The 1,122,639-nt window shown below is 39.5% G+C and overlaps 2 protein-coding genes, 1 non-coding gene and 3 pseudogenes across 3 annotated transcripts; 2 read left to right on the forward strand and 4 right to left on the reverse strand.

Moving 5' to 3' along the window:
• Positions 1 to 87,197: 87,197 nt before the first annotated feature.
• Positions 87,198 to 948,043, reverse strand: NELL1 (neural EGFL like 1). Its single transcript, XM_058663250.1, has 20 exons — positions 947,842 to 948,043; positions 939,304 to 939,432; positions 868,093 to 868,243; positions 818,993 to 819,163; positions 771,790 to 771,886; positions 745,028 to 745,100; positions 743,997 to 744,079; positions 735,060 to 735,194; positions 734,036 to 734,138; positions 720,443 to 720,516; positions 705,821 to 705,920; positions 686,711 to 686,839; positions 533,093 to 533,218; positions 434,231 to 434,353; positions 302,163 to 302,258; positions 135,216 to 135,356; positions 101,256 to 101,449; positions 91,712 to 91,888; positions 89,154 to 89,378; positions 87,198 to 87,830 (listed from the first exon to the last, which is right to left on the reverse strand). Exons 1-20 carry the CDS (start codon positions 947,894 to 947,896, stop codon positions 87,780 to 87,782), a joined length of 2,433 nt encoding a protein of 810 aa, XP_058519233.1. The 5' UTR covers positions 947,897 to 948,043; the 3' UTR covers positions 87,198 to 87,779.
• LOC118759540 (U4 spliceosomal RNA) lies at positions 123,691 to 123,820 on the forward strand (annotated as a pseudogene).
• Positions 129,504 to 129,610, forward strand: LOC118759569 (U6 spliceosomal RNA). The gene has a single exon (XR_004996269.2). It is a non-coding gene; the product is annotated as a U6 spliceosomal RNA (small nuclear RNA).
• On the reverse strand, positions 380,354 to 386,486 carry LOC105941840 (isocitrate dehydrogenase [NAD] subunit gamma, mitochondrial-like; annotated as a pseudogene).
• LOC118759246 (ferritin heavy chain-like) lies at positions 509,209 to 516,615 on the reverse strand (annotated as a pseudogene).
• A 19,146-nt stretch (positions 948,044 to 967,189) lies between the features above and the next one.
• Positions 967,190 to 1,019,697, reverse strand: SLC6A5 (solute carrier family 6 member 5). Its single transcript, XM_004585450.3, has 17 exons — positions 1,019,562 to 1,019,697; positions 1,018,944 to 1,019,122; positions 1,017,008 to 1,017,544; positions 1,014,416 to 1,014,554; positions 1,012,098 to 1,012,229; positions 1,011,653 to 1,011,826; positions 1,004,496 to 1,004,637; positions 1,002,301 to 1,002,433; positions 996,311 to 996,445; positions 993,435 to 993,538; positions 991,509 to 991,633; positions 984,162 to 984,274; positions 983,318 to 983,449; positions 981,998 to 982,097; positions 973,395 to 973,495; positions 969,410 to 969,577; positions 967,190 to 967,345 (listed from the first exon to the last, which is right to left on the reverse strand). Exons 1-17 carry the CDS (start codon positions 1,019,695 to 1,019,697, stop codon positions 967,190 to 967,192), a joined length of 2,706 nt encoding a protein of 901 aa, XP_004585507.2.
• Positions 1,019,698 to 1,122,639: the final 102,942 nt, after the last annotated feature.

Raw genomic sequence — 1,122,639 nt, forward strand, 5'->3', positions numbered from 1 at the left:
GAGTGATAGTGTAACATCTTTATCTTGAATAAATTTGGAGAACTGTCCTGCATGTCAAGGAATTTTCCTCTTGCTTTGCTAAAACAGCAAATCTGTGATCCCACTGTTATATCTTGGAAACCCTGAAGCTATGAGATACAAGGAGGTGGAACATGTAATAAGATTAGAGACACATCCATTGCCACTGGTACCAGTCTTTCTGGTGTTTGAGGAGTTTTATTTAATTTGCTGCATTTTCTAGGTTAATTCATCTGGGTTCCTTTAGAACACATTAAAATCATTTTTCTTTCAGTGAAATAATAAATATAAATTAAGTTCAGAGGAAAACTATCCAAATAACAAAGTTACATATTAATTCAATTTGATTGAAAGTATTTTATTTTTGATCATGGAAAAATTGGTTCCCTGTCTACACTACAGATTAATACCTTATAAGAAAATGAATTGATTGTAGCAATTCTTTTTTTTTTTTTGCTAGCTGAACAATATTCCATTATGTATATATAGTACAGATTCTTTATCCATTTACCTGATAATGGATACATTGATTCCATATTTTGACTAGTGTGACTAGTGCTGTGGCAAAAAACAGATGCAAATATCTTTGGTAAAATATACTAACGGAGTTTAGGTCTAGTAAGCAAAGAGAGTTGCACTAAAGGGCTCTTGGCAAGGGGACAAGTTTCACCTGAGAAGTTGAGACAATGTAAGGAGGCCTTTAGTCTACATTGAAGTATCTGGGCTTGGTTTGGAATTGCAGAGTCTGACTCTAGTTTCCTGCTAATGTGGACCCTGAGAGGTAGCAGTGGTGGCTGAGAAACTGATTCCTGCAGTTTGTGTGGAAGGTGAGGCTTGAGTTACTTTAGTTGAGATTTCAGCTTTAGTCCAGTTGCAGACTTACACCAAAGATGAAATTTCTTCCCTATTTCTGAATCATAAAGAAAATAAATAAATAAAATTGATCAATAAATAAAGTGCCCTGAATTTTTGCTGGACAAGCAGACATGTTCATGGGAGAATGCTTACAAATGGATGATTACCTTGTGGTAAAAGTCGAATTTTGGTTGAAAGCCATTGACTTTTTTTTATTATTTTTACTTCATTAATTACATTGTATTATGTGACACAGTTTCATAGGTACTTGGGTTCTCCCCATCCCTCCCCAAACCCTCCCACCATGGTGGATTCCTCCACCTTGTTGCATAACCACAGCCCAAGTTCAGTTGAGATTCCCCCATTGCCAGCATATACCAAACATAGAGTCCAGCATCTTATTGTCCAGTCAAGTTCAACAGAAAGCCATTGACTTTTATGTTTGTCCAATTGTATTACCGTACATATTTTATACATTTTTTTAATATTTTTATAACATAGGATTATTATAGGTATAATGAAAACAATGATATCTAAACTACATTGTTGTGAAATTTGTATGAAGCAGTGAATGTGAATATGCTTTGTAGGTTGTTAAGTATTTCCATAAACTGGGATTTTCATAAGTACTCAGTTTAGCAGCTTAATATAGTATCACAGATACCCATATTACCTTGATAAGACTGTTCATTGTCTTTAAACAGATTTTTTAAAAGACTTTAAAGAGATGTTCCCGATAATATAGATAACTGACTACCTCAAGAAAACATTGTCTACTTATATTTCCTAAATATAGAATGACTTTCATTTAAAAATAATTTTAATATTTAACACCATTACACCAGATAACTGTTAGTCTCATTTTTATAGAGATGAAGCTGGTTCAGATGGAGTAAGTTACTTATAATTAAATGATTGATAAATGGTTGGTTTATGTTCTTCTCACTATAGCTGCAAATCCCATTACCTTCCCACTGTTCTATAAACAGAACCACTGTAATCACATCACTGTCTTATCTTCATTCAACTTATTTCAAATCAAGCTCCGATGTCCTAGGGCATAAAGGAACTGCAAATAATGCAGATTCTACTCTCAGTAAACACAGAAGTTAGCATAAACATTTCAAAATACTTAAAATATAAAATACTAAAATATAGTTTGGACAAATTTTAAGCAAAAGAATGTGTGAAGTCAGTGTATTAAATAATTTATCAATTCACATCACCAATAAAAAGACATAAATACAATGCAATGCTTGACGTATATATTTAGCAGATCACAACAGTGCTTGCCAATGGTATTTAATCTCAGCTAACCATGACAGCAAATCAGACAAGTTGAATATATTCTGCAAAGTAACTGACCCTTATTCTTCACAATTAGGTCATGAAATGCCATGAAAGACTGACAAACTGTCAGAGACAGGAAGGTATCAGGAACACATAAAAAGTAAACAAAATGTGGAATTCTGGGTTGGTCTCCAGATCATAAAAAATACATTAAGGGGAAAGTACCTTTAAAAATAAAAATGTGACTTGTAGTGTTTTATAATAATATACCAGTATTAACTTTCTGGTTCTCATATCTGTATTTTCATGTATGTACGATGTTAACATTGGGAGAGGTAGCTTGCTTATATTTTATTTTATTTTTTAATATATTTATTATATTGATTATCATTTCATGATACATTTCCATAGGCCCCTGAGATTTCCTTAGCCCTTCCCCAACTCCCCCCCACACACCGAGTTCCCCTATATCACTACTAAAGTATAGTTCTTCATACACAGCCATGTGTCCATTATCGTGGGCATGGACAATGGCAGAGAATCCAGCATTCTATTGTCAAGTTATAGTAAACAGTTTCATTGGGAGTCCATCTTTAGTCTGGAAGCAGAGATGCATACAACATTGGATCCTCACATCTGGATATGTTAGTGGCCATTCAGTTACTATACATTCCCTTAAATGTAAAGCCACAATACAAAATCAACAACAGGAAGAAAAATAGAAATTTACAATGACATGAAGTTAAAGAGCATGTTACTAGATATGAGTCTCCATTACACAGCTACTATACATCCCCATAAGTGAAAAGCCACAAAACAAAATCAACCACAAGAAGAAAAAAGAAATTAACACCATGAAGCTGAACAACCTGCTACTGAATGACTACTGTGTTACTGAAGAAATGAAAAAGAAAATCGAGAACCTTATTGAAGAAAACAATGCTACTGTATGACCTATGAGTCATTGAAGAGTTTAATCAGAAGTGTTTTGAAGAGATGAAACTAATAACAACAAAACACATCAAAATCCATGAGATACAGTTCCAGCTGATTTTTGTTAGTGAAATGTGGCTCCTGTAGGCAACAAATGGATGGGTTTTGTTTTTTAATCCACTCTGCTATTTATGATGTTTGATTGAGCTTAAGCAATTTACATTCAGGGTTAATATGTATGGGTAGTAATTTGGTCCTGTCATTTTAGCAATGGGTTGTTCATTGATTTAGTCTTCCACTGTTATTTTGCTGGAATGTTCTTCATATTTGCCTTTGGTTTTGGTGGGCGCTATTCCTTTTCTCTGTCAAGAAAACATCTTGAAGTATCTAACTGCTGTTAAGTATAATTTATAGGGTAGGTTTAGAAGAAGCATATTCTTTTAACTTTTCTTTACTGTGGAAAATTTTTATTTCAGTTTCAAAGACAAAGGAAAGTTTTGCTCTTCTTGCCTGTGGAGTTTCCTATGAGAGATCTCTATGTTTTTAATTGGCATTCCTTTATATGTCAATTGATTTTTTTTCACATGCATATTTAAGGATCTTTTCCTTATGTTCAATTGAAGAGAGGTTGATGATCATGTGTTGCAGTGAAGATCACTTTTGGTCCACCCTGTTGGGAGTTCTGTGCCACGCCTGGATGTTGTTTCCCTATTCTTTCTCTAGATTAAGGAAATGTTCCCTTATTATTTCATTAAATCCACTTTTAATCCCAGGTTCTCTTTCTTCACCTTCTCAAACTTCCATGACTCTTACATTTGGCCTCTTAATAGTGTCTTTTAATTCTTGAATTATTTTTTTTTGGTCTGATCCAGTTCTGCTTCCAGCTTTTTGCTTATTTCCCCCTGGTGACAGGAAATAGCTTCCAATTCTGAGATTGTTTCCTCTGCTTCCCTCATTCTATTTTGGAGACCTTCCACTTTACTTTTAATTTGCTCCATTGTATTCTCTATTTCTAATGTATCATTAGATTCATTTGATTCATTTCCAGTGTTACATATTCCTTAAATTCCTTGAACTCCTGCTTTACGTGCTTCTCATTGTTGATAAGAAGCTTTATAACAAGTGTTTTGAATTCTGTATCCCCCATTTTCTCGATGCCTTCCTCAGTGAACTCTGGTTGGCACAGGGTTTTGCTCCTTTGCAGGGGAGTCTTCACTAATATTCATTTTCCTTCTGTCTCCTCTTTTTCTCTTGGTCATTTACTTCTGGTTAGCAGAATCTTCTCCTTGGGGCAGATTTCTAAGCTCTGTCACCCACAGGTCTACAATGCGATTTTACTTATTGCAGTTGGTACACAGGTCTTGGTTTGAAGCCAATTGTGCCACTCCCTGCAGCAAGTTCCAGGTCTGTGTTCTTAAGGTAGATTTCCACCATGGTCTCCATAGCCCCAGCTCCTAGCTTACCAGTCTCTACCTCCTGTGACACTGTGCTGAGGTTGCGCCATTGTCTCTACAACCTTTCTCCCATTTCTGGTTGGAGCAGGTCCCAGGACTAGGGAGACAGCAGGTGTCCTATATAGCTAGGTTGTTGCTGGTGGTAATCTTGCAGGAACTTGTTGGCCGTTATGTCTGAGGGCCAAATGAACTTATTTTGATCCATACAATGCCATAGTCAGTATTACATTCCTGTGGGACCAGTGCAACACACTGAGCTCAGTGAGATCTCATGAGCTCAGCACATGCACAGCTCACTATTGTCCCTGCAGTCCTAAAACTTTTGCCACACTGTATAAAATGGCACCTGGTGTACCACTACTAGAGGTCTTGATCTGCTGTCTTGGGTGGAAGCTATAGGATGCAATGTTGTTACAGTTCACTGAGTCAGAAATGAGTTCATTCCCAGCTCAGTGTATGCTCAGAACTTTCCCTTGCCTTTGCCTTCTCAAACAAAATGTTGCCCAATTTGGCTCTAGAGGGGCAGACTGGGCTGTGAAATCCACCCAGTTCCTGCACTGTCCGTTTGGGATCTGCCGCTCTATCTCTGATCCTGGCCAAATCAAACAGACCAGCAGGACAAAAGTTCTTAGTCTGGGTTCACCTCCCAAACGCCCAGTGAAAGTCCCTTCTCACCTTGTTGCTGGTGGAGTTCTGGCTGTTGGTAGAGTTCAGATTGCCGTTCACTGGATGACACTGGGGTATCAGTCACTGCAACACCACACAGTTGTTTTTGCTGCTTTGCTACAACTGCCAGTCTCCAGGCACCCTTCTGCTGTTGTTCTGTCCTCTCCTATTTCCTGGAATTGGTCCTCTCTTCTTCATCCTGATTAAATGTTTCTCCTTCTGTTTAAACATGTCCTTACCCTATTTCACCATCTTGATTCTCCCTCCCAACTCCCTGTTGCTTTAAATTTTAAATCATTTAAGAATAAAACTAATTAACAATTCACAGATTCATCAATACCAATACATTCAAATTAGTATTGAAAAGCATCAAATGTGCACTTTGTTCCTAGTTTTATGTGTTGCAACTCTAACCCCAAAGTTACGGTGTGGACATTTTTAACATTTGGGAGATCATGAGCATCATCATGAACTGAGTGAGTACTCTTGGTAAAGATTCCTAACTCCTCTGTCCCTCTACCACATTAGGACACAGTGAGGTCATTATTGCCTGTGACATGGGAAAGGAAACCCACCAGAACACAGAACCTTGACTTTGAACTTCCCAGCCTACAGAGCTGTGCAGAATAAATTTCTGGTGCACTTACGCTACTTACTGTGTAACATTTTGTTATAAGAGCCAAAGCAGACTCTCACAAAGATTGATTGAGGAAAGAAAATCTTAGTGAAACATCTGAAAAACAAAGATAGTTCTTGCAAAACAAAGTTAAACATAAGAACCAGTCAAAAGAGTGATAAACAATTGAGACTTTATTTATCAATGGGAAGAACAGATATCATATTTTAATATTCAATTGACAAAAAATTGTATATATTCACAGTATGAGCCGAGATGACATAGATATATACATGTATATGATGCATAATGATTATCACAGTCAAGTTAATGAGTATGTCCATTACAATCTATGGTTAGTATGATTTTTTACAGTGAAGCATTTAAAAACTCTTATTAAGTTTTAAGCAAATACTAAAGTGTTATTGTACATAATCACCTGGTGCCAGATTGTGTCTCTGAAACTTTTGGTGCTTGGGACTTTACATTTACATCCTTTGAAACATATTTTTCTGTTTCCTCCACGCTCTAATCCCTCTAGTAGTCTCCTGTTCTTACCTTCTGTGAATTTGACTTGTTAGATCTTGCAATTTTTGCCTCACAAAAAATTATGCAAAAAACATAACATAAAGCAACAAATATTTTAACATATCACATGATTTTCATAGGTTAGAAATTGTGCTCCTTTGCCTTTATTGACATCAATGTGGGTCAGTTGATAATATCTTTCTCTATTTGAACAGATGTGGGGGATTCAAGTGACTTCTCTCACTTTATTTTTGTAAGTTTTTTTTAATTGAAAAAGCAGTTATACAAAGAGAAGGAGATACAGAGAGGAAGATCTTCCATCCACTTGTTCACTCTTCAGGTGGCTGGAACTGAGCCAACTGGAAACCAGGATCCAGGAGCTTCTTCTGGGTCCCAAAGTTTTGGGCTGTCCTCTACTAATTTCTCAGGCCATAAGCATGGAGCTGGATGGGAAGTGGAGAAGCCAGGACATTAACAGGTTCCCTTATGGGATCCTGGGCATGTGCAAAGCAAGGATTTAGCCACTAGGCTATCAGGCCTGGCCCTTCTCTCACTTTCTCAGTTCCTTTAGCTTTTGACTTGCAAAGACTGTGCTAGACTTACTAAATTTTCTTATGAGTTCTAAGAGCCTCTTGAGTGTTTTGATTCTCCTAACCATAGAAACATGTCATTTGCAAACATTAATACTTTTAATACCTCATTCTCTGTTTGAATTCCTTTAATTTCTTTTTAGTGCCTTATACATCTACTGAGGACTTCTAGTGCTATGTTGAATAGCAGTACTGAACGTGGAAATCATTGTCTAGTTCCAGATCTCAGTGTAAAAGCTTCCAGTCTTTCCCTTCTCTGAATGATGCTTGCATTGGGTTAGATTGTATTGTAAAATGTTCCTTTCCTGCCTATCTTGCTTAGGGTTTGGTAGTTCTCTTTCTCTGTTCTGTCTCTATCTGGCTTTGCTATGTAGGTGATGTTGGCTTCATAGAGAGATTTCAGAAGGATTGTCTCCTTTCCCCTGCTTTCAATCACTTGTGGATGATTGGAGTCAGTTATTGAAACACTTGGTAGAATTTTGCCGTGAACCCATCCAGTCCAGGGCTTTTCTTGGTTGGGAGGGATTTAATTACTGATTCAATCTCCATTCTGGTTATAAGTCTATTTAAATTTTTAATTACTTCATGATCTAATTTTGGTAGATTGTAGGTGTTCAGAAGTTTATCCATTTTCTCTCGGTCTTCTGATTTGTTGGTTTATAATTGCTTATAATAGTCCCAACTTTCTCTTGTTACATTTCCTTGTATATCTCTGATTCTATTGATTCCTATCATCTTCCTCCTTTTTTTATTAGTTGGGCTAGTAGCTTAATCTGTTTTTTTATTTATGTTTTTCAAATAATCATCAGCTCTTTGAGTTTTTGATTTCTTGATATTATGTGGTATTTTTTTTTCTCTATTAGGCATTTCTCCCTAATTTTGAGATTCTCTTTTTTCCTACTAATCTTGGATTATTTTGCTTTTGCTTTTCTAGATCCTTAAGACATTGGTTAGCCCATTTACTGGTGCCTTTCCGGTTTCTTGACAGATGCAAATTGCAAGAAGGTTTTCTCTTGACACTGACTTGACGGTGTACCAAAGTTTCAACATGTTGTGTTGTTTCCTTCATTTGTTTCAAGCATTTATTTTTTCCTGTCTGACTCTTGTTATCACCCACTTTTCATTAGCACCATGTTGTACAGTTTTCAAGTATTTGCATATTTTCTAGAGTATTTTGATTTGTTTGTCTTCAGTCTCATTTCATGATGGTCCCACGTGGGTGCAGGGTCCCAAGCCTTTGGGTCATCCTCAACTGCTTTTGCAGGCCACAAGCAAGAAGATGGATGAGAAGCAGCACTGCCAGGATTAGAAAGAGTGCCCATATGGGATCTCGGCATGTGCAAGGCAAGAATTTTAGCTGTTAGGCTATCATGCTGGGTTCAGGGATTATCCTATTTAGTAAAATTTGTCACTAGAAAGAACAGGGTTTTTCTTGTTCTTAAGGATCGCTTCAGTTGATTTTCTTAAATGACTGAGAGGTGTGTGCTTTTATTCTACAATCTACTCTAAGTGTTTTGAAATAACAATAATAATTTTAAAAAAAACTATCACATCACTTGGCAGAAGGAGGCCCATTGATGCCAGAAGTGCCATTTTATATTCAGTTGATGCTCTGACAAGAAGCATGATTTATACCATTCAGATTGGAGACTGAGAGTGACAAATGGCTCCATGTGGCCAAACAGCACACTTCAGCGCTCACATCCCCTTGGTGAGTTACTGTTTTGTTTTGCCCCTGGTTCTTGAAGGCTAAAAACTTCATTTTCATAAATTAATCAGTGTTGACATTTTGCATTTCTGATTTACCTTTTTCAAAAGGCCTTTATTTGCAGTTTATAATGCTGAGTGGCACAATTTCAGGCTACTAAGAGAGATATGAAACAACTCAAAAATCAAAAGGCTTTCTACTTGTTATGGAAAAATAAATAGGGGATTCTGTGAGAGATTCATCACAAAGATATTTTAGATTTTTTATTACAGGTTGAGTGGATTTGAAAAAAAATATTTTTAAGACTACATAAACCAGGAGCTGGCACAGTAGCATAGCAGGCAAATCATCTGTCTGCAAGTGCCGGCATCCCCTATGCTACCAGTTCATTCCCTGGCTGATTCAGCTCTCTACTTATGGCCTGGGAAAGCACTGGAGGATAACCCAAGGCCTTGCTACTCTACAGCCATGTGGCAGACCTGGAAGAAGCTTCTGGCTCCCAACATCTGCCTGGCCACAGCTCTGGCTATTGCAGTCATTTCGGAAATGAACCAGCAAATGGAAGACTTCTCTCTCTCTCTCACTTCCTTTCTCTGTAAATCTGCCTTTCAAATAAATAAATAAATAAACTTTTTAAAAATACTTAAATTTAAGAGTAACAACAAAGTAAATCAATATTCCAGCCTCTTGTTTTAAGGTGCAAAAAATATTCTAAATTTTCATTTTGAAAATTCCTGTCTGCTACCCTCAGATTTCATCCTATTTTCTCCTTCAGTAGGAGCTACTACAATATTGAGTTATTATTTTAACCAATATATTGCTTAAACTTTTTTTGTTTTAACCAATATATTATTTAAACTATTTTTTTATTTCATGTGTAAGTGGAATCACACTGTGTGGATTGTAGTTGCTTTATGTTTTCTAGCATGTATGTGCAATATTTATTACAGATGATATTGAAGGCTATGGCTTATTTATTTTCACTACTGTATATGATTCCGTTAGTGAACATACAACAATTTGCTTATTATGTCCAAATAATGGACATTCAGATTTTTCTCATTGCTTTGGAATTTAGCTACACTTAGATGTAAACGTTGGTAGTGATTTCCAAATATGAATATTATTCTTTTCATGTATAATTTTTTATTGGAGTTGATTTATCTTTGTGGTAAGAACTGCTAAGTCCAATTTCATTTTATGTTTTATATAATCATAATTCCTTGAATTAATGTCATTTATGATAACCCATATTGTTCCCTGCTCACCAATGCTAGCTCTTTCATTCATTTACTTGATATTTCCTGAGTGGCTAACAGGTGCATGGCATCAAAATGAGGGCTAGCAATTCAGTTGAAGCAAAAAGATTAAAATTCCTAAAATACAACTTTCTTTTGTTGGAGAAAGAAAATTTTAAAAAAAATGTAAAGTAAAACTTGCAGCATGCCAACTGGTGATTAAGGAATAATAGGAACAGAAGAATAGAAAATATGTCTAGAGTTGCATTGAAAGAAAAAAGAAAGAAATAGGGTTATCAGGAAAGGCCTGGACAGGAAGGCACTATTACAAAGAGGCTTGAAAGAAATGAGGGGACCCGCCATGTGGACATCAGGGGGGAAAGAAATTTAGACAGAAACAAGAACAACTGCAAAAACACTGAGGCAAATGCATGCCTGGTATGTTGACAAGTTCAACCTAATTAGGGAACTTGCACAAACACAAGAAACACTAACAGTTCACTCCAGGAGTATGGGACTGAATCTATTGGAGAGGACCTTTCAAAGTATCACTGACGCACATTTTCAAAGGACTGTATTGCTCATTGCTCAATCTCTGTTCAGTCAGGCATGCTGTATTTCAGCTGTAAATAACCACAATGTCTCAGTGTCATAAAACCATATAGATTACTCCTGCCCCCTTTTAACCATTTACTGTGAGTCAGCTTGAGGTTCTGCTGCACATTCTCTTCACTTCAAGACCCACAGTGGCAGCGATTTGCTTTCCACATAAGAAGAAAATAACACAGCTGCCAAATGGGGTCCAACAATTAGTCTTCATTCTTCTAGAAGTGATCACATCTCTTCTATTCACATTCCTTTATGAAACATAAATGACAAGGGCACTGGGCATCAAGAGAGTGAGGAAGTACTAGTGTTGTATGTAGTGTTATGTTGTGTTATATGCTAGAGGGAGAATCAGAACTATCAGGAGTACAACAATAATATCAACCATGTCTTTTTGTTGTTGTTAAACATTTATTCATTTTTATTTTTATTTAAAAGGCAGATTTACAGAGAGATGGAGAAACACAGAGAGAGAGAAAGTTTTTCATCTGCTTGTTTGCTCTGCAAGTGACCAGAATGGCCAGAGCTGAGCCAATTCAAAGCCAAGAGCCAGGAGCTTCTCCCGGGTCTGCTACACATGACAAGAGGCCCAACAGCTTGTGCTATCCTCTGCTGCTTTCCCAGTCCATTACCAGGGAGCTGGATTGGAAGTGGAGCAGCCCCGACACAAACGAACATCAATATGGGTTACCAGCACTACGGGTGAAGGATTAGCAAACTGAGTCATTGTGCCTGTACATCACCTCTCTGACTATTCTGTTGAGAATTCATTGCAGGTGAGCATGGGTAGAAGCTAACAGTACAGTTTGTGAGAAGGCAGCAATAGAAAAGGATGTGGTAAAACGTGCTTGAATTAAAGACAAATTGTGAAGATAGGCTTTCATTGGTGGATTTGATATGAAATGAGAAACAAGGAGGGAGGCATCAACGACACTGAGCAGCTGGCTAATGAGGTGTCATGGACTTTGTCAGATGGTGTTTTAGATCACAAGGGTGTGGAACATTGGCTGTGGGCTGCATTAGGACAGCAAAATCATTTGCTCAGGCCCTGCCAAGGCAACCGCAGGCTGCACTCAAAATTCAATAAATCTATAAAGGCCGATTTTTAAGTTGATACCTTTGCATGGCTGCCAAATGATGTTTTACATATCCAAATGGCATCTAGAAGAAACAAATATATCCATCCCGAAACCCAAACCCTTAGATATTGGTGGTTTTGTTTTTACGTTTGCTTTTATAAGGAAATCATAATTTCACAAATGGATTCTGGCAATTTTTCTTTTTTTTCTTCTTTTTTTATTTATTTTTTAATTATATTGTTGACAATCTTTACATAGTTAATTATGGTAAAAAGGTTCAGGGGTATAGGAAAAGGGGTGAGGCTATTATGTCCATATTGTTTCCTTCTTGTATCTGAGGCAAAGGGGGATATTGAGGGAGAAGCCCCACCCAGTTTCCCACCAACCCCAGGTCCCGGATGTGGGGCATGCTCTGAGATCCTTGTTCAAGTAGTTTTAATAGTTCACCAATTATGAATTGCTGCCATTTTTGCCACTTCCAGCTTGGTGAGGTCGTTGAAGAATCCACTGATTGACATAGTCCATCATCGAGTCTTCATTTGTCCAATATTTCGCTGCCAACATATAACTGAGGTGGTTGATTGAGTTGTTCTTTCTTTTGTCTTTTCTTGGCTAGGGTTCTGAGTACAGTATTTTGGTTGGGGAGGTCCCCAAAAAAACTTTGAGGTATTCCCAGACCAGATTCTTGTATGTTCTAGCAAGTACAGGGCCCGGCACAGTCCATCGCCCTGATTAGCTGGTGGTTGCAATTGCTGGGTTGGTTCTGTGTTCAGTCCCGACTTCCACTGGAACCAATGGGTGTTGCAGTCCAGCCTGGTTCTTTCCAGCACATACTTGGCCCTCACATAAACCAGTGAGAGCTGCAGCCTAGTCGGAGCAACCCACAATAACCCCCACAGGGCCCGCCCCATACCTGATTTGCCAGTATGTATAGCCGACTAGTCCAGTCTGTCCCACATCCCATTTGGCTCTCATACTAGTCAATGGGTATTAAAGCTTAGTTCCATCTAACCAGCTCAATTATCCAGCCCTCACGGATGTTGTTGACTGCCTCTCTGTCTAGCCACCCTAGCCCCTGTCCTAGTTTTAGTGACCTCCCGCGGGAGTAGTAACCCAAGAGGGGGGAACCCACTATTTCCCTCCCGGGTCTCTCTCTATCCCGGTTTATGCACTCTCCAGGTGGTTCTGTGGTTTGACTTGGCAGAATTAGTCCCCAGTGCCAGCTTCTGCCAGCTGATGCTGTGGCTAAGCCCAAACAACCCTCATCCACTCTAATTGTAGATTGCACCAGTAGGAATAATCAGCCCAGCCTGGCTTTTCCCTGATCTGGTCCACATGAGGCGCACAGGTGTTATAGCCCTGCCTAGTCTGGCCTGTCCCCATCCCAGCACACACTCTCCAGTGGGAGTAGCTGTCCAGCGAGGGGACCAGCTCCTTAATCCCCCTGCCGGCTCTGCCCCCTGGACTCTGGCAATTTTTTGAATGGATTTGTAAGCATTTCCCTATATTAAATGTCTTTATTTTAAAAAGTTGAGGACAGCATCTGTTTTATTGCCTTATACTTGATGGATACACAAACCTTTTTCATTTCTTCAGAAGCAAATTATTCAGTAGCATGTTATTTAACTTCATGATGTTGTTAATTTCTTTTTTCTTCCTGTTGTTGATTTTTTGTGACTTTTCTTTTATAGTAACTGAGTAATAAAGATTATCATATCTAGTAGCATGTTATCTAACTTCACGGCATTGTAAATTTCTGTCTTTCTTCCTGATATTGATTTTGTATTGTGACTTTTCATTTAAGGGGAAGTATAGTAGCTGTGTAATGGAGACTATCATATCCAGATGTAAGGATACAATGCAGTATGCATCCCTACTTCCAGACTACAGATAGACTCCCAATCAACTGTTTACTATATCTTGACAATAGGATGCTGGACTCTGCCATTGTCCATGCCTGCAATGATGGACATATGACTGTGTATGAAGAACTATACCTATAGTAATAATATAGGGGAACAATGTGAGGGGGAAGGGAACTGGGGGGGGGATAAGGGAAATCCCTGTGCTTATGAAACTGTATCATAAAATGATGATAATAATAACAAGAAGTAACGTTTCAAAAGATTAATAATAATAAAAAAGAATGGCAAATGAGAGGAGAAGGTCTTTCCAGAAGCAAATATATATCTATATCTATATATATAGATAGATAGATAGATAGATAGATATCTCCTTGGGTTCATTTTCAGCTCAGCCAGTGGCCATGTGGAAACCCGAGGACTATTAACATTCAAAACCCAAACACAGGACAAGTAACATTATTGATGCTGTTTGGTGTCTGGCAATCATAAATCATGCTTCAGTGAATGGAGGAACTGCTTTTGCACTCCCTAAGTAGTATTATTTTACCCATTTGTGTTTCAATGATAAATTGTCACAAATATCAAAGCTTTATAAGTCATACCTTTTAGAAGAGTAACTCTTTGAATCATAACTCTTTTCTTTTTTGGCTTTTACTAAACTTTTGCTCTTTTATTTAAAGTGTATGATCAGCTAACAAATTTTAAAAATCAAATAAAAGTGGGCTCGGCAGCGTGGCCTAGTGGCTAAGGTCCTCACCTTGATCCCATATGGTCGCTGGTTCTAATCCCGGCGGCTCCACTTGCTCTCTGTCTCTCCTCCTCTCAGTATATCTGACTTTGTAATAAAAATAAAATAAATCTTTAAAAAAAATCAAATAAAAGTATCTTGGGATTTTTATTAGTTTCATATTGGTTTTCAAATAAGTTTTGGGGAATTCTATTTTGAGTATATTTAAACTGTGATTGTATAAGCACCATAGATTGGGAGAGCAAGATGGTAGAATAGGTTGGGGACATGTTAAAATTGATGGAGAAATACTAACCTAGGAGAAGCAGAGAGTTCATCAGCCTAGGAACTAGGAAATGCCAGGATAATGGCAGAAGGATACCTGGAAGCAGCAGAGATGGCAGGGTATCTGATACAGTGACACTCTGCAACCTCTGCTGCTTCCAGGCATCCACAGGTCCAGCCCTAGAATTATGGGTCTCACAGGCTTTTAAAATCTGATCATGAGCCCTATCAGATGGGTGTGGGAATGGGGTACATTTCATAGTTCAGACCACCATCAATGCCACATCAGGCGTCATTCTAATTTCTAGAGCAAAGCCCCTTGGAGGAAAATTGTGAGCTACGCATGCTTTAACCCAGAGGAGAACTCACCTCAGGCTCAATCCTTTTCAACAATCGCACCAGGAAAAAATAATGTCAACTTGACATCCTACAAGTTTATCCAAAATAGGTCTGGTATGCCCCCAGATATACCAGCAGGTTGCAGCAATAAGAGGAAAGGAAAAAAAAAAAAACTCTAAAGCAACAGGGACCACTGACAGTACTGTGACATAATTTAAAGTCACAGCTGGCATCTCCCTAATCCTGGATATTGCTGGAACTGGAAGCAGGAGAAAGGCTGAGTAGACAAGGTGTAGCCAAAATACAGGATCACAAGGGATGGAGAGCTGGAAGAGCCAACTGCAGAGGCTGTAACAGAAACATGGCATGGCAGCATGGGATTGAAACTAGCTGGAGGGAGTGGTACAAGCGACACAAATGGAGAAATGAACAGCTAACAGAATGAGTGATGTTGACCTACAGAACTGTGTATTACACAACTTGAAAAATAGCCACTGGGCCAGGCACGGTGGACTAGTGACTAAAGTCTTTGCCTTGAACGCACCTGGATCCCATATAGGCATCAGTTCTAATCCTGGCAGCCCCGCTTCCCATCCAGCTCCCTGTTTGTGGCCTGGGAAAGCAGTCGAAGACAGCCCAAAGCCTTGGGACCCTGCACCCACGTAGGAGACCTGGAAGAGGCTCCTGGCCACTGGCTTTAGATTGGCTCAGCTCCAGTCATTGCGGTCACTTGGAAAGTGAATCATCAGACAGATCGTCTTCTCTTTCTCTCCTCCTCTCTGTATATCTGACTTTCCAATAAAAATTTAAAAATCTTTTTTTTAATGGCTCCAAGGAGAAGAATCTGATCATCAGAGTGGCAATTACTAAAGATTAAAGGAGAGGCACAGGCACATTGTATGAGATTACTGATGTCTCTCACTCAAAGCAAAGAATGTGTTGACTTTAGAGCTAATTGAGGAAAACATTGAGGAATTTCCAGCTGAAGAATTTTAAAACAATCTTTATAAAGCTCCTTAAACAAATGAGATACACATACAGAAGTTTAAGAATTTAAGGAATATAGAACACAAGAAATAGCAACATTGAAATAAAATCGAAGTGAATTATTAGAGGAATACAACAGAGCAAATTAAAATTTAATGGAAAACCTCAATAATGGAATAAGTAAGACAGAAGAAAGAATCTCAGAACTGGAGGACATCTGCAATATTGATGAAATGATATGGAAACTGAAGGAGGGACTGATTCAAGGTAAGAAAATCATCAAGTTAAAATATTTATTTATTTGTTTGTTTATTTATTTGTCTATTTTGAAAGGTGGCATTACAAAAAGAGAGACAGAAAGAGGTATCCTTTTTCTTCTGGTCCACTCCCCCCATGGGAGCAAAAGTGTGCTGGGCCAGTCCGTAGCCAGGAGCCAGGAACCTCCCACAGATCTCTCACACAGATATAGGTGCCCAACTACTTGCTCCATGCTCTGTTGCTCTTCCAGGCCACAAGTAGAGATCTGAATTGAATTTGGAACAGCGTGGATGGCAACAGGTATTCATGGCACTAGGCCATTATGCCAAGGCTCTGGCCCCTAAATAGATGGATATTAACTCAGTTGAGTTGATCGTACATTCAGACAATGCAAAAATACTAGAAAGTTAAATATTATCTCATTCATAAATTAGCCAAATGACTCTGAACAGAAAGAGCTTGAGGGTCTAAGTATGGACAAGCAATGTTTCTTCCCAGTTCTCTTATAACATAATCGGATGTGCAAGAATAACAGAAATTTGAAAGTGTCCTTTAATAAAATAGCACTGGTGGTGTTTCAAGTTAATCCTCTACCTGACACATTGGCATCCCATAAGGTTGCCCGATCATGTCTGAGCTACTTCATTTCTAACCTATCTTCATGCTTGTGACCCAGGAAAGCAGCAGAGAAGGGTTCAAGTATTGGGCCATTGCACCAACGTGGAAAACTTAGAAGATTCTCATTCCTTCAGATTGACTCGGTTTCAGCCTTTGCAGCCATCTGAGGCGTGAACCAGCAGAAGGAAATTCTTTCTCTGTTTCTCCTTCTCTCTGTAAATTTGCCTTTCAAATATAAATGAATAAATAAATAAGTCTTAAAATAGATGAATGTCTAAGTTACAGATTTCAAAAATTAAGTTTCACTAATAAAATAATTTTTCCTCTGAAATTCCATAGGGTTGTTGGAGGATAGACTATATAACTAGATAAAGACCTTTGCTTGAAAAGAGGTTCTGGTACCATTTGTTCTTTTTTGACCCAGATTTACTGAAGCTTAGTTGACAGCAATAAGGATATGACATACAACATGATATTTTGACACAAGTATACATTGGGAAATAATGACCACCATTAAGCCTCATTTTGATCCTTTTGGTGTATGATGAGAACATTTCAGAAGTCCCTACAATAAATTTGAAGCACACACTGCATTATTACTTAATCTATAATAATAGCTGTTACACAATGCTATACAGTACAGTTCCAAAACTTGCCTGGCTCATCTAACTGAATCTTTTGATCCTTTGATCTAAGTCTTTCCACTCCTATAATTCCCCTAAATAAATAAATGAAATGAAATAGCAACAGCTATTATACTCTCTACTTTCATTAGTTAGATTGTTTTAGATTTCATATCTGTGAATTATGCAAAGTGTCTTTCTATAGCTTTAGTATTTCACTTGTCTATCTTGATAAATTTCTGAAGGTAATATAGAGTTAAAAGTCTACTTAATCTCAGGACAGTACTGGTTATGGTTGGATGGCTGAAGACACAAAAACACAAGTGCTCACAAAGACAAAAGAAGAATCAAAAAAGTTCCAGGTAAATATCATTGCTGAAGGCCGTGCCTTCCTCAGCTCAGACCAGAATGTCTGGAGGAAAGTGCCAGTTCACCTTCTGTATTTCCAGGATCCTCAGTCCTACTCAGACTCTTCCCCTTCCTAAGTTACCACAGGTAATGTCTACACTTACAATGCTGATTCATCAAATAGGATTATTACTAAGTTCATGTTTGTCTTTTTAAGGTATTTTGTTACACAGAGGGAGCAATAAATGATGATGGATGCAAAAAGAAAAGCTAGCTTATGTTACACTTAACTGAATGAAAATTTTAATTCTTATCTGGATGTTTTCATTTTTATCACATATTTGATCATTTTCACCCACCTAGAATAAAAGTTGCCCTCCAGTTTACCTAAAGTTTTTGTCAAGACGAAACTGACATTCTTGCCTAAGTGTAAGTCCAAAGCACAGAACACACTCTGAAGCCATTTCCTGCGCAGACTTTGCAAGCATGCTTTTCATGTAAAAGGCACAATCCCTGTTTCTGAACAGCATGTCTGTCTTATCTAATTAGATGCAATTTACTCCCAAATGTAACATTTCTGGTATGGTCGTGGTTATAAATTTGGTCTATCCGATTAGATCTCGGTAGAAGTGAAGACAGAGTCATATTGAACCTTTGCAAATAGCCACATTATCATGGAAAGTAAATGAGTTAATAAAGACCTGAGTAGGTTTGCAGACAGTCTACCCAAATGTGACTTTGTTTTCCACAGAATAATAATCCCAGAGTTCCCCTAATGATTCACTAACTTTCAATGCATTAAAATTCAAACTCCTGATTAGATATTCTTCCTGAATTTTGAGGGTTCAGCTGAAATAAGTTTCAAGGAATTCAGTTTTACATTAAACAGGCACATCCAGCTATACAGAAGTCTAAACATAAGTCAGGTTGAGTAAAATGTGAATTAAATCATAGCACCATGCATCATTACCATCTTCATGCAAAGTAATATTACATTTAATTTTCTTATTTGTAATTTGGGTCTATAAAATCAATGTGGATTTAAAAGTTATACTAAAATATTACATTGAATAATAAAATATCAATGGGAAAATCAGGAAGAAATAGAGCTAAAATATTTATAAATCATTTTATTTCTTAGAGATATAGGAAACTATAATGTGGGTTGTAGACAAAGCTTGAGTTTACATAAAATTTATTTTGGAGAAAAAAGCCGTTAGATGAGGGTTGTTTATCCTGTCACTTTCTCAGTCTCTGCCTCTCAAATCAATTAAAAAATAACTTTAAAAGTTTTATAAGGAAAGTCCATGTGGACACTATAAAGACATCTGGGCTTCTGTTGAGAAGGCTGAACCAACTGCTATCTCAGAAAAAGGAAAAATTGAGAAAGACAAAGACAACAGACTGCTAGGTGATAATAATAATAAATAAAATTACCCTAATTTATTTAGCACAGAATTACACAGCATTTTGCTATGCCAGAAAATTCAACTGGGCAGCATTATACATAATCAGAAATACTTGTAGCTTATGCAAGAATATTCATAGAAAAAACATCAAAGAAGAGAAACAAATCACTTCCACCGTCAATATACAGAAGGGACCACACATTGATGTTGAGAAAATCTAGTGATAAATAATGGTGAGACAACAAATGATCAACTACAATTTGCAGCATGAAAGACTGTCATGATGATAATGAGCTGGAAAAATTGGACTGTAATACCAAATTCAGAATGATGTAATTTACACGCAGCCAGAACACAGAGAAAACAAGTGCCCTGGATACTTTCCTGTAGCTCCATATGAATAAAATATTTCATTAGAAAGTAGCAGCACGTTTTATCTTTGTTCTTTTGTGATTATGCCTTGGATGTGTTTCCTTTCATTTTAGTGTAACTTTTTTCAGATGGATGTTATCATTAAAATAGTTCGAAATAATTTTTATAGATTTAAGATTTTATTAGAATGAGAATTGAAATATATCAAATTGTTTTATTAATAAATCAGGTTGTTTATTTTTTACCTATTTATATGATGGAGATTCTAAAATAATGAAACATTTTTGCAGTATTTGGTGAATTCTATGCTTCTGTTTGGTAAGTTATTCTCTGGATGCACTGTTTGATTTGATCCACTAAGATTTTATTTTGAATACTCATGTATCTCCTCAATCCACAGCTTTCTTTCATGTACTATCTTTAAAATATTTTGAAATCACTCTTGCTTCATGAAGTGAATTGAAAGTTTACATCTCATACTTCCTGCAAGCGCATACTTACATAGCATCAGAATGAGCTGCCCCTTACTAATTAAAACACTTCACAATGAAGGCATATGACCCCTCAAAAATTTTGGAAGTAATTGGGAACTTCGAAAATATTTCATATATATGCTCAAATATTCAGTCACCCTGGTTCTCTTTCATTAATTCACTTTAATCAGTTATCCTAAGATAGGGAGGACACCATTTGGTTGAGGTTTTAACACAGAGTCCATAAATTTACCTCCTGTTGATTTGCTTTATTCACACTCCAGGAATTGTGCTGCTTGTTTGTTTCTGTGTTTGGGGGTTTCTTAGCTTTGTGAAAGCTTTTACCATTTTAATGGCTATTTTCCAAAGAGATGGAACAATTTAGCCATTTTTTAGGTCTCTTTTCTAATTTTTGAATGTTTTTGTTTTTATCTTCATTATGTCTTGCCTTGGAGAATGCTGATAAACTAGACCACAAGACCAGAAAAACATGGGGTCTAAGTAGACTTCTGTTGCACCTGCACTTTTATGAAAGAATCAAGCTGAACGCAAAAGTGATGGTAGCAGGTAGCATTTGGAAACAATATTGGTATCCTAAAGTAGGTACTGATTCTTTGAAATGCAGGCAGAATCTGGAAATGTGATAACAGAAAGTAAAGGAAATAAATGGTAAGATGTGGGTCCTAAATTTTGTATGTCAAAAATCTTATGTGCTGCTCTGTGGAGAAAGTAGAACTGAAACGTCATACTCTTTTCCTTTCAGAATTTGGACAGTAGAGGTTTGTGGTTTGAAATTTGGGGTTAGTTGCTGCACAGTAATGCTCAAAATAATTACACATTAAAAGAAGCTATACTAATACTCTCTGTCTGCACTTCAGTTCCCATACGGTATGAGCTTTAACTTGTGCGAGTTCTTAAACTTTAAAGTGCACACAAATTGCCTAGGTCTCATTAACATTGAGATTCTGTTTTTATATGGTGGGCTTTATTTTCTACACATCTAACAGTTCCTGAATGACTTAGTTGGATCCAGAATCATGCTTATGAAGCAAAGACACTGTTCAAGATCATTCGTGCTTATAAAGCAATGTAACTGAAAGTAAGTGATTTGAAAACATGGGGAGCTTTTTCTCATGACTGTGCAGGCTGTGAAATTCTTTTTTTTAAGGATTCACTTACTTTTATTGGAAAGGCAGATTTACAGAGAAAAGGAGAGACAGAGAAAAAGCACTTCCATCCTCTGCTCCACTTTTCAAGTGGCCACAATGGCCGGAGTCGAGCCAATCTGAAATCAGGAACTTCTTCCAGATCTCCCAGGTGGGTGGGGGTCCCAAGACTTTGGGCCATCTACTGCTTTCCCAGGCCATATGTAGGGAGCTGGAAGGGAGATGGAGCAACCAGGATACAAACCAGGGCCCATACGAGATCCTAGCAGATGCAAGGCAACAATTTAGACACTGGGCCATTACACTGGGTCCAGGTTGTGAAATTCAAGATAAAGGTGCAGGTAGATTGAATATCTGGTAAAGCCCCCACATGCTAATTCCAAGATGATGTTTTGGATGTGGTGTTCTCACATGGCAAGGGGGATGGAAAGATGAATAGAACCTGAAGAGTTTCCTCTAGCCATCGTTAGATGGCACTAACTTCCTCATAAGAGAGAATCCCATAGACCTAATCACCTCCTGAAGACCTCTCAAGAGTGCTACACTGAGGATGAACTTTCAACATGAATTCTGGAGAGCAGCGAAATGTTCACACTTCAGCAGATGTAGTTGTGATTTCAGCATTTGTGTGGATGGGGTCTGAACAGGGAACACAGGGAAAACAAGTCTAAGGACTGCCAACTAAGGGAGCATATGGGAGTCATGGACAGTAAGTGCCAAAGAGAATGAGTCATCAGAGAGAAACGATGGAACATTCAAGTAACCCGTGTTTATAACAGAGAATAGACTGTGGCTTTTATCATCCTCTGCCTTTAGAAAGACAACTCTATGATTATACACCAAGACACTAAGAAAGAGTTCATGTGGTGTAAGGCCCTTTGGAAAGATGGATCTGTTTCATTAATTAGGTTTATGGTAAAGGAACCAATCTGTAAAACAAGATAATTAATACGTAAAGTTCAAGGTTTTTCACTACCCCTCAGCACTGAGCATGGAAAGATCACAAATGATAAAGAGGAAACAAAAAGTTCTAACTTAATCCCTTCATATCTGTGGTAGGCAAAGTGCTTGAAACTTGAGATACCTGTAGGTTTCCACAAAAGTGTTTTAATTCATTTAAAATAAGAAAAAATAACCATTAAAAACAAACAAAATAGTCCTCTTAATATGTAATTCCGGAAGAAGAGAGCCAGCCATAAAGGCAAAATACCTAAGACTCCTAAAAGTCACAATGCAGCCTAACTGAAGTCACTTTTAGTTTCTTAACATTTATTTTAATTTAAAAAAAAACATTACTTTTATTATTTTTTTATTTGAAAGGCAGGATTATCAAAAGAAGGATAGACAGAGATTATCCACCTGCTGCTTCAGTCATCACACGACTTCAACATCCAGAACTGAGTCAATCCAAAGCCAAGAGTCAGAAGCCTCCTCTAGGTCTCTCACATGGGTGCATGAGCCCAAGCACTCGGACCATCTTCCACTGCTTTCCCAGTCCATAATCAAGGAGCTGCATCAGAACTTCAGCAGCTGAGACTTGAACCGGCACCCATTTGGCACGCAAGCACCAAAAGTGGAAACTTCACCCACTATGCCACAATGCTGGCCCCATTGTTTTTTCTTTATAATGTGACCCAAAACAAGGATGAAGGGTTGGCTCATGCCATTCCCACAGTGGTCAAAGGCTCAAAGGCAAACATCTTTATTGTCTTATTTCATAAATCATCTCTGGGAGTGAGTTGTACACTCAGTAACTGATAAAATTGAGATATGGTTCCTAGTCTCTTTAGTGCCAAAGCCTAAGCACATAGAGTGAGAATATCCTCCCCTTCCTAATTTGAAAAGACTCCTGTTGGGCCTGGGATAAGGTAACTGACAGTAATTAGGTAGTTCATTCTGGACAGCCATATACAGCTGCCAACTGAGTCTGCCCTTATCAAATGTCCCTAAGGAAGACTTAATTAAGTGATTTTTCTGTTTCCTCCAGCTAAATTTTCAACCTGAATTTCTGCTACCACTTGGTAATAGTAGCTGCAGTTTTCTTTTAATACTTATATTCTGCTACCAGTTTGATATCCTAAAATAGTCATTTATCTCTATATTATTAAAAAATATTTCTTTCATTGTGGTTTATTGCACTGTAGTTTCTTTCAAACTTTGTTGAGAAAAAGAAAACGAAACTTTTAATCTTTCAACCAATTAACTGAAGAAAATTAAAGTTCAGAAAAAGCACATTGTAACAATTACTCAAACTCATCTACTCCAAATTCTATAATTATCCACCCAGTCTTCCCATCATCTCCCACACGAACACATTCATATCACCCATTTCTCAGATTCTGAACTAACACAAGTTAGAAGCAAAATCAAATGAGAGATTTTATTATCTACCAACATTTCAGAGCTTAAATCAACTGCCAGTTATTTGACTTTCAATTCCATTAGGTAGTTTTACTATGGCCAAGCACTGCATCTAAGCTCACTGGTGCATCTGAGATCAGCTTGTGGGATGGCTAGGAGTTGACTCTAAGCAGTGTCTTTACAAATCTGACAGTTGACTTGCTGTGTTTCTGGACCAATCTTCACATTCTATGCACCTCAGCTTCTAACTGCTTGGACACACTTGCAGCTTGGGACTCTAAGAAAAGCAGAAGAGTATCAGCTTCTGTTTGAATTCTGCTTGCTATTGTCCCACTGATCCCAGTAAGTCACAGAGTCAAACCAGAGCTAACAAAGTTGTGCATTCTGCCAAGATGCCATTATTTTGTAAGCATAAGCAAATGAGAGGTTTTTATTGCCACAAATATTGTGTGTTCCAATTAACTCTGCTCTTCTTATCATGCTGTGTTAGCAACATTTATCTACATTTAATCTCTCCAAATGGGTTTTAAGATTGTTATGAAAGGGTTAAATATGGTCAATATGGCTTCACCTTGACAATATGTAAGCATATTCTGCCAGGATAGGTTTATTGATGAAAACTAGTGAGATAAGAGTAGGAGCAGATAAAGTGGTTTTTCTGTTGTGCATTGCACTTTAAAGCAGAATATAGTGATGTGGTAACTCTGAAATAATTATTCACTCCTTGTTTGCCATGGGCAAGAGCTGAGACAAAAAGCTTGCTGTTTCACAAGGAAATAGTGACCCTGGGACCTGAAACCTGACAGACTCAGTACTGTATAAGGATTGAATACTGTATACCAGGGATTGTCAAGTTGGTCTACAAATCCACTTAAATTCTTCAAAATTATTAAAAATCTTTAAAATGTCTGTATGAAGTATACATACTGATATTTAGTGTATGAGGAATAAAAAAACTAATAATTTTTAAATGTTAATTTATGCATCATGTACAGGATAATGTTTTAATGGAAATATATTATTCTCAAAGAAATTACAGAAACAAAAAAATTGTATTACTTTTCACCTTTGAAATGCATTTGATGTCTGTCTTACTAGAAAACATGGATTTTTTCATGGCTAATCTTTATTCAGTATGATGTGATAGCACAGGCCATGCAAAATGGAAATGTCACTGTGCTCTGCCTAGAGGATGAGAAGGCAAAGTCAATACTATTAGAAAACATCTTTGTACAGTCTCCCTGGGAGGGCTTTGGGATTCCTACAGTTCAGGATCACAGTTCACATCTATGACATACTTCCAAAGAGCTCTACAGGAGCCTGATCCTGTTTCACCTGGAAACCTGCTTGGAATCGATCTTGGACAAGTTAGTGCTAACTAGAAAAAGCAACAGCCATTTTGAAGATGTATGGGTTTTTTTATATCACTCATCCATAAAACACAGGCAGAGATGTGAGTGGGAGGGTGTTGATCATGTGAAAGCTTTGTTTAAAGGGCCCATTTAGAACTCTCCATAATAAGTTATATGCATGTAGTTCTACTGCCATGTTTTAGAGATAGAGACGTTCCTGGAACCTCAGAGACATTCCGCAGCCTAGTTATAATGAGAGCTTAGCAATAGATCTTGAGAAGATTTTTCTCAACCCTGGTGCAATGAAGTCAACAATGTCTTAGAACTATCAAAACCATTAAAGTAACACCCTCAGAACATTCTTCCCCACATGAGGTCTCAAGGTGTTATCAAATGACAGTCCCTTATCCCTGGGTGCTGATGTAGTCTGATGGCAAGGAGTGGTACCCTTCCCCAGCGAGGGCACATATGAGAAATGAAAGAACAGAATTGAAACATTTGTCCCACTTATCTTGTTCCATACCTTCACCATCCCCACCCTAACTGGAGACACATATGGGCATGCATCCTTCTTGAATATGTAAACAATATTGAAAAAATAATTTTAAAAAATTTTAAAAATGATAAAACAATGAGAGCTCAGATTCCCAATTCACTACCCCACAGTTTGTATGTTGATGACATTGTTTTTCCTCTCCTATAAAGGCAGGCAAAGCACAACAACCAAGAAACAGGAGAAATTTTGCTGAATTCAAACTTAACTATTATTATATAGAAACAGGATAATAGTTGCCCAAATCTGTTAGTGCAGCATGTACCACAGAGGGAAGTTTGGGTGATAGAATAGAATAATCTCAATTTTCTCATACGTAAAATGCAAATAATAAGGGTTGCAAGGAAAATACATAGCAAAATGTTCACGTTCATTGGTTGTGCTTAGAAATGTTAATTTGCTTTTATCCCCCAAATTTCATACCATTAGGTTTGAATATCCTATACTTGTAAAATCTTACACTTGAATATCTTTACTCTGTTAGTGCAACTTTGTTTCTAGAATAAATTCTTGCCCAGGAATGAGTGTCAGCAACAACAACCAGAGTTGGAATAATTCAGAGTAGAAGTCATGTTTGCTCCTGGCTAAATAGTAAGCTATAGTTTGTTCACAGAAGCAGAATCCCTCAGGGGAGGATAGGGTACATGTCCATCCCACAGCACAGACAATATGTTGTTAAATCACCTAAACACTAGGCTTCCTAAATCTCTGTAAGCTTTCAGAAATCCCCTCTACTCACTCCTTTTTAGTACCTATCCTTACAGCTCAACCATAGTTTACATAACCTGCTTATATTTGGGGCAGGCTTTTGACATAGAAGTTGGATCTCCACTTGGAATGCATCTTTAGCAGAGCCCCTAAGATTTAAGTTCCAACTCTGCCTCTGATTTAGCTTCCTACTGGTATACACCCTAGGAGGCAATGAATGATGGCTCCAGTGATGGATCCCTGTCCCAACCATATGAGACTCTCTCTCTCTCTCTCTCTCTGTTTCTCAAACACACACGCGTACACACACACACTCACACACACACACACTTGACTTACAAATGAAAAAATAAGTATTGCAACAACTTCACATTAAATTTATCTTTAAAATAGCTGAAAAATCTGTTAGGCAAAAGTAGAAATTGACAAGTATGAAGAGAAGGAAGCTTATGTTTTTGAACATCTATCTCTTTTTAAAATTTATTTATTTATTTTTATTTTTATTTTTAACAATCTTGACATAATTAGGGTAAAAGGGTTCAAGCACTACAGGAAGATGGGCAAAACAATTAGTTCCACATTGTTTCCTTAATATATCTGATGTAAAGGGGATTTTAAGGGAGAAACCCCACCCAATCTCCCACCTACCCCAGGTCCCAGATGTGGGGCATGTTCCAAGGGTCCTGCTCAAGTGGTTTTGATAGTTCAACAATTCTGAATTGCTGTCACTCTCACCACTCCAAGCACGATGAGGTCATTGGAGAATCTACTGATTGACATAGTCCATTATAGAGTCTCCGTTTGCCCAGTATTTTCATTGCCAACATATAGCTGAGGCGATTGATTGACTTGTTCTGTCTTCTGTCTTTTAATGGTTAAGGTTCTAAGTCCAGAAGCTCCACTGGGGGATCCCCAAAGAAACCTTGTGTGAGGTGTTCCCAGACCAGATTCCTGCATGTACTAGCAAGCACAGGGCCCAGCACAGTCCATCACCCTAATCAGCTGGTGGTTGTAGTTGCTGGGTTGGTTCTGTTTCCATCCCTGTCTTCCACTGGAACCAATGGGTGCTGCAGTTCTGCCTGATTCTGCCCAGCACATACTCCGCCCTCACATAAACCAGTGGGAGCTGCAGCTCAGTCAGAGAGACCCACAATAACCCCCACCCCCCCTGCCCTGGTTTGCCAGTATGTGTGGCAGACTAATCCAGTCTGTCCCACATCCCCTTCTGCTCTCATACATATCAATGGGTACTGAAGCTTAGTTCCATCTAACTAGCTCAACTATCCAGCCTTCATGGATGTTGTTGGGTGTCTCTTTGTCTAGCCATCCCAGCCCCTGTCCTAGTTTTAGTGCCCTCCCGTGGGGGGTGGTAACCCAAGCGGGAGGAGCCCTCTATTTCCCTCCCAGGCCTCCCAGGCCACTCCCAGATTATGCACTTTCCAGGTGGTTCTGTGGTTTAACTTAACAGAACTAGCCCCCAGTGCCAACTTCTGCCCGCTGATGCTGTGGCTAAGCCCCAACCAACCCTCACCCACTCCAATTGTAGATTGCACCAGTAGGAATAATCAGCCCAGCCTGACTTTCCCCTGATCTGGCCCACCTGAGGCACACAGGTGTTGTAGCCCTGCCTAATCTGGTCTGCCCCCATCCCAGTTCACGCTGTCCAGTGGGAGTAGCTGTTCAGCAAGGGAACCACCCCTTATTCCCCTGCCAACTCTGCCCTCTCCCTTCCTGATTCTCACGTGTGCCGGTTGGGTGCTGCTGTCACATCTGGCACAGGCAACCTCACCTTGGCATTCCGTGTTGTGTACTGCTTTTGTCGCGACCGAACCTGGCTCGACCCACACTCTGTTCTGGCGTTCAGATTTGCCCGTGGATGACGTGAACTGATTCAGCCTGGTCTGCCCCCCGATCCATGCCAAATGTATATCAATGGGACACTTTCCATTTGGGTAACCACTCCCACTGGAGAGTACGAAAGCCAGGACAGGGGCAGGAGTTGCTAAACAGAAAGGCACCTGCCAGTATGTGTGTGGCTGGATAGTAGGCTGGTTAGGTTGAATATCTATCTTAACCTCGGCATTTAACAAAAAATCTATCCAATAACCTGAGTTAAAATTCAGAAAGGTAGGTTTTAGTTTTTGTCATTTTCACAAAGGAAAGTGAGATTGTGAGATGTTAAATAATCTGCCCAAAAGCCCCTTAGTTAGTCTATCTGATCCAATGTTTGCTAATTTCATCTTAACTCTTTCATTTTGGGTATAATAGATTCTTGCAAATCAGTGAAGAATAGTTAAGAAGAAAGGAGAAATTCGACTGATCTATTGGCTTTTAGGGAAATAGAACATTCAAAAGCTGTTAAGTTTCGATGTTTTAATATATTAAGGCAGGGATTTCTGTTCATTATGAGGTAGAGTTGTCCAGTAGGATTCTAGAAGTAGAAAGGTACATTGTGAAGATAAACAAACGACTAAGTGGTAAATTAGTGATGATTAGATGGACATTAACATCTTTCAACAAAGACGCAATAAACAATGTATTGGACAGATCATTTGCTAACTCCTCTCACATGCATTCTCTCAGTGTCCTCTATTAATATTCTTTTTGAACTCTATTCGGCAAAAGATGAGTCGTTGAGTTATGGGGATTGAGGTGAGGTTCAAAGCTGTCAATCTGAGGGTCAACAGCTGAATAATAAAGGGGTGGTATTATTTTTAAGGAAAATTTACCTCAAACAGTAAAACCAGCCAGCAGTGATCAAATCTTGTGAGTATTGTTTATCTACTTGGTTATACTTGCTATTTTTGAAATAACTTTATTGGAAATTTACATACCACAACAGTCAATGACTTTTAGTGTATTAAGAGCTGTACATCCATCATCAATATTAATTTTAGAATTTTGTTTTCTAAAGAAATCATGCAGCCATTAGCCATAACTCACAAATGTATCTATCCAAGCCAACTACAGTCAACCCATAGCTTATCTTCACTATATTTGCCTGTTTTAGAAACTTGTGGGGCAAGCATGCTGACATGGCCCTGTGGCTTTGGCATCCCATATGGGCTCTGGTTCATGCTCTGGTTGCCCCACTTCAAATCTAGCTCTCTACTATGATCTGGAAAAGCAGAGGAGGAAGGAACCAATCTCTGAGATCCCGTACTCAGGTGCGAGAACCAGAAAAAGCTCCTGCCTTCCAGCTACAGAGCATTCAACGCTGACCATTGTAGCAATTTGGATAGTGAACCAGCAAATAGAAGATTTTCTCAATCTGTCTCTCACTCTATCTTTGTAAAATCTGTGTTTCAAACAAACATGAATTTTCAGGAAGAAAATATGTGGTTTTGTGTTTGAATTCTCTCACTTAACACAGTATTTTCATGGTTTCTCCATTTTGAAGTTATGTTAATTCATTTATTTTTTAATTCTAAATAATAATCCACTAAATGGAAATACCACAGTTCATTTGGCCTACAATTGGATTAGTTTTTCATTTTTTTCCTATTTTTAATAAGATTGAAGTAAATATGCTCAAAATTTGTGTCCTCATATCTTTCTAATTATATGGGGTATATTTCAAAGAGATTTTCTAAGTCATAATAACTCTACATTTATCCATAATGTCTTCGTTGAAGATGTTGTTTTGTTTTGAATTCCACCAAAACATATGGAGGGGGGTCTCCATTTTTTCTTATCTCCACTGCAATCACCTGTGTTTTCTGGTATAGATATTCTTTCTAGTGGGCATAAAATGCTGTAGTTTGGATTTTCATTTCCTTGCTGGCTAAAAATACTGAGCACATTTTAAGATACATGTTAAATCTTTGTGTATTTTTTTAGGGAAATATCTACTCAAGGTCTTTGCTCCTTTTTAAAAATGTGTTATTGCCTTTATTATTAAAGTATAATCTTTCTTTCCATTTGCAATTCTGAAAGAGAAAGATAAAGCTGTTCCGTTCACTGTCTCATTCCCCAAAGTCCCACAGGGGCATGGGTTAGGCCAGGAGTTCCATCTGGGCATCTGGTGAGAGGGTCAGAGGCCAAGGACCTTACCCAACACCTGTGCTTTAGAAGGAAAATGGATCAGAATCAGAAGCCGAAAATGATCCAGGCACTCTAGATGAGACACGAGCATCTCAAGCTGTGGTTTGATTTCCTATAATAGAATGTCCAGCTCAGATACAGGTTCCAAATGAAATACAGGATTTGAAATTATTTAATCTACTCTGTGATTTTTTTTCTTTTTGTTGAATATCATTTGGAATAAAAATTGTTTTAGCAATGTCATTTTTTTTTCCAATTTGTTGCTTGTGCTTTAGGCCATATGTGATAAACCATTGCCTGCCTACTCCAGATTCACGAGCATTTAAACCTGTGCTTCCTCCTAAGAATTTCATAGCTTTGAAGATCAAACTTCTGTCTTTGATCTATTTTGAGTTCATTATTGTATTTGATATGCTATATAGGTTTAAGATAATTATTTTGCAGACAGGCTTCCAGATATCCTGCAATCATTTGTTAAACAGAGTTCTTCTCTCATTGAATTTTATTGTCATATTGTTGAAAAGAAGTTGATTGTAAATGTGAGAGTTTATTTTTCCCCTCAATTCTTATTCTTATGCCAATGTTAGATTATCTTGATTAGTGAAACTTTGCAGTATGCTTTGAAAACAGGAAGTATAATTCTACAACTTTGTTCTTTTTATTCTCAGTCTCTTTTATTTCCCTATGAATTTTATTATCAGCTTGTCAATTCTTGCAAAGTTTTCATCAACTATTTTGAAAAGCTTGTCAATACATCTTTATCAATTTGGGAGACAATATATTACCACCTCAATAACATTAAGTCTTCTGTTAATTAACGTGGGAACCACTTCATTCCATAAGGTCTTTCTTCATTTTTTTCAATTTCATTCTGTGGTCAAAGTGGTCCTCTACTCCTTGCTTGACTACTAGCTTGAGACACTCAATAAGATTACAAAATTTTCCGTAAAAAAAAACTTGAGAGGAAACCTGATTTTGATATTTACAGACTGAGTAGTATTTTAAAAAAATGCTTTAACTTATAAAATTCCTAATTTTCACCTGCAAATTCATAAATCTTAGCATATATGCTCCTTATAAATTTCATAAAATAGTTGATATGGAAGCTGGCTGTTGTTTTAATCATTTTAATCTACCACTGAATTTACTTTCCAAAATTTATGTCTAACGTTTCGCTTCTTCACCCTTCTTTCCCAATCCTAATCTGCCTTTAATATTCAGTGCTTTTATCAGTATCTTCTCTCCACATTCCTTAAAAATTTGTGGACATTTTTATTTTTTTTGCTGGTGTCACTATGACTTATGTGCTAACCTCTTCTCCAAACCAGATTTAATTAAAATAGGGTAATCTCCACTCACATTATTAATAAGATGCTGCTTTACAATACTTTTGCCTCCCTGGTCATTTTCTAAAATTAAATTGAATTTCCCTTTATTTCTTCCATCAGCGGTATGACAATCTATTTGTCCCTTTCTTTTTCCTGGGCGATGCTGAACTTAGATCTCACATATCTCCTTTGTTATTAAAAGCATCTCTCCCTCTTTTCCATTCCTCCTTTCTGCATAATCAGCTTGATGACCAAAGTTATCCTGTCTAATACTTCTCTATCTGCACTCCATTGAAGCAATACAGGTAAATTTTAGCCTGGTAGATTTGATTGCTCACAGCTTTCTTTTACGGCTGGAGTTGTTGGTGCTAGAGCGAGTATGTTCAATGAGTCTTATTCTATATCGTATTCAGAAAAGAAACTCAAGTAAAATCATCTCTTTTTCTGAACCAACAGATGTCTAACCCTTACTAGATATGATAATACAGAAAACTTGAAAGATCAGTTGAGATTTTCAAAATAACCTTGTATAATATCATAAATTCTACGCATAAACTTGTATACAGTAAAGACAAACACTAACAAGCAAACATGGAACCAGGTACTGCCAGCTGGAATTTCATGTGATATTAATTTAGCTGCACATATCTGGTTTGTTACCAGTTAACACCATTCTTTTCAGATTGAATAAATATTATGATTCAGTTATAAAGAAGCCGATAAACAGTCATTGGAGAAGAGATCTTTAAAGTGATATGGGTAATGTCACCAGAGAGGCAGATGGTCTACTTTAGAAGAATCATATCTTTGAATAACATTTAAAAATTAGCTGACCACACAACTAGTTTTTTCACTAGAGAAGTAAAATTAAGCCAAAAAAAAAAAAAAAAAAAGAGGGTTGATGTTGTGGCCCAGTGGGATAAACTCGTATCTGTGACACCTGCATTCCACAGTTGAGAGCTGTTGAGTTCCAGCTACTCTGGAAATAGCTAAAGATTTTTCCAGTTCTTCATCACCTCCCACTCATAGAAGATCATAATGGAATTTCTGACTCCTGTATTTGGTTTGCCCCGTCTGTCTTGGATATTATGGATATTTGAGGAGTAAACCAACGGCTGCAAGATATCCTCTTTCCTCATTTCAAATAAATAAATATTTTAAAAATTAAGTTGACATGACATTCTATATTTTGTTTATGCCCAAAATATCTTTAAGGACTTGCTCGAAGTCAAACCCTGTCCTCAGTGTTAATGATTTTAGAATTAAATAGGAAGCTTGAGGTTTTTAGACTCTCATGTGATCGTAGACAATCATACACATAATTAAATCTTATTCATTTGATCACTCACAAGTAAGTGCACAGGATCTGATATGTTCAGTCACTTCTCTAAACAAAATTGTTCAGACAAAACAAAACCAGTCCTTGAGGTATTGACAATCACAGACTTAAACAAATGATGAAGATTGCTTTTTGGTCAGCCCTGTCGGGAGTTCTGTGTCCCTCCTGGATGTTGTTTCTCAATGCTTTCTCTATATTAGAGAAATTCATCTTATTATTTCATTAAATATATTTTTAAACCCAGATTCCAGCTTGAGAAGTCTTGATTACTTACCCTGCCAACATTTCAACTGGATCATTCATGCTTCAAAGTATTCTCAAACTTCCTGGCCTTTAAATATTGGAGCTGCTTTATAGGAAGTTCTAAACATGACAACAACAGAGGAAACAAATACCAAAATTTCCTAGGCAGGTAAAGGCTGCCAGTTTGGGTCACAGATCACAACTCTCACAATAGATAATAATTAGACTTGGTGTGTCACTTAAATAGGTCTTTTCCCATTGTGTGTTGAGCATTATTTCATATTCTAATACTGGTGTCTCTTTGCATTTGCTGCAGTTGTTTTATTATTAATGTAAAGGAGCAATTCAGAAATTCATGATTAATTTTAATGTAGACTTCCTTCTGTAAATAATTGATGAGACTGATGATCACAGTAGCACCAAGTCAGGAGCTTATGTTCTTCCTGTCAGCTCTTATCTTTTCAGATGCGTTCATTTTCAAATCCCTCCTGAGAGTCTTCATTCGGTTGCAGCTGTTTTCTATCCCCCAACTTCTTGTCACTTGGTGGTTTGGTTATGTGACTACAAAACTAAGCTAGTTTTATATCAAAATTCTCACTATTTTGTAATTTTTTAAAAATGAAAACCTGAGGTAATAGAAGTCAATTTTATCCTCTTAGGGTGCTGACACTATTGGCAAGTAAGTTAAGCAAACTCCAAGGAATGAAGAAAGAAGAAAAGGAAAAAAAAATAAACATCAGGTAGCACGTCATATGTATTTTTTCAAATTAAAACCTGTGTTGCCAGAGCTCATAACTAAATAAACTGTGTAATAATTCCTTTATTCACCTTCTCTCCATTGTTCATTGAATTTGTATCACTAGTGCATGACCTTTGCCTGAAGTGTAGGATCTGTCCATCACTGTAAAAAGAAAGGTTGCTAACTTCCCAGTGGCAACTGCCTCCAAATCTTCCTATACACACTTTTACTGTTCCAAAAACCAGAGTAAAACAACTCAGGAGTTAGTCTAGGAAGATCTTAGATACAAAGAACAAACTATTTCAATGACTTACCTGTTGATTGCCTCCTTCCCATCAGCTCTTTCAGTCTTGTTAGTAACCAGTGGGGTTTCCTGCTCTCATTAACCTATTGAACCCTCCACCTTTTCATGTCAAACTATAGTGAAACATTATGTGAACTGTAATTACTATGAATTTAGCCTTTGTCCCCATGTCTTGCACCATTCCTAAGACACTTTGGATTTCCCCAGTGATTAGTGGTGAAGGTAAAAGGATTATCTTTGTGCTCATAGACATTTTTGTAGACATCATGGCACTCAGTCATCACGTAGTAGCTCTCATAAAGCACTCAAGCACCCACAGGATGGAGACAAAGGACAGTGGACTATGCGATGGGGATTGGCCTTTTCTCCATGCCAGCATCACCCTAACTCCTCAATTCAAGGACAGATGATGGATTGAAGATTGATTTAATAATTTGATAAATCATGTCTCCATAGTGAAGCTGTCATTGAGAAAATTTACAGGGATCCAGGAGCCTTTAGTTTGATAACACACATAGAGGTACTGCCAAGGTGGTGATGCTGCCAATGTCACAAGAGCTCTGTGCCTAGTCCCAAAGGTTCTACCCCAGACCACTTCTCCTTCTGGTCGGTATTCAATTTTTACCTGTTATAATAAGCTGAATAGCTAAGAAATAAACTGTTTTCTTGAATTTTAGGAGTTGTCCTACAAAATCATTAAACCTAAAGAGGGGTCACTGGAATTTACAACATTAGCTATTGATCAGACGCACAGATAACCTTAACTCCCACCTGGCATGTGAAGGGATCATTTTGTAACACTGAATCTTAATCTGTGAGATCTGGTGCTATCTGCAACTAGATAATGCCACAAATTGACTTGGAAGACACAGAGTTTAACATCTTCCTGGTAGATAGTATCAGAATTCAGTGTAATGGTAGTACACAGGATGTCTTTCTGAAAAGTGGAGAATTACTTATTATGAAAAAGGAAGAACAAACCTATGGGGTAATACAGCAGGTGAAGTTACTCCCCAAAAACAATCTGATCTGGACACCAGGAAATCCTTGTTACCGTGCTTTCAATACAAATCCCTGATAATCTGCCTGGGAAAGATGCCAAAGATGACCCAAATCCTGGGATCCTTGCCATCCCCATGGAAGATCTAAAGGAATCTGTTTTTGGCTCCCTCCTGGCCTAGCCTTGGCTGCAGCCATTCGGAGAGTGAACCAGTATATGAAAGATTTCTCTCTCTCTTTCTCTCTTACATTCTCTGTGTAACTACTTTTCAAGTACATTAATAAATCTTAAAATAATGAGAGGAAAACCACCTACACATCTGGTGCCATATATAAAACATTGAAAGCACACATGCAATACTAGAGAGTTACATTCAAACAAAAGAGAAAACTTAGCTTTATGACAATTATTCATTGGAATAAGTGCTAAATAGAGAAAATGATTTATGAAATGGGACTTAGACCATATTTTTCTCTGGCTTTGAATCTGTATGCAACAGTAAGTCTTCCTCCCATCTACACCCTCGCCTCTTCATTCAGTAGGACCCAATCAAATTATTTGTGCGGCAGGCCAAAATCTTAAATCAGTCTTTCAGGCATGACCACTGGCAATTAAAAAGATATTTCCTGGCAAGTCAAAAGGAGGAAGCAGCTCTCCCTACACCAGACTACACCCACAGCTGGACACAGCAGCTTTCTAGAAAAGTTTAAGCCCAAGCCAAAGTCTGAGTCCCTAAGAGCAAGTATGATCATACAAACAACTGCATGCATAACATTATTGCTTCCATATTGGGCTTCCTATTGAAAGTATTGAACGAGGTACTACCTAGGCATTTACATCAAGAACTCTCTCCTCTCTGTATAACTCCTAGCCATTTACCCACAATCTCTCAATCCCTAAAAACACATATGCCTTTTGTTTGTGCCCTGGGCTTTGAGATGAGACTAATCCACAATCCCACTGTGCTCCATGGCATCTAATTTTTGTACAATAACTGACGAGAAATGGAACAATGAGCCAGTGAATTTGTCTTGGTGTGTTTTGTTTGTGCTGCCACACTAGGTGAGACAAAGTAAGTAGTGATTTTTCAGTTGACTCTATGGCAACCTTCATACCTGAACTACTTGGTTCAGCAAACGGGATTGTTACCGAACAAAAGGCCATTTTAGAGAAAGAAAGAAAAAAGCTTCATGAGTCCACAAGCACATCCTTTGTGGTTCATCATCAGCTGTGTCAATAGGAAACTGTGGTCGCCACGCACAAAGTTCACCGTGGTACCAACTGTGACGGTTCTCAAGAAAGAAAATCTGCACCAATTGTGATGGGGTAAGGTAGTTGATGGTTAGAACCCGCTTGACAGGTTGACAGCATACAGCACCTGGAACCAGTTTCCCTACCTTTCCCTTCCTACCTTCTCTCATGCCATTCAAGTTAATTGAAGGCACAAAACCAGCCTCAGAGGCTCCTTGTGCATGCCCTGTCTCTCCTGCCTGCTACATCATTCAGGACAATTGATAGCACAGAAATGACTTGAGAGATTCTGAGCACCTGGCCCCTCCTGCTTCCTATAGTACTAGATTAGTTAATTAACTACAGGAAAACTTTGGGCTCTGGAAGCTCCCTTCCTGCCTCTGGTGACTTAGTAAATTGAATGGAAACGTTGTTCTGTATGGCTCTCAATCTGATTGAAGGATCGGAGTTTAAAACTCCCTGACTTTGTTGGCTCAGCGCTGTGGCTCCTGGAGTGTAGTACAGGCTGCTGTCATCACGCTTGAGCAATAAAGCCTCTTCCTAACATCCTGCACTTAGATCCAGTGTAATCTCTCTTACACACCACAACACATTCAGTACAGGTACCTGAGTGTCACCATCTGCTATGGAAAGCAGGGATTGTACCCAAATCTGTTAACCCTGGACTACTCTAGAAGACAAAGACTTCATATGCATACAGGTTTTCATTCTACCAGCACAGACAATTCATGGCCAGATAATGGGTCATGGGGACGCAAAAGATACCCTGTTCAGGATTTACATGGCGATCACATCTGTGACTGACATATGTATTACCCTGTTTATTCCACCCAGTGAGCTTGGAGATGAGTCAGGCAAATCTGTCAACCTTAGACCTCTCAGCATTCACAAATAAATAAATACAGGTGATAAACCTAGAGCCTTCTGTCTCCAGGGAGACAATAAGCTTTGCCAGGGTTGGTGTTTGATGGGGATGTGGAGGAGAGTTAGAATTTGTGGAGACTTTGAAATGCTAGTGCACAGGTATGGGTAGTCATCTGTGGATCCAGGCCTTCTGCAGGAGGTCATGAGGGCACAGCACACCACTCCCCGGGGAAACCAGCAGGGGGTTACACAACTGAGAACCTGCTTTGACCTGATGGCTGACAGGCGGCTCAGAACTGGATGTACATATCCTGTTTTCCACTACTTTGAAGGTCTTCACCTTACAGTAGGGAAATGAGGCAATCAACTGAGGTCTGATGCAGTCAGGCCAGGCTAGTAGATTACTCTCATAAGGAAGGATTGCATCTAAAATGGACCTTTACGTTGATTGGTGGCTATGGGGTTGGGGGAGCCAATCAGATTACTGTTATTATTGCTCTGGGCTTCCTGTTTATCACCCTGTATGTACACCTCACCATTAGACTCAATAAATGAATTGGTTGGTTAACTCCTGCTCGTCTCCTTTCTCTGGTGACCTTCTGTAGGGTCTCTGTCGTCTTACCTTGGGATCTTCCAAGATGACTGTGAAAAGCAGCTTGACACAGGTGACTGAAATTACCACACTGAATCCATTTTGAAGCAAGAAAATGATCCATTTTGAAGCAAGAAAATGATTCCGAGGTCATCAATGGGACCTTTGTAAGTCTGCCTTTGGATCCCTGCACACCTCCATTGGTCATAAGCCTTCTACTGCTGGCTGCAGAAGTGCTGTACATATACATTATTGTTCTAAACCCTGGTGGAAATTTTTGCAGTTAGCATCATCTTAGTAAAGGATGGAGAAAATCATGAATCTAACTGACTCATAGTCTGTGACTAAGAGATTGGAAATAAAGCACAATCCTCTGTGGGGCTGACATTTGAAAACAAATTTTCTATATTCCTAATGCACATTTTTTCCTACCTTTGTGGATGATCAACACGAAGGTCCTTAGACTAAGGGGAGGATGGCTGCTGAGCAGATTGCATGTCTAAACTTGAGACTTAACTGTTATGTTCATAAAGCAGGCAGATGCGCAACCAACAGCATCCTAAATCCACAAGAGAATGGTTTTTTGAAATACAGACTGCTTACACACTGGGGCCACATGCACAGATTACCATTGTATCTGCATGGTGACAAAGCAGCAAAGAAAAAGCTATCTCTTCTGCCATCCCCAGGTCTAAACTGAAAATATTCACACAGGCAGATCTCTTGGGTCAATCCGCAAAAATATTAAGTGTTTGACTCATTTGAGTCACTTATGTAGCAGGGCAGGTTTCTCATTGGATCATTTTGAAAACAGGAAATGTCTAGTTTGGGCCTCCGTGATAGCCTAGTGGCTAAATCCTTGCCTTGCATGAGCCGAGATCATGTCCCGCTTACTTACTCTGCTTCCCTTCCAGTTCCTTGCTGTGACTTGGGAAAGCAGTGGAGGATGGAGCAAAGCCTTGGGACCCTGCAGTGGCTTGAGAGACCCAGTAGTTTCTGGCACCTGGCTTCGAATCAGCTCAGTTCCAGCCATTGCGGACATTTGGGTAGTGAATCAGTGAATGGAAGATTTTTCTATCTATATCTTCTCTCTGTAAATCTGATTTTCCAAGAAAAATAAAAAAATCTTTAAAAAAGAGAGAGAGACATCTAGCTTGAGAGTCATTCTCTTTGTGTGTGTGATCTTTCTCTCCTGCCCATTAGAAAAATCACAAGCTTTGTTTATGGGGAGGACACTGCTTTTTCACTGCAGACGTGGTACACAGCTGCTGCATGGTAACTTTCAAGGGGAATCATGATTATGAACCCTAGCTCCTTAGGCCAAATATGCTCATAAGCAAATCTACAACTGGCTTCCTTAACCTCGACGTGTCATTCAGGGTACTCTTCATCAGATGTCACTGAAGCACTTGACTCGAGTCTGACTCAGCAGATTCCTACTCCTAGGCTTTCTGCTTGCCCCTTCTGCCATGCCCTCTCCAGCCCATCGAAAGGTGAGTGCTCCGTGTTTTGCTCCTCAGAAACCAGAGAACCCTCTCCCACCAGACTGTGCCATTAATATCTGACACTTCTCCCATGCTCTTCTAAAAGGTTAAATTGGAGCCAGTGTGTAAAATGTTGGCCTTACATGTAACTTCACATACACTACAGATTTGAGTATGCCATATATCTATGGACTTAAGAAAGTCATCTGTGGGCCACAATTGTAATGACTAGCTATTACTTGGATTTATTAAACTAATTAAAGGAAGCACTGTAGTTAAAAACCTTACAGAAATCCTCAGTTCCATAAATTCTCCAGAAACAAGTATGAATGTTTCTGTGTTTATTACCTTTGTTTATTATGCTATTGGAAGCAGGTTAATAGGAAAATGACATAAGAGAAAGCCAAAGATAGAACGGCCTACCTTGGGATTTCCCCTAACAGACTTTGAAACATAAGTTTCACAACCACATGGTGAGACTGTTTTACTGGAAATTGAAGCACTAAATAAGGATGGACAGGGACTAGAGACTCTAACAGCTCTGCAAGCAGGTAATGCATTGTAAGCAGCCCAATGTCCATCACCTCCTCAGTTATGAGTGAAACTTTACTAAACCCTGCAGAACTTCAGGCATCTTTCTTTGCTGAATGTTGGACAGCTCCTTTGGCATTGCATGAACTTCAATCATCAGGCAGTTTTAAAACCTGAAAGACATTCACTTTAGCAAATATCACATTTATTTTATCATATTGAAAAGTAAAAACCTTCAAAACTCCACAGGGTTTAGGGATGGGCAGAAATGTACAAATAATAAATTACATATAAGGAAACTGAGTTAGTGACAGATTGGCAAGAAAATAGTATTTTACCCAGACACTGCATAAATACCTGTTATGTATCAGCCACTGTATTTTCAAAGCATCTAGCACAGTATTTGCCAAATACCAGTTAATGAAGTTTCTTCTCCTCCCTTTCTATGTTGGAATCCTCTCAACTGTAGAAGTGAGAGACTATGGGACAATCTGTGGTTCAAAGGCTCTGTGGGGATAACACAAGTTGCAGACATCTTTTGCCCATTCTCTGAACAGCATTTTTATCATAAAGTGCCAATAGAAGATACTTTTCCATGAGTCAATATTCCCTGAAGTAAAATAGCAGGAGATTATACTTCAATGTAAATGTTATATATAATGATACTGGATAATATTTGAAATCAATTGTTGCTATTGTTTTACTTTTGATCCATTTCACTGTGGATGCACCTAGCAAAACAGAAGATGGCCAAAGTGCTCAGGACTCTGAACCCATGTGGAAGCCCAGGACGACACTCCTGGCTGCTGACTCTGTTACAGCTATTTGAGGAGTGTTGGCAAGCAAGTGCCAGGATGGGTCTCGTTTTAATTATTCTATATGAGGGGCAGTGGCAACCTGGTTTCAGTGCATGTCTAGACACTTGAGATCACCCCTTGGTTTCAGCATATGCCTTGACATGCTTCTCCTGCTTCAATGACACCTTGAGACCCATAAAAACTAGTGCAGTTGGCGGGAGTCCATGGCCCTCTGGGTATTTCCCTCTCCCTCAACCTCTTCTGGTAATTTGGGTACTTTCCAGTAACTTGGTGACCTCCTCCCTCTGGCTGCCTCAGCCCACATCCATCTTGTGGTAATCTTGTAATAGCTTTATAGAAAACAACTTTAGGATGTGAGTGAGATGCATACGTTGTAGTAGGTTACACAGTGCCACCTGGCAAAATACATGACAGTTGTACTGATTGCTAGGCTTATAATAAGCAATAAAGACTTATATCCAATAGAAATGTTGCTACTACCCTGAGGCTTATTTCTCTGGACCTGCCCTATATAAGTTTGTGCTTAATTACTAATAAATGGACAAATTCACCATAAGTATCTCCACTACTTCTTTATTGAGAATGCCATCACTGCACCATGTTACCTGGGTGGCTGGTCTACGGGCAAGACCCCCACAGAGGAGTGAACTCATGAATGGAAAATTTCTTTCCCTCTCTCTCTCTTTCCCTCTCCTACTCTCTATATCTACATTTAAAGTAAATGGATCAATTTTTAAAAATTGTTGGAGCTGGCATTGTGACAAATTGAGTAAAGCTGCTGCCTGTAAGCTGGCATTCCACATGTGTACTGGGTTGAGCCTCTGATGTGTATTCCTGCTGATGTTTCTGGGAAAGTAACCAAAGGTGGCTCAAGCCCTGGGATCCTTACATCCATATAAGGGGTCTGCAAGAAGCTCCTGATGTTTGGCTTACGTCTGGCCCCACTACAGTGATTGTGGCCATTTTGGAAATAAACCAATAGCTCAAGATCTCTCTCTCCTCCTCTCTCTGTAACTCTGCTTTTCAAATAAATAGTAAATAAATATTTTTTAAAAATTAAAGAAGAAAATTGGGCCCGGCATGATACTCTAACAGCTAAAGTCCTCATTTTGGGCCTGCCAGGATCCCTTATGGGCACCTGTTCTAATCCTGGAAGCCCCGCTTTCCATCCAGCTCCCTGCTTGTGGCCTGGGAAAGCAGTTGAGGACGGCCCAAAGCCTTCGGACACTGTACCTGCGTGGGAAACCTGGGAGAAGCTCTTGGCTCCTGGCTTCGGATTGACTCAGCTCCGGGCATTGCATTTGCTTGTGAAGGAAACCATTGGATAGATCTTCCTCTCTGTCTCTCCTCCTGTCTGCCTTTCCAATAAAAAAAAATTTTTAAGAAGAAAATTGAAGCTTTCACACAATTTCATCCATAGAAATGACTGCCACATTAATTAATGTTCACAGAGAAAAGGCATAGAAATAATTTAGATATTCAGCAATAAGGGCTTAATTAAATAGTGCGATATTTTATTATATTTCTGCTCACTTAAGATTTGCAAGAATATTCACTGAATAAATACATAAATATTTAATGACCTAGCAAAATTTTTTGTGTTTAATTTTTTAAAGAAAAATGCAGAAGCATCTAAAACTCTGGTTTAATTTATCTTATATGCGCTGTGTATATAATGAGATACATGAGCATATATAGGTAAGGTAGTAGGATTATGGGTGTTTTCCTCTATCTTAATTTGGTTTCCAGGTTTTAGATTTCATAAAATGAGTGTTTGAATGCTACATCAAGAATACTGTATTTTTAAAATAAGTATGCAACCCAAAGATCCATCCAAAGTTCTTGCCAGGTTTCTTCTACACAGTAATTTTTCAGAAGCCACTGAAAATGTGTTAATTATACATTATAAAGCATACTTATGGACTTCCTCCCAGTTTTACTGGTATATAATTGACAGATAAATATTAAATATATTTAGTGTTCAACATATTTTATATGTGTGCGCAGTAAATTTTTTAAAATGTGTTACTTTCCCTTTATTTAGAATAGAGAACGTCAAAGACACAGAGGTATTCCATCCTCCTGTTCATTCCTGATGTGTCTCAGCCTGGCTAGGCCAAATCAGGAGGCCAGAATCTCATCTGGGTCTCTCAGATACTTGGACCATCATCTATTACTTCCCCAGGTGTATTAGCAAGAGCCCCGATTGGAAGCATAAGATCAAGGATGCAAATAATTACTGTGAGTGTCCCAAGTTAACCATTTTTGTCACAATACTTGCTTTTGTTCCAGTTTTTTTAAAAAATATCATAAATCGTAGCAAAATTTGATCCACTTTACTAGACCCCACACCATACCATAATGTCCTACACCAGCTCCACTGCTGGCTCCTATAGCACTGACCTGCAGTATCTACTCTGAGATCTAAGAAAGCTGGAATAGTGGTATCAGAATGCTATAATCTGCCTCCAGACACCCATCACCACCAAAAAAATGAATTTATGATTCTGGCTTTCATAAATGCTGTTTGACTTGGCCCATTAAGAACCTGGAATGTTAATTAGAGAGTGTTTCTATAGTAGTGGACAAATGGGGGCTTCTGGTTTTGAGTGATTTAAGGTATAACCAAAATGATATGCCATATAGGTGATTTAAATTTAGTGAGATAAGTGAGTGCAATTATACAGCATACTGCACAATAGGAATCTAGCACATGGATTCAGTAACAGATTTTTCAAGAGGAGAAATGTCATAATTGAATTTTGAATAATTACAGATAGCAAAGTAAAAATAAGAAGAAAAAATGTTTCAACAAAGGATCCCTCAAAACAATTTATTCAACATAGTCACCCTTACAAGGGGGTCATGTTGTTTAGAAGACAAGAACAACAAAGTAAACTCTATGACATTCTTGACCCTCAGGGTTTTCTTCCAATCTGTTACGTGACATCAGTACTGGCTACAAAAGTTCAGAAGAAAAGGAGGAATCAGACTATCACAAGGTCCCTGAAGGGAGGTATGTTGTCATCTCAGTTTTTCTCACACAGAAATAAGATGAGACTATTAATTGCTTCAATCATCCAGGTTATCTATCTCTGCCCATTATGTCCCAAGGTGTGCATAATCAGCTCACATCGGATTCCACATAGCTGAGTGACCTCACCTTGTGGTCTTTCTGTAATGGTATAGAAGCGAGGAGAAGTTCCACAGGAGGACATGTATCAGTTCCAGAAGACAGAAGAGTGTCTTGCCCAGAGTAGGCTCTAAGCAGAGGAGTAAATGTTTGTTAAATACAGAGGCGAAAGAGCAACTGAATGAAAAGACTGACATGAAAAACCTTATGGAAAAGTCATCAGAAACAGTGTTTCACAGTGGCCTGGGATTCAATTGCTCCAGTGAATGTGAATGCATACTTAGAAAGAGATGGGGGTGGGAGGAAGAAAGAAACTCAGCTATCAAAGTTCAACAAATTAGTTGATTTGGCGGGGGGAGAGAAGTTGGATTAAACCGGAAAAAAAAAATATATATATATATACACATTCCAGATGGATGTAGAAGTTTGGGTGTATGGACCATCATTTGCTGTTGATTTTGTAAGAACATTAGCAGAGTCTGGAAGCGATGCAGCCAAGATTCCAACTGGCTCATATCAGGTGATGGTATCAGTGGCTGCAATTTAATTACAACCCTTGCAGATAATTTTTATTCTATCTACAACCCTTGTAGATAATTTTTAAAACTTCATTTTTTTAGCCAACAGTAAATAAGCTGTACAGTTTTAATGACCTGTGATTACTTTATAATTTACTGTATATGAGTGAAATAGTCATTGCTGTTTAGAATCATTGTCCAAATTTCCATTAAATTAAGATCTTTTTGCTTTTTCTCATTTAAACTTTTGTTTATTCAGTGAAGTATTAGGGCTTTTACTGTAGTGTAAATATAAAACATGTTATCCCAACTTCTAAAAAATAGGAGAAAGGAGGACAGAGGGGAGGGAAGGAAGGAAGGAAATGAATGTCATTATATTTTAAAATCACAGTGAATCTGTTAAATATCAATTATAATTAAATTTAAGTTAGAAAAATAAACATGCTAACTCACAGCATTGCGTATATACTGAAGGTCAATTGTACATTTTAAAGGATTAAAGCAGTTATTTCAACTCTACAGAATTTTCCTCTCAACTGCAGTGCCAGCATTCAACATAGGCAGTGATTCATGTTCTAGCTGCTCCATTTCCAATCCAGCCCATTGCTTCTGGCCTGGGAAAGAAGGGAGGATGACCTAGTTCTTTGGGGCTCTGAACCCATGTGGGAGATCTGAAGAAACTCGTATCCTCCAGCTTCAGATCAGCTGAGCTCTGGCCATTGCAGTCATTTGGACAGTGAACCAGCAGACAGAAACCTGCTCTCTGTATATAAAATCTGCTTTTCAAATAAAAATAAATACATCTTTTTAAAGGATTTAAATTGGGCAGTCAGATATACAAAGAGGAGAGACAAGAAGATCTTCCATTCGTCGGTTCACTCCCCAAGCAGCCACAATGGCTAGAGTTGAGCCAATTCAAAGCCAGGAGCCCGGAGTCTTCTGGGTCTCCCACACAGGCTCAGGGTACCAAAGCCTTGGGTCTTCCTCAACTGCTTTCCCAGGCCAAATCTGGGAGCTGGATGGGAAGCGGGGCCATTGGAATGAGAACCGGCACCCATGTGGGATCCCATGTGTCTGAGGCGAGAACTTTAGTCACTAGTCTACTGTCCGAACCCTAAAAATAAATGTATCTTTGTTAAAAAAATTTGCTTTGTTTTAATTTGTTCTATGTTTTTAAAATATTTATCTGTTTATTTATTTAAAAAGTGGAGTTATATAAAGAAAGAGAGAGACAGAGATTGAAAGACATCATCCATCCACTAGTACACTTGCTAGTGTCCAAAATGCCTGGGAATGGGGCACACCAAAACCAGGAGCCTGGAATTCCAGTCAGGCCCCCCACACAGATGCCAGAGTACCAAGTTTTTAGGCTGTCTTCAGTTGCCTTGTTTACCTTCCCAGGAGAATTAGCGAGAAGTAGAATGGAAAAAGAACAACCCGTGCTTCATTTGGTGATTGTATAGGAAGCTGATGTTGCTAGCAGTGGCTTAACCAGCTACACCAAATTGCTGATCCCTGCTGTTCTTTTCCCACATTATCTTCACTAGACACTGACCAAGGACTATATGGTGCACCCAATCTTCTTAATCCTCGCTGGAAACACGGTAGAAATACTGAATAAAGGCATTTTGTGATATTTACCGTCCCAGGTCTTGATTTTGGAGATGCTGTGTATTTTCCTGCAACAACTCACATGTTTCCACTGTTCAATCCGAGCAAGAACCACTTCTCTGAATCATTTATATTACCAACCACTCCTCCTCTCGGCTGTAGCATTAGAGTTTCATTCTTTAATTTCATGGTATCACTCAGCCTCAGATTGTCTCATATTACTTATAACTGCTACATGCAATAACTAAAAATTAGCATCATTAACATTTCCATGTCAAGATTTTTCCAAATTTTTTTTCAGATACCATGATTGTACACGTGGATAGCATACAACATGGCTTTTCACTACATGTGTACAACACACACCGGGAAATCTGCGTTTACCACTAGAATGATGACCACTGTCTTGCATTCAAAGACTTTTTCTCCTCTCTTACCTTTATTTTTTTTTTTTATGAAAGACTTTCTTAAAAACAGCTTTTCGAAATTTCCACTGACATTATGATAAGTGTTGCTCATTATTTTACAGGTACTTTTTTCCTTAAAAAAAAAAAGTACGAAAATCTGAAGTTATGTTCCCTGATGATGTGCCTGGGAGGACAGTGGCAGATGGCCCAAGTACTCAGTCCCCTACCCATCAGTGGGGAAACCCAGAAGCCCTGGTTGTCCTGCTGTTTGGGGAGTAAACCAGAGAATGGACAGTCTCTCCCCTTCTCCCATTCTGCACTTCAAATAAATGAATACATCTTAAATACACACACACAAATTTGGGAGGAGACATTTTGTCTTCTTTTGATACCAGGTAAAAGTTGCTTTTCTAAGAACAATAGTTCCTGTGCCTCATGTAAAAAATACTTCCCTATGCCCACTATTTGCTAAAATGTTTGAAGCTAATTATTTAGCTGTATGCCTAAAAGAAGTGAAAGGAGCAAATCATTATTTATTAGATTGTTATAAATCTCTTCAATTTTCTACCACATATTTTTTAATATATTTATTTTTCTGTTTTAAAGTTCTTGAATCTACTGAGTTGGGTGTATGATGCTAATTAGTATAGTAGCTGTACTAAATACTTCAAAACAAAGTGGGATATTGTCAGATAAACTGAAGACTAAAACATAATAATCTAGATAGAAGCCTCAGTTGTTGGGGTTATATTCTAAAATATTTGACCTGACATTCTTCCTCCAAATAAGAACCATTCGTCTTGCTCTATAAAATGTGTATGGCTTAAGTGCTTCTAAATTTTCAATAGTCTACTCTCTGAAATCTCAAGTATACTAGCTTTGGAAAACAAAGTGAAAATATGAAAATCATTCTACTAAAAACCTTTAAAATATTTTTTGGTCTGCCTTTCCTTTGTTCTTTCCCAGGAGTTTTTGAAATGTGTTTTACATCTTTAATAGGATGGTATATTATAAACCAGAAATAAACCTAAATGATATATAAATCTCTCCTATTTTGTAAATACTTAATGTAACTGTTGTCTGTTTTTAAATCTGATTCTAAACCAATTTAATCAGACTATCTAGAAATAAGGCTTTGATTTAAATCTGTGTAATACTAACATGAAGAAATTACTGGCTTATCACTGGGACTCCAGGCAAAGTATCCACTTTGGAGGGCACTGGGCTATATTAGATAATTTAATTATAAAGCAATACAAGAATGTATGTGTATGGCAGTGAGGAGTGCCCGCTGGAGCAGTTTGGCTGGGATCTCCATGTTCTGTTTAGGGCTTTAATACAATTCATTGATAAGTGATCTACATTCCAGTATAAACACAATGACATCGTATTCTTGGAAATGTTACCATCTGTGCTTACATAACCTGTCTCAGTAACACCACGTTGAACCTTAGTAGTCAGAAAAAAAGCAAACTATACCCTTAAGCTGTAAGAATGTTTCAGAAGCGAGAAAAACAATTTATCACTATGAATTTCTTTTTGCCTCTTCAGCAGAATAGAGGGTTGTCTGGCTGAGCAGCGGGACGTAGTGAATGAGCTGAAAATCCATTCCTTTGCCTCATCTCACTGGTATCTGCCAAGAGAGCTATGTTTTCCTTTGCTAATTACCAATCTTCCCTCCTCCCGTCTTTTCTTTTACCCAGCTTTCTCCAGCTGTATCAGTTACAGAATTCCATCAGGATTCAATCTTGGGGCTCCACCTGATTGATGTTACTTAATCCTAATCACTTCCCAGGGGCTCCCCCTCTAACCACTATATTCCAATTAAGTTTCCATCCACTTAATATCTAACAATGGGAATTCAGTTTCAACCGCTGAACACTTTGGAGGATGGTCAGGCTGCATCCAAACCATAGCAGACATGAAATTAACCATTCCTCTAAGATGATTAATAATTTGCTTATCAACTGATTTTTTTCTTGTTCATTCTTCAAAAATACATCTTTTTTCTATACAGGGATGGTCATCATGTATGCACATTCATAGACTTCATACTGGATGTGATTCTGTCAGAGTTGGGTAATTACAAAAGTAAGTTGAACAATGATAGCTTTGCAAGATGAGGGAAACATCACATACACACACACAGAGTTCTCATCCCTCTTTGGTACTGCAAATAAGAAGGATATCAGTAGATGTACCATCTAAATCTTTCACATCAAAACCAGGTATCTAAATAATTTTTTTATAAAGTTACCCAGTCTAGGGCCCAGCGGCGTGGCCTAGTGGTTAAAGTCCTCGCCTTGAACACCCCAGGATCCCATATGGGCGCCGGTTCAAATCCCGGCAGCTCCACTTCCCATCCAGCTCCCTGCTTGTGGCCTGGGAAAGCAGTCGAGGACGGCCCAATGCATTGGGAAACTGCACCCGTGTGGGAGACCTGGAAGAGGTTCCTGGTTCCCGGCTTTGGATCGGCGCGCACTGGCCGTTGCGGCTCACTTGGGGAGTGAATTATCAGATGGAAGATCTTCCTCTCTGTCTCTCCTCCTCTCTGTATATCTGACTTTGTAATAAAATAAAATAAATCTTAAAAAAAAAGTTACCCAGTCTAAGGAATTATACTACAGTAATAGAAATGACAGTCTATTATTATTCTGCCTCCCAAAGTATGTTTCTACTTGAAAAAAATACCAAGGGAAAATACATTAAATATCTGAGGAGTTGGCTGACTAATCTTCCACATGCAATGCCAGAATCCCCAATTGGTGCCGGTTTGTGTTCTGGCTCCTCCACTTCTGACCCACATTCTTGCTTATGACCTGGGAAAACAGCAGAGAACAGCCTGAGTCCTTGGATCCCTGCACCCAAATGGGAGACCCAGAGGACTCTTCCGTCTCCCAGCTTTGGATCAGTTCAGCTTTCACTATTGCAGCCATTTGGGGAGTGAACGAACAGATGGAGCACCCAAATGCTCCCCAAATGAGCTAAAATCCATTTCCCACTGGCAAAGAGTTGAAGTCTTCATACAAAGTCAAGGACATTTCAAAATCAATGTGTCAATAAAATTTTGGATGATCTGTCTTTCTGATACTGCTTTTTGGATAGTTACTTCTATAACTGTGAGAGGAGATAAAAATCACACCAGCAATTATAATGCAAACAATTTATGATAAATTGCTTTTAAGTATAGATTAAAGTTATTATACTGTTAACTATAAAATATAAAGTTATAAATGAAATTAAGTTATTGAACAAATAGAAATTTAAGGTAATACCTGCAAGAGGCAGCTCCCTGACTTAACTGGGGAATAGAAGTAAAAATAGGATATACGAAAGCATGGAACAGGAAATATATGGAGCTGAAACCCAGAACCCTGAGGAGGGTCTATTGTAGCTCTAAATTACAGGAGGGATTCTGTGAGTGTGGAACACAGATTATTGAGAAAGGGAGGCCAGACAGCTGGTGTGAACTTACAGAGGGCTTATGGAGTCTATTTCTGTTAGTGTGGAAAAGCAGCAAACAAGATTCAATTGCTGCTGAGAAAGAAATGGCAGTGACAGGTTGACAACAAGAACAGAAAGCTAAACGAAACTGCAGTAATAAAATAAAAGGAGGCAAGTCTTCCCCAGCCAGAAAGAGTTTCTCCTGTAGAAATCTGCCTTCCAGAGCCAAAGCCCAACATCATAACACTGAAGACAGAAAGTGCTGGGCGATCGGAACTCTGTACACACAAATACAGTGAATGGGAGCAGTCTGTGACCTTCATTTCCTAAACTGAAAACGTGAACATTTTACTTTTCTTTTCAAAATCTGTGAAACCAAGAGGCTACATAGTTATGAACACATTAGTTTCTGCAATTCATGAAACTCTGAAAGCATTTCAACCTATAAGGAACCTTCTCTCAATATTATGAAGAACAGATTTCCAGACAACAAAAAAAAAGGAAGGAAGGAAAAGTTCCGGGCAGCCGGCCAAAGAAGGGCATTCCCCTCTCTGTTGCTCTCATTCTGCCCGAACGTTGGTTTACTGGATTAGAGCAACTGCACTCGCAACTGATCAGAAAACACTTGATTTAGCCTTACGCAATATTTTTTCACGATTAATTCAGGTAACTACCAGAAGACTCTGTCTTTGTAGATTTGATAATCCACTTCTCCTTTCAGGAGACTTAGAGGCCACTGGGAATTTCAGTTCATACCAAAGCAATTTGCTTATAAGTGATTATATTGTGATTAGCACAACCTGGTTTGTTTTTGATCTGCATTCAACGTCACAGAGTCCTTACTTTTCTAAGCTTAGATTAACTTTGCCTTGAGAGAACCAGCGACTTGAGAACAAAAGGAAACTTCTCAGCTGTTCCTGTAGCACTTTAAGCACCAGTTGCCGATCCACTGCACTCATCTCCGTATACAGCTTTCTAAGAGGAACAACAACAACAAAAAAATAAGGGAAAGATATATTGCAGTTGATCTTATTTCCCTCAAAATATAGACTGATTATTTTGCATGTTTTAAAATGGATGCGAAGAGACACTGAAGAAGGGAAGTTTACACAAACACATTTAAGTTTGCTATGCAGTTCCACCTTCGTGTCAATACAGACAATTAGAGGAAGCAGGTGATGTTTCAAGCGTTTGGGTGCCTGTCGGTTATATGGGAGACTTGGACTGAGTTCCTTTTCCCCAACCTCAGCCTGGCCCTACCCTATTTGGGTGTATTTGGGCAGTAAACCGATATGAAAAACACACTCTCACTCTTATTTCTCTCTCTCTCTGTCTTCCCTTCCTCCTCTCTCTCCTCCTCCCTCATTTAAAAAGAAAAATGTAGGTCATTTATCCTCAAGGCAATCAAAAATAAGAAGCCAGTCATTCAAGTTCAACTGACCCTCTTATATCATGTTCACCCGCTAACTACACTGCATTGAGAGCAAAGAGAGCAAGAGAAAAACTTGTTAGGAGATCTTATACAGAAAGTGTCTATCTGTCTTAGGTATTATTTTTCTCCTGATTCCATTTTTTAAAGATTTAATTTTTTTTCTGAAAGACATATTTACAGAGAAAGAGACAAATCTTCCATCTGCTGATTTTCTTCTGAAATGGCCAATACAGAAGGAGCTGGGCCAATTAAATCCCAGGAGCCAGGAACTCCTTCTGGTCTCAGATGCAGAGACCACCCTGTGCTGCATAAGCAGGGGGCTGGATCAGAAATAAAACAGCCAGGGAACAAACTGGACCTCATACGGAATGCTGGTATTGCAGGTGGAGGATTAACATGCATGCAAACATGCTGGCATCAGAAGAATCATACTTTTTTAGGATTTAAATAGACCAAATCAAAACTCCTTAACTATATGAGAACAAATATTCCACCCATCTCTCTCTCTTTTTTTTCTAATAACAACAGTGACTTTAGTATAAATGACTTACCTTGATGAGAATTCCATAGTAAAGTTGTTGAGTTTTGGGGCACATAATTGCATTTTGAATACAGGTGTGAGCTGACATGAAAACCCCCAGATGAACAGTGAGTTACTTACAATAATGCACTAGTTTCAGCTGATTTCTCATGCCGTTCACAGGGAAAGTCTATATTCAATTTGCAAGCCTTCTTTCATCACTGCACTGATAAGCAGGCCTGTGATTTAATCTAACAGGGTAAGCAAAAGGTCTTCAAGCCACAGATTAGAAATACAGCTTCCTTAAAGGATCTGAAAACTCTAGAGATAACCACCCTGAAATCTCCTTCTGCACAAAGTGCTGAGGCACGGTTCTGAGACAGTGACATGCTCTCTGAGGACTTGCAGATGTGGCTCAGTCCACAGTTGGCATCAGGACAGGGGGTGGGTGCAGAGAATGATGGCAAGCAGACACGCAAGAAGCCTACCTATCTGATGTCGTTAAAATGAGGTTATACATTCACAGCAAAGCTTTGTTTATGGATGCCATTTGCATGCTATTTCTTGTGTCTTACTCAAAATGTTCTTGTGTAATGGATTTGATTACAGTGAGCAGCCTAGACAAAGAAAAGTAGAGCACAAATTGCTCTCAAAGCAGTGTGAATAACTGGAAAAGATCTCACTCAGGAATCAAGAGAACTTACTATACTTTGTAAGTATCTCTGCCATTTTTTAAAATAATGAAAATGCAACAACCATCTGACATTTACAAAAGATGCTGGCAAAAAATCAGAGGAGAAAGCACTATCCCCACTTACACATGGAGAAAACAAAATATGCATGTTATGAGCAGAATGAATGCAGCAAATCATTTTAAAAGCTTTTGGAAAAATTGAATTTTGGCACAACATGTAAATATATTCATAGTTTTTAAGGAGTTATTTATTTTTATTGGAAACACTTATAGAGAATAGGAAATACAGAGAGAAAGATTTTTCATCTACTGATTTACTCTTCAAGTGGCCCCAATGACCAGAGCTGAGCTGACCCCAGGAGCCGGAAGCTTCTACTGGGTCTTCCACATGGGTGCAGGGTCCCAAGGCTTTGGGCCATCCGAGCCACAATTAGAGAGCTGGAAGGGAAGTGGAGCAGCCAGGTTATGAACACGTGCCCATATCAGATCCTGGTGCATGCAAGGCGAGGACTTTAGCCACTAGGCTACTGCGCCATGCCCTCATTTTTTTTTTAGATATGTATTTCCATAAAGTTTTTCAAGATCTAACATATGCACATATCAAAAAAATATTCACATCAAAGTAAACCTATTCTTCAGCTGCATTTTTCCACTAATATTTTAAGGTAACTTAATATTATGTGGCAAAGTCCAGAACCCATAATTTGTGTTTTATTTCCATTAAGATTTCTGGATTCGGAATAAACAAAAATCAGCTCTAAATGGATCAGGACCTAAATCTATACCCAGAAGCCTCTGACTATTAAAGGAAAACATAGGATGCGCTCTCTAAGATATAGCAATGGGGAAAAGACTTATTGGGAAAGTCACCAAAAGCCCAGGCAGCAAAGTCAAAACAAATGGGACATCAAACTAAAATGCTTATGTTAGCAAAGGAAACAATTAACAACCAACCAACCAACAGAATGGGAGAAAATCATTACACATTACACAACTGGGGACTAATAAGCAGGATTTACAAAGATCTTCAGAAATCCAGGGACAGTTAAAAAAAAAACTGCGAGAAAATGGGTGAAGAAAATGGACATTTTTCAAAAGAACGAATTCAAATGGCTAACAGACATATGAAAAGATGCTCAGGCTTCCTAGCCGTCAGGGAGATACAAGTGAAAACCACAGTGAGGTTCCACTCTACTAACAACACCTGCTGGCATGGATGTGGGGAGAAAGCGATTCTCCTTCACTGTTGGTGAAAGTGTAGGCTAGTACAACCACTATGGAAGTCAGTATAGAGAGGGTTAAGACAACTGAAAATAGATGAGCGGTATGACCCCACTATCCCACTTCTCAGATTATATCCAAAGGAAATGAAAGCTGCATGCGAGAAAGGGATATGTAATCCTATTTTTACAGCAGCACAGTCTATTACAGAAAAGGCATGGAAACAACCCAAATGCCCATCCAAAGAGGAGTAAAGAAATCTGGTACATCTGCTCAATAGAGTACTACTCAGTCATTAAAAAGATTGACATTATGCCGTTTGCAATCAGATAGTCCCAAGTAGAGACCATTATGCTCAGCAAAATAAGTCAATTCCAAAAGGACAAATATGCTCTCTCTGATATAAGGCAGCCTTCATGCAAATTGTAAAATCAATAACCCATTGCGTATAGTTTTTGCTGCAACCCCATGTGTTTTGATGTTTTTGTTTTCATTACTTCCAAATATTTTCTTTTCTTTTGTTAAATTCTTTGCTGGCTCATGGATCACAACATGGCATCATTTTACCCAAAAGACTTTTATATTTTTCTTTTTCATTTTTTCATCTATGTATTGGTCAATCCATGGTATGTTGTTTGACTCCATAGTGCTGTAATTTTGTTTTGTTTTGTTTTGTTTTGTTTTGTTTTAGCTTCATTCCTGTTGTTGACTTTGCTTCGTGGAATCTCATTTAAAGGAATGTATAGTGACAACGTAATAGAGACTATCATATTCTGATGTGAAGATACAATGCAGTATGCATCCCTACCTCCAAATCAAAGAGGGACTCCAGATGAAACTGTTGGATTTATCTTGACAATAGGATGCTGGACTATCTGGCATTGTCCGTACCGGCAACATCAGGGCACACTTAATTAATAGACTGATGGAGTGAGGACTACTTATGAAGGATTATATTATTGTAATAATATGGGGAAAATCAGTCAGGGGTGGGAATTTGGAGAGGGGGTAGGGAAATCCCAGACCCTATGGAATTATACCATAAAATTTAAAACTAAAAAATAATGATGACAAATAATAACAAAATACTTATGAATGCATAAAACACTTCTTGTTATGAAAAATATCACCCTATGAATAGCTATAACATTCTTGTCATACACAGGTAAAAAGAAATTTGTATAGAACATCATTAATCTTCACAACCTACTATGTAAACAGTTCTTTGATTACAGAGTTCAAGAAAAATGCTTAATTATTGCAAGGTGGGATGAAAATCAAAAAGTATTTGAAATAGAAAATGTATCTTTAGATAAAGGAGAATGACAGTCAGAAACAAAATTTAATCTCAGATGAACCAGAGTTTGACTAACAGTATATGCACCTATTAAATATATAGCAAAATTTATTTTTATTTGAAAGGCATATTCACAGAGAAAGGGCGGGGGGGCTTCCATCTGCTGGTTGACTCCCCAGATGGCTGGAATGGCCAGAACTGATTTGATCTGATCTGATCTGAAGCCAGAAGTCAGGAGCCTGCTCCAGGTTTCCCACATGGGTACATGGGCCCAAGGACTTCAGCCACTGTCCACTGCTTTCCAAAGAATACATAGGAAGTTGGACTGGAAGTGGAGGAGTAGGGACGGGAACTGGCATCCATATGAGATATTGGTGCTTGCAGGCAGAGGGTTAGCCTCTTGAGCCATTGTGCCAGCCCCAAGTGTATAACAAATTTCACAAATAACTTTCAGCTTTCCTTTACTTATATATACATGGGGGAATTATATTGTGCTACTTTGTTTTATTTTATACTTAGGGAATTAGCTGGGGTTCTCCATAGGTTTGGAACTAATAGGATAGATAGATGGAGAGAGAGATGAGAGGGGTTATTGATGAGAGAGAGATGAAATTAAGGGAATTTGCTCATAGAATTACAGAAATTAAGGAATCTCTCAAATAGGCTTCCTGTAAGCTGGAGACCCTCAGGTGCTGGAAGTGTGGTTTAGCCCAAGACCAAAGACTTGAAAAGCAAAGAGACTGATGATATAACTCTCAGTCTGAAGCCAAAATCCCAAGAACTGAAACATTCACTAGCCTAAGTGCTGAGTTCAAAGGTCAACAAGCCTAAGTCTCTGAGATCAAAATAACAATAGCAAAAATAAGTCTGTCCCAACTTTTGCAAGCAATGGTTCAGCCTCTTCGGTTTCTCTCCCTGGAAACCCAAGTGATTAGACTGTGTATGCCCCTGCTGTGGACAGCTCTCCCGTGTCTTGTCCACTCCGACTGCATGCTGAGGTTCTCCTTGCAAACACCTTCACAGATACACTCAAAGACACAGTATTGGATAAGGGGAAACGTCTGACAGGTCTCAGCCTCACTGTAACCTCCGTCCACTTTCAGTAATTTTACTAATTTTACTGATTTTTGGAATTTACAGCAGCGGTATAGAATCTACAGCCAGGTGCTTGCTTATATACTTACAAAAACAGCACTAGGGCCAAACTTGTTTCTCACAAAGCCACTCTGGCAATCTGCTTTATGTGGTCAGATGTGCCTGACTTTTTGGATAATAGTGGGAAGCTCAGAGTTGTCCTTCTAGACCAGTGCTTCAGGTTGACAACTTGGTGGTGGCTTCACTGACTGCTCGTGCTTCTCAATTTTTTTTTTCCATTTCAGATTTACTTTATCACCTGCTACCATGTTTCTATAAAATTAAATGTTTTAACTGGCTAATACTTACAATGACTCTGCTTTTCTATTGAATTCCTTGATGAACTAAGTTTTCTTTTTGTTTGTAATGTTGTAATGATTGAGTCTGAAACATGGCAGAAATGTGGCAAAAATACAGTTTATGTTGATCACCACCTAAATGTTGCATGGACTTCAACCTGTAATGTTTTCACCCTCTTTGTGCTTCTTCTGTGCACTGCATGGCTTGTCAACTGCCTTCTTCATGATTTGAAATTATCTCTTGTCTTTCATGGGTATCTTGATTAAAATTTCCCTCAGGGGAAAATTCAGATATACCCAGCGAATGCTATCTAATTATCTGGGCATAACAAATGACACATTTCTAAGAGAGGTAAATAGAGTCATGTTTGATAAATTAAGGTCTAGTTTGCACACAATACAATGTGCTATCTTTAGAAAACATCTTGAAGAACTTTGACAATTGTGCATAGCAATGTTCATATCAGCTTATAAGGACCATTTTAATTTATAAGTTAGTAAATTATTTATTAATTTATATCATTTATGTACTTTATATTATTTATATATTACATTATTATTTTAATTTATAAATTATTAAAAATTCAGAAGCTTTGAGACAGCTGTTAAACGATTGGTGCTTTAAAATGTGACAAGGGTAGGAAGTTGTCCTGTGGTGGAGTAGGCTCAGCCTCCACCTGCAGTGGTGGAATCCCATATGGGTGCTGACTCAGGCCTAGCTGCTCCACTTGTGATCCAGTCCCCTGTTTGTGGCCTTGGAACACAGTGGAGCTGGCTCCGGTCGCTGGGCCCCGTACCCACATAGTGGACCCAGAGGGAGTTTTGAGCTCCTGGTTTTGGATCAGCTCAGTTCCAGCATTGCTGCACTTGGAGAGTGAACCCGATGATGAATGATCTCCCTTTCTCCATGTCTTCCCCTCTCTCTTCAACATGACTTTCAAATAAAAATTAGATAAATCTTTCAAAAATGAGCTGGCATTGGAGTGTGTAAATCTAACAGATGATTCACAAATTCTACAGTTCACTTTCTTTTTTTAACTGAGAAAGCTTGTCAACAGTCATGACAAAATCTAGGTCCCATCTAAATATCCAGCAATAAGTTCACAACAGAAAGATTATATTGATTTTTCTCTTTCTACTCCAACAAGCTCGATTCAACTAAAATATTAATTTTGCTGTCATGTGAGATTTTGCCTTTTCTGCAACTTATATACATAAATTAATGATGTTAAGTACAACTAATGTCTTTGGTGTTATTTTGCACAATATACAGTTTCTGAGGTTTAACTAGCTTGTTCTATACAGTAGCAGTCCATTCCTTTATCTGGTAGTCAACTATTACAAATACATCATTTTCTTCTCTTGTTACTAAGCACATGGGTTTCTTCTGTATTTTGCCTGTTGTGAGTAAAATTGCTACTAACATTCACATTCTACACTTTTCATGGATATATGTTTGTATTTCTCTTGGGAATGTGCATGAAAGATGAGCAGCTGGTTCATAGGACAGGTTTATACATATTTTTATGGAGAATGCCAGATTGATAACTAAAAATGTTGGATGACTTTGTACTCCCACAAGTACCATGTGAAGGTTCTGGTTGCTTTCATCTTTGCCAATATCAATTGTTATCTGACATTTATTTGAGTCATTCTGGTTGATGTATAACAGTATTTAATTGTAGTTTTAATTTAATTTCCCTACTGACTAACTATACTGAGCACTTTTTTTTTTCATTTTCTCCATGGTGTTTTTAAATGTTTAAAATTCTTACTCATTTTTATAGGGCTGTTTGTCTTTTTATTATTAAATTAAAGGATTTTATGTTTTCTCAGTAAAGTACTTTTTCAGATATATGTTTTCTGGGTATTTTCTCCCTGTCTCGTCTCTAGCAATCACTCACGTTAAGACATTGACTTTCAAAGAACACACATTCGGTCCTCAGCTCTTTTCCAAGATGCCTGCCTAGTCTGGCAGGTGTACTTTGTTCATTACTGTTTTAGTTAATATGATTACTGCCACTCTTTGTCTCACATCTGAATTCTTTCTTGCACAAAGACAGGAATCCCTGAACAACCATTGACTTCTCATGCAATGGTCCAAGATGTTATTTTGACAGTTTTTCAAGCTAATTTATATTAAGTAAAATGTATTGTATGGTTGCAAAGAGTTGCCAACTTTATGTTGTCTTTTTATAAAAATTTGATGTTTTATGCACTAAGAATAAGCATGATTAATGGAACTGAATTTCAGAGTTGATTCTACTCCCTATGATTTTTATGCAAGATATAACTTATCCGGTATGTTACGTCAGCTGCATGATGAGTGAAAGAGGATCTGTTGTCTCACTCTTTCCCAGTGTTGAGTGATAGTTGGCTTGGCACTGAAATGGGTTGATGGCTGTCCTCTCCCTCCACACTGCTTCTTGCACCTCTCCCAGGTACTATAAAAGGTTAGAATATAGCCAGGCATTTGGTCCAACCAAAAGAGACGTAGAGACAATAGGAGATGGTTAAAAAATAGATTCTAGATACTGCAGTTTCCAAAACCTAGTAGAATGCTGGAGAAAGAAGCGTGAACTAGGCAGGCCCAGCTGATGACTGCTTTACTTGGTATTCTGTTGTCAAGATCAAACATGACCAGTCCACCCCCAAATTCCCCTGTTTCAATTCAGGAAGCCAAGGTTTTTAGTAAATAGCTATTGTGACCAAAAACAGTTTCTGAAGAGCCCTGTTGGTTATGTCAAACCTGGAAAATGGAAAGTCGAACTAGGGCCTAAGAAGTACCAGGTTATGATGTGAGAACCTGTTTACCCTGGGCAGAAAAAGACCTTCCTCTGTCAGGTGGTGTTGCAAAACCAACCACTGCTATTGAGGAAACATAGGCTCTTTCAAATCTAGTGCCATGGTCCATACTAGCCTCCTTCCATATAGGATAGTTCTCCCGGGCCAGCCACAAAAAGGGAGTAAACCCAGTCCTTCTCTAAACAGGGAGCATCTCACTTGCAATGTTTTTTCTAGGGTCCCATGTGAAAAGTAAGACACATTTGGGCCTCACAAATAACTGTCCAGGTTTTAACACCCACCTGCTTCTAAGCCAAAAACTGTTATATGAGTTCAAATTTTCCCTTAAATGCGTTAGCAAAGAGGGCAATAAAGTGTCAACCTACCTGAATGGGGCAGCAACATGATTTGTATACTGTGCGGTACCTATTTAGACAGTCCTTTGTGGAGAACATGAACAAACCCTATGTCTATCTCCATCTCCATTTAATTTCTTTTTTTAAAGATTTATTTATTTTTATTGCAAAGCCAGACATATAGAGAGGAGGAGAGACAGAGGGAAAGATTTTCCATCCGCTATGATTCACTCCCCAAGTGACCACAAGTGCTGGAGCTATGCCTGCCTGAAGCCAGGAGCTTCTTCCTGGTCTCCCACTTGGATACAGAGTCCCCAGGCTTTAGGCCGTCCTCTACTACTTTCCCAGGCTATAAGCAGGGAGCTGGATGGGAGGTGGAGCAGTGAGAATACAAACTGGTGCATATGTGATCCTTGTACATGCAAAACAAGGACTTTAACCACTAGGCTACCATGTCAGGCCCTGAACTCTCAATTCTGTAACTAGGCGTTCACCTGGTCCATTAGGTTTACTCTTTCTATTACTTTCCTTCCATAAATGTGGTTAGCATACTTCTCACGAGTGAATAAATAAATATACACAAAGTTTTCATTTTTGATAGAATTAATTTTGTGGGGGCTTGTGGTAGCGTTGCAAGCTAATCTTCTTCCTTTAGCTACAGCATTTCATACTGGTGTTGACTTCAGTATGAGCTGCTCCACTTCTGTTTCAGCTCCCTGCTCACAACCTGTGAAAACAGCAGAAGATGGCCCAAGGCTTTGGGCTCCTGTACCCTTTTAGGAGAGTCAGAGAAAAGCTCCTGGCTCCTGGATCCTCCCAGCTCTGGCTGTTGTGGCTATTCACACAGTGAGGCAGCAAATGAAAGACCTATCTTTCTCTGTTTTTCTCGATAAATCTATGTTTCCAGCAAAAATAAATAAATCTTTAAATAATGAATATATCTTTAAAAATTAATTCTTATATTTTTCCCTTTTTAGAAATACCTTACATATGAGCTACTTCAGAAAGTTAGTGAAAATTAGAATACAAAATAAGTACATAGTGATAAAATCTTTTTAAACCATGCCTAGTTTGCTATGAAAAGGATTTTCTATGATTTTTAGAAGATTCCTGTACATCCTGCATCCAGTATACAAAGCATCTATAGTCTCTGAGGTCACAATGTCCTCCCTCAGTGTCTAATTCTGAAAGCTTTATATTTTTCTCCCTGTTTATGGCTATTCTCTTCCTACTGTCCCCTTTGGTTTACAATGCTCTGCTACTGTTAATTAGTTAAGGCAGGATGAAAATGAGGTTGTTCATTTTTATATTGTCATAAGTTTTCTATAAAGCAACAAATTTCACTTTAAACAATGCTGAAGTTTTATTTCACAAACTTTTTAAGGGAACTTTGAAAGGTACATGGAAACAGAAGATACTTATTCTGTGGCATGACAGTTTTCTTAAATTCAAGCATAACTTTCTCATACCTTTTCATGAACTTCTGCAAGAAACTTCACAGAAGGAAACTGAGCAACTCATCCATAAACAATCAAACTTCCAAGAGAAAAAAACTGGACAATGCTTTCTGCTGAATAGGAACTTAACAGGTAAATATTTGTAACATGAGCAGGAAGCATGAATCAGCAAAGCACAGGAGCTCTTAAATGCAGTAGATCTAATCTCCATAGACTACACTGGTAGCTAAAATTCATTATAATTTTTTTCTTCCAATGCAGAGACTATGTATCAGAGTACTTTTAAAAAGCTCATGGCAGGGGCCAGGAATGGTAGGCTAGCTGTTAAAGTCCTCCCCGTTCATGCCCAGGATACATTATGGGCGCCGGTTCTAATCCCAGTGGCACGGCTTTCCTCTCCAGCTCCCTGCTTGTGGCCTGGGAAAGCAGTCAAGAATGGTCCAAAATCTTGGGACCCTGCACCCACGTGGGAGACCCAGAAGAAGCTCCTGGCTCCTGCCTTCGGATCAGTGCAGCTCCACCGTTGTGGTCACTTGGAGAGTAAATCAGTGGATGGAAGATCTTCTCTGTCATTCCTCCTCTCTGTATATCTGACTTTCCAATAAAAATGAATACATCTTTTTTTAAAAAAAGTTTCATTGGAAATGGAGTTCAAATATAAACTTATTTTGTTTCAAAGAATGTTGAAATATATACAGAATTTTTCCATAAACACATTTTATATATGTTATTGTTATCCACCTGAGTTGTGGGTCTACTTCGCAGTGTGTAAGTAGAAATTCAAACCTCCACCAGAAGTAGTTGTCAAAAAGTAATTTATTTGCAGAAAATAAGAAACCCACAGGGAATCATTTTTATAACTTTGTTTCTCTGAGAAAAAAGAATTGGGACTCTTTCAGGGAGATGAGTATGCGAGAGGGGATGGACTTGCATCATAGCTAAGGGTGGTCCAAGCCATGCAGCTGCTGAAATTAGATGTTCTTCGTTAAGTCTCTGACATTTGTGCATGTTCAGCTGTCCTGACTGTGGCCATGACTGGTTCCAACTCAATTTTGAGATCAGAAAAAAAAATGTACCAGTATGCTTTACCCTGGATGGGAAGAAATTTTGTCTTATTAAATACTATTCTTTCGCTTAGCTGCCCAACAAGGGTTTGTAAAGGTTTTGTTACATGAGTTACATTTTAAAAACAAATTTTTTGTATCAAAGCAAATTTATTTTTAATTTCTTTTTTGTTTTGTTTTGTTTTGTTATGTTTTGTTTTGTTTTAAAGCAGGGAGAGATCATCATTCCACCAGCTCACTTCCCAAAGCATCGAATGTTAAAGCAGGACAAATCCAGGAACAAGAAACAACGAAAAACTGATTACGTTGGCAGGAGCCTCATTTCCTGAGCCATCATTTCTAGGTTCCCAGAATGAACATTAGTAGGAAAATGGAACAGAAGCAAAAGAAACTACAACTCACAGCAAACTGAGCAGAATACCGGTATACTAATATTTCCAAGGTTAGTACTTAACCTGAATTTTTAAAAATACCTTGATATATCGCCTTCATGATTTTAACACAAATAATTCACAAAAAGGCAGCAAGGTATTTGTTTATGATTATCCAGCTACCTAATGGTACGGCATATCAAACTTGGGTGCAGGGCATTAGGTCATAGCAGTTGGTTCTAGCTGAAGAGTATTTTGTCAATGACTTTGACTATTTAATTTGGCTGTTCTGTGATGGCAAAATTGCTTTTACTCAGCTGTATAATCATCTGTAAATGATCTCTGAACAAGGCAACTTACTATCACCTATGCTAGGTTGAAACACAATTCTATCACCCTCTCTTGATGCCACTGATATCTGAGTACTCTAGTATCAACCTCAGGCATCCACTTTTGTGAACAATTCTAATCCACTTATCAGACCCATGGCCATAATCACGCAAAATCCAATACATATATTTAGGACAAAAGGACGAAAAGGGCTGTATCATTAAATAAATGATGTAAAAGACATGGACAATCCCAATGAAATGCTTCAGATCAGCACGGTCATTGCAATCATTTGGGGAGTGAACCAACAGACGAAAGATTTCCTTCTCTCCATAAACTTGCTATGCCTTTTCAAGAAAAATAAATAAATCTCTAAAATAAAAAGAATGTGATTTATATTCCAAATATTGATTAGATGAGTGAGAATGTTTGAAAAACCTGTAACAACTATGAGGTTTTTTTTTTTTAAGATGTATTTTAAAGTCAAAGTCACAGAAAGAGAGAAGACAGATAAATTGTCCCTCAACTGGGTCGCTCTCCAGTTAACCTAATGCCTAGGGCTGGGCATGGCTGAAGCCAGATACGAGGAAATTCTTCAGGTCTTTCTCATGACTAGAGGTGCCCAAGCATTGAGCCATCTTCGACTGTCTCTCCCAGGGCATTAACAGGGAGCTGGGTCAGAACTGGAGCAGCCAGGTCATGAACCAGTACCTCTACGCGATGCCAGCATGGCAGGTGGCATACTTTTAAGTATTTATTTATTGTTATTTGAAAGGAAGAATTACAGAGAAGCAAAGACATAGAGAGAGGGGCGGGGAAAACAAACAAATAGAGAGATCTTCCAGTGGAGCTCAGCTGATCTGAAGCCAGGTGCCATGAATTTCTTACAGGTATCCCATGTGGCTGCAGAGGCCAAGAGCTTGAGACTACCCTGCTGCTTTCATGGTCCATAAGCAGAGACTGGATTGGAAGACAAATAGGCAGGACACAAACTAGTATCCATATGGGATGTCAACACCACAGGCAGAGGATTAGTTTGCTGCACCAAAGTGCTGGCCCACACAGGTGTTTTGTTGTTGTTGTTTTATTTGTTTGTTTTAGATATTTATTCATTTTTATTAAAAAGTCAGACTTACAGAGAAAAAGAGAGACAGAAAGATCTTCCATGTGCTGGTTCAGTCCCCAAGTGTCCTCAAAGACTGGAGCTGAGCCTATCCGAAGTAGGAGCCAGGAGCTGCTTCTTGGTCTCCCATGCAGGGTCCCAAGATTTTGGGCCATCCTATACTGCTTTCCAAGGCCATAAGCATGGAGCTGGAAAGAAAGTGGAACAGCTGAGACAGGAACCGGCACCCATGTGGGATCCTGTGCATGGAAGGCAAGGACGTTAGCCACTAGGCTACAGCACTGGGACCACGGGTGATATTTTTTACCCCATATTCCAAAACACTAGTCCCAATTGTGAGACTTCAAACTAATGTCAAAAACTATTATATGTCTTGAGCAGGAACCATGTGGAAAACACTATTCTATTTTCCATTCCTGGGCAGATATGATTTTTAAGCTGACTCTCCTTTGCCTAGATGTTCATATCATCAAAATCTTTTTTTCTTAGAAGAATTTGGGAAGCCACTCCCAATACAGTATAGTATGAAAACTCTTCCTCCCTGAGTTCCTACATATGGATTTTGTGTTCCCGGTCGTGTTCCAATCTCAGGCAATTATTCAGAGATCCTCCAGATTAAAGGACATCAGCTTCTCTTCAACATTGTAAATTGTCTGTGTAAGGATACAAAGTAGATTTTCAGGTCTACATGGCTGCAATTTGAAACTCCACTCCAGATGGTGATGGAGTTATTGCAACTGGGGAACCAGTCGATAGATGAGTAGAAATCCACACTTCTAGGCAGAAGCTAAAAAATGTCCAAAATCCAGGAATAAACTTAGCCATTTCAGTTGTGGGTGATAGTCATGTAAACACCAATTTTTCTGGGTGTAAGCAGCCTGCAAAGTTGGTTATCATACAAAATAATTCAGCTTATGACTTGAGTCAAGAACAGCATGTACGGCAAATTCAGAGCACCTTCAACAGGAAAAAAAGAAAATTTTGATGGAGTGACTCAAAGATGAGTGTTTCTAGATCGTTTCCCCTGAATGAATCCCAACTCCAGGAAAGTAAATTGCAAGGGGAACATGCTTAAAGAACAGAGACAAAGTGAAAACTAAGTTTGGCTCTCAAGTTTGCAGGGTTTTTATTGAATATTTTTAGGGGCAAGAGCTTAGCCTGGGGGCTAAGATGCTAGTTAATATTCTCACCTCCCATATTTGTGTGTCTGTATTTAGCTCCTGGTTTCTGACTCTATTTTCCCATCAATGCAAACCTTGCAGGCAATGGTAAAGATACAGTCCTTGTATTCTTATGGGAGATTGGGACCAAATCATAGCTCCCTGATTTTGTCTGTTGAGAGTATTTGGAGACCAACCAGTAGACAGGATCTCTCTCTCTCTCTCTCTCTCTCTCTCTCTCTCTCTCTCTCTCTCTCTTTCTCTGACTTGCTCCTGAATTGGAAAACTAACAATTTTAAAGTTAACTTCTTAGATCTTGATATTCATTTTCATTATTTTGTCATACTTTCACGTTCCCGAGAAAAACATGTCCAGAAAATAGCTTACACTCATATTTTTCACAGAAATGACAAATTAATAAGAGCTCCAGAGTATGTCTTTATTGTTGTGAGGTAAAAATAATTATACATTATTCTAAAATAATGCAATAGCTGAAAATTGAGGAAATAATAGTCAAATGACTGTGCAAAGTAAATAGCGAGAATGAGAATTGTGGATTTTTTAATGTGAAGTTTTCAGTCTGAGCCTAAGTTATAAATATCAGCAAACGTTCCACCATGCTTCATTGCATTTCTGTTGTGCAATTTGTTTAGTGCTTTGAGATGTAAGATGGCCATAAATTTTACTCTCACTGCTAGTAGCCAATTTGCAATAAAGCAAGTAATATAAAAATGGCTATTTATTCTGTTACAAGTGGTACAGTCCATTATCACTTTTCACTGATGTTGTTACAAGGATAGCAAATCAATAATCATTTCTCATTTCCCAACTTGGTAAACCATCTGCTTCCATTATTGTAAGCCATGTTCAATTCTGATGCAACCTTCACTACTATGGGAACAGCTGATCCATTACAGAAAACTACAAACATGACAACAGGAAAATTATGCCTTAATTACCTTTCTTCCAAATGCACATGGTTAAGTGCTACAAACATTCTTTGCACTGAGAGAAATAAAAAATACAAGATATTACAAAGAAGCATTGTATGAATTATCAAATGTCAAGCCCAACTTGTTAATATTTTTCTGAATCAGGCTTTCTCAAATAAACGCTGGCTCACCTGGAGGAACTTCAGTTAGACATTTCATTGCAGTTTGTAGAACATTGCTTCCTCATCAGCCATTGAGAGCAAATACAAAATTTTGAAAAGTGAGATGGGAATTGTTAGATACATTGCAGGTTAAAAATTTGGAGGTACTAAGCTCAAGTTATTTGGCAAAACTTTATTTGATTTACATTGCTCAATTTAATTGCTCATTCTAAATCATTCTACTGTTGTGTCTCAGATCCAAACTGTCAAATAGCAACTTCAAAGTACATTGGCTAAAATTCTGTGCTTTTAGAAAATTAGCTTTTTAAATCCTGTCACTTCTTCTCTCCCCAAGCTCAATCCCCTCTCTTTTTTAGGGATCCTTACTAAGTTTTCAAGAGGTTAACACAAACATTGCAGGAAGATGTCTGTTCTAGCACCTGTTTTATGTTAGCATATTTTTATGATAATGATGATGAATTCATTTGAAAGGTAAAGAGATAGAAACCGACATGGAAAGAATTCCCATTTCTCATGTGCCTGCAGCAAACAGGTTTGGTCAGGCTTAACAAAGGTGCCAGAAACTCGATCCCAGCATGCCTGCCAGACACCAGCGCTTGAGCCATCTCCTACTGTCTCCCAGAGTGTGTATCAACAGGCAGCTGGAATGCAGTGTAGACCCGGGACACAGGTGTTCCACCAAGTACCTTACTTGCTGTACTGATGTCCACTAGCATTTCTTGAAATTTTTATTTACCCCATTTTGTCTAGACCTTTTCCCTTGAGTCAGGCTATAAACAAAACTGAAGGCACACAGAGATGAAATCAACCTTTGCTATTTATTCTAAAGTCACAGATTCTCTTCCAGGGTCCCTTTCTTGCCTGTAGTGACCCTTTTCCGGCTGCCGCCCACGTCCTTTGCCATAGGCAAATGAGGAACTGTTTATATTTTGTGTCTGTCTAGGCTGCATATGGAGCCAGAGCGAACATTAACACTAACTCCACCTTCTCTTGAGGCCGTTTATGCTGTATTAATTACACGTTAGTGACACAGGCGATGCTGATGAAGCGTCCTGCTATCAGAGTGGCAGACAGGATTCAGAAGGCACAGGAGTTCTTTGCACTAAGACTTACAGGCTACCTTTGGGATGTGGAGACAGACCAACGACTAGCACTTACTTTATATTCAGCTACTCCCCTAATCATGCTCTAGGTATTTCTAGCTATATATGGAGCAGAAAAGGGCAAAACAAAAATTGTGCATTTGTGTGGAGCCAGCACTGTGGCACAGAGGATTTGGACTGGGCTGAATTTGCAATGCAGCTTCCTCTGAAGGACCGAGGAAAGCAGTGGAAGATGTTTCAAACACTTGGGACCCTGTGAGTCACATGGGAGACCTAGAAGTTCCAGGCTCCTGTCCTCTCTGTCCAATCCCAGCTGTTATGGTCATTTGGAGAATGAACAAGTGCGTGGAAGGAATATCTGTCTTTCCAATTCTTCATTTCACATTAAAATTAAAATTAATCTTTTCTGGAAAAATAAGCCTGAGTGATCACATATCTTTTCTCATATTTCTTGATTTATAACTGACTCAAACTTTTGGAAGACAAAGAGTTGAAATATTTAGTTTTCTATACTAACTATAATTTCCTCCAATCTTGTAGGAAAGGTTAAAGCAGAATTGGATAAATAAGAAGTGCAAGAAAGAGCAAGCTATGTAATAGTTCAACTCCTGCTTCAACAGTAAGAATTGTTTAGTCACTTCCAAATGACAACAGTGGATAATCCTGTCACCCAGTGTTTGTTTATACACAGCCAGAGCTTCATCTTTACCTCTAATCAGATTTTAACCATTTCGAGGACAAGGTTGCATTTTTTATTAATTTATTTTTTAAAAAGATAAGAAATAATTTGATTTAAAATTAAATCCGTATTTCCTTTGAACAATCATACAGTAAATGATATATTTGAATTATTACATATTGAATATCCATAATACAAACATCCAGTCAAAGGATGGTGCAAGCATGCTGGACTTGAAATCCCTCTCTGTCTACTCCATGATTACAAACACACACCTCATTTTATAGGGAAATTGTCGTTATTTTTTAGATAATTTTAATTCAAACACACCGTAATTTTAATTTGTATCCTTTTTTTTTAAAAGATTTGTTGACAGGATATGATCCGTACTACTGTAACAATATGGAGAAATTCAATATGGGGGGAGAGTTGGGGAAGGGGCTGGGAGAATCCCAGAGCCTATGAAACTGTGTCATAAAATGATATAAAATTTAAATAATAATAATATTTGTTTTATTTTTATTGGAAAGGCAGATATACAGAGAGGAGGAGAGAGAGAGAGGAAGATGTTCAGTCTGTTGGTTCACTCCCCAAGTCACTGCAATGGCTGGAGCTGAGCCAATCCGAAGCCAGGAGCCAGGAGCTTTTCCAGGTCTCTCATGCGTGTTCTGAGTCCCAAGGGTTTGGGCTGCCCTCAACTGCCTTCCCAGGTCACAGGCAGGGAGCTGGATAGGAAACGGAGCCTCCAGGATTAGAACCGGCGCCCGTATGGGATCCCTGCTGGTGCAAGCTGTAGATTTTAACCACTATGCTATCGTGCCAGGCCCAATTTGTATGCTTTGAACTTTACATAGATGGAATCTTTATGTATAATTTGTGTCTGTCTTCTTTGGTTCAAATTTATGTTTTAACTACGTTGTATGCAGCTTTTACTTGTTCATTTTTTGTGATTCTATAGATTTCAATTTATGCAAACACACTGCTTTTGGTTCGCTTCAGGTTTTTGGGGACTTCATTGCATTTCCAGTTTGAGAGCATTTTGAACAATGCTGCTCTGAACATTGCTCCAGGTACTCCAGTGCACCTAAGCAACTGCTTCTCAAAGCAAATGTCTAGTACTGAAATTGTTATGCCATAAACTACACTGAGCCAAAGGTACAAGGTGACGCAAAGCTTACACTCCCAAAAGCCACATGTCTTGGTGCTTGTCAGATCTAGAAAAATTGATCAGTAACTATACTGATAAATGCAACTATGACTACAGTTACTTCCTTTTGTGGCTTTAAGTTGCAGTTCCCTGATTAACAGTTAGAATGAGTCTCCCTTTACAAATAGTCATTGGTCATTCACTTTAATCTTTGGCAAAATCCTTATAAAGATTCAGATGTTTTTCTTTGGGGCTTCTTTCTTTTAGTAATTGATTATAAAATATCTATAAATTTTGAAAATGGACCTCTTTGCTGATTGCATATATTCCAAATCTTATCACTCTACATTATTACAGAATCTTAGGATGAAAACAATTTAGATTATAATGTGATCAAATTTATTCATTTATTTCCAACATTTATCTTGTTATCATTTGTTTCCAGAAATTATGAAGACATTCGCAAACCTCATATTTTCTGTTTGATCTAAGTGGAATTGGGTGTTGTCAATGATATGAGATAACCAAATCTCATTTCCCCATAAGAATGTCTCAGCACCACCATATTAAAAAGTCTATCACTTTCCCTCATACCACATTGCCATTTTTTTTTATTTAGGGTGATGGTAGGGGTGGAGACACCTTACTTCTTATAGCACTTTGCTATCTCACAATGAAGAATCAGTTACACTGTCAGTGACTCTAAGAAAGGATAGTTGCATACAGAACTCAGCCCCTTGCTTCTTCCTTGCATTTTGGCACTAGTCACTCTTTGGTGAAGGCCCATTCTTCCCTGCTGTTCTATCCATTGAATTTCACAGGAGTGGCATCCTCTGCTATGAGAAGAACCTGCTCTTCAATGCTAAGTGTAACATTCTAATTCTGGTAATGAATGTTACAATGATCACTGCTATTACACAACCCCGTCATACTGTTCAAATAGCATTATCTGCATCAATGCATCTTCAAAAATAATCTCCATCTTCTTGGATTCTTTGTTATTCTCAGTTCTGATTAGTAAAGTTACTGTAAGTACAGTTTCACTGATATGTCTGATCAGTATAATGTATCTTAAAATTTCTTCAATGGAAACTCTCACAACTTCAGAAACTGTAGATTGCCACTAAACAGAAAAAGTCTGGTTGAAAAACAGTGAGAGAAAAAGAAAATAAGTTTCTTTAAGGATAGGCAGAAGACACCTTAATTTTTTTTCTTGTACCATTACTAAATTATGTCGAATGCCTTCAAACTATCTAGACTAGCAAAAGGAAAGGCAGTGATGCAGCAATAACAGCAGCTTTTTACTCAAAGAGAAAAGCTGCCATGCTAGGATGTAACGGGGATTCACTAAAATAAATCACTGTTTTTCTTTGAGCGCTAAATTGCCTCCAAATATAGCACTTAATAAATATTATATAATTCATAGCAGATTCTGGCCAACTGTATTAGACATGATCCTAGTGAACTCAGAATCATTAAAAGCATGTTGATCTGTAACAGTCGAGAATCGAAAGGTCCTGAAAGTAAGATGAGAAATATGTCCTCAGGTTGTGCTCCAGGATTATGAAATGCCAAAAAGAATATTCTGTTGCCAGTCTGTTTCACACAGTTTTTTTTTTAATTAGGACATGTGATGACCTCAGCACTAGCAGTGACAATCAAATGTTCATAAAAACAGCTAAATGCTACAGTTTTTGTGTGAGTAAAGGGGAGGAATGAGTCTTAGCTCAGACAACAGGGTCTCCTAAATGCTGCAGAAATTATTGAAGAGATAGTGAACATTTTGCCTAAATATTTTTATGCCATATTTTTCTTATCAAATATATGCATATCAAAATTATTGAATGGAATCACGTCTCAGCCTTTTGACCAAGATCAAAAATGTTGCATTGGTTACTATTTTTTCAATCTGACAAAAACAGACATAATTATACAATAAATATGAATGCACTTTGAAAGTCTGTTTTGGATATTATTAAAGGAAAGTATATGAAGAACTTATGGTAACTAAACACTGAGCTCTGATGTTAAAAGTGACACCTTACTTGTCTTAGGTTGTAATTTATAACAAATGTTCTATCTTCGTTATTTTGGGTTCTTATTAAAAACATCATAAACTGAATGGCATAAAATAAAATACATCTGCGGAAGTCAAAATTAAGACAACTACAGATTCATTCAGTGTTTATCAGATCTCATTTGTTGGTTCATAGCTGACACCTTTTGTCCTCACGTTGAGGAAGGGCTGAGCAAGCTCATTTTGGAAATATTTTTAAATGTTTCATTTTGATGTTTATTTATTTGAAAGAGAAGCAGATACAGAGAGACATGAGCCATCACACCAGGCCTGTCACAAATGAAATCTTCCATTTGTGAGTTCACTCTCCAAAGAGACCCAACAGTTGGGTCTAAGCCATGACAAAGGCTCAAGCTGAGAATGCAATTCAAGTCTCCCACGTGGTTGTAGGTTCCCAGCTAGTGGGGCCAATACCTGCTGGCTTCTTTCATACATTTTAGCAGGAAGCGAGAATAACTGAAATGACGGCATAGATCCAGACATATGATACGCAGTGTGGACATTCCATGCAGTGTCTTAATCATCGCTCTGCATACTCACCCCTATGGGATATTTCACAGGGACGCTAGTCCGATGATTCTGACATATTGACTTCCCAAAACTGCCCACTGTATGATACCTTTTGCAGCTAATCTGTGGCAGGAACCCTTTTCCTATCCCTTGCCAACTTTCATCGATGTTACATAGTACTGCCTTCTATAAAAAGGAAACACATTGTATGTCTTTCAAGAGTGAGTTTATCACTATTCTGTGTCACTAACTACAGTTCCAAAACTAGATGACTTTATTTGAGATAAATCAAAGAGTTGAGAACCAAACTAAAGATCAATCAGTAAACAGATCCCCAAAGGATGAAAATCAAGTTGCCAACAGACCTATGAAATAATGTTCAGGTTCACTAGATATCAGGGAAATGAAAATCAAAACCACAATGAGGTTTTACCTCACCCCAGTTAGAATGGCTATCATTTGAATATCAAAAAGCAATAAATATTGATGAGGATGTTAAGGGAAAAGTATGGTAGTTTAGTGTTGGTGGGATTGTAAACTAGTGTATCCATTATGGAAAGCAGTGCTAGAGTGTAAACATATCTGAAAGAAGCTCTGTCATATGACCCAGCCATCTTACTTCTGGGACTTCAACCAGATGAATTGACATCAGCCTATCAGAGTTATCTGTACCCTTATGTTCATACCAACTCAATCCAAAATGCCACAAGATTTAATCAGCCCAGAATCCGCAAATTGGAAGAGTGGATAAAGAAAAGTGTGGTTCGTATACATTATGGACTACTACTTGACCATTAAAAGAATGAAATGAAATCTTGTTTTTTACAACTAAATGAATACAATTTGAAACCATTATGCCTAATGAAACAAGCCAGTACCCAAATGACAATAATAGTTTTTCCCACATGATTGTCTTCATTTCAAATCAGTACTCAAAAAAAAAATCATGTAACTCCTCAAAAATAATTCCCTCAAGGAAATGGGCCTTATTTAATTCCTCTTTGTGCTGACCCATAATAAATGCATAATAAATACTTTTGTCCTGAAACCATGTTTAGAAAAGTAGTCCAAAGAATTTAGTTCCTAAACTTCAAAGTATCTCTGTCCCCTCACCATCTAATTATTTAAGGCTATTGTGTTCGTGTTTATTCTAAGCTACTTAGATAATTGTTTCTAGAATGGATAATTGCAACGTCTCATGGTTGCTATTTTAATATCACATAAATTTGTTTTGTTTTGTTTCCCTAGAAACTATGTTAGCATTATCTACTTTACCTAATTATATCCTTGATGCCATCCCTCCATGAATAGAAACCGTTACTTGCTGGCTTTTGCCTCTTTGTAAAATTACTTTTATTATTTTCCATGATGCATTCTTGTGATACAGGGATTCCCTCCTTGACCTTCTCTTTCTCCGTTCCCGTTTTCACCCCCACCGAGTCCCCCTATTATTGCACTAGTGCAGGCCTTCAGTAACAGTCAACATTCTGCTGTTTAAGTACATCATGGACTTGTAGATACAAAGATAGAAAATCTAATATTATATTGTCAAATTATATGTAAAGGCCTTAAAAGAACAAACATCAGAATCTAGATTGTATAGAAAATGTGTCGTCTGCTTTAGCCATCTAATGAGCCCTCTTTCAGCAATTTTCATTATAAAAACCTGAATTTTGATTTTAAAAATATTAATTTTTATTTTCTTCAAAGATAGACACAGAAAGAAACAGAGGAAAGAAACAAACAAATAAAAAAGGAAAAGAGCTTTCATCTGCTCCTTTGCTCTTCAAAAGCCTGCAGAAGCTAAGGATGGGCCAGGCTGAGCAAGGAACTTGTAACACCATCTGGATCTTCCTCACAGTTGGCTGGGATATAAGTCCTTGTACCAGTACCTTGCACTGAGTCTCAAAATGTGCATAAGCAGGAAGCTGGGAGTGGGAGCTGAGCCAGGACTCAAGCTCATGCACTCCGATATAAGCTGTCTCAAGCACCATCCTAACCGCTATGCCAGTCATCCATCCCTGGATTTTGAAATTATTATGCACATAAGAGTATGTAAGTCTTGCGTATTAAGTAAATTCTACTTATTTTAGCTTGATTGTACAATTCCAAAAGACATCACATGGCAGCCCTTATGACATGAACATATGGTGGGAGCTAAGTATAGGTTTGGTTAAGCCCACTAAGTTGGAAAAATTGAGCCAATGTATTCAAAACCTTTCCATAGTCTTAAAGTCATTTTTGTTTTATTATTTCAAAACTGCCTTAAAATACATTGCTTATTTAGATATTCCTTCCATTTCTTAATTCTGCAGAAAAATTTTGGAAGGAGTATTTTGCATTTGCCTTTCATGGCAAAATTTTTCTTTCCTTGAAGCTTTTCCAGGGCAACCTCTACTCAACCTTCCTAACAGACTAATTTGTATCAATCAAATAACTTCAAATCATCTTGCTGCTCTTATCATTGTAATGTAGGCAATCTTTTCTGGGCAATATTTTCCATGTTTGTATGTATCATGTAATTGTACAGTTTAGTATCATTCCATTTGTCCATGCAGCCTGACAATTTAAATGCTGAACACTTGCAAGATTTACAGACTTTTCCCCTAGAGTTTATAATTGCTTTGGTTCTCCCTTAAAATACCTTCATATACCGAAGGGTAAGATGAAAGTTTGTCTGATTACTTATCAATATGGGTAAGTTATTTTGAACACTGAATAACAGCATGGCTCAATACCCAGCCAGCTATCTACACAGTTACATAAAAGAAAACAAGAGGAGGCCAGAGTTTTTGCATAATGGATTGAACGAAAACCTGAAATGTCAATTTCTCATATGGGCAATATTTGAGAGCTAGCTGCTCCACTTCCTGTCCCACTCCTGGGAAAGAGGAGGAAGGCAGACCAAGTCTTTGGGCCCCTGCACCTAGAAGGAAGACCCAGATTAAGCTGCTGGCTCTGGTCTTGACCTGACCCAGCCATGGGCATTGTGGCCATCTGTGGAATGAAACAACAGATTTAAGATCTCAATATCTGTCACTCTCTATCTGTCACTTAGCTATTCAAATAAATAAAATGAGAGAATAAAAAATTGAGAGAATAAGGAAAGAGCAACTAAAAGCATCAGTATTAGAGAAAGTGTCGAAGCAATTCTTGTAGTAATAACTTCATAAGAATAACTCAATCCTGTAAGCACGTCTTCATAAAATATCTCTTAATGAAGTATCTCCTAATATGTGTCACCTGATACATTTTATATACTTATATTGGTCTATAAATATTTTTATAATTAATTATTTTTGAGGTTTACATAGTTGAGAAGAATGTATACCCATGTAGACCACTGATGAGGGTGGGAAGACAGACATGGGGAAAAAGAAGTGAGCCAATCGCTTCCAAATTATTTTTTCTTCTTGTATCTGGGGGTAGGGTAGGGGGAAGGGAGAAGGGAAGAGTGTTGCCCAGCAGCCTAACCACATCAGTACCTGGGGGATGGCCACCCAATGTCAATCCCAAAGATTCCCAATGTGAAGTATGTTCTGAGGGAACTGCTCAAGGTCCATTAACTGATAATCCAGCCTAGAGTCTCCACTGGCCCAGATACTTGCTCTCAAAGCTCAGCTGGGAGAGTTGTTCAAATTGTTCTGCCATTGTAGATATTCAAGTTATTGGCAGGCCGCAATGATCTATCATGTCCCTCATGTGTATTTGGGCATGCACAGGTTTCAGTAACTAAGGAGGTCCAATTCCGACCCATGCACTCCATGGTCAGGAAAACAGATCCTGTACCTTTTCTTAATCCTATAAAAACCCCTCAAGTAAAGTTGCCCGATCTTTTTTTTTCTTAAAAGCTGTGACACTGACATTTTTGCAAGCTAGTACCTTGTTGATAGTCAACCCAACTAAGAGATAATGGAACTGATACTCAAATTCAACTTGTATGAGTCAAACTTACGTTGTTTCCATGTTGCCATTAACTAAACATCTCTCTTACAGTGTCTTATAATTTAACCTGTATAACTTATCAAAGTGATTCTCCACTGTTGCCATTTTCTCCTCTCTGTATTACAGACCCTCAACGTCTTGCAAATCTGCTGACTCTGCCCTGAGGATTTTATTTTAACTTCAGGAAAGTTCTCTGACATCATAACCAGCTATTACTCATGCTCTGCTTCTTGCAGATCCTTCAGAATGATCAGAGATTCACTGTCCTTCACATCAACAAAATGGACTTTAAAAATGACTTCTCAATTATATACTGTTATTCTCAACAATGTTTTCTTTATCAGGGTGATACTGTGATTCCTATTCCTTCATCCAGACGTGTGTATCTATTCTCAATATGCCTGTAACATTCCTTTCTGTCCTTTGCTGTATGCATACCTGTGTTCCAAAATAACATTGCCCAAAATATGGAAGGGTAAAAGAACCATTTGATGTCCACACAAATGTGAATTCACAATTGACATAAAGAATAGCAATGAACTATAAGTAGTTGGTTTATTTACACTAATAAGAAGTGTACTTGTGCTTGGAGGAATAATGGCAGGACACACATCACACATGTCACCATTTTTGGACTTTGTCCCCTGTAGCCTAAGCAAACACTCTGACTTGTCTTATTAGCTTTTGAGACAGCTCCTTTTGCTATTGCTGTCTTAAATTATATTTGAGGTGGGGGGTATAATAGATCATTCTCTCACATTGCAAATGGTGGTATTTGTAATAGCTTTTCTTATTGTGGAAACCACATTTTTAAAAAATATTTCTAAGTTTGCTATGTAAAGTGACTAGAAAGATAAATCTCCTTTCCATAAACAGTGTTAGCCAGAGCACAAAGTCAGATGATGATCATACTTCTGTCATGCACAGGACAGCCGGATGCATGGCACAGTTCACAATGTGTCCCTACTCATGAGAAAACATGAAGACTCACAACTGTGAGAAAGCAGCAGCAAGTTAATTGTAGACAGAATTATGTAATAACCCAAATCACTCAAAATGAGAAAGTGAAAATTAACAGCTGTTAAATCATGGAGTGAAAATGTCTTTACAGACATGGGTATGTCAGGCACATATTAACTCACTGAATACAACATTAAAAAGTCCTTCTGAGAGTCTGGTAAAATGGTTCAACTGACTAATCCTGCTGTTGCAAGTGTCACAAAACCGTGTAGGCACCAGGTTGTGTCCTGGCTGCTCCACTTCCTATTCAAGTCCCTGCTTATAGTCTGATGTGCCAGTGGATGATGGCTCAACACCTACATGGGACATCTGGAGGAGACTCCTGGCTCCTGGCTTCAGATCAGCTCAGTTCTGGCCGTTGGTAGCTATTTGAGGAGTGAACCAGCAGATGGAAGATCTTTCCCTCTGTCTTTCCTTCTCTCTGTAAATATATCTTTCCAATAAAAAATAATTAATTTTCCCCATTTTATTATTATTTTAAAGTTTCATAGGCTCTGAGATTTCTGTTACACCCTTTCTAAATTCCCCCACCCACTGACTTCCCCTATATATATATACAATAGTATAGTTTTTCATAAACAGTCATAAGTCCAACATTGCAGGCATGGACAATGGCAGAGTCCAGCATCCTATTGTAAAGATACTTTTAACTGTGGCATTGGGAGTCCATCTTTGATCTGGAACTAGAGATGAATACTGCATTGCATCCTCACACCTGGATATGATAGTCTCCATCACACAGTTACTATAATCCTCTTAAATGAAAAGCTGTAAAACAAGGTCAACAACAGGAAAGAAAAACCCAGAAATTTTACAATGCAATGAAATGAAATGCAATGGCCCTGAATGATTACTGTCCCTGAAGAAATGAAAAAAAAAAATATATATATATATATAGAACCTTCCTGAAAAAAAATAATGCTGCTGTCAATGAAAAATTTAATATGAGAACAACTGTTTTGAAGAAATACAATAAAACAAAAATATCAAAGTCTGTAAGGTATAGTTTCTACTGATCTTTGTGGGTAAGATGTGGTGACCGATAGATGCGTTTTGCCTTTTCATTGGTGAGTTCAAGACATTTATTCAGGGTTAATATGAATGGGTGTAACTTTGGTCCTGTCATTTTAGAAATGGGTTGTTCATTGTTTGATTTAGTCTTCTGTGGTTATTTTACTGGGATGTTCTTCACATTTGCCTTTGGTTTGGGTGGGTGTTATTCCTTTTCTCTGTCAAGAGAACATCTTTCAGAATCATTTGTGGGGTAGGTTTGAAACAGGCAAATTCTTTGAGCTTTTCTTTACTATGGAAGAATTTTATTTCAGGAAAGCTTTGCTGACTACATCATTCTGGGCAGACATTTTCTTTTACTTTTAGAATCTGAACTATATTGGTTCATTCTCTTTTGGCCTGTAGTTCCCTGTGAGAGATCTCCTGTGAGTCTGATTACCATTCCTTTATATGTCAATTGATTTTTTTCACATACACATTTAAGGATTTTTTCCTTATGTTCTATTGAAAAGAGCTTGATTATCATGTGTAGTGGTAAAAATCATTTTTGGTCAACACTTTTGGGAGTTCTGTGCCCATTCTGTATGTTGTTTCCCAATTCTTTCTCCAGGTTAAGGAAATGTTCCTTCAGCATTTCATTAAATATATTTTTAAACCCAGCTGAAGTGAGTTGAAAATTATATGAAACTCACATAATTCTTATATTTGACCTTTTAATTTTTGAATGTTTTTCTTAGCTTGACTCATTTCTTCTTCCAGTTTTTCATTGCTTCACCGTTGTGGCGAGAAACATCTTTCGATTCTGAGATTCTTTTTTCTACCTCATTCATTCTATTATCGAGATTTCCACTGGATTTTTTATTTGCTACCTTGTGTCCTTCATTTCCAATAATTTGTTTTGATTTTCTTTCAGAACACTGAGTTCTTGTGTGACCTAGTCCTTAAGTTGCTGCATGTGCTTCTCATTGATAAGAAGCTTTATAATAATTTTTTAAGTTCTTTATTCCCTATTTCTTGGATTTCTTCCTCAGTTAATGCTGAGATTGACAAAGACATTTGCTTCTTTGCAGGGGAGTCTTCAGTAATACTTACGTGCTTTGTTTCTCTATGCTCCTTGTCATTGTAGCCCTGGTTAGCAGATTTTCCTCCTTCGGGCAGTTTTTTAAGCTGTGTCACCCACCACCCACAGATCTACAGTTCAAGAAGTGTGCTACCCAGTATTTTGCAGTCACTTGTACCACCTCCCTCCAGTGAGTTGCAGGTCTGGATTATAGTGTTAGGCTTCCACCACAGTGTCTGTAGCACCAGCCCCTGGCTCACTACTCTCTACCTCCTGGGATCCCAAGCTGTGACTACACTGTTTTCTGTACAAACCTCTCTCCCATTTCCAGTTTGAGCGGTTTCCAGCATTAGGGAGACATCAGGTGTCTTAAATAACTAGGTTGTTGATGTTGCTGATATTGCTGGAACCTACTGCACATTAAGTCTGAGGCTCACCCAAACCTATTTTGATTGCAGGATGCCAAAGTTAGTATTCTTTCCCTGTGGGACCAGTGAAATACAGTGCACTGAAAGTGAGTTCATTGGGGGCTTCCATGGCATATGATAATCAAGGTCTCTTCAATCAAACATTAGGAAAAGATTTTTAAATGTGCACATGAGACTAATCAATTCACATATAGAGGAATGGTACCTATTTTGGTCAGAACTTGTGGGATGCTGCGTCAGTGCAATGCACTGAGCTAGAAATGAGTTTGCTCCCAGCATAGGTACTGGCAAAATCCTGTCCTACAGCCTTTGCCTCCCTATACAAAATGGTACCAGATGTGGCTCTGCTGGGGGTCTGGGCTGTTAAATCCAGCCTGTTCCTGATCATGTCTCTGGTAAAACCAAACAAATCAGCAGGAGAGGCAATTCGTTGCCTGGATTCATCTCCTAAGCTCCTAGTGAAATCTTCCCACCTGGCTGCTGGTAGAGCTCCAGTAGCCACTGTTGGAGCTCAGATCACTGATTGCTGACTGCCATTGGGGTATTTGGTCACTGCAACAAACCACCATTGTCTCCACTGCTTTTCTGTGTCTGTCAGTCTCCAGGTGCCCCTCTGCTGCCAACCTGTCCTCTCTCATTTCCTGGAATGTGCTCTCTGCACTTCACCCTAATGATTTGCCATCTGTTTAAACCTGACCTTATCCTATTCCGCCATCTTGATTCTCCCCTAAATAAATTAATCTTTAAAACGGGGGAGAAAATTTTCTTCTGAGAACTATGTTAAAAAGTTACCTACATGGATTGAAAATAGAACTTTAATTTAAACACTTGGCCTAAAATAATGATCAGCTCTACTCTTTACATGTGCTACATTACTGCCAGTGCCCATGGTTCTGTGGCTATTTGTCCCAGGCTAGTTCTTCCATTTTCCTCATTTCTAGGAAATCCTTCCTGTCAGGAGATAACCTCAAGTCTTTGAGTTTTTCCTGCTACTCTAATAGGTTGTGCTATAGAAGAACACAATCCCTGCTCACGGTTCTGTATTATAGGACAAGATCATTTCCACATCGGTAACAAGTGGATTATCATCTCCCACTTTTTGAAGTAGTGAAGGATGAAATGAGACACGTGTATTACGCTTAGCACAATCTTCATCAGGTAGCAGACTCGTTCAATGTTAGTCCTCTATTTTCAGCTCCAACAACACAGAGCTGGGTTAAGTCATGCTTTGAATATTGACTCAATAATTAATTAAAGTGGAGTTATTAGCATGTAGTTTGTGTGCAAAACACAAAAAGACATTTCCTCAAAATACTCAAAGGAGAAATGAGTAACTCCGTATGATAAGCCATAGTACATGATCCTCACTACACAAGCAAGAAATGATTGATGTGATCTAGTGCGATATGGTATGTTAGGGAGGTTTATGCTTATCTTCTTAGCTGTTGTTTCAATGTTGGTAAGAAGGTATTCTGTGTTTTCCTCTCTTTACCTTTGGAAATTCTGTAGTTTCTGTCACCTTTGCTTTGTCTGGAATCAGAGTTAGGTTGGAACAGGAAAGGCCTTCTTGGATTCAGTTATTTTATTCTCTTTAACCATCTCAGTGCATCAAAATGAGTTAATCCATAGTTTGTTGCCTGGCTAATAAACAGTTGTGTTGGAGAATAAAGTATTAAAATATTAAACTTTCCAAATGAGACCTCAAACACACAATATTTTCAGAATTGTATCAGTGATTGATGATGTTTTCTAACAGATTTAATGGTGATATTTATTGTAGAAACCCATTTTATCACTTTAGCAGAATTGAAATAATCAATAATGATAGCAACATTTGCATTATGCAGATGCAGACATGAAACCTACTAAAATAATTTTATGATTTAGTTACAGATAAATGCCATCTGACTCAATGAAGGAAAAATTGGTACAGAATAGAACATAGGCAATTGATTTCCCGACCTGGTTAGTAATTCCTAAGTTTTCTGATTGTTCTACAAGCGGTCTGTGAAAAACTGATTCTATGGCTCATATCAGTTCATAAAATATTTTGTATAGTAGGAATGTATTTTTAAACTGAGATATGAAATTTAAAACTCATAATGTCACATATTAAAATTCAAATTTGTAGCTTCGCTTTAAAAAATGAAATGTTTGACAATACAAGACTCACATTCTTAACTGAAAATAACCGGCTGGTATTCAACTGAGACATGGTAGACACAGAATGTACATCACAATAGTCGTTATCTATTCCTGTCATACTCCTAGGGCTTCTTTAACAATGATATGTTAAAATCTACCGAAAGTATCTGTAACTCAGATTTGTATTTTAGTGACCCTTTCATTTAGTGTCAAAAACTTCCTCCCTGGGAGTGGCTTATCCACTCAAAAATCATCTCAGACTCTTTTACAAATATCACTGAAGACATTAATTGCAAACAGCAATGGCATGTAATACTTCCCCCACCCCCCCGTCTTCTCAAAATGTTCTCAAGTCTTCAGGTTGATCAAGATGGTATTTGATGTATTTAGTTAAATTAATACGTTTTAATTTTATAACGTAAAAAAGCCTTCCCACTTCCCTGTCACAAAGCTGAATATCTTTTTCTTTATCAACTGTTAATTTATCTATATAAAATTGCATTCTCATGACTTCCAATATTTCTGATATTTGACTAAAATATTGACTTTTTCCAATAACAAGCTGTCTCATTTAAAAATATACTGACATTGTCTGTTCCAACAATGTCGGGGTACACTTAAATAAGAGACTGATAGAATTATATTTCCTTTTGAAGGCCTACACTATTGTAACAGAATGGGGAAAATCTGACGGGGGGAATCCCAGCCTATATAAAAATGTACCACATAATTCAAAATTCAAAATAAAAATATTAAATATATATTTATATTATATAACTTATACAGCATATATATATACACATATATATATTAGCAAATACAGGTATTGCAAAGATGCTGTGGGTCCAGCACGATGGCTCAGTGGCTAAATCTTCACCCTGCAAGTGCCAGGATCCCATATGGGTGCTGGTTAATGTCCTGGCTGCTCCACTTCCCAGAGCCAACCACTGCACCTACATGGGAGATTCTGAATAAGCTCCTGGTTTCTGGCTTTGGATAGATTCAGCTCTGACCATTGCAGTCATTCAGGAGAGATCCAGTGGATAGAAAATGTTTGTTTCTCCTTCTCTGCCTTTCTTTCCATTAAAATAAATAAGTCTTAAAAAATGTTATAATTAGGTAAACACTATTTTGCTGATAACCACAACCATTTTAACCTAAAAGCCTTGTATTAGCCAACAGACAACAATATTAAGATTGACTGCTATATTCTATTGCTCTAAGAGTACTTGGTTAATTACCTCACATTAATTAAGTAGATTCTCTTTTTTCCCAGAATCTCATGACTTCGTATTGCAGCAATAATACAAGATGATATCAGCGGAGAATCTTAGGACTCAAATGACTTCAATAAGCAAAAGGCGAGAAACCAAATACGCTTACTGCATAGGCAATAAACAGATGTAAAGGTCCTTCTTTAATAAGTGCTTTTGAATTTATTTCTCCACATATCATTTTAATCTCTTTAAAATGTAGTTGTGATAACCCCATGTAGAGATTAAACTTCAGATGTAATGGATAATATTGGTTATCTTTCTTCTTGGGTACATAATACGAATTTCAAGTTTATAGAGAAATAATAAAAAATGGATGAATTTATAACTAAAAATTCATTGCAAAATGTCAGTGAATGAATGTGCATAGCTAAGCACTTCATGTGTTAGAAAGCATCCATTTGTTTCACAACAATTTGTTACTAAGGTCCTCACATGATTGTTGTTTGCAGTATCAGTTTCCAGTTTCCCCATTAAACTTCATCGCATATCATTTGTCCCTTTTTTTGCCTTTTGAAGATTTATTTTATTTTTATCGGAAAGTCAGATACACAAAGAGGAGGAGGAAGAGAGAGAGAAAGATCGTCCACCTATTGGTTCACTCCCCAAGCAGAAGCAACAGCCGGATCTGAGCCGATCTGATGCCAGGATCCAGGAGCCTCTTCTGGGTCTCCCACTCGGGTGCAAGGCTTTGGCGGTCCTTGACTGCATCCCCAGGCCATAAGCAGGGAGTTGGATGGGAAGCGGGCCTGTCAGGATTAGAACTGTAACCCATACGGGATTCTGGCATGTGCAAGTCAAGGATTTAGCTGCTAGGCTACTGCACTGGATCCCATTTGTCCTTTTAGTTATAGGCCTTGGCCATTTCTTATGGCTTTCAGCACACCAAGTCCATTTGCACCTTGCAAAAAAAAAATCGTTTGTATGTATTTCTCTTGCCTGAAATGTTATTTACACAATCCAGCAAAAACCTTCTTCCATTTGTCAGTGCCGCAGCTTGTCTAACCTTCCCTTATTGGGGGCTTTTTTGATTATGTCATATTATTTAATATTAGCTTCTACAATTCCTCTATAATTTATCAATTTGCATCATTTTTTTCTAGTACTATTATTGTCTGTAGTTATATTACCCAGCTATTATATAGTTTATTGTCAGTCTTTTACACATGGGGCAACAAATACCATAAAGATACAGAGCAATTTTGTTTTATACACTTCTGTATTTTCAGAGTTGGCCATGGTGCCACTGAAGAAATAAAAGAGTCAACGATGAATGACAAATGAAATCTGAAAAGAACCTATATATGCAGTGACAGATCCTAAAGTATTCTTAGATGTGTGTATTTCATATTAAGGAATAACAGCATTTGTAAACATTTTGCTTTTCCCTCATTTACTTTTCGGGAACATATGAGATTATGTATTGGGTGAATGGCTCACTGCTCTTGTGGATTTAAATACACTCATGGTCTCAACATTTTCACAGAATTGAACTTCAGAATTTTTGTAATGTAATGTCACAATCAAAATGGACAATAACAGATACTATATCACATCCTCCATCCATTACTGTCTTATAATGTCCTCATTGTAAACAGTAAGAGAACTCCATTGGAAATTGAAATGTGGAAACATATTTTGTATCATTAGCAGGACAATTTAAAAAAATGAATGAGGGTGGTAGTTCCAAATCTATGACTAACCAGTGCAATCTGGACAAAACACCTAGCTAGTCCTCTAAAGGATTTCTCCCAATTGTAGCAGTAAAACCAAGCTTTGCTCTCTTGAAAACCGATGCAGTGAGTATATGAAGGGCTTCCAGCCCTATTCTCTTTTTCCAACCAGAGAAATTATACTCTTATCCACTTCTTATGTTAGTGTATTGAGTATATTTTGGTTCCCCCCCCCCAAAAAAAAACCAGTTTTTTAAAAAATTCGAGAGCCACTGGAATTGACTGTTTCAAGGATCCCACGGTAATTTTTTATATTATAAAAAGTCATAAATTAAAATATTTAGATTTAAGTGCAAACTTTATGCACTGCACCCTTATGGGTAGCAAAAATGAAGTTTGCTCCAATAGTTATTTACTGTGCAACATATAGCCTATTTTAGACATAATATAAGGAAAATACACGTTAAAATTCTCTTACAAAAATAAAAGTGACAGTGTATAAAGTTCAGAAGAGGGGAGTGTTATGTACATGAATATATAGAAATGCGTATTATTTATAGCACATATAAATACACTATGTGTATATAAATTCATAAATACTTCAAAAATTAGGCAAATTTGGTATTTAGTGGGTATATATAGAGTTAATGAATCCAGTATTTTTCCCCTTACTTACTAGTCTTCAGAGTCACAAAGATTTCAAACTCTTAATAATAAGAGAGTAGATACATGCATCATTGCATCTGTATTTTTCATTGTCTCTTACTAATGTATGCCAGCCACTCTACTTCTGTGGTGATTCAAACAATTATTGTTGTCTCTAAGGAGACAGAATTGTCAAACAATGTTTTGACTCATTTAATTAATAAACTATTGACACAGCAAATATGACATGAGAGTTAGGAAATTCTATCAAGAGATTTATCATATTTTTGAAAAGATGCTCTTTCCTGAATTTCTGGCCTAAGACAGTTTTGCAGGACAAAACATCTTAGTAGGATCTCATAATTGATTTGGACATTGTCAGTATGTTATAAAGGACCATATAATGGTGTCTTTAAAAGATTGATTTACTTGTATACTTTTAAAATTCTTCAGAAATATTAACATCATACCTTCGATATAATATACTCAAAACCTTTTTAAATAAGCAAATGTCATTGAATTTTTTAGAAACTGAATCCCCTGGGCCCGGTGCGACAGCGTAGTGGTTAAAGTCCTCGCCTTGAACGCACCAGGATCCCATATAGACGCTGGTTCTAATCCCGGTGGCCCTGCTTCCCATCCAGCTCCCTGCTTGTGGTCTGGGAATGCAGTCGTGGATGACCCAAAAAGCTTTGGGACCCTGCACCCATGTGGGAGACCTGGAGGAAGTTCCTGGCTCCTGGCTTCGGATTGGCTCAGCTCCGGCCGTTGCCTCCACTTGGGGAGTGAACCGTCAGACAGAAGATCTTCCTCTTTGTCTCTCCTCCTCTATATATATCTGCCTTTCCAATAAAAATAAAACAAATCTTCTTAGAAAAAGAAATTGAATTTTCTAACTTCAGTGACTAAATTGTACTACTGATATCAATAATATTTTTTAGTTAGTTAAGATTAAATTTATCTCACCTGATCTCCAGCAAAAAGAAAACAATATTGAGTCCAATTATTGTGTTTGTAAAACTTAGGTGCTTTTTGAAGAGCCATCATTACCAACTAAACTGCAGTAATGTATGAATATGTACACCTTCAAATGAAACTGTTGACATTTAATACTTCTTTAGGAAAAAAAAAACTGGGAACATCTTTCCAAATTGCGCATCAGAGTTTAGTCATGGTATATCAGCGGCTTGCAAATATATTGGTTCTGACTTTGTCACTTATCTGGACAGTTTGAGAACTACACAGTACTGCCATTGTATTTCCACATCAGTAAACAACACATAAATGAATGAGCCTACTGTGTCCCAGTGAAATAGACAAGGTTGAATTTCAGGAAAGAGTCCATCATGTATCAATTCTACCCACATGCAAAGCGATTGCAAATTTGTCTTGAAAATGTCTGTTCTCCAATAAAATTGCAAACTTTAAAAAATGAAACTGTGATAAATATTTTCAGAAGACTAATTTTCAAATTCTTCACTCCATTGTTTCAAGCATTCTAACGTACCACATTATGTTGGTTTATGTACTTAAACGGCTGTTATCTCAATGCAATATATGAAACTGGTTATATGAAGTAAACTTCATTTTTATAAAAAACAGTGAGAAACATCTCCATTGAAACAGTAACAATGAATTAGTGTAACCTTGGGGCTATAACTCTAAATTACTAATTCTTGTGTTTGATTTTTAAACACTATTGCTATCAATACTGATTAATGAATTAGATATTACTTATGCTTAAAATTCAGCAGAAATCCATGAATAATTTTAATTACAAATAAAATGTGATCTTCCTGAGAGTGTAACATTCAGTCAAATTCTTAGCTCACACAGATGCCATTTGCCTATGTGTTTCATTTTGTTTAGCTTCAAATTGCTAAAAATTTGTAGTGGTTACAATGGAAACGGTCACTGTTAAAATCATTGTTAAGCTTACAAATAAATTCATCCATATGAGAAACAGCATGATTTATTGGGAAATATTCTTGGTCAGGAATTAGGAGATGTGGTATGCAAGTCACATTTGCTCTAAACCAAGTAACTCTGAACATGCTGATTGACTGGATTCCCTAATTCATACCTCTTCAGTGTGAGGACAGTGTTATTTACCTGCACTGAGATGATAATCTGTATTTTAAAAGTATTGAGATATTTCACAAGTTATCAAATTGTGTATAAATTGATGAAAATATCATTTTGCTTTCAACATCCCCACCAAAAAATTTAAGCACTACGGCTCCTAAATTCTAACTTACTTTTCTTTCTTTCTCTCTTTCTTTCTTTTTCTTTTCTTCTTTCTTTCCTTCCTTCCTTCCTTCTCTTCCTCAACTTCATCCCTCTTTCCTACTCCTCCCCTTTCTCATCCCTCACATTTCCCTCTTTCTCCTTCTTTTCTTATTAATGATGAATAAAGGAGGAATTTAAAAAATAATTTTTCAGTTATCCCTATGGTCTTTTCCCACTTTTGTGTATCATAATTGTCTTCAGTCTCTTTAAGCTGAATGAAAAGCCAATTCAGTATAAAATGTGAGAAGCAATTAGTCTCTACACACAGATTTTCATCAATACAACTCACAGAAATGTCAATATTAAGTATGCAGTAGATGGGACAAAATCACAACAGGCAACTTTATTTTTAGAATTTGACTCAAAAATCAAGAAAAAATAAATAAAAGGCATTGAGTCTCTATTTGTTAATATGCAAAATAAACCAAAAATACATCAACATTTACCATGAGATCATTTAAATGGATTTGCAAATGATCTGATAAGGGAACATGTGATTTACACCATGGAAACTTCTTTTAACAACCATAGGCTTAAATGTACTGCACTTTAGGTCACCTATTCTAGCTTAGCAAGGATGAGTAAAGTGGTAGTTCCAAAAGGCAACCCCAAAACACCTTTCTCCAATGGAGACTTTGGTAATTAACTGTGATTAAAAAAGCCAAACACCAACTCCTATTTTCATGATGTTAGATGGTCTTTTTGTCCATTTTTCTCCCATGATGAGTCAATTTTAAAGACTTCAATTATTTTGAAGACACTCCAAATCCACAGAGCAGCAAACTCGCCCATTCTGTACGTTAAAGAAACAAGAGTTAGACAGTTGAAACACAGGCTACAAACCAATAATCAGTCTCAAGTTTCTAAGTTCTTACTAGCCTTTTGAGATTTGAGACAAATTCCAGGAATGCTATGGAAAGATTACTAGGAAAAAAAATGGCTAGAAAACTGATAGAACCAGAAGAAGGAAGGCCTGAGGGACTCTCTAGGGTCCCTTCTAATGAACTGTTAGTTCCTCTGACAATGCCTTCAATCCCATTACTACACTCAAATTCTGTAACATCTTCCTACTATTCCAAGCTGCTTTACAGCATATTTATCATGCTTATTGAAAATGAGATACTTTCCAAAAATAAATTTCTAAAAGATATCAGTTTGTCTCCTCAACAGTACCACAAAATTCTGAAGGCTAATTGAAAAAGATATAGGCATTAAGGAAAATATAGTCTCTGATGGTGGCTATGAGGGGAAAATTGAACATACAAATGTATAAATACTTGATATGTATTAACAATAAACTTCATACAATAATGTAGATTTAACTTTGTAATTTCTATTAATGAATCTCAAAATTGATGTCAAAGAAATACTATTAAATGGCACGTATCTGTGTCTCTTGGTCATTGATTTTACTACGTTAAATGTTTTGTTAAATGAAGTTTGATATATTCTTTGGCTGTTGGGACTGTATGTTACATAGTAATTTCCAGAAAAGAGAAAAATCCAGCACAGACAGGCAACTTGGGAACCTTCCAATGATGCCTAAAGCTGAGCCATCATTTGATAGAACCAAGTAGACTAGTATTTTTACTGTGTTTATTCATGGGACTCTTCAAGATATTTTAGCAATGATTTTTTTATATTGATTAACAATTGTTCCAATTAGTTAATGCCAGAGCTTTTCATGAGTTTTAAAGAAAGGAGAGGGTCAGGCTTTTGATCTTCAAGAAACATAAGGATGTCTCATGATACCTCCTCCATAAAAAGGTGGAATTGTCAATAATCAAATACTGCAACAAGAACCACTCACTGGTTTATACATTGGTACTATAACCATTAAACAACAAACAATTTTATTGAACATTTTCTTCCTAATTACAATCTCATGAAAGACCTTTGGGGCTGGCGTGATGGCTCAACTGGCTAATTCTCTACCTCCAAAAGCTGGCATCCCATATGGTTGCTGGTTCATGTCCCAGATGCCCTGTTTCTGATCCAGCTACCAGCTTAGGGCCTGGGAAATCAGTGGACAGTGGCCCAAAACCTTGTGACCCTATACTCATGTGGGAGACCCAGAGGAAGCTCCTGTCTTCATGTCTTCAGGAAATCCAGTTACCTTGCATTTACAGGTTGTGCATGGAGATCCAGCCATTGTCCACAATGAGCCGCTGAGCCTCAAAATACCATAGCTGTCCAGACAAGTTTTTCTGATGTCGTAGGTGATGTTATCAGCCAGGCAGGGATCACTGACACAGCGAGGACAGCACTCCCCTTCTAAAATGGCTGTGTACTCACAGCTAAGATTGGGGCAAGTGAGTGGCCAACAATCTACCTCTCCTTCCTGTGGAAAGAAAGCCAAAAGTGTCTCATCACGTGCAATGTTATTCCCGGTGTCTGGTAGTGGGAAAGTTAACATGCTAATTCTCTTAACTTATAGTAAATGTTTCTAGTTACCCCCATTAGTTGTACAATATGCTTCTTCCTTGAAGATCTACTACCACTATCACTTCTTTTAGGTTGCTTTTGCTGACCACTTATACTATCATCCCTAATAATGCGTCAGCTGCCTTGTGTGCTAAACACAAACTATATTATTTTTTGTGATCTATAGGAACATATAATAATTAACACAATTCCACATTCAGTTTTGAGTTTTAAGGCTTTTAACTTGTTTCTCTTAATATTCTGCATGCTTAGTACAGCTTCTGTCAATACAATCTGAAAATAAATATATGGATGGAAATGCATGGTTAGTGTGTAAAGGGATACTGATTTTTCATAAGGTTAAAAGCAGGATGTGAAGCACTATAGCATTCTACATCATAAACTGAGCTTTTGGTTTGGAATGCAAAGCTGAGATTGGGCATCATCAGGAAAAACATTTCAGAGTGGTTTTTGAATACAGTGTGTGACTCGTGATCTTTCCAAATATAGTCCAGATAGAGCCCTCTACATGTCATAGTATCTAAAAACTGTGGCTCCACCAGCATAACCACCAAAGAACTCTTAATGTAGCCTCTGCTACATTGTCATGCAGTCATTATAATTCATTGTAATTTTTGTTTGATAGTCAAGTCAGCTACAGAAGAATTTGTGAGGCAATATACTTTTTCTGTCTTGTTCACCATTATGTCACACAGAGCCTAGCACATTCAAACCCGTGATACATATTTTTTAAAATATGATCCACAATGGCCTCAGGTAATTCTTAACAATTATATCAAGTGGCTTCAACAAATATTCTGCTCAGAAGCATGGAGATGAAAATATAGTTTTGAAACTCTGTGTAGGAAAATTTCACACAGAAAATTAGTACCAGTCTTCTGTCTACATGACGACGGGCTTTGTGATAAAATAAATGTGAGCTTACAGACTAACAAGGAAATAGATTCAACATTCCTGTTAGATTTCTATGTCCTTGGATGAGAATTTGAAAAGATGACTATGATTCTCTTTTAACTGCATTATAGTCCTTAGCATTAAGAAATGATTGAGAATGACATAGTCTATTATGTTTATCTGTATGTTTATCTAGAGATTTAAAAATCTGATGCAAATTTACTAAAATTTTCTCTAATTTTTCATGTAGTATCACTGTACTAATTAATTTCAACAATTGTTAAACTAGGAACACCCAGCTGAGAGTTTTTATTAAAAGCTGATTCAGGTAGAATGTTCCATAATTATAATGTCTTGTAGATGCGATATCACATTCACTATGACAAGTGTCCTAAAAAGTCTTATTGACAAAAATTTCTGTGGTATAACTTGAAACAGAATAACCCAGGTTCAGAAATAAGCCTTTCCTCTGGATTTTTAAAATTTGGTGATGCCATTAGTGCGTTATATTAATATCTGTTGAAAATTTTATTTTTCTACATAAACATTTAGAATGGAAGAGATTTTCAAGGTAAAAATATAAACGATACTATCTACCATGCACTGAATGCTTTCTATGTGCCAAATACCACACTGTCCTTTACTAATGGTCACTAGTTTTTCCAATTGCCATATAAAATAGGTACTTATTTGGGTATATTTGTAGGAAAGAGTGATCAGTGAAATACCATGGCTTTCCCTGAGTAATCAAATAGATAGCTAGTATACGAGGATTCAGGATTGGATTCTATATTTCCCATTACTTAGTCACTGGAATTATATACTTTTGAAACCTGACATATTAAAATCTTTACTAGCTATGTCACAAGAATTAAATGACTTAGGGTGTCTCTCCCTCCTCTTTCGAGAGGCACCCCACCTCCTGGCTTTTTGGAGGTGCTTCCTCTTGCTTCCCTCCCTTCCCTGCGCACCTGGTCCCTTCACAAATAAACTTTTCTGTCTGCAACAGAAAAAAAAAAAAAGAATTAAATGACTTTGTGCTGTAAGGATCACAATTAGCAATCAAGATATTAAAGCCTTCTATTTCAAATCCTAAACTATAATAGTTATAAACTAACATCACTGGGCCAAATCTGTCCTAAAAACATGCTCTTCGTGTCTTACACAAAGTTTTCAACAGAATATCAATGTCTTTATGTGCAAATTATGCTCCCTTCATCACAGGACCTGCAGGTACATCCATGCTATCTGAGTAGGTGAAAATTAGAGCCCTCAGGCAACTTGCAACCACTTTCAGAGAAAAGAGACAAAACCCTCCAAAGCAAGCTGACATACCAGACACCGGCATTGCTGACAGCTGTGAGTCCAGTTGTCTCCACTGCGATAGAGCTTGTGTCCATCTTGATCTAAACATTGACTTGTGACCCTGGTGTCACACTCTGGGCAACAGAAAAGGTCAACACTTGGGTTCTGGCAATCACAAGCTGTCCGTCGGCAGAAAATCTTCCCATCCTGTTCAGAAATGACATTAAGAAGGGAAATGATACACTGGCCTTACAAGTATAGTCCAATTCTATAAATCTGTTTTTTGTTTGTTTTTCAGAGTTTTATCTTACTTATTTGAAAGGCACTGTTATGAGAGCTGGATGGGATGCAGGCTGGGCCAGGCTAGGCTGCAGCAGAGACTGACACACCCAAAGACAAGGGCTGGGTGTGGGCTATGGCACCTGCTGGTGTGCATGAAGATCAGACCTGTGGTGAGCAGTTGGGCTGGGCTACAGCATCCATCAGTTCATGTAAGAGATGGTGCCTTGGCAGAACTGACCAGGCAGCTGCATCCATGCATATAAGCATTGGCTGGTGTAGGTGGCAGACTGAACTTGACCCTGCACTGGCTGGTAGACACAAAAGTCTGAGATCACCCATGGTAAGGTTTCTTGAGGGACTACCCAGTAGACCACTGAAATGAAACCCTGGCCTCAGTAAAATCACAGGATGTGTGGTCCAACCTTGCAGTGCATGTATTGGGACTGGGTCTCCTCAGTTGCTGATGACAGTAGAGTGAGCAGACTGTCCAGTTGCACTTGAGGAACATGACAGCCAGATCATCTGGGCCAGTGAGAGATGTTGACTGCCTTATCAGGGGATGGAAACAACAGGTTAGACCATTCTCCAGGCCAAGATTTTCAGCATTTTCCTGGGTCTGTGGATGCACTAACTTGGGCCTGGTCAACCAATAGACCTTGGAAAGATTTTTCTCAACCCTGGAGCAATGAAAACAACAACTTCTCAGAACTATAAACACCACTCAAGTAACACCCTCTGAACATTCTTCCCAATGTTGGGGTCTCTAAGGCTTCCTTAAAAGATGTCTTTTCCCACTTTTCCCCTTTGTACACAAGAGACGAACAAAAGCTGAAATATTTGTGCCACCCACATTTCTCCCTTCCCTAATCGGAGGCCCACATGGTTGTCCATCCCTCTCTACAATGCAAACAATTTGAAAAACAATAAAAAAGTTTAAAAAGAACTTTTTGGAGTATTAGCCATGATGACTCACAGTACAAAGGAATGAAGATCAACAATGCTTACACATCTAGAACCAACATTTTAGAGTGGGGCTTACCTACATGTTAGTGCTCATACTAACATCTTGACTCAGACAACAAAGAAGTTACAATGTTAAGTAAAACTGAGGGTCACCATTTATGTTTAAAACCACTTTGTTGACAATTTTCAAAGCTGAAAAATCTCAGAGATGGAAGGTAACTTAAAAGGCACATAAGCAAACCTCCTGGCCCATGCATGTTTCTCCTCTGTAGCAATAATATTGGAAAGTCACCATGATCCAGTGGTGTAGAGAATTAAGTTGCCATCTGTGACACCAGCATCCCATATGCATGCCCGTTCATTTCCTGACTGGCCTACTTCTTATCTAGCTCTCGGATACTGCGCCTGAGAAAGCAGCAGCAGATGGCCCAAGTGCTAGGGTCCCATCCACTCAGGGCGAGACCCAGAAGAAGCTCCTGTTTCCTGGCTTCCTCCTGGTCAAGCCAGACTATTGGAGAATAAATCAAAGGGGGAAGTGCTTGATCTCTCTTTCTCTGCCTCTAACATTATCTTTTAAATACATAAATATATACATATTTTTAAATCTTTTTTATTTATTATTATAATTTTATGATATGTATATATATTTATATTCATCATGGTACTTTTACATGTTGAGCTTTTAATTTATTAGAACAATAAGTCTATGACTATAATATAAATTAAAAATGTTATCTCAAATTTGAAAGTAAGAAAAAAATAGAAGAAGAAGAAAATACCAGGGAGGGAAATAGGAAGGGAAGTATCATTATATGTCTAGAATTTTATCTATGAACTAAATGGATTCTGCTATGTTTGTACTAATATCATATGAACTTGAGAATTTATGAGGATTGCGTTTAATTGTCATGTACAGTCTGTGACCATGAGAATTTAATGTATTAAAAATGATCTTAAAGTAATGAAACAATAAAAGAAAGTCATCAAGACTTTACTTTGTCGTCTTAAAGGGCAAATGTATCATACAATAGATGTTCAATATCTGCATCTCTGTACATGTTATAATGCTAAAAACTGAATAGACTTTATCTCTAACCACTGATTTTAGAAGATAACCTTGGCAATCGTAAAACTCCCTTCGCTTTCCATCACATTTCAACTGTACGGTATTTAGAAGCCGGCGTTTAGGAATTCAGTGATTTGTCTCATCTCTCATTTCTCAATCAGTGCCCAAAGTTTCTTATCCTTTTATGGCCACTCGCCTTGTTATGCGAGAGTATTAAGTATTTTCTATTTCATTATCATCTTATACTATAAGTTCAATACTAACATTGTGCCATATGTTATGCTAAAATCTTTATGTGAATTATGTTATCTAATCCAGATAATTTGTGAGATATGAATTTATGTCTCCATTTCTCAAAGGAGATAACTAAGAAAGAATTAAATATAATTCTTCAATAAAAGTCTTTCAATACAAAGTTAATGGAGACTCATGGTTATTTTATTGTAATTTCTGTCCCTGTTTCTTTTTTAAGATATTACTATTTATTTGAAAAAGTAGAGATTGAAAGAGAGAAAGAATATTTCCCATCCTTCAGATCACTTCCCAGATACTTCCAACAATCAGAGCTTATCCAGGTCAACACCAAGATCCGGGGACTCAATAGGTTTCTTATATTTGTGGGAAGTACCCAATTTTTGGTATCATTACCAGCAACTTCTCAGAGTGCACGTTAACAGGAAGTTGGTATGGGAGAAAAGCTAATTCTTGAATTTAAGAACTGCCACTTGGAAAGCTCCATCTTAACCTCTAGACTGAGCACCATCCCTGTATTGTATTTAATAATAGCAATTTCAGTATTTATCAATTTATTGTAATAATGTTTTCATATAGTCAGCTTGATGGAAATCAGAACCTCTTTAAGGCTTCTATTATTGAATGCAATGTGTTATTTAGGGGCAGCAGATATATGAATGAGTTGATGATTATCAGCATTGCATTTCACTGGCTAGAGTCCTTTTAGCTTTCATACTACAATGAGCTGTTGGTGATGTTTCTGTCAATAAAAGATTTCATCCCTCTTCACAGCCTAATGATCCTGTAAGGCTCAAGAATCTACTCCTAGGATCTTCATCTACTTCAGCCTCAATTAAGCTGAATCAAACCGAGCTTGCTCAGATAAATTCAGTATCAGCTAAAGCGGAAAATTTTAAAAGTTTTATATTCTTTATGAAGAATGGAAACTAGATGCTAGTTACATATATAATGACAAAAGGTAGAAAAATGCTTTCCCTCAAATTGCACAGATGGAGTTTATTCCTAGAGGAAATGGCATGAAATAATAGTGCTCCACGGAGATCTAGAGATGAAATATTATAAACATACTTGCATGTGCATGTATGTTTGCACACATGAGAATATATACAGAGAGAGCAGCACAAGAAGGAGTAGATGACCTGAGTCAGAAAGTTCAACTTTTTGTGCAAAGAAATGTCTAGACTGCATCAAGTTTCAAAAATAAGCCATTTTCTTACAGCTCTTACATTATTACTTTAACTCATTAATTTATGATACTTGTATAACCATAGCCCTCAAATAGCTCCCTGATGCTTTGTTTATTCAGTGAAAGCCAAACAAAGTAAAGATAGCTACAATATGAAACCTTTTGATCAGCTTAATTTCCAATTACAAATTGCTACTCTTCCTAAGCATAAAAGAAAAATCCCAGGAACAAACATGATCAAGCTATGAGTTCATTTACAAGTTGCTGTACTTATGGCAATGGGACAACACAATCAGAATGCAATGTTCCTTCCCACACACTGACTAAAAGAATGAATAAGAATAAATGAATAGCCTCCAGGGTTAGTGCAAAATAAAGCAACTTTATACCTCATCAATTATGTGAAAAGGCCAAATATGTCCCCACTTAGCTCCAACATGTTTTAGAAAAATGGCCAAGCTGACTCTGGCTTTGAATTGCAAGCTGGATGTCAAGAAAATTATTTTTTCACCTGGCTTCCATTTTAAATTTATTTGTTATTTATATAAAGTAAATAAATTTCCCATGTTTCATGGTACGGATGTAGGAACACAGCAATGTGTCCCAGATTACCCACCATCTTGCCTGCATTCCTTACCAACCTCCTTCTCCCTTATCTCCTTTTGATAATTTTTACAATGACTTATTCTTATTCTTCCCATCACAAGCTTAGTGCTCCATTAGGTAAAGATGTCACTCCCACAATAAGTAGAAAAAAACAAACCAAAAATCAAATCCCAGAATGTCAGTCTCACTCACTTCTTTTTGTAGCCACAAATCCGAGATACCTACAATATTTATCTTTTTTGGACTGGCCTTTTTTTCCCCTAAGCATAATGATTTCCATTGGATCCATTTAGTTGCAAAAGACAACATTTCTTTTTTTAATGGCTGATTAGTACTTTTTAGTATATATACATTAGCTTTGTATAGTCATGGTTTGAAGACATATGGGTTGATTCTATATCTGAACTATTGTGAATTACAGTGCTATAAACATGGAAGTACAGTTATCTCTCTCATATGCTGATTTCATTTTGTTTGGAATGGATTCACCATGGGATGGCCGTTGGTAGATCTACTTTTATATATTTGAGGAATCTCAATGCTGTCTTCCATAATGATTACAATAGTTTACATTCCCACCAACAGTGGATCAGGATACCTTTTTTCCATAAACTTGTCTGCTTTTGTCATTTTCTAATTTCTATGTGATAGCTGTTCTAACTAGTGTGAGGTTAGACCACATATCCCTGATGGCTAGTGAAAGGTTAATAAATAACATGTCACATGTGGATTCATTATTTCAGTGAGAATGCAAATATGAAACTTCAGCTCACAGTGTACCATCAAACTTCAAACCAATATTGGAAAAAGAATGGTGTTCACTAAGGAATGTTAACCAACTTGTCACAGTTCTCTGGGGATATTCCTGGAGCTTTACTTGTCTCAACTGAGGTGGTCAGAAAAGTCCCTATTAAAATGACAGAGATACATTGTGTCACAGAATCAAAATTATTTCATGAACTTTTGTGAAACAATTTAATTTGTAAGTAATTAATAGCAAAGCATCGTAATCTCTTATTTGGCAAAGATAGGGCACACAATTTCCAACAAAATAAAAATGAATTTATACTTATGCTATGCAGAATTATAGGTTTTGTACTACAAATTACACCATTTTCTAATGAATAGTTGACACACCAATACATTTACTCCAGATGGAATAATAACATTATTTTTTCTGCAATAGGATTTTAAAACTTTTATGCCATGGAAGCAGACGAGTAAAACGACTTACATATATTAAATGTAACATAAACTTGGTATTTGCTAACTGATTATCATTGTCCACATTTATTGTAATACTTTATCTATACATAAAATTTTATTAGAACAGAGGATTTGTTATTTATTTACATTGCTTTTTTTCTTTTTTACAGCGATACAGCTGCATTTTGGGACAGAGTTCTAATGACAAAATTCAAAATGTTGTTCAATTCTTTGCATAAGATGTCTATTGATCGCTAATATAACCTACTCTAGACTTCCAATTTTATATTCTTAAACAAAAATTTATTCAGATGTCATAAGCAATCTTTTTAGAAAGTATTGATTTTGGATCTAGTATTGTGGTATAGTGGCTGTGACAATGGCGTCTCTTACACGCATTCATTCTTGTTCTGGTTGTTCTACTTCTAATTCTGCTTCTTACTAATGGCCTAGGGAAAGCAGTGAAAATTGGTGCATGTATTTTGCTTCCTACACCCACACTGGATACTCTGATGAAGCTCTTTGCTCCTGGCTTTTGACTGGCTCAGCCCTGGCTGTTGTACCCGTATGGATATTGAATCAGCAGATGTAGGGTCTCTCTGTCACCTGATCCTCACTACCAACAATCTGAATTGGCTCAGAATTTTAAACAAATACATAAATGTTTAACAAATACCTAAAGCTTTAATTTTGCCTTACACCATATCCAAAAATAAAAACCTTAAAACTGGAGTAAAAACAACTTTAGTGTCAATTTATTTAGTTATCTGCGTTTAGCAAAGAGAAAACCAAGGCTTAAAAAGGAAAATGATTATTTCAAATGGACAATTACTAACTGAAAAGAAACAAGATCCCAACACTAGCAATTCACAAAGATGCATGCCTTATGAGGAGGCTAGGTGGTTAAAACAAAACAAAACAAAACAAAACAAAACAAAACAAAACAAAACAAAACAAAACAAAAAAAACCTGTTTCTGACAAATTGTAATCAGAAGAATTCAAACCAACAGCCATCCCAACATCTGCTGGGAACTAGTTAGACACATCCCTGTCCTTCAATGCTGGCAGAGGGAATGTTTCCATCCAGGAAAATGGTGGCTAAGTTTCTCAGACCAACCACTCTGGAGTTTCTTGTTCACAGATTTGGGAAGATATGCTTATAGAGGCTGAGTCTCTGGCATAATTAATCAGCATGTATTATTTTATTTCCATCTTTTCTCCCATGAGATCTTAATTTTATACTTTTCTTTGAAGCTCTCATTTTCAGCGATCTGAACTTTTGCCTTAGTCTAAGTGTTTTTGCTTTAGTTAGCTTCAGTCTCAGCTCTTCCATCATCATGCTGCCAATCAGAATTTAACAGTGCCATATCAATCCCAAATGTAAAATCTCTTATGATCTCTTATTGCCCACAAGTTGAAATTTAAATTCCACGTCCTTGCTCAATACCTAAGTGTTGTTTCCAGGCAGATGGCTGACTATACCCATCCCCACCCTCTCCCCCTTTTTTGCTCCTAAAATTCTACTATCATCATTCAATTCACATTTTTTGCAGAATATAGGTTCTTAGAGTTCAGCATTTTTGCTCTTGTGGTTTTCTCTATTTGGGATTCACTTTTCTTCACACCCCAACTTGGCTAAGTTTCTAGTCCATTTAGGTCCTATGCAAGGGCATCCTCTCTGTAAAGGCTGTCTCTGTCCTTTGTGAATCATCCCAGAATAAATCATTTACCCTTTATATTTTCCCATAGAAAATTGTTTATGAATCTACCACAGTGCAACAGTTGGTTAATTGTGGTTCCAATTTCCCCTTTCTCTCTATGATAATCAACATAAACACAACTTCTTATACCAAAACGCTCCATTTTCTAGAAACTAATAAATCAAGAATCTCCATAACTTACCTAGGAGCACAGCAGGAAACAAATATATCTTTCTAAGGCCTGTAAAATCTTGCAAATGGAAGAACCACAAATAGGGATCTATCAAAAGCAGCCGTATTGTAACCAAAGTTTAGGGATCGAACTCCAGTGGCAACCATTATTTCATAAATTAACATGGCCTGGATAATGCTGAAAAAAACATGAACTCTAAAAATTTAGCATTTTTTTTTGCCTAATGAGATAAATGTTCTGATGGTGCAAAAAAGAAAAAAGTTACATCCAAAGCACATAGAATTTAAACAAAAGTAAATCCATTTGTGGTGACCTAGCTTTAACATCGAACACCGTTCATCTGTGAATAGATTTCAACGTCTTTCTTTCAATTCTTGCAAAACACAAGTAGATGACCTGCCATATTGACTTTAGACAGAGGAAAGAGGTTTTTAAAAATAACTTTGAATCTGCTCTTCTCAACAGTCAACCATGACCCTTTATGAGCTTGTGGCTTTGTGTCATTGTGTGCTTGTTTTATTTGAATTCAGAACACAAGATATGACTGAAAAGGACAAACTTTATACCTCAACCTTGATTTTATTCCACAGTCTCCAAGATGATGTCATTATAATTGTCCATTTGGATGCTTATGTAAAGGAGATCATTCTCATAAAACTGGAATAAAACACTTAAAACTCCGAACAAATAAAATGAAATAGGAAAAGTCACGAGTAGTTCATCTGATGAGGCTGTCTTGAAGAATTTGACTCAGAGTTCCTAATCCAGTTTCTAAAACCAGCCCTCCACTTTTGCCACAACCTCTGGAACACTACATAATAAATAGGAAAACCATGAACTTTGGGGCAAGCAAATATAATTCAAGTCCCAGTATAAAGCATAAATATCTAAGATGGAAGTTACATACTTAATATTTACAGAAAGTTAATAGATCCTTTAGAAATTCAGTTTCTTCATCATTCAAATTTATTCTGAAATATTAAATACGATGTTCTTGTACAATTATACAGTGCTTCAAATATAGTGAATACTCAGTAATTAGAAGAAATGTAACTAAATTTTGATTTAAGGAACCAGGCTTGCATACAGGAAAGAACACTGGTGTTATGGGGCAATGAATTAATCATTTGGTAATGTAGTTCTCCAAAGCAGATACTCGTGAATCTATTGAGATACAGCAGATTGCAAGGCAAGGAGATAAATTGGATGATTTCTTAAGGTTCATCTCAGCTTCTTTAATATAGCACATTCAGAATTTATCAGGCAACTGGCTAACAGGCTACTAAACATGTAATTTCTGTTGGCTCCCATGACCATAAAGCCCAAGATTAAATACTCCCATTCTCTCAGACATAGAAATACAAGGCAAGAGCTACAGTAAGGCAATATCAAAGGCAAATAAATAGGCAAGATCAACAAAAGAAGAAATAAAACATAAGGAAATCAAACACTTTAATACAACCATTTTTGCAAAGCATAAAACAAAACCAAGTGATAACAGAATCTTATTCACATAAGCAATAAACTCACTTCCAAATTACTTAATATAAAGCAATAGCCCAAAGTGAGAATGGTAAAGCAGACATCAATTACCAATAGAGCTTGTACTAATATTGTCATTTGTTCAGAATGAAAGCCCACCTGTCTCTGACCATGAAAACCATGGAAATCTGTGAACCTTGTGTGTGTGTGATGTCACCGCAAAAAGTGAGAAAGTTGATGCAGTGATGCAGGTGATAATTTCAGGCAGAGCACTTTTAATCATCACATTTGTAAAGAGTTTTATGAGGGCTTATTAAAGTTCATCCAACCGATCTTAACAACACCTCAGGCTCTCAGTGGGAGGACTAACATTGGCTTCTGTGTCCTGCTTTTCCTTGCCTGCAGTCTCATCCCAACCCCACATCTCACTTTTCAGTGAGTTCACAATCAATTCAAAGCAGGCTTGCCTGCCACTCAGCATCATCATTAGCTGCAGAATTGGAAGAAGAGGGGCTTTTGCAAAAACTACAGGAGACTCCCAAGTCAACAGCCTGAGGAAAGGTGCAGAGAGGTAAAGAGGTGAAGGTGAAAGAGAAAGAACAGCTGCTAATTATGTTTACCACATCAGCCTCACCTTGCAGGAACACACAGAACACCTGTCTTCTCTCAAGGTCCACACCTGCCCATTGTGCTTCAGTCCCCCTTCATGGGGACAGTCACCAGAGCAAGAGGGCCCAGAGGGGCAGAGGCAGTCAAAGCCCCCTGCCAGGTTGATGCAGGCAGAATCATTCCAACAGGTGTGAGTTTTTAACGCACATTCATCGATGTCTGAAAAACAACAAAGCACACAGCTTTAAATGTATCCAAAGGGAACTGAGAAAAAAACAGACATTTACAACAGCATTAACTAATATTATTAATTATTACCTGGTGCCAGGTACTGTGCCAAGCTGTGCATTACCTATTTACTCTGCAAGGCAGCTCTGAGTAGTTAGGATCTTTTCTTCTGTCTATTTGGCAAATAACAGATCTGAGGCTCACAGAATCAATGAACATATCCACTTTAACACAGCTAGTAAGAGGCTGCACTGTGAGGCATCTTCATAAATGCTAGGCTCCAATTATTAAAATATCCAGTAGCAGCCATAAGCTTGTTTTAAGATATTCCTAAGAATTATTCCTTCCAGAGACACTATTAATCCATTAGCAGCATGCACATGCCTCATGGAGATCTGGATCTTTTAGAAAACGTATGAATAGTTTAGTCACTAAGTAGGAACAAATATGTCACTAGGGAAATCTTGAGTCAATTAGGCTGTGCCCAGACTCTTGGTCCATAGTTCAGAGTAAGAGTAGATACCTTGCCTAATCAAAGCCAAGCAACTTTAGTGAACAAGCAGCATTTTTGTCATCACCAAACAGTATCATAGCTACAATAGTGTATGACACTGATTTGATTAAAGATATGAAAGATGCTTTCAAAAAGTGGACAATGTGTATTATGTAGAAACTGCCTACTGTTCCCGTTTAAAACATTAGTTAGATAACAAAATTAAAATATAAATTGTGAAAAAATTGAAATACATGCAGTTTTTCTTTGAAAAAGTTTTACATGCATTTATTTACTTTTGTAATTTTTGTTACATTTTATTTAATATATAGACAGCAGATTTCATGAATGCTGTAAGTACAATTCAATGAATACAAGGTTACATTCTTCTACCCCCTTTCTTTCTTTTTCCTTTAATTTTCTTGCAATAGCATATATCAACCTTATTTTGTGATCATAGGCTCAATGATTCTGCAAACAATGAGCTCTGAAAATACAACATAGATTGATCACTGTTCTTCTGGGGTATAGACCAGGTTTATAGACAACAATCAAATCACAAGATATAAGTGTAGCTTGATAAACATTAAGGCTTTAATATTTTATATGTTAGGTACAGCAAGTCAGAGAAAACATGATAATTATATTTTTGAATCTAGCTTATTTCACTGAACGTAATGGTTTTCAATCCATTTGGTGCAAAACCAGAATTTCCTTCTTTTTGGGGGCCAAGTAGTATTTCACAGCATATTTGAACCACATTTTGTTTGGACTGTCATCAGAATGATGGACATTTAACTTGGATATATATCATAGGTATTGCAAATTGAACTGCTATACATGGTGGCAGAAGATATAGAAAGCACTTTATATGCTGAATTAATACCTTGTGCATATTACCAGGAACACAATGGATAGATGAAATGAAACATTTATTTTCAGATTTCTGAGGAAGTTCCAGACTATTATCAACAGTGGTTTAAATAGTTTACACTCCCACCACTAAACTTAGGATAATCTTTTTCTCTACTGCATTGTTTGTTCTTGAGTTTCTTGAGCTCTTCATAGTTTTTGAATGTTACTCATTCATCAATTGCATAGTAGGCAAATGTTTTCTTACATTCTATTAGTTATATTTTCAGTTTGTTGTGGGGAGCGGATTGCTGAAGAAAGCCCCGCGGTGGCAGCTGTGGCCAATAACCCAGGACCGGCAGCTGCTCTGCAGAGTGGAGAGAGGAGAGCTGGTCTTGCCAGCAGGTGAGGCAAATTTGCCTCCTCCCCAGGGCCTGGCCAATCAGGTAGCACCCAGTGGACCCACGGGGAGAAAAGGATATATAAGCAGCCTGCTTTAGGCAAGAGAGAGCTACAGGAGAGAGAGAGCTACAGAGGACGGACGGAACAGACGATGACGACGACGACGACGACGACAAAGAAAGACTGGTTGGAAGAATAAAGTGGCTCTTGAAACAGAGACTGGAGTGTCGGGTGATTTCTTCTGTGGGATGGGAGACCCCGATAATTTGTGGAGTGTTTCACATGCAGTGCAGAAGCTACTTAATTTAATATAATCCAATTTGTCTGTTTTAAAATTTTTTCCTGTCTATGCTTCTGGGGCCTTATTCAAGAAATGTTTGCCTATGCAAATATTTTTAGGTGATTCCCCTAGGATTTTTTCTTGGAGTTTGATGGATTGAGATGTTCGTGTTTGCTCCTTGAACCATTGTGATTTGAGTTTTGTACACTGTGTAGGACAGGTTTCTTGTTTGATACTTCTGTATGTGGCAATCCAGTTGTCTCAACACCATTTAGTATAGACTATTCTTTATCTAGGGATTATTTCAGCTTGCTCATCAAAGATTAGCTAGTTAAAGCTGATGGATGAATTTCTAGGGTTTACTTTCTAGTCCGTTGGTCCATATGTCTGTTTGTGGGTCAGTATCGGGCTTCATTGCTGTAGTATATCTTGAAATCTCATATTGTGATGCCTCCAAATTTGTTTTGTATTATTAAATTTTGCTTTAGCCATTCAGGTTTCTTGCATCTTGTTGATTTTTTGGGGGGCATATTTTGGCACATCTTTTGAGAAGAATTTGGATTATGATTTAGACTGATCCTATAAAGTGTTATTTCCAGTAAGGATATTTCAATGACATTGATTATTGAAATAAACCAACGCTGATTTTTTTCCGTTTTCTTGTATACTCTTCTATTACTTTCCTTAACTTTTGTAATTTTCAGTGTAGAGATCTTTCACAAACTTGGTTTAATTTATCTAAGCAATTTAATTAATTTTGTAGCTATTATGAATGGATTAACCTTAATGAGCTCTTTCTCAGCCATGGCATTGTTTGCATATGCAAAGGTTATTGTCTTTTTTGTGTTGATTCTATATCCAAAATTTTGCCAAACTCTATAATGAGTTTCAGTAGTATCTGCGGAGCCTTTTATTCCCCTATCCAAAGGATCATGTCATTAGGAAACCGGTATTATTTGACTTCCTCTTCTCTCATTTAGATCCCTTTGATTTATTTTCCATGCCTAATGTCACTGTTTAACAATTAAGGAACTATGGAAAATACTGCTGTGAGTGGACATCTTTACATTTTCTGCATATGTTGATATGTTGATATATCAAATACATTTTCTGCATATATTGATAAAATCATATGGCCTTTCTTTTTAAATCTGCTAATGTAATGGATCATATCTGCTAATTTGCCTATATATGGCTATCCCTGAATCTGAGCGATAAATGCCATTTGATCTAGGTAGATTATGTATTGTTAGATTAGATTAGATTTCTTTTTTACATCTTTGCATGTCTGTCAGCAGTGATATTGCTCTGCAGTTCTCTTTGATTTATGTTTTTCTGGATTTGTTATTAATATTATCTTCATAGAAGGAGTCTGATGGATTCCCCTTTCAATTGTTTGTTTTGATACTTCACAGGTATAAGCTGTTCGTAATACACATTTACCATGAAGTTTTTACAAGTCTCTTATATTGTGTGGTGTTTCCACTGAAAGATGGGGAGGTATAACGAGTCCATTTAGCCCATCCCTTCAGTTAAAGCTCCAATGATTTTAATGACATATGGACCATAATCAAGCCTCCGAAGGCTTTGTTTTGAACCCTTTCCCAATAGTCACTAAATTACCTTATAAGACATTCAGTTTCATCCTTAGATAACAGTTTTTTTTGGAAATGTCTTCTTTAAATTGAAATGAAATATATGACTCAGTATCTGCTTTGATTCACAGTAGTGCCTCAAACAACATTGAGCAATTCCAGCAATATCTCTACAAGTTAATTCTTTTTTTTGTTTATTTTTTTTTATTGTTTTTAATTTATTCATTAGTTTCATTGTATTATGTGACACAGTTTCATAGGTACAAGTTAATTCTTTACAAAATCTATATTCGTCTTTGTTCCTATCAATTGTTGCCTCATAAAGAATTTAGTCAATGAGGGCCCAGTGCGGTAGCCTAGCAGCTAAAGTCCTCGCCTTAAATGCCCCAGGATCCCATATGGGCGCCAGTTCTAATCCCGGCAGCTCCACTTCCCATCCAGCTCCCTGCTTGTGGCCTGGGAAAGCAGTCCAAGATGGCCCAAAGCCTTGGGACCCTGCACCTGTGTGGGAGACCTGGAGGAAGTTCCTGGCTCCTGGCTTCAGATCGGCGCAGCACCAGCCGTTGCGGCTCACTTGGGGAGTGAATCATCAGATGGAAGATCTTCCCCTCTCTCTCTACTCCTCTCTGTATATCCGGCTTTCCAATAAAAATAAATAAATCTTTAAAAAAGAGAATTTAGTCAAGGAACCATGATTTCTCCTCAGAAAACCATGGAAATGCTCCAAAATCATGATGCCTGGATAACAAGGCAGCCACAATGAGACTTCATGAGCTTTCCTAGTGAGGAGATCTCCTGGTAATGCTGTACCACACTCACTATAATTGATCATTTTCAGAAATCTACACTTCTTCAACTTTACTCACTTTCAAATACAAGTGAACTGGATGTGAGAGCTGGGTGACTCCTTTTTAAGGGCACCCTCTTATTGTTAAATAAGTGATCATTATGTATACAACATTTAACATGTCACATTTGTATGTTAGTATTCATAACTCTTTTAAACAATATCCACTAAGCAGTCTTTTGAACACTAACATGTAGATATCATAATAATGACTTAATAGTTTTTTCTGATTCTATGAATGTAAATATTGAAGCAAATTTGAATCCTTCCTTTTCAAGTTAGACAGGTCCTAATCTGATTTTGATTTACAGTGAGCATTCACCACCTTTGAATTCCTTTCATAGTAAGAGTTGGTGAAAAATGGCTTCGTGTTTAATTATATAGTTCCTTGGAAAAACTTTTCCATTATTCTCACTTCCTAATTTTTGGTGAATATGATTTAACAAAAATAGTTTTTGTTTTTCTCATTACATTTATTACCTTCTATGTTTTCCTAGGAGATAAATATGTGCGTGTGTATGTGTGTATATATATACACTTAGTCAGAACTTAGGTTTCTTTAAACTGTTAGTTCAGGCTTGTCTACTGCTCATGTTCTCCCTCATTCAATTATTTCTCAATATAATCTCGTCATTTTTTACTCTAGGCACAGTGAAAACTTTTTTAAAAACATACTAGTGCCTCCTTCTTGCCACTGGATAGATTTAATTAGTGAAACGCAGAACCTAGGCCATCTGAGCTCTGTTCAGCCAGATGAGAAATGCTGATGTTAACACCTTCCACAGAAGAATGTTGCTCTAAAAGCCAAATCTGTCCATGCCACTTCCTCTGCTTACCAACTGTTTCTGCCTGATACTTACAATGGGAGGTTAATGTTTTCAGTATATCATATAAACTGCTGTTTAACACCTCAATGATATGTCTCCTTCCTGTTTTTATTCAAAAGCTATGAATATAAAATTTCAAATAGAAAAAATAAGTTAAAGGAATCTATTGCAAGAATAATGATTATAGTTAATAGCAATGCATTGTACTTATGAAGATTGTCAAGAAAGTAGATTTTGAGTGTTCTCGTCAGAAATATGTATGTGAGTATATTCATATGGTAATTACCCTGATTTAACAATCGCATCATATGTGCAGATTTCAAAACATGTTATTCACCATAAATCAGTTTGGCTTTGATTTGCTAACTGAATACATGTTCATGATTCTCCCACAAACAGGACTTTTTGTTTTCCATGTATGTGTCTTGTAACATATGTTTTTATCACTCTATCTCTGAAATCCCTTGGGTCAGTTTAAACTAGAATACAGTAAAACAGCAACCACAGTGAAATCAGATGGGAACTCCCAACCCTCTCTTTTCAGTGTTTTATTTTCTTGCCAAATGCCTGAAGACAAGGGCAGAGGAAGTTCCATTAACCAAGTACTCTAGAAACTGAAAGCGTGATTTCAACCAACCCACCACTGGCTACAAAATAATCTATTATTTATAGTTTCTTTTACATATAATCCCCCAAATTGATACATGATATCAACACAAATATGCCTTTTCAACATTTGGCTCTGTTGCATTTACCAAGTTACACACATATCAGCAGAGTTCCCTTCTTATAAATTAGAAAATCTGAGTATAAGGACAAATATAACTGTGTGCACAATAAAAGCAGGGTGCAAAGCCAAGATTTGCTGTTTCCTCTCCAGAATGAAAGGATTTCACAGTTGAATATAGGAGCATATTGCCTACAGAGTTCCATGTAATTGCTTTACTTATGACACAGAAATCTAATTCTGCTTCCATGCAATTTAACAGATTTATGGAAAGCCAGATGTTAGCAATTATGGAAACTGACATTATTCATATTCTTGGAAAAACAGACCTGTTTGCTCTGCACAAAGCCAACCTAATCTATTATACGTATCCCAAGGCATCCAAAGAGAAGAAGCACCCTATTTACATATTGCAACTGTTCTCTGCTGAGCAAACACAAAGATACTCACTCATGGGACTTACACTAATAATAAGACAGGGCTCCCAAAGACAAAAGGGCAATGAAACAAATGTCATGCAAGATAGTCTTTACTCAAATCTATAATCATTACAACGTATTTTGTTACCTTTATTCTCTTATTGTAGATAATGGCTCTGAAATGTCCTTGTATTTCCCCTTATAAATTCATTATTTAAGTGCTTCATGTTTGAATGAGAAGTTTTTTCAATAACATTCCACAGCTAAGTTTGCATTATAACAGACATTCGTGTATAGGTACTTTCATAGTTCCTAAAAGCCGTTATTACTATACTCAGTTTTGATTTAAAAAATACAGTCGTGTCTACTCTATCTGGTTTCTCCTTTGATTTGAGATTTATAGGTTACTCGGACATGTTAGAAAATATAATTTAAAGATGTTGATACCAATGTAAATCAAACCAATCCCAACTTAGCCTCAAACAATTTTCCTACCTTTGGATAAAAATGGTTCTGAGACAAGCTTTAACAATATAACAATTCTAATGGCACCTGCCTCAGAAACTGGAGTTTCTACAGATTGATTTCTGACACCAATGGGACCTTATCCTCCCCCTCCAGGGTTTGCTAGTAGCTAGATCAAAGAAATAATATTTTTTTCATTACCCCATATTCCTCTTTCTGAAATAATTTTCACAACACATCTATTTTCACTGCTAAGCTTGAAACAAGTGATACATCAGAAAACAAAATTTAACCTAGGGTTTTAAGAACCAGCTGTGTGTGTTCTGACTTGGAAATCATTAACAGACATTAGCAACTCAGAAATGAGAGCAGAGCTTGGGGGCTTATTAGTGATAGACAAGGTAGAGCACAGATGTCTCTTTCTCCAATAGCTAAAACAAAGTTACTTATTTTACACTGGCAGGGAAGAAATTATGGGAAAGAATCTATACACTTCACATCTGCAAACTATCTGAAATAATTATGTAGCGAAATACGAGATTGAAGTGATTCAAAAAATAAAAAGGCTAATGAAATTTTAAGCTGACAAGAGTTTCAGGTGAGTAGTAAATTGTTAATGAGGACATTGTCCAATGTATTGGACACCCTGCTTTTGAACATGGAATTTGCTTTAGAGTATACACCATGGAAAGGTTGACACACTTAGGCCACATTAAAAACAATTCATCAGGTGGGTCTCAGGATAGGGTGTCTCATGCCTGGATCCCAGATGCCAGCCACCACGTGCACGTGGTGAGCTGTCACCAGGCCTGCCTGAGCTCCGGGGGCTGCTCCCTTTGGGGTGAGTACACCAAGGGGGTAAAGTCTCCATGACTGGTCACGTCCGTCCAGGGACCACCCGCCGCCCTCACTGGGTGGTGAATGGGATTGGGGAGGGGTGCGACCTTGGGCCTGGGAGTTTAAACTTCCAGCAGCCTCCTGGCTGCTGGAGGGTCTCAGGATGGAGCGTCTCACGCCTGGATCCCAGACGCCAGCCACTACGTGCACGTGGTGAGCTGTCCCCGGGCAGCCAGTGTACCATTTGGTGCCAGGCTCCACCTGCTAGCCACCCGGCTGGGACCTCTGGAGTTTTGGTTCCTTGAATCGCTGCTTAGGTAGCTCCAGTTTGAACCCACTGTGCTTCTGGGAGGTGAATCAATCCTGAAGATTTCCAATGACAGTAACTCTTCCTTTGAAGAGCTTGTAATTACTGAACAATGCTGACCACCAAACACCAGTCCATGCAAAAGCTATGGTTCGGGGCTTGTCCAGCAGAATCATACCCTGTTACCTGACATGATGATGGATCAGGAGAAGGGTCACATTATGCAGGGCCATTACATTAACTAACACTCGAGAACCATATCTGGGGGTAGATTCTATGGAAGATTTGTGGGCCAAACCCTATGGAAATTCTAGCCCCACTGGTTAGCTCAAGAGTTGGGGTGGTAATGGACTAAGCTAGGTGTAACCAAGGAGCCTGCCATTAATCATAGGAAAAGGAACCGACAACAGTCTGGACCGGTCAAGGCAGCAGCACCGAAACGTGCATCCTGAATAGGGTGTGAGGTGGGCTGGGCTACAATGTTCACCAGTTCATACAAGACAAAATGGAAGGCCAGACTTCGCCGGAACCTGGCCTAAAACCCAATGGCATGTATGAGAACTGGGTCTGGGGTGGATTAAGTGGAGGAACTTAGGAAACTCCCTTGGCGAATCATGGTTCCCGCTGGTTAATATGTGGTCCAGACCTTGGGGTCGGAGAAGTTGGGCATAGTAGCTCCAACAGCTGGCCAATGTGTGAATTGGTGGACTGGGCAGGACTGAGCAAACCTTAGCCCACAAGCAAAACTAGAGACCAGGATGGAGCACAGGACATGCTGAGCTAGGCTCATGCACCTACTGGTTTGCGTGAGCCAGGAACGCTAAGCCACAGTGTCTAAGGCAGAGGTCGGGACAGGTGAGGGGCTGAGCCAAGCTGAGTCAGAGCAACCACTGGCAGGCACGTGATCTACGGCTGGGAACAGGCCTGGTTGGGGAGCTCAGGGGACAACCCTAGCTGGGTTGAGGTTCCCACCAAGGGGCGCGTGGGCTGCAATGGGGGCTGCGTCCTGATCAGGATATGGTTGCAGTCTCCCTTGGCACTAGTGTGGACTGGGATTGGATGCATTGAGCTGGGCCAAACTCCAAAACCCTCTGGTGTCCTGGATGACCAGGGTAGATGTGGAATGGACTAAGCAAGGTCTCAACCCCTAATGAGCCATGTGTGAGCCATATGTGGGTATGGATGAGCTGTGGCTGGGCTGAAACATCCAACAGCAAGAACCAGTTTGGGTTGAAGGCCAGTCAGGAAAAGCCACTGTTCCTGCTAGAACAGGAGCTGAACTAAGTAGTGCTGGTTCATGGACCCACTGGTACGTGCAAAATCTGGCACTGGGAGAAGTTCTGATGGAGGAGCCTGGGCAACTCCTCTAGCAAGACACAGACCCGGCAGGTAAGCGCAAGAAACGTAATAGGAAACAGCCCAGAACAGGCCATGGGAAGTTACCCACTGGTATACATTTTGCATGGGTTGGGAGCAGACCAGGCTGAATCAGTTCTCATCATCCACTGGCAAATCTGAGCACCAGAACAGTGTGGGTTGAGCCAGGTTCGGTCATCACAAAATCCAGTGCACAATATGGAATGCCAAGCTGAGGTTGCCTGTACTGGATGCGACCACAGCGCACAACCAGCACACATAAGAACCAGGAAGGGTGGGGGCGGAGCCAGCAGGGGAATAAGGGGTGGTTCCCTTGCTGGACAGCTACTCCCACTGGAGAGCATGAGCTGGGATGGGGGTAGACCACACTAAACAGGTCTACAACATCCGTGCACCGCAGGTGGACCAGATCAGGGAAAAATCAGGCTTACTGTTCCTACTGGTGCAATCTACAATTAGAGTGGGTGGGGGTTGTTGGGGCTTAGCCACAGCATTAGCGGGCAGAAGCTGGCACTGGGGTCTAATTCTGCCAAGTCAAAGCATAGAACTACTGGGAGAATGCATAATCCGGGAGTGGCATTGGCCTGGGAGGGAAATAGTGGGCTGCTCCCTCTTGGGTTACCACTTCCACGGGAGGGCATGTAAACTAGGACAGGGGCTGGGGTGGCTTGGCAGACACCCAACAGCATCTGTGTGGGTTGCATAGTGGAGCTGGTTAGATGGAACTAAGCTTTAATTCCCTGTGACATGCACGAGAGTCAAATGGGGTGGGGGACAGACAGGACTGCTGCTACACATACTGGCAACCCAGAGTAGGGGGTGGGCCTGGTGGGGGTTATTGTGGATTACTCTAACTAGGCTGCAGCTCCTACTGGTTTATGTGAGGGTCGAGTATGTGCTGGAAAGAACAAGGCTGGACTGCAACACCCATTGGTTCCAGTGGAAGTTGGGGCTGAAAACAGAACCAACCCAGCGATTGCAACCACCAGCTGATTGGGGCGATGGACTGTGCTGGGCCCTGTGCTTGCTAGTACATACAAGAATCTGGTCTGAGAACACCTCAGACAAAGTTTGTTTGGAGATCTCCCCAATCAAAATGCGGGATTCAGAACCCTAACCAAGAAAAGACAGAAGACAGAACAGGTCAATCAACCATCTCAGCTATATGTTGGCAGCAAAATACTGGGCAAACGGAGTCTCTATGATGGACTATGTCGATCAGTGGATTCTTCAAAGACCTCATCATGCTTGGAGTGGCAAGATTGGCAGCAATTCATAACTGGTGAACCATCAAAACCACTTGAGCAAGAACCTTGGAGCATGCCCCACATCCGGGACCTGGGGTTGGTGGGAAACTGGGTGGGCCTTCTCCCTTACTATCCCCCTTTAAACATGAAGGAAACAATATGGAAATAATAGTCTTACCCACTTTCCTATAGCCCTTGAACTTTTTTACCCTAATTAACTATGTAAAGATTGTCAAAAATATAATAATAAAAAAGAAATATATATATAAAAAAGATTTGAACCCTAAAAAAATAAATACAAAAAATAAAATTAAAAAAGAAAGAAACTTAAAAAAATAATTCATCAGCACAGGGAGGGTCCCATGTCCAGCTGTCTTTAACAGGAGATGAGACGTATAGTATGAGGAGGCAAGCTACAACATGAGATATAGATAGGTAACTTGTGGGAATTTCCAATCAATTTCCTTCAGACTCCTTTTTGCTCTCTGTTCCAATCTCCAGTCTTTCTTGAGTCAGGCAGGGAAAAAACCTCTCCCACAGCGTAGCTCTCATAGCTCTGTGTGTAACTTTGTTGTTCTGCCACAAGTGCCCCACTTTCCTTTAACTGAAAAGTCTATCTTTAAACATGGGGGAAAAAAAGACATGCTGGGTCAACACTTCCTTATCTAGTTCTTAGACAAGTCTTATTTCCTGCCTTCTACAATTAGCAGCCACTTCCATTTACATATCTTCATTCCTTCCTGAATGTTTGTAAACTGCCAAGTGAATCTCTCTTCCATACTCATTATGAAGTTTCTCATAACTTGCAAAACCATTACCCTTGTTTAATAACATGGAAACAAATATCTATTGATTACCTCTTTATGGCTTAAGGTTCTCTCCTAGATGTTTCTCAGATACAATAGCACCCTGTCCTTGTCCTAGATGTTCATTTAATCACTAATAATTAGCATTCAGTTAACTAATCCCCCCCATATTTATTGAGCATCTACTTTGTGCCAGATAAACTACTAAAGGCTTGGAATCTTATAGATAAAAAGTCAAATTCCTCCTTAAAAGTACAGTCTGTGAAGTTTTTCTTGTTTCACATTCCCCCAATCTTCACCTCTGGACTTTTCTCTTTCTCCTCAGTAGGGCCATTATTCCACTCCAATTAATAGCTTAAACTTAGGAACACAACTGCCATGAGCACCTGTTATTGCAATCTTTTGTTCTGCTTGCTGGACCTTGAACACTTTTCTGAGACAGGTGACATGCATTGTTAACATAAGAAAGTTCCAGGCACATTAGAACCTGTGAGTCACCTGACAGTTCCACTGATCCAATTTATTAGTTGTATGATTCTAGGAAATTTGCATAATATTTCTGAGATTTAATTCTATTGTTTGAAACAGGTGGATAAAAATACATCTCTGTAATAACATGAGTTTGAATAAACATGTAATAAAATGTTTTCCATCAAATAATTGCTTCAAAATGATCACCTGCTTTTACTGTTTTTCTTGATTTTAAAATTTCTGCATTATTTTCTTTCACAGAGCTCAGTTCATATCACAAATTCCACATTCACATCTCTTCAGGATATAATCAAATCTTTACCAACAGCCTTGATTTCTTTTATGTAAGCAGCCAATACCTCCATGTGTTTATCAAGGATTTTCACTTCAATTCTGATTTCTCATGCCAATTCACACGGTTTTGATCAATTCACTGGACATTCAAACGCAGCAATACTAATACTCCAAGCTTTCTTTGAGGCTTAAACTCTAAAATTAAATAACTAACATTAAAATAACAATTTTCTGATACTTCATGAACTTGCCTTAGTCACCTATTACAAATTTTACTTATAGGATATACAAATGCAGGTGCAGAATGCTGTGGACAGCGTTCTAAACTAGTCAAGGTGGTTTACTTCTTACTCTGAACACTCACACTTTTATAATTACTGATTAAATCTGTTTCAAACCAATGCAACTGTGACCAGTGGAGTGAATAAATACAAATCTACAAATATTAAAATACTTGCTGTCTAAACAGAATTTTATCACACAGGAAGACTAGAGTATTGATGGAAACACCATATTTATCTGTTTTTATACACCTACACAAGTGTGAATGATTAGGTTATATTCTAATTATAGTCTACTGAATACATAACATGTGAGCATATATATATATATATATATTATATTATTATGGTCATTACCTTGTTTAATCTGCTTAATAAAACTTAATTTTTGCCTGAAAGTCTATTCCTCCTGCAATTTTTTGTTGTCCATCTCTCCTTCATGCTACCTTGTGTTAGGCTGTAGGGCTGAAATGAGTCCACCAGCCTGCAGGGAAGTCAAGCTGACACTCCCATCCAGCAATGTTGAGAATGTGCTACCTGAACCACCATGACTTTGTCTCAGCCTGAAGATGTCAGGGACATACATTGGGCTGAGTACCCTGCATTACACATCAATGCACACACAGAGCATAAGCAGAACAAGGAACTGCCACCATACCTTGCCCCCTTCTCCATGCTTAACATTCATAAAAGTCAAGTGCCTTATACACTGGGCAGCCATTTTCCTTTATAGTTGGGGTGGTAAATATATTTTTGCATCTTCCATATTTATTCATATTTTTAGGATTCTGGTGTAATATATCTGTGCACCTCTCAGCTCATTTCATTGTGTCCTACGCCCAGTTAGAAATGCACAAACATCTGCTGAATTTTAATTTGATTTGGCTGATTGAAAAAAATAAACTCTTGACCTCAGATGCCTTCAGTTTTCTCTTATGTAAAATATAGTACTTGCATGAAATGCTTCTAAGATCTTACCGTTTTCAACTTTGTAAGATTACTTTTCACCTCTGTAGGACTGAGCTGATCTTTCAGATGTTAGAATACTTGTGGTGACAAACAGACAACACAAGAGAGGTGGAGGCATTAAACAGCCTCAGGACCAAAAAATGAATTTCTTAGAATTAAACAGCTCTCTTGGACATTCAGTATTTACAGAAACATCGCTAGTCTTCCTTCACGAGTAACTGCAAGCAAGAGCCAAACAAAGGAGGCAAATGGGAATGGGTCAGCTTCCAATCTGCACCAATATGTTGACAATGTAATTCTTGGTGACAAATATAAAAGAGGAAACCAGCTAGGGTGAAAACCGAAAACAATCCATATATTGACAACTCATTCTCTCAAGCAAATTGTTAAATGAGAAATTATTTGTTCTCTGTACCAAGGAAAGTTCTTAGGAGAGAGAGAGAAAGAGAGAGAGAGAGAGAGAGAGAGAGGTTATAAAGCAATTTCATTTCTTACTAGAAGCATATTGTAATTCACACAGAGGTCAAAGGGTAAAAAATATCCTTAATAGAGTCATCTTAAAATCAAGTCTCTATCTAAATAATTATAGGGTCAAATAATAGCAGTCAGGAATTCAAGCAAATTTTCTGCATGATGTTTAACATCTCCTGTCTATGCTCTGTTTATTGTTACTTAGATATAGAGTGGATAATTGAGGCTCTTCCAAAAACTCTGCTGCAGTGGGAGCTAGGATACTGATCAAAGACAATAATGTCGACTGACTTTTCCAAGGTTAAATAGGGAGTTAAATAGCTAACTGAAATTAGCCAAACTAACTTCAGTTGCTCTGGGATATGAGAAAAAAAAAAGGGGGGGAGGACCATGTTTTCAGGGCTCTGGCAAAATTTTTGATGAGAAAGTGAAAAAACAAGAAACATTCTATGGGACAAAAGGAGAGACAAAAGAGAACCCACAGCATCCAGCTAGATGGTGCAGCTGGCTGTTGGCTGTGAGCCACTGTGGTATCACGTCAAGGTAGGAAAAGGAAGCTGTATGCCCTGCCGCTGGCGATATTACCTGAGAGGGAATTCTGAGGTAACCGACCAGCTTTTACTTCTCCCTGGGGAGCAGCCATGGGTCTGAGCAACCACTAAGCCTGGAATAGAGAAACCAGCTGCTTCCTTCCTCTCTGTCACTCCCACAGTGATGAAAAGTCATGTAGTGAACCTCTGTCCCACCCTTTCTCCTTGAGGAGGAGTAGGAGTCAGCATCAACCCATGGCACTTCTGATATTACCCAAGGGAGAATCTTGCAGTTCACACTGATTTTTTGAATCCTTCCTAACGTGCTAATTGGGGCAGACTGTCTACCCTAACTTCAAGAAGAGAGAATTTGTAGCCTGCTTTCCTTCTTCCCCACAGGTCTAGCAGGGTGGGTGTGCCATCCTGATAAGTGGAATCCATGGTACCCACTCACTTTGAATTTGGTTTTGAGGATTGGCAGAATACCCACTTGAAACCTGTGAGGTGCTCACTTCCTTTCACTCTGTAACAAGCAACTAAATTTGAGCTCCCAAGGTAGAAGAACACTTGACAGACAGTAGGTTCTGGGGATGCGTTGGTTCTCTCTATGGACAAAGCAGGCTCTGAGGGCCACAGTTGGATCACCTGCTCTGTGTTAACTGTGAGAACCCTACTCACTATGATTGTGAGAACTCTGTGACTTCAAAACGAGGATTGAGATACAGATGGTCTCTGTGCAATCACTAGATCAAGACTAGATCTTGTCTTGGAGTCACTGGGATAGTTAGGCAATAAAGGAAGTCTCAACAACTTTTTTTTTAAAGATTTATTTATTTTATTACAAAGTCAGATATACACAGAGGAGACACAGAGAGGAAGATCTTCCATCCGATGATTCACTCCCCAAGTGAGCCGCAACGGCCGGTGCGTGCCGATCCAAAGCCGGGAACCTGGAACCTCTTCCGGGTCTCTCACGCAGGTGCAGGGTCCCAGTGTATTGGGCCGTCCTCGACTGCTTTCCCAGGCCACAAGCAGGGAGCTGGATGGGAAGTGGAGCTGCCGGGATTAGAACCGGCGCCCATTTGGGATCCCGGGGAGTTCAAGGCGAGGACTTTAGCTGCTAGGCCACGCCGCAGGGCCCTCAACAACTTTTTAAAAATTAAAATTAGATAAGAACTAAAATAGAAAACGAAAGGATACAGAATATCAGTGTAATAAGAGCTTTTTTGGGGAAAATGAGGCATTGGCATCTTGATCAAAAGGTATTCATGAAAGAATACAGGGAGGTTTCAACATATGCAAATCAATAAATGTAATCCATCACATTAATAAATTAAAGATTAAAAATTGTATCAATAGAAGCATAAAAAGTATTTGATAAGACTACACCATGCTTTCACCATACTTTCATGATAAAACCTTAAACAAATTAAGTGTTGAAGGAGGTGTAGAAGGAGCATTCTTCAGAACATTCAAGGTAGTGTATATGGTAAACCCACAAACAGCATCATATTGAATGGGGGAAATGAAAACGTCTCCTAATCCAAAACCCATAAGAATGTATTCTCTCACTATGGCTATTCAATACAGTTCTGGAAGTTTTAGCCAAAACTATTAATAAAGGGATAAAAAAAATGAAAAAAAGGCAAGTCTCATTATCTCTGTTTATGGATGACATTTTGTTGTATATAGGACAATTGAAGGACTCTATTAATGTACTATTAGAACTCATAAGAGTTTGATGATGTTTCAGAATTTAGATCAATGCACAACAATTACTAAATTATGTATAAGGAGACAATGCCATACCCAAGAAAGAACTTGTGAGATAATTTCCATTCACAATAGCAACAAAAACTTAAACACCTTAAAGTAAATTTAATCAAGAATATAAATGATCTGTATAATGAAAATTATAAAATATTAAATAAAAACATACTAAGAAATGCAGAAATTTTCTATAATCTTGGCTTTGAACAATTAATATCATTTAAAAGCCCATACTTCCAAAAGAAATTACAGATTCAATGCAATCCCAATCAAGATAACACTACCATTCTTCTCAAATCTAGAAAAATATATTCTAAAATTTATATAGAAACACAAGAGACCCCAATTAGCTGAAGCAACCTTAAATAATAAAAACGAATTTTGAGGAATCGCAATACCAGATTTCAAGACATACTACACAGCAAATGCAATCAAAATGCCCTGATAAATAGGGATGTAAACTAAAGGACAGAAGAGAAATTACAGAGATTTATCCATGAATATATAACCACCTAATTTTGGACATCTTAAAGTCAATTCCTGAAAAATGACAGTCTCTTTGATATTTGGTGCTGGGAAATTGGATCTCTAAATGCAAAATTATGAATCAAGATCCTCCTTACAATTTCTATAAAATTAACTATAAAAAGAATCCAAATGTATGACCTGATGTCATCCATGCACTAGAGGAAAACCTTGAGAAAATTCTGTAAGGTATTAGTATAGGCCAAGATTTCGGAAAATACCCAGAAAGTCAGATGCTAAAAATAAAAAAATAGACAAATGGGATTGCATCAAGCCAAGAAGCTTCTGCACTGCAAAGGTAACAACTCAAAAAACGCAGAGGCAACTGACAGAATGGAATAAAATATTTACAAACCATGTAGCTGATAAGAGGATTAATATTAAAATCTATAAAGTACTCAAGTAAATCAATAACAAAATGAATAATCCAGTTAAGAAATTGGCACAGGACATGAACAGGCATTTTTTCAAAAGGTGAAACACAAACAGGCAATAGATATATGAAAAAGAATGCTTAGAAGCGCTGGCCATTATTGTAATACAAATGAAAACCACAATGAGGTTTAATTTCACCCCAGTTTGAGTATCTATCATCCAAAAACCATAAATCAATAAATGCCTGCAAGAATGTAGGGGAAAGGTTATCCTAATATACTTTTGGTGGGAATGTAAATTAGTACAAATATCATGGATGACAATGAAGATTCCTTAGAGATTTGAAAGATAGTTCTACTATATGACCTAACCTTCCAACACCTGTGAATTCATCCACACGACATCAGCATATAAAAGAATGTTCTGTACCTCCTCAATTCACAGTAGCTGAGCTGTGGAATTAACTCAGATGTCCATCAACTGATGACTGGGTAAAAAAAAATGTGATATATATATATATATATATATATATATATATATATATATATTTGATTTGATTCGTTTTATGGCTGAAAATTATATATATATATATATACCAAAGAATAATTTTCAGCCATAAAACGAATCAAATCCTGTGTTTTGTGACACAATCGATGCAGCTAAAAAACATTATACTTAGTGAAATAAACCATTCCCTAAGAGACAAATGTATTTCCTATGATTTATGGTAACTAGTATACAGAGTATAAAAGATAGCAATCTATATATGTATGTGAAATTGACACTTTGAGATTTGATTATTGTTTACAGTTCTTGTTTACACTTTTAAATAACAGTAGTTTTTCTACTTCCTTCTGCTGAATCTTTCACTTAGTGGAGGGTTAAGCTTGCGTTAATAAAATAAGCTGAAAGTATATCAAATTAAAAGAATTACTAGAAAGGAAAGAGGAGGAAGGGTGTCGGTGGGAATGTGGCGTGAGGGAGAGGTGGGTGGGAAGTAGCATGCATTTAAATCTGTGTATATGAAATGCATGGAAACTTCTCACCTTACATAAGTAAAAAAATTTTAAAATAAAGTGGTAAATGCATTAAAAATAATGTAGACCACCATTCCAAGAAGAGCAGTATTGTCTATGACACAAACAAGCAGATAAGTAACAAATCCTGTACTGACTTGGGATATCTTTCCTTGGAGAATCTCACGTCTTCTATCTTCTGTTTATGTATCTTTGCCCACAGAGCTCTAATAAACTAATTTGGATAAACAGGTTTGAGCCTAGCTTCTATTTTACAAAGTCTATTCTCTGGAAAGATCGTTAAGGCTTTTGTAGAAATGAAGAGAAAGATACCCAGAGGGCACATGAGGCCCTGCAATGTAAAATTTTGGGAGGCAATTTGTCTTCATTTTGAATTTGTCTTTCTGTGTTTCTTACCCTTAGGGCAGCAAGTACATGGTCCAAACTAGCTGGTCCAAGAAAAGTCAAGGAAGTAACTGACAAAGCTTTCTATTCTTGATCAAACACTGGTCTGACTCCTCTGAGCAAAAGCTACAAATGACTTAGTCCACCCTGCTCACCTACAACAATTAAACATCTTGAACAAATATTAGCATAGCTTCCAACCTTCCAATGCTAATATCAAATCTCCCAGATTCTGCATATGAAAGCCAAGACTGCCAAAAGTATTTACTGTTTGTTTCAGTCATCACTTGAGATAGGACATGTTTCACAGCCTCTGTAGAGGGTAAGAATCAAACTTACTAAGTTCCAGTTAATACAGATGAGTTTCACTTGGACCACACCCCCTCCAGCTTTTGAAAATGCCATTTCTCTAACTATTCAATCTGATGCAATTCTTCCTTCCTGTTCTCGCAAACTCTATCTAAAATTCCCAACCATTTATATACGAATTACAGTTATTTAATATATTTAATATATTTAATATATTTAATATTTTATATATTTAATATATAAGATCCTATTGCAATAGTTCATCAGCGGTCAAATCCTGTTCTTATTACTTCAACTTGTACTCATCTTTATGTTTAATATTCCTGTGTTTAGTATCAATCAGGCTATTAGAGTATAGTAGAGATGGAATTCTTCAGTGCTCCCCCCCATCAGAGTAAGTGACATCCTTATCGTAAATGAAAATTATTGCTGTGACAGTTTCATTATTAATTTTCAATAAGTGCTTATCTCTCTGATATGCCAGAAAGCATTGCAGACATTGGGAATGCAATTTCAAATAAAAAACCTAAACACAATTCTGAAAAAAAAAAAACACAAAATTTCTATTCTTGGAAGATAGAGATTTTAACAAACTGCACATAATTCTTTTCATTTATTTTCCTCGAGAACTTACAGGTGCTTTAGTATCCTGATCATCACAGTTACTTCTACTGAATTCTGATGCATATTTAAGAAGCAGAGATGACACTCTATACTGTGTATAGCATAGCAATTTACTAAACTCTTATACTATCCATCTTTCCAAAAATCATTCCAAACTCAGAGTCTAAAACTGTCCTTTCCAAATTTTTAGAATTTTAGCATCAGTGTAATCTCCACTTAACAGATACACAAATTAAAAATCTTTTAAATGACCATTGTTTCTCATCCATTTTATACCTAAGGCAGAAAAGGAAACAACATTCATTTCCTAATATTTTGGACATACATAAATAAGCATCACAAAATATAACATTTGAAATTTTAGATTTTCTATTTTAAAAATCATTTTTTCTTCTATAAGCTCATCAGGATTGATTGAAACATTTGTATTTTCAAATACTGACAATAACAAGATTCCTGTTTTACACTGGTGTTTCTTATGTGCAGCAGCATGCTTTCAGTAACACATGTGGCCCAGAATTACAAGTACAGGAGCAGAAAACTCAGGGTTCGGATACTTCGCTCAAGGCCATGCAGGGACTAAGTGGCAAAGTCAGGACACAAATGAGTGCATCCTGACTTCGAGTCGGGCTCATGTTCACTCATTATACAATGATTGGATCTGAATTCCGTGGAAAGTAAACACCGTGTCACTAGGCAGAGACAAACTGCATTCATTTTTATAGTTATATTTTATGTCAGAAGTAGTTATTTCTTTAAAACATAGCATATTTTTACAACAAAATATTTTAAATTGAGAGACACTGCTAATTTATTAAATAACATTCAAGACTTTCAAATCACAGTTTAGAACACAGTAGGCGTGTGTCCCAGGGCCCTAATGTAGCTACAATGAGGATTAGATCTTCATTATTTATGGGCAGTACCAATAACGGTGATAAAAGGGACACTGGCCATCTTAGGTGATTATAAACAATCAGCTTCTTATGGATGGTTGATTAATGAATACAAGAATGAACTCAAAACGAAATGACAGACAGTTTCCTACAAAGTTGGGAGACACTCCAGCGGCAGCATGACAGAGTTGGGAAAATTCGCAAAAGACAAATTATGAAACTAGAGGGGAAAACAGGGGAGGGGAGGGAAATTGGGGGAGGAGGAAGGGAGAGCTCAGTGCCAACTAAACTGCATCAAAACAAAACAAAACAAAACAAAACAAAACAAAATAACACAGTAGGCTTTCCAATCTGGCCTCCACCTCTGTTTCCAGACACCCTTTCCATTGCTGTCCACTGACATCACACTTATATCAGAATGCTGTACCAACTCTGGAAATCTCACCAGCCCATGAATACAAATGGGTCCCTCATAAGACTGCTATCACTGCCAGGAATACACCTCTTAACATGTGTCTTACCAGATGAAAGTCTGTGTCCTATTCTCCCAGGGAAAACTGCCATCTCCAAAAGTTCCAATCCCATTAAGAGTTTGTCATTTTTCTCTTAGAGTTCCCTATTTTTATCTGTTTCTGTACATGTTGTTTACATACTACAATCACCCTCCATCTCTGTCCACCTTCTCTATACACTTCTTCATATTAAAAATAGGTGTCATAATTCTTTCTCTGCCTAAGAAACTACAGGCGCTAACAGAGCCACCTCCTAAATAAATGCTCAGTGCTGGTGAATGGTGATTTTGTGCAATCATGCTTTTTTGGGCCGAGTTCTACAGTTTAAACTTCGCTGTTCACAAAACCACAGGCAAATATTTCACAGCAGCGAGGGTAACTTCAGAGTCAGATAATTCAATATTCATTTCTAAGAAGTTGTAGATACTGATCTCTGAATTGCAGCCTGGACGTGATCTTTGGCTCTAACACATTCAAACTAGAAGTTTCTGTAATAAAACAATTGCTCACAGAGCCTCAAGAGGCAGGACACTGACAAGTACATGGAATTCAATACCAAGGGGTGCTCAGAAAGCAAGAAATAAAAGAAGGTAACTTCGTTGCAAATCTCCAGGCAGAAAATACTGAGAGTTGAAATTGGAGTGGTGACTAGAAACACCAAGGCTTTGTCCTGGTGTTTCAATGAGGGTTCTTAATTTATTGGAGGAGAAAGTGGGTGGTCAGTTTTATTCTGAGATCCCAGGAAAAGCTGCGGCTCCGCTTTCTGCAGAAGACATGGGCACACATACATACCAAATCTTATATACAGTTTATTGTGGTCATTTCAATGAAAATCTCATGGTAGTAACTTTTTCAAACTTATGTCAGCAGAAGATGCAATCCAAGGGAGCTCATTCAAACAGAAATCACAGGGTCCTTCCTCCAGAGTGGATGAATTTCAACAAGTTCCCAGCAAAGGCACAATACTTGTGACCCGAAACCACATTTCTAGACCCATCTGCCTTCAGCTACATGGGACATGGAGTTCACAGAAGAAAACACAATTTTAAGAGTTCTCCACATATTTTGCCGCAACTCAGTCAGGACTGCAAACTATGCACGTATGCATGTATGAATATTCATATATATACATACACATATATTTGCATATTTTTCATGTTATCTAAGATATGTAAATGTGCATTTATAAATATGTGTTTGTGAATGCATGTTTAGATTATGCATCTATAATTTAAAACTTCAAGATCCTGTACAGAAAACCAAAATGTGTCTATTATTGCTTGTTTCCAAATAGGCCAATTTAAGCTTTGCGCAGTGGCAGTATCGTAGCCAATGAGGTTTATTCGAGGCACGATTATTGCTAATGGAAACAAAAATGCCAATTTATTATGGAAAGAAAGCCCTAAAGAAAAATACAAGAACACATCTCTAGAAAAAAATGCCAGTCTATTCCTTGTGTATGATCCTACTCTTCCTACACAAGCCAGGCAGCTACATCTTCCCCAATAAAGCTTTCCTCTGTTTTCATTCCCACTTGTTCTTTTGCTCAGAACCACCATAGAGCCTATTTCTATACATTTCTTACACAAAGTAATAAGTATCTCCAAAATCCTGCATCACATTCAGATCCCACCAATCTTAAATAGCATCTTACTTCTACATAATGCTTCTGAGTTGCTTTGATTTGAGATATGAACAAATCTTAACTCATCACAGTGGAAAGGGGAGTGACCTCCTAAGACATCATTTTTTGAAAGTAGAGAAATATGGAACAGGAACAAAACATACAGTCAAAGAAGAAGCATGTTCTACTAAAGCATCATTGCAGGGACCACTGAGCTGAGGGGCAGTCCATCTATTACCAATAAGCTATGAGAACATCAAAGTATACAGAAGATTTGAGTTATTTACATTGCTAATGACTATACAAAAACAGAAGAGACAGGCATGTTAGAATGATATCCTTAAAATTAACCTAAAATAAGTCCAAAAATGTCTGATGTTTAACCAGCAAGCAGTGTGTTCAATGCATTTTTGTTGCAGATCAAAAAGAAATCTCTTCTGAATCAGCTCTTTCTTCATTAATGCTGAATAATAAATAAGGTTTGTTGAAATTCCTAGAGCAAGCTGTCTTCACTCTTTTTATTTTTAATATACGCCAACATCTCTTAAATGCTTCATGGTCATTCCTGTTCACTCTTTTAAAAAATCACTATTCTTATTTTCCATTATATAATTTTGCAGGCATAAGGCTTCCTCCTTCTCATCCTATGCCCTTTTCTCTACACCTCTATTGTCCCCTGTATTTTGTTGTAAAATAGTGTACCAGGTGTAGTATTGACTTCCACATTCTGTTCTTTATGTGGGTATGACACTATTGCGATAGGGAATGGTAGAAAGTTTAATGTTTTGTTGCCTAGGTATATTGAGAAGTTTCACTGGGAGCCTACTCTTACTCAGTAGTAGAGATGCATTATGCTGATTTTCTTTGATTTCTGGTGCTCTGGTCTACATTACATCATTTGTGAGATTACAGGTGTATGTTTGCCTACCTTTATTTTTTGTTTTGCATCTTCATTCTTGAGCTTTAATTAGTAGGTTCTCTAGAGTGACAAATTCATAATATTTTCAGGGAAAAAGCATTCCAAGGAAAAACAAATTTGGGACATTCATAATGTAAGATACATATTTAGTTTTTATCTAGTAAGTGAACATTATTTAAATTCCCTTCTGGTAGAACTGCATTGAGGATCAAGCAGGCTTGAAAGTAAAAAGCTCAATAAAAGAAAAAAAGAAAGTGAAAATCTCTTAGAAAAATATCTAGAACATGAAATGAGTTAATCAAATATTACTATTGCTACTGTTGACAGCTATCAATATTTATATTAATTATGTAAATTAGGGGTTACATTAATCATACTAATTTGCATTAACCTTATTAGTGTTTATATTAATGATTTAATCTTGCATTCCATTAGTATTCACTTTCATTATAATATTTTTCCTATTAAATATACTATTTTTCAAGTTCAGTTGCACCCAGGCAGTTGAATACCATTGCTCCATGGCCCTCTCTTATCACTTGTTGCTTTTTAAATTTTGATTGATTCATGTGAAAAATGCAGTTAAACAGAATGGGAGCCAACAGAAGGAGAGAGAGGGAAATCTGCCAATGCTCATTTTCTTTTCAAACGCCGGCAGCAGCCAGTGCTGATCCAGGACAAATCCAGGGCCCCAGAACCCCATGTCATTCTGCCTTCATAGGAAGCTGGATTAGTCCAAAATGCGATCCAGACATCCCAAGAAATAGTTTAACTTAAAAGCAATAAACAATGACCACTTTTTCTTAATTACATTATATTTTATAGCATTGGCCACAGATTTTTACAATAAATTATGATCCATATCAGGTTATTGGCTGTGTCACATGTTGGTTTTTGTGTTCAATTTGAAGTTTGAAAGTCACTGAGAGACTAATTCTCTATAACCTTATACTACCTAGCTTGGTAATAAGACCACCATGGACAATTTCTATGGATAGAATACTTAGAACGACATCTCTATGTGTGTAGGGTTTTTGTTTTGATTTTTGTTTTGTTTACAAATCTCCATTCTCTTCACGGTCATTCATGTGATGTTTGTGGGTTTCTTGGCTCCCCAAACACTGCACACTATTCGACGCAGTGTTCAAGTTCTTTCCCTTTGCTCCATATTTCTCACAACCACCATTAAGAAGCTGTTGAACCAATAGGAAAACTAGCACTGCAAAAATATTTCATATAAGGAATGGCTTACAGGATACCAAAAACAGTACACAGTTTGGTCTGTCAGTCTGATTAGGCAGTGGCTTATCCACTGAACAATGAGTTCAGAATATATTTACTGCAGTTTAGCTATCTTTTTGTAATCTATTTACCACCAAAACTTGCCTTCCCAGAGAAAATTCCAGAAGCACCCAATTTATCCTATATGCTGAATGGCATCAGGATTAGGACATAGGTCTCAATTCAACAAAAACAAAGAAAAAGAAAAAAAATAAAAGCAGGCAGACTTTAAAAGAACCTGATTAGGTCCCTTTATTATCCAGTTTACTATCTTCAACTATTAAGTCCACTGTAAATTCTTCTGCAGGAGCCAGAAAATTGCATCCATTGGATGTCAGGAAAATCTTTTGACCTCTCTGTTCTGTGTCTTGGTGACTTCTACATATTTTTTGGTTGTCTGTCTAGTGTCTTGGCCTGCCTGATCTCTCCGTCTGCCTCAACCTGTGAAACACTTGGCAACTTGGCACTGTGCACCTGAGATCCTGATTCCCAAATGGTGCGCCTAGATTTAAACCTGGTCAGTTGCAGGAAATTATTTAAACTGCTCATGATCAGGTGGCACCTTCCTCTGGGAAGGCTCTTCAATTATAGAAGGTTTATTACCTGGCTCAAAACCCAGTGTAAAATATTTTTTTTGGAAACATCAATTTGTAAGTAAATGAGACTGCAGCAAATATTATTAAGCAAGGTGAGGATGTTCTATTTAATGAATATTGCTATACGCATGGACAGCTTTTGAGATTTGACAAAAAAAGAATTCCCTGAGTACCCCATCCCAAGAGTGTGCATTCCTCTACTTTGTACACTTCTTAGTTTGAATTTCTTGTTCCAAAAAGAGACTCTCTACACGGGCATGTGTCTACTTTGGAGTAGATGAAAAATCACTTTAGAGTCTTGGTGTCTTGAGGATTTTGTACACCACCTTCTTTCAAATTAGAGTCATACATCATGACTTGACCTCCAAAATGTTCATAAACATTTCTCTTAGCAGAGGTTCCGTTATTTGAAAGGCAGTGTGACAGAGAGAAAAAAAGAAACCAAGAGAAAGATTTCTTCCATTTAGACATGCCCTCCCCGTAAGGACAGGGCCACACTGAGCTCATAAGTCTGGGCCACCTATGCAGTCATAGGAGTCCAAATATTGGGGCCATTACCTGCTGCTTGTCCTGATGCATTTGTAGGGAGCTGGATTGAATGTGGAGTACGCAGGATTCTAACTGGTACTCCAATACTGGATATCTTTGTGGCAAACTGCAGCTTAACCTACTATGCCACAATACTAGCCTTCATAAACATGTTTAATAACTCTCAAAGTTAATATATTTGCCTACATTTATGTTTTATTAACTGTATTGCATATGTACTGTTTGTACTATCTTATTACCTTTCTAAAAATTTTATTTATTTTTATTATAAAGGCAGATATACAGAGAAGAGGAGAGACAGAGAAGATCTTCCATCTGATGATTCACTCCCCAAGTGACCGCAATGGCCGGAACTGCGCCAATCCGAAAACAGGAACCAGGAACCTCCTCCAGGTTTCCCACATGGTTGCAGGGTTCCAAGGTTTTGGGCCATCCTCGACTGCTTTCCCAGGCCACAAGCAGGGAGCTGGATGGGAAGCAGGGCTGCCGGGATTAGAAACAGCACCCATGTGGGATCCTGGTGTTTCCAAGGCGAGGACTTTAGCCACTAGGTCACCATGCCAGGCCCTGTATTATCTTATTGCTTTTAAGACACAGAGAATAAATGACAAAATTTCTGTAACTAGCTGATATGCATCTACTATATTTTCTCATACTTTTATTCCCATTGTTTTATTTTCTTTTCCTACTCCAGATTCACATTGTCAGAAATACAGAAAGGCTAATGTTAGAGGACCTCCATGTGGAATTTTCTAAACAGAGGAATAACTGAATGAACTGTCAAAAACATCCCATTGTGTCATCCTGGACCCGGAAGCCAGTAGTGAAAACAAGTCCCCGGCGCTGATGATCTAGACAAAATACGGCAACTTTGTATTTCCTTTATCTTTTTTTAACCTGTCTCACCTTGTTACTTTGACCTCCTAGCTGCTTTGCCAATCATGCCTTCTACCTGGAGCCCATAGCTATTCTCCTGCCTTGTAGAGAGCATTGCCATGTTAACATGTCGAGAGAAGAATCTTAGAGTAAATGTACCTGGATTAGGGCTTCCATGTGCCATAGATCAACCATAGATTTTGGAACCTAATATCTCTTGTTCCTTCTGATGGTAGAGGTTAAAATCAACTAATTAACACATGCCCCAATGTTCATTACATAGTATAGGTATTCAGTTAATTAGAATGATTAATATTCATTGAGCACTTAAAATTCTAAGTACTAAATGACTTTGTTTCATAACAGCTTATTTAAGTTTCACAGTTTCTCCACAGTAGCATATCTGTGAATTCTGCACCTTTTAAAACTGCTTAGAGCAATAGCTGGGAAAGCTCTCAACAAATGTTAGCTCTTAGTAATCTTTATAGTATGATTGTTTTCATTTGGCAGATGTGAGATTGGAGGTGGAAGGAGGTTAAATACTATTTTTATCTATGACTTGCTAACATATTTTAATATTATAATACTTATATTAGAAAAAAATCAATGTAAATATTTTTTAATCATGATTCACTAAGAAAAGTATAGTTCAAAGAGGTTCAATATTGAAACTATGGGTTAAAGATTTTTCAACGTCTTTTCAGCTGGAAAGTTTCAATTTCAACTCAGGCCTTCTTTTGCTTAATACCTACCTTTCTGTTATCTTGTGGCCTCATGTGTTCTGACCCTCTATTCAATGGTACAGTATTTGAATAAATAAAGTTTCGCTAGATTTTATCTCCTTATCTCTACTGCTAAGAAAATTGGAGAATGAAAACAGAAGCCAAACCTTAAGGCCGTTTTAAATATCCCATCATATTAACCAGTTAACATTGAGCTTACTTCTAAAAGATTCCAGGAGAATCTTTCTTGGGTATTTTATCTTGTATTCCAGCAGTTTCAGCAGCCTCTATGACTTTCTTTTGTCATTTATAGTGAGTGAAATGTTCTAGAATACTGTGTCACACATGTAATTCCTATGGAAATGGCAATAATGTAAGGGTGGGAAGTGCCATGTCCTATTGGATTAACTGTGTCTCATTCTAAAGTATGCCTTAATCTACAAAGTGGGTTTTGTTGAGATTTAAAAGTTTTGCTGCGTAACCAAGAAAAAAATTACTGACCAGTCCAATTTTATTATTAACACAAATCTACAAAAATACTTTAAAAGAGTGTTCGCTTTGGCAGCTCATATACTAAAATTGGAACAATACAGAAAAAATTAGCATGGCCCCTATTCCAGTATGACACATGAATTCATGAAGCATTCCATATTTAAATATATGGAATATATTCAGTATATTTATATATACACATTATATATATATTTATATATATATAAACATAACTGCATTGTAGGCAAGAAGAGATCCTCAAAAATGCAGTCATGATCAGCTCATGGTCCACAAAAGAAGTATGAATAAGTGGTAACATAGTATGTTAAGGCAAGAAATTGCATTCTTTTATATTTATTAGAGAAATTCTAATTGTATTTGGGAAAATTTAGTTTGTTTTTTATTTATTTTAAAGGCAGAATGATGGAAAGAAAGTAAAAATTAGACTGGGAGAGAGAGAGAGGGACAGAGAAAGAGAGGAATTCCTTTACAATACATAGAACTGTATACCTATTCAACCATAAAGTCTACTTTAGAAAACAAGGTAAGACATTTTTGATAACATATTTTTGTATGAGTGCTTCTCTTATGTCAGTAATATTCACTGCTTACAAAAGCTGATGATATCAAGGGAATAGGTGCTGTTACCCTCCTCTGACCCAATATGGCACAGAACGACAAGTAAGATTGTCCTTCCCAAACTTAAAGTGCTACGTTTCACACAATATCTTGTCATTTCTGCCATTGTCAAGGAAAAAATGTATAGATATGTACATATTACAAAATCACTTAAAAATTAAAGATTTGTTGCTTTCTTTGCTTTTAAATTTAAGCTTCGGTGCTTGATGTTATGTGGAGCTTGTTCGAATGTGCTATTTATCGGCGCCATTAGGTCATGTTGTTATGATTATGAATATTTTAAATCACAAATCCATCAGAAACAAACATCTTAACTTGTTTATAACTAAATTCTCCATAAGACTTAACACTGTGATGCTGATTACTAATGTCAGTAAATACTTTTCTGAAATGTTTCCATATTTAACATCTTATACCATGTACCACAATCTACACAACTAGTTAGAAAAATGTATCTGATACACATTTGAATATCCATTCCTTTGATCTAAGTCCTAATTAATGAGGCAGCCAAACAGGAAGGTGGGTGTTATACACTCCAGATAAAGGATAGCAAAGGGAAAGCCCTGGAACTGAGATAAACTTGCTGTCATATTCAGCACATGTGAAGATCAAAAGGTTTCCATGTACGTGCGATGACTCCAAAACTTGTCAGAAACAATACAACTTCAAGCTTTGAATGCCACATGAATTTGTAAATATATTTTACAGTAAATGGGAATGCATTAAAAGGTACTAGTAAGAAACTGGCATGATATAGTGAGCATATTTGCTTGTCCAAGAAAAGTATTCTGAACCAACTACCAAAGAAACATGGAGTGATGATCAGATTTCCATCTTTATTAAGGTTCATTAACAAGGACTGTCCCCAAATTCAGAAATAAAATGGAATTCATATTAACAATTGTCCAAACTAAAAACAAATGTCACTAATCAATGCAATTCTATTTCCTAACAGAGTGTCCAGTTTGCTGAAGGCTTCCTGTACAGACTAGAGAAGCAGGTGGCTCCTCAGTAACTTTACTCCCATGCCATGGTATGACATTCAGCATGGAAGAAAGAAATCAGGATCAAAACAGGGGCTGCCTTCCAGGCAGATTAGTGAGAAGCTAGATCAAAGTAGTGGCACACTTGACCCCTGTCATCACATACAAGAAACAGACTTCCTGTGGTGTGGCGTACCTTGCTTGTGCTGCAATGAATGCCTCGGGGTGTCTCCTTCAATGATGTTGTTATTGAAAAAATGTGAAAACTTTGCTCCAACATGAATGTCATGTATATTAATATTCTCTCTCTATCCATCAGCATCAGATATTTGATCTAATCTTAATCACTTTGAATCCCTGCTTACAATGGCGTTCACATGCACAAAGTGCCTGGAAGTACACAAGCCTTCATATAGGTGAACTCTTCCATAGCTGCAAATGTTGTCATGAGGCTGTGAGTTGTTACCCAACTAGTAAACAAATGTGGACAGAATATGCAGCAAAATATGAATTTGCTGACACACTTAAAATACAAAATAACACTTATTGATGGCAATTCAGTTAAGAAATGAGTATATGAATGCATGAAACCTTAATTAAAATGTTTTACCATGTTTAGCATGGCATTAACAGGGTTCGACAAGGAGGCGATACACAACTGACAAAAATCAGAATTGCACCAGACACAAGATGAAGACTACAACAGTGGGCAACCAGAGGTAAGCCATCTAGTATGAGGAAAGAGGTTGACCTGGCAGTCTTGCTGTCTCACTCTTTTATTGAACTGTTTGGTGAGTCAAATTATACCAATTGATGTGGCACAAACTTTGATAGCTACATTCCATATTGATGTTAACCAGGAAATCCTTGATGGTAAAGAGGCAACAGCGTGGCTCAAGCACAAAAGTCAGTATGTGACTGTTTCAAGGATATCTTGAAGTACATAGCTTTGTGGGCTTGGACCACTGCCAAACTGCCCACCCTGGCTCATGGTCTTCGAGCTTGCTCTCAGAATTTGCCTGCTCACAAACTACTGCTTATACAGTTTGACCCTGGTCTCCCACACCTGCAGTCTCTGAACTCCAGACTGCGGGCACAGTCTGCCCTGCTCTTCTTTACCAAGTCACAGATATTTTTTTTTTTCAGACTGCAACAACTATTATCAAAAAGTTAAAAGTAACAAATGCTGACAGGAATGTTTAGCAAGCAGAACACCTATTCATGGTTGGTGGAAACAGAAATTAGCACAGCCTCTATAGAAAATGGCATGGAGATTTCTTAAAAAACGAGTAGAACCGCCATATGATCCAGGAATCTCACTTCTGAAGACATATCTAAAATATATTATATTTCTATGTCAAAGATACACCTGCTCCACCATGTTTAATGCAGCACTGTTCATAACAATTGAGATATGGAATCAACCAAAGTGTTCACCAACACATTCGAATAAAGAAAATGTTTGATATATAAGCATTTATCCATTAAACACTCATAGAAAATGGATAGAACTTTGGGACATTATTGTCAAGTAAAATAAGCTGTACACCCTCATTCAGAAACTGAAAATGAAGTAGTCACAACTTGCATCTTATAACATATTGGTTACTCAATACCATGTCAAATAATTCCATAATGTTGTAAATTGTTGTTGATGTCATGTTGTGGCCTTTAATTGATTGGGATGATATTCTGCCAGCCCTGCCTTCAGACCAGAGATGGTCTCCTCAAGAAACCATTGAATTTAACTGAACAATAAGATGCTGAACTCTATGCCTGGTACATGCGTGCAATGAAAGAATCTTGACTGAATTTGAACTATAATATTGCAACAAGGTGGAGGAATCCACCATGGGGGGAGGGCACAGGGAGGGGTGGGGAGAATCCCAGAGCCTATGAAACGGCTTCACATAATGCAATGTAATTAATATAAACTAAATAATTTTTTTTAATAAACTGACTGAAAAAAAATCAGCATGAGGCAGAAATCGTTAGAGACGGGCAGAGGTGGAGGGTTTAGAATGATTATTTTTTTAACAGAAGTTCTAAGAATTGAATAACTCTTTCTCTTCCATCTCCCTTCCTTTTGTTTTTACTTTTTTTCTTTAAATTTTTTGTAATAACATGCTTTCAATTTACTTTATAGTCACAGTTCTACAAGGAAAGCGTATTTAGATTACCGTCCCACATGGGTATAGACTGGGTTAGACAAATCAAATCACTAGATGTTAGTTAAGTTCATAGTATGTGAAGGGTTTTTCCATATTCTCTATAGCTAAGAGCAATCCAAAAGAACATGATATTTTGGGGGGCAGGCTTATTTTACTAAGACTAATGTCTCCAGTTGCATTCATTGTGTCACAGATACAGGATTTCATTATTTTTATAGCCGAGTGGTATTCCATCATATATGTAACACATTTTCTTTATATGGATATCTGGGTTGGTTCCATATGTTAACTACCATGAGCTAAGATGCCATAGACAAGGGGGTGCATAAAATTATTTCATACACTCCTTTGATTTCCTTTGGATATATCCCCAGGAATAAGATCCAATTTCACATTTCTGAGCAATCTCCAGATCATCTTTCATAAAGGTTGTACTAATTTACACTCTCACAGTGTATTATGGTACCTTCCCCCCAACACACACATTCTTGCCAGTGATTGCTACTTTTTGGTTTAGGAAATGCAATTAAATATTACAATGAGGATTCACCTCACCCCAGCTAGAGGGATTTTATAATGGGTAGCAAATCAGAGTTAGATTAACGAAATAAGTGGGAAGACCATAGCTGACAATGACCTACTATGTATTTTCTGAGTGGAATAAATAAAGAATTTCTCAGCCTCAGTCAATGACAAAGAAGGGGGACATTAACTGTATTACAGTACACATTGTATTGATGAATTTAAATGTTAAACTATATTCTCAGATATGTATATTGCAAAAATCTTTGAAATATTAATTATAACACTCATAATTATTAGATATTAACACTATTTCCATTTCACAGACATAATAGCTGAGGTTAGGCTGAATAAGAATTTGTCCAAGGTAACCAACCTACTAGAAATTGGCAGGGCCTGAATTTGACTGCAAAAGTCTGCCTCAAGCAGTGATGTCTTTACCTACTCACTACATGCCTTTCAGCATCAGTGTCAAGGATGAGGTGAGCAATTGATGCCATTTGCCTGTCGTTCTTACTTCATCTTTGCTTTGACACAACATTGGAGCAGTGGAAAAAAAATCTACTATACCTCAGCAGTATCCTTTAAAACAAACAAACAAACAAAAAAATAGGCAATGAGCAGAGACAACAATTTTTCAGAGTCAAATTTTGACTGAACTTGGGAACCTATGGTCAGAATGCTTGCCCTCTAGGTCTGGTCAGCATCAAGAATTCAGCTGAATCCACATGATGTGAAAGATTAGATTGGCCAAGATGCTCTTAGAAATAGTTGCATTTTTGATCTGTTGTTGGATTTTATAAAAGTTGTAAGGTCTTGAAAGGGAAGAACTCCATCTGTTAACCTCCTCTACTCAGCATTTAACATATCCACAAGAAGAACAGCAACAAAAGGGGATTGCAAGAAATGATGGTAGTGGCAAAAGTAATAATTAAAAAGCTAATGCAAGTATATCTTATGCATCAATTCAAAGCATAAGATTTTAAATATATGGCATCCCACGTAATTTCAAGAATAAGCGTGTTATAATCTCTGCTTTTGCATACACACAAATAAAGGATCAGAGAGCACAGAGACTTCTATAATATAAGAGCTGAGATTTAAACTACACTTTCTAATTTTAAATGCAGCACTGTGTCTTCCTCTTCACAGCTGCTTTTCAAGCTGTCAAAAATTCCAGCAAATCATCAAGATTTTCCTCAAAAAGAACTGAACAACACATGCAGACCCTGACTTTGTTCTTCTAACTGCTCGAGTTTTTTGAAAAAAAAATAATATGCTACATGGCATAATACATGGCCTAATCCTTGAAATGCAAAGGAAAAATAATTAAATGATGATTTTAGCCAATGAGTAATCAGATTTCAACACTGAAAATGAACTGTGAACCAAGCAATATACCACGGCTACACAAGTCCAGATAATTGCAGGCCATGGTAAAAGCTGCTTACCAACACAGGATGATCCAGACAGTGAATAGGTCCCATCGTCATGGAAACCGCTCCTGCACTCACAGTGGTACCACCCTGGCAGGTTAACGCAACGGGAATGGTTGTGGCACTCAATGATTCCCTCTGAACATTCATCGATATCTGCCTCAGAGAAAAACACAAGCCCACCAGGACATTAATTGCTGTTGGCACCAACTTTTTGTAAACATCAAAATCATTCACGTCAACATATCAATAATAGCTAATAATCTTCTAACATAAAAATTTAAACCAGAACTGTATCCTATTTCCATCATGCCAACCCAGAATCTAAATAAACTGAACATTTCATTCTTGTTTTTTTATTTTTTCATAAAGTGAACAGCAACTAAGAAGATAGTGGTGAAGTCAGTCCTGCTGAACCCAAAACCAAACCGATGATATTTCACAGAGTCTTGATATTAGATAGATGACATGTATCAGACTCAATGATTGTAAATCAGTAATCCCATATATTAATGTGTGTTCCTTGGAGATAAAAAAATACATTTATGCACTTGCCTAAGCAGTGTTAAATCATTTTTTTAAATGACAATCTCAGACACTAGTTATATTTATGTCCTCCACAAGCATCAAGTGAAGAATGATAAAGTAGGGTTCTGAGGAATACAGTTTGGAAAGTATTTAATGCTTCTTGTTATTATTTTGAAATGAGAGGGAGAGAAATCCTTCATTGGCAGGTTCATGCCCCAAATGCCTTCAGCAGCCAATGCTGGACTAGGCCAAAGCAGGAGCTAGAAACTCTATTCAGGTCTCTCATTTAAGTGGTACAATGTAAGTACTTGGCGTACCACATACTGCCTACCAGGTAGGAAGCTGGATCAGCAGGAAGCTGGAAGCCTGGCAAGAATACGAAGCAGAACTCAATTCCAGGCATTCAGGTAAGGGATGAAGGAGTTTTTAAGCTGTGAATTAACCCACAATTCTACAATGTTTTCTCATTTTAATTCTTTCAAAATGATGACCATATAAGTCACTCAGAGATTCTCATTCTTCATTCACTCCTGATAAAACAAAATCTCTAAGGTTTATTTATATTCTCCAGGATCTGGTTCTTTAGAACTAGAAAATGTCTGGATCATGAACACATTTATCTAGCCCAAAGGCCTGTATTTGATCAGCGAGGCTGACACCATTTCAAGAAAGAAGAGTTGATAATTTTATGCTGTATTCAGCTTACACTTGCAGAACTTTTCTATACAATTATTCTTGAACTAGGGCTATCTATGGCTAGGAATATTTCCCCAGTTCTCTTGTAAATGTATGAATTACAGTACATATGAACAGAAATTGAATTAACATCAGGGCATAATATATAATGAATAAAATACCCTCCCAGATCTCCTCTAACAGTTACATTGTAGGCATCAAGTTATAGGTAATTAAATCCCAATGATTCTATTACCTTGACAAGCCCTCAGTTGTGTACAGGGTTGTGAATTTAGGTTGAAACCCAACATTCTTATTTCCTAGCATTCTGGCCAAGTTAACTATAAAATAAGCAGCTCTTGATACTAGGCAACCCCACCTTTGCCATTTACTGTCAACCGCCACCACCTTGTTTAACCGCATATGTCGTTCAGCCAACATTGTCTTTTTACTTTACAGGCAGCAGACTTGCTTCTAAATATCATCACTTCTCGATATCTGATGCTTCACGGCCCCTTCAGATACTGCAATCAGGCATTATAAATGTATTGCAAATAAGAAAAATGAAATGTCCATGGTTATATAGTTTACCATTTCTCAAATATGACAGGTATTAGTTCTTTGAAACAGACCTGATCACTGAAAATTTCAAAAGTTTAATTAGAGAAGTAACTGAGTGTTATAGCTCACAGAGAAGAGCTGCTTACCCTTGAGTTCAGTGCCTTTTGCAAACAAAAATAGCAGAAGAAACACTGTAAGAGTTACTCAAAGGGTGCTCCTATGAATTAGGCTGAATGATAATTCTCTGTAATGGAGTATCAACAAATTCCACCTCCAAAGTTTATTCCCAAAATTCTCAGTCATGATCACTGCAGAATCTCTCAACATTAAAATGTTAGAAATATGCTAGCTAATAGCCATCTAACCATGGTAGGTATTGGAAGAAACTAGGAAAAGGAAGAAAAAAAATCTCAGATAATAAAAATCTGTTGTCTTGGTTTCCCTGGAACAGTCCTGGTTTATACCTTCTGCCCCTTTCACTCTCAAAGCCATCTAATCATCTTATACATAATTCTTCTTCCCTTAAATTTGACAAAGGACTTCTATTTTAAGAGTAGAAATGGAGCAAATACCTTCTCAGTTTATAATATATCTATTCCCACCAATTGAGATGATAAAGAAAGACTAGCGAGAATTTTCATAATACAGCAGAGTAGAGGTTATCTTCCTAACACAGTCAACTCTCCCAGACAGTGATGCTAATCAGTCAGTTATACAACTACAGCTGCCCCCAGAGACACGAGGGAATCTCTGCCTTGCATTAGAAATGAGAACAAGGAGAATGTTCCTTGCCTAGGAGCAGAACATTCTGTGGCAGATTCTGAGGAATCACTGGGGATAATCAAAACCCATCACCCACTGATACCCTGGTAAACAAAAGAGTACATTTTGGCTGTCCATGCCATGGCTACAAGGAAAGCCAGAAAAGTCATGTTATATGTAATCGTATGTGAGAAACATAAAATTCACGTTATATGCAATTATGTTCTAATTAGAAACAGTCACATTTTGCCTTCTCTTTTCTCTGTGTATATAGTCACAGTATTGAAAGCAACCACCATAGATACAAATACAGAAAGCACTTGAAGGCTTTTCAGCAATATGTTGGGGATTTTACTAATTATAAATGATGGTTTCTATCCAAGCTGGGTTGGGGCTGCCTTGGTCCTCAGAGATTTGTTTCTCCCATTCAGCATTTCCTACTGCAAACAGGCAAGACAGATGCTCTGCAAGTGAGGTCCCTGCGAGTTCACAGTAAAATCTGACTCTCTTGCTCAGGGAATTCTGATAAATCATGCAAGCCTGATTGCACCCCACAGTGTGTCTGACATTCCCAGGGAAAAGTATAATCAACAACAAAAAATCCCTTTTCAATCTAAAGAAAAGTCCTAGGATTTTGTTTAACTCTCGGTTTAATTCACCATTGACCTGAACATGTACAAAGGAAACAGTAGCAGGAGGATTCATGAGAATGAAACCTAGTCATTTTCATATCCTGAAGGTCAAATGTTATCTACTCAAAAACTAATGTTATTGTCCATGTTACCCAGTTAAACAAATAGTGAAATCTGGTTCAAAACTAAATGAAAAGTATTTGTCACTCTTTTGGTCATAATATTTTTAATAATTCAAGAATAATACTATCTATGTAAAGAACACATTACTCAATTCTCTACATATTTTGGAGTAAAACATATGCAGAAAGATTATTTTGTACTTTTAGCACATTCTGTAGGCAGTTATAGGAGTGGACGAAGTTTTGTAATGAGAGTTCAGGAGTCAAGGCACAACAGTACAAAACTGAAAGCATCATATTTGGATGTCACTTGAGTGTGAATCCTGGTTCTCTTACAGCTGGGTGATTCTGAGAAGCCTTTATGGATTGATTCTGAACAATTTTTTTTGAGTGTTAGTTCTGTCTGTTCTTAAATGGGGTTAAAATTACCTAGCTCATGATGTTGCTTTCAGGATTGAATGGGATCAATGTAAGGCTACTCCACAAAGCCAGAAAAGACATTCATTAGGCCTTGAATAATTGTTGTTCTTTAATTTGTAATCCCCAGTTGGTCAATAAGGAGCTGTGTGTCCATGCCAATGTCATCCTAGTCTCCAGGTTCGATTTCTTCCAAGTAAACTGGAAAGATTATACTAGAGCACTGTTAAGCCTCTTCAAGCCTTAGCATCCTACAAGATAAAAGATCTGCACTTCAAACTTATGCCTTCATCAGCTACTCCAGCTGAATGACCCTCGAGGCCTACTGATGCTTTGGTATCTTAGTTTCTTTATTAACCAAACAGAAATTTAAAAATCACATTTGTTGCCTCCAGAAGTGTCAATAAGAAGTGAACAAGCTTTGCAAAATCTATCAAGTACTACAAACAATGCACAGTGACTTCATTATTACTGTTTGCTCCTTTTAAGTCTTGCTTAGCAACTGATTTAGGTTTATTAAAACAAATGATACCTGCAATTAATAACGTTGGCAATGACAATGGTGGTGGTTTTGCTTTACACTGTTTTGTAAATTTACTTCTTGGCCATACAAGAGAGGCAGAGATACAAATTTGCTATTGTCTATGAATTCAATAATCTCACTTTTATCTCCATTTCAGATTCACTGTGTTCATAGTTCATTGCACCATACATGTTCCCATACATCAAATTTACTTTTCTGCCAGCATTCCTTCCTCACTCTCATCCCCTACCATCATGGAATACAACATCAAAGTTCTTGTCTTGGCTTATAAAACCTTACATACACTGCATGCTCTTATCTATTGGAAATCACCAACCACACTTCTTTAATCTTTTCCACCTTTCGTTTTTCTGCAATCCTACATTTTTATTAGTTCTACCACCTCACTGCATTCTGACAATTGTTTGCTTTTAGAATATTCCATACTTTCTTCTGTACATTCCCCATAAAACAGAAAGAAAATTTGAATTTCTATATACTAATAATTTACTATGTGTTAGCACCTGTAACTAGTCAACAGCTTGATCTTGAGAATGTCTCTGAGATCACAAAATTACATTAATATTACATAAATGCAGCAATTTCAATAATATGATTATGGGAAAACATCTGGAAAATAGCAAAATCGGGACCTGGCGCAGTAGCCTAGCGGCTAAAAATCCTTGCCTTGAATGCCCTGGGATCCCATATGGGACCTGGTTCTAATCCCAGCAGCTCCTCTTCCCTTTCAGCTCCCTGCTTGTGGTCTGGGAAAGCAGTCGAGGACGGCCCAAAGATTTGGGACCTGCACCCATGTGGGAGACCTGGAAGAGGTTCCAGGTTCCTGGCTTCGGATTGGCTCAGTAGCTGCTGTTGCGCTCATTTGGGGAGTGAATTATTGGACGGAAGATCTTCCTCTCTGTCTCTTCTCTCTCTGTATATCTGACTTTGTAATAAAAATAAATAAATCTTTAAAAAAAAGAAAATAGCAAAATGGACAGTCAAATCAAAGTGTACTTGACTCCCAAATATATACTATCAAATTTCATGTTGTCCAGCCTCTTGTACAACTTTCTTTTTTTTTTAAAGATTTATTTATTTTTATTGGAAAGCCAGATATACAGAGAGAAGCAGAGACAGAGAGGAAGATCTTCCGTCTGATTATTCACTCCCCCAAGCGGCTGCAATGAAGCCAGGAGCCAGGAGCTTCTTCCAGAATTCCCACACGGGTGCAGGGTCCCAAAGCTTTGAGCCGTAATCCACTGCTTTCCCAAGCCACAAGCAGGGAGCTGGATGGTAAGCAGGGCTGCTGGATATAAAACCGGCGCCGATATGTGATCCCGGGCGTGCAAGGCGAGGACCTTAACCACTATGTCATCTCACCGGGCCCTCTTGCACAACTTTCATCACCACTCATGACTACACAAAATTTCTAACCTAAAACTGATACAGGAGTGGGCAAAGACTTGCTAGAAAAAAACGTCAAAATCAAAAGAAGTCAAGATTAAAATAAACAAATGAGACTATGTTAAGCTAAGAAGTTTCTGCACAGCAAAGGAAACAATTAACAAAATGAATAAGAAACCAATAGAATGGGAGGAGATTTTGCACATTACACAGAAGACAAAGGGCTAATTTCCAGAATACACAGAGAGCTCCAGAACAACACTAACAACAAAACAAACAAACCAGTCAAGAAACCAGAAATGGGCACAAGAAATGGACAGATGCTTTACAAAGGAGCAAATTCAAATAGCTAACGAACACATGAAAAAATACCCAAGTTCTCTAGCAATAGGGGAAATTCAAATAAAAACAACACTGGGGTTCCACCTAATGCCTGAAAGAATCACCCATATACAGAAAAATACCAACACAACCTGCTGGCGAGGTTGTGGAGAAAAGGGAACCCTACTCCACTGCTGGTGGGAATGCAGGCTAGTTCAGCCACTATGGAAGTCAGTATGGAGAACACTTAGGCAATTAAACATTCACCTACCATATGCCCCCGCAATACCACTTCTGGGAATATATGACAAAGCAACACACACCACAATGTTTATTGCAGCACAATCAACAATTGCAAGAACTTGGAAGCAACCTAAATGCCCATCAACGGAGGACTGGATAAAGAAACTGTAGTTCATCTACACTATGGAATACTACCCGGCAATTAAAAAAAATGAAATATATTATTTTGTGGCCAAATGAGCCAAACTAGAGACTATAATGCTAAGGGAAATGAGCCAATCCCAAAAGCTCAGATATCATGTTTGCTCTAATATAATATAATATGATGTCAAATCTAGAGATATTATATGTGAATCTTACTCTATGTTAATCAATGTTACTTTATACTTACTTGTACCTAATGTAGCAAGAATTTGTGATATAATTCATTAATTAACCATCTACAAGAAGTATATTGTTTATAATCATCTGTGACTGTCAGTCTCCACATATAACTGTCACAGGTATGGCCCATAAACAACAAAGGCCTAATCCTCACTGTACCTATATTAGGGCCCCAGGATATAAGAATTAACCTACAGCAAAAAGTTCATCTTCTACATGGCTGGGAGAAACTCCAGTGGAAGCATGATGGACTTGGGAAAATTCACAATGACACACATTAATATTCTAGAGAGAAGAACAGAGGGGAGGGGAGGGAATTTGGCAGAGTGGGTTGGGAGAACCCACTGCCAACTAAGTTATATTAAAAAAAACCAATAAAAATCATATAAAAAAAAACCCTAACTGATGTAACATTTTTCCAGGCAGAATACTGAGTGAAGATTTTTAACCAACAGGGCCATAGAGGAGGAAGAACTGAGAGTTTTAATCTAGCTAAGGTAAGTCAGAGATTTCTGAAACATTTGCAAAGAAGATAGCACCAATTTCCCTGGCAGCAACTTTCAGATGTGCCAATTTTAAAATTCTGGAGGGTTTTTGTTGTTGTTGTTGTTGTTGTTTTAAGAAATTCCAACTTCCAGCAGAAAGTTTAGAGGACAAATCTCAGACAATTTCAGGTGTCAGCATGGAGGCAACTACCCACCCCAACCTTGTAGCCCTGGGGCAAGCAGGCATAACATTTATGTTTTCTTGCTGTATCTTGACTGACATACATTCCTCCTCAATAACTTTCTGGAAAGGAAACCTGAGCTGTTTAACTAAATAGTAATGATCTCTTACTATAAAAAGTAAGTCCATTAGTGCCAGAGATAAATCTACTCCTGGTCCAAAGTAATGGTTCTTCAAGGCTCATCTGTGGGAGATTGCCCCTGGATCTCTGCCTGCCTAGTCCATGTGGGAGGTTGTAGGTATACAACAAACTATGTCCCTGGGGGAATCCCTAACAGGTGCAGAAACCCCAGCATGGCCTGTTCACTGGGCATGCAGCAAGAGCAATGGAGTGCACCCCACTCTCTTCCCTGCCTCATTAACAAACTAGGATAGGACTTCCTTGGTAAACAATTCTAGGAAGTTAAATGTTACATTCCTCCTGCTTTTCAGCAGGTAACGGGTTTGCCCTGAGACTCAGCTGCCCACACTTGCTGTGTTTTCTGATCTTTAACTTTATTGGAGGGTCCAGAGAGATAGACATACCTACTAACCTGCCACAGTGTTGCTGCTGGGCACAAGTACGTTTGGGACCACTCTTCTGCCTGCCCCCTTTTTCTACTCTATATAAGTTTGTGACTTCTTCGAAGTAAAAAGACATCCATCACCAACAGTTTATCTCCAGTGTTTCTGTTACAGAAGAACACTGCTGCCTCACCCCTCAGTGATCTCGGGGCATACTGGACAGAATGCGACTCATTCTGAGACTCATCCTCGGCTAGTTTATTAACATCATTAACAAGGGGCCTTGTGCAAATGAAACAAAACATATCAAAAATGGAAATCCATCCAACATACTGAATTGAAAATTCCTAGGTTAAAGTAAGCAGTCCATCCACAACTTACCAAGTTGTCAGAATGCCCCTGGGGATCACTCTTGAAGAACTCTTTGTTCACAATAAGCAGAGTATACCTATCCCTTCACCCTATGTATTATCTAGATAAGGGCCTGTTACCTGGTTCTGGATCATGAGGTAAGAGGAGATCTGCTGGGATGCAAATTGCAGTGAGACTGACTTTCATGCTGGAATGATGGAATTCTTGAAGTGATCATTCTGCCTAGCCAGCTGGGTGGAATATTTAATAGTGGAAGTATAGTAATCTTGGGGTCCTAAGAAAAATCCAATAAAATTTTAGACACACTAATCTAACCTGTTGATATCATTGAGCTAGTGAACCAAGCCTAGAGGTACACATGGAAAGATTTCATGTCACAAAAGATAAGTACAAACTTCACAGAAACTTAAATTTTCTGTTACTTCCAGTCAAAATGAATTAAACCAATTGAATATTCTTATCTCTAGTTTTTAGATAAGAAAACTAAGGCTGAAGGAGATTGAATAATTTTCTTAAGTCAACATGTTTAATGCACATTATGGTAAATTTTGAACTCATTTTAATCTGACTCAAAAATTTCATTAGGTCCTTCTGCCTCTGAATACACTACACATTCCCTCCCATCAAACTGTTTTGGCTTCTCCCCTTATTCCCTTATATCTAATCACGTGTTTCCAAATAGGCTCAAGAATCCTTGGATAAGACAGTGATAAAGCCACTGTAAATGATGTTTTACTTTTCTGCTTACAAGGAGGAACACAAGTTGTTTTTAATTTTTTCTTGCAAGATGTTAAACCTGTCTCTTGAAGTGCAGATCTTCATCTGTTTTCCTTGAGTATTCATTTATTATTCATTGTGGAAGTATTTAGGGAGGTATAATAAATAAGATAATTTGCCTAGAAATAAAATAAGGAAGCTCTAGATCCAATGAAAAATGAAGAATATAAGTAAGCTAATCTTTTAGAAAGCATCTTCATATTTCTGATGCTGTCAGAATATTCTCAGAGAAATTTCATTTATGTTTTGTAATGGTAGACAAATAATCACAATGAAAAAGTTACTTTGGGAAAAATAAGTCTACGTTCGTCAAACTCACAGTTTTTTCTTAAAATTTTTATCTCTAAGGGTAAGGAATGAAAACATGTCTTTTTTAGGTTTTTTTTTTTTTTTTTTTTTTTTTGGTTTTAATCTGTGAGTTGAAGAAGAAACTCAGAAGAAAAAAAAATGCAAGCCTACACCTAGAAAGAATTTTTGCAAGTGTTTATTCTGCTTTCTATGAGTTCATTTTTATGGCATCCTTGACACACTGGGCTCACTCTGTTCTTTAGAGGACTGATGGCTATTTACAAGGCATCTACAGTCACAGCAAGCCACAGAAAGTAACATAAGGATGTAGGATTTGGAGAGGTTGGAGCCTGTACCTAAAAATTACAAATGGAAATAAAGATTTAATCACTGCTTATTGAATCAGCTAAAACACACAGTTTGTGAAGCCACTGAGGTATCAAGAGAGGAAAGACTATGAACATCACAAATTTTAAGAGGTATAGTTGCACAAAAAATAGATCAAAGGATAATAAAGTCATCTAATGTGGTCATTTATGGTTGTCTCCTTTAAATGTCAATGGATAAACACAGCTATTTTCAATTTTCTGGGTTAGTTACTATAGTATGAGGAGTAACTAAGAATGTCTAGATCCCCCATGTCTATACATAAATTAATCATAGGGGAACAGAAGAGTAAAACTAGCTTAGTGGCTAAGTCCTTACTTCGCATGCACCAGTATCCCATCTGGGCATTCATTCATGTCCTGGCTGCTCCATTTCCTATCCATCTCCTTGCTGTGGCCTGAGAAAGCAGTCAACGACATCTCAAAACCTAGGGACCCTGCACCAGTGTGGGAGCCCCGGAAGAAGCTCCTGGCTCCTGACTTCAGATCAGCTTGGCTCCAACCATTGCGGCCATTTGGGGAGTGAACCAACAGATGGGAGACCTTTTTCTCTGCTTTTGCATCTCTGAAAATCTGTCTTCCCAATTGAAAAATGTGTGCTACCATGTTCACGGTCATACATTCCAAAGTTGACTTGATTTAGGCACTCAATCTAAGCAACTGATGGCAAACCCAAAGAGCACACATTCTGCCGAAGGACAGCAATTACTGTATCTCCAAGAAGTGTCAGTATGCTACACTGGGCTCTCCATTTTCCAACTGAATGCACACTTATTAGATCAGGTTGTTAGGGTGTTTTTATTTTTTAATTGTTTTGAAATACCATTTAGATCAACACTGGGAAGGAAGCATAAAATACATTTCTACTTAACTTGAGTTCTTACTTATAAACTCTGAGTCCAGTGACCATCTTTTACATAAAGAAAAGTTGAAGTCCGATAAGACAAAGACCTGCGTAAGGTTTTCTAGTTGGTTGAACAAATACCTAACAATATGCCATGAATCAACTCAGCAGCTATTTAAGGAATAGCAATGCTAAATTGCTAGATATATTTAAGATCAGTGTGTACATATTCATATATAATTTTTCCTTTTTTCACATGAAACCATTTATCACTTGAATGTGTCCAGGGATTTTTCTAGATGATGAAATTTCAAATCAGCAAGAGAAAGAACACTTTTTTTTTCAATTCTATTAAGTAAGAAGGCACTATTTCTGTTCCCATGGCAACACTAAAATGTATATAAATGTTACTTTCCCCAATGTAAATAGAAAAAACTAAGACTACATGTCATTCTGTCAAAGCCACAAGATGCTACACGATAGAAAACGAATTCACATCAATGTGGAATCATTGGTAGCTACACAGTGTCTCTTCTTTTGAGGACTTCATAGTCTACTGAGGAAGGAAGACATAAACACAAACACCTCTCTGGGGGAAATGTGGTGTCAAGAACACTCAGAAACTGCAGCCCTGCTGGGAAAGCATCCAGAGCCAGCCCACCTTCAGTTTATGTCCCTCAACAACCTGCGGAACACCGAAGTTCAAATGCCAACTTACTCTCTGCAGTCACTGGACAATATTTTGTTTAAAAATCAAAGTCATATCATGAAGTTCCTAAGAGATATTTTGATGTGAAAGGTTGTACCTATGAGGCTCAACCATAATAACATTCCTTAGGGCAAGTGCAACACAGAACCATAATGCATAGGCATACTGTATCTTTTTTGATCCTGATAGCCCAACCCACAGTGAACTGAGTTCAAAGCTTCCTTCGAGCATAACACAGCTGAGACCAGGTGAAGAGGTCTTCCACCTCTGAGCTTTGTGCTTACTGCTTATTGGCAAGCAAGACGGAAAGGAAAGAATATTAATAGCAGAAAATAAGAGGAAGATGGCCTGAAAAGAACAAGCTATATTTTCAGTGAAGTTTACATCCTGTTACTAATACTAATGTCTTTTTAGGGTCTATTTTTATTGGCTGAGATTTCACTTTGCCTGCATGCTCTCTATTTCAGTAATAACTATTTGCTTGCCAGTCCTTCTCTCCTGGCAGGTGCAAAAGATACAGACAATCACAAAGAAGTAGAACTAAAGCATCCAAAGAAGTTTGCAGAATCCTTATGCCAAGCATCATTTAAAGATCAGTATTTAAAAATTACAGAAAATTTTAAATTACAACAGTGAAGGAGAATTATTAAATTGTTTGTGTCAACACAAGATTTCCAGTCACCCTTCAAAATGTTTCACCCCTTGTCTTTGCCACACCTCATTTCATACTACAACTTTAAACTACAAGAAATTACTCTTGTCATGATCATGACTATCACCTACACACCTAATCATGGGCTTTCAGTAATGACACTGGCAAAGGAAAAACAAATTATAAACAAGTCCTCCGCAAAATGGAACAGGATGAATACCACAAGAGGAGTCATTTTTCTGCTCCTAAGAGAGAAAATGCAAGTTTTCAAGCTCAATTCCAGTGAAGTAAACAGAAATGAAACAAAATGTTTCTAGTCCAGCCAGAAACTTCAGGGTAGTGTGTTTACACAGAAGTGGATTTAGTAATGAATCAGATGACAAGGTTGAGAATCAGCACAATTTGTTTTTTTTACAATTCTAAAATAAATGAAAGACAGTGGGAATAATCTGGCAATACTCAACTCATTGCCACTTGGCAATAGCTGGCAGGAAATGAGGAGCAACTGTCATCCAGCAACAGTGCATGGACTCTTGTTGCAAGATGTTCATCCCTGGATCACCTATTCACATGTGACAGACGTAGACACCTGAGTTTGCGACACTTACTATCTTATTGACAAGGACAACAAAATCTCTATAAACATTTTAGATGAAATACCTCTGTTATAAATGATTAATCTTACTTCATTTTTTGTTGACTAGAGGATGTAACCCCATCAGTCATTTGCAATTAACACGCTTACAATGAAAGGTTAGTGAATCTTCATGTCTCTATTACTAATCAATAATAAAGAATATTAACTCCAGTATCTTTGGATCAGGATGGGCATGCTCAGCCCCAGATGTCCTAGCATTCCAGGAAGGGATGAAGGTTCTGGTGCTTTCACATTCTCACCAGTTGAGATCCCCAGGCACATATTCAGAACTCAACTCAGAACTAGTCAGGTTAGTCTTGTGCTAAGCAGCTTTACTAGAAAGGATTCAGGTATTGCCTCCTGCCGTTCCAGTTTCTTCATCAATAAAATGGAGGGGGGCAACATTATATTGCTAAATATTTAAATGAGATTATCCATACAAATCTGATCTGTTATCTGAAAGCCCAATCTGAATATCAAGTAACTTTTATTACTTTTTTATTTTTTTTAATTTCATTTTGTGACAGTTTCATAGGCTCTGGGATTCCCCCAACCCCTCCCCGTACCCTACTCCATGTTGGACTCCTCCACATTGTTGCAGTAGTACAGTTCATATCCAGTCATGATTCCCTCATTGCAAGCATGTACCATGCATAGAGTCCAGCAACTCATTGTCCAGATATATTCAACAGTTTCATTGGGACACCATCCCTGGTCTGAAAATAGAGCTGGCAGAATATCATCCCCTCCCATGAAAACTCACAACACAACATCAACAATTTAAAACATTATGGAGTTAATTGGTATGGTATTGTGTGACTAATATGTTGGAAAATGCAAGTTCTTAACCTCATCCTGTGACTACTTCATTGACTTTTGAATTTTAGTTTATACACAACTGGCTGCTCTACACCTTAAAATGGTTATAGGTTATTATTCAGCTGTCTCGTGTCTCTTTTAATTTTTATATTTAGCACCTTATAGTATTGAAGCATGATTTTTACTGAACTTGGCGAATTCAGGATAGTCCAAACAGGCTTATAACTCTAATAAGGCATATGTTAATGATTTGGGCGCAGAACAGTTTTAGGAGAGGTGTGCAGAGAAATCTTCAGTACCCTAGTGAGGAGTAACTAATCTTTGTGTCCTATCTAGTAAAGTATATGTGAGTCCAAGTTGAACGTTTCCTGTCTGTTCTAAGCCTTCCTTATTGGTCTCTATCTATTATTTCAAACTGTATTACTTTCACTCAATTTTACCTTATTCATTAACACATTTGCCTTTTACAAAGCTTAGCTTTTTCTTTTACTTCCTTACATTAAATATATTTTTTAATTTGGAAATTTTTATTTTTCATTAGAATAGTAAAGAATGAAGCCATCATTTCCTGGGAAATGTAGATTTTTCAGATTTGAAGCCACCTATGTCATACACATTTGCATATTTTTTAGGGAAATGACTTCTTTCTAAAAACAACAAAAACAAACAAAAAACCTCCATATCATTTTCAGAAAGAAAAGTAATAACCTTGTTAGAATATTATTTTTGGAAGAAAAGTGTAATAACATTGCTGGAACAAGTTTACATTTGGCATCTCTGCCCATTATTCAAATAATAGTCCAAAATGCATTAAATTATACTATGATACTTACTGCAGTTGACTGGGGTAGTCTTACAAATCAGAAACTAACTGACAATCACCTTTTTTGTGAAGCTTCAACGGGGCCACCTATGGTCCCAGACTGGCTGATTCTGCTTGAAATAAATTAGGTGTCCAACCATCTTGAATATTCTCTTCCAAATACTCTCTTCTTACTCCAAAATGCCAAATATGCTCTTCATTCATCTGTTAACACTTAGCTGCTTCTGAGGCAATGAGCTGGGTGAAGTGAAATGTAAATTAGCTTTGTTGGTTTATATATTTTGCAAATAATTTTGCCTAGGCATATATTTTTTATTTTAAGTTAGTTTGGGGTTGAATTCAAATGTCTGTCCTTCTGTCCTTGAATGACTGTGTGGCTACAGATGCTTAATAATCATCTTCCTTATCCTAAAATGCAGACAATTAATTCTGTTTGATTTTTTTTAATTTTCATTAAGACATGGACTACCACTACATCTAGTTTGTGAATACAGATGCTGATTTTCTCCCCTCTTTACATCATCAGGCATATAAATTGAATTATATGTAGTTCTGTCTCTGAAGACTTCAGATTCCTTTAGTGAGACAAGCACATATATAATTAAAACATAAAAGCACATTAAGTACAAGAAATTTAAAATTGAAGCTATAACGTCACGCTAATAAAATATAGATTCTAACTTCCTTAGATGGCACAACTTTTATTGCCGTGAATTCAATATAATGTGATTTCTGAATGACAAAAATCCGTCTAGTTCTTAGCCTCAAAGAGAGGCAGAATAAAATGCTTATATTTAAGATGAATGGAAGAAAGATAGAACACCCATTAAACAAGAGGCAGCACTGCCTCTGGAAGAAAGTCCCACATGGCAAATATCCTCTTAGTTCAGTTTCTGGGATCATTTAAACCAAACAAGCATGGAACCCAAGTATCTATGTAACTGTGTCACATAATACAATGTAATTAATGAAGTTAAATAAAAAAAAAAAAAAAAGAAATAAAAAAAATAAATAAACCAAACAAGCATGAACTCTGAAGGATATTTAGGTAATAGCTCTCACATTCTAACAAAGATAAGGGAACTAGAAGTATCCTCAAGGTACTATTGAGGTTTGGCTACAGTTGCCACCAGGAGACACTAAATAGACAGCAAGGTTTGGATTGCTTTGGATTCTGGCGCTGGTTGACCTAGACAGGCTCATTCCAATGATTTCTTCAATCTTCAAAATGCAGCCTTGCATTTCACATAACACAATCTTTTAGGTCTACATTTTCCAAAATATGAATTCTGCTATATGTGGGTTTAAGTGGAAGCTTGAAATCCTTATAAGGATTTATTACAATTCCCAGTAAGAAAAGGTAAACCCAGTTCTAAGTGCTCCCTATGTGTTAGGCTATGTAATCCTCTCAAAAACTAGATTATCCAGGTGCTCTCGTTACCCATATTGTATAGATACGAACACAGAAGCTACTGACCAGATCATGCAGTTGGAAAAGGAAGGCGGGACACAAATTTGAAAGTCTGCCTACACTCATTAAAAGTATTTCGAAACAATTCATGAAAAGAGTAAAGACACTTTTAGAGTTGTTCTTTAAAGAAAGAGAAACAATTATCAAAATGGCTTAAGCTTAAGCTAGCAGAGATGGGAACAAATTAACAGGGAGGATCATCCAATGAAGAAGAATAAACAAGAAGCAGAATACCAGACGGAAATGACGATCTCTGAGAGTGTCCAAGAGCTCAATTAGGGAAACGTAAAAAGAGTTTACAGCAACAGGAGAATCTTTTCATGCTATCACAATTCATCCTTTAGCTTTAACATATTCTGCCAGGCTAGATCATGGCATTTTAGCAAATTTGAGCATGGGTAAAAACACTATCCTATGTCTCCTCAAATTGTGTCTAAGTTCAGCTCCGAACAAATGCTTGTATTTCATCCCAACTGCAGAATATGAGTGTTTGGCAAGATCGATATTAAGCAAAAGGCTTGACTGAGCTTTCCTTTATCTCCCTACACAATATAGTAAAGGGCAAAAATGGGAATTTGCCCAACTCTGCTTTAAGAAAATGCTTTAGAAGTTCCATTGAGCATATCTAAATTACATTTGGATTTTGTGCTCCACTTCAGCACAGTTATTTATGGTGTTTATTGGATACATCACTATTCTCTGCCTCTCTGCACATTCATAAATACGATTTCTAAAAGACAACCATTATGTTTGTGACACATAATTGGAAACAAGATGTACTCAGTCATGCATTCACCAACATTACAAATTCACGTAAAGTCATTCCTACTCCTAAAGTGTGGAGATATTGATTAGACCTCTGACTCAGACCTTTCCAGAATAGGTTAAGTTCATGGGTTATCACTGTTCACTTACTACCTCTCCTAACAGATGAAACACGAATTTATAGAAGCATCACTAGTAATTTTACAATGCTCAGTAGCTTTTGAATGAATGTGAATCATCATGAGGGCAATGAAATACCAATTCTCTGTTGCTTATCTAAATACACACTTAGCTTTTTATGAAATGTTAAATTAACACGAATTTGTACAAATGCTAATAAAAATACAACAGTCCATCTAACAGTTGACTTAGTAACTGATGTGTGAGATAGGCAGGTTCCCTCTCTAGGCATACCTTGTTACATTGTCCTAGGTATAAGAGGCATTCTGATTGTAGCTTTCATCACTCCCATTTATTCTTTATATATGAAGCCATAAACAATGGAGAGTATTATTCTGCAAAAATGCTATCAGATTGTATCAGGCTGCATACATAATTTTATAATTTCCTTTTCTCATTCAACATTGTTTTGACATTTGAAACAATGTTAAATTATCAAAGAAGCAAGTCTCGCATGCTCATTTGCAAAGGCATTTATTATTTTATCCTCTCTTTGAGGGGATTTTAATTCTCTGATGTTTTCCATCACAATCAATGTAGCTATGAAACATTTTCCCATTTGTTCTTGTATGCATGACTGAGTTATTAAAGTGCTTGCTCAAGTTGCAATTGTTAAGTCAGATAATACATGTCTGATCAACTTCACCAAACTAAGAAACATTCTCCAAAGTGTCTAAATTTGAAAGTATTTGTTTCCTCCACTTCTTTATTTCTTTAAGGGGATTGATTTGATTAAAAGTTTTTGTTTTCTTTTGTTTTGAAAAATAGTTTTCTACAATACATTTTGTAGATATAGGGGTTCACCCTTCTACCTCCCTTCTCTCCCTGTTTTCCTCTGCTGCCTCCCCCGTGCCCATTATCACAATGGAACAGTTCCTTGGTACCAGTTACATGTTTAACTTTCTGACATTTAAATGTGTCATGATATGATAAGTACCAGCAAAGGTGGAAAGCCTTGTATTGTAATATCAAAAGTCTTCCTTTTATTCGGGGGTAGAGCCACACGCTGTCTTGTAACTTTATTTCCTGGTATACCAGTCTCCCAGGAATCGTTCATTTATACTAATATATACCTAAATACATATATACCTATGTGTGTATATACACACACACATATCTGTATTTGTATATATGTATTTTTTACATATTTATATTGTACTTAGCATATTAGCTCTCTTATTTCAGGGGAACATATGACATTTGTGCTGTTGGGACATGATGATTTCCAGCTGAGACCATATTATTGCAAACAGCGAGATTTCACTTTCCTTTATGGCTGAGTAAGATTCCACAGAGTTCTTGTGCCACAGTATCTTTGCCCATCCCTCTGTTGACATCTGGGTCAATTCCATGTCTTTACCATTGCAATGTGCTGCTAGAAATGCAGACTTGCAGGTTGCTCTCCCAAAGGAAGATCTCACTTCCTAGGCCCAGCACCACGGCTCAGTTGCTAAATCTTCACCTTGCTTGCACCGGGATCCCATATGGGTACCAGTTCATGTCCTGGCTGCCACACTTCCCCTCCAGCTCCTTGTTTGTGGTTTGGGAAAGCAGTAGAGGATGGTCCGAAGCCTTGAGACCCTGCACCCATGTGGGAGACCCAAAAGAAGCTCTAGGCTCCTGGCTTCAGATCAGCTCCGCTCTGGTGATTGTGGACACCTCAGTAGTGAACCAACAGAAGGAAGATCTTTCTGTCTCTCCTCTCGGTAAATCTGCCTTCCCAATAAATTCTTATAAAAATTTCAATTCCTTTGGATATCTTTTCAGGAGTAGGATGGCTGGGTTATATGGTAGATCAATTTTTAGCTGTCTGACCACTCTCCATACCTACTTCCTTAGCAGTTGTGTTGATTTACATTCCTACCACCAGAGGATCGGGGAACCTTTTGCCCATGTCCTCACCAACAATTGTGGTTTCCTGATTTCTGTATGTGAGCCATTCTCACTGGAATAATGTAGTAACTCATTGCAGTTTTTATTTGCATTTCCCTAATAGCTGGGAAACTCAAATATTTTTTCATATGGCTCTTAACTTTTTTGAATTTCACCTTTTGAGAAATACATGTTCATGTCCTTTGCCCATTTCTTAACAGGGTTGTTTGTTTTTCTATTGTTCCATTTCTGGAGTTATTTGTGAACTTTAGCAATTAGTCCTACATCTGTTGTGTAGAGTTTGAGGATTTTCCCCCATTCTGTTGGCTGCTTCCTTACTTTAGGATAATTTCCCTTATTGCACAAAAGCTTCTTAGTCTGATATAGTCCCATTTGCTTATTGTGGTTTTGCTTCCCAGTGCTTTTAGTATCTTTTCTATTTGTCTATGCCTACGTCTTACAGAGTGTTCGCTGTGTTTTCTGCTAGTAATTGGATGATTTCTGGACATAGGTTTAGATCATTGTCCTTTTAGAGCTTATTTTTGTGTAAGGTGAAAGGTTGGTGTCTTGCTTCTTCTGAAAGTAGAAATCCAGTTTTTCCAGCAGATTTGTTGAGGAGACCATCTCTTCTCCATGGTTTGTTTTCAGTTTCTCTTGTCTCTGTAGATGTGTGGGATCAATTCTGAAGTTTCTACTCAGTTCCACTGATCTTCTCTGTTGTTGTATTTGTGCAGATTGTTTTGATTACCACTGCCCTGTAATACATCTTGAAATCTAAAATAGTGATTCTTCAGGGTTCACTTCTTTGTTATTATTATTGTTGTTTAGGATGGTTTTGGCAATTCAGTTTTTTTTTACCAATGGCCCTAATGGCCAAACCCTAGCCAATCTGAAATGGGAAGACAGGGACTTCTTCCAGGTCTCCCATGAGGGTACAGGGGCCAAAAGCCTCTGCTGGTCTCCACCCCACAGCAGGGAGCTGGATCAAAAACAGAGCACACAGAACCCAGCCAGCACCCCCAGGACCAACATGGGATGTTAGCACCACAGGCAGATGAAACTGTTTTGACCCACACTAGCACCAAAAAGTTTAATTTTATCACCACAGTGGGTATAAAATAGTATTTCTATGAGGTTTTATTTATTTATATTTTCCCAACTACTAGTAGGACATCATTCACATATTCAGTAATTTCGCTTGCTCTTGTAAATATAAACTATAATTTTCCCACTGTGTATTTCTTTTCTTAAAAAATTCAAAATTTATATATTGTTTCAGTTTTAGCTATTTTAAATTTTCACATTTGTGAAGGTCCAGGAGATTTCTTTGATAAGAAAATGGTAATTTAAGCTAATTCATGATAGCTTTCAATATTTTAACCTCTTAAATACATTTTTAAGATTTTATAGATTCACCATCAAATATTACACTTGCTATTGTTTATTTTCCATTAAGAACTAATTGTGTTTTTTAAATTGTTTTTATTTGAAGTAATTATAGATATTTGCCTCTTCATATCATTAAATTAGAAGAATTACACTGGCTCATTATCTATGCCCTTCATTGAATTCCTGAGGTTAAAACAACATGTTGATGCAATTTTAAAAAATATCTACTTTTAGTCATTTTTGCTAATATTCTTCAGAGAATACTTTTATATCCATAACTGATGTTGACAATACAATCACTGTTGATTTGGATTATTTTGGCAACAGTCATTAAGTATAATAATCACAGTTGTGAATTATTTTCTTTTTTCATTTTCCTGGAAAAAAAAACTCATAAAGATTAGCTTTATATGTTTCATATATGTATTTGTTTACTGCTTAGGCCTTAAATATCTTTGTGTGTGTATGTGTGACTCCAAGTATTTTCATTGTTATTCATCTGTTCTTTTCGATCTATTTCTAAAATTTTTCAAACATGTTTGTTCCCATACAATTCTGAAGCTTTTTCTTTTCTAATATACAAAGGGAATGATTCCTTTTTTTACACAAACAATAACTTACAGCATGTCTTGACTACAAGGAATATGTACTGGCCTAGGTCCTCTGAAGTCTGACAAGAGAGTGCTGTGGGCCATGGCTGGAATTGTCATTAGAAGATCTGGATACAACTGCTTCCCTGGCAGATCCAGAGCCCTGGAGGAACTGAGCTTCCTATTAGGCCGAGGTATACTTTCTGACCTGATCATCTGGCCAGTAGCCACCCTCAAGCTTTATTAAAAATTTTCCTTTTAGGATCCTTCCTGGGGCCACTTTCTGTCCTGCACAGTCCAGGAGCTCTGAACTAGCCGCACTGCACCTGGAATTGCTGGACCCAAGCATCTCATCCAAACCCTGCAGATGCACCTCCTGAAAAACAGCACCCCTATTCCCCCCATGAACCAGCCACTGTCCTTGCAGTTGGAAGTTCTCACAGAAGAGTGGGAAACGCAACTGGAAATGACACTGACGACAAGAGCCTGCACATGGCCTGTTGTGAAGCTGGAGTCCTGATCTACATCAAGCAAGGAATCACCAGCCTCAAGGGTTCCCCTGAGCTCTTTCTCATTTGAAAATATTTGGTATATAATATACTCCTAAAAATGTTTCTCTTTTATCAAAATTTTCAATATTTATAATAAATTTGGTTATTTTCTTCTAGAAGCATGTGTCTATACTTAAATACTTTTAAATGTCTGATAATGATTATTTGTGACATTCTTTTACCTTGATTAGTGCCAGTATGGTTTTATTTGTATTATGAATCTTTTCAAACAAATAATGTACACTTTTATTTTATCTAATATGATTTGTTTCTTATTTTACTTATTTTGTTGTCATCTATTTCTGCTTGATTCACTTTGTTTCATTTTGTGGGACATTTTTCTAACTTTGTAACACGTGCACTATGCTCATCAACTGGAGCTTTTTTCTATTCCAACAAAACATTTAAGGAACTTGAAAACTCAGTGAAATTATATTTTACAAATCTTGATTTCACATTTGAGTTCCTACCTCTGTTGGGATCCAACAATTCTATTTTCTAAAACCCTTGGACCTGTTCTGCCATTTTTCATTTTCCTGACTTCTATGTATATTACTAAGAAACTGTTGAAAAGTGAGACACCTGAAGGATGCTTTGTGTCTCTCACTCTGATTCTAGAATGATGGCATGTAAGGAAACACACACTTACTGCATGTCTCATCCATACTAGGCAGTGAAGGCCAGGCTGGTAAAACATCACATGAGTGGAATTTGTATCACAACGGTTTGAGAACTTAATGAATTTAGGTTAGTAGATATTTTTTCAATAATAATTTGTGTTCTTATAAATAAATTTTCTTATCCCTCCTTCCAAATCAGCCTGATTATCCAGATCAGGATTCTGGATTGGATTACTTTTACTTCAGATTCTACATTGGTATTTCTTAAAGTGACTCACCCTAAATAGCACAGAATCATTATACACGGACCCCACAGTTATTATTTTCTAAAGTGCCTATGGAATGCACTAGAGTATAAAACCATGAAATGCCATGACAATCATGACTGAATGTCAAGACGTTTGGGGAACGGTGGGCCAGTGAATTGGTGGGAGGATATGGAATGTCACAGAGCTGACAGCTGCACTGTGTGGAACTCTACAATTTTGGATCACCATTACCAGCCTGCTTTTGTTTTCAAATGTCAGAAAAAGCCCATACATTGAGTACAACCTAAAACTGTGTTATTTAAAGGGAAAAAAGTGAAATCACATTCAGTGATGATCTTTAAAAACATCATTGTTTTAAAATAGTACACCTAATTTGTGAAAATGCGCACTTTAAACAAGCATGGTGTGTAATTTTAAAATTATTTTTCAGGCTGTCCTATCATATTAGGATCATCACATGATGACACCCCGGCATGCTGGCGGCTCTGTACTAACAATATGGCTTTAAAGTTGTAGCATACACACTCCACAGGAGAACACAGATTTTTAAACTGTGCTCATTCATTAATCACTTAATGAGAAGATACCATGAAAAAAAGTAAGCAGAGACATTGAGAAAAGACCTAATCCCAGCAACTGAGATTTCACAATCTGATAATAGAAGAAAAAGACAAAAAATTACAATATCCTAATTTTCAAGTGTGGATGATGATTAGACATTACGTAAGAAAAGGAGACAATTACTGTATGAAAAAGAATTAGAGAAATTGCATAAATGATAGATTTCATTCAATCCTTAAAAAAAAACTGTCATTTAATCAGATGAAAATAATGGTTAATTAAAGCTACAGAAATGACCTATGTAGAACCTACAGGACAAAAGGCAGTGAGGTCAGGAAATGCTGAGCACTTTGGCCTCACTGGAATTTAGAGATCCAGGAGTGGTTTAATGAGGAAAAGAAGAATTCGTGAGGTTGTTTGGAACCCCTTGAGGAAAACACTTAAGAGTTAAGCCACCATCACAGATAATAAGAAACCATATGTGTTTTACAAAGAGCATTAAACAGAGTGTACCTTTGATCAATGTTTTGATTAGGGACTTGGCTGGACTTACATACATTATTGTAAATAAGAATACACAGTGATAGATAATAGTCTTCCAAAGCATGTTCTTGGAAATATTATGAGATTTTAGTCATGAGTTAGCAGAAATAAATGTCAAATTAGGTTCAGAATGTGCTGTATTGGCACAGAACTAACGTTAGGATTTGTATGTCCTGTTTGGCTCCACTGGCCCCCCAAGCAGTGAAGGAAACAAAAATTTCCTAACAGTAGTTTAAAAGATAGATTTATTTTCATTAAAATTCTAAATATGAATACCAGAAGAACATATTTGAGTCATTTGTATTTGTGTAGGAAGTGTTGCAATGGGCTTTATATACAACTTTTGGCTAAAATGTCCTTAATTCTGAATTATTAAAAAAATTCAGTAAGTTTAACAGAGTGTATGACAAGATTAAAAAATAGAGCAAATAAGATATATGGAGAGAATGAAAATGAGGCAGGAGAAACTATTATGATGATTTTGGATACTTTGCTTTAGACTGGTGAATGTGTGAATTAGAAAAAATAAAAACTCATCAAAATTGATGTTGTAGACATCTCTGAAAGACAGAGCAGGAAAATGCAGAAATTTACATAATCAGGATAAAGATAGGGATAGAGTCAGAAGTTTTGAAAATCAAATTTTTCTAAGCCTGTCAGAAGTACAACACAGTTAAACATCAAGTTAATTAAAGCCAGGATTACAAAAGCACCCTGTGCGTTTATTCACTTAGGCACACAAATTGGAGTCAGATGGAAGGAGAAGCTGTGTATATAGAGGGAAATAAACAGGCCTTGAGATCAAAAGACAATTCTAATTCTTGCTCTGTTCTTCTCTAGCCTCTGTGAGCCTCTGCTTCAACATCCAAGGCATGAAAGAGTGATCCCTGTGTGGTGCTAACGTGAGGATCAAATGAGATAATGGATGTGAATGTATTTGTAAACTACAAAGCTTTTCACAAATATGAGCTATTATCATGATGGTACGATCACAATAAAAGTATAGAACACTTAGGATAAAGTACCTCGGCTTCCAATTATTCTGTCAAAATACTGCACATCTATATTTCAGGGGCTGTTCAATGCCCTAAAGGATAAACAAGGCAAGGTCCCTAATTTTGTGCCATCAACATTCTCGTGAGAAATGTACTCTCACGAGAGAGAGAGAGAAATAGAGAGAGAGAATTTGCCAAGAGAAAAATCCCTATTGAGAATTCAGCTCATCAGTTCAGTAGCTCCCTGGATGCACATTATGCAGGGATGTGAAAAGAGCCTACTGTTAATGTCACTGTAATCACTGGAGCAAGACTGGAAACAAGGTACAGTAGGGGTGTTGAGAGGAAACAAGGATCAATTGTTGGATGAAAGAAAGAAGAAAAGAAGAGCCAATATCACAGCAATTAAATGAAATCTCAAATGAGAAGTAGCCTAGGCTAGTACAGCACATGCAAATGGAGCCTCAGGGGGGAAAAATCATTGTTTGATCTAGCTGCTGCTTTCAGGGAATATATTTTACATGACTGTATTCACATTGAACTACTCAAGCTGAGAGGTCATGCCTATGTTACTCATAACCTCTCCAGCAAGGAACCAGGAAACAAATCTCAGGCTAGAAATGAGCACACTCTAATATCCTTGGCTCCACCTTTCCTCTAATACCCCAGGCACCTGTGGACTTACACTCTGGGCTACAAATGTCTATTGGCATCAAGACATATGCCTATGTTGTTTACAGCAATGTTGTCCAATAGAAATACAACAGAAGCAAAGTGCAAATGTGCAATTTTCTAGAGACTGCTGTCAAGGTTATGGCCCAAAATGTCAAGCTACTACCTGACACAAGTATCCCATTTAGATGCTGATTCAAATTTCAACTGCTACAATTTCAACTAACTCCCTGTCAGTGAGTCTGGAAAGACAGAGAGGATGGCCCAAGTTGTTGGGGCCCCTGCCATCTATGTGGGAGATCTGTAGAGTTCAAGCCTCCTGCCTTCAACAAGGCCCAGGTATGGCCATTGCAACCAGTTGGAGAGTGAATCCCTAAATTGAATATCTCTCTCTTTCTCCTTGTTTATCTATAACTCTTTCAAATGAATAAATATATCTTAGAATTATATCCATGAAATCTGTTTGCTTAATAATAATAAAATTTTAAGATGTAGGGAAAAGAAAAACCCTAATAGGCTAGAAACCATAAGTGAAAAGTAAAAATAAAAATATGTTCGATATCATGTTTGATTTAATATACTTCTAAAATATTGTCACTATGTAATATGCATAAAGCATGTATTAATAATATTAGAAACATATGAGCTGAACATTCTCTTTATAAAAATGACAATAATATCTTCACATACCAGGCAATAATCAAAGTGGAATGTAGTTATACCAAAACAACAAAGTTTAAAGAAAAATATTTTCCATTACCCTGCATTTAAAATTTTCATGAAATAAATTAAAATTGCTGGAGGGAAGAATGGGAAGGGAAAAGAATAAGAAAAGGCTTTGCATGGGTAAGAAAGTATATTTACCTAAGTAAAAGAAGTTCTGATATTTTAGATCTTAGTATAGTGAATATCAAAATTGAAAGTATTGTATAAAATTTTAAAAACTAGAAGAAGTAATTGTGAATTTGTGTAACATAAAGAAATGACAAATGCTTGAGGAAGCAAATATTTGCTCTGATTTGAACATTATCCAATATTGAATCAGGACATATTTCATGAATATATATAATAATCTTTACATATATGTTAAAAATATAAGTCCATCTTCTCAAATATTTATTCTTTCCTGATGGCAAAGACTTTCAAAATTATTTCTTCAAGTTTTCAATAAATACAGTTCATTGTAAAGAAATATTAGAAGTTCAGGAAAACCTAAGTATGCTCAGACTTTGTTGCTCTATCTTCATATGTATATGACATGAGAATAATAAATTGTACATATGTTACATTTTCACACTTCAATAATAACTGAGGGGTATAAAGATCCCCAGTATCACTCATAGATAGAAAATCGTAACCAAGACATTTTAAAAAGTGTAACAGAATTCATGATATTTTTTCTAAGAAAATATTTCACCTGTTTGTACCCTCAGGGAAAAAAAGAAAAGAAAAGAGAAGAGAAGAGAACAGAAGAGAACAGAAGAGAAGCTGGTAAATCCAGGCACCTTTGATCCTATATCTGAAGTAGTTTATAGGGGGAGTTTCAATTTACCCAGGGAATACGGCATGTCCCTGAGCCATCTTCTTACTCTGTGTGCCTCCTTCAGTTTCAGATGCACTTTGCATGCTTTCTCTTTGGGAACTAAATAGGCTTGTCCTATTAATTTTATAAATAGTCTTCAGAGCTTCAAAGATCTAGTTAGCTCCATTTACTGTTACATACGTTGTTCCTACCAGGAATCATCACTATACATGTAAATAACTGGAATGGGTCTCTGATACATTTGCTAAAAGGACCTTAATGCTCAGAAATGCCTGGAAGGCAGGCAGGTAGGCAGTAGGATCCCACAAAGCAGGCAGTAGTGCTGTGTAGCAGGTGCTAAAAAACCACAGATACATCTTTTTGTCACAACTTTCTCCCAGATGCAGTTTGAAAATACATGGATGAATCGTTTTGCAGAAAGTGATTTCTAGACAATTTGTACGTAAGGCTTATCTTATTGATTCCACCTACCCTATCACAAAGTCATCATCAGTGCTGGGAATGGCTAATGGCAGTTGCACAGAGGAAAATTTGACCTACTCCATATTATCATTTACTGGGAAGTAATAACAGATAAATCACTTTTTTTCCAGTCATAATAGATTTGTGGTAATTAGCACAGATGGGACAAACCAATTTATATCTCAATAAAGCATGTATTAATGCCCACAGTTGATTACCCATTCCTTTCTCTAGTTGACTGTCAATGACTCAAATAAAAAGGTTTCCTGATACTTTGCGTCACAGCATAAACAGAGGACACATGTAGATGAGATGAATTCATAATTGTCACAGTATTCTCTGTGTTCATAAACACGAATAAAAAGTCCTACAATGAAATATACTAGTGTGAGATTTTTAACAATTTCCAAAAAGCATGAAATAAACTTTAGTAACCAAACACACCAATCTCAGAAATTTTTCAGTGTAAATTCACATATTCGGTATTAAGAAAATGGACTATGGGAAATGGAATGAAAGTTCACAAAAAGTCTATGAAAGTGCAATACTCAAACAAACAAACAACAACAAAAACCACCATCTCATTGTAGAGTATTTGAGACTTGACAGATTTTGCCAGGCGAAGTCACTGGCAAGAACAGAGTCTAGCAATGAGTAAAACACTTACATACCTGGATTTGAGATCACAGCTCAGGGGGAAAAACTGAAATGAAGGGTCAGAGAATCTGTGCATCCATGTAGGAGACCTGGATGAATGTGCTGGCTCCCAACTCCAGCCACTGTGAATGTCAGAGGAGTGAATCTGGACAAACAATTCCCTCTTTCTCTTTCTCTCTCTCTCTCTCTCTCTCTCTCTCTCTCTCTCTCTCTCTTTTTCCCTTTCTTTCCCTTTCTTTCTCTCTGTTTTTCTATAATTCTTTCAAATAAACAAAAAATCAATCTTTAAAAAATAATAAGTACTATAATTCTGCATAAAAGAAGCAAAAGCATCGAAAAGTACCCATAAATCATAAAGCTAAACTGTCATAAAAAAATCTGCCATTTTAAAAGTCTGAGATCATATAATATCATGGACAATTCTAACTATTAAAATCAACTATTCTTACTATGGTTTATACTTTTCCATGACAGACGGGAAATGACAGCTCCTGCATTGTTTTACATTATATCTTCATTTATCCCAGTTGTTGGCAACTGCCTAGGTTGCCTTGTACCTAGGCAAGTGCTAAACACATTTTGGAGAAAAACAGCCAATAGCTGACAGACATGCAGGCCCTGGTTAATGCCAAAACAGTGTTAACTATACCAGCATGCCAGGATAGCTGTCAATTCTATTGTTAAATTATTATTATAGATATGTGGCAAAGACAGTGGACTTTGGGTTTGAAATACACCACACCAGCCTCCAGGTGGGGGTGTTGCAGATCGTTCCAGGAATGGAGTCTGGGGACATATTAGAATGGGGGCTACTGAGAGCATGTTTGGAAGCTTAGGAGTGACTTCTGGGGTATTCCATGGACTTGGCCACTGCAGTCTCATGTAGGCAATGGAACTGAGATGGGTGATTTGGGGTGCGGGGGAACTGAAGGGCATATCCAGCTCAGGCCAGGATCCACCCACATGGGAAACCTGGGCTGGGCAGGGCTGAGTAGCATTGTCTGCTACCCACCAGCATACACAAAAGCTGGTGCTGGGAGGCACGCCTGGCTGGGCTAGCCTGCAGTATCCACTTGTTAGTGTCAGAGTAAGGGCTAGGCCATGTGAAAAGAATGCATGCAGGGGCAGATTCTGTAGGGGACTTGTGTGCTTTCCTCTGTGGGACTTCAGCACCCACTGGTCTATGTGAGAGCTGGATGTGGTGACAGGTTGAACTAGGCTAGACCATGGAACTCATAGACACTAGCAGGAGCTGGGTCTATGAGGTGGCCATGCTGGGCCAGGCTGCAGCACGTGCTGGAACATGCAAAGGCCATGACTGAGGTCAGACCATGCCAAGCAGGGCTGTGGCATCTGCTGGCAAGCATGGTATCCAGGGCTCGGATGGGCCTGGTAGCAAAACTTGGAGAACTCCCTTGCTGGGGCTTAGTTTCTGCTGCAGAGCAAAAGAGCTGGGCTGGGGTGGGCCAGGCCAGGCCAGGCAAGCCTGCTGTACTCACTGGCATGTGTGTGGGCTGGGTCTGGGGTCAGGCAGGGCTGGGCCAGGCTCTAGCACCTTCTGGCACATGCATGAGTCAGGACAGGGTGTGGGCCATGCTGTATGGGGCTAGGCTGCAACTCCTGCCAGGCTGAGCTGAAACTAGCAACGGACCATGCCAGGCTGAGCTGAAATACCCACACACATATTGGAAATCCAGGCTGGAAATGGAGCTGGTAGGGGAACTCAGGAGATTTCCCTGCTAGGCTGCAGCTCCCAATGATAATCACAAGAGCTGAGACTGGGACACACTAGACTGGGAAGGGTTGCATCCATCGGCATGCATGTAGGCTGGGTCTGGGACAGGGGAGCACGTAGACTGTGCTAGGCTTCAGCACCACTGGCACTCTTGAGAGTCAGAATGGGTGTGGGGTGGATCACTTGAGGGCCAGGTCTGGAAGGATACTAGGCAGGGCTAGGCTGTAGTACCTGCCAGTAACAGCTAGAATGGGTGAGTGCCAGTCAGGCAGGGCTGTAATACGTACTGGCAGGCCATGTCAGGCTGGCCCACAATATCCTTCAAGTCAAGCAAAATCAGGTTGGGAGCAAGGGAACTTTGGGAACTCTCCTGCTAGATTGCAGCTCCAATTGGTGAGTACAAGAGCCAGGGTTGTGGGCAGGTCAGGCCAGGCAGGACTGCAACACCCATCAGCATACATGTGGGTTAGGTCTTGGGGAGGGCCAGGCTGGGCCAGTCCACAGCACATGCTGGCATGAGTAAAACCTAATACAAGGTAAAGAACAGGCCAGGTTTGGGCTATAATACCCTTCAGTTCGTGTGAGAGTTGTGGCTAGTGGCTGGGCTGGGCTAGGCTAAGCTGTTTGACCCACCAGTGAAAGATGGACCTGGGGATGGGCTGGACAGAGCCAGCCTGCAGCACCTGCTGGTGAGTGCTGAAACTGGGGGAGGGCCATCTCAGACAGGGTTGCAGCACTTTCAACATGTATAGGACCGAGGGCCAAGGTGGGCCTGTTACGGAAACTTCAAGGGCTCCCCTGCTGGTCCACTGATTCCACTGTTGAGCATGAAAGCTGAGAGTGGGAGTGGGTTGTTCTGGGGAGAACTGCAGCACCCATCAGCAGGTATGTGGGTTTGGTCTGAGTGTGGGCTAAGATGCACTATGCAGACATACCCACTGGCAGTTAGGAGAATAAGAACAGTCACCCCAACTAGGTCAAGGGAGTCACTGGTGTGCATGAAGACCCAGCCTATTGTAGCCTGGGCTGGGCTGGACTAGAGCGTCCATCAATTTGCATGAGAAATGGGGCTAGGAGTGGAATTGATCAGGTAGCTTCAACCCCCGATAAATCTGATGGCCAGTGTGGTGGATGGACCAGTTTGAGCCTTCATTGTTTGACACACACAAGAATCAATTCTGAGGTCAACCCAGGCAAGGTTTTTTTGAGATTCCTTAACTCAATCACTGTACTCAAATCTTAGCCACAAGGAAAAATCACAAGGTCAGTAGAGAATGTGGAGTGCCTTGTCAGATGACGGAGAGTGGAAAAGGTTGGAGCATTCTCCTGGCCAAGCTTTGCAGTAGGTATCTGGGGCTGTAGATGCACTAAGGGATGCTTGGTCGGACAATAAACCTTGGAAAGATTTTCTCAACCCTCATGCGATCAAGCCGACAATAGCTCCAAACTATAAGAACCACTCAAGAAACACCCTTAGAACATTCTTCCCCATATCAGAGTCCCTAGGATGTCATCAAATGACTGTCCCGTGATGCTGATATAATCTGACAGCACGAAGAGGCCCTTCCTTATCCCCGTCTTTGGACAAAAGAGAAGAAAAAAAAAAAAAACAGAAAGAACTGAAATCTCTGTCCCACTCACTTTCCTCCATGCCTCAAACTTTCCCACCCATAATCGGCCACATGGGCATGCATCTCTCTCAATCGGTAAAGAATATGAAAAATACAATTAAAAATTATAAAATAAGATTATAACCTCATCTAATATAAACAGTCAAACAAAACCATAGGCAAACTTACCTATGAAAATAAGAGAAATTACAAATAGGAATACAACATGAAGAAACATTTCAGGAAAAAGGCAATTCAAGTTTTTTTTAAAAAATGGAAAATAAAAGAAAATATAAATTGACATTTCTCCAAAGATTTAAAATGTCCAATAAGCATTCATAATTTAAAAGAGAACAGTTGGCACAATCTTTCATATATCATAAAAGAAAGATCAATAAGTACATCCTTTTGTGACTTGTCTGTCCCTAACACTATTTTCATAAATTTCAAGTATCAATAAAATATGCAAGATACTTTAATGAACATTTACATCTTAGTTCAAATCCTACATTTTTTAAAGATTCATCTATTTTTATCTTAAAAGCTAGATTTTACCAAGAGAAAGGGAGAGATACAGAAAGAAGGTCTTCCATTTACTGACTGCCCAAATGACCACAACTAATGAAGCTGATCTGATCTAATGCTGGGAGCCAGGACCTTCTTCTGGGTTTCCTCTACATGGGTGTAGAGTTCCAAAGACTTGGGCTATCATATTCTCCTTTCCCAGGCCATAAGCAAAGAGTGGAGCAGCTGGGACAGGAACCTACGCTCATACGAGATGGGCACCACAAGGCTAAGGACCAGCTTGCTACATCCCTGTACTGCCTCAAAATGCTATATTTTAACAAGTAAAACAGAAGTGAGGATTTAGCTTGCAGTTAAAACTCTAAGGTTCCCACATCTTCCACTGAGAAGGTCTATACCTGGCTCCTGCTCCTGACTCCAGCTTACTGCGAAGGCAGACATTGAGAGGCAGCAGTAATGGGTCAAATAATTGGATTACTGCCACACACATAGCAGACCTGGACTGAGTAGCCCAGTACTGACCCCTGGCCATTGCTGGAAACTGGAGGGAACCAATGGAGGAGGGTACCCTGTTCCTCTCCACCTATCTCTGTTTACACATCTCTCTGCATCTGATTCTCCTATAAATAGATACAGAAATATTAAAATGTAGACAAATTATAATAATGCAGTTCTGGAAGAGATTAAAAACAAACAGGTTTTATATTATGAACAGGTATTATTAGTGCTAAGATAATTAGAAAATTATGGGATTTTTTAAAAATTGGATTTATCCATTTTTGTTTGAAAGGTAGATTTTACAGAGATAGAAGGAAAGACAGTGAGAGGTCTGTTATCTACCGGTTCATTTCGCCAAATAGCTGCAATCACCAGAACTGAGCTAATCCAAATCTAAGAGCCAAGAGCATCTTTTGAGTTTCGCAAGTGGTTGCAAGGTCCCAAGACCTTTAGCAATCCTCTGCTTTCCCAGACAATACACAGGGAACTGGATAAAAAATGGAGTAGCTGGGACTAAAACTGGTGCCCATAAGGGAATCCTATGTCACAGAGTAGAGAATTAGCTTGCTACACCACCATGCTGGCCCCCGAAAATTATAGGACTTTTAAAGGTGGATTATTTTTATTCATGCACGTTCATTTAATATGCATCCTATTATTTGTTTAGGCATTACAAATACTCTTTTGTAAGAATATTCATGTATTAAATCATTTTAAAAACAATAGATATTTAAAACAAATGATAAAAATTGCTATTCTAAAAAACTCTACATAAAGTTATAATAAATATGCTAAATCTATGTACTAAAAACAAAGTGGCAAAGATATTTAGTTATTAAAAAATCAAGGAAAAACAGAAAGGATCATCATCATTGGAATTATATATATTATAATTACTATGTAATCATTATTATTCAGCAGGACAAATTTTACATTTTCCAGAAAAGCAAAAAAAATTTACACATTTTTAATTATCAAAAAAATATTAAATGCATCATTGCTAATAAATACATATGCGGCACTGATTAAAATCTATACACTATATCTGGGAACATATAGCTTGAATACCACAGCAGTGATTTTTCATAGTATATGTAAATGTACATGTGGACTGATATTCAATGTATTTGATATCTACAATAATGAATATTGGAGTACAGTCTGTGCTGAGAACAACAAAAATGTCAATGTCTGTCAATGAGAGAGAGTCTGAGAAAATGGCAGTTTATCTACACCATCATAAAATACCACTTAATATAAATAACTAATTTATTCCATTGTTGAACACAAGGGTGCTTTTAGAAAGGTAACAGAAAAAAGAAATACAGAATAAATTTATTGTGATGCAAATGTTTTTTGAAATCCATACACATGAGGATTTTCCTATAGTTATGAAAAATTATGTATTATGAAAAAAATCCACACATTTCAAAAATTTTGTTTCTTCTCATTTATATTTATTTTCCATAACTTTTTGAAGTACCTTTGAAGTACCTATGAAACTGACATCTTTGTACATTTATGTATGTGTTTCCAGATATTTATGGATAGGTTTATTACCTGCTGTACACATACAGAAATATAAAGCACATATGTAAATATAGCTAATATGCTTATTATCATTTGTTAATAAAATGTGTATCTATCATATACTTACACAACTACATATTAGGTGATCACATGGGAAATAAATCATACTACAGGAAAATTTGGAAGAAAGGTAGAGAAGTTGTAATGAGAAAAACAAAAGAAGGTTATAAATACCTTTTTAAAAACTGTGTAACATATGCCTGCATGAGTAAAAAGAGAAGATGCAGATAACAGTACTGGTTTCTCAGGGTGCGAATGGATAAATTTTACTTCCTCTTTTAGTTGTTCATGTTTGAATTTGCTATTATCAGTGACATTCTTGTTTTAAGAGAAAAAGCATGTTTTTTTTTCCTTCATAGAAAAAAAGCTGTGGAAAACTCGATATTTTTATTAAAAATAGATCAGGAGGAAATAATCTTAAAATTCTAGTACCCAAGACAGTCACTATTAATAACTGTATACATTTTATTTTTTTTAAAGATTTATCCATTGTATTACAGTCAGATATACACAGAGGAGGAGAGACAGAGAGGAAGATCTTCCGTCCGATGATTCACTCCCCAAGTGAGCCACAACGGGCCGATGCGCGCCAATCCGAAGCCGGGAACCTGGAGGCTCTTCCGGGTCTCCCACGCGGGTGCAGTGTCCTAATGCACTGGGCCATCCTCAACTGCTTTCCCAGGCCACAAGCAGGGAGCTGGATGGGAAGTGGAGCTGCCGGGATTAGAACCGGCGCCCATATGGGATCCCGGGGCTTTCAAGGTGAGGACTTTAGCCGCTAGGCCACTGTGCCGGGCCCCACTGTATACATTTTAATATAGAGCTGAACCTTTCTTTTACCTACTTAATATTTCATCAAAACATTATAACCCTACAATATTTCATTATTTTAATGTCCTGATTTATGTCATTATATACTAGGCTAAACATTAGAGTATTGCTACTTATACATTCTTCCAACTAATGGCTCACAGCTCAATGCACATTTTAGAAATAAATATTTGTTCATTTTACATGTATCCTAGTAAATCTCCTTTACAGAGATCCTAGTGATGTCAAATGTGAAGATTACAATATGCTGACACATACTGTGAGACTGCTTTATTAGCACTTTCATACATTAGGAAAATGGGTGGCTAATTACTGCAAATAGCACCTCTGCCTTAAGCGCCATCTTGAACTCACCTTCCTTGGGCAAACAGAATGATGCCTAAGTAGGTATCCACTCAATCATGCTGTTTTAATAGTCATTTTGGTAACTTCTTGAAGCTATATGTTGCAGAAACCACATATTGATATGTGCATCAAACATTAAAATTTGCATCCTGTTTTGAGGATATAGCTAGAAGCAGTCCTTACATTTCAGGTTAAAATGAACCTATCTATATGTAATTGCAGAAATGAAATTCTTAGGCGTAATAATACTATAATTTGATGCTATTTTCAGACATTTAGAAAGCCCCTTTAATATGGTAACATCTTTATTACAGGTGATTGTCACAAGTCTAGCAGTCACAATGGTGAAAAGAGAGGGCTGCGTATACTGCTATTATCTACTGACATTACAAAGCCTAAAAATAGTCATAACAGTAAATGAATGCTTATCAAATGGACTCATCAATACCTGAAATGAGCTTTTGGTTGTTTAAACATTTTATGACATGTTTTCTTTGATTTTTTTAAAGATTTACTTATTTTTATTGGAAAGTCAGATATACGGAGAGGAGGATAGACAGAAAGGAAGATTTTCTGTCCAATGATTTAGTCCCTAAGTGACCGCAGTAGCCAGAAATGAGCTGATTCAAAGCAGGAGCCTGGAGATTTTTCTGGGTCTCCCACACGGGTGCAGGGTCCCAAGGCTTTGGGCCATTATTGCCCATTTTCCCAGGCCACAAGCAGAGAACTGGATGGGAAGCAGGCCTGCTGGGATTAGAACTAGTGCCCATATGGGATCCCAGTGCATGCAAGGTGAGGACTTTAGCTGTTAGTCTACCATGCCGGGCCCATTTTGACTTTTTTATTACAAAAACAATCCTTTAAAAATGCTATGATCTTCAAACAAAAAGATTTGAACTTTCTTGTAGTATATTGTAAATGGGCAATATTCTTTATTAAAAAAAGTATCTATTCTAGTAACATCTGCTGGCATGATGTGAGGAAAAAGTTAACCTATTCCATTGTTGGTGGGAGTGAAGACTAGTACAGTGGAATTCAGTAAGAGAGTGATCACACAAGTGAAAATTGATCCATTGCATGACCCAGGTATCCCACGTCTTAGAATATATCCAAATGAACTGAATCTGTATGTGAGAAAGGAACATACCAACCTGTATTTACAGCAGCACAATCCACAGTAACCAACACGTGGAAACAAGTCAGATGCCCATTCAAAGAGGAATAGATAAGAAATCATAGTATATCTATGCTATGGCATATTACACAGACATAAAAATGGAATTCTAAGATTTGCAACAAAATGGTGCCAACTGGAGACCATTATACTCAGTGCAATAAGCCAATTCCAAAAGAACAAATACATCTTCTCTTTGATATAAGGCAATTTCCATGCAAAATATCAAACATGTATAGGTGAATAAGAACATCTATCTGTAAACATATGTAAATACATATGTAAATATAGATGCTATTGTGTGTATATATATATGTGTGTGTGCTCTCTCTCTAAATATATATAGTAAATGGACTGATTAATGAAGACTAGCAAACTGGGAAGTGATGATATGTTGCAGTAGGCATCTGTATTCCCTAATAAAAGGAGGTGTCTCCATGACACAATTAAATATAACTTGACCATATGATACTAGATTCACTTCCTTTTTCCATACCTAAAATTCCACAACAGGAGAATGTTTAAACTTGTTACTATTACTAAAGAACTCTACTAGTTTAATAATATGGGAGGAAATGCTGAGGGTGGATGGTGGGGAGGAAGAAAACGTGGAATCCTTATATTTACAAAACTGTAACATAGAAAATAATAATAAATTTTTTAATCTAAAGATTAACCCTTAGAAGTGAGGGAGGAGCACATTTTTTTTCCCTGTGTGGCTTGGCTGTTTCTATTGTGCTAATCTAGGCCAAAAATAGAAAAATCAAAACCTCTCTAAAAAAAATGTATCTATGGAACAGGCATTGTGGCATGGCAGGTTTAACCAGGGCTTTAGGTGTACATGTCCCATATGGAAACGAACATTTTGGAGGCAGTATATAAAGGCCCAGTATTTGGGTTCCTGCTACCCACATGGGAGACCCTGGTAATTTCTCATTCATGACTTCGGCCTGATCCAGTCCTAGCTTTTGAGAACATCTGGGACATGGACAAGAAGGTGAGTACTTTTGTCTCTTTTTTCTTTTCAAGCAAATAAATATATATATATAAATGAGCTAAAAGTGTGCTTAAAATATGTATTTATTTTACTTGAACATCAGAGTAAAATTAAGAAATAAAGGCAGACAGAAAAAAAAAAAAGAGTTTCAATCCACTGGCTTACTTCATAAGGGGCTAGAATGTCCAAGACTGGCTTTATCTGAAACTAGAAGCCATGATCTTTCAGATCTCTCACATGAGCAGGGGCCCAAAGATTTGGGTCATATTCTGTTGCCTTTCCAGGTACATCATCAGAGAACTGAATTGGAAATGGAGGATTTGTGACTTAAACTAGCAATCCAGTCTTTCAAGCATTAACTTTACCCAGTATGCCTCGGCAAATGTGCTTATATGTATGTATATTATGTATGTATATTATGTATGTATGCATGTATGTATGTGTATGTATGTATGTGTATGTGTATATATATATATATATATATATATATATATGAAACAAAGAGAAAATGGTAGAATTATAAAATAGACATCCAATAAGTGCAATAACTCTGACTACGGCAGACCAAAGCCAGGAACTTGGAAGTTAATTTCTCTCTCAAGGAAAATCCTGCTGCATTAGAGAATACACATTAATGATAAACTAGAATTGGGAACCATGTCAGGATTTGAACCCAGGCATTCTCATATGGATTGTGAGTATTCGCTATTGTCTTAATCACTTGTCCAAATGCAGACCAAATTAAGAAATGATATACACACTATGGAAAATTACTGAGTCATATACAATATAAAAAGAATTGAGTCACAAACAATATAAAAATAATGAAATCCTGTTTTTTGCAACAGAGTAGATAAAATCAGTAAGTATCATGCTTAGCAAAAAAAAAGATAATTGTTCAATATTTTGTTTGGTCTGTGGTAACCCATATCGTACATACAAAAAAGTATAGCAGGCTCAGCACAGTATCCTAGTGGCTAAAGTCTTCAACTCACACACACCAGGATCCCATATGGATACAGGTTTGTATTCCATATAGGCCTTGTTTCCCATCTGGCTCCCTTCTTGGGGCCTGGGAACGCAGTGAAGAATGGCCCAAAGCCTTAGGACCTTGTACCTGCATGGGAGATCTGGAGGAAGCTCCTGGCCCCTTGGCTTGGATCAGCGTAGCTCCAGCCATAGTGGCCTCTTGGGTAGAAAATCAACGAATGGAAGATCTTCTTCTCCGTCTCTTCTCTCTGTATATCTGACTTTCCAGTAAAAATAAAATAAATCTTTAAAAAAAAAAGGTGCAGCAATGAAATGTCGCTTTGGGATAGGATTGATGTTTACATGCTAATGACGATGTGGTTTTGTGGTCTTTTTACTTTTTGTTTGCTGAATACTGTGATAAGTGACAAATTAAGCCTGTGCATATAGAATGGATTAAAATGCTGAGTGAAAGTACTGTTGAAGAGATGGAACGGGGAAAGAGCGCAGCAACAGAAGTGTGATCATCTTCTTGGACAAACATAGGGAAAATATAAAGTGTATTATTTTTATAACCATAAATTCTTAAAAATGTTTACCTTTATTGGAAAGTCAGCTATACAAAGGAAAGAAGAGACAGAAAGGAAGATCTTCTGTCCATTGATTCACTCCTCAAGTGGCTGCAATGACCCTAGCTCACTGAACTGAAGCCAGGAACCAGGATCCTCTTCCAGGTCTTCCACACAGGTGCAAGATCCCAAGGTTTTGGACCATCCTCAACTGTTTTCCCAGACCATAAGCAGGAAGCTAGATGGGAAGTGGGGCCTTCCTGGATTAGAACTAGCACCCATATGGGATCCTGGTGTATTCAAGGCGAGGATGTTAGCCACTAAGCTACCCGGCTGTGCTCTATACCAATAAAAATTTTAAATTGTAAAGAAAAATTAAAGCAAATAAAAAGAAATCTTAGATTCTTAAGAAACTATCCATCAAACTTGCAACTTTAGACATTGAAGAAACCTGTGACAAATGTTAAGGGAATCATAAAAGCAGGGGAAAGTGGCAATATCCTTCCATTTTCCTTTTACGCCAGCATTTTGGAAGCTAATTCCAGACAGGATGTTGTGATGCAACAAATGCATGTATGGTTATTTTCTCCTTTCTCTATTATGTTAGTCATTCTGGATATTTTATATGGGATTCTTTGTATTTTTACTTAGAGACTTTTCAGCCCTAGTAGGAATTCAGACACATTTATGTCTTGTAAATTCAAAAATGTAGAAATGTCAACATTAGATGCTGATCCATTCTGGCTCCAGGACATATGGAATGTTTACATACTTTTAATTGGCAATATTTGACATGAAAATTGAGATGCATATAAAACCCAGTTTGAGTCTACAGATGGTCAGTATCAGCAAGATGAGAGAATACTCCAACATAATTTAACAGAACTGCTCACTTGTCCTTTTTGGTTATGGTTCTAGACATTTAAAGATACTGAAAAAGGAATCGGAATGTCCACTTGCTATGTTACCTATTTTATTCTTCTGGTTCTGTTCTGTATTCACTCAAAATAATAATCATTCACAAGCCAGAATACATCTCAGAAATTAAAATGATACACATATGTCATATCCATATATTTGAACTCAAATTGTCTGATTTTGAGTCCTTGGCTTTTTAAAGTTCCCAAATAATTTTAATATTGAGAATCACTGAGCTCAGCCACTGGAGAGAAAACACTCAGTCCTGAAGGAATTCACAATATATTGGGGAAAATAAAACACAAGTTGCCTAACTCTAAGTGTGCAGTTTTTTTTCTAACTACCATTACCACCAGTGTACTTTTTATTAAGAATGCATTTATCATCATTAGCATATGTCATATGCAAAAATCACAGGAGTATCACCTCCATTTCACAAATGATAAAACAAGATGCAATGAATTGCATTTATGATCACAATACAAAAAAGTTTCCTACTTAAGAAAATCCTATGATGAAGGGCATTCAGGAACACCCACTAGGTGCCCAGTGTTGGCCTGTGTCTTAAGAAAAGCTAACAAGATATTCCCACACAGAATGTTCAAAGGATGACATCAAATCCTAGGATTACAGTGGGATCACTACTGCATTGGAACAGCAAGTGTTTAACAGCCATAGAACTGCACTACTATTTCATTTAAAGCAATTCTTTATCTTATTTAACCCATTTTTTAACGGTTAGCTTTATGTCTTCATGCTAACTCTACAGACTGATTAATGCTAATTTGATAAAATAGTTTTGCCTAAATTTGACCTGACTTTGTGTTATTCCTAAAAATATACAAAGCACAAAGGGGGGGATTAACTTGCTCAAACAAGATGGGGTAGAGATGGAATTAACACTCAGTCCTGCCAAAAAACAGGAAAAAAAAACCCACTAAGCCTATTTTGTCTCCAACCAAGATCACTACATGCCTCATCTGTACCATACAACTACTGCATACTCTGTAAATGACCTCTTTGGCAGACATGTGTCACAGGTTCCGTGGCAAACAGATGCTGTTTGGGCACTGGTGGCCCAGATTAGGACCACAGATTAGGAGGTAAGATTTCAGTCTATAGCACATGCCCTGGAAATGGCGAAAAGTCCAAAACACAGAATAATTTCAAAAACATCCAGTCACCAGTCAGCCAGATAATGCCCTGACAAGTATACATCCAGGGAGTTTTCTCTTGACTCCAGTTTCGATATCTATTGTCATTAACAATAGGAATCTTTTTCATCTGCCTGTGCTTTGGAGACAACGGAACAGGTTTGGGGAGAATGATAAGTATGTTTCCACTTTAGTGCAATCCTTCCATTATTCTTCCAGTTACTAGCATCAATCATGTTTGAAGCCTATTATTAAGTCATGCTGCAATCTTCACCTGCACAGATTAAAAAATCCATTCACCTTAACCTTTTTCTCAAAGGAATGACCTCATGGACCTTCCATCATTTCCACTGCTCTTTTCTGAGCTCTCTCCAATGGTCATTAAGCTTTAAATTAAAAGAAATGGTGAATAATGTGTAAAGGCCCTCTGTGAAGCCGTCTTTAGCAGTTTTCCCTAAAGGATCTTAAAAGCAATATAGATATTAATGGCAGGCATTCCCATTAAGAGAATATGATTTAATATTTAATATAGCCTGATGTTGATTTAAACATATTGAATGTTTACTACATGATGGCTTTACAATATGCTATTCTAAGTTAATTTTATATATCCTCTCCTGAAAATTTACTATGGTCTTTAAAGAAAGGCATTATAAGTTCCTATTTTGGTGGGAATTCAGGCCAAGTGACTAGAGGTCTAGTTAAGCAGTGGTGGTTTGCCCAGTACTATATAAATACATTCAGAAACCACAAAAGAAGCCACAAGGAAGCAAAGTATTAAAAAAATGGTTCAAGAGGTTTTTCTCCAACCATTAGCACTATCACACTTTGGTTAGGAAGGAAATATCTTTTACAAATCATAAAGAAGCTTTATTAGAACAGAATGTGATACCATTACAACTGCCTGAACTGCTTCTTCTCCCTTCCTCATATGAAGGTGCATTTATACACTAACAAGCAATTTATGGTGTTGGGAAGAGCAGCATCTCCCACTGCACACAAAAAATTAAGTCTAATAAAGCATCCTTTGGAGAGAGAGCCAGTTACTATCCAGTGACCTCACAGATCTATCAGCTCTTTTAGCTCAAAGAAAGAATTACCACCCAGAATTTTCTGTCAATTTAGCACATCTGTGGCTATACTGTCAAGCCAAATGGACGGCATTATAGTTTTACCTGTAAACAGATCTGCCAGGTTGCAGAGAGTCCAGTTGTTCCCAAACAGGAAAATTGTCCTTGTTTCCCTGTTTGACTGGGCCTGCTGCTGGAATTTTCACTTGGTTGATCTGCATTTTTACCTGGCTGAGACTAAAGAAGCAATCTGTGGGAACAGCAGCCCTGGTCCACATCTTGGTAACTGAATAGTTCAAACAACCTAGACCTTGGATCCAGGGCAACTTAAAGCATCAATGCTAACTTTTCATTATGGTTCAAAAATGGGAAATTTTTGCACTAACATCAGAGAGTTAACCACTCGATATTTCTTGTTTTGCAAAATCTCCTGTAAAGTTCTCGTCAAATGTACAAGTCAAAATAATTACAAGGGATTTCAGCCAGGACATCTGCAGATCACAGAGCAGGAGTGAATACTTCAAGGAAGAGTTAAGGAGCTGACCAAGAGACTAAACAGGGAAGAGTCAGACAAATCACAGCATTCAAGGCAAAGTGGAATGGGGATTATTTGAAAAACATTATGGACATCTGTGATGGTGTAAAAGCTTAATGAATGTTAAAATTGTATTTTTTAAATCAAAGTCAGTACCCATAATATCAACATCTTATCACAAACCTGTTAGCAGACTCCCCTCCTGTTAATAGTCGTTGAGAGAAGCGACGATCCCTGTGCTCCACTCACCCTGTTTTCCGTTATGCCTTCCTGGTAGTCCTCCAAAGGGACAGGCACAGATTAGACAGTCCTAAATCACCCAGGACACTTCCCATCACTGATTCTGCTTCCAGCTTCCAGGTAACCAAAAAGAAGCCTCATTACCTAATGCTCCTATTAATATTAGTTAATAAAAAGACAAAAGTCAGGGAGAAAAAAATGGCCGACCATGGAGGGTTGATGTAAGGGGGAAGGCAGAGAGAGAGGGCCAAAAAGTGACAGAAGGAGCAAGTCTAGTTAAAAATAGTATAAGCAGGTGTGCGAACCTCCCAGGACACTGCGGAATCAACAAGATCCACGCAATCTGGAGAATCAACCAAAAATAACAAAAACAAAAAAAACCAAGGCAGCGCTCGGTGGCTCGGCTTAGTGGCGCAGCTTGTCGGCTCGAAAAGGGTGAGTTAAGAACCCAGCAGGGCAAAGGCCAGCAGGAATTTTAACTAGAGGATATACAGGCAACTTTAGGAAATCGTTGCACAAAGCCCCTCCAGTGGCAGCTAGAAACTGCAGGAGTGCTGAAACCTCTAGCACTGGTGGCGATATTAATAACCTTGGCGGCACCCAGGCAAAGACAGGGACGGCTACCTAGCACACATTCCCCCATAACGAAATGCCACGGTACCGGGAGGGCACTAGGACCCTGAAGTGCAGTAGCTGGCAGCTGCGGCAGTGAGGGTGAAATCCCCAGGATCACAGCTAATCTAAATTCTGGGCCAACCCAGTCCAGGGGAAAGAGGGAGTGGAGCAGGGTCCGCCAGATCCAGTGCCTCAGACAAAAACAAAACAAAACAAAACAAAACAAAACAAAACAAAACAAACAAAAAAAAACACAAGAGACAAGACCCAGGTGCCTAGGCACAGAAAACTGAGGGGCTGAAACCTGAAACCCAGAAGGGAAACAAAAAACAAAAACTCCCTGGTCCAGAAGGAAAACAAAAACCTAGGCCAGCAAGACCTCAGGCCACCCACTAGGTGGCAACAGAGGTCAAGGGTGAGAATCCAGCAACACCTTGGGCCACAAGTATGGGACGGAATAAGAGAATTAGTGATGTAGAAACAGCTAGCACCATCCCAAAAAGCCACCATAAAGCCTGGTCAATCACAGAGATTACAGATGAAGAAATTGAAGACGTCTCCGATAAGGAGTTCAGAAAAATAATTATAAAACTCTTCAGAGACAATGAAAAACGATGGGACGAGCTCAAAGATTTCAAAAACCACATAATCACAGAAACAAAATCGCTCAAAAACGAGATCCTAGACTTGAAGAACAAAGTTGAGAGCTTAGCCAACAGAATTACAGCAGCAGAAGACAGGATATCCGACCTGGAAGATTCCCAGAATGAAAGCAGGCAGATTATTAACCAACTAGAGTCACAACTACACAAGGCGACCAAGACGATCCAGGAGATGAACGACAACATCAAGAAGTCAAATATCAGAATCATGGGGCTCCCAGAAGGAGTGGAAAGAGAGACAGGCATACAACCAGTACTTGAGGAAATTATGCAGGAGAACTTCCAAAATACCTGGAACATGAACCCAATCCAAATTCAGGAAGGCCAGAGGACTCCCCACAGGGTGGACCCAAAACGATCCTCCCCAAGACACGTGGTAATCAAGCTACCCTCCAATGAATACAAAGAAAGAATCCTAAGGTTAGCATGAACCAAAGAGAAGCTTACATTTAGGGGCAGGACCATCAGAATCACTGCCGACTTCTCAGAACAGACGCTCCAGGCAAGAAGGGAGTGGAACAAAATCTTTCAAGTACTGAAAGAGAACAACTGCCAACCAAGAATACTCTACCCAGCAAAGATTTCATTTGTATACGAGAACGAAACTAGATACTTCCACAGCAAAGAGAAATTGGAAGAATATGCCAACACAAAACCAACTCTACAAAATCTCTTTAGAAATGCGCTACTCCCAGAGAAAAAGGAAGCAAGCCATAAGCAAGGATGGTAATCTGGGAGATCTCAATAAAGTCCATCCACAGAAACGACAATCAATTACCAACAACCTCAAAAACACAGGCTTATGGCATGGCAAGATTATAATTTCTCAATATTAACCCTCAACACAAATGGCTTAAATTCATCACTCAAAAAGCACCGATTAGCAGACTGGGTTAAAAATCAGGACCCAACTATATGCTGCTTGCAAGAAACACATCTAACCAGAAGAAACTCCAAGAAACTAAAAGTGAAAGGGTGGAAACAAATATTCCATGCCAATGGACGAGGAAAAAAGGCTGGTGTGGCAGTCCTATTCTCAGATGATATGGACTTCAAAGTAACGAACGTCAAAAAGGACAGGGAAGGGCGGTACATCTTCTTGAAAGGGAGGATCCAACAAAAACCAATCGCTATTCTTAACATTTATGCTCCTAGCCCGGATGCACCCACCACATGAAACAACTACTTTTGGACTTACAGGGAGACATAGATGAACATACGATAATTACCCCACTAACACCAATAGATAGATCAACGCAGCAAAAGCTCAACAGAGAAGCCACAGAACTCACACAAACAATACAACAACTGGACCTAGCAGACATCTATAGAATATTTCATCCTAAGGCCACAGACTACACCTTCTTCTCAGCAGTGCATGGCACCTTCTCCAGGATAGACCACATAATAGGACACAAAGCAAGTTTAACCAACTACAAAAATATCAGAATCATACCATGTACCTTCTCAGACCATCACAGAGTGAAACTGGAAATCAACAACTCAAAATGTCCCAGGAAACACGTAAACTCCTGGAGGCTGAACAATATCCTATTAAACGAACAATGGGTCAGAGAAGAAATTAACGATGAGATCAAAAAATTTATGGAAACCAACGAAAACCCATATACAAAAGTCCAAAACTTATGGGACACTGCCAAAGCAGTGTTACGTGGTAAGTTTATTGCAATTAGCAAGCACGTCAAAGCCCAAGAAAGGCAACAAATGCAGGAATTAAGCACACACCTCCAGGAACTGTAAAAGCAACAGCAGAAGGACCCCACAAACAAGAGGAAACAAGAAATTATCAAAACAAGACAAGAACTAAATCAGAAAGAAATTTAAAAAAACCATTCAGAAAATAAATGAATCAAAAAGCTGGTTATTTGAGAGAATAATCAAAACAGATACCCCACTGGCCCGATTGACAAAGAAAAAACAAGACAAAGCAAGAATTAGCAGCATCAAAGATGAAAAAGGCAACATAACAACAGACACTACTACCATTAGGGAAATAATTAGAAATTATTACAAAGAACTATACACCAACAAATCCGATAACCACTTGGAAACGGAAAGATTCCTAGACTCCCACCACTTACCAAAACTCACCCCAGAAGCAACAGAAGACCCGAATAAACCCATTACCGAGTCAGAGATAGAATCAGTGATTAAAGAGCTCCCAACAAAGAAAAGCCCAGGCCCAGATGGTTTTACCGCAGAATTCTACAAAACATTCCAACCAGAGCTAACCCCAATCCTTTACAAGCTCTTCAAAACAATAGAAAAGGAAGCAACTCTTCCAAACTCATTCTATGAAGCCAATATCACCTTAATCCCCAAACCGAATAGAGAATTAACAGAGAAGGAAAGCTACAGACCGATCTCCCTGATGAACGTTGACGCTAAGATTCTCAACAAAATCCTAGCCAACAGAATACAAAAAAACATCAGACAGATCATCCACCCAGACCAAGTAGGTTTCGTCCAGGGAATGCAGGGATGGTTCAACATAAGGAAATTCATAAATGTGATACACCACATCCAAAAACTGAAAAACAAAAACCATATAACAGTATCAATAGATGCAGAAAAAGCCTTCGACAAAATTCAACACCACTTCATGTTAAAAACCCTAACCAGGGTGGGGATAGAAGGAACAATCCACAATATAATCAAAGCAATATATGAAAAACCCAATGCCAGCATCATACTAAATGGAGAAAAACTGGATCCCTTCCCACTGAGATCTGGAACAAGACAAGGCTGCCCACTATCACCACTGCTATTCAATATAGTCCTAGAGGTACTTGCAGAAGCCATAAGACAAGACAAAGAAATCAAAGGAATCCAAATTGGAAATAAAGAAGTCAAGCTTTCACTATTCGCAGACGACATGATTCTTTACATAGAAGAACCAAAAAAACTCAATACAAAGACTCCTAGAACTCATACGAGAGTTTGGCAGAGTGGCAGGATACAAGATAAATGAACAAAAATCAACAGCCATAGTGTATGCAAATGGCTGCAAGATGGAAGAAGATCTAACCAACAAGCTACCATTCAAAATAACAGAGAAAAGCATGAAATATCTGGGAATAAATTTAACCAAAAGCGTAGAAGACCTTTATGAAGAAAATTATAAAACACTCAAAAAACAAACAGAACAAGACCTCAAAACATCGAACAACATCCCATGCTCCTGGATAGGCAAAATTAATATCATCAAAATGTCTATACTACCAAAAGCAATATATACATTCAATGCAATCCCAATTAAATTACCCACAGCATTCTTCATTGAACTGGAAAAAATGATACACAGATTCATCTGGAAACACAAAAAACCACAAATAGCCAGAACCACTCTGAAGAACAGGAGCTTAACGGGGAATCACAGTACCGGATCTATGGACATACTATAGGGCAGTGGTCATCAAAACAGCCTGGTACTGGCACAAAGATAGAGAGGAAGATCAGTGGAACAGAATAGAAACAACAGATGGAAACCCACACAGATACAGTCAATTAATCTTTGACAAAAAGACAGACAACAATCCAAGCAAATGGGAAGGTCTGTTCAATAAATGCTGTTGGGACAACTGGTTGATAGTCTGCAGAAACAAAAATAGACAGACCCACATCTCTCACCATACACTAAGATCAAATCTAAATGGATCAAAGATCTAAACCTACATCCAGAAACCTTCAAACTTTTGGAAGAAAATGTTGGAAACACACTGCAACACTTAGGAGTAGGCCCTGACTTCCTAAAAAAGACTCCAAAAGCAGTAGAAATCAAAACCAAAATAAACAATTGGGACCTCATCAAACTAAGAAGCTTCTGTACAGCTAGAGAAACAATCAACAAATAAAACAACCTACAGAATGGGAGAAGATCTTTGTACACTACGTAGGAGATAGAGGGCTGATCTCCAGAATACATAAAGATCTCCAGAGAAACCAAAACACCAGAACAAACAAACTGCTCAAGAAATGGGCATGGGAAATGGGCAGACATTTCATAAAAGAACAAACCCAAATGGCAAACAAGCATATGAAAAAAATGCTCAAGTTCCCTGGCAATAAGGAAAATCCAAATGAAGACAACAATGAGGTACCACCTAACTCCAGTAAGGATGGCACACATACATAATACCACCAATACTTGCTGGCGAGGATGTGGGAAAAAGGCAACCCTTCTCCACTGCTGGTGGGACTGCAGACTTGTACAGCCTCTATGGGAATCAGTTTGGCGAATACTCAAACAACTGAAAATCAACATGCCATATGATCCAGCAATAGCACTCCTAAGGATATATCCAAAACATCTCCTACACAAGAAACCAACATGCACGCCTATGTTCATAGCAGCACAATCTACAATCGTAAAAACCTGGAAGCAACCAAAATGCCCATCAATAGAAGACTGGATAAGAAAGCTATGGTTCATCTACTCTATGGAATACTACTCAGCTATTAAAAAAAAACAAAATGCAGTTCTTTGTGGTCAAATGGGCCCGACTGGAATCCATCATGGTAAGAGAAATGAACCAATCCCAAAAGGTTAAATACCTCATGTTTGCCTTAATCTGAGATGAAAAGAGGACAACTTGGAAGATAGTACCTGTATATTGTAATATTAGTGAAATCTCTAACAACCTGTATCCAATGCAATAAGATAATGCGATATAATCTATAAACCAACAATTAATGTCAGAATACTTAAGATCTACATCGAAAAACTGTAAAACCTACTATACCCTCAATACACTATGTTAATCCGTACTGGGGAGGGAGTGCAGGGAAGTCTTTCAGGACCATAAAAAGAGTGAGGAAAAAATACAATATAGCCTATCAAGATCAAATCTGGTAATTCATAGAAAACAGACTCAAAGTGGCACTAAACAATAGTAAAACTACTATACCAATGCATGAGGGGGGAATCGGGGGTGATCCTGACAACCTCTTAACAGGAGGTCATGTGCGTAGAGCAGGGGGGCACTCCAGAGTGGAGCAGGTGGTAAGGAGGAAGCTTGGATCCCAACCATGAAGACTCCCAGACCTTCACCACAAACTTAATACGAGCAACAAGGACTATATCCCAACTGCCAAGCAGGCCACAGGGAATTGGATGCCCTCGGAGGCTGAGTACTCTGAGGTCACCCACCCCCAACAGGAGCTTCCACAGGGGATGAAAGAAGTCCAAACACTACCGTGCAGAAACCAACGTCATCGGAAAGACAACCAGAAGCCCTGAGCAGTCCGCAGAAACAGAAGGACGATAAACATCCTTCGGGACCAGGGAGGAGAGCTTTCTCTGGTCCGAGCCTGGCTCCACCTCTGGACCCCCACCCTCTCTCGCAATGACCATCGGGATTGCTCCGAAAACCCCTCATAGCAAACAAACAATCATACAAGCTAAAAAAACCTAAAATAAATAGACAAACAACAAAGAGCAGAGCTTGGAATCTGACAGGAAAGAGCTGGCGTGGATTGGCTCATGCCTCGCTGGGTGGGACACAAAGATTAGTCACTCCTCACCATGCTGTTGAGGATTTTCCTGCACACACACACCCCCCCCAAAAAATGTTCTGCACCTTAATTGTCGACAAATGTCTTGTTAGAGTTACAAGCCAGTCTAGATTATACCAAAATCTGCCAAGATCAGCAAAATTATACTTCAACACAACAAATGGCTAAATACTAAAATGAAATAGACACGAGACAGCTGAATGGTACCTTATAGCCATTTGAAGGTATATAGCAGCCGGTCCTGTATATAAACTAAAATTGAAATGTCAATGAGCTAATCAGAGGTTGTGGTTAAGAACTTGCTTCTTTTTTTTTTTTTTAACATACTGGTTACTCAAAACCATGTCAATTCCATAATGTTGCAAATTGCTGTTGATGTTATATTGGGACTCTTAATTGACTGGGATGATATTCTACCAGCTCTAACTTCGGACCAGAAATGGTCTCCCCAAGAAACTGTTCAACCCATCTGGACAATAAGTAGCTGGACTCTATGCTTGGTATACATTTGCAAGGAAAGAGTCTTGATTGAATTTGAACTGTAATACTGCATCAAGGTGGAGGAATCCACCAGGGGGGAGGGGCGTAGGGAGGGGTGGGAGGATTCCTAGAGCCTATGAAACTGTCACATAATGCAAAATAATTAATAAAAAAATACAGTATGACAGATTGGCTGCAGTGTTAATGAAACACTGAAGTTGGACAAACCTAGGCAGATACGATCAATGTAGTTTTCAAGTAATGAGTACCGTTTATTACATGCGGAGTTTTAGTCCTGTAATTTATTAAATGGAAATTCAGAAGTAAAAAAATAATAATAAAAAGACAAAAGTCATATCCTTAGGCATCTATAGAAAGTAAGTTGGGATTAGTAATATTTTTCAGTTTCTATGATATATAATGTTACTGAATGACCTTTTGTTTAATACAAGTAGTTAGTAATGACTTTCTGATAATGAAACCAAGTATCCTTGTTAAGTAAAGAAATTTAAAACAAAGAATTTGTTAGAAGAAGAATGATATGCAATTAATTGTACAGGCACAATTCAGATGATGTTTTGAATCCAGCAATATTTTTAAGGTACCATTTCAATAAGATAAGGTTTAAAAATGTTTTAGTAGATAAGACAGCTTCTTATGAATCAAGTGTTGTAAACTGTGGCTGAACATCTGTTTGCTATGATGTCGCTGAGAAACTTCTTCATTTGATAGAGGTTAGGACTCAGTGACATGTTAGATGTCTTCAACTCTGAGACATTACAATTTTTGCTTTATTTTCTTTTTACCTATTTTTGCCAGATTTTGCTGACCTAACAGATCAACCTAACATCTTTCAATACATTGCAATAAAAGCAAAATAATTTTTGAGTTTTTATTCTTTGTTACATTTATTTGAAGGACAGAAAGACAGAGTGAAAGACAGAGACAGACAGAGATGCCCTAAACTGCCAAAGCTGAATCAGGCAGGGAGGAATCAAACTCAGTCCTTCTTCTTGGATGCAACTTTCATCCTGTTCACTCATACGCAATTAACCACAGCATGTCACATGCCTACTCCAGCCATTACTATCCTCAGAAGCTGCTACATATCATGTGATAAGGATGTATATGTACAATCCTCTTACAGGAGTGGGAAGGAATTTATTAACATTACACTTTGCTACAGAACTTCTCAGGCTGGAAACATAATTAAAATTCCCCCAGTAGTGTGCAACTTTAGACATCAATTCTTCCAATTAAAATGCCACTGAGATATGCCTTTGTCATGTCTCCATACAATTTAAGAAGCACAGATAAAATAAATAGAAGAAATTTCAACAAAACTGTGTTATGACAAATGTTAACATGAGGCAAAGAAAAAAAATTAGGGCACTGACCTGATTCTTCTTTTGTTTTTCTCATATGCAGGATTTTCACTTGCTAGAAATAGCAGAAAGTGCTTATGCATGGCATCCAGAGAATCCCTTCCTACTCAGGGTTTCTGTAGGACGCCTTTTAGTTCTGAAACGTATTGAACTGAAGTAAGAGATGCAACAATGTTTCCTCAAATAACAGAAACAGAGCAGGTGGGTGAGCAAAATTACTATTGGTGCTACTTTTTCAAGTTAAAATGAATATGCCTTGTTTTAATGAACAGTTTCTTTGTGTAGTAGACTCTCCACAAACATCTTCAGAGGATGAAAACCCAGGTTAGATTTTACTGAAATGAGAAGTGACAGAAAGCAAATCCTTAACAGGTGCACTGTGGGAGACGACTAGCAGTATGCCCATGGCACTGCGACACGCAGTATACAACTTCCACTGCATATGCTTTAAAGTTATTCAGTTGCATGAAAAGGAGCCGGATCTTTAAATACTGGTTTGAGTTTCAACAGAGATAGCTGCATAATATTGAAAAAATGTTTGCTCTGTCTTGGCCACTAGCTTAGTCTATTTTGTGTGATTGTAGCAGAATGCCATAGACTGGAAAATTTATAAGGAAAATAAGCTTAATTTTTACAGCTGCAAAATTCAGGGTTGGAGAATCCACACTGGCAAAGACCTTCTTGAATCATATTGTGGCAGCAGGCAGAAGGGCAAGAGAATGAAACCGGGAAGGGGGAGTTGACTTGCTCTTACTTTAAAAAGCCCATTTTCAATTTGTCCAGCCTACTCCTGTGACATTAATCCACCAATGAGGCCAAACTGTCATGGCCTAATCATCTTTATTTAGCCCTATTTTCCCACAGTATTGCACTGAGGAGTAAGCTTCATCTACATAAACATTGTGGGAACACATTCGAACCAGTGACCACAACACATTACTCCGATAAATACTGAAAATTTGGGTATATATTTGGCTTGGCCCTCAAAACATTGCTTGAGACATTTGCATTTGATATCTGAGTGCCTGACTTCAAATGCCAATTCTGCTCCACATTCTAGTTTCCGTCTAACGTGCATCATGGGTTAGAGTTAGGGTTAGGTCAGTTTACTATGTACATGATATTGTTCTAAACTTTCATAATTCAGCAGAAAGGAAACAAAAGTCTCTGTTCGTGATGTAGAGAGTACCAAATACAATACATTTTTTATCTGGAACACTCCACATTATCAGATGGAGGTAAGTGGGATGAAGAAAAATAAATGGAAGTTGTTTACAGAATCAGAATTGGAAGATCTATGCCTGGCCTGTTGGTCAGGAAAGACCCCACAAGACACCAGATTAATTTAAAAAAATGAGAAACATTAGGCTTTCTAAGGGATGAGTTCCTTAGTCAGAGGAATAAAAGCAGCAAAAACCTCAAGGGGATGAAGTTACTCTGTTTAATGCAGGAAGTAAATATAACTTCAAGGCATCTGAAGAGTAATAGATAAGAAACAAACATTACATTTTGAAGAATCTCACAAGGTCAGGTGATGATGACATTTTAGTGTGAGGTAATAAATTAGGAGATAGTCTAGGACACTTAGAAGCAGTCCACAGTAAATATCGTTATTGAGGAAAGGTGACATTTTCGTTCTCTTATTTCCCTCGTGTTAAAGCATACTTTTAGAATATATAGAAACATGAGCTTCACGGAACAGAGAAACCTGTAGAACTTATAAGGGAGTTTGGCTCTATTTAATAGAAACTAGAGTTATTTGGTTTTCTCATTTTACTTTAAATAGAAAAGGGTACCACTTATAAACCTCATGCTTTCCTCCAAGTCATTCAATTCTCATAAAGTAGAATGAGTTGCATATAAATTATCTTGCCCAACAGCCATATCACAGTGAAGTTTTACTTTATCCAATGACATTTGACAAAGAAGATGCCAAGGTATGTTTGGGAACAGGTATGTGTCTTATCCTAGAGAGTGCAGAAAGTATTCTTCCCATCCTTAAACAAAAGTAGGTGCTCTTATAATAAAATACATGCACAATTTGGGTCATAGCATAGAAATATCTTGTTAAAGGGGTGGAGCAGTGGCTCAAGAGGCTAATCACCTACCCAGTGGCCCCAGCTTCCCATATGGACCCCCCAAAACAATACATTTTACCAGCCATGTGGGTGCTGGCTGGAATCCTAGCCTTTCCGCTTCTGATCCAGTTCTCTGCTATGGCCTGGGAAAGCAGCAGAAGATGTCCCAAGTGGTTGGAACCCATTTTCCTCTTGGGAGACTTGGGAGAGATTCCTAGCTCCTGGTATTTGAACAATTCAGCTATGGCCACTGCAGCCAGTTAAGGAGTGAACCAGCAGATGCAAGACCTTCTCTCTGTAAAATCTACCTTTCAAATAAAAATAAATCAATTGTAAAAGAAGATATATCTAGGTAAAATATGATCAGTTAGGGGGCCAACATTGTGCCATAATGAGTAAAGCTGTTGCCTGCCTCACCAACATTCCATGTGGATGCTGATCTTTGTTACAGATGCTCCACTTTCAATCCATTGGCCTGCAAATGCCTCAAGAGAAGCAGCAGGAAATTGGTTTTTGTTACCCATTTAGAATACTCAGATTAACCTCAGCTTCCTAGTTTTGGCAAGGCTCAGACCTAGCCATTGTCATTTGGGGAATGAACAGGTAGATGGAAAATTTCTTTCCTTCTCCATAACTCTGACGTTCAGATGGATGGATAGATAGAAAGATCTTTAATAAAATAATCTGATAAGCTTCAAGCAACAATCTAATACATCAATTATTTGATCAACATTTTGTGCCTGAAGATCTGTCCAGCCTACAATGAATAAATCTGATTTGAGAAAGAGGAGAAAAAGTAAGTTAGGAGTCTAAGATGGCTAGCCTAAAAGTCCAGAGATTTTTAGAGGGGATGAAGGAACTGCCAGAAACACAAGATTTCTCATCTTTAGAAGTCACTTCATGCTTCTACCTGGATTGTTGCATGCAAATGTGATACACTAAGGTATATTTAATGATCCAGTTCAAACAATGTAACAGTTTTGAGGCTGTCCTGATTCTCCAGCAGAGAGAACTTCTATTGGTTTAACTGTACCTCTCTCTAATGGCAATAATTTTATCCCACCTTGTACTCTAGTTATTTTTCTCACTTCATGTGTTGCTTCCACTAGCATTAGAAATTAAACTGAGGCTGAGCTGAAGTCTGATTAATCTTTATACCCCCATTCTCAAAATCTGAGAACTGGACAATGTGCTTAATCCTTGGTAGTCATCCAAAAACTGATAAGCACTTGGATGACTTAAAGGGAAGAAAAAAGGAACAAGGGAGAGTGGGGAGGGAAATATGAGAGGGAAGGGAAGGGAAGGGAAGGGAAGGGAAGGGAAGGGAAGGGAAGGGAAGGGAAGGGAAGGGAAGGGAAGGGAAGGACAGAGAAGGACAGGGAAGGGAAGAAGAGGAGAAGGAGGCATAGTTATTTAGGAACATTCTTACTTGTTTCATTCTAGACACTCTGGTTATCTCTGCAAGTGTTAATAACACTGACCATTTAGATTTCACACAAGTAAGCAGGGTGTTAGAGCTGTGGCATGGTGGGTAAAACTGCTGCCTGCATATTGGCAACAAATACGGGTGCCAGTTAGAGTCCTGACTGCTCCACTTCCAATCCAGCTCCCTACTAACACATAGAAGGGCAGCAAAAGACGGCCCAAGTCTTTAAGTCCCTACGCCAAAGTGGGAGACAGAAGAAGCTGCAGGGCCACCCATTGGCTGCACACCAGTCATTGTGACCATTTGGAGAATGATTGGGGAATGAACCAATGGATAGAAGATTTTCTTTCTCTCTCACTCTTCATTCTCACTCTTTTCTGTGACTCTGCCTTTCAAATAAATAAATATAAAAAATAAACATTTTGTCACTTTCTTCAAGGGATAGCCTCATGATTTTTCATACCAATCCATCTGATTTGTATATTACAAGGCTCTTCTCTTTCTTTCAACCTTATGAGATAACAAGACTTGCAATAAGCAGAGGAAGATTGGATGTGCTATATATGCTCTTAATAGTTACTGCAAATCTGGCACTCTGTAAAGGCCAAGTAGTGATTTATGACTCAATAACAATTGAAAGAGCAATGTACTTAGTGGCATGAGTTAAAGTAATGTTGTAATACTCCAAATCTTTAAAGTTCAACAATTTAGGTTAAAGGAAAGCAAGCTGTACTTGGTAAATAGACAGCATCTCAGGTATGTGGAAGTACAATCGAGCTAATGATGAACTAAAATGTAGGCAGAAGGGGATTTGCTGCTCAGTAAGGCAGAGTGAATTGATTTTTTCCAGAAATCAGAGACTTTTCAAGGACAGTGAGCCACGGCTGGGCAGAAAGAAGTAAAAACCAACCAACCAACCAACCAACCAAACAAACAAACAAAAAAAACAATGAAAACTAAGTGCCTTGCTTCTAAGCTGAGGCAGCCAGACCATGAGGAGAGAAAAGATCAGTCTTGCTCCCTGTGACTCTGACACTCAAGTGACCACTGAAATTGATCTCAACTGAGGTTCCGAGTGTCTATGAACTAAAGTAACTGGATTTTTTTATTTTTAGCTTCTAACACATTCAATGTAGTTCTTAGATAAAATTCTAATATAATGGTATTCCCTTCCTCTCAACTTTCACACCCCACCATACCTCCTACCTTCACTCTATCTCCCACAACTTTAATATGAAGTGAAAGCCCAACTTTCTAAAGTTTCAGCTTTTTGTACTCAGGAGCCCAGCTTACATGTGTGTGTGACTGTGTGTGTATGAATGTGTACGGACATGCCAATTTGTGTGTGCTTTTACAGGTAATTGATAAACAACATGAATTTTAGGACACACAAGATTTGTTTTTACAGTAAATAAGCAATAAATGCTAGTTATTACATTGCACCTCATTTAATTAACTTTAAGTTATTTTCAATTCATTAAAGTCTGTTGTTTAAAGTAAATACAATGTTCCTTACATTTACCTGCATTTATGTTTTTCCCATTTTCATTTAAGTTTCATCGCTTGAACCCATTACTGCCAGGCTATACAGATGACTTCTCACTGATCCTCAGGGATCTTGGTAGGAGGAAGAATGTCTGAGGGTGCCACATGAGTGGTAGTGAGAAAGACTGAATATAAAGCAGGAGGTGTGGTTTCTCGATTCTGACCTCCTCTAATGTATCTTTATTGCTGACTGGAGGCTCTCTCATTAGTGGTAATGGTGACTATAGATGGGCCTTAAGATCAGAAAGCCCTCAGATAAATAAGACATAAACACAAAGAGTTTACTATAAAGCATGCACTGGTGGTCAAGACTGAGAGAGAGCATGGCATGCCTGATGATTTTATCAGTTTTATCCATAGTTTCCTGGCTATTTTGCTTTAACCCCCTGAATTCAGTTCCAAACATCTTTTTTCAAATACAGAGAAAGAGATCACTGCCAATGGGGATGGATGTGGGAGGAGTGTGAACCTGACCAGCACTGTGGCCTAGCCAATAAGGCTGCTGTCCATGACACTAGCATTTCAACTGGGCACTGGCTCTTGTCCATAGCTGCTCCACTTTCAATCCAGTTCCATGCTTATCCCCCAGTAAAACAGCACAAAATGGTCCAGGTTCTTGGGTTCCTGTTACTTAGTTTGAAGACCTGGAGTAATTTTCTGGCTACAAACTCTTAGTATTGCTCTGGTTCAACCACCTGTTGTTACCACTTGAATAGGAAGATGGACGATTCACTACCTCTTTCTCTCGCTCCCTCTCCCTCTTGCTTCTAAAATAAATTCCTATTTTTTAAAATGAGGGAATCAGAACATAATATATATTTAGTGTCATTGCACCCCCAAAATTTCTGACTGCAAGGGCTGAAAATCCTAGCATAAGGCAAAGATTTAAAGCTGGGAAGAATTTTCTGAGGGTTTTTGAAGCCTTAAGCTGTTCTTAGCAATACAGGGTAAAATCCTTTCAAAATATAATGATGTCCCAGCTGTAGGCAGCTACCTAGGTTGCCTTACATCTAGGGAAGTATAATACTAATGGGGAAAAAATCATTCAGTAGCTGGTGGAATCTGGACCTGGTTAATGCCAAATTTGTGTTAATCATGCCAGTATAATAGCATAGCTGCTTATTCTTTTTTATTTTTTTAAAGATAATTGGGGAAAGCTGAGAACTCTGGGTCAAGACATGCTACCCACTCTGGCAACCAGGTTGGGTGCATAGGAGGGTGCAGCTGATTGCCCAGGAAAGGGGATCTGGGGAAGTATTGGAGTAAAAGTGTTGAGACTATGTATGCCAGGGAAGAAATGACTTCTTGGGTCTTCCATGGGCCAGGCCACTGCATTTGCTGGTAGGCAAGGGAGCTGAGACTTACAGCTTAAAGGGGGGAAACCAGAGGGCATGTTTGGGTCAGGCCAAGACAGGTGCCCATGTGTGAGACCTGGGCTGGGCTAAATATCATGGCCCACCTGTTAACAATTGCAAAAGCTGGGGTTGTGGCGGTCATGCCTATCTGGGTTAGTCCATAGTAACCACACACAAGTATCAGAGCAGGAGGTGGGTCATGTTAGGTTGGGCCACAGCACCCACCAGAATATGAGAAAACTGGATCTGGGAGCAGACTCCATAAGAGACTTGTGGGTTCATTTCCGTGGGACTGCAGCACCCAATGGTTTACACAGAGAGCTGGTGGTGGCAAAGGACCAAACCAGTCTGGACTATAGAAATCACTAGACAGGAACACACATGACACTGATGGGAGCTAGGGTTGAGAGAAGGCCAGGATTGTTCAGGCTATAGTACCCATCAACATTTGCAAGGGCTGTGACTGAAGGCAAATCATGCCAAGCAACACTGATACACCTGTTGGTATGTGTGAAATCCAGGGCTGGGAGCAGGCCTGGTAGGGAACTTGGGGAATGCCCAAATCAGGCCATACTCCTGCTGGGGAGCACAAGAGCCAGGGCTAGAAATGGGCCATGCTAGGCAAGGCTGCAGCATTTGTGTGGGCTGAGTCTGGGACCTGGCCGGGCTGGGCCAGACTTCAGAATCCACTGGTACACACAAGAGTCAGGACAAGGCGTGGGCTAAGCTTGGGTGTACCGTGCAGGCTGGGTCAAAGCACCCACCACCATGCGCAAGACCTGGAGCTGGGAACAGGCCTGCTAGGAGAACTCTAGCGACTCCCCTGCTGGACTTCAGTTCCCACTGGTGAAGGCAAGAGCTGGGGTTGTGGATGGACCAGGCTGGTCAAGGCTGCAGCATTATCACCTTGCATGTGGGCTGGTTAGCGGGTAAAGCCAGCCTGTGCTAGGCATGTCAGTCTGAATAGCACATGTAAGACATATTGCTGAGTTGAGCTGGACATGGGAACCTGGGAACTCCACTGCTAGGCACAAATCCTACTGGTGAGCATGGGAACTGGGGCTGGGAGCTGAGTAGACCAGGCTGGATTGTGGCACCCATTCGCCTTCGTGAGAGCCAGGTGTGGAGGTGGACTGGGCAGGGTCAATCCACAGGACATACCAGCATGAATGAGAGTCAGGATACAGTTCAAGCAAGGCCAGGTTGAATTGCTACACCTGCCAGTTCACAAGCAGGGCTAAGTTAGGTTGCAACACCCATGGGTGCCCACAAGAGCCAGATCAGAGGAGGGAAGGGTCAGGTTAGTCTGCACCAGAGGATGATATATACAAAAGCTAAGGTTGAGGCTGCACCAGGTGGGAGGCATCAGGGGACCCCCAGCTAGGCCATGCCACCTGCTGGTATGCATGAGAACCAAGTCCGTGGCAGGAAGGCTGGGCCTGGCCACAGCACTCATCAGTTCATGTGAGATATGGGGCTGGGCAGAATTGATGAGGCTGCTGCACCCAATAGTATGTGTGTTGGCTGGTGCATTGACAGACTGCACCTCACCCTGCACTGGCTGGCACACACAAAGTCAAGTCTGAGGTTACCTCAAAGTTTCTTGGGGTACTCTCCAACAAAACTGCTAGACTCAGACCCTGGCCACAAGGAAAGTCACAGAATGCATAGTCTGATCTTGGAGTGTTTATATTGGGACTGGGCCTCCATTGTTGTAGATGCCTGTGAAATGGATAGCATGCTCAGGGTGACATGACAGCTGGTTCATCTGGGCCAGCAGTGGACATCAACTACCTCATCAGGGAATGGAAAGCAGGACAGGTTGGACGGTTCTGCTGGCCAAGCTTCTCAGCATGATCCTGGGTCTGTGGGTGTACTAATGTGGATTTGGTCAAGCAATAGATATTGGAAAATAATTTTTCACCCCTGGAGCAACAAAACTGTCAAAACCACTTAAGCAACACCCTTGGAACACTCTTCCATTCAACAGGATCTCTAAGGAATAATCAAACGACTGCCCCCATTCCCAGGTACTAATGTAGTTTGATAACAAGGAGTCCCCCTCTCCCTTTCCTCTTCTGCAGACACAGGAGAAAAAAAATTGAAACATATGTCCCATCCAACTTCCTCAGTATCTATACCTCCCACCCGAGTCAGAGGCCCACATGAGTGTGCATCCCTCTCAACCTTGTAAACAATATTAAAAAGATGACAATATTAAAACAGATGGACTGATCCAAAGCCAGCATCCAGGAGCTTCTTTCGGGTCTCCCACATACATGCAGGGGCCCAAGACTTTAGGTCATCTTTCACCACCTTTCCAGGTCATTAGCAAGGAGTTGGATTGGAAGCAGACCAGCTGGAACACAAATTTGCACCCACATAGGATGCAAGCACAACAAGTGGAGGATTAGTCGGCTATGCCAACACACCAGACCTGTGAAATACATATTTTATGGTATAGGAAGGAAAAAAGATGAGACTGAAAAAATAGCAAACCTAGGTTAGAAATAATAAGATATTAGAATTGGGACACAGGATGCTAACCTCTAGATCTAAGAAAATGAAGTCATTGATGTTTTTACAATCAGAAAAATTTAAAATCTTCCTTCATATGATTACTTTCAAGCCATTTTAAAACCTTGGCCATGTTTCTACACTTATCTTTACCTCAATTATCTGCAGATTGGGAATAAATGAACCTCACATGGCAGTAAGGAGAACTAAATGAGTTTATGAAGAAAGCCGCTTATGTACCACCTAGAGTAACGTATAATAACTACTTTATATTATTTTTTTATAAATGAGGGCTGCAAAACATTAATTAAATTTGCCTTACTAAACTGTTTATAAAAATAACCCCCAAAATGATGGCAAGTGTGTCATCAGTAGTAACATTCATATTTGGCATATCTCAATCTAATTCCATAACAGGAGAGATGCAGCAATCTGGAATGACACAGAGAGATATTTACTCTCACTCCCTAAATGCGTATTGCTACTTTTACTTTAACAATGCCATTTAAGATTATGCATAACATGTTATGTTTTGAATGTTATATGTTGTGTATAAACTAAATTGAAGTATAGGTGAGGTGATCACAGAAGGTGGCTGGGAACTCGTATTTACTTTCAACATGTTGGTTACTCATTACTATGTCAATTAATTCCATAATGATGTAAATTTTTGCTGATGGTATGATGGAGCTTTCAATTGACTGGGATAATACTCTGCTAGCTCTGTCTTCAGACCAGAGAGGGTATACCTAAGAAGCCGTTGAACTTGACCGGACAATAAGATGCTGGACTCTATGTTTGGTGTATGCTTGCAATGGGGGAATCTCAACTGAACTTGAGCTGTGGTTATGCAACAAGGTGGAGGAATCCACCATGGTGGGAGGGTTTGGGCAGGGGTGGGAGAACCCAAGTATCTATGTAACTGTGTCACATAATACAATGTAATTAATGAAGTTAAATAATAATAAAAAAAATAAAATAAAAGGCATAATCACAGAGAAAAAAAAAAAGAGTATACTCTTCAGCAAAAAAAAAAAAAAAAAAGATTCTCTATTCCAACATCCTCCATCCCATATCACCCCTCACTCATTTACACACAAAGCTAGTCTACTCAATTATTATCCCTTTATCACTTTGCAAGATCATTTCCTGGGATTTGAGCAATTTGAAATCAGGTTTCCACTTGTGCCTCTGCAACCTTACATCACATGTGGCAAATACATACAGCTAGACTTCAGCTTCTATTAGTTGAATGAGTTTAACGAAGGGTAAGTAGAAAACAAGTTCATTTTGTTAGATTCTGTCATCAAAAACAATAAGCTATGCCAAAGATTACAGGCAGAAGAATGAGTTAGAAGGAATCTCATTAATGTTTCCTGAAATAATAGAATTCAAGAGCTGGAAGAAAGATGATCAACAATTTTCCTCTAAGACTACAGGCAGAAGCAGGTTGCTGCCTTTGCCCTCAAAGCCTTACTTTGCAGATGACAGACCAATTTAGTCATTTTTATTTGTATGTCTCATTTTAAACAGTTACCCAAAGCACACAATGGTATTGTAATTGCATTTGATTCATGCATATTTTGAAGGAAAATATTCTGGCTCCTGAAAATGCTACAGTTTTTTGTAATTTACTAATCTATACTCCCTCAGAGTATTACAACACTGAATTATGATATTGGCTCCAAATAATACCATAGAAATGGAAAGAGTTGTACAAAAATTCTAATGATAAATTAGTATTTATATATTGAATTTAATGGTTATATATAATTCAGAGTCAGGTATAATAGTCTTTGTTAACCCTAACCACTTAGACAGCTGTGATGTTTGGCTAACATAGCATCCTTCCCCCGGATTCAAGCAATCCATCTTTCAGTTTTATTATTATTCAATATGGTCAAGATTTTGATGACAGCTAGATACCTTGATGGAAAAATGAACTGAAGAAACATCTAATCTGTACGACAAAATGTCAGACATTAGTAATCTTTACTAAGTTATTAACATATTAACTGCCAATGGTGTTTATGATTGACAGTCCTACATGTCATTTTTAGTCTCTACTAAGAAGGTGATTTCTGACACTTCACACGTATTTTGAGAATCTCAGTCTTAAAACCATTTTAAATTTAGTTTTATTTAGAGCAAATACAGTTTCTTCAGTTACATAGATTAGGTGATTCTCCAGCTACATAGATTCAAGTGATTCTCATTCACCTATCCAGTGCTTTTGAGCTAATTACATTCAGGTACCAGCCCACATTTTTGAATGCCTTCTTTCCAGTCTTCCAATGAAAATTTAAAATAATACACACATAACATTAAAAATTAACGTAAACATTTCACTAAAGATGCAAAAAGCGAGTAAGCTATACTAAAATAATACATGCTTAATATTTAAAATTAGGCATAGTGTACCAAAAAAATCTCATAAACTTATTAGATATTTAATTTGGTAAGTTTAGAGTTATGGGAAATAGGACAATATTAAACTGATATATTTTCAACATTTTTTTTCTCACAGTTGTCATTTGTTTCAAAGACATGCATTTCCATTGGACAATTACCAGATATCCAACAACTGAACCTCAGAACCATGCAGGTGTATATGTATTAGAGCCTTGAATAACATATGCAGCTTTGCCAGCTGTAGGAGTTTTCACAAAGTAAACACAAAACTTTCTTTCTGCAAGACATTTATGGATCTATGCATATTGAATTACTGACTCATTTAATCCTCATAACATTTTGAGATACACTATGAATTTCTTCAGTTTAGATCTGAGGAAACTTTAAGTATTTGCTGACATCTCAAAGTCAGGCTGGTTATCTTTCTGGAGAGACAGAATCTTTGTTTCTAACCCTTCTGTTTTACAGCTACTGAAACTCCTCTGAACAGTCAAAGCACACATTTCTTCCACTTATCCCAGATGTTGCATCTCTGGAAAACACAATGTATTTTTAAATGTGTGAAAATCTTCTACATCTTAAGTGAAACCAAGTAGAATTCCACATTCAGATTCCTATAAACTGCTTTTTCGTTTACATGAACATTTGGGGAAGGAATACTCAGATCCATCCTGCTCATGGGGGAAAATCTTCAATAAGTTGGTCCAATTTCACATTGCAAGACATTTGGCATCTCTGTCCCCTGATATCTAAATGACAATAGCACCCCATGTAATCCCTATAAAACTAAAATGACCACCACGGTTTTTCAAAATTACTCTTAATGGGATGTTTTTCACCTGCTAAAATTGGTATCTACACTCTCTTGTTTGGAATGTCAGATAACATTTATTCTATACATAATTTGGAACAGAGCAACTCTGCTCAAAATAAAGTTTTTTTGCTACTTAAAAAACAAATCTTTCCAAGTATTGCTCCAGAATAGAAAGAATTCCCCATATCTATTTACCGTGCAGAGTACAAACACCCATTTGCAATATACACTGTATACTCCCACGTTCTTTCTGTCCGGGTGAGCATACTGATATTGTCCCAGTCATCTGTCACAAGTGAGAGCTGAAGTAACAGACAGCTGGCTCGGCTAGACAACTCAGCTGCTGTTTCCTCTGTCCTAACTGACATCATTGCACCTGTTTGCCACTGCAGGCCTGTCTGCCCCTTATAAATTCAGCTACTTGGGTGCCATGTTTAATCCACTGAATCTCATTGGTCCTCTTTGGTGTGGGAGCCTGTACTGCCACCTGGGTTTCAGCTAGAAGGCAATGTATTGCGCTGGAAGCAAAAATAAACCTGCTATTACTAATGGAGGCCTGGATTCACTGTCAGGAGACACATTTCTCTGCTGCTAATTAGCTCTGTGGCCTTGAGCTAATCACTGCTACTCTGTGGGTTTCAGTCTCTTCATGTGTGAAATGAGAAGACTGGTTATGAGGATTCCAAGAGGGCTTTGCCTCTCTGACCCTCTCTATTTCTCTGATCCCTAGAGTTGACTATGATTAGGAAGGTATTGTGTACAGCTGCAAGGCAAGGTCTGCTATACAGCCAGCTGATGACGAGCAGCAAATACTTTTCTGGGGGATATGGCGTGTATTTTTATGCCTATGGAAGTAAGCAGGGTTATTCTGGCCTCTTTAAAACATCAGCAGGAGATGGAAGCTCACAGGATTAGACAGAATGACACTAGCAGTAGCAATGAAAATACTGCTTTATGGAAAATGTATTTCCGAATGAGCCTTTTCCAGGATTTTATTGTCTACTTCTCCACTGCATACAACTGCCCCTTTCCTTTTCAGAAAATAATTGTAAGGCTGCTCAAGGAAGACAAATAAATGAATACATAAAGAAACAAATAAAATGAGGATCAAAGAGGAAGCAGAAAAGCCTGCAGCAGAAAGGAATTTTATAATGTTATGATTGATATGTCAAATATTGCTTCTCAGAAAACAAATGAAATTTCTCTAATGAAGTTTGGACAGATACCAAATACTATCTTCAGGAGATGGATGGGAGAGCTTCGCAGCAAATTAATAACCGAGCTTACGATGAATAATTAGCATACTGCATGCTAAAAACAGCCCAAATATTGGGAGTGGGGAGCTTCCAGTTTGAGTTGTAGCTTTGTTTGCAATCATTTGGGTGACTTTGTGTAAACTACCTAAACATTTAGGGTCTCAAGTGTCTCAATAAAAAACATTAGCATCATTCGTTTTCGTTGTTAGCTATCAAAACTATGTATGAATGGAGGATCTCACATATGAAGTAGGTTAAACTAGAACCATTCTATGGTTCTTGCTCACTGCTTCCACACTGGCTCTGCATCCCCTCTTCAAGAAGCTTTGGGGCTCCTTGAAAATCGTCATGTCCATCCTTTCTGAGGGATTTCTAATTATAAGGTGTTCTTTCATGTATTCAACAAACATTTTCTGTTATCCTTGTCATGGTTCTCTCTATAAATTATTAAACAGAAATGTGATTTATGCATTAGACTCTGAGACTACTTTCATGTGAATTCATCACAAAAAGAAAAGTATGATGGGGCCTGGCATGATAGCCTAGCAACTGAAGTCCTCGCCTTGATTGTACCCAGATCCTATATGGGCACTGATTCTAATCCCAGCAGTCCTGCTTTCCATCCAGCTCCCTGCTTGTGACCTGGCAAAGCAGTCAAGGACTGCCCAAAGCCTTGAGACCCTGCACCTGTGTGGGGGAACTGGAGGAAGTTCCTGGCTCCTGGCTTCAGATTGGCACAGCACCTGCCATTACAGTCACTTAGAGAGTGAACCATAGGAAGGAAAATCTTCCTCTCTGTCTCTCCTCCTCTCTGTATATCTGACTTTCCAATAAAAATAAGTAAATCTTTTTTTAAAAAAAGTATGTTGACTAATAATGGAATGTTGATCTTGGAAATCTAAATGGATGACAAAACTCAAATCATGGTGAATCTCACAAAATTCCATTTGCAATGTCTCATAACATACAGCTTTCATACCCATCTTAAGTAATCTCTTTTTAGAAAATGACTCAGTGGGCCTGAAGTGATAGCTCAATTGGTTCATCTTTCCCCTGACTGAACCAGGATCCCATATAGGTACAAGTGCATGTTTTTCTTGCTCCACCTCCAATATGACTCCTTGCTTGTGCCCTGGAAAAGCAAAAGAGGATGGCGCAAAGCCTTGGGACCCTGCCCACCTGTGGGAGACCTGGAGGAAGACCCTGGCTTCTGAATGCAAATTGGCTAGGCTCTGGCTGTTGCAACCATTTGGGGTGTGAACAAGCAGATGGATAAACACTGTTTCTCCTTCCCTCTATAAATCTGTCTTTCCAATAAAAAAGCAGATTCTCAATTTAGGTCTGCTTATTAAAAAAAAATGCCACCTTAGTCCTCAGTATTTTGTAATGAACCTTTTCAAAGGCTGAAAAATCTCTGACTTTCTATAGGCAACTAAGTACATGGTTAGCACAGATGATGAAACTCATGAATGCTATTTGGTTTCAAAAAGAGTGACTGACTACAGGCTGGCATCCAAACGGCCCTGTGGTAATGCCCTGAGTAGTAGTAGTTGTTGTTGTTGTTTTATTTTTCTTCCATCATGGAATTAGTCATGGAATATGTCTAAGTTAATAGTAAAGAGTAACGCCTATTTGAAGATAAACTGCTATCTGTTATTTTGTGATATTAGTTCCAACTGTAGTACTTTTGAAGCATAGTCAAAACTTTCATAATTTTAATACTTTAGCTATAAGTCCAATAAATGTGCAAACTGTTGTTAGATTCACTCCATACATACACATTGTACACGTACATAAAAAAATATTTCTTGAAAACATATATCAATATCATAAAGTGAGGATTTCACTAAAATGATAATAATGTAGAAGATATTACTTTGGCACATACATACTATGATTTCCTGAAGCAATATTTATAACTATATACCACATTATATGACATTCACACAATTTTTAAACTTCTTTATCCTAACTGCCCAGTATTATAGAAAATATGATATTTGTCTTTCTGATTCTAGCTTATTTTACATAAATACTGTTCTATATATTTTGTTCTATATATTTTGCTGAAAATATCAGGATTTCATTCTTTCTTTTGATGTCTGAATAATATTCCATTACGTTTATATACTTAAACTACAATTTGGATATCTATTTGTCAGTTGATAGACATCTTTGCTATTGTGAAGATTTGGATTAGCACCTCAATTCATATAGCTACAATTTCTTTGATTATTTGCCCAAATACGTATGTTTTATTTACTCTTCATTTTGGGAGCACTGAATGCTTCAACTTTATGAATTTGAAGGGAAGTAAATTATTTTCCCAGGTAGGTCAGAAAGGACATGCAACTTCCACTACATTACTGGAATATCTGAACCTGAAGTCCTGCCCACAATGTAAGACATTCAGCAATCTGGAAACCATGACGCTTTAAGTATGCACAAGCTACATGAAGAAGGCATGGGCCATTGCTCTAGTCCGTAATCTCACTGAAGTCAGTCTTAAGTCATCCTAACCCAGGGTTCAGACATAGGAGTAGAGAGGCTTTCAGATTATTCCAATCTTAGACATAAAACTCGATTGTTGCCTTTGGAGTCTTTCCAATTGAAGACCAGACATCATGGACTAGAACTAAATCATTCCTATAGGAATTCGAACTAAGAAGCCATAGAAAAATCCCAGTGTCATTGTTTAATGTTGCTAGTACTGGGTGGCTTGCTATGGAGTAAAGAATAGGCGGAATATCATAGATTTACATTTACATATTCTTTGAGTAAAATCCAAAGGCTACATACATTCCAGAAATAAGGAATGTGAACAGAGTTGCTCTAAAGTAGACATAGGAGCTGGAAAACAGAGTTGATAGTCCCATCACCACTTACACTCCCACTACACTCCCATTTATGAAGCAGGGTGACATGAAGTTTTTGTTCAATAGAGCCAAATACTAATTTTCACAAACTAATTTAAGTCACAATATGATCAGTTTTTCAAAAATCATCAAATACCTTAAACTAAGTCAGCCACAACTTACCACTTAGTTTTCTACTAAGAGTAGGAGGTGGGAGCAAATATGAACATTAGAATTAGTTTTTCTGTTTTCACCGTTGGATATAATACCGTAATTCAGAAGGATAAGCAAAAGAGAGCTTCCTGGATATGATATCTGTGTTATAATTGGGATATTTTTATAAGTTTTGGAGAATTGTTTAGCAAATATATCCTTAGTGGTTAAGAATTTATCTTTGGATTATGATAAATTCCTGGGTATTCTCCCCTCTGATCTCTATGCTTCATCCAATACAGCTTAAATAATATCCAAACTACAATGTCAGTTAAAGACACAGGCTTCTTGCACTTTTGGGAGTCCTTTATTAATGAACTGGGAGAAGATAATAACTGATAACAAAAATTAGTGCCATGGTTAGATTTCAGGAAATACAGAAATTTGTTAATGTTAAGTGTTTGGCATCCTGTGAACAAATTGACCCCCCAACTTGGAGTCAGTCCCCACCACTGACTGGAACCCACACTCTATAGGTCTGTGAATAATGAACCAGTCATAAAGAAGAAACTTGTATTAGAAGGGTAAACCAGCCATGAAGAACAGAGTTGTAAAATTTGCAAGGCCTTATCCTCACAATAATCCTTTCCCAAATCACGCAATTCCCTCTAAATTATAAATCAAATGTAATCTCCCATTGTTTTACCATCGTATAGTTCGCTATTTCAATATGGAAGCCTTCCTAGTCTCAGACAAAACGCTAGATTTCAGGTGTGTGGGGAAGCTATTCATTTTCATTATTCTCCCTATAACATACAATCCCCAAACCATAAACCCTGCTAAAATAGAACACTGAACTTAATAGCTATTTGAGTTAAGCTAAAGTACCGCCGGTTGGTATCCATCACAATACAGTCAGTATGTTTCTTCACATAAAAAATTTTTTTTAATCCCAAATGAAATAAAGCAATGTCTGCTACCCTACTAGCTTATATTTATATGCCTTAGCATGTTTCTTTGCTATTAATTCTGACTGTGTGAATCTATACATTGAATAGAGTTTCATGGTTTGATTTGATAAATTTTCATTTGAACCAAGAGGTCGATCCTCTTTTTGGGCTTTTAAACTCAGCGGACTTATCTACACACAAGACCATGACTGACAGATAAAAGCAAACCACAGCCAGCCTGCAACACTCCAGAAAAGCACCTTCGATGTCTCCAGTTTATTTTTAGCACACTGCCCTGGCTTCCGGGTATGCTGCTTTGCGCTCCTATCTCCGGTCCCTGGCTTGCACACTTGTCCCTGGCCACTCAGCACAGGCCATGCTTTGGGGCTCTTTTTATAGTTTCTTGCAGTCCACTTTCTACTTGCAACACACAAGTTGATTAAATTCCAGGTTACTTAGAGTTGTTTTACAGCAAACTGACTGTGCAGCCAGACTGTGTGTATTCAGTTCATTTCTTATTATTTCTCAGTTTATTTACTTTATGTCAAGTCCTTAAACTCCATGTGCCTATGTCTCCATAGCTTAGAAACAGTGGTGATGATAGTATTAGCCTCCAAAGACTGTTGTTAAGAATTAAGTGAGAATTTACAGTTAAAGTCTGTAAGATTGAACTTGGTCACAATAAACACTCAATAAAAGTTAATTTTCTGTGACTGTTAACTTCAATACGCTAAAGTGGAAGAGGACTGGAAAGCCTTACAGGAGTACTTAAATTCACAGACAATCTGAATTATAAAATAAATTTACTTGGCCACAAAAAAATCAAAAGCTATACATATATTTTAATAATATTCATTTTCCATGAAATGTCTGAAGACCCCCCCATTAGGTACAGATATTAAATGGTATTTTTTGGAACCAAAATAAATTCATCTGATTCTCTCTTCCATTCACTTAAAGACACCATTAAGCGTGGCTCGCTGCAAAAATAGTGCCCACGTGTGTGCGCATCCCTCGGCGGGCCCGTTCGCCCGTCCGTCCGTGCTGCAGGGCCGCCGGCCCTATGGCGTTCCCGCTGGAAGAAGACGTGGGAAGGAGACAAGATTGCTGGGATAACCAAGAAGCGCCTGCACTCTCCACCTGTAGCAATGCCAGTATCTTTCGAAGGATCAATGCCATATTGGACAACTCTCTGGATTTGAGCAGAGTCTGCACCACACCCGTAAACAGGAGGGTTCATGATCATTTGCCAGGTACCTCAGGAAGCGGCTGGCTCCTGACTTCACCCTAACCCAGCTCCGGCTGTTGTGGCCCTTTATGAGTGAGCCAGTGGATGGAAGATGTCTTTCTACCCATCTCTCTCTGACTCTGCCTTTCAAATAGCTGAATAAATAAGTTTTTTTTTTTTTTAAAAAGACACCATTAAAAGTGTTAACTGGGCCTGGTGCACTTGCCCAGTGCCTAAAGTCCTAGCCTTGCATGGGCAAGGATCCCATATGGGCGCCGGTTCTAGTCCACTTCCCATGTACCTCCCTGCTTGCGGCCTGGGAAAGCATTAGCGGATGGCCCAAAACCTTGGGACACTCTACTGTATGGGAGACCCTGAAGAAATATCTGGCTCCTGCCTTCGGATCAGCTCATCTCCAGCCATGGTGGCCATTTGGCGAGTGAACCAGCTGATGGAAGATCTTTGTATCTGCTTCTCTCTGTAAATTTGACTTTCCAATAAAAATAAATAAATCTTTAAAAATAACAGTATTTCCTAAACTGTTCTAAGGAAATATAGTACCTTTAAAGATTTAATAGGCTTTGTGAAGAACAAAGGTCTGGTGTAAAACATTGGGAAATGCTAGGCACACAGACATTGACTTTCCAAGTTAAAACTACCCATGGCATTTACTGTCAAATAGCATTCCTTGGCCCTGAAGGGAAAAAACAAAGCAGAAATTGCCAGGGAGTAGTGGGCCCCACTTCACACGCCATGCTTCTGTCTCTAATCCAGCCTGTATTCACTGAACTATCCAACTTCCTGTATCACGGAGTGCCTTCCCAAGAAATTATATTTAGTTTATTCTCTCAAATAATTAGCTAACCATGAATAGTTTCTCTGTCTCAAAAGTGACTGTTATCAATTATAGAATTATTAACAAGACTTCCCATCTGCCTCTAGTTTCCTGCTAAGAACATTAATTAAAACACAAACCCATCTAACAATTTGGGATATTTATTACTGAAGATGTTTAGCAATGATCCTAGTAAAAATGCCCAGAATATGCTTAGTGAATAATACAGATATTGACTTCACATTTCACCATATGTCAATAATTCTTGCTTTAGAAATATATGTTACCCCAATGACAATTTGAGGGGGTCGTGGGTGTTTCCTTGCACAGTGATTCATCTGGATCATGTATCTGGTTGAAAACAAATGTAAGATATCTTATTATTATACTTATCCCTCTAACATAAATGTCACAGAGGAAATGCTGTATGACTTCTGAGGACTTAAAATCATCAGAGGCAAAAACAGGACCAGATTTCTGGCAACTTGCAGTTCTAGGCTTCTAACAATCAGAGGTCCACATCTATACCACAATAAGAATGGAAAAAATAACCAAATTCATCTCTAACCACTTCAAAAAAGCTCATCTTAAAAGCTTTCCCCACCACATCCCAAATTGCTCTAATACACCCATTTCATGTCATAAAAATCCCTACTCCATAACAACTTCAAACCAATTATTTTTCAGCAGGTGATCAGGTAGTCATCTCCAATCATGAAGACATAACTGAGTTTAAAAAGCATCTAGGGGTTCTTTGTTCATCTTGCAATTTGTGTTATGTGCCAAGACTATAAGGTTATTGGTTTGTTTTAATTTTTTAAAAGATTTATTTATTTGAAAGGTAGAGTTACACAAAGAGTAACAGAGAAGTTGAGAGGGAGGGAGACAGCAAATGAGAGAGAGAGAGAGAGAGAGAGAGAGAGAGAGAGAGAGACTGCTATTTACTGGTTCACTCCTCAAACGGCCACTATAACCAGAGCTGAGACAGGCTGAAACTAGGGGCCTGTAACTCTGTTTGGACCCAGTCTTCCAATTACTCACGACGTGTTCTGTTACTTTCCCAGGCACATTAACAGTAGCAAACAGGACATGAAAGAATCGAGTATGAAACGGCAGTGAAGCAGCTGATCGATTAACCTGCGATATCAAGAAACTTGGCCCAATGACTGCCCATAGACTGAATGACTATGGTTAATTTGGTCTCAAGGACTTCAGCAAGTCACTATGACCCACAACCTTCACTCCTACCATCCTCAGTTACTTAAAGATAATCCTTTGTATCATTCCTATCCATCCAGTTTTTTTTATATCTTTCTACACTGTTTCGTTCATTACCGCCTCTCTATAAATAATGTTTAGTATGTATTTAGAATTCTCTATTTCAAAGTAATTAGCCTCCACCCTACCTCTTCCTCTACCTCTTCCTCAAATCTTCTCACCATGTATGGACTCACTGATTTTGTATTCATTTGTTTACCTATAAAGTGAGAATGAACTAACATGACAACAGGCAATGTCATAACTGTGTAACTCCAATCGTCTCCCTCTCAAAGAAAATTTCTTTCCCTATGCTCCAGTACACAATAATAGCCAGAATCATCCATAATCTGGTAACCCCATTTCATCTACTAACTACTTGGAAAAATGCCTCACAGTCCTCTTAACTCTTGATTTCTGTCAACATGAGAAAGACTTAATTCATAGAACATTAGATAGCACATCTGATCATCTAACCACACAATTTCAAAGTTCCCTTAATGACAGTGTATTGCTATAAATTCCCACTTTGATCCTTCACAGTGCATCCTAGCCACCTCAGTTATTTCTGCTCCTCTCTCCATCTTTTTTCTTTTGTCATATCACATCACTCCCTTACTGTCTTCCATATTAAACTTCTCATAGCATCCTTTACTGTCAACATTTCAAAGTATTTAGACTTTACCCTCTTACACCTTTTGATAACACAACCCTCTTTGTTTTCTTCTCTTTATCAAGATAGTGATATCATCTGAAAATTATAGGATATCATTTTGTGAACTGGTAGCCATACAAATAAAAGATATTAAGAAACCCAATATCAGGCCCGGCACGGTGGTCTAGCGGCTAAAGTCCTTGCCTTGAACACATGGAGATCCCATATGGGCACTGATTCTAATCCCAGTGGCCCCACTTCCCATCCAGCTCCCTGCTTGTGGCCTGGGAAAGCAGTCGAGGACGGCCCAAAGCTTTGGGACCCTGCACCCACGTGGGAGACCTGGAGGAAGTTCCTGGCTTCGAATTGGCTCAGTAGCTGCCATTGCAGTCACTTGGGGAGTGAATCATCGGACGGAAGATCTTTCCTTCTGTCTTTCCTCTCTGTATATCTGACTTTGCAATAAAAATAAATAAATCTTAAAAAAAAAACTCAGTATCATCCAACTTTTTTTCTGGGGGGGGGGCTTAGTTTTTAATCAGTTCCTTTTAGCATCACCAGAGTTGTAGTTATTTGTGCCTTCAGTTCTTCCTTCTTAATATTGCTCCATTCTTCTCTCAGTGAAGGGTGAGAACAGAGTTGAGAATTGAGTGTGGGTGTCAGTTTCATCATTTGATACTATGCGTAACTTTGGGCATGTTTCTACATTCTGCCTAGGTTTCCTTATCTTCAATACTGTGAATGTTAAAAACATATAACAAAAAATCTGACAAAATTACCTCCATATTAATGTTCTTGAAGTAGTGAGTTTATAACGATTTTGATTGTGAAAGAAAAGGATTGTATTCTCATTTAAACAGAACAATTTTAAAAAAAATTATCCTCTCTCAGGGCCAGCACCATGGCATAGCCATTATGCTTTCACCTGCAGTGCCAGCAACCACATGGGTGTCAGTTCATGTCCTGGCTGTTCTGCTTTGGATTCAGCTCCTTGATAATGGCCTGGGAAATGAGCAGAGTGCTTGGATCCCAACATGCACATGGGAGACCCAGGAGAAGCTCCTAGCCCATGCCTTTGTCTCAACCAAGCCATAGTTGTCGGGGTCTTTTGGGAAGTGAAGTAGCAGATAGCAGATCTCTCTTCTCTCTCTCTCCCTTTTTCTCTCTGTAACTTTGTCTTTCAAATAAAACTAGAATAAACCTTTAAAAAATTTGCTTTCCCATTTGTGCAGACATCTTCCCATTACTCTCATTCAGATAGAAATGGTCATGCATCTAAAAAAGGCCTTAGGTCAACACTGTGACATAGCTCCCTTTGAAATCAGGACATGCTTAATATTCCAGCTTTCCCTAGGAAAACATAACAACATTTTCTTTTTCAAGTTTTATGTTTCCATTTCCAATATTCTATTACTCTCTATATTCTACTTTTTTGTTTCTACATTTTCTCTCAACATGCATTGTAAGAATAGTTGCTTCAATGATTTGAAAGCTTTAGAAATAAGATTTCAATGATTGTGTAACACTCTATGAATATATCATAATTTATACAAGTATGCCTTCTTTGTTGTGCATAAAGATTGTTTCTATTTTTCATTATTATGAATGATGCTGTGATTATTATCCTTCACATAAATTTTATCTACATCTCTGATTCTATCCACAGGGTAGAACATTATAAGCAGACTTACTTGGTCAAAAACTATATTTTAAAGGCTGTTAACATACATTATCAAATTGCTTTTCAAAAAGATTATACCAATTTGTACACCCACCAGCTGTGCATGAAAGACATGGTCTCACAATAATAATCATACTATCATTAAGAATATTTTCTGCTAAATTTTCCTTTCTGATGTTTTTTAAAAAAAGGTCTAAAACATGTTTTATGTGTTTACCTCCAAAAAATAATGCTTTTTCTCCCTAGTGTTTTTCTTTGGAAAGATATTGTTTCAGAAGTTATTCATTTTTATTGGAAGGGCAGATTACAGAGAGAACAAGAGAGATTGTAAAAAATCTTTCATCTACTGATTCACTCCCCAAATGGCTGCAACAGCCAGAGCTGAGCCAATCTAAAGTCAGGAGCCAGAAGTTTCTTCCGGGTCTCCCACATGGCTCCAAGGTCTCGGGCCATCCCACACAGCTTTCCCAGGCCATAAGCAGAGAACTGGATCAGAACATTAACCAGTGTCCACATTGGATGCTGGTGGTTGCAGATGGAGGATAAGTTTATTGAGCTACCTAGCCAACCAAGACACATCTTGTTGTTTGTCTTTTCACAGCCAGGTTTTCTGAGGAGTGATTAGTCTCTGGACTTGATCTCTATTGCTTCATATTTTTGCTGTCACTTCAACTGGGTGCCAGTCTATCCATTTACAAAGTGTTACTATTAATCCCTTCCACCTTCTCTGCACCACGCCCCCTCTACCCTGGTGCCAACGACTCAATCCAGTAAAGACTTCTTCACATTTAACATACACCTGTAAACCTTCTACTTTAGTACTGATTATTTGGCAAAGAGCATTGGTATACAAATATACATTATATAATGTGTAACACTCTATAAATACACCATAATTTATATGTCTTCTTTGTTGAGCATCAAGATTGCTTCCATTTTTCATTAGTATGAATGGTGCCGTGAATATTATCCATTACATAAATTTTTATTGGTTCCTCTGGTTCTTTCCACAGGGTAGATAGAACTTTATAAGCAGACTTACTGGGCCAAAACCTATATTTTACATATTATATAATACATATATATATATTACATATTATATATGTATTTATACCTATATGTGTATATAGCAATACATTCCCATATATATTATATGTAATATACACACACATATATATACATACATATACACAGAAATATTTGTTAGTCAATTTCCCATTGTTATAATGAAATATCCAAGGCAGTTTAATTTTATGAAGAACAGGGATTAATTAAGCAGAAAGTTCTGCAGGTTCAAGGACATGGTCCTAATGTCATCTTGGTTCAAGCAAGAACTATACAGTGGATAGCAACACTTTAAAAAATGAGATCTTTCTTGTCCCAGTGCAATGGATCAGTGGCTAAATCCCTGACTTGCATACACAGGGATCCCATACAGGTGTCAGTTCATGTCATCTTCCTCTGCCTTCATAGGCTATAAGCAGGGAGATGGATGGGAACTGTAGCAGCTGGGACATGAACCGGATCATGCTAGACCCAGAACTAAAAATTTTGAAGACATTAAATAACACTCATAGAACTACTATATGATGACAATTAGCTTAGATGAAATGAACATAATTTCATGAAACATACTAACTATTGAAGTCATTCAGGACAACTGAAACTTTTGGCTAAAATTGAATGTTAAGATCAGTTTTTACCCTGGACACAGACAAAACACCAAGATATGAAATACTGTTTTTCACCATATCAATTAAAGGGAATAAAATGGCCAAAGGTGGGCCCAGCGTGATAGCGTAGCAGTTAAAGTCCTAGCTTTGAACGTGCTGCGATCCAATATGGGTACTGGTTCTAATCCCGGCAGCTTTGCTTCCCATCCAGCTCCCTGCCTGTGGCCTGAGAAAGCAGCTGAGGATGGCCCAAGACTTCGGGACCCTGCACCCACGTGGGAGACCCATAGGAGGCTCCTGGGTTCGGACTGGCTCAGCACTAGCCGGAGTGAATCATTGCATGGAAGATCTTCCTCTCTGTCTCTCCTCTCTGTATATCCACCTTTCCAATAAAATATAAATAAATCTTTTAAAAAAAAAATGGCCAAAGGCACACAAAAAGATGTTCTGGATCACTAGGCATCAGGGAAATGCAAAAAAAAAAAAAATGACAATGAGGTTTCAACTCACCCCAGTTAGAATGGGTATCATCCAAAAACCAATACATCACAAGTGTTTGCAAAGATGTGGGAGAAAAGGTTCATTACTACACTACAGGCAAGACTGTAAACTAGTATAAGCATTATGAAAGACAATATAGAGATTCCTCAGAAGCTTGAAGATAGATCTATTGTATGACCTAGCCATTTCTTCTTATGAATTTACACAAAGGAAATGAAATCAGCAGATGAAAAAATTATCTGTACAGCCATGTTTGCAGCAGTTCAGTTCACAATAGCTAAGATATAGAATCAACCCAGATGCCCATTAATAAATAACTAGATAAAGAAACTGATATTATACATGATAGAATTCTAGTTAGCCATAAAAATATTGAAATGCTATCTTTTGCAACAAAATGAATGCAACAGGAAGCCATTATGCCTGCAGATAAGTATCATATACTTTCTCCTAATTTTTTGTAATTTACAGGATACAAAATCTATCCTGTAAATGTAATATGCACGAGTGAAATTGACATTTTGAGATCTGATTGTTCATAGCACTTTTCTGCACTCCTGCAGACAATAATAGTGTTGTTTTCTACTTATGCTTACTGAATTATTTACTTAGTGGAGGTTTGAGCCTTTAATTGTAAAGTAAACTGAAAATGTCATTGTACCAAATCAAAAGAAAAATAAGAAATGAAGGAGGAAGGAAACTGAGGAAGGAAAAGGAGGAGGAAGTATTATCTTCTTAAAGTTGTATATATGGGGCCCAGCACGGTGGCCTAGCGGCTAGAGTCCTCTCCTTGAAAGCCCCGGGATCCCATATGGGCACCGGTTCTAATCCCGGCAGCTCCACTTCCCATCCGGCTCCCTGCTTGTGACCTGGGAGGGCAGTCGAGGACGGCCCAAGGCTTTGGGACCCTGCGCCCGCGTGGGAGACCCGGAAGAGGTTCCAGGTTCCCAGCTTCGGATTGGCGCGCATCGGCCCGTTGTGGCTCACTTGGGGAGTGAATCATCGGACGGAAGATCTTCCTCTCTGTCTCTCCTCCTCTCTGTATATCTGACTTTGTAATAAAATAAATAAATCTTAAAAAAAAAAGTTGTATATATGAAATTCATGAAAACTGTTCTTTTTACATAGACAAAAAAATTTAAAATATGTACCAGCAAAAAGGCAGTGAATGAAAAATGTGTTCACAATGCTTTAATTTATTTACTGTTCAAATAAAAGAATTTCTAACTCAAGATCAAATGAGATGTTCTATGTGAAGATTCATTACGTAACAACACATTCCTCAGTAAACGTTTCTTGCCTCCCTCCCTTCTTTCCCTTCCAAGTAACAGTTAACTTCACACATAAAAATAATTTAAATGGTATTATTTGTTAGTGTAAGAGCTGATCTCACAACACTTCATGTCCAGAACTATGACTAAATAAACATTTTAAATGCAGATTTGTTACCCTATGCTCTATAAAGACAGCCACTCTAATTTTAATGCTGCGCTTGTTTCTCTCCTTCTCTCTCTCTCTCTGCTTCTACCCCCTTCTCTCTCCCTCACTCTCTTACTAGATCTCTGTCTCCCTGTCTCAGTCGTTCTGTGTCCCCCTGACTTGTTCTCCTTCTCACTCAACCGGCTTTTTTCCTCTTCTCTTTCCCTCCACTTGTGTTTAAGAAATCAAAGTGCCTCTGGTCTTCATTTCATGATTACTCAGCAAGCTAAAATAATGAAGAAAGTTTGTGACATTTTATGTTTCTCGGTGAGGAAAAACTAGTCTCTCTATGGCTTCTCTTTAGTCTCAAACATCTATAACACTTACCAACTTGAATAATAGTATGTCATTCGCTGTTAGCCTGCCAAATACCATTTAATATAAATTTATGATGGTGTTTCTTAAGAAACTTTTTCATTTTTCATGACACACAGAAAATAAATGAAAGTATGAGTAGAGTAGTCTGAATGCGATATCTGAAGAACTACCCCTTCATAATCTGGATCAGTTAATTTTTAGTAATCAATACATTTGTATCTTTGTCTTCTGGAAGAACATAGTCTTTGGAATCAAAGTTTAAGACTAAGGTACAGCTTTGGAGTTGCTGAATTAATCTCAATCTCATATTTGTAATCTGTAAGTGACGGTTCAGTGTTACGTGTTATTTGGAGGATTAGAAAAGATTTAGATGAAGTGCCTAGCAAAGCATCAGGCAGAAAAACTCTGTTCTGGACTTGGCGTGGTAGCCCAGCAGCTTAAATTCTTGCCTTGCACATGTCTAGATAGCATATGGATATTGGTTCCTATCCCGGGGGCCCTGCTTCCCATCCAGCTCCTTGCTTGAGCTTGTGGCCTTGGTATGCAGGAGAGGATGGCCCAAAGCCTTGGGACCCTTCACTCATGTGGGAGACCCGGAAGAAGCTCCTGGCTCCTGGCTTCGGATTGGCGCAGCTCCAGTTAATGTGGCCACTCGGGGAGCGAATCAGTGGACGAAATTTTTCCTCTTTGCATCTCCTACTCTCTGTATATCTGACTTTCCAATAAAAATAATTAAATCTTTTTAAAAAAACCTCTGTTGTGTCCACATCCATCATTTCTTTCTAAAAATACATATTTAATAAATGGTATCTATTTAATTGAATATATGCATTTCAGAAGCAATATAGCCTCAATTAAAATAAAAGCAAATCGTCGTCACATGAATGCCAAGAAACAGACTAATCAAATTATTTTATCAGATTTAACAGATACAAAGTCCATCCACATTGTATGCAGTTTTGCTCTTCCTTTGGTATATGAACAGATGCTTCTTAGTTCACAGGTGGATCAACATAAAATCTTTCTTCTGAACTTATTATGTAGATTTGAAATGAACACAGTGTTATTTCAGGAAAGAAACTGTGTCTTCAGTAAATCTGTGCAACAGCAGAATTTTCTGTGCTTCAAGTACACTTTCAGTGGTGGTGGGATTTGCCAGATGTGATTTCATCCTTCCCTATTTTCATCTAGGCAGCAATTAGAATTATCATATACCAAGTAAAATATCAATAGCATAATTTACATTCCTAACTACATCTACATGTATCAATGTTCAAACTGTACGTACTTTCCAGATATACTATAGCAGACTGAGCCTGAAAGCCTATTCTTTCAAATTAACAATTCATTTTGTTGTTTGTTGTTCATCTTCTCCTAGGCTTTGCAGAAAATTCAATGGAAATCCCTCAGATATATCCTTAGTTGATTACAGTGAAACAAAAATACAAAGGACACAGGTGTTTCTGTTCTTCTTGAGATATGCTATTGGATTTTAAAAGCTTTACTGAATGAAATAAGTCATCTTAATAATTAAATGACCAATAACAAAATGGTATGAAAAGTTCCTACTGTTTTAAATAACAAGTCATAATCAGACATTATTAGTGGTAATAGGTCAATCATCAAAGAAATTGTAAACTTGTTTAAGAAATTATTTTTATAATGAAGAAAAAATACAGCAGATTAATTTTACATGATTCCAAGCTATAGTAAAAATCATGTGGTGTTAATTTAAAGACAAAGAAATGGGTTGACATTAAAGAATTGGTGGTGCGTAAATTGACTCATTTAAATACGAACAACTGACATTCACCAAATGTGCAAACAGAGCTCAGCAGGGAAAGGTTAACCTGTTAACAGATGGGGATGGGACAATTGATTCTATAAGCAAAAGGGGACAAACACCTTCAGCCCACATCTGCTGTGATTTGGATGTGATTTAAGAGAGTCCCCACACATACAGTTTCTGCTGCCTGGATTCTCAGTGTGACAGTGTGAGCAGGCACAACTTTTAAAATATAGGGCCTAATAAAAGGATCTAATGTTGATGGAGGTGTTGCCTTTCTTTGGAAGACAGTTTAGGTACTCCTTATGAGAACAAGTTGGTATAAAGTGAACCCAAATCCTGAGTTATTCCTCTAGCTTCTCATATTAATATGTGATATATTACTTCCATCTTGCAGTTTCCATCTGTGTTGAATTGACACAGCTGAAGGAAACCCTCAAAAGAAACTGCCCCATGCTTGATTTCTACCATTAGTCAACCTTTTCATAAAAATTACTTTGCCTTTGGCATTTTGCTGTAAGAACAAAAATTAAGCAGATATAATGCCTGTCCCTATTTATAAAAATTCAAAACAAATCACAGAATTCACTATACATTCTAAAGCCTAAAAATTCATTGGAAAATTATTGTAGAAAATCCTTGCAGTTAATGGCTACCAGAAAAGTTTAAATTGCAATGCCAAGCATATAATCCATAAAAGACAAACTGCACTTCATCAAAATGAGAGGAAAAAAAAACTTGTGGTTTTCAAAGAACCTCTGAGCAATAGGCAAAGATAAAGCATACAGATATTCAGGGACATTTCTAAACTCAATAAAAAAAGACGATGTCAGATCTCAGGAAATGGGTAAAAGAATTGAAAACTTTATAATATGCAGACATGGAAAATAAGCACAACAAATTAAACACTATTAGGACATAAAACAGCTTACAACTCTGCACAGAAAATGAGATAACACTAGACATTTATTACAATGACTAAATTTACAAAGACTGATTATAACCCACATTTACATAAATATGTAGGAAGTAGAACTCTTTACTGCTGCTAGGAATGTAAAATAATATCACTACTTTATAAAACAATTTGTAAACTCATTCAAAAGTTAAATAACACTTCATCTAGACCTTTCATTTATAGGTAGTTGCCTAAAAAAGATTTTGAAAAAAAAAGCATTTGTCCATGCAGTTATCAATAATCATAGGCCTCTCATTTATAAAATATAAGAAATTGGAAGCAGCAAATGATCATTTAGAGGCAAATACTAATACATAGTTACATAATTCAGCAATAAAACTACATAAACAATTGATATAAGAAACAATATACTGTTAGTCAAATAATTACTCTGAGTGTAAAAGTCCAACCAAAAAAGAGTATACCCTGCATGTTTCTACTGATATTAAACTCTAGAAAACGCAAACTTATGGTGAAACAGAGTAATTGATATTTTCCTGGCTTGGAAAACACGCAGAGAATTATCAAAGAGTAAATTTCAAGAACCGATGTGGAGATGGAAAATCAGTATAACAAAAGTATGAATACGTTTGAAAGTGTGACTAAGTCATGCACTGCTGGATGCAACAACAGTATGAGAAGAATCTTAAAGGGCATGGAAAGAAGGCAGCGACACAGAGAGAAACGAAACAGAGAAATGCACGGCTGAAAAAGATAAGCAGGAAAGACTCCGTGAGCCCCATCACTGGCAATGCTAACACTAGGAGAAGGCCACTGTCCTCAAGGGCTCCTAAGCAATATTTGATGATGTCCCTGAAGACTGCATAACCACTCTGCTCCAGAGAAGAGATTCATATTGGGTTTTGTGAACCACCACTGCTCAAGTTGCTATACCATGGCACCCTCTTGAGAACTGAGTCACTAAAGTCCATCCTGTTTAGATGTTATTTAGGTGACCCTAAAATTGTAGCACTGTTCCAAGAAGACCCAACATAAACCATCTTCATCTTTCAGAGCTGATGACATACCTCTTGTGGTCCATGTACCCAACATTATGGCTTTTAATTGCTGTCATAGACTCTGACTTCTATATAGCCTGTGGTTTGGAACTTCAGAAGCCAAAGTGCCTACAAAGTTGTGCCACTTATTTCTGCAAAAGCCTGAAGCCTAGATAACTGAGGCACTCCCATATTCTGTTGACAACAATTATAGATGAAAAACTCATGTAGCAGCTACACATCTGTGCTCAGTTAGAAATAAAGCCAAGAACATTCCAAACCAACACCCTAACACTCTTTCCTTGCAAACAAATATTCCCTCACAATAGGTATTGCATAAAACAGGAACTGATGTTACATCAGATGCACAGACATCAATGGAAGAGAAGAAAAAAACAAGACAATTGCAAAGGAACATGTAGTCTACCAAAAACAGACTCCCAAATAAAGGAAATCCATACAGTGCATGGAAATTCAAAACAACAGCACCATAGATTAGAAAAACAAAATAAAACGTTTCATAATGTGAATGAAAAATTCAAAAAACAGAAATCATAAAAATAAACTAAGCAGAAATTTTGGGGCTCAGTAATTCATTCAGGGGCTGGCACCATGGTGTAGTAAGCCAATCCTCCATCTGCATTGTCGACATTCCATACTCATGCTGGATAATGTTTCAGTTGTTGCACTATCCAACTCCCTGCTTACGGCTTGAGAGGGCAGCAGAGGATGACCCAAGTAATTGGGCTGATGCACCCACTTGGGAGAGCCTGGAGGAAGCTACTGCTCCTGACTTTAGATTGACTCACCTCTGGTCATCAAGGCAATTTGGGGAGTCAACTAGAAAGACAATAAAAGATCTCTCTCACTGTCTCTTCTATGACTCCATCTTTCAAACAGAAACGAATATTTTTTAATAGAATCCATTCAATGACAGGTCAGAAGAAAGAATCTCTGAATTTGAAGTTAGGAATTTTGAACACTGTGATTTTGATTTGCATCTCCTTGATGGCTGCTCTTAATGAGTATTTTTCATACATTTGTTGGCCATTTGTGTTTCATTTGAGAACTGTCCATTCAGTGTCTTTGCCCATTTCTTAACTGCACTTACAGTATTTTAGTTACTGGGTTTCTTGACTCTGCTTTGTAGGGGTCTCATTCAAGAAGCCACCAACGTCATGACAGGAGGACATGGGTCCTTCACATTTTTCTCTGATAACTTCCTGTCAGGTTACAAAGTCTCAGGTCTTAATCTTACTTCATTCTTACCTATGATGAGGGATAGAAAACTGATTTCCATTTTTTAAAATATATACACTTAGTTTTGTCAGCACCATCTATTGAAGATATTATCCCTTCTCCAAAGTATTATCTGGGCACTTCAGGCAAAAATAAATTGACTAAAGTAGTTTGCAAATTAATTTCTAGATTCTCTAGTCTCTTCTGTTGATCCATATACCACTTTAAGCTACTTCATCTTTATACCACTTTAACTATACACTACCTCATCTTTGTAGCATTCTTTGAAACCAGGTATCATGTATCTCCACCTTGATTCTTTTCCTCAGATTATTTTTATGATTCGGCATCTTTTGTGATTCCACGTGAATTTTAGAAACAACCCTGTGAGACAGAAAATCAGAATACTGATCTACTTGGGTTCACTGCCCAAAGGCTGGCAACAACCAGGACTGAACCAGGCCAAATCCACTAGTGGAGAATTTCAGCTAGTCTCCCATGTGGGTAAGAGGGATGTAAGCATTTTGTATAATTTCACACTCCTTTCCCATGCACATCGGTAGGAAGTTCAATTAGAAAGCACAACAGAAAGGACTCAGGAACGGAATTGCCACTCAAGTATGAAATGCCAGTGTGGCAAGTAGTGGCTTAATGCACTGCGCCATAACACCAGTCCCAGGTGTTATGCATTGTTGGTGGAAATGTGATTTAGTAATTATAGAAAGCAGTCAAGAGCTGCTCAAAAGTGGAAAAATAAGACTGTCATAAAATTCCTTAATCCTATTAACCAGGCATGCATTCATAGGAGTCAAAAACATGCCTGTGTTCCCATTCTTACTGCAGCATTAATACAAAATATAGAATTAATGATGTCAGCTGAGGGATGGATAAAGAAAATGTGGTGTGTTTACACAATAGAACATTATTCAGGATTAGAAGGAACAAAATTGCTTCACTTTTATCAAAGTAGATAAAACTGGAAACAGCATGTTAAGAAAAATATGCCAAGCACTGAAAACAAACTCTGCAAGTTCTCACAAGTAATTAAAGTTAAAAAAAAATCAATCCCATTAACAAGGATGCAGTAAGAGTCACTGGAGAATTGGTTTGTAGGAGATAGGGAATGGGGGAAGCAGAGGAGGGACTTAACAGACAACAAAACATAGATAGATGTGAAGAATGAGTTCTAATGTTCTGTAGTGAAACAGGATAACTGTAGTCCATAATCAGTTTATGACACAGTTCAAAATAAATAGAAGAGTTTCAAGGCTCCCAACCTTGAAAACATGATAAATATTTTAAGTTAGAAATGCTAATTACTCTAATATTATAATTACAAATTTAAATTATCATATGATATCTCACAAATATGTACAAATATATTCAATTAAAATGCAGAAGGAAACTTTGGGATTAATATTTTCATCATCCTGATGGTTGTGACAGTTTCATGGCTTTAAGTCTGTAAAAAACATAACAAATTATATCCTTGACATGTGTTCCATTTGCATATGTATTTATATACCTCAACAAAGCACTAAAATTCATACATATGTATACAAATCTGTGTTTATTCACATACATGTATTAAGATGAACTTTATACACATATTTGATGAACATTATGAAACACATGAAATGACAATTATAAATTAATTTAAAAGACACGGTGGGGCCTGAGGCCTATGGGCAAACCACAGGCTCAGAGCCAGGCTGGTCATTTTGTCCCAGGGACAGGGCTTGGACCTAAAGGATTGAGCCCACAGACCTGCTGGGTGCTTGGAGCTGGAGGGGCCCAGTGTGCTCCTAGTTGGCAAGGCTTGGGTCCAGTGGCCTGAGGAACTTGCCTGGCACCATTGGCACTTGGGCCACCCAACGATGAGATCTTGGGGCAGGGGGGAGCAAGGACTTATAAGGTTCAGACCGAAACATCAGCTTTTGTGGGAAAGCAGAGCTGGGTCAGAGCAACCACTGGCATGCACAAGAGCTGGGGGCTAGGAACAGAATTGGCTGGCAGCTAAGGAGTTGCCCTGTCTAGGTTGTGATTCCAACTGGTGAGTGCAAGAGCCAAAATTGGGGTGGATGTTTCGACTGAAGATGGCTGCGGTATGCCTCAGCATGGGCATGGATGGGCACTAAGGCATGCTTGACCGGGCTAGTCTCCAGCACCTACTGGTGCTCGTGACATCCAAAGTCAGTGCAGAACAGGTTGGGCTAGGTTTCCACTTCCACTGGACTACATCAGAGCTGTATTAGGGCATGGATCAGGTGTGGCTGGGCTATAACAACTAACAATAGGAACCAGGGTGGGTGTGACCAGCTGGACAAGGCTACTGTTCCTGCCAGGACAGGATGTAGACTAAGTTTGGTCCAAGAACCTACCATTGTGCATGATATCTGCTACTGAGAGGAAACCTGATAGAGGAGCTTGAGGAACTCTTTTTTCAGGGTGTAGTCCCTGGAGGTAAGTGCAAACTCTGAAGCAAGGAGCAACCCATACCAGGTTGCAGGACCTGTCATTATAAGTGTGGTTCAGATTGGGGGAAGGAGGGCAGGCTGCACCAGTTCATAAAATCCACTGGCAAATCTGAGAACCAGGATGAGGTGCAGGACAGACTAGGTCTGGTGAAATCATAGCCAGTTCACACTTTGGCTGGGACTGGGAGCTGAATGCACTGTGTTGGGCAGCTCCAACCAACATGAGCTAGAATAGTGACAGACTGGGCTGGGACAGGCTACAGCACCTGCAGGCAAATGCTGAAGTGAGACAGGTCATGCCAGATTGGGACATAGCAGCCACCAACACATGTGAGACTAGGGTAGGAATGTGAGCCTTGTAGGGGAATAGTGGGGACTCCATTGCTAGGCCACGGTCCATGTTGGCGAGTGTGAGAGCAGGAACTGGGGACAGACAAAGCTGGGCAGAGCTCCAACACCTGTTGGTTGACAAGTGAAGTGGGTTAGGGAGAGAGCCAGGCTGAAATAGCCAATTGTATCCACTGGTATAGGCATGAGCCAAAATAAGGGCAGATAGTTGGGGTTTTTGTCACAGAATCAGCTATACTCCACAACCACCCAAAGACTGTAATATCTGCAGTAGGGAGTGGGTCAAGTGGGGAGCTAGTAGACTCCTTTCTGATGGGTTGCAACTCCCACTGGTGAGCATGAGCACCAGGACTGGGGACGGGCCTGGCTGGGTAGGTGGTGGCATCCACTGGCATGAGTGTGGAATTAGGCTTCAATGCCCAGTGATGCATATGAGGTCTCAGTGGGATATAGAGAAGCATGTCCACTGTACATGCTGGCAGACACTGGAACCAGAGCTGGGTTATGGTCCAGTGGGGGTTATTAGAGGCTGTTCTTACTGGGCTGCAGCTCCTATAGTTGTACATGAGGAATGAGCATGTATTGGGCAGGGCTGGGCTAGGTTGTATCACCCACTGGCTCACTGAGGATAGAGGGCAGAACAAACTGATCAACCTCCTTAGTGAAACCTGACAGCAAATTTCTGGGCTAATGGAAACTCGGTGGTGGCCTATGACAGCCAATTGACCTTGGAAGGAAGCCTCATCCTTGAAGTAGCATTATCAGCAGCGTCTCAGAACTGTCGAAACCACATAAGCAGAACCCTCAGAAACTCTCCATTGTGGGGAACCTGGGATGACACTGAGTGGCAATTCCCCGCACCCTGGGTATAATGCGGTGGTAGAGAGGTTGGATGTGGTTTTTCCTCTTGTATCTGCCCTCTCCGCATATACAAGAAGAAAAGCAAAATGTGTAAACAATGGTCTCACCCACCATCCCTTGATCCTCGACCCTTCCTGCCCTGATCAACTATGTAAACATTATTAAAAAAAAAGACATAGGGGAAATTCTTAAGGTATATATATTTTTTAAAACTATCATATTAAAAATAATTTGACAGGATAAAATGTGAAATGAAATATGAAAAAATTAAAAGTAATACAAAAACTTCGCAAGGTAAAAAGATAGACTTTTTATGATTGGGGATAAATAGCTTCAAGCTAAATACAATTATGATGTTAATAAAGACTTGAAACAATGCAGTATTCAAAGTCAGTGAAGTACCAAAATTGACATTCTTTTATGCAATTGTTGGGAGCAGTAATAAGTATAAACCCTGAAAACTTGGTTGTGTGTGATAAGATCCTTAAATGTGTGCAGATTACGAAATACTATAATGTTTAGAAACCTTATAGCAGTAAAAATCTGTATAACAATGAAGCACATAGATTTTTATAAGGGTTGCTAATTTAGTGAATAATAAAAAATGATAAAATTAGCCTTCTATATTCCTCACTGAAGAATTCCTCAGTAATGACAAATGTGGTCTGTTGTTTAAAAATCTTTTAAAAACATGAAAAACTCGTTATATTATGATTTCATTTTAATTTTAAAATATATTGCCAACTTATATGCACTGAGATGTGTGAACATATGTACCTGCAGAGAAAAACATCTTAAGTTTGCAAGTATATACAAAATATCAACCTGGGTTATATATCAACATGTGGCTGGTATTTTCTTTTATATGGCTTAACCTTAATGCTTTACAGAGAAACTGTAGTATATTATATGATAAAAACAAATTAAAGGATTCACAGACATTTCACTTCAGTTTTGAAAAAGAGACTGTAAAGTTTTTCAATTGTATGAATATCACACTTTGCTGATTTTTTAAAAATGATTTATTTGTTACACATTTGAAAGGCAGAGTTACCAAAAGAGACACAGGTCTTCCATCTACTGGCTCACTTCCCAAAAGGCAACGACAGTCTAGGCTATGCAGAGCCAAAGCCAGAAGGCCAGAGTGTCTTCCACTTAAACAAGTGAATATAAAGAAAGCATACAGTGAAAGCAAATAAAATTAACACAGCAAACAGTAAAATTAATTGTGGACAAGTTACATGTTAGCACCTAAAATATTCATGTCTTCACCAACATTCATTCTGTTTGTTCTGATGGCTTTGTCACTCACTGAGCTCAATCTTCACACATGGTGCTGAGACACCATTGTCAGGTATGTACAGACTCTGAGGACTATCTCCATTAGAAGTGGCTTCTTCCATTCTTATGCAGAGTGCAGACTTATTATGTAACTTTGAGGATAAGAAATGCCTCTACAGGGGCCAGTGCTGCTTCATAGTGGGTAATGTCACCACCTATGGTGCTAGCATCCCATTTGGGCACTGGTTCAAGTCCCAGCTATGCTACTTCTGACCTAGTATCCTACTCATAGGCCTGGACAGGAGGCAGAGAAAGACAGAAGATCTTAAGTTCCCAAACCCACATGGGAGAACCAAAACAAACTCTAGGCTCCTGGTCTCAGTCTAGTCCAGCTTAAGCCAATGTGGCCATTTGGGTAGTGAATCAGCAAACACAAAGTTTTCTCTCTCTATAATTCTGACTTTCAAATAAATAAAAGAAATCTTCACAAAAACAAATTCCCTTACAGAACCTACCAGAGTTCTACATAGTTGGTGCTCAAGTAACATGAATAGAATAATTTAATATGCCCAAAATTTCAGTGGCTACATTTAATTGCCCCAACTACCTTTTTTCTTAAAAAAAAAAATACTGAATACAAATGGTCTTCTCTAGAAAATTGAGTTCATTTTAAAATTACAATGAGTTTAAACTACCTTCCTCCATTCTGAACTAACCACTAGAACCTGCAGTTTAGAGCAAAAGTGTGTACTCTGAGGAGGGTTATAGTGCTAGATATTTGAGAATAAGCAGTGATTAAACTAAACAGGGATATTGCAACCAAAAAAGCTAATGCTCTTTGGTTGAACACTGACAACAAATATTTGGCCAAGACTAAGACATAGCTCATTAACACAGATAGGCTCCCAAGACCAGGGCTCTAAATCACAACTCCTGGCAATTGAGAAAAGATTCATACGGTAGCTTTATCTAAACTGTTAGTGAAAAAAAATAGGCATTAATTAAATGAAGATGATGACAAGGGTGAACATTTTATAATCATTTTAGGGCCCAGCACGGTGGCCTAGCAGCTAACGTCCTCGCCCTTGCATGCACCGGGATCCCATATGGGCGCTGGTTCTAATCCCAACAGCCCCACTTCCCATCCAGCTCCCTGCTTGTGGCCTGAGAAAGCAGTTGAGGACGGCCCAAGGTCTTGGGAACCTGAACCCACAAGATCTGGTGGCTGCTGGCTTCAGATGGGCTCAGCTCCAGCTGTTGTGGCCACTTGGGCAGTGAGTCAGCTGATGGAGGATCTTTCCTCTCTCTCCTCTCTGTGTATCTGACTTTCCAATAAAAATTTTAAAAATAAATCTTAAAAAAAATCATTTTAAAGATAAGCTTATTTTATCCTCTATGTTATTAAGTAAAATAAAAATTATTTTCTGGTTATCAAGGATCAGACTAAGGACTTTGATGATGTATCTTCTTACAAATTCTTACATATACTTATTTTGTTAATTATTTTAATTAAAATATTTGCCTGCATTAAAATTTTTATCTAATAGTAAATAAATGCAACTTGGCAATGTTTACACTTACACATAATTTCTTTGAAATTATGTTTTTGATATGTAGATTTTCATTGCACTCAATGAAGAAACAAAGTCAAAGCTTGCTTTAGGACTCCACGTAGCCACAGCACTCATGACTTGGTGGTGATTTACTACCTACTGATGCTTTTCAAACAACTGACATGGAAAGAGTTGACATTTACAGAGAAACTAAGGTACAAATCTCCTAACATACTTTATTTCTATGTTTTTATAGATTTATTTCATTTTCATTAGAAAGGCAGATTTACAGAGCGAAAGAACAATCTTGCAACCACTAGTTAATTCCACAAGTAGCCACAATGGCTGGAGCTGAGCCAATCCGAAGCCAGGAGCTTGTTCCGGGTCTTTCATATCATTACAGGGACCCAAGGCTTTACAACTTCCTCTCAGGCCACACGCAGGGAGCTGGATGGGAAGTGGAGCAGCTGGGACAGGAACCAGCACCCTATAGAATAGCAGTAGATGCACGGCAAGGACTTAGCCACTGATCAATCGTGCTTGGCCTTATTTCAATCTTTAACACCTGCTGTGAGGAGTGGTAACCACAATCGCTATTTTGAGCTAGGAAAATATAGCCTGAGAATTTGAATTTAGATTTAGATCTGTTTAGTTACAGGATCATGTAACTTTTATTGATTGTGTATGTCATATTAGCACAGACTATTACAAAAATATAGCACAAAGATGTTCAAGTCATGAATCTTACACTATAAGATAACTGTAATGTAGCTGAGAAGATGAAACACATCATAAAACAGTCCAGAAGATAACATAGCATGCCAAGCAAAAAATAAGTGTAAACACATATACACACACATTCACTACTTGGGATAAGAGAACATAAGATGATGTAAGGTTATCCTGAAAAATAGCACAAATAGGAAGGGTTTTAAGACAGGCACTTTCCTGAGAAAGTGGAGAAAAGAAACCTTTTCTGGAGAAAAGAACCTTTTCATGGTTATAGTGAGGAATGCTCCAGCTAGGTGAGATGTAGGAAGCCGAAAGAGATTTACTAATAAGGAAATTTCAAACACCTGCAAGCAAACAAATGAAAAACAGCACCTTCTATAGTGTCAGGTCAGTATAGATAACACCAGTAATCCTTACTTTCCATAAACTTTACAAAACATCAACAGCATACACGGTTGTATTTGGTATTTGTAGACAAAACCTTATGACATGATTCTGTTCTAATAGCAATAAATGGGCATTTGGGCGTTACAGACTCTTAGAGAGGCTGGCAAAAAGCACCCCAACATTTTACAACAAGTATTTTCACAAATGGCATCATATCTCTGTGTTACAGGAATCTTTTCTTCATTCTCATTTTTATTGACTCTATGACACAGGCACTGTTTGTCACTATCTCTCATGACACGAGTGTTTCAGCTTCCAAGACACATCCCAAGTAAGCATTTTCAAAACTACTCACATTGTTCCATCTTACTACCTGCAAGTATTCACTGAATTTCTTCACTTCTGTCATGAATTTTATTGATTTGTAGGTCTAATAATTTCTTAGTGGACTTGTCTACCTCCTCAATTGCTACCTGTGGATCATTCACATGCCTGCCAGTAACACTTTTTAACTGTTTGAGACATATTTCCGTCCCTTAATTGCAGTTCAATTTACACCCTACCTTAACACTAAAGTTTACTTGATAGGTGTGCCTCTAGGTTTTAATTTCTCCCACTGCAACCTGCTTCCAGTGAATCTGCTTCAGAGATCTAAGACAAATGTCGTAATCTGACTTTTTGGGTCCACTCATTATTACTGATTTCATCAACATGAAATTAGTTGAACTAGTAAAAGTAGCATTAAAAATTCAGAATGAAATCATACAACTTCATACAGGCGCAGAAAGGTGCTGGTGTTATTTAACTTTGAAGAGAGGCAATAATTCATTCCAAAAGAGATATTCGTCTTAATGTTAAATTAGGTGAAAAAAAAAAGCAGGTAAACAGGATAAGAAAATGAAATCGTTTTTAACCAAGTTAAAATAATTATATGTTGCTGAAGTATTTTCCAGTTTTAATGAAAAGAGTTTAATGAATCTAGTGAATTATAAAACAAACTATACATAGTTACAAATTTTGAACATAAACAAAGTTTTTTCCCGACAATATGTGAGAACAATTTTATGCGTAATGTAACAAAGAATATATTGTTTTCCTTTATGTTTGATTGCCCTTGTAAATAACTACAAATTATCAACAAAAAGGGAAAATTAACAAATTAGAAGAAGAATACAATCACATATCTTATTAATGCTGTAATTAGGGACCATTAGAGTTCTCAAGTAAATGTTATCCTATTCATGACTAAGATTATCCAATTCGGAAAAAGTGCAAAGCAAATGAAGTCTGCCAAACATGTGAGGAAAGAACACAGTTGGGGAACACCTGCAGAAGTATATAAATCAAACCCTTAGCAAGGCCTTTTGAAGCCTCCTAATTCTAAAATGTCAGACATTGCCAGTATATACATAGATTAATTTATGAGAAAATGGTGATGAATAAAAGAAGTTTACAAAAAGTACAAGGATCCAGGAAATGCAAAATCAAAGAACTTAAAACAAGAATGAAGACAAAATGGCAATGGATTAAAACACCAGACCTGCCATTATTGAAACAAACAGTGCTTGACACTGGGATCTGAAACCTGAATTATGGAGTCATCCTTATCCCAGGAGTCAGGGAACTGCACCACCCACTCTCTTCCAACCTCTGGCAAATAACAGAACTGGAATTGAGTTTCTGGATTCTAGGGCAGTAAAGTTAGGACTTGCCAGGGAGTGTCAGAACACCAATGTGAGACCCAGCACCTGATAAAACCAAAGGCATCTTCCTCCAGTCCATTTGCTCCAGCCTTGGAGGTTTGTACTCCAATAAGACAGAATACTCCAATAAGACAGCCTCTTCTGAGATGTTTCAGATTGCACAGGACCTCATTACTGTGAGATCCAGCTTAATGTTAGCCTGGGCATTCAAGAGGCTGCTTTTATGATACCCAGAACTTGAGAAGACACCAACCAAACACTGGGCAAATCAAGACAATTTCCTCCAAAAAAATCAATACCAATAGGAGGAAACTCTGAACTGTGGCCAAGTGGAGCCCATGGCCTCAATTGATTAAACTTGACATTTCAGCTAGATTCTCTTACAGCTGGTAACAGTATCCTTCTCATCTCAGAAGCAGGTAGATCATAGCAATATAGAATTTGGTCCCACTCCGTTGACGTGCTGAAGTGCTGGGACAGCTGCTATTCCAAGAGCGATCTACCATTGTGATATTTTTGGCTACCAGACTGGCTTTCTAGGCTTGCTCCAACTCTTATAGGAAGTTTGTAGTGATGGATTACCCCTTTTCTGACAACTCATGGATTCATTCCAAATGGCAAACAATCTATGGATTTGGGTCAAATCTGAGCTCAGTGTGTCCTTTAGGAGTTAGTTATTGATGGCACACTGGCTGCAGTCACGCAGCAAGTCTCATCCTGGGTACACCTAGTACTCAGGGCTCAGTGCTGACTTGAACCCAGGGTTACAGAAAATAAGTGAATTGTTCAGAATTTCTGGAAGGACAGCCACAAACAAAGCTGGATTGTGAAGACAGAGATAAATATTGAATACCTCGAAGTACAGAAAACATTATATTGAACAATCACCAAGAATTCTCAGGAAACTATGACATGATCACAAAGGATAAGCTGGTAAAAACTAGTCCATTCAGACCAGATGAAGAATATATAATACCTACTTAAAGCAAACTCAACAGACTTCAAGAAAACGCAACAAAAAACTTTGGAATTGGCAGGGATAGTTTTTTCCCCTAGAAAGCTAACTATTTATTCTACTGAAAAGTATTCTAAGTAACATTAAAAACCAAATTAGAAGTATCAACAACAGAATGTATCAAACAGAATAATCAGTGAGCTAAAAGACAGGCAATTGGAACAAACACAAGTGGAAGTGAAAAAAATTTAAAAAATAATCAAAAGAATCAGGAGCTTAGAGGGACTTCAGGATAATATCAAAAGAATAAATATCCAACTAATTGGGGTCCAAGAGTGACTTGAGAATGCCTAAAGGAGTAGTAAATATTTTTAAGGACAAAATTAGGAATTCCAAAGCTTGAGGGAAAAATAACTATTCTACTATAGAAATGCTGAAAGTCACATTGGATTTCACTAAACTTAGTCTACTACAAGCCATATAATAGCCATAGTCTCCAAGATTAAAAATGAAGGAAAACTCACAAAATTTCAAGAAGAGGTAGATGACACATAACAGTCTCCCAATTAACCTGAATGCAGATTTCTCAGCACAACCCTTCCAATTCAGAATGTTGTAAGGCTTTCACTGTACCAAAGGAGGGAAAAATACCAAGCAAGAATATTGTACTATGCTATGCTCAGCAAAGCTATCCTTTATATGTTAAAGGGAGGTGAAAACATGCCTTAACCATCAGAATCTGAGGAAATGATTAGCTATCAGTACTGTCACATAAGAAATGTTAAAAGATATTTATCTTAGTTAAGATGGTTAGCATCTAAACAGAAAAAAAAGTCTATCAAATGTCAGAAGGAGGTGGGAAAAGAGGCATCCTAACACACCACTGGTAGTAAACTGTGGAAAACACTATGGAAATTCCTCAGAAATAGATCTGTCTACTGTAAGAGCCAGCTGTGGGCCTGGCGGCATGGCCTAGCGGCTAAAGTCCTCGCCTTGAAAGCCCTGGGATCCCATATGGGCGCCGGTTCTAATCCCGGCAGCTCCACTTCCCATCCAGCTCCCTGCTTGTGGCCTGGGAAAGCAGTTGAGGACGGCCCAACGCATTGGGACACTGCACCCGCGTGGGAGACCCGAAAGAGGTTCCAGGTTCCCGGCATCGGATCGGTGCAGCATCAGCCCGTTGCGGCTCACTTGGGGAGTGAATCATCGGACGGAAGATCTTCCTCTCTGTCTCTCCTCCTCTCTGTATATCTGGCTGTAATAAAATGAATATATCTTAAAAAAGAAACAAACAAACAAACAAAAAAAGAGCCAGCTGTAGCTATATCCAAAGGAAATGAAATAAATATATGGAAGAGTATGAAGCTAAATTTATAATAGCAAAGAAATTGAATCAACCCACAGCTTCATCAACTGATGGCTAGATAATGAAATTATAGGTAGATATAACTGAATATTATTCAACCATACAAAAGGAAATTTTGTCTTTTGTAACAAAATCAAACCATTGTACTTAGTGAAATAAGGCAGATACAAAAGGATAAATAATGCAAGTTTTTTTTTCTGATTTGTGGCAGATAATAGAGAATATTAAAAAACCTTTAAATATAACAGTAAAAATGACATCTCTTGATTATCATTAATGCTCTTGTCCATATGTTGAATGATGGTCTTTCTATTTCTTTTTTCATGATGAAAGTAAAAAATATTTAGTGGATTATTAAGCCTGTGTTTAGGAAGTGGATTGAAATACATAATCACAGGCCCGGTGCGGTGGCCTATTGGCTAATGTCCTTGCCTTTAATTTGCCAAGATTCCATATGGACACTGGTTCTAATCCTGGCTGCTCCACTTCCCATTCAGCTTCCTGCCTGTGGCCTGGGAAAGCAGTCGTGGGTGGCCCAAAGCCTTGGGACCCTGTACCCACGTGGGAGACCTGGAAGAGGTTCCTGACTCCTGGCTTTGGATCAGTATAGCTCTGGCTATTTCGGCCACTTGTGGAGTGAATCATCAGATGGAACATTTTCCTCTCTGTCTCTCTTGCTCTCTATATATCTGACTTTCTAATAAAAATAAAATCTTTTAAAAAAAGAGAGTAGTTAATCATAAAAATTAAAACAAAAGGAAAGCAGGAATGAGGAGCTTGATAGAGTGTCATTATGCTCATTTAATTCTATCTTTGAAACATATGAAGCTCTTGTTTTTATAATAAAATATTTTAAATTTCTAAATGTATAGAGGAGTAAAATACAAGTATAGAATCCATTATTCATTTTTATTACCTCCTTTATGTTTTCCTAATCTTTATAATTAATAAGATTGATTAATTTCATTATGTTATGACAAAAGATTTTGTAAGCCTCATAAAGAGACAGAATACCTAAATCAATGAATAAGGAGTGAGTAAACTGAATCAGTAATACAAAGATTTTTCTTCCAAAGAAAAGTCTAGAACCAGTTGGTGGTCCTGCTGAATTCCACCACACATTTTAAAAAGACCCAGCATGATGGTTCAATTGGCTAACCCTTTCCTTACAAGAGCTGAGATCCCATATGGGCACCAACTCATGTCCTAGCTGCTGCACTTCCCATCCTGAAACCTGCTTATGGCCCAGGAAAGCAGCAAAGGATGGGCCCAAGCCTCGGGACCTTGCACCTGCGTGGGAGGCCAAGAACAAGCTACTGGCTTCTAGCTTCAGATCAGCTCTTCTCTGGCTACTGCAGCCATTTGGGGAATAAACCAGATGCAAGACCTTTCTGTCTCTCCTTTTCTCTGCAAATCTTTCCAATAAGAATAAAATAAATCCTTAAAAAAGAGATTAATGTCAATAGTTCTTCAATTATTCCATAAAACAGGAGAGGATAAAATTCTTCTAAACTTCTCCAGAAGGACAGTTTAATTTTGATATCACAGGTATATGAAAAAAAAGAGTCAAGAAGGTAAAGTTACAGGTCAGTATACTTGATGAACCTAGTTGCAAAAATCTTCATGACAATATTAGTACACCAAATGCAACAGCTCAATATAAGTACAAATATCACTCAACATGTTCAAGCATGTTTCAGCCTAGCAATACACAGATGGCTTGATATAAACAAGTAAATATTCATGACACATCAATGGAAAGGACGAAAGTCACAAGTTACAGAAAAGGCATTTGATAAAATCCGTTCAGAATATAATAAGAAAAAAATCCTCAGGAAAGAATTCACCTGAAAATAGAAAAGGCTACATAGAGCAAAGAAACAGGGATAGTGTAATTACAAGTTAGCAGGTTATAATCAGAAAGGACTAGGAAATTCTGCAGCAACATAGCACAGCATGGGGACATTGGATAATGATAACAGACTATATTTTCCTCATAAAAATGTTAACTGAATGAGACAGTAAACATACTTACCATCATTATTCAGTATATACATGTACAAAATTTTGAGGATGCATCAAAATATGTACACTGTACTTCATTTAAAAGCAAAAAACAAATAAGTCAGTAGGAGAGGTAGAGTGGGAAATATCACTGTGCTCCTAAACTGTGTTGTGAACTATGTGAAATTTGCTTGGTTTTTATAAATAAATATATAAGCAAAAAAAAGTAAAAGGACAGGGAAATAAGAACAAAGACCCCAATTTTTTAAAGTAATAGAATCAGAATTAATCAAACATGTTTTACTTTGTATTTCTATGTATAATGTGATATTTTAAAATGTTCTTATTAGAACAAAGAACCACAAGGAAGGTGAGTCATTCTCACAGTGATGATAAACTTCATTGTCTCTAGCCAAAAACAGTACAAAGCATGACTTGATCATTGCACATGTTGTGAGGGCTACAAAACAATTTAGCTCCTGCTAAAAACCAACTTGGCTTTCAAGGCTTTGGAGGTGGCAGAGTTTGTGTTGGACCCTAGGAGTCACTGGTACCCCTGGACAGAACTGGAGGAGGTGGTGTAGATCCGGCATGTCATTAGGGCAACGGAGTCCTGGCAACCAATGACACGCTCCACCCCTCTTTCCTCTCCTAATAAGGACCTGAGCGGCACCCCGTCTGGTTTTGCATCTGGAGGGGTGTTAAAGAGCCTCCCACATGCTTCTCTGCGCGCCTTTTCCGTCAGCACATTTTTGTCCCCGCGGCTATCCACTTTCTCTCTGCCGTCCCATGCACAGAGAAAAGGCCCGGAATGGACCTTGTCAACACTTGGCAGAGAATTTTTTTCCTTCCCTGGTGGTTTTTGAACCTTACACCTGTGATGAGCATTATCTATTCAACTGATGAGCTAGACAGATCTTTACTGACAAAAACCCCACAAAAATACATACAACATCATGTATTGAACAGATGCTCCTATAAGATTTAGTAAAGACCTGGCATCATTATCCAGTAGGCCAGAAGCTGTTAATGGACCAAATGTGAAAGCACATTAGCCTTCCAGGTTTTCTTTTTTTTTAATAGACAGTCACTAAATTTTTCCAGATAATCAAAAAGATGGAAAAACTTTAGTTGAAGTTAATATATTAGAATACAAAGGAATGGTAGGTGCCATAAGAAACATCAGAATTCTGGAAAGAAAGTAACCAAAACAAATTAATAGGTCCATGGCTGCAGAAAATTGGAATATGAGAACAGTCTCAAATTAATTTTCAGAGTGAATGATGACTTTCAGTGGAATGAAGTGGAAATCTGGCAAGACTCATAGAACATTGTAGAAGGACAAACCTAGTCCTGACAACTTTCAGCTGACAACTAATATGTCCTCAACAGGTGGTCTTGTTGCAGAACAACACCCTAAACTGGCTGAAGGCATTGTCTTAGAATCTCCAAGCGCTGCTCGTTCGATGTGCAGAAAGGAGTTTGGGGGGAGAATCCCAACCTATACAAAAATGTACCACATAATTCAAAAATTCAAAATAAAAATATTTAAAAAGAAAGAAAGAAAGAAAGAAAGAAAGAATGAAAGAAAGAAAGAAAAGAAAAGAAAAGAAAGAAGGAAGGAAGGAAGAAAGAAAGAAAGAAGGAAAGAAAGAAAGAAAGAAAGGAAGAAAGAAAGAAAGAAAGAAAGAAAGAAAGAAAGAAAGAAAGAAAGAAAGAAAGAAAGAAAGAAAGAAAGAAAGAGAGAAAGAAGCCAATCACTGACACCAGGGCGGTGGAAGAAAATAGACATTTGTTGCAAAGCACAGAGCAAGGAGTCATAGTCAAGCAGCTATTAAGTGATTCCCAGGCTTCCCAAGGAGTTCAGAAATGAACGTTCTTATAGAAAATTGGGATTAAGGTTGCATTCATGCAAGATTTCCATTTGGCCCTAGATGGCATGATATTCAAGGAATTTATCAATGCCTGGTGGGCTCCAGCCCAAGGGTAAGGTAGATGACTACATGAGTGTAGTTGCAGGATTTCTTTCCAGACAATACTGGACATTAAGGTTCTCATCTTAACTCACTGAAATCCTCTTGATAAAAGTCAGGCAAAGAAAGCTTGTACTAATAAAGACAGACAAAGACACCTGGGACTAAGGGAAAAGGCATGTGTTCAGGCCATGCTTTCACATTACTAGAGTTTGGCTTTAGTCTGGTATTTTGCTGACTAAAATTTACTTGACATCATTTAGTAATCATGAGAGAATCAGATCCGAGTAAAATTCCCTTTTGCATTATGTGTGAGAACAGGTAAAAATAAAAAAATTTGTTAGGCAAGAGGTACAAAAACAGAAGAGAGGGTAGTGAGCTCAACCAAATTCAATTTATTTGCAGTAAATTCAGAGGTCACCAGTTACCAAGGTTCAGACAGAAGAAACATATGGCAGAGATGGCCCAGTTCTTCAACAGGTTAGGGATTTTATGACTCTAGAATCTTGAGAAGTTCTGAGGAGTGGCGGAGTTTGGAGAAATGGGAAAGTGGGTGGAAGGCTAAAACATCTTTTGAAGTGTATTTTCAACCTTGGTAGGTCTTGGAAGGAAATGCTGGAAGGTTCAGCTGATCCTACTGACACACAGTGAGAAAGGTCCTTGGAAGGAGACTGGTTTTGTTCACTGTTTGGGGGAATCTAATAGTTTCAGAGTCAAATGCAGAGGGTCTTGGGAGGAGACTTCATTTAGAAATTCTAGTGGCTTCCAGAGCCAAACATGTATCCTTGCCTCATCAGTATGCAACAGATGAACAAGCAAGCAGAAATACAGAGTACTTCCTACTTTTAGGAAATGGGAGTGGCTGCTGCTTTTTCCCAGTTATGTATTTAATCTTGCATTCCTTAAAATACTTGGAAAGAACGAGGCAAGATATTTCAATCCTATATTCATCTCTTACTGTAAAAATATCACCTCTATGATACTCCTATTGTCTTGAAAACTCTCCTTATCACATAACATGAGAGCCAATTGCAATATTTCCTCATTTCACCTAGTACTAATATCAAAAATGTCCAATATCTTGCCTTGTGGTAAGAATCTCATCATTACTTGTTTGTGTACCCCAGTTTCATTTAGTTTTTCGCTGGTGGACATTAATAATTGTCAGGATCTCAGTCTAATAATGTGAGGATTAGGGCAGAAAATGACAACACAGTATCTCCAAGAATCAGCAATGCCAAATGTGTTTGCTCTAGGTCTCTCAAGGATGCACTAGTGCCTAACAGCTCACTCCTATCTTTGGGAGTTGTTTACAGATCCCTGGTAAATGTTTGATACCACAGATAATATTAATTCCTGTATAGCAATTCTTATATATACTATTTTTTTCCTCTAAAAAACACAAATGCAATGATTTTCCCATATTAAGTAAATGCTATCATGTTTTACGGCCTTATCTTTTGCAGACTCAGGGTGACTGGAACACAAGCTTGAATGTTCTTTATCTTCTTCACAATTCCATGATTAAGATGTTCATAATAGCACAGATATCACCATTTTTAGCATATAAATTTTTCTTCCAGTAATAAAATGTGAACCATCACCTTTTCATTTAAAAGACACAATTTGTGTTTTCTCGTTGGCAGAGCTGTATTGTTAGTATTATTGCTCTTGAATTGTAGGGCAAATACTAAGTATACTACAGTAACTTGAATAACAAACACTATGACACAAACATTCTCAACCAAAACAATTACTAAATGGTCAGTTGGTGGGTAGCAATGTAGTGAGGTATGCTTTATGTTCTGAGTAGGACGAAGCAGGATTGGCATGGGGTTTCATCATGTCATTCGGAATGAAATATACTTTAAAACATATGACTTATTTATTACTAGACCCTTTATTTTAATAGTCTCAAACCATAGCTTAAACATAGGTATATGGAACTATATAAAATAAAACATTGCATGAGATGTGGGGTGGATACTGTAGTAAGAGTTGCTATTCGCATTATCATAGCATATAAAATTTGTGAATATTTTTCATAGCTGTATTTATGGACATCCTTCTTCACTACAGTCAAAACTAATTAATGTACTGGAGTCCAAGAATCATTCAGGGAGTGTTTTTCTGGGGTGTGTGTGTGTGTGTGTAAGACTTATTTATTCTTTACTGAAAAGGTAGATCCACAAAGAGAAGGAGTTACAGGGAGAAAGATTTCCATCTGCTGGTTCACTCTCCAAGTGGCTGAAATGGCTGGAGATCAGCCCATCTAAAGCCAGGTGCACCTTTGGGTCTCCCACGCAGGTGCAGGGCCTCAAAAACTTGGACCATCCTCTACTGATTTTTCCAGGGCAGAAGTAGGAAGCTCAATGGGAAGTGGAGCAGCTGGGACACTAACTAGTATCCATATGTGATCACCATGCATGCAAAGCAAGGATTTAACCACTGAGCCATTGTGTCTGGCCCTTATGACATGTTTAATATTTTCTATTGTGACAACCCAGACAATAAAAAGTGGTAATAGTATGGTTAAATCTCCTGAACTTTCTGTGATGTGTCCATAATCTTGGGTTGTTGTTACATCCTAAAAGAGGAGAGTATTTATCACAAATTAAATCCCCTCCCAGGATGAGATCTTGCTTTTTCTTTTACAGCTCACACAGTAACCTGATTGTCCCAAATTGGTTTCTCTAATTGAATTGGAAGGACCTGTTTACCTGGTTCAGTAGTTTACTATGCAACAGGATGTAGCTCTAACTGATTGGATAGTTTTGCATGGTGCTTAAGCTGAATGGTTGTCTATGTTTTGTGCTGTTAGTTGACCGAATAATCGATATTGTATACTGATATAAGTTTGGTTGAATGATTCCTGCCATGTGCCACTGCGCTTACTTGATTGGATTATATTTGCTTAAAAGTCTAAACACACAGGGTCAGGGCTGCTCCGCTCTTTTTTTAGTGGTATGGGACAGTTTACAGGTCACCACCAGCCAGTAAATAAGGACTCTTTAGCTTCTGACTCATTCTGAGGATAGAACCAGTCAACTCAAAACAGATGACCTTTACACTAAACACATTTATATTTTACTTGAACCAAAACTAAAGTAACTGTTCGCCCGGGAGACCCAGGGGCAGGTGGAAAGCCGGTAGGTGACGCCAAAACTTCCCTCCGAGAATAGCGGCCCTAGAGTCATTTAAGTGGAGCCGACCAATTAGAAGACAGTACGTGCTTTACATCAAGCCCTGTCATTAACTCTACTTAAGGTGTGCGCGCAACTCTGTGCAGGCATGACTTCACTGGCCTGTGGACCTCAACTACCTCCCAGTCCGATGAACCTCGCCTGGGAGATTTCAATAAACCTGGTTTGACCATCATTCTGGTCTCGGTAGTTCTGCTGCCTCAGTGCGGTTTTGTATCTAATAGTAACTTTCACTTAAATTTGGACAGTTTAATGCATGCTAGACACTGCTGTAAGTTCCTTTGCATACGACTTTATTCATTTGTACACAGACCTAAGAACATGCAAAATTAACACAGTTTTACAGATGAGCTCATCAAACTGCAGAGCAGAAAGCAAAGCAGCCAAGACTCACACATGTATCTAGTAAATATGAGCTCAGCGGGGAAAAAAGACATCTTGAATATTTGTAATTTAGTTCATTTAGTCCATGATTGTAAATGCTTAACTTCACACCTGTTGAGATACATTCAGGAGCAAAATATAGCATAGTAAAGTATGAACAAGTATTGATGTTAAATGAAGCAAAATGAGAAAGGCAGAAGAGAGAAAGAGCAATAAAGACCAACCAAAGCACAGGAAGTATGTTCAAAACACAAAAGAAGGTTCCTATTAACAAAGGCAAAATTTCAGCTGCTCAATCCTGATATATGGGCACATTTCTTTTCTACTTGATTCCAACTTTATCAAATTGAATATGAGCAATCTATATAAGTGCTGAATTGCATCTCTTGATTTAAAAAGTAGTTGAAGGAGTAGAGCTGACTATTGTTTTAGTGTCTTGTATTCATAAGCTTAATAAATTGTTATGGATTTCCTATTATAGGCTAGAATTTATGGAATTCTAGGCAATGACACAATCAATCTACCTTAATGGAACTTGCATTGTAACAGCAGTAGAGTATTAACAAATGCTAAATATTTGAGAAAGAAAACATTTTTGCCATAATTGAACATTACAGAATGTATACAAGTACAAAAACTTGAAAAGGTGACCCATAAATATTTATAATTTCATATGTCTGCTGAATTTTTAAAACTTCCAAAATTATAATAAATAAGTACATGATGTAGGATTTCTTTGAAGTAGGGCATTTTTCAAAAGTAAGAATGAGTAATAGATATTACAGATACTGGGAATGGGGTGGCGACATGTATAAGATCAGATAATCGGACTAGGGACACTTTGAGAAAGTGACAAATAAATGTTCATGAAATAAGGGAAGAAAGAAAAAGAAGTCAAATAAAGACCCCCAGTGACAAAGCATACACCGCAAATAACCTGGATCAACAGTACCATTAAATTATGATGTGTTTTGCTCCATATGGTGAATGAATTAGACCGAACATATTGTGAACAGGGAAAACATGCAAAGATTTAAAAAAAAATGTTTGTCCTTATCTGTTTCTTCTTGCTCTAAAATATTCCAGGTACACACACAAAAATGTGGAAACAATGGTCTTACCCACTTTCCTGGAACCCTTGATCCTTTGTTCCCTAATTAACTATGTAAAGATTATCAAAATTAAAATTTTAAAAATTAAATATGTAAATAGCCTTTAAGAATAAAAAAATAAAATATTCCAGATCAAAATTATAAAGGATAAAGAGAACAGTACTTGATATATATATGCTGAAGTTGAGCCTGATAGCAACAATCAATCATAAAACACAGTATGTCAAGCAGGAAAACAAATTTGATAAAAAATGCTGCAGGGTGTGAGAGGCAGTGGGCTAACCACATTTACCCTACACTAGGCAACATCCTTGTTACACTTCACTACGGGTTGAGGTGTTTTTCATGTTATCATTTCCTATTATCTAAAGTGCTTGAATTCCCAGTGATGGGTCCCCTCTCCCTTTTCAAACTGTGTTCCAATATCCAAGTGTCTCTGTATTCTGTATTTAGGTTCTCTACAAGATGTTCTCATATCTAAAATGGTAAGTAATCACTTTATCAAAACAAATAAACAATGATTCCCTTAGTTTGCTTATACTGCACTAAAATTAAAAAAAAAGAAAACTAACCTGACACATTATTTATAATATTTGGTACAGGATGACGAAATGTCCTCAGCTTTCCAATTTTCAGGATCAGAAAAAGAATACTTTTATGTGATAGATGTCCAAGAAGTTGTTCATCAGATGCTGTAAATTTCATATACATTATAAAAACATGTGTAAATATTCAAAGTTTTCAAAATTGTGAAATATACTCAACATTTCAAAATATTATTCAATCATCAGAGATGAAAGAGTAATAAAATTGTTATATTGTAAATGGGCTTTTACATTGAAAGCAAAGTATAATCAATAGATTATTTTAACAGACAGTGCAACTACACAGGCGTTTAGCTGTAATAACAATCTAATATATTTTGTCTTCTAAGTACTAAGTCATGGATTTCTATTTACCAGTAACCACCAAGGAAACTTGATATCTAGAAAAAATTAATAGAAGTAAGCACATACTAAATGTCTTACACATTTTAACTTTGTATAGAAACTTTGCCTGTTATTTTATTTAATCCTTAGCACAGCCCCCTAAGATAGATGAAGACTATTCTTGCCATTTTACAGATCAAGAAATCAAAGGATTAAGATAGATAAGATAAATCCTCAGAGAAATCTTTATCTAAATCCTTAGGCAAAGCAAGGGAGGTGTCCCCTGCAGCTCTGAATTCCTGCAGAAGGTGCTCTCTGGACCCCTGTGAAGCCAGATTCCAGAGAGACCAGCGTGGTCACTTCATGGGACAGCCCAGGGATTTTGCCCTCTGACTGCTCTTGTAACTTGGAAGTATGCAAAGTCTTTTGTCATTAATCCAGTCAAACAAGTGAAAATGCATCATAATGTTTTTTCCTCCTCAAAAGTGATTTCCAAATTATCTGACATTTGAATTTCAAAGCTGATGCAACTCAGAATGTGCGCATTTAGAACAGCAAACTTCCCTAGAATAGTAAGTCATCTTTTCACTGTGTACTGCATGGAAATGGGAATGTTGGCTGCTGAAATTTGAGGCCCCCTTGTCTGACATAACTTCAGTGCCTGCCTGCCTGGAAAAACTTAACTTTCAAATTTACTTACTGGCTTTAAGAAAATCATAAAGCACTCTCTTAAGTTTAAATGTTAAAAATGGGAAATTCATAATCAAGCCTTTCACAAAATCATGTTCACTTCTCTCAATGTATCAGTGTTGCTTTAATATTTAAGCGTGTGTGCTTATACAGAGAGAATTTTAAGCATTTTAAGTAATTTTAAGTATTTTAATATTACCATGTCAACAAACAATCGGACTATTAAACAACTGATTTTCCTGTCACCAAGAGTCTTCAAAACTTACTGGAAATGAAAAAGGTATGCACTGGTTTCAAAATTTTGTGGCATAATAATTAAATTATGCTTGATTTCCATTCTGAGACACTTTTTCAATTACTCTCAAATATGAACAAATTAAAGTATAGTCTATAAATATAAGTTCTGGAACTCAAAGTCACACCTTAAATAATGCTATGTCATTAGGCACGATAGCGTAAAAGAGTGAAAATAAGCAGATATGTGACTAAAGCCTCAAGGTTGGGCCTGAAGCAAACACTGTGGTATATAAGGGCATAAAGTAAACAACTTTGAGGTTATTAACATCCACATACAAAAGGTCACTAGCAATGTTAAGTAGATCCTGCAGACTTGGAAGTGATAACCCTATCCATAGACCATCACAGCAAGAGAGTCGGCGGACGCTGTTGCTTTTAACACACCTTTCAAAAATCGCCAAGTCATCCAACAACCTAATAGCTTTGGAAGCACATTTAAACGTTTCTGAGGTAGATACATCTCTGCTGCTTCCCTCCTCTAAGCTTTTCCATAAAAAAATCCCCCTAAACATCCGTAAGCTACATATGAAATGTGGTAAGTTTTATTAACGACAATAAAAGCACTCCTACTAATAAGCAGTAAAAATGAGTGACCTGTTGAGACTTTGTTTTGCATAAAGAAGGCATTTATTGCAAATGAATTTGAAACATTTTTTCAAAAAATTAGGTGGAAAAGTTTGAAAAAAGAACAGGTATCCTTGGAATGTGTATCAGTTTTAGAACTTTTCTCTAAACAAAAATAACAGCAACGTCATGTTTCAAAAGTTACGAATTCTGAAACAAAATCTTGCTTCACTTTGCTGAAAATTGTGGCACAACTTCTTGCTAATTTTGTTACATAGATAACCATACTCAGCCTCAACTAAGGAGTCTAAAAAATGAAAATTATTGTATATCAGGTTTGACATGTTTATGAATAGTCCCCTCTGTTAGCTTTCCCTCTCTTCCATCCCAAATAAGATTAAACTTTGTCCGTAGCCAATGTGAAACATGTATTGTCTGAAAAATCCATATTATTTTGTATGTGGGACTATAATTTGTCTTTAATTACAGGTAATTGCACACCAATTTTATAGCTTTAGAACCAGTTTCTTAAAAGTAACACTGAATTGGGCCCGGCGGCGTGGCCTAGTGGCTAAAGTCCTCACCTTGAAAGTCCCGGGATCCCATATGGGCGCCGGTTCTAATCTCGGCTGCTCCACTTTCCATCCAGCTCCCTGCTTGTGGCCTGGGAAAGCAGTTGAGGACGGCCCAATGCACTGGGACACTGCACCCACGTGGGAGACCCGGAAGAGGTTCCTGGTTCCCGGCTTCGGATCGGCGCACCGGCCCGTTGCGGCTCACTTGGGGAGTGAATCATTGGATGGAAGATCTTCCTCTCTGTCTCTCCTCCTCTGTATATCTGACTTTGTAAAAAAATAAATAAATCTTAAAAAAAAAAAAAAAAGTAACACTGAATCCCTATTATGTAAAGCAGAATCTAACCCCTTTTCTGTCTCCTTAGGCCACAGTGCCCTTCCTTGTTTTTTTGTTTTGTTTTGTTTTGTTTTGTTTTGTTTTTAAACAAAAGGAATTCATTGACCTAAGCAAGCAATACAGCTGGTGCAACATTCTGACATCTGTACTGAATAAGTCATTTTCTTCTTCAATAGATAAAACCCTTGTGGCCAGTATTATTTAGAGGGGTTATTGTAGTGGAATCCAAGAAAGAAGCCAAAGGTAACCATGTACAATCGGCTCTCTACCAACTGGAGCCCCTCAGGCTCATTCATTCCACTTGGAACATGGTATCTCTGAACACAGGTCACAGACAACTGAAACTAATCAATCAGGAACTTGGACATGAACTGATCACACAACACTCAGCCTCCATTTCAATCTATAAGAACCTTCAGGGCCCAGAGTGGTAGCCTGTAGCTGAAGTACTCCCCTTGGACCTGCTGGGATCCACTATGGGCACCAATTCTAATCCAAGCCACCACACTTTCCATCCAGCTCCCTGCTTGTGGCCTAGGAAAGCAGGAGAGGACAGCCCAAGCACCCTGCACCCAAGTGGGAGACCCAGAAGAAGCCCCTGGCTAGTGGCTTCGGATCTGCTCAGCTCCAACCATTGCGATCACTTGGGAAGTGAGCCAATGGATGGAAGATCTTCCTCTCTATGTAACTGACTTTCCAATAAAAATACATAAATCTTTTTTTTTTTTATTTTGCATTATGTGACAGTTTCATAGGCTCTGGGGTTCCCCCCGACCCCTCCCCATGCCCCTCCTCCACGGTGAAGCCCCCCACCCCGTTGCATCGTTACAGTTCAAATTTAATGAAGATTCTTCCCCTGCAAACAGAGGCCAAGCATATAGTCCAGCTTCTTGGGGAGACTATTTAGCTGCGGACAACCCCTATTGGTTTTAATATTTCTCTAGTTATGAATCACTGCCAGTCTTGCCTCTCCCATCTCGATGAGGTCGTTGTAGAGTTCACTGGTTGACACTGTCCATCATAGAGTCTCCATTCGCCCAGATTTCGCTGCCAACATATATCCGGGATGGTTGATTGACCCGTTCCGTCCTCTGTCTTATCTTGGCTAGTGTTCTGAGTCCAGCTGGTCATCGCCACAATCAGTTTGTAGGTGCAGTTCCTGGGCTGATTTTGTTTTCGGACTGAAGTTGCTCTGGAACCAGTGGGTGTTGCAGACTAGGTTGGTTTTGCCTAGCACGTACTCGGCACTTATATCAGCCAGTGGGGCTGAAGCCTAGTCGGGGCGATCCACAATAACCCCCACTAGGCCTTCCCCCTATCCTGGTTTGCCTGTGTATATAGCAGACTAGTCCAGTCTGTCCCATATCCCATTTAGCTCTTGTATTTGTCCCTGGGTTTTAAAACTTAGTTCTAACTAGCCAGCTCAGCCATCCTGCCCCCACAGATGTTGTTGTGTTCCTCTCCGTCTAGTCACCCAGCCCCCTTCCAAGTTATCGTGTCCTCCTGCGGGAGCAGTGACCCAGAAGGGAGGAACCCAAGGTTTCCTTCCTGGGTCACTCACCATCCCGGTTCCGCGATTTGACTTAACAGAGTTAGTCCCCAGAGCCAGCTTCTGCCAGCTGGTGTTGCAACTAGTTCCTTGCACCCCTCATCCATTCTGATTTAGGCTTGCCCCAGCAGGGGATAATTTGCTCAGCCTGGGCTGGTCTGGGGACAGACCACACTAAGCAGGGCTACAACACCTGTGCGCCACATGGGTAAAAGACCAGGGAAAATACATAAATCTTTAAAAACAAAAAGACAAGCCTTCACCATTAGCTATTCAAAGAGCCCTGCTGATCAGCAGCAATTGTTGCTGATCTCCTTGCTCTGAACTTTGCAATAAAAACTTTGCTCCAGCACCCTGGTGTTAGTGATTCATTTATAAACTTCTGGCAAGCAGATTTGGGTTTGGCAGTTCTCTAAGCAGTGCCTCCAATTAGTTTGGGGTGTTGTTTGGCAAAAAAAGTACAATCCTGTTGGACTTGCCAATACATATCCCTACTCCTTATAAATCATCCCACAAAGAATTATATACAAAGCAGACACAGAAAACTATTAAGTGGATTTTACATTTTAATTATTTTTTAACACAAAGGGAACAGTTTTTACTTATTTCATATATATTTATTTAAGAGCATAATGATATTTTTGACCATCCCTAACTCCTCCTTTCCTCCTTCCATTTCTATTTTTCTTTAAATTTGCAATGACATCATTTCAATTTACAGATCATAAGGTTATTTTTTCATTAAATAATGAACTCAACCAGTAGTACGCAGAAAGACAGACCACTGTTTCTCAGGAGTACAGGCAAGTGATCTAAATTATAATCATATTTCAAGATGTTAATTTCATTCATACATATTATTTTTTGCATTCTATATTTCAGTTAACACAAATCTGAAAATCACTGATACTTGTCTTTGGAATCAGCTTTTTTTTGACTGAGTAGCATTCTATCATGTATCTAAATCACATTTTATTTACCTGGTCATCAGTTAGTGCTTAGATCTTAGCTATTGTGGAGGGAGCTTCTATAAACATGGAGCTATAGATGTCTCCGACTTTATTTCTTTTGTGAAAATCCCCCATAGTGTTTTTACTATGACTGAGCACGAATTTGGGTTAGGGAGTTGCTATGATCTGTGACCACAGAACAGCCTAGGTCAGCTCTTGGTTCTCTTTCACTTCTAGCATTAACCCATTCAACATGGAAAGTCACTGATATTTCTTGAGTCCTTACTGTATAAAGCAAAGCTAAATATCTTGATAGAAGCTTAATTCTCATGTTCACTTACAATGAAAGAGCAGTACCTGAAGCTTTTCTAGCTTTTCTTTAGTAATTTGCATGTAGGTCTTTGATCCATGCTCAGAATGCTTCTTATTCTACTATGGAACCCAGTGATTTAGTAAGTGTGGCACACTGAAGAATATAAATTATCAACAGCTGTCATATATGGAAAAATTATCATAGTTTCATATCACTAACAGCAAGCTGAGAATTTTAAGAGCGTATAACACCTGGCCATAAAGAAGTCCACTGCATATAACATTGTGGGACAAATGTGCTTGTGACTGACACTAACAATGAACAATTCACATTCAGAATTCACCTGTTTGATGTATGTGAAACGGGCCGTGTTCACAGTGCATGTAATTATGTATTCATGTTTGAAACTTTAAAGACAACACAACATACGTGTCTATACAAAGATATGCAACTTGTCCCAGTACATAATATCAAAAATATATCAAGCACTCACTTTTCATAAACATTATTAAGAGCATCTTTTTCTCATATTTATTTGTGATTTATGATGCTCATAAAATCATAACAATGATTATGCATTTGTTCATTTTCCAGCCAGAACTTCATCTATTCTACTATTATATCTTGTGAGTCAGGGATGATATCAGACTCTGGGACACAATGATAAATGAGACAAAGGAGTAAGTCCATGTGAATTAAGTGCCAATAGTATGCCACTGAACTAATGCTTGGAATGCAGAACTCAGTGACTAGCGTAGCAAATAGCTTCATGTGCCTCTGCTTAATATTATAAGAGAAGTCCAAGTACAAATCTGTCTTCCAGAAAACTGTGCAACTATTAAGGAGAAGATACGACCACCATAGGTCAACAAAAGTTATTTTTTTCCTTCAATCACTTTCTTCCTAGTTTATGTTGTATACAATCCATAAACAGAAATTACATGTATCAAAACCTTCCTATTTCTGACATTCACTTCCTTAAAGTCTACAATATCCTACTGTTAACTCTCAGTATTTACCTACACATTTTTAAGTAACTTGCTTATACTCTTTATTTCTTGATTTTCTTAAATTTACTCATTTTTATGATTCTCTTCGTTTGGAAAATGAAGTTGCCCTGTATGTTTTCTACCACTAGGATGCCCCAACATAGTCTATAATAAACTTAGGTAATATCCAGAGCTTACATTATTAGGACAATGTAGACATGCATGGCTTAAAGTTGATGAACCTGCCTACCATTGCTGTGTCTCCCAATATTTAAACCTGATCTCTGTACGGATGCCTTCTCTGATGAACTCCAGGCCTTTTCCATGGTTTACATCCCTATGGTGAAGTTTGCCCTTCAATTTTTTCCTAAGAGATAACATGGAAATACTTTAAGAAATGGGCTTCAATTCCTCATATTATCTTTCATAAATATTTAGTAGTTGGATGTCTGTAAAATGCAAGACTCTACATAAATTCCTTAAAAAAAAATCTTCATCTTTGGGCTCGTATAAGTGGTCACTGTAGCAAATTGTCCTAAACAAAGCCGCATGAATGGACCGTCTTAGAGTCCTACAGACAAGATTTCTGAAGTAGGTTTTTGGTACTGTCTTCCTTCTAGAGTTCCTAGGGCACAATCCGATTTCTTGCTAGTCACATCTTCTAAAAGTTTGTTGTTTCCACTGGCTCAGTGCGCCTTCTGGAAATAATCTGATTAATATCTTTGCTTCTGTTTTAGAAGCAATTTTGTTTTATTAAAGCCCATCCTAGTCACCTCATTTAAGTTGTTAATCTCATCTTTAAGACATCGTGGCTATGAAAGGTAATATAGTCGGGGATTTGGGGACTATTTTGTGACTTGAAAATTTGGGGGGAATATTTATCTACAATTTTCATATCTGACTCATAACTAACATTAAGTTACATGATCTAACAAGCTTTAAAACTATGATGACTTTCTACCATCTTTTATATTCTCCACAAATGAGAAGAAAATTCCTTTTAGAGTTCTATATTTTGGTGAGGATGCTTTCATTAATGTACACTGGTTTAATTTTTTTCTTTCTGCTATCTTGTCTGGATTTGATAACAGGGTAACGCTGGCTTCACAGAATAATCTGTATTATCCATCTTTAGCAATATTTTTTAAGGTTTTAGAAAGACTGTTTTTCTTTTCTTGGGTGTTTTGTAGGACTCTCCAGAGAAATCATTAGATACAGGGCTTTTCTTTATCAATATTTTGAGAACTGATTGAATCTCCTTATACATATTCAGATATTCTGTATCTTCATAATTCAGTCTTTGGAGTGTATTTCACATTTTGCCAATTTCATCTTGGCTGCCTAGTTTCATATTATTTTGTAAGTACTTGCTTCTGTTCTTTTATTTTTAGAGATCATAATAATATCCAAATTTCCATTTCTGACCCTAGTAATGTAAGTATTTTTGTCTTTTTTCTGTTGTAATTTTTATTATGTCCTTCCTTCTGTGAGCCTTGGATTTAGTCAGTTCTTTCTCTAGTTACTTAAGTACTACCTTTAAAAACTACACTTTTTCTTCTTCAAAATATTTACTATTGTTTCACCTGAAAGGTAGATTTACAAAGGTAAGAAGAGACACGTAGAGAGGTCTTCTATCTACTATTTCACTCCCCAAATGGAGACAATGTCAAGAGCTGATCTGATCCAAATCCAGGAGCCAGGAGTCTCCTCCATGTGCGCAGTGGCCCAGACTTGAGCCATCCTCTCTGGCTTTCCCAGACTATAAGCAGGAAGCTGGATTAGAAATGGAGCAAGTGGAACTAGAACTGGTGATCATAAGGAATGTCAGCTCCGCATGGTGAAGGGTTAGCTTGTTGAGCCACCATGCCAGCACCTCAAAAATAATTTTTCTTAAATATTTGCATTTTTATTTGAAAGACATATGTACAGAGATAGAAGACAAGATAGAGAGAGCTTTTCCCTCTACTGGTTCACTCCCTAACCAGCTACAACAGCCAAAATTGGGCCAGTCTGAAGCCTAGAATCTGGAGCTCCTCCGTGGCCCCCAAGTGGCTGCAGGAGCTCAAACTTGTGGGCAGTTTTCTTCTGCTTTCCTAGGAAGACTAGCATAGGGCTGATGAGAATGATGCTTTCATTTGTCACCACAGTCTTGGTGTACTGCATCTGTCTCCAAATATTTCCTAATCATGTCTGTAATTTATTGCTCAGTTCATAATTATTTAATGATTTTCATAAAATTTATAACTTTCTGATTTTCAATTTTGCTACTTGTGACTGAGTTCATTCTGTCCTGGTTAATACAGGTATGTTAAATGACAGCCTCTTGTTTTTGAGATTTAATTCAACTGCACACCTATCTTGATAACTGCTTCATGTGCATTTGATAGAATTCTTTGTATATGAATTTGAAGTCTGTGTGGTTTATCGTGTTACTAAAATCTCCTATATTTAGTGTGATTCTATCCATTACTGGTAGTGTAGTAGTAAAGTCTGCAATTACTAATATTGAACTATGTTTCTCCCTTTCCATTCTACCAATACTTTCTTCATATTGTGATGGTTTGTTCTTAAGCATACGAATGTTCAAAACTGTTACTTATTTGTGCCATGTAGAACCTTTCATTAATATATAATATCTATTCGTACCTCTAAGTTTTTTCTGACATTAACCTAGTGACTGATACTCACTTTTTTATTGGCTAGGAATAATTTTTCTTATTGTTTCACATTTTAAAAATACTTAATGTAAAGATAATAGATTTTATGTATTTCATGAACATACTTGTAAGAAAATAATTTTTTTTCTCTCTTCCTCAACCACCCTTCTTCCATTTTTACTTTTTCTTCAATTTCTACAAAAATATCATTTCAATTCACTTCATAACCACAGACTTAATGCACCCAAACCCTAACTAACATTCACCAAGTAGAGAGTAGAAAAACCACAGGAGTTAAAACAAAATCTAAACAATAATCACATCATAAGATACCCATTTTATTCTTGTGCATTTTGAATTCTATATTAACTACCACATATGAGGCAAGAGATGACACTTGTCTTTTGGGGGGGACTGGCTTATTTCACTGGGCATAATCATTTCCATTTGCATCTATTTTGTTGCAAAATGCAGAGTTTTACAGAATCTTCCTTATGACTGAGCAGTATTCCGTGATGTACGTATACCACATTTTTTTTTGCACAGTCACCATTTAATGAACATCTGTGTGTTGACTGTGTATCTTAGCTATTTTTGTGTATTGAGCTGTAATATACATGGGGGGAGCAAATAACTTTCATATGCTAATTTAATTTCCTTTGTGTAAATTTCCAACAGTGAGATGTTTGGTTCACAAGGGAGATCAATTTTCATATCTCTGCATAATCTCCATATCTCATGATAATCTCCATAATACTGTATTATATGTATTGTATATACTGTACTGCTTTAACAGTGCAAATTACTTACTAATCTATTTATGTTCTTAGATGTATAATATATACATTGTCTTTTGTAGACATGCACATGGTTGTTTCTGCCCATTTACATTAAAATTACTGAAAAGGTAGAATTTCTGTTGTCTTCCTGCTTCTTTTCTACATACCTTTTAGTACTGTTGTTCTTGATTACTGCATACCTGTTTGTGTCAACTTTTTCCTGTTACATGTTCTAAATCCCTTCTGCATTTCTGCAATTCTGACTGCCAAATAAATATTCAAAAGATAAATGTATAAATATATTAACCAACCACTTTCAAATGAATTCATTTCTTAGAATATGTAAAAAAATGTCATACAGATTTGCAAACCAACATTACAAACTACTAGTTTCTGACTGATAATCTTATTTTAAAAAAGTCATCTCCTAAATAATGCATCACACAAAAAGTAGAGTTATAAATTAGTTTTAATAACACTAGATTTTGATTATTACTGATGCTAGTATTTATATTACTTTAGCTTTGTACTTCTTCACAGGGCTTTGAGTTGCATACTAGTGTTCTTTCATTTCAACTTTTAGAATTTTCTTTAGGACTTAATGCAGTACAAGGCTAGTGGTATCAAAACCCTTATATTCTTATATATTTAATTTTTAAATTTCTCCCTCAATCTTACAGAAATACGGTTTTGTCAGACATTTAATTTTTGCTTGGCAGCTTTTACCTGCTTGTACATTGAATATATCACCCCACTGCAATACAGTGTGCAAAGCTGTAATAAAACTGTACTGATAATCTTACTGAGGATCTCTTGTGTCTGATGAGTAATGTCTTTTGCTGTCTTTTCAGATTTTCTGCCTTTGGCTTTCAACTGTTTGGCCATAATGTGTCTCAGAAAAAATCTCTTACATTTATTCTAAATGAGGATCATTGAACTTCTTGAACATTTTAATTTATGTTTTATCGAAGTATGGGAATATGGGCACACTTTCTCTTTCAAAAAAAAAATCTTCTTTATATGGACTCTTGATCTTCTTCCTTGCAATTCCTGCAATGGGTATGTTGGTCCATTTGATGCGATCTCACAGGTTTATTCCATTCTATTGAGTTTCATCAGTCTTCTACCTTATTGATTCTCGGACTCAATAATTTAACTACTCTGTATTCAAGATTATTTGTTCTGCCTGCTAAAAATTTGCCTCTGAATACTCTAGTGAATTTTTTATTTAAATTTTCTTATATTCAGTTCTTCCATTTACTTTTATTTCTTTTAAGGTTTCTTCCTCCTTATTGAAATTTCTCTTTGCTTCATAAATCATTTTCTTGACTCCACATCTTCGTGTGTATGTTTAATTCAATTCTGTTGCAATCTTTATATATACATAAAATATATATTAAAAATCTTCATATATATAAAGATTGCAACAGAACTGAATTAAATATATATAACTATATATAAATATATATACTACGTTTACCATTTGGATTTCCTCAAGAATGATTTCTAATAGTTCCTTTTATTCCCCAAAGAATAGGCCATACTTCCTTTATCTTCCTCATTATGATATTTTTAAGTCATTTATTTCTTTTTATTTGAAAGGCAGTTTTTAAAAAGAGAGTAGAGAAAGAGAGAGAGATCTTCCATTCACTGGTACAGTCCTCCAAATGGTCACAACAGCCTGAACTGGACTGATCTGAAGCTGGGAGCCGGAAACTTCTTTCCAGCATCTCAAATATGTGCAGAAGCCCAAAATCTTGGACCATCCTCCATTGCTTTTCCCAGACCACAACCAAAGAACTGGATCAGAAATGGAACATCCAGGACATGAACTGGGGCCCATATGGGATGCCAGTGCGTACAGGCAGAGGATTAGCTTGATATACTACCATGTTGGTCCCCAATTCTTAAACTTTTGTCTTACTTATTTAGAAGGAAGAATGATGAGACAGACTCACATGCACACTTTCTGAAGGAGGGGGGTAAACAGAAACGAACAGAGTGATCCTCCATCTACTGTTTCACTCCCCAAATGCCTACAACAACTGGGACAGACTACAGCTAGAAGCCAGGAACTTCCTTCTGAGTATCCCAAATAAATTGAAAAAAATCCAAGTATTTGAGCTGTCATCTCCTGCCTCCTGGATGCATTAGCAGGAAACTGGATCAGAGGCTCAAGGAGGACTCGATTTCAAGTACCATGATATAAGAAGGAGGCTTCCCAAGAAGTGGCTTCATACATTTAATCAAAACAACCATGTCATCTTTATAATTTTTATTAAGATACATATGCAAATTTTATTATAATAGTATATTATCTCTATAGTGCAAATTCTTCCTTTTTTTCAGAGTTTCTGGTTTTTATTTATGTCTGGCTTCCAATGATCATTGTATATTCCCTGGAAGCTGTTTCAGGAAAAGGAGTCTACAACAACAGGGGAGAAGGTGGACTATGAGGATACCTGTCTGCCTCTCTGTCTCTAGGTCCATGATCACAACCAAATACAGATCCCAAACATTTGGAGGTTACCATTTTACTGCCCATTTTCACTATCTTCTGCAATTTTTATCCAAGCTATTTTTTTCCCCAGTGTTTCTTGGGTTTTATGGTTTTGTCTTTTACACCTTCCCATTTGGTCTTTGTGTACCATTGGAGATAAGTGTCTGCATTGTGGGGCAGTGGGTCAAACCACTCCCTGATCTCACTCCCCATATCACTGCTCAGGTTTGAGTCCCAGAATCTCTGCTTCCAATCCAGCTCCTTGCTAATTCACCACAGAAAGCAGTGGCTTCTGCCACCTTATGGGAGACCCAGAAGAAATTTCAGGGTCCTGGCTTCTGTCTGGTCTACTCCTGTACAACTACAACCATTTATTCTGAAAGTGAATCAAATTCTCCCTTCAATTCACCACAACAAAACCAATCAAAGAAAGAAAAATAATTCAAATAGAAAAATTCTCACATAGAAAGGACTTTCTCTGGAATAGAGTGTTATGCTGTAATGCAGTGAGGAAGTACAAGCTCCCAGTCCTCTCAGGCAGTCATTCTGAAGCAAACAAATGTGAAAAACATAGTCAAGGAGCAGTGCGGACAGAGATATTCCCTCTATGTTATGGCAGTAGGCATCAGTTATCCTTGTCACACTAAAGAGCAATCCTGATAGCTCTGTGTTTTACATATTGTCTTTAGTTTTATACGGTTTTACAGATTAGTTGCCTTTTATGTGAAATACATATGTATCTGTGTGTGTGTGTGTGTGTAAATTTGTATTAACTTTACAAATTTGGGCAGAATCATTACAGAACTATTTCTCTTCATTGTGAAATTCAGATAGAAAAAAAAAACAATCCATATTTTGAACATATGTTCCCAGATAATAAAAGTAAGATTCAAATAGAAGTAACAACCCATATTTTGGACATACTGTTCACAGACAAAAAAAGTGATAGATGAACCATGAAATGGCTGTTAGAGTTTCTGATCAGAAATGACATGACAGATTTTGTTTTGATACATATGTACAGTTGGATCAATGAAACTATGCTACCCCAAATTCCATTCACATGTACAAATTTGATTATGATGTATTTATTCATTTTAGTAGATCACTTGCTATAGTGCAAAATTAGATCAATGTGTTAGATGATTGAGACAAAGTAAATTAATGAAAACATGGTCATTATTCGATAATGCCCTTCAACTTATCCTTCTTACTCACTAAAGTGTTTATAACATGATCATTTGTAAGATATCATATCTTTAGGTAACCTCCTAAGGTGCACAAAGCCCTGTTTTTCTCACTGTTATGTTTCTATCACCACCATTACTGCTGCCCATTCTAACAAACAAGTGATCAATGCATACCTATCAGTTTAACGAAGGACCAACTGACTGATTACGGATGCAAAAAATCTTGTTCCTCATCTCTACAAAATCGCCAATGATTAGCTCATGGGAATAGTGTGAGGCATGTATTTCAAAAGATGTATGCAATGCTTGGGAAAGCGTAAAACACCAACTTATTGGAGAATAGAAACAAGACATTCTTTAGGAAATTGGAGATGAACAGGTGGAATTGGGAAAGGATAAGCATGTTTTATTTTGTTGTTACAGGTAAAACAACATAGGTATAGGATGTGAGGTGAGACTAATATGGAGTGGACTGGGCAGTGAAAAGTTACTCCTGACTTAACAAACAAACAAAAAGTCACATGGAAGAGGGAGAATAGGATTGGGGCTAGGAGTAAAAAGGGACTTTTCTTGATAATCATCTAATCTTGGCGATAACCAATTAAATTTCACCACTCTAATAATGCTTTTTTCAATTTGCTGACACCAAACGTTACCATATAAATTCCACTCAATTACACAATTGAATCATTATGGTCCTTAGTATTGCTAACAGGTACACCATAGATAACTGATGACTTAAAAAGCGGAAAAATATGTCATACTTTAAAGTCATGGTTGACAACAGCTAAATTGTTCTCTTAGAATTTGGACAGATTCTATTTTTTTAATATATAGTTGCCCTCCTTGATATGAACATCTTTAAACACATGGAAAATATAAAATGTTGACTAATGAATTGAAACATTTCTTAGTAACTTTTAAATAACTGAAACCAAAATGCATTCACTGATTAAAACTAGGAGAGATATCTTACAATATTTAAGTAGACAAATATTACTATTATAAAATGAAAAAGAATACAAAGAATGCTAATGGAAAAATAATAAGCAACAAGTATTTATATAACACATACTCGTTAATTAATACAAGGAGTATACAAAGGCACAGAGCTGAAATATTTTGGAGAAATAAATGCCCTCACAAAAGCCATCTTTGTGAAGTCTGTTTCCTCACTAATTACTAGGGAACTCTACTCCTCAGAGTTACGCTGTAAACTATCACCATCCAAGGATATTCATTTTAGAGCATCAGCCTACTCTGGATCCCATTTTTTCCCTTTTAACTTACGTCAAAGTCTGGATAAGATAATTCAGCAACAGTTGAGAAATAGACAGCAAAACTGGCAATAATCTTTATTCCCAGCATAGAATTGGCTGATACTTACAGACAATTGTGTAAAGTCCTATTTTCTCTGTGAAGAAGGGTATTGGCTTCCTGGAATGTTAACACAGCAAGAGCTCCAGAAGACCAAAATGATGCATAGCTCAATGTTTGCATGATGTCTTCTTTTTCTTTATTAATTTTTGGCTGGTGCACTGCATTAAAAAATGCTTTGCTAACATGATTCCTTCCATTTTCTCACACTCCCACTGGAAACCTGACAATACACTGAAATTTAGGAATTGTAGAAACACCAGTTCCTTGTAAATGGAACCTAATGTGTGACAAACAAATTGTCATTTGGTATGTATCTTTGAGACTCTAATGCATAATTTTTTTTTTTTTTTGGTTTTCAAGTGTGGGTGCCAAAGGAAAAAAAAAGCTCCAACTCCTCTTCTTATGCTTAACCTTCTTTTGATTTGGCACAAGGAAGGCAAGTGTGGGGTAATCCTTTTTCACACAGTAGGTGATTAAAGACCCTAGTATGAGTGCTCAGCTGTCATCAGAAGGAGGAGTGCCATAGTGACATAGTTACTACTCATTGGGCATTCCCATAAAAGCAGAAAAAACAAAGCAACTGATAGTAGAAGAAATTATATGTCAAACACATACATACAATAGACATCTATAAACCAGTATCAGTTCATGTTCAATCTGGATGCATACAGACTCAATGAGAAGAGAAAGTTGCCAGCCAATCTGCTTAAAAACGAAATGGCCTGGTGTTACCAACCTCATACTGAGAATTAGGTCCCTTTTAAGTCTGTAAAAGAGGCACTTACCCTACCTCACCTAAATCACCCATTTCACGCCAGGGCAGCTGGCCTCAGGCAGCTGCAGACTGTGCACCTCTGAGCACGGCTGGCAAGCAAAGGCACATTTACTCACCTTTTTCTAATGGTCCAGGCCCTCCTTCCATAACGTAGCTGACAGCAAGGGAAAGGAAGGCAGAGGTAATGATGCTCAATTTGTGCTTTCACAGATAAGAATTACAAGTTAAGCTTTGTCAGTTAAAGCTCCACTTACTCTAGGTGAAAACAGTTTAAAAACCCTGAGGGAATGAATAGCATGTACATGGTAGAGTTAACTGAGGAATTCAAGAGGTGCTTTGGGGGTTAAATTGGTCCTCTGATGGTCTTCCTTTCCTATTGATGGCATAGTTTGGAGCAACTCTATTCATTAAGGTCTTTGTTTAAGTAGAGCAAAGCAAAGGAGGAAACAGAAATTGCTAATAAATGTATTTATCTACTAAAAACTGGAGTGGAGCCTGATCGGCTGGAAGAGTGCCTTGCACTGAAACAGGCTGAAATTGTTTCAGAAATATCAGTAGGTTATTTTATCCAAAGGAATCTACATGGAGATTTAACCATCAAAAGTCTGTTTTCAAATAATCTCATTCCACTCCTTAAAATATCTTGAAATGCAGAAGATGCACTGAAAATTATAATGCAGGAGCAGAAAATATCCATCAAGGTTGAATACTTGTCATTTAAACAAGAAGATATTAAGTTAAGGGCAAGTTTTACCTAAAATAAAAAGCTTATTACAAGGATATATGTTGGCATATGTTAGAATCACCCTCCAAATGACACAAACCTATCTCTTCTACCACATGAATGTTTCACAGGTTATGGGTCAATAGTTGAACTTCAGAATCTAATAAAATTCCTTTCCATCCTCAAAATACTCAAGGGTATGTATGAATACAAATAAATACTTCTTGGGATATTATTCTTCAACTTCCCAAAGTAGAGGGAGTGTGTGTGTGTGCATGAGTATGCATTTTTGTGTGAATCAAAAGGTTACAAAAAAACCACATCCCTATTCACATCAGTTCTTCCTTTCACTCACTCTATCCCCCAATCCTTTTCATGAAAGTATCCAAATTATCCCGATTTTTCACAGAACCTTTAGCAGACACAGTGGCACAGAACTCTGCTCTATCTTCCAATTGATTCAAGCTCATTAAACTCATAATTAGTCTCTCTGGACAATAATCACAGTTGCCTAAATTCATCAGTTTCTTTCTCTCTAATCTCTGATCTTGGATATGTTTCAGAAAGACCAGCCTGTCATTAAACGGAAGACCATAAGGATTTTACTACCATCGTGAGCAACTAAGAACCTTGATCATATTATTATTGCCTCTATAGGAGGAATATAAACTAAAATGCTGTTTACATTCTCCCCACTGAGGCTCCTGACTGCCTGACAGCTGATGAAATATGCCTTGAATTTTACCAGTGGAAGGATTGATTCAAATTTTGACAGGTCATGGAGGGAAATAAATGTTGATATCTTGCCATAGCCTCAAAAAATATTTTCCTACATCAGAGGAATTGCTTTTCCATTCCACAAAGTAATAAACAACTAAGATTTGGGGAGGATGGATGACAAGGCAGTTAAGGTGCCTTAGAATGAGAATGTAGGCAAAAACATGGATAGAACCAAAGTCACATGTGAGAAGGCCTGGCTTATTATTTTCTTTGCTGACCCAGTTTGAGTTCTTAAATAGGACACTCAACCTCTTTGGTATACAGATTTCATAAAGTAAAATGAGAGGGTATGAATAGTATTCGATTAAAGTTTATCTATGCTCATCTCTCTAAACAGGCTTAATTCAAATCTAACCTCATAGGATTTATATCTATAAACCATAAATGTGAAACTTCAAATACAGACATGGGACAGATGCTGAATGAGCAATTACTATATATCAGCTCTACCCCAGAGATCAGAAAAAATTAAGTCTTGTCTTTTTTCCACAACATAGCTTCAAAAACATCATATCATAGTACTGGTCTGCCAAGATTTGACATCCATACAGTTTCTCTTGTTTCCAAACTTTCAGAATTCTGGCTAACTCTGCACTCTTAAACATCTGTCATGTAGTATTATTGATACTTACAACTCTGAGCCATCGAAAGAGTCTGAGATGTATTGCAAACTAACAAACAAGTGCTTCAGTTCTTATGTGTCTTGTTAGACAACACATTGTATTATTCAGAATACTGTTTTCCATGCAGGTGACTAAAATCAGAGTGTGCCGTGATCAGAGGCAGAATTCCTGCCTAGGGTGGTTGCACAACCAACATATAGAAAACTAAGTGATGTAGGAGCAATAACTAGGCTCCTATAGACAGGGAATGAGAGGCCTAGGATGGGGTCGAGGGCCAAATAAAGACCAACATTGCTGAGGTTGCTCCCAGAGCTCTGGTTTGCTCTGCTACATTCCCCAACAGCCACCATGACTTCCTCTTCTCTGTATGTCAGGAATCATACCCAAGAGGTTAGATCCCATTTATTAAGTTTCCTGTAGATTATTGCTGGTTCCTCTGCCATTGGAAATTCAATAGTAAACTTTTCTGAAACTGACATAATATTTTCTTTCTGATACTTCACTCTCCATTAAGTCTGTTTCCTCTAAACAAATGGCACAGAGGCTCAGATGCTCAAGCCCCAACCATGGCTTTTTTTTAAATAATACATATTTATTAAAAATTCAAATACAGAAATAAAAGCACAATATCCCACCCAGTATACAGACAGCCACATAAAGATTAATATGTACATTTACATGATTTCATTTTTGTAAAAGGCAAAAGTGCATTTATGTGTGTTTATATATACTTGTATAGACAAAGGAAAATGTTTCAAAGGATATACTTTAACTTGTTCACAGTGATAACCAACCATGGCTTTTAAGGACTACTCAGGGGCATCATCGTTAGAACAGGCTTAAATTCTGCCTTTGTTGTTGATTAACTGGCTGGTTTTGAACACCTTGTTCAATTCCTCTACGTCTGAAACAAGCCATTCTATAACAATCATCTGTGTATTTTAGTTGAAAACTATTAAATAATGTGTTTCAGTGTCTGATACATACATAGTAACTACTCAAACATTACAGCTTCTATATTTAATGACAAAATTATTGCTTCTTTTGTACCTGTAATTTATAAAATGTGTCAAATTTTATCATAAATTACCTAATTTATTGACTAATTCAAAGGAACAATTTTAATTACATAATCCTTGAGATCTTTTATTATTTATTCAACAGGTAGCATGGCAGAGACAGAAAATATTTCATAGCCTCTGTTTCTTTCTTCAAATGGCCATACAAGCCAGTTCTGGGAAAGGACAAAGCCAGGACTCGGGATCTCCCCTGTGGTTGGCAGTAGCTCAAATAGGCCATCCTCTGCTGCTTTTCCAGGCACTTTAGCAGCGAGCTGGATCAGTAGCATAGTAGCTAGGAAACAGGTGCACCTCTATGGTATGCTGCTGCCACTGATAGAGGCGTAACCTCATGCTCCACAATTGTGGTTCAAGAATTTTATTTATAGTTATAAATTCAGAGAAAGTAAAGATGTGGGAGAGATAATATTCTATTATTCTATCATAGTTTCATCAGTTAAACTTCTGGGAAACAGAATGTAATTTTGGTAATATTAGAATGTCTAACCTTTTGAAATTTTATTGTAAATTTACCAAAACTGTAGTTAAAGATTTGTCATCATAAGCTTATTTCTCCCACTATGGTCTTAAGTAAAAAGATGTTACACACAAAAAAATCTAGGTTTCCACATATACTCCTTATTGAAAAGGCAATGGGTTGAATAAGTCATGAGTATAAACTCCCAAATCATTGATACATTCTATCAAACAGATCACCAGCAGGAATCGAATGGTAAATGCTTAAAATCCTCACAGGGCACTTGTTGACATGCTATCAATCTTCCATGTACTTCGTATCTGATCATGATCTTCCCTTCTTGTCTCACCTGAATCACCATTTATGGTGGGTCCTGCCTTTTTTTAAGACTTGGATTTTGTTCATGTTAGATTCTTTTGCATTGTTTCGAAGTGGTATTGTATTGGAATATTATTTATCTTGATTACTTTCTCTCTTTGTTGGCCACTTAAGCACTGTTTGTGTAAGGTAAGGGCCTCACTCTTCTCATGCTTGCTTGAGGGTTGTAATGGACACCAAATAATTCTTGCACACCTGTCTCCACTAAGTATTTTTACCTCTTCTTCTGCAACTAGGGCTTATTGTTATTTTATTAATAGACACTTATTAATATGGAGATGTGAACATTTAAGTCATTGGGCTGCAAGAAACACCCCTTGGGGTTGTGGTTTCCACAGAGGAATTCCTAGCAACTCTGTGAGAAAGCAAGGCCAGCGATATGTTAGCCTCACTGACATTTACTTGTTCTTCCTCTCTTTCCTTCTCGCTTTCTCCCTCTTTCCACATTACCCAAACCCACAAGGATTTCAACACTTTAGTTATCCTGAATGTCTATTGTTCATAGATAGTATACCAGGGCATCTTACAAATATCACATAGAATTTTTTCAGCTTTGCAAAGTAGGTATTATTGTTTTTACTTCCCCATGTTAAAGAGACAGAAAGAGAGAGAGAGAGAGAGAGAGAGAGAGAGAGAGAGAGAGAGAGAGAGAAAGAAAGAAAAAGCTCTATATCTCCCTTGAGGTTATGACACTAATTTATGAGGAAACCAGTGCTTGAACTTGGGCAATCTGGCTTCCAAACTGGTACTGTTGCAATTACATGTAGTATACAAAGAGAAACAAACTGGTCAGGCTATATTCTCTTCAGCAAAAATCACTGTATGAGCCATCTGTATGGCTGGGAAACAGAAATTCTGGGTTTAGATTAAGTTAATTCCCTCCTCAACTAAATTACTGTTTTCCAGACACCAAGCATGGTCTCTCTAATCCCACAGAAACAGTACACACCGTATGCTCTAGTGCAGCCTGGGGAGTTTGCCAGGCATACCATGAACACCACAGAGATTTCATGGTAAGCAACGTTGTATTGAATATTCTCTCCACTGAGATCATGAGGACACATATCATTTTTGTGATCAAACAGCATGAAGCTTTTAAATAGGCAGAGATTACATATTACATCTTATTGCTAAAAATCTCAATAAAGATACCATAAACAAAAATCCACACATATAACAAATCACACTTAACTGTGGCTGGTATCTGATTTACGTTGGGTGATAAATTATTGAATCATGTGAATATGGAGCTGGAATGGAGCCCAGACCAAAGCATGTAAAAGGGAATCAAAGACAGAAAAAGACACAGGAAAGAAATTCCCCTGTTCTCTTCTCTGCTTCTCTCTCTTGTTCTTCCCCCACTCCCCTCCTGTCTTTCTTCTCCCTTTTCCCTTTCACTTCTCTCCCCCTTTCCACCCTTCCTCTTTTCTCTTCTCTCTCTATTCCCTTACCTGCCTCAAAGAGTTTTAAAACACTTAAGGAAACTGCAGTTTAAATTCCACCAGTTGGCAATTCACCGTTAAAACAATTAAGGCTTCCCAGTGTAAACTAGAAGGAAATGTGGTGAATAAATAGGGACTATTCAATGCACTGTTAACTACTGATCATCTTGCTCTCTCAAACAGGTTTGTTTACTTATGTCTGCATGATGGAACAGTGGCAAAGGAAATACAAGAGACATTTCATTGTGTCATGAAGAAAATACATCTCAGTGTTAAAACAAGAAAAACACTGCAATGTAGAATATAGTTAAGGACGGTGATAAAACAAAATTGTCTTGCTTTTTAAAATATTCACCTATTGGGCCCGGTGGCGTGGCCTAGTGGCTAAAGTCCTCGCCTTGAACGCCCCAGGATCCCATATGGGCGCCGGTTCTAATCCCGGCAGATCCACTTCCCATCCAGGTCCCTGCTTGTGGCCTGGGAAAGCAGTTGAGGATGGCCCAAAGCCTTGGGACCCTGCACCTGTGTGGGAGACCTGGAAGACGTTCCTGGTTCCCAGCATCGGATCAGTGCAGCACCAGCCCGTTGCGGCTCACCTAGGGAGTGAAACATCGGATGGAAGATCTTCCTCTCTGTCTCTCCTCCTCTGTATATCCAGCTTTCCAATAATAATAAAATCTTTAAAAAAAATTCATCTGTAGTATTTAATTACTGAAACAATTTCTTTTAACATAAATGAATTCTTAAGAGACAAAAGTTCTCTCAAATGTAGGTAAGTTTGTTCTATGTGTTCCCAAGAGAAAGAAGTTACACTCCACTAGCAGAATCAGGAGAAGTTTCAGATCATGGAAGTACTTAAAATGGACAATAAAACTAATGGGTTATCATTTGGTAAAGAGGAAAGGTCTTTTTGACAAAAGTACATCAAAAATAAGAGAAAATATATAGCAATATTCAGAACCGTTTGGAGAAATGAGTAGTTCTTCTCGGTCAGAGAGTAAAGGAAATGCATGACAGTGACGAAACCTGAGGCAGGAATAGTCATTTGGAGAGAAACTGGGCAATGTACTGATGGCCTTGGCAAGGAGACGTGAGGATTAATTTATTTTTCATGATACAGTTACATAAATTCAGGGATTTTTCCCCTATCGCCATCCTCATTCCCACTATCCACTGATTTTCTCCATGTTATTGCAACAGTATAGTCCTTCAACAACAGTCACAAGTCCATCATTCTGCTCTTTAAGTGCCTCCTGATTCTAGGTATGGACAAAGGTAGAAAGTCCATCATCCTATTGTCAAGATACATTTAACAGTTTCACTGGGAGTTGATCTTTTATTTAAGAATAGAGACGCTAATCCCAAAAGAACAAATACATGCTCTCTCTGATATAAGGCAGCCTTTATGCAAAATACAAGATCTATCTATGTATATAAACACACATATACATATATTCATCTAGAGGAACTGTGGAGTTGTATACTGCGAAGTAGATTTTTTTTACCATAATTTACTCACTTGTTTATTAATTTGAAAACACATGAGACAGACAAAGTTCTCTATCTTCTGCATTACTTCTCTCAAGTCTATATCTCAAAAATGTTTCAACGTCTCAGTTTGCACTATGTAACCACTAAAGCCAGAAATACTACCATCCTCTCCTTTGGGGATGGCAAGTCTTCAAGACTTGAGCCGCCATCTACTATCTTCCAGACACAATGCTGGGAATCTGGGTTAGAAACTGAAACTCCCACCTTTGGCCTGACACAGCTCTGGCTGTCAAGTTCATTTGCACAGCAAAATGGCAGATAGATATTATCTCTCTCTCTCTCTCTTTCTCTCTCTCTCTCTCATTCCCCATCTTTCTCTTAGCTTCTCCCTCTCCCTCCACGACACCATCTTTCAAATCAATAAATCTTAAAAAAAATAGAATTGAGTCTGACCAAAAAGGCATAAATAGATAAAAGTACAGGTAATAGAAACATTTGCCACTATAACACTGTAAAATGGGGTTGATGAGAACTTGAGCTAAAAATGAAATAAATTCTGGGTGAATTTACTTGAAGTTTAGAAAGCTAACTGGATTAAAAATAAGATACAACTTTTAAACTGAACTATGAAAACCAGAACTGCAATAAATAGCAAAATGATTTAGTGGAATGACTAATTAAACAATTATGGAGTCAGACATAGTTTAAAATGACCATGGATAGGGGCCCAGTGCCGTGGCCTAGCAGCTAAAGTCCTCGCCTTGAATGCGCTGGGATCCCATATGGGTGCTGATTCTAATCCCAGCAGCTCCACTTCCCATCCAGCTCCCTGCTTGTGGCCTGGGAAAGCAGTCGAGCCTTGGGACCCTGCACCAACATGGGAGTCCCGGAAGAGGTTCCTGGTTCCCAGCTCCGGATTAGTGCAGAACCGGCCGTTGCGGTCACTTGGGGAGTGAATCATCAGATGGAAGATCTTCTCTGTCTCTCCTCCTCTCTGTATATCTGACTTTGTAATAAAAAAATAATAAATCTTTAAAAAAATGAACATGATGGGAAAAGTAGTTTCTTTTAGCCACATTACCACATCTGTTCAAAGGGTGCAACTTGCTGCACAATGCTAATATGAGATTCAAAAGTTAATAATTAAAGCAAAGCACAAAGTAGTGCCTTACCTGGGCAAGAAACCACTGGAGAGATTTGCATTCAATAGCACCATGCCTTGTTTGTGCACTAGCAGTATTTAACGTTCAACTTCCTGCTGTTGTATACCCTGGGAGGCAAAACTGATGACTCATGTACTTGAATTCCAGCCACCTACATGGCAGACCTCACTTAAGTTCAAGGTTTCTGGCTTCAACTGAACACAACCCTGGATTTAACAGTTATTTAAGAAATAAAGTAGCAGATGAATTTTGTGCCCCGGTCTGTGTCTGTTTCTCTGCCTTTCAAATACATTAAAAAAATTTTTTTAAAGATTTATTTATTTTATTACAAAGTCAGATATACAGAAAGGAGCAGAGACAGAGAGGAAGATCTTCCATCCAATGATTCACTCCCCAAGTGACCTCAACGGGCCGGTGCGCGCCGATCCAAAGCCGAGAACCTGGAACCTCTTCCAGGTCTCCCACACGGATGCAGGGTCCCAAAGCATTGGGCCGTCCTCGACTGCTTTCCCAGGTCACAAGCAGGGAGCTGGATGGGAAGTGGATCTGCCAGGATTAGAACTGGCACCCATATGGGATCCCGGGGCGTTCAAGGTGAGGACTTTAGCCGCTAGGCCACTCCACCAGGCCCCAAATACATTAAAATTTAAACATACACACACACACACACACACACACACACACACAAAGATTTCAGTAAGGACAGCAAGCATTGCTGATATGTTCAGGAAACAGATAATCATCAAGACATTCAACTTTTTTTCTCTCTCATTATCTTCTCCTTGCCTTTGCTGAATTTCAGCTCCATTTACCAACCCCTTATTTCTGAATCTCTATGGATTCTGTATTCCTGCCATGTTCCTATCTATGTATAGCCTTATAAATCCAGCAGCCAGTCAAAATTTATTGCCTCAGTATCTGCACTCTGGCTTGAATTTCTTAGAAGACAGAATTTTGTTATCTCTGTGTATGTCCATTGCTATCCTGGACCACTAAGTATTTTATAGGTGACTGGACAGTTTTGGTTAAAAGTTCACCATTCTTATCTGTGATGAAGGGAAGGTTTGAATAAAAGGCAGCTAGTGAGAAGGGATATAACAGCAGTGTTTAGGAGAAAAATAAATTCAGGATAAGGAAAAGTGTCCATTTCTGGTAGGTCAAGGGTCTTTCAACACATTGGGAAATCAATTTCAAAGCAGAATGAGGATCAAGTGTTTAGAAAGGATTTGTTCACAAACACAGATTAGTTAGACACCTGCTTAGGAGGCAATAATGGATGATACATAAACACTAATGAATATTCTATAAAAGGAACTTATATGCAAGATACTTGTCTAGTTTACAAACTTTCGTTTAGCCTAGAATTCTATATCTTGTTTTATCTTCACTGAATAATAAATATTTACATTGACCTCAATTACCCGATGTCATAGGACTTTGTGTTCTGTTAACACAGACAGCTATGACAAATCTGTGACAAATTGTGACACATAAAATCATATTGTGTTTTTACAACAATAAAATAAAGTTATCAATCTGACTTACTAAAGCCAAGACAGTCCTTTATTCCTCACAAGATCTCAGGGACCATGTATTTTGGTAATATTGGGATGCTGAAATATTCCATGCGTTCACATGTCAAGAGGAAGAGAAGCAGCCAAGGAGCAGCATGGTCTCCTGCATGCAATGGCTGTGTGGTGGTGGAGCTTGGTGGGCACTGGGTAGTTAGCAGGATGACACAACCACTGGAAGCCTTCATTAAGAAAACCTGTAGAAATCTTCAGGCTAGAGGACTAAAAATGGCCGACCATGGAGGGTTGATGTAAGGGGGAAGGCAGAGAGAGAGGGCCAAAAAGTGCCAGAAGAAGGAGCAAGTCTAGTTAAAAATAGTATAAGCAGGTGTGCGAACCTCCCAGGACACTGCAGAATCAACAAGATCCACGCAATCTGGAGAATCAACCAAAAATAACAACAACAAAAAAAACCAAGGCAGCGCTCTGCGGCTCGGCTTAGTGGCGCAGCTTGCCGGCTCGAAAAGGGTGAGTTAAGAACCCAGCAGGGGAAAGGCCAGCAGGAATTTTAACCAGAGGATATACAGGCAACTTTAGGAAATCATTGCACAAAGCCCCTCCAGTGGCAGCTAGAAACTGCAGGAGTGCTGAAACCTCTAGCACTGGTGGTGATATTAATAACCTTGGCGAGACCCAGGCAAAGACAGGGATGGCTAACTAACACACATTCCCACATAACGAAATGCCACGGTACCAGGAGGGCACTAGGACCCTGAAGTGCAGTAGCTGGCAGCTGCGGCAGCCAGGGTGAAATCCCCAGGATCACAGCTAATCTAAATTCTGGGCCAACCCAGTCCAGGGGAAAGAGGCAGTGGAGCAGGGTCTGCCAGATCCAGTGCCTCAGACAAAACAAAGCAAAAAAAAACCAAAAACAAAAACAAAAAAACCCAAGAGAGGCAAGACCCAGGCGCCTAGGCACAGAAAACTGAGGGGCTGAAACCTGAAACCCAGAAGGGAAACAAAAAAACAAAAACTCCCTGGTCCAGAAGAAAAACAAAAACCTAGGCCAGCAAGACCTCAGGCCACCCACTAGGTGGCAACAGAGGTCAAGGGTGAGAATCCAGCAACACCTTGGGCCACAAGTATGGGACGGAATAAGAGAATTAGTGATGTAGAAACAGCTAGCACCATCCCAAAAAGCCACCATAAAGCCTGGTCAATCACAGAGATTACAGATGAAGAAATTGAAGACGTCTCCGATAAGGAGTTCAGAAAAATAATTATAAAACTCTTCAGAGACAATGAAAAACGATGGGACGAGCTCAAAGATTTCAAAAACCACATAATCACAGAAACAAAATTACTCAAAAACGAGATCCTAGACTTGAAGAACAAAGTTGAGAGCTTAGCCAACAGAATTACAGCAGCAGAAGACAGGATGTCCGACCTGGAAGATTCCCAGAATGAAAGCAGGCAGATTATTAACCAACTAGAGTCACAACTACACAAGGCGACCAAGACGAACCAGGAGATGAACGACAACATCAAGAAGTCAAATATCAGAATCATGGGGCTCCCAGAAGGAGTGGAAAGAGAGACAGGCATACAACCAGTACTTGAGGAAATTATGCAGGAGAACTTCCAAAATACCTGGAACATGAACCCAATCCAAATTCAGGAAGGCCAGAGGACTCCCCACAGGGTGGACCCAAAACGATCCTCCCCAAGACACGTGGTAATCAAGCTACCCTCCAATGAATGCAAAGAAAGAATCCTAAGGTTAGCATGAACCAAAGAGAAGCTTACATTTAGGGGCAGGACCATCAGAATCACTGCCGACTTCTCAGAACAGACGCTCCAGGCAAGAAGGGAGTGGAACAAAATCTTTCAAGTACTGAAAGAAAACAACTGTCAACCAAGAATACTCTACCCAGCAAAGATTTCATTTGTATATGAGAACGAAACTAGATACTTTCACAGCAAAGAGAAATTAGAAGAATATGCCAACACAAAACCAACTCTACAAAATCTCCTTAGAAATGCGCTACTCCCAGAGAAAAAGGAAGCAAGCCATAAGCAAGGATGGTAATCTGGGAGATCTCAATAAAGTCCATCCACAGAAACGACAATCAATTACCAACAACCTCAAAAACACAGGCATATGGCATGGCAAAATTATAATTTCTCAATATTAACCCTCAAGACAAATGGCTTAAATTCATCACTCAAAAAGCACCGATTAGCAGACTGGGTTAAAAATCAGGACCCAACTATATGCTGCTTGCAAGAAACACATCTAACCAGAAGAAACTCCAAGAAACTAAAAGTGAAAGGATGGAAACAAATATTCCATGCCAATGGACGAGGAAAAAAGGCTGGTGTGGCAGTCCTATTCTCAGATGATATGGACTTCAAAGTAACGAACGTCAAAAAGGACAGGGAAGGGCGCTACATCTTCTTGAAAGGGAGGATCCAACAAGAACCAATCGTTATTCTTAACATTTATGCTCCTAGCCCGGATGCACCCAGCTACATGAAACAACTACTTTTGGGCTTACAGGGAGACATAGATGAACATACGATAATTCTGGGAGATCTGAATACCCCACTAACACCAATAGATAGATCAGCGCAGCAAAACCTCAACAGAGAAGCCACAGAACTCACACAAACAATACAACAACTGGACCTAGTAGACATCTATAGAATATTTCATCCTAAGGCCACAGACTACACCTTCTTCTCAGCAGTGCATGGCACCTTCTCCAGTATAGACCACATAATAGGACACAAAGCAAGTTTAACCAACTACAAAAATATCAGAATCATACCATGTACCTTCTCAGACCATCACGGAGTGAAACTGGAAATCAACAACTCAAAATGTCCCAGGAAACACGTAAACTCCCGGAGGCTGAACAATATCCTATTAAACGAACAATGGGTCAGAGAAGAAATTAAAGACGAGATCAAAAAATTTATGGAAACCAACGAAAACCCATATACAAAAGTCCAAAACTTAAGGGACACTGCCAAAGCAGTGTTACGTGGTAAGTTTATTGCAACTAGTGTGCACGTCAAAGCCCAAGAAAAGCAACAAATGCAGGAATTAAGCACACACCTCCAGGAACTGTAAAAGCAACAGCAGAAGGACCCCACAAACAAGAGGAAACAAGAAATTATCAAAACAAGACAAGAACTAAATCAGAAAGAAATTAAAAAAAACCATTCAGAAAATAAATGAATCAAAAAGCTGGTTCTTTGAGAGGATAATCAAAACAGATACCCCACTGGCCCGATTGACAAAGAAAAAACAAGACAAAGCAAGAATTAGCAGCATCAAAGATGAAAAAGGCAACATAACAACAGACACTACTACCATTAGGGAAATAATTAGAAATTATTACAAAGAACTATACACCAACAAATCCGATAACCACTTGGAAATGGAAAGATTCCTAGACTCCCACCACTTACCAAAACTCACCCCAGAAGCAACAGAAGACCTGAATAAACCCATTACCGAGTCAGAGATAGAATCAGTGATTAAAGAGCTCCCAACAAAGAAAAGCCCAGGCCCAGATGGTTTTACCGCAGAATTCTACAAAACATTCCAACCAGAGCTAACCCCAATCCTTTACAAGCTCTTCAAAACAATAGAAAAGGAAGCAACTCTTCCAAACTCATTCTATGAAGCCAATATCACCTTAATCCCCAAACCGAATAGAGAATTAACAGAGAAGGAAAGCTACAGACCGATCTCCCTGATGAACGTTGACGCTAAGATTCTCAACAAAATCCTAGCCAACAGAATACAAAAAAACATCAGACAGATCATCCACCCAGACCAAGTAGGTTTCGTCCAGGGAATGCAGGGATGGTTCAACATAAGGACATTCATAAATGTGATACACCACATCCAAAAACTAAAAAACAAAAACCATATAATAGTATCAATAGATGCAGAAAAAGCCTTCGACAAAATTCAACACCACTTCATGTTAAAAACCCTAACCAGGGTGGGGATAGAAGGAACAATCCACAATATAATCAAAGCAATATATGAAAAACCCAATGCCAGCATCATACTAAATGGAGAACAACTGGATCCCTTCCCACTGAGATCTGGAACAAGACAAGGCTGCCCACTATCACCACTGCTATTCAATATAGTCCTAGAGGTACTTGCAGAAACCATAAGACAAGACAAAGAAATCAAAGGAATCCAAATTGGAAATGAAGAAGTCAAGCTTTCACTATTCGCAGACGACATGATTCTTTACATAGAAGAATCAAAAAACTCAATACAAAGACTCCTAGAACTCATACGAGAGTTTGGCAGAGTGGCAGGATACAAGATAAATGAACAAAAATCAACAGCCATAGTGTATGCAAATGGCTGCAAGATGGAAGAAGATCTAACCAACAAGCTACCATTCAAAATAACAGAGAAAAGCATGAAATATCTGGGAATAAATTTAACCAAAAGCGTAGAAGACCTTTATGAAGAAAATTATAAAACACTCAAAAAACAAACAGAACAAGACCTCAAAACATCGAACAACATCCCATGCTCCTGGATAGGCAAAATTAATATCATCAAAATGTCTATACTACCAAAAGCAATATATACATTCAATGCAATCCCAATCAAATTACCCACAGCATTCTTCATTGAACTGGAAAAAATGATACACAGATTCATCTGGAAACACAAAAAACCACAAATAGCCAGAACCACTCTGAAGAACAGGAGCTTAACGGGGAATCACAGTACCGGATCTATGGACATACTATAGGGCAGTGGTCATCAAAACAGCCTGGTACTGGCACAAAGATAGAGAGGAAGATCAGTGGAACAGAATAGAAACAACAGATGGAAACCCACACAGATACAGTCAATTAATCTTTGACAAAAAGACAGACAACAATCCAAGCAAATGGGAAGGTCTGTTCAATAAATGCTGTTGGGACAACTGGTTGATAGTCTGCAGAAACAAAAATAGACAGACCCACATCTCTCACCATACACTAAGATCAAATCTAAATGGATCAAAGATCTAAACCTACATCCAGAAACCTTCAAACTTTTGGAAGAAAATGTTGGAAACACACTGCAACACTTAGGAGTAGGCCCTCACTTCCTAAAAAAGACTCCAAAAGCAGTAGAAATCAAAACCAAAATAAACAATTGGGACCTCATCAAACTAAGAAGCTTCTGTACAGCTAGAGAAACAATCAACAAATAAAACAACCTACAGAATGGGAGATGATCTTTGCACACTACGTAGGAGATAGAGGGCTGATCTCCAGAATACATAAAGATCTCCAGAGAAACCAGAACTCCAGAACAAACAAACTGCTCAAGAAATGGGCATGGGAAATGGGCAGACATTTCACAAAAGAATAAACCCAAATGGCAAACAAGCATATGAAAAAAATGCTCAAGTTCCCTGGCAATAAGGAAAATCCAAATGAAGACAACAATGAGGTACCACCTAACTCCAGTAAGGATGGCACACATACATAATACCACCAACACTTGCTGGCGAGGATGTGGGGAAAAGGGAACCCTTCTCCACTGCTGGTGGGACTGCAGACTTGTACAGCCTCTATGGGAATAAGTTTGGCGAATACTCAAACAACTGAAAATCAACATACCATATGATCCAGCAATAGCACTCCTAGGGATATATCCAAAACATCTCCTACACAAGAAACCAACATGCATGCCTATGTTCATAGCAGCACAATCTACAATCGCAAAAACATGGAAGCAACCAAAATGCCCATCAATAGAAGACTGGATAAGAAAGCTATGGTTCATCTACTCTATGGAATACTACTCAGCTATTAAAAAAAACAAAATGTAGTTCTTTGTGGTCAACTGGGCCCGACTGGAATCCATCATGCTAAGAGAAATGAACCAATCCCAAAAGGTTAAATACCACATGTTTGCCTTAATCTGAGATGAAAAGAGGACAACTTGGAAGATAGTACCTGTATATTGTAATATTAGTGCAATCTCTAACAACCTGTATCCAATGCAATAAGATAATGCAATATAATCTATAAACCAACAATTAATGTCAGAATACTTAAGATCTACATCGTAAAACTGTAAAACCTACTATACCCTCAATATGCTATGTTAACTGGTAATGCGGAGGGAGCGCAGGGAAGTCTTTCAGGACCATAAAAAGAGTGAGGAAAAAATACAATATAGCCTATCAAGATCAAATCTGGTAATTCATAGACAACAGACTCATACCGGCACTAAACAATAGTAAAACTACTATACCAATGCATGAGGGGGGAATCGGGTGTGATCCTGACAACCTCTTAACAGGAGGTCATGTGTGTGGAGCAGGGGGACACTCCAGAGTGGAGCAGGTGGTAAGGAGGAAGCTTGGATCCCAACCATGAAGACTCCCAGACCTTAACCACAAACTATTAATACGAGCTACAAGGACTATATCCCAACTGCCAAGGAGGCCACAGGGAATTGGATGCCCTTGGACGCCGAGTACTCTGAGGTCACCCACCCCCAACCGGAGCTTCTGCAGGGGATGGAAGAAGTCCAAACACTACCGTGCAGAAACCAACGTCATCGGAAAGACAACCAGAAGCCCTGAGCGGTTCGCAGAAACAGAAGAACAATAAACGTCCTTCGGGAACAGGGAAGAGAGCTTTCTCTGTTCTGAGCCTGGCTCCACCTCTGGACCCTCACCCTCCCTCGCAATGACCATTGGGATTGCTTCGAAAACCCCTCATAGCATACAAACAATCATACAAGCTAAAAAAACCTAAAATAAATAGACAAACAACAGAAAGTAGAGCTTGAAATCTGACAGGAAAGAGCTGGCGTGGATTGGCTCATGCCTCGCTGGGTGGGACACAAAAATTAGTCACTTCTCACCATGGTGTTGAGGATTTTCCTGCACATCCCCCTCCCAAAAAAAATGTTCTGCACCTTAATTGTCGACAAATGTCTTGTTAGAGTTACAAGCCAGTCTAGATTATCCTAAAATCTGCCAAGATCAGCAAAATTATACTTCAACACAACAAATGGCTAAATACTAAAATGAAATAGACACGAGACAGCTGAATGGTACCTTATAGCCATTTGAAGGTATATAGTAGCCGGTCCTGTATATAAACTAAAATTGAAATGTCAATGAGCTAATCATAGGTTGTGGTTAAGAACTTGCTTTTTTTTTTTTTAACATACTGGTTACTCAAAACCGTGTCAATTCCATAATGTTGCTAATTGCTGTTGATGTTATATTGGGACTCTTAATTGACTGGGATGATATTCTACCAGCTCTAACTTTTGACCAGAGATGGTCTCCCCAAGAAACTGTTCAACCCATCTGGACAATAAGTAGCTGGACTCTATGCTTGGTATATGTTTGCAAGGAAAGAATCTTGATTGAATTTGTTTTTTTTTTTTTTTTTTTTTTTTTTTTATTATTATTAATTTCATTGCATTATGTGACACACTTTTTTTTTTTTTTTGCACTGGAATTCCCCCCGCCCCTCCCCAAACCCTCCCCCTCCCACAGTGGATTGCTCCACCCCGCTGTATTTCCATAGTTCAAACTCAGTTGAGATTCTTTCATTGGAGGTTTTGACCAATCGTAAAGTCCAGCATCTAATTGTCCTGGCAAATTCAACGGCTTCCTGGTGAGACCATCTCTGGTCCAAAGGCAGAACCAGCAGAGTATCATCCCAATCAAGTAAAAAACTCAACCCAATATTTACAACCATTTACAGCATTATGGCATTAATTGACATGGTATTGATTAACCAATATGTTACTAGGAAAATGCATGTTCTCGACCACAACCTGTGACTTCCCCATAGATATTTCAACTTTGGTTTACATTCAACCATGGTCTATATACCTTAAAATGGCTATAGATTGCTATTCAGCTGTCTCTTGTCTTTTTCAATGTTAGTATTTAGCATTTTATAGCATTGAAGCGTGATTTTGCTGAACCTGGCTGTTTTTCGGGTAGTCCAACTCTATAACTTTAACAGGACAAATGTCAACAGTTCAGGTGAATATTTTTGGGAGGGGTGTGCAGAGAAATCCTCAACACCCCAGAGAGGAGTATCTGATCTTTGTGTCCCACCCAGTGAGTCACAAGTGCATCCCGGCTGGCCACTTCCTGTCTGCTTCCAAGCCTTCCCATCTGTTCTCTGTCTGTCTATTCTAACTTGTTTGTTCGTGTTTGTTATGAGAGGTTTCTGGAGCAATCCTGATGGTCCTTATAAAAGAGAGTGGGGACCCAAAGTTGGAAGCAGGCAAGGGCCAGAGGAAGCTCCCCTAGACTGGACAAGACAGCAGTAAAGTTTTTTATGTATGTCTGATTGCTCCCAAATAATCTCTTTCCACTACTAGAATTCATCACATGCTCATGAAGCAGACGATGGCATCATTTTTCCCAAAAGACTTCTGTGTTTCCTTTTAATTAAGCATGTGTTGGTTACTCAGCTGCCCATTATTTTACCAGGGTGCTATACTCTGGTGTTGATGATGTTGTTGTGGTTGTGATGATGTGGCTGTTATGAAATGATGTCAATGCAGAAAACAGTAACATTATTCCAACCCCAAACATCCTGTATCTCAAGCAATAAGACATTGTGAAGTAACCAATGAACCAACAATCGATATGAGTCAGATTGCTTATGATCTACATCAAGAATTGTAAAACCTAACAAACTTGTAAAGCCCTATGACACTTGGAAATGGGGAGGGAGGGCAGAGAAATCTTACATCACCCCAGTAGGTGTGAGGAAGACGGGGGAAATATAACCCATCAGGATCATAACTGGTAACTCATAGAAAGCAGTCTCGAGTCAGCATTAGACAATAGCAAAACTACAAAGACATGTGGAGGGAATCAGGAGCAATCCTAACAACCTCTTAACAGGAGGTCATACGCATAGAGTCGGTGGCGGACCCTAGAGCGGAGCAGGAGGACAGGAGGAGGCTTGTGCCCCAACCCTGAAGACTCCCGGAGCCTCACCAAGGACTATCAGTACAGCCACCGAGGACTACATCCCTACTGCCAAGGAGACCACGGGAGAAAAGGAGTGCCTTCGGAGGCCAGGAACTCTGAGGTCGCCCACCCCCATTTGGACCTACAATATGGGATGGAAGAAGCCCAATTCCTGCCTTGCAGGATTCAGGGACATCGGTGCGACAGCCAGGATCCCTGGACGGTCCGCGGAAACAGAAGAACAGTAAGCTTCCTTCGGAACTAGGGAGGGGAGCTTGATTGAATTTGAACTGTAATACTGCATCAAGGTGGAGGAATCCACCAGGAGTGAGGGGCGTAGAGGGGTGGGGGGATTCCCATAGCCTATGAAACTGTCACATAATGCAAAATAATTAATAAAAAAAAGGTAAAAGGAAAAAAAAGAAGAAATCTTCAGGCTAGCAGTCTGCATATATCTTTACAGCAGCACCTTTGTTAGAACACAAAGGCAGTGTCCTTCACTTAGCAGAGGAAAAACCAGAACAGGCCTGTCTCCAGTAGAAGTAGAGGGCACAAAGTGGACTATTCAGTTCCTGTGCCACTGAAATTATTCACAAAATCATTGGACATAAGTTTTCCTGTGTGAGAACGCATTAGGGCTCACTGAAAATAAGAAAGTTTGGTTCAATATGAATCCAAGTTTTAAAAAATAAATAAGAAAATTAAATTTTATTGCTCTCTTACAGGTCTTATTACTCAAAAGTTCATTATAAACCCTATAAACTGCAGTATTCTGTATTCTAAATTCTAGTTGAAACAACTGCAGAACAGAAAAAATAAAATCATCCAGGCATGTGACCTATTATGGGTCAAGTGAAACAAAACTTGTATATGAAACAAACATGGTACAGAACTATATCATTTTATTGCTTCAAGTGTTTTCATTATATTTTCTCCTATATTTCTTCCAAGAATAGACAGGATCCTATCACATAAGAAGCCTGAGAAACAAGGTTGCTTGACGACCATAAATCTTTGTTAAAAGTGAAGTTCAACAGAGACTGAACTCACATCTGTGTGGGGAAAGCGTAGTGATTTGCTTACAGAGATTGGAGTAGGAATCGAAAGAAATGTTTTCTGCAATATTTATGGAAGGATAGAAGAGGATATATTCCACAGGTAGTTGAAGCTGATCTTCACTACTTCAAAAGTAGATCACTAGAATCAACAGAGATTACTGGATGGTAAGCCTAAGAAAACTTAGGAGATGACAGGTTCCCAGCATTTCACCACGAAGCAATACCTTGGTAATCACCAAACTACAATGAAAGCAGACCTGAGAGATATATGCACAGTAACTATGACTCCAGGCTATACCTTTAGGCACTCAATAACACAAACATTTCCCATTTTTATTGTAGGTGCACTGAGTTGAATTTCTGTCACTTATAAAGCTGCCTGAATAAAGAGTTCCACAGGTTTTGTCCATGAGCATCTAAACACTAGCCAACACATAACACATGCTTAAATTCATTATGCCACAGGATGATCTCTACATATTCATAGAATACAAAAGGAACCATCTTTAATATGGCAAACATTAAATTTCCACCTGTCTATGAAATGAGGGCTTGGGATTGCTTTACAATTTGAGATAATAAAAACTTTTCTTGCATATTCGAATCCACTTCAGCAATAAGGAATGCTCTTTGATCGGTCCCTGGCTTCTCTATAGTTATTGACAATGGAATCACTGCTCAATTCTTCAGGAATTAGCAGTATCAAAGGAAGCATCAAAACTTCAGCTGCTCTCAGCTTTACATTATCATTCAATTAATATACAGTTAAATTGCTGAAGACTGTTTCAGAGTGATTCTAGAAGTTAACGATAGGAATTCAGATACTTCAAGAGGAATCACATGCTATTGACAGAGAATGAGGAAATAGTTTTTGTAACTCTCCTAGTGACATTCAATAATATGATAAGCATTTTTGAAATACTTTGAAATTATATTTCAAACTATCCCTATATCATGGAAGACAACGTCCATTTTGCCAAGCAGAATGGTAGGGACAAAAGTACCATTGCCATATTGATAAAAGTTAAGTTATTTCTTTAATTGGAGATTTCTATAAAACAATGCTTAAAATATTTCACAGCTCCAATTACCCCCTCTTACACTTGTCTTTCTTCTTCTGTTAGCTTGCTTAACAAACTGCTGATAGAGTACTGATTGGTGACCACATTATAGGACATCTGGATACCCAAATCATGGTTGAGATAAAATAAATTACTATTGAGTTTTCCCAAGAATTTACCATTAAGAATCCAGAATTTTGTGCAAGTATTTTCATTATCAAATGCAGTGAAATCTCTTGCCCTAAATCAACTTTTTCCTATGGCTGGTAATGTTGGGTTGTTATCAATGAATAGAAAGAGAATGAAGAAAGTAAAAGCTTAAAGAAACCAAAAAGGAATTGTTGTAGAGTGTGACTGTCATAATTTATCTGGATAAAAATGTTACTTAGTTTATGGGTTGACATCTGGGAAAATAGGCAAGAAGGCAATCATCACAAAGGCTGCTCTCTGACAACTGAACAATGGGCCACAAACCAAGTTAGATTAATTAAGCCTGCAAATATTCTTTGAAACTCTAGATAAAAACATTCAGTGATAACACCAACTTTAAAGTTCTTTTATAAGACATAAGTGGCAACCAATCAATTTACTGCCTCAAAAAGTGACATTAAAAATAAAAGCAGATAGAAACTTTATTTTAAATTAGTCTGTGCTCGATTGAGGATATGTGTGTGTGTGTGTGTGCGCGTAGTTAGTATTAAATAGTGTTATCAGGCTTAGTGAATACATTTAAATAGTATTTTGAAATGAGAATGTTTTGTCCTATGTACTGAGGTATTCAGAATTTCATTTAATCTTGAAATGAAAACATGTGGTTACTAAATAATGTGCATTAGACTTTTATAAAACATGTTGCCAGACAAAAAAATACTTTTTGTAATCAGTACCTGTCAATATATGCAGTCAGAATATCTATACACATTTTGAAATATCAAGAACTCTATGTAAATCATTTCTCTCTAAATGTGCAATGTTTTTATTATAACCTGACATTTATTAGACCCTCCATGTTCAGTTAAAAACTTAAGATACAATATGCTATGACCCAGAGTCCTATACCAATGTTGTTGCATTTATCAGTTAACTACAATTTAGTTAGTAGCAGTTATTATCCAGGTAACAGGTTATTCTTCAGGCTCATAGCAGTCATATGAGTTCACAAACACAGTAATTGGGGTGTGCAGAAAGGAGATGGGATCAAGATCCCTAATTTGAAACAGATTCTTTCTGTTCCATCATATAGAGTTTAATGTTAGCAATATCAAACACACTTTCAAGTGTTAAGAAAGGTCTTACTCAGTCAACTCTGCTATCTCCAACCATTCAAATGTGTTACAATTCTTTCCCTTAATTTTCAGGGATGAATGTTTTTGACTGTGTGAGAAAAAAATTGCTCTATGGAGCAATTTTCAGATTATGAATTAAACTTGTATTTCACAGGATTTTGCAGTATGCTTTTTTTAAAAGTTTATTTCTACTGTTTCCTAGTATAACCACAGGAAACACAATATGACTTACCTAAATTACTGGTGTTAGTAGCATGCAGGACAAATAGCTAATGCCTGACTGTCACAGCTCGTCAGAAAGTCCTCATGTGGGTTCTAGTTTGCTAGGTGAACCATTTTCACTGAATAATTTGGAGAAAACATGCTATTTCATATTCATCAAAGTCATAACTAAAATCTTTCCTACTCCTTCTTTTAATTATTTGTTTACTAAGCTATTCTCTGTACAACATCATGGTCACCAATTGACTTACACTGTGAGATCTGTATTTTTTTTTTTCAAGGAGCTTAGGCTGAAAAATTTGTACCTGCAATCCAATAAAGAATATTACATATGTTCTATTTAAGATTACCTTATACCAAGTGGCATTTCAAATTATAGCCAACATTAAAAGGGTTATATAATTTAAAGTAAAAAACAAGACAGCAGAGGAAAAAGATTAAATGTGGCACTCTTCTTTACCATATTCTTGCCATAGCTCAGTGACAACTGAAGACACTCTGAGATCTGTCACTGCTGCCAACAGTAGTGTCTATAATGTGTTGTTTTCTGTTTAATTGACACAGACCCTTTCAAAGTCTCCTTCCATTCCCCTGATCCACTTAAATTGTCCAAGTTCCTATGCTTTCTAAACTGAGTGATACAGCCAGGCATCATTAATTATGAAAAGAGGTAGGCATAAAAAACGAGAACAGAACTAACTGGACAACAACTCCAAACAAACGATGACAGCAAATAATTTCTGTTAATGGAGCCAATGGACATTGAGAGGGTGACATAATCCTTGGACTGGCAGAATCACCAGCATTTCAGAACTACCCAAACCACTTCGACAAAACCCTTGGAATATGTACACATGGAGACTCTGGGTTGATATGAGGTGGCAATTCCTCATCCCTGAATACTGGGATGTGTGGAAAGTCATAAATAGTATTCCCCTTTGCTTCTCTCCTTACCCCAGGAACAACAAGAAGAAATGGCAAATTTGGAAGCAACGAATTCACTCAATTTTCCCTAAAACGTGATCCTTCCCACCCTGATCAACCATGTAATCATTATTTCGAAAAACAATAAATCAAGAAAAGAGTAAAAAAAGAGAGAAGATGTGAAATCATTCTAACTCTTCAGGATGTTGGTTGTAAAAGGATGACATGAATGGTATAGACACAAAGAGAACTGCATTTTAATCAACTTTAGTCATAATATTAAAATTGTAGGAGCACTATGACCCCAATGGCAGACTATGATCTTAAATGAACTTGGCAGTCTGTAATTTTAGGTCAACTCTGAAAAGTAGAGTTAAATGGAAATAAACATAGGTTCTTTCTTAGTCACAAGAAAGAAGTTAAAGTTCCCCCAGTTAGTTATACAATGGAAAACTAGGGCTACCTGATAACAAGGAGTTTTCTCAGAAAAATAAGGAATACTCATAAAACTTTGATGAAAGATTCTGATTCGGTGAGAGCATATCTCCTTTGCAGAGTAACAAACAAAAACAACAGTGACCAGACCAGAATAAACCGGCAAAAAACAAGCTTGGGTGAAGAGTAGGGGATGGTCAGTGAATAAGAGAAGCCATGAGGTTCACTTTCAATCCTGAGACTAGGATTGATTTGTGATCCAAATTAGAGTTTTATAAAATAACTTATAAAAAGGTGGGGGGGGGAGAAAGAGCTACACATTATTATTAATATCCAATGAATGTGTAGTTCATAAACATTCTATACAGAAACAATTTTATAGTTGCATAGATACTCCATTGGCAAAATTCTAACTCAGCAGTGCTATAGTGTACAAGCTATGAGAAAAAAACATGGACTTCTTCATGCTAACAGCAAAAGTGATGTCGGTTCTTTGAGTTAACATCACTACGCCCGTAGGCTTCCTCTATTGGCATCATCACTTCCATCAACAGTATTACTATCACTTTCACAAACACAGCTTTTACAAACAGCAGATGTTAATGCAGAGAAAGAGACAACAGTTGCTTGCTTGCCTAAGTTCATACCCTGTATCTGCCAAATTTCATGTATATAATCTTGGGTTACTTTTCTTCCTGCTTCAGTTCTCTTATATGTAATTGGTGAAATGTATTATGATATCTAATCCAGAAAAATATGTATAAAAACTCTTACAACTGAACAAAATTAGTGCTTAAAAATATAATTTTTAGTATTAAAACTTGTATCTGTCTATCAACTTAACCATTGAGGAAATTTAGACTCCTGCAAAACTAAAGATACTTGGCCAGTAATATTGAAACCAAAATAATTCAAATACATGTTTGCGTCTAATGCTAAGAGTGCATAATTTAGTGGTTATTTAACTTACATTCTAACAATAATGATATATAAAAAATCATTTATGTGATTGTCAGCCTCAAATGTAATGTGCAAAAATGTCAGATACCTTAGAATTAAAAACCAAACATCCAATTCATTTCTTTTTGGCTATCCATAAGTTTTGAACATTTGTTGACCTATAGATTATGAACAGATCTGAAATTACCCATTTCTTATCACTATTCCAGGTCTCCCACACTAGTGCAGGGTTCCAAGGCATTGGGCCGTTCTCGACTGCTTTCCCAGTCCACAAACAGGGAGCTGGATGAGAAGCGGGGCTGCCGGAAGCAGAACCATTGCCCACATGGGATCCTGGTGCGAGCAAGGAAAGGACTTCAGTCACTAGGCCACCATGCCAGGCCTTAGTGAGTAAACTTTGAACACATTACTTCATGATAGGGAATAATATTGGAATATCTTCATCTTTGTCACCATTTACTATTACTCTAATTAATACTTCTTAAACCAATCAGAAAAAGGTAGAAATCCCAATTTAAAACTGGGTAAAAAAATCAATAGTGATTTAAAGCAGAAATCTAAAAGGCTAGGAAGTAAAGGAAGAGATATTCAGATTCATTAAGACTTAGGGAAATTAAAATTAGACAATGATCTATCACTGTCAGATTGGCAACTTCAGAGAACTGGACCACGTTATTGGCAGGTTGCAGCATACCTAATAACCCTCATATCCTGCATTTAGCATGTGATCTTATACAGTCATTACGGCAGTCATCAGCAGGGCTTAGTCAAATAAGTCAAATAATGCTAATGCTTTGAAATCCATCAACTGCTTTTTTTTTAATCCATGTAACAAGGAGATTCTCACATCAGCCCATAAACAGGCAATTACAAGGCTAATCATAGTAACTTAAGGGAGGATTGAACTGTGTGTTTTACTTTAAAAGGGAATTCATGATAAGATATGGTAGAATCCTTTTAGAATATTGTATCAGACAGCAAACTAAGTGGACTAAGAGGCTGTTGGGATTCTTCAGAGATTTTGGTTAAGTTTCAGGATAGAAAAATTAACATACAAAAACCCAAAAGCCTGTGTGTACACAAGCGATTCTATGGCTGAGAAACAACTGTGAAATCGGTTGTGTTCTCAGTAGCTAAATACCTTATAATCTATTTAACCAATGACACGAAGTAGCTCTATAATGAAAATGACAAAACATTGAAGAAATAAACAGAAGGTATCAGAAAATGGCCTTTTTTAATTGGTGGAGTTAATATAATCAAAACATCATACTATCGAAAACAATGGACAGATTCAAAGTAATCCCAATCAAAACATCTGCTTTCTTCTCAGATCTAGAAAAAAATGCTGCTAAAATTCCTATGAAAACACAAGAGATTTCTTAAACAGCTAAAGCAACCTTCAACAATAAAAACAAACCTGCAGGCATCACACCAGCAGACTTCAATATATTCTCTAGGGCAATGACAAAAACAGCCAGGACCTGGCACAAAAATAGACTTGCAGATCAACAGAATAGACTAGAAATGTCAGAAATTAATCCACACACTTGCACCCAACTATTTTTTTTTAAAGATTTATTTATTTTTATTGGAAAAGCAGATATACAGAGAAGAGGAGAGATAGAGAGGAAGATCTTCAGTCTGATGATTCACTCCTCAAGCGGCAGCCAAAGCTGAGGCATTCCGATGCTAGGAGCCTGGAGTCTCTTCCAGGTCCCCCATGTGGGTGCAGGGTCCCAGGGCTTTGGGCCATCCTCGACTGCTTTCCCAGGCCACAAGCAGGGAGCTGGATGGGCAGCAGAGCTGCTAGGATTAGAACCGGCGCCCACACAGGATCCTGGTGGGTGCAAGGCAAGGACTTTAGCAGCTAGGCCACCATGCCTGGCCCATGTACCCAACTAATTTTTGACAATCAAACTGAAATAAATCCAGGGAGGAAGGAAAGTGTCTTTATTATGATCCTGGGAAAATTAGATTTATGTGTTCAGAAGTATAAAACAAGGGTCCTACCCCAAAACTTTTGACAAAAAAAAAAATCAACTCTTAAATGGATCAGATCAGGGATCTAAATTTAGCTAATACCAGAGGGAATCACTGGAGAACCCCTTGGAGACATAGGTGTAGACAAGCTTTTCTTTGGAAAGCAACCCTTAAGCATAGGCCATTGAAACAAAAATAAATACATTGGGTTACATCAAGCTAAGGACACTCTGCACTGTAAACAAAATCATCAACAAAGAGACAACCAAAAGAATGGTAGAAAATGCTTGCAAATTTTGCAACTGATAGAAGCTTAATATCCAACATATGTAAAAAAAAAAAAAAAAAGCTCTAGAAACTATGCAACAGAACAAACAACCTAGTTAAGAAATAGGCCGAGTAAATAAACAGGCAATTTTCAAGGAATGACCTACAAATGGTCAAAGAGACATGAAAGAAAAAAATGATCAGGTTCACTAGCCATCAGGAAAATGTCAATTAAAACCACAATGAGGTTATACCTTTTTCTACTTAGAATGATTATCAAGAGGATTATTTTCTTTTAAATGCTGGAGAGGATGTGGAGGAAAATGTACCCTAACCTACCATTGGTAGGAATTTAAGACAGTGCAATCATTACTCAACAGAGTACTAAGTCCTAAAGGTCTCAGAATAGTTATGTCAAAGGGCCTTGTCATCCTACTCTTGGGAATTTATTCAAAATAAATGAAATTAACATATAAAAAGAGTTATTGGTATACAAAGTTTATTGCACATCAAAATTCACAAGAGCTAAGATATGCAGTCAACACAGATGTCCACCAATGGATGACTAAAGAGAATGTGACACACACACACACACACACACACACACACACACACACATATTGTTCTACCATAAAACTTGAAATTAGGCCTTTTGCAGCAAAGGGCATGCAGTTGGAAATAATCATTCCTAGAAAAATAAGCTTGTTTCTAAAAGATAAATCTGTTTTCTCTGATACGAGGCAGCTAATACAAAACATCCAAAAAAGTGGTCACTTTGTGATGGGATTTCATTTTCAGCCTATGTTGATTCTTGAGTGGAAATGTGTTCTTGTGGTTTTTAATTTGATATTTCTTAGAAATTATAAGTGGCAAATTAAGCCTGTGAATATAGAGGATATTAAAATTATGACTCTGAAAATACTGCTGAGAAGAGAAAGAGAAGGGAGAGTATTGGTAGACAGGGGAAGCAGGGAATGATGGAAGTGTGACAGTATAATTGAATTTTAACTATTGTTCTCCTTATATTAATAAAAGTATAAAGAAAAAACTAGAATAGGATAATTCATCTAAATCTTGTATTCAAACAAACTTGCTAGATTTTTAAAAGAGAGGGTATTAAAGAAAAATAAGTAGTATTATATGTGTCACCTAAATAAATTGCAATCAAAACACAGACAAACAAAAATTTTCATTTACAGAAACATATATATGCATAAAGAAACATAAAGGGATATATTTAGTAGTTCCCTGCATGGTGGAATGCAAAATGAAAGCAGAGTGCCAAAACAAAAGGGATCAAATAAACCAATAATAGGGAACATAGAATGATAGCATGATTGAGTACAGCAATTAGAGGTGTGTGTTTCATTCAACACCTCCACCAACCCCTGAAAGGGGTTTGATGAACTCATCCTTCTACATCTGAGGTTAATACAGACAAGTTCAATGCCTATCTTCCAAACCAGGCTATTCTACTTTCTCAAAGCCTCCAGTGCCATAGCAATGAGGAAATTTTGTGCAAGCCCTTCCCTCTGCTGGGATGCTACTTCACTTTTTGTAGTGTACGTCCAAAACATTCCTTATGGTTCTGATGTTTTATGATAATTTTCTTGGCCCCATTCAACAGAAACAGAGTCCACATTCTCCTTGTGAAATCCTAGGAAGATATTTATATTTCTCGTCAGAATTTATCACTTTGAAATCATGTATTAATAATTATCCATGCTTATTTCTTATCTGCCCTGGTAGCTCTGATCTGGATTTGTTTTAAATCATTTTGGCCCACGGCAAATACACAGCACCTACTTATGTCACAAATGAATAGACGTGGGTTCCACAAGTGATAAATCATCCTTCCTTTCACTTTCCTTAGTCTTTCCTTTGGAAATTCTTAAACTCACCAGGAAAAAAAAAAAAAAAAAGATCTTTCATCTTGTATTCTGAAACCATGTATTGTTTACTAGGTGAATTACATATTATGTTAGAATTTATCACCTAGTGCATGAGTTTAGACATCCTATAAACGTATTAAATTCAGTTGCTGGCATGGGATAATTGTATTAGAAAGTATAATTGTATCCAAGGCTCACATTCTATAAATTTAGTTACCTATGTGTTTCTTTTCCCCCACACCTGAAAAAGGTCTCACGGCAGGTGATGATCTAGTCCACAGTATATGATTTACTGACCTACTGCTGTTCTGATGAAAAGCCCCTGGGGCAACAATGTACTTATGTGATGAAAGAAGTTTCACTGCCAGTAGGAACAAGTAAAAATGGCTCCAGCCACAACTTGTAACTGCTACTACTGGAATTGAAGAAGGTATTGAGAAGATATTTAAAGTCTGCATAAATTCACTTGGTGTCTCAGATATTGTTTTTTTTCCCCCTGATCAATAAATCCTCATACTTCGTTGATTTGGAAGATGGATGTTGCTTTTTTGGCTATTTTTTCAGGCCCTTCATCTGTGAGACTCAATTCAGGTGTATTTTAGGGAGGGCAAATGCAATTTCCACTGATGTCAAAAAATAGAATTATGCTCTTAATATTTCATGCTTTTAAGGGTCCAGCACTCTGTGGCATGACCTGCAATATTTCTTGTATAAAATTAAATAATGGTAGAATTACTATCACTAGAATGATTGAAGGGATTCCACCCTAGCATGAAGAAATTCTTTCATGATCACCAAGGCCACCTTAATGACTGACATGATCTAAGAAACTGAATGAGTCATTTAAGTGGATATTAGAAACATTTCCTAAGTTTCTTCTCCTGAAGACCAAGCAAGGACTTTGATTCTACAGGGCTTTTTGTTTCTTGGGAAAACACGGATTCAAAGTTAGAAGGAACAGGATTGTTATCAATCTTCTGAAATGATTTCATGATCTGCTTGATCACTTCCAGAAGGGATACTGGACTTTTCTGAACATAAGTTTCAGTTCAAACCATCTCTTTTTTATTACCAACATAGAATTCTCACTTTAGGACTTTGCTCCTCAGAAGCCTGAGGAATTCTGTTTGGATTCCAAAAGAAGGCATATAGAGGGACACAAAAGCCATCAGTCATGGCAGCCATCTTTTCACGGTTCATCTTCAGCACTGCCCCCTCCTACTCAGCTCACTTTACAATATAGATTTCCTCCATTTGCTCTCTCATTTTGCATTTCTTCATGGTTTTCTGCATCTTTTTCACAGATTTTTCCCCCTTCCAGTAAATAAAATTGTGAGTTTGGCTTTTATTCCATCACATGTACTTTCTTTTGTATACTCTTCTTCAAGATGATTTTCATCAGTTCCAAACACGATCCCATCGTAACTGGTGGCCCAGTGGCCCACATGAAAGAAACTGATAATTCTGTTTCTTTCTGGGTGGGGAAATGAGTAGCTAGTGAACAGACTGATAAAATTTTATTGTATGCTCTTAACTAATCTTATAGAATATATGAATGCTTATATATACATTATAGCTTGATAAAGCTAATGAGGTTAAAATTCCACATGTTGATAGGACTCTTATTTCAATGACTCTGGTAGAGACTGGCATGATAAGATTATGCTATTTCTTCCTGCTAAATGCCTAATGTACTTTTGCTTCTAGAATCCTTCATCAATTAAATCAGAAATAAGACACACCTCCTTTGGGATGGCTTTTGTTAAACACTGCAGAGCAAAAATTGTACTTGTATGCTTTCTATGCAAAGACAGGTCTGTCAATAAGGGTGACAGGAGTTATTCACTGCCTGAAAAAAAACCTCTAAAACTATATATACATAAATTGAGTTTTATATGGTTATATTCTTTATATTTTATGGAAAATACTACAACATAGATTTAAAAAATTAGAGAGAGAGAGAAAGAGAGAGAGAGAGAGAAGTGTTAGAAGCAGGAAGCTGGTTTTGAGTCCCAGGATTTTTGGACTTATCAATGTTCAACCTGAAGTGATTTTCCTGAATTTTCTAGGAAGTGGATTTTGAATTGCAAATTGAAAATGCTACCTGATCCTGTAGTAGGACTGTAAGAATTAAAGAATTCAGGGTTGGCACTGTGGTGCTGGGTGAACCAGGTAAAGATGCTTTCTTCAACTCCTATATCCCCTATGTGTACTGCTGCCTGGTTTGGGTGTTCCCCTTGCTTTTTAACTTCGATTTTAATTGTATTTTGTTTTATATAGCGCTCAGTTCCTTGTTTTGTAGGTGCTCCAAGAAATGCATTTGAAAATGCATATGGGAAAAATGGTATAACAGTTTTACTAGTGCCTTAGCACTTGGGATAATTTAAAATTTACTAACTTTTTAAAGGAAAAAAAAAAGACTCAGCATGGTCAGGAAAGAGTAAAGAAGGGCCTAGGAAAGCTTCATTGGTAGTGACTTAGGCTACTGAAAAAGAACTATATAAAATGTCTAAATTCTTCAAAGCCCCCTCAAGGAACTATTGGCGTTGGGGTGATTATCAATCCAAAACTGAATGAACGGTAAGAGTTCATTAAGGAGGACACTATGATTTTGAGGTAATAGACTAAATCCTCCACATAAAGTGAAAAATCCCTAGAAATCATCGGAATATTATGATTTCTACTGCAGAATGGATGCTACACATTCCTTTTATGAAACTAGACCAACAGAGTGTAAATAACAATCCAACACATATAGGCACTGACATAATCACACATTGATATGTAACTTATGATGGAGGCTTCATCCCCATCATATCAAAGAAAATATGGATTTAGTCTTTTACTCATCAAAATGAAGTTTGAACTTCTTAAAATTTGCTTATTTGAAATGTAGATTCATAGCGAGGAAGAAAGAGGGGCTGGGTTAATCCATAGAGAGGGGCTAGGAACTCAATGTATCTCACATTGGCAGCAGGGACCAAGTACTTTGGGTCACTTCTGCTGCCTTCCTAAATGCATCAGCAGGAAGTTAGATCAGAGTGTAGCAGCCAGGACTCCTCATAAGCAGTGGCTTAAACTATAATGAAGTTAAAAACTTGATTTTTCTATTATGTCCAGAAATCCCTTCTAGGTGGTTTGTAGCCCAAAGTGTGATGAAAGATTTGAAAACAATATAATAATATGCTCAAAATAGGTAAAGGTTTTACATAGTATGTATAACAGTATAGCACTATAAAGGAAAAGATTGCCTCCTTGTGTTGTGGAGTCTTACACAAAAATCTTTTCTGATGCCAGTTTTTGGAAATGTTTCCCTTCTGTACTTTTTCAGTAGATTTGTATTTGCAGATCTTCTATTTAGATTGTTGAGACACTTTGGATTTATTTTTATATACAGTGCGAGGTAGGAGTTTGTTTAATTGGTGTCAGTGCAACCATTCCGAGTCCTCTCCACCATCTCTGGGCCTTCGCAGGATTCTATTCTATGTATTCCTTCTTTGTAACCAAAGAACTTCCCCTTACATAAATACCAGAGAACTGTCTATGATCAATGGTACTACTAAGACAGGAAAACTTCCGAACCTCCTGGCACTCCAAAGGCTAACCAAGCTACTTTATCATCAGTCCCTACAGCAGTTAATCCCAGTACATCTCACTCTTCTCAGCATTCCCAGCCTAATCTCATGAATCCATGATATTCTTTTTGCAAGTTTCAAATCTATATACCTTAGAAATTAGTAAGTCCATAAGAGAGTTAAAGCAATCCTCACCTGTAGCCAGGACACTAATTTTTGCTAATTCAGTCTTTATTTTGTGGACATTGGATAAAGATCTAAAAATGAGAGAACTTGAAAAAGTTTGCAGAAAGATAAAATAAAAAAATAAGTATAAAATATTTGAAATATATACATAGTTTTTCACAGTACATACTTCCATGAACTTTATAAATAATCTTTGCTTATTAAAAAGTACATATTCTTTACAAATAATTTATTTTTAGAATCTCAAAGCTCTACTCTAGCCTAAGTAATGTTGCAGCCACATAATTACATTTTGCTTTACTATTTTATATTTAAAATGGCTGTAATTTAACTCCTTTATGCACTGAAACATGTGTATTGAATTAATAATTAGCATTCCAAATTTTAATTTTGCTCTTATATGCTCATGGCTATCAGAGCTTTGACCCTTGGTCTTGCTATACTATTTCTCAATTCTCCCTGGTATCTGTAACTTCCACTAAGGGCCATCTGTAGATTTAATTAACTTATGGCATTCTTCTTGCAGATCATTAATGAAGTTGTTAAATAAACCTGATCTCTACATTTATCTTTGTGGTATCTTGATGGTCCTTCAGCCACAGATATATACTATATTTCCATTTATCAATTCACTTTATTTGCATTCCTGTGGTCATTTTCCGAAGCACTGAAAGGCTCACTTCTAAAACACATGAAACAAAATCAACTGAATTTTTCATGCCTGACAGCTTAAAAAAAAAAAAAAAAAAACCTCTACTTCACCCTCGTTAGTGGAAAGACAATTTATGGTCATAATTTCAAATAAGATCCTGCAAACTTAAAAGAATCATTCAAACATTTAACATTCTTAATAATTATTTATTGCAGTTAGAAACTAGAGAGATATTCTGATTCCACAAGGGAAAGGAAAAATATTCTAAAATATTTTTGTGTAAAGATTAATTGCCATGAAGTGTATATAAAATGCAGAAACCAACGTCATTGGAAAGACAACCAGAAGCCCTGAGTGGTTCGCAGAAACAGAAGAACAATAAACGTCCTTCGGGACCAGGGAAGAGAGCTTTCTCTGGTCTGAGCCTGGCTCCACCTCTGGACCCCCACCCTCCCTCGCAATGACCATCGGGATTGCTCCGAAAACCCCTCATAGCAAACAAACAATCATACAAACTAAAAAAAAACCTAAAATAAATAGACAAACAACAGAAAGTAGAGCTTGAAATCTGAAAGGAAAGAGCTGCCATGGATTGGCTCATGCCTTGCTGGGTGGGACACAAAGATTAGTCACTTCTCACCATGGTGTTGAGGATTTTCCTGCACATCCCCCCCCACCCAAAAAAATGTTCTGCACCTTAATTGTCGACAAATGTCTTGTTAGAGTTACAAGCCAGTCTAGATTATCCTAAAATCTGCCAAGATCAGCAAAATTATACTTCAACACAACAAATGGCTAAATACTAAAATGAAATAGACACGAGACAGCTGAATGGTACCTTATAGCCATTTGAAGGTATATAGTAGCCGGTCCTGTATATAAACTAAAATTGAAATGTCAATGAGCTAATCATAGGTTGTGGTTAAGAACTTGCTTCTTTTTTTTTTTTTTTTAACATACTGGTTACTCAAAACCATGTCAATTCCATAATGTTGCAAATTGCTGTTGATGTTATATTGGGACTCTTAATTGACTGGGATGATATTCTACCAGCTCTACCTTCAGACCAGAAATGGTCTCCCCAAGAAACTGTTCAACCCATCTGGACAATAAGTAGCTGGACTCTATGCCTGGTATATGTTTGCAAGGAAAGAATCTTGATTGAATTTGAACTGTAATACTGCATCAAGGTGGAGGAATCCACCAGGAGTGAGGGGCGTGGGGAGGGGTGGGGGGATTCCCAGAGCATATGAAACTGTCATATAATGCAAAATAATTAATAAAAATATATATATATTTAAAAAAATGTAGTTGCATTACTTCTTTTGAAAAAGGAAGCCATTTTATATCACCCAGTTGTTCTCATAGTCAGCCACCCTATCTTTGTTACATAATCCTGTCTGGTACTTCCTGTAACTTTTCATATGAGGACAGCAAAACTTTAGAAGTTTTTTAACCTTCTGATTAAAGATACTACATTAAATACTTTTATTTCCCTCTAATTTCTCCTTTGAACTGTAATAAATTAACATCAGGGGCAAATCGCAAAAATGATAAGCCCTCAATAGCAAAGTTTAGATAGGAGAAAAAAGTGTTACATAAATCTGAAGTGAGAACAGAGGCAGATAAATCCTAACTCAATCAGAATATATGAGAAAAGTTCAGGAATTGGTGTTCTCAAAAGTCTTCAGAACCATGGAGACCAAAAAAGGCTAAAAGAGGAAAATTTTTGGAAATTAGATTTAAAATCAGTCCAGCTCCTTGGAGCTTCTGCCTTCACTCAGCCACACTTCCGTTTTTCTCCTGCCAGAGTAAACAATAGATATTCTCAGTATTGACGAAGACTTGCACAGAGTTGAGCGCAGAAATGCCATATTAAAATCAAAGTTATTAAGTAAAAACTAATATAACAGGTTTTGTAAACTTTTACCTGTCCTCCTCTTTGAATGCTAGCAACTAAATTTAGTTCCACCAGAAACTTAATAAACCCTTTCAGAACAATAGAAGAATCTTCCCTGAAAGATATGAATAAATCAAAGAATGAACATTAATAACTTTTCATAGGTAAACTAAGTTTTATATTGACTTTTTAATGTTTCATTCTCAAAAGAAAGCAAATTGTTGAGGATTATTGGATATTTGAGAAAAGTCTAAATGGAATCTATTAGGATGATACCATTATTTTGGGAGAATCTAGGGCTGACTCTAAATTGAGTTAATCAAAACTCCCTGAACAAAGATTGATGATTCAGTCAAGGGAAGCAGGTGTTTCTGCAACATTGGAGCCAACAGGTAACTACAGCTAAATTTTCAGCTCAGCTAGAATTTTCCAAGACATTGTAAACATTGAATATTGATGTATTCTGTAGTGCAGCAAATATAATTGCAAAGTACTTAGGTGAATACATGTGTCGTGTGTGAATGTGTGTGCACTATAGTGAAAAGCTGAAACCTCTTGTGCATGAATTTGGTTCTGTCTTAATTCTGGCTATTGAGAACCAGGCTACAGAACATTGTGTGTGTGTGTGTGTGTGTGTGTGTGTGTGTGTGTGTGTGTGTGAGCGCGCGAGAGAGAGACAGAGAGAGAGAGACTGCATTTCAAGTGAATGAAAATAAGCAAATATGCAAAGAATAAATACTGGCATTACTTCAGAGAGAAGTTGTAAAAAGGAGAAAGGAAGAGTCAATTAAAACCAATACATTTCATGAAGGAAAAGAAACCGGTTGATACAGAGAATGCTAAAGGGGAATGTAATTGTGGAATATAAGACATTTTAAAGGAATTGCTTATGTTCAATGTGCAAAAACAAAGACATATGGAGACTGTGTATGGTAAAACAAATATGGAAGGCAGAAAAAGAAAAACCGAAGAATTTCATAAATAGATAATACAATAAGCAAACGCCCGAATAAGGAAACCATTCAGTCATCAATAATCATGATGGGGTGAGAGTTTATACTGAGCAAAAAGAAATAAATATTTAAGGCTTTTTTCAGTGAGGAAATAATTGCATTATATTCTTAGTTTCACAAGGATATCACTGGCTGAGATATAGGGAAAACATTTGTGAGGGAGGAATGAGATTAGAGGTCTGGATACGAAACTGGTATCATTCCAGGAAAGAAATAAAAAATACAGGCTTTGACAAGGCAGATGAGAATAAAAAATAGATGTATTGTAATGACTGATTGAATAGGAACTGATGGAAAAGGAGAAATCAAGGATAACTCTGAGTACATATGATGCACAAACATCAGAGATGAAGGTGTGTGATTGACAACAATAATTTTCTTATTCTTCCCAAGATATATCAAGTTGACAGTACTGTGGCTTTGAAGATTAATACAAAAGCTTAAAGGAGCTTCTTATAAAATTATTCATTTATTTAATACAAATTTTGAGCAGCTGCTGTGTTCCAGGTAGTGCAGTGAATTTTGAAATACAACAGCAATAAGGTGGAAAACTCCCTGCTCTGATTGGGCTTCTATTTTGGCTGGGCAGTGAGACCATATAAATCATACTAATGTGTCCAAGAATGAGAACAGCTCTGAAGACAATAAAATGATGACAGAGAAGACAGGAGCTATTTCAGCAAGAAGTCAGGAAATGTCTGCAGAGGTCACACTGGAGCAAAAGCTGCTAAAACATGGGAAAACTAACTACAAATCAAACAGTAAGGAAAGCATACCTGATGTGCTCCAAAAAAAGTCAAGGAAACTATTCTAGACAGAAAAGAAGATACAAGTGAAGAAGAACATGTTGATTATTCACAGCAGAGGAGAAATAAGGAGGGAGACTCAGAGTGTGCAGTAGCTTTTAGGCCTGCATAATGATTCAGATTTTCACTCTGAGTCAAAGAACGAACCACACAGAGGATTTGGATTAAAGAAATGGAAAGATCTAACTCATATTTTAACAGTGGACCCGTGGTGCTTGAAAGAGATGTATGTCTGTTTATGAGAGAGGAGTCTAGAAGGTTTTGTGTTTGTTGGTTGGTTTGTGACCATTATCTACATTAGAGAAGATGATGACATTGTGTCCAATGCAATATACTGGTAGTTTACATGCAGTTTGAATTCTAGATTTATTTTGAAGGTTGAGTCAAAGGATTTGAATATATTTGGTAAAAGCACATTCAAATAATGTGAAAAACAGATTTGGAGCGAAGACTATGTCATATTGGAAAAATTCTGAATTATCAGATCATCAAAAATCAATCTCATCTATTACTTTATATTAACATGTATTCACTGTCAATATATAATTCTTTGTGTTATAAGCAGAGAGACATTTTAAGCCCAGAAATTAAAATAAGGATTTATTTATTTAAAATACAGAGTGAGGCACACACATTCACATAGTATGTGACAAGACAGAGATAGCAAAGGTATCTTCCTTCCTCTGATTCACTTCTGAAATGCCTGCAACAGTCAGATCTGGGCCATGCTGAAATCGAGATGACAAAACATGAACAGCAGGGACCCAATTAGTTGACACACTATGCATTACTTCCCAGGATGCATTAGTAGGCAGCTGGATTATCAGGTGAGATGGGGCTCAGTCCAAAGCCTTCTGATCTGGAAGTAGGCAGGCTAGATAATTGTTTAGCCTAGTGTGCCACAACATTCACCCAATTCACCAATTTGAAAAAACTGTATGCTTGGGATAAGGCTGGAGAGGTAAGCATGGGTCCAATCCATGTAAAGATAGTGGTCTACAGAATTAGGACTATATATTCTAAGCATTGAGGAGGTACTGAAAGGTGATTTTAGGAAGTTACCTTGTAATAAAACAATCTTCCTTTGTGGATTCAATCTACTGGGTTAAAATTGCTGGCATCTATATTTCATTCCAAGGTCTCTGTTAAATTGAAGAATACTGTAAACTCACATATCTCATCAAGTCAGAAACTATTTATTCTTTCAACCACTGCCAACATGCATGCTTAGATCTTGCTCCTTCATACATCATATTTTTGACCCACATGTGCATTTTCAGGCAACCACATTGCTGGTTCACATCTAATCAGTGAATCCAATTAGGAGACAATGGTGCAAATTCTAACTGTATCTTCCTACCTAAGGTTACTGGCTTCATTTAGCCTGTTTCCACATGACATACTACGTAGCATATTTTCTTGGATACAAAGACATATTGTTACTTCTACATAAAATTTGCAATTTCTGAGTTTTGCTTAATCATAGCTTCACAGAAATCTGGTTTTCATTTCTGTTTATCCATTGTGTTTCAATTTAGACTGGCTTTTGCAATTTCTGGGACATAGGATTAAAAATGAGTGTATGAATCAAACTCTTGAGTTTCACAGTTGAATAGTGTGGACTTGCCTGGTAGGAAGAATGAGCTGCTTTTCACTTAAATAGTCAGGAATTATTTTCTGCACTGCTAACTAGAGAAGGTAATCCCTAACAGCTTCCATTTATTTGACGGAGAATATCAATATACTAAAAGAATTGCCTCCCATTCCTAATGGCATAGGTGAAAATGGCTTAAAGCAGGGCATTCTGATAAAGTGTGAGCATCCCCCTGCTATCTGGTGGGTGTGGCTTATAGCTTACCTCCCCATGGCCTTAGGCAGAGCTTTCCAGGCCTACACATGGAATGAGACCTCTGACATGGCTAGAAGGTCAAGGGGATTACACATGGAACATGACCAGAAGGTTAAGGGAAATAGATTTGCCATAAAGCAAACTACAGTATCTTTGAGTGGGGAGTGTCTGCCAGAAGATGCCCACCTGCCCTCCCCTTTCATATCCTTTAAAACAGAGGGGAGGCGAAGGAACTTGGGAAAGAGGGAAGGCAGAGCTGAGTGCCAATTAAATTGTATCAAAAATCAATAATAATCACAATAATATAAAAAAGCCGTAACATGTGCATAATAAGGCAGACATTCCTTATCAGCTTGTCTCTGGTGCTGCTTATGCCCAAAGAACACCACTGCCTCACTCTGGATGACTTAGCAGCATGCTGGCAGGTTTAAACCTTGAGAATAAAGCTATAGGAAATCTACAAAAATGTTTACACTATGTTTGTTAATAGTATTTCTTTCACCATTATTATTATTATTAATTCTTACTATTGCTTACAGTGTCTTAAAGGACTTGTAACATCTCAATGGCTTTTTTAATAATCCGATCTATAAAACAAAAAGTCTGGATCAAGTAAATTTGTCTTCATTTGCTTTTCCTTTATCAAATTGAATTTACTGAATTCAAATGTTATAGGATACTGAGCTTTACTCATGTCAAGAGTTTTGGTAGATGATGGTGTAATAGTTGTTAAAGACCCCTACATCCACCCAAACACTTGGTGCTAGATTCCTTTACTCCACTTGAGAAGTATCGCTTGTGCCTACATTAGACATTAACCAATATCGAGCTGCGTAAACAAAGGCTCAGAGGCCAAAAGTACAAACATCATTAGAGAAAGGTTATTTAATATGATTTTGAGAAAGGGAGAAATGTGTGGAAGTGTGGAAGCAGAGAGAAAGGGAAAAAATTCCTCCTGAAACTCTTGCCAGGAAAAGTAACTTCAAGTACATATAGAAATGTCCCTTGAAGCAGGAGTAGGGGTAGGGTGGGAAGCACTGCTTTGTTCCTTAACCTATATCCTGCAATACGGGAAATCTTTTCACTTTTTAATATATATGCAGTATATTGTGTACATATATGCATATATAAAATACACATATGTATATGCATGTGTAAGTACACACACATACACACATATATGCATATGAAATACCTCTTAAATGTGAGAGACGTAAATGGCAATAATGGGCTCTTTTCCCAAAGCATAAATTTGAATTTCTGGGGCTGAGGCAGCCTCTGTCACTTGGTAAAACAAAACAGAAATAAATGGAGGTTATGGATCTGTGATTGAACTAAACAGGGAAAGAAACATATGTTTTACGGGAGTCCTACAAGAGACAGTAATCCTAAACACAGGTAGGGAAACAAATCTGAACAGAGAAAATGGACCTTCACATACCTAGCATGTATGGAATAGAGTCACGACATGGAAGTTGTCTTTTCAGTCTAGTTTCATTTGGAAGCCCCCTGCAGACCACACCTACCCCTATTCAGATATCATCAATGCTAAAAGACAGTGTTACTAGGGCCTGATGCGATGGCTCGAAGGCTAATCCTCCCCTTGAAGGATAGTATATGGGTACCAGTTTGTGTCTCAGCTGCTCTACTTCCCATCTAGCTCTCTGCCTGTGGCCTGGGAAAGCAGCGGAGGGCAGCCCAAAGCTTTGGGACCCTGCACCCACGTGGAAGACCTGGAAGAAGCTCCTGGTCCTGGCTCCTGGCTTTGGATCTACTCAACTCCTGCCACTGTGGCCATCTGGAGAGTGAAGTGAACCAGAATATGCAAGATCATTCTCTCTGTCTTTCCTTCTCTCCATAAATCTGATGTACTTTTCCAATAGCAATAAATAAATCTTAAAAACAGACATTTTTGCCCTAAAAGAAAATAAATTCTAACAATGGTACTCTTATCTGCATGTAGTGTAGTGTATGTAGTGCATGTGCATAAAAATTATGCTCCTGGCTTCGGATTGGCTCAGCTGCAGCCACTGTGGCCACGTGGGGAGTAAACCAGGAGATGGAAGATCTGTCTCTCCTTCTCTGTAAATTTGCCATTCCAATAAAAAAACAATAATAATAAAAATAAAAAAGTCTCCAATGGATAACTGCATATTTTTTTTTTCCTTTCACTAGTAAAGATATTGAGACACAAAAGACTTAAGGAATTCTCAAGTCAGAGTTAACCTCATACCTTGACAATCTATTTAGGTGATCATGTTCCTAACTGCATACTATGTTTCTTTTATTATTAAACAATGAACCTTGATACAGTTTAGGACTCCTTAGAATATTTTATCTGTAATTTATTTTACGAATTCCTTATCATTTTAAATAAATATCTAGGATGTTTCCAATATATTATTATTATTACTTAAAATTTTATCATTTAAAATTATTATATCTACCCTTGGACATGATATATGAACTCATACCCATTATTCTATTTGAAAATTCCTAAGAGTGCTTGATGAAAGATTATAAACAATTTTAAGGTTTTACCTGGACAGTTATTCTCAACTTACATCAAAAAGTCAAGTTTCTCCCATTCATATAGCTAGTAAGTAGTGGAGATTAGCAAACTTCAGGTTTCCTAACAATAGCACATTGAGAAGCAGAAAGCATGACTTTCTTAGGGGAATCTGGGAAATCTACAGAGAACTAAACGAATATCTTTAGTAGGACAAGTAGGATGTCCTTTTCACTGGGTTTCAGACCTGCTTATGTAAAAAGACATGTGCACAAGGATACAGTAAGTTTCATTCCTTCCAGGAAGGCCCAGCGTTAGAACTCCACATTCTGAGCTTCATTCCAGAATCTTCTTGGTCAAGATGCATCGTCAATGCCTACTCTGAATCCCTGTTTTTAACCAGATGAATTGCTCCCCATAATTACATGACACAACTTGAAAGTCTATTTGTTGTTATCACGCAGAGAGAAATAAAAATGGCTTGAGGCAACTTTCCAAATGTTTGAGACACTGACAAGGTGATATCTGGCAGGATCAAGGACAGGGATGTAAGATAAGTCCCAAAAGCTTGGAGAATTGAGCGTTTTGTTAGCAATTAATGCCTACATTGAGAAATTAGAAAGGCGTTAAATAAATAATCTAATAATGCAAAGCAAGGCTCCAGAAAAATTTTTAAAAATCCCAAATTTGTAGGAGAAAATAAACAAAACTGAAACAAAATACAAAAGATCAGTGAAACAAACAACTGGTTCCTTTCAGTGAAATAAGCCAATCCCAAGAGGAAAATAACATTTGTTCTCTGTGATATGAGGCAACCTTCATGCAAAATACATCAATAGACACATAGGTAAGCATGCACATATATATAGTCTCTTAGAGGAACTATGAGAGCATATGTATGCATATATATATGGAATCACATGAGATTCTGAATAGCAAAAGCAATCATAACCATTCAAAGTTTAGCTGCGAACATCACAAGATACAATAAAAGACAGTTACAAACCATACAGCTTGATACTAGCACTTCTTTCTGTAGTAAAGAAAGTGAATTGAATCTTAAGCTCTGTTTATCCATCATATATTTAAAAAAAAGAGGAAAGTGGGTTGGAAGAATGGGAGAAATGAAGAGACCACTGAGCAAGGACAAGGCTTTCCAGCTGCAGCTAAAGATGAATGAAGGAGCTCAGTAAAAGTGGGTTTGCACTCCTGTCAGTGCCTCTGTTCTGCTACTTTTCACTGCTGGAAATATTCAGGACAGGAATATCTGCAACCAAATTCACATTTACTTGATTTTATGGAATACTGAAAGCACACCTGAATCCATCCTTTTACTGGATGGGTGAAGGGTGGCGGGTTTAGCAGGTAGGTAGTAAGAAACCTCCAAGTTCCATATATTCCCTTCTTAATTTGCCCCACAAAAGCCTTGTTCACACTTTTCTGGGAACTTGCACACAAAAAGTAGCCACGTAAATAATGGAAGCTGCCGAATACTGAGCACACATCCTGTGCCAGACATCCTGAAAGCACACACTGCAAACTGGAAGAGCTATCTTTTCATTTGTCCTTTTTCCTGACTTTCCTCCCCCACAGTCCTGCAGCCCACTACATGCAGGAAGAAGCATTCTCTGTTATAAAACTCTTACAGACCACACTGATTCCTAAAATCTCCCCCTAGGAATACAGTTTGCACAACAATGGAATGAAGGCAAAACAGATCAACATAGGGTCAGAATTTTGTTTCTTACCATTATTTTTACCTGGTAATGGACAACATATTTGGGGCAAATTTTGCCCTCTATCTACATATGTCTAATTCCTTGGGCATAGGAAAGATAATGAAATAAATTATCCTGAAAGATGCTATTTCTCTTTAGCAAAGGTTGAAGACCCAAGTAACTGAGAAAAATGAACTCTTTTTTTACAACATCTATAAAAAAGCCCATTTGTGTTCTTTCAGATACTTAAGAAAGCCATTTCTTCTTAAACAATAATTTAAATTTACTGTATCAAAACTATAAAATTCAGAAATGGAACACAGAAAATAACAAGAACCCAAATTAAACTGTTTGATTAATATTGTTAATTTTTTGTTATTTATTGACAACCTGAGTATTTTTATTAAGTACTTATTATGTGTTCAGTAACCATGGAAACAATGAGAGTTTCAATAGCCATGCGAGTTTGTTGAAAGTTAGTTACCTTAAGTGAATACATTTCTGAATCAATTATGTGAAAAATTCAAGGTCTGCTTTTCCCCAAAGTCATTTCATACTAGACTAAGACAGAAGGTATATCATAAGTAAACTTGCCTCATTTTCACAGCCTGATTCACCAGACTCTGGTTTTGGATACCTGATACTTATAGAATTATTTTTAGCAATTTATAATTCATACAATATATGAGGAAGAAGATGTGGCATAATTAGCTAACGTGCTTTTTCTGATGCAACTACCAATTCTAACATATAACCCAGCCAAATTCTCACTAAAAGGCAATGTATCCATCAGCATTTTCACAAACATATTTTTCTATAAATTTTTATAATTTTAGAGTAATAAAAATTATGATAGATGTTACGTTTAAATATTGTGGTCACTGGCAGTGCTTGGTGCATATGTTCTGATTCTCTTGGGTCAAAAGAACTCCAAGAATCTTTTTGTTTTTATTTTTCATTGAAAGGATCTAGTATTTTATCTATTTTTTTTTTTACAGATTTCATTCTTATTGGAAAGACAGATCAGATTTATGGAGAAAAGGAAAGGAAAAGATGAAGATCTTCCATCTACTGGTTCATTTCCCAAATGGCAATAATAGCCAGAGCTGAGTCAATTTGATGCCAGGTACTTCTGGGTCTCTCACATGAATTTAGGGTCTCTACTATTTTCTGCCGTATTATGACAATAGTATAGTCCTTCAGCAATTGTCACAAGTCCACATTCTGTTATTTAAGTGTATCATGGCACTGTAGATATACACAATGGCAGAAAATCTAGTATCCTACTGTAAACTCCTCCTTTTTTCTGAGCATAGAGATGCATACTACAATGCATCTTCAATTCCTGGTATGCTAGTCTCCATTATACAGTTGTCCTAGGTGAACATATGTATGTATATGTTTATACATATGTTTGTTTTGTATTTTGCATGGAGTTAGCCTTAGAAAGAAAATATGATATTTGTCCTTTTGGGATTGGATTTTTTCATCAAGTATAATGGTCTCTAGTTGGGACCATTTTGCTGCAAATGGCATTTCATTATTTTAATGGCTGAGTATTAGTCTATTTAGTAAATGCACCACCATTTCTTTATCCATTCCTTTTTTGACAGGCATCTGATTATAACCATGTCTTTGCTACTGTGCACTGTGTTGCTATTAATATAGCATCACAGGTCATATTTTCATTTGCAGATTTTTATTGTCTTTGCATATACAGCCAGGAGTGAGATATCTGGGAAATATGGTAGATCAATTTTCAATTGTCTTAGCACTATCCATACTGAATTCCATAGTGGTTGTTCTAGCCTACTCTCAGCAATAGTGGAATAGGGTACCTTTCTTCCCACATCTGTGCCAGCAGGTCTTGCTAGATTTCTGAATGTAGGCCAATCTCACTGGAGTTAGATGGAACCTCAATGCATGTTTTAAATTTTATATATTTGTATATTTTGCTAATTGCTAGGGAATCTGAGCACTTTTTTTCATATGAAGATAAGTTGGTTGCCACTGTCTGCTCACTTCTGGGGTTTCTACTCTGTCCCAATGTTCTTTCTGTACCATTACCAGCCTGTTTGGATTACCTATGCCCAGTAATGCATCTTGAGGTCTGGAATTTTTCATTCCTCGGGTATAATTTTCATTCTTCAGGATAGGTTTAGCTATTTGTCATCACTTCTCTTTCCAGATCAATTTTTGCATCCTCTTTTTTATTTCTGAGAAGAATGTTGTTGGGACTTTGACTGTGATTGCACTGCATCTGTTACTTTCAGCAATGTGGGCATTTTCATGATGTTGGTTCTACCTATGCAGAAACATGATACATTTCTTCATCTTCTAATATGTTCTTTGAACATTTTAAAAATTTTCATCATAGAGGTCTTCCATATTTTCAGTAGCGTTAATTTAGTTCCAAGATAGTTATGGTTCTTCTGTTGTTTTAAAGGGGACTGTACTTACACATGCTATTTCAGCCATGGAGTTGTTCGTATATACAAGGGCCATCGATTTGTGTTCATCGATTTTCTACCCTGCTATCCTGCCAAGCTCTATTATGAGTTCCAATAGTCTTTTTTTTAATTTAGTCTTTTGGTTCTCCCAAGTATAGATTCATGTGGTCTGCAAACAGGAACTATTTTAATTACTCATTTTTATTTGTATCCTTTTAATTTAAATTTCTTGTGGCATGGTTTTAAAGAGGACTTTCAATACTATGATAAATAGCAGCGTTAAAAGTGGAAATCCGTGTCTAGTTCCAGATCTTCGTGGAAAAGTTTCCAGTCTCTCTGTTCAGTATTAGGTTGGTGTTGGGTTTTTCATATATTGCTTTTATTGTGTTGTAGAATATTCCTTCTATGCCTATCCTGCTTGTGGTTTAGCATGAAAGAGCTAGTCTAATAAAAAAAAATCCATGTATTTTTCTTCAGAAACACATGCAGTATTTGTGTTGCAAACTGTGTAAGATGCAGTATAATTTTTACCCTCAGTTTTTTATCTGTAGGAATTATTCTAGCAAGGCTTTAGTTTTTCACTTATAAAATGACAGTAACGACATCTACGACTTTTGGTTCTTAGTGTTAAAATACTGATTTATGCATCCTGACAAATAATTATTTCATATCATTAGTTGTTGCATCCATCATCATTGATGTTATCTTCCTTATACTGTCACCATTAGTTCCTATATATTAAATATAAATTAATATAAATATAAATATATATACATATGGCAGTTCTGGAAGAAATTTTGAGAATCATTTAGATGATTTTTCATTTGATAAAATTAATTAAAATTAAATGCATTGTAATAGGGCTTATATTTTAAGTTACCATCACTTTTTTTTTTTTTTTTTTTTTTTGCTGTTGGTTGCTGTTGGAAGACTTCTTCAACTCCATGTTTTAATTTTTTCTATGCTCACTCAGAGGCAGAAAATGGCACTTGTACATGCTTTTTTTAAAGGTCAAATCAATTAACTAAATCTGATAAATGATTTCATTTGTGGATAAAACCATAAAACATATGAATAATACTACATTATTCACCAGTATCTCTATGGACTAGCTCATGGCATGTTTTTAAATAGTTCATGCTGCCTTATAAATATACAATTAGTGCAATGTAACATTTGATCAGGACAGGGACTTGCTTTTAAATGTACTTCTAAGTTCAGCAACTGTGAATGTGAATAGGAAGAAACAAGAGGATTTTTTTTTAGATATTTAGTACCAAAGAAGTACACTCTCCCTTTTTCTTAATAATAGCAACTATGGCTACAGGATCCTATTCCTCTTTACCTATGCTATGATATGAGAAGTACCCAGTATGCTATAAAGGATTGAAAAAAAGCACATGCATTGATTTTAGCTTAATAAAACACAATTGGAAAGAAAAAAACTGTCACATAGTAAAACCCCATGCTTGAATTTACATTTACTTTGGCACTGAACAGCAACTTTCACTTGAACATAAATAGGAATACTTTCTCCTGGATGTCAACACATAGTGCTAAGATACATTGCATTTATTGCAAACAAAAAGGTGTATACAGCGGTTTCTTGCTAATACTAATTATTTTATTTTATCAGGCCCATGAATGATAATGTTCCTAATAAACCAGTATGAGAATAAATAGCAAGCATGACAATAAACCTGCTGCAAGTTATTTAATGTGCTTTAACACAAGGAGTATGTGCTTCTAATTTAGATACAGTTGACACAGCAGTTATTATAACTTCAATAGTGAAGTGTGGTGCTATCCAATAGATGATAAGTGGGGCAGGTCAGTTCATCAGACTTTATCTCTAATTAGCAACGCACACTGCAAACCGCAGCAAAGACTTGACCTTGCTGAATAAGATGAATTGAAAGGAGGGCAAATGAAGCTTTATTTTCAGAGGGAGGAGATCTATTATGCAATAATTAAAAGGTATCCACATTGGCAAAGTCACTCCCAGCACAGCATAATGTATCATATCTATACTCATTCCAAAAGCTCCCATTCTTTCTGACTCAACCTCCCCAAACACAGGCTGCATTACCTTTCTCACAGCGACTTCCTGTGTACCCGGATGGACAGACACACTTGTTAGGAGCGATGCAGGTTCCCCCATATCTGCAGCCCTCTTCACAGAATGCTGGAGAACGAAAGAAAGATTACAAGATAAATATCTTGTAATAAGGGAATCCACAGAAAACTGCATGTGTATTGAAATAGTTCTTTGCTGCATGGTCAATACACTGTTTCATATGTTACATCTAACTAATATCCTTTGGATATTTAAGCATTTCCATGATTTTGGCAATAAACGTAAGGCCTTGTTCTTATGAACCAGTACTTATCACACACCAAATTATTCCTTTTGGGGAAACTCATCAATGAGGAAATGCTCATTTAAATGACATGGCCTTTCTTAAGACTTCAGACAAGAATGGAAAAGTTATCCTGCCTCCATCTCGGCTCTCTGTGGCTGTCCTTCCCAGACAGGGCTAGTTCTCACATCACATAGCTCCATCACCTTTCCATTCCACCACAGTACTAACCAACAACGCATACTTGCATATGACTGATTGCTATTTCCTATCAGCATGGGACTGTAGAATCAGAAAGGACAAAAAGCTCATCACTACAGATGAGTCGCAGTATCTGTTCACAAAGTAGATGCTCAAAATCATTTACTTTGTTGGACAGTAAAACCTTCACTCTAGCAACTTGTAACACTTCCATCTAGGATAATTTAATGCTAAATTTTGTTCAATAACCAACAATTTAATGTGCTAATGAACAAAATTACATATTTTCTCAGTAATTTAGATGATTATAATGGTTAAGTACAAATTTCTTTTATTCAGATTAGAGTTAGGTGAGCAATTGTTTTAAATTTATTTGCACATAGAAAATGTCACCATGGGAAAATGTCACTGTCAAATTTTTGTGAACATCTCTTAATTAATATGTTTTGAAATTATAAAACCAACACAACGTGTTTTATAACTGAATGCACATTCAAATATGTAGAATCTGTCAAAATATTGTTGTTCCTCACCTCATTTACTATCCTTTACATGACATAATATTCTACAGTTTCAACAGTTAATTCCCTGCTCCTGTCCTTCTATCACAGGACAGTGTATATCTTTGGAACTCATGTACCTCCTACTATTTGGAAAATTTTAGAAGGGTCAACCTATATTTTTTAAAAAATAGAGAAGATCTGCTTTAGTACTGTCATCACAAGACCCAATATATGTATAAAGATAAGGATAGAAAAATACATAGAAATCTCCTCCAAATCATTCTTTTAGTCTCTGTTGATTACCACTCAAAAAGATATTTAAAATGTTATTTTGTATTGAACTTAAAAACAGAATGACATATTTTTGTAAGTGACAAATGAGAGGATGCTTGTAAGAGAAACAGACATGTCACACTAAAAGAGAGCTTAGAAAACACACAGCATTAGCTTGGCTTTTTAGTGCACACTGGAAACAATTAGATCTCACAGACCTGCATGGAGACCTGGTGCTATCAGAAGAAATCAGGAACAATGTGAGTTTTTCTCTGAATTTCTCATAGAACTTCAAAATATATTGTCTGCATCCTAAAGGTTGTCAATGGAGTATTTAATATCATGACAAATTACACTTGCTCAACTATAAACCCACTATTTTAAAGGAAGTGCTAATTTTTGAATACTGATCATTAATATTAGTTAACTATTGGCCAAATCAAGTCAAGATAACAGATACTCAGTACATTTTCCCCTGAGCTTATGCAGTTTGGTTGCTAAAATCTCTGTGGTCTAAATCCTTGCCCTATGTCCCATCATTTCACTCCTTTATGCCCCAGTTTTTTTCAGGGGAAAAACAACAGTGATAATAATACTAATAACCATGCCATAAGGTTTAAAGTAAACGATCAACACAAAACACCCAGCAAATGATGGACAAATGAAATATGCCCAAGAACAAAACACATTGTCTTGTTTGTTTGTTTTTTTGCCAGAACTTTCATTTCTAGGTAACAAGTAGCATTGTGAGCCAGTTTCTGCTCTAAATGATATTAACTTAGCAGTGAGTAAGAAAAGATCCCAGTGCTACAGAATTTATTCTTTAGTGAATATGGTCAAACTGTCCCTCCTTCTATTACTCGCTGCCTTTTGCAACACTGCATGATTTGCGATACAGAACTTTAAATCAGGGCCCAGCACAGTGGCCTAATGGCTAAAGTCTTGCAAGTGTCGGGATTCCATATGGGTGCTGGTTCTAATCCTGGCAGCCCCACTTCCCATCCAACTCTCTGCTTGGGGCTTGGGAAAGCATTCAAGAACGTCCCAAAGCCTTGGGAACCTGCACCCACATGGGAAACCTGGATAGGCTCCTGGTTCAGACTGACAAAGTCCGGCCAGACTTTGGACGGAAGATCTTCCTCTCTGTATATTTACTTTCTAAAAAAAAAAAAAAAAAGAACATGGAACTGTATCTCCTCTGCATACTTAGACAAACACAGCCACTACAGTATAGTATTAATATGATACTTGCCAACCACTTACCAGATTCTAAAACATGGCACAAATACCTTATAGACATGTAATGAATTTTAAACCTGCATCTGTCATTAAAGTCCCATTTAATATCAACTTACCACCATGGAGCAGTGACCACGGATTTGATCAACTATAAAATGGTATGCTTTCGTGGTCAAAAGGAATCTTTTCATTATGCCAGGAAATAAAATCATGAAATTCAAAGTCAAGGGAATTTTAGCCCAGAGGAACAGCAGCTGTTATCTTTTAAAGACAAAGTACAGTATGTGCAATAGAACTCTAGCATGAAGGGGGACAAAATGAAAACACTGGCTTGTAGATGCTAGGTTTCCAGTGTCAATCTGACTGCCTCATGCTCAATTTGATAAAAATAAGTTTTCACTAATAAAAAGTAATAGCCCTTCACATTCTGAACACATCTCGTGATCTTCACAGTTCTCCTGTCGTGTATGTGGTTTCCAGGGACACCATTCAACCTTCACAAAATAGGTAAATATAAGGGTTTCTGCATCATCTGTGATAAGAAAACCCTTCTCCTCCTTTCTGATTTCCTTGAGGAACATTTTCATTAAGCCCATTTCTGACCCCTCTCTGCTCACTTTGCTCGATCATTCCTATGGTTATTTCTTTTATTGCTAGGTTTGATAAGACATGTGAATGTACTTTTAAAAATCTGTGGAAATGAAACTAACAGATAAGTATAAATTGGTACACAAAAACTGAAATTTGTGCATACAAAGGTACTTCAAAATTTGATGAAAATGTGTATTATGAAAAAAAAAACTATTCATGGCTTTCACAAGTATTTTTTGCACTAAGAATAATTGTATCATGCTAACTTCTTAGGTGGGGGAAAATAGAAGATGAAATTAAAAGGCATATGACATGGGAATGATAGGCAGTTGTCACATTTTTCTTCTTTATTTTGGGAAATGCATTCTTAAGTAATGAATTAACACAATTAATGCTATCAACTTATTTAAATAAATAAAAACTGATTGTCATGAGCACTGGTTACCCGACAGCATTAACCAAGGATTATAATTAATTAGATTATGTGCACTGGAAATCCACAGGGAAGAGAATCATTTAAATCTGATCATGTTCAGCAAAATACCAAGGCCATTCTGTTTCTGTCTTGAAAGTGATCTGTCTCTAGATAAGACCAGTTCACCTTGTCTCCTTGATGATCCTTCCTACCCTTGAACCTTATGGGTAAGTTGGCTTTATTCACTGTTTGTCACCTAGTTTGGTTTGCAGACCTAAACTCATGTTCTCCAACTCCGGCTGTCAATAATGAAGGCTGACTTCACCACCTCCATGTTAGAGTTTAGCATATTGCTCACTTGCTCAGACATGATATTTACCAAATGCTCCCTCTGAACACTTTTGTTGTCACTGGGAGAGAGGGGGAACTGGCACTGACTTATACTTGGTGAGTACAAGCCAAAAATGTTGCTGAACTTCTACAACATACGGGGCAGCTCTGTGTAACGAAGAATCATTTCTTTCAAAATCTCACTAGTGATGTGGTCCAGCTGTAGGAAACTAGATATGATAATAATGCATTTACAAATGCCATTTTCCATATGAAAAGCAAAGTAGAAAATATTTACTATCCAGTCATTTACAGAAAATCCCTGTTAAAGTGATGAGATGTACATAGGGTCGTGAAAAAGACAAAACAATCAATTTTCCTTTTTTTTTGGCCAAAAATATGCTTCTCTAACCACATTGAGAGACTGTTAAGGACCTCTGTACAATATTTGGCCACTCTTTATTATTCTTCTTCATCATATATAACTGAGGTAAAAACAAATACTTAGTTATAGGCCAAATTCATTATATAAGATAAAGGAAATGTTTTGAGGAGATAATCTTGGACAGAAGTTAACTAAATCATTCAAATACAGATCAACATTTGGCCATGTCATATCCATTTAGCACAAAAATTATCAAGCATCTGTACTACATGCTAGAAACTCTAATAATATATGATACCTGTTTTTTGATGTTACCGGGCATTTGGCTCTGTCTAAAGACATTTTTAGTTTTCACAACTAAGTGAATACTACTGATGTGTTTCCTGCTGAGCAGAGGTTATGGATGCTCCTCAACATACTATATAATTCACCTGACAACCTCATACAAATTCATTCAACATTCTCAAAGTAGGGAACAGGCATCCAGTCCTTCATTTAGCCATTTGAAAAGACTTATTGACCATTTCTACACTAGGAATTACTCTGAGATCCTGGGCTCCAGCAATGTACAAAACAAAGATAATGTTTAAAAAAGATAATAGTATTACAGTTTATGGCTTATATTCTGATGAAAGGGAAATATACAAAACAATGAAAACAAATGTGTTAGATGGCAGCAAGCAATATGGAAAAGATCAATCAGAGCAGAGCAGAAAAACGTGAGCGAGGAAGGTTGTAATTAAATATGGTGATCATTTAATAGTGATCACTGAGAAACTATCATTTGAGTAAACACCCAAGAGGAGATTAAATCATGTCATTTTCAAATGAAAGAATGCTATAGTCAAAGCCCAGAGCAACTGTAAAGTTCCTGAGGGATGTGGTATACATAGCTCATAGTTCCTTACAGACCAGTGCTATGCTGCCTGTACCAGCCCAAGAGAAAAAGGAAATTACACACACACACACACACACACACATTTTTTTAAAAGGATATTTTCTGGCTAAAACATGAAGAGCCACTCCACAGATAAATAGATATCTGGGAAAAATCAAGAATAAACAACCAGAAAGAGGTCTAGGTTGTACAAGTCTGGGAGAAGGAACAAAACACATTCAAACGCATAGATATATAGAGTGCAAATGAGTTGAACCCACAGTGGCTGATGATAACCTGCATAGAAGGGGCATAGAATCTGCAACTGGCATTTTATAAATCCAAGGATTGTGTCCTTTAGAGATCCTACACCTGAGGTTTAATACTTAACACAATGGTGCTGAGAGTAGATTTAAGCCCTGGTTGGTTCCTAAAAGACTCCGGGTTTGTGAATGGATTAATACTATTGTCCTACTAGTAACAGAGTATCAGCCTCTGATCATCTATTTTTCACCCGTGAGTCTTGCTTATAAGTTGTGACACAGTACAAAGGTCTTGACCAGACGCTGGCACCATGACCTTGTCTTATTGTATCCTCTGAAACTCTAAGAAAACCGATTGGTCTTCTTTTTATAAATTTTTAGGCTGTTTTATATTTCAGAAAAGCACAAACAAGATTAATTCAGAGCAATTTTAAGCTACCTTTTTAAACCAGGTACTCATTGGTTTTATGAAGAATTCGAAACTACTACTCTGGTTAGCTTTCCAATAGGTAGACACAATAAAGATGTTGCATTTTAAAGCTTTTATGAGTGTAAAATCTATGAAGCATAGAAATGGGTGAATCATATAAATGAAAGAGCAACTAAAGTGAAATTCACTGAAACCTTGAGAATGTGGAACGTTCAGCCCTAATTTTGTGCTTCATCATTCATGCCTTCCCCAAAATACCCAGTAACATAGACAACTCTTTCATATAGCTTATAGATTAGCTGAGAAGTGAAGAGACTGATTGGAACCAGAAGTCAGGATTCTAGCCCTGGATCAACTCCTCATTAGCTGAATTTTTTTAAAAAAAATTGCCTAATCTCCTTGGGTATCAAGTTCCTAACAGATATAATTAGAATGATAAGAAAAAAAATCAATGCCTAACTGACAATAACAGGGTTAAACTAGATCATGTAAAACATTTAATACAGAGTGTTTTAACTGTGATAAATAATATAAGTGTTTAATAAAAGTTAGCTCTTAAAGCCATTTGTTTCTTTTTCTCTAGAATGATTCAGAATGCAGACTTTTCTTCCAAAGTATCAAAACTCTTCAGCTGCCTTTGACTAAACAGTGCACAAATAACTGTTAAAATTTTAGAGTTGCTCAGTATTAAAATCAACAGGAAAGAAAATGATAAGGAATTATAACATAAACCTACGACAATGACTAAAATAAAGGTCACATTCATATTTCAAAAAGCAAAATTTATAAAATTACTTCAGACCTGTCTACAACAAAGACTAAGGTAACATGAAGTTCCATCTTCTCAGTAAAAACCCTAAAAGCAACTGACATGTGTTCAACATTTACACCAGCACTGAGTACTGGGAATCTGAGAATGCTATAGTTGAAAAGCACGTGAGGGTAGCGTCCTCGGTGAGAGGACCACCAGGCTTCCTGCTGCACTGCCATTTGGAACCAACACTGACATTACCCCTGAAGGTCACAGCCTTGAGACTCTTTTAAGAAATAAACTCCAGCAAACTCTCCCGGGTAAAATCATTCTTCAATTTTATATAACCACACAGAATTAGACAATTAAATCTTGAATGAAATAGGAATCCAAGATTCAGCAACAGGATCTGCGTAACTTGCGTGGATCAGGGTTTTTGAGGAAGCTTTTTCATTTCACATCTCCGTCTAAAAACCTCAAATTTCCTGGATTTGTAAAGCATTTTATACTTCAGTATAAAGGGGATTTGAAACAAGTTTTTTTTAAAAGCCATTTGTATTTATATCTTATTTGTGTAGGTAGTTAAGCAAAGAAGACAAGTAAAATGGCTTGTCCCCAAAAAAGTTCCTTATGAAGTCAAGACTGGGAAATTCAAGACTCTGGGATCCTGCGCATGGCATCAGAAATGGCAACGGTTGGATTGAAAAGTAATGCCACTGTCGCTGCATGGGAGAAAACTTCGTTGAGAGTATTAAACAGTTTGGAGAGAATAAGTAAAATAAGCAAAGATAGGAAGGAAGGAAGGCAGGGAGGGAGCAGGGAGGGAGGGAGGGAGGAAGGAAGAAGGAAAGAAGGAAAGGAGGGAGGAGGGTAGAGAAAGAATATAGGAAAGATAAAGAATCACTTCATCCTAATATTATATTCTTTCACAGACGTAACACAGAAAAGGCCCAGACTTCTAGTTGGCATGTTCCTGGACAGCATGAGCACAAATGTTTTCTCCTGTTTCTAGCTATGAAACATAAGGCTTATGTAGAAATCCCTGTACATCTTATGTTACTATCACGCAAATGAGAAATTAAAATGGTATCTTCTATCTGTGGTGGTTGTGAAGAATAATATTACTGTGGATTGACTGTTCAATTCTAATTGTTGAAGAAGCCTTAATTACTATTGACCACAACTTTGTTATTTATACATTTTTGCCTATGTGGAGACACCCATCTGGAGGGGAAAAAATGCATTTCTGTGGGGAACTAAAGTTAAATGAAACCCTAACTTTTGGATGTCTGGCAGTCATTTGACATTCACTGAAAATTCAACATTCAATGTATCATTTTAAAGTCCCACGTCTGAAGGTCCTAACCAATGGATCTAGGATTAGAATCATTAATTATCATGCTGTATGATATGAAAAATTCCAAGGAGTTACACTGCCTGTGAAAATAAAAAACATCTATTTGATCTGTTTTTGGCTGCTTTCCAAGTCAAAATCCTGGGTCCTCTTAGGTGAGCACATCTGATTGATGGTTGCTCTCATGCCGGCCAAACTGCCACATTTGAAACCTTCTCCAATGCCCAGAAATCTCCTTTTCTAGATGTCTGGTTACATTTCATCTACAAAATAGTGTTAGTGTTAGTTTTGAAAGGTTTTGGCTCAAATCCCACAAAACCTATGATTAGCTTGTAGGAGACACAATAGAGGTGAAAAAGTACAGAAAGGAATAGTCACCTTCTCTGATTCTCAGTCTACCCTCTTCCTCAAGTTGGAACAAAGCATAGAGGATGAGACAGATGTGAGCAAGGGACACAGTGCCTGGTACAAAATATCTCCCCTGAGATGTGTTCCTGATCACTTTTCACCAGTAGCAACTGCATTTATATACATATATAGCAACTGCATTTATACAAACTTGCCAATTTGTCTTACATTCAAATTTTTTGTTGTTGTTGACATGATACTGACTGTGAAGGTACCAGGCAAAATACCTTGAGTATTATCTGCTGAGGATTCTATACAGGTTTTCATGATATCTCTTTTTCTACCTATCTGAGAAGTTGTTACAAACTGTCAGCTGGAAAAGAATCAACCAATAGAAAGATCTTTAACACACCCTTCCATATGTACAATGTCCTAATAATGTTGAATCCGGTAAAAGAAAAAATACAAAGTGCCAGGTCAGAGGGACAAAAACAAGCAACATATCACAGACCCAGCAAGTACTGACAGAGTATTTAGGAGAGATCTACAGATTCTCGTCGAATCAATTTATTTCTTTTATAGCACTCTTGGTTAACATTATTTTCTTTTCCATTTATTTGGAAAACTAACTTCATACACTGTGTCAAGGGTTCTCTTAGTTATCTAGCTATATTTCACTGATCAAGTAACATACCATCCCCGTATCATACTGCCTTTTTTTAGTAGACAGAAAATACATAAGCATAGAAAACTCAAAAACCCAGATGAAAATAAGTGCTATGGGGGGGGGTGCTAAATGAGGGTGAGGAACATCTGAAGTATTGCAGGAGAGCTTGCCATTCATGTGGGATAGCTAATAAAGTGACATTTGAGCAAAAAGATAAAGAAAGAAGGGGGCCTGGCCAGGCTGATACACACATAATGAGAATTTGGGACAAAGGAAATAGCAGTGCTTAAAGTTATTAACGAGGGATTATATCTAGCATGTCCTACATTTTCTAGGAGGCTAAATGAGTTAGGGACTGAATCATGAGTAATGGTAGATGAAAACTCGTGGAATCAGTTCAAGCAGGATTTGGGGGACATTTAAGTATTTCAGGGTGTTACTCTATGTGCAATGAATAGTTATTAGAAGGTTTTGTACTAACGAGTGACATAACATCTTTTAGATTAAAATAGGATCTCTCTTACTGTTGTGCTGAGGAAAACAAACCATTGACTAGGACAAACAAATGAAGCAATTAGAAAGATAGTATAGATATCCATGTAAGAAATTGATGGTAGCATAATAGATACAGAAGTATAAGAGAAGTAAAGTGATCTTCCAATTATCTATTTTGTATAGGAATATATTGAGCAGGTACACTGCATGGTAGAGGAAAGATCATTATCTGGTGTGGACAAAGTTGGGTAAGCAGCATATTTGTGTTGGGTAAGCAGCATATTTGCGTCCTACAAAGTGAGGATGCATGGAGTTATGTTAATGGCAATAAAATGGATTGCATGTTATATAGACCTTGAGTCCCTTCTTCCATTTGTAAATTGGGCAAACTACATGATTTCCAATATCAAATGGTCCCTAAAATGAGAAGTATGCCTACACTGTTGACTCTCTCTCCACCCCAGGTGCTAATCTAGCGTAAATATCTCTATTCGTTTTCCAGGACCAGACTACTATAATAAATGTAACTTCATACTAATTTTCTACCAGTCTGAAATCGAGGGGTTGAATGAGTTGATTCATTTGGGAGTTGTAGGGAGAATCTTTGCTGTGCATCTCTGTGAGCTTTCTGTGGCTGATAGAAATTCATTCCCTGACTCATAGCTTCTTAATTTTAATTTTTGCCTTGATCTTCATATGTTCCTGACCAAGGTGTCCTTGTCTGCTTCAAACAAGAAGATGCCAGCAATTCTATCTTCTAGTGTGATGCCAGTAATTTCAGTTAGGAACCAAGTCCATTACATAATTACCTCAAGATCCTAAATGACATCTGCAGAAATCCTATTTCCAAATAAAATTACAATCACAATCACATAAGTGAAATCACACATATTTTATGAATTCGCTATTCAGCTTACTAAAGAGCCTCTTTAAAATGTCTCCAGATACCCTTTGATGCATTTCATGTGTCATTTAACTACAATGCCCTATAATTGTCTTCTTAATGATATGTTTGACCTAAAACAGTTCAAAAGCTGTACTTCTGACACAGATCATATGGTTCATTGTTCTGTCTCTAGAGCCATGCACATAATACACAATCAATCAATCCTTGTTTAATCAATTGACAGCAAATAACACAGCAGGCTTAAAAATCTAATGGAAGAGTTACCTCAGCCTCATCTTGCAGTTTAAACTTGATCCTATTATCATGAGAAACACAAAGGCATATTGCCTTTTATATATGGCATGTCCTCTATTTATTTTTCAAAAGAATAAGCAAAATAATACACCTATACATTGGGCAGTGGATAAAAAAATTAACTACAAATACAAAGGCATTAAAACCTCCCTAATTTTAAATATTAAGTATTTTCCAAGCAGTTAGAAGTCTAGCACGAGTCAAATGTCACATTGTATATAACTTGTGTGTACAAATATTATGTGTCAGTCAACACAAGTTCAACTATAAATGAATTTAACAGCACCACAAGCCTCCAAAAATGTGAGAAACGTATTTTTAAAAAGAAATATTCCTCAGTAATGAAATCACTTCTTTCTTTCATTGCCAGTTCTTAGTGCTACCATCTTCTGTGTTCTGCTTTCCAAAATTAGAATCAGGAAACTCCAACATCCACAATGATTCTACATCCAATAATTTTCTCAAATTAGAACAAAGTGAACTGATAATTACTACTAGAAGAGCTGGAAACTCCAGACGTACTTGGCAGGAAATAAACTGAAGAAAGAGATGGAGAGAATGTTAAAGTCACAGAAGCCACAGAAGCAATGTCAAAGATTGAAGCAGGGATTTGAAGATTACTCACATTTCTAAACATGAAGATGATAAAAAAAAAAAACTGGAGAAGCAAAATGTGATACACTCTCTCAGAGTACGAGCCTTCTGAGCTTATAGTAGAAGACTAACAGGAATGATTGTTCTATTGCCTACCTGATTTATAAAATCTATTGAATATTCTGTAATAGCAAGTAAAAAATAAGTCTTACTTAGACAGCTGTGTTGTGAATGGTACTGATTACAACCTATGTAGATTTTAAAATGCTTATTTGTTTTTATTGGAAAGGCAGATATACAGAGAGAAGGAGAGACAGAGAGAACTATCTTCCAACTACTGATTCTCTGCCCAGTGGCCTAAATAGCCAGAGTTGAGCTGATACAAGGCCAGGAGCCAGGAGCTTCTTCCAGGTCTGCCATATGGGTGCAGGGTCCCAAGGCTTTGGGCCATTTATCCTGTTTTTTCAGGACACAAGCAGGGAACTAGATGGGAAGTGAAGCAGCTGGGACTTGAACTGGTGCCCACATAGGATCCTGGCATGTGCAAGGCAAGGAATTTGCCATGGAACCAGTGCACCAGGCCCAATTTTAAAATATCTAAAAAAATTAAATGAATTCCTGTTGGCTATCTTACAATGGGGACTTAATTCTGACATAAAAATCTTTGGGGGAGCAAGGTATATACAGACCAAGGAAAGCTTTGCTGGGCCAACAGTTCTTCCCCTTTAAAATCAGGAATGTGTCACTCCATTCTCTTCTGGCCTATAGAATTTCCTCTGAGAAGTCTCCTGTGAGTCTGTTTCAGGTTCCACTATATTTTATTTGATTTTTTATGTGCGTACTTAATAATCTTTCCCTTATGTTCAACTGAAGAGAGTTTGATTATCAAAATCGATACACAAATCATTGTAGCATGAATCATGGAAATGTCCATAACATAATTCCAATGAAATTTTCCTAACAGTATCTCTTATATTTTTTCAGTATATTTTTTCTCATGATACTAAAAGCAAAATCATCCTCTGTAACACTTCATACTATTTCACATGATCCTCTAGCTTTTAATTTGTTTCCTTACCTATAAATTCCTCATTGAAAGATTTATTTCTAGAAAGACGTCTCCAGGCGCAAGCCAATTAAGTTGTATCCTACTGCTTTCTACCTCAATTCATTGCTAACATCACAACCTTTACAAAATTCGTAATGGGACACACTCTGTGCTATAGCACACTAAGCCAATGTTTGGGATACTTATATCCCACATTAGAGTGTTAGTTTGAGTCACAGTTATTTCACACTTGAGATTCAGATTCCTGATAATGCACCCAGAAGACAGCAGGTATTAGCCCAAATGCTTGGGTTCTTGCTGTCTATAGGATGATCGAGATGAGGGCTCTGCTTTGGAGTTTCAGTGTAGACCAAAACCAGCTGTTTCAGGTACTTGGCACTGAACCAATAAACTGAAAACCTCTCTTTCTCTTTATCTTCCTCTTCCTTTCTGTAAGTTTGCATTTCTGATAAACAACTAAATGTTTACAAAATAACATTATATTTTCCCGATAGTACATTAAAGATCTTAACACTGCCTACCTCTTTTAATCCTATCCCAGAATATTACAAGATAAGTGTTGCTATACTTTGAAATAAGGATGAGAAGCATAAAGATAAATACTTTGTAAAAGTTACATGACTCATGACTGGAAGGGAATCTGTAATACGGTACTAAAATTATTGGTTTATAGGTAACATCAACATACAAGTTTACAGAAGAGTAAGAACCCTAAAATTCTCATTTGTGTGTCTTTATATGTACACCGCAGGCTTGGTACACAAAATGAGAAAAAATTAGGTAACTGGTTAGTGTATGCTGAATATTCAACAAAAGAATAAAAAGGACATTATTTTTCTGGTTCATATGTCTTACTTTTATATTCATGTTGGATTCAAATTCTTTATTCTATTGAAATAAAACTAAAATGTGAGGAATATAATATCCATATTTCTTTTTAACTTACTTCATTTTGTTCTACAATAGAGTTCCATAGGTTCTGTGGCCAGCCGTGCCCTCGCCCAAGCTGCCTCCCCTCTAATACCATATTTCTATTTCATAATGCTATCTCAATGATTTTATCTAAGGGAAATAACTGTATTCTACATATAAAAAATTTCAGGGCCTGGCGGCGTGGCCTAGTGGTTAAAGCCCTCGCCTTGAACACACCAGGATCCCATATGGGCGCCGGTTCTAATCCCGGCAGCTCCACTTCCCATCCAGCTCCCTGCTTGTGGCCTGGGAAAGCAGTCGAGGACGGCCCAAAGCTTTGGGACACTGCACCCGCGTGGGAGACCCGGAAGTGGTTCCAGGTTCCTGGCTTCGGATTGGCACAGCACCAACCGTTGCGGTCACTTGGAGAGTGATCGTCGGATGGAAGATCTTCCTCTCTGTCTCTCCTCTCTGTATATCTGACTTTGTAATAAAAATAAATAAATCTTTTAAAAAAAAGAATTTCAGAAGGCATTTCAATCGAAGTTATACAACAGTATTTCATTCTGCCTTTGAACTCCCAGGCTCATCAGGTTATTAAGACACTTGTTGCTCAGCCATATCCTTTTTGGACCTAAGTTTGAACTTTGTCTTCCTCTCTCTTTCTAGCTCTTAAGACAGGCAACCTTTCCATGAACCAATTACTCCGAGTCAAACGTAGGAACATTTTCTGCATGCAACATGGTCAATTTGCCCCCTAACCATTGCCAGTATAAAGTGTAAAGTGCTTGTTAATTACTTTCTTCTCAGGCGTCTAGATCTCTGCCTCAAGAAACATGTAATTAGCACAGCTTCAGACTTTCCAGAAGATAGGCCAGATAGAAACACTTTGATAAAAATAAAGACTCCAAGTCTAAGTTTATACTTGTCTCTAATTCCATTACAAGTTACAAGATTTTAGGTAAAGTGATAGCTCTGTAAATGTTTTCATATGGTTTTACTCTTCAAGCAACCTAAGACCTTTATCATCTTAGGGCCTTCAGATCATATGTTTACTTTATTGATAGCACCATTATTAGAATGGCCTGCAGCTTCACTTCATTCTGATCATCATTCGAAGCTTATCTGCTCAGAAATAACTTCCATGGTCTATATTTTCTTAAATGGCTACACTATCACTTTTTATGTCTCTACACTGATTTGTCATTTTTAGCAGCATTTTTCCCCCAGATATCATAGTGTCAGCATGCACAGCAACACTTGGAAGATAGAGTTAACATACACAAAACACTCAACTTTTCACCAATGCCCAAGCTAAGCATTTTATACCCAGTGGACATTTAATCATCATTACTAGCTTCACAGTTGATTTTTCTTATTGGATACTAAACTCGAGACAAAGCAGCCGAAACACATAGAGGATAAATGATTTTCCTTTCCTTCAACCACATAATAAATGGCATGCAGGTATTTCAAGAAGGCTAAAAAGGAGTTTCACTGGTGAATAGAGTGTAAGATACTTTAATAGAGGTAACACTGGTATAGTCATTTCACTGTGTGCTGTGAGCATTTTGCAGTTCTGCCTCTGCATTAGATGCTCTCTTTCAATAGGTATAATATGTGAAAACTATTTAGGTAGGTCCCTCTTTTAAAAAAAGATTTATTTATTTTTATTGGAAAATCAGATACACAGAGAGAAGGAAAGACAGAGAGGAAAATCTTCAGTCCAATGATTCACTGGCCAAGTGGCTGCAATGGCTGGAGTTGCACCAATCCGAAGCCAGGAGCCAGGAGCTTCTTTTAGGCATCCCACACAGTTCCGTGTCCCAAGGCTTTCGGCATTCCTCCACTGCTTTCCCAGGCCACAAGCAAGGAGCCAGATGGGAAGTGGGGCTGCCAAGTCCAGAACCGGCTTCCATATGGGATCCTGACGTGATCAAGGCGAAGACTTTAGCCACTAGGCTATCACACTGGGTCCCAGGTAGTCCCTCTTTTCCCCTATTTTCAGTCACATGACTTGAACTGCAATGGCTAATTCAACTAATTATAAGTAATACTAATATATAAAAGAAAATGGCGTGAAGCATTTTCATGTCAGTGGAAATTCATAGTGGATACAAGATTGGAACTACTAGTGGTTATCTTTTCAATTATTGGAGAGAAACTGTCTAATACAGAAAAGTTTAGAATAAAAAACTGAAAAGAGAATTTTCCATACATAAAACCTCAAGTCTGACTGTGTCTGTAATGTCCCTGAACTTTTAATTACAGGAGTTTAAAACAAACAAACAAACAAACCTCTTCCTTTGCCTAATCTGTTTTCAGTTAGATTCACATTAATCTCAATTGAAATATTTTTTAATAATCTGGCAAAAAGTAAAACCATTTAATGGGAATTGCAAATAATTTAGAAGTGCTGTTACCTAAATTGTTAAGGAACAAAAACCTCCACCTAGAGACAACTTTGGTGGTCGAAATAGACTCTGAGGACAACTAGGAGAAAGCTGATCTACAAATGTCAATCCTTCTAGTTGCTGGTAGTTCAGACCTTACTAGTAAGGATGTAGGTCATAAAAAGGCCATGGTTACATTGAAGAGACCACTCTAGAACATGAAGCACTCATTTGGGAGATGGTATCTTCTATCTTTAGGAAGATAATTTTGGAGCAGTCTGAAAAGTCATGAAGCCTTGCTATTGTAGGCTACATAGTAGAAAGGCAGGATTCAGGAGTGTGAAACATAGTTACTTGGAAGGAAACCAGAAATGATGCCTTGAAGGCATGTGCTTGAGCCCCCATGTCTCTCCCACACCATACACCAATGAGGTGAAGTGCCAAGTCAGTTAGTACAACTGGAGGAAATGGCTCTTGCCTTGTCAAACTCACAGTTTGCCAGAGATTCAGCTAAAACATGGGAACAAATACTTTGGAAATGACAAAATTCTGTGAAAATTGCAATTATTTTTAATGTTGTCAGGAAATTACATATGGAATGTGATTTCTGACACTCACTTTGTGTGACACCTGTACCCTCAGGCTTTTAGCAGCACTGTTCCCAATAGTTGAATTAGGAAATCAACCAAGATGCCAATCATCAAGATGAATGAATAAAGAAAATTTAAGATGGGGTGAGAAAGAGACAGAGAAAGAGAGAGACTCTTCAGCCATTAAAAATCAAAGGCTGGGCCCATCACAGTAGCCTAGAGACTGAAGTCCTTGCCTTGCACCCACTAGGATCTCATATGGGTGCTGGTTCTGGTCCTGCCAGCCTGATTCCCATCCAGCTCCCTGCTTATGGCCTGGGAAAGCAGTGAAGCATGGCCCAAAGCTTAGGGACTGTGCCTGGGTGGCAGACCCAGAAGAGTCTCCTGGCTCCTGGCTTTGGATCAGCACAGCTCCGGCCATTACAGCCACTTGGGGAGTGAATCATTGGACTGAAGAGAGAAAGATTCCTCTCTGTCTCTAAATCTCTCTTGATAAGTATTTGACTTTCCAATAAAAACATAATACAATAAAATACATCTTTTAAAAAAAGACTATTTGTCCTCATTATGTATTATCAAAAAAAATATTAAAGGCTACTCCACTCATACATAAGTAGGATGGGGGGGTGGCTAATGACTGGTAAGAGCCTAGCACCCACTGGCATGGGTGAGATCTGGGTCTGGGAGTTGTTCTGGAGGAGGAACTGTGGAAACTCTGCTCACGGGCTATTGCTTCAGATTGTGAGCATGTGATTCATGCCTGCGTGTTGGTTAGACCAGGCAGGGGAGCTCCACCTGTCTGAATGTGTGTGGGGTGGTTTTGCAAGGGTGTGAACCAGGCAGGGTCAGGCCAACCTTACCTCACTGGCAAGTGCAGCAGCCAGGTTGGGATGCAGGACATGTCTTGTTAGGCTATCACTCCTGCTGGTTTGCATGGGTCAGCAACGGAAGCAGCACACTTGGCAGAACTAAGCTCTAGCACTCACTAGGGAGAGTTCAGACTTGGGGCTGGCATGGACAGGCCAGGCTGCAGTATCTGATAACAAAGGTTGAGACAAGCATGGGCAATACAGAGCTGGATCAGAGCAGCTACTGGCATGCACAAGATCTGGGGCTGGGAACAGGCTTTGTTGGGGAGCTTAAGGGACACCCTGGCTAGGTTGTGGTTCTGATGAGTGAGTGTGACAGCTGGAACGGGGGTGGTGGTCTGGGCTGGACACAACTGCGGTATCCCTCAGCATGGGCGTAGACAGAGCATGAAGCATGCCTGACTGGGCTAGACTCCAGCATCCACTGATGATCATGAAAGCCACAGTGGGTATAGGAAAGGCTGGGTGGGCTAGGTATCTACTCCCACTTAGCCACATGAGAGCTGCATCAGGGTATGGACTAGGTGTGGCTGCGCTATAACACTCAGTAGTAAGAACTGGATTGGGTATGGGCCAGTTGGGTAAGGCTGCTATTCCTGCAAGAACAGGAGATGGACTAAGTCAGTCTGAACCAAGGACCCAACTGTGTGTGAGATCTCTCCATTGAGAGGAGACCCAAGAGAGGGGCTTGAGAAACTCCTTTGTCAGGGCACAGTCCCTAAAGGTGAGCACCAGAACCAAAGCTAGTAGCAGCCCAGACCAGACCAGGTTGCTTTCCTGCCGGCATACATGTGGCCCGGATATGGGGCCAGGCCAGGTTGGACCAGTTCATAACTCACTAGGTAGTTCTGAGAAACAGAATGGGGTGAAGGACAGGCTGGGTCTGGCCGCATTACCAGTCAGTTCACATTAAGGCTGGGACTAGGGGTTGATTGTACCAGGTTGGGTAGCAGCTCCAACCAACGTGAGTTGGAATGGGGGCAGACATGGCTAGCCCAAGCTACAGTACCCACTGGTAAATGCCAAGGTGAGACAGGCTACGCCACACTGGGCTACAACATGCATCAGCACAGGCAAGACTGGGACAGGGAGTTAAGCCTGGTAAGGGAGTAGTGGGAACTCCACTGCTAAGTCACCACTCATGTTACGAGCATGAGAGCTGGAACTGAAGGCAGACCAGGCTGGGCAGGGCTACAACACCTATTGGCCTACATGTGAACTGGGTTAGGGGGAAAGCCAGGCTGGGGTAGCTGATTGTATCTACTGGTACAGGCATGAGCCAAAATAAAGGCAGGTAGACAGGACTTTGCCACAGCAACAGATGGCAAGTGCTGGGACTAGGGATAAGTCAGGTTGAGCTAGACCATAGGACCACATGGAGAGCACAAAATCTGTGGTGAGGAGTGGGACCAGTGAGGAGGTTGTGGGCTCCTCTCTAATGGGCTGCAACTCCCACTGGTGAGCATGAGAATCCGGACTGGGTGTGGCCTGGCTGGACAAGCAGTGGCACCCACTGGTATGAATATGGGCTGGAGGGTGGAATCATTCTGATGGAGTTAGACTACAATGTCCAATGATGTATACAAGATCTCAATGGGATGCAGAGCAGACTGGACCAATCCACTGTACATGCTTGCAGGCACTGGGACCAGAGTTGGGGGGTGTTGTTCAGTGGGGATTATTGGAGGTTGCTCTTATTGTGCTGCAACTTCCATTATGGTACACGAGGACAAGCATGCATTAGGCAAGGCTAGGCTAAACAGCATCTCCCACTGGTTTGCTGAAGATGGAGGGCAGAACAAACTGATCAACTACACTAGTGAAATTTGACAGAAAATTTCCGGGCCAGTGGAGACTCAGAGTCGGACTATGACAGCCAACAGACCTCGGAAGGATTGTCTCTTCCTTGGAGTGGAGCTATCAGCAGCATCTCAGAACTATGGAAACCACATGAGCAGAACCCTCAGAAAATGGGGCCCCTGGGATGACATCAGGAGGTAGTTCCCCATGCCCAGGGTAATGCAGCAGTTGGCAGGCTGGATGTGGTTTCTCTTCTTGTATCCCCCTCTCCCCATATACAAGAAGAAGAAAAAGAAAATGTGTAAACAATGGTCTCACCCTGATCCTCAACTCTTCCAATCCCGATCAATTATGTAAACACTATCACTACTGAAAAAAAAAAAGCTACCATTTGTAGCAAAATAACACAACTGGAGGACATGATGTTAAGTGAAATGTGCATAGCACTGAAAGATAAATGCTGCATATTTCATTTATTTGTGGAAGCTAAAATTTTAAAAATGAAAAAGAAATACATGTGCAATAATATTGCTACAATTATAGTTTTGTTAATGTTTGTTTCATATCTTTGTTAAACCACTGAGTAAGGATTTTATAGCCAAAAAAAAGAATCAGGTTTGAATTTTACTAACAAACTGTGACTAGGCAAGTCGGCAAAATCCACACCGTAAAACAGAAAAATCAGTGCTCTTGATGTTACCTGACTCATGGAAGAAATACAGAGCAAATGAAATATCTGATTTTGAATTTCATGTCTTTCCAATACTATTATTTCTCACTGCATTCTTTTTTGCTATCAACTATCCCATCATTGCCAACAGAAGTTATTTATGTCATATATATAAAGGATGTATGTATATGGGTTTCTGAACAAAGAAAACACAGAACACATTCATTCTTTAGACCAGCTGAATGTAATTCAGTGAGTTCGCAAGAGTTTACTGCATGGGTTTATAAAATCAAACACACATCAAACAATATAGGATCTACACCAAATTTCAGGCCCACTGTGCACATTTATGATTGATGGACTTCAATTAACATCTCTCTCTACTATCTGATTTCTTAGTGACACCAAGTTATCTCAGCATGTTACGGCCACCCTGAAATCTCTCTACCAGCTCCTGCTACAATTGGGTATTGATTGAAAAATTCTATTATTGTACTTAGTTACACAGCTTTCAATAAACAGGTCACAGATGGCACTGTGGCTGGTTTCAAGGAGAGCTGAAAGGCCTGAGGGCAACAGAATACCAGAGAGAATTAGCAAGAAATCTTACACACAGAAGCGGAATGCCTGGATCTGCACAAAAAGATGGATCTTAATGTTGGACTGTGACCTGACAATTTAGGACACATTGACTCAATTCTGATGTTCCAACAAGACACAGCTGCCAAATAACAAGATGGAGAATGTTAAATAACAACCTGATTATACTTCAAATAAAAGCAAGAGCTAAAACAAGAATAAACATGTGATATGTAATGGATTACAGGAGCTAATTTACTCCCAGTTCCAAAATCCACTGAATAACTTCTCTGTCCCAGGCACTGAGCTAATAATGAAGACATTAACCAAGATAACTAATAATTGCCATCATGAAGACTCACTGATCAGAAATTGACCAATGGCAATTCACATAGCCAATCTGACTTGCCATACACTTTTATCAAAAAAGAGTTACTGAGGGCCTGGTGAGGTAGTCTAGTGGCCAAAGTCCTCGCCTTGCATGCGCCAGGACCCCATATGAGCACTGGTTCTTATCCCGGCAGCTCCACTTCCCATCCAGCTCCCTGCCTGTGGCCTGGAAAAGCAGTCGAGGATGACCCAAAGCCTTGGAACCCTGCACCCACATGGGAAACCTGGAAGAGGCTCCGGGCTCCGGGTTTCAAATCAATGCAGCTCCGGCCATTGAGGCCGCTTGAGCAGTGAATTAACAGACAGAGATCCTCCTCTCTGTATAGCTGACTTTTTAATATAAATAAATAAATCTTTAAAAAAAAGAGCTACTGAAACACAGTCAAATTCACTCATTTTCATGATTCCTGTGTTTGTATTTATACTACAGTGGCAAAACTGAAGACTCATGACAAAGGCCATACGATCAACAAAGACAAAACAGCCACTACCTGCATCTTTCTAGGGAATACTCGACAATCCACAGCCTAGACTGTTCTGGGAGTCACAAACATCAATGGATAGTTTGAAGGCAACAGCTTAAATTTTAATAATGAAGATGCTAGGTAATCAAAAAACATGAAGGAAGGATATCTAAGTTTTCTCAGGCCGTGAGGAGTAACTGGCACATGAACCATTTCTAAGAAAGTGAGTAGAGTGAGCTAGGAGAAAAAAGGAAAGGGAGGGAGACTAGAAAGCAGAAACACCTGCACGAGTATCAGTGCAAATATCACGAACAACAGAGTCACATAAGTTCGCAGCGGCAACTGAAACCCACCAGTCACAGGAAGAAGGCAGGGATCTGGTCATAGAAACTCTTCAATGTCAGCCAAACTTTATTTTTATGTATTTACAAGAAGCCGAGAGAGAGAAAAGAATGACAGGCCAGTCTCTCATCAGGTGTATTACTCTCCAAATGACTGCAATGCCAGAGCAAGGCCAATGTCCAAGACAGGAGCCACAGACTTCATTTAGGTCTCCCATGTGGGTTAAGCAACCATACTGATTCATGAATACTCACATTAACAGTCTCAATCTCAAAAATGCCGAAGCTGGGAATTTAATCCAGGTACTTTCAACCAACTTAATAAACCATTGGAAGTTAGGTAGCTGTTCTGTATCACAGCATTAAGCTCTGCCCACACATGCTATTATGTATCCTTCTAGATAAATAAAGATTGTATAGAGTGCTTAACAGAGAGCCAGGGACATGGCAATCATTCAACAAAGTTCAAATGACATCTCTCATGACAATGCTGTGAAAATGTTATTACTAAAACCACCCTCAAATAAGGCTTTTCTCATTCAACAAACATTTTAGATATTTCTTCTCAACAAAGCATTTTACTGTTACTCTGATGACAGTGGAGGGAGTGCAGCCTGTGGCACCCCAGAAGTCAGAGACTGTGGTATTGGCCATCAACAACTTGGAGCAGTGAGGCTATAATTTAGAAGCAAGAGAGTCTGATGAAGCTCTGTCACTTCATCACTTATACACAAGATCATGTGGTCCATTAATTATGCAGATATCTGGAAGAATCTCAGCCAGGTTTTTATTGTCTTACTCCAAAAAAGGCTTAATAAAGTATGGGATTTGTTTTCCCTGATGTTCTCTGATGATTAAACTTTCTAGCTCTTTCTCAAAAATCTGCAAAGATTTTACTTATTAAGAGTGATTTTGGGGACCAAAATGTGGTATATTGGGTGATGTCTGCTATGCCAGAATCCCATATATGGGGATTTGTTCATGTCCTGACAGCTCCACTTCCTACCAGTGGCCTGGGAAAACAGCTGAGCATGGCTCAAGTGCCTGGACTCCTGCACCCATACTGGAGAGCGAGAAAAAGCTCCTGGAACCTGCCTTTGGCCTGGCTTTGCCACAGCTGTTGTGAACATGTTGGGAGTGAGACAGATGGAAGATTCTCTGTCTCTCCCTCTCATTCCCTGTGTGTGTGTGTGTGTGTGTGTGTGTGTGTGTGTCTGCATAGCTCTGTCTTTCAATTGAATACATTAATCCATCATAAAGCAGTGACTGAATTTGAAGTCTTAGTTGTTTCTGCAGTTTGCATAGTGTGGCGTACAAATAAGCACTTAATAAATGCCTTTTCATGGGGATAATGTTCTGGGGAATAGTTTCAGCTATTGGCCATGTGTACTTGGCTGATGAAATTATTTTTCCTTACACTCCACTATAAATTCACTAAAACCTAATAAAATCCATCATACCTATTCCAGACTCCTACAGTCATGAACACTAATTACTTTGTCTGAATTATCAACATGAGGTCTTGTTTACAAATGTCTGAGATTCCCATTTGGCATGAAACTCCCATTTGCCTGTCATAAAGATGGGTTTGAAAATATGTACAGACTACACCAAATAAAAAAAATCTTAGTTTTTGGTGATGCAAAATAAAATAGAAATAAAATATGGTTCCCTACAATCAATAGTTTACAACATAGTTTTAGATGCTATGGACTGACTCCTTTTCCCAAACTTTGTAATAATATATTCACAAACTGTAATCATCTGAATTAGCTTATTCATACAGGCTGATTCATACTTACACATTAGAATAGTCTTGCTAAAAATTGTAAGTTTTTAAAATAAAACAGCTACTTTTTTTGTTTATCAGCTAGTATCCAATTCAGAGCTAACTACAAATGTATTAAAAACATTTTCAGGGTAAAAGCTGTATTAACTGTCTGTAAAGAAATGGAGACTGGGACAAGTTTTAATGCTTACACATAACTGGGCATAGAGAGGAACTGACAAATCCAATGAAAACAAAACTGAATAAAAACGAAAACAATGAAGCAAGGGAATCATTATTATAATTTGTAGTAATTGCCAAAAAAGTATCACAAACTTCAAAATCTATACTTATGATCTCAAACATTCAAGATCAAGGTGGTGGCAGGACTGGTTCCTTCTGAAGGCTCTTACAGAAACTTTGTTTCACTTCAGTCTTCTTGTACATAGTAACTAGTTAGGGATCTTTAGCACTACTCAGTTTACGGAAAAGATACTCAAAACTCTTCATACTCTTATAGCATTTATGGCAATCTATGTGCATGTCTGTACGTGTGTACATATTTTCAAATTTTCCCTTTTCACAAGGAACCCAGCCATACTGGAATCAGCTTCCATACCTCTCCACTATGACCACTTACTCCTAATTGTATTTAGAATGACTCAGTTCCCAAAAAAGTTCACATTCTGAGATCCTAAGGGTTAGGATGTCAACATAAAGATTTACATCAACCCAAAAAAGTCAATGAAACTATATTGTACATGATTTGGCCATGTATTCCCCCCAAATATTGATAGTTTCTTAATTTCATGAGAGATCTCAAAAATATATTTCAGGTCTTTGTATCTTAGAGCAGTCTCTACAATGGGAGAAGAGAAAATAATCCATGGACTGCCTCTGTATGAGTTTGTTGTCTCTCTTTTTGTAAGCCAATTTTGCTCAAGGAACATTGACTACGCTACAACTCTAACCGGCATCACTCATTCCCTGATGATCCGCTGACAGAGCTGGATCCTTCCTGGGACTGATTAGGTTGACTCTGGTCCTGGGAGCTATTATACCTCCTGCCAAGGCCAGCATACCAGGAGGGCCCCAAAGCCTGGCACATGATACCAGAAAAGGTCATAGAATAACTCAGTTCCAGTTGGTAGTTGGAAATGTGTGATTAGAGAATGGCAGGAGCAATTATTCAAATGCTCTAGCCAGAAGCAGGGCAAGCAACCAAGGCCCATAGAACAGATGGGTTACATTGCCTGTGGAGGCACATAAAGTAGGTCTAGTAAACACATAATTAAAAATATATATAAGCATTGGCAGTGATATCATAAAAAGTTGTTTAATGATGTGGGCAGTTAGCAGGAATCGAAGGCATTAATTTACTGGGGTTGTACATTATTCAGTTTTTCATCACTGTAACAAGATATGCAAGAGAAGGTGTTGTCTGAAAGAAGCCTACTTCTGGCTTATGAGTTAAGAAATTCATAATACAAAATTAGGCAGATCCCATTGGTTTAGTCATCTGATGAAGCCAGAGGACGGCACTAGCAGAACACATATGGAGCAATCATCACATGGTATGCCAGAAAGTGGAGAGTGGCTGGACCTGACCAAGGCTTTCCTAATCAACCCTCTTGTAAGAAGTACCTTCCTTTTTTTGTTTTTTTAAACATACTGGTTACTCAAAACCATGTCAATTCCATAATGTTGCAAATTGCTGTTGATGTTATATTGGGACTCTTAATTGACTGGGATGATATTCTACCAGCTCTAACTTTGGACCAGAAATGGTCTCCCCAAGAAACTGTTCAACCCATCTGGACAATAAGTAGCTGGACTCTATGCTTGGTATACGTTTGCAAGGAAAGAATCTTGATTGAATTTGAACTGTAATACTACATCAAGGTGGAGGAATCCACCAGGGGGCAGGGGCGTGGGGAGGGGTGGGAGGATTCCCAGAGTCTATGAAACTGTCACATAATGCAAAATAATTAATAAAAAAAAGAGAAGGAAAAAAAAATACCTTCCTAGAGCATATCCTCAATGACCTAAGGACCTCCCCCATGCCCAATACCTAAACACCATAAACGGATCTCACCAATTCTTAGTGTCATGCCTTTTGTAGAGAACGAACGTTCAGCATGAGTTTGAGAGCCACATCACACTCACGCCTGTGATTAAAATGTTGGTGGCTTGAACCATAGAAATGGATCCCTTAGCAGCTTTGTAAGCTAGAAGACTAAAAGAATGCCAGTCCTATTGGAATAGAACCTAATGATCTGATCTTAACTTTATTACATATACAAATAAGAAAATCAGAACCATGAAACTAGATTATCCACGATTAATTCTGTGATTGTAGATATGTCTCCAAATCAGAAGTTTCATGTGTTTAAAATGAAAAATATGACGATTAACCCTTTAAAGATAGACCTTGCCTCATAAAAAGGAAATGAATATAACCAAATATATACACAAATATTTCAGTGCCTCATATAGTTCACTATATGAGGTCATATTATAGTTCATACAGTGACCCATTCTGGGTCCCTGAAACTTTGTCTCAGTTAATCAACATCTCTTCAAATATTTCCAAATTACATTGTCATCATTTACTTTTATTTGTACAAACATTTTTGTCAAGTTATATAAGCTTTATCAAATTCTCTGGTGAGGATACTTCTCTTACAAAACTGAAAACAAAACAAAAATTTATTTCCCCACCCCCTTCCAAAACTATTCTTGCCACCAGTTTCAAATTCGTGAATAACATTATCTATTTGTGAGTAGTCAGAGTGATTTGTTCCAATAAGTCTAGGATAAAACTTCATAAAACAAAAGCATAACCATTTGTATTCACTTCAGAAAATGGGTAAATAAATTCGTAGGCGATTTTTGTTTTAATTTTGGGTCTTCTCTAACCAGATACGATTTGATTATATTTCAGGCTATCCACATAACTCCATGTCTAACTAGCAAAGTCTGGTTAGCATTTATCAAATAATATTGAGTGTAAGGATATAATGAATCAACTTCCATTACACATGACCTGTTGAAATAAACTGCATAACACACATATTCCCGCACTCTCTATATACATATGTGTATATAATTAATGGATAACAAAGGAGAAGCAGCTAAAGCATTCAATTTCAAGATCATGAAAATGGTATTTGATCAAATAGTGACTGAACGAAGGGGAAGTAAGTAAAGATGAGGACAAGCAGAGAAAGAGTAAGAGGAACTTAAGGTGGACAGATAAAAACAGGGTGGTAGGAAAGACACGATATAAGCAAGGGGATAACAATAGCAGAGAGAAGCTTATTTTGTCAGCCTTGCCAGCCCATGCGGCAGTCCAGATTGTTCCATATGGCGTCGTGCTGCCCGAAAGTACAGTCCACACTGCTCAGAACAGCTCCCTTTCCTGCTCCAATTAAATTCTCTTTCCACACTGCCCAACCCTCCCTTTCTGTGCTTTCGTCCAATAACTCCCTCCCCCCAACATCCCTTTTCTAGTAGCAGAAATTCACAAGTTACACGATGTTGCAACTTAAAGCCAGCACCAGCTAGAAATATTCAATATGGGTACAGGCTGTGACATCAGATCAACATACTTGCATTATAATAAAAGTATCATGGCTAACATCTGCATTTGCATCAGGCATGTGATGTCATCACACGTCTGGATTTCCAAAATAGGGCACAAAAATAGGTGATCTTGAAACCTGCCCCTGAATTGTGCCCTCTTTGGATATTCCACTAATTCTCACCCCAAACACCACATCATTTGCCTCCAGATTGTACAAAAGGACAGTCTTGAACCCTGAGTTTGTCCATACTCTTTTTGGGGGTGGTGTTTTGCTTTACATATAAGTAAATCTTACTTTTCTTCTGACTTTTTCTTTGTCTCCACCTTCAATTTGTCCTTTTGTGGAGAGAAGAACTTAGACTAACACTAGCCACGGGCCACCCCCTAACAGAAGACCAGAAAAAATAATCAGTGAATTTGAAATATTCACCAGACAAGCATTTGCTGTTCTACATTCTAGCTTCCCTTTCAGTTGGATGAGACCATATAACTAATTCAGAAACTGCTCAGAACAGAATCATCTCCTAAGGGAAGATGCATTTTGTCCAGCCTACATCTGTTGCAGTGATTTTAGAAGACTTAAGTTCTCAAATGGCACAGTTGTAGCACCATGACACAATTCGCATCTGACTTCATTGTAGAAATACTAAACTTATGTCGCAAAAGTTACTAAGATTCTGTGCTTACTCATTAGAACAACATAGATTTTCTATCCAATACAGGGAGATGACAAATTAGTAGTCAGAGCTATATGTGCTTTTGGTTTTATGTCATTTTTAATCATAAGAGAAAAAAACTGAGCTTATTAAGACAGTAACTGTATTAACACTGCCTGGCTCCCTCCAGTTCAAATCTACTTCTAGATAATACTACATTCAGCGTTTCTAAGACAAGTACCATAAAAACTGCCATTTTATGAAGAAGGTCCATATAATCTGCCTATTGTTAATTGTCCAAGACAATTGTTTCCACAGCAACAACTGACGAAAGAGTTCCTTCTTACAGCACTATCTGATCAAGTGTCCACATATCTTAAAACTGGGTATAATATTTTCTCAGTTTACACATGAAAAATTGGCCTTAAATTTCAGCCCAGATATCTCTTTGTTCTAGCACTATCATTTTGGCCTCTCACTGAGTCCTTCAAAGGGAATATTTAGCACTTCCTGGGATGTTTGGAATTTATCTTGTTGTTCTTGTAAGAACTCTTTAATGTTATAACAGAATTATTATGGGGCTGCCTGAGTATAAATGCACACATAGACAAAAACTGAAAACTTTGTTCTTCTTGTTGATTTTGTTTTATGGCTTTCATTTAATGGATGTATAGTAACTGTGTAATAGGGACTATCATATCCAGATATGAAAATACAATGCAGTATGCATCTTAACTTCCAAATCAAATATGGACTCCAAGGAAACTATATATGTTAACTATATCTTGACAATAGGATGCTGGACTCTGCTATTGCCCATACCTACAGTTTCAGGATACACTTAAAGAGCAAAATGACAAACATAGGACTGTTTATGAAAGACTATACTACAGCAATAACGTAGGGTAATCAATGGGTGGGGGACGTAACTTGATGAGGAAGGAAGGAACATCTCAGACCCTACGGAACTGAGTCATAAAACATAGATAGATAGATAGATAGACAGATAGATAGATAGACAGACAGACAGACAGACCAGAGAGGGGCTGCTGCTGTGGTTCAACAAGTTAATCCTCTACCTTCAAGCACGAGCATCACATAGGAGCACCTGCTCATATCTTGGCTATGCCACTTCCCATTTAGCTACCTGTTGGAGTCTTAGGAGAGCACTGGAGCTCAGACCATCAGAGACCCAGAAGAGGCTCCTGGCTCCTGCATCCCAGCTCCTATGTTCAGCTTAGTTCAGCTCTGCTTTTGAGCCCATTTGGGGGAGTGAACCAGCAGATGGAAGATCTTTCCCTTTCTGTCTCTCTTTCTCTTTGCAAATCTACATTTCAAAAATATATAAAACTTCAAAAATATATGCCAGAGTGCTGTCAGTTTTCATAGCCATAAGTAGTGTTAGTATTAGTAACTGTGATGAAATTATCTTGTAATGCATAGATGCAGAATATGAATGTAATCTTTGGTGCTAATGTTATTAAATATCATGCCTAAAAGATATTGCTCACTCAATCTTCCAGAAGATATTTATGCTCACTACATGCCAGGCACTGCCTTAAACTGCAGTGGCATTCAGCAATGAATAAACTCTTACACACATGTATCTTCTAGTTAGGAAAACCTGATATTATAAAATATACTGACACAAATGAATATGGAACTGTAAATTATGAAAACTACTATAAAGAGTTTTAATAGTGCAGTGTTTAAGAGGAGACTCTTTGGAGATGGAGATCATCTCTGATCCTCCCACTTAAGAACCTTTGTGTAGATAAGTATGATATGTTGCTTATGTCATAGAGAAAATACGTTTATACAAGATATACATTATGAAAACATTGTGCTTTAAATCGTTGCAACACAATAATATCTTTTAGTCCTATCTTTCATAAGTTTTATGAAGTATCACCAGTTATTTCATCTTCTGGGATGTCAGCCTCCCATATGGGTACTGGTTTGAGTTGTGTTATTGCAATTCCAAAACAGCCTCTGGCTAATATGCCTGGTAAAACAGCAGAAGATGAACCAAATCCTTTGACTTCAGCACTCAGGTGGGAGACTTGGTTGGAGTTCCAGTCTCTTGACTTCAGTCTGGCCCAATCTGGGCTATTGCAGTCACTTGACGAATGCACCAGCAGGTGGATGTACTCTCTTTGTCTCTTAATAAATAAGTAATTTTTTAAACAAACCATTTATATATGTTTATGTAAAAGCAATGGTGATAACAGTACATAATTTACAGGTCTAGTAAGAATTAAATGAGTCAAGGACTATAAAAAATTATATGCTTTAAAGTCAATCTTTAGTCTGTTGAGATATTTGGCAACAAATACATGTACAAAGTATAATGTCTTGCTCAGATTTTCACTCACTAATTGGATGTTGTATAAAAATGGACTCCAGTTTGTAGAGAAGGAGTAACCCAGCAATGCCATCAGCATTATTGGACGGCCTTGTGACACTGACAGACAGCTTTCCAGCTGTGTTAACAGTAGGGATGCATCCACTTTTGAAAGGTCTCCTGAGAAGGGATGTTTTAGTCTCCATTGGCAGATTATAAATAAATGACAATGGAAATGTCGTACTTTGATGAAGGGTGACACTTAATCCAAGATGATTTATGGCTACAGTCACATGGTAACAATCGACAATTTCTTGACTGGCATTTCCCCAAAACTACAGCTTTTTTCCCATTCTAAATACAGTAGGATAAGGAAAGACAGATATTGAGACAATTAAGGGGAATGTGAGAAAAGCTAAGGGAGTGAAAACGAAATATCAGAAATAGCTGGCAATGCCAAACTGAGTGTTATGGATTTTTGTCCTTTTGTAGTTCTTGAGATAACACCAAAAATACAATTAGGAACATGTGAATTATTACCTTACAATAGAGTTATTATAGGAAAAACAAGATTCCAAACACTTTCAAGTATTTCAGGCATTTTCAATACCATTTAAAAAGTTTAAGTTTCTGAATTTTGCTTAATCTTACATGTTGTCAATTCTAAAAGGTAATAAATGTTTGGTTTTTTCTAATTGAACTTGATTTCTCCTTTGAAACATCTTCTAATGGCTTATGTGTGCACAGAGAACATAATAAGTTCCTAATTCTACTAAGATGTTTATTCTTAAGCATAAAACAATAGGTGATATAACACATTTGCTTAATTCTTTTCTAGGACTAACTAGGTATTCTATCTTTTTTTTCCCTTTTTCTGTATTCTCAGTTTTTCTCTCTATTTTTTGTGCCTCCCTCAATAGAAACAGAGAAAAACATTTTAAAGAATTCACCCTGTTATTGATAAACAATCTATATAATGGCAGCCATGCTCCATTACATTCAACAGAACTTTGCTAAGAATTCACAAAATGGTTCAATTATTTCTCAGTGGAGACAAAAAGGTAGTCAAATTAAAATACCAGGAACTGGTAAGCATGAATGCCTGCATTAGAAAGATAGAGAGATAGACAGATAGATAGATTTGAAAGTTACTAGGCTATTATTAAATATGGAAAATGTCACAGAGTTAGACATGAGTGAAAGCATACAGAAATAGATGCCTTCCACATAAGTCCTTCCAGAAAAGAGTTCCCTTTAGAGTTCCCTGGATAGAGGTATAACATGTAGCTGACTATTCTACAACCTAGCCTTGAGTCTAATCAGGAATCTGAAAAGTATGGCCTGTTGCCTATTTAAGGCCCATGTCACTTAGGAATGGTTTATCACTTTCTACAGTAAAATGCATTTAAAACACAGCCAAAAGGCAGTAACAGTGGTTCCATTCGGATTATTAACACAGAAAATCTAAAAATATCTACTAACTGACCCTGTATAGACAAATTTGTAGATTCCTTACTCACAATATTATACTTCTTTTGAACAGTCATTATATCTATCTATGGTCACATAATGTTTGCTTGTCTAGATAACAAATTCTTCAGGGCTATTGATACTCTCTAAGGTTTGGACACAGTTCTGTTCCCAGAAGCAAACCCAGCACCTAATACATGTAAAAAAGATCAATTTGGTGTAAAAGCAACAAATGAATAAAATAATGCCCATGCAGCATTATCTCAAATGTCCCAATAACATACTGCTCTGTATGTTCTGACAGCAAAATGGAAATCAAAGAGAAGAAGGACCTTCTCCCCACTCAAGAGTGGGGAAAAGGGCAAAACCAATAGATACTTATAGGTAAACATGTACATTCACATATTCCTCTAAGGGAACTGTATAAGGGAGGCTATCATACCAAGAAAGGAAGATACAGTGCAGTATGCATCTCTACTCCCGAATAAAAATTGTACCCAATTGAAACTGTTGAGTATATCTTGATAATAGGATGCTGGACTCTCAGCCATTATCTTTACCAACACTTAAATGGAAGCATGATGGACTTGTGACTGTTGCTGAAGAACTGCACTATTTTTAATAATACAGGGGAAACAAGGATGGAAGGAGGGATTGAGGAGAGTGACAGGGGAAATCTCTGAGTCGAAGGAATTTTACCATTAAAAATAAAACTGAAAAAAAAAAATGAAAAAAAACCTTTTTTTAAAAAGTGAGGAAAAACAAGTTTCAATCCCACTCTCCTGTATGCTATTCCAATGAAACTTCACTACAAGCCTACTATGAGCAAATGAGAATAATACATATATAATACATATAATATATATTATATAATAATATTATTACATATATAGTATGCAATATCACACATACTATAAATACATATATATATTTGGCTGATCTGCTTTAATATTGTAGCTGTGGAGAACAGTTAAAACAAGGATGCAACTCCTTTCCTAGGACAGAGAACATATTGCAAGTACTTCCAGTTCTCCCTTTTATCAATCACTTTCTTTTTATTCACAATTCTTTACCGTACAAAGTTTAGCAACTCATGGTGACAGTAGATCAACATGGCAACTCGCAGTGAGAGTAGACAGAAAGAGAAGAATCTGTGAGAAACACCTGATGAAGCTAAACATACACACACATACCTACACACACACACACACACCCTTAGCAGCAAGGCTGGGAGCACATAATCCATATTATTTTATTTAATTTATAAAAAAGAAAGTAAATGCCAAAACACAGCACACTCACTCCTTGTCCACTCAGATCACTGAAACTGAATTTTTTACTTCATCTATGACTATTACTACAATCACAATAGCAATAATGCCGATGATAGTGCTGTGTCAGCAAATGATTTATCTACATTGGATGTGTTCACTTTAACCATAACCTCCTGTGGTTAAAGTCACGAAGTTCAAGTTCACAGAAGGGCCAAATGATGATGGAGCAAGAACACAGACTAGATCTGACTGCAGTTCTGGTAATTAGAACCCTTGTCTTAAATTAAAACTATCTATCTTGGTGGTTTCTTTATCACTTCGGTGTTTATCTAGTCTTTATGTCCTCATTTTTGTTTTATTGAGATTAAGAACACTTCATCGTAAAAAGCAGAAAGTTGGAGTCAATACTACACCTGATAATTTTACTACCAAACACAGAGGATGTCAGAGGGAAGAAAAAAGGAATTGGCAGTGGGGAGAGAGGGGAACCCCTATGTCTGAAAAACTGTAAAACAAAAAATAAGAATAAAAAAGTTGCATCTTAAAAAACTACATCTTTTAATATGAAACATAGTATTATCTCTCAGTCCTATATTAAGCAACAAAGAATTTAAGTCCATGAAAGAACTGACCCTCCAACTCTGAACTGAAAACAGTATTGAACCACTGTCCAGGTGTAATTTATTTGTAAAACTCGTTTTTCTCAAAATTATTTAAAGAACTTAGAGCAAAATACAAACAAAAGCATTTTAGAATAATTAAAACTTATCTCAGTACATTGAGGGCCAAATTAACAAAAGAAGCCTCCCTTTCCACAGAATGAAAAATTTCATGATTTCTTCTTGGAATAAATTAAAAAGAGACATTTTTGGAGAATTTAAATAGCATTTAAAATCAAAGAGATAAAATAATTATTTGATAAATTAATGTAATAATAATCAAATTTTGTATTTTAAAAATTCTTAATATGAAAGGAATAGATTTCATGCATTCCATAGTTACAGTTCCAGGAAGGCAATCAGGCTTTTCTCACTCCTCTACTCCCTGCAACCCTTCTTCTTCCTGCTCCTCTCTTCATTTTTCTTTTTTAAAGATTTATTTATTTTTATTGGAAAGTCAGATATACAGAGAGGAGGAAAAGAAGAGAGGAAGAACTTCTGTCCTATGATTCACTCCCCAAGTGGCCCCAACAGCTGGAGCTGATCTAATCTGAAGCCAGGAGCAAGGAGCTTCTTCCAGGTCTCCTGCATAGGTGCAGGGTCCCAAGGGTCTAGGCCATCCTCTACTTTTTTCCCAGGCCACAAGCAGGGAGCTGGATGTGAAATGGAGCAGCCAGAACAAGAACAGGTTCCCAGATGGGATCCCAGCACATGCAAGGTGAGGATTTAGCCACTGAGACATTAGGCCAAGCCCTCATTTTTTTCAAAAACATAATTTTAATCCACTCCATATCTTGCACTAAATTCAACACTAATCATGGTATTCAACAAGTAAAATGTAAGAAGATAAGTATTCCACTGTATATAAACAAGAGGTAAAGACAATAATTATATCCCAATGTGACTGTTTCATTCCTGTAGTTTTTGTATTCTATATTAACTAGAACATACCTGAGAAAACATATTTTTCTGTTAGAAACTGGCTTGTTCCACTAAATACAATGCTACAGTTGGAGGTACTGACCAGAGCTTAAGGAAGTTGAAGTGGCTGGCATTTGAAGTAAAACAATATCTACAGGATTAATGAAGTTGTGCATCTTTGAAACAATACTTTGAGAACCCAGAAAACAAACAGCAAATGTGGACCCAGCATCATAACCTAATGAGTAAAGTCCTCACCTTGCACATTTCAGGATCCCATATGGGTGCCAGTTCACATCCCAGCAGCCCCGCTTCCCATCCAGCTCCCTGCTTGTGGCCTGGGAAAGTAGTGGTGGATGGCCCAAAGCCTTAGGGCCCAGCACCCATGTGGGAGACACAGAACTAGTTCTGGGCTGCTGGCTTCGGATCAGTGCAGCTCCAGCCGTTGCAGCCACTTGGGGAGCGAATCATGGAACAGAAGATATTCCTCTCCATATGTCTGACTTTCCAATAAAAAATTTTTAAATTTTAAAAGAAAAAAAAAGGAAGAAGAGCAGGTGAGAAACTAAGACCTGAAGGACTTGTTGCGTGACATTCAAGTTCTGACTATAAGAGCTAGAAATCTTTTGAATACTTACAATATTCAGTACAGATTTTTAAAAAACTAACAACTATTAGGATGAGGGCTAATTACTGGGGCAAAGCCTGTGATAATCCCATTCAAACAAACTAGGAAACAATCTTTAATAGGCCCCAGGAAGATAAAACTCCAAAGATTTTCAAAGAAATTGATTTTATTTAGAACAGTCAGGTAGTTCAAATGTTAGTGTACTTCAAACACCATGGAAACTTTGATCTTAAGTAACCAAGAAACAGCCAATACCTACACCAGAACAACAAAATAAACCATAGCTCAGTAGGAACCAGAGAAGAGACAACACATAGACTACCTATAGTCAGAATATGAGTCAAAGATTGACCTAAGAAAGAACTCTCCTGCAAGAGAACTTGAATTTAATTCGGTCAGATTGTCAAACAATTCATATTACCTGTCCAAACAATAAAGCCATGATAACTCAACCAAGCTTTTAGACAAAAGTGATAACAGAGGTAGGCAGATTACTAGTGAGATTAGAAAGAGGCGAGTCAACAAACAGGTGACTGTCACTATATTTAAGACCTTATCCTTTGAGAAGCAAAATTACAGAATCTATCTGCAAAGGAAAGTGACTGAAATGTTACTATGTAAATAACAAAACAGAAACAATAAATAAAACTTGGTATAGAGTAAGAACCACTATTCAAGGCAGCTAAAACATATGATCTAAAATATTCTTTTCCACAAAGGAGAAAAATGAATCACGCAAACAAGTAGGCAAAAAAAATTAAAGAACAAGCAATGGAAATTTCTTATAAGGAGGAATGGATACTGAACTTAATTACATTCCAAAGCAGTTATATTTAGTAACTTTAAAGAAATGAGAAAATATGAAGAAAACCATATCAATGCCCATCATAAAGGGTACATTAATAAAAAAAGACAAAATTTATCTTAGAAACAAGCAGATGGAGATTCCAGCATGGCAACCTAGGATAACTGAAGTGAACAATTTACAAAGGGGTATCAAAAATTGATTTGAGTAGATTAAATAATAAAGAAACTTGAAGGTAAATCAATAAAGATTTTATAACCTGAAAAAAAGACAATGAGTTAAAATGAACAATTTCAGAGATACAAGGCATATGATTAAATGCATACTTAGAGTACTGGAGGAACAATATAAAGAGAAAAAACATATTTGAAGAAATAATGGTTCCAACTTTCCAAAATTGATAAAAATATGTCCCAGAAGCTGAACAAACTCTAAGTAGGATGAATACAAAGATACACACACTTGGACCCACAGTGCTAAATTTGGAAAACAAAATCTGGAAAGTAGCAAAGGAAATACTCCTCATCACATATAAGAGAATCCAAATATAATTAACATGATATCTCACCTAAAACAATAGGAGAGAGAAGGCAGAAGATGCTATATTTCAAAAGCTGAAAGAATAAAAGTGCCAATGAATAATCTTACATCTAGCAACAATAACTTTCAACAATGAAGAAAAATAAATATATTCCCAGAGAAGCAAAGCAGAAAATAGGCTGCTACTCAACTCATTTACAGGAACTATTAAAGCAAGTTCCACAGTAATAGAAGCAAGCAATCGCAACCTGAATGTTCATCTACACAGGAAAATAAAGCACCACTTAAGGTGCTTATGCAATTATAAAGGATATTTAAACACTTTCACATTTTTTTGTCCTTTGCACATTTAAAATGCAATTGTATTAAACACTGTTTATGTAATTATATGAAAAAAGCCTTCAAAATATATACACATATTTGGTAATATCTACAAAAGAAAACGAGTAGGCACAAAGCTACTGCGTGGTAAGCAAATTGCTTAAGATGCTTGCTGAGATCCTCAGGAACAAAGAAGACAATGAAGAATACTAAATAAAAAGAATATTACCAAGAAATTTACAAACATATTTCCTCTCCTTTTTTCTTAACGATTTATTTATTTTTATTGGAGAGGCAGATATACAGAGAGGATGAGAGACAGAGGAAGATCTTCATTTCATTGATTCAGTTCCCAAGTGGCTGCAACAGCCTGAACTGTGTCAATATGAAGCCAGGAGCCTCTCCCAGGTCTCCCACACGGGTGCAGCGTTCCAAGGCTTTGGGCCATCCTCAACTGCTTTTCCAGGCCACAAGCAGGGAGCTGGATGGGAAGGGAGGACGGCAGGACCAGAACCGGCACTTATATGGGATCCTGTCATGTGCGAGGCGAGAACTTCAGTTGCCAGGTTATCGTGCCGGCCCTTCTCCTTTCTTCTTTAAGCTACTTTGCATGCCATAAAATTAAACAGTTAAGTTAATATAATGTTGTATGGTTAAGTTGTTCACCTAGACAAATACAACATGTATAAACACAATATGACAGGGCAGTATTTTTACTCCTCACTGGAAAAAAATTAGTATAAATTTCATTTAGATTTTGAATAGATGCTTATTGTAAGCCCTACAGCAACCACTAAAGAATATTTCAAAACATGTTGTGGAAAAAACTCATTAAAATGGTTAGAATGTTACACTAGGAAGCATTTGCTTAATTCCAAATAGTAGTAAGAAATGAAATTTTTTGAAGAACATGGGACTTACATAAAAAAGCAACATAGGATAAATTCAGCCCAATCATGTAATATTAAATGTGAACTGATTATGTAAAAAAAACTTTAGAAAATGCCAGAAGACAAAAAGGAATGTATACAAGTATTAAGAAAGGAAATAGGATCCAGTATCATTGCATCTAAAGTCACTTCCTGTAATGTGAACATCCCAAACAGATGCCAGGTCAGGTCCTGGGTGCTCTACATGGACTCAGCATTGAGGTTATGGCCATGGAAAACAGCGGAAGATGGTCTAAGTGGTTGTGTTCCCGCCCCCAAGGGGAGACTCAGATGAAGCTCCTGACTCCCGACTTTGGTTTGGTACAGCCCTGGTCATTGCAGTCACTTTATAGTGAATGAACTGGTACATCTGCCTCTCTGTGTGTCTCCCTTTCTCTCTCTTTTAACACTGATTTCTCAAATTAATAAATAAATGTTTAGCAAAAAATCAATGCTTCTGTATCCAGTAAATAAATGCTGGAACATAGGCAAAAATATTAAGATTTCTGTATAGATAAAATTTGAGAGACTTTACCACTAGTAAATGTACATTCTACTAAAAGTATTTCAGGTAGAAGGAAAATGATACTAGATGGAAATGTAGATATCAACAAAAGAATAAGGATTGTCATGCATGGTAAATATATATGCCAACGAGGTTATTTCCTTGTTTTAATTTTAAAAAATGATAATTTAAAAATAATATATTTCAAGGCTTACAACAAGTAGAAATAAAATATTTAACAATAAAATGCAGATACTAGATTGGAAAATTAAAGCTTATTCTTTTAGGTGGTTCAATTTAAATATGAACAATATTATTTGTGATGGTTTTGTAAAGAAGTTAAAAATGTACACTGTAAGTAAAGCTGCTGCCTAGTGGCTGCATCCCAAGTGGGTGCCAGTTGGAGTTCAGATTGTTCTACTTCTGATCCAGCTCTCTGCAATGTGCCTCGGAAGACAACATAAGAACACCCAAGTGCTCAGGCCCTTGCACCCATGTGAAAAATCCAGAAATCTTTCACAAAACTGTGAAAAGTTCTGAATCCTGGCTTCAGAACAGTCCAGCCCTGGTCATATGACCATTTGGGTAAGGAACCAGCAGATGGAAGATATCTATCTCTCTTTCTCTCTCTCTTTCTCTCTCTGCATGTGTGTGTGTGCGTGTGTATTTCCCCACACTAACCTTTGAAACTCTGGCTTTCAAATAAACAGATCTTTTTTAAAAATGTAGATTGCAAACCATAAAGAAAATTTTAAAAATTCTGTCCCCAAATATTTATATACTGTCTACTCGTATCTATATCGAGTCTAGGACAGGAAAGACCAATGTGAACGGAACCAGAATAGCTCAGCACCAAGACTCACACAAACATAAGTGGTAAATGTCAATTATCAAAATGAAATTAGTATCTTTCACCTTATGGGCTTATATCTAGCAAACAGATACACAACTGATATGAGAAACAGAGGTTAGCACTGTGGCATGTAAGGCTAAGCCTCTGTCTGCAGCACAAGCATCCCATATGGGTGCTTGTTTGAGTCCCACCTATTCTACTTATGAGCCATTTCCCTGTTTGGACTGGGAAAGTAACAAAGGATAGCTCAAGTTCCTGGACCCCTGAACCTGCCTGGGAGACTCAAAGAAAGCTCCTGACACATGGCTTCACATTGGCCATTTGGGGAGTAAACCAGATAGTGGAAGATCTGTGTATGTATTCCTCCTTCTGTCTGTGTAACTCGGCCTTTCAGATAAAAATAAGTCTTAAAAAGCAACAACAACAACAAAAATGAAATGCCTTTCCAACCTTCCCAAACAGGAAGTCATACAAGAGCCAGTTCTAAGCAACTGACATTTGACCTAGCAGTTAAGACCTGTATATCTCATATCAGGGGGCTTGGGTTTGATTTCTGGCCCCAGTTTCCAATGGCAGCTTAACAACAGCACAAACCCTTGGAGACCCACGGAGTTATCAATAGATGTTAACTCACGTAATTGGATTCCTGTCACTCATCTGAGAGAAAAGTTGATAAAGCATCTAACACCATTCAACAAATTTTTATGGTGTCTCAATTCTATTAAGTATTGTTCTGGGTTCTGGGATGCAATGGAGAACGACTTATACATGAAGATGTCAAACAATAAACAGCTATACAATGTACAATTCAAATGGGAAAATGTGCTTTAATGTAAAATGCAACATGGCAGAGAAATGGAAGCTTCATCCAATGAAGTGCTTAAAAAAGAAAGATTTGCTGTGACCTTCAGTTAAGAGCTGAATACTAAAGGTAGACATTTTCGAGACCCGTCAGTGGTAAAATGAGGAGTATTATCAGAAGGAAATAGTTCTGGCTAGAACAGAAAACCCAATAGAAGTAAATGTTTAACTAAATGTATAGAGGTTTCTGAGGTCACTAAGAATCGGGATAAAATAAAATGGTGCCCATTACAAATGGAACCAGAGGAGATCAGAAGCTAAATTTTCTAGTAAGTTTTATTAAATGAATACTTCTTTCTTTCTCCCCTTCTCCCACTTTCTTCTGTTAATAATTCTGTATTAGCTTCTCTAGTAACACCATGAATATCCTGTGAAAACATGGAATAGAGGCCTGGAGAAAACAGTTCATGAGATTTAAACACATATTTTTACAGCTCATCATACAGCATCCTCACATTCTGAGATAACCAAATTTCTAGAGCTCTTAGCCTCAGTTTATAAATTTATGTTAGTGCAGTAACATCCCCATCAAGCAAAAGGGAGACCAACCTGGTAATAATACAGCCACTTTGCAAGCCATATGTACACCACTTCATTTTTGTGTTCTAACAAATAGAGGCGATTATTTTTTCCTATCCATTTAAGCTCCATGCCTTGGAGAATTTTAAGGAGCCCTGTGATAACTTAGTGAATTAAACAATCCCTTCTTTATAAAGAAATGGCTTGCGCTTTTATCCTGAGGGGGAGCTTTCACTTCACTTAAAGGCTAGCACACACTCCAATGGCATCATGGAAGCAAAGTAGGAAATTGGGAAAAATCATCTACATTGACAAAAAGGGTGATGACTATCCCAGAAAGTAATGGGACATTGACTCAGTAATGAGGAGGAAATGTACAGTCGACTCACAGCATCTGTAGGGAATTGGTTTTAGGTTTTCGAACCTTCTCAAGGATATGCAAATTAAATTGAAATATCATTACATATCTATTTAACCAAACTCCACAACATCAAGAGTGGAATATAAAATGATATAGCCAGTTTGGAAGATAGTTTGGTGATTTCTTAAAAAAACAAAACAAAACAAACAAACAAACAAAAAAAAGTAAACCTAGACCTACCATATGATCTAGCAATCGCATTCCTTGGAATTTCCCACAGGAATTGAAAGCTTATGTATGGGCTGGCATTGTGGTATAGCATGTGCACCTGCACTGTCAGCATTCCATCAGGCGCTGCTTCATGACCCAGATATTTCACTTCTGATCCTGCTCCCTGCTAATGCATCTGAGAACAGCATATATAAAATACAAAAATGCTTAGGTCTCTTAGCATGAAATAGTTTGCATAAAATCTACATTAATCTTCCTGTATACTTTATTTTTTCCATTTATTATTATTATTATTTTATGCTACAGTTCCATAGGCTCTGGGATGTACCTAACCACACACACTGATTTGCCCTGTATTATCACAATACTAGAGTTCTTCATAAACAGTCATTGCAGCCATGGACAATGGTAGAGAGTCCATCATCCTACTGTCAAGATATACTCAACAGCTTCATTGGGAGTCTATCTTTGATCTGGAACTAGAGATGCATACTGCATTGTACCCTCACATCTGCGTATGACAGTCTCGATTATACAGTCACTATACATCCCCTTAAATGAAAAGACACAAAACAAAATCAACAACAGGTAGAAAAATAGAAATTTACAATGTCATGAAGTTAAATAACATGCTACTGAATGACTCATATATTGCTAAAGAAATGAAAAAGAAACTCAAGAACCTTCTTGAAGAAATGATGCTACTGCATGACCTATGAGTCAACGAATAATTTAATATGTGGAAAAAATTTCTGAAGAAGTGAAAATAAAAAACAAAAACATCAAAATCCATGAGCTATAGTTTCTGCTGATCTTTGTTGGAGAGATGTGTTTCCTGTAGCCAACATATGGGTTTTGCTTTTGATCTAATCTACTAAAAGAGGTATGTATTTTCTGACTGTGAGAACCTCTCCATAATGGTACCATGAAACCAGACTCAGCTTAGAAGTTATAAAAATTAATCTATTGGATCCCAATCAATACTTCTACAGAAGGGAAATGGAACATATCAGAGCGTATCATAGTATATCACATAAGCAACAGTTTTCTAATGCACATATATATGCACTTACGTATTGATTCACAACGTAAAAATTATCTCTATTGTGTAGAAAACATTGTTTAAATACACTCCTGTAGGGGATGTCCCATCTGAAAAGGGTCAAATGAGTGAATCTCTATATTCACAGAAAATGTACCAGCTAGATTTACTAATTCATAATCACAGATTAGGTGTACCAGAAGGAACACACTAAATACATATCATTTTGTCATCACATAGATGGGGAAATGAGCTGAAGAAATAAAAATGTTGGGCCTGATGCGGTAACCTAGTGTCTAAAGTCCTCGCCTTGAGCACGCCAGGATCCCATATGGTTCTAAACCTGGTGGTCCCACATCCCATCCAGCTCCCTGCTTATCACCTGGGAAAGTAGTTGAGGACAGCACAAACTCTTAGGATCCTGCACCTGTGTGGGAGATTTAGAAGAGGTTCCTGGCTCCTGGCTTCAGATCAGTGCAGCACTGCTGTTGCAGCTGCTTCAGGAGTGAATCAGTAGATGGAAAACCTTCCTATCTGTCTCTCTTCCTCTCTGTATACACACTTTGCAATAAAAATAGAATAAATCTTTAAAAACAAAGAAATGAAAATGTTAAGACATTTATTTCTTTTTTTTTTTTCCAAAGATTTATTTATTTTATTGCAAAGTCAGATATACAGAGAGGCGGAGAGACTGAGAGGAAGATCCTCTGTCCGATGACCCACTCCCCAAGTGAGCCGCAACGGGCCGGTGTGCGCCAGTCCGGAGCCGGGAACCAGGAACCTCCTCCGGGTCTCCCACGCGGGTGCAGGGTCCCAATGCATCGGGCCGTCCTCGACCGCCTTCCCAGGCCACAAGCAGGGAGCTGGATGGGAAGTGGAGCCGCCAGGACCAGAACCGGTGCCCACATGGGATCCCGGGGTGCCCAAGGCGAGTACCCAAGCCGCTAGGCCACGCCGCCGGGCCCGAGACATTTATTTCTAATACATAATGCATATTAGCCCTTATGTATACAGGGGCTAAACGAAATGAGAAGAAAATCCATTTTTGTACAGTTGAGCAAGAAAAGAAATCTTGAAAACAGTAGCAAGCCCTTTGTACATGTCGCCTAGTGCAAGATGTCATCGTCTATCCCTTATCAAAAGAAATACACCGACTGAAGGGAGCCGACACAGTTGGTCCAACAAAATCAGTCACTAGGCTGAAGGAGTCATTTGTTTATCCAATAGATAGGAATCTATTAGTCAGTGTTGTCTGGAGAGGCTGTTTGTTTGAAATTCTGCATCCAAAACTTCCCAACATCACTGTCCAAGAAAGGGGAGAAAGGGAGAAGAAACGGGAGACTCCATACTTGTGGCCATAAAACCCAGTCCGAATATAGATTGGGCTCTCAGTTCTTTATTGAGATGCCTGTCTGATCTATCAGGTCTCAGATATCTCTTCACTTGTTCAAATAAACTATGCTAAAATCACCTTTCATCTGTTTGTTCACCAACTACTTTCTTTGTTGTTGATAGAAAAAGCTCCCATGTTTCAAATCAGTGATAACAATATTGTAAGTCGAGAAAGCTCTCAAAATAGGAACTAAGGTCCTTTAAGTTAGTGCAGCACTCTTTATACTACCCTATAATTATAGCTGTAACTTAATCTGAAAGAGGTGTTGGTGGGAAAGGAGGGTCTTTGGAGCAGCCGCTAAGACGCCGTTGAAAATGGCTATACCCCTTACAAGAGTACCTGGTCTTGAGTCCTGCTTCCACTTTTGATCCAGCTTCAGACTCTAATATTTGTGTCTCTTTCATCCATGTGCAAGACATGGACTTAATTCTCAGTTCTCAGTTTTGGCCTGACCCAGGATTAGCTGTTGAAAGCATTTGGGAGAGTGAATGGGAGGATATTTCTGTCCATCTGTTTGTCTTTCTGTATTGTTCTACTTTTCAAATAAACAAAAACAAAAACAAAAGCAAAAGTAAAAATTTTCAAAGATTTGTAAATAGATAATCCTGAATTGTACATGCGCATTCTGACTACCACAAAGGGAATGTATTTGTCAGACTCTAGGAACAGAGCCCATTATTCTATGAGATCAATCTTATTTATATATCCTGAGAAAGTGATTATACTTTGACATATTTAGAGCCCCTCCTCTTTTAATCTTTCCATCTTCCCCAGAGATTACCCAAAAGTGAGCTGTAGGTTAATATGCAACGAAAAATATGGTTTAATTTCAAGCTGATATCCCACAGTCACAGAGTCCTGGATTAAAACCTTTTGCGACACACATTTAGTGTTAAATGTTCGATACTCGACACCATGTTGGATGCATGTTTATTAAAAGAAGGGTAAGGAAAGGAGTCCCAGATCTTCCATTATTAGCTATGTTGCCAGGACAACGACTTCATACAACTGGGCCTAAGCTTTCTCAAGTATGAATGGAAATACTCAGTACTAATTAGAAGGTGAAATCAGAGTACAAATCATGCATTGATCACCGCTTAGCAGCAACCAGTAACAATCAGGATGTTTCTGTTATTCTCAGTAGTTCTTTCCTATTTTAGGTAAGTTATTCTTGACTTTTTACTCTCTGGACAAGTTTTTTTTCTTTCTTTCTTTTTATTTATTTATTTATTTATTAGACAACACAAACAGTATAGAAGAGAGAGGAGAAGAACCTTATCTGAAGTGCTGATGTGTCTCCACCTTCACCCCCAATCACCACTGAGGGCCTGGGAATCACCACCTGTGATGAAGCACAGGATTTGTCAGGCTTCTGCATGAAAATCACTCTTCTGGGCCATGACCTTTCCCTCTTCCTGAAAGGATTACTGCTGAAGCTGAGATGTATTGCTGAAGCCGGGAGGAAATGAAGCCCTGCAAGGAGCACCTATCAGAACAAAGCCATTACAAACCTCCTGAGAGCCAGCATGCCAGCACTCACGCACAGCACTGACAGTACATTTCCAGAGCCAAGAAATTTTCCAGTTGCAGAAAACACCAGGAAGATATTGATGAGAAAAGAGCACTAAAACAACCCCTAAAACCTGCCGAAGCTAATGTCACCATCATGAGCACATCTACTAAATTTCTAGAATTTATTGATTGTCCTATATCCAACAGCTTCCTCCAGGCACACATTTGCATATGGAAATGAGCAATGTTTTTTTATTCATTCTCGTTTCTTTCCTAGTGTTAAATTAACTGGGCCAATAAACCACAGGAAGTATTACTTGAAATCTGACTTCAATCACTATTAACATAAAATACTTAAGTGTGCATGGAAAACATTTTTTCAAGGGGGCTTGCCCTGGAAAGCCACAAGTAGAATGGAGTCACGATTCCTAGTCAGAGAAAGAAAAGCTTTTAATAATGCTCTCTGGCAGGCAGTTGGACACAATGGGACTAAAGGTGGGAACTTGCCACTCCACTTGGAAAATTCAGAGATTCTGAGAGAGCAATTAAGAGCCTTGGTCCAGGGCCTGGTGCAACAACCTAGTGGCTAAAGTCCTTGCCTTGCACCCACCAGGATGCCATATGGGAGCTAGTTCTAATCTTGGCAGCCCTACTTCCCATCCAGCTTCCTGCTTGTGGCCTGGGAAAGCAGTGGAGGACAGCACAGAGCTTTGGGACTTTGCACTCACATGGGAGATGCAGGAGAGATTCCAGGCACCTAGCTTTGGATTGGCGCAGCACTGGTCGTTGCGGCTACTTGGGGAGTGAATCATCGGACAGAACATCTTCCCCTAAGTCTCTTCTCCTCTCTGTACATCTGACTTTCCAATAAAAAGAAATAAATCTTAAAAAAGAAAACAAAGAAAAAAAGAGCCTTGGTCCTGCTGGCATGGACTGATATTCACAGCAATTGCTATAGTCTACTGTCAAACAGGAGTTCTAGCGTGTACTTTTCAGGAATGTTGTAAGGACAAGATAATGCATAAGAAAGTACATTGAATTCCTGGTCAGGACAGCAATATACTTTCATGTTTTTTGTGATAAATAATGAGGTTGATATCACTCTGTGATTCAGTTAGCATCCCTCAGGATATCAGGCTGGTGTATATGCATAATGTTCAATTTTAAATATTTAATAATGGTTCTAATTATGTATTTGAGAGGTAGAAAGATAAAGATACAAGTAGACAAAGAAATTACCTATCTGATGGTTCACCTATGCAAAATGCATGACAGCTGAGGCTGGGCCAAAGACAAAGCCCGGAACTGGGAACTCTATCCAGCTCTTGCTAGGTCAATAGCAGGAACCAAAATATTTGAACCTCCTTCCTCCTATAGATTTCCAGGGTGGAAATTTGGAAAGAACAATGTGGCAGTGATCAAATTCAGATGCCATCAAAAAGGGGTGTCGGTGTCTCAACTTAAGCCTTAACCACTATAGTGAATGTCTGTTCCTAAACATCTGGGGCAGTTTCCTGAAGAGTTTAGCATTAGGTTTCCAGAGGGGAAAAAGATGTAAATGATAAGTACAAATTATGGCAAGGACATACGCTCATATTCAAATATACTTGGTTTGAACAGGACTTCAGGTGGCAACATGGGTAAATTTATGACTAATAATAACAAGATAGAAGGAAAAAAGGCTGATGGTGGGAGATGGGGGGATTTTGAAGTTTATAACAAACTCCTCTGACCATTCTGTCCATTATTGCTCATTTTCCTGGATTTTCTTCACTCTACACTTGCCACTGAATCTCATATACCAGTCAAATAAAAAGACTCAGTCCTAGATTTCATGGTGCTTCAAGTTCACAATACTTTCTAAGATTGACAAATTTAATGGCTCAATTTCTTGAAGAAGTTGAACCTTCCATTTTGCACACATGCACATGTGTGTGTGTGATGTTTAATATTGATGAAGCGTAACTTCCTGCAGAAAACTAAGATTCAAAGTTAAAAGAAGTTCTACATTAGAGATATTTAAAGAAAATTATGTCCAATGCATTGATAAACGAACAAGTAACACAGTAATCTAAACTCATCCCAAATTTTATCTCACATAATCTAGAAAACAACTTTATAAAGTAATCACATTATATAGCTTTATAAAGTGAACCACAGAGGCTAACTATCTGTCACTGTCAGCTTTTGAACCTCATATTCTCACTTCAGGGCAAGTACTGCTAGCTAAAACAAATAGGTAAGGGACATAAAAGGTAGGGAAAATAATCTATCTCTTATTCTGGCATTGATCCAACATGTATCAAATATCTCCTGTATATTTTATGTTAAGCTGCGATTTTGGATGCCTTTGGCTTTGGAGTTTGCGCACCAGTTTAGGTAGATGAGTAAACAGGCAAATGTACAGGTATTGTAGGGATAACTGATGATATTAAATACAGAGGCATCACAATGACAATTTCATTTCTGGAGGGAAGAACACTGGTATTGTGTTTTTGAGGACAGATTAGGCATTTGTGGTCTGATGGCACATACATGCCTTATTATAAATATGTTACTAGTAGTAACTTATAAAATGATACTCAACCCTCTGGAAATGACTTTCTGGAAAAAAAAACAACTAGTCTGTACCCTTCAAATTCTCAATTTGTGGGAACATCTGGTCATGATATAATTGTTAAACACTGCTTCCCTTTCTCCAAAGAACAGATGGTGCATGGTGGATTGAAAAACGTGAATTCACACTGTTTACTACCTTATCTGTGTATGAGTATCACATTTGATTTGATTAATATTTGTCATGCTTTATAAAAAGCTCTCCTTGCTGTACAAGAGAAATAACTATGATATAGAATTCAGTAAAGCCCAGAAAAACATATCAATATCCTTATAGGCCACACAGGGTAACAAGAACTTTGGAGTTTCAAATTGCTCACACTTGGCAATTACCCTCATGAGTCTTCCAGGCTTATTAGTTATCCCTTTGCAATAACAACCTTCATTGAAAGCATATGCATATAAAGCCCCTATTTTCTATTCAGTAGAAATACATACCTTAGAATTAAATCAACAGGAAGAATATTTTTTCAAGATAATTTGAAGCTTTCTGTTATTTAACTGATATGGCTAGAGAACAACAATATTAGCATTCTGAAGCAGTTAATAATCAAATAATCTGATTGGCTGGATGTATAGACTCATGCAGAGATACTCAACGTGCCTGACCTGCCCTGTGTCCACATTTAGCCAAAGAAGTTAATTGTTACCCTTCAACACCTATTTTGGATAGTGTCTCCCCTACCAGAAATCCCTTCTCACTTCGCCCCTTATTTCTCTTGGCCACATTTATTTGTTTATATGCTGTCACATGTCATATGTAAATATCTACGTCTGCAAAGAAATATGAAATTTCCTCTGTGATAGTTGGAAGACTGCATCCAATGATTAGGCTAACCAAAAGTGCCATATAGAAGGACGTAAAAAACCCAATGTAGAGGATCCAGAGTAGTGGCCTAGCAGGTAAGTCCTCACCATGTATCTGCTGGGATCCCATATGAGCGCTGGTTCTAACACGGCAGCCCTGTGTCCCATCCAGCTCCCTGCTTGTGGCCTGGGAGTTGAGGATGGCCCAAGGCCTTGAGAACCTGCACCCGCATGAGAGACCTGGAGGAAATTCCTGGCTTCAGATCGGCTCAGCACCAGCTGTTGTGGTCACCTGGGGAGTGAATCACTGAATGGAAGATTTTTCTATCTCTCCTCCTCTCTGTACATTTGACTTTGAAATAAAAATAAATAAATCTTAAAAACATATAAGCTCCCACAGATATTCAGTGCCATATGGATTACACCAAGGGGTGAGATTATGGCAACATGAAGCAGACACCTGTTTATAAATATGGATCAATAACACCATATTAATAAATTATCCTAGCAAAAAGAAAATCTAAGACAATAAACCAGTGGAGCTTTATGGATCAGGATGATCACAGCAGCTTTATTTATACTGGAAAGATAAATCCCAATAACTGCTCTGTAGGTAAATTTTAAATCATAAAATCAGACGAATATAATGTAGCTACTACCACTACACTTACAGATCTTGGCAGCAGTACCCAGTAGCTGAAAGCATGAATTCTGACTTAATGTCAGCTTCCCCTCTTACTAGCTTTGTACTTTAAGGCAAGCTTCAGTACACACTATAAAAATATTAGCTATCATGATTACTTTTATCAAAATCATCATTTATACTAACCTAAGAAAAAAACAAAATATTTGTACTAAGTGGAATGTATTTACCAGAACACAGCACATTTAAACAAAGAGTGATACCTAAATTATGATCATACTGATAACTACATAAAGAAATAATCATATTAAGATAATTTATATTCACCATCATGCAATTGTGCTTATGAGATGTTTTCCATATACCCTGAGGGTCCACTCCTATATTTGCCCCTCTCTCAATCCTACCTACAAGAAGCAGCCGTACACATAATCAGAGATTTGGAGTAATAGAGGTGGACATTCAGGCACCTTTCTATTGCTTATCCAATGAAAACCATCTGCCAGCATTTGCTCTGGAAATGATCAAGCATGGATGACACTTTTCAGTATCCTTACATTTTTCCTGGCTTAATCTGACCCAGACTTTATGGGAACAACTCTCCATTCAGTGATCTGGGATGATTTTTAGTACCTAGGATTAGAGAGGAGAGCTCTGAACAGCAAAGGATTATAATGAGGATGGGATCACCTGATTTTAGACCACGGGAGCCCACTGATGATTTATCCCCAATCCAGGGCAGAAGTATGCATTCTACCCCTGTTACAAGAACACCATAACTGTGACACCAGTCAGCTATGCAAAGTGAATATTCCGAGACCTTTGCAAATCTTTGAGATTTATAAGCATTCTTTAAGAAATGCACACAGTGGCATCTGACACACAAAGGTATTTGACACATTCTGGTTACCTCTGTCAGATACTCACAAAATATTAAGTAAAGTACAGTCACACAGAGCTTACCTCGTCTGCCACATCCTGTTTTTCATCTATTTCTGTTCAGCTACTTAAGCACTTTATTTGTTTATTTATTTATTTATTTAAGAAGAAGAGGAAGACACACAAGAAGAGGGAGAGCAGGAAGGAGTGGGAAACATAGAAGAGGGAGAGGGACAAATTTCCTATCTGCTGATGCACTCTCCAAATGTCCCTAATGGGATTCCAGTCAGTAACAGGAACTCCAGCTAGATCTCCCATATAAGTAGTCGGGACTCAAATACATGAGCCACCATCTTGGCCTCCTGGTTCCATCCACATCAGCAGGAAGCTGGAATCCTATTGTGAGTCTTCACTCCTAGGTCAAACATTCTCTTTTTAAAAAGATTTATTATTTTAAAAGCAGAGTTGCAGAGAGAGAAAAGAGGAGAGGGGGAGGAGAGGGAGAGGAAAGGAGAGGAGAAGAGGGGAGAGAAGGGGAGGGGAGGGGAGGGGAGGAGAAGAGAGGACAGGAGAACCATCCACTGGTTCACTCCCCAAATGTCTGTGGTGGTTAGAAGTGGATCAGCCAGTCAAGAGTCAAGGCCTCCACCTTGCTTTCCACATGGGTGGCAGAAGTCAAAGTGCTTACATAGTTTTCTTCTGTCTACCCAGGTGCATTAGCTGGGAGCTAGATCAACAGGAAATAGCTTGGACTCAGTGCTCATATGGGATGCTGGTGACACAGGCAGCAACTTAATTCATGCTTGCACAATGTTGGGCCCAAGCCAAACATTTGTTAATTCATTACATTGCTTACTCCATCGCCACTGTCTCTTTTCTGGACCAATCAAGCACTGACCCTTTCTTGGGTTTTTAAAGTAAAAAAAGATCACACGGCTAAGAGCATAGATGCTGAAACCAACTTCAGTGGTTAGGAGAGGCATATATTATTCCAACATTTCTCATTTATTTCTGTCTTTTATGACTATTATTTTGCTATGCATGCAAAATGCTTTTAGTTGAGGCATTCTTTGTGTTTAACTAGTAACAATTGCAAATACAAATCAAAAGTGTCACCTATCCTTCTTAAGTGCTACAGTTTCCCAAGGATCTCAGGAGTAAAACTGCATCCCCTTATCCAGTTTCATTGGCCATCACTTTCGCTATTTTCTGTGCTCTAATAATGCTAAGCAATCTTTCAGGCCTCCAAAACTATCTAAGTAAGGGTAGAGATCATGTTCAAGTATGTTCATCATTTTATGTCCAGTACACTAAAAGTATCTGGAAAAGCTGCTATGGATGACAGCAACTGATGTTTAAGATTGTACCATCCCTTCAATAGAAGTGCTTTATTTATGCATCTTGGAACACTCACCAAAACTCTAAGGCATTAATGGAATTATTATCTGATTTCCCTAATGGAGCACTAAATTCTAGCAATGCCAAAAACTTGCTGCACAGTGAAGAGTCAGTGGGTGAAAGGGTTGTGACCCCAGGAAAGCAGGCTCCAGTCTGTGCTCTTCAGTTACTGCAAGAACTGCTCTATAAATGTTTGTTGAATGATTAATTGAATAACTGCCTATCTAGTTCTAGGGTGTCAATGACTTGAATCTCAAATGTGAAAGGTCCAATTGAGTGAACCAGCAAAACTGAGAATTGTCCCTGTGTCCACAGCCTGGGGTGTTGCTTAAAAAAGAGCCAAAGTCAAAAAGGTTAAAGCTGTGAAAACAAGACATTCATTATGGGAGATCTAAGGATGTCTTTCTGATAAAACATTCAACAGATCACATTTCCTCTGGGTTTTTCTTCCATTACCACTAAAATTGATGCCTCTTAGAATCATGTGGCATTCACCACTGTGAATGCTGAATACCTGCTGACATGGGACCTTATACATGATGCATGTTCAGGCACAGAGGGAAGATTGCCATGCTCTGTTACTGAAAAAAACCTAAGAGTTCAAATAAAAACAAAGTGCAGAATTCTAGCAATTTCTGTAGAATTGCCTGGAAAGTAAACCAAGGGACAAAGTCAAATGGGTACAACAGTACAAGTGGTTATAGCTCAATTCATCCCAGAGGGAGAAGTTATCTGCAGGTAGAGGGGTGATTATGGAAGGAATGGGCATTTTCTGTTCTGAATATCCCTAAGAGACGAGTAGGAGGAAATGCTTAATTATATACAGAAATATTTGAATTTTAAAAACCTAGCATCAGACTTCATGTTTTAATAAACAATAAAATGTTTCCTATCTCCATTTCTTACTTTTATACCCAACAATATCTGCATGACCTGCAAAGTTATATACAATTAAGGTGATGCTGTGTACTGTTACAGAGCATGAGCTTGTATGTTGCTTAACCTACTATATGTTTATCTCTCATTCTACAGCTGATGCCAATTTTTTTTAAAAGATTTATTTATTTTTATTACAAAGTTAGATATACAGATAGGAGGAGAGACAGAGAGAAAGATCTTCCATCCGATGATTCACTCCCCAAGTGAGCCGCAGCGGCCACTGCTGCGCCGCTCCGAAGCCGGGAACCTGGAACCTCTTCCAGGTCTCCCATGTGGGTGCAGGGTCCCAAAGCTTTGGGCCGTCCTCGACAGCATTCCCAGGTCACAAGCAGGGAGCTGGACTGGAAGTGAGGCCGCTGGGATTAGAACCTGCAACCATATGGGATCCCGGGGCGTTCAAGGCAAGGACTTTAGCTGCTAGGCCACGCCGCCAGCCCCTGATGTCAATTTTTAAGCTTATGTGTCTTAATCTAGAGAAAGGGAATGCTTATAGTTCCCACATAAAATTTAGAATGCTTAAAAATATTTAAAGTTTTGAATTCAATGTCTACCATATAATTAAGCTTGATTAATGGTAGCTGCTATAATTTTAATCATCATTATTATTGACTACTATTAAATTATGCTTCTGGGATAATTTATTTGAAAAAGAAATGTGTTAACATCAAGTTGGACAATTTACTCACTCGAAAAAGAATGAAAACATGATATACAAAAGAAAATGTCCTCTCTAAAGGAGTCATCATGCCCTAGAATAGCAAACTGTCAAATTTTATCTAGGAATAAAGGGACTTTGCATCCAGAATTATAGGGTTCATCATTTGCTGTATGGACTGAGTAAGTAATGTATACACTCCCTACCTCAATATATTCTTACTTTGTTTCAGATCGCCTTATTTTGTTCAGACTATAATGACAAAATGGTCTCGACAATTTTTATTTCTCATAGTTCTGGAAACCGGGAATTCTAAGATTAATGTGCAGGTAGGTTCAGTGTTTGGTAAGAATCTTTTCTGCTTATCAGATGGTGGCTTCTTGCTATATCCTCAACTGATACAAGGAGTTGCTTAACTTTCTTGGGTTTCTTTTACATCAAAAAGGCACCCAGATGATCAATAAACACACCAGTCTTGTGACCCAATCATTTACCTGGAGGTGGGAGGATCCACCCCATACATCATCACATCAGTTAGGTTCAACATATGAATGTTGGAGAAACAGAAATGTTCAGATAATAGTACTCATTGATAAAATTTAATAGTAATAGTACTTGTTAGTTTCTAAAGATTAAATAAGATAGTGAAATATCAGATCCATAATAGGTACTCAGAAAATGCAAGCTGTGCTGTTCGGGGAATCTGAAGAGATCCATTCAACCTCCTTTCATGCAAAATGTGATAATTACATATTACAAAGTTTGTAAAGAATACTGTGGGCTTAGCCTCAATTTTTGCAGAAAATTAATTTTGGTATTTATAGTAACAATTTATTTTAGAGGTTCTAAATGTAGAATCCTGTCTACACAGTAGCATGTGAATAATACTTGCATAAAATGAAATAGAAAGTATGTATCTGATTTTTTGTCAATATGTAAGAAAATGCATTTCTCAAAATGAAAATATCTTCAGAACTTCAAATACACATGTGAAAACCTGAGGAGCAATATAGGCAAACAAATATAATTTTTTCTCAGTCATGTAAAGTGTGAACTATTAGCAAGGCAATTAAAACCTGCCTATCAAGAGAAGACAGTAAAACAGTACTTTAAAATAAACATATTCCCCATGGATTTATGTCATCTCTTTGCTCCAATATAATTTTTAGAAATTTAGTTTACAAAAATTGACTAAAAGAGATACTCAGTATATTGCTTTGCAATGCAACATTTAATTTTATAACATGGATAATGCATTTCCTTTTACCAATGTATCAGCTTCCTAATAGAATCAACAAGCTGCATCAGGCTCATTAAACAGCATGCGAAAACCAGTAAAACTACAGATTGCTACTGAAACACAGAAATTAATTTTCAGCTCATAAGCCACTACATGGCCATTTGCCCAATGTCTGCTGCCCACACATTGCTCAATCAACTTGAATGCCAGATTATACAAAAATGGATTCTTACAAGGCACCAGGTACCATACACTTGGATATCCACAGTGTTTACCTAACACAATTGTGACATGCTCCTCCCCTTACACCCTAATCTGAAAGAACCTTTCTGTGTCCACACTTGTACACAGGCAGTAAAACCATTCTCTGCTTACCCCTCACCCTGACAATTTCTAATCATGCAACATCAACCTCAGAGAGTAACTGAAAAGAGTAAGTGAAGCCTTATACTTTCTTCATTCAATCTGTGATAATTCCTCCATAAGCACCTTGTCTGACCTAATCATTGGATCAAGTATGCATCATGACTGTCATTAAAAAGCTATTTCAAATGAGCAAAATCTTCTCATTAGATTCTTCTCACTTCTCCCTCATTCTGGGAACACATGACACATGCTTTTTTTTTTTGCTTTGAATATGTCTGGTACATAGCAGTCATTCAGGGAATATTTGCTAAGTGCAGTTTATGTTGTTTCTGGCCCAATGTTAAATGTAAAAATAAAATGAGAAAGAATATAATATAATATATGCATAATATGCTGTTAAAATTTTATTAGTATTTTTAAGATTCGGATGAGCTATTTTATTTAATGCTCTTTAGGGTTAGGGCTTTTAATTAATCTGTTTGTTTTATGATACAGTTCCAAAGGCTCTGGGATTTTTCCTCCTTCCCTCCCTCCCACCCCGACCCTTTCCCCCACTGATTTCCCCTGTATACAATAGTACAGTCCTTCAAAAATGGTCATAAATCCATTATTCTGATATTTAAGTGTATCCTGACATTGCTGGTATGGACACTAGCATAGAGTCCAGCATCCTATTGTCAAGACATATTTTACAGTTTCATTGGGAGTTCATCTTTGATTTGGAAGTAGAGATACATACTGCATTGTGTTTCACATCTCAATAGGTTAGCCTCTTATGAAGTTCCTCTGACTATATGCACATGCATGCTTACCTTGTATCTATTGTTATATTTTATCTTTTATTATCCTGAATTCTTAAAGCACTTGCATCCTCTAAGTATTAACAGCTTTGAACACTGATTTACAGTGAAAGCCAGTGTTAATATGTATTAGGACAGCAGGGAAAGTATATACTCTCAGGGAACTTGCAGCTCTAGTTTTAATTCTTAGGTTTCCACTTAACTAATTTTCCAGTCTTGAAAAGGTGAATGGATCTCTGAGCCCTACTTTTCTCATCAATTGGATTATATTCTTACACACTTCTATTTTTAAAAGTATGTGTGCTACAGTTACTGAAGCCACGGCATCTTGTAAATATGAAATGGAAATGAATTTAGATTAAGCAACACATTTCATTTCCTATCTCTATAAGCTATAAAATAAAAAATCCTCAAGAACATGTGAAACATTAGAAAGATGTGTTAAGATGTTACTTATAATAAAATAAAAATCATTTTTAATGTTCCATCTACACATCCAATTAAAGGTGGCCAACAGAGATCTCTCTAAAGAGTCAACATTTTTTGTCACATAATGCTGAAGTTGAGTTTGATGAACAGGAATTAGGAAGGCCAAACAGTTTTTAAATCTCTATAGATTTAAAATGATAGAAAGTTTTATTCACATTCAGAAATATGTACATTTAAAGATGTTTTACGCTTTAAAAAAGCAAAGTAGGGCAATAAAGACAGGTTTGGAATTTGATCTGTAATCAAAGAGGGGTCATATCAATTGCTTGCTGTGGGACCTTAAGAACATTACCTAAATTTCTATGCTCATATATGATTGTTAAGAAAAATAGAGATAATAACTTCACTTCTATCCAACGAAAATAAATCTCAAATAAAAGCAAATGCTGCCATGTCTAACACAATGTCAGGCTCCTTAGGCCTGCTTGAAAGTTAATGCCAATCAAAAACATGGTTTTCTTTCAAAGCACTATAGAGCCTGTTTGCTCCAAAACACCTTTCTTTTTGATGAAATTTATATAATGCAATATCAATCACACAGAATGAACAAAAAGAACGTATTACGCATACGGTGCCTAAGTAAACCAAAGGGAAAATTAAGCTCTTTACTCTGTGTATAATTAGAAATAATATCAAGGGCTTATAAAGCGATCATAAGATAATATCATAAGAAAATGTTTTGTCACTGCTGGATAACTTTGAATTAGAGGAACTGGTAGTGAATCAAAGGAGGATGGAAAGAGGTGTGTAGAATTTTAGGGGAATACAAGAAAAGTATTTCTTTGGAAACACATTTCTTCTTAGAATACACAATAAAGCAGAAGTGAAGGAAGAAGTGCAGAGTTCCGATTGCAGTAGCCCGCTCACCTATGAAAAGAGACACTTTGAAGGCTGAGTGTTTTCATTCCTACGAGCTTCTGTTTTTCTTCAATAAATATATTTTTTACCAGTTGGTAGAGGGCAAGAGGAAGCAGAACAGTGCATATAATACGTAATAATCAAATTAAGATATTTAGCATGTCTATCACTTTAAATATTGCTCATTTTTTTATGTCGGAGCTTTGCTTTTTGTCTTCCGGCTTATACTTACATATAGGATATGTAACAAATTGTTATAAATAAATATATATATATCCAAATTTGTAGAATATTCAAACTTATTCATCTTACATATCTATATTTTGATATGTCTTATCCTATTCCCTTTAACTTCCTTCCCTAACAATCTTTCAACCCTATAGTGATCACTATTCTTTTTTTTTAATTCTTTATTTTTATTAAAGCAACTCTTTCGGCTTTTACATATATGCAAGAAAATATACCATTTTTATTCATGTGTTTGGCTTATTTCACTTGATGTTGTATTCTCCAGTTCTATTCAACTGTTAATCCAGGTTCAGATTTCATCTTTCATAGCCAAGTAGTATTTCATTTTGTGTACATACACAGCATATTCTCTGTGTCTGTACACTGATGGATGCCTTGACTGTCTCCATATCACGTCTAATCCTTTAATTTAACTAGTTTGGATATATGTCCAGTAGTGGACAGTGATTCACATGACACTTTTATTTTTTGTTTTTAGAAGAATCTCTACTCTTTTTCGTAATGACTGTACTAATTCACATCCTCACCAAAGATATATATTACAAAATTATAGTAAAAACTGTAGGATACTGCTATAAAAACAAACGTACACAAATGGAATACAATAGGCAATTAAGAAATAAGTCTGTGAATCAATCCTAAAGATATTAATAAAGACACCAAAATGTATATGGTAAAAATAATGTCACTTTAATAAATAATACTGTGAAAACTGCATGACCGAATGCAGCAGAATGAAACTAGATCCCTGTCTCTCATCCTATACGAAAATCACCCTAAAAAAAAAAAAAAAAAAAAAAACAAAAAAACAGGAACCTGGCACTAAGGTTCAGTGGCTAAGTGCTTACCTTGCATGAGCCAGGACCACACATGGGTGCCTGGCTGCTCTGCTTTCTACCCAAGCTCCCTTTCTATGGCTTGAGGAAGAAGTAGAGGATGGCCCAAAGCCTAGTGACCCTGCATCCGCATAGAAGATCTGGAAGATGCTTCTGGCTCCTGGTTTCAGATCAACTTAGCTCAGGCCATCTTCGCCACTTTGGTAGTGAACCATCAGATGGAAGACCTTTCTCTCTGTATTTCCTTTACTCTGTAAATCTGTCTTTCCAATAGAAATAAATAATTTTTTAAAGATTTATTTATTTTTATAACAAAGTCAGATATACAGAGAGAGGAGGAGAGACAGAGAAGAAGATCTTCCATCCGATGATTCACTCCCCAAGTGAGCCGCAAAGGGCCGGTGCGTGCCAAACCGAAGCCGGGAACCAGGAACCTCCTCCGGGTCTCCCACACGGGTGCAGGATCCCAAAGCCTTGGGCCGTGCTCAACTGCTTTCCCAGGCCACAAGCAGGGAGCTGGATGGGGAGTGGAGCTGCCGGAATAAGAACCGGCGGCCATATGGGATCTCAGGGCGTTCAAGGCGAGGACTTTAGCTGCTAGGCCACGTCGCCGGCTCCAAAATAAATAATTTCTTTAAATGAAGATCATAAATGTTCAGGTTGAAACTACATAAATTCTAGAGAAAAACTTTAGAAAAATATTTCAAGACATTGGTTTAGGTAGTGACAGACAAAAAAGCAAATCAGACTAATGTGATTATATCAAACTAAGAAGCTCTCACACACAAGTTTGTGAGAAAAGATTTGTAAACTGTTCATCTCAAAGGGGATTAATTTCCAGAGTACACAGGAGCTAAAAAATCTGAACAGCAATAAATAAAGATACATTGTTTAGTAATGGGCAAATGGTCTGAATAAACACTTCTCCAAAATGCAAATGGCAAATGAAAATAATGAAAAAAATGCTTATTACTACTAAACATCAGAGAAAAGCAAAGCAAAACCACAATGAGATACAGCGATTCATTTAGAATGGCTAGACAAAATGTATCTATATGCAAACAGAGCTTTTGTTTTTTGATGTCTAAGGATAGAATGAGATATTCTCGTCACTGCTATATTTGTCATCATTGTCACCTTTAATAACCTTCTTCCATGATGTGCTTCACATTGGTGTTTACCATGTCTATTTTATTGAAGGAAACACGGAGATCCAGTACAATTGGGTCACCACTAAAAGTCACCAGTGGCAAGTGACAACACCAGAGTTGCAGCCCAGGCCTATCTGATCCATACAACGTGTACCTATTATTTCTTACATGAATTTAATGCTAGCATTTGACTTCATATGACTTACCTATTTAACTTGGCTCCTATCTATTACACGTAGTCCTGCCTGACTCTATTGAAGGTGAAATGACAATAGAGAAACAGACTCAATAATTTTAAAGATTACTGATACTAAGACTTACTAGTTTTTAAATTTTTTAACAGAGAAAATAGATTTTGTGCACTCTGTAGGTACAGATCCAAGATTACCTCATTTCACTCACTCTCCTTCTATGCTTCTCTTGATTTTTCAGACATAATTTTAACAGATATTCACAGGCTTAATTAGCTACTAACCATAATACTCAACAAGTAAAAAGTAGAAAGATTACAGTTCCAGTGGAGATTACCATGAGCTATAAAACACAATAACACACCAAAATGGCCATGTTATACTTATAATTACATCTGTGATCTGTATAAGCTGCTCCATATCAGACAGCATAGGATGTCTTTTATTTTAAGACTTGCTTATTTCACTAAGCACAGCGTCATCAACTGCATCCAATCTGTTGCAAATGAAAGAAGAATCATTACTCTATTCTGAGTATTATTCCATAGTGTGTATATATATGTGTGTGTGTGTATATATATATATATATATATATATATATATATATATAATTTTCTTTATCCAGTCATCAGTTGATGAACATCTGTGTTGATTCTAGAGCTTCACTCCTGAGCTGTAGTACAGAAAACTCTCTCACATGATGACTTCAATTAATTTGGGTAAATTCCCAGGAGTGGGATGGCTGGGTTATATGGTAGATTTATTTTTAAATCTCTGAGGAATTGCCACACAATCTTCCATAATAGCTCACATTCCTGAACAGTGGATTGGGGACCTCTTTCCCCACTTTCTCAACAGCTTTTATTATTTTTTTTATTCTTGATGATGACCATTCTAATTGGGTGATATGAAACCTCACTATTGTTTTTATTTGCATTTCCCTAATGGCTTGTGGTGCTGAATGTTTTTAATTTTATTTTGATGATGAATACGTAGTTGAGAAGGGTGCATGCCCATGTGAACCACGATTAGGGTGGGAAGGGCTAGGAAACAGGGGAAAAGTGGATGAGACCAATGTTTCAAATTTTCTTGTTCTTTTTCCTGTATCTGATTGAAGGAGAGGAGGGAAGGGGGAAAAACACATACCCAGCATCCTAACTGCATCAGTATCCAGGGATGGGGGATTGCCACCTGATGTCATCCCAGGGTCCCCAATGTGGAGCATTCTTGGAGGGTACTGCTTTCGTGGTTTTGATAGTTCTGAAATGCAGTTGATTTCAGTGCTCCAAGGATGAGGAAATCCTTCCAAGGTCCATTGGCTGACACAGTTCACCCTGGAATCTCCACTCACTGAGATATTTGCTGTCAACACTTGGCTGGAAGAGTTACCTAATTCGTTCTACCCTCTATCCTCTGCTATGGTATTAGATGTCCTCTGCAGGGCCCCATGAACTGTCATATCCCTAGTGTGTACCTGGACATGCCATCCATTGCACTATCTTCAGCAACTGAGGAGGCCCAATTCTGAAACAGGAACTCCATGGTCACAACACAAATCCTATGATTTCCCCATGATTGGAGTTCCGAGTCCAAGGATTCAGGTGGGGTCTCCCCAAGGAAACTTCACCATAGGTGACCCCAGAATTAACTCCCATATTTTCCAGCCAGTAGGGGGTCAGGCTCAGTCTGTCACCCACATCAGCTGGATCAGTTCTGTCTCCTGCTCACCACACACCCAGCTCTCACACAGACCAGAAGGAACTGCAGCCCAGTCAGAGAGACACTCAGTAACACCCAACAGGCCCACATGCATCCATGGTTCCTGCACATGACAGTATGCACAAAAGACTGGTCTGGTCTGTCCCACATCCCATTCAGCTTTTATACACACCAATGAGTGCTGCAGTCTAGCTCAGCCCAATCAGCCCCACTAGTCAGCCCATGGTTATGCTGGTTGGTGCTACTGCCTATCCAGCCAAGTCCATCTCTAGCCCTGGTTCTCAGACTCACCAGTGAGAGTGTCCACAGTCTCCCTAATAGGCCCACTCCCAGTCCTGGAGCTTGCACTTTCCAGGTGGTTCTGCAGTCTAACCTGACAGGACTTGCACCCAATCCCAGCACCTGGAAGCCTATGTTACAAGCCTGAGAAGCCTGCACATACTCTGGCTTACACATGCACCAATGGGCATGGTTGCCTAGACCAGTCTGGCTCTCACCCTAACCCAGTTCACATTCAGGCCAACAGATGTTGTAGCCCTGCCCAGCCTGGTCTTCCTCTGATCCCATTTCTCATGCTTAGCAATGGGAGCAGAAAGAAGAAGAAGAAGAGCAGAAGAGCCCCAGCTACCCCTACAGGACTCATCCCCGTGAATGTTACGTATGCTAGTGAGTACTGACCATTCTGGCATGGTCCTCCTCACTTCAGCATTTGCCAGTGGGTGCTATAGCCCAAATTGACTGGCTCATGCTGATTGAGGCTGCAGCCTAGTTCAGCCTGGACTGTCCCCTAGTCCAGGGCTTAATTTGAACTAGCTGGTGTTGTGGCCCAACCCAGCTTGTCCTGCACCATGTCCTGGTTCTCAAATCTGCCATTGGGTGCTATGAACCATCCTGACAGACACCCCAAATCTCTGTATCAGATCACCTCCCAGTTCCAGATCTCATGCACAACAGTGAGTCCTTGTTGCAGCTTGACTAGCTCTATCTCCTGTCCTGGAAGGAACAACAATCTTCTCCACCCAGCCCACACCCATTCCAGCTCTTACTGTTGGGTGCTACAGCCCAGACACACTTGGTTCAACTCAGATTCTGTTCCTACATGTTTCAGTGGATGCTGAGACCTAGTCTAACACATCCTGAACTCATTCTGACTTTGTGAACAACAGTGGGTCCTGAAGCCTAACTCAATCTGGTACATCCCAGACCCAGTCAACACCCATGCCAAAATAAACTGCAGTCATGTCCAGCCCAGTTTGCTGCCCCAATTCTGGCTTTTGTACTTTCAGTGGGAACCAGAACCCAGCCAGTATGTCCCCTTAACTCACCAACCAGGCCTGCTCCTAGCTACAGATCTTGCACATGCCAGTGATTGCTCTGACCCAGCCCAGCATATTCCAGCTCCCATTTAACCATTCGTCAATGGATGTTGAAGCCTTGTCTGGCCCGGTCCACCCCTAATCCCAACTTTTGCTGGTGGGTGATGCAGCATAACCCTATCCAGCCTGCCCCAATTCTGGCTTTCATGCAAACAGAGGGTATAATAGCCTAGCCCTGCATGGTAGATCCTGCATTGCATCCTAGATCCTGCACATGCCAGAGTGCTGAAGTTTATCCTGACCCTGTCTGGTCCACCCCAGCCCCAGAAGCAACCCACACACTTACTGACAAGTGGAGCTGCCTTGCCTGCCTAACACCCAGGCCTGAATCACAAGTTTATCAGCAGGAACTGCAGCTCACCAGGGGAGTTCCCCAAGTTCCCCCACCAGGCCCCTCCCAGGTCCAGATTTCATGTGTGCCAATGAGCACTAGGCCCTTACCCAGTAGAGTCTACCCTCTCTTTCTTGACCTTTGAGTGTGCTAGTTGATGTGACCCAGTCTGCCCCACAAGGGTGCTGCAGCATGGATAAGCCTGGCCTATTCTCAACCCCAGTATCCATAAGTATTGGGGGCGGTTCCATGATCATGCCCAGCTCAACCCATCCCTACTCCCAGCTGATATTGTTATTGTACCCTAGGGTCATGATGGCAAAGTTGGGAGATACCATTACTACTAATCAGAACATCCACAGATTCAGGTGGGGAAAAAATTCCTTCTCGCCTACTGTGTAGTAACCTTTCACTGGATCTGGATCTGACATCAACTCACTGCAAAGAACAATCCTGACAAGTGAGAAGAGAAGATTCCTCATTTATTGCAAGAGGTCAATGAAAGTTCTCATCTTACTAAGGCCCACTAAAGGGAGAAAACTGAGGCTATTGATTTCAATATTAGCATTGTTTTCAGATCACCCAAAGAAAGAAAATAAAAACACCAACATGCTACAATCAGTGCAGAGACCCTAACATACATGCAGAATTAGATATTTCCTGTACTTTTCATCAAGATAATTATTGTTATGTTATAGAAATTGCTCCTAAAATCAGCTAATTCATGCAGTTAATCTTTTTATTTCCACCTCTATTTTCTAACATGATCTGCAGGAAGTTTCATTACATTTCTCTTTTTTTTAGGCTTTTCTTTTAAAGATTTATTTATTTTTACTGGAAAGTCAGATATACACAGAGGAGGAGAGACAGAGAGTAAGATCTTCCATCTAATGGTTCACTCCCCAAGCGGCCGCAACAGCTGGAACTGAGCCAATCCGAAGCCAGGAGCCAGGAGCTCTTCCAGGTCTCCCACACGGGTGCAGGGTCCCAAAGCTTTGGGCCGTCCTCGACTGCTTTCCCAGGCCACAAGCAGGGAGCTGGATGGGAAGCAGGGCCGCTGGGATTACAACCAGCGCCCATATGTGATCCCAGTGCGTGCAAGTTGAGGACTTTAACCACTACGCCATCACGCCGGGCCCTAAATTCATCTCTCTTAAAGATGAAATGGCCCATCATGTCAGTATATTGGCTAACTATTCCAATGAATTGATAAATTGTTTTAGTATATTGACAATTTGGCTTGACTGAAACAATAGCCTTTGCATATGTTGAACTCTGAATGTGATATCAAAGTAAAAAACACCAGAATGCAATAAATCAAAAAGTCTGAAGGCATGAGCAGACATTTTAGAATGAGAAACGATCAGCTAATGGACATAATCTTCATCTCATTAAAAACACAACTTAACAAAATAGGTACCAATATCTGTTAGCCTGGAGGGCCCTGGGACAGGTAAAAAGTCCCGAGGTAGCACCAAAAGTTACCGCTGAGAATAACTGCCTGGGGACTCATGCAAATGGAGCCAACCAATCAGAAGACAACAAATACCCCTACCTCAAGACCCATCAGCATCACTGCTTAATTGCTTTCATCTGGGCGTTTCTTCCTTGGTCTACTCCCTTGTAGACTGGTGAGCCTCGCCTGGGAGCAGATCCCAATAATGCCTGGTTTTACCATCGTTCCGGTATCTGTAGTCCTGCTGTTTTTGTGCAGTTTTATTGTTACAATATCAATTTATAATGTAAAAATTACATATACAATATAATTACATATATAATTACAAAAATAATAAGTACTAATATCAGCAGTTCAAACATAATTTGTATTCTTTGACTCAGTAATTTCACCATTGAGCATTTTCTCTGGAGAACAGTCTTTAATATAGAAAAGAAAACAACAATAATACAGTAATATATTCATTATTATGTTAATTGTGATTGTGGAATTTGGAATATTAAACATGTATACAAAATGTTGATTTTTGTAATTGTTCAAAACAGAATGATATGCAGCTTTTTAAAATGTTTATGCAATGTTTATAATAAATGAATAATGAATTATTCTATTTTTACAATTCATATTGTACAGGACATGCAGTGTGAGTTTGGTAGCCCCTGCTCATTACATATCATTGTAGCGTGAATCCTATGCCTTACTATCTATCATATTCTCTTCATTTGTTTTGTATGCATCCTTTTGATAAACATACTGCTGAATATTACTTTCTAGAATGGCAATTATGATTAATTTGGATGCATTTATGCTTTTCACTCATCAGGCATCAAATGAGGCTCTGAGTACCCTTAGATCCTACGTATGTCTCAAGTCTTTTACAGTGTAACAATCATCTAAATAGCACATATTTACTGCTAAATTAAATTTAAAATTCAATTACTATGAAAAAGGAATAACTTAATTTTCGCACTAAGCTCTGCATATACTAATATCAATTTTTAATTCCTTGACAATTTGTATCATTTCTCAGGAAACACTGGCCATTCACCTGGAAGAAAGCTACTTCCAAATGCAATTAGCAGTCAACAGTTATCCTCTTAGAACATATTGTGCCTCTGGAATTTTGGTTCCCTTTTACAAGTGTTGTAGATAAAAACTGGAACTCTTTTACCTAACAAGTAAAATATGGGTTGTTTCCTAGTACACTGAAGGCTTTCATCCTACTCAGATGCCCACTTTTTTCACTCACCATTTTCTCACACAGATGAAACACACCCCATGCCTTCTTGTGACTGCTTACACCGAATTCTTTATCATGAATTGTCACCTTCTACTCTCCTCTTCAACTTGCATCTTACATAGAATGTACAACATAAGTTTTTTCAAATACAGAAAGAAGCCCAATCCTCACTGGATTTTTTACTGTAAGGCAGAGGATACAGAAAATAAACAATATTGGAAAATCCAAAGTATGGAAAGGAATACTAAAAGATGGTACACGGCAATGTTTTTAATAAAAGGTAGAGAAAAGAAGGAAGAAGTAGAGTATAGAAATAAAATGTAAGATACAAAGAAAGGGGCCAGAGTGGTGGCAACCCAAGCTAAACCCTCCACTTGCAGTTCTGGCATCCCATATGTGTGCTAGCTGGTGTTCCAGCTGCTCCAGTTCTAATTCAGATCTCTACTGATGGCCTGGGAGAACAGCAGAGAACAGCTCAAAGCCTTTCTACCTTGCATCCAAATGGGAGACCTGGAAGAAGCTCCTGGCTCCCAACTTCGCATGAGCTCAGCTCTGGCCACTGCAAACATTTGGGGAGTGAACCAGCAGATGGAAGAATTGCCTCACTCTCTCTCCTCTCTCAGTAAAATGGGTCTTTCAAATAAAATGAACAATAAAAAAAATTAAAGAAAATGTAAATTATAAATTAGCCCAGAAAAAAAATGTTCTGTGATTCAGATTTCTGTATTTTAGAACAAAAGAAAAAATACAGGTAAGAGAGGCTGCTTGTTCAAAGATCACGTAACTACTTGATTTAGTTCTAACGAACCACAACTCAATTCCCCTGAATATGAATCCACGGCTTTTCCTGTCATTTCCCTTCTCTGTCACCTATGGGTAAGGGGGATGATATTCAAGTCCTGAATCTGTCTTTGGGGCAAATTATATAACTTTATCAGCTATTTTTTTTAACCCAGAAAGCAAAGATTACATGTACAAAAGCATTTAAAAAGGTAAGGAAAATAATTTTTAAAAGGCATTTAGATGCTGTGTGAAATATTGTGAATACATGTTGAATGGTATGGCAGCTTTTTGCTGTGTTTTGTTTTTAATCCCATTAGAAGACTAAAGCCTTGTACTATAGTAATTCCTAGCAGGTTCTTGCTTAGAAATTAATGAGATTTAATGAGAATCACCTGTGATTTAACTGATGCCATTTTCTTTAAAACTCACTTGGAAATTTAACTCTCAGAAGAGCATTAAGAGGGTTAGCTGTTGGGATGTGACTAAGAGGCCTCCACCATCAGGAGATGGATTGGCATTCTTACAAAAGCTTACTTTCTCTTCCACTTCTACCTCCTATCCCATGAGGACACACCATCATTCCTTTCTAAGCACACAGCAGAAGGCCCAACCTGGAAATAGAGACCAGGCTCTCATCTCACAGCAAAAATGCCAGTGCTTCGATCTTGGATCCCTCAGCCTCCAGAACAATAAGAAATATATTTTTGTTACTTATGAATTTTTCAATCTAAAGAACCGTAAATTTTTTCAAAAAGTCATTTGAGAAGCAGGGAGACACAGAATTCCTATCCACTAACTGACTTGCCAACTGTCCACAACGCAACTTGGGTTTCACCAGGTCATAGCTATTTCCTGGGAACTTAAACAAGGTCTTCAGTAGGAGTTGTACAGGGATTCAACTAATTGAATTAGCATTATTGCCACCCAAGCTCTGCTTTGGTGAAAAGCTGTAGTTGGGAGTCAGAGTTGGATATTAAATTTAGGTACTATTAGATAAGATGCAGCCATCTTAAATAGCATTCTCAATGTCTGTCCCTATGTGTATTTTGTTATTGCAGTATAGACACTGAGACAGCAACTACCATATGCAAAATTTTATGTGCCAAGAGGCCTGTCATAAATAAGTTGGACAGATTGAACACTTCTGTTACAGGTTTTAGTGGTGTTTGTTTTATTGGAACTGACTGCTGAAAGGCATCAATGGTAAAAGAATCAATACTGCTTAGTGACCTAAGCCAGTCAGAGATCAAACTAAGCTAGAGGTCATAATATCACACAAAATTCACCTTCTTCAAGCAATGAATTGACTTTGATATTAGTTCATCTCTTGGAAAAATTGACTTTTCACGATGCCTTCCAAATTTTCCGGAAGAAAAAATGCTTCAATTTCTTCCATGATTCAGAAAACCATAGCAACCAGGAAAAAGGTATGTTTCTTATAAGAATAATATCTTCCTGAAATTTATTCATTCTGCCAATAATATTCGATCCTCAAACATGCATGCTTATATTTTAAATATCTATCTGATAGTGCAGCATTTTCGTTTGGACTCTGAGCATCTTGATAGAAGGGCACATATCTTACATGGTTCTTTCAATTTTCCCAGTACCTAGCAGTGTTTTACTAACAGCATTAAACTCATAAAATCCAGTTAATATACTCAGTAATTACCTGGTGCCTTAGCTTATCCTTGGTTATAAAAGAAATCATTCACATACATTTCTATCTAAAGGCAGAGGCCTGGATAATGCTGCCACCGATACTAGCAAGTCCTTAATAAATTCACTTCTCATGCAGATTATTTTTCAGGTTTCATTTTCAAAATGGCCATAGGACCTGGATTGAAGTAATCACATCCTCAAATATAATACAAACAGAGCTTAAATGGCACTTGAATAAAGGGGCTTGGTTTTCAGGAATTTTTCCTCCCGGGGCCCATTTTCCATGCAATGAGAAAGCCTTTCCAGACCAACTGGCAGCAGAGAAGTCACATGGAAAAAAGCAGAACATGGCAACCATCCATCTTCTAACAAGGCAGCAGCAAGGTATCCACACAGAAGCAGAGACACGGTCCTTACCAGATACCAAAACTGCCAATTTATCAACTAACACCAGCTACTGACACAAATGAATTCATCTTGATGTTCAAAGCCGTGCGGAGTTTTCACTTGACAACAGCTACGTGTAAGATTGCAGAGAACAAAACATCAAACAGAAGAACCCAGCAGAGACCATTCAAACCCCTAAATCTTGAGAAAAATTTCATATCTAAAGAAATAAACTACTTGAGGCCGCACCATTTTGGATTGACTTGCTATGTAGTGAGAGGTAACAAACAGAAGATAAGAATTTAAAAGGCAAATATCACAGGCTTAAAATCCAGCTAATCATGGATCTCTTACTGCCTCTGTCATTCACAATTTTTGAAACTTCCTGGTTCATTACAGAACGTACTTGTGTCTCAGTTTTTTTTTTTTTTTTTTTTTACCTGCAAGAGATGCCTCACAGAACTACTGTGAGGGCTAAGTGAAATAATGTCACATATAGTAAACACACCCAAACAGTTAGCTATCAGAATGTGCATTAACTGGGTATTCTAAAGAACATGAAGCTCTTTGAAATTCATCACCATAAATATCATTCAGCAATCCAATTTGAGATGCATGATGTCACCATTTCTCACCATCTCCTCACCCTCCACCAGATCCACCATCATAAAATCATTAGAAAAAGAGAAAACTAAAAAGTCTCTACTTTGGACTAGTAGAGAACACCAAGTTCTCTGATCTCTTGACTTCCTTTCTCATTCTCCCATGGTCTTGCCTCATCCACACGGCAGCCTAAGTACTTTACCCAAGGCATACACAATTTCTTATGACTGTCCAGTACTGAACTTGTACACACCCTACACTGAAACATGAACAATCCCAAAGCCTCTGGACTATGGGTCCTGCCCACCTCTGTTTCTCATGGCATTGTCCTCCCTTTTCCCTTTGGCAGCATCTTGTCCATCCATACTAGTCTTCAACATCTTCAGGTACCCAGATCTCATCCCTGAGTCAGCATCATCCTTGGCTGCTTCTTCATTTGGACCAAACATAAATCTATCTCCCCGGTATCATTCTCAATTTGGCCACCACAGAGAAGCCTTTCACAGTGAAGTGAAAAAACAAACTCTCAGTGCTCACACCATAACTCGCTCTCCGTCCTAATGCCCATTTTCTATTCTTCCAGAAAAATGGAAGTCACAAGAAGTCAGGGTCTCTGCCTTGCTCCTTCCATATGCCTCTTAGTCTTGAGGAGGGGCTCACAAATTAGATTCCACTGGCTTGATTCCATGTGGCACAAAGATTTCATGTGAGCAAAGAATAAGTTCTATGTTTTTCAACTGTCAAAAATAATAAGAGGGGCCAAAATGGTAATCTTCAACCTGCAAACGCCAGCAACCCACATGGGTGACATTTTGTGCCTGAATTGCTCCACTTCCCATCCAGCTCCCTATTTATGGCCTGGAAAAGCCACAGAGGATGGCCCAGAGCCTTTTGACTCTGCACCCATGTGGGAGACCTGGAAGAAGCTGCTGGCTCCTGGCTTTGGATGTGCTTAGCTCTGGCCAACGTGGCCGTTTGGAATGAAACCAGTGGATGGAAGATACTTTGCTCTTTTTCTCTGTCTCTGCTTCTCTCTTTAAATCTGCCTTTCAAATAAAAATTAAAACAGCAAAACAATTCAATATGAGGGGCTACCATTATGGCACAGTTATCTAACCTCTCATTTAAATATCAGCATCCATTCTCATAGGAATAGCTCAGATACAATGACTCTGCTCAGATCTAGAGCCCTACTAACATGCTTGGAAACACAGAAGAAGGCTCAAACAGCTGGACCTCTGATACTCACAGAGGACCCTTCAATGGAGTCCCTGGCTCCTAGCTTTGGTCCGCCAAGCCCTAGCTGTTGAGGTCATTTTGGAGAGAACTATTGGATGGAATATACTTAGCTCTTTACAGCTATCTCTCCCTCTGTCTCTATTTCTCCTTTTTTAAAAATGCATCTTTTAATAAAGAAAATCAGTATCACATGACATGTAAAAATTATGAGATATTTAAATTATAATATCCATAAACAAAGTGGTACTAGAAGATATGCATACTTATTAGTCAGTCTACATACTGTCTGTGCGTCCTATTGGCTTAAAATAGAAGGCCAATGGAGTCCACAAAATTTAAAAATGTTAATATAAGACAGTTTACACACACACACACACACACACTTCAAATATTTCTTGTCCTAAAATCACATCTAATTTCTCAGAGGTGATCAATTTGCATAGGTCCACAGGAAGTTTTAGAAAGGAAAAACATCTAAGAGTGAATTTCCCAATATAGGGCACAGGCAACATATGACTAAAGATGCTTTTTCTCAAGAAAAGCCCGATGCGTACAAGTTTCTGACTAGGCACTTGGACGTATTCCAGGTCCTCTCTTCCAAAATGCATTGTGTTTCTGCCAGGAGCAGAACGCAGCGTTCTTTTCCTGTCAAGTATTCTAATTGTTCCACACACAGAGAAAACTAAATGAATAGGATTGAAGATGCTGGAAAAGTTAAGCACAGATTTCTTAATAAAGCTGAAAATAGCTTAATAAAGCTGAAAATAGTCTCCTGGCATCCCAAGGCATGTTTATTTCTGTTTAAATAGATGACTTCCTGTAGACTGTTATCAGCTCAGTGGGGATCCTGGAAGAGAAGTACTTTCCTCCTCCTGTGCATTTAAGCTCTTTTCCACAAAAATCCTGCCTCAGACTGTAAAAAGCATCTGCCAATCTGGATGAAAACTATAAGCACAACCATGGTCAAGCAATGCTAATCCCTTCAGCAGCCTGCACTAGAGTCGTCTCAACAAACAAAACACTCTCATTGGTTCAGGAGATGGAAAATTCGCCTTTTTTTTTTTTCTGAGAAAGATGACTTCTTGGAAAAGAAAGAGGAAAGAATCAAGTAGAAGAGCAACAGAAACATTCTCAACAGAAATCTGTTTTTGTTGTTCCTGTTATTTGTTTACTCAAGTAAAACCCACTTTACTTGATTTGAAGAGTGTAGTGAGCACTGGCTGTTTCTCTGTGGGGCCCAGCTGTTAATACAGCATGCATCATATTCCCTCTACAAAACACTGTTAACTGAAGCTACCATTGAATCTGGACACAAATTGACCTTTCAGTGGCTTCTTGCAGCAACCAGCTGGAGTAGATTACACCACTAGAGAGAATGGGATGGCTGAGGAAGGGGGTGGATCAGATTTCAGCTGAAACTCCAAGACCATTTTCAGAAGCAGTGAGATTTCTAACAGATTCAGAGCAGAGCTCACTCGGATTTAAGCACCCAGAAAGGGAACATGTGATTTTACTTAAAATGAATCACTTAAAGAGAGATGAAGAAAATAAGAAATATTTTGGAAAGAATATAAATGCCACAACATATTCAAAGAGAACTGATGTTAAGAAAGAAACATGAAAACTAATACAAAGGGTTTGAAGAAGCAGCAATTGGCTTAGAAGCAGCCCACGCAAAGTAATGAATCTTACTAATCACAAGAACTAGCGGCAACTAGAATGGGATGTCTAATAAGGTTAGTTAACCGATGTAAAGAATTAATCACTGAAAACTGTATAGAGAAGTTAAATACTCATCCTTGATACTGAAAATATTACTAAGGATAAAAAAGCACCATCATCACTAAATATTGTAGGTAAAATGAGGTCAACAGTCACTACAGGGTATAAAATAAGAAAGAGTGAGGAAAAAGTAGATCAAGACCCCATCAGATAATGAGCAGACAATTGCAGTTTTCAGTGTCATGGAACTCATCCGGAACAAACTCCCGTATTCATTGTCCCTCTCTCCCAAACACACACACACACACACACACACACACACACACACACACACACAACTTTTTTTCCCTTTCTCACTCTCACCCCTTCCTTCCTTTCTTCTATGCCTCTCATCCTCTCCTCTTTCCCCATTTTCTCCCTCCTTTAAATATGTATCACGGGACTCTTGAGATATCACTTACTTGGTGCAAATGTCTTTGATTTCTGCTGACCTCTACTATGTTCTCACAGTATCTGGCTTACACATAGGCCAGACTCAAGGCACTACATCGTAATTGGCTGCTTATTGTTGACTCCCTCACTCTTGTGGGTTTCTTGAGAGAAAAGCACATTGATTTTTAAAACTGTATCTTCAAGGCAAGTGTATCACCTAATGAACTAGAGATATTATTCAGGAACCAAACACAACAACAACAACAAAACTGAGTAAAAGAATGGTTACATGGTTCATGTCCAAAGAAGGATCTTAAATTTGTGATCAAAATAACTTAATTTCATCGCAACTTGCATGCCTTAAAAATGAGCAGTACTGGAGTCCGCTTCTTACCCCTGGAAGAAAAAGGGTTATTTATAAAATAGGTTCTCAAAAAAAAGTAATTTTTCTGCAGCTTTACATGGAGGTGATTTTTTGACATTATGCGCCTGAATGATAAGGTATCATCCTGTGTTCCAGCCTCAGTCTTAAGCAGTTAAATGCAACTCACTTGTATTCTTTTGCACTTCCTCCTGTGACACTATGTATCCAGAAACCTTAACTTCTTTTCTTTGTTACTGCATCTACCCCTCAACTTCAATATGTTCTTTCTTTTTGTCACATTTAAGAAATAATGTAAATGATGATACAGGAATCAGTTCCAAACATAATTAAAACCATTTTTATCACTGATTAAAACCTAAAGAAAAAATATTGTGGGCAAATATATATAACTTTCAATAATTCAAACAGATAGCTATTTATTTCTACAAAAATCTCAAGTCAGTAAAATTAATGTCATTTTGTCTTTCCTTAAAAAATTTATTATTCAAAATAACAGAACTGACAGAATGATTAGCAATATGAGAACATTTATACAAATTTAAATATAAGGAAATACCTTTTTCTGAAAAATCACGGAGAAGTAAAAAAAAAATCAGTCTTATATTTGGATATATACAATATTTTCTCTCTTTTGTGACAACATTCATTAATTTACACCCAGTTTGAATGAATGAGATTCGGCACGAATAGTAACAAACCAGATGCTGCCGCAGATCAGAAGCCAGACTAGCGTTCTCATCATTAGATACTGTTTTTGCTCAGAGAACGTTGGATTTTTAACATTTGCAAATTGTTAAGCTGTTCCAATTTTTAAAATTGCCTTGTGAAGTTCAGTCATTATTTTCCATTGAAAATATGTCTCCCGTCTCATTTTCTTGCATTTCTTGGAATAGACACAAATGCAATGTATGTAGCTTCCCATATCAGTGTAACAAATCCATTCTGATGTGAAGAACACTTCACACAATGAGTTCCAATGTGACATAAGTTGACAGGGAAACTCCAAGGACCAAATGTCTTCCTTCAACAAATTTCTTGCTCTGTACTCAGTTGCTAAGAGAAATATGCTCAGCTGAATGTTTACTGATACTGTTAACTTTAGTGTAAAGACTCTAAACTGGGTACAATTTTTTTAAGATGCTTTTTTATTGGAAAAGCAGACCCACAGAAATCAAGATCTTCCATGCCCTGATTCATGTCCTAAATGGCCACAACAGATGGAGCTGAGCTGATGTGCAGCCCAGAGCTAGGAGCTTCTTCAGGGTCTCTCACATGAGTACACAGTCCCAAGTCTTTGGGTCATCTGCTGTTTTCCCAGACCGAAGGCAGGGAGCTGGATGGGAAGTGGAGCAGCTGGGACACTAAGCATAGCCCATACTGGATCCTGGTGTATGTAAGTTGATAATTTATGACTTAGCCACTGAGTCATTGTGCTGGCCCCTGAACTAGGTACTTTTTTTTTCAAAACTTAGCATTTCTTTGTGTCTAATCTATATTTTTATTTTAGTAATAATTCTGTTTCAGTAATACATTACCTGTGGTCTAAAGTTGACCTCTTTGTGTTTGTCACTACTCCAAAGAAAAAACATTAACCACTGAATTTATCATTGTATGAGATGTCTGCTCTTAAATATTTGATGGTTGGCCCAGGGAATACATAGTTTCTATTACATGAGTATATATCATTTCCATTGTTAAAATTTTAGGTTGCTTGAAATTCCAAGAAGTAGCTCTACTATCAGTGCTTAGATATTAGTAGCATTGTTGGGTTTTATCCTTGATTTTTCATTTATCTGATTAACCCTGAGCAAGTGAACTAATTTGCATGTGTATCAGTGTCTTGGTCAACATAATTGGCTAAAGTGCTGGTTAAATCATTTCATACATGTAAATCATTTAAAAGAGTAACAGAGAGAATGTCAGTTAAAAAAAAAAAAGCCACTGGCCCAGTATGATGACCCAGTATCTAAATCTTCACTTTAAACATGGGGGATCCATGTGAGTGCCTATGCTCATCCTGGCTGATTTGCTTTCCACCCAGCTTCCTGCTTCAGGCTTGGGAAATCAGTAGAGGATGGCCCAAAGCCATGCGACCCTATACCCACATGAGAAACCCAAAGGAAGCTCCTGGCTCCTGACTTTGGATCGGCTTAACTCCAGCCATTGGGGCTGCTTGAGGAGTGAACCATCAGATGAAGGGTCCTTCTCTCTACAAATCTACTTTTTCAGTAAAAATAAATGTTTCTTAAAAACATGTCACAGGCCCAGTACAATGGTTCAACAGGCTAATCACCATCTTGCAGTGCTAGCAACCTACACAGGTGCAGGCGCGTGTCCCAGCTGCTCTCCTCCAATATAGCTCCCTGCTAATGGCCTGGAAAACAGAACCAGATGCCTCAAGTCCTCGTTCCCCTGTACCCATGTGGCATACCCAGAAGAAGCTCTCAGACCCTGGCTTTAGATTGACCTGGTTCCCGCTCTGTGGACATTTGGGGAGTGAACCACAGGATGGGAGATCATTCTGTCTCTCCTTATCCAATTGAATAGGATCATTTTGAAATTTCCAGTCATCCTAACACTTTCTCCAGTAGGAACCACCTGGTTAACATACAGAATCATGAAAGGGGATTATTTGTTTTTCTACACCACGAAGTATGAAAGTAATTATCTAATTTTTAGAAAACGCCCATGAAAGTAGGTATTTACCTTTGTTTCATGGATAAGCAATCTGCAGATCAGAGAGGCTAAGAAATGCATGTGTCATAGTTGGAAACCTTTCAGCTCTTGAAGTTGAGTGCCTAAGTGACTTATAAGACCATTAATGAAAATAAAAGCCTAATGAGTAGTTAATTAACAAAACATCAGAGAACTTGCTTATTATTGCTCTTAACAACAGAACAATAACCAAAGCAGAGAAAATTGATGAAACCTAAAATGAAATCATATAATTAGCACAGAACAGAAACCTCAAGAAACAGTAGTCTGCTAAGCATTTGTTTTATAGCCTTAAGGATTTTAATGTTATTTATAGAGGGGCGATCTTGTAAAGAAAAGCTCCCAAATTAAAGCTACAAAGAGACATTTTGCCACAGATTAGCTCATTCAGTCTGCCACTTTCATTTATATGTCATTTCTTCCATCTTTCCCTTCTATCCTGCTTTCTTCCTTCCCTTCCAAGTCCCTGCTCTAGATTCTGATATTTTATGGATGAATGATTCCATTACTGGTAATGCCACAGAGTCAATTATAACATATTGTATGTGTTAAGTTGACTTTCCCTTAAGACACAGGATTCTGTGGAATGCAAACTTTTAAGTAGTTCAGTGGCATAATCTAATTCCCTTCCAGTAAAAATCCCAGTGTGTGGATCATCAAATAACATATTAAAGAGACAAAACAATACAATAAAAATTGGAGGCTACAGTTTCATTGACATTTAAAGTTATCAGTGAAGAAAAGGTTAATAAGAAAGGACGTGTCAGTGAAGAAGTCTCTGGATGTTAGAAACAGAAGAGAGGCCAGTACTGTGGCATAGCCAGAGAAGCTTCCGTGTGTGGCACAAGCATTCAATGTGGGTGCCAGTTTGCATTCTGCCTGCTCTATTTCTGATTATCTTAATGCTTATGCCTAGGAAAGCAACAGAGCATAGCACACCCAAGTCCTTGGACCTATGCATGTACCCACCTAGAAGACTCAGAAGAAACTCCTGGCTCCTGTATTTGGATAACCTCAGCTACAACTCTTGTGGCTATTTGGGGAGTGAACCAGAGGGTGGAAAGACCTCTCTCTCTCTCTCTCTTTTTCTCTCTCTCTCTCTCTCTGCCTCCCTGACCATTCCATTTTCTGTGCATGTGTGTGATCTTCTCTCTGTAACTCTACATTTCAAATAAAAATAAATGAAATAAATCTTAGAAAAAAAGGAAGAAACTGAACAAAATCAATAAAAGGACTTAATAAATAAGTAAATGCAATTTATTTTCCTACCTGAAATCTAGGTATAAAGCACTAATTCATCATCACTAACATGCATTTCTGCTAAAAGCTCTCATTTAGAATGATATGCAATATATAATAATAAATTCAGTAATTTCTAAATTATACCAGTCATTTACCCTGTTACAGGGTAATACTATGGCCTTTCTTTGTATTTCTCTTTGACATTTTCAACACATCTGTAAGGCAGTTACAATTATTACACTTTACACAAACAAAAAAATCTAAGATATGCAATATAAATATCACTTTTTCATTAATTACACACATATGTGTATGTCATTGTACAGGGATAACAGAAGAAACAAAACAATATATTTGGTATTTGCCTTAGGGACATTCACTGCTAAAAAAGAAAATCTAATCCTGGAGTGGAAAAATTCCATTGCAATGGAATACGAGTCATCACAATGATCTAGTTCAAGCAAAAAAGCTACAGAGGGGATTCTAGTGATGACTAACTTTAACAGAAGAGACCTTTAACTCAAATGCACAAAAAGTTTCCATTGCTAAACAGAAGCCAACAGTTGAGTTACTGTTTTTCATTAGGCTAGTTGCAACACGAGCAAATTCTTCTGGACACACATGTAAAAACGGTACAGATTAGGTAGAATGGGTGAAGCTAATATGCATTGGTGGGAACTAGGCCACAGTGCTGCTGCTGTGCATGAGGGCTGGGCCTGTGGTGAGTTGGGCAGGGCTGGGCTAGGCCACATCACCAATAAAAAATTGATAAATGCATGCATCTATATAGGTATGTCTATATAGATATAGACATATATAGAGATGCACACTGGTGAAGAGGTTAGGGGGTGGGTGATCACTTCAAACTAATATCAACCGCTTGCTGAACTGATCAAACTAGCTATAGCTGATGTCTAAATCAATGCAGGGGCAGGCACCACAGTTCCAGTGGGATCCTTGGTCAGAGACATGTTTGAAGTCCAAGAATTTTATAATTGACTCTTCTGTTCTTGCCTTATTCTTCAATAAATATTCTAGATAGCTGAAGGCTGTCATATTCCCCTAAAATAATTCCCTCAGTGTTCAAAGACCCTAGCCCTGGCTTTATATATAGGTAAGAACAAAGTAATATATTTTAGTCAGTCTTTTGGAAATCAGAGAATTTCTCATGGTATAGGAAAACTGGTTCCAAAAACAGGGATCACAATGTTATCTCAATTTTACTTCTATATGAAAGCCAATTTTTTGTTGACAAAACTACTCTGTTTTATCATCACTGGGTTTTTGATTTTCTCCTTGAGTAATAATAATTTCTAAGCACTAACAAAATTATTTTTGTTTTCATGTCTAACTATGACCTTAGAAATATGGCAATATAACTGGAGGAATCCACCATGGTGGGAGGGTATGGAGAGGGGTGGGGAGAACCCAAGTATCTATGTAACTGTGTCACATAATACAATGTAATTAATGAAGTTAAATAATAAATAATTAAAAAAAAGAAATATGGCAATATAACAAAATAGTAATTAATTTAATTAGACCAGTAGGTTCTGTTTTCTAACATACACTTCTTCTTTGAAGAAAAGGTTGAAAGTAAGCCTACTAAAAAGTACTAAGCATCGTGCTTTACAATCCATGATCTATTTGCATGGTAAAGAATTATGGTCACCCTGTATGTTTTGGAGATAACATACATATTCATGATGCACCTTGCAGAAGACCTCCAGTACCCTGGAATGTCCATTTATTACAAAGAACAGCACAGAAAATTCCTAACATCAAAAATTAGAAAACGAATAAAAGGAAAAGACAGGATACCTGGAAGTAAAAGCCTTGTACTCTATCTTTGGTTTATATTACCTTATTTATTATTAATGCTACAATGTATATTTTTAGGCAAGGTTTATTGCACTAATTAACTCATACACAACCACTAGAGAAAGCTGATTTCTCTGTAGACTAGTTTGTTGAATTTCAAAGACAATAACAAGAAATTCAATATGCCAGATTCTAGGAAAACCCCCAAGACTCCACAAAGAACTGATTTATTCAGTGTATCTTATCTTAGAGAAGTGAAAACTGAAGATTAAAATAGAGAAGAATGTCTTCATTTGCATGGCAGTAAATTTGACTAATTTGGACAAGCAATGATTGCAGCATTTTAATTTAATGATAAAAATGCAGTCATAATTCCTCTCTGCTCTTCTGAATTAGGATTGAAAATGGCTTACTATGGAGTTCACATTAACCAAACTGGTTGTGCTTCTAAATGATGAGAACAGCAGTAGAGTGGCACTGGAAAATCTTGGAAAGATAGATAGCCTCCAATGTACTGATCATTTAACTGACACTTTAGATGTGGTCCATAATGTTGTGAATAATGTCCAGTGTGGTACCCTGGCTGCAATGTCTGGGGTAAGAACATTTTTGTTATCTAGCGATGTAAAGATTACCATATGAATATGGGCTGCATAGCAATGGAGTTTGAGGTAATTCTACATGGTGCAACTTGTCAACAGCATGGCAGTGGGGCTGACAATCTTCTTATTGGCTAACTGCTTGCATGACTACCTGTAAACTATCTCAAACACTGCATGAAATTTGCCATAGTTGGCTCAAGGTACCAAGCCTGGCCCGCCAACCAATCCTGTACAGACATTGTTAACAATGTTACCAGAAAGACTGGGTATTACCATGACATCAAACTACTGGGGACAGGATACTAGTTGTATTGTTGCATGATCCTCAATCCTGCATTCAAAGGTAAGCTAAGGATAGTAGGATGCCACCTCCTTACAGCGCTGGAGGAACAGGCCAGCTCCTATTTTCATGATGTTAGCCTTGTACACACCTGTTACCTTTTGGCAACCTATCTTCTGGGCCAACTGGAAGGCTTATTCAGTAATGCATATTGAGGTGGCCTTAGTAATGGTGTTTGTTTTTTAAAAAGATTTATTTATTTTATTACAAAGTCAGATATACAGAGAGGAGGAGAGACAGAGAGGAAGATCTTCCGTCTGATGATTCACTCCCTAAGTGAGCTTCAACAGCTGGTGCACGCCGATCCAAAGCCGGGAACCTGGAACCTCTTCCACGTCTCCCACGCGGGTGCAGAGTCCCAAGGCTTTGGGCCATCCTCGACTGCTTTCCCAGGCCACAAGCAGGGAGCTGGATGGGAAGTGGAGCTGCCGGGATTAGAACCGGCGCCCATATGGGATCCCGGGGCGTTCAAGGCGAGGACTTTAGCCACTAGGCCACGCCACCGGGCCCAGTAATGATATTTAAACATTCTGTTACTCCTCTCACATTCGCATGTTCCAGGTTGCTCTATTCACCCTCTGTGTTTTGCCACAACTAAGATATCTATGTTCTTAAGTCACGTCTCACATTTGGCCAAATCTAGAAATGGATTATATTAGCATCAAAATCTATGCTAATATGAAACATGTTGTAGGAGTTGTGAGGAGGTAGCAAGGTGTAATCTGTTTCAAGGTTGCCCTTCAAAGCCACACATTTCAGCAAATGGCCATGAAGACATTCTGAATGTCCTCTTCACTAGAATCCAAAGTGACAAACACTTCCTCAAAGTCCACAGGCCACAGGCATGCCTGAATACATCCTGTACATGCAGCATAAGTTCTGGCCCAAATACCATCCCCAGAATTAGTCACTATGTGCTGTCCACCATGAGTTGCTTGTGGAGGAATTGTGTTGTGAAAAGGGAAAATCCTCAAGTGTATTTCATGGCAGAGTAAAACTTTCCGAGGATGATCTCAAATCTTGCCTTCACAGAGCAGCTGATTATTGTTAGAATTTTCAGTGGCATAATAAGATTTATTCATGTGAAAAATATGTGCTCTTCCTTAAGTCATTTGGTGAAATTCTGGATCCAAAATTGTTCCTTAGGTCAAAATTCTCTCTTCTTCCTTATAGTCTATGTGGAAAAAACATTCTATTGCAGTGAAAAAACAGTTACCCAAGACAAGATGTGATACACACTATACTCATATAATAGAAAAATATGCATTTTAGAGTTGGATATAATTTACAAGGCTTGTTGAATATACTAATCTCTGTATTCTATGCTTAAGGAAACAGGGTCTATTTTTTACAACTGTTTTTAACACCATAACAGAATTGAGTGGATGGTTCAAATACAGCTTTATCCACCATCTAATTCCTTCCTAAGAGTTGTATGTTTGCTACAACAGATGAACTACTGTTTGGATTCTCTGAATTTGAATCAATTATATAATGTATGTGTCCAACATCGCAACATTGTGCAGAGTATTTTCTACTTTGCTGCAGGAAAAAATAACACTTTCTGAAAAACACTTAGATAGAATTTCTTGAAACTCCCTGTGAATTTATTGAATGAGAAATATATGAATTGGGACAAAATAGTTTTGTTTTAGTGAGTCTGATATGTACTGAAATTTGAGATCCACTGTGCCATGAAATGGCTCCAAGAAGAAATGACAAGTAACTATCTTAGGGTGAAGACAGTGTCAAAGGGGAGAAGCACTATCATGGATATTTTGGACATAAATAGGGAGTATGCTACTGACTAAGGAGACACTGAATATTTTTCTTCACGCATTTAACAGATTGGGTGAAAAATGACGCCATCAACGTAAATGCCCAGCACTGGAGAAGAGAACCTGGGTAGGGCGCATAGGATAGAAAATGAGAAAATCTACATAATGGTGGAGACATAAATGAGTCTGAAGCCCCAGACACAGGATCACGGGTAATAATATAAATTCAAGAGTCATCAACGTATGTGAGAAAGTTCAATGCACAGGAGTATATGAAACACCCTAGAGTATAGATTTTCAACTTTTCTTTTGCTGTGACATGATGAATGACACCCATATAAGACATATTCCCAGGAACATACACAGATTTGTAATGAAAACCAAATACACACAAACAAAAACAGTCCAAAAATAAAACAGTTCCCACACTGTTTTATATATCGTGTATTAAAGGCATTAACCAGTAAATGATTAATTAAATTTATTTAACAACATAAAAACTTGCCAATTTTAAAGGAAAAAAAGTACATATGGCTATTTAATACAAAAAAACACATTAGCAGCAGAGGATGGGCCAAAGCCTTGAAAATCTTCTACCTATGTAGGAGACCCTGAAGAATCTCTTGGCTTCAGATCACCTAAACTATCTCAGTCATTTGGGAAGTGAACTAGCAGATGGAAGATCTTTCTCTTTCTGACTCTATTTGTATCTGTAAATCTGCCTCTCCAATAAAAGTAAATAAGTCTTTTAAAAAACAAGAACACATGGGCCTGGAATAGTAGCCTAGTGACTAAAGTCCTTGTCTTGCATGTGCCACGATCCCATTTGAGTGCCCATTTATATCCCGGATAATCCACTTTCCTTCCAACTCCCTGATTGTGGCACGGGAAAGCAGAATAGTATGGACCAAAGCCTTGGGATCCTGAACCCATATGGGAGACCCAGAAGAAGACCCAGGAGCTCCTAGTTCCTGGCTTAGGACTGGCTCAGCTCCAGCTATTGCGGCTGCTTGGAGAGTGAACCAGCAGATCTTTCTCTCTGTCTCTATGAATATGACATTCTAAGAAAAATTTTAAAATCTTTGAAAAAGAACACATCAAATTACATTTTAAAGATCTTATCCAGACCCTTGAAAATATGAAAAATCAGCTACTACAGAACAAGAAAGATTCCCATTATATTATTAAAATGAATAGTGAGCAATTTTACATTCATTTGTAATACTAATGTAAACATAATACTAAATATAATACTAATATGAACATTACTGCAATGTTATTTGGATAATTAATTTGCCTTTGACTTGTAAATTGTAACTACAGCCTCATTCACATTTCTGTTATGAAAATGTAGATTCACATATTTATTTTCTTTACCTCTCTTCTTTATTAAATATGTATCAATGTAAAGACTCAAGAAAGCAAAAACAGCTATGAATCCACAATTACAGGCTATGGCATTTCCAGACTGCTATAATGATTAAGCATGAATCAATAATTACAGTTCACGGTCATTTTCACTAAGTATAAAATAGTTTAGTAATTATGAGCTAATAATTAACACTTAAAACTGAAATTCCACCTTTTCATACATAAAAAGCATGCACTATTGAAGTGCAAATGAGTAAGTTTGATACCCTTATGAAAGGCTAATATAAGTAAATCATTCATTAGCACTTAAAAATTAATGCTGGTGAATAAGTATGTAGTTTGAAACATATCATGACTGATGGTGATCAGTAATGTGGTATGAAACTACGATCAAGAAGTATTTGTCAAAGAAAAAGAATGTACAAAAATAAAAAAATAATTAAAAAACTGAGGACTATCAACACTGGAAATAATAGTGGGAAAAAAAAGATATAAAGGATAAGAACAGAAAGTGGAGTATATCACAAAGACTGAGAGAAATGAAACATTCAAGGAACAAATGACCAATAGAGTCAAAATCATTTTCAGAGGTCATTAATGTTAGAATCAGCAAGGAACAGGTCACTGACACCACTATGAAGCCACGTAGATGAAGGCTAAGAGTGTGGGTGCCACAGCCAAACATTCTGTGATGCACAACTTCTTTAGTCCTTATGAATTTCATGATCTCTTCTGTAAAAAGAGAAATGCTTTGATACGGGTATAAAACTTTTACCTTCAAACAGCTTGCAGTCTTTACAAAGTTAACCAAAATATGTCTAGATGAAATGTGGACTTGGATTTGCTGACAAATAGTTCACAAGTGAACTGGCTGTGCTGTGGAAGTGAAGAGCGTAGAATGACCACATGCCCAGGCAAGGATGCTTGGGAAAGAGAATGATGTCTGATCTCTCAGAAGGCAAACAATAGAGACATTCTGAGATAGAAAAAAAAAAATTAAAAACTGGAGGAATAGGCTAAATGCTTCTGTTTCGTTCATAGGAAAGATTTTAGTTGGAAAATGATGACAAAAGCATTAGAGATTACAGGGTCTTGAATGGTGAAATAAGGAATTTATATGATACCCTGAAGGTAGTAGCAAGATGTTAAATATTTCCCAAATATAATTATACCGCTTTGAAAGACAGTACTTTACAAAAATGGAAGTAGTTGGCCCTGAGTGATAGCCTAGTGGCTAAAGTCCATGCCTTGCATGCACTGTGATCCCATATGGCTCCAGTTCATACCCCGGCTGCTCCACTCCTATTCCAGCTCCCTATTTGTGCTCTCAGAAAGCAGAAGAGGATGACTCAAAGCCTTGTGACCCTGACCCATGTGGGAGATCTGGTAAAACCCCTGGCTTCTGGCTCTTGGCTCCTGGCTCCTGACTTTAGATCAGCTCAGCTCCAGGTGTTGTGACTACTTGGGGAGTGAAACATCAGATGGAAGATCCTCCTCTCTGTCTCTCCTTCTCTCTATAAATCTGACTTTCCAATAAAAATAAATAAATCTTTTTTAAAACGGAAGAAGAAACAGTGAAGTCTCACACCCCGGGATTACTTTATATCAAAGCTCTGCCTAATGCAAGCAGGAAATTTAATGTGAGTTCCGTCAGAATGCTCTTGAAATTCATTTCAACGGTCCTAGAGAAGTAACTATGAACATGTTTAGCACATTTTTTCTAAAAAGAATCAATACAGAGATTAGGTTTGTTCCCTCTTCTCTACTGCACAATTAATATAATTTCTCATCTGCTAAGCCATCCCTATTAATAACCACTAGAAAGCCAACAGATGGCAAAGATATGTGGATATCCAGATTAAGAGTTATCTTGAAGCTCCCTCTGAGTTTTCCACAACATGTACCTACAAATACATGCGGAAAATGTTGAGAAAATGCCACCTTATTTTTATAAGGAAGAGCTTGGTAGATAGTAGTTTCATTTAATCAAAGAAAAAAAATCCTACCTTGCAAAAAAAAAGCATTGAGGTGAGGGTGGGTAGTTCATATTATTCATGGCACCCATGTATCTGTTTTTCCTTTCAGTTTTTAGCTGAAACAGATCCGTTTATAATCTAGTCATGAAAGTGATATTTAATCAGCCAAATTTGCTCCTTTGAAAACACGAGGTAAAAAATCAAAATTATAGGCAAATTAGAAATAGCCTATCTTTATCATTCTTTCTAACTGACCTTTATAGTCACGTGAATGCCTCTACTAAATATTTCTGTACTACTTAGGACCTTGACTATACCACACTAAATTCCACCTCTGTCCATCAAGACCATGGGCTTCCAAGAACTATTCAGAGATCTGATTATTATATTTTTCAGCTTAGTACTTTGGAAGCTTTTCTTTAAATCAGGATAAAGTTAGAGGATCTTTTTGTGCTAACAATGAATGCAAGCCTGACTCATTGAAGCATTTTTTTTGTTAAACATATTCCAGTTATTAGTTTGACATACACAAGCACACATACTCACACATATTCCACAACTGCTACAATAGCTCGAGTAACCATACCCTTGTGGGCTTTCTTAAAAAGTTACAATTTTAGTTAAACAAGAACTTCACATTCCCTGTAAAGCGTATCACTACATTTTAAAATAGTGTGACATAATTCATATACTAAGTTTGTTAAAACAACAAAACAATATGAAAAGGACAGAGCATTTCAAATGCTATTTATTTCTGCCAACTGGGTTAACCCTGGTCAACATTACAATAGGTGTTTATGAAAACCACATATGCTAAAAAATATTCTCAAATGGACTCCTTCCAGTATTCCAGCTCCTATCTGAAAGAACAAGATCTATCAGATACCATAAAAAAGGCTTGACACAGAGATACTTTATCTCAATCTTCAAAATGTAACTATGAGATTGCTATTGTCTAAATCACTTTATAATAAAAGCAAGATGCCAAGCGCATTAATAAATCCTTCTAAATTAGCAGAAGATTCGATCTCAGGGTTCTTCCCTCTAAGCTTGCATTCCTCATACAAAGCTGATTTTCTTTTTCTATGCTTTTATACACCCACCTATGCTACTATTCCCATACCTGTGAAGCCACTGAAGAGTGCCTCCCTCCCTCTCTCTCCCTCTCTCTCTCTCTCTCAGATCCATCACAGAAGAACCAGTAATCATGCAAAATTAAAACCATCTACAAAGTTCCAAGAAAAGACAGTTAATTCAATGGATGCATTCTTATCTGTCCCTTCTTAAAATTCCAATGAAGTTATATTTTTGTAAGATTATGTACTCACAAGAGGCATGAGAAATACAAAGGAGTTAACAAAATTTTGAAAACTAGAAAGCAAAAGAGGGAGTGGCAATGGCCTTCTCAGGTGAAAACATCTGGACGCCACACACTGCTTGAGAAAAGCAAAGAAGCAAACTGTTTCTACAAAATGCAAAAGATTCAGGCATTGGTAATAATGAATAGAAAATGGCAGCTCTGTAAGAACTCATAAGCATCCAGTTCCTCTTCCCCATCTGTCCAGTCAAAAGACTGTCCCTGCCTTAGCCCCAAAGCATCAGGGAGATTTATTATTTTCACTTTGGAACACCATGCACAACTAAGAATCTGGTTCATGTTGAACACAGGAAAAATAATTGAAATCATATACAGCAATCAGAATGATGAAAGAGGGACTTATATTATCTACACAGGCATTTTGAAGAGTTATTTTCTAAGGAAACCGGCAAAGTTATGAAACACTTAAAGATACTGACAGTAGATGCTTCCCAAAAGAAGAGAATGACCCAGCTTATCCTGAATTCTTTAGTGAAGCATTGAATCCCCACTGAGATAGAGTCTCTGGATAGATTATATTGCCAAGTGAAGAAGCAGAATAGTCAGGTTCAAATATTTAAGGAAATTTTAATATAAAAGACACAAACCAAAGTAAATTAACAAATACAGCAAGGGAAATACTGGAAATTCATTAAGGACATTTCATTAGTGACTATCATTGTAACTAATGCCCTTAAGAGAGAAGGGTTATCACATCACCGTCACGGACCAAAAAAAGAAAGAAAAACAAACAAAAAACCAGTATGCTGTGGGGGAAAAATGAGGAAAAGAAATACACAAGGAGAGAGCAGTGAAAACAAAAGGGTGAAAACAGAATAAATGACCTCCAGATAGTAGATGAAAAAGACAAATATATGAAAGAGGGAAGAAATGAAACAAGAAAACTAGAGAACCTAGAAATATAGCATGAAAGCAACAAAGCAGAGAGAGATAAGGGAGACAAAAGAGATGGGGGAACAGAATATCCAACAAGCACTGAAGACAAATGCATGAGCATCTACAGTCTTAAAAGTCAGGAAAGTCTAGATTTTCAAAGTCCACTGCTCATGTAGCAGTTATGAATTTTTCAAAGATTTACTTATTTATTTGAAAGGCTGAGTTATAGAGGGAGAATAGAGATAGTGAGACCATTCATCTGCTAACTGACTCTCCAAATGGAAGTCAATGAAATCAGGAATCTGGAACTCCACTGGGTTTCCCAAGTCGGTGGCCTGGGCTCAACACGTGGGCTACCTTAAACAAAAGAGACTTCCAGAAGCATGATGAAGAGAGATTCACAAGATATCGAGCCTACAAATAAGCCAAATAATGGGGAAGCTTTGTTCAAGAACATGAAAGGTTAATAATTTATGTAATAAGAGAGCATTTGGAAATGATTTTTGATAAAGTAATAGAAAATGAAGCAACAGGATGGAAAAATACTATTATCAAAGCAAGAGTATCAAAAATTGCTGAAGGAAACAAGTACAGTCCATCCCATGACTCAGTCATCAGTAGTACATACACAATCACAGTAACATACACACGAAGAATTGCACCAGTAAAAAGACATATGAAGAGGTGTGTGAATGATAGCCAAATCTTTGCCTTATACAATGAAAGTTAACATCATGTTAAAATAGAAAATATGCCTAAGTAACTGAGTACCATGACATTTAGTATACTATCAAAAGCATGGGGAGAATTATTTCTTGAATGAATGGAAGATACAAAAAAGGTAAAATTCTCCTCTGAAAATATAAACCCTTACTTCCCAATTTTACCCATTTGGAAAGGCTCCTTGATTTACAATGAGAATAACAACTGGGCCTGTCAGGACAGCTCAACTGGCTAATTCTCCCCTTTGCAGGTGGCAGGACCCCATATGGGAACCAGTTTATATCCCAGCTGCTTGCTTTCTATCCAGCTCCCTGCTTGTGGCCTGGGAAAGCAGCAGAGGGTGGCCCAAAGTCTTGGGATACTGCACCACTGGGGAGACCAGTAGCTCTTGGCTCCTGAATTTGGATGGGCTCAGTCCAGGCTGTTGTGGCCATTTGGGGAAAGAATTAGTGGATGGAAGATATATGTCCCTCCTTCTCACTTTAAATGTGCTATTCCAATAAAAATAACTAATCTTAAAAAAAAACTGTGTTGCTAAATGGAGTCCTTATTAGAATGTGAATTCCACCTTCCTGTGTTCATGTTGTATCAAGAAATAGGAAAAAAAAAAAAAAAAAGGAAGACAAACTGCCTGAAAAAGAATTCAAAAGAATGATTGTAAGATTACACAAAATAGCCATTTACATAAATGGAATTAGGAAAATAGTTCAAGACATGGATGAGAAATTCAACAGATATTGAGAAACTGAAAAAGAACTGAAAAACCTTATTAGAAATGAAATATTGGATAAGTCATAAAATACAATGGAAAACCTTAAAAACATACTTGAGGAGGCAGAAGAAGCAATACATGATCTAGAATACAAGTATTTTGAAATATCTCAGATGAAGTAATATGAAATGATTAAAACAATGGTTAGGATTAATAGAAAATTCACCAGAAGACTAAATACACAAGACTTAGGAGTTTATGAATGAATAGAAAAATAAAATGACTTAGAAAACCTATTTGATAAAATAATAGTAGAAATCTAAACACAGAAGACATGATCAGAGAAGGTCTTCACAGTAACATATCATAATCAATGTCTCAAAAGTAACACAGATAATATCGTAAAATTTGCAACACAAAAGAATGCCCATCAATTTGAAGGCAGATTAAAAATCCTGTAGAGCAGGAAAAAATGGAGAGATAAAAGTTCTAAAAGAAAAAACAAATCACTTAACTGAAAATAATGTACCTAGTGAAGCTCTGATTCATTGATTAGGATGGAATTCTAATCTTGCCACTCTCATAAGTATATATCTTAGAAAAATTACTTAATTTCTTGCTACCCTAGTCTCTTCTTGCATAAATGAGGATAGTTTTTATCTTCCTCATAGTTTTATGACAATTAAATATGTACAAATTGCACAATTCCTGACCCAATGAACATTTTTGATCATTACTGGTATAAATAAATAGTTGATATTTTAGATCAATTTAAATAATAAAACAAAACTAAAATAATTTTATTTTCTTTAAACACTAATAACATATTCTATGACAAAATTACCCCCCAAAATTATAAGAACATACTAATATTCTAAATAGCAATGATTTCTTAAATCCAATTTTGTTAACTGATTATTATAGCATGTCACATTAGCTTATTTTTAAAACTTGATTATTTGCAAAGCAAAGGGAGACAGATAAGAGGAAGAAACAGAAGGCTAGAGAGTTTTCATCACTGGTGTACCTATGAAAACTGTGACTGAGGAAGTAAACTGGTAGCCAGGAATTCAATATATGTCTCCAAGGTTAGGATCTGAACACAAGAGACAGAGGTAAATACCACAGGCATGCATTCCAGTTCCGGACATGGACTTCTTAACTAGCGTCTTCATTCCTAAGCCTAGTGACTGACGGAATGTCTATTCAGTACGATACAAAGAACTTTTAACACAATCTTCATTTAAAGACTATTTACAGTACTTAATATTCTAGCTTCCCTCTATTAAACAATTTAAGAAATTGATAGAAATTATTAACATATCTTCTGAAGGAAAATGGATTAACTTACATAATTTCCTCCTTACTAAAATGTACTTTGAAATCTGTCATATTTTGTGATCACAGAATAACTTTTTAATCATTTTAGGGCCAAAATGAGAAAAAGTTAAAATTCATTTATCCAAAATATGTCAAATATCTCAATAACCCTCAAGACAGAATATCATTTCATGTTGATGAGAACTCTCTCTCTGCTGAATACTTAATAGTCTGCTAGGTTACCAGCTAGAAGGCAGACAATTCTCCACTAATTTCAGACACTTATCTTTACTGAACTGCAGCTTGGTATGAGATGTCAAAGGATGGAAATATGCACAGTTCAGTGGTGAAATGAAAATGAACCTTCTATTTAGTTTTTGCCCCAAACTTGCAGAGACTATGCTTAAAAAAAATCAAAGATGCTCCGAGCCTCTAATGAGCCGTTAATCAGAAGCCACACTGCCAGCCACAACTTTCCAGGCTCCTTTGACAGCGTTCCTTAAGGTCTGAGTGTCACGAAAAACACTACACGATGCAAATGTATAATATGCCACATTTGTTGAAATTGAGTTGAATCACAGGTAATACTGTTACTATTTTCTAGTACCTGTGTACTAGTTGAGTGCTACTTGATAAAAAATATTTTGGAATTAGTGTGTCAGCTACATACATAAAGTCTATGGAGATAGGTAAAGTGTCAATTTGTATCCTTGAAAATTAAGCAAAACATTTTACTTTCATTCATCTCATCTTTAAGAGAAGTTAATTCCTCATTTGCAACATCTAACTCCACTGTAGCAGGTAACAGTCTTTCAGGAAAAATTGCCCAGCATACTATGGAGTAACATTTTCGCATTTTATGTTCTGTGTCTGAGCAAAGGGGGAAAAAAGAAGAAAGTCAAGAAAGGGAGGAACATTGAGAGGAAATAATGGGAAAAACATTTTAGAATATCAGTGATTTATTCTGTTATTCCACCCATTTCTGTGGAATACCAAAAATGAGAGGGTCATGGATGGGAGACGGGCACCAATGATTGCCTAAACCAGTCTTCATTTCTTCCTGACTTCTATAGCACTGGTATTTTATTGAATGTAGTTTTAATATGTAAAGAACCAGATTTATCTTTAATTTCTTCCATGTAGCTTCAAAATGTAATTTTCCTCTAGTGTTTGACAAAAGAATTCCCAATCCCTTTAAGTCCAGTAGGATAAATTGGCTCTGCTAACCCAATTAGTTCAATAGCTGTCTCTCTTCTCTTTTTTAACTTTTTCAAAACTTTAACAATAATTTTACTATTTTCCATTATACATTTTTGTAGTTATAGGGCTTCTCCCTTGCCCTCCCCTTACTTCCTCTCTATTTTCCTCTCCCACCATTTTCTTCCATATTACTACTGTTTATTTACTATTTTCCCCACATTCATAAATAGCTGTTCTCTTTGTTGACACCAGAAGCCTTAACATCATCACTTCTGACACTGTACCTGTCTTAAACCAGCATTCAATCACATTGTGCTGCCTCTAAAAGTAAAACATCGCCCCAATTCAGCCATTTTTAAGACTTCTATGCTCCATCATCAGGTCTCATGTGAACTATTCAAATACCTATCTAGTCTTCTTGCTTCTACTTAGCCCTCAAAAATCTTTACAAAGACTTGAGAGTCTCCAGTTATCTAGGCTCTAGCTCCTCTGAAACTAACTGCTATTGGTGCTTCTTCATAAGATGCTCCAGCCTGAGATTTATTTCTACTTCTTTTAACATCTTCTACCAAGAAGAGCTCCTACCAACTCTTCTGTGTGCCTTAGTCATTCAAGATAGCTAACTGGCTTGTTCTTTTTTTTTTTTTTTTTGAGATTTATTTATTTTTATTGCAAAGTCAGATATACACAGTGGAGGAGAGACAGAGAGGAAGATCTTCTGTCCGATGATTCACTCCCCAAGTGGCTGCAATGGCCAGTGTTGCGCCAATTCGAAGTCAGGAGCCAGGAAATTCCTCCAGGTCTCCCATGCAGGTGAAGGGTCCAGGCTTTGGGCCATCCTCGACTGCTTTCCCAGGTCACAAGTAGAGAGCTGGATGGGAAGTGGAGCTGCCAGGATTAGAACTGGCGCCAATACGGCATCATGGCGTGTTCAAGGCGAGGACTTTAGTAGGCCACCACGCCAGGCCCTACCTGGCTTATTCTGTCACTACTTTCTACATGGGAAACTGGGAAGAGGCTCCTGGCTCCTGACTCATGGCTTCAATTCACCACAGCTCCAGCCATTGTGGCCATTTGGGGATTAAATCATTGGTCAGAAGATCTTCCTCTTTGTCTCTCCTCCTCTCTGTATATCTGACCTTCCAATAAAAATAAAATAAATCTTTAAAAAACAAGATCTATTTTTATTGGAAAGGCAGATACTACAGAGACAGAGAGAGGTCTTGAATCTGCTGTTTCATTCCTCAAATGTTGGCAATGGTCAGAGATGAGCTGATTCAAAGCACAGATCCTTGAGCATCTTTCTAGGTTTCTTCCATGGACATAGGGGCCCAAGGGCTTGAGCCATCCTCTGTTGTCTTACCAGATCATGAGCAAGGAGCTGAACTGGATGTGGAGCAGCCAAGATTCACACTGGCACCCATATGGGCAAAGGAGCCTATTCTACCAAAACCAGCCTCACTAATTAGTGTTGTGTACTTACTTTTGTTGTTGTTGTTGTTACCTAATTCCTCAGCTGCAGAGATTTAATCTATTTGGTTTCCTACTATGCTCATTGTATCACAGCAGTATCTGGTACTCAATAAATGTCTGTTTACTAAATGAACTAAGAATCTATGCCTACCAGTGTTTACAAGAGATTTAAAGATTTGATGGTATTCTTCTGAGTGTGCATTAACCATTCCTTGCAGTTTATCGCCCATATATAATATATTCTAAAATATAAAATCAGGATAGCTATTTAAATTCAATTTAAAAATAATTCTGCCAAACAGGTTGAATTGTTTCATTGATATAGGCCATCTTTCCAACATGTAGGCAAGCTAAATTATTGGAGAGAAATCACTTTCAAAAACAAGCAGTGGGCCCCATGTCTGGCGCCACAGGTTAAGTTGCTGCCTGTGACGCCAGTATTGAGAAGCACCACTGAAGTCCTCAATGCCTCACTTCTGATCCAGCTCCATGCTAATGCACCTAGAAGAGCCGTACGTGGGCCCAGATCACCCAAGTGACATTGCTGGATGGAGTTTCAGATTCCGGACTACAACCCAGGCCCAGTTCTAGCACTTGTGGCCATTTGGAGAATGAACATGTGAATGGAATACTCTCTCTCTCTCTCTCTCTCTCTTTTTCTCCTTCTCTCTCACTTGGTCTTGAGCTGTGTGTGTGTACCTTTCAAATGAGAAAGAATTGAACTTATCGTTAAAATAAAACACACATACAGAGAAATATGACAATGTGCATATAGTGTAGAAAAACTCCCAGCTGGTATTTCCTATCTTCCTACCTCTCTATAAAACTCTAGTACGATTGTTATTTTGCAAGTTATAGGAATTCATTTGCAGAGTCCTTAATAGACTTCATTGGTACTGAGCCAGGCTATTCATGAGACTTTTCTGAAACTATGCTCATCTCCTGCTGTCCACTCACCTTTTCTCAGTAGCATCCTACAATACTCTGTACCCAGGACCATGAAAAATCATATTTTTACAACTTTATTCACATAACTCTTCTCTAAATGTCTACCTCTCAATGTTTTAAACCCAAGTTTAATGCTTTAAATTCCAATAAAATGTGACCAGATTATTTTTATACTTCTGCATTATAGCAGTCACTACCCCTAAAGCTTAAAGAATGTACCATTCTTGGGGCCTACACCATAACATAACAAGATAGTCTTCGACCTGCAACACCAACATCCCACAGAGGTGCCAGTTCTAGTTCTGATTGTGCCAATTCAGTTCCAGGTCCCTGCTCACAATGGCCCTAAGGATCCATGTGGGAGACCTAGAAGAGGCTCCTAGCTCTCCATTTCAGACCAACCAAACTATGGTTACTGTGGTAATTTAGAGAGTAAACCAGCAGATGGAAGATCTCTCTGCCTCTCCTTCTCTCTGTAATTCTGGCCTTCAAGTAAAATAAGTAAACATTAAAAAACAACTCTCACACAATAGGACTGCAAATTAATCAAAAGACTCTACATCGTAGATGGTACAATATTCAAGCATAAGCATGTTGTCTTATTCATCCCCAAACTTCAAATCTAGTGCATATTTTGTATTTAACAGGAATTTAAGAAATATTTATCAGGGTTAAAACTACCACACCCCAACCCTGATGACCTGCTTCAGCAAGCAAGCAAACAAAAACAGTTGTCTGCCCAAAGCCAGATCAATCTCTTTTTTTTTTTTTAATTAATTTATTTTTTTAAATGATCTTTCTTAGTTGATTAGGGTACAAAGGGTCAAGGGCTACAGGAAAGTGGGTAATACCTTTGTTTCCACACTAAAATCATTCTTTCCCTGTATCTGGGGTTAGGGGAGAAATAAAGGGAAAAGCCCCACCCAGCCTCCCACCCATCCCAGGTTCCCAATGTGAGGCACGCTCCGAGGGTCCTACTCAAGCAGTTTTGATAGTTCAACAGGTCTGAGTTGCTGCCAGTCTCACCATTCCAATCACGATGAAACCTATGCAGAATCCACTGGCTAACATAGTCTCTTCATGGTTGGGGTTCTGAGATCAGCAGTTCAGTTGGAGGCATCTCAAAAGAAACTTCATCTGAGATGATCCCAAACCTCTCCAGTGGAAGTGGTTGTCCAGCAGGGGAGCCCACATTCCCCTGCTGGCTTTGCCTCCTCCCCCTGGTTCTCACGTGTGCTGTTTGGGCACTGCAACCACATCTGGCACAACTCACCTCACCTTGGCATTCCTCAATGTGCACTGGTATGTGTTGCGACCGAAACTGTCCTGACCTACACTCTATGCTGGTGGTTGGATTCGCCAGTGGTTGATGTGAATGGGTTCAGCCTGGTTTGCCCCCCATCTACGCCATATGTATGATGGTGGGTATCTTCCTCTCGCCTGGTCTGGGTTGCTCCATATCGTGGTTCTTGTGCTCACCTGTAGGGGTTGTGTTCTGACAGAGGAGTTTCCCAAGCTCCTCCTTCAGAACCTCTCCCTATGCCAGGTCTTGCATGTACTGGTGGTTCCATGGGCCAGCCCTCATTGCTGGCCTTCAATCTATTCCAGTTCTTGTTGTTGGCTATTTCACCCCAGCCAAGGCTTGTCTACACCCAGACACTGCTCACACATGGCTCAGTAGGAGCAGAGACCCAGCCTAGTCCGTCCTACATCTACCCAGGTTCTCCAGAACACCAGATGTTGCTGGTGTATTGCCCAGTTTGGTGTGCCCAGCCCCAGTCCACAATTGTGCCTAGGGAGATTGCAGCCATATCCAGACCAGAACACAGCCCCTACTCCAATCCCCGCACCCTCCCGTGGGAATCCCAACCCAGCAAGGGTGTACTCTCACAGCTCCCCAACCGAGTATATTCCCAGCCCTAGATTGCACGTGAGCCAGTGGGTGCTCTGACCCAGTTGGCTTAGCCCCTCACCTGTCTCAGCCTTTGCCTTCGATGTAGTGGCCTAGTATCTCTGCCTCATGCAGACCAGTTGGGGTAAGAGCTTAGGTCAGAATGACATGTGCTCCATCCTGATTTCTTTCCTTTTTTGTGAGTTGAAGTTTGCTTGGCCCTGCCCGGTCTGCCCCCTTCTAGTTGCAGCTTGGCCCACCCCACTTCCTATTTTAGGATGCACCTTCGGATGGTGTTGCCTTGACCTGCCCAGATTGCCATTGGTTCCTTTACCCATAGGTGATGGCAGGTGCCATGGTCACTCCTAACTTAGTTCATCGCCACCCCACTGCGCGAGCTAACCTGTGGGACTTGTATTTCAAGAGGGTTGGGCCCACATTTCCCCCACAGAGTTTATCCCCAGACCAAGTTCTCTCACATGCTGGTTAGTGTCTTGTCCATGCCAAATGTGACCAGTCCACTGTTCTATCACCCAGTCAAGTAATGGCACCTAGCCCTGCCAGATAGGCCCCCATCCATAGCTTTGGTGTTGGCTGGGGTGTGGCAGTCAGTGATGCTCTATGCTAACAGCCCATCTCAGGATTCCTAATTTGGTTGGTGAATCAGTCTGGCCCAAATAGATCTTATGGACATCCCCTTCCAAACCATCAGGTCTCAGTCCCTGAAAGTTTCATGGCCCTGTTACTGGGAATCACCCAGAATTCATCTCTCATCTACACTAAAGCTGGCGTTATTCATGGGTGTCCCTAAGCAGCAATTTCATATCCTAAAAACCCCAGAGCTCGCCACTGGGCGACCAGCAGGCAGACCCTGGCACCATTTGGTGCACTGGCCGCCAAAGCCAAGGACTTTGGCCTGAGTCCCCAGTCTTGTATCCAGCCTGGCAGGGGCACCTCCCACAGCTGCCACATTGCAGGGAGCTGCAAGCCATCCCCAACCCCAAAGCCCAGACCCAGATCAATCTTGACTTAATAGTTTTTCTTGTCTCAGGCACAATTTATCCTTTATTAATCTAACTATTCCTTCTTTGATAATATAACTCTACTGCCTCCAGTGCCATACTTTCCAAGTTTATATTAAACCCTTAGTTTCCTGAATGCTCCTAGCAGTAAAAATGATCTCTTTGTACTTTCTCAATTCACTTACCTTGTCATCTCATGGATTTGGCACAAACTTTAAAATGGCTCCAGTTCAATATATTATCTATGGGGAAGAATGAACACTTCCTCTGGTGGCTTTTTAGAACATGCAGTTGCTCTCACCATACCAGCAGCTATCTTTACTCCCCCTCCAAAAGAGCTGACAAGCTTGTCTCCAGCATCCCAGGCTGTTTGAAATGGAACTCATAGTCTGGTTCATACTAGGCTCTCTAAGTGACATGACAGAAGATCTGCCTTGTTCAGTAAAAGGGCAGGTGCTGGGAGGTGAAAAAGACAGGTTGAAAGATGAATTTTCCCCACATGATTTCCTCATAAAATCCTCTCTACAATCCCTTAATATTTCCTATACATTAAAGGGATATGTAATTCAAGAGCATGTAACTGGCTCTAACAGGTCTATGTAGAATAACTAACTTAAGGTCTGTAATCTCATACTAAAATCATGCATGTATCGTATCTTAGAGACACAATGGAGTAGGAAGAATCCTAGTCTACCAACTTCTTGCAGTGAACACTGTTACTCCTTCCTCTACATCTTCTTGGATCTTACTATTTTTGGCACACAGATGTTTGACACCCATTGCCAATATCTGCATTTGTAAAGCTGAGGTGAAGCTGGAAAGAGCAAATGTTTAGAAATTATCTTTTGGGGCAGGGGAAGCATCTCATACATTTTTCAATGCTTATCAGAAATGAGCTTTTATTAGAGTTGTAACCTACTTCACATAAATGAAGCACCAACACTTGATGTCTTTCCTGGCTCAGCTGCCCACCACTATCAGTCTATTTTTTTCCTGTGCTCACTCCAAAATAAACTCTGTGGCCTCAAATCCTCTTCTCATCATCTGCTTCATGGGGAATGCAAACTCAAAGAATATTGTATTCCAGATTTTTCTATGGCATCACCATTGCTTTGACACATTAAGTAGTCCATACTTTTGGCCACAGGCTGCACAACTTAATAAAGGAAGCAGTTTTAGATCACAACAATTAGTAACATAAGAACACTTGATTCTACATTCAGGTTTGAGATCTACGATATTTCATTGTGATAAAAAAGTTAAAGTTCAGTGATGCATTTAAATGACTCATAACCTTAGCTCAAAGTGAGACATTATACTATCTTTGAAGAAAAATATCAGAATAAGTATGTCAAACAGAAGATCTTTGGGGAACTTCGCTCTTGTCACTGAAGTAATTCAGTGCAATTTGCTCTTCACTTAGGTTCAGACTTAGATAAGCAACTCATTTTTTTGACAATTAGCTACATCGTTCACAAATAAATGTATACAATGTAACTTATATACAGCCAAGGCAAGTCACACCAACCTATACATCTATATGTTGAGTTTTCAGTAAGGACTAATTTGAATATTAAATGCCTCAGAGCTATGAAGTGAAGGAGCCTTCAAAAATAAACACCATAATCTTAAAAATGTTAACATTGGACATCCACTTATTGAGTATTCCTTCTGTGCTAAATAATGAAGTAAGCAATGAAGATAAGAAAGATAGTCTCTGTGACTTTTAAGGAAATCGCTGACTGTGACACATCTAGGTAAAGAAAAGGTGTGATAACCATGCTTAATGTTGGTATGGAGCTAAGCACTGCTTCTACTGGGATGAATCATTTTCAATAATAAGGGAATTGGAAAGTCCTCTGTGCGTAGGTAAAGCTTGAATTGATTCTTTAAGGAAGAGGAAAATGTTTCATAAAAGTTAAAATCTAAAGAAAAGTCCAAGTACAAATATTATGAAGTATAACACCATGAAAAATAGAAAGCATAGTGGTGTTCCTCCATTAGAAATTGAGGTAAGAAGAGTTAAAAATGAATTGGGATGAGTATGTACAAACCAGTAAGATCTTATTAGAATGAACTGAAAATATTTTAAATGTTGTGTTCCCTAGCAGATATCTGTAACAAATATAGAAATAGCAGGGCAATAATCTTTTGTCAGGAAACAAAATAATCTGATTATTTCAGGAAATGGCAGAGGAGAGGAGACACAGACTGATTACAGTGCAAATGATGAGATGCAACATCTTTAACAGCATGTCTTCATTTCTAGTTTTCCAGCTACACTGAAGTACTCCACCCATATGTTTGCCTGGATGTAATCTTGTCAAATTGCATTGTAGTTTTCTCTCCAAAGCTAGTTCTTAAAAGGTGGTTTGCTAAGAAACTGAGTATAGTTGTTAGCACTGAAGTAAAGGATTCAAGCAGAAAAGCCTGTTTGCCTTATAGTATATCCTGGGGGTTTCCTAAGAATAATGTCTCTGCTTTTCATCCACTAAAACAACAGCCCGATGACTTCCCTGGGAAACAGGAATATCTGAAGAGTACAGGTTATCAATAAACTTCAGAAAGCTGAGGGGCGGGCAAGATTTAGAAGTTCAGCTTCTAGAGACAGTGAAGATAAAAGCAAACCCCTGCTAACTCCAGCAGGGAAAGATGTTGTCATTCCAGAGTGTTCTAAGACCAATCAGCTCACTGTTACCAGTTCTTTCACTTGACTCCCTCTGTGGCCTAAGGACAGTCCAGGCAGCACTAAGGCTCTTTGTTCTTCATCTGAAGTGCGCAGCTTCCTCTGTAAATAAGCTCAATCCCTTCCAGAGTGTCTATCATTTTGGATCATTACCAGTCCCTCTACTACCCTCACTGTCAGAGAAAGGTGAACAAATGTGTTTCTGGAAGGCAACTGGATGAGCATTTAATGGCTACCCGGGTTTGCTCGGTGGCTTTCAGATGTCCCTGAGCTCCACTCAACCACATTCTATCCCCCCTAGTGGCCATCTTAGCACAGCTGGACTCTTACAGAAATGGCTGAGAAATGTACTGTGAAAAGAAAGGATTGCAAACCTATTAAATGGCAAAGGCGAAGCCCACTAGCCAGACAGTGAAGTTCAGCTTGTTGGTCTTTTCATTAATGATCACCAGCACGTCTGCAACTTCTGCACTCAAGGAGTTAGCGATAAAGACAAGCCAGACCACAGATTGTTGCCCAGCACAGAGGAATTTCCAGACAGTTCAGTAGATCCTGGATCTCGTGGGCATGCATATGCTCTCCTGATGCCCAATTTCAAAGTTTCCTCTTTACTCACTCTCTTTCATATATGCAAACTTCTTATTCTTTTAATAAACTGGGCAACTATCACTTTAACATTGCTTACTCATGACAGTTTATGCACTTGTTTGCTGGGCATTGGATTTTTAAAGTCATCTACTCATTCATTCTGATAATACAATTTCCATAATGTAATTCCTCTGGTAGAAAGGAAATGGCTTTTTTCCATCATTACATTTTCTTCAGGTACCCTTTCCAATGTTCCATTTAGTCTTGCAATTAGTCTTACACTTAACACATGCTGACTGCACAGAGACACATTTATGAATTTCATTGCCTAATGCTATGCAAAGAAACTCTCAGTGTAGATTTGTATTCTATATATTTTAGGCAATTCTGATATTTGAATAACCAGGCATAGAAAGTGTACTTCCATTTGAAAACTATGCTCTTTTCTGTAACTGATTCACATTACTTTCTATATTAATGTCTTTCACTATTCCCAGACAACTTCCTTTGAAATCTCTTGATCTATTTCTCATTTCTACTCAGCTTCAATCATCAGCTTATCCAAAATCTATTGACTAAGACAGAAATTGAGCCCTAACCCCACTCTATATTTACATGGAGATCTGGAATTCTCCATAAAGTATTCAACACTTCATTGTAACTGATTTTATTTGCTTGTCTATACCCATTATAAAATTATAACTCTATTTTGGCACACCATTATGTCTTATTGTTCTTCTTAGAATTAAATGTTTACTTTTAAACATATGATATATTCTTCTTCCTCAAGAATCAAAGGGTGACTCATACATAATACCACCAACACTTGCTGGCGAGGATGTGGGGAAAAGGGAACACTTCTCCACTGCTGGTGGGACTGCAGACTTGTACAACCTCTATGGGAATCAGTATGGCGAATACTCAAACAACTGAAAATCAACATTCCATATGATCCAGCAATAGCACTACTAGGGATAGATCCAAAATATCTCCTACACAAGAAACCAACATGCACACCTATGTTCATAGCAGCACAATCTACAATCGCAAAAACATGGAAGCAACCAAAATGCCCATCAATAGAAGACTGGATAAGAAAGCTATGGTTCATCTACTCTATGGAATACTACTCAACTATTAAAAAAAACAAAATGCAGTTCTTTGTGGTCAAATGGGCCCGACTGGAATCCATCATGCTAAGAGAAATAAACCAATCCCAAAAGGTTAAATACCACATGTTTGCCTTAATCTGAGATGATAAGATGACAACTTGGAAGATAGTACCTGTATATTGTAATAATAGTGCAATCTATAACAACCTGTATCCAATGTAATAAGATAATGCAATATAAACTATAAACCAACAATTAATGTCAAAATACTTAAGATCTACATTGAAAATCGGTAACACCTACTTTACCCTCAATACGCTATGTTAATCCGTGATGGGGGGAATGCAGTGAAGTCTTTCAGGACCATAAAAAGAGTGAGGAAAAAGTACAATATAGCCTATCAAGATCAAATCTGGTAATTCATAGACAACAGACTCAAAGCGGCACTAAACAATAGTAAAACTACTATACCAATGCATGAGGGGGGAACCGGCTGCGATCCTGACAACCTCTTAACAGGAGGTCATGTGCGTGGAGCAGGAGGGCACTCCAGGGTGGAGCAGGTGGTAAGGAGCAAGCTTGGATCCCAACCATGAAGACTCCCAGACCTTCACCATAAACTATTAATGGGAGCAACAAGGACTACATCCCAACTGCCTAGGAGACCACAGGGAATTGGATGCCCTCGGAGGCCGAGTACTCTGAGGTCACCCACCCCCAACCAGAGCTTCCACAGGGGATGGAAGAAGTCCAAACACTACCGTGCAGAAACCAACATCATCGGAAAGACAACCAGAAGCCCTGAGCGGTTCGCAGAAACAGAAGAACAATAAACGTCCTTCGGGACCAGGGAGGAGAGCTTTCTCTGGCCTGAACCTGGCTCCACCTCTGGACCCCCACCCTCCCTCGCAATGACCATTGGGATTGCTTCGAAAACCCCTCATAGCAAACAAACAATCATACAAACTAAAAAAACCTAAAATAAATAGACAAACAACAAAAAGTAGAGCCTGGAATCTGACAGGAAAGAGCTGCCGTGGATTGGCTCATGCCTCGCTGGGTGGGACACAAAGATTAGTCACTCCTCACCATGGTGTTGGGGATTTCCCTGCACACCCCCCCAAAAAACAAACAAACAAAAAAATGTTCAGCACCTTAATTGTCGACAAATGTCTTGTTAGAGTTACAAGTCAGTCTAGATTACCCTAAAATCTGCCAAGATCAGCAAAATTATACTTCAACACAACAAATGGCTAAATACTAAAATGAAATAGACACGAGACAGCTGAATGGTACCTTATAGCCATTTTAAGGTATATAGCAGTCGGTTCTGTATATAAAACTAAAACTGAAATGTCAATGGGCTAATCATAGGTTGTGGTTAAGAACTTGCTTTTTTTTTTTTTTTTTTTTTTTTTTTTTGGTAACACACTGGTTACTCACAACCATGTCAATTCCATAATGTTGCAAATTGCTGTTGATGTTATGTCGGGACTCTTGGTTGAATGGGATGATATTCTGCCAGCTCTAACAACGGACCAGAAATGGTCTCCCCAAGAGACTGTTCAACCCATCTGGACAATAAATAGCTGGACTTTATACTTGGTATATGTTTACAAGGAAAGAATCTTGATTGAATTTGAACTGTAATACTGCATCAAGGTGGAGGAAGCCACCAGGGGGGAGGGGCGTGGGGGGGATTCCCAGAGTCTATGAAACTGTCACATAATGCAAAATAATTAATAAAAAAAAAAAGAATCAAAGGGTGACTAAAAGGATGACCACATGTCCTATCCTATATTGCCCAATCTGGAACTGGTATATACTTAACTTTAAACGTGAAATAACTATTACTCCTTTACTTTCAAATAGCAACACAAATTAAATGACATATCTCATGAGTATAACTATGACCAATGCACTGGAAGAAAATACATGTTAAATTTAACATTTTTAAAATATGAGCCATGTCATTTTTGTGTGCACATGAACAAGTTACATGCCACCTTTATTTACCATTTCATTACCTATAAAACATAATTAAGTAACATTTTTCTGAAGGGTTTTTCTGAAAAGTAACAGTGACAACTACTTTGAAAATGGAAAAATTGTTGCAGTCATAAATAACATTTACAATCAGTACAGTATCAGTATGATATCCCCACAGTATATAGAAAGACAGAAATAGATGAACACAAAATATGGTAGGAAAACATTTAAGTAATGAAAAGATTTCTAAGACTTAGAGACTTGGCGCTTCAAATCCACTCTGTGATTAAGCAGTTACAGCCATATCCTTTCCAAAGAGTATCCTGAGTTGTAACTAGTAGAGGTGCCCTGACAGATCCTTCTATCCAAATTGGCTTAGTTGTTTCTAAATGAGATGTTCTATGCCAACTCTAGACTAAGCCTGAGGTTGATCTAAAAGTTGTGGGTTTACTCAAGCAGAAATACTGTGCAAACTAGGCTACCTTACCTGTTACTTATTGTACACTTCAAGATCAATAATAATTCAGTTGTGTAATAATTGATGAATCCAACAACTTCTGAGTTATGCCTGTGGATACTACATTTAATTTTGTCATTTATTCCATGCTATAATCGTAACCTAAGGCACAGAGCAACCAGTTCTACCAAATCATTGCTGGGTAATAAAACCAATTATGTTCCACCTATAGTTTTTAGTACTTATTTTTAAGGTCCTTGTTTTTGAACTTCTGTAAGGTACCAGGAGAAAAAAAGTTGGATAGATCCAGGTTCTGGCATTTACTAATTACATGATTATAGCAGAAAATTAATCCCTGCTACTATGTGTACATAAATAATAATCAATGTCTTTTGAGAGAGTTGGCAAAAAAAAATCTTACACTAAACTCTCCCGTATATATTTAATAGATTATTTGTGTCATTCAATAAACACAGCCATGTATTTTTAACAATGTTATCTTGCACTTGCTTCTCTGATAACATTATATTCTTGAAACTCCAGAATTTTAACCCAGTGTTTAAAGGTTAACTGTTGCAGACAAACCATCCTAAACACCCACAACTTCACATAGCCTACCTAGTGTTTCCAACCATACTGCCCACTTCATTGCAATTTATTTTATTGCCAAGATATTCTTCATTAATGTAAAATGTTTTTCTGGACTATGATCATTGATTATTGATTCCTTTGAACCCTGCTTGGATTTGATCACAAGAATGGGTACACCCTCATAATAACTTCAGTTTTCTTCCTCCCTGATTATTGCCCCCCCAACAAAATACTCATCTGTTGCTCTGTTTCCACAATAAATGTCAGATAAATCACACTTATGTTTAGCCTTTTTTTTCCATAGAGAACCGAAGATGTAAAAGGAAAGGAGAATAGCCCAGGAACATAATGGGGCTTAATTGCTGAACTAGAACCAAATCCTACTTTGTGTTTGTATATCCAGTATCTTTCCAACCACAGTACCAAAGGTAAACTAAAGTTACTGATCTCAGCCAAGCCTGATCACCTTTAGCAGTGAGCTGCCTCTTCTATGTCTATGTACACAAAAATATCATTTGTGTATCATGATACAGTTAGAGTTGAGAATCACTGCCATTATCAATTATCCCCAATATTTATAACCCAGAATGACAATGGATAAAATATTTTGTTCAAGACAATAAACATTATGAAAGTATCTGAATTAATCACTATTCCAATCTTGCCCAAAAAATGAATCTTTTAAGTTTTTTGTTTTAATGTCTATCACCAATTCAAAATAGCATAAATGTATCTGAGAGGTTGGACTATGTGGGTCTTCAAATCCAGCTTACAGTTGACATTGAATCAAAACAAAACCATTCTAAAGAAAAGAAAATATTTAAATCCCAACAGCCATGAGCAACAGGGAGGTTTTCAGACTAGTATGAGCAATGTCAAACATTCTTATCTGCTATACGTTTTAGTCTTAATTTGAAAGGTTATAGAATAAAGTGAGAAGAAACATGTCCACAAAAACCTAAACATGGATTTAAGTATAAAAACCTTTTTAGTGAATACAAAATTCAGTAAATTGCTAAGATTCATAATGATTTTCTATACCTGTAGTGAAATTCTATAAGTTGTTGTCAAATATTCTAGCTATTCTTTCTTCACAAATGTTGCTTTTGGGGGTCCAGCACCATGGCATGGTAGATTAAGCCCCCACCTTTGGCACCAGCATCCAATAGGAATGCCAATTCATGCAACAGCTGCTCCACTTCTAATCCACCTCTCTGCTAGTGTGCACGAGAAAAACAGTGGAAGATGGTCCATGTCTTTGGGACCCTGCACCAATATGGGGAGCCTTGAGCAAACTATGAGCTCCTGGCTATGAACCAGCCCAGTTCCAACCATACAGCCATTTGGAGAGTGAGCCAGTGTCTGGAAAGTCTATCTTACTTATGTCTCTCCTGTCTCTATAAATATGCCTTTCAAATAAAAATAAATAAGTCTGAAAAAAATTATTCCTTTTCACTTGGCTAACTAAGAACCTTGACCACCTGACTAGCAGAAATATATTTCATGCTAATTATACTTCATTATAAAAATGCAAATATTTTAATACTAGAATAGCTAATATTCTTATTTCTTTCCTCACAAAGAAGCTGTTATCCTACCTATTAATACTTTGTTAAAAATGACTGAAAATAACTGCATGGTATGAAGTAAAATTAGGAGTGGTCTCTGCTTCAGGCAGAGCTACATAGAGAAAATAACAGCAGTATCAGAATTTGATTCACTCCAGCTGCATCCTCAAGAAAGGTCTTGTGTATCATGAAAAGAAATGTGAAGTTTATCCTGAATGTAATGCAAGGAGGGATGTGATAAGCTAGATACTTTATGAAAAGAATTCATCTGCTGGAAGCACCCTAAACATTTATACTTCATTCTTCTCTGAAAAAGATCATACAGGGAGATGATCAGTTGCAAAAGAGAGGTTAAGTGACTAGACTAACTTGACACAGCTAGCTTAAGTAAAATAACTAGGGTTGCAATGAAACAGTCAAAACCTACAAGTCACGACTTTTCACTTTATGTCCTCCTGAGTGCAGGGAAGCCAAGCAGAAACTTCCTGACTGGACACATGCTTGATGGACCGGAGGGCAGCCAGCTGGCAAATGACTGGGGCAGTAATGTCTACTATAAAGTTAGAATTATTTTCTCCATATTCCATAAGCTACATTGCAAACTGGAAGTTAAGAGATTTGCCCTTGACCATAACAGAGCTTGTATTTGATTCCAGTTGCTCCATATCCAAAAGCCCTTGTATTTACAAAGTTTGTGACTTCTTTTTGCTAATTTAACTTCTATAATATTAATTACAAACTCCAAATTATCATCTACAATAATGAAGTTGCATTCTCTATAAATGCAGTATTCAAATGTGATGCTAGTAAGCAAGGTGTTTAATCATGTCTGAGAATTATCTACAAATTTTCATGTTTTCCTCAGAAATGCTTAGGCTCTCTTCTAGTTAATGGCTGTGACAAGAGAGTACAGACTATGTCACTGCTTAAAGTTCATAAGCATCATCCCAGTGAGCAGGTCATCATGAAAAATCATTACATCTTTTCTCTAATGAATTGTTTTTAATATGAAATTGATCTTGAAATGCAACAAAAGTAACAGCTATAGACTTGTTTTCTTTTTCTTTCCATTCCCTTTTATCTAGTATAATTTGAGCTTTGATAAACAGTGCTCATTTCTACTCAATATCTGACTATATTGGAAAATTCCATTCTGAGACAGGAAATATTAAACAGCAGAAGAAATTAGATATTCTAACCTCTAAAATATGGATTTCAGCCATATGCCTGCTTAATAAATGCTACAATATTATGTTCAACTGAAAGCCAAAATTGAGCTGCTCAATACAGCAAAGAAAGTCACAGAAACTTTCATTACCTTTTTAAAAGATGTCCTATTGCCTTTTCAAAGAACTTCTCTGTATGCTTAGGAGTGCGAACTTTCCATAATATTTTATTATTAATTTAAATCTAATGTGAAAGTTTTAGAGTTGCCATAGTGGCCACAGGAGTACTGGGAATATGCCTACTCTGAATTTAGATGTATCAGTTTGCTTCTTTGTGAAGGCAGCTTTAAGAAAAACTGTGGTTTGCTGTTATAGTTCAGTTGGATAGAACTATGAGAGACTAGAAAAACAGCCTATGCTTTGAGGAATTACAAAAAAAATTCCTTCATCACCTACATCTCCATATTTAAGATTTGGTTAAAGTTCAATATTCTACGCACAGGAAAACATAGCTTAAGTTTGTCTGTATTCCTAACACAACATTAAAAATACAATTATGCTAGATTTGAATAATTGAATTTTATTTTATGTCTGTCTGCTATCTTTCAGAGTACACCACTATATGAAAGTGTCACTACCAATTGAGCAAAGACACAATGCAAGAAAATCAAACAAGATTTTTCTGTTGCAAGTTTTTAAATGGCAAACTAGTTGATTTTTAGAAAAAATGATCACTAACCATAACAAGGAAACAGTCATTTTAATCAGTGGGAATCATTTATATAAGAAACAGAATTATGAACTATCCAGGGTTCAAGTGCAGCATTACTCAACTGTGTCAGTAACAATTCTACTCAAGAGGCATTTCATGATTTGGAGATCTTCACACCACATTCAAGTGACCCATGAAGCACTTCCTCAATTTCCCTTAAAACTAGAAAAAAATCAGAAACTTAGATTAAAAAGGCAGAAGAAAATGTGAACTGCCTTTGATTTGATTGAAACCAGAGAGAAGCAGTGACAGTACGATTGAGAAAAATAAGCTCACTTAATTGGAGAAATCTTTAAAGTCTAGATACTCCCAATCTTTCTCATTTGCAGGTCTACAAATGACCTTCACAGTGCATCTCCCAGGATACTTTTCAAAAATACTAAAGTCTACTTTCTACAAATAATCATGTGAATTCTTTTATTCACCTAAAAATTTATTCATAACAATATATAGCAGAGATTGCCTATACTCATTAATAGCTGTATCCTTCCTTTCGTTTCAGGCACACATATATTCTAGGCTAGTGATAGTTGTGGTCATGAACTGAGTTCTGAGAGGTAATTCAATGAGAGACATAGTGATGGGTACCACTTTCAAGTTCATCCCATACAAAACCTTTCATTCTCACCTGCTGATGGAATAAAGTAGAATATGAAGACAGAGAAGCAATCAGAGACGTAGGATAGAAAGTTACTGGTTCCTGAATTACTATGTGAAGCACAATCCCCAACCAAAACTGACTCTTAATGAACAATATCAGCAATAAACAATTACTTTGTTAAATTCTCTGAAATTTTGGAGATCATCTATTCACAAGTTACCACTTTAACATACAGCATTTTTAGTTAGGAATGAGGGTGAGAATAAATTTGAAAAATATGTCATGGAGATCCAAGATGGTTGAATAGGTAAAATATACTGAACTTGATAAGAGAAAGACACCAGAAGAAAAGGGGAAAAGCTCATTTGGAGGCTTTTTAGTGAAGATTCTCCAGAAAGAAGAGATAGTTTGTAGGTCAGTGAATACGGGTTAACTATGCAGCAATTAGCCTGATACACACAACTCTCATAGATGGTGATATGTGAGGACGCTCTCTACTCAGAGGTGAGAAGAACCTGAAATAACTTGTGTGCCACTGGTGATACAGTTTGAGGAAGAACATAGTGGTCTTATTGATGCTGAGTCTGGTTTGCAGCAGTGGCAAGTGGGCAGTGTAGCCACCTAACCTGGTAAAGGGAAGGCACATTGTTCTTTCATTCTTTCCCTGTACCAAGGAGACTTATAGCCAGCAGGAAGGAAGCAAGTTCTGTGACCTGTATACCACCGATGGATCTTGTCAGAGGGGTACATCTTCAGTCCTTACTGATTTCAGTACAACTGGAAAGTTGGCAGGAAGCAGAGTACTCACTTAGGTCCATGAAGCGAGGGTGAATTGCTCTTTCTCTTACCAAACAATGCATCAGACTCGGTTTGTCAGAAACACACCAACTAGTATCTCTCAAAAAGGAACTGCCTTTGAGAACAGAGTGACTTACACCATGGACAGAAGAACTTATAGGACAGAGAGTGTGTCCTCTGTTTCCAACGACTGCAGAAATCTGTAATTGTGTGATACGGCATGGAGAGTGTCTGGATCTTTGAACACTTAGACCAAATCCAGAGGCTCAAAGTTGTTGGCGTGCCGGGGCAGTCATCACAGATGGCTGCATAGTGTTATAGGCACCCTCGGCATTTCCTGGGCAGTTAGTTTACCTAGAAAGAGAGGAGCTGGGCCTGAGAACATGCCAGCCAATGCAGTCAAACCCATCCCCCTGTTGATAATAGCATGGACCAACTTGGATATCATTCTGGATTCTAATCCCATCCTGCACTGGCCAGATCTTCCTTGCCCCACCTAGCACAAATCTCTAACTAATGAAGCAGTGAGCATTCCACAAGGCCGTAGTGGTACATTTTCATGAACAAATCCCTCAGACATATGTTTCTGGACAAATACAAATTACCAAAAATGGGTCATAAAGGCATGAAAATCTACATAGACCAATAATCGAGACAGAGATCCTATCAACAATAAAGACCATTCCAGCAAAACAAACGAACAAACAAACAAAAAAAACAGTCCAGGACCAGATGACTTCATTGGAGAAATCCACTAAATTTTAAAGAACTAACTCCAATTCTTCCCAAACTATTAAGAAATAACTGAAAGATGGGTAAACTCCCCAAATCGCTTTTATAATGCCAGCATCACCTTAACTCCAAAACCTGGAAAATATATCACAATAAAGAGAATTGTGCCATGATGCACTTAAATAGCGAAATGTTAAACATAATTGGTAGTGAAGGACTATACCACTGTAATATGGAGAAAAATAGCAGGAGGGAAAAATAGGGAAAGCGAGAATCCTTATACCTTTAAAACTTTACCCTGGAAAATAATAAAAATCAGCAAAAAAAAAAAAAAACCCAGGCAAAATTAACATACATATTTAACATAATTAAAAACTAGTATATCTAATCAGAATGATAGTTTCTTGGTTATCTTTAAAGTAAATATTCTTCACAGAGAACTAAGATGGGCACATCAAGTATAGCTGGTTACATTATCCAATAGCTACAGAAGTAAATACTTCTTTTCCTTCTCTTTTAAAAAGATTTTATTTATTGGGCCTGGCGGCGTAGTCTAGCGGCTAAAGTCCTCGCCTTGAATGCCCCGGGATCCCATATGGGCGCCGGTTCTAATCCCAGCAGCTCCACTTCCCATCCAGCTCCCTGCCTGTGGCCTGGGAAAGCAGTTGAGGACGGCCCAATGCATTGGGACCCTGCACCCGCCTGGGAGACCCAGAAGAGGTTCCTGGTTCCCGGCTTTGGATCGGCGTGCATTGGCCCGTTGCGGCTCACTTGGGGAGTGAATCATCGGACGGAAGATATTCCTGTCTCTCCTTCTCTCTGTATATCTGACTTTGTAATAAAATAAATAAATCTTTAAAAAAAGAGATTTATTTATTAAAAAGGCAGACTTACAGAGAGAAGAAGATATATAGTGAGAGATGGCTTTTCTGTTGGTTCACTCCTCAAATGGCCACAGTGGTTGGAGCTGAGCCAATCCAAGGCCAGAACTCTGGAGCTTCTTCTGGGTCTCCTACATAGGTCCAGGGTCCCAAGCTTTGGCCCAGCCTCTACTGCTTTCCCAGGCAACAAGCAAGTATCTGGATAGGAAGTGGAGTAGCCAGGATATGAACTGGTGCCCATATGGGATCCTGGCATACAAAAGTTGAGCATTTTAGCCACCGGGCCCCAACAGCAAATATTTTAAGTATTTTGAAAATAACTTTCACTCAAAATAGATTGTACTCCAGCTGATAGCTTAAATACTGAATATGATAACTTTGAATAATGTTGCCCAAAGGTGTCTGTTGGTCCATTGAGAATTGTTTCTTAGGAAAGAAAGACTGCCTTATCTTAACTGTTCAACAGAAAGTCAATATTTAGTAGCAAGTTTTAAAATAAAATTGACTGGAATATATTTACAGGGCTCTAATTTTCTCATAAGTCATTTCAGCAGTGACAATTACAGATAACAAACACCTATGTAACTCACCGAAGTTCAACCTCGAATTGCAAGCAAAAGAGTAAGAACTTGTCTAAGTGTCATATGCCCATTCCCTCCGAGATGTAGTCTCATTTAATGTTTCCCATTAAGCCCTAGGGATGTAGTTATTGCCTACTGGGCTGCAAACTTTAAAAGGTAAACATTGAATTTGGAAGTGATGGAAACTGCTTATATTGTATCCAAGACACTCTTTTGCCCACTAGAAAAACCCCTGAAGGAAAGGAATATTAGAGGCTATGACAAGATTACATCAAGGTCTACCTTATTAAGCCAAAACAACACAGCCAATATATTATATCTTGCACCACCTAAGTCCTTTTCTCTTTCCCTAATTGTGATAATGTACAATTGCAGTCATTAAGATGGTATTATACCTCTGAGTCTCCCTGCAGCTCTTCATCAAATAGCTGATTTTACAACCAATTTCTTCTCTACTTTCAGACATATTTTTCAAAGGAAGAATTATTGAAACTGTAAGCACAATAATGTTTCTGGACCTCAAAACTCTCCTTTCTCTTTGAATTAAATGAGAAATACAAAGTACACCTCTCCATTAAGACTCTAACAAAAACACCCACATCTAAATTTAGTACTGGGCCTGGCACAATGGCCTAGCAGCTGAAATCCTCATCTTGAACACACCATGATCCTATATGGGCGCGGTTCTAATCCTGGCGGCCCTGCTTCCCAGCCAGCTCCCTGCTTGTGGCCTGGGAAAGCAGTAGAGGACAGCCCAAAGCCTCTGGACCCTGTACCTGCGTGGGAGACCCGGAAAGAAGTTCCAGGCTCCTGACTTCGGATTGGCTCAGCTTCGGCCGTTGCAGCCACTTGGGGAGTGAAGTCTCAAACGGAAGATCTTCCTCTCTGTCTCTCTTCTCTGTGTATCTACCTTTCCAATAAAATAAATAAGTATTTAAAAATAAATAAATTTAGTACCACTGCTTATTGGCAAACACTCATGTGAAAGGGAGCTTGAAAACCAACTTGACATCATTTTAATACTGCTTAACACTGTCACCAATCTCCTTATTTTTTTTTAGCTTTATTAATTATTGGAAAGGCACATACACATAGAGAAGCACAGACAGAAAGATCTTCTGTCCACTGGCTCATTTCCTAAGTCGCTGTAACAGCAGAAGCTGAGCTAATCTGAAACCAGGAGCCAGGAGCTTTTTCCAGTTCTCCCATGAGGGTGCAGGGTCCCAAAGCTTTAAGCCATTTTCTGCTGCTTTCCCAGGGCACAGGCCAGGAGTCATATAGGAAGTAGAGCAGCCAGGGTATGAACTGGTACCCATATTGGATCCGTGCAAGGTGAGGATTTTAGCAAGCAGGCTATTTTGCCAGCTCTGCCAATCTACATTTACCCCCCCACAAAAAAATGGGGTGGGCAGAGTGGGATGGCCCAATGGTCATATCTTCAACTTACAAGTACTTTTCCCGTAATGGTGTTGGTTTATGTCCTTGTTACTCCACTTTGCATCCAGCAACCTATTTATGGGCTGGGGAAAGCAGCAAAAGATGATCCAAAACTTTCGGAGCCTGCATCCCTGTGAGAGACCCGGAAGAAGCTCCTGGCTCCTGGCTTTGGATTAGCTCAGCTCTAGCCATTGTGGCCATTTGGGGAGTAAATTAGCAGATGGAAAATCTTTGTGTCTCTCCTCTTCATAAATAGGATCCACTTTTCCAATAAAAATGAATAAACCCTTTTTAAGGTAATATGGTTATAAAATAAAGATCATTTTGGGGGATGGAGTCATGGAGGTGGAAGAATGAAAGGTGTTGTCATCTCCAAAGACAATAGTTAACAGGATGGCACACTTAACCATTTCTCAGAGACTCCCACATTCAGAAATAGTGAGATCCCACAACTTCTCATCTCAGTGTCATCTGTGGACCAAATGTTTAGCTAAGTGTTTGCATGACTTGTTCTAGCTTCAACTGCTACAGCTGAGATAGGAGGAGAGTTAAAGCCATGAAGCAAGACTGATTGTCCTAGGGATCTCAAGATAAAGGAAAATTTGTGTTTCTCATGCTGTCTAATCTTTATTATCTGCTGGTTAGAACCTGTGAGAATGCAGAGCAAAGCAGTAACACTTAAAGTCTACAGTAGTATTGTTACAATAGCATTCCATTTCAACAGAACAAAGTGACTCAGGGTTCATCTACGGTTGAGCTAAGTAAGCCAGAGAATCATATTCTGTACTGTTTCAAATCACAGAATGAAATACTACTTTGAGTCTCATGAATATTTCCTGTTGAATACAGTGGAATTAAGACACAAGAAAAATCAACTATGTGGGGCCAGCATGGTATTTCAGCTGGCCAAGCCTCCATTTGTGATGGCTGCAACCCATACAGGTGCTGATTAGAGTATCAGCTGCTCCTTTTCTGACAGAGCAGTAGAAGATTGCCCAAGTGTTTGGACCCCTGTGTCCATGTAGGAAACCCAGAAGAAGTTCCTCGATCCTGGCTTTGCTCTGGCTTAGACCTGACTATTGAGGCCATTTAGGGAGTGAAGCAGCAGATAAAAGAATATTCATTCATTCATTCATTCATTCATTCTCTCTCTCTCTCTCTCTCTCTCTCTCTCTCTCTCTCTCTCCCTTTCTCTCCCTCCCTCCCTCCCTCCCTTCCTCCCTGCCTCCCTTTCTGCCTCTCCTGTCTCTATAACTCTGGCTTAAAAATAAACTGCAGCCCCTTGTATTTCACAGCGGTTGGATACAGATCTTGCTGCATAAACCAAAACACATGAATGTTCAACTGTGTTAGCCAGATAGGCACACTGTAAATAACTTACACACATCTTTCATACACTCAAAATCATCCCTAGGTTACCTATAATACATAATGCAATGTAAATGCTAGGTAAACAGTCATTATACAGTGTTGCTTTGGGGATAATTATGAAAACCGCTGTACATGTTTAGTATATACATAACCTCTTCAAAAAAATCTTTCCGTCTGTTTTTGGGTGACTCTGGATGCACACACAACCCACAGATCCAGAGAGCTTATTATATTGAGATCGTCACGCCCTGAAAAAGCATACAGTGGTCAATACAGGGATATTTATGGTAGATGTTCTAAAGGCATTAATACCATAAATGCACTAAACAAAACCATAATCTACCATTACATGATTAAATATGTATATATGCTTATGAATTATTACAAAGAACACCTTGTGTTAATTGTGTTAATTCTGATGTGATGATATTCATTCTTTAAAATTTTTAATTTTGCTATTTTATGATACAGTTCCATAGACCTTGGGATTTCCCTTCCCACCTCTCCAAATCCCCTCCCCCACACATATTTTCCTTATATTGATAATATCTATTTTTAAAGATTTATTTTATTTGTCTGAAAGGCATAACTAAAGAGAAAGAGAGGACCTTCTATCTGCTAGTTAACTCCTTAAAAGGATACTATGGCTGGGGCTAGGCCAGAAGCCAAGGATTCAGCTGGGTCTTCCTCCCATGGGTTTCAGAGGTCTTAGCACCTAGCCCATCTCTGCTGCCTTCCCAGGTATATTAGCTAGGAGGTAGGGAGATCAGAAATCGAGCAGCCATACCTTACACTGGTGCTCATAAGGATGCCAACAGTATAAGCTCTGGCTTTATGACTGCACCACAATTATGGCACCATAACTTACTAATATCTATTAAGCAACTACTATGGTCCTATTAATCCACTAAAAAGTATCATATATAATCCATATTTTTTACAATCACATGAAATAAATGTCCATAGTATTTTTATAAAGGAGTTGAAGTTTAGAAATTAAACATGTGTCAAGTATGTACTTATATATTTATCTTTTAAAAGAAAATTGAAATTCACACTAATTGTTACTTGTCCAGAGTTATACTACTGCTAAACACAAGTCCCAAAATTTGAATCACCAAGTGGCTCCCTCAAAAGCCTATACACTTTAAAACTACTACAGAATCTTTCTGTTTTAGCAACATTGTTTACAATATTTGCCTCACTTTTCCATCCTGGATGAGGTAGGACTTCTCCACCCTTCAAAAAAAGGCTCTATTCTCCTTTACAATCAGAATTGTGGTAAAAAACAAGGGGAGTGAAGAACTTTTGGCATTCCATTTTCATCTCTAGACTACATGTCTTTCTTTCATTAAATTCCTTCCCCCTTTTAAGCTCTTTCTCACTGGTTCCAGATTCCCACACAGAGTAAATATGATGCTGGATCACAACAGACCTTTTAAAGAGGAGCAATAGCATTAGAGAAAGTTGCCAGATACAACACTCAAAAATAGCCGGAAGGCTTTTCACAACTTTGGATGATGTGAAATGCTCATCTGTGGTCCATAGGTCATAGAGTGAAAGTCTGTTTACATGAGCCTTTCTTCAAAAGGCAAAGGGCAAAAAATGATTTAACCAAACAGTTCTTTAACAATCCATCTTTTTTAACTCAGTGCCTTGACTGCCAAACACATCTAGTGCCTCCAAGTATTAAATTTTGTTGTTGTTTTTTTTTTTAATATAGGCGAGTAAATGAAAGGGTCTGTAAGGGGCAATAAAGGACACTTTAAAATAGACTTGATGCAAAAAGGAAGCCACATTTGAGGTTTGTATTATTCTATAATTAAGCTAAATGGTTTGATCGCTCCTGATTTAAACATAACCACTATCTTTAACACATTCAAGGGTCTACAGAAATATAAAATAAGCAAATAGACTTTGTATGTCCAACAAATCAAGCCTTTGGACATATAAAGCAGGCCCACTGACGATCTTCCAGAACATTTCAATAGTACATAAACATTTTTAAAATAATTTAGCTATTTGAAAGTCAGAGTTGCAGAAATCTTTAGATGGCCTGATAGCCAAGACTGAAGCCATGAGTCGAGAGCCAGCAGTTCATCCAGGTCTAACTATGGACTAATCATACACCAAGGGCCCACGCATTTAGGACACCCTCCGCTGTTTCTCCCAGGTCATGTGAGTTAGATTTGAAGTGCAGTAGCTGGAACATGAACCAGCAGACACAGCGGATGGCTGACATTACAGGTGGTAGCCTCACCTGCTATAACACAATCCTGGTCCTAGTTAAACACTTACTTCACAATTACAATTTTTCACTGATTTTCAAAATGATGATACAGATTCAATAATGATGAACACATCATGCTATTGAAGCTACTGGAGCAGTTCACTGTGAAGTTAACCGAACAATCCCCATTTTGCATCACACCCATGACGAACAAGGTCCTATGTTAGCAGCAAAGGCAGAGGTGAAGAGCTGCTTTTAAGAGCATGTTGCATTGAACAAGGTATGCAGGATTTAGAGGTGGAACTATTTTTGTGAATCAGAAGATTAAGGAAAAAATGAGAGTTGAGTTTTGCTGTGAAGGATGATTAAGATTTAAATTCAGGGCTCAGCGCTATAACATAGTGGTTAAAGTCCTCACCTTACACGCACCAGGATCCCATATGGGTAATGGTTCTAATCCTGGCGGTCCCACTTCCCATCCAGCTCCCTGCTTGTGGCCTGGGAAGGCAGTTGAGGATGGCCCAAAGTCTAGGAACCTGCACCCCTGTGGGAGACCCAGAAGAGCTCCTGGCTCCTGGCTACAGATTGGCTTAGCTCCAGCTGTTGCGGCCGCTTAGGGAGTGAACCATCGGACAGAAAATTTTCCTCTCTGTCTCTCCTCCTCTCTGTCTATCCACCTTTCCAATAAAAATAAAACAAATCTTTTAAAAAAATTTCAATTCAAAGATAGAGAATGGGACAAAATACTGCAGGTTGACACAAAATCCCAGAAAGAGAGAAAAGGGGGTTCAAAACCATGTATTCTCTCCTGGCTGGAGATAATTAGTCAGTGCTCATGTGTGGCTAAGTAATGCACAGAGATATCATAAAACACAAGGCTGAATTATACAGATGGGGACAGATGCCCTAGGCCTTGTATGCCTTGCTAAAAATTTTAGAATTTGTTTAACATAAAATAATTTTGAGGCACGAAAACTGCATTGTATTTTTCTACCATTATACAATTTTTGTTAACGCTTTTATTTTTATCTTTTTATTGAAAATGAAGGGAGGATTATAGGGAAGACAGAGAGAGAGAAAGAAGGAAGAGTGCAAGAAAGACTGACCTCCTTTTCATTGATTCATTTTCCAGATGCCCAGATGCCTGCAACAGCCAGGGTTGTTCCAGGCCAAAGACAGGAGCCCAGGACCCTAAGTATTAGAGTCTTCATCTGTTGCTTCCTACACATTTCTGACCATTTGTAGGAAACTGGATGTGGAAGTAGAGCCAAGGCTTGACCCTCAGCTCTCCCATATGGAGTATGCACATTGGAACCAAAATCGCAACTGTTGCACTAAATGCTTCCCATTTGTCACTGTCGTTGTGTAGCCAGCCTATTTCTTCAGTCTACACAGAATGAGACATTGTGCTAGGATCCCATAACTATTGACAAACTCATCACTTTAAACTTGCCTCCCTGCATTGAGAGCATTTTGTGATAACTAACTGAATTACACTGAAAAGATTTTTTTGATACCCACATTCACATCTATTTTGTTTTTGCTTATGTCTCATGGGCAAATCATTTAATAAACGTAAAAAAATAAATGTCATATTTCTTGCACCAATCTGTCCAATCTATTTCACTCTCATCCTGAAGAGAATCCTAAACATCACAAAATAGATACCACTTTCTATAGGGGAAGATTTGTAAGAGTTTCTCACTGATGCAAAGATTGTTCACATGTGCTTTAACAGTATTCTTCCCATTAACTGTGTCCAATTCTGAGCCTCTTCTAATCTGCCTGCATTCTGACTTTATAAAGCAATCAGATGTGGAATACTGTTTCAAATACTTTCTTGAGGGCCTGGCGGCGTGGCCCAGCACCTTAAGTCCTCACCTTGAACACGCCAGGATCCCATATGGTCACCGGTTCTAATCCCGTCAGCTCCACTTCCCATCCAGTTCCCTGCTTGTGGCCTGGGAAACCAGTCAAGAATGGCCAAAAGCCTTGGGACCCTGCACCTGTGTGGGAGCTCCCGGCTTCGGATCGGCGCAGCACCGGCCATTGCGGTCACTTGGGGAGTGAATCATTGGACGGAAGTTCTTCCTGTCTATCTCTCCTCCTCTGTATATCTGACTTTGTAATAAAAAATAAATAAATCTAAAAAAAAACCAAATACATTCTTGAACTCTTACAAAATTGCTCGATAAGCAGAGGTGAACACTTAGAAATGTATTCACCGGCTGGCGTGATAGCATAGTGGTTAAAATTCTTGGTTCTAATCCCATCAGCTCCACTTCCCATTCAGCTCCCCGCTTGTGGCCTGGGAAAGCAGTCAAGGATGGCCCCAAAGCCTTGGGACCCTGCACCCGCATGGGAGACCTGGAAGAGTTCCTGGCTCCTGGTTTTGGATTGGCGCAGCACCGGCCATTGTGGTCATTTGAGAATTGAACAATCGAACGGAAGATCTTCCTCTCTGTCTCTCCTCCTCTCTGTATATCTGCTTTTACAATAAAAAAAATTAAAAATAAAAAGAAAGAAATGTATTAACAGTTATTTTCTGTTGATCAATATGAATGCGTCTTCACAATTTGGGCTGGCTCTAATCAGTACAGACAATCCTATAATGTCAGTCAACCATGCTTGCATCATAGTCTCCAGAATTTTATCTATATTCTTAAAGGTAAAATACTATGTTCGTAACTTCCTGAATTCTTCCCCATTACATTAAGTATGTTTCAAAACTGTCCAGAGTGCTTTATGTACTTTTGCCATAGGTTTCCTATTTCCCTTACTCTTGTCTTCAAAGCCCAATTTTTGTCTTCTATGATGCATAGACCAGTTATCTATCAATTTGACGATCTTTAGTGAAATTTTGTTAAAACAACTTTTTTATTTCTCCTACCACTTCCTTCCTCTCATATTGTCTGTGAGCTTCTGAAAATATCTTTTCATGTGTAAAATGTCTATTTCACTTAGAGAGTGTATTTTATTTCAGAATTTTTCTTACACCTTTAACATGAGCTGTCACACTCATCTTTTAGTTCATACCAAACCCTCTTTGGCCTTATATTTTCCTTATACTTTGTTTATCCAGTATCCCATCAAATAGAAATGTCTGGGAAGCAGCGCATCTTCAAAAGCACTCAATGCAATCATGCTCATCATAAATGACACTACAAGATTCTGCAGTGGCTTAAAATAAATATTCACCTGCTTCTAGAACATTTGCCATGAGCTGAATTTTATTACAATAATTTTCTTTGAAAGCCTGCCATCCATTAGCAACCCAAGCTCTACATTAAGGTCAATTTCCATGTCTACTCTGGGGAGCCATGCTATTCCCAGGCTCGTTATAAGGCTTGAGTGGCATATATTCTCCAATCTCATGGACAGATATTTGCTTTCTCGTAACGTCTCAGAAAAACACAAGTGCATTATGTTTTAGGAAGGAATATTCATGAGAGTACTCATTAAGAAACTTCTGACCACTGTGATATGCTCCATTCTGTACTAATTGATGGTTACAGAGATGTACAACCCAGGGCCTTTATGAATCAGCCAAATCAGCAAACATCTATATCACCGCAATCATGGGCAGTGTAGTAATGTATGGATGGTATCTGGATAGCACAAATGAGTAGTATTCACTTTGCTTTTATATCAGTACGAGCTATTGGAGTCAAAAGTCAAGGAGAAAGGAGACTAGATAAAATTGCTGGTTCCTAACTTAATTCTGACTCAGCCCTGGCCACTGTGACTACTTGGGGAGTGAATCAGTAAATAGAAGATTGCTCTGCTGTGTGTGTCTCTCCTTCTCCCTGTGTAAAGCTTCCAAAATGAAAATACTAACAATAATAATAATAAATGTTTATTAGAAAATAAAGCAATGAGAAGAATGGCAATGCTGTAATAAACCAGAAAATCATTTTAAGAGTCTCCATTCATGGTATAAAAATTAATTCTCAGCAATGGAAAGTTAGTTAATGTTCTTTTTAAAAAAGATTTATTTATTTTTGTTGCAAGTCAGATATATAGAGAGAGGAGGAGAGACAGAGAGGAAAATCTTCCATCCAGTGATTCACTCCCCAGGTGACCGCAATGGCCGGAGTTACACTGATCTAAAGCCAGAAGACAGGAGCTCTTTCGGGTTTCCCATGCAGGTGCAGTGTTCCAAGGTTTTGGGCCGTACTTGACTGCTTTCACAGGCCACAAGCAGGGAGCTGGATGGGAAGTTGGGCTGCTGGGACATGAACCATTGCCCACATGCGATCCTGGCACATTCAAAATGAGGACTTTTAGCTATTACGCCACCACACCAGGCCCATTTAATGTACTTCTTTAGACAATAGTATGATGTTAGGAGGATGATACCTGCCATTATCTCCTGAAATGTTGGAGGATTTGGAGCAAGTGCCTCACACTACCTGTAGCATATTCTTCAGAATGACTATAATAGTAAAGACAGTTACAGGAACTCAACAGAGACAAAAAAACCTGTGAAACTCTCCGTTGAATCCCTTGGCTCTTACTTTTTAATAGTTTTCCATCAAAAATGTCTTAAAAGGCTCCTTACTTAGCTTTCATTTAAGAATGAAGGTAAGTCACAAACATTTTGCTCACTCTTAACAGGAGTGTTATAGTGTGGGAGGAACGGATTAGCAGATATTTATGTTCTATTTGTCTGATTTCCCTAAAAGTGACTTCTCTTTGAGCTCTTAGCCCACCCTCTCATCCTCAGTGTTGGTGAGAGAAAGGAACTGTCTAGGTAAGTCATGTGCAATCCTGCTCTTTCTTCATTTACGCACTAAGGATCACATGAATGCATTAAATAATTCTGGAACTGTTTTTTTCTACCCCAAGGGGTGAGAAGATGCTCCACATGAATATTTTCCACAGTCTACTCTATTCCACCTGCAATTGACTATACAAGCCTTCCTCTTTTGGAGGCTCAACATTACAATGCTACTGTCACTCACATATGTCATGTTTCTTCCAACTGTTTATGCTGGCATTTTGGACCATGTTCTTGATTTCTTCACTGCACTCTCAGTTGGTTACAAATATAGATGGGAAATACAAAGTTACTGCTTTAGGCTGCCCTCAAAGTGAAACAACCCCCTTAATAGAATGATAACTGATATTTTCTACATTACATCTGTCATTGGTGACTCTGTGTAATGCAAATCAATGCCCACCAGGTTTTTTTGAAAAGAACAAGTTTCCAAAACTACAATATTGAGGAAATAATCCTCAACCATATATATAAACAAAATCCTACCTTGAGAGACAGAGAGTTCTTCAATGAGAGAGAAGTATGGCTTAACTCAAAAGAGCAGACAAAAAAAAAAGAGGAAGAATACTGTGAAGCAACTCTTGGAGTAATCCTTTCCTAAATCCCAACACTTTTTTGTCCTCAGATCCTATGATACACCTGACTAGCAAGATTACAAAATTTTGGTTTGTTCATTTGTTTCTACTTTAAATGCACTCAGGTGTGTTGCATAGAGCCCTTCACTAGGAAGGACTCCTCTCTTTAGGGTTTAAAGCTTTTTGGCCATCTTGAAGTTCTTAAAAAGTATATGTGTAATCTTTTTTTGCAGATGAGGTTCCATGGGACAACAGATCATGCACTTGGAGCTTAGAGCATTAGCTCACATGCAGTACCATCACCTAGCACCTCCTTGCATCTCCTGGTTAGGTTCTCCACTATTAACTCTCTTGTGCCACATGGGTTCTTCCCTGCTAGTCCATCTCCATTCATCTTCTACTTCCCAGGGATGATCCTGCCCACAGATATTGGAAGTTCAAGTGTTTCTTGGAGGAACATGGTGGGTATATGCTTGTGGTGAATTGTCAGCACCCCAGGGCATTCAATGGTGGTTCAGGAAACTGGTACAGAAACTGCAATAGTCTCAGCAAGTCTCCATCTTACCATTTACTGTGGATTGGGTGTTGTGGTTGATCTAAGCGACATACCTTATTCAACTTCTCCACCCCAAGCCAGGATACATTGGCCAAGGAAGTTGCCTGAGTGTGCTATACCCAGAATTACCTAAATCTTCTAAGTGCCTAACAGAGTGACATTAAATTTTAAACACCAGATTGGGGGAAAGATGGCCGACCGCAGAGAGCTGGTATAGGGTGGAGTAGGGAAAGAGGGGAACCGATCCAGCAGAGAAACAGGCCAGGAAACACAAAATTGTAGGGAGAAGAGCAGGAAGGTCACTGGAGTTCACTAAAGCTAGAAGATCTACACAGCGTGAAGGAACAGCCGCAAAAAGTGGGAAAGAAAATACAGCATGCTGCGAGAAACTTGGTGAGTCACGATCCCAGGCAGGGGGAAGGCGGCAGAGTCTCAACCGTCCCAGGGAAAACAGAGGCGGCTGGAAGGATAGGCACCCACACCGACAGGGGCACCAGTCCACTGGAGGGCAGGAGCCCCGAAAAGCTGCTACTGGACTGATCATTGGGGGCATCATCCCCTGCAGAAGTGGAGGACAAGCAGGGGAGATTTCCCAGAAGCGTGCCTCCCAACTGCTCAGCAGCTTTGAGAGAGTGCAGAGGGAACTGGAGCTGCGTTGTGGGACTGGGGCTCAGAAATCCCCATATCAGCTCCGAACAGTGGACTGGCTGCTAGAGAATCCAGTGGATCCTATTGCTGGGCTCAGCCTGAGCTCCAGAGGCTGGCAACACTCGGCAGAACCTCACGACCTGGGCAGAAGAGCAAACTAATAGGGGCATGGCTGCGTGCCCCTCACAGCTCTGTGCCTCTCAGGGCTCCACTTCCACCGTTGAGAAAGTGCAACTGAGAAAGTAGCTTCTCTCAGGCAGAATCCCCTGCCGGGCTCAGCTTGAGAGGCCAAACCAGAGCTCAGCAGAATCGACCAGACAGGTTCTCCCAGCAGGAGCCCGCTCAGAAAAACCTGCCTGCCCGGTGGCAGGAGGCAGTGTTGCACCTCTCAGCGGAGCACCACTTCTGAGTGGAAATCCAGGAGAGCAGAGTTCGGCGCTGAGGCCCGCAGAAATTTCCAACAAAGCCTGGGGTTGGGGATTTCAAGCTTCCAGCAGCAGAGGCCTCTGCGGTGCTAACCTCAAGCCCTGAAGGAGAGTCTCAGCTCGGCACTGAAGAAGAAACCCCCGCTGTGCTAGCCTTGTGACCCAGAGCCGAGGCGCGGATCGGCAGAGTGAATCTCAGTGGGGCAACGCCTTTTAGAGGGAGCCGCAGGGGAAGGGGCCTGGCACTAGGGCTGGCCCACAAAGCCTCCTGACCCAGCTCAGGGCTGTAGATTACAAACTCTGAGCAGCAAGCAGCTGGTGACTCAGGCAACACCCCCTGCTCTACTCAGCTGGAGCCTCAGAGGTGCTGGCGCCACCCAACAGATCTGCTGAACCAAGAAGAAGCACAGGCAAGCAGAGCCACTGCAGTGTGCTTCCCAACAAGGCTAAACATTTGTGAGGGTTAGGCGGGTGTAGAACCGCAAGCTATACAACTACCCAGAGCAAAGACAAGAAGCCCAAGGTTACAAATTCTATCATCTACACTCCACCCCTATTGGCACATGTAGGACAACTCCTAATCAACTAGCTGCAACGGAGCCAGGTGGCAGAAATATAAACCCAGGCGCAAACGAAGCAACGCAACAACAACCCCACATCACCTGCTGTCCCCAATAGAGTAAGAAATATAACGCTATGCCAGCACCCCATACAACAGCAGCTAGATCACACCTCCTACAGATTACAGCACTGAGGGCAACGGCTGTGGACAAACAAGTCAGACGCTAAAATCCCAAAACAACAAGAAGCAAAAACACAATGAGGAGAAGTATCAGAAAAAGCAATGACCCAGAAGAAAGATCAAGCACTCCCTCCAATACAACCAAAAACTAATCTCAATACCTGAGATGCAAGATGAAGACATAGAGGAAATATCAAATAAGGAATTTAAGAAACTAGTGATGAAATTCATCAGAGACAGTGAGAAGCACTGGGAAGAGTCCAAAGTATTCGAAAACCATGTCACTGCAGAAATAACTCAAGTCAAAAAGGGAATCCTCAATATAAAGCACAAAATTGAAAGCCTAACCAACAGAATGAACACAGCAGAGGACAGAATATCAGAATTGGAAGACAATCAGAATGAAAGGCATCAGCTCATCAAACAGTTGGAGACAAATCTAGAGAAAGCCAATAGGTTCATACAGGAAATGAAAGACAACCTCAAGAAATCAAATAGTAGAATAATAGGCCTTCCCGAAGGAGTGGAAAAGGAGACAGGCTTGCAATGAGTGCTCAATGAGATAATACAGGAGAACTTGCAGAACACTGGAAATATAAATCCAGCACAAATCCAGGAGGGACAAAGAGCCCCCAGCAGATTCGATCCAAACAGATCCTCACCCAGACATGTGGTCCTCAAGCTACCTTCAAGTGAATACAAGGAAACTATTCTAAGACAAGTAAGCAAAAAGGATAAGATTACTTTCAGAGGTAGGCAAATCAGAATCACAGCCGACCTATCAGAAGAAAAGCTCCAAGCAAGGAGAGAATGGGGTAAAACCTATCAAATCCTGAAACAAAGCAACTGCCAACCAAGAATAATGTACCCAGCAAAGCTCTCATTTGTATTTGAGAATCAAATCAAATACTTCAACAGTAAAGAGAAACTCGAAGAATACATCAACATGAAACCAGCTCTGGAAAATCTCCTCAGGAAGGTGCTAAACCCAGAAAGAAAAAATGAAAACCAAAATCAAAGATGGCAAATGGGAAGACCACCCCACTAAAATCCATAAAAGGGAAGTCAACCAATCAGAAACTCTAATAGTCGCAAATACACACTTGCACACTTACACACACTCATGGCAGCCCAAAATCACAACCTCTCAATATTATCTCTAAACACAAATGGCCTAAACTCACCAATCAAAAGGCATAGATTAACGGAATGGATCATCAAACAGCACCCATCAATCTGTTGCCTACAAGAGACACATCTAACCAGAAAAGCCTCTAAGAAACTGAAAGTAAAGGGATGGAAAAAGACATTTCATGCCAATGGATGAGAAAAAAAGGCTGGAGTAGCTGTCCTAATCTCAGATGACCTAGACTTCAAGCTGACAGACATCAAAAAGGACAGAGAAGGACATTATATATTGGTGAAGGGATTGATCCATCAGGAAGTAATTACAATCGTGAACATATATGCACCTAATTCCAATGCACCTAGCTACGTGAAGCAATTACTTACAGACTTAAGGGGAGACACAGATATACACACAATAATAGTGGGAGATCTTAACACTCCGCTAACAACTATAGACAGATCAACAAAACAAAAACTCAACAAAGAAACAACAGAGCTCGTACAAACTTTAGAACAACTAGACTTGGTAGACATTTATAGAACATTTTATCCTAAGACCACAGATGATACATTTTTTTCAGCAGTGCATGGCACCTTCGACCACATGATAAGACACAAAGCAAATCTAAATAACTTCAAAAAGATAGGAATCATACCATGTACCCTCTCAGACCACCACAGAATGAAACTGGAAATCAGCAATTCAAAATGCCCAAGGAAATACAGAAACTCCGGGAGGTTGAACAATATGCTATTAAACGAACAATGGGTCAGGGAAGAAACTAAAGATGAGATCAAAAAATTTATGGAAACCAATGAAAACTCTGACACAACATTCCAAAACTTATGGGACATGGCCAAAGCAGTGCTACGGGGGAAATTCATTGCAATTGGAGCTCATGTCAAGGCCCAAGAGAGGCGCCAAATACAGGAACTAAGCACACACCTCCAGGAATTGGAAAAGCAGCAGCAGATGAGCCCCACACACAATAGGAAACAAGAAATCATCAAAACAAGGGAGGAAATCAACCAGATAGATACAAAATAAAACATACACAAAATCAATGAATCAAAAAGTTGGTTTTTTGAAAAGATAAACAAAATAGACACCCCGCTGGCCCGACTGACAAAGAAAAAACAAGAGAAGGCAAAAATTAACAGCATCAAAGATGAAAAAGGCAACATAACAACAGACATTACAACCATTAAGAATATAATTAGAAATTACTACAAAGCACTGTACTCCAACAAATCAGAAGACCACCAAGAAATGGAAAAGTTCTTAGACTCACACCACCTGCCAAAACTTAGCCCAGAGGCAACAAATGACCTGAACAAACCCATAACTGAAGCAGAGATTGAATCAGTGATTAAAGACCTCCCAACAAAGAAAAGCCCAGGCTCAGACGGCTTCACTACAGAATTCTACAAAACATTCCGAACAGAACTAACCCCAATCCTCTACAAACTCTTCAAAACAATAGAAAAGGAAGCAACCCTTCCAAACTCATTCTATGAAGCCAACATTACCTTAATCCCAAAACCGGACAGAGACCCAACTGAGAAGGAAAACTACAGACCTATCTCTCTGATGAACATTGATGCTAAGATACTCAACAAAATCCTAGCCAATAGAATTCAAAAAATCATCTGACAGATCATTCATCCGGATCAAGTAGGATTCATCCCTGGAATGCAGGGGTGGTTCAACATCCAGAAATCCATAAATGTGATACACCACATCCAAAAACTGAAAAACAAGAATCACATGATAGTATCAATAGATGCAGAAAAAGCTTGACAAAATCCAACACCACTTCCTACTAAAAACCCTAACCAAGGTAGGCATAGATGGAAAAATCCACAACATAATCAAAGCAATATATGAAAAACCCAACGCCAGCATCATACTGAATGGAGAAAAACTAGAACCCTTCCCACTGAGATCTGGAACAAGACAGGGATGTCCGTTTTCTCTGCTGCTGTTCAACATAGTCCTAGAGGTACTTGCTGAGGCCATAAGACAAGAAAAAGAAATCAGAGGAATCAAAACAGGAAATGAAGAAGTCAAGCTTTCACTATACGCAGATGACATGATTCTTTATATAGAAGAGCCAAGAGGGTCAACACAGAGACTCCTAGAACTTATACGAGAGTTTGGTAGAGTGGCAGGGTACAAAATTAATGACCAAAAATCAACAGCCATAGTGTATGCAAACAGCCCCAAGATGGAAAAAGACCTAACCAGCAAGATACCATTCAAAATAACAGAGAAAAGTATGAAGTATCTGGGAATTAACCTAACCAAAAATGTAGGAGACCTATTTGAGGAAAACTACAAACCACTTAAAAAAGAAATTGAACAAGACCTCGAAAGATGAAGTAACATCCCATGCTCCTGGATAGGTATAATCAATGTCATTAAAATGTCTATATTGCCAAAGGCAATATATACATTCAACGCAATTCCAATCAAATTGCCAAAAACATTCTTCACGGAACTGGAAACAATGATCCAAAGGTTCATCTGGAAACACAAAAAACCACGGATAGCTAGAACCATCCTGAAGAACAGGAAGTTAGCAGGGGGAATCACAGTTCTAGACCTCTGGACATACTATAGGGCAGTGGTTATCAAAACAGCCTGGTACTGGCACAAAGATAGAGAGGAAGAGCAATGGAGCAGAATAGAAACACCAGAAGGGAACCCACACAGATACAGCCAAATAATCTTTGACAAAAGGACAAACGATAATCCAGGCTAATGGGAATGTCTGTTCAATAAATGCTGTTGGGACAACTGATTGATAGCCTGCAGAAACAAAAAGATAAACCCACATCTCTCACCATACACCAAGATCAAATCTATGGATAAAAGATCTAAACCTACATCCAGAAACCTTCAAACTTTTGGAAGAAAATGTTGGAAATACTATGCAAGATCTAGGGGTATGTCCCTGCTTCCTAAAAAGGACTCCAAAAGCAATAGAAATCAAGACCAGTATAAACAAATGGGACCTCATCAAACTAAGAAGCTTCTGTACAGCAAAGGAAACAATCAATAAAGTAAAAAAGCAGTCCACAGAATGGGAGAAGATCTTTGCACACTACGTAGGTGATAGATGGGTAATCTCTAGAATATACAAAGAACTACAAAACAGCCAAAATGTCAAAACAAACAAGCCACTCAAGAAATGGGCACGGGAAATGGGCAAACACTTCACAAAGGAACAAACCCAAATGGCAAATAAACATATGAAAAAATGCTCAAGTTCCCTGGCAATAAGGGAAATCCAAATTAAAACATCAATGAGGTACCACCTAACACCAGTAAGACTGGCCCACACGAATAAAAGCACCAACAACACTTGTTGGTGAGGTTGCGGGGAAAAGGGAACCCTACTCCACTGCTGGTGGGGCTGCAGGCTGGTACAGCCTCTATGGAAATCAGTATGGAGAACATTCAAACAACTCGAATTCAACATACCGTATGATCCGGCAATAGCACTCCCAGGATTATATCCAGAACACTTGTTTTATGAGAAACCAACATGCACTCCTATGTTCATAGCAGCACAATCAGTAATTGCAAAAACATGGAAACAGCCAAAATGCCCATCAGCAGAGGATTGGATAAGAAAGCTATGGTTCATCTACTCCATGGAATACTACTCAGCTATTAAAAAAAACAAAATGCAGTTCTTTGTGGCCAAATGGGCCAAACTGGAAACCATAATGCTAAGGGAAATGAGCCTATCCCAAAAGGTTAGATACCACATGTTTGCTTTAATTTAAGATGATATGATGTTATGTATAACATGTTATGTTATGTATGTTTTATGTTGTGTATAAACTAAAATTTAAATGTCATTGAGGATGTCACAGAAGGTGGTTAAGAACTCGCATTTACTTTTAACATATTGGTTACTCATTACTATGTCAATTAATTCCATAATGATGTAAATTTTTGCTGATGGTATGTTGGAGCTTTTAATTGATCGGGATGATACTCTGCTGGCTCTGTCTTCAGACCAGAGAGGGTATACCTAAGAAGCCGTTGAACTTGACTGGACAATAAGATGCTGGACTCTATGTTTGGTATATGCTTGCAATGGGGGAATCTCAACTGAACTTGAACTGTGGTTATGCAACAAGGTGGAGGAATCCAGCATGGTGGGTGGGTTTGGGGAGGGGTGGGGAGAATCCAAGTACCTATGAAACTGTGTCACATAATACAATGTAATTAATGAATTAAAAATAATAAATAAAAAAATTTTAAAAATTAAAAAAGCAACAAAATTTTAAACGCCAAACACTCTGATGTAATGAGAGAGAGCATGAAACAATATAAAAGTTTTATATTTCAGTAACATAAAATAGCAGTTTTGCTACTTCTAGCAAAAAGATCCTATATTTTCATTGTTATTTTGGGTCCTTCAAGTTACACAGTCAGTTCTTTTTTTTTATTAACATTGCATTATGTGACACAGTTTTATAGGTACTGGGATTTTAAAATTACTTTTGGAAACTGAAGAAATTCTAACTAATACATATGCCTTTCACATAGCTTTGTATTTAGGATAATTCTTTGTAAGACTCTATAATATTAGATAGCATAATTCTGTAAATAGTTCTACTGGGTTGGAAAAAACATACAAATCATCCGTTAACACTAAATGTCAAACTTGACCTTTGCCCTTTTGCTTCCTGGGACTATAGTTCAGAGAGAGAATTCACACTGTTTACACATTTATTAATAATCAGCAACATTATCAATCATGAAGACAAGAAATCTTCCAAAGATCATCCCATCTCATACAGAGTTAATACAAGACAAGTGCAAAGGCTTAGTCTATCAGATACATATTGACAACTGCCTAGTTAAAACCTGCTTTCCTCCAGGGTTAATGCAGAGCTGGAAAAGCAGATAAACACTCCTCTGAAGATAACCTGAACCCTCCCGTCAGGCTATGCAAATCTGATTAGAAAAAAAACTTTTGCCAGCATTTTGTCCATTTAAACCCAAATACATAGTTAGCAACACATGTTGCATAGTTAAAAAAAAATACTCATTTGCTCATGGAATATGTGAAAAAAGTTTTTTCGTTTAAAAACTACAGATTGCCATATGCTTTCTTTTAAATTTGTATTTAAAACTGTGGCACGGGGTGGAGTTGGGGGAGGGCGCAAGAGGGAAGAGAACAAACATCCAGGTATATAACAGAAGAGAAACGAAAGAAGGAAGAAAAGGAGAAAGAAAAAAGAAGGGAAATGAGTACAGAATAGCAGGGCAAAGTAGAGAACAAAAAACAGTTCTATTACCCATGTTAAATTAAATCAACCCGTGTCTATTTCAAAGTTAATCTGTGAAATAGACTAGCACTATCAATCTCCCAGGATTATAGAAGGAACTACAAGAGATTAAAAGTGCACACATTCATCCAAGTGTACTGCATGTATTTGGTGATGGTTGGTGAAGCTGAACCATGTATTAAAAAACCCACAGTATCCACACATGAGCATTAGCCACCAGGACCGCCCAAGAGTGCAAGGCAGTTAGTAGTGTTTCAGAAATTTCTGCTTTCTGTTATGCTTACTAACAGAAGGGTTAAAAGTGCTGTTTCCAACTACATTGACTCAAGTCTTTAAGCCATATCATGTCTAGAACTGGATTTACATACTTGACATAGAAAAAGAATTAATTCAAGTAGCTTACTTATCTTTGGCCACCTTTCCCTATAACCATAAACTTCAGTCGATAAGCTATATAGCACATGTCCTGAAACAGAGACACACAAGTGGATATTAAAAGCAAAAGGCTAAAATACCAATCAATCAGTGGACTACCCACTTCCTCTTCTTCCTTCTCTTTCTTTCCCCTTTCATCCTCCCATCCTCCTCCCCATTCTTCTTCATTTTAATACTAATAATACTGCTTTCACTTTGTGTCTCACTTTAAACAATAAAAATTATGAACATGTATCCCCTTTCCAATTCTTTATCATAACATTGTTGGATAAACAGACAAAGTGATACTAACCAAATTTTCACTTATAAAGAAACTTAAAAGAATGCATCAGAGATTAAAGTAGGCCTACATTTCAGTTTTCCAAACTCTGACCAATTCTTTCTGTGATACTGCTTCCTCATGCAACATTTCTAAAATATGGGATCTCTCCTAATTATTGGAGATCCATGTGATAGGCCAGTAGCACCGCTTCCAGAAAATTACATTCCCTACCTCATAACTTCGAAGAGAATATATGTTTCCCATTAGAGACTACAGACACCAGGAACATTATTTGAACTTATATTTCTCACAGCAGTACTTTAAAATTCCACATAGGTGAAGCTGCCACTTACGACAATGGCAAAAGAGGCCTAGGCAAACACAAATTCACTGAACAGCAGCAGTTAATATTACTTTATGAGGGAGCATAATTCTGGTAAAAATGCATTCAAATCCAATCCCGCTGCTATTCTCTAGATTTACAGCCTCGGCAGGGAACTGCCAGTTGTGGACTTGAAGCCCGTGAGCTAATGTTTTAGCTCTGGATTTACTTTGGAAATATTCTCAGTCTTTTTTTTTTAAAAAACTGAGCTAATTCATTTATGTCACGGAACTTTCAAAACACAAAATTACGTGCATAATTTTCCATTGATACAGATCCAAATAATACAGACTTCATAGTAATAAAGGAATGTTCACACAGAGAAAACCAGGTGAATGTTTGAGTGTTCCTAGTCTGTGCATTTATACAAATTTGTGTAAGATATTTGTAAATAATCAATTTATATCTAATGATCCTGGATGTATATCCTGCAACCTGATTTTGTTTTTGCTCTGTTTTCCTCAAAATATTTCTTGGGGGAACTTTCAGTGTGTTTGGGTATGTGTATTTTTATGTGTGTGTGTATATATATATCCATAGACTCTAAATCATTGAATTTCATGACACAAATACATCACAATAATCATAACCATTCCATTAATAATGGACAGTCTACTTCATTTAGTGTTCAGTGAACACAAAAATATCAACATATATACACTTTACAACTAAAAATCATCCACAATTTGTGAGGAATCAACCTTGTCTGCTTGTGCATTTTAGAATTTATTTGAATTAGTAAAACTGAAGGAAATAGGGGATACCTACTTTGAACACTTATTTTCCAATTTCTATTCACAAAATATTTTACCAATGTACATTTGTCAGTCTCGTTTGAGGCTATTTCCCTCACCCTCACAAACACAGAACAAAACCAATACTTTTAAAATCCCCCCAAATACAATGTGGTGGCATAGTCATTATAATTCCTGTTTCCTTCTAAGAATTTCATCTCTGCAAACGAGTGCTGATAATGTACTACTTGTGTGTCCTTGATCAACCTCTATGTGCCTTAATGTTACCACCCCTAAAATGTTATAATATGAATATCTACCTTGCAGAATGTCTCCTATGTTCATGGCCATGTTTCCTCTTTCTCAATGTGATTATGTCCATTTCTTCGATGATCAATTTAGCCATCTGACATCTAACTAACAGACACAATGTGCTAGGCTTCATTCTTGCTAGGGACAGAGTTGGGGGATAAGTTCGAAAGTCACTTTGCAGAACTAATATTCCAATAAGGAGTCACATAATACACAGAGAGAAACTGATGTATGGTAGTTTGTCAGGTCGTATTTGTTAAAGAAAACCCAAGAGGGGGTGCTATTTTAGGTGCTTACTTAAAGAATGCTTCTGCAATGAGGAGACATCTGAGCAGACATGAGGGAAATTAGCCTTAAGGCTAAGGCTATAGCAGTGTCAAGGAAGAACAGGGAAATTATGTGCTGGGACAGAGAGATTGAAAGTGAGAGCAGGGACAGATGCCCACTAAGAGCTGCCAGCAACCAAATTCTACATGCCTTATAAGCCCGGGAGTCATTGTAACTTTAATCTCAGTGCTGACAAAAGGCACAGCTACAGACTGCTAAACAGTTCCCAAGCATAGGCAGTGGGTAAAACTTCGAATTTCTTACCCAAGTAACCTCAAATGTGGACATGAAGTAAATGGCCTCTGAACAAATGGCACAGGAAAGGAAAGCCTACAGCAGTTAAGGGAGGTTCCAGCACAAATTCAGGGACAATCATACCACTAAGCTTTAAAACCATTCCTCTGACTTAAACCAACAGGGTTTTCTGTCTATCACAAAACTAAATACAAATCACTTTTCCATTGGCTTTAGTGTGTTGTGCTTTTGCCAGGCCAGGAACAGCAGCAGTAGCTACATCCCGCTACATCAGCAGTAGTGTGCCACCAGAACATCAAGAACCCAAACAGGGAGGCAGCTGATCACACACCTCAAGGGCAGCAAACCTACCTCTGCAGATGGTCCCGTTCCCCACGTAGCCTGGTTTGCAGGTGCAGCTGTGCCCCTGGACAGTATTGGTGCAGATGGCATTCTCATCACAGTTGTGCTGCCCACTTCCACATTCATCGTGCTCTGTTCTCGGGAAGGTGGGGAGAGAGAAGAAACAATGTTCTTAGTTTGGAATCATTTATATTGGAAGAATTAGCTGGAACTCACCAAGTAAGACAGTGACACCACATTTTACTACATATGTAGGTGTGAATTTCTGTACCTGACATAGTCGAAATCTCTGCACTCTGAAAGATGGCATGCTCCTCACCATGTAGAGGAGTAAGAAATTGAGTGTACGAGAAATAAATAAAAGATCTCATGTGAGTCATTGTAAGGTCCTTGTCAATCCGTTCACTAAAGAAGGCTGCACAGAGGTTTCAAGGCAGTGATTCACATCAGGGTGCAATTTTGTACTCTGTCCCAAGAAACATTTAAATATCTGTGGATGTTTTTTGGATATCACAATTGACGACAGAAAATACAAGTGGAATCTAGTGTACACAGGCCAGCGCAGCTGCTCAGCTAAGCACACAGAACAGCCAACTACCATATTGAACTAGCTTACCCCAGATGTTGACAGTGCAGAGGTAGCCAAATCTTATTCTAAGGCTTTTTTTTTTAAATGAGTTTCAACAGTTTCTTTAGAATAAAGGGTGCAAACTAAAGAGGGAGGTCAAGCTAATAAAGCCTGGCAATGAAGTGTTTGCTACAGTGTCTTTAAAGGAGTAGCACTGATTGTAGGAAGTGTTGACAAGTGCAAAGTGTGCTGTGAGCAGGAAACAGACAGACTCTCAGGGCACAATTTCACAGCATCAAGAGTCTAACTATAAGTTTGCTTATAGTTCATTTTTATAGGTTCAGAATTTAACCTCAGAGTTGTCCAATATGTGGTGATTTTGTAATACTGCAAATCAGGGAAAAGATTCTGACACAGGAACTAAGCTTTCACAGATAATTATCCTTTCCTGTCAACAATCAGGGAGTGTACAGAGTTGTTCAAATGACTCTCTAATTAAACAATAAATGAGTGCATGCATCTTACTCCCTTCAACATTTGCAAGTCTGATTTAGGAATTTAAAAAGGATAAAAAGTAGATCCACTTAAATCACAGAGGAATATAAGAGTAGAAATCCCAGTGATTAATTCCAGAGAAATAATACTACTTGAAATGAAGCTAAAAATTTAATGTAGTTACTTAACTGAACTGCTGAATTCATATAGCAATCAATGGAAGTGTCATCCATCTTCAGTAATTTTTATTTTAAATTTTCTACATTGGTATTCATAATGAGTTGGGGTAAATTTTGTAAAAGGGAGCTGTTTTAGTTGCAAACAACTGAGGTAAAGCACAGACATACTTATGACTTGATTTAGCCCTTGAAATTTTACAAAGAAAGAATTTGGTTAAGTCTTAAGATTAAACCAGACTATGAGAAAGAAGCATGCAGAGAGAGGAAAGAACTGAAAGACAAAGATTAAATTGATGAGGACACACTTCTAAGTGTGCCAAATTCATCTCCAGCAAACCCCAGAAACAACTTCAACCTGTAGCTGTCTAATCAAATTTACAGAACTATCAAATAGCTAGCACATTCATGCGTAATGCCAGATGTTGTTAGACACCAGTCTGAGCATATAAATTTAGACTCCGAGACTTTTCAGACTTCTTGTTTAAATTCATTTAATAATTATTAGGTTCTACCTTGGGAATAGAAAGGTTAATAGAGATGGTCTTTGCTGTCATGAAGATGCTAATAGGAGCCATCGGACATCAATAGGTAACTAAAGGAACACATGGGAGAAGTGATAAGAGTTTTGAGTAGGTGACTTTAAACTTTATCATTTCACAGAACACAGTATACAGTGAAAGGGTCCTCTACTTATAATTGCAGTGAGAGTAACACATATAACTGAGAATGACCTATGGAAACCAGCACGAGTGGCCATGGTAGATAAGAAAATTAAAGACAAAGTAGAATGAGAATTCATTAGAGGGAAAAACAGCCTTTCAATCGGCAGAAAAGTGTTCAATTGGTCATATCTGAAATGGTCTTTCAAGAATGGTCATAGCACAACTGCTGCTTCCAACACACATTCCACACTAGAGTACTGGTCCAAGTTCAGGATGCTGTGCTACTAATCCTGCTAATCCACCTGGGAAGTAGTAGATTATGACTCAATTATCTGAGTGCCTATCACCCAAGTGGCAGATTATGGTAGAGTTCATAATCCCAGACCAGTCTCCCACATTTACACAGTGGACCAGCAAATGACAGACCTCGCGCTCTCTCTCTCTGCCCATCCTCACTTTCAATAAACAACCTTTAAGGGAAAAAATAGCCATGGTTTTCCCAAAGTTTCCCAGGAAGGGTACTGAGGAAAAAGAACACTTTGAAGAAATGCATTTTTTATTTTGCTTTGTTAAGATTTGGTTATTTTTACTAGAAATCCAGAATTATAGAGATAAATAGATATTTTTTTTCCATTCACTGGATCACTCCCCCAAAATGGCTGGAATAGTCAGAGATGAGCCATTCTGAATCTGGAGTGAGGGGGAGAAGCTGACCTCACATTGGGTGCAGAGGCTAAAGGACTTGGGCTATCCTCTGCTGCCTCTCTAGGCCACAAGCAAGGAACAGGATCAGAAGTGGAGAAGCTGCGACTTGATCCCATCTGAGATGCTGGTGCTGTGGGAGGAAGGCTAGCCTGAACGCTACTGCAACGGTCCCAAAATCATATGGTTTTAGACAGCATTCCAAATACAAGTAGCCATCATAACAATCATGCTATCTCCTTTTATTTGCCCACATCCTTCTTCTCTCTCATCTTTCCTAATTCCTTGTCAAACACTAAAGTATTTCCCATCTCTATAGTCTATCATTTAGACAATATTACGTAAATGGAATTATACATAAATATGTTTCAAGCCTGATGTTGTTCAGGGGCATATTGCCCGTTATACTTCCTTGCATTAACAATTCATTTCTTTCTTCTGCTGAATAAGACTCATTTATATGTGTATGTTCTGGCTTGTACACACTCTCACACAATAAAATATTTGAATGGCTTCCTGTATGCATACTAGGAATAAATTTGTTATGATATATATGTACACATTTGTGGTGAACACGTTTTTGTTTGGGGGAAGACTATGCAAGAACCTCTTTCCAGGGTCAACTGGTTACTGTATGTTTAGTTTTATAAGAACCCACCAATGTTCCAGAATGCCAATGGTATTAGATTATCAACCACAATGTATGAGTGATCTAGTCTCTCACAACATCACCAGTATCATATGCTGTCATTCTTTTAAATTTTAGCCATCCTTACTGGTGTGCAGTAATATCAAATTATTCTTTTAATTTGGATGTTGACAGTAGATAGTGACTGTGCATTCTTTCATATGCTTTTTATCATCTATATCTACTTTTCACTCAAATAGTTTTTTTTTTTTCCAGTAGTTTGCCTCAGGTCAGCTTGTGGCATAGTAGGTTTAACCACTGTCTGTAACAGTGGTATCCTATACAGGTGCTGTTCCACGTATGACTCAGCTTCCCACTGATGTGGGAGAATAGCAGCAGAGGAAGACCAGGCATGTAGCTCCCTACATCTACACGGGAGACCATAGGGAACTTCATGGTTCCTGGGGTTAGTCCAGTCTTGGCTATCGTGGTTATTGAAGAAGTGAGTAACAGACAGAAATACTCTGCTTGTGTCTCCCTATCTCCAGCTCTGTAACTTTAATTTTCAAAATAAGGAAATATATATTTTTTTAATAAAAAGAAGCTTGCTTGTTTGTAACTAGATTGGTGTTTTATTACTTAGATTTGAGAATTCTTTATAGATTTTAGATGCAAGACCTGTTCAAAATACATGGTTTGCCAACATTTTCACAAATTTTTGGTTGGCATTCCCATTCTTCCACCACAGTCTTTTACTATGGTAAAGTTTTTAATACTGATTATTTTCAACATACATATTTTATTTAATGGATAGTGTTTTTAATGTTATGTTTAAAAACATTTGACTAAGCCTAGGTTTCAAAGATTCTTTCTTATTTGATTTTGCATTTTATATTCAAATCTATGACAGATTTTGGTGTAATTTTATATTTTTTGTTTTATAGCTTTTTACATATGTATGTCCAAAACATCCAGCATTATTTATTTAAGAGCTATTTAATATCTCCCTGAGTTATTTTTATGCTTTTGCCAAAACCAATTAGCTATATTTTTATTAGTTTCCTTCTTACTTCAGTAGTCTATCGCATTGATTTATGCATTTGTACCTCTGCTAAAAGAAATACTGCATCTGTACAAAAAACCTTAATAGGAGATTGGTTTCTTTACTTTATTCTTTTAATTTTATATTCTTTCATTTTTATTTTTCATGATACAGTTCAGGGATTTCCCGTTACGCCTTTCTGAGTTCCCCACCGACCCACTGTATTTCCCCATATTATTACAATACTGTATTCCTACACTACATAATACTATAGTCCTTCAGCAACAGTCACAAGTGCATTACTCTGCTATTTAAGCATATCATATTGTAAGTATAGACAATAGTACAAAGTCCAGCATCCTATTGTCAAGATATATTTAACATCCTCCTTGGGAGTCCATCTTTTCTTTTCGTGGGGGTGTAGAGATGCATACTGCACTGTATCTTCATTTCTCTGTATGCTAGTCTTCCTTATACAGTTCCTCTACATGAATATACGCATATACACAGTTACCTATATCTCTACTGGAGTTGTATTTTGCATGAAGGTTGCCTCATATCAGACAGAACCCTTTTGGGATTGACTTATTTCTCTAAGCATGATGGTCTTTAGTTGGGACTACTTTTTGGCAAATGGTAAAACTTCATTATTAATGACTGAGTAGTATTTCCCCACCCCAACTGGGGCAATTTGCTTTCTTTGTAACTATTTTCGGCCAGTGCTTTTTGGCCATTACAGGTGTGCCTTCTTCAGAACCCCACCTGAGAAACAAACGAGGGAGAAAAAAAAGTCAAGGATTCATATAACTCCTTGATGCTGTTTAACAAATCCCAAAGTTCCACACAGGTCATCTTCTTATCACCTTTCAGTCTTCCTGTATTTTGTTGTTGTTCTATATTGAAAATTTTTATTATTTATTTTTTAGTTGTCAGAGGCAAGCACCAAGAAGAAAGACAGTACTCCATTTTGAAGGGAACCAAAACTCTTTGGCATAATTTCATTTGTAAGAAACTAGACTCTTTCCTCCCCTGTTCATTTCTTGAGCAGAACTGTTAGGAATTCTCATAAATAATTTTTATTGAATACATACTATCTGAGTCAGATACTGTCGAACTGTATGACAGCATCCATAGGACTTAAGCATTATTATCATCTTTATTTTATAAATGAAGAAATAGGAACAAAAAGGTTGTAAGTGGTTTCAGATTACAGGATGGTAAATTCAATCCAAAACCATCATTGTCAAACCATGGCAGAATAATGAGGTTATTACTCATTCTTGATACTTTCCTCTTCCTAAATCCACTATATTAATGCATTCATGCATCACATGTCTTGTAGAGTTCTGCCTCTCAAATTCCCATATTCTAAATCCAATGCTACCACCTTCGTCCACTATTATACCTTCTTAATGCATCTCCAACACTGACTGTTGCACACTTGAATGGACTGCTCATACTTCAATTTAGAACAATGTTTAAGAAAATCAAAGCTTTTCATCTTGACACACCTGGAAAAACTCCTCTTTCACACCTGAACTAACCAGTCAGTCCTACTATAATGACAGAAAGAAGTCAACTTCCTTGACTGTGGATATTTCTCCTATAAAATAATCCTTTAATGGCCAGCATTTGTTCTTCATAATGCTAATAATAGGTATAATTTTGCACTGGAATGAACCTGTTCCTTCTGTCCTACAGCACAAATTTCCTGAGGTTATAACCCATGTCTTTCTTATATTTACCCCCCAATCCATAGAAGAGTTTCTGAGAATGGAGAGGAGGAAGGAATAAAGAGATAAAAGAGAGGAAGGTAGGGAGGGAAGAAAAAGAAGGAATAAAAAGGGGAAAGAAGGAAGAACAGATACTAGAAAAAAGTTGGGATCAAGAGCAGCAGGAAAATTCTGATAAATAAAAGTTAATTGTCTCAGAGTGTGGGCAGAATACACAAGGGAAGAGGTTAGAAGTGAAGCACACTAGGTAATGCTGTGTTGGTACATTCCATTTATCATGGGAACTTCAGGGGAGAAAGAGGGCTGTAGTGCCAGGAGCTCTCTCTTTCTCTCTTTTTTAATTATTTCATTGTATGACACAGTTTCATAGGCTCTGGGATTCCCCCAGCCCTTCCTCAAGCCCTCCCCCCATATTGAAATCCTCCATATTTTTACAGTAGTACAGTTCATAACCAGTCATGATTCCATCATTGCGGGCACGGACCATGCAGAGGGCAGCATCTTAGTGTCCAGACAAATTCAACAGTTTCATTGGTAGACCATCCTTGGTCTGGAAGTAAAGCTGGCAGAATATCATCCCCTTCAATGAAAAGCCACTACACAATTTCAACAACAAGAATAAACATGAAAATTTAAACATCATGAAGTTAATTGATATGGTGTTGAGTGACCAACACGTTAGAAAATGCAAATTCTTCACCACATCCTGTAACTACTTCATTGACATCTCAGTTTTAGTTTGTACACAACTGGCTACTAAAAACCTTAAAATGGTAATAGGGTACCATTCCGCTTTAAGGTAGGTCACTCAACAAAGAATTTGTTGAAGACAAAACTCACCTATTGACTGAGAAAACTATTTGCCCATCATATCTGGTATGGAATTTGCACAAGAAACAAATCCAAACTTTTTTTAAAGGCATTACATCACACTAAAGAGCGTCTGTGCAACAAAAGAAACTAGACAGGAAGACACAACCTGCAGAATGGGAGAAAAGATTTGAAAAACCACACTTTTGAAAAAGGTTAGCATTCAAAATATGTAAGGAATTCAATCAAAAACAAACAGCAAATAATTCAGTTTCATAATCAACAGGGTTAACAGGACATTTCTAAAAGGAAGACATACAAACAGTAAACAGAAACCCGAACAAACTAATCCTGAACCACGAATCCCATACTGCACAGGTTCAAATCCTGGGTGCTCCACCTCTGGTCTAATTCCAAGCTGATAGCCTAGAAAAGCAGTGCAGGATGGCATAAGGTCTCGGGCATCTGCACCCATGTGGGAGATCCCAAAGCAGCTTGTGGCTCCCAGCTTCAGATCTGCTCAGCGCCAGCTGTTGAGGTCAATTGGAGACTGAACCAATGAATGGAAGATCTATCTCTCTCTACCTCTATAACTTTCAAGTAAAACTTTAAAACTTTCAAGTGATATGTATATCTATGTATGTATGTGTATATGTGTGCACACTTTTATGTATACATAATAAAGTGTATACATAATGTTTATACATAAAGTGTACACACATATACACATACATACATACATTTATACATTATACATTTATGTATAAATGTATACATAAAAGTGTATACACATACACTTCCAAAATAAATGCACACTTTCAAATAAACAAAAATTAATAAAGAAAACATACTTTAAACCAGATGACAATAGAACTACAATCTACATACTGCTGGGTATACATCCAAAGGAAATGCAATCAGTCTCTCAAGCAGACATCTGCTTTCCCATGTTAACAGCATTTACTATTATTAAGAAGCAAGAAATGCAGAAGTCTGTACCCATCTCTGGATGAATGAATAAAGAAAACTGGTAAATATACACAGACAAATAATATTTTGTTCTTAAAAAGAACAACTCTTATCTTTCCTACTGATACAAATGAAACAGGATATCATTATTTTAAGTGAAAAAAGCCAAAGACAGAAAGACATGCATCATTTGATCTCACTTATATGGAGAATCTAAAAATTAGGTGATTTTCTGCAAGCTAAAGTATATTGGTGGTTTCCAAAGGCTGGGGACAGAGAAAGGGAGAGAGAATTAGGATTAATTTAAAAGCAATTTCTAAGCAATCACTTAGGTATCAGTAAGGATTCCTGAAGTTCTGTTAAATAATAAGATGATTGTAGATAAGCTAAATGTACTAGATATTTCTTTATGTTACAATTTACTAGAAGGCAATATTTTGAACATTTTCACTGTTAAAAATATTAAATGTTCCAGTAGATATATTTATCCTGATGTATACATCTATAAAATAGTACATAGTTTACCACAGATTTATACAAATTTAAGTCTGCTACAAACTTTAATAAAAAAATTTTTTAATTTACCATTCAGTAAAAGAAAAACAACGTATTTGTAAAGTGAGTAGCATATTCAAATAGAATTTCTCCAAAGCAGATATGCAAATGACTAATAAGCACATGAAAAGATACTGCACATGATTAGAAACTAGGGAAATACAAAACAAAACTGCAGCGAAATGCCTCTTCATATCCACTACAATGGTTATAATCAGAGAGACATTTGTAAATTGGCAACAGTATGAAGAAATTGCATTCCACACACCTTGCTAGTGAAAATGCAAAACACTTCAGGCACTTTGAATATTAGGTAGATAATTCCTCAAACTATTAAACACAACGTTACTATATGATCCAGCAGGCCCACTTCTAGGTATATAGCCAAAAAAGCTGTAAGCATATGACTATACAAATTGGAACCACTCTTCACAGCAGCGTTATTCACAGCAGCCACACAGTGAGCAAAAATGTAATAAAAAAAAAAAAAAGAAAGAAAATGTTGTGTGAGGCCAGTATAGTGGTTCCGCAAGCTAATGTTCCACCCTGTGCTGCTGGTACCCCATGTGGGCAGTAGTTACTGCCTGGGGTTCTCCACTTCCAATCCAGCTCTCTGCTTATGCACTGGAAATGCAGCAGAAGACGTCCCTATTCTTTGGCCCCCTTTATATTAAGTAGGAGACAGGAAAGAAGATCCTGGCTCCCAACTTCAGGTCAGCTAAGCTCTGGCCATTGCAGCCATTTGGACAGTGGATCAACAGCTGGACAATTTCTAGCTCTCTGTGTCTCTCCTCTCTGTAAATCTGCCTTTCAAATAAAAATAAATAAATATTTTTAAAGGGAAAATGTGGTATAGCCACATTATGGACTATCACTCAGCAACAGAACATAATGAAGAGCTGATACCTTCTACATGCATCAAGTCTCGTGCATCATCTCAAAATCACTAGTTAAATGGGAAAAAATGGTAACAGGAGACCATATGTGCAATGATCCAATTTATGTAAAATGCGCAAAACTGATAAATCTACAGAAAAAGAAAGTTAACTACTGGTTACTCAGGGCAGAGCTAATAGATTAAGGAATTGACATTAATGGGTACTAGTTTTGCCTGTGAGGGAATGGAAATGTATTTGATACTAATATCAATGAGGTAATTATGTATAAGGCATAATCATTATATGATAATTCTCAGTTTCTAAACATCTATGCTCAAGACCCAAAAGTAGATGCTATTTATAATCCAACAGGATTTCTGAGTTCATGAGGGAATTTTTATAAATAAAAATAAATACAGCTTTAAGTACTGTTCCCAAAAAGACAACCAAATCACACTCATTATTTTGCTTCTCTGCACACAGAAAGGTCATACTATGGTACTACAGTTATACACTATGCTCTTGGACAGCTGCCTGATTTTCATACTATTATTAAAGCAGTTCCTGGCACTGCTGAGCCCTGTTGCTTCTCTACTAAGCTTAGGTTTTGAGATCTTTGTTAAAAAGTAGGTACTCTAATATCAGTCACCTGAGACTTTGAATGCCCACACAAATTCAATTCTCAATTTTTAGAACCTGTAGGTCTACCATCTCATCTAGATTGCACTACATTAGCTTAAACCACTTCTACCCATCCACCACTGCTGAACCAGTTTCTATAACCCCAGCATGCTTGGAAATAGTTATTGATTCTGCATTAGTCATTAAGGCTTTGTTCTCCAGGCATAGAAGGTATTCCTAACCCAAAACTGTAAGATAAAGTAAGGTGATAGGAAGAATGAATACAGCTGTAGGGTTGCCAACAAGAGATTGGAGAGGAAATATAAGGAACTAGCTGTCATCCCATTACAACAGTGGGAAACAAAACACATGATTCAGTAAAGGAATTTCCTGCCTGATCATAGAGCAGCACATATTAAATAGGGCATATATATATTAGATACAATCATTTACATATTTGTGCATACATGAAAAATATATTTAATTATTAAAAAGTTATTAATGCTGGAGTTGGACAGAGTATAAGTTGGAGGCGTTTAGATTATTTTACAATGTATTTTTTTATAGCCATTGGACTTTAGATGTATCCAACCGCAAACCACACTGCAAAGTCTAGCAGTGTCACTAAGGGGAAATTTTACAAGCTCTTTGGGCTTCATTTTACGTGTAGACAAGTCACCAATAATATCACTATGACTAAAGTCTAGAAAATGTAGATGTAAACAGAGATTTCAAGAAACATTGTTACAAGTGTTCATGAATGCTTTGTAAAGCACCTGATACTCTTTTGACACACGCTATATGTTCCGAAAAATGGTAACGTCCATTGCTGGTATCATCCCTACCATAATTCTCCTCCTTCTGATTCTCAAAATCATCACTGCGTTTTTGATTAAGCCTGCCTTTTTCCAATAACTCCAGGAACATTTTACTAGGAAATCTGTTACTCTTGTCTATGAACCCCAAGTCCCTGACCTCACAGCATCCTAAAAAAAGACAGGACTTGGGTCACAATCCACTTTTGTCACCTTCTTACACTGAGACCTAATGTCTGTGAGTCTAAGTGTTTCTTGTTCTTTTTTTTTTTAAAGCTTTATTCATTTTATTACAGCCAGATATACAGAGAGGAGGAGAGACAGAGAGGAAGATCTTCCGTCCGATGATTCACTCCCCAAGAGAGCCGCAATGGGCCGATGCACACCAATCCAAAGCCGGGAACCTGGAACCTCTTCGGGGTCTCCCACAGGAGTGCAGTGTCCCAAGGCATTGGGCCGTCCTCAACTGCTTTCCCAGGCCACAAGCAGGGAGCTGGATGAGAAGTGGAGCTGCTGGGATTTGAACTGGCGCCCATATGGGATCCCGGGGTGTTCAAGGTGAGGACTTTTAGCCACTGGGCCACGCCGCCGGGCCCCAGGTTTTGTTACTTTTAATCATGGAATAATTTTATGTGTTAGTGTAAGATTTCATGAGTAACATTGGCTGTATAAGTATATTATAGCGTCCCGGCAGGCGTAGCCTAGTGGCTAAAGTCCTTGCCTTTGTTCTTTTTTAAAAATCTGTTTGTATTAGCAATTTATTTTTAACTGAAAGGTAGATTTTACAGAGAAAGAGAATTACAGAGAGATCTTCCAACCGCTAAATCACTCCCCAGATAGCCACAATGGCAAGAGCTGAGCACCGCTGAAGGGAAAAAAACAGAGATGGACGTTTGTTGACTCAGTTAAGCCAATGCTTGGAAGCCTGTATTCCATAATAGTCATCTCCCATAGTAGAGTCTCTGGATTCAAGTCCTGGCTCTGTTCTCAAATTCAGAGACTGAATTTTGCTGCCAAAAGCGCCAACCAAAACTGGATAAGACAAGGTAAGATTCTCCTCTAGGGCTTTGAGAGAAAATATGACTATTGATTCCTTGATTTTGAATTGGAATGCCCATAACTGATACACACAAATGTTGTTTAAAGCTATTCTGTGTGTGATAGTTTGATAGGGCATCCTGGGAATTGAATATAATCAGTATTATACGTAAGTAATCACACCTTAAGGTACTGAGGGGGCAGTGAGCAGCCAAGTCCCAACTTGTTTCTTGTTTGCTAGAAAGGTGGCCTTACAACACACAGGAAGAGAAGTGTATATTTTCATCATTAGATCATGTTTGAAGGGTGGGAGGGAGCTAAGGATTTTAGAGGCAAACATACTATGTTTAGACCCCAGTCCCAACTGAGAAACAGTTATATTTCTGAGTCTCAACTGCTCCACTGTTGAAGAACAAAGACTGCTATACACAGTGCTGAGAACTTGTAGTTAGATAATAGAATTTGAAATGTCTGAACAGTACCTAAGATATAACACATACTTATAATTTTTAGATTACTTTTTAACTGGCTAGGATCAGACAATGAAGACTAGAAAGTCATAAAAGATATGCCAGACCAACCACCAAAGGAAATGCCACCTTAGAAATATAAAGGTATGTATTTACGAAGGTTGAAAGAAGTGTCCAAGAATTCATATATACTGCCTCATCAAGCTTCTGATGAGTCTTCATGGGAATGGATATTAAAAAGAAAGTATCTGAAGCAGAGGAAGTCACTAGGCCTTCTCAGCCGTATGTTCTAGGGGGTATTTAGTCTTTCTTGATTGACTACCCATGAGTTATTTCCCTTTATCTTCTTTGTTTCTGGTCAAATCAAACTGCAGAGCTGGCTGAAGTCCCAGTGGATACAAGGTAAGAATGTTGAGAAGTTTCCATAATTGAGCCTCTCCATGAAAGAAGAAGAAAAGGAGGCAGACAACGAATGGAAAGAAGAAGAAAATTACATCGTGATAACTGTATGACCCTATCTCTGCCCTTGGGTTGATTATTTTCTCTCTTTACCAGGTATGTGAAAAGCATAGACAGAAAAATTAACTTTAACAGGAACTAGGCACAGGAAATACAATGACAAACACACTGGTCCTGCCTTAACAGATCCTACAATCCACAGATAAAAAATAGGCTATTCGAATCACAGATAAAAATTCTAGAAGAGGTAGGTAGGGTGCTATAATCATACTTACTTGGAGGAACATAATCTAGGCAATGTGTCAGGGAGGCCTTCCTGGTAGGAGAACATTAACAAAGAGATTAAATGAGAATTCGCCAAGCCCAGTGAGGCAAAAGATAAAAGTTGGAATGCTGAGTCTAAAACTATAAGGCAACACTGCACCTCACACAATGAGCCATTACAGCAATCACAACCACAGGAAACATACAAGTAGGAAGTTCCCCTATTGAATCCTAGGTTAAAAATACAAGGCAGAGCAAATAACTCCTGAATTATATATATGTATGTATGTAGGCATGCATGTATGTATGTATATACACATGAATCTTACTGCTTTCCAAAGGAAAATTAAGCTGCTTGAGGGAAAGCTTCCCCTGTCTCCCCATGCTGTTCACAGGTTGTAACAAATAACCATTTTCCTCTCTGTATCTGGGTCAGAGCTCCAAAAAATGGTCACAACAGCTCTTGTACCACATGCTAATCTGCAACAAAACCTTACCCTCTCCCATTAAAAGTTCCTATCTAATTGCCCTCCCTTTGCAAATGTATTGGGCTTCAGAAACAATTGTACTGGACAGAATGGGCAGAAAAGATGTTTCATGTTACTTATAAGATTATACAAGAAGCCTGGCAGCTTACTGAGTGCTCATTTTCTGGATGATTCAGTTTCAAACATTATCTACTAAAATGTAGCTGCCATTCTGTGAAAAAGCAAGTACATATGAAGAGGCACATGGCTCAGTGAAATAAGCCAATTCCTAAAGGACAAATACTATATGTTTTCTCTCTGATATGAGGCAACTTTTATGCAAAACACTACAACTTCAACAGATACATAGGTAAACATGTATATACATATATCCATCTAGAGGAACTGTATAAGGGAGACTAGCATACAGAGAAACCAAGCTACAGTGCAGTATGCATCTCTACTCCAAAATAAAAGACAGACTCCCAATGAAAATGTTAAATGTATCTTGACAATAGGATGCTGGACTTTCTACCCTTGTCTATACCTACAATGTCTTGATACATTTAGCAGAAGGGTGGATTTATGACTGTTGCTTAAGGACATTACTATTTTAATAATACGGGGAAATACAGTGGGTAGGAGGGGAAATGAGGAGGGTGGAACGGGTAATCCCTGAGTTATGAAACTATATCATGAAAAACAAAAATAAAATATATGTGTGTGTGTGTGTGTGTGTAGCTTGTATTATCTATTATTCTGTAACAGGAAGGAAATGTAAGAAAAGGCACATCTCTAAAAGAATTTTGGCATTCTTAGCCAAGTTTGGCAAACGGAGTTTTTAAGATAGAGAATCAGCTATGACTATCTGATAGCGATTGCCTAGAATTTTGTATCAGAAAAGAGTTAAGATCAAAGTGTAGCTTAGTGGGAAAACCACTAATGATTTTTTAGTATTTTTCATGAATAACAAAGGAGAATATGACAACCCACATCTCATATATTGATTATTTTCTAACCATAACCTACTGTGTAAGATAACAAAATCCTTCTCTGGGATACTGGGAACCAACACGGACGTCTGTAATCTGCTTGCCTCACTATGGCTGTTGTCTGAATTATCCCTAGACTTGAATCTAGGCTTACTACTTTCACAAATATGATTTGGTGATAGCTATGGAGCATACCCTCAACTTCTTCCCCTATCTTTGTAAGTCTGGACCAGTATAACATAAATCAGAGGCAAATTAGAAGCTTATTAAAACACAGATGGTAGAGTTGTACCCCTATAAAGTTGTTTATTCAGCAGGTCTAAGGTAGGGCTTCAGGATTTGGATTTATAATAAGTTCCCAAATGATGCTGATTGTGTTGTTTCAGCAACTACTCCTTGAGAATCATTTATGAAAATCAGCTCCTTAGTTTTCTTGGCCACCTATGAAGTCATCTGGGACATTTTTAAATGACTACTCCTAGACAGATGAAATCAGAATGTTTATTAAAATTTTATGTTAATGTGACATTAATATAAAGAAAGAAGACAATGCATAGATAATGAAATATTATTGTTATAAAAATTGAAGAAAGTCCACCATTTGTAGCAAACTGGATATCAGGTTTGCGTAAAGTAAGTTGGACACAGAATGACAGATATTGTGTGTTCTTCTGCATTTGGAATCATAATCTCTATGGTAAGGTTCAGACACAGGCATTTTTGAAACCTCAGGATCAAATAAAGGATGAATCACTGAGCTACATGATTTTCTGTTTGACTTTCTTTTCTAGCTAATACATTTAATAAAACTGGTGGGAATAACAAAGCCCACTCCAGGTATCCAATCAAACCTTAATTGATTCATTGTGGATAGGTACAGCCGAAATGCTGAGGCTGAGGCTAAAACATGAAGGATGAACATAAGAAAGGTTTTCTGGGGAGCCGCCAGGCCCTAGGGCAGCACCAGCAGCAGGAGACAAAGTCACTATAAACACTACCCAGTAACAGACTGGCATTATGAATTTATGAGTCTGTCCTGAAGATATATTATAATGGTAACTAAAGGTCAAAAATGTGTTTAATCCCTATTATTTGCTTCATTACTGAAGAACCTCCCAATGTGAAAGACACTGACTGCTATCTTCTGGCACAGCAGGAATCAACCTTGAGTCTCCCAAAGAAGAATCCCAAAGAAGAATTCTCACAGCTAAGCATCTCATCTTAGGAAATAAAGCCAAGAATCCCAAGAATAAGCATCATGAGATTTTTTACCCCCTATAAAAATGGAACAAATATTTGTAACATAAATGTGATATTGACTTCTCTCTTTGAATGCCAAAAATGAAACCTGCAGCAGTCTGAAACCGTCCTTTTATCCTTGTCTCTAAAAATAAACAAAAACACAAATCAGAAACATTGAAGTATATGACTTCTTATCTGTAAAAGTTTATGCTGTTTGGCTACTTTGCTCAATGGCATCCACCGCAAAACTTTCCAGGCTTTTCCAGTCAAAAAGCTCCTGGAAGACATTCACTTTAGTTTAACTCACAGGCTGATTACTGTCCTCTCTAAAGACATATTTCCTGCTTCGCAAATGACTTTTAACTGACTTATGGGTATGTAAAAGATGCTGTCTCTCAGACGTAAATGTAAATAAGTTTTCAAATATTTGATTTTACTTTGCAAGACATCTGCAACAAGATGCATTGTACTAATGCTGCTCCCTCTTCCTGGTCTGTAGTCATATCCAATTTGTTCCTAATTCCTGCAAAATGAATACACGTTGCAGTATGCATCTCTACTCTTGAATAAAAGATGGACTCCCAATGAAACTGTTAAATATATCTTGACAATAGGATGCTGGACATTCTATCATTGTCTATAACTACAATGTCATGATATACTTCAATAGCAGAATAATGGACTTGTGACTGTTGCTGAAGGATTACACTATTATAATAATATGGGGGGGGGAATAAGAGTAGGAGAGAAATGACAGGAAGGTTGGAAGGTTATTTCCTGAGCCTACAGAACTGTACTATGAAAAATAAGAATTTTAAAAATTACTGTTTCCACATTTCACCATCAAACAAGAAGGAATACTCATTCTTTTATTTTTGACTGATCTGAAGTTACCAAGAGTACCAAATATTTCAATTTTAAATCCCTCTGTGTTGTTTGAGAGCTTTGTCCAACCCAAACTTTAAAAAGGAACCCTATTCATGATTATAGTAAATGACATTTAAATTAACCTGCTTAATCTAACCTTCTGGGTTTTGATAAACTATTTGGAATATAAAGATATTTCCCTGCTCCTTGCTCTAGAACAATGGATCTCACATTTAGGAGGAAAATGGCCAGAAATAAGCAGTCAGGGTATGCATTAGAATTAAATTCATTATAGCTATTTCACTATTATAAATGGTTATAAAAGCTCAATGATAAATAATTTAAGCACAATGACTAAGATTCCTACAACAATGTTAGCCATTGAAATTGCAAAGATACTCATCTTGCTCATTCTCTTGACACTGTAAATTGGATGAGGACAATATTGATAGGATTCCCACAGAGGGAGTTACACATCTCAAACACTTGATGTTTGCAGACTCTGTTAACTAATATGTTATTTATCTGGGAAATTTTAGTCTTGCCAATTATTTGGTACTCTGTATGCTTCTGCTATTTCCTGGCATCAGGAAGGACTAATTTAAAAAATCTGTCACTACAGAATGTGAGCTTTAACTGTACCAATGACCAACTGAAAAATAAGAGCACAAAAATAATATTACCAATAATAGCATACTGACATGCTTTTAAAATGCAAATAGAGATAAGCAATTCAATAACACACTCATGTTCATGTTTCATTTCATAAATTCCAATACATACATGCACATACATGAGCATGTACTTCGTGTGCTACTGATCTCAATAAAGACAGTTAAAAATACAAGAAATGGGGTGGGGATTTGGCTTGCGAATTAAGTTGTTGCTTGGAATACTTTCATCCTCTTTGGCAGTGCCTGAGTTCCAATCCTGGCTCCATGTCAAATTCCAGCTTCCTGCAAATTTGTACCCTTGAAGGCAGCAGATCATAGCTCACGTGCCTGAGTCACTGTCACCCAGTTTAGAGACCCTGATGGCATTTCAGTCTCCCGGCTTTAGCATATTCCAGGCCTGGCTGACATAGGTGTCTGGGGGTAAATAAGCAGTGAAAAATCTATCTGTTTTTCTAATTTTCAAATAAAATTAATAAAAGCTAAATCCGTAAAAAGTAATTAAGACAAATAAGCCTTAATATATCTTTTTCAAATTAGCTATTCAAATGTGTATTCAAAAATACTTGCTAAATATTATTGAAATCATTCATTTTCAGCATTAAGTAGAAAAAGAACTTTGTCATCTCACATAACAAAAATTAATACACCTTAAAACACTCCAAATTTGCATTAGGGGATGTAAGATAATCCTATTTTGGCCAAATATATGCTTCTCTCGCTTCATTCTCAGTTGAATTAAATACATATAATTGTGTTCACACACATTATAAGCAAAGGTTGCAATTAAAAGATAACACACACCTCTGAGAGTTGGCATAAACACATAATTATTACCACATAAATAGAAATACAAACACTATAAAACTAATTTAATTTCAGGAAAAATATATTACTCAACATCAGTAATTAAAAGTAACACTACCTGTTACTCCAACATGATTTTCTGTCATCAAATTATGGTTCAATGTTTACATTTTGTCTTTTTCCATACAACTTTGATGTATTATGTAGTACTTATATTTGAAATGTTTAAGCTAAATTATAATAGAAAATAAAATTTGAATAGTACTTTAGTTAAATTATGTTAAAATTTCAATTTCCTTTTGAGATCAATTCTATGAGAAATGCAAGAGAAACAAGAAATTTTGCTTGCAACCAAAATCCAAGTCTTTGTACTTCAGGTCCAAATATTTAGACCTTTAGTTCAGCAACCGACTCTAAGAATAATCAGAGTACTGCACAAATACACACATTTACAACAACCATAACAGAAAAATGCTGTTACAGCATAACCCTCATTCTATAATATGAGGAAGTTGAAATGGAAGTATAGAAACCATTGTTTTACTTTAGATGGCTGTTGTAATAAATGATCAAAACATGGTTTAATTCAACTTGAAAGGATTATTTTTAAGTTCCAGAGATCAGAAGTCTGGTTCTCACTGTTCCAAAAATCAAAGGCATTGGCAAAGCTGCACTATTTTTAGGGAACTCTAGGGTCTAAAATATGTCTTTTGCAGTTTCTAAAGGTCACCTGTATTCGTTGATTCATGGTCCCATCCCTGCACCCTCCAAGCCTTGTTGAATTAGTCAGGCAAGAGCTTTACCTTCTGCATTCTCTCTGGTTCTCTTTTTTGCTTTGGCATTATTTTATTTATTTTTTTTAATCTGAAAATTGGGTTTTATAGAGAGATAAGGATAGAGAGGAGGCTTCCATCCTCTGGTTTACTCCCCAGATGGTCACAACAGCCAGAGCTGAGCTGAGCTGAACTTAAGGAGCCAGGAACTTCTTTCCAGCCTCCTTGGGCCCCACTCCACTGCTTTGCAAGGACGTAAACAGAGATCTGGATCAGAAGTGGAGTAGCTGGAACATGAACAAGTGCCCATACAGGAAATACACAAATAGCATGTTACACCACTTCGCTTGACCCTGCTTTCCCCTTCTATCTAGAGAGACTCCTGTGATTAAACTTGGCCTTTAAGGATAATACAGAATAAAGTTTCAGTCTAAAGACAGCTGATTAACAATCTTAATTTATCTAAATCTAATATATTAATTGGAGCATTATTCTGCCTAGAGAAATATATAGCTAAACAGTGGGTACAGCCAGGACTAAAACGTTCACTTGTTTTTCCTAACGTCCAGAGGTGCTCTTGAACATCTCACTGTCTCACAATATGTCCAATAAGACACACAAGGTCTTCCATGTCAGAGAGGCAGAAAGCATGTTAGAACTACCACACCATCACCACTGTCTACCTGAATGACTTAGGTCCAATAAACTAAAGCTATATAAAAAATAAGAGAGTTAACATCATTGTTTTCTCCAACCTCTGAGAAGGCTTGATTTAAATACAACACCTGGTGACATCTTGTGAACTATCCAGTGAAGAAATAAAATCCTTAGAAATAACTGAGGTTGTTGGTTTTGTTTTGTGGCTTTTCATTTAAGGGGATGTATAATAGCTGTGTAAGGGAGACTGTCATATCTAGTAACATGTTATTTAACTTCATGGCATTGTAAATTTCTATTTTTCTTCCTATTGTTGATTTTGTATTATGACTTTTCATTTGAGGGGATGTACAGTAGCTGTGAAATGGAGACTAACATATCCAGATGTGAGGATACAATATAGTATGCAGCTCTACTTCCAGACAAACACGGACTTACAATCAAACTGTTTACTATGTGACAATAGGATGCTGGACTCTCTGCCATTGTCCATGCCCAAGAAGGACATATGACTGTGTATGAAGAACTATACTTTAGTAGTGACATAGAGAAATTAGGTGGGGGCGAGGAATTGGGGGTGGGATAAGAGAAATACCAGGAACCTATGGAACTGCATCATAAATGAATAAATAAATAAATCCTGATTTATACCAAAAAAGGCAACTAGACACACTAGCATGAAGAAAACTCAATTAATGGAATATCTCAGTGTATGAATAAGTAAGCTAAAATAGAAAAAAAGAAATAACTGAGGTTCATACTAAATTTTCTTTGTATTGCTTACTGATCTAAGGCAATTTCTGAGCCTCCTGTACTTGGTCATGAGAATGTAATGAGTTAGATGTTCAGCTACATTTAAAAAACAGAAGTGGGTCCATTCTGTCAAGGTTTTTAAGTTCCAAGTCCATAGGTCCTGTGGCTTCCCTAAGCTTGTGTGTCTAGGAATAGTCCGTTTCTGCACCTCAGAACCTAAACAAGTTCCAGATAATCAACTGAAATGAAAAGTGGTCATGGTTATCTCACACCTTTGTGGTATTGTTGGTTACACATGTGAACGTGCTTCTGGTTCTCTATTCTTCCATGAAGCTAAGTAAACATGCTGCTGGGTAGAACTCTGTTGTGATTTTGATGTAAACAAAGACCTATTGCCATAATCAACCACTTACTTAATATCTTTTGATAATCCACACAATATCCCTCCCTGGAATTCCAGTTACATTCTGCTAACTATGATACAGCAACATTTGCTTTAAACACCTTTCTTTTGTAAAAATAGCTATATTACTCTGTGTAGCTAGCAAAAAGATCAGAAGACTCTGACTAAAGCTAAGATAAACATGAAAAATTAAAATATATCTGTGCCCCAAACAATGGTTAGTTATTGCACTGTGATTACTCCAACTAAAACCATGAAGAAATTATGAGACTTGAGGAGAACTTATTCTCCTGAAATAAACAGTAATATGACACCAAAAAAAAAGAAATTATGAGACTAAAATATTTCAAGATAACACACAGCTACTAGATTTCAGAAAAATGACATGAGTAAATTTTCTGGCTCAACTGATGGAGTAGACATTTATATTATTCTATACAATAATAATTACACAAGAAGTTGACTCATAGTGTGGATTGAGAAAAGGTTTACATATCTTTCTGATTTTTATATTACTACCTTGCAATGCCAAGAATATACAAAATATATTAAGGGAAAAATAATAAATGCAGGATTGTTAACAGCTTCTGGGGCTATAATCAAATTACAAAAGAAACCCAGAAATAATCAACTGGAACAATAGTGTTCCAATATTTAGATGCCATTTGACAGTATCAAGGTATGTTAAAGATGTAGTTTAAGAAGACTTAGAGCAGTACACTATTTCTGGCATTATTTGTAATTATAAAAACTAGTCAGCAGGAATAATGCAAATAAATTTTGGAGTATTCATAAATAGGTTCTGATAACTAAAATGGATGAACTACAAGTACATACGAGAGACTGGATAAATCCCCAATATGATGAGTGCAAGTGACAACTGCATAGACACAATATGAAAACTTTTTTGTAAAGTTAAAAACATTTAGAAAAGTACTGCATATTATATATGGGTACAGGAATAGTAGTAAATTTAAAAATATTCATGGGAAAGTATCAAACTACAATTAAACTTTTGTTCATTAGAAATATCAGAAAAATGAGATCCTAGAGAAGGACAATGGTACTTTCATGCTATCGTATTTTTTCTTAAAGCATTTATGTCAACACATTAAGATCTGACAGTACTCAGCAATGGGTATAAGACTGTTTCATGAAAGCAAAGTTTTTCTATATGCTTCTAGTAGTGTGAGGTAATACTGGAGGGACTAAAGCTTATACTAAAATAAAAAGTTTTCATTTCAAAGAAATGCAGGACTGTCAAAAACAAGTGGTGGCATCACAGAGCCACAGATTCTAGGGTAGGTGAGTGCAAACTCAGAAATTACAACTCGTCTCACTAACTGGCACATATGCTCTTTATTCACTCTGCCTTACAGCATTTTATATTTCACTTATTTCTTTTTAAGGAAAATGATTCTTTCTTAAATTGCTTAAGAAAAAAACCCTGACTCAGTAGTTCTTCCTCTTCTGGGTAACAGCTTTTGTAGTCTTAAGGTTTATGAATCTGTGAGAACAAGTAAAGATGAAAGAAAAAAGCCACAGGGCTATCAGAAAGTCTTTACATGTCCACACCGAGAGGAAGCTGCCAACACAAAATCCTGCTGTAAGAGCCAAATACATTTGCAGAGCTGTGGACAAAGGGCTGGGGTGCAGTTATTCTTAATGGAGAGGACAGCCATCTGTCACACCCCTCAAACGTCAGCCTAAATTTTCAGCAGAATCATGAGAAGCTTCCCAGCCTCAGGCACCGTGACGAAGAACTACTGCTCATCTCCTTCCCAAAAACAATCCTGATGGTGGAAAAAGAACAGAAGCAAAAAGTACATTCATTTACCACTGTATTCTTCTGTGGGTTTACATTTCCACCTGGTACTCCTCTGTCAAAACTGGCAGAGTCCATTCCTAAACCCAGATCAGTTCCAAAAAGAACAGGGGAACTAACATGCAATAGGGCTCTTCTGTCAGGTGCTTTGCAAGGTTTTCCTTGTATGGTGTCACAGCCACCTTTTCAGACAGATATAATCATCCCTATTTTACAAAGAAGAAAGCAGGGTGGAAAAAAGTCTATACATCATCCAGGTTCATGCACCTAGTATTGTGCAAGACAGCCAGTGATGATTTCGTGTTTGCTGTTTCCTTGACTACATGATGCTGCAGAACTTTATAATCATTAGTACTTCACATTCTCCCTCAGGCCCTTACAGTGAGTTTGCTTTCTTTCATGTTGTTTCTAATCTGAAAGCTGAGTGGATTTGTATTTCTTATCTTGAATACTCCATAATTCTAGATACAAAACTGGAAGGGCTGACACACAGATAGACAACGTGGATACAAGAGGCTAGAACAGACTATAATAAGCAGAAATCAGGATCCTGGACCAGAGATACTGAATGCAATTTAAAAATACACTGGCAAAACCTTGAAAGAGGAGCATTAATTTTAAATAGACCAGTCTACAGTTTGATACAAACAAGATCATCATGGATGAATTTATTGTCTTAAATATTACTAAATTTTATGAATCTTGAGCTCAGAAACATCACAAGTAAATGTCCTCACAGTGGTAGACACTTACCCTTTCTAATTAGTACTTCTAATCAGCAGGAAAACTCTATGATCTTCCTGACTGCCAGCTTTCAGGATTCTTGTCTGCTTTGTACCTTTTGTCTATTAAATCATTCCCTTTTTAGCTTATCTCCTTACAAGGCTTATCTCCTCTGTAAGTCTACCCTTGACTAGCCCCAATGGGATCCAGTGACCTCAGTTATTTCAGATGGCTCCTCTTCATGCAGAGGAGAAGATGGCATTGTAAGCTCTATGAATATTTCAAAGACACATGCCAGAAATTCTGCCAATGTCGTATGATTATCTGAATCAGATTAATACTTCCAAGCTAGATATCACTACTCAGTCTTAGCTCATTGATGACAAATGAACTAAGGAATGTTGCCATGACTTGACAAAGGTCATACATATGGAAAACCAAGATTGACAACCAAATCAAATTGATTCAAATATCAGACCAAATATTTTTTCACGTATAAAACAAAGTGGAACTATACAGAAATTTGAACTTTTTGTTTTTCATATTCTCTAAGGTGGTACCAAATAACTCTATTCTTTGTTTATATCTCTCCATTTGTAAAATGCTAAGATCTCCTGTTAAAGCACCAGTAACAGTTGATACTCCAGCTTTGTGAAGCGGGTCTGGGCCCTTCCACTGCTCGCCATGCGGCTTGAGCTGGGAACTGGACCAGCAGGGGGCGGGACCTGGGCCTGAGGAGTTAAACCTCCAGCAGCCGCCCAGCAGCCAGGGGCCTTGGGACGGGGGACGGGGGATGTCTCAAGCCTGGAACACACACGCCAGCTACCAGGAGCACACGGTGAGCTGCTCCAGGGCGGCCAGTGCACCATTTGGCGCCAGGCTCCGCCTGCTGGCCGCCGGCAGGGGAGTTCTGGGATTTTGGTTCTCTGATTTGCTGCTTGGGAAGCTCCATGCTGAACCCACAGTACTTTGGGGACGTGAATCAGTCCTAAAGATTCTGAATGGCAGTAAATCTTCCTCTGAAGAACCTGCAACTACTTAATAATGTAGATTACCAAACACCAGTTCATTCAAGAGCTAAGATTCCGGTTTTGTCAGGCAGGACCATGACATTGACTGGCAAACAATAGGGAAATGGTGGTCTTACCCACTTTCCCATAGCCCTTGTACCGTTTTACCCTAATTAACAATGTAAAGATTGCCAAAATACAATAAAAAAAAAAACCAAAAGTTGATGCTAACAACTAAATAGAACAAAGTATCTGAAGGTGCTGCTGGATGTTGTAACACATATTTGGTTTTCATTTTATGTAGGTACCTTTGAATACGATATTTAAAAGAACTAACAAATTGATGTCATTTCACGGTCAGATGTCTTCAAAAATTATATATCAACAGTTAAAAATATGAGGTAAAAGAAACATCTGAATTACTAGGAAACCTACATTACTTGATTTCAAATAAAACTCATTAATATCATTGATTTTAATAAGATATACATAAAACAAAATGTTTTGCACAAAAATAGGCCTTTTTATAATACATTTATTTTATTTTAATGTTTATGTAGCTAAGAAAGATGCATGCCCATTTTGGGGCCAGCAATCAGTGTAGGTAGGGTCAAGAATTGAGGGAAAGTGAATGGAACAACTGCTTTTCCAGTTTTTTATTTCTGTATCTGGGAAAAGGAGAGAGAAAGAAGAGGAGAAGCTGCACCCAGCATCCCAACAGCATCAGTACCTGGGGATGGTGCTGGCCACGTGATGTCATCCCAGGATCCCCAATGCGGAGCATGTTCCAAGGGTACTGCTTAAGTGGTTTTGATAGTTCTGAGATGCTATTGATTTCATTGCTCCAAGGTTGAGGAAATCATTCCAAGGTCCGTTGGCTGACATAATCCATGGGATCATAGAGTTTCCACTCACCCAGATATTTTCTGCAAAGCTTGGCTGAGAGAGCTTTCCAATTTGTTCTGTTCCCCATGATATTGATTGTCCTCTGCAGGCATCAATGAACTGGTTGTTATGCCTCTCGTGTGCATCTGAGCACGCTGTCCACTGCACAGGAGATCTAGTTCTGACATACGAACTCCACGGTCAGAAGACAGATCCTGTAATTTCCCCTGTTACTGGAGTTCTGAGTACAGTGGTCCAGTCTGGGGACCCCAAAAACTTCACCAGAAGTGACCCAAGAACTGACTCATGTTTGTGCCAGCTATTATGGAGTCTGATTCAGTCCATCATCCACATTAACCTACAGACACACACTGATGGTTGCAGTTGCTTAGTTCTGTTCCCAGCCCCATCACATATGCAATCCTATGGATGCTGTGGACAAGCCTAACCCTACCAGCACACTCAGCCCTCATGCACACCAGCAGGAACTACAGCCTAATTAGAGCAATCCATAGTAACTTTCACCAGGCCCACCACACCTCTGGTTCCTACACATGTTGGTGTATGCAACAGACTGCTCCAGTCAGTTCCACATCCAATTCAGCTCTTGTATACATCAATACGTATTGGAGCCTGGCTCAGCTCAACCCACCCCACTAGCCAGGTCCAGCCACAACCTGTCCAGCTAGGACCACCACTAGCCCTGGTTCTCATGCTCATCAGTGGGAGTTGCAGCCCATAAAGTGGTACCCACAGTTTCCCTCCTGGGTGCACTCCCAGCCCCATATCTTGCACTTTCCAGGTAATTCTGCAGTCTAGCCTGACAGGATTTTGCCCCAGCTCCAGTACCTGTCAGCTAATGCTGTGGCAAAGCCTGACCAGCCTGCACTTACTCTGGCTCATGCATGCACCAATGGATATGGTTGCCTAGCCCATCCTGGCTATCCCCCTAACCGAGCTCACATGCAGGCCAGCAGGTATTGTAGCCCTGCCCAACCTTGTTTGCATCCAGTCCCAGCTCTCATGCTCACCAGTTGAAGCACTGGCCCAGCAGGGGAGTCCTCACAGTCCCCTTATCAACCTCATCATTGCCCACTGCCCCACTCCAGATATTACGTGTGCTGTCAGATGCTACAGCCAGGTCTGACATGGCTTGCCTCACTTCGACACTCACCATCAGACACTGCAGCATGGATTGGCTGGCCTATCTCCACTCCCAGCTTATGCTGGTGGGTGCTGCTGCCTAGCCAGTCTGAACTGCCCCGTTCTAGCCATAATGTGAAATGGCTGATGTTACTGCCAAACTTGGCCTGTCCTGCAACCCATTCTGGTTCTCACATCTGCCAGTGGGTATTATTCACTGACCAAGCCTGGCCTACCCCCAGACCTTAACCACATGTATGCCAATGGGTACTGCAACCTGCCTGATATGGGCTGCCCCCAGCCTTGGTTTTTGCACTCATTTACAGGAATTGAATCTTGGCAGAGGAGTTCCTCAAGCCCCTCTATCAGGTCACCTCCCAGTGGCACATCCTACACACATTGGTAGGTTCTTGGCCTAGGCTGACTTGGTCTACCTTCTGTCTTGGCAAGTACAGTAGCCTTGCCCAACCAGTTCACACTCATTCCAATTCTTACTTTTGGGTGTGGTATCCCAGCCTTGTCCAGCCCACCCCCAGACCTAGCTCTCACATGGTTCAGTGGGTGCCAAGATGTAGCCGAGCCTATCCTACACTCACCCTGGCTATTACAAACACTAGCAGATGTTGGAGTCTAGCCCAGTCTGACACACCCAGACCTATCCATGCACATGCCAAGGGATTTTGCAGTCATGCCCCATTCCAGCTCTCACATTCACTAGTGGGATCCACAGTCCAAACTAGCTGGAGCATCCTATTAGCTCCCCAGGCAGGCTAGCTCCAAGCCACAGTCCTTGCTCATGTCATTTGTTGCTATGACCAAGTACAGTGTAACTCATCACCCAGCTTGACCTTTGCCATCAGACGTTGCAGCTTGATCTGGTGGGTGTTACGACCTATCTGTGCTCAATTTGTCCCCATCCCTGGCTTTCACGTAAACCAGTAGGTATGACAGCCTAGCTTAGCCTAGCATGGTCAATATCCCTTCCTGACTCCTGAACATGCCAATGTGCTACACTTTAGTCTAGAGCTGCCCAGACTATCCCCCCAGAGCCAACCCACACACTTGCTAATAAATGAAGCAGCCTTGCCCAGCATGACCAACGCTGAGCCGTGACTCACATGCTTACCAGAGGAAATGAAAGCTCACCAAGGAAGTTCCCCAAGCTCCCCACAACACCAAGCCTACCCCCAGATCCAGATTTCAAGCATGCCAGGCCCTTACTCAGTATAGTCCCACTCCTGCCCTGTCTCAGCCTTTGTGTGTACTGGTAGATGTTGTGGCCCAGCCAATCCCACACTCAAATTGTGGGTATGTCTGCAGATACTTCAGCCTGGACCAGCCTGACCTTTTCCCAGTTCCAGAATCCATGAATGTTGGTGAGTTTCATGGTCATATCTAGCTCAGTCCAAGACCACTCTCGGCCCTTGAGCAAATCAGCTGGTATGGCCATCCAATAAGGGTGAGGCCACAAATCCCACACAGAATCTGCTCCCAGACCTGGTTCTCTCAAACGCAGGTTAGTGTAATGCTCAGCCTGATGTGGTCCCACCCTGCCACAACTCTCACTGGCAGGTACTGTGGTTGAGCCCTGCCAGACAGGTCACTCCCAGTCATGGGTTTTATGTATGTTGGTAGATGGTGGCTGATACTATCAAACCCAGCTTAGGTCTCCCATGTTGGCAGGCATATTGATTTGGCCCTGAAAGTTCCTCTGGTTTCCCTCCTCGAAACACCTGGTCTCAGCCCCTTCATTTATCAGCATATGCAGTAGCCTCCTTCCCACATATCCCAAGACCTCATTCCCTGAGTAATCCACAATCCTCTATCACCTCAAGCACGCAGATCTGCGCAGGCACAGGTTGCTCCCAACAATGTAACAACTGCCTAGGTACTATGCAACCTAGATAGTTTGCCACAGCTAGGGAAATTAGGACTTTTTGATGAGACAGCATTTGCTTTTTCTCACAGACATTGACATACATGTTGAATACTGAGCATCTTGATTCTATTGACTCATTTAAACAATGTACATTAGCATGACTAGACAAACAAGAGAAGAGGATCATAGAATAAGAAGGGGACATGAGGGCCCGGTGGCGTGGCCTAGCGGCTAAAGTCCTTGCCTTGAAAGCCCCGGAATCCCATATGGCCGCCGGTTCTAATCCCGGGAGCTCCACTTCGCATCCAGCTCCCTGCTTGTGGCCTGGGAAGGTAGTTGAGGACGGCCCAAAGCTCTGGGACCCTGCACCCGCGTGGGAGACCCCGAAGAGGTTCCTGGTTCCCGGCTTCGGATCAGCACACACCGGCCCGTTGCGGCTCACTTGGGGAGTGAATCATCGGACGGAAGATCTTCCTCTCTGTCTCTCCTCCTCTCTGTATATCTGACTGTAATAAAAAATAAATAAATCTTTAAAAAAAAAAAGAAGGGGACATGCAGTGTTGGTTTCAGCTAACCATATCAATTTACTAAACAAACAAATAAAAACAAAAAAATGAAACCTCATGAAGTTTAGTAAATTACCCAAGCTCACAAGGCACAGTAACTAGTCAACTCAGGACTCATATCTATGCATCCATTGTTTAGAAATTGTGTTACTGATTCTATATGACTGCCCTCTACCAAATCTAGAAAATGTATAAGAAAAATTAGAAAATCATTCTTTCAACCTGTAGTCTAAAAAAGACCAATAGTAACAGAAATGCAAACGTTTCATCTCCTTTTGTTTCAAGCTAATGGAACCATTTCCTTTTCAGCCCTCACTCCCATTTATTGTTGTTCAGAGATGTGACCGAATTTCTAATCCCATCCAACTCAGCACCACAAACTGATTGCAATCACATTATTAAAATGAAAGAACAGCTATTTGGTCATTGTTGTTTTTACCAGTGATATCCATTATCCTTTGACGGGCAAGGAATATCAGAATGCTGCTTCTACCTGGAAAACATCCCTGGAATACAAATGAAAATCTCAACCTGCTTTTCACAGGTCAAAGTCCTGCTGATGGAATGCCATCAAACAGATCAATGCCTCCATTCCCTTAATTAATGGCCATCTCACAAGGGATATCAAGCTTATCTAAAACTTTTCAGCAAAGCTGACGTTCTCTTGAGCATTTATAGGATATAATAAAACTTTATCCTGAATAATAAACCCATTCATAAACTTTATTTCCTCAACTGCTCCAATAAAAGAGATGTTCTGAAGCACATAGAAATAATTCAATTCACTTAGTAATTTATTCAAGAAACAGAAAGGTTAAGAGATGAAACTGATGGAGCTGGCATCCAGGGTTCAGTCCTATTCTGCCCACAAGTGGCTGTATTGGGCCAGGAGTCAACAACTGGAAAGTCACAGTAGGAACCCAGTCACCTGAGTCATTAACTCTCATTGCTAGGGTCAGCACTGGCAGGAAGTTGGAGCTGGCATCAAAGCTAGAATCAAACCCAGGCATATTAACAACTGGACTAAGTACCCACTCCCTATAAATGATTTTAGAAGACAAATATTACCCCAGATACACACACACAAGAATGTGGAAACAATGGTCTTACCCCCACTTTCCTACAACCCTTGATCCTTTGTGCCCTAATCAACTATGTAAAGATTATCAAAATAAAAGAATATATATAAATAATTCATAAATATATAAACATACAAATATAAGTATTTATAGCATCACATTAACAACAATTATTTCTATGGGCCTTACACACAGCAACAGAAATCAGAAAAGATCTGTTATATTCTAGGAAAATCCTTATCAGTAGAAATAAGTCATATTCAGAAAAAGTGTGTATAATTTCATTGAGCTTGGATAAGCAAATAAAATTTTCTAACTGAACAACAGATTTTTCAATTTGGAATCCATACCCTTTTTTTAAAAAAATCCATACTTAAGAGTCAAACCTAATTCTGTCTTCTGGTGCCAGGACTGAGACTCTGAAAATTATATCTTAGTCCTGCCAGCTGTTCTCCATCAGAATCTGCCATTATAAGTAGAAAAAGAATTATAAGCCACCGTTCTTATTTGTTCCCTTTATGCTTCCTCCTGTCAGGATTAGCAACAATTTTTGTTTTCAGTACTAACAATTGGTTCCAGTTTGCAATTTTTCCAGCATTTGATGATTCATCCTTATGTCACTTCTACCCATCAACAGTAGTTAGAAGGCATCACTTTCTCTCCATTTATGCCCAAGTACTAGTCCCACACACCATTTTCCCATACTTAAGGGCACTAGTAACAGTGAAGTATTGTCCTCTCCTCATTACTTGAATTTTAGGTGTATGAAACCTCTTCACTAACACTCTAGATGTTTATAATTCCAGCCTCCTAGTTTTATGATACATCACAGCCCTTTTTCCAATCTTTTAATCTTGCAATGCATAGTTATATTTATTATATCCAATTTTCTCTTTTAAATTAACTGATATGGGTGTGAATATTTGAGGCAGAAGTTAGGATACCACTTGAACCCGCATCCCATATCCAAGCACCTGAGTTTGAGTACTGGCTCCACTCACCATTCAAGTTTCTTTCAAATGTGCATCCTGTGAGGCGGAATGTGATGATTCGAGCAGATGGGTTCTTGTTTCCCACATAGTACTATTTAATTGAATTAATTCTGAGCTGACTTCATCCTGGCCCAACTGTGGCTATTGCAGGGAAAGTTTTCGTCTGACTCACTTTCAAATCAATAAAATTAATATGTACCAATTTTTAAACAAAATGAAATAATTAAGAGCACAGACTAACCCTAGGATTTGAATTTGAATGCCATCTTCATCACTTAAAGTGATGAAGCTTGATGATAAATTAATTAACCTTTTTTTGTATTCTCATATTTAACATTGGAATAACAATAGTACCTACTCAGATGGTTGGCATGGAATGAGTAAACACATGTATCAATAAATCAATACATGAGTCAATACATGCAGAGTCTTGGAAGAATATCTAACCCAATCAGGAACTATTAAAAATCCTACTACTATTTTCACAAAATGAACCACATGCACGCAGAAATGAGCATAGTTTTTGGGGAGCCCTACAAGGGAGATGTTATGATAATTAAAATGCTACATTCAGTTTTAAAATGAAAATTTGAGATTTCCTCAATTTTGCTGCAAATTGGCTCAAAAAGTGGGGAAACCTAGCCTGCCAAAAGAAAACAGAGGAACAAAATTAAGCATGGACATTTGCCATTTCACAAAGAAATTCAAACTTCCACTGAGTATACAGCTTTGGCACAGTAAAAAAAAAATACAAAATAAAAATAAAAAAGTGTGATTCCCAATTTGTTTCAATACTGTTAATGTGACAGAGTCATACAGAAAAACTGTCCTCTGGGTTGGAATGATGCCCCCACTGCCGTTCAGGCTCTGAAAGGGTGACCCATTCCTCCTCTGAGCTTTGTAACCCTGAATCTGAACAGCACTACATGAATAGCATCATCTGTCATCTTAATAAATATTCCTTGCATAAATTCACTTCACTAGGTTCATTCTGTTATTTCTTCTTTTCCACATAAACACATCATAAAATAATTGCTCATCTACACCTGAAAGCCAACAGAATCTGTATCATGAATAACAAATTTCGTCTGAAGTTGCTCAGGTTCCTGCTATGTTACCATGAAGAGAGTACTTAGCTCACCAAAGAAATGGGAGCTTTAATACGGAGGTACAGGCACTTAGCAAAAGCCTCACTTTGAAGGAAACTTCTTTAACATGGTATTTATGGTATTTACTTTTAATCTAACACAACCATGATCAGATAGAAATCAAGAACTGGGATTCAGAATTCACCTAGAAATTGCAAAATCAGGTAGGTTTTTTGTTTTTGTTATGTTTTGTTTAGTTCATGAATCCATAAAAAGGGCTCCTTTAAAGGAGCTGGAATCGTAGGTTTGGCCCAGAAGAGGGATAGGGAATCATACCAGATACAAATAGGAAGCAGTGCAGAATTCACAGCTAAAAAGCTTCTGGGATAAAATTTATAGAAAGAACTAGGCCAACATGTTTGCTACTCAACTAGAGAAAAAAGAAAAATCACCTATCTAAATTGAACCATAAACAGCTCCAAGTGTAAACAAACAGAAATGGATGAATTATTTCTCCATTAATTTTCTAACTCATTTCTCTTCTACACGAGGGAAAATAGCCTACCCTTGAACTTAAAGTATTTTCTGATCGCTCAGAAATCACATCAGGGTCCAAAAGAGAATCTCTATGTAAATCCTCTGACAAGATCATGAGCAGCACTGTGCCAACCAGAAACAGGCACAAATTAGTCACCCCGATTAGAACACATGTCAGTCATGTACAAGTTTGTTTTCCAATTAGCACTTACTGATTTGTACAACAAAGAGAAATTATCTACGATAATCTCAGCTTTGAAAACAACCTCAGATTTATTTTTTTCCAGATGATGGGATATGAATGAGAAATTTTGCAGTTGGGGCAAGAGCTTCACAATACAGAGGCTATGGATCTGAATCTCAAGTCTATTAGGCATTATTGGGATGAATTTGTACCAATTCAAGACTTATTTCACAAGACTGTAGTGAATATTAAGTGATTTAAATAAATAACATATGCAAAATGATGTACTGAGAGCCACAATTCAAGTTCAGTAAATCATACCAACACCACCATCCACAAAAACACACACTCCCCACTTCTATTTTCAGAACAAAGCTAAAGTCTGAAGAATCCCTAGGATCAGTCAAAAGATCTCACAGGGTAGTGGGGTATGAAAGACTGCATAACTTAAAAGTGTCAGGGAATACTCAGAATGCAGAACACTTATTCAGAGAAACACCAAGGATTGTGCTTCCCACACTACAAGTATAAAAAGTGCTAGAGAGGTGTTTTTTTTGTCTTGCTTTTAATTTACATTATGATCAACAAGCAAAAAATAAGAAGACCATGCATAGGTCAGCAGGAATATGGGCAAGGACTATAAACTTACTCAAATGAAAAGATGTCAATGTTACACTTGTACAATCAAATTTTATACAATCACAGGTCATTAAAACTATAGCTTCCACATATAAGGCAAAACATGCAGTATTTTTGTTTTTGCCAATTTTGAATTCAGTGTTTTTCAAAAACTAGGGAATATCTACAACACCACAGAATCAGGACAGGCATTTTATGCAGCCATTAAGCTGTTGCCTAGGATGCTCCCTTTCCATACTGTAGTGTCTGTTTCTGTCCCAGATCCACATCCAGTTCAAGTTTCCTGCTAATACACACACCAAGAGGCCACAGGTAAATACTAACTGGGGTCTCTACCATCCATCTGGGAAACTCATATTGAATTTCAGCCTTTGCTTTTGGGCTGACACAGCCCTGGCTGTTTGGGCATTTGGGGAGTTGAAAGATCTCTCTTTCACTCTCTTCTCTCTTACTCTTACTCTCCCTCTTCAAATGGTAAGTGGTAATAAATTACTTCAAAAATCCAGAAATCTTTAAAATTAAGAGTTCTGACCCTCACCTTTCATCTACTGAATCTAAGTTTTGAAGATGCTCCAGTGTCAACATTTGAAAAGGCTTTCCAGTGTGATGAGTGTGCAGACCAAAGTCTGCATCACTCACATGGTCACGTGCTAATCCAGCTCTGCAGGAATCTACAGTGCTTGCTAAAACACACTGACTATAGACAATGCCTGCTGGCTTGGGGAACAAACAATGTCAAGCAAGCCTGTTCTGTGTAAGGGATCTCCCTATGATTGCATCTCATATCTAATCTTGCCATTAGTGTAAAAAATAAAAAAAAAACTAGAGATAATTAGAGCTACGGAAAACTGAGTTTTTTGGTGCAATTTCCACTAGCAGTTGCCTAAATAACTTTAGGCAAATCATACACCATTCCCACGTAGGAGTTCATTATGCTGGATTTATTCTTGAATTTTTCATTCCTCAAACTTCCACATTCCTACTGTCAATTCTTGTTTAGAGTTCAGAAACACAGACAGCAGCACAAGAAGCTAAGAATTTTTAGTCAAAATCTACATTATGAGAAAACTCACACTTGTGCTATGCCTAAACTTCTGATTGGTGACAACCGAGAATGGGACAGCCCCAGACTTTCTCTACCCCTATTAGGTATGGCACAAAGGTAAGGAAAGAACATAAAAACATCTGGCTCACCTTTTTATTTTGTAAATAATTATTCTGTTTTCTTCCTCGTATCCAATCTTAATGTCTAAAAATGTCATAATGTGTCCAATCCAAAGGCAATACCAATTTGTTCTAGTGTACTCACATGACACTTGGCAGAAAGCTATCACACAAGAACCCTGTGTGCTCAAAACCCGAGCCATGCCAAGGTTTGGCTCAAAGGCAGATTTCTGAAGTATCCCTGTGTTTCCGGAACATAACCAAATTCATAATGTGATTATTTCTTCCCTCTTCACAATCTCAAAACCACTGGAATAATTTCATCTCTCGCCACTGGAAAAACTAATCATTCAATAAAACAACTGATGCAAAAACAATAAAACAACTGATTCAAAACAGCTTGAAAATACTGGAATTCTGAGCAGGACAGTGTGCAACTCGATACAGACAGATGCTTTGTTCAGATTGGAATAGGACAAGTCTCCAGAAATCATGCAAATATTTAATTCCCTTAAATGAGAAGCCACAAAACAAAGTCAACAATAGGTATGCAGTTAAAACAAAAAATCTACAGCACCATGTGATGGTACAATAGAGACTATCATATTCAGATGTGAAGATACAATGCAATATGTATCGTTACTTCCAAATCAAAGATGGACTCCCAATGAAACTGCTGAACATATCTAGACAATGATATGCTGGACTGTCTGATACTATCTGCACCAGCAATGATGGGGCACACAAATAACAGAATGATGGACTTATGACTGCTTATGAAGGTCTATAGTGTTGTAATAATATGGGGAAAATCAGTCAGTGGTGGGAATTTGGGGGGGATCCCAGACCCTGTGGAATTGTACCATAAAATTCAAAATTAAAAAAAAATACCCAAAGACATTAAAATAATGGTTGGTCAGAATGAAAACTTCGTCCAATTATGATGTTAAGAGTTGAATCTAGTAGGAGGCCTTAACGTCATGTCCTCAGAATGTAATTTTCAGAAGAACATTAGTTATAAAGCTAAGTTGGGCCTAGGTACTCTCTCTGCTTCCTGGCTCACAATATAATTGTTTCTACACATTCATTCTGTCATTGCCATCCCTTGACCAAATCAGGTGGCTGAACCCATGGATAGCTCTGTTTTTAGACTATGAGCCTCTACTGCTGTAACAAGAACAGAAATAAGGGGGTGAGGGGAGAGAGGAAACAAACACTAATAGGGACTAGCATTGTGCTGTAGTGAGTTAAGTTTCAGCCTGCACTGCTAGTATCCCATATGAACACCAGTTCAAGTCCTGGCTGCCCACTTTCTATCCAGCTCACCGTTAATGTGCCTGGGAAAGCAGCAGATGATGGGCCACACTTTGGCCCCTGTACTCCACGGAAGACCTCAAAGAAGCCCCTAGCTTTGACCTGGTCAATCAGTCCTGGCCATTATGGCCATTTGGGGAATAAACTTGTAAACGGAAGATGTGTATCTCTCCCTCCCTTTCTGTGTAACTCTGCATTTCAAATAAATTAATTAATTAATTACAAAAAGAAACTAATTAACACTTCATGATACTACCACTTGCATGGTACTTCCAATGCACCAAATAATTTACTCAATATTTTATATGATCAGTTTAATGAGTCCTCACAGCAATCTAAGCAGAAGGTAAAAATAGCCATTCTGCAATCTTACCATTACAATCTTTTCCTGTCTTGAAATACAAGGAAATGGTAGTTGGTCTAGTCAGTAGACTCTCAGCAATGACACAGAAACTGCAATAAATCTGGTGGATAAGGTAAAGAGTGTTTGTCTTTTAGGAAAATATGGACATTTGGATTAATTAAGCTTGGAGAATCAGATGACTGATGAACATAAATATCAACCTTGTAGTCCAGAGACTAATTTGTTTCACTGACTATGACCACTGTCATTTTGGAGAGAAGATATTTTAAATTATGTTCCAAATTTGAAATGTGCTCAGATACCACTTACTTGGAGAAATAAGTCACTGCTCACTGTCATGATGATCTCAGGCTTCTTCTACATTGCAGTATCAGAACTGACAAGAACCATTACATCATCCTCTCTGTCAGAAGCTAAATGGAAAAAACTGATAGCTGTCCCCCAATCCATTGTTTTAATATTAAGAATTAGAAATGCATATTTAAAACTAACACTGTTACACAGTATTTCAGAGGATTATTTTCAAATTCTAAACTGCACCAAGAAGGACATTTTCCATCTCATTAAAATGCATCATGAATTTGAATAACAATGGGAAATATTTACAGTGATTAAGTATGCTTTACAAAAATCCTTTTCATATCAGTTTGTATCAGACATATGTGCATTCGCAAGAAAATTCAGCTCTAACACTGACTCTTGAGTTAGAGAGTACAAACATGAAATTGAAGAATGGTTACAAATGAAAACCCAGTCATGCAGAAAGACCCAGAACCAAACAAATAAGATGTCACCTCTAGGTGCTAATGGGGACAGTGGCTCACAAACCTACCTAGAATGCAGAGTTGATAACAAAGAGCTAAGTAAATCAGATATTTCTTTTGGAATTGAAAGAGGGCTAGGGTAACACTGTTTCCAATTTAGACAACACTTCAGTAAGCTTGAATTTCATATAGGATATTATTTTTAGATTGGGATGGGTTTTCAAATATTTTTCCATGACATGTTTTCATGGTCTGCCATTTTTTTGCATGGGAAATGAGCAGCAAATTATATTCAAGTACTTAAAATTAAGGTACAGAACTATAGATTAATTTACTTCTTGAATGCCAACAAGAATAAATTCAAGGTTATCTCAATCACAATGAACCTCTCATTCAGATGCTTTTCAGTTTTATAGAACCACGGAAAAAATCGACCTAGATTACTGAGATTAATTGCACAAGAACTGTTGTTTCTCTTATCTAAAGCAGCCTATATTGAAAAATGATAAATGATGTAAGATTATGGCTAATCTGAGAATACCTAAGAAATCTGTGCTGTGTGAACTGTGACACTGAAAGATTAAGAAAAACGTGTCCAAATGAGTTTCAAAACGACCTTCTCTGAACAGAAAATAACTTATTACTACTTTTTTTGCTTACCTTTGGCAAATGTTCATAGACTTTCATTAACTTTACCTCTTAGCTAAGGTAATTTTACTCTTCATTCATATTGTCTATCCCTCACTTTAAATGTTTGTGTTACAAGATGCCTTTAACAACCTACCTTGCCATTTGAGATATTCTAGACCATTCTGATTCCCTCCATAGGCATATGGGTATTTTTAGTCATTTCCCATATATTCCTATATATTATACCTAACACTCATGACAGTACTGGTTGCTATGGTGGGTAGGGAAGAACCCTTTGATTCTTTTGACAAGCTACCACACATAGTGCATAGGAAATGTTAATTTTGTAAGCAGATATACTTTTGTATGGGGGCCATATGTCCCATTGTGCCTAGAAGAGCAATTATATAGTTACTATTTTATTAACTGTGTAATACTACCCTTTTCCACTCAGTTTGAATGAAAATATGTATGGTGCCAGCTACACAACGGTAAAGATGGTGTTGCAATCCCTTTCACTTAATAACACTGAGCATTTTAGTTTCCTAGTTTATAAAATGAGGAAAACAGCAATGTTTAGTTGCTTCATTAGAATTATAATCATTCAATAAATTAGTGTGTATAAAGCATTTAAATGAGAACTTTGCATGTAAAACTGGTCAAAACTCATATTATCATTTAAGACACATTATCACTCATTATATATTTTAAGAAACTTCCTCAAATCTGCCCCCAAACCAAAGATATACCTCCATACTTGGTTAGGTCTTCCATTACATTCCTATAGCAACATGAACACACACACACACACACACACACACTCTCTCTCTCTCTCTCTCTCTCTCTCTAGGTATCAGGCAATACTAAAATCAGTACATATTAACTGAATGCTACCTATTCTATACCAGACACAGTGCCAGCATTGAACTCACATATTCATGAGCTTGGCTTTTCTTGAAATAGAGAATATTTCGTGCCCATTTTGCCTTAGTAAATTGTTCTCAAAAATCTGTTGACTGGTTGAACTGAAGGAAGGGAATGAAAAGGATATCGCTACATTTACCCCTGAGTAAGAAAGGAAAACTTGAGGACAAAAATGAATATTGAAGCATGGGAGGGCTCTGATAGGCAGCGGAGAGTGAAAGTGTTATTTTCTATGTGACAAAGTCGATAGGCTGTTAAATTAGAAAATGAATGCAAAAGTGCTTTGTAAATCTGAGAACACTGAACATTCCTAATTATAAGCAAAGCAAAGACCTAGGAGTCAGAGTGCTATTTCCAGAAAATGTGCCAAAGAGCCTGTAATTTGCGTTTTTTTCTCATTGGACCCTATAGTTAAAGCTTGAAATTTTCCCCTTTGCCTCCTACTATCAAATAATTCATCTAAATGAGAAAGCATCCAATCATGGGGGTCTCATTCCACAGCTGCACATATCTTCCTGAGAAGTCACAGGTAAATCCAATTTTGCCAGGTCTAATCAAATCTGAAATGCAAAGGGGGAACTAGCCATTTAGAGATACCCCATGCTGAGTTCACTATAAATTATATATATTAACAGAGCAAAATCATGCGCTTTATTCACAATGGTTTATAAACCTGGGTTTCAGAGACAAAGTCCTATGAAATAAAAGTAACCTCACACACACATACCTATCAAACTATCATATGCACATCTATCAAAACAAAGCCAAGTCTGATAAACTGCTAGAACTATCAATATCTAAAAATATCTAGTTGTACCCATCTTTTTATCTAAAAATACCTAGAAAAGCTGCAAAGTGTATTTATATACATTTTTGAAAATATATGAAAAACCCTCAGCTTTGAACACCTACATAAAGTATTTTGCGCTGTGCATGATAGCCAGGAAATACTGCATAAATAATCTTTTTTGTATTCATATCATTATTAAATAAAAAGAATTGAGATAAAGTGATTTTAAAATTGACCCTGAGACTAATCCCTCAGGAAAGGTAGCAATACACATCGAGGATAAGGTATGTAAACAAGATGATATGGAGAAAAATGCCTGAATTAATGGCACTTTTTAAGATCCAGAAAAGGAAAAGAAACATGAATTCAGAATTGCAATCAACTGTATGATGATGTGGAAATAGCATGCTACAAACAGAAAAACAGCAATGCAAAAGCAGCCTTCTGCTTGGCTGGTTAAATGTGGCTTTGTCTGCACCAATCCACATACTGAGATAGGAAATCGAAAACCATGAATAAACCATGGTGAGCGAACAAACTAAGGCTAAAAGTTAGCAATTCCATAGTCCACAAATAAATGGATACCCTGGGCAATAGTTACAAGGTAAACATCAGTAATAAATGTTACTCTGGTCTCATACAGTCCAAAGCAGACATTAATAACATCGTGATACTGAGTTGGCAGGTCTAAAAAGAAAATAGTATTTGATGGCTGATGACAAATATGAAATTATGTGGGCTTTTCAAAATCAAGCAAACACAAAGTACATTCACTAAGTTCAAAGAAATTTCATAAAAATGCACATGTAACTTTAATTCCAAAAAGAAAAGAAAAATCTTTTATCTTTGTCTTTTATATCACTAAAACAATCAGTAGTAAAACAAAAACACAACATTAAGGAATTAATTTTTCAAAATTAGACAGAGAAAACTGAACATCATAAATCCAAATTGATATCCCATTGACCCAGGAGAATCATGTGCACTGAATTGAATGTGAAGAGCTTCATTTGGATCCGAAGGAATACCTCACAGTACTCAAGTTTCTTGAGGACAGATTACAATAATTCTTATACCCTAATTCAGGATTGCCAAGAAGCTGACACTTCAATGGCTTCAAAGTGAAGGGCACAAATGAGAATAAGAACACTGCTTTGCCCAATAGTTGTAAGTAACATACATAGCTTTCCATTCTTAAAAGAAAATTTCATTTTCTTGATTTTATTACTAAAAAATTGGAAAAATTTCTCTCAGCTCCATAATGAAAGAGAAGTGCCATTCTCTGTGATAATTAGCACACTGCCCTTAATAACATCAACAACAAATACCACTCATCCACATCCCTTCTCTTTACTGGTAAAGGTTCAAAAGTGTTGCTTGACAAAATCGAGGGACACACACACACACACACACACAGAGAAAGAGAGAGAGAGAGAGAGAGAGAAACTGTGAAGGTTCCAAAAGGCAAGATTACTCCAGTGATCTGGCAACATTTAAAGCTGTATTTTAGAACATTTGGAAGGCTAGATTAAAAGAATATCTTATAGCAAAATCCAAGAAGTTGATAAGAGTTACATAATGGACTTGTCAAGGTTCTACCTCTCAGAATCTAGAGAACATTTGTATTGCATCAGCAACACAGACCGAGTCATGTGCACTGACACTTTTCCGGGACAAGGCAGCAGTAGTCTTCAGCAGGATTCAAGCAGTGTAAGCAATGCAGGTGACTGGATGGCCACCTGACCTCCCACAAACTTTCCTCAGAAAACGATTCCATGCCTCTTTCAACAAAAAGAAAAATGACGCCTTGAAAACATACATAGGTTTCAAGGCAATGATCATAAGGCTTCGCAGTAACATTTGAGAAAAATACTTAAGAGCTTCATCTGGCCAAAGTTCAATCTGAATCACAGATATTAGCAGGATTCATGGAACTTTAGTATCTAAAATAAGACTTGAAAAGGTTTTCTCAAAGACAATGAATTTATGTATAGCACTGAACATCACTGAAAATAGACAAGTGAGGACATGTTGATGATGAGTCAGTTTTATAAAGTAATTCAAAACCTTGTTAAATGTTACACAGATGAAAAAACTAGGGAAATTTCAGCTTAAAGAAAAAGAATAGGAAGGGAGGAAGATGTGAAAGCTGTCTGCCACAACTTGAAAGGACCCCATATCCAAACTGGACTCCAAGGAGCAGAACTAGCTTAAGTATATCTGGGTCACAGTGAGATGATATATTTTTTAAAAGATTTACTGTTATTGGACGAAAGATACAGAGAAAGAGGGAGAGAAAGAGAAAGATGTTCGTCCTCTGGTTTACTCCCTAAGTGGTCGCAGCAGCCAGAGCTGAGCCGATTCGAAGCCAGGAGTCAGGAGCTTCCTCCAGGTTTCTTACACGTTGACAGGGTCTCAGGACCATGAGCCATGCTCTACTGCTTTCCTAGGCACAAGCAGGGAGCTGGAAGGGAACTGGAGCAGCCGGGACAAGAACCAGCAACTATGGGAGCCTGGCACATGCTATGAGATGAGTTAGCCACTAGGCTATCACTCTGGACCCAGAAATTATACTTTTTAATTCAATATAAGAGAATCGCCTCCCTCCCCGACAATGTTCACAAATGTTAAGAGATGGAATGCAATACCTGAAGAGACAGTAAATTTCAAATCACCAGGGTTGATGTGTCAGAGATCAAATGACATTTGTCAGAGATAGCCTTTGCATTTACTTTTTTTTTTTAATTATTTATTATTTAACTTCAGTAATTACATTGTATTATGTGACACAGTTACATAGATACTTGGGTTCTCCCCACCCCTCCCCAAACCCTCCCACCATGGTGGATTCCTCCACCTTGTTGTATAACCACAGCTCAAGTTCAGTTGAGATTTCCCTATTGCAAGCGTATACCAAACATAGAGTCCAGCATCTTATTGTCCCGTCAAGTTCAACGGCTTCTTAGGTATACCCTCTCTGGTCTGAAGACAGAGCCAGCAGAGTATCATCCCAGTCAATTGAAAGCTCCAACATACCATCAGCAAAAATTTACATCATTATGGAATTAATTGACATAGTAATGAGTAACCAATATGTTAAAAATAAATGCGAGTTCCCAGCCACCTTCTGTGACCACCTCACCTATACTTCAATTTTAGTTTATACACAACTTATAACATTCAAAACATAACATGTTATACATAACATCATATCATCTTAAATTAAGGCAAACATGTGGTATTTAACCTTTTGGGATTGGCTCATTTCCCTTAGCATTATGGTTTCCAGTTTGGCCCATTTGGCCACAAAGAACTGCATTTTGTTTTTTTTAATAGCTGAGTAGTATTCCATGGAGTAGATGAACCATAGCTTTCTTATCCAATCCTCTGTTGATGGGCATTTTGGCTGTTTCCAAGTTTTTGCAATTACTGATTGTGCTGCTATGAACATAGGAGTGCATGTTGGTTTCTCATAGAACAAGTGTTCTGGATATATTCCTAGGAGTGCTATTGCCGGATCATACGGTATGTTGAATTTGAGTTGTTTGAATATTCTCCATACTGATTTCCATAGAGGCTGTACCAGCCTGCAGCCCCACCAGCAGTGGAGTAGGGTTCCCTTTTCCCCGCAACCTCGCCAACAAGTGTCGTTGGTGCTTTTATTCATGTGGGCCAGTCTTACTGGCGTTAGGTGGTACCTCATTGATGTTTTAATTTGGATTTCCCTTATTGCCAGGGAACTTGAGCAAATGTTTATTTGCCATTTGGGTTTGTTCCTTTGTGAAGTGTTTGCCCATTTCCCGTGCCCATTTCTTGAGTGGCTTGCAGCGTGGCCTAGTGGCATTTACTTTTAATACAGAAAATTATGCAACTTTAAGAGACCATTCATTTACTAACTTACAGCACAACAGTGGTTTACAGGTCCCAGATATTTACACAGAGATTGGATACAAGCTTACTGCTTGATTGCAGAAATAGGTTTTAGTAATCTATTGCACAGTTGGATCACTATGGCTAACTGTACAAGGCTATCTGAAAAAGACTATTAAAAACAGTAATATTGGGCTCAGTGTGACAGAAAGAAAGTCTTCCGTCCATTGATTTATTCACCAAGTGCCAAAACAGATTGAGCTGAGCCAGTCTAAAGCCAGGAGCCAGGGACTTCTTCCAAGGTCTTCCACGTGGGTATAAGATCCCCAGGCTTTGTGCCGTCCTCAGCTGCTTTCCCAGGCCACAAGCAGGGAGCTGGCCCAGAAGTGGGGCAGCTGGACCGTGAACCGGCTTCGATAGAGGATTCGGGCACGTGCAAGTTGAGGACTTTAGCCCTAGCTGGAAAATACTATATTGCTTTCTGAAGTCAGCCTTTAAGAATCAGTAATAAGTCAGTAACTAGATTTGCTTAGTCTCTGAAATACTACAAATACAAATAACACTGAGGATGAATCATTTTAAATCAATCGTCATGGCTCTATTGCAAGGAATATCAGTGTCAAAGCAATTTAATTGAGTGTGAATAGATGAAAAATTAAAAATAAAAACCTTTCAGGCCCAGCAGAGAAGCCTAGTACCTAAAGTCCTCACCTTGCACACGCAAGGATCCCACATGGGTGTGGGTTCATGTCCTGGCTGCTCCACTTCCCATCCAGCTCCCTGCCTGTGGCCTGGGAATATAGCTGAGGATGGTCCAAAGCCATGGGACCATACAGCCATGTGGGAGATCCAGAAGAAGCTCCTAGCTCCAAAACAGCTCTGCTCAGCTCTGGCCGTTAGAGTCATTTGGGGAATGAACCAGCAGATGGAAGATCTTTCTTTGTGTCTCCTTCTTTCTGTAAATCGGCCTTTCCAATAAAAAATAATGAATATTTTTTAAAAAATAAACTCTCAAAGAGGAATTTCACCTAAAAATGAAAACAAAATAATATAACTAAATAATATATAGCTAAAAAATATAACAAAGCAGGGCCAAGCATGGTGCACTAGCGGCTGAAGTTCTGTCCTTGAATGCGCCAGGATCCCATATGGGCGCCAGTTCTAATCCCGTCAGCTCCGCTTCCCATCCAGCTCCCTGCTTGTGGCCTGGGAAAGCAGTAAAGCATGTCCCAAAGCCTTGGGACCCTGTACCCGCGTGGGAGACCTGGAAGAAGTTCCCGGATACTGACTTCAGATCTGCACAGCAACAGCCATTGTGGTCACTTTGGGAGTGAATCATCGGACGGAAGTTCTTCCTCTCTGTCTCTCCTCCTCTCTGTATATCTTAATTTTCAATAAAAACAAAATAAATCTTTAAAAAATATGACAAAGCAATAAGATTTACATATGATTTCACATTCATGGCATCCCATGAAGTACCTTCACAAAGGAAATAAAGTCAAACGCATTAAAATCAGGGCATGAACCAGATTTTAGTTCTCCTCTCATCCTCTTCACAAGAATGCATCAAAGCAGAAGATTCTGACAGCTTTGCAGAAAAACTGCCCTCCTGTTTTCAAAAGCTAAAGCAACTAATTCACCTTTATAGTTCTATGATTTATTTCTGAAATGTAACCGGCGGAATAGTTGGGGAAAGAGATTGGATACATGGCATCTTTGGAGCATACAGGGAAGAAGGAAAGTGGTGGGAAATGCAGGTCAATCTGCTAATTAAGTGCGTGAAGAAACACCTCCCCAAAGTATGCACACACATAAAGTTATCTGAACATATGAAGTAGGTATTCAAGGTATGAGATTAACCTGTTAAAGGCAAATACAAACCTATGCGGAACACTCTTCTTTTAGTATTCAATTCAAATTTTGCTTAATCCATTTTGTCCCTTCAAATTTCACTTGGTGATTAAGCAACCTTGTTTCTTGGGTGTCTCACAAATAAGGAGATGACAAAAACTGACAAATCTCCTACATAAAAGGAATTTACAATTTTCATATACTTGACATCATCCACCGTCTAAGAGTACTAGAGCTGCCAAAACACAAGATCACAGGCTTAAACAATATTTATTTTCTCACAGTTCTGGGGTTGTAAAAATTTGGGTTATCCTGCAATCTCTTTTCTGTGCTTGTAGAAAAATTGCCTTCTTTCTGTGTGGTCATTTGACTTTTTTCTCCATGGGCTCATGATCTTAGTGTCTCTTTCTTAAATATGCCTGTCTTGGAAAGAGCTGGCGTGGATTGGCTCATGCCTCGCTGGGTGGGACACAAAGATTAGTTACTCCTCACCATGGTGTTGAGGATTTTCCTGCACACACCCCCCCCCAAAAAAATGCTCTGCATCTTAAATGTCGACAAACATCTTGTTAGAGTTACAAGCCAGTCTAGATTATCCTAAAATCTGCCAAGATCAGCAAAATTATACTTCAACACAACAAATGGCTAAATACTAAAATGAAATAGACACGAGACAGCTGCATGGTACCTTATAGCCATTTGAAGGTATACAGCAGCCAGTCCTGTATATAAACTAAAATTGAAATGTCAATGAGCTAATCATAGGTTGTGGCTAGGACTTGCTTTTTTTTTTTTTTTAACATACTGGTTACTCAAAACCATGTCAATTCCATAATATTGCAAATTGCTGTTGATGTTATATTGGGACTCTTAATTGACTGGGATGATATTCTACCAGTTCTAACTTCAGACCAGAAATGGTCTCCCCAAGAAACTGTTCAACCCATCTGGACAATAAGTAGCTGGACTATATGCTTGGTATATGTTTGCAAGGAAAGAATCTTGATTGAATTTGAACTGTAGTACTGCATCAAGGTGGAGGAATCCACCAGGGGGGAGGGGCGTGGGGAGGGGTGAGGGGATTCCCAGAGCCTATGAAACTGTCACATAATGCAAAATAATTAATAAAAAAAATTTGCCTGTCTTACTAAGTTATGTCCGCATTCTTATGATCTCCTCTAGGTACTTAATATTTATGCCATCCCACTGACATATTGAAGTCCCAAATTCTATTATAATATATGGAAGAAAAAACTCTGGACCATCAATATTTATATCTAGATGAGGTCATGGATATAGAATACGGATGGTGAGATCAGTGTCTCAGGGAAAATGGAAGAGACACAGAATCCTTCTGCTCTGCACTAGTAGAGAAGGCCAACATTGTCAAAATAAGAAGACTTCTTTTACTGTAACCAAATCTGTGGCACATTGATGTTGGGCATTTCTGCTTCTGGAATGATGAGAAATAATTTTTGTTTAACCAGGCAGGTCATACATTATATACATAATAGTTGCCAAAGATGATAAATTCAGCCTCCTTTGTTGCCTCCTTAAATATCCTATCGCCAAATATAGTCATTCTTTCGTAGAACACAATTTAGCACAACAGTCACCAACTTGCACATTTCTGTCTTTCAACTAGCATCTCCTAAACCCATATTTACCACCATTGATTTAATTCCAGCCACCACCATCCTTCATGTAGAGCTTATCCCCAAAGCTTTTAAAACAATACATCGTAAGCTAGACCCTCCACCATGTACCATCCATCCTCAACACACTCAACAATGCTTTATATTTTAAACTGAATTCTACAGGATAGGATTCAAGGTCCTAGCATTAAGAGTCAGAGTGCTCCTTTCCTCACCTTCACTTCCTCTCACTTCTTTTTGACACAATTTACTCCTCAGATAGCAGTTTGCTTGATACTTAATGCCTTTACATTCTCTGATCTTTCTGTTTTGAGTCCCAGTTCTTTATTTTTCAAACATTTAGTTCCTTCTTCAAAACTCAAGCATCAAAATCATTAATTTGTTAAAATCTTCTTGTCCCATAGGATACAATGTCTTTCTTTTTTTTTATGGTATAGACACCATCCAAAATTATCAAACCTAGTTGTATCTAGAGATGAACAAATATAGAAGCATATTGTATCACTCTAAGTCAAACCAACCAATCAGTAAAACCTGACTTTAAGCACAATAATCATGGCACACCTAGCAGCTTCCCAGCCTCCTTTCTCTGACTTGTAGGAAAAGATGTCTCAGCTCAATTTTTGTTTTCTCTAGTTCCACCTCCCTGTGCAAAGCTTACATCACCCTAAAGCAACAAAACAAAACAAAAATGATTGCTGGCATGCATGTGACACAAAGGTTCTCCTCCTGAGTCAAGTTTGGGCAGAGGAACATTATTGTGCCATCTAACATGACAGCCATTACCCAAATGTCAAATTAGTCATGCAAAATGTCATTAGCCTAAATGGAGAAGAGTTCGAATGTAAATATTAGGGCTGGTGCAGTGACATAGCAGGACTGCCAGGCTTGCATCCCATAGGAGCATTAGTTCTAGTCCCAGCTGTTTCACTTTCCACTCATCTACCTGCTAGTGGCCTCGGAAAGCAGCAGAGGATGGCCGAAGGAGTCAGACTCCTGCACTCAGAAGGGAGACCCTGAAGAAGCTCCTAGTCCCATTTTTGAATGGCTCAGCTTCGCTGTTGTGACTATTTGGAGAGTGAGCCAGCAACGGAAGAGTTTTCTGTCTCTCTCACACACTCTCTTTCTCTTCTCCTCCCACTCTCTTTGAAACTCTTTCAAGTACAAATAAATAAAATGTTTGAAAAAAAATAAAGTGTAAGCATCATACTAGATTTAATGTGGGAGGGGGCAGTATGAGGAATAATGTAGAATTTATATCTCAGTAATTCCACACAAATCGCATGTAAAAGTGCTAGTAGTTTTGAAACTACAAATCAAATACAATGTATTATTAAAATTAATTATATCTCTTTACTTTCAGAAAGTTGGATGATAAAAATTTTAAATTGTTTTATGATTTCTATTATATTTGGATTATCTGTGGTATCTGTGTGGGAAGTAGAAGTTTCTGTGAGACATATTATTCAAGCTATTGCTTGCCTTTCATTTTATAGTTTATATTTAATTTGAAATAGTGTTAAATAATGTGTGTATAGAATAGGTATGTATGTGAACATACATAAAACATAAAGTCACAGGTAAAATAGAAAATCCATAAAAATTCTGTATTAAACTGAAGACAAACTTAAAGGAAGACTATTAGGGTTAGAAGAAATTGTTTTTAAAGAGATTGCAATAACACAAGCAAGGAAAAAGGATGACCTTGCCACATACAGCAATCTAAAGACAACACGAATTACACAACAAATGCCATAGAAATGGTAATATATAATTTTCCTTTCTTTCCATGAAAACAGTTACTCTAGTTTCTTTAGCCTTGAATAAAATGTATGTTTCTCAAAATGTGCTAAAATATGCATAAATAAATGACTTTGCCTGAAAGCTCTATTTGTTTCCTTTAAACAAAAGAATATTTCAAATGTTGTGATAACATATACACAGATGTAAGCAGCAGTCTTAGAATATCGAAAAAACACAAATGGCTAATGGATTCAAGAGTCTAGCACAGCCGGGAAAACCCTGTCCCCCTCTAACCATCATGCGGGAACAAAAGAGCACAACATCAACACATCACACACTGAAAAGTGTTTTAAAATAAAATTTCCTTTCCTGAATAATTAACCTAGAAGACATCATGTCAGATGATATCTTTACAAACAGCTGACACTTCAAGCAATACCCAGGCATTTGTGACAGAATTTACATATAAGCTAAGGAAACTGTCCACAAACGACATATATAAAATAGTCTACAGCTGAGTACACTTCAGTGTTTCCCATGTGGTAAGATACTGCAGTTTTTGATACTTTAAATTATGCCCTGAAGCATCTTTCACCTGTCCTCAATTTAAGGGAGAGGGTAGAATAGGCAGCAAAACCCTGCATGCTTGCTTTAAATTATTTGGAGGTGCTGGCACAAAAGGATAATGGCTAAATCCTCACCTTGCATCACTGGGATTTCATATGGGTGCCAGTTCACATCCCAGCTGCTCCACTTCTCATTTCGCTCTCTGCTTGTGGCCTGGGAAAGCAGTGGAGAATGGCCCAGGGTCTTGGACCCTGCATCCATGTGGAAGACCCAGAGAGGCACCTGGCTTTGGATCAGCTCAGCTTTGTCCATTACAGCCACTTGAATAGTGAACCAGCAGATGGAGGATCTGTCTCTCCTTCTCTCTATAAATCTGATTTTCCAATTAAAAAAAAAGAACTTAGCAAAATCATTTGTAAAGACAAATATGCTTCAAATGGGCCCGACTGGAATCCATCATGCTAAGAGAAATGAACCAATCCCAAAAGGTTTGGTTCATTTGTTTGCCTTAATTTGAAATGAAAAGATGACAACTTGGAAGATAGTACCTGTATATTGTAATATTAGTGCAATTTCTAACAACCTGTATCCAATGCAATAAGATAATGCGATATAATCTATAAACCAACAATTAATGTCAGAATACTTAAGATCTACATCGTAAAACTGTAAAACCTGCTATACCCTCAATACGCTATGTTAACCGGTAATGTGGAGGGAGTGCAGGGAAATCTTTCAGGACAATAAAAAGAGTGAGGAAAAAGTACAATATAGCCTATCAAGATCAAATCTGGTAATTCATAGACAACAGACTCAAAGCGGCACTAAACAACAGTAAAACTATTATACCAATGCATGAGGGGGGAATCGGGTGCGATCCTGACAACCTCTTAACAGGAGGTCATGTGCGTGGAGCAGGGGGGCACTCCAGGGTGGAGCAGGTGGTAAGGAGGAAGCTTGGATCCCAACCATGAAGACTCCCAGACCTTCACCACAAACTATTAATACGAGCAAAAAGGACTATATCCCAACTGCCAAGGAGGCCGCAGGGAATTGGATGCCCTCGGAGGCCGAGTACTCTGAGGTCACCCACCCTCATCCGGAGCTTCTGCAGGGGATGGAAGAAGTCCAAACACTACCGTGCAGAAACCAACGTCATCGGAGAGAATCAGAAGCCCTCAGCGGTCTGCAGAAACAGAAGAACAATAAATGTCCTTCGGGACCAGGGAAGAGAGCTTTCTCTGGTCCGAGCCTGGCTCCACCTCTGGACCCCAGCCCTCCCTCGCAATGACCATCGGGATGGCTTCGAAAAACCCTCACAGCAAACAAACAATCATACAAACTAAAAAAACCTAAAATAAATAGACAAACAACAGAAAGTAGAGCTTGAAATTTGACAGGAAAGAACTGGCATGGATTGGCTCATGCCTCGCTGGGTGGGACACAAAGATCAGTTACTCCTCACCATGGTGTTGAGGATTTTCCTGCACACCCCCCCCCAAAAAAAATGCTCTGCACCTTAAATGTCGACAAATATCTTGTTAGAGTTATAAGCCAGTCTAGATTATCCTAAAATCTGCCAAGATCAGCAAAATTATACTTCAACACAACAAATGGCTAAATACTAAAATGAAATAGACACGAGACAGCTGCATGGTACCTTATAGCCATTTGAAGGTATACAGCAGCCAGTCCTGTAGATAAACTAAAATTGAAATGTCAATGTGGTTAAGACCTCACTTGTTTTTTGTTTAAACATACTGGTTACTCAAAACCATGTCAATTCCATAATATTGCAAATTGCTGTTGATGTTATATTGGGACTCTTAATTGACTGTGATGATATTCTACCAGCTCTAACTTCGGACCAGAAATGGTCTCCCCAAGAAACTGTTCAACCCATCTGGACAATAAGTAGCTGGACTATATGCTTGGTATATGTTTGCAAGGAAAGAATCTTGATTGAATTTGAACTGTAGTACTGCATCAAGGTGGAGGAATCCACCAGGGGGGAGGGGCGTGGGGAGGGGTGGGGGGATTCCCAGAGTCTATGAAACTGTCACATAATGCAAAATAATTGATAAAAAAAATTCTAAATTTAAAGGGAAGATAAATGCACAGATATAAAGACAAAAAAAACTCATTTATCAGATTTGTCCAAGTTATTTTTAAGATAGTTAACAAAGTAAATTAAATATTATACCTCCTCCTCTCTTACTTCCTTACTTCTTTTTTTAAAAAATTTTTACAATGATGTAGTTAGTTCACTTCAAAACCGTGGTTTCAATACTCAATTTGATAAGGAGCTGAACTAATGTTGAGTAGAAATGAAAATCAACTTTTGTTCGAGTATAGGCAAAGGATATAATAATCAGATCTCAAAATGTCAATTTTTGTCATACACATTGAAACTTTTTACAGTCTGTGGTTTCCACAAGTCAGAGAAAACATATGGTATGTATATTTTTAAGGATGCCTTATTTCACTTGGAATCGTGGCATCTGTATTTTGTTACAAATTAAAAGGATTCATTTCTGTTTAAAAAAAAAGATAAATATGCTTATCCTCAGTAAATTCAAATGTGATTTTCTTTGGAAACAGTTGTTCTGTAGTTAAAAGTCAAATGAGCTAGTTGGACAGGAGTCTGGGGTACTCCAGTGGGAATCATCTATTGATTTGGTTGTTAGGTCTTGGGAAAACATCTGCTCCTGAGAATTGGCCACAGCTGAACAGAACAGATGAAGATGGTCTGAGACATAAAACTGGACACAATCGATGTCTCAAGTAGAAAGGATATAAATGCTAACATAGGCAATGGAAGAACAGAGTTCGTGCATACCTTTGTATTTAACAATCCAGCAATGAAGCATCCTTGCTGTTTGACAGTTATCTCAAGACTATCTGGAGGCTGAAGACTAACATACTACTGATGTAAAGCAGAAAAACATGTCCCTTGCCTATAGTGACATAGCTAGAGAATAAGTGTGTTGAGAATATTGGTCAATAAGTTTTATCCATAGCAACAGAAATACAGATTTGAGATTTCAGTGATATTATGTTTGGTGTCTAGGACTGTCACAATAAGATATGGAGCGACTGGGTCATCCTCAATTGCTCAGCCAGGCCACAAGCAGGAAGCTGGATGGGAAGTGGAGCTGCCAGGACATGAACTGGTGCCCATATGAGATCCTGGGTAAGGACTTTAGCCACTAGGCTACTGTGCCTGGCTCTTCTTACAAACATTTTAAATGCCCTTGTATTACTCTACAACTAACCAGTATTTAAAAAATAGGTATTTTCTCTTTTGTTAATCAATTGTAATAGTATATATTTGCTTCTTTAAAAAATATTTACTTATGTGAAAGGCAGAGTTCCAGCGAAAGGGAAGGAGACAGGGAAGGAAGGAAGAGTCAGAGGGCCCAGAGCGAAGGCTCAGTTGGCTTAATCCTCCCCTTACAAGTGCTGGGATCCTTTTTCTCTGTCTCTCTTTCTCTCCATTAATCTGCCTTTCCAATAAAAATAAAATAAATCTTAAAGAGAAAGAGAAAGCAGTAATACTGGGAAAGCAGTAGAGGATGACCCAAAGCCTTGGGACTCTGCATCCGCCTGGGAGACCTGGAAGAAGCTCCTGGCTTCCGGTTTCAGATTGGCTCAGCTCTGGCCATTAATGCCACTGGGGAGTGAGCCAGCATATGGAAGATATTTAGCTGTAAATTTGCCTTTCCAATAAAAAAAATAAGAAAATTTTTTATAAAGAAATAACTTTCCATTCCTCTCTCCTTCTAACCTCTGGTAACCTTGAATCTATTTTACACTCCTATAAATTAACCTATTCTGGATATTTTATGTGAATGTGAACATAGAATATTTGTTCCTTTGTGTCTGGTTTCTTTTAGTTAACACATGTCTTCAAGTCTCATTCATATTGCAGCATGTGTCAAATAAAATGCATTGTGTATATATACCACATTTTATTTATCTATTCATATGTTAATGAATTGTTTCTACCTTTCAGTTATTGTGAATAAAGGCTTGTGTGAATATTCATGCACATGTATTATTCAAAAAAAAAAAGATATGGAGCGACAACTTCAAATTCACCAGTATCATCAATGAATTCTAACCAAACAATTCCCAAGACAGAAGTGTGGATGTACATGACAGACACTTTCTGTACACACTTCCACTACCTTTATTTTCCACTTAATTACAATCAGACACATCCAGTTATCTGCTTTGGAGAACTGAGGGGAACATATGATTTTGAGATCCCTATATTTGGTTTCAGAAAAAGTCAATCTACATGCAGAAGAATGTCAGCCTTAGACCACAGCCCAAGGACATAGGTCCTTTGACAGACTAGATAAGGAAGGCACTGTCTTCTAGATAAGCTAAGCCAGAGTTACAGTCTTGATCTCACAAAGGAGATGAGCATTAGAACTGAGGCAGTACAAACACAAGCCTGCAGAAACATGCATGGTGGGTTAAATACGAAACCACAGAACAATATTTATATAACTTTAGAGAGGTCAAGCAATGTTCCAATACTCCAGTTCTTAATCAAAAACATTGCTTCTGAATGCCTGACTTCAGAAAATGAAGGAGTTATATATACAATACTGATCTCCTTGAAAAGAAGAATGATAGAAAGATTTTATCAGTATGTAATAATCGAACAAACAGAATTTAATAAAGGTGATTAAACAAAACTTTTTCCTCTCAGTTCTATCATATGCATAAATGAGTTATGACAAAACGCAGACAGAAAAGATGAAAAATGATTATCTAGATGCATACAAAAACTATGGCATTGCATGGTAGGTTTGTAAGTTGAAGACTAAGACATCATATAGTGAGAGTAAGAGTCAAAGAGCAAATATAAAAATTTAAAGTGCCACGTGTCACAGAATTCAAGTGTTCAAACATTTATGTGAAATATTATTAGGTGATATTAATAAATGTTATCCAGTACTATTTTTAAAATATTGGTAATCTTTTATTTAATCCTCACAACAAATTTAAGCCTGATTTACTCCTTACAACTATGCCACGTAGTGAAACTAGTGTTAAATCAATTCTATGGAAAAGGAAAACCAAGGAATAAAGAAGATAAACTAATTGTCTAAGGCTAGAAGCTGCAGATAGGCCTGACAGCATGGCTCCAGAGTGTGTGTTCTTAAACACTAGGTCACATTGCTTCTCAATAAGGACAAAAATGTTACTGAAGCCCACAGATGTCAGGAACATGAATTCAAAATTGAAAAACCAACACATATAATCAATTTAAGATAGCAGTTTTCATTTCAGGCAGAAACAATTTGCTTTCTCATGTCTCAGCAAAAACCATTGTACCAAGGAGCATAAAGATAAGTGCATGTACTATGTCAATCTTTAATGTATAATTCTCAAAAATGCATGAAGTTGATAGTAAACATTTAAATGCATTCAACAAATATTGGATGCTTGTTTCCATACACTAAACTTGTAATATGCTTGTACAAAAGTTTCCACTATGAACAAATATATTTCCATTATAAGTAGTTCTACATGTCCTATCTATATGAAGAAGAAAATAAAAAACTGCAGACATTCAGAATGAATCAGCAAAGAAAACCAAAATAACAAAGGCTGATATATGTTACATCTTAAAACTTTTGTGTATATTAACAAATGTTCTAATAAGGTTTATTCTGATTTTTACTATTATCTCAAACTATTTCAATGTCTTTTTAGACGATGATTCATATATGTTCAAAGCTTTTGCTGCCCTCAAATCTAACAGTCTGTACTTCTTTCTACTTCAGTAGCTCCTTCATAATTACCTGACAGGTAACGATATCACATTCCCATTAGGAATATTAAACTCCAGTGTCCTGCTCCCCAACTTCTTCCTCATCTCTGATTCCCTTATTCTTATTATATCTCCTCCGCAAACTGTAGTTCTTGGACCTATCTCTATTTTCCTTGCTTTCTCAATAGTTAGCCTCACTCTTTCTCCACCTGACACGCCCTCCTGGTCCTCGTCAATCCTTAGTCTTCTAGTCAGCTGTCTGTATTCTGGCAAATGCAATTGTGCATTTCTGGAGTAAAATTGCTTCCATGGGTACATGGGTTTTGCTGAAAATATATGCTCTTAGGTTTTCAACATTTAAATTAATATATTTTAAATTTCCTTCTGAGAATTCTTTTTCCCATGCATTTTATTTTCACTCCCTCCAAATTTCATTCAGTTCAGTAAATGTCCCTCAAATTCCATCTGACCCAATAACAACTGGTCAATTGTAGTAAGTCCCTTATATCCTCTCTACTACCTCAACTCTAAGATTCCATCTCTGGGATCTCCATAAGTCTTAGTTAAATTCATTTAGCAATTTTTTTCTAATGTTTTTCCTACCACTTAGCTACATCCCAGTTTTCTTGGTTGCGTTCTTGCTTCTGCTTAAATTCCCGAAATATCAATTTACTAAGATTCTGTTCATACAGTTCGACATATTCAGAATGCCACTCTTAACATAGCAACACTCAAAGACGCCTACATGCCATGGTTTCAGAGCTCCAGACACATCCACTTATAAGTCATTAATGATTTCTAGCATGGTTTATGAAATTCCCTTTACATAAATGTCCCAAATTATACAAACGACACCTACCCTCCCATTATTGGCCTGTCCTTTTCACAGATGCCTCTTGGTTAGTTATGCTGTCATCTATCCCTCTGAGTCAATGTTCACTCAGATATTCCCAAATCTAACCATCTCCAGGAACTGTCACTTCCATGTTAGGCCAAACATGACTGCTCTTCTGTAACTGTCTTAATTCAGATCACCATCTCTTATTGAGATAATTCATGAGTTTTCACACGACATTTTTGGTCCCTAACCTCATCCACAAGATATCCTTAGAACTTTTTTAAAAGGAAGTCCTACAGATCTGCAGTGGTGTGCTTTTGTTTGGGATCACAAAAACTTCAGCTAGAAACAATTTTCAATCATTAAATCAGTCATCTCTGTACCACTCCTTTCACTACATACATACATACATTAGGAAAAACAAGAATTTATTGAACAGTCTTTACAAATTATCAACATTTTACCAACAAAAGGGCTCAGTTCTGTTAAACATCCAACCAGAGAACACAGAACCATATGAGGTCTGTTACTTGAGAAACTTGTCCCATTTTCACAGGTCTTTTTATCTTTTCCACTCAATGGAAGATGGGAAGAGCTGTGAGTTTTGTCACATATGAGCTCTTTAATGTTGCCCAAACATGATTCTCAAACCTAGTAAAAAGACTTGATAAATCAATAGCTGTGTCCAGAGGTTGGGACCAGAATTTCCAATGGATAAAACTTATTTTCAACATCTAAAAAGAAGTTGCACAATGTGGCAGGAAGGGTACGGGCTTTAAAATCAGACAGTGCTGCATCCCCCTCTTATTACTGGTATAACCTTGGGCAATTGGCATTTATGATTATCCATTGCCATCCCTGGAACATGAGAAATATGTCTCCATAACTGATTTATTATTTGTGACTATGATGAATAAGATGATATAAAATATTAAGTTGTCTAGCACAACATCAGGCTTTAAATATGTGCCACCTCCTTTTTGTCCCAACCCCTACCAGCACTACTGATTGTGAATTACATAAGCACAGATTGTGTCTATATTTGTACCCTGTGTCATCAGTTCCTTTACAGTGCCTGACATACAGTTAGTATGGCCTAATATTTATTTCATGGAATTAATACATTAATTTTCTTGTATGTCTGTTCTACCCACCCTCACCAAACAAACCACAACTTATTCCCGCAGCGATGCTATCTCTAACACTACACATCACATGCACACACAAGTATTTTAAAAACACTCATATAAGAAAGCATATTTAAAGACAGGTTTATTTTGGTGTAAGACACAATATTTACAAGGGCTTTTCAAAAAGTCTGTGGAAAGTGGCCATTATGAAAACTGACATGAATTTTCAAAATGTTTGTGCCAAATTAGCATATTTCCATTTTATAGTTCTACACAGTATTGAAGTCTTCTTACACACATACCTACATTCACAGACACATCATTAATTCACAGCAAAGCTGTAAATTGAGCTTCTCATTTGTGAAAGCCTGTCTGCTGACCTCAGACATGCTTAATGAATGGTCCATCTGGTTAAATAAAACTGTCTACTTAACACACTAGCAAGTTTATGATTTGTAAAATATCTGTAGAAAACACAATCACATTGTAAATGCCTGGATTAAAATTCATCTACTCTAAGAAGGTTAAGAGGAACATAAAAGACTCAACATCTACGCGCCATCTGTATCAACAGTAAGGCAGCATCTCCCGAATTTCAGAAAAAGAATTTAGATACATTTCTTTAAGGTACTTGGTGGTGACAAAAATTACAGTGAGAAAATAGGTTTGGGGCCATGGTATGGTCTTTATATCCTAAAAGAACGTCATGAATTTCCATAAGCATACACACAAAAAATAAATTACAGGGAAAAAATATGGAATAAAAGCAAACTGTTCTTTAAGAAACTATATGTAAATGTGGAAAAACAAGCAGGCTCTTGAGGCTCAAACTCTGAAATCACTTACGATATAATTAGGTGAAAGCCTGTGGGAATAGATAACTTAAAAAAGAAAGAAGACACGATATGAATATCTTGTGCCTGAGATATTTCATTCTAATGCTCATATCTGGAAGGAAGAAAACCAATAATATCCCATTTGCATATTTTTGTTTAATTAAAAAGAATATCATTTGAGAAAATTCTAATTTTAAAGACCATCTTCACAACTGTCAATTACACAGTGGAAAAAAGCTGAATTTGTTAAGATGAAAATGCTAATAACACATCTAAAAGTCTGCAGTATTGTCACAACTCATCTAGATCAATATTATTATAATATCTAGCTTTGTCCTTTTCTTCTAGCAACCCCCAAAATGCTCAGAACCTTTTTGACAAGAAAAGAAATGTAGGGTGTAGTGTGATGACTCAGTGGCTAAACCTTTGTCTTGCACATGCCAGTATGCCATATGGGGGCCAGTTTGTGTTCTGGCTGCTCCAAGTCCTAACCAGCTCCCTGCTTGTGGCCTGGGAAAGCAGTAAAGGATGGCCCAGAGTCTTGGGACCCTGTACCTATGTGAGAGACCAGGAGGAAGTTCCTAGCTTGTCTTTGGATTGGTTCAGTTCTAGCTATTGCGGCCATTTGAGGAATGAACCAGCAGACAGAAGATCTTTCTATCTCCTCTATCAGTAAATCTGTCTTTCCAATTTAAAAAAAAAAGCATCTTAAAAAAGAAAGAAAATGCAGACTGGATTTTTTTCAAGGAATATATTTGAAATGATGTGTTGCAGTCAAAGTGCAATGACCTTTGCTGGTTCAGCTTATAGTACGCAATTATCTTTGAGCAATGTCATAGGAACATTATGTAATGTTAAGCAAAAACACATCACCTCTCAGAATACCACACTTGGAGAAGGTGGTAAAGAGGAGGGTAACGACGGGAGATACAGATCCAGATTAAAAATGTAAATTCTTTCAATTACACTAATGCGAGCATTGCTGGACAACAAATGGTTTGTGCAAACCAAATGTCATCAACACCTACCTTTTCCTTTCTTCCAGTTGTTGGAAAACAGAAATGTGAGGAGTATGGCAGTGCAATAGAAACTGATTTGCCCATTTTATTCAGGAGCAAATGCTTCACTATTCCAGGAACTTTAAGCCAGGCACTTCACTTTAAGGAAGCACCTTAAGAGTGCATGCCTACTCTTCTGTTGTCAGCCAGAGCTATGGTCCATACTGGGAAGAGACAAAAGACCTCTGTTGTTCGGAGAAAAGAAAGCAGATCTACAAAACTGACCAAGGAAGATGTCTCAATAAAACCAGATCTCAGAGAGATTTTACTTTTTGCATTACTTACCTTGGAATGGATTCTTGGGATGCTAATTCATTTGATTTTTGCCCAAACACTGTTTGTTAGCAATAGTTATTTCCATTTAACTTTTGTAAAAAATAGGATGGACTCAGTGTCATAAAGCAAGTTCATCAAGATTTCATTCCTTTCCATTACTTTTACTGAAAGTTTACTGTATGATATGGACTGTTCTAACACATTTTCTCCCTTTGTGTAGTATCACCAAGCACATGAAACAGAACTATTATTGACTTTCCAAATTCCCAATATGAAATTGGGACTTGGAGAAGAAAAACAACTTAATGAAGAATGGTCCAAATGGTTCATAAGATGGAATTCAAATAATCACTCTACCATAGGCATTATCAACACAATGCATGCAGGAAGAAATTCCACATCGCTCACCACAGGCATGTATACCATTTGTAAGGTACATTACATGCACTACATAAACACACATACTGCATGCATTTACACTGTACACTCTCACACACTAAACATAGAACCATAAACTTTATTCTCATACCTCACAAGTCACATCAACACGCCATGTGCACAAAAATTCACATCACTTGTAACACTGACACTTCACATACTTTCACAAGTTTCTGGGATGCCACTTCTACCCTGCTTTCAAAGGAGCAGATCTTCATAATCATGCTGGTATCAATCCAAAGACATTACAAGTGACTTAGGAATAATGAAAGATCAGTGCAGGTCTTTCTAGAGCAATGGGGTATAGTCTGACTACACAGCCAGGCACATGACACTCATCCTGGGTACTTTGTGAAAATATTAAAATTTAGGTGTCATTCTACATCAGTGAAAAGTCCCAGTCTTTGAGTGACAAGGCAGGGTTCTGGGCCCCAGCATTTTAGAAATCACTGACCTCAGATAGATCAAGTATGTACCCAGTGGTAATTATGCTGACTACTTCTCAGTGTACTACTTCCCACTCCATAAATGAGCACTACACCCTGCTGCCTTCATACCATCAGTCCCATACACCTGTCTGCAGGCTCATAGGCAACTGGGGAAGATCACGGGAAGTATGGCTCCATGACATTGAATCACAGCCTATCCTCTCAACTCAAAACTGTTGGCAATCTTCTGGTCAAAAGCTTAAGCTCTGTTGCCCACTTGCCAGCCCTGACATGTCCACCAATGGCTGGAAGAAGGCAAAGGCAGGCCCTGACAGTGTCTTTACCATATCAACTGATGACAGACTTTCCTCCTTGTAACTCAGTGTTCTGGGACATCTCTGTAACTGCAGCATCCATTATTGGACCTGGTCATACTCCAAAGAAACTCATTTCCACTGCCACAGAAACTTTGCACCTATTGCCCCTCCTGTCCACACGTCTCTCCTCCTGGTCTGGGCATGGCTGATTTTTTTGTAATTAGCATTAGTTCCAAACTACCTCCTCAAGGAGGCCTTCCTTGACCAACCAACCTAGTCTTTCTACTATCCCTCATTTCTGGCTAGTTTTACTTGGTTGTTTTTCTTCACAGCACTTATCCTTAGCTGGCATTTTTAATTTACCACTGTCACTATTCCTGCCTGAAATGCTCACATTTACAATAAGCAAGCAAATCTGTTACTTCCTCTTCTTACCACCTAGAACATGAACACAGAATCTGGAACTTTCGTATCATGTTCATATCACTCTCACTCTCTCCTTTGCTCTTTCTTTTTCAACAGCACCTGGCAGTTAGCAAATGCTCATCAGTATTTGACTTATAAAATTTAACAAATGAAGAATGAATATATTCCTACAGGCTTTAGTAAATCCAAGACGACCCATATGCTTTAATGAGAATGGACATTGTTTAACACAAAGATACAGACTGAAAATGTCTTAGCAGCCAGGCCATCAATGCTGCAGAGCCAGACTTGTGTCTGTAGGATGACCAAGCCTGTTATCTTAACCACTGTCTTAAGAGAACAAAAGGAGTTGCAAAGTAACAGAGGAAAGCTGTATCATCAAAAGTCTTGGGATTTTTCTTTGGAGTACGCTTCTATTTGCCATAGCTACTGTCAGCAAAGAAAAGAGCAGAAGAAACCAGTAAATTTGAACACTTGAGTAATCTTTGTTCCTTCATTTGCAGACTACATAGTCCAGGAACATAATACACTTTATGAAGAAATGTACCAAAAAGAAGCAAACTTTCTGTTCTGAATCGGTAACTCTTTAGGTTATATCTGTGCAGAAAAAAAAAAAAAAAAAAAAAAACCTTGAGTGAAATCTACCCTGGTCTCCAATCCAATTTACTGGCTCCTTGCAGATGAATCAGTGTAGAAGGTGTGCAGGGGTTGTTTCCTCTAATTAACTTTCAGTGGGTGAAAAGTACATGAATAGCCCACAGGGAGCAGCTGAACCCACGCCGTTCATCAGCAACTCAGGGAACTGATTGAAATAGGGCTCATAAAATCCTGTTCAGTGAAATCCACCATGAGCAGTTGGTTTGGCTTTAGATGTAAAACAGTCAAGAGTCTCTTCCTTCTTTCACAATTCTATTACTTAAGGAACACATACTTCACCTGTGAATACCCTGCCACTCCTCTCCTTTCTATGTCCATTCTTCTGTCTTCTTCCCAGTCTTTTGACTCTATATCTCCGGTCTCCCCTCCCATTCGCTTTTAAAATCTCACCACAACTTATGAGTCCCAAGTGAGGCTATGCAAAACATGATTAGCCTTCTTTGTACATATGCACACACAAAAAATTACTGAGTATCATTTGGCCTTAGGAAAGGACCAACCATTTGCTCAAAGGCTATCTGAAATTGTTTCTGAGTGGTTTATGTGTTTATATCTCTTTCTAGCAATATTTCAAGCCCCTTAATGACAAAGATGCTGTCAAGGTCTTTCTGTCTTTTTCAGTGTCAAACACACTACAGATACTTGTCAAATGAGTCCAGGGCTGCAGCAAAGCTGTCCTGCCCTGAGTTGTACCAAAAACAATAAATCCTCAACAACAACAACAAAATCCTGCAACCTGAAGACCTCTATCTGTATAGCTGAATTCTTCATTAGGGAACCACTGTTAATGCTAAAGACATCCAAAGAAACTGCTTTTTAAAGCAACAGAGAAATGAAAAGTCATTTTAAATGCAGGTATCAGCCATCACAGCTGGCCCAAATTTTTTCTAAAGATTTATTTATTTATGTTGGAGAGGCAAGTCAGATTTACAGAGAAAAGGAGACAAAGAGAAAGATCTTCCATCCACTGGCTCACTCTCCAAATGGTCACATTGACGAGTTAAGCCGATTCAAAACAAGGAGCATTTCCAGATTTCCTATGTGGGTGCAAGATCCCAAAACTTTGGGCCATCATCTGCTGCTTTCCCAAGCCATAAACAGGGAGCTGGGAAGGAAGTGGAGCAGCTGGGACATGTATTGGCACCTATATGGGATCTCGGCATTTGCAAGGTGAGGATTTAGCCATTGAGCCATTGTTCCAGGTCACCAATTTTTTTTTAAGGCCAACAGAGAAGCAGGATTTATTTACAGACAAAACAGAAGTACAGTTTGACAATGCAGTGTTTTGATTGGGGACATGTAGGCCCTAGCTTTCATACTAGGAGTGATAAGGTGGTCCTGAATTATCCCTATATTACATCCAATTAAAATACCCTGTAGTATATTCCAAAGAGTACTTATCCATGAAATGCTTCAAGGAAACAGATTTGGAAGCTGTTGCACATTACATCTCCCACAGAGAGATTCAAAATTTCCCTTAGTTAGCAAAGACTTAAAGAAAACTTTCAGTAAATAAATTCATTTAATTGATTTCAACTCAGCATCTCCCAAATTCTTTAGGCATGGAAAAGACTTTTTTTTACAAATAATAGCTATTAGAACCCCTCTGAACTACTAATTAACATTTAAAGGTGTTCTAAGTTCCTTCAGTTTCACTGTTAGAAGCCCAATGTGTAAGTATCTCTTAGTGTTGCAAATTAAGACATGATACTTTCAGATGATTAAAAGAAAGTCATATTTTTCCATTACAATATTTCTTTACTGAGCACAATGGGTGGTAGTTTTCCCCCATTTGCCACCCACTGGCTCACTCTCACATGCATGTTCTTCCTCTGCCCTCCATCTGCATCAGTGCAGACTCCCACTGAACAGCAGGTAGAGACAGAAGCAAACCTAATCCTCGCTCCCCTCCATAGGTCCTCCCTGCTAGTCCACTGCCACTTCGCCGGCAGGAGTTTCATAGTTACAAAAACAGCTCCCACTGGGCAGACTGGTTCCTTGACACCAGAACTTTCAGGCTTCTGGCACCATTACTCCTCCCATCACCTCTTCAGATTTCAAGATAACAAAGGCTTCCTGATAATTTTTGCACCGCTTGCCTCATATATACTTTTTTTTGTGTGGCCTTAACTCCATCCATTGCTGCCATAAGTAGGTAGACTCATCAACAGCATGAAATTGGGATGATTTCTGTTTTGCCTCTCTCAGATTCCAACTGATAGGATAGACAAGAGAACTGATACCAATTAATGCTTGGGCAGTATTAGATACACATGGAAGTTTATACATATTACGTAGTTTGAAGCAGTGATCCATCATCATCCCTGTTTTCAACTGCGTAGTAACTGAAAGGCATGAAACAGCTTGTGTTTGTATGGCCTGTTAAAGTCAGTCTGTCACCTTATTTTCTGTGACCCTACTTTTTTTGGTTCATGGGTAAATTATACAGTAACAGAATAGGGAAAAAAACAACAAAGAAATAGAAAAGAAAGCAGGTAGATTTCTGAATTTATAGAGGGAAATTCCTTCACTCTTTAAGCACAATACTGATTTATAAGAAAACACGTCTTAAATTGCTGGTATAGCTGGTCTAGTATCCTGACTCCAACATTGCTTTCAAGGCATACATACATTATAGAAGGCAACATCTACCTCTAAGGTTAGGAGGACACTCCATGGCCATCCTTTCCCCATATGGGATCTATGTTAGCTTCTCTAAGTCATATGAGCAAGAATTGACAACTTTGAAAACGTGCAGCTTCACACGCATTATTTTTTATACATTAAAATAGCCAAGGCTTCCACTGCAGAAACAATTGCAAAAATGTGAGCATACACATATATATTCCTCAAATTATGTGACCTAATCATAATATGACATGTTATATTTAAATATGCAAAAACTTGTGATTTACTTTTTTCTTTTTTTAATTGATTTTGAATTTCATGGTACAATTTCAGAGGGTCTGGGATTCTCCACCACCACCCTCAAGTCCCCCTGCCCCGACTCATTTTCCTCATATTATTAGAATAGTAGAGTCCTTCATAAGCAGTCATGAGTCCATCACTCTGTTACATAAGTGTGTCCCGACATTGCTGGAAGATTTACTTTTAATTTCAATGTAGCTGGATTCTGCCCTAAATTGTTCCCTTTCTTCTGCATAGCATCACTCCTTCAGTTCATTGCAAGGTTCTCCTGAGGCTTCCCAGACACAATTTTATCTGATTGTGTACTTGTCTTGCTGTTTTCCTTAAAAAGTGCTTATTCCTTAAACTCATTCATACCAACACAAAGATGCCAGGCATGTATTGCTACAATGTCATTCCTTTTCTCACTTGAAAGATAATGTTGAGCTATTATATGTACCCTCTCTTTGAAACCAGATGTTTTACTCTAAGCCTTTGCTTTAAGTCTTTCCTGTTCTAGGGGTTGATCCCTTGTTTTTATCATTGTTTCTCCAACCTCTTATTACTGTTGTCCTATGATCCACCTCCTTGTCCTCTGTCCTTACATTGATGTTTACAGATTCCTTTTACCTACTCAACATAGCATTCTTTATCTCTTTTCATTTCTGGTCCACTGAAATATTAGAGAATCTATCTACAAAAATGAAAGCTCCTAGCAGAGAAAAAATAATGCAATCATCACCTTCATGTCATTGACCTTTCATTTTTATCTGTACAGCTTTTGCACAGCCATATAAGTCCAGTGTCTTACATACAGTCCAATAGGTTGAGGTCAAGCCATACAATTGCATTTCACTACAAGCAAATCTTCTGCTTGAAGTCAAATAAATGCAGAAGTGAAACTTAATCCCTATCTTAATTAATAAATAATAAAAGTATAAGAAAAGTTCTCCCAGGTTGAATACATATACTTATTTCTGAGAAGGCATGTCTTACCTCCCAGCCATGAAAATAACACATTGAACCAGATATACCCTTGTTCTTTCTAGTCCTTTGACAACTGAAGATTTTTCTTTAGCTATCTCACCCACACATACCACCACATCTTCTCATCTGCACAGAAAATCCCTTTTTCTCTTGTTTACTTTTTCCATTCCTCACAAATTCCTGTTTATTTCTGACACACTCCCTTAATTATCCCTTCCATTTCCTCAATTCCATTCACTGAGCTTATTAAATTATTGCCCCAAGCAATTATAACTCTCAAAGAGGAAATCTTTTGCTACTAATTAAGAAAATAGAAATCTCATCCTGCTGCGCAAACTTGAGACAAAACTGTCCTTGTGCTCTGGTGAACTAAGGTAAGCTTTGGCTTTTGACCTTAATGGTGAACACAGACTCATCAAGAAAGTCACTCAATGCTAAAGAGAGAGATTAGTCTGGAAATGGACTCGGATGGAGTCATTCCATAAACCTTTACCTGATTTACTTCTCCCTGTATCCCATTCAAGCTTTTCAGAATATTTGCTCACTGGTATATATTTCATTCTCACTTAAACTGCACATAATTTGAGACAAAGAAGGAACTACACACAGTTGCCAGATGCCAGCAAATAGTGAGCTTTTGCTATATTGGACATCCCTCCGGATGAGATGCACAGAACTCCGTTAAAGATGGGTTCATTAACCAAAACAAAACCAAATGAAAACAAAAACAAATAAACAAAACAAAAAAACAATGACTTGACTACTTGGGTTTAACACTGAAATTGTTCCTGCCTCATTTAAAACAGTTCAGAAAGTATGTATCCATGGACGGTCTACTGACTTCACAGTCAGCAGAATCCCTGTCCCATCATCTTTGTGAGTAGATTCTATCCACCGCATTAGCTCATAATCCAAGGTTGCTACTGGAGGTATGATCATTATTTACTCCGGCAGGTGAAAAGCAGGCAAGATAGAAGAGGTCAAGGAGACAGTCTCCAGGCTATTCCTAAGGCTGGTTTCCCACACGGCACCACAGAATTGTGACATTCAGGAGGACACCAAAGTCAGGAGACCACGATAGCAGAAAATTGCCAATACTTCAACAATCACCCACCGCGGCCATGAAAGTTTCAGGTTAGAAAGCATGCAAACAAAACATGGCACTGACATCATCTCTGCCATGATTCCAGCCAGAAAATGGAAACCTCTGTCACTTCCTGGCTTTCTAAAAATGCAGTCCACACTTAATACCACCAAGAGCTCACCTATTTGGCAGCCCCCTAAGTCATACTTGTGAGGTACATAGCTAGTGAATTTGAGAAATGCACACTAGTATTCCGGGGTATCCTCTTTAAAACACAAAGGCATGCCTGCTAGAGTTGGAACAGGTGTTGAGTGAGCAACTCCACTCTGTCAATCAGCCAAAAATAACACCGTATATGTATCATCACCACTCATTACATTTTTCATGAAAGGAATGAAAAGGTTCCTTCTGGCAGGAGATCAGCTAGACAACAGATCCACAGCTGATATAATTCAGTAGGAATGGAAAAGATGAAAGGTAGGACTGAAATCCAGTTTCAGAACATCTGATTTTTAGGTCATGCTTCAATTAAAGAGTGCTGGGAGAAAGGGAGCTGGAGGAATTAGCACCATAACCTAGTGGCTAAATTCCTGCATTGCATCCATCAGGATCCCATATGGATGCCAGTTCAAGTCCCAGCTGCTCCACTTCCCATGTAGCTTCCTGCTTCTTGTGGCCTTGGACAGCAGTCAAAGACAGCCCAAAGCCTTTGGATGCTGCACTCATGTGACAGACCCAAAAGAAGCTCCTGGCTCCTGGCTTTGGATCAGGTAAACTCCAGTCATTGTGGCCACTGGGGAAGTGAACCAGCAGACAAAAGAACTTTCTGTCTCTTCTTCTCTCTGTTAATCTGCCTTCCCAATGAAAATAAACAGAAATATTTTAAAAAGGTGGGGGACAGGAATGAGATGGTGATACTATTGCTCTCTGTGTTACTAGGTTTTTGAAATCTGCCCTCTGCTCTTAGTGATTGCTGGGTTCCTTAATCACCTGCCTTATCACTCCTCTTTGGATTTACAAGGTTCAAATACTACCAGGCATTTATCTTCACAGATTTCTTATTTAAAATTCACCGAAGTATAATTTATCTTTACTCCACCTCTCTGCAATAGGGAAGAACTCTTATCTTTTTCTTTTTTAACTATTTGTGGCACAGAGGGGTTAGCTGGCTCACCCAAGGTCACACAATGAGGTAGAAGGACAAAATACAGACAGGGGATGCTGATTCATGGTGGGTGACTCCTAAAAAACCCCCCGGAGCTAAATGCTTAGAGGAAACCTGCAGAACTAAGAAAAGGCAGCTTCCTTCAGACTGTATCCTGAAGGAATCATTAACTGAATATCAAGAAGCTTTCCAATGAAGTTCTTGTCTTTATGTTTTATTTCTTTCAAGCTTTGAGATCTCAAATTAATTTTCTAGATCAGTTAGCTTAGTTAAATAAGATTTTTCCTCAGCGACTATCTTATGTATTCACTGGATGTGTAAATGGATACAAGCTTAAATAAAGTTGAGCCTCCAATTTCTCAAAATGCTAAAATAAGGCATTTTTTCTGATGTGAAAACTAAATTTTACAAATTTTTTTCATTGATTGTTCTTTGGGGACAGTGGTATACTGCTTCACCAGAGAATTTATAAAATAATCATTCACATATATTTTTTAGGTCAATGAAAATTGAGACATTGAGAAAATTCAGACATATGATCTTAAAAAAAAATCAAACAGTTCCTTGATCTTGGTCCAAATCCATTCTAACACCAACTATCCATGTTACCCTGGTAACAGTACCCTGGCTAATGGTACAGTCTCCAATTCAACACTTAAATAACAGCAGAAGAGAGGTTTTCAGGTTTAAGTTTCATTTCCCTTTCATATAATAATAACCTTAAAAGGCAATACGTAAATAAATTAATGCTAAAGCTAACCTGAGTGTTTACTGGTCACTGTGTTTGATGTTAGATTGGGCACATGGCTTGAGGGCTTTTAGAAAAAAAATTTCTAATACTTCTGGCAGAGTTGGTTAGAGGAAATCCTCTCTCTGCCTCCACAGCTGTGAAAGATAAAATTGCTGCTGCATATTTCTCAAAATCACAAAGAGATCCCAAGATGCTTAGCATGAAATTGAAACCATGGCCATCAAAGGAGGAGGAAATAAAAGAAAGAAAGCAAGACCTTGATGCCATCCTTGCATGGTTGGACACTGCATGAAAAACTGCATCTTAATGGGATGGATTATATGACCTGCACACTAGAATGCAGTCAGTCAAAAGGTTTAACATCACACAAGGAGACACTCCTCACAGAGCAAACAGGATGGGCATCTCCACTGGACACAAAGCAGCATTTGTGTATCTGACTGATTAAAATTCAGAGCACTGTTGATTTACTGATGCTTCAATACAATTTTAAAAGTTGGTAAGCACTTGTTGATAAATCACTCCAATTCACAGTTTGATTTCAAGTTTCATATGTTGACATTTCAAACTCAGCATGTCCCAAGAACCATTCATGTCTCTTTTATGTTACATATTTTTCCAAGAAGGTAGGGGGAAGATTTTACTTGCAAGAGAAAATTTCACCACAGGCTCTGTATCCAAATAAAACAACATTTAGATCAAAAGCAAGCGTATATTCACTTTCCATTTTCTTGCTGAAGTGTCTCTGGGTGATAGATGGCTTGCTTCTGTCTGTGCCCTGGCAGAGAAATCATGAACTCTTTACAAATGCACCAGCTATTGCCAGGGGAATGCACATGAGGTAATAAATGTATCATTATGACTGCCATCATATCTAGTAGGTGGGTAATGATAGCACTTCACATTAGAATTCTTCTAGTGATTTATAAAACATTAACTTAGTAATCCCTCTAATGCCCTAGGCACAAAAAGGGTGGTTTTATACCAGTTTTGCAGATGGGGAGACTGAGAGAGCAATTATGGGATTTATCCAAGAATACTAAGGGAATAAGAATTCAATGTCAGCTGTGCAAAGCTTCAGTTCCAGATTGAGTTGCTTAATCGTACTGCCAAGCTCTCCCCATCGTCACAGAGCAAACTACCTTAACCAAACAGAGTGCTCTGGCTGTGACAGAACAATAAACTATGTGTCATATTTCAAAGGTTCCTCCAACAGAGAATTGGTTTTCACAGTTTCTGAATTACACAGAAAGGAAGATAGGATGCACAAAATGCATGAATGATTAGATGGGGGTCACAGCTTTCACATGACTTCTATGTGGTTTTCACAATAGATGCAGCTCTAGAAAAGGTTTCTGTCCTCTTCCATGCAGCCACCTACTTCCTGCCTTCCTACAATAATGACTTCTTCTCAAACACTTTCAACCCACTTCTTCCACCTGGCTTTCAAATGTTCTTCATCTTAGAAGTCAGCTCGATGGGGACAAAATAGCTTTACCTTGACATGGCTGTATCATTCATGGCTCACGTCAGTTCTTTCTAATCCTTTGACAGGCAAACACTCCAAATGCTACCCACTGTCCAATTTTCTATTAAAACTTCTTTTTAAATCCTGCTATTGGAGACATCAATTGGAATAATGCCAATGATCCTCTTCTTGCCACACATTTTCAGTGATTTGATACCCAGGAGCCTATATAGGACCCTCTAGCAAGACTGCTGCCACAAACCATTGATCTTATTTCCATCTTAATATCTCTTAATTTTACTGCAAATTTTACTGTTGCTTCTTCCTCCTCCAAGTTTCTGCTTACAATACTTTACAGACACTGACATCACGCATTTTCTCTCTGCTTGTTTCCTCATCATTATTTGCATATCTCTGTTAGGAAGTGAGTCATATCTCCACCTCAAATATTCAACTCTCACATGTAATCCGGTTCAGTGTTTTCTCCCACTTACATGGTTTAGTCACTTGAAATGTAAAAAGAAAATATACTTTTCTTTTTGTCTCTGTGTCATTCTTTTCTCCTAAGAGTAGGGAGTAACCATCAGATTAAGTAAAATCCTATAACACTAACCAAGCATGATATAACACATCAGCATATACTGATTGACCAAAAGCCTTCAGTAACTACTGTGGTCAACACTAACATCCTTTCATTGCTACATTCAAATGAGCTTCTCATAGCTTCCCATAGAATTTAAAATTAGGAATAAATCCCTTAGGATAGTCTATATGGTATGAAGTGAGTAGGATCGAGCTGGACCACAATACCCATTGGTCCAAGTGGATGACAGGGCTGGAAATAGAACTGACCCAGCAGAGACCGGTCACATTAAGCAGGGCCATGACATTAACAAACACGCTAGAAAACCATATCCGGGGGAAGATTCTGTGGGGGATGTGTGGGCCAAACCCTATGGAAATTCTAGCCCCGCTGGTTACTTTAAGAGATGGAGTGGTGGTGGAATAAGCTAGGTGTGACTGGGGAGCCTGTCACTGATCACAGATTGGAGAACTGACAGCAGTCTGGACTAGTTGGGGCAGCGGCGCTTGAGTGTGCATGCTGAGTAGGGTATGGGTTGGGTTGGACTACAACATTCACCAGCTCAAGCAAGGCCAAGGGGAGGGCCGGACTGCCCTGGGCACTGGCCTAAAGCCCAGCGGCATGTAGGAGAATTGAATCTGTGGGGGGGGGGGGGGGTTAGGGGGAGAAACTTGGGAAGCTCCCCTGGCGAGTCATAGCTCCCACTGGTGAACAGGTGGTCTGGACCTAGGGGTCGGACAGGCTGGCAAAGTAGCACCAACGGCTCGTCAATGTGTGAAAAGGCGATAGAATGGGCACATCGGGCAGTACTGAGCAAACCTTAGCCCACAAGTAAGATTGGAAACCAGGTTGGAGCACAGGACATGCCCAGCTAGGTTTTTGCACCAACTGGTCTGCGTGAGCCACGGACACTGAGCCACAGTGTCTAAGGCAGGGGTCGCAACAGGTGAGGGACTATGCCAAGCTGAGTCAGAGCAACCACTGACATGTGTGCGATCTATAGCTGGGAACAAGCCCAGTCGGGGGGTTAAGGGGACACCCTCGCTGGGTGGAGATTCCCACCAAGGGGCGCAGGAGCTAGAATGGGGTTGCATTCTGGTTAGGGTACAGTTGTAGTCTCCCTGGGCACTAGTGTGGACTGTGACAAGACACACCAGGCTAGACCAGTCTGTAACACCTTCTGGTGTTCTGGAGGATCAGGGTAGATGTGGGATGGACTAGGCTAGGTCTCAACCCCCTACTGAGCCATATATGAACTATATGTGGGTATGGATGCACCATGGCTGGGCTGAAACATCTAACAGCAAGAGCCAGAATGGGTTGAAGGCTAGTTAGGAGAGGCCACTGTTCCTGCTAGGACAGGAGGTGAACTGAGTAGTGCTGGCTCATGGACCCACTGGTATGCGCGAAATCTAGCACTTGGAGGGGTTCTGATGGAGGAGCCCGGGCAACTCCTCTGGCAGGACACAAACCCTGCAGGTAACCGCAAGAAGCATGGAGGGAAACAGCCAAGAGGTCATGGAAAGTGTCCCGCTGGCATACATTTGGCATGGATCGGGGACAGACCAGGCTGAATCAGTTTACATCATCCACTGGCAAATCTGAACACCGGAACAGAGTGTGGGTCGTGCCAGGTTTGGTCACGACAAAAACAGTGCACAACACGGGATGCCAAGGTGAGGTCACCTGTGCCAGAAATGACTGCAGCACCCAACCAGCACACGTGAGAACCAGGAAGGGAGGGGGCAGAACCGGCAAGGGAATAAGGGGTGGTTCCCTTGCTGAACAGCTACTCCCACTTGAGAGCGTGAGCTGGGATGGGGGCCGACCAGACTAGGCAGGGCTACAGCACCTGTGCGCCTCAGGTGGACCAGATCAGGGAAAAACCAGGCTGGCATGATTATTCCTACTGGTGCAATCTACAATTAGAGTGGGTGAGGGTTGTTGGGGCTTAGCCACAGCATCAGCGGGCAGAAGTTGGCACTGGGGGCTAGTTCTGTTAAGTTAAACCACAGAACCACCTGGAGAGTGCATAATCTGGGAGTGGGAGTGGCCTGGGAGGGAAATAGTGGGCTCCTCCCTCTTGGGTTACCACCCCCCACGAAAAGGGGGACAGGGGCTGGGGTGGCTAGACAGAGAGACATCCAACAACATCCATGACAGCTGGATAGCTGAGCTGGTTAGACGGAACAAGGTTTTAATACACATTGATATGTATGAGAGCAGAAGGGGACAGACTGGATTAACCTGCCTCACATATTGGCAAACCAGGGTAGGGGCAGGCTTGGTTGGAGTTATTGCGGGTCGCTCCGACTGAGCTGCAGCCACCACTTGTTTATGCGAGGGTCGAGTGTGTGCTGGGCAGAACCAGGCTGGACTGCAAACACCCACTGGTTCCAGTGGAAGACAGGGATGGAAACAGAACCAACCCAGCAACTGCAACCACCAGCTGATCGGGACAATGGACTGTGCTGGGCCCTGTGCTTGCTAGCACATACAAGAATCTGGTCTGGGAACACCTCAGAGTAAGTTTCTTTGGGGATCCCCCCAATAGAGCTTTCGAACTCAGAACACTAACCATCAAATGACAAAGGACAGAACAAGTCAATCAACCACCTCAGCTATATGTTGGCAATGAAAATACTGGGCAAATGGAGACTCTATAATAGACTATGTCAATCAGTGGATTCTCCAACAACCACATCATGCTTCGAGTGGTGAGAGTGGCAGCAATTCAGATCTGTTGAACTATCAAAACCACCCTTCCAGCTCTACCTTCAGACCAGAGATGGTCTCCCCAAGAAACTAATGAACTTATCTGGACAATAAGATGCTCGACTTTATGCCTAGTAGATGCTTGCAATGAAAGAATCTCAACTGAATTTGAACTGTGGTAATGCAACAGGGTGGAGGAATCTACCATGTGGGCGGTTTGGGGGGGTGGAATCCCAGAGCCTATAAAACTGTGCCACATAATGCAATGTAATCTATTAAAAAAAAGAATGTAACATCAAGAGTTCCCCCTGACTAGAGTGTTCCCACATAACTTTGTATGCCTTACACTCCCCTTATTGAGGTCACAGCTCAATTGGGCTAGTATGTCAATCTTTTCCTATTGATTTATATAAACAAATCTTACTGATGACACCAATCCTACCCTAATCCTTTACCACATCTTATATTTCTTTGTAGATTTTATAACAACTGAAACCACTACATTTTGCATTAGTTAATTGTTTTCTTATCTAGACTACAAACCCCATTATGGAGACATCTGTCTGTCATATAGCCTGCTGCAAATACAACACCTGAAACACCACACAACAAGTTATAGATAATAAATGAATATTTGTTGTGCACATTATATAAAATAATTAAGATCTGTTTTCAAGTCCTTAATTTAATCCTACCAGTAATGAAGCCCTAATCTTTAAGGACACAGGGATTAGAGACCATCTTTGTTCTAGCCATGAGAGCGGAGAGGATTTCAGTTATTATAATTTGAAACTATTTTGCAAGAATTCAGGCATAGATGTGACACTCTAATGATCAAAATCTGAGCATATTCTCAAAATGTGAAAGGCAGTGTTCAATTACTTCAATTTACACAACATATTAAGTTTATAAAAATTGAGATATCAGAGAAGTTTAACATTTGGTGAGCAACTATGTTGTAAATTTCATGATGTCCACTTTTGTGTTTTGTATAGTAACTTTATGCGCTTTATTTTTCCTCAGGGTTTTACATCTATTAGCCTACTTAACCCTCATATTATCCACGATAAAAATATTGCTATTGTTATTATCACTATATTGCAGATAAGAAAACCAGTTTAGTCAGATTAAAGTGACTCAGTATAGTTCACATGACTGTGCAAGTAAAAGGCAAATTTGTATGTTTCTAGCTCTAAAACCTGGGCTCTAAAACTCTGCAGCATGCATCCATTCAATTGACAAGTAATTTCACATAAACAAATCACACTCTGAATCATGCTTATCAGCTCTGTAATTGTACCACATTAAAAATTTACACACATCTCTGCTTCAGTCTTTTCTGACTCAATACTCAAAGAACATATCTAGCCAGTCCTAAGAAACAGAATTCCCACCATTCAAAAGAAGATAGCTTTCCTTTCTTCCTTCTTACAACTTCAAAGAACCTACAAATGGATGTATTTTTTTTATCTGTAAAGAGATTGTTTACATGCTCCACATTTTTCTAATAACCAGGGAGCTCTCTGGGTCTAACAGAGAATAAAAACTGGTCATTATGATAGACAATAGTATGATTCAGTGTTGGATATTTTACAACAGCTAATTTCTTTCAACCTCAAAATCACTCTTTGACATAAATGCTAATCATACAAAGCAGATATCGAACTGTAGGAATGCTAATTAATATTCACAAGTTCAATTAGCAATCCTAATACTGACATCTTCAAAGCATTATACATCTAAATAATTAATATCCATATATTCAGAGAGTCATGTCCTGTTATTTATGTAAATATTTATATTTACTAAATTGTTTGAAATACAGAATGTTAGAAACAGGGAGAGACGGGACACATGCACACACATGCATACATGCACACACACAGAGCTATCTTCCTTCTGCTGGCGGACTCCTTAAATGGCTGCAAGCACTGGGGCTGGTCCCAGTCAAAGTCAAGAATCTAGAACTACATCTGGAGTCTCCCACATGTATGGCAAGAGCCCAAGGACTTCAGCCATCTTCCACTACTTTCCCAGATGTATTAGTAGAGAGCTGGTTTTGAAGTAGGAGGGTGTCATTGTAGGAAGCAGCTTAGCTCATGGCACCAAAGTACCAGCCTAAAATAGGTATTCCAACTGAACACAAAATAAATACAAGTCTGTAAAAAGCTTGACACACAAGCAATGGAGCTATTTCTTCCATCACTTTAACACCAGTGCATCTAAGATCTACAACAGAGCTGACACTCACAGCTATTCTCTTTTGTTTTTTCGTGAAGGAGAAGCAAATTTCTTTATTTCAAAGAATTATGCAAATTAAAGTACAGAGGTGATTGTTTTAGCATTGTATATAGAAAAGGTACAGGTACAGGTGACCCTGACATGCATGTACTATCGTGGAACATAGTCAGGAAGCTGCACCCTGGCTACATGGTTAGCCTTAGGCACTTATCACTGTGTCCCAGGGTGTGATTGTGGAAGAGATACTTTGCCATGACAGATTTTGGTCCGCATCTTGTACAGGTTGGTTACGTAGTCACCAGTTCTTTGATGGATTTAACTTGCTCATCCAGGCCATGATTCTCGATGAAGTCATACAAGTGGGGGCTCATTTTTGTCACTGGCCAGTTCGCACAGTTCTGGTAGTAACTAACTAATAGGTTTTTTTTTTTTTTTTTTTAGGTGCAATGTACCCACCCTCCACTGCATTCAACCTCGTCTCCCAGTCATCACTGTCTGGTTTCTTGATGTCCTGAGGAAGATTTAGCGCCTTCATTGGTTCTACAGTTTCATCAGTTTCTCAGTGTGCTCCCTCTCCTCATGAGACCAGTGGAAGAAGTATTTGGCAAAATTCTTCAAAGTCACATCATCACAGTTAAAGCAGTAAGACATGGCCAGGCAGACACAGGAGGCATGCAGCTCCAGGTTGATGTGGCAGTTGACAGTGGCCTTTCAGGCCTATGTGTAGTTCTGGTTCACCTGTGAGGGAATGTGACCATCATGGTGGGTGGCTGAGAGGTTGCAACAGTTGCATGAAGTTGGAGCAGTGGCAAGGACCTTGGGATCATCAGAGGGCACTATAAGAAGGTGGCAGAGGGCTGGCTTGGAGTGACCAGCCAGGGTGGGAGTCAAGTGCCCAGTTCTGTGCAAGCACTTTTGAAGCAGGAAACCGCAGTGATTCTTGGCAAAGAACGTCTGGCCAAAGCTATTTCCTTTTACATAATTATTGGAGTTGTTAAAATTGAGAATTTGAAAGTAATGTCAAATGAACACAGATGCTTAAATTTGAATAGATTCAGGGCTTTCTCCAGACTTCAGTCTTATAAGTCCTTCAAGGGAGGAAGCCTCTGCTCACAGTTCCAAATAAAGCCTGCTTCACAGCCTCAAAACTGCCAAGTCAAAGAAGCTGTCTTTGGCCATTCCAGCCTTTATGCTTGCCTTTCTTCTGAGTTCCTTGTTAAACTATAGCATTTAGAAACAGAGATTTCCAGAAACTTAAAGAAAGTGTCTTCACTCTCATTTCACCAGCTGATGGGAAACAGCTTGTTCAGAGTCATAAAACCAATACTAGTCAAAGCTGAGATTTGAATAATATCAAACTGTCTTCATGATTTGTTCACTCTCTCCACCATAAGCACCCCCCCAACACCTCACACACTACAGGCCAATTCTCAAAGAAAAGCCCAATTTGCACAAGTATCACTGTACTATGAGCAATAGTGTGGCCACTTTGGCAATGGGGGCATCAGTTTAAACAAAAAAGCAGAGTGAATGCCAGGAGAGTGACATTTGCCAACAAATGTTCAAAAGTACAAAACTCAGCATGCCAAGGACTTTAAAAGGAAGAACAGCTGTCTGTCTTGAACGTTGTGTCTCCAATTCTACCTCCCAAAAGTCTGCTGTGTGCAAAACATGTCTCTCTCTTTTTTAAAGATTTGTTTATTTTTATTGCAAAGTCAGATATACAGAGAGGAGGAGAGACAGAGAGGAAGATCCTCTGTCTGATGATTCACTCCCCAAGTGACCACAATGGCTGGTGCTGCGCCAATCCGAAGCCAGGTGCCAGTAGCTCTCCCAGGTCTCCCATGAGGGTGCAGGGTACCAAGGCTTTGGGCCGTCCTCAACTGCTTTCCCAGGCCACAAGCAGGGAGCTAGATGGGAAGTGGAGCTGCCGAGATTAGAACTGGCGTTCATATGGGATCCTGGCACGCTCAAGGTGAGGACCTCAGTCACTAGGCCACTGCGCAGGGCCCCAAAACATTTTTCTGATCACTACTTTGATAATCCCAAGTCACAAGTCCATAGTATGTAATAAAAGAGCATCATATTGTGAATCAATATGTAAAAGTCACATGAAACAGCCAGTTAAATACTGCCAAAATAATACAACAGAATAACATTCATGTATTCTTTACAGAATTTTCAACATAAAATCAAATGGCATCTTTAGAATGACGTCTTATAAATCAAACAAAACTGCAGTGTTCCAAATGATTACAGATATATATTTAAGCCAAAGGAACTACAATAAAACAAATGAGAAACATTAAGAACCTATTATTACAAGTACCATATATAAACAGATGAAAGGCCATAATTCTTGGCTTGAAAGAGCTAAGAGTTTAAGGACACTTCTAAAAGTTAATTTATAATATAATATGTTCCTATCATAGAAAACAAAACTGAGCAACAGATAAAATTGCAAAGAGTTAGACTTAAAGGCAAATAGTCCCTTGTGGAATTTAAAAGCGAACTTCTTTAAAAGTATGCAAGATGGTTGTTTCTACCCCAAACTGCACTTCCTCAAACTTCTATTTCACCGTGAGAAATCAAGGAGAGAAGCTTTAAGTTAATCAAGATGGAAAGAAGGAGTTTCAAAATGGAGGTATAGGATGAGGACAGATTTAGACAGAGAAGGATTTGCCAGTGAGAAGCAGAGAGGAAGTGATCCAATGAAATAGAAAATGGTCTCTACAACAGAGGGACACATGGAGACCTGTGGACACCAGAAAGAAAGAGAGCTGAGAAGTGTTGCAGTGAACAGAGAAACCAGAGACAATTGCAGCTCCACCATATTCAGGTAGGAAGGGGAGTTAGACAACTGTGGTCCTGCTGATTTTTAAAATCTGACCACAAGCAAAAGCAGAGTGGCAGAACCCAAGTAGTCCGTGTTGGAACAAGCTGAATTCCATGGCCCAGACAATCACCAGTACTACATCAAGTACTATTTTGAATACCATGGTAAAGGCTTTTGTGGGAGCAATAAGAGCAAGGTACGCACAACCACATCTGCGAGCATCAGTGTGGAGAGAAAGGAAGCCTACTTGATCGTGGGAACGTAGGCTAGTACACCCACTGTAGGAGTCAGTATGGAGAGTCCTAAGACAACTGAAATTCGATCTACTGTGTAACCCAGCTATCTCACTACTGAATATATATCCAAAGGAAATGAAATCTGCATAGGATAAAGTGACCCATTACACTACATTTACAGCAGCACAATCTACAATAATGATGACATAGAAACAGCCCAGATTTCTGTCAAAAGAGGAATGGATAAAAAAAAAAAAATCTGCTCCATGGAATATTACTCAGCCATTAAAAAGGGTGGGCTGGTGGGGCTGCAGGCTGGTACAGCCTCTATGGAAATCAGTATGGAGAATATTCAAACAACTCAAATTCAACATACCGTATGATCCAGCAATAGCACTCCTAGGAATATATCCAGAACACTTGTTCTATGAGAAACCAACATGCACTCCTATGCTCATAGCAGCACAATCAATAATTGCAAAAACTTGGAAACAACCAAAATGCCCATCAACAGAGGATTGGATAAGAAAGCTATGGTTCATCTACTCCATGGAATACTACTCAGCTATTAAAAAAAACAAAATGCAGTTCTTTGTGGCCAAATGGGCCAAACTGGAAAACATCATGCTAAGGGAAATGAGCCAATCCCAAAAGGTTAAATACCACATGTTTGCCTTGATTTAAGATGATATGATGTTATGTATAACATGTTATGTTTTGAATGTTATATGTTGTGTATAAACTAAAATTGAAGTATAGGTGAGGTGTTCACAGAAGGTGGCTGGGAACTCGCATTTACTTTTAACATATTGGTTACTCATTACTATGTCAATTAATTCCATAATGATGTAAATTTTTGCTGATGGTATGTTGGAGCTTTCAATTGACTGGGATGATACTCTGCTGGCTCTGTCTTCAGACCAGAGAGGGTATACCTAAGAAGCCGTTGAACTTGACGGGACAATAAGATACTGGACTCTATGTTTGGTATACGCTTGCAATGGGGAAATCTCAACTGAACTTGAGCTGTGGTTATGCAACAAGGTGGAGGAATCCACCATGGTGGGAGGGTTTGGGGAGGGGTGGGGAGAACCCAAGTACCTATGTAACTGTGTCACATAATACAATGTAATTACTGAAGTTAAATAATAAATAATTAAAAAAAAATAATAAAAAAAAAGAAAAAAAAAAGGGTGGGATCCTACCATCTGCCACAAAATGGCTCCAACAGAGAACATTATGCTTAGTGAAATAAGCCAATGATAAAAGGACAAATACATGTTCTCTCAGATATGATGTAATCCTCATGCAAAATTGAAGATCAAGTTATATAGGTAAACATGTATATACATATATTCACCTAGAGGAACTGTATACTCACCTAGAGGAATTGTATAAGGTAGACTGCAAACTGTGAAGTGAAGACATATTGCAATATACATCTCTATTCTCAAATAATAGGACTCATAACAAGACTGCTAAACATATCTTGATGGTAAGATGTTGAACTTTATACCATTGTCTATACCTGTGCTGTCATAATACACATAGATAGCAAAATGATGGACTTCTGGCTGTGCTGAAAGACTATACTATTGTAATAACATGGGAGAAAACAATGCAAGGAGTGGGATATGTGGGGTGAGATTAGAAATCCATAAGCTTATGGAACTATATCATGAAAATAAAATAAAAGAAAGAAAATCAGAAGCTACAAATCCCACCCTTGTGTTGGTTTGGCTTTCAGCAAGCTAGACAGCATTATTGTTTTGGACCTTTAAGTTTTGTCCCAACATGATAACTAGCTGCTGGTCAAATACTCTTTTGTGAAATTGTGCTTAGAACACATCATTTCCAAGATCTTCTTCTATCTTTTCTCTCTAGCAACTCCTATCCTAGTGCTGTGGCTCAAGGTTTCAATCCTTAATAAATCTCATTTTATCCAATGAAATTGTCCACATGAAAATTCTTTTGTGTGAGACAAGAATCAAGATCACGTCCATCATTTGTGTTGAATTCCCGTAACAAAACACCTTCCCTAGACATGTGATGTATGCATCAGTTTGGATTAAGCAAGTCTTTCTAAGAACTCATACTGTATCATCGTCCCAAATATTCAGCATTTCTTGTGAATGTTAACTAAAATTTTGTTTTAAAAATGGACAGTAATATTGTTTTGTAGAATAGATATCTAGAGGCCAGGGTGTTTTTTTTTTACTTCATTTTTATTAACTATATGCAATGCATACATTTTGAAGTAGATTTCTATTATTTATTTCTTTAAAAACTACTCAGCTATTTCCTGCACTGGCTGATTCATTTGACATTCCCAGCAACAATGCATAAGGATTCTAATTTTTCTTAATCTTTATCAACACTTGTTATGCTCTGTTTTACTGCATTGCTCAGTTCTCATTTAAGGCATCATTAGTCCAATTCAACCTTAGTACATTAGTAAGCAAATTCAACAAAGTGAAGAAAACAGGATTGAAAGAGGCAAATTGTAAGAATGAACTGGTGAACAGAGAATCTAAAGGAAAAGAGAGATGGAGAAGATTTGGAATTACATAAATCATCCACATGGCAGTAAATTCAGAATCCCTGCTGGGCTGTCCACAGAGGAATGCTCCTTTGTGGCGTTCCAGTTTTCAAAATCCTAAAAATAACTAAAGAGCACTGCACTCCGGCCCCCCTCATGAGTTTCATTCCAAAGCTGTGAACTGCTCCAACCTGCCCTAAAATAATAATAATAATAAACAGCTTGCCTGAGGCTAAGAAAATTATTGCAAGGTATGTCTTCCCTTGAAATCCTGCTCTGCACTGCACACCATTTTGGCATGGGTGTCTGTGAAGTATCCGGAATCTTTTGCCACATGGTCTCTTCCTGGAATAACAGTCATTTTCTCATTCACCTGTCACACTGTAGGCAGTGATGGCATTTCTGATCAGTGCCACATTTTTATTTTAATCAAAACAAATGAACCACCTGCCTGGGGGAAGGGGAAAAGTTCTAATGGGAAAACACTACAAAGTTTCTGACAATTTTTAAGTGTGATATATAAGGTATATTCCTTCAACAACTCATCAATATTTTGAGTCAAATGAATTTGAAGGCGGTTTCTCTTGCCTTGCATGTCTCTAGTATACCAGCTCCTTGAACCTCTGATGCTTTTACATTTTTGCCACATTCGAGTTTTCAATTGGAAAAGGAAAAATTAATGCCAGAAGTAAAAATCAGTTGCTAGTTGATCCAAGGATCCTTAAATACTTTAAGCACAAAGAATTCAATTAGAAAACAGAAATATAGAAAATATATTTTAATAGGTCTGGAGCTATATGGAACATCATTGCCTCAATACATGTACTTCCATATACAAGTGACTGCTAAGATTATATAACTCGTTTGTGTCTTCTGCTTCTAAATGGCTAACACTAGAGCAACCACAGTTTTCTGTTCATCAGTCTTTAGCATTTGCATTTCCCACACTGGACTGGTCTGAGCTCTGCTCTGTGGCACACCCTTTATCCAAATTCAGGTAAAATAATGATCATCATCATGATAGAAAATGCATGCCTGTGTTAAAACCAAATGAAGACAAAAAGCAATTAACTGGATGTTAATAGTTTTTTTCTAACATGGTAAAAGTTATGATGATTTATCCATACAAGAGAATATTTTCAAGCAAAGAGTTGCATATGCATTTACCAATGTGGGGTAATAAATGTAAAGTAAGCTTGTTTTTAAAAACATCAGAATGCTAAATTTATAATCATTGCTAAAGAACTATACTACTGTAATAATATGGAGGAAGAGGGTGGTAGGGGAAAATAGGGAGAAAGAAAAAGGAGGACAAAGGAGATTCCCTACACCTACAAAAATGTATCATGGAAAATAATAGCTTTTTTAATTAGCTGTTTGAGGGGCTGGTATGGTGGCACATTAGGCTAATACTCCACCCTGTATGGCCAGCATCTTGTATGGGTTCTAGGTCCTGTCCTGGCTGCTCTATTTCCAAATTAGCTCTCTGCTTACAGCCTAAGATGGCCTGAGTTCTTGGTACCTTGTACTCACATGAGGGACCCAGAGGAAGCTCCTGGCTCCAACATTGGATCAGCACAGCTCTGGCCCTTGTAGCTATTTGGGAAGTAAACTTCTCTCTCTTTCTCTCTCTATAGAAAATGCCTTCAAATAGAATAAATAAATCTTTAAAAGAACAGTTGGTTGTGTGGTTTTTACAATGTGAAATGCAGATGCAAATGGAGATTATCTAAGGTTAAATTAACAATGGTTTTTGTTTTCTTCTTATTCTTTTGAAATTTTTCATGTTACCACATTATTTCTATATAACATTTATAACTAGGAATTTTTTAATGAGTTGATTAAATATGTTTTCTTTATAAATCATTTGTGTGATGCAGATTCTAAGGACATTTCTCACATGCTAAAGACCCCATCTTGATGTCTCACTTAAACCAAACCACTGACCTCCCATCAATCTCTTGGAAACAACTAGTCCCATGGCGACCCCTAAGGACTTACTAGATCCCAGCCAACGGAGCTGATAAATTTCAAAAGTGTTCAATGTTTGTGGGGCTTCCCTTCACAGATAAAAAAAGAGTGCTTAGAGGAAACTTACACAGCATATTCCAACCCTCTGTTCTACAGCAACACAGAATCCAATTACTCCAAAAACTGAAGGTTTTCTTTAAATAAAGCTTTGTCTTCCTTGCTAATTATAAACTCAGCTACATAGTCATTTTCATACTCGTCTCCAGCTTAATCCCTTAGGCCAAAACATTTCACTACAGGCTCCTATTCCCAGAGAATCTAGGCACTGTCCATATTAACTGGGTTTCTCATGACAAGAGGTTTTCAGATACATTTCAAGATGCGTCAATATCCTTCTAACTGCCTCTCAAGAGCAATTTGGTAAAGAGAAGGGGGAGAAGGATATCTGGTGGACAGGTCTTAGGACTTCAAACTGAGCACTCTCTATTGGGTTAAATTCTTTGATATGATTAAACATGATTTATTTATGGGCAGTGTGACACAAAGATTGGGAGAGACAGAGATAATTTCCATCCACTAGATCATTTCTCAGCTGGGCACAACTTCCAGGTTTGGGCCAGGCACACTCAGGAATCAGGTATTTTGCACACTTGAGCCATCTCCCACTGCCTTCCCAGGGACCTTGGCAAAGAACTGGATTAAAAGTGGAGCAGTTAGGATCCAAAAACAGTACTATAAGTAGTAGCTTAAGGACAGCATTACAATGATAGTCCATGTTTACACTTTAAAACCCAACTTCATACCTTGGTGTTACAAGCTACAATATGGGGCACTGTAAGGAATCTATCAAGATCAGAGCTGGTAAGTGCCTGAGCTATGAATTAAAATAGGATTGCTTTGGTTCCAAGCCATTTGGATTTTTGCTTCACTCTTCAATGTTTATTGTTTGTTGAGCACATGAGACTACCTTACATTAGCACTTTGAAAATAACTGATAGGGTTTGTGTTTCAGTGTGACCACTTTGAAGGTCAGTATTGTTATTTCTTCTCATGCCTTCAAGCCTATGGATACAGACAAAATCCTTAACCTTCTAGCACATTTATTCAGCATTTACTCTTTGCTAAATGCTCTTTAAGGCACTTAATCAGTACTTTATCATTTACTTCTTTTAAGATAATGGAGAGGAAATATACTCCATGTGGACAAGTTGAGCTAGGAACCCAGGCTTGCCTGACTCACAGCCCTATGTGCCTTTGACTTCTATAAAGGTCCTTTTCCACTTCACATCCCAACCAATGAAAAGAGATGAAGCTATTTGTCAAGCTCCAGCACCCTATTACTTAGCAATGTTCTCAGATCAACTCCTACGTAAAATTAAACTAAGACACCTTGTTAGGAGCATAGGAAGCATAGAAATCACATTCTCTCTCTTACTTGGTCATTAACGTCCCTCTTTCACCCAGTACCACTACTCTTTCTTATAGCATTTATTGCCCATATCTCATAATTTAGCATTCAGTTATATGTTCTATAAAATTATCCTTCTTAAATGTAAATTTTATGTCTCCCAAAGAGGCTATAATCTCCTAGAGGTCAGGAACCGTATCTTACAAAATCACAGAATTAGAAAACTAACAGTTTGTAAAATTATCTTTTTTTGAAGAAGAAATTAAATTTCTAAAAAAAAAAAAAAAAAACCTTATTTAAAATCACAGTTCCTCTCACTAAAAACCAGTGATCTAATTCAACTTTGATCTTTCAAGGTCCAAGAAAAATGTTGACTTGGTCACATTTATCCAATGAACTAGTGGTAGGGGCAGAACCAGAATCCATGTTGCTTGATTCTCATTCACTGATTATTTTGCAATGGAAATCCTGAGTGCTTTCTGTTTTCCTGAACCAACTCACATGCAGTATTTCTCTTACCCTTGGCAAAAAAAAAAAAAAAAAAACAAAACAACAACAACAAAAAAAAACCCTGCACCAATTGCTTTAATTCCGGGAAATCTGATAAAAGAGCTTATAAGAGAAATAAGGTGATAGGAAGGCTATCAGATCATCTGTCAGGATGTCAAAGGGGGAAAATGGCATAGGCAATGGTCTGAATGTAGATCCTTCCCTCAGCTGAACTGTTAAAAGTTTAACCCTGATGGTGATGGTATTACAAAGTGAAACCTTTGGTTGGTGACTAGATTATTACCGACAATAACTTGAGATTCCAGAGATTTTTCTAGCACCTTCCACCATGTGAGAATATACAAAGAAGGCTCATTCCATGAAGAATAATCCCTACCAAACACTAAAACTTGAACTTTCCAGCCCTTAGAACTCTGAAACACCTATTTCTGCTATTTAAAAGCTACCTAGTTTATACTATTTTGTTATAGCATATGCATATACCAAGAAAGCATCATGAGTACAAGTGTCTTTCATTTGCTATTGTGGCATTCACATTCAAGAATGTGTCAAGTTAATTTCATTTCTTTGGCTTGCACTCCATAATCTACGTCACAAGATAAAGACATAGCACCACAAAACACATGCTTTTAATTTAACATGATAACACATAGGATATTTGGGGAATGAGAACTGTATGTCACCTTTGTTTAAAATACTTGAACAAAATTTTTATGATACTAAAACATAAGGCAAACTCATTGCATTACTTCCCTTAAAATATTTGGAAAACACTGGCAGCAAACATTGTGCTACCACTGCGTTTAGCTGCCCAAGCGACACATGACCACCCATGTCAGAGCACATATTCAAGTCTCTGCTGATCTGCTTCTCAACAAGCTCCTTGCTAAGCCACCTGGGAAAACAGCAGACCTCCGCCACTCTGTAAGCCGCCAGGATGGAGTGCTAGGCTCTTGCCTTTGGCTCGGCTCAGTCCCAGCCAACATGGCCATTTGGGGAAATAAATCAGGAGAAGAAAATTCTGTCACTTGAAATATCTCTGCCTCTTCTTTTGCCACACCACCATGTAAATAAATAGATCTTTTTTAAAATTTGAGAATATATGAAATTATAGAGAAAATACATCCTGTAAAGTCATTCATTCCAAGTAAATCTCTCCACCCTTTGGGGGCAAAGGGCATGGGGCAGAGGGTATATTATTTTTTTAAAAAATTATTCAGATTTTAAAGACAAATGACATAAAAAGGGAGAGGAGGAAGGCAAAGGAAGAGAGGGAGAAAAACAGATCTTCCTTCAGCTGGTTCACTGCTCCGAATGATAATGGCAGCTAGGGCTGAACCAGGAGCTCCAACTGTGTTTCCATGTGGGTGGTGTGCCCAAGAACTTGAGCCACCATCTGCTGCCATCAGGAATATTAGCATGAAGCCAGGTCAGAAATGCAGAGCAGTCAAGTCTTCAAACCAGAAACTGATAGGGACACAGGATTCCTAAATGTCAGGATAACCTGATTCATTACAATACCCGACTGTTGTATTCATACATAATTTTACTTATTACTTTTTTAACTGAAAATATATACATAGTGATTCCAGTCTTACCATACTATATGATTATAATCTTCCATTGTCATAAACAGTCTTTAAGCACTATTTTACCATACACTGTTTTCCACCATAAGGGTAGAGTAAATAATATCTTTTCTAATGATAGTTCTATATGTCACCCAAAATGTGACTTATGAAAAGGCAGACCAAAATACTTATGTTGATGATATATAAAACAAATCCATTTGGCTGAGGCTTCCCATGGAGTTACTCTTGCTTTTAAAGGGGTTGTAAGAAGGGAATTCTCTCTTTCTTTCTAACATAGGACATGTGTGAATCAACAGTCAAGATGTGATGCTTGGAGAACTTTTAGCCATTTTGCAATCTTGAGAGAAATGTGACCAAGTTCTAAAACTATCATGCTAAAAACAGCAAAGTAAAAAGAATAAAAGAGTAGTCTGTGCTGCTGATTTTGTCATGGAACCGCTAAATTAACAACTTCTGGGAAAATCATCCCTTACACTTTGTGTCATATAAGATTTTTTTTTCTTTTAAGCCAATGAAGTAATTTACTGTGTTTCAATTTGGGAAATAGTAAGGATGTGGAGGTTGAGGGACAACACAGAGAGCTTCCATTAGCTGGTTGACACTCCAAAAGCCAAAATGGCTAGAGTTGGGTCACATTTGGGAGCCAGGAACTTGACGTGTATTACCCATACGGATGGTAAGAACTCTACTATTTAAACAATAATTGTAGCCTCCAAGGGTATGCCATAACTGGAACCTGAAATCAGAAGCCACAGCTAGGTACCAAATCTAGTCCTAGGACGTGAAACAAAACATGGGTATTTTTTCCACTTTTTCTTTATTTTTGACAATCTTTACATAGTTAATTAGGGCACAAAGGTTCAAGGGCTACAGGAAAGTGGGTAAGATATTATTTCCACTTTTTTTTTCCTATATCCGGGGTAAAGGGGTAGATAAACGGAGAAGCCCCACCTAGTCTCCCACCTATCCCAGGTCCGTGATGTGGGGCTTGCTCCGAGGGTCTTGATCAACTGGTTTTGATAGTTCAACAGCTATGAATTGCTGCCAATTTTGCCATTCCAAGCATGGTGAGGTCACTGCAGAATACACTGATTGATATAGTGCACCTTAGAGTCTCTGTTTGCCCAGTTTTTTACTGCCAGCATAAAGCTGAGGTAGTTGATTGATTTGTTCTGTCCTCCGTTGTGGTGCCAGGTATCCTCTGCAGGTTCGGATAGACTGTCATATCCTCCATGTACATCTGGTTATGCTCTCCACTGCTCCATCTGAGCATCTTAGGAGGCTCGGCTCTAGCACTTGCAGGCCATGGCAGACCATGGAACCTACACTTCTCTTCATAGTTAGGGTTCTGAGTCTGGCAGTTGAATTGGGGAGATCCCAAAAAGAAACTTTGTCTGAGGTGATCCCAGACAAGATTCTTGTGTGTACTTGCAAGTAGTACAGGGCCCAGTACAGTTCATCGCCCCAATCAGCTGGTGGTTGCAATTGCTGGGTCGGTTCTGTTTCCAGCGCTGTCTTCCACGCAAACCGATGGGTGTTGTAGTCCAACCTGATTTTGCCTAGCACACACTCTGCCCTCGCATAAACTAGCGGGAGCCTAGTCGGAGCGACCCACAATAATCCCCACCAGGCCTGCTTCCTACCCTGGTTCCCGTGCTTGACAGTATTGCAGCAGACTAGTCCAGTCTGTCCCACATCCCATTCAGCTCTCATATATGACAATGGGCATTGAAGCCTAGTTCAACCTAACCAGCTCCACTATCCAGCCCACACACATGCTGTTGGATGCCTTTCTGTTCAGTCACCCCTGTCCCTGTCCTGGTTTTCATGCTCTCCAGTGGAAGAGGTAATCCAAGAGGGAGGAGCTCACTATTTTCCTTCTAGGCCACTCCCACTCCCAGATTATGCACTCTCCAGATGTTTGTGGAATTTAACTTGACAGATTTAGCCCCCAGTGCCAGCCTCTGCCAGGTGATGCTGCAGCAAAGCCCAAACAACCCTCACCCACTCTAATTTTTACTTGCACCAGTCGGAACAGTAAGCCCAACCTGCTTTTACCCTGATCTAACTCACATCAGGTCCACAGGTGTTGTAGCCCTGCCTAGTCTGGTCTGCCCCCATCCCAACTCTCGCGCTCCAGTGGGAGTGGTTGAACAAATGCCTTCTTATTTTTTTTTTCCCTTCAGCTAAAATTGCCTGAATTGATATTTGTTTTCTACTGCTTTACACTTTTACCAATGCTACAGAGAATGTACACCAGATACTGATGCAGAAGCAGGGAATTTAAACATATTTCCAGTTTATAACTGCCAAAATCAAAGCTTTCAATCAGTAGAATTCATACAATAAAATTCAACCATGAAAATTTAGGGTTTTTATTCTACTCTAAGAATAGGAATTGTATATTCTCAATTATCTTAGACTAGGTATACAAACTTCTAAAACAACTCCCTATACTTTATATAGGGAAATAACTATGCTTAATAGAGTACTATGTCCTTAAGATAAAAGTAGAGCTAGAACGTTTGATATTTAACATAACTGTAAGGTCATTATATCCACCAAAGTGTTATAGAATTGAAATGCAAGACTAGCCTTAACTGTTTTGTAGTGCAAAAGCATCCTTAATTTAATTCCTTCTTTGTGTGAAAGCTTAATGATTATTTTAAGCACACAATTTCAACAATGGAGTATACAGAAATGTTAACAAGAATTTTATGATGAATTTGGGTCAAGGGCAATACAGTACTTATTAGGTTTGTGCACAAACACCCTAGGGACAGCTCCATCATTTGTCCTGGTTGTTCTGTGGCAGCCAAAATGATTCAGATCCTTTGCAAAACACATCTAAAAATACAAAAGAACTCCCACTGAAGCCCAACAAAGGAGCCAAATGCTAGTTGTGTCCTTCAGAGTTATTAATATTACTTCATTTCAAGGTAACTCTCCCCTTATGTCCTCACTGATTCGTATTTTCTGAATTTAGTACACGTTAGCATTGTTTTAACATCATAATACTAAATGAAATAAATAATGGGCTTTTGGCTTCCTAATACTATTTACAGAAAACTAAAATTGACATGCAAAATCAAATTCATCATGAATTACCCCTCACAATCCCACCTTAGGGGATATACAATAAACTTTGTACTATTCTTTTATTGACTTCATCTCTTCCACACGTCATGGATAGTAAAGCCTGGTTAGGAAGGTAGCTTTCCAAGTAATCTGACATTTTTTAGTTTCTTCTCTTGAACCTGATGAACGATCCTGAGATAATGGGAACAGTGGATAGGTCTTGATTTTTTGGATGTTTTCTGCCATGGTCCTGGAAGATTTTAAATAATCAAGGCCTTGCCAGAAGGAACAGCCTGGCCTTGGGCCCATGAACCACACAGGTCACGTGGAGGTTCTGCAAGCACTTTTGGGCTCTTTCAAGCAATGGAACAGCTGTATCACACTTAAAAATTCAAGATCTCTCACAGGTCCTACTTGGAAAAACACTGGCGTTTACAGTTTTACATATCTGAGAATACGCCTTCAGTACAAGGACCCTTCTGCCAGAAACCATCCAAATCTCTGAGATTCTCAACTGCACGTTTCCTACGACCAGTCAAAGGAACTTGTTTTTTTTTTTCTTTTCTCATCTATGAAATACCGAGAAATGCACTTTGTCTTTCTATTGGCTCCTAACAGTTTCTCCGTTATACTGAACCAGTGCTTTCTGGTACACTTTACAACTACCTGGGCATTTAAATAAAAACACTGAACTTAAGTCACAATCCCAGCCTGAACAAAATAAAAGATCTCTAAAGGTAGATACCAAGCATAGATTTGTTTTTTCAAGTTATTCCACCATGAGAGAAGGATTCAGAATATCTGTCCTCTTGTTCTAACATTTTAAAATACTGCTTTTAGGAAAGTCAGATTTGTTCTCCAAGGATAGGAGAGGATGAAGGTAAAAGAGCCAACTATCTACTAAAATAAGGGGACAAAAAAAGAAAGAAATGTCAATACAAACAAATGAAAGCCAAAGGCAAATATTTCATAAGCATCAAGAGTTAGTGTAGTTGAGTTTGGAAACATGCAAAGTTCATTGTCTTATTTTAACTTTTTTGCTAAATATAACAAGAAATAATTTTTGTTATCCTTTTAAGAACATTTGAAGGCAAATTCAACACAAAGAGGCGGAGGCAGAGCCCAAAGTCAGATACTAAGGACATAACATATGTCCCAACCAGTGCTTAACCACTGCGCGTTTTCATGTTCAACCTTCTGATATCTGTTGTAAATAAAGTAGCTTGGGATAAAGCAGTTTCTTTTTCTTTTTACTGAACATAAAATCATCCAGAGCTCCATGACCTGCTTCATTGTTAAACATTATCATCTTGCCTATGGACAAAAGATAAGCAATCATCCAATAGCTTATCCCAAACATTGTCAGAAAGCCAAACTAAATAAGGATAGCTATAATCCAAACCCTTTTATTCCAATGGGGTAGACTCAAGAGATAAGGGCAGTCAGTGGATAATTAACTTCCTATTCTAGTAAGTTGGAGAATGTTCTATTTTAGCTCCAGCTTGTTTAACTCAGGTCAATGAGAAGAACATATGAAAATGTTGTATATCTCATCAACCTTGTAATGTTAGTATATTTCAGAGATCTTTCGTAAAATTTCTAATAGCTAATTTTTACTCTAAAGGCATTTGAACAGTTATCTCCCTTCTTTCCATCATAGGGTGCTTAATTCAAACCATTAAATTAATAGACTATTACATAGAAATCTTTAAGATTGCCCTGACTATTTCAAACACAGACTTTTTCAAGGTTTCTTCCAGGTCAACATCAAGAAAAAATTGTAAAATCTGATCAAGGTAGTAGATAATATGCAATATTTGTTATCTCACTTAGTTCCTTTATTTCTTACCTTCATGGGAATTTTTGGCATAAAAATAAATGCTTACCCATTACTGCCAAGTACCTGCCTTACTGCTGTGTGCTGTTATCCCCCCTTAAAACTGCCTATGTGTCTAATGATAACACCTTATTAAACCACAAAAATGTGGGAAGTTGAACAGGGGATATGAGTCAGGTAAATAAATCAAGTACATAGATGATTTCAAAACTCAAGAGTATTCAGAAGAAAATCCATCCCCAAACCTCAATTTCAGAGAGTTCTTTAATTTCAAAATTTGTAAGAGCAGTAATAACCCAGGAATCCTATAAGAGACAAAATGATGAAGACTCAGAAATTGGCCCTGTCAAAGACCTCATGTTTAGATCATGTCCTTTCAAGATCCGAGCAGTAACTTTCAGAGCAGAAACTAAAGTTTCCACACCAACTCTACCCCACTGCCATGCTGCTGTTACCAGAGAAAATAATTAACTTACAGCACAATTTTATTGTTTTTAAAGATTTGTTTATTTTTATTGGAAAAAACAGGATTTACAGAGAGGAGAGACAGAGGGAAAGATTTTTCATCCTCAGGTTCACCCTTCAGGTGGCCACAATGGTCAGAGCTGAGCCAATCTAAAGCAAGGAGCCCAGAGCTTCTTCCGAGTCTCAAGGCAGGTGCAGGATCTCAAGGTTTTGGGCCATCCTCCACTATCTTCTTAGGCCAAAGCAGGGTGCTAGATGGGAAGTGGAGCAGTTGGGGCTTGGACCAACACCTATTTGGGATCCTGGCATGTGTAAGGTAAGGATTAGCTAATGAGCAATCACACAGGGCCCAACAGCAGTTTTAACTTCCAGGTAAGCATTCTCAGTATTGAATCAAAGAGGTATACTATGTCATAAAATAGGATTTTAAAAAAATTTTTAGTAAGAAAAATTGGTGAAGGCTCAGCTTCCTTTTCTGTGTGCTTCATGGGCTTTCTCTCTAGCACATCCTTAACTTCACCATCTAAGGTGTTTTGAAGGGACCACTTCATAAAACCGAGAAAGACTATTTTGAGTACTTATTTACAACTTTAAGAAGTTTATCTATATGGGATAAACATTCAATAGTAATCAAAAGCCTACCAAGATTTGGAAGAGAAAATGATTTGTCTAGTGATTTGATATTTAAATGAACATTTGAGTTTTTACATATGAAGATGTTACCTCATTACTTATAATCTTCCTAAACACAGTGGTCATTTTCTACTGACCTTGGTGACTATATTTCCTGACATTCGTGACTGAAACTAATTGTATATTGGATATATAGATAAAATAATGAATGAAGAAATGAATGAGTCAATCAGTTAGTCAACAAACTGAAAACCCATCAAAGTTGATCATGTCTTCCTAACTTAACCCTCACTGATTTTTGGTTGAATGGAATTTTTCAGCAGGACTGGATTTCAAAAGGGTAATGTCAAAGCTAAGTGATATATAACAGCAAAAGAAAGAAAAAGTGATATGACCTTTACATACTTGGAAAATGAAGTGAATAGTGAAAGCAGGTACTAATTGACTTGGGAACAAGATTGGAATGATCTTAGGAAACAAGAAATGGCAGTAATGGAAATTCCGCATCACAACTTTAGGAAAGTAAAGCATAGTTTTAAGTTTCCACCTGCTCATCAGATGAAAGGATAAACAAAATTTGATGTATATTCACAATGGAATATTTTCCAACTATGAAATGCAATGCAATCCTATCATTAGCAGCAAAATCACTTGAATAGAAGATATTATGTTCATGAAATAAACCAGACACAGGAAGGCAAATGATGTGTGTTCTTTGTCATATGTGAAAGTTATAAAAAAAAAATGTTGAACTGAACATAGAATAGTGCTTACTACAGGCTGGAATGGGTAAGAGGAGAAGAAGAAAGGCTATGTAAGAGATGCCAAAACAGTTAGAAAGAGTAAGTTCTACTGTCCATAGCACAATAGCTCAATGGCTAAATCCTAATCTTGCAAGCTCCAGGATCCCATATGGGCACCAGTTCATGTCCCAGTTGGTCCATTTTCCATCCAGGTTCTTACGGTCTGAAAAAGAGTAGAGGATAGCTCAAAACCTTGGGCCTGCACACATGAAAGAGATCTGGAAGAAACTCCTAGCTCCTGTCTTCAGATATACTCAACTCCAGCCATTGCAATCATTGTCTTTCCTTATCTCTGTAAATCTGTGTTTCCCATAAAAATAAATGCATCTCGATATTAAAAAAGAGTTCAAAGTAATATATGTATGGAAACAGGAACTTACAGGACCCAAACATAAAGAAACAAAGAAAAAAAAGAGCAATTACCCTGACTTGATCAATATACATTGCACACAAGGGACAACCACCCTGTACTCTAATAATGTATACTTATGAATAAATAAAAACTTAATTAAAAGATTTGCATTAACAAAGAAGTTATTCCAATAATGTTGTTTGGAAATAAAGCATCTGAAATCCCACCCGATTGAGGCAGTAATACCTAATGTAAACCTAATTCATTACATAGCCAAATAACTACATGGCAGTTTCCTCTGTCAATACAGTATCAACTAAGGTAAGAGATGGATAAGTGATTTATTTTGGAGAGTAAACAGCAAATGTGGGCCAGTGCGCACATTTTTAGGACAGTAGAGTAAGTTTCAGAGTCCCGGAGACCCCAGCTAACTATGTAAATTCTTCATGGAAGTCTTGGAATCGGTCAGAGGAAACATGACAGCCTGGGAGAATGCTTGCCTTTGGCTCTCCTCCCTCCCACTCTGATTACCACTACTAATCCCCGGCCTAATCCAATCACTGCAAGCTAACATGCCTCAGAATATTCCCAGAGCACCTCCGGGCTTACAAAAAAACTTTCTAAGCACTTCATCCTGGCAGCAAAAGGCCTCTCCTTACTGCATTTTGTCAAAAAAAGCAAAACAAACAAAAAAAGCATTACTTTAACAACCTCTCTTGTCAAAAGAAACTGTATCTGTTATCTTTTTCTTTTTTATATATATAAAGAAAACAATTTTCATGTATTTCATAAATAGAATTTTAAAAGCATAATGATGCTCCCTATCCTCTCTCTCTCTCCCTCCCACTTTTTTCTTTCCCTCTGCCGCCCACCCCTCTTGTTCTTTTCTTATTTTCTTTTAATTTTTATAATAACATACTTTAAATTTACTTGATAGTCACAACTTTATCCCTCCACTAAAAGCATTCAATCAGTAGCAAACAGAAAAAACACTGTAGTAAGGCAAGCAGAGAATCTCAAGATTTAGTTACCACAGTATTTACTAATGCAATTCACCAAGTATCTCTAGTACTTGACCCTGCAGGCATGTGATAGAATGCATTTCTTCATATCTTCATAGTTAGATGGGACTAAGAATAATTCTTTTCAGCAAGTTACGAGTAGAAGTGATAGTGTCACTCCCTAGCCAGAACAAATGATGGTTGGTAAAAGGACTCTTAGGCTATCTTTTCTTTCTCTAAGTGACTATGGATGTTTATAACAATGGACACTCCATTAGCCTGTATCCCAAAGAAACTATGATAAGCAGAGTGCTACTGTGGTCAGTGACAGCCAAACTGCATAAGCAAGGAATAAATTTGCTGTTTCATGTCATTTATTCTTAGGGCTGCTTGTTATTATAAAATATGTATGGCAATAAGCGCGTCATTCTGAATACTCTCACACATATTATGTCTGCTGATGTTCAAACAGGTTCTCATACGTGTTATGTCAGCTGATATTCAAAACAAGTTATAGGTATGACAGACAGGAGCAATATTTTTAAGAAGTTGGAAATGTGCCCAAGGTTAAGTGGTCTTTGTTCCTTTGTATTTCCTCTGAGAGATTCCTACTAATGACTAGATAGTATTCCAAATAGTCAAGATGTAGTAGAGAACAGGAGAAAAGAGTTCACATTCTAGTGAAGACAAGTTCAACAACATCATGCATAACTAAGAAAAATCCCAGGTAATGATAAGTACTATCTAGAACATTACAATGCGGTGGCTGTTTATACTGATCATAAAATTCTTATCGGAATTGATCATTTTTAAACTGGATCTAAATCACAAGAAAATACCTTCAGACAGATAGTAAAACGAAAAGATTTCTAGGAACGGTAATAGTTCAAGCAAAAGTCTTCACTGAGAAACTAGGTTGTTTTTTTTTCCCTAAGATTTATATATTAATTTGGACAGAGACAAAGACAGCATGAAACAAGAGAGAGTCTTTCACCCATTGGTTCACTCCTATCTAGCAGCAACAGCCGCACCTGAGTCAGGTCAAAGCCAAGGGCAGGGAGTAGTTTTCCCAGGCCATTAGCAGAGATTGAATCAGAAACAAGCAGCCGAGATTCAAACCGGGGCCCATATGCAATGCTGACTTTTCAGGCAGTAGTTTTTACCTACTATGCTACAATGATGACTCTGAAAAATAGATTGTTAAACAGAGAAAAAGACAAAATGAAGTGGCCACTTTATAATGGGGAGGAAGGGAGTTGACACAAGTAGGCATAGTGAAGAGGTATAGGGCAACATCACATTGGGTTATGTATAAAAATAAAATGCATACATTTGATTTTGTATGCACTCAGATACACATAAAAGCCTTAAACAGATTTGTATGCCATTGAATTTTTAAGGTAGGATTTAAAATTTTCAGCTAATACATAAAACTTACATGATACTACTTGATATATCAAAATATGTAACATTATGTAATGTCTAAATCAAAGCAAACAGATCACCTTGAAATATTATCATCTCCCTGGAAAAAAGTTTAAAAATTATGTCACTAGTTACATATTTTTAACCAAAATCCAGAATATCATTCCTTCCATTTTAACTATGACTTACTAGGTAATTGATTTCATCCTATCTTTCCCTTCCTAAAGCATGAGTGAAAGCATGCAGTACTTGTCTGTCTACCAGTCACTTACTTCAAATAGCATAATTATGTACAGTTCCATCCACAGCCTGGTAAATTACAGGAGTTTATCCTATGATTTCTGTTTCAAAATTTTGCCTTGGCTTCTATATGAAGAATCCTTTAGAGTGGGGCAAGACTGGAGTAGAAACCAGTGTGTTGGCTATGGCCTAAGTCTACTAGAGGAAACAAAGACATTACAGATACAAGTTGGAAAGAGTCAGGAATAGTGAAAGTGGAGGAGCAATCAAGTGAAGCTGCTAGGAAGAGAAAGCAATTGACAATATCACAAGTTCAGGAGAAGGATTTCCCAACAAGTGAGCAAGTGAGAAGTTATTGACATAACTATCCTGTAAAATCTTGAATATCTAAAAATATGCAACGAAACACAAGATGGCCCTGGCACAACACTAGGGTACTGTAACCTTGCAAATGTTAGCAGAGGAAGAACAGCTAGGCACACTGGGCAAGGAAGGTAAACGAGGACACATGACACTACAAAAACTATCTTTTGAGCGAAACACAAAGACAACAATGTTTACAAAGAATGGGATGGTCAGTTGCTGAGACAAGAACATCAGAATTAGCAAAACGAAGTTCATGGACAACCTAGATAAATGTAGTCTCACCAAGACAGTGAGGATTAAAGTGTTTACAGAATTGAGGAAGAAGTGCAAGGAGAGTAAACATAGGCAATTCCTGGAGACAAGATAAAAGGAACTGTGAAAAAAAAGCAGAAAATGTGGAGGCAAATAAGGAGATTTGGGATTTGAAAAAAAAAAAAAAAAAGACTTTTCAAAGAAAAAATGTTATCTGTTAGAATCTGTGGAAGCCCAAAGCCCTCATCAAGATTTCTAGAATTTCTGAAAGGAGGCAGTAGTGCTAGAGGAGTTAAGTATGTATTAAAGCGCATATGCTGCGGCAAAGGGCAGTAGAAGACTTAGGAAAGGCTACTTTCAAATAGTCACATCCACCTGTGAGGTATGAAACTCACTTGCATCATGCATGCTGCCTACCATTGCATCATGTGTGCTGCCTACCATTCTAACATGTTGTTTTCTGCAGGGCACGTTTTAATCAGCATTCAGGGTGAGTAGACACTGCCAAAGATTTGAGGAAGATTCTCACTGTACACACTATAATAAAACAATGGCAAAATCTCACTTCAATTGTCCCTCCAAAAATCTTTCAGTTCCCCTTGCATTGAATACTTCTCATAGTTATGTGGGGGTTTTTGGCTGTTTTTGTTTCTGGTTTTGGTTTTGGTTTTTATTTTCTTTCTTTCTTTTTTTTTTTTTTTGTCCTCCACAACACCCAGCTTTCTGTGATCTGACCAAATTATTTTATCCCGTCTTATCTTTTTCTCTTTCGTACAATGTTAAGTTTTCTGTTCCTCCTCTGGTAAAATACACCACACATACACACACTCAGTAATAATACACATGCATTTCTTGCACAGCTATTAGTGCTTGGGTGTCCACAATAAGCATACCTGCTATTCCAAACAATGCAATGCTCATTCAAAAAATCAGTCTGGGAAAATTTTTAAGTTAATACATATGTCATCTAATTCTATATGTAATCTGCCAGGCAAAGCACTCCCTTTTAATGAACACTTAACAAGAACCAGCCCTGCCTTCCTCAGTGAATAGGACATGCAGATTATTTGATAATTCAAACAGACCTTCCACACAGCAGGACCTTCACGAAAGTGTTAGATGATTAGATAGTCACAGGGTTCTTTTAATCTTAATTACAAATAATTTTTAAATACTACATTTACCATAAGGAACCAAAGGGATAGTCACTAAAATTGCATAGGATTTTAGATATGCCTTAAGTTCTAAAAGTTCTGGCCCTAAAATATTTTGACTTCAGCATTCAAATACAGTTATGCAATTTCTCTTATGTTCTTTAATAATTTTATTATACAAAAGATACATAAATGATATTTGGTCTTACATGATCCTCAATAACATACATCAGCATTCTCCAGTGAATCACCTGAGGAACAGTAATCCTTGACTACATAATAACAAATGCAAGGTTATTTAGATATTCTAACCTGCTTTATCTGAGAAGAAGGGCCTGAACCTTTTATTTTTCTACCAATAATTTACTGTTCATTGTGTACATATGCATGACGGAAGTACAGACATAATATACACAAAATAAAATGCCCCCACTACACTGGCAATGGTCACAAAGACACAATAACCAACTGTCTTTGGGTCCAATGACTGGAGGGAAATGTGGAAAACTGGCAACAAATATATATTAATCAAAACAGTCTTGATAATCCCTCATGTGCTCTTCCCTGATCGTCAAGTACTGCTGCCACTTCTCTAAATATAAATTTTGCTTCCCTTAAAGTACATTTTCTTATATACAAAAACACTTCATCATGGTAGAGTGAAATGTTCTGAGTTGGGGGTCTGTTTTGTTGCACAACCTGTTAAGCTACACTGATGACATGTAGGACACTGAAATTCCAAATGAATATCAGTCCCTGCCCCAGTTCCAGTTGCTCTGCTTCCAGTGCACTTCATGGTTAATGGCCTAAGAAACAGCAAAGATGGCCCAAGTACTTCGGTTCCTCCCACCCTTACAGGAGAGCCAGGTGAAGTTCCTATTCCTGGTGTTACTCTGGGGTAGCCATAGCCTAGTCCTGTCATTGGTGGGCATCTGAGGAGTAAACCAGAGAATGGAAGATCTCACGCTCTCTGCGTATGTGTGTATGTATCTATGTGTATAAATGTGTCTGTTTTCCTCTCCCTCGGTATTCCTTTAAAATAAATAAATAATTTGTTTTTGAAAGGAAATGGTTTCTGATTTTATTTTCAAAACTGGTATCTCTAACCCCCTTAGTGTTACGATAAGCAACTGGAATTTCAATTTCAGTTCACACACTCATGAATGCATATGCACAGGCAGAATACCTGAGAGTGGAAATCGATTAACCAAGTAAATGTTTCCTTTTTGTTATTTTTTTCTAAAAAGACAAAGGTGAAATAATGAAAGAGAAAACTAAGAAGAATAATACTTGTGCACACTATGGGCAGCCACCCAGACATGGTACAAAGAACACATGAATCAGAAAACATCAATGCACCTTAATACTCACCGGTGCAAGAGAAATCATCCACACGAATGTATCCTGGAACACAGTCACAGCGATACAGGCCAGGCAGGTTGATACACACAGTATTGGCATGACAGTAATGCATCTTTGCAGCACACTCATCAATATCTGAAGGAGGTAAAAAGAAGTAATAGCACGAGTTAAATGACTGGACTGCAGTGCAATTATCTTGCAATGAGAGTACAAAAGGAAATGCCCATTCAAGTCAAGAGAAAAAGCAAGACACATTGCACAAAAGCTTAAGTACAAATTCAGCTGCTGTGTTAGAGAGCCCATCCTGAGCTTAAAGGAAATGCATAATAAGAAACAACAGTTAAAAGTCCAAGCAGTACGAATGCTGAATCTACAATTATTAATTTTTCATGAAGAAGGATACGCTCTTTAAATATCTAAAATCAAAAAGTTCTTTGTCTACTGAGATTATATAAATAAATACTTGTGGACATTTACAGTACAAGGTGCAGCTTTTATTAAACAATCAAGAGTATCAAGCCCCTCCCCATTCTTGTGTCGTACAAAGTTATGCCTTAATCCATGCGTTGCGAAATCACAGTCTAGCCAGTTTCTTCCAGGTTCTACTGTGAATACTGACAGTAGCTGCTAGCTAACACAAATTAAAGTCTTTTATCCCTTGACCTGAGGACCTATCCTATGTGACAGACTAGCGGGCTGATTCAACGAAAGATGTCATTCTCTTCAGAGCAGAGTACAGAGGATAACCTGCTTTCTCACTGAAATTTGTGTTAAGAATTAAAACAACTTATAACCTTAAGTAAGTTTAGTTTTTTCTGGAAGTCTTAGTTTCAAAAGAGAATTATGCTTATTTATTTAGACTGCTTATGTGTGAAGGTTAGAGAAAGGGAGGAGGATATAAGCACAGCATGGGAATCCAAGATCAGGAAAAAAACTAGAACTCTATTCTAGGATACGGAGTGCATTCAAACACTCTGTAAGAACCAGTATCTTAATCAGTTTGCCCTGATGATCATTTCTGAACCAAATGATTTCTATCTTTAAGTTAATTGCTTAATTTAATTCACATTCAAAGTATAAATACTACCTTTATTTTAAAGCTTAGGAAATGGAGGCTCAGAGGGTTTTAATATCTGTCACAGAGTCATTTTATTAAAAAGCGCTAGATGTTATTTTCTTATTCACAATGATTTACTTCACAAATGCACCATGAAAATGACGATTAGTCGAATAAAATGTCTCCATTAAGATAACCATGGAAGTTCTACAACCTTTCATGCAGAGAAACCAAGGATAAGAGTGCCTGTACTGACTAACTAGAAATCTCATCCTTTACTTTTTATTGTAGGTTGATTTGTTCGCTAATAAAACAACCGAAATAACATCTGATTCTTCTGGTGCTAAAAATTTGTCAGCCTGTAAATAAAAGTTATTATTGGGTAATTGAAGTCTTAGAATTGAAGCCCATAGTTATCAAGAGTTCCATAACTAAGATGTAAAAGCAAAGCAGAAGAAATGGTGAGTTAATTGAGGCAATCAAGAAGTTCCCACATATCAGTCTCCATCTCAGAGACTGTCCCCTGGGGAGCCCAACCTGCAGCAAGCAAGGGATGATTACATCAAGGGTACTGGAACCTGCGCGTAGAAGCTAGGACATGGAGTCACAATGTGGTGTTAAGATTTTAAAAGTGATTTACTTGTATTTGATTATAATGTGTTTGGTATGATCATAGGTGGATAGAATAAATCACTGAAGCCATGCATGAGAACTCCAAGAGAAGCTGGATATTAGAGGAGACTAGTTGTTATTAATGATGCTTATAATCCATCAGCTTTTCTACTTCTAGACACAAAAATTGTACTTGTACATGCTCTCCTAATGTAATCATGGCTTTGAGACTGAGCATGATATCTGAAAGGGAGATTGTCATTTCCAGGTAGAAAGACCAGGGCCAGCATTTGTCTCATCACATTTTCTTATTCCTGTTTTAGAAATCCTGGAGACTTTCAGCCTGGGTGTGTGGGTGAGGAGCAAACCATCAGACAAACATAACAAACATGTTGCATGAGCTGAAAATATACTTTTCATTTTAGCCACTGGGCACCCATGAGTGGGACTAAGATCGATTATGAAGGGCATCTCAAAGTAGGAAAATAAACTCGATCTTTAAAGAAAAACAGGACTACATCATGGAAAGACCAAAACTGGGAAGACTGAAAGGAAAATGTGGACTAAAGTTTTTAATCTTTGCATAATAGGAAAGGATAAAACAATTTAATCCCGAACTTTCATGGAATATCAATTATCCCTTACTGGATCCTTCTCTCCAAAGCCTAACAGAACATCAGGTAAAATGTACTCCAAGTTGTAGCAAGGATGTGAGATCACATGATCACATAATATGGGGAGATGACCTACTGTGAGAGAAATTATACTTCCTTTGTGATCTAAAATAACAGTAGAGAAACAACATTCTAGACTAAGAATGTCTGAGAATGTGAAGTTTGTTGAAGAAGCTTTGCTTATTTGAAATGAAACTGGAATGACAGGTCAGATCCTGCTGGGCTTTGTAGACCAAGTGAAAGCATCTGGGCTTTAAACAGGGTCATGACACGATCAAATTTTGGTTTTTAAAATATTGCAACTGTAGTGAAGACAGTTGATTATAGCGGAGCAGGGTGAAAGCTAAAAATATTGATGCTTTATTCACAAATATACAGTCACTGAACTTCATCTCCTTGCTAGAATACCCAACTATTCTTTATAAGAAACTAGCCAGGGCTTGTCCTATAGGCAATTCAATCTTCAGTGCAAGGGCCACAGCTGCCAGCCAGGTTGATGACTGAATGAATGGTTCCCTGCTATGGCTCTTTGCCCACTCCTCTTCTACAGAATTTTCACTCATTCACTTAAATCACTGCATAACTGCTGAAATGCCTCTTCCTCATCTAGATCTGAAGATGTCACCTGGCCATAACAAACTTATTTTGATTCAAGCCATTCAAGCTACCCCCTAATGTCTAATGTTTCTAAGATACTGAATAAAAATATTTTCAAAAACAAGATGAGTGAATGGTTAAGAAACCCCACCACAAATTCATTACAGCCCTTTCCATAAGTCATCCAGAACCCTATGTCATACTGATTAAGTTTATATCTGTGATGATGTCAGCTCTCACATATCTATTCATTTTCTGGTCCAGTCAACAAAAAGCACCAAATGAAGACAAAAAACTGAAAAACATGTTAAAAAATTAAATTATCACACTCTTAGCTTTGTTGCTTATCACTTATCCTATAGCTACATGATATAAAATCCACCTTGAAGTTTAAGAGGTTGGGAGAGATTCAAGGAGATTCAAGAAAGAAATGGATTTGCAAATTCCATGGTTTTACAATGGAGAGGAGAAACGGAGTTTGCTACTCTCAGGAAAGATGTAATCAAATAAGAGGCTCAACAGTGCTTCAAAAGCAAATCTGATTATAAGGTGAATCAAATTCAAATTAATACCTTCAACAAGTGATATCCTGAGAAAACAATCTTCAGAAATATCCAATAACCAAGACTTGGAAAATGAGTCCAAAAAAATGCTACGTTTTGTTTGCAGACAAAAGACTCTTAAAGGCAATGAACATTTTTTTAAAAATTAAGTCCACAATAAAAGAATGAACTGACATTGAGAAAGAAACTGAGGAGTCCAAACAGCAAGGATTCTAGCTTCCAGAGGAGAGTCTGATAAACTTACTAGGGACAAAAGTGTTCTACTTGAAGCAAACATCGGGCAATGTGATACCCTCTAAAATAATAATCTCCAAAATCCAGAAAGCAAGAAAAAGCAAAGCTTGAGGTTGAATTTCAAGATAAATTTTGAACACATTCAATTCCATGCTCAAGCTGAAGGGCCAAGTCAGTCTTAAAAGCTTTCTTGGAAGAACCACAGTTAAACTGACAGCTACTAAAAGGCTGAATTAATTTCAAAGGCACACTGTTGGGCAATATAAAGATGAATAACTATTTGTTAGTGAATAGCCATAATAGCACTAAGGCCAATCCCCAGGACCTGGTAACTAGTTTGTCATTTTTGTGTATCAAGCATTATACTAGGGACTCAGTATGGGACATCTCATCATTCCATGTAGTCTTCTTGACAATTCTAAAAAACTAAGGGCCCTCACAATATGGCAAAAAACTAATGCTTCAGCATAATTAGGTCAGTTGCCCACAACACAAAATTAGCAGAAAAAATAATGCAGGTTGAACTCAATCAATCTGATTCTAAATTGGCATTGTTTATCTTGTGCAACTTCTAAAGCACAATTAATATTTCAATGCTATGCTTATGCTAAATATAACTAAGGTTGGAATGTGTATGGAAAGAAACAGATCACCAAATTCAATGTCCACATGAAATACCATTCAGGACATTTGTTCTGGTATCTCACTTTGTTAAGATGACAGTGCTGCCCCATGCATCACTGCTTCCTTGGATCTTTAAATCAAATTCTAACATTTTCCCACTTTAGACACAAGTGACCCAAGGTCCCAAAACAAGCAGCAGCATTTTGTTCCCAGCTAAACACACAGCTTGATAAAAATCTCTCTTTTGGGCTGCAAAAGACTCCTAAATACATTCCACAGGATTAGAAACTAGTGACAAAAAGGTCTGGGTTCTTTTAAAACTATATATTTTTAGAGAAACATGTATAGACCCCATTGCAGTGTATTTCAGCTTGAATACAAAGGAACTCAAAAATTTGTGATTCATTCATGTAAACTGCTTATTGGGTTTGAATGTTAGAACGCATCTCTACTGGTCTGCTGAAGTAATAAAAATATATATGATTTATGTTCCCAGGATGGAGAAGGAATGTGTATTTGTTTTACAATGGTAATAATAAGAACTTAAAAGTGAAAACTGCTGTGTCATAATGATTCTTTGTATAGCGGTATACTTCATCTTCATGAGAGTTTAGAGCAAACACAGACTTTAAAATGGCATCATTGTTATTCAATTATAGCTCAAGTTCTTGATACCATAGGAAGCAGATGCAAGAAATTATTTTAATGATTTATCTGGTCTACCTTAAACTGGTTACAGAAGAATTTGCTACAGAAATACAATGCAGGGAGATACAGACCCAAGAAAAGAAAACATTCTTATTGTTATATACTTGGGAAGTGGAGTAACAGACGGACAATCTCTCTCCCAACCCCTCTCTCCATCTGTACTTCTCTACCTCTCTCTACCTCTCAAAAAAGAAAAGACACTTCAGTGAACTGAGAGGGGGACAGACAAAAATACGAGGGAAAAATGAAAGGGGACAGGAGACAAAGAAGAAAATTTTAAAAACAGAAAGAAAGAAAAAAAATTGAGGGGAGACAAAGAAAGAGAGCAGGTAGTGTCAGCAGGGCCAGATGAAGCCAAGAAGAAGCTCTCATTATATGGAGTAGCACTCTTAGAACAAGCACAAATTTCTATGTTCTTGCTGTTACTCATCCATCCTAAGAAAATGTGGTTATCTGCAAACCACAAAGAGAGAGCGTCCTCATAAAATTCTGACCAGGTTGGCAGCTTGTTGTCACATTTCTAAATTTCTAAGCTATGTAAAAAAGGGTTTTTTTTGTCATTTAAGCTACTCAGTCAATGATATTTTATTTTGACAACCTGAGTAGGCTAACATAATAACATTTTAAGATTCTCAGTTGTCTGGTGAAATGGGTCTTTTATATCATCTACTAAAATGCATATCAAATGAATACTGCCTGCCAGGTCAAATATTTGCAGATTAAAAATTCAAATTACCTTTTGGTCATCCTGTGGATAGTAAAGAAATCTTCTCAGACAGAGTTAAATGCACACTAACATGCAAGTTTGATTGTTGAATTGCTGACAATTTTTAAAGCATTTTCCATAAAAAGCTATGTCAGATGTTTTGAAATTCATGTTAAGATGTTTTTTTTTCCCCCTGCTGGGCTCAATTTCAAAATCAAACACTGCCATAAAGTAACATATCTTTTGGTGCCATTGGGGAATCACTGCATATCAATTTTGAGCTGACATGGGAAAAGCAACATAAGACACCCCTGATGACTTTCTTCCTTGCCTGATCTTTCTGACCTTCAAAAGAAACCATAAGGTAGTACTAAGTGTCTGTAAGGAAAGGAACACGCTGAGGGAAAGGTGATTAATTCATTCTTGGCCTCAGGCTGTTCTGCAATCTATCTGAATCTATCAGTGTCTGAACTTTACTTTCCTTGATGGTACTAACAAAAACCAGTGAGGACTTCCAAACAAGTCCAAGATTTCCTCATGAGCTGCAATTTATTTGGATTAACGAACTCCCTGACAAAATAATAGCTACAATTATCTTTGGTCTTTCCTACAAGTAGGTAAGGAAATCCAAAGGTTTTAGGAGGCAGATAAACTCCACAAACAGTAAACATCAATGACCAAAGATCAATGACATAGGGTCTTTGCCTGCACAGAACTTGTACTAATCCAGCAGAGGCAGACACATGAGCTCGGGCCTCTTAAGTAAGACCCAGATCCTGTCCAAGAAATATGAGGCCATTCTGGTGAAGGGAATGGGGGAAGATTTCCCCATAAATGCTATTTGTTTTGAGTCTCCTGAGGGCAAGAAACATATCTTCCAAAAATGTTACAGGCCTTTCCTTATCAATTGACTCCATCAGAAGGCTATTATTCCAATTTATAGTGACAAGGGAGTCAGATAAAAATGGATTTGAGGGATGTTATCCCTGTCCTCTTAACATCTGGTTGCTAACATTCTGTTTCATACTAGGTAACATTTTTTGATCCTTATTTTGCGCTGGACATGGTTTTAAGTAATTTGTACATGCTGGTTCATTTCATCTTGATAAGGATGAAATAGGTAGGCACAAAGGTTCAACAGTGGGAAGGTGTAATACAGAATTTCAATCCCTGCCATCTCTTTTGACTACGCAAGGCCACCTTAGCCTCCTCCTTCTTGAACAGTAGCTACTTATAAATACTAGGCCAAATTACCCATTCATGATTTTCTTCAACTACAATAAAGTGAATATGTTTCAGTCTTATAAAATGAGTGATTTTGTACAGCAGGTTTTGATCTGATTCTCTATAGCATCAAATTAGCTAGCAATTAAACATCAGACTCTGAATTACAAAAACAAGTGCCTGTGGACCTAGGAGCTGGTAGTTAATGAACACTACGTGGGTTAGATAAAACCACTTCCTGTTTTCCACAACCTGTATGATGAATGATGATCAGACAAAAGCATTCAGGAAAACAAGCCACTTCTTCATGCATTTCCCCTTGTGGAGAGATTCCTTGGCTAAAATAAATTCCTTGAACTGAAATTCATTTTATCCCAGTTCCAAATTTTTGTGCATCTCATTGAAACAATTTAGCCTAATATGAAAACTTTGACACATTTAAGCTAGCCTTTACAAATCTAAAGAATTATGCAATATGATTATTAATAAAAGACAAAAGGGAAAACAGGGAGAGAAGAGCCAAATCTTAAACATTGAATAATGACTCACAACTCACTTTCATTGTAAATACAGGGTAAAAGTGAGAAGGAAAATACCATCCAAAAAGTGTGATACAGAAGAGAATTCATTGCTAGTTCCATAAGATGGATATACAATGACTATTTTAAATGGGAGAAACTTAAAAAAAATACGGATAGTAGATTTTTAAATAGCTTTTTAAAGTAAGGAGCATTCATTTCCATAATTTACTCATTTAGTCCATATTATAACCTTTGAAAGAGGCATTTTTTAGCATCTCAGCTCAACAGATGTGGAAATTGATAGCTGGAGGAACGATGCAACTTTAAAAGGGAATAAAAACGGGATACAGGTGTGGTGGTGATTAAGGGATTTTTGTTACTATGGAGGTTTATAGATCTTAAAAGGGGCATGTCATATGGAAAGTGTATCACTTGGAATTAAAAATTTATGGCAGAGTAATAAGGAGAAAAATATTTACCAGATTCTTTGGAGAGACAATAAAGGAAAAAAGTCAAAGAATATTGTACTCTACTAAATTACATATAGCTTAGAAAAACAGTATAGAAAATAGAACTACGCAGTGCTGTTTGGGGAAAGCAGGAGCTCAGGCTTTCTGCCTGTGGTTGGATCAAAGAGGGCGAAGATCAATCCATCTTTTGTCTATCTTAAATAATCCTGCAAAAAAACATGAGCATATGTATGTAACTGTTCAAATTCTGATTTTTAACCGCTTTGGGTATACAAATGCCAAATCCTTTGAAATCCATGAATACAGCAGTTCTTCAAAAAAGCTCCTGGACAAATTTTTGCACAAAGATAACCTTATTTTCAAAGTCCATCCTCCATGAACTTTTAAAAAGGATTTGCTTATTGCTTCTTCATGTAGTTATTGAAAGGTACAGTGACAGAGGGAGATAGAGATCTTCCTTCTGTTGGTTCATCACCCATATGGTCTCAACACGCAGTTGTGAACCATGCTGAAGCCAGGAGTCAGGAACTCCCTCCAGATCTTTCATATGGGTGACAGAAGCACCAGCACTTCAGCTGTCTTCCCCTGGTGTCTCAATTGCATGATCAAGGACCTGAATTAGAAGTAGAACAGCAACTGCAAAAGACAGTTTACAACTGAATTGTTTTTTACAACCAAATTTACATAATTCCTGTTCTGGGTGAAAGGATTTAGAAAAGATCCGGGTGGTGGCTGCATAGCATTACAAATGAAATTAGTACCACTGAACTGTCCATCTAAAATGACAAATTTTATATTGCACATGACTTATCACAATATGTAAAACAAAAAAATCCATTGTAAAACAATGATTCACACCTTTTAAATGGATAACTTGAATGATATGTAAATTATATCTCATAAAGCTATTTAAAAATTAAAAGAGACCAATCCTAGGCTTCATTTCTGCTTTCTAGTTAAAAGGTTGGAGAAAACACGTAAACCATTGAGCAGCTGAAAGCTAGATAGAAAAATACATGTAAGAAGAAAAAATATGACATCTCTCAATCCATCCCACTGTTGCTTTTTCTTAGCTGTCACTCAGAGAAGTTACTTATTGCTCAGCTTGAGTTTCCGCACGTTGTGAATATAAAGTAATCTTGTGGGAATAACACCTCACTCGGGATCTTAGTCCTTACTAATTCTCCTGAGCACCTCTTCTCCCTTTTTTCTGTTCTACAAAGCTGTTCTTGACAGGCTGCCAGCCCTTTTTTTGCTTTCTGGTCAACCTCGGGGACCTAAGCCAAACCAGTGTCTCTTCAGGTTAGCATACTCAGATGCAAGTGCTCACCCTGACACAATCACTGAGTCAGTCAATGCCCCTTCACACAAGATGAGCAGAGAAAACCATTGTCTTGCTGCTCACCCGGAAGCTCCTCAAGTGGTAACAGGACTGCCACCTCTTGCTCATGAAAACCGGTTTTTCTTTTCACCTGCTGAAGATCAGCTGTGCTGCCCCAGAAGAGGAGATGGAGTGACAACTGACATACTTGAGACATGTGTGTATGAGACATTATTTATCTTTGTGCTACATTTTGTGAAAGAAATTAAAAATCTCAAGTTTATGCTTTTTGAGTGTAAGCTTTCCTTACAAGTGAAAAAAAAATGGCCAAGATGAACTGGTCTTTCTGCTATAGTAAATGAGTAGAAAAATTTTTGGAAAAGCAAATCAAAAATATCTATTTGTATAATAATTGAATTTTCTGGAGATACTTATACCCCTTCTTTTAGAATATGCCTGAGAGCTGCAAACAAACTTTCATTCTTAGAATATTATCTATATCTTCATCTATATCAATCTAAGGATGTGGAAAGAGAGAGAATTGGGTGATATTTACTATCAAATCCTGACTTAACGAATATGACTGGAGCAAAAAGCTGGAGTAAGGAAACAGGGTAAGTGTTCAATCCATGACAATGTTTTCCTCCTCCTCATATACCTATGCCCCTTGAGCATCTAGGCCCTTGGAACACCTGTTTCAAATTGGAGATACTTTTACCAAATATCTCCAGGCCTCTCTCAAAAGTTCCCTTAGAAACTTCCATTGTCTTTCCCCATATTGCTCTATGATTTCAGGTGTGCGACACAGTCAGGAAAGTTTACAATAGTGCTCACCTTTAGGGGTTAACAGTGGTCTAAATAGGCAAGAACACTGACATTTTCAAAGCATTTTAGATGAAACACACATGGAAAACTCCAAGGAGGTAACGAGCAATTACTTAGGACACAGTGCAGCACAAGCTATCCTTAAATAAAGGATGAATAAGGAAGGGGTAGGAAATGGCAAGGAAAGTATTTCCTAGGCAAAGGATTACCCTAGGAAACATGCTGTGGAAGAATTAGCTCTGGAGGTAAACCTGACATCCCAGAACTGAAACATGGAGTAAGCAGCCACAATTCCAGAAAGCATAAGGAAGGTGAGTCCAGGTCAGATAGGGGCATGTCTTGAGTTTTCTGATAAGGAGAGTAAACTTTACCCTGAAGACACTGAGGTTACATGTTCTACACTAAAATACAAAGTGCCTGAGAGTAGAATCATTTCTGGAGAAGAGAAGGGGATTAAAAACATTTTTACATTATTCTTATTTTAAAAATAAGATGAGTACCTGTGTTCAGAACAGCAGTATTTGCACAGTTCATCATTGTATAGCTGTCAAGGGATGCATGAACTAGTCTAGAATTCTTAAAATGTTTTCACTTAAAGAATGATAGGATCACTGATACCTTTTAAAACTCATTCAGGGAGTGCTGTGGAGGGTGGATCTTACAAATAGGAGGGCACAAGTAACCACTTAAGGAACAGTACTGTTAGAAGGAGGTAAGAAGTCTGGCTGCAGTGAGTTCATGAGTAGAGTAAGAGCCAAGGAGCTCAGGGCAGGGAGGTTCTATCTAAAAATTAGTCTGTCTTAATCTATGATTTTAATGTACAATGGTAAATGACTGCAAGGTTAAGAGCATAATTAAGTAGTGTGGAAGTGAAACTTTTACTTCCAAAGGTAAAAATATTCAAGGCTGGACTTAATCCCAGAATGATGGCACAGCTTAGTACTGATAACATCTGAGCAACTAAGTCCTGAAAACCTCAATGAACAAAAGGGAATGGCAAAGAAATTTTTTACTGATAGTAACAGAGGCGATAACACGTGTTATGAGCAGATGGCGAGGACTTGAACATGGAAAGAGTTTTGTAGACTGCTCTAGATTCAACAAAGCAATCTTTGCTGCCTGTGTGGGCCCATGTATATTGGGTATTACAGGAAAAGCGGCTACTGAAGATCAGTGTCCTGAAAGGAGTTTAGGAAGCAGAAGAGATAGAGGGATGTACTGTGAAGAGTTTGAAGATGCAGGGAACATTCATTTACAATGTGATACGGGAACAGATAATACAATGTAGTAGGAATGAAAAGTGTGTGCAGAAAGAATAATAAACCGGGGCCTGGTGGCGTGGCCTAGCAGCTAAAGTCCTCGCCTTGAAAGCCCCGGGATCCCATATGGGCGCCGGTTCTGATCCCGGCAGCTCCACTTCCCATCCAGCTCCCTGCTTGTGGCCTGGGAAAGCAGTCGAGGACGGCCCAAAGCTTTGGGACCCTGCACCCACGTGGGAAACCCATAAGAGGTTCCTGGTCCCGGCATCGGATTGGCGCGTACCGGCCCGTTGCGGCTCACTTGGGGAGTGAAACATCGGATGGAAGATCTTCCTCTCTGTCTCTCCTCCTCTCTGTATATCTGGCTTTCCAATAACAATAAAATCTTTAAAAAAAAAAAAGAAAGAATAATAAACCAAAAAGGAAAACAACTAATACTTGCCTATAATGTCTAGAGGAGGACAAGTCATAAAAAGGCTTGGTTGGCAGTTTGAGGTATGGAGATAGATAACTAAGATGGGAGGCCCAGGGAATGAAACAAAATGAGATAAAATGAAAGGCCTTAGGAAGCAGGCAGTCCGTTTCAGCAGATAAGTTACAGACTTTGCTAGACCAAACTGAAAATGAGAGTTCACCCTACTCAAGGAAGGGGCTTATCTACTGAGGAAAAGACCATGGCAACAAGCTAAATCCCAATGAATTCTGCTCCATGGCAAAAGAAGGACTTGTGAGTTACCACAACAACCCCTAGACTTGCCTCTCGAGTTTTGTTACGGGCCCTAACTCCACTTCTGTGAATCAGCTGCTTCACACAGGCTCAGGAGAACTGTCTCCTTCTCTTGTCAAATCCACGGTAAATGACTTCACATTTACATCAGGGAAATAAACATATTCTAAAGCTCAGCCTTGGACTCCTACTCCCCTAACCCCTGAGCAACATTAAACATTTATCAGCACACCACTGTTTGACTCGCCTTCTCCCTTGTTCAAGGGGAACAAGGCTTATTTCTACTCACTTCTTTCATCATATACATTCTCATCCTGGAGAATACATCTGAAGTATTTTTCAAAAGTATTCTGTCTTCCTATCTTTTGTCATTGCATTTGTCTCCTTGATACTTTGTTTAACCCTCTTACTTAGAATCTACCATAAGAGTAGAGTCGTATCTCCTATTTTTCTGTAAAGTCACCTTCTACAAAGCTAAAGTGTGCAATCCTTTGTGTTCCCTCTAATGATCTGAGCTTTTCAAATATAGAAGATACATTATATTTACATGTCCTCAACAGCTATCACACATAGAACCTAATGTGAAATATGCCATACGAAACAAGTGATCGAGGATGAATAGTAACTGATGGATGAGTCAATGATAAACATGGCAATGAATGAGAACTAAGAGGGATATCATACATTTTACAAATCAGAATTAGGAGCATGGCTACACAACAGTTTGTAACAATTTTTAAACTCATTAAAAATTTACATATATTTGGCTTCTAAATGTGAAAATGAACCTCCATGGACTATTAACTTATCTATGCTTGGGTGCACTTCCTCTCACCTGTAAAAATAACCTTATTTATTAATGAAGTCCCCTTACATAACTGAGTTATTTAAACCAGACTTACAGGAAGGTCAGTTTTTAAATAGTTGGAAATATCAAATAGTTGGAAATTTTCTATACCAACGCCTTGAGGCCCGCTTCTAAGCTGTTTCAAGGGTTAGCTAAAAGTTGCTAAGGATCAGTGTTTTTGGTCAGTAGTTTATGACAGTGCTTGCAACACTAGCATCCCACAGCACAGTACTGACTGGTTCAATCCTGGCTACTCTACTTCTGAGCAGGCTACTCACTAATGCACCTAAGAAAGCAGTACAAGATGACACAAATCCTTGGAACTCTACCACGATCATAGGAAATCCAAATGGAGTTCCAAGAATTCTGGCTTCAACCCAAACAAACCATTGCATACAACTCCAGAATAGGTCTTTACAGAAGTGGATATTTGTCAGAGAAGATAGTTAAAAATGGACACCTGATTATGCCTAAGGTAAAGAACATGTCATATAAAACTGGATACGATGTATTGTACCCTTATTTTATGCCAGGGAATGTGTATCCAATAGTTCTAATCTACACAATTCTGCAGGGAATTTACTATTTTCCAGAAAAGAAAACTAAGGTTTACAAAGTTAATTAAATTACCTAAGCCTGTTGGTATGTGGTAGAGATGGGACTGGAATCCAAGTCTATTTTATTTTGAAGCCTTAGCTTTTCTAAATCCATGTCACTTGTAAAGATATTAAACCTTATAATAATACAGTTGCCCAGAGAAAATAAACATACCCACAGCTGAGTGGTACTCTGTCCTTTGATTCCCAAGTGCTAGGAAGAAAATGGCAATTCCAATTTCATGGAAATGAGCTTCATCCCCAAAATACATAGTCATATAGATGTTGACTTAAGTTCATACAAAATTAAGTACATTGTCAAAGAGTAAGCAGATGTCTTCCTACCTCCAATGTATCTTGTCCAAAGTACTATTTATGTCTGTGAACTCAAGCTCACAAAGCTGAAAAAGGACAGAACTAAGTCCCAAAGCTAAGAAGCCTTGAGCCCAGATTCACTGCAGTTTTTCAGAAAATGTTCTCACACCAGGAACACAGACACTTTATTTTTTTCAATACAGCCAAAATACCTCTATTAGATCTGGAGAAATAAACACTGAATAAACAAATAGAGAGAACCTCAATGCCATTTTTCCATTGTTTATGAACCAAATCATGGCTATATTTTGCTTTCCCTTTTAGAAAGGAGTGTTAACCATGATTTTGTGGCTAACACCAAACCATCAGCTACAATAAATGATGTCATTCACTACTGGGAAGATGAACTAGCCTTTATAAACCCAACTGAGCCCCACACTTATGGATCAGTGAACACACATTCAGCGGCCATTTCTCTTCTTTGTAGACTCTTTATTTTCTGTGTCATTGCATGAATATATTGCAAACAATACAAAATGACAAAATAGATGCTGTGTTCTAATAAGAGATGAGGACAGTATGTTTCCTATCTCTGTATGTGATATTGAGCATCGTCTCTTTAAATACCAGAGTGCTTGGGAAGTCCTGCCTGCACCTACTACTAAAAAGAAAAAAGGAGCACTGGGAAATCACCTGTAATGGCAAGTGCCCAGATATCAAAAAATGATGGACAGCTTGACCAAAAATCACCTCTTAGCTTACACTTGTTCCAAGAAAGTGTCAACTACATAGTACTGCATCTCTGACATTGAACAGTCCTTTCTCTTTCGAAATACCCCTACATGGTAAGCTTGGTCCCTTGCACAGATTACCAATTTCCCTAAAGATCAATTAGAAAATCTCCTTGCCTTCAAAAATTCTGTTTTATAGATAATGCTTGCCACTCATACACAGCCTCTGCCCTTCCTCTTTCTGTTCTATAAAATGTACTCTCCTTTCTAGTACCACTGGACTCTGCGAAAACAAAAGTGATGACAGATGGATTCATTGCCACAAGTTTATGAGTAAACAGCTATGTTAATTTTTTGTCAAACCTAGTTTTGTTTCTGACAAAATTTATGTAGTTAGCCATATGAAAATGAATCCTAATGAGGGAACTGCTGCATTATTTATAAACCACCTCTGCTGTCCATGAAAGTAAGCCATTAAAAGAGAGATGACATGCTCCAAAGGTGAGAAGTGATATATCTACAGCTATTTCTCATGGTAATCCAATTGGGAACTTTACTTAATACTATTCAAATTTTAAGTGAATTTCAAGGGATCCCCACTTTGGTTATTTTGATAGATGCTGTTCACTCAAACATGATAATGAAAAGTCAGGCAGAATAATATAATTAAACCAATGCACATTTTGTTGTTATGGATTTTACTTCTGATCTATATTATACCAGATTCTGCAGCTAGTCTAAGATGCACACTAAATTGTCGTGCTCAAAAATGAATAAATTTTGACTTGGCATTGCTTTATTCTGAACAATTATGTTAAATTCGCTGGCACTCTGGTCATTTTTATCTATTTCCCATCCTTCATTCATGGGTGGAGAGAACAAGACAGTAGGGAGGCTTCACTTCTCCTTTTTTATCTATAACACTCCTACATTGTCTGTGTCCTATCTCTGTATGTGATATTGACCAGCGTCTCTTTAAATCCACATAGATGTTCTCTTCAAATGATAAATCATAGCAGGTTTCCCATATAATTGATCTCAAATTCCCTATGCCCCCAACAACCTTTAGCTGTGGCATTTTGAAGGACTTCATAACTCCGAAAAATTAAATGTGATGAAAATTCCGATGGAAGATGTCTCATTCTACCTAAAAAATGTTTCAAATCTCTCAAGTAGTGTGAACACTGACCTCTAAACCATTTTGAGATATACTTTTTAAAAATGAGACATGAGTTATGAATAGCAGTCTGTTGTAAGAAACTAACACTCTCTCACTTTTCAACTATTAAAAAATGTATTTACTTGACCTATACATACAGCATAAGACAGCATGAAGTTAAGGAAAATCACTGGTTGCTATCAGCACAAATCTGTAGATTCTGTCTGGGTTAGTACAGTTTACCCAGGAAAGTGGCAGGAGAAATGCTATATGTGTTTTGGGGGTGAAATGCACATTTGAGTCTGAACCCACTCACTATGTCTGATGCTTTAAGCAAATACCTTTTCTATATCTCAGTTTCCTTATGTGATATCTAATTACAACTTGAAAATTGATTATGGTAATGAAACAAAAACTTGTTTATTTATGATGCAGAGACACAGAGGCAATCCGTTAACACTGCTTGCTTCTATCAACACATCATTTTGCTGTTTATCTTTGGAAGGGCACACTCTGAGTTATGTCTCCTAGGAAATGGCCTTGGTCATCCATAAGCTTCTTCAGCCAGGTACATAAAAACTAGAACAGTAGGCTGGACTACAAAACTACAGAAGCATTCATCAATAGATTTACACACAGATTCACTAGAACTCACAGGAAATAAGCTGTCATCAGATGACACTGCATACAAATTGCTTTCAGAATTAAAGATACTGATTTGTAAAACTTGCATGCAAAACAGGGTTGGCTTATTTCTTCTATTAGGTCAGATAGTAAATAGCCATCTTTGTCACAATTGTCCAACCATGTCACCGTAGCAAGAAAACAGCCACAGATCAGACATAAGAAAATGAGCATGGTCTATTTTTATTAACAATCTAAGTACAAAAACAATGAAACTTTATTTACAAAGGCAATCAGCACACTGGGTTAGGCATAAGTGCCATAATTTTTATTCTGTAATCTAAAGGAAATTCCTGTGCCAGGAATCATGTCTATTCTACTCCTTCTTCACACTGCCTTCTGCATCATGCTGGTATTTAAAGTACCTTCACATCCAAATAATTTTACAGGACATCAGGTGTGAAACACTCATAAATAATATTAGGAAAAGAGATAAGTTATGATTACCCTTAAAAGAATCATTTCTTACATATAATGATAACACCTGTCAATATGATAATAAAAAATCCAGAGAATAAATATATCTTCCCATGATTTCTGACAATCCACTATAATTTATAACACTAGTAACTAGTGAATTATTTTCATTCTGTTTCTTTCACAGATCACAGAGGCAATAAATTCCTTAGGTATGACCTAAAGTGTCTCAAACAAAAAGACCTTTCAAAAGTTTGAGGCTATGAACATAAAATTTTCTCCTCCTACATGGTTCTATACTTGAGGCTTAGAGAAAATTTTCACTCTAATTGGTTTGCTCTTGGCTATGAAATCAAACAAGTATTTTCCTTTGGCTGTCTCCAAAGTCAAAGTCAAGTTTTATCTTAAGCTGAAGCCATTCCGCTATACTTCAGTAGTCTACTTGTTATCCTTTTTTCTCTGCTACACAAGTTTCTTTTTTCTATCTTCCTTTAAGGGAGATAGAAAGTGATGATGAATTTTCACTTGAATTAGAACCTATTTTAAGGTAAAGATCAGAAAAAAATTGAATAAAATACTATGAAAGCTACTAGAATTGATGATGAAGTAGCTATTTCCAACTTGCAACTAGAAACACCAAATTTCACAGTTTAAATTAATATCAATGACAAAAGTCAATAAATAATGGCTACTGACTGTGATGAGAGATTTCAGCCTCAGGCATAGTCCATCTTTTAGCTGTTGCAATGAAGACCTAAGAAGTCTACTGATAACACCCACCCCATGCTTAAAAAAAAAAGTTAGATGAAGACATTGGTACTTTAAGTGTAGCATAAAAGAAAAATCATATTTCAAAATGTCAATGTGCCAAAATAGAAAATAAAATTCTATTTACTGTCACAAAAAATTGATGCTTCAAATCTATGAATAAATAAAAGGATACAGTATATAATCACCTTTCTTTCTAAATCTTTTGCCATTTTTGTGATCCAGCGAATATTCACTAAATTTTCAATACTGAGAACAAAACCAGTTAGGTTGGTAAACTGTTAAGTTATGACCAAGTCCCTGCCTGAAAGAGAATAAGGACAAGATACCTGCCATGCATAGAACATGTGGAGGTTCTTAGTTGATTCTTTTACTCCTTTATCCTGTAAACATTAAGAAATGGCTGTTGCATTTCCAAAACTGGAAGGTGGAGAGATGAAGAGCAGTCTTCCAGGAGCTCACAGGTATTAATATATAAACTACAACCGCTCTTGCTTCAACATTTGTCCCTCTAGGGCCCAGTGCGGTGGCCTAGCAGCTAAAGTCCTTGCCTTGAAAGCGCAAGGATCCCATATGGGCTCACTAGGTAGCTCTTGATTTGGTGACCCATTATCCAAGCCTGAGGCTCTACCTGAGCAAAACACACCAGCATATGATCTCTGAATTCCCATTATCCCAAACAGTAGCAGGGACCCCCCCTTGGTTCCCATCTCTTCTGTGTTTGCTTTTCTGACCCACTCTACTACTAAAACCCATGCTATAACAACAGTAAAATAGAGTAGAAAATAGGAACAATAAACAAATTAGGCAACTAACAATATTCTAGATGCTTTCACACCTGAAATAAGGATTCTAAAATGCAGACCTTAGGAAGGTAAAATATTTTATTTTGAAAAATCTAAAAAGCTATACACACAGGCACACAGTTACAGTGAGAAAACAGAACATTATGTAAGGAAAGTGAGTTCCTTACCAAGAGCAAAACATACATCAAGGGAAAAGCAACAATATGTCTGGAAAAAATAGCATTGGAACTACCTTCCTAAAGGATCTTGACTGCCAAAATAAGATCTGAACTTTGTTGGTCAGACAGTGAGGAGACATTGATGCTCATACCATGAACTTAATGGAATTTGGTTGCATTTTAGAAAACTGAATCTTGCAGCATTGGAAGGATAGACTGGAGGGGAAAAAAAAAACTAAAGTTTTTTGTTTTTTTTTTTTTAATGCAGACCTTCACAGGGAACCGATCATAAAATGACTTCTCTCTTTCTTTCTCTTTTTTCTCTCTCTTTCCCCATCTTTTATTACTATGATTAACTGATAGCAAACCATTGGTTACTCCGCAGTTGTCAAAATAGTGTGTCTAAACATTATTTCCATGGAATAACATAAGTGCTTTTCTAAATTGATCTGCCACTTTCATAGAAAAAAAGGGGGGGGGGGTTCCTTCTTGCCAGCATCACAAAATAGTATGAACAGATTTTAATTTACACTAATACATTCCTCTAAGGAGTATAGGGTGAAGCCCCTATAAGCTGTCCTAATTCAGCTGCCTAAAACAAAGCTCTCTTTGATGCTAAGTGCCAGAAAAGCAAATGATCACCATAATAAAGCATTCAGGTGTAATTTTCCAAGTACCCAGGGACAATACAGATGAAGTATTACACTACTAGAGTTCAAGTTGCTGTTAGGAGGGAAGTGGTACATTTTTGTGAGAGAGGACTGCCTTATGTTTTAAAGTGTGGTCTCTAAATCAAATAGCCTGGGTTAAAATCTCAGTCCCACCTTTCAACTATTCCTGTGACTGTGGGTATAGTCTTCCAAATCTCTATAGGCAATAGTAGTACTTACCTCATAAAATCATCAAAAAATCAATGAAGTGAGCCATGTAAGTCACTTAACACAACTGGTGCTCATATGGTTTAATTTATACCACTTCATCTGCTCAGTGTGGATTAGATTGCCTCAGTAGAAAGAGGAAATGTCAAGAGCAGAAAAAGGATGTCTCATTCACAGAAAGGATCGCAGAAGCCGGAGCATGAAGAGAAGTCCATGGATTGGAGGCACACTTTTCAGGCAATCTAGACAGGATTTATTGATGAAGACAAAAAAAGACTCTAGCTTTTCTCGTGTTAGAATTGAGTAGACAACAGTATCACGTACTCAAAGTTGGACTGATAGGGAAAGATTTGAATGGCAAATGAGAAGTTCAGTTGAGGATGCATTACGAGTTGAAACAACAACTGTGTATTTGCACAAAAACTTAACTTGCATAAATAATTGTGATTGGAATAATAACTTGAGATTATCCTTTTTTTTTCCAAATAAAGAAAGAAGAGAGAGAGAGAAAGAGAAATCAGTTCAGAAGCCTATAAGGCTCCAATATCTTTACTTTGGGTAGAAGAGGAGCATTCACAGATAACTTAGGAGCAATAACCAGAAAGATGGGGAAGGAAAAATAGGATTACATTATTACAGAACAAATAAGAGACAGTATCATTAAAAAAAAGGATTGAAGATCAGATGAGGTCCAATAAGACAATAACAGAGCTCCATATCCTAGAGTTGGCAACATGTAAGTATGAACAGAGTGACATTGCTAGAGATGAGACTGAGTTGGCTGTGTGGGTAAATTAAAGGAAATAATTTACGAAGCCAATTTTTAAAAATAGCCTTGAAAGGGCATATGATTGAGAACAGGGGCTGATATGCAATACGAACAATGATCGGACTTCTTTGTAGAGTGGAAGATAATAATGGTAAGGCACTGGTGGAAATAATTCAAGAGAAAAGGTATATTAAATAACAACCAAATATATAAAGTCTATGAAAAGTTAAGAGAGGGTAGAAAGCAGCACATAGGAGAAGGCAGTCATTTGATGGGACAGGACATACATACTGAAGCAGTGGTTAGGTCCTGATATGGATCAATCTGCAGATCAGATGATGAAACAGTTCTTATCTGGAGACGTCTACTTTGTCAGTGATGTATGAAATTATAAAGCAAAGATAGGAGTGACAGGAAGAAAGACTGAGAAATTGAGGAATAATAGAAAGCAAGCAAGGTTACAGACAACATCAGATGATTGCTGAATGTAGTCGAATTTCTAAGTGAAGTTATGTGATAAATGTGAAATGCAATCAATCCATGTGGCTTCACTATTACAGTAATGCTTAGATCCTTGTAAACAAACATGGAAAAGGTGGCTAACTGGCTTTGCCCAAGGTTAGAGTAAGTACAATACAAAGGAAAAAGGTAAAGCAATTCAAAATATTTTCAGTAAAATTATTATAATGAAAGATCACGGAATTTTTCATATACTCAAGAAGCAAAAAAAAAAAGCCTGAGGAAGTAAATAAGTTACAAAAAACAGGTTGAAAGCAATGGATTAAAGGATGCAGTTAAGTAAAATAATTATAGTCTATAGTAATATCTGGGAAAGGAAAATGCAGAGAATTTTCTGCCTGAAGAATAAAATGCTTAAGATTTCAGAATCATTTTACTCTGGTATTGTGAAAATCTTGCCTCTGACCAGGGAGGTCTTCAGCATTAGAATATTATTTAAACCATTGGTTGACTATGGTCAAGTAGAGATAAAAAGTTCACTAAACTGGGCCCGGCGGCATGGCCTAGTAGCTAAAGTCCTCGCCTTGAACGCCCCGGGATCCCATATGGGCGCCGGTTCTGATCCCGGCAGCTCCACTTCCCATCCAGCTCCCTGCTTGTGGCCTGGGAAAGCAGTTGAGGACAGCCCAATGCATTGGGACCCTGCACCCACGTGGGAGACCCATAAGAGGTTCCTGGTCCTGGCATCGGATTGGCGCGTACCGGCTGTTGCGGCTCACCTGGGGAATGAATCAGTGGACGGAAGATCTTCCTCTCTGTCTCTCCTCCTCTCTGTATATCTGACTTTGTAATAAAAATAAATAAATCTTTTAAAAAAAAGTTCATGAAACTGAACCAAGTACATACTGAAATCATCCAGAATGACAGCAGACCAGAAGCTGCATGGGTGATGGAGAATGCTAACACATGGCAGCACCAAGAGTGCGGATTGAGCAGTACAGTCACTTAGTGTGGCTCTCAATAATAAGAGATTTTTGAAAAAAAAAAGTGATAAAATTAAGATACCTACTCTCAGGGACTTGGAGGCATATGATTTATGTGATATAAACACTTTTTACTTCAAGAAACCAGCGAAGAAAATCTGTTACAGAGGGAATCACTAGGTTTCTCTCAAGGCAAGAAGTATATTCAAATATTGAAATATTAAGAGAATTAATTCTAAGGCAATTAAACATGCAAGCATTCTGAATACAATGAATAAAGAATGCATTCAGACTAGTATTTGGCTATTTTAAATAAGATTCTCTCTCAAACACATAAAACAATGCACAAATAGTAAGTTCACATCATAAGACTGCTTTATCTCCACATGTGCTTGTATCTGAAATCCATGCCACGTCAGCAAGGATGAAATAATGCAACAGTAGTGTTTGTAAGAGTGTGAAGAAATATGTGCTATCACATGTTACTGTTAGAAGCATAGATCACTACAAATTCATTGGAAGGACTATGTACCAAAATTTGAAAGGCACATTATCTTTTATATAATGACTTACTTCTAAGATTTCTTTTTGCAAATACATGAAAGTGTTCTGTGCACAAAAACAAAAATAAAAGAATGTGCACTGAAATATTCTTTGTAAAAGTATGCTTTCTCAGATTTTGTGGTAATATAGAAAGACAAAATATAATTCATATGAGAAATTGATCTCATGAAATCTGATTACCATTTATAGCCCTTATCTATACTTCTAAGAAACAGTGGTCTTTCTACTTACTACTGCTTAATTCTTTACTTAGTGGAGGATCAAGCTTGTGATTATAAAATAAATGGAAAGTATGTCATCATAAAAATTAAAAGAAAAATAGGAAAAGAAGGAGGTGTGTTAGAGGAAATTATTATGTTCTTAAAATGGTGTGTATGACCAGGCCCCCACACAGTTCCAGCGCTCGGGCTTGCCAGTGGATGACGTGAACTGACTCAGCCTGGTCTGCCCCAACCCGAGCCAAATGTATGCCAGTGGGTCACTTTCCAAAGCCTCTTCTGGGCTGGTTACCTCCATGCTTTCTGTGTTTATTTGTAGGGTCAGTGTCCTGTCAGAGGAACTGTTCAAATTCCTCCATCCGACCCCTTCCTGGTGTCAGGCTTCACGCATACTAGCAGGTCCTTCGGCCAGCTCCACTCTTCAATCCATTCTGGTTCCTGCTGTTGAGAGTTTCAGCCCAGTCACGGCTCGTCCATACCCACATATATCTCATATATGGCTCAGTTGGGGTTGAAACCTAGCTGAGTCCGTCCCACATCTATCCTGGTCCTTCGGAGCACCAAACTGTGTTGCGATAAAAACAGTACAAAACACAAAACGCCAAGGAAAAATGGCCTGTGCCAGTAGGGAATGCAGCACCCAACCAGCACTCCTCCCACTGGTTTAGATGAGGGACGAGTGTGTGATGGGCAGAGCCGGGGAGAGCTGCAATACTCATTGGTTCCAATGGAGGTCGGGGCTCAGAATAGATCCAACCCAGGGGTTACAACCACCAGCTGATCGGAGTGATGGACTGTGGCGGGCACTGTGCTTACCAGTAGTACATGTAGGAGCCTGGACTGGGAATGCCTCAAAGTTTCTTTGGGGATTCCCCTGAACAAAATGGAGGAATCAAAACATTAACCAAGAAAAGATGGAAGATGGAGTAGATCAATCAACCACCTCAGCTATATGCTTCCAGCTGAAAACTGGACAAGGGGAAACTCTAAGATAGACTGTCAATCAGTGGACTCTGCACCAGCCTCATCGTACCTGGACTGTTGCTGATGATATGTTGGAGCTTCTAATTGATAGAGGTGACGCTCCGCTGGCTCTGCCTTCAAACCTGAGAGGGCCTCCTTAAGAGGCCGTTGAACTTGACTGGACAGTGGGATGCTGGACTCTGCATGTTGTGAGCCCGTAATTAGGGAATCCCAACGGAACCTGAGCTGTGGTTATGCATCATGGTGAAGGAATTCACCATGGGGGAAGGGTTTGGGGTGAATGGGGGGGGAATCCCAGTACCTATGAAATTGTGTCATGTAATACTATGTAATTAATGAATAAAAAAACATTAAAAAATGGTGTGTATGAAATACATGAATTATATTCCCTTTATATAATTTTAGAAAGTCAAGAAGTCTAAGGAACCAACTCTTTGACTGTGGTCTCGTTAAATAAATCATACCACAGCCACACATATAAATATAAATATAAACATAAATATAAAGCAAGATGATTTTATGTGTGAGTCATACAGGACTGTATCTAACATACAATATGCTCCTAGCTGTATGAGAAAGGCATATTTATAAGTAAATATGAACCTTCTTAAAATGTGCACATAGTATTATGTAAAGGACACCAAAACCCAGCTATTTCTAAGGAAAACCTCTGGTATGTTGTGGATAAGCAAGAAGCAGACATAATTTCATTCAATAATCCCTTTTAAGGTAGAATATTTCTGATGTCCTAAACTGCTTTTTTAAAAAATTAAAAGCATTATAGTTCATTAAAAGGAAAAAAAGATCAAGACAAATATCTGCCTTTTGGATGTAGCAATATAATGAGGATTAATTGAAGTACTATTTGTAAAGTATTTAGCACTGTGCCCAGCACATTTCATGCTCACAATGAAACTATTTGTTGCTATTGTGGTGAACATTATTACCTGTTTGAATTGTAGTAATGAATAAGAAGCCAGTATATTCACTTGCCTGCCAATCATCTTTTCTCCTCAGCCAGAAAACATTATATAGAGGGGCCTCTTGCAGCATTATTCTTAGCTAAATAAGCCAGTCTTAAAGAGACAAACAACATGTTTTCTTTGATATATGGGAGCAGATAAAGAACACACAAAAAAGGGTAGGAATGAAAATGGTCATTTTGGGATTGTAGTTTTTAGCTCAGTGGAAATGTGGTTTTGTGGTCTTTTTACTTGTTGAATATTATTATGAGTGATAGAGTAAGTCTGTGAATATAGAGTAGATTAAAATTGATTTTAAAAAAATCCTTAATAAGCGCCACCAACTCCACTAAATAAGAATCTGCTATCTTCTATACTATGTGACATTTGCAGCTACTGGTAACTGACCACTTTTATTATTATTGATTATTTTCAATAACTTACCTTTTCTCATCAGTCCCTGGACTATACTCTCTAGAATAATTACCATATGCAAAAGTATGAATTTAGTTGCAAATACAGAATTGGCCATAAATAACAAGTTGGCATGCATGCTGTGTGTATTCTACATAGTCTAGTAATTCTGCGCAACATCATCTATAATTTATTTTTAAAGAAATAGTTATGTAGACTGTGCATTTAATACATGTTTCTAAGGAGTTCAGGTTTTTCAATTTGTTCAAAGTTGTGTTCATCTAAGAGTTAACTTGTGCTACATATAAAAATAGTCTGAATAACTTCTGGTATAAGGAATATACTTACAGTTTTTTAATTCTTAGAGCTGTTCACATATTATGAATATCTTACAGACAGTAATACTATCAGTAAGATAAATTTTGTAATGTATAGATTAATAAGCTTTTATAGAGTTTTTAATTTATATATTCCTATTTATCTTCTCTTTTGTGTTACAAACTAAAACTGGTGTATTAAAACCTGCCTCTGATATTTTTACACTTTCATCAATCATCTTATCTTAAAAGATTTTGCACTGAAAGTTTTTATGTTTTATTAGTGAACAAAGAATCCTTGTTACAGATTTTTACCTTTCATCAACAGTTGGTTACTGCTGTCATTTCTTTTAATGCCTTTTGATTTGAGTTCTATTTATAAGTAGCTATTTTGCCTTCTCTGTTTTCTTTCTGTTCACATTTCTTTGCCATACTTTTGTTCAATTCTAGCTTTATTTTTTAGGCATTTCTCTTATATCTTGAGTATTGCCGATTTTATTTTAAGACAAAAGTGCAGAGTTTTGGCCTTCTTAAAAAGAAACTGGGATGGACAAATGGATAAGTGATTCAGACATCACTTAGGATCTCCACATAGAATCCCTGGGTTCAAGTTCCAGTTCCAGCAGTGCTCTAACTTCCTGTCAGCAGGCCCTCTGGCCGGCAGCAGATGACTAAAGCACCTGCGTCCCTGACATTCACATCAAAGACTCAGATTGAGATCCCAGTTTTAATATGCTCTGTAACTGCAATTAACTTACACAAAACAGTGACTTAAGTTTCCTTATAAGAGAAATGAGCTTTGACACTTCTGTGTTCTTATAAAATGACTACCTCAATCTTTAATGCCGCTTCCAATGCATATGTTTTGATTCTTTTAACATCTGTTGTCATATAAAGGAAAATATGGTTGGGTAGATATGTTGTTTTGTGTCATACAACTTTTCCCATCATAACAGAATACTTTTTCTTGTATCTTTGATATCTTGTTTTGCAGAGGAGAATCCTAGCACCTACTTCATTCTTGTTTCTTTGAAGCTATACTTTTATCTTCATTCTAATTTCTTCTTCTATGGAATTCTGTATAATTTTTAAAGTGTTCTTAAAAAATTCTTGAAGAATTTAAGCATCAGACACTTTCAATTATTTTTACCTGGAGTCTTTTATAGTTTTTTACGATTTATGTACTTATTTGATTACTTGAATGACAGAATTAGAGAGAGACAGGGAGAGGTTTTGCATCCACTGATTCATTCTCCAAATGGCTGCAACAGCTGGATCTGGGCCAGGCTGAAGGGTCAAGAGCCAAGAACTACATCTAGGTCTCACATGAGGGAGGCAGGGGCTAAGTACAAGACAATCTTCTGCTGCTTTACCAGTTGCCTTGGCAGGGAGCTAGACCAGAAACAGAAAAGCCAGAACTAAATTGACCCATATATGGGATACAATTACTTAAATCACTGCACAACAACATGAACCCCAAGCCTCTTTTTCCAGATGTGTCTGTGTGTGTGAGTATGTGTGTGCGCTTGCACACATGTGCATTGGTGCTACAGCTTTATTGTTCTATCATAATATTTTCTAATTTATGTTTCTTCCCATTTTTCTCTTGAGAAGCACACCTCTTTGTATCCTATCTGCTACTGTCTCACCTATATATTTTTCTTTCTGTTTAAAATTTTTTCTCTCTCTTTTCTAAGACAACTTCTCAATTTTGAAAATCGAACACTATTTTTGTTCTCTACCAAGTTGTTTATTTATAGCAATTTTTTGCTCTTAGGTTTTTCAATATTCTTGCAGTGTTATTTTACTTTCAGTTAACATGTCCATCATTCTAGACTGCACTTCAGCTTATTAGATTTTTGTAGCATTCTCATCTCTGCATGTGAGAGCACATCTTTATTTCCTATTCTAATGAGATAAAATTTTAAACTGTCTTTTCTTTCTTGAGAAGCATCACTTACAAGCATATGCATTTCCTCCAGTGTCTTTGGAAGAACGCTGTCATCTTATTCAGGTGGATGTTTAAATTAGACCCAATTACGTACCCTTTCACGTATTTTATAATGAACAGAGAGCAAATCAGAATGGATTACTGGTTACTTTGATTCTCTTGGGGATTACCATTTATGATTTCTATATTTAAAATTTTAAAATGATTTAACAGGGAAGAACTTAAACATAGATCCTGCCAAGACCCGTCAAGAACAGTTTCGTGGGCCAAAGACAGTGCCCCTGTCTGTTTGGTGACTCTAAGAAGGATTTCTATCCTAAGAAAATCACAAAGTTTGCAGTGCCTCTTTTGCCTATGAAAAATCATAATTTACAGATGGATTTCTGCATCAGTCTCTGCCTGTATATACCACTGTCTGTGAACTCCTACAAATCCCAGAAATGTCTTGTATTGCTAGAGAAGCAAAGTTGCCACTGGAGAGCAAAACTCCTGAGAAAACTCAGTGTTGTCCACCTCAGAAAGTGGTTCCCATGTCCTGCAGGATCAGGCTCATTTCTGTTTGATACAGACTCCATATCCATGCTAACGTTTGGCCATGAGGAGGGATTGGGGCTGCTTCCAAACCTTTCCCTGTTAGCTATTCTTTTCACACACAGACTAGAAGGCCACTTCCATAATTGCGTTTCTCAGTCCAATTAAGCATTAGAGTCAATACATTTCTCCTAGAATTCAGAAAATTATTTTGTCATCCCTATTAACAGCTTCAAAGTTTGGCTGTTTGTGTGTTCATAAAAATTCAGCCATAATCACTAGGAGAAACATGAGAGATAATAATGAGAGATTCTAATAGACTTCAATTGTCACTCTTTTCTTTTTTTCAAATTGTTGTTGCAGGACCACACTTAGCTCTTTGGCATTCTTACTAACCAAGCTTCCTCTGAGTTCTGTGACACATGACCAATTATGCAGAAATGGAAAGGTGAACACAACTAGAAATCCACATTCGTATGAGTTCAAGATGAAGTGAGCCAAAAAATACTTTAAAGCTGTGATCTTGTCAGACAGATCTGACCATCAAACACCTGTGGTTACCTTGAGCATGAAACACCCTCCTCTTGCCCATGATTTGCAATGAACACAGCAACTCATTTAAATAGCTGTCTTTCTATACCCACATTAGGGAATCTTCAATTATACATTTAAAATTTTAGATTCATTCAAGAGTTTGGGGGTATATGTACCTGTTGTTAGTCCTGGTGAATTTACTCATGCCAAGTTCAATAAATAATCTGAAAGATTAAATACTTCAACATGTTATGTCATCTCCCTAACTTCCGTGCAGGAAAAAGAAAAAAAAACTTGAATAAGCAAGAGATAGAAAAGCCTACAGAAATCACTACCCACATAGTCCAGGAAACAACAAAGTCATAATTTTAGACTCCTGAACTATTTGTCTGCCTCATGCACAACTACTACATCCTCTCTGAATTCCTCCCTACATTGTTGCCTTGCACATGAACAGACTTTATTCATGGACATTGGTCAAATGTATCTGCTTTTTGTCTCTCAGTAGGAAAACAGAATAGTTTCTGGATAGTCTTCTTCCAGGAGTCTTCAAGCTTGGTTTCTCAACAGAATCATATTGACTGCTTTAATATATTCATGTATTATTGAACTGTGATATATAGATTACATCTCAAGAAGGCTGCTCCAAAAATGTGCATGTGTAAAATCCACCTCAGATTAATTAAATTGGCATTGCTGGAGGTCTGGTCCTCTTTGAATAAAGCATCACATGTGATCCTAATGAGCAGTTAGGGTTAAGAAGTACTGCCCTACTGACACACATCAGTAGCTACCAAGCCCGGGGTAACAGAATTATCTGGGGGATCTTTTGAAATACTGAAACCTGTACACATCTTTGAAATTTCCCTGTATCATGTTCTCCAACTTCTGACTCATTAGACATAAGTTATTGCTAAATAAATCGAAAATCTGAAGTGCTATTCAGCTGATTCTACTGATTACTCTTCCGGTACCATTGCATAAGAACTTCTCCACCTAAGAATGCCCCTGCTTTTACGACACAGCTCCTCCGATGTTCAAGTGCCTGCAATGACCCTGGAGTCTTGTTAATATGCAGAATCTGATTCAGACAGTTTTTATTTCTGATAAGATCCCAGATGATGCCAATCCTACTGGTCCCAGAACCACAGTTTCAGTAGCAAGGTCCTTGATCTCTTAGAAATGTGATTTAACACGAAACTCATCATCAGCTAATAAGGTTTAAATTCTTTTTCCCAGCCTCCCTCTAGTTCTGTAGAATACCATTTCAAAGAATTTAAAATAAAATTCCTGAATACTCTTTACTCAGCAGCTATTCAGGGAGATAGTTCCCTGATTTACTCTAGCTTTAACATTTTTATCATGCCTAAAAGAAATTTTTCTAAATTCCATGTTTTTTGTGCATTTCTCATCAAAGGGAAAAGACTTATTTTCTGTTCATTGCACTTACATTAATTGGCTGAAGCCAGTCACAGAGATACTGAACTATTTGTTACATTTACTTAACTTCTTCCAAATCTCATTAGATGCTACATCCCATAGGAAGCCCTCTCTATTTGCTCACAATTGCATTTGCTTCTGTGAGCTTCAGTTACCTTTAGACTTCACTAAATCCCTATTAATAACACACAGTTATGATGCCTTGTGGGCACTTTGGTACCCAAGTCATACCCTTCCCACCCTATCTCCTTTGGTTCAACTCTGGGATGTTATATGAAGATTCAACTTGCTAATCCTAAACTGATTCATGAGAAAAACTGTGCCTGAAGATATTCACATATGTCTTACCATACATTACTAGTTTGTATCATATTTTTCTTCCTCCATTCAGGATAAAAGACTGAAATCATTCTGAAAATTTCTTTTATACACTATCTACCAAATTGACAATAAGAAGTCTGTAATTTTAGCAAACAGTAAGGAGTTATAATTTTAGCAAGCAGGAAAAAGGAGGTTAAAAAGCTTTGGAGAGGGTACGCAGCTTTGCGGCACGGTGGGTTAATTTGTCACCTGTGATATTGGTGTGAAGTCACCAGAACATGGCCCGTGGAAGATCTGGATGGCCTTCCAACTTGCTGCCTTAAGCATGACTCAGTCCCAATGTTGCCACCATATGGAGAATGAACTGACACATAGACAATCTCTTGTTCTTTCTCCCCCTTTCTGTCACTTCGCGTTTCTACATAAATAAGTCTTAAATTATTCAAAGTAAAGCTTTTGATGAAATTATGGGAAAATGAAGTAGGGCAGTGCAACGCAGACTTAAAGGTCAGAGACATGTTTCTGGGTGTTATGAATCTGAGCAGGAAATAGAACACATGTTAATGAAATGTAGGCTACAGCTGCATTCCTGATTAAAATATACACATATGGCTAATGGCACATATTCTGAATAATCAACAGAAAAAGAAATGTTTTGCTTCTGAGGCAACAAAATTAGGATATGCTCTTCCTTTTTGATGTCGCCCAAGCATCCACCTCTCATTATAGCTTTGAAGCATACGTGTTCTCCCCCCCTTTGTTTCCTTTTTACTGATTTCTCTGGCATGAACAGTATTTCTGTTTCCTATAAACATCTTTGCCAAACATTCTATGCCAGGCTTTGTTACAACTTAACCACCTATCTTTAGTCTGTTCCTTTTTTATTTCTCCCATCTATATAAAGAATTGTTGCTGTGCTATATTCCTCATGGAAACCATGAAGAACTTTCAAGCCAAAGAATGCTCTTACACAATGAACTATTGATGTTTAAAATGAAAATAGAATTCAAGTCAAACTGCAGCTGTGGAGAAAAAAAAACAGAGACTTATAAATAAAATTGTGAGATCACCCTATAAATGACAATAATAGTGAGAGAAATGTGTAGTCTCAACATTTCAGCTTGGATTGTTCTTTCCCTTAAACAACAATGGAGTAATTTATAAGCGCTCAGCATTCCTGTTCCAGGCCACTGCTCTTGTGTTTCATAATTCCCATATTTATTGACTTGATTACTGAAAACCATTTTCCTACTAGCAACATCAGCTATCCAGAAGTTCACCTGACACGTTAAAGACTCTAATGGCTTTCACTACAAACTTAGATAAGTTAATAGACCACGTCTTCATAGATACCTTAGTAGCTAGTTTAAATTCCTTATCTTCTACATAAGTTTGTGAGAGGAAAATCATACTCTCCTGGTCATGAGAAGATTGTGTTTTCCAGTTTATTTTGGGGGAGGGTTTCTGTGACCAATGTAGACATAAAAACCAAGTCATATTTGTGACACAACCTAAACCATGAAATACAGAAGAATTTCTATACAAACACGAAAGATATCAAGCCTGGGAGAAGGATAAATATTCTTAAGTTCAGTTCAACGTTCCCATTTCTTTAAGAGAAGGATCTGGAAATGCTTTGTGGGGTGATCATATTGGTCAGTAACCAACTAAGCAAATGAGCTCCAAGAGCTTTCCATTGTCTCTCCTTTTAAAGTCAAGCTTTGATACCAGATACATGTGTTCCTAAATCACCTGCTGCTTCCATAAGTCACTCTCAACAGTCTGGAAATGGCAATAGTGAACAGAGTGCAAGTCAGATCATTGGCAAGGTTTGTGGGATGCTACCTACACTTACTATATAAAAAGGTCTTTGAATGCTTAGAAGCTGTCCAAGCAAACATTATTTTAAAGGTATCAGGCCTTTCTTCCAGGTATCAAATGTTCCAGTAGGGTTTAATCTCATTAAACAGATGCTGTCACTCACTGCTAATGATATGGTTACTACAACTATTATTACCATCCATATCATTTACTAAGAGACCAATATACGCTAGACAAATTGCTAAAAGCTTAAAATACTTTACCTACCAATCCCCTAAATAATACTTACTGTATGTATTCTGTGGGCACTGGAGTGACAACAACGCTCAAAGCAGGCATGTACTCTTCCCAGAAGATAACATGCAACTCTATTAAGTTATTTAATTTTCATAAGAAAGTTGTTAGATAAGCTCAAAATTGCCTGTGCTTATAAATGACTAGAGCAGAACTTAAATATGTATGTATACCATTAAATATATATTAACTTTTATATATATATATATACCATTCTTCCTCCTAAACCATACTTGGCCTCCTAGAGCTAAGGTGATCTTCCACGATTCTGAGGCGTGTCTGGTCTATATGATTAAGAAACACTGAAAACAGGGGCAGTTCTTAGAATGTCAATAACAGGCATGTTTTTCATGCTTTTTGGTTGGTTGGTTAATTTATTTGAAAGGCAGAGTTACACACAGAGGAATGGAGATGAGATCTTTTCTCTAATGGTGCACTTCTCAGATGGCCTGGACCTGACAAAGCCAAAGCCAATGCTCCGGAGCTTCTTCTAGGTCTCCCATTAGATACCATCTTCATCTATTTCAAAATCTTCCTTGACTTGCAAGAAAATTTTAACTCATGAATCTTTTCTAACTCTAATCAATTCTAAATTCTATTTCTAATTCTCACAGGGAAGAAGAGCAAAAGGATCTATGTTTCAGGGGTCATAGTTCTTGTAAATTATGTATTTTGGAAAACCTGTGCAAGGCTTTAAAAAAAATTTTGAACCAAAGTCATCTTATCATTTACTTTCACTTCTATGAATTTTAAAAAATTAATCTTATCTAAAAGGTGTGGAGACAGAGAAGAGTTCTCCTTTTGTTTGTTTATTCACCAGAAACCTACAACATTTAAGGCTGGGTTAGCCTAAAGCCAAGAACCTGGAGCTCAGTCCGTGCTCCCCATGGATGCCAAGGACCTTAAAGGTGTGTAGCAGGAGGAATTTAGAAAGCAGAGAAAACCAAGAGTTGAATCAGTAATTCCTGTTTAAGATATAATTTCTCAAGCTGTATCGTAACCACAATGTTAAAAGCCTGCTCTTTCCTCCATGAACTTTCTGAAATTCACCACTCCATGTTACTACATAACTTGAAGTTTTTCTTCTCTTTTAAGATAGTATAATAATCCTCCATGGAATCAAAATTAGTATGTTGGACATCAAGTTACTTTAAATAAAACACTCGCCAAGTAACCCAGCAAGTAAACTTCTTGGGGTGTATTATCAAGCAACCCAGTTTTCATCAGAAAAACTATTTTGTTCCTTGATTTGAGCCAACAACAAGGTCAGGTTCATGATAATATCATGATAATGTCATCTCTGAGTGCCTGTTTGTCTAAAAGAAAAGAAGAAATGAAAAAACTGAAGATTAATTGGGCACCAACATTGTCAGACACTGTGTCCACATGCTTCACGTTTTTAAAAAGGGAATTGCTGAGAGATGCTCAGAGAGGTTAAATAACTTCCCCAAACAAGACCTTACCAGCAACATGTAGTGAAACTGAGATGAGAAGTTAATCTTATACCTCCCAATAAATTCCTCAGCCCATAAGTGGAGTGATTCCAAGGCTGTAGAATAACCTTTATCTCAATATAGTCACTGAAGTTCTCCAAATAATTGTTCATACCAAAATCCAATTTAATTTTAAAACATGAATAAAAATATATGCCACACAGCACTTTGTCTGAAAAAGAAGGACTAATTAAATAACGTTAGGCTGCATAACATCACAAAATATAAAGATGAACAGATATGACCCTGTATCGTATCCTTCTCTTTCTCTTTGCTCCCAGGGTAATTAAGCTGGGTGCCCCCATGTGTTGAGTGAAATCTTTAAGTGGCATTGATACCTTCTTGAAACATTCACCACAATTGGGAGACACATGCAACAAACCATGCAAAACATTTGAAGAGCAAACACATCTGTTTCCACCTTCTGAAACCTAATGCTCTTGCCAAATGGACAAATACTACTTTCAAATCCAAGTCATAAAAGCCAAATGGAGTGTTTCCCCAGGAAAAAAAAAAAAAAACCATACTGGATGAAAAGCAATGACTGGCTATGTAGTGGAGCAAATTAATCTCTTCAGGCACAAAATATGTGTACATACACATATGTGTGTAACTGTTTACAGCTAACCTGTTCTCTCTGTGACTGTTTCAGTTCAGGGGTTCCATGGGCCCCAAAACTTAACGTATTTAAAAATGATTATTGGAGGCTGTGGCATGGTAGCCTGGTGGCTAAAGTCCCTACCTTGCATCGGCTAGGATATCACACGGGTCCCGGTTCGTATCCCGGCTATTCCACTTCCCATTCACCTGCCTGCTTGTGGCCTGTGAAGGCAGTAGAAGATGGCTCAAAGTCTTGGGACTCTGAACTCCCTAGGGAGGCCTGGAAGAAGCTCCTGGCTTGGAATTGGCTCAGCTCTAGCCATCGAAGCCACTTGGGGAGTGAATCATCAAGTAGAAGATCTTTCTCTCTGTCTCTTCTCTCTTTGTAAATCTGACGTTCCAAAAGATAGATAGATAGATATAGATAGATAGAGCTGTGCCAACAATAGATAAAACCAGCTCCTGTGATGTTGGGATCCCATGTGGGATCCAGATCAAGTCCCAGATGCTCCACTTCTGATCCGACATTCTGATAATATACTGAGAAAGCAACAGAGGAATGCCAAAGTACTTGGGCTCCTGCACCCATGGGACCCCTGAACAAATCTCCTGCATTCAGTTGGTCCAGCTTAGGCATTTGAGGTCATTTTGGGAAAGAAACATCAGATGAAAGATCTCTTTCTTTCTCTCTCTGTAACTCTGCCTTTCAAATGAAACCATTTCTTAAAAATACAAAATTAACAATTTTAAGCATTTGATAAGATCCTGGAGAAATATCTTCTCACAATAATATGATATTTTAAAAACCATTGTTGCTTGGTGAACTGCATCGTAAGTATTTATCCAATTCACTAGCAGTGAAATTACATGGTTATTTTGGGCACTTCGACTCCTGAATCTATTTATCAATGGTAGCTAATCTTTATCACTAGCAGAATGTTTTTTATTTCTTTTGGCTGTTCAAAGTTGAGAAATCCATTGTGTTCTTAGTAACCCCAACCAATAGCTGTCCCCATCTATCACTATGTATAGGTATGTGTGTATGAATGTGTATTTCCACATATATTTGCAGGTGTTGAAAGATAAAGATAAATGCAGGAAGAACGAGAATGGCTCCATACAGTAAGATACTCTTCAATTTCTACATGTATGCAAGTTGTCAGTGTACTCTAATCCATACAGAATTTCCATTGCTTATCTAAAGTAGCTAATAGTACGCTCAATTCAGATGGCCAGGCTTATTCAATCCATGGTCTTGGGAAATTAACTTTTCTAAAATGGAACTGGTCGCAAGGGTTAAACAAAGTTGGAAATTTGCATTATCCTTTAATACAGTTCTTCAAACTTTTGCAAGCCTTCTCATAAATCCCAAATGCATAAAACAGAACATGCCACATGTTAAGCATTCTAGAAATGTTACCAATTGTACACACTGTTATTTGCTCTTTTAGACATTTGCCTCTAGTCTGTTTCCAGACTCTTAATAATGCATTTTTTCTCCAACAGAGAAAGAAAAAAAAAAGAAAAAAAATCTTGTCTGTAAAATGTCTTGTCACTTTTCAGGTGAAAAACCTCACAGAATATGTTACAATGAGCACTGTGTACTTTTTCCACCTAACACAGAAGCTTTCAGCAAAGTGATTTTTACCCATTTAAAGACAAGGCATTTCATTCCAGAAGGAGCCAGGGAGGTTGGACATTACTTTAAAATGCCAAGATTTTCAGAAACTATCATGTCTGCAAATTTAGAAGGCTTCTATTTTCCCAAGAAGTCAGAAGCTAGGACATCTGACTTTAACATGCTGTTTAAAACTCTCTCATTATTGCTTGCTGTCCTGATATTTGTTAGGAGCTCATATGCATAAAAACTACAACTTCACCACAAATTCCTCTTTCAGACTTGAAACCAAACTGAAACCAAACTTCTAAAATAATAATAATAATGAAAGGAGAGAGAAATGGCAAAATATATATGAGTTATATCAGATAGTGTCAAGTCCTATATTAGTCAATCTTAAGATAAATTCCAAGAGGTCAGTAACTCTTCCATTCAGTGGGGATGGATGAAGAGAGAGAGAGAGAGAAAGAAGAAGCAGCAGCAGCAGCAGCTGCAGCAAGGGAGGAAAGGACAGAGGAAGAGAGAGAGGAAGGAAGGGAGGGAGGAAGGAAGGAAGGACGGGAGGGAGGGAGGGAGGGAGGAAGGGAGGAAGGGAGGGAGGGAGGAAGGAAGGGAGGAAGGAAGGAAGGAAGGAAGGAAGGAGATATGTACATAGGTAGGAGTGTCATAAATTGTTGGAAAGATAGGTAGAATACTGCCTGCTACATAGTTCTCTACATACATTCATTAAGTAAATGCCAACTTTTATTGTACAGATGAATAAATTCATAAGCACAAAGAAAAGTGGCTTAGCATTCCCAAAGAACTGTAATAAGGAGAAAATTGTGGCCCAAAATGTAAAAATCCAAAACCCTTTTCATTTTTACTCTTTCACAGTATATTAAAAACAAAATAAACCAAATCAAAGCAAAATCATCCTGCTACCAACTTGACTAACACAGTAAGCAAAGAAAGTATGACACCTATTATGGACAACTGACAATAATGACATTTCAGTGCTGGGTGTTTAGGACTTCTATCACAGCAGTGAAACTGGTGTACACAAAGCAAAGAGACTGTATTTTTTTATGAAACTGGCAGCTTGAATCACCATAAAAGGGAGAAAGGTGTCATCATTAGTCATTCAATATCCAGCCTGAAAAGCGTTTTATTTCAGTAAGTAATAAGGATTCCAGAACAAATGAGCACAAGAGAACAATCAAATCTGATGAACTATATTCACTTAAAAGTGGAACTAGTAATCCACTCTGAAAAAAAGCAACAAATGAGATAAATGACAATATTCAAATTACAAATGAATTAGGGACACAGAGGACAAGCATGGGTGAGCTGCCTTACATGCAAACAAACATTTATAAATCACCTTCGCCGGAACATTTTGAGCAGAAAGGGAATACTTGATGTTCAAATATTGACATTCTTTTTATAACTGCTATTTCCGCTTTCTTCTATACCACATAGAATATCAGAACATTTCATCAAAAAAGAACATACTTGCATGGGGAAAAATATTTCTTTCCAGATGCTTTGTAAAACCGTTTGCTCTGCTTTATAGTAACAGAAAGTGAATTTAGACTTAAAATAAGCAGTGACCCTTAAGAATCACTCCAGAGTTAACATCTGGCCTTCAGTAAGTTAGCTCAGACTGGATTTCTGTTTGAATTTAATACGTACAATCAAATGCCAACTTACCAGGAAAACAAAAAGGAAATCCATTATCAAAGGTGGTGAAAACAAAATCAATGTTCTGTATCATTTCTAAGTCTCTTCATAATTCTCTAAGCATTCTCACTGATCAAGCTGGAAAACACTTCCATGGGGACATGAACAGACCATATTTCTAGCAAATTGAGTAAAGGAGTTAAATCACTATGTCCAATAGACACAAGATGACTTAAGAAAACATAGAAATTTTATAATAGAGGCCTTAAAACCATATCTTCATAAAGTCACTGGGAACAGATTCTTTTCAGTTCAAACAAGGTCCCTTTCAGTTAGAACAGCATCCTAACCATAATTCTGCTATTAGGGTTGTTTAAGCCATTAGTCTAACTTGACATCACACATGGGCATAATTTTGAGTCTTGTGTACTCAACTTTCAATCTAGCTCTCTGCTAATGCCCTGGGAAAAGCAACAAAAGATAACCCAAGTGTCTGGTTGTTTACCACCTGCCTAAGGGGACCTACAAGAATCTTCTGATTCTGTCATTCGTTTAGTCCTCCCTGGCTATTGCGGTCATTTGGCACAAGCCAGGCATCACTGTTTTTCTTCCCATCTCTCCAACATTCTAACTTTCAAATAAATAAATATTAAAAAAATATTTTCCCCAAGATTCTTCAAGTCTATCTCACTCCTTCTTAGTTTCAATATTATGTTGGTTTGTGGTAATTATTTATTTATTTATTTGAAAGGTACAGTTACAGAGAGACAAGGATAGAAAGAAGGAGTGAGGAGAGAGAAATTGAGAGACAAAGAAAAATTAAGAGAAAGAGAGCTCTTTCATCTGGTGAGTCACTCCCCAAATACAGGATCAGAGTAGAATTTGGCTGAAGCCTGGAGTCTAGAGTTCCATACAGACCTCCCACGTGAATGGCCAAGTTCCAAGCATTTGGATCAGCCACCGTTTTCCCAAGTACCTTGGCAGGGAGCTGGGTCAGAAGTGCAGCAGCTGAAACTTAAGTCAATGTACCACAAAACATGCTCCAACTTCACTTTCTAATGAGATCTACAAATACCACAATATTTTTTAATTTCACCATATCACTACCATTCCAACAACATTCATCATCGGAAATCCTTGTTCTATTTTTTTGTATGAGATACACCTTCTTACATCCTTCATAATTATTTTATTAAGTGGGTTGTTTGGATGATTTATTGCCTGTTTCATCTGCCTGGATGTAACTGCCAAGAAGGCAGGAGTATTTGATGTTTAGATGTCTAGAATAATGCCTGGCAACTTAACAAACATAGCTGAATCTGATCCGGAATCCATCTCTTTGTTCTCATAATGGATTTTTCTGTCATTTGTGTAAAAAAAAATTGTCTGACCTTTGCCTTAGATTCTTGGCACAAAACTTCCAAAACTTGTCAAATTTCCCAAGCAATGGAAATATCATTGTTACTCACGAGTACCCTGAATCACAGATGAGTTTAATCTTGTGGCTCATGGTAGGCCTCTAATACTAGAAATATGGAATTGGTCAATTGGTCATCAGAAAGACAAAGTCCATGGTCTAAGTAATAGATCATTCAGTCAGGTTGGCCTTCTTGGAAAGGAGAAGTGAGGAGATTAAATGCAATCAAATAGTCAATTATTTTTTTTATCAAGAATGCGTATGTAATAAAACCTTAAAATAAAGCCTGACAAGGAAGGCTGTGTGTGGAATGTCCTAGCTAATGAACACTTCGGTGTGCCAGGAGGGAAAACCTTGCTCCACAAGAAAAACATATGGTTATTTTGTGTTAGGATTCTCCCAGGCCTCATTTTATTTCCATTTTAATTTAACAGTTTTTGGTTTATATCTTTACAATAAAGCTGTAATCATAACTGCAGGTTTTTCCTGAGTTCTATGATTTGTTCTGGTGATTTATCAAGCCTAAGAAAGAGAATAACCTCACCACCCACCCCTGTCATGGCCAATTTTAGCCAGAGGGTCTAAAGGGAGAGCAATTTTTTGGTGGACTCTGTCCTGAAACCTGTGGGGCCAATGCTTCTTACACATGGTCAGTGCCAGAACTGAACCACAGTATATCAGCTATTATTGGAATATGGTCCTCAAATTTGCACACAAGTAGACTAAAGTCCACTCCTTTAAATCTGTAGTTTGTGTATATAGCAGGAATAAGCAGAAAATCTACCATCAGCTTACAGCTGGTTTTAGGCTCTGTGACATCAAATTCCTTTCAGTTATTAGAAGGAATGGGGAGTGGATCCCCAAACACAAATACGTTCAGAGAAAATGAGAGATGGTTTGAGAAAATTTAAGTTTTCTTCTTTTGCATTTACTCTTCCTTACACTCAGATTGATTATTTTATACTTAATAGAATAGTGAAATCAATAATGCAACACTCTAAGACATATCAGCAAGTACAAAGAAGTAGATTGAAATGGTCCTTTTGAACAGGTATGCAAACACTCCATTCCCAATCACTAACATAGAAAAGCTGAATGGCAACTTAACAGATAGCCAAGCTATAAGGTTATAATATATTTTATATGATTTAATTCTCCCTAAAATCCTTGTGAAGTAAGTAATATCATTCCCATTGCACAGGATGCAAAATTGAGACTCTGAGACATTAAATGACTTCTCAAGCTTCCCTAGAGCTAATATGCAGTAAAGTCAAGATTGGAAGCCAAGGTTGTGCAATTCCACAACCAAGGCTGTGTTAAATGAAGCTGGAGCTACATAAATGGTTTTGAGTAAATGAATGCTGACAGTATGGCCTTCACAGCAGAAGCAGAAGCAGCGTGACAGAAAAGTCATATTTACCTAATTTATTAGTCTGAACACATGTGTTTCATTAGTACTAAGGCATTCTGCTTCACTCTGTTGGGCTCATGCAAATGTCATCAGATGAAGATGTCATTAGATAAGTGATTTTTTAAAATTTAAGTCTATAGCTCCAACTTCTGACCTACCAATACCTAACCCCAACAGCAGCAATGATAGCAGTAGGAAGAAAAGGTAGGCTATTTATTCATCCTCATCCTCTGTTATTCCTCGATGCCAGAGGGCAGAGAAGAGATGGCAACCATCTAGGAAGGTATCAGATTCTAGCCATTTTATGTTAATCATTTTCAGACCCTGGAACATACCAAAAAGTTAGAAGCTCCAATTCTTTCCATTGGTGAAATACCGATTTCTCATCAACTTGATGAAATAAAAATTTTACACCAGTGTAATGAAGAATTTATTTTTGGGAAGCCCTTTGGTATCCACAGGAATAGAAAACTGGACAAAAGATAAATGTTTCTTGGGAAGTTGGAGTGAGAAGAGCATTTGAGGAAGATTCTCTTAGAAAGACTCAGAATGATACAGTAAAGATAAAAAATAGTGACGGGAATATCCTCACGCTAATTCCATTCAGCAAATGCTGTACATCTTCACTGAGAACTGCCTGTGAACTAAGCACTGCAGATAAAAAAATTCAATGAAAGTTGACCTGTAGCCTCAAGAAGCTTAAGAATTCACAGTATAAACTTGAAGTTGGAAAGGTAAGAAAATTAACTGCAAAACAAGAAGAAAACTATCTCCACCAATACAGTTAGTGTGTTACTAGCACATGCGTAAAGGAAACCTTTATTCTACTACAGAGAAGGGTGTCATTTGCACTGAGTCCTGACAGATGTTCAGAACTTCACAATTCATCACATTCCTCATACAGCATTAATTCTGAAAATGCCAATTGCCAATATTATTCCACCAGAGAAAATAAAAAATTATTATTGTTCAACTATTGTTCAATAAAGATGGTTTCAAGTTAAGAGCTAATGAAATTCCATTTTCCCCTTGCAGAGGAACCATGAATCTCTTTCTGGAACTTTGCACAAATGAGAGATTATATAAGGATGAAAAGGTAAGATGGAAGGAGTTAGATCCTTTAAGTTTGATGCCAGGCTAGATGCTTTAAAACAAGAACAGACACTCTCATCACGAATAGATGCCACATTTCCGTAAATGTTCCACATGTGTAAAACCTTATTTATATAAACAACCCATTGTTGGATTCCAGTTAATTACAACAGAAAATAGGCAAGCACTGTGTAGAAAGAAAGACCAAACTTCCTGTTTGTTCTAGGATATCACCTTGCTTTATTGGCAGAGCATAAAAATGGATGTCAATACTCCAGGATTTCAGCATCTGCAGATGGTAGAAAGTTTCTCATTCCACTTGCAAAACAAATCTCTGCAAAGTGCAGTAAATACAAAAAGGGACACAAAATATGCTTTCTAATAAAAGTAAAACAAGATGACAATTTAATTTAACAAGTGAATCCAAACATTTGGTTCACTTAAAACTGAGAAGATGTCACTCCCTTAAGTCTTGTTTTCATTTAAGAAAATGACTGTCAGACCTACACTATTTCACTACAATAGTTAACAGGAACCTATAAAGATAACACATTTTTAGATAACACATTTTATACTAAGGAACTCAAAGCTTGAGTTTTTTAACAAGCATCACAATCAGTTTATGAATCTCCATACTTAAATCAGGCAGCAACTTTGTACACACTTGTCTTGAATGAAATTCATGGGTGCATAACTATGTAGTGATCTCTTCTCAAATGACTCCATCAGATGCTTATTATGGGAAGTAATTAAAGTCTCCCCAGAGGTCTTGACCTTTTAGATAGTGAAAATTCCATAGACTCTGGAACCTTATAGAACATATTATGAGCTAAATCTTTTTATGCTGAAATACAACAAACACTTGGCTAGTTTCAATCAAAAAACTCTGTACATAATAAATATCTTTGGAAATAGCTCAAGTGCTTAATTTTTTTCCAATATGATGATCATCTAAGGTAAAAATAAAAAATAAATAAATAATTCACAATCTACAGGTATTTTTAATATTTTTGGAATAAAATCTAAATACTAGCATCATGTTTCAAAGGAGAGACTATACTGATATTCATCTGTAGTTTGATATTTTTACAAATATAAAAAATATTTGTTTCTTTTGCATTGCACATTTTCAGCAATGCAACTAAAGACTAAATTTTTTTTAAAGGTTTATTTATTTATTTGGAAAGACAGATATACAGACAGGAGGAGAGACAGAGAGGAAGATCTTCCATCTGCTGATTCACTTCCCAAGTGGCTGCAACTGAGCCAAACTGATGCCAGGAACCAGGAGCTTCTTCCGAATCTCCCCTGTGGTGCAGGGTCCCAAAGCTTTGGGGCCGTCCTCCACTGCCTTCCCAGGCCACAAGCAGGGAGTTGGATGGAAAGTGGGGCTGCCAGGACTAGAATCGACACTCATATGGAATAAAAGTGTGTGCAAGATGAGGACTTTAGCCACTAGACTGCCGCACCAGGATCAAGAATAAACTATTTACTAATCTGAATGTGGATGAATTTGACAACTTTATCCCAATTGGACACTGTATCAATTTTTCTCTAATTTAAACATGCATTTATCGGCATATTTATGCAGAGTAATAATACTATCCCAAACAAAAACTTCCAAGGGTATATCAGGAAAAGAAGATACGCAATAATTTAAGATTTCAGATGAACAATGTCAAATTGCTCTGCTGACAAAGTAATTCTTACTCATTTTTCAAAAGAAATGCTGAAGACAGTCATTTTCCTACTCCTAGAGCTTGACTAACCAGATAGATTGCAAAATGGTTTCTAGTGGCTTCATTTGCACATATTTGATCAGAGAGATACAAAATGGTTTCTAGTGGCTTCATTTGCATATATTTGATCAGCAGATAATGTTTTCAAATTTTTGAAATGACTTTTATATTTCTATTTTTAAAATGTTTCTTTGATGTTTGATTTGGTCCAGGTTTTGAAATTTACATGTCTGTTTTTTTGTCTTGTTGAATTGGCTACATTAATAAGAAAATTAAGGATATACTCAGTCATAGACACTGCAGGCTTGTTATTTGTCCCCTACTTCTAAAGCTTCTCACAGTAAAAGCTATGAAACTTTTTTCTTGCCCTTTCTCCTAGAAATGTCTTCAGTTTCTCAGGACTTTAGAACTCAAATAACTTTACAATGGAAATCTCTAAAATAACAAAAGCTTTAACTATAAGCCAACCACTGTTTCTGAATGACATTTCTGTCACCAATTCACTGGGAGATTTCTGGGAGGAATTCTGTATCCCAGAATTTCAGTTTCCTTGTCTGCACTAGACAATTCCTAACACACTTTATGATTTTAAAATTGCATGACCCTATGAAGTAGCAAATACCAAAGTTTTCATTTGGTGTATATTTATGATTTAGAGGAACATTGACTTCAGACTTTAATTTTGAAATAAAATGGAACTTAATGGCAAGAAGAGTATATTAAAGCTACTGGTTAAAAGAATAGGCTTTCGATTTAGCATGAGAATATAGTCTGCCTCACATGAATGACCATTTAAGAGGTAAGTCTCCCAGAAGATTCTATTATCATCATACTTGGTTAGAATTCCTAAAAAAATTCTCTGAGGCTTACATAATTGATCTTTATTTTTCTGATGATGACATGGAAGCCAGCATGGGAAGATGACTAAAAACCTCACACAATGGGTTAAGATGATGAGTCTAACAAGAGCAAAACAACTACACTTCAGATGGAGAACTTTTCTACCACAATTTACTTTGGATCCCAACCATAAAAAAGTATGATTAGCGGCAATAAAAAAGTATGACCTGCGATACTGAAATCCCATAAGAGCATTGATTCAAGGCCTGGCTCCACTACTTCCTATGTAGCTTCCTGCTAATGTTTTTGGGACAGCAGCAAAGATGGCCCAAGTGCTTGGGTCCTGCACCCACGAGAGACCCCAAAGAAACTCCTGGCTCCCGACTTCTTCATGGCCCAGTCATGGCTGTTGTGGTCATTTGGGGAGTGAAACATCAGTTGAAAGAATTCTTCCTCACTCTAACTCTGCCTGTCTAATAAATAAATAAATGTTCTAAAGTAAATATATAGTATGACTGTGGAAATCAGTAAATTAGCTGGTACTATGTGCCAACACAATTTCATATTGCAAGGGCCATTTTATTCATTGGAAGGGACTTTAATGAGGAAAGAACCCCGGAAGCATCATCACATAGGATGTAGGAACAAGGGCAAGAGAATCATGTTGCTTCAGAGTCTAGCTTTACTTTCCACTCTCTCTGTCACATTGGTAAAGAACTGGACCTCTTTCACTTTGACTGTTTCTAATTTCAAAATGGAGTTAATAAAACATTGACCACATAAGTGTGTTGCAAAGATTAAAAGCACTGATCCCTATATTAGTATTGGCCCAATGCCTAGACTGTTGACATGCCTCGTGACTCTTCCATGTTCTGCTATGTCAAAGAGCAATGACCAGAAATTGGTACTCCCTTCTGACCCTCCTTTCTCAAACCCACTGTGGGAGAAGCAAAAATGAATCATTTGATTAATCGAAATATATTTCTTTTAAAAAGCTATGTATTGGGCTCGGCAGCGTGGCCTAGTGGCTAAGGTCCTCGCCTTGATCCCATATGATCGCTGGTTCTAATCCCGGCAGCTCCACTTCCTCTCTGTCTCTCCTCCTCTCAGTATATCTGACTTTGTAATAAAAATAAAATAAATCTTTTAAAAAAAAAAAAAAGCTATGTATTGAATTTTGTTGTCTCTTGGTATTTATTCAACAATTTATTTATTTCTTTTTAATTTGAAAGGCTAAGTTACAAAGAGAAAGAGAAACAGAGGGTGAGAATCATCTTCTAATGGCCGGTTCATTCTCCAACGGCAACAAAGGCCAGAGGTAGGCCAAACCAAAGCCGGAGCTAGGAGCTTCTTCCAGGTCCCCACATAGGTGCCGGGTCCCAAGGATTTGAACCATCCTCTGCTGCTTTCCCAGGCCATTAGCAGGGAGCTGGCTCAGGAGAGGAACAACAGGGGCATACACCAATATTTATATGGAATGCTGGCAACACAATGTAGCTCAGTCTACTGTAGCATGGCTCCGACCCTTTCATGAGGTGTAATGGAGTATCTGTAGTGCAATGCTGAGCTGTCTGAGAACAGAAGATCAAAGATACAGTCCCTATGCAGGTGTTTTTCTCTTGTGGGCAGCATCTCTATACCACTGCTTTCATATTTCCCACACGTAGTCAATCCCTTCTCAGTTCTGCTTCCATTCTATATAAAATTTTAAATGCAGCAGTAGCCAATATGCTTCCTAAACAGGACTCTCAGAAAAGATAACAGAAACACATATCAACCCATAATAGTGAACCATATGCTTAACAGTTTTAAAAGGAAATTGCAAGACCTGTAAGAAAGTTAACTTAAAAACTTTCTAAAAGGATATTGAAGTTGAAGTGCAGAAGAGACCAAAAACCAAGAGAGTTTGCATTCTTGAAAGAATGTTAATGCTTTGAAAATACTTATTTGTAAACATCATGCAAATCAAATCAAAACATGTCTTTGAAATTTGAGGCAAATTATTAGAATCCTGGAAAGAGGAAAAAGATTAAAATAATTTCTAAGGAAGAAGAAAAACAAGGAGGAAAGGAAGGCAGAGAAGGGATGTAAAAGGATGAAAATACAACTTGACATTAAAAGATTTTGATTCAAATGCTAAAATCATCTAAATTAGTGTTAAAACTTTGATTAATAAATAGTTCTGCTACATCGTGATTAATTACTTGAAGAAAAAATAATTCTAGATTCCATCCTATCTCATACTATGACAAAAAGTAAACCACAAATAGTTTTCTAAACTAAACTGTAAAATTATGTTGAAACATACATAGTTATGAAGGAGAAATACCTTTCCAAACATCAAGCAAAGAAGATGAAGATGATGATAAGATTTTAAACACTGAATGTAAGCAAAAAGCATCTATCAGTCCAGGAACACCATAATAAAAACTAAAAGGCAAATACTTGGAAAGTAACGGAACATATTCTTTTTTAATATTTCATTTTCTATTATTATTATCATTTTATGATACAGTTCCATAGGCTCCTGGTATTTATCTTATCTTCCCCCACCCCCACCTAGTTCCTAGTACTTCTGGTTAGCACCAGAACTGAAGTATAGTTCTTCTTACACAGTCATATGTCCATCAATGCGGGAATGGACAATGGCAGAGAATCCAGCATCCTATTGTCAAGATAGAGTAAACAGTTTCATTATAAGTCCATCTTTGTCTGGAAGTAGAAATGTATACTACATTGTATCCTCACATCTGGAAATGTTAGTCTCCATTTCACAGCTACTGTACATCCTCTCAAATGAAAAGTCATAATACAAAATCAACAATAGAAAGAAAAATAGAAATTTACAATGCCATGAAGTTAAATAACATGTTACTAGATACAACAGTCTCCCTTACATAACTACTATACATCTCCTTAAATGAAGAGCCACAACACCAAATCAACATCAGCGAGAAAAAAGAAATTAACAACATCATGAAGTTAAATAACATGGTACTAAATGACTAATGTGTAGCTGAAGAAATGAAAATCAAGCACCTCCTTGCAGAAAATGATGCTACTGTATGATCAATGAGTCATTGAAAAATTTAATCAGAAGAGAGTGCTTTGAAGAGATGAAACTAACAGAAAAGAACAAAACCCATACGATATTGTTTCTGCTGATTTTTATTGGTGAAATATGTCTCTTCTAGACAATAAACAGATGGGTTTTGTTTTTTAATCCAGTCTACTAATCTATGGCGTTCAATTGAGCTTAAGCCATTTACATTCAGGGTTAATATGTATGGATGGTACTGTGGTCCTGTCATTTTAAGAATGGGTTGTTCATTGGTTTAGTCTTCTGTTGTCATTTTATTGGGATTTTTTCACATCTGCCTTTGGTTTTGTTTGGTGCTATTTCTCTTCTCTGCCAAGAGAACATCTTGAAGTATCATTTGTAGGGCAGGTTTGGAAGAGGCAAATTCTTTTAACTTTCCTTTACTGTGGAAGAATTTTATTTCATTTTCAAAGACAATAGAAAGCTTTGCTGGATATGTTATCCTGGGCCGACAATTTTTTCTTTTAGAATCTGAAATATGTCACTCCATTCTCTTCTTGCCTGTAGAGTTTCCTGTGAGAAATCTCCTGTGAGTTTAACTGGCATTCCTTTATATGTCAATTGATTTTTTTCACATGCACATTTAAGGATATTTTCCTTATGTTCAATTGAAGAGAGCTTGATGATCATGTGTCTTGGTGAAGATCGCTTTTGGTCAAGCCTGTTTGGAGTTCTGTGCCCCTCCTGGATCTTGTTTCCCAATTCTTTTCTCCAGATTAGGGAAATTTTCCTTTATTATATCATTAAATACATTTGCAAACTCAGCTTCTCTTTCTGTACCTTCTGGGACTCCCATAACTCTTATATTTGGCCTCTTAATAGTGTCTTTCAATTCTTGAATACTTTTTTTGGCCTGATCCAGCTCTGCTTCCAGTTTTTTGTTTGCTTCCCCCTGGTGACAGGAAATATCTTTCAGTCCTGAGATTCTTTCTTCTGCTTGCTTCATTCTATTTTGGAAACTCTCCACTGTACTTTTAATTTGCTCTACTATGTTCTTAATTTCTGATATATCAGCCTTGATTTGCTTTGTTGCCACTATTGCTTGTGTAAAATATTCGTTAAATTCTTTGAAGTCTTCTATGTGCTTCTCATTGTTGATCAGAAGCTTTAAAATGAGTTTTCTAAATTTGTGTCTCCCATTTTCACAATGTCTTCCTCAGTGAACTCTGAGGTCAGCAAAGGGTTTTGCTCCTTCGCAGGGGAGTTTTCAGTAATATTCACTGTGCCTTTTTCTCTTCTTTTGCTCTTGGTCATTACACTTCTGGTTAGCAGAGTCTTCTCCTTGGGGCAGATTTCTAAGCTGAGTCACCCACAGGTCTACAGTTTAATTTTACTTATTGCAGTCGGTACACAACTCTTTGCTTGCAACCAATTGTGCCACTCCCTCCAGCGAGTTCCAGGTCTGGGTTCTTATGTTAGATTTCCACAAAGAACTCCATAGCCCCAACTCGTGGCTCACCAATCTCCTTCTCCTGTGATACCATGCTGAGACTGCACCATTGTCTGTGCAATCTTTCTCCCACTTCCGGTTGGAGCAGGTCCCAGGATTAGAGAGACTCCAGGTGTCCTATATAATTAGGTTGTTGGTGGTGCTGATTTTGCCGGAACCTGTTGGACATTAGGTCTGGGTGCCACACAAACCTATTTTGACCTGTACAATGCCACAGTCGGTATTATTTTCCTGCGGGATCAGTGCAATCCACTGAACTCAGTGAGTGCTCATGAGCTCAGCACATGCGCAGTTTACTGTTGCTTCCTGCAGTCCTAAAGCGTTTGCCACAGTGTACAAAATGGCGCCTGACATACCATTACTAGAGTTCTTGATTTGCTGGCTGTCAGGTCAGAGGGCTACCCAGACCTGTCTTGGGTGGAACCTGTAGAATGCCACGTTGATGCAGTTAACTGAGTCAGAAATGAGTTCACTCCTAGCTCAGCATATGTTCAGTCCTTTCCCTTGCCTTTGCCTCCTTACACAATGGCGCCCAATTTGGCTCTAGGGGGCTGACTGGGCTGTGAAATCTACTCTGTTCTCGCACTGCCCATCTGTGATCTGCTGTTCTGTCTCTGCTCCTGGTCAAATCAAACAGACCAGCAGGACGGACAGTTCTTTGTCTGGGCCTACCTCCCAAGCTCCCAGTTAAAGTCCCTTCCCACCTGGTTGCTCGTGGAGTTCTGGCTGCTGGTGGTGTTCAGATTGTCCGTTAGCTGAATGCTGCTGGAGTATCAGACACTGCAACACCACACCGTTGTGTCCACTGCTTTCCTGTGTCTGTCAGTCTCCAGGTACCCCTCTGCTGCTGTTCTGTCCTCTCCTATTTCCTGGAATGTGTCCTCTCTGCTTCATCCTGATTAAATGTTTCTCCATCCTTTTAAACGTGTCCTTACCCTATTCTGCCATCTTAATTCTCTCTGGAACATATTCTTAAGTCACAAAATTTAGAAGGCAGGCGTGAATTTGTCAAATTATACAAGGGCAACCCTTTACCTAAAACTGTTTTTGTATGCCTGTAGAGTTTCATAATATTGATCAAAACCATTGAGAGCAATGAGAAAATGAGTATTCCAAAGCAAAAAGTGGCAAAAGTCATGAATTTACAATTCAAGGAAAAATTTCAAACTATGTAATGTATATGAAAATGTTTAACAAATCAGTAATCAGAGTGATGCAAATGAAACAACAGTAGGCTGTCTCTTGCTGACCTATCCAATTAACAAAGACTCCAAAGGCATAACATCAATTAAGACAACCTGCCGTTGGCATACATATATTGGTTCTGTGGGATATGAATGGTTACATGGTTCACACTCTCTTGATGGCCAATTATTCTTAACAAGAACCTTAAAAGAGTGGAATCAGCTTTCTTTTATCCATTCTGTATACTCCAAGAAAAATAGTAAATACAAAACTATAAATCAGCATATTTTTTTAAAAAAATGAAAGATCAGAATGTTGCAGTGCATAATAAATATAAGTAAGAAATTATTAAAATTATGGCCTTGACTGTTTAGCTGAAGGACATCTATCACATTATTATACTATATAATATATAGTTACATATAATTATAATATAATATCAATATTATATTAGAAATATTTGCTGTTATAATAAATATTATATAATATGTTACTGAACATTGTTTAATAATTATATAATAAATATAAATTATAATCTGATAAATATTTATACTGTGTCAGCATTATAGAAATATATAGAATACATAACCATTACATTAAAGCAATATTATTAAATCTTTAATATGATTCTAACTTTGTATTTTAAAAAAGTAATCGTTTTGGGAAAGAGGAGATACATAGGAAAAGAGAGGCAGTGTCACAAGCTAGAAAAATACATATCAAAATGCTAACTGTGATTTATTTCAAAGTGATGGAATTATAGTTGGTTTTATTTCGGTTTTTGAGATCTTTTTATATTTCACCTTTGTTGAAACGAAAATATATCACCTTTGAAATCAGAAAAAGTAATCGTACTTTAATAATACATAGGAAGAAACTACAAAGCAGTTAATAGGGGAAAATATATCGGGCTTTTTGTTGCTGTTGTTATTCCTATTTAGATTTCATATAAACAGGAATTGATTTTGACCAACAATCTGGTTTATCAGAAAGACACATTCACCCCAGAAAGACAACCTGCAACCTAAAGACGACCTATTGCAAACATGGATATACATACAAAGAAAAGCAATTTTACCAAACAATTATGTTTCAGAGAGAGCTTCCTGGGCCTTACAATGTCTCTAATTCCCTCTGTTTTTTTACTGATGGAGCTGTGTCAGAAAGCTCTGAAAATGAAAGAACGAAAGAAAGAAAGAGAGAAAGAAAGGAAGAAAGAGGAGGGCAGGAATGAGGGAGGGAGAAAGGGAGGGAGGAAAAGAAAAGCAAGCAAGCATGCAAGCTAGCTGAGAGGAAGGCCAATGCATTTGCCTCATCGTTCTTAAGGAAGTTTTTCTGCTGCTTATAAAACAGACAGTGAATCTGTAGCATTGGGTGTACATATCCCTTTGAGCCACCTGGGGAGGGCTCCTGCCCTGAACTCTTGAAGTTTCTACAAAAAAATTTCACAGTGGGGAGTTCACTCAAGTAAAATGTGGGTCACCCTGACACAGACCATCCTGTGGGACTGATCACACAGAGTTCTCCTGCAACTGGGATTGAGACAGCTGGCATGTGGTCTCAGCAGTGTGGATCTAACATCAAGCACAGAATGACTGACTCTCACAGAGATCCAAACTCTACTCCAATCTACTATTGCCCACCTGATTTGGTCCTGCCAACTTTCAGTTTCATTTTTTTCAAGATTTATTTACTTTTATTTTTATTTAAAAGGTCAATTTAAAGAGAGTAGGGGAGACAGAGTAATACAGAGAGAGAAAGTCTTTATAGGCCGGTTCATTCCCCAATGCCTGCAATTGCCAGAGCTCAGCGAATCCAAAGGCGGGAGCCAGAAGCCTCTTTTCGGTGTCTGATGTGAGTGCAGGGTTCCAAGGACTACAGTCGTCTGCCACTGTGTTCCTAGGCCATAAGCACAAAGCCGGATCTAAAGTGGAGCAGCCAGAACACAACCTGTTGCCCATATGGGATGCTGGCACCACAGTGTAGAGGATGAGCATGCCGATCCATGGCCAGGTCCTTTATTTTTCTATCCCAACCTCTCATTCCATTGACTCATGTACTCATCCTGGATTCATTTCTTTGCTGGCCATAGGGCCTTTGCATATGCTTTTACCTTTCAGTCTACCTCAAAATTGGATGTGGAGGCTTCTCATTCAGATGGAAGTCACATCTTGAGGGACTGGGGTAACTATTCCTTTACCCAGTCACTCTCCAGATTACACAAGAGAAGGCACATTTTGTTTACATAGCACTGCCACAGATTCCTTTGCTTACCATAACACCATCTGTGGACCTGTAGCTGGCAGAAAGAAGACTGTTAGATAAATATGCATTGATTAATGTGCTATCAATACACTGTTGGCTACAGTCCCAAAATATATTCTCACTATCTCAACTGCTACCATGTGACACAAGATATCATCAAATTCCTTCCTGGATTTTTCCAATATCTTTCTAAGCAGTGAATCTTCCTGCTAGAGAATGTTTAAACAGAAATTAGTTCATGTGACTCTCTGGTTCAGATGCTTTTGTGGTCTTAATTTTATTCATGGGGGGGGGAAGCAGAGTTTTTACAATGATACACATATCTGGAGAGTTCTTGCTGACTCTGACTTCTCTACCTGATTGCTTAGCTCTCCCTCCCTCCTCACCCTCTGCTTCAGTTACACTGACTTTCTGGTTATTCCTCATCCATTTCAAGAGCATTCCTGGCTTGAGACAGTTATAAACCTGTTTCTTCAGCATGCAACTACCTTCCCCAGAACCACATGTTAACTCTTAAATATCCCTCAGTAAGGACCACCTTGACAACTCATTGAAAACTGTACTCTTCATATAACTATCTTGACTCTTCTGGCTGTCTTCCTCCATCGAGTTTGCCCTTTTCCCGTATATTACATAATGCACATATAAAATGAGCAATAAATCCCTTATAATAATAAGGAATACAAGAATAAGCCATGAGAAGATGCAGCAAAAATACTCAATACTATGTCAATTAATTCCATAACGTAGTTAATTGTTGCTGATGGTATGCTGGAGCTTTTAATTGATCGGAATGATACTCTGCTGGTTCTGACTTCAGACCAGACAGGGTTTCCCTAAGAAGCCAATGAACTTGACTGGACTATAAGAAGCTGGACTCCATGTTTAGTATATGCTTGCAGAGAGGGAATCTCAACTAAACTTAAACTGTGGTTATGCAACAAGATAGAGGAATCCACCATGGGGGGAGGGTGTGAGGAGGGGTGGGGAGAATCCCAGTACCTATGAAACTGTGTCACATAATACAATGTAACTAATGAATAAATTTAAAAAATAAATCTTTAAAAAAATTAGAAAAAGAACACCTCCTTATATTCTTGCCACTTCTGGTCTGGAAACACACATGGAAGTATGGTGGTCTGTGTCGAGCATGATTGCTCAGTGGCTAAAATCCATGCCTTGCAAGTGCCAGGATCGCACATGGGTGCCAATTCATGTCCCAGCTGCTCCACATCCCATTCAGCTCCCTGCTTATGGCCTGGGAAGTCAGGGGAGGATGTCCCAAAGCCTTGGGACCCTGGACCCTCACAAGAGACTCAGAAAAAGCTCCTGTCTCCTGGCTTCAGATTGGTTTGGTTCCAACTATTGCGGCCACTTGGGGAATGAACCAGCAGACAAAAGAACTTTTTTCTCTGTCTCTTCTTTTACTTGTAAAAGTCCTTTCCAGAAAAATAGGTAAGTCTTAAAAACAAAAGTGTCAAGTTCCAAAGAACATAAAATCCAACAACTGGAGTTTATTGGACACGCGACAATAGGAAGTGATAAATACTCCTCCAGGAGGTTTGGAATCACTTTCCATTGATAGGACTTGGACTTTAGAAATTGATAGAATCCTGGGGAGGCAGCTGAGTCATAATAAATTGCTAGCAGTAGCCTACTGAACCACAGCTCTAAGACAGCATACCTACTTGGCTGCCCAGAACAGGCAGAATTGCAGAATTTCTGAATCAGATGTAATCTCTAGTCCTAGAGTCAAAAGACCTTATATTTTAGACAAAAACTAAGTCCCAAAAAGTTTAAGTAGCTTTAATTAACAAAAAAAAACGTTAGGGTTACTCTTGTGTTTCTCAAATCTAGAGATAGAAGAGCAAAAGCATTAGAAGAGAACACTGGCTGATTCTAGCCCAAACCTTGTAGGCTGCTCCAGGATATTGGTCTGCATATATATGTGTCACAGAAGATTTAGAAATAATTTCTCTTGTCTGAGTCAGATAACACTGCATATTTTAATTCTGTCAGTCGTTTCAGAGACTGTGTTATCTAACATGCATGTGACACCTTATTAAATCAACTTCCTGAAAAAAGCCAATTTAAAATAGACTGCCTCAAAAAATTGCATTTATATAATTTATGAGCTTTAAGTAATCTCTATTGAGATTGTCACTTCTAGGAATCTGATTCAAATTATTAGTTTACAGAAGAAAAATTGAAGCAAAGTTTATAATAAAAAAGCTTTGTTTTTTTTTTTCCTTTTCATGTTTTAACCGCCCTCTGATAATGCAATGCTAAATAAACCCATGCATATCATCTCATGTGATGAGTGGGAGTGGGACAAGCCAAGTTAATAATACTGCTGACAAAGGCAGTCAATTACATCTTATTTTTTTTTTTAATTCTCTGGTCTCTGAAAGCATTTAAAATGCAACATAACCATCATCAGTGATTGACATCTACATCTGTGTTTGCTTGTGGCATCACTTGTCAAACAATTCATCAGCATATATAATCTTTTCAATCTAATTTTTAAAGCACTGAATTCATGCTAGCTTTCAAGAATGGGGAGCTGCTTCGAATTACTCAGAGCTGTACTGGCTTGCAAAAGATCAAGCTAATAAACAGCAACATAAGCTAGGATCAGAATTAGGGATGGATTCATGTAGTCAGAGAATAACTAAGCCATGCCAAAGACCTTAAAGTCATATCCATGAGTAGCTAACTTGCTTAAATGGTCTTTCATCTTCTGTAGCTTAGCAGGAAAATAGGAAGCATCGTATGCTTATCTAAAAAGCACAACTCAGAAACCACAAACATAGCTCGTTTTTCTACACAGTTTCTATATAAGAGGATACATGATTCAGGAAACAAGAGGCTAAAGAGATGAATTTGTAAGAGATTTCTGAGATGTTCATTTTGAACAACTGTGCTCCTTAGAATTATGCACTAATCTTTCCTCTCACCCTTGGCCATTTGCAGATGCTTCCTTAATCAAGACACATTTTTAAACCAATGGGGTCATGCCTACTGGGGGAGACCAAGGAATCTGTACTTCACTATAAAAATGGTTCTGTCATTTTTTGCTAATAACCTTTAGCCAACCATTCAGTAATCCACTCCACAAGCATTCACTGACAGTTGTCATTAAGCACTGGGAGTCAAAGAATAAACTGAGTTGCTTCAGAGTTCTATATAATGACAAAGAAATCACTTCTAATGTGCATAAATAACTCAGAAGATAACTAGTAATATGAGAATCTTAGAAATCAGCTTTAGTATACTGCAGTTTGAATGACAAAAGAAACCTACTTAATTCTCTGAGAATGGTAGCTGTGGTTGTCTGTTGACAAAAATTCCCCACCCATTATTAATACATTATCTTACTTCAGGTGATAGAACAAAGTAGCCATATACCCATCCATTCCAGCCATGCATCCTGGAACCTAAAATAGGTTTCATCAATCTGGATAAACTCTCTTGCCTAACCTATTTCATATATTTAACCTTGATAGTAAAACTTAGCACAACATGAAATAGTCAAGAATGTATTTCCAAGATAAAAGCTAGTTTTATGAAGTCATATAGTTATAAAACATCAGGAGATACTGTTTTAGAATTTCACAAATCCTAGGAATTTGTATCTGAGATATTAAATAAATTATATGCCACAAAGTAGGTAACCATTCAGCAATGTAAAAATATCTCAGAATTTAAAAACATTAACATACTAAATAACAAAGAAGTAATTAATAACCAGCAGAATCATTTTAATGACTCAAGTAAATTTTAAGAAACATGATAAAATTTGACACAAATTAATAGCAAGGCATTACTACAATTTCTGCTAACTCATAAGCAAAAACCAGGAGAAAATGGATACTATCTTTTTTTCCAACATTAGTTTGAATCAGAAACTTCTGCCTGATAACACACAAAGAAACTAATTTTTAAAAAAAGACTTGTAACCTTCTGCAGAAAACAAGCTTTCTTTTGTTCTGTTTTACTTAGATTTCCAAAGGACAATATTTCTTACATTTGATTTCATGCAACAAAGTTCATGACTCCATTATCAAGAATCCCAGTCCCCAGAAGTGATTTAAGAGTTTTATGTCTGTTATCATCTGAAACACAAATATAAGCTTTTAAAATACATACAGCAATGGGTAAAGATGAACTTGTCCTTCAGATGATAATAAGTGTAGAAGGTCACAGGATATCACAATTTCCTGTAAACATTACTGCTCTTATTTTTTTTTTTTTTTTGCATTTAATTTGTTTATCAGAGTGGCAGAAAGAAAGAGAACTCTGCTTTACTAGTTCACTTTCCAAACATCTGGAACACAATCCAGCTCTTAAATCTGTAGCAGGAACCCAATTACTTGAGCCATCACCACGGCCTCCGAGGATCTGCATTGGCAGGAAGCTGCAGTTAGAAGCCACAGCCACTTAGTGAAGCCAGGTGCTCAGACATGGGAGCCGACATCTAAATTGCTAGGCTGTTTGCTTAATGCAGCCCAATATTACTACCTTAATCACTAAGTGTTGATTAAAACAAAAAGCAGCAGCAGCTAGACTTTACCTTTTATCAAGTGACAGCATGAATGAAAGCTTTACAGTGATGTGGAAGGAGAATCGAGCCTTCACAAAGCACGCTGCACTTGAGCTGTTACCCCCAATGAACCTGGACTGAAGCAACCAGTACACCTCCATATTAGAAGCACTGACTGGAACCAGCAAAATAATATCATTAACCACATGTAATGAATACTGCGAACTTCATGGTTATGAATTTTGTGATTTACAATGTAAAAGTTACCAGAAAAAGAAGAACTTTTAGTTATAAGTTTTCTATTATAGGAGTATTTCTCTCATTACCTTTCAAAAATAACCTATTATAACAGTTTGCTCAATTATTCTTTTCCTTTAAAACTTGGTCTACACCTTACTGAGACATAAGAAATACTGCCTTAGAGAATCAATTAAAATCCTATTAGCTCTAATAAGAGCTCAGCAATAAAAACATACTGAGAGCATATATTTTAGAAAAATCAATAGTGTCCTTAAAAAACAGTGATAAAAATGTATAAAATATAAAGGGAAAAGATTATTGTAATGCCGGTAGTAAAAAAAAAAAGACAAGCAAAAAATAACAAGAAAGAAACACTTGGAAAGGATATATGCGTGGGTTTGGGATCATGTACCTACACCTATAGACTCAAGAGTACTTGAACACTAAAGAGGGATTTATGATAAAGCAAAATATTGTTTAAAACACAATTAGGCTTAAACTTAATTATATGTTAATTTCACTTTTAGTTACACCCCACATAGGATTATTCCTGAAATGTGACCATGTTAGAATGAAAGAATCAAATACTGAAAATAGCCAAGAAAACTTAGCAAAATATGATAAATGAGAGGTTGGTCAGAAAAAAAAAGTGAATTTAAATTTAAGACCTATAATTCAACAAGTATCTGTGCAGTAGAATTTCGGGGGCCCTGTAAACACTGCAGCTAAGTAACAGGGGTGACAGAAAATTATACAATATTTACAGTGTGTTCTTCAACATGAAATTCTTCTCTGTAAAATATTACCCATATACAGTTTATGTACCTGGATAACACAATTTGAATAAAGCCAAAAAATACTACAAGTGAGTTTTCCTTGACTCAGTCTTTTGTCCTCCTCATCTTCAGAGCCCTTCCCTGAACACACTTCAGCAATTCACAGAACTGTTCACACCCTACACCTCACAATCAACAGAAACTGCTCTTGTCCAACAACCTTACTTAAAATTTTGTATATTCAAAGCACTAACTCTCACACCATTGGAAAACCTGCATTGATTAGCCTCTGCCACCATTCTGCCTTAGGAGACTGCCAATCTTCTAATTTACCATTTAGTTTTTCACTATTACCCTCCTCCTCTGGTCTATATTTGCCCTGTAAGCACTTCTTTTTAATAATTCTCCATTATGTCACCTTTCTTTAGTATCTGTTTCCAAACAAAATTCTTAGTATAACTGAGCTCAACCCTTCACTTTTCTGTACCTTCAAGCCATAAATTGAAACTTCCAGAAAAAGGTTCACCCAAGTGGCTATACCATAGGCTTCACAATGGACTCGGCTGTGCATTCCTTTTGGCCTCTCTTTCTCTTTCTGCAAACAGCCAATTCTGCTCCTCTTATCGCCAGACCCTCAAGTGTGTGTGTTTGTGTGTGTGTGCGCGCGCGTGCGTGCGCTCCCTGGGTCTCATTTAACCACACAATGTCATACTCTACAAGAACACACACTGTCTCATGTTGACACACTCTCATCCTTTCAACCTCAAATGAACACCCATTTTCACCCATTTTTCGCTTTTTAAGACTCTAGATGGGAAACGGCAGGTGTACTACACAAATCCCCTCTCTCTAGGTAACAAATCTCTAATAGAGCTTCCCTATACCTCTATCATCTTAAATAATAATCACAGATAACCTCCTGAGGCGCTAAATACTGTTGATCCTTGGGCATTGGTGGAACGCTGCAAAGAGTCAGGCAAACTACTTACGCCACTGCTACTTTCACAGTTCCTTCTTAAGACACCAAGTAGGGTCCAGCGTGATAGCCTAGCAACTGAAGTCCTCACCTTACATGTGCAGGGATCCCCTTTGGGCTCCAGTTCTAATCCAGGTAGCCCTGTTTCCCATCCAGCTCTCTGCCTGTGGCCTGCGAAAGCAGTGGTGGATGGTCCGAAGCCTTGGGACCCTGCACCTGCAAGGGAGATCTGGAAGAGGTTCTAGGCTCCCGGCTTTGGGTGGCGCAGCTCCGGCCATTGCGGCCTCTTACAGGGAGTGAATCAAGACAGATTTTCACCTCTGTCTCTTCTCCTCTATATATCTAGTATTTTAAATATCTAATATTTTTTTAAAAAGACACCAAGAAGCTGTACAGCCCCAGCATACTCATACTCACACCCAAAGCCATGTAAGCAAAAAAACAAGGAAACAAAAGTAATTTTCAAATTGGCCCTAATCTGCCATCTATTACTTACTATTTTTCTGCTGCCATTCAAAGTTTTCAAATATGTTAATCTATACATGCTTTCTCCTTGTAAGTTTTCATTTCTTATTCAATATACTTCTATTGTGACATTCTTCTGTCCTATCACTCCCATGAACACTGCTTTTTGCCAAGATAACAACTGGCCTCTTGACAATCTTAGCAGACATCTTTCTGATCGATCTCATAATGTTTCCTTTTTTTTAAAAAAAAAAGACTTATTTATTTTTTATTACAAAGTCAGATATACAAAGAGGAGGAGAGACAGAGAGGAAGATCTTCCATCTGATGATTCACTCCCCAAGTGAGCCGCAACAGCCAGTGCAATGCCGATCCGAAGCAGGGAACCAGGAACTTCTTCCAGGTCTCCCACACGGGTGCAGGGTCCGAAAGCTTTGGGCCGTCCTCGACTGCTTTCCCAGGCCACAAGCAGGGAGCTGGATGGGAAGTGGAGCTGCCGGGATCAGAACTGGCGTCCATATGGGATCCTGGCGTTCAAAGCAAGGACTTCAGCCGCTAGGCCACGCCGGGCCCAAGATCTCATAATGTTTCTTAGAAGTGAGTATCTCATAGAATTAACTCCTCTTCCCTAAATATTTTCTGAGGATTCTGCCTTCTCAATTAGGATTTCTTTTTTTTTTTCTCATTGGTCACAATTTATCAGTCCTTTTTGTTGGCTTCTCCACTTTCACTCAAAATCTAACAGCCTCTCATTTGGGTGTGTTCCCATATCATTTTTTTCTTATAATCCCAACTGCTGTTATGGTTGAAAACACTATATCCTAAACTCCCAAATTTGTACCTTCAGTTCAGATTTGTCTGTTGAACTCAAGACATGACCAACCTTTGATTATTCATCTCCACTAAAATATTTCAGATTTCTCAAACAAAGCATCCATTCTGCATTGACGATGAAATTGATTCTACAACTCGCATAGTTACTGAAGTTAAAATCCCTGGAGTCGCTCTTAGCTCTTCCTTTCTCTGTACTCCATTTTCCTCACTGCAACAAAAGAACTATTTCCTGGACATCAGCCAATGTATCTCAAAGATATCCTCTTTACTTTCACCACTCCACCCAATTTCTGTCTTCTGTCCCTGGAGAAGTCACTCTTTACTTCTTATCGATTCTACTGTTGCCATGTAAGCCATATTCTTCATAAAAAAGGCATGGTTCATGTAAAGTCATATGTCACATCATACACTTCTGCATCAAATCTTTTTATAGTAGGTCCACACACTCAAAAAAATAGATTCCCTAACATAAGCCACATGCATGCCTCTTTGCCCCACTTCTCTATGCAAAAGCCACCTTACTAAAATACACTATGATCTTTCCATTACTAAGTCCTTAACTTTAAAATCTACCAATGTATATATCTGATTCATTTGTTTACTTTGTTATTCATCTTCCATAAACAATATAATTTTCAGAAGTCCAGGGTCTGACATTTAATTCTTACTCTCATTGCTCTACAATGACCATACGTGTCTGCCAATAGGAGTTCACAATAAATGTTTCTAAAGTTTGTGACAAAATGAGAGTATCTTCCTGTTCCAACACAGCCCTTTCAATCTCAATGAAGTCACCAAATTTGTTTACATTTATCTTCCAATTGTTTTAAAAATACAAATTTTTCCATGGCAGTTCCAACTTTCTATTACCACGTTATTAATAACATTATAAACAACTCTCTACTTATGACAATTCCAAAAGCTGCTTCAATGTACTTGTCCACAATTGCTATTCATTGTATGTCTTCAATTTACCAAGAAACATGCTGATACACTAACAATGAAAAAAAAGGCATTTACAGGAAATGAAATCTCACAAAGCATATTCTGAATCATGCAGCTTCTGCCATAATGATAAACCTAAGCATTCTAAAATTCATATTCCAATAGCACTGGGACACATGGCATAGAAAATGTGCCAGAAACAGCTCCCTGACCTCTCATTCACCTCACATCAGATGTTTGCAGGCATCATCACCTGCAAATCCCCAGGCCAGTATGGCAAAGGGCTGACTCTCTGCACCAAAATACAAGAAAGGCAGCTGCTGTGAGAACCACTGTCTCCAGGGCAGCTTTCTACTTCAGGCACCTGGTGCTGGGACCTTTCTGTGCCTGAGGCCTCACATTTGCTCCTGGGTAATTTGGACCAGGACCGTTACTGACTTGTTCAATGGGCACTATGCTTGTGAATATTTATTTTCGTAGTCCTTATCCGGCTGCCTCCCAGGCCTTCTCTTCCATGGAGATTCCTGGCTCATAAGCGAAGCAGTATGGTCTCATGCCCTGAAAAATGATTCCAAGGGACATTAAATATTCATGGTTAATTCCAGGGCCTACGAGTCCCATGTCATTCATTATATGTATATTTTGACAACTCTTGTCATTTTTTATTTTAGCATATTCTGGATTACTGTAATTTCTTTTAAATTTGAAAGGCAGAGAAACAAAGACAGAGAGATTTTCCATGTGTTGATCTACTCTGCAAATGCTCCTAACAGCTGGAACTGAGTCAGGCAAAGGCAGTAATTGCAAAGGCAGTTATCCAGTAACTCACACTGGTCTCCTGCATGGGTGGCAGAGACCCCAGAACTTCAGCTACAACCCTCAGACCCCCAGGGTACCATTTAAGTAGAAGCAGAGTCAGGAATCGAACCAGGACCTCCAATACAAGATGCATGTGTTCGAAACAGTCTTTTAACCGCTGTACTGCATATCCACTTCTGGATTATTTCTGATGAACCCTTCAAAACTTAACACTGATATGCAATTTTTACATTAATTTTTATTGTTTATTATGTCTTATATTAAAAGACTGTATGTTAAGTATTGTTAATAAAGGAGAAAGGATGTGGATCTAATTCCTAAATGACCACATACAAGGCAAAAGAAGGCAAAGTAGTATTTACTATTTGCTTCAAAAATTTAGGAATGGTTCAAGTATGACAAGAAGAGGAAAATGTCATTATGCCATATTTGATGGTCCAAGCATGCCTAATGAAAAATCCCACACCTTAGAATCCACACCTCATACATGCTGTCAGTAGTAATCTAATTTCAGCAAAACATCATCTTTGGTCAAGTAATTAATGTAAATATTATTCAAATGCAAGCAATTTTAATTCTACTGACACTGTTTCATTTATGCTTAACTAGTAAATTTCTATTCTATAAGCTATAATTATGAGAAATACAAATCTAGTTTGTACTTGTGCACATTTAAGAACCAAAAGAACCAACAAAATTAAATAAAGTTCTATGGATTTTAAAGTTATTTTGTTCCCCCTATATCATAAAATAATAAAACTGTTAAAACGGAAAGCCTGTTCATACAGATCCAGGGGGGAAAAAAGCATTGTCTTTAGCATTAGATCAACCTGAGTTCAAATGTCAACTTTGTGACTGACTAGCCTCCAGGTCTTACGGAGCACTTTTCATATTCTTTGACTCATATCTTCTCTAAAATGATGCGAATATTATAGATAGTAAGGTAATATATGCTAACCACTCTAAGAAATTAAGCCCACAGTTTTTTCACCCAATTCCCAGACTTTCCATTGTGTAAGAATAGTCTAAAAATAAAATTCAACAGCCATCATTCATTTGCTAGTGCCATTAGTATTTTAATATTAGTCCATTCTATGACACTTAATTGTACTGTATTAACACAAAACAACCATGCAAACTGAGTAACAGAGGCATTATTAGCCCAAATTCTTGATGTGAAAAATAAGAGTTAAAGCACATTTTAAGAGAATTGTTGAGGGTCAAACAATGGCACCTGTTCAGGGTATACCTTTTACTCAGCTCCACCAACTCTCCTTAAGCAATGAAATCAAAGGAGTGGTTTTTTTTTGTTTGTTTGTTTATTTGTTTTCAATGAAACATTGTACTAGGATTTGCTAGTAGCTACAAGAAAGGACCTATTCTGTACAGGAAAAAACCTGTTTCTTGAAACATGAGAAAGTTAAAAAGAAAAGCTTGAAAATCATGGTTTTAGAGCAAGGACACCAATTACTGACCTTGATAATTCCTTTTGCCCCTCCCTTCCTCAGTCATTCCCCTTATAATTTCACCCTTTTAGAATTTTAAAGTCTATTACAAATTCACGCTACAAAGAGGATTGTAATGGCTTTATAAATTATGTTAGGTCAGAGAACAGTTATTTTTTTCCTAATGACCCAAGATAATATGAGTGATAAGCAGTTTAAGCTTCTTTTTATGAAAATAAAGGTATCACTGAATTTTCACTGAAATTGGGAGAAATATTCACTCTTGTCTTTTTATGCAAGATTAGCAATCAAGGCCAAAAAAGTCAAAGACTGTACTTGTAATTGAAAAATATCGGAGTCCAAGCAAACATTAAAGTTAAATCCCTGTTAAAAGTACAGCAGATCCTTCCCTGTGCTTATGCGCTAATGTGTCCAGACTAGAACTACAAACCCGTCCATGCTTCCAGGACCACAAAAATGCTAGAAGCAGGGAATATATACATGAGCAGGTATGAAAACTAGAAGGCTACAAGACTGCAACTCATGATACCACATTGAGATATGCCATTTAATTAAAATAATATAATTTCATCAAAATGTATATTAAAGATTGTTCAAAAACATTTTGCAACCCTTACAAATAATAGGAAAAGAACAGGAAAAAAATTTAGCTAGTTCAATATCCATATTGAACCTGTTTCTTTCTTGACAATCTTCTACTGTGGAGTCTAAAACTAAACAAAAGAAGCTCAAAATATTTTGCAGCCAGGGATGCTAAGGTGACACAGCGCAATCCAAGTGGAGCAGAGAGTTGGTCTCCATGGGGACTTCAGGGAAAATCTTTTATCTACTGATGAAAGAAGCAGACAGAATTGTTGCTTCTTTTCCCTTGTTCCCATGTTGAACAAAAACATAACCTCTGCAGCTAGACAAGTCATCTTGGGTCCATAAGACAAACCTGAAGATGAAGACACACATACTAAGAACAGTAGGAAGAAAAGGATCCTACATTCTTGATGTCACCATTGAACTAACATACAGATTTTAGGTGAGAAAAAAGGGAAAAAAATCTACTTACATTATTGGTTTTGCAATTCCAGAAATCAATATATGCGACAATGGAAAAGATTCTGAAAATTTGCATAGCAGTTAAAAGGCACTGGAAACCTGGGTTCAAATCTCAACCTTACTGCTTACTAACTGTATGATATTCAGTGAGTATCCCAATCTCTCTGTGGCTCGTGTCCTCAAGTTAAGACAGGAATTATAATGGAATTTACGTGGAAGTTAAAAAGTGGAGATAACTAATAAAACCAATAAGCCTTTAGAATGGTACCTAGAGTACGTTACAGATTCAATGACTGTTGATGACATAATATTAATGACACTAACAGAATAAAATTAAAAGATCAAGAATATGAGTTATAAGTACCAACCTCCTTTAAATCCCACTTCTATTTGTGGTACATGTTATCATCAACTTCCTCTTTTAGTAATTTTTCCTATATTGGTATCTAATGCATTGTGCATTTAAAATGAGAGAGAGAGAGAGAGAGAGAGAGAGAGAGATTGCCACCAACAGTAGACTCATCAAACCACGATCATCATTCTGAAAACAAATAAGCAACAGTAACAACAACAACAAAAATTGAAACCTATTGCCTGACTGTTTGAATCTCATTATTATCTTCCAGGGTTATTACATTGTTGAGATAGTGATTTGACCTTCACAATATGAACTCATGGCTCACAGAGTTCTGTGTGCCTTGATGCAGTTGATAGAATATGATGCTCATAGGCCAGATTTGTTAAACCATAACTACAAAAACAAATATTATTAATTTATATACTATAAACACATACTTACCAATATATAATATCACACTTCATCTACCTTATTCATATATATTATAGTCCATGAAAGAAATTATATTCCTGTTCAGTTATTGAACCACCAACAAATACTTTTCAGGTCTAGGAAGAAATTCTTCCAATACCTGTGCATGACAAATAATCAGTCCAAAACTCAAGATAATTACATTTCCACAAATAGGACAAAATAAATGTCTTGATAAGTGCCTACTGAAATTTATTAAGTTTGGGTAAAACATAACAAAACCTTCTCCAGTTGATTATCTTTGCTTACCACTATGTGGGCAGAATTTGAGGAAGTGGTTAGTGGGGAGGGATGGCAGAGATGAAAATCAGTGATACAAGTCGTTGCCACCTAAAGCTTGTCCTAGCACTAACAACCAATTTCTTCTTTTTTTTAACAACAACAAAAAAAAAGATTCATATATTATACCTCAAAGCCAGAAGTACTCAGACAAAAGGGGGGCGGGGAGACAGACAGACAGAGGGATCTTCTATCTCCTGGTTCACTCTCCAAATGGCCACAGCAGCCAGAGCTGAGTTGATCCAAAGCCAAGAGTTTCCTTTGGGTCTCCCAGGAACCAAAAACCTCACTGCTTTCCCAGGCCATAGGCAGGGAACTGGATCAGAAGTGGAGCAGCCAGGACTTGAACCAATGTCCATGTGGAATGCTGGCACCACAGGAAGAAGCTTAACGTACTGCACCATGGAGCTAGCCCAATGTTCACCAATTTCTACAGCAAGGTTTTGATGAATATATGGAAAAGACCAAAACGTTCAGATTTTTCAAAAATAGGAAACACAAAACCATGGGCCTATACTGATAATTTTATGATAACTCCATTAATTGGTATAGTTTGAAACATTCCAGGCTAAAATAATAACATAATATGTCTAAAGAGTAATACTTTCCAAGGGTGTTTGGAAAAAACAATAGTAAATGGTTTCTAGGGCCCAGAGCAATGGCCTGGCGGCTAAAGTCCTCGCCTTGCACATGCTGGGATCCCAGATGGCACTGGCTCTAATCCGGGTGGTCCCACTTCCCATCCAGCTCCCTGCTTGTGGCCTGGGAAAGCAATCAAGGGCAGTCCAACACCTTGGGACCCTGCACCCGCATGGAAGACTCGGAAGAGGATAGGGGCTCCTGGCTTCAGATCAACACAGCTCCGGTCATTGCAGCCACTTGGGAAGTGAATCATCGGATGGAAGACCTTCCTTTCTCTTTCTCCTCCTATTTATATGTCTGCCTTTCCAATAAAAATAATAAATAAATCTTAAAAAGAAAATGTTTTCCAGATTTACACACATATGGCTATCATAGAGCACCTTAAAAGGTGACTATTGTGAAAAACTCAATTTTGACTTGACTTAAATTAACTGAAATGTAACTTTAGTCACATTTGGTTAGCAGTTGGCTACGTAGCGAAAGTTGCACACATCTAGAAGCCATTTGTTTTTGCTTTTTCCAATGTTATTGGACAGTACAGATACAAAACATTCTCATCATTGTAGAAATTCCTATTGAACACTACTGATCCACTCGGACATGTCACTTCCAGTTTCAAATGATTCCTACAGCTAATTGTTTCAGAAAGTAAGTTCAAAGTCAAATACTGTTAAATCAATAAACAAGGCACTCTGAGGGAGAGCTAGTAAAGGAGCAAGGGAACAAGATGAACAATGGTGTTAGGTAACAATACATATTACACATACATATTATAAGAGATACATGGTTTAAAGGCTTTTAAAAGTACAGGGCAGGCTAAAAAAAAAAAAAAAAACCAAAGGAAAAGCATATCAAAAGGGATCAGAAATACCTGAAAATTGAACTCACTAGAACATCTAAAAATATAAGTGTGTAATTATTGGAGTTAAAAATCCAATGACCAGAGGAATTAGCAGATAGACATATCTAAATAAATTACTAACAATGTAGCACAGGGAAACAAAGTATGGACACAAAGCTTAAGCGGCATGGAAGTCAGAATTCGAAAACTAACTGAAACTCCAACAAAATCAAAAATAGAGAATATGAAAAGAGAAAATACTTGAAGAGAACTGCTGAAAATTTTCCAGGTCTTGCAGCAGCCAAGAAATCAATATTCACCAGGATAAATACAAAGAATTCTGTCAGTGGATGATTAACAAAGCTACATATCACCAAAGAAAATAAAAGTAGCCAAAAAAAATTACCTACCAAGGACTACCAATGCCCATAGCAGTAGACTTCCCCACATCAACAAAAAGAATTCAGAAGACTATGGGATAAGGCCTTCGAAGTACAGAGAGAAGAACATTACCAATCCAGACCTAGGTACTAAGATAATTACGTAAGGGGAAAAAACAGTCCTTTCCTGCAGAGAACTAATGCACTTTCCCAACAGTAGTTCTCATTAAAGAAATCTCTCACATATAACACATTTAGACAAAAGGAGAGAAAGTCAGCTACAAACAGTGCATTAGGAAGGAATGGTGACCAAAGGCCATATTCATCAACAATAACCATGCAATAACAACTAATTTGGGTAGCAATAAAATAAAATAGAACTAATTTTTTTGTGGGAGGGAAATATCAAGAGAGTTTTTTAATATTTAAAATATTCTAAATTGAGTATGCAGGAGGAGACAGAATTACTAACTTTTTATCTTGCTAAGCGAATGCTGGGTGTTAAAATTTTAAAAGCAGCAACCAAAAATAGAGAAAGTGAACAACTTCAAAGCCACTGAAGTCTAAAGGTGTGATGGGCTTGGTGAAGACCTCATTCTGCAAAGTGGTTCCCTGAGGTTGATGGGGTAAAAGGCAGACAGTGGAGGTGAACCAACTGGAGCAGGGTACAATGCCTGAACTAGATTCATAATAAGTACCTAAAGAAATAATTCTTTAGAAGCGTTGCCCATATTTTTAAAACATCTTTTTGTATATCATTTTATCTGCCTAAAATGCTTCAGAACAAATTGAAACAGGAAGTGATGTGCATGCCCCAGTTTTAAAAATACCTGTTGCACAAAGACATACAAACAAATGGCAACCCTCCCCCACACCCCCACAAAAAAGAAAAACTTGCATGAGGAAAGTGCTTTTAAAGTTTACAAACTTCTATTATTTTCACTGTTTCATTTGAATCTCATCACAGGAAAAACCTGATAAGAAGACTTTCCTTCTGCATTTTACAAATCTGAAACAGAAACTGGCCAGCATAATGAACCATGCTTCTTAAAATCATACACATAAGATGGAGTATATTTTGTCTTCAATCTATGTCTTCTCAACTCTAACTCAATTTCTTCACAGAATACAATGCTCTTACATCTGCCAACAAATTTATACAATAAATTACACAACTGACAGTCCCGACAGAAACAGCGTTTTACCTGAAAAGAATTCTGAACAAAAGAATATACTTAAATGTAAAACTCAGGGAATGAAACAAGATTTATATACAAGGAAGTTCACTGAAGCACTGTTTATAGGAGTGAAAGTAAAGATTATTTTTTCCTATTTTTTTTTTATTTTTAATGTTTTTTGTTACATTGCATTATGTGACACAGTTTAATAGGCAGTGGGATTTCCCCCACCCCTCCCCAAACCCCCAGTCCCACCCCCCCCCGGTGTACTCCTCCACCCTGTTGTGTTACCACAGTTCCAATTCAGCTGAGATTCTTTCATTGGAAGCATCTACCAGGCTCAGCATCATATTGTCCAGCATCATATTGTCCACGTAAGTTCATCAGTTCCTTGGGGAGACCATCTCTGGTCTGAAGGTAGAGCTGGTAGAGTGTTTTTGACATTTCGAAGGATCTGAATTGCTGCCACTCTCACCACTCCAAGCACAATGCGGTCTCGGGAGAATCCACTGATTGACACAGTCCATCATAGAGTCTCCATTTGCCCAGCACTTACATTGCCAACACATAGCTGAGGTGATTGATCAACCTGCTCTATCCTCCGTCAACTGATGGTTAGTGTTCTGAGTCCGAAAGCTCGACTGGGGAAATCCCTAAGAGCCTTTCTCCGAGATGTTCCCAGACCAAACTCCTGTATGTACCAGCAAGAACTGGGCCCGTCACAGTCCAACGTCCCGATCAGCTGGTGGTTGCAGTTGCTGGGCTTGTTCTGTCTTCAGCCCCGCCTTCCACTGGAACCAATGGGAATCCGCAGTCCAGACTGGCTCTACCCAGCACATACTTGGCCCTCGCCCAAGCCAGTGGGGGCTGCCATCCAGCTGGAGCGACTCACAATAACCTCACCAGACCCGCCCCCTGACCTGGTTTGCCAATATGTGTGTCCAGTCTATCCCACATTCCCTTCTGCTCTCATACATGTCAATGGGCATGAGAACCATGTCCCATCTAACCAGCTCAACTACCCAGCTGTCACGGATGTTGTTGGGTGTCTCTCTGTCTAGACACCCCAACCCCTGTCCTAGCTTTCATGCCCTCCCATGGGGGGTGGTAACCCAAGAAGAGGAGCTCACTGTTTCCCTCCCAGGCCACTCCCACTCCCAGATTATGCACTCTCCAGGTGGTTCTGTGGTTTAACTTGACAGAACTAGCCCCCAGTGCCAGCTTCTGCCAGCTTCTGCCAGCTGATGCTATGGCCAAGCCCCAATAACCCTCACCCACTCTAATTGTAGATTGCACCAGTAGGAACAATCGGCCCAGCCTGGTTCTTCCCTGATCTGGTCCACACGAGGCACACAGGTGCAGTAGCCTTGCCTGGTCTGGTCGGCCCCCATCCCAGCTCACGCTCTCAAGTGGGAGTAGCTGTTCAGCAAGGGGACCACCCCTTATTTCCCTGCCAGTTCAGCCCCCTCCCTTCCTGGCTCTCACATGTGCTGGTTGGATGCTGCAGTCATTTCTGGCACAGGCAACCTCAACCTTGGCATTCCGCATTGTGAACAGCTTTTGTCGCAAACAAACCTGGCTCCACTCACGCTCTGTTCTAGTGTTCGGATTTGCCAGTGGGTTACATGAACTGATTCAGCCTGGTCCACCCCCAACCCTTGCCAAATGTATGACAGTGGGACACTTTCCATGACCTCTTGGCTGTATCCTTCCATGCTTCTTGCACTTACCTGCAGGGTCTGTGTGGCGGAGTCCTTGGTGCCAGGCTCTGTCTGCTGGCCGCCCAGCGGCGAGCTCTGGGATTTTTATGATTTGTAATAGCTGCTTAAGGACACTCATGAATTAGACCAGCTTTAGTATAGGTGAAACATGAATTCCTGGCGATTGCCAGTGATAGGGACATGTAACTTTAGCATAACAGTGGGACTGAGACCTGAAGGTTTGAAGGGGAATGCCCATAAGGGGAGCAGTGGCACCCGAGAGCGCATCCTGAGTGGGGTGTAGTGTGGACCTGACTGCAACCTTTAGCAGCTCAGACAGGGCCAATGGGTGGGCCCAACTGCACCAGGAATTGGCCTAAAGCCCAGAGGCATCTAGGAGAACTGGATCTGGGAGGGGATCAGGGGCAGAAACCTGGGAAGGTCCCTTGGTGGTTATAGCTCCCACTGGTGAACAGGTGGTCTGGACCTGGGGGCAGACAGGCTGGGCAAAGTTGCACCAACGGCTTGTCAGTATATGAAAAGGCGACGGAACGAGTACACCAGGCAGCACTGAGCAAACCTTAGCCCACAAGTAAGATTAGAAACCAGGATGGACCACAGCACAGGCCCAGCTAGGTTTTTGCACCAACTGGTCTGCATGAGCCACGGATGCTGAGCTACAATGTCTAGGACAGGGGTTGCGACAGGTGACGGGTTGTGTCAAGCTGAGTCAAAGCAACACTGGCATGTGTGTGATCTATGGCTGGGGGCAGGCCCAGTCGGGGGGCTAAGGGGACACCCTAGCTGGGTGGAGGCTCCCATCAAAGGGGCACACGAGCTGGAATGGGGCTGCATTCTGGTCAGGATACAGTTGTAGTCTCCCTTGGCACAAGTGTTGACTGGGACAAGATGCACCAGGCCAGGCCAGACTGCAACACCTTCTGGTGTTCTGGAGGATCAGGGTAGATGTGGGACGGACTAGGCTAGGTCTCAAACCAAACTGAGCCATATATGAACTATATGTGGGTGTGGATGCACCATGGCTGGGCTGAAACATCTAACAGCAAGAGCCAGAATGGGTTGAAGGCTAGTTAGGAGAGGCCACTGTTCCTGCTAGGACAGGAGGTGAGCTGAGTAGTGCTGGCTCATGGAGCCACTGGTATGCGCGAAATCTGGCACTTGGAGGGGTTCTGATGGAAAGTAAAGATTATTAAAACACCTACAAGAAGAGAGGTGTACAGAAAGGCAATGCAATGATGTGCAATGCAAAGTTACAGTGGCTATAAATAATTTTCCTTTTTTAAAGGATATATTTATTCATTTATTTATTTGAAAAGCTACAGAGAAAGAGGAGAAACAAGAGAGAATCTTCCATATTAATTCACTTTCATACTAGTTCATTCCCCAAATGGCTAATACAAGCCAGGTAGAAGTTAGTATCCCAGGGCCTCAACCTGGTCTCCCTTGTGGATGCGGGCCAACTTCTGCTGCTTTCCCAGGCATAACAGCAGGGAGCTGGATCAGAAGTAGAGCAGCTGGAATTCAAACTGGCAACCTTATAGGATGCCAGAGTCTCAGATTCAGGCCCAACCTACTATGCCACAATATTGGCAACTAAATATATTTTAAAAGAATAATAAGTAGCTTAGGAAGTGCAATCACATAATAATAAGGCAAATTATATTAAAAATTTCATATTTTATTCAAATGTAACATTGATGTAAACACTAACAGTGATGATAGATACACACATTACATACATGGAAAGTTTTGAAGAAATATATCAAAATGTTAATACTAATTACATATGGAGTAGTGGGGCTGAAATTATTGTTGATTTTGTCTTCATTCTATAGATAAAAAAATATTGCTATTGTAGTCTATGCAAAATAAAATTTTTACAATTTATTTTTGCAAAAGCAGCAGCAACTTTGAGTAAAAACTAATGTTAATTAAGTAAAAATAACATTAAAAGTAATATCAAAAGAAAATAAATCAAAGTTGAAAGTAACACACATTTGAAATTGAATTATCCAAGGGCATTGCCTAGTTCACTTTATCAATGAGTCCTAATGAAGTAAGTGAATTAGTCTCAAACATAAAACTGATAATCCGAAACAGAAGGAACCCAATTTCTCAAGTTTCTGTTTTACAGCATTAACTAAAATCAAAAAGCCTGGCCAAGGAATGCACTTCAGTGAAGACATTCCTTCTGTAATGGTTGTCTGTGCAACTGAAAGGTCAAACAGTGTCTTGAAAAGTGAAAACCACCCAACCACATCTCATCACATTATGGCTTTCACCAGAACCAGGACAAATCGAGGCCCCTTCCTGGGTGTGCACAATTCCTCAACCTGCCAGGAAGAGGAAGTAACAATTTTTCTCACACAAGATGTCAATTCCATCAAGTCTCTTCTACTGACGTCTACAGAAATGTCTAATGCAATTTTAAAAGTTCAGTTCACAAGATAGCATCCAATACTACAGCCTGTCATTTTACCAGACTTGTGCATAACCATCATGTAACATATAATCATGAGGCTCTGGCCATTTCCTTGACTTCTGTACTAGCAATCTCTGAAGGATGTATTCAAGGAGCCACTCCACAAGTTTATTTAAGGATGTAGAAATTCTAAGATCTTCAGTCTTGTTTCAGGTATAATGTACTTTCCATCAATATAAAAGCCATTAGCGGCTTTTCTACTTCTTTTCCAATAAAGAAAAGATGAGTGGAGAGAAGATTAAGATTTGGAAACCAATACAGTAGGTGAATATTGCCCTTATTTAAAACAATTGTTTTTCCACACCAGTTATTCAAGCTCTATCCTGCTCCTCTCTTTCTCCGTGCCTTCTCTTGATATTTGATCCTGGATCCAACACTGAAAGCAGTAAATCAGTTCAAAAAAGAAAGTTTGGGGGTCGACACAATGACTCAATGGTTAAATCCTCACTTTCCAAGCACCGGGATTCCATATGAGCAGCAGTTCTTGTCATGATTGCTCCACTTCCCATCCAGCTCTCTGCTTGCACTAGAAGATGGCCCAAAGCCTTGGCACCCTGCACCCATGTGGGAGACCCAGAAGAATCTCCAGGCTCTTGGCTTTGAATTGGCTCAGCTTCAGCCATTGCAGCCATTAGGGGAGTGAAGCAGTGACTGGAAGATTTCTTCCTCTGTCCCTCCTCTATAAAATTGATCTGCGTTTCGAATAAATAAGCAAACAATTCTTAAAAAGAGAAAAGAAAGAAGCTTTGGAACCTTGAAGATTGGGCTAATCTTCAAAAAAACTGCAGTCATTAAAATGGCATTTTCAGAAGACAAGCTAAACTGCATCCAGCTGACTAATTCTAAATCTAAGTTTTTGCGACACAAAAAGAAGAGGAATAGGAAGAAGAAGAAGACGACAACAACAACGACGAGGACAACCATGATGACAACAACAACCAAGTAGGTCAGGCTCTCGCATAAACATATAGATCTTAAGAAATGCTTCCCAGTGCCTTTGGGTGGTCACAGTAGTGGTGGTGGTGAAGGTGATGATGAAGGTGAGAACTAGGATGGTGAGAAAGAAGGTAAGAAGCAGTGATATCATCTGAAAAAAGCAGCATGCAAGCAATCACACACATATACAAAAACAAGTTTGTTTATAGGAACACCAGATTGCCAAGAATATAAATATGTAAGTCAATGAAAGAATACAAGCTTTTATACATGAATTTAATTTCATGATTTGATCTTGATGATGTGAAATTTAAATGAAGTTTCTGTTTGCCCTGTCTTTTCTGATTTCACGGAATACCAGTAAGATACAATAGACCCAGACCATCCTCACCACATAAACAAAACGTTTACAAGGAAACAAAAGTTCTGTGCTTCATTTAATCTTTTTATTTCAACCTGTGTACCTTTCTGCTTGGTTTCAGAAACATTAAAGGTAACACCCACATTCCTATAATAGAGAGGAGAAGAAAGGACCATTGTCTAGCTCAGGTGATTCCAATTTAACTGCATTATTAAAAATAGAAAGAAAATCTATTTTTTCTAAGTTTTCAACCAGCCACAGACAGGAAAAGCAGAGTCTATGGATATAAACTTTTCAGGATACCTTATGAATTAAAAAAATCAAATAACATGAGTGTTTTATAAATGAAGAGAGATATCAACTGTCCAGCTAATTGGTTTGCACAGTAACTCACTGGGGACATAGAAATCTTCAATGAAAACTGAAGCAGTAATAAAGTACATATTATTTCTTCTTTTGGCTAAATATGTAAACAAGAAAAGGGGGGAATATGGAGAATTATCAATTTTTTAAAAGGTAAAATGCAAGAAGTAGAGAGCATGAAAAAAAGGAGAAGGAAGACAGGGACAGAAGTTCAAACATGAAGCGAGATGTTTAGAACCATCTCAGAACACAATGTCAGAAGATTCTTGGGAGAAATACACTCATCAATGAAACTGATTTTGTTCATCGCAGCTGTTCACTTTCACAATAGTCCTAACCTGCTACCACTGCCTCTTGAAATGCCATAGGGTCTTCAGCATGCAGTCATTATTATAAAGTCGTCATGTTTCCTAAGATTTTCCCCCTTAGAATGGGAGACAGTTTCTCTAGCCAAAGCAAGGACACCATGCCACAGGAGAAACAATTCTATCAGGATACTAAGATCACAGATGTTTTAAAGTAACATTGCTCAATCCTGGCTGCACATTAACACCACAGGGTGAGGCTTAAACAAGCCACACAGCACCAATCTATCTTGAAATAATTCAACAATAATTTCAATGACACAAGGACATCTTATGCATTGGGTGGTAAAACATGTCATACAAACCTCAACCTAAAGACTTAGAATGGCTCCTAGGGAATGGATAGCCAAAAACAGAGCTTCACCTTCCACTGACAGGCTCACCAACCTTTGCCATCCTGGCTATTCATTTTCTCCAAAAAGTAAGACAGAATTAAGGTTGAAGGGAAGCTAAACCATATCTTACAAAATCAATGCAGCAAGAGAAAATCTACGAACTAAATAGTAACAAGACTCCCTTTAAAGTAGCCTCAGCCACCTGTCCCATTTGAAGGATTCAGGAGCCTGAGAAGTGATTTTTAGTGAACTGTGGAGAAAGAAAACACCACTTACACCATTGACGCTTAACAACAGAATGGAGAAAGAAACAAGCTCTGAGATCAGTGAAACTCCAGGCCCGGTGTGAACATTTCAAAGAGAGGATCATTAGAAATGCAGTACATGCAGTCATGCATTTCTTTTTATCTGCTGGCTCGGAAGTTTCTGTTTGTTTACCATTGTTAATAGCAATTGGTGTATCTCTAGCTGCCAACAGAACACTTGACTCTGTTGACTTTTGCAACAGTCACTGTTGTTATACTAGCTGCTAATGGAAGACATGGTCTCTACCCTGCAGGATTTTGAAAACAAGATATTATATTCAAAATAGAGCTGTATCAGCTAACCTAGCCTTTTCCCCAAGTAACTGTAGAAGCTTTCTCTTTGGGCTTCAAAGGGTGTCTGCAAAACAAGCTCATACTTTCAGACACAGTGGATCTTTGCCTTGTGAGAACTAAAACAATGTCTTTAACATTCTGACTACAAACTTCATTTAAAAGAAGTGTTGGCCCTAAAATTTTCTCCCCCATACTCCATTAATGCTCTAAATAGGGAGGACAAATGTCAGCATGGTTTCTTTTTCCTACTCCCCCCAAAACTCTTAATAATCCTTCACAGGTCTCTGTGTACAAATGTCTTAAGACTACTAGAAGGAAGTATCCCAGGAGGACTACAATTACACATGTTTCTAAGGAAGGATAACAAGAGGACAGGAATCCAGGCTGGCACACGAAATGCAGCAGAATGCACTCCTTTGCAACAGGGAATTTTGAGATTATGCGGACCCGTGTCTACTTTGAGCTGCATGACCTTGAACAAGATACAGATTTCTCTAAGCTCAGGTGTCTCATGTGTAAAGCATGTACAATAAGATGACCAAAAAGATCATGGTGAATATTTTACAATGTAATAATAAATGCAAGGTGCTCAGCATGGTACATCACACAAAGTAAACACCCAAGTCATTCCTTTATTCAACGCATATTTAACGAATGAACAGAATGTACCAGGCCCTCACCTAGGGGTTGGGGCAATAGAGACAACATGTAAAAATCTCTTTCTTCATACTGCTGGCAATCTATTGCCAGGCCACTTCTATAATAAACTGAATACAGAAAGGGATGATTATAGTAGAGAATACGAAAACAGAACAATGCACAATTTTTAACAGAATGGGTAGAAAAATTGAATGATTTGAGTAATAAGTGAGTGAAACACTGCAGAGGAAGTGGAGGAGTAATTGTAAAGGGGTCAGTATCAAGAAGCTTGTCTGGGTGATTGTAGATCACTACGAAGCCTAGCGTATCAGGGAGAGGTGGGTAGGGGCAAGATGAAGAGGAGATGGCATAAGGGCATGGCTTTTTCAGCTTGGGAAGGGTCTGAGAAGATCTGAGAAGACATATTATACAAGCTTACTTCTACTTTAAGAGGCTCACAGCAGTAACGTGTGGGAGATGACACTGGTGGATGGGAGGTTAGAACAGAAACAGACAGGAGTAAGGAGACTACAACAGTATCGCTGATGAGAAATGGTGATGGTTTAAATCTGGCAATGACAATGATGGTGGTGTAGCATAATCAGATAAATTCTGGACCTATTTTTGAGATTAGATCCATAGGATTTATTGATAGATTAAATACACAATGTGAAAAATATAACTCAATGATGACTCCAGAGATTTTAGCCTGAACAGAGAGTAATCACCTGCAATTAAAGGGGAAAACTTAAGGAAGAGCAGGTTGGATACTACAGGCGAGTTTGGGACATATAAGGCTTTTGCATGCTCTTTTAGCATCAAGTGGAGGCATAAAGTAATTGGTAAGATATATGAATTCTCCAGGCTGCAAGGATCAGGCCCGGACCCAGCAGACATGTGGACATCACTAGGACACAGATGATATCTAAAAATCATGAAACAGAATAAGTTCACAATGAAAGTGTATAAAGACAAAAAAACAAAGCCCATGAAGAAAGCTCTGGGACTCTTCAGTGTCTAGAATTCAGGAAAGTTGAAAAGTCATCTGCAAAGAAGAGTAAGAATTAGACAATGAGGAGAATCAGAGGAAATTTTTTTTGCAAAAGAAACCAAGGAGAAGTTTGTGGAAAAAAAGACAGAATTAAAAGACAAGTCTGGGCCCGGTACAGTAGCCTAGTGGCTAAAGTCCTCACCTTGCATGCATAAGGATCCCAAATGGGCACCTGTTCTAATCCCAGAGGCCCTGCTTCCCATCTAGCTCCCTGGGAAGGCAGTTAAAGGATAGCCCAAAGCCTTGGGACCCTGTACCCGTGTGGGAGACCCAAAAGAAGCTCCTGGCTTTGGATGGGCTCAGCTGTTTGAGGCCATTCTGTGAGTGAATCAGCACACAGACTTATCGTCTCTGTATATCTGACATTCCAATAAAAATAAATACATCTTTTAAAAACAGATAAGTCTACTTAGATGGAAAATTTGTTCTGAAATCCATGCATAGCATTGTCATACTATTTTTTGTGTGAATTTTTGAAGGCCCTTTGTTCATAATCTATACTTCCTAAGGATTCAATTCATTCACCAAATTACAAATGTACTCACACATCTATTCTTCTAGTATAGTAAGACAGTTAAGAACATGGATTTTAAATTTTTGACCTGGACTCAAACCCAGATTATTTTATTTACCAATTCTGTAATGAATTGCTTGACCTAATGGATTCTTTGGAGATCTATCAGTATTTTGGCTTCCAGAACAATATGGCTTGTATAGGAAGTATTCGACAGTTAAAGGTTAAGTTCTGCAACCAGAGGTCCAACTTTCAGTTCTATATCTGTCTAGTGTTAGTTAACACTTTATTATCTAAAGTTTCTTAACTCTGAGTTGGAACCTTGCTGAGGCTCTGCCTTCTTGACCACAAAATGAACACCACCAACACCACAGAACAATGAATATTAAATGAGTTCTTACATAGAAAGTACAGGCCTCAATACAGCAAAAATAGAAAGAATGGCTACTGTTTCACAACTGCGTATTCTTCAGGTTCTTTCTTAGCACCTAAAATAGATGCACAAAGCACCCTGTCATCTACTTCAGGAGGATAATAATCTGGAAAATAAAGGATGACACACAGGCATGACCATAGTCCCTAAGACAAGACTAGGAAAGAACCGTGACCCTTTGTTTCTGGTTTGTACAGCATCCTTAATAAAGGGGGCATGGTACAGAGTTGTGCCCACATGTGACCTAAAAGAGCTCATGGGAAACCAAGATGAACAGACACTTCAAGTTTGCGGCCGAGGTTGGCACTGTAAGGAAGTGAAATGGACACACACCACTTCATTAATGAGATGAGAACCAAGGGGTTAAGTGATTTTTCCCCATTTCTTGAACCATAACTTACATCAACAAGAAAAATGAAAGGGAAGAAAATCTAGATTGGTAACATCTTAACTCAGCTAAGCATACTTGTCATCAATTACAGGTACTCTTCAAAAACATACTATAAAACAGTCACTCTTACTATTTCCAACTCAGAGTTAAGAAACTTTAGATAATAAAGTGTTAACTAACACTAGACAGATATAGAACTGAAAGTTGGACCTCTGGTTGCAGAACTTAACCTTTAACTGTCAAATACTTCCTATACAAGCCATATTGTTCTGGAAGCCAAAATACTGATAGATCTCCAAAGAATCCATTAGGTCAAGCAAGTCACAAACTTGATAATTCAATCAGATTCATAACAGAGATGATAATCAATATCACTCCTCTGTTACTGGATTTCAAGTAAACCATTCAGAATGCATTTAGGTGAAACAATAGAAATGAAACCAGAATATTTCTAAAATTTCTGAATATCTGAATGTAAATATGTTTGAAAATCCTGGACTATAAATATATATATACATACACACACACACACACACACACACACACATATATATATATATGTCTTTTTCTCTTCTACAAAGGATTGGAATAACTATTATATTTAAAAATCAAATAGTCACCTTATCTTTAGAAAGATTTCTCAAAATATTCACATCTGTGTTGGTAGAAAAGTGTCCATGGAATGCAGTTATGTTATAATGCTTGGTAATTATTAATACACACACACAAATGAATAAAAAGTAAGATGCTGTGCACTAAGATTTACCAAAACAACTGAGAAAAAAGCCATACATACACATTTGTTTTGCCCAGAGTATTGAACAAAAACAAAAACTGCTCTGGCTACCTTATGTACCAACAAGTGGGGAGATGGTTGCTTGGTGTGGGCAGATGTCAGGCATTATTTCTAATTAGCACATTCCATGCTACATTAACTTGCAGACAATGATCTACAGGCCCAGGAGAGTTACAAACTGCCAATTTCCAAAGCATTAGACACACAGAAAGTTGTTTTCAGATTTGTAGGTTAAAAAATAGCAGCATTCAATATTTCCTAATTTTAAAATACGTGAATGATATAATGTTTGAATAAATTAAATAAGCAGAAAAAATATTTCCACTAGCCATGAATAACAGTTATATTCACCAGCTAAATCTGTAACTGGAAAGATTACAGAGTTGTGGATCATTCCGCTGTTTCTACAGGCATTCTACTAACTTCCATGTAAAATACTGTTAGATATTTTTTTAAAGAAAGAAAACACTATGATTTAATCCTCATTTTCAGAAGCAAAAGATGACTTGCTGCTTGGCTCTGGACAGGACCAAAATGTTGTTTTTCGTTTTTAACTCAGCTTAACCTCTCTATACTAAAATATCCAGAGACATTCCAGCATTATATAATCATACCTTTGGATCTTTATGGCATTTTGCTGATCTACAGTTGCTTATAAATTTCAAATGTCCTAGGAAAGGAGGAAGAGTGTAAGCTTTGGGATACAAAATTTTAGCCAACTCTTTCCAAGTGCAGACCCATCAGGGAGCCACAAGGCCCTAATTAATAAGCCTTCAACCTAACCATCAGCTCAGGACCACTTTCCACACTTCCCTGCTTTCCTATCACTCCCTAGGATTCTGCTTGCTTTTTCTACATCTTGGACTCATCGCAATCTCATCCTCCATTGGGATTTTTTAAACATTCCTTTATCTTTATTGGAAAGGCAGATTTACATAGAGAAGGAGAGACAGAAAGAGATCTCCTATCCATTGGTTCACTCTCAGGTGACCACAATGGCCGGAGCTCAGCAGATTCAAAGCCAGGAACCAGGAACTTCTTCTGGGTTTCTCAAGCAGGCACAGGGTCCCAAGGCTTTGCGTCATCCTTTACTGCTTACCCAGACCACAAGCAGGGAGCTAGAAGGGAAGTGGCATAACCGGGACAGGAACCAGTGCCTAAATGGGATCCTAGCAGGTGAAAGGTAGGATTTAGCTACTAGGCTATCACACTGGGCCCCAAAAGACTTATATCTTAGTTTGAAAAGCAGTTAGAGAGAAAGAAAGAGAGGGAGGGAGAGAGAGAGAGAGAGAGAGAAAGAGTGAGGTCTGTCATTTGCTGATTCATTCTCCTAATGTACAAAACGGCTGTTGCCAGGCTGGCCCAAAGGCAGGAGCCAGCAGCTTCCTCCTGGTATCCCACATGGGTGCAGGGGCCCAAGGACTTGTACCATTCTCTGCTTCTCTGCCATGCATACCAGCACAAGGCCAGACGGGAAGTGAAGCAGCTGGAACTCAAACTGTTACCCATATGGGATGCTGGGTCTATAGGCAATAGCTTTACCCAACATGGCAAAAATACCTGCTCGAAAATTTTCACTTTTTGAACAGCATAGTTCAGTGGATTTTGCTTTATTCAGATGGCCAAACAGCCATTGCCAGTAATTATTTCTTAAACAGAATACTTGGAATTAGAATGTCTACCTATTCTCCCTTCCCCTCACCCTTTGCCATTCACTCCCCTGCTTTCTGCCTGTAAAGATTTGTCCATTCTGAACCTTTCATATAAACTGAATCCTGAATAGGTAATCTTTTGTGGGTGTTTTTTTGTCACTTCTCATAAGAATTTTGAAGTTTCCTCCATATTGTAGCATGTGTCAGAACTTTGCTCTTTCTATAGCAAAATAAAAAATTCCATTGTATGGATGTAATATTGGTTTATAGATGCATTAGCTGATGGATGTCTGGGTTATTTGGCTATTAGGAATAATGCTACTAGGAAAACTATTCTGCAAGTTTTTTTGATGGACTTTCATTTCTCCTTGGCTAATATCTAACAGTGGAATAGCTGAGTCATATGGTAGCCCTGTTAAAATTCTGGAGTAAACACCAAACAGATTTTCATAACACCTGCACCATTTTGAATTCCCAGCAGCAGCAATGTATGATGGTTCCAATCCCTTTACATCTTCTACAACACTAATTATTTATAATTTATAAAACTGTATCAGGGAGGGTGTTGTGATGCAAAGTTTAAGCTGCTGCCCGTGATACTGGCATCCCAAATCAGAACACTGCGTCTAGTTCCTTGCTAAAGTGCCTGGGAAAGTGGTAGAAGATAGTCCAAGAGCATGGATACCTGCCACCCATAGGGGAGATCGGCATGGAGTTACAGGTTCCTGATTTCAGATTCATTTGAGGATTACAGTAACCAAGCAATTCTATTTCCAGTGTGCCAGCAGAAGGGATTCCATTTTCCCAGTTTACTGTGAAACTTTCCAAGCATTATGCAAATCACATCAGGAGTTCTTTAGAGTTCAATGGTCAATGTTATAGAGAAGTTTTCAGTTACCTTTTCTATTCCATGTCATGAAGCTGAGTTCCCAACAATGCATTTAGATGTCGCAACAACCGTTCCACACTTCCCAGATAGACAGAAACCAGTTCAGAAATCGTTCCCTAGACATGACTGGAACGAACATCTGTAGGATCACGCTGGGTGCCCAAAGGGCCTGACCAGGCTCATGACGGAATTACAGGTAAACAAGACATAAAGGGCTCACATGAAGAAAGTATGTGTCATCCCACCAAGCAGACTCAGAGTGTAGCTACAGAGCAATGACTGTGGCAAACCTTGCAGGGCAGCATCTTCAGCCCCTTTGGGGACAATCAGTTGAGTACTGCAGTGAATTCTACAGTTTGAAAGGCTGCATTCACACATATCCTTCATCCTGCCACCTGAACTCTTCCTTTGGCATTTTAACACTTACATAAAAAATTTATGAAGTACTTAATATGTAGCAGATATCATGCTACAGATAGTCTAATCATGAAATTCCTATGCTACATTTATTATCTCTAATAGGGACAGAAATAGAGGAGGAATATTCCCTATATTACAGAAAAAAATGTCTAAACTCTCTTCTGTCCTCAGGATCTAAACAAAGATGAACTGTCCTAAGGTCTTGCTTTCATGACTCATTTTGAATTCCTTCAACCAACAGGACTTAGGACTTAATCCTGATTTCAAGCCAACCTAGTAACTGTGTAACCTGATTTTTGGCAAATAGAGTTTGTGACCCTAATCCCCTTTTTCTTCAATTATGAGGATTTGAGTGTCTTCCCCAAAACAAAGATGTCTGTGATTTATCACTGGGACCAGTATACTATCGAGAGTGAAATGGTGTGCAACTAGTACTTCCAGAGGGACACACATGTAAAACAAAACAAGACTGGCCTGGGAAAGTCAGCATGCAGGGTTCTCTAAAGACACCCATGCCAAAGCACCTAAATTCTAGCCTCGCTATACAAAACTGACAGCCACATTTTGGGTTTACTTTTTTTCCCATAGTGCCCTAGTTTCGAGACCTTTAAGCTGCATTTCTTAACAAGACAGTAAAACAAACACAGAGGACAGAAATTTTGGTGCCAAAAACAGAAGTTCATTTTGCTTCCAACAATTTTAGCCAGGGTTATCCCAAGTATGGAGATAATAAAATCACCCCCCTGGAAATGCAAGGGATAAGGTACATTCTTTTGATAGTTTAATTACTATAAACAAATTTCCCAATGGGCTTATCATCACTCCAAGCACCATCTCACAGATCAGAGGAAATACTTAGCAAGAGAACAAGAGGCCAAGTATACGTACATAATGCAATCTACATACATTCAAAGGCGAACAGCAGTTTGTGCGCAATCAACACAGGTGCTTCTCTAAAGGTATGAAATTATAATTAGCAATAATAAAGCCTACATCTGAATTCTCTCCCCAAGGAGGCACTCTGATGACGAAAATAAGTTGAAAATTTTTAAGCACCATGCCAAAAAGGATGCAATTATTTCGGGAACCAAAGTTCCTTGAAAGAGAATGGGCAATTATTCACAACAGTGTGGTCCATAATTAATTGATCATTCATTCACATTTTTACACTCCCAGGGAAGCATAAAAGAGATATTCAAATTCTAAAAAGCTGTCTTTAGAAGTTCAGCCCCAGCCCAACTCCAGCAAACCAAGCTTGAATATTCAGTGTTGCATTTGGAGAATGTAGCATGGCTCCAGAGGCTGCCTGAAAGACTGAATATGTAACTCCCATTTATCTCAACTGTAAAGCAAATACAGCTCATTAAAATACAGTTACAAGCAAAAATAATCCACACTTCTCTGCAGAAAAGAAACTTTGTAGTTAAGATATCCTTCTGAAGGTCTAAAACACCTATAGGGAAAAGATTTTAGCCTTTTTTTTTAAGTCTTAAGTTTCTGTCTATACTATGAGCCAGCTGAGTCTTGCCAGGAAGAATTTTTGCTCTCATGAAAGCGAATCAAATCAGATTCTTAGATCATTGCTGTTTGGTACAATGTCCAGCTGGTCTACTGCATGAGCCATGAAAATCAGTATGTGTCTGTGGGTTTCCTACAGGGTATCTCTTGCAAGCAGGAACTGGCATGAAAGTACCTATTGAGAGGCCCTCTCACAGAAGATGCATTTTCTGACACAAATCTGTTTATCAAGGCAGAAAAAAGGAGAGAGAAGTGAGAATGAATAATGTCTTCCTGCTACTGCAGACCAGGGAGACGAATTCAAAGTGATTTAGTCAGAGAAAACAAGATGTGGACAAAGTTCGAAGAGACCAATCACCTTGAGTTTGGGTACTAGAGCGAAGTTCTGCTTTTATCCTGGGAAGCTCTTCTTCCTATCTGCTATATTGTCTTTTACAAACTAATCTTCCCAGAAGGAAAGAAACTAAATTCCTTCTCAGATTGCTTCAGGAAAAATTAACATTATAGAACATTATGTTGCTTTTGGCCTTTATGGTAATAAATTTACTTCCCAATGAATTCATTTAGGTATTTTTGATTTCCTACTGCACAACACCCTGTTGGCACTAAAATACAGCATAAAAGAAGATTCTGAGTAACAGAACTACAATGCTAGACCTACACAATGCAGCTATATCATCTTGTTCTACTTTTAAAATACAGTCATGTACACAATGATGAACAACTATTGAGTTCTCTAGAAGTCCAAAAGAATACTCCAGGCACTTGCTATTTGGCATATGATATTATTATTTGCATATATCTTGTACAACCGTATAGGTACTAAAATCCCCTTGTTATACTGCAGCTAGCTAAGCATACCTATCTGTAGTCACACAGCTAGTAAATGGCAGATCAGAACTCAAGTAGACCTTCAGACTACAACATCCAGATTTTTAGCCATAAGAGTCAATAGGATCAAGAGACTTCAAAGAGGAAAAATGGGCAGAAAAGGATCTTAGAATTTCACACATTGTGTTAGCTTACAGAGAGCAGAAGTGACTCCACCACCTTGCCAAGGTCAAGCTAAGACTCCCATCCAGGAATCTGTGGAATGCCAGATCACCCTGACATTGCCTCAATGTATAAAAGGTCAACACCCAACATGATGAGTAGCCTTTGCTACAGATCGCAAGCATGCGCAAATTGAAGAGCTGCTGTTTTATCCCGTCCCTCAACCCCCCAACTTCATGTACCTAACATTATAAAAGCCCTGCACTGAATACCCTGAGCAGCTATTTCCCTCAAGAGGTCACCCCGCCATGTGATGTGGTCCTGAGCCATCTCTCACCAAGAAACATTGCAACAGATTCTCTCCCCTGACTAATAAAACTCTGCCTAAACTAAAGGTCTCTCTTTCAATCTCAATTGCCTCTAACCTGACAACAAGCAAGGACTAGGTTCATTTGACAGGAACAGAATTCAGGAGCAAAAATAAGAAGTTGGCAGAGCCAAGCCAAGAAATGTCCTACAGCCAAGTATGCCTCACTTGTTCTAGATTTTCTGCATTCCAGTGCATTTCATCCTGATGAGACCTGGAACTCTGGCATCCATGAACAGACATTCTTTGTTGGGAGAAATTTGTCTTGTATACTGTAGGATGGTTACAGTATTTGCAAACTTTGCCCAATAGACACTGGGATCACTCCCTTGCTCCTCTATGGTTGTGAGAGCCAAAAATGTTTTCTGATATTGGCAAATATTTCTTGGGAAGCAAAATTACTACTAAGGTACACACAGTGCTCCTCGCCAGACAAAAGAGCAACTCAAGAATGTAGAACCAGTGCTTCTACTGCCTTTTCCACCATTAGGGGGAACCACTGTAAGCCTGGAATGGTTAGAAATCCCAACCTTCAAAGCCTCTCTCAGATACAAACACTTGGATGTTCTTCTTGCACTGGACATCGGTAAAATAGATGCTCATATTAAAATACCTATGTCTCATGCACTTTGAGATTTGCATTCCCTATAAAGGCTCACTCATGCTGAGAAAAAAAAAAGAAGAACTGCTTCTAGTTTTGCCTTAAAACTAAAACACCATTAATCAGATCTTTAAAAGCTTAAGAAGAGTAATTCTAATCATTTCCATTTAAAAGGGCATGGACATGAAGTTCAGAAAGGTTAAGCAATTTGTCTAAAGTCACAAAGCTGGTTCACCTTAAAGGTAGGGCTCAAGCCCATCCTTTTATCTCAAACTTTATTATAGCTCTCTACCACCCTCAGGGGAGAAAAGCTTTCAAAAGACCAATTAAAGCAGAAAGAAAGTGAAAATTTCCCAACTGCATTCTGATGACTAAATCATCTTGAGTAGGGTAGGAGATGTCCAAACATTAGGAATATTTAAAATGAGGCAGAAGGCAGTGTTGAATGAGAATGGGAACAGTCTCAGCAGATAACAAAATGAATAAGGATCCTGCCACATCACATCCACGTCTAACTCGAACCATTTGGTAAATAATAGATCTAAGCACTTCTGCAGTAAGCCACTTGTAAAAAAATTTCCAAGTGCAGTTGAAGACTCACTGAAAATATATCTCTTCTTGCATCAGCTTGTGGGGAAATAGCAGCACATTACCACTGGCCTCCTTTTTTATACAGTTGCACCCAGGGCTTCTCTTGGTGGTCATGATCTAATGTGCCTGCTGCTAAAACAGCTTTGATGATAACCAGACTGATGCAGAAGAAAAACACATTCCCTGAAGAATCATTTTCCTAATCAGAAAGCACAAACCCTAACACTGGCACTACTGTGGCTATAACAGCAGTGACATATTGTTGCAAGTCAGTATCAGTTTAGCAGATCAGTTTTCATGCCCATGGCCAAAGTGTTTCCTACTATTCCATATAGCCTGGCACAGCATATATAGCATGACAATTCTGAATAACCATAGTTTGACATCATAATCAAGTTACTATTTGTAAGATCTATTCAAGTGTTAAATAAAGTGTTTGATAATCAGTTGATTCATTCATTGAGCATGCATTATTCAAAACTATTCCGTCCCAGGCCTTTGGCCGCAGACACCAACATGAATAAGACAAAATTCCTGACCGAAATATCTTAAGCAAATATTAAAGAAAAATATAAACATATGCATACATAATTTGAATACTTTAAGCCTAGTAAATAAAAAAATTCTTCAGGAACAAGAAGGAAAATGAATAATCTATCATTGTACCTAGAATTTCATTGAGGATGATATTTAAGCCAAATATTAAGGAAAAGAAAATTAACTAGGTGGATAAAATGTCATGAAATTGTTTCTGATGTTAGAATATCATGGGAGGGCCCAGCACAGTAGCCTAGTGGTTAAACTCCTCGCCTTGAATGTGCCAGGATCCCATATGGGCACCAGTTGTAATCCCGGCAGCCCTGCTTCCCATCCAGCTTTCTGCTTATGGTCTGGAAAAGCAGTCGAGGACAGCCAAAAGCCTTGAGATCCTGTACCCATGTAGGAGACCCAGAAAAGGCTCCTGGCTCCTGGTTTCAGATTGGCTCAGCTTCAGCCATTGCGGCAGCTTGGGAAGTGAATCAACGGATGGAAGATCTTCCTTTATGTCTCTCCTCGTCCCTGTGTATCTGACTTAGCAATAGAATTAAATAAATCTTAGGAAAAAAAGAGTATCATGGGAAAAGACACAGAAGTATAAAATACTGGAGCAGATTCTGGGATCCTCCAGATGAGTAAGCTATCCCAGATAAGTGGTCAAACACAGTAGACCTCACCTTCCACCCCAATGAGCTGCTTTCCACTTAATTTCATAAGTGTAGGAGCTTCCAAGCGCAAAGGAAAGAAACGAATGATTAAATTTGCATTTGTAATATTATTCTTTGGGTAATGTAATAAATGAATATATTATCCAAAAAAAGCACAGATGCTTCCAATAATGGTATCCAGAATAAAATGTTGCTCATACTCCAATGGGGGACACTGAAGAAAAGCATACAGATATATTCACAACGCAGAGTACTAACCACTATACGATCACAGCAGCATACAAATATATTCAAAGAACTTCAGGTTCATTTAACACTATGAGGCAGGTCCCATCTTTAACTGGTAAGAACTCTGTCAGTCAGGATGTGACTAGAGAAACAGAAACCGTTTTGTGTACTCCTTGTGTATCAGAGAATTCAAGACATTTATGATCCTGTGAAAAATCAAAGAGCCAAAGCCAGGCAACAACCACCACCAAGACTGGCCTTTACAATGAAGTCAGTTATTTCAACATCCCAATGAAAGCCGATGAATGTTTAAAGAATCTCTGAAGAGTTCCCACTGCTATCTGAACTACATCAACAAACTGGTCAGTCTCAAAAACTCACCATATGAGCACTGTGGTTCTCACTTCTAAAAACTCCCGTGCACATCATAAGTCATGAAAACTTTCAGCAGGATTTTCTTTCCTGTTTGATTTTGTGCTCAAGCCAGTCAAGAACATGTATTTGTACAAGACTCAAATAGTTGTTTAAAAGTTTGGGAATATCTATCCTAATGGGGATTCTATCTTATATATCTTATATTTTATATATTCATGCATGCAGTGACTGTACAACATGACACAATTGTAGAAATAAAGGCCAAAATGACAACTGTCATACTCAGATTGAGTCTCCAAACTTTGCTTATAAAAAGGATCAAACAGAAAATATTTTTTCACATTACATGTCTAGAACTAGTACTTGATACTGTTGCTGTGATGTGAAAGGAGTCATAGAGAGTATGCCTATGAATTGGTAGATAATTTGCAATAATACATTTTAAAAATAGTTGGCTGGCTATGTATGACCTACAGCTTTTAAGTTGCTGGTACACATCTAACTCACCATTTCTCCAAGTGTGAATCGTCTGCCAGAAATATCAGCATCACCTGGAAACATCTTAGAAAAGCCCTATTCAAGAACAGATCTACTGAGCCAAAAATCCAGGAATAGGTATAAGCAGTTTGTGTTTCATTAAGCCCTACCAGGTGATTCTGACATATACTAACGTTTTATTGGACAATCTACTAACCATATCAATTGATTAGAATAAATAAAACTACATCAGTAATTTAAGTAAATTAAGACACTTAATTTTTTCACTTGCATTTTCCATGTTAATATCTTAACCGTCACATGTTGCTGTTGCCTAGGCTACTGGAAATTATAAATATAGAATACTTCCTTTATTGTAGAAAATATGATCTAGACACACCAAGAATTGCCAAACATCATAAGGGATATAAAAATGTCCCAAGCACAAATGTGAAAATGGTTAACATAACGGGTGGGAAAAGGAGTCACCAAATATTAGCAATGATGTGATAGGATCCTGAATGCAGCATTTAAGAGTGAACTGCCAGCAAAGAAAAGTGGAAAACTTGGACAGAGAACAGTAACAGAAGGCAGCAGCACATCATACACAAAGTCACCAAGAGGGGAAGAGTGTTTGCTACAGGATCCGTGATTTCTTTGCTATGGCTAGGGCACTGGGTTCATTTAGGTAAAAATTGAGAAAGGAAACGAGAAAGATAGTGAGAACAAATCATAACATCCTTCAGACACCTTTTCTTAGGAGCTTGGGGAGTTATCAGCCTTCCAAAGCATGACCACTTAATGTTTACAAAGAGTACACAGCTAAGTACCTCCAAATCCCCGAGAAAGAGCAGGTAATATGTGAGCGGCTATGTGCACACATCTGCTTTATCCCAATATATCTCTGGCTCATTTATTTTCAGCTGCCAAGAAGAAAGAAGTGAATGATTTAAGCAAAAAAACTATTTGCATTTTTTAAAGAACCATATAAATACCTTTACCTTGCCTTACATTGTCCTGTCTAAACAGACAAAAGCAGAAAGGTTAGGCTTCTGATATACTATCCAGTATCCATTTATTAGTGTCCAAATGCCAATAAGCACCACAAAGGCAGTCTCTTTCCACCACGGGGCCGGCAAGCACAGTTACTTTCTGCCAATATCGGAAGTGCAAAAGTGCTTACAGAATCCTACTGCTTAACGTTCAGGCACAAATACTTTATTCACAGTATTCACGTAACCGCACATAAATGGGCATTTCTGCAGCAAAACAGTCACCCAGAAATGGTGACAGTGCAGAGATAATTGCCAGGAAGTTTGTGGGAATGGATAACACACTGTGCTGCCAACAGGATGTGCCTGGCTTCTATGGGAGCAATGTTATGTTTTACTTAAATGCAATGTTAACACCTATAAAGAAGAACCATTTAGAGAAAAAACACAGATGGGGTTCTGGAATTGATTCCTTCTGGGAGGAGAAGGAGAAAGAATGCAGGTGAATCTTGAAAATGGGCCTTACACTCCATTACAAACCCAAGGCATGAGAGGCTGCTGACCTTTTCAGAACCACATTGATTCAGCCACAGGGGAAGAAAAAAAAAAGGAGAAAAGCCATGAACCAAATAATAAAGTCACCTCAGGGTAACAGGTTAAAGGAAATTGTGAAAAGAAGAAAGAACTTGACCTTCAAAGGCTAATATACTGTCAAGCCAACACAACCTAGACAAGCATTTATCATGGAGGTCACTTCCAGGAAGGAGACACAATTACCGCAGGTGGGGGGTTGGGGGAAAGACGACAGGCAGAGCCAGTATTGAAACCACAATCTGCTCCAAGCAAGAAGCCACAGGAGTAATTTCAAACAAGAATGAATCTCTCCTATTTCTCCCTCTTTCCGCCTCTTCACTGACAACCTGATTCCTTCATACTTGGTCTGGAGACCTGTTCCTTCTTTATGCAGGCATCAGCAATAACAAATGCATTAATCCAATATCTGATATTAAGGCTTGAGAAAAATTGAGCAGCACACCCTGAAGATGATAGTTTAAAAACAGGAGGAAAAAAAAAGGAAACTGAACAGAAATAACATTTGCCAAAAGACAGCTATCTTAAGAAAAACAGAACAGACACTCAACAAATGCAGAAAGATCTGGAAGACATGGATCAAGTTTAAGGCAGTGAACAAGCATATTCAAGGGTAAATGAAAAGCCAAGATCAACAAAAATAACTGGCAAATACCACAGTAAATTTAGTGAAGAAAAGAGCCAAAATTAAGGTTATTATTTTAGTAGTGCTTTAAGGTAAGGGGTGGCATAGTAGCTTAAGCCTCTACCTGCAGTGCCAGTTCCCAAACAGGTGCTGATTGGACCACTGTCTGCTCTGCTTCTGATCCAGCAATTCAACTACCTGCTAATAATCTGAGAAGGCAGTAGAGGATGGTTCAGGTCCTTGGACCCTGTACCCGGAAAAGACCAGGAAGAAGTTCCTGGCTCCTGGCTTTGAACCAGCCCCAATCCAGCCACTAAAGCCATTTGGGGAATGAAGCAGTGAATAGAAGACCTTTTTCCTTCCGTCTCTCTATAACTCTGCCTTTCCAATAAAAAGAAATCAATATTCTAATATATAAAAATGTGTTGATAAAACATCAAGAACTGTTTACTTAAATATTAGCTTTATTACACAAATATAAAATTTTATTAACCAATTTAGGTAACAAATTCATTATTTCCCAAGCCTATGTTCTGCACTTATTTGATCAACACAACTACGTTAATAACAGTGTCATGTTAAAGAGGTTTCACAAATATGTATAAAATAAAGCTTCTACCTTAGAAGAGTTCAGAGTATCCTGGAATTAAATCAATCTTCAAGGAAGTAATTATGGAAATACAATTGTTCAAATCTGGGCTTAAGTATATATTGAATCATGAGGTAATCAGTAATATGAATTCAAAACTCAGTTGTGAATAAAGCCACACAGAGCATGGTGAGAAAAGATACTAATTCCTCCAACTCTAGGAGGAATGCGACCTTTTCAAAGCAGAGGACGTGGTACATTAAACTACATTTATTCACTAATCTCTTCTGCAAAGAAAGTTTCCTAATTGTTCCAACAGAATTTATAGCTGCAACAGGGAGAAAAGAAAAGGAAACAAAATGAGCAGCCAATGCAACTTAAGAATTTTGCATTTTAGAGGCTAGGAAGACCTGCAGCGTGTCTTGACACATTCTGCCTAGTGTCTGGATTCGAGACACGGAGGGGGCCCACCTCCTGCTCAGAACCCCAGGTGTTCACTGCATCAAACCCATCTGAATCAGGGGGTTGACTTGCCTGAGTTACTCTGAAAATCCCAGGCAGAGGAGTCAGACAATTGCTTCCGTCTCCCAAAGCAGGAGCAAGGAGAGCCACAAGATAAAGCTGAATTGGATTATAACTCAAAGTACAAGATAAATATCCAGGAGTCCTCCTCATCAAAGCACACATCTCTGTGCTAATAAACTGCATTAGATAAAACCAACATCAAGGATATTCTAAAAAAGCTGACCCCTCTATTTAAAACTACCAATATTGTCATTATACTGCAACAGTCAAGAGCAGTCTAAGGATCCCTGACAACTAAATACAGGAGACATCCTGGCTGAGATCCTGTCACAGAAAAAGAAAAACCAAGGACTAAACAAACTGGGGTCAGTATTGCGGTGCAGTGAGCAAAGCTACTGCCTGTGACTCTGGCAACCCACCTGGGGTCCATTTCCTGCTGACTGCTCCACCTCAAAAACAGCTCCCTGCTAATGGCTGGGAGAAGAAGCCAAGCAACAAAGCCCATGGGTTTGGGCCTCTACACACCGATGCTGGGGACCTAGAAGAAGCTCCTGGACTCAACTTTTGCCAGTCCTGGCCAATAGAGCCACCTGAGGAGCAAAATCAGTCAATGGAAGATTTCTCTTGCCCTCTCTTTCAGCTCTTTCAAATAAATAAATCTTTAAAAAAAAAAAAAGGAAGAAAAGAAAATCTGAATAAATGTATGGATTTTAAACACAATGTGTTGTAAAGAGTTAAATGAAATAATACGTAGACAGGGTCAGGTCCCTGATGGAATGAAAAATAGGGGAGTTTCTTTGAAAGATGCTTGCTTCTACCAGAAGCTGCCTTTGAAATAGAAAATAACAATCCCAGCCTTCTCACAAGAATGGCAAGGAAGTTGTAAGGCCTCTTTCAGAAGCCACAACATGCTTGTTTTAGCTCCAAAGCTGCCATTGGCCAAATTGAAAATGTAGATTCTCCTTCCTCTCGGTCTCCAATCTCATAAGAATATCAAGGGAGTAGTAATTCCATACTTCTGAGTTTATAGCTTATCACGAGAATACAAAGAAGCTACCAATGGGTGCCATCCCTCTGATGGCTTTTTCTTATTTGCTCGGTTTCATCTTGAGCAGGCCAGTCGGTACTGCAATTCCAGCCTTTTGATGGGTTTTGCCCGACTCTCTGATTATTAGTAGCCATTCTATTTCTTTTGCTCCCCCCCCCCCACCAAATTGTACTTAAAGATCCCACTTTAATAGGATTTTCAGGTCTTTTTCCCTTAAAACTGCTCCCTCCTGACTGCTGCGGCATGTTTCTGACTTAGTAAGTCCTGTTCTTGCTCACTGCACTTTGCATATGAAAATTCTTTCATGTGAGACAAGAACTGAGATGCTTGTTGTCTCTTTTGAGCTATTTTCCCATAACAGCATCAATATTGGTACATCACTTGCAGCAAGTATATACATGCTAGCTTAAGATACCAATAGCAAGCAAAGCTATAAACTCAGTGTACCATGTAACATTTCTGTAGTTAACACTGGCATGAAATTAAAAGTTCTCCTTTAAAAGGGAAGGAAGGAAAACATTCTTGTCAGATAATACAGGACTCATTTAGCCCTCACATCAACACTTTTAGATTGCTGCCAAAATTATGTCCAATTCACGAAATATAAAAACAGATAGTTACTTGCTCATGAACATATGGCTTGTGGAGACAGGATTTAGATCCAAATACTACACCTCAGAGTCCATGCTTTTAGTCATCACACTGTATAACTGCCTTTCACTTTACCGAAAAGTACCTTCTGATCTATACACACTGTGTTCATGTAATTCTGTAAGGAGTTACATGGGTGAATATACAGTTAGACTCAGGTCACTGACAAAATGAGAAAAAGAGGTTCCCTTTGAACATATATAAGGTCTTGCTTCCCCTCTATTTTGTTGATTGGAAAGGCAAAATGGCAAGTCCCTCCTGATCATTTTATAAACATACTAGCTGTTGGGCAGTTAGGGAGTGCCCTTATCAGAATATGAACCCCAATTCTTAAGCTTCCAGCTTTATCAGGAGAATGGCAAAGAAGCAGCAACTTCATCCTCCTGAAATTTAAGCTTATCACAAGAATAGAAGGAAGCAATCACCAATCATAACTTTATAATTTTTTGAGACAACTAGACAGGATTGGAACACCCAGTTCTTTGTGTTTCATGTTTCCATCCCTTTCAGCAGTTGCTCTTTTTTTTCCTCCTCAAAATTGTCCCTAAAATCCTTACTTCCACCTTTTCCTTTGCGTAGAATTTCTTGTATTACTTCCAAAGATAGGACTTTTTTTCTCTAGCATAGACCACTGTTATTGGGCTATCTCTGCACAGTTCTTAATATTTTCTCCTTAAAAGTTGCCTTTTTTATTACAATTCAACAGCAAAATCATTCAACTATTTTCATCACACACCTCATAATAAAGTGCTACTTGGCTCCTGGATTCAGTCCAGCCCAGCCTGGCCCAGTCAGGCCCAGCCCTTGTTGCTGGGATCATTCGGGGAGTGAACCTGAACATGGGAGACTGATTCTGATTCATATTCTCTCTCTCTCTCTCTCTCTCTCTCTCTTGTGTGTTTGTGTGTGTTTTTAAAATTGGGAATTAATCTGATCCCTTCCCAGATTCCTTCCTGAACAATTTCAGGTTTGCCTAATCTTTCTGAGTTACTATCTTCACCACTGCTTCCTTTACACTGCAGCCAGAATGAAGGCCTGACTCAAGAATACACTACAATCTGCTGAACACACCCAAGCTGGCAGGTGCCATATGGTGGCCAGCATTCTCCTTGACCATGAATAACAGATTAGTTCCAGCAGTTACCAGATGAGACTCCCACGCAGAATAAGGAGATGAGCAGATTTTTGAGGCCCTTAACTTCAAGAAAATAGGCTCGACTGGGAAAGGCAAGAAAATATGAGAAAAACTTGGTAGCCTAAAACAGAAGGCTTTCAGGGAGGATTCTGAATGTCACATACAGACAATATCTGAGATATTTTCTGAAGATGGGAACAGAAAGAATAAAACATATGAAGATTTGCAGCACCAGGATGCTGTAAGAAACAGTATTCTGGATGGAGCAGAGCCATTTTCTTACTTTAGTGTGGCAGCAACTAACAAGTAGAGTGGGTACAAACTGGAACAACTGAAACAGGTTTATGATGCTCTGTGAAATTTGGTACATTTTAAATATGGAAACAAGAGATGATACAAATCCTAATCCAAGAGCAGCTCTCAGTGTGGTGCTTGGAAGCCCAGCCACACCAAAAGGACCACATCTTTCGCTAATAGAAGACCTGGAACAAACCAAGTTTCTTGACTGTCCTGAGTTGCTTCTTTTCAGCGCTGAAGTGGGAGCAAAATTTATTCTACAAACTGATTGTGAAGATTAGCTTACAGATGTGCAAGTCTTAGTATAGTCATTCCCAAAAAGGGTTCAGAAAAGCTGATTTTCCAGATGGAAACTGGTCATATGAATATTTATAAGATTTCTACTGGGAATTCCTACTTTTTGAATGCCTATTATGTGGTAGGTGCTGGTGAATAAGCAAAATTGGTAAGTAGGAACCTACTGCCCCATAAATTATAGTAATCAATTAACTACACACTTTATTATACAGACTAAAAAAGCTGAGTATTCTGTATGTGCAATAGGTACAAAAATGGAAACATGGAATTCTATATTCTCCTTCAAGGAAGGGCTTACTGCCCAGCTGCAAAAGGTAGGTCAGCAGACAACCTCCAGCTGTCAGCTGCTTCAGGATGGACTTTCACTGCTGAGAGATGACTGGTTGGAGGATACTATTCTCTCGGTAATTAGCATGTGGCAAAATGAGTTAAAGAACAAGGATCTGGTCTTTTGGTTCCAACATGTGACAACTATGACAAATCCTTAGTTCTGAATCCTTTTTTTATGACAGTTCTTTACTTTCCTGCTCTGCCTTCTTCCCCTTTCTGTCATTAGCTTTTGCCTTCTTACAAATCTCTTGCACCACAAACTCTATCTTAGCAGTGCTTGCTTCCAGAGAACCCAACTGCTCTCAGAAAGAAAAGGACTAATCCATGACAATGCATAGCGAAAAACCCTTGGCTATAATAGGAAGTCCAGAAAAGCTTCAAGACAAAGGGCACTCTTAAGTCAACTTCTCCAAGTTGATTAGATCTTAAGGAAGCAAAGATGGGGAAATAAGTCTGCCACACGGGAATTAAACACATAAAATCCACATATAAAAGGTAGGATTAGCCATCTGGGGAAAACAAACCAAGAAAATGGCTACAAATGTGTGACTAAGGAATTCAGGAACAATGAAAACCCTAATCAAGGTGATTTGGGAGTAATTTCAAGGAATAAGAACTGTAGTGTGATTGCAATTCCCTAAGCAAAAGGAAGCCTAATCAATGGCATTGTGTACCACATTAAAGAAAGGCTGAATTTGAGAAAAGGGACTGGAGCAGCTAACTGTAGAAAAATACTTCAGAGGGTGCAATGGCTTAAAACTGAGGCAGCCTTTTTTTAAAAAATATATTTTTACAATTCTAAGGGAAAGGGCAGTAGTTCTGACTGTTCTAAATATTCTCTAGGGACAAGAATTTGGTTCATAAGCTAAAACACCATTTGGGATACCTGTATCAAGAAAGTACCTGGGTTGGAGTGCAGATTCCTCAGCTCTCACTTCCAGTTCCCTGCACTCTACGAGACAGCAATGCAGACCCTGGTGGGTGGGTTCCCCGCCACCCATGCGGGAGGCCAGATTGAGTCCCCAGTCCTGGTTATGACCTGGCTTAGGCCTAGCAGTTGTTGACATCGGGGGAGTACCTGTTTTTATATCTTTCCTGCTTCTCTGCCAAAAATAGTTTTTTATTAAAATTATTTGGTAAAAAAGTTTCTCCTCAAGCTTGAAATCACCTCAGTTTTGAAAGGAGCCTTCACATTTAGCATGGTTGCTATATTTTTAAGTTATATGATGCCACGTGGGTGCAGGGTCCCAAAACTTTGGGCCATCCTCCACTGCTTTCCCAGGACAGAAGCAGGGAGCTGGATGGGAAGCAGGGTTGCTGGGATTAGAACCGGTGCCCATATGGTATCCTGGCATGTGCAAGGCAAGGACTTTAACCATTACACTATCACGCCGGGCCCCATCCTCAATTTCTTAAGAACAAGTGTTAAGAATTTGATTTCAAGGAGAATGAAACCTAGCGTCCTTCATTTTAATGGATTATCCATAGTCTTAGCTATTAGGTCAGAGCACAAAGGAAATACACCCTGGATTACTATGCCCCATATACTAGGAATTGCAATTACATACCCGTCACCCCTTTAAACCTCACTGAAGCTTTCAGTTATTCCTCGCTCAGTTGGAAGGGTGGGTGGGAAAGCGAGAAGGCAAAGTGGGGTGGGCAATAATTAGGAACTCGATTCCTCATTTAATGTAAGACAAATGCAATAGGTAATGAATAAAATCACATAAAATATGACTGTAAGCACATTATGAGGGAAAATGGAAGTAAACAGCAGAAGAGACTTCAAAAGAAACTTCCTTGGGGAAGAATTTGGAATTAGTAAGCAGCCGACTGCAGTTTTTCATCATAAAACATGAAATATTATATCACTTTAAAACATACCAGTACTTTAAAAAATAAGTTTGAAACATGATACTCTGCTAAAAGAAGAATATTTGTGCAGTACAGTCTGAAAAGCATAAAGGCAATTCATCTCTGTAAACAGTTCACACCTCAAGTCCTGGATTATGTCAGAATGCAAGCAGCCAAACCAGAGAGCACAAGAAAAGGATTAAGAATTTGGCAAGGGCCCGACTTAGTGCATGGCGAGCTCTGATGGTCATCAAGAATAGCCACCTCTTGGCAAAATCCATGCATGGATGGAGATTGGCCAGCATACTAAGCCCACTACCAATAAAACCTGCATTTGAGCATGCGCATCAAGAAAACCTATAATCATTTTTACTTCCCTTCAAGGTGAGAATTTCCTGGTTTGTCTGAGATAAATGTCTACCCTGCCTCCCAGCTACTGTCAATTATTGAATTGACATTTTGAGATATCATATATAATCAAGTTCCATGAGCATGTCAAATAGAAGTCAGTCCTTGGAAAGACAGAGATAGAGCTCTTCTCAGCACATCAGCAAACTCAGAATTCTGAAACACCAAGCTGCAGACCCAGGGTGGCAATAATTTTCCCTAGAGGATATGCCACCTTGTGTGTGATCCCTAAGTGACTGTATACCCCTCTGTTACATTTACCCTGGATCCTCTGTAAGCCACAGACATGTCAGAGGACATGTTAGTGGGTCAAATTAGGACTTAGCAGTCTTATTTTACTTTTCACATTACGTACTAAGCATGCTATGAACATAAGCAATGTTTTTATCTTTATATCTTCAGCACTTTACACATTACCTAATAAATGGAAGACCTTCAACACCTGATAGATGAATTAGTAAAGCAAATGAATGAAACTCAATGCCCTAGAGCTATAAAGGAGTTGATACAAAATACAGCTACTAGTTCAATTTAAGTTTACAGAGGTCTTATAAATAGGACAATGGATTAAGAAAAACTTTTCTAGTATCCTTTTAGAATTATGTTGGCAAAATCAGGGCCAGTGTTATGGTGTAGAAGATTTAGACTCTGACTATGGCACTGGCATCCCACATCGATTCCAGTTTGAGTCCTAACTATTCTACTCCTGATCTAGCTGATAACCTTTCTGGAAAGCAGAGAAGGTGGCCAAAGCCCTTGCACCCCAGTACCCATATGGGAGAATGCAAGAAGCTCCAAAATCCTGGCTTTAAATTGGCCCAGCTCTGGCCAATGTGGCCATTTGGGCAGTAAGCCAGCAGATGACAGTATTCTGTCTTTGCTGCCTTCTCTGTAATTCTTCCTTTCAAATAAAAATAAATGACTTTCTGAAAAAATAGGATTATGTAGCCAAAATAAATAGATACTCCAATAAGTTCATGAATACTTAGTGACTCATTCCACTGAATAATTAGAAAAATATCCAGCCTTCAGGTAGAATGAATTTGGGATGTAACTCATATTCACAGTTTATCTTCAGCTATCAGGTTAGACAACTATGAATGAAACAATCATCAAGCAACTAAGAAATCGCAAAATGCATGATGCAAATCTCTAATTATTTGAGGGTTCCAAGCTAATCTTCAGAGTTGGGATAGAGTGAGTGGGAGCAGTTAATTGAAAGCTAAGGAGTTCACTTCCTTCTCCTAGCTTTACGAAAGTTACTTCTCTAAGAATCCATTGATTAAGAAGCTGGCTTAAATGAATTATAAAGTGACTTCCAGATCTGAACTCCCTGATATGCCTCTAGTCAGTCACTAAGTCACAGAAGGCTTCATGTTGAGACACTAACTTCATCCGAGCCTTTGGATATTGTTACTCACATTTACACCATTAGATACATACATGAGGTATTACAGATACATGATAGAAATAATCTTGGGTAATACAAAACACAGAACTTTTAAAAATTGCTTCATTATTAAGTAGGTATCCTGATCTTACTATTGTTTTTCAATCTGAGAATTGCAGGAGATAAATTATTCGCAGTTAAATCATAACTGCACTGTACCTACAACTGCAAATGAGTGTTAATGTGCATGAATTCTTCCCACACAACCTCAGCACTGAGACAGCAGAAAGACAGAATCTAGGTCTGGCTGCCTTGTGTCTAACACAACAGAAATATCCAGAAGGGAGAAGAGAATGCCAGTGAGGGAAGCTGATGGTAGTGTTAAATATACATACAAAAAACTCCAAACAAGGGTTGCAACAGTTTTAGCAGAGAGCAGCCCCAGGCTAGCAATAACTTTAAGCCCAATCACTTCTGCAGTTTTTCACCTTATGCCTGATATACACACACCAGTTGTAAATGCCCCATCCTATCAATATGTCACATGTTATTATGTCTTCTGGGGAGACTATGTAGTAACAGAGTAAAAAAACTGACATCTGTAACAAGTTTAAAGGATCTAGCAATTCCATAAATGCCTGCTCCCAAACTTTAAAATCAAAATGCATAACCCAATAACAAAAGGAAGGAATGGGGAGAAAGCAAGCAGTGAAGACAATAGCTAGCTATACCTGACTGCTATCTCTCCCCATAGTTGTGGGACAGGATGAAAGATTCAGTCTTAGAGTCAGAGAAGAATCCCCTGTCCTAATCTCAAGAATAAGAGAGACATGGGCCCGGCAGCATGGCCTAGCGGCTAAGGCCCTCGCCTTGACAGCCCCGGGATCCCATGTGGGTCCTCGCCTTGAAAGCCCCAGGATCCCATGTGGGCGCCGGTTCTAATCCCAGCAGCTCCACTTCCCATCCGGCTCCCTGCTTGTGGCCTGGGAAAGCAGTCGAGGACGGCCCAAAGCTTTGGGACCCTGCACCCACGTGGGAGACCTGGAAGAGGTTCCTGGTTCCTGGCTTCAGATCGGCACAGCACCGGCCGTTGCGGGTCACTTGGGGAGTGAATCATCGGACGGAAGATCTTCCTCTCTGTCTCTCCTCCTCTCTGGATATCTGACTTTGTAATAAAAAACAAATAAATCTTTAAAATAAAAAAGAATAACACAGACCAACACACTTTCATCTAGTTTTCTTATAGGTAAATATGTTATCTGTGACCTGCCAGCAGGTAGAAACCCACAGGTAGTTAGCACAGACCTTAATTATATGCTTCTATTTGCTCGGCGATCCACAGTGTTAAGACATTGCAGGAGATATTTATTTCAAAGAACAAGGAATTTGGAACCTGCCCATAGTTACATAAGGGTCAGTAACAGGAAACACTGTACCACTGTAGCTCAAACTAACGCAAATGTCTCAGATGACTGGGAAGCACTACACAGCTGCATCCCTTCAGGTGGTCAGGATCTTATTCCTCTTCAGCTGACCACAGAAAGAGACCATGTCAATGAACTTATAAATCTCAATGAAAGCACAAAGACTGCAATAAGATTTGCAAAGAAGAGTCAAGACATCCTCAACATTCTGTGTGCTCCAGAGAGAACGGAGATTCTGCCTTGAGATTCTACAAGGAGGCAATATGAAGGTTCCTGATAAGCTATACCTGCCCATGAGGGTTTGGAGATCTCAGACCAAGCCTTTGAGGGTTTTTTTTTTCCCAGCTACCAGGAAGATACCAGCTACCAGGGCAGATCCATTCTGACTTTAGCGGGTGTTAAATCCACAAATTATTCTTATTTAATTTACCCCCAAATGTGCTAAATTGCATACTTCAAGGGAGTCAAATGAGTTGCTCAAGATAGTACCTGACGCAGGTGTGATTCAAACTCAGGTCAGTCTATGTCCAAAGGCACATTGCACACTAGTAACTGAAGAAATCATGTTCCTCTCTTGATAAAAATTGTTAGCTAAGAAAAAACTCACCACAGTAGCACCCGCCAATTTGACTTGTATCACGGTTTAGTTTGCCTCTGCAAATTAAAGTCATTTGAACTGTGATGATTCAAGCAAGGGTGCAAAGACAATATTAAAAATGAAATGCCATTGTAAGTTAATGAGACATCAGAAAGTTTTTAACCTCAGGGCTGCAAAACAGTGCCTTTAATGCCGATGCACATAAACACCATCTTCATCATGAAGAGAGGAGATTGGAAATGCATGCTACCCATTTATAAAAACAACAGCCAAGAGGCAGCAAAATGCCACTGATCAAGCAGTAACACCCCTATGCTGGCAGGTGATCTCCAAATTTCACTAATGTGATGACCACTCAACCTCCCTACCCCAGCAAAATCCCCACCAGAGAGTAGCTAGGTAGCCACCTGCACACGCAGGCTGGGGTAAAGCCACATTCACTGTGGCATGAGATTTTTGGCTCCCTGAATCAACCTCTGGGTCAAGAAGGGGTATATGTGTGATATTATCTCTTTTGTAGGGACAGGAGCATTTCAGAAATTCGATTAAAAAAGGAATTTAAAGAAAAGATGTATCTAGAATAAAACTGAAATCTATGCTTGGTCCTTTATAATCCTTTTCCATGAACTTTATGAACTAACTTCATTTAAAAAAGCAATTGTTGAGAATGCCCTGGACATAGAATATTAATTTAAAATGGCTTAGATGAAATGTAGCAAGAGGTTTCATTTTAAATCTTACTATGGGAAATCATCATATAAGATGTTTTTAACCAACTCTGCGTGTCAGTAAATACCAAAATAATGAAACACAAGCTCCTAAGAACAACACAACTGTAGCGTTATTATTCTGAATCTAAGCCCTCACATTTCAGGGCTATAGCTGAAGCAAATATGAGAAATCAGATTTGGTATATTCTGATTCCAGGGCATGACCCAGACAATTTTTTCTTGGATGTTGTCTTAATTAAGTTTCAGCTAAAAACTTGTTTCCTTATCATCAGTTTCCAAAAAGCATGTGCAGAAAACAAAATAATCAACTAGTTGAGGTATACAGCAAAGGCAACTGCAGCTGTTAAACACCAAGGTTTACCAGACTTGTAATAGTTCAAAACAGATTTAAGTAACATGTGTCCTAAAAAACAATAACTACTGTTCCTTTTGAACAGCAAAGATTTTAATATATTAGATAACATAACTGACATTTTAAACAGAATATTTAATACACAACACAAAGAATGGTCCTTTATTCTACTATTATCCCAGCATTACAAATAAAGTTTAATGTCATTGACATTTCTTATTCATTTTTCTTAATCATACACATAAAAACTACAAAACTGGAGTAGGCATTTGGCCTGGTGATTAAGACATTAGTTAGGAAGCCATAGAGGACTGTGAGGGTTTGATTCCTAGCTCCAGATCTTGATTTCGGTTTTTTACTAAAGTGCAGCTTCTGAGGTATAGCAGTGATGACTCAAAGAACCTGTTTACCTGGGTCAGTTGTTTGCTACTAGACAGGAGGCAGCTCTTACTGACTGGATAATTTACAGCATAGGATGCTTAAACTGGTTGGGTGTCTTTGTTTTGCACCACTATAGTTGATTAAAGAATTTGTATTGTGCACTGATATAAGCTTGGTTTATTGAATGATTTATATCATGTGCTAGTGCTTCCTTAGTTGATTGGATGATTGATGTTTAAAAACTCCTGAATACAGCTGGTCAGGGCTCCTCTCTTCCACACACAGTGGTACAAGACAGTCTACTGATCAGTGCCAGATGGTGAATAAAGACTGATGAGCTTCTAAGAGTTTGCCTACAACTCCTTTCTGGGATAAATTTGGTTAACTCACAACAGGATCACTATTTCCCTAAAAGCTAATATAAGACACCTTTCCCATCTCAGTTGTGTGTCTCAAGTAGAAAAGCTACAGCTTAACCTACTACTACCACTGAAGACAAAAGCATAAACCTGAGTGGCATCCACATTTTAGTAACTTTGCAAGCATTCAGTGTACATGAGCACTGGAGCCTGCAACTAGATTTCAACAAAAATGATGCACACACTCTTGAGGCTGAGACAGACTTGTCAGAGGGCAGAACCACGGTTGTGTATCCCCGCTAGGGCAATGCTCAAGAAAAATACATGAGTAAAGTCACCACGTCTATTTTTCATAGGTTCAACAGCCACTGGAGCCATGGGATTTGGGGCAGCACCCAAGAACATGGAGCTAGAGAACAACCAATCTGCAAACGCAGCCTGTGAGAGCCACAACCATGATACTCTAACTTAAGAAAGCTGAAGTATGAGCTGGATGAAGCAAAGTTATGGCAATAGCGTGAATCAACTGAGACAATCAACAATACTCTGTAATCAAAAAACATGTGCTAAAAATATATAAACTTGACCTAATTTATTTGAATTGATTCAATCTTATCCTATTTTATTATCTTTTCTATTTAGTTACTACAATTAATACATTTTGAACACCCATTCTGTTCCCATGTATGTAATAACCCACACAAATGTTATGAATGGCTAGTCTCGGGGCTCGGCAGCGTGGCCTAGTGGCTAAGGTCCTCGCCTTGATCCCATATGGCTGCTGGTTCTAATCCCGGCAGCTCCACTTCCTCTCTATCTCTCCTCCTCTCAGTATATCTGACTTTGTAATAAAAATAAAATAAATCTTAAAAAAAAAAAAGAATGGCTAGTCTCTGCCACTCTAACTCAAACTAAGGCCAAGGAGAAAGATACAAAATGCCTAACTAAACCTCATTGTCACATGTACTATAACAGGCATCAAAATGCAGTGGGAGCAGAGATGAAAACACCATCCATCATGAAGGTTGAACCAAAGAGCTTGAATAAAACATTTCAGACAGAGGAAATGAGGAAGAAATTCACAGCAAGAAAATATCAAGAAGATATACAAGGGATTTCAACTTCTCACATCTCTCTCTCCACAAATATCCAGAATATTCCTCTACATAATACTTCTTGACCTTAAGAACCTGAGCTGACAAAGTTTAAAAGAACCTCACTTGAATGGTTTATGTAAAACTGAAAAGGTAATCTAGCATTAGTTTTCCCAGCTTACTTCCTGGATTTAGAGACACAAAGCTGAGGCTCTTGGTTCACACCTATCCTCTAGCTTGCCCAGTGGCAGAATATCTTCTGGCTTCCCTGGTATAACTCACTGGTCTGTGTACCAACACAAATCAAAAAGAAAGAAAGGACAGGCCCTCTCAATACAGTTTCCATTACCCTAAGCAAGTTATTTCTCTTTTCCAAGCTTTGACCTCCAATCTAAAATAAAAGTTTGACTTGGATGACATTAATTGTTGCTCCCGCCTTCAACCCACCTGGCTGTTCAATGAACAAGGTTAATGTGACCTAACAGATAAAGGGCATTTCAGTAATTACTGCATTGTTAACTGTTCTTTGGCTTTTTTCTTTGTGTAGCATATCTTGATGAAGGTTTCACCAGGTAAGCTCTCACTCTGTCAAAGAATCAAGGATCTATTAAATTAAAAGGGAAAAATAGACACATTTTCCCCCAAATAGGTAATCTACAGATATGATCTGCAGGGAAACATAAAGACTTCTGAAGTCAATGACCATATCCAAACTACTTTACAAACAAATTTATTTGTGCTCAGAGTTGAAATATAGGAGAGGCTCAACAAATGCATACTCAATAAAGATGCTTATTTATTTAATTATAAATTAGTTAATTAGAATTAACTATAACGTTAAAAGTATGAAAATATCAATCCCATTAGCAGATAAATTATCTATTTAATATTAAATCTGTTCATTGTTAGAAGTTACAACATACTTTTAAGGATTCAACACACCTTAAAAGTAAAGGGGTTGGGAGTATTAAGTATTTGTGATTATTCAAGGTGATTTTAGTACAAAGATTGTAGAATATAATCCTTTGCAAGTAGAATTGGCAGGAGATAGTGTGTGACAGTTGTGGGTAGAAATATAATTGGTAGTATGGCAAATTTAAGGACATTTTGCCTCACTAAGGTGACTTGGCAGAAAAAAAATATTTTCTACTGACAGAACCACAAGACCAGGCAAATCTCCTTATGAAGCAATCCTTAGGCAACAGAACCTTCTTCTATACCCTTCGATGCAGCAGCAGAGAGTATTGTGTGGGAGAATGAATAGGCAGGTCCATTGCAGGCCTAGAGAACTTGTTAAGAATGTACCATAGTGTTCAAGGTGTTATAGTATTACATCTCATAGAGGCCCTTCATTTCAAGAAAATATCAAGAGTTTGAAGATTTTTAAGATGTTTTTATCTTTGTTAAATTCTCCTCTTTCTTTTCTCTCCACTCTCCCCTCTTCTCTCCTTCCACTCTTCCTCATTCTTTCTCTCCCCCTAGTAAGTGCTAGGAGACAGAGTATTGTGAATTTAACACCTGCAGATCATTCTAATTAATGATCAACATCCAATAACAGCTGTGGAAGTCTAACTTCACTCCTCCAAAAGGCGTGACTAGATAGCTCAAGAACACACTCTAAAGCAGTTTACACGCTAACATTTTACAACGACTTAAGATATTTTAAAAAGATTTATTTTTATTGAAAAGTCAAATAAACAGAGAAGAGGAGAGACAGAGAGGAAGGTCTTCCCAGAGAGGAAGGATTTGCTTCCCAAGTGAAAACAATGGCCAGAGATGCGCCAATCGGAAGCCAAGAGCCAGGAACTTCTTCCAGGTCTCCCATGCAGGAGCAGAATCCCAAGGCTTTGGGCCATCCTTGACTGCTTTGCCAGGCCACAAGCAGAGAGTTCAATGGGAAGTGGGGCTGTCAGGATAGAAGTGGTACCCATATGGGATCCTGGCATGTTCAAGGCAAGGACTTAAGCTGTTGGACCCACCTTTGGATGTTAATCACAGCACACTCATCTAAAAAATGGATGAAGGTTTTTATTTAAGGCCAGACAACAATTATGAAATGTCAGATGACTAAAAAAATATCTCCTAAGGACAGCTACTTTGTTCATTGTGGTCTAGGCAATCAGTGCCAACACCTTTTGTCCAATTCCATTTATTTTATCTTTGGGGGATTTGAGAAATATCACCTGTAAGTGATCTAATTTAAACACCACCACCATCATCCCCCATACACAAGCCTTCAAATGACCTTTTAAGTAATCAAATGCAATTAGCAAACAAGCTCTAGAGTATCAATGTCTTTTATAGAACAATACGCAGATGTGAGCTGAAACTTCGACACCATCATGAACAGAAGCACAGAAGCCAAATTACTGGAGGCTAAGACACATGTCCAGTTAAGATAGACTAAAACTAAGAAAATCCCATGGTCCTTACATTTTGGAATCTGAAAAACTCAAGGAAGTGAACATTGGGCTTTTAAAGGGAGTTTCACAGTTTCTAAGCACAAAGTTTTAAGAGAAAAAAGTTCTATTTACAATGAAATCCTTTAAAAGTAACTACTTGGGCTGGTATTGTGGTGCAGTGGCTTAGGTTATTGCTTGCATACTTTACTGAAGTGCCAGTTCAAATCCTGGTGCTTCAGACCCAGTGCAGTAGCCTAGCGGCTAAAGTCCTTGCATTGCTTGCACTGGGAGCCCATATGGGAGTCGGTCCATGTTCTGGCTAGTCTGCTTCCCATCCAGCTCCCTGCATGTGGCCTGAAAAGGCAGTGGAGGATGGCCCAAAGCCTTGGGACCCTGCACCCACATGGGAGACCCGGGACAATCTCCTGGCTCCTGGCTTCGGGTTGGCTTCGCTCTGGCCATTGTGGCTACCTGGGAAGTGAACTGATGGATGGAAGATCTTTCTTTCCTTCTCTCTGTAAATCTGACTTTCCAATGAGAATAAACACGTCTATAAAGAAAAAAAAATGGAACAAATCCTGGTGCTTTACTCCCAATGCAGCTTTCTGTTCACACACCTGGAAAAGCAGCAGAAAGTGGACCAGGTGCTTGGGCCCTGCAATCCACATGGGAGAATGGGACGAAGCTTCAGACTGCTGGCTTTGATGTGGCGCAGCCCCAGCTCTTGTGCCCACTGAGGCAATAAGCCAGAAGATGAAAGATATCTCTCCCTAACTCTCCCATTGTGTATGTACGTATGTGTGTGTGATTGCCCTTCAAATACATGAACACATTTTTTTTGCAAGTTGCCTATTTGCAATTATGTTGAACTTGTAGAATTAGTATCAATTTAATCCCCATGGGAAGAAGCACTCATTTTTGGCGGAAAAATTCAATAGATTATATCTCAAGCTTCTTTTGAAGGTTCCACACTCTTACCTTGAAAATGAAACAACATGTGGGCCCGGCACGGTGGCCTAGTGGCTGAAGTCCTCGCCTTGAAAGCCCCAGGATCTCATGTGGGCGCCGGTTCTAATCCCGGCAGCTCCACTTCCCATCCAGCTCCCTGCTTGTGGCCTGGGAAAGCAGTCGAGGACAGCTCAATGCTTTGGGACACTGTACCCGTGTGGGAGACCCGGAAGAGGTTCCAGGTTTCCGGCTTCGGATCAGCGCAGCACTGGCCGTTGCGACTCACCTGGGGAGTGAAACATCGGACGGAAGATCTTCCTCTCTGTCTCTCCCCCTCTCTGTATATCTGACTTTGCAATAAAAATAAATAAATCTTTTTTAAAAAAAGAAAATGAAACAGCATGTAACCAAATTAAGAAAGAAGCAGCAGCAGCTGAAATAAGAATGTTTATATCTAAGGGAACAGTTGACTGGCTAATACATACTTTGACCACTAAATATGGTAGCAGATAGAACATAACCAAATGGTAAACACACTGAGGTAGATGAAACATTAGTATCATTGACGCCTGATAGGGACTCAGATCTCAGAATGGAGTTCACAGCAATGGGCAAGAAGGCAAAAAAGTAAAAACAAAGAAACAAAGCTGCAAATTACAGTACCTTTTATCAAGGTATTGTGTCATGAAATGGTTTCTCCCACTCGGTCAAAAAGCTTTGGAACTCAATGTCTACCTTTGACACAGAGCACGGATATAACATATAACATAGAAGGTAAAGTAATAAAAACCATGAGACATATCAAATGTGGATGCTATCAGTTGTTTTATATGTACATGTCTTACCTAAGGCATGATAGGACTCTTTTTTAAATTTAATCTGTCAAATTACACTTGATATGACAAGTGATGGTAAAAGTCACCCTTTTTCCATCCTACTGAAAAGACATATTTCTTTTGCAGAAAATCTGAGACTACATAAGGGCAATTTTCATATAGCAAATTTTACAATAAACTAAGAAGATATTCTCATCATCCTTAGCATTATAAAAAATTGAATTTAATCCAATCTCCTCTTATATAGGGGAAACAGCAATTTTCAAGTACACTCATTAGACAGCCAAGTTAATAATGCTGACCAGTGGGAGAAGGGAAGAAGCTGAAGTTTCCCTCTGGTCATCACAGCTGACCAAGTCAAAGCTATTAAATTAGCTGCTGCTTCAGCTCAGTAGATCATTAGATGCATTTTGTGTCAAGATGCCTACATACCTAGGAGAGATTACTTTTGGTAATAATATGACTGGAGGCACATAGAAATGGTAAAAGCAACATATGAGGTGCTTAACGAAAATTGTGAAAAAAATTGCAAGTTGAAAATGAATAAACATATCCCTATCAAAAGAAATTTCAGAGGCAGCAACCAAAAATCATTCAGCTATAGCTTAAACAAGGCAAAAAAGAGATGTCATCTAAACTAAATCACTTAAATTCAAATTAGCTTGAATTCTTGTTGAAGCTCTCAGCCTAACAGAGGTTTGGGAAGAGAGGTACCTTACTCTCTTTTAACATCTGAGTGACTTTTTCTAGAAAAATGCATTAAATTAAATCATAAAAATATGTACATATAATCAAAAAATGCAATATGAGTCTGAAGCCTATAGTGTAGTGGGTTAAGCCACTGCTTGTGCCATCAGATTTCCAAACTAAAACTGTAGTTGGAGTCTTTGCTACTCCACTTCCAATTCAGCTCCCTATAATGGGACTGGGAAAGCAGAAGATGGCCCAAGTGTTTGGGCTGCTACTGCACACATGGGAGACCAGGATGGAGGTCCAGCCTCCTGCTTCAGCCTAGCCCAGTATGGCCACTGTGATCATTTGGGGAATGAACCAGAGGGTCTCTCTATCTTTCTCTTCTTCTCTATTCCCTCTTCCTCCACCCTCCTTCCCTCCATCCTTCATTCCTTCTCTTCCTGTCACTCTTTCAAATAAATTAATTACCTTTTTAAAAAAGAAAAAAACGAGGGCATTTAGTTGTTTGACATTCTTCTAAAATTTTAAATACTCCAAAAAATTTTCAAAAAAAGATGTCAAAAAATGATTCTACCAAAAACGTAGCATTTCGTTTGTTGTTTTTAAGCTGTTGATGAACTTTCTATTTTGGAATAATTTCAGATACACAAAACAGCTTTCCAGATTATGTATAGTTCCTGAATACCCCAAACCAATTTTCTCCAAATGTGAATGTTATACTACCATGGATCATTTGTAAATGCTAAGAAGCAACATTAATTGCAACATTACTAGCTGAGTTTCAGATTTTATTCTTTTTCTGCTGACTTGTTCTCCACTAACCTTTGTCTGTAGAAGGACCCTGGAGAGTTTACATGTTACATCTGGCACTATTCTCTTTATCAGGCTGATTTGGGGACATAGAATTTGAATTTATGCCCTGTTCTCTGGATTGTAACATAGAGGACCCTAAGCTATTGTGTCTCATCTACCGGCTCTCTTACAACGTCCAGCCTTTACTCTCATCATATCCTGCCCACACTACAGGCTTGATGACTTAAAAGTCTTAAACAACTGACTAATAATTCATCAAATTGTAAACCAGAAAATGTTGTTGGATTCATGTGGTCATACATTTATTTACTAGTCATACATTTATTTTTTGTCAGACTTCTTCATTCAGTTTTTTTTTTAAAGATTAATTAACTTTCCTATTGAAAAGGCAGATTTACAGAGAAGAAGACGGAGAGAAAGATCCTCAATCCACTGGTTCACTCTCCAAAGGCTGCAACAGTCAGATCTGAGCCATTCCAAAGCCAGAGCCAGGAACTTGTTCCAGGTCTCCCATGTGGGCGCAGAGTTCCAAGGCTTTAGGTAATCCTCTCTTGCTTTCCCAAACCACAAACAGGGAGCTGGAAAGGAAGTGGAGCAGCCATGACACAAACCAGCACCCATGTGGCGTGCCCGCGTCTTCAAGTCGAGGATTTAATCACTGGGACACTGTGCTGGGCCTGATTCATTTTTCTTAATCTATTTGATATGCTTACTTCTAATGTCACATGTCAATTCTCTCATCTTTAACGATAAAAGCTTTTTTCCCGTTAATACCAAACAGAAAGGTACGCCCATGGAGTAGGGGAAAGGAGAAATATAAAGGAGAAAATGTGACTAAAAGAGAGAAAGAGGACACTGAAGCCTTTACTATTGGGGATATGAAGGCAGAGAAGATTCAGAGAGAATATTCCTGCTCCTTTGCTTTATGGCAATGAAGGCATTAAGAAGACAAAAACCCTCCAAAGGACAGAGGAGGCTGCAAGAGCAAACACTGATCCTCTGCTGCTCAGAAGTCTGCATGGAGATTTTCTCATCATGGGCTCCACACCCACAGGAGGCAGTCACAGTTGAACACAGTGACATGGCACGTCTGTGCAGAAAGAGGATCAGTGGCTTCTTGAGTCCTGCATGTGAGAAGGCAGGGTCCCAGGGTTTCTTAGGACTCCACCATGAAAAAGTTACTAAGCATATTTGGTAGTAACCTCCAGCTAAGGTCCACAGAAGTGAGAGAATGAATTCAAGTTGGACTGCCAAAACAGCTGAGAACCTGCAGTTAGGTCTTAAAAAAACAGCAGTTTCCTGTGACAACCCTGTAGCCTGCAGAGTGGCTAAGGCAAAACAGCTCCCTGGGCACTCTCATCATGCATGGAAACCCTCACCAGGACACAACAACACTAGCATTCACAAATGGGGTAACATGAATTATATCTCACCCACAGGTAGGTCTGAGCAAAGCAGCTGAGAAAAATGCTGCTCAAATCAGGCACCTCAGTCCCTCTGCCAGAACACTAGACAGGAACATTTTAAGTAGAAGGGAAAACAGAAGTCACCAACAACTGGGCACGACTACGAGACATGAGGCAGGATGAACTTAGGCTCAGGTAAGTAAAACTGAATTCAACTAATAGGCTTGAACCAGAAAAGACCCACAAACCTAAAATTTCCCCCTTTGCTTTCAAGCAACATGGCACAGGAATAATATCAGATGGAAGAAAACAAATCCTTACATTCTAAGTGGTAATCTATCAACTCTGATATCCAAACATTAGGTATTATCTTAAGTAAAAAGAAACTTTGATAGGATGAGTATGTAATATTTCTCTTCTTTGGTTTTTGATTCTGAGGGTTGCTTGTTCTTCATGTAAACATCGCCAAGTTCACACCCAGTGACCTGACTTTTCTCTGAATTTCTCCTTCACATATATTTTGTGGCATTGCAACCGCCCGGTTTGCTCCAAGGAGTTAATTTACTGAAGGTAAAACCCATATGTTACTTTTCTTTTGATATCCCATTTCACCCAGCACAAAACACAGCAGCACAAATGTTACATGATAATTGACTTACTGATTGATACACAGTAAAGAAAGTTGTTTCAAGAAATTTAGCGAAGAGAAAGACACAAGCTAAGAATGAAAGCTGGTCTGTTCTCCTGGGATGGAGAAGTATGAAATTATGATAGAGGTGTTTGGGGGGCTCCCTCTGACATAGTTATTCACAGTTACCAAAATTAATAGCAGAGGATCACCAGGAAAGGAAGAGCCAAGTCAATTTCTCTGGACAATTCACACACATAATATCTGATGTGATCAACTTTCTCTGCAGTATTTGGAGTGAAGGAAGGAATAACAGTAAGTCTGCTGGATATCTTTCTCCTTTAGCTTTACAGTTGCAAAACAAATAAGAAATATTAGGTAAGTGAAACAAAAATGAGAAAAGTTTGAACCGACATGTTTCTCCAGTTGTGGCCTAAAGATTCTGAGGTAATAGTGGTAGAAACATGAAAACAGCTAAAATCCATATCTAGCAGGAGTTGCTAAAATGAGATCTGATCATTTCAAGCTTGAATTTGTTAGAAATAATGATTATTTACAACATTTTGTTTGCAACACCTCCAAAGCATATGGTTACCTTATAAGAAATTAAAATTCATTTTCATTAAATCTCAGCAGGATATTACACTAAGATAACTAGAATTACTCCAAAGAGCAACAAATAATTCTAGTTTGGCTCTCCTAAAACCAGGGACTCGTAATATAAAATTGAAACTAATTCACTCATAAGTACAATGCTATACTTGGAAAACGGAAACTATCTACTAGATGTATTAGCAGAAATATTTCTACACCACTTTGAATACGTGTATAATTTATATTTTACTTATAAATTTCCACTGCTTGGTTTTACATTTAGTGACTTAAAACACTTTCTATTCACCAGCAATTCATTTCCTGTCCTTTCTTTTTTGTAATTGTGGAAGACTAGAAAGCAAAGCTCTTCAATGCCGGACTTTGTGCTCTTTCAACCACAATGAACAAATGCATCATCATATCAGAAAAATAAGCATGCTATTGTGAACCCACATGGGCATTACTACAGATATTTCTGCTAGATCTTACATGAGCTTCATCAAATTTCTTTTATTGCAGCATTTGGCTTCTCAGGGAATCTTCATGTTTTTTCATGACAATGTTCAGTGCTTATTTTTAAATTGGCCTGCTGAGCTTTTACTATCATTGTTTTTGACAGTGTGCTATACATTAGAAAAATGAGCTTACATTTCTTTAAACCAAATACTCAATACCTAAATAATAATGACTTGACAACTATAAAATATAAGCTCTCAAACCTGTATATATGATAAAGATAACCAAAAGTTCCTTAAAAGTTGCTTCAATTAGGCAGAGCATTATTTGAACAGACTATATATTATATGACCATCATAGTTTATCCTCATATTTTTATCTTTGAAGATACAGGGGGAAACAGAAATCATCTTTATTTCATTTTCTTGTTTTATAGAAGAGACATAAAAGGGTGATACAAAAAACATAGCATTTGGAGGATTTTTTGTCCTTTTTTGCTACTTGACGCAGCTGTAATAACTATATTCATTAGGATTTTGTTTACTGGTCAAACTAATGGACATTAGCCAAAAGATTTCAATACCTTCATGCGTAATAATGAGAAGTTTGTCTGCTTGCTATAGCAGAAGACTCGTCAACATTGTTGCCACAACTCAGTACTGTTGGTTGCATCTTTATTCAACCAATAGGCACAGAAGCAACTACAGGGCATGGCACCATAGTCTACTGGCTAAAACCTAGCCTTGCATCCACCAGGATCCCATATAGGCACCTGTTTGTATCTCAGCTGCTCCATTTCACATGCAGCTCCCTTCCTGTGGCCTGGGAAGGCAGTAAAGCATGGCCCAAAGCCTTGGGACCCTGAACCTGCATAGCAAACCTAGAAGAAACTCATGCTCGTGGCTTCGGATTGGCTCAACCCTAGCTGTTGCAGCCATTTGGGGAGTGAACCAGTGGATGAAAGATTTCTCTGTGTGTTTCTCTTTCCGTAAATCTGATCTGCCTTTCCAGTAAAAATAAATACGTCTTTAAAAAAAAACAAAGGAAACAACAATCCATATAGTCCAGATGCAGTAGCCCCAGCCCTCAAAGAACTCACGAGGAATTTATAGTCCATAGTAATTAATAATGAATCACTCAATAATCACAACACCACAGTTACTCTAACTGGATAAGCAGAACATATAAAACATAAACAAAGAAGATTTGGCTGCTGATACACCAGCATCAGGAAAACCAAACTGATGTACCTGAGAAAGGCCATCCTGGTAGCATCAAAATCCACGTCACATGACCCCACTCAAAACAGAAAGACCACCTGACATTCTTCATGAACTTGTGCAAGTGTACTGATGGGACAACCCCTAAAGCCCATGAACCCACTGATCCCTGCGGTCTATGGAACACAGCCAGCATCTTCCAGAGCTTACCTGTGGAACAGAGCCTGGGGGTGCATAAATACTGGAACACCTGGCACTCCTGCACACAGCCTGAAGAATAAGTGCTTTAACGCCAGCTACTGGCCTGGTGTGCTTGTACATGGTCATCATATTCATCATCTATGATGACATTGTAAAGATACTCAACAAAGTAAGACAAGCCCAGAGAATGTGCCTAGGGACTGTACTACCAAGTTTGACTCATGATTCCAACAATGCTATTATGCCAAAAGATCCATTTTCCTGCTCCATCCAGTCCTGTGTTCTGATTTATTTATTGTGGTTTTCCTGTGCTACATAATGGCATGTCTCTCCTTGGCTCTCTGTGTTACACCATCATCTTCATGCCCATGTATCTCTGTGGCCTGAGGAACTAGGCACCTTTGTCTATGATACTGCTTATGAGTTGGGTAGCTTTGTTTTGTGTTATTTGTTACATATCCATGTGCACATTTCTCTAGGATGTCCATGTGATCAGGGTCCACAGTCAGGAACAGAAAGTGGAAAAGATAGATAAGGGAGGGAAGATAGAAAATACAAGTGCTGGCATCCCATGTGGCACTGGTTCAAGTCCTGGCTGCTCAAATTTCAATCCATCTCCCTGCTTATAACCTGGATAGTAACAGAGGTTGACTCAAAGCCTTGGGAACCTGTACTCAAGAGATGATCTTGGGTACCCAGAAGATGGATCTTGGAGACCCAGAAGATGTTCCTGGCTCCTGGATTTGGATCTACTCAGCTCCAGCCTTTACAGCTATTTGTGAAGTAAACAGGCAAATGGAAGACCTCTATCTTTCCTTCTTTCTATAAATCTGCCTTTCAAATAAATATAAATATATCTTTAAAAAGAAAGGAAAACAGAGATTCTGTTCCAGGTTGTACCAATCACCATATACTTGACCCATGCAAGACCAAACAGAAGGGAAAGAGACCCTCTCAAAGATACCTACACATGAGTGACAGAAACTAGAACTAGAATACAGGTTCTTCTTTGGAATGTTCCTAGTGTATACAAGCAGATATAAAACAATTTCCAGCAGTCCCAGCAGCATAAATCTCCAAAAGTTAAAATGAAAAAGCACAATCACCACCGACAAAAAATAGCCAAAAACATTCAAATCCTCTGGCAGATTACAAATCCTATCATCCCTTATGCTAGACAGCAGTGAAATACATAAACAATCCAAAGAATGTGATTTAAAGGAATGATTAGAATCATGAACTTAGCAAGAAATCCAGAAAATTAGTACTATTTATGAGATACATGTATAGTAACTGCTATCACATTTAAACAGAAACAGTCCTCTGGCTTGGTCTCTCCAACTCCAAAGTCTTGTTTACAGAGTTGCCTCAGGAACTGTTCCTCCTTACATATTCCGCAGCCTGTAACTCTGAATTAATGACCCTGCATGTAAATATCTTTGTCTTCATAAAAATGTCATTGGGTTAAATAAAAATATTTTCAGTGTTATTTTCTGTGACCTGCACAGGCTTTGGAGGAACTAAGAAAAGAGAGGGGTTGCTATGCCCTTTGTGTACAATACCTGTCTTCTGGGGAATGTGATTCTCCTCAAGTACAACACTTTTGGGGGAATGGAAAATAGGAGACAAGTTTAATTTCCTTCTGCCAAATTAACCTTCTCTGCTACTGCAAGTAATGTGCATAATGATAAGCCTGGAGAATGGAAAGCTGGCATGGACTAACAAGCATCATTCCCAGAGCAGGTTTCAGTTCAAGAGCACCCATTCTTCAGGGTCAGCAGTGTCACTGCCAGAAGGTGTTGACCAAGGTGCATGCTAACCTATGCAGCAACCATCCCTGGGTAGGTGCCAGAGTGCAGGCCTGGCCAACACTGCGTCCTCTGCTGTCCTTTCAATGTTACTGTAGGGGAAAAAATTAAGGATTTTGGAATTAAACCAATCTTGATTTTAACAGTATGCCAGGCTATAGACAAATCAAGCATATGATTGATAAACTCGGGCCCTCCATTTATTTCTCCTTGCAACAGAAGCGTGGTCATTGATGGAAGTTTTGGGAAAATTCAAATGAAAACCTAAGGCATATGAAACAGTTTGTGGAAATGGAATTAGCAGATGAACTTACTTCAGCACTGGAATTAATTTTCAGGGATAGGTGCTTGGTCAGGAGAAATATGACCTGAGGACTTCAGGAGTGCACAGTACCAGGAGAAGGCCACAGTAAAGCACTAAAGGTCAAGAACTAGAAAAGCAATGTAACAGGCTTTTGAGCAGGACATCTCTCCAAACCCATAATTAGTACCAAAACTGAGGACAAAATGAAATCAAAAACTAAATTATAAAGAAAGTTAAACCACTAAGAAACCAGGCACTCAGGGTTTTGCTATCCAAATCATAGCAACTCTATTTCTTTCTCTCATCTATAGGAAAAAGGACTGCAGGTCAAGGAGACAGGACAATGTGGTGGGAGTTGTTACATTAGCATGGTTCTAGAGACTGGGAACACCAGCAAAAGAAAAACCTTGACTTACATTACCCAGCTATTTATGCAATTATCTCATGAATATGTGCTGTGCCTGAGCAGGGGGAAAAGAGTATCTGAGAGAAATGCAGGGCAGAAAAAGAAGAGGCCAGCGGATAAAGCCACCACTTGTGACACCAGCATCCCACATCAGAGGATAGGTTCAAGTTCCCGCTGCTCTGCTTCCAATCTAGTTTCCTGCTACTGCATATCCTAAGATGACAATGATGAATGGTCAAAGCAGTTAGGCCTCTGCCACCCACATGGGAGACAAGGAAGGAGTTCTTATCCATGGCTTCAGTGTATTACACCCCCAGATGTTATTAACATCTGGAGACCAAACAAGTGGATGAAGATCTTTCTTTCTCACTGTCTCTTTCCTTCTCTCTCTTACTGTGTATCCTTGACATAGAAAATAAGCCTTTAAATATTTCAAACAACATAAAAAGATGGGAGTAGAGCAACAGTCTTTTGGTACTGGAATCTAAAGGATATTTGTTTCCTGGTGCAAGTGATGTTGCACAGTGGGTTAGGTCACTACTTACATGTACCTCATCCAGTGTCACTGCCAGTTTGAGTCCCACCTGCTCCATTTCTGATTCATTTTCCTGCTAATGCGCATCCTGGGAATCCACAAATGATGACTCAGGGTCTGAGTCCTTGTGTCATGTGGAAGATCAATCTGCTGCTCCTGGTTCCTGGCTTTGGCCTGGCTCAACCCTGGCTGTTGAGGGCATTTAAGGAGTGAACTGCCAGAGCAGAGTCTCTCTTTCCCATTCTTTCTCTTCCTCTCTCTCTCCCTCTCTCTTAATCTTTTTTTCTCTCTCTCTTCCTCCTTCCTTTGCCTTTTAAATAAATAAGCAAATTTTTTAACAGAAAGATTTTATGTTTCCTATATGTCAAGTGAATACTGAAAAACCAAATCAGCCTTAAGCCATATGTCCAAGCAACATATGCAAAAAAATTGCCAATTATACAAGAACTCAACAGCAATAAGCTATCAAGGTGGGCCACGTGAAAAGCAGGTAAAAGGGAGAGTGGTTAAATATAAGAGGTTAAGCCAAAGTCAGTTGACATGTTAGAGATGGTTCAAAGGGGCCTATCACAGATGACATACTGACAACAAAGAAGACTGGCTTTGGGCCTGGCACAATGGCTGGACTGGCTAATCCTCCCTCTTTAAGCGCAGGGTTCTCATGTCCTGGCTGCTTCACTTCCCATCCAGCTCTTTGCTTGTAGTCTGGGAAAGCAGTGAACGATGGTCCAAGGCCTTGTTACCCTGCACCCACGTGGGAGACCCAGAAAAAGCTCCTGGCTTTGGATCAGCTCAGCTCTGGCTACTGCAACTACATGGGGAGTGAACTAACAGATAGAGGATATTTCTCTCTGTCTCTCCTTCTCTCTGCAGATATGCCTTTACAATAAAAATAAATACATATTTAAGGAGGGCTGGCTTCTTCAGAAGAGTTGGGAATATAACCTTATACATAGATAATGCTCACCTGGCTTATCTGCTACAACCAAACTGCTAGAAAAGAAGCAACTGCTCACAGCACTCCCAACATCGTTGATCCCACAGAGGTCTACTACCAGAGACCATATACAGCCCCTTTATTTTCATAAATAAGAAAACAATGAGAGGATTTTGCTATACTTGGATCCACATTCAGGGCTGCCACTTGCTGGCTATATGAAGGTGCAGAATGACTCAACCTTGTTGTACCTCATCCCAAAGGGACTCTACTGTTACAGATGGGGAGATCAGACCAGACAGATTCAACAATTTGCTAGAGTTAGTATCTAAGAGCTATCTAGTGAGAAGATCAAGTGGAGAACTCGGATATGACTGACTATAAAGAGAAAATAACATCCCTCCCTGAGGTTTTCTGACAGCCCAATAAGAAAAAGCATTGGAAAATAAAAAAGCGTTACGAGCATAAGATGCTGCCATTATTATCTACAAGCAACTGATAATGGGTTTTATGAGATTAAATTCACAGCAATTATTCACAGTGATAGGTCATTCAATTCTGACTCAGATGACTAACATCTGCCTGGAAGAAGGGAGCTGAATGTCTGAAGTACAGTCCATTCCTGAGATAAAACAGCAGGAAAAGCAAGAGTAACCAATTAAATTAAGGAAGCAGTATTTTGTTAAACGACAGAGAATTCTAAGTACCAAAGACGGAAGCAATCCCATCATAGTTACTACATTCTCAAATTAAAGTTGTATATACCAGCTTTGCCCTAAAGACTGAGCTAAGGAATCTTCTAATTTTTTGTAAGCACAGACAAAACACACTGAGCTTTTTTTCCTTTTGTGCTTTTGTTTATTTTGTTATTAACTAGGAATAAATACATCATTTTTTAGAATAAATACTTATTTCTACAAGATATTGTGTGTCCTACCAAAGGCAAGCATGCCATTACCAAATTATTTGTTGAACACTGTTCTAATTCCTTTAACATATTAATTCAATCATCCTTACCACAGTGGTATATTTTGAGGAGTACTACTATTCCCGTTATATAGGCGAATAACAATAAGACGAACAGATTCTAACTAAAATCCAATATCCATCATTAGTAGCTCCTAAAGGAGCCACTTAAGCCTGAGCGTTTAACCCTGTGTCCAGAGCCATACTCCCTCAATTTTTAATCAGATAAGAGTAAGTTTAAGCAAGGTAAAGTTAGTTGAGTAAGATTACAAGGATAAGAATTAGAAATTGATTAGGAATTTCTAGAGTAAAACCCACTCTATTAAAATGGCTTTGGGCCCTTTCATTAGAATTAGCCATTGTTTCATCCCCTGGACTTTTTCTTATCCATTAAAAAGTCAGACTGAATATTGCCCATTAAATACCAGATTGCACTAAACAATTTGTATTGTATGTTCTACAGTTTCCTCTGCATACATTCTTCAAAATATTTGTTGCAGTTAAAAATGATAAACATTTTTGGCAAGTTTTCTTGGATTCTTATAGACAATGCTATGCTTGTTAAAACATTTAAGGCATATTTCTATCCACAGTCATTTATTTATGTGAGCTTCAGACAACTGTAAAGCAAAAAAAATGCTTAAAGATCTAGAACAGTGGTTGTTAAAGTGTGGTTCTGGCATTAGGAATGTCAGGTAAAAAGGACCCACCTATAAACAGAAATGGTAAATTATCAAGCTACACCTGAGACCTAGGAATCAAGTGCTCTGCATTGTGCAGTCCAGCCCTCTGCTTCCAAGAGGTTCTGGTACAAATTGAAGTTTGTGAATCACTAGCTCCTGGTAAAATTAGTCCATTACAATACTTCACTAGGTGCTAAATTTTGCAGACATCTCCCAAGGAGCAGATATAAGACCAGTAAAGCAAAAACACCTGCAAACGTGAGGTGTGGTGACAGTGACTAGCTGACAACTGCCATCTGGTAACCAATCCTTCCCCATCCCTCTGGAATGTGGAGAGACACTCTGTAGAAGATAGGTGGACCTGGGGCAAGGCTGTAAATGAGAAAGAACAAGCCTGGTATAAAGACAGTAAACAGCGAAGATGTAACCCTAAGCAGATAGCCAGAGGTAGAGTGCCATAGAGACTCCAAGCTGATTCCTGCAGCAGATATGCCTGCAGTAAAATGCCTCACTGTTCAGTATGATGTTAAGCATAACATTTATGTTATGGATGTTATGTCATATGTAGTATATAAACTAAAATTGAACCGTGATGGGGGGTCACAGAAAGTGGTTAAGAAATCGCATTTATTTTTAACATGTTGACTGCTCAACACCATGTCAATTAATTCCAAAACGATGTTAATTGTTGCAGATGGTATGTTAGTGCTTTTATTTGACCGGGATGATACTCTGCTGTCTCTGCCCTCAGACCAGAGAGGGTCTACCCAATAAGTAGTTGGACTTGACTGGACTATAAGATGTTGGACTCTATGCTTGGCATATACTTGCAAAGAGGGAATTTCAACTGAACTTGAACTATGGTTATGTAACAAGGTGGAGGAACCCACCATGGGGGGAGGGTAGGGGAAGAATCCCAGATTCTATGTAATAACAACACAATGCAATTAATGAATAAATTTAATTTAAAAAATTTAAAAATAAAAAATAAAAAAACAAGATAGAGAAACTGAAAACAAAATAAGTTGCAGTTAGGATATGACCCGCTCAGCTCCATACATTTATTCCACAGCAAGAAGGTCACTGGAGATTGACGAGTTTGCAAATTCCTGAACAAACTTGTCCAAAACCCAGACAATACAAACCTCTAGACAATCTCGCACAATGGTATTCCTGCTCAGGAACCCTTCCCACTGTGGGAGCTGTCCTTTGCTTCTATATTTGCCCTTCTTTGTCCACATTTCTCATCTTTTTTTGTGGTCACAGAATATAAACCCTAATGACTGGAACTATAGATTCTGACATTTCCTGGGGGTTTTGTCACGGATAGATGGAAGGGTAAAAAAAAGACAGATTGCTACTATTTCTCTTATTTGAAGATCTTTGTCCTCCAACACGGTGCTCTTCATCATGGTGCTCTAATCAATTAAGAACAGCAGACCTCTATCAGCCACTTAAAGATGGTGAGCATGACTACTGATCTTAGACTAAGGGGCTAGTCTTGTTGGAAAAGGCGTCATCAATCCCGCTTCAGCTTCCTGGCACTGGGAACATTGGTCTTTTCTTGCCTAAGTCTCGTTTCACAAAAACAGATACAACGCATGAGACTGGAATAAAGTCTTAGAGGGCTAAAAGTATCTGTCTGGGGTTGATTCCTTGCATTTCCCCCATGTCCCCCTCATTGGATAGACTCTGACAGCCCATTAGGATGTCAGAGATTCACATTTATTATCCTTTAACATCGTCTCATCGAACCATGACCTCTGAACCCTCCTTATGTCCTGAAACCTTCCCACTCTTCATTGGGCACACTCCATTGACCCAGGTCCTTATGCTCTCAGTCAAGCTCTCTCGGGGTATCTTACCCATGGCAAACCTCTAGGTGCTGACTCTCCTTTCAGGGACCTCAAAGAACACGAGTCATCTGGTTCTCCAGTGTAAACTAAATTGGCCCATACTATAACTCACATTTTGGAGGTGGCTCATTGGGGCATTTTTTTTCTCCTGATAATCCCCATTTCCCACTAACTGTCAGATCACCCCAGATCTGAGGCAACTCACATTCCTTGCAAATTCTTAACCTTGGAGTCCCAGTTGAGAGGATTTTTCAGGAACTCCAGTTCCATATCATAGCCTTTCACTCATGGCAAGGCAAAAGGCAGCATAAGAAGGTTGTTCAGATACCAGGGAAAGAATAGAGGCAGAAGTAGCAGCATCTAGACCTGTTCTCCAAACTCTTTTGTGGATTCAAAACACTATGCTTCAACGGCCAAGGAAACTGAGGGACACCCCCACGTAAGGAGAATCAAAGTTCAGGCTGTTCTTGTCCTCTCATTTCAGGTGGCATTAGGCCAATGCATGCTCTGCTTTGGAACAAAAATCACTGGATACTGAGATTCCTTTGACCCTGAAACCTTGAAGAAAAAAATGTCTGGTCTTCCCCATGACATGGCTGGAATACAAGCTAGTGCATGAAGAGACATGGCTGCCAGTGGAAAGTACTAATTATAACACCATCATCTAGCTAGACATGTTCTGTCATACAGTAGGAAAATGACCTGAGATCACTAACATATGTGCATTCTTCACCTGCAAGATAAGTCAGATGTTTGGCAACCATGCAGAGTAGACTCAGTACTTTCGACAGCATCTACCCCCAAGTCTTTAGTTGCCTCTCTTGCTCAATCTGCCACAGAGCCTGTTGTGTTGTTTACACCAGTCACTTTGTCTACCACACCCATTCCCTCTTGCACACCTATCTAGGACTATTTTATTCCTCCAGGGTATTTCCACAAAGTTCAATGGCCCCACACATGCACTAATCCCCTCTCCCTGTACATCTTAGCCAGATAAAGGAAAATGTCAGCTGATATGCAGATACCCTATTAAGTATCTAAACTTCAACTCAAGTCTATGATTGCTCCTGGAAAGATGCAGTGTTAGTTCTAAATCAGATCTTAACAGGGCCAAAAAACAGGCTACTCTCTAAGATACAAAAACTTCTACAGATGAGTTTTATGTGGGTTTTTTTTTTATGCTTAGCTGATTAGGGAGGTCTAGGGACACTACATACGACAGGAAAATGGGCTGAACCTCAGGAGAAGCCTTATCCTAAACTGAAACCAAAAAAATCATTAGAATTCTTTATCATATCATTACTTCTATTTTTGCAATTCTGAGAAGGTCCAAGACCAAGCCCCTAAATTACTCTGAGCTACCCATAACAGACTAAGGCCCTTAAAAGAACCCCTTAGTCATTCTAAAACATCTGAGAGAGACTTTAATAAAACATATCTCCATCTCCGAACCCCATGGAAGACAAGCAATCCTAAAGGCTAAGTTTTTTTACTCAGATAGACTCAGATATTACACTACACCTTGAAAAACAGGCGATCAGACTTGAGAGAATAATACAAACCCTCCAGAAGGTTGCTGCTTCAGTGTCTTACAATTAGACAAAGAGGAGACCAAATAAGAGAAATTTCAGTTCTGGTAGAAGCCTTACAACCTCACCAACCTGAGGGTTCCCAGGGATTTCCAACATGCTGTGGCTGTTGTCAGGTGCAGCACCTCAAGGCATTTCCACCACCAGAGAAACCTCCCAAGGCCCTATCCTATCTGCAATGGGGATTTTGGAGGGCTGACCATTCTTGGAGACTAAGGTTTCTGGGATCAGGCTTCCTCACTGGGTGACTCAACAGGACTGAAGAGTCCCAAAGCCTTCTCCTAAAGGTCCCCTCCACCCAAACAGTTACCACCCAGGAACCCTGGATTATGGGTGATCCTAGTTGTTGAAGCAAAGCAAGTTGATTTCCACTTGAGTACTATAGCTACCTTTTATGTCATTCCCTTAAATTCTAGAATCTTTCATTCCCTCAGGAAGACTATGAAAGATGACCCAGGAAAGCTCTTAAACATTTCATCCAGCCCCTAAGCTATAACTGGGATCTCAAGACCAAAACTACCCTAAAGAAACTGCTGGTTAAAATGCTGTAAAAAAGTGTTTTTCTCTTAATTCAGAAGCAGTAGAGGACTGTTTCAAAAGATAATGAATTAAAGGAAACTGTGGGTAGAAAAAGTCATGGATCAGCTATAAGCATGAGAATTGTTGATGAAAAAGACTAAGAAAGAAAATTTGTTAAATGAAGAAAAAGTATGCTGTGAAAGGTTTGTGAAAGTCAAACGTTGTGAGAGATGAGGATAGATGAGAGTAAATAAAATCATTTTAAAGTTAGCTCTTACACCAGAAAAGTCCAGAAAGCAAAATTACCTGATTCACCACCTCTTTGTACCACATGTATTTACTTTCCTAAGTAACAGGAGCATATACTGAAAATGTTTCATCAGTTTGATTCTAATTAGATCTGGCTCACAACCATGTTTAAAGCACTCAGATAAAATAAATTAGTCCTTTTCTTTGAAATGTCTGGCATGAAAATGCTGTCAAATGTATGTTGTTCTTATACAAAAACATGATGTCTTACAAACCAGGGTCAGTCACTGCTAATAGGCTAGTTTCAGAGCTGACCTCATCCTCCAAGACTTTGCCCATGTTTCTGCAAGCCACATCCAACTAAACACAAAAAAGTATAAAGGGGTGCTTTTACCTTGCCCAAGCTGCCATCTGCTTTCACCGTTAGGAAAATATGCTCAGCCCCAAATATACAAGCCACTAAAAGTAACCCCCTACATGAGACAGCAAGATCAAACCACCCCAAGAGTTTCACTTCTCACCTAGGTAGTGCACAGCTGTGAGGATACTGTACCTTCGAGATATCAGCCTAGTCATTTTAAGAAGTACCATACTCTACAAATATGTAATAGGGCCATTTGAGAGGATTCCCATATCAAGCGACAAATTCTTCAAGTGCTGGTCCAATTGCTAGAACAGGCATTCCAATACACTGGAGACGTCCTCCGTAGGCTATCCTGCTAACTAGACTATTCAGCAAGAGCAGTCCTAGACAATAATCTTGTTCTCGATTATCTACCAGCAAATCACTGAGGTGTTCATACCATAATTAATGAATAGCATTGCACTCTATCAACAACTCATGACAAGTTGAAACTAATATCAAAGAAATCTATCAACAGGCCAGTTGGCTATGCAATCTCAACAAGGAAAACCAACATCGCCTGTATCTTGTATTGCCTAGGCTATCCTGGATGTTAGCTCTCTCAGGATCACTTGCACTAAGAAGTACCGTCATACTTCTGCTGCTTGCCCCTCTCATAACCAATTGGTCCACCATCTTAGTTCCTCTTGCATACAGGCAAACAGTTCCCTCTATGTCTGCTTCTGAGACAGACCACTCTGAGAAGCGTCTGCTAATATTCTCCCTGCAACTGCTCAGATAAGAATCAGCTATAGTAGTTATTGCTTGTATCCCTAATACAGTTAGGAAAACCCCTTGCATGGGGATTGGTGGAGACAACAGCTAAGATGCAATCCCCAAGAGACTCAAGCCTGACTAAGCCTGAGGAACAATGCCTGGAACCGGACGCCTCACTACCCAAAAATAAGATAAACTGAAAAAATAAATGAAAAGCAGTGTATCGGCATTTGCTTACAGCTGGATCTGTCCAGCACAGGATACTGACTCCCTAGCAGTACGAAGGCCATTGGTGACTGACATGTTGACAAAACCCTGTACAAACTTCTTCATAGCCCTAAAAAGATAAATCCCTTGACAACTTGGCTTCAGTGGTATTCTTACTCAGGAACCCTTCCCATGGTGGAAGTGTTCCTTTGCTTCAAAGGCTCTCATTCTTCATGGTCACAGGACAGGAAGCAAAATGGCTAGCACTGAACTGCATCTGTCCCTCCTCTTCTAGAGATCATCATTCTCTTCTCAACTAAAAAAAGGAGGGGAAAGGAAAAAAAAAAAGCAGAACCTGAGGCCAGCACAATAGCTCAGCTGGTTAATCCTCCAGCTCCAAGCAAGGCATTCTATATGGGTGTCATTTAACAATCCAGCCACCCCACTTCCAGCTCCCTGTTTGTGCCCTGGGAAAGCAGGGGAACATGGCTCAAGTCCTTGAGAAGTTCTTGCTCCTGACTTCAGATTGCCTCAGCTCCATTGTGGCTCTTTGGGCAGTGAACCAGCAAAGGTGGAACATTCATTCTCTCTCCCCACCCCCTGCAAATCTGCATAATGATTAAAAATAAATAAATGTTAGAACACAAAATACAAGAATCATGCAAGCCAGTTAAAAACACAGCACAGATGCAAGCCTTAAAAATTCAGAAAGCAGGCTTTGCTTGGTCAGGCCTGGTAAATTCCCCTTCACCATTCAACACTGGGAATGTTGATCTTGTCTTGGCCCAGTTTCTTTTCTACAGGAATCCACACAATTCACAAGACTAAGACGGAATCGTGAAGTAACTACAGATGTCTGGCTAGGGAAGCTCCCCAGCATGAATTGAAGACCCTAAAACTGAGTTCAGTCCTCAACTTCCGTCAGGGTATCAAACTGAAATCTGTACTCTATTCTTCATTCATTCCTACTTAACCCACAGTCCAGCATCCATTCTCAACTTCTTGTTCAATACCTTACCATTTCTAGTTTCCATCTCAGGGAACACTCTTCTTTCTACACTAGTTCAGCCTTTCTACAATAAGACAAAATCAGGGTCCCAAACATCAGCTGTTAGTTTTATAAGTTAGCAAGTCAAGGCAAGGTTTCTGGAGGGATATCCTTGATCATTTCTTCTATTATCCTCTGGAAGAATTGCTCCCCCAGATCTACTCTCTCTTCAAGACCTGGAGAATGCTAACTCTGTTCCTTGTGTGTGCTCTTGATTAGTATTGCTCACAAGATACTAACTTGAATGGTTAGAACTACCAATTCTTACAGTACAGGTTAACTGAAAAGTCTTAACCAAACATCCTTGTGACTAGAATGCAGGATCACCTGGTGTGATATCCTGGGGATTCCTTGCCTTACAAAGAAGAACTGTGTCACAAATGGGAGTGGAAGGGGAAACACAAACTGGAAGCCTACAGAATCCACCAAGAACTATCAAATTAATGTCTTTTTAAAGTGCTGGTAAGCTAGACAGAACACTTGCAAAACAGATATGGCTTACAGCATGTCAATTTGCAGTTTCTCACTCTAACTTCTTCATTTCAAGTAAGAAGGAAACACAGGTCGGGAGGTGACAGCTCCAAAGAAAGTCTAAAGACCTTTGTCCTTGAACACAAAAGTCCCCTCCTCCTCATCGTTATGCCTGGACAAGTGAATTTTACAACTAATCAAAGCTCTTCTTTTGCTCAGTGAAAAAAAAAAAGTGCAGTCTAATTCCACTAATCATATAAGGCTTGTGACCAGTGAGTTCAAGTATAGAAATTCTTGTCTTTCTAATCTGGGGTATCATTATCTAGATATCCTACTTCAAAATTCATTTCTGCTATTCTGATGTATAAGTGGGTCATATAAAAGTTTCTGATGACTAAACTATGCATGGGTTTATACGATAAAATGTAAATGAAAAAATTATGCTTGGATTTCAGAAGTATTCGCACAAAAATAAACTTATATTTTAATTGAATTTATCCACAAACTTACTGAAGTACCCTCTTACTTTTATATTTCTTTAAGCCACCTTAAACTGTGGAATGAGGCAGGAGATCTCTAACCAAAACCATCTTCAGGTAGCTTAATCATTCTACTGAAGGCATCACACTCTTATTCTCAAAGACCCACAGCTAGTGGTTTACTCACTCTGGTAAATTGTTCAGCTATGTAAGACCCCCCCAAAATCATTCAGCACTTTTTGGTATACAAAACTGACCTAATCAACATGTGATCTTGATGGGATCAATCTGGCTGCTAACTCGATTGGTCCAGCACAGAGTTCATTTAATTCATTGAAACCTAGTTTGAAATCAAAGAGAGTGTGAATAGTGATGCTATTTGGGGACACTAAAAAGAAATTTAATCAGAGTCTTAGTGACCAAAACGAGTTAATGTACCTTCAAAACTAAGCAAATGACTCCCTTCTTCCTACAAATGGCTCATCACCATAAATGTTGTCCATAAAGGTGCCATGTGATTTTGCACAGACCACAAAAAGGATATGGAGTGGAGATGACTCAACATAAATGAACTGAATGGGAATCATGCAGATGTCTAGTCAGGCTAAAGGGGGAAACGGCTCCAAAATGAATAAAATGTAAAGAGAAGAGCTTCACAATGTTTGTGGAACACATATATTCTAAGTGACCAACTGAGAGAATGAGAGAAGAATAAACACTACTTGAATTTTTACCATGGATGTGGTTAGCCCAATATTAGGTGACTAGCCATATCATCTCATTTTATTTCAATTTGCGTGGTGAGATAACTAGACAATTTTGAAGATGTGATAACTAAGAACCCACAGCACTCAGGTAATTCATTCTAAGTAAATTAAAAAACAGGAGGTAAAACCAAGATGTGACTTTAAATATGTCTGGCCTCAGAGATAATTTTCTGAAATAAGACATTAAAATATGTATTACTCAAATGATACATGTCAAGCACTTGGTAGTTGCTAAGGAGATCAGTTTCTGTGTGGGGATGGGGAGGACTTGACTGGAATAATTTGGCAATCGTACAAATAAAAACTTGCAAAGGAAAGATACATTATCCTAACAAAGTTTCTGTTGGAAATTTTAATTTGCAAACCCATTCTGAGTTTTTAGTTTTACCAAGAGAATAGCAGCTGATTGGCCATTTTTAGAATCTGAATCCCACTTCCCTGAATTTTCAGTTTTATCCCAAAATAGCAAGAAAGCAAAGAAGTTTCTTTAAGAGAATGCAAAGTGCATGTCGCCATAAAAGCTGCTTTTGGCCGGATCAAAATGTCATCCCCAATTTCTTTGAACTTCCAGTTTGATCATGAAAAAAGCCAGGAGACAGTCTGAGCATTCAGATTATCTCAAGCATAGGAACAAGGCTATGGATCGCAGCATTCTGATGACTTTTCTGCAAGCAAGCAAAATAATACACTAATTCCAATCCTTTCATTTCCTTTCCACCCTCTAACAATTGTTAGCTGCTGCTCCATTTTTTCCTCCCTTCACTATAACCAGATTTTCAGTTTGTGCTCTCTTGAAGCCCCTTCCTAATGCTACAATAGGAAGTTTCTATCTTTAATAAATCTTGCTTTACTCATTGAAACAGTCTCCATAAAAATTCTTCTTTCACATTTAATGAAAACAGAGGTTGCCTCCTGTCTTTTGCATCATTTTTTCTGTAACAATACCATCACTTGTTGGTAGAGGGAACAGTGGAAGAAAAGCAGCTTTTCAGATACTATATCTGTTTTAGCCATGTTGCACTTGGAGTATTTTTCACCTGCTCAAGAACAGTTGTCAAACATGCAATTAGACACAGAGACATGAAGTGTAGATAAAAACCTGGAGTCCTACAGCACAAAGTTATCCGTCCATTGCTTACTTCTCAGAGTTTTAGAAAAATGACTGATGTACTTGAGGTGAGCAGAGGGAAAGGAAGTGAGCATAGGCAAAGTTTGGAGTCAAGGATCCCTATCATTTAACGTTTGGGAGAAAGAACAGCTGCCAAGATGCAGCAAGAGTTAGAGTTAAAGTGGACATTTAGCAGGGCAGTTAAAATACCTCTTGGGAAACCGATATCCCCATCAGAGTGGCTGGATTCAAGCTAGGATCCCAATTCTAGCTTCAACTAACGCATACTCTGGAAATAGCAGGTGATGCCTCAAGTTTTTGGTGTCCCAGTACCCACATGGGAGACCTAGATTGATTTTCTGGCTTCAGACATGGTCCTGGCCAATGTCTGACTCTTATGAACATTTGGAGAGTGATCCAGTAGAAGAGAGTATACTCTCTTTTACTGCCCTCATCCCTAATCCACCCCCTCTTCCCATGACTCTCTGTGCATTTCAAACAAACGAAAAGTTCCAAGTTTCATGTCACCGAAGGATGTGTTTTAGGAATTTGTAAGTAAGGTGGAAACAGCGTGGATTAGAATGCTCCCAAAGGTGGTAATATAAAACTGCAAAGGATGAAGACAGATAGGCCCCCTGAGGATCAATAATTTGCCCATGGCTACAAAGTCCAGCAATTACCAAACTAGAATCAATATCTGAGCTTTTTGCTTCTTAAACTTTTTTTTCTCTTTCTACTACATTATGGTAAGAATGATGAAAATTAGAATCTCATCTTGAAATAACAGATAAGCAAACTGAACCCCACTCTAATACAGGAAATATCTGAAAAATATTTATTAAAACATGCAAACTTGTTGGAATTTTTTCACTTAACGAAGATTCCAAATGATTGACAATAGAAATCCTTTAAATAGTTAGTGCTACCCTTTTAACATTGCTTGATTGGCAAAAATTTCATTGACAAATACTTTCTTGGAAATAGCAAGTCACATTGGCATCCTTCTTAATGTCTTCCACAGAACATTCACAACAGATTTTAAAATTCTGACTTTAATATCAGGAGACTGACACTCATCTGGTACTTCACTGATATGACCTTGGTTAAAGCACTTACCCTCTGCTTCTACAAAATGAAGAGGCTGGACAATCATCAAAATACCCTAAGACAAATAGTTCTAGCTCACTACTGCACAGTGGTATCATATGCAAAAGCAGTATCATTCTTCCCATTAACCAGGTAACCAGAGCAACTGAGTGTTACATCATGTGTTCAGACAATTGCAAATACAAATTTAAATCCAACTCTCCTGAATTTTAAATAAATCCTTTCTGCATATTATCCTTCCCAATCACAACATCACTTCAAAGTTCCTTCAGATGAAAATTATAAAAAAAAACAATCACAGGGCACCAGTGTCCTGGCTAAATTGACTTCGTCTGCACCTTGCAACACTGTTATCCCCAAGTGTGCACCAGTTTTATTTCCGGCTATATCACTTTCCATCCAGCTCCCTGCTTGTGGCCTGGGAAGGCATGGTCCAACTCCTGGGTGCCTGAGCTCATGTGGAAGTCCTGGAACCTCTGGCCATTGCAGCCAGTTGGTGAATGAACCAATAGGTGGAAGACTCCTCCATCTCCCCTACTCTTTGCAAATCTGCCTTTCAAATAAAAATAAGTAAATAATTAAAAAAAGAAACATATCACCGTTGGGGCCAGCATTGTAGAATAGCTGCTTATGCCTCTCCCTATAACACCACACCTGCATCCCAAATAGACATCAGTTTAAGTCCTGGCTATTACACTTCTAATTCAATTCTGTGTTAACGTGCCTGGGAAAGGAAAAGAAGACAACCCAAGTGCTTGGGCTCCTGCACCCATTTAGGAGACCAGGAAGAAGCTGCTGGCTGCTAGCTTGAAGTAAGGTGACTCTCGCCCTTTCGTTTTCCAAGCATGGGACTATATTCCATTTTATAAATTCCTAAGTAATTCAGGACAAGACATTAGACTCAACATATACCTAATGATACTAATTCTATGACATTTGCTAATATCACTAAGACAAACTGGAATCTGCTGGTATCAGTTGAACAAGTCTCCTTATGGATAAAACTAACAAAAACAAGAGATTCACAAAAGGAGCTGGTAACAGCATTTGAGCCTGGGATTACCCAGCCTTGCCTGAAGATTACACTAAATTGCTGAAGCCATTTTCAGTTTAGAAGACCTGAAGACCTGAACTAGTACATATTTACACAATTACTAGTTTTTATTTCATTGGTCTTTCTGGGAAACGTTTCCAAGCTGAGTCTACCACATTTTCTTAGCTTGTTGCTAGAAGGGAAACCAGAACAAGAAACAGTAATAAAGAAAAGGCAAATGTTTTAGGCTTAATTGGGTTTGTCAAGAGTCTAATGATTTTTGCAAATTATTCACAAGATTAAGAAAATAACATTACTATGGTCCTACTCTGTTCAAAAGATTCATTTCTACAAGCCACTACTAATAAAAATCGTGAAAATAAAAACTTTATATCACTATATTGCCTACCATTCTTTCACTTACAATTTATGCTCTGCATATAACAGACTATTCCACTGTATTTACCATCATGCCATCTTCCATGTTCTGCAGAGCTATTTTATGTCATACAGGTCTTAAAACTCAAGATATCCAGAGATTCATAGTCCCTACTAAAATTTTTTTCCCAAAATCTGCCCATTCCTACAAGGGCACTCGCGATGAAAATATTAAAAAGTTGATAAATTGGTGAATCTATGAGTGTGTGTGACTGTGTCTGTATCAATCTATCCGGCATCTATTTTCCTCCTTATCTAACTTTGAAATGTAAATTCAGTTTTAAGTACCTGGTATAATATGGCATGGGAGATTTCATACATTAGCTATCATAGAGTTTGTTGTAATAATAAAACAATCCTAATATCTCAGTAGTTCAAAGCAACAAAAGCCAATTTAACTCATGTTGCAGGACCCCTGGAGTTCAGTAAGAGTTAAGTGGTTAAAAACAAAAACCAAAAACAATGAACCTAGATTGGTCCTGGAAAGAAGCAACAGTTCTTTACCAATTAGATATTTTGACTTGGAATTAACAAGATCACTTCTATTTATAGCTCTTTGGCCAGAGCTACAAGTCGCATAACAAGTGTGTGTGTGTGTGTGTGTGTGTGTGTGTGTGTGTGTGTGTGTATATATATATATATATATATATATATATATATATATATATATATATATATATATAAAAGGGTAGATGCAGAAATATTTGGTGCATTTTTCGGTAACTCTGAATTAGAGTCCCAAACTCTGGGAACTGCTGGTCTATCCAATCAAGAAAGCAAAACGTTGGAAAAGAAAAATGGAGAGAAAATTTTGGAGATAAACTGATATATAATTTTATCCTCCCCAGCTATGGACAATTGCCTAGGTTCCTTGTATCTAGGCAAGTGTTACACTGCTAGAAGAAAAGCAGGCAACAGCTGGCATTCTGGGCCTGGTTAATGCCAAATCTGTGTTAACTAAACAGTTGCCAACATAGTTGCTTATTGTTTTTTTTTCTTTTTTCTTTTTTTTTTTTTTTTTGACATGTGGGGAACTCTACATACCACAATGTGTGGCAGTGCCGTGGAAGGCTGGGGACACTACGCCAGGATATAGCACCCTGATCCCCAGGCACACAGTGCACTGCTGTGGGGCAGAAGAGCTGGAGATTGTCTAGGGAAGGGCATCTGGGAACATGTTAGAGTGGGAGCTGCTAAGGGGTAGGTTTGACAGGTGAAGAGTGACTTCTGAACCACTGTACTCACAGGTAAGTGAGGTAGCTGAGACAGGGTGGTAGAGAGGGAAACTACAGGGCATGTCTGGCTGAGGCTAATGAACCCACTCATATGGGAGCCCTGGGTTGGGCTCAGTATCATCGCCCATCACCCACCACCTCATGCAAAAGCTGGGGCTAAGGGGCATACCTTAGCTGGGTTAGGCCACAGTACCTGCCTGTAAGTTAATGGCAGTAGGCAGGCGATGCAAGGCTAAACCACAGTATCTACCCACCAGAATGTGAAAGGATTGGGTTTGGAAATTCTATGGTGGATTTGTGGAGTACCCTCTGTAAGACTTCAGCATCTGATGGTGTGCAAAGCAGCTCAGGGTGGTGACAAGGCTGAGCCAGGTTGGACCATGGAACTCACTGACACTCACAGGAACTGGGGCTGGGAGAAGGCTAGGGTTGGGTCAGGCTGCAGCATCTGCTGACATGTGCAAAGACCTGGACTGAAGGAAGATCATGCCAAGCAGGACCTCAGTACCCTTTGCAATGCATGATATCTGGGGCAGCAAGTGGGCCTTGTAGGGGAACTTGGGGAATTCTTCTGCTAGGGTGCTGGTAAGCACAAGAGCCAGGGCTGGGGGAGGCCAGATCAGGCAAGGCTGCAGTACTGACTGGCATATGTTTTGGCCAGGTTTGGGACAGGATGAAGTGGGCCAAACCACAGCACCCACTGGCAAGCACAAGAGCCACAAAAGGGGGTGAGCTGTGCTAGGTTAGGCTGTTGCACCCAGCCGGGGCTGGGAGTGTGCCAGGATGGGCTAGGCTGCAGCACTCACGGCTGAGAACTGAGAATGAGGGCGGGTCATGCCAGTTTGAGTCGAAGCACTTGCTAGCATGCTCAAGATCTGGGACTGAGAATGGACATGATAGAGGAACTTTGGAAACACTTTTGCTAGGCTGCATCTCCTACTGGTGAGCATGAGAGCATGGGTTTGGCCAGGTAGAGCCAGACTTCAATACCTGCTTGTGAATGATAACATTGGGAGTGGGTCATGCCAAAATGGGCAGCAGCACACAAGACCCAGGGCTGGAAGTGTCACTGATACAACTGGAGAATTTCCTGATAGGCAGCTGCTTCTACTGGTGAGTATGACAGATGGACTAAGGGTGGGCCAGTCTGAGCAGGACTCTATGGGTACACGGCCAACATGTGGCACTGGCCTGGGGGCAAGCCAGGCAGAGCTAGGTTACTACACCCTCTGGCACTTGCGAGAGCCAGAAAAGATGCAAGCTGGCAGGGAAAGGCTACAGCACCTGCTGGCAAATTCCAGGACTATAAGCACAGCATATCAATTTGTACTGCAGAACCCCCTGGCAAGTGCAAGACCTAGGGCTGAGAGCAGGCCTGGTAAGGGTACTGTGAGTATTACCCTGCTAGGTTGAAGCTCCTGCTGGTGAGCATGAGAGCCAGGGCTTAAGGTAAACCAAGCTTGACAAGGTGGCAGCACCCATCAGCATATGCGTGTACCAGGTCTGGCTGAGCTAAGCCACAACTCCTTTGAACACCTGTGGGTGTTCAAAGAGCCACATGGGATATGGACTGGGCTGGGCTAGGCTGTAGCACCTGCCAGCAGGTACAAAAGCAGGGGGTGGAGGAGATTGATGGGAGTTACTGGGAGTCACCCAAGCTAGGCCACAGCACCCATCAGTTTACATGAGAGATAATACTAGGAACTGAACTGACCAGGCAGCTGCATCCACCTGTATGTGAATTGGCAGGTGCATAAGACAGACCAAACCTGACCTTGTACTATCTGGCACACACAAGAGTCAAGTCTGGGGCCCGGCGCCATGGCCTAGCGGCTACAGTCCTCACCTTGCATGCCCCAGGATCCCATATGGGCGCCGGTTCTAATCCCGGCAGCTCCACTCCCCATCCAGCTCCCTGCTTCTAGCCTGGGAAAGCAGTCGAGGACGGCACAAAGCCTTGGGACACTGCACCCGCGTGGGAGACCTGGAAGAGGTTCCTGGTTCCCTGCTTCAGATCGGCACAGCACCGGCCGTCGCGGCTCACTTGGGGAGTGAATCATCGGACAGAAGATCTTCCTCTCTGTCTCTCCTCCTGTCTGTATATCCGGCTTTCCAATAAAAAAATGAAAGAAAAAAAAAGAGTCAAGTCTGAGGTCATTCCAAGCAAGGTTTCTTGGGTGACTCCCCAACTAGAGATATCTGAACCCAATCACTGGCCACAGAGAAAATCATAGAATATGTGGTCTGAATTTGAAATGCATGAATTGCGACTAGTCTTCCTCAGTTGCTGATGCAGTGAACAGCATGCCCAGATGCACATGGTTGACATAGCAGCCAGTTCATCTAGGCAAGCAGAGGACATTAAGTGCCACTGAGTTAGAGGATGGAAGGTAGAACATGTTGGACCACTCTTCTGGCTGAGCTTTGCAACAAGTGTCTGGGTTTGTGGATGTACTAAGAAAGACTTGGTTAGCCAAGAAACCTTGAAAAGATTTTCTCAACCTTGGTGCAATGAAGCTGACAATGTCTCCGAACTATCAAAACTAGTCAAAATACCCTTCAAACATTCTTCCCCACATTTGGGGTCTATAAGGCATATCAAATGACCATCCCTATCCCTGGTCGCTGATGTAGTTTGACAGCAAGAAGTAGTCCCCTCTCATTCCAGTCCAGTATACACAGGAGAAAAAAGAAATATTTGTCCCACCCACCTTCCCCCATATCTCAACCTTCCCCACCTTAATAGGATGCCCATATGGTGTCTCAACTATGCAAACAATATTAAAAACTAAAATTAAACATTTTAAAGTTTATGAAAGAAACTCACATTATGTTAAGAAAAATGACTTTCTTAGGCTTATTTTAATATTTTTTAAAATTATGAAACAACCTATTAGAGGATGACAGCATAAATTTCTCTGGGATGAAGGTCTCAAATATTGTCTCTGACTTTGGGATTGGTAAATGTCCCAGGAAACCAAATAATTACAGAACTTTTCAGGAGATTCTGCTCCTCATATTCAGGATGAGATTAAAGAAAAATACATTGGGTTGACCCAAATATAGGCGCATCCAGAATCCTTCTAGGATCTATATCCTCACCTTCAATAATCAAGATTGCAAAATCTATAGTATATCACATGCCATTGAACAAAATAGGTTATGTCAAAGCACCCAACATAATGTCTGATTTGGAGGGGGAGTCAAAGGATGCTAATCTCCTTATTCCTTTGTAGTTAGAGCACCTCCTAGAGCAATAAATGTGGGTGAAGAAAGGGAAGAAAGAAGACAGATCAACTGTTTAAAATATTTTAAACCGCAGGGATTCAAATATGTGTCATTTGAATCACTGGACATCTTTTAAAAAGAAAATAGGACCACCCTGCCACATGTATTTATTGCAATGTGGAATGCAACAATGAATAAGACCTCAGTTTTTGTTCTTCCATTACTGTATACCACTTCAAGGTAAAAAATCAAATTGATAGAGAAGGCACAGAAATAATCCCCAAAGCTATTACTTTGTGTTCACACAACTACAGCTAATAGCAACCCTTATCCTGGCCACACACACCTCACTCCATCGATGATGGGACTCTGAGGATCAATGCCTATGATTAACCTTGTGGCTTGTGAGCATCTTCAGTCACTGAGCAAAATTCAACAATGACCATGTCCTGTCACTCTAAGACCAGAAGGAAACCAGAATTTTAAAATGTTCAACAACAAAAAGAAAAGAAAGAGTTCTAAGGTTTTCTCCTTAGTGATCCCATATTCTAATTAACAAGAAAGAACCATTCTCTGAGCAAACTTTTAATCAATTTGACCACATTTCCCATTATTTCCAAATTTAAGGTGCATGATTCAAAGCAGAAATTATTTTAGAGAAAAGATTTTTATGCCTTCAGAAATATCATTAATAAAAAGCTGTTTATTTAGAAGACAACACAATCAAGACCAGGAATGTTAGAGTTTATTTCAACAAAGTGCATACATGTACACATATAAGCATATACACACATAAACATATATGAATCATATAGTCAGGAAGAGTTGATTTTTAAATTTTCATCAGCCCAGAGTTTCTTTTGTAATGACACAGTTTATTTGTTTTTCTTTTTCTTGAAAAGAAACCACAGATTTATCATGCTCAAACCCTAACTAAATGAGCTGAAAGGAGATTTATAAAGCAAACAAACAAAAAGATCTACAGTTTCTTTCTCAGAGCAGCTAAAAATTATGGAAAAACTCACTGACCTTTCAAGAAAAGAACTTGGCTCAGCCAACCAGAAACTAAGTGCACCTAAGAGGCTTCCAATTAATCCTTTAATTTAAATTCTTTGTTTTTCTCCAGTAGATAATGCTGGGGGGCCGCTGCATCCCATTCATTCCTTTTGAAGTGTCACTACCTGTGGTCATCACCAATAACACCTCCCATCACATTAGGCACTAAGCATCACAATGCTGATAATCTTCAGAAAATTGGGAATTTGGAGAATTAGAGAAGAGAAATAGAACAAGTAATAGGAGTAGCTGATTCTGCAGGACAGTCTAGGAAGAGAACAGAGGCTGAGCAAAGAGCAGCTATGTATGGAAAAGAGGAAGATGAAGATCAGTGCTGGAGCATGAATAGAGTCATTTCTATTGGCAGGCCAGAATGAGTGCTATACTTTGGAAATCAGTTTCAGTACTGAATGTCTCCCAGAGGACCATGTGTTAATGGCTTGGTCCCTAGAGTCTTACATTAGTAGAGCCAAGAGGGTAGGAATTTAATCCAATTACAATTTTTAAAGCAGGATTTTGAGGTGACTGAATTAGACAAGTTATTAGGGCAAAACCTCTATAATTAAACCCCTGTGGCTTTACTTGAGACCTCATGGACATAGATATATATGCTTGTCCCATCATGCAATCCTTTGTGCATTCTCAGGACTCTGTCAACAAAAATACCACCCCAGAAGCCACACCAATGATGCCTGCCAAAGCTTGGAACTGTGACCCTCCGAAACCATGACCCAAATAAATTACATTTCTTGGTGAAGTTACTTGCTCAGGTGTTTGAGGCAGTAATGACAGCTGATGACTACATCAAATGTTCTAGAAGGCTAATGTCACAAAGTTCTCCATAGGGAAAGATTACATATGGACTGAGGAAACATGCCTTAATCTGGAGGAGTCTTACTCCTTCCGTGCTGATCTAATATTGCAAGCATAACCCAAACCACTTTCTAAGAGAGCAGACTACATTCACTCAGGACCCACGACAAAAAGAGGAAGTGAAAACTGACAAAGTACCTCATCAAGATTCTTTCACATGGAGCAGATATTGTGGTACAGTGAGTTATGTATTTTTTTTTCTTGAACTCTTGTAGCCCCTCCCAAGATGTAAGTTCAAGTCCAGGCTACTCCACCTTGATCCAGCTCCCTGCTAATGTACCTGGGAAGCAGTAATGATGGTTCAAGTACTTGGGTCTTGACACCCACAGGGGAGACCCAGATTAAGATCTTGGCTCCTGGCTTCAGTCTGGCATAGAGCCCAGCTGTTGTAGCCATTTGGGGAATGAAGGACTTCCATCCCTGTCTCTTAAAAAACATATTTTGATTACCTGCTCTCCATTTCTATTTTGCTCTCATAGAGAAAAATGCATTCATAGATAAGGAATGCAGGCATGCTGTTTACAACAATGCAATCATGGGCAAATACTATCAGAGCCTTGGTTATATAGGGATAGCTGTAATATCTAGTCTGTAGTTATAAAAGAACTAAGAAATGAATTGTATAATGTAGACTAGCAAACCACGAAGCAAAGATAGGTTGCAGTATGTTTTTATACTTCTGAATAAAGAGGACTCCCAATGAAACTGTTAAATATACCCTGGCAGTAGAAAACTAGACTTTCTACCATTGCCTATACCTACAATGCCATGATGCCCTTTGTAGCAGAATGTTGGACTTGTGACTCCTGCTAAAGGACTATACCATTGTGATAATATGGGGGAAACAGTATAATGCATATAAAAGGCTATTTCCGTGGCTGGCATGAAATAGATGGAGAAAAAATGATTTGACCAGTGCCAAAAGCATTATCATCATTTTTTAACCACATGGCTGAATTACAGAATTAAAGTGGTTTGATATAGAAAAGGCTAAATTTGGCATTAAAAGATACAGTTGAAATTTAGCATCTGATCTTCACTTCCTTCCTGCAGAGATGAAAACTAGGAGTTGAGAATCAGAGATCAACTCCCTGACTGAATTTGCTGGGAAACTTCAGGCAAACCCTTCATTTTTTGAATCTCAGTTTGCTCAACCACAAAATGAAAATGACAACATCTTCAGTTGAACATAATACAAGAAATCATTAAAATATTAAAATATAAATGCATAAAATGTACTAATATTTGCAGCAGCAATTACTATGGTGAGTTCACTCATTTATGCATTCAATATTTATTTCCAGGTATGTGCCAGGGAAGAGTTCATGCTACAACTTCAGCAATTAAGGGAGTAGTCAAAACTCCCAGAAAACACTGGGCCAACTGCCCATACTAATTGAGAATATCTGTGTATGAAATATATTAAACAATGAGACTATGTTTTAGGGGAGAACAAAATGAAAAGAGCCTTAAACCTGAGTTAAGATTTAAGAAGCCAATGGCTTGTCATTTTGTTTTCCTTTATTTGCCAAATTTTGATATCAGGATGCTCCATATGTGACTTTTAAAAGTATATAACATAGAATAAATATTAAGGACAGGCATTTGTATACCAGACTGTAATATATAAAGTACTTTAATATATATGTTGTTCCCTTAATTTTCTGTCCACTCCCTTGAGGTATTCAACTCTCATTTTGAAGTATTCTATTGATTAAAAAATTAAGACCCAGAAAGGAAAAGGGACAAGGGCAATTTTCAGAGCATGCCCAAGCAAGGCAAATTAACTCTTAACTGAGCTAGTGTGTCAGAAAGAAAAATATACATTCAAAGAAAATATGACTTTTATGTAATAAATCTGCCAAAGCCTAGAAGTGGAAAAATGGACACTTAACCAAATGTATCCTGAAAAATAAGAGTTGCAACAGGAACGAACAGGAGTTATATTTGCCCTGGACCATTCCATAGACCTATGAATCACCGTTAGTGTCAGAAGATGTTGAGAGTAATTTCTGGCTCTGTCAAATGCTAGTTGTATGATGCTGAGCTCTGCTTTCTTTATTACCAATTAGGAGTAAATAAGATAACAAGGATGGGCATTTTGGTGCAGTCAGTTAAGCTACCTCTTGGGACTCCTGCATTCCTTCTGAGCACATGATAACACTTTGTTATTATAGCATCTTTCACACAAGATTCTCTCAATTTTTACAACTATTCTGTAGATTAAGAGCTAATCAAAACCAAGTTTGTCTAGGCTCCATTTCTATGTAACCAAGATCTAGCCCAGATCCTATAACAGCAGTTACACCAGAAATGACTTCTGCATGAACAAATGAAGATCTGATTCCTGCAGATTCTTTTTACGAAAACATTCATCTTGCAGATTTTGTTCATTGCATACAATATTAAGGTGGAAAAAGATACCTTGAGATGTGTTTAATTATGGATTCCTAGTTTTACAAAAACTGCACCTTCTATGTTTTGGTATTGAAAGAGTTTACAGAAAACCCAACGCTAGCTAATAGCTTCTAAGCAACTGTTGTGCAGATTCAGGGATTTCTTCCCATCTGTTTCAAACTCCTCATCACTTCTGCTACTGCTAAGCAATGCACATTGTCTTCTGAAAATGACAACTGGCTCCCTAAAACTCTAATGTGAATTTTCCTGAGACCAGCTAAAGAAACTCAATTCATTAGACAGATTATGGTTCATGTGTCGTTTTCAGCATTGTGCACAATTATGTTCTCATTTGACTGAAAAGGTAATAAGTTTATTTGTTTAGATTGGGAGGAAAGAATGGAACTGAGCAGTTAATCTCTTTACAAATGTTCACAAGGACTTGGATTGTTTTTCCTGTTTTGCTCTGACTCTTTTACCTTGTGTGGAGCCTGGGACAGATTGGATGCTCAGTATGTGAATACTGAACAGTGAATAACTGGTGGCATGATATTAGCTATGCATTTTTGGATGAAAAGGAAAGTTAACATTGGTGTTAGGTATTGTGCTAAGCAGATCTTCATATTTGTTATTTTTTAAGAAACTGTCTTAAATAGCAAATGTATTTATTTGAAAGAGTGTCAAGTAGTGGGGCTGGGAGGTGGAGAGGGAGAAGAGGAATGAAAGAGATATTTTTCATCTGGTGGTTCATGGCCTAATGAGCAACAAAATTCCACAACAGAGGCTAGACCGAGCTAAAGCCAGGAGCCAGGAAATCCTTCCAGAGCTCCCATTTGTGTGGCAGTGACTTGAGCCACCATTTGTTACTTCCCAAGCATATTAGCAGGGAGCTGGATCAGAAGCCCAGGACAAGCAGGATTCGCACATGCAATGTTTAATGCCATGCAATGAACATGCAAACATCACTTTGACATACAATGCAGTAGTCCCAGGAGTCACAGCAGTTCCACAAGTCCAGCCCCAAGAGTTCGGTGTGGTATAGATCACATACCCAGAGAATAGGTTTTAAAATCTCTTTTGATACAACACCTAATCAACCCCTTCCACCCCATCAATCAATCCTGTTAATTTCTCCTCCTTTCACTTTTTGTCCTTGTCCACCACTACAGCTTGCTAAGATAACTGCTACAGGCTGACAATCAATGTCCTTGACTGCCTGCTACACTTTATCCTCTGCTGCAGCCAGAATCACCTTTCAGAAGGGTAAATTCAATCACCCCTTCTAAAAACGCCAACTTTTTCCATTGCCTTTAAAGTAGAACCCAAATTCTAATAAATCCTGCAAGATCTCCTGATGCTGCCTTCCTCTACTCCTACTGCTCACTCTCCATCTCCCACACTGGGTCCCAAGCACATAAAGCATTCATTTCTTCCTATGTACCTCTGCTTTTTCAGAGGTGCTATTCATACGTGTTCCATGTCCTCTCACCCTTTTTCTAGTTTGTGTTTCTGTTTTATCACACACCTTGATAAGCTTATACTACCTCATATTTCCCCTTCAAACAATCAGTACCCTTCCGAGTTACTGTAGTCCTGATTTTTCAAAACTATGTTTGATTTTTTTTTTGCTAATGCCAAGAATTAGCTTTTCCCTTCCTCACTATTCACATATTCTGAATGATATAATTAGCACTTCATTATATCTAATTGGACCTTTATTATAGTCAAACCCTAACACTTACTAAAATACTACTTTGTACTGGCTTCTGCCTTATACATTTTGGCTCACTTTAGTTCTTATAGAAACTCTTTAAAAAGACTACTGAGATGGATATTAGCACATTAATTTTATAAAGGATAAGTCTAAAAGATGAAGTCCCAGGCTTGAGTTAAAAAAAAATAGTGGATGTAACAAAAATAGCCCTCATTTTTTCACAAGTCCTCTGCTGTTCTCTAATTGCATTACACAGTTCTTGTTACCCAGACAAGCTTCACAATAGCAGCAACAAAGTGGGAAAGTTGTGATCGGAGCTCTTCCTATTTCTGTCTAGACATATTAGGCATGTTGGAAATAAATCAAAAGCATTTATTTTTTTTAATGGACAAAATCATCTATAGTGCTAAAACTTGGATTTCTCCCAGAAAAGTAAGCCGAGATATACTCTATTCTTCTTTGCCTTTTTTGTTATATACAAAAAGGTTAAGTACTATAAAAACAGTAATATATACATGTCTTTTAAGGTGATACTCTAAAATCTTAAAATTTCAGAGTCCTGAAGATGTTTTAGTGTGATTTCTGAGGGTAAAACTACATCACAGGAAAATTCTATAATGCTATCCTTGTACTCCCGGTTTCAGGGCACCTCCCAACACCAAGCAGTGTGAGATCGATTCAGCTGTGAAACCCCAGGTTCTCACCATGAAGTCATGGTTAAAAATAAGAAGATAGGGCCCGGCGGCATGGCCTAGCGGCTAAAGTCCTCGCCTTGAAAGCCCCGGGATCCCATATGGGCGCCGGCTCTGGTCCCAGCAGCTCCACTTCCCATCCAATTCCCTGCTTGTGGCCTGGGAAAGCAGTTGAGGATGGCGGCCCCTGCACCCGCGTGGGAGACCCGGAAGAGGTTCCAGGTTCCCGGCTTCGGATCGGAGCGCACCGGCCCGTTGCAGCTCACTTGGGGAGTGAATCATCGGACAGAAGATCTTCCTCTCTGTCTCTCCTCCTGTCTGTATATCTGGCTGTAATAAAATGAATAAATCTTTTAAAAAAAATAAGGAGATAGATCCAGGGTTATTGACACAACAGGTGAAACAACCAGCTGCAACTCCTGCATCACTTATGGGCACTGACTGGTATCCAAGCTGCTCCACTTTCAGTCCAGCTCCCTACTAATAGCCAGGGAAACAAGCAGAATAGTGCTCCAGGGCATGGAGCCCTGCCACCCATGTGGAAGACTTGGAAAGACACTCTTGGCTATAGCGTTGGCTCCAGTTTAGCCATTGCAGCTGTTTGGGGAGTGAACCAGTAGATGAAAGACCTCTCTCTGGTTCTAACTCTCTAACTCTGACTTTCAAACAAACAAATAAATCCTAAAAATTTTTAATTCAAAAATAAGAATGAGAAAGAACATGATCACAAGTATTTGGAGAAAGGCAGAGACAAAATCAAGGTACTCTTTCTGATGCTCTCAATCACTGTTCATGTCTTTTCCCACCCAAGCCGCAGTCAGAGACCTTCTGGGGAATATCAACTGTTGAAGCAATGTTGTCTAAACTGGCTCTTTGTCTTCAGCATGTCTCTGGCCCAAGCTGTCTCAATGTGGCTCTGAATATAATTTTCCTAACATAGCAATCAATTTAAACCTATTATCTCTTCTCTATCTCAGCCTCTCACCTAGATTCCATGCAATCTATAAAAATAATCTCCTTTTATCATGCATGATTGGTAAAATTGCTGAATACATATCTCCTAGGTGCAAATATGTATTGATTTAATTAAATATCGGCATGCTCTATTGCACCAAATGATCATGCACATGATAGTATTACACCAAAATCAGAACTAAAGGATGAGATGTAAATAAACATAAATGAAAGTTATAACATTTTTACAAACCACAGTTGATCCAATTCTAAAAATACAATGATGTCTGTACCCTATATGGGCAACACTGGTGTATAGGATAAAATGACAGTTGAGGCATGCTCAGAACATTTGAACTTCTGAGCATAAGCCACATCTGCATTTTCCTTTCCTACAAAACATCTGATGTTCTAGCACTACTGAATTCATTGGGGTATTGAATGTATTGATTTCCCTCCCGCAACAATGGCCTTTCTTCACATTCCCTCTTACAGACCATCTCATTCTTTTAAAAAATATATATATTATTTTATTGTAAACTCAGATATGCAGAGAGGAGGAGAGACAGAGAGGAAGATCTTCCATTTGCTGATTCACTCTCCAAGTGGCCACAACAGCCACAATTATGCCGATCCGAAGCCAGGAGCCCGGAGCCTCCACTGAGTCTCCCACATGGGGTACAGGGTCCCAAGGTTTTGGGCCATCCTCGATTGCTTTCCCAAGCCATAAGCAGGGGGCTATATGGGAAGAGGGGACCTCCAGGATTAGAATGAACACCCATATGGGATCCCGGCATATGCAAGGCAGGGACGTTAGCCACTAGGCTACCATGCCAGGCCCCAGATCATCTCATTCTTAAGGACCCAGTTTAAATTATCAGTTCATCATCCCTGCCTCTTACAAACCTGTGAATACACATTAGCAGAACACATTCCTCCCACCAAGAAACTGAAATCCTTGGATGACGTACAGCCTACTGAATTTTCATTATCTGATTGTAAGGACCCCTTCCTGTTTAGACAGTAAGCTCCTTGAGCACAGGATCTATGGATTAATCACCTTTAGACTCCAGAAGCAAACACAGGACTCCAACCACACAGATACATATCAATGTTCGCTGAAAGAATGGTACAAAACATTGGTCTTAACATTTTCCTTTCTGCCCCTGGTTGGACTCCATGTAAAACTGGACAGACTCCACGTTACATCCATCTAAATTACCACATTAAGGATCCTCCCTGGAGTTGCACAACACAGATTTTTCTCTTTTATAAACTCAACAGTGGTACAATACAAAACAGTGTGTATATGTCTATATAGCTAGACATTTGAATATTTCCAGAGCATGCATACAAAAATGTATAGAAGAGGAACATCTGAAGACCTTAGCTCCAGTCCAAGCACTCCCACTAACAAATATATGGATAATCATCATAAAGATGTAGAGTTAAATCATTATTTTCATAAACATTTTGCCTAGTTATGATGAGCCTTTAAAAATGTGTTCATGTTCAATACCTTATTTAACTTTCACAACCAGTTGGTGAAGTAGGTCTTATCTACACGTCATTTTGGTCTGAGAAAAAAAACAGGGCACAAAAGAAGCAGGTGACTTTCTGAGGCTACTCAGCTAGTACATGACACAGCCAAGTTCAGTGAGATTTCCCCGTTCCTATTCCTCGCTTAACGTTCTTTTCTACAGCACCTCTCTGAGATTTTTCAAGGAAAAAAGAAGCAAGACAAGAAATATTTGAGGCTATACACAGACAAAGGTAAACTTCAGAAAGGGATTACCTGATTTATCCCTCTGCTTAAAATTTTTTATTCTATATTCTCACTGCTTTGAGTTTTTCACATTGTTTTGCAAACTGCCTAAAATTTAAAATGCAAGGATTCGCTTAACTAGTAAGACAGAATACATTTATCCCTAACAATGTTAGATGGATAGTGATCATTTAAAAATGTGAGTAGGGCCTGGCACATTAGCCTAGCTGCTAAAGTCCTCACCTTGCACGCACCAGGATCCCATCTGGGAGCTGGTGCTAATCCCAATGGCCCCGCTTCCCATCCAGCTCCATGCCTGTAGCCTAGAAAAGCAGTTGAAGATGGCCCAAAACCTTGGGATCCTGTACCCATGTGGGAGACCCAGAAGAAGTTCCTGGATCCTGGCTTTGGATCGGCACAGCTCCAGCCGTTGTGGCTGCTTGGGGAATAAAGCCACAAACAGAAGATCTTCCTCTCTGTCTATCTGACTTTCCAAGGAAAATAAAAATAAATCTTTTCAAAAATGTGTGTAAGTTCATGTTATTAATAGTTTTCCTCTTAGAATAAAACTGAGAACTTCACATGGGAGATACTATGAATTTTGGTTGCATAAAATGAAGAGCTGGGCAACTTTACAATATGAGCCGATATATTTCTACAAGAAAAAAAAAACAGAAAAATATTTCTAGTATTTTTACCATAAAGAAACATTGAATGTTTAAGCAACTGGATAATGCATATCATGATTGGACATTACATAGAAAATCCTTGTATAGAGACACTACAAAGCTAGTATAGTAGTACAGCAAGTAAGCCGCCATTACAATGCCAGTATGGGTACAAGTTGGAAACCCAGTGGCTCCATTTCTGACCCACCTCTCTGCTAATTTGCCTAGAAAAGCTACACAATATGTCCCAGGTGCTTGGCCCAGCACCTACTTGTGAGACTGGGCTTGTTCTGGGCTCCAAGTTTCAACATGGCCCATCCCAGGGCATCGTCTCTAATTATCTCTACCTCTCTACCTATAACTCCACCTTTCAATAAATAAATCTTTAAAAACCCATAAATATATATATATATACATATATATATATATATATATATATATATATATATAAGTCTCATGCCTCAGTAAAATACATTTTTCAAATATTAGAGCTTTAAAAAATACAGCTGAGATCATATAGTAGTGACCATGGGTAAAGCCAGCGATAATGAAAGCAAGAAAATAGAAGGGAAATAGGTAGCTAAATCCTATTAAGTCTTTGAGTAAGTTTCAATATAATTACCTGAAGTCAGAGGACCACTGAGAACACAAGAAAAAATCAATGCTTAAAGGCTTAAACTTAATGAGGGAGACATTTTTTTTTAATTTAGTGACAAAAAAAGCCTCCCAAGATCAGAAAGCTAATTAACAAAACAAATTATATATCTTCCTAGACACACAGCGGGATGGCATTTGCCAACCTTACGTGCACTTAGGTATAACCAATGGCTGGATTCTGGCCAATGACATTTGCACAGCCCTGGCCCGTAGAACCCTTCTGCTGATAATTTTCTATTCACTCTCCCATTCCAAGGCAACCTGCAATGTCATATATGGCACATGATAGGCCCACAAGAGGGTGGACACCAAAGTGTCTGACACAACTTTCCTATAAATAAAGGCATGGATCAGTTTGGATTCTTTCTTGCTCACTTTGTCTCCTCTCCTCTTTACTTCTTCTAACTTACACTTTAAAAGCTCACTTCAGAAGATATCTGAAAAAAAGGCCTACGAAGAGGGAAATGTGGAGTTGCAAGAGTGTATATCGTGCTCACTAGACATCAGATGCTGCAAGAGGCCAGAAGCAGGCTGAAAACGGTGAAGCTTGTAAGGATTGGGTATTTGTGATTTGTGTTACAGTGGATGTTGGAGGTGAGCAGAAGAATGGAATCAAGGATATCTACATCTTGTGAATGGAACAATTGAGAGAATGGATGTTCAATTACCTGGGCCTGGGAGATAAGAGCATGTGTCTCTACTCTCAGGACTCTGGAACCCATAGGAGCTTTGCAGTTCAGTAGTTCAGCTACATTATGAACTAACTGGGTTTCTGTGAACTTACTTGGAAACCTAATCAGTGCTTACTACATTTTTATCACAAGGAAACAACTAAAAATCCCAATAATGTCTTACAAATGAGCTTTATAAATACAGTTTCAAAAAAAGAGCAATGACATTTAACCTCTAGCTGTGATGACTGCCCCAGTTGCTTTAAAGTACCTTTAGCTCCTCGGTTTAACCCAAGTTCAACAACCAGGGTTTTGGATTTGAAGCTTGTTTAATTTATGTTACAATTCTAAGAAGTGTTGGCATGGGGGGGTTAGGAAGAGTGTAAGTGGGGGCTGGATGGCAAAACATCAGGAACAGATGCTTTTGCAAAGCAGGCTAGCGTATAAGAAACAGAGATAGCGCTGGGGGTGGCGGGAGTCCAGGAAATAGGTTCAGCTGCATGAGCTGCTTGCAGGAAGATGACTTGTCAGTTATTCTGATCATAGCAAAGGCTACATCTCTACATACAGGGGAGATTTCACAGATATCTAGATAAGTTATCATGGCTCATGCAGAGATCTGTTAACAGAAAGTCAAAATGGATACCCCAAGGTATTTCCATCTGAAGCATTTTGAGAGCTTGGGAAATATACGTGTGGGAATAATGAAACGCAGTTTGCTAACAATGGATAATCAGAACAGTCTTTTGATACCTGTCCTGTCAAAATCAAAACTTCAGGAGAGTAAAGGCAGGATTTGAGTATAAACGGGCCAAGCAGTTCACAATGCTTATGTGTTCGGTAAAATGCAAAACATTTAGATTTAAAACAAAAAAGCAGTGTTACCTGATTAATTGCTGGATAATTAAAAGTATAATTAACCACACTACGTTATTTTCCCACACAGTCTCTTACACAAGAGTGTACAAAATCTTGTTTCTGCCTCCGTTCAATATCTACCTGCAGGGCTATTCTGAGGACTGCTTTCTCTTTGAACTCTGCTCTACCACTTCCCTGGCATCTCACTGCTCAAAGCATCAGACGCTTCATCATCACCTGCAGTCACGTGAAGAAAGTTATAAGTCACCCTGATAACCAGTTGCTATGCTCCAGACTTCACAGTAGCTTTCTTGCATGAACCGATTAAATTCACACAAAAACAGGCGATTTTTTCCTAAATATTTCTCTGAACACAGTTCCACTTATGTTTTGCTGAGGAAGAAAGGAGTTCATCTGTCTAAATCATTATGCTTAACACCCACTGCCAACAACATCCCCCTGGAAGAACTGATAAAACCTGATTCTTCCATCTGAAAACACTTGTCCATTTCTACCTGACAAGATGAATATAGGGAGCACATATTCTCAAAGTATTGGCCTCAATGATCACACAATGTCTCAACTTCAAGAACCATCCTCACAAATATAAAATACAATAATGGCAATAATACTTACACTGATGGGATCTATCACATGTTTAGTGGATAGTACATTGCGTTATGATCATCTTAATTAGCGAATCCAATTTACCACATTGGATTTGGCAGAACAAAACACTAATTTATGACTGTGTGGCAGTAAGGCTAAAACAGATTACTGATGACTCAAACAATTTGCACTTTTTCTGATGACGCTGAATATTTGCTCTACTAAAAATGTCTTTCAGTTGTGAGCTGGCAATAACCATTGTAATTAATTTACAGCAGGTGACATACTGGTAAGCTAAGTTATGTACACATAAATGATAGTTCAGACTCCCAAATTTTGCAAATTTCAGTGACACAAAAATGATTTCTCACTTGTGCCATACTGTCCATTAATTGTCAGTTGTCACCCTGTTCCACATCCTCTTCATTTTGGTGCCCTAACCGAAAGAGAAGCTGAGAATCTTTGATCTGGACTGATGCCAGTTATTATGTCAGAGAGAAAACACAATGAGGCAGAAACCAAAAAAATAAAAACTCAGAGCTTCTATCTGAAATTCATCTCACTCCTACCGATGTTTCATTAGCCAAACATGATGCAGCAAATATGTGAAATATCAACAGTGATTAGGTATAGAGAAGCAAAAGCCAGGGAATAAAGCACAGGAGAAAAAAAACTGAGTTGGGTTTCATCTTCATTTCTCTGAGTCTTGGTGTCTGAATTGCTAAAAGAGTGTTAACAGTAGATAGCACTTCCACTCTTGATTTTTCTCACAGATTTACCGTAAGGCTCAAACACGTAACACACATAGAGTCTGAACAATTCAGAACACTGTGCAAGTAAAAGAATTCTTTATTGCATTTATTGTGAAAATTTACATATCTGGAAGATTAATACACAGATTACAATGTTCTTTGTCCTTATTTGAAATAACTTTCTGCCAAAGGAAGAAAAGTTTATGACACTCTATACACATAGATTTTTAAACCAAAAGGTAAAAGCAGGAGTAGGATATACCCATTGCTATACTTCCTCAAGACATTACTTCTAATTTAAACTAATGCAAAAAACTATCAAAATCCAACTGATTGAAAATGTCATCACAAAGGAAAAGAAGTCTCAGCCCAAAAGATTCATAAAATAGTAAATGCCAACCAGAGCACTTATCAAAATGAGGAGTATTCCAGCTTGAACTGGACAAGGAGAAATGAAATGGCCTCCTGTGAATTGTATCATAGCTGACAAAGGGGCTTATTATCTTTTATTGATTGGCTAGAAGTTCTGATATCTTCCCTACTGCAGTTTCTCTGACAATCTCTGCAGAATAGGAGTCCTTAATATGCCACAACTCTGCTACTAGCCCAGCAAGTTAAGAAAATGGAATGTCTTTTGTACTTCTTTTTCCAAAGAGAGCCTGAACAGACCTTACAAGATAGCTTGGACAATGTCTGTAATATTTTGTTTTAATTTGCCAGCTAGTCTTGTTCATTGTGGTTTTTACAGTATGGGTCATTTTCACTCCATTTACCCTGGATGAAAAATAACCTGCCTGAAGTAGTTTCTAAGTATCTAGTTCTGTTTAAGGTAGGTGGGACAATGAGCCTCGCCTCTGATTCTCAGCTATCATCTGACACTTTCTATCAGATTATTCCGGAAGGTATTTCTCAGGAGAAAGTTGGGTAAATGTCCAGAAACTCCTACTTCAACCCCTACTCTAACTTCAGATGATAATCAGAGTTAACCCAAACTAGTGTTGGTCACGTCATTCCCTTTACCCAAACACTGGTCTGCTTGGACATGGGGGCGGGATGTAGCCCAGATCTGAAGAGGGAGACAAAATTAGTCCTCTGCACATGGTAATGGTAGAGACGGGGACAGGTGACTCCTCTACAAGGGCTTTCTTTGGATATAAAAGAATTTAACCCCACACAGAGATAGTTGGTATCCCCTGACCCTTCCTCTTTTCCCTTTTATGGGGATGCTGGTAGGAGGACACCATGACTGGAGCTGTGGCTGCTACCATGAAATCACAAAAGTATACAGAGACCATAGTTCAGCATGTAAAGACGACAGAATGGAATGAAAGAAAGAGATCTGCTCTAATTGTTGATATTCTCTCTACGTGATTTTCAGTGCTTCTCATTCAGATACCCAGTTTTTGATTTAAACTTATGCCTGATTTCCATTCTTACTTGCCAGGAGGCTCCAATATTTAGCCACTTCTCCTTATAAACCATCTGGAACTTTTGGAAAGTCCTCCTGATAAGAGACATAACTAAAGACCCTGTGCATCACCATTACTCAAAATAACATCACATTACATGGTGATGAAATGCCAGTTCACATACTAAGATAAGCAGTAGCATATCTACAAAAGCAGTGATTTGCATCTGACATAATGTGATCTATAAAATCAGGCCATATATAGAAAAGGCAGATTTATTATCACATACAAGTCTTGGAAAAACTGGATTTACATAATAAAAAGCAGTGTCAATGCAGAATCAAAGTTCCTAACAGCATTAACATCAGAAATTTTCCTTTCTGTTCTTCCAAGTCTCAACAGATAAAGGAAGGCCCAGGAATGGTGAGTATCCTGATTCCAGACTAGAAGGTCTACAGTGATGAATTCAGTATTTGAATAATTTTGTTGTTTCTTGCATCATTTTTATAATTTTTCAGTCTGTTACCATATATACTAAAATATCACCTGACTTAAAAGAATTTACCATGGTAAGTGGAGGAGAGAATGTTCACATCTTTAATTTTTAATATATAATTGCTTGATAGAAAATAGCATACAGTAAGATTTACTATGAAATACTGGCGTTAATAATTCCGTTCCTCTAAATTAACAAATATCTAAAATGGTATTAAAAGGTAAGTGAAAAGTTTAGAATCAAAGGATAGCTTTGTTCTCTCAAGTAGCATGCTCTCCTAATCAAGTTCAAATTTATAAAGTAAGCAAAAAAGAAGGAATTGTTAAAATGATGGGGGATCCATTAACTAGAATTATTGATAATTAGAAGAATGGTAGCAATTAGGAAGATCTTTCAAATGAAATTAAAACAGAGGCTACCTACCAGGAGCTGAACACTAGCCATAATTAGATTTGTGAAAAATGAATGCACCTATAGATCATTATGCTTATGAAATAAGCAAAGACAAATATCACTAATACATACAGTATGAAAATGAAAGCTAAATAAACATTTAAAAATTCTTCAGTCAAACCCAAAACTCTAAGCACTGTTCAGCAATTTAGAAAGAGCAAAATTAAAATGATTTTAGCACTGCTGTTATAAATTATTAAATTCTACCTGAAGAAAATCTGACCCACTCAAGAACCAAGTCATTTGCAAGACAGTAACCAACATGTTGCAGCAGTCATTCAATTCCATACCATTTGATTAACAGATCCCCAGTGGCTCAATATTAATCAATGAAGACAACAGGAGGCATTGAACTGACAGAAACCAGAATAAACAGCCCAACTATCACTTTGTCAATTAGAACTCTTCTGAAATAATGGGAGGGACCCTGTAAACATGTTAGAAATGGATGGAATCAGGTATCAAAACACTACAGATTCAGACCGGGATCTGAGATAACCTTACTCCTCTAGTATGTTGATGTAATATGAGTATGTAATGCTCACCAACAGCAGGCTGAACTTGTAAAGAGGTGTTCACGGAAGGTAGAATGGAAATATGGGTCTCAGATGCCTGAGACCATCAACCTACTATAATGGTATCAGCCCATGAGCCAAACTAAGAGAACCTCTATAACTGTGGCTCTTAGCAAAGTTTGGTCATTGATAATACCTGAATCACTCATTAAGAAACCCAAAAGTAAAAAGCAAAAAATTTTCACTTCAACAGGTGAATGAGATAGTACTTTGTTACAAGCTAATGCCAAAATATCATTTGAAACGAGTTATCATGTAATGCTCAATTGTGCTTTTAGATCACAATTTTCTCAAATAAAAACCTGAAAATGATGCATTTATAGTTGTTCCAATGATTGCTAACTTACATTGATAGCAGAACATAGGATTAGATAGTTCTTATTCTGTTGCCTTTTTGTGTTTCAAAACTGCCTTCAAAAATCTTGCTATCCCATCTTAAGCAAAGCAGCCTGGATAAAACCAAGAGAACAAAGTACCCTAGCTAGTTGACACTGTTTTATATAGTAAGCCAGCATACCAAAGTCATACAAAACCTTTAGCCATATGAACTGAGAGCACATTTCTCACAAATGAATTATTATGTTCCTTACCTTCACAGTAGGCAGAGTCTCCCTGGACAGAGATGTAACCGTTCTTGCACTCACAAGTAGCTTTTGTATTCCAGTTTTTGCACTCTGAATTTTCACCACATTTAGGTCCTTCAGCACAAAAGTTATGACCTAGAAGAAGCAAATGAATTCTTAAAGCATGAAAGAAGAGATTAAAACAACTCCAAATAATAAAGTATTAAATATGCTTTTTTACTATCTTTCTACAAGAGTAATTTTTAAATAATTGTCTTGTTATGAATTTAGAATAAAGTATTATATCAAAAGTATATGAGTATACATAAAATAAAATGGATACATTAAGAATCCGTATGTCATGTTTCACTCCTCATTAGGTCCCCCTCCCAACTGCCAAAGATAACTATTCTGAATTTAGTGTTAATCACTTTTTATAGTTTTATTATTTTACCATATGTAGTTACATATTGTCATTCCTAAACAATATACCATTTTGTCATTTTTGAAATTCACATAAATGAAACCATACTGCATTTCCCATCTATAGTACACTTTTTTCTATGAAAATGTGCTAATGCCAAAAGCATTCATTTGTCAATGTGGTAAACTGTGCCATAGTACAAATATTCCATTTTACCACAAATGCACATCTAACTTACTTGCAGGGTTTAAATTACACACAATGCTTCTATACAATGATGTCATAGTACTTTTTAAACCATTCTTGAATCTGTATTTACTCAACATTCTTTTTAGAAAAAAAGAGTTTTGTTTTAAATTATTTTGTTAGAGACACACACAGCAAGGGAGAGAGTAAGACAGAGAGCTTTTCCACTCATGAGTTCATGAACTGGCTGTTCTCCATTTTGAATTCTGTGTGACTTTCATATTTATCTTTGACTTTATCCAATCTCTCTCGAGCTGTTCTTGAGTTACCTACGTCATTTTCAATTTCACTTATTCTTATTTTCTAGAAATCTATTTTTCAATTTGCTTGATCAATGTTGACAGTGCCTTAATTTCTTTTTAAAAAATTTCTCTAAACATGTATCACAAAAAATTTTTTAATGATAACAGAAGTGTTTTCCATCTCTGATTTTTCAGTCTGAAGTTCGCACTGAGCATCATCCATTATGCCTGATTTGCTTGTGATTCAACTTTTTTTTAATTTGTGAGTTCAAATTTTTATAATTTAATATTCAGGGATTATTTAAGGTTTTAGTTTTAAAATTGTATTTTTTGGGAGAAGATTCACGTTAGCTTCTGTCAGGTGCCTAGGGCAACTACCAACCCCAAATCACTTTCGACCACATTTGTGCCTTGTGATGTGAGAATTCAGCCACACAGGTAGAATAAATTCTCCCTCTATGCCTGAAGGAGATCAAAGTTTGCTCTTCAAGGCCACAACCTAGAATCTGTACTGACAATTTTCCTTCCAAAAAGTTGATTTTTCCTACTTTATTCACTAAAGAATATATGCTGCAAAAACTCTGCCTTACACATCTCACACTAGCAAATCCCATTCCAGTAAGATGGAATCATACATTTTCAATGTTTCAGGTCTCTGATTTTTTCCCCTTATTTTCCCCTTATTTCATTGATAGCGCCACCAACTTTTCACATATTATACAAAATTTGCAAATGAACTAAGAGGAACTTGTAAAGTCTAAATATGATAAGAAATATAAAAATCCTTTATCATATTTAAATCAGTACATTTTAGTGAATAACAATTACCATGACATGTCACATATTGTGGTATCATAGAAAATGATCAATCTGATACCAGGAGATTTAATTTTTAATTCAGGTCTGCAGCTAACAAACATTATAAACTACTTTATCTACAAAGCTATGAATGACACCAATGACTTTCAAATTGTTTTGGTCTTCATAGACTGAGAAACAGATGAATTGCTATACAGGGTTTAAGAACATTGCTCTTGATTGAAACAGAAGTTATGAGTCTATATTTTAGTATACTGACCAAGTAACCAGTTTCTAGATTAAAACTATTAAAATTGCAGAACTAGATAAACTTCAATCTCAACCCCTTTCAATTGCAGCATTCTAAAATTATGTTACTTAAAAGTAGAACTTTAAACTAACAATATTTAGAAAAAAACTCAAGAAAATGTTCATTGCTATTAAATTCAATTAATGCATCTATAATATGTCTGTTATTATACTAGATGCTTTACATAAGAATGATACTATAGACCTTACCAATATTTTGCTGAACTACTTAAATGGGTAAGCCACAGAAAACATTGAAGAATTTTTGATATGTACTAATCAATTCCGTAAATGACTTCCATCATGATAACAGTAGACTGCTGGACATATGTAGACAACAGGATGCTGGACTATCTGACGTTGCACCAACAACGTTGGGGTGCACTCAGATAAGAGGCTGATAGAATTATGATTCCTTATGAAGGACTACACTATTGTAACAAAATGGGAAAAATCTGACGGGGGTGGGAGTTTGGGGGGGGCGGTGATCCCAGCCTATACAAAATTGTACCACATAATTTAAAATTCAAAATAAAAACATTTTAAAAAAAACAATAGAATGCTGGACTCTGCCATTCTCCATACGTACAATGTCAGGATGCACTTAAATAACAACAATGAACTTATTACTGTTTTCTGAAGGACTGTATTATTGAAATAAAATAGGGAAAAATCATTGAGGGGAATAGGGAATGTAAATCCCAGAGCCTTTGGAATTTTATCATAAAAAGAATAAATTAATGAAAAATATCACAATAACAACATTGATAATGTTGACTAAAGTTAAAAAGAACTTTAAAATACTATTTTCTCTGCCTTTAATATATAAAGAAAAAGTTTAAACAAGCCAATATCTAACCAGTAAGTGAAGATGTTAATTCTAAGTTAGGTTTGGATAACTCTATTCACCAAGTGCTTCTTACTCTACCAAATACCCTCTCAGACAGAAAACCTGCTGATTAAAAAATGAAAGATATAGTCACTCCTTGAGACATTAGAGAGTAAATAAACTGCCCTAGGTGACCAGGGTGTTACTACAGTCAGCCTCACTCACCTCTGACCTACCAAATGGTGATTTTCCCAATTAAAATCAGAACAACAGCTTACCTTACTAGAAATCTGAAGTATCAGGCAGTTGAGAATTCTCCTATTAGTGTTTGAAAGGCTTACAAGAGTCATTATAATGCAAAGTACTTGATGTTTTTGCTACCAAAGTGGCAATTTTTTAGCCATCACAGCTCTCTTTGCTACAGGAAATGTCATGAAGTGATCAATAATTAAGTTGTCATATTGTTCTTCATTTTAAAACACTGACTCAATGTCATATAAATGTCCTTCAGTACATGTCATCTTTGTTCATGCTTCTATTTCCTTTCTTTCTACCCACTTTTTACAGCCTGAGCAAGTATCCTTAAACAATTGTAAACATAAATGTAAACTTCATAAAAACTAGAAATACAACCCCACAGACATGCACAATTATTTTTATCAATTAAAATTAAGATATAGGGCATTAAAATTTTTATTTTCTAATGTGTAGCTCTCTATCAAACATGTGCCTTGTTAAATCACAATGCAGGAAGTGGGCAAACTGTATTTCAAAGATAATAAAGGGCTCATGTAACAAAACAAGGTAATGTCATATCCAGTTTGGTTGAACCTGACCATTTGACAAAAATGGGAAAATTCTTTTTTTTTTTTAAGATTTTTATTATTATTGGAAAGCCAGATATACAGAGAGGAGGAGAGACAGAGAGGAAGATCTTCCATCCGATGTTTCACTCCCCAAGTGAGCCACAACGGGCCAGTGCGCCAATCCGAAGCCAGGAACCTGGAACCTCTTCTGGGTCTCCCATGTGGGTGAAGGGTCCCAAAGCTTTGGGCCGTCCTCAACTGCTTTCCCAGGCCACAAGCAGGGAGCTGGATGGGAAGTGGAGCTGCCGGGATTAGAACCGGCGCCCATATGGGATCCAGGGGCGCCCAAGGCGAGGACTTTAACCGCTAGGCCACGCCGTCGGGCCCAAAAATGAGAAAATTATTAAAAGATTCACTCATTTATTTATGGCACAGCAGCAAAGGTAAACAGAGACACAGAGAGAAAATCATCCATCTACTGTTTTGCTCAACAAAATGACCACAATAATCAGGACTGTACCAGGCTGAACCCAGCACGGAGGAGTCCACCCAAGTCTCTTACATGGATAGAAAGGAACTATGTGCTTGAGGCATCTTTATCTGCCTTCCCAGGAACATTAACAGGAAGATGCACTGCAAGCAGGGTAGCCAGAAATTTAACCAGCACTAAGACATGATACCCTAGAGTCACAAGCAATGATTTAATCCATTTCATCACATTCATGAGACTCTTCAGTCAATAGCATTTTTACACATTATTTTTCTTCTTCATTAGAACATGTGATCACATTATGGAACATATTTATAAATAAACCACCCCATAGTTACATTGTTTTACTTTGCTATTTTCAAAAAGAGACTGTAGAGTCTTTGAAATCATTCTATAACTAGAACTACATAATGATACTTTTTAAGTTGTGCTGGCCAAACACAAACCACATTTTAATTACAAAAGCTGCCATTAATCAGCTTCTTTCATCTGGCCAGGAATAGCATGTTGCACATATTGCATTGTTAAAAGCTCAGAACCCTAAAAATCACTCTTATCTTACAGATTAGGAAAATGTGTCTGCATTTTTATTTACCCTAGGTAAGCTACCTAGTAAGTGGGAAAATGATCATGTAAATGAAATTTTTATTAAGACAAGTAAGCAAGCAATTCTGAGATTTAAAAGCCCGTGATTACAAACAACTCCCAATTACTACTCTCTGATAATAATTGTGGATTACAATCCTTTCATACAATACAAAATTTTTTAAAGCATCATTTTAGGACCAACTGCAGATTCTGCCATTCAGTTTTCACCAGAAATTAAATCTGAACACCTGTGTCCCATTATTTCTGGTCTGTGATTGAGAAAATCCTTTCTCTAGAGGTAGTGATACAGGCCCTCACATCCCTAAAGGAAACCATAAAGGAAACAACACTAACTGTATCACCGTGGCCAAAGGCACTGACATTATATTCAGATATCCTCACAGGCCTCTTATTGCTCACCCAGCTAAAACTAAGCTCTTGATTTGACCTCCCTACTCATCTGTGGTACCTTTATATACCCAACAACAAAAATAAGAATCACCTTTGCCCTCACTCCTCAAATATGAGCTTCCATAAATTTCATAAACTTCGTTTCATAAATGTAAGTTGATCTCAATCTCTCTCACTCCACAGCAATCAGAGAAACACACGCTATTCCAAATTACTATCATATCTCAAACAGGTATCTCCTTGGTCACCTTCCTTCTCTTTCTTTCACACAACTAATCAATTTCCAACAGAAGTTTTTAACACATACATGGAAACATATAACTCTCTTGAAAATTATCCAAGCACTTCCCATTTTACTCAAGAATTAATAATAACATATTGCATTCTGTACTGTTGCTATAGAGCAGATCTTAAATATCGCTATTTAACAACAAATGGCTAAATACTAAAATGAAATAGACACAAGACAGCTGAATGGTACCCTATAGCTTTTTCAAGGTATATAGCAGCCGGTCCGGTCCTGTATATAAACTAAAATTGAGATGTCAATGAGCTAATCATAGGTTGTGGTTAGGACTTGTTTTTTTTTTTTTTTTTAACATACTGGTTACTCAAAACCATGTCAATTCCATAATATTGCAAATTGCTGTTGATGTTATATTGGGACTCCTAATTGACTGTGATGATATTATACCAGCTCTGACTTCAGACCAGAAATGGTCTCCCCAAGAAACTGTTCAACCCATCTGGACAATAAGTAGCTGGACTCCATGCTTAGTATATGTTTGCAAGGAAAGAATCTTGATTGAATTTGAACTGTAATACTGCATCAAGGTGGAAGAATCTACCAGGGGGGAGGGGAGGGGGAGGGATGGGGGGATTCCCAGAGCCTATGAAACTGTCACATAATGCTAAATATTAATAAAAATATATAAAAAAAGAAGTGTAAAAGTTGGGAACGAGGAAGTCAAATTATCCCTTTACAGATGACATGGTTTCATATGCAGAGAGCTGAGTAACTACATTCAGTGACTAGTGTAACTCTTAAGAGAGTTCTGTAAAGTTGTAGGATACGGAATCAACACACAAAAATCAACAGCCACTGTATATACAAAAAATGTCACAGCAGAGAAAGAATTTTTGAGATCAGTTCCACTCACAATAGCTACAGAGACATTTAAATACCTTGAAATAACTTTAACAAGGACACAAGGAATGTTCATGATGAAATTACACAACATTAAGGAGAGAAATAGAAGATACCCACCCCCCAAAATGGAAAAGTTTTACATGTTCATGGATTGGAAGAAATAATATCAAAATGAGTACACTACCCAAAGCAATTTAGATTCAATGCAATCCCAACCAAAATGTTAAGGACATGTAATTGGAAACAGGAGAGACCAGAATAGCTAAAGCGATCTTTTCTTTAACCACATAATAAATTCAGAATTAACCACAACACAGTTTTGTAAATATATGAGTTCTTTCTTTCCTCTCTCCTTTTCTGCCCCTGCCTCAACCTCACTATTATTGCCTGAATTATCACAGCAATGTAGTCCCTCATTAAGTTAAAATAGCTTCTGGCATTTAAATGCATCATGACATGGTAGCTATAGGTAAAGATAAAAAGTCTAGTATCACGCTGTATAAATATATTGACCAGCCAACCCATCCCTTGGAATATATCCAAAGGAAATGAAATCTGCATGCAAACCACCTACAATCCTATACTTATTTGCAATTCACAATAGCAAAGACATGGAAACTGCAAAGATATCTGTGAACAGACGAATGAACAGAAAAACTGTGGTATGTCTATTCTATAGAATACTGCTCAGCAACGAAAAAGAATTAAATCCTACCATTTACAACAAAATAGTCCCAACTTGAGATTATCATGCTTACTAAAGCAATCTTAAACAACAAAAGCAAAGTCAGAGGCATCATAATAACAAACTAAGACATAGTTATAATAAGAGTAGTCTGATTCTGTCAAAAATGTAGGGGGAAAAAAGGAACAGCAGAGAAATACCAGAAATTGATCTATATATCTGCAACCAATTAATCTTTGATAGACAAGCTAAATTTAATACCTAGGGGAAGGACAGTCTTTTCAACAAATGGTTCTGAACAAATTGGATCTACACGTACATATACAAAAATCAAATCAAAATGGATCAATAATGTAATTCTGTTACCTAATACCATCAAATTACTATGGGAAACCTTCAAGATATTGGTACAGAAAAGGACTTCTCAGAAAAGACTGTAGAAGCTCTTGCAATGAAGAAGATAGACTAATGTAATGACATCAAGCTAAAAAGCTTTTGTACTGAAAAGGAAACAAGAGCCAAAGAGAAGATACAACCATCAGAATGGGAGAAAATACTTGCAAGCTACATAACTGATAAGGTATTAACAACCAAGATCTAAAAAGAGCCCAAAAACACAACACCAACACAAACAATTCTGTTAAGAAATGATTAAAGGAAATGAACAGGCATTTTCCAAAGACTGAAATACAAATGAGCAACAGACACATGAAAAACTGCTCAGGAACACTGGCCATCAGGGAAATACAAAACAAATAAACAACAAAGAGGTTTCACCTCATTCCAGTTAGAATAACTATCATCCAAACCTCAAAAAAAATAAACGTTGCCAAGGATGTTGGGAGAAAGGTACCTTAATGCAGCTTTATTGGTAATGTAAACTAATACAAACATATGGAAGACAGTATGGAGATTCTTTAGAAATCCAAAACTAGGTCTAAAATATGACCCAGCATCCACCTCCGGAGAATTTACCTAAACATGATAAAATCATAATTTGAAAGAAATATTAATATCCCCATGTTTATAACAGCTCAATTCACTATGGCCAAGATATAGAATCAACCCAGATGTCCGTCAACTGATGACGACTATATATATAAAACATGATGTGTGTGTGTGTGTGTGTGTGTGTGTGTGTGTGAATTAAACCTGTGTATCTAGAGCGTATTAAAGTAATGTCTTTGCAAAATCTAAGGCAAAGACAAGAAGGTGTGAAGGGCATTAAAGGGGAACAGAGGAATGAGGGAAGTGTGGTTGCTTTCTTGGAATTCAACAAATGGAATGCATGAAATCTCTTCCCTTTACATTAAACAAATATTTCAAAAGAAAGTATGATAGATAAGCTAATTAAATTTAGTCATTACACAATATTTACACTTATCAAAACATCATATTGTATAAAGTAATTGATTACAACTTATCTCTTCCAATACACTTTTTTAAAGATTTATTTTTGTGGGCCCGGCGCCATTGCCTAGCGGCTAAAGTCCTCGCCTTGAAAGCCCCGGGATCCCATATGGGCACCGGTTCTAATCCCGGCAGCTCCACTTCCCATCCAGCTCCCTGCTTGTGGCCTGGGAAAGCAGTCCGCCCAATGCTTTTGGACCCTGCACCCGCGTGGGAGACCCGGAAGAGGTTCCAGCTTCGGATCGGCATTGCACCGGCCGTTGCGGCTCACTTGGGGAGTGAATCATCAGACGGAAGATCTTCCTCTCTGTCTCTCCTCCTCTCTGTATATCTGACTTTGTAATAAAATAAATAAATCTTTAAAAAAAGATTTATTTTTGTTTTGACATTTATCAAATTAGCAAGTCAGAAACACAGAGACTGACAGAGATTTTCCATTTGCTGGCTCATTTCCCAAATGACTTCAGTGATGGAGCTGGCTGACCTAAATTCAGGAGCCAGGAGTTTCTAAGTTTTCCACACAGGTTCAGAGGCTCAACTACTGGGCCATGCTCTGCTGCTTTTCCAGGCACATTAGTAGGGAGCAAAACTGAAAGTAGAGCATCCAGGTCTCAAGTCAGTGCACAAATGTACCTGCTAAAACACCACAGTGCCAGCCTCCCTCTATTATAATTTAATTAAGCTATGGGAAATTTCATTCTCAAAGAATACATTTTTTATGTACAGAAGCTACCCCTAAACTATATATAAAGTCCCACTATTCTCTCATATATTATTCTAACACTCTTCTTATTCATGGTAGTAATCACAATTTCTAATTACAGAACTTGGGGGGTTTTTGGTAAATTCCTTTCCCCTAATCAGAAATTTACCTCAACAAGAGAAAGGACCATGCAAGTTTGTTCATCTTCTGCAAAAGACAACATCCAATATATTTTAAGCACTCCACTAATATTTATTGAAACAACAACTATTTCCTCTGAATCCTTCAAGAATTGAAAGAATGCTTTCTATCACAGATTAATAAATTCAGTGTTGAAAAGAGTACTTTCGCCTTAGTTACACAGATGGTAGGAAATAACACTTATAAAACCAAATATGATTCCCAGATTCTCCACTATTTCAACTGATTTCTTAGCCATGAGTTTAGCCATGGAGGAAAGTTCCAGCAAAGTTCTTTGGCCCGTGAAGAATAGTACTCCATTGGCCATTGCCATTTCCTAGTTTAGGAAATGCCTGGAATTCTTTCATAAAAGTAAATTTTGGTTCTTTCTCTAGGAACTAGTTAATTATTACTCATCACTTCCAAACTCAAGGTCAGAAGAAAAATAACTAGTCATACAAAAGAGCTTTACCCATAGATGCCTCTTCTCCAAAGTTTCTTTTAAACTCTAATATCCTGAAATCCCTTCTCTAAAACCATTTCAGTTAGAAATTCACCTAAATGATAAGGGGGTTGGAATCTATAATGCCCAGACTCTTTGAGAGGCATAAAATCTTAAGTACAAATAATCTCAACTAATTTCAATCAGGGCCAGATGACAAGGTAAGTGAGTACGATTTAAAATTACAGATAAACACTCTGAGAACAGATGTCTGGAAGAACTCTTTCCCAATACTGAAAGACAAAAGCACGTGGAAAAATCCTCCAAAGTCACTGACAACACTGACGATATGATTTGAGCTGATTATAAAGGGAATAAAACCCTAAGGAGTGTGTCAGGACTTTGAGAATGGAACAAACGAATGGAGTGTTTCCCTGAAGAGGTGCTGAGAATGCACAGTCAGGATTGTTCAGGATTGTTCAATTTCTTCACCCTTTAACTGAAAACACTGAGAATCCATGAAAAAAAAATTTTTTCTGGTTCTACATTCATGTCTTTACTACTTATTCAAAGGTAAGAGCACATATGTCACCAACTCTCTACCCCCATGTCCCCACCCCCTTCTCTGCCGAATGGCCTCAAATTATAACGGGGCAGACTCATGTTATGGCTATTTCTTCAAGGTAATGAGGCAGGTACACAAATTCCTTGTGCCAGCACAAACTGTGCTGAGGCAGGAGAGGAGAGCTGCAGTAGTGATTAGAGTAGTTCAGGGCAGTGCTGCTCGTGCCTCAGACCTTGAGCTCCTGCAATTGCAATGTTGCCTCTCCCTGCCAATATCCACCACCTTTATTCCTCTCATAGGTTTCTCTGACTGTTTTGTTCTTCATTTCCTATGAACATGGTGGTGCAATCATGCTCCTCTTGATGTAACCACCTCTTCAGCTGACTACCTTTGTTTTTCTCTCTACTGCAGAGGAATTAGACACAGCATCTGAAATGATCCATCAATTGAAAACACAATGAATCTGAACCCATAGTTTGGCTCCAAATTTCCTAAATACCAAAAATGCGTCTCAGCTGATCATCTTGTTTTTTTTTTAAGATAAATTCAAAAGGTTTATTGCACCAAATTCCACAGAGAAATGAACCAAAATAATATAGGAACAACTTATGAATTTCCCACACATTGTACTGATATCCATTCAACTGATCAAAAATACATAGCCCCATCCATCTCTATTCCAGGGGCTTCATTAATAGCACACAAACAAACTTTCTCCATTTTAACCAACATTTACGTTTAAGCATACTGCAGTCTTACTTCTAAGATCTGGGGTTTTCCCAGGCTGGACTGATTATTCCTACTGGTGTAATCTACAATTAGAGTGGGTGAGGGTTGTTGGGGCTTAGCCACAGCATCAGCTGGCAGAAGCTGGCACTGAAGGCTAATTCTGTCAAGTTAAACCACAGAACCACTTGGAGAGTGCATAATCTGGGACTGGGAGTGGCCTGGGAGGGAAATAGTGGGCTCCTACCTCTTGGGTTACCACCCCCCACGGGAGGGCACCAAAACTAGGACAGGGGCTGGGGTGGCTAGACAGACACCCAACAACATCTGTGAAGGCTGGATAGTTGAGCTGGTTAGATGGAACAAGGTTTTAATACCCATTGACATGAGACCTAGCCTAGTCTGTCCCACATCTATCCTGGTCCTCCAGAACACCAGAAGGTGTTGCAGTCTGACCTGGCCCAGTGCGTCAAGTCCCAGCCCACACTTGTGCCAAGGGAGACTACAACTGTAACCTTATCAGAACGCAGCCCCATTCCAGCTGGTGCACCCCTTAGTGGGAACCTCCACCCAGCTAGGGTGTCCCCTTAGCTCCCCAACCGGGCCTGTTCCCAGCCAGTGTTCAGCATGCCAGTGGTTGCTCTGACTCAGCTTGGCACAGCCCATCACCTGTCATGACCCCTGCCTTAGACACTGTGGCTCAGTGTCCGTGGCTCACGCAGACCAACTGGTGCAAGAACCTAGCTGAGCATGTCTTGTGCTCCTTCCTGGTTTTTAATTTTACTTGCTCAGTACTGTCCGATGCACCCATCCCATCACCTTTTCATACACTGATGAGCAGTTGGAGCTACTTTGCCCAGCTTTTCCGACCCCCAGGTCTGGACCACCTGTTCACCAGTGGGAGCTATGACTCGCCAGGGGAGCTTCCCAAGTTTCTCCCTTTGATCCCCTCCCAGACCTAGTTCTCATATATGCCATTGGGTTTTAGGCCAGTGCCTGGTGTAGTCAGGCCTTCCTTTTGGCCTTGCATGAGCTGGTGAACATAGCAGCCCGGCCTACCCCACACTCTATACAGGATGCACATTCGCGTGCTGCTGCCTTGACCAGTCCAGACTGTTGTTGGTTCTTTAATCTGTGATTGATGGCAGGCTCCTTGGTCACATCTAGTTTAGTTCATCACCACTCCATCTCTTGAAGTAACCTGTGGGGCTAAATTTTGCATAGGGTTTGGCCCACACAACACCCACAGAATCTTCCCCCGGATATGGTTCTCTAGCATGTTTATTGATGGCATGGCCCTGTTTAATGTGACCAGTCTCCGCTGGGTCAGTTCTGTTTCCAGCCTTGTCATCCACTTGGACCAATGGGTATTGTGGTCTAGCTCTATCCTACCCACTTCATACTCGGTTCTCACACAAACCAGTGGGAGCTGCAGCCTAGTTGGGGCGACTCCCCATAATCCCCACCAGGCCTGCTCCCTTCCCTAGTTCCCATGCATGCAAGTATGTACCACAGGCTTGTTCAGTCTGTCCCACCTCCCATTAAGCTCTGGTACTTGTCAATGGGCATTGAAGCCTAGTTCAACCCAACCAGCCTACTATCCAGCCCACACACACACTGGAAGGTGCCTTTCTGTTTAGCAACCCCTTCCCTTATCCTGGTTTTCGTGCTCTCGAGTGGGAGTGGTAACCCACGAGGGCGGTGCCCACTATCTCCCTACTAGGCCACTCCAACCTCTGGATTGCACACTCTCCAGGTGGTTCTGGCATTCAACTTAACAATATTTGCTCCCGATGCCAGTTTCTGCCATCTGATGATGTGGCAAAGCCCTACCAACCCCTGCCCACTCTAACTTTGCTTGCACCAGTTGGAACAGTCAGCCCAAGCAGGCCCTTCCCTGATCTAGCTCACATGAGGCCCACAGATGTTCCCCTCACCTGTCCCAACCTTTGCCTTCAATGCTGTGGCATAGTATCCCTGCCTCCGTATCCCAGTTATTGTAAGAGCCTGGGTTGGAATGACATATGCTCCATCCTGATTTCTATTCTTTTCTTTTTTTGAGAGTTGAAATTTGTTTGGCCCTGCCCAGTCTGCCCCCTTCCAGTTGCTGCTCGGTCCACTCCACATCCTGTTTTAGGATGTACCTTCAGGTGATGCTGCCTTGACCTGCCCAGAATGCCATTGGTTCCTTTACCCATTAGTGATGGCAAGTGCCATGGTCACTCCGAACTTATCCCCTCGCCACCCCAGCTTGCGAGCTAACCTGCGGGACTTGTATTTCCACAGGGTTAGGCCCACACTTCCCCATAGAGTTTACCCCCGGACCAAATTCTCTCGCGTGCTGGTAAGTGTCTTGACCCTGCCAAATGTGACTAGTCCACAGTTCTACTACCCAGTCAAGTAATGGTGCCCAGCTAGACAGGCCCCCATCCATAGCTTTGGTGTGGACCAGTATGCGGCACTCAGTGATGCTCTATGCTAATAGCCCTTCTCAGGATTCCTAATTTGGCTGGTGATTCAGTCTGGCTCAAACAGATCTTATGGACACTCCCCTCCAAACCATCGGGTCTCATTCCCCACACTTACCCAAAAGTCCCAGGAACCTGTAACCAGGAATCACCCAGAATTCATCTCTCACATACACTGATGCTGGCATTATTCATAGGAATCCCTAAGCAGCAATTTCATATCCTAAAACCCCCAGAGCTCGCCGCTGGGTGGTCAGCAGGCAGAGCCTGGCACCATTTGGTGCACTGGCCTAGAAAAAGCCAAGGACTCAGTCACTGCCTTTCAGCAGTGGTCTTGGCCTGCTGAGTCCCCATTCCCAGATCTGGCCAGACAGGGGTGCCCCCCAGGGTCACCACCCTGTAGGGGGCTGCCAGCCACCCCCAACCCCAAAGCCCCGAATCCCGGAACTAATTTTTTAGCCCATCTTCCTGTAGTGTTTAAACCTTTTTACCCTAATTATGTCAAGATTGTAAAAAAAAAAAAAAAAAAAAAGATCTGGGGTTTTCCTAACTTTGAAATTTAAAAATGACCATTTGGGTGGAGTGTTTGACTTAGGCAAAAAAATCAAATGAAAATATTAGGTGTTAGGCTGAACTTCTACAAGGAAAATAACTCTCAAGCTATAGTCTGCACCATTTTTCTTGAAGAAGTTCTTAGTGAGATGGACTCATTAAGAACAATTAGCTTCATAATTAATTTAGCAAGTTATTAGGAGAAAACAACTTATAAGTCATCAATATGAGTTTCAACATTATTTCACATATAAAATGTATGCAGTGGGGTCCAGTGCAGTAGCTTAGTGGCTTAAGTCCTCTCTTGTACATGGCAGGATCCTATACAGGTGCCAGTTCATATCCCAGCTGCTCCCTTCCTACTCGGTACCCTGCTTGTGGACTGATAAAGCAGCTGAAGATGGCCCAAAGTCTTGGAATCCTGTTCCCACAAGGAGACTGAAAGAACCTCCTGACTCCAGGCTTCAGATCAGTTCAGCTCCAGCTGGAGTGAACCAGCAGACGGAAGATCTTTGTCTTTTTCCTTCTCTCCGTAAGTGTGACTTTCCAATAAAAATAAACAAATCTTTTTAAAGATATATATGCATTCAGCTAACACTAAACAAATACCATTCAAAAAATATTCATTGACATGAAAGTGACAGAAGCATACTACGGGTAGCAATACATTCTTATAACTAATTTGTCTCCTATGTTTAAAGAGTCATTTCATAAAATGAGATCTCTAAAACAAATGTTATTTATTTTAAATGCCAGTGATCCTTACAGATATTATATGAGGAGATCTTCAAAATATTCACAGACGATATATGTAACAAAAAAAAATGTAGACTTAGGTGCAGAATAATGCCTGGAGGGGCCAGAGTCACGTGGGACACTGTGCTCTACCAACACCTACAGCAGGTTCCCAGGTAACAACCTTCTAGCAGATCCTGCGTGGCCACAGAAGGAGTGAACTTTACATCAGAAAGCCATTATGGAAAGCGTGATTAACGATCCTGTGGCTGCCTCTACCTGCATATGGATAACACGGAGTATGCAGATGAGTGGGAAGGTAATTCACCTCCTTAATCAATAATCAAGTGTGTTAGCTATTACCAAGTGTAATTCAATTTTCAATGAGGTATTATTCTATCTTCAGTGTAGTTGATAACCACGCATAAATCTGTCTCATTTAAACTTGGCTCAATACATGTACACACCTTGTAAGGAAAGTGCAAAAACTGTAGTTCAACTCAGACCAACAGCCAGCTCAGCTAACTGACTGATGGATTTATATCCTAAGTTGGTTAGCTGAATAAACTTAAATTTTTACTTCCCAATAAGAATCTGGTTATTTCAAATATATATAAGAAATGTCCAAAGAAACATACCTTTCAATTCTATTCTCCAGGCGCTTTCTGAAGACCCTTTGTATAATGAGCCAATTAGGGTTAGACAACACAAAACAATCTCTAGAGATTTTCCTAAATACCTACTCTAAGCCTCCCAAATAAAATAACTGAACAGAATATGAAAATAAAACTTGGAACTTTTTTATATTACTCAGGAAGACATCAGAAAGACTTCAACTTTGATGTCTGAAGAACAATGCTTTCCTGGATAAATTTCCCTCAGATCAATGACCCAATGAACACAGGAAGACAGAGATGCTAAATGTGTTAACTGAAGGGCCATTGCAAAATGTGAGTGTTGAGAGGTCACAGCCATTTTAATTCCTTAATCAACGACATGAGGGTGGCAGACATCAATCAGCTGTTATCACAGCTTGGTGCACACCCCTGATACATACATTACAGTTCATCTGAATCCCACCTCCCTACATTTACTTGTTGCCTGCCAGTGTGTGGACAACCTCAATCCACCAAGCAAGCTGTTCAGCTTTCCCATACACAGAATGAAAATTACTTCACACAGAAATTGAGTGTTTCACACATTTTCATCACTTTCTGTTAGAGGAGGGCAAGAAGAACTATGAATAATTTGTCATACAAGAGGCCCACTGGGCTTTCCAAGACTTGTCCAAATAATAACAATCCAAACAGCTCCTCATTTTGCAAGACTTAGAAAAAAATGAAAGCAGAGAAAAAAATTCAGCTTAAAAAATAGTAGTGTTCACACAAAAAAAAAAAATTTCAGTGCTAGCATTGTACTGTGATACTGGTATGGTGATTAAGTTGCAATCAATGAAGTCAGCATCACACATGGGTACCAGTGCAAGTCCTGGCTGCCCCGCTTTCAATCCATGTTCTTGCTAATGTGCCTATAAAAATAGCAGAACATATCCCAAGTGCTTCAATCCCTTCATCAATGTGGAACTTCCATATGGAGTGCCAGGATCCTGGCTTTAGCTGTTGTTTGCAAAGCTAATTATATATTCCTTTCCCCTCCCCAATTTTTAAGAGATTGGCTCCTTTTATTTGCAAATTTTTATGGTTATAATTTTTAATGAAAGATTTTCTTGATCTATTTATTTTTATTTGAAAGGCAGGATCAGAGAAAGAGACATAGAGATTCCATGCACAGGTTCACTATCTAAATGGCCACAGAGCTCAGAAGCCAGGACTCCGGAGTTTCCCATGTGGTTGAAGGAGTCAAAGAAATTGGGTTATAATCCATAGCTTTCACAGGCCATTAGCAGGGAGCTGGAGCAACTGGGACTTGAACTGGTTCACGTGGTCTGCTAGCACTGCAGACAGAGACTAGGCTTGCTATGCCATGGGCGGGCACCCAATTTTTAAATTTACAGATAGTTATACAAATTTATGGGACACAATATGATATTTTAATACATGCATACAAGATAACCCTTGCCTTGCACATTTACTTTTTTTTTCTTATTGGCATTGGGAACATTCAAAATCCTGATAGCTATTTGGAACACTTATCTCCACAGTGCCATAGAGCATTACAAGTTATTCCTCCCATCCAACTCTTAGATTATTTCTAAAGATGTCTTGGAGAGATAAATTGGAATTAAGAGCTATGGATTGAGATTATGCAGGGGACTGGTATGGTGGTGCCGTGCTAAGTCACCACCTCACTGCTGGCATCCTGTATTGGAGCAGCAGTTCATGTCCTGACTGCTCCACTCAAGATCTAGTTCCATGCTAATGTGCCTGAGAAGGCAGCAAAAAAGTCCCATGAGCTTGAGCTTCTGCCATCCACACAGATGATCAGGATTGAGTTTAAGCCTCCTGGCTTTGGCTTGGATCTGCCCTGGCCAATGGGGAATTCAGTTAGCAGATAGAAAAAGTGATGATTTTCAGACTAAAAGGAAGAAATGGTTATGAGTAAGAAGGAAAAACAGCTTTCACAATTTCATAGAATGACCCTAAGATCGAATCTTTGAAGTCTAATTCCTGCTCACTCTTTCCTCAAAGCTGAGTCAGAGTTGGTAAAAGCAGGCAGATTCCCAACATGGGGAGCCCTGAGTTCTGCTGCTCAATGAGAATCACATCTCTCAATATTGCCAATGATGAAGAAGAGCATGCACAGTAGCTGAAAGTAAGAAATGGCAGTGACATTTGCTCTATTGTAAATTGTCAGAGCAATGAAATTCCTCTTGGATTTCTGTGACATAATCAATTATTCAACTCTAATGAAACCATAAATCAGAAAGAATTTGCATAAACTCAGTTCCACATGGCATCTCAAAAAGGAGCAAGTGATGGATTTTTGCATTAAGTTATGAGACCAACCTAACGCTTTATTTGTTAACAATGAATGCATCCCTGTAAAAACTGTTAAATATTTAGGTATTTTTTAAAAACAACCCAACCACAAATATTCTAGTAGTGATAAAAACAGGTAATCTAAGATGGTTAGCAAGTCACTGATTCAAAGAGACACTCTGGGCTATCAATGTACAAGATTCTCCTAAGAATTATACTGAAGCACTCCTCATGATCAACCACACAGAGAAATCTCAACCTGAGCTCAAAGCCTGTCATGATAAAATATCCATCTGTATATATCAAAAGAAATTAGGAGATGAGTCAGAAAGTTAGGTACTGTATCTGATTTTGTAAACTTGCATTTGAAAACAGCCACACTTTTAATCTATTCAGCTTCCCCACTACTTAAGCAAATCTGAGTCATTTTTAACAGGAAACTTCTTTTCTACCAAGCCCGAAATACACGCTATGTAGCCCTTTACAGAGGAACATGTCCAATGCCTATGTCAGAAAAAAGTACAAAATAAAGTATAAAGGTTCTTCAAACGTTCACAAAAAATGCATAATATAGCAAACTAAGCATGGATTTCAAACTAGTTTTGACTCAAAAATAACCTCTTTTTTCCATGAACTTTTGGAAATAATTTCACATGAAATGAACTGAACTAAATTACTTGGCTTCTGAGCCTTGCTTAATTCTGGAAGCTTCCAAAGCAAGTCAAAATGGAACCAACTTACCTATATAAAAATGTGAAGTATTTGCAATAGTTATAGTTTCAAAGTAACAGCTTTGAATGTAACTGTTTAGTTTTTCTTTTTAAGATTTTCAACAAATTTTAGGTTCTTTTAAGCCTAAGAGACATTTCAGAGAAAAACTAATACTGCAACAGGAGAGAAAGAAACACCAAAAACATGAAGAAAATTCCAAAAAGATGAAAAACACTTTCTGTAAAAGAGTTAATTAGCAATCATGAGTCATCCATTTGAATCTATTTTCCCTTTGGGAAGTAAAAATATATATATATAAAACCAATCCATGAGTAAGACTCATCCTTTGCCAGATATTCCAATTGTTCTGCAGACCAAAAAGAAGGTTTCTTGACCCCACTCAAGAGAAAAATACAATAATCATGATAATGGTATTATTACAGGAACAACCATTAGCATTACAGGAGCCACTGTTAATTGACTGTTTATTATATGCTGGTATGATGGCAGGCATTTAGGCATCATTCCATTTAATCTTCACAGCAGTCTTATGAAGTAGGCACTGTTATTATCCTCATTTTACAATCATGGAGACCATGACTGAGAAAGGTAAGACAATACAACTTTCTAAAGAGCAGAGCAGAGTTCTAGACCCATGCTATTACCATCACAGCCACAAAGGCCACCCAAGTTCAACCCACACACAGCCCCTTGTCAGGCTTGCTTACCCCTGCAAACACTGCAGCATTGATTCTCCGGGAGAATGTGATCCTTTTCTGAGCAGTTCAATGGAGGGCACGTTTCTGTAATTTTAACTAAAACTCCATCCTGGAAACCAAACATTAGAGAAACAAAAAAGATATTTGGAATTTTAGCCAATGACACAAACTTACAATATTCACTGTTAACACTGTGTAATGATAACGACTTACAATTAACAATATTTATAGAAATTCAACTAACAACAGATAACATTACAAACTGAATTGATGAGTTTCCTGGAAACTTCCCTTCTATTTAAGAAAACCTCCAATTTTAATACTTTTTGAGTATTTTCCACAGAGCAAAAACACATTGGCATCAGACTACTGATAAATTTTTACAACTGACTCTTGAGTAAGGGAGTCCTAATGTGCAATATTTGCCAACTTCTATTGTATATCCTGGTGATAGCTGACTTGGGGTTAACAGCAAGATAATACTGAAAGAAAAGTGGGTAAGTTGTGCACAGTGAGCTGATATAATGTAGTTATAACACTGGATAACAAGCATTGGGAACCCAAAGAAAAATAAGACATCTTCCTTAATCTTGATTAACTCACTCTTTGGACAGAAAGATAAAACAACTTCTTAAACTAGAACCAGTGAGAGAATAAACTCCTAAATAACATGGTCTGATAAATGTATGATAATATATCATAGCAGCATAATTCATGTGTCCAGTTGGGAAAATCCTGAAGATGTTACATTTGGAGGAACTTGAATAACAGAATAAAGGAAGAGATTGTCCTATGAAATGAAATACAGCAGATCCAAAGTATAAGATATTAATAAGACAGCTAGATGAGCACCAGATTTTCTCCAGATATAAAATCACTTAAAAGGTTAAATATTCAGATGAACTTTCATGACCTCACTTTACCTAACATCAGCTTTTGTCTAGCAGCTGTATGTAGTTTTACACCGAATTTTAAAACTCCAGACATTAAAGAGTTGAACGTTTTCTTAATGTTTCTAAGACATTGGATATTCCCTTCTCATTCCTCAGGGAAGGTTTATATTAAACAGGAAGTACACTTGAAAAAGGAGTACCATTTAAGACTAAAAATAATTAGTTACCAAAATAGGAGGGAATAGGATGGAGCTGAACAGACAGGATTGGTTCTGAATTTGTCAAGAGACTCTAATACTTCAGTGGACCACAGTTCTCTGGGTTGGAAAGAATTTCCATTACACCAAGCACTGATATTCTAATAAAGATTATATACATAACCTCAAATGTTAAATGCAAGTTTCCAACTGCTCATGTTGGATTATTTTCACCATGTTGTCCTTTCTTAGTGTTTCCAGCTGCTACCATTCACCATCTCACCTTCTCCTGCCTTACTCTTTGTTCTTCATTCTCTGTTCTGCCGGGATCCACGCAGTGGGTGTGGATGACACGCAGGTGTGAAGAGAACAGCTCCCCTGTCGGCAAGGTCACAAGAAGCTTCCAGCTGCATGGCAGGGCCAGGCAGATATCTCTCCTACGACCTAGACACAGTCTCACACCCTTTTGCATGGACACTCAGCCACTACACTAAAGAATTTTGTAGTCTATTGAGGCATTGTTGTCTGCTCCTGTGAGATGGTTTCTGCAACCATTGTGAGCTTGGGAGTTACTCTTGCTGACCACGTTTTGGTGAGTGGTCCTTTATTAATTTGCACACAGGAATGCAATTAAACCTTGTTGTATCTGGACGCCTAATTGTGTGCCTACACATTGCCCTGGAATCTGGCTCAGATATGTAGCACGCCTTCTGGGAAATGGCTTCATAAGTATCTAAAAATTAATGAAAGTGATGGGAGAATGAACTGAAACTGCTACGGTAATAAATACAGTCACTGTAACCTTAAAGGATAGCTTGTGTTTGCAATTTCTTTGCAGCATAGAAAATGTATCTGTTTTAGCTGCTTATATAATTTTTGGTTAGAGGAATTACAGCATGCTTCTATTAATGTTATAGAGATATGCTTTTAATTACTGTTTGATTGCTTATGGGGTTGTAGAGCCTGTAGTTGTAAGGGAATTTACTGTTTGAGATTTTTGTTTTAGATCTTTATTTTTTTTCCTTTCGACATATTTTTTCTCATTTAGTGATGGGTAAATGATAGAAATACAAATGTGGTAGGAATGTATTACTGATTAGCAAATAATCCCATGTGCCTTGGCCTTGGAGTCCTGGCTGTCACTCCACAGCTACTATGGAAAATGAACAATGACTTGCTTTGAAGAATATGAATACAGTATTTTGCACAATTATCTTTACGGGAACCTGCTTAATCATGAAGTAACAAACAGTATGACCCAAAGCCTGTGCATGCCCCCTTAGTTATAAAAGAAAAATAGATGGGCCCGACGGCGTGGCTTAGTGGCTAAAGTCCTCACCTTGAATGCCTCGGAATCCCATATGGGCGCCGGTTCTAATCCCGGCAGCTCCAATTCCCATCCAACTCCCTGCTTGTGGCCTGGGAAAGCAGTCAAGGACGGCCCAAAGCTTTGGGACCCTGCACCCGCGTGGGAGACCCGGAAGAGGTTCCTGATTCCCGGCTTCGGATCGGCACTGCACCAGCCGTTGCGGTTCACTTGGGGAATGAATCATCGGTTGGAAGATCTTCCTCTCTGTCTCTCCTCCTCTCTGTATATCTGACTTTGTAATAAAAATAAATAAATCTTTTTAAAAAATAGAACAATTAAATATTTGTGCAAAAGCTTGTGATGTGTCTGGATAAATACAGACAGCCTCCTGAGGTGTTAATTGAGGGCTCCAAGTGACAGTGTCCATGTCTCTTCTTTCCACTGACTTCACACACCCTTCTCAAGCACCAAACCTGGCTGGCGCTGGCAACCGGAACCAGTCTTTCTAAGATGTCTCTCACTTTTCTTCTGACCTTAGGATCCAAGAATTTATCCTGCTTTTATTTCCCTTTTCCCTTAAGGCTCATTATCAATCAGTGTATATCATTCTCAAAAGAGCATCCAGCCTCAAAAGTGAGTACTTATGTTAGTATTTCTACATGATGTGCCTTATTTTCTACAAAAAACAATGAAATCAATGTTTGAAAATCTGTAGTATGTAGTTACCTTACTACATGCAGCATGAGCTAAAAGTAAAAGAGAACACAATGCTAAATTACCTTCCAGTATTGCCTCTAAGTCTATCAAATTTAAAATATTTATTTATACCTACTGCCTCCTGGCAAAAATTAAGGATGGTTGATGCTATCAACCCCCTTTCATCAATTCTATATGTCTTTCACCAAGTTTCTGAGTGTTCTGCTACCAACAGCTTGCTTCTCATATTTACAGGTTCCTCCTGGGCACTAAAGCCATTTTGCTCATGCATAGCCATAAATTCAACAATCTATAACAACCTAAAGATCAAGGCCAATGATTGATATGTGGTAGATGCTCTTTATCTTGAGGAAGTACAATATCCCATTTATAATGTTTTTTTTTCAATTTGTATTCATTTTCACTTTATACGAAATGTAGAGATAGAGACAAACAAAAGTATATCTTCCATCTTCTGGTTCATCCCCACATGCCCATAAATTTCAGGGCAGGGCCCAGATGAAGCCAGAGCTCAGAACAACATCTGTGTCTCCCGAATGGATGGAAGATGCACAAGTAATGACCTAAACCACCTGTTGTGCTCACAGCTGGTGCATTTGCATGTAGCTGTGACACAATCCAGGCATTCTTGTAAGGGACGCCAGCATCTAAATCATGATTTCCATCACTGAACCAAATGCCCATCCCTGGTTTAAAATTTATGCTCCAGAACTGCCAGTGAGATCAGCGTATACGTAACATTTCACCTCAGGATGCACCTTTGATCAGTTTCTTCTTGCCCTACCCAAACCTGGTATTACTTACATACCTATTGGTTTCTCCTGAAATTACTACCACTAATAAATTACTTACAAAAATTCTTAGCTCAGGCTTTCTTCTTCTGAGATACCTCAAGCTAAGGCAACTGAGACAGATTTCCCTCTTATTATCAATAAGCAAACCTTTAGAAGAGATAATCTCTACAACCAATAAAGTGAAGAATCAGACAACATAATGGGAGAAAAATTTTGCACACTACACAACCAACAGCAGACTAAAATCCAGGATTTACAAAGGGCTTTAGAAACTCAGCGACAGCAAAACAAACATTTCTGTGAGGAAATGGGCAAAGGAAATGAACAGACATTTTTCAAAAGAACAAATTTAAATGGTGAATAGACATGAAAAAATGCTCAGGCTCTCTAGCTGTCATTGAGATACAAATGAAAGCAACATTGAAGTTCCACCTAACTCCAGTAAGATTGACCCTCATTCAGAACTCTACCAACAACACCTGCTGGTGCAGATATGGGGAGAAAGGTACCCTCTTTCACTGTTGGTGGTAGTGTAGGGCTAGTACAACCACTAAGAAAGTCAATATGGAGAATGTGCTAAGAGAACTGAAATTTGACCTGCCATGTGACCCAGCTATTCCATTATTGGGAATATATCCAAAAGAAATGAAATCTGCATATGAGCAGGGGATCTGTAATCCTATATTTACAGCAGCACAATCTACAATAGCAAAGACCTGGATACAACCCAGATGCCTGTCAAAGGAGGAGTAGAAAAAGAAAGCTGTGGTATATCCATCCCATGGAATACTACATCTACTCCACAGAAAACTGTGGTACCCCTACTCCATGGAACGCATTAAGAATGAAATTCTACCATTTGCCACAAACTGATCTTAGCTACAGACCATTATGCTCAGTGAAATAAGTCAATTCCAAAAGGATAAATATCATACATTCTCTCTGATCTATTGGCAACCTTCAGTCAAAATATGAGATCAACAGCCCTTTTGATACAATTTTTGCTACATCTCAGGGTGTTTGATATTTCTGTTTTTATTTTCATTCATTCAAAAAATGGTTTTTTTCTTATTAATTTCCTCACTGATTCAATTGTAATACAATAGGATCATTTGCTTCAGGAAGGTCTTTGATTTTTTTTTTCATTTCTTCAGTGACAAACTGGTCATTCAGAGGCATGTTATTTAACTTCAAGTTGTCATAAATTTTCTATTTTTTCCTGTTGCTGATTTTGCTTCATGGCTTTTCTTTCAAGGGGATGTATAGTAACTCTTTAGTAGAGACTATCACATACAGAGGTAAAGATACAATGCAGCATGCAACTCTACTTCCAGATCAAAGGTGGACTCCCGGGCCCGGCAGCGTGGCCTAGAGGCTAAAGTCCTCGCCTTGAAAGCCCCGGGATCCCATATGGGCGCCGGTTCTAATCCTGGCAGCTCCACTTCCCATCCAACTCCCTGCTTGTGGCCTGGGAAAGCAGTCGAGGACGGCCCAATGCATTGGGACACTGCACCCGCGTGGGAGACCCGGAAGAGGTTCCTGGTTCCCAGCTTCGGATCGGCGCGTACCAGCCCGTTGTGGCTCACTTGGGGAGTGAAACATCGGACGGAAGATCTTCCTCTCTGTCTCTCCTCCTCTCTGTATATCTGACTTTGTAATAAAAATAAATAAATCTTTAAAAAAAAAAAAAAAAAGGTGGACTCCCAACGAAACTGTTGCATATACCTTGACAACAGAATGATGAACTCTCTGCCACTGTCCCTGTCTACAATGTGAGGAAACATTTAGGTAGCAGAATGATGCACATATGGCTGATTATGAAGGACTATACTATTGCAACAACATGGGAGAAATTAATAGGGATTTGGAACTGACATGTAATAATAAATTAATTTTTTTAAGTAACAGCAAATGTAGGGAACATAAGTTTAAAAAGGGGGTTAGCAAAAAAGAGTATAATAAATAAATGAAAAAGTAATGAAAGAAATCTCAAGGAAGAAACAGTTCCAACTTGCAGATAAGGAAATTGTATCTCAATTTCAGTTTGCTGTTTAGGAACATCAGAACTAGAAGAAGGCAGGAAACTTACCTATTCAACATTGGCAATATACTTTCAACTATTTATAATAAAATTATAATTTACTCCCTCCTCCAATAAGTAAATTAACAGGTAAATAAATGGGCAGATTCTAAAGTGATTTACATTTGCATTTTCTTATTTGTACCTTTTCCACTATATTACAAATGTTGCATCATGAATATAATATTCTTTTGTGGGGAAAAAACAGAAAATTTATGTTTTAAGTGTTATAAAAGATTTTTTAAAAATAATCAGTCATGAAAGGTTCTGTTTGAAAAAAGGGCTTGCTCTAACGAATAATCAGTCAACAATTCTAATCAACCTTTAAAACAGTTAACGAGTAAGATCATCCTTCCAACTTTTCAAATAGAGACAAACCTTTTTAAATGAATTTGAAAATAATATGGACCATGATTACTGTTGCATTAGTATTCCTAAATCCATTTAGTCCAAACACATAATCAAACAAAAATCTTTTCAACCTTTAGTGGTGAAACGATCTATGTTAAGAACTGTTTTATGATTAACGCTTTTAAATCTCCTTGATTATAATAGGTGCTTTTTTATGACATTTGCCCTGACCCCTGTGTTGGTTGAAAAATACAATTCTTCTTGCTTTTTCTCTTTTTCATGATGATTATCTCCATGCATGGCGATAATATACATACTTTCGGAGTCAGTATTATGAGCCGACTACAACCTACAAGACCGGCACCATATATGAGCACTAGTTCCAGTCACAGTTGCTCCACTTTGGATCCAGCTCCCTGCTAATGCACCTGGGAAAGCAGCAGAAGATGACACAAGTGCTTGGGCCCCGATACCCACATGGGAGCCTGGGAGAATAAAGATATTCTTTCTTTCTCTCTCTCTCTCTCTCTCTCTCTCTCTCTCTCTCTCTCTCTCTCCCTCCCTCCCTCCCTCCCTCTCTCCCTTCTTCCCTCCCTCTCCCTATAACTCTATCTCTGTTTTTCAAATAAATGTTTTATTTATATATGTATATGTTCTGTCTGAGGTTTTAAAATGATTCTAGAAAAATGGAAATGAATGGTCTTTAGGCCGTCCTTTGTAACTGGGGAATCTCCATGTAAACCATAAAGCACAGAAAATTATCTGAGCAATTATTTCATCAGTTCCTTCAAGGATAGCATTTAGATAATAACATTTTAGATATCTAGGATTAGTTAATTCATTATATAAAACAGATATAATTACACATTAGTACTTAAATCTTGGGCCCAGCACAGCAGTTTAGTGGATAAATTCCTAGTCTTGCATGTACCAGGATTCCATAGGGCACTGGTTCATATCCCAGCTGCTCCACTTCCCATCCAGCTTCCTGCTTGTGGCTGAGAAAGAAGTCAAGGACAGCCCAAAGCCTTGGGACACTGTGTCCCTGTGGGAGACCCAGAAGCAGCTCCTGGCTCTTGGCTTCAGATCAGCTTAGCTCTGGCCATTGCAGCCACTTGAGGAGTAAACCGGATGATGTTAAGATCTTTCTTGGTGTCTCTCCTTCTCTCTGTAAATTTAACTTTCCAATAAAAATAAAAAGAAATCTTTAAAGACTTGGATATTGATAATAACTGCCTGAGAGAGACCACAAGCCCTTTCATCCTACACCCATCACCCTCTTGTTCTGCTGAAATGGGCTCCTCCATGGCCCTTTTATAGCTGCTGCCCTTTATTAAGGAAGTTAATGGGGCATATAGTCTAACCAATTTTTGTATTCCCTTTACATATAGAGAAAAATTAATAATTTTTAATCTACCCTTATAAAATTCAGAAATAAAAATTATTTCTGTTACAGCGGCAGCAGAAACTAGGAGAGGAAGCTGTGGGTACATATCACAGAGGCTTGGATGCCAACTAGCTCACAGCAATGAGGCTTTACTCTTTCCTGAATCAATTTTCATAACTGTATCATATCTGCTTCTAAAGATTATTCTGTAGATCAATTCCTAGAAAATAGCAAATGACTGAGAAACACTAAATATTATATTCAGTACACTTCCTACTATATGGAAAATGTTCAGTAAATAATTGGAGAAAGAAAAAGGAAAATTAACAAACTTTTTAGAAGGTAAAGTTATTCACATATACTCACGTATGCATGCATTCTTTTGTGCAAAAGAATAACTTGTCCACTCCTGCTTCTTTTTAAATTGTAGAAACAATAAAAGCTGAACACAGCTGTGTAAAGGACCTAGATGCACCAGCAGCAACGTGGAGTGTTATTTAAATAAGCTGACATTCACATCCACGGCCCGATCTTCTACAGATCAAGTTGGCCCGGATCTCTCTGATGACAACAGAGATTGAGTCACATCAGTGACCCGTGCTACAGTACCAATACAAAATGTAAGCGATGGCTAGCTGTCTGTGACAGCATGGCTAGCCCCATGATAATGGCAGAGTGGGGGAAAACTGCCATTCATCACCCCAGCTTTCCCTGATGTAAAAAGTAAAAGCAAAAGTTGTTAGAAACCAAATCATGTTCCATTTTCTAGAAGGGAAAACAGTGGCTTTAGACTCAAGAAGGACAGGTATGGGCATGTGTAATAATGTCATGTTGCAGTTATTGAAGACTTGCTTTATTCCAAGCACTGCACTAATTTCTTCACTTGTGTTATACTATTTAATTGGTCCAATACCACTATGTAGTGGTATGCTACCCCCAGGTTATGGGCAACTCTGCTCTCCCATGCTTAAGCTTTAAGCTGCTTGTTGATCCAGAGACACTATAAAGCTCTCTCCCTGCCAGGTTCCTCCTGTCTCTGCCAATGACTAAGGAGCCCCTGTATCAAGCACACAATGATGCAAAGACACAAAGCAGGATGGACACACGGAATTTCTGGATTCCCAGGGGAAGCCAGAATGAAGCGGAATGGGAAACCAAACAGGTACATTAAAGAGCATTTATTGCCGGGATTGATTCTGGTAAATGAAAATAAGAATAGAGGAAGGATATTTCTACCTCAGAACTCCATAGAGAACTATGTTTAAGTTCTTTTGATAACACCTTCTTGAGGGTTTCTGCAAATCCTTAATTATCTATCTCCCTCTCTTCCCCAATCTTTGAAATACATTTCTTTCTTTTCCACAGGGATACAACAAGCAGAAAATGAAGTAATGGGCGCAGCGGCATGGTGGCCTAGTGACTAAAGTCCTCGCCTTGAACGTCCCAGGTTCCCATATGGATGCCGGTTCTAATCCCGGCAGCTCCACTTCCCATCCAGCTCCCTGCTTGTGGCCTGGGAAAGCAGTCGAGAACGGCCCAAAGCTTTGGGACCCTGCACACACGTGGGAGACCCGGAAGAGGTTCCTGGTTCCCTGCTTCGGATCGGCGCAGCACCAGCCGTTGCGGTCACTTGGGGAGTGAATCATCAGACGGAAGATCTTCCTCTCTGTCTCTCCTCCTCTCTGTATATCTGACTTTGTAATAAAATAAATAAATCTTTAAAAAAAAGAAAATGAAGTAATGTATGTAAAACCATTTGCAAAGATGGGCTATGTAAGACACAATGGTTCTAGTGAGTCACTCTGGAGAAGTCTCACTAAGCCAGTTGTACTTTTTGGGGGGCTGTGACTGCTCTGCGAAGCACTCTCTGTACTTTATTCTCTTGCCTTTCCTTCTTCGCTTCCCTATGCCAGTCCCTTATTCATATCCTCCTAACGCTGTGCCCCTCCACTTTCCATAAACCAGCTCAATGACCACCATCAAGGACTATAAATAAAGCACCAACACAAAAGCCCAAGCCTCATTCTCTGTTACCTAAAGACTTTCATTCAACAGGTAAGTAGTATCATTTGGTCCACTGCTTCCTCATTAATGTCGGGCAGGAGAGGGGATGTTGTCTAGGCAGCATAGCAGAAGGTACTGGGGCAAACATATTCTTGTTGAAGTCATCCTCATGCAAATCCCTCTAGCGAAAGTGGTTGTGGCTATAATTAGCTGTCTTTACAATGTAATGAGTAAGGTAGGGAGGGAAAAAAATCACATAGAAGGAAGAAAGAAATAATCACTTTTGCTTCTGATTCTTAACTGATAACCTCCACCAAAGCTCTTACTAGAATGCAAGGAACTTTCAAGAGAGGAAACCTCAAAGCCTTCGGAACCAGGGCTTTAGTTAATTAATTAATTAGTCTATTAATTAATTAGTTAATCTAATAAAAGAATGCAAGGAATTCTCAATGTGAGTAACAGCTAGATAAAATTCCAGGCTTTAAACACAATTTGTGTTACTGCATACTTTGATTTGTTTAACCTAATGCTGCATTATAAAAATAATTGATCCCACCCCATTATCCCCAAGAAGACAGAACTATAGCTACTGGATAGAACTCACAAGGAGATAGAAGTTCTCCACCCAATTAAAGGAAATCTCTGATTACTAGCTTTTTGCAACCACAGAAGGAGTTATTCTGGATTAGTGAGTTCCCAATACTATTATGTGCATAGAGTGGTAGGGGTCAGGGGTGTTTTCAAGCATGAAATTCTATGTAAAGTCTTATTGGTTAATGCAGCAGGTCTTTAAAGATACCTATATCCCTAATACCCGCACCTTTTGGTATTAATGCCTTTGCATTGTCTCATTCTACAATAAACACTGACTAATCCTGTATGACCAATAGATTGTATAGAAAGGAATACTCCACAGTTTAAGAGATTATGTTATAATGGAAGCCACACCTTGGTCTTCAGAAGCATTTGCTCTGGGGGAAGCCAGCTGCCAGGTGAGAAATACTTTAGACCAACAGGCCACAAAATGCAAAGAAGTGGCAGAGACAGAGACATAAAGGGAGACCTACACAGAGAGAACTTCCTGTTACAGTCGTCTTAATAAGGCACTGGACATGTGAGTAAAGAAGCCACTGGAGATATCCAAACCATGTCAAGCCTCCAATAGTTTTCTAGCTCTAGTAGCTGTCAGATCACACAGGTATGTGAGACACAAGTTAGACCCATACAGATGAGCCCATTCAATCCATACAACCATGACTATAATAAAATATTGGTGTAATCCTTAAGTTTACAAACTGCTTCACAGCCATGAATAACTAAAATGCTACAGTTAAAAAAAAAACTCCTTTTCCTCTCCACTCCTTCCTCTAGCACAAAATAAGTTCCTTCCCCTGCCTCAAAGAGCTTCAATGCCATCATCCAATGGAGAAGGAATAAATGACATTTGGTTTCTTGTGATCCAAATCTTTCTATGGGTATTAGTTTCTTCCTGGGAAAATAGTTTCTCCCGGGACATAGTCTTACTGAATGGAAATTAAAGTAACAGGTCCCGTACACAAAGATTGAATCAGGCAACTGGACTGTATGACCCCAGATTTATTAATGATGTGTTCTCTTCATACACTTTAAACCTTACATAAGTGATTCAGGGAGAGTAAGCATCATTGGACGTTCATCATAATTACAAAGATAAACCTGCAAGATTCCTCTTTCTGAAACCATAGCTTAGGCACCTGTTTCCTAACTTCTAGGACTAATCTTGGCCTTATGGCATTTTTGAGATTCTTTGTGTCCTCTGAATATTCTGACTACAAAATCATCACTTTTGCCTTTATAAGCCAGAAAAGACTCTTGTTGCTTATGAAAAAAAAAAAAAAGGAAACTGATTTGGGGGGTGACATTGTGGCATAGTCGGTTAAGTTGCTGCCTGGAGTACCAGCATCCCATGTTGGCACTGGTTCAAGTCTTGGCTGCTCCATGTGTGATCTACCTCCCTGTTAATATTCATAGGAAAACAGCAGAAGATGCCCCGAGTGTTTGGGCCGCTGCACCCACACAGGAGACTTAGAAGAAATTCCTGGCTCCTAGAGTCAGTCTGGTCCAGCCTCAAGTTTTGCAGCCTTTTAGGGAATAATCCAGAGAATAGAAGATATCTCTCCATTGTCATTGTCACTGCCTCTAACCTCATTGTTTCTTACCTTCAATTATTCAAATTAACATAGTGATCCTCTGGTCACTATGACGTTTCCACTGCAATTGCAGTGACATTTCAAAATGCAAAGCTGTTCATAATATATCCAAATACACACCTTCTATAAATGCTCATCCCCATTAAGATCAAGTCCAAATCAATTATTTTAAATCTGTTCTATATTGCCAGATTCATTTCTCATCATCTTCTCAGATATCCCCTAAAACTTTATACCGGAATCAGCTGGATATTTGTAAAAGACATTCCATCTTTCCTTGGTCAATGCATTCACCTTCATCTGTGAAGGAAACAGTGACTGCCCAACGTCAGCCATCCCCTTCCTTTCAGAAGCCCTAACTAACTCAAAGGCTCATAAACAATGCTATTCCTTAGTACAAAGAACTGATCAGTTGCTTACAGGCTAACATACTGAACTACTAATTATTTTACTTGTGTCTTCCTCATTACATGCTATCACTTTCAAGAAAAATAAAATATCTTATCTCTAATCCCAACTCTTTGCCCTATGCCTGGTTTATATGTGTATTATACAAATGTTTCATAAATACTGGAAAAAGACATTTGGTTACCACTATTTCTCTCTATCCTAGAAGCATGTCTGGAATGTATAGCTACAAAAATAATGAACAGTGAAAAAAAAAGAAAGATAAATAAACACACTAAATTAAATTACGGTAGAAACAAATTTGTAAATAAATGAAATCAAAGGACATTTAAAAACCCTGCTCCATAAGTTTCAAATGATTTGTCCCCTGCCTATCCCTTTAAAAGAAAAAAGAAATATTTTTACTGAGAAAGACAGATCACATTTATGGAGAAAAGACAGAGAGAAAGACCTTTCATCTGCTAGTTCACTCCCCATATGGCCACAACAGCCAGCGCTGAGCACATGTGAAACCATGAGCCAGGGTCTCCGTTCGGGTTTTTCATGTGGGCGCAGGGTCCTAAGGCCATGGGCTATCCTCTATTGCTTTCTCAGGCCATAATCAGGGACCTGGAGAAGCCGATAAAACATACTGGCACCCACACAGGATCCCACCACTTTACACAGTGAGGATTTAGCCACTGAGCCGTCATGATCAGCTCTGGATATCCCTCTAGTTTCATTTATTACTGTCCTTCCCCTTGATGAATCCATTCCTGCTATCTTGGCCCTTTTGCTCATCTTTGAACATGACAATCAAGCCCCTGGCACTTGTTTTCTCTTTGCCTGGAAACCTCTCAGCCAAATAATTGCATGATTGAAAACCCACCTTACCTAAGGCATTGTCTTAAAGCTATATTCTCAGGAGGCAGGTGTCTATCCTAGCAGTTAAGGTAGCAGATAAAATGCCCATGTCCCATATCAGAATACCTGGATTTGTTACACATCTCTGCCACCAGCTCCCTGAAAATGCTGCGAGGCAGCAGCAATTCAAACAATTGGGTTCCTGTCTCCCATATAAAAGGCCTAGGTTGAATTCCCAGCTCCCAGCTCCCAGCTCCCAGCTCCCAGCTCCCAGCTCCCAGCTCCCAGCTTTGACCCCCAGCTCATCCTTGATCATAGCAGACATCTGGGGAGCAAACCAGCAGATGGGAATGTGTGTGTCTACCTCTCTCTCTCTGTCTCTCTGTCTCTCTCTCTCTCACTCTCTTTCTTCTTCTTTCTCCTGTAAATAAGTTTTTAAAAATAAAATTATACCCTCAGAGAGACCTTTTTCGACCATGCCAAAGCTCTCTAAACCATCATCCTTCTCCAATTTTTAAATAAAATTTGGCATTATGTTATATATTCATGTATTTATTTATTTTATATAAAATATTTTCTCCCTCACCAAACTGTGGATTCTTTTTTAAAAGTGATTTATTTGAGAAACAGAGTTGCAGACAGATAGAGAGATCTTCCATCTGCTGGTTCATTCCGCATATGGCCATATTTGGCACAGGCGAGCCAGGCCAAAACCATGCAATAAGGTCTCCATCCAGGTCTCCCACCATAGGTGACACAGGCCCATGGACTCGGGTCATCTTCCTCTTCCTTGCCAGGCAAATTAGCAGGGAGCTGGATAAGAAACAGAACTGCCAGGACTCAGCACCCATATGGGAAACCAGCCTTGCAGCTAGCAGCTTAACCTGAAACCTGAATATCAACCCCGAACTGTCACTTTTATAAAGACAGACATTTTGCTGTATTCAGTTATAGAGCCATAATCAAATATCATGCACATGTATAGCATTTGCTCAATGCATGTTTGCTAAATTATTAGTGAATGAAACCTATGGCACTATATGTCTAATTTCAACTAATGCTTTAAAGGGGGCAGGCAGAAGATAAACATTTTCTAGCATTATTTCGGTCACTTGAGTGTAGATACACTGTCAGCCTAAGTTGATTTCATTTACTCCAATTAGAAACTTTTCCTAGAGCTACTTACATTAATAGCTGCTAGATTTCCTACCAATATCCCCACCTCCCATCTTTCCTTGGTATCTTTCTCCAAGATTACCTATGCCACAGCTGACCACAAACCAACTACATAATGATCATCAATTTTCCTCGCCACTCTCTAGTCCAGTGTAACACAGGAGATTCTGCCTCTCAGGGACGCATCCAGGCCCAAAGGCCTCACTCAAGAAACCTGTGTGATGCCCACACATCAATGTGTTCTCTCTCCAAAATGGATAAGGATCACAAAATTGAAACTCACTCTGCATTCCCGACAGCTCTTGGTTAAAATCCGCTGGCCTTCTGCAAGAACTTTTCCTCCATAGATACATTTGGCTGCAATAAAACAAAACAACAACAAAAAAGTGTCAGACCGTCTTGATGCGCCACAAAATTACCTCAGAAGTACCATTCAACATCAATAGATTCAACCACTGAACTTATCTGGACAATAAGATGCTGGACTTCATGCTTGGTAAATGCTTGCAATGAAAGAATCTCAACTGAATTTGAACTGTGGTAATGCAACAAGGTGGAGGAATCCACCATGGGGGGGGGGGGTTTAGGGAGGGGTGGGGGGGGTTTAGGGAGGGGTGGGGGGGAATCCCAGTGCCTATAAAACTGTATCACATAATGCAACGTAATCGATAAAAAAAAGAAAAAAAATCAATAGATTCCACAGAAACAAATTTTTTCATTCCAGGAAAATACATCTTGCTAAAAAAAAAAAAAAAAAACTTGGGGACAGGCTGCATAACCCTGGAGTCCTCCAGTAAAACTTTCTTTTGACCTTGTCTTATTTGTTTCTCTCACCAACAACATACAATTACTTCAGCGCTGTAGTTACCGAAGAAACTAGACAATGAATTGATGTGGCAAGAAGTTAAAACAAGGAAGAACAGGCTGTCACCACGTGGAATACTTCAGTCGTATTTTTTTCATTCAGACACTCCAATTATAAAATGAATGAATGGGTGAAATGGAACCCATATATGTCACTCAACAAAACTTCAAAGAAATGGAGAAAGATATTGTTTCATTTTCCTTGTGATCATAGGAGGTAGGTGTCCTTAGCCTACATAATCCTAAAATACTCCCAAAATACCTGAAAACTACAAGCAAACCCTTTACATCTCTACATCAATGCTTATAAAACTGCCTTTGGAAAGGTGACTTCAAAAGGATAACAGGGATGGAAGACAGGGGAAACAGGCCTTGTTTAAAAATTCAAGACATAAATAGAACTCCAACTTCTCAACTTAGACTAGTCTAAGCATCAAGTCATGACTTTATTTGTTCACTCACTTCATAAGTCAGTCAGCTAGCTATGAACTGAATGTGACTTTATCAAATTCTCCAGCCACTTCACCAAGAACAGAACGCAATGGCTTAACTATGCCTGTGCCTCCTGCAATGAGATATGTCTAGCCTAAGTTCACAGAAGGAAAAGTGGAGACAGGCACTCTAAGAGATTTTTCACATTAGCTTATGATTGCTGTCCTATATATATTTCATCTTGGGACCTCCATATCAGTATCTGCTAAAAATGGATTGATAAAATCTTGTGGTTGCATAGTCCTATAATCTTCTGATACTTATAGAATACAGATGCCTTAGTAATTAGTTGGCCCAATCCTTTCTTTTTAGCCATAGCAAGAGCAAAGCTCAGACACACTGCTTTACTTAATGCACACCTACAATACCATGCTACATTAGGCTGCTCAGAGTCCCCTGTATGACCAAAGATCAATGCCTAGAGTTCCTGGAACAGAAGAGTGGACAGCCAGCAGATCTTCGCTGGACACTTGCTTTGGATCTGCTCTGATCTATTTGCCCAAAGTCAATTGCAATGCTGATTCAGAATGTATAAAGAAGTGGCCACTTGGCCCCAACTAAGGTCAACTTTGAAAGGACATTCCAATTCTAAATATCCCTGCAGTTAAATTTTTCTTTCTGCCCAATTTTCCTCCCCTTGGTATCTGCTCTTAGACCAGAAATGATCTGAGAAGACATCCTAAGTAAGCACACACAAATCTCCACTTCAGAGACTTTCCTCTCAAGACTTGATCATCAGCAACCTGTACCTCATCCAAATCTACTACACTCTAGCATCAACATCCAAACATCTGGATCCTTCTACTTGCTAATTCTTTTTTTTTTTTTAGAGATTTATTTACTTTATTACAAAGTCAGATATACAGAGAGGAGGAGAGACAGAGAGGAAAATCTTCCGTCTGATGATTCACTCCTCAAGCGACTGCAACGGCTGGTGCTGCGCCAATCCGAAGCCAGGAACCTGGAAACTCTTCCGGGTCTCCCACGCGGGTGCAGTGTCCCAAGGCATTGGGCTGTCCTCGACCGCTTTCCCAGGCCACAAGCAGGGAGCTGGATGGGAAGTGGAGCTGCCAGGATTAGAATCGGTGCCCATATGGGATCCCGGGGCGTTCAAGGCGAGGACTTTATAGCCACTAGGCAATGGCGCCGGGTCCTACTTGCTAATTCTTTTTTATTATTAATTATTTTGCATTATGTGACAGTTTCATAGGCTCTGGGAATCCCCCCACCCCTCCCCATGCCCTTCCCCCATGGTGGATTCCTCCACCTTGTTGCAGTATTACAGTTCAAATTCAATCAAGGTTCTTTCTTTGCAAACATATACCAAGCATAGAGTCCAGCAACTTCCTACTTGCTAATTATTAATCAAACTTGTCTTCAGTCAACACACACATCCAAGCAATGCTCCTTCCTGAAGTTTTTAGGTCAAGCTACTTTTCCCCATGATCCAACCTCAGCCCCCAAACACTATCTTCACTTGAGCTATCATTAACCTTCTTCATTAGTTCTACCACAACCTGCTAACTTTCCCACATTCTAATTTCAACCCTGTCTAGTATTTCTCTATGCAAAATTTAGGCACATTTTTTTGGCAGATTTATTTACTTTGAAAAACTAGAGTTACAGAGAGAAAGGGAATGAGAGGAAAAGAGAGACTGATCTTCCATCTGCTGTCTTACTCCCCAGATGGCTACATCAGCTAACACTAGACTAAACTGAAGCCAGGGGCTTCTTCTGGTCTCCCACAAGGGTGCAGGGTCACAAGCATTTGGGACAGTCACATTGCCTTTCCCAGATCATCAGCTGAGATCTGGATTGCAAGTAGAGGAGCTGGAGCTCAAACCAGGACTTTTATGAGATGTCAGCATCACGAGCAGGAGTTTAACATACTATGTCACAGTGCTGGGCCCAGGAATATGGTTTTTTATAATTAGTTTCCATGATACAGTTGTATATACATGGATTTCTCTCTCCCCTCACTTTCTTCACTCCCTGCTTTCTGCTCCCACCACTTTTCCTCATATTATCACAGTAATATATTCCCTAACAACAGTTGTAAACTTAACTTCTTGCTATCCAAGAATATCATGGCATGGTAGGTTTTGGCAGAGGTAGAAAACCTAGTATCATTCTGTCAAGGTATATTTAAGTGTTTCATTTGGAGTCCTTCTTTTATTTGAGAATAGAGACAGCTCAGGCATGAATCTTTAAGTACAAGTATGAGCCTGGTTGAATCCATTATGGGTCTTTAACACCAGGACATTCATGTGTCTTCTTTTGCTCAAGCTTTATAGCTCACAGAATTTGTGCTTTCACTCACCCTCCCATGCACTGACATCTGCATATGTTCTAACCTGTACATGCTTTCATTTACAGGCGTTGTTCTCTTCTATGGGTACACATGGCATCACTATATTCCTACAGGCAACAATCTAACTTGCATACCTATCAGTTTCACCTTAGACCTAACATACCTCATACAGTTGTTCTTGAGCTCAAACCCTGACTTGTTGCTCTTTCTTTGTATTTCATTTCTATTATGATATGGGTTTGGCTTAAAGAATACAAATCATTGTATCTTGGCTGCACATTTAATTATGCATGATTCCTACTCAATGAAACCTTCATGAATGCAGGAACTATGTCTATTCATAATTTTATTTCCAAACTCATGCCTTGTGTCTTCAACATACTGTTGAAAACAGTAAATAATTATAGAATTAATGCCCCTCTATTAGGCACGCAAAACCATTCAAATTTCCTGATCCCTGAATCACTTATGCTAAGCAACACCACTTTCAGCAATATCAAGACACCCAAAATTTCATGGCAAAAAACAGCATCAACAAAGAAAAAGTGGAAAAGTAATACAATTTTTATATAAGGCATTACCTCTCTTGTTAAACCAAAATCTACCCCCCCATCTTCTTTCATGCCTCAATTTCTGTATTAATCACTTGCAGCTGACTCAACGGTTCTAATGACAATCTGGATTCACCAACAGACTTGAATGGGAAAATCAAACTTCTAAGGACATAGAAATCCTCTCTAACAAGTCCCCACACTTCCAAATACAGCTACTGCCAACTTTGCAAGGTGGCTTGCTCCAGAGTGACAGTTCTGTTAAATGCACTGCTGTCAAATTGTCCATCTGTTTCTAAGGCCAGGCTCAGAAGCAAAGAAATACACTTTTCTTTTTTTGCTTGTCCCTTTCCACTCCCACAGTGGTGTTAATACACTTGCTACTCTTTTTGAAGACATTTGTCTGATCCCCTTTTCACCTGCCTAACAGACTCACCCCAGATCTCCTATTTGGAGATAAGAATAACTCATTATCTACATTCACACCATACACCATCCCTCAAATCTACCAATCCAGTATAAATATTATGTCCTGGGGCCAGTAAGGTAGAGTAACAGGCACCACATATGGATGCTGGTTTGAGTCCCAGTGGCTCCACTTCCAATTCTGCTCTCTTCTTATAATCTGGGAAAGTGGAGGATTGCCCAAGTCCTTGGGCCCCTGCACCAATGTGGGAGACCTGGAAAGTGGCTCCAGACTCCTGGCTTCTAATAGGCTCAGCTCTAATTGTTGTAGCCGTTTGAGAAGTGCAGATGGAAAATCTCTGTCTCTCCTTCTCTGTCTATAAAAATCTGCTTTCAGATAAAAATAAATAAATCATTTTTTAAATATTAAAAAAAAACGCAGTGTGCATGATGCCCTCCCGTAGTAGAGAGTTTTGTGAGCTGGTGAATTATGTCAACATATTGCTAAATGTCTCAGCCATTTGCAGTTAGCACCATGCATGTGATCACTATGTTAAGTATCTATGAAATTATCTTAGAACAACATTCAGGCCTCTACCAGAGAGGTCATGAACTTCACCTACTTTCTCATGTAGAGTTGTGCTTCTCAGACAGCACTCCTTCTCTGCCACTACCTTCCACATGCCTCACATCAATCCTTATTATCCAGGCTCTTGATCTTCAGCCCAAAGGCTTAGTTTTGATGTTTGGAGAAATTCAAGCAAAAGGTGAGTTAGGCTGTGGTGCCTTTGGCTCAGAATTCAGGTCTCCATTCAAACGGCTTCAGTGTAAGTGGGAAAGTAAGTGGATTCCTGAAACCCTTCAAAACACACCAGCAACTTGCAAACTAGAACATTTTACAGTGTTCAACCATGAAATCGAGACCCAGCACCAACACATACTTCTCTACAAGGTCAGAAAAAAAAACGACTATAGATTCAAGGAATGAGTTATTCAGTTATGTCTTTTTGCAGCCATAGATGTCTGGTCTTTCAAATTTGACCTTGATTCCTCTGGTGCCAAGATTGGACATGTTTGCCATCTGGGTGCACAATGAATAAACAATTGACAGGTACAGTTTGACATCCCTGTCAGCTATGGATGTGGAGCTGCTCATCTTTACTTTGGTATTTGTATCCTGCACACACACTCCAGCCATCCCTGGGCACTGAGCAACTTAGAATTTCAGAATCAGCAGTCTTTTTATACTTTAAAGGATAGTGTCAGATCAGAGGGGCTGAAGACACAGGGATTCTTCCTCCCTCTGTGAGATAATTCACAGCCCTGGCTTCAGTTACCATCATTCTGAACAAGACACTGACATCAAGCCAATTGTCCCTCAGGCATTGCCAACTCAAACATGCCAAGTGGAATGTATTGCTCCCCCAACAACTTCCTGTTTCATATCTGTTAATCACATACTGAGTCTCCCACAGGCTCTAGTTCAAACCTGGCAGCCTCTCACTTGTAGGCACTCTGTCCGGAATTCATTTGTCTCATGCAAAACAATGCTTGTTTACTACCTACCACGTGCCAGGTCCTCTGGCTGTCACTCACACATACTCCCTCCTTTCGCAGCTCCCCAGACTGAGCATACCTGCCAGGCTCACCACCAGCAGCCAGAATAAGCTGCAAGAATAATTCATTGCTCTTGATACAGTAAGTAGCCTTCCCAAAACCACTGCCTTGATTACCCTACACCCTGCTTTAAACCATTGCTTTTGGCTGCCAAAAGCAATGTTGTGTTTATTTCTGTGATTTTTCAGGGGGAATTCCCTCTGGAACAAATGCTCTTCTTATCTTGCATACCTAGAAAATGCCCATGCATTTTCAGTACTCTGCTATGTTGATACTTGTGAAGTTTTCTTTCCCACCCTCCAAAACACACTGAAGTTTCTTTGTTACCTCTCACTTAAAAAAATTATTTATTTGAAAGGCAGAGTAACACATAGAGGCAGAGACAGAAAGGCAGGAGCCAGGAACTCCACTGCATCGCCAACATGGGCGGTAGGGGGCAAATCACTTTGGGCCATCTTCTACCGCTTTTGTAGGCACATTGGCAGGGAGCTGGATCAGAAGCAGAGCAGCAGGGACTCAAATGAATACTCAGATATGGGATGTTGACTTCAGAGGCAACTTAACCCTCTATGCCAAAATGTCAATTCCTGATAAAGCTAATTACTCCATTCCCTGTGAGACCGCTGTATCTTACAGAATGTTCATGGTACACAATACTGTTTATTGTGTTCTGCAGCAACAGGTAGGAAACACAGCTGAGTAGCATTAGTTCTGGAGCTAGAATGCCTAGGTTATTTCTGCTCCACAAAAGCTGAGAGGCCTTAAAGAAGTTACTTTTTCTCTGTGTTTCACTTCTTCATCTATAAAATGAGTGAACAGTGGGATCTACTACTTTGAGTTGCTGGAAGAATTAAATGACTTGATTCACATAAAATGGCAGAATAGAGTTTTGCATACGGTAACTGAAGAACATGTGCCAACTGTTGTAGCCAGAATTGAGTTTGTCTTGGAGAAGGATTTCAGTAAGGACTACTGAATACTTCAATTGAATAGTTTTCATCACCCAGACTCAATCATTTGTGCATTTTTATTTTTCGTGTACACCTGCAAAGATGCTCTGTCACCGTCAACAACAGCATGTCCTCTTTCCTTTACCTGCCCCAATTCATTAGCATATGCAGTTTTCCACAGGTGCAATTTACTCCTGATTCTCCTCCCTCCCTTCCATCTTTGCCTACACAAAGAATATAGATTTCAACATATCACTGCCTGAACATCATGACTGGGTAGCTCTAGGAGGGGCCCTGGAAACTTCCAATTTAAGCATCTCAACAGAGAATTCTGATTTGTAGTAGATATATTCAAAAAGGCTTGCAAACAGCATAAATTCAACAAATGCTGGTGGAGTAGAACTCCTGCACTACTGCAGAATTACCATGCCTAGAGCCTAAGAATCTGTAAGACTCCCCTGAGTTTTTCCTGATGCCTCCCAATCAGATAGAATATCCTAGCTGGGAACAGAGTTGTGGCATGGCAAGTTAAGCCTCTAGCTGTAACACTGGCATCCCATATGGGCACTGGTTAAAGTCCCAGGTGTTCTACTGCTGATCCAGTTCCATGCTCATGCACCTAGGAAAGCAGAAGACAGCTCACATGCTTGGAACTCTAACTTCTCATTACAGTCTAGCCTAGTTTCAGCTGTTGCACCCATCTGAAGATGGAGACTATGAATGGAAGATTTCTGTTTTTCTCTGTCTCTCTCCATCTCTTTCTGTAACTCCGCCTTACAGAAGGAATGAAAGAAAAAATGGAAAGAAAAAAGAAAGAAATTTCCACTTTGAAAATGCCCTTTCCTTATGCACAACCCAACTGAGCTTTCCATTAGCCCAGGAAAGAATCGTGTTTTTTTCTTTCAGGCAACACACTAAGAGTTACTCAGAAAAGTTCTTTCCTTCCTGCAAACAGACACCACTTTTTTGAGGTCATTTCTAATAAATACATAAGCAGTTCAATTTGTTCCTAGATATCATTGCCCTTTCTCTGAATCAGATTAATAGCTTCCTTTGCTGTTTCTAAAATACTGCCCCTTCCCCAAACTTAAACCCAGAGAAAATATTAGGGAAATAACATAGGTTCACATATAAGACATCTAGGGAGGGTATGTGGCATAGCAGTTAAGCTACAAATTAGTATGCAAGGATTCCATATTGGAGCACCAGGATTCAAACGTAGCTGTGCTCCAGGTTGCAGTCTCCACTAATGTGCACCCTGGAAGACAGCTGGTGATGCCCAGTACTTGGATCCCTGACACCTACTGGGAAACATGGATTAAGTCTTCTGACATTGTCAGGTCCTGGCCCTAGGTGTGGCAGGATTCCAGGAAAAAAACAAGAGATGGAAGATCACTCTCTGTGTAGTCTCTGTCTCCTACCAAACAAAATTCAAACAAATGAAAAAAAATTTAAGAAATATTGTATTGCTTATAGAGTGTTGTTTCAAACATGGCTGGAGAGTTGCCTAACATGATATATATATACATTCTGAAATAGGTCAGCCACAAGTGTTTTGGAGAAAAGATTATTAATTTATAATGGAAAATCACAGTTGGAAAAAAGATTATCCCACCCAGGAATGATGGAGCATAGTTACTTCTCTTTTCTTTCTAGGGAGAGAATTATCCTAGCACTCATTGCTGGATCGCTGTATTTCTTGTTATTCAATGCCTCTGTAATTTCTGTTCTGTTATTGCTGCTACCAGTCTGCCTTGTAAGGCTTAACAGCTCTGTGATCCTTTGGAGTGATGAGCTTTGGGATGGACCCTGACCTTGAGATGGATATTATCAGCGAGCTTGTCCTTGTGAACACCACCCTCGTAGTCACTCAGGTGTCTGGACTGCACAACATCAGAAAAGCTTTTTTATTTCAAGATAAAGCACCTCCTTCTTGGCATGGGACAGAGGTTAGGGGGGAGAGTTCATCTGGAGAGTGTTCTGCTGTTGTTGGGGTCACCTTTGCTATTTCTCTTGTGCTACTGCTGTCCTGCAAAATGTTCAGTAAGCAGGAGGTATCCTGAGAGTAGGAAGGACACACCAGAGACAAAGGAAAGATGTCCAATTTGAAAGAGAAACACTTCTTTTGGGGTTTGGGTGAGGATCTAAAAGTGGACTGAATCTACATATCCCTTGAAAACCACTGTCCAGCCATCTTATCTGATATTTATCTAGCTGCTAACTGTATATTTACCTGTGTCATTCACCTAACAGGAAGCCCAAAACCAGAGAGCTCAGATGATGCCACGAGCTATATTCTCTTCAGGATGCAGCTTTCTTTATTCTATTCATTGTGAACTTGATAACTCATTAACTCATTCCATAAGCATTTATAAAGGCAGTATAGATAGCGTGGTTTTATCTTGCATCCCTGATACTTTGTGGTATTCAGGTTTTTGAACAATTATTTACTCTGAATATATTTCAGTGATTTCATCTTGTAACACTTCCCTCATGGGCCTATTATAGGATTACAGGAGCTCATCTACTTACAATGATTAAAGCCGTGTGTGGGATGTGGGAGGAGCCGAGAAAAGCAGATCTCTGGCTAAGTGGACAGACACCCTATCAAAGTGCCCAATTTTGATTCTTAGGTCTGGCTTCCTGCTACCATCTACCCTGGTTCGATTGCTTGGGTTCCTGTCACCCACACTGAAGGCTCAGGTTGGGCTACTAGTTCCCAACTTCAACCTGGGCAGACTCTCCTGTTGTGGACATTTGGAAAGTGATTCAATCAATAGGAGATCTTCTTTCTCTCCGTCTCTTTCACATAAGCGTAACTAATTCAAACTTTTTAAGAAGAAAATTTGCTCGAGGAAGCACTTCAAAAATTTTTTGAAATGAAAATAAGGAACTAAACCAAAGGAAAATAATAGTCACAGAATAGTAATTTCACCTACATACAGATTAACAGTCCATGTTAATAGACTAAATTGCCCAATCAAAACAAACTCCAGATTGTCAGACAAGATTAAATAGACAAAACCTAAAAGTATGCATTTCATATGCAGTATACATTTCTACCTTTTTCTTTTTAAAAATGTTTTATTGGGCCTGGCGCAGTCCCTAGTGGTAAAGTCCTTGCCTTGCACATGCCAGGATACCATACGGGCGACAGTTCTAATCCCACCTCCCTGCTTCCCATCCAGCTCCCTGCTTGTGGCCTGGGAAAGCAGTGGAGGACGGCCCAAAGGGTTGGGACTTTGCGACCACATGGGAGACCCGGAATAGGCTTCTGGCTCCTGGCTTTGGATTGGCTCAGCTCTGGCCACTGCGGAAACCTGGGGAGTGAAACATCAGATGCAGGCTCTTTCTCTCTGTCTCTCCTCCTCTCTGTATATCTGACTTTCCAATAAAAGTAAATCTTTAAAAAATGTTTTATTAGATTTAATTGACAAAAATTCTACCTACTTATGGTGCACAAACTGATGTCTTTAAATATCTGTGAATGCTTAAATCAAGCTAAATAGCATATACAATCAACCTCACATAATTATCATATCAAAATGGATAATCAAAGTAAATATTCTCCATCATTTTCTTTGTTGTAAAAATACTTGTTAATGTCTGTAAATTCTGCTAAGTACCAGAATGCTTGTGTCTATCAATCCTCATTCTTCCTTACATCATTATCACAGTTTCCTTCTAAAAGACTAGAAATACTTTTCTTGGCTCTTCCACCAAAGTGCAACCTGGGCAGACTGTACAGAGACTGGGCAACCTAGTCCTCAAGGGTCTTCCAACACCTTCCCATCTAAGTTCTCTATTATCAAACCCATGCAAGAGTCAGGCATTACTGCACACAGAATTCCACACAATACAAACAACTTCTTGGACTCCAAAATCTGCCTCTCTGAGACAAGGTGTTCTTTCACTACTCTGGTTGCCAGTACTCAGGAACTGTCAAGTGCATATTTCTACTAAAATCTGTAAGAAATAAAATCCTTTAGGTCAAAGGTTATTAACTTTTTTTTAAGATTTTTATTATTATTGGAAAGCCAGATATATAGAGAGGAGGAGAGACAGAGAGGAAGATCTTCCATCCGATGATTCACTCCCCAAGTGAGCCGCAACGGGCCAGTGCATGCCCATCCGATGCCGGGAACCTGGAACCTCTTCCGGGTCTCCCACGTGGGTGCAGGGTCCCAAAGCTTTGGACTGTCCTCAACTGCTTTCCCAGGCCACAAGCAGGGAGCTGGATGGGAAGTGGAGCTGCCGGGATTAGAACCGGCGCCCATATGGGATCCCGGTGCATTCAAGGCGAGGACTTTAGCCGCTAGGCCACGTAGTCGGGCCCGGTTATTAACTTTTTAATTACCATAAGCATTTTATATCACTTCTTTTTAAGTTTCTCTTGGATAGTGACCTTAATTTATTTGTATTTCTACTTTATTAAACTCTAAACACACCAAGCTACCAGTTGTAGCTGCTGAGAAAATTAGTGCTACTTTATCTACCTGCTATGAATTCTACTAAGGGGAAAGGGCACACTAATGTTTTAGCTAGAACATGTCTTGGTAAAATTTAGGAAGTTCCTGAAATATTTTTTGTAAAACCTAAAATGCTCAAATGAATCAGAATGAAGAAAAATAACATTTAGTAGGAAGGCAATTTTACAGTATGTATCAAGGAGATGAAAATGTTAATTTTCAGGCCCAGCATGGTGGCCTAGAGGCTAAAGTCCTCGCCTTGCATATGCCAGGATCCTATATGGGCACCGGTTCATATCCTGTCTACTCCCATTCCCTTCCAGCTTCCTGCTTGTGACCTGGAAAAGCAGTGGCACATAGAACAGCCCAAAGCCTTTGGACCCTGCACCCGTGTGGGAGATCCAGAAGAAGTTCCTTGCTTCAGGTCAGACAGCTCCAGCCTTTGTGGACACTTGAAGAGTGAACAAGTGGATGGAAGATCTTTCTGTACCTCCTTCTCTCTGTAAATCTGACTTTCAATACAAATAAATAATTTTTTTAAAACAATGTTAATTTTCAGTCCATTAGATCTACTCTGAAGATATTCATAAGGAACTACAAGATACATATATATAATGATATACAAATGTGTGAGTTTGTGTGTGTATATATATATATAGAAATACATATATATATATTATACAAAAACAACTTATTTAAAAGTAATTTTCAATAGTTAAAACCAGGAAATAACCTTGATATCTATTCAAAAACTGGAACAGCATTGTTAAAAAAAAAGTTAGGCAAAAAAGTCAAACAATTGAAAACTATGAATCTCATTAAATGAAGCTTTTACAGATTTTCAAAAAGCACAGTGACACACTTCAGCAAGAAAAGTCACCAAAGTAGAATATAGAATTGTCTCTCTGCAGTATGATTTCATGTGTACATAAAACATTGAAAATTTTTAAAGACAAATAAAATCCACTAAAATTTCAATTATGAGTGTTTCCACATGGTGATATTATAGATGAATTAACCGTTTTTATTGTTCTCTGTATTTTGAAATGCTGTTGTAAGTAAAAGACTTCATTAAGATATCAAAACACATATCACTTAAGGGATCGATTACTCCTACATTTAAACAACAACTTCCAAGAGGTAGCATCCACAGATCAGTCCAGGGAATTCAAAACAGTTACAGTACAAATCTCAGATTTTTACATAAACCCATTATAGCATGCTAATGTCGCTCTGTGCTGACTCTTAGAATATCAAGATCAGAAAACAATCATCTATGCAAACTATCTTTCCTTCACGGGATCGAACAAAAATTCAGCAACCATGCACTGGGACTGTCAGCATGGCCAGGCACCACATCTCACAGTACTCTCAAAACAGAAACAAGAAGGTTCTTCACTTTAGAAAAACTCCAAGTTCACCCTCCAGGGCAATGGGTGTGCTGTCCCAACCATTAACAAAATGAATATTCCACAGTTCCCTTCAAAAGAATTCAACAAAGACCCGAACTGGGCGGCCAGACCAACTATCCCCACATCCACTGGCACATGAAGAGAAATGTTTTTCTTAAGGAATACGTACACTATGATGTTTTGAAAACCCACTGACATGGGTATGTTTCATTTAATAAATAAATTAATCTTGAAAAGGACCTTTAGGGGTGCCACATTCATAACCAAACTTCTCCTTTTCTGTAGAAGATCATGTGGTTTGATGAAGACTACAGGCTTTGCAACAAAAGAACTAGATTTATATCTCACCTCTGTCCTCACTACCACAAAGACCCTGGTAAATTCATTTCCCATTGTCATCGTATATTCCTACCAAAGGTCCTGAAAGAGAATGTAAACAAAATCTCAGAGGGATAAAACCCATACTCTGGCCCATAACTAAGAGTCTTCAGAATGTTGGAACCTCAACACAATGAGGTTAAAAGTTGTGAATTTATACATCAAATCCATCTTTGTCTGACTCTGGACATGAGACATTATCTCTGTGAACGGAAGTTCCTACTGCACATACTGGGGGAAGAATAGCAGTTGGAGTTAATGTGAGGATTAAAAACAAAAAGTTGTCAAAATCCGCCACAATGCAAATGATTACATCACATAAATTCTGTATCAACCTGGAGTTCTGTATTTCTTCACTGTCATTCAGTTGAATCTTGGGGGGAAAAAAAGCAGCAAAAAATACATCTGACCCTTGGGAAACACTTACGTCGGCAGACCTTACAGCACTGGCCAGGAATATGCACCGGGAGCGAGTCCAGGGAGCAGTTGAGAGGAGGACAGGACATCCTTCGGCATTCCACAGCTCCACTCTGAGGAAGGGAAAAAGGGGGAAATGTCTCAACAGTGTCCTTTGAAAGCTACTGTTGTGGAGAAAGTTCACATGTCACCTCCGAAACCTCACTGGGGAAACAATCTGGGTTACTCCAAGGCTGTTTGAGGACCGTAAATCAAGTATTTTCTCCCACCAAAATGAACCCGTGCCACCTCAATTACTTTCCTGATATACATCACTGGCTTCATCCCACCTGCCTGTGTGGGCTAAGTAGATTAGGCAGAAAGTAAAAAGCCTATTTCTACAGAGAACACAAATAACACCTTTTGCAGACCCTGTCAATCATGGTTGAAGCTCTAACAATCTATTTTGCTTTTCCTGGACAAACAATAGCATTCTTCAGATATTTATCAAGTAATTTCAACTGCACCGGGTTTACATACTAATTTTTTGAGAGGACACATACATAATTCTCTACAAAAAAGGAAAGCACAAACAAATGATGGATACCCTAAAATTTATAGGGATATGGGCCAGGGGAGGAGGAAGAGACATTTTGTACACTTCTGAAACAGATACCTTACAAAACATAAAGGAAACAGCTAGCAACTAATTAATTCCACTTTCAAATTTATTCTAGCATAGAAAAGTTGTGAATAAAGTAAAGCACTAGGTTGTTTAAAAATCAAAGGACTCTCTCTATATACACCTCAAACTCACAATTCCAAATAGTAAGTTCCTTAATAACAATATTGGAACAAAATTAAGTGTTGTTGGGGGAAAACAAGTTTGAATGTGTAAGTACTTATGTAAAAAATGGGACTGCTAGTGTGTGCTCAGTAAAAAGGTAATGTTTCTGAGAGTTACCATTCTATCTGGCAGAAGCAGCTTGTGCTGTCATCAAAGAACCTGTCTGCTTAGAATGGCTTTTATCGTATTTGTTTACAAAGCAGCTTACTCTGCATGTGCAGTTCCTGCAGTGATCACCGTCCACCCAGGAGTCCTGGTCTCGATAGAGCAGTCCACTCACTTGGCAGGTCTTCTCACAGTGACAGTTTTCCAATTGACTAAGTCTTGTCTCTGCATAATTCAGCTGCAAACAAGAGTTATTGTCATTCAATTGCACCTGTCCTAATAAAACCACAAGAAAAAATATTCCAAGAGGAAGAGAAAAAAGTGCTCAGAGCAGTTCACCAGATTTTACTTGTTTATTATATTTTTTTTTAGCACAAGGTGAAATCACTCTCGATCAAAGACATATGGGCTCTCATGGTCTAATGAACACCAAATGAGACATCAAACCATATCTCAGGAGCCTCACTGGTGTTCAGAAACACTCTTACTTTAGGCATAAGCCCACACAGAAGCAACTGTAACAAACGCGTGCTCAAGGACTCATTACAATGTTTACAAGCGATCTAATCAGAAACTCCTGTGTGCTCACATTTTTCTCCTGCTATTCATTCCCTGTTCTTCACACACTAACCAGAGTTTAAATGTTTAAAAGTTACACAACCATAAGCCTGGCACTGTAGTCTAGCGGCTAAAGAACTCGCCTTGCAATCATTGGGATTCCATTTGGATGCCAGTTTATGGCCCTGCTACTCCACTTCCCATCCAGCTCCCTGCATGTGGTCTGGCAAAGCAGTAATGGATGGCCCAAAGCTTTGGGACCCTGTACCCACATGGGAGATGAGTTCAACTCTGGCCATTGAGGCCATGTGAGGGGTGAACCAGTAGATGCACGATCTTTCTTTCTGTGACTCTGCTTCTCTCTGTAAATCTGACTTTCCAATAAAAAAAAAATCATTTTTTTAAAGTTCATTAAGTTGAATTAAAATGTCAGTTCATTATGATGCAAAATATATGAAACTTGTGCATAATATTTTTTTAACAGCTCACACCTTCCATTAACTTTCTGAAGACTTCTTGCATAGGTCAACAATAATTTAAAAGAAAGTAACAACTTAGCATTTATTATCTTTATTTTTAGGGATCCGGTATTTCCTATAATTCAATGGTTGATGTAGGATTTGGGATTGAACAGGGACCAGCTGAATTAGATATACACCCCTCTATAAGCATCCAAGAAGGGCTATTAGTGAAAGGAAGTGTGCTGTCTTTCTGTGAAAACTTGAAACAACTTTTGTGTGCCTATCAATCCAAAAGGAAACGTCTTAAAGACTAAATAATCCAAAAGGCAATTGGATATCCACCAAAGTTCCCTGAAAATCCAAGAGTTTGCTGAAGGGTAATTTTGGCAATTTCCATTTATGACCCAACAAAGCTGAGCTAAAGCTCACTGACAAAACTCAATTCCAAGGAAAATATCAGCTTTAATATGATGAAAGCTATTCTCTGGGAAGGTTTTGTTTTCTATGTAAACTCTTCTTTTGTTTTTAATACATTTAGCCTTTTCTGACAACACTGAAAATCCCTAATCTCTGCAATAATAAGAGTATATCTGACAGACACAAAGGCAAAGTGATATTAGGGAAAAAAGCTAATTTTTCAAAGGCACTTAATATGTAATCTTGCCTTCTCATTTCCCCTGCTATATCTTGTAACAACAATAAAAGGGAAAACAATTCTGAATCAAAAGTGAATTATATTTTCTGTCACTGGTATTACAGTCTATACAAATTTACTTTTTAAAAGTATTTCTATACTACCTGCCATTTTCTCTAAGAATGCCTATAGACTCTAAATAGATAATGTAAAGTTGTACTCTGTCACAATTTTTGTTCGTGCACTTACCTAAGCAACCATGGACTGAATCATTCATTCTTTATTTTTAAAGATTTTATTTTTATTGCGAAGTCAGATATGCAGAGAGGAGGAGAGACAGATATAAAGATCCTCCATCTGATGATTCACTCGCCAAGTCGCCACAATGGCCCTAGCTGAGCCAATCCAAAGCTAGGAGTCCAGAGCCTGTTCCAGGTATCCCGCATGGGTGCTGGGTCCCAAGGCTTTGGGCCGTCCTCTACTGCTTTTCCAGGCCACAAGCACTGAGCCAGATGGGAAGCAGGGCAGCCGGGATTAGAATCAGCACTCATATGGGATCCTGGCACATTCAAGATGAGGACTTTATCTGCTAGGCTACCGTGCCAGGACCAATCATTCATTCTTTTTGTATTCAAAGACACACAGCAGAAGTCTTCTCCACAGTGAGGTCAACAAATAGATCTGAACACTTCAGTGGTTTGGTAGATTGCTTTAAAAATCTTTGAAATACTGTTTATTTGACAAGTTTTTATATGAAAGGAAAAAAGAAATTATCTGTTTTATTAAACCTTCAAACTTACTGGAAAAATCATTACTGGGTTCATGGAGACAATGAAAGTCTCAAAATTAGATAGATTACAAGTTTCAATGCCACTCCCAGTGCTACTTGATTTGCTTACATAGATCTGTCAAAGATTTAAACAGAAGAAATCCACACCCTTTTCTCTGGTGTCTCTTACACATGATCTTGAAGGTAGCCTAAGTGCGCGACAAAGATGGAGTTCAAGAGCAGGACCACCACAATCTATTTGGTCAAGTAGATAGGTGGTTCACTCAATGTCAAGACTACCCAGAAGAACTCCGGAGTACACCAAGATACTGCTGGACTCGTCGGTCACTAACAGAACTATCAAAAGACCTAAAAAAGGCATATTATTTTAGGCAACTTCTCTATGTAATCTTCCCATGGAAAAAGCATAGGTTTGCCAAAGTGCAGAATTTCTCAAGAGGACTCATGACCTCTGTCCCTTGAATAGAAGTGCAAGATATTTCATGACATCTTGGAATAAGCAACATGAAGTCATTTAGCAGCAAGCCCAATCCTAAAAGAAGACCTCCCAAGAGGTCTTCCTGAGTTGATCTGATATCTTCAGCTGTTGTGTCTGATCTGACTTTGGCCAGCAATTCCTGTCCAACTTGTGTAACAGACTTGCCACCTGCAAGGGCTTCATAATTCCACTATGACCTGGAACTATGCTGCATTCCAAGACCTCTTACAGCTTAGCTCTAGCACGATTCCAAAATTAATCCACAAATTCTGCTAGTTTTGTGAAGCCTGGCCATTGGAAAAGGTACACATTTTTATAGGGGTGATACAAATAATTGGTACCATTTTCTAAATGCACACTGTAAGCCACGCACCAAACCTCACTTGCCTGGTCTTGTGGAATCTTTCTAAAACCAAGACTCAATATCCCCATTTTACCATCTTAAGGAGAAATGGTAACTAGAAAGTCCAATAAGTTACTCAGGCATCAAATATTCAAGGACACAATATGCAAAACTGAGCTACATAATCAGACCAGTGTAATCCCAAAGTGAATTTTCTGTCTCCACCATGATATACCTGACTCTGTGACAATCTTAATCAACCAAACCTACAAATTTTAGTTCAAATGCCATCAGCTTAACCTTGCCCCAATCTCCTAATTTAACAAAAGGTGAAATCTAGGTCCAGATACATTTGGTCCTATAGAATTCTCTTTTGCATCAAAGAACCATATTTAACTTCTGGTTTGCCACATACCACCAGACATCGTGTTCAATGTGCCAAGAGGCTCAACTATAATTCTGCTTTCGCCAAAATGGCTGACTAGATAGCCCAAAGGAATTCAGTGATTTAATCAAAATGCCACATTCAACATCTAAGTAAAAATGTTTGAAAATCATAACAAATTGATAACAGGGATGCTAGCAGTCAACTTGGCACCAAAGCTGACCTACAACTGAGGGTTTCTGGTAAAGCATGGAAGTTGTGTGAGCATACCTTATCAGCTATACAACAAGCAAGCAGTGTTAGACAACAAGGTTGGCCCAAGGTCAATTAAATTTAATTATCATACAAAGGTGGGAACCTTTAGAGCTTTACCTTCAGTTTTAGCATTCACACTTAACTGGTAAGTTATTTTACTGATTTATCTGTAATTGCCATTTTACAGTAATTTATTGTAGTTTAAAAACTGCACATTATACTGGCAACTGATTTACAGGAACCCAGTAAGATTGGAAGGACTGAGGCCCGGCGGCGTGGCCTAGCGGCTAAAGTCCTCACCTTGAATGCACCGGGGTCCCATGTGGGCGCCAGTTCTAATCCCGGCAGCTCCACTTCCCATCCAGCTCCCTGCTTGTGGCCTGGGAAAGCAGTAGAGGACGGCCCAATGCATTGGGACTCTGCACCCGCGTGGGAGACCTGGAAGAGGTTCCAGGTTCCCTGCTTCGGATTGGCACGCACCGGTCCATTGCGGCTCACTTGGGGAGTGAATCATCGGATGGAAGATCTTCCTCTCTGTCTCTCCTCCTCTCTGTATATCTGGCTGTAATAAAATGAATAAATCTTAAAAAAAAAAAAAAAAAAAGATTGGAAGGACTGGTTTGCATTTTTGAACATGGTCCCAAAATTTCAATGTGTTGGCTTGGTCAACTCACTTACTGAGGTAGAAATGGTGCTCAAAGTAATATTATTTTGAGTCAGTAGTTTACCTTATAAATGACTATATATATATATATATATATATATATGTAAATCACAATCTATATAAATGACAACACAGACAATTTCTCACAATAAAATATGTTAATCACAACGTATAGTTAAAACACTACTAATTAGGTACTATCTGATGGAATTTAAAATACAATTATTCTTTAAGAAATTTCCTTAAGAATTCAATGTGCATACACTAAGACTGTGGATTTATCTGATCAGTCTTTGTGATCTGAAAATTCCTAGTCAAACAGCGTAACACAAGGCTGGCCTGAGTGGTCCAGGCAGAATACACACAGTCAATCCAGAATTCAAAGAATCCCACATATTCTCAAGGGATCAACCAGCTGGTTGCTAGAAACAGTGAACAAAAAGCTTTTGATCTTGCTCTAGCCTTCCTCCTTGGAAAACGACTACAAGATCTATGTTCCCCTATTTCACTCCCAATAGGTAACAATGAAACCTTCGGCCCAGCTCAGTGCAGTGATCAAACAAGCAATCCTCCTTTCCTCTCTACTCACTTTTCTTCCTGTTGATATCTCCAATCACCTACTGGCTACATCCACTTTTTTCTTTTAGTCATTCCTTTATTATCTCTTTTGATTCTCCTATCCAATCAAAAACATTTTCAATCGTGATTCAATTTTCAGTATTTACATGAATTCAAGACCCTCCTTCGTCATTTGCTAAAAAAAAAAAAAAGGTTGCCCAATCTGTGTCACCATCTATAAAGTGGGCTAATAAACAGAACTTCACCTGTAACAGTAATGTGAAGATTAAAGTCAACACGAAAATTTTAAGCAAATAGAATATATAGTGAATGTCCAATGAACAATGTATAGATTCTCTGCTTTCTTAATGCAGTTCAGTCATTTATTCTCTGCACTGATAATTCTCACTCTAAACTTTTTACAACAGCTGCAATCCTAATGATACATTTCTCTAAATTCACACAGGAAAGCATAGTTTCACTTTTGATATTATTAAAAGATGAGAAATCATTATTGTGACAAAAATTAAAATTACTTCAACACAAAAAGTAAAATTTACAGGACAGACACCATTAATATTGTACATCTACAATATTAGCTGGATCTGTCACCGTGAAAATTCTTGACAAAACTATAGTTGATTATGAAGTTCATCAGATCCATTAATATCATGAAATATTTTCAATTTATCTTTTCAGTACCTAAAAATTAAAATATATTAGGATATAAGCTGTTTGAGTATTTAACAATCTTTCTAAAACAAGTCCAAAAACTTTGTTCAACAGAAAAAAAAGCACTACTACTTATCATCACTCCCAGTGCGAACAATCATTTAATTTACAAATCAGATCCTAAACCAACAAAATCTACAGATAAAGAAGTTAGAGAATTAAAGAAACCTGTGACATTCTGAATCACTTGCCTGATACACACAGCAGAGCTTTCAGAAGAATGAACTTGGGATTAGTTTTAGATAGGCAGCACGTGGAGATGGCCCAGTCCAAACAGTTGGTGATAGTCTGGGGCTCTTGTTGGTCATCGAGGCAAAGGAGTGGGCTGGAAGCAGCTGTTACATAACCAATGTGAACCTGGCTGTCTCTGCGAAAGCATCCTCTAAAGCCTGGTTAATATCCTTTTCCTTATGCCTTATTCTTGTATAGGAAGGATTCACAAACCAAAGTTCATGGGTCAAGTGTGTCGCATTGATTTTGTATGGCACATGAACTAAGATTCTTTCTTACACTTTTTAATGGTTATATTTTTTTTCAAATTTCTCTTTTTTCAAAATTTACTTTTATTTTTTTAAAGATTTATTTATTTTTGTTGCAAAGTCAGACATATCCAGAGAGGAGAGACAGAGAAGTATCTTCTGTCTGTGGTTCACTCCCCAAGTGACCACAACGGCTGGTGCTGCGCTGATCTGCACAAGGAAAGCTTCGAACCAGACAGGAAAAGGTCAGCATGGAGCCACATATACCTTACTAGGTAGGACACAAAGATTAGTTACTCCTCACCAGGGTATTGAAGATTTCTCTGCACACCCCTCCTAAAACTGTTCTGCACCTCAACTGTTGACAAATGCCTTGTTAGAGTTATAAGCCAGGTTAGACTATCCTAAAATCTGCCAAGTTCAGCAAAATTATGCTTCAACACTATAAACTGCTAAATACTAAAATGAAAATAGACATAAGACAACTGAATAGTACCCTACAGCCATCTCAACGTGTATAGAAGCCAGTTGTAATGATTATATTTTAAATTATGATAAATGATGATGTTGAAATAAAATCAGCATATATATAATCTTCTCAATTTTGCTCCTGAGTCTGCAAAACTCAAAATTGACTAGCTGACCATTTACATACAAAAAAAATGCCAACTCTGGTTCTAGATTATCATAGACTGCAAACTGTGCAGTAGAAATCAAAGTACCCAGTCGTAGAATTGTAATTCAATTCACAGTTTGGAGAAACAGCGAATGAATCTGCCAAAAAGAGAAGGTTTAGAAGGTGGATTCAACCATTCTGTTTACTGTTGCCCACAATTAAATATCTTATGTCTTACAAGCACATACTTTACATAATGCTGTCTTAAGTACAGAGTTCACTATGGATTAATACATAGCTAAAACAGAAGAATAATGTCCCATACAATGAGGAAAAACATGTATTCATGAGGTTGCAGAACAGAGACCCCAGCCATCTAAGATTAGGTGGCATGCTTATTGTTCCAAAAACTTGGTAGTATACTAAAATAGAATTAACAGCTTTAACAGCAAGCTCCTCCAGACATCATGAATTGAAAGCTTCTATATGCCACAAGCTGGGAAGGCAAATTGCAGCATTTTGCATTTTCACTGCACTCTGAAATGAAAAGGTAATGTGTCGGGCCCGACGGCGTGGCCTAGCGGCTAAAGTCCTCGCCTTGAAAGCCCCGGAATCCCATATGGGCGCCGGTTCTAATCCCGGCAGCTCCACTTCCCATCCAGCTCCCTGCTTGTGGCCTGGGAAAGCAGTCGAGGACAGCCCAATGCATTGGGACACTGCACCCGCGTGGGAGACCTGGAAGAGGTTCCTGGTTCCCGGCATCGGATCAGCGCACACCGGCCGTTGCGGCTCACTTGGGGAGTGAATCATCGGACGGAAGATCTTCCTCTCTGTCTATCATCCTCTGTGTATATCTGACTTTGTAATAAAATAAAATAAAAATTTTAAAAAAAGGTAATGTGTCATGTCTCCAGTCTTAGACTCACTCTTTCTCTTACAAACAGGTTCCATCTCTCTCTCTTCCAGACAAAAAGGCACTTGGTTTGGTCAAAAATACGGTTTCAAGCAAAAACTGTCCTCAGTGGCAGAAGCCATCAGCCCAAAGCACAGCCCTGCCTCCTGTACACTTACTTACCATTTTTTTATCCACATGCCATGGCTGAAGGCAAGGAGCAGTCACAGCTGCAGGTGGAACAGGATTAATGCATCATTTTGCCTGTTATTAAAATTCTTCCTTTTGCAGACTCTAATGTCTCTTAGGCCCAACCTAATTCTTTCTTTGCCCTTGGCTGGAACTCATGTCCACAACTGATTGGTATCATAACAGCAGTATTAGCCTCATTTTCTATTTTTTTTTCTGTGCTTTTCTCCACAAGGCTCAGGGCTTTTCATTATGAATCTACACTTTATGAATACATATGAAAGTGATTAATTGTGTACATCTTTTGTTAGGAATATATCTGGGATAGAAGCATGTCTTATTTACCATTGCCTCTTTGTGCTTAACACAGTATGCAGCAAAGAGCAGGTCTTCAATAATAGGCTTGTTAAGTGGATGATGGAGAGGAGAAAAAAATTCAAAACAATAAAGCTGAAGGTATTGAAGGGCAAACTTCAGTTCCCTATTTAACTTAGGCACAGCCCTAAAATAAATCATGCATTAGAAATGTAATAGAATGCCTCCCTTGACAGTAATCTGTTCCTAACAAAAGCTATTTTGCCCTTCCTGATTATTGGCAATTATTCTCACATCCAAAATGCATTAGTTTATAAACTGTACTGGCTTTGACCATACATCATCTCATGCATTACTACTTGAATAGCCAGTAGGCAAATTTCTTTTCCATTTCCAAAAAATCTACAGTGATACATACTGCCTTTTTCTCCCAAACATTTTTCAAGTACACACTTTGATAGAGTTTAATAGTATCATTTTGATATGGTTTAATAGTATCATGGCTGTGTTTGCTAATAGTATCATGGTTATGTTTGCTCTCAACAATCCTGTTTCAATGAAGAAGAAACTATTTTTGTAGCAACATATTGCAGATGCCAAGACTAAAAATGTTTCCATTATAGCTATCACTCTCAACTTCAGCTAGGACAGAGAAAAAATGAAACAGCATAGGTGAAATTTCGATACGTACTTTTGCAGTCATCTTGGCCAGCAGCTCTTGTAAATCCATGATTCCTTGCACCAGGCTTAAGAAATCACTGCAGGTTGGGCAAGCTCAATAAAGAAAATATGAAATATAAATTGATATTGTACTAAAAAATTTAAACCAGCAGCCATGTAACTGCAAAATACTTCTTTAACATATTCTTAAAATTTGACGGAAATCAGACTTCAGGTCTACATATTTTCCCCTTTTTAACAAGCGAAAGAGAAGAAACAGAGAAAGTGTTCTAATTAACTGAAATGGAAACAAGACATTTTTTAATTAAAAATAAACTCATTTTTGAGAAGTAACTAAAAAAATATAAACCATCACATTCAGTCAAAACATTTAAGAAACAGTTTTGCAAAATATATATAATTATGTTAAAACTTTTTTAAACATATTTTTATTGCATTTCATTTTTTAAAATTTAATTACATTGCATTATGTGATACATTTATTTTTATTTTTTTTATTTTATTATTTATTATTTTTACTTCATTAATTACATTGTATTACGTGACACAGTTACATAGGTACTTGGGTTCTCCCCACCCCTCCCCAAACCCTCCCACCATGGTGGATTCCTCCACCTTGTTGCATAACCACAGTTCAAGTTCAGTCGGAGCTTTCAATTGACTGGGATGATACTCTGCTGGCTCTGTCTTCAGACCAGAGAGGGTATACCTAAGAAGCCGTTGAACTTGACGGGACAATAAGATACTGGACTCTATGTTTGGTATACGCTTGCAATGGGGGAATCTCAACGGAACTTGAACTGTGGTTAAAACATTTTTTTACATCTCAATCTATAAAATGTACTGACAGAATCCCTTTCCCATTTCAAATTAAAATTTTTAATCTTTAATATTTAAAATTTCAAAGACAGGAATATTCATTGACATTTTCTTTCACTATGACCATCTTAGAAATCAACACTACAAATATTCCAAAGTGTTTCTTTGCTGTTATCAACAACTTATATAAAATATAAAATTTATGAATAAGTTGCTACTTACTGCGATTTAGGTTTGGACACTGTGTTATGTATCCATTCGGCATAAAAATGATTTTCCCATCCTGGATGATTCCCTTGATTAAAGAAAAAGAGACGAGTGACAATCAAGATAACTGGTACTCATCAATTCAAATTCTGCTATATGGCTGCATAGTCTGCAGGTCAGAATATGCAACAAGTCTCATTTTTAGATGAGATGCTAATTAAATTTTTTAAAACAAGATTCATTCAAAAACTGAGTTGGCCTTAGTCTATTCTACTAGAAATCACCTTCTTCTTGAAATTCTGAATCGTACACTTGTCTTGAGAAAGCTACAATCAGTTACCACTGGTTAATTCCTCAGAGATAATAGCACTGAGGGCTATCAGTAACTGTTCATAAACTGCCAAACTAAAGAGGCATTTACACCACAAGAATGCCCTTCAATGCCCTAATCTTCCTGGGAATGTTAAACACTGCTGATCTTAGAATTTCCTTAAAAGCAAGGAGAAATCTCCTCTCCTTAGTCCCGAACGAAGTTTACTGTTCTTCTGATTCTGTGGACCACTCAGGGCTCCTGGCTGTTGTTCCGATGACCTTGGATCCTGCGAGGAAGGATTTGGGCTTCTTACATCCCATGTGGTGGTCCTTATTTAGTTCCAACTTTGGATACCCACCCTCTCTTTCAATAACCACAAGGGTCGCTCTGGAGCCCTCCCCCTCAAAAAAGCAAACAAACAAAAAATTAGAATAGATAGAGAACAACAAGGAAAGCTTCGAACCAAATAGAAAACGGTCAGCATGGATCCACATATACCTTATTAGGTAGGACACAAAGATTAGTTACTCCTCACCAGGGTATTGAAGATTTCTCTGCACACCCCTCCTAAAACTGTTCTACACCTCAACTGTTGACAAATGCCTTGTTAGAGTTATAAGCCAGGTTAGACTATCCTAAAATCTGCCAAGTTCAGCAAAATTATGCTTCAACACTATAAACTGCTAAATACTAAAATGAAAATAGACGTAAGACAGCTGAATAGTACCCTACAGCCAGCTCAAGGTGTATAGCAGCCAGTTCTGTGTATAAACTAAAATTGAAACGTCAATGAAGTAGTCACAGGATGTGGGTAAGAACTGCATTCTTTAACATATTTGTTACTCAATAACAATTAATTCCATAATGTTGTAAATTGTCAATTAATTCCATAATGTTGTAAATTGTTGTTGATGTTGTGTTGGGGTTTTCAATTCATCGAGATGATATTCTGCCAGCCCTACCTTCAGACCAGAGATGGTCTCCCCAAGAAACTGTTGAATTTATCTGGACAACAAGATGCTATTCTTGGTATATGTATCCAAAGAAAGAATCCTGACTTAATTTGAACTGTAATACTGCGACAAGGTGGAGGAATCCACCAACGGGGGAGAGCACGGGGAGGGGTTGGGGGAACCCCAGAGCCTATGAAACTGTGTCACAAAATGCAACATAATTATAAAAAAAAAAAAGAAATAAAGAGGCAAATTAAGAAAGCAAGGAGAAATAGTAGAAATCAACGAGATGATTTTTAATTTTTCATATAGTCAAGAAAATAAAGTTACGCATTAAAAATAGTGCATAATGATCTCCACACCTCAACAAAACTGAGAAGACCGGCCCAAATCTACAAGCAGCAAAGGGACTTTTACAGCCGTGATTAAGTCTGGAAAGACACATCAAACTTTAACAAAGTCATCAGGGCTGTCACTTGCCAATGAAAATAATGACCAGGTTTTTGGACTCCGCAAGCTAAATTTTAAAGTTCTGTTTTAGAGAAAAAGAAAGAGAGAGAGAGAGAGAGAGAGAGAGAGAGATTTTGCTTTAACAGAAGAGAGGTTATACAACACGGAAAAGATGTAGAGGCTAGCTCAGAAAATTGAGTTTAATTTGTAAATAACGTGCAGGTTTAAGAAACAAATTCAAGTTTTCAGTGGAACATTTAACATTTATGTGCTCTTATTCTAAACAGGAAAAGGTAATTAGTAAATGATGCTTGCTGCTTCTGATTTCAGGATAAAATATTAATTGGAGATATTAATAGAAATAGCAGGATCAGACACCTCTTCTGCAGGATTATAGAAATTTATTAAACTCTTCCTGTTCCAGAAATTACAGTGTTTGTGATTACAAGAAGAGACAGCCTCACCATGGGGAAGAAGCCCCTACCACTGCTGCTTAATATTAATTCATAATTTCTTGCATGGAATACCAAGGAACAATTAATTGAGCACAATCTAAGTGAATCAACTCCTTTCTGAGATGAAGCTGTTCAATTTCTCAGAGCAAATTAACTACTTTCAAGCATATGTGGAAGATTTAAAGAACAGGATAGAAGCAGGTGGTTTACCCTGTTAGTCTACTGGTAAAGATGCCTACACCCCATACCATATTCTGCTCCTGACACCATCTCCCTGATGGTTGAGATCCCACATAGCAGCATTAACGGCTCTAGTTCTTGGATTCCTGCTGCCTATAGTGGAGACCTGGAGTGAGTTCCTGGCTCCCTGCTTCAGCCCTGGAAGTTGTGAGCATTTAGAGAGGGGACCAGTGAATGGGAGCTCTGTGTCTCTATCTCTGTTTCACTTTCCTTCCTTTGCTCCCCCTCTCCTCTTTCTTTCTCTCTCTCTCTCTCTCTCTCTCTCTCTCTGTATGTGTGGTGTTTTTCTGCCTCTTAAATGAATAAATAATGGAGGTCAGGGAACCAAGATTAAGTTCTGTATCCATCTGTAGCTAACCCAGTGAAATCAAGACTAAGTTAAACACAGTGTCTGGCCTGTTACTTCACCTGAAAAAGTAACACTAGACAAAAATGCTCAAACAAGATCAGAGTTAAACAGGCATCTGGACTGATACTGATACTGTCACTACTGTGCTGTCACTACCTTCCAAGTTTAAAAAGCCAGTCAGGACAGACAGCTACAGATTCTCATCAAAGAACAGACCATCATAAAACTCAGTATCATGTCAGAAAGCATACACTGCAGCTGGCATGGTAGCTTAACTAACTAACTAATCCTCCAACTTCAAGCACCAGCATCGCATATGGGCACTGCCTCATGTCCTGGCTACTCTACTTTATATTAAGCTCCCTGCTTATGGCCTGGGAAAGCAGAGGAGGATGGTCCAAAGCCTTGGGATAAGACCTTGGCATAAGACCTAAAAGAAGTTGCCAGTTCCTAGCTTTGGGTTAGCTGAGCTCCCAGTTGCTACGGCCATTTTGGGGAGAGAGCCAAGTGGATGGAAAATCTTTTGTTCTCTGTCTCTCCATCTCTCTGTTTGCCTTTCCAATAAAAATAAATCTTTTTTTAAAAAAGTATTTCATCTAATTAAGTTAAATATGGCTTAATTTAAAGTGACTAAGCATTCTTGTTTGCACAGGACTTGGGAAATACCTGAAACATGGGACAATGCAGTGTTAACACTGAGAGAATCAGGGAAATAAGGACAGAGCTCATCTTCAGGGATGCAGAAGCAGTGAAAAACATAGTAGGGGAGGACTGAGTCCATCTATTATCCATGTATCAAAATACACTCTATTATTCTTATTTTTATCATCCCTGGAAATTATGGTATCCCTGGAATTATTATGGTAGTATCTTTATATCACAAGATGCTACCAAGGGTTGAAACCAAGGATGCTGGTCTTTGCTCTTCACCCAAACAAGAGTGTCAGCTTTAATGTTTGAATTGTGCTTAGAGTATCCCAATAAAAATCGGAGCTCAGTCAAAGAAGAAACACCTCATTTGTAGCTCTATCTGCAAAGACCCCAACGGAATGCAACTCCCAGGTGTCAAGCAGAAATGGCAATTATGTGCCTCGTCATCACATCACCAAGTGTCAGAGTTGAAAGCTCTAAACTAGGAAGAGAGTGCTGTGTGCTTTCTCAACTGACCCCTTTCACCCCTGAAACATACTTCAAAAAACTGTTATACTATCGCTAAATCTTTTTTAAATTAATTAATTTATTTATTGGAAAATCAGACTTACGGGGGCTGAAAAGAGAAAAATAATTTCCATCAGCTGGTGCACTCCCAAGATAGAGTTAATGGCCATGAATGGGCCACGGCAAAGCCAGGAGATCTCTCATGTGTGTAGCAAGAGCCCAGGCACTTGGCCTATATTCCATGATTTTCCCAGGTCATTAGCAGACAGCCAGATCAGAAGTGAAGCAGCAGGGACATGAACTAGTGCCCACATGGGATGCCACCATTGCAGGCCACAAGTTCGCATGCTAAGCCACAATGTTATCTCCCTTATGATTTTGAATTCATAACCTACCCCCCAGCAAAAATGAATGGAGGTAAGCCAGCTGCCAATTACACTCACCTTGTTCCTCTCTATATATGCCTCCTTACTTCTTTATCTTCCCACCTTTAATCTCTAGCATATGTGTGTTACAGAAATTTAGATAAAGATCAACATCAGTGACTTGAACCAAAATAAACAAACATGACAGGTTCCCCACACTCATTAACAAAATAATACAAAACAAACCATTTTTTTTTCTGAGGGAATATCATAGGGGGTCATTTTACACATTGGCCTGGCAACTTGTCCCTGTCAGATGAATCAAGATGAGACTATTAATTTACTTATATGGATATAAATTAATGCAGGAGTAAGAGAAAGTTGGCAATTCAAACAGAATTCCACACGAAACCCAATGAAGTCACACTGCATGGGTGAGCATGTGACTGCATACATGCATCGTATCTATCCTGGCATGTCCCCAAAATAGGAAACAGAGATCTTACATTGAGTTGCCATACGAACTAGAGACTATATTTTTGACTCAACAATTAACACTAAGTATTTGCTAGCAAATCATTCTCTTAATTAAATTACAAAAGGAGTCATATAAATGGAAAACTACAAGGTAGCATCACTTGCCTTATTCTTCCTCAAACAAAAATGTCTATAAGGACGAAAACGTATGTGGAAGCACTACACAATTTTTCAATAGAGATGAGACATGAGGGGATAAACGCTATTATTTCCCCCCATTTAATTTTAATTGTATGTGTACTTTGCTGCCAATGCAATATTAACTGGGCCTATGTCAGCTGCCTCATTTTTCTTTCTCTTTTTTTTTATTCCTGAGCAATGATTCTCAAACTTTAAGTCTCTTAACATTCCAAATGGCTTATTTATTGAAAATTCATATTTCTGAATTAACTCTCAAAATTTGTTTCAGTAGGACTGGAATAAAACCAGAAATCAAAGAGTAACATATAAATCTGTTAAAAAAAAAAAAAAAGACCAAAGAACTCATTCTGAAAAAAAAATTTGTTCTATTATCAATCTTTTTTAAGCAAGAAAAGTTACTCAATCAAACTCCAGAGTGGTTAGAACAGCATCCAACTACTACATATGAACAGTGAAATCTTACTAATTTGGAACTTAGTGAAAACTAACAAAATTGCACTATGAGACCAAAAATCATTTATTTTCATCTTAGTGTTCTGTATAGTTCATATTAGTGTATTTTGCATAGTAGCACAGCAAATAATTAAAGCAACAAATTTCTGAAAATAATGAGTTACACAATATTGTACACTACAGATTTTTGAGAACTTTTAGGGTCTTTGAAGTCTGTGAAGATTATGTCAGGCATTAGTCTTTATCCTAAAATTACATAGCAGAATTCTTCAGAAAATTGGAGGAGATCATGTCTAGTTTGCAACAACAACAAAAAGACATATGTCTATTGGGGAGGCATTTCTGAGGTGCTCTTGAGACCAAACTCCTAAAATACAAGATCAGGAACCATTCTCTCTTTCTCTGTTAGTCCAAGATATTCTTGCCTGTCCTGTCCTTTATTAAAAACAAGCCACATAACTGCAGGAGTTGTATGGCTGACCTTACAACAATACTCCAGGACTGAGGCAGAAGGCAACATCAACTTACATATAAACTCCCACACTCCCAGCCCAACTGAACCTCACATATTCATTATTTTAAAAAATAAATAAATAAATTCCCAACAAGCTTACTATCAGCAACCAGTCATCACTGATCAACCAGCAACTTAGATATGAGCTGAACTAGTCTTAATCTATAAGTATGGTCACCCCAACTCCTTGGGAAACTCAGGAATTAAGCAACAGATGCCCAAATTTCTGCTCTATGCATTATAATGAATACCCACTTTTATTACCCCAATGTAAGTGGTCAGAATTCTGTGGATCAGGCAAGTAGACCTGGGTTTGGGAGTTCTACAGTAAGGTTTCCAATTACTCCAGGGGTTGTTCCACAAAGATCTTGACATTCCCACTGAGTCTTCTGACCCTGGGACAAGTCATATAGTCATGATATTTAAGAAATGTAAGGCTCTGATACTGTAAGTAGTTTTATATCCTTTGAAGGAACCATATAGTTATTGGAGCTAACAATATATTGCCACAAGGAGAACCTGCTACTGAAATGAGGTTCCATACTAACTGCTTTCATAGATATCAATCAATTGTGTCTAGGTAATTATATACATTATACGCTAACAGTCTACCAAAGCATTTTTATTCAGCAGTGGAAAAAACAGAGATCTTTTTAGGCCGCAAAATATTCCCCCCTGTGATCTTATTTACACTACAAATTTGCTGAACAATCTATTTTCTCATATTTAGTGCAATGCTAAACTTCAGCAGATCTTGGGATCTACATAAATCTCTAATGTGCAGTGCCCAAATTAACAAACTTTTACTGTTAGCCCGGGTGGGTAGGAGAAAAACTGATTCTTCTATCCTTTTGTTTAATCTACCTGTTGCCTACCTCCTGCAGTCAGCTCACCATGCACTGAAAAATGCACAAAGAATACAAAGAGCATTATGGGCTTTTAATGTTTGGGGAACTAATGTCCCTTATTTTCCTTTGTTCCCAGAACTTTTCTTATTTTGCAGTAAGAAACACAGGAAGCTCAATACAAAAAGTAGAAAATTACGCCATTAAGACTCTCTCATGTATGGAATAACTAAGATTAGGCAAACCCTCCTAAACACTCCAAGCTTTCTGATACAAGTGAAAGCAGCTTTACCACTGAACAAATGTTAATTCTTTTTTAACATACTTATGTCCCTGAAGATCTCTGCTTTCATTGAAAAAAATGGTTCTCCCTCTCTCTCCATTTTTTTTCTCTTTGAATGCTAAAATACTGAAACAAATTGCTTTGAAAAAGAAAGGGAAAATGGGTGGTAAAGTTTCCTGTTGGGCATGTAAACATATGAATGAAGATGTGTTCTGTTTATAAATTGGCAGGGACCCAGCCTGGCAACAGGCTACAAAAAGTAGACTTGGAAACTCAGAAGGAAGATTTTCAAAACGTGACTAACCATGTATTTCTGCCCTGAAGATAGCTAATACAATATTCCAGCCAGCATAAAAGTCAAGAAAGACACTTGTCAACTTTCATTATGATCAATAAAAAGAGTCTGCACATTAGCATATCATTAACTATCCTGCTGTCTCAAGTTTTAACTCATAGGAATATTAAGCTGCAAATATATACAATTCATTTCTGTGATTTTGACTTTCTTCATGAAAGGAAAAATAAGAAATAAAGATGGGAAGGATTCAATACAGCTTCCTTTTCTATGTTCCTATAAACGTATGTTTACCATCTGTGGAATTATCAGAAGCAGCTGAGGTATAAAACAACATCTGTAGCACTAAAAAAAAAATTTGTAATCAATTTTACTTCCCAGCAACAACTCAGCAGTTAAAGAAAACAGTGATGTCCAGGTAATGAAATAGACTTACACCCAAGTAACTAGATCCCAAGTGACTGGGGCAGGACATTTGTGGAAAGAGACAGCCTTGGCTGTGGGAACTGTGTGAAAAGCTTTCAGATGGGAATTCTCACAGAGACCTCAACTATCAGAACTATTAGACCTCAACTATCAACTGTCAGAACACTCAACCCCTGAAGCATCCTATAACTCCCTGTGGCTCACCTAAGCTCGGTCCCTCCCTCCTCCCTTTGTGTTACCATCTTAATCAACTTAAATGCATCAAACAAAAATGGAGGGAGTAGGCAACCATCTTGACAATGAAATCTATGATAATCAGAAAATTCATATCAGTAGAGAGCCATTTTCTTCAACGGGTGCTGTTTTGAATTGAAGAAATCCCCAGCTTGTGTTTCTTGCCTCAGTCAGGAACTACCCAATTATCGGGGGTTCATGAACATCATGCTAGGCAAGGGGTGCTATCATTTGCTCTTAAATCAGCAGTAATTTTATTGAACCATCCATAAGGACCCACCAGAGCCCAGAAAAAGGAAGTGTTTGCTCTTACTTAATCTATGCAATGATACTTTAATATTTTAAATGGAGAATATCATTATTTTGCCCTGAAAACACATTATAGCCATTTTTAGTTCTGCAGCAATAAATCAGCTATGATTCTTAGCTGTGCGAAGCAGCTTCTATAGGATAAATATTAAAAGCTGGAAGTTGTGCTGACTCTCACCTGGAAAACAGCTGCCTCTTTTTCAGGGGGAATCTCTGCTGCATTGAATGGATTAAGAGATAACCGCTGTAAGGAGACCCTGACTTGTTGCCATACCCCAGACATCTCACCTGACAAAACAACGACCAAAGGCACTATCTGTCACATAGGGCTCTAAAGAAAAAAATAAATGAGTTTTGAAAGCTTCATGATGATAAGCAACCCCCATAAAGAGCCATCCAATGGGGCTACTCCCACTGCCCCCCAGGAAGACAGGATAGTAGAATCACATCACGTTCTGAAGCTTTGCAGCAGGACCGTCATTCATTTGGACTGCAGACTCAGAAAAAGACCATAGACATGGTATAGTTAAATGAAGTTTTGTCCCAGAAAACATGATGGGAATTGTGGTTGTGCAGCAAGCTCTGAATAAGTATTTGTTGAATGACTAGGCAAAGACTTGGATCAAAAGGCTTAGGTTTAAATCTCAATTCCATCACTACATGAGTTTGGCAAGCTCCTCATCATGCTAAGTCCCATTGACTGACCTACACAATGGAGATAATGATAGTTAACTCATTAGGATTCTCTGCTGGTGAGATGTAATTAACCGAGATAATATATGTAGGGCCAGAAAAGGTTTAGAATAAAGAAGCATTCAATAATGGTTGGTTCTCTGTTCCTCATCCACAACTTACCTTTGCAGCAAAATGTCTGCCAATGTTTCTGAACAGCCTTTGTATATGCTGCTTGTGTCTAGTATTTAGTGCTGCTAAGTGAAAATTTTCTTACATACAAAGAGAATCAGGTACTCATTGGGCTGGGAGAGATTCTGGGACCAATTGTTTTCTCTCTCTCTCTTTTTTTCATCTTCCCAATTTAAACCAAAATCCCTAAGAGGTAGGACAGGTGATTATTATTTTCATAGTTTCCTGTTTAGCCATATAGGAAGCATTAAATACATAAGAGAGACATGCATATTTGTGCTATAAACCTCCTATGTATAGAAGCTTCCAGTACATATTGTCATATACTCTGCATTGCTCTCATGAGACATGGATACTACTTTACCAATAAAAATATTCATAGCTTGTGCATTCATTCACTGTAAGAATACAGATGGTGTTCAACTAACAACTATTTATCTCATGATTTCTTTACATGTTAATGCAATAGCAAAGCAAAACCAGTAGAAATCTAACTTCAAAGTTTTAACTGTGATTTTTTTCTAGGCTAATGATATCTCGTATCATGCTATGACATTTATTAGAATCAAAATCGAGTCACTGGAATAGGTATTTGATATTGCTGTATGGATAGCATTAAGGTACAGTAAATTAGACACCATTTCTGATGTCTGCATTCTATATCAAACTGACTTGGTCAAGTCTTGACTGCTCCCAAATCTTGACTGCTCCTGTTGCCAGTTAATGCACACTCAGAAAGTGAAAGGCAATGTCTCACATAGTTGAGTCCCTACCATCCACTTAGGAGACCCAGATTCAGTTCCCAGCTCCTACTTTAGGGCTGGCCCAGCCCTGGCTGTTGCAAGCGTCTTGGGAGTAACCCAGAAAAAGGAACACACACACACATTCTTCTCTCTCTCTCTCTCTCTCTCTCTCTCTCTCTCTCTCTCTCACACACACACACCTACCTTATATAAGTAAATAAATAAGAGTCATTATTGCAAATCCTAACAAAATGGAGTCAAAAGGCCATTAAGATAGACTGTTATGCATATTGCCTAATATTCGAACTGTCACAAAAAAATCACAATCCTGCACAAAGTTCACCAAAACTTTACACAGAAAAATATTTATGCAAGGATGCCTACCAAGCAACTCTCTATTCAATCTTGGACTGGTGCCACTCATGTTATTTATCCTGGTAGCCAAAGATAATTATTTCAAGGCAATTTACAATTCCTCTGGCAGGACACAGTCCCTGCAGGTAAGCGCAAGAAGCATGATAGGAAACAGCCCAGAATAGGCCATGGAAAGTTTCCCACTGGCACACATTCAGCATGGGTCAGGGGCAGACCAGGCTGAATCAGTTCATGTAACCCACTGGCAAATCCGATCACCAAAACAGAGTGTGGGTTGAGCCGGGTTTGGTCGCAATAAAACCAGTACACATTATGGAATGCCAGGGCGTGGTTTCCTGTACTGGATTTGACTGCAGCACCCAACCAGCACACGTGAGATCCAGGAAGGGAGGGGCAGAGCTGGCAGGGGGATTAAGAGGCTGGTCCCCTCACCAGACAGCGACTCCCACTGGACAGCATGGGCTAGGATGGGGACAGAACAGACTAAGCAGGGCTACAACACCTGTGCGCCCCATGTGGACTAGATCAGGGAAAAGCCAGGCTGGGCTGATTGTTCCTACTGCTGGTGCAAGCATAAATTAGAGTGGGTGAGGGTTGTTAGGGCTTAGCCACAGCATCAGATGGCAGAAGCTGGCACTGGGGGCTAATTCTGTCAAGTCAAATCACAGAACCACCCGAAGAGTACATCAACCGGGATTGAGACCCAGGAGGGAAATAGTGGGTTCCCCCCTCTTGGGTTACTACTCCCACGGGAGGGCATGAAAACTACAATGGGGGCTGGGATGGCTAGACAGAGAGGCATTCAACAACATCTGTGAGGGCTGGATGGTTGAGTTGGTTAGATGGAATTAAGCTTTAATACCCATCGACAAGTACAAGAGCCAAATGGGATGGGGAACAGACTGGTCTACTGCTACACATACTGGCAAGCCAGGGTAGGGTGCGGGCCTGGTGGGGGTTATTGTGGGTCGCCCCGACTAGGCTGCAGCTCCCACTGGTTGATGTAAGGGACGAGTATGTGCTGGGCAGAACCAAACTGGACTGCAACACTCATTGGTTTCAGTGCAACTCGGGACTGAAAACAGAAATAAACCAGCAATTGAAACCACCAGCTGATCAGGGTTATGGACTGTGCCGGGCCCTGTGCTTGCTAGAACATACAAGAATCTAATCTGGGAATACCTCAAAGTTTCTTTGGAGATCTCCCCAAACGAACTGCTGGACTCAGAACTCTAACCAAGAAAAGACAGAAGACAGAACAGGTCAATCACTCATCTCAGCTATATGTTGGCAGCGAAATATGGGGCAAACGGAGACTTTATGATGGACCATATCAATCAGTGGACGACCCCATCAAGCAAAACTGGCAGTGATTCATAACTGGAGAACTATTAAAACCACTTGAGCAAATATCTCAGAGCATGCCCCACATCCGGGACTTGGGGTGGGCGGGAAACCGAGTGGGGCTTCTCCCTCAATATCCCCCTTTACCTCAGATACACGATGGAAACAAAATGGACATAATAGTATTACCCACTTCCCTATACCCCGTGAACCTTTTTTTGTTAACCATAATTAACTATGTAAAGATTGTCAACAACTATACAATAAAATAAATTTTAAAAAAAAAAGAGAGATATGCTCCAGTCTGTACCATTGCTCCAGCCAATAATCAATTGGCGTGTGGCTGAAACTATTTCAAAGAAGTCAGCCCTCATCTATGGAATTGCATAGCAGTTCCACATTTAAGTTTTTAGACCAATACTTCCTCACAGTAGGTACATCATTATATATTGTACATGAGTTTCAATTTTTTTGTATCCTCACCAGTACTTATTTTTAGTTTTCAAAAAAGAAAACTAACCATCTTAGTAGATATCAAGTGATATATCACTGTGGTTTTCATGTTCATTTCCTAAAATGTTTTCACATGCTTATTAGTATTAGCCAATTTTTATCTCTTGGGGTTGTTTATATCTTGAATTATAGGACTCATTTCTACATTCTTGATATAAATCCTAATCATACAATCAATTTGAAAACACTATTCCTATTTTGTGAATTTTCTTTCACATTCTTGACAATACACTTCAGTGCAGAAAAGGGTTTTTCATTGTTGTTGTTACTTCTCAGATTTTGGATGTCATATCTAATACACTGCAAAGTACACTTCTACAGTTCATCTAATGTTTCCATGGTTGTAACACTTTTATTGAGTTGTGGATCTGTTTGGGGGATAACATTGATATGAAGTATGGTCCCACATTCATTCTTTTACATAAGAAAATCCAGGTCTCCCACCATCAATTGTTGAGGACACCATTATATCTCTTATTAAATTCATCTCAATATTATTTCCAAGAATTAACTGATTTCTATGTGTGGATTTACTTCTGGACTCTCAATTCTTATAGAGTGGTATATATCTCCAGCCTCACTGCCACTAACAGACTGAATTGATTTTTACAGTCTTACAGTAAATTTCTTTTTCAATTTATTTTGCTACTCACAGGAAGAGAGAGAGAGGAAAAGACACAGAGAGACATCTCCCAACCATTGGTCCACTCCCCAGATGACCAAAACAGCTTGTGTAGGCCAGGCCACAGCCAGGAGTCAAAAGACTCCTCTAGGTCTCCCACATGCATGGCAGGGCCCAAACACTTGAGCTACTTTCTACTGCTAGGCCATTACCAGAGAGTTAGATCAGTAGTGGAGCAGCCAGAACAACACACCGGTGTCCATGTAGGATTCTGGTGTCACAGGTGGTGGCTGATCACACTATACCATAATGCAAGTTGCTAGCTAAAGTAACTTTTGAAAATAGGAATGAGTCCCCAAACTTTATTCTCCCCCTTCAAGACCATTTTGGCTACTTTTTTGTGTTACTTTGTATGATTCCACTGCATTTAAGTTAAACATTCTTTTATTCTTGGACAACTAGGGGTTTGTAAATTTTCTGTAAAGCACAATGACAACAACAAAAAAATTTCCTGTGACAATTGCCTGTAAAGATGGATCTCTGGCTTTACAACTAATAGATCCTTCAATGTTTATACCAAACCATGTGGTTCCCTTGTGGGAAGGTGTGCAGATCACAAAAACTTACAAATCACATCCCTTATTCTATAAAAACTAAAGTTTTTCTACAATAGAAAAGTGTCCGTTGCTCAGCTGTCCCTCTACATATAACGCTGTCAGGCTTCTCAAACTTTTGGGTAAGAAATGGTGTCTCTTTAAGATTTTAATTTACATTTCCAAGATTTCTAGTGAGCTTGAACTTCTCTTAAGGTGTCCACTGGCTATTTATGTTCCATGCTGAGGAAGTTGTTTTTTCATCTTTTGCCTTTCCATTGAGTCACGAGAATCTTTCTTACTGATTTATAACATTTCTTTAATAGATACCACTTCCTGGCTAATTGATCTTGCTGTCAAAATCTCCTTTGATTTAAAAGGTTTACACAGTAAACCTATCAATATTTTCTTTAATGCTTTTGCAATTTTTATCTTTCTTGAGAACTTGTATACCCTAAGATCATAAAGGTATATTCCTATGCTATTGTTTTTTGAAATTTTCAACGTTTTGCTGTCACATTTAGGTCCTTAATTCAAGTACAACTGTAATTTATTTTTAAAAGACTTATTCATTTTGATTGCATGTGTATGTGTGTGTGAGTGAGAGAGAGAGAGAGAGAGAGAGAGAGAGAGAGAGAGAGAGAGAGAGAGAATATCTCATCAGCTGATTCAACTGCCAAATGGTCACAATGGCCAGGGTTGGACCAGGCTGAAGCGAGGAGCCTGTTTCATCCAAGTTTCCCACAAGTAGTAGGGGTCCAAGCACCTCTGGCCATCTTTTACCTATTTCCCCAGATCATTAGCAGGGAGCTAGATTGAAAGTGGAGCAGCCAGGACACACAACACTGCACAATTTGTGACTCTGGTATCACTGGCCACGACATTAGTTACTCCCACATAACGTGGATCCCTGTAATTTATTTTTGTGTATATCATCCAGAAATACTTTAAAAGTTTTACCTGACAGTATACAGAAACATAAATTCTACCAGTGTGTATGAGTATATACTATCAACATGAATAATTCTAATAACATGTTTCTAACCATTTACTGATGAATCCATCTTCTCTTCATTGGTAAGCAAAGTCACTTCAGTTACAAAGTTTCCACATTTCCACATCCAATGAAGGCCTATTTCTGGACTCTCTATTCTGATCTTTTGGTTCATGTGCTAATATCGGCTGTTAATTCCATACTCTATTAATTGCTGCAATTTTACAATAAACTTTCAGATGTGTTAAGTTCCATTTTCAACTTCAGAAAATATTTTAATTATTCTTGGTTACTATTCTTTCAGGAGAAGTGTAGAATCACTTTGCAGAACCCAGAAAAACAATATCCTAATGGAAATTTATACCACATTCATAAAAATGGAATAATTATGGAATGTTTGACATTTTAATGTTGTAAGTTTTCTTTTCCAAGAACTTAATATACTTCTGCCATTTAGGTCTTCCTTGATTCTTTTAAATAATTTTTTTAATTCAGTTCATGTATAGATCCTATATTTTTAAGTACTTGATTTATCTTTTGGTACTATAAAATTAAATTGCCCTTTTATTGTCTGCTTTTGTTCAGTGAATGATTTTTTTTTTGATTTTTGTCTTTGGTTATCCTTCTGAAATCTCTTGGTAAGGCTAATAATTTGGGGACTCTATTTTCCATGTTCATAGCTATATGATTTGTTAATAATTACATTTTTGTTAACAATCCTTAAGATTTTTACTTACTTCATAAGAGCCCCTGATATAATGTAATAGAAATATTCTAAGTATTCTAGTATCATTTTTGATTTTAGAAGAAATCCTTAATATTTAAAATATATTTAATGTGCTTATGTATACTTTATCAGTTTAATGAAGCTTCCTTTTATTTCTACTTTGCTAAGAATTTTTTAATTGTAAGCCAATATTGGATCTTATTTCATACTTCTTCTACTTCTCCCACTTAAGACAGCCATTATTTTTTCCTATTAACATGGTGTATTATATAAATAAACTTTTACAAGTTTTCATTGTTGAAATATTTTTCTCCCTCATATAGGTACACACACACACATACATACACAAACATATTGAAAGATGCAACTTGCACGTATAATAGAATATCCATATCCATAGATTCTGCAGCCATGGATTCAACTCCAGGCATTGAAAATATTTGGGAAAAAGTGAGTACATTTATATTGAACTAGTAGACTTCTTCCCTTCTGCTCCATTAATAAAACAGTATAACAACTATTTACACAACATTACTTTGTATTAGATACTGTAAGTAGTCTAAGATATTTTAAAGTATAGGGGAGAATTATGCAGGCTATATACAGATATGCAGTTTATATGAAACTTGAGTATCTGCAAATTTGATACCCAAAGGTATCCTGACACCAATTCTTCATGGACTACAAGAAAAGGCAACTGTTTTTTTGTTTAGAATGTTTCGATTTAATTTGTGTTCAAACATAAGTTGGCTTGCAAAACTTGTTCCTTATTTTGTCTCACAACATGAGGTGGCTGACATATTCACCTACTCTCTCTTCTCTGGAAGAGCTTATGTAAGACTGCAATTATTCCCCTGGATATGTACCAGAACTCCCTATAAAACTCATGTCAATCTAACAGAGAAATGTTAGGTTGTAAAAATGATCACCATCCTTTGCTTCTCATGGTGTCCATACCTTGTGCAATGTAAATTGGCAGCATATTTTACAAGCAGCATCTATTTTGCATACTCTTGAAGCTAAGCTTGATTTGTAACCAGCTCTGGCCTTAAAAATGTGGCAAAGTAACAGCATGCAAGCTTCAAGCCTAGGTCTCAAGATGTCACGCCTATTACTCTGCCTGGCAACCACGTTCATCCATCATGTAAACTAGGCTGGACTAGAACTTCTAGGAAATGAAGGAATACACCAAGCAGGAAAGAGTCATTCCTGCTAAGGTCATTCTCCTACAACTAGTTCCCAGAAAATCCCAGTAGTTGACCAAAGATGCACGAGTGCATTCACTGAGAATGCAAGAATCTTCTGGTTCAGCTCAGCCCAAATTGGCAACCAAATTGCCAGACACTGCTGCTGTTTCAAGCCATTACGCTTGGTCATAATTTTCTATGTATCAAAACTAATTGATTTAATAGAATTTTGGTAATCAGGTCAATATTTTAACACGATCTAGGGATTTCCTTTTCAAACTTAATTTGGATCATTTATATATTTTTAGAAAAATGTCTAATATATTTTTATTTTACTGCACTACAGTTGTTAATAAATGATTACTATTGCTCTAAAGTTTTAAAGAATATTATTATGTTGCCTCTTATTCCTGTTGCTTGTATGGCTTTATAATTTCATTTTTTCTCTCAAACTTCTAAATTAATCTATTCAAACTATCAAAATTTGGCTTTCTTGATCTTACTGCATCTGACCCATTATTGTACTAATACATGTACTTACATATAGATATATTACTTAATTTCTTATACATCTGTAGGATTATTTTTTCAGTTATTTTATAACTTCCCAATTTGGATAATTAGCTAATTACACTGGTATCTTTTTTAGCAGAGGCATTTAAAGATATATATTGCCAGTTTAGAATTATTTATCAGTGTCTCACAAGCTTCATATTTAAGATCTTTATCCTCTTTCTGCTTTAGTCATTAATTGCTTTATTACATTTTTCTAGACCTGTAACTTAAGGAATAATGTCATATTTATAAACATTGAAATGAAGAGGTAGTCATCTCTTCGTTCACATTTAATGTAGTACAGTGACATCTCAGAACATGGCTTACGCATTCTTCAAAATTTATTCAAATTTATTTTCTGTAATTTTTGATGTAGTCAATTTTCATGGAACTGCTTGTGCTGGATATGCTCATTATTGATTATAAAATTCATATGGAGACATTAGATAAGTTTATTAAGTGTGCTGTTTGAATTCACAGATTATAAAATGTTTACTTCCTTAATTTATAAATTGCTGAGATAAATATATTAAAAATTACTGTGATGTAATATTTACCCATTTTTTGTACCTTACTATCATGCATATGCACATTTAACAACATTTGTATTAAAGAATTCCATACTTACAGAAAAGTACACAAACCGTAAGCGAAAATATTAATGAACTGAATTGAAGACACTGTAATTGCTATCTCTATTAATAAGTAAAACAAAGACACTATCCAAAAAGTCCTCCTCAGGTTGCCTTCCTGTCACATTCCCTCAATAAAACAGACACTCAGACTTACAAGATTACAGATAAGTTTTGCCTGTTCTTGAACTTTACCTCAATAAACTGATGTGTATACATTCCCTTCTATCTCCTTCTATTCTGGTGCTTATGAAATTCATCTATAGTTACAACTTAATGTTTTTAATGTGCTATACTATTAAAAGATACTACAATTTACATACTGGCTTTTCATGTATATTTGCTTTGTCTTTACATTTTTTACAGGGTAGAGTGACATTCAGCAGAGTGGTTAGAGCAGTACCTGGGACATTCACATTTCACAAAGCAGTCATTGGGTTCATGTCCCAGTTCTGCTCACAAGTCCAGTTTCCTGCAAGTGTACATTAAGGAGCAACAGCTAAGGGCCCAACTACTTGGACCCCTAATATCCAATTGGAATACACAGATGGAACACCTGCCTCCTGGCTTTTGCCTGATCCAAATGTTGCTGGCATTCAAGGAAGAAATTAGTAGATGAGAGGTCTCTGTCTCTCTGCATTTCAAATAAGATAAATAAGTGCATTTATTACATAAATGTAGTTTTACATTTTATAATTTATATATTACATAAAATATATTTACTCACATGAGTAAATAAATATTTTTAATGTATTTGTTTTTTTGAAAAGCAGTTACAGAGATGTAGGAGGGGATGGTGAAACAGAGACAGAGAGATAGAGAGAGCTCTTCCATTCACTGATTCACTACTCAAATCACCACAACAGCCAAGCCTGGGCCAGGACCTTCTTCCTGTCTCTTCCTGCTTGGTGCAGGGGCCCAAGCACTAGAGCCACATTCTGCTACTTTTCCAGATGCACCAGCATGGGGCTGAAACAGAATAGCAGCCAGGACTCCAGGCAGTAGCTCCTTTGCATACTGGCATCACAGGTTATTCTACTACACCACAATGTCAGTCCCAAAGTAAATAATTTTCAAAAACATTTCTGTACATGTATTTAAGGTGTATTAATGCATATTAAAAGTCATATACAGAAAAATCATGTTTGATCAATGTGACACATGTTCATTTTTATTTGATATACATTACAAACATCCACAGTACATAAAGCCAGTTTACACTTCTAGCAGCAGTGAATGAAGATTCCAGTTGCCTGACATCTCTGACAATACATGGTATTGTAAGGCTTATTTATTTTAGTCATTCTTATGGGATATTCAGTGGGAACTCAATTTGACTTTGCTTTCCATGATGACCAACCAGATCATACTTCCTTCCTGTATTGACTGACAGCTTCTAAATTAGCCTTTATTAAGTGCCTCTAACAGCATACTTCTAAAAATTTATTGCCAAAAAATTGTATCCATTTATAATATGCCATGTGACTTTTGATATATGTATGGCATTTGTAATGTCTAATCAGGACAACATATCTATATCCCCAAAGATTTATCATTTCCTCATGGTACAAATTTCAAAATTGTACTTGATTTTAAAAAAGCACATCATATCACTGTCGGTAGGTCAGTAGCTACCCTGCTGTGCAGTAGGATATCAGAACTTCTTATTCCTATCGAACTCTGATGCAGTATTGCTAAATAGCCTTTTCTTTCCTTCTCCCATACAATTTCTGGGATCCAGCAATCACTAAGACACTCTTTGCTATAAAGTCAATTCTAACAGATTCTACATAAGATCATGCAAAAATTATTCTTCTATGATTGACTTACTTAACAATGACCTACAGTTCCATCTTTTGTTTATATACACCATTCCATCCTATTTTATGGCTGACAAGCATTCCAGTGTGTTTTTGTGTAACATTTGTCACCTTCATTCATCAGCTGATTAGCACATGGGTTACTTGCATTGCTTTACTACTAAGTCTGAAGTAAACACAGGTATGAAAGTATCTTCCTCAATGTCAATTCCTTTTTTAAAAAAGATTTGTTTATTTTTACTGGAAAGGCAGATTTACAGAGAGGAGAGACACAGAAAGATTGTTCATGAACCAGTTCACTCTCCGAATGGCCACAATGGTGGGAGGTGAGCCAGGAGCTTCCTCTGGGTCTCCCACACAGGTGCAAGACCCCATGGACTCAGGCCATCCTCCACTGCTTTCCCAGGCCATGAGCAGGAAATGGATGGGAAGTGGAGTAGCCAGGATATGAACCAGTGCACACAAAGGATCCCCACATGCAAGTAGAGAATTAGCCAGTTCAGCCATTATGTCTACCCCTCATATGTCAATTACCTTGCTAAATGTTATAGTCGCTGTACTTTATCAAGGAATCTCCACAATGGCTGTTCTAATTTACTACTCTGCCAACAGTGCACAGGAGTCCCCTTTCCAAAACACCCATTAACTTGTGTCATTTGATAACATTGTGGTTTTGATTTGCATTAAGTATTAAGCATTTTGTTGTTATTGTTAGCATACTGGCCATTCTCATGTCTGGATTTTGGTATCAGGGTAATAACAATGACCTCATCAATTATGGAAGAATTTTCTCCCTGTTCTTATTTTTTGGAATATTTTAAGAATCAGTATTAATTCCTCTTTAAACATATGCTAGAATTAAACCCTCTAGCCTTGGGCTTTTTTCTTGATAAGAGACTTTTTATTACTGATTAAATCTTGCTATCCACTTAGTCTGTTAAGGTATTCTGTTTCTCCATGATTCAGCCTTGGTAATATACTTATTTCCACTAACTTGTCCATTTCTTTTGGTCTATCAAATTTGGTGGCACACAATTTTTTTAGCACTATCTTTAATGATCTCTTGTATTTCTGTAGTATCAGTCTCTACAGTTATTCTGTTTTTAAAATTTATTTTTATTTAAAGGGTGGAATTACACAGAGAGAAGGAGAGACAGTGAATTCTTTTATCTGCTGGTTCACTTGCCAAATGGTCAGCTGAGCTGATCTGAACCAGGACACATGGCTTCTTTTGGGTCTCCCACATACATGCAGTGTCCCAGGAACTTGAGGCATCTTCCACTGCTATTCCAGGTTGCAAACAGGCAGCTGGATTAGAAGATGAGCAGCCAGTACATGAATCAGCACCCAAACAGGTTGTTGATGCCACACACAAAGGGTTGGCACCAGCTCTTGTACAATTACTTTTACCTGTGAGTTTTCTATCTTCTGATATGTTCTTATTCCTTGTCAATTTCCCTTTCTCCCATTCTAAAGAACCTCCTTAAGCACTTCAGTGGCAAGTCTGATGTATTTACAACTGTTTAGATTTTGTTTGGCTTGGACAGTCTATCTTTCTTCATTTCTGAACAAGTTTCTTTTTTTTTTTTTTAGCAGAACAATATTCTTGGTCAGTAGTTTTTGGCTGTTGCCAATGTTGTAATTGCTGCTGTTCCTACTGTATTGTGAAAGTCTCACCCCACTCCATCCTGACCTGAAAGGCTAAGCATATTAAGTATGCAGTAAGGTGTTTTGTGTGTTATTTTTTTCTCTTAAAACTTAGAATCCTGGCTTTATCTTTCACTATGGGGAGATTATTTATTTTTTAGATTTATTTTTGTTCTTACTGGAGAGTCAGATATACAGAGAGGAAGAGATACAGAGAGGAAGATCTGCCATCCACTGATTCATTCCCCAAGTGACCACAACGGCCTCAGCTGAGCAGATCAAATGCCAGGAAATAGGAGCCTCTTCCGGGTCTCCCATGTGGGTACAGGGTCCCAAGACTTTGGGACATCCTCTGCTGCTTCCCCAGGACACAAATGTGGAGCTGAATGGTACGCAGGGTCGCCAGATCACAAACAAGCACCTATACAGGATCCTGGTGCATGCAAGGTAAAGACTTTAACCTCTAGGTTACCACCTTGTGTCTGATTATATTATTTCTTTCCAATAATTCCAAAATTTGCTCTTTTCAAGCTATTCCAAACTTCTCATAAGCTTTCTCCATTTATCTTTAGTCTTTTTTCTTTCTTTTTTCTTCACCAACTTTATATTTTCAAATAGCTATTGAGTTCACTGCTTTCTTTTTTCTATTTGATCTATTATGTTATTGACACCTTCCATCACACTTTTAATTTCATTTAGTGGACTAATAAATTCTAGCTTTAAAAGTCAACCTTTGTACCAATTCTCTTCAACATTAAACATTTTTCTCCCTGCTGCTTTAAAGTGTGTTCAACTTGCTTAAAACAGCTATTCTGAAATGTTCATTCTAGCACTGTGGTTAAGCTGCTGCCCCATGAATCAGTGTTAGGTGAGACCGTGATTCCCTAAATGCCACTGGTTTCCCAGTGCACAAAATCATCTGTGCACTGAATGTTGAGCTGTAAGAAGCTGGTTTTATTTGTAGCAATACTAGAAATTCTAAACAGTCTCGTACCACCAGATTTCACAGTAACCTGAGGTTTTCCCCAGGTCCACACTGTTTCAGCCTGCAGTAACCCTCAAACTCAAATATGTCTCAAATTTGTAGTTGATGTGATCAGAATAAATAAATGCTTTAGAAATGGTGGTCTGTTGCTATACAACTCCCTGGACCTCTGGAAGGCTCATATCCCAACATCCTGTGTCTACCAGTGCCATAACACTAGATCATATCAGGAGGCCAGAGCACCCTGAGATCAGTGCAGTCCCTGGGTGGGATCAAAGTCCATGCTGCCATAGACTATCTGCTGCTGAGCTGCAGGTATCCACCAGATACTGGGGCAAGACAAGAGCCTCTTCTGGCTCGGGTTGGGGCATACCAGGCTGAGTTAGCTCACGTCATCCACTGGCAAGTCTGAGCACTGGAGCTGTGCGGGGGTCTGGCCAGGTTTGGTTGCGATAATAAAAAAAAAAGTATACAATACAAAATGCCAAGGCAAGGCTGCCTGTGCCGGTTGGGAATGCAGCACCCAACCAGCACACCTCCCACAGGTTTAAGTGAAGGATGAGTGTGTGATGGCCAGAAACAGGATAGGCTGCAGTACTCATTGGTTCCAGTGGAGGTCGGGGCTGAGAATAGAACCAACCCAGCAGTTGCAACCACCAGCTGATGGGGTGATGGATTGTGGTGGGCACTGTGCTCACTAGTACATGTAGGAACCTGGTCTGGGAACACCTCAAAGTTTGTTTGGGGACTCCCTTAATCAGAATGGAGGAATCAGAACATTAATCAAGAAAAGACGGAAGATGGAATAGATCAATCAACCACCTCAGTTATATGTCGGCAGCGAAATACTGGACAAGGGGAGATGCTATGATGGTCTATATCAGTCAGTGGACTCTGCACCAGCCTTATCATACCTGGATTGTTGCTGATGATATGTTGGAGCTTCTAGTTGATCGGGATGACACTCTGCTGGACCTGAGAGGGCCTCCCTAAGAGGCCGTTGAATTTGGACAATGGGATGCTGGACTCTATCTATGGTATATGCATGCTTGCAATGAGGGAATCCCAGCGGAACTTGAGCTGTGGTTATGCATCAGGATGGAGGAATCCACCGGGGGGGAGGGTTTGAGGTGAAGGGGGGAGAATCCCAGTACCTATGAAATCGTGTCGCGTAAATACATTGTAATTAATGGGAAAAAAATAATTTTAAAAAGTAACTTAAAAAAAAAAAAGAAAAGAGCCTCTACACAGACACACTTGACTAGAAATTGAAACCATTAGAATTTGCTTGGTGTTGGTCTAAACTAGCCCAGCAGTGAGTCTCAAGACACAGTTCTGTGGTTACTTGTCATCTGGCTACAGCTGAAAGAGATAATTAAGGTAGGTCCCTGACCTCTTAAATTGAAGCCAGCCTGGGTCTCATTGGGCCACATAGCCATCAGATCCTACAAAATCCCAAGGGGATACTAGTCTAAGCCTAAATGAAGCTGACAGTGACACATCCTGAAATGAGTTCATGGTATCGATGAGAGGGCAGGGTTCCAGCGAATGCCAAGAAAGTTCAAAGGCTTAGTCTGCAAGCATCAGCCAAGAGGTAGAGGTCTTTGGGATACATCAGACGCCAGATGTTTTAGTAACCAACTGGCCTGTAGGCTCCAAGAAGCAGTCCTGAGCTTTCTCTCCTGCCCTGCTCTATAAGGAATCTGGCTCTACTTTCTACTGGAGGTTGGAGAGATTGAACCTACAGGTTCATGTCTTGGGGCAGGAGACATGAGTCCCATTTTAACTCTGAATTTTATCACAGAGGGCCTGGAATTGGGATAAAATGTCTTTGCCTTTTCCTAAGACATAAACAATAACATTCTTCAATGTGGGGGGTACATACCCAATAGTGGGATTGCTGGATCATATGTTAAGCCTATTTCTAGTTTTTTTATTTTTTATAATGTCCCACACTGTTTTCCACAGTGAATAGACTAATTTACACTCCCACCAACAGGGGGTAAAGGTTGCCCTTTTTCCACTTTTTCACCAGCATTTATTACACGCTCTCTTTCAGATTTTAGTCATTCTGACAAAGGTAAGGTGATTCTGTGGTTTTAATTTGCATTTCATGATGGCTAGTGATGTTAAACATTTTTGTATATATTTATCATTTGAATTTCTTCTTTGGACAATTTTCTGTTGCAGTCCTTTGCCCATTTCTCAGCTGGACTGGCTGCTTTCTTGTTGCTGAGTTTTTAAAGTTGCTGATATATGTGGGAATATTAACACTTTGTCAGACAGATGGCTTGCACATAATTTTTCCCATTCTGTTGGGTGTCTCCTTTTGCTGTCTGAAAGCTTCTGAATTTGATATAGCTCCATTTGTTTAGTTTTGCTTTTGTTGCCTTTGCTTTGAAGGCTTTATCCAAGAAGTCAGCCTCAACACCAATGTCTTTTCTATATTATTTATTTCCAATATCCATCTGCACAACTATTATGTAATTACTTTGACAATATTTTCAATTACACAAATGCTCTCTTCACCTGTGTCTATTCTACTATTTGGCAGTTTCACCACTTTTTTATTTTTCACTTCAATGACATAATTTTTTTCATTTTTTTAGAAATGCATTTTGGTTCAAATATCCCTAGTCATTTTTCATCTCTAGCCATCATACATTTCTTAATTTACTATCCTGTTTCTTTGAACATTGCAAACAAGAATTTTAAAATAAACCCATAATTCCAATTTCTAAAGCCCTTTGAGACTAACTGAGCAATCTGATTTTTTTTCACCTGTTGCTAGTGTCATCTTAAAACTCATATTTCTCTAGACTTAATCTATTGGCATATCCTATGAAGCGTGCCGTGAAGGTAACATTCTCAAATGAAAATACGCATTTTCTTCATCAGCAATTAACAGTTACCCAGAATAGGACTACTTATTATGGATCAAGAAAATCTAGGTTATAGGTCTTATGAAGACAAGGCTGTGATTAAAACAGTCAGTGAAGTATTTTTTTCTAGAGATGACATTGTGATAAGCTGGTTATGACAATGCCACTCTTTGCTACACAGTGGACTTTCTACCCCACTTTTCATGTAGATGATTTTGGGATCCTAGATTTAATTCAGAGGTGTCCATCCTAATACCATGCATGAAATCCAAGACATTCCTGACATTCCAAACTCATGATATAGAAGACTCTAACTGAAATTTTTATATATTGCTGATAGAATACAAAATGGGATAGCTTCTGATTCATAGCTATGACTTCATTCATAATCGCCCAAACTGGAATAACCCAAATGTCCTCAAGTAAAAACTGCTTAACTGTGGTAGATTCGTACAACATAATTAAAATACTGCTAGCAACAGAAAAAAATTGAATGAACTATATATGCACCCCTGGGTGAATCCTGACATACATATTTCAACAAATATATACATATAAAAATAATTCAACTATTAAACATTCTGAAAAAGAGAATGATCAGAAAACCAGTCACTGGCTGCTGGAAATTTAAAGAAGAAAGAGAAAGTATGAACAAAAAGGTATTTGAGAATTTGTGGAGGAGATGGGACAGTTCTTTATCTTAAATATAATGACTAAAGTCATTTTCAGCCTATAGCATTGTGGTAAAGCAAGTTAATTCGCTCCTGCTAGGCCAGTATCCCATATGAGCACCTACTCAAGTCCTGGATGCTCTGCTTCCAGTACAACTTTCTGCTAATGACATGAGAAAGCAGCAAAACATGGCCCAAGTGCTTGGGCACCAGCCACCTACAGAGTAGGCCTGGATGGTACTCCCGGTTTATGGCTTTGGCCCAGCACAAAAATACCTTTGTCGGTTTTTCCGGAGGGAATCAGCAATAAAAGATAAATCCACCTGCGTCTTCTTATTTCTCTCAGCTTCCTTCTCCATCTCTCTCTTTAATACTGTCTACCAAATAAAAATCTTTTTTCTGAAGAGTTTTTCAGGGATCACAAAAATGCATTTACACAAGTGAATGTAATTGTTAGTTGTACCTTAACTTTTTTAAAAGAAAAAAATATATATAAGAGTCTAAGCTCCTAATACTGGGAAACACCCTCTTTTTTTTCTCTGCCTAATATATTTGTACCATAAAGATTTTCTTTCTTGTAAGTGCAGTGATGACTTCTGAAATATTGCTTTTGCATTTTATCCAGCACTTACAAGCATTTTTAAGCAAGAATATTCTTATAGTATCTAGTCTACAGATTTGCCAGAAGCAAAAGTTTGACATGATTTGAAAAAACAAGCATCTCTTAAAATTTCATGGTGCTTTTAAGTATTTCAACTATTTTAAGTGTTTCATTTATCATTATGTTCTCACGTTTCTACAGAATATAATAATTCTGGTATCATTATTACTGTCTTTACAGACAAGAAAACCAAAGCTCAAAAAGCTTAAACATGTTCCTACCATATATCTAGATATCTGCTCAAAATTAAAATAACATTATCTGAAAATATAAACCAATTTGAAGATTATCATAAGCAAGCCCCTCAGAATTCAGGTCAATGAGACACACATGGGGGATCATTTACACTCCTCATCACCCACGCCTGGCAGCATTTTGAGCTGTGTGACCTTGAACAATTCATCTTATTCTGATGAGTTTCAAAGCCCTTATTTCACACAATGGTTTTGACAATTAAATGAGTGAATAGAAAAGCACATGATACATAATACATCATACCAGTAAGCATCACTCATTACTATTATACCATATTCTTTCCATCAATATAACAGGCACATTCTGACCAATACAGAATACCGAATATTTCACACACAAATACACACACACACACACACACACACACACACACAAGTTAGTGCTTACTTTGAAAAAGCCGTGTTTTTGGTTGCGCTGACCAAGCCATAAATTGCTTCCTGGAGGCAGGTTGGTCTCTGGAGGATCTATTACCCGTTCATATATCCTATGGAGGCAAAGAATAGTTATTATTAAACAAACTCCAGGCAGAACCAAAGTGTGCACATGCTGCTTCACGTACTTAACATTTACTGCTGTTAGGAGAAGATGGACCTTTTTTTTTTCTTTTTTTTTTTCTTTTTTTTTTCTTTTTTTTTTTTTTTTAGTATGTGGCATCTTAAATGACAGGTAACATAAATGCAGAGATGTGCTTCTTGGTTGAGCATGGTATGTGGACAGGGTGCCCCTGCCTTACTATCACCTCCTGTTGACAGAGGAGACAAGAAGAGGGTACCATTTTTTACTGTCTGCTCTAAAGCAGTGAACTTAAGAACAAGCCTGGGAGTAAAGTAGTTTATCCAAAGCTGCAGGTGAGAAAGTTGAGATTCTGAAATGCGACCTAGTCAACCAACTAAACACATGAACAAATTGCAGAATTGAGACAAGAACCCTCACTCACCTGCCTAACTGCAAGCCTGTGTAGCTCCCTTCACATCCAACTACTCCTTGCTGTTGGTGTACTTAGCTACCATTCATTTCTGCAGCAACCTTGAAGAACACTTAAAACACACGCATAATGGTTTCCCAGGTGATAATATGCTCGGTTTCAAAAATCAAGGAGCTGGAGTCATCAACTAGTCAAAAATAGTTTGAGCACTTTTTGTGTTCCAAGCTCCACATTAAACAAGAGGAAATAAAGCATTAAACTTCTAACCCCGTAGAGTAAAAGTAATATAATGTTACGTACATAAAGGAAGTCATATGATATGCCAAGGAATATGACTAACAAGAAATCAGCCACACCTCAAGAAAGTTGGAAATTCTCTACAGATCTGACCAAAAAATTGAATGTGTCTATTTTTCAGGCCTATCAAGGCTCAGTAAGTCAACTACAAGACCACAGAATCTGTGTCCTCTTTAGAAATAGTCCCTGTAACCACCGGTTGATCACATGCCTCCAACTCCACACCCTGGCGACTACCTCACACACTGTACACTCAAAAGATGCTGGAGCAGGATGAGATGGCGTGACCTGGTGATTTCATTTTCTCCTTGAATCCCTGCCCACCACAACTTTTCTCAGTCCACACACAGAACAACTGCTGAGGAATCATTTCTCAGGTGTGCCCAGAGGCCTGGACAGCTAATCAGTCCTACTGATAAGAGGCAACTGACAGCCACCTGCCAAAGGGTGATGTATTCATCCAGTGGTTCTCAGATACAAGACCTGAAGACTGTCCAATTGTATCAGAGAGAGAGAATGATTGCAAAGCAACTGCAATCAGGGGTTGCAACCTTACATCTCAGCTGCATAGGCCACCGTCCTCCTCATCTCCACCAGGTGGTGCCTAGCAACAATGAGCAAGGTATTCTGCAGTTAAAGCTACAGATCAGTCAGATCAGGTCTTCACTGATTATCTATTAGGAACAGAGGTTGAGAGCATACTCAAGGAAAAAAGAAGTTTCTCTGAAAAGGTAGTCTATGGTTTCTCTAAAGAAATACAGTGTGTGCGTGTGTGTGTGTGTGTGTGTGTGTCTAGTGAACAATTTCGATGAAATAATTTGTCAAAACAGCTTAAACAAAAGAACTGGCTATATACTTTTTTTTAAAAAAAAGGTTTATCCCTAGCTATTAGTGAAGAAATTAAAAACCAAATTTACAACAAAAGATAAATGCATAAACAGTAGATCACCTCAAAAGAACCTACTACAGCCATTAAGAATGATAAATGTGCAAGTTAAAAACCACGACAAAATATATAATATACTTTTCACTGGAGGAAGTGGAATGCAAAATTATTTATGCACTATGGAGATAATGATGCAAAAATTAGGTTGGATGTTAGTAAATATCACAAGAGGCCAAAGAGAAATGGAAATTACTGTATTTAGGTGAAGAGGCAGAAGCAATTCTTTGTAAAGGTTTTCACTAACAAATTGAAAATGCTGCTGAATCATTTATCTTATTCTTCTTTTTTTAAATTTTTATTTTCCGTAATACAGTTCCATAGGCTCAGGATATCCTCTTCTACTTTCCCTAGTTCCCCTTCCCCCGCTACTTTCCCCCATTTTATTACAACCGTATAGTCCTTCAGCAACAGTTCTCTCTAAAATAAGACAAGCTTCATGCAAAATGTAAGATCAATCAATACATAGTTAAATGTGTATATATGTACATTCATTTAGAAAAACTGTATAATGAATATTAACAAACCAAGAAGAGAAGATACATTGCAATATGCATCTCTATCCTGAATAAAAGTGCTCCCAATAAAACTGTTAAATATATCTTGACTATAGGATGTTGGACTTTCTACCATTATCTATATCTACAATATCCTGACAAACTGAAATACCAGAATGATGGACTTGTGACTATCACCCTTCATTTGTAAAACAGTTGCTTATGTCAGAGTAAAAGGAGTTTTTGATTTGAAAGTTTTCGCTTCGGTGTTCAATGTGCTAGAAGATGACCCCAACAAGCAGCAGGCCTATGACAAAAGTTATCAAGCTCATGAATGAATAAAGAAAGGTCAACTTTCTTTGTTACCTAATTTCCAATAACCATTCCCACTCCTTGTACTTCAGTTGTTGGGAAGCCCAGCATCTCAGAACCGCCAGTATCAGTGAATGCTGCATGGTGTATAGCATACATCGCATCCTATGGCATGTAGCCCTCCCAGCATCCCTTCCAGACGTCAAGGAAGGCCTGCTGGATGGTCCCTTCCCAGCAGTCCTTTGGTGAGGAAGTCTAGACAGCAGGAATAACCAAAAAACAGGAGAGAGAACTATAGCAACATGCAGGGAATTTTTTTTAAGTTCTCATGAAGGAGATTTAATCATAACAAAACATCAGACAAATTCAAATTGAAGAACATTCCACAAAATAACTACTTGTGCTCTTTGAAATGTCAATGTCAAAATAAACAAAGGCTGAGAACCAGCTGTAGATTTAAAAAGATCAAAGAAACATAAAATCTAAGAATAAGATGGGATTCTGGATTGGGTTCTGTGGAAGGAAGAAAAAGCATAAAGGAAGTCTGTAGGAAAATTTGAATAAGAGTGGTTGATTAAGAAATAGAATTGTAAGAACAACTAACTTTCTGATTTTAATATTTGAACTGTGAATATCTCATTGCTAGGAAATAGGCACTAAGGTATTCAAGGGTAGAGATTCGTTATTGCAACTTATTCTCAAAGGGTTCAAAATAATTACAATTTTTGAAAGCAAGTACATACACATATAAATATGCACACATTATTTGGGGACAGAGAAAACAGAATCTGTACAAAAAGCCTATGACTGGGCCCGGCGGCGTGGCCTAGCGGCTAAAGTCCTCGCCTTGAACGCACCAGGATCCCGGCAGCTCCACTGCCCATCCAGCTCCCTGCTTGTGGCCTGGGAAAGCAGTTGAGGATGGCCCAAAGCCTTGGGACCCTGCACCCACGTGGGAGACCTGGAAGAGGTTCCTGGTTCCCAGCTTCAGATCGGCACAGCACCGGCCCGTTGCGGTCACTTGGGGAGTGAATCATCGGACGGAAGATCTTCCTCTCTGTTTCTCCTCCTCTCTGTATATCTGACTTTGTAATAAAAATAAATAAATCTTTAAAAAAGAAAAAAAAGCCTATGATTGATCATTATACCATTCTTATAATTTTTTCTGCTGAGATTAAAATCATTTTAAAGTAAGAAATTTTAAAACTGAGGCTGTAACTGTGGTGCAGTAGGTGAAACTGCCGGCTTCGATGCTGACACAACATAAGAGTTTTGGCTTGAGTTTAAGCCACTCCATTTCTTTTTTTTTTTTTAAGATTTATTTATTTTTATTGAAAGGCAGATATAGAGAGAAGAGGAAAGACAAAGAGGAAGATCTTCCATCCATTGATTCACTCCCCAGGCAGCCATAATGGCCGGAGCTGTGTTGATCTAAAGCCAGGAGCCAGGAGCCTCTTCCAAGTCTCCCACACAGAGCAGGAACCCAAGACTTCAGGACCTTCCTTGACTATTTCCCCAGGTCATAAGTGGAGCTGGATGGGAAGTGGGGCCGCTGGGATTAGAACCAGCGCCCGTATGGGATCCTGGCACATGCAGGTGAGGACTTTATCACTGGGTTACTACGCCAGACCTGAGCCACACCATTTCTTATGCAGCTCCCTAAAAATGGCCTGGGAAAAGCAGCAGAAGATGACTCAAGTACTTGGGCCCCATTGCCCACATGGAAGACCTGGCAGTGGAAGAGCATGCTCTCTCTCTCTCTTAACTCTGACTTCCAAATAAATGAATGAATCAATTTTTTAAAAGATTTAAAATAGTGTTCAAAAATCCCTTCCCATCCCTGTAATGTATGTAAACTGAAAATATAGGCAAAACTATATTAGGTACTGGTCAGCAGCTGCTGGCTGTAGTTTCCTTTCACATGCCTGGTGGCAACGGCAAATCCAACCAACTGTGAAGGAATGAATGTATTTCACAGCGATGCTGATACCATAAACTTAGAAATGGAACTCTCATGTTCTTGCTTTGTACATTTGTACCAAATGAGCTTTGTTTTCTGTGTATGAAACAAATACAATCAGCTAAAAAAAATAAATAAAAAGCTGCTGATCTAAGAAGTGAGATATATGTAGAGGCTCACATAAACAAAGAAGGAGGACACAGTGACCTGTTACTTTAATGTAGTGTAGCCCAAGTTGGTGAAGTAGATTGCCAAAACTAACATAAATATGGTGAACTTAATCTGCTGTAATAAGGAAACAGAATCTTGTGATATGCACAGTATTTTGGTTAACAATGTTTCCTTCCCATTAGCTACACTCTCACGAATACAATGTGTCCTCCATTGTAATAACTATGCGGATACATTCAGGTGAATTTTACATGACCAAGCTCTTGCCCTCAAACCCAATGCCTGAGATGATATGCATGCATACCCCCTGAACACTAATGACTATCATGTAATGGTTTGTAGAAACAGGGCAGGGAGGCAAATTCTTTCTGCTATGGTCAGAGAACACTTTCCAAAGAAGCAAAGAAGAGGACACTACAAACCTGTTTTGAATGAAGAATAGAGTGGAGCTGACACAGCAGACTCAACAGCCAACTGACACAGCATTTGATGTGCAAAAGCCTTGCACCAAAGGATTTTAAAATGTTAACTCACTCTATCTCATAATAACACAGGCACACGCAAGGCTGAAGAACTTGTCTGGTTTGAGCAGCTTGTAACTGATAGAGCTAGGATTTGAACCCACAAAACGTACTGTTGTGTTACTGATCCACTCCTAATACTGCCTCTCCTAACAGCAGAGAAGGCGAGCTCTAGTCACCATCCAACTTATAATTTCTGAACAACTTAAACACAGGAAGACAGAAATAGCAAATGCTTGCAGGGTAAATAATGAAATAAGTACTATCAACCCCCTTGGATAACTCCAAAAGAACTTCAGATCTGGTGGCTTCATCCACATGTCAATCAGATTTCTTTTGTTACTTTCTGTTAGAACAATGTGAAAATATAATTCACACAAATAAACTTTAATTCATAACTTGATTTTAGCAAAGCAAAGGAAAAAGAAGTCCTGTTGGTTTACTCTCCAGCACCTACTTTGTTTTCCTACTAGATTCACAACCACTTTTCCTAGCCTCCCTTGAATTTGAGTGTGGCCACGGAATGTAAGTAGCAGAAATGCAAGTCACTTTCAGGACTTTCTCTCTGTAAAAACATTGCTTCAAACATCTTGGAGAAGACATTGGGGGTTAGGAGCTGGGAAGAGCCACAAAGTGTGGGATTCTGCACCCCAAATGTTGATGTGGACATGCCAACTAGTCATACCAAGCTGGACTCAATATGTACTAAAATTAAAATTATGCTATTTTAAGCCATTGAAATTGGAAGGCTTTTCTGCAGTTGTGGCTAACATTATTCACCTTAACATTCCAGTGAAAAGTTTAAAGATAACTGCAGTGATTTTCATGTTTGCAAAGCTGAGGTACCGGAATTACTGAGTTACAGCACAAAAAAACATGAACTTGGGATTAAACAGACTTGAATTCATATTCCAGTTCTGCATTTAAATAATTGTGCAACTATAATCAAGGTTTGAATGCTTCTGGATCTTCGTTTGCTCATATTAGAAAGGGGAGATATGGTTCTTAAGTGCAAGGATTGTGGTGAGGATGAGATATGATATATTTAACCCTTTTGTTACACAATGTGTTCTGAATTCTGTGAAACTCACGAGGTGTTTGAGAACACAGAGTTCCATAGGTCATATCACCCATTTAAATCCACATGCTGTGCCTTCCATCAAACTCACTGGGATGAAATTTGTGCTTTGGGATACAAGGTTTATTTGTTTGTTTATGCCATTACTGTCATATGGAATATTTCGAGGGGTGTGATAATTCAGTTTCAACATCTAAGAACTTAACATCTGTTCTGTCTTCAAGTTCCACAACTTTGAACATTTTAATCTGGTTTTTTTTGGTCACTTTTTATCAATTAAAAAACTACACCAAATATAGAAAAACAAAAAAATGGCGTTAGCAGTATTCATTTCTGTTGTTATTTAGCCTGATGTTACAGAGTAAATTAATGATCCATTTAGAAACCAACATTTATATAACAAAATGAACAAACTATATTTTGTATGATAGATTAAAATTGTACAATTTAAGATTTTAGAATATAAGTGTAATTCTTAAACTTCTCTAAAAGTTCCACAGATTTTCTACGTAAATTGTTCATAAATCTGAGAAAACATTTAATTTTCAAAAACAATTCCTTGCATTTAGAAAAGTTTTACTTATGTGGTTCAGAATACACTCAGGAAATTGAAAATGGGCTCAGGAACCAGAAGCAGAAAATGTAATTGATGAGATTTTATCTGTGGACAGCATTTACTTGACCAAAAATAAAATAAAAACAATCTATTGCTGAGCATCAAATACCTTTTCTGTGACAAACACCTGACAACCCCCTATTCCTTCACCTAACCCAGTATTAGTCACTTTTCTAGTCCTCTCCTGAGACATTTAACTTGATTTACCCAACATACAGAAGAGATTTTTGAGAAAATGAAAATGTCACTAGAGAGCAGCAGCTCTTATTTCAGGTTGTTATTTCAGGCTGGCCTTGCACACCCTCCCTTTGTATATTACTTTTTAATACTTCCCAACAGTCCCATATGTTGGTTTCTAACTGATCTTCAAGGCCTTTCCCATTTGTAAGGCCCATGGAGACCCATTCTCAGCCCCTCAGCAGGCAACACTGTAACCATCCACCAGGCTCTCTAACATTCTGGCCCCAGCCAGGACAGCCTTGCCTAACCTCGCTGCAAGGACAGAGGACCTGGAATGCTCTGCTGTCCCTGAGTCCTACATGCTCATCCATCCTGAGTCCTGCACACTCATCCGTCCAAATGTCAGCACTTGCTGCGTGCTACTACAACTGTTATCTGCTGAGTGTGCAGGAAAGGAAACCCTCATTGCAATTTCCCCACAGCTGTTCCATTCTTGCCTGACAGACACTCCTCGATGATCTAAATGTCACATCACTCCACCTATGCACTCTTCATCAATTACATTATTTTACCCTTTTCCAAAGTTGCTCTTCACTGTCCATCTACTCCTACTAGGTCACTAGACTGTAAGCACTTTGAAGGCCTGACTTCTTCACATCAGCGTTTCTAGCGTCTAGAGGAACACCATGCTAGATGCCTACTCCACAGACTGTATGCATGTATGTGTGAATATAGGAACGAAGCCTCTCTGGCACTAACTTCAGAAAAGGAGCAATCAGAAAGCTTTAAAAGTCCTATTATAGCAAGTCTATAATGAGTAATTTGCAAAACTGAACAGCCCAGACAGAAAATATCAAAACTGACACATTATAATATGAGAATAATCCTTGGGAAATCAGTCAATAAAAACAAGTGAAACACAATAATGCTTTTTCGCATACCTTTGCCCACAATCCCCACCAAATGAGATTTATGTAACAAGCAGAAAAGAAAACATAAAATGAATTCCTCTTGGTATTTTTCACACAGGAAGGATAGTGACACAACAAGATTGAATCTGTCAGGCAGATAACTCACTAACAGGAAAATCAGATAGACGTATTTCACAGAGATGGAAAAACAGTCGATTACTGGAAAATTAATTAGATCAAGTACCATCCTTCTGATAAGCACATGATTTAATGCTTAAGTTGATTTTGATATAATTGGCCCAAGCTTACCACACTTGCATAGTTATCAGATGCAAATGAAACACTCGCTGTACAAATACCTAAAAATATACTTTTTCTGACAGAAGGAAATCTAATTCCAAGTTAGTAATTTTGTGAGCCTTTGAGTTTACTTACTGTCTTTTAAGCTGTTTTGAGAGAATTACAGGAATTTTGCTTGCTATTACTATCTAATTTAAAGTGTAAGTACCTCATTTATAATACGATACTACACAAAATTAAATACCCAAACATAAAGCCTGCTTGAAGAGGAATGAGCAATGCAGACCACAATTGAAACTCCTTGTGAAAGTCAGCCACTGAATCAACAGCTCACATTAGAAATTTTCTTCACAAAATACAACCTTTACTTTTTCATAACTTTGGTTAAGAATATTCTTGCTGGCAAGTTTTCTGTCTGTTTAAAACACTGGCCAATATTTTATGAAGAACTTGATTTTCCCACTAACAGATAAAGCCCTCAGGACTTAACACAAAGCGATGTGGTGGTTCAACAACACTACTTATGAAGCAATATTGGATTTTTATTTGCCAGGATGAAGACAGGACTCTGAAGGGACTCCATGGGACCTTTCCCAATTACATAGACGAATGAATTTCCAATCTAAATCATTTGAAGCAACATGTATTATGCTCCGAGCCCATAAGACCACATGAAGCCTAAACGAAGAGGTTTATCTTGGGCTTTGCCTAGAATTCAAGAAAACCTCCTGTGCTCTTCCTGAAGAGGAAAGTTCAAATGACCTTCCTTTGCTAGAAAGAGTTTCAACCTCACTGTCTTTTGTCTAGCACTAATGAATGTGAAGATGTTCCCTAGGGAAAGTTTCCTATACTGAACACAATTTAATTCCCTTCTGACTTTCCATTAATAGTTCAGTGAAGGGTTACTTAACACACAAAGCTAATTGCTTCTTTTGGCCATATGTTGAGAGGGATATAACATGCTGTTTCACCTCTCAAAGTCACAAGACAAAAGTGAGAATAATAAAGTTCTTCAGAGGCACTAGAAAAACAAACAGCAACTATCTAGTGTCAGTTGTGTTATTCTTGGCACTTAGGATATTACAATTCTGTCCATAGGCCATTGCACTCGAAAGATGTTTCACTAATGTGATGGAGTATTTTTCCAGCAATGTACACTGATGAGCTACTTGTTGAATTTCCATGTCAGATTTCCTGGTGTTGTTAACTTTTATTAGCATGAAATACACAGAATGCAGGATTTATATCAGAAGGATATGAAAGGAATGCTGCAAAGAGTCTCCTCCTACCAATCTGTTTAACAAATCCAGATGATACGCAACATACGACAAGATTTAAAAAGGCACCTCTGGCATTATACAGGAGAAAATGGACTCTAATGAGGAGAGGAACTGTTGGATGAATACAACATGCCCCAAACATGTATAAATTGATTTCTAAGCTGAAGTCATGCAGAGCACTGGACAACACTGTAGCAAAGCTCAGCAGGTTTCCAAACTGTTCATTTGCAGCTTGCTATAGAGCAAATACAAATGTAAACAAAACAGAGAAAGCAAAGCTGAAATCTGGAGGCAGATGCCTCTGCTATGTTCAAAAAGAAGGAAACTACTTTAAGTGAACCAGCAAACACTGAAGACATTAAAACAGAGCATGTGGAGAGAAGAGAAATCTCAGAAACCAAGACTATGTGTAACCTGCTCCATGACTTAGAAAACGCCTGCCAAAACCACACTTATTCTTACCTTGCCCTGAACATTTTTCTTTCCACATCTGGATATCTAACCATACCAGGGTTGCTTCCCTCTTTTAATTATAGTTTAAGAATAGAATGTCCCTCTCTCATGACGTCTTACCAGCCCTTACTATCCAACTCAAGCCCATGATCAAGATAAAATTCCAAGAAGATTCTGATCTGTGAATCAAACAACAAGCTTATGTAACTTTGCCCTATTCAACATTTATATCCATGTTATTTCAGTGTAATAGGTGGCAAGCTCCTGAATGTGAAGGAAAATCTGAAGCTGATGTGATGGTTTCAGTTATAGTAGAAACAACATAGTACCACAAGGATTAAAAAGTTACATTACTAGGCAACAATTAAGATCAAATCAAGAGAGAAGAAATTTAATCAGGAAAAATGAAAAGTTCCATGTGTGGAGTGTATGTTTCTCAAAGACAGAACATGAGATCAAAGTGTGAACAGTTCTACATATTGAGAAAAATTGTCTTTTCATCCAACAAACAGAAAACTAAAATAACACTGTCACTGAGTTCCTGTGATCTTAAACTGTACCATGAGAGAAAGGAAATCTTCATTTTAATCTGAGTGAATATACCCAGAGATAATCACTTTTAGTTCCCAGAAGTTAAATGATAAAAATACACTTCAGACAGAATCAAGCAAGATTATGAAGGATGGTGAGGCAGATTAAATCATTTGTGGTTTTAGGAACTGGAAATGATCAATATGAAGAAGCAAAGATACTCATAAGGCAAGACAATGTCGTCAAACAGTGGGGAAATTGTCATGTGGAAAAGGAATTGAACTTGCTTTGTGTAGCTCAAAAGGCAAATTGTATACCAGAAGACAGAAGCTTTAAGAAAACATATGCATCTCAAGACACAAAGGATTTTCTAGCAGTCACAGCAGTTTGTACAGGAGAGACACAAACTTCCTATTTCTGAAGATACAGACATTTGATACAGGACCACATTGCAAAAATTGTAAGTCTCAAACTCAGGAAGACAACACCTCAAAAGTTACAAGAGCTACCTTTAATTGAGTATATAATGCATGCCAGAAGTTTACACACTTAAAATCCTTGCAATAACCTTAAAAGGGAGGCACTGCATCAACTGGCAGATGTTCCCAATGATTAAATGACTTGCCTAATAACATTATAAAAAGGGTAAAGCCTGAGGAAGATTTTCCAGTGAGGAGAAAGCAAGATGGTGGAATAGGACGAGGACATGTTAAAATGGACAGAAGAGAACTAGTGGAGGAGAAGCAAAGAGGGTGCAATTCTAGGAAATAGGAGTAGGCAGGCTGATGACATAGGGACAACTGGAGACCCATGGACATGGGGAAGGAACAGAGAAGCAGAACTGCTGCAAACAGATATTCCAGCAGCAACCAGAGTTCTTCTGGCAGTCAGGTGAGAAAAGATTACCAGAAACAAAGCAGGTGAATTAAGCCATAAAAGTGCAGATCCCACTGATTTTTAATCTTATCAAAAGCAGAAGCAGGGCAGCAGAGTCCTTTCAGACAAGTGTGGGAACAGGGTGTATTTCATAGTCCAAATCCGCACCAGTGCCACGTTAGGTCCTAATGCCCGTGGGAGGGGGCTAAGGTGGGCTGTAAGCGCACTAAGTCACAGAAGAAATCCTCTTTCAGTTCACAGCATTGTACTAGTCCAACCAGGAGATTAATAAGTATTCAGCATCCCCCATATTTACCAGATCTAACTACCAGCAGGTGCTAGCAAGAAAAGTAAAGGGAAGAAAAGCTATGCAACAGGTGTAATTACTGTCTATACCTGTAATGTCACAATCCACTTAAATAGCAGAATGATGGACTTCTGATTGTTGCTAAAGGACTGTACCTTTGTAATAACATGAAAGGAAATGTAGGAGGGAAAACAGGTAGGTAGGAAAGCAAGGTGGAGTGGGGAATCCCTATCCCCTCAAAGCTGTATCATGGAAAACAATAACAATAAAAAATACAAAATTTCAAAAGTTAAAATTTAAAAGGGTGAGGCATAATTTCAGGTACAGATTTCTTCAGTGTCACACTGGCCTTGTAACACTAAATTGATTCTGCTTTTAAAAATATTTATGATAGAAATTTGGTACAATAGGGAATCAAGATGGCAGAATAGGGTAAGGACACGTTTAAACAGACAGAAAAACATTTAACCAGGATGAAGCAGAGAGGACACATTCCAGGAAATAGGAAAGGAAAGAACAACAGCAGAGGGGTACCTGGAGACTGACAGACACAGGAAAGCAGCGGGCACAGCAGTGTGGTGTTGCAGTGACTGATACTCCAGCACAGCGATCTGAACTCCACCAGCAACCAGGTGGGAAAGGACTTTCAATGGGAGCTTGGGAAGTGAACCCAGACAAAGAACTGTCCGTCCTGCTAGTCCGTTTGATTTGACCAGGAACAGAGACAGAGCAGCAAATCACAGACGGGCAGTGTGAGAACAGGGCAGATTTTACAGCCCAGTCAGCCCCTTAGAGTTGAATTGGGTGCCATTTTGCATAAGGAGGAAAATTCAAGGGAAAGGATTGAGCATGCGATGGGCTGGAAATGAGCTCATTTCTGACTCAGTGAACTGCATCACGTGGCATTCTACAGGTTCCACCCAGGACAGGTCTGGATAGCCCTCAGATTTGACGGCCAGCAGATCAAGAACTGTAGTGGTTGTATATCAGGTGCCATTTTGTGCACTGTGACAATAGCTTTGGGACTGCAGGGGACAACAGTGAACTGTGCATGTGCTGAGTTCGTGAGAACTCGCTGAGGTCAGTGGTTTGCACTGGTCCCGCAGGAAAATATACCAACTGTGGCATCGTACGGGCCAAAATAGGTCTGTGTGGCACCCAGACCTAACATCCAACAGGTTCCAACAAGATCAGTGCCACCAACAACCGAATTATATAGGACACCTGGTGTCTCTAATCCTGGGACCTTCTCCAACTGGAAGGGGGAGAAAGGTTCCAGAGACAACGGTGCAGCCTCAGCACAGTATCACAGGAGGTGGAGAGTGGTGAGCCAAGAGCTGGGGCTGTGGAGACCATGGTAGAAATCTGACATAAGAATCCAGACCTGGAACATGCTGGAGGTTGTGGCACAAGTGGCTGCAAGCAAAGAGTTGTGTGCCAACTGCAATAAGTAAAATCGCATTGTAAACCTGTGGGAGACACAGCTTAGAAACCCACTCCAAGGAGAAGACTCTGCTAACCAGAAGTACAATGATCAAGAAAAAAAGAAGAGACAATGGCACAATAAATATTCATGAAACTCCCCTGCAAAGGAGGAAAACCCTATGCCAACCCCAGAGTTAACTGAGGAAGACATCAAGAAAATGGGGGACACAGAATCCATAAAACTCATTTTAAAGATTCTGATAAAAAATGAGAAGCACATACAAGACTTCAAAGAATTTAAGGAAGCAATAAAGTAAATCAAGGCTGGTATATCAGAAATTAAGAACATAGTAGAGCAAATTAAAAGTACAGTGGAGAGTTTCCAAAATAGAATGAAGCAAGCAGAAGAAAGAATCTCAGAATTGGAAGATATTTCCTGTCACCAGGGGGAAGCAAACAAAAAGCTGGAAGCAGAGCTAGATCAGCCCAAAAAAAGCATTCAAGAATTGAAAGACACTATAAGGAGGCCAAATATAAGAGTGATGGGAGTCCCAGAAGGTGCAGAAAGAGAAGCTGAGTTTGCAAATGTATTTAATGAAATAATAAAAGAAAATTTCCCTAATCTGGAGAAAGAATTGGGAAACAAGATCCAGGAGGGGCACAGAACTCCCAACAGGCTTGATCAAAAGCGATCTTCACCATGACATATGATCATCAAGCTCTCTTCAATTGAACATAAGGAAAAGATCCTTAAACATTCTTATGAAAAAAATCAATTGACATATAGAGGAATGGCAATTAGATTCACAACTGACCTCTCAGAGGGAACTCTACAGGCAAGAAGAGAATGGAGTGACATATTCCAGATTCTAAAAGAAAAAAATTGTCGGCCTACGATAGCATATCCAGCAAAGCTTTCTTTTGTCTTTGAAAAACAAATAAAATTCTTCCACAGTAAAGAAAAGCTAAAAGAATTTGCCTCTTTCAAAACTGCCCTACAAATGATACTTCAAGAATAGCACCCACCAAAACCAAAGGCAAATGGGAAGAACATCCCAGGAAAATGACAACAGAAGACTAAACCAATGAACAACCCATTCCTAAAATGACAGGACCAAAGTAACATCCATGTATATTTAACTCTGAATGTAAATGGCTTAAGTTCAATCAAACGTCATAGATTAGTAGACTGGATTTAAAAAACAAAACCCATCTGTTTATTTTCTGGGGAAGACACACTTCACCAACAAAGATCAGTGGAAACTATATCACATACATGGGTTTCGTTGTTTTCTGTTGGTTTCATCTCTTCAAAACAGTTTCTTGTGATTAAATTATTCAATGACTCCTAGATCATACAGTGGCATCATTTTCTTCAAGACGGTTCTTGATTTTCATTTCTTCAGCTACATGTTAGTCATTTAATGGCTTGTAATTTAACTTCATGGTGTTGTTAGTTTCTTTTTTCTCCCGGATGTTGATTTTGTTTTGTGGCTCTTCGTTTAAGGGGATGTACAGTAGCTGTGTAATGGAGACTGTCCTATCTAGTAACATGTCATTTAACTTCATGGCATTGTAAATTTCTATTTTTCTTTCTATTGTTGATTTTGTATCATGACTTTTCATTTAAGGGTATATACAGTAGTTGTGTAATGGAGACTTTCATATCTAGTAATATGTCATTTAACTTCAAGGCATTGTAAATTTCTATTGTTCTTTCTATTGTTGATTTTGTATCATGACTTTTCATTTAAGGGGATGTACAGTAGCTATCAAATGGAGACTAACATCCAGATGCGAGGATGCAGCGTGTTATGCATTTCTGCTTCCAGACAAGGAAGGACTTAAAGTGAAACTGCTTACTATATCTTGACAATAGGATTCTGGACTCTCTGTCATTGTCCATGCCCGCAATGATGGACATAAGACTGAGTATGAAGAACTATATGTTAGTAATGATACAGAGGAAATTGGTGGGGGGGGGAAGGAATTGGGGAGGGGATAAGTGAATATGGAGCTGTATCATAAAATGATAGCAATAATAATAAAATGTAAAAAAAATTAAAAAAAGAAACTTGGTACAATAGATAAATCACCACTTGAGATGTCCTCTTCCCCTAACAAAGAGCCTGGAATCAAGAACCAGTACTTCCACTTCTAACCCAGTTTCTTAATGTGCATCAGAATTCAACATCTTATCAACAAAAGGAACATCAAAAGCGATACTGCATTCTTACAGTGTACCATAAGAGGAAGATAACCATTACATTCTATTCTGAGCCAATCTTTTTTTAAAAGATTTGTCTTTCTTTATTGTAAAGTCAGATACTCAGAGAGGAGGAGAGACAGAGAGGAAGATCTTCCATCCGATGATTCACTCCCCAAGTGAGCCGCAACGGCCAGAGCCATGCCAATTTGAAGCCAGGAGCCAGGAACCTCCTCCAGGTCTCCCACATGGGTGCAGGGTTTCAAGACATTGGGCCATCCTCGCCTGCTTTCTCAGGCCACAAGCAGGGAGCTGGATGGGAAGTGGAGCAGTCAGGATTAGAACCTGTGCCCATATGGGATCCTGGCACGTTCAAGGTGAAGACTTTAGCCATTAGGCCACCATGCCCAGCCTGAGCCAATCTTTCAGTCCCAGAAAGTTACACAGTAGACTCTCATCAGAAGAAATTAAGTGAGACTATCAATTCTTACAATATACATCAAATGGCAAATCATCGAGGAAACAGAAATGTCTGTTCTGATGTAACAGAGATTAATAGAGGTCATGATAAGATCTTCAAATATTTGAAAGACTGCTGTGGTACTAGTATGTTAGTTCATGCCACTCTTGTGAGACACTCAGGTGAATTTCTGGGCTCCTTTCTTTGGCCTGGGTCAGTACTGGCTGTTATGGGCATTTGGAGGAGTAAACCAGTCACTACAAGATCTGCATATCTCATATTGTTGTCCTTAAATCTCTCTGCTTTTTAAACAAAGTTAAAAGTCAAATATTAAATCAGTGGATGACAAAAAATGGTATTTGATAAGGAAATATAACTATAGTCAGACAGCCTCCATTTGTGTCTTACCTTTACTATTTATATTTCGTAACTTGGGGTGAACTGTGGAGGTTCCCTGAGCCGTCAGTGTTTTCATCTGCCAATCCTTAATAACTACACTAGGGTCAGTACTGTAGCACAGTGGATTAAGCTGTTGTCTGCAACACAGGCATCCCTTATGGGTTCCAGTATGTGTCCTGTCTATGCCACTTCCAAACCAGCTCCCCACTAGTGTGCCGGGAAAGCATCAAAAGACAATCTAACTCCTTGGACCTTACACCCACGTGGGGGAACTCTGGTTTCAGAATAGTCCAGCCCTCAGCATTACAGCCATTTAGGGAGTGAATCGGTGAATGGAAGCTCCCCTTCTCTTTCTCTCTTTCAAATGCATCAATATTAAAAAGAAAAGAAAAGAAAAATAATACCCAGCACATAGGCCTGCATGAATACCAAGCAGATATCACCCCTAAAAGTACTTCGGAAAGTCTAAGCTTTTCACAACCGTAATATTATTAATGCTATCAGTTAGGTTTGAATAATAGAGAAGACACTTTAATTTTAAATATTTTCAGATAAATTACCACAAATCACTCATAAGACACTTGGTTCGACGGAACAGATCATAGTAACCATTGTCAGCTATGTAATTTCTATAGACGAGCTTAGAGGAAGCAATGTGATGGGAAAGAAATGAATGTCCAAAATCACTCCCTGGGTGGTGCTGACAGTGGGACACGGATGTCATGATCATTGATCCCATCTTTTACACAGGTTCAGACAAAATGTACTGCTCATATTTGATCAATTTTGTGTCACACTAGTAGCCTCTAAAATATTTGCTGATGCTCTCATGAGTGGGTGATAATTTAGTACAAATTCATTTGGTTGTTCACCTAGATGCACATTTAAATATTGACCTTAGCAGTCATAAATCAAAAGCCTGCTGCTCATATAAAATGCACATTGGAAATAAGAATTCTCAGGGTCAGAAAGGACACTTAAGTTCTTCTGGTCCACCTCCACCTGCTGCTAGCTATATTAACAAATGAGCATCCAGAAGCTATCTGTTATTCATCAAACATATGTGACATCCTCATGTAACAGCTGAAAGCTTCCGAGAACAAATGGAAGTCCCCCCCACAGGGAAGAAGATTAATTATTCCCCAAACATCCATGTGAAATACAGCAAAGTCCACCCTTGATGGTAGAAACAAGGGAAATATTTTGCTCTCTCCATGAAGTCTTTAAAACACCCACATCTCTTTCCCCGCTTTTTCTTTCTCTCTCTCTTTCACACACACACACACACACACACACATACACACACAACATCAGCAACACTAAGATTCAAGGAAGCAGATATCCAGATTCTTCAATCTTTTAAAGTGTTTTAGTAGTTTAGAAATCATCCTAAGTTCTATCGGCAGTTCCCAAAGTTGGCATAGCACTACAAGCATCTCATGAACTGTCCAAAGCGCCTCATAAAATCAGTCTCATAAATGCCAGTCTGGCCCCACATACCAAGAATACTTTGTGGAAGCCCAAGTAGTACCATCTGTGTTCACGTAACAAAATAAGGCTTCACTGAGGCTCCGGCCTACTAACGAGACATAGCTCCAACTCAACCAAGAGAGTCTGCTACGGAAGTAGTGGGATTCTGCTTACAGCATCTGCAGGGCAGAGTCACAGGCATGGAGAGAGAATCTACCTCTGTAGGACTGTCTGAAGCTGCTTCCATATGAATGAAAAACATACAGGAAAGCAGGATGAGGAAAACAAATCCTTCCTATTCAGGAAACATTTAAATAAATGAAAGAACTTTCCTGACCATGATCCACAAATGAGTTGTGTGGATGATGGAGTTAGAGGGAGACAAGCAGATGACAAATGGCTGACCTGTAAATTGATTTTAACAAGAAAAGAATTGTGGTAGGCAATCATTTCGCACAACAGTTAAGTCTCCACTTAACCCATATTGGAGTGCCTAGTTCGACTCCCAGCTACTCCACTTTTGACTAAGTCTTCCTGCTAGTGCATACCCAGGGAGGTAGCTGATGATGGCTGAAGTATTTAGGTAACTTCCACTCACATGGGAGACCAGAATGTGGAGGGGGGGGCAGAATGTGGAGGGGGGGCAGAATGTGCAAAGGATGAAGTTCAGAGAACTTTTTAATGAGCAGGTGAAAGGTTCAGCACAGAAACTGGCACATGGAATTGGACAATGGCAGCTGTTCCTACTAAGAACAGAAAATAAAGACTAGGGAAGCTCCTTACTACAAAGTGATACTTTCTGCATAATTCCCTCTCCCAGCTGCTGTCTCTAGCCTTGCCAATATAAATGTGTCAATACAAACTTGATTATTTTTTAATAATGTTTACAGAAAGGACAACTTGTGTGCCATGACTTCTGCTTTGTCATATGTACACTGAATTATTCATTTAGTTTGGGGCTCTTTTTTCTAAAAAGTAATCATCATCTTCTTGAAAGAAAATTTTATTTTTCATGCTATCAGTCCTGTCAGACTTTAGAAGTTCACAATCACCAAAGAAGAGCAAAGCAATTTAGATAAAATTTCCTGTTCTGAGGGAAGACTTTTGTTATTAAATGTGAGGCATTCAATAGTAACTGCCAGCTGTTTAATCTGAAAGTTACTGTTCATTGTGGAGGCAAAATTGGAATTTGGAAAACAATGGGCTACAACTCCGTTCTCACAAAGTATATGATGAAGTTTCAAATCCTTTTCAAACTCTGTCTCATCATTTAAACTATAATGGTGCATTTTAATAAGCCATTTCATAGATGACAATAAGAAAATCACTGAGATGACTGAGTTTCCCTGCTTATGTTTTAAAATATCCCTTTTCTAGACGGCTTCCTCATGGTCAGATTACAAGCTGTAAATTAAAGACAGTTCTCAGAGATGTCTCAAATAAACCTATTAATAAGGACCCATGAGTGACTCCTTTAATTCCAAAGAACAAAATCAAAAAAGTGGGGGAAATTATAAAAAAGGAAAACAAATTGCACACCAGTAAAAGAAGATGATGTTAAAGACTAATGGGAAAAAGGACAGATTCAGGAGTCAGAAGGCCTAGATTCTAAATTCTGGGCAATATCCTGGGCTGGCCCAGGCCGAAGCCAGGAGCTTCTTTGAACTTTCCCACACAGATGGCAGAGGCCCAGGCTCTTGAGCTATCTTGCTGCCTTCCCAGGCCATTGATAAAGAGCTGGATTGGAAGAGGAGCAACTGGGACTGCAGCCCATATGGGATGCCGACATCACAGGCAGCAGCTTAACACACTACGCTCTAATGCCATTCCCCTAAAGATTTAGTCTAAAACTACTTGGGAAGTATAAGGTTTGCCAACATATTCAGAAAACTACATTTTGTGCAGAACTACTGCTTAGCACATCCCAGAGCTGAGTATCTGGCTTGAGTTCTAACTGTTCTCCTTCTATTCCAACTTCCTGCTAGTGTGTAAACTGAAAGGAATAAATGGTGGCTCAGGCTGTTGAGTCACTGCCACCCACAGGACAGACATGGACTGGGCTCAAGGATCCTACATTTGTACTAGCCCAGCTATGGCCATGACAGGCATTTTAGAAATGAATTAGTGGATGGAAACTATTCCTCTGTCTGCATTTCAGATAAACATTTTTTTTTGGTTTTTTTATTTATTAATTACATTTTATGATGTGACACAGTTTTATAGGTACTGGGATTCCCCCACCCCCTCCCCAAACCCTCCCCCCATGGTGAATTCCTCCACCTTGTTGTATAACCACAGTTCAGGCTCAGTTGAGATTCCTTCATTGCAAGCTTATACCAAGCATAGAGTCCAGCATTCAAATAAATCTTCAGCAACAATCCAGGTACAATGAGGCTGGTGCAGAGTCCACTGGTTGACATAGTCCATCATAGAGTCTCCCCTTGTCCAGTATTTCGCTGCCAACATATAGCTGAGGTGGTTGACCGACCTACTCCATCTTCCATCTTTCCTTGGTTAATGTTCTGATTCCTCCACTTTGATTGAGGGAGTCCCCAAAGAAACTTTGAGGTGATCCCAAACCAGGTTCCTACATGTACCAGCAAGCACAGTGCCTGCCACAGTCCATCACCCTGATCAGCTGGTGGTTGCAACTGCTGAGTTGGTTCTATTCTCAGCCTCTACCTCCACTGGAACCAATGAGTATTGCAGCCCATCCTGGTTCTACCCATCGCACACTCGGCCCTCACTCAAACCAGTGGGAGGTGTGCTGGTTGGGTGCTGTGTTCCTAACCGGCACAGACAGCCTCACCTTGGCATTTTGTGTTGTGTACTGTTTTTATTGCAACCAAACCTGGCCAGACCCCACCCAGCTCCAGTGCTCAGACTTGCCAGTGGATGACGTGAACTGACTCAGCCTGGTCCGCCCCCAACCCAAGCCAAAAGTATGCAAGTGGGACACTTTCCAATGCCTCTTCTGGGTTGTTTACCTCCATGTTTCCCGCGCTTATTTGCAGGGTCAGTGTCCTGTCAGAGGAGCTGTTCAGGTTCCTCCATCAGACCCCTTCCTGATGTCAGGTTTCGTGCATACCAGCAGGTCCATGGGCCAGCACCGCTCATTTCGTCTCTTGCCCCAGCAGGAGCAGCAGCGTTTCTTAACTGGTCTTCAACCCATTCTGGTTCCTGCTGTTGGAAGTTTCAGCCCAGCCACGGCTCGTCCATACCCGCATATAGCTCATATATGGCTCAGTTGGGGTTGTAACCTAGCTGAGTCCGTCCCACATCTACCCTGGTCCTCCGGAGCCCTAAACTGTGCTGCGGTCTAACCTGGCACGTGCGTCAAGACCCAATCCACACTTATGCCAAGGAAGACTACACTGTGACCCGACTAGAATGCAGCCCCATTCCAGCTCCTGCGCCCCTTAGTCGGAAACTCCACCCAGCCAGGGCCTCCCCCTAGCTCCCCAACCAGGCCCACTCCCAGCTAGTGTAAAGGATGCCAGTGGTTGCTCTGGGTCAGCTCGGCACTCCCCACAGACTGTCATGCCTCCTGCATCATTTCCACCGGCCCTCCCAAACCATCCAGTGGGGTCAGAATTTCCACGGGGTTTGGCCCATATATCCCCGACACATTCTACCCTCAGGCATGGTTCTCGAATGCCAGTCAATGTCATGGTCCTACCCACTGTGACCCCTCTGCTGCTCCCTCATCCCAATGGACAACAGGGACATCCTGCTGGACAAGCCCGGAATTCTGGCTTTTGAATGCACCGGTGTTCGGTAATCTGCATTATAAAGTGATTACAGGATCTTTAGAGGAAGATTTACTGCCACTGAGAATCTTGAGGACTGATACAAGTCCCCAGAGCACTGTGGGTTCAACATGGAGCTACTCAAGCAGCGCATCAAAGAACCAAAAATTGCAGAATTCCCTGGCCGGGCGGCCAGAAGCAGAGCCTGGCGCCAAATGGCGCACTGGCCGCCTGGGAGACGCTCACCACATGTACGTACGTACGTGGTGGCAGGCTTGTGTGCCAGGCTGGAGACGTGACCATCCCCAGGTACCCTGGGCAGCAGAGTGGCCGCCCAGGGTTTCACTCTCTCAGGCCCCAGTCCCGCCCACCCTGGCTCCTCCCCCATCTCCGACCACATGGCAGACAATGGGAGGACTCAGACTCGCTATACAGAGGCCCGGGACTTACCCTAAAAAAGGGCAGTCGACCAGGTTCTGGCAAGTCTGGCATCTGCTCACCACATGTACGTGGATGGAAACTTTCTCTGTCTGCGTTTCAGATAAACAATTTTTTTTAATCATCAAAGATACATAAACAGTTTTGTAATCACTGTGTAGTTTTCTATGTGTGGGTAGGATAAGATAGTAGACACACAGTGCTTGTAGTTAGCTACAAATTCAGATAATACAAGTTGATTGCATCTGTACAGAGATCTGTCTCCAATATAGGGCACACTTAAAACAAAACCAAAAAACTAAGTGAAGCTACAAATAGGTCTGTAAAGTTAGACGACCAGAAAGTTGGGTGAAGGTAGAGGAGGTGGGACAGTATTTCCTTATTGATGACTAAGAGCAGAAGTACTTGATTTTACCCAAATTCACTGTGTTCAGGCACGACTGGATTCAACAGAGAATTTGAACTGTTATAGCCCAGCTTATCTTATCTCTGTTTTCCCAGCATACTACTTGAGATTTCAGTAAATATGAAATCTATTTTATATTTACTACTTGAGGTCACCAGCAACCTAGTAATAGCAGAACTGAAAACACAGGAGTTAAAGAAGGATCCATTTTGTTTTAAGAAAAACTTTTATTTCAATAGTATTTTGTCTTCTATTAGGTGATACAAGGATCTAGTATGAGAATTTAATATCAATGTGGGAAAAAGAAATAACAGATACTTTATATTTCTACCAAGAGATACTTAAAACATTTCTTTTGCTTAGCTGTAAAAACACCCAAGTTGTTGATCATTCAATAAGTGTTTCTCTTTAAAGAAAATAAATTCTGGGCATAGCCACTGGACTTGGAACTTGAGGTTAGATAAATCATTTCATTTACCTGGGATTCTTTCATTGCCCACAGCATAAAGAAAATGATGACTACCCTGCTTGCCTTTTTATTTTGAGACACAATGAGAAAATATAGAGTAATTAATTTGAAAACTGTTGCCCAAAACTAATGTGAAGTGACATAACTAAAGTGATGATGAACCACGTAAATGCTTACTGGTTTTCCACATCTTTCCAATGACCCAGAAAAGATTCTTTTTTATGTTCATTTCATGAGATAATATGGTGACCTTCTAACAATCTTGTCATTTTTTTGTAGCAGTCAAGTTTATTTGTTATTTACTAAGTGTCTTAACTCACAGAAAATTGTACAATGAGATAAAAGAATATAACTACATTCCATTGTAGCATTAAAACAAGACTTGAAAAAAAAAGAAGACTTGAGATACCCACTCATCATTAGTGCAATATAAAGTTCAAACTTCTTATCTTGTCACTCCATCTGATTTCCATTTAATAGATGATATAATGTAATCAGTACTATAAGAAGTTATGGCCAATAAAGGGTCCGCCCCAGGCCCAAGCTCCGCAGAGAACAGCTACCATGCCAGGCTGGCTGCCAGAGGGGTGCAGGCAGGCACTGTATTCATAGGGCCTGGAGGTGTGGCTTTGTGGAATGCCTGGGGAGCATGCTGGCAGGGCCATAGGGAGACCTTGGGCTTCACCTCCAAGCAGCCAGAGTGAGCCTGGGGATCTCCCCAAATGCATGATCCATGAACTCATCAAGGAAGAGGATAAGGAGATGTGTGTGAAGAAAGACTATTGCAGGAATATGTTGCAAAGAATGGCTTCTGAGGGACTCACATTGACAAAATCACTGAGACCGAGCAGTTTGGATGGTGGAAGCTGTAGGACTTTTATGGGTAAGACAGATGTCCCAGCAGTTATAGGAGATCTAAGCTGAGCTAGTTAGCATGGATCACAGCCAACCATCACCAGTAGTGCACACTAAAGCTAGTAGTGCACACCAGGTAGGGCTGGTGACCTACCAGGCAGGGCTAGATCACAGTACTTCCCAGGGAGTCAGAATAGGGTAATGTTAGGCTTGGCCATGACACTAACCACCATGCAAGAGAACCACATTTGGGGGCAGATTATGTAGGGATATGTAGGCCCACACGCATAGAACTATAATTTCCACTGGCTTGCTTAAAAACTGAGGGTGGTGACAAGCTAAGTTAGGCATGACCACTGAACCTTCTGACATCCACAGGCACTCAGACTGGGAACACTCCAAGCAGGTCCAGGCTACAACACCCTCAGATGCACCCAACAATAGAATGTGGGACAGGACAGAACAGGCCGCAACACCAACCAGCTCATACAAAAACCGGGACAGAGGAGGTAGACTATGCCAGGTAACGGCCTAGTTACCCACTGCTACATGTGCAAGCTGGGTCTGGGAGTGGGACTAATGGGGGAACTTAGGGAACTCCCCTTGTGAGCCTTAGTTCCCACTGGTAAGCATATGATTCAGGCCTGGTGTTAGGCCAGACAAGGTAGCTATACCAATCCATAATTGTGTGGGTTGATTCTAGAAAGGGGTAAACCAGGCAGGGCCAAACCAATCTTAGCTCCCTGGCATGTGCAGGAGCCAGGCTGGAGTGTGGGTCATGCCAGGCTTGGCTATCACACCTACCAGTTTACATGAGCCAGGGATGAGAACATACTGGGCAGGGATTGGCTGCATCACTTGCCAATGAGAGTTGGGACTGGGGGCAGGCTGGGACAGTCAGGCTGCAACATCCAATGGCAAAAGCCAAGAAGAGGGGGTGAACTGTGCTGAACTGGGTCAGAGCAAACACTGGCATATACCAAACCTGTGGCTGGGAAGTAAGCAGACACCCCAGATGGGCTGTGGTTCCCACTGATGAGCCAAGAGCCAGAATGGGGGCAGTGTCCTAAGCTGGACATGATTGCAGTCTCCCTCAGCATGAGTATGGACTAGGTTTGGGTTGCACAGACTGGAACAGACTCCAGCACCTTCTGGTGCTTGTGAGATCCAGGGCAGGTGTAAGATGAGCTTGGCTAGGTAGGTCTTGGTACTCACTGAACCATGCAAGAGCTGTATCCGGGTATGGTCCAGGAGTGGCTGGGCTGTAACATCCAACAGTAAAACCCAGAACAAGTGTGGGCCAGTTGGGCAAGGCCACTGTTCCTGCCAGCACAGTAGGCAGATTAAATCAGCCTGGGCCAAAGATCTACTGGTGTGCACAAGATCTGCCACTGGGGATCCACCACTGTAGACTAGTGGCTAAAGTCCTCGCCTTACACGTGCCGGGATCCCATATGAGTGGTGGTTCTAATCCCAGCAGCCCTACTTCCTATCCAGCTCCCTGCTTGTGTCCTGGAAAAGCAGTTGAGGATGGCCCAAAGCCTTGGGACCCTGCTCCTGGAGCAGCCTCTGGGCTCCTGGCTTCAAATCGGCTCAGCTCCAGACATTGCAGCCACTTAGGGAGTGAATCAATGGACAGAAGATCTTCCTCTCTGTCCTCCTCCTCCTCTCTCTATATCTGACTTTTCAAAGAAAAATGAATAAATAAATCTTTAAAATTTTTTTCAAATTAAAAAAAAAAATCGACCATTGGGAGGAACCCTGATAGATTTGCTTGGGGAACTCCTTTTTCAAGACACAGTCCCTGCAGGGAACACAAGAACCAAAGCTGGGATCAGCCCAGACCTGGCCAGGTTACAATATCTACCAGCATATATGTGGGTCAGGATTGGGGACAGGCCATGATGGTCAAGTTTATAACACCTACTGGTGTATCTGAAAAGCAGTACAGGAGACAGAATAGGCTAGGTTAGGCTGCAAGACCAACCAGTCCACATTAGGACTGGGACTGGGGACTGGCTGGACTGGTTTGGTTGGGCAGTGGCACCCACCAGCATGACCTGGAACTGGAGGAAGGTCAGGCGAGACCAGGCCATAGTACCCACCGGCAAGTGCTGAGGTGAAGTGGACCATGCCAGACTTGACTGCAGCACCCACCAGCACACAATAGACCTAGGGGATGGAGAGGCAGTGGAGCCCAGTAAGGAAGCTGCAGGGTTCTCCAGTGGGGGGTCCCTGCTCTCACTGGCGAGCCTTAAGTTTTGGAACTAGGGGCAGACAGGCCAGGTAGTGCTACAACACCTGTCGGCCTGCATGTGTGCTGGATTAGGGTGACAGCCAGACTGGGTTAATTGACTGTATCCACTGGTGCATGCATGAGCTGGAGCAAGTGCAGGCTGTTTGTGCTTTGACTCAGCATCAACTGACAAACGTTGGGATGTAGGCAAGTTTTGTCAGACAAGACTGCAGAATCACCTGGAGGGAGCAAGACCCAATTCTGGGAGTAGACCTAGTAGGAAAACCACAGGCACCCATCTGGTGGGCTGCAACTCTCACTAGTGAACATGAGAACCAGGGCTTGGGGGTGGGCCTGGCTAGGCAGGCAGTGGCAACTGCCAACATAAATGTGGGCTGGATAGTGGGGTTGATTGGGTTGAGCTAAGTTTCAATGTTCGTTGACGTACACAAGAGCTGAACTGGATGCAGGACAGACTGAGCCAGTTTGCTGCTTATACTGGCAAGCATTGGAATCAGGGCTAGGACCAGGCCTGGTGAGGGTTGTTGGGGGTCAGTCCAACTAGGCTGCAGATCCCACTGGTGTACATGAGGGCCATGTGTGTGGTGAACAAGGTTGGACTGGACCACAACAACCATTGGTTTATGTAAGAGACATGGTTAAAGATAGAACTGACCCAGCAATTACAACTACCAGTATGTGTCTAGGCTGACAAGAGTGACAAACTGAGCCAGACCCCATACTGGCAATCACACACAAGAGTCAGGTTTGGGATTGCCTCAGATAAGGTTTCTATGGGAATCCTCCCAACTGAACTCCTGGACTCAGAACTCCAACTGTGGGAACAATCAAAGGCCCTGTGATCTGACAGTGGAGTGCATGTGTCTGAACTGGACCTCCTAAGTAGTTAACACAAAGCAGAAGACGGCATGCCCAGATGCACGTGAAGGATATGGCAGTCCATTGGGACCTGCAGAGGATGTCTTGTATCATAGCAAAACAAATTGCTCAACTACCCCAGCCAAGCACTGCCAGCAAATATCCGGGCAAATGGAGACTCTGGGGTGGACTGTGTCAGCAGATGGACCTCTGAAGGATTTTCTTATCTTTGAATCAGAACTATCAAAACTACTCAAGCAGACCCCTCAGGGCAGGCGCCACATCGGGGACCCTGGGATGGCATTGAGTGGCCGCTCTCCATGCCCAGGTACTGGATTGGTGGGGAAGCTGGGTGTAGCTTATCTCCTAATTTTCCTTCCACCCCAGATACAGGAAGAATAGGCGGTAAGATTTGGAAAAAAATAGTCTCAACCTAGTCAACAATGTGAACATCATCAAAAATTTTAAAAAATTAAAATAATTTATGGCCAACCTGGAAGAAGGAATCCAGTCTTACTTCCCTTGTCACCCCTTTTTGTTGCATAAAATATATGCTCAGCAATAGAAGTTTTCATGTCATCTGTTTACTGATGCACTCAAACTCTGCCATTCTAATCAGTTCCAATATGCAATCATCTTTCTGTGACTGCATAATGATTGCCTAATAAATGACCAGTTTTGATACCTCTTTTACATAAAATAATGATCCAATGGTACTTCCAATACTAGATGAATGCACAGGTAGAAATATAAACTTTCCACCTGAAAAAGACTACTTGGAATAACTGAGATGTTACTCCAGTAAATGTTTAGCTACACGACCATGTATAAACAAAAGTGTGCATACACCTCCTCCTGATTTATTAACCTCCCCTCCTCTTTCTATACAAATTTCAAAAATATCTTTTTCAATAACATAGAGACAGACATTACTAAGCACATAATACATACACTCAGGAAATACCAGTTGATGAAATCTAAGGCTTTGGAAGTCTCACTTCATCACTTTACAAAGATACCAGCCAAATAGAATTACTTGAATTCCTGGAAGTTCTATGTCCCCGCTTGCTCCCATGCTTTGTACATTTAGTCCTTGAGTTTAGACATCTTCCTAGTATCTCACTTTCTTTACACGACACCCAGATCCAACTCAGCTGTAAATTGGAAAATTTTTCTCACCTTGTACTTCCTTGAATTATTTTAAAAATGCTACTTTTGCCTTATTTTGCTGTCACTGGCAAAATGTCTGATACCAACATGAGTTTCTCTTCTTTGTAGCTGATATGGTTTTATTACCTTGAATTTAAGAAAAAGCTTTATTTAATTATTTATTCTTTAATTTATTATATTACTCTGATAACATATATCTCAGAATTGACCTCACATGTCAGTTTTTCAAACTTCATGATAGGTATATTTGACATGGAGATATAAATAGTCTTTTCTTTTTGTGGTAATTTTTAAAGATCTATTTTTACTTTTACTTGAGAGGCAGATTTATAGACAAAGAAAAAGAGGGAGGGAGAGGAAGAGAGAGAGAATCTTCCACCCACTGGTTCATTTCCCAAATGTCATAATGACCAGAGCTAAATTTTTCTTAAACCAAAAGCCAGGAGCTTCTTCTGGCTCTCCCACACGGGTGCAGGGGCCCAAGGACTTGAGCCATCCTCTGTTGCCTTCCAGGTCATAGGCAAGGCACTGGAGTGGGAACAAAAGAGCCAGGATTTGGACTGGCACCCATATGAGATACTGACATCAAGAGCAGAGAATTCAGACACTGTGCCAGTTCCTTTCATGGCAATTTTTAACTGCTTTACTGAGATAAAATTCATATATGATGCAATTTACACATCTAAGCTATATACTTTAATGATTTTGACATTAAAGAATTTCTTAGTTGTGATAAATTATATCACAAAGCATTTTTCATTTTAATCATTTCAATTTATAATCCAATAGCATTAGTTATACTTAGACTGTTATGCTAGCATTGCCTCTAATTCTAAAACATTTCATCACCCCAGATAGAAACTCTGTACCCATTAAGCAATATTTTATACCTCTCCCTTTCTCTGCCTCTGGAATTATCCAATTTTTTAGGAATTTGTCTATTCTAGCTAATTCATATAAGAGAAATTATATCTTCATCGTCATTATCTATCATTTTCATATGATCAGCAACAGAATTTAACACAACATTCACACACACAGACAGACAAAACTATAGTCAAGAAGCAGGTTGTGCCACTTAGACTGCTTCCCATGCCAAATCAGAGTGCGTAGGATTGAGTGTCCCCCTCCACTACTTCCAATCCAGCTTCCTGCTAAGACATACCTTGGGAAATAGCAGATGACAGCTGAAGAATTGAGGTCTATATTACTCATATGTGAGATCCAGATACAATTTCATGTTCCTAGTTTAGTCCTGGCCCACAGCACTGTCTCCTGCATGTATTTGGGAAATGAAATAGCAGATGGAACATAATTCATTCTTTCTCTCTCTCTCTCTCTCTCTCTCTCTCTCTCTCTCTCTCTTTTTTTCTCTCTCTCTCCCTTTTTCTCCCTTGCTCTCATTCTGTATGTATGTGTCACTCTGTCTTTAAAATAAAATGAAAACAAATACATTTTTAAAGATCTCACCATATTTAGAAACAAAAAACAATTATATCCAATAAATACAAATCTTGGAATTGTGAGAAATTCCCATCTAGTCAAAGTTACAAAAGGATTTGTTCCCTGTGACCTTCTTTAAGGCACAGAATTCTCTCTCATGCCCAACACAGCCATTTATACACAGTCATCCTTCCCTCATTATTTCATTCAACATTTATCGTTGAATATAGGTAGACTGTGCAAGCATGTGGCCACTTGTTAAGGACTCACCATTAAACAAAACAAGTACATGGAGCTACCATTCTTCCCAACGGTGAAGGAACAAACAGAAGAGAATAGGACATGCTATAAAATGGTAAGCAAGTGAATACTGGAGATAATTTCACAGTGCAACAAGCCCTTCAAACACCATAGAAAAGCATACAGTGATCAGCAGAATAAAGAATGAGTATCTGGAGAGGGTACCAGAGCCTGTCCAAAGCTGAGACATAGGGCAATCTCCAATATAAATACCACTGCCATCGCTCCTTAGCAACAAATGTCAGATTATGACAAACACAAATAATAGGGTTGTTTTTGCCAATGCTACACTCTGAAAGCTGAGAAACCAAAGCTAAAGGATCAGCCTTTTCATCTGTTTCTCAGCACCATAGTGACAATTTCCTCCTTTCTGACCACACAATTGTATTTTCCAAAGACCTTGTGACATAATCCATCCTAGCAGGGCTAAGGGTATCCGTAAATCAACTGCCTGTAATTGGTGGAGATCTCATCTGTATTTCAGCTGAGTTAGCCCTGTGAGCCAAGGGGAAAGGAAAAGGCAGTCTTGTGGTCTTGGTTTGATAAGACAATCTGTAGGGTCCTATCCTTCTACAGACTTCCCCTTACTTTGCTATGCTTAAGGAGCAGGTGAGCATGCAGGTCCTCTCTGGAGACCAACATACTACAGTTTTAAAGAGTTTTGTTTTCCCTGGGGTCCACATCAAGCTCCTGGAACATCAAACTCCTCCTTTGTCAATAACAGCTTGCAATGATCCTTCCAGACTGTTTCTTTCTGGTGAGATAGACAGAAGCAAGGATTACTGCCACCCCATTTAACCAGACAGAAACCCAGACTAATCCAAGGGGCTAAGAAACACACCCAACGGCACACTGCTAGAAAGTGATGAAGCCACAGAATCACAGGCCTCTTGAGAAACAGCCACAGGAATAGGCTTGGTGACAAACCACAGAGTAAAATTTGGTAATCTGAAAAGAGAATACTAAGCTGAGTGAATTATTTACACAAGTATGGCCAAGGATGATGTGGTGGTTCAGAGTTTGAAAAAAGCTGAAGGAATTAGAGAAGTTATTATATCTTGCAATAAAATTGTAGGGAACCCAAAGTTGGCCACTAGATAAACCATGTCATATTCTGTCAAGACATACAACCAACCCCAGGTAACCTCACAGAGAAGTGGCTGGGGGAAGAGATACCCTCTCCTCTACTCTTCCAGCCACCTTCCTATTGTTGCTGATAATGAAATTCAGAAGAAATCAAGATGACAGAGGAGCCCTGAGATTTAGTTCTTGCATGTCAGCCGGCTGGGCTAATCAGAGTGGAGATGGGAAGGTAGCAGATGCTTCTGCCAGTGAGGATGCTAGGAAGTAAAGCAGGTACTATTCCAGTTGGTATGAACTTTTACAATCAGTAAGCAGAGAAAAAGAACCCATGAATCCAAGTGAAGATGTAGGTGCCAAAGACCAGAAATCAGTGGACCAAGAAGGCAAAAGATAATATATCAGGAGGTAAAAGCAAACAGAAAGGTTAACCTAAGTGAAAGATGCTGGCATAGACAAGCATGATATAGCACCTGATGCTGACAAAGCACGTGTAGGTAAAGCCTGTGAGAGGACAGCAACAAGCAAACAGGTAGCGGCCAGTTTCCCAAAGCAAAGACTTATCAAGGTTACTCCTTGCCAATAAGGTTAATAAGCTCTCAAGCAAAGAGACAGGGTGGCCTGTTTGATATTTAGCCTTGGACTTTAGAAGACACCTTGGTATCAGGATGAGCCATAGATAAAAATGATTCTCATGACCAAACACAGGTGATGTTTTTCCCCCTGTTCATGTCTGCTATGCTCAGGTGTAAAGAAAATTAATATACAATTCATCATCAGTATCATCATGATGGCATTACTTGCTTGCTGTCTCTCATTCTGCCTCTCCTCTCTAAACTTACCTTTCAAATAAAAACAAACAAATCTGTAAAGGGGGGCAGGCAGCAGCAGATTGGTGTTGCAAACCAATCCTCCACCTGTGCCACTAGCATTCCCTATGGGTGCTGGGTCGTGTCCCAGTTGCTCCATTTCTGATTCAGCTCTCTACTTATGGCCTGGGACAGTAGCAGAGGATTGCCCAACTCATTGGGCCTCTACACCCACGTGGGAGACATGGAGGAAGCTCTTGGCTTTGCATCAGCACATCTCTGGTCATTGTGGCAATCTGGAAAGTGAAACAGAAGATAGAAGATCTTTCCCTTTCTGTCTCGTTCCCTATAAATTTTCTTTTCAATAAATAAATGTTAAAAAAAAAAAAGCTTACTTGCCAGGCATAGTGATCAACTACAGATGTGCTGTGGCAGACACTGCTGACAATCTACCCAATAGGAACTTACCCCTGTTATTTGCTCAAAAGGACTTTTTTATTTTTTAAGAAAGAAGATGCCATCACCATGGAAGACTTTTGTGACAGTCATGGCTATCCCTGACCTTGCTGCTAGCAGTTTGTAAAACAAACAAACAAAAAAAGTAATAGCCTGACTTGTTATGGAAGAGCAGGGCCAGTTGCACCTAGTATCTTGGGTTCACACATTACTAGTACCACTAGTACCACAGAGTAAAGTCAAACTCTGTTGGCAACTGTCCAGAAGTGGGGAAAAGTCCTAGACCAAAGTCAAGGCCTGTGGGCAAGGATCTCAGCTGGACAATGGCCCAAGGTCACAGAACTGTGTACTATAAGGATAGCGTTGAAACAGGCATACACTGACTTCTGTACTTGGACCACACTGTTGTTTCCTGATCATCAAGCTTCACTTTGTTAACATCAATATGGGGAATGGCTATCAAAGTTTGTGCTGCATCAATTCCTGTAATTTGACTCCCAAAGCAGTTCAATAAAAGGTTGAGGCAGCAAGTTTTCTGGAATGACCTTTCCACCTTAGAGAAAGGAGAGCTTCTCTCTAGCCACCCCGCTTTTCTAATCTTCATTTTTTAAAACTATTTATCTATTTTTATTGGAAAGTCAGATATACAAAGAAGAGGAGAGACAGAGGAAAATCTTTCATCTGATGGTTCACTCCCCATTCAGCAGCAATGACTGGAGCTGTGCCAATCCGAAGCCAGGAGCCAGAAGCCTCCTCCACCTCCAGGTCTCCCACATGGTTGCAGGGTCCCCAGGCTTTGGGCTGTCCTCGACTGCTTTCCCAGGCCATAAGTAGGGAGCTGGATGGGAAGCGGGGCTGCAGGGATTAGAACTGGTGTCCATATGGGATCCAGGCATGTGCAAAGAGAGGACTTGAGCCACTTGGCTATAGTACTAGGTCCTATAATCTTTTTAAGTATGTTTCATTTCTTATTTTCTCAGTTGCACACCACTTCCCTCTCCAACTCTGTTAATGACACTGCAGGCAGTGGCAGTCTCGCCTCTGCCAAGGGACAGTATGTAGAAACAATGCAAAGAAGGCAGACTAGGACAGAAGAATGTGAAGGGTCTCCAACCTGAATGCCATGTTTAAACTACCAACCCACCAACATACCATCTTGTATCAACTTCTTTAAGTAAATACAATATACTTTTACAATGTAAGCTACTTTATATGTAATCCAAAGTGGCCTATTTAACCCATCCCCTTGGTAGCATTTAATTCTCACCTTCCCATGAAGAGCACACTGGTATTTTCCCTACCTTATGATCGAGGCTAATGACAGGCAAGTAAATTGCTGATAGTCACAAAATCAGTGACAGTCACAGAGCTGAGACTGCACGACTACAAAAGCTGTGTGTGTCTTTAGCCATGTAGTCACACTTCCCATTACTCTGCTCTCCCAATGCCTGACCCTGGACAGAACCAGCTATGCTTTAGCTACACAAAAGACTTAACATTATGCTTCACACTCGGACCTCCTGACTCTCACATATGCCACTGTAATTTTGTTACTCCATCTCAGTGCATGGTAATTACTATGGTTGCACCTAACTACACAACTGAAATAGGACATGCGGATCCAAGGGCAGGGACTCTTAGTTCCTTGCCCATTTACTATAGTCACTATTGTGGGTGAATTGCAACAGGGATGCATTAAAAGGCAAAGTGGTAAGCTAGAGACTGGCAGGTGAACACTACTCCCTACAAAGAGATAAAGCTGTCCAGACTATCCCAGGAGACACAAAGCAGTCTTCATCCTTCCTTAATATACTTCTGCTGCAAATAAATAGCATATCAGACCTACACTCCATTAAATAAGGAAAGAAAGTTGAAGAACAATGTGTTATGTTGTCTGTTCTGTCACTAGGGAAAATATGTGAGGTTTCATGTGATAGCTCAATTGGCTAATCCTCTCCTTGCACACACTGGATCCTGTTTGGACGTCAGTTTGTGTCCTGCCTGCTCCACTTCCCATCCAGTTACCTCCTTATGGGAGGATGATCCAAAGCCTTTGGATCTACCCCCATGAGGGAGAACCAAAAGAAGCTCCTGGCTCCTGGCTTTGGAATAATTCAATTCTGGCTTGCAGCCTTTTGGGGAGTGAACCAGCAGACAGAAGATCTTTATCTTTGTGCTTCTCACTCTAAATTTGCTCTTCCAATAAAAATAAATATTAAAAAAAAACATGTACATGTGCAAAGAAAAAATCCAGGAATAAGAATGAAACTATCAAAAACAACCTCATACATAATAGAATTAAAAGCAAGGCAATGAGTATATCACTTTACATATCTTTCACATTTCATAGTCCTTTTTAAAGAAAAACATATCCATCAATATTCACAATAAGTTATATCAAATAGTATGGGAGACTCACAAAACCCTGCCCAAAGGACTTAATCTAATGGGCTTGATTGGAGGTCCTGACTGTGAGCCTCATATGCCATTTTAGGAAATAGACTCACAGAATTTTGTAACAGTGATATGTCACTGTGCAGGCAGAACACATGAACCCAACTGTGTTTGCTCTCCAGGAGGGGGACATATGTCCCTTAATTTTACCTGCGATCAGTTTATGTTGGTGCCCTATCTGTAAATTACCTTCTCCCCCACTCTCCACTGCTGCTGGCACAGGCTACATGCACATTCACCTTGAGAGCACGCATGATTCACTTTGTGCCATGAATCAAACCAAGAAAGCACCAAAAGCCTTATATAAATAAACTGTTTTTCTTAGAAAAAAAAAAAAAAACAAGCCCTGAAATTTCAAAACAGAAGTTCTAGGACTATTTTGTCTCCACCTTCCCTTGTGCCAAGATTTACAAAGCACAGGAATGCATACATATAGAAATCTCCTATTTATTCAAGTATTTGCAAATATCTGCATGCTGTGGACATGTAACAGTTGTATTGGTAATGTAGTACAGAGTTCTCAGGGTGCTTACAAATAATGGAAAGAATAAGCATCAATGAAATTATCAGAAATCCCTCAGTTCTAAAACAAAAACTGTCTTCACTGCAAAAGGGTAAAACATAACAGCACTTCTCTTCTTTAATAAGTAATGCTGAGGAATAGTGAACCTACCATTCTAAACACAGCATATGCATGAATATTGTCCATTAAAGGAATAAAAACAAAGACAGTTTGAGGTAAGAGACAGAGGAAAACTGGTGCAAAATGAAATTGAAGAAAGGAACACAGACAAGACTAAATAAAAATTTTGCACTTACATTGAATATGGTGCTTTGGGGTTTTATCCTAAAACTTATCTGGAGGTCATTAAACGTGCTGCATTGCATGCTCAGGAGGGAAGGGAGTATAAGTTTTTGGTATGAAATCCTTATGTATCCTAGTAATATCCATGAAAAACTGCTGCCCAGGAAAATTACTCAAAATTCCATATACTATCTACTCTGCACCGTATTTTAGTTCCTTCAGGCTCTAGTACATATCTAATTAGGTACCAATAAAAAAAGCAATAATTACAACCGTCCTCCTACACCAAAGTCTTCCACTGCTCAACCTTTTATTTCACTACCAGTAGATTTTAATGGGATCTTGAAATCACAAAGTCACCTTAAAAATACACATACTTTATCATCTCGAAATAGTGAACATCAAAATTTATATTTAAACAGTGTAAAACTACATACATAAAGCTGGAGGCTACTGAAATGACTCTATTCTACATTTAAAGAAATGGTCAAATGACCCATTGCATCCAGTCATTTAAGATGGTTCTTTGCTGATTACACATCAGTTCAGAAATGCCTGCAAGGCATGAAAATCATGTGCAGACAATGAGCCACAGCTCATGTGGACTGAAGGAAGGAACCTCCCATCACCTAAAACTCCAACAAGAAAAGTTTTCAAGCCTAAAACCAGTTCCATAGAAGCCTTTTAGAGTTTATGGACCAACTGATTTGAAACAGCTGAAACTTGTAACATGATGGGTTTCGGCCCAACAAGGAAGTAGTCTTGTGAGGTGAACACACCCCAGTGTCAGAAACCAATTAATAAAATTTAGCGTTGCAGGGATTTTATTTTTATTGTTTTATAAATGTGATACTTTGTATAGCTTTCTCTTGCAAAAGAAGTCAGAAAAATTGTCTTTCCATATACCAACTGGGACAGCAATGGAAGAGAAGGTGGAGAAACAAGAGGAGGGTTAAGAGGAGAGGAAGATCTGACTGCCAACCCAGAGAAGGATGTTTGACTCCCTGGAATGCCTACAGCTGGCACAGTGAGCAGGAAAATGGTAGAAAAATCAGCTCCCTGGAAGAAGGAATAAAGACCAGCGACCCCTGAACTTTGACTTCAGTGTGCCACTAATTAAGACTAGTGATATTTTCCCTCAGTACTTTTAAAATCCCCATCTATAATGAGCAAGAATACCCATCTTGCAAGATCATACTGACAAGCAAATATATGACTCTTCTCTAAGGAAATATGAAATATAGACTTCAATCAGTAATAACTGCATGAAAATCTGAGTTTTCCTCCAAAATTTCCCAGCTGCCACCTTCCAAAGCATCAGCCAAAGATGGCACACCAAAACTGAAAGGCAGTTCTAAAGAATAAAGTTAGCCAAGCACTTTGCTAAGGACATTCAAGGATTAATCACAGCCTGGGGTTGTTTATCTCCAATGGAAACAAAATTCCATTCTGAGCAATACAGATATTTTGAATGTCCTAAAGATGACAGCAGTTGGCCCAAACCTGAAGCCTCTAAGTTTATATATGTGAAATTTGCTGTCAGGAAACTGATCCCCTCAGGCTAATAGAATCTAATGAATAGGGATATGACATGACATTCCAGAGAAGGTTAAAGGCAGTATCACCCAGGCTCTTTAAGGAGAAGAGAGAATATTTTCAGTCTAATTACCAAGGAAAACCCTGCTGTGAGAGTCCAGGCACAATAACAAGCTGCTCGGTGGTTCTAGTACCCATTTTGGAAGAAACACTCACCAGGAGTTAAGACAAGGAGAAAACAGTTAACTGAATTGGGGGTTAGGAAAGGGAAAGGGGACAGAGAAATCTTTCCCTTTCAAGCCTCCTCCCATCAAATCCCAACTCCAGTGCACCCCCTAAAATAACTAACACAGGCAGCCATAAATCTGTTTCCTCCCACCCAATAGCACCAGCTGCTATTATTTATAACTGTAGTTTAATTAGTTTCCAGGGAAATAGATGAATTTTTTTTTACATTGGTATAGAAAATCACTTCTTTTCAACAACAATAACATCAGCATCCCTGGAAACCACTGTTATACGCAGAATTCTTTAAGAAAAGAAAAGCATCATAACTCATGCACTTTTACTCCCCAACACTCCTTTCCATAGATACAGGATAAAAGGAACACAAACAACTGACATACAAATGCGTATATTTCTTTCAGAGAAGGCTCCTTCACCAATTTTGTTCTGCTTTTACTTTTTATTTTCTCCACTTGTTTATTTTTTTAAATGACGATGCATATACATAAAAAGGCTTGGAGTGAAATCATAACAATGAAGTTTTTTTCTATCAGAAAATATTTTTTCTCTTTAGTGCATTCCTCATTCTAAAGACTCATGTCTATACAAAGCAAAACAACACAACTGGGCCTAGACACCTGTTGCTGAAATAACTTGGAATTGTAAATGAAATCTTCTCTATCTTCTAAAACATTCTAGGACTCATCTGGGGGTTCTCTGTTGTTCTCAGTTGTTGAACTCATCTTTGGGTTCTCTCTGCTGTTGATTTTGTTTTATGGTTTTTCATTTAAGGGAATGTATAGTACCTACGTAGTAGACTATCACATTCAGGTGTGAAGACACAACGCAGTGTGCATCTCCCCTCCAAATCAAAGATAGACGCACAATGACATTGTTAAATGTATCTCGACAATAAGATGCTGAACTCCACCATTGTCGAGCTAAAATGTCAGGATACACTTAAAAAGCAAAATGATAGACTTATGACTGTTTTCAAAAGACTATACTATCATAATAATATAGGGAAAATCAGTTGGGTAGGGTATTTGGAAAAGGAGGGGAAATCCCAAAGCCCATGGTACTGTATCATGGAATAATAAAACAAGTTTAAAAAAAAACTGAAGCCAATAAACATATTTTTAAAATCCCTTCTTGTTAACATACTGATCATTTCAGACACCCAATAAACCACCAGATAAAGGAAAGATCCATTGCATTTCTTATTAGCACTTTTCATTTGCAACTTGAAGGCCAAAGAGTGCACGTCGATCTGGGTGGAAAAAAAATGGGGGAATTTTATCATTCACTAGGATAAATCCTTTTGCCTTCTATAGCTTATATTGTAGTCATAGTTAAGGCATATTTAAACCCATTATGGAACAGGAAAAAAAGATGAAAGTTCTTGAGAAGATAAAATTATGAACAGGTTGGTGAATTATGTCAATAGAACATAGGGCAAAGTTAAAGTTCAAATCCACCTAATGAAGTTGAAATGAATAAGCCACAGGAAACACTGCATGGGTAGCAGTGTGAGGTGCTCAGCAAGACACATCGAGCACCACATAGGCTGGGCTACCTTAATAATTAAACAGCCACTCTTTCTTTTTCCCAAGAGTGCATTACACTGCACCTAGTTCTTAACCTTCATTCTTACTCCTGTTATTTAAATCTCTGTGACTTAGCAGTATCAAAGGCTTTTTGTCCTTTAGTATTCAGAGGAGGTGTTATATTCTTCAATGGCACAAACTATCCATCATCTGTTTGCTACAGCACATTGCTCTTTCTTGTAGGTCACCAAGGTACCAAGGTTTCCAAAGCCAGTCTTCATCTCCACAGGCAGCCCACTGTCATATGTCTGGAAAAGAATACTTTGGAAGGAAGAAAGAACACGAGGGAAAAAAAATTCCAAAATTCCTTAGCATCTAAAAGTGTATATTCAGCATCTCTTCTAATAAGAAACTAGGCACATGATAAAAAGGAAAGCTGGGCAACGTTTAGGCCAAGTAGGATTCATTTTGGCTCATTAGCAGTATGCCACACTGATAAACCACATACAAATTCATGAGACTGTAAAACACTGCTTATCCACAGCAGAAGTACTCTATGACTAGGGTAAGCAGAACTGCTCCCCCGTATCCAGACTGAAATAAACACAAATCCTGAAACAAGCATTGCAATGATACAGAATCAGAGACCCAGAAGGCCACAGCTAAAAGGGGCATTAAAGGTTATCTACTCCGAAACTCACATCATACTGAGAGAGCTAAATTCAGAGGTGGTCAATGAGTTGCCCAAAGTCACACAAAATTGAACAATTTCTTTTCGGTTTTCAATCCAGAACATTTTTTAAAAGTCTGACATATTGAATGATTGGCTTTAAAGGCATAGTGACAAACTGGGAGATATGACACAAATGACTCTTCTAAGTGCTGCTCTGTTTCCAAATGCTTAGTCAGAACTGGGCCAGGTTGATTACAGGAACCAGGAAATCCATCCAGGTTGGCCATGTTGGTGGAAGGGACCCAACTACATTTAATATCATCTACTGCCTCTCAGGAACATCAGCCAGAAGCTGCATGAGAAGCGGAGGCAGGGCTCAACTCCACCCACTCCAACAAGGAATAAGACATCCCAAGCAGTAGTGTCATTCACTAGGCCACAACTGCCCTGTCCAGAACATTTTTTTAAAAAGTTTTATCCACTTCCACTGGCAAGTCAGATATACAGAGAGAAGGAGAGACATAGAGGAAGATCTTTCATCCACTGATTCACTCCCCAAGCGGCCACAATGGCCAGAGCTGAGCCAATCCAAAGCCAGGAGCCAAGAGCCTGCTCCTGGTCTCCCACATGGGTGCAGGATCCCAAGCGCTAGGGCTTTCCTCGACTGCTGAGCCAGGAACAAAGAGCTTCTCCAGGTCTCCCACTCATGAGCAGGATCCTAAGGCTTTGGGCTGTTCTCGACTTCTTTCCCAGGCCACAAGCAGGGTGCTGGATGGGAAGCAGGGCCACCAGCATTTGAATTGGTGCCCACATGGGATCATGAGCATGCATGGCAAGGACCTCAGCCACTAGGCTACTGCGCCGGGCCCCCCCAGTTCAGAACATTTTAATGTTGAATAGTCTGAATTTTCAAAGAAAAGAAGCAAATACACACACACACACACACACACACACACACACACACAGTCTATCCAGAGGGAATTTCAGAGATCCAAAAAATAATTTAAAATGTATATTTTCAGCTATTAAATGTTTAATCTCTAGAGGAACTATATAATAGAGACTAGCACACCTAGAAGTGAAGATACATTTCAGTATGCATATCTATTCCCAAATAAAAGATGGGCTCCTGATGAAGCAGGTAAACACATCCTAACTTTAGGATGTTGGACTTTCTACCAATCTCCACACCTACAATGTCGGGATACACTTTAATAACAGAATGATAGACTTGTGACTATTGTTAAAGGGCCATTCTATTACAATACAGGGGAAGACAGTAAGTCGGGGGGAGAATGGGGAAGGGAAGAAAACCTCTGAGCTTATGGAACTGCATCATTAAAATTAACAAGAGTGCTGAATAGGTAAAGAGAAAACAATATCAGAGAATAAATGAGATGCTTGAAGTAAAAAAAGTTTTAATCTCAAAAAAAATAATATTTTTAGATCAAGACTTACATTGGTTACACTTCTGTGCCCCGCCAAAGTAATACAAAAGGAAAAGAGGCCGTGTCACGTTTTCAAAGACCATTCAGGTGCAACAAAAGCTCTCACTCCTTTAGAGATTTTCTTTCGCACTCTTCATCAACTACAACTTTTTAAACTGTTTCTCCAGATATGGAAAACATGTAGCACTATATTTCTCCACTGACCAGTGAGCTAAGACAATCTATTCAAGAACTCTTCCTAGAACCTGACAATCAGAGTAAGTTCAGAGACCTGATGGGCCTCAAACCACACATTGCACTAAGGGTTACAGAACACACTAGAATCTAAATCCATAGGACAAAAGCAATGGTTTTTGCACAGATTAAATCAAATTTTACTCATTCCCAGTATGCTATTTTAAAATCTCCTCCACATGATACATTTATAGTACTTAATGATGTTGTATGTTCATACAGCAGCTTGAAATTTTCAAGATTTAGTTTGCATCCTCAAATATCTAAACTCCTATAATATCCCTGGGGTAAAACAGTTACTATCAACCCCATTTTACACAGAAGATCCTGACACAGGAGTGAGTGAATGAATGAAGACAAAAAATTAGCACTTCAGCACTCCTGCAATCATTGTATGAAAATCATATTTCATAAGTAGCACAAACAAAATCAAGGATTCAGAATTCATTTCAGTAAAAAAGAAAATCACAGAGCTCATTTGCCTGGAATAGAATTCTAAAAAACAGCTTTTCTTTCCCTATTCATCCCTCTCCCATGCTTTCTTCTCTGCTTCTCCCTGTAGACCTGTCCTCACTGTCAGTCTGATACTACTCACACATACACACTCCGCTCTCAGAAGACCATGATTGGACTTGAATTTCTACAAAATAAACTTTGCTCCAAGCCTGACTCTCTTGTGACTGGCAAGCCACATCGTGGCAAAGCATAAGGCAACAAAAAAAATGTCATACATATTCATCCAGAATGGTAAGAAATTGAGCAGCTTTTCCACATTCCCAGGTGTTATTGCTGTGATCTCCCAAACCTGATTGTCTCTACTAGGAATCTAGCAATCTATCATTTACTACTTTATGACATTTCTTGTACTGTTCTGTGATATTGTTACTTAAATTTAAACATGTGTATGTGCTATTACCCTAGACTGCATCTCATCCATCCCTAGACAGAGTATCTGGAGCTACTGTGTTAGTTGGACATGAGACATTACAACTTGTCTACTGTATTTCAGAGGCAGGGAAAGAGCCCATCCTTGCCATCACCTCTCAAATGCTTGAAATAACCAAAGACTGAGCCACACCAAAAGTAGAAGCAGGGGCTTCAACCCAAGTTTCCCACACAGTTGTCAGATACCAAACTGCTTTAAACAGTACCTATTACCTCCCAGGACAAAATCTGAGATAACTCCAGCAGGAAGCTGGAGTTAGTAGTTGGCAGGTGTTCCAACCCGAAACTTCGTCAATAAACCCAAATGTCCCTGGTCCTATTTTATTTTCACAAATTTTATGATGACTTTTTATGCAGGTATTTCTGTTCCTAAAGTAAAGAACAAGTCAGTCAGAGATTGAGGAGATTAAGCATCTCGACCTAGCACTCTGTGGTCTTTGATAACTATCTCTTAATTTCTCTCCTCATATTACAACAATGTTTGTATAAAACCAACATACTACATTTTACATTTGGCTTAACTACTATAAGAAATGAATGTGTCTCAATAACAGGATCTTTGTAATCTTCAGGAATTCTCTGAAAGGAAGATAAAAAATCTACACATAAAAAGGTACTCATCTCCTGAATTACTTTGAAACATTGGAAAGACCTCTTGAGTTACTGCCTTACTTTGTGATTTTTGACAAGTATATGTTCTGATTCTATATGCTTTCAAGATCAGTTGCATGAAAATAATGGATTGCTCTGGTTAATATGGTTAATAAATACCAAGATACCATAGGTTAAAAGTAAATTCTAAATCTGTATATTGTCTACAATATAATCCCTGAGTCAGCTCCCTGTGAGGATGATAATCAGGCTACAGGGTGTGTGTGTGTGTGTGTGTGTGTGTGTTATACACACCTCTATAAATATGAACAAAGAAAATGAGAGGGGAGAGCTTTGTTCAAAAATGGTAGACTATGCTTCAGATATTTTTTCCAGTAGTGAGGCTTAAGGAAGTTGGCTTAGGGTTCAAAAAGTGCTGATCAAAGGTCAAGTTCACACATCATTTGTATGAAACCCAACAATGAGTCTATCTCTTAAACACAGAAGAGTTCAGATGCACTGTCACTCCAATGTCAAGACATTAGAAGTGGATATTTTCAGTTCTCTCCAATGTTCAGTTGCTACTGTGAGTTTTCAAATCAGTCTGTTCTTAGGGCTGAAGCTTTAGCCCTGGCTTTCTCCTATTGGATCTAAGGATCAGGCCCAATTACTAGCAGCCTTGATGGTTTCACATGAGTTTAAAATGACATAATTAATAAGCCTTACCTTCCTGATGACAATAAAGAAACATGAAGAAGATATGTATGCAATACATACATACATTCTAACATCACACAGGATCCTTAAATCTGCATAAGTTCACATGTGAAAGATACAAATAACCAGTCACTAAATAAAGGGAAGGGATATGATACGTGGGAAACATCGCTGAAGTACTGACTATAGATTTTGTTGGTGGATTTGGTTCGAGTAAATGGATAAAGGCTGCAAAGTGAGCTGAGGACACAAGGAAAGAATCTGAGGGAGATTAGTTCAGGTCCTAATCTAGGCTTTATTGGCAACTATTCACATAAAAGTCTGCTAAAAACAAAAAAACTCATGGCAATGGAGATAATCAGCTTGCTCACCCAATGGAATGGCTCCTTTTATGGGTCTAGCTTGAGGTGATCTGTTCCCCACATATTGGGAGCTCCTACCTAGATGAAGCCAAACAGCTGAATCAAGGAAAAAAGCATGAGTCTCAGCAGCCAGCTGAAAGTGTTGAGCTACTGACTAAAACAGCAGTTGCTTTACTTATGAAAATTCATGCAATTAGGTTTGAAAACGTGTTTCTCAACGCTAACATGTTTTACAAAAGACAAGAATCTTGTCACACTAAAATTTCTCAGAGCAATGGACTAGACTGGAACATTATTTTATTTGATATTAGATATTTTTATAGCCCCTGTAACCTTCTGCACCACTTCTCTCCTTGGAAAACCCTCTGATGTGGCTCTGTCTCTATCCTTTGCAGTATATTTCATTGGCATACTAGGGAGCAAGCATGGAGAACTAAAAAGGTTCAGGTTTGGGAGGTAGATCCTAATTCAAACTTTCGGCTTTATGTTTATTATTTTATATCATTGGAACCTAGCAGTTACTTATATTCTCTGAACCTTTATATTTCCAAATCCATAAAACAAGCCCAATAAAGCCATCCCAACAGGCTAAGTAGTCGTATGCCTGGCATATTACATGGCTTATACTAGCAGCTCAGTAAATATACGTCCCTTCCCCCACACACATACAATGGGGTTTACATACAACAGCTTTCTTAACAACTCCAAAGATCAGCAAGATAACACAGATAAGAGAAAAATATCCTAAAAGAACAATCTTCTCACATTGAATCAGGCTCTTGGCTTTCCTCACTATTCCAAATCTAATGGCAATGAGCCTCACTGTTGAGAAAATTCAGGTATTCATTAGTCACACTTGGGTTCAATTGTTGGGCTGAGAGTGCCCAGTAGAACCAATTCCAGGAAGGTGACCTAGTTCACAGTGTTAGACAAGCATCTTGCCACATGGATTTGAACTTCTGCTATCTAAGTTACATTAGTGCAGACTAGAAAGATACTTGTGACGTTTACTTTTTGCCTTAGATACACTCTTTCCTGGAACCTGCATCCTGCTTCAAATTCTTGGTTTTCCAAGCTTTCACTTACTTCTTGCAGCCTGGTCTATGCCTGAGCTTCCTGCTCCACCGTCTCAATCAGTAGTTTTGAAATGCCAGCCTATGTACCAAGTTTGCTGGCATAAAAACCATCCTGAGAGGTTTTGAATAATATGCCTTCTCACGTTCTACTCCCAGGGAATCTGATCCAACAAGGTCAGAAAGAGGACCTGGTTAACCACACTATACATAAATCATTCTTATGTGCAGTTAAATTTGGAAATTATGCTTAGAAACTTTAGGACCTTTTTTCCCCTCATAGCCTATCCAAAAAAAATGTATTTTATGTGTTGCAGGTTCATCAACAATTTCATACATGCTTCCCCTTCAATATCTTAGGTAAAGGACATTTTATGCCATAAGCCAAATTTTAAAAAAACATAAAATTTAGAAATGACTCCATCTAGTCTTTATAAATCTTTCTGACCCTACATATGGGTTGCAGATCTGTCATCCTCCTCCCCTTCTCCTGGAAGAGAGGCATGGTAGCTATAAAGGATATACAGTGAATTAAAGCTTAGAAGCAGAACCAATGAACTGTCATTACGTGCAGAATGAGTAACAACAAAACCACAAACATGTGCACTAAAGGCCAAGTATTACCCTAAGCACTTTACACAGTGTGCCAGTTTCAACATCCCCAATTGTAAATATAAACTGCTACATGCTGCATAACAATGGGGTTATATATAATGAAATGTATTTTAGGTGATTTCAGCACTGTGCAAACATTGGAGAGTATACTTACACAAACCTAGATTGCTACATGTTCACTAAGTAATACAATTTTATGGGACTACCATCACATACATATGGATTCCATGCTTGACCAATATATTATCATGTGGTGCAAGACTACACTAGCATTGTTATTCATGCTATACACATGAAGAAACTGAGACACAGAGAAAGTAGCCTGCCAAAATTCACACAGTTAATAAGTGGCTGAGCATGACAAAAGAGCATAAGACTTCACAGAAATCAGGGAATTTGCAAAGGCATGAGACTCTAGCAGAGACAGATATTCTCGGGAAAATGTATAATAAACCTTTCAGAAGAAAGAAGGAAAAAACTGCACAAGAAAGAAATGGCATTGCCACTTGGAAATTCCTAAACTAGGGTGTAGGAGCTTCTTTCGGTCTTTAATCAGGAGCACTAGCAGTGCCCTTTCTTTGCAATCCCATTTGAGCAGCACGTAGGTGGAATGCCAAGAGAATTAGGATTGCTACCCAACAGCTCCCTTTAGTTTTACAGAACTGAAAAAGTCCAAGAGCTCTTGAAGGTATAACTGGAAAGGATAGCTAAGAGCTGGCTTTACCCAGGCTGCCCAGCCCAGGTATACAAAGAAGACACAGGATTCTGTGCCAACTCTGCCAAACACTTATAATGTATCTAGTTCAAGCCATGATTCTTCATACATGCAGGAAATACACTGAAATAGCTAACCTCAAAATGGAGCAGGAGTTTTCAATATGGTAGACCTTCCCTTGACTGGCACTAGCTTCCAGATCTTGCACTAGAAAACACTGTTGAGTCAGCGTAGCAAATGCACCCACAATCATCTCCTCACCAACATGTGGGGTATAGCTTACTAACCTTGGATTATCATTTTCTTGAATAGTTCTGAAGGGGAGGCTGTTCCCAATGTGTTGGTTCTTTATCCAGGCCCAACAGAGCAAATCGTGTTGCTGAACAATCATTCTAACTTTGAAGGTATCATTAATGAGAACCAGTAATACACAAAAACCATGTAGAATGACAAAAACAATTTTTTCTGTAATTGGACTCAGATCACTATCATAAGCATTCACTGAGTTCTGGGAAGATCAGATCACCTTTCATCACCAATACCTGGCTGTCCAGCCACAGATGACCTAACTGAGACCTCGCCCTTCTCCAGCTATCAGGAAACCTGTCTCCAGTGACAGATATGGGAACAACCTCTTTCCACCCCAAATTACTACGTCCTATGTCAACAGTGGTCTTGACAACCTTAGACAAACTGCATCCGTGCTCTGCAGAGAATGGATGACACCAATTTCAAAAGATTCTGCAAACAGCCTCTTTAAGAATCTCCATTTGGAAAAGATATTTTAGCAAAGCTGTGCTTGATGAGTGCAATGGAATTAACTGTTTCAGTAGTCCAGGCTCCCCAGATTCATTCTAAGCTAGACTGGTTGATTCGCTTCCAAGTGGAACAAGCTCAACACCAATATATCACAGTTAACTGTGATCACAGTGCCATGGAATTTCAGCCAAAGCCTGGAGCACACTGAGGTACACTTAATATTCCCCCATCTGTAATCAACCTTTTGTACATTTGTTCCTAATCACATGATACAGTTTCATTTTAATGGACTGTTTTCTTATCTCATTACAGTTGGTCATTCCATCATGCTTAATGGTGCGTTCGGTAGGTTAAATTACAATTAGGGTCCCTTGGTTTTTGTTTCCCGGCAAGTCTTTGTGGGATTTGATATTTTTTTTGTCCCTTCTCATTGCACAGTTTCAAGGACAGAAAAATCAGAAAAAATCACAGACAAAGACATACCTGTTGCAGTCAACATGGAGCAGGAGGTGAGAGGCACTCACTGATAGTGCAACCTTGTGCCACTGTCCATCTGCCAGCCTGTATGGAAGTGCCTCTGTCCTGGGCTTCCCATTATGAATATAGTGATACCGAATTTCATCCCGCAGGCCACTGCTTTCTAGTTCAAAATAGCTGTATGAAAAGGAATAAAGCTTTGTTTCAGTTTTGTTCTAGATATCACTTTATTGTCTATCCCTACCCCCTTAAACCAGCTTTCCCAGCAACTGAAATTAATTAAAAATGATACAAGAGCCATGATCTGAGATCAGTTGTCCTATATGAATCAAAACCACCTATTGTCTGAAAGCCCTCAGGGTGACACCCTGAGCTCACGAAATACAGATCAGTTAACTGCGGTAAAAAGACACAAGCTAATTAGTAAACCCAGGTGCAGTGTCTCACAAACACTTTGAGGTGCAATTCAGGATCCTACTTCTATCATCTATAATTGGTCATTCATTTGGAACAGATTTATTAATGCTTATTTTTAGGACCCCTTCATTATTTCTTAAATCAAAAAAAGATAAGAAAAAGTCATGTTGAACATCACGGATTTGAATCAGCCATAACCAGAAAGAGAATAATAAATCCTTTTGTCCTCCTAAAGAGCTGTAAGTAAACAATTCCTAGATGATAAGGGGAGATTGAAGCTACACACATATGAAACAGCATTTCAAATTAAAAAATGGAATGAAACATAAATTGAGGACTTTTTTTCGTTTCCTAAAATTCTCCTCATGTTTTCCACACCCATGAGAAATTCTTACCACCACCCCTCTTCAGACATGAACCAGAACTAGTACTCTCATAGCTGGCAGAAATGCTTAGTCTCCTATGCTTTTCTTCTGCAATGAGTCCTCAACAATGGATTTGATCTCATCACCAGACATTATATTAAGCATCTGATATACATTTTGTAGGTTACCACTCACAAAGTCCTATAGGACAGGTATTATTATCCCTTTCTAAACTGAGATTCTTAGATTAAATAACATACCCAAGGCAGAAATGAAACCCAGATCTAAGACTGACATTTCATGTATTTTTAATAAGTTCGTTGTTCATCCTAGGGACACAACAACCAGATGGCAGGCACAGAAACTCACTCAGACAACTAAAGAGATCCTCACCTAGACAGGTCACCAGATTTAGTTCCGAGCTGCGGAAGTACCTGCTGTTTCTTAAATCCTCTGAGGTGGTCTGATTCCAGTACCCAGACTGCACTTAATCTAAAAGTCAAAATTCATCCTCTCTGAGACGGAAATGAATGTACTATGAAACTTAGCTTCTATTATGCATGATTCCCAATCTCAAGTCAGAGAACAAATGCATATTTCTTGTTCATCTTTCACAGGGGATCTTTCATAAGGAGCATTTCATGGGAACCAGAGAACCAAGACCAGCTTCCTGCCTACCTCCTTTGCTTTACTATAAAGAATCAATTCTAGGATCAAAAAATGAAGAAATAATTCACACTACAGCAACCAGAAACTGGGTACAGATAGAGACTTATTACTAATAAAGAATTCAATACATTTTATAAGAATAAAAATGAGGGAAACTGCATCATAAAGCAAATTTGCTTTGGGGGAATGCTCCAATTTTCTTTAAAGAGTTGGAATATTTGAAGAATCAAATCATAAGAAAGCTTAAAAGTCAAGAAAACTTTAAGGACTATAAGGTCATTCCTTAATTTATTCAATTCATATTTACTGAGCATTTATAAAGAGAGTAAAAGAGGATTTAAAACATTAATCCTATTCTCCAGATGTTTTGAGATGAATGAAAGGAGAAATAAAATGTCTTTCTCTCCCCATGCCCCCCAAAACAACAGCAAACAAAGATATAAAGTATCTTAAGGAGCAAGAGAAGTTATCATTTAATGAGTGGTTGCCTCATACCAACGTGGCTGTCTTACACCAAAAAATATGCAAAGTACTTTCAAAAATATAATACATTTCATTTCTTTAAAGTATGTAATATACCTTTCTACAGAGTAGTTTACATATAGACAGAAATATTAAATGCCATTCTCAAAATCATCCAACTTCTATATTAGGAAAGTAACATGGTCTTATATTTGAGATCTTAACAAGATTCTCACATCATTAAAAAACTCTCAATGATTTTATTTTGAACAATAAGTGATTCTCAGGTGAAGGGACTTGACCTCCAAAAGACTTCAATCAATGAAAATAGGTCTGCACATAGAGATGACCTGATGAAATTAAAAGAAAATGAATCAAATGCATTTAAACAGATGTAATCATTATTCCTAGGGCTATGGCCTCATTGAGCACATGCTCAATACATTACGAACAGATATTTAAAGATCATTAAACAAAGTACTAGAACAAGTGGTTATCTTGAGATACCCACAAATCTATAGCTTTGAGAAAAGAAATCTGCTCTAATGTTAGGCAAATGGATACTTGTGTCTTAGGATAAAATTTCCCACAGAAACATGAACATATAAAAAATAATATATCCCAAAAAATTGGTTGAAAGTCAAAATAATGTGCTTTTGAAGCCATAAGTTAGATAATAGCTAAAGTGGCCTTTCAGATGAAAAAGACACTGCATGGCCTGGAAAACCATGTCTGGAAAACAGTGTTTCAATGAACAAGACTATTATTTCCAGAAGTTATCCCACTGCTACTGGAGATTTGAGGCCTAGAACTGATGACAACTTGGAAAAGGTAATGGCCTTTGGGATTTGGTCATTCCCAGATGGAAGATTCATGATTTGCAGGAGAGCTTTGTTATTCAGAATATTGTCTATGGACCAACCAATAGCACTGCTACAGAATATATGGAAAGTCAGCCCACTGGATCCACTCAGGACCCACTGAGTCAGAATCTGAACTTCAGCAGTCCTGCAGATGATTCACATGCAAACTGAAGTTCAAGATTCATTGTAGTTTACACCTGGTGTTGCTTTACTTCCTGGTCATCAGGTCACAATAAGACCTGCTGGACAATACCTGGAGGGCATCGACCTGGAGGACGATACCAAGGGCTATACGGTGCTAGGGACAGCGCAAGAGCAGCAGAACTGAATCTACACCAGTGTCTCACTGATGTCCTCCCTGCTCAGCCCTCAAGTCCTCTGACATTTACTTGAGAATCTAGTGGGAAGAAAGGAACAGCTGTATGAGTAACTCACCACCAGTAAGTTCTTGTGAGTCACATTGCTCCATTTACTGTTGGGCCTCAGCCATGTCTGCTGAGCCAATGAACTGCCATGGGTCTCAGAAAAGCTTACAAATATTTGAAAAAATCAGTGATATTCCCTGCTTAATACTTTTTTTTTCTTTTTCTTCTCAGGTAACCATCTCAGCTCCATTTAAACTACAATCCCTTCCTGGATAAGGATTATGCCCTATTCCTCTATTCAGATCCTTTTCCGTGTTGGTCACCACTCTCTAGGTAAGACAAAAATGGATTGATTTTTCTATTTAAGTAAAGCATCCAGGACAAAGGGCATTTGGGCAAATGTAACCTAATGTAGAGTGTAGTCATGCTATCACCTGTTTGGCTCTGAGCTGAGATCAGCCACGGGTGCATCCTAATACTCACAGTTACGTATCATTAGCAAACAACACAAGTCTTCACACAAAATACTATGGACACAAATATTTCCCAGCCTATGTGTACAACACTGAGTTTTGCTGTTTTGTTTTCTTTTATATCAATCCTTTGCATCAGTGCTAGTCAAACTCTACCCACAATCAGCATAAATAATTTTCCAAAGCTAGGCCCGGCACAGTAGCCTAGTAGTTAATGTCCTTACCTTGAACATGCCAGGATCCCATATGGCTCCCAGTTCTAATCCTGGCAGCTCTGCTTCCCATCCAGCTCCCTACTTGTGGGCTGGGAAAGCAATCAAGGACAGCCCACAGGTTTGGGCCCATGCACCCCCATGGGAGACCCGGAAGAGACTCTGGGTTCTTGGCTTTGGATTGGCTCAGCTGCAGCCATTGCGCCCACTTGGGGATTGAATCATCAGATGAAAGATCTTCCTCTCTGTATATCTGATTTTGCAGTAAAAATTAAATAAATACTAAAAAAATAATTTTCCAAAGCCTACTCCTTAGCATTTGGCTTAACCAGTATTACAAGTTGATGTCACCTATCATGAGCTAACTACATTCTACTGTACACTTGAGAAAAAAAAAACTCAGAAATAGCACTTCCAAATAGTATAGGTAACTCAAATCAAGCAAGATATTTTATTATTACACTTATCATTTTCCTCCAAATTGATACCAAGATATTGTAGACTTGAACACTAAATATACTAAAAATATTAAAGGGTATACCAGGGTAAAACAGTAAAAACTAATTTTAGGTGGTATTGAGTACTATTTTATTAGTGGGACAAAAAGTTTGGTAGATATAACTCCTGTTTTCCAAAATATTCTCTAGTATATATAAACTGCATGGGAAATCTGTCACACCCCAGATAGTCCCAAAGATATTCCAGTACCTGCTTATAAAAGTAGCCTCTGTGCCTTGAACAAGCAGTTGCTTCCTGAGATCCTGGTGAGAATAGGAGAACAAGGTATATCTGGGAAGCAAAGCACTCTCTAACTCAATTTCACTGTCTGGGAGGATATTTAGGACAAGCAGAAAAAAAGTCTGAATGTCAACTACATTTTACAAAGAGAAACACGCTACCATATGTATATAGCGAACATCTGGGTTAGTGAACCATTTTCCCCAACCCTAAAAACGCCAAAACATAATGAAAAACAAAAATCAGTTTCCTACCTCAGAGCCCAGAATTTTGTACAACATCAATAACAAAGTTGAACTCCTCTTATCAGTCACATTAACAATAATAACAAAAGCAATCTGGCTAACACCAGTTATGCAGTAGCAGTGAATACTTCAATGCTTACCCTTTCAAGGGAGACTATGTTTAGGTCTTTATATTATACATTAAAATAATCCCTAGCACAGATTTGTGAGACGTTTATTGTATTTGAAGATTCATTCACTTACATTCATTTGAAAGGCAGAATTACAGAGAGAAGCAGAGAGAAACCAGGGCTGGGGAGGACAGCACTGGGGGACACTCTTCTGTTTCACTCCCCAAATAGCTGCAATGGTTGGAGCTAAGCTTATCCAAAGCCAAGAAGCAGAAGCTTCAACCTGATCTCCCATGTTTAAGTGCAGGAATCAAAAGAGTTGAGCCATCCTCCACTGCTATCCCAGACCATAAGAATGGAGCTGGATCAGAAACAGAGGAGCCACAACACGAAACGGCATTCATACATAATGTCAGCACCACAGGTAGAGACTTAGCTTAACATGCCATGGCACCAACCCAAAATATGTATTTTGCCTTAACAGCATTCTTTCAGAGCTGAATACAAGCTGGGTACTTTTCCGCAAAAATCTACTCATTGATTCCTCATAATAACCTTTAAAATAACTTCTGTTTATTCCTGTTTTACTGCAGATAGAATGAAAGCATAGAGAATGAAATAAATTGCCCAAGTCTACACAGGTAGGCAAGAGAAGTGTAGCATTCAAACAAACACATTTGTACGCAGGGTCCATGCTTAAAGCAGCACCTGAGACTATGCTTTCAACCAATATCTCATTTTATGGGTAAAAAATTAAAGATCTGAAGCTCGTGTAGTGGACAGCTCTATGCCTTGGATCTGTGTTTGGCAAACATTAAAGTGATTGTTCACAGGGGCAACACTCATTACACTGTACTTTGTGCAGTGTTTTTCTTAATATACTAGCAATAATTTTGCCAATGATCTTAAATTACTACTATATTATACTCATATTCTGTGTGAAAACAGAGGCTCAAAATGATAACATGTTTTGTCTGAAGTCACAAAACAGCTAAGATTATACTCCAGGTCTGCTTATCTCCAAGCCAAGTTCTTTCCACCACATTATAACCCTCTCAGGGTACAGTGGTATGACCATATCAGGGTCAGAGGATAATAGAAACCAGGTGTGCTCTGATTGCCTCCCACTGTAGTCCCCGTAACTGCCAAAGTATGCCCTTGCACACCCAGGTGTTAACCCCACTCATCGTGTTCATCTCATCACTCTGTGAAAAAGGCGACAGTTGTTCCCATGAAAGTTCTTTTCCCTCCTGAGCATTCACTCACTGTTGAGAAAATAAAGAAAAAAATCACAAGCTACTAGACAGTTGTGAGTCCCTTCTCAGAATTGGAGTCTTAAGTAACTGTACTGAAAAAAATAGTGCAAATAACACTGGCCTATAGATACCGAGACTGAACATGCTACAACTCTTCTAATGTGGGCTAAATCATATTCCTGACTCTATACCACAGTTTGACTTGTGCAATAAATAAAATGATTCCATCTGAACCGCAGACCCCTTTAAATCTGTGGCAGAGGGAGAAGATGCAGCTAAAATCTCTTAATCAGAGCAATCATCCTTTTACTGGTTGCATAAATTGTAGCTTCTCATGAGATTTCATGTGACTAAGGGACATTACTTAGCAAAGGATAAACCTGAATGATTGGTTGACTAGTTTGTTTCATTATATCTTTGACTTTCATATCAACACTCGGGCTTTGAGCTCCTTAACAAGTGGCAGGAGAGAAGATGGAAGATGGAAGATAGAGCAGACAGAGCTAGTATCTATGTCCCATCTTTCTACCTGGACACAAAACTGTACTGTATTTCCCAATCCTATTGCCTCAAGAAGGCACCTTGCAATTAGCTGTCATGAATGAAATTAAAGCAGAGGTGATATTATGCATCCAGGCCCAGGTAGCTAAGGGAGGGAATGCCTCTTATGGGTCTGTTGCAGATGGTTCAATGGAGGGTGCTGTTTAATGGGCAGTGGTGCCATTTGGTAGAGTGAGGCTGGGTTGTTAAATACTGCATTAAACAGAGATTCCCTTCCTTATGCAGATTAAATTGAAATGGTATATAATATCTTGACTCATTATAAAGTTTTAAGAGTATTTAAAAAAAGGAAGACATAGCTATGGACACAGTTATTATGACATTAGGAGGCATGAATACACTCTACTGCTGTTCTGTGTATCACAAATCTCTGGCATTGGGCCCAGTGTGGTAGCCTAGCAGATGGGGTCCTTGCCTTGAACGCACCAAGATCCCACGTGGGCATTGTTTCTTATCCCAGCAGCCCTGCTTCCAATCCAGTTCCCTGCTTGTAGCCTGGGAAAGCAGTTGAACACGGCCCAAAGTCTTGGGACCCTGCACCTACATGGGAGACCCGGAAGAAGTTCCTGGATCCTGGCTTCGGATCAGCATAGCACCAGCCATTGTGATCACTTGGGGAGTAAATCATCAGGCATAAGATCTTCCTCTCTGTCTCTCCTCCTCTCTGTATATCTGACTTTGCAATAAAAATAAAATAAAATAAATCTTTAAAAAAAAAACAAGTATCTGGCATTAAGTAGCACAATACTCTTTCCAACAAAATGCATTTCCTGAAGATAACCAAAACAATAGCTCCCACCTCACATGTTATTCTGCAATGTCACCTAGAAACACCTGCCAGTGAAAGGCTGGAATTATGTCCCATCCCCTTGGACCTTGGGTGGATCTGTCAGTGTCATAAGAACCAAAGTAATGCTTGGTGATTTCCAAGGCTCCTTCTAAATGTGGTTTTTATTTGGTTTACTAGAATGCATGTGCTTAGAGTGTTAAGTCACCTTGTAAGAGTCCAGCTATCCTGAGGCCACCATGCTGTTATGAAGCTCAGACATACTGGGGAAGTAGCATGTACGTCCTCCTGTCAGCAACCCAACTGAGACCCCAGTCAAATATTAGATACGTGAATGAATACACCTCCAGATGGTTTCCCCAGCTGTCCAGTCCTCCCAGCTGAACCCACAAACATTGTAGAGCAGAGATAAACCATCCCTCTGGGCTCTGTCAAAAGTACTGACCCACAGAATCTGCTAACATAAATTTGGAGTTGTTTTTATACATCAATATTACTTGGAACACTCAAATTTCACATGCACAGATTTTCAATTTTGAAAACTAGAATTATAATTAAGAATATTGGGAGAGATAGAGGTTTAAGGAGGAATCACCATACCTACACAAATGAATCATGGAAAATAACAATAATTTAAAAAAATGTGTAGACAAAGAGATGATCTGCCTGAAAAAGGAATTCAAAGAATTACCATTAGTTTATTTAAAAACACAGAGAGTGAGATCGGCTGTGGGGCTGGGGCAAAAGGAGCCCCATGCAGTACTGCAGCTGTGGGGGCGGGGGGTGCCCCAGCCAGGCCAGACCTAATGCTGGAGACTAAAGCCAAAGTTACTGTCGCCAGGCAGAGAATGAGTCCTAGGCTTTCGGCGGCCAGCGCATCAAGTGGTGCCAGGCTCTGTCTGCTGGCTGCCCAGTGGTGAGCTCTGGGGTTTTTACAATTTGTCACTCCTGCCTAGGAACATCCACAGATAAGGCCAGTGTGAGTGTAGGTGAGGGATGAATTCCAGGTGATTCCCAGCAACAGGGTCACGAAACTTTCTGGCAAGTGTGGGGACTGAGACCTGGTGGTTTGGAGGGGAGAGTCCATAAGATCTATTTGGGCCAGACTGCTTCACCAGCCCACATGGGAATCCTGAGATGGGTGGTCAGCGCAGAGCATCACTGACTGCCACACACCAGTCCACACAAAAGCTGATTGGGCGCCTGTCTGGCAGGGGTAGGTACCAGCAACCTGACTGAGTGGTAGAACAGAGAATGGGTCACACTTGGCAGGGTCAAGACACTAACCAGCACGGAAGAGAACCAGGTCTGGGGGTAAATTCTCTGGGGGAAGTATGGACCTAACCATGTGAAAATACAAGTCCTGCTGGTTGGCTCACGAGCTGGGGTGGTGATGGGCTGAGCTAGGTGTGATCATGGAACCTGCCATCACTTGCCAGTAAAGGAACCGACAACAGTCTGGGCAGGTCAACGTAGCAGCATCCGAATGCACATCCTAAAATAGGATGTGGGGTGGGCCCAGCTGCAACCGGAAGGAGGCGGACTGGGCAGGGCTGAGTAAACCCTAACTCGCAAGCAAAAACAGAAATCAGGATGGAGCACAGGTCATGCCAAACCAGGCTCTTACTGGCGACTTTTGTTGTGGCCAGGAATACTAGGCCACAGCATCGAAGGCAAATGCTGAGACAGGTGAGGGGCTAAGCCAACTGGGTCAAAGCAACCACCGGCATGCACATAATCTAGGGCTGGGAATAGTCTTTGGGGAACTGTGAGAGTATACCTTTGCTGCATTGCAGTTCCCATAGGAGAGTGCAGGGGCCGGAGTGGGGGCTGCATTTTGCTCTGGATAAGGCTTCAAACTCCCTTGGCACAAGTGTGAACCGGGGCTGGGTATACCTAACCGGGCTAGACACCAGCACCACGTGGTGCTCTGGAGAACCTGGGTAGAAGTAGGACAGACTGGGTTAGGTTTCCGCCCATACTGAGCCACATGTGAGCAGTGTCTGGGTATGGACGAATCTTGGCTGGGCTGAAACATCCAACAGTAAGAACTGGAATGGACTGAAGGCCAGCAAGGAAAGGCCACTGTTCCTACCAGGACAAGAAGTGGACTAAGTAGGGCTGGCCAATGGATCCACCAGTATGCGCAAGATCTGTCATAGGAAGAGGTTCTGATGGAAGAGCTTGGGAAACTCCTCTGTTGGAACACAGTCCCTGCAGGTGAGCACAAGAACCATGAGAGGGAGCAACCCAGACCAGGCCAGAGAAAGTTACCCACTGGCATACATTTGGCAGGAGCAGACCAGGCTAAACCAGTTCACATCAGCCACTGGCAAATCCAAGCACCAGAACAGAGTGTGGGTCCAGCCAGGTTCAGCCATAACACACACCAGTGCACATCACGGAATGCCAAAGTGAGGTGAGCCGTAACAGATGTGGCTGCAATGCCCAAACAGCACATGTGAGAACCACAGAGGGAGGGGGAATAGCTGACAGGTGAAATGTGGGTTCCCCTGCTGGACCACCACTCCCACTGCAGAGCATGAGTTGGGATGGGAGCAGGCCAGAACAGGCAGGGCTACAACACCTGTGGGCCCCATTTGAACTAGATCAGGGAAAAGCCAGGTTGGGCTAACTGTTCCAACTGGGGCAAGCAAAAATTAGAGTGGGTGAGGGTTGGTTGGGCTTTGCTGCAGCATCAGATGGCAGAGGCTGGCACTATGGGTTAAATCTGGAGAGTGCATAATCCTGGGAGTGGGAGTAGCCTAGTAGGGTGATAGTGGGCACCTCCCTCGTGGGTTACCACTCCAACTGGAGAGCATGAAAACCAGGACAGGGGCAAGGATGGTTAGACAAAAAGGCAACCCACCAGTGTATGTGTGGGATGGATAGTAGGTTGGTTGGGTTGAACTAGGCTTCAATGCCCATTGACATATACGAGAACTAAACGGAATGTGGGACAGACTGAACAAGTCTGCAGTACATAGTGGCAAGCATGGGAACCAGGAAAGGGGGCAGGTCTGGTGGGGGTTATGGGGAACCACCCCAACTAGGCTGCAGCTCCCACTAAGTTGCGTGAGGGCCAAATATGAAGCGAACAGGATCAGGCTAGACTGCAATAACCATTGTTTCATGTGGAAGACAGAGCTGGAAACAGACGTAGCAATTGCAACCACCAGCATGTGCATCAGCTCATTGGGGTGACAGACTGTGCCAGACCCTTTACCGGCAAGTACATACAAGAATCAGGTCTGGGATCACCTCACATGAAGTTTCTTTTGAAATCCCTCCAACTGAACTGCTGATCTCAGAATCCCAACCAGTCAGCCAGTGGATTCTGAATAGATTTCATCATGCTTGGAACAGCGTGATTGGTAGCAATTCAGAACTGTTGAACTATCAAAACTGCTTGAGCCGGACCCTCGGAGCATGTCCCACATCGGGGACCTGGGATGGGTGGGAGGCTGGGTGGGGATTCTCCCTTTGTTTCTCCCCACACCCCAAATCAGGGAGGAAAATGATTATATTAGTGTGTAAAAAATGGTCTTACCCACTTTCCTGTAGCCCTTCCGTTTATACCCTAATCAACCATGTAAGATTATAAAGAAATAAAGAGAAAAAAAACACAGAGAAGCAAATACATGAGTTACAGAACTCAATACATGTCATAAATAAAGTATTCTACAGGGACACAGAGATATTGAAGGGAAATTGAACTGAAATATCAGAAATGAAAAATTCAATTTGTGAAAAATTAGACTGGAAAAATTTAATGATATTGATGAGGCAGAAGTAGGAACATTTGAGTTGGAAGACAAATCTGTGGAAATACCTCAGGTAAAGAGAAATAAAGCTTAATTTAAAAACCCAACACTAAATGTTCAAGACTTACAGAATACCATTAAACAAATATTTGCCTTAGAAGTTGCTGAAGTCATTGCAAGATAGAATAGATTAGAAGAACTAATCAGTGAAAGAATAGTAGCAGATTTCCGTAATTTGGAGAAATGTACGTACACAGAAATCCCAACACATCTAATCAGTATAGATTTTTAACACAACACATTATCAAACTTTTCAAGAGTAAAATATCAAGAAATAGAGCCTCAGGGCCAGTGTTGCAGTGTAGCATATTAAGTCACCACTTGCAGGCCTAACATCCTTCATAGGCACTAGGTTGGGTTCCAGCTATTATAATCCCAATCCAGCTCCCTAATAATGTGCTTGGACCAAGTCATTGGATCCTTGCACCCAAGAGGGAAACCTGAAAGAAGCTCTTGGCTTCAGCCTAGTGTCACCTCAGTCAATGCAGTCATTTGGGGAGTGATCAATGGAAAGATCATTCTCTCTCTCTCTCTTTGCCTCTCTCTTTGTATATTCGTCCTTCCCCACTCCTAATAGTGTCGTTTAAATAAATAAAATAAATATTTTTTAGAAAAAGAAGAAAGGACCTATAAGAGGAAAGCACCAGACTTCCTTGGGGCCCTCCCAATCGAACTGATCACTGATTTCTCATCAAAAAGAGAGGAGAGGCTAGGAGAGCCTGGAGAGACAAAGTCTGAGTCCTAACAGGTGAAACAGCTGCATGCCCAACATTGTACCCACAGAAGCTCTCATTTATACATGAAGTTGAAATAAAGACCTTCTGAAAGAAACAGAAATTGAAAGAATTTGTCAATACCTGGCCAGATTTATGAATGACACTTAAGGATGTGCTACACACAGAAGCAGAAAAGTATCATCAGCATCATGAAAGAATGGGAAAACAGAAATGCTCACAGTGAAAATACAAAAGAAACTCCAAAAGACCAGTTACACTATTCACAGAAAGGTGGCAGCACAAACTCATTGTTTATCAATAATAAAACCTGAATGGAAATGGTCTAAATTCAGTAAGTTCAAAAATTAACAGGTACATCACTGTGGTGTAGTGTGTGGAGCTCTGCCTGTGGCACTGTCCTCCCATATATGTGCCAGTTCAAGTCCAGCTGCTCAATTTCTAATCCAACTCACAGTTACTGTGCCTGGGAAAGCAGAAGATGGCCTAATTACTTTGGCCCCTGCACCAATCTGGGAGACATGGAATAGTCTCCTTGTAACTGGTTTCACTCTGGCCCTGCTTCAACCATTGTAGCCATTTGGGGAGTAAATCAGCAGATGGGCGACCCCTCTCCCTCCCTCTCTCTCCTCTCTGTCTCTGTCTCTCTCTCTCTCTCTCTCTCTCTGACTCTCTCTCTTTCCTCTAACATATAAAGTTTTAAAAAAAGAAAGATTGGTTAAAAGGAATAGGACCCATCCATATGCTGCTTACACAAGAAACACACCACACAACTACCAAAAAAGATACACACTTCCTGCAAGTGAGAGAATATGAAAAAATATTCCATGGAAATTCCAAGCAAATGGAAATAAAAAGGAGCAAGAATAACACTCTTAATAACAGACGCAATAGACTTTAGGACAAAACTTGTTTACACAGACATAAAAAGGCATTATGTAATGATTAAGGGATAAATTCAACATACATATGTGACTAGAGTAAATGTATATGTCCCCAATGCCAGGATATACAGCTATTTAAAACAAATGTTAAGGGACTAAAACAAGGCATAAGCTCCCAAACAATCGCAACGCAAGACTTCAACAACCTACCTTAAACAATGGACGGATCCACCAAAAAAAAAAAAAAAAAAAGCAACAATAAAGAAACAACACAGCTAATCTACACTGTTGACCAAATGGATCTAATAGGTATCCATAGAAGATTTCATCCCACAACTACAAAATACACACTCTTTTAATAAGTTCAAGGAACTATTTGTAGGACAATGATATGCTATGGCAAAAAAAAGTCTCAACAATTTTTTTAATTGAAATCATACGTATCTTTTCTGACTGCAAGTGAATGAAGTCGGAAATTAACTACTAAGAAGCTCTAGAAAATAAATAAAATGAATAAAAGAATAAGTGAAAATATATTTCAATCACCAATTTTATTTTCAATAGTCAAATTCATGTTTAAACTGGTAGCATACTACTTTCAGGATCAAATTCTTGACTCTCCTTTTCTACATGTCAAAGCAAAACCACATTCCAATTTTCAATGTTAGTTACTTCGGATCCTAGTGTTTAATGGTGACAAGCTATTTTCTGAATTTAGCAAACCACTTTAACCTGTTTTTAATGCCAAATTTTTTTTTGCCTTCACTAAATAGGCATCTTAAATTTCACTGACAAAATACAAATTTAAAAAAAAAAACTAAACATGTACCTGGCAAACTGTTTTCTAGAATACTGGCCTTTTCCTCATTTTAGATTCTTTTTTTTAAGATTTTATTTATTTTTATTGGAAAGACAGATATACAGAGAGGAAGAGAGACAGAGGAAGATCCTTTGTCCGATGGTTCACTCCCCAAGTGGCCGCATGGCCAGAGCTATGTCAATCTGAAGCCAGGGGCCTGGAGCCTCTTCTGGGTCTCCCACATGGGTGCAGGGTCCCAAAGCTTTGGGCTGTCCTCTACTGCTTTTCCAGGCCACAGGCAGGGAGCTGGATGGGAAGCAGGGTTGCCGGGATTAGAACCGGAGCCCATATGGGATCCCGGCGCATTCAAGGTGAGGACTTTAACCGCTACACCATCATGCCGGGCCCCTCATTTTACATTCTTACCATAAATTAACCACAGCTCCTTATACTGTTCACCCCCACCAAATATTTGCATCATCAGCTTTAAAAAAAATAGTTTAACCAATCTAGTTAGTATGTAATAATATTTCATTGTCTTAATTGTATATCTTAAACAAATTATTTTAAGCTGTTTTCATATGCTTATCTGTCATTCACATAATTCCTTTGATGAGATGACTATTCATAGCTTTGGCTCATTTTTAAATAGTTATTTGTTTAATTATTCTTGGGTTTTAAGCATTATCGGTATATGTTAGATACAAATCCTTTGTCTGATACATATTTTCAAATATTTTTCCTGAATATGACTTTTTTTTCACAGTGATAAAAGCATTTTTTTGCAGAAAAGCTCACTTTAATTTTAATAAAAATCTAATACTATTTTTATATCAAGATACAATTTTGATATTCTTGATACAGCATCTAAAAGCTTACTTACCATTAAACCCAAGATCATGTAGATTTTCTCATGCTTTCTTCTATATGTTTTATACTGCAGCATTTAATATGATTCATTTTGAATTAATTTGTGTGAACTGTATAAGATTTTTGCATACAAATGTCCAATTGTTCAAGCATCATTTGTTATAAAGAATTTTCTACGTTGAAAGCAAGTATGAAAATATTATTTTGAAGCAAATATGGCAAAATGTTAAAATGTTAGATATACATGTTCACTGAACTCTACATTATTTGAAATATTTTTAATTTAAAAAATTACACTTTGTTTCAACTTTGTAACACAAACTATCCTCCATCTTCTGCAGCTATACAGTTTTTTTTTATCCTTAGAATTTTCGATTCCACCCATATTGTTCCACTCAAAATTAAAACCACCTACTGCTATATACCAGAAATCAGATTTCAACTAGATAAAGATTCATTTGCTCAAGGCTAAGCCAGGTCTACACACTGTCAAAACAAAATTGAAACTCATATGCAAAGGGTGGCATTAAGTGTTAAGATAAATAAGTTACAAACCATAAAAAATTCAAAGATTGTGATACAATACATATCTGATAAGGCAAAATAAATACATTTATGGGAAAAAAAGGAAACACAAGCCTGACCTTTAAGAGAGGGAAGGAGGAAGCAGATAATGGCAATCTAGGAAAGTGTCAAAAACAAGACAGTGAGTAAACAATATGAAGGGGACTTTGCAGAGTGATGTGGCAAAAAGACATGGAGGAAGAAAGTGCCTGGCATATCAGGGTCACAGAGAAAGAACCAGCATAATTAGCACTAAAAATGGTGCAAAGACAGCAGAATGTTGGGAAGCAGCCAGAGGGATACACTGAGGCATGTTCTAACATGTGGGCTTTCTTTCAGAGCCTGATTATTCTCAAGCCACTTCAGACCATGACAAACATGATTTTCAGAGGAATTAATACACTCCCACAGGCAACGCTGGTTATGTAGATTTTCTAGCAAGGAACCTCTACCTCCAGTCCTTTATGTCTTTCCCAGAAAACAGGAAAAACCACAGTTCTATCTGGAGTCTCTTCAATTATGTTGTGGCACTTCTTTTCATAAAAAAATCACTAAATCTGTACCTTCAGTCTTGAGCTATCTTCTGAGCTGTATACTAGTATAGATGACTATTCTCTGAACAACTTCACCTAGATCCCCCAAACTCAATAAGCCCAAGAAATAATCTTTATATTTCCCACAAAATCTAATCCTTATCCATGATAACATACACCCAAATGAACACTAAAACCTAAGTATTTTCTCCTTTCTTTCCCTTTATCTGACATAAAAACCATCAGAATGTTCTATTGCTTCTACTCCTAGATTTCTACGCTATCCAACCATGCCTCATCTCCTCCACTACCAGCATCCTTCTCTTAGCTGTTATCATTTCATACAATTGCATGCACTTCTATCTGATCTAGATATATCCACTCTACCTCTTTCAATATATTCTGCAACCACAGTGCACTTATGAACAAAAATGCACTGTTATCAACTCCTTCCAATCACCACAACTACCAAGCCTAAAATAGTCATTGGACTTCCCATTGCTGAGTTTTAAAATTCTTAAACCTAGCTGTCAAGATTATACAAGATGATACAAGCTTGACACTTGTCTACCTTTCCAACTGCAGTTTTTATGGTGTATAACTTGCTGTCTGTGCACTGTCTTTCTTCCTCCATTCTTTTTTTTTAATTGTTTATTATTTAACTTCAGTAATTACATTGTATTATGTGACACAATTACATAGATACTTGGGTTCTCCCCACCCCTCCCCAAACCCCCCCACCATGGTGGATTCCTCCACCTTGTTGCATAACCACAGCTCAAGTTCAGTTGAGATTCCCCCATTGCAAGCGTATACCAAACATAGAGTCCAGCATCTTATTGTCCAGTCAAGTTCAACGGCTTCTTAGGTATACCCTCTCTGGTCTGAAGACAGAGCCAGCAGAGTATCATCCCAGTCAATTGAAAGCTCCAACATACCATCAGCAAAAATTTACATCATTATGGAATTAATTGACATAGTAATGAGTAACCAATAGTTAACTTCTCATCCAGCAGTCACTTCTTCAAAGGCTTCCTCCCTTGAGGCAGGAATTATGCTACAGCAGGTTAAGCAATTGACTGGCACACCAGCATTTCCATATCAGAATACCTACTTCAAGTCTTGAGACTCTGCTTCCCATTTCAGTTTCTTTCTGAGTGGCATGTGGAGACCAAGGTGATAGCTCAAGTGCTTGACCTGCCACCATCCACATGCTAGATCCAGAGTTTCAGACTCTGACTTCAGCCTGACCCTGCCTCAGCTGCTGCAGGCATTTGGAGAGTAAATCAGCAGATGAAATATTTTGTCTGCACTCAATCCCAGTATTCTTCCTTACAAATAATTTTTTTAAATGTCACCATCTCCCCCAAAAATTAAAAATAAAATGAAAAAAAAAAAAAAAAAAAGAATGTCACCATCCCTAGAAGACCTCACTGACATTCACTCCCCACCAGCAGCCGGATTATTTTTTTATGATGCTATGTGCCATCCCCCTCACAGTTCTGTTTCTGCTTATCCATTTTTCTATTGTTTTGTTAATATCTGTATCCTCCACTGAACTGCAAGTTCTCTGAACATATGTGTTTGTTCTTCTTCATATCTCCAGATTTTAGCATAGGATTTAGCATATTGTAGAGCCCATGTAAACATTTTTTAAATAAATAGCAAATGACATGTGGCATGTCTTAGAGTTGATGGTGATAATCAAAGGATTGTGACACTGATATTTGTAATCACTGTTAAAGAAAATAAAAGTGTTTCACTTAGGCAAATCAGTGAAAGCACTATTTAAATAATGATAATACTCATAATAATTGCTAGCATTTTTTAAGTCTTACCACATACTGGCTTGAAAAGCACTTTATGTACAAGCACATGAATTCTTGGAACAAATCTGTGGAAGGAGGTACTATCATTATCTTCATTTAACGAGTGAAGAAAGCAAATCAAAGAGAAATTGAATGACTCCATCAAAACCATGATGTTAGCACAATGATGCCAAAGCCAGACTCTCTTGGATGAAAAAAGCCTGAGAATCAATACAGCAGCATCTGTCCCAGAACTGAAACTACCATCACTCTTACAAGAGTTACTGAGAAGAGTAGCATGATAGGCTAGTTGTAGTGGTGAGAGAACACTCACTGTGAGTCGACAGACACACTGGGCAGACTCCCGAGTGGAACCATCCTCTGTGCAGGATACTGATGACTCCACAGTACTGAAGGCTAAACCTGGGTACCTTAGAAAACCTGGTTTGGTGCTCCTGTCTGCTTCCGCTAGGAGACTGGAGATTCATAAAATATTGTAAAATGCACTGCAAATTAGTTATGACTTTCATACTGTAATAATAGCAGATATCAGTTATTACAGTTGTATTATCTACACATTGATTTACTGAATTGTCTCCTTGATGAGAAATTCTTTTCTACAATGATGTTCAATTTCAATATAAAAAAGATTTAATGTATTGCTATCTGTAAGGTGTGTCATATCAAAATTATTATTGTTAACTAAAACAAGAGATTAGGGTATTCATTAATTTATTCAAAAAACATGTATTAAATCTCTGTAAGACATTAGCTCTTATGCAAAGCTCTGAAGATTCAATTATGGACAAAAACATATGAGGACTGTGTTCAGGGAACTTGCAATTCAGAAGAAAAATATATGTTAACAAAAGAATCATACTAATAAACATAAAATTGGATATAGGCAAGTAGAGTGAAGGAAAGTTCTGTGGCGAAACCTGGATCAAGGTAAGTCACACTAGGAAAAAGTTACCCGGGTCAAAAAGAGCAAAGTTAAATATGTAAAGATTGTCATCAATATCTGGGGCTACTAAGAAATGTGCTAAGCATTGAGTCTAGATGGTGTACCCAGATGTGCTTGAGCAACACTTCTCTTTATTAATTGTTTTTTATACAATTACGTTGGCTCTGGGCTCTCCCTTCCCTTTCCCCCAAGTTCCCTCCCTTCCCCCCTCTTCTCTCCTCCAGAAATAATCATTCTTCGCAAGACACCTACATAGGTGATTGGATATATGATAAATCTCTCAAATAAGGCAGGTATGGCAAGTTCCTACACACCCTTCTCCCAGCACAAAGCACCTTGCCTATGCCAGTTATTGTCACCAGCTGTTCTGAATTCCCTGTCTGCTCCTCAGGACAGACCACCTGATCAGTGAATTAATCTTAAATCAATTTGTCTGGAGTTAGTACCTATAAGTAAAAATTTGCCTAAAGCAGCTTTATCTAAAACCAAATTTGACTAAAGCCTATTTACCTTCCTCCTATCACAAGAGAATTATTACAAATTTCACAAATAGATTTTATGTGAGGAGTCCTATCAGGGGAAATTACTAAGTAAACTGCCAACTAGGTAAATTGATTTTAGAATAATTCATTTTGAGTAAATGTGAAACACTAAAGCCCAGTTTCGAGTAGTTCAGAAGGTAGAAATGAGATGACTCCAGGACACAGAGCTTGTCCTCACAGTCAATAAAAACGTGGCAAATCAGTATGCCCAGAGTCCTCTTGCCTTCCAAAAGTATTAATAAATTTCAAAATCAGTGCATTCATCCTATGTTTTCAGGATTCCTAATGTATTCTCCATCTCCCTCACACCTGCTGAGGCCTGAAGAAATTTTCTATTCCCCAGCCTGATTTCCATCATCATGAAGCTGCCTTTCTCTTCTCTCTGACCAGCTAAGACCACCCAGGTTCACTCCGAATGCAGAGTTTTTGAAAATGTTCTTGAAACGCTAAGGTGTATATAAGTCATCTCATGAAATTGTATTTCCAGTAATGTCAGCTGATACTATTATGGCAACACACTATTAGGAGAAAGGTTTGGGTGTGGCAGTCAAAATGTACAGGAAGAGTCAGTGGGATAGCATATCAGGCTAATCTTCCAACCTGTGGCACCAACATCCTGTATGGATGCTTATATGTGTCATAGCTGCTCCACTTCCAACCCATCTCTGCTTGTCCTCTGGGAAAGCAGCAGAGGGTGGCCCAAGTCCTTAGTACCCTGTTCACTGGAAGATCCAGAAGAAACTCCTGGATCCCAGCTTTAGATCAGCTCATTTTGGGTGGCTGTGATCCTTTGGGGAATGAAACAGTGAATGGAAGACTCCATCATCCTGTTTCTCCTTCTCTTTCTGTAAAATCTGTCTTTCAAATAAAAATATTTTTTTTAAAGATTTATTCATTTTATTACAGCCAGATATACACAGTGGAGAGACAGAGAGGAAGATCTTCCATCCGATGATTCACTCCCCAAGTGAGCCGCAACGGGCCAGTACGCGCCGATCCGATGCTGGGAACCTGGAACCTCCTCCGGGTCTCCCACACGGGTGCAGGGTCCCAATGCATTGGGCCGTCCTCGACTGCTTTCCGAGGCCACAAGCAGGGAGCTGGATGGGAAGTGGAGCTGCCGGGATTAGAACCGGCGCCCATATGGGATCCCGAGGCTTTCAAGGCGAGGACTTTAGCCGCTAGGCCACGCCGCCGGGCCCCAAATAAAAATATTTTTAAATGTGCATGTTGAAAGAAAACTAAATGACCATGTGAAATAAGTAACTGTCCTTCCATGTTTATGGGAGCAATCTCATAGAAGTTTGAAGTATAGTGGCTACAGGAGGCCAGGAAGATAGAATACTATTAACAAAGGCAGAACACTTTAAACAATAGCCATGATAGAGATTCAAGCAAGGTATCCCTCAAAGTATGAATGAATAAAGAAAACATACCATATTTACATGTGGAGTATTATTTAGTACCCACGAAAAGAATGAAACCTTGTAGCAACAAGGATGGAACTAGAGGGAATCAAGCTAAGTAAAATAAAGCTAGGTGCAGAAATAGGAATTTTGTAAGTTTTCATTTACTTGCAGAAGTTAAGCAAGGTGACCTCACAAGAGTTGGAACTAGAGCCAGAATTATGGTATAGTGAATTAAGCCACCACCACCTGTGACACCAGCATCCCACGTCAGAGAGCTTCATATTCATATTCATTCATTCTCTCTCTCTCACTCGCTCTTGCTCTCCCACTCTTCTTCTCTCCATCCTTCACTCCTTCCCTCCCTCTCGCTCTTTCTTTCAAACAAATGAAAATGCAAAATTTTAGAAGAATCTGAATAAAGCAATAGTCACTAGAGGCCAGGAAAGGTAGGGAGAGAGGAATAAAGGGGGTGCTATATAGAGAACCAAAACACAGCTAGATAATAATAATTCTAGAGTTCTGTAGTAAAGAGGGGTAACTGTAGTCTAAACAAATTTTGAGACACTCCAAAATAACAAAAGGAGAAGTCTGAAGGTGTCCAAAACAAAAAATAAATAGATATTGGAAGAGATGGAAATGCTAATAACTATGATTCGATCATTATTCATTTTAAATAAATATATATCAAATTATCATATCATTCTTGGAATTTGAAATTATGCAATCAGAAAATGTTTGTCATGCAAAAGATTTTCAAATACTAAGAAAGCTTTCAAACCGAAGTCTCCCAAATAGATGATGGAGTAATTATTGTCCATGTGACAAATTTCATAATCACATGGGATATATTCTTGCCAATCTTGAAAATATTTTCTTATGGAAACAAATATTTGGGCCTGGCGGCATGGCCTAGCGGCTAAAGTCCTCCCCTTGAAAGCCCCGGGATCCCATATGGGCGCCGGTTCTAATCCCGGCAGCTCCACTTCCCATTCAGTTCCCTGCCTGTGGCCTGGGAAAGCAGTGGAGGATGGCCCAAGGCTTTGGGACACTGCACCCGCGTGGGAGACCCGGAGGAGGTTCCTGGTCCCGGCTTCGGATCGGTGCGTACCGGCCCGTTGCGCTCACTTGGGGAGTGAAACATCGGATGGAAGATCTTCCTCTTTGTCTCTCCTCCTCTCTGTATATCCAGCTTTCCAATAATAATAATAAAATCTTTTAAAAAAAAAAAGAAAAGAAAACAAATTTGTCTTTTCACAACATGAAGCTTTGAAAAACTACTTCACTATAAGAATGTTCTTTAAAGGGTCCAGTGCTATGGCTCAATTGGCTAATCTTCCCCTCACAAGTGCCAAGTTCCCATATGAGCACTAGTTGTTGTCCTGGCTACTCCATTTCCAACCCAGCTCCCTGCTTATGGATTGGGTAAGCAATGGAGAATGGCCAAAAGGCTTGAGACTGTACATCCATGTTGGAGAACAAGAACAAATTCCTGGATCCTGGTTTCAGATGGGCTCAACTCCAGCCATTATAGTATTTTGGAAAGTGAATCACTAGGTGGAAGATCTTTCTCTGTCTGTCCTTTTCTCTGTAAATCTTTCAATAAAAACAAATAAATTATTTTAAAAAATGTTCCTTGGCATAAAATTTTACTAGACGATGCGGAAAGAAGTCAGGTAACTAGCTAACGCATTAAGAAGGAACTGCAACCAGAGCTAAGGGACTGCTCTCCATCTGCCTCTTCTTCCACATAGCAACTTCCAGCAAAACACCTTCTCTGCCCAATGATTGAAAAGCAGTTTCTGAGGACTGGATAGAACATTTGTGAGTTATTACTTCCCTTCATTACAAAAGGAAAATATAAACACTACAGTGAAGAAATCAGACAAGCTTCTACTTTAACCAGTGAGTCCTTAGAAATCCATCCATTTGATGCAAAGAGAAAAGGCAGCATCAACTCTGTGATATTCTTGTCAACAATTCATCATTTAATCACAACAAAATGTCATAAACTCAAGTCGAGGACATTCTACAAAACAATCAGTCAAAGTCATGGAATACAAGGAAACGTGAAAGAATTATAATTTTTCTGATATTTAAAAGAAATAGAAGCTAAATCCAAAATAGCATCCGAAACAAGATCCTGTGTCAAGAAAAAAAATGATATTAATGAAAAACTGGTGTCATAAACTGTGTCATGTGGTTAACAGTTCTGCAGCAATATTATTTCCTGATCCTTATTATTTCACTGCAGCTATTTAAAATGTTAATAGTAGAGAAATCTGAGTAAGAGGTATACAACAACTCTCTGTACCATTTTTGCATCTTTTATTTAAGTTTAAAATCAGTTCAACAGAAAAAGTTCAAAAACAGATAAGTCTGTTTTCTCCAACAGGCAGAAACAGGGAAGGCACAGAAGTTCACATCCCAGCAGAAAAGTCTATGACATATTTTGTCCCCGTGCTAAAGAAAGACTGGATCCTCTAGACATTCTCTCTTGAATCTAATTGTTCCCAACAAGATACTGGCTCATGGCTTCTCCTTCTCATCTCCCCCAGGCACTGAATCAACCTTACAACAGAACAAGGGAAGCCATCAACTCACCCGTTGTCCAGCTGCAAAATTCACATTCACCATGTCAGTCACCAAAAAAACAAATTTAAGGAAAAACACTTATAAACTGAGACACTAATTTAGAAGGGACCAGAAGAGACTCTCTTGGAAAAGAAAATGGTGAGAAAAAGATAAATAAAGCAAAAAAATCAATTAGAGATTGTCCTATCCTCTACAAACCTGAGCAGTTTCTTAGAGCAAAAAAGGTCTAAAGGGATTTTAATGAATTTAGTAGATCATCAGAACACAGAAGCGAAATCCCAAGTGAATACTATTTAAAAATTTTTTCCTCTAGCTATTTCAAGCAAGATGAATGGTGTAATATCTAGTTTAAACCTAAGTGATAGGAAAGTATCTAGCATTATATGTAATGACATATCAAGTTTTTCATTAGTGATTCTTTTCTGGGTCTCTGGTTTTGAAAGTTGGAAGAGAGACCAGATGTCAAATGAGTGGTTTTAATAGACAATCGATGAGCATAACATGAAAGATAAATAAAATATGCAGAAAATTATAGATCTTTGTAATCAGAACAAAAATACAGCATCAAAATAATAATTAGATGTTATCAATAAATACCTAACATGTGCCCAACATTGCCTCTAATCTTCAGAAAATACCCATTGAGTAAGTATCACAGGTAGTTTACAAATGAACAAATTTCATGTTCAAAGATAAAAAGCAATACAATCAAAATAACAGCTACTTAATGATAGATCCAACATTTGAACATAAACATATCATACTGGATATTATTATATTCTTTTATTAATAAGCACTTTCTCTCTCTTAACATTATATCTAAAACTCTGTGATGGAAATAAGGTTTCTCTACTCAACAAAGAAACAGCAAGTTGACTGGCACTGTGCAGTAAATGTCCCCTGGAGAATTCATGCTTTCGAGACATGGTACCCACCACAACGAACAGAAGTCACACAGAGTTTCTCTCACCCTTCTCATTTTTTTCACAGAGAAGACGATTTTTCAAAATGAAGATGATGTACATAAATTCAACATAGAAAATACTGCTAACTTACTACCAAAACAAATCACTTCTCTTTCCAATCCACAGAGATGCTTATTTCCCAGCATCTCCTGTGTTTCAATGTGGCCATGTGCTTGAGTGTCACCCAAGGAAATTTAAGTAACTGATAATGTTACTTCTAAGACTGGTTTTAAGTAGCCTACATGCAAACCTTCTCAATCTGATTTCTGGGATCAAGACTACTCTCAGAGAAATCCTGAGCACTACACTGAAGATGACATAATGATGAAGAAGAGGCTGGGAATCTGAAGAACTGGTGCCCTGGACAAATGTTGAGCCATAAATGCTTACATTGGTCTTTGTGTGAGCAAAAGATAAGTATGGTATGTCCCTAGCTAAAATAGCCAAGGTGAAAGAAAAGCCCCAAGAATGTCACCAAGCCAAAAAGAGAGCCCTTGGTTCCTGCTAATTCCTTAACACAACACTGAGAACTGACAGTGTTTACAGAGTTTTGCAATTATCCCCATGTGAATTTAACTAATCACTAGAATGAAATATAATTGGATTTTGACTGACTTTTAAGTGCATGAAAAATGTACAGAATAACATGGAATTAACAATTATGCATTTAAAAAACAGGGTTATCAATTTAAAGGACATCATGAAAGTTATTCTTAGTTATCTAAATGAATGAGCTCTATTGCTTCATATATTTTAAAATAATTTCCCCTGGTGTAGTTTCATACTTCTGATATACTGCTAGTGACCACATGTTCAATAATCAATAAAAACAAATAATATTTTCAAGAAAGAATTGTGCATTTAATGTTCACACCCTTACAGATGAGGACACTGAAACTCAGACAAAGCCATGGCCCCTTCTTTCCCTGCTCCCATCTCATCCCCACAGCTATTTCCCAGCAATTCTAGCTCAAGTCTCTCATAGTTGTTATAATTTCACTAACTGCCAGTAAGCAATAGCAGGTCTAAAATTCAGACATTCTGGGTGAGTAACATGATATTCCCTGAGGAAAGTATTTAAAAAACAAAAATTATACTTTCAGCAAAAGCTAGATCCCTCTCCCATCTCTTGAGTACACATAATCTATCTATATCCTGTCTTCTATATAAAGATCATGTTCATAAGCACAAGCAAATTTATGCTGTAGCAGTCAAATGCTTAGATGGGCTCCAGCTACAGTTCAGTCTTGCTTGGTAGAATTTTACAGTTAGGACTTCAGGAAAAGCCAGCTTCCATGGCCAGCCTTTGGATGATTGTTTAGTAAGGGTATCAATCTCCAAATCAGTTCCTCATCCTTGCTTGCAAGGATTTCCACAAACTTGTCTTTCAAATATTTATAATTGAGTCACCTAAACTCACTTTAAACTGACATTCCCAAACCAAATTCTCAAGGATCGCATTCAGAAGACTTAAAACTCCCAAAAGTATTTTAAAAGCCCCCCTAAGCAACCAAAGTATTCAACCACACCTTCTGATACCTAAATCCTGTGGAGATGTGGGTGCATGGACATGATAAAGATTACGTCATCTAGTTGACAATGGCTTCTGTCAACTGTAATGTCAAGGCAATTCCCAATATATGTTGGTTCAACTTATGATTTTTCTGCTTCATACTGGAGCAATTATACATTCAGTAGAAACTAGACTTCAAATTTTCGCTTTTGATCTTTTCTCCAACTAACATTTTGTGATGCCAAGCAGTAGCAGAAAACTGCAAATCCTACTCACCCACACCATCAGAGTAATCAATTGACCCTCTACAACGTGCTGTGTTATTAAGCTATGATGTCCAGTAGGTTAGTGTGTTAAATGTATTTTGTAATAATACATTCACCTTACAAGGACATAATTCCATCATAAGTTAAGGAGCATTAACATTTGATTTCTATGAGGAGTTGATTTCCATTACCAAGTGCTCCTGACTGCATCAGTTTACCAAGCCACTTTCTGAGGCTTACCTGATCTTCAACTTCTGTATGTCCACTGGAGGCTTTCTTCCAATTTTCCAACCCACTGTTTTACTTTATAATACAATCTGTATGTGTTCCCTGATCTCTACCTACGCTCTAATGTCAAGCCATTATGGCAATCACAATTGCTCCCCTCCACTCACCTTGGTTTGTTTCCCTCACTTTGAACCTGTGATCCATCCCAGTATGATCCTGACCATATACAGTGACCTGATCAAGCATTTTTAATATCCTCGTAGGAGCCTCCCAGAAGAGTAAACTAGACATGAACTTTACTACAACTATTCCCTATCCAGTGGGAGCTAGAAAGAAAACTCAGCTTTTCTCCTTAATAGTATTAAGTAAAAGCTCATCTTGATATCCTAAGCAAGTGTTCTCCAGTAACATACAAATGAGCAAGAGAACAGCTCTGATATTCAGATTAAGCAATACGTGCATCACTACAGAACCCAGGCTGAGCCTGTTGGTGCGTAAGTTATTACTGCCCTTTTTAAAAATTTAATTACAATGTTTGAACATTATCTCATTTTAAAGATCTAGCTGCTGAGACTCAATTAAAATTCTAAAGTGTCAGAGTGAGAACAAAGCCCCGAGTGGAGATCTAACCTCATCTTGGGTTTTAAATGTATTAAAACAGTTGGACATTTTACAATCATAACAAGTCCTTTTGGAGATGGACATTATTACTCTACAATCAGTTCAAGATGTTTTACAATCCCTCTGCCAGCATGTGAAACCCCTGTGTACTTCATATAAGGAGCTAGTTATAAGCTGATAATACTCATTGCAGAGGAGTGAATATATCCACCCTTCCCCAGCCTCATCACACACTTAAGCCCAATCAGGCACTTTATATATCATGCTGAAGTGTGGGAGCTGAGACCAAGATGCTCAGTGGCAAACTCTCCTAGAAGTAATGCTGCTGGCAATACAGAAATCTAGAAACAGCTGGAACATTAAAAACGAAAAAAGGACAAAGGAGTAATCAGCATGCCTTTGCTTTTATTGCCATGCTGAGAAATACACCACCTACCTCTCCAACCCACACATTCTCCACCTGGGAAACTCCAGCTCCAAGGCCCAGGTTAGATTCCACATTTTATATAAAGCATGTCTTGACTTCCCTTGAAAGAGAAAGTGGCTTCCTTCCACGTAATTTAGCAGGTTTATTTCCCTCCTTTACTCATCCAATAAGCATAATTAGGCACCTATCTGGTACCAGGCATTGTTCAAAGGGCTTGAAATATAGCAGTGAACAAAACAATTGATGTTTCTGCACTTCAGTTGTTTACCTAACAGCAGAAGGCGAGAGGAAGCAAGTATGTGCACTGTGTTACTTGACAATAAGGTATAACAAACAGAAGGCAGAATGATGGGAAAAGAGTGTGGTAGGGTAGAGAGGGGACTCAGGCAGATATCAGAGAAAGTTTCTCTAACAAAAGGTGAACATGTGAAAGGAGATCTGGACAAAATAAATGGACGAGTCCTGTGGCAGAAAGATATTTTTGAAGAAGGAGATGCAAAAGCTGTGGGGTAGGGGTAAGAGGAAGACAGACATGTTTGTGAAACAGCAAGGCCAGTGTGACTAAGCCGAGCAACTGTGGGCAGAAGAGAGGGTCAGAAGATGAGATCAGCGGGGCAGGCAGGGGGCAGAGCACAACAGTCCTACAGTCACAGTAACACCTTTGGGTTCTATCCTGAGTTAGTAGGAAAGAAACCGAAGAGCAAAGGCAGAGCATGTTATATCTAATTCCATTTGCGAAATGTTCCATGCTGTACTGTGACTGTCCTTGAATCAATCTTCCCTAAAGCTACATCTCACTAGCCCCAGCTGCTCACACAGTATCTGGTGTACCAAAGCCATTTAACAACTTTTTAAGCAAGGCATCACGGGAGGAAAATAGAAACGCTGAACCTCTGAACTGGCCACAAGCATATACGGGACAACTCGGTTTCATTTTTGTCATGAAAGAAACAGCTTCACAAAGTCTCGATATACCTGCTGTTACCTTAACTCAGGATTTACACAGAGGCCCCTAAGAGAAATAAGCAGCTAGTTCAGTCTCCATTTCCTCAAAGAGCAGAGTATTAAGAATCATCACTGGGTCCGGTGTGGTGGCCTAGCGGCTGAAGTCCTCGCCTTGCACGCACCAGGACCCCATATGGGCGCCGGTTCTAATCTCGGTGACCCCACTTCCCATCCAGCTCCCTGCTTGTGACCTGGGAAATCAGTCAAGAATGGCCCAAGGCCTTGGGACCTTGCACCCATGTGGGAGACCCAGAAGAGTTCCTGGCTACTGGCTTTAGATTGGCACAGTACCGACTGTTGCACTCACTTGGGGAGTGAATCGTCGGATGGAAGATCTTTCTTTCCATCTCACCTTCTCTCTGTATATCTGACTTTGCAATAAAAATAAATAAATCTAAAAAAAAGAATCATCACTGAAAAATGGTTGTTCAACATTCTCAGAGTCAGAATTCCTAGGCCCTCAAAACTGGCATACAGCCTATATCACAGATAACTGAGAACCTCCTCTCACTTCCCAATACCACTCACTGAGGATCTTTCCAAAGAGTTTGCCTGAAAAGAAGCTCACGGGACCAGGCAGATTATCATTGTCCCTTATGAACACTACAGCCATAGTAAATAATACTTAGTGTCCCCATGGCACTCTGCAAGAAGAAAGATGAAGTTATTTTGTGCCCCTAGACTTACTATTCTTATATTTTTGTTCTGCAAAAAGGAGTGGGGAAAGATTCCATAAATTCTCTTGGCTAACTTCCAGTTTAAATTATGTTATTTTTAGCCAGTTACTACCGGAGTCCACCCTGACAAAAAAGAAGGAAACTTCACATCAAGAAAGCCTACGTGTTGCATTTTTCAGTTGCTGGACTACTCCCAAGTGATTTAGGTTGCCTTTAAATGAAACTTTTAAACAAGCGTTGTGTGGTGTCTCGTGTCTTGCTTCCTGACAGCCTCACCTACTGCACTATGTTTAACGTTCCAAGATGTCTGAGGCTGCTTTCTTCTGGAGAGAAAGATGTGCATGGCTTGCAGCATACACAGCATTTCCCAGTGTTTGCTATGCATTACTTCAAATAAATTATATAGAACAATGCTTCCCCCACCCAAAGCACTATATGCTGAAAGAGCCCTATGTTCCCTGGACAGCCAGTCTCTAGTGCACCTGCTTATTTCTTTATTACTTTGAGATCATGTGCTCGCTGCTTTTTACTTTTGATTATTAATGTAGACAGAGGAGAGAGGTAAAATTTTTTGCCATGCATAAGAATTCTTACTAAAATAAGAAATCTAGAGGCATCCAGGAAATTTGATTCATTTTGAAGAAAAGACCATTCAGGAGCAGATATTCGGCTTCATGTTTGGAACGCTTGCATCCCATGTCAGAGTTCCTGGGTTTGATTCTCGGCCCGTTACTGAGTCCAGCTTCCTGCTAGTGCAGATCTTGAGATCTAGGCAGCAAAAGTGAATCCACTCCATCAGTTTCTGCCACACACAGAACAGGCCTGAATTACATTCCCAGCTCCTGCCTCCAGTTATCATTGTCATTTGGGGAGTGAACCAGTGAGTGGGAGCTCTGTGTCTGCTTGCCTCTCTCTCTCTCTCTCTCCCTCTACCTTTGAAATAAATGGCAATTTAAACAGAAAAGACTCCAGATTTCCAACTCAATTCCACCAGGTAAGTTAATGGCCTGGCCCTTGGAGCCACTGGAATTTGTGACTTTCCTCGGCAACGACTCAGATACTGGTGAAGCTTTTTTTTAGCTTAGCGGTTTATAGTCTTCAAGCAAGATTTTACAGAACTTCATGCATTCTAGGGCAATCAAAACAGTCTTATAACTAACAAGCCATACACTAAAAATTGAAGAGTCAAACAGTCTTAGGCGGGTGAGCAGAGAAATCCCCAATAACTTAGCAAGTGAGGAATAACTGAACTCTGCATCCTACCTAGTGAGGTCTAGAAAAGCCAAATCGGGAGCCTAAACAGTAAGGTACAGGCTGAACAATTATAGGCCAGCTGACTTTTTCCTGTCTGTTCAAGGCTTTCTATATTAGTCTCTCTGTGTCTATCTGAGCTAACTTGGGGGCTCCTGAGTGACCCCAATGGTCAGTGCAAAAGAGAATGGGGAGCCAAAGCTGGAACTAAGGACCAGAGAAAGCTCCTCTCCTGAGCCCAGAAGGAAATCAATTCTTTTATCTCTGAGTATGAACCAGGGCTCCTGGCTTGTTCCAATGTCACCAGACCCTATGAGGAGGGTTCTGGGCTGCTTCAATCCCATGTGGGAAATCTGATAGGAAATGACTGACCTCAGATTTCTCAGCCTACAAGGGGACTCAAATTCCCTTGATTTTCTTGGCAGTAAGGATACAGTCCTTGGTGCCCATATTGACCTTCCTTGATGAAGTATCCACTGCTTCTGTGGCAAAAGCACTTGGGAGGCCTCTGGGAGTCTCACTGGAACTAGGATACAGACCTCCTTTTATCCTTCTGCTCCAGTCTGGGATCTCCTACTGCTCTGTGCATATGACCTCCTGTTAATAGGCTGTCAGGGTTACTAGTGAAGCTTTTAAAAAACAAGTTACATGTCAGGATGACTGTTTTCAGAGTTCTTAGCATGCGGAAGACACATGCACCATGTGAGCTTTTGTTCTGTAAATTCAGGGAGTCATACATTTCAGGAATCATGATTCACAACCATCATCAGAATGCTTTTCAGGTCAAGAAATCACCAAAGAAATACAGGAACAAAGATAGGTAATGTCTCCCAGACGATCCTGAGGCTTCCTTAGATTGTTTTTCAGAAATTATTCCAAGACCATTTCACTTTTACTAACACCACAGTGCCCATATTTCCTGAAGTCTGAGCTTCAAACACATAGTCTGATAACGAATTTTAGGTTGATTGCACTGGAAACTGTTAGTCATTAAGGATGGGTTTAGTTCCTGAAATTACAAAATTGCTGTCATGCATTGAGTTACCCAAGGATAACTGCCCTTTAGAACCTGGGCTGCCTAGTCATTGTCACTTAAGCAGAATTAACCATGGAAATAGTAGAGACATGTAAAAAGTTTGAAGGAAATCGGAAAATAACCAGTGCTGGCCCATTTATTTCTTTGCGCTCTGCTCTGATTTGAATCTGAGTACTCAGTTTTCAGCTGTGGAAATATGGAACAAGGTGTTGCTTCCTCAAGGCTAGACATGTAGTGGTTTTGGTTTTTCTTGACTCAAACCAGAAAACAGTTGGAGTGCTTCATGGCTATTTCCAGCATTTCAAACATGATGGTTCATTTTTAAAACAAAAGAATCCATTTGGTGTTCTTCACTTCAGCATATTTTTGCAGTTGAATTCGGGGCTAGAGATCAGGACAGCAGGTCTGGTACCCTTAAACAGTGCCGACTCTCAAACTGCATTAGCATAGAAACGTGGTAGAAAAGTAAACAAATCTGATCAGTGTGTACAAGATGTCAGTTGCTTACTATCACCTAATTTTGTCCTTATCCCAACAAAGATGCAATTGTTAACTTTTTCCATTTTTAAAATGTTAATTTTCATCTACTTGAAAGGCAGAGTGATGGAGATGAAGATGGAGATAGATACAAATGTAGGTAAAAGTCAATATGGGCATCAGTTTCAACTTTTATTCTGTACGCTAAGGTCACTGTTCATTTTCAAAATCCTGCAAGTCAGGTGGGAACCTCAGAGTGGAGCAGGAAGACAGGAGAAAGCTTATAACCCAACCCTGGAGACTCCCGGATCCTTACCTAGGACTATCAGTACAGGAACCTAGGGCTATATCCCAACTGCTAAGGAGACCACTGGGAATGGGACTGCCCTTATAGGCCAAGAACTCTGAAGTCATCCACTCCCTTTCGGAACTCCGACACGAGATGGCAGAAGCCCAGATCCTTTCCTCACAGGATCTAATGTCATCAGAACAACGGCTGGGAGCCCTGAGCAGTTCTCAGGAACAGAACAGTAAACTTCCTTCGAGATTCGGGAGGGGAGCTTTCTCTGGTCGTTACTTAGTTCCAACTTTGGATCCCCACCCACTCTTGTAAAGACCAACAGGGTTACTCTGATGCCCCCTCAAAAAAAATTAAAATTAGATTAGATTGACAGAGATCAATAAGGACAGCTTAGAACCAGACAGGAAACAGACAGCTTGGATTCACACATGCCTTAGTAAGGTAGGACACCAAAATCAGTTACTCCTCACTAAGGTATAGAAGATTTCTCTGCACATCCCTCCTAAAACTGTTTTTGCGCCTAAATTGTGAACATATGCCTAGTTAGAGTTATAAGCCAGACTGGACTATCCTAAAACTAGCCAAGTTCAGCAAAATTATGCTTCAATACTATAAACTGCTAAATATAAAAATGAAAATAGACACGAGACAGCTGAATAGTACCCTATAGCCATTTTAAGGTGTATAGCAGTCAGCTGTGTATAAACTAACATTGAAATGTCAATGAAGTAGTCACAGGATGTGGTTAAGAACCTGCATTTTCTAGGGGCCCAGCATGATAGTGTAGTGGTTGAAGTCCTTGCCTTGCACGCACTGGAATCCAATATGGTCACCAGTTCTAATCCCGGCGGGCCCTGCTTAGCATCCAGCTCCCTGTTTGCAGTCTGAGAGAGCAATTAAGGATGACCCAAAAAGCCTTGGGACCCTGCACCCACGTGGGAGACCTGGAGGAAGCTCTTGGCTTAGGATCGGCGCAGCACTGATCATTGCAGTCGCTTAGGGAGTGAATCACTGGATGGAAGATCTTCCTCTCTGTCTCTCCTCTTCTCTGTATATCTGCCGTTCAAATAAAAATAAATACATCTTTATATAAAAAAAGAACTTGTACTTTCTAATATATTGGTCACTCAATACCATGTCAATTAATTCCATAATGTTGTAAATTGTTGTTGTTGTTATGTTATGGTTTTTCATTGGAAGGGATGATATTCTGCCAGCTCTACTTTCAGACCAGAGATGGTCTCCCAAGCAAACTGTTGAATTTATTTGAACAATAAGATGCTGGACTCTATATATGGTACATGATTGCAATAAAAGAACCATGACTGGATTTTAACTGTACTACTGCAACAATGTGGAGGAATCCACCATCGGGGGAGGGTATGGGAGGGGATTGGGGAATCTCAGAGCCTATGAAACTATGTCATAAAACAAAATCAAATTTAAAAAATCCTACAAGTCCACCTTTCATTTGGACTCTGTCAAAATTCCTGAATTCAAGTGCACCACGAAAAAAAAGTATTTAGGCTTACTTGCATATTTTAAATTATGAAATTATTTTTATTTCAAAGGCAGGAAATTTTTCAGTTATGTGCAAATTTTCATTACACAAAGCTGGTATTCTAGGAGTGACTTTTAGTCCATAATAATAGAGCCTTACCTAAATACCACATTGTCATTTATGCAGAATTCCTGTGAAATCAACAAGGCAGCTATTACTGACAGATTCTTCTCAGTTATAACCATTAGTCACCCTCAACTTGCCCAGTTCTGTGTGTTCTAGTTCTGGTTCTGTCCACTGCACACAAACTATATGCAGCTACAGACCTTTGGACTCATTGTCTCCCTAAGATGTTCATCTTTCAGTTCTTCTCAGAGCTATTTCCCTCACACTCAGCCCATATTCCCTATCTTCAGTGAGCCCTCTCTGGGGTGGCCTATCACTCATTCCCCAGTTTTATTTTCTTCCATGACATTTACCATTACATTTTTTTTCCATGTTTACTATGTGACTTATCCAACAAGAATCCAAGTCCTCTAAAGCCAGGCCCCTTGCTTCCCTTTCTACCAGCAGTTCCCATGCACAGGTGAATGTCTGGAAGAGGTTAGTGTCTGATGGACAATGAATGAATTATGATTCTGCAGATGAATAAACCAAGAGGCAGCAAGGTGCCTGCCCAGTCCTATGGCTATTCATCAAAAAGGCAGAGCCTGAAGCCTGTGTCCACTGACTTTCAGCCCTACTCCTCTTATGTCATACTCATTCACATTCTGACACACTGGGGTGCTTTCAACCCAAAACTCAGCATGCCAAGTGGTTAAAATAAATTCTCACCAATTATAAAGCTCTCCTATTCACATTGCTCTCCACAGAATGAAATCAGAGAATGCCTGTTAGCCAGAAATGTGTGTCACAACTACTAATTCCAAAGGATATCAGAGAGGCTTTTAATTCTCTAGGAGAACTGCATTAGATATAAATGATCTTACGCATAAATATTAATGAAATTGTGACTTTCACAATAAAAAAAGTAAAGGTTAATGGCCATACTTGCCATTTTTTCACTTTTCAAATACTAAGCAATCCAAAATCCGACCTGCACATATACAAGCACGAGCAATTTGCCCAAAACATTATACTCTATTGCTGCAATTTTTTTTTATTTTCCATTAAGGCCAAAAACCATCTAAACAGCTCCATTTTTCTGACAAAATTTAAACTTTACTTCATTAGTGTGTTCCTAAAAACCTTCCATTTCCTTGACATCAGATCATGCCACATTCATGTTCATTTTGCCTAGGAGTTATTACCTTCAGTGCACTAACAGCCTAACTACCTCCTCTTGTTCTGCAAATTCATATCCTATAAGCTTTCCCTTGAGGCTCTGCCTACATTCTGCCAGGCACCAACATAAAAAGATGGAAACCCAGAATCTAGGTGTCCAGTCTGCAAGAGTTAGGAAGCATTTAAATGGCACACATTTCCAACTTACTTACTTACTTATTTATTTATTTTTTAATTTATTTATTTTGCAGGACAGTGGGAAGAGCAGTAGAAAAAGAAACATGTTATGGCAATATACAACCCAAGAGTCAGGCAGGTATTGCTTAATTCATGGGCTGCCAGAGAGAAAACGGGTTAAAGTTCTTGTGGATTAAATTTGGAATAACTTGTGTGTATTCAGCTTTCAGGCTAGCTAGGAGACTGGGGGGCTGATCATATCCAGCATCTGCATTCCAGGCACTATAAAGGGGCTCAATTTCAAATGGCTGATTCAAGAATATTCGGTTATTTCCACAAGTGTCAACAAATAGCAATAACCACACAGTTGGTTTTCTATATCACTCAACTATTAAAACCAAAATAAAATATTATGCTAAGTATAATATAAAATTAGTCAAACTATCCAGAGAGTAGTTTATTTTCATAAAACTAATTTCATGAGAAATACATGAGAAGCTATCCTTAAAAGGATATATATCTTAATCATGACCAGCTTTTACATTAAGTTCAAAAACCATCTAAACAGAATAACATTTTCAGATTTTAATTTTTAACTCCCTTTAAAAAAAAACTCCAATCAAAAGCTAAGTGATTGGGGCTGGCATTGTGACATTAGAGGTAAAATTGCTGCCTGTGGTGCCAGCATCCCATATGGGTGCTGGTTCAAATCCTGGCTGTTCAATTTTAAATCCAACTACCTGACAGTGCACCTAGGAAAGTAGCGAAGGATGTTCCAAGTACTTTGACCCCTGAACCCATGTAGTTCACCTGGAAGAAGCTGCTCCTGGCCTTGGCTTGGCCCAGATCTGCCATTGCAGTCATTCAGGTAGTAACCCAGTAGATGATAAATCGCCCTTTCGCACCAAGGACTACATCCCAACTGCCAAGGAGACCACGGGGAACTGGAATGCCTTAGGAGGCCAAGAACTCTGAGGTCATTCACCCCCGTTTGGATCTACCACATGGGATGGAAGAAGCCCAAACCCTTCCTTGAAGGATCCAAGGTCATCGGAACAGTAAGCTTCCTTTAAGCTTCCTTCAGGACTAGGGAGAGGAGCTTTCTCTGGTCCTCACTTAGTTCCAACTTTGGATCCCCACCCTATCTTGCAATGACCATCAGGGTCGCTCTGGAGCCCCCCACCCCAAAACACACACACACACACACACACAATTTGGAATAGACAGAGATCAATAAGGAAAGCTTAGAACCAGACAGGAAACAGACAGCTTGGACTCACACATGCCTTACTAGGTAGGACACAAAGATTAGTTACTCCTCACTAAGGTACTGAAGATTTCTCTGCACACCCTCCTAAAACTGTTCTGCACTTCAACTGTTGACATATGCCTTGTTAGAGTTATAAGTCAGTTTAGACTATCCTAAAATCTGCTAAGTTCAGCAAAATTAAACTTCAACACTATAAACTGCTGAATGCTAAAATGAAAATAGTCACGAGACAGCTGAATCAGTACCCTATAGCCATTTTAAGGTGTATAGTAGCCGGTTCTGTGTATGAACTAACATTGAAATGTTAATGAAGTAGTCACAGGATGTGGTTAAGAACTTGCATTTTTTAATATATTTGTTACTCAATACCATGTCAATTAATTCCATAATGTTGTAAATTCTTGTTGATGTTATGTTGTGGCTTTTCATTGGGAGGGATGATATTCTGCCAGCTCTGCTTTCAGACCAGAGATGGTCTCCCCAAGAAACCGTTGAACTTATCTGGACAATAAGATGCTGGACTCTATGCTTGCAATGAAAGAATCTTGACTGGATTGTAACTGTACTACTGCAACAAGGTGGAGGAATCCACCATGGGGGGAGGGTATGGGAGGGGTTGGGGGAATCCCAGAGCCTATGAGACAGTTTCACATAATGCAATGTAATCAATAAAAAAAAAAATACAACAAAAAAAATAACATGCTAGCACCACCAAGAAGGCCCTTGAGCCACATAAGGATGGTGAAATGCTGAATAAACTTGGTATGTTTAGTACCTTCAAAAAAAAATCGCCCTTTTTCCTTTTTCTCCTTTCTCCTTCTCTCTCTCTCTCTCTCTCTCTCACACACACACACACACACACACACACACACTCTAACTATGCCTTTGCATTTATAGTCCTTTTAAGGTTTATTTATTCATCCATTCATTATTCATTCAAAGTTAGAATTATAGAGAAGGGGCAGAAATCTTACCCTCCACTGGTTCACTCCCTGGCTGGCTGCAACCCAGGTCAAATCCAGGAACCATGATCTTCACTGAGGTGTCCCACATGCATGGCAGGGTCCAAACAGGCCATCTTCTGCTGCTTTTCCCAGGCCATCTGCATGGAGCTCAGTCAGAAGCAAAGCAGCCAAGACAAAAACTAGTGCCCACATGGGATGCCAGTGACACAAGCCTCAGCTTAACCCACTATGTCTCAATGTTGGCCAACATTTTGTACTCTTACTTAGTGTCTGGATTTTGGAAGCAACTTTAAAGTTAGTTTTGCCTTGGTATAACTTCCTCAAACCACAGAACAAACCACGTAACTTATTTTTAGAATTTACTCCCTTCTTCTTTCACCCTGATAGTCATCATAAATTCAGAATACTCTGATGTTCTTCAAAAAACTGGAATGTGTAAAATAATTTAAATACTAGCTTAAATTATCTGTATCCAGGCATGTGTACACATTGCTGAGAAATTACAGATTGCATTCCATTCAGATAAAGAACTGTTTTGGTTTATCAATGACAAATCTCTTTTTGTGGAAACTTAACTAGTAGTTCAAATGGTATAAAGTCCTAATAACTCCCTATTCCCATTATGAAGAATCTGAGGAGGAACTGGATAACATTTAAAGAATACGCAAGCCAAATACAGGAAATGACAATCTCTGAAAGTATTCATATAATATGTAGGAGTAGCCACTCCCTTGAGTGCTCTTGCTGAATCCTCTGATCACACCATGACACAGTAATCACTATCTTCACTTTACACAGAAGGGCAGGGAGGCTGAAGTAAATCAAATACAATCGTCAATACCCACATACCTACCAATTGATAGACAGAACTTGAACCTAGGTCTATCTGGAATCACAGAATCTTGTGGTTCTTTGTACAACAAGAACTCAGAAAACTAAGATTCTTGTTTTTTAAGTGATATACAGAGATGTTGCTTTCTGGCTCACTCTGTCAGTTAGCCTAATAGCCACAGCTGGGTCCAAAGACAGCACCCAGGAACTCAATGTAGTTCTCCCACAGGGTAACTGGGGACCACATATGATTATTTTCCATTGCCTTCCCATATAGATTTACAGGCTGATAGATGAAAAGCAAAGTAGGCAGGACTAGCCTCATCACTCTGAAATACGATGCTGGTATTGCAAACCACAATTTAACCTGATATACACAACACCAGCCCCATAAAAATTATATTTTTGAAATACAAAGTTTTGTTTTCAGAAAGGAAGTGCTTTCTTAGGAAGCCAAAAAAATCGTCTTCTTCATCGTTTTATGTATTCCGGAGGAAGTTTTTTCTTAGATCCATAACTTTCAGCTTCCTATTTAATTATGCTTAGATGTAATTTAATCCATAACGTAGGAACAAAATTGAAAAACAGGAGATTTGCCATTATATCTTATAGTTGCATACACTGGAAGAATGTTCAATTAGACTTAATCTGCATTAATCAGCTCTCCATTTTAGCAAAGCTACGTATTAATACATTTGAATCAGGAAAAAAAAAACCACTAAATCCACCATGTCATTAAGATAGTTCAACAGATTCATCTTTGTTATCCTTCCAGTGGGCTCTACTGGTATTGTTAAAAAATAAAATCCCGTCACATTTTAAATTAAGTTTGAATTAATAATAGTGTACCCATCTTGTTATTTAAAAAAAAAAAACTATTTCAAGTAATACCTCTAGAGGCATCTTCAATTGTCTTTATATTTAAGGTTTCCATTTGATCTTTTCCACCCACTTACATTATCCAGGGGAACTCAATTGGCCCAGGTACCTAGGGGGTACCCAGATATTGCTTTGTCAAGAAGTTCACTCCTGATTTAAGAAACCAGTCTCCCAAATTATTTGCCTCTCATGCTGGGTTGCCATCAGGTAAGATGGCTTCCTTTGGCCAATAATTCAGTAATGACCAATCCTGAAAGTAGCTGGTAGCTACTGCAAACAAAAGATTTCCAAAATAGTAAATGAAGCTTCCCTGGCTGGCAGCTTTGGGAATGTAGCTAGATGCTGACTTTCTGTAGTGCACATGATGGCTGGGAATGCACTAAGACGCAGAAAGCTGTTCTCCCATTGTGCATCAGCAAAGGTGATCTTTGATTACAAATTGAACATTACCAGAAAGTTAGGTGATGGTCACTATATTCCTTTAAGCACAAAACTAGGAGGAATGACTATTGTCTCACCTTATCTCCCATGGAACATCACTTTAACACCTCAATATCTTATCATTAAGACTTTACAAACTGGATTTCTGCTGTGTACCAAGCACTATGCTAGATATTCCACAAGGATTTCTAATCCACACAGAAATCACAACATATCACTTACTTCAACCTCCAGTCACCAAAACCTTTACAATTCTCACTGTTCTGTTCAGCTTCTTCGTAGGAAAACCCCATATCTGTATAAATTTATGGCAAGTGAACTATTGAAACCACCCATGAAAATTCTGAACAGCTCTTACCAGTGATGACAAAATCATTTCTTCATTCAAAACTCATTTTTTGGCACATACTATGTGCCTAAGAGTATTACTTGGAGAAATCCTATAAGAAGCAGTCTCTCACCCATTCTGCTTTCATGTATTTGGACATAAACGTAGCAGGCAACATGACAGCAGATCAAGAGAGAAAATGCCTAGTTATTTCAACACCTGTGTTCTCTCATCTTTGGCACATTGCTACACTTAATCTCCCAGTATAGATAATGCATGGCATTTCAGTGCCTGGTCTTAAAATGAACTTAGACCTTTAACAAAATTTTAATACCATAAGAGCCATTAATCTAACCTCTCTCAGAGTATCGCGGTTCAAAAAAAAAAAACAAATAAACATGGAACATGACACTGTGAAAGTTGTTACATTCAAGATGCTGTCAATATGTGCGTAACTACAAAATTACACCTTTTTAAAAAAAATCTGCCCGCAAATTAAAAATAATGAGCATATTAGAGGTCACCAGAAGGTATCAGTGAAATCAGAAATCTAAAAATCTTACACCATGAATTCTGTCCTCACTTAACAACAACAAAAAAAACAGCACTCAGTGAGCACTTTTTTAATTGTAACTAGTTTGAAATTTTCAACATTTTTAAACTATGGTCAATAATGCAGCCAAATCAAAATTAAAGAGCTACAAAAAAGTACAGGGAAGGGGGCAGCACAGTGGCCCAGTGATCTAAAACTCAGTTTGCAGTGCCGGCATAGGTTCATATTCCAGCTGCTCCACTTCCCATTCAGCTCCCTGCCTGTGACTTAGGAAAGCAGCAGAGGCTGCTGCTTTGGGCCCATGCTTCCACATGGGAAGCCTGCAAGATGCTCCTGGCCCCTGGAATTGCATTAGCTCAGTTCTGCCAACTGTGACCATTTGGGCAGTAAAGCAAGAGACGGATAATCCTCTCTATTACTCACTCACTCCTCTCTGTTACTCTGCTTTTAAAATGAAAAACTACAGAGAAAGAAAATACTACATAATAATATCAGTGGATAATATTTTAAATACTACTCACCGGAATTTATAAAGTCTCCAGTGACCTTACTAGCAAAGAGAAAGTAAACAAATATTTAAGAAACTAGTAAAAATGCCAACAAATGACTCAAAGGGTGAATTCAGACATCAATGAGCTTGGAATGAAAGAAAAACTAAACCTGTCTCATTTAAAAGACTACTTGTAAATTATACAATCACAAATATTAGCCTGGACAAGAAAAAAATTAAATACATATATTTCACATTAGAAATTAAAAGACAATATAACCACAAATATAAAAACATTATTAAGTGAAAGGGAATGTAATGTCTAACTATTTGCCACAGGATGCAGATCCTAAAGAAATTAATGACTTATAAAAGACCTAAACTGATCCAAAGGACATAAAATTAATTATACAGCTAAGCTATAATATAAGTGGAATGAACATTTCTGATAATAAAAGCTTTTCCAAATCCCTCATAAAAGTTAGCACCCCAAAGATTTTCTGTACTTTTCAGTTCAAGTATTACCTTTACAAAACATCTGCTATACTTTTCTACTTACATTTACAACCATCAATTATGTTTATGTTTAATTATTTTCTGGATAACTCTAAAAAAAATCATGGATGTAATACTGCTTATGTTTTTAAGGCAGTCTTAAATACAAAAAAAAATTAGGACAATCATCACATATTACAAATCCACAGCAAGTATTTTCCAAGAGAAAAGTTAAAAAAAAATTTCCTCAAAGGTCTAGAACATTTTCCCATGTCTATTCAATATTGGAGGCTCTACACAGAGCATACAAACTGTTTGTAAAGGACATAATCTTACAAACAGAAAACACTAATGACTCCACCAATATAGTTAGAACTAATAAACTCAGTAAAATTACTCAATAAAAACAATCATACAATAATCAGTAATGTTTTCATATACTGAAAGTAGATTTTCTAAAACCTAACTCAAGAAAATCCTATTTTCAAAAAGCTACCAAAAAATTAAGCACTATAAAATATAAAACATTGATAAAGGTAATTATTTATAATACAAATAAATAGAAATATACACCATGTCCTTAGAAAATTTTAAAAATATTACATTGTGCCTTATGCACATTTTAACAATCTATATATTTGTCATAGCCCTTCCCAAAATGTTAATTATGCTCTTCATAGCAATAAAGCAAATGTAAAATTTACATAGAATAAAAAAAGACTGAATAGCCAAAATAATTGTGAGTAAAAAGAGCAAATAATTGTAGGCAAGCTTCACATCACCTAACTTCAAAATATACTTCAAAGCTGTAATAATCAAAATAGTATAGTACGAAATAAAGCCATATAACATAAAACTAACAGAACCCAAAATCAAATCCATGCATTTTGCCAACTGATTGCTGACCGAGGCACTACGAACAAATAATGAGGAAAGAACAGTATTCTCAAAATCATTTTGAATTTTGATATCCATGTACAGAAGAATGAAATTAAACTCTTTCACATAATATACAAAAATCTATTTGAAATGGATTAAAGCCTCACATCTAAGACACAAAACTATAGAAGTACAAGAGAAAAAAAGTGAAATTCCCATAACACTGATTTGGACAGCAGCATTTTTAATATGATCTCAAAAACACAGGCAACAAAAGCAAAAATTAAAAATGGGACTGCCTCAAAATACCAAGCTTCTGAACAATGAAGGAAACAACAAAATTAAAAAGCCATCTACAGAAAAGTAAAAAACATTTATAAACTAGGTATCTGATAAGAGATTTATGTCCAAAATATATGAGAAACTCAGAACAACTCAGTAATAACAAAGCAAATAACCTAATTGTAAAATGAGAAAATACCTGAAACAACATTTTTCAAAAGACACACAAATATTCAACAGGTATGTAAGGAAGAGCTCACAAGACTGACTAACAAAGAAATTTAAAATGCAATCATGATGTCACTTATATCTATTAGAATGACAATTATCCAAAAGAAAAGATCACAAGAGTTGGCAAGGATGTGAAAAAGGGACCTCTCACACATTGCTGGGAATGCAAAGTAGTACAGATTTTATGGAGTATAAAATGGGGTTCCTCACAAAACCAAAAATGGAAATAGCACATGATCCAGACATCCCACTACTAAGAAATTGATATGGGTGAAATATCTGCACTACCACACTTCTTGTAGTTTTATTTGTAAGATGTGTTTTAGTCTATTTTCTGTTGATTTATCAGAATACCGATGAGTGGGTAATTTATGAAGAAAGCAAGTTTATTTCATCTTACTCTCTACAAGCTGGGAAGTACAAGAGTGTGGCACCAGCAAGCTTTAATTTATGGTAAAAAAAAAATGTGGGGGAGGTTGTTACACATGGAAGAGACAAAATACTGCTTAATAATTAGTGCTCATGCAGTAAATAGTGTAATCCCTACAGAAAGATCTAAATCTCCAACAACTAATCACTTTTTAAAGAGCTACCACCTTTCAACACTGTTGCACTGGAAACCAAATATCAACATAAATCTTGGAACAGACTAACCACATCCAAACTATAGTACAGAATCAACCTCACAAAGAACACTGACCAAAAAATGAGAAATTCTTCAACCTAGCTAAGGGAATCAAAAAAAAAAAAAATACAACTAACAAACTCCTGAGGAAAACCAAAATCTCCTCTAACATTAGGGATCATATAAGAATGTCTCCCCTTACCACTCCTATTTACTTCTATTCTGTGTGTTTCAGTCAATATGATCAGACAAGATGAAATAAAAGACATCTAGATAGGACAAAAAATAAAATACTTATTTTCAGATTACCTGATCATATACATAAAAACTCCAAGGAATCCAGTTAAAGGAAATACTACAATTGATAAAGGTTACATAACACAAGAGCAACATGTAAAACTCAAATGCATTTCTATTGTAGTAGCGATGACCAGAAAAAAAATTAAGAAAATAATTCCATTTATAATAGCATCAAAAGGAACAAAGTATATAGGAATAAATTCATAGATGTCATAAAAAAGTAATCTGAAAAGTTAAAAAGCACTGAAAAAACTAAAGACATAAATAAGCAAATAGTTCATATTCATTATCATACGATTAGAATACAGCTCTGGTGAAAATGGAAAAGCAAGTCCTAAAACACAGAAATCTAGGAAAACTGGAAAACCTAAAATAATCTTGACATGAAGAAAAAGTAAGGGGATTTGCATGTTCTGTTTTTAAAACAAAACCAACAAAGCCAAAACAACCAAAACAGTACTTATATAAGCATATAAACACAAGTCAATGAAATATAAGAGCCCAAAAATACAACCTCACTTTGTTTGATTGACCTTAAGTCAAGAAAATTCATTGACGGAAAAGAGTCATCAACAAATGGTACCAGAACAACAGGATATCCATGTGCAAAAGAATAACCTTACCTCACAAGACAGGTGTTCTGTTTAACTCTATAATTAAATTAAGAAACAAGTAAAAAATTAACAGACAAAAAAGATAGAGATAAACTTCATACCAACTTTTAAAGTATCTTTGCTTCAAATGATACCACCAAGAAAATAAAAGACAACTCACACAGTAGAGAGAAAATGTAAGCCATCTGATGAGGGACTTGTATGAATAATACAAGCAACTATTTAAATCCACTTTAAATGGTAAATAACCAAGACCAGTAATGTGGCAAAGCAGATAAAGTCACCCAGCATCGCACAGGAGCACCAGTTCAAGAACCAGCTGCTTCAGATCCAGCTCCCTTTTAACAATCCAGGGAAAGCAGTAAAAGATTGCACAAGTGTTTGGGCCTCTGAACCCACATAGCAAATTCAAGAAAAGCTCCTAGCTTTGGTCTGGCCCAGCCCCAGCTGATGCGACCACTTAACAAGTAAATAAGCAGATCTCTCTCCTTATCTCTCTTTTTCTCCGTGTGTATGTGTGTGTGTGTGTGTCCCACCCATAGTTCTGTCTTTCAAATTAATAAATCTTATTTAAATCCTATTATTTAAAAAAACTTATTTAAATCTTATTATTTAAAAAAAAATAGTAACCCAACTAAAACTGAACAAATGATCTAGACAAATACTCCTCCAATGATGCTATACAAATGAACAATAAATACATGAAAACGTACTCAAAATAAGTTGGGACCAGTTAAATACAACTCAAAATCTCTATGAGACACCACTTCCCACCCTTCAAGGTGGCATCATCAAGAAGATAGAAAACTCCTTTCTGTCTCTCCTCCTCTCTATATACCTGATGTTCCAATAAAAATAAATCATAAAAAAAAAGAAGATAGAAAACAACCTGGATTAACAAGAATGTAGAGAAATGGGAACCATCAAACACTGTTGATAGAAATATGAAACAGTCCATTTTGAAAAATTCTAGCAGTTCTTGGAATAATTTGACATGGAGTTCTAACCTGATCCAACAATTCTCACCCCTAGGTAGATACCTGAGAAAATAAAAACATATCCACACACAGAGAGAAAAAAAAAAAAAACCTATGCGTAACTGCTCATACTAACATTGTTCATGATAAATTTTTTAAAAAGAAACAAACCAAAGTCCCTCTGAGAGATAGAAAAAGAAAATGTATAATATGTGGAAAACCCAAAATTATTTTACAATAAAAACAAACAAACGGGCCCGGCGGCATGGCCTAGCGACTAAAGTCCTCGCCTTGAAAGCCCCGGAATCCCATATGGGCGCCGGTTCTAATCCCGGCAGCTCCACTTCCCATCCAGCTCCCTGCTTGTGGCCTGGGAAAGCAGTTGAGGACGGCCCAATGCATTGGGACACTGCACCCACATGGGAGACCTGGAAGAGGTTCCAGGTTCCCGGCTTCGGATTGGCGCGCACCGGCCAGTTGCGGCTCACTTGGGGAGTGAATCATCAGACGGAAGATCTTCCTCTCTGTCTCTCCTCCTCTGTGTATATCTGGCTGTAATAAAATGAATAAATCTTTAAAAAACAAAAAACAAACATGGGGCCGGTGTTGTGGTGGTGTTTCAAGCTAATCCTCTGCCTACAGAGCTGGCATCCCATTTTAGCGCCAGTTTGAAGGCTGGCTGCTCCAGTGTCCATCCAGCTCCCTGATTATCTGGGAAAACAGAAGAGGATGGCCTAAGGCCTGGGTTCCTGCACTTACATGGCACATGGATGAAGCTCCTGGTTCCTGGCCTCAGACCAGCTCAGCTCTGCCCAATACAGCCAAATGGGGAGTAAGCAAACAGATAGAAGATGAATCTCTCTCTCTCTCTCTGTCTCTCTCTCTCTCTGTCTCTCTTCCTCCCTCCCTCCCTCCCTCTCCTTCTCTGACATTCAAGCACAAATAAATCTTACATTAAAAAAAACTACTGATGTAAGCTACAAGCACAAATCTTAAAAACATTATTCTCTGCAAGTGCATCCACTGACAAAGGGCCACACAGCTTGCCATTCCACCTATATCACACCATAAAAATAGGAAAATTTATAGAGGCACAAAGTACATTACTGGAATCCTAAGGGTAGGAGGCTAACAGGAAGATTTGTGGCAGTAGGTAGGGGTGCAAGATTTGAAAAATTCTACAATTGGCTATGGTAGTTCATTCACAACTATGAATACCCTAAAAATCGCAGAGCCACAAAAATAAAAATCATATCCCTCTGTGGCAAACACATATTTAATTCATCTGGATCACAACTGGTAGAGTCAGGATCACATAAAAAAGAATCCTAAAATAGCCTTGGTGTTTCACCTCCCAGGCATCAATCTGCCCAACAGATACACAAATCCTCTGTTATAGAGCAAAGTAGGGTCCAAATTCTTAGTTATTTTACATATTTAGTAAAACATTCATGTCAAATATCTATGGGGCTATTCCAAACATTGTCACTGTGATAAATAATAAAAAGAGATGAAAATGATTGAAATCTGTCATGTGTTTCAGATGGGAACTTATAGAGTAAGCAACTGTTCTATAAATTATCCAATTCCTAAATATATAATGATCTCGCTATATGCAAAATCAGATTTTAATCTCCTTATAAGGGATAGCATGTCCCATATCACCTATAGCAAATCCTTTACTTTGTCTTGATTATATTAAATAAACATGGAGGGGGCACTATAAAATGCAGATAAGGTTTTATTTTCTACTCCTTCGTATTTGTTTTTTAAGTCAAGATCTGAGATTTTCCTATAACAAAAAATGATCAGACAACTGGGAACTGTGTATTGGATCCTCAGGTTCCGCTGGAAACCTACTGGGGATGTAAGACAAGACTCCGCTGACTCTGTATAGCTGTACAAAAATTTTTTTTCTAAAGTTTTCATAAAGTTTTTTTCATTCCAAAACAGAAATAGTTTTTAAGACTTGTCCAGGAGAAGAACCACATTTGTTAGATGATCAGTCACAAACACTATTTTCTTACCTCTTTACAACAATCCTGCAGAATAAATTACCATCTATGTTTTGCAGACTAGGAAACTGAGATTCCAACACATCAGATAACTCAGGTCACAAAGCTAGAACTCTAGAACTGTACTGTAGCCCCCATCAGTCTGACTCCGAAACTTACATGTTTTGTACTATCAATAGGAGCCACTGCACATGCTTCTTGCTTCTTTGGAAGCTCTTTTCTGCGTTAATGGAGAAGCGTTCAAAGATGTACATTCCATTTGCAGACATTTGTGTGACCTTTACACCCAAGCCCAAAAGGTAGCTGGGCAGGGACACAGCCTCTCCATGATTGTGAAGCTGAGACTTACTGAGAACCTACGCCTTTTCTCAGCACATAGAACACTTTGGAATTAATCTTTACCTCTCACAGGCACACACATTACCTCGCTCCTCTGGGCAAACCTGAAAACAGCCAGTTCACCAGCCTGACATCCCCTCAAAGGTATCAGGATTCATCAGCTCCCTTCAAGGCTGAGAACAAATCTAACCACAAAACTTTCACAAATGCTTCAATCACCCATTAATAAAGGAAAAATCCTTATCTACACTGTAAAACACTATGAAAAGGTAGAACTGCTAATCATTACAACTGTTGAGAAAAACACTCTGCTCCATTCAAATCGGTCTATACTTGCATCTCACCCAGTAAAATTGTATTTCCCTATATTTCTTCACCTCTGTAACTGTGCACATTACTTTTCCTACTTGATATACTTTTCTCTTTCCGTTACCTGCTGGAATTCTGCCTGTTCTTCTAATGATCTCTCTATGTGGTCTTCCTTAATCACCAACCTAATGTACTGTAGTCAGTGAACTTAACACCCTTATATAATTCTGAAATTGGCTACACACCGCCTTGTAATACCATTCTAATATTTCTTTATTATTAGCTCATTTTTATTCTTTAGCTTTTTATATAATCATGCCTTGCTTCCCACCCCAAGTTTTACTCTAACTCTACACAATTTTGTTTCTTTGATTTATTCCACAAAACCTGGCATACCACCTAGAACACAGTTGATACTTCATAAATCCTTTAAATTGACTACATAAAGGAATCTGGTATTTAAAAAATTGAAATTGTTTAGGTTACCTAATAATTACTATACTGAACTCCAGCTTTGTTTTTTTTTTAATTTGCTATTTCTCAAACTTACACTCCTATACGAAAATGCATAAACTCCATAATAGAGCCATCTTCCTTCAACTTAAACCCCATGCCTATGGGGACTTTAGTCCAAGGTTTTCAGCACAGCATCAGATTTGAAGTCATATGGCTTCTCCTTGCTTCTGTAATGTCACCCCTCACTGCCCACCTCAAACATTCATCTCCTCCCTCCGCCCTTTATGTTCTACTTACTTCCCAACCCTCCCTTCCTTATAAAATCACAGCAACCTCTTCCCATTCATCCTGTCAAATATTCACTCGTGCCTTTGCCCCATACACAACCAACATCCTTTCTGAAGCCTTTCCAGGTATCACATAAGCTTACTAGAAGTGACCAGTCATACTTTCATTCCTTGAATACAAACTTCTAACGTTGAATGTACAATACTCGTTCTGTGGTATTTGAAATACAAAATCTGTATTGTTCACATTGAAATGCCCAGGAAGAAATACAGTTTCCATGGAATGCAAACATACCATAAATACTCATTGAAACTTGTTAAATGCAACTAATTAACTTCAATAATCATCTAAATATGATGGATACAATGTGGTTTTATCTGAACAAATTTTACAAGAATAAAGGCAAGAAAGACACTCTTGAATGTTCCTTGGAGTGCAAACAAGGAAGCAATCTTGTCCAAAGTAAACTGTTTCTGGTTTTTTTCCTTTTTCAATTATTTTAATGAAATACAGTAATCACACCAAGAAACGCTTATCAGGGTAAAGATAAATGAGATTTTTCATCCAATCACAGTCATAACCAACACCAAAATTAAGAAAAACTTCTAAAGTAAATTGTTAACACAAGGAAAATTCATCACTGTGTTCAATAGATACAAGGCCTCAGCCAGCTAAATGCATCCAAGAAGCTAAAATCTAAACTCCAAGGCACCCTGCCAATGCCATGAACTCTAGCAGATTGTCAAATGATAGAACTTTCTTACCTGTGTTCTACTTCCCGAATAGATAGGATCACTCCTGAGGTCGAAGGCTTCTGCTGGACAGTGGCTAGGAAGGTGAACTCACTCTTGTTCCGGAACAGCTGAATTAATTTCTCACTCACATGAGGGGCTGCATGAATCTCTCTTTCTATATCTAGGAGTCAAGAGGAAAGAGAAGGAGAAATGGGAGGGAAGAAAAAGAAAAGGGGAAAAGCAAAGAAAAGAATAGAAAAGAAATACAGAAGTGGAAAGAGGAGACAGAATGTGAGAAGGAGGAGGAGAAAAGAACCACAGTTAAAAATGCCACGTCCATCATTTCCACACTGCATTTTCATCTTCCCCTCCTGTGAGCACATCGCGTTCAGGCACCATCCACCACTCTATACAGCCACATTTATTCAGTGCAACACCTAGAAATGCCATTGCTGTCACCATGCCCACTTGTCACTTCGACACATTCACAATTGGCCAGTGATTTTCTGACAGGAATTTTGACAGGACAGTGAGCATTTCACCCGATTGCAAAGCGATTAAGTTGCTATAAATAAGGTGGAGAAGCAGTCAGATAAATGAAGTCCTAAATCATCAGGATCCTGGGTCCAGCAGGACCCTAATGCCATTCAGCAGTCTCCAATGTCCCTTTTCCCATGATCATGATCCCCTGCTCTATCTCTGCACCATAATGCATCTAGCAAACCTGGGTCTGTTTTCTCATGTGCTGAGAGAGCTGATGAGATATGTCATAACCTTTTCAGCACAAACAACAGCACTACAGCATTTTGCAGCTAGAAGTCTAGGCCATGGCAATAGAATGCAAACAGAAGTACTAAATTCAAGCACTCTATGAGCACCAAACCTACCTTTCTGACACTTGTTTCTCCGACCAGAGAATGGCCTTCACTGTTCATTTTGGGGGGGGGCATTTATCAGCTTTTATTAGGGATGAGATAAGAGCTACTTAACAGAAGCCAGCTAAAGATTTTCCAGAATAATACTCAAAATCTACTTAATGTATGAACAAATTACTTTGTAAACTAGAGAGTATTAACTAATGTTTGTTAACATTTTTATTAACATTACTTTAAGCAAAGATCCTCATAATACGTTTCAGCTAGAATTTAGTGTGTTCTTGAGATTACCCTATGTGTTTGCCCCCTTTTCCTCCTTTATTCATTAATTTGAAGTCAACTGATTACTTTGCAGTCGATGCCTGGAGAACTCACTATGGGCCCAGTGAAAAGAAGACCATGATTGCAATTAATGTTGCAGCACTGTGGAGTAAACCACCACTTAGGATGCCAATATCTCATATGGTAGTGTTTGGAGCCTTGATTGCTCCAGTTCTGATCAAGATCCCTGCTAACGCACCTGAGAAGTAATGGATGATGGTTCAAGTACGTGCAGCCGTCACCCACATAGAAGATGTGACTGGAATGTCTTGCTGCTGGTTTGGGTCTGGCCCAGACCTGGCTGTTGCAGCCATTTCAGAAGTTATCCAGAAATGGAAAACCTCTCTCTCTCTCTCTCTCTCTCTCACATCTCTCATCTCTCATTCTGTTTCCCTTTCTCCCTCTTTTCCACTGTGTGTGTATGTGTCCATACCTTTAAAATAATATAAATAAATAAATCTTTTAAAAATAAGACTACAACAAATCAGCAATGCCTGATGGAAAACAAAGAGTATGAACGTCATGTTGACTGTGGGTGTCCTCGGTACTCTCAGTTCTCCCTGGGTGATACCACAAAGCCCCATGACCAATGACCTCCAAATATACTGTCAACTCTGACACTTCTCTTGAGAAACAGAATCACATATGTAATTTCCTATTTAATATCTAGTAAGTATTTCAAGTTATGTAAGGGTACTTCAAAAATGTGTAGAAAAATGAAACAAAAATGTTTGTTTTGGTACAAACTTTTCTAATTTATTCATCATCTTTTAATAATTTGTATTTTCTATAAACTTGTAAAGATCCTTCACATGTACATATTTTTTTACAGCAAAACAAAATTTTAATTCCTTTTTCCCCAAAATGTTTGCAGTATCTGCAAGTTCCCACAATACAAACCGTATTCTTTTCCAAAACCTATAGTTTGTTCTTGGAGTTTCCAATCTTGGTAAATGACAATGCCTAGTTATTCAAGCCCAAAACCTAGAAACTGATCTTGATCATTCCTATTTTTCCATGCTCCACAACCAATCCAAGCACAAGTCAGAAGAGCTGCTATGCTGGATCTGTCCCCTTCTTCCTGTCTCCCTTCTCCAAAACCACTACCATTGCACCCCAGGGCAGCTTCAGCAGTATCCCAACCACTGTCCCTGCTTCTCCACCACATTCTCCTCTCCAGTCTTCACATATCAGCAAGGTGCTCTTCATTATCCTAAATTTGAATCATGTCAAGCACCTGGTGAAATTCTCCGCTAGCTCCCCACTCCTCATGGAATAAAATTCAGTCCCTCAAAAATGGCCTGAAAACTCACACATCCTGATGCTTGCCTGCCTCTCCCACCCATCTAACCTTCTTCTTGTTTGCTAAAAGGAGCACACCAAACTCACTCCTGCCTCCATCTCTGGATTCTCTTCTGAATACAATGCCCAGCTCCTACGCCTTTAATGCTCACTATGAGTGTTACTTTCTCCAAAACACTCTGCGTTAATTTCTCTCCAACATTCCAGATGGATATTTTCCCTAGATAGCTTTTCTCATCATGTATTGTTATCAGCTTATTGTTTCCTTATATCACCTATCACATTCTTGTTTCCCTGTTCTTGCTTTACATTATATTCTTTTTTTCCCACTAGACTACATGCTTTATGAAGGAAGGTATTCTTTTTATTCACTGCTTTATCTGCAGTTCTTAGTGACTGCAACAAAGTAGCCATCCCATGAATGTAATTATTGAGTTTAGTAATTTATTTTCCATTTATTTCTCTCATTTATAGTGTTACTTTAAGTAGCCACCTACATTAGTTAAAAAAATATGACATTTTCTTTGGAAAAAAAAAGAGATAAATGAGTCTGTCTCAAATGCCAGTGGCTATCAAAGAAAACAATGTTTGGCAGCATTTCAATCTCTCCTGTTCACAGGACACCCCACGTAAAATCTGGTTTCACCCTACCATACTTTTGCTCACACAGCCCTTCTGGAAAAGAAAACACTTATGCTTGCTTTTCTCATTTCTCTTTATAAGTGATTGACACATTAAAAGAAACTGACGCTATTAGCACTCAACAGAATGAAATTCAAGAAACATCTATTTTGATATATTGAGACTTTATGAGCATTCTCATTTTCAGAAAAGCCTTTTCAAGTAAATATTTACCATAATTCACCATCTAACAGAACAAAAGAAAATAATCCCGCGTCCTACAACATAGAGGCAAGAACACTGGACCACATTTCAAGAGCCTGGGACCACCCTGGATTTTTCAGATAACTAGCCGTGTGTTCTTCGATGAGATGCCTTACCTCTCTGAACCTCACAATCTACATCTGAAAATTCAGAGGATGGAATTCCATGATCTCCAAGTTCTTTGTTAAGCCTAATATTTCATTTCTGTTTATCACTTTATCCTGCTCCCAGCCATATAACGAAAGAGAGTACTATCGGTATTCCCTATTCATAAAACACTCAGATACCATGATCTTCCTCCTCTGTTGAGTTTCTAAAGCAATATAAAACATAAAGTTGTCAGACCTGACACGGTAGCCTAGCAGCTGAAGTCCTCACCTTGCATGTGCCGGGATCCATATGGGCACCGGCTCTAATCCTGGTAGCCCCGCTTCCAATCCAGCTCCCTGCTTATGGCCTCGGAAAGCAGTCAAGGATGGCCCAAAGCTTTGGGACCCTGCACCCACATGGGAGACCCGGAAGAGGTTTCTGACTCTTGGCTTCTGATCCGTGCAGCACCAGTCATTGCAGCCGCTTGGAAAGTGAATCATCAGAGGAATATCTTCTTTTCTGTCTCTCCTCCTATCTGTATATCTGCTTTTCCAATAAAAATAAATAAATCTTTAAAATATAAAATAGATAAAAATAAATACAACTTTAAGAACATAAAGTTGTAAATGAAAATAATGATATGTCACCAATTCGTAGCACCCCATTTACTAGAGATGAAAGAAGAACCAATGAAAACCTATAGTGAGTATTGTATTTCCTTATTCAACCACTGTAATCTGTATTTGATATAATACTTGAGAATATTAAATTCTGCTAGAGAAAACAAGAAAAACAAGTAGAATGGATAAAGCTCATGAGAAATGTTAAATATAGATGGCAAGTTAGCAACATGTAAAACGTGTTAAATGTAGAATAAATAGAATGTAACTTGCTGAATGTACATAAAAAGGACTAAGACTGTTACAATGGACTGGGATGGGAGACAGAGACTGAATATATGGACCACACATTTCTCCACAGTCCAGTGGGGTAGTCCTTCTCCCAGTTTGCATCCTATCCTAAATGTTCTAACTACTCCATTTCTTTCCCTTGCTTTCTCCCAGACACTTTTTATTGATTTAATAAGCCACGTAATTACAGTATCTGAGTTGGTTCTGCCTGTGAACTTTTATACTTTATGACATCTGGGTGTATACTTTATATCACCAAGGTCATTTACCACACAGCAACAATGTAAAGTCAACATTAAAGAAAATCCTTTCCAGTATTTAGAGGTTTAGCATGATCTAGTTAATAAGTGCTAATTCAGCAGCAAGAGTTAAGTGCTTTTTCTTCCCTGGGATGAAAATGCTTTATCTAGTCATTTATAAAGTACAGCTAAAAATGCTAAAGTGATGATTAAACATCAGCAAAAAAATTGCTGCATGAAGAGAGGAAACTGGAAAGTGGAGAAGAAATTAAATTAAATGAATCTGTTTACAGACATTTCTTTCATGTGGAGGCAACTTCACTGTTCTCTTCCACGGTGCACAGGGGAACAGGGCATCAGTTGCATTGCCGGCATATACCTGTGCTTTCTTTGTGCAAGGCACTGTGCTGGGCTCTGGGGAAATGGAAATTAAAACAGAACTGTGTTCTCAAGGATGACACATCAGCAAGACAGTTTCCTAGTGACAAACAGGAATACACAGCGAGGCAGCACATAAATGACACAGAAAGTCTCTGGGGGTTGGGAATGACATCACAGAAGATGTATCATTGAATTTGAGTCAGAGAGATGAATAAGTGTTTATCAGACATGAGAGAGAGAGAGGGAGAGAGGGAAAATAAGGTGTTCATTGCAGGATGGCTGTGAGAATGTGAACACCCACATGGTTTAAACCAACCAGGCAATCTTTATTTTTCTGCATGGGTATCTCCCACTAAAATCCAGCAGGAGAAGCATCTAACATTGAAGAGAATTCTAGGCCCCTGATCCACCAAAGAATACCAAATTAGCAGAAAGATCAAGAGGCAAATTCCCAACAGTACATCAGCCAAAGAGTGATGGATCAAGGTAGCAAATGCAGAAGCAGCAGCCAGAAACATGAAAAAATAAACAGTCAGGTCTGGCCATCTCAGTGTTAACTTACGCAGAATTCAGGTGATATTTTAGTAACTTCTCTAAGAACCTAACACATACAAAGGTCTTGATAATGATTTGGCACATCCTTGCAGTTCAAGTCCCACTCATATTCATGGTAAGACTAGCTGCTAAAGGGAAATCAACACGTGCTGATTTGAAATGACTGCTGGCTTTTCATATCTAAATGCAGAGGAAGGTTGCCAATTTCACAGCCACCAGCCATCCACACAGCCCAATTCCTACTGTAGGGAGAAAGGGTCACACATGCCCCACTGTTAGGTCTTCTGGTCCTTCTCTGAGGATATTAGATGTTATTGATCCAAGCAGCTTCAAAGAAGCAGAAATCAACGGGGACACCAGGAAACTCCCAGTTAATGTACAAGGGATTTCCATTTTTACTAACAGATTCACAATAACATTCCATTAAACCTAGGAGCCAAAATTATAAAAAGCAAACAAGTGCAGCTTATTACAGTACAAAGTTCAGAGCTAATGCCCTACACATGCCATCTCACTGCAACTTTAAGAGGCGATAATGTTGTTGGCAATTTACAGATAAAGGAGCCTTGTCTTCCAAAATTGCAATAATATTCTAAAAAGCCATTGGACTAGGAGGCTGTGGTGCTCAAAATCTAATTAATTGTGCTGCATCTGCGGCTTACCTGCACATGTGAGCTCAGTTCTTTGTGCAGGAGGGAAAGGCACCAATCTCCATCACACTTGGTAGTTCACTAAGGAAATATTGAGTGAACTGAATAAATGCACGAATTTATACAGCCTTATGAGATAGATATCAGCATCCCCCATTTTATAGCTGAAGAAACTGAGGCACCAAGTTCTCAGGGGGTCGCACAGGGGCAAACATGCTAATCCTGTGGCACCAGCATCCCCTACAGGCACGGGTTTGTGCCAAAGTTACTCTACTTCTAACTCAGCTCTCTGCTTGTGGCCAGCCAAGGATAGCAGCAGAGGATGGTCCAAGTCCTTGGGGTCCTGTACCCACATGAGAGACCTAAAAGAAGTTCCTGGCTCCTGGCTTCAGATCAGCTCAGTTCTGGACCTTGCTGTCATGTGGGAGAGAACCAGAGGTAGAAGACCTTATGTCTCCTTTTCTATATATAAAATCTGCCTTTCAAATAAAAACAGATAAATCTTAAAAATTAAAAAAAAAAAGAAGTTTCACAGCTTGCCCGGGCTCAACTGGTAGATGAGTGAAGATGAATTTGTTTCCTCTGGACACAGTCAGTGGTGCAACTCAACTGAAGTTTCACTTTCCTCTCTTTACTCTATCCTGCTGCCTGTCTGCTGCATTCCAGCAGCCCAAGCTTCATTCCCATTCTTTCCAGTGCCATGCTCCTCTTCACCCTAGTACATTTCCCTGTGCAGTGACCTCTCCTGTCTCCCCTTTTGGGGCACTAGTTTAATTGTCACTCCCTTGGACCAGCTTTCTCTGACCACCCTGGGTCATCAGCTCAAGTTCTCTGGATATCTCTTAATTTTTCTATCATCAAGATTTGCTATGTGTAATCACTACCATTGTATAACCATCTTGCCCATTAGATTTTAGAATGCATGAGAAATTTTTTTTTACCAATATATACCCTACTTATAATACAGTACCTGGCACATGATATAGCCTGAACAATTAGGTTCAAATAAGATAGGCCCTTAAATGTTTGTTCCATTAACAAATAATATCTTAACTCCAAAATATGGAACACAATATAAACAGAGATTCTTCAAGTATAACCCAATCTGTTAGGAAAATATATTAAAATAATGAGCTACCTAAGGAACAATAAAGTCATCTGAAGTGCTCCCAACTCTTTCATTATGATACTGAGGTTTTTTCAACTGATCTTTTTAATTTATTATTTTTACATGGAATACCACACTTTTATTTTGTTGTTAATTCTTTTTAATTATTATTATTTATGATACAATTCCATAGGCTCTAGGATTTCCCTTTCCCCTTCCCAAGTCCTATTCCCCTCACTGATTCCCCCTATATTAATATAATAGTATAGTCTCTTTCATAAACAGTCATAAGTCCATCATCCTGCTCTTTACGTATATCCTGACATTGTAGGTATGGATAGCGACAAAGAGTCCAGCATCCTATTATCAAGATACATTCAACAGTTTCATTGGAAGTCCATCTTTGATTTGGAAGTAGAGATGCATACAGCATTGTATCTTCACATCTGGATATGATAGTTTCTCTTACACAGTCACTATACAAACCCTTGGATGAAAAGCCATAAAACAAAATCAACAACAGGCAGAAAAATGGAAAATTTACAACAACCTGAAGTAAATAACATGCTACTGAATGTATGGTACTAAACTTAAGAGATCCCAAGACATATTAGATTAATCAATACTTTGAATCTATCTAGAGATACAGCAGTGCCCTGAGAATTTACTAGGTGGAATAATATAAAGTAGCTGAGTTCTTATAGACATATTACAAGTAAGGAAAATCAATACATCCTCTCTGTCCCTAAGAAATTAGCAGGCTGCAGGCACTCCTCTTTAGCTGGCCTCTCCATCCCACCAATCAGGTCTCTGCACTTCCCAGCCTTCCACACCCATCTCAGCTGGAATCCTGAGTATAAAGCAAGGTTGGTTAAACATGAATGATAGTTCCATTTGAAATCATAAGAAAACAGAAGAAAAAGGAAAAGACTAGTAAAAAATATTTTTTGCAATATGATCAAGATTCACTCTACAACACCAAGAAAAATGTATCCAACAGTAACCAATGGTTAAGTAAATTAGGGTATACACACCCAAAGGATAATTACAGATGATGACAAAATCATATCACAAAGCCATGAAAATAACATAGGACTTTTCTAAGCAATAGTGTCAAATAGATACATAATTACGTGAATGCTATCATTTAAAAAACATATAAAAATATTAGCAATGCATAACAAACAAATATAAATTGTCTCCAAACAAAATGTTAGCAATCAGGAAACAACATGGATACATTTTTTTCTGACTTCAAGGCATCTGAATTTTCCAAATCCTCCCTAAGAGTTACTGGATGCAAAACCAATAAACAGTAGAATAACAAGAAAAGCATTTTTCACAAATAAGAAAATAAGAAATAATCACCTTTCAACCACACAATTACATATTCTTAAATCAATGAAAACAATACAATCTCCCTCCAGACCACCTCAGCTGGATCTTGCTTCCCATGGAATGTTACTCCTCTTCTTAAAGAGCATGATCAGGCTGATCATGGGACCAATTTTTCAACTCTAACTGAATTCTTACCCATGCCCATATCTATGATAGTTCAGGATGATGGAGTTGGGTATCTTGAAAACAATGGCAGGTGGGCTCTTTCGCATGTAATTTTAATTTGACTGCCGAGTGTTTGACAATCACAAGGATGTGTCCACCACACATCGTGTGAAACTCTATGCACAAATGTTGCCGGGATCTGTTAAATGCTATTAGGGTGCTCCTTATCTTTGCCCCCTGAAAACTACTGCAAAGATGGGAACTGTTCCGGTGTTTCATTCAGAGATAAAAGAGTTGGCATGCTCAGAAGGTCCTTTAGGTATGGACCAAGGAATGTCCCATTAAGGACTTCCAGAAAAGAGGCAGTATAGGGTAGTGGTTAGGAAAGTAGGCTCTGCAACCTGATCATCTGATCCACATTCCAGCTTCACCTCTTACCAGATATGTGACATTAAACAGATTAACCTGTCTGTGCTTAAATTCCTTCCTCTGTAAAATCGGACTAAAATTGCAACCATCTCAGAGGATAATATAAAGATTAAATCAGTGAATATATGTTGAATTTTTAAAGCAATGTCTGCTACCTAATAAATACATAACAATTGTTAATTTGGAACATATGGAAGCTCTGTTTCAGCATGGGTTTCCTAATTCCCACACAAAAATCATCAAATTTCTCTGCTCTGGTCCAAATGATGAGTCTCTCCACCCTATGGAGAACCAACCCCCTCCAAAAACCCATACTACTCTAAATATATTGAGGATGCAATCTCTACCCTGCTTAAGAAGTGAGGAGCTGTGGGCTGACCAGATTATAAACTTTGTTTCATGCAAAGTCTTAATTCTCATGCACAAAAGAGACATTCTGAATACTGTAATGTTCCTGACCTTGCCATATCTACTAAAATTCAATAGTAAACAGTAGGGCATCATGTTCAACTGCCAAGCTCTCTAATTTACGATTACTCATTATAAATCAGTTTTACATGTTGCTTCAAATGCTGTTTTTCACGAATAAAAATCTGCATGTATTGAAATGCACAGTCATTTTAATATGCAAACCTCCTACAGAGATGATGTCTCATTTTAATTATTGTTTCGGTTTAATGGGTTTTCATTAAATTAGAAGATGGAGCAATTACTGGGGTGAATGGCTAATGTTGTAAAGGTAAGCTCCTGTGACTCTGTGGGCAAAAAGAAAGCTATGGCACAGACAAGCAGAAAGCAAAGCTCTCTGATCTACTTACATTCAGCCCAATAGACAACCACCCTGCCATTCAATTTCCCAGCTTCAAAACCGAGCTGGCATCCCTTCCCATGACGGACAAACAGCTCTAAGCACATTTTTAGCACAGGGTATTTTTTCCAGATATTATTTGTATGAGAAGAGAGACTGAGAGAGTAACAAAGAGAGAGAGAATGCACACCTATTCACTGGTTTACACCCCAGTGCTGTGATAGCCAAAATTTGGCTGAAGCCATAGCTAGAAGCTGAGAACTTGGTCAAGGTCTCCAAGGAAGGTGGCGGGAAAACACTGTAATCTGAGTTTCAGGCATCTTACTGACTCAAGGTCAAACACTAGCCCCAAGCTTGGAGCATTTTAATCACATAACCTTTCCATCAGGAACCCAGGCTTCCCTGTCAGCAGACAAGAGAGTGCTTTTACAAATCCACGGTCTGCAAAGCGAAATGTCATATCATAGGAAAGTACTCTATAATGAAATTGTCTTCTCCCACACACACAAGTAATTTGGCAGATTTAGTGGATTAATGTCTGACTTCCCACCCCTGGGAAATTGGCCCAACTTCAAAATAGGATGCACTGACCAAAACCATATTAATTAGCCACAGTCAGAGGCTCAATGAGAAATTGCTTTGGTGGCCTCAGCAATATTTCACTCCATAAACTGTACAAATTTGGCACTCGGGGACCAACAGGACTGCACTGCCTCAGACAGAGGTGAAAGAATGAATGTGAAGAAGGAAATGAGTAGGGACTGAGAGGGAAAAGTCAGCTTTATTCAGTCCCAGTGATCAGAGGTGAAGGACACCACTCAGCATCAGCAAAGGGTAGGAAACATGATGGGAAGAGACATTGCAGAGCAGACACCTGTGCCTGAGGTGGATGAGAGGGGCTTGACATGCTTCAAAAATATGGCTCCTTTCTCTCCAAATGAGCTCAAAGCGAAAGAGAGCAAAGTTACATAGGGGTCCTTCTGAGTGTAACCAAGATATTCAATTCAGGCAATCTAGCCACTACTCACACGCCAAGTAAAGGGAGCAGGAGAGGGGAAAAGAAATTGTAAAACAGTGGGAAGTAACTGCTGCAAGGAGCCCTCCTTGCTCACAACTAGTGGAAGCTCAGCCTGATACTCCACACACAGGTGGAATATGAGGCTCCTTTATTTCCTAGGTCCTAAAAAGCACACCAACAGCTCTTGGATCACATACATTCATCTAATTATACACCTTGTTAGCTAATTAGTTCCAGAGTCACTACCAGGGAGGTCTCTCTCACTATTTATCTGTGTTGGCCACAGGGTTTCTGCACTTTCAGGTTCCCAGGGAAACCAAGCGATTATTGGCCTTTCAACCCTGTACTGAGGAGGCAGAGTGAAGCTTTCTGAGCAGGAAACAGGTCACCTGAAACTTGAGGCTGTGAACAGACACTTCAAGAACCAAGTGCATTTGTCCGGAAAGGGGCAATGCATATGGTTTTTTGCAGACTTGCTGTTGTTGGATTTATTTAAGACTTCCTCTTTGAGGACTTTTTCCAACCTTATTAACCATTAATGTCGCCCTTTAAATGTTCTTTGCTCCTGGAGCTTAGATCAGTTGCTATCTGGGTACTGAACCCTGCTAGATCAGTCTCCTGCTCCCCCAACCTCAACCTCACAAACAAGAGTACTAACCAGAGGTTAAAACTTAAATCTGCATTCACAGAAGCTGTTCAGAAAAATGAAAAATGTCAATTGGAAAGGAAATTGGTCTTTGATCATTATTTGCAAATAACTGAGCTCTTGCATGTCCTGGGGTAACAACACTGAATCCATTTTTAATAAATTGTTCAGCGTATTAAATAGTGCCTTTGTGATCACTTATTTCAAAGAGTTTCTGGCGGTTCCCAAGGAGTCTTTGCTAGTTGTATATAATCTGATTTAGCAGATATTTGTCAGTTCCCTCAACTACCCCACTGACAGTACTTCATCCCCATCAGGTCCAAGGGAACACTCTGGATGGATAGGTGCCCAAAGTTGTGCTACGTACCGATGATGGGTTCCATGAGGGGATCTAATTTTAACTCTTCTACCACTCACAGTCTGGGCAATCTTTTCCATATCTACTCATGCCTTAACCATCCATTGAGGTCAAATCCAGTCTCCTCCCATGTCAGGAGGTTCTAGCAGCCTAGCTGAGGATGGCTTTCTGTTTCAATTCCAAATTTGACCATTTATGTAAAAACGTATTGTTAGAGAATGCTCTCTGTGAACAAGGCTCATGCTGGAGAGAAACATCTAGCCAGTTTTGGCCCCACACTACCATGGTTCACATTCTACATCTTAACCAAATGCAATGATCAAATGGCAACCTGACCTCTACATAACCACTCAACAACCTCCCAATTGTTTGTTCTTTAAGAAAAAAAAAAAAAACAGCCTAGATTTACTTATTTGAAAGTCAGAGAAAAATTGAGGGGAAGATGGAGAAGTCTTCCACCTACTGGTTCACTCACTACGTGATCTCAGCAACCAAGTCTGGCCCAGGCCAAAGGCAAAACCCAGAAACTCCACCCTGGTCTCTCATATGAGTGGAAATGGACCAGGTACTTGGGCCATCTTCCACTGCCTTTTCAGGTACATTAGCAAGAAAATGGATCCAAAGCAGGGTAGCTGGGTCTGGAACAGTCTCTCTATGATATCTGCAGCACAAATAGCAGCTTAACCCACTGCACCACACTGCCAACCACTTCATACTTCATACTTCTTGACACACTCTGTCCTCAATTATTCTGGATTATTCCAACCTCTGCACTACAATATTGCAGCAGCCGTCAACTACCAGTTTGTCTCCGTATCTGTATTTCTCCTTTCTGCTCTTTCTCTTTTCCTCTCCTCTCTTACTTTTTGTCTGTCTCATGAAGCTCACTGATTATGGAACAATACTTAAAAACATGAGATGTTCATCATTAGTATGTAAATGATAGTGGGGATTTGGTTCTGGGTCAAAAAGAAAAGTGAATCAGTTTGGTCTTAAGCAGCAGTCTGTTCCATGCTGAGTTCATAGGCATCATCTTCCTTGCTCTGTTTCTCTCTGTGGGGAGAATGATGAGATTGCGAAAAACTCTGCCTAGTGCTTTCCACCTGCTGTGGTGGACATCAAATTTTAAAAACATGAGGGGCAGTACATGGTACAGTGATTCAGTAATCAAATGGGATACCTGTCTCTTGTATCAGAATGCCCATGCTGAGTCTCATATACTCAGCTTTTGATCCAGTTTCCTGTTAATGCACACCCTGGGAGATAACAGATGATGGTTTAAATACTTGGATCCTTTGCACCTATGTGGGAGACCTATACAGAGTTCCAAGTTCCAGGCTTCAGCTTGGCCAATTCCTGCCTCTTTTGCAGGCATTTGAGCAGTGAACTAGCAGATGAAGACTAGTTTCTCACTCTCTCTGTCTCTCTTCCTCCCCTCTCCCTCTCTTCCTCTCTCTTCCTCCCACTCTCTCTCTTCCTCCCTCTCTCTCTTCCCTCTTTCTCTCTCTTACCTCTTTCTCTCTCTTCCTCCCTCTCTCTCCCTTCTTCCAGCCCCAACCCAGTGTGTGTGTATGTATCCCTCTATAACTCCCACTCTACCTCTCAAATAGAAAATAATTTAATCACAAGTAGCAATACTATCCCTGCGTGAATGATTTTTTTTCTTTAAGAATTAATTAATTCAAAAGATACCTCTGCAGGGAAGCCTTATCCAACCAACCATCTTCTTAAGTGTCTTGCTCTTTGATTTCTTTCATGGTACATCTCACCATTTACACTTACTCATTTATTAGTGTACTTCATTTTTGTGATTGGTCACTTCTGCTGAATTGAAACATTCTCAGGAATAGAGACTTTTGTCTTTGTCACATCCCCAACAACCATACATGAATAAATGAATGAATAAATGAATGAATGCTGACAATTCTTTAGAACATGGATTCCTCCAAAATAGACAACTTTACATTCTTCTCATGCAATCAGAACGCAAGACAGAAGCTAGAGCATAGCAGCATGTTAGACTCTCCTGAGTGATCAATATGTCAATGAGCTTTAAAGCTTCCTTTAAAGGAAATAGCTCCAAAAGACTTTTTCCATGCAGTCACGCCAATACTAAGAGATAAGGATGCCAAAGTCAAACGTTGGGGGCAGGGGAAAGACTAAATTCAGAAACACAAGAAGTTTTCCCCAACCTGGCTCAGTCTCCAGCACATAGTAGTAGGTCTTGACCATTCTGTAATTACAGAGAGATCTTCACACTTAAATGAAAAGCCACAAAAGATGGCTATCTGCCAACTGCAGGGGAAATACCAACTTGTCTGCACAATGCGATCCTGTCAACCCTGTCAGATGCAACTCCCGTCCCTTCCCTCCCTTCTGGCTCATCAGGAGCTGGCTTTGGTTTCTTTGACATTCAAGCTCCTTCCTGCCTTTGGACCTCTAGTTAGGCCATTCCTCAGTCTGCAGCACACATATGCCTACTCCTATCTGGCACCCTCCATCACCGCTTGGGCTTCAATTGAATGCCATTACCTGAGACCCCCAATCCCACCTCGGTAGAGTTCCCTGCCCACACAACCTAAGGTTTTCTTCTTCAAGCACTTCCTAGTGTGAGGCTGCATGGCAGGTCAGCACTGTGTCCCAGCCCCAGCCTGAGAAATGAAAAGGAGCAGGTACCGTAAGGACACAGGAGAAATGGATGGGAAAGTGACGTGTGTGTGTGTGTGTGTGTGTGTGTGTGTGTGTGTGTATCGGTAGCCCATTCTACACCTGTATTAATTTAGGGATTTAGGGCTTTCTGAAGCTTTTAAGGTTCATCCTCCACTTACTAAGCAAATGCAATGTCTACAGCACGCAGTAGCATTAGATCTGCTTGATTTCAATTTAAACAATGGTTTCCAATTCTCATTTCCTTGACTGAGGTTCAACAAGAACAAATATCTGATTTGCTTGAGTCTTTTTGGAATGAGTCTCAACATATCTCATCTTCTAGCCTGGTCCTTCAAGCTGAGTCATTCTCAAAACTTAACATTCAGTTCTTATGTCCGTGAGGAAAAAAGCAGCATAGGGTGGCGCCCATTCATTAATTTCCATTTTTTTAAACATCCCAAAAACTGCAATAAGCAGTCACAGCAGAGATCTGAGTGTCCCGGCTCCATGGCAGTATGGCTTTCTAACCAGCCTTAGGCCACAGCAGTGTCTATGTATTGGTTTAGCTACAGTTTAAACTGTCGAACCCCAAATAACATACCACATTTCAAGACCAAAACACCACAGATTATAAAATATACTGTCCCTCTATATACCTCAAAAAGAAGGAAAAAACTGTCTATTGTAGGATAAGACACCACTAATGAAAATTTATGCAATTTGGTACATAATTATGCCAAAGTGATTAAATGTATGTATCTTTGGATTAATAAAACACAACACAGAAATTGGGAGATCTCACATAAAAATTCAACTCCTGGGTAAAAACATGTAAACAGGACCCATTTACCAATAGCTAACAATGCAGTAGGTACTGAGTTATAAGAAACACACACATCACAGCATCGAGGCATGAGCTGGCTGCAATATTCTTCCAGTGCACCTAACTTGTTATCTGGTCAGCCCCTAGGAACCTAGAATCGTGACTTACTTCTCAATTCAACTTGAACTACACCAATGCTACACACCTCATTCTATCCTCTTTCCAAACCCTTCCAGGTCTTTCCTGGTTTTCACCAGGGCTTTCCAGGCCACTCGATGCTTTTGGGTTTTCCAGAATTACCCTACTGAGTCTCAGCAGATGTGTCAGGCCCACATAACAAATATTACTGAAGGCATGGGTTTTCCCAGGCCCAAAAGAAGCCAGGAAGAACACTTCTAACACAAAACAGTTCCTTTTTCTTTCCCCAGATATATCAAAAAGTCCATGGAAAACAGGGGGAAAAAGGCTTAATTTATTTTGGTGTGAAAAACAAATGAAACCTATGCACAGTTTTTCCACAGTATGCATTTTCCATGGGCTTTTGAAGAATCCTCACACACTCATGCTCAGCTTTTGTGATGAAAAAAAAGAAAGAAAAAGAAACAGGGAATGTTGCTCTATGTCAAGGTGAAATTTGGGGTCAGATGACCTTGGATCCACCATCAGTCCTAACACTTAGTATTTGGGTGGCATTTAATTTCTGAACACTGGATAATCATCTAATCCTTCTCAATGGCAGTGCCTCCTCCATGAAATAGCAGTAACGGTGGCAATGATCCTTATGTCACAGAATCCACATGACAAACACACATGATCATCTCTATGACAGTGTTGAAAATACCTGTCACTCTCACTTCCATCTTCATCTGAGTGTCAAGGCAGATGACACCAAGCAGATTGAGCACATACAATATGCACAGGAGAAGGCTTTGTGGGGTGTATGAGCGCACCCACACATGCACACACGCACACATGTGCTTCAATTTACTTTCTTTATTCAGGATTTAATCCAACAGGATAAGGTCCCTTGTTGCTGTCCCACACCTAGGAGCTGTAGTCTTCCTTTCCTCTGAGTGGGATTTCCTACTTCATTACGCCCAAAACCCCCCGGCATTCCAGATGATCCAGACTACACATGCTATTTAAAAAACAGACAACAATAAAACAAAAATGCAATATCTTGATCCACCACAGAGCAATAACGTGAGCATGATAAAACCAAAGATGTCTGCCAGCATTTCTATTTATATGTAACTACTGCTGTAGCCATGTCTTTAATTATACTCTCATTCACTGGATGAAGTCTGTCACTGTGGGTCAAGGCGTAACTGAACCTGGAAGTCTCCAACCAGCATAAACAAATGCCACACATCCAGGCATTCTGGGCAACTTTTCCAAGTGAATTATTGAAGAAATTTTAGAATTCTTCAAAAATGTCACAATAATAACTATTTTATCTTTCTTATGCCATAATTATGATTTGGAGCTTTGCTTTTCTTATTTCATCCAGGCACACCACAGCTCATGAATAAAATATGACAAGTTTGATAGCAGCCATTGGAGAGGGTTCATCCGTAACAACAGACGTGCTCGGTGTACAAAGAACTGTTGTATTCCAACAGCCTTTGTTTCTCGGATGGTCTTTTATCTAAAAGAAAAGACCACGTGACTTCTCCAATCTCCCCACCCCCTGCCACCACCCCACAATGCCTGCTTTAGTGTTTGTGAAACCAAGTTTACTTAATTATTAATGATGACATTTCTAAACAATCAGAGAACAAATTTTTAAAAAACAGCAAAGAGTTGCCTGCTCATGTGGAACTGGCTTCAAACAACATATCAAACAGCTGACTCAGAGAGACACAATCAGAACCAAAGTAACCTGCCAACTTAACAACTTCGCAACTAGAAAAAAAATATTCACATGGTCAAGCCCACCTGGCAGGATAGCTAAAGCCGCCACAGGGCTCTCTTCTGAAAAGTTTCCTTTCCGTGCAAAGACTGCCAGGTTCCTTCAAAATTCAGACTCCAGAAAGTCTTTCAAAGAAATTAATGTGAAAAGGAAAGGAAAGGAAAGTGTGGCTCTGCAAAACCATCAGCATTTTTCAAATGGCCCCAGGGATGTCAGACTTCAAGTTTGGAGGTTTCATTTTTTAAAGCAAATCTATAAGCATCTTGTTCTATCAGACAAACAAAACCAGCTGGCTTCCAAGGTCCCTTCCAAATACAAATTATTCTCCTAGAGTTTCTATCAAAATGTGTAGAGCCAAAAGACACTTTAAAGTCATTCTTCGTTTGCAACTTGAAGGACTAAGAGTTGAGATGTAGATCTGAATCGAACAATTTACCAAACCTTCAGAATTGTAGGTTTGTTTGTGGGAGCATTGCAAACAATCCCAGATTAAACTGCAACAACAAAACATGTTTTACACTCCTCAAGAAAATGAACCCAGGCATCATCAGGAAAACCAGAACATGAAAGCTTAAACATATGTTGTTGTTTCCTTGTGTTTACCGTGCAGACACACAGTGATAACTATTTTTAGAAATGGCAGCTCTGCGTGCTTTTTTACATCTTTGCCCAGGCAGTCTGCATGCTCCATGACAGCAGGTAATGGTGAACTGTGACCCCTTCTACCTACGAGAGCAGGGGTGAAACCTGAGTGAATGTGTCATATGAAGGCCACAGTTTCTACAAGAGTAATTTAGTGGTATATTACATAAAATGACACATCATTGACTGGCACTTCATGACACCAGGCATCCCTACAGGGATATGTGCAAATGTGAAATAAAATTCTTAAGTCACCGCCACAATATACACATTATATGCCAGATGTACTTGCAGTTTGGACAGCAAGATGAGTCTGAATCTTTGGCAAATAAAGAAGGCAGCAGCTTGAACGCTCAGAAAAAGGAGCGAATTTTCATTCCCATAGGACAGTATACAATAACAGCTTTAGCACTCTGGAGTGCAATCCATTTAAAGGTACTGGTTGCCTTTCATTAGAAATCAGTTTGCAAGGAGGCCAAATGAGGCTGGGAACTGGGCAGTGGCATTTAAATCTTTCACATTACTAGTAGGTAACAATACTAGTAGGTGGGATTAAGTCCTAAGCCTAAGGTTTAGTGGTGAAAAGAAAAAAACAACAAAGATAAAAATAATTTCCCATGTATGCCTACATCAATGAGGCTATACCCAAGTAACCTGATTTCTTTGTTGTTAAAGTTGTTGTTTGATATATGCCTACGTATGGTGCACAATATGGTGTTTAAATAATATTGACAAGATGTTATGATTAGTTCAAGATGATTAGTATCACCTTACATATTGGTATATCTGTGCCCTGAAACATCTGACATGTATTTTGGAAGCATTTAAAATCCTATCTACTCATTAGCTTGATAACACAATACATTTTTGCCAACCATAATTCTCACCCATTGTTCTATAGAACATCAAACTAGCTTTCCTCCTATCCAACAACATCCCTAAAACTGTTAATCATCTGAGCTCTTGTTTCTCAGTAAAAAGATCCCAAACGTCAAACCTCAAGGTCCTGGTTAAAACATCTCTGAGCTCACTTCCACCAGCATGGGCCTTAATCAATCATTCTCTTTCTCCTCCACTGCAGGGGCAATATCTCCCACGCTCCATTTGCCTTCTTCCTCCACCCACACTTTTGAGGTCAGAGCAACTACAACATTCTTTTGATTCATTTTTAAGTCTGAGATAGGACCCTGATCTGTATTTGTCATACCAGTATGTATCCAAATGTTTCTGAGGCTTTCCAATCACAGCCCTGGATGTAACAGATCAGTGGGCTCCTAGACACAACCTGAATAGCAGAGTTGAAACAGCCGCATTAGTCAAGTCAACCAAAGCTGTAAGTCAAACACACTTGAGAACAACACTGCAGGTGTATGTGCTCTGTTATAAACCTTCACTGACATGACAGAAAAGGTTGGCATTTCTTAAATCAAGTGTCAAACTGTCTCTTTTCAGTTTGTAAGAGCACACAACAACTAGCTGAGCTGAGATCCAGATGCTACAGGTATACAAACTCCTTCCTCACTTCACACAGATCCTGTATGTTCTGGGACTTTATTTGGGTGGGAGGACAGCATCTGTGTTTTTGATCTGGTGGTAGTCTGGATATATATTTTAAAAAAAAAAAATGTTTGTTGGCCCACATGATAGCCTAGTGGCTGAAGTCCTCACCTTGCACATGGTAGGCTCCCATGTGGGCTCCAGTTTATTTCCTGGATGCATCACTTCCCATCCAGTTTTCTGCTTGTGGCCGGGAGAACAGTCAAGGATTGCCCAAAGCCTTGGGACCCTGCACCTGCATGGGAGACCTAAATGAGGTTCCTAGTTCCTGGCTTCAGATTGGCTCAGCTCCGGCTGTTGGCAGCCATTTGTGGGGTGAAGTAGCTGACAGAAGATCTTTCTCTATATATCTCCTTCTCTCCATGTATCTGACTTTGCAAAAAATAAATAAATCTTAAAAAAAAAAAAGATGTCTACTACTTCCTCCCAATGCCTTTGAGCCAAATTTGAACCTCTATGTTGAGAGAAACAAAAATGTGTAGGAGATTGAGTATTTCCTTGAGAAATATTGTGATTTCTGATCAGGACACAAATGACCTGGGTTCCAAACCAAAGCAGGAAGGATACTTTTGACAGCACTCAGAGAAAATGTCAACTGAACCCCTGAAGACCTTTTAACTAAGGACCTGTAAGGCACAGCACTCTGGACAGAGACTTTGATTCAAGCAGAATTTTATGACCTCTGGCAACTAAGAACCTCTTCCCAGAAACTTCTTGAACTTGCTGGAGTGGAGGGAAAAAAAAACACTTCACACATTAGTAGAAGAAACTGTCAGAATCAGTGGTAAAGTGCCCAATAAGGAACCCAGGAAAGACCTGGGTTTCTGGGATGTTTCAAACAAAGCTGGAGATTCTGCTTAAGCAAGGTAAAGCAAGAATAGATGGATGTTTTATAGTTATTAGCAATAATGTGGTTCTACGGCTATTCATAGGCTTATGAATCCTGATGACATTTGGTTCTCACATCAAACAAACCATTAGCAACTTTAAGTAGGAGCATCCAGATGCCACGTCATTTCAATGTGACCCTCTCCTTGAGAATCACGTATATCCTGAATATCTCAGAGTGTAGGTCAGCCCTGCAGAGGGGCATCAAGCCAAAAAGCTACGGAAAACTACAAGAAAATATTGAAATAGCCTCAAAGTTTAGAGGTAAGGTTCATAAACAGAGGCATATCTGTGAGAGTTGAATCTAAAGGAAAGGAGAGACACATTTAAGCAAGAGAAAGGAGAAAGATGGAAAAAGATAGTTTGTTAGGGTAGTCATTTGCACCTAACCATGGTATTTGACAGCTGTAAAGTTTTTTTGAGGTTCAAATTCCTCATCTGTATAATCAGGGGAAAGATCCCCCACCTCATAGATTTCTGTGACATATAAAGGTTTAGTAATATCAATTGTTTTTCATCTTTTTCTTGCCTTCTCCAAACCTACAGAATTTCCACAGATTTTGAGGTATTGGCTACATAGAAAAATTTTTAGAAATACTGTCGATTCTCACGGTTAGAAGGGATCTTGAAATAGTCACCTGCAAAGCAAACAATTGTATGCCTAAGGAACATTTGTTGATGTCTGGAGCCACTGTTACTTGCAATGACTTAAGGATACTAGTGGCATCTAGCGGTTAGAGGTCAAGGACACTAACATCCCACAGTGCACAAGAGTCTCCCATAACAAAATTGATCCAACCCCAAACATGAATAGCAACAACATTGAAAAACTCAGAGTCCCACTATTCCATGAAGCCTTTCTATTCAAACTCCAAGAGCTGGTCTTGACAGTTTTGGTTGAGCATTTGCAGGAACAGGCATTCACTATTTTGATAAATCCTCTCCATTGTTGATCAACCCAATCTCAGAACATCTCTCTTAGATCAAGTCAAAATCCGCTTTTGTCAGCTGTTTGTACTATTCTCCTCCAGAGAATACATCTGTCTCTTGAAGTCTTCAAATAGTAGATGCATTATAGGTTCTCCAGCGTGCAAGACCCTGGGGTAAAAACAAATATAAATGGACAAAGGCCCTGCCCTCAGGAAGCATTCCCTATCAAAGGTGACAGAAGAACAAACTGAAAATCAAGGTAGATTAAAGATGGGTAAGTAGAATGATAAGGCATATACTGCATCCTCCAGGGGAAAGAACGAATTTCCTTCTAATGGAGGTCATCTGGATGATTCAAGAAGACACAGCACATATGAAGAAAGTTACAAAGGCTGAACTAGAGACAAGGATGCTTCTGGAGGTCAAGGCATAACAGCAACGACTAGTATAATAAAAGGGCAATGTAGGGCCAGTGCTAAGTCACAGCAGGTAAAGCTGCCAGCACCAAACCCATATAGGGGCTGATTTGGTTGCTTCATTGCACATCCAGCTCTCTGCTAATGGCCTAGAAAAAGGGGCAGAACACAATCCAAGTGTTGGGGCCCCTGCCACCCATGTGGGAGATCCAGATGAAGCTCGTGCTTTTGGCCTGGCCCGGACGTGGACATTGTGGCCACCTGCAGAGTGAACCAGGGGATGGAAGATCTATCTCTCTATCTCTCTCTCTCTTTCTCTCTCTCTCACACACACACACACACACACACACACACACACACACCTTCAAAATAAACACACAAATTTTGAAAACAGAGTTTAGGATCGGAAAAGTGATACAGTGGGAAATGAGGAGAGAAAGATGGACTACAGAAAATAATCCAGGCCTGGGAATGTCTCCAATGAACTGAAATCACACTCTATACAGCACAACAACATGCTGAGTCCTGCAGGATGAAAGGCTGGATCTCAGAGGGGAACACACCAGCTCTTCCCAGGGATATGGGAGGGAGAATGGGCCTCCTGCCTGGTTTACAGAGATGGGTCCAAGCAGCTGCTGGAATCAATGGCTTCACAGGACCAGGTGGGTATCCTCATGGTTTCTCCAGGCAGTAACAGCCTGGGTGGGAAAGTGTAAAAGTTAAGTCCGGTTCTTTTCTCTGGAGAAATGCATTGGTGTATTAAGCGAGCAGCTTCTTACACTGGGTTCAAGGCCTGTGAGGGCCCCAAGGATCTTAAACAGCAAATGTCTCAGGGGGTCTGTGGCCTGAATCAAAACTGTCAGGGGCCATATCTTTCAGCCAAAAGAAATCTCTCTTTCTTCAGGGATAATGAGAAAGAAAGTTGCAATATGCTTTGTTTGCTTCTTTAACAGGGTATTGCAGGGTCCAGCACAGTGGCGTAGTGGCTAAAGTTCTTGCTTTGCACACACTGGGATCCCATATGGGCACCAGTTCATGTCCCAGTGCCCCCATTTACCATCCAGCTCTCTGCTTGTGGCCTGGGAAGGCAGTTGAAGATGGCCCAAGGCTTTAGAACCCTGCATCCATGTGGGAGACCAAAGGAGGCTCCTGGCTCCTGGCTTTGGATCAGCTCAGTTCCAGCCATTGCAGCCATTTGGGGAGTGAATCAGCAGAGGGAAGATCTTCCTCTCTGTCTCTCCTCCTCTATATATATATCTGCCTTTTCAATAAAAATAAATATTTTAAAGGGGGGGCATTGCAGCAGATGCTATGGTGTAGTAGTGGGTACCAGTTCATGTCCTGGGTGCTCTACTTCCAATCTAGTTCCCTGCTTATGATCTGGAAAAGCAGCAGAGGATGGCTCAAGTCCTTGGACCCCTGCACTCATATGGGAGACCTGGAAGAAGCTCCTGGCTCCTGGTTTCAGATCCACTCAGCTCTAGCCATTGTGATTAAATTTTTAAAAAGGCATGTATACCTCCTTGCTTCACAGAAACTATTCCCATGCTCTTGCTCCTGTCCCATTCTCTAGTATAAGGGGTATTGATAATTGGCTTCCTGAAGTGGGAAGCAAAGATAGTGCTGGAGACAGTTCCCTAGGTCATTTGCTAAATGCACTTCCAGTAGTTTGGTCCACAGATACTGGCTTGGAGATAGAGCTGGCTGAAGAGCTGTCTCTAAAACTGGGTTCCACCTGCAGAGCTTGCACTACAGCCTGGAATCCCTTCCCTCTCTTAATTCCTCTTTTCCAAGAGTGAAGTACTTCTATCCACATTGTGCTCCCAGGAGTTCAAAATGCATGACCAGGGGTGATTTTGTTCATCCTGCCTTTTTCGGTGTATGCTAGTATTTACTAACACCCAGCAATGCAATTTCTCACCTGACTTTCCTATCTCTTGTAAACGTAGCTTTGTGTGTGAATAAGTGTTCAAATTGGTATCTATGTTTGGGGCTGATTGCTGGAGGATCTGAGAAGCTGGATTCTAAAATTCAGTGAAGAAGCTATTTCTCCAGTTCGTCATCACTTACAGCTGTAGCTCTCAAATAAGGGAATACAAAAAGGTTTTAGGCAGCCTGGGGGAGGTTGCCAGTTTGCTTCCATCAAGTTGATGTGGGTTTTCCCTTAAACACTGTTAGTGGAAATGTAAATTAGGATAGCCATTACAGAAAATAGTGTGGAGGTTTCACAAATCATTAAAAATAGAACAACCATATGATCCAGCAATCCTATCCAAAGAAAATGAAATCTGTACATTGAAGAGACAGCTGCATCTCCATGTCTACTGCAGTGCTATTCACAATAGCCAATAAATGCAAACAACTAATGAATAAAGAAAATGTGGTGTCAGTAACTGCTGAATGGATAAAACAATATGGCAAAGACACAATAAAATGCTGCTCAGGGCCCAGCACGATAGCATAGTGGTTAAAGTCCTCGCCTTGAACATGCCGGAATCCCATATGGATGCCGGTTCTAATCCCAGCAGCCCTGCTTCCCATCCAGCTCCCTGCTTGTGGCTTGGAAAAGCAGTCAAGGACGGCCCAAAGCCTTGGGACCCTGCACCTGCGTGGGAGACCCGGAAGAAGCTCCTGGCTTCAGACTGGCTCAGCTCCAGCCGTTGCGGCTGCTTGGGGAGTGAATCATCAGACAGAAAATCTTCCTCTCTGTCTCTCCTGCTCTCTGTATATCTGCCTTTCCAATAGAAATAAATATTTTTTTAAAAAATGCTGCTCAACCATTTTTTAAAAAGGATGCAACTCTGCCGTTCCTGGTGAGATGAATGGAACTGCAGGTCATTACCACTGCATTACATGTAGAATTTAAAAACATTGTTGAACTGCTGGAAGGAAAGCCGTGGTCACCTGGGGCTGGGGAGAGTAGGGGAGAGAGGGATGAGGACAAGATGCTTAATGGGTAGCAAGTTACACTGAGACAAAAGAAAGGTTCTGGTGTCCTATTCTGCAGGAAAGTAATTATAGACAATGATAAAGTGCTGACCATCTCCAAAAGAAATTACCAAAACAGGTCTGGGATAGTAAATGCTTAAGGAGACAGGTTTTCTCCCCCTTGAACAATGTATACACACACCAGAACATGACAGGTATCCCATGGGTATGCACAAATTCATATGTCATTTTTAAAAAGATCTGTGGTTTTGCCTGAGCATGCCAGGTGAAAGCAGCCCTCTAGTGAGTAGGCTCTCTAACATACTTCCTGCCCAGCTCACTGCCAGCTTCTTCGCTGCCTCTAAGAAAACGAAGGGAACAGAACTGGCTGGTGTATGTCAGGCCAGAGATGTTCATATACATACAGCTTAGGACAGGGTGGTTGTTTCTCAGTCACTCTTGGTATAACGCAAAATATGTGAACTAAGTTGAACAGCATTGAAAGTGCTGTTCATCTGTGATGTCGGCAGATCTACACAAATCTGAACTTTCAACTAAGTCTAAAAACCAGTTTCATAAAATGACATTAAAGCTCCATGCTATGATGTACTGTCAAATACAAAGTGACAAATCTATTAAGAAAATTACAGAAATCAGAATCGTTGTAATTTTGAAAATTGAATTTTCAAATTATTTGTATTATATTCATTACATTATTGTATTTTGATGTCACCATAAGCCAATTATTCTTTCCTAGGTATGACACCCAAAACTCTAGGAAAGGTTGACCTAAAGAGTTATAAATATGCTTGTGACAACTTGATGCAAATCGCTAATGAGATATGTCAACACAGATAGGTTTATGCACAAAATCAAATAGCACAGCCGCGGGGAGAACTCTTCAGGTCAGCAACAATGCCTACGTCAACAGTATTAGAATACGTTTCTTCAGCCCCCTCACTAAATTATCAACAAACACACTTGACAATCTTACCCAAATAATATCCTTAAGCAACACTGAAATCCCCATGAAAATCAAAGTGAACTTGTCTACAATATCACAACGCATAAACTGGTCAAGAGCCCGGAGGTACATGGATATTCTTCCCTCGCTCCTCATGCATTCCTGTTTTCTCAGTAGCAAAGTTATAGGTTCCTTTGGAGAATAGCTCCTTAACCACCTTCCATTTGCATAGTGTAGGCATTGACTACACTTCACGACTTCATGGGCAGGCATGAAACTTGGTCAAACAAGCACTACTATGCTTCCTCCTGACACACTTTGGCTTTGGAATGAATAAAGTACATCCAATGACACACAGTTCCTAAATTTTTGTTTCACTTATGTATTAAAAGAGGCATTTTTGTTAGAGTTCATAAGACAATATGATATAAGCCTGGGGTCCAAGGCTCTACTTTGCTCACAGAGGCACAACTTGCTTATTTATAGCCAGCCCAAAACACAGCTGACTGAAGACACAGAAAGTTAAGTCATGATAATATTACTTAGACACCTTACTTTGATCAAGCCATTTCTACCACTATTTTTGGTTACAGAAACTACACATATTCTTCCTTTTTATTTAAATCATTTTGAGATAGCTATTCACCTACTGGAAGTAAAAAATATCATAACATTAAGTTCTTGTTAAAATGTACATTTGTCAGGTGGGCCCGGTGCAGTAGCCTAGAAGCTGAGGTCCTTGTCTTGCATGCCCGTGATCCCATATGGGCACCTGTTCTAATCCAGCCGGCCCTGCCTCCCATCCAGCTCCCTGCTTGTGGCCTGGGAGGGCAATCGAGGACAGCTCAAAGCCTTGGAACCCTGCTCATGAGTGGGAGACCTGGAAGAAGCTCTTAGCTTCAGGCTCAGCTTCGACCATTGCGGCTACTTGAGGAGTGAATCAGTGGATGGAAGATCTTCCTCTCTGTCTCTCCTCCTCTATATATATCTGACTTTCCAATACAAGATAAATAAATCTTTAAAAGTAAATAAATAAAATTTTGTAATTATTTTATTTTGGTAATCTTTACATAGTCAATCAGGCACAAAGGGTCAAGGGCTACAGGAAAGTGGTTAAGACTATTGTTTCCACATTATTATTTTTTTTTCTGTATCTGGGGTAAGGGGGGAGATAAAGGGAGAAGCCCCACCCAGTCTCCCACCAATCCCAGGTCCCTGACGTGGGGCATGCTCTGAGGGTCCTGCTATCAAACATGCCTTCAGCTGTTTCCACTCCAATATGTCCCCAGATCCTCCTCTCTGGGCATTCTGCAGCCCACTTGACTGGGGGTCAGGGTGCTGTGTCCCTGCCCAGTATTCCCTGTCTTATACAAATACCTAAATAAATAAAATAGGTAACTGTGCTGGTGCACTGGTATAGTTAACACAAGTTTGGCAACAACCAGGCCCAGAATGCTCGCCAGCTATTGGCTGCCTTCCTCCCAGCAATGTAACAGCTGTTTAGACACAAGGCAACCTAGGCATCTGTCTACAGCTGTGGGTAAATTCTGTTTAACAGAGACAATTCTCAAAGAAAAATAGCTTTTATTTGTCATTCTTCCTTCCCACAGCTCCTGCTGTTGAAATGGCTGTTCAAAAACTAACTAAAACTAGAGTTGACGCCAAATCATCTTAACAGATACAAAAAGAGCACTTGACAAACTGTGCCATTTAAAATGATTTTTAAAATCACAAAAAAACACTAGGTAATAGATGACAATGTCCTCATTCTGATACAAGGACTCTCCAGAAATAAAAGTCTACAGGTGGTATCATACCTAATGGTGAAACAATGAATGCCTCTCCATGAAGACTGGACCAAAACATTCAGCACTATTTCCATTAATCTCTGTGACATAACACTCATCAGTACAATAACACAGGATGACAAAACAGAAGCTAATAAACTACCAATATTCACACATGACATACTTCTAAATTTTAAAATGTCTTTTAAGATCTGCCAAAAGAAAAATAATCTACCAGAAAAAGTAAGTGAATTTGTCAATGATTCAAGATAAATGTTCAATATATAAAATTTAATTGTAATTCTATAAAATAAAAAAGCATTCATGAAAACTAAATACAACACTTTCAAATTACCATAAAAGATCAAAGATGAAAGAATAAATCCTTTGAATTATATACAATGGAAATCCACTAACAGGTACAGAATAATGCTGAGAGATGCTTTAAAAATAAAAACTTAGAGTTTCCATTATAGTACAATTTATAACAAGTTATAACACTGTTTGCAATGCCAAGATCCTAAAAGGATACCAGCTCATGTTCCGGCTACCCCACTTCTGATCCATCTCCCTGCTAATACACCCGAGAAAGGACCAGAAGATGACCCAAATATGTGGGTCCCTGCCACCCATGCGGGAAACCCAAATGAAGTTCCTGATTCCTGACTTTAGCCATGCAAAGCCTTAGCTGTTGCAGCTATTTGGAGAGTGAAATAGCAGACACAAGATCTTTTTTCTTTTTGCCTTTCTGTGTCTATAACTCTGCCTTTTAAATAAATCAATCTCTTTTCTATTAGATTTATTTATATTTATTTGAAGATCAGATTTGCAGTAAGGATAGATAAAGTCTTCCATTCACAGGTTCACATTCCAAATAGCCACAACAGTCAGAGCTAGGCTGGTCTGAAGCTGGGAGCCAAAAGTTTCATCCAGGCCTCCCATGTAGGTGCAGGGTCCCAACCATGAGACATCCTCCACTATTTTCCCAGGCCACTACCAGGGAGCTGGATTAGGAGTGGAGCAGTCAGGACACAAACAAGCCTCATATGGAATGCTGCGCTACAGGGCAGAAAATTAGCCTGTTGAGCCACCATATCAGTCCCAAATAAACCAATTTTTTAAAAAAACAATAAAAAATAAAAAATTAATTGAAGAGATATACAATGTTCATGAATTAAGTTCAATATTTTTGAAGTCATGTATTACTCTATTTGCTACATAGATCTAATGCATTCAAAACCAAAATCAAAGAATAATGTTTTGAAGGAATCCACAACTAGTTCTAAAATGTAAAGTTAAAAGAGAGAGAGGGAAGGCTGAAAGGAAGGAAATATCATTATACTCTTACAATTGTATTACAAGCTTTACTGAATCTGTTAAAAGCTAATCAGAAAAACAAAAACAATAAACAAAAAACGAATCAAAAAGTTAAAAGTTTAGAGTTAAAAATGAAATAACCAATCTTGAAATGTTTTAAAAGTTATAATTCTTACACCTGTTGATTTCAATATTTACCATAAAACCAGAGTAATCAAGCATGTAATAATATCATAAGAATCAAATAATAAGATTAGTGAAATAACATGGAGAATACAAAATAGTCTCCATACACAAATGATTTTTTACAAGGTCATCATAACATATGTTGGCAGGACATCTGGTGATCTGTATTTTTAAAACTAAACCTCAACCTTTATATCACACCACACAAAAATTAATTCAAAACACATCATACACTAAACATAAAAGCTCTAACTACGAATTTCTAGAGAACAGGTTTTTTTTACTTGAGAGTAGACAAAACTTTCTAAAAAAGACATTAAAATACAACTGTGAAAGAAAATCATATTGGACTTCATCAAAATTTAAAATTTTACTCATGAAATGTGGCAACCATTTATCATGAATAAAAATAACAAAGTCAGTGTACTAAATGATGAGAAGTGGGAAGAGGGGTAGCTTTAATGTCACAGAGCAACTAAATTTGCCAAGTGTATTTTCTCTCTTTCGGGACTTTTTGTTATAGAATAACAAGAAGTTTAAGCTACTTAAACTTCTTACTGTTTAAGCTAATTGAGTGTTGGCAGCCTATTCCTAGCAAGAAAAAAATTCTAAAAACCTACCCAAGAGATATTAGGAAACACCAAGCTTTCAATAATCCAAAAAAAAACATCGATGTCCTTACAGTACAGGGAACAAACAGGTAAGTGGTAAGACACCATTGCGCACAGAGATAAGGACTTCAACACCCACACACAGATCCCAATAAGCATGATTTTACCCCAGGCGCAACAGTAAGTTATTGAGAGAGAGAAACTGACACTGGATTTTGTAATCACCAACCATGCTCTAGAAGGTCAGAGGCCTTTAAGACTTGGATTTTCCTCTAATACCCAGATCATCACCCTTATCTCTAAATGAACACATGAGTTCAGGCATTATCTTCTGCACAACTGTCTTCTAGATTTTTTTCTCTCCTGAGTGAAAGATGCCAAATCAAACAGTCCTTCATTTTTTACCATTCCTAACTTTCCTAGTATCTTGCTAAGCAAGGTAGGGTTTTCTTGCTGAAGAAAACATATGTAAATATTTATTTCTAGATACCTAGCACATTCCATTTCTAGTAATAAAACATATATGGTGAAATATTCAAAACATGGATGGCCACATCATTACAACTGCTTATATTCAGACCCTCAAAACAGGTTCATTGTCCACACAGACTACCTAACATTTTGTCACTATGTAATTTCCCTCCAAACCAGACTACCCACAACTCTGAAACAATACTCAACTGTTGCATAAAAATACTAGTACTTGTGCCAGGTGTTTTATAAGAAGTCAGTCAGGCATATAATTGTGAAGACGACACATTCTCAGCCAGAAGAAAGCAGACCAACAAGCAGTTCATTAAAGATTCAGTGCTGGAGAAGTCTCCTGCAGAAAGCAAATAACATGACAGGTTTTTTTTCACCCTGAAATGGTGTGAACAACGGGTTGACTTTGGTAACAGCATTAGTCCCAAAGTCTTTTAAAGGTTCTTTTTCATCTTTAGAGTGTGATGGGGTAGAACAGGACAAATAACTCAGGAAGCTATATATCCCAGGTTTCCAAACTCTGAAGAGAAATGAACAATATGAAAGCTAGAGAGCAGATCCAAAAAAAAGGATCTCAATAAGCTAGAATATGCCATGTAAATAAAATTTCATCATCTATTTCTTTATCAAAACATCCCACCTGGCAAACATCATGGAACCTAACACAACACAATATTTAGTGTCACTTAATAATCAACTTGAATTAGAAAAACTTGCCTAGAGAACTATGTAAATGTGTTTTAGCAAGAAAAGTTTCCAAATCACTGGATTTAATGGTTTCTTCAAACCCTTTGAGCTCTGTCCAGTATCTGACTACTAACTACAAAGGAGCCCACATTAGCAATGTGTGTAAATCACTTGACACATAACAGCAGGCAAAAGAAGTTTGTGGGAAAGCGCAGATTAGAGGGAATATGCATTTCCATGAAATGAAAATACTGTAAAGAAGGGTAAGAACTCCTTTTCCCTAATGCTTCCTTTCTTTAAAAAAGAATTGTTGCTATGAATTGGGGATATTACAGTGCACAGGGTGGGGTTTTCAAGGTCCCACAGAAGATTAGAACCATAGAAGGCAAGATATTTGGCTCTAAAGAAGAAGCACTGCAGTATTTTCTCCTGCTTGGAAGGATTTCCTGTCAACTCCCTCTTGGTTTTCCTTCACTATTTTGTGAAGTTCTTTCCTTGTCTACAGCCATTATGGTAAGACATGGCACAAGTCCTTCTCCAGCAAGAGGGAATATGTGCTCCAAAAGCTCTTTAGCCCATCCCCAACAGAATGCTGGGATGGAAAAAGCAAGTCTTCCTTGTGGCAAAGTCAACCTCAATAGAGACAGAGTATGGGACTCAACTCCCAGCTCAAAATGACAATACTCAGGCTCGGTGCAATGGCCTAGCAGCTAAAGTCTTCACCTTGAACATGCCCCAGGATCCCATATAGTCACCAGTTCTAATCCCGGCAGCTCCACTTCCCATCCAGCTCTCTGCTGGTGGCTTGGGAAAGCAATCGAGGATGGCCCAAAGCTTTGGGACCCTACACCTGTGTGTGCGACCTGGAGGAAGTTCCTGGCTCCTGGCTTCTGATCAGTGCAGCACTGACCATTGCGGTCACATGGGGAGTGAATCATCAGACGGAAGATCATCCTCTCTGTCTCCTCTCCTCTCTGTATATCTGACTTTGCAATAAAAATAGATAAATCTTTAAAAAATAATGCCAATGGGCCCGGCGGCGTGGCCTAGCGGCTAAAGTCCTCGCCTTGAATGCCCTGGCATCCCATATGGGCGCCGGTTCTAATCCTGGCAGCTCCACTTCCCATCCAGCTCCCTGCTTGTGGCCTGAGAAAGCAGGCGAGGACGGCCCAAAGCTTTGGGACCCTGCACCCGCATGGGAGACCCGGAAGAGGTTCCTGGTCCCGGCATCGGATTGGCGCGCACCGGCCCGTTGCAGCTCACTTGGGGAGTGAAACATCGGATGGAAGATCTTCCTCTCTGTCTCTCCTCCTCTCTGTATATCCAGCTTTCCAATAAAAATAAAAAATCTTTAAAAAAAATGCCAATGTTATTACTCAATACCATGTCAACTAATTCCATAACGTTATAAATTGTTACTGATGTTATGTCGGGGCTTTTAATTGATCGGGATGATACTCTGCCGACTCTACCTTCAGACCAGAGATGGTCTCCCCAAGAAACCGTTGAACTTATCTGGACAATAAGATGCTGGAATTTATGCTTGGTAGATGCTTGCAATGAAAGAATCTCAACTGAATTTGAACTGTGGTTATGCAACAAGGTGGAGGAATCCACCATGGGGGAAGGGTTTGGGGAAGGGTGGGGGAAATCCCAGTGCCTATAAAACTGTGTCACATAATGCAATGTAATCAATAAAAATAAAAATTTTTTAAAAATTATGCCAATCTTCTTCTTCAGGCTCTTTGCCCTATAACCTTCTGTTGCTTCAAGTATGAACGTGGGCCATCAACATCAGTATCTTCTGGGGATTCTTAGAAATGCAGAATCCCTGATCTACATGTCAGCAATGCAATACATTCCAAAAGTTCACATGCACATTAGAATATGAGAAGTATTCACATAGTCTCTCCATGGGACTTGGCAGAAAAGGGTAGCTGATTGAGCACAAAATTATGTATACTTCCTGGGCTAAATATCACATCCAATCTCCTCTGCAAGCATATGCTATCACAATTCTAAAATTTGAGAAAGGTTTCCGCAAGACTTGTAGTGTTCACGGCAGATCAAACATTGGTGGCTTTGGGTAGAACATTCCATCACCATCAGCAGTCACACTCCAAAGAAGCCCCAATCTTTCAAAAAGTCTTAGGGAGGCTAACAGAGATTAAAAAGAAGGACCCCAGTTCATCCTTATGGCTTGATAGTAAAGATTCTAAGATTCCTCTGCAATTTATATTCTACATAACCAGGGATATTAAATAAGTCCTAATTATGTTTGCAGACTTTAGATCATTTGAGATTTACTCAACCACAGTGAGAAAATGGTAGCATCCATGAACAGTTAGAAAAGATCAGGCCCAGAAAAGCAGCCGAGCAGCTGAAGTCCTCACCTTGCATGCACTGAGATCCCATTTGGGCACCTGTTCTAATCCTGGTGACCCCACTTCCTATCCAGCTCTCTGCTTGTAGCCTGGGAAAGCAGTCGAGGACAGCCCAAAGCCTTGGGACCCTGCACCCGCGTGGGAAACCCGGAAGAGCTCCTGGCTCCTGGCTTTGGATCAGCACAGCTCTGGCCACTGAGGTTGCTTGGGGAATGAATCATCAGACAGAAGATATTCTTCTCTGCCTCTCCTGTCTATCTGACTTTCCAATAAAAATAAAATAAATCTTGGGCCCGGCGGCATGTCCTAGCGGCTAAAGTCCTCGCCTTGAAAGCCCCGGGATCCCATATGGGCGCCGGTTCTAATCCCGGCAGCTCCACTTCCCATCCAGCTCCCTGCTTGTGGCCTGGGAAAGCAGTTGAGGATGGCCCAAGGCTTTGGGACCCTGCACCCACATGGGAGACCCGGAAGAGGTTCCAGGTTCCCGGCATCGGATTGGCGCGCACCGGCCTATTGCGGCTCACTTGGGGAGTGAATCATCGGATGGAAGATCTTCCTCTCTGTCTCTCCTCCTCTCTGTATATCTGGCTGTAATAAAATGAATAAATCTTTAAAATAAATAAATAAATAAAATAAAATAAATCTTAAAAAAAAGAAGAAGAAAAGATGAAATCTTTCTCCCAGGTGATATCATGGAACACTTTTTAATTTTTTTTTTTAATTTCAGAGGCAGAGTGACTAAGACAGAAAGATGGACACACACACACAATGGGGGTGGTGGGGTAGGTTTTCCATTTACTGGTTCACCCTCCCCAAAAAATGCCCACATGGACAGAGCTGGATCAGGCAGCAGCAGGATCCTGAAATCCCATCCAGGTCTGCCACCTGGATGACAGGCATTGCAGTACTTGAGTCAGCACCTGCTGCTGCACAGGCGTGCACTGGCAGAAAACTGGGTTGGGAATGGAGCAGCTAGGGCTCAAATCAGGCACTCCAACAATGAGGTGCAGGCATCCCACGCAATACCTTAATCACTGTACCAAATGTACACCAACGTCAAATGACAGCAATACAAAAGCCAGGGTTAGAAGAGAAAGATCCACAATGCTAAAGGAGGAAAAGAATCAGATTCGCTTCAAGACAGAGGGGCAAGTACCACGATGGGACATGAAGGCTTCACGAATTAATGTACACACAGATGCACAGACAACTATCATTTGGACTCTGGAATAAGAATATCACAGACTCTAGCAGTCTTATGCTCAGCTTAAAATTGGTTTTGTTTTTAATTTATTACCAAAAAATGGAAAAGAAAAAGGGAAAACTGTGGGTGAACATTATGCCTAAAAATGGCAGAGAGGGAACTGAAGAAGCAGGTCAAAACTTCTTAAAAAGTTAGACTTGTAGAAAGTAGGAAGGGACCAGAGGGAACTGAAATAAATTCTTGGAAAAAGCAGATATAAGTTCCTTTTCTGAGGACAAACATGTGCTAGAAAAAATAACATTCCCTATATCACTAAAACAAAAAGGTTACTTAGGCATGTAGAAATCAAACACTGGAAGAAAAGGCCAAGTCAGGGTTTTTGCTGTAATGCAGGGTATCACACCACCAGCAACCTGTTCAGGAGATCTCCTATCAGGAATCTACAACTTCCAAGTAACCATGGAAGTTTTGCCCTATATGGCAACACAAGGCTAAGAAAGCATCCAGGACTCAGGTAAACAGCGCAAAGCAGAGAGATGCAACAGCCTCAGACTAAGGAAATGCAAGGTCATTTAGAGTCCCCTGTGATGGAATTGGGGCTCCTGCTCTCAGAACTGGCAGCGTCTGCCTATCTTTCTCCACCCAGCACCTTCTCCATGTCTCAGGTTTTGGATCAACACTAAAATGCAGGTTGAAATTAAAGGTGTGGACTTGCAGCGAGACAGTCTGCCACTTCCAAGTCAGGACCTTAACAAGCTACCTAACTTCTAAAAGACACAATAGGAATAGTGCACATCCCCTAGGTTATCATGCAGAAGAGGTGGACCAGGAAGAGGTCTGGCACGAAGCACATACGTAGGAAATACTGCCATTCTTCCCTCGCTGAGTCCTGGGATGATTGCTAGTGAAGATGTGTACCTTGGGCACCTACATTCAGAAGGGCACATAGCAAGTGGCAATTGTTCCATGAATATTTGCTCAGAAACTTCATAGTTCTCCTTCTTTGAATCCTCCCTTACAGGATAAAGACCAGAGCTTGAAGATGGAGGGTACCTGGATTATGGTCTCTCTGTTTCTCTCTGTGTCATTCCTTTAGAATGGGCCCCCTAGTGCTCACTTTGCTTTGGCAGCACCCATACTAAAATTGGAAAACCGGCCCCCTCCAGAGCACTTGAATCTTCTCAGCCTTTTCACACTGTCCCTCGATGTAGGTAAAGCTTTCCCTCACGGGAGCCCTGTGGAAAGCGAAGAGAGGTCACTTCATCTCACTGTATCTATCCCAAAGAATGGCAGGGAGGTGAGAAGGGTTAGGACGGATCCACTAACATGACTGGCAATTACTCAGCTGAGTCCCATCTGAATCCCACTTCGTGTCACTTGAACAAGGGGCCCCTTCACTCTCACTTCCAAGGGTTCTGAGCAAGCATTGTGAAGACAATGACAGGAATCTTAAAGTGCTTTTTCCATGCCAGAGTTCCCACTCTCCACCTCAACAGAAAATGTAAATATGGGCAGACAGGCAGCTAAGTTTTTGTCTGCTGGGAACACTTAAAGAGCTACAAAGCATGGCAGGAAGCCAAGAGAGCATTCATTTACATTGAGCATTTGGCTCCCTAGAAGCAACCCAACAAATGCAGTGTGTGTCCTGCCTATCCCCAAAAGCAGCACAGAGGACACAGAAACACTGACAGCCCATGCGTTCACCTTTATCCAAGGGTTTTCACCTCCACAGGCCTCTCTGGGCAATGTCAGCAAGCCTTGGAAGGTACTGCCCCACCACTGCGATCTTACCAGGATTCTGTGTTGACTGATTTTCCCTCACTCCCTGCTCCCTGTAATATTGAATCCAATACTACAGTGACAGCTGTGTTGTCCAAACTAGTAGCCAATACAGTGCGACTAGTGAGCACTCGAAATGCGGTTGGTGCAACTGAGAGGTTGAATCTTTTATTTAACATTCATATATATTTCAATACCACACAGGGCTTAAGGCAACCATCCTCCCATGGCACAGCACAGGTCTAAGGTGCTAAAAGTGCCCTACTTGCATCTTTGCCCCAGTTCTGCTTCCTCAGTGATTTGCTCCTCCAATGGGAGCCAGGTTTCAGGGAATATACTCTTTGAAGTGAAGTCTGGCTCCACTTGGGCTAAGGATCAATGCACTCATCACCAAGAAACAAAAAAAAAAAAAAAAAACCTATCCTTTCACCCTCAGCATCCAGAAGTTAACACGATTCTTCCCCAGATACGTCCTTATCACCCATTCAAAATAACATAGTATTTCTTCGCCTTATAATGAAAGAAAAAGGAAAAAAATCTCTCTGCAGGCACCACATTTCCTTACCCCCAAAACTGTATGTCTAAGTGATCCTGCTGAAAACACTGTGATGATTCGCCATCATCCGCACTTTCTACGCCACTGCAAACATATCTCCCTGACAGCACCTCAGCACCCACTCAGTTTATCACAACCGGGCACTTCTGTATGCCAGGCTCTCTGCATGCCATTATGTCTCTTCCCAGAACCTGTGTGAATCTGCCTGTTCCCAGTCTGATGAACAGTTCCCTAGTCCACCTGCCAAGGCCCAGAACATCCTCTTCAGGAATGCTTTCCTAAAAAACAGACACACAATCATGGATGCACATGCACCCTGTCCTCAGTCTTCAGTCTTATAATCTATACCATAGAGTGTCATGCTGTATCACAGATGACTGTATAAACATTTCCCTCTGCTACTCAACTGGATACTATTTGTCGCCTCATTTGTTGAACAAATACTATAACAACTACAGGAATACAGCAATACTAAACTCAGGGAGCTTATATCTAACATAGAAGAACATTAAACAATTCACAATAAATATCAACTATAATCCTGATGACTCCAACTCAGAGCATTCAACAGTGCCTAGGAAATAGCAGCTTTCAGTAAGTATTCAGTATTTCTGTACTCTGAATTTTTACACTTCATATAATTATCAGAGAATCTTAGAGTATTCCATAGAAATAATGTTGGTAAGAGAGTTGCATATAAGAGCACTAATACTATAATGAAAATAATAATGGTGGTAGTAAAGACATGGTATTAATGTTAATGTCACAGAGATAATACAATATTAATACTGGAGACAATATAAACATAATGTTAACAATTACTGATATTATTTCAACATTATGTTACAATCACTCCCTAATCTTTCAGCAGAAACCGATTTCTTTCATGTTAACAACAATCTTATAAAGTACATATTGTTACTATTCCCTGTTTAAAAAAAAATTGAGAACCTGTGGCACAAAAAAAAAGGTTAAAGAACTTGCTCAAGTCAGCATATTTGAAGCATTATCACGCATCAATGAACTTTTAGTAGCAATTTATCTCAATTACGATTACTCATTTTTAGTATTAAACTCCTCTTGCTTAGCCAACAGGAGTCCCTTCAGTTTGCCATTGGCTTTTTTTTTTTCTCTAACACAGATATCCCTGAAAACAGATATCCAGGGCTATTCTCATGCTCACTTTCCGCAAAATTTCACAGTCAACTGCAACAAGAGAGCTTTAATTCCTTTTAATTGTTTTTAATTATTTGGATTTTAGATCTTTTGTTAACATTCAATCCTTATATGTTTATATAGGCTACAATGCAATATTTCAAAACAGATGTACATGCAAGCCCGTCAAATCAGGCACCTAATCTTTTCATTTCCTGATACTGTTTGGAGCATACCATCTCCTCTCTTGTTTCAACTCCTTCTAACAGAGGGCAACATTAGAGCCAAAATATCAAGTGAGGCATACAGAATTCACACGAGAGATCAGGCTCTAAAGCCTGCATGACCTCTGAAAGGGAAAAATAATGAACTAAAAGGAGGAAAATAAAAGGCAACGAAAATCTATACATATATAGAAAATGGAGTGTAGAGGAGGAGAAAAGAATCCAAAAACTATTCAGTTCTGTTTCAAACAGTATAGGACCTTTCCCCCCTGGTATGGCGAAACTAAAAACTATGATTTTTAAAGATTAATACACAATAATCTATAAATAGGCTAATCGTCCTATTTTGAAGTATGAGAAACGGAGAACCAACCTGAGACAGCCCATGGATCAAGTAAATCGGCATCCTCTCTGGATGAGAAGAAAAGTCAAAATGATTAAAGTCCAACCTAAATTCCACGGAAGGGGCAGCTTCTCTCTTGGTCCAATTATAGGGAAGCTTGGTCATCCATGTCTGTGTCACATTTAGTATTGATGGTCAGTTTCTTAGCCAGGGATGCCCCATGGTTTCCATGGCAGGACAAGTGCATGTGTAGGAGAACCTGTGGCCCCCTATGCTGCCCTGCCCTCCACCTCCCAGCCCCTGCCTCTTTTCATTGTTTCTTTTTTAAAGATGTATTTATTTATTTATTTATTTATTTGAAAGTCAGATATACAGAGAGGAGGAGAGACAAAGAAGAAGATCTTCCATCTACTGATTCACTCCCCAGGCAGTCGCAAAAAGCCTAGAGCCTCTTCCAGGTCTCCCCACAAGGGTTCAGGGTTCCAAGGTTTTGAGCTGGCCTCAACTGCTTCTCCAGACCACAAGCAGGAAGGTGGAAGGGAAGCGGGGCTGCTAAGACACAAACCAGCGCCCATATGGGATCCTGTCATGTACAAGGCGAGGACTTCGGCTGCAAGGCTACCGTGCTGTGCCCTCATTGTTTCTCTTTATAAAAGACTAACATGGCAGTTATCTATACATGCTGTCTATGCTTTTTCACATTCCTTTTTCTAAGAAGTTTACTCTAAACAAGTTATATGCACTAAAGATAGTCTAGTCAAGATTAAGAAAAGATCCTGATCTTGCCAAATCCACTGAACCATTTTGGTACTTGCTAAGGAGATGGATTAGGAAAGGTGAGAATGTTAAACTCACATACCTTCTGTTCTTGACCTTTTATCTCTCCATCCCCGTATCTCTGACTCTGTAGAGTAAGTGGTATCATGGAAACCAACTGTTTCCATCCCCTCCAATCCTGCTTGGCTAGCATCTGGCAGCTCTGTTACATAACAGTTTGACTCTTGGACACGCTGGCCTGTAAACCCAGCGTTGGGTGTGGGGTAGGGAGGGGGGATCCATGTGAGGATAAGGACATGTAAGTGGCTATGTGTAGCTCTATGTAGATATCTGTGTGTGTGCTCAACTGCCACCATGCACACAAATGCAGATCTCTCCTGTGGCTGCAATGCGAGCAGAGGAAAGTGGCTGTTCCTTATACATTCTTCATTGCCACTGGCAGAAAGGATATATAAGCACACAAACACCTCTAAATTATTCTCTGACCTATCAGTATCAAAATCTGCTTTTCCTGGCCTAAGCCCTGAGAACATAATCTTCATCTCCCTCAACCCTCAGTAGCATTTCATCCAATTGTCCACTATCTTCCTCTTTAATACTCGGTTTCCATTACACAATCTCTCAAAGTTTCTCTCTTAAATTCTAGGGTGGTTCTTCTCAGTTACCTTTGCTGAGTACTTCTCTTCATGATTTTATTGTTAGAGACACCCGGGGTCAGCCAGAATCTCCTCTCTTCTACATTCACTTTCCAACACTTAAGTTTCTGCCAATGTGGTAGCTGAAGTGCTTACTAAAACACACAGCACCTGAACCCAGCCCCAGAGTTTCTTATGTAGTTAGTCTTGGAAAAGCCTTCAGCTTCTGGCTTTCTAAAAGGTCCCCAGATGCTGCTGCTGCTCCAATGATCACACTTAGAGCATCTGACCCAGATGATCTCATCATTTTTCTTGGCCTCAAATATCACATTTGTGCTGGTAACACCTAAAAATATACCTTCAGTTCTACCTTCTCCCTTAACTCTGGTTTACGTGATGCAATGCCTTCCTCACAGCTCCTTGTAGACATCTGACAGGCCTCTCAAACCTAACTTGAACTAATAGAATGGAATGACAACAGCACTTCTCTCAGTCTTCCCAATAGTAATACCATAAAGGAAGCGTTGATTCCAAAAGATCCCGTCAAATCTCATACCAAATCCATCACAAATCCCATTATCCTTACCTACAAAAATGCATCCTACACCTGAACCGAGAAGGACACCAGCTCCTCCACAATGATCCTAGTCAAAGCCACAATCTCATCCAATTCCCGCAGCTGTCATCCTACCTGACCTCAGCAGAAGCCTGCACAAACCAGTCAGCCACATTTCCACATCAATCAAATTTCCAAAGTTGTCCAGCTGCTTTATGGTAAATAAAATCTAAACTTTATTCCACATCTTACAAAATCTGGTAGGAGCCAGCTTCTGATTACCGCACTGACCAAAACTCTTACTACTTTTTTTTTTAGATTTATTTTTATTAAAAACTCAGACACACAGAGAGGAGGAAAGACAGAGGAAGATCTTCCATCCAATGATTCACTCCCCAAGTGTCTGCAATAGCCGGAGATGAGTCGATCCAAACCCAGGAGCCTCTTCTAGGTCTCCCATGCAGATGCAGGGTCCCAAGGCTTTGGGCCATTCTCCACTGCTTTCCCAAGCCACAATCAGGGAGCTGGATTGGAAGCAGGGCTGCCAGGATTAGAACCAGCGCCCATATGGGATCCCGGCACATGCAAGGCGAGGACTTTAGCTGCTATGGTACTGCAGCAGGCCCAACTCTTACTACTTTCATTCTCACCCAGCCCTCTATTGTCCTCCTGTTCTTGTTTTGTTTTTTTTTTAAAGATTTATTTTTATTGGAAAGCCGGATATACAGAGAGGAGGAGAGACAGAGAGGAAGATCTTCCATCCGATGTTTCACCCCCCAAGTGAGCCGCAACAGGCAGGTGCACGCTGATCTGATGCCGGGAACCAGGAACCTCTTCCAGGTTTCCCACGCGGGTGCAGGGTCCCAAAGCTTTGGGCCATCCTCGCCTGCTTTCCCAGGCCACAAGCAGGGAGCTGGATGGGAAGTGGAGCTGCCGGGATTAGAACCGGCATCCATATGGGATGCCAGGGCATTCAAGGCGAGGACTTTAGCCGCTAGGCCATGCCGCCGGGCCCATGTCCTCCTGTTCTTGTACATCTTGGTGACCTCAAAAACCACTAATGCTGGAGCCTTTTTACTTGCTTTACTACGTTCTTCCTCCTGGTTAATGCATAGCTTCTTCTATTAGTCCAAGCTCTAATATTAATGCTCACTTGAGGCCATTTGCAAGCACTTGATATAAAATACACTCACTCTCGTCTACACCTTGTTATTTCCTGTTCTCTTTCTCCATAGCATTTACCTGTAATTCAGCATCATTGTATATTTATCCATCCATTGTCTGCACTACAATACAAGAACCCATGAAGGTAAAGACTGTCCCTTCCATACTATATTCCTGCCAAGTAAAACAACAGTAAATAATAGACACTTGAAATTACATTAACTAGATAAATGAATTCTGCTTGTCTCTACTTAACATTTTCTTCTCATTTGTCTATGTGTTTATTATCACATGATTCTATAGAGGCTTCATGAGAGAATTTGTTCTCCTGTCCACTGCCATAGCCTGAACTAAACGCTAATGGCATGTGGAAGGTGTATATCAAGTACTTAAAAACTCCTGAATAGAATCCATCCATTCCTGATAGACTGCTACCTCTGGACGTAGTGTTCATGTCTCTTCTTTTCTCTCGCATCTCCTCTCATTCTGCTTCCTACATCTGTATGGTCCTGCTCCTTCCAGACTGAGCTCCCAGTGTGAGTCCAGCTTATACTCAGAATATGTTCTGAATTCACAAGCATACTAGAGAACCTCCTAAAATAATATGGGTTATCTTTCTGTAACTACTGAACTATCTATGTCTACATAAATTTGCAGGCAAATAAATATAGGAGCAAAAACATTAGGCTATGTTTCTATGGTCTCTGCAAAATTGCAATTTATAGGTAGAAGGTATATTCCTTTTTCTCAAAACAGCAGGTGAAAAATAATATCAAAGGAATATTTGGAGAGGGAAGTGACAAGGAGGGAGAAAAAGCTGGAGAGGGAGAGACAATGCCCTTGTATATCAACTGTGTTCTAAACATCTTTATTTTATTAATCCAGGAAGTTTGAATAATTAAAATTTACTCAGCAAATAACAAAATTTCAATTTAATTTCACTACATAGTAATATCTAACAGATTAAGTCTGGTATTTGTTTGTTTGTTTGTTTGTTTTCCACCTCTGAACCTAACTCAATCCTACTCATTCTTCTACTCCTACTGTAAACCTGCCCAGGCCTCACCAATCCCAACTAATCCTTTAAAGTCCCAGAATTTTGACAATCCTCACCTCTTGGGAATCATTCAGGAATAGCTATAATGCTCCATGGGGCTCATTATCTTTATACACACACTTATACAATCTTCCCAGCTAGACTCTTCTCCCTTAGTAGAAAAACTATAGCAAAACACCAAATCATCAATGCAGATTCAAACAACAAAATCCAAACAATAAAGAAGGTCATAGAGGAGCCACCTGTCAACACAGTCATCCAAACAAATTCATATTACGCTTTTCCAACACACTCAGACCCAAGCTCCAAACTCTTCCACCCTACAGTTGCTCCAAATTAAGTTTTACAGAGATCCTTAAAATGCAAGGCCATGAGTACTGAGATCTAAAAATGCATGCATTCTAAGAGGCCCCATTTCTTAGTAAAAGTTCTAGGAATATGTAATACTAACATCAGTGATTACACATATGTATTGACTGTAAGATCCATCATTTAATTAGCTAAAAAGAAATGCAGTAGTATCTACCATAAGACTTGATACGGAAGTAAAATAAGAGGAACTCAAACACCTTCTTTCATTCGTCTAGACCTACTACACACAAGAAGAAAACAATTGTGCAAGGATAAAGGGCAAACTAGAATCTGGGCTTCAAGCAGTACTATGCGGGCCCAATATAAATCAGATCATCCATCCCTCCAGGAAAACTGCCTCCGTCAAAGACATAGGAAAAAACTTGGTTAAAAAAAGCTCCATACAGCAGGTAAAGCTACAAAAAGCCAAGCAGGTAACCAGGCAAGCCTTAGAAAAAAACGAGTCCCAGAGGACTGTATCAGAGGAGTCTCACTGTGAAACACTTCTCTGGAAACCTGGTTTGGAGAGCACAACGTGGCATGAAGGACAATCTGTTTAGACAGCTGGGGGACCCAGCCAATGCATGAAAACACACAAATGCACACCCTAACTACTTATACATGCACAAACCTCCTCCCATCACAAGCAACAATGGTAACAGCTGCTTACTCCACACTTGCTAATGCCAGGCAAGTGCTCAGCATTTTCACGCAGTTTTTGTTTTTCTTTTTTAAGATTCTCAGAGTAACTCTGCAAAGTGATGATGGTTATCTTATTTATTATGCAAAAGAGGTCAAGTAACCCATCCAGCTTGTAAATAAAAGGCCAGGGATTCAAATACAGGTCTTAATTACTGCACATGCACTCACACATACCCCCAACTGCCCCAATCCCAGATATTTCCTCCACACTCACACCTATACCCACACTCTCAGTGCCAATCCCCACCCCTGACCAAACCTAACCTAGTTCTACTGCTCAAAGTTTATTTTGGATCTTGTCCATGAGGTCCACAGCCTCATGCATTCTCCTTCTATTTCATTTAGCCATAGCCACCAGCCAAGTAAACATAACATAATGACTTCCCATGTGGTTTCAATTTGTGTCACAAAAACCTCAACAAGTTATTTCAAAAGCGGATTAGGCCCATTAAAAACCTAGCAGCTTGTCAAGGTGTGAAGACACGCAGACTCTCTGAAACCCCAGGTGCCTCATGGGATACGGATCTGCCTGGGCACCTGCAGAACTGTGTTTCTCAAGGTGAACACCAAAGTTAAATGGTGTGTGGGTCAAATGCCCTTTCTGAGGCTGTAAATGAAGATATCAGAGTAACCAGAAATTTACACACTAACTCTCCACTGGACTCTGGATGTCTGAGGAATAATGTGTATCTGGAACCATAGAGAAGAAAACTATGACCAGAGGAATCCTTCAGATAACTCTGATTTCAGACAGAACAATTCAAGACAGAACCAAATCCTACTGACTGCTCAGATTTAAATCCGCCTTACACCATGAAGTCAGGAAGCCTCCTCTTTCACACTGTGAAGCACTTTAGAAAAATTTATTTTTATTGGAAAGTCAGATTTACAGAGAGCAGGAGAGACAAAGATATTCCATCCACTGGTTCACTCCCCAAGTGGCCACAACAACCAGAGTTGAGCTGATCCAAAACCAAGAGGTTCCTCTGGGTCTCCTATGCCAGTGCAGGGTCCCAAAACTTTGGGTCGCCCTCAACTGCTTTCCTAGGCTACAAGCAGAGAGCTGGATGGGAAGTGAAGCAGCCAGGATACAAACCGGCAGTCATATGGGATCCCTGTGCAAACAAGGCCACAAGACTATCGTGCTGGGCCCTCCAGGAAGGACTCTGCCCACTGTCATCTTCATCTTGACATTCAGGTACCCAACAGGAAGTATTGTTCCTCACACTACTGTTCTTGAGGCTCAATCATCCTAGTTTCCCTGAATTTTCCTCCCAAGATTGGACTTTCTGTTGAAAATAAGAGTCATATTCCATCCCAACATACAAATCAAAGCTATACAGAATGAACCATCCACTGCATTCTTCAGTTTTTTATTATAAATCAGTGGGAATGCCACATGGCAAGATGGTTCAAGGCCAGGGTCCAGGTCCAGAGTCAAACACTTATCATGCCACATCACCCCCCGTGGACATGGCTTTCTTATCTATAAATAGGTCTGCTATGCGAATAGAATGTAATGGAGTACTTAACACTGTGAACACATCTTGATACAAGAATAGATTCTTTCCCTAGGGGGAAAAATGTATATATATTTGTGTGTAAGTTTGTGTGTAATTTCAGGGTCCACAAGCTCACTGAAGCTTTTCCAAGGAATTCAAGATTTCTAACATACAACAGGTTCTTCTTAGCCAAGCATAACATTGCCAGTTATTAACATTAATACAACAGTATTAACAGTCTTAAATATTTGCTTATCTTCCCATTACATTTTCATTTCCTAAGGACAGAAATCATAATTTGGACCTGCCTGTAAATCAGCTCCTGAAACCAGTCCTCTTTGATGATTTGTTTATCCATTGCGAAGTTCTGGCCTAGCAGATTCAATGAAACCTTCATAGTTCAGAGCTGCTTCTAACACCTTTGAGCAAAAGTCAGATATGGGAGGACTGTTATCCCTTGGCCTTTTCAGCCTCAGTCACTCCAATCATGTACCTAGAGTGCAGCCACTTTTCTACCCCTTTGGCTCCCCAGACAGCTAGCCAACTCAGCAGAAGATGCTAAAAAATAAAGCAAAAGAGATCATTTACAATTTCTTTCCTCTTCTTGTACCCCATTCTTTTAAGGGAAGTGTAGAGCCCAACACAGTGAATGGATGGAAATATGATAAAATTACACTGGCAATCTACAGATCAGGAAATTTCAAAACTAATTCTTCCTAACAGTCACAGTTTGGGTTTTACTCTGCAACTAACAACCTATATAATCCTAAATAAATCTTCTCCCACTCCATATATCAGTGTCCTCTTTTGTAAAGTGAAAAAGCTGAGTGGGCTTAAAAGGTGCTTATGTTTATATAAAACCCCAGAGTCACACATTTACTTTGCTCTCAGGACAGCTTACATGATTCCTATGTAAGACAGCCAGACTACTGCCACCAACATCACTGCACATGTCTACCCGACCTTGGAAAAGGCTCCCAGATACCCTCACTACTATACACAGTTCCTCATCCACCACCTTGCACCTACATCTCTAAACTCACACAGCATCCATGGCCATGTCACACAGCAGTCTGGAAAAGGAGATGCTCTAAGGAGGCAGTTTGTTCTGATTCAAGTTTAAACTCAACAAACAAGGTTTTCTCCCCTCCTCTTGACAGGAACTGCTTGGAGATGCAGTGACTATGAATGGTCCCAGTGAAAACATTCTAGGAAACCAGTATTCAGTTACCAGGAAACTACAGACTGCTTAGTAATGGACTTTCCATCTTTATCTCCTTCATTTCTTTGATTATAGCTTCTCAGACTTCCTTCGTCCAAGCAAGTGTATAAAACAGGTTATCTTATATTTGCTGTATGCTTACTGTGAGTGTGGAACCATACAAAAAGCTGTACACATATCAACTTAACCAGCTACAACAACAATTGCCCTTATTATTTACCATAAGTACTAGACTAACTCTCTTAAATCACAAGATTTGTGTAAGAACCCTGTGAAATACTACCATAATCTCAATGATAAGGAAATTGAAGTACAGTTAATTCTCTGAATTAGTGAACTCCTCATCTGTGCATCCAACCAAACTTAGATCCAAAACACATCAAGAAAAAATATCCAACTGTACTGAACAGGTACAGACATTTCTCTTATCTTCATTCCCAAAACAATGTGGCTTAACATTGTTTTTTGGTATTATAAATGATCCAGAGTTGATTTAAAGTATATAGGAGACTATGAACAGATTACAAGCACATATTATGTCACTTTATATAATGGGCCTGAGCATTCATATAAATTGATATCCACAGAGGGAAAGTGGCCCAAGTTTATAGGGTGACAACTGTGTAGATAAGTGGCCCAAGGCTACACCATCACTACTTGGAGATGGAATACTCAAAGTACTCCTGCCAGATAAGGGATGCTACTATCACCTCTGACAGATGAGAAACAGAGACTTCGAGAGTTCGAATGACAAACAAAAGTCACACAGCTACCATGAGACAGAATTACAATGTGAATTTCTGCAACAGAAATCCCACAGCAACTACACAGCTTCTTGGCACTACTTCTCTTCAGGACAATTCACATCGCAAAGCCTCTGACAGAAGATAAATTTCTTACGGTGTTAATCCAATTAGATTTCAGTACCATGGCAAAGCTTCTCTTTTTAGTCTTCTCACCCACCTGGGCCCTGGTCAACAGACTCTATCCACTGTCTTCTTGAACTTTTCTAAAAATCATCTAAAAGATCTTTCGTACTGGACTTCCTCCGAGAGGACAACCTTTTCCAGCTCTCTTAACTTAGGGTTTGACCATATACCTTATTTTAGCAAATGAAATTTGAGCAGAAGTGACACCTACCACTGCTAAGTGACAGCTTCAAAAACAAATGGATGCTTTCTCATTCTTATTTTCACACGATTTTCTACAGCACCAGTTTAAGCTTCCTAATAGCAGTTGTACTAGCTCCACAGGGTAGAAAACATGAAGGGGAGAGGTAGGGAATTCGTAGCGGAGATATGTCATAAGCAGGAAATAAACCCTTGCTATTGTTAGGCACTGAGACTTAAGGGTTGCTTAAGCAACAGCAACCACTCTTCCTGTTGATACAGAAATTAATACAAATTGGGTGCTACCATAACAATCCATTAAACCAAACAAATTAAATACATATGGTATTGGCTTCTAAGGCATTGGACAGAAACTAATAGATCACTAATGGCTAGGCTGATGGTGATTCATATTTTACAGTAATGGAAAATTTTGTAAAGCTCTCTTTTGAAATAAATTGTAAGAAAAAATTACCATAGTAGCTTTAAAAACAAAGTTAGTGTCTTGATTACTATTAGCTATATTTGACAGAGAGAAGAAGAAAAGTGTTGTACACTGGAATTTGTACCTCTAAAATTGTTCACCTAAGTCCTCCCACAAGTATCTCATAAAGCTAGGTTATTGGAGATAGCGTTTTCATAGAGGTAATGAAAGTACTACGAGACCATCAAAGTAACTCATCCAATATGTCTGGTTCTGGGAGAAATTTGGATCTATTTTTTAAAATGACGTGAATAGACATAGGAAAAATAAAACTTGAGGGGAAACTGAGGAGAGGGGCCCACAACATACCCTTCCCTCTCAACCATTAGAAGGGACCACGTGCAGAACAATCCTGTCCCACTGACCCCTTGATTTTAGAATGCCAGTATCCATTACTGAAGAGAAAAAAATTTCCATTGCTTCATCCACCCAGTCTGCGGGACTTTGTTATAGAAGCCCTCACAAACCAACATAAAAGCAAAAGAGAACTTCCCACCTTGCAAATGGAAAGCAAAGCGAAGGAGACCAGAAATTACAGGACTTACAAAAAAAAGAGAGAGAGCTAGTTCCTTCTTTTAGCCATAAGGGAAAGTTTGAGAAAGGTTTTTGATGAGACAATTAGAACTCACCCTTCCGGAAAGGATGAAATCAAGGAGTTAGACACCTTACCCATTGTTAAAGTACCCAAACAAAATAAGGGAGAACCAAAGGTAGAGCAAATCAGTGCTTTAAAGCATAAAAAGATAAGATGACAGACAGAAAAAGTGAAAGAAAAAAAGAAACTAAAAATCTTACTCTTCCTTGAAATCTTGACAGACTCAAGTTTAATAAAATTTATCATTAGATAACTTTTAGTACATAAAGGTGACTAAAATTAAATAAATGATTTAAATGACTACATTTTACTCTCTATTTATAAGCCAAAGTATCTTATACTGGAAATACTGACTCTTCAGGAAACAAAGTAACATGTGAGTTCCCTGCTTTCCATGGAGTAAGAAGTAGATGCACAGTGGATCATGTTTTAAAGCTGCACAAGAATATAATGGGAAAGGGAAGACTCTCCCAAAGTTGAAGTAAGGGCCATGGAAACAACAGGCTGCAGATCAACCTCCAAGAGCCAAAAGCATGCCTAATCCCTCAGAGAAGGGATCCTTAGAGCACCTCCTGCAAGTCCCAAAACTGCTGGAGAAATAACCATTGTATGTCCTCTGTTCTTCCCCTCTCCAAAAAAAAATAATAATAATAATAATACTATTTAAGTTATTGCGACCCTGGTTTTTTGGGGGGTTTTTTGGGGGGTTTTTTTGTGGTTTCTTTTTTATTATTATTAATTATTTTGCATTATGTGACAGATTCATAGGTTCTGGGAATCCTCCCACCCCTCCCCACGCCCCTCCTCCCTGGTCCGACCCTGTTTTAATATTGCACATTGAGTGTATAGGAAACAGCTTGCCAGAGGAAGGAGCCAAACAAATGTTTAATATAAATATTCATCACAGGATCCTGGACTTCGATTCTATTGCCATGATTAGGTAGACTTTTCATTGGTCTCCCATGAGAGGCATGGGGAAAGTGTACTTTGTGACTTGAAACAGATTGAACCAAATATTTGTTATGAGAACAGAAAACTATATTAAACTGTATAATCATTTACAAATATTTTCTGCCTTTTCCCCAGGTGGGGTGGGGGGAACAAATGAGTGGGGTGTGGAGACCATTTCCTTATTTGGTAATGGAAGCTGCTTTGAGCAAAAGTGACATTGCTTCTAGACAGCAGTGTAGAAGGCCAGCTCCAGCCTTGCTGTGCCTTTTGCTTTCTGTCACAGCAACCGGCAATGTTCTACAGAAGGATGCTCTGTCAGTCAGCTTGTTTCCAGATGCCTCTCATGTCCCATAATGAATCTGTCAAATGACATCAGCCTTTGTCGTCTCAGTAGCCACAGTAAGATCAGGCCAAGATTAAACGATACAACCATAAAGTCCCTCCTCCATTTAGTCTCCAAGTCATTTTGCCTTCTGCATCATACACATTTGATCCTGCTTTCTTCTCTCCCTCTATGGCTGACTTCTAGAGCCTCAAGTTCTAGGATCCAGACTGACCATGACAGTAAAACTCTGCCTCCTGAAACAAATGTGTTAGGCTTCAGGCTTTGTTTTTGGGTCCAAAGCTGTTTTTGTCTGCCAATCACATAGCCTATCTTTATTAAATGTTTACAGATTTGATCCCATTTATTACAAATATGGCCATATGATCAGTTTCATGAGCCACATGTTTCAGGGTGTTAAAATCTTTCCTTCTTCAGAATGAAAGACTGAACCAGGTCAGGGTATCAAGTGCAGTATTGCAGAATCTGCAGGAAACTTTCCCATCAAAGTGAAACTTTAAACACGATATCCTACAGTTTTTGAGTAAGGTGGGAACCTCCCTCCCCCTAGGCTAGAGGTTCTTAACCCTGGCTGCCAATACGCATCACCAGTAGAACATTTATTAGACTATCAGACTATGTGGTTCTCACGAAACCAAAACACAGTATGATGTGGATCCTCAGTATCACAGTTTCCTGAGCTTTCCCAATTGATACTAACATGCACCCACTTTCTCAATTGATACTAACATATATCAGACAAAAAAAAAATCTCTTGAGAGAAATAGCCATGACTTCTTTCTTCAAATCAGTACCTCTAGCACCTAACAGCATGCCTTTTACATCACTGATGCTCAGTGAAAGAAGGAAGGGAAAAAATCTCTTCAGTAAATGAAAGAACGCTGGATGAATAAATCCTGACCCTAACCAGGCCAGCCTGTTTGTTGGTTCTCTCCATGTACTGTAAGCGCTATTTCAACTTTTACAACTGTGATCATTGTTGACACCTGCCAATACAGTATTCACAAGACAAAAATGTATCCTCACATTTAAGTTTACATTAAATGGTATTTACACTTCAGATCCTCCATTACATTGCTCAGTTTTCAGGGGTTCAGTATTCAGACAGGACTTACAGCTACAGGATTAGACACTGCAGACAGAGCCTTTCCACCATCCCAAAAAGTTCTACTGGAAGACGTTAGGAATAACCAGTCTCACTTTTAAAAACAGCAAGTAAACAGCATATAATTCAACTCCCTCCTCTTATAATTAATGCTAATGAATATAAGGAAATAAAAGTAGATCCCCAAAGCCAACTGCTGGAGATCAAGAAGGGAGAAGAGAAAACTTAACAAAAACCTATAAGAGAACAAACCAACCTACCTACCTCTACATTATCTTATTTTACAATAGTTTATTTTTGACTAACACTGTGAAAGAGTGGCATTGACAGAACTAATAAATGAACTCTGTAAGGGATGCTCTACTGTGTCCAGGTCAGTCTGTATAGAGAGCATCACATTCAGTTCAAAATATCAAACATCCTAAAGAATACAAACAACCAGGAATTTGAAAGAGGAAAAAATGTTATAAAACACAACAGTATCCTACCAGCAATGGCTGAAGTCATCAGAAATGCTCGGCCTAGACATAAGAAAGAAGGAAGACCTTGAAAGATGAATGTAAGTATCCGAGAGACTATTTCATAGCAAAGAAACCTGTACATTTTCTCTGTGAACACATACGCTTCGTCAAATTATTTCTTTATTCATTATCTCAGTAAATCATTTTTGAGGGACAGGCATTGTGCTGGGTTGGGACCAAATGATAATGAAAGACGAAACACTCAGTTAAACAAGTGTCTGTGACTTGCTGTGGATAAAAACAATAACCAAAGAGAAACATAATTTTTCTTTGTGATAAGATTTTAGAAAGACTAAACACCTGAAACTAGTGATTAATAACAAGATGATGGGGTGGGATCCTTAAGCCTAAGAAGGTCAGGGACGGCTTTCTCGAGCAAGGGGCATTTGAGACAAAATCAGCCAGAGACAGCAAGCACAGGGACAAGTAGGCCTTCAGGGCAAAAGTCAAACAGCAATGATTAATACTGTGGATCAAAGAAAACCTTGGACAATTCAATGAATCAAAAGGTCACCAGTGAGACTAGAATAATTTAGGTGAGACCAAAGGAAGGGCACTGAATTAAACCAAAATTACTTTTTCAATTATTTCTACCAGGGTAGCCTAAAATATCCTGTTTACTGCCTCAATGGATTATTGAATATTCATGTATTTCCTTTTTAAAATCTCTATGTTGAGGTATGGATCTCAAGACTTCAAGAATCATTACCGAGACACGTTTGATAAGGCAGAGAATCTTTAGGCAGGGAGAAGTACAATAAGTAGATTACAGGGGATAATTAGGGCTCAGGCAGTAAGCAGGGGGTACCAGGAACCCCCCCTGGACACAGGGAAGCTGCAGAAACAAGACAGAAGTGTTGTAGTGGATCGAAGAACCCACCAGCAGTTGGCGAGCAGCAACTCAGACCCCAGTGATCCGGTCTCCGGTTATCCAGGCTCCAGCAATCCATTTCCAGCGCCAGAGAAACATCCAGCCGTGGCTTCCACACAGACGTTGTGACTGCCAGGTGAGAGCCTGTGTCCGCATGGGGAGCTAGGAAAGCGAGTGTGGTCTGGGAGCAGACAGACAAGCTGAGTGACTAGGACCAGCTGCAGGCAGAGAGAGTCGGGGACTCAGGGTGCAATCTTGTGTGCAGAGGCGGAACGCGGAGTTGACAGAGCAACACACAGGCCCCTTTCTGGCTGTTCATACGGAACTGATCCAAGGGTGGAGGGGAGCACCAGCTTTGCTCCCTGCAGGGTCTGTGTGGTCCCTGGAACTGAAAGCCAGCAGCTGCAGTTCTCCGCCTGGCGCCATATCCGGTGGCAGGGCAGCAAATGTGGACCCCAAGTGGAGATCCAGAGTAGGCATGTTGCTGGTTAATTGCGCAGAGCTGAGCCCACGGCAATAGCCTTGCAGCTTGTGGGGTCTGTGTGGTCCCTGGAGCTGACGGCGACAGCCCCCTGATCTTTACTGGTGCCCCATACGGGCGCCATCTTGGACACTGAGGCATGTGCTCCGAACACTGATAAACTGCAAGAGGAGGAGTGGCAAACTGCGCATGCGCTAATTCAGCAACTCTCAGATAACAGTGTCACGGGACCAGACACTGTTACACTGAAGGGAGGACAGCTGAATCGCCCGAGGACTGACCTGGGGACAAAAATACCTCCATCTTAGAGCACTGCATAGGCTCCACGGAAAAAAACAGCCCCGAAAAGGCATGCCTCCAACTCCACCCAAAATAACCCCAGGAGGTACTTAGACTTATTGGCCAGCAGGGGGCGACAAGCTCAGTGCTGCTTACAAAATCAGTGCCATAGACAAAGCAATTATTCAGGGCTGCTGTGTTCCCAAATCCAGGGCACTGATTGATCATAACAATCAACTTATAGACCTGTAGGTAATACACCATAGAGATGATTTCATCAAACAGATTGGTAACTACAAAAGGTAAAAGACAAGACAAAAGCACTATGAATGTTACTGAAGTCTCTTCAACAAAGGAGCAAAAGCTTCGCCCACTCCCAGAGTTAACTGAGGAAGACATTGAGAAAATGGGGGACAAAGAACTCAGAAAACTCATTGCAAAGCTGCCGGGCAACAATGAGAAGTACAAACAAGAGTTCAAAGAAGAAATAGCAGTAATACATCAAATTAAGGCTGATATATCAGAAATGAAGAACACAGTAGAGCAAATTAAAAATACAGTGGAGAGTCTCAACAACAGAATGAATGAGAAAGAATTTCAGAATTAGAAGATAGTTCCTGTCACATGAAGAAACAAGCAAAAAGCTGAAAGCAGAGCTAGGTCAAGCTAAAAAAAGTATCCAAGAATTAAAAGATATAATTAAAAGGTCTAACATAAGAGTTATGGGAGTTCCAGAAGGTGCAGAAAGAGAAGCTGGGAATAGAGGTGTATTCAGTGAAATAATACAGGAAAACTTCCCTAATCTGAGCAAAGAATTAGAAAGTAATATACAGGAGGGCTACAGAATTCCCAACAGAGTTGACCAAAAATGAACTTCATCACGACACATGATAAGCAAACTCTCTTCAGTTGAACAAAAAGAAAAAAATCCTTAAATGTACACGAGAAAAAATCAGGTGTCATATAGGGAACCCCAATTAAACTCAGAGCTGACCTTTCAGAGGAAACACTACAGGCCAGAAGAGATTGGAGTGACATATTCCAGATTCTAAAAGAGAAAAATTTTCAACCCAGAATAACTTACCCTGCAAAGCTCTCCTTTGTCTTTCAAAATGAAATAAAATTCTTCCACAATAAAGAAAAACTTGAAGATTTTGTCTCATCTAAACCTGCCCTACAAATGATACTCAAGAATGTTCCCATGAAAGAAAAAAGAAATAGCAACCATCAGAAACACAGGCAAATGTGGAGAACATCCCACTAAAAGGCTAACAGAAGACCCAATCATAGAACAACACATTGCCAAAATGGCAGGACCAAACTGCCCCTTATCCATAATAACGCTGAATGTAAATGGCTTAAACTCATCAGTCAAACGCCATAGATTGGAGGATTGGATCAAAAAACAAAACCCAACTATCTGCTGCTTACAGGAGACACATCTCACCAACAAAGATCAGAAAAAAATGATGGAAGTGAAAGGATGGAAAAAGATATTTCAAGCAAATGGTAAGGAAAGACGAGCAGGTGTAGCCATTCTTATATCAGATGACATAGACTTTGTTTTTTTTTGTTTTTTTTTTTTTTAATTTTTTTTTTGCATATGCAATTTTTTTTTATTGTTAATTATTTTGCATTATGTGACAGTTTCATAGGCTCTGGGTATCCCCCCTCCCTCCCCCTCCCCTCCCCCCGGTGGATTCCTCCACCTTGATGCAGTATTACAGTTCAAATTCAATCAAGATTCTTTCATTGCAAACATATACCAAGCATAGAGTCCAGCTACTTATTGTCCAGATTGGTTGAACAGTTTCTTGGGGAGACCTTTTCTGGTCTGAAGTTTGAGCTGGCAGAATATCATCACAGTCAATTAAGAGTCCCAATATAACATCAACAGCAATTTGCAATGTTATGGAGTTGACATGGTTTTGAGTAACCAGTGTATTAAAAAGAAAAAAAATAAATTAAAAAAAAAAAAAAAAAAAAGGAAAACAAGTCCTAGCCACAACCTATGATTAGCTCATTGACATTTCAATTTAGTTCATATACAGGACCGGCTGCTCTATACCTTAAAATGGCCATAAGGCACCATTCAGCTGTTTCGTGTCCATTTCATCTTACTATTTAGCCAGTTGTTGTGTTGAAGTAAAATTTTGCTGATCTTGGCAGATTTTAGGATAATCCAGACTGGCTTGTAACTCTAACAAGATATATGTCAACATTTTAGGTGCAGAACATTTTTTTTTTTGGGGGGGGGGTGTGCAGGAAAATCCTCAACACCATGGTGAGGAGTAAAACTAATCTTTGTGACCCACCCAGCGAGGCATGAGCCAATCCATGCCAGCTCTTTCCTGAGATGACATAGACTTTGATGTGAAGAGCCTCAAAAGAGACAAAGAAGGATACCACGTAATGATCAAAGGAAGCCTCCAGCAGGAAGAGATCAGCATAATAAATGTTTACACTCCAACGCCAAAGCATCTAGCTACATGAAACAAATATTAACGGGCTTAAAGAGAGAAATAGACTCCAATACAATCATAGTGGGAGACCTTAATACCCCATTAACGCAAATGGACAGATCAAAAAACCAGAAACTCAGCAAAGAAACAATAGAACTCACCCAAACTCTAGAGCAAATGGACTTAGTTGACATCTATCGAACCTTTCATCCTACAGAGAATACACCTTTTTGTCATCAGTACATAGAACTTTCTCCAGAATTGATCATATTATAGGCCATAAAACAAGCCTCAGCAAATTTAAAAAAGTAGAAATCATACCATGCATCTTCTCAGACCACCAAGGAGTGAAGCTTGAGACCAAGAAGTCAAAACAGCAAGGAAGAGTTACAAACGTACGGAGGCTGAATAATATGTTACTAAATGAGCAAGGGTTAGAGAGGAAATCAAAGGGGAAATTAAAAAATTGCTTGAAACAAATGAAGGCATCAACACAACTTATCAAAACTTATGGGACACAATCAAGGCGATGCTGAGAGGAAAGTTCATTTCAATCAGTGCTTATGTCAAGAAACAAGAAAAGCACCAAGTAAATCAGCTAACCTTACAGTTGAAGGAACTAGAAACACAACAACAAAGCAATCCCAAGATTAGTAGGAAAAAAGAAATCATCAAAATAAGGGAGGAAATAAACCAAATAGAGACCAAGAGGACTATACACAAGATTAATCAATCACAGAGCTGGTTCTTTGAGAAAATCAACAAAATAGACTCCCCACTAGCTCGACTAATTAAAAAAAGGAGGGAGAAAATACACATCAATAGTGTCAGAGATGAAAAAGGAGATATAACAACAGACACCTCAGAAATGCAAAGAATCATCAGGAACTATTACAAGCAACTATATGCGAACAAATCAGAGAACCTAGAGGAGATGGATAGATTTCTGAACACATACGATCCACCAAAATTGAGTCAAGAAGCAATTAACAATCTAAACAGCCCAATAACATATACTGAGATTGAATCAGTAATTAAAGCCCTCCCAACCAAGAAGAGTCCAGGACCAGATGGCTTCACTGCTGAATTCTACCAAACATTCCAAGAGGAACTTAACCCAGTCTTACACAAGCTTTTTCAAGCAACAGAAAAAGAGGCAATCCTAAAAAAAAAAAAAAAAAAAAAAAAAAAAAAAAAAAAAAAAAAGAGGCAATCCTTCCAAGCTCTTTCTATGAAGCTAATATCACCTTAATACCAAAGCCAGAAAGAGAAACAACAGAAAAAGAGAACTACAGACCGATATCCTTGATGAACATAGATGCAAAGATCTTAAATAAAATGCTAGCCAACAGGATCCAACAACACATCAGGCAGATCATTCACCCGGACCAGGTGGGATTCATCCCAGGCATGCAGGGTTGGTTCAACATTCGCAAAACAATAAATGTGATACATCACATCAACAAATTGACAAATAAAAACCATATGATCCTCTCAGTAGATGCAGAGAAGGCATTTGATAAAATCCAACACCACTTCATGTTAAAAACCCTAAACAAGATAGGCATAGAAGGAACATTCTATAACACAATCATAGCAATTTACGATAAACCCAATGCCAGTATCATACTAAATGGGGAAAGATTGGAAGCCTTCCCGCTAAAATCTGGAACTAGACAAGGATGTCCACTGTCACCACTACTCTTCAATATAGTATTGGAAGTCTTTGCCAGAGCTGTTAGGCAAAAAAAAAAGCAATTTCAGGAATTCAAATCGGAAACAAGGAACTGAAATTATCTCTATTCGAAGACGACATGCTTCTCTACATAGGAGAACCAAAAGACTGAGTCAAGAGACTATTGGAACTCATAAGAGACTTTGGCAGAGTAGCAGGATACAAAATTAATAAACACAAATCGAGGGCACTAGTGTACACAAATAATTCCACTGCTGACAAAGAAACTGTAAGTACAGTTCCCTTTAAAATAGAGGAAAGGAATCTTAAATACCTAGGAATTAAGCTAACTAAAGATGTGAAAGACCTATATGATAAAAACTATAAATCATTTAAAAAAGAAATAGAAGACCTTGAAAAATGGAGAACCTTACCATGTTCTTGGATTGGCAGGATCAACATTATCAAAATGACCATATTACCAAAAGCAATATACAGATTCAACGCAATCCCAATCAAAATCCCAGCAACATTCTTCTCAGAAATAGAAAAGATGCTGGTGGGAGTGTAGGCTAGTACAACCACTGTGGAAATCAGTATGGAGAGTGCTTGGAAAATTGCAAATAAACCTGCCATATGACCCAGCAACCCCGCTCTTAGGAATATACCCAAAAGGAGTGAAATCAGCATTTGAGAAGGGGATCTGTAACCCTATATTTACAGCAGCACAATCTACAATAGCAAAGTCATGGAAACAAAACAGATGTGCGTCCAAGGAAGAGTGGTTAAAGAAATTGTGGTGCATCTACTCTATGGAATATTATTCAGCTATTAAGAAGAATGATATTATTCTATTTAAAACCAGGTGGTCCCAACTAGAAGCCATTATGCTCAGTGAAACGAGTCAATCACAAAAGAACAAATACCATATATTCTCTCTCATATAAGGAGGCCAACATGGAAAGTGTAACTCCAACAGACCAATCTATACTGGTTTTTTTTTTTCGGTGATTGTCTGTTTGCTCTTTTGGCTGTATCTCATATGTTTTGATGTTTTTATGTCAATTTGTTTGCTTCCAAATAATCTCTATTCTCTAGAATTCATCCAGTGCTCATGAAGCAGACGATGGCATCACATATCCCAAAAGACTTCTGTGTTTCCTGTTAGTTAAGCATGTGTTGCTTACTCAGTGGCACATTGTTTCAGCAGGGTGCTACAATTTGTTGTTGATGTTGTTGTTGTTGTTGTGATTGTGATCGATGTGGCTGTTATGAAATGATGTCAATCCGAAAAACAGTAATATTATCTCAACTCCAAACAGCCTGTATCTCATGCAATAAGATATTGTGAAGTAACCAATGATACGAGGCAGATTGCTTATGATCTACATCAAAGAATTGTAAAATAATGTACTTGTAAGACCCCATGATACTTGGAATGGGGAGGGAGCGCAGAGAAATCTCACATCACCCTAGAAGGTGTGAGGAAGACGGGAAATATAACCTATCAGGATCATAACTGGTAACTCATAGAAAACAGGCTCGAATTAGCATTAGACAATAGCAAAACTACAAAGGCAAATAGGGGAATCAGGAGTAATCCTAACAACCTCTTAACAGGAGGTCATGCGCATAGAGCAGGGAGGGGTTCCCAGAGTGGAGCAGGTGGATAGGAGGAGGCTTTTATCCCAAACCTGAAGACTCCTAGATCCTCACCAAGGACTATCAGTATGAGCACCGAGGGCTACATCCCTACTGCCAAGCAGACCATGGGGAAATGGAGTGCCTTCGGAGACCAAGAACTCTGAGGTCAGCCACACCCAATTGGATCTACCACATGGGATAGAAGAAGCCCAAATCCTGCCTTGCAGGATCCAAGGTCATTGGAACAACAACCAGGATCCCTGAGCAGTCCGCAGAAACAGAAGAACAGTAAACTTCCTTCAGGACTAGGGAGAGGAGCTTTCTCTGGTCCTTGTCTGCTTCCAATTTTGGGTCCCCACCCCCTCTCGTAATAACCATCAGGAGCACTCCAGAAACCCCTCAAAACAAACAAACAAACAAAACTAGAATAGAGAACAACAAGGAAAGCTTAGAAACAGACAGGAAACGGTCAGCGGGGATGCACTTATAACTCACTGGGTGGGACACAAAGATTAGTTACTCCTCACTGGGGTATGGAAGATTTCTCTGCACACCCCTCCTAAACATGCTCACCTAAACTGTTGACATATATCCTGTTAGAATTATAGAGTCAGACCACCTGAAAAACAGCCAGGTTCAGCGAAAACGTGCTTCAATGCTATAAACTGCTAAATACTAAAATTAAAATAGGCATGAGACAGCTGAATAGCAATCTAAGCAATTTTAAGGTGTATAGAACACGGTTGAATATAAATCAAAATTGAAATGTCTATGAAGAAGTCACAGGTTGTGGTTGAGAACCTGCATTTTCCTATTAACATATTAGTTAATCAATACCATGTCAATTAATGCCACAATGTTGTAAATGGTTGGAAATATTATGTTGGGGCTTTTAATTGATTGGGATGATACTCTGCCAGCTCTACCTTCAGACCAGAGATGGTCTCACCAAGAAACCATTGAACTTACCAGGACAATAAGATGCTGGACTTTATGCTTGGTAAATACCTCCAATGAAAGAATGTCAACAGAATCTGAACTATGGAAATGCAACAAGGTGGAGCAATCCGCCATGGGGGGAGGGTGTGGGGAGGGGCGGGAGGAATCCCAGTGCGTAAAAAATGTATCACATAATGCAATGTAATTAATTAAAAAAAAGAAATGCAATAAAAAAATAAAAAAACAAACAAAAAAAAGAATCATTACCAAGGAGGAATGCACAAATATTATTTCTCAAAAAAACAGAAGCAACCAATGTTTCCGCCAATACGCCATGGGTGAATGTATAGCAACAGTATTTGGCATTTCAGACTAATGAAATGATTCTATATGTATTCAAAAGGATAATGGTGAGTTAACTAAATTTCATAAAAATCCATGTTATAGTATATCTTTTAGATAAGCAACAGCTGACATTCAGTGATTTTTTACTGCATTCCCAATAATGTAGTAATACATCATATGAATTAACTAACACAGTCCTCAGAATAATGCCATGAAATAGATATTTTATTTACCCACATCGTAACTGGGAAAAAATGAAGTGAAGGAGCTAAGAAGTTGGGATCAGAGTCTAGGGAGTGTGGCTCCAAAAACTGTACATGTAATTACTACGCACACCCTCTCTATTAAATATCTTGTACAAGGATATGTATAAATAAAAACAAAGTAGTAATACTACATAAGCATGCACACACAAGAACCCAGACGTGCATGTATTTGTGCATGGGAATACTCTTCACCCACGTTAGTGGACGCCTCTAGCAAGGCTTAGAAAGTAAAGTGGGAGGGGAACACAGAGACTGCAACTTACTTCATAATGCTTTGATTCTGAGCAAATATAATAAGATGCGATATCTATTGATTTGGGGGAAGAGCTACAAGGTTGTCTCTTATTTTATCCTTTGGTTCTATCTGTATTTTGCTTTTTTGCCAAAAATTTCTTGATAAGCAAAGAAGTCTGATTCTAAAGATTTGATGTCACAAGAAGTTAAGGGGTGTCTCCAGGAATCAATAAAAACCAAGGCTCAACCTTGGATCACCAAATGTGTGACCCTATAACCTACTCTGCCAGGCAGTGTCTGTGTCTTATTCTTAAGATTGCAAGCACAGGAAGGAGAGAGCCCAGCTTGTCGCCACACCTTGGCTTTACTTCCTACCCTGGCTTCATCATGAAGAGCTGTGTTTAAATAAACTTTCTGCACATCAAATCATATTTTCTCACTGATTTACATCCTAATTTTAGACGGTTAGATGTGTTCCCACTGAAAGGAATCTGCACCTTGATGATGCCTTCAAATTTCAACTGGGAGTTATTTTCACATATTAGGACTAAATTCCTTCAAATAACTTCCAGTTGAAGTTCGAAGGCATCATCGAGGTGCAGTACAGTTGATGGAGATCTAATTCTGCAGTGCTCTCTCCAAAAGGGCCTGGGGCCAAATGGCCACAAAAAATACATTGTAAGTGGACACTTACAGTGTCAAATGATCGTTCAGTTTTCATTCTTATGTATGTATGCTTTTTTATTTCACTTATTTTTACTTGAGAAGCAGCAGCACAGAAAGAAGAAGATGCAGAGACAGAGATCTTTCATTCCCTAGTTCACTCCCCCAGAGAAGCACAACTGTTGCAGCTGAGCTGATCCAAAGCCAGGAGCCCCCTCAGGGTCTCCCACATGGGTGTAGGGCCAAAGAACTTGAGCCATCTTCCACTGCTTTCCTAGGTCATAATCAGGGAGGTAGACTGGAAATAAAGCAATCCAGACATAAACCAGCACCCATGTGGAATGCGGATACTGCAGATAGATTAGCGTGCTATGCCATGTGATTCTTAAACAGGTTACAAGGGCCCGGCATGGTAGCCTAGGCTAAAGTACTCACCTTGCATGTGCCAGGATCCCATATGGGCCCTGATTCGTGTCCCAGCCACCCCACTTCCCATCCTGCTCCCTGCTTGTGGCCTGGGAAAGCAGCTGAGGATGGACAAGGTCCCAAGACCCTGCACCCGCACAAGAGACCCGGAAGAAGCTCCTGACTCTTGACTTCCGATCAGCTCAGCTCCAGCCATTGCAGCCACTTGAGGAGTGAAATCAGCAGATGGAAGATCTTCCTCTCTGTCTTTTCTCCTCTCTGTATATCTGCCTTTCCAATGAAAATAAACAAATCTTTAAAAATAATAATAAAAACACATTACCATATATTCATCTGCAGGTACTCAAGCCCCTCCGAAAATCATTTTAAAAATTCTACTAAGAACAACGTACCATCTGACACCCATCCATTGTGGGTGATTTCTTAAATACTCATTGCAGTCATTTAGTAAAGTCCTTTGATGTTTCTTAGAAGATTGCCCAAGTCCTTGGGACCATGTACCCCTGTGTGAGACCCAGAAGAAGCTCCTGGCTCCTGGCTCCTGGCTTCAGATCAGATCAGCTCTGGCCACTTGGGGAGTGAACCAGCAGATGGAAGATATTCCTCTCGGCATCTCTTCTCTATAAATCTGCCTTTCCAATAAAAAGAAGCAAATCTTTAAAAATAAAAATCTTAAATTTTAAATGCATAATGTATAGAGCTATCAGAATAATATTTTATACTTATGACCTGCTTATTATCTTTGATCTCATCATTATTAGAGCCCTCATATTTTGAAAACTGTCCAGGACATAATAGGCAGCAGCTAAATGTTCATTTAAACAGAAAATATATTTTTTCTAAAAATACTTTTAATTGACACACAAAGCTATACATACTTATGGAGCACCATGTGATGTTTCAATATATGTATACATTGTAAAAAACATTTTGTAATGGAAATTTTCTAAATCCTTTTTTCTAGTTCTTCTAAAAATATACAGTTTGTAACTAGCTATATGAAAGGAATATCAGAACTTATTCCTCTTCTCTGTTTCTTAGCACCCATTCACCAGCATGTCTTGTCTTCTTCCCCCTAATCTCTGGAGCTTTTAGTGACCAATATTCTCCACTCAACCTATGCTCTTTCTGTTGCTTACAGTAAGTCTATATTATCTAAACTTAAAGAGTTACACAAAAATTTAGAATTGTATTTAACAGATGCTTCTATCAGGGTAGGAATTTTTTTCTGCCAAGGCCTACTTGCATATTTATAACAGTATTTAAGAATCACGCAAAACTATTAACTGAAATATTAGCCTGAAGAAGCCACCATTGTGACACAGTACGTTAACCACCACACAGATGCCTTGTTGACTCCAGGCTGCTTCACCCTCAGTCAGTCCTCTCTCTGCTAATGCAGCTGGGAGAGCAGTAGAACATATCCCTAGTGCTAGGGCGCCAGTCAGCCATGAGGGAGACCATGATGGAATTCCAGCTACCTTTCTTTGAGCCCGACCTACCCCATGCTACTGGGACCACTGGGGATTGAATCATCAGATGGAAGATATTTCTCTCTCTCTCTCTCTTCTCCCTGCTACCTGTGTAACTCTGCCTTTCAATTAAGTGAATATTATAAAAAAGGAAAAACAATGTTCTGTTAACTAATCATTTGAAAGATCATATCCCAGACAGTACTATTATTATTCATGTCCAAAGAAGAAACAAATTCCAAGACGCAAAGCAATCTGCCCAAAGCCAATTTGTTCATATGGAATAAGCTCATAGGCCTAGGTGGTTCAAAAAGAATTCTTTTCATATTGCATTCACTGCTGTCTGTCTCCACTTTCCTTAATGAGGGAGAATCACTGAGAGAATAATTTGTTATCACTGAGAGAATAATTTTTTTGCAGATGTTTGAAGAATGCATGTTTAGGGAATATTTGTTCCATGATATACATTTAGTCACATAACCATTTACTGATTTTCCAGAATAAGCCACTGCAGGTGTTAATTTGCCCCCAGAGAAGGACTTGAAAACCCACACCACTCTTGCAGGTTGAGTTTTATTTCACAAGAATAGAAATTCCTGTATTTGGATGATACTGCCTTGTGAATAGAATCACTCCACTAATTGATTAAATGCAAAGTTATACCAAATCACTCCACTCAAAGTGAGGCTGAGCAGTAAATGCTCCCAGAGGTAATTAACGTCTAGGCATATCCAATCAACAGAAAACACAGTTCAGACTTGGGCAATAGTGGGTGGCAGGAAATCCGGAAGCTCAACATGAAACAAACCCTTTGGGTAACTTCATCTTACTCAAATTTCCTAAGCAATAGAGCTAGAATTCAAGTCTTCAGTGCCATTTTGAGAAAGTTATTACACAGAGGTTGTGCTTTCATGACACAGAAATTTCCTGCGTAATTCCTGTTCACATTTAAAGTTCACTCAGGTAGCACCTTTACTGAGCAGCCTGATTTTCTCATCATCAAGTGAGAAAATATTTCTTTGTTGCACACTGCACTTTATCCATATCCAACCACAAGCCAGTTCTCATCTTCTCTGCATTACAATAGCTGAGATCATGTTTTGTTTTCCCTTCTATAGCATGGCTTCGCTGAGGTCCCAAGATTTGCCTATTCCCTGTCTTCTGCTATATTTGGCTCAGCACACAATGCAAATAAATGCTAAGTGTCTGAATATTCTCCTTGAAATACACTACATTATTCTTTGTTCTATTGTGTTACTTAAAACAAGCCATTCGAAAGATATTGTCCATTCTTTCTTTAGAAACTTTTCTGAAATAAACCTACTGAAAAGCAGCACTTTTTTGGCACAATAACAAAGCAGTACATTAAAGAATATACACTCATGCATATTCTAATTCACTTAAGATTTATTTATTTTTATTGGAAAGGCAGATATACAGAGAGGAGAAAAGACAGAGATCTTCTGTCCAATGATTCACTCCCCAAGCGGCCACAACGGCCAGAGCTGAGACAATCTGAAGCCAGGAGCCTCTTCCGGGTCTCCCACACAGATGCAGAGTCCCAAGGCTTTGGGTCGTCCTCGACTGCTTTCCCAGGCCACAAGCAGGGAGCTGGATGTGAAATGAAGCAGGGCCATCAGGAATAGCACCAGCGCCCATATGGGATCCTGGGACATGCAAGGCGAGGACTTTAGCTGCGAGGCTACCATGCCAGGCCCCCTAATTCACTTTTATAAGTGAAATACCAATGGACACATCTTCTCAAGTACTTAACAGTAACACACTGTCAGAAAATTCTCAGCTCTTTCGACTTCCATTTAAAGCAAAGAAGAGGTATTTCTAAATCATCATTGAAAATATAATACTGATTTTTAGGAATACGTAAATGTAATACTGTTTTTCAGCTTAGATAAGATCAAAGCAGTCTTATACATAGCCACTCATTCTGCCCACAGCATTCCCAGTCTCAAAACATCAGGCAGAAGATAGTAAAAGTCATTCTATTCTTTATACTATACTAAGACACCCATGACAAACTCTAATGATGGCTAACCCCAAATAAATCCTACTAAACTCTTAAGTTAGGACTCAGAAACATTTCCAATTAAGTGCGCTTTCTACTTATTAACATTTTTAATAGGCAAGGATTAAAAGTTTTCATTCTCTCAACACACAACAACTGGTAGTTAGATACAGGATGGTAAGATGTCAACAGAAACAAAAATAAGTGGACCAAAAGATTATAAACTTCCTTTTGAATGTGTTCTTCCCACTGATTGTTATTTAATTCTTACCATCTAATTGCCATTTAATTCTTCCAATTTTTAGATAAGTAAACCAAGTTTTGAGGATGCGTATCAATGGGGATTTGTATATACTGCCTCAAACTACTTCTTCTTACTTATTATAAAAGGAAGCAATGCTACCTTCATGCAGCTTTAATACAGATGAAATAGGTGAATACAAAATCTGCTAATCCCTACTCACTGTCTCTCCACAGTTTTCTGCTTTTCACACTATTCTATTCTACCTCCTCAGGCTAAAATCTGACATTAACTAGTAAGGCAGATAATAAACCTGAAAAAAATCTATTTCCTATCACTCTAAAATGTATGGGATCACACTTCATGAGAGCTCACCATTTACCAATTATAGCTCAGCACTTCGTAAGTATTCAGTTAGACCATCTTCACTATAACCACATACAGCAGGTACTATTATTACCTCCATTTTGCCAGTGAGTAAATGCAAGTACTTTGAGGTAAGAGACCTTAAGTTGCTCGCTGGTTGCTATCATGCATCAACTTTGAAAGATAAGGTTCTGTAGCTCTCCCATATGAACTGAGCTGTGGTGAACAGTCAGTTTTCTAAGCCTCCACAGACACAAAATATTCAATATGATGACTCCTAGCCACACACAGGTAACGAGCACATGAAATAGAGCCAATGAGATTGAGAAAAATTTTAATTGTGCATAATTCTAATTAATTTGAATTGACTTTAAGTATTTGATGGAGCAGCAGTTTTTGAAATATAAGACCTCAGTCAGTAAAAGGCAGTGATCCTTGAAAACTGGGAAACCAAAAGATGAGCCGTACCATTATCACGGGTTGCTGTTCTGAAAGCATTTACAGGCTGTGGCTAGGACAGGGGCGTTCAGCCAAAGCTCAAAGTCTCAGTTAAGGAGAGGATATGGAGAGACCAGAATGCTGGATTTCATCGGAAAGAAGGTGGAAGAGATGTTAGCAGAAAAATGGCATGCAGCTCCTAGTAAACTTAAAGACGCCACCCATAATAAGTTTCTGTTGGACAGTACTACACTAGAAACAAGCATTTTATTAGAGTACTGAGGAAACACTAAATTATTCATATTTCTGACCAACAAAGAGGATACCTGTTATGTGTGGTAGAAAAAAACATGATCTCCAAAAAACGTCTACATTTAAACCTAACAGCACACAAATATGTTTCCTTATATGATAAAAGATATTTTGAAGTGACAGATGTTGAAATGTTTCTATTACTCCAATTAGAGTGGACCCAATTATAAGGACCCTTACAAGGCATTTAAGACCAAAAAGCGGGGTGGGCAGAAGGTCACCATCAGAAAAGACAATGTGATGACTGAAACAAAGAGAACAAAGTACAATCAAAGAAAAAGAAAATGGAGTGATACAGCCACAAAGCAAGAAATGTACCAGCTTCTGGAAGCTGTAAAAGACACAGCTCTACAAACACTTTGATCTTAGCCAGGTTAACGCTCATTGTGAATTAATCAACTCTAGAACTATAAGATGATACATTTGTCTGGGTAGGAGGCCTTGTGAACTAATGAACTCTGGAACAGTGAGATAATGAATTTGGGCAGGAGGGAGAGAGGGATATTGGGGAAAGCAAAGAGGAAGGGAATATCATTATATTCTTAGAACTGTACCTATTAATGAATTCAAAAATTTTTTTCAATCATTTAAAAAGTTACTAAATTTCTGATTATTGTACATATCTTATATACCTACAAGTGAGTTCCTGCTGTAATAAATATACATATCTAAAATGCAGAGGAGACTTTGGCATTGGGTGATGTGTGAAGCCTGAGGAAAAATTATTTAGAATATGATACAAGAAAAATGAAGTGGCCTAAACAGACTAAGCATAGAAAAATGGAAGCCTACAACTTTGTTAGTGAGGATTCCAAAGGAAAAGCATGGTAGATAAAGTCTCTTTTGTGTAACAAAATATTCAAACCATTGTAAACAGACTGTGAGCAGAAAACTTTCATTTCATTCCTAAAATAACAGCCTAACCCAATAGCCCACTGATCTACGATATTAATGAACCCATTAATCCATTCACAACATGAGAACTCAAATCACCTTTTAGAGGTTACACCTGGTCATATTTCTTGATATCACATAATGGGAATTAAATTTCAATATCAGTTTAGTGGGAACAAATTCTATTTAATTACATGACAGGATCCATTTGCTAATACCAGAACCTATGAATATGTTATCATAGCTGGCAACGGGGGCTCACAGATAATAGATATTAAAATGAGAAGCTTAAGGACCAATGTTGTGGCACTGTAGGTTAAACTGCTGCCTACAACCCCAGCATTCCATATCAGCACTGTTTTGAAGCCAGGCTGCCGCACTTCCAATCCAACTCACTGCTAAAATGCCTGGGACTCCACCACCCTCATGGGAGACTCCTGGCTTTAGCCTGGCCCAGCCCTGGGGAGTGGATCCATAGATGGAAGATCTCTCTGTATCTTCTCTAACTGCTTTTTAAATGAATAAATATTTAAATAAATAAGTAAAATAAGATGAGGAGATTGTGCTGGATGATATAAATGGATTCAATGTCATCACAGGAGCTAAGGCTATAAAGCAAAAGGCCTCCTCAACCCAAGCATTATAAGGAAACTATTTTTCCTTGCAACGCAGCTGACAACTCCTGCCAGCTACTGCAGAGCCACAGACATCCCTGATAAAGTTATCAAAACAAAGAACATGCAAAAAGCAGGATCCAGAACAGGGTGCCCATGCCTTTAAAATGATTGAACAAATGAATGAGTACAGCAGGCTGCAAACCTTTCATAAAATATACAGGACAAGAAATTTCAATTCAGTTCAAAATGTTTATTAGCCATTTGCCATCTACTATGCACAGCAGTTGGCTCTGGGGATCCAGACCTGTCTAGACAGGACAAGCTCCTGCCCTCCTTAAGTGTACAGACCAAGTTCCACAGCAATTTTGTAGTCAGAATGTCAGCAGCCTTGCTCAGCACAAGAATGCCATAGGCTCATGGCAAGAAGTAAATAGCCGTCGCACAATACAGACAGAAAACTAGCCCAGTCTGCATTCTCTTAACCACACTCAGCTTAAAACTTCACCAGTTCTGTAGCAATTAGCATAAAATATCTGTAAATCTTCTACCTACCAATAATAAGCCTTAGGTTATCTACACAGTAGATGTGTAAATCTCATTCCATAATGTTGTTGCAGTTCTCCTAAAATAATCCTGTTCTTATATTCATAAAAGGCTGAGTTAAAAGTACCCCACTAGAAATCTTCATAGAGAACTACCCAAGCTAATTTAATATATATATGACCAATTCAGTCTTCAGCTTGATCTTCTACAAAGACCCTATTGCTCTAGGAGTAAAGTACAAAACTATTAATGTGGCCTAGGTAGCAGTAATATAAACAACAGTTTAAAATAAGCACATGGCCTCCCACCAACAGAATGGACACTAGCTATAAATCAATACACCCAAACACATACACACTGACAGTTTCAGATCTGTCCACAAAATCCAGTGGAGCCTAGGTACCCCTTACCCACCTCTCCAAGCATTTACCACCCAACATACATCTTTCTGTTGACTTCTTCCTTAACATTTTAAACATACTATGTCCCCGGCCTAAAATATTCCAGATCCTCACCTTTTCCTGAGCCAGGTGTTCTACTTATATTTGCAAATCTGCTGACATCTGTTTTTCAAGGTCATCTTTCTCTGATTACCACCATCTCAAACATCAATTTAATCAAGTCTCCGAGGGTCACCATTGTGGCAATGAATAAACCAGCCATCTGCAACATCATCATCTCATATTGGCACTAATTTGAGTCACAGCTTCCCCACTTCTGCTCTAGCATCCCACTAATGTACCTGGGAAAGCAGCAGAGGATGAACCCCTGCCACTCACAAAGACTTAAAACACCTCCTGGTCCTAGATTCAGTCTGGCCTAGCCCGGGCCATTATAGCCACACGGGGAGTGAACAAACAGATGAACAATTTCTTACGGATACTTACAAACTGAATTTAAAGATACATTTACTTGGTGTAAAAATACTTTTAAAGACTTATATGTTTGGGTTTTTTTTTGAAAAGCATAAAAAGAAAGAAAAATCACTCATCTGCTGTTGTCACTTTCCAAATAACCCCAATAGCCAGGTCTGGGTCAGACAAAAGCCAGAGGGGAGGAATGCCATCCTAGTCTCTCCTTATGGATGGCAGGGGCACAAGTATTTGGGCCATTCTCAGCTACCTTCCCAGATGCATTAGCAGGAACCTGGACAGGAAACAGAGTACCTGGACTTGAACTAGCACTCTGATAGTGGATGCTGTCATCGCAAGCAGAGACTTAACCCACTGAACTCAATGCCATTCCCTAGTGTAAAAAAAAAATTTGCTATCTAAATATAAATGAGACAACTTCAAAAAAGCCTATATAAAAATCCATATTATGTGAAACAATGCTTGCAGTTCAAAGTTCACTCCTGTTTGGCAGCCTATATGCTTCCTTTCTAAGTATGGCAATTATGATTCAAAAATCGCTTCTGTGATTACTATTTTCCTCATTATATTTTAGAGATGGGGCTGTATCTATTTCATTTACTGGTAACCCTACCATTACCAATGTTGCCTAAGGCACAGAAGGAATTCCACAATAATAGTACTCCAGGTGTATTTACCACATTTCACACATTTTTTCCTATTTACTCAAGACATGGCAAGAAAAAAAAATGCTCTCATATTTGCCAATTCACTCCCCAACTGGGGCTTGGCCAGTTTCAATGTCAGGAGCTAAAAATCGAACACAGTCTTCAACGTGCATGACAGGCGCCAGCCAGCTGAGCCATCACTCTACCTCAAAGGGTCTGCACTAACAAGAAGCTGGAATTTGAAACCAGACCAAGAATCAAACCTGGGCACTCCAATAATGGATAAAGCCATCTTAACCCGTGTCTTAACTGCCCAAACACCTCTGCATACCTTGTGTTAATCACTTTAATAGATGAACTCATCACAGCCCCGTGAGGTAACTGTTACAAGGACAGATTAATTTAGATGAGGACACTGAGATACAATCAAGCTAAATAACGGGCCAAAGTCTGACAGCGAGTAAGTGGCAAGGACACAAGCAGTAGGGCTCCAGAGCCTATGATTTTAAGAACCATACTACACAGTCCCTATCAACCTTTGTGGAATGAATTAATGTCAAATCTATAATGGACAGTAAGCTACACCTTGAAGAGAAAGCAGCCAGGAGACAACACCTGGGCTCTTGACCTCCTCATTGGTGACAGACACACCTCTAGGTAAATAGCTACACAAATACCCTGTAAAACTCAGATGGCTGGCTTTCAAGGGATTGGCAAATTGAATACACTTTAGATCCACACCATATTCTCCCAAGGAAATATTTCTCTGCCAAAGCAAACACCTCTGGTGTGTCCTTCCTATTCTCAGGACATCTCCTGTGTACTAAAAACTTTACATGACAGCAGTAACACAAGAGAAATAGCACAGGTGACCCCAACAACAGTAGAACACTTTCCCCGATGAACTCTCCTCCCCTAACCTCTATCCCATGCCGAGGAGGAGGTGCCTTTACCTTGAAACAAAAATGCTTTGCTGGTGTTGTGCAGTCCAGACACCTGAGTGACTCCGAAGGCGGTATTCACAAGATCAAGCTCACTGATGATATCCATCTGAAGGTCAGGGTCCATCCCAAAGCCCATCACTGCAAAGGAACATGGAGTTGTTAAGGCTTACAAGGAAGACTAGCAGCAGCAATAACAGAACAGAAAATACAGAGGCATTGACTAACAAGAAATACAAGGAGCCAAGAATGACTGCTTCGATAACTCTCTCCCTAGAGAGAAAGAGAGAAAAGGGGAGTAACTGTGCTGCATCCCCCCTGGGCAGTGTAGTTTATTACTCTGATTCTCTTAGGATAAATGTGTTTCAGAATTCAGAACATAGCACCTGTCAGAAACGTAATATTGCCTGCATGCTATGTGTTAGGTGACACCCAAGCAAAGGCTGATTCAGCACTCCACAACCACAACAATACTTCTGGAATATATATATATATATATATATCCTCAAAATGGCACTAAAATATATATGTATATTTATATATATAAATATATATGTATATATCCTCAAAATGGTACTAAAACATATCCTCAAAATGACACTAAAACAAATGCAAAGCTAATCTCAGTTTTGGGTCAAATTTTACCACCAAATGAGCTGAACTCAGGACAGGTATGGCTATCAGATGATTTAGGAATAGATGGCTTTCTTAGCCATCTTTCTAAGCCATTATTTCTGATAATTAAAAAAAAAACATTAGTTATGGGCTTGGCATGGTAACCTAATGGCTTAAGTCCTCGCCTTGCATGTGTCAGGATCCCATATGGGCACCAATTCATATCCCGGCTACTCCACTTCCCATCCAGCTCCCTGCTTTGGCCTGGGGGAGCAGTAGAGAACAACTCAAAGCATTGGGACCCTGCACCTGTGCAGAAGACCCAGAAGAATCCTGGCTTCAGATCAGCTCAGCTCTGACCACTGTAGTCACTTGGGCAGTGCAATCAGCAGATGGAAGACCATTCTCTCTGTCTCTCCTTCTCTCTGTAAATCTGACTTTCTAATAAAAATAAATAAATTTTAACAAATAAGTAAAGAAAGCATTATTTGTTTATCTGAAAGGCAGATTTACACAGCAAGAAAAGGAACAGAGAATTTTCCCAGCAGAGTGAATCTGCTGATTCACTCTCCAAATGGCAGCAATGGCCCAGACTGCACCAAGCCAAGGCCAGGAGCCAGAGCTTCTTCTGGGTCTCCTACATCTTCCACCTCTATGGAACACGCCCTGCTAATCAGGCACAATCACCTGTAATAAAGAAAAAGAAATAAAGAGGGACCCTGTAGTTAGAAAAGGGTAACAGAGAGACAGGCCAGAAAAAGAACCCCCAAAAGTGACAGATATTGATTCCTGAATGAAAACTTCTTTTTTTTAAATCGCTCATTTAATCTCTCTTTTTTTTTTTTCTGAATGAAAACTTTAGACATTCTGACAGCTCTTGTTGCAGAGCATTAACACAAGATACATGGCCCTGCGCTGCCTATTTCCTTGTCTGAAAAAGGCAACTCCCTAAGGAGATCTGTTTTTCACACAGGTGGCGGGGCGGGGGGTTGGAATGAATGATTCATTCATGACTACAAAGTGATTTCCGATTATATATATATGGCAGGAGATTCCTCTAAGGTACTGTGTTTAAGCCATTCACAGAGGCTGGGTCTATCTACACTTAGCATTTCAACAGCTCAATTTTGATTGCGCAGTTGGAAATGTTTTAATCAGTAACAGCTGTCAACTTTGGTCTGATGGTAATGCAGTCGCCGAGACAGGATTGGCAGAGCTTGTACCCAATTTGGCCCACAGAGATTGTGAATATTCATCAGGACGCTGTGAGCTATCACAACCTCACCTGTCCTCCCACCTCCATTCCTGGCCCTAAAATGTGAGATGTGCAACCCACCCTCTCCTTCCTCTTTTCCTTGTAGGAAAAAGGAACTGTTGTAATCTAGGCTTCTGTCAACAGATTGGTCAGAAAGGGCTCTTTGAAGCTGAAACCTGTCCTTGTCAAGACTGAAAGGAGCTTAAATGGGAGATACTGTGCATTTGGCTGCCTTCTCAGCTATTGTCAGTTTTCTCCTTGTCTCCTGAAGTGAAAGCTTAAATTTCTTCCTCCCAAATGCAGCCAGTTATGGAACCGATTTATCCAAAGATGACTCTTCCCATCATTCAGTCTGCGTTCATTTAATTTCTTCAGCGGGCACTGCTACATGTTTGCTATGTAACATACAAACTGTAGGCAAGGAAATGTTCTTCTGTAACTTACAGATCTATGCAAGATGGGAGGTGGAGAAGGAACAGAAAAAACAAATAAGGCAATCTGAGGTGCTAGCAAACATCCTGCAAGAAATAGAAGAAGGTAATGGCAAAGAAAGCAACTTGGGTAGAGGGTCAGAGAAGGCTCTTTTGAGCTGAAGGCTGAATGACTTGAAGGAGTGAAACCTGAGGAGACAGTTCTCCACAAGCAGAGAACAATTAGTGCAAATCAGCAACAAACTCAAGAGCTCAAGGAGCAGAGACATAGCTAGTGCTACAAGAGAACTGGCAGGAGAGGCCAAAAGATAAGTTAGGACCAGATCTCGTAATGCCTTATGATTGACTGGGATGTTGTTCTGCTTCCAGCTGAGTATCACTGGAAGATTTTGAGGCTTATGCGTAAGCAAAGGAAAAGTGTCAACGTGCTTCGATTTATACTTACCTATTTATTTTATTTGAGAGACAGCATCTCTCATTCACTAGTTTACTTTCTAAATGCCTTAAGAAAGAACAAGACTAGGCCAGGTGGAAGCAGAGAGTTATAAACTTAATCCAAGTCTCCCACATGGATAGCAGGGACCCAAGTGCTTGAGCCATCACCTGTTGCCTCCCAGGGTGCACATTAGCAGGAAGCTGGAATCAAACACAGCGGTAGGACTCAATTTAGATATCTATGGAATTCAGGCATACAACCTGACAACCTTATGCAAAGTCCTACCTCCTGATTTAAATTTTAAATATAATATTTTTAAGTTTACATACCTTTCTTCTACTATTTATCTCATACACAGGCCCAGTTCACAAAGACTGGCCCAGTGCCTACTCTGTGCCAAGAACAAGTAAGCTATAGCAGCCCAAGTGATAACACCAGGAGTCTGAGACGGGTGTTGTTTTTGCCAACTGAGCTCCCATGCTAGCAATTCTGTGATCACCTTGAAAAGACAGGAAAGGAAGTAATATTTCAGTTTGATCTATAGTGTTCTACACTTCTATGGCAGAAATTAAATCAAAGGTGATCGCAAAGGACTTCCAAGCTGGTCTTTTGCAGGCCAGGAATTTGTAAAGTAGTCTGGGGAATGTGCCCTTTGCTGGGCCTGAGGAAGCATCCTTGCAGCCACAGTGCCTTGCTCAGGGTCTGACACATGGTAGCTCCTGAATTTATGACTTGATTAAGTACCTAAGGAAGTGGGTACATGATCATTGCTTGATGCAGTGGCCACTGAGCAGTACGCACTTCTGGGGAGCTGGGGATAACTAGGACAGGATAGGGGGTATGATGTCCAGCAAACTTTCTAAAAGTCTGTGGTTTGTTGTGTTGTCATCCTTCAATTTTCACACACACACACACACACACACACCATATTGACACCCTGTGCTGCCAGCTTTGCAAATCCTTCCCAAACCTTCTCTGAGCTCAGTCACGTAACCTGTGTGAGCCACTAGGATGAGAGTAACATTACACAAGCAGACGCTTGAGTGTGCTTGTGCAGTGGGGCTGCTTTCCTCATACTTTTACCTCAGGAAAAGAACCTGGCCCTGCGTTGGAGAGGGAGGGGTTGTTCCACAGAAGTGACTTGGCCATCTGGAGCAGTTTAGAACCAAGCCAGTCAAACCAGATCTAGATGATCAACACCTAGACAACCTACATATGTGTGAGGTAAAATGGTGATGACTCTTTCAAGCTTTAGAGTTTTGGGTGGTCTCTTTTGCAATATTATTGAGACAACAGTTTAACTTATAGAGACTTAGGACTCACTATGACAGCCATTTTTAAGTTGCTCAAATCTCCCAGACTAGGAACCCTGCAAGTGGAAAGGAACCCTGCAACTGGAAAGGACCAAAGGAATCCTAACCGTGCAGAACTGAAACACCCCCTGGGATCCCCACCTTCAAGTGAAAGCACACCACTCTCAAGCCAGGAAATATTACAGGAAGACTGCACTTCCAGGCAGCTCCAGCCCCACTTCCTCCACGCACAAGTTCTGTGCTGATGGGAAAGACCCACCACTCCTCAGAGCCAATTTCCTCTTTTGTGAAAACACTGTAATTCCTGCCTCCCAAACCCAAGAGTTCTCAGTGCCCATGGCATAAGCACCCTAGCAGCTCACCCTGGCACATAGCTGGGACCCAGCTGGGGTTTACTTCATCTGTCTTTCACAAGCCATCCCTGCTCCCTGGAATCACACAAGAGGGACAGATGGTTTCTTTCCTCCCAAGTCCTCTCCATTCTCAACTGACCTAGGAAGGTTTTCTCTCCCTGGGTTTGCTTCTGAAATCTGCATATTAAGTCTATATTCATTCCCCAACCCCTATTATAACTCAGGAGGGAAGAGGCTCCCCTGGTTTTAAGACAACACTACTGCTCTTGCTATGAAAGTACTCCATGAAAACAAAATAAGAAAAAAACTCAATTAGGCTTCTTGATTACAGTTTTCTTCTCTCTCTTTAATTGGAGCCCTTTGGAATGAAAATGTCTGTGCCAACAGCAAGATGTGTAAAGGATAGCACTTTGCACACTGTCTAGGGAATCAGAAAACCTATTAATAAGGCAGCATTTACATGGCCTCTCCTGAACCTTATGTAATGTAAGAGTACTGGTTCCACTATTTTTTTATTTTAATGTTTCTGTTTTTTATCTAAGCATGGAGCTCCTGCCCTTTCCTAGGAAAGTCCATTACAGCTTTCTTCTTTGCACATAATGATTCTACAACTGGCCGAAGCTGGGAGTTAGAATTAAACAGGATAAAGAGCTCCTGGAGAGGATACCTTTTTAAAATCTGGAAGGCAGCACATCAATGTCACAGGCACACTTTAGGACTAGCCCTGGGATCTAGGAACTCTGAATTAACCGAAACACCTGCTGCTACTTCTGCTTCTGCTACTTCTACTGCTGCTGCTGATGGCCATCCCATGGTCCCGCCCACAGGCTAAATAAATCCCACTCATTCCACCCTCGAGGCCAGAACCAGGATTTGCAGCAAATCCTTCTGAGTCTGACTCATTCCAGGTCTAACAAATTCACTGGCCAGAACAGCAGCTGTTTTCCTGGTCCAGGCAGAGTAAAATGATGCCACAAAGATACTCCAAGAAAGGATTTCACAACTACTTGACCAGTTCTTAATACCACAAAAGCAATTTTCCTGAAGATCCACTCTATGCCTGTTCCACGTTGGCCAATATTTTCCATGATCTCTGGGGCTGGGGGCTGGTGCTCACAGACCCATTATTCAATTCACAGTTAATGAGCCTCTTGGGAGTTGCTACAAAAAAGAAAAATCTCTCTTTTCCATCAAGTGGCAGTCCAAGGCATTTGCTAGGCACTTAGGGGCACCACAATTACTCCATTTACCCCCTATGTTGCTTACAAAAACAAATGAGAAAACAATGGGGGAATAAACATTGAGTTTATATTATTTACAGTTTCCAGCCATTGGAGAAAATTTATGGATGCAGTGTGTTATTACTCCCATTATTGCAGCTTTTAAATTTTCATGGTTAGTGATGTACCTGGAAATTGCATAATTCTGTTTCACCCAGAAATAACAAGAATTGCAGCACAGTGCCCCCTATCTTGACTCCAAAGTACATCTTCAAAAACTTCCCTGAACAAGCTATGCAAGCAGCTTCATTATGACACCTATCATTAGATCTTTTCATATGTAACTGCTTCTGCACTGCAGTCTTGCTTTAATTAAAATGTGCCTGATATCATCTATTCATTTCCATTAAAAGGCTGTGATATCTGAGTAGCTCACTAAGTGAACCACATGTTTATTTCATCTAGGACTGTTAACAGCCCAGAGAACAATTGTCTCACTTGACAAATAAACTTTTTTCAAACAACTGTTTGGATCATGATAAACTAATCACCAGCCTGCCTGCCTTTGCTACCTAAGAAAGGGACGGGGGTGTGGTGTGGGAAACCATCAAACACGGTGTCCACAGAAGCTTTTGCTTATATCCCTAAAGCGATGGGAAATTAAGAGAGAAGCTGGAAGAGACCCTCCTCCCTTTCCTTGTCTCTGACTCTTCTGATGATTTGTGTGGAAGACCCATGTGCCCTCCAATGTTCCAGCAGTGTCAAGCAGCACTGAGACCCCAAGCTCTCCAGGTAACAGCCACACCCAACAAGTCACCTCCTTCCGTGCCTTGCTGACTTCGCACAAGTTGTTCCGTCAGCCTGAGAGTTTTTCCCACTTGTTCCGCCTGGGAAAACTCCCTGGGAAGCCTTCAAGGGATGATTCTGAAATATCACCTACTCAGTAAAATCTTTCCTGCGCAGAATTAGTTGAACCCCTTGCCTTCTTCTGTTTCTTTTTAACACAACCGTCCTCTCTACCCCTATGAAACTACATAGTAAAAAATGCTTTCCAATCTCCATCTGGATAGACACAGACTCCTAAGAAGTCAAAGACCAAGTCATTTCCCCTCTACAGAAGCAATTCTGGCACCCAGCAAGACATTCAGCTATTGAATGAATAAATAAACATGAGTTAGTCTCTGCCTACAACCAAATTTTTACAGGATTTAGAGCAAATGGAGTCTGAAGAGGAGATGCAGCGAAGACCCTTGTTTTTACAGATCTCCAAAAACAGCCTGCCCCACAGCTGCAATCCTCCACAGATGAAGGCACTTTTGGACGACTTTTCAAAACAGCAAGTATGAGAACAAAGGCGTGCTTGGCCACCATTGTCATGATAAACACTTAGGGATGCCAGGAGTCCACTGGGCTGCCTCCTGCCCTATCACCTTTGTGACTGTCTTCCTTTCCTCTACCCAGCAGCCTTGGCTCTGCATCAGCATCCTGCACCAACAAGGGGGGTCGCTCCTCCCAACGTGCTCCAGAAGTCTAATTCAGCTGCAGCTGAATTTAAGAAGCAACTTTCCGAGGTTAGATGGAGCCCAGGTGCCCAGAAGCCTGGGAAATTCCGACAAAGAAAAGAAACCTGGCTTTCTTTTGTCCCTGAAGAAATCCATACTCCACGTTTTTCCATAAGCAAAGCAGAACTGCTGCCAGCTGGGTCCTGAGGAAACTGGAAACTCCCAGGTGCACCACTTGGGACTCCTTGGCCAGGCCAACGCCTGGGGCGCAATCAACCAAACTTCTGAGATTACCAAAGGCTGGTGTCCTTCATTCACTTAGATTAAATGTGTTCCCTGACCTGTGAAGGAAGCTTTTCCTCCAGAGAAGGGAACGGAGGGTGGCAGAGAAGGGTAAAGAAAAGTCACACCAAAAGAACCAGACATCCCTTCTCGGGTATGAAGTCCACAGGGCGCACCAAAAGAGGTTGGCAGGGAAACTGAAAATCCCCGCCACTCTCCCAAGTCAACGGTCCCTAATGTTGCGAATTTCCTAGCTCACCCTTACACCTCGACCTCCCTGTATCTACTACTGGCACCCTGAAGAAGGCAGCTGCCGCCAGTGGAACCCCGGGAGACTTGGGGGTAGGGGAGCCGGTGGAAGCGGGAGGAAGGAAGTGCCTCCCAATCCTTACAATCGAATCCCGGGAGAAAAAGGGAGTGGGGACTCGAGAGGATCTGTCCAGTTATCCCTGCTGCCACTCCCAGCCCCGCAACCCGCAACTGTAGCCAGAGAAAACTGGCTCCGAGCTTGGGGAGACCTCCTTGGACTGTCTCCACTCCGCCAATTTCCCACAATAAGTGTACATCCAGCCCTGGGCAGGGGAGAGGGAAAGCCCCTAGAGCTCCCCTGGGGCAGCGGGGACGGAACCTGAAGGGCTCGCGGGATCCCGGGGCTCTCCCTCAGCTCCTCTCGGTGCCGCACCCTCCCGGCCCCGGCCGCGCCCGCCGCCCGCCGCCCGGAAGCGCTCCCTCTGCGGGCGCGACTCCGGGGCTGCCGGTTCCTGACCCGGCGAGACTCGGCAAGCGGTTTACACCGCACCTTTTAAGTTCGGGCATGTGGAGCTCGTGGGTTCGCCCCGCTGCGGGTTTTGCCTCTCCGGGTCAGGAAAGCTACCGCCGGCAGCACCGGGGTGCGACCCTCACTCCTACATCCGCTGGGCCAGGTCCTCCAGGAAGAAGGCGCGCACCCGGAGCATCTTCTGACCGGTGAGTCCCATTCTCACCCTTTCACCCCGAGCGGGACAGAGCGCCGAGGGACTGGCCCAGGCGAACGCCCTTCCCAGACCAACGCATAGCTCCAGGTCTCAGCGCTGGGCATAGCGGAGGGGTTGGCCCCATTGCCGGTCGCCCCCAGCCCCCACAACCACTCCAGCCTGGGCTTACCTGTCCTGGCGGTGCACACGCAGAACCACACAACTAAAATCACATCCGTCGGCATCGCTCCGAAGGGTTCCCCGACCACGGGGGCACACCGAAGGCAGCAAAAAAGAAATGCGCCTAGGATGCGGAGGCGCGCCGGTATCCGAGCGGCCAAACTTGCTAGCAGACGGCGGGGGAGGTGGCTCGGAGGCGCCGGGTGCTGCGCTCGGGGATTGCGCCCGCGAAGGCGGCCCCGGCCGCCCCGCCCCCAGCCCGCCCCCCGCGCCTCGGAGCTCGGGCCCCGGCTGCGGCTGCGCTCGCCTCAGCCACTCCGGCAGGTTGCGCTCCGAGCTGGGCGCTGACCGAGTCGCCTTCGGCAACCCACGAAGCTGCCAAGGCTCCTCCTGCGGCGGCGCGACAGCTGCTAGCCCCGGGGGTACCAGAGACGAAGTTCCGGGGGACCCTCAGCCAAAAAGAAGGGGCTGGGGGCTCACGGCCTGAAGCGCTCCAGCCCAGCCGGGCTGCCTTTTCCCGCTGTGGCCACCAGTTCCTCAGCGCAGCGGAAGGGGCGACCGAAGTTACCACAGTTCCTCCCCGCCGCCGGACCCTAGTGGGTGGGGGGAGTTCCCTTCCGGAGACCGAGGCCGAGGCGGCGCCACCAAGCGTGCCCGGCCCCTCCTCGGAAGACAATTACGTGCTCTGGCGACTAGGTGGGCAGGACCCGGAGGATACCTGAGGGGGACCCTCCCCCGTCCAGCTGGACACCTACGACTGGGTCCACGCTTTGGGGTGAGGCCGCTGAGGTGGCGGCTGTGAGAAACAGGGTCCCTGAGCCCGAGCCAGCTGTGGTTGGAGTTTGGGGAGTCTGTTTGCAGGACAAATGCTGCCACACAGGGGAAATTCCGCACCATTTTTCCCCCTTGCTTGAGTTTGCTGATAATTTTGTCAAGACACTCTCCCTTCGTAGTCACATTTCAGCCTCTCCCGGAAGTCCTCTGGGACACTCTCCCGTTTCCCCAACACCATTCTTGGCGCAATGAAGCAGAGCTTTGCAATTGCCCTGTGGGCAAAACAGGGGTCTTTCAGCTTCTAAGTGAGCCCTTCTGGATGCGGCACTTTCCTATGAAGAGCTCCCAGGTTGGAGGCCTCAGTCCTGTTTCCTTCTGCCCTGGTTCTATTCGGGGATGTTGTTTATGAGTGGAATGAAGAGTGCCTGAAGTTAGAAATGACAGAATTTTTCATTTCCACCACATGATGGAAAGTCCCCAGCTCCCCAACATGCCTGACACATAGGGATCCAATAGGAAAGGGGGGGAATACTTTTCTGAAGAGCCCTCCTCATTTCCTAATTCCTGGGAAGCAGTCTTGGCCCTCTTCGCGGAGAACCTGCCCTGCTCACGCTGCTGCTCCCCCTCTCACTTCTCATACCTTTAATTACTACTTAATTTTGACTGGGATATCCCCAATGAAGTTCTCCAAACTTACAGCCCTGCCTATTAGTAGCGAGGTTTCCCTCGCTTCCCTCCTCCTGGCTTTGCCCTATTTTTCTGGGTATTTCTGTATGCAAATCACTGTCCCCTGTGGCCCTTTACATTGTAGTCCTTTGGCAGATGAAAATGAACAAGCCAGTGAATTCCCGTCCAAGAAACTCCCATACAATCCTTCCTGGGCTGGAAAACGAGAGGCAAACTGATCTCAAGGCTAGGCTGCTCCTGCAGCTCCCCCAGGATTCAGCCTAGGCCCAGAGGCGATCTGTCTTTCCATTACACAGTCGGAACATGTTACGTTTAAAGCCGACATTAAAATCACATACCTTGCAGAAAATAGGATTTCCTAGGACAGGCTGGGCCCCGTGGACAAGGACACCATAAACCATGCTGCATTGTGAGAACCACATCTCCATCTCTTCAGACTTCAGTAGCTTTGGACTGTTGTTCCTAAGTCCTTTCAAAAAAGCAAATCATGTGATCTATTAGTATGAGAGCAGGAGCACTCCTACTAACTGGTCCACTCGGTGCGGTGCTCACAGAAGCTGGGGCAAGGCTGAGCCAAATGCAGGAGCCAGGTGCTCAATCCTGATATCATTCCTGCTGCCTCCCAGGCTTTACATTATCAGGTGAATGAGAATCAGGTGCCAGAGGTCACAGGCACTCTGACGTGAAATATAGGTAGCTTATCTGCTAGTCTAAGTCCTCATTCCCTCCAATCCCTTCTGTTAATGTAAGAAATCCTAAAATCCCTGGAAGCTTTGGTGTACCTCACAGAGTGGCCTATGCAATACCTTTAGCAGTCTCTAGCTTCATGTCTATGTAATTAGCTGGTCCTCTGGGATGGGTCTTCTAGCTTCTCCCATTAAGAAAGATAGCAAGATATATGTTCTATTATAGCTTTGCAGCTTCACTTCCATTAACAGTAACAAGAGTTCATCTCACCAAACTCATAAATCTTTCCTAGAAAGCTAAGTACTTCAAACTCTTATAAGCACATTTCTTGGGAATTGTGAGTGTGTAGGCCTGTTAAACTTAGTCGGCCCAGCACATTTCTACAATTACAGTGACGGGATCGCATAGCTCCATATGCTTGATAGCTGGCTGTTACAGTAAGATATGTACTCTGTAGTGGCAACAACGACACTTGCCTTTCCCAAGCCCTCCCTCCCAATGGCTTTGATCATCTCTCTGCCTTTTCTTCCTGACCCTAATTAGTAGAGAGCGCCAAGGCTGAGTCTTCAGTCACATTCAATCCTTGTTATTCTCATCAGTCTTACGGATTTAAATAATATCTATACCTGGGTGTCTCTAGAATGTGATCGCCAATCCCAACCACTCTTGACTCCCCCCATCTGCCTATTAGATTATGGCTACATCATAAAATTAAAAACACTTGTGATTCAGAGAGATCATTAAGGAAATCAAACCTTGCTTAAGAGACATCTGGTTGGGATTTGGACCTACAGCTGCCTCCCAGAGTACAGTATCAGGTGACTAGGGTCAGGTGCCAGACATCACAGTCAGGCACTCTGTTGTGAAATGCAAATTTTTAAAGCCAATATTAAAATGCCAAAAGAATCTGAACAGACTTTTCTCCTAAAAATTTATATAAGTGGCCAATGGACATATGAAAAGATGCTCAGCCTCATTAACCTTTTAGAAAATAAAAAATCAAAGCTACTTCATACCCACTAGAAAGACCACAATCAGAAAGACACATAATAAGTTTGGTAAGGACAGGGATAAATTGGATCCCTTGTATACCCCATTATAAATATAAAATGGTTCTGCAAGCAGGTAAGAATGGAATTACCACATTGCCTAATAATTCTACTCCTAGGTATTCACACAAGAGAAATGATAACATATTCAAAAAGTACTATATACATAGATATTTGTGATGTTTTTTGAAATAATCAAAGATGCGATTCAAACAGTGGTAAGCTGATTAATAAAATAGGGCATATTTCTACAACAAACAGCTAAGCATAAAGTACAAATACATGCTACAACACAGATGAATTTGAACCCACAAGAAGTGAAAAAATTCAGTCACAAAGGAACACAAACCATATGATCCCCTTTCTAAGAAACATTTAGAATAGGCAAACCCAACTCTTTTCCAACACCCTAGCAAAGCATTGGTATTTTTGTTGCTAGACTGTTAACTTCATGTTGATGAAAGTTTACTATTTTTCTCCCCATTGTGGATTGTGTACACTGATTGTCTTTAAGGAGATGCATAATGGAAGTGTAGCAGAAACTGGTATGTTCAGAGGTGGAAACAGAGAGCAGTATGTCTAAATGCATACAGAACAAGGATGGACTTGCAGTGAAATGGCTAATAACGTCCTGACAGTAGATGCTGGACACTCCAACCTTGTCCATGCCTACATTGTTGGGAGACACTTCAATGGCAGCATAATGGACTTGTGAAAGTTCATGAAAGACACCCATTGTAAAACTAGAGGGGAAATAAATCAATGGGGAGGGGAGGGAAAGTGGGGAGAAGAATGGGCAATCCCAGTGCCTATTAAACTGTCATAAAACAAAATTTAAAAAGAAAGACATAAAAAGTAAATGATAAGATAATAAGAAGAAAAGGATAGGCAAATCCATAAAAACCAAGTTTATTAGTGGTTGTCTTCCAGTTGAAGAGTGAGGAGAGTGAATTAAAGAACAATGGCTAAGGATTGTGAGAGTTTTAGGGGAATACTCCAAAGTTGATTGTGAAGATAGACATAAAATTCTCAAGATAAAATATATTACATTAAATTGTAGACTTTAAGCAGGTGAATTGTATGGTTTGAATTATATCTCAAGAAAAGTGCTCTTGAAAACTCTTTAAAATTCATTACACTTCTCTTTTTTTTAAGATTTATTTATTTTTATTGGAAAGGCAGATATAAAGAGAGGAGGAGAGACAGAGAGAAAGATCTCCCATCCTTTGATTCATTCCCCAAGTGGCCACAGAGCTGAGCCAATCCGAAGCCAGGAGCCTCTTACGTGTATTCCACATGGGTGCAGGGTCCCAAGGCTTTGGGCCGTCCTCGACTGCTTTCCCAGGCCACAAGCAGGGAGCTGGATGGGAAGTGGGGCTGCCAGGATTAGAACCGGCGCCCTTATGGGATCCTGGCATGTGTAAGGCAAGGACTTTAGCCACTAGACTATCTCACCAAGCCCAATTCATTGCAGTTCTATAAAAATCGTGACCAAAAAAATTGCAGAATGATCTCAGGACAACTTTTGGATTTTTCTGTCCCCCAAAACTTGCACCCTAATGACTTCTGAGGAGATGGCACAAACTTTCACCAGTTACTCAAACCAAACAAACAAAACCATGGTCATCTTCAACATGTTGCTCTAATCCAAGCCATCAAGACCCTGTTAGCACATGTTAAATAAGACCAACCCAGCCACTCCCACCACCACTACTGCACCCATCTTGTTCCAATCCATCAGGATCACTTCCCTGGCCTGAGCCTTAGACTCTCAATTGTTCTTTCTGCCTCTATTCTTGCCCTCTCAGCTCTCCCAACACCAGGAGTTATGCTCTATTTTTAAAAATATGTATCAAGGGCCAGCTAGATGGCACTGCAAGTTAAGCCATCACCTGTAACACTGGCATCCCACCAACATCCTATATTGGAGCACTGTTTCCAGTTCCAGCTGCTCTCCTTCTGATCCTGTTCTTTGCCATTGAACCTTGGAAGGCAGAGAAAGATAGCCCAAGGGCTTGGGCCCATGTCTCCCATTTGGGAGACATGAGTAGAGTTCTAAGCTCCTGGCTTCAACCTGGACCACCCTGACTATTTAACCATTTGAAAAGTAAACCAGTAGATGAAATATCTCTTTCTGTCTGAAAGAAAGATCTCTTTCTGTCACTCTGCATTTCAAGTAAAAAACAAAAACAATTTTTAAAAATGTAGGCAACTATATTCCCTTGGCCAAATATCTCCCTGTAGTTTCCATCATATTCTGGAAAAAAAATCTTCCAAGGCCCTTATCCACATTCCCATATTTTGTTGCGTCTTCCCCTGACCCACTCTAGGTAAGCTTTCTTGCTGTTCCTCAAGCACTCCAGCTTCTTACCTTTGTCATGGTGTTGGCACAGGCCAGTCCCTCTACCTGAAACCTCTGTATGGTTCACTTTCACCATGACTCAAATCTCTGGTAAATGTTGACTCCTCAGCGAGATTCCCCCCTGAAGACACATCTCATTTCACTCCCAGTACTCACCTTCCCCTGGTGTTGCTTTATTTGTAGAGAGTTTGTTATATCTGCAAGAATGTGATTTATACATTTATTAACCTTTTGTGCCTCCTATAATACAAACCTTAAGAATTGGAATTTTCTGGGCCTGGCACAGTAGCCTAGTGGCTAAAGTTCTCACCTTGAATGTGCCAGGATCCCATATGGGTGGGCACTGGCGATCGTTCTTCCCTTCCTGCACCCACTTGTAACCTGGGAAAGCAGTCAAGGATGTCCCAAGCCCTTGAAACCCTCCACCAGCATAGGAGACACAGAAGAGACTCCTGGCTCCTGGCTTCGGGTTGACTCAGCTCTGGGCATTGTGGTCACTTGGGGAGTAAAATCAGCAAATGGAAGATCTTCCTCTCTCTCTCTCCTCCTCCTCCTCTCTGTATATCTGCCTTTCCAATAAAAGTAAATAAATTTTTTTAAAAAAACTGAAATTCACTTCATTTTAAAGACAGATTTGTTTACGTATGTATGTATGTATTTACTTATTTATTTGAAAGACAGAGTGACAGAGAATACTTCCATCCACTGGTTCACTCCCAAAATCTTTGTGATGCTGTGGGCTGAGCCAATCCGAAAGCCAGGCAGGAGGCAGAAACTCCATATAGTCCTCCCACATGGGTAACAGGACACAAGCACTTGGGTGTTTTTCCACTGCCTTCCCAGGTGCATTAGCAGGGACCTAGATCAGAATTGGAATGGTGTGACTTGAACCAGCAAGAATAGTCCAGTAAGAAATAGCTGTCACAAAATTGAGAATGTCATGTTTCTAGATTACCACTGTATCTTTCCTCCTGCAAAAGTACTTCTCACATTTTAGGAGCTGGATAAATGTGTACTGAATGTAGAAATCAGTGATGTTCTGACAAGAAGCAGCAACGAGACCTGACAGTTCTCACTGGGTCCCACCAAAGCAGCATCCAGACCAGCTCATCCCACGGGCCTCTGAAACTGCTCAATTGCTGATTTTCCAGGAAGGATGCCTTTCTAGTTTTCAAACTGATGCCATATGCTAGAGACACATCCAAGCCTTAGAGGCTGTCCATCTTATTTACTGCCCTATAAGTTCTCCTCCTTAGGACAGGTACCTCTGTCCAAACAGCCTTCCAACTACCTTTACATTCATGGACACTGTGCAAGTTTTCTTGTAAAACAGAGAAACAGAAAAATGGTGCTGGCATGATATAGTTCGTTGAAATCCAATACCCCTGGTATCTGTAAGTGTGACATGATGTGGAAATGGGATTTTTGTAGATGTCATTCACTTAAGGTGATGTCATGAACTCCAATTCAGTGTGAGTGATGGGAGAACCAATGTGGCAACAGAGGCAGCACTGCCAGAAGCTGGAAAAGGAAGTATCCAACTCAGAGGAATGGAAAGAAGTACCCCTGCCAATGGTTCAGTTCACATTTTTAATCTCTAAATCTGCAAGAGATTCTGTTGTCTTTAGCTTTCCAGGTTGCAGAGCTTTGTGGAAATACACCTAGAAAACTAACACAAGTACCTACTCTCTAGCAGCACCCAGGAAAGAATACAAACGTCAAAGTTTCCTCTTAACAAATCTAACAGGCTCAATACGGTATAAAACTGTGTAAGTTTTATTTGGATGAATATTCTCATGTCTGGATACATGGGTATGTTCATAAAAGTGAGATTGAACTACGGTGTTTAGGCAAGTGCCTCTGTTTCTCAATAAATATGTGAATTTCAAGTGAACAAATGTGTTCTTAATCTAATTACTACAATCAATTGCAGTGAAAACCAAATCCAGAGACACCCATATGTTGTAAATGAACCATTGTCCTTTTGTTTCATAGTTACACTTAGAGCAATGCTAAATATAGATCTATAGGAAAATAGAAAAATCAATCGATAGACATAATTCTTGAGGTGAAACTGTTCCAATTCATCACATGATATTGGATGAGTTTCTGAAAGAGCACAAATACCTAGGCTTATTAAGTGCTAAGTACATGTTGCCATAGATCAGGAAAAAGCAGATGCAGTACCCTCAAAGAGATCCTGGAAACATTTCTCACTCCAACCCTATCCAGATTGGTGTTGGTTACTGCTCTGAGTGCTTCCCATGGATTATCTCATTTATTACTCAAAGCAACCAAAGTAAAAGGTGAAATTAAGCTTATTTTACATATGTAGAAGCTGAGTCATTTGCTATAGTAGTCACTAGGCCAAACCTCAAATCCATGACTATGGAGCCTGCATACTAAACTATCAAACTGTCTTGTTCCGCCCAAGGTAAAGCCTGCAAATTCAGTCTCCTAGTTGAGATCTGGTGAGTATTCTCTGCCTGAGTTCTGAATCAACTGAGAAATCACAGAGGAGAGTTGTATGGAAGTCAGAACATCAGCTTTATTAGTGTAGACAACGCTGGAGGAGCACAACCCGATGTAAAAAACAAAATGGACTGGCCATCTGCACCCCTTCCAGGCTGGACCTTGCTACAGCCATCTGCTCCCACCTATGCCAATGAAGAGAGAAATAAGGACGAATGGCTGCCACCTCCCTCTGCAAGAGATGCATACAAGGCCAGGAGGTGTAAGGAAGATTCCTCACCGTGGAAACCAAAAGTGGAAAGGAGATGATCCTCTACATCAACTTTCACACTACCCTCTGTAAAACTGCTTCTGGCATTCAATGGCTTGGGGCTTCCACAAAGCCTTCACCAAGGCCTTGATACTCCAGGCATTAAAGTAATCATTTGTTGATATTAGAAAGTCCTGCATACTTCATACTGTTTTCACTGCTCTGCAATAAAGTTAGTAGGAGGCATTCTTTTCAACTTACTTACACTGAGTTAAGAAAAATGAAGCATTCCTCACAAAGGTTTAGCTTTCATGAATGGGTCTGTTGATGCAAGGCCATGAAGATCTATGAGAGTGATTTCCTATCATAAGATGGTACTTTGGGAGAGATATTTTTGAGCAGGAAGAGCTTGTGTAATTATTTTGGACAGCAACTTATCACAATGATTCAGGAAACTGGCCCTGCTCATCTACCTAAAACAGAAGAACTGTTGTTTTTTTTTCAGTGCTTTGGGACTGCTGTCTGGAGTTACAGCAATAAAAATTGTCCTTGCCAACAAAATAACATTAAACTCTCACATTTCCCAGTGGTTCCTGGGTCTCCTTTTAATCATTCCAGGTCATTTTACTTCCTGTCAATAAGGCTTCCATCTGGTTTCCTGTAACAGGCATACCCCAAAATGATAATAATTTAAATAATGCATATTTACTGCTTTCTGATGTGAAAGAAGTCCATAATTGCATAGTCCAGGGTTAATTTGGCTCAATGAAGTCCCCAGGGATCTTTATTCTTTCCAGATGTCATCTCCACCAGCCACAGCTCTTGTCTTCATGGTGCGACATGGCTGCTTCTACTCCATTACATCACATTCCAGACAGAAAAATGAGCCATACAACGAAGGGAAGAATATGCCTAGGAGATTCATATACCAACTCCACTTATATTTGGGTAGAATCCAGTCGCACGTCCACTTCTTAGATATCCACTAGTTACTGCTGTATAACAAACCACCCCCAAATTGCACTGGCATAAACATTAAGCTTTTGTTTTCACATCTCTTCAGGTGACCTAAAATTCAGCTCACTTAGGCTGGTCTCAGATTGGCACTTTCTCTTTAGGCTGCATTAACAAGAGTGATCTTATTTCTCTCTCTCTTTCAATCAACTGTTTAACATTCATTTCAATTTCCTTGGGCTCATTGACTAGCCAGGACATATTATTTCTGTGGCACAAAGAGACACCAAAGAGTGAGTGGGAATAGATAGGGCCTTTTAAAGTGTAAGCTCAAAACTGTCATACTGCTGGTCCCGGCGGTGTGGCCTAGCGGCTAAAGTCCTCGTCTTGAACGCCCCGGGATCCCACATGGGCACCGGTTCTAATCCCGCAGCTCCACTTCCCATCCAGCTCCCTGCCTGTGGCCTGGGAAAGCAGTTGAGGATGCTTTGGGACCCTGCACCCGCGTGGGAGACCTGGAGGAGATTCCTGGTTCCCGGCTTCGGATTGGCACAGCACCAGCCGTTGCGGCTCACTTGGGGAGTGAATTATCAGACAGAAGATCTTCCTCTCTGTCTCTCCTCCTCTCTGTATATCTGAATTTGTAATAAAAAATAAATAAATCTTTAAAAAAAAAAACTGTCACACTGCCATTTTTGCTCAGGTGCTACTGGTCAAAGCACAAATGCACGGCAAAGTCAAAAGTCGAGAAACAACAAATCTGGCTTCTAGGGAATTTAGAAGTCATGTTTTGTCTGAGTGGCCAAAGTTAGAGATGTCACTGAAGTAGGGGAAATCAAACATTCAAAGACGGTTACCAGGCTGATCTTTATTTCCTGACATCATACCAACTTGGTGAAATATTGATACTGGCCTGTTGCAAGTTCCACCATAATTCTTACCCTCACCTCAAGACCAAATATATAGAAGTAAGAGCATTTCACCAGGAGAGGGGGCACATGGAGATTGTCATGGGCTGTGCTTCCCAGAGCTCTCAACTTGAAGAAGGTCTGTATCAAAGTGGACCAAATTCAGGCAACCTTAGGAGTCTTTTCTTGGGCCTCTCTCCGGAACACTAGTGGTGAATGCCATAGGATAGAAACAACAGACAACAGGAGGCAACTCATGGAAATGTATATCCTTCATAAATGATCACAGAATTCCTCAACTCGTTTCAATACAAATTAAGTCAGGCATGAGGAGCCAAGGTATGAGGTGATAATATCTATATTGTCCTGACCTCACCTGCAAGGCTCCAAGTGCCCCAAAGGCTCCCCTGCACTCCTAGACTGCTATATGTCATGTCCACACTTGGCAGAACAGTCTCCAGGGCGGTGCTCCAGCCGTAGCATGTCTGTCCCCATTGGTTAGTGTTCTCTCCGGACTGACTGCTCACTTCAACATAGAACCTTAATGGTCCCAGGCACAGGAGTTGGAGGAGATTTTGTATCACAAGACCCTTACATGTCTGACTGCTTGCACAACCGCACCAGTGTTCTTGCCTCACATCTCTCCCTACTCAGATTCATCCTTGATGCTGCAATTGAGTTAATTTTCCAAATACATAGATCTGACTCTCAGAGTAAATATCCAACATTTATGGAAGTAATCACAATTTAGAAAACAATTGCATCTACAAATTTTAATTCAATCTCACAACAACTATGAGAGATGAGTTATAATGACTCTAATATTTTGAGTGAGAGAACTGAGATCACATTAATAAGGGAAAGAGTTTTTACTCAACCCCAAGCTGGTGTTCTGCCTCTGGTATCATTAGCTACCTTTTCCAGGAAATACCAACCAAGTATTCAGTGGTCTTCTGTGCACCCAGTGGCCTGTTGACATCTGACTCGGACACTCAAGCTCTAAGGAACATTTTCAGCTATGACTCTTGCTTTCTATGAACACATACTACTCTGCAGAGCTGTCCATCATTCATTCCTGAAGTGATTGTACTGTCATGCTGTCACTTCCTGGCATTCATCCTCCCAGAATGGCCATGCAGACACCCTCCTGAAAGTCAAAACACTCCCCATGCACCAACATCTTGCTTCAGGAAAACCCACCTAATCCCTCCAACCAGATAATGTCCTCTTACTCTGCTCTCAGTATGTCTTGGCCAAAATGCTTCTGCTGCTCTTGATACTTTCCATAGTATTTTGTGTGTGTGTGTGTTTTAAACTCAAACTCATTGGGTATAACGTGGAGGGAGAAGCCTAGTCTTACTCTTTTTTTTCTTGCGTTTTTTAACCCTAAGCTCTGTTTTTCACACAATGCTAATACTCAATATTTGTTTATTCAATTTTTAAATCTATGTGTAACACCTACTATGTGCCAATAAATTGTTAGATATTAGAAAAAAGTAACTGACATCAGTTATGTTGTGAATATAAATAAATGAGTCCATGAATCAAGGATGAAAATGTGGCCGTGTTTCAGTGTTCACCCACACACCATCCACATTACTATATTCTCCGCTCACATCTGTCTGTAGGAGGAGGTTTTGTGAAAGTGGGACAGAGATGGTTAAGTGACTTGCAATCTCAAAATTCTCATAAAATTACAGAGGATGGGCACCAAACTACACATGGTTTCTGTTTCATATGATAGAATGCATAGATAACAGAAGTGTAGTTTTTGTAGAGCTGAGCCAATAAAAAGGCCTGAGAGCAAAAAGACAAACATAACTGTATCCCCCTGATCTCTGATAACCATACAGAATCCAAAATAATGTATTCTAGATATGTGAAATTGACATTTTGAGATTTGATTATTGCTTGCAGTCTTAGTCTATACTCTTGAGGGAAGATGGGTTGTTTTCTACCTGCTATTTGTTGGAGTCTTTACCTCATGGAAGGTTAAACCTGTGATTGTGAAGTGAACTGAAAGTATGTCCTTTAAACATTGTTTTTAACAATGAAGGAGAAGGGAAGATAGTAACATGGACATGAGGGAGAATGGGGTTGGAAATATCACTATGTACTTTATTGTAAAATACATGAGGTTTGTTCACCGTATATAAAAAAAATAAAGCATAAAGACCTGAGAGGAGTTCTCATTTGTGAAGGACCGCACAGTGAACTACACAGAAACGGTTTGACGCTTTTGCATCACTTTGTAAATCCAACTCCCACAAAAACACTAGAATAAGTAACCTTAAAATTATTTGCAACTGTGAGATTCTGAGTCCCTGACTGCAACAGAGACACAAAGGGAAAGCAAGTAGGAAACACAAAGGCAGAACACAACCCTAGGGAAGAGGAGCTAAGCTGGATAAGGAAATAGCACCACAGCCCTTGGTGCAGCCAAGTTGATGGCACCTCAAAATGAGCCAAACCGCTCAAGTGATATCATCAGGACAGTTGTCCCCACACTGGATTCTCTAAGGCATCAACAAAGAGTCTTTCCTGTCTTTCCTGTCTTCGGGTGCTGATGTAGTTTGACAGCAAGGAGGTACCTCTCCTCTCCCCTCCATGCAGACATAGGAGGAAAAAAAATGGAAACATTTGTCCTACTCACCTTCCTTTCTATTTTGACCCTTCTCACCCTAATTGGAGACACATATGGCCAGGCATCCTTCTCAACTATGTAAACAATCTTTTAAAATTAAGTTAAATTTTTTTTAAAAAGCAGCTGGTTCGTGTCCCAGCTGTTCCACTTCCCATCCAGCTCTCTGCTTGTGGCCTGGAAAAGCAGTAGAGGATGGCCCAAAGCCTTGGGACCCTGACCTGGATAGAAGACCTGGAAGAGGTCCTGGATCCTGGCTTCTAATTGGTTCAGCTCTAGCCATTGCAACTGCTTGAGAAGTGAACCAGTTGATGGAAGACCTTTCTCTCTGTCTCTCCTCTCTGTATATCTGCTGTTTCAATAAAAATAAATAAATCTTTCTTTAAAATAAAATAGCAAAGTGCGAAAGGAGGAAAAATTGCCAAGCAAATGCAGAGAAGATGAAAGATCAGTCAAGTGATCTAGGACAATTCTCAGCATGCACATCACATAAGTTTCTTCCAGACCAATTCATGTGCCCTTTCTTCCTTCAGCCCAAAGTAGACTGACCCTGCTACGGATGTGGGAACTCTAAGCTTCCCATTTTTCTTCTTACCCTCTGTAAGGAAAAACTATTTTAAAATGTTAAAAAAAAAACACACACTATATCTGGAATCTGGTTTGAAACACTTCAAATAAATATTTCAGGGGAAGGCATTTGGCCTACCGATTAAGACACAACTTGTGACACTTGCATCTCATATCAAAGTGTCCAGGTTCAAGTTCAAGCTCTGCTTCTAATCCCAGCTTCCTGTAGGTGCATACACTGGAAGCTAGCAGGTGATGAATTAGGTGCTTGAGACCCTTCCACTCATATGGGAAACCTGGTTAGAGTTCCTAGCCCATGGCTTCTACCTAACCTACCCCTGGATGTTGCAGATATATGGAGAGTGAACCAACAGATAAGAATGTTTTCTCCCTTTTATTAAATATATAAATATTTTTAAAGTAATATTTCAAGGTTTGGAGAAAGAAATTAAAAACTTGGATGTAAGCTGATAACCGTAGAAAATGAGGGATGCATGCATGAGAACTTTCAAATATATATTTACAAGACACAATAAACAAGGGAGTATGAGGTGAGACAGGGTGGTGAGCCAGACCACATTCTAAACCAACAGAGCCCTCTTACTGTCCCTGCAGGAGCACAATTACTGGGAAGATAAGCATTTAAATTGAGTTTGGTATTTGCTGCTCTATGTGCCCACTAAATTGCAGTTTTACGGACAGTCCTGAATGTGTACATAGACCTCATTACCATCTAACTTTCCCACACTAAATCTGAATCACAGGAGAGACATCCAGCCTCTTGGCAAGTGAATTCTGGCATCACCTTGTCAGGGCCTTTTTTTTCCAGGGAGAGTGATCCACATCAGTCTTCTAGCGCTGAAACTGATGATGGATGCAGAGCACGTGTGTGTCGCACCCTCGTTTGAGAACAGCCAAGCTTCTGAGATGATCTGACCAGACAAGGAAGATGATGGCACACACCCTCAATGCCCATCTCTGGTCAGAGGGCCTGGAGTTCCACCCACTAAAAAACAGAGAAATGGGACTAGCATGTTCACCTGCTTTATTTGGGTGGTCTTCCTACTAGGCTCTGAGTTCCTTGATACCAGCACTGTTTTGTTCAGGCTTGCCTGGGGCAAACAAAGTACAGAAACTATGCAACTGCTTGCGCAACTAAAAAAAAGTTAGTCTGGCAAACAATCATGAAAACTCACACAAGGGATTATCTTGCTCAGTCCCTTTGTTCTCATTCATGCACACACGCTTGCTCTTACTTACTCTCTAATCTTCTCCACAGCCCACCATTCCCCCACCTCCCCATCTCTTTCTCTCTCCCCCTTATGAGGAATAACAAATGATTCATCAAAAATAGTACATTCTGATAGTTAAGAATATAACAATTTAATTAATATTTGTTTCCACAGCAGCACAATATCGCATTCTCCCAGAAGGGCAATTTTCCATAGCTATTCCAGGTTCCTCACAATAAAATAGATCAATCCTGAAGATAACTGAAAACTGTTCATTAAGAAAGAAAAATGAAGATGATGGGTAATGGATTTGTAGCAGACACAATACTGTAATCGTTATATTTTAAACACTGACATTTATTTAGGGTTTGTGAACTCATACATTAATAGGATAAACTCTAATTTATATCAGTATATAATAGGCAAATATACAATAAATTGCATTTGTACACATAAATAGAAAATTTGAGGTAGGGCCTCAAGAATGACTTCTTAATTGAATAATGCACAGGATATTATATGTACTCTATAAGATAAATATATATGATGCATCATCTATAACATAAAATATTTTATTCATGTACAATTAATGAAAAAATATAAGGACCTGATTAGGGAGCATATCTTTATTCACAGGCAACAGTGCCCACATAAGATGCCTGCATCAAGGACATGAGCCAAGTACACAATATAAGAATTAACCTATTCTTCATTAAATCCATAATAAAGTGCAAAAAAATGACCAACAAACAACACAGAAAGCAGTTCCTAGATAATTACTAAGCATCATCCTAACAATAAATACATCTATAAGGCAAATGGTTGCCTGAAAATGTATTTAATCTAGGGCAGGCAAATCAAACCACTGCTTCCTTTACAGAGGCGATAAACAACAACCTAACAACGCTTTGTTTTCAGTGACAGGTTGCTCACAAAACCTGAGCAGAAAGCACATTTTAAAATTCCATGATCTTTCTGGAAAACTGGAGCAAAATCTGGGAAATTTGGAGCTTCTTTTTAAAAATGTTAGGTCCACTTCACAGGGAAATGAGTATCAAGACTAAGCCACCCACCTTTGCTCCCAGCATGTAAGTTGTCTGTCTACAGTGTTTCCAGTATGAAACAAAGGAAATATTCATTTGTGGGCCTCAGTCTTGCTACTCCAAGACAACTTGCCACAAAGCATCCCTCACATTAGTCACTGACCTCAAAGAAGCAGATGGCAAACCAAAGTCTAGCTGCAAGAGCAGTGGTATGATCTTGCCATCATGCATGCTAAAAGGATCACAAATGCTTGATAAGAGAACACAGAGGAAAGAAAAGTGTTAATTTAAGGCATGGAAAACTCACGCTGACAGATGAAGTACAGGAAACACTACAGCACAGGTAGATAAGAACAAAAACTTAAAGAAAACAACTCCAATGCAATACTAGCATAAAGACAACCCAAGTCTTATCCATTTAAAGGTCACAATTTTCAATTCTTTTTAAAGTGCTGCTCACTGAAATATAAGTCAATTACATTTCTTACATAGTAAACACACATTGGAAATTTCAAAGACATGGAGGTCATCAGGATTTTGCATTGACCACAATTTTCATGCAGTACTGAAGTGTAAAGGCAAAAGAAACAGCGGCTACTACAACAAACCAGAACATTGGTACACAGCCCAAAAGAGGTCAAAAGGTACTGCTATACAAGACACATATTTGCATAAGAAGCCACAACACCAGTAATTAAGAAATATATATATTTTTTCACCTTTAAGGATATAACAGGGTTACTATTATTTCACATATGGCTTTTTTTCTCTGAATAGGTTTCTGGCATTTGTTGGTATCACGAAATAATCTTTCTTGTGGAAAATGTCCCACATTTCTGCACAGCAAACCAAAGAAAGTCTTTCCTCAGCAACTTGTTTTTTTTTTCCCTTAGTTTAAGGAAAATTTGGGTGGCAGTTGATGACAATGCTGCTTGTTTCATTTTTATTCATTCCTTTTTCCTCCCCGATGACTAGGCATTTTAATTGCATGGAAACAATCCATCTAGTTGGATGCCTCTCCACTGTTAACATCCCAGTCAAGCCCATGAGAGCTATGCAGAGTAGATGTACAAAAAGCAGCAACAGCTTAGACACTGAGCACACCCTAGCCAGGGAGAGCCTCAAACTTACACTTGGCTTTATAAGTGGACAACACTAGATTCTCAATAGAACTCTTTCCAGGTAAATTCAGAACATTTCACCTGAGCATGTCACTTTAAGGGAATGTTATCTAAAATTTAGAAATCCTACAGAAAATGAAAAACGAAAAGGTCATTCTGCTCAGGGAGCAACTACCGAGTTTGCCTTATATAGATAAATCTAATTAGCATATATGTGATTGTCCCCAAATACAAAACACACAAGTAGGTGAGGAGTACTCTGTTCTCACCAGTAAGTTAACTTTCATTGTATACAAAACTAACCAGGCAGTGTCCATGGGGTTTCCCCACTTGTTTTCATCACTACACCAATAATTAGCAGAAATTGGGTTGGCATTGACATCCAGCATTAGACTTGAGTTTTAGCCAAAAGGCTAGAGAAAAGCCAAAAAGACATTGTAATGCAAAACACTAGTCTCAGGAGAGAACACCGATAGATTTAAGCTCTTTTCTTCAACCTATACACTAAAAAGGCTGCAGATGATTTCTAAGCCTCACTTATTCTTTTCTAACTCTCATTCCATCTGATATCCATCCTATCAATAATTGTTGCTACCATTCTAAGACATCTAATACACTAATGGAAACTTCTCAACAATATGGCTTTCTTGGGGGAAATCAGAGTCAATGGCAGACAGGTTTTGACAGCAAGCATGAAATAGGTAAGATATAGTCTATGAAGTTCTAGATTTGGAAACAGGGAAAGAAGGAGAATAAGGAAGGAAACCAACACAAAGTGCAGACAAGAGACATGACGCTCTGACATTCAAACATCATTCTGTTTCCTTTTCTAACACCTGCAACAAGCTACTCTTCAAAACTGGAAATTCACATCACTGTTGGCAAATGGCAATGATATTTACCCTAGAAACGGAAGAGCTCAGCAAAATCACTCAATGCTTTTTTTTTTTTTTAACAAATAAAGTCATTGTGAATAAATGTTACATTAAAGCCTGTTGTTGGGTTTCATTGCTGTTGAACAGCATGAAAATGTCACATCAATATACAAGATTTGAACTTAAAACTTTGCCTGAGACCCTGTAATAAACATGAATGAATAAAAAAATGATTGAAATGGCTTCCCCTATTGGAAACAACTTTAGGTTTGGATATTATTACTATACGGGAAAACAAAAATCCAGACTACACTATTCTAAACCCACCTTCTCTACAGTGATTCATAAGTTATTTATAAGGACAGAATACTAGTATACACTACGTGAACACATAACACTTTTTAAAAATTTCATATATGCATGTTCAGGCTACAAGAAGATAATAAAGGTTACAGCTTTGCCACTCTCTGCAGACACAAGATTTACTCTCATTAGAGTGCAGTTAGAGTGAGGACTGTGAATAGGGAACCTTTAAAATTGAATTGGCTAAAATGTAGTCTTAAAAGCTATAGTCTTAATTGGCTCACTCACTACTTACCTAAGCTGTATCTATCAGAGTTTTCTGTAAACACAGTGACCTAAAATGTACTACCAGAGCAGTGAATATTGTGGTTGCTTTCTCTTATCATCTGCATTCCTTTTATTTCTCTATGACCACAATTGGCATTTACTGTGAATGAAAAAGGAGTAAAAAATGAGAAGTTATCTGGCTTTTAAGAGTTTATGTCCTGTATTTAAAAACCATCCACAGATCCAGGGAAAGTCTTGGTTTCCCAGAGGTTGGAATTCAGGTGTATAGCTTATAGAAAGACATTCAGAGGAGAAGAGACACAAGGCGAGGCCATTGAAGTACTGTGCTCAATGACTTGGAGAAACTTGAATGGAATTCTACACTCAACAGAGAAAATTGGGCACAAATTATAAGATGGGATTCTTCTGCAAAAGAAAAAATGGCTGAAAGAACTAAAATCATGGCTATTTAATAACAAAAAGACAAGTGAGGGAAGAAAACCCACATTTTTCAGATTCGCAGTATGTAGAGACTAAACCATTTGAATTTGTTATACACTTGAGACAGTTGATCCGAATGAAGGAAACATGTCAATTGTTACCAGAAATGTAAATTTAATTACTCAATGGTAACTGGATCTTCCAGCCTCGTCTTATATCTAAAACACTTTCTGACTATTGCTAGCCCTCTGAGCAAACCCTATGCAAAACTTTCTGTATCTGAATGAAACTTCTGCATTACCTCAGATCTATAGTGCTGATGGCTCCAAATGGAACCATCCTATGATGTCGTTCTGTATGTGCCTTCCCAGCAGTCCCCAAGGACAGAACATAGTGAACACTTCTCTATTGGCCAAATGTTACACATACACTCCAGAGCTTTCCTAGTGGACCTGCTTGTATGGGATGAAAACACATGCCCAGGAGATCAACCCTATCCAAACGGACATAGATACAAGTGGACTGTACTCCAACTGGCTTACTTAGCTCTTCATTGTAGCGTGCAACACGAAGTCTTACTTTTCTACATAACTGCTGTCATGCATGGATGTGAACTGAGGTGTGGAAAGAACAAAAAAGAATAATGGGAGGAGAGCTATGAAAAATGTTAGGGAAAGGCAGAGAGGAAAAACAGGACTGAGTCTGCACTGTCTCACATCATTAGACTAGCATTGGGTACCCAGTTCCAAATCTTTCACTGGCAGTTTGAGTCCCAGGGAAGAGGTTCCCAAGGGGTCGATCATGTTCTTGTAACGTTCCCCACGGTGTTGAGCTAAGAACGGCCCCCAGTCCGGCTGTGGCGAGCACACCAACTTCAGCCTCTGCAAAGAAGCCAAAGACACACATGGTTACAGCAGCAAGGCACCTTCCCCGACACTACAAGCCAAGAGGCCCGCTACCAAGAAAGGCAATGAGAAAGATCAACCCTCATTAATTAAGTGGTCTAGAAATGTTAAAGAGGAGAAGCAGCTTAGTTCGTTTGAAATTACTTATAATTTCAAACAGAAAGCAATACCACAACTGTTCTGTGTTTGTCTTGCACAAGATTAATACAGGATGAAGGTCCCGGATTTTAATTACACAAATTTCCCCTTCCAATGAAGAGAATGCTCACGCTTTTCTCTCCTTTGCCAAACACAGGGTGTAAAAGACATGTGCCCAATTACTTGTGTTCTGGAGTCTCAGCAGTGAGTTGCTACATCAAAATAATTGGATTTTTATTTAGCATATTTCCAGAACGTATATAAATGACCAGAGAAGAAATTCTCAATCTGAAAGATCCAAAGCCAAAAGAAAGCAGATTTTAATTATCTATTGACAAAAATACATGCTTCTGACTTAGTTCAACAGTGTGGGTTCTTAGCACGAGAGCTAAAAATAGTGGGGATGGCTCTGCCCCTCAACTGAAATCCTTACGGAAAACATAATTTGACTAGAACATTTTCTAGAAAAAAGGAAAGAAAACATATTTCCAACTATGTAAGAGGGAACAATTATGTTTACAATCTATTAAAGTGAAGCTGCTGCTTACAGCTATTAGTTTAATCTCCCCTTAATCATCAGTTTGCAACCTTTGTGTCCCAAATCAAGCATAATAAATGTATACAGCCAGATCGTCAGATTAGAGTCTCGGACAACAGTAGCAGAGGCTACTGCAGGTTCTGTTCGGAGGGAAAGAGATTTCTGAGTCAGCTCCTGGGGAGGTTTTCCCGGCGTGGGACAGAAGCATTGCTGGAGGGATCTGGGCCACAGTTACTTCACCTCAAGAGAAGAACTGGAGGATGCACTGAGTGAAAGAAAAGGTGCTTCGCTTCTGCTTACCACCTCTGTCACATCCTTGGTCCAGTGAAAATAAAGCCACCTCTCTGTCAAGTATACCATTGTGCTGGGCACTTCCTCAGGGGCTCATTCCCACCCTGCTTCCTCTCTCTCAAGCTTTTCCCTTTTCGTCATCTGGCTACCCACAGATATTTTTCTCTCTTATGTATAGAAGGCATTCTTTTCATCTCTGTGTAGCAAACTGCTTCTCAAATTTAAGTGTACATCAGAATCAGCTGGAGGGTCACCAAGCTTCACGAGGGTCCTACTTCCTCAAGATTCAGGGTCAGTGCAACTGCCTGGAGTCTAAAAACCGACATTTACAATAAGCTGCCAGGTAGGAACCAAACCCTAGGTAGCCCTTGTCCCATCCAGCATGTCATTCTCTGCACCTTCCAGAGACAGGCTGGGCCAATCAATTCCTTTCGCACTTAAGCAAGGGACTTCTCATAAACAGATGCCTGCCAAGTCTTCTACAGTGGCTCCAGAAGTGGCAGTCCCCTTCTTATTCCTCAGAAGTGAAATTTGGGGTCCTGTGCATTCAAAATGGTGCCAGCCAGGGATGGATTGACTAACACAAATCTCACTTTACACCGACAATACTTTGGCACTCAGCCATCCCTAACACAGGATTACACAACAAAAGGAGAGAATGACTTAAAACCTAATGGTAAAAAAGAGACAAGTCTAGGATAGAAAGGGATTTTGAAAAATAAAGTAAATCTAATGTGTGGTTTAAAACCAAACACTGTGCTTGAACTGTTTATGAGGGGAGAGGATGAAAAAAGCCCAGGAACAAGAAGATGCTGATCATTTGTTCTCAAGAACTGTCACTGCACTGAGGAACAGCACAATAATAGCCCAGCCTGCAGACTGGCTGAGCCCCTCCATTAGAGAAACAATACCTAATAAAAATGGGTTTAATAGAAACAGTGACAATTGTAATCACTTAATCACCAAGTCTCCCTCTCGAATAAGTTTACTGAATATTTTGTTTTTTAATGCACACAGCTTTTAGGGGCTCTCCCTCAGGAGAGGATGGCAGGGAAAGGAGCTGATGGAATTACCTCAATAAATCTGCCAGGAGCCAGATGCATTTTTATCACAAACATAATCGGAATCCAGATAACAGAACAGGCGAGCATGAGCCATCCGAGCACCATGGACCAGTTTGGGTAACGGTAAGAGCCATAGGTCATGGGTTCCCACTGGTAAAAGCTGAAGCAGAGGATGAACTGGGAAGAAGAAATAAACAGGTGAGTTAGTATATGAAGGGAATTATTTCACTCAATAGGCATGTACTGAAACTGTATTAGGAGGTGGCTGCTTTTCTATCTATTCTACCGTTTACACTCATGTTGGCCTCAAAAGAAATTTTTCCAGATGAAGACACTTAATTGCAAAGATGATGCATACTTAGTTGCTGATCCTGCATGTTAGCCCACAGGACCTGAGCCAAGGAGCACAGGTGTGTATGCGTGCAGACAGGCTGAGAAGGAATGTGATAGAATAATAACCAAGTGATGAATGGGTGGTTGATGGGAGCATGTTTGAAAGGGACCGTATGCATTTTCCATGGTGGATGACCAATATTTTTTTTCCTGAGATAGAAAGCTGTTGTATTTCTATATTTTCATTTTGTAACAACGAATCCGTTCTGCTTTCTTCTTGAATGGGGAATGGCCCACATCCAGGAATTGCGTCTGCCGCTGGCTGAATGAAGGCCAGAGTGGTCCCCAAGCTATGACTGAGCCAGAAGCTTCGTCTTACACTTAGCTGTGGGACAGAGAGAGGACGCACAACCCCCAAACCTCTACTGACTCAAGGTGGATCAGCATCATGAGCAAGCATGAGCCAGGAGCCCAGAGACCAGTAGGTTGATCTTAGCTTCACAATTACTTTCCATGTCAGAATTAAATGCTATAAAACAGATAGATTCACATCCTGTAAACAACGCTGGCTTTATGGGAACAATGGCTTTGCTTTGACTCAGAAGTCTACCCTCACGGTTACTGTTCTGTGTATTTCTTGTCACTGCATACTTTCGCTGGCAATGACCATGAGAACTTCCCTGAAGACTTGGCCCCTGAAGCTAAAGAGAAACAAGGGTTTGCTGACAATGAATGCACCTGAAAAGATGGCATAAAGGTTCTCTCTGTCCCATCCAAGCCCTCGAGGGGCATTTCAATGAGGAAATTGTATGGCTCCCTGGATTCCTCCTGTCTGGGACAGTATTAGCTTAGAATAATTTACACCCCTGCATCCTTTTCCCTCTCCACCTCTTATATCTTATGATAAGCTAGAAAATAACTGCCAAAAAATGGAGGGAATTGTGTCAGGAAAGAGAAGATACAGAAATGGTGTTAGAAAAGCGTGAAGCACTATGCAAATGCAAAGTGTCTATATTATTGCTACTGCAAAGCCCAGGCTGCCTGGCCCAGTGGTGATTTCAATGCAACAATAATTCAATATATTGGCTCAAAGCAATATAAACCTGAGGACAACAGTTGAAGAAAAAAAACTACTCCCATGCTAAGAGAGGTCTACTGTGGGTCCCCTTTTAAATATTTGCCCCTAGAGTTATCAGCCTTATTAACCAGTCTATTGGAAGTATAGTCTAATGTAATTATGGCAGGCGGCTCCATTTCATTTACCATATAAATAGCAATACATCTGCTTATGTGTGTGCATAACTCAGTAACGTGATCTGACTATGTATACAGTAATTGCATGGAGAATATTTATAGTTCTATAAATCCACACAGGCACATATAAAAATGATTGATTTTGTTTTAGGGGCTCTGAAGTAATTTAAATCCGTAATTTTAGCCTACTCCAGCGCATCACAAAAATCCATTTTACAGATGGACAAATGGCAAAAAAAGTAAGTGTTGGACTTGGTCCTTTCGTGTCCATTTCTAATTGCACAAATAATCTTATCAACCTCCTGGTGCCGCTTGTCCTCTGCCATAAATTTCCCTCCTTCAGGTCAGCCTTGGTCAAATCCTCTCAGGACACTAGAGATGATCATTTAGCCAGCAAGGCGGGCCCACCCTCACCTTTTGTGACACCGTGACACCAATGGTTGGCCATGATGATGGAACCTGCCAGTGTTGATTGTCCCTAGCTGCCAAACAATTACGAAAGGGAACGTGGTTCAAGATGCGTTCTACAACTTCCCCCCAACTATCTGATGTAATTATATGAGGCAAATCAATTCAGCAGAGTCAAGATATCTCAAAAAGCACAGCACTGCCTTGAATTCCTCTTCCTTTAACTTTTGCTCAGAAACAAGTTTTATACTAATTTAACCCCAAATGGTCCAAATTCCCCGTGATGATATAAGCTCTGCGTTGTCAAAATGTATTAGAACAAGGGTCTGAAGCCTAGACAGCCCGGATTCAACTTTCGGCCTTGCCACCTGCACCTTGGGCCAGTTGTTTCTCTTCTGCAAGCCTCAGTGCACACATCTGTAAAGTGGGGAGGGTGAAGAATCACCCACCAGGCAGAGTCATTAGCCTGAGAGCATACTAGTGCTTCTGGTCAATATGCTGATGGGCCCTGTAACTGAATAAAATCTTTTCACACTGAATCTCTTCTAGGGATACAAAGGGAGGATCCAGAATGGATTCCAGGTTTGCTTTTAGCCAAGCACAAGTGATGTATAGTGGTAACCGGGGAGATGACGAGGTGAGACAGACAGGAACCACCCCAGGCCACACCGCCTGCTAAAAGAGCATTCTCTTTCCACCAACTGAGCAAATACAAATTCTTCATACACATTTCAGCCCTGGGTGGGCCTCCCTTGGTGGCTAAATTAGCATTTCTGAGGGCCAAGCCCATGAGAGAGTTTTATCCTGGCAGACGTGACAAAGGGAAATTTATAGCAGGAGGCTGAAAGCCTATCTTCATGCTTTTCAACGCGCATGCCCCCAGTCTAGGGAGACTTCACACAAACTGCAGCTTTTATAAAATTAGGGATACAGCTGCTATTATCAATGCAAAGGCATATCAATGTAGAGTGGTTTATCTGTCTAACCCTCTAGCTGCTCAAAAAGAAACTGATGTATTTTGATTAAAATGAGCTCTGCGACAGTTTTTTTAAAACAGGAAGAGAATATAGTTTTATTTGAAATTATACTCTCACCCTGTCTTGCCGAATCTGGCCCGCCTTAATGAAAACGTTGATCTGGTTTCTAGCTCCACCTACTGGATTTACATGGAATTGGAGTTACCTTCCTCCAAGATTGGCAACAGGATACCAAGAGGAAGGCAAGATCTTCACCAATTATGGTGCTTACAGAGGAAGAAGCATAAAGCTGGCAGTTTGTGGCATGATGAAAAAACGAACACTATATAAATGCAATTCCTTGTATAAATTTACTGACATGTGACAGATTCTGATTTTTAAGATGAACATCGAATTATCTTAAAATGCCATCATCACATTTGAGGATGACAAGATAATCCTCAAAACAACTGAAAGTGGACAATAAATGTCTAATTAATACAAAAACATAGTTGTTGAGCCACTGGACTGAGTAGCAGGTAAAAAAGAGCATGAGCTCTAGAATCAGACTGCCTGAGTTCAAAGCCAGGTTGTTGCTAGTCACAATGGTGCATGAGGCAAATCACACACCTCTGGGCTTCAGTTTCTGCATCTGTAAAATGGAAACAGTTACAATGGCAACAGCTGCTGTGAAGGGGCTATGTGGTTACATGTAGAAAACACTTTGAACAAGGCCTCCAATGTGGTCAGCATGTAGCAAACATTTGCAACAATTTATACCCATTTTCAGCATGGGAGGCAGACAGACAAAATGGAAATTTCTACAGGGGTGTTCCTAAGACCTGTGTGTGAGTCCCAGTGCTGCCTCTGGCCAGCTAGACACCTTTCTGCAAAGCATCTTACTTCCCTGAAACTGTCTCCTCATTTCAAAGGCAAGAATAACATCCATCCCACCGACCTCCCCAGCTCACATACAGCTCACAGCACAAGCTGTATTCAAATACAAGGTGCTGTTTGCATGAAAAAAAGGATCCTCTTCTTACTGTCAGAATGGTCGGCGTTACAAACGCCCAGCAGACTTTCCAGAAAATGTTGGGCTGGAATCCAATCATCATCTCTATGTCTTCACAGAATCTTTGCAAGCCTAAAAACAGACAAGCAGAGTATGAGATGTAGTAGCAGGAGGGTGAGGTGAGGTCAGAGGGCAGGCACTAAAACTCCTCATTCAAGCACCACTGGCCAGGGATGGCCCCAGCTTGATGTCAATTTGACCCTTATTATGCAGGAACCCATCAGACAAATGACTTGCTGCCAGGAAGAGTAGGAAAAATTGAACATTTAAATAGATGTTAACTACGCTGGGCAGTGAGGTTCAGGAATGTCAGCCCAGGCTGACATCTAAAAAGCTTGGTTCCAGCCAGACCCTGTGTCTGAATCTGCTGCAGCCTGGCATATTCATAATAAACATGGTTATCTTCTGACATGGCCTCATGTGCTTAGAGACAACCTGGAAAGCCAGGTAAGACAGAGGTCAACAGAAGAGAGTATTACAGAATCTTTGTGACATTAAGCGAGAGCCACTGTGCATTGATGTCTTCCAAAGACACTCTTCTGTGAGTCCAATTATCTCCACCCTGTGTAAGATGATAATAGCAGGCAAAAGGCAACACACATTCCAACTGTTCATGGCCCACTTTGTTGGAACTCAAAAGATTATGGTCTTCGGGCCTGGCGCCGTGGCCTAGTGGCTAAAGTCCTCGCCTTGAACGTCCCGGGATCCCATATGGGCACCGGTTCTAATCCCGGCAGCTCCACTTCCCATCCAGCTCCCTGCCTGTGGCCTGGGAAAGCAGTCGAGGACAGCCCAATGCCTTGGGATGCTGCACCCGCGTGGGAGACCCGGAAGAGGTTCCTGGTTCCTGGCTTCGGATTGGCACAGCACGGGCCATTGCAGTCACTTGGGGGGTGAATCATCAGACGGAAGATCTTCCTCTCTGTCTCTCCTTCTCTCTGTATATCTGACTTTGTAATAAAAAATAAATAAATCTTAAAAAAAAAAGATTATGGTCTTCATGGATACTCATCTATGTCACTAATGTGAAATACAGAGAAGTGACTTGTGCTGCGTAGCTGCCATCCCTCCACTCACCTTGTGCGGGGAGATTTTTAAACCACTTCTTTATGGGAAAAGCTGTTGAGGACTGTTTGGGAGTCAGGCATTTTTTTGTATTCCTTCCTGAACTTATCAGAAGTGTGGCCTTCTCAGAATGGTGGGATATCGATCCCTAAACCCAAGTTCCTTTGTAGTCAGCAGTTCAGACTTAAACACAGACTCAGCCGAAATTCTCATCATTCTTGCAAATCCTCAAGTCAATAATTTATGTGAAAAATAGGACCCTGACAGTTCAGGGGGAACTGAGGCATGTCAAGGGAGGGACCCTGACGGTCCAGGGAGAACTGAGGCATGTTAAGGGAGGGACCCTGATGGTCCGGGGGAACTGAGGCAAGTCATGCGAGGGACCCTGATGGTCCAGGGGGAACTGAGGCATGTCTAGGAAAGCTGCCACTCCTATGACAATTTCTCTTTCAGAGAATGCTCTTCCACACATCCTGGGGCCTTCTTTCTGCACCTTTGCCTCCTGCTTCTCCCATTCTCGGGCTTTTCCAGCTCCTTGGATTTCTGGTTCCTTTGCCCTTTTTCCAGAAGGAGCAAGTGCATTCACATTCACTGGGTGCTCCTCTTCTGCCTTCATTTGCCATCTCTGCCCTTCCTGCCATCACCTCCCTGTCTGTCCCTCCGGTTCCAGATGCCTTCTCCTTTCATTTCCCCCATCGGATCCATTTCTCTCTCTCCTGGTCCTGGGTTGTCAGTGCCTGCTTTCTACCACGTGGAAGAAAGGAAGAGGAATGCAGGGTGAAACATACCAAAACATAACAGGCTAGTTGTTTTGCATAAACAAGAAACCTAGAGATTTCTAGTATCAGGATCAATACTATTGCCAAGCTATTCTTCTTCTCCAAGCCAACCACAAGATGTGATAGTATCTATCTAGTCTAGGGGCACAGATGTGATAGGACTCAAGATCAGATCTGATGAAGAAATGAAGAGGCTCTAAGTGCAAAAAAAGGATCATAGTAAAAGTGCCAGCCTTTCCCCGGGAGGACAACGAGCTGCACCTCATGGTTCAAGGGAAGGATTGGAAGATGGGTGCTGTTTGCAATAGAAGATAGCCTGAATCAGATGACCAGTACTGGGTGTGAGAACGAAAACACCTGAGCTGCAGGACCAGTTCAGGCTCTGCACCGTCATCTCCCTCCCTGCACCTTACACCAGGTCTAAGAGCACAGCTTAAACAGGCTCCAGGTCCTATCGCAGTGCTGTGTATTTTGCCAGCTTGCAGGCTGGCCTTGCAGATGCAGCTCAGAGTCACAAAGTGGGGGCCTCCCGCTCATTGTATGAGTTCTCCAGGCTCTCCAGCTCCTGGCCTCGTCCAGCTCTCACCGAGTGCCAGCTCAACCATGTCCTGGCTCTCCTCCAAGTCACAAAGTTCCTAATCAAACCTTTGGCTTTTATTTAAATGAACTTCCTTTGCCCATTCTGTGCTTTCCAGTGATCCAAATCCATCTTGTATTAAATGCCTAATTCTGGCTGAGTAAGATTCAGAGGCTGGCATTCCTTTGCGAAGCCTTGAGCATACGCAAGAGACATGCTTACTTCATGACTTTAAGCCTGAAGAAGTAAGACAGCAAGAATGAGGCCCCAAACAGGATCTGTACATCTGCGTCTCAAAGATTAGTCCAAATAAGTAGGAAAACAAAAAGGAAAGGAAAGAAATAAATGGTGAGCTTGTAGTTACACTACTAGACTCAACAAACAGAGCTGAGTTTCAGAAATTGGCCTGCAACAACTACATGTAGTCAACAGGAAATGAACTTGAAATTCAAGGACTTGCATCTACGTACAGCCAGCTGATCCTGGACCACAACTCGCTTCAACTAATCAATTACTTCTCTCGGGGAACTTCATGCTTGTTGCCTTTACAAACCATACATTTGCCCTTGCTCTGGATACAGTCTTTATACAGGCTGTTCTCCTGCCTGTGTGTTCAGGGCTTGCTTGCCGGCAGGTAAGCTGTACAGGAGCATGGCATCCTGTGCTCAGAGGAGCACTCCACCAGGTTTAACTCTCCTCCCACCACCAGGTTGAAATTCTTACCCTTTTTTAACAAGGCACTCAACATCTGCATTTTGTGTTACATCATACAATGTGTATCTCCATTCCTGTATGTACCTATTTACAAGTAAATGACCAAGCTATTCTTGCAGAGTCCAATTGCAGGCCTGTCCCTGACAGCCAAACCCCTCTGTGGATACTTACATTTTCTTGTTTTTGATTGGCAATCAACTCATCTCAATAATCCCTAAATCTTAGCGTCTATCTCTTTCACCCATTTTTATCTTTGAGATGCCACCTTCTCAAGAATCTCCTGACTAACCAGGCCCTTCTTATCTCTAAGCTGCAAAAGGACTCACAGCCAGGAATGTGCGGCTTAGCACTGACTTTGTTCTCAATGTTAAAGGGTATTTGCCCATGCTTGGTAGCTACTTGACAGGCCTGTGGATGTAGGAAAACAATCCCACTGTTTCCACATCCCGGTAAGTGGTGTTTGGTTCACACTAGCAACGGCTTACACAAAATGGAATATGCCTGTCTTCAGTTCTTGCTTCCTGTCCTCCTGGCTGAACTCAGCAAAGATTTTTTTCTTAAAGAAAATAAATTTAAAAAAATCAAACAAGACAAACACAAATTCGCCCCTGAGAATTCTACAAATTCAAGCTTATTTTTTTTCTCCAGGAGCATACAGGAAATAAAGTAAGCACTTAGTACCTGTCCATTTGGTTTCACATGTTCACCTGTATGTGTTACAAGGGTCTCCAAAAAGTTCATAGAAAATATGTACTCTGGGGTTGGTACTGTGGGATAGTAACTAATGCTGCAGCCTGTGGTATCAGCATCCCATATGGGCACTGGTTTCAGTTCCAGCTGCTCCACTTCTGATCTAGCTCCCTGCTAATACAACCCGGGAAAATAGCAGAGCATGGACCAGATTCTTGGATCTCTGCTTCCACATGGAAAATCCAGAAGTTTCTTTCTCCTAGCTTCAGACTGGTTCAAATTTGGCCATTGTGGCTGTTTGGTGAGTGAACCAGCAGATGATCTCTCTGTTCCTTTCTCTCTCTCTCTCTCTCTCTCTCTTTTTCTAACTCTGCCGTGAAAAAAAAAAAAAACAGAAAGCAGAAAATGTATACTGTGAAAAACTGCACAGAACTTAACTTGCTTGCTACCAAAACATATTTCTTTTTTAATTCCATTTTCCACAGATTCTTTAGTGTACCTCCATAGCAATGGCCTATAGTTTCTCAGTTTTATTGGTTAATGAACTGGGAAACTCTAGACCTGGTGGTGGAGGGAAGTTAAAATGGAGCTTAGGCAGAGGGGTTTTAGAGAAAAAAATAAGCCTGAATAGACAGACTCCTGAGAGACTTTTTTGTTTTGCTTTGTACTTGAACTTGCCAAGTTCAGCCAACAGGGTGACAAGAACTGAAGACAGGCATCAAGCAAAGCCATTGCCTGCTGTGTGCCTGACAGTCCTCCCAAGGACAATGAGATTGACTGGGGAGTGGACGGTGAAACAAGAAACTGCATGAAGTGGAACACAGCAAGCTCTCATGACGTAAGAACTTGGGGAAATGTGCAACATGATGCCACGCAGCTAACCAACAGGGGATTATAGTGGTGACTGTACAATCTCATCTCCCCAGCCAGAAGATTCCTCTAGTGGCTCTAAGGGAAAGGAAAATTACTTTTTCAAAGTGAGTCTACCCTGGAAAAAAATCTATTAAAGAACTATCTCCTGCACTACCATTGGTGATTTATATTTTTAAACTGGATGCCTTGGTAGGCTTCTGCCAGTTCGGGTGGGCTCCTGGGGGGCTGGAGCTGTGGGCTTGCAGGGGACCTGGGGAGTGGTGCTGACAGATGCATGCAGGGACCTGGTGGCTTGTGTCCAGGCAGACAGAGCGAGTCTGGGGATTCCCTCACATGCTCCATCCCAGGCGGAATGGGGGCAGAGTGGCAAGAGCCCTAGGTTTGCATACTGGTGTGGCGCGCTGGTGAGCTAACTAGGTTTAGGGAATCGTGAACATGTCTGGTCTACCCAAGAATAGGGTGTGGGGCATGCCAGGCTGCAACCTCCACCAATTCACACAAAGGCAGAGACAAACAGGGCAGACTATGCTGGATAAGGGCCTAGCACCCACTGCCACATGTGAGATCTGGGTCTGGGAGCAGGCCTGGTGGGGGAAACTAGCAGAACTCCCCTGGTGGGCCATCGCTCCCACTGGTGAGCATCTGATCCAGCCCTAGGCATTGGTCAGGCCAGTCAGGGCATCTCCACTTGTCAGCAACTGTGTGGGTTGGAGTGCTCATGAGAGTCAGAGTTGGGATAAGACAGGCTGGGCTAGGTCTCAGCACCCACTGAACAATGCAGGAGCTCAGTCTGGGGATGGACTCAGCTTCAGCACCCAATACAGACAGCTGGAATGGGTGTGCGTCAGTCAGGTAAGGCTGCTGTGCCTGTCAGCACATGAGGTGGGCCAAGTAAGGCTGGGCCAAGAACTCACGGTGTGCATAAGATCTCCCACTGGGAGGTGACCTGATAGAGGAGTTTGAGGAACTGCTCTGTCAAGATGCAGTCCTTGCAGGTGAGCACAACAATCAAAATTGGGAGCAGTCCAGACCAGACCAGGTTACAGTATTCGCTGACCCACTGGCAGATCTGAGAACCAGAAGGGGCTGGGCTGCAACACCAGCCAGTTCACATTAGGGCCAGGATTGGAGACAGTCCAAGCTAGGCCAGGCTACTGCACCCACCAGCAGATCCCAAGGTGAGGCGGGTCAAGCCAGACTGAGCTGCAGCACCCACTACCACACATAAGACCCGAGGTGGGAGTGGGCAGTAGTGGGAGAGCCAGGACTCCCCTGTTAGGCCACTGTTCCCACTGGTGAGCATGAGAACTGGGACTAGGGGCAGACAAGGCTGGACAAGGCTACAATAGCTGTTGGCCTGCATGTGAGCTGGGTTAGGGGAAGAGCCATGCTGGACTAAGCGACCATATCCACTGGTGCACACATGAGCCAAAGTAAGTGCAGACTGGTCAGGCTTTGCTAGCAAGCTTTGTTAGCAAGTGCGGGGAATGGAGGTAAATGCTGTCAATCTAGACTGAAGAACCACCTGGAAAGTTCAAGATCCAGGGCTGGGATTGGGCCTCTGTAGCCCATTAGGGTGCCTCTCTGATGGGCTACAGCTCCTTCTTGTGAGCATGAGAACCAGGGTTTAGGGCAGTAGTACCCACCAACATAAATGTGGGCTGGTTAGTGGGGTTGGTTGGGTTGAACTAGGCTACAGTGTATACAAAAGTTGAATGGGATACAGGACAGACTGGACAAGTCTGCTGCGCACACACTTGCATGTGCAGGAACCAGGACTGGGGAAAAGCCTGGCGGGGATTATTGGAGATTGTTCTGACTGGGCTGCTGTTCCCACTGGTGCACATGAGGACCGAGCATGTGGTAGGCAGGATTGGGCAGGGCCATCAGACACTATTGGTTTATGTAGCAGATAGGGCTGGAGTCAACTATCTCAGATTCTGGAGGCTGGTCCAACACTAACACTTAGGAGACAAAACTTAATGGGCAGTCTTAGGAAAAGGAGAACAGCCCAAGTAGTGAAGCACTCAAAATTTATTTTCCTTCAAAACAGAGAGCTCTGCTATCAGACTTACATGGAGAAGTGATAAGGAGAAGCAATTTAACTTCAAAAAGTAGAATGTTAAAAGGTTTCTGTTTTAATGATCTTTTAGACCACAGCACACAGGACTGTTTTTACCAGGAACCATATCTTTTGTGGCAATTAGCAGTCAGAATAGAGGTAACAGGAGGTGAATGACAGGACTATCTGCATTTGAGCCAGTGTGGAACTGAAGCCCATTTCTTACATGGCACCAAGTCTGTCTGTTGATCTCAGCTCCAGGGGAGCCCACCAGGGGCTGTTTTTTTCCTTAGAGGCTGGTCCTTGCCTCTCCTGGAAAGGACTTTGGTATCTGGGCAGAAAGTAAAGATTTGTCATGGAGGATTTCACTGGATTCCAGCCATTCTCTGCTGAGGTACAAAGTACTTTGAAGCCTCACTCTAACTCTGTCATCAGATCTTCAATCGCAACATCACGGTAAGGTTCTGGCTGTTCTTATCAACCAACAGTGGTGGCAGCTTGGTCTCTGATCTCTACAGGGAAGCTGGCATGCCAGCCGATTGCTCTTGCCAGGAACTAAACTCTAACTCTCACAGGAATGTGATCTCCAGTCTGATACAAATACAAATTGCTCTTCCACGAACACTCACAGATGACAATGATATTTTGCTACTTCTGGGTACTCAAGATTGACACAGGCGCTTTCCTCTTTTTACAGCATGATTCCTGCCCACACCTTTGCTTTAATGAAGTCTCCAGGAAAGCAAGACGCCATTGTGAATCTGCTGAAAGACTAACAATTACTCTGACGTTAAGACATTCACATCACGGACTCCTGGCAGTCAGGGTGGCCTTTGCTGGACTGCCAGTTTAATGAGCAGATCTCTGAGACTCCTGATCTTGGCCTGGACCTCCTTCTGCATTCCATAAAGTGCATCTGTCCCTCTTTTATTACAAATTCCAAGGAATATTCTGCATTTCCTTTTAGCACACAGCATGTTCCTATCTCTTTTGGATATTAAGTTCAGTTAGATCATCTGAACCGGAAATTCTAATTTTCCTGATAGCTACTATGTTGGTCTTATCTCTAGTACACAATCCTTAGTTTCAGGACAGTTCTGAGCACGCATCAAAGAAGTTGGTGGTGCCTTAAATCCAACAGAGTATCCTTTGTGCTTGGTCAACAGGTAGACTAGGGTTCAGGAGATGACCTGGTGAAACCTCACGACAAGCCTCTCTGCACAATGGGAAACGATGACACCAAACAATGTCACTATTCCAGGTGTACTTGGTAATGGCCCCACTAACTTACAGGAAGATTAACCTATAAGGGAACTGGAAGTTTACTATTGAGAAAATATAAATTCACATATTACATCTCAGGACTCCTAGTGGTAATAACAGTTCCTAATCATCTGAGCTAAGTGATCTTTGTTTTCACTACAGCACCCAAAGAGCAGGTGCAAAGGAACCCCTCACCTAAGGTAAAATGGAAAGACCAAGAAGTCATTTCCCACCTAGGACGTAGCTCTCCTCCTGTCTTCACCTAGTGATTGTCCACAGACAACTAACTGTTCCCAAGACAGATCCAAACCAAATATGTGCCACAGTCCTATGATTTTTTCATATTTACCACCAGCTTTGTGTTCCTGTATTAAATCTTGATCACAAAAGGCCCGAAGCAAGCTTGGAAGCCAAAGTGCTATTCTCTTGTCCTTCCTAAACAGCTGCAGTTAAATTCTCTCATTGTCTCATCAAAATAGAAAATCTGCATGCCATGACAATGTTATTACCTGAAAGTTCTACCTTACCCATAAGCACAAAGACTCACTTACCGTACACATAGGAGATTCCCACAAGCTCGAAAATAGCAATGATGACAAGGGCATAGGAGGCAGCATAGGTGTCCACAAGCTGAAACATGTAAATTCCACCCTAACAAGAGGGAGAAACAACCAGCAGCATATGAGCCCTCAATGCTTAACAAGTACAGAGGTGAACCTGAGTGGGCAGAATGACTGTCAGCTCTACGACACAACAGGCTAGCTGTGCAGGACAGCAATGAGTTGCACTTCAAAACAGCTAGTGGAAAGGATTCTGAAAGTTCCAACATAAGGAAATAAATGTTTGAAGTGGATATGCCAATTGCCCTTATCTGATCATTACATATTAGATATGTGTGCCTGTGTATGTTATTCTGCACCACATGAATTTGCTTTATATATCAATTAAATATCTTTTTAAACAGGAGAAATAATAAATCAGCCCTAACAAAAGCTCTAGAGTTAAGTTCCATCTTCCCACTATAAACAGCCGATCTTCCCCCACGTTAACAGGAAGTCAAAGGGTCTTCCATGCTGTCAACAACAGTTACCGAAACCTGGTCCTCTCCATGGAAGCAAAGCAGTCTTTGCTTGACTCTGAACTAATCAATAGGACAAGCACCAAAAAAGCGATTTAACATCTTACTCTTCAAAGGCAAAAGTCAACATCAGATTGCTCCATTTCACTCTAAAGAATTGATGATCATTTCCACCCATGAGTTTGCATTTAATTGACCTTTATATAATCTTTAGGTAATTTCTGGGCATTTCTCATGCATCCCCCCAGGTATTTCTTCCACATTTTTTAAGTCCCTGCATGAAAGAGGAGACTTAGAGGATAACACTTTCCAATCCTTCATCTTACAGTGGTGTCTAGCCCAAGGTCACAGAGAAAATAAGTAGTTGCTTGCTCAAGGTCATCAAGAAAGCCATACATACATATTGAATGAGTGAATACTCAGTTTTCCAAATCACTTAGGACTAGAAAGCATTCAAGTGTCCACAGACTCCTAAATGACAAATTATCAGCTGAAAATTTTCTGGTCAGTTAATTTGTACTTTAACATTTTCCAAATTCTTAAAGTAGGACACAGCTGTCTTGTTGGCTCAAGAAGATAACATCTCAATTATGAAGATGCTAGAAGCATCTTCTAGCAGCCAAGTTTACCAATTTCCCTGTGGTCAAAATCTCTAATGAACTGGTGCCACTCACATGGAAACAGTAATGATTTGTGTACGCTATGAGGTCTGAGGGCTAAGGGTAAAGGACAGACAGTCATAACCTCCTACCTACCTGTCCCCACTTACACTTGTGCCCAAAAGGCAGCTTACCTGTGTGATCATTGGAAATCCCATGATGAAGAAGCAAATGCAACAGCCCAGAGTAAAGACCGGCTTGTGTGTGCGTAGGTACTTGGGGAACTCATCTGAGATGGAGGTCACTATGGTCTCAATGGTGGCAAACTGAAATGGTGTCAGGAAATGGACAGCTAAATCAAAGGATCACACCCTGAAGGTCCCACAAAGCCCTTTGCATGCACCATTAGAGGGAGCTCTATTAGTATTCGACTTTGCAGTTAGGGTGCCATTGCTGAAGTGGGGCTACCCAGCCTTCCCTGGTGTGGACACCAGGCTGTGAGCATGAGAAACTGTGTTTCCAGTTCCCAGAGACTGCACTCACAGCCTTCCACTAAGACATTTTAAGCTTTATTTTTGTATTCATGACATGTAAATTCCTCCCTTCCACTTTACCTCACATTTGATCTACTTCAGAGAAACCTTTCTTTACACCCAACAACTAAACTCTGAGTACCTGTCAACATGATTTGTAGTAGTCTGTCTCCACAGCAATTTCCCTAAAATTGACTTTATATTATTCTCCCTTATTCAGCCCCAAAGATTTTGTTCTGCAGAAAAAAAAAATGACATCAAGGCAGAAAGTACCAAACCATGGCACAAAGAACAAATGGAAGGAAGACAGAGCATGGCCCCTCTACACCATCTCATGGGCACCCAGAAATACAAGACTATCCCTATCCCTAGCAGTGGCACTCATCATTCCTCTACCACTCTGGGAAAAAGTTCAGTTAGCTCTAAGCTCAAGCTGGACCCAAGACTCAAGGTAGGAAGTCTTCAGAGGAAGCCTGGGATAGCGATTGATGGGGAAGGGACTCACCATAGTGTCAAGTCCAAGAGTGAGGAGCATCAGGAAAAAGATGATGGCCCAGAATGGAGAGAGGGGCAGCCTGGTTAAGGCCTCTGGGTAAACCACAAATGCAATGCCTGGCCCTGGAAGGAATGAGAAATGTGATTACAGGCAAGTTCAGCTCAAGGCCTTTCACAGAGCCCACAGAGCCTGCACTCCACTGAGCTATCACATATTTTGTGTTGCTTCCATTGTTTGCTACCCATCCCCACCCGTTTCCCCAATTAGATCTTAAGCTCTGTGAAGGGAAAAAACAGAAGAATCAGGTCTACACCTGGAGGAACTCAGATGAAAGGTTCAAAACTTGTGTGGCAGCCAACTCTGTGCCAACTCGACTCATCCTGTGCCAATACCACAAGAAGCCCCCTTTTTATATTGGAGGAAGAGTAGTTCTCACCCAGAGTTAACTCTGGTCCCCAGGGAGAGTTGGACCTGCCTGGAGACACTGTGATTTGCACAAGGCAGGGGAGAATAGAGGCAGATAGTTGCTGGTATTTAGTGAGTAGAACCCAGGGTCACTACCAAACATCCCACAATGCCCAGGACAACCTCTCAAGAGCAAAGGATGATCAGAAAGTCAACAGTGTGGAAGTTGAGAACCTCTGCTCTATAGAACAAGGTCAGAATGGCATTATTCCTCCCCCTTCTTAATCATGTTTCCTCTATTCAGTTCTCCAGGAGAAGCCAGTCACATTAAACATGAATCTATTAAACACTTTTTGGGTCTTGCCCTAGGCAATCATACGGCTGACTCAATGCTCTGATAATCATCTGGGGAAGAAAGAGCAAAGCACAGTGTGGTGTTAAAAGGGTTTAATCCATTAAAGTAAAACAGATCCAGCCCAATCCAGACTTCATTACCTACCAACTGTGTAACCCTAGATGAGCTGTTTAACCTCTATAAGCCTCAATGCTGCCCATCTGTGCAATGGCGATAACACCATACCTTATTCTCTGGTTATGAGGAAGACAGGAGAAAATATGGGTGAAAAAAAACTGTCCTGTGCCTCACACATCATCAACACAGCTGTTACTTGAGTGGGTATGGAAGTTAGAGGTCTGATTCGGGTTCTCTTAAGGTATACCACATGTTTTCTTAGTGGGAACTTCGGAGCTCCAGATGTCTGCTATGATGAAGCCCTGTCAGCCATTCTAACCTGTCTAATGGCCTCACTGGGAAGATTACTGTGACTAAAGGTGGTTAAAGACATGGTGATTGTGAATTTTCTTGTAAGTAGAAAACTAAATGGTAATGGGCAGAGACAAGTAAATGCAGGCACAGGAGTAATCCACAGCTGGTGCACGTGCAGAAACTAGAAATCTCAGCACCTGGAGTTTCATAACTCAAGCATAACAGCACTTAAAAAAATATATCAGGCTGTTAGTTCCTATTGTTGTCTAGGGCCTTAAGGTATTTAAAAGATAGCGTCCGGAATACTTAAGATGGTCCCGCTTTCGCATTTATTGTACAGGGTGTAGACAACCTCTGAAGGTTCCCTGTGTGAGCCATAAAAGGAAAAGTCTGTGCTAAACTACAGTTCAGATTGGTCTCCAATGCAGAACAACATGGAAGCCAATTCAGTGCTCTGGCCAGAGTGGGGCCAATAAAGCCAACAAAAGGTCTGGCATGCCTGATATCAGAGAACTTCAGCAGCTTACATTAACTGCAATCAATACTCCAGGCTTTTTTTTTTTTTGCATTTTTAGAGAAGGAAAATAATTTCAAAATATTTTTCCTGCTTTAATTTCAGCCACCTCCTTAAAGTACCCTGGTGACAAGTAATCACCTGGAAGTTTTTCTGGTTAGTTAATTCGTACTTCAAACACTTTCCCCATTTTTAAAGTAGGACACACTCTCTAAAGTACCCTGGTGACATTACATTATAGCTGACTGTGCCTCAGCCAAGGCGGCCCACGAAACGAATCATCAGTGAATAACATACTTGAATATTAAAAAGCATAGATGGCTGTCTGACAAAGGCCAACTCCTGGCTCTCTTCTCTCCCACTGGGAAGCAGCACAGTCTGCAGCTGGAAAGCAGGCCCCATTCCCTCCTGAGGTTGTTTCCCACTAGCTGTGGAACCACAAATAAGTCACTCCTTCTCTCTGGTAAACCTGAGTTTCCTTATCCTTACAATGGGATAGTGATAGTAATTACTTTCCTACTATGAGAATTAAATATGCCAGTACAAGCAAGGGGCGTAGAGCCACACCTGGATCTAACAGGCACTCCATAAATGCACACCATCATCACCACTTCCCTGAGAGGTGAACAGAACTCTGCCTGTTCAGCACCTTGGACAGGCCCCTCAGCGTGCCCAAAGTGAGGTCCGCCTCTCTGCTGGAGTACCACTGAAGACCCCACAGGGGCTTGCATCAGTGCAGGCCCCACATCACAGATGGGGTGGCCACTCTGCTGAGATACCTATCACAAATGGGAGTTCTCTGAGGATACAACACTGGAATTCTTGTGTTTTGGGGATGAATAGTTGAGAACCAGGTTGGAGGAAGGTAGGAGGGAGGTGAGCCTTGAAGGAAAATGTCTATTTTTCTTGGGTGTCTATAACTTTAGTGGTCAAGGGAACCAAGACAGTACTTCCTAGTGGCCTGGATCACTGAGTTATCAACCTGTATCTTGGAGCTCTAAATAAAATGTGTACATTTGTGTTAACATAGCCTGGTCTAACTTGCTCTTACCTACATTAGCAAAGCATCTTTTCCAAGAAGTCATCATCTATACCAATGTCTTCAAGCCTTTTTCCTATGCTGTCTTCTGTCAGTTCTATGAGTTCCAGTCTTAAATTTAGGTTTTTCATCTATTTAGAGTTGATTTTTGCATATGGTGAGAGGTAGAGATCTAATTTCATTATTATACATATTTACAACCTGTTTCACTGGAACTATTTATTGATGAGACCATCCTTTCTCCAATGTATGCTCTTGGCACTTTTGTCTAAAATCAATTGACTGTAAATAAACAGATTAATTTTGGGGTCTTCCATTCTGTTCTGTTGATCAATGTACTGATTTTTACATCCGTACCATCTTGTTTTAATCACCACAGCTTTGTAAAAAGGGAAAGGAGGGGAGATGTAGATGGAAGGTTTCGTATTGCTATCTCACAATCTAAAACTGAAATAGAACTCTGAAGTAAAATATTTTTTACAAAAACAACTTTGTAGGGCTTTAAGCTGAGTTCTGAAAACGACTCAGTTCTCTCTATAAGCACAATACAGGTGCCTGGGAAGTGGCATTGAAGATGAGTCCACTGGAAGCTGCATTTCTGTAGTAGATCCCTAAGAACACCTCACCCTCCCTAAGCCTGCTGTGAAAACAGAAAACAAGTGACCTCACTTCCAATCCCACCCTCAGCCCCTAAAAACTCTCATATGGCTAAGAGTTGGGATAATAATTCCAATAGAAATGCTTCCCCAGAAGGGAATGGTTAACTACATAGAATTGTTATAGATCGTTAACTATAAAAACTCTCTGACTAAAGATCAATCTTTAAGGACCCAGCATGGTAGCCTCATGACTAAAGTCCTCGCCTTAAAAGTGCCAAGATCCCATATGGGTGCCAGTTACAATCCTGGTGGCCCCGCTTTTCATCCAGCTCCCTGCTTGTGGCCTGGGAAAGCAGTTGAGGATGGCCCAAAGCCTTGAGACCCTGCACCCATGTGGGAGACCTGAAGGGAGTTCAGGCTCCTGGCTTCAGATTGGCGCAGCTCTGGCCATTGCAGCTGCTTGGGGAGTGAATCAATGTACAGACAATCTTCCTCTCTGTCTCTCCTCCTCTTTGCATATCTAACTTTCCAATAAAAAAAGATTAATCTTTAACTACCAACATTGGATCATCAAAAATGTACTGTATGTCTGGGGTGGGCATTTGACATAGCAGATACCAACTGGGATACCCACATGTCATACCAGAGTATATGGTCCAAGTCCTGCTCTACATCTTATTCCAAATCCCTGATAATATATGCCCTGAGGGACAGAAGATGTTAGCCCCTGTGACTAAAGGGGAAACCTGGATTGAACTTTCAGCTTCTGGCTTGGGCCTGGCCCAGCTTTGGATGCTTTGAGCATTAGGGAAGTAAACCCTGTCTCCATTTCAAAATTTCTATCTTTCTATGTGTGCATCTTTGCCTTCAAATAAAAATTTTTTTTAATTAATGTACTAAATGGAGGAGTTGGGGCTGGGATCTAAAGCAACCCTGTTAGTTATTTAAAACAGAGTTCTAGTTACACATTATTATGCGCAACTAATTCCCGCAGCCTGGTTCTTTACAGTGAGCTGAAAACACCAGACACAACGAGGTATTATTCCAGCAGGAGGTTTATTCCAGCATGGCAGGAACCGGATGGCAGTGGTGGGGAGGCGAGGAGGAAGGGGAGGAAGGGGGTGGGGGGAAGGCTGGAAGCAGAAGAGAGAGAGCTGCACCTGAGGGCCTTTTTGTCACTCAGGTGAGCCTGCAAGGTGTGGGGGCGGGGATTGGGAGGGATTGAGGGCAGGCCCCAGGGGATTGGTGCCTGAGACTGTCACATGTAATTGCCTAAGAATGATTGGAGCTTTTAATTGATCGGGATGATACTCTGCTGGCTCTGTCTTCAGACCAGAGAGGGTATACCTAAGAAGCCGTTGAACTTGACTGGACAATAAGATGCTGGACTCTATGTTTGGTATATGGTTGCAATGGGGAAATCTCAACTGAACTTGAACTGTGGTTATGCAACAAGGTGGAGGAATCCACCATGGGGGGAGGGTTTGGGGAGGGGTGGGGAGAACCCAAGTACCTATGAAACTGTGTCACATAATACAATGTAATTAATGAATTAAAATAATAAATAATAAAAAAAGAAACTGTCACATAATACAATGTAATTAATGAATTAAAAATAATAAATAAAAAAAATAGCTAAAAAAAAGAATGATTGGTAAGTGGGCGGAGCTGGGGATGGGGCTGAAAGATTAGGGGTGGGATTCTCAGGTGAAATGCCTGATTGGTGAACGGCTAGACTGGCGCGAATTTCGTGAGCTGTGAGGAAAAGGAAATGGCATGGGGCCAGAGTGGGATATACAAATAACTCCTTACAAACCCTGACCCCAGATCTTGATCCTATATTCCAAAGAGATAGTGACCCTCCATCTGACAGAAAGAAATAAGACTCTGAAGCATATATAAGAACATACGTGAGGGGTGGGCCTTGTGGCACAGCAGGTTAAACCAGAGCTGGTATAAACCTTCATCCCATTTCAGTCTATCAGTTTGAGTCACTCTTACTCTGCTTCTAATCCAGTTTCCTGTTACTCTAGCCTGGGAGGTAGCAGGGGATGGCTTAGGAACTTGAACCCCAGTACCCACACTCGCATGGGAGACCCAAATGAGCTTCCCAGTACCTGGCTTTGGCCTGGCTCATCCCCTGCTGTTGTGAGCAGTTGAGGAGTGAACCATCAGATGAAAGGGGTGTGGGTGTGTGGGGGTGTGTGTATACACATATGCAAGCAGCACACACCTCTTTCAAGTACATAAAAAATAAACATTAATTTTTTAAAAAGAATGTATGTGAGTCCAGAGAAACAGGAATAGCTTTCCCCAGGGTCCTACAAGAACTCCTGGGTCAGGTTTCCTCCTCTATTGGAAAAGAGGACCAGCTCCCCCTGCCAAGATCAAGATTCACCCAACCAGTTAGAACCTGTGAGAAATCCTCTTCTGCTAAATCAGAGAAAGAGAAAGAAAAAAACACGGAATAAAGCAGCTTCGGAGAGAACCACAGGCGACTGCTTTCCACAACCAAATTTCAGTTTACATTTTAATACCATCTTCCCGAAGGCGTCTTCCTGGGGTTCTGAGCTTCATCTACTTCACCTGCTCTTCAGGGGTCCCTGTTCCTGGCTTCTTGGCCACTTATCGCTAACCCATTCCGGAATGTCACCAAAAAAAAAAAAGCAAATGCCTCCATTCTGGGGGAAAGTGGGGCAGAACCTGTGTGCTTCAGCCACTGACCTGGGAGGAATGAAGTTCCAGGAGAGCTGGCATGACTTGGACACCCCCAGGGACAAAGTCTTTTCGCTCTTTTTCCTTTGCTGCCTCCAAGGAGCTGAGAATTCTCAGCCAGTGAGAAATATTGTCGCTTAGCTCTGGGCCCCCAGTAATAGAATGCACGACTGCAGAACCAAACATCCCTCAGGGGTTCACGCTTTCTCCAGAGAGAGATAATTATACCTCTGGAACCTGCTGGCTCTTTAACTCTTTTGGGATCCTAGCAGCACAAGCTGCAGCAGTAATTAATTATCCCTGAGGAGATCAGCAGCCCACTAAGAGGTGACATTGGGGGGCTCAGTTCCCTCACACACTTACATGTGAGCCATATTCTAAGCTCCTTAAAGAAAGATAAACACCAGACAAGCCCCTCCCAGGTGCACTTCTGGATACCAAGGACCCACAGACATATCCCACAGAATCTGGCTAAGCTGACACACACTCAGGCATCCCAGAAATCTCAGGCTGGAGAATGAGATCATAAAGATAAGCCATGGTCACAATGTAGGTTCTCATTTATCAAAACCCATGGACACCCAAGCTGTCCATAGACGCAGGCTGAGTGAAAATCAAGAGTGCAGTAAACACCCTCAAATGTTTTTCCCAAGATGTGGATTAAATAAGATGAAAACGAAAGCCCTTTTAAACAAAATGCTAGTATTACAAGGATCTCTGAGTAGAACGCGAACATTTATTATTCCATATGCCTCCCCGCCCCCTTTCTACCCACTAGAGATAAAACTGCAGGTCAGCATTGCCAAGTAAGCAGAAGACCCTGAGCACATTTGACCTAACAATCAAGAAAGTGCTTTGTAAGAAAAAAGCTCTACTGAAATCAGTGCTAATTAAGTGTTAGTGCTTGGTTTCTACAAGGTCTTCAGTGAGGCCTGTCACACCCAGCTTGCTATGCCCATACCAGCTTCAAGGGCACCTTCAAGGGCAATGGTCTGCCTAGTAGATCCTCTAATCATACATAACATGGATAACAGGTCTAGACCTACTTGGGATAAAGCTGAATTCAGAGAAACAAGGAGAGATGAACAGAAGGAAGAAGTAAAGGGGACTTTAAAGAGCCCCTGTGTCTAGAGATGGCCAGTTCCAGTATTGCTGTGAGCTTCCTACTTGAGCCTGTCTGGGTTCCCTCTGTAAACGGGTGTCAGGACTCCACATCCCCTATCCTATTCAAGAGCGAATTTCCAGTGTGGCATAAACTAGGAATTCAGAAGATGAGACTGAGCCAGCTCACGACAGCAGGCTGACAACTGCCCCGTACCTTGGTCTGCCACGTTCTCAATGTTCACTTTGCGCTCGTTGGCCATGAAGCCAATAACGGAGAAGATGACAAAGCCAGCAAAAATGCTCGTGGCACTGTTGGTGCAGGTTACAATCAGAGTGTCCCTGAAAAGAAGAGACCAAGGTTTGCCATTAGCTGCACTGACAGCCATGTGGGTGCCCACATATATGATTATATATGGATGTGTATTTCCATCTCGTAACATGTGTCCACTCCTGCGGAGAAATGAGAAGTTCTAGCCGCAGGCTTCCCTGGGCTTTTAAAAAGCACCAAAAGGCTCAAAATTAGCTTTCCTAAATGTGCTGATTCAGAGCCACTGAGTCCAACTCTGGCACTACACACCATAGAAACAGGTCTCCTCTTACCCAGTATGTTCTGAAAGTTTGTGTTCCCAGCCTGCCCTGTACAGTCATTCAGGATTCAAAGGTAAGGTCGCAGCCTCCCCTTTTCATGACTGAGGGCACCCAATCTGTGTGCTTGTGAAGGCAGCCACCAAAAATCATACAAAAAGTCTTTCGTATCTGCTATCAGTGATCCCATTTCCACGGAGACCTATATGCACACATCTTCTGCTCCACTCTCTTCCACCCTCTTCCTCAACACACACCTGCCACACTCATTCTCAACTCTGACTGCTCTGCCAGCTGAAATATGGCCCAGTCTAGCCCTCCCCTTGAGGCCATCCCAGACATCTCAGGTCATAGCCAGCTGAAATCTCTTCCTCAGCTGCAAATGTTTGAGATTCTGGCCCTCAATGTTCTTATAATACTGGGTGAATAAAATGATTCTTGTGTGGCTACTATGGTCCCATTATCAATGCAAGCATGGCCCTCAGCTCACCATACCTGATTGTAGGGATTACTGTATGCATGGCCTGTCATGTATGAGCTATAGTAGCCCTGAAGATAGTCACTAGGTTGAATGCCTCTTCGTTCCAGGCGACTAGAGGTATTGAAGCCAAAGGACAACTCTTGCTCTCATGTAAGCAGCACCCACAATGGCTCTCAGCACCAGGCCTTAATCCCAGATAGGCAATGTGCAGGGCTTAGTTCTAGGTGAGCTTGGGTGCCAGAGGTCTCCACGGCCTTGCTGCTGTGTTAGCTGGCCTGATCTTTATCCCATATCCTTTCTTCAAGGTGAATATGTTTGTGTTCATGAAGATTATTGGGCCTTGTCAGTGTGACTGATAATGTGAACCCAGCCTTTGTACACTTCCTCACCAAGATTCTAAGGGATTAATGACAGGAACAAGTTTTGAAACATTCTGATTTGCCCTCTGTTCACAAAATATCTCACTTACCTTAATAACAATAACAAACTGATCTGCCACTGTTGAGTAATAAATGAACAAAGTATTTCTCTGGAGACTTTGCATATGTCATCTCCTAACTCTCACAAAATACCCTAATCTGCATGTTACAGATGAGAAAACAGAGACCCAAAACAATGAAACACCTTACTGATGTCTGCGTTTGAAGAAATAGTGAAGTCATGCTCAAATGCAAGGTGTTCTTTTTCCTACTCTGCCATTCCTATAGCCTGACTGCAGATAATACGTGTCAAGTAAGTAGATGACCACACTTCACTGGTAACTGCCATGCGACAGCATCCAAGGAGTAGGTGGCTTGCAAGTGACCATGAGAGGACTCAGCTTGCTGCACAGTGATCTCCAGAGAGTCTCAAGTCCCTCCTGGAAACAGTCCTGAACCAGTAGTATATGGTAGAAGCCAGAAGCTAGTGCTCAGGCCTTAACAGGTGACATCTCCTGGCCCAGGGCAAACCCCTTGTCTTCTTCCAAAGCATTGATATGGCCTCAGGTGTCTGATAATTCAATTCGTGGTTCTGTCCTCTGATGGCATGTCTGCTCACCAGTGACCTCTGGGTCATAGAGGTGCCTCTACATACCTGTAACAGTTGTTATGGAATTTGTTGTAAGAAGAAAGAGTGATCAGACCTCCCCAGGCAGCAGATAAAGAGAAGAAAATCTGCGTGGCCGCATCTTTCCATACCTGGGAGGAGAGAGAGTCAAGGTCACCACAGGAGACTGGTCCCAGGGCAGGGGAGTGTCACCTGCCCAACGCCTGCTATCTTCACAGTCATGGGCAAGTTGACTTTGGACGCCAACAGAAATCAGACTTATACTGAACATCCAGAACATCACCTGGAAGATTCCTTAATCCCCTCTCATCACAGGTGATGAACTTGATCGACTACATTCACATTTCTTGCTTATACTTCCCCATATATTAAACCGAACAAGCTGATTTAGTCCAAAGAAATATATGCAACAGCGAAATAGATTCATGGAAATAAAATAGAGGCCATTTTTAGCTGACATTCCTAAAGATCCAAAAACTACTACTAAAAACTGAAATTATATAAGTCAAGCAACCTTGACACTACAGCAGGGCAGATTTTTCAGTACCACATTTTTCTTTAACTTGACCAGCACCACATCAGGTTCTCTTAGGCAACTCCTTTTGACTGACTTTGCAAAACTTAAGGAAGCAACTGAGAATCTGATTTATAGGCTGGTATGATTTATATGGTGAATTTCCCATCCTCTTAACCAATGAATTATGCTTAGCATACGCAGAGAGACACTTCTAGAATGAGTCTGCTCCTGGCTCAACACTAAAGACAGTCACACATCTCACTCCCACCTCCAAGAGAGCTGCAAGCTCTCCTGATTCCATTTCTGGTCATTTCTGACTTCATTTCTTTTCTCCTGATTTCATTTCTCCTGATTTCATTTCTCCATGATTTTATTTCTGGTCAACTGTGTGAAAATATACGGTATAACAACTAGCATTTCTCCTCTTCAAAAGAGGGTGGAAGCAGTGTAGTGGTGTAGCCTTCACTTGCAATGCCAGAATTCCATATAGTACTGGTTGGAGTCCTGATGGTCCCACTTTCTTTTTTTTTTTTTTTTTAATTTTATTTTAAATTCATTAATTACATTGTATTATGTGACACAGTTTCATAGGTACTGGGATTCTCCCCACCCCTCCCCAAACCCTCCCACCATGGTGGATTCCCACTTTCAACCCAGCTCCTTCTAATACACCTGAAAAAGCAGTGCAAGATACATTCACATGGGAGACTCAGAGGAAGCAGTGAGCCCCCAGCTTCATCCTCTACAAGTCCCAGCTGTTGCAGCCATCTGGTGAGTGAACCAGGGGAAGAAAAGACAATACTCTGTCTGTCTGTCTCTCTCTCTCTCTCTCTCTCTCTCCTCTGTAACTCTGCTTTTCCAAAATAAATTTTGAAAAAAAACAACCCAGAGCCCTACATGATAGCCTAGGGGTTAAATCCTCATCTTGCATGCACCAGAATCCCATATGGGCACCGGTCCATGTCCTGGCTATTCCACTTCCCATCCAACTCCCTGCCCAAAGCCTTGGGACCATGTACTCATGTGGGAGACCCAGAAGAAGCTCCTGGCTCCTGGCTTCAGGGAGGCTCAGCTCCGGCCATTGCAGCCACTTGGGGAGCAAATCAGTAGATGAAAGATCTTTGTCTCTGTCTCTCCTCCTCTCTGTATATCTGCCGTTCAAATAAAAATAAATAAATCTTTTTTAAAAGGAAGAAAAAAACCCAAATCCCACCTACAAGAGTCCTGTTTTTAAAAACAACTAAGAGAAATGGTGGAAGGTGATGTGGCATAGTGGATCAAGCATCCCATATAGGAGCCCTAGTTTCAGTCCTGACTACTTCACTTTCAATCCAGCTCTGTGTTAATGCATCTGTGAAGACAGTGAGAGATAGCCCAAGCATTTGTGCCCTGCCCCAGTCCCTGGTATTGCAGCCATTTGGGGAGTAAAGTAGTGGATGAACGATTTCTTTTTCTGTCTCTATTTCTCTCTCTTTCAATATACCTTTCAAAGAAACAAAATAAATCTTGGAAAGAAAGAGGGAGAATACTATCCCTACCTCCACTCTCACATCTTTGTGTCACCTGGAATGCTGACATGATAGCTGGAGCCTCAGTAGCTATATAGGAGCTATTCCCTGACAATGGTAGGACAAAAAGGCAGGCGTCTGGGTCGCTGAAGACTCCTGGGGCCATTCAATGGGTCTTGACTGTCCACCCTTGGCTAACTTTAGTGCACTACAATAAAACAAACTTACCTTGTGCAAGGTGCTATTATCTGAAAATTGTAGTTTGCATCCAAACTCAGTCCTATGTGTTCTTAAATACCCCCAGAATATCACTTTTCTTTAAGGTGAGAAAATCTGACTCTTATCAAAAAATCACCTCCCTCATTAGAGGTTTTTTGGATTGGGGATTTCAGGGTGACATACAGCAGATACAGAATCTGCAGACAAATTTCACACATGTGCTGGTGTGTATGGGTGTGCAAGAAGCATTCGAATGCATCTGGGACTTTTAAAATGAGATTACTTGTGCTGTACCTAAGCACTGTTACTTCCCAATTAGCAAAGCTCCACTTCTGGTGCTGTGTAACTAGTGATAGGCAAGGGGGAGGAGTAGGGTGGCTAAAAGCTGTGACAGGAATTTCATCTTTCACTTTTGGCTTGGCTGCAGCTCCAGCTGCAGGACAATTATTCCAGGGATCAGCACTCTCAGGTACTTATTTCTCACTCAAGATTTCTTGAGTGCATGAGAAACCAAGAGCACCCAGACCCTGACAAAGCAAACAGTGTAAAGCCCTGGGCAAGAAGTCATACCCCTTCTGCCCAACAGCGGCCCGGACATGACCCACCCCTGACAGCCGCCCCCCCCCACCAGGCCTGTCAGAAGGAAACAGCAAGCCCACCGTGGCATCCGTGAGTTTCTCCCACTTGGGTGTGATGAAGTACCAGATCCCAGCTCCAGCTCCAGGCAGAGTGACTCCGCGGATGAGGAGTATCACGAGCACGACATATGGAAACGTGGCTGTGAAGTACACCACCTAGAAAGCCATGGACAGAGGGACGGGGTGAGCAGATGTGCAGGTCAGGTCTGCACCAAGGGAGGGTCACCCAGAGCAAGGGTGGGGCCTGACGGCACACCTTTCCTAGATGGGGAGGACACCAGGGTAGTGCTCCCCAAACCCTGTCAGGGATGGGAACACAGACAGGCCTCTGGGATCTAAGGCAAGGCTGAGCAAACCAGAAATAAAACTTGAAAGAGGAGATTAAAAAAAAAAAAAAGCTGTGGGACGAGTCAGCCTACAATCAGAGGGCTGGAGATGTCCCCCTGCCCAGTCGCTGCGTGGCAACTCCTTGAGGCATCACACAGTGGTCAGGAAAAGGTTTCCTTCCACCCTCCTCTCCAACTCCCATCCTTGGTGCATACCCCAAATTCCACCATTAAAAATGAAGCTTTTTAGTTTAAGCCTCCCCTCATCCTTGCTTACACAGACATCCTAGGTGAGGATGTTTGGAGAGATTAAAAAGGCCATGATGCTAAACATAGTGAAGTTCAAGTAAAACTGATCCTCTGGTGCAGGTGTAACTATATGGATAACGTGTGACTCGGACAAGTCATTCTGCTCTCTGAATAGGAACTTCCGTCTGTAAACTGGGATAAAGGGACCTTTCTCGCAAACAATCATCAAGACTAAATGAGCTAACACACGGACAACATCTAGCACAGGAGCTGATTTATAGCAGGTATCACACACTGCTGAGTTCAGTATGTAGTTATCAAAGTCCTGTGAACTGGCTACTGCTTCATGCATTAGGTGCATAAAGACAAAAGCGAAAGAGAGAAACTACAGAGGCAAAGCAGAGCTTCACCAGACTGAGTTCCCTTCTGTCCTCAAGAGAACAAGAGGTAAGGGAGACCAAGAAGCATCCTTGCTGATCCCTGTCCATTGAAGTTGGCAGGAAGTGAAGAGGGAAGGAAGACAAGGCAGAGGATGTATTCACTTATTAGACAGTGATTGTGATGAATCGAGAGGGCTGATAGTTTGGTTTTTACATCCTGGGGATGCCTCAAATGCAAGTCAGATGTACCCAGAGACATCCTACACAGCTGGTCTCCCTATGTCAGGAAGGCTTCAGAACGCACCTGTTTCGGAATGTACTGTCAGAGGAATGAAACTTGACCAGTAATGAATTACACTTGGCAGGAGTGACAATGACAGGCTGATCTGAGCATCTTGGCCTCGCAGCATCCTCCTCACAACAGGACACCTGAACAGGTGGTAAAGCCCCATCAGCCTGTGCTAGCTAATTAGGTTAGCTTTGCTTTGCTGCTGTAGCTCTCCCTCAGAGCAGTCCCTGAGGTCAGGTGGGCTACATCTGATCTTAGGCTGACCGCTGGTCCCCATGCTTCCAGAATTCTAGCTGCTCAAAAACTCAGTCTCAGGGGAAGCCACTGGGCATGCTTAACTCCTCAGCCCCTGAACAGGAGAAAGTGAGCCAATCTTGCTGCAGGAGAATGACTTCTCTGTTACAGGGAAAGGACAGTTTCTGGACGAGCAGCTTCAGTCAAGCCTCCACAGTGGCTCCCAGGATTAAAACCTACTCAGCCCAGGGCAGGATAATAAACTTGTTATTCATGGTGGTATTCCTCAGTTTAAAACAAATAACAATTGATCTGTGATTGGAAATCATTCTCAATGAGGCTAGCAATGGGGCTGCTCAATACTTCCTATTTCGGAAAGCCTAAAAAAATGCAGCTCTAGGGCCCGGCGCCGTGGCCTAGCGGCTAAAGTCCTCGCCTTGAAAGCCCCGGGATCCCATGTGGGCGCCGGTTCTAATCCCGGCAGCTCCACTTCCCATCCAGCTCCCTGCTTGTGGCCTGGGAAAGCAGTCGAGGACGGCCCAAAGCTTTGGGACCCTGCACCCGTGTGGGAGACCCAGAAGAGGTTCCTGGTTCCTAGCATCGGATTGGCGCGCACCGGCCCATTGCGGCTCACTTGGGGAGTGAAACATCGGATGGAACATCTTCCTCTCTGTCTCTCCTCCTCTCTGTATATCCGGCTTTCCAATAACAATAAATCTTTAAAAAAAAATGCAGCTGTAAGGATTAAATTCTAAATCAGAGAAAAGAACCAGATAGAATGTCATTTCAAAAAGTATACAGTAAGAAAGCTAAAAGGAATTCTAAAGAATATTTGCACTAACCCTTGATTTTGTAAATGAGGAAAATTAATCCCTGAAGCATCTTGTGACTTATTCCAGGTCCTGCGGTTAAAGACAGCAGAGCCTGAGGAGGGGGACGGATGTCCTAACTCACTTTCCACACTGTGTACAAACGAAGGCGCTGTAATTCTGCATGTCCTGCAAGAGCCCTCCTCAGGAATATATGTCATGTAGTGGAGACAGTCTTTAAAGCAAGACAGGCCTGGGATCAGATCCCACCAGTGCCAAGTAAAAGCTTTGTGACTTCAGGCAGTTTACCTTAAAGAGCTTCAGCTCTCTGTGAAATAAGAATAAATGTTATATATTGGTCACTCAATACCATGCCAATTAACTCCATAATGTTGTAAATTGTTGTTGATGTTCTGTTGTGGCTTTTCATTGGAGGGGATGATATTCTGCCAGCTCTATTTTCAGACCAGGAATGGTTTCCCAATGAAACTATTGAACTTATCTGGACAATAAGATGCTGGACTCTATGCATGGTACATGCTCGCAATGAAAGACTCATGACTGGATATGAACTGTACTACTGCAACAATATGGAAGAAACTGTGAAACTGTGTCACAAAATGAAATTAAAAATGAAAAATGAAATAAATGCAATAATAAAAATAAAAAATAAAAGAATTTTAAAAATGAAATAAAAAAAGAATAAATGTTATGACCTAGCATGTGATGGTGAAGATCAAATGGCCTAATGCCTCAAAAATAAATTAATTAAAAAAAAAAAAAAAACAATTAGTGCAATGTCTGGCACAACATATTCAGCAAAATTCCCTTTCTCCCCTACAAAGTCAGTTCCTTTAAAATGTCAGAGTGGCACAACACCCACTCAATACACCATGCATCGATAATAATAAAAATTAATGATAATTAATGGTAATATTACTACTAATAAAAGTTAATTACGATTATGAACTGGCCATAGACTACACATTTTACATGCATTATCTCACTTAATTCTTATAGCAACATTATATGGTATGTACTATTACCCCCAAAATTACAGATAAATGAAATTAAAATGTTAGATAGCATTGCACAACTAGAAAGTGACAAAGCCAACATTTAAACTCATATTGGTCTGAATGTGAAGCCACCAGAGTGTCCTTCCTTATACTGCCAAGATGCTGCATTCTCACCCGCCACACTTATTATCTCTTCTCCCACCTGTCCAGCAGGATAATGCTTGAGGTTGTCTCCAACTCTAGTCACAAGGGACAGCTGTGACAGTAGGATTTAGCTGAACAAACACTTGACTCATCCTGCTGATCACTTAGCTGGACCTCTTGAAGAAAAAGAATCATCAATCCAGGCTGAGTTCTAAGCCGCAAAAGGCAGAGACTCCAGGAAATCCCAGGCCACATCAGGCCGTGGTGTAAGGGTCACATTAATATTTCCCTATGAACTTAGAGAAACTTGACCCGGGGCAAGCACCTGGTGCACTGGTTGAGATACTGTTTGGCTCACCTGCATCCCTTATTAAAGTGTCTGGGCTTGAGTCCGCCTCCATTTACGGTGCAGCTTCCTTCTACTTCACATCCTGAGAAACAGCAAGCAATGGCTCAAGCACTCAGATCCCTGTCACCTATGTGGGAGATATAAATGGACCTCTAGGCTCCTGACTTCAGCCTGGCCAAGTTCTCATTGTTGTAAACACTTAGCGGAATGACCAGCAGATGAAAGAAATGTGTGTGTGTGTGTGTGTGTGTGAGATTGTGAAAGAAATCTCCACCTTTTAAATAATAAATGAATCTATTTTTAAAAATTAAGAAAGGGGGTCAGTATGGTGGCAGAGCAGGTAAATCCTCCACCTTTGATGCAGGCATCCCACATGGTGCCAGTTTGTATCCTCACTGCTCCACTTCCAATCCAGCTCCCTGCTTATGACCGGAGAAGGCAATGAAGGGCGGCCCTGAGAAGGCAGTGAAGTCCCTGGGCCCTGGCATCCACATGGGAGACCCAGAGGGGCTCATGGCTGCTGATTTCGGAGCTCTAACTGTTGCATCCACTTGGGGAGTGAACCAGTTGATGAAAAATTTTTCTGTCTCTCCTTCTCTCTGTAAAATCTGCTCTTCAAATGAAAATAAATATTTAAAAAAAACAATCCAATCTCACAGAACTCGTTAGAGCCAGCAGAATTCTTCGGAATTCACTTAATCTCAGCTTTCACTTTACAGAAGAGAAAGCGGGGCTCGATCAGACTATAAAAGCAGACCACCAGCTCCCTCAGCAAGTATTCCCACAGAACAGAACTACATGGCCTCAGGACAACTGCCCTCACTGTGGACCTGAGGAAAGTGAGGATTTCTGCAATAGCTAATGTCAGAAAATGTACTTCTCAGTTATCACCCAAACAGCATGTGACGGCTGGGAGAAGATCGCAAGCTCAGCCAGCTTCCATGGCCCAAAGGGAGATGACCTTACATGGCAAAACCTATGACAAGTCCCCTCCATCAAGAACCCAGGGCTCCTCACTCCCAACCTGGTTGCCTCTATGTAACTGGATTCTCCCTCTATTACATGACTTAAGGTTACCATCTGCTGCAGGGAATCCTAACAAACTTCCCACAGTCTACCAGTGAAGTCCTTGTGGTGCTAGATCATATAGAAAACATCAGAAATAGCTGAAATGAAAAGGTATCCATGAATACATTCTTGTGTCCAGAGAGAAGATAGGTTGGTCTATGTGGCTAATGAATGCAAGGTCCAGGTGCCTGGTGAGGAATGTTCAGCATCCCTGAATGAGAGTTTCTCAGATCAGATTCTTCCAGGGTACCAGATCCTTCTGAAGTTGGGTGGTTGTAACGTAATCCCATAGGAATCCCTGGATGGGGCAATTGAACCAAATCTCAACTTCACAGCGCATGGTCTCAGAATCTACTATTACATATCTTCATTCCCATTTTTACCCTGAAATAGGAAAAATGCCTCATGCAATGATGAAATAGTATGAGCTGTCATCAGAAAGTTTGGTTAACTCTTCAGTGAGGTTTTTTTTTTTCTCCCATAGACAGTAGGGAGATAGGAATATGTCAACACAGCCCTTTAAACAATGCCCAGCGTGGCCTGAGGTTTCCTGGACCTCTTGCTTTCAGAGACTTGGATTTGAGCTTGGAGAGGGAGTTCCATTGTCTCCAAATGACCCAGCTAAGTGACGGCTCAGCAAGAGGAGCCAAGTATTTTCTCAACCAAAGTCTCACTGGCAAGACAGGCCTCCTTCAGTGCCAGGGGCTCCTGGGGCAGAAGAGTGTTGGACTCAGGGCTGGAGATGGGCCACAGAAGGCCAAGAGAACTGTGGTCAGCAGTGAGCAGGAATCCGCTTCACAATTTTGATCCTTATCCAGCTTCTTGGCAGAAACAAGAACTGACCTGGCAGCCAACCCAATAGGCCAAAGCTGGCAACCCCTGAGAGGAAAATAGGGAAACCAGTCCAAGAACAGTATCCCCACCGCACCTCAGGATCTTTGCATATGCTAGCCTCACTCACAACAGCTCCCTAAGAAACGCACTTCTATCCCCATTTTATAGACAAGATTGAAGGCACTCACAATCCCTCAAGATCAGAATTACCACCCACATCTCCCGCTTCTCTTACTGGGGCCCTTTTGCCTGTTCCATGATACAAGCATGTGAGCCATACATCCCAGAGCTTTATCTTCCAAGTGCTTACTTTTCCTGAAGTCTTGATTCCTTTAGCCAGGGATGCGTACACAATTACCCAAGCCAGGAAGAGGCAGAAGGCTAGTGGCCACCTGATCTCTCCAGGATATTCAATGCCTGCAGAAATCTTCAGCACAAAGTACCTAAGAAGACGGAAGGAGAAAGAGGGAGAGAGGAGGAAAACAAGGAGAGGAAGGAGAGGGAGGGGTAGAAGGGGGGAGAGAGAGAGAGAGAGAGAGAGAGAGAGAGAGAGAGAGAGAGAGGTGTTAATCTGCAGACTTTAATCTTCCAGCAGAGCCAGGAGCCTTAAACAAACCATCCCTTCCTGTGCTACCAGGGAGTCACTCCAATGCAACTATGAGAGATTTGCAGTCCTGGCTCTCACCAACAGGTGCCTGCAGAGACACCAGCTGAATCAACTCTGCACCTAACACTACGCTGGGAGGCCACTGACAGCCTTGGACAAGTTTCTGGGCAAGGCTGTGTGCCACCACTGTTTAGACCTGTCCCAAAAGAAGGGCCACGACATTCTAAAGGTGTAAAAATGATTTCCGTGTACATTTTCCAGTGTCTGATTCTTTCATGAGAATGTATCCTGATCCTACCTGCACAATGTTACACTTAGCGAATGAGAACATAGTGCAAAGCGCATCTGGTAAGAGATCTAGAATGCTACCCTGCATTCCAGCTCCAATTGCACTAAGTATGTCCTAGAACAGCAAGCAGTTTTCCACCAAGTAGATAGGGGCTGGCTAGATTTTATTCAAGAAATATATTCAGAGACAAAGATGCAGTTGCAAGCAGAAGGGGACTGCTGGTCACCTACAGCCCCTTCATCTATGAGGAAGAATCCACAGCCTGCCCAGCCACCTCCATCTTTCTCAAAGGCAAATGATGGTTGGTGGGGCAGCTTCACTCCTGCGAACTAGAGTATAAGCAGACAATCTCTTCAATTCAGCACCAATCTAGACACTCATCCTATCTAAAATTGCTAGTTGTGCTGGTTGGTGTTTTTCTGTGACCTTAACAAAGGGCTAGCCAGAATCCAAATAGCACAGAGTGACTGTGTCACTCCTGATCTAGCCAACTGGTTCATCTTTCAGCCAACAGGGAATGACTCCAGGGGAAGGTGTCTGGCAGCACACAGCCATGCCTTCCAGGAGAGGGATGGCCAAGCTTTGTAGTAAGTCCCAAAGCCTAGAATATCTTGGGTTCAGGAGCCAAACAGGACTGACCAAGGTAGCCCTAAACTTGGTTCCTAGGTAACTTTGACCCTAGCAGTGCAACAGTCCTTTCTTATGCGCCCATATCCCAACAAAGGTAAAACACTGAGGCAATTCCACAGCACTGTTTTCCTCTACCACTTTCTGCTTCAACCTCAGACATGTCCCCAATGCTTCTGTCTGCACCCTTCTTAAAAATTAGACTGGAGGAGTTAGTATTGTGGTGCACTGGGGTAAGCTGCCACTTAGGACGCCAGCATCCCATGCCAGAGTGCCTGGTTTGAGTGCAAGTTACTCGGCTTCTAATCCAGCTCCCTACTAATGCAGCTGAGAAGCAACAAACGATGGCCCAAGCACTTGAGTCTCTGCCACTCATGTGGAAGACCTAGCTGGAATTACTTGCTCCTGGCTACAGCCTGGCCCAGACCTGGCCATTGTGGGCACTTGGGGAGTGAACCAGTAAGTGAAAGATCTATCCATCTACCTACCTTCCTACCTATCTCTATCTATCCTTCTATGTAACTCTTCTGAACAAATAAATAAATCTTTCTTACAAACTAAAGTGAAGCTACAAAGAACAAAAATAGTTCACATCTGAACTAAAACTTTGTGACTGTTTTTTCTCTATCTGTTCAAGAGATAGACAGAAAAAGAGTATATTCAAGTAAAGATGAGGACAGATGATTTGGTTAAATGAAGGTCTGCTTACATCCCACCGGACCAAGGTTCTGGAAAGTTTTTCTTTAGCATCCTGCACTAATTACAATGGTGCCAATGCTGTTCTCACAAGCCAACTCTCCTTTCCAAGTCTACAAGGTTCCTAGAAACTGAATGGGAAAGGGTACACCTCCCTGATCATTCAAGCAGGCAGGAAGATGAGGAGAAAGGTAACCTCACCCGTCTATCCCCGCACACATCTGGTCTGCAAATAGGGTATGTGCAAATGCCCTGAGTTTCTCTTAATACATCAAAGCCCACTTACTTGAAGTATTCTTCACTCCCACTAACGAACGTTTTGTTGGCTTGGCTGGTGAAGTTCACCATGGTCAAGTTGGGATAGGCAGTCATGCAGAACGTTGAGTTCTTGATCTGTATTTTGGGATGGTCACTGATAACACAGGAATCTGTCGAGGTAAGGACAGAACAGAAACAGTGAATTCTGAACCAAAAAGGCACACAAGTTTCTCTTACCAGTTAAAAAAAAAAAGAGTCAAAATCATTTGCGAAAGATCAGACAATAACCTGGAAAGAGCAGTAACTGAGCGAAGCCAGGTATTGAAGAACCATGGAATTGTGTCTCACTCACCTCTCCTACTCTCTACATGGTCAGCTGAGCACCACCTACACACTGTGTCACAACAGTCAACAGGGTGGCTATTGTTACCTCCATTCTTAAAATAGGGATACAGGCTTTAGGAAGCTAAGTGACCCACTCCAAAATGTCAATTGTGCTGGTGTAGCAATATTGATAAAGCAATAAGGAGAAAATCAACACTGTGTCTTAGTACCTCAAACTCTGTGTGTAACCCCTCACAGTGGTTACCTCATGAAATCCTCATGAAACTCATGCTGTCTTCATTTTAAATAGGGCAACTTTGAAGTCCTGCTGGTCTTATTATTTGTCAATATACATACATTGGCAAATATTTTAAACAAAGAATCTACTAGAACTAAGTCCAAAGAATATGCATTTGTAAAGAAGAGTAATAGCATCAACAATAATATGTATATGGCCCTTGTCGTGTCTTGGGCTCTGTAGCAATAGTTGTCTGCCTTAACTCACATAACTTGCACTTCACCGCTCCATGAGCCAGACATTCTTATTCACTCAAGTTTACAGGTAAAGAAGCAGGGACATGGAGAGAGGCAATGGTTTGCCAAGGCCATACGTCAATCCAGGAGGAAGATGGGCATTGTTTCTTTGGCCTCTATGCTCTTAACAACTCTGTGGTGAAATAGACAGCAAGCACCTACAGGGGCCAGGCTAGGGACACAAATGAGGAAGGCATAAACTGGAGAATCTTAGGGCAAGGCAGAGATGGCAACCATCCAAAGAATATTCCAACCAGCTCCGTGCTTTTTTCACACATCCTGGAAAAGGATGCAGAGAATCTGGAAATCTACATGAGATCTCTTTACTATCAAAGGTTAGAAATGGGCTTCAGTTATTTTTAAATATTGTAACCAGCAGTAGAAAGGCAAATGCAGCCTCTATCCAACTGAATGAACTCCAACTGATGACCTCTCAGAAAGGCGAAGAAGGCAGGAGTGGGTGTTCAGGAATTCCCCCCAGCCTTGGGGTCTGGATACACCTCTGCCCACGCCCCCCACCTTCTGATAATAGTGTGATGTAGTGCACAGCATTATTTAAAGGATCAAAGCAAATATGGTCATAACCGAAGATGTCACATGATGGCTGGCACTCTGATTTCAGCCACACGTCACTCATCATCCTCCTGCCTTTTGTTTGGGCTGAGCTTTCCAGTTCTCAGCATTACTTCCCACCATCCACTTGACTGCTGTAAATTGCCTGCTGCCTCCCACCCAGCCCCCGTCTATTGAATAAAGATTAAAACTCAAAGTCCCTTCCTTCCAGTTAATTCTTTAGGCCAACAGTGCCAAAGATGCTTGCGCTCAGTTAGTTCTCTATCCTGTGCATTGCAGGACGCTCAGCAGCATCCCAGCAGCCTCCACACAGGAGCACCCACCCACCTGATTCTCAGCTGCAGCAACTAAACAAGGCGTGGGAGGGCTGCCATGGAACACGATCCCATAAAGGTTGCCCTGGGTGAAAAGCTCTGCCTCAGAGGCCTGGCAGTGCCTTCCTGCTCAATACTATCCTCTTCAGCCAAGTAACAGAGGTTCAGGACAATTCTCATGCACTAACTATTAAACATTTTCCAAAAGAGCTGTTCTCTCCCGCAGCAACAACCTCCTGAATGAAGACAGCTAGGGCATCATCCAGATCCCTTTTGATGCTGTAAACAAGCACAGAAGGTATTTCTCTACCTGCTGCCAAAACAAGTGCATCCATTCCCTAACACTGAAAAGGCTACTAGCACGCGGGCACGAGCCAAATCCCTCGCTTCCAAAATAGTCATTTGTGAAGCACGCGGGTAGCTTCCCTAGAGAGCTTATGGCAGTGTCTGTGGATCACTGCCCGCCGCAGCAGTACAAGGTCATCCTTCCCGCGGCAATGCAGCAAGCCTCACGAGTTTTTCACCCACTCTCTCCTGGCAGGCTCAGGCCTCCTGCCATATCGCTTCCCACCACTGGGCGGCAGGAGCACGCTTCTCAGCGCTGCAGCCTGCAGACGTTTGCAAGCGGAGGAATAATGGGTCATCTCATCAGAGAGCTCTGCGGCCCAGCAACCCCGAACAAAGAACAGCGATAATGATCCTGCTAAATTGGAAGCTGCTGGAATGGGATTCTCTTTGCTCAGGCAATTATTAATAAATAAAGCACATGGAAGACCAGGGAGAAAAGGAATCATTTAATTAAAGTTCTAATGAAAATTAAGCCATTCCAGAAATAGAAATGGTATTTATGTTGTTCCCATTCGAAGTGACCCAGCTAGATCTTAGCTTCACAAAACGGTCGCTGGTCTCACTTGGCAAGGTACAGCCTGCTCATTCTGCATTACAGACAACTGGAGGGCATCGCCCTCAAGAACACAGCCTCTCTTTGCCCTGTACCTTAGAAACCCCTGGTAAGCACTACCTCTGCACAGAGCTTCTCTCTGGGGCTCCAAGAGGTATGGTGCCCTGGCATTGTCCTGGGCAATGACGGCTTCCCGGCAGTGTGCCCCTGGCACCTCCCTGCTGTGAAGGAAGGTCACACTGGAAACTGTTCATCCTCTTTCCAGAATGAATCCGTTGGCCTAGCTGTCACAGTAGGGAACAGAAACCTGGGAGGTTATTTGCAGAACACTGTTTCGGGAAGAGGTTGTTTCTCCTCCTGAACTAGCCTCATTTGGTGGGACCATTAGGGATTCAGTCTGGGACTTCATTGTCTAGGCTCCAGGTCTACACAGCGCAGCAGAAAGCCTCTAAAGCTGCCCCGTCTCTGCAAGTCAGACCAAGACATCTGCCAGGTGCTAGCTTGGCCCCAGGAACAGCACATGTTCATGTACAGGTTCACATATATTTTTTAAAAAATGGGGGTGCCACTTTGTTTCTTTGACTCAAAAAAAAAAAAAAAAACCTGTCCATGTGCTCACAAGGAATAATCAAAGTTAAAAATGTCCATTGTTTCCCTGTGCTCAGAGCTTGCATAAAGCTTACGGTTTACACCAGTCTAGAGGAGCTTAACAGTGTAAGGTCTTCACTCTGCTTTTCCTGGTCCTGGGTTATCGTGAGCCCAACTGGAAACACCAATCCATGGGCAGGGTCTCCTCTACCTCATGGGCCCCCATCCATGTCCCTGAATCTGTCAGCCTGCTTGGCACGCTTTAGAAAAATACAGATGGACTGCACACTAAATACACATCTTTGTTAGAAAATATAGAAAAATATGGCTCCAAACTCACCCTTGTAGTTACTTTGTATATTACCCTTCTATATTTTCAGCCCTTACACATAATGCTAACAAAGTTAAAAATTATGCTACAAATCTAAGTCCTGCTATGATGTGAATCTTCCTGTGTTTTATGACAATTCACTTTGATTGATGATCGACTACTTAGTCCTACGGATGAATCACAAAACTGGAACTGTGGAATTCACAAAGCTGCGGATTGGTGTCATACATCTGTATGTTTCTCTTGTTTTCTAGTATTGTCAGTACAGCTGCAATTTAGTAATCTTGCATGATTCTTATTTGTTTCTCTAGTTTACTCCTTGAGATAAATTCCCAGAAGTGAAATTATAAAGTCAATCACTGTTCACACAGCTTTTATGTCCAAAGTGTCTGAACCACAAAGGTCAGTTGAGTAATTCCTGAAATGACATCACTGTTCTAGAACTGAAGGCATAGCATCTATTATAGGAAGGACTCAATCAGGTAAGCACAGGATCTGGGGTCTAAGCCCCCAAATCCCAGTACTGGCTCTGCCTTAGCAGAAGTAGCTTCAGCCTTGAAATCTACTTTGTTACCTGCAGAATAGCAGTTGTGCCACCAGGCATTTGCCACTCACAAGAATACAGAAACATTACTTCTAAGACTTCTTTGTAGATGGGGAGGCAAGCTTGCATGATGGCTAGGCCCATGGCCTTGAGAGACAGGCAAATCTGGACCTGAATCCCAAGTCTACATAGGAGCTGTGACTGAGCTCCAGAAGTTCTCCTTGCAAAATGAAGACAATAACAGATCCCATATTTTAGTTTATCAACCTTTCTAAGGTTGGTGATGGAATAAAAGGTCTCACCATGGTATTTGGCATGTTGTGATGTCAACCATTCTTAAAAACCACTACAGTGTGCCCAAGTATGAGGGGACACTGTGGAGTGGGGGAATGATGTTTCTGAACCCCCATCTCTCTGGAAGGAGGTTCCAGGACACTAATCCCCACCACCTCCAAGGTCCTCAAGGCGAACTTCCCGGGAAGCAACCCTGGAATCTGAATTACTGTAACAGTCCTCCTCCAACAAGCACTCTCTTGAAAAGTAACTCCCCTCCTCCCCTAACCCACCTATTCATCAGGCAGAGACAGCAGGGCAAAGGCAGCAGACCTCTCCAAAGCTGGGAGAGGGAACCCAACTAAGAGAGGTGGGCAACCTGCGGCCTAGAGGTTCCCACCGTGGACCTCAGGAGCAGACTCCGAGGCTCCACCCCATAGCCTAAATGGCTTGGTCTGGGGAGGATTCTACTGATGTTTTTAATTCATTCATTCCTCTGAATATTATAAGATACAACAGTTGGACTGGATAACCACTGTCCTAACCTAAGAAATTATTCAGGTGGAAACTAAAGGTGAGGATACCAAGGCTCAGAAAGACTAAGAGACAGGTACTTGGTGTCCCTTCTAACACTGTCTACACCAATGAGCCACACACCCAGGGACTGCCACAGTCCCCGTGTGCCATTCCTGAGCACTTCAAGGACACAGGGTTTGAAGTTACTGAGCTAATGTCTCTAGTTTAAGTTCTCCTTCATTCTCATTCAGGATCTTTTGAGATGGAGACCACATGTGGCATATATGTGCATGCAAAAACATCCCAGCGTGAGTTACTGTAATTAGGTATATGCATCTGTTTCGTGGCTGTAGGAAAAAAGTCACATTTCTGTTCTTAATACATTCAGAAGAGTTACATAATGTTCTTGCTCTGCAATGCTCAAATTATAAGGGGGGAAAAGAACCAATTGTACTTGTACAGCAATCAGGAGAAGCTCCTTGCTTATAAGTTCCCATTAAAACTGACTAACACCATCTCTGTGGAGTTTTACCCTTTAATATTGCCCTTAGGTACCCCAAGTTTTTTCTCCTGACAGCAATTCCATAGGGCAGGTAAGGCAAAAAATAGCTTTACTATTATTGCTTCTATTTTCCAGTTGAAGAAAATGAATCCGGAGAGAAGCTATTTGACCCAGACAGTCTGTAGCAGAGACGTCTGATAGACCAGATCCTTTTCAACATTTCTGCCCTCCTCCTCCTTGAGTTCCCTCTTGCCCTTGATCCAAGAGGCTGACAAGTCCCCCCAAGCCTTCATATTCCCATCAGTTTCACAATGATCTTCCAAAAACACTCCCATGCATGCCTGCCATCTTGTAGGTCCCCATTGTGCATATTTCCACAGGAGGGCTAAGAAGGAGGCTTTGCTCTCCCAGTCACCTTGTAGTCTGAGTGGAACTTTGTGAAGTGTGGCCCAGGGTTGCTTCTATCACCACTCTCCTTAATTTTAGAACCTACAACATCATTCTCCAAATTGTGGATAAGTCACTTTGGGATCTTGGCAAAACAAAGCTTCTCATTTAGGAAGACTAGGAAGGGCTTCTAACCCATCCCACTCCCACCACCAAAGGATGCTGCTAGTCTGACAAACACACTGTGCTGCCTAAGTTTCTCAAGGACTGTAGATCTGCAGATTACCAGGCTTCACCACAATCTAATGAAACAACCTAAGACCTATGTTTAAATGCTATTGTTTTAGAATGCTTAAACAGACAAATAGCTACCAGATGGGCATGGCTAGAGTATTTTGGAAGGCAAATCATATGGAAATTGGTATCTGAGATTTACCTGGCCTGACTTACAAGCAAGGTTGTTTAAATTGGAGCAATGTGTCTCAAACTAGCATGTACCAGAATCATCTGGAAGACTTCTTAAAAAAGAATATTGGCCTAAACCCCAAAATTTCTAATTCCCTAAGTTTGAAGAGGTGTGGCTTGATGATTTCCCATGTGACCCTTACCCTCTGGTCCAGAGACCATACTCTGAGACTGACTAAACAGAAGTAGAGACCAGATAGGGATAAAATCCACTAGTATAAATGTACGGAGTTTAAAGATACTATAAAAAATATAGAGACTCGGACCCAGCACGGTGGCCTAGCAGCTAAAGTCCTCGCCTCCTGGCAGCTCCACTTTCCATCCAGCTCCCTGTTTGTGGCCTGGGAGACCTGGAGGAAGTTCCTGGCTCTGGATCAGCATAGCACCGGCCGTTGTGCTCACTTTGGGAGTGAATCATCGGACGGAAGATTTTCCTCCTCCTCTGTATATCTGACTTTGTAATAAAAATAAATAAATCTTTAAAAATATAGAGAGACAGGAAAAATTTTATGATTGTTTTGTATGTAATATGCACCTAACCCAAATTCATGGCTTTGAATTAACCACCATGAATATCTTCCATTGAGTTTAAAGTACAATACCAAAACAAGGCTAGCTCTGTACCTGGTTGCTAGGTACAGGTACTAGGAAACATCACTTTCTTGAGACAGGTTGGGACATGTGGGTTTAAGCCTCATTGTTGAATTCAGTTGTCAGTTTTAAAACTCTATTCATGAACAAACAGGAGTTTGACTAGCCTACCTCTGAGCTACCTGTTGGAACTAAATATGTTTGATTATTTGATTTAACCTCTGTGTCCTTGGTACCCAGTACAGAAGCTGACAAGCATAATATGTGCTCAATTAATCTGTGTTAATAACCACACACATAGTACAAAACATGCACACCTAAAGCAAGTGTATCTAAACTTACCTAATAAAAGTTTGGTTTTATCTTTGCATTCTGGTGTGTTCCAGGGGTTATTGCAGGAGCCCCAGGGCAGCACAGACACAAAGGAGGCAAACAGGTAGAAAAGTGTGTAGCAAATGATCACATTGTAATATATGGCTATAAGGACCGAGATGATCAGCATTGCGATACCACAACCTGCAGAAGCAAAAGTTCCAGAGGTTCATTCTGTCCCAATTCCCGAGGAATTCTTAAGTTACTCTGGCTCCCTTGTAATAGATGGATGCCCTATTAGTGGGGTAGACTCTACGTTTTCTGGGGATACTCAAGGACCATGGTAGGAACTCAGCATTGTCAAAGAGAATCTTGGGATATTCCCCAGGAAGATTCAATAAATGAAGGAAGGAGTAGGGTCCACGGACAGGGCAGGGTATGGGCCAGAAGAGGCTGGGAGGCAGGTTGCACTCACCTTGTAGGGCTGGGATGGCCTTCCACACAGACACTGGCCCTTGACTGGCAAACTGGCCCAGTGATACCTCTAGGAAGAAGATCGGCAACCCAGCCAGAGCTAACATCATCAGGTAAGGAATGAGAAAAGCACCTTGGAAAGAGAGAGTGGGATGTGAGAGCCCTGGAAGGGAAAGGCAAAACTCTGCCCCATCTTCACCTTCTGGGGTGGGTGCTGGGTTCCCTCCTAATAACCTCAAGGACTACTGAGCTCCTTTTCTGAAGAAGCGTCTGACTTCCTGGCTCAATAATGGTCAAGCCCAGGACACTGAAGAGCCCTCCTCCACAAGCATAAGGGTACCCCTGCAAATACCCTCCCGCATCTCAAACACACTCTTTCATTTGTGGTTAGCACAGCAGTAGCTCCAATTAAGTCCCTCTGGGGATCAACAATTCCAAGCCTTTGATCACTGACAACCGCCCTTGTGAAATCTTACAGAGTCCCAGCCTTTCAAGCATCTGAAGTCTACTAAGCTAGTCATGGAAAGTTCTCTTCTAAGCACTTGTGCCCACCAGGATTGGGTCTTGGCTCTGTTGGGACAGGCAGCCAACAGGAGCGTCCCTCTCCCGCTATCTCAAAAGAAATTCCTTACAGCCTTCAAGGTCAGTTCAAACACTGCAGGAAGTGTCCAGGCTGCTTCCTCCCTCAGCGCTTTGCCCTGGGCACTGGTTATCCACCCCCCGCTGATACTGATGTGTCAACACCTAAGCTGGTTGCCCATCTCTTTTGCTCTCTTGAGGGTCCTCTGGGCGTCTTCCTGCAAGGACTTTTTGAAGTCATGCGGGACGGGCTTGGGGAATTGCCACGACCTTTTCCGCGCGGCAGAGATTCCGCAGTGCTTGGTTCTCTGGTCTGGCCTTAACAGAAGCGGCCCTTTTCCCAGAGTCCCATCCCAGGGAGGGTCCTTTTAGCCCAGGGGCTCTACTAGAGGCCCTGAGACTCCGCTTTATCCTCTCAGCTTGGAGAAAGGTAGGCTGTGCGTCCCTGTCTTCTCCCTGGGAGATGAAGGAGCCCGAGCTCCCTGTCCCTGCGTTAGAGTTTGCTGGGCCGGGCCGCCGCAGTGCGGAAAAGGAGCCCTTCCCACTGCCGACGCCCGGCTCCGCCCGCATCCCCGGGAAAACTCCCCGCCGCGTACCCGCAGCCACACACTCACTCGACGGACCTCGGGCCAGCAAAGTGCGGGCACATATGCCACCCATTCCCACAAACTCCCTGGGCTGAATTCCCTCTGTTACGCCATATCAGGTACCTGGAAGCCACATTCTAACCCCTGCAGCCCACCTTCCCCACAGAAACTCCCAGGTTGACCTGAGGAAAACACAGCTGGGAGACTATTCCTTCTCCTGCCGGGGCACCCCTGAATGCAAAGCATCGCGGTCCTCACAGGGACTTGTGCATGCGTCCTAATTTTGTCATTTTAGCCCAGTGGTGGCCCACCTGTCTGTTTCGCAGCGCCACATTCCGCCAGGAACGGACTCAAGAGACAAAACCAAAACGAACACCCTTTAAGCTGCCCAGCCCCTGGGGAAAAGGGCTCACGCTCCTTGTCCTTTTGGCTCCAGCTGCGAAGATGTGGGACTAGAGCAGGCTCCGCGGCGCCCGAGGCGCCCAGTGCAGCAAACGGGGCCCTCCCCCCGGGGACACTAGTGCTGCCTGTGGAGGCCCCAGAGCTGGTCAGGACGAACTCGCCTCGGCTTTTCCTTCAAAGGCAGCGTCTTCCGCCCAGTCAGAACAAATGAAAGGAAATTGTTTTTGCTCCACTGTACCAAAATCGAAATATATCCGGAGTCAGCCCAAAAGGGGATGTCTGGGAGATGGGGCGAGGGTGGGTGGGAGGTTCCCATAGGCCCCACCCCCGCACGCCATCCGAACTGCCTGAGGGTTAAATTCCGTACCACTGGGGCGCCCATCCTTAAAATTCAGATTTCCTGAATTCGGGCCACCAGGACTGCACAGCAACTGGCTGGAAAATCTCTTAGATTCGCTTGGCGGCCCAAACACTCGACGGCTACACTTGGGTCACAACTCAGGCCCCCAAGCTGGATAGGGCGCGGGGTCTCTTCTTCCTCTCCATCTCCAGATAAAAGCCTTCTTTCTGAATGGCAGTGCCAACTGTTAACAGTTGCTCGCCAGCTACGTGCAGCTGCTCCAGGGCGTTAGTCCGGAGCCAGTGGAGCATTCTCCCATCTCTGGCCCCTGCCCAAGGACTCCGGTACACCCCACCCCCAACCCCTCACGTCCCCTCAGCGCCGCAGGCGGAAAGAGCGGAAAAGCCATACCTCCCCCGTTCTGGAAGGCCAGGTAGGGAAACCTCCAGACATTGCCCAGCCCCACTGCATACCCCACCATGGACAGGATGAAGTCCAGTTTGCTGGACCAGTTCCCTCGGGCCTTATTCTCATCCCCTTGCTCGTCCTCCTGGGGGCGGAAAAGCACATTTGTCGGATAACAGCTAGGTCGCAAGCAGGTCCCATTCCACCCCTCCCTCCGGCTGAGGGTTCTTCCCAGCAAGCAGACCCCCACTTTTCAACCGAGGATGCATCGGCAGGCAGGACCCCAATTCTAAAGAACGAATGCATCTACAAGCAGGGTCCTTACTCCTCAACCTTGCGGAGTCTTTCAACAAGCAAGCCCTAAGTTCGGATCTGAAGATAATACCTGAAACATGTCCCAGAATCCCCCTTGCCAAATCCTACAGTCAGAACCCACCAGCAAGCAGTTGTCCCCAAATCTTGAAGCTATAGGTTAAATGCAAGCAGACCCCTCCATCCGCAATCCCTCACCAAGAATTCCTTAGGCAAGCAGGCCCCCAACATCATGCCTGAAGTTCTCAGCAAGCAGGCTCCTAACCAAGGTCTGTCTCCCCACCACCCAAATTACCTTCAGCACACCACCCCTTCCTCTATCCCTTCCTCCTTAGGAGTCTGTGCCAAGGCCAGAAGGAGAGCTGCAATGCCTGAAGCCAGCCAAAGCCTACAGGAAACCTGCCTGGCCAGCTAATTCAATTTAGGGGGAAAGGGGGAGTTAACTTAGGCAAAGAGGAGGGTACTTCTGCCCTGGGGCAAAGGAAAGATGTGGAAGGGAGGAGAAGGGGTGAAAACAAGAGTGGGCAAATGGAGAAGGACTAGTGGTAAGAGACAGATTGTATGTAATCTTGAGTTCTGAACTGAATTTTCTTCCAAAGTGGCTGTATAACCCCAAACAACCTCTTGCTCTCTCTGAAACTCTCTGCCCCATCTGTAAAATAAGGGGTGTGAAACAGTGTCCCTTGGAGCACAGGCCAGCTCCAGCAGTCTATGAATCTTTCATGGCTCACTTCCCCCAGCAACTATGATGATGTTTCTTGGGGCTGGACCCAATTCTGAAATGCCTGGCTGCTCAGCAGGAAAGCCATTGGGGGAGGCCACTTACGGTGAACTCTGAACACGTTCAGATCATCTGGGCACTGCCCAAAGCTTCCAGGGACTTGGGCCACTGACATTCTCAGTCACCCTCAACCCCCTATTGGAGTAGTCTGCTGAGCCCCATACTATCCCACCAACACCCTCATAAAGGCTAAGCCTTGGGGAAGGACAAGGAAGGTTAGAGTGAGTGTCAGAACACCACAATCAGCAAGATGGGCAGAGCTGAAAAGAAGTTCCTTCAAGAATCTAGGCATCCTCCCTGTACTCCCACGCACATACCTGCCCCACCCCAACTCCACCTTCCCGGTTTCCAGGCTGAACAGGGGGAGGGGGAGTTCAAGTTCCTCTTGCCGCAGTGCAGAAGAGAAGCAAGGCATGTGAAATACGTTTTCTACCGCACTCAGGGTCACACTGCTGGGTTTTGCTAGCACACAAAGACAGCAGCGGACCTCCTCCCACACTCTCCCACCCTGCAAACAAGGATGAGTGGAGAAGTCAAGTTCATTTCCAGTTATTTTAAAGATTGGTCTTATGGGTAGATGTGTGTGTGTGTGTGTGTGTGTGTGTGTGTGTGTGTTGTGCATAAACCCTGCGTTAGACACAAGCAGGCGTTCTGGTCCAAGACCCCTGCTACTGAACAAAAACCCTGAGCCCAAGAGAGGAAGCAACAGAAAGGCAGGCGGTGGAAGGAAGGGTGAGACCAGACAGATAAAGAAGAAATGGAGAGAAATGGCAGAAAACAAAAGTCTATGTGGGAGAAGGGGAGCCACCTCTGTCGCTAATCAGGAGAACGGATTTGTTTAGTGGATTTTTCATGCCTCTGGTTGAGCAGTAAGGAGGCGGATGCGGTAACAGTTCCAGGTTAGTGGGGCCTGAAGCTTACACAACTGATGGACGTCTGTTTCAGGGAGAGGAGTGGGGAAGCAAAAATTATGATAGGAACATCTTACACCAGATTTCAGGAGTGTGGGGGCAAAGATGAACCCCAAAGCTTAAGCTTCAGTGCCTCGTGTAAGCCCACCTCACATCCTATGGATTCTCATTTGATAAAGGATACCTCAGAGTGTATAGATTCTAAACCATTAGCCACCATCTTCCTCCTCCCAACCCATCGGGGCTTACCCTGTATTTTCTTTGTTAAAATTTAAGGAAAAAAAAATAACAAAAGGCAGGAGGGGGCATTTTATCTGAAGGAAAAAGTCGTCTGTTGGCCCAACGGCCAGTCTCCGGGGCAGAAAATTGGCAAGTCGTGGCCCCTCTGGCACGGTCACTGCAGCCCTCGCGCCTTGAACTGGCCACCCCAGCGCAGTGCGAGCTTCCGAAGCCACAAAGCTGTTTCCCGCATCCAGTATTCGGCACTGCCAATCAGTCTCCCCATCAGCACACGTGCACCCGCCACGGCCTGGCTCGCTTGTCTTGTCCCGCGCCCTGCTGGAGAGCAGAGGGAGGCGCGGGCCGCAGGCTTACCTGGGTGTCCGTAGTGGCCACGTTTCCCGGGAGCACCGAGGCGATTCCATCCGTGCCCAGCACCACGGTGCTTTGGCTCATGTTCACCCAGCCCACAGCTGGAGTGTTGTTCCGCTCCAGAGTGCCCTTGCCCACACTCACGTTCAGATCCCCTTCCGGGCTGCGCAGTGCCGGGATCTTACAGTGCAGCGCGTTGCCTGGTCCGGCGCCCACCAAAGCGGGAACCGGTGGCGTGCTGTGCGCTTCGCTCAAGTCTGGCAAAGCAGCCGAGGCCGCAGGCATTCGCGAGCTACTGAGTTTGCACGACCCGACTCCAGACCGTTCAGCCTCACAGGCTTGCGCTTCCGTGGACTGGAATCTTTGGGTGCCGGTGGAAGCCGACCTGGGCACACGTGGCAGCGGCGCGGCGGGGGCTGTGGGCAGCTCGTGCTCCGGGCTGGTCCTGGGCGCGCACCGACCATCCGAAAGGCCTAGTACCGCCGCCGCCTCCAAGATGTTGGCCGGCTGTTTATTCATTTCCTTGGGGGCACCGCAATCCTGCAAACACAACGTTAAGTTCGTGCAAAAAAAAAAAAAAATAATAATAATAATAAGTCGCAGCAGCTTAAAAAATACCTGTGCGGAGACTTCACAACTCATGCCCAGATGAGTTATCTGGGCGGGGAGGGAGGGGGGAGCAAACTGGAATTTGCAGTTTGCACTTTCCCCAAGATTGTAATCAGTATTTCTCAAAAGGCTTGTTTTTCAGTAACTGGATGATAAAGGAAAGGTGATGTGCCCTTCCCAGTGGAGGACAAGTAAGAAAAGAGGCAGAAGGATTTTTGCAGGAGTAATGGGGAAAGTGGAGACAGCCCTACAGCCATAAGCTCCTGGCCTCCTTTGGATTTCACATCACGACGCTGGGGTGCCAGCATCCCCATCACCATTGTAGAAAGATTCTTTAATTTTCCGCCCCATTTCCTTTGTCATTCAACAATGCACATTGCCTTTTTTTTCTTTTCCCATAGTCAAGCTGTGGCCACAAAGCTGATGCCCTGGCACCAGTGAGTGCTTGAGGCCAAATTCGTGTGAGAATCCCAGAGCCTCCCCCTCTCCGCCCCAGCTCACTCCAGCCTAGTGGGTAGCAGAGGCAAAATAAGGATCTGGATTACACACCACCAAAACCAAAATCCCACAACAACAATGATTAACTTGACTTAAAACACAAAGTAGTAAAAGAGTTTATCTCCCACAACCTATACTCACTTCCACATTTCCAGAATTATAAAGGAAGCTGCAAAGAGTTTTGTACTGTGTTTGTTCTGTAGGTATTAACTGTTTACAGAAATCTAATGTCCTTCAGACTCCAACCTTGATTGAAACCCAAAACTCACAAGTGATTTATAATTGCTCTCTCCTGATTGAATTTCAAAGAAAAACGACTGTCAGGATGCGCTAATTCTGGATTCTCGTGCCCATCGTGTTAGCTTTTAAGCTTCCTAAACATCAGCATCAATATTTATTATATTGTAAGTCTACTCTGGACACATTTACCTCAATCTCAAGTCTCCTAACTCCCTTTCACAAATGCACACATCAGAACTCCTTCACTTGCACCAAATCTAAGCACCTTTACCTCAGCCAGCCTTTCCGTCTCAATAGACTCTAGGACCCAGAGCCACGCGCCTCTGTACAAGCATCTGGTTTTCAGCACCGAGGACAGCGCTTGGAATCCCGCCTGGGAGAGCTGCGGCAGACCCCCAGCTCTGCGGCATAGCAAGCCTCTTTCCGACCGCAGGCGATCCTCACCAGTACAAACACCTATGGCTGCAAGAATTGTTTCCCCTCCCCTCCCGCCCAATGCACAGATATTTCAGAAGGAAATATCCAAAACGAATCTGTCTCCCTATCCCCTCAGACCACTTTCGTATAGAAAAGAACAAAAGCAAACACTCACCATGTCTAACACGCGCAACGGACAGAAGCGGTAGAGAGCGAAGCCTGCTATGCGTTTGGCTTCGCAGGAGAGGCGCTTTCTATATCTCCTTGGGAAAGGCCAGGTTTGCGTCAGTGCAAAGCAAGGTGCCCTTCGTTTGACATCTTCTTGATAATACAAGTTTGATAAATCATTACCCCCTGGATTCGAGTTTTAAAGGGACAATAGCCTACAGTAAGCTGGCTAGTTGTCAGTCGGGCAGGAGGGGGCTGTGTGTTTGGCGTGACTCATGTGGGTCTGATTACTAAACCAAAGCCGGTGGGAGGGCAAGACAGAAGTTTGCCTCCTCCTAATTAAGGGAAACACAGGAGGGACACGTCTCACTGCACCGAAGACCAGACGCAGCCGCGGGAAGAATGGATTGGGCTGTCGAGGTAGGAACAGGGAAAAGGTTCAATGGCTTTGGTATTTTATCTTCCAGCAGATTCCAGGAACAGGACTGTCTCCCCAAAGCTTCAGCGGATTCAACAATTTTAGCCTGAAAGTCAAGGAAGATCTGCTTCTACCCCTCCAGCTCAGCAATGGCTGGTGTAGGCACATCTCCTGCATTCCCATGGGCAGACAGACCACCTTGCCAACATGCAGGCTTCACGTTGCCTACATTTCTGCAATTCAGAATAACCGTTCTTGGACACATCCTGAATTTACAAATTGAGATCTGTTCTAACACAATTACAATAAAAATCTTGAGTAATTGATTGTACTCGAAGTACATTTTAACGAGGTCTTCTGAAAAGGTTCTAGGGAAATAAAAAGGGGATTATTTTTAACACTGATCTGGGTCTCAGGCCACTTTCAAAGGGCACACGTTCTTTTCTCTTAGTCTGTTCTCAGGAAAACCCCACCAGAGCCGAGTCTGATTTGGAAGTGGGAGTTTTTACAGACCACCCCACCCAGCCCCATCCCAACAAGTAAACCCAAAACCACCAGCCCCCAGCAACCAAGGGAAGCATTCCTCCCCACCCCCATCCCTTCACCCCCGCCCCCAACTCCAGAGGAAGTTGAATCTCACTAGGGGGAAAGCTGGGGCTGTGGCCACAGCAATTAATTAGTAGAAAGCAGGGGCTATTATCATAAGAAAGAGAAAACTGTTCACAAAGAGGTTGTTCCGAAACTGTCAAAGACTTCTTCCTTTGGCCCCGGGGATGGAGAGCACTTTTGTCCCTTCTGCGCTGCCTGACGCCCGGCCACTGCCTCAGGGTCCAGATCTTCGCTTTGGACTGGGCAGCCCCCGTGACCGAAGGATAACGCCCCGGTGGCCTCAGGCAGAGACTGCGGCGGCAGATTGCGGCATGCGCCAGGGCCACTGCGGACCCCCGCTGCCGCCTCCCGAGATGCCCACCGCGCTCCGTGCTAAGCTGGGCCCTCCCACCTGGGCCCCACCAGGGCAGCCAGCTGGACCTCCCCCCCCCCCCCCACGCAGTCTGCGGTCTGCGCTGCTTGGACCTGAGGTTCCTGGAGGACTCTTGTTAGAGCATCCTCGCGGGTTTTAGAGCACTTTTAACTGTGGTCTGAGTGAACATTTCCTGAAGTCTCAGTATTGAATATTATGCAAGGGTTTTGCATGAATGGTCCCATGTCACCTTGGCAGCCCCCCTTGAGAAATTATAGGAGGAAGCTGGGGTTCAGAGTATCTTTTTCGAATCTTGGAGAAGCACCCAACCACTTGGAAGGCTGTTGCTGGTGCCTGTAGCGTTCTCCTTTGGGATCCACTCGGAAAGAGACGTGGCGAGATCTGGAAGGAGGGTTAAGGGGCCAGAGGTGGGACTGTGTGTGCTCAGAACGTTCGGAGAGCCCACGGGGCTCCGGAATCCTGGCGCCAGTCCTCCTGTCTTGGCTGGCCCTGGGAAACATTCCACGCTCCCCAAACCGCTACGGAATGAATCTTAAGGGAGCCTGCCTGGTTTTTATTCCAAACCAGAACCCCTCATTTTTAAGTAGGACCCAGACTGGGATACTGGGGGCTGCAGGCCCAGTGCGCGCCGAAGTTTGGGTAGATTCCCTCTCCCCCACCCCCGTGCCGCCTCGTCCCGCCTCGTCCCGCCTCGTCCCGCCTCGCCTCGCCTCGCCTAGCCTCCCCTCGCCTCGCCTCGCCTCGCCTCCCCTCTTGCCGTCTCTGGACCGACTTCCGTGAGGGACAGTCACGACTTGGAAAAGTTCCGGTCAGTAGCGCAATTTGCATCTGAGCAACCCCCCACCCCCACAGGGTCGCAAGTGAGTGGAGCAGCCACCTGGTGTGGGGACGCCACGGGGAGGTCCATGGCCAGGGGAGAAGTGGAGAGCTGCTCCGCCGCAACAAAGTGCTGCCGGCCTTCTTGCCTCCCCCAGTTACGGCCCTGGGCGTGAGTGACGCCTGCGCCCCGGCTCAACCTCCTAGCCCTGCCGCGTCACCTGCTGGCCCTCCCAGCCAAGTGCGCACTCGGGTTCCCGCGTGGGGCCCACCGCGCGTCAGCACCTGCAGAGGCGGGTGACGCGCAGGCAAGGCTGCGTTGGAGGGGGGTAAAGGGTGATGCAGGAATGGCTCCGGCTCTCCCTCTCCCCTTTTCAGCTGCAACATTCTAGAAAGTAGGGGGCCTTGTGGCCAGTGAAGGGACAGTCCAGAACCCAGGAACCTAGAGGTGTCTCTCTGATGCCAGCACGGCGGAGGAGTGGCAGGGAACCAGCCGGACCAGAAGGCTGCTTGGGGTCCGAAGGCAGGAGACAGCTTGCCGGGTGGGGCGGGTTGTGGTACCAGTGAAGCCACCGTGCTTTAAATATTTATTTATTATTTTAAATTTATTTTTACAGCAGAAAGAAGGAAGAGAAGCGCGCGTCCTTTCAACTCGGGCCTCTGCCCCTCCCTCCATAGCCGCCTGTTTGGAGTGATAATTCGGCCGCACCACAGCCAGGAGCCCGTATATCTGCATCCATCACCGCGTAGCCATTGGGTGGAATTAGCCAGTCAACTACGGCCTTAATTACTTTGTCAAAGATGAAAAATAGTAATTGATTTTGTTCTCGATCACTTTATTCCCCCTCCTCCCTTGCAGATAAGCAAATAAATAACTATTTTTGAAAACTCGCGTCCATCCAGCTGTAAGGAGGGTAGCCTACTGAAAAAAAGGGCCATCAGATGACAGTTCTGACGCCAGTGTTTGTGCCAAACCCAGAGGCGAGCTAGAATGCAAGCCTGAGACAAGCCGGGAGGAGAGCGTGACATGGTCGAGTCATTGCACTCCCTCACTCAAGGGAATCAGACCAAGGCACCCAGAAAACTGCGGGTGCACTTAGCTGGAAAGATAAAGCAAGTTGTCTAAGTCAGAGGGCAGAGGCAGGATCTGAACCCAGGTTTGTGTTGACTCCTGTCCACTTCACCACACTGAGAAATACAGTGTGAGCTACCCATTCTGTGGGGAGTCAATTTTAACATGGACACCCAAAGCTTCCACAGGTGAAGGATGTTAGGCCTGAAGGTGTGTCCGGTAACCCTGGAGTTGCAGGAAGCCTTGCAGTATTTTTGTCCCGCCCCCTCCTCCCCGTGCCTCCTGCTCCTATTACATTGCAGTATTATTTGGTGCTGGGAATGCAGTTCTGCAGGCAGACTGCACCACTTCCTAGCTCAGTGACCTTGCAGATTCCCAATGCAAAAATAAGGCTAATAAGAATTGACCGGTGTGCATGTGAGGTGCCTACATTGAGACTCCACAGATTTAGCAAATAAAATGGTTTTCCCGACCTGACCCAGGAGGTTTAATAAGAGTAGATATACACAGAATGGAAAGTCTGACCAAATAAATAACCATTGTTCAACATTTTTCTCTCCTCGTTTGCTGGCCTGATGAACCAATAACCAACTGTTTTCCTTTATGCAACGAAAACTAACAGCATCCTGGAAAGGTGCGCAAAAACAGAAGCAGCTTGCGTTTAGATTACGATAAATCTCAGCATCAGTAGCATGAGTGTGGAGTTCTTGCAGCCAGCCTACCTATCCAGTTCTCAGTTCTCACTTGGACTCCAGATGTCAGGAAGACAGACTCATCAAGGCAAGCTTCCCTCCACTTAATCTTTCAGAGGAGTTCACGTTTGGAAGTCCGTGGATCAGCTTAATGACGAATCTGTGTGCAGAGCTTTCGGCCCAGTCTCCCAACAGAGACAGGCTGGCACTGGTCTGTGAATCAGCAAAGGTGAGAATTTTCACATCACTGCAGCACAACACATGGCAGAAGCAGACAAGTTCAGAACCAACTGAGAAGGACACTCAAGGTCATCTGTAACTCCACGTGCTTGCTCCACCAAGGAGGAAACTGCAGTGTTCAAAGGCCACAATAAAAAAATGCCTGTGGAGCATAGATCTATAAACTAAAAACAGAAAAAAAATCCACGTTTGCTCATTGGTGTGTTTTTCATATGGAGTGAGATGTAGCTGGTCAGTGAATTAGAATTGTAAAAAGGTGATTACAACATAGAATTGTAAGTTTATGTAGTACAAAAGATTTAAATTGATACATACAGGGATGTCTCAAAAAGTTTGTGGAAATACATAACATTAACATACAAAGATTTGAATATTTCTTGGCACCAAAATAAGCTTCTATTTTAATTCAATTCCTCATAAGCTTTTATTTCCCATGAGATATTGAGAAAAACCAGGTACACTAAAGAATATGTAGCATGTTTCAATTCTTATAGACAAACAGTACCCGAAGCTGAGTGTCTGTGTGTGCATATATGTGTTCAGCAAAATGTGGAAGCACACTAGAATTACTGGTGGGCAATGTGGGGACTGATGTGAATGGAGTGAAGAAGTGATGAGGAAAAGCCAAGCTCATAAAAGGGTGCTGTGGCTTAATGAATTAAGTACCTGCAAGCAGTCTGGCCTCCATGTCTTGTGGGTACCTGATCTGAGACCTAGTTGCTCCCTTTCTGGTGCAGCTCATAGTCATTTGGGGAGTGAACCAGAAAGTGGGCAATTCTCTCTTTCTCTGGCTTGCCATTCAAATATAACCAGTAAATCTTAAGAAGAAGAAGAAGAGAAAGGGGGAAAACACTGCACTTTTTAAAAGGCTGTAATTGTCATATTTATGAATTTACATAGAAATATGCACAAACTTTTCAAATTCAGCCTTAACAAAAAAAATTTAGCCCTATAATTTACTGTCTTCACCAATGAGAATTAATATTCACTAAACAGGCTACTTCCATCTGGAAATATTAACCCTACATCTGTTTTACTGTCTTTCTCTAAGGAGTAGAGCTCAGAAAAATGAATTCAGTTAATTAAGGATCCAAGCTACCAATATTTGGGTAATCCTCCTGCCTCCTCAGAGCTCCTCTGAGCTCTGCTGGCGTGGAACCAGGATATGATTCAGACCTTCAGCCTACAGAGTCTTGGAAAATATCATACTGTTTTGCTCACTTCATCTCCAGCCTTGAAATATAAGCTGAACTGTAAAATGACTTACGTTAAATTAAATTAAGCTTAAATTAAAATCACACCAACATTTCTGGTTTCCAATTTTTCCATGATGACAACATTCATGCTTACATATTCTGCATCTTCTGCATTTTCTTGTTATTCTTCTGGTAACCTTGCTTTTCTCACTTCTGTTTGACGTAAACTACTCAGCAACCTCCACTAGATGTAAGTCTTCTCTGTGCATCTGCTCAAAGTTTCCAAATCCTAGAAGGGAAGACACTAGCCTTGTAAAAGATGACAGATCTCAAATATATCCTTAAATAAGAAATTGCTAATACTTGGGAGAACAGGAAATTAATGATTTGCACCTGCAGTGTGACAGTATTAATAAGATTCTCTTTTTCTCTACTTCTTTCTTCTTTTGTTGTCCTAGTTAGCAAGGAGAAAAAATGAGTCCAGCATTCCTAGTAGGAATTGCTGCAAGTAGAGCAGAACAGATGTATAGGCAGTTAATGGAGTTAACTGGGGCTAGTGAGTAGATTCTAAAGAAGGTTCAGACAAGTGCAGTGGAAAGGACCACAGTTCATGATGCAGGGCCTGGACAATTCAAGATACTTTGCGCCGGTAGAAACAGATTGCACTGATGAAACACTAAACCCTTGTGATTATTTATCAGTGGGTGGCAGTTTGCAAATTGGATCCAGGGAACATATAAATTTAGAGCTATTTGGTTCTAGTAATCCACATTATGCAAAGACAGAATGGAACTATAACAAACAATAGCCTAGAAGAGTCCAGCTCAGTCTATGATGATAGACATTTGGCCCATGGTTAGGTTACATTATGCTAGTTATCTCTTGGTATGTCACCACCAGAGATTGGAAATGATCAACGAAATCTTTTGCTGTGCTTGAGTTCCTAAAAAATCACTTTTAGAGTTTCATTTATTTGAGAGACAGAGAGACAAACAGAACTCCTATCTGTTGCTTTACTCCTCAAATGCCTACAGTGGCAGGACTTGGCTGGGCGGAAGCTGGGAGTCAGGCACTGAATCCAAGCCTCCCATGTGGACAACAGGAATCCAGCCATGTGAGTAGTCATTGTTGTCTCCCAGGACCTGCATTAGCAGGAAGCTGGGATCAGGAGCCATGACCAGGAAATAAACTCAGGTATTCGTATGGAGATGTTGGAGGAGAGGGGGAGACACGGAACGTAGTGGGACACATCTTGAACATTTGGCTAAATTCCTCAGTTCCATCCAGGAAATCTCTTAAAATGATTTCCTGGCATTTCCATCCATTTCAACAACGCCCCTATCTCAGTTTAAACTTTAGAAGGCAACATAATACATTGAAAATTAGGCTTTAGAATTAAATATCAATGAAGGATTTTTGAAAGATTTATTTTTATTAGAAGGTCAGATATACAGAGAGGAGGAGAGACAGAGAGGAAATCTTCTATCCGATGATTCACTTCCCAAGCAGCCACAATAGCTGGAGCTGAGCCAATCTGAAGCCAGGAGCCTCTTCTGGGTCTCCCATGCAGGTGCAGGGTCCCAAGGCCTTGGGCCATCCTCAACTGCCTTCCCAGGCCACAAGCAGGGAGCTGGATGGGAAGTGGGGCTGCTGGGATTAGAACCGGCAACCACATGGGATCCGGGCAAGTACAAGGCAAGGACTTTAACCACTATGCTATCGTGCTGGGAAGCAGTGAAGGATTTTTTGAGCCTGGTTCAACCACTGATTTATTGTGTGTTCTTGGGTCCAGGCTTCATTTTTACTTCCTATAAAATGAGAGTCTTTATGAATACTAAATAAGGTAAATTGCAAAAATCCTGTAGCATGATGTTTGCACAAAAGAGCTCATCCTACCTGAATACCCTAGTTTTGCAATTTACTGCCTAGAGTCTGATGCTCTCCTGTGGAACTGCTTCCAATGACTCATTTCAACACACCAAAGTACTCCTGATTTCTTGGCTATGGCATTTTTTCTTTATGCCCATGTTTCTTGATGGGATGTGAGCATTGGTTTTTTTGTTTTGTTTTGTTTTGTTTTTTGGTGAAGGTTTTGGATCATTTTTCCCACCTGAAAATGCCAGGTCCTATCCTACCTCCACACCTTTGTACCTGCAATACCCCTTTCCTGAGATGGACTTTCCTTTCCTCCAGATGGATTCCTAGCAACTCCTAGAGACGACTGCCCAAAACATGTGTTCTTGCAGACACTTACACAGAGTCACATCTAGGTGCTCCCCATCACCCAGTCCGTTGTGATCATTCCAGTGTGTGTTTTCTACAGCAGCCACTAACCTCTACTGTATTTGGCTACTGAGATGTGACTGCTTATGTTTACATTAATTAAAATCAAGTTATATGTACACACTAACTTCATTCACACTATATCACTATGTAACTATGCCACTATGTCACACTAACTTCATTCCTAGGGCCCAACAGCCACTTAATTTAGATGGTACAGAGAGCGTTTCCATCCCTTCAGGAATTATGAGCCATTCAAAGCCAGAAGGTATGCTTTATCTTTAAACCTTTGCATTTCCAACTTGCACTAAAACATTATAGTCCCTAAGTGTTTTTCAATGTGTGACAGAAAGTCATAGTGTAGCTGCCAGGTGTCTAACGTAAGTCAACTCACTGCCTTCTTTTAGCCACGTTTTTGTGTTTTATTGGTTTTCATTTTTAAGTTTTGTTTTTCTGATCATAAAGGTGACACATACTCGTTACAGAAAGGCCTAAAAAAGAGCATAAAATATAGATCAGAATCTTCTTTAAAATGCATCTTATTAACACTTTGATATAAAACCTTTTAGATTTTCAAGGCTATTGAGATTCTGCTTAGATATAATTGAGATGATGCTTTTCGTACTCTTTTGTTATCTGACTTTTGTTTGCCTGTGACATATCATTGATAGAACTCTGCTCTAGTAACATAATGCTGTATTTTCATTATTAATCACTGCATGGATTTTGGGGGCATAATCATAACTAATAAACAACTGTTATGCATTTGAATTGCTTCCAGTGTTTTTATAAATAGAACTACATTCCATATCTGTATCTTTTTGTCGCTACATGTCTGATCAGATCTCTAATTTGGATTCTTTCTGATTGAAAGATTTATTTATTTCTGTTTAAAAGGCAGATTTACCAAGAGAAGGAGAGACAGGGCGGGAAAGATCTTCTACCCACTGATTCACTCCCTAAATGGCCACAATGGCTGGAGCAGAGCTGATCAGGAGCCAGGAGCCGCCTTTGAGTCTCTGATGTGGGTGCAGAGGCCCAAAAACTTGAGCCATCATCCACTGCTTTTCCAGGTCATAAGCAGGGAGCTGGATCAAAAGCACAGCAGCCAGGACATGAGCCAATGCCCATAAGGGATGCTGGCATTTGCAGGTGGAGGATTAGCTCATAGAGCCATGGTGTGGGCCCCTCTATTTTAGATTCCCAATGTTGGTTTCTTATGAAATTACTATTGTAAGAAATTGCATATTTTTGAGAATTGGATTCATTTTTTTTCTACACTAGTAACTTTGATGTCTGGCTCAAGTTTCAAATATGGAGCTGTTTAGGAAGAGTATCCGAAGCTCTGAGCAGGGCTGAACATGCTCTGTGGTTGTTTCCATTCCTCTTCACAATGATGCCCAGCAGTCTGCACATGCCCTGGTATCTTCAAAGCCATAGAAACAAGAAGCCACGGCAGGATTCCGTAAAAGATAAATCAGTTTCCTCCTGAGCATAAAGGAATTTTAATGGACGTAATATTGTTTGGTAAATACGAATATTTGTGATTGTCAGCATACACAATGTTAAACTTTTACAACGATTAAATCCAAACAAATAACCCCATCTGTTTACACAGTAAGATTTAATTAAATAGTTGTGAGAAATAAGGCAAACATTGTCAGAATGTGCAGGATTTATGGATGCTTCCTTTGCCTTGGAAATGTCTGGTTGCAGGCTCTCTCTGGTTTCTGTAGATTATACGGATGATGACATCTTTTTCCAAGTCATTAACTTGGCCACAGCTTTGGGGCCAAATTAGGAACTACATCCAAACCATTCCAGGGTCTGGGTGATTGGTGGAGCTGACAAAGAGAAGACGCTCTGTCAGTCACCGCTGTGGGAGCATTTGTGAAGAGTGATTGCCTGGGAGGATGCATGGTTCAATGATTCCATTGTTTCAGGAAGGCCTGGTTTTGCTGATACTAAGAGCAAAAAGGTGCAGGTTGTCCCAACATGGGCTTTTCAAGGCAACACCATCACAGACATTTCTTTTTTTTTTCTTTTTTCCCCTCTTCTATTTCGTTTTTAATTTTATGATCCAATTCCATAGGTCCTGAGATTTCCCTTACTCCTTCTCTAAATTCCCTTCTATCAAAGACATTTCAAATGGTGTTTTTTTCTTAGAGCTCCATTCCTTCATTTTTGGCATTATTGTAACGTTTGTGTTATATTATAAAAGAAAAATAAGCAAAACAAAACAAATTTATTTTTACCAGGAGTTTTTCAATCACAAGGAGCAGAAACCCAACTTAAAGCTGGCTGAAGTGCAAAGTGCCAAATACTGGACAGATCACAGTCAAAATGGAGCTGATCTCAAGGATGGGAAGATTCCAGGATGCTGACAGCCTCAAGAGCCTTTCTGTGGACAAGTCCTGGTGTGCCTCACGTCACACACCGGCAGACCCTCAATACCATAAGATCATGCCACCCAGAATCCTAGATTCCTGTGCTCACAGAATATAATTCAAGGGGAAACAGCAAATCTCTATTCCAGTGGGGGCAGTTTTAGGAAAGCACTCTTAGAGAAGGCCTGTGATGTAGGTAGATTATTTGGGAGAGGGTCCCAGGAAGCACCAGTGACAGAGTAAGCAAAGTGAGGAGTCAATAAAGACTGCTTTGATGGGTGTCATCCTTGTGGTGCAGTGGGTTCAGCAGCAGCTTGTGATGCTGGCATCCGGTATCAGAGCACTGGCTCAAATTCAGGCCAATCTAATTCTGGTCCAGCTTCCTCCTAATGCACACCCTTGGAAAGTAATATAAGATGTGGGAAACCAGAGTATTTATTTCTCTATAATTCTCTGTGTGTGTGTGTGTGTGTGTGTTTCTGTGTTTTGTCTGCCTTTCAAGTAATGTTTCTAAAAATTTTTATTTTATTTATTTGAAAGACACACAGAGAGAGATCTTCCATCCTCTGATTCACTCCACCAAAAGGGGCGTAACAGCTCAGAGCCAGGCAAAAACCAGGGGATTTTTTTTTAAGATTCATTTTATTTTTATTGGAAAGACAGACTTACAGATAAGGAGGGAGAGAGGAAAAGATCTTTCATCTGCTGGTTCACTCTCCAAATGATCCAATGGCTAAAGCTGAGCTGATCTGAAGCCAGGAACCAGGAGTCCCCTCTGGGTCTCCCATGAAGTTACAGGGTCCTAAAGTCTTGGGCCATCTTCCACTGCTTTCCCAGGCCACAAAGAGGTGGATGAGAAATGGAGAAGCTGGGACATGAACCGGTGCCTATGTGAGACATTGACACTTGCAGGCAGAGGATTAGCCAATTGTGCCATCATGTTGGCTCCAGGAATTTCTTCTAGGTCTCCCACATGGGTGCAGGGGTTTACGGACTCAGGTCATATTCTGCTGCTTTCCTGGAAACACTAGCAGGGAACTAGATCAGAAGTGGAGAAACTGGGAACTGAACCAGCATTTATATGGAATGCTGGTTTTACCGGTGGTGGCTTAACTCACTGCACCACAGTGCCGACCCTCTCAAATCATTATTTTGTAAAAGAGTGAGTTATCCATGTGGACAATTGGAGTCTAGGAGATATTAGGTTGTGATTTGCCCTCAGATTTTCTTCCCCTGCTGGCTGAGGACTATCCCTGAGGGTGAGAAGTTTCCTTGGGGGCATGTTTCCATACAATTGAAGAAAAGACTCAGGTAGAAAAATAGAGCCAAGGTTGCTTATGAGCGGAAGCTGCCAGTGTGCTAGAAATCGCCCCACACAGCTGCAGGTCAGCTCACCTTTCGCTCTTTTGACCTACTCCTGAGACCAGCCACATGGTGTCTTAGTGCGGGTCTAGCCCATGTCTGTCCGTCCTGGAGGTTCATCACATTAGGAATGCAGGTGCCATTAACACCACAGGAAGGAGAAGCTTCCCCAGAAAAGGCTGGAGAAATAAGCTGCAGTTAGAAGTGCAAGAGGGCTGACACACACATCAATAATACAGAGTAACAAAAAAATATATATATATTCCTTTCCAAGCTTTCATCTTAAGCTTATAAACACTGGATGTTTTGGTAAACATCCTTCCAAATGATATCCATTTATATATGTTTCCTTGTCAACTAGAATCATGTATTTTGTACTTTCCTTCTTACTGTAACAATATCTAGTAAACACTGTAACATACAAGGAGCACTTTGCTATACAAGCAAACATATATCACATTAACATAAAATATATCAATCGATACATTTTCCATCGATTTTTGTACAAAAGTCACTAAGTGAATGTTGGTTGGAAAAGGGGTTGGTGGATGAATACATAAAACCCCAACAGTGCCTCTGTCCAGAGGAAAAGTTTTTAGGGGATGTTACATTTCAGAAATCAGGGGAAGCTAGGTTATAAATAGTACCTACTTTGAAGTTGTATACCTCAAAGTTTGAATTCCAATCCTTCTTATTAGCTATGTAATCCTTTTTTAAAAAGATTCATTTAATTTTTATTGCAAAGTCATATACATATATATAGAGAGAGGCTGGGGGGAGATACAGAGAGGAAGATCTTCCGTCTGATGATTCACTCCCCAAGCGACCACTACCGCTGGTGCTGCTCCGGTCTAAAGTCAGGAGCCAGGAACCTCTGCCAGGTCTCCCACGTGGGTGCATGAACCCAAGGCTTTGGGCTGTCCTTTACTGTGTTCCCAGTCCACAAGCAGGGAGCTGGATGGGAAGCAGGTCTGGCAGGGATTAGAACCGGCGCCCCTATGGGATCCTGGCACAGTCAAGGCGGGAACTTTAGCCTCTAGGCCACCACATCGGGCCCTCACTATGTAATCTTGATCAGTTCAATCTTACATCTCACTTTACACATGATCAATGCTAGATACAATGTCAGTTGTGATTATTATCTGTAAAATTAAGACCTTGACTCTTTGCCAGCAGCATTATTATCAAGCATGAATTAGGTCATGCAGACAATATGTCCAAAAGAGAGCCGGAGATGCTGTAAGTGCTTCTCAACAAGAGTCAACTTCTGTGGCTGCTGAAATTAACTACCAATAGCAAGGCAAGAAGTGCCAAACGCCCAAAGAAACACCGAAGATTTTTACTCTGCCACACTCGCCAAAAGTTTCACCAGTTCATAAATCATTTGGCATCATAACCATTTTTTTTTAGTTCAACCAACTTCTATGATAACTAATTATTTACATCATAATGCCAACTTCATTATGTTGCTTTCCTTCAAGAAATGGAAAGGCAGTTTTGTACCACAGGGTTCTTGGTTGAAACCTCCAGCAGAGGAGAGACTTGGGCTGCAACAAAGACGCCACAACATTCCTGGGTTTCAGAGGTACGAGAAACAAGAAGCTGCCTGAAAAAGATTCACTTTTTTTTTTGCCTGAGTTTTGACTACTTACAATCCCTACTTCCTTACAGTCACTGGTAAGAATGAAAGATTTTGTTCCAATTAAACTGGGTTCCAATTTCCAAAGTCTTTCCTGAGCCCTAAATGAAGCATCAGGCTCCCTGAGTCTAGTGCTTGGCTGTTATGTGACCTACAAATTCCCAACTCCTCTGACACTTAATTTCTGCATTTGTGAAACAGAATTTCAGCTTTGCTGTGTTCAATGTTCTAAGATAAAGTGAAGATGAAATAATATAAGAGAGAGACCTGGGTGAGTTGTGAAATGTTCTGTAATTATAAGAACCCAGATCTATGTCATCACAATGTTCACAGATCCGAGGCTTACAGGTCTGAGTTGAAGCATGCAATTGTGTGTGTGTCTGCTGGAAAGCAGAGATGTATTTTCAAAGATGAGTATACCCAGAAATAAGGACAGGGACATAAATCCAGAAAGAGTAAAAAAAAAAAAAAGAAAGAAAAAGAAAGAAAGGAAAGGAAATAAATAAAATTGAGTGTGTAAGTCTGATAACTATTTTCCATCATTTTTTCCCTCTTCTTTTTCCTTAGGAACTGGATTTAGCTAGGCACATGGCAATCAGTGAAAGACAACACATCTAACTTTTCTCCCCAAGTTGTGGCGCTTGAAAAGACCTGAACAGGGAATCCGTGTCTCCTGTCAGACATGTCTCTCTCCCCTGCTCTTTGCTGAGGGATGATGAAAGCTGAAGCTACCATTTTGGACCTACAAATAAGTGCCAGGCATTGAAAATGCAAAACTGTCTAACAGTGTAGTATGCCTTACTTCTTAATTGTGACATAAACTTCTTCAGCCTGAACTGCTATCTTTGAGGTCTTCTTTGTTACAGCAGCTTAGATTTTACCTTAACTGGCACACTGGGCCTTCTGTACAGCATTAAACTGAGCCTGCTCCAGATGGAAACAAGAAGCCATTTGTTGAACTGAGACAGTGTCCATGTACCTGACTATAGGATTCCCTGTCACCTGATTGACTGGAAGACCAGTGAGCCATCTTTTCCTGAAAGCAGTGTTCTGTCAACCTGGCTTGCCAAGGCCACTTTATATAAGGCAAGTAGCAGCTGTTTCAGATTGAAGGCAGAACATGAGTCAGTACCAAGACTCCATTATTCTCTGCTGCTTTTGAGCTAGGCACCCAGAGAGAGAGAGCAGGGTATGTGCTTGTCATACAAAATGACAGTGATTCTTGGCATACCTGATGCAGTCCAGATACTGAGTTTGGCACTGGCACTTCCAAAGACTCAAGGTAGGTGGCATTTTTCACTCTCTCTCTCTCTCTCACACACACACACACACACACACCAGTTTCAGAGAAGTTAAGTGAGTTTTCTGAAGCAACTGAGAGCTTCTAAGGCAGATTGGCATTATGGTGTAGCCATGTTTTTTTTGAATGCATGTACTATGTTCAGATTAACTGCCTACTTCAGAACCTGATCTAGGGCTGCTTAAGCAAATCTGGTATTTCCTTATCAACATGAGAATCTAGCAGAATGGACTCTTCCCCAAATGAATCATTAAATACTGCTTGCCTTCTGAACTTTAATTCTATAAATGGGTTCTTAATATTTGTGTCAACAAGTGTTCCTATGCATACACAAAGGTGTGTATGAAAGCAAACATACACTATTAGTGGTTGAATTGTATCCACCTGAAAAAATTAATAATAGAGTCTTAACCTGCAATGTTCAGACCATCATTGTGTGGGAGATGGGTCTTTATGGAGAAAACTGACTTAAAATTAAGTCACTAAGAAGGAGCCTGATCTAATAGAATTTGTTTCCCTGCAAGCAGGGAATTTCAGACACAGAAACAGGCAGCACACATAGATATGGAGTGAAGTGACACGCAGAGAGAAGCTAGGCATCTTCAGATCAAGGAGAATCCCGAACAATGTCTTCATCATAAGCCACTGAGGAAGCTAACTTCTACCAATGCCTTGATCTTGCACTTCTAGCCTTAAAACTGTAATAGAATAAGCTTCTTTTGTTTAATTCAGTTTATGGTATCTTATTACTAGCCCTCACAAACTGATAGAAATCCCTTGCTGGCCTTGTGGTTCAGCATATTAAGCAACCACCTGCAATGTTGGCAATCTCATATGGGTACTGGTTAGAGTCCTGGGTGCTTTGCTTCTCATCCGGCTTCCTGATAATGTTCCTGGGAAAGCAGCAGAAGATGGCTTAGTCCTTAAGAAGATGGCCAAGTCCTTAGGCCCTTTCACCCACATAGAGAAATTAAGAAAGGTACTGGCTCCCAGCTTCAGCCCAGCCCAGCCCAGCCCAGCCGTTGTGGCCATTTTGAGGAGTGAGTCAGTGGATGAAAGATCTCTCTGTAGTCCTGCTTTTCGAATGAAATAACAACAAATAAGACGGCTCACCTCATAGTTGCACAAATGTTTGTTATTCTGAATGGTCCCAGACTTATAGTGCTTCAACTTAAAATGTTTTGAATTGACAAAATATGAAAGCAATGTGCATTCAGTAGATATTGTTATTTGAGATTTGAATTTTGACATTTCCTCAGGCTAGCCAAATGTGGTAAGGAGCTCTCTTGTGATGATGAACAATGACTGTGAGCCAAATGATCAACAGAGTACGTATCCTACAGTGTGCGGTGTTGCTTCACTGCAGTGTTTGGTGGGTTGTGTGTATTGAATGCATCTTATTAATTCTCTTTTATTTATTTAGCAGAGAGCTCCCAAGAACTGATTCATTCCCCAGTGTACTTAACAGCCAGAGCTGGGAGCTGGGAATTCATGACGGATCTTGCATGCAGGTTACAGGAATCAAATTGCTTGATCCATCTTTGCCACTTCCCACAATCTGTATTGAAAGGAAGCAGGAATTCGAAATGGAGCCTAGTCTCAAACCCAGACCTTCAAATGTGGCACACAGGCATTTTAACTGGTCTCTCACTAAATGCCTGCCCTGAATTTTTAATTTATAATAATTTCATGTTACAACAGTTTTTATTGAGACTTAACCATAAAGGTAAGCCAAGAAGCATGTGTAATATAAATGTATTTACAATAAAACCAAATACTTGAAATGTTACACACAAATTTGGGGAATTTATGGTTCACTCCAGAGTACCCTGGGGCCACTATTAAAGGACCCCTGTGAAGTCCTATTCCAGAATACATTCCAAAGCCTATGACGTTGATAATACTAAAAAAAAACCAGAAATAATTACTGTTCTAAGCACTGCTCTAAGGGCATCACATATACTTGTAAACTCCTTTAAGTCTCCTAACATCAGCAATCACAAGAAGTTAATATAAATTTAGAACCCAATACAATTTAGACCCTCTAAGTGGAATGCTGTTGTACCAGATTGCCAGCAGAGTTGGTGGCTTTAAGAAACAAAATCTGGGGCATAACAGATTTTGGTAGCAGGTAAAGCAACCACTTGCAATGCTGGTGTCCCATAATGGCACCAGTTCGTGTCCTGACTGCTCCACTTCTGATCCCTCTCCCTGTAATTGGCTTGGGATTAGCAAAGAAACATGGCCCTGCCACCCACATAGGAGGTTCAGATACAGACCATTTTATCTCTGTGTGATGATTAATTTTACCTATCAGTTTGAGTCTAAGGAATTCTCAGATAGCTGGTACAATATTATTTCTGAATGCTTCTGCTTGGTGTTTTGAAAACAGATTATCATTTGAAGATCACGCTCGTTGATGGAGGTAGACATTATCCAGTCCATTGAGTGCCAGAGTAAAAGAAAAACAGAAGTGGAGAGGAAGGTGAATTCCTCTTTGTTTTCCTAAGCAGAGTCATTTGCTTCCTGACCTTACACAAGAGACTTGCTGGTTCCCAGTGTTCAGATTTGGACTGGGAATTGCATCATTGGCTTTCCTGGACCTTGGATTTTCAGAAGACGGATTGTTGGACTTTTCAGCCTCCATGATCATGGAGCTAGCCCATCATAAGAAATCTCTCCCCCCACATCTCTGTGTATCCTATTGGTTTGTCTCACTGGAAAACCCTAGCTGATTTATCTTGTCTTTTATACTACAAAGAAATCAACATGTTGACCTACTCAATCAAAACGTAAAATTTCTTTAAATGTAGATTTCATATTTCAAAAGACTACAGTGAGAAACTAGACATTTTTTCTTACCTGTATTTCTAGTTACTAGGTGGTATAACTAAGATAGAGGACCTGTAGGCATATTTGTTTACTGAGAACGTTAGAACCCAATTATTTTGGAAGTTTAGGAATGAGAAAACTAATCAAGTAAGAAATCAGGTTATTTCAAGATTGAGTCATAGAATGAAGTATTATATTCATTTTAATGATGTAGGAAAATACTTCAGCTGTTTGAACAATGCAAACCTGCAGCATGTAAAGAAAAAACAAACTTATAATAAGGACTGGCAGGAACTGTGTAAATGTTAATAGTAAGTGTCTGTGAGGGGGTGGGATGGACTGAATTGTCTGTTATTTCTTTACAATTTCCCTACAACAGAATGTTTTATAATGTGCTAAACAATCAGGATAAAAATGACCGTTTTTCTGAAAAGACTGGAAAGACATACATTTAGAACTTACTTGATTTGTTCAAATTCTTAGCTGTCCCTGCTCAGGCCTTTTTGTCTGTGGAGAATGGTAGCCATACTTCACTGACATCCAGCTCAGCTGTGTGTTTTGTTCAATAAAACCTAATGTGAAGCAGTAACTTGGAGGTAACAAAGACTTTTAAAGGCACCAATTCACCAGTCCATCTCTCTTTCCTTCTGCTGTGAGGAGCTGCCCCTTCACCCAAATTCCTACATGAAAGGGGGTGTAGAGCAGGGCTACAGTCAGCCCCCAAAAGAACCAAAATCTAAGCAAGAAAGAAATATGTGCTGCTGGTTACTAAGACTGAGGATTGCTTGTTAAAGAAGTAAAATTTGGGGGAAAATAGCTGATATATAGATATTTAGACGTTTAACATACATGGAAGCAATAGTACACCATATAAATAAGCCAGCAAATAAATATCAAAGAAACAAAAACATCAGCCTAAATGATCTCTGTATTTCCCTTCCAGTTCTGAAACAGATTTTGTAAATCTCAAATTGTAACAGCATCGTAGGGTCCCTTCTACTAATGGAATACCTAAAAATCAAAATGCCTCTGGGATCTGATGGGTAGAATAAATGTATGAAACACCCACCAAAGTCAAAAGAGTAATGCGAATGATCATGCCTTCTGAGTCTGTTGTCTTCACAAATACTTCTGGGACATGCAAAGTATTTTTTCCATTGTAATTCATGTACCCTGTCTGTCATGTTGGTGATCGTCTCTTGGCTCAAAGGTACATTTTTTAACTCCTAAGCACTTAGAGGCGAGAAGCCCTGAGAAAATTAGAGGCAGTTTTGAAATGGGTTTGGAATATTGCTTGAGGCTTCCCACGCCAGTCGTACAGATTTGTGGGTCCTCACAGCGGTGAAGAGTGTACTCATTGGAGTCAGGCCTAGTGTGTGGTCCTAGTTCCTCTGCTTGTAGCTCTATGATCTTGGGGCAAGTTGTAACCACTCTAAGCATCAGGTCATTTTTTTTTGAAAATGAGACAATAAAAGAATCTACCTCATGGATTTGCTTTGAACGAAGTAGCATCCTCAACACAATCCTTAATAAAACGGGCTGGTGCTAATATTATTACTGCTTTTATTCTTATTCTTTCTCTTTGATACAGTGTTATCTCTGAAGCTGATGTCATCTCACAAAGCCATTTTAAAATCAACACAGAGGTTACAAATCTTTTTAAAGGACACTTGAAAAGGAAAATTGTGAAGGTTTGGAAAACACAGCTTCAGCCCTGTGTTATGCAAAGAATCAAAGTCTTGTGTCTCCTTTCAAGTTTTTCTTAAAAGGTACTGAGAACATTAAAAATTCAAATTTCATCTTTCTAGATTTCAAAAGAATGCATACTTCTTCTCCTCTATTTCTCTCTGTTCTGTGTGTGATGAGATTCATAAACCAAGTTTCCAATTACTGAGCTCCTGAAAAGAAAGGTGCTGTAATTGCTCAAGGTGAAGGAAAAGGAAGAGATAAGGAAGCAAATTATCATGAAGATCAATGGGAGATTTCTGAAGACCTAAGGAGTGTTCTCTTCTGCCCAGCATGAGGGTTAAAGCGACACTCAACAGAAAATCTGCACGTAATCATTCTAGGGCTGCTTTCTCTCCTCTCCCTAACCCCTTCCCTCTCCAACATATGTGTGCACATGTACACACACACACACACACACACACACACACACACACACACACACACACTACAAACAATAGCTTTATCATGAGGTTCTAGCCACGTAAGGAATAAGGATGAGCTGAAAGCCCAGGGAGGGGAACTTGCACAGCCATAAACACAGTAAATCAAAATGAAACCAGAAGCCACCGGGAGAAGGTTATCTGGAATCACTTCTCTGTGATTCATTGCATTTCTCAATCCTCTCGTTGATTACTGACTCAATCATTAGAAGGCCAGATTTGGACAAGGCCAAGGTGAAACACAAACAGTTGGCAACACTAACTATTGAATATCTTGCTGATCTAGTCATTTCCCCCCTGATTAAGTGAAGTTCCCTAGCTTGGGGATGTCTGAACACATGAGTGTCTTATCCTCTGAGCAAAAAATGGGATTTGTTCCTGCAATAACCACCAAGAACTCCCTAAATTGCAGACTTTTTACTCTTTTTCTGGCTTCATGGGGAAAAAGAAAACAACTTTCCAATTGTGTTAACTTGACGTACTGTTCACATTACATGATAATCTATTTATTTATCTAATCAACATTTAGTGAGTAGTATCTCTAGACTAGGTTTCTCTGAGGATATAACAGTAAACAAGACAGATGCCTCTGCCTTCATTACGTTTATGATCTCCCAGAGGAAAGGATTATTAAGCTTCTGTGATAAGAAGATGATGAAGCTCGTGTTATAGCAGCAAACATTCAGAGAAGGCTAATTGGAACTCACATACAAAGTGCATTACATACATTAAACTAGTTAATTCTTATGACAATGAGATAAGGCTGGTAATATTCTCACCTCCGTTTGAAAGATGAGCAAACTGAAGCACAGGGAGAACAAATATTTGCCCAAGATCACTAACTAGCAAGTGGTAGGGCTGGCTAGGAACATAGGTGGTATGGCTTTCATGTTGGTGCTTTTCGCTATTATGCTATAATTTAAGAGCTCTAGGTACATGGGGCAGGAAGGATAAAGTTCTTTCATCAGTGCAAGTGGTGCAAGTGGTGGTTTTGTTATTTCTACAGGATGAATAGGATTTAGCTTGGAAGGGTGGATATAACTAGTATAAATACTTTCAGCTGCAACAAAGGAACCTAGCCAACAGAAGTGTATGCAGAGTGAGTTGTTCTTCTACACAGCAAGATGTCTGGTGATAAGTGATACAGAAAATATTGTATTTATTGGAAAGGCACAATGACAGAGAGAGAGAAAGAAAGACATAAAGATCTTAGGTCTGCTGACTCTTTCTTAGATGGCTCCAACAGCCAGAGATCGACTAGGCCAAACTCAGGAGTAAGAAACTCCATCTGGTTCTCCCGCGTGGGTGTCAGATGTGCAGTACTTGGACCATCTTCTGCTGCATTCCTAGGTGTATTAGCAGGGGGCTGGACTACAAATAGAGAATCCGGAACTCAAATCAGCATGTCACCAAGGGATGCCAGTGTTGCAAGTGGCAGCTTAACTTGCTGAGCTATAATGCCAGCCCCAAAGTGTGGGTTTTTTAGTGTTGGTTTAGAGGACCTAGGAAGTCTGAGTTCTGGTTAAAATAATTTTCCTTTCTTCTAGTAATTTATTGCAGATCCAATTCTCACAGCCAACTACTAGAGGAGAAAGTTGGGAGACCCCGGATTACAAGTTTTTGCTTGTCTAACTTCATCTTAAGAGGAAGGAGAGGGCCCAGCGCAGTAGCTTAACAGCCAAAGTCATCGCTTTACATGTACTGGGATCCCATATGGGTGCCATTCATGTCCTGGTGGCCCCGCTTCCCATCCAGCTCCCTGCTTGTGGCCTGGAAAAGCAGTCGAGAACAGTCCAAAGCCTTGGAACCCTGCACCCATGTGGGAGACCTGGAGGAGGCTCTGGGTTCCTGGTTCAAATTGGTGCAGCTATGGCTGTTGTGGCCACTTGAAGAGTGAATCAACAGACAGAAGAGCTTCCTCTCTGTCTCTTCTCTCATCCTCTCTGTACATTTGACTTTGCAATAAAAAATAAAACAAATCTTTTTTTTTTTAAAAGGAGAAATCTTTCCAAATGTCCTATGAAGTTTCTTTTCTAAATCAGTAATCAGAACTGCATGATATGCCTACCTCCAGACCAGGGTTTGTGTCCATCTTTCCTAAGACCAAGAGGTTTCCAGGATTTTGTTGGTAAAAAAAGTGAATTTTGAGTAGGCAGCCAATAGTGTCCACCAGAAGAGAGGCTTGTGTTTTAGGCAGAAAAGCACGTGTGCAAAAGCTTGGTAGTAACCAGAGCATTACAGAATGAGAACTGGGAAGAGGCCCAGTATGGCTGCAGACAGGCATGACAGATGGCAAGAAATGAGGGTGGAGAGGGGAAAAGCTAGGGCGTAAAGGGCTGTCCAGATGTCTTATAGGCATCTATACTGTGTTCTAAACACAAAGAGAAATCAGGTAAGGATTCTAGCTTGGGCCATAACCAGAAAGGACTTGGTTAAACATTATTTTTCAGCTCTGTAAGGAGTGCTTGAGTGGACAAGCAAGACAAAAGACTAGCTGGGGTGAGATCTAGGCGAAGGATTCTGCTGTCTTTTGCTCTTACAGAGGAGGGTGAGGGAGAGAGGGGACTGCCATTTTGGCTGGTAGAAACAAACTTGATTGGATTTGGGAGCAAGGGGCCAGGCAACATGATGAGAATTGCTGAGTACTGCTTACCTTTCCAGTAGTCCAAACAGCTTCGTGCAGAGACATGACTGCTGAAACGGAGTTTGGGCATGTAAGTTTACAACAGCAGTTACTAAGAAGGAAATGCATAGTGTCCATGCAGTTTTTTAGATTTGAGTTATATTTCCGTTTGTTACATGTATTCAGAAACTTCTTGAGTTACAAGGAGTATAAATCCATTTCATGTTGAAAATGTCAATAAATAGAAACGGCGGCAGTGGCATCTCATGTGGGTCTTGGAGTCTTGCTTGTTCCACTTCAATCCAGCTCCCTGCCTCTGGCCTGGGAAAGCAGTTGAGGATGGCCCAAATCCTTGGGCCCCTGCACCCACATGGGAGATCTGGAAGAAGCTCCTAGTTCCTGACTTTGGAATGTCTCAGCTCTGGCTATGGCAGCCATTTGGGGGTGAACCAGCAAATGGAAAATCTCTCTGTCTTTCCTTCTCCCTGTAACTCTTAAAGTAAAAATAAGATCATATTTTAAAAAAATTGGCATTGAGTATGCCTAAACTACTGAACATTACAGCAGAGCTGTCTAGTAAGCTAGAAGACAGGTTGTGTTCTCCTCATGATCACATGGGTAACAGGGAATTATGACCCTGTGTACTGGCCTAGCACCAGAATAAGATCTCATACCACATGTTGCTAATCCAGGAAAAGATAAAAATTCAATATTTGGGGCTCAGTGCAGTAGCCTAGTGGCTTAATTTTTTCCTTACATTTGCTGGAATCCCATGTGGATACCAGTTAGTATCCCGGCTGCACTGTTTTCCATGCAGCTCCCTGCTTGTGGCCTGGGAAAGCAGTAGAGGATGGCCCAAAGCCTTGGGACCCTGCACCCATGTTGGAGACCCGGAAGAGCTCCTGGATTTGGATTCACTTAGTTCTGGCTGTTACGACCACTTGGGCAATGAACCAGAGGATGGATGATCTTTCTCTGTATATCTGCCTTTCCAATAAAAAATAAATAAAACTTTTCCAAAATTTAACATTTGACCTATAGCTTCCACTTTGAATGTATCATTTTCATACCTCTGCAAAGTTAAAAATTTGTCAGGTAGAGCCATCCAAAGTCAGGGATCACCTATACGTATATCATATTTAGTAATTCTACTGGACTAATAATAAGAATCCACTCTCCCTAGTGTCAACACACTCCAGAAACAATCATTACTCCACAGAATCATTTAATCTTTCAACTGTTTCTTTTGATGTGTATCTTCATGTATCTAACACCAACTATTTTGTTTCTTGACTTTTAGCTATGGAAGGTAAAATTTAGGTTTCTGTTTATTTCACGATTTCACCTGTATATACTAGTCTCCTCCTCTGAGCCTCCTCGTATCATTTTTGGACATTATTTGCAGCTGAAATATTTAGTGTATGGCATATTATTCATAGATGAGACATTTAGTATGTTTTCATTCTTAAACAATTTTATCACAGCAAATTGCCTCGCTTCTTGCGAATCTAAAAATAAATTACTATAGTTCTTCCATAGGAATATAAATATTCTTCCAACATATTCAAATACATCAGTTTATCTAGCCTTAGCATTTTTTCCTTGCATCCATCCATCTGTGAGCCTTTAATTCTCCTCCTTCAATGTGTACTGGTCACTTTCTAGGTCCCTGCTTTAGTTTGCACTTCCGTACTAAAAAATTATCCTACGGGGCTTAGTGCGGTAGCCTAGTGGCTAAAGTCCTCACCTTGCATGTGCCAGGATCCCATATGGGTGCCAGTTCTAATCCCGGGAGCTCCACTTCCCATCCAGCTCCCTGCTTGTGGCCTGTGAAGGCAGTCGAGGACAGCCCAACACCTTGCGACCCTGTACCCATGTGGGAGACCCAGAAGAGGCTCCTGGTCCCTGGCTTCAGATTGGCACAGCTCTTGGGGAGTGAAGCAGTGGATGGAAGATCTTCATCTCTGTCTCTCCTGACTTTCCAATAAAAACAAATAAATCTTTAAAAAAAACTTACCCAGGGCCTGGTGGCGTGGCCAAGTGGCTAAAGTCCTCGACTTGAACACGCTGGGATCCCATATGGGCGTTGGTTCTAATCCTGGCAGCTCCACTTCCCATCCAGCCCCCTGCTTGTGGCCTGGGAAAGCAGTCGAGGACGGCCCAAAGATTTGGGATGCTGCACCCACATGGGAGACCCGGAAGAGTTTCCAGGTTCCCAGCCTTGGATCGACGCAGCACCGGCTGTTGCAGTCACTTGGGGAGTGAATCATTGGATGGAGGGTCTTCCTCTCTGTCTCTCCTCCTCTCTGTACATCTGACTTTGTAATAAAGATAAATAAATCTTAATAAAAACCTATCCTAATATTCAGCGATTGAAACAATTGTTTAACTCATAATTCTGAAAAATGATCTGGGTTGTGCTGAGCTGGATGACCCCCCAGGTCCTGCCTGGAATCCTTCTGGTATCTGCAGGTAACTGTTGCTCAGTTAGATAGTTCTGCTCCTGGGGGATGGGGAGGGCTAGCTGTTGCATGCCATGGTTTCTTATCTTTGGACAAGTTAGCCCAGAGTATAAAATAGGGAGTAGGACCTGAGGAAAAGAAAGAAAACAGCCATGGTCTCTTGAGGCTATGCTTGGGACTGACTCACTGTGGCTTCATCACATCCTATTGATGGAACAAGCTACAAGGCCAGCACATAATCAAGGTATACAAAAAACAGGTTCTCTACTGGATGGGAGACTCTGAGATGTCATTTTAAAAACATTTATTTTAGTTACTCAAAACACAGAGTTACAGACAGGAAGAGGAGCAAAGGCAGAGAGTCGCAGAGAGTGAGATGTCTTCCATCCACTGTTTCACCCTCCACATAGCTGCAATGGCCAGAGTTGAGCCAGGGTTTCCCATGTGGGTACAGGGGCTCGAGAAGCTGGGTCATCTTCTGCTGAGATCCCAAGCACATCAGCAGGGAGCTGGATGGAAAGCGAAGCAGTTAAGCCTCATCAGGACCCATATGAACTTAACCTCTCAAGCCACAATGTTTGCCCCTGAAATGTCACTTTTCAAAGAACAAAGATTGCCATCTGAACTCATCGATGCAAGCAACCTAACAGTCGGGTGCATTACCACTGTCCTGGCTCTCTTTTCACCATCATCCTGTGGGTTGTTTTTCATCCTATATTGAATTCCCCATGAATCAGTTCATAGAAACCACACCAGTTATTTTAGTGGACCCAAGGATGGGAAATGACTTAGCTTGATCTCTGATAGGCACAAGGCGTTGATTGTGCAAGTGCTGATAAAACTGCAAACTGGGTTTAGCCATCTGTAGCGGAAGCGGATAGTTCTTGCAGGGTAAAGAAGTGTTGAACCCGTGAATGCCCTCAGGAAATGCAATTAGAAAGGAAGCAAGCCAGAAGAAGCAAATCTTCCTGCTCCAGCCCCTCATTCTCTCCTTAGCAATCCTCCCAGTTAGCAGGCCTTCACAGGGAGCGAACTGACCAATGTCACCTTTTCCCTCACAGTATCTGGCAGAAAAGCCCACAAGTGTGAATTTGCAGTTGCCAGTCCATAACTGACCCATGCTTATTTCTGCTTTGTGTGTTTTCTTGTTCTGGGACCATCTATTAATGTTCTTAGCAATAATGCAATGTAAATTTCTATGGATCTTTAATGTCTAACAAATACACAGCCTACTGTTATGATTATAGTTAAATTTCACAGAGAATTGTCCTATTTCTGTCTTTAAAAATTTTATTCTGTAAAGTACTCAATGGGTCTTTTTTTTAGTCTAGAAACTCATTTTTTTTCAGGTGTAGGAAGTTTTCTGAAATTGACTAATGTCTTCCGTACTCTCTTCTTTTTTTCTTCTTTTGGAAATCCTGTTTTAAAATCATCTCATTTTCTCATCATTATTCTTTTATCATCAGTTGTATAATCTGCCTATTTTCAGTTTGGTGTCCCCACTTTTAGCAGTAACTGGTTTCTCAGATAAGAGTGCTTCTGTTTCATATGTTATGTTATGTATGTTATGGTATATGTTGTGTATAAATTAAAATTGAAATGTCAATGAGTTGGTCACAGAATGTGGTTAAGAACTCGCATTTATTTTTAACATATTGGTTACTCAATACTATGTCAATTAATTCCATAGCGATGCAAATTGTTGCTGATGGTATGTTGGAGCTTTTAATTGATCGGGATGATACTCTGCTGGATCTGCCTTCAAACCAGAGAGGGTATACCTAAGAAGCCGTTGAACTTGACTGGACAATAAGATGCTGGACTCTATGTTTGATATATGCTTGCAATGAGGAAATCTCAACTGAACTTGAACTGTGGTTATGCAACAAGGTGGAGGAGTCCACCATGGGGCGGGGAAGGGTTTGGGGAGGAGTGGGGAGAATCCCAGTACCTGTGAAACTGTGTCACATAATACAATGTAATTAATGAATAAATTTAAAAAGAAACTAAAAAAAAAAAGAGTGATTTTGTTTAGCCTCTTCACAGAATATAGTTCTAGGTTCTACAAAATGAGAATATATTTGCTTCATTGTGTTGGAAGGTCAGGCTAGTACTCTTACAAAGGCGTTCAGCCCATTCTTCCAGAGCTGGGCCAGGCTGATGCCCGAAATTTCTTCTGGGTCCCTCACATGGGAGGCTGAGGCCCAAGAACTTAAGCCAACTTCCTCTGCTTTTGGAGGCCTGTTAGTGGGAGCTGAAGCACAGATGGAGCAGCCAGTAGTAGAATCAATACCCATGTGGGATGCCAGCATTGTAGGTGTTGGCTTAACTCATTATGCCACAATGTTTGCCCTAGACACTCAATTAGCTTAAGAGACTCATGAGGATTTTCAAATAAGTGATTACTATGGAGAAAATTGTTGCTGTGTCATGTACTACAAATGTCATACTTTTGGGGGTTTCAATAAGCAATCCTTTTGAATATAGTACCAACAGTTTTGATTATTGGCATTCACTCGTCTGTACTAATTGTTTTAAGGAAGAAGAGGCAAAGATACTCTGAATTTCTGATGTGTTTGGTTTCTTCAGTTTTTAGTCCATAGGACTCTATAGCATGAACTAGCTTCTTCCTTGGTCCCTCACCCACTTTGGGCTTTGGTTTCCATTTTCCTGATCTGGCAAATTGTATTCGCCTACCTGCTTTTATCTCTTTCGATCTAGCTTTGATCCTAACCCCATAGCTAGAAAGCATCCCGATCAGCAGAAGTCCACAGAGACTTGGTCATCTTCACTGGAAAAGATAATCAAATTGTAAAACAATCTACAGAGGTTGAGGTGGGGTCCTTCAGTAATGTCCCCCCAAATGCTAAAATTGAGATATATGTAATACCTAGCAGGATAGATTTAACCTGACGGCGACTCTGCCTTTGACCTCATGATTGTAACGGATGATACCATTGATGAAAGGCAACACTGACATTAGCAGAATAGACAGTTTAATCAGGAAAGATGAAACATTTGCTTCCAAGGGACTATATTGCATCTTTCACTTGTTCTCATCTGCATCTACAGATCAAGGCTCCACAGAGCTCAGTTAGTACTGCTCACAGTCTGCTTTTATTGGCGAAGATTGGTTGGTGCCCCTTACAGGACATTGGACCAGGATACATGGTGACTCTGATTGGACTCCTCTCTGGTGGGTGGAGAGCTGAACCCCGAGAGTCTCAATATGGCTAATGACTGTCGAATGGTTAAATCTCCAGGCATTACTTTAGGAAATATTCCCTGAAGACCTTTTATTTTCCTGCGTAAGGGAAATTAAGTGCAGAGAAAAGTGTATTCAATTTAGATCCATCTGGCCTGTGTTGACTCTCTCTTTTTCTCTAGCAGAGAGGATTATTCCAATAAAAGCACTAGTGGTCATTGCACCTCTGCAGGAAGCTTTGCTAACTAAATATGTTGGAAAGCAAAGAGGAAAACTGCTTTTACTCTAATCGGTAGTAATCTCAGATCAGAGAACAGTTCATTATCTGGAGTGCTGGCTGCCCCAGACATAGAATTTGGGAAGAAAAAGAGTTGCTGGTTCGAAAACATTGTCTGGAAGAATGAAGACGTGACTCTTGTTAGGAAATGGTCTGTCAAGGTAACTACTGGCTAGTGCATGGACACCTATAATCTTTAACGAGCAATGGATTCCAAGTAAGAAGACCCAAACCATTCACTCTTACTTTTCCATATGACTCCAACTTCAAATACTCATTCTCTATATTGACTCATGAGTAGGAGTAGCTGTGCAGTGAACACACAAAACACAGGTGATAAGTAAGAAATACTCATCCTATGGAACTGCATACTGCTGTGAAGTCAACAATTTTTTTCTTTTATGAAGCTTTTACATGTGACCATCACTTTTTAAAAAAGATTTTAAAAAATGCTTGTTCTATTTTTATTGGAAAGTCAGATATAAAGAGGGGGATAGACAGAGAGCAAGATCTTCTTTCCATTGATTCACTCCCCAAGCAACCAGAGCTGCGCCAATCTGAAGTCAGGAGCCTCTTCTGGGTCTCCCACATGGGTGCAGGTTCGCAAGGTTTTGCGCTGTCCTCGACTGCTTTCCCAGGCCACAAGCAGGGAGCTGGATGGGAAGTGGAGCTCCCGGGATTAGAACTGGCACCCATATGGGATCCTGGCACATGCAAGGTGAGGACTTTAGCCTCTAGGCTACTGCATTTGGCTCTTGACCCTCACTTTTCTAAGTGCTTTACTTAAAGCTTTTTTTTTTTTTTTTTTTTTTTAACAAAGCAAACACTTTTATTTTCTATGCAAAGGTGATTCCAAGAATTGATGGAAAGGTGGGTGGGGTGGGATGGGGTGGGATGGGGTGGAAGGCGGACAGCTTAACAGGGAGTCTGCCCAGTGCAGCTGGGGCTCCATCGCGGGGCCGGGCACCCCCCAACAGACACCCCCAGCCTGAACGTTCCCCTCCCCTGCGGGCCTGGGCCTGGCTGTGCTTGGGGCTGAAAATGGGGGGTAAGAGAACTGCCTGTGTTGGAACATACAGATCCTGCTTGGTTTATTCTTTGTTTTCGGGGCCTGGAAGGAGAAGTGCCCGTGAGGCGCCTTTCCAGGCTGGTAGTGGTGGTGGGGGGACATGGGGGCTGGGGTGGGGGAACAACACAGGCCTAACACAGGTCAGCTAGGAGCAAAGAGGATGGGACGCCTTCCACGACACGCCTTGAGGTCTCTGTGCCTGCCCGTGTGGCCCCCCCTGGGCCACCTGCGATGGCTCCCCGACGGGAGCTGGGGGGAGAGGAGTGGGGCCCTGGCTGGGACAGGGCACAAGGGAGGCAGAGGCTGAGGACGGAGGCCTGCCGGGCGGCCAGGCCGGGTTGTACATTCAAATGTGAGGTGAACCCTTTGGTGGGGAGTGGGGGACCCAGGCCTGGCCCCACCAGACCCCTTGCCGCCACCGCCCCTGGGCCTCCGGGAGGAGAAGCGGATGGTGGGGTTGGGGGGTCGGGGGGGAAGACTGCTGGCTGGGCCTGGCCGGCCGGGTTGCTCAGAACGTCTGTGGATTAACACAGGTTTTTTTCGTAAAAAAATAAAATTTAAAAAAGCAGCATGTCACACGCCCGTGGTGACCAAGGCCCGGTAGTGGAATGGGGAGGTGGGGGCCCGCCTGGCGGGGCCAGGTGGCACGGCTGCTCCTGCCTCCCAACCCCTCCCTCAGGGGCAGCTGTGAGGAGGGGACCCCTTCCTCCGCTGCAGGCCTGGGACAGGTCAAGGCCAAGCCAGGGGGTGAGGCCCGGGACAAAGGCTCCCCTGTCTGTGGTGATCTCATGTAAGGTATGGCAGCGACACGCGCGCTGGGGTCGGGACGTGGACAGGGGCGGGCGGGCGGCAACACGGCGTACAAAAGTGTCCAGGTTGTCCCCTAGCAGGGCTGTGCCGGTGTCAGGGCGTCGTTTGGGTTCCTGGCGCTGTCGCTGCCACAGTGCATGGTGTTGATCCCGAGGGACAGAGACGAGGCCGCGGAGATGGCGGGGCCGCCCATGGCTTTACTTAAAGCTTTTTAGAGCTTTTTTCTCCGTGAGGAGGTCTGGTTGTTATCCCACTTTTAGAGTCATATATTAAGGCGCAGGAAGGTTGCCTGGTTTGTTAAAAGTCTACAGCTAATAGGTGGTAGAGCTGGAATTGAGCCCAGGTGTCCAGCAGTTAGAGGCCATCTGAAGATTGAAGGTTATATATTCAGCTGGCAATGTTTGTCTCTGACAGAGAACAAGTGGAAGGCCTTTACTTTCTACTGTACTAAAAGCTGCACTGTTTGAGTTTTTCTCCTTAAGCTTATGTGGGTTTTTTTTTTCTTTTTGCTTTAAATATATTTTTTAAAAAGCAAGACTGCAGAAGATTAGGCAACAACACAGCATTTTTTTTTCTTTTTTGTAATGAAGATTTTGAGGGAGGAGAAAGCACCATGTCTATTGTGTTAATAGTATGTAGGTACCAGCTAAGTCTAGGTTGATGGCCAGACATTAATTGGATTTTCTTCAGAATCTTTATAAGTCACCTGAAGGCAGGTGAGACTGTGGGCAGATGTAAAGAAAGAGAGCCCTTAGAATAAAATAATGGATTGGAAATCTTTGAAGTAAATACAAACCACAAGCATTACAGGCTTTGGAGAGCATGGCAGTGGTTACCTGGACAGCGGGCAGTTAAAAATCAGGAGACCCAGTGTAATTAAGGGAGCAGAACAGGTAAGGCAGGAAGGAAAATAGAAAGCAGGTCTTGGCAGAAAGTAAATGTTCACCTTGGCCAAGGAGCCTCTTACCCAGCAGCTTACAGATGGAGAAGAGGTAGACCGGTGAAGGAGACACACCTGTGTGAAGTGAAGTACATGGAGACAGAAAGAAGCGTAAGTTCTGACAGTCACACTGAGAATTTGATGGGGTTGACGCGGAGTGGTTGCTTGCATTATTATATTGTAAGGTTTTCCCATGTTTATGAGGGCGCAGGCCTCCCCTAAGATTCAGGAGGAAACCCATGAGGGGCTGGAGATAGAGCAAAGCTTCTGAGCAGAGGTCCCACATAGTTAGCCATTGCTGATGGAATTCACTTGTGTGAACATACTTCATATAAATGTTTCCTAATTTCTGGATGATAAACTGAGGGGACAGCATAGTGTCCATCTCATTCTCTTCTAAACCTCGCATCTAGTAATGATCTGGTTATATGGTAGAAACTCAATGTGGTTTTTTCCTTCCTTTTCCAAGATTAATTTTTATGCATTTGAAAGAGAGAACAAGAGAAAGAGAGCACGCACGCGCGCGTGGGAGAGAGATTCTTCACTCTGCTGGTTCACTCCCTAAAAAGGCCACAACATCCAGAGCTGGGCCAGGCTGATGCCCGAAATTTCTTCTGGGTCCCTCACATGGGAGGCTGAGGCCCAAGAACTTAAGCCAACTTCCTCTGCTTTTGGAGGCCTGTTAGTGGGAGCTGAAGCACAGATGGAGCAGCCAGTAGTAGAATCAATACCCATGTGGGATGCCAGCATTGTAGGTGTTGGCTTAACTCATTATGCCACAATGTTTGCCCTAGACACTCAATTAGCTTAAGAGACTCATGGGGATTTTCAAATAAGTGATTACTATGGAGAAAATTGTTGCTGTGTCATGTACTACAAATGTCATACTTTTGGGGGTTTCAATAAGCAATCCTTTTGAATATAGTACCAACAGTTTTGATTATTGGCATTCACTCATCTGTACTAATTGTTTTAAGGAAGAAGAAGCACAATTCAAATTTTGCTTTAAAAAATTTGATCAATGCTCTGGATATAGGTAGGAGAAAACAAGCTCAGGTTAATTTAGGCAGATAACAAAGGATGGAATGGGAGGAGGAAGTTACATGGCGGGGAGTGTGGCCCCTGGTGACTGTGCCACATAAGGGCATGCCCTTACAAGGTATGCTTTACAGATACTGCATGGGGAACTTTAAAATAAAAAAGCTTGAGACTACATATTAATAGGATAAGAGAAAAACCTGTACTTGTAAGCTAATGAGCCCAAGTAGCAAGATGGGGCTGGACACTGATTTGCACATAAATTTTACCACCCCGGATAAGAAGCTGACCAAATGGAAGGAATGGAAGACAAGAAGGCAGGATGGGCTCTCCACTGACCAACTTTGCCTTACACAACCTTGTGCATGTAAAACCTCCAGATCACTTCCTTTGAATGGCTTTTTTCCTGCTGAGAACATTCCCTCCAGGCCTCTCTCCTGGAGTTTTCTCTCTGTTCTTTTCAATAAGGCCTTTCTGTTTCAAAACATCCATCTTGCTGAGACAATTGGCTACAAGAGCTATCACTGTTCTTTCAGTAAAATTTCATTAAAATCAACTTATTTTTTAAGGAAAGATTTATTTTCATTTAAAAGGCAGAGTTCCAGAGGAGAGACCGAGATCTTCCAGCCCCTGGTTCATGCTCCCAAATAGCTGCAATGGCTAGAGCTGAGCCAATCCGAGTCCAGAATAAAGTCATCTTCTTTATTCATTGGTGTCATACTTTGCCATCAGTAGAACATACTTCTGGGGCCACTGTCATCTGTGACCCTCTAGTCTGGTTTCTCTGTAACTTAACTTGGCTCTATTTCATACTTTGGTTTTTCTCAAGCCAGACTTACTTACAGATGCAAACTGGCTTGGATAGGATCTGGGGCCAAGCATTCCCTCATTGAGAATGAGGCAGAGACAGAGAGGGACAGAAGAAGAGTGTGCATGTTGCCTAAACAGCATTTCTGAGCTTTCCTCTGTCTGAATTAAACCAAAGTACCAGAAGAAATTCACATGTTGATTTGTACAGCTAAAGTAACTCATCGCTGAGTAGAAATCAACCCTAACTGATTGGATCAACGGTAGGTGTCCCCAACCCTGGAATTTGGGATGCAGGTCATCCTAACTAAGTCACATGGCTACTTGCAAAAGGGAAATTAAACAAACAGATGTTGAGAGTCATCTAATCCACGCAACAGTCTGAATTATATCCCATAGAGAGATGAAGGAGAAAATGACCTCAATCAAAATCATACACTGAGGTCTCATTCCACCTACTAAAGCTCTGGACCCTACTGTCTCAAATCGTGGACATTGTGCGAGTCTCCCTGGGTGGTGCCTGAGAGATACGTTCTTGTGGTCATTGCAGCTGTGTGGGAGAACAACTTGGGTCAATGGAACTCTTTTCACAGGGCTGAGGACTCTGCAGCCAGCACACGCTGAGATGCTTGTCTTCACAAGTGTGGCTGCCAGCCTGACCTAGAAGAACAGCATGCTCCCGCTTCGGCTCTGACCAAGAGCTTGTTGTAAAACCAGGGCAGGCCGTCCCTGTTCTGCTCAGTGGTCATTCATCAAGCAGTTCCCCAGCATCTGCTCCCCGAGGACCCATCTGTCTAAAGCGAGGCCTGAAATTCTGTTTCCAGTGTCCTTGTCTAGGTTTTAATTTTTGTCTGTTCCTGTGTTTATCACACCCAGATGCCTTTTCCTCTGCTTTGAGTTTTCTGAACTCATGTTGGTCCTCCCTTGTCTCAGACTTGCACTCAGCTCATTTCCTTTCTTTGGATGCAACACTTCATCATAATTGCTTGGCCTCTTCTGCAAGGTTCAGTTAATTGACAATGGCTACGGGGAGGAGATGGAGTCTGCCTCCAGTCTCAGCGGGAAATGTACCACCATTAATGATCAGTGTTTCCATGGGGTGAGAGGTTGGAACTGTAGTCTGAATGGTGGGTTTCTGCTTTCTCTGATCTCATGCAGTCACTATAGCTTCCCCTTACTGAAACTCATAGAACCAGCTGGCCTGGTTGAATTCCCTGAGAGTGACTTCCATGCATCAGTATATAAAGCCCACAGTGTTGGCCCTGTCTGCCTTTCAGAACTAGGGGTGAGATTGAGTTGTTTACATGTTCTATACAAGGATGATGGGGAAGTCTGGAGAGGAAGAAAACGAACAGTGACAAGACCTAGTACAGGCCAAGGAGCGCTGAGCTGCCATTGAGAATGTCTGGGATCACTCCAGATCAGCACTAAGTCATTCTGTGACCCTGGGCAAGTGCCTGCTCCTTGCTCAGCCTTGGTTTCCCTCTGGGGTGCTGAATTACATCAGGGACAGTCAGCAGAGAGCAGGGCGCTTCCTAAGAGATGATTTGCAGGTCTCTGGGGGTATTTTTCAGTATCATGATGACTGGAAGTTGCTCCTGGCATTTATTGGGTAGAAAACAAGGAAGCTAGATATTCTGCAATATACAGGACACTACCTCACATTAAAGAACCATGCCACATATTGGACAACTGTCATGTAGATGAAGAACTTGCTCACAATTACCTGCTTCTGAGAATTAGTTCTGCTCTAAGTATGAATACAAATAATTTCTGCTTAGTATAGTGTACGTTGAACTTCATCACTTATTCTCAAAACATTTTTACCCTTCCTCTCAATGTGTTTGAAAACTTTTGCCAAGAGCATGTAAAACCCTCACCTCATGCTCCTTACTCTTTCTTGGAGATGAAACCACTTGCAGTTTGCATCAATGCCAGATGACTTCCTGCTTCTTGGTACTTGGCCACCAGTCAAGTGTTGCCAGTGACACCAGGCCCGCCTTCTACTGCAGCGACCACTGCCTCACCTGTGCTGCCGTTGTGATAGTCCTACACTGTGAGATGCTTCTCCTTGGTAGGATGGACACTGTCAAGAATGCCCTTCTTGTCCAATGACTCAATAAGGACTTATTCAACCAGCCATCAGTGGCCAAAACCTCATGCAAGGACAGCCACACCCTGATAATGGTCACCTGTTTATCTTTGCTGTCCAGGACTATCATGGCTTGTCCAACTTATGTATCCTCATTGTTACAGATGGCTTCATTTTCCAGGCAACTGCTCTGTATGAAGCAGATGCCTTCCATATCGGCTGCTGCTTTACCACATTTTCCACTTAATTACATCGGGTAGGTAAAAAGAGAATAAACATGGAGATGGATCTAAACATGTCTATATCTCCCAGTATCACAAGAGAAGGTCCACCTTTCTCGATGGTCACATGGCAATGGGAGTCACAGAGGTTGAGGATGCTTTCAGAGATGACTTCCTTGTGAAGAAGACCATAAAAGTGCTGAGCAGGGCACCCCCGTGTTGCATGTGGCACAGCCAGTAGATATACATTGTTCTGCTTGTAGCTTAGTCCTCAATGAAGCGATCCAGACACTCTTTTCTAAGGCCCCTAATGAGGCAGAATTCTTGGGGACCACATTCAGGGCAATGATGTTAGACATCACTATGAGACACGGCTCAGTTAGGACCTATGCACAAGCCTTGCAGGTGGCTATGTTGTCTCCAACTTTGTAGCTGGGTGAGGTGAGCATATTGACATTGGCATTATCCATCAAAGAGCTGTCCCTTTGGGGAGGAGGCACCAGGACCTTTTTTGCTGTGCATTTGGCTATACATTTCCTGGATGGTCTGATTCGCTACTCACATCAAGACTCCTTGTCCTGGAAACCCCACAAACCTTGAAGGTCTTGGCAATGATGGCAGCTGGCTGACTCTTGCCTAGTCTGACCTTGGACTGCTCCTCTGTGCTTCATCCACCCGTGACGATGGTGTGCCAGCAAAGGCCTCCCAGCACTTCTGATAGACATCTGCCTGCCACTCCAGTGGGGCCATCATCACTTTGGCTGTGGTTGTGATGGCAAGAATAGTAACGAGTTTTCCGACTTGCAGAAGGTGATGGAGCCCATGGTCTCTAACCTGGAGCTGTCAGACAACTCCCCCATCCCAGCATGCAGACTTAGTAGCTGACTTTGTTAAAGCATCATAGAATCCAGTTTCAGAACTTAATTGTAACCCTAAAAAGTTCCCCTGGGTCCTATTTGCCATCAATTCCTGCTGCCAGCCCAGTCCCAGGCAAACTCTCACCTGCTTTACTGTCTCTCTAGATTGTCTTTTCTTGGAGATTTTAGGTAAATCAAGTATTATGATATACAGTCTTTTGTATTTCTCTTTTACTGCTTTTTGGGATTCATTCTTTTTGCACTGTGAGTCGTTAGTCTGCTTCCTTTTATTCCTGAATAGCATTCCACGGCAGTATACCACAATTTATCAATTTATTTACTTGTGGATGGACATTTGAATTGTTTCCAGGTTTTGGCTCTTAGCAATAATTCTGCTGTGAGCCTTCCTACACATGTATTTGAGCAAGATTTCATTTTCCTCCGCGTTTACTTAAGGGTGAAATTGCTGCATTACTTTATTTATTGTTTTTAATTCAAGAGTTGTTTAAACTCCTTTAAAATTCATTTTGGAAAAACATTACTGCTAATGAGATCTGAGTCATCAATGAAACATTCATATATCCAAGTGCAACTTCAGCTCTTGTAGTCAGTGACATATATAATCATGATTTGCATATAATAGATACACGATTCAATGTATAGATATGCTATACATATGATTCTAAGGGTAGGAAAATAAGTGATCCTGTGTATAGATGCAGGTTTCTGACAACTTCATTATGTCTCTAGTTAATTATACTGATATTTTCATATTGGAATTTAATGTCTTTTAAAAAAAATTTATGGGGCCCGGCGTGGTGGCCTAGCGGCTAAAGTCCTCGCCTTGAACACGCTGGGATCCCATATGGGCACCGGTTCTAATCCTGGTAGCCCCGCTTCCCATCCAGCTCCCTGCTCGTGGGCTGGGAAAGCAGTCGAGGACAGCCCAAAGCCTTGGCACCCTGCACCCACGTAGGAGAGCTGGAACAGCTCCTGGCTCCTGGCTTTGGATCGGCACAGTACCGGCCATTGTGGTCACTTGGGGAGTGAGTCATCGGACAGAAGGTCTTCCTCTCTGTCTCTCCTCCTCTCTGTACATCTGCCTTTCCAATAAAATAATCTTTTTTTTAAAAAAATCTTGTTTAGAAAGGCAACTAACAATGCAGATCTGAAAGCAACAGCACATCCGAGGCATCAGTCTCGCACCAACAGCTTTTATCATAGCCCAGTTCTTTCAGGCTAGAATCAGAGAGGGAAGGAAAAACCCAAAAGATCCATGCTGAAACTGTGCAGAAAGAGCTTTTAGTTCTGCTCGTCAGCCTTGGTTCCATGGTGAATCACAGGATAGACTACAGACTAACCCAGCAGGACGGGCCTGCAGAGTTCAGCTGCACATTTTTTCAAATGCAGAAAGGGCAAGACAGGCAAATGGATGCAGCAGCCGTGCAGCTAGATTAGCTCTGGGGCTCTTGGGACCCAATGATTACATGTCTCCTTAATCAGACATTCTGTAGTCATTTCTAGAGCAAAGATAGAGACTGAGGACCAAAAGGCTGGAGTGAATAACAGAAGGCTTCCCCTTGCCCAAACTGTCAGCTGTGGTGCAGATTTGCTGCCTCCTTCTGATTAAACCGATCCACCTCTCAGGTAAGGAGAAGCACCTGTTGTTACTCAAGGGAACAGGTCTAGGCGGTCTCACCAGCTGCACCCACTTTGAGTGGTTCATCAAGTATGCCTGCTACTTCCCCCTGCAGAATCTTGAAAAACAAAACGCAATCCAGCCCTTCACCCCATCTCTGCAGGGACTGGACTCAGCTGGTTGGCTCCTTTATCTGGTTGTGTGTACATCGGTCTCTCCTAGATTTTCAGGCTTTTTGGCAGTGAAAGAAGACAGGGCCGTTTATTGGAGTGGATCTGAACCTGGGCAACCCAGCATGTCGGTAGGTGTGGTATGTTGGCTCAGTGTGGTCCTGGGGCCTTCACTTGAGCACCTGTGTGTTGTTTGTGGTCAGAGAACTCCAAGATTGTACCCAGCATTCCCTGTGAGGAGGCATGGAGTGTCTGTTGTAGAGGAGCGTCGAGACCAGCATAGGGGTTATGTGTTTCACTCCCAGGTAAGCCAAACTACCATTCTTATGCTTAGGTTTGAGTCTCTCTCTCTCTTTCTCTCTCTTTCTCTCTCTCTTGACCCTGGAACTGCTTTCAGACGAATGCTAGTGATTCTAAAAGTGTTGCTGGTGCCCACAGCAGTTCCCTGAGTTCTGGCTACTGGTGGCAGTGCCTCCCACTCCAAAGTAGGGACCTGGGTAGAATGGCAGCTTCTCCTTACTGGCATTGTACCAGGGTCAGGCAGCCAAGTGAACCGGTCCTGAGTATATGTGTGGGCTTGGTGAGAAGCCCAGGGAGAAGCCGCAGTGGGAATAAAAGGAGGTGGATGCAGAAGAAGAGAGAGGGATCAAGGAGGACAAGAAACAAAGGTGGAAAGCAGAGAGCAGGGCACAGAGAAAACAAGAAAAGATACAGGAGATGGGGTGAAGCCAGGAATGAAGAGAAGGAGTAAAAGTTAAAGGCAGGAGGAGGAGGGAAGAGGGAAGGAGAGGAAAGGCAAGATGGCGAGGGGAAGGTTGAGAGGTGGACAGTGGTGTAAGGAGAGCCACGGAACAGACCTAGGCCTGTGGAAATAGGCAGCCTTGGGGAAGCAGGAGTCCAAACTGGGGTCCCAGGGAATTTTCACTGGCCTAGGTGTTACCTGGAGGAGCATGGGGATCCAGCTTGCTCTCAGGCCCAAGTGTCTACACCAGGGTCAAATGCATGGAGTTCAGGGGCCATATGGATCTCATGAGGCCAACCTGGCAGTCTGTGTTCCCAGAGAGATGGGAGAGAGTCCTTATCCAGTCCTTATCTCCATGGCAAGCTCTGAACTGGACTGAGTTTCTCTGTTACCGGCAGGGTGTTAGTGCGCAGCTCCCACTGGATTTGCTTCTGCTTAGGTCCCCCTGTGACACTGTTTGTATGCAAAGGGCTGATCCTCCTGTGTGGGCAGGAAGAGGAGGGATGTACAGAGGCTGTGACATCAGGGCCAGCTTGCAGCAAAGGCAACACCTGAATAATTTGCCATCTTCCATGACTTGATGCATTCTCAGAGTGATATTCTGTTTATGATGGAGGACGCACAGCTGTGAATCATTGCCACATTGCAAATAAATCAATACAGCTGAAGGTGAGAGCAACAACAAGTTGCAGGCACTTGGAAGTCTGGCTCTTTTTGGCTTCTTGTAGCTCACGTCTCAGGCGTAGAGCCACGCACCGTTCCAGGGACCTGCTGGGAAACTGCTGGGACCCAGGTGTTTACTAAAGAAGAAAAAAGCCAGCCAGTGTAGCTTAGAGGAGAGAAATACATCTCGCTCCAGGAAGCCAGGAGCTTGTTCCTGGCAAGCACATGGCAGCACCTGAGTGTCAGGAAAAGCTACATTCAGGCGTGAAAAAAAAGAGATGATCTCACCTCCTGCTTTTAAGAAATAGAGCAAGAAAATAATGAGACTATTTTTAACTTGGTTATTTGCTCGCTGCTGCTGGAGCACATAACGTGCTTGTACCCAGGTGAGAGTACCGAGAATGAAATGGGGCATAAAGAAAGGCAGGTCATATAGACAGGGCCATGAGCATTGGCCTTGGTGACAAGCTTTCTGTGTTTGCATCTGACCTTTGCTCTTTGTTAACTTCAGAGCCTCAATAGCTCAGCCCGGTCTCACAGGTGAGCTTTTGGGATGAAATGATTTGCAGGAGAAGGGCTAAGAACAGAAGCAGTAGCACATGCTAAATATCCCACAAACACCAGTGCTGACTAAGCAGTCAGCCACCAGTTTGCAAAAGCAACAGCTCATTTGTGATTTTGTGAATTTTCACAATGAAGTGGTGGGAGTTTGTACTGTTGTTAAAGGACAAAGTGACAACAGGTTTAAAGGTTTTTTCATTCGCTTTTATTTGCAATTCCAGAATGAGGCAATACCTCATTTTTATAAATTAGAAGGAGTATTCCAATGAGCCAATCACAGACTGATCTTAGAGACAGAAAAGACAGAGTCAGAACAAAAAAATAGATGAATTCAAGTTGCATTTCTTACAGGGTAAAGCAGGAGGAATTTTTTGATTATGCAGGCTCTGGTCAAGGGGACCCAGCTCTGATGGGATGCTGTCAATCTCCCACTTTGCTGTTATTTGTTGTTTTTCAGCTGGCTTGTTTCAGGGTTCAGTTTAGTTATGTAGTCCCTAGCATGAGTGGTTCTATTCTGCCAGGGCCTAGGGCAGGTATTCAATGTAAATCAGGCCTCTATCAATGATAATCAACAATAGGACTGACAAGGATGTCGGCTTTTCTCACCTGCCTACCTAGTACACAGTATGAACAGAGACCCGTTAGCCCTGGAGGGCCCAGCTCCAATTTAAGATACTTCTATCTTACAAAATTTTAAATCAATCCCTCTCACAAGACCGTTTACTGTAAATGTACAGTACAAGGCCTTTTTAGGCTTATTGTCTAGCCACCATAATAATTTGATTTTTAAGGCATGTTTGTATCCCAAAAAGAAACCCTGAATGGATTAGCAATCCTTCCCCATTTCTCCTTAACCCTCCTGCCCCTCCTAAGCAGCTACTAGTATACGTTCAATCTCCTTTTGACGTAGTGTCTCCTTCACTCAGCCTGATATTTTCAAGGTTCATTGGAATCTGACATTGATCTGGGTTGTTTCTGTTTTCTTGCTGTCAGGATTCCTGTTCCTCTGAACATTCATGTACAAGCTTTTTCAAGAACATGTTTTCAATTCACTTGGTTACCAGCATTGGAATATCCAGGTTCCATGGTAACTGTTCATCCTGATGTTAAATGAACACATTGTTTATCCTATTTTACTTGCAATACCAGTGTATGAGCTTTCCAAGCGCTCTGTCTTGTGACACCATTTTTTTTCTAGATCTGAGAAGAATGTTGTATCTATTTTGACTAGATAGCATTGAATCTGTAAACTATTTTTGTAATGTAGACATTTTGATATTCTTCCAATCCATGAACACGAAAGCTTTTTTTTCATGTTTTGGTGTAATCTTATATTTCTTTCTTCAATGTTTTGCTGTACTCATCAATAGATATCCCTCACATTATTGACTAAATTTAGTCCAAGGTACTTAAATTTTTTTGCAGCTATTGTGAATGAGACTGAGCTTACAAGTTCTTTCTCAGCTATGAAACTGTTTGTGCAAAGTCTGTTGATTTTTGTGTGTTGACTTTATACTCTGCAATTTTTTTTAAAAGATTTATTTTTTCATAGGAAAAGCGCTATGGAGAGAAAGATCTTCTGTCTGCTGGTTCACTTCTCAAGTGGCTGCAATGGATGGAGCTGAACTGACCCAAAGCCAGGAGCCAGGAGCTTCCTCCAGGTGTCTCATGCAGGCACAGGGTCCCAAGGCTTTGCACTGTCCTCTACTGCTTTCCCAGGCCACAAGCAGGCAGCTGGATGTAAAGTGGAACAGCTGGGATATGAACTGGCACCCATATGGGATCCTGGCAGATGCAAGGTAAGGATTTAACCACTAGGCTATCATGCTGGGCCCTATGCCCTACAACTTTATGGAACTCTCATGCGTTCCAATTATCTCCTAATGGAGTCTTTTGATTCCCCTGTGTATAAAATCATGTCATCTGTAAACAGGGATAACATGATTTTCTCCTTTCCAACTCCTTGCCTTTTATTTCATTTTCTTACCTAATGTCTCTCGCTAAAGTTTTCAGGACTTTATTGAGTAGCAGTTGTGATAGGGGGCATCTTTATCTAGTTCTGATTCTTAGGGGAAATGCTTCCAACTTTCCACCATTTAGTATGATTCCGGCAATGGGATGTTCATATATTCCTTTGATTTTATACCTAGGTTACTTATTGTTTTTTGCTTTTTTATCATGAAGGGATGTTGTATTTTACCATATTTTTCTGTCTATTAAGATAATCATGATTTTATTTTACATGTCAATGTGCCAGATCACATTTATTGATTTGCATATATTGAACCAGCAACCATTTAAGAGATAAATCCCACTTGGCCCAGTGGAATGATCTTTTTGATATGTGGTTGGATTTAATTAACAAGTATTTTATTGAGGATTTTTGCATCTGTATTTGTCAGAGATATTGGTCTGTAGTTCTTTATTTGTAGTTCTTTATTTCTTTCTTTATCTATTACTCGTTTAGGAATTAAGGGGGTAGTGACCTCCTAGAAGGAGTTTAAGAGTCCTTCCCTTTTGATTGTTTTGAATATGTTAACAGGATTTAGAATTAGTTCTTTTTGAGATGTTTGGTAGAATTCAGCAATGAAGCTGTCTGGTTCTGGACTTCTCTTTGTTGGGAGAGGTTTTTAATTACGGGTTCAATCTCTATCAGAGTTATTGGTTTATTTGTGTTTTCTATGCCATCAGGACTCAATGTAGGAAAATTATATGTGTCCAAGAAATCTTTCTTCCAGATTTGTTTTCCTAGATTCTTTTGATGCATTAATATATCATTTATTTGATGCTTTTTTGATTTCTTGATATGAACACTAATTGCCACAAGCTTCCGCTTAACACTACCTTTGCACACCAAAAGTTTTGATATCTTGTACTGTCACCTTCATTTGTTTTGGTTTGTTGTTTCCCTTTTGATTTCTTCTACGAGGCACTGTTTATTCAGTACTGTTTTTCAGTCAGCCTGTATTTGCATATCATCTGGAGTTTCTTGAGTTGTCAATTTCCAGCTTGAGTCTCTGATAGTCAGAAAAGATACATGACATGATTTTAACTCTTCTGAATATGCTGAGACTCTCTTCATGGTCTAGCCTGTGGTCTATCCTAGAGTAAGTTTAATGAACTTAAAGAATATGCATTCTGCATCTGTGGGATGAAATGTCATATAAATACTGGGTCCATTTTGTTCGTGGTATTACCTCTGTTTCTTTGAGTTTCTGTCTTGTTTGTCCATTGAAAAGAATGGAGATTTGAAATACCCCAATTTAATTGTATTGTCATCATGTCTTCCTTTAGATCCACAAATAATTGTTTTTTAAATTTATTTATTTATTATTTTTAATTCATTAATTACATTGTATTATGTGACAGTTTCATAGGTACTTGAATTCTCCCCACCCCTCCCCAAACCCTCCCACCATGGTGGATTCCTCCACCTTGTTGCATAACCACAGCTCAAGTTCAGTTGAGATTCCCCCATTGCAAGCATATACCAAACATAGAGTCCAGCATCTTATTGTCCAGTCAAGCTCAACGGCTTCTTAGGGAGATCCTCTCTGGTCTGAAGACAGAGCCAGCAGACATTGGGAGTAATTAAAAGTCAATTACTCTTGTTGAATTCATCCATTAATCATTATGTAATGTCCTTTGTCTTTTAATGAATTGTTTTAAAGTATATTCTGTCTGATATTAGGATGACAGCACCTGCTCATTTTTCCTTCCCAAGAGCATGACTTAATCTTTTTCCATCCCTTCACTTTCAGTGAACATGTATCTTTTATATTGGTTTTTATTTGAAAGGCAGAGTTACAGAGCAAGGAGAGACAGATAGTGAACCATCTGCTGGTTCACTCCCCAAATGGCCTCAATGGCTAGAGCTGGGCCAGTCCAAAACCAGGAGCTTCTTCCAGGTCTTATCCATGAGTGCAGGAATTCAAGCACTTGGCCATCCTTTGCTGGATTAGCAGTGAGCTGGGTCAGTGAAGTAGCTGGGTCTCTAACCAGTGTCCTGATGGGGTCTGACACTAAAAGCAGAGGCTTAGTTGCTAAGCCATTCTATCAGCTCCTCTGTATCTTTGTTGATAAGGTGTGCTTCTTGGAGGCAGAAAATAGATGGGTCTTATACTTTTATCCAGTTCTTACCTTTTGACTGGACAGTTTAGTCTATTTGTGTTCAGAGTTATTAAAGATAACAACTTGGTCCTATCATTTTAACATAAACTCATTGCTTGTGTTAGGTTTCCTTTGTACCTTAGGTAAGAAATTTTCTATCTTTAGCCTTCCTTTATTGGAGTAATTACCTTTCTCTGTTTCTCTGTAGCATCATCTGTAGGGCTGAGCAGGTGGTGGTAAATTCTTTCCATTTCTGTTTTTGAAGGTTTTTATTTCACCTCATCTATACAGAGCTGGCAGTTTATTTCTTCTAGGACATGGACTCTGTCTGCAGTCTCTCCTAGACTGTAGAGTTTCTGATGGAAAGTCACCTGTAAGTGTGATTGGCAATCTCTAACGGCAATCTGTCTCCTATGCACAGTTTAGAAAATTTTATGTTTTATTGTGGAAAGTTTGTAGTGTGTCACGATGAGCATCTTTTCTGGCCGTGCCTGTTAGAGGCTCTATGTGTCCCCTGTATTTGGATAGCCTGTTCTTTCTCCATATTAGAGAAGTTTTCCATTATTGACCAAATAGGTCTTCTAATGCAGTATCTGTGTCTTCAGGAACACATTAGACATGTTTGTTAGGTCATTTGTTTTCCCCATAACCCTTGGACATTGTCTTTGGTTGTCTAATTTCTTGTTTTTTTGTCCAAGAGTTTTCAAAAGGTTTGTCTTCTGGTTCAGAAATTCTTCGTTTTGCTTCTCCAAGTCTGTTAAGGTTTTCCTGTTCCTCTAGTGGATCTTGGGATGTGTGCTGAGTGTGAGAAGCATACTTTGGTCAGTGGTCAAGTGTGCAATGAGAAACCAGGGTGAGACCCAGCTTGGGCATGGAGGATCTCTTCTGTCAGTGCAGGAAAGGTGACAGTCATGACTTTTAGTGTCAACACAACCTCCTCTCTTCTAAGGTGATTAACACTGGAGAATATGCCACGGTGGCTAAAACCCATACCCATACCACCAAACATACCACATAAGAGATTGTGCAGTTCTCTGTGTATCTTGAAGCTCAGCTATACAGTACATTATGTAGTCATGGAACCCCTACAATCAGGTTGCTGAGGTTCCAGTCAACTCCGCAAATCTACTCCAGCTCTGAAGAGTAGGCGTGCTTCTCATGTCAGCTGCATATGAGCTCTCTGTCTTAGCTGCTTACCTTCAGGCCTGTGGGCAGGCAGGGGTGTGTGCCCATTTTCCTGACCCACATGAGTTTACAACTCCTTTCCCAGCCACCAACCTAGTCTCTAAGTCATTGGGGAACCTATTGAGGGTACCAGTGACATGCCAGGACCTCACAGGGTTCAGCAGGTGCCTGCGGAGAACTAGGTGTATGCTGAGGACGCTGCCTTTGCCAAGGGTTCTGCCATCCCAACAGAAAGGACTCTGCTGGCTGATCAAGGTTGTCACCAAGCTAACACCAGCCTGCTAATCTTGGTATTCAGTCAAGGTGGGAGAGAGGGGAAAGCTGTGTACTCTACCCCCTTGACTACCCACAGGGACCTTGCTCCTCTGTCTTGGCTCCTACTCAAGCTGGGATCAGTGTGTTCCCACAAATTTCTGTGTCAGGCTATGTCACGAGCCAATCTGGCTGCCACACCTGTCCCACCTCTTTGTCAGAGTACTCCAGTTTTTGGTGGCAATCCTGCCTGCTGTTGGGCAGCCATGCAGGCGAGGCCATTCCATAGTGTCTCGGCCCTTCTGGAAAATATCCACTGCCTGATTATCTAACTCTTCACAAGGAACACCTGTCCTCTTCTCACCCACTAACCCTCTCCAGCTCTCTTGGAGCTCATTTGTACTCCATCATCGTGGACTCTGCCTGATGACTTACAATGTTAAGCATTTCCTCATATGTATTGGTTATTTGTAAATCTTTAGAGAAATATTTATTCACATATTTTCCCCATTTTTAGTAATTGTGGTGTTTGTCCTTATTTTTCTTCTTGTATTCTAAGTTCAAATTTCTTGTCAGATATGTGTGAGGGGTCTTCCAAAAGTTCATGGAAAACAAATCTCATGAAAAACCAAAACATGAATCTCAAAAACTTCTTGGGTCAAAATAGACTTAAATATAAAACACTATTTATTACCATTTTCTCATGTTAATAATTTGAAAATCAAAAATAGACACATACAATTATCTTCCATCTACTGGTTCACTCCCCAAATGCCTGCAACAACCAAGGCAGGGTCAGGCTGAAAGCTAGGTACCCTGAATTACATCTAGTTCTTGCATATGTGTGGCTAGTACTTGAGCTGTTACTTGCTTGCTCCAAGGCAACTCATTAATAGGAAACTGCACTGGACTTGAACCAGACATGCCAAAATTGGATGCAGGTATTCCAAGTGATGACTTCATCTGCTGTAACAAATGCCCACCCCTGAACTTATCTTTTATTTTCATTTATACATGAACTAATTGAAGTATTCTCATGATTTTCAAATATTTTCTACCATAACAAAGCTTTCTGATAGTCTTTCGAAATGTAAAATTCAAAATTCTGATTAAGTCCAGCTGATTGTCTATTTGATCCCTTGTGTTTGCTGTCATATATAAGAAATAATTGCCTAATTAATATTTTGCTTGATTTCTTCTAATAGTATTTTTTGTTATATTTTTATTTTGAATTTTTGAATTTTGTGGTACAATCTCGTATGGAATGGATTCCCCCCTCAGCCTCCCACCCCTTGACAGGTCTTCCCCATGTTGCTACAATAGTATAGTCCTTAATAAGGAGTCATAATTCTATCAGTCTCTTATATAAATGTGCTTCAACATTGCTGATAGACAATGCCAGACAATTTAGCATCCCATTGTCTACATATTTCCGATAGTTTCATTGGGAGTCCATCTTTTGTTTGGAAGCAAGGATGCATGTTGCATTGCACCCCCACAGATGGATATGGTAGTCCCAAGTACTCCATCGCTATACATTTTCATAAGTGAGAAGCCATGAAATAAGGTCAACAACTTGTATGAATTAGAACAGCCAGAACAACAGCAACACAAATTACAGCACTGTGACAAAAACTCACCACTGAGTAACCAACACATGGGTGACAAAAAGGAAACACAAAAGTCTCTTGGGAAAAATGAGGCTACCATGTAATGCATGAGCTAGTGATGAATTTGACAAGAGCAGAAGTATTTGAAATGAAAACTGAAATAAAAAACATAAACACATGGACACAGCCAAAAAAAAAAGCCAGTATGGACTAGGTTATTGAAGTTACGCCTTCCATGATGGTTTCCTTATGTTGGAGAGAAGAGACAGTATTTGTTCTTCTGTGAATGACTCATTTCACTGAGTATAATGGTTTGTAGTTGGAACCACCAAGTTGTAAATGGTATAATTTCATTCTTTTTAATAGCTGAATAATATTCCATGGAGTAGATGTACCACATTTTCTTAAGCCACTCGTCTTTGGACACACTCTGGATTGTTTCCATGTCTTTGCTATTGCAGATGGTGCTGCTGAAAATACAAGACTACAGATCCCTTTCTGATACGTAGATTTCATTTCTATCGGGTATATTCCTAGGAATGGGAGAGCTGGGCCATATGGCAGGTTTACTTGCAATTCTCCAAGCACTCTCCATACTGATTTCCACAGTGGTTGTACTAGCCTACACTCCCAACAGTGAAGGAGGGTACCTTTTTCCCCACATCCATGCCAGCAGGTGTTGTTACGTGAGTTCTGAATGCAGGCCAGTCTCACTGGAGTTAGGTAGTACCTCAAGGTGGTTTTCATTTGCATCTCTCTTATGGCTAGGTATCCTGAGCATCTTTTCATATGTCTGTTAGCCGTTTGAATCTGTTCTTTTGTGAAAGGTCTATTCATTTCCTTTGCCCTTTTTTTCACAAGTTTTTTTTTAACTGTCCCTGGGTTTCTGAAACTCTTTGGAATCCTGGATATTAGTCCCCTATAACTTGTGTAGTGTGCAAAAATTTTCTATTGGTTGCTTCTTCAGTTTAATTGTTTCCTTTTATGTACAGAAGCTTTTTAGTTTAATGTAGTCCCATTTGTTCATTTAGGCTTGATTGCCTTTGCTTTTGGCGTCTTTTCTAAGAAGTCTTTCCCTGTTACTATATGTTGGAGAGTGCTTCCTATGTTTTCCTTGAATAGTTTGATGGTTTCTGGGTGTAGATTTAAGTCCTTGATCCAGTTAGAGCTGATTTTTGTATAATGCGACACATGCGGGTCTTGCTTCTTGATTCTGTAAGCTGCTATCCAGTTGTCCCAACAGCATTTGTTGAATAGACCAAGTTTTTTTTGCCTGGATTGATTTCAGTTTTCTTGTCAAAGATTAGTTGACTATATATGTGTGGGCTCCCTTCTAGTGTTTCTATTTTGTTCCACTGATCTTCTCTGTTTCTGTACCAGTACCAGACTATTTGATAACCACTGCTCTGTAGTATGTCTTGAGGTCCAGAATTGATTCCTCCAGTGTGGTTTTTATTCTTCAGGATAGCTTTGGCTATGTGTGGTCTTTTGTGATTCCAGATGAACTTCTGTATCATCTTTTCTATTTCTGAGAAGAATGTTGTTGGTATTTTGATTTGGATTGAATTGAATTTGTCTATTACTTTTGGTAATATGGTCATTTTGATGATGTTGAACCTGCCAATCCTAGAACATGGTAAGGTTTTCCATTTTTTCAATGTCTTCTTCGATTTTTCTTTTTTAATGTTTTATGGTTTTCATCATAGAGATCTTCCACATATTTAGCTAGTTTAGTTCCTAGCTATTTAAGATTTCTCTCCTCGATTTTAAAGAGGACTGTACTTACAGTTTCTTTCTCATCCATGGAATTATTTGTTTACACTAGTGCCATCTGTTTGTGTTCATTAATTTTGTATCCTGCTACTCTGCCAAAGTCTCTTATGAGTTCCAATAGTCTCTTGACTCAGTCTTGGTTCTCCTATATAGAGAAGCATGTCGTCTTCGAATAGAGATAATTTCAGTTCCTTGTTTCCAATTTGAATTCCTTTAATTGCTTTTTTTTTTTGCCTAACAGCTCTGGCAAAGACTTCCAATACTACATTGAAGAGTAGTGGTGACAGTGGACATCCTTGTCTAGTTCCAGGTTTTAGTGGGAAAACTTCCAATGTTTCCCCATTTAATATGATGCTGGCATTGGATTTTTCACAAATTGGTTTGGTTGTGTTGTAGAATGTTCCTTCTGTGCCTATATTGTTTAGGGTTTTCAGCATGAAGTCGCGTTGGATTTTATCAAATGCCTTCTCTGCATTTATTGAGAGGATCATATGGTTTTTATTTGTCCATTTGTTGATGTGATGTATCACATTTATTGATTTGCGAATGGTGATTCATCCCTGCATGCCTGGGATGAATCCCACCTGGTCCGGGTGAATGATTTGCCTGATGTGCTGTTGGATCCTATTGGCTAACATTTTATTGAGGATCTTTGCATCTATGTTCTTCAAGGATATTGGTCTGTAGTTCTCTTTTTCTGTTGTTTCTCTCTCTGGCTTTGGTATTAAGTTGATATTAGCTTCATAGAAAGAGCTTGGAAGGATTGCCTCTTTTTCTATTGTTTGAAAAAGCTTGTGTAAGATTGGGGTAAGTTCCTCTTGGAACGTTTGGTAGAATTCAGCAGTGAAGTCATCTGGTCCGGACATTTCTTGGTTGGGAGGGCTTTAATTACTGATTCAATCTCAGTATATATTATTGGTCTATTTTGATTAATTGCTTCTTTTTAAAATTTATTTATTATTTCTAATTCATTAATTACATTGTATTATTATTTTTATCCATTTTATTGTATTGTTGTTGACAATCTTTACTTAGTTAACTATAGTTGAAGGAAAAACAAGAAAAAAAAAAAGGTTCAGGGGGATAGGGAGGTGGGCAATGCTATTATGTCCATATTGTTTCCATCATGTATCTGAGGTAAAGGGGGATATTGAGGGAGAAGCTCCACCTGGTTTCCCGCCCACCCCAAGTCCTGGATGTGGGGCATGCTCTGAGATATGTGCTCAAGTGGAGTTAATAGTTCTCCAGTTATGAGTCACTGCCAGTTTCGCTCGATGAGGTGGTCCACTGATTGATATGGTCCATCATGAAGTCTCCATTTGTCCCATATTTCGCTGCCAACATGTAGCTGAGATGAATGATTGTCCTATATTACATTGTATTATGTGACACAGTTTCATAGGTACTTGGATTCTCCCCACCCCTCCCCAAACCCTCCCACCATGGTGGATTCCTCCACCTTGTTGCATAACCACAGTTCAAGTTCAGTTGAGATTTCCTCATTGCAAGCATATACTAAACATAGAGTCCAGCATCTTATTGTCTAGTCAAGTTCAACGGCTTCTTAGGTATACCCTCTCTGGTCTGAAGACAGAGCCAGCAGAGTATCATCCCGATCAATTAAAAGCTCCAACATACCATCAGCAAAAATTTACATCATTATGGAATTAATTGACATAGTAATGAGTAACCAATATATTAAAAGTAAATGCGAGTCCTTAGCCACCTTCTGTGACCACCTCACTGACTTTTCAATTTTAGTTTATACACAACATATAACATACATAACATAACATGTTATACATAACATCGTATCATCTTAAATTAAGGCAAACATGTGGTATTTAACCTTTTGGGATTGGCTCATTTCCCTTAGCATTATGGTTTCCAGTTTGGCCCATTTGGCCACAAAGAACTGCATTTTGTTTTTTTTAATAGCTGAGTAGTGTTCCATGGAGTAGATGAACCATAGCTTTCTTATCCAATCCTTTGCTGATGGGCATTTTGGCTGCTTCCATGTTTTTGCAATTACTGATTGTGCGGCTGTGAACATAGGAGTGCATGTTGGTTTCTCATAAAACAAGTATTCTGGATATATTCCTAGGAGTGCTATTGCCGGATCATACGGTATGTTGAATTTGAGTTGTTTGAATGTTCTCCATACTGATTTCCATAGAGGCTGTACCAGCCTGCAGCCCCACCAGCAGTGGAGTAGGGTTCCCTTTTCCCCGCAACCTCGCCAACAAGTGTTGTTGGTGCTTTTATTCATGTGGGCCAGTCTTACTGGCGTTAGGTGGTACCTCATTGATGTTTTAATTTGGATTTCCCTTATTGCCAGGGAACTTGAGCATTTTTTCATATGTTTATTTGCCATTTGGGTTTGTTCTTTTGTGAAGTGTCTGCCCATTTCCCGTGCCCATTTCTTGAGTGGCTTGTTTGTTTTGGTGTTTTGGCTGTTTCGTAGTTCTTTGTATATTCTGGAGATTAGCCCTCTATCACCTACGTAGTGCGCAAAGATCTTCTTCCATTCTGTGGGCTGCTTTTTACTTTGTTGATTGTTTCTCTAGCTGTACAGAAGCTTCTTAGTTTGATGAGGTCCCATTTGTTTATTCTGGTCTCGATTTCTATTGCTTTTGGTGTCCTTTTTAGGAAGTAGGGTCCTACCCCTAGATCTTGCAGAGTATTTCCAACATTTTCTTCCAAAAGTTTGAAGGTTTCTGGATGTAGGTTTAGATCTTTTATCCATTTAGATTTGATCTTGGTGTATGGTGAGAGAGGTGGGTCTATCTTTTTGTTTCTGCAGGCTATCAACCAGTTATCCCAACAGCATTTATTGAACAGACCTTCCCATTTGCCTGGGTTGTTGTTAGTCTTTTTGTCAAAGATTATTTGGCTGTATCTGTGTGGGTTCCCATCTGGTGTTTCTATTCTGCTCCATTGATCTTCCTCTCTATCTTTGTGCCAGTACCAGGCTGTTTTGATAACCATTGCCCTATAGTATGTCCAGAGGTCTTGGACTGTGATTCCCCCTGCTAACTTCCTGTTCTTGAGAATGGTTCTGGCTATTCGTGGTTTTTTGTGTTTCCAGATGAACCTTTGAATCATTGTTTCCAGATCTGTGAAGAATGTTTTGGGCAATTTGATTGGGATTGCGTTGAATGTATATATTGCTTTTGGCAGTATAGACAATTTAATGATATTGATTTTACCTATCCAGGAGCATGGGATGTTACTCCATCTTTCGAGGTCTTGTTCAATTTCTTTTTTAAGCAGTTTGTAGTTTTCTTCAAATTGGCCTCCTACTTTTTGGTTAGGTTTATTCCCAGATACTTCATACTTGTCTGTTATTTTGAATGGTATCTTGCTGGTTAGGTCTTTTTCCATCTTTGGGCTATTTGCATACACTATGGCTGTTGATTTTTGTTCATTAATTTTGTATCCTGCCACTCTTCCAAACTCTCGTACAAGATCTAGCAGTCTCTGTATTGAGTCTCTTGGGTCTTCTATGTAGAGAATCATGTCATCTGCATATAGTGAAAGCTTGACTTCTTTGATTCCCATTTGGATTCCTTTGATTTCTTTTTCTTGTCTTATGGCCTCAGCGGGTACCTCTAGGACTGTGTTGAATAGTAGTGGAGAAAGCGGACATCCTTGTCTTGTTCCAGATTTCAGTGGGAAAGGTTCTAGTTTTTCTCCATTCAGTATGATGCTGGCATTGGGTTTTTCATATATTGCTTTGATTATGTTGTGGATTTTTCCATCTATGCCTACCTTGGTTAGGGTTTTTAGCAGGAAAGTGTGTTGGATTTTGTCAAGCTTTTTCTGCATCTATTGATACTATCATGTGGTTCTTGTTTTTCAGTTTTTGGATGTGGTGTATCACATTAATGGATTTCCGAATGTTGAACCATCCCTGCATTCCAGGGATGAATCCTACTTGATCCGGATGAATGATCTGTCAGATGATTTTTTGAATTCTATTGGCTAGGATTTTGTTGAGAATCTTAGCATCGATATTCATCAGAGAAATAGGTCTGTAGTTTTCCTTCTCAGTTGGGTCTCTGTGTGGTTTTGGGATTAAGGTGATGTTGGCTTCATAGAATGAGTTTGGAAGAGTTGCCTCTTTTTCTATTGTATTGAAGAGTTTGTAGAGGATTGGGGTCAGTTCTGTTCGGAATGTTTTGTAGAATTCTGCAGTGCAGCCGTCTGGGCCTGGGCTTTTCTTTGTTGGGAGATCTTTAATCACTGATTCAATCTCTGCTTCAGTTATGGGTTTGTTCAGGTCGTTTGTTGCCTCTGGGCTAAGTTTTGGCAGGTGGTGTGAGTCTAAGAACTTTTCCATTTCTTGGTGGTCTTCTGATTTGTTGGAGTATAGTGCTTTGTAGTAATTTCTGATTATGTTCTTAATGGTTGCAGTGTCTGTTGTTATGTTGACTTTTTCATCTTTGATGCTGTTAATTCTTGCTTTCTCTTGTTTTTTTCTTTGTCAGTTGGGCCAGTGGGGTGTCTATTTTGTTTATCTTTTCAAAAAACCAGCTTTTTGATTCATTGATTTTGTGTATAGTTTTTTTTTTTGTTTCTATCTGATTAATTTCCTCCCTTGTTTTGATTATTTCTTGTTTCCTGTTGTATGTGGGGCTCTTCTGCTGCTGTTTTTCCAATTCCTGGAGGTGTGTGGTTAGTTCCTGTATTTGACACCTCTCTTGGGCCTTGACATGGGCTCCAATTGCGATGAATTTACCCCGCAGCACTGCTTTGGCTGTGTCCCACAAATTTTGGAATGTTGTGTCAGAGTTTTCATTGGTTTCCATAAATTTTTTGATCTCATCTTTAATTTCTTCCTTGATCCATTGTTCGTTTAATAGCATATTGTTCAGCCTCCAAGAGTTTCTGTATTTCCTTGGGCATTTTGAATTGCTGATTTCCAGTTTCATTCTGTGGTGGTCTGAGAGGGTACATGGTATGATTCCTATCTTTTTGAAGTTATTTAGATTTGCTTTGTGTCCTATCATGTGGTTGGTCCTGGAGAAGGTGCCATGTACTGCTGAAAAAAATGTATAATCTGTGGCCTTGGGGTAAAAAGTTCTATAAATGTCTACCAAGTCCCGTTGTTCTGTTGTTTGTATGAGCTCTGTTGTTTCTTTGTTGAGTTTTTGTTTTGTTGATCTGTCTATTGTTGTTAGCGGGGTGTTAAGGTCACCCACTATTATTGTGTGCATATCAATGTCTCCTCTTAAGTCTGTAAGTAATTGCTTCACGTAGCTAGGCGCGTTGGAATTTGGTGCATATATGTTCACAATGGTGATTACTTCCTGATGTATCAGTCCCTTCACCAATATATAGCGACCTTCCCTGTCTTTTTTGATGTCTGTCAGCTTGAAGTCTATATCATCTGAAATTAGAATAGCTACCCCAGCCTTTTTTTCTCGTCCATTGGCATGAAATATCTTTTTCCATCCCTTTACTTTCAGTTTCTTAGAGGCTTTTCTGGTTAGATGTGTCTCTTGTAGGCAACAGATTGTTGGGTTCTATTTCAGGATCCAGTCTGTTAATCTGTGTCTTTTGATTGGTGAGTTTAGGCCATTTGTGTTTAGAGATAATATTGAGAGAAATTGATTTTGGGCTGCCATGAGTGTGTGTAAGTGTGCAAGTGTGTATTTGCGACTATTAGAATCTCTGCCTGGTTGACTATCCTCTTATGGATTTTAGTGGGGAGGTCTTCCCATTTGCCATCTTTGATTTTGGTTTTCATTTTTTTTCTCTCTGGGTTTAGCACCTTCCTGAGAAGGTTGTCTAGAGCTGGTTTCGTGCTGGTGTATTCTTCTAGTTTCTCTTTGCTGTTGAAATATTTAATTTCATTCTCAAATACAAATGAGAGTTTTGCCGGGTACATTATTCTCGGTTGGCAGTTGTTTTGTTTCAGGATTTGAAAGGTTTTACCCCACTCTCTTCTTGCCTGGAGTGTTTCTTCTGAGAGATCTGCTGTGATTCTGACTTGCCTTCCTCTGAAAGTAATCTTGTCCTTTTTTCTTACTTGTCTTAGAATTGTTTCCTTGTATTCGCTTGAAGGCAGTTTGAGGACCACATGTCTGGGTGAGGATCGCTTTGGGTCGAATCGATTGGGGGTTCTCTGACCTTCCTGGATTTGTGCTGGATTTATATTTCCGGTATTCTGGAAGTTCTCCTGTATTATCTCATTGAACAGCCGTTGCAAGCATATCTCTTTTTCCACTCCCTCTGGAAGGCCTATTATTCTAATATTTGATTTTTTGAGGTTGTCTTTCATTTCCTGTATGGACCTATTGGCTTTCTCCAGATTTGTCTCCAACTGTTTGAACTGCTGCCTTTCATTCTGAATGTTTTCCAATTCTGATATTCTGTCCTCTGCTGTGTTCATTCTGTTGGTTAGGCTTTCAATTTTGTGTTCTATATCGAGGATTCCCTTTTTGACTTGATTTATTTCTGCAATGACATGGTTTTCGAATTCCTTGGACTCTTCCCAGTGCTTCTCGCTGTCTCTGATGAATCTCATCACTAGTTTCTTAAATTCCTTCTCTGGTAATTCCTCTATGTCATCATCTTGCATCTCAGGTATTAAGATTAGTTTTTGGTTGTTTTGGGGGGAAATGCTTGATCTTTCTTCTGATTCATTACCTTTTCTGATACTTCTCCTCATTGTGTTGTTGTTTCTTGCCATTTTGGGATTTTAGCCTCTGACTTGCTTGTCCGGAGCTGTTGCCCTAGGTGCTGTCGCTTATAGGAAGTGTGAACCAGCAACTGCTGTATGGAGTGTTAGCCTAAGTATACTTCTTCTTACTCTATTGGGGACAGCAGATGATGGTGAGGTGGGTGTTGATTGGCTTCGTTTGCGCCTGGGTTTATAGCTCTGCCACTTGTCTCCGTTGTAGCTAGTTGGTTGGGTGTTGTCCTATGTGTGCCAATGTGGGTAGGGTGTAAATAATATAGTTTGTATCCTTGGGCTTCTTCTCTTTGCTCTGGGTAGATGTAGAGCTTGCTGTTCCACACCCAACTATACCATCTAAGATGTATTCCCCTGTTGGGAAACCCCCTGCTGTGGCCCTGCTTGCCTGTGTTTCCTCCCGGTTCAGGAGATCTGTTGGGTGGTGCCACTGACTCTGGGGCTCTAGCTAAGCACAGCAAGGGGTTCTGCCTGAGACTCCAGCTGCTTGTTGTTCGGAGTTTGTGGACCACAGCCCCGAGCTAGGTCAGGAGGCTCTATGTCCCAGCCCTAGTGCCAGGCCTTCCCCCTGCAGCTCCCACTCAAAGTCGTTGCCCCACTGGGAGACACAGTGCTCCACGCCTTCGTCTGGGTTAGTTGACTCTGCTGAGCTGTGTTTTGCCTCTTGGGCTCAGAGCCTCTGGGCCACCTCAGGCCACACGTCTACAGAGCCTTGTCCCACCTCTTGGGCTTGGGGCCGGAGCCGCGTGTAGCTGGGACACCTGCGCCACCTCAGGCCACAGGTCCACAGAGTCTCATCTTGCCTCTTGGGCTTGGGGTCTCTGCGCCACCTCAGGCCACAGGTCCGCAGAGTCTCGTCTTGCCTCTTGGGCTCCGGGTCTCTGCGCCACCTCAGGCCCCAGGTCTACAGAGCCTTGTCCCGCCTCTTGGGCTTGGGGCAGGAGCCGCGTGTAGCTGGGGCCCCTGCGCCACCTCAGGCCACAGTTCCACAGAGTCTCGTCTTGCCTCTTGGGCTCAGGGTCTCTGCGCCACCTCAGGCCACAGGTCTATAGAGCCACGTCCCGCTTCTTGGGCTTGGGGCAGGAGCCGCGTGTAGCTGGGGCCACTGCGCCACCTCAGGCCACAGTTCCACAGAGTCTCGTCTTGCCTCTTGGGCTCGGGGCGGGGTCTGGGGCCTCTGCGCCACCTCAGGCCACAGGTCCGCAGAGTCTTGTCTTGCCTCTTGGGCTAGGGACCCATGCTACACACTGTGGGGGTCTCTGTCCTGGGCCCCTGCCTCCTGTGGTTTGGAATCTACACCCTAGGCTGGGTTGGAAAGATCCGTCAAGTTCTTCTCCCTGGAATTCCCACTCAAAAGAGTTGTCCCACTGGGAGATGTACTACAGCTGCCAGGCCAGCAGGCTTTGTTGAGCAGCCTCCAGCTTCTGTTGGCTGGGAGAGCTTGCCCCGTGGTTCTGCAGAACCAGCTTTGCTTCAGGGTCTCCTGCTGAGCTGAGCACAGCAGGGGATCTGCTCAAGTTCACAGTCCTGCCCTGCCCCCTTTACAAGGCTTTTCTTTCTCTCTATTTTTTTTTTTTTTTTTTGCATTTTCTCAAAGGTGTTCTGCTGTTGGGCGCAGAGCCATGGGAGTCATGTAGCCCTGCTCCCACCAACCTGCACCTCTGTCCAGGGAGGCTCTGCCGAGTGTTGCCCTGCTCCTAGTGCTCAGGCTGAGCCCAGCAACAGTTTCCACTGGAGTCTCTTGCAGCTAGTCAACCATTCGGAGCTGAGTTGGGGATTACTGTAACCCGGACCGAGAGCACAGCTCCAGACTCCTCTGCACTCTCTCAAAGCTGCTGACCTGCTGGGAGGCACGTTTCTGGGCAACCCCCCTGCTTATCTTCGTGGGTTGATGCCCCCTTTGTTCAATCCAGTAGCCTCCTTTAGGGTCTCCTGCACTCCAGTGGTCTGTGCCCCTGTCGGTGTGGACGCCTGTCCTTCCAACTGCCTTTGTCCTCCCTGGAACGACTGAGATTCCGCCGCCTTCCCCCTGGCTGGGATTGCAACTCACCAAAATTCTCGTGGTGTGCTGTCTCCTCTTTTTTCCTTTTATGGTTGTCTCTCCACTCTGTGTAGATCTTCTTACTTCAGCGAACTCCAGTGACCTTCCTACACCTATCCCCGCAATTCTGTGTCTCCTGGTTTGTTTCTCTGCTGGATCGGTTCCCCTCTGTTCCTACTCTGCCCTACACCAGCTCTCTATGGTCGGCCATCTTCCCAACCATCTCCGATTAATTGCTTCTTGATTCAATTTTGGTGGATCGTATGTGTCCAAAAATCTATCCATCTCCTCTAGGTTCTCTGATTTGTTCGCATATAGTTGCTTGTAATAGTTTCTGATGATTCTCTGTATTTCTGAGGTATCTGTTGTTATATTTCCTTTTTTGTCTCTGATGCTATTGATGTGTATTTTCTTCCTCCTTTTTTTAATTTGTTGGGCTGGTGGGGAGTCTATTTTGTTGATTTTTCTCAAAGAACCAGCTCTTTGACTCACTGATCTTATGTATAGTTCTTTTGGTTTCTATTTGATTTATTTCCTCCCTTATTTTGATGATTTCTTTTTTTCCTACTAATCTTGGGATTGCTTTGTTGTTGTGTTTCTAGCTCCTTCAACTGTAGGGTTGGCTGATTTACTTGATGCTTTTCTAGTTTCTTGACATAAGCACTAATTGAAATGAACTTTGCTCTCAGCACCGCCTTGATTGTGTCCCATAAGTTTTGATATGTTTTGTTGATGCCTTCGTTTGCTTCAAGCAAGTTTTTAATTTCCTCTTTCATTTCCTCTCTAAGCCATTACTCATTTAGTAACATGTTATTCAGTCTCCATGTGTTTGCAAGTCTTCCTTGGTGTTTTGACTTCTTGGTCTCAAGCTTCACTCCATGATGGTCTGAGGAGATGCGTGGTATAATTTTGATTAAAAAAAAAATGCTGAGGTCTGTTATATGGCCTATAATATAACATGGTCAATTCTGGAGAAAGTCCCAAGTATTGATGAAAAAAATATATTCTCTTACAGTAGGATGAAAGGTTTGATGTCAACTAAATCTCTTTGCTATAGAGTTTGGTTGACTACTTTTTTTTAAATTTTATTTTATTGTTGACAATGGTTACATAGTTAATTACGGTTAAAAAAAAAAAAGGTTCGGGGGGTATAGGGAAGTGGGTAATACTATTGTGTCCATATTGTTTCCATCGTGTATCCAAGGTAAAGGGGAATATTGAGGGAGAAGCCTAACCCGGTTTCCCGCCCACCCCAAGTCCCGGATGTGGGGCATGCTCTGAGATATTTGCTCAAGTGGTTTTAATAGTTCTCCAGTTATGAATCGCTGCCAGTTTCACTCAATGAGGTCATCCACTGATTGATACGGTCCAACATAAATTCTCCGTTCGCCCCATATTTCGCTGCCAACAATATACAGCCGAGATGAATGAATGACCTGTTCTGTCTTCTGTCTTTTCTTGGTTAGAGTTCTGAGTGCAGCAGTTCGATTGGGGAGATCTCCAAAGAAACTTTGAGGTATTCCCAGACTAGATTCTTGTATGTTCTAGAAAGCACAGGGCCCGGCACAGTCCATCACCCCAATCAGCTGGTGGTTGCAATTGCTGGGTTGTTTGTTTTCAGTCCCGAGTTGCACTGGAACCAATGGGTGTTGTAGTCCAGTCTGGTTCTGCCCAGCACATACTCGGCCCTTACATCAACCAGTGGGAGCTGCAGCCTAGTCAGGGAGACCCACAATAACCCCCACCAGGCCCGCCCCCTACCCTGGTTTGCCAGTATGTATAGCAGTAGACCAGTCTGTCCTCCATTCCATTTGGCTCTTGTACTTGTCACAGGGAATTAAAGCTTAGTTCCATCTAACCAACTCAACCATCCAGCCCTCACGGATGTTGTTGAGTGCCTGTCTGTCTAGCCACCAGCCCCCGTCCTAGTTTTCATGCCCTCCCACGGGAATAGTGACCCAGGAAGGGGGAACCCACTTTTTCCCTCCCAGGTCTCTCTCAGTCCCGGTTGATGCACTCTTTAGGTGGTTCTGTGATTTGACTTGACAGAATTAGTCCCCAGTGCCAGCTGATGCTGCGACTAAGCCCAAACATCCCTCACCCACTCTAATTTATGCTTGCACCAGCAGGAATAACCAGCCCAGCCTGGCTTTTCCTTGATCTAGTCCACATGCAGCACACAGGTGTTGTAGCCTTGCTTAGTCTGGTCTGTCCCCATCCCAGCCCATGCTCTCCAGTGGGAGTAGCTGTCCGGTGAGGGGACCAGCCCCTTAATCCCCTTGCCAGTTCTGCCCCTCCCTTCCTGGATCTCACGTGTGCTGGTTGGGTGCTGCAGTCAAATCCAGTACAGGAAACCATGCCCTGGCATTCCATAATGTGTACTGGTTTTGTCACGACCAAACCCGGCTCAACCCACACTGTGTTCTGGTGATCAGATTTGCCAGCGGATGACATGAACTGCTTCAGCCTGGTCTGCCCCTGACCCATGCCGAATGTGTGCCAGTGGGAAACTTTCCATGGCCTATTCTGGGCTGTTTCCTATCATGCTTCTTGCGCTTACCTGCAGGGACTGTGTCCTGCCAGAGGAGTTGCCCAGGCTCCTCCATCAGAACCCCTCCCAATGCCAGATTTTGTGCATACCAGGGGGTCCTTGAGCCAACTCTACTCAGTTCATCTCCTGTCCTAGCAGGAACAGTGGCTTTTCCTGGCTGGCTTTCACCCCATTCTGGTTCTTATTGTTGGATGTTTCAGCCCAGCCATGGCTCGTCCATACCCACATACAGCTCACACACGACTTAGTAGGGGGTTGAGACCCAGCCTAGTCAGTCCCACATCTACCCTGGTTCTCCATGGCACCAGATGGTGTTGGGGTCTGAACTGGCCTGGTGCATTCAATCCCAGCTCACACTAGTGCCTTGGGTGACTGCGACTGTTTCCTAGATAGAACGCAGCCCCCATTCCAGCACCCACACCCCTTGGTGGGAACCTCAACCCAGTTAGGGTGTCCCCTTACCTCCCAGATTGGGCCTGTTCCTAGCTGTAAATCACGCACCTGCCCGTGGTTGCTCTGAGGACCAGTAGGTGCAAGAGCCTAGCTCCATGCTGTGCTGTGCTCCATGCTGGTTTCTAGTTTTGCTTGTAGGCTAAGGTTTGCTTAGTCCTGCCCAGTACATTCCGTTCCATTACCAATTTCATAGCTCAGCATTGTTAAGTGATTAGAAGTTCTTCAAAGGAACAGTTACTGGCATTGGGAATCTTTAGAATTGACTCAGATCCCAGAAACAGTGCGGTCAGCCTGGAGCTACCTAAGCAACGATTCAGACAAACAATACCCCAGAGCTCCCCAGCTGGGCGGCCAGCAGGCCCAGCTCACCATGAGCACATGGTGGCTGGGATGGGGATCCGAGCTAGATGCTCCCTTCTGCAGCCCACAGCAGCCTCCCAGCTGCTAAAATTTAAACCTGCAGGCCAGAGGTTGCGCCCCACCCCAATCCCATCCACCACCCAATGAGGGCGGTGGGTGGGCCCTGGACCCACCCAGTCCCGGAGACTCTGCCCCCTCGGTATACTCGCCAAAAAGGAAGCAGTTCCCGAATCCAGGTGGGCCCAGGCCCAGCTCACCATGAGCACATGGTGACTGGGATAGGGATCTGAGCTAGACACTCCCTTCTGCAGCCCACAGCAGCCTCCCAGCTGCTGAAGTTTAAACCCCACAGGCCAGAGGTTGCGCCCCACCCCAATCCCATCCACCACCCAATGAGGGCGGTGGGTGGACCCTGGACCCACCCAGTCCCGGAGACTCCCCCCCCTCGGTATACTCACCAAAAAGGAAGCAATTCCCAAATCCAGGTGGGCCCAGGCCCACCTGACCATGAGCACATGGTGGCTGGAATAGGGATCTGAGCTAGACGCTCCCTCCTGCAGCCCTACTTTTTTTTTTTTTTTTTTTTTTTTTTTTTAGTGAGTTTCTGTCTCTTTGATCTTTCCATTGATGTTAATGGGGTATTAAGATCCCCCACTCTATATTGGAGTCTATTTCTCCCTTGAAGTCCATCAATGTTTTATGTAGCTAGATGCCTTGCCATTTGGCACATATACATTTATTATGGTGATCTCTTCTTGCTGAATGGATTTTTTGGTCATTATGTGGTGTCCTTCATCTCTTTTGATGTTCTTCACAATACGGTCTATATCATCTGATATAAGAATGGCTACACCTGCACATTTTTCCTTACCATTCACTTGGAATATCTTTTTCCATCTTTTCACTTTCAATTTCCTCTGATCTTTGGTGAGATGTGTCTCCTGTAAGCAGCAGGTATCTGGGTTTTGTTTTTTGATCCAGTCCTCTAATCTATGGCATTTTGCTGATGAGTTTAGGCCATTTACATTCAGAGTTATTATGGATAAGGGGCAGTTTGGTTCTGTCATTTTAGTGATGGGTTTTTCTTTGAGACTTCTGTTAGTGTTTTATTGAGATGTTTTCCACATTTGTTTTTCATTGTGGTACTTGCTATTCCTGTTTTCTTTCATGGGAACATCTTTGAGTATCATTTGTAGGGCAGATTTAGAAGAGGCAAATTCTTGAAGTTTTTCCTTATTGTGGAAGAATTTGATTTCATGTTCAAAGACAAAGGTGAGCTTTGCAGGATAAGTTATTCTGGGCTGAAAATTTTTCTCCTTTAGAGTCTGGAATATGTCACTCCATTCTCTTCTGGCCTGTAGTGTTTTCTCTGAGAGGTCAGCTGTGAGCTTGATTAGGGTTCCCTTACATGTCACTCAATTTTTTTTCACGTGCAATTTAATGATTTTTTTCTTTTTGTTCAACTGAAGAGAGCTTGATTATCATGTGTCGTGGTGAAGTTCATTTTTGATCAACTCTGTTGGGAGTTCTGTGTTGGGAGTTCTGTGGCCCTCCTGTGTATTGCTTTCCAATTCTTCCTCCAAATTAGGGAAGTTTTCATTTATTAGTTTATTGACTAAAATTTTAATCCCAACTTCTCTTTGCCTTTTGGAACTCCCATAACTCTTATTTTGGGACTTTAAATCATATCTTTTAATTCTTGTATACTTTTTTTAGCTTGACCCAATTCTACTTCCAGCTTTTTGTTGTTGTTATTGTTGTTTGTTTCTTCATGGTGACAGGAAAAAATCTTCCAATTCTGAAATATTCTTCTGCTTTATTCATTCTATTTCTGAGACTCTCCACTGTACTTTTAATTTGCTGTACTGTGTTCTCAATTTCTGATGTATCAGCCTTCATTTGATTGATTCATTACTGCTATTTCCTGTGTAACATATTTTTAAAACTCTTTGAACTCTTATGTGCTTCTCATTGTTGGTCAAAAGCTTAGTAATGAGTTTTCTGAATTCTGTATCCCCTATTTTCTCAATATCTTCCTCAGTTAACTCTGAGGTTGGCATAGGCTTTTGCTCCCTTGCTGGAGAGTCTTGAGTAACATTTATAGTGCCTTTGTCTTGTCTTTTATTTTTTGTCATTGCCATTTTGGTTGGTGGATTCTTCTCCCTAGTGCAGATTTCTAAGATGTATTACCTACAAGTCTACAACTTGATTTTTATGTTCAGTCAGTGCCCTGGGTTAGGAAAATGCCAGTTGTCCTCAATAATTGTTTTGTCGGCGACACTGATCTTGTCAGCAGCACTGATCTTGTTGACACCTGCTGACCAAGATGTCTGAATGCCTCCTGGAGTGATTTTTGGGGGAGCTGGTAGTGTGCTTTGATGGGGCTGTATTTTTTTTCCTGTAGAGCCTGTGCAGTGCTCTAAGATGGAGGTGATTTTGTTTCCAGCTTAATTTTTGGGCAGCTCATCTGTCCTCCCTTCAGTCTAACAGTGTCTGGTCCCGTGACACTGACATCCGAGTGCTACTGATTCGCACATGTGCAGTTTACCACTGCTCCTCCTCCAGTTTATCAGTGCTCTGAACCCTTGCCTGTTTGTACAAGATGGCACCTGTAGGAGCACCAACAGAGATCTGGGGCTGTTGGCCATCAGCTGCAGGAACCACACAGACCCTGTACCTTGCAAGGTTGGTGTTGCTTTCTCTGTGGACTCAGCTCAGTGCAATTAGCTAGAAACAAGCCCACTCTGGGCCATCACTTGAAATCCACACTTGCTGCCCAGCTATATAAGATTGTGCCCAGCAGGGTGCTGCTGGAGCATTGGGACTTCTGGCTTTCAGCTCAGGGACCACACAGACCCTGCAGGAAGTGAACCTGGTGCTACCCTCCCTGCTGGATCAGTTCCATGTGATCAGTCGGAAATGAGCCCCCTCTGGGCCCTTCAGTCAACTCTGTACTCGGCTTCTGCACACAAGATGGTGCCTGGAGTCCCTGCTTTTTCTCCACTTGTGGTTGACCCAAGCTGTTCAGCCAAATTGGCAGGTCTCAGACTGCATTCACCTCCCAAACTCCCATGCGAACCCAAGCTCCCACGTGGCTGCCAGAAGAGCCCAGCAGAGGCCACTGTTCGATGTTTGGCTGGTGCTGGAGCCCAGATTGTTAGAGTCTGGATTGCTGCTTGCTGACTGCTGGTGGGTTTTCTGTCTACTGCAACACTGCTTTGCTGCTGCTGCTGCTTCCCTGTGTTCAGGGGGTCTCCAGGTACCCCCCTGTCTACATCTGACCCCTATTTTTCCCTATAATCTGCTTCTTGTGCTTCACCCTGTCTAGAGATTCTTCATCCTACCAAATGTATCTGTACTGTATGCCATCATCTTGCCCCCTTCCTCCTAATAGTCTTAATGTTTTAGCTCAGAGTATTTTATTTAAAGTAGTAGGAACTCAAGACTGAGTAAAGGTAGGATTTATTCGAATTGCTGTGCTAATAAATTGAAGATATGTAATTTTTAAAAGCCAAATTAATTTTATGCAACCTAAAATCAATATGATTTTGAGATCAAAGAGCATCTCAAATCATATTTAGAAAATCATTTCTGGGGGAAGGTATCTTTCCTAGTAGTTACGATACCAGTTAAGGTGCACGTGGACCCTATTGGAGTGCCTGGCTTCTCTTTCTGAGTCCAAATCTGGATTCTGGTTTGCTGCCATTGCAGACCATAGGAAGCAATGGCCACAACTCAAGAGTTAAATGCCTGACACTGATGCTGTCTCCTTGTTTCACCTCATAGCTTCATCCAATCATAGTGGGGAATGAACCAAAGAATGAAAGATATTCATATTCTTTCTCATTCTCTTTCTTCTTTCTTTCTCTCAGTCTCTCTCAAAAAAAGTTCAAAATGCAATTTACAATCAAATTAAGTCGAATTAACCTTTAATTTGAGGCTAATAAGAACTGATCCAATTAAGTGATTATCTGGTCGAAACACTGTGCTTCCTTACTTGTATTTTCTTTACAGTTCTCACAGCCACTTTGTATGCAGCTTCCTTTTCCCCATTATTTTCCTTATTTAAAGGCGAGGATATTAGTGCTCACAACACTTCAAATAACACATTCCTAAAACACTCCACTAACAAGAGGCAAAACTTGAGACATTGCATTGCGTGTAGTTCCTTAGGCTTCCATTTGCTGTGCTGATGCTGGCATCCCATATGAACACTCCAGTCCCTACTGCTCAGGCTCTAACCCAGTTCCTTGCTAATACACTTGTGAAGACAGCAGAAGATGACTCAAGTGCTTGTGCCCCTGTCACCAATGCAGGAGACCCAGATGGGATCCAGGCTCCTGACTTCAACCTGGCACCGACCTAGCCTGTCGGTGTTTAAGGAGGGAACCAGCAGATGCAAGATCTTGGTCTGTCCCTCTTGCTCTATCACTTTGCTTTTCAAAATGTGAATACCTATTTCTTTGAAAACTGGCTTTGCTTCACTTTTTACTCAAGGCTGTCAAGCTCTTTGTAGGGTGCTGTATTGGAAACAATGATTGTCACTGAAACTGCTATGAGAGCTTCTGGTAAGAAAAAGAAGCAGATGTGTGCTGGACCTCAACTGTCTGGGCTGTCCCTTGTCACATCTGCCTGTAATTTCCCTGAATGCACTTGGGTCAATGTGTGGTGGTCAGAATGAGACACCACAAAGCCTTTGGGTGATTATAATAAAATCCTGATTTCTTCTTCTTTCAATCCAATTTTCCAGTTGGTTTGGCTAGGGCAGGAAGATGTCAAATTCTGTGGCAGAGGTCAGTCCTATAAGGTGTCTGTCTCTGTTTACATAATTCATGGGGCCATATCAGGGATGGGGGCAGGGACGGACATCCATCTCCAACATCAGCCTTGGGGACCCTACCTGGGACAGGAGGGAAATAAGCCCTGGCTTAGGCTTCTATGGCCTTACATGTAAGCTAGCAGTTTCAATCAGGCATATTTATTTACATGGGGAAATTCCCCAGGGAAGCAAAAGAGCCCAACTTAGGAGTAGTCCCCAAGTGGGAAATTGAGCAGCACACTGAGCTCCTTTTATTTCCCTTTAATTTACCATTGGTACCATTACCATTATTTTGTTAATCATTTCACTGGCAATGATGTAACTGGGGACCAAGGTAATTGCAGGCAAGTGGAGAAGAGGATTATCTGTATATTTAGTTAGCAAAGACTTTTTCATTCACCTTCTTCAGGGTTGGTGTGAGTTGTTTCCTCCAACTCAGGGAGCAAAGAGCTGCCTTGAAATACTGAAGGTATTAAGAGCTCCCTGCAGCTTAATGAACTCCACACTTGGTTGCAGAGAAGGTTCTGCAATTTTCAGCTTGAATCTGCCTGAAACTGTGCAGTGTCTTGCTGAGATTTTCCTGAGCCTGAGGAACAGTTCTCACGCTTTTGGTGGCCTTACCACCATGGAGTCACTGATGAGTTTAAGCTCACAGATATGACTCAGAGCTGTGTGAGTTTGGGCCACCTGCATGTGCTCTCTGAGTCTCTGTATCTTAATTATCTGACAAAAAGCTATTGCTACTCACCTCCTAGGTTGCTGGACAGTAAATAATGCTGGATAAGAGGCTCAGGACATTCACTGGATCCTGATGGTTGAGAAATGCTGTGGGATTTTTTTTCCCCCAGGAATGAAGTGTTGCTGCAAAGGACATCTCTTTCTGATTCTTAAGGTTATTTGGAGCCAAGACCAAGCACAGTGTTAATGAACTGCTAAGTAAAAGAGAATCATTTCTTTCCCTTTAAAGTCCCATTAGCATTAAAAATTGTTCTACATGTATTTGAAAGGCACAGAGACAGAGCGAGATCTTCCATCCACTGGCTCACTCCCTAAGTGCTTGCAGCAGCCAGTGATGAGCCTGGCTGAAGCTAAGAACCCAGAACTCAATATGAGTCTCCCATGTGGGTGACAGAGAATCTTGCACCATCACCTGCTGTCTCCTGGGAAGACACCTCTTGGTTACCAAAATGAAGACGTTGGAGGGGCCTCAATGGTATCAGTAGTGGGTGCTGGTCTCCAAATTCACCTGTAGACTGTAATGTTCATCCTTAATGGGTTAGAAATGGTGAGAGGAGGTTGGGAGAGAGGTAAGGAGGTGGAGAGAGAAGAATTCCTAGACTTACAAACCTGTATCTTGAGAAATAATAATGATCAAAAGAAGCCTGTATGACTGGCCCCAGCCTATGCATGTGTGTCACCTCGTGCCCCTGCCCTCCCTGTGCAATGCCCTTTTCCATTTCTTGCTGGTGTGAAATGTCCCCTCTGCAGGTTCTCTCCTGCTCCCTTGGCCTGGGTTGCTTGCCATCCCCCAACATCCACTTTTCCCTTGACTAAAGCCTCCTTGTCTCACCACCCCCACCCAAATCTTGGATTTATTTGCCATGTGCTCTCTGCCTTGATGAACTATTGCAGATCACCCAATGTTCTTTAGCCCCAGCACAGATGGGTTTTAGCTAACTAGCTGCTTGCTGCAAGGGATTTTATTTTTAAATAATCTCCCATCACCAGTTATATGCTTTGCTTTGCTTAGTGCCACTTCCCTAAGCGGCATTTAGCAAAACTTGAGTCTTAGTCCTGACAGTGGCTCAATGGCTAAATCCTGACCTGCAAGTGCAGGGATCCCATATAGGTGCCAGTTTCCGTCCCAGCTGCTCCATTTCTCATCCACCTCCTTGCTTATGGCTTGGAAAGGAAGTAGAGGATGGCCCAAAGCTTTGGGACCCTGTACCTGTGTGGGAGACCTAGAAGAGATTCGTGGCTTTTGGTTGGCTCAGGTCTGCCACTGTGGCCATTTGGTGAGTGAGCCTGTAGACTAAAGATCTGACTCTCCTCTTCATAAATCTGATCTACCTTTCCAATAAAAATACAATAAATCTTTTAAAAAAAAAGCACTCTGGCCTTACATTAACTTTTATGTTTGGCCAGTGCTGTGACACAACATGCAAACTGGCTGAGATGCCAGCACACACTATGGGAACCAATTTGAGTTCCAGCTGTTTCACTTCCAATCCAGCTCCCTGCTAATGCTGCTGGGAACACAGTGGAAGATGGCTCAAGTACCTGGGTCCCTGTCACCCCCATGGGTGACAGAGTTCCAGGCTCCTGACTTTGGCCTGTCCCAGCACAGCACTGGTCTTTGTAGCCATTTGGGGAGTGAACAGTGGATAGAAAAACTCTATTCCTCTCTCTAACTCTGCTTTAGTACTTAAAGATTTTAAGTGAAGGCAGAAAGTGCATTAATTAGCGAATTGTGTGCTTTTTTAATGCCAGGAGTGATTTCATGCAGTCACTCATACAATCTTCCTTATAACCCTATTTTTCCACTATAATTTCCATTGTAAAGGTGGGGAAACTGAGGTCTAAAGAGGTCATTCTCAGGTACTCGGTGGCAGAGCATCCTCTAGCCCTAGATACTCGGGTTCTGTGTGCTTGTAGGCACTATGCACTTCCCTGTTCACACACTCCTCTTTTCCTCTCCCATCCTCCGCTTGTTAGCCCATTCACACAGATTTGGGACTTGGGTAAAGTAGTATCTCCTGGAAGAGACATTCCCAGTCTCCTGCCATAAATTAGACATCCAGTGTTCAAGCGGCCACAACAGTCTGTATTTTGCGTTCACAAATCTGTTTTTAGTCCTCTATTATAGGACATGTCTTAATCTGTCCTGGGCTCCTCTATCCAAGTAGCACAAGATTGCAAACAGCAGGTGCTCAAAAGCAGTAGCAGTGACCTCAGATGCTAGTGGTTTGTCCATGGCCAACAATATATTATGTATAAAGTATGCATAAATTTAATCCTGCTATTCCTAATCTGGCAGCTTACACCAAAGGATGATTGTGCAAGTGCAAAATGTCATTGATATTGGCAAAAAATTAATAACCTATGGTGGTGATCAATGGTGGATTAATTACATTTTGTTCTCCTCACATCATATGCTAAGCCAATAGTGCAATAAACACGAAGTACAAACATCTCCTTGTCATGCTGATTTCAATCCTTTTGGATTTATATCCAGTAACGAGATTGCTAGATCGCATGGTGGTTCGTTCTCAGTTTTTGCGGAGTCACCAAATTCTTTATTGGATGTTTTGGAGGAGTCTTCATATTCTTTATTGGGTTAATTAACTTTCCCACCAACAAAGAGTGCTTCAGAGTTTCTCGGTATGTCATCACCAGCATTTGGTTGGTTTTGTTTGGTCTTTTTATATTAGCCTTTATGACCAGAGTAAGATGATCCTTCATTGTGATTTTGGTTTGCATTTCCCTGATTAGTGATGCTAAGCATTTTTTCATGTGCTTGTTGGCCCGCCATTTGTGTATCCTCTTGAGAAATGTCTATTTGGATCATTTGCTAATTTTTATCGAGTTTCTTTCCCAGTGAATTGTTTGAATGCCTTATACAAGTTGATCCCTTATCAGATACATAAAGTGTTTCGTGTCATTCTGTATATTGTTCCTTCACTCAATCACTGCCTTTGTTATTCTGATGCATTTGGTTTGGTATAATCTGATTGGACAATCTTTCTGTTGACTATGCCTTCGGTGTTATATTAAAGATCTTTGTCCAGAGCAATGTGCTGAAGCATTCCCCTTTGCCATATTCTAGTAATTTCATAGTTTAGAGTCTTCTGCTTAAGTCTTTAATACATTTCTAGTTAGTTTGTTATTATTGGCTGTAGTAACCCTGCTGTGTGATACAACTCCAGAGTTTACTCTCCCATCTAACTGTAACTGTCTTCCCAGGCACTGGCCATCCCCTTCCCCTGCCACCTCCCTTTTGTCACCACTAGTCTACTTCCATGACATTGACTCTGTAGGTTTTGCATGTGTATGGGGTCAAGCATGCATTTAGATGCCTTGCTATGAACATGCTTTTCTGAGCCCATTTGTGCCTATTGGGGTGTTAATCCAGCAGGTGCTGTTCCTCTTCCCAGAAGATCACAATATTTCATTGTTTCATTAATTTGATAAACGTTTTCTGATTTCCTGAACATGCCTAGATATTGGATTTGGCCAGTATATGTGGAGTGAGTGTCCCATAAATGATTGGAGCAAAGTAAGAGAACAGTTTGAATCCTATGCAGAGATCAATCGTGAGATCCAAAGAAGTTCCCAGTCTTGCTGGGAAAGCAGTACAAGGAAGGCTTTGAGGTCATAACAGCTGACCTCAGGATCCTGAAGGGTGACAGCAGGTTGCCAGGCTGTGCCACAGCCCAGTGGAAACTACTCTTTCTGAAGCACAGACATCTGCAGCAGTGAAATTCAGGTGGACTTCTCTTTCAGGTATAGCAGGGGCCTCAGCTGAAACATGATCACCAATGGATTGGGTTTCCCAACACTGAAAAGTGTGATGTCTGAGTCCCATGTAAAGCATGCCAAGGCTGGAGGGACTGTGTCAATGAGCAGAATCCTGGAGGCCTAGGAAGTGTGTTTCAAGGACCAGCTGACAAAAGGGTGCAGGGATTGAGGGACATGCCTTCTTTAACAAATGCTGCAGCACATGGCATGTCTGGATCCCACAGGCTGCAGGTCTGGAAACCTGTGCCTTGATGAGGAACATGTCCTTCCAGAGCATAGATGAGGCCTGAGAGGGTCATAACTACATATTATGTAGCTGCTCAGGCAGTGACCTTCAATGAAGGTGTCTGAGTCAAGAGTACACCAAGGGACTTTCATGAAAACAAGTGAAGCAGCCCTGAGGAGTCCCAGAAATCCTGGAGGAGGGGGCGAACATTGAATCAGGGGAGAGGGGGCTAATGCTGAGGGCCTATACTGGACTCAAGCAATGTGACAATAGTGTTAGTATTCGCCCTTTAGGTCTTAACCTGGGTCCTTGAAAGCAGAGCTGGTGGTAAAGTATGCCATGGAGGGTAGCTAACATGGGAATCCAACCCAGGGATGTATGAGGCAGTGACAAACAGGAGGAAAACACAGATTGTGGAATTGGTGCAAAGATTTGTTGTTAGGTGGCACACACTTGATTCAGAGTCTACTAGTCTACTAGTATACCTAGTATACCTCTCAGAACTCTCTGCTCAGAGAAAATGAGAGAAGGATTTGTCCATGGGCTTTCATTTTCATTTGTCACTGGTCACTTGCCCATACTTCCAGCATGTTCTCAAGTGTCCCACCCAGGACATCAGGGAAGGCTTAGGGGAAGAAACAGAATATCATTCAAGGGAGACCCTGACAGGTACAGCAGTTTCCTCTAGATGCAGTGTGATGAACTGGTTGCCATAAAAGACTTGCAGTCGGAAGTGGGCTGGGAGGATCTGCTGGAGTCTCAGAGGCCAGACTTGTGTCTTTGCCTTTCAGAGATTCCATTAGAGTTGTTTACAGAGCTTTGACATTTGTTCACCTAGAGCTAACTGCAGGGCGATTCTACAATTACAGTGGTGCTTTCTAGTGTTTTGCTTTTTCAATAGGATTGAAAGGTTGAACATGTAATGTTAACATTCAACCTAGTGTAAAAACATTTCAGCCACAATCCTTTAAAAATTGACCTGTTTGGTGAGCAACCTAGTACACATTAATTAGAAGTTGCTCAATTTAGTTCTGTTCATTGTCAAGTGGTCCTGTGGGCAGTAATTTAGAGCAGTGGTTCTCAATTGTGGTGCCCCAGATCAGTAGCAGTGACGTCCTCTGGTCATATGTTATAGGACACTCCAGTGCTCCTGAGTTGGAGGGTAAGGCCCAGCACTTGATGATTTCACAAGCCTTCCCATGGTTCAGCCATACACTGCCCTGGAGAAGCTCTGACTTACATGGCTAAAAATACAAGTTACCTGTCAGGAAACAGATTCACACACCTGCACTTATCAACCAGATGCTACTCCAGATGTGAGTAGCAGTATCACTTGGTCCACATTTCCTGTCTAATGCTTCCATAACCCCGTTTCCCTCCACTTTTTGCATTGATCACAGGTATGTCTTGCATATGTGTGATTGTTTCAATAAGGTTTTTTCTATCACTGCAAAACACTGTAATCTTGGCTTGGATTTACCACAATGTAAGCCACCTACTAAGCATGCCATAAGTAACTGTGTATGAAACAAATTCTCGGGTTTATCTAATTTTTAAAGAATATTTTAAAAATATTTATTTGAAAGGCAGAGTTTCAGAGAGAGGGAGAAAAAGAGATCTTTAGTCCATTGGTTTATTTCTCTAAATGGCGTCAACAGACAGGGCAGGGAAGGGCCAAGCTGAAGCCAGGAACCTGGAATTCCATGTGGGTGTCCCATGTGGGTGTCCTCTATGGGAGTCCCATATGGGTGCAGGGTCCTAAGAATTTGGCTTACCTTCCTCTGCTTTTCCCAGCTCACAAGCAGGAAGTTGGATCAGAAAGCAGCTAGGACATGAACCAATACCTATATGGGATGCAAGCATTGCAGGTGGTGGCCTGGCCAGCTGTGCCACATTGCCATCCTCATGTTTCACTTTTCAACATGTTCCTTAGGAATTTCTAATGAAGAATTCTTCAAGGTCATTAGTATTTTTTCAGGTTCATATTTGAATCCATGGTAATTGCTTGAACTTATCACATTTATTCTTTGCCAGGCACCAGCCAGATATCGCTGCCAGTGGAGGATTTTGCTACAATGTTGCCCTGCCCTACCAGATGTTGCCATTCTGTGACCTTCAGCACAACTTACCTGGCACTCTAAGGTAAGATGTTACGCTTTCGGTTGACTCCAGTGGCTTCTTGGTCTATTTGTTCCACCTCACCTAAAGGAATTCTCATGACTTCAAAGGATTTGTGATTTGTTCTGTTTTCATGAGGGGGCAAAGCCAGGGCTGGAGGAAGCTAAGCAATTTGTACATGATGATTCAGCCCCTGAGGGCAGAGGTGGGATTTGACCTCTGAATCTGGCTGATGCTGTGACCCGTGCTGTGTGCTATGATGCGCTCTGCTGACCATCATCCACTGACCCTCGTATATAAGAGCTCAGGTGTTTGGATTCCATAGCTGATACCTCCTTGTCACTTTACCATGTCACTCCCTCTGCTCAGAGTTCTGCAGTGGATGATAAGATGATGTACTGGCAAGAAGAAGAGCTCAGGCTCACATTCAGACTGTGTGACCTACAGGAAATTATTTATTCCTGAATCTCTTTCTTTTATGACCTCATAGGGTTGCTTTGATGACTTGTAAATGAGAAAGTACAGTTAGCAGCATGCTCAAGGTGAGCATTAATCAATGTCAGCTGTTGTCGTGTGTACTTGTAGTTCTAAATGCATAGAATCTAATTTCTTTTTACCTTCAGAGACTGCTTGTGATCTGGGCTCCTCTTTTCCTTTCTAACCACATCTTTCTTTCTTCAAAAGAGACTAAGGTTTTGTTTTCTCAGTATATGTAAACTTTGCCTTTGCCATGTCTCTGTTTATAAAAATATAGATGTTTTATGAAAAATGAAATCAAACAATAGGCAAAACTATAAAAAGGAAATACTTTTCCCAGTTCCTACTACACTGCAATAGTACATATAGTACATCTATTTTTTAATCTGTGTGTGCATTTTGTATCTCTATATATTTCTTGTATGTACAAGAGAAGCTCTATTCTAAAAGCTGAGTTTTCTGTTAGTGATATTGAATAGACATTATAAGTGAGCAAATGTAGTCCAGATCATCATGAAAAGCTGTCTAGCGTGCTCGTTAGATACAATGTATTATACTGCACAACAAATGTCTCCCAAACTCAGTTGCTTAAACCAATACAGAGTGCACATGTCTGTAGGTTACTAGAGTTTGGTTGATGTAAACTAGCCTTCAGTAGAAGTTCTGCTCTGTACATATGCTGTCAAGCTTGACTCTCCTCCATGTCTCATCCTCATTTTGAAACCAAAGGGCTAAGCTTGGGGATTGTTCTTTGCTGTGGTTTGAGTATGGCTCATCTCTCAGTGGTCTGTGTGCTGAAAGCTTGATCCGGGTGGGAAAGTGTTAGAAACTCCTAAGATGCACAGCCTAGTGGGAAGTAATTGGGTCATGAGGGTCCCATCCTCATAAACGTGTCAGTGCTGTCTTGCGGGTGCAGGTCATGTCTGGCAGGAATGGACTGATTTCCAAGAAGGTAGGTTTTCAAATGAATGAGCTTGGCCCATTCATGTTGTGTTGCTTCCTGTCTTACCATCATGATTCTGTCTGCTGTGACACCCTCTCGAGAGCTGAGCAAGTGGTGGTGCCATGGTCACAAACTGCCACAACTGCTTAAAAATAAATAACCTTCTTCATAATGAACCAACTTTAGATATTTTATTGTAGCAACACAAGATGGACTAAAGCATGCTTTTATTGCTGCACATTTTTAATTATATTTTTGACGATCTTTACATAGTTAATTAGGGTAAAAAGGCTCAAGGGCTATAGGAAAGTGGGTAAGACTATTTCCATATTGTTTCCTTCACGTATCTGAGGTGAAGGGCGATATTGAGGGAGAAACCTCACCCAGTTTCCCACCCACCCCAGGTCCCGGATGTGGGGCTGCTCCGGGATTCTTGCTCAAGTGGTTTTGATAGTTCACCAGTTATGATCGCTGCCAGTCTCGCCACTCCAAGTATGATGAGGTCGTTGGAGAATCCACTGATTGACATAGTCCATCACAGAGTCTCCTTTTGTCCAGTATTTCGCTGTCAACATATAGCTGAGGTGGTTGATTAACTTGTTCTGTCTTCTGTTTTCTTGGTTAGGGTTCTGAGTCCAGCATTTTGATTGGAGAGATCCCCAAAGAGACTTTGTCTGAGGTGTTCCCAGACCAGATTCTTGTATGTACTAGCAAGCACAGGGACCGGCACAGTCCATGCCCTAATCAGCTGGTGGTTGCAATTGCTGGGTTGGTTCTGTTTCCAGCGCTGTCTTACACTTGAACCAATGGGTGTTGCCATCCAACTTGGCTTTGTCAGTTAAAAAAATTGCTCATCCTGATAAAGGAAATCTAGCAGCTTGATTTTGATTATATCTGTCTGGTAATAAGTGAGATTTGAAATATATTTTGTATGGCTTTCTGTATTTCTCTTTGTAAATGACATTTTCATGCTTTCTACCTAAACTCATATTTCGCAAACAAAAATCATATATTCAAAAACCCGAGATGTACTCTCTCCACCTATGTTTGGGAAATGCCATGCTTCAAGGTCCCACCACCCCACCTGCTACCTCCAGGGCAGAGTGCAATTAATGAGGTTGGAAAAAAGTAAAAGGATTAGAAGAGGGAACAGAATTATACCTTAACTTTCACTGGGGAGAAAGCAATGGATTTAAAATGGCCATAAGAGACAGAACCTGCGCCAGTGTCGTGAAGGGTATGAATTCCTGCTCTTACAAATGGCTGACTCAAAAGGAAGAGACCCATTATGAAATCTGTTACTTTCTTGAGTCCAAGAGAAATTTTCTCTATAATCAATGTGTTAGTGGGAGGAGCCAGGGCAAACAGAGGTGTAAAGGGGAAGAAATGCTGTTCGGCTTCCCAGTGGGAGATTCTCTCAGCCCTCCCCTTCTCTCCAGTGACAGAGGTACAGACATGCATTCATGCATGAATGTGCACACGTGTGTACACACACACATGTTGTCTAAATGAAACAAAAGACTTGGTGTTCCATTTATGTTAATATGGCCTGTGCTTCAGTGTCAAAGAGTGGAAAAATGTGTTGATTGCTTTCAGAAAACATGTTTGGGTTGAGCCTTGATCCACACAAAAACTTTTAGACATGAGGATAAAAATCATTATCTAAAATAAAATCTTGGTCCTGGCACGATGGCTCAGTGGCTAAATCCATGCCTAGCAGCCTCTAGAATCTTACATGGTTGTAGGTTCCTGTCCTCGCTGCTCTACTTTTCATCCAGCTCCCTGCTTGTGGCCTGGGAAAGCAGCAGAGGATGGCCAAAGGCCTTGGGACCCCGCATCCCCCATAGTGCAGAAGAAGCCACATAGTGCCTAAAGAAGCTCCTGGCTTCAGATTGGCTCAGCTCCTGCTATTACGGCCACTTGGGGAGTGAACCAATGAACAGAAGATCCTTTTCTCTGTAAATCTATTTTTCCAATAAGAATAAATAGATCTTTATAAACACTAAAACTTATTTTAGGTTTCTTGTTAAAATAATTCTAATTATTTATATCATTTTACACTGTATATGTTGAAAACATCTTTAAAAATTATTTATTTTTATTGGAAAGGTAAAGTTTACAGAGAGGATAAATGGAGACAGAAGGTCTTCCATCTGCTGGTTTATTCCCCCAGATGGCCAGAGCTGCACCTATCTGGAGCCAGGGGCCAGGAGCCAGAAACCTAGGGCTAAGGGCCAGGAGCCAGGAGCCAGGAGCTCAGGGCCAGGAGCTTCTAGATCCCCCACCTTGGTACAGGGGCTATCCACTGTTGCTTTCCTTTGCTGCTTTTCCAGGCCATAAAATAGAGGGCTGGATAAAAAGTGGAGCAGCTGGGACATGAGCTGGCACCTATAAGGTAGTGCCACAGGGTAGAGTATAGCCTGCTGTACCATTGTGCCAACCCCTGAAGAAATTTTTAAATAAAAACTCATGTATTTGAAAGGCAGTGTTATTGAGAAAGAGATTTTCCATAGAGTGATTTACTCCCATGCTGCCTACCATAGCCACCACCAGGCCAGGCTGAAGCCAAGAGCCTGGAACTCCATGCAGGACTCCCATGTGGTTGGCAGGAAGTCAGAGACCTTAACTGTCTTCCACTGCCTCTGAAATTGCACATCAGCCCAAAGCTGGGCCAGAAGCAGAGGAGCCAGGATTGTAACCAAGCCCTCTGACATGGGAAGGGAGCAGCCAAGTAGGCTTAGTTGCTGTGCCAATTGCTTACCTCCATTGATTATTTTAAGGAAGCTTGTGGTTATAATCAATTATATCTGTGCAAGTAGTTTCACACTGTAAATATAGCAGGCTTAGCCTTTACCAATTCTAAAATATACTTAGTCATTATTTTGGAAAGGACCAACATAAAAGTCAATTCAAAGATATATATAAATGCTGACACATTTATTAAATGACTAATCCATATGCAAACCCATATGTGGGTTCAGAATTTTTGTCGGTCTTAGGTTGTGAAATTTTAAGATATCATGGTGGAGAAAAAAATACTAAGCGTATGCTGTTAGTATGCAGGAGACATTCTGAACTGAGAGAGGCAAAACAAAGTGATGTAGTAACATAAGAAAGGAGAGAACTGTCCCAGTATTACCACAAAATTACAGGAAAACAGCAATCTGGATTATTGGCCAATATAATTGGCTAATATTTATTCATTCAACAGACACTTGTTGAGTTCTTACCATGTGCCAATGCATAACAGCAGTTGATAAAGGACAAAAATCCCTCTTCTGGAGTTTGCCTTCCAGTGGAAGGAAAAAGAAAATAAAACAGACCATTATATTTTGATAAAACGTGTGGTACCTTGGATGACAACTGCAATGAGCAAAGCAGCGAAGGGAGTGAGAAGGGTGGGGCAGAACTGAAAGTTGTGTGTGTGTTCTGCATCTTTAAATTGGCCAGAGAAACTGAAAACCTTGGCTGGAACCTGAACTGGAAGGAGGTGAGTGACAGAGTTCTATGGTTGTCCATGGAAAAACTGCACAGGAGAAAGGTGGCAGCCGCTAACGGAAGTGGGCGTATCCAGTGTGTGACGCCCTACTATGTCCAGTCCAGATAGGTGAAGTGTGAGCAGGGTTAGGGGGCCTGGAAGTGAGGGGAACACTGAGGAGAACGCTGAGCCGGTCAGCCACTGGGTGCTGGACTGTGCAGGGGTTTGTGGCCGGTGTCAGAACTAGAGCTTTCATTCTGATTGACCCGGAAAGCCACTGGAGTGCAGAGTACAAGCCTGCTATCTGACTTCTGTTTGAAGAGAACACTGGCTGATACACTGAGACTTGATGGGAGTATAATTGGGTGGGGTAGAAGCAGAAAGAACAATTTAGAGTCTTGTAATAGTGCTAGGACAAACTAATTTAAAACTTTTAATGAGTTTTTAATCTGAAAGACAGAGTAGGAATTTGTTTACTTTCCGAATAGCTGCAACAGCCAGGACTGGTTCAGGTCAAAGCCCAGAATCTGGAACCTCGTCAGCATCTCCCATGGGAATGCCAGTAGCTCAGGAACTTGGGCTGTCTTCAGCTGGTTGCCCAAGCTCATTGGCAGGGTGCTGGATTGGAAGTGGAATAACAAGGATTCCAATTGGCACTCGTGGGACATGGGCATTGCAGGCAGCAGCTCAACCTGCTGTGACACTCAAGCCCAAAGGCAAACTTTTTTCATTTCATGTGGCTTTTATATTTTTAAGAATGGAGAAGCCCAGAGAACTTTTTTGTTACACCTATTCATACAAGAGGTCTTCAAAAAGTCTGTTGGAAATGTGTATTATAAAAAAAATTTATGGGGCCCGGCGGCGTGGCCAAGCAGCTGGGGTCCTCGCCTTGAGTGCCCCGGGATCCCATGTGGGCGCCGGTTCTAGTCCCAGCAGCTCCACTTCCCATCCAGCTCCCTGCTTGTGGCCTGGGAAAGCAGTCGAGGACGGCCCAAGGCCTTGGGACTCTGCACCCATGTGGGAGACCTGGAGGAGGTTCCAGCTTCCTGGCTTTGGATTGGCATAGCATCGGCCGTTGCGGCTCACTTGGGGAGTGAATCATCAGATGGAAGATCTTCCTCTCTGTCTCTCCTCTTCTGTGTGTCTGACTTTCCAATAAAAATAAATAAATCTTAAAAAAAAAAAAACTAAGCATGGATTTTTAAAAATTTCTTGATCTTCCATCTGCTGGTTCAATATCCCAAATGTTGAACAACATCTTGGACTTAGGTCAGGCCTGAGTCAGAAGCCAGGAATTCTTTTTTTTTTTTTTTTTAAGATTTATTTTTTATTACAAAGTCAGATATACAGAGAGGAGGAGAGACAGAGAGGAAGATCTTCCATCCGATGATTCACTCCCCAAGTGAGCCGCAACGGGCCGGTGCGCGCCAATCCGAAGCCAGGAACCTGGAACCTCTTCCAGGTCTCCCACATGGGTGCAGTGTCCCAAAGCTTTGGGCCGTCCTCAACTGCTTTCCCAGGCCACAAGCAGGGAGCTGGATGGGAAGTGGAGCTGCCAGGATTAGAACCGGCGCCCACATGGGATCCCGGGGCATTCAAGGAGAGGACTTTAGCCACTAGGCCATGCCGCCGGGCCCCTAGAAGCCAGGAATTCAATCCAAGTCTCCCACATGAGTGACAGGGGTCCAGCCACGCGAGCAGTGACTACTGTCTGCCAGGGTCTTCACTGGCAGGACACTGGCAGCTCAAGCCAGAGTCCAGGTATCCAGTGTGGGATACGGGCCAAATAGCTGCTCCTCAATATAGCTTTAACTCTGTATTTTCATGAACCTATTGGAAGCTAAGATAGAAATATTTATTCATTTTAAAACCTGTGCGTGTTATCAGAAATTATGTAGTATATAGAAAATGTATTTAAAAAACTCAGAAGTTTGATCTTTTTGAAAATTAATAATATCATTTTATGATACAGTTCCATAGGCTCCTACAATTTCCCTTATCCCTTCCCCCAATCCCCCCCCGCACCCAGTTCCTCTACATCATTACTAAAGTATAGTTCATACACAGTCATATGTCTATCATTGAGGGCATGGACAATGGCAGAGTCCAGCATCCTATTGTCAAGATATAGTAAACAGTTTCATTTTAAGTCCATCTTTGAAAGTAGAGATGCATGCTACATTGTATCCTCACATCTGGATATGTTAGTCTCCATTTCACAGTTACTGTACATCCTCTTAAATGAAAAGTCACAAAACAAAATCGACAGGAAGAAAAAAGAAATTAACAGCACCATGAAGTTAAATAACATGCTACTGAATGATTAATGTGTTGCTGAACAAATGAAAAAGAAAATTAAAAACCTTCTGGAAGAAAATGATGCTACTGTATGATCTATTAGTCATTGAATAATTTATTCACAAGAAACTGTTTTTAAGAGATGAAAGTAACAAAAACAAAAACATCAAAATCCATGAGATATAGCTCCGCTGATTTTTTGTTGGTGAAATGTCTCTTCTAGACAACAAATAGATGTTTTATTTTTTAATCCAGTCTACTAATCTATGACGTTTAAGTGAGCTTAAGCCATTTACATTCAGGGTTAATACGTATGGGTGGTAATTTGGTCCTGTCATTTTAGGAATAGGTTGTTCATTGGTTTAGTCTTCTGTTGTCATTTTCCTGGGATGTTCTTCCCATTTGCCTTTGGTTTTTTCTGGTGCTATTCCTCTTGTCTGTCAAGAGAACATCTTGAAGTATCCTTTGTAGGGCAGGTTTGGAAGAGGCAAATTCTTTTAACTTTACTGTAGAATAATTTTATTTCATTTTCAAAGACAAAAGAAAACTTTGCTGGATATGTTATCTTGGGCCGACAATTTTTTTCTTTTAGAATCTGAATTATGTTACTCCATTCTCTTCTTGCCTGTAGAGTTTCCTGTGAGAAATCTCCTATGAGTTTAATTGGCATTCCTTTATATGTCAATTGATTTTTCTCACATGCACATTTAAAGATCTTTTCCTTATGTTCGACTGAAGAGAGCTTGACTATCATGTGTCGTGGTGAAGATTGCTTTGGTCAAGCCTGTTGGGAGTTCTGTGTCCCTCCTGGATGTTGTTTCCCAATTCTTTCTCTAGATTAGGGAAATTTTCCTTAATTATATCATTAAATATATTTGCAAACTCAGCTTCTCTTTCTGCACCTTCTGGGATTCCCATAACTCTTTTTTAAAATTAATTAATTTATTTTTTATTGATTACATTGCATTATGTGACACAGTTTTAAGGCACTGGGTCCTCCCCCACCCCCCCATTGTGGATTCCTCCACCTTGTTGCATTACCAAAGTTCAAATTCAGTTGAGATTCTTTCATTGCAAGCATCTACCAAGCATAAAGTCCAGCATCTTATTGTCCAGATAAGTTCAACGGTTTCTTGGGGAGACCATCTCTGGTCTGAAGGTAGAGCTGGCAGAGTATCATCCTGATCAATTAAAAGCCCCGACATTACATCAGTAACGATTTATAACATTATGGAATTAGGTGACATGGTATTAAGTAACCAATATGTTAAAAGAGAAGAAAAAAAGAATGCAAATTCTGAACCACATCCTGTGACTTCTTCATTGACATTTCAATTATTAGTTTATATACAACCGGGTTCTATACACCTTAAAATGGCTATAGATTACTATTCAGCTGTCTCATGTCTATTTTAATTTCAGTATTTAGCAGTTCATAGTGTTGAAGCATGATTTTGCTGAACCTGGCTGTTTTTCGGGTAGTCTAACTCTATAACTCTAACAAGACATATGTCAACAGTTTAGGTGAACAGTTTTAGGAGGGGTGTGCAGAGAAATCTTCCATACCCCAGTGAAGAGTAACTAATTTTTGTGTCCCACCCAGTGAGTTATAAGTGCATCCCCGCTGACCGTGTCCTGTCTGTTTCTAAGCTTTCCTTGTTGTTCTCTATTCTAGTTTGTTTGTTTGTTTGCTTGTTTGTTTTGAGGGGTTTCTGGAGCACTCCTGATGGTCGTTACGAGAGAGGGTGGGGACCCAGAGCTGGAACTAGGCAAGGACCAGAGAAAGCTCCCCTCCCTAGTCCTGAAGGAAGTTTATTATTCTTCTGTTTCTGCGGACTGCTCAGGGATCCTGGTTGTCGTTCCAATGACCTTGGATCCTGCAAGGCAGGATTTGGACTTCTTCCATCCCATGTGGTAGATCCAAATGGGGGTGGGTGACCTCAGAGTTCTTGGCCTCCAAAGGCACTCCATTTCCCCGTGGTCTCCTTGGCAGTTGGGATGTAGTCCTTGGTGCTAGTACTGATAGTCCTTGGTGAGGATCTGGGACTCTTCAGGGTTGGGATAAAAGCCTCCTTCTGTCCTCCTGCTCCACTCTGGTGTCCTCCCTTGCTCTATGCATATGACCTCCTGTTAAGAGGTTGTTAGGATTGCTACTGATTTCCCCCATATGCCTTTGTAGTTTTGCTATTGTCTAATGCTGATTCAAGTCTGTTGTCTATGAGTTACTAGTTATGATCCTGATAGGTTATACTTCCCATCTTCCTCACACCTTCTAGGCTGAAGTAAGATTTCTCTGCTCTCCCTCCCCATTTCCGAGTAGCGTAGGGCCTTGCAAGTACTTAGGTTTTACAATTCTTTGATGTAGATCATAAGCAATCTGACTCATATCGATAGTTGGTTCATTGGTTACTTCACAATATCTTATTGCATGAGATACAAGCTGTTTGGGGTTGAAATAATATTACTGTTTTTTGGATTGACATCATTTTATAACAGCCACATCAATAACAACAACAACAACAACAACAACAACAACATCAACAACAAATTGTAGCATCCTGAAAAAATAATGCACCACTGAGTAACCAACACATGCGTGACAAAAAGGAAACACAGAAGTCTCTTGGGAAAAATGATGCCATTGTATACTTCATGAGCACGTGATGAATTCTACTAGAGAAAAGAGATTATTTGGAAGCAACCAAACTGAAATAAAAAAAATCAAAACACATGGGATACAGCCAAGAAAGCAAACAGATAATCAAAAAAACAGTGTAGATTGGACTGTTGGAGTTACACTTTCCATGTTGGCTTCCTTATATGAGAGGTAATATATGGTATTTGTTCTTTTGTGATTGACTCGTTTCACTGAGCATAATGGTTGGGACCACCTGGTTTTAAATAGAATAATTTCATTCTTTTTAATAGCTGAATAATATTCCATAGAGTAGATGTACCACAGTTTCTTTAACCACTCTTTGGACGCACATCTGGTTTGTTTCCATGTCTTTGCTATTGTAGATTGTGCTGCTGTAAATATAGGATTACAGATCCCCTTCTGGTACATAGCTGGGCCATATGGCAGGTTTATTTGCAATTTTTCAAGCACTCTCCATACTGATTTCCACAGTGGTTGTACTAGCCTACACTCCCACCAGCAGTGAAGGAGGGTGCCTTTCTCCCCACATCCATGCCAGCAAGTGTTGTTATTCAAGTGCTGAATGTAGCCCCATCTCACTGGAGTTAGGTGGTACCTCAAGGAATCTCTCTGATGGCTAGAGAGCCTGAGCATCTTTTCATATGTCAGCCATTTGAATCTGTTCTTTTGAGAAATGTCTGTTCATTTCTTTTGCCCATTTTGTTATAGGGTTGGTTTTTTTTGCTGTCCCTGGGTTTCTGAAGCTCTTTGTAGATCCTGGATATTAGTCCCCTATCACTCGTGTAGAATGCAAAAATTTTCTCCCATTCTGTTGGTTGCTTCTTCACTTTGTTAATTGTTTCCTTTGATGTACAGAAGCTTTTTAGTTTGATGTAGTCCCATTTGTTCATTTTGGATTTGATTGCCTTTGCTTTAGGCGTCTTTTCTAAGAAGTCTTTCCCTGTTCCTCTATCTTGGAGTGTGTGTCCTATGTTTTCCTTGAATAGTTTGATGGTTTCTGGGTGTAGATTTAGGTCCTTGAGCCAGTTAGAGCTGATTTTTGTATAATGTGACACATGCGGGTCTTGCTTCTTGATTTCTGCAAGCTGCTATCCAGTTGTCCCAACAGCATTTGTTGAATAGACCAGGTTTTTTACCTGGATTGTTTTCAGTTTTCTTGTCAAAGATTAGTTGACTATACATGTGTGGACTCCCTTGTGGTGTTTCTATTTTGTTCCACTGATCTTCTTCTCTGTTTCTGTACCAGTACCAGATTGTTTTGATAACCACTGCTCTGTAGTATGTCTTGAGGTCTGGAATTGTGATTCCTTCAGTTTGATTTTTATTCTTCAGGATAGCTTTGGCTATGTGTGGTCTTTTATGATTCCAGATGAGCTTTTGTATCATCTTTTCTATTTCTGAGAAGAATGTTGTTGGTATTTTGATTGGGATTGCGTTGAATCTGTATATTGCTTTTCGTAATATGGCCATTTTGATAATGTTGAACCTGCCAATCCAAGAACATGGTAAAGTTCTCCATTTTTCAAGGTCTTCTTCTATTTCCTTTTTTTTTTTAATTTAATTTTATTTTTTTTATTATTGTATTGTTGTTGACAATCTTTACATAGTTAATTACAGTTAAAGGAAAAAGGAAAAAAAAAAAGAAAAAAGGAAAAAAAAGGTGCAGGGGGATAGGAAAGTGGGCAATGCCATTATGCCCATATTGTTTCCATCCTGCATCTGAGGTAAAGGGGGACATTGAGGGAGAAGCCCCACCCGGTTTCCCGCCCACCCCAAGTCCCGGATATGGGGCATGCTCCTAGATATGTGCCCAAGTGGTGTTAATAGTTCTCTAGTTATGAATCGCTGCCCGTTTCGCTCGGTGAGGTCGTCCACTGATTGATGTGGTCCATCATAAAGTCTCCGTTTGCCCCATAATTTGCTGCCAACATATAGCTGAGATGAATGACTGTCCCGTTCTGTCTTCAGTCTTTCCTTGGTTAGAGTTCTGAGTCCAGCAGTTCGATTGGGGAGATCTCCAAAGATACTTTGCGGTATTCCCAGATTAGTTTTTTGTATGTTCTAGCAAGCACAGGGCCCGGCACAGTCCATCAGCCCGATCAGCTGGTGGTTGCAATTGCTGTGTTGGTTCTGTTTTCAGTCCCGAGTTGCACTGGAACCAATGGGTGTTGCAGTCCAGTCTGGTTCGGCCCTTACATCAACCAGTGGGAGCTGCAGCCTAGTCGGGGCGACCCACATTAACCCCCACCAAGCCCGCCCCCCACCCTGGTTTGCCAGTATGTGTAGCAGAAGACCCGTCTGTCCCCCATCCCATTTGGCTCTGGTACTTGTCAATGGGTATTAAAGCTTAGTTCTATCTAACCAACTCAACCATCCAGCCCTCACAGATGTTATTGAGTGCCTCTCTATCTAGTCATCCCAGTCCCCGTCCTAGTTTTCATGCCCTCCTATGGGAATAGTGATTCAGGAAGGGGGAACCCACTTTTCCCTCCCAGGTCTCTCTGTCCCGGTTTATGCACTCTTTAGGTGGTCCTGTGATTTGACTCGACAGAATTAGTCCCCAGTGCCAGCTTCTGCCAGCTAATGCTGCGGCCCTGATCTAGTCCACATGCAGCGCACACGTGTTATAGCCTTGCTTAGTCGGGTCTGTCTCTATCCCAGCCCACACTCTCCAGTGGGAGTAGCTGACCGGCGAGGGGACCAGCCCCTTAATCCCCCAGCCAGCTCTGCCCCTTCCTTCCTGGATTTCACGTGTGCTGGATGGGTGCTGCATTCATATCCAGTACAGGCAACCACGCCCTGGCATTCCATAATGTGTACTGGTTTTGTCGCAACCAAACCCGGCCCATCCCACACTCTGTTCTGGCGATCAGATTTGCCAGTGGTTGACATGAACTGATTCAGCCTGATCTGCTCCTGACCCATGCTGAATGCATGCCAGTGGGAAACTTTCCATGGCCTATTCTGGGCTGTTTCCTATCATGCTTCTTGCGCTTACCTGCAGGGACTGTGTCCTGCCAGAGGAGTTGCCCAGGCTCCTCCATCAGAACCCCTCCCAGTGCCAGATTTTGCGCTTGCCAGGGGGTTCTTGAGCCAGCCCTACTCAGTTCACCTCCTGTCCTAGCAGGAACAGTGGTTTTTCCTGGCTGGCTTTCACCCCATTCTGGTTCCTGTTGTTGGATGTTTCAGCCCGGCCATGGCTCGTCCATACCCACATACAGCTCACACATGGTTCAGAAGAGGAATGAGACCCAGCCTAGTCAGTCCCACATCTACCCTGGTTCTCCATAACTCCAGATGGTATTGAGATCTGAACCGGCCTGGTGCATCCAATCCCAGCCCACACTAGTGCCTCGGGTGACTGCAACTGTTTCCTAGATAGAACACAGCCCCCATTCCAGCACATACACTCCTTGGTGGGAGCCTCATCCCAGTTGTGGTGTCCCCTTACCTCCCAGTTTGGGCCTGTTCCTAGCCGTGAATCACGCACCTGCCTGTGGTTGCTCTGAGGACCATTAGGTGCAAGCCTCAAGTTCATTTGGGATTCCCTAATTGCCAGCATTCTGTTTCCTCCATTTTGATTGAAGGGATCCCCAAAGAGACTTTGAGGTGTTCAGAGATCAGGTTACTAGCAAGCACAATGCTTCACGCCCCCAGCACTGTGGGTTCAGGAGGGAGCCTCCCCGGAAGCAGGTCAATGAACCAAAAATCAAAAACTCTGGCCGGGCGGCCAGCAGGCAGAGCCTGGCGCCAAATGGCACGCTGGCCGCCCTGGAGCAGCTCACCACGTGTACGTGGTAGCTACTGTGTGTTCCCAGGCTTGAGGCGTGGCCATCCCAAGGCCCCCCGGCAGGCAGTGGGGTAGCTGCCTGCCAGAGGTTCAAGTCCTTGGGCCCCAGTCCCACCCTTCCTGGCTCCTCCCCCCAGCTCAAGCCACATGGCGAGCAGTAGGGGAGGCCCAGACTCGCTACACAGACCCCCGGGACTCACCCAGAAAAGGGGTAGCCATCGAGGTTCCGGCAAATCTGGGAGCAGCTCCCCACGTGTACGTGGTAGCTACTGTGTGTTCCCAGGCTTGAGGCGTGGCCATCCCAAGGCCCCCCGGCAGGCAGTGGGGTAGCTGCCTGCCAGAGGTTCAAGTCCTTGGGCCCCAGTCCCACCCTTCCTGGCTCCTCCCCCCAGCTCAAGCCACATGGCGAGCAGTAGGGGAGGCCCAGACTCGCTACACAGACCCCCGGGACTCACCCAGAAAAGGGGTAGCCATCGAGGTTCCGGCAAATCTGGGAGCAGCTCCCCACGTGTACGTGGTAGCTACTGTGTGTTCCCAGGCTTGAGGCGTGGCCATCCCTATTTCCTTTTTAAATGATTTATAGTTTTCATCATAGAGGTCTTTCACATCTTTAGTTAGCTTAATTCCTAGGGTTTAAGATTCCTCTCCTCGATTTTAAAGTGGACTGTACTTACAATTTCTTTGTCAGCATTGGAATTATTTGTGTACACTAGTGCCCTCGATTTGTGTTCATTAATTTTGTATCCTGCTACTCTGCCAAAGTCTTTTATGAGTTCCAATAGTCTCTTGACTCAGTCTTGGTTCTCCTATGTAGAGAATCATGTCATCTGCGAATAGCGATAATTTCAATTCCTCATTTCCAATTTGAATTCCTTTAATTGCTTTTTTTTGCCTAACATCTCTGGCAAAGACTTCCAATACTATATTGAAGAGTAGCGGTGAGAGTGGACATCCCTGTCTAGTTTCAGATTTTAGCAGGAAGGCTTCCAATGTTTCCCCATTTAATATGATGCTGGCATTGGGTTTTTCACAAATTGGTTTGATTGTGTTATAGAATGTTCCTTCTATGCCTATCTTGTTTAGATTTTAACATGAAGTGGTGTTGGATTTTATCAAATGCTTTCTCTGCATCTATTGAGAGGATCATATGGTTTTTATTTGTCCATTTGTTGATGTGATGTATCACATTTATTGTTTTGCGAATGCTGAACCAACCCTGCATGCCTGGGATGAATCCCACCTGGTCCGGGTGAATGATCTGCCTGATGTGTTGTTGGATCCTGTTGGCTAGCATTTTATTTAAGATCTTTGCATCTATGTTCATCAAGGATATCGGTCTGTAGTTCTCTTTTTCTTTTGATTCTCTCTCTGGCTTTGGTATTAAGTTGATATTAGCTTCATAGAAAGAGCTTGGAAGGATTGCCTCTTTTTCTGTTGTTTGAAAAAGCTTGTGTAAGATTGGGGTAAGTTCCTCTTGGAACGTTTGGTAGAATTCAGCAGTGAAGCCATCTGGTCCAGGACTCTTCTTGGTTGGGAGGGCTTTAATTACTGATTCAATCTCAGTATATGTTATTGGGCTGTTTAGATTAATTGCTTCTTGATTGAATTTTGGTGGATCGTATGTGTTCAGAAATCTATCCATCTCCTCTAGGTTCTCTGATTTGTTCACATATAGTTGCTTGTAATAGTTTCTGATGATTCTTTGTATTTCTGAGGTATCTGCCGGAGTCGAGCTCCAGCCGAGAGTTCGGAGCTCGGGAAGGGTGCGTGGAGTTGGCGATAAAGAAAGACACAGACACTGACACTTGGTGCGTTCTTGCTATATGCTTTTTTCTCCAAAAGAAGCTGTCCTTTTTATTTACTTAGACGCATCACTAGCCTCTGCACAAACGTTTGATTTTTTATCTCTAAGTTTAGAACTAAGACAGCATACACAGATGTTCAATTAATTTTTACTTCATGGTCAACCAGGTGCTCTTAAAGATAATTCTGTAAGTTGCTATAATCAGTTTCTTTAAAGCAAACCATTATTCATTCTTCAGAAGTAGCCATTAGGTGACAGTCAGAACTCCAAGGCCGAGGCACAGATGGTTGCCTACTAATCAGTAAAACATTCCTACCTACTACATTTTATTTTCACAATTTATCTATCACATAATGGGAAAAATACATCAAAAGAAAAAGAACATAAGGATCTAAGGCAAAAAATTTCAAACATTAAATCCCCCTACAACTGCAAACCCTACAACCCCACAAACAATTAAACAATAATCAAAAGTATATCTCTGTGATGTTAGTAGACTCGCCCTATATTTCCTCTAGTTAAATTATAAAAACGGCTAAAACAGCTGCATTTTCTGTGCTCTAAAAGTTGCAAGGACAGGCTAACCTTTAAGGTCACAGTAACTATATTTTTTTTTGCCATAGCAGTTTCCACTCATACTCCCATCAATTCTGTTAGTTTGTAAAATTCTTATTAAGCCATTTCCCAGAAAGCATGCTAAACGTCCGGGCCAGATTTTATGGCAATGGGTAGGTACACAATAAGGTGTCTGGAAACAGCATGGGCTTGATTGTACTCCTGTGTGCAGTTAAAGGCCCACTCACCAGGACATTATCAGTAACATTAACTCTTTTTTTTTTTTTTAATATTCATTTATTCATTAATTACATTGCATTACATGACACAATTTCATAGGTACTGGGATTTCCCCCCCCTTCACCCCAAACCCTTCCCCCATCATGAATTCCTTCACCTTGATGCATAACCACAGCTCAAGTTCCGTTGAGATTCCCTAATTAAAAGTTTACACCATACAGAGTCCAGCATCCCACTTGTCCAGTTCAAGTTCAACCGCCTCTTAGGGAGGCCCTCTCAGGTTTGTAGGCAGAGCCAGCAGAGCGTCACCTCGATCAATTAGAAGCACCAACATATCATCAGCAACAGTCCAGGTATGATGAGGCTGGTGCAGAGTCCACTGATTGACATAGTCCGTCTTAGGGTTTCCCCTTGTCCAGTTTTCCGCTGCAAGCATAAAGCTGAGGTGGTTGATTCATCTACTCCATTTTCCATCTTTTTTTGATTAATGCTTTGATTCCTCCATTTTGTTCAGGGGAATCCCCCTAAAAAAAACTTTGAGGCATTCCCAGTCCAGGCTCCTACATGTACTACTAGTAAGCACAGTGCCCGCCACCGTCCATCACTCCGATCAGCTGATGGTTTTAACCCCTGGGTTGGTTCTCTTCTGAGCCCCGACCTCTATTGGAACCAATGAGTATCGCATCTCTAAACTCATGTTGGTTGTAAAAGCCATCTCACAGGGGCAGATAATGCCTCAATACAAAATTCTTAGTGGGGTGGTTGAGTGCCCATGTGAAAGGGGATGAAAACTGCATCAAGGTGGTCAGAGATGAATCCGCTAGGCCCTGCCAAGTAGCTGGAAGCTCCCTGGGCCCTGCCATGCAGGGAGCTGTTCTCTTCACACCTTTGTGTTATTCACACCTATTGCAGGGACCCTGGCAGGTATCTGTTGTTATCTTTCTTTCTTATCTTTCTTTCTGATGCTATTGATGTGTATTTTCTTCCTCCTTTTTTGATTAGTCGAGTTAGTGGGGAGTCTATTTGGTTGATTTTCTCAAAGAACCAGCTCTTTGATTGATTGATCTTGTGTATAGTTCTTTTGGTCTCTATTTGGTTTATTTCCTCCCTTATTATGATGAGTTCTTTTTTTCCTACTAATCTTGGGATTGCTTTGTTGTTGTGTTTCTAGTTCCTTCAACTGTAAGGTTGGCTGCTTTACTTGGTGTTTTTCTTGTTTCTTGACATAAGCACTAATTGAAATGAACTTTGCTCTCAGCACCGCCTTGATTGTGTCCCATAAGTTTTGATATGTTTTGTTGATGCCTTCATTTGTTTCAAGCAATTTTTTAATTTCCCCTTTGATTTCCTCTCTAAGCCATTACTCATTTAGTAACATGTTATTCAGTCTCCATGTGTTTGCAAGTCTTCCTTGGTGTTTTGACTTCTTGGTCTCAAGCTTCACTCCATGATGGTCTGAGAAGATGCATGGTATGATTTCCACTTTTTTAAATTTGCTGAGGCTTGTTTTATGACCTATAACATGATCAGTTCTTTAGAAAATTTCATGTACTGATGAAAAAAAGTGTATTCTCTGTAGGATAAAAGGTTCGATAGATGTCAACTAAGTCCATTTGCTCTAGAGTTTGGGTGAGTTCTATTGTTTCTTTGCTGAGTTTCTGGCTTTTTGATCTGTCCATTTGTGTTAATGGGGTATTAAGGTCCCCCACTATGATCATATTTGAGTCTATTTCTCCCTTTAAGCCCGTTAATATTTGTTTCACATAACTAGATGCTTTGGCGTTTGGAGCGTAAACATTTATTATGCTGATCTCTTCCTGCTGGAGGCTTCCTTTGATCATTATGTGGTATCCTTCTTCATCTCTTTTCATGCTCTTTACATCAAAGTCTATGTCATCTGATATAAGAATGGCTACACCTGCTCGTCTTTCCTTACCATTTGCTTGAAATATCTTTTTCCATCCTTTCACTTTCATCATTTTTTCTGATCTTTGTTGGTGAGATGTGTCTCCTGTAAGCAGCGGATAGTTGGGTTTTGTTTTTTGATCCAGTCCTCCAATCTATGACGTTTGACTGATGAATTTAAGTCATTTACATTCAGCGTTATTATGGATAAGGGGCAGTTTGGTCCTGTCATTTCGGCGATGTGTTGTTCTATGATTGAGTCTTCTGTTAGCCTTTTAGTGGGATGTTCTGCACATTTGCCTTTGTTTCTGGTGGTTGCTGTTTCTTTTTTCTTTCATGGGAACATCCTTGAGTATCATTTCTAGGACAGGTTTAGATGAGACAAAATCTTGCAGTTTTTCTTTATTGTGGAAGAATTTTATTTCATTTTCAAAGATGAAGGAGAGCTTTGCAGGGTAAGTTATTCTGGGTTGAAAATTTTTCTCTTTTAGAATCTGGAATATGTCACTCCAGTCTCTTCTGGCCTGTAGTGTTTCCTCTGAAAGGTCAGCTGTGAGCTTAATTGGGATTCCCCTATATAACACTTGATTTTTTTCATGTGCACATTTAAGGATTTTTCTTTTTGTTCAACTGAAGAGAGTTTGGTTATCAATGTGTCGTGGTGAAGTTCATTTTTGGTCAACTCTGTTGGGAGTTCTGTAGCCCTCCTGTATATTTTCCAATTCTTTGCTCAGATTAGGGAAGTTTTCCTTTATTATTTCTTTTTATTATTATTATTATTATTATTATTATTATTTCCCTTTATTATTTCACTGAATATACCTCTAATCCCAACTTCTCTTTCTGCACCTTCTGGAACTCCCATGACTCTTATGTTGGACCTTTTAATCATATCTTTTAATTCTTGGATACTTTTTTTTAGCTTGACCTAGCTCTGCTTTCAGCTTTTTGCTTGTTTCCTCATGGTGACAGGAACTATCTTCTAATTCAGATATTATTTCTTCTGCCTCATTCATTCTGTTGTTGAGACTCTCCACTGTATTTTTAATTTGCTCTACTGTGTTCTTCATTTCTGATATATCAGCCTTAATTTGATGTATTACTGCTATTTCTTCTTTGAACTCTTGTTTATACTTCTCATTGTTGACCAGCAGCTTTGCAATGAATTTTGTGAGTTCGTTGTCCCCCATTTTCTCAATGTCTTCCTCAGTTAACTCTGAGAGTGGGCGAAGCTTTTCCTGCTTTGTTCGAGAGTTTTCAGTAGCATTCATAGTGCTTTTGTCTTGCCTTTTACTTTTTGTAGTTGCCAATCTGTTTGATGAAATCATCTCTATGGTGTATTACCTACAGGTCTATAAGTTGATTGTTATGTTCAATCAGTGCCCTGGATTTGGGAAACACAGCTGTCCTGAATAATTGCTTTGTCTGTGGCACTGATTTTGTAGGCAACACTGAGCTTGTCGCCCCCTGCTGGCCGATAAGTCTGAGTACCTCCTGGGGTTATTTTGGGTGGAGTTGGTGATGTGCCTGGTTGGGGCTGTTTTTTCTGTGGAGCCTATGCAGTGCTCTAAGATGGTGGTAATTTGTCCCCAGGTCAGTTCTTGGGCGACTCAGCTGTCCTCCCTTCAGTGTAACAGTGTCTGGTCCTGTGACACTGTTATCTGAGAGCTGCTGAACTAGCGCATGTGCAGTTTACCACTCCTCCTCTTGCAGTTTATCAGTATTCGGAACACTTGTTCAGTGTCCAAGATGGCGCCTGTATGGGGCACCAGTAAAGATCATGGGGCTGTTGACGTCAGCTCCAGGGACCACACATACCCTACAGGCTGCAAGGCTGGTGCTGTGGACTCAGCTCAGTGCAATTGGCTAGTAACATACCCACTCTGGATCTTCACTTGGGGTCCACACTTGCTGCCCTTCTACCCGAGATGGTGCCAGGCGGAGAATTGCGGCTGCTGGCTTTCAGCTCCAGGGATCACACAGACCCTGCAGGGAGCAAAGCTGGTGCTCCCCTCCCCACTTGGATCAGTTCCGTGTGAACAGCCAGAAAGGAGTCTCTGCCACTCTGTCAACTCCGCGTTCGGCCTCTCCACACAAGATGGCACCCTGAGTCCCCTACTCTCTCCGCCTGTGGCCGATTCCAGTCACTCAGTTTGAATGTCAGCTCCCAGACTATACTCGCTTTCCTAGCTCCCCACCTGGACCCAGGCTCTCATCTGGCGGTCACAACATCTATGTGGAGGCCACTGCTGGATGTCTGGCTGGCACTGGAAACGGATCGCTGGAGCCTGGATCACGGGAGCCTGGATCGTTAGAGACCAGATCACTGGGGTCTGAGTTGCTGCTCACCGACTGCTGGTGGGTTCTTCGGTCCACTACAACACTGCTGTATCATTTCCACAGCTTCCCTGTGTCCAGGGGGGTTCCAGGTCCCCCTGCTTACTGCCTGAGTCCTATTTTTTCCCCTGAAATCTACTTATTGTACTTCTCCCTGCCTAAAGATTCTCTGTCTTATCAAATGTGTCTGTACTGTATGCCGCCATCTTGCTGGGTGACTCCCATAACTCTTACGTTAGTGTCTTTCAATTTTTGAATACTTCTTTTGGCCTGATCCAGCTCTGCTTCCAACTTTTTGTTTGCTTCCCCCTGGTGACAGGAAATATCTTCCAATTCTGTGATTTTTTTTCCTGCTTGCTTCATTCTATTTTGGAGACTCTTCACTTTTTTTAATTTGCTCTACTGTGTTCTCAATTTCTGCTATATCAGGATTGATTTGCTTTGTTGCTGCTGTTTCTTGTGTAACATATTCCTTAAATTGTTTGAACTCTTGTATGTGCTTTTCATTGTCTATCAGAAGCTTTAAAATGAGTTTTATGGATTCTGTGTCCCCCATTTTCCCGATGTCTTCCTCAGTGACCTGTGAAGTTGGCATAGGGTTTTGCTCCTTTGCAGGGGATTCTTCAGTAGTATTCGTTTTGCCTTTGTGTCTTCTTTTGCTTTGATCATTGTACTTCCAGATAATAGATTCTTCTCCTTGGGGCAGGTTTTTTTTTTTGTGTGTGGGTAATACCATTGTTTCCATACTAATATCATTTTTTTCCCTGAATCTGGGTCAGGGGAGAAATAAAGGGAAAGCCACACCCAGTCTCCCACCCATCCCAGGTCCCCGATGTGAGGCATTCCACAAGGGTCCTGCTCAAGCAGTTTTGATAGTTCAATGGTTCTGAATTGCTGCCAGTCTCACCATTCCAATCGTGATGAAACCTATTCAGAATCCACTGGCTGACATAATCACTTCATGGTTGGGGTTCTGAGATCAGCAGTTCAGTTGGAGGGATCTCCAAAGAAACTTCATCCGAAATGATTCTTGTGTGAGTTTACCAGTACAGGGTCTGGCACTGTCCGTCGCCCCAATCAGCTTATGCACATGCTGGTCGTTGCAACTGCTGGGTCAGTTGTGTTTTCCAGCCCTGTCTTCCATGCAAACCAATGGGTGTTATAGTCCAGCTTGATCCTACCCACTTCATACTCGGTCCTCATGTAAACCAGTGGGAGCTGCAGCCTAGTTGGGGCGACTCCCCATAACCCCCAACAGGCCTGCTCCCTACCCTGGTTCCCATGCATGCCAGTATGTACCACAGATTTGTTCAGTCTGTCCCACATCCCATTTAGCTCTCATACTTGTCAGTGGGCATTGAAGCCTAGTTTAACCCAACCAACCTACTATCCAGCTCACACACATACTGGCAGGTACCTTTCTGTCTAGCCACCCCTGCCCCTGTCCTGGTTTTTGTGCTCTCCAGTGGGAGTGGTAACCCACGAGGGAGGTGTCCGTTATCTCCCTTCTAGGCCACTCCCACTCCCAGGTTATGCACTCTCCAGGTGGTTCTGGCATTTAACTTGACAGAATTAGCCCCCAGTACCAGCCTCTGCCATCTGATGCTGCAGCAAAGCCCAACCAACCCTCACCCACTCTAATTTTTTCTTACACCAGTCGAAACAGTCCACCCAGCCTGGCCCTTTACTAATCTAGCTCACATGAGGCTCACAGGTGTTGTACTGCCTGTTCCAGTCTGCACCCATCCCAACTCATGCTCTCCAGTGGGAGTGGTGGTCCAGCAGGGGAGTCCACATTCCCCTGCTGGCTTTGCCTCTCTCCCTCCCCTCCGTTTCTCACATGTGGTCTTTGGGTGCTGCAGTCACATGTGGTACGGCTCACCTCACCTTGGCATACTTTAATGTGCACTGGTATGTGTTGTGACTGAAGCCGGCCTGACCCACACTCTATGCTGGTGCTCAGATTCGCCAGCTGTTGATGTGAACGGGTTCAGCCTGGCCTCCCCTCCCCCCCACCTATACCATATGTATGATGGTGGGTATCTTCCTCTCACCTGGTCTGGGTTGCTCCCACTTGTGGTTCTTGCACTCACCTGTAGTAGGGACTGTGTTCTGACAGAGGAGTTTCCAAGCTCCTTCTTCAGAACCTCTCCCATGCCAGGTCTTGTGCATCCTGGTAGTTCCATGGGCCAGCCCTCATTGCTGGCCTTCAATCCATTCCAGTTCTTGGTGTTGGCTGTTTCACCCCAGCTAAGGCTTGTCCACATCCAGACACTGCTCACTCATGGCTCAGTAGGGGCAGAGACCCAGCCTAGTCTGTCCTACATCTACCCAGGTTCTCCAGAGCGCCAGATGGTGCTGGCATCTAGCCCAGCTTGGTGCACCCAACCCCAGTCCACACTTGTGCTAAGGAAGATTGAAGCCATATCCCGACCAGAACACAGACCCACTCCAGCCCCTGCACCTTCCCATGGGAATCCCAACCCAGCAAGGGGCAGTTTTCTAAGCTGTCACCCACAGGTCTACAATGCGATTTTACTTATTGCCATTGATACACAACTTTTTGCTTGCAGCCACTTGTGTCACTCCCTCCAGCAAGTTCCAGGTCTGGGTTCTTACCTTAGATTTCCACCATGGTCTCCATAGCCCCAACTCCTGGCTCGCCACTCTCCACCTCCTGTGATATGCTGAGGTTGCACTGTTGTCTCTGCATAACCTTTCTCCCACTTTTGGTTGGAGCAGGTCCCAAGATTAGGGAGACACCAGGTGTCCTATATAGCTAAGTTGTTGTTGGTGCTGATCTTGCTGGAACCTGTTGGCTGTTAGGTCTGATGGCCACATGGACCTATTTTGACCCATATGCTGCCAGAGTCAGTATTATTTTCCTGCAGGACCAGTGCAATACATGGAACTCAGTGAGTTCTTGCGAGCTCAGCACATGCGCAATTCACTATTGTCCCCTGTAGTCCTCAAGCTTTTGCCACAGTGTACAAAATGGCGCCTGATGTACCACTACTAGAGTTCTTAATCTGTTGGCCATCAGGTCTGAGGGCTACCTGGACCTGTCTTTCATGGAACATGTATGATGCCACATTGCTGCAGTTCACTGAGTCAGAAATGAGTTTACTCCAAGCTCAGTATATGCTCAGTCCCTTCCCTTGCTTTTGCCTCATTAGGCAAAATTTCACCCAATTCAGCTCTAGGGGGCTGACTGGGCTATAAAATCCATCCTGTTCTCGCACTGCCCATCTGGGATCTGCTGCTCTGTCTCTGCTCCTGGTCAAATCAAACGAACCAGCAGGATGGCAGTTCTTTGTCTGGGTTCACCTCCCAAGCTCCCAGTGTAAGCCCCTTCCCACCTGGTTGCTGGTGGAGTTCCAGATGCTGGTGGTGGAGTTGAGATTCTCATTTGCTGAATGCTGCTGGATTATCAGTCTCTTCAACACCACACCATTGTTTTCACTGCTTTCCTGTGCCTGTCAGTCTCCAGATACCCGTCTGCTGTTGTTCTGTCCTTTCCTATTTTCTGCTTCATCATGATTAAATGTTTCTCCATCCATTTAAATATGTCCTTACATTAGTCTGTCATCTTGATTCCCTCATTGTTCTTTTATTTTTTAAAGATGTATTCATTTTTTTTATTACAGCCAGATATACAGAGAGAAGGAAAGACAGAGAGGAAGATCTTCCATCCGATGATTCACTCCCCAAGTGAGCCGCAACGGGCCGGTGCGCGCCAATCCGATGCCGGGAACCTGGAACCTCTTCCGGGTCTCCCGTGTGGGTGCAGGGTCCCAATGCATTGGGCCGTCCTCAACTGCTTTCCCAGGCCACAAGCAGGGAGCTGGATGGGAAGTGGAGCTGCCGGGATTAGAACCGGCGCCCATATGGGATCTCGGGGCTTTCAAGGCGAGGACTTTAGCCGCTAGGCCACGCCGCTGGACCCGATTCCCTTATTCTTAATGCCCTCTTTTGAAAGAACATCACTGGATTCACATGACTGCTTCCATATTGGTTAGTTAATGACAGGTTAGGAAGAAAACATGAACTGAAATGTGACAACTTTCTTAACGGTCCGATTTAATGTGGGAATCTGAAGCTACATTAGTAAACTTACACTTTTATGTGAAGATGCAGTGATTTGGGTGGAGGTTTGACAGAGCATTGAAGGGGTTGCTTGGGATCCCTGCTTTGTACACAGGAGTGCCCGACTTCGAGTCCCGGCCCCATCCGATTTCAGCTTCTTGTTACTGCACACCCTGTGAGATGCTTACAGATGGCAGCTTACATAACTGGGTCCCCTGCCACTCACAGGGAAATTTAGCATGTATTTCCAGCCCCTGGCTTTGTCATAATCCATTGGCCATGGCTGCTGTGGGTATTTGGGGAGTGAACCAGCATAGAGAGGATTTCCTTGTCTATCTCTTTCTCATGCTAATTGTCTTTGGAATATTTATTTACTTATTTATTTGAAAGAGTTGCAGTAGGAGTGGGAGAGAAGAGCAAGAATGAGCTAGCTAGCTAGCTAGCTTCCATTTTTGGGTTCACTCCCCAGGGCTGGCCAGGCTGGAGTCATAGCTTCATTTTTTGTTTTTTGCGTTTTTTTTTTAAGATTTGTATATCTTTATTGGTAAGGCAGATTTACAGAGAGAAGGAGAGACAGAGAAAAAGATCTTGATCCACTGGTTCAACTCTTTCCAATGGCCACAGTCACCAGGGCTGAGCCCTGCTGAAGACAGGAGCCTGCAGTTTATTCTAGGTCTACCCCTCAGGTGCAGGATCCCAATGGTTTGGACAATCTTCTGCTGCTTTCCAAGGCCATAAGCAGGAAGCTGGATGGGAAGTGAAGCTGCCAGGACATGAGCTGGTGCTCATATGGGCTGCTGGTGCTTGCAGGTGGAGGATTAGCCAGTTGAGACATCATGCCAGGTGGATTTACTCCATCTGCTACTTCATTGGGAAATACCAATACATAGTCTTTCCACACAGTCAAGATGCTTTCCCCTGTATTATACCACATGTAAAGAGCAAAACTTTTTGTTTTTGTTTTTTTAAAACATTTTATTATTATTATTTTATAATGCAGTTTCATATTACCTTATCCCCTCCCCAGTTCCCTCCCCCCCAGTTCCTCTATATCATTACTAACATATAGTTCTTCATACTCAGTCATATGTCCATCATTGCAGGCATAGACAATGGCAGAGAGTCCAGAATCTATTGTCAGGATATAGTAAACAGTTTCATTATAAGTCCATCTTTGTCTGGAAGTAGAAATGCATATCACCCTACATCCTCACATCTGAATGTTAGTCTCCATTTCACAGCTACTGTACATCCCCTTAAATGAAAAGTCATTATTCAAAATCAACAATAGAAAGAAGAAACTTACAATGCCATGAGGTTAAATGACATGTTACTAGATATGACAGTTTCCATTACACAGCTACTATACATCCCCTTAAATGAAGAGCCACAAAACAAAATCAACATCCAGGAGAAAAAAGAAATTAACAACACCAAGAAGTTAAATAACATGCTATTCAATGACTAATGTGTAGCTGAAGAAATGAAAATCAAGAACCTTCTTGAAGAAAATGCCACTGCATGACCTGCAAGTCATTGAATGATTTAATCAGAAGGAAGTGTTTTGAAGAGATGAAAACAACAGAAAACAACAAAACCCATGTGATATAGTTTCCGCTGATCTTTGTTGAAGTGTGTCTCCTCCAGACATTAAGCAGATGGGTTTTGTTTTTTAATCCAGTGTACTAATCTATGACATTGATTGAGCTTAAGCCATTTATATTCAGAGTTTAATATACATGGGTGTTACTTTGGTCCTGTCATTTTAGGAATAGGTTGTTCATTGGTTTAGTCTTCTGTTGTCATTTTCCTGGGATGTTCTTCACCTTTGTCTTTGGTTTTGGTAGGTGCTATTCCTCTTGTCTGTCAAGAGAACTTGTTGAAGTATCATTTGTAGGGCAGGTTTGGGAGAGGCAAATTCTTTTAGCTTTTCTTTACTGTGGAATAATTTTATTTCATTTTCAAAGACAAAAGAAAACTTTGCTGGATATGTTATCTTGGGCCGACAATTTTTTTCTTTTAGAATCTGGAATATGTCGCTCCATTCTTTTCTTGCCTGTAGAGTTTCTTGTGAGAGATCTCCTGTGAGTTTAATTGGCATTCCTTTATATGTCAATTGATTTTTCTCACGTGCACATTTAAGGATCTTTTCCTTATGTTCGACTGAAGAGAGCTTGATTATCATATGCCGTGGTGAAGACTGCTTTTGATCAAGCCTGTTGGGAGTTCTGTGTCCCTCCTGGATGTTGTTTCCCAATTCTTTCTCCAGATTAGGGAAATTTTCCTTTATTATATCATTAAATACATTTGCAAACGCAGCTTCTCTTTCTGCACCTTCTGGGACTCCCATAACTCTTAGATTTGGCCTTTTAATAGTGTCTTTCAATTCTTGAATACTTTTTCTTGGCCTGATCCAGCTCTGCTTCCTGCTTTTTGTTTGCTTCCCCCTGATGACAGGAAATACCTTCCAATTCTGAGATTCTTTCTTCTGCTTTCTTCATTCTGTTTTGGAGACTCTCCACTGTACTCTTAATTTGCTCTACTGAGTTCTTAATTTCTGATATACCAGCCTTGATCTGCTTTATTGCTTCCTTAAATTCTTTGAACTCTTGCATGAGCTTCTCATTGTTGATCAGAATCTTTAAAATGAGTCTTATGGCTTCTGTGTCCCCCATTTTCTTGATGTCCTCCTCAGTTAACTCTGAGGTTGGCATAGGATTTTGCTCCTTTGCAGGGGAGTCTTCGGTAATATTCATTGTGCTTTTGTCTCTTTTGCTCTTTCTTGGTCATTGCACTTCTGGTTAGCAGAGTCTTGAATTCCTTGGGGCAGGTTTCTAAGCTGTGTCACCCACAGGTCTACAATGCGATTTTACTTATTGCCATTGATACACAACTTTTTCCTTGCAGCTACTTGTGCCACAACCTCCAGCAAGTTCCAGGTCTGGGTTCTTATGTGAGATTTCCACCGTGGTCTCCACAGCCCCAACTCTTGGCTCGCCACTCTCCACCCCCTGTGATACCGTGCTGAGGGTTGCACTGTTGTCTCTGCACAGCCTTTCTCCCACTTTTGGTTGGAGCAGGTCCCAGGATTAGGGAGACACCAGGTGTCCTATATAATTAGGTTGTTGGTGGCGCTGATCTTGCGGGAACCTGTTGGACTTTAGGTCTGGGTGCCACACGGACCTATTTTGACCCGTATGCTGCCAGAGTCAGTATTATTTTCCTGTGCGACTAGTGCAATTACGGACCTCAGCAAGTTCTCGCGAGATCAGCACATGCGCAGTTCGCTATTGTCTCCTGCAGTCCCAAAGCTATTGCCACAGTGCCCAAAATGATGCCTGATATACAACCACTACAGTTCTTGATCTGCTGGCTGTCAGATCCGAGGGCTATCCAGACCTGTCCTGGGTGGAATCCATAGAATGCCACTTTGTTGCAGTTCACTGAGACAGAAATGAGCTCACTCCCAGCTCAGCGCATGTTCCGTCCCTTCCGTTGCCCTTTTCTCCTTATGCAAAATGGCGCCCAATTCAGCTCTAAGGAGCTGACTGGGCTGTGAAATCCACCCTGTTCTCACACTGCCCATCTGGGATCTGCTGCTCTGTCTCTGCTCCTGATCAAATCAAACGGACCAGCAGGATGGCAGTTCTTTGTCTGGGTTCACCTCCCAAGCTCCCAGTGAAAGTCCCTTCCCACCTGGTTGCTGGTGGAGTTCCAGATGCTGTTGGAGTTTAGATCGCCGTGCTGGATTATCAGTCTCTGCAACACCACATCGTTTTGTCCGCTGCTTTCCTGTGTCAGTCAGTCTCCAGGTACCCGTCTGCTGTTGTTCTATCCCTTCCTATTTCCTGAAATATGTCCTCTCTGCTTCATCCTGATTAAATGTTTTTCCGTCTGCATAAACGTGTCCTTACCCTATTCTGCCATCTTGATTCTCCGGAGTCATAGCTTCATCTGGTTCTCCCACATGGGTGTCAGGGGCCTAAACACTTGGACCATCTTCAGCTTTTTCCCAACCATTAGTGGACTGGATCAACAGTAGAGCAGCCAGGACATAAACTGGCACCATATGGGATGCTGGCATTGCAGGTGGAAACATTACCAGCTGTCACAATGTCAGATCACTCTCTTAAATAAGCTAAAAAGTTTTTAAAATTGTACTTGTAGGTTTTGTTCTTTGAATGGAGATTGTTAACATTAGTAACATTATCTATTAGTTCACTGAGTTACCTGTGCTTCCAGATGTTGACACCTCTCATTTTAGTCTTTTTGTTTTAAAATGATTTACTTATTTTTATTGGAAATGTAGATTTACCGAGAGAAGGAGAGACAGAGAGAGAAAAATATTCCATTTGCTGGTTCACTTTCCAAGTGACCACAACAGCCAGAGCAGAGCTGATCTGAAGCCAGAAGCCAGGAGCTTCTTCCAGGTTTCCTACCCGGGTGCAGGGTCCCAAGGCTTTGGGTCATGCTCCACTGCTTTCTCAGGCCACAAACAGGGTGCTGAATGAAAAGTGGAGCAGCCGGGACTCGAACCAGTGCCAACATGGGATCCTGACACATGCAAGGCAAAGATTTTAGCCACAGAGCCATAGTGCTAGGGCCTCTTCTTATTGTCTTAAAAAAATCACCATCAATCTTTTTTTTTTTTTAAGATTTGTTGAATTGTCATTGTTAAGGCAGATATATAGAGAGGAGAGACAGAGAGGAAGATCTTTCGTCCACTGGTTAACTCTTCAAGTGGCCACAGTGGCTGAAACTGAGCCAATCTGAAGCCAGGAACCAAAAGCTTAAAAAGCTTCTTCCAGGTCTCCCACATGGTGCAGGATCGTAAAGCTTTCGAACATGCTCTACTGCTTTCCCAAGCCACGAGCAGGGAGTTGGATGGGAAGTGGAGTAGCTGGGATTAGAATCAGCGCCCATATCGGATCTTGATGTGTGCAAGGTGAGGACTTGGTTACCGCGCCACTAGGTTACTGTGCCAGGCCCCACCATCAGTCTTAAAACCTGTAACAAATTAGACAGACCCTGGGCTCACACAAGGGGATACATGTTTTCCAAAATCCAGTTCTTTGCTAAAAAGCTTGTATTTTATCATCAGTAACAAATATTATCTTTTTTTATTTGAATGGCTAAACTTCACTTCTCTATCCTACAGGAAAATATCTGCTCTGCCTTGTCATTCTTCCATCTAAAATACTGTCCTGTTTGAGCTCATAACTTGATGGCATGAGTGCTTTCTGTGGAAAATTGACTAGGGCAATTAGTAGGTCCCAAAGCCTGGGTACTGCAGGTTTCCTAGCTCTGCCTACAAGTGCAAATCATATACACCTGGGGAGATGAGTGGGATCATGGGCAAATGCCCTAAGATGGGACTGCTGCTGTGAGGACATGCCTGAGCTGTGGGCTGCACTGCAGCAGACCTCACGGCACCGTGCAGTGTGCAGTACTTGACAGCAGCTCTCGGGCCTCTAGCTGTCCTGCCTGCCTGCGATTTCCTCGTGGTGTGTTCAATAAATCTAGCTTTGTGCACTGTATCTGACTGCCCTGCTGCGTTCTTCCACCACCCACGATGCCAGCCTCAATCAGTCACTTCCCATGACACATGTCCTGAAGACAAATATTGTGTTTCAAAATGCAGAAGTGCTTTATTAATAAGACTCATTTTTTTTTAAAATTTTGTTTGAGAGGCATGGAGTATGAAAGAGAAATCAATCTTCAGTCTGGTAGGCTGCAGCTCCTGCTGGTGTAATGAAGGGCCAAGTGAGAGTGGTGGGCAGGGTCAGCCTGGCCTACAGCAGCCATTGGTGTGCGTAGGAGACAGGGCTAGAAACAGAAGTGACCAAGCAATTGCTACTACTAGTGCTTGTGTGGCTGATGTGGGTGATGGACTGAGCCAGACTCTGTGATGGCAAGCACACTCAAGGAGTCAGGTCTGAGATCACTTCAAATGAGGCTTCTTTGGGGATCCCCTCAAATGAACTGCTAGACTCAACTTCAACCATGGTGAAAATCGCAGGATCTGTGGTCTGACCATGGAGTGCATGTGTCAGAGCTGGGCCTCCTCAGCGGCTTAGAGCAGTGGATGGCGTGCCCAGATGCACATGGAGGATTTGGCAGTACACTGGAGCCTGCAGAGGACATCTGAAACCATAGCAGAGGAAGGAGGGCAAAACAAATTGATCAACTACCCCAGCCAAGTGTTGGCAACAAATATCTGGGTGAATGGTGATTCTAAGGTGTCAGCCAATGGACCTTGGAAGGATTTCCTCATTCTTGAATCGGTGAGATCAACAGCTTAGAACTATCAAAACCACTTGAGCAATACCCTCAGAGTATGTTCCACATCAGGGACCCTGGTTTGACTTCAGGTGGCCGACCCCATCCCCGGATGCTACAGAAGTTGGGGGGCAGGATGTGGCTTCTCCATTTACCTCCTCCCAACTTTCCCCAGATACAGGAAAAAAAAAAGAAAATGTGGAAATAATGGTCTCACCCACTTTTCCCTAACCCTTGACCCTTGACTCTTCCCACCCTCTGGTCACGGGGATGGGGAATGGCTACCTGATGTCATCCTAGGGTCCCAATGCTCCAAGGGTTCTGTCCAAGTGCCCATTCCCTCACTTTTTAAGGTTATTTGAAAGACAAAGTGACAAAGGGAGACAGTTTCCACCTGCTGTTTCACTCCTCAAATACCTGCATCGATCAGGGATGGGCAGGCTGAAGCCAGGGGCCACATGGGTAGCACAAAATCAAATATGCGACTTCAGATGAGGCTTCTACTAGCTTCCCATGTGCACTGGCAGGGAGCAGGAAGCTGGGGAACTGGGACTTGAACCAGTGCTTGGATAA

The sequence above is a fragment of the Ochotona princeps genome, chromosome 4, assembly GCF_030435755.1.
Source record: "Ochotona princeps isolate mOchPri1 chromosome 4, mOchPri1.hap1, whole genome shotgun sequence".
Taxonomy (NCBI): domain Eukaryota; kingdom Metazoa; phylum Chordata; class Mammalia; order Lagomorpha; family Ochotonidae; genus Ochotona; species Ochotona princeps.

Coding starts and splice junctions, on each gene's coding strand:
- SLC6A5 (XM_004585450.3), bottom strand. CDS start 1,019,697: ATGTACTTCGAGTACAATCAATTACTCAAGATTTTTATTGTAATTGTG. Junction 1,019,123..1,019,561: donor AGGCAACGTGAAGCCTGCAT/GTTGGCAAGGTG, acceptor ACTCGAATCCAG/GGGGTAATGATTTATCAAAC. Junction 967,346..969,409: donor CTCCTGGCAGATTTATTGAG/GTAATTCCATCA, acceptor GCTTCTTTGCAG/AGGCTGAAGTTGGTGTGCTC.
- NELL1 (XM_058663250.1), bottom strand. CDS start 947,896: ATGCCGACGGATGTGATTTTAGTTGTGTGGTTCTGCGTGTGCACCGCC. Junction 744,080..745,027: donor GTGTCCAAACCTAAATCGCA/GTAAGTAGCAAC, acceptor TTCTTTATTGAG/CTTGCCCAACCTGCAGTGAT. Junction 705,921..720,442: donor AGAGCTGTCGGGAATGCAGA/GTGAGTTTCAAT, acceptor TTTGGTTTCCAG/GATGGAGTTTTAGTTAAAAT.